The 1,064,006-nt window shown below is 41.1% G+C and overlaps 6 protein-coding genes and 1 pseudogene across 9 annotated transcripts; 4 read left to right on the top strand and 3 right to left on the bottom strand.

Moving 5' to 3' along the window:
* The first annotated feature begins 65,857 nt into the window (after positions 1 to 65,857).
* KATNBL1 (katanin regulatory subunit B1 like 1) lies at positions 65,858 to 106,156 on the top strand. Of its 4 annotated transcripts, XM_030559419.1 has the most exons (11): positions 65,858 to 66,015; positions 66,600 to 66,678; positions 87,103 to 87,227; positions 91,422 to 91,462; positions 92,045 to 92,324; positions 93,349 to 93,467; positions 93,684 to 93,734; positions 93,828 to 93,917; positions 94,664 to 94,753; positions 100,586 to 100,665; positions 102,945 to 106,156. In XM_030559419.1, the coding sequence occupies exons 3-11, from the start codon at positions 87,117 to 87,119 to the stop codon at positions 102,992 to 102,994; spliced, it is 912 nt and encodes a 303-aa protein (XP_030415279.1). In that variant the 5' UTR covers positions 65,858 to 66,015; positions 66,600 to 66,678; positions 87,103 to 87,116; the 3' UTR covers positions 102,995 to 106,156. The 4 variants fall into 4 exon arrangements, with proteins under 4 accessions (XP_030415279.1, XP_030415278.1, XP_030415281.1 ...); XM_030559418.1 differs by lacking the exon at positions 66,600 to 66,678 and having other exon boundaries at positions 65,859 to 66,015; XM_030559421.1 differs by lacking the exon at positions 66,600 to 66,678 and having other exon boundaries at positions 65,862 to 66,015; positions 100,586 to 100,679.
* A 23,292-nt stretch (positions 106,157 to 129,448) lies between these two features.
* Positions 129,449 to 140,275, top strand: EMC7 (ER membrane protein complex subunit 7). The gene is made up of 5 exons (XM_030559422.1): positions 129,449 to 129,822; positions 130,713 to 130,832; positions 133,766 to 133,904; positions 136,732 to 136,812; positions 139,833 to 140,275. Exons 1-5 carry the CDS (start codon positions 129,587 to 129,589, stop codon positions 139,983 to 139,985), a joined length of 729 nt encoding a protein of 242 aa, XP_030415282.1. The 5' UTR covers positions 129,449 to 129,586; the 3' UTR covers positions 139,986 to 140,275.
* Positions 140,276 to 158,135: 17,860 nt separating this feature from the next.
* On the top strand, positions 158,136 to 161,265 carry LOC115650054 (fibrinogen-like protein 1). Its single transcript, XM_030559415.1, has 3 exons — positions 158,136 to 158,273; positions 159,148 to 159,331; positions 160,547 to 161,265. Exons 2-3 carry the CDS (start codon positions 159,184 to 159,186, stop codon positions 161,242 to 161,244), a joined length of 846 nt encoding a protein of 281 aa, XP_030415275.1. The 5' UTR covers positions 158,136 to 158,273; positions 159,148 to 159,183; the 3' UTR covers positions 161,245 to 161,265.
* Positions 161,266 to 169,067: 7,802 nt separating this feature from the next.
* Positions 169,068 to 187,977, bottom strand: CHRM5 (cholinergic receptor muscarinic 5). The gene is made up of 2 exons (XM_030559414.1): positions 187,938 to 187,977; positions 169,068 to 173,548 (listed from the first exon to the last, which is right to left on the bottom strand). The coding sequence occupies exon 2, from the start codon at positions 173,464 to 173,466 to the stop codon at positions 171,886 to 171,888; it is 1,581 nt and encodes a 526-aa protein (XP_030415274.1). The 5' UTR covers positions 173,467 to 173,548; positions 187,938 to 187,977; the 3' UTR covers positions 169,068 to 171,885.
* Positions 187,978 to 217,117: 29,140 nt separating this feature from the next.
* AVEN (apoptosis and caspase activation inhibitor) lies at positions 217,118 to 381,100 on the top strand. The gene is made up of 5 exons (XM_030560059.1): positions 217,118 to 217,316; positions 363,364 to 363,434; positions 374,273 to 374,368; positions 376,893 to 377,238; positions 380,577 to 381,100. Exons 1-5 carry the CDS (start codon positions 217,118 to 217,120, stop codon positions 380,693 to 380,695), a joined length of 831 nt encoding a protein of 276 aa, XP_030415919.1. The 3' UTR covers positions 380,696 to 381,100.
* Positions 381,101 to 381,181: 81 nt separating this feature from the next.
* RYR3 (ryanodine receptor 3) lies at positions 381,182 to 988,712 on the bottom strand. The gene is given in 105 exon segments (XM_030559417.1): positions 381,182 to 382,088; positions 383,369 to 383,420; positions 388,374 to 388,474; positions 388,584 to 388,648; positions 390,972 to 391,128; positions 399,296 to 399,430; positions 405,366 to 405,512; positions 406,866 to 406,926; positions 410,359 to 410,486; positions 411,017 to 411,059; positions 429,468 to 429,598; positions 430,624 to 430,821; positions 434,076 to 434,162; positions 436,074 to 436,245; positions 439,278 to 439,342; positions 449,789 to 451,113; positions 451,469 to 451,550; positions 455,690 to 455,794; positions 456,019 to 456,147; positions 456,712 to 456,800; positions 457,290 to 457,370; positions 457,835 to 457,852; positions 458,113 to 458,186; positions 459,958 to 460,034; positions 460,360 to 460,439; positions 460,639 to 460,738; positions 468,647 to 468,703; positions 469,984 to 470,035; positions 471,025 to 471,131; positions 477,954 to 478,050; positions 489,946 to 490,058; positions 490,884 to 491,015; positions 496,888 to 496,947; positions 497,389 to 497,559; positions 500,567 to 500,581; positions 506,508 to 506,600; positions 506,709 to 506,796; positions 531,289 to 531,529; positions 532,561 to 532,881; positions 534,708 to 534,838; positions 548,755 to 548,836; positions 550,107 to 550,345; positions 558,942 to 559,002; positions 565,260 to 565,309; positions 572,545 to 572,666; positions 575,096 to 575,163; positions 575,503 to 575,618; positions 587,061 to 587,184; positions 587,346 to 587,421; positions 596,073 to 596,135; positions 598,233 to 598,379; positions 599,914 to 600,003; positions 601,092 to 601,170; positions 604,839 to 605,002; positions 607,753 to 607,893; positions 609,713 to 609,803; positions 616,842 to 617,062; positions 628,615 to 628,784; positions 629,568 to 629,688; positions 631,867 to 631,975; positions 636,918 to 637,098; positions 645,181 to 645,316; positions 650,045 to 650,148; positions 651,177 to 651,309; positions 659,992 to 660,106; positions 662,069 to 662,342; positions 705,106 to 705,243; positions 713,900 to 714,002; positions 716,639 to 716,839; positions 717,376 to 718,177; positions 719,762 to 719,988; positions 721,869 to 721,955; positions 728,345 to 728,510; positions 729,245 to 729,405; positions 729,895 to 729,931; positions 730,713 to 730,897; positions 733,587 to 733,795; positions 743,680 to 743,854; positions 745,798 to 746,003; positions 752,230 to 752,377; positions 752,965 to 753,124; positions 755,729 to 755,812; positions 756,546 to 756,649; positions 773,237 to 773,341; positions 773,581 to 773,797; positions 792,528 to 792,720; positions 796,999 to 797,240; positions 799,070 to 799,203; positions 802,871 to 802,989; positions 804,086 to 804,181; positions 807,653 to 807,788; positions 811,347 to 811,512; positions 818,619 to 818,740; positions 820,904 to 821,068; positions 828,131 to 828,287; positions 828,617 to 828,691; positions 834,618 to 834,711; positions 845,053 to 845,152; positions 845,439 to 845,551; positions 850,249 to 850,327; positions 851,970 to 852,044; positions 874,571 to 874,678; positions 893,612 to 893,731; positions 988,567 to 988,679; positions 988,682 to 988,712. Coding segments are annotated over 105 exon segments (14,706 nt in total). The 3' UTR covers positions 381,182 to 381,992.
* Positions 961,720 to 961,869, bottom strand: LOC115651752 (annotated as a pseudogene).
* Positions 988,713 to 1,064,006: the final 75,294 nt, after the last annotated feature.

The raw sequence follows: 1,064,006 nt of genomic DNA, 5'->3' as shown, positions 1-1,064,006 counted from the left end.
TAGCTGAAACTCTCAATTCTACTGTTTTTCCAATCACCCATAAAGAAAACTCTAGCAAATTGCAAGTTCCATATCCAGTTAAAAATTATGCTTTTCATAGGTTTGTAAGATTAAAATAGATATATGCACCAAGTGCAATTGGAACAAGATCCACCCAATATAGTGAATTTGCAGTCATAATGTAAGTTCCATCCAAGACAATACTGCATAGCAAGGTAGCCTTGTCTGGATCGAATAATGCTTTATTTTACTCAAATATTTGTTTATAGCAGAAAGACATCGAAATCATATCATCAGGGACTTGTAATTGGTCTCCTTTCTTATAACTCTAACATGATTTATAAAGTATTTTTCATCTTGAAGGATCCCAAATCATTTTATTTGAGTGTTGTTGAGTGATTTGTATCAGAACAGACAACTTACCAATGAAATGCAGCCATTTTAAAGGGTGAAACAGCAAACACTCTATAAGCGCAACCGTACATAAGATATTATTTTTTAGAATGAGATGCAATTGAAACTACAGAGTCAATTACTGACCCACAGAATATAATTGCAAGAGTTATAATTTTGTTAAGAAACTTATGAAAAGTGAAAATGATTTTTAATGACAGTGAGTGGCAAGAGCTCTGGTTTAATAGTTATCTCATCACACAGGAAAAGGATCAGTATAATACTGTCCAGGGGATCAGACACACTGTTTTACTTGAAATGTCGCCTACCCAATGTCACAGAAGAGAGTTTAAGGATTTCACTCTGATGGATAAACAGTTTAGAGTATAAGGAAGCAGATGTGTTTAATTTCTGGGGTAGCCGAAGAACTGACAGGACTCACACTTACAAAGAAAAGGAGAGCTGGATCTGTTTCATGAACTGGAACTTTCAAAAAAATCTTCTATTTGTCCAAATAAAAGGTTGTCAAAACATGACGTTTTTAATTATATTTTAAGAGATATTTTATATGTATTCCTTAAGTGCCTCCAGCTGTCCCTTGTTGAATCACTATAAAAAAGATGAGCACTTGTTGAAAACTTTGAAAACATTCTACTCAAAACATCATATTTTCTGTATTTCTCTTCCTTTTGGATCTTCAGTTCTCTGTACCTTGGAATCAAAGCAGGATCGTTGTTTCATAAGATCATTGATTTTGCTTCTGTTGCTTATTTCCCATTTGAAACTATAATTCTTTAGCTGTACCATCATGAATAAACATTAAAGTACTTATGAAAAGGAGATGGAATGCACACATACATTTTAGGTGTAATGTTCAAATGGCCCATTCACCAAAAATCAATGCAGGCAGCATGCTAAGGAGTAACAATAGAAAGCAGAGCTGTGTTCTGTTCTTTAGTTGTAATCCATGATAATTTCCCTATCAATTAAATATGAAGTCCTGAGCTTCAGCAGTTCTCAGTGGGAACTCTAAGGATCCAACTCAATGAGAGGATTTGGGGTCCAATTCACAGTTGCCATGCAGCACCATTTGTATCACATACTCTTCCTCCTCACCTTGGGAAATACCCCGGCTGAAGAACTCATTGTGTGGCACTCCTACAAGAGTCTTAACATAGAGTGCATTCCCAAGGGGTTTGGCTGAAGCACTCTTATACCCAGGCTCCCAGTGGCTGCAAAACCCATGCCAGTAGTCAGGTGCAGGTTGGGGTCCTCAAGGCTGCCCTTATCTGTTTTGTGAGCTGCAATGGCACCAGCAGCTCTCAGATCAGAGGTAGAGTCATAAGCCCCCTTGTCCCATTCAGTCCCTTCACTAGCATAGGAATGATTCAAGACCTATCACTATAAGTGGCAACTGAAGATCAGGACCAGAGGTATCATATCTGGTTTGCCTGAAAATGTATTTATTTAAAGGCAAAGGATGAGAAATACAGGAAGTTTTAAGTAATTTTTAAACAACATTTATATTACATTGTGGGATATCTCAACCTTTATTATTTATATTACAGTAACACTGAGAGGCCTCTGCTGAGATCATGAGCCAACTGTACTTGGCCTTGTACAAACACATAGTAAAAGACAATCCCTGCCCTGAAGTCCTTACAATCTCATAGACTCAGACTTATAGACTTTAAGGTCAGAAGGGACCATTATGATTATCTAGTCTGACCTCCTGCACAATGCAGGCCACAGAATCTCACCCACCCACTCCTATAACAAACCCCTAACCTATGCCTGAGTTATTGAAGTCCTCAAATTGTGGTTTGAGGACCTCAAGCTGCAGAGAATCCTCTAGCAAGTGACCTGTGCCCCATGCTGCAGATGTATATGGATATATAAATATACTACAGTAACAGATGATGTGTGAGATATTGCTGGATAGAGCTGTGAGAAAATGGTGAACATTTTACTTTTTTATATTTCATTTTGGATACTTTTTCACCTCTTGTGTTTTGCATTTCCATGAATTTTGATGAAATTGCTATTTTTACATGTCGCATGTAAAGCCACTTCCACTCAAAAATGGGCCCATTTTGCCATTAATGGCCTAATTGTCTTGTTTTCTGGTACTGGTTTCATCTTTCTGTATATCTATGTGTATTTCTTATATAAATATTCATAAGTACTTTTCTGTGGTTATTGCACTATGTCTGAGTGTTTTGATTATTATTAAAATGCCCTGAGGTTTCTCTTTTATTTCAGGAAATTCTCTCTATCCTTTATGTGGTAATGTTCCCGTAAGTAGGAAGTCTATTTTTTGTTCCATATTGTTGTTTTTCAGTTTCCTCTTAAGTTTGATACATATAAAATTCCAGATTTAATTTAGATGTACGTGGATGTTGACATTTATCTTCCAGACTCCAACAGTCTGTTATTATTGATATTACAATAGCATCCAAAGGTCCCAGTCAGGGAGAACATTGGAGTGGGTACTCTGCAAACACATAAGAGAGTTCCTGAAGAGTTTCCAGGCAAATTAAGACAAGATGCAAGAAATGAGTGTAACAGATGAATTGAGGGAGTTGTGGAGGGAGAATGAGGAAAACTATGACAGAACACATGGTTACGAGAACTTGCTTCAATAAAACCCAGATGGTTTTAACCATTAGGCTATTCCTTAAGGACTTTCTCAGTCTTATTTTCCAGAGATATGAGGAAAATAACTGAGGTGTTGTATGCCAGGACAGTGTTGGTTCTACCATTGGGAACTGGGACACAATCATTTTAGTACCTGGTGCACCATACCCTCAGCCTCCCCTTGTTTGGCTCCAGAAACATCACTATCCTGCTTTTGGTTGGGCCATTTCAAGTGCTTCTAAGCAGTTAAGCCCTCTGGCCAAATGATAGAATCTGCCCCCTCACCTTTCCAGAGGCAAATAAAAAGTCTAACAAAACAAAGTCTTTTCTATTTTCCCACAGCCACTAATCCCCTCCTCATGGTCCCCAGTTACCCTTGAATCAGGTCTTCTTAAATCCAATTGATCCCTTCCTCAGCACTTCAGGCCCCAGCACTCTCTCAGCTCCATAGTTCCCACTGAACAGGGGACCACTATCAGTCCCACACACTGGACCAAGGACCTGCCTAGAAAGACGACAATTCGCTCCTTCTATTTGGTACCTCCTGCCTTTTATTCCTAAGTGTTGGAACCAACAGCTGCAGCTGTTTACCTCCATCCTAATTCCCAATAGTATTTAAAGCTGTTAGGTGCATAGCACTGGGCATAATAAAAATCTACAGGTAGAACATAAAACTAGACAAATTCAAATTAAAAATACAGCCCAAATGTTAACAGTGAGGGTGATTTACCATTGGAACAAACTACCAAATGAAATGCTGTTTTCTGCGTCTCTTGATGTCTTCAGGTCAAGACTGGCTGACTTTCTGGAAGACCTGGTTTATCCTTAAAAAAGTTATTGGGCTCAATACATGGGGTAGCTGGTTGAAATTTTATGACCTGTGTTATACAGAAGGGTACACTACATAAGTTGATGGTCCCTTCTGGTCTTAAAATCTATGACTATGCAACTTGCATCTACTATATAAAGACTTCAAAAGCAGGAACATCAGCTCCAATGGTCTTTTATTTCCTTGTAACCAGTTCTGACTTAGGTGCCTCATTACCTGTAGCCATTGTAGCAGAGCTCTGACTTTGCCCCCCCGTGGGTCCTGCGCTTCTAGGCGGTTTATGCTAGCCTCAGTGGCTCACTGTGACCCTCCACGTAGCCCTTCTCTCTCTAGGGCCAAGGTTACAGTCTACTGAGCTCTTTTCATTTTAGGCCAGCAAGGAAGCTGGTGAGAGAACTCCCACAGTCTCTGTTGTCCCTGGGGGCTTATTTCAGAACAGCTTAGCCTCCTGTCCTGACAGGGGCCTGACTTCCCCTCCCAGGAGATGTTCCTGTAGTGGTGGGCTGGGGAGAACCCAGGCCCACCCTCTACTCTGGGTTCTGGCCCAGGGACCCTAATGGTAGCAGCTGTTGGCAGCCAATCTTTCACTGCCAGAGTTGCTACATTTCCCTGGGCCACTTCCCCACAACTCTCCTGCTTCTCCTTTCTTCACTCTTACCTTAGGGCTCCCTTACCAATGGTTTGAGGGTGTCTTCATTAACCAGCCCTTCAGCCACACTTCCTCTTCCCTGGCTCTCCTCTGCCTTATTGGAGTGAGCCCTTTCTATAGTATCAGTGGGGCCTTAATTAGAGTCAGGTGGTCACATTAGCTTAATTGCCTCACCTGACTCTTTGCAAGTTAATTAGAGTCAGGCGTTCTCATTAGCCTGGAGCAGCCCCTGCTCTGGTCAGTCAGGGAACAGAAAACTGTTAATCCAGTGGCCAGTATATCTGCCTTCTGCTATTCTGCTGTACCCAACTGGCCTGGGTCTATCACACCATTTAACATCTATCTTCTGTAGTTAATAAGTTAGTTTTGTTCTTTTACCTAAGCCAGTGTGTTTGGATTCAAGTGTTTGGGAAACTCCATTTGGGATAACAAGACTTCCGCAATCATTATTACTATTAGTAAATGACAAATTTTATATGAGCTTGTATTGTCCAGGAGAGTGCTGTTGGCAGTACAAGACGCACATTTGTGGGGGAAAGTCTGGGACTGGGAGTTTGCTGGTATTGCCCTGCGGTGTAATTCACATATTGCTGGCTATAGCACTCATACTCTATAGCTGGGAGTGATTTACATGCTTGGCGCTGTGTGTGAGCAGACCAGGAGTGGTTGTTCTCACAATGAAGCAGTGTAAAAGACACCCCCGGTTGAGGAATGGAGGGGACACAATTGTACATCCATCCATATTGTACCCTGGATAATGTTACACAGTGTAATTATTCTCACAAGGTAGTTAGTTGGTCTTCAGCAAGTACTCATAAGAAAATAAGAACAGCCATACTGGGTCAGATCAAAGGTCCATCTAGCCCAGTATCCTGTCTTCTGACAGTGACCAATGCCAGGTGCCTCAGAGAGAATGAACAGAACAGGTAATCATCAAGTGTCCATTTCCTGTCACTCGTTCCCAGTTTCTGGCAAACAGAGGCTAGGGAAACTATCCCTGCCATCCTGGCTAATAGCCATTGATGGGTCTATCCTCCATGAATTTATCTAGTTTTTTTGGAACCCTGTTATAGTCTTGGCCTTCACAATATCCTCTGGCAAAAAGTTCCACAGATTGACTGTGCATTGTGTGAAAAAATACTTCCTTTTGTTTGTTTTAAACCTGTTGCCTATTAATTTCATTTGGTGTTATGAGAAGGAGTAAATAACCCTTTCTTATTTACTTTCTCCACACCAGTCATGATTTTATTGACCTCTATCGTACCACTTTGTCATCTCTTTTCCAAGCTGAAAAGTCGCAGTCTTATTTGTCTTTCCTCACATGGAAGCCGTTCCATACCCCTAATCATTTTTGTTACCCTTTTCTGAACCTTCTCCAATTCCAATATATCTTTTTTGAGATGGGGCGACCACATCTGCACACAGTATTCAAGATTTGGGAGTACCATGGCTTTATATAGACGCAATATGATATTTTCTGTCTTATTATCTATCCCCTTCTTAATGATTCCCAACATTCTCTTTGGTCAAGCGTCAGGCAGCTGATTTTTTGTTTTATTTTGTTTGTTACTAATTTGTGCTGCCAACAGCCTGTGCTTTTTACTGAAAGGAGAGGTGGTAAGACTTTTGTAAATTAACTAACTGGATAGGTGCCTAGTAGCAATGCAAACTGCAATCTCTCTAGGGAAACAAACACATATAGAGTGAGATTCACAGCCTCACTTTCACACTAAGAATTCCCACAAAGCATCATAACAGGCTGGTGTTCAGCCACAGAGCCACTTCACTTAGTACTTTTTTTGAAGGTAACATGCTGCTATGATTGTTGGGCCTGAAAACTATCCAGGCTGGCTCAGAGTTTGTTTTGCTGCAGTTATCTAATATGAAAAAAATTATTCCGTCACATCTGTATTTTTCATACTACATGATCAGGCTTTACATGTTTACCCAGTAATAGGCATAAGCAGACATTGTGCCATATCCAAAAAAGCAGAAGATCAACAGTTTGATAAGAATGAACTGTAAAATCATCAAGTTGTGTATTAAGGGGAAAGGAAAACAAGAACTAGTAATCTACAAATTCTGTTCGGTGAGATATAAAGGCATCTGGATTATATACTGCACTGATGTGACTTCTTAAATGCATACAGCTTTCTTCTACTCCAATGGGGGCTGCATTGGGCCAAATCCTGAGGTTTTTCATTTGTTATTTCATAAGTGAATGGAGTTTGGGATCTTCGGATGGAAGTTTCTATATGCATGTCTCATATTTTACTTAGAATTCAAAGAAATATGCACTGAATTTTAGCATCCCAGGAGTTTTCCCTTTTTATATAAAAATCACTGCTGTGAAATCCATTAAGGGATTTCCAAGTTTTCAGGCTCTCTTCTTTTTTCAGGACAGGATTTTTGGACTTAATGTTTCTCCGCTGAAAAACACTGACCTGAAAGTTGAAAACAGCTGTTGGTACAATTTGGTAAAACTGATGTTTTGCTTGGAAAAAGTCCAATTAAAGGCTTCATAACAAGGGAGAGCCTAAATTAATTTTGAAACCTAGCTTAACTGAATTTCAAGAAGTTCAGACTTTCTTTTTAGCATACAATAATTATAGCAAAGAACCTCATGCCATCAGATGCTATATCATATTTCCACAATGCTGAGTACTACAGTAGCACACATTTGTTTCCATTCTACAAACTTTTGCTCACTTTAAAATCTTATATCTGTAAACTAATTTTGCAAATCTTATTTTTTTAATCTGAAATCAAGGAACTCTATCATCGAATTGTAAATGATATTGCTATACGCATCATCCTCATCCAATTGTTCAACCTCCTTTATTGAGTTGGAATGACTATACATTCTATACACTTGTCGACATTGTTAGCCCTTATGGGCCAAATTTTCAAAACAACCTCTGAAATTAAACATGTAAAATTTGCATGTGCAAATATTTGCAAAAGCATCATATCTAACTACAAGATTACCTACCAATTTTCATGAGCAAAATGCAGATTTTGTGCATGCAAATGGATTCACATTTAAACTGTGTATAGTTTTAAGGGCATTTAGGGTCTAAACACACTTAGTTCCTTGACTCTTTCCTCTAAAGTTATATTCTCAATTTCTAATATAATTTTATTTTTCCCTAACTGAACATTGTCTATGAAAAGCTATTATACTGTATTATGAATTTAAGGTCATTTCTGGGTTTTAATTGCTGAGTTTCATTTATAACTTAAAATAGATCCCTTAGAAGGTAAAATAACATTCTTACTAGCTAATAACTTGTAGCAAAGCTCAAAATAGATAGTCCTAAGGTAACACCATTTACATTGTTAAAATAATACATATTTTTAATACATAAGTCACAAAATGGAAGATGAGTTTCCATTGTTAAAAGTTTACCATTCAAACTTTGCATGAAAAAAATGGATTGATTTTGTCCTTCCCTTAAATAAGTATTTCTGCTCAGTATACAAGGTGGTTGTAGTCAGTATCCATAGCCACAGGAGCAAATAGAGTCAAGTCTGGATTTACTGGAAAGGCTATTAAGTGGCTGCACTGGAGAATATAAGTATTACATCACCTCTCAAAGCAACTTGCAACCTAAAACACTCTGTTAATCTCATAAGAATCCATCTTTGTTCCCATAAAAGGAGTCTTTTAATGACCCATCCTGTAGGTGTTAGAAACCTACAGGTTAATTATTGCTGATCCCAGTGGGATGTTGTGGTGCATAAGACTCCATCCTGAATAAAAGGAAGGCACAGGAATCCCTTCTCTCACAGAGGGTCTGCAACAGGGTCTGCAGCAGCTCCTGATGGAAGGAACTCCAGAAGCAAGTGGAGGAGGGAGAGAGAAAGTGTCTATGTGGTTTTATTTTGGAATGAAATTTTCTAAATTTAAGACCTGAAGAAAAGAGCATTGTTCAGCTCAAAAGCATGACCTTTTCACCAACAGAAGTTGGTCCAATAAAGGATACTATGTCACCCCCTTGTCTATCTAGTTTCCTAAATAAATCAGAACCCAAGAGGGGTGTCCCAACTCTATGTATGTGTAGTTTTGTGTTGAGTAAGTTTAAAACAGCATTTCTGCAGTAATCCCCACTTTGTAGGTTTACCTCAGATAGTCTGTGGTGGTTCTATTACCTTTATATTTTATTCAAGGTAACAGTAAAATAAATAAAGGAACCTGCAAAGTGAACTGCAGAAATCCAAAATCTTTGAATGGCATAGTCCTTGTGTTATAGTAAAAGGAATGTATCTGATCTGTAACTTCTCATTCAATTTTTCACAGTCTTTCTAGAAAAGAGAAGACACATTGGGCAGGTGGAAGACTGAGTCGTTAGTTTACTCTATAACTAGAGTTTCATTTTTATCGGCATTCAGCTGAGTTCAACTAGAATTACAGGTGCTCAGCACACTGCGGGATTTGGCTTTATAAGCAGAATCCACTTTATTGCAGGTAAAATGCCCTTTCTGCACCAAACAGCCTTATTTGTGGCAAAAAATAATGACATTTCTTCCTTAAGCAAAATGTACATTTGCCCCAGCTGTGAATTTTTCATTACAACCCTTATGGGAATGTCCAAGGGAATTGGAAAAGAACATGACAAATCCTGTATCAGTTCTTGAGTCCTAAAAAAAAAGATGTGCCAGAACTCCCTTCTCTGTTGAAGCTCTGCTGACACCAGGCCAGATTCACTTGCTCATGGGCAGCAAAAGGGGGAAGAGGTCACTGTATTCTTGTCAGCACCTGCAATCATTGCAGTGATAAAGCACCTTTCCTCCACCCTATCTTGAAAGGAAGAAATGGGTGCCTACACTACTGACCATAGGTGAGGCAGGGACAGTGGTGCAACAAAGGGAAGGCAGGGCCCCCACCCCACCCCTCGGCCAGTTCACAGTTGAGTCCTCCCACCCCATCCCACCCCCCAGTCTCAGCAAGTCCCAATGCTTCCTTCAGCTCAGCAAATCTCACCACTTCCCACATGAAAGAAGCACTGAGATGCCATTGTATAGCAATTCTGGCACCCTCAAGCTGTGCATTTCCCCCTTCCAACTTACCCTTGGCAGTCCTTGTGGACCATCTGTGTTTTGAGAGGTAGACAGGGTCCCCCACTTCACTGGGCTACTGCACTAGCTTCCCCCACCTTAAACTGGTTAAAAAAAATCACCAAAGAGAGACCGAATAGTGCAGCTTCCACCCTTTTATAACCTTTCAGTCCTTCAGTCAGGTGATTTCCTGATCCGCTTCAACAGATGACCACAGAGTCCTACTAGGTTACTTCAAAAGTTGCCAGATGACCTCTCTCCTGTCATCCCCAGTTTTCCAGGATAGAAACCAACCTTTTGTTGAGAGTGCTCCCTTTTTGAATAGAGGATCATCAAGATTTAACAACCATCTATTTTAGACCTTTGCTACTCACTCCCTAGGAATTTCAGTCCAGTTTGGAGGTGAAAGGTCAAGAGAAGAAAAAAGTCTGCACCTTCACAATGGAGTCTGCAGCTTGGTAAATACATACAGAATTTTCATAATCTCACACAAAATTCATAAACTCTACAGACAGATTCCCCAAATCATCACAGATTGCAAGGCAAGATTTATTAAGAGTCTACTCTTTTAGCTTTACATTGTCCACACACTTGAAAATATAAGTTACAAATATACAGTTATAGTATATATATATATACAGTATATACAGCACTACTTCAGTTGCTGGCATTCTACATTGGAGATACTAAGGCTACGTCTACACTACAGCATAAAATCGAAATTACTAAAACCAGTTTTATAAAACCAATATTATAAAATCGATTTTATGCGTCCACACTAGGGCACATTAATTCGGTGGTGTGCGTCCATGGTCCTAGGCTACCATCGATTTCTGGAGCAGTGCACTCTGGGTAGCTACATTAAAGGAATGAGACCAATAACTTCGATTTCCGTCCACACTAACCCTAAATCGATATAGTAATATCGATTTTAGGGTTACTCCTCTCGTTGGGGAGGAGTACAGAAATCGATTTTAAGAGCCCTTAAAATCGATTTAAAGTGCCTTGTAGTGTGGACGGGTACAGAGTTAAATCGATTTAATGCTGTTTAAATTGATTTAACTGTGTAGTGTGGACCAGGCCTTAGAGTGGTTTGTCTGACTTATATTACAAGATTAATCTCAAGAATAACCAACTACTGATCAAAGGAAACAGCTAAACTAATGTTATTTGAAAGAGTGCAAATGCTTTTTTTAAAAAAAAGTGTCAGCACTACAGGCCTCTTCATTTTTTATAATGAAGTTTTATAAAGGAGGGTAATAGAAAATATATAATGAAAAAATCCAGTGAAAAATCTTCAGGACCAGTCAAGAGCAGAGATGAGACAAACCAGAAACACAGACTTATGTACCAACATATGTTTAGAGATACTAGGTGGGTTTAGAGAAAGAAGGTGTGTAAGGTAATATCTTTTGTTGGCCCAGTGCAAGATATTACCTCACCCACTTTGTCTCTCTAATATCCTGGGACCAAAACAGCTACAACAATAATGCATACAACATATGTTTAGGTCTTTAGTAACTCCTGGAAATGCTACAATAGTTAACTCTGGAAGCTTGCAAATTCCTAACCCCAGACTACATATTTTTGCCAAATGTCACCTATTACTGTTAAACTTTGAATTTAGGAAGTTATTTGTCAAGTCTGAAATAAAACTGGCAGTTCCTAATCCTTCCTGGTGCATGCCATTGTGAATGCCAATGACTCTACTACTTGCTAATGTTTACTGACACCGCCTAGAGATTTTAGCTTAACTGTAGCCAGAATACACAGAATATGGTAAAACTGGCCACATCGAAGTTTGCTAACAGGCCTACCGTATCTGCCCAAGTGCAAACACTTCTACATGTACACTTTCAACACATTATAAACTTTGTGAACTAGATGCATAAGGTTCTCTCTGAGATGAAACTGAACTCTAAAGGCTTCCAGTGTCAGTCTGTTAATTTTGCTTTCTAATTAGTTCAGTGACTTTAAACCAATGGTAGAGGTGGACACAAAGTATTCCAGTTTCAGTTGTGTATAATATGCTTCTGTAATGTAATGAAGCTTGCTTGCCTTTTTTGTTTGTTTGTTTGTTTAGTGCTGTAAGCCATTCATTTTCTATATGATCAATTACATGTAATAATTGTTTACAAAAGGAAATAACTAAGCTCCCTTATTCAAGAAGTGGCTATACTGCATCAGCCATCAACAATTTATTAAAGATTTTTCTTATATTGTGTTTGTGGAGCAATGACTCCCAGAGTATTTACACCAGCAACAAAAGCTATGTGTTTCCCATGCACATTACTGTTGTGATCATACTTACCTAAAATAAAGCAGAATATATAATTTATGCCTCTTATTAAAATATTTGTTAGAGAAGTGCAGAAACCTAGAACCGTCCATTCTTGTATAAAAACAAGAGTCAAATCGGGTCAGTTTTTATTAATCTTACTTTCTGGCTTAGTCTCACATGGATTCACATCCCCGCATTTCATTTTATTTTGAAGTTTAAATAAACACAAAAAGTCAAAGCAAAGTTCTGTCCAAACTATCCAACCTATTACTGGCCTTAATAGGTAAATTTCTCCTAGCTATTCATTTCAACTTGAAATCATTCAAAAATTCTATTTCACGCACAAGGTATCCGCTCAAAGCTACCAATCCGTACAAGCTTGCTCTAAACTCAGTACAGGCTCACCCAAAACTCAATCAAAGCTTGCTGAAGTGTTTGCATACTGCAACAAACATTTGGGCAAATCTGACCCAAGTTATGAGTTCCCTTACAAGTTTCATGCTCAGAACAACATAACTAAGATAGAAATGTAGGTATATGGGACTGTAGAAATAGAATGAAGTTCCTTTATTATCTGAACCATGAAGATTTATATTCATTATAATTTTTCCCTGTCTTCTGTAAGAGTGGATACTCTTGTCATCTTTTAAAATGTTGAACATTTTATTGAATTCTAATAATCCCTTGACCTCCAGGATATTCTGGGGCAATAAGGTTAATTGTACATTGTGTAAAAAGGCAATTACTGTTAAGAATTTTAAATAAGCTGCTCATTAGTTTTCAATGTTTCAGTAGTTTCATCCCCTTTGTTCTTTCATTATAATAAGGGGTGATTAGGAAGAGCTCAGTTTACCTGTTCTATACCTTTCATTTCATATCTCCTCTTTATCATCCCTAACCTTTTTAATCTCTCTTCATACAGAAGTATTTTCATGCCACGAAGCATGCCTGTCTTTTGACTCTTTCATGGCATGAAATAAAACTTCTCCTCTGAAAAAGTATGCCTATTTCATGCCATTAGCCAGCTTGTAGAACTCTCATTGACATCACTGGAAGTTCCATCCAGGGGCCAACCACAAGGCCTTAACAGTGTTGCCAATTCTCCTGATTTTGTCATAAGTTTTATGAGAATTATTGTTTTCCTCAAAGCCCCAGCTCCTGGAGTCAAATGGATATGTGATTATTTCAGCCTTTGTTCTTAAAGAAAAAGTAAGTTTCTAGCCCTCACGGCTGCAGGGGAGCTTCCAAATGTGAACCCAGTGCACGGTAAAGGCTCAAAAAGCAGAAGGCAAATAAAAAGAACACCAAATCTATTTTTTTATACAATCTCATGATTTTAAAGCCAATCTCATGATTTTTGGTGAGTCTGATTCATGATTTTTTTGAATATTTGGGGATGGCAATACTGGCCTTAATAGGTAAATTTCTCCTAGCTATTCATTTGTATAGAGCAGAGCAAATAGGTTTCAGCAAAATCCACAACTGGCAAATGTAATATGCTAAATTTCTACTAACTGCAAGTGATCTCTGTAAGTGCTATTTGCAGGCACTTCACAACCCCCTCAGATGTTAATTCAACAACAATCTTTAAAAATTAGATTTACTCTTTAAAATGTTTGCTGCATCTTTAGAATTCCATTTCTGAGAGCAGTTGAATTGAGGAAAATAAGACTGAAATGCTTAATACATTTATTAAATTATTTTATGGCATTCTCTAGTATTCTACTTAGGATGATTATAGATAAAAATGTTATTTATTGAGTGCAACTGACAGCAGTAAACTCTTAATGGTAGCAGAAACTGTCTTAGCATTTGCTTGGCAAACCAAGATATTACCGTGTTTGGGATTCTTTTGAAAGATCAATTTTTGCTTCAACAGAAAATATCTGGGAAGTGTATTAGCCTGAATATCATTAAGGAAAATTTACTCAGGAGAAAGATCATTATTTTTGAGGGGGAGTTGGAATTTGTTAGCAACTGTTAGCAAATGTACTAATCGTTAAAAACATAAAAAAAATATCGTTAAGTGCATTATCTCAGCAAAAATGGCAAGGTAATTTAGGAAAATATTTTCCTATGACAAATTTCCAGATTACCTGAACACTGTGCTTTTCAAGCATAATCTGGATTTAAAGATATTTTTGGTTTTGGGGGTTGATGGTTGATTATGATCATATATATCAAGTTTGACACAAAGAGAGATTGTGGTCTACTGTTTACAGCAAGTGTTAGTACATACTCAGGACTCTTTGATTTAATTCCTATCTCTTTTATTGACTTCCTGTGTGACACTGGTAAAATAGTTTAATCTTACTGTGTCTCAGTTCACTCATCTATAAAATAATGAATAAATACTTATCTGCATGATAGAGGTATTGTGAGAACTCAAATTGTAAAGGGCTATAAAATCCTCAAATAAAAGGTATTATATAATTGCAAATATCATGAACAGGAGTTATATGAATTTAAAATAGCTTTGAAAACATTTTTTCCAGATTATTTTTATATTGATTTGTGCCCACTGACACATCAACAAAAGTACATAAATTTAAAACATAATATGCTTGTATGAAAAGAAAAAAAAAGAAAAGCCTATGACAAACTGACAACAACTTACTCACACCAACCTCAGGTGAAAGCTTCTGAAGAGAGATGGGCTTTGCAATGTGACCTACAGATCAACAACCCTTGTTCTAACAGACAAGTTGTGGAAGTGAATTCCCAAGTCAAGCATCATCCAGTAAGAACCCCCTCTACCAGTCCCAGACAACTGAGTCTAGATACCATTAACTCAAGCACTGCTCTGAACCCCTACCACCATGTTGGCTCCATGGTAGGATATAGTTCCAAACTCTTTACCATAGAGCTTTATAGATTGAAATCAGCACCTTGACTTGCACGTGAAAGTAAGCAAGAAGCTAGGTAAATTAATGAACTGGTGCATTATGTTCCTTCTGGATAATACTATTGTTTTGAACTAGCTTCCAGGTGCTCCTTGAGTGCATCTTCTCTTTGAGTTTCACAAAAAACTCTGCTTAGAGACTTTCATGATAAGCAACTGATTACTCTCTACAGCAATGCTGAAACCATTATCAGCCAAAAACAAATCTAATCAAAGAATTAACTAGAAATGGTCGGAACATTTTCAAGTAAATATAACTTCGTCAAAGCAAAACATTTCATAGAGATGTATCAGTTTTGCTGCAAGACTCTCACAGCCTGGTGGTTAGGGCAGTAGCTCAGTATGTAGGATAGTCAGGTTTAAGTCCCTACCTACACGGTCTAACACAGAGTAATCTGAGATGAAAATCTCTGATCTGAATCAAGTCCAGCAGGGATTTGAACCTGGCTCCTCCAATACCCAAATCAGTACACTATTCCCAGCCCCCCAAATACACTTCTCAAATCCAAAAGCTCGGGTTTTGATCCAAAAATTGATATTTTGACACACATGCCCTCCTACCTCTCCCTGAATTGAAAAGTTCAGGTTTCAATCTGAAAAACTGACATTTCAACACAATTCCATTTTCACAAAAACATTCTAACGCTTTTGTGTTTGTTTCAATACAGAACTAAAAAGATTTTTTTAAACCTCAAAAGCTGCCACAAACCTACTTTCTTCGTAACATAGTCTTTTACACAGAGCAGGGCCTCCACAAAACAAATGCAGCATAATCTAAATGTGTCTGACTAAGGATGTATTCTCAGTTACGGGATTAAAACATGTAAATGCTCCACTTGATAACGCACATTATTAACAGATAAATATGCCCAATGGTCTGTGATGGGATGGGATCTGAGTTACTACAGAGAATTCTTTCCTGCATGCTGGCTGGTGAGTCTTGCCCACATGCTCAGGGTTTAACTGATCACCATATTTGGGGTCAGAAATGAACTTTCCTTCAGGGAAGATTGGCAGAGGACTTGGAGGTTTTTCACCTTCCTCTGCAGCATAGGGCATGGGTCACTTGCTGGAGAATTCTCTGCACCTCGAGGTCTTTAAACCACGATTTGAGGACTTCAATAACTCAGACATAGGTTAGGGGTTTGTTACAGGAGTGGGTAGGTGAGATTCTGTGGCCTGCATTGTGCAGGAGCTCATACTAGATGATCATAATGGTCCCTTCTGACCTTAAGTCTATGAGTCTATGACACTATTTTAACCACAGCCCATGGAAAGTGAACCAATTATCAGTGAAGGTGAGGCCACTGTGGCTGAGAAGGCCAAGAGGTACCATTATCCAGCTATAAGCACCTTGGGAAGGGGGTCAACTCTTTGATTTGTTATTTGGATTGGATCCAAAAACTGTGTAATCTTAATCTGCCACTGGTTAAAACTAATTACTGAAACAGATTACCAGCTATTGTAGGGAACCAAATTATAAACTCATCAATTAGAAGAAAGAAACAATTGCCCTAGGAAGCAATTAGAAATCAGTACTACAGAGTATTGTTGTTCAGTGCTCATCCACTTGTGTCTCTGATTAAGAGGTGGGTCACTTTTGTATAGCTGTGATTTCTGCACGTGTTCTTTTATGAACTTTTGACCATGTATTGTCAGTTGTTAAGCCAGTTAAATCAGTCCAGAGTTACTATAAATTCTACACGTATCAAGCAACTTCAATGAAAAACTCTAAATTGCCATTAATCTTCATATTAAACAAGGTTACACTTAACAGAGAAGGAAAAGTGTTAGTCTAGGTCTAACTGGACTCTAGTTCTCATTGGAATCATACTCTGATATCTTCCATTTGCTCAGACTCATACACGGAAAAGGGCAATAAGTCCTAGTAAGTTCAACTCTGTTATCAGGGAAATTGGCAACCTGGAAAATATCACAGTGGCTAAGAGAACTATTAAGACGCCTCATCAATTTTATGAACCAAATCATTTTTTCTGTGATTAATGCATCCAAATGTACTTTACAGAAATTGGTACATGCACTGTGATATTAGTAAGTGAACCTATTTGGAGAGCTCTTTAGTAAGATAGTTTGACTCGGGTGGACAAGAGGTAGTTGATGGGAGAGAGAGGTCCAAGCCACAAACTCCACTGGGCTAAAATCTATACTGAAGCATTGATGAGGCATTTTTTAACAGGTTCTCTTATCCTCCTTCCAAGAGGGCAACAAAAGCCCATGAAACAATAAGTAGAAAATATGTGTAAGGGGTGAGAAGCAAGATGTGGTAAAACTGCACTTGAAATATTTTAGATATACTATAAAATAAGCTGAAATTCTGTTTAATTAATGTGTCCTGATTAGGCAAAGTGAATTATAAGGATTATAGGGATAATGCACATTTTGAAGGGTTGCAGTGTTCCTAGAAAGGAGCTCCTTTTTTTAATATGTGTTGTTTTATACAAGGAATAATGCACCTTCCTTACCCTAGCTGAGTAATAAATCAACTGTGTTCGTCTTTCAAGGTTCTGGTGCTAATGATGATCAGCGTCAGCTGTTTCAGCCCCTTGTGGTTCTGCAGATCAGCTATGATACATACAATCTGTACTTGGCTTCAGTGGAAACAGGGAAGTTATATAACTAGGGCTGCAATTCCAGTAATTCATCAACAGCAAATCTAATATGTCCAGCACAGAGCCCCACAGAAAGCCAGGCATTACTTCTAGAAATGAAATTCAGGTCTGAGATTTTTACGGGATAAGAAAATCTGAGTTAAACACCCACATGAACCATTTCCCCTCATATTCTTGTCTATTAATGAATGCAAGTAGCTATGGAAGAAGTTCTCTGTCCAAGCAAGTATACATTCAAGATTTCTGTTATAGGAAGAGTGATAGCCCCCGCCCCAAATCCAAAGGCAAAAATAGTGTATGGAGACCCTGAACTTTTGCTGACTCTTTTTTCTGTCATCTTCATCCAAATCCTCTAAAGTTACTGCAGATTGTGTTTAGAGATCATTATGGGTGCTGCTGGAATAATGCTCACCCCTCAACACCAGGATTTTTCAAACAGAGATAAATAGCACTTTCAGATTTTGGAAAGAGATAAGAGGACCTACGCAAATATGCAATGTACAAAATGAAAAGCTAACCATACCTTTTGCATGTACTAATCTTCACCACTTACTTTAGCATAGTGCCTCACATGATTTAGATCAGGGGTAGGCAATCTATGGCACACATGCCAAAGGCGGCACATAAGCTGATTTTCAGTGACATTCACAGTGCCTGAGTCCTGGCCACCAGTCTGAGGGGCTCTGTATTTTAATTTAATTTTAATTGAAGCTTCTTAAACATTTTTAAAACTTTATTTATTTTACATACAAAAATAATTTAGTTATATATTATAGATTTATAAAAAGAGACCTTCTAAAAATGTTAAAATGTATTACTGGCGTGTGAAACCTTAAATTAGAGTGAATAAATGAAGACTTGGCACACTACTTCTGAAAGGTTGCCAACCCCTGATTTAGATTCTCATATGAGAAACACCACTTCAGACAAAATACAGGTATCGAGCATATTTTGTGGAGAAATTGATAGTAGATGGTTCTGTCTACCTTCCCGGACACAGTAAGATATTGGAAGGAAAGGATTTTGAGACTGTGTTATCTTAAAAGATGAGTCCATTAGAAAGGCATGCTGGGAAAAAATTCTAATAAAACAACAGCATTACCACGGGAAGGATTAGTAGGCACGAGAAAGTCACAAAGGAAAGGGATTTCTTCTGTGTTTCACATACCAACACTAAATCACACAGTGAAAGATCTCTGCAAGAAGTTGACTTCTTGAGTCTCTGGTTTGAGACACCAACTGTTTCACTCAACTCTGTGGGCATGAATTTACACACAGACATCAGCTTCTCTTCCCTCCCCCAACAAAGACTAGCTGCACCCTCCCTCCAAAAAACAGACTGCCTGACTCCCCACTTTAGACACACAGGGGGTATGTCCACAGTGCAATTAAAAACCTGTGGCTGGCCTGTGTCAGCTAACTCAGGCTAAAGTGCTGTTTAATTGTGGTGTAGCTGCTCAGGCATCAGGCTTCAGCCGAGCTTTGGGACCCCCGCACCTTGCAGGATCATAAAGCCCAGGTTCCAGCCCAAGCCCAGCCATCTACATCACAATTAAAGAGCCCATTAGCCTGAGCCCCAGTTAGTTGGCATGGCGCAGCCATGGGTTTTTACAATGTACACATGTTTTAAAGACCCATTCCCCACCCTAATGGCTTATGGGTTGGTTAAAACCTCATTGAAACATTAGGGTGTGGGTTTGCTCTTCACGTAAGACACCGTTAAAGGTCCCCCATAGCCCAACAAATAAAGCATAATGGAGCCTGCCCAGACACTAGCACCTTGTGGATGGAGGCTCCACTGGGTACTCATTGGAGCAGGTGTGTTTGTGTGTATAGAAAAGACTAGCTGGGGGGGCAGACTCAGAGGCAAAGAAAGAAAGCCAAGGAGCAGCTTGGGAGCACAGCATGGCCCTGGGAGAAGTCTAGAGAGAGGTTCTGGGACAGGGTGCTGGCTGAACATAATCCTATATGCTAGAGAGTCCAAATTCCATTAGAAGTCTCTATAAAGGATTGCAAGTTCCCTAACTCATACTATATGAAATATAAATTTCTTATATTCAGGAGAGTTAATAGAGAAAAAAATCTCAATATCCTTCCCTCAGTAGATGGTTTATGACCAACCATCATAACAAGCAACAACATCTCTTCTTCACCTCAGGCCACTAGCTAGTAATCCAACTATTAAGTGCAACACTTGAGAAATGCCTTGGATATAACTATTGTGCTAAAAAGTGAACTTTCATCAGCCTATCAAAAAACTGAGCTTTTATCCAATAAACACATTATAAAACTAGTTCTAACTAAAAGCTGTTGAAAGAGCAGTGTGTTAATCCTTCACTTTGATTGTCTGCCAATGCATAACTATTCTCTTAATTTAACATTAATCAATACTGTGGTCTTTCTTGGGACCAGACTCCAAAAATGTGCAGCTAATTGTGACAGCCTCTTTTTTTTTAATTGCCTTTTTCAGTTTAGTAGCAATAACAATGAAAGGCACACTATAAAAATACCTCAGCTTCAGATATTCATGGTCATAAATTATAAAGCAGAGGTAAAGAGTTGCATTTACTGCTTCATAAGGCACAGCATTCCCAAAATATTTTCCCTGTTTTATGGCTTATGCATAAGTGTCAGACACAGATTTTTGTAAAGCTCTTCTATGAAGAGAAGAATTCCAAAAAAATGTAGAGGAAATGTTGTTAGAGCAGTGGACTGGGAATCAGCCAAGGCATTTACCACCACTCTGTGCCTCAGTTTAGCCGTATAAAGGACAAAGAAAATAGAGATGGAAAAGAGTAATTAAGGGCCAAATCTGCTCTCCTTATTCCCCTGAGTAATCACAATAAATTCATTATGACTACTCAGGTGTTCAAGATGAGCAGGATTTGGCTCTTGGTTATCTCATTCTATGTCTGCAAATGCAGGATTGTTCCCTAAATAATTTTTGTTAGTGCTTTGTCCTCTCTAGTCCTATTTCAAGTGATGAGGCATCCTCTATTTTCCTTGGGGAAAAATGAGTATTATTATAACACTTATCTAATTTTCAGGGTGTTATGAGGCCTAATATTTGGAAAGATCTCACTGAGATCTTTGGATAAAAGGTGCTATATTAGTAAATTACATTGTTATAGAACTAGCTTTACCTGTACAATTACATAAATTAATATCTGTATCATAATTAGAAATTATGATATGAAATTAAACATTTGCAGGTAAAAGTAGTTGCACCCACTGAAAGAAAAGATAAAATATTTTCCTCACACTGTGTCACTTTAAAACAAAGTTAGGTACTTTTCACTGTAAATTGAATGATTCAATAATTATTTAGCAAGCATAGAGGGTGGAGTTTGTGGAAAGGGGTGGGAAATGGACCAGCTACTATATATGCCCTACAGCTCCTTGGGAAGCATAGGACAAGGGGACAGATATCACCAATGATTAGGTCAAGAACATGCCATGAAAAACATGAGAATTAAGTAGCAGTCAGCTGCTTACTGAAGTAATTAGTCAATTGCCAGGATTCTTTTGATGAGCAGGTATTCAAGTTGAAGTTTAGATTTATTGCTATATAGTCTGTTGTGAAAACAAAACTCAAAAGAAAAAATACAGGAACAAACATATTCACCACTACCTATAGTATCCTACAAATTATCCACATCTAACAGTCCCTAAATTACTAATTCCCTATCTGATGGCCCGATCCTGCATTACTGAAGGCAATGGAAATTTTGCTATGGAAGTCAATGGAAGAAGGATTGAGCCCTGAATTTGAGGGAGGTCTTTATTACCTAACCTTAAAAAAGATCTAACACTGTGGCTCAAAACAAATGGTGATTTAACTTTTTTTCTTTTTTATAGCTGTGAGAATTTTTTCAGACAAAACTCTTTTCATGGTTGAAAAAAGTAAAAAAAATATCAGCAGTATCAAAATGGTTCATAATGTACCATAATATCAGAATTAGGGGCCACCAAATGAAATTAATGGGCAGCAGGTTTAAAACAAATAAAAGGAAGTTCTTCACACAGTGCACAGTCAACTTGTGGAACTCCTTACCTGAGGAGGTTGCGAAGGCTAGGACTATACCAGGTTTAAAAGAGAAATGGATAAATTCATGGAAGTTAAGTCCATTAATGGCTGTTAGCCAGGATGGGTAAGGAATGGTGTCCCTAGCCTCTGTTTGTCAGAGGGTGGTGATGGATGGCAGAAGAGCGATCACTTGATCATTACCTGTTAGGTTCACTCCCTCTGGGGCACCTGGCACTGGCCACTGTTGGTAAACAGAATACTGGACTGGATGGACCTTTGGTCTGACCCAGTACGGCCATGTTCATTTTGACATGTCCAAAATAAAATGTTTCAATTTTGGGGGCTACATTAACTAGGGGATTTAGGCACCATTCACTAAATGGGGTGGTTCCCCTCCTTAAACTAAATAGTCCAGTGGTTAAGGAATGAGAGAGATACAGGTCACTTTAAAGCAAGGACTTGAACCAAGGTCTACTCTCTAGCTGGCTGCCCTGGTCACCAGGCTACTGGCTAGTTAGGAGTGGGTTTTAATGTCCCCTGTAGAAGTTGTTCCACTTTGTATAAATCAATAATGATTGAGCCAGAGAGAGAGAGAAAGGCGGGGGGCAGGAGAAGCACAAATGACATTGTAGCCTGGTGGTTACGGAATTCACCTGGGAGTGGGAGACACCTGGACTGCAGTCCTTCCCTAATGTTATTTAGCCACTGGGCTACTAGGTCTAGGTGGGGCACCTATCTCCTCTTTGGTTTTGATAATGTTGCTGTCATGGTACAATTCCCCACTCTGAACCTTAGCGTCCAAAAGATGGGGTACCAGCATGAATTCCTCTAAGCTCAATTACCAGCTTAGGACCTGTAGCGCTGCCACCAACCAGGAATTCCAGTGCCTGGTACACTCTGGTCCCCACAAAACCTTGCCTGGGGACCCCCAAGACCCAGACCCTCTGGATCTTAACACAAGGAAAGTAAACCCTTTCCCTCACCATTGCCTCTCTCAGGCTTCCCCTCCCTGGGTTACCCTGGAAGATTACTGTGATTCAAACTCCTTGAATCACAAAACAGAGAGGACAATTCACCTTCCTCCCTCCTTCTCTTTCCCCCTCCCAGACTCTTCCTGAGAGAAAGTAATCCTGGCACAGAGAGAAATCAGCCTCTCTCTCCCTCTTCCCTCCTTTCTCCCCACCAATTCCCTGGTGAATCCAGACCCAGTCCCCTGGGGTCTCACCAGAATAAAAAAACAATTAGGTTCTTAAACAAGAAACGCTTTTAATTAAAGAAAAAAAACAGTAAAAATTATCTTTGTAAATTTAAAATGTAATAGTTACAGGGTCTTTCAGCTATAGGCACTGGGAATACTCTCCCAGCCTAAGTATTCAAGTACAAATTAAAATCTTTTCAGCAAAATACCAATTTGAACTCCTTCCAGCCAAATACACATTTGCAAATAAAGAAAACAACCATAAGCCTAACTCGCTTTATCTACCTAGTACTCACTAGTCTGAACTTATAAGAGCCTGTATCGGAGAGATTGGAGAGAAACCTGGTTGCACGTCTGGTCCCTCTGAGCCCCCAGAGTGAACAACAACCAAAACTAACAGCACAGCACAAAAACTTCCTTCCCTCAAGATTTGAAACTATCCTGTCCTCTGATTGGTCCTCTGGTCAGGTGACAGCCAGGCTTACTGAACTTGTTAACCCTTTATAGTCAAAGAGATATAAAGTACTTCTGTGCTATTAACTTTTCTTATCTGTTTATGACAGTTGCCTAAATCCCTTTGTTAATTTAGCCCTTTGTTTCCAAATTTCCTTTGCTTTTATTAGTAAAATAGTTAAAAATACCCCAAATCAAAACAAAACATTTTGTTCAACCCAAAACAATTTTCTCCAACTTTTGAGTCACCAAAATTTAGAAAAAAATTAGTTTTAGGTTCAGCCTATATAAACTTTTATCAACTTTTCTGAATTGCCAGCAAACCAAAAGATCAGTTATTTTCACAGCTCTAATTCAGTTATCATTCTTACTATAACTCTTCTTCATCGGTAAGTGGCTAGGACAACAGTGACAAGGCCAAATTCTGCTTTCAGCAACACCAATGAAAATCCAGAGTAACTCCATGAAGTCTGTGGCCCAGAACATTTCCTCCCATGAGTTGCATGGTGGAAGGAGGCTTTGGGGGAGAAATCTTCACAAGCATCCTCTCAAGGAGATCCTCCATTAATCCCAGTGCCACTCCTGGTGAAAACACTGCTGGACCTACTCCCGAACCTGGCTGATTCAGGGCATCCCAGGATCTGAGTAGAGGATCTGTGCCTCCACGTCACCTCTGGCTCAGAGCCTGGCAGCAACCACTGGCTTCCTAGAAGGGCCACCTCCTGACCACAGCTGCTCCTGGGATCCCTAGCATGAGGTTCTCCAGAAAAGATGGGATTATATTGTACTATTGGGGATTCTCCACAGGAAAATGAAAATAATGTACATCCATCCTCAGGCTATCCTTGGCCCACCCACTATGGATACTGGACCATAGAGGCTTTGGTGGGATCCAAAGGGAAAGTATCATGGACTGCCACGCCTCTCTTTCACAAGACAGGGGGGAAAGTACAATATAGATGGTCCTTTGCATGTGGGGGCAAAAGTGGAGTTACTTAGGATTTATACTGGAGATACTGAGAGAAGAATTTGGCACATAGAATGTTCAGATGGGTAATAGGATGAATAAAATCTTTAGGCTTTTGATATTGTATGCAGAATTTCAATTAAGCATTTGGCACTAAAATTTATGTTTATTCAACATAGTTTATAGGTTATATATAGCCCGGCTTTAATTTTTTAAAAGATAAGGTGTGGAGGAAGGACATGCCTAGAATTTTCAGAAGAAAAATACTAATTAAAAGTACAATTAACTTAGGACTGATCTGGATTCTCAGGTGAAAAAAATGTATATTTGAACATCTGGGCCAAATTTTGCCATCAGTTAAATCTATTGAACCCTATTGATATTACTGTCCTGAAATCTTTCTGAAACGCCTTATTAGTGACCACAGAAATCCTTGCAATTTGTGGGCCAATCCACAAACCTTTACTTACAGGAATTGCAGAATCAGACTCTAAATCTCAAATGGAATTCTTCACTATCTAGCTAAAACTGGACAGAAATAGGTGTAGTTGTATCACCTTTATACTTGTTTAGTTTTTCTATGAAACCGCCATGGTAGACTACTGTCAGATGCAGACTACTTGACAAGATGGATTAGCTGTTCTAGTATGGCAATTCCTATCAAAGTAAAGTCATTACAAGCAGTTGTAGCTCCTATTCAGCTCTGAACACTACATATACACACACTGTATTTAGTCTAAATGTATATCTTTCCTGGAGTTTGATTTATTGATGACTCAGACGATCCAACAAATCTCATCCCAAACTTTCTCCCCAAACTTTCCCTAGAATATTCCCTGCAGGTGTCCTCTATTCCAGACTCTAACTCCTTTAGAGAGATACACTCCAACCCATCATATCCTGGTTGATGTTAACAAGATGTTCCTGCTACTGCAACTCAACAGTAGTAACTCAGCATTGTTAGACAGGATTTTAGCTTACATCTGCTTAGAGTTGTTCAGCAGAGGAGCCTTACACTTCTGTGCAGATGTTAGAAACTGCAAACTTGCTAGTCATTTAACTCTATTATTTACTTAGTCTAATCTAAACAAATAATTTTCCAAAATCAGACTATAAAGTCTAGCCATAGCTTAATTTACATGTTCTAAAAGAAATCTTTGATAATCTTGTCTTAAATCAGCAATTACAGACTGAGGTACTCTGTGCCTCTTATGGTTATTCTTGATTTCTCTGAAGATAGACAGACAGACATGATCAGAACAAATTAGTTTAGAACAAAACAAATTCCAACATCTGAAATACAATTTCTTGTAAAATATGAATTTATTTTATGGACATGTAAATTCATGGATGGCAAAACAATACAAAAAATAAAGTGAGAGTCTAGCAATTGAGAAGACTTGATAGTTAACATTCTGTGGTTGCTCCACCCTGTCCTACATAAATGTTAAAATGAACAGTAGCAGGAAGGCTTATATGCTTTTAGAACAATTTCTTCGTTTACTTTTGAAGTAGGCTAGAGTGACTCATGTCTCTGTGGAAAGTGAGAAACCTGTGCTCACAAAAGGATGTTTTGATACCATATGAGGAGTTTTTAGTGAATAACAAAACGATACCTCTGCTATTAATTTAAATTAAAAATATTATCACCTATAAAAATGTCACTAAATATATAACTTCTTAGGATTCTCTGTTTCATGCTGATAAACTAGGAGATGAGGTCTGTTTTACTTCAGAACATTTCAAGAGGCAGGTATTGTAAACCTAAACAGAGAACATAATAATATTTCTCTCTCAGAAATTTCCAAACTAGATCATTTTCCAAAGATATAAAAATGATATGTAGCACTTTTGAAAATCCTGCCCTTATGATTTAAGTTTTATTATAAATACCTCTCAAACTACTTTAATATATATATGTATATATAAAAACAAACTCACGCTCAGAGTTCCTAACATTTTCCAAAGTACTCAGTGTTGACCTATTTCTGCTCTCACTAAAGTCCATGGGAGTTTTATGATTATCTTAAATGGAGCAGAGTTAAGACAATGCTGAGTGATTTGGAAAATCTTTCTAAAATTAAATGTTAAAATTTAATTACATCCAAATGTGTGTATGTAGGTATTGTATATTCTAATGTGTAATATAATATTTTTTAATATTTGGAGATATACCTATCTCGTAGAACTGGAAGGGACCCTGAGAGGTCATTGAGGCCAGCCGCCTACCTTTACTAGCAGGATCAAGTACTGATTTTGCCCCAGATCCCTGAGTAGCCCCCTCAAGGATTGAAATCACAGCCCTGGGTTTAAGATGCTCAAATCACTGAGCGATCCCTCCTCTGGGAGATAAACCGTAGACATTTACTCCGTTTTAAACAAATGTTCTGTTTTGCTCGCCATGTATTTGTTTCAATAAATTATCAGTCAACTGATGAACAATGCATATTGTAATGAATACAGATCCCAGTACATATTTCTTTATTTACACAATAGGATGCTTATTATCTACAAGTATATTAAATGACTGTATTTCATAAAAAGAGATTTATGCACACCATACAGGATTCTAATCCATCCTTTAGCCTTTATGTAGGGCCAAATACTGGTTTCCCATATAAAATCCAGGTAACATCCTTACACAAGGAACAAATAGCCCCCTTGGCTGAATTAGAAGCAGCAGTAGAAGAAAACTCTCCTTTCCTGTGAGAATCAAAGGGGAAGTAGAAATCCTCCTTCCTGTGAACCCTTCATAAAATAAACTATCAGGAGGGGGGAAAACTGCCTTTTCCCCACCCACCTAAGGGGAAAGCTGCCAGGAGAGAACACAGGTGCTGGAACTAGGGGTGCTACCACACCCTTTGCCTTAAAGTATTTCCATCATATACAAAGTTTACGTTTGGTTCAATGGCAGTCAGGACCCCCACTATAAAAATTGTTCCTGCACCCCTGAGAGAATGAATTTGCCCCTGTGAGACAGGAAAATAGCTTCACAAAAGAAGAAAAAGCCCTCTGACCTTTCATGAAGGTCATAATAAAGTGACAGAGCAAGTGCCTATCACAATTTGTGGTGATTACTGGACAGGAGGAATGGCCACCAGAATGGACTAGGGATGTCTGCAGCCATGAGTCAAGGAAACCCTTGGGCTACTGTCATAAACAGATAGCTAAGGGTTAATGTCTCTTTCACCTATAAAGGGTTAACAAACAGTGACCTGCAAACACCTGACCAGAGGACCAATCAGAAGACAAGATACTTTCAAATCTCGTGTGGAGGGAAGCCTTTGTTTGTGGGTTTTGGGTTTGGCTTTGTTCTCTCTGGGTCCTGGATGGGGCTAGAGGTGCAACCAGGTTCTGCCAATTTCCCTGCTACAGTCTCTTATCTATTCAGAATTGTAAGTAAGAAAAGGCGGTCATAGTCTTTTAATTTGTTTTTTTTTATTTGCATATGTGTACTTGCTGGAAGTAGCTTAAATTGTGTTTCTGCTGGAGAAAGTTTCTTTCTATTGTTTATAAGCTGAAAGACCCTGTAACTTTTTACCATCTAAAGTGCAGAGATAAACCTTTTACTTTTTTCTTTCTTTTTTTATTAAAAGTTTTGCTTTTAAGACTTGTTGATTTTTCTCTCCTAATTAAGGCTTAAAGAAATTGAGTCTGTATAAACCAGGGAATTGGTGGGGAGAAGGGAAGGATAAATTCCCTCTTTGTGTTAGATTCACGCAGCTTGAATCTCTATTGCCTCTGGGTGAGGGGGAAGCAGGGAGGGAAAGGTAAATTTCCTCTTTGTGTTAGATTCACGGAACTTGAATCTGTATTGCCTCTGGGAAAAGGGGAGAAAGAAACTTGATCTCTCTGTGTTGTGTTTCAACGAATTGAATCACGGTATCTCCTAGTGTACCCAGGCTGGAAAGATCTGGGAGGATGTAAAGAGGTGGGAGGGAATGGTTTATTTCCCTTTGTTGTGAGACTCAAGGAATCTGGGTCTTGGGGTGCCCTGGGAAGGTTTTGGGGGGACCAGAGGGTATCAGGCCCTCAAAATTCCTGATTGGTGGCAGCGCTACAGAATCTAAGCTGGTAATTAAGCTTAGAGGACTTTATGCTAGTACCCATATTCTGGACGCTAAGGTCCAGATTTGGGAATTATACTATGACAGCTACCATTAGTTGGACTGGACACTGGAGCGATGTGACTACATGTAGTCACAAGTTAAGAATGTGGCAACTGCAGGAGGAGTATCCAGCAGCAGGTGGGGAGTCTGTCACAACACAGTATTCCCACTAAGATTTTTAAATGAATGGAAATACTAATAGCCACAGAAAATTATGTGAACTATCAATGTTAGACAAATTGAATGGAAACAGAATGTTGATTCTTTCCCAGAGTTTATTCTCTTTTCCTCTGTGGGTTTGGCAGAGATGCTTGTTAAGTCATTAACAGCAGTGTTTGCTACTTCACAATACACCTCAATATGAAAAGGATTTATAGGACTACAGCTGATTATAGTATTATTGTGTTTACAGCAAAAGACAGTAGTTGGACAGTTATGTTTCCTAGAATTTCAGTAAGAGTCTAATTGAAGCTGAATTGTCCTCTTTGGTCATTTTGACCAGTCACTTCTTGTTTAGAAAATAATTTACATCTGTCATAAACAGATAGTTAAGGGTTAATGCCTCTTTTACAGTAAAGGGTTAAGAAGTTCACCTAGCCTAGCTGACACCTGACCAGAGGAACCAATGGGGGAACAAGATATTTCAAAAGGAAGGAGGGAAGTTTCCTTTGTTTAGTCAGTTTCAGTTTCAGCCGGAGTGATAAAGATCAAGGAACCAGCCTCTTATCAGTGTAGTAAGTTTTGGAAAGGGATAAATAGGTATATTTTTATTTCCTTTGTAATTTGTCTTGGTACCATTAAGGGAATTATCAAAATTGGGTATTTGGGTATTTTTTTGTGTAACTAAGTTTTTGTCCAGGGGAACATCCTCTGTGTCTGGAATCTGTTGTTTGTGAGAGTAGCTGGTATGCTAATCTCTCCCAGAGGGTTTTCTTTTACCTTTCTTTTCTTTAATTAAAAGCCTTTTTCTTAACACCTGATTGATTTTTCCTTGTTTTTTAGATCCAAGGGGCTTGGATTGGGATCCACCAGGAGTTGGTGGGAGAAAGGAGAGTGGGTGGTTAATTTCTCCTTGTTTTAAGATCCAAGGAGTTTGGATCTATGTTCACCAGGAAATTGGTGAAGTCTCTCAAGGCTACCCAGGGAAGAAAAGTAGTGCTTGGGGGTGGTGGCAGCGAGACCAGATCTAAGCTGGTAATTAAGCTTAGAAGTGTCCATGCAGGTCCCCACATCTGTACCCTAAAGTTCAGAGTGGGGAAGGAACTTTGACAACATCATAGTGCATTTCAGATTCTTTGCTATAATTTTAGCCTTAAAGCCTGTATTTAACATTTCTGAGATGAATTATTGGAGGTTTATTTGTAATACAAAACATCCTTTGGATTAGCCAACATTTAAATAGGCAAAACAAGCCTTCCATTGACTTGTATTATTATTAATACAAACTATTTAGACACATGAAATCCAAATGAAATTCTAAGTGAATCAGAATGTTACAAATTGGCCAAGTTTAACAACAGCTTTCATGACTTCTTTTTAAAACTGGTTGTAGTCATATTTAGCGCTGTTTTGTTTCTGTCTTGCACAAATTTAACTTCCTTAGGGATTTTTGCAAATGTCAAAAAATGACAAAAGGAACAGCATTATAGATATGCTGTTCCTTCAAGAATTAGCTCTTCAGATATCCCATGTTATGTTCATGCAGTGTTCATCTGATTCTAACATATGTTTGCTTGTTGTTTTGCACAAGCAGTACACCAAGGTATAGAAGGAGTAGCCAAAGTGTGACCTCTTGGCCAGTGCAGCCATGGAGTTCCATAGCACAGCCTTGGCTAGCCCTCATTTTAAAGAGGAACATGAAAAGTGAAGGGAGGACATAACTGAGAGAAGTAACAAAGAAGGAAGACTGAGGAGAAAGAAAAAGGAAAGAAGACTGCCAGAGTGTTTCTAGTTAAGAGAAGTAAAAATCACTACCTGTCTTTCGGTAAAACCTTCACAAAACCCTGTAAAAATGATTCCCTGTACTTGTATATTATTCCTATTATTTCATATATTATTGGTGTTGTCATAAACTGATAGTTAAGGGTTAATGTCTCTTTTACCTGTAAAGGGTTACAAGCAGTGAACCTGGATCACCTAACCAGAGGACCAATCAGAAGACAAGATACTTTCAAATCTCGGTGGAGGGAAGTCTTTGTTTTGTGTTGTTTGTTTGTCTGTTGTTCTCTCTGGGTTCTGAGAGTGACCAGACATACCTACAGGCTCTCTAATTTTCTCTTCACATAGTAAGTACAAGTAGAAGGGCAGTTTAGTCTTTTTGATTGTTTTCTTTATTTGCAAATGTGTATTTTGCTGGAAGGATTTTAATTTGTATTTGTGCTGGGGGGGAAGGCTTCTCTCTAGTGTCTATAAGCTGAAGACCCTGTAACCTTTACCATCTTAATTGCAGAGACAACTTTTACTTTTTTCTTTCTTTGATTAAAAGCTTTTCTTTTTTAAGACCTGATTGATTTTTTCCCCTTGTTGGGGCTCAAGGGAATTGAGTCTGTACTCACCAGGGAATTGGTGAGAGACAGGGAGAGTAAGAGGAGGGGGGAAGGTGCATTTCCCTTTGTTTTAAGATTCAAGGAGTTTGAATCACAGTGATCTTCCACGGTAACACAGGGAGAGAAAGCCTGGGAGAGGCAACAGTGGGGGAAAGGGTTTACTTTCCTAGTGTAAGATCCAGGGGGTCTGGGTCTGGGGGTCCTCTGGGAAGGTTTTGGGGGGACCAGAGTGTACCAGGCACTGCAAGTCCTGGTTGGTGGCAGCACTACAAGATCTAAGCTGGTAATTAAGCTTAGGGGGATTCATGCTGGTACCCCATTTTTTGGACGCTAAGGTTCAGAGTGGGGGTTATACCATGACCGTGACAGGTGTACATGTTTTTTTCATAATAAAAGCTCATTTCAAAAATGTATTTTAGTATTGATTTTTATTGTAATTCAGAACTACTACCTAGAGTGCTACTGTTCTAAACTTTTTATGCTATTGACATTTAGGGTATCTCAATTTATTGACAGTTATTTTTTAATTTGTGATCATCTGTAAATTGTTTAATGAAAATGAATAGACTAGTTGCTTGTGCTTTGAAACTTGAAACCTAATGCTGAGTGGTACCTAAATAATAAAAGCCACTTGTATCAAAATGAAATGCAGGTGCAACTGTGAGTTTACTGACCCATTCATCACATCAAGTTAGGTGGCTGAGTACATCCTTTCTGTATATAATCAAAAGTATTGACTCTGTTCACAAAGGCAGGGAGAAAAAACACAGTGGCTAAGTGCTAATACAATAAACATCCCAGGTTACAAGATGCAGACAATTATAGTATAATGAAAAGTGGCTGACATAGGATAAAACAAAACAGAAAGCAAAGTAATGCTTTTTAATTATACATATAGAGAGGCAGTATGAAAGCTGCCCTATCTGATAAGGCAAGCAGAGCAGGCAATCCAGTATTGTGCCTCTGACAATACTAGAGGCTTTAGAGAAAGATGCAAGAAATTAAGTAGTGGACAATTATGGAATCACCTAACCCAGGGGTCGGCAACCTTTCAGAAGCAGTGTGCCAAGTCTTCATTTATTCAATCTAATTTAAGGTTTCACCTGCCGGTAATATATTTTAACGTTTTTAGAAGGTCTCTTTCTATAAGTCTATAATATATAACTAAACTATTGTTGTATGTAAAGTAAATAAGGTTTTTAAAATGTTTAAGAAGCTTCATTTAAAATTAAATTAAAATGCAGAGCCCCCCTAGTGGCCAGGACCCGGGCAGTGTGAGTGCCACTGAAAATCAGCTTGCATGTCACCTTCAGCACGCATGCCATAGGTTGCCTACCCCTGACCTAACCAAAAGAGAAAGATAAGAGAGGTGTAACCAGCCCTGGAACATTGACAACCCCCACCCCTTTTTGCCACTTGAAAAACAGACCACTAATACCTACTTTTTTCTTTCTCTCTCATAAGCAGTTTCTGATCCATGACAGAACCTCTAACCCAATTATTTTACCTTGACTATATAATCTTTTGTGAGGGACTGCATCAAAGACTTTTTGTAATTCCAAATATATATCAACCAATCCTCTGTTATTGACTTGTTGACATACTCAAAGAATTCTAGTAGAACAGTTTTCCTTTATATGTGAGTAGTATATGGTTTATGATGATTTAAGCTGTTAAAACCTCCAAGCTAGAGGAAAAGGAGCGGGAGAGACAGGAGCAGCTTCTCCGGAGAAACACTGTTATCAGCACTTGGAAGGTGGTAAGGTGATAGGGAATAGCCAGCATGGATTTGTAAAGAACAAATCGTGTCAAATTAATCTGATAGCATTCTTTGATAGGATAACGAGCCTTGTGGATAAGGGAGAAGCGGTGGATGTGATATACCTAGACTTTAGTAAGGCATTTGATATGGTCTCGCATGATATTCTTATAGATAAACTAGGAAAGTACAATTTAGATGGGGCTACTATAAGGTGGGTGCATAACTGGCTGGATAACCGTACTCAGAGAGTAGTTATTAATGGCTCCCAATCCTGCTGGAAAGGTATAACAAGTGGGGTTCCGCAGGGGTCTGTTTTGGGACCGGCTCTGTTCAATATCTTAATCAACGATTTAGATGTTGGCATAGAAAGTACGCTTATTAAGTTTGCGGACGATACCAAACTGGGAGGGATTGCAACTGCTTTGGAGGACAGGGTCAAAATTCAAAATGATCTGAACAAATTGGAGAAATGGTCTGAGGTAAACAGGATGAAGTTCAATAAAGATAAATGCAAAGTGTTCCACTTAGGAAGGAACAATCAGTTTCACACATACAGAATGGGAAGAGACTGTCTAGGAAGGAGTATGGCAGAAAGAGATCTAGGGGTCATAGTGGACCACAAGCTTAATATGAGTCAACAGTGTGATACTGTTGCAAAAAAAGCAAACGTGATTCTGGGATGCATTAACAGGTGTGTTGTAAACAAGACACGAGAAGTCATTCTTCCGCTTTACTCTGCGTTGGTTAGGCCTCAGCTGGAGTATTGTGTCCAGTTCTGGGCACCGCATTTCAAGAAAGATGTGGAGAAATTGGAGAGAGTCCAGAGAAGAGCAACAAGAATGATTAAAGGTCTTGAGAACATGACCTATGAAAGAAGGCTGAAGGAATTGGGTTTGTTTAGTTTGGAAAAGAGAAGACTGAGAGGGGACATGATAGCAGTCTTCAGGTATCTAAAAGGGTGTCATCAGGAGGAGGGAGAAAACTTGTTCACCTTAGCCTCCAATGATAGAACAAGAAGCAATGGGCTTAAACTGCAGCAAGGAAGATTTAGGTTGGACATTAGGAAAAAGTTCCTAACTGTCAGGGTAGTTAAACACTGGAATAGATTGCCTAGGGAAGTTGTGGAATCTCCATCTCTGGAGATATTTAAGAGTAGGTTAGATAAATGTCTATTAGGGATGGTCTAGACAGTATTTGGTCCTGCCATGAGGGCAAGAGACTGGACTTGATGACCTCTTGAGGTCCCTTCCAGTCCTAGAGTCTATGAGTCTATGAGCAGAGCATTCAGCAAAGCAGGGGAACAAAGGCAGGAGCTCTGCAGGATGTGCCCAACAGAGCTGGGTTCCTCTTTAGAGAGGTGATGAATTGTTTAACCCTGCTTGCTGGGAGCCTTTGGCAAACAGACAAATCTTAGGAAGAAGCTATTTTGAATCACTTTAATCAGCCGCTGGTCAGCAGATGCGGAGCAGAGTGTCTTGGAGGCAACAATTGTAGCTAAACTTGTTATGTTATCACGGGTGGAAACAGGCGAGCTGCTACTCTAGAATCAGCTCTAACCATGGCAGAACTGCAGACTTCCACCCAGAGAGAGGGGAAGTAGTAAAACTTCGCACCTTAGGGGGGTGAACTCAAAAGGGACTGCACAGCGGGTCCAAGGCACTTCTTGCCATGTAACCATGGCAAGATGATGGGGATAGGAGGCATTGTAGCCTGGTGATCCAGTGAACCACAGGGTTTGGTGCTACGCAGAGTACAGGTTCAGGCTTGTCATTGGAAAGAGTGCCATTGGAGAAACTGGGAGAAGAGATCACAGGAACGGGTCACCCCTGAACTATCACAGCAGCTATTTCCTCATTCCACTTTTAAATGTGCAGCTCATAAATTAATTGTGAAAGAAGCCAGAATGTGGAACCTAATGGATCCATTTTTATAACAAAGTAAGGAAAATCTCTCTAAAAGTTTGGGCTCCTTGTTGCCTTTCATCATAAAGGGGATTTAAAGTTCCACAAACAATAATCAATGTTCTGATTTTCTCAACAGCTTAGTACAGTACATACATAGACATAGACATTTAGTATTCTGGTCTTTACTTCTTATCTATGAGTTCCCTTTCAAAAGATATCCTCCACATATTATCAGCCCAGTTCAAAGAAGCTAAGTCTGTAAAATGTATTTGTTTCCATTAAAGTACCATTAAAGCCAGTTACTTAAAGCAAACAAATAATTATATGTTTTTCAAGATTTAAAATATACTTCTACTAAGTTTAGTGACAAGCTTTTTTGAAACTTGAAAGAATACAAAAACATGGTGCAAATAGCACTGTAAGATTCACCTTAAAAAGAAATGCGTGAATTTGGTTCCCATGAAAGCAATGAACAAACAACACTAGGAGAAACAAACTCCTTTTAGGAATTTGAGCAAATTATTTTTCTTATTGAAGGCTGAAATGTTGGTCTCTTTGATCAAATGAAAAGTTACCACACAGTTGGCCCTAATAAATTTTGTCTACAAAAGGTTTGATCCCAAACCAGGTGTCCAAATCAATCATTCTGTTAGTGGTATTTTAATTTTGGCATCTTTTGACAAAAATAAAACACTAGTTAAAGCCTTATTCTGAAGAAGGAGCTGTATGTGAAATTGTCTTGTGATATGGGATCTACAATCTGGGGACTGAACTAGGACCCACAAACCCTTTCAATTACAATCTTGAACAGCTTTAAAACATCAAAGGTAAAAATACATCAATTTAATCTTGTAAACCACATAATTCAGGCAGGGGTGGGAGGAGGAAGTGTTTAAATGTCAGATCTTTACAAGTATTGTATATAAAGCACCATATAAAGAGTTTTTATTTTTTTCCAACATGAGGGTTAAATCCACATGGAAAAATCCTGTGTTTAGATTGTCTGTAAATCCATGCTGAAGCAAAGGTTAGTTTCCTTGCTCCCTGGTATAAATTAGTATACTGTACCTTTATATTTTTATTAAGTGTTTATATTGTAAGAACTTCAAGTGATTTCCTACAATATACATTACACAAATGTTTATTGTCATTCACAAGAGGGCACCTATCCTATTTGCTGGATAGGTGATCTAAAAACCAAAAACTAAAAGGAAATTCCAGACTGCCCACAAACATGTCAGGAGTCCTGGGAATTTTCCAGCAGATCAAAGAAAAAGAAAAAAAACTGAAGCTGACCAAAAATGGACTTCACAGTTGTTTCATATTGTTTTTGCTTGAACAATCTTTCATCACTTTAATAACCACCAAGCATTCCTCCTATAGGTCAAGGGAGTGACGTTCCCCTCAAAAAAACATACAATAAAATGTGAAGCAGAAGACTAAACTAATTGTTTGGGGGTTTTTTTTAGTGTATACCTAATGATGAGCATCAAGTTTCTGCTGCTATTGGCTGTGCCACTGACCACAAAGAATTCCACAGTTTCCTTTGGCCATGGATTTATGCCAGTGCGCTAGGAAAACAGAAATGCTGTTCAGAGTAGAGTAAAGATGCAGCATTATTGGAAAAAAGAAATAATAGCAAATATTTAAGACTTGGAGCTAGTCTAAGATATACAGAAGCAGGTTGTATGTAAAGGAATTGAATGAGTGAGACATAATATAACATCCAGGTACAAAACTATCATTTAGAATCAGGGGGTAGCCATGTTAATCTGTATCCACAAAAACAACAGGGAATCCAGTGGCACCTTAAAGACTAACAGATTTATTTAGGCATAAGCTTTTGTGGGTAAATCTGAAAAAGTGGGGTTTTTACCCACGAAAGCTTATGCCCAAATAAATCTGTTACTCTTTAAGGTGCCACCAGACTCCCTATCATTTAGAAGAAATACTTAATTCAGTAGCACCACAATTTTTAAAATGTATTTGAGAATGACTCTAGCACTCATGAAAATGAAAGATGGGCAGTAGCAGACCAAGGGTAGATCCATAATTCTGGACCTCCATGTTCCAAAGAGGTTTCCAAGGTACAAGAGTTCCACCAAGAGTCATTAAACAAGGAAATTGTGCAACAGTTCCACCAAGAGTCATTAAACAAGGAAATTATTCACAGACAACTGAATTAAAAAAACATTAAGGTTGCAAAATCAAGTACTTAAAAGCTAGAAGATGCCAGAATTAAGGTTCAGAGGGGTAGCCGTGTTAGTCTGGATCTGTAAAAGCAGCAAAGAATCCTGTGGCACCTTATAGACTAACAGACGTTTTGGAGCATGAGCTTTCGTGGGTGAATACCCACTTCCTCAGATGCATGTCAGAATTAAGGTTGTCTGTGCAACTCCATTATGTGGCGTGCATTATGCATTTATTTATGGTACCATTTTAATGTAGGGGGGGGTTGTTTGTTGTTTTTTGGGGGGGGGTTGGTGTGTTCAGTAGATATACATTTTGAACTATAATTTCATCCTAGCAATTTTTGCTACCTAATTTGCACATGCACAAATCTCATCTCCCAAAGTTAAACCTAATAAGGCATGGGCAAAAACTTGTCTGTAAAATTGCATCTGCAATTTTGCATGTACAACTTGAAATTGGCCTTCTGTATTATTTTGTAGAGTATTGTAAGGTAATTGCTACTATATTTTAGTACATTTCACAGAAAAAAACATTTTGCAAAAATTCCCTTCAAAAATGGCAAACATTTACAACTTCTTAAGATTTAAACTGACCACTGTAATAATTATATTTGTATTCTTTTACTCTGCATTGTTAGGGTTTGGGGATTAGAGTGAAGAGGGTGTTTGTTTTAAGAATTGTTATATTTGCTATTTATAGTAGATATTGTTAGAGGGCTTTTTAAAGACAAGACTGATTATAAAGATTGGGGTCATGGATTGGTTGCTGTTGTCAGTATATGCATCTCCAAGCTGTAGTTTACACAGAATGTTTATGAATCAATTGCATGTAGTCTACTCATCGTGGTCTGCAGCCTCTTATGCCTGCCAGATCCAGTTCAAGGGGCTTTCAGTCCTAATTTGTCTAAATGCTGATTCTGACAAAAACTGGGAAGACTCATGCTAATGATTTCTGGAATTAAACCTAGAACTCCCTAAACCTACATTCAGGCCCACTGGGGCTAGAAAATTATTAATTAATAATTATTTATTTATTATTATTATTTATTTTAGTCTGTGGCTTTTTTGAGGATTCCTAGCAACACTAAATTATTTACTGGAGAGAGAATGTTGTATATATGTAACAATAATATCTTTATTTAGTCTAAAATAAACAACTTTTCCTGCTGTTTTATTAGATCCTTCCCAATATAAGACTTAAAAAATAAACCCATATGTTTACCCTTATTCATCTGTGTTTCCTGTGCTTATACAATAGCGTTAAAATATTCTCCTCATGGGAGTGTCAGACTGTTATAACAATTCTGAGGCTTCACAGATGTCAGAGAAAAGAAAAGTTACTTGTAACTGGAATGTAAGTAGATTTCCAGTGCAGAGCCATACTTGTGAGTGCACCTGCACACTCCACATTAGGCCATGGGCTATAGTCCCATTGTTATTTTTTTAACCTAATCACACTCCACTAGCACGAGAAAGAACTTCCTCCTGGGTTCAAATAGTTCTTAATGCTCAAAAAGAGTTTCCTTAAAATGCCATAGACACTCCAAAAAGAGGGACATAATGAGAATATTCACTTCTTTGGAAACAGATACCAAGCAAACTATATCCATATTTACTGTTTTGAAGACGAGTGCAGTGAAACTTGTCCCTCTGCAACCAGGCTAGCCTCTTTGATTACTACCTTTACATCCTGGTTATCTAAAGGACTCCTATGATTCTCATATAGGTTTCCTACTTCTGATATACACAGATAATTTCTTATTACTGGTTATATTTTTGGCTATTTGTTCATTATATTTCCTTTTTGCTTTCTTTATCTCCATCTTTAAAATTCTCCTTAAAGAATACAAACAAATTGCCAAAATAATCTTTTGCTTAAGTTACAGCTGACCCAGGCCACTAGCCAGTTCTGATTTACAAAGTTGACATTTTATAGTTGATAATGCAAGTGGGAGAGATCCCCTGTTTTCATATGAATAGCAAATAGTCCATATTTAAAATAGTTATCCACAATCATTTGTGCATTCATATGCAAGAGTACTTTGCACATGAAGAGTGCTTTTCATCCAGAGATTTACAAACACAGATTAACTAAGGGCTCAGTTGTGCTTTTAAAGTGCCAGCTTTTTTTAGGGTGGTGCAGAAGTTCTATACCCTATCAAGAGCTCAAAGGGGCAGTAAAACCAAGGTGCAATGTGCATTCCCTTCCAAACCCAACCAACTCAAGTGACTGATGTGGAGATGGGAAACAGTATTATGGCCCTCATCTTCCTACCCCTTTTTGGGTGACTACCTGTACTAACCAGGAGCTATCCTTATGCCCAGGACAACCTAAGAGACTACAATTGTGGCTTGACTCTGCATGACAGCTACTTGAGTGGAAAGGAGCCTTGACCCTCTCCACCCACTTGCACAACCACACAAAAACCCTAAAAGGTAATTTGAAAATTTATCAGGATCATTCAACCAACCACTCAAATGCAGCCACCCATAGGATTGAAGGTGGTAGCTATTTAATGTCAAGAGTAGCATTACAATAGTTTAGGACATTCATTCACAGTATGTCTATTTTGGTATAAATAAGGAGCAATATGTAGAATTAATAACCTTTTTAATGTAAACATAATCTTCAATATTCATCTGTCCTGATTTTTCTCCAGAGATGGTGAGTCAGTCACATAACATATTAAGGTTATGGTACCAGGCAGTGAGCCTCCCTTGCTTTTTAAGCATCTACATTCTTGTTACTTATATTGTGGTGGCACCTAAAGGATTGGGAACCCATTGTGTTCAGTGTTGTGCAAACACATAGGGAAAGAAGGTCCCGGCCCCGTAGTTCTTACAATCTAAAATAGAATAAGGAGTTAACATCATAGGGTTAATTTCTTCCACACTTTCTTCAAGAAATATGTTCAGTAAGCTCACCTACAATAGCATAATGAATACCATTTTGCCTGAATGTAGGTATATGCCTGGAAAGTGAATAAGGATCTCTTCTGAGCCTTGGATAGTAAAATCAGCATTACCAGCTTCTCTTAACAATTTTAACTTCCCATAAGCACTTTAAAGTATTCATTTAATATGTTGGCTTTCTTTAAAAAACAAAAGCAAAAAAGACCCTAGCTTTCAGGTAAACAGCTTTAAATGCTTCAAAGTGCACATCTGAGTTAAACAGTCTTTCCACAAGTAGAAGGGGGTGAGGGAGGAGAAGTGAAAGGGGAGTGTGAGAGACAGAAACAGGAGAGGAAAGTAGGTGGGGAGGTCGAAGATTCTAAGAAAATGGGTTTCCTGGCTCTTTTCAATTATTTTATAGTCAATGAAGCCACCATGTGGAATGATGCAGAATAACATGCTTAGAACCAGCATAAGTAAACTAGCCTTGGAGTTAAGTAGCTTTGTGTCTCCACAGCATCAGCACCTATTTTTAGAAGAATCATCTGTAAACACTTAAAATGTGTTCAGATTTTTCTGACTTAATCAATGGATGCCTGATCCCATACAGGACCTTCAAGAAACCATAGTTAACAACAGCACTAAATTTGTTGAGGGACAAGAATAAAGCATAGAGGCAAAACCCTTACAAATGGTTTCTATACGGTTTACAATACTCTGTGCCAAAGATCATCAAATTAAACTAACTCTGTGTGAGCCAGTTGTAAATAGATTTAAGTGTGTTCACAAGGGGGGTTGCACTGGTTTAACTAAATCAATTTAAAACCCATCTTTAATTAAGCCTGTGTGCTTTGTGTGTGTGGACAAATTAGCTATGAAATTTAGCTCTCTCCATAGACTCATAGACTCATAGGTCAGAAGGGACCAATATGATCATCTAGTCTGACCTCCTGCACAAGGCAGGCCACAGAACCCCACCCATCCAATTTTATAACAACCCCTAACCCAGGACCGAGTTATTGAAATCCTCAAAATTGGTTTGAAGACCTCAAGCTGCAGAGAATCCACCAGCAAGCGACCCGTGCCCCACGCTGCAGGGGAAGGCGAAAAAACCTCCAGGGCCCCTGCCAATCCACCCTGGAGGAAAATTCCTTCCCGACCCCAAATATGGCGATCAGCTAAACCCTGAGCATGTGGGCAAGACTCACCAGCCAGCACCCAAGAAGGAATTCTCTGCAGTAACTCAGTTCCCATCCCATCCAACATCTCCCCGCAGACCATTGAGCAGATCTATCTGGTGGTAATCCAAGATCAATTGCCCAAATTAACGATCCTATCATAACATCCTCTCCATATACTTATCAAGCTTTGTCTTAAAGCCAGAAAAGTCTTTTGCCCCCACTACTTCCCTCGGAAGGCTGTTCCAGAACTTCACTCCCCTAATGGTTAGAAACCTTCGTCTAATTTCAAGTCTAAACTTCCTAATATCCAATTTATACGCATTCGTTCTCGTGCCTACATTAGTACTAAACTTAAATAATTCCTCTCCCTCTCTAACGTTAACCCCCCGATATATTTATAGAGAGCAAGCATATCCCCCCGCAGCCTTCTTTTGGCCAGGCTAAACAAGCCAAGCTCTTTGAGTCTCCTTTCATAAGGCAGTTTTTCCATTCCTCGGATCATCCTTGTAGCCCGTCTCTGAACCTGTTCCAGTTTGAATTCATCCTTCTTGAACATGGGACACCAGAACTGCACACAGTATTCCAGATGGGGTCTCACCAACGCCTTATATAACGGTACTAACACCTCCTTATCCTTGCAGGAAATACCCCGCCTGATGCATCCCAAAATCGCATTTGCTTTTTTAACAGCCGTATCACATTGGCGACTCATAGTCATCCTGCTATCAACCAGTACCCCAAGATCCTTCTCCTCCTCCGTCGCTTCCAACTGATGCGCCCCCAACATATATCCAAAATTCTTATTATTAATTCCTAAGTGCATGACCTTGCACTTTTCACTATTGTATTTCATCCTATTTCTATTACTCCAGTTTACAAGGTGGTTCAGATCTTCCTGAATAGTATCCCTGTCCTTCTCCGTGTTAGCAATACCCCCCAGCTTTGTGTCATCCGCAAACTTTATTAGCACATTCCCGCTCTTTGTGCCAAGGTCAGTAATAAAAAGGTTAAATAAGATCGGTCCCAAAACGGATCCTTGAGGGACTCCACTAGTGACCTCCTTCCAGCCTGACAGTTCACCTTTCAATACGACCCTCTGGAGTCTCCCCTTTAACCAGTTCCTTATCCACCTTACAACTTTCATATTCATCCCCATCTTTTCCAATTTAACTAACAGTTCCCCATGCAGAACCGTGTCGAACGCCTTACTGAAATCTAGGTAAATTATATCTACCGCATTTCCTTTATCTAAGTAATCCGTCACCTTCTCAAAGAAGGAGATCAGATTGGTTTGACACGATCTACCTTTAGTAAATCCATGTTGCAATTCGTCCCAATTACCATTGACCTCTATGTCCTTAACTACTTTCTCCCTTAAAATTTTTTCCAAGACCTTACATACTACAGATGTCAAGCTAACAGGCCTATAATTACCCGGATCACTTTTATTCCCTTTCTTAAAAATAGGAACTACATTAGCAATCCTCCAGTCATATGGCACAACCCCCTAGTTTACCGATTGCTTAAAAATTCTCGCTAACGGGCTCGCAATTTCACGCACCAGTTCCTTTAATATCCTCGGATGGAGATTGTCCGGGCCCTCCGACTTCGTCCCATTGAGCTGTTCAAGTACGGCCTCTACCTCAGTTGCGGTAATATCCACTTCCATATCCACATTCCCGTTTATCATCCCTCCATCATCGCTAGATTCCTCACTAGTCTTATTAAAAACTGAGGCAAAGTACTTGTTTAGATGTTGGGCCATGCCTAGGTTATCCTTAACCTCCATTCCATCCTCAGTGTATAGCGGCCCCACTTCTTCTTTCTTTGTTTTCTTCTTATTTATGTAGCTGTAGAACCTTTTACTATTGGTTTTGATTCCCTTTGCAAGGTCCAGTTCAATGTGGCTTTTAGCCTTCCTCACTTTATCCCTACATGTTCTGACCTCACCAAGGTAGCTTTCCTTACTGATCCTGCCTTTCTTCCACTCCCTGTAAGCTTTCTGCTTTTGTCTAATCTCCTCTCTGAGTTGCTTGCTCATCAGTTTGGCCTACAACTCCTGCCCATGGTTTTTTCCCCCTTTCTTGGGATGCAGGCTTCCGACAGTCTCCGCAGCTGCGACTTAAAGTAATTCCAGGCCTCCTCCGCATTTAAATCCACTAATTCCTCCGTCCAATCCACTTCCCTAACTAATTTCCTTAAATCTTTAAAATTAGCCCTCGAGAAGTCGAAAACCCTAATCCCAGATCTACATTTGTTTATCCTTCCATCTAGTTTGAACTGAATCAGCTCATGATCACTCGAACCAAAGTTGTCCCCTACCACCATTTCTTCTACGAGGTCCTCACTGCTCACCAACACCAAATCTAAAATGGCATCCCCTCTCGTAGGTACTTCAACTACTTGATGAAGAAATCCATCCGCTATCACATCCAGGAAAATCTGACCCCTATTATTCTTGCAAGCACTCATCCTCCAGTCTATATCCGGGAAGTTGAAGTCCCCCATAATCACACATTTCCCCTTTGTGTTTACATCATTAAAGACATTAAAGAGGTCTCTATCCATATCCCAATCAGATCCCGGCGGTCTATAGCACACCCCAAACACTTCTCAGGGGAAGCTCTAGTTGCTTTTTTACCCAGTGTGATTTTTGCCCAGACAGACTCTGTCCATCAATGTAAGGAAAGTATACACCCAAAATCTGTTGTAACCAACACATATTTTTGATGAAAGTAAAATTGTTCCATTAACTGCCAGATTACAAATGTAGAAGGGCAAATTGGACATGGTTGAATGGCATTAAGAGGAGATGGAAATAGAGATTAGCATTAAGTCTAAAAACCAATAACTTAATGTCATTATGAAAGAAAGCAGATATGTGTTCACCATGATCAAAATTTCATAACTTTGGAACCAAGCGTGAGCTAACAGTTGCCTTTCAAGAATACCTGAATAATAGCAAAACTCGTGTCACAGGGTCATTTATTAATAAGGGCAGCTCAAATCACAAAATAAAGTTCCATACAGTAACCCAAATGTTTAGGCTCTTAATCAGTCTCAATTAACCTTCAGACTGGAGGGGTCTCAGGCTTATTGCCAGTCCTCTATGGGAGTTCAAAAGCTCACACAACACAATATCACAAACAATTTCCACACAACCTGGGCTTAATAAAAGTCCCACATCCCTTCCAGGTTAGTTCCAGCTCCCTGCTCCTTGTATAGCCACAGGAGCACACCCTGAGCCTTCCTCTTTCTTCAGAGTCTCCTCCTCCCACTACCTAGACCTCCTAGCTTCTGGTCAGTCTCCCTATTTCCAGGGAGGCTTATGGAGCTGTCTGATCTCTGCAGCCTCTCTCTTAGGCCCTCACCCCTTTTTCTTGAGGTTTTTATAGGGAACAAGTGTGGGAGTCCTGGGGAGCCTGTCAGGGGGCAGGGGTGTGGATAGAGGTCAGGGCAGTCAGGGAGCAGGGGGATTGGATAGGCGTGGATAGAGGTTGGGGCACTCAGGGGACAAAGAGAAAGGGAGGTAGATGGGGGGTTCCAGAGGGCAGTAAGGGGTGGAGGGTCCCAAGATGGGGTGGTCAGGGGACAAGGAGCAGGGGGGGTTGGATGGGTAGGGAGTTCTGAGGAAGGCAGGCAGGGGGCAGAAAGTGGGAGGGTTCGGATTGGGGGTGGGGGCCAGGTTGTTTGGGGAGGCACAGCCTTCCCTACCCGGCCCTCCATATAGTTTTGCAACCCTGATGTGGCCCTCAGGCCAAAAAGTTTGCCCACCCCTGCCATAACCGCTAGTCACAGTTGTATTGGAGCTCATTAACTTTGCTGTGCACTGCACAAGGTCTTGCAGGATCAAGGTCATTACAAATGACTGAGAATTGTTTTACATGATCTAGCAACTTGTTTAGTGTACTATCATTAGCAGTGGCCAAGGCCAGATACATCAGAGGAGAGTATAAAGTCTGTATATTACCTTTATATATTCAGTTAGTATTAAAATTGGAATTGGAAAATTAAAATTAGTATTGGAACTAATTAAAATTAGTATTGGAAACTTCTTTCTTGAAACATGAGGATTATTAGCCTTCGTAATTTTAGCTAGAGTAACTGTAAATGCTACTCTTATTTATATTATACTACATTTTTTAAATCTTACTATTCTGTTTGCCTTAATAACATCCTGCAATAGTAAATTCCAAAGGTTAATTGTACATTTTGTTTAAAACAATTCTAATTATACATTTTAAATCTTGCTTTTTATTTCCTCAGATACTCTATTGCTCTTGTATTACAGAATATGTACAAAGGGGAACCTGTCTGTCCTTCTCAGTATCATTCATTATTTATGCTGTTTATCTTTTTCATTAGCCCAATTTCGCTTCTGTTGACTTCAGTGGGAGGAAGTTTGGGCCCCACATCTCATCTTACATTTCTCCTTTCCAAACTGTATAGTTCTAGTCTTTTTAACCTCTCCCGAGCCTCCTTCTCCAGCTCCATGCCCCTAATCATTTTTGTTTCCCTTCTAAGGATCTTTTATTATGGCCTTTTTTAAATGAGATGGGAAAGGAGGCTCCACTCAGAGGCTCATGTGGTTATACTAGATACACAAAAAATGAGGAAAAAGGAATGGATGGTTTATAAATCTCTTATTTTCCCTGGTTTGTGCTTAATTATTCAAGCACAGGGAAAAAATTCTCTCAAGAAATCTTATTGAGAAATTTTTTCCAGGCATTATATTGTTTCTAACTAGGCTCAGTGTACCATATAAGGATAACTCATTTTCTAGGATAAGGACTCTCTGCAGCACATGTTAGAAAAGGTACAGTGTGATAAATATGCATCAGGTCCAGATTATGGAAGATTTTGATGGCTAAAAGTCATCTCAGTTTAATTTTGTAAAGCTTCCTAACATGGTATATTTGGGCAGTTTAAGTTAATGCATGTAATGTACAGCCAAATCCTGGAGATTACTTAACACACGCTCAGAAAATATTCTGCATATTCATGTACATAAGAGACATAGGGCAGAGGGATAGAATCATTAGCTCCAATATGTCTTAGATAACTGGTACTGGAGGTCACAGGAGTGGTAGCAGGCATAGCTTACTCTTCCTCCCGCCATTAGGGGGTTTGGCTTTGTATATTCATTCCCCGCAATGTGCACTCTCCTTCCATGATCCCCTATGAACAACCTCAGTAAAGATATGCCAGATTCAGCAGTGTGCCGCTGCCCCTTCATTGACTCTCTATTGACTCCCATCACATGGAAGAAATCTGTCATTTCCACTGCATACAGACATGCAGTGTTATCCAGGGCTCTTTCAACCCAAAGCTCTTGGTAACTTTTACTCTGTGTGATGTGGTGTCAGAAAATAAATCAGAGGAGACCGATAGATGGCTGGCACAAACAGGACAACACAAGAGTGCTTTCACTTAAAGCTAAAGTTACACACATCCACAACAGGTTAGTAAAACACCCCCAACCCTTGATAATTACCAAAGCTGAGTGTGGCTCTCAACTGACTCAACAGCAGGCTTCCGGTGGCCAAATCTTCCGTCTGCCGGTGGGGACCGCAAGATGTTTCCAGAGGGAGAGTCCAAACAAGTCCAAAAGAGTCCAACTATCTCAAACTTTTTCCTTTTATTTATACATTAGTAATAGAATGACATGTCCCTTAAACAAAACTTGTTAAGTAAGCAGTTTCAATGGTCAAGCAAGAGATTCCTTCTGATTATTGAATAACCAGGTGAGGGTTTTTCCAGAGTTTGGAGTCTTGAGGCCCCAATAGACATTCCTGGGGCACATCCTGCTCTTCCAAAATGCTTGTATCAGCAACTGCTTTTAGCAATAAGCCATAGTGGTTTCAGGCACTTTACTGGTTTGCCAAAATCTCCCCTTACAGCAGGGCTGCTCAGAATTTGTCCTTTAATATAGACGTTTATTTCCCTAATTATAGCTCAGTTTTGAAAACAGTATATTTGGTTTGCATACGTGCAGTTTAAAGAAACAAATTCAACACTGCATTTTCAAAACAAAGCAATATTGTGGGAAGGAAGGGCTGGCGAGGGAGGAATATTTTCCTTATCCTTACAGGCCAGGTCCTCTCTGTCTGTTCAGCTTTCCCTCCCACCTCCTCATCTACTCAGTCTTTCCTCTGCTTCTTTTTGTTAATTTAGTAATGCCCTTTTTCATAGTCTCTCTCTGACTTCAAATATCTTCTCAGCTCCTAGCCATTTCTACCTTGTGTTCTGTGTTTCTTTTCCAACTTGACATCTCCTAGTCCTTTAAGCAAATTACTTCCTCTCCTCTGTCTCTCCCAAAACCAGCTTCCTACATTATCAACAAATCATTTTCTTTCAGTACTTTCCATAAATCTCACCTATAACATTACTAACCTTCCTTTTCACAGTATTCTTGCTGGCAAGTTAAAGAAGTATGGGCTGGATGATTGGACTATAAGGTGGATAGAAAGCTGGCTAGATCATCGGGCTCAATGGGTAGTGATCAATGGCTCCATGTCTAGTTGGCAGCCAGTTTCAAGTGGAGTGCCCCAAGGGTCGGTCCTGGGGCCAGTTTTGTTCAATATCTTCATTAATGATCTGGAGGAGGGCATGGACTGCATTCTCAGCAAGTTTGCAGTTGACACTAAACTTGGAGGAGTGGTAGATATGCTGGAGGGTAGGGATAGGATACAGAGGGACCTAGACAAATTAGAGGACTGGGCCAAAAGAAACCTGATGAGGTTCAACAAGGACAAGTGCAGAGTCCTGCACTTAGGACGAAAGAATCCCATTCACTGTTACAGACTAGGGACCGAATGGCTAGGAACCAGTTCTGCAGAAAAAGATCTAGGGGTTACAGTGGACGAGAAGCTGGATATGAGTCAACAGTGTGCCCTTGTTGCCAAGAAGGCTAATGGCATTTTGGGTTGTATAAGTAGGGGCATTGCCAGCAGATCGAGAGATGTGATCATTCCCCTCTATTCTACATTGGTGAGGCCTCATCCGGAGTACTGTGTCCAGTTTTGAGCCCCACACTACAAGAAGGATGTGGAAAAATTGGAAAGAGTCCAGCGAGGGGCAACAAAAATGATTAGAGGGCTGGAGCACATGACTTATGAGGAGAGGCTGAGGGAACTGGGATTGTTTAGTCTGCAGAAGAGAAGAATGAGAGGGGATTTGATAGCTGCTTTCAACTACCTGAAAGGGGGTTCCAAAGAGGATGGATCTAGACTGTTCTCAGTGGTACCCGATGACAGAACAAGGAGTAATGGTCTCAAGTTTCAGTGGGGGAGGTTTAGGTTGGATATTAGGAAAAACTTTTTCACTCAGAGAGTGGTAAAGCACTGGAATGGGTTACCTAGGGAGGTGGTGGAATCTCCTTCCTTAGAGGTTTTTAAGGTCAGGCTTGACAAAGCCCTGGCTGGGATGATTTAGTTGGGAATTGGTCCTGCTTTGAGCAGAGGGTTGGACTAGATGACGTCCTGAGGTCCCTTCCAACCCTGATATTCTATGATTCTATGATAATGCTAAAGAAAATAGACTTCCCCTGTCCCTCCAAATATCCTTCTTGTAAAAATATCTTTGATGAATATCAATCTGGGTTTTGCTCAGTACTAGTAACTCTATATTTACAAAATATATACTCTTATTATTTATAGGGCTGTTGATTCATTGCAATTAACTCAAAAAAATTAATTGTGATTAAAAACATTAATTGCGATTAATCACAGTTTTAATAACACTGTTAAACAATAGAATACCAATTGAAATTTATTAAATATTTGGATGTTTTTCTACATTTTCAAATATATTTGATTTCAATCACAAAACAGGATACAAAGGGTACACTGCTCACTTTATATTAATTTTTATTACAAATATTTGCACTATAAAAATGATAAAAGAAACAGTATTTTTCAATTCACCTCATAAAAGTACTGTAGTGCAATTTCTTTATCGTGAAAGCGCAATTTACAAATGTAGATTTTTTTTTGTTACATAACTACACTCAGAAACAAAACAGTGCAAAACTTTACAGCCTACAAGTCCACTCAGTCCTATTTCTCCCTAACACAAACAAGTTTGTTTACGTTTATGGGAGATGAAGCTGCCCACTTCTTATTTACAATGTCACCAGAAAGTGAGAAAAGGTGTTCACATGGGACTTTTGTAGCCAGCATTGCAAGGTATTTATGTGCCAGGTATGGTAAACATTCATATGCCCCTTCATGCTTCGGCCACCATTCCAGAGGACATGCTTCCATGCTGATGACACTTGTTAAAAAAAAAGGAGTTAATTAAATTCGTGACTGAACTCCTTGGGGGAGAACTGTGTGTCTCCAGCTCTGTTTTACCTGCATTCTGCCATATATTTCATGTTATAGCAGTCTCGGAGAATGACCCAGCACATGTTGTTTTCAGAACACCTTCACCGCAGATTTGAAAAAATGCAAAGAAGGTGCCAATGTCTGATTTCTAAAGATAGCTACAGCACTTGACCCAAGGTTTAAGAATCTGAAGTGCCTTCCAAAATCTGAGAGGGACGAGGTGTAGAGTATGCTTTCAGGAGTCTTAAAAGAGCAACACACCGATGCAGAAACTACAGAATCCGAACCACCAAAAAAGAAAATCAACCTTCTGCTGGTGGCATCTGACTCCAATGATGAAAATGAACATGTGTCAGTCTACACTGCTTTGGATTGTTATCAAGCAGAACCATCATTAGCAGGGGCGGCTGTAGCTTTTTTGCCGCCCCAAGCACGGCAGTCAGGCTGCTTTCAGTGGCGCGCCTCTGGGAGGTCCCTGGTCCCGCAGATTCGGCGGCTTGCCTGCAGTTGGTCCCTGGTCTCACGGATTCAGCAGCTTGCCTGTGGGAGGTCCGCTAGACCCATGGCTTCAGTGTACCCGCCACCGAATTGCCGCTGAATCCGCAGGAGTGGAGAACCTCCCACAGGCAAGCCGCCGAATCCACGGGACCAGGGACCTCTTGCAGGCAAGCCACCGAAGGCAGTCTGACTGCTGCCTTCGCAGGGACCAGCAGGGGACCCTCCACAGCTTGCCACCCTGGGCACGTGCTTGGAGCGCTGGTGCCTGGAGCCACCACTGATCGTTAGTATGGATGCATGTCCTCTGGAATGGTGGTTGAAGTATCAAGGGACATATGAATCTTTAGCACATCTGTCACGTAAATATCTTTCGACACCAGCTACAACAGTTCCATGCGAACACCTGTTCTCACTTTCAGGTGATATTGTGAACAAGAAGCAGGCAGCATTATCTCCTGCAATGTAAACAAACTTGTTTATCTGAGCAATTGGCTGAACAAGAAATAGGACTGAGTGGACTTGTAGGCAGAGAGAGACCAAGAACGCTTTACATTGTTTTATTTTTGAATGCAGTTTATTTTTTGTACATAATTCTACATTAGTAAGTTCAACTTTCATGATAAAGAGATTGCACTACAATACTTGTATTAGGCAAATTGAAAATTACTATTTCTTTTGTTTTTTACAGTGTGAATATTTGTAATTAAAAGTAAATATAAAGTGATTACTGTACACTTTGTATTCTGTGTTATAATTGAAATCAATATATTTGAAAACGTAGACAACATCCAAAAACATTTAAATACATGGTATTCTGTTATTAACAACACGATTAATTGCAATTAATTTTTTAATCACTTGACGTCCCTAATTATTTCTTATTTGTATTCTCTGTGATTCCAATGTCCAGAAATAATTTCTAATACAGAAAGAATATATTGGACTGTTCTAACTTCTAGATATAGGGGCAGTAGAAATAGGGAAGTATTAATGACATTGTACAATGCACTGGTAAGACTTCATCCTGAATACTTTGTACAGTTCTGGTCAACCATCTTCAAGAAATATGAATTCAAAGTGGAACAGGTGTAGAGAAGTGCTACTAGGATGATCAGGGGAATGGACAGCTTACCTAATGAAAGAAGACTAAAATAATTTTGCTTGTTTGCCTAAAAAAGTGAAGGCTGAGAAGGATGTGATTGCTCATCAGAGAGTAAACACGGGGGAAAAGAGCTGTTTAAGCTAAAGAACATTGCTGTCACAAGAGCAAATGGATATAAACTGGCTATAAATAAATTTAGTCTGGAAATTAGAAGGTTTTTAACCATCAGAGAGGTGAGGTTCTGGAAAGGCCTTACAGTAGAAGTAGTGGCGGCAAAAACCTAACTAGTCTTAAACTGGAGCTTGATAAATTTATGAACAGGATTATGTGAGGGGTTGTCTACAATACCAGGGGACTGGACTTGATGACCCAAAAGGTCTTTTCCAATTCTATGTTCCTAGAAAATGCTTCTCATCTATAAAGGTCACTCCTTCACTAATACACCTTATGTGAAAAATAAAATAAACAATGTACAGTGTTGTCACATTAGTTTACTTCATCCCCGAAGGCAATTTAATACAATGTGAGTGTGAAGAGTCATCTAAAACATTCGGACAAAATAACAAGCTAAATTGATTGTTTAAGCTCTTAGATATCTGAAATAAACAGATACACATTAATTATGTAGTCTGCAAAAAAATTCACTAGAGTGAACAGTGGGAACACACAGGAATTGTAAAGGGTGTTTTGTCATAAGGAACCGGGCTTTGGCCTCCTATTATGTGAGATTACATCAGCTCCATCAATGTCATCCTTACACAATGACTGAATGAAAGAATTGTCCTAACAGTAAAAAGTAGCTGCTACAATCATTATATTGCTCATAGAAATAATGATGACACTGAGTCTATTAGAAATTGGAACTGAGTGGCATGAATCTTTCTATGAGTATCCTAAGAAAGAAAATGCAGCAGTAACCACTGTTAATCAAGATAGACCTACACGTCATATGTAATAGGCAAGGGTCCAGAAAGGCCAAAAGGTTAAAATGCTTTATTTGAATAATTATAGGATTTGAAGGATTAAGCTGAACTGAAAGATTTAAGGATAGAAGGATTAACCAAGAAATTAAAAAGAAAGAAACAGAATGAAGCTATGGAAGGGAGGTCAGAAAAGAAATTAAATTCAACAAGACTATATGCATAAGAAGAATTGATAAAAGCATTTAGAATCAAAGACTTAAACTGCAGGAAATATTCTTTCCTTCTATTCTGCTAGTTATCCAATACCTGAACATTTTAAAGAAAAATTAGATTTAGGATGATTTCCTTGTTCACAAAACACTATCAATATGTCACAGGGGCTGAAAGTTCTAAGTAAAAAAGGTAGATATGTCAGTTGACAATGCTTCCATCACCTCCTCAGCTTTCTCAGATCTGAAAGTCTACACTCACTGTGCATCACACTAGCTACCATTGGATATGAAACCCCAGCATGTAATACGGTTTGCTGGTGAAATTTACCTCACTGTTGACTATCACTGGAACATGTACATAGAAGTAAGGTGAATCCGAATCTTTACATTATTCTTCTATCCTGGACTTTTAAAAAAAATTAAGTTTTCAATAATTGTATTTTTAAGAGAAAATTACTGTAAAAATTAATAATAGTGGGACTTACCTTGTCCTGAAAGGACAATTTGAAGGTTTCAGTGCTGATATATTGCCACTGTAGCAACAGCAGCTTCCATACTTCATATAATATCATCCAAGGAGCATGATGTGATGATCCATATCTCATGAAGTAGGAGACCTGGCATGCTTGAATTTCAGAAGAACAAAAGAAGAACAAAAACAGAGGCTATTAAGTTTGAATGACATCAGGCTTTATTCTGCATCTGTCATGCACTTGAACATTAATGTCAATAGAGCTATTTAAGAAAGCAACATTTGAAGGATGAGAGTTGAAATCCCCATGGATGCTGAAAGGAGGTAATTGAAAACATACAAATAAAGTAGGTTTTTTTACATTTTTTCTGATCACGTTTAAAAGAAAGATGGGCTTGAAGGTTCATTAGGTAATTCACAGAAGAGAGAGGCTAAGGAACAGGATAAAACAGGACGGGAAGAGCTGATAGGAGGAATCAATTTTTGAAACAGAGAAAGGAAATAAAACAAACAGGAGGTGAGGAATGTAATAAATATGTAAATATATATAACAACTAGATAAAGGGTTCAAAACATGATGCTAGGGCAGAAGAAGAGAAGAAGAGAATGAGAAAACAGAAAAATTAATTTTAAATTTGTGGTTAGTGCTATTCTGTTCCTTTTTTCAAAGATTATTTGGTATGTTTCACAATTTTAGTTTAACAGATTTATTACCTGTGTAAATACTCTGTTGCAGTTGTAAACATTTAATTTCCAAAATTCAGTGGATCTCTTATGAGAGAGCAGTGAAATTTTTACCACTTTCTGCCTTTTAATTTTTTCGTATCTGGGCATATCATAGAAAAATGATTCCCAACCAACACAAGGATATTGAAAAGAGCTGTTCCTCTAATTAATACACTGAACTCTTATCTAATTTTCTTGTTTCAAGTGTCTCAATGTCAAACTGGTTCATTACAACACAGAAAAAAAAAATCTTTGATCTAGAAAATAAGATTAGATGTTCAATCAGTACTAAGGAGCAGCTGCCCTTATTATTTTAAAAATAATATTTCAACTATGTCATAATATGACATCTCAGTAATAGCCATGCATAATATGATGTCATATCATGTCAAGTCATGTCATTATGACATAACATGTTATATTATGCACGATTATTGATGTGTCATTAAAGAAAGTAAAAATAATTAAAATTTAAAAAGTGAAAAGAACAAATTCTGAAATGAAAATTTCATTTTGAAAGGTACATTTTGAAAAATTTCTGAAATAAAATTTCTGAAGTTAAAAAGTTTTCATTCAAAAATGTACAGGAAATTTCATCAAAATCTATATGTCTCTGCAGAAAATTACATTTCTGTCAAAAAATGCATTTTCTGACAAAACAGTTTCAGCAAAAATGTTCCAGCCAGTTCCTGATGAGCGTTGATGGATTCTTTTAAATCTGTCTGCTGTCTTTCATACTGTGGTCCATGACATGGTGCTAATACATCTCTGGACTATCATCCATCCTGAGAAGGGCAACTAACACAACCAATATATTCTCTAAGCCCAGGCAGAAAAACAAACGATATGGGGTTGAGGAGGCCTGAAAACACCAAATGCGGCAGAACCTATTCTGCCATAACCCTTCTCAATAATCTTACCAGAAAATAAAGATTCAAGATAGGATGATAATGGGAGACTGTCAATATCAATATTTTTTTTAATCAAGAATCCAACAATGACTTCTTTAAAAGAAGTTGGCATTTTCATTTCCCAAATGGTCGCATTGACAATCAGTTCCAATAATGGTTTTTGGCATCTTCCCAAGAGATCACAGTTCATAATTAACAACTGCCTGACATCTCCATGAGCAGCACCAACTAAAACTACAGCAATAACTTTTCAAAAAATTCTAGACACTTGCCCACATTTGGGTCTAAAACTTTTTTTCTGTTTATCACGTTCTTTGTTCTGGCTATTTAGTCCTGAATGAGTTTCCTAGTCATTTTTAATTGATGGAGTATACAACAACATAGGTTTTCCATTAAGATTAATGAGTATTTCTCGTCATGGATCTGATCCTGTGAGAGGCATTTAGCATTGGGGGGAGGGATAGCTCAGTGGTTTGAGCATTGGCTTGCTAAACCCAGGGTTGAGAGTTCAATCCTTGAAGGGGCCATTTAGGGAACTGAGGTAAAAATCTGTCTGGGGATTGGTCCTGCTTTGAGCAGGGGGTTGGACTAGATGACCTTCTGAGGTCCCTTCCACCCCTAATCTTCTATGATTCTCAACTCTGACTTCAAATGAAATTGAGGGCTTTCAGCACTTCACAAAATCAGACCTTATATTGTAAATCATGCAGTAAAAGGCAGCAAAACATACCTTTACCTTTCTTGAGAAGGAATCTATGTGCCCTGAAATGCTGCAACATTTTTCCTATATTTTGTTTAACCTAGATTAAATGTTATAATTAAAGGATCTCTGTCTATTTTAGTTTATCTTGAAATGGTTATTTAAAACTGCAATTTTATGAGTGTTTTCACTAGTAGCAGTACATGATTTCTTTTCCACTTTAAAATAGAATTTTTTGGATACATTGAGGTTTCATTGGAGTAACTCCTTATGTAGAGAACATTAGATTTTTGAGAGCTATTTATATGGGTAATAGAATGGTATAATCTGTGCATTTATTTCAGATTGCAAATTCTCCAAAGACAGTCATACATCAACACAGTACACCTGAGTAATAAATTTTCTAGCTAAATCTCTGATTTGATTTCAAGAAATATAAATTAAATATAGCCACAGACAGTTTCCTATTGACTTCACATCAGAAGGTGCTACGCTGTGCAAAATCAGACCTTGCACATTCATCTGTAACTTGTTGCTCATTAAACTGGCTGCTTGAGTTAACCCGTTTCACATGCTAATAATGGAATTACTTTAAAAGTTTAAGTAAAGTACCTTATACATGAATCATGTTCTCCTTCGAAGATCCACCATCATAACCCCACCATACAAGCCATTAAAATCGGGATATTTGCTTTTTTTTAAGAATGGCAGTATACTGAGAGTGTTAGCACCTGCATTCCCACACAAACAACCCTGCACTCTCATAGAATCAAAATAAAGTACTCTCTCCTGGGGTCTCATTTATTAGCAAAAAGATTCTTTCAAAATTATCCTACATTAACACTTCAGCCTAATTATTTTCCCTGGGATTAGTCACTTCTGCCTAACATATCTCTCTACCTGGAATGGTTTTCAGGCAAACCCTACCAGCCTGTTACACTGTGGGAACTCAGGCTATGTCAAATATTTTGTTTGATTTGTATACATTTAATGCTGGTATTGAAAGATGCGTGACTGACAGCCCTAGCAGTTGCAAGGCAAGCTTTCTCCACTTTCTTATCAATGTACTTACATCCAACCTCTAAGGTTCAGAGGAGAGTGTAGTCCTCTTTCCCATTGAATCTTTGATCTTCACCTGCGTGCTAATTCTGATAGCATTTTTGTGATTTGGATACCTGGCCACTAGGAACAGTACTGAGCCTACTACTTTATTCTACACAGGTCACTGAACAGACACCAGATGGTAACAACATTCTGTCTCTATTAATCTGGGCTAGATTTGACTTGGCAATTTAGAAGTGAAAAGCTTTATCCTATTACCAATCCCCTGAGTCATCCTGTCTCCAACCAGGGAGCTAAAGATTAAGTATTTAAGTTCCAGCCCCTCAAATACCTAATTTACTACACATTTCATAGATCTACAGTGTATCTCTAAGATAAGGTATATTACATTATTGTCAAAACATGCCATTGCATCTGAATCCTACATCAGCAGAAATAGGAAAGGCAGTCAGGCTGGAAAAATAAGAACATGGGCTGTCATACTGCAGCCTTATACAAATAATTAACAAAGAAAATTTTGCAAAGGATAGAAGAATACCAGTGAAAATGGAAAATACAAGTAGGCTGTTGTGAAAAAAAGCAATGCGGAAAAAAGAGGGACACGGAAATACACCTTATTATGAATATAACTATAAGGCAAGAAATAGTAAGACACACACACCATCCTAGATTTAAGACTCAAAACAATAATATATTATAACATTGTACATGCACTACATCTGGGTAGAATCTCAACCATACAAAAATTTGCTTTCTCATTAAACTGAACTGCCACTTACTACCTTTTCCTTTTCCTAATATATGTCACACTTGCCTAACTACAGGCTTTTTGCCAGAGAATCAGGCTTTTTGGAGAGTGTTTCCCAGGACCCCAAAACCGTCTCCAAAATCAACACCAAAATCTTAAGCTGTAGCCATACATATCACAAATTATTTGTTGCAGCTGTGAAAATGATGCTAAATATATAGTACAAACTTGCTGTGAAAGAGACATCCCTTGAGTTCTTGAGCTCCTTCATTTCCAGATTCACTTACTTTAATTAAATTCATTATTTTCAAAATAGAAATATATGTGATGTCAATTTTTTCAAGCAGCACAGAGAAACCTTGAGCAAATGCAAGATGGTAGGGAGAGGGATTAAATAAGACAAGGAAAAAAATTGGCTTTTTATTTTTCCCTTTGCTGGTAGGTATGTTTATAGTCCCTTAACTATACATATATGTATTGTATGTGTGTATACCAGTAAGTTAAATACAAGGTCTCACTGACCTATGTGGCAAGGAGAAAACTACTATTTTGGGAGGGTGTTTTGCATTTATTAGTTTTATTTTTTTATTCCTTCTGTGTTTTGTGCAGTTGAATTTATGGTAACTAAATCATAAATCATGACTACATCATGACATATGCAAAATATTTGATGGTATGGTCTGCAGGTTTGACCAGCACTTATTCAAAATTACCTGCATAACTCATTCATGGCTCTGCCACTCATAAGTAATGAAATAATCCCAACCACTTGTTGATAAAACTTTTATATCACACTATTACATCTCCTATATGTGCAGTTGTAGTAAATGTTACTCTGAGGAAGATATTATAAACCATAGTTTCCACTTATAGTACTTTTTTATCTGAAAAATAAAAATGTTTAGAAATATATAATTGAAGTGTGAATAAACTTTTTGAATTAAAAACTTTTTCTACATCAAAAATTGAATTTAAAATTGGTGGGCTTTAGAATTTGTGAATTTTTATTAATTTTTTATCAAAAATGTCTCTTTTTCATTTGTCTTCCTTTTTAAAAATAGTAAATATTCAAAATTGTACTTTAATTTTGATATACAATTTAAGGGGGGAAATCTCATGACTGACAAAAAATATTAAATGTTATTTTATTTAGACAGTTAAAATAGAAAAGGAAAATAATAAATCAAAAAATCCAATACAATTTCAGTAAATATTGATTACATGAAAAATCAAAACAAAAACATTAAAATGATTTGAAATGTTCTGTAATTCTCTTTCTTCAATCAATTCTCTATATAACCATATAAAATTGCAAATTCACAAAGTTCAAAGAACCAAAAGCAATTAACAAAGGTGGATTTTTTAAAAAAATTCTTAATTGTCTTATGCTGCTTTTGTCCTGCCTCCTGTACTTTGTATATTATATTCTGTATGTTTTCTATTTAGGCTGTAAGCTCTGTCTCCTTAGTTGTCTGCAAAACACCTAGCACACATTTGGGAACTTTGGTTCCAATTTCGAGCTGTGGTCATGCTGAGCTCACTGCAGCTTTGGCTGGGATAGATGGACATCATGGACATATACTACATTTGTGGCTAGTTGATTCCAGGACTGGTCAGGAACTGGTTCAGCCTTCAGCGTAAGCTAGAGCAGCTTTTGGGCAATCTAGAATATACTGGAGCATACAGCCCATCTAGCCAAATTCCTCTTCCTAGGCCATATCCCAGACGCACCACCTGTGGGAGGTTTCAGAGGAGTAGCTGTGTTAGTCAGTATCAGCAAAAACAAGGAGGAGTCCTTGTGGCCCCTTAGAGACTAAAACATTTATTTAGGCATAAGCTTTCGTGGGCTATAACCCACTTCATCAGATGCATGGAGTAAAAAATGCAGTAGGCAGGTATAAATATACAGCACATAAAAGATGATAGTTGCCTTACCAAGTGGGGGGTCAGTGCTAATGAGGCCAATTTCAATCAGGGGACAGTCTCACCTAGTGGTCTGAGAAAGCATCAGAAGTCAGGAGCCAAAGCCAAGGGTCATATTGGAGGCCAGGACTGGGAACCAGAGCTAAGAGTTGAGCCAGATTCAGTACTCAGCTATGGGTTAAATCGGAAGGCAGGAACTGAGCAAGCAGGGTATCAGGCAAGGAGAGGTTCAAGGCAGGGGCAGGACTGTGGCAAGGCTGGGGGCAAAGCAGGAACAAGTTATTGACGTGAACTGGGACCATATAGATCATTGTTGCAACCAAAGTCCTGTAGTGGCACCAAATCTTGTATAAAGGGTTCAAAGAGTGTGTCTAAGACCCTTTTATACAAGATTATAGTTTGCTGGTTATGGTTATGCTGTCTGTTTATGTGTATCATTTTTGTAGTTGAAGTTATGAATATTGGCTCTATACTGTCCATATTTCAAACTTATGCTAAGCTTCTGGGTGACGCCCCAGACAAGTTGGTGTCAGCTCTGCCTAACCTGCTTGATGGCCCATTAAGGACCACAACAAGGAACAGAAATGTGGGAGATGAGGGTGTGCAAGGTGGGATTTAAACAAAAGCTGAGAGGCTCCTGTAATCAGTTGCCTCTAGAAGATGAGTCTTGAAAAACACCCAATATCCCAAGACTCGAGACAAGATTGCAAGAGTTAGCAGTGTCTTTTGGGTGAGAGTGAAGGTTCTGTTTCCTGATTAGTATAAACATATTAAAAATCAGTAAGGAGAAAACCAGTGCAGTGGGGACTGAAGAAGCACATGAGCACCTGGAAGGAGAATGCAACAGCACTCTTCACCCTACTGCCTGTCTTTACACAGTCAATAGGGTCCATGCTAAAAGTGTGATTTGCTTATTAATGATATTTACAATATCCTGAACACTGTAACAGGTAACTGCAAGCTCGCTGTGATGTAGCAGTACATGTTCCTATTGCTGGGCTCATTCAAGAGGCCCTGTTAAGCCTTGGTTAACAGTGGATAATGCTAATTACAGTACGTACATCAAAATAAAATAAAATGAAATGGCCAAGGTGGTGTGCGGGGGAAGTAGGAACAACCGCCTTCTCACTCTGAAGGATGAGGTGACTGTGTTAAGAGTCATGATCAGCTTTGTACATGTTACATGATAAGAAGTAGCTCAACTATTCTCCCCTTCCCCTCCCACAGACGCTCCCCACCTGCCCAAGTGAAAAGCTCCACCATGGTGACCTACCCAGATATTTCCTGGGTCAGGACTCAGGTAGAACATCTCTTTGGATTTACCTGGAGTACTAACTTCCCATGTGTTCCCAACTTCTTCAGGGCATTTCTCATTATCTCCCCTTTTTTATTTTACTCCTGAATCCCTCTTCTGCTGGAGTCACTAGAGAATTCTCATGACCTCAAGGTGAGTGAAGGCTAAAGCTGGGGTCACATTAGTAACAAGAGCAGATCAGACCTCCTAAACAATGTTGGACATGGGTCTAGGAGCTGAACTCGAGATGTCTATATCCCAGGCAATTGCAATTCAGTCTTGTTTAGTGATGCCCAGCGATAGGCCTTCTATACAGAGTGCCTATCCCCCTCCTACTCCCAATCATTCATGTCCCTTCTAGTTCTACCTCTCCCAGTGCTGCCAGCCTGCCATCGTGTGGGGATGTTTCCCAAGCAGAAGTTGGTTCCCCTGCATGTCCCCACAGTGCCATTCCTGCATTTTCAGTTGAGAGAGAAGAATCCTCCTCAGCTAGTGTCCCTGGTTCCCCTTTCAGGTGGTGACAGAAGGAAGTCCACTGGCTGGGTTTCCACCTCTCCTTCAGGGGCTCAGACACACAGTCTGTTTTGATGGGATGTTCTCTCTAAACCATGGACATTTCAACTCCTCCTCTTGCCTTTCATCTGACTAACTCACCTTCTGTACTTTCACTCCACTGGCTACCACGTATCTTCCATCTTTACAACCAGGAGTAAGGCCTCTGCTCCCTGTCCTGGGCTCCAAGAAACCTAGCTCTGTGCTGTGGAGACTCTGATATTCTTTCAGAGATTTCTCATATCGGAAGCTTTTCTCACACATGCCACACTGATGTGGCTGTTCCCTGACATGGACCTGCTGGTGTGTTTCTACCTCAGGCTTCCCTGTGAAGCTTTCCCCACACTCAGTGCGGCACTGCAGCCCTTCTCCTAGGTCATTACCCTGATGGCCGACAGACCCGCCATGGCTTTTAGCAGCAGGGCCACCCTGGTGGGGTCTCTCTTCCAGGTGATTTCTTTAGTGCTTCATGAAGCTCAAGGCAGATACACCTTGTAACCCAAGAAAGCATGCAGGGATTTGCCCATGTGACTCCAGACTCCATTTTGCTGTAATTGTAAGGACAAAGAGGTGTTCTTACACCTGGAAAAGACTATAAAAGGCTGATGTCTCATCTCCATCTTGTCTTCAATCCTGCTTCATACCTCTGGAGGGACTTTGCTACAAACAGAAGCTCTACACAAAGGACTGATGACCCAACCCAGCTGTGGATGTACTCCAGAAACTTGCTTTGAACCTGTAGTTTATTCCATCACTACTGCAAGCCTGAACCAAGGACTTTGCCATTACTGTATGTAATTGATTCCATTTAACCAGTTCTAGCTCTCACCTATATCTTTTTCCTTTTATCAATAAACCTTTAGATTTTACATTATAAAGAACTAGCAACAACATGATTTGTGGGTAAGATCTGATTTGTATATTGACCTGGGTCAGGAGCTTTGTCTTTTGGGATGAAGAGAACATTTTTTTTTTTTACTGGGGTATTGGTTTTCATAACCATTTGTCCTCATAACAAGTGGCACTGGTGGTAATACTGGGAAACAGGAGTGTCTAAGGGAACTGCTAATTCAAATAATGATAAATAATACTAATTTGTGGAGGAGATGCCACAGGACTTAATGCTGTCCCAAAAGGACTTACTGTCTACCCTACACTACAAACTTTTGCTGGCATAGCTATGTCACAAGTTGTGATCCCTGACCAAAATAGTTGTGCTAGCAGAAGCCCCTAGTGTCAATGAGGTTATCCTGCAAAAACTGCACTTTTGCTGGCATAGCTTATTTCACTTATTTGGAATAAGCTAAGCTAAGCTTTCAAAAAACAGCTTTGCCAGCATAAGCTATGATCACACTTTAACAGTATAGCCGTTGATCTCCCGACCAGGGAGGCTAGACCTTGGCCCCTTCCCTGCTGTCCCCTCTCCTCCGCAGCCATGCCACCAGGCGGTCAGCACTCTGGGTGGCAGGGCTGCGTGCTCCTGCAGGCAGCATGGCAGCCGGGCGGTGCAGCTGCAAGACATGATGCTCTGAGCGGCATGGTAAGGGGGCCAAGAGGGCCAGAGGGTTAGATAAGGGGCGAGAGATCCTGGGGCGCAGTCAGGTGACAGGTAGTAGGAGGGGGGTTGGATAGGGGGTGGGGGCCCAGGAGGGGCCGGTCAGGAGACAAGAAGCAGGAGGGTTGGATAGGTCAGGGGAAGAGGGAGGCAGCTATGGGGTGGGGGTCAGGCTGTTTGGGGAGGCACAGCCTTCCCTACCCAGACCTCCATACAGTTTTGCAACCCCGATGTGGCCCTCCGACTGAAAAGTTTGCGCACCCCGCCCTGAGAAGTTATAGTGCTATTACCTCTTTTGACCCCGAGGTGGTGATGAAAAACAGCTTATCTTCACTAGAGGTATTTGATACTGTTCAGTAGCAAAAACATTATTAAATTTGGCAGCCCTGACTAAACAAACCAGTTACACTATTATCCTAAAAGCTACATACACGGTCATGTGGCTTTTCTTATTAAATAAAATAATTTGGTACTGCAAAATCTTGATTTATCTGTACATCCAATATCCTGAGTGCTGCTAACCTTTTGTATAGTTTTATTTTTTTTCATTTCTGCAACATACATACATTATAATGACAAGTTACTTACTCATCACCACTTATTTTCAGGAAGTTAGAATTGTTTAAAATAAAATTACACTTTGTATTTTGCAGTAATATACTTAATTCTTCTTCATGTCAGTACAGTCTTTTTTATTTCCAGTTGATGATAGCATTGTTTTGAGATATATTTTAGTAATAATACAAGAGAATATGTTGGTAGTGGGATGAAGTACAAGGTCTATCCAGTATTCATCCACACTGACAATTATTTTTATTGGGGTAGAATTACTGTACAATTATTTCATTTCAACACATATTCCATCATGTTGCTTTTCTACAGTTTTGTTTGTTCTGGCATATGGATATGGAAGCTGTAGAGTTGTTCCCTCAGATTTTAATCTGAAAGAAAAATGTCAAGTACAGAATCTGCCCATAAAAACATGCTGTACTGTTTTCGAAACATGACAAATATAACATTTTTATATATGCTTTTTAAAAGAAGTATAAAATGTGTAAGGCAGTGTTCTTTAGTAGTCAGAGCACAGCACTCTGAGCCATGAGCTCTTGAGTCTTATCTGCCATTAGTTCTGCCACTGACCCACTTACCTGCCTCACAGTGGTGTTGTGAGAACCAGTAAATTAATAGCTGTACAGTGCTTTGAAGATGTAATGCACTATATACCTGCTAAATCCACAATATTAAATAATCTTTACTGGAGAGATCCATACTTTCCTTTAACAGACATGATTTGAAAAACAGGTTAAACAGGAACAAAGTGAGGTTTTTTTTAAAGGAGGAAAAGAGGCTGATGAAAAGCCCAGTAAATTACACAGTAGAATTATTAAATAGTAGATCCGCAGCCTTTGCCAAAATTATATTGAATATCAGATCCACCTTATGATTTGTGATGTTCCAGCCAGAAGGAAGCATTAGATGATGAATTACCTTCCCATTCCAGTCTCATTGCACAAGGAGATATATCTAGTAGTTAGTTACACACACACACACACACACACACACACACACACACACACACACACACACACACACACACACACACACCCTTCATAATGTTGAGGAGGAGATTGGGCTGGCCTGTAACCTGCAAATTCAGTTCTGTTTCCTCTCAAACTCTTTGTCTTGTCCATTTAGATTGTAAGATCGTCAGGGTAGGGACTGTCTCTTACTATGTGCCAGGCACAAAGGGAATCAGATTTTGGTTGGAGCCTCTAGGTGCTACTCTAATACAAATTAAGAAAATAAAATAAAAATTAATAATCATAATTAATACAATAACCACAGGGCCTGATAATTTTCCTGGAAGTCTCTGCAGTTTCTCCAAGCACTAACAATCCTTTTATATTTTGTTTTGCTTTAATTAGTCACTAGATGTTGATGGGAATTAATTACTGTGTTACAAAAAGAATCCCTCTAGACCCTCAGTGGTTCCCAAAGTGGAGTTCGCAAACCCATAGGGGTTCACAGAATGTTACAGGGGGTTCGCCAGAAAAATTTCACAAATGGAGGCCAGAGGACCCCAACCATGGGAGCAGCAGGTGGGACCTGGTTGCCCAGCAGAAGGCCCCCCCAGGAAGAACGGGCCCAGGCAGTTGGGGCTGGCAGCCTGAACCCTGCCCGTCGGGGGGAGCCAGCAGCCCAAACCCCAGCGCTCCACATGGGGCTGGCTGCCCAAGCCCCAGGAAGACCAGGGCTAGGCAGTTGGGGCTGGCAGCCCCAGCCCTGCCACCATCAGCAGGGGAGCCGGCAGTAGTTCCAGACTTCCAAGAGCTATGCAGAGCGAAGCAAGCACATCATCACACTGAGGAACTTAAACTTAAATCCCTGGGAATACTCATTTTTAGGAGGGGGTTCACAAGATTTCACAATTTAGTGAAAGGGGTTCACGGGCTGTTAAAGTTTGGGAACCAGTGCTCTAGACATCACACTGTTCTCTGAGATTCTCTCTACAGCTATTAAAAAAATATACAAGGAAGCATCCCTGCCACCATCATCACTACCAAACATCAAAAAGTATTTAGCTGGCTTCTTTTAACAATGTATTTTGCAACCATGATGTGTTATGGACACAGTTCAGGACATGGATCCCTGCTTGGGAAAATCAGCATCTCCAGATGTGTGTTGTGCAGTCAAATAATACCCAGATATTTTAGGACTTATGGTAATATGATACTTTCCCTTCTTTTGGTACTGGTTTTGCCAACATGGCACCAAATTTCTCAACATAGTACAAAGTAAGTCATTAGAAAAGGACCTGTAATAGTTTTATATATCCAGATATCCACAACTGATATGCTCTTAATTCAGTAAGAAAAAATTATATATACATCAAGACAGTTTGCAGGAAGTTTACAGTTCCCCAAGTCACTTGTGAAATGTCATCAGTTTGTGACATTGGATTGCAACGTGAAAGATATTTTACACATCATCTTGCTTTGCAACATGCCAACACAGTGTCACAAGGTTATTACCTACATTGAACACACTCAGGAAAATAAGCCTACCTTGTGTTTAAATGCAAATAGTCTTTGAGTTATTCAAGCACCAAAGGTTCTCAAAGTTCTTAAAGCATGAAGATACATTTTTAATTTTCTCACTCAGATAAGGAACATCATCAAACCTTCTCGATCCAAAAATGGAGAGGGAGCAAGGGACCTGCGGCCAAATTACCGCCAAAGACCCGGACGTGCTGCCCCTCACCGTTGGCCGCCCTAAGCAGCTGCTTGCTAGGCTGGTGCCAGGAGCCGGTCATGAGTGTAAGGTATGTTGTGGGGATGGTGAGATGGAGGGGGGAGTAGAGATGGGGCAGTGATGAGGCTGTGACTCTGAGGGGCAGAAGTGGTTGGGGTCAGGGCCGGTGCAACAATTTAGGTGACCTAGGTGGTCGCCTAGGGCGCTGGGATTTGGGGGGCGCCATTTTCTTTGGCAGTGGCTGCGGCAGCAGGATCTTCGGCCGCCTCAGTAGCTGCCGGAGTGTGAGAAGGGCCGCCTGTAGCAAGTAAGGGGGGGCGGCAAGCAGGGGAACTCCCCGCCCCCACCTCACTCCTGCGCCGCCTCCTCCCCGAGCCCGCTGTGGCTGCTTCACTTCTCCCCCCTAAGCTGATTGGTGCCGCAAGCCTGGGAGGCAGGAGAAGTGAAGCAGCGACGGCATGCTCAGGGTGCTCGTCATCGTAGCAGGGGTGAGCTGGGACGGGGGGGGGTGCCTCAGGATGGAGAGTTGCTGTGGGGGTCGCCTAAGGGCGCGGACGCGAGGGGGAGTGCAAGGTGGAAGTTTCACCTAGGGCGCAAAACATCCTTGCACCAGCCCCGGTGCCCGGGGAGAGAGGGGAGAGTTGGGGCAAGGACACTGAATGGGGAAGCTGGTGAACCTCGCAGGGCTGGGGAAGCAGGGACTGCTGTGGAGGGGTGGTGGGACGCGTTAGCTAAAGGCTGGTGACAATGGGGACGTGAAATCGGGGGACGGGTGAGACCAGCGGGGGCTGGAGCCAGGCAGGGCGAGGGAGGGATGCTGCTTTTCCTGCGGGCTGCCCCGGGCGGGCATGTGGGGTTACACGAGAGCGCTGGTGCGCAGGTAGAGGCTGAGGCTGCCGGGTGACGTGCGCGTGCAGTTCCCCCGGTCACCACCAGGGGAGGCGGTTTCGTTGCGCGGTGCCAAGGCCTCCGGGGGGGAAGGGGCAGGCCGCCGTGGCCAGCCCCGGCTCTCTCCGGCCCGGCATGCAGCGCGCCGCAGTTTGAACGGCGCAGGCTCTGCGGAGTGGGCCCCGGCGCTAGGACTGCCCCGGATCAGCGCCGCCTCCTCGGCTCGAGTGGCCCGGGCAGCGCGGGACCATGAGCAGCGGGTGAGTGGGCAGCCGGGTTCTCGGGACCGCTCCTGGTCACGGCCCTTCCCGCTTTGGAGCTGAGCCCGGGGCCGCTCCCTCTGCCGGGCAGCGCGGAGTCCCAGCCCGCGGCTCAGTCGGGATCCCTGGCATGGATCTGCCTGGGGCGGGGGCGCCTTTGCGGCGGGGCACAGCGAGGTTGTCCGTCATGTGTTAGGCCCCGGCTGGTGCCAGATGAGATCCGTGGGGGAGGGGCTGACAGGGCCTGTCTCTCCAGCCGTATCTCTTCCGGGACAGGTGTTGCTGCCGGCGGGGGGGTGCGCGCCTCTCGTGACACTTCTCGCAGCTCGGCCTTTCCCAGGGCGTGGGCTGCCCCCTGGCAGCAGCCCTGCGCCTCTCGTCTCCTACCCGCCCGGTGGGCGACCTGGCCACCTTTCTCTCCTCGCCCGTGCTGTGCCTTTCGTGCGCATTGGCTGCCCCTTGGAAGGAGACGTTACCTGTGCCATTAAGTACGTGATCAGTCCCTTCATTTTACCTGGGAGAGTATCTTCAAATAGTTGCACTCCCAAATAAGCAAGATCAGGCAGATCTGCGTTTTCTAACAGGATGATGATACAAGCTCCAATTTAAAAAGAGACATGAGAGGTACCAGGACTGCCGAAAAGCCTATCCTGAGTTTTGCAGGTATTTACTTTGTTCAATGGGGAACTGATGTTTTACTCCTGGGAAAAAGGAGGAAAGTCCTTAGATATCTACGGACAGTTTGTGGCTGAACCGTGCATTGCTTTGCTAAAGGGAGTTTTGGTTTTCTGAGGAAAATACATGACTTGTGCTGGAGTCATTAAGTATATTTAGGTTTAATTACTAATGTCTGAACAAGTTTAGATAAAATCCAAAGAAATGATTTAATTTGTAATATCTATTAACATTTTTAGGACTTTTGAAAAAAAAAATTCTAAAAATAACTTTTTTTCACTGTAATGTATGTTACATTTTTTAGGACTGGCACATTCTTGGTTATAGATGTACTTCCCCTTTCCCCACCCCTTCCCTTTCCATTCCTCCTAAACTTCCTGCCTTAAACAGAGAATTTGATAGCTATGCTGGGTGTTCCATAGAAAATTAAATGTAATTTCAAAGGGAATTTGTAATTTGTTAGTCGTGTTTGTTAGAAGGAATAAATAAAAGCCATTATCAAAACTATTCCATTCAAGATAGTTCTATTCTAGGTCTAAAAAACATTGATATATAGTCTTAAATGTTATGGATAGGTCTGTTGTACAAAGAATTTTATTGAATTAGTAAAACGAGCATTAGTTTGAATTCATAAACTTGTATTTCAGAATTGTAGTTATAATAATCATGCTTGCAGGAGGGCCAGACATGGTGCATCTATGTGTATTTTTTCTACCCAGTTGTCTTGTCTGTGTTACAGCTGAAATCAGACCAGAACAAACCCTGTTGTAAAGGAGACAAGCTATCAACATGGCATTTAATTAGTTTAAAAATAATGCGTTAAAAGTCTCTGTCTACCCTTTTGCTAGTAAGGCACTGAATGGTACCTTGCAGCCACCAAGACCTTGTCTTAGTTTAAAACCGCTTGTTGGGAGTGGAAGTGTTTTGGCGGCAGGAGAACTTACAAACAGTGGCTACGCTGAGCACCTTTTAGCAACGCAGCTGTAGTGACAGGACTATGTCACTAAAAGCTGCGTAGTGTAGACATAGCCAAACTGTGGCAGGTAAAGTGTAAAAGTATACTAAGGTGAGCCAGAAAGAATTTGAGCAGCAACTTACTAAAGAAGCAAAAAGTAATGGTAAAAAAATTCTTTAAGTACATCGGAAACGGGAAGCATGCCAAACAGACAGTGTGGCCATTACATGACCAAGGTGTTAAATGAGCACTTAAGGGAAAATAAAGTCATTGAAGACCAATGTTTAGCTTCTCTGCACTGCAGAGGATGTGGTGTAGATACCCACATCAGAGCTATTCTTGGGCAACAAATCCGAAGTACTCTCCCACGTTGATGTGTCAATAGAAGAGGTTTCAGAACAAATTGATAAAAAGTAATGTCACCAGGAGTAGAGGGTTTTCTCCCAGGAGTTCTGAAGGAACTCAAATATGAAATTGCGGAACTACTAACTGGTATGTAAAGTATCTCTGAAAGAAGCCTCAGTAGTAGATGGCTGGATGGTAGCTAATGTAATGCTGATTTACTTTTTTGAGGGCTTCAGAGGTAATCCTGGCAACTGTAGCTGGTGGCCCTAACTTCTGTATTGGGCAAATTGGTAGAATCTATAGTAAAGCACGATTATTGAACTCACAGATAAATATGGTATGTTGGGGAAGATTCAACACGGCTTTTGTAAAGGGAAGCCATGCCTCACCAATCTTTAAAACATTTTGAGCGTGTCAGCAAACATGTGGATAAGACTGCTGAACTTGAATTAATATGCAAATTAGATACAGTTAACTTAGGTTTAAACAGAGACTGCGAATGGTTGGGTCATTACACTGATTGAATCTATTTCCCTGTGTTAAGTTCTCCTCACACCTACTATGGGTCATCTCGATTATCACTTCAAAGGTTTTTTTTTCTCCTGCTGATGATAGCTCATCTCAATTGATTGGACTCTTATAGTTGGTATGCGTACTTCCACCTTTTCATGTTCTCTGTATGTATAAATATCTTCTGTCTGCGTGTTCCATTCTATGCATCCAAAGAAGTGAGCTGTAGCCCACGAAAGCTTATGCTGAAATAAATAAGGATGATTCAGTTGATACACCTCTACCCCAATATAATGCTGTCCTCAGGAGCCAAAAAATATTACTGCGTTATAGGTGAAACCACGTTATATTGAACTTGCTTTGATCCACCAGAGTGCGCAGTCCGTCCGCTCCCCCTCCTCCCCGGAGCACTGCTTTACCGCGTTATATCCAAATTTGTGTTATATCAGGTTACGTTATAAAGGGGTAGAGGTGTATAGGGTATTTGGATTTTCAAAAAGCCTTTGACAAGGGTCCTCACCAAAGCCTCTTAAGGAAACTGTTTCTTAAGGAAATATGGGATAACAGGGAGGGGCCCCTTGTGGATCAGTAACTGGTTTAAAATATAGGAAACAAAGGGTAGGAATAAGTGGTCCATTTCCACAATGGAGAGAGGTAGATAGTAGGATCCCCCAAGATTCTGTACTGGGACCTGTGCTGTTCAACATACTTCCTTTCTCAGATCATTAATGAGTGAACAGTGAAGTGGCAAAGTTTGCAGATGACACAAAATTATTCAGGATAGTTAAATAAGCGGGTGAAATTTAAAGCTCACTTCATATTTTTGAGGTTAACAAGCAGAGATCTGTTATTTTAAATGGATTAATTTAAGTTTATGTAAATCTTTGTGTAGACAAAGCAGTTTGTATTTTCACATATGAGCTGATAGATAGTAATCCAAGACTTGAATACAACATGTTGAAGACAAGGCCCATAAGAGCCTTCAGAGAACCTAGAACAATAGCTTTGAGAGATCTCAGTGGGGTATTACTGATGCTTACTGGTGATTTTAAATGTTGGTATTAATTATTTCATTATATAAGAAAGGAGAGAGAGAGGATCACAGATCTGTGCAGTTTACTGTGAGTTGATCTTATATCGGTGCCATGTGTGCGTTGCGTATTGGAGAATAGTACCACTTATTTTTTTCCTAACCAAGAAAGATCCCAAGAAGCCACATATATACTCAATCCCCACCATGGAGGAGCTAAGATAAAGGAGCCCGCTAATGCTGAGAACACGTACAGTCACAATCTACTGAGAGTAATTTTTCATTTTGTTTAATCATAGGGGTGGAACTTGTTATGAGGGGGTGCTCACAAACACTCTCGGATTTAGATTGGGCTCCGCTGAAGAAGGATTAAACACAGAATGATCTTGTTTTTCCTGCACAAAAGTGCATCTGCCTTGGCATAGTGTAAACAGCCACAAAGTGAAACTGGCAGCTTACAAAATTGCTTATCAGTATTCTTTTAAGCAGACTGAATCAATCTTAGTTTTAGTATTGCTCTTTCTTGTAAACATTGAGGGCCAAGGAAAAGTGTGACATTCTCTCTGCTTCATGTTTAAAATTAAACCTAAATTCCTACCTTAATGCAAGTATTCACACTAATAATTTTTAATTAAGGTGCATTGAACCCATAAATTATCATATCAAAATGTGCAGTCTTGCAGATAGGCTGATTGAATGTTCTCTCGTCGCTCTAATTTCAATATCTCAAGCTTCTAATCTTCTAAACTGGAAGCCTTTAACTACAAATTCCTAAAACTGAGGGAGAAAAATCTCTTAAAATTCCATATTAAAGGCCACTATCCTCTCTTTAATAAACTAATTAGGTATATTATTCTATATATTATAAAACAAATCATAGGTTTCTTTCAGTTAGAATACTGGAGACAATCAACAATATGAAGCAATAACTAATATTTTCTCTTGGTTTTGTTAGGTGACCAGTTGCTTGCTATCTATAATGCCTCAGGGTTTTTAATATGGAAATATGTACTCATAGATATATTGAGTGGGCTTAAGAGTGTTTCATTTTTTAATACATGTTTGAAAAGATCTGTGTAGCTACTTGAAGCAATGACTGTCTTTCTGTGTGTTGGGAAGGTACCTGCAATAGCATGAATTCCCAAACAAACTTTGTTAAATTAGGCCTTGTCTTTGCTAGGAAAAAATATGTTTCCTAAAACACGTGAAAACTACAGATTGCTAGTCTTCTAGAATTTTACTCCTTGTTGGTTACTATGTGGTAAAAAGACACCTTCCTCATCTTCCCCCCATGTGGACTCACCTGGTCACTCAAATATCTTTCCTTGCAATGCAAACACTAAAAAGCAAGGAATTACAGCTGCAGTGATATCTAATACAGTATCGGTCTACAATACTCCATTGTACTGAATGCCCTTTTTAAAATGCTGAATTTTAATTCAGGAATACTACTGCAGTCAGTGTATGCACATCAAACAATTTGAAAATAACATTACAGTGCACAGCCTTGGAACACACCATTTAAAGTAATACCAATTATACTGTTAAAATACGATATTGCACTAGGTGGAGGAAGAAGGCAAAGTGGATTACATATTCAATTTATTACCTTAGTAAAATCAGACTACTAAACAAATTTATGCTTAAATGTCTATGTACATTCATAATATCACAAGTGATGCGCTGTGGTGGGATTTTTTTTTTCCTTTTTCACTTTCTTGATGTGTGCGCTGAGGGTGATGGTATTGCCAAAAAGACTTAGTGTGAATTTAGTGTCATTGTGGTAGCAGGGGCTTGGAGATTGCTGGGTTAGATGGGACTGTTCCCTTAACTTATGATATTCTTGATTTTTTTAGTGTTTGTGTTGTGAGGACATAATCTCAAATAACCTTAACTCAAAGTTAACAAAGCTTTCTGTGACCATTTTTACTTTTCTTAATGTTACATGTATATGTGGGGACAGAGGAGCTGTCTATGGAGCTAGGAAAGTAATCAGATCTCTTCCATTTAAAACTGTGCACCAGACGGAGAAAGATTCAACCGATGTGCCAGCTTTATTTGGTGGCGCACAAAGCTTTTTTATGTGAAGTTGGGTGAACATGGAAGCCTAAAAAGCTTTGAGTGCTGGCTGGAGAAAGCTTGGTTTTAGACTTTCTATGCCAGGAATGTAATGTTTCACACTGAATAGAATTCTCTTTTCCAAATAGTAGCAAAAAAACTGTGGTATAGGCTACTTTCTAAGTTCATTAATGTGGTTAATGTATTAACTCTGTGGCTCTAGTTCTCCACTACGCCAATGGCTCTCAACCTTTCCAGACTACTGTACCCCTTTCAAGAGTCTGATTTGTATTGTGTACCCCAAGTTTCACCTCATTTAAAAACTTACAAAATCAGACGGAAAAATACAAAAGTGTCACAACACATTATTACTGAAAAATTGCTTACTTTCTCATTTTTACCATATAATTATAAAATAAATCAATTGGAATATAAATATTGTACTTACATTTCAGTGTATAGTATACAGAGCAGTATAAACAAATCATTGTCTATGAGATTTTAGTTTGTACAGACTTTGCCAGTGCTTTTTATATAGCCTGTTGTAAAACTAGTTAAATATCTAGATGAGCTGATGTACTGCCTGGAAGACCTCTGTGTACCCCTGGCTAAAAACCACTACACTACTGCTGCTAGGGGTTTGGAATGAGTCCCATGTGAGGAGAGATTAAAGAGGCCAGGACTTTTCAGCTTGGAAAAGAGGAGACTAAGGGGGGATATGATAGAGGTATATAAAATCATGAGTGATATGGAGAAAGTAAATAAGGAAAAGTTATTTACTTGTTCCTATAAAACAAGAACTAGGGGCCACCAAATGAAATTAATGGGCATCAGGTTTAAAACAAATAAAAGGAAGTTCTTCTTTGCACAGCACACAGTCAACTTGTGGAACTCCTTACCTGAGGAGGTTGTGAAGGCTAGGACTATAACAGCGTTTAAAAGGGAACTAGATAAATTCATGGAGGTTAAGTCCATTAATGGCTATTAGCCGGAATGGGTAAGGAATGGTGTCCCTAGCCTCTGTTTGTCAGAGGGTGGAGATGGATGGAGGAGAGATCACTTGATCATTACCTGTTAGGTTCAGTCCCTCTGGGGCACCTGGCATTGGTCACTGTCAGTAGACAGGATACTGGGCTAGATAAACCTTTGGTCTGAACCAGTATGGCTGTTCTTATGTTATGTTCTTAACCTCATCATTGAGGATTTGCAAAAAAGAGAGCACTTGGGTGGTATAAAGATGATTTATTGCAGTGGTTCTCAAACTTTTGTACTAGTGTCCCCTTTCACATAGCAAACCACTGCTTGTAACCCCCCCCCTATAAATTAGAAACACTTTTTTAATATATATTTAACATTATTATAAATGCTGGAGGCAAAGCAGGGTTTGGAGTGGAGGCTGACAGCTTGCGACCCCTCCCCCTATGTAATAATCTCATGACCCCCTCAGGGATCCCGACCCCCAGTTTGCAAAACCGTGATTTATTGGCTCTGTGTTGGCCCCTGCTGGAGGCACGTCAGGGAAATGGGACATAAAGTACAGTTAACTTCCTGGCTGCTGGAATGTCCCTTGTGGCGGTGGATAGCCAGATGCATTCAGAGGGGCCATTAGACTCCTTAAGTTGCACAGGGGGAATGGCTCAGTGCCAACGTGGGCCAGGATCAGGGTGGGGGAATCAAGTAAGTAAGGAGTAAGAGTGGCATGGTATGTATGGTATTGCCACCCTTACTTCTGCACTGCTGCTGGTACGGTGCTGCCTTCAGAGCTGGGTACCCAGCCAACAGCCACTGCTCTCCGGCCACCCCTCGGAAAGCAGCGCAGAAGTGATACTTTCCCCCTCACCCCCACAAATAACCTTGCAGTCCTCCCTGCAACTTTTGGGTCAGGCTCCCCAATTTGAGAATTGCTGGATCCCCAGTAAAATCTGTATAGTATAGGATAAAAGCACACAGAGGGGAGACCAGATTTCACAGTCCATGACACATTTTTCATGGCCGTGAATTTGGTAGGGCCCTATCTATTATGAAGCAGTTACTAAATTGGAATGTTAAACATAGATAATTAATATCAATGTGAATATTTGTCCTTTGTTATTGTAATTAAATAATGGCATGGAGTGTACAGTTGTCTTTTTATAGGTACTTCAAACAACTAGAAAATAAAAGACAGGGACTGGCAGGGAGTTCTATTCACAGGCAGGCAGCAAGTAACTTTAAAAGGTGGGGAACGGGGGAAGGAAGAGCAAGAAAGCATGTAAAAATATTGCACTAGTGTCACTTGCAGGCGTAGTCTGTAGCAGACAATGGTCCTAGGAGGAAATTTGCCTTCAAATCAGGAAGCTGAAAGGTGTACTATCAAACTCACTTTTTTTTGGAATTTAAAAAACAAACAAAAGAAATACTTTTTGATCCTTATTTATAGTGGGATCTCCTCAGTCTTTCTGCCTTGTTAACGGACTATACAAAGTGCTGTCAATTGCACAAAGTAAACAAGTAGGTTTTTTTCACTAACTTCTGTTTTAATAATCTTGTTTGTAACAGTAATAGGAGCAGCACTTTCAGATAGATATAACTTCAAGTTGAACATCCCTTTTTAAAAGCACTTAGCACATGCTGAATGAAGTAGGCAATTGACAGCCCATAACCCAAACTTATTTGTGTGAGGGGGGAAAAAGGACACAACCCTACCTGCTTCTGTGACATAATTACAGGTGAAAGTAATATTACAGGAAAGTGCTCCTTTTCATCTTGGTCAGAGATAAGTAATATCAAAATAACTGCAGTCTGATTTATGAGAGAGCCTCGATCTAGCAGTCAGAGGGCTGGCAAGTATTAACATAAACCCATTTCCCTTTAAAGGCAATTAGCTAGAGTATGGATTGTCATTTGTCAGCCTTTGAGTCTTTGCCTCCCCTTTATAGCCTCAGCAAAGCTCTTTGCATATACTTAGTTCAGTCATCCACCTGGGTCACCTTCCGTTTAGGAGCATGTGGTGAGATTCATGACTTAATATATTGAGCTAGTCTCAGATTGCAAACAGATCCAGAACACTGAGTAATTCTCTGACTCATAAGTGGCATAGCCACAAAAGGTTGGTAAAGTCTTGGAAGAATGCTGTTTAGTTTTACACACAAAATAATCATTTGATGGATCACAAAAATAATTGCTGGCTTATAAATAGGCTTGGCAGGATTTGATTTAAATAGTTGGTAAATGTCAATTTTACTTGACACATTGAAATTAGCGAAAAAATAATCCATCAGTAACAGTTGGCAACCACAGCCTTCTCTGCACCTTGCATTTGCAGGAATCCAATGTCAGCAGCCCGACAGCTGCACAGGGAGCGCTCTGCATCCAGCTATCATAGCTCTGCTCACCTATTCTCTGGCAGGAAGTACTTTTTGCTCATGATTTGTGTCAATGTAGGAGCAGGATTTTATAATGTCCCATGAGAATTAATGTATAATCTGAGTTCATCCTGTCAGCCACCCCTTTTGAATAGCAGAAAGGAATGACAGACCAGAACAATCCTTATGACTGATTATGGTCACCCTTTTGTTTTAGGATGAGTTATAATCTCTACTATGGTTTCCTGTATGTATTACAAATTAGGCACTCTAGTTAAATATACATTTTTGTTTTATGGTTTATTAAGTAAGAGACCGGATCTTGTATTGTATCTGTGTTAAGGAGATTAGAAGAATGTTGAGGGCCTGAAGAACCAATGTGAATTGTTTTAGTTATAAGACTTAGCAAGGCTTGATTTACAATGTATTCTGCTGAATATACAATACTGCTGTCTGTATACCTTTGAAGGTTTCTGTAAGAGATTGTTTGTTTGTGTGAATGAGGAATGCATGCATCAGGAAAAGATAAGGTTTGAAAGCCATCACAAATGTCCAGATGATCAAGAAAAAGTGAGACTTGGAAGACCAGAAGACAATCAGAAAACATCCATTGTATCCGATGCTAAACATGTTAGCAGCACTGACGACCTCAGAGGTGAGGCAAACACCACCGAAGGCGAGACAGCAAATAGAAAATAACGATGGGAAGCCTGGCAATAACCATCAAATGATAACACCACTTAAGGACTAATGATTACACGATGACATTGCAAAATGCATGGACTCAAATGGGAATTTACAACTATAAAGCTGGGGTGTTTGGAACTCTGGGTTAAGTCCTGCAAAGCCTTGGAGCATCAGATTGCAACCGACAAGAGCCCAGCTCCTCACTCGTGCTCAGTCTAACTGGCCATTAGATTGACTCAAGCTACAACAGACTGGTAACTATAAACATCAAGTGGTGGGACTGTGTGTGTGTGTCTGAAAAGCATATGCTAACTGTTGTATTTTCAATAAATGCTGGGTATTTGCCTTCTCCTGAAAAGATCCCATGTGCTTTTGTATGAGTATAACATCAAGCTGCATTAGGGTGGTAACTGGAATGTAATTAAACATACAAAATAGCATCTAAATTTTATTTTTATCAAAAACAAGCCCTTAATACAGTACATGACCTGTTGTGCCATATTTATAAAGCTTGGCCACAAAAGTTAAAAGTTTTCCCCTTTTTATAGAAAAATTACCTTTAACTCAGATTTTTTGATAATCTCATGGATTGAGCATATTTATTTTTTTATTTAAATATTTTAAGAGATTGTAAATTTAGGCCTTAGAGCATTTTGTATTAAGTTCAGATTTAATTTTAAACAGGTTTATTTAAAAAAGAAAATCTATAATTCAAGTAACAAAATAAAATCACTTTTATACATCCTGCTTACCAACGTTAGTACTTTGGTTGAATTAATAGTTCTAGAAACACCACCAGATAAGGCTGTGGTAGTTTCTTTACAGAGTACTCTACATGTATCCAAATCTTTACAATCTTGTCCCAAAAGAACTGCAAGTTAATAATACAAATGTTGAAGCTGAATTTTTAGTCATTTCATCAGTTTACTGTTTTGAAAATATGGACAAATGATTGAATTGTCTTTTTATCCAAAGCACAGCTTATGTCAAGAAGACTTAAATGTATTACGGGGTCTGCTAAAGAAAATTAAAAGTACCTTTTTCTGTGCATTTAAAGCAGGTGGTTTTATGGAGCTTTCAGAAGAACACTGTCACAAAGTAAAAAAATGAAAGTTGTGGTTGGGTATTTTTTGTAATGTGGACACTTTCCCCAAAACTGGACTGAGATATCAAATATATGCATTACCATTTGACAGCTTGTTGATGGCCTTAGATATAACAGTTTCAGTCTTTACTGATGTGGTCTGGTTTCAGATAATTGCTTAGAAATAAAGTGGAATACCCCCATTACAGTACATCCAGTCCACCAGATTTACACTGTTAATTATCTGACAAGGTGCCTGGCCTTGGTTTATCAATAGTATCCTCAGCTATGAAGTTTTTTTTTCTCATCAGTACAGCATGTGAGCTGATAAATTTAATTTTTCCAGTGACTTGTATGCATGGATTAATTTAATCTCTGTTGAATGAAAGGGGACTCTCTCTATTGAAATAAGTGTCAACCAGCTATTTCCTGTAATAGGACCGATATACAGTAACTCCTCGCTTAACGTTTTAGTTATGTTCCTGAAAAATGCTACTTTAAGCAAAACATTGTTAAGCAAATCCAATTTCCCAATAAGAATTAATGTAAATGGGGGGGGAGGGTTAGGTTCCAGGGAATTCTTTTTGCCAGACAAAAGACTACACACACACACACAGTATATGTTTTAAACAAACAATTTAATCCTGTACACAGCAATGATGATAGTGAAGCTTGGTTGAGGTGGTGGAAGTCAGAGGGTGGGATATTTCCCAGGGAATGCTTTACTGGTAAATGATGAACTAGCACTTGACTGAGCCCTCAAGGGTTAACATGTTGTCAAGGTAGCCTCACACTCTACAAGGCCACACGAATGGAAGGAGAGACACAGCATGTGAGAGACACACACACACACACTGTGTGCATGTGAGAGAGAGATGCGCATTGCCCCTTTAAGTACACTGCCTTTTTAAGTAGATCAGCAAGTTGAAACAGCAACAGCTGCCAACAAGCTCCCTCCATCCTGAACCCTGTTGTGTCCCGTCCCCCCCCCGCCCCTCCCCACACACACCCTGTGGAGATGGGGTAAAGGAGCATGGGGTGGGGGATACCCTGACATTATCACATATTTCATTAGCACCCCTTTCACTCCTCCCCCTCTGCACAGCAAGCAGGAGGCTCCCAGGAGTATCTCCAAGGCGGGGGGGGCGGGGCCAAGGGCCATGGCCCTCCTACTTTTTGCCACAGGCCGGCCCCTTGCCCCTCCTCTCCCCCCCCTCACCCCGCAAGATGCATGTGTACACACACACACACACACACACCTAGGCAGGCTGGAAGCCACCGCTGGGCCATGGTAAGAGCTACGTGGTCAGCTATCACGAGCTGCAGACCCTCCACCTGCCCTCAGTGGGGGACACAGGCCAGCAGCTGCTCGAGGCCCCCCGGACAGGTGGTGGGCCCCAGGTTCCCTGGCCCGGCTTGGGCAGGGTCTTGGGGAGAAGATGGGGACAGGCTGGGACCACAGAGGGGGTGGTGCCTCATGCCCCCCACCCCATTTTGAGGAAGAATCTGTTGCCCCTGAAAGAGGACGTTATGTATAAAGAAGGCCCAAAATGACTGGTTGCCCACATCACAATAAAAAACTCTGGTTTTTAACCCTAGAAATATCTGACGTGTATTGGCTGGCAGTCTTAGTTTTGCTGGAGAACTCCTCCTTGGTTTCAGGTGGGTTTGTGAGCTTTCCTAGCCCTTAACTGAAGGGGTCAGGGTTTTGAGTCTTTAACAAAGAGGCTTTCTTACAGCTGTTGTCAGATGTTGGTGTTGCCAGAAAACAAAACTGAAACTTTAACAGTGAGAATAAAAATCACTCCCCATTCAGTTAATCAGGTTTCATTTGCATATTGTCATAAACTCATTCATTTTTCAATATTTAAACCTACTAGCTTTCCAGTTATCCATAGTCTTTCGTGTAAAGCAGAATAGACAGTACCTGAAATCTAATTATAAAAAAGGGGGGGAAAGCAATAAATATATTTTATTTCTTTACATAGCAGATAATTTTGACTAGATCACAGACAGTTACCAATTCGGATAAAATGACAGGGCAAAGTTTTAGCTCAAAAGCACTCACTGAAGGAGAGTATGTCTACACTACTAAATTACTACAATTTTACAGACGTTGATTTTTGGGAACAGATTGTATAAAGTCGAGTGCACTCATGCACATTTAATTCGGCAGTGTGCGTCCAGTGTGTGTGGCAAGCATCGACTTTCAGAGCGATGCACTGTGGTAGCTATCCCACAGTTCCCGCAGTCCCCACCGCCCATTGGAATTCTGAGTTGAGCTCCCAATGCCTGATGGGGCCAAAAAATTGTGTCAGATGATTATGGGTAAATGTCAGTCAACCCTCCCTCCATGAAAGCAACGGCAGACAATCCTTTCGTACCCTTTTCCCTGGATTGCCCGAGCAGATGCCATAGCACAGCAAACATTCACTGTTCAGCTCACTGCAGCAATTCTGAGTATTGTAAACACCTCGCACATTATCATGCAATTTATGCAGAACCAGAAGCTGAAAAAACAGGCAAGGAAGCAATGGCAGCGCAGCGACGAGAGTGATGAGGACATGGACACAGACTTCTCTCAAAGCACAGGCCCCGGCAGTGTGGACATCATGGTGTTAATGGGGCAGGTTCATGCCGTGGAATACTGATTATGGGCCCAGGAAACAAGCACAGACTGGTGGGATCAAATAGCATTGCAGGTCTGGGATGATTCCCAGTGGCTGTGAAACTTTCGCATGCGTAAGGGCACTTTCACGGAACGTTGTGACTTGCTTTCTCCTGCCCTGAAGCGTAAGAATACCAAGATGAGAGCAGCCCTCACAGTTCACAAGCGCGTGGCAATAATCCTCTGGAAGCTTGCAACACCAGACCGGTCAGTCAGGAATCTATTGGGAGTGGGCAATTCTACTGTGGGGGTTGTTGTCATGCAAGTAGCCAATGCAATCACTGAACTGCTGCTATCAAAGGTCGTGACTCTGGGAAATGTGCAGGTCATAGTAGATGGTTTTGCTGCAATAGGATTCCCTAACTGTGGTGGGGCGATAGACGGAACCCATGTCCTTATCTTGGGACCGGACCACCAAGGCAGCCAGTACATAAGCTGCAAGGGATACTTTTCAATGGTGCTGCAAGCACTGGTGGATCACAGGGGATGTTTCACCAACATCAACGTGGGATAGCCGGGAAAGGTTCATGACGCTCGCGTCTTCAGGAACTTGGGTCTGTTTAAATGGCTGCAGGAAGGGATTTACTTCCCAGACCAGAAAATAACTGGAGAGAAGTATTTTAAAAGATACATTTTACAGAACAATGGGTATACTCTTTCACGGTGAACACTATTCACCTTACATAGCACATGTGATTTCGGTACAAGGTGATTTTTTGCATCTTGTATTGAGCTGTTGCGGCTCTGGTATGGGACATCAAACACACTGGGCAACAGAATTCGGCTTGCAGGTGGCCATGGGGTGCCATAGTCTTTTGGCTTCTGCAACCTTCATAACAGCAGTGCCCTCCTTTCCCATGCCAAGCAAAGCCCGTTGAGTTGTCCATTTAGGGCTGTGGTTTTCGTGTTAACATGCAGTAGCAGAAACCAAACTGCCCCCTTCCCTTTTCTCTGACATGACCGCTTTAACCCTCCCCCCACCGCACCGCATGGCTGATATCAGGGAAGATCCCTGCTAGCCAAACGTGAACAGCTCAGTGCCGATGCCCCGCCGGACCGCTCGGCTAATTGTGGGGAGGATTTCTTTTCAGCCACAGGCAAACAGCCCAGTAGGAACAGCCACCTATCAATGTCTCCTTAATTAAATTCACGTGTTTCAACCAGGTTACCATGAATGATATCACTCTCCGGAGGATAACACAGAACGGATGTTGCTTGAATGCCAGCAAACACTGGGACCATACGCTGTCAGGCTTTGTCATGCAATGATACCAGATTACTTGCTACTAGCATGGTGTGGTAAAGTGTCCTACCATGGAGGATGGAATAAGGCTGCTCTCCCCAGAAACCTTCTGCAAAGGCTTTTAGAATACCTCCAGGAGAGCTTCATGGAGATGTCCCTGGAGGATTTCCGCTCCATTCCCAGACACATTAACAGACTTTTCCAGTAGCTGTACTGGTCACAAATGCATCCCAAGTCCTCAGGGAAAATTAATCATTAAACACTTGCTTTTAAACCATGTTTTATATTTATAAAGGTACTCACCAGAGGTCCCTTCTACGGGTTCATGGCCCGGGTACCGGGTTAGGAGGGTATTTCAGTCAGGCTGAGAAAAAGATCCTGGCTGTTGGGGAGAACGGTGCTGTGTGGCTCCTCAACCTCATTGTCCTTCTCCTCCTCCTCATCTTCCCGGTCTGCAAAATCCTCAGGCATGGTGACTGATAATACCCATCATCAGTGTCCATGGTCAGGGATGGGGTAGTGGTGGCCTGCAGCTCAGCATAGAACCGGCATGTCTGCGGCTCTGTCCCAGAGCGTCCGTTTGATTCTTTGGCTTTCTAGTACGCTTGTCTCAGCTCCCTTAAGTTTCACGCAACACTGTGTTGAGTCCTTTTTGTGGCCTCTGTCCATCATGGCCTTGGAGATTTTTTCAAATGTTTTGGCATTCCGTCTTTTGGAACGGAGTTCTGATAGCACGGATTCATCTCCCCATACAGCAATCAGATCCAGTATCTCCTGTATGGTCCATGCTGGAGCTCTTTTTCAATTCTGGGATTGCATGGTCACCTGTACTGATCAGCTCTCCACGCTGGGCAAACAGAAAATGAAGTTCAAAAGATCCCAGGACTTTTCCTGACTACCTGGCCAGTACATCCAAGTTCAGATTGCTGTCCAGAGCGGTCACAATGGTGCACTGTGGGATAGCTCCCGGAGGCCAATACCGTCGAATTGCGTCCACACTGACCCTAATTCGAACTGGCAATGTCGATTTTCAGTGCTACTCCCCTCGTCGGGGAGAAGCACAGAAATTGATTTTAAGAGCCCTTTATGTTGACAAAAATGGCTTTGTCATGTGGTTGGGTACAGGGTTAATTCGATTTAACGCTGCTAAATTCAACCTAAATTCATAGTGTAGACCAGGCCAGAGAGAGGCAATGTTTGTTTGATAAATTGAACTATGTAGAACTTGGCAGTTTGATTAGTTTAGTGGATACCATCTCGAAGATCACTTCCTTAGAGTTTTACTGAATAGACTAAGTATGTGAAACTCTGCCCAAGCTGCTTAATTTCTGTTATGCATCAGAACCAAAGCCATGGCTGGGATCTGACCATCTCCTGCCCCCAAATTGTGGACTTCCAGTAACCTGCAAGGTAAAGCCACTCATTCCTCTTTCCACTCTTGTACCCTCCCTACCCCAAATTGAAAAGATCTTTCTAAGAATAGATTTCCTGCTGATGCCCCCATTTGACAGCAATGGGAGTGAAACCCTGCTGCGGGCTTCCAGTACCTTATTCTGAGTTCTTAGGCCCCAGAGTGCATTGCACCAAGAGAAAATCTGAGTACAGTGTAGTGTACAGCAATGAAACCAGCTGGTGATTAACTGGCAATTGGGGAGAGGAAAGATGTAGCAGATCCCTGAGCAACTATCCTCTAAAGACATCAAACGTTAAAGTATGGCTTCAGGCTGCTGCCCATTACCCCTTCTGTCTGTTCAAGATAGCAAAAAACTTAGGTCCCACATGAGGAAAGAGAGGTTGACACATCATGCAACGCTCAATAGGTTTGTCCACCTGGGTTTAGCTCTGCATTGTTAATAAAACTCAACAACTTTAGGTGGGTTTCAGCGTTTATTATGAAAGATTTGCATAGATGAAATAAGATGCTTTCAGATTTAAGTGTGCTCTCTCCCTGACACTTGCATGTAACTTTCATCAATTTTAATTGATGTTACTGTTTTGAACTAATAAGACTGGGCTGCTCTCTTGTCACAAAGAGAATATTTAAAAATAATCCAAGTGTCTAGATTCCAAACTCTTGTCTGTGACCCTTCTAAATGATGTATCAAAACATAAAACTAATAATTCTGTACAAGATAGCTATAGTAGCAGTGACTTGAGCATCGAACTAGCTACCTCTGGAAGGGTAATGGAACAGTAAGCATTAAGTAGAAGGGATAAAAGTATGGTATTTGATCACTTTAGATTTAAATTTTAAACATTCCAAAGATCCACCCTGAAGGTGGGGAGGGAGGGGGGCAAAGCAGGGGTTATGTGGGTATTTTTTTGAGTTTGTTAGTTTTTTGTGTTTGTTTTTTTTCTATTTAATGAATGAGTTATTCATCATAGAATTAAGACATCATTTGGTCTATTGGAACAATTGCACTGTTGAACTGCAACCCAGGTAAACGTGTTCTTAGATTAAAGGTGAACTGAATTTCTTCTTTTAAAAGCATAGTGCAAAAAATGGCTTACTATCTTAATCCAAACCACAAATATAATCTTAAAGTTACAATAAATATACTTCAATGGAGAAGCTTGCCATGGCCTACATGTACAGTTGTGTGCCTTTCTTGTAAAAATTAATAGCAGCATAAACAGAAGAGAGCCTGCATGTCTTATGCTTGTTTTGAGGTTGTCAGATTTTATGGGAGAACAGAACTTTGAACTTGGATTTTAGTGTATAAGTAAAAGGGGAATGGATTCTTCAAATATTTTGTTCTAAAATGTATGTATTCATAATTTGTCTATTCATATCTCTTAATAATTAGGGGCATTAACATTTTGTATGTATTATAAAAGTATTTCAGTTTATATTAACTTGTTTAGTTTTCTTATTATCCATTTGGTACTAATAGTTCTTAAAGAATGGCTGTAGTTATGTAAATACTTCTTAGTTTTGGAATAACTGAAATGTGAGTAATCCACTTGGGTAATATAGCACCTGAGCAGGACCTGCAAGTAGGTATGGTGAAAAGTTAGATGTTTAGAGCATCAACATACTTGTCTTTGTACAGATAAGAATTAAAGATTTTACAATAATATCAGATGAGTGTCCTGAAAATTGATTAGCTTTAATAATAGTTTGTTACGAGCACCAAAGTCCCTTAAAAACCCTGACCTTTTGTTTCTAAGTTGCATTTTTTTTTAACATACAGCTTCAAAAAACATGATTCTCTGCACAGACATTGTATTCCAAAGTTCACACTGGAGCAGTTTTATAACAGTTAAAAGGTTCAGAAAGTAGATTTATGATAGCAAGAGATCACTTATAAATATATGATCATCTCAAAAGGAAGATACAGAATTATAATTAAATGAAATTCCCAATTAATGCAATTCAAAAACAATGTCTAAAGTCTGGCAACTGAGAAATGTTCCGTTTATTCAAGATGTACTTATGGATTCTACTGTGATAATTTATAAACAAAATGTTAGTGGAGCTCATTCTCTATGTAACATTATTAAAAGTGACAGTTTTTATTCGATGAATGTTTTTTTTATTTTTGCTTACGTTTTTTCTTTTAAATTTTAATCTTCAGCAAATCTTTCAGTATGGAAAGTTGATCCATTATTACTACGAGGTGATCAGTTTTTTCTTTTTGACTTTTTCATGAAATGTGACTGCTGAACTGCATTCCCTAACCCAGAGATTTGGCATTGGTTATTACAGGGCTTGCCTACATGGGAACATCCAGGAAAGTTAATGTGAAATAACTAGGAGTATGAAGTGAATAACGAAGTGAATGAAGCTAAACTGCATTAAAGCCACTTTAATTCTGAGTGAGAGTGTTCAGATAGTGATTTAGTGTGGTCTAACTAATCCACTTCAGATTAACATTCTTAGTTATTTCAGATTAGCTTTCCTGGATTTCCCCAGATTATCTTCCTACTTCAGTGGCACTGTGATGTTTTTGATCAAACTGATATGCTATTGCATCAACAGCTTTCACAGAGCTTGTGCGTTGTTGTTTGTTTTGTTTTTGTTATTTTTTTAGTGATCAGCATATAATATACTTGTGATTGATTTTAGACTACTTAATTAGGTTTATGATGTAGGGCATTAATTTCTAACTATGCCACTGGTTGCTTTCTTATATCTTTAATTTTTTCATATTACATATACATTTACATAACAGGTAATGTAAAAGGCTCTACTATTAAACAGTATATTTAAATGCAATATCTAATTATTGCTCATTTTTATTACACCATTTGTGTAAGAGTACTGTCAGGAATCAATTACATAAGGAACAAAGATGCTTATGTTCACATCTAACAGTGAAACAAGCAAGTTTTTCCACAGTAAGCAGTAGTCACACCTCACCTCCTGCCCACATATTGTCAGCTGTCATGGGTTTGTAGGCCTCGCAGCAGAGGCTAGCCTTAATTTAATGCTAGTGAAAGATGCCAGACACAGATCTCAATTTATCTCTAGAAATGAGTACAGTGCAAACAGTAGAAGTCCAAATATCACCAGCCTACCTTGCCACAGCATTTCAACCTTCATCTACAGCAGGGGTGGGCAAACTTCTTGGCCCGAGTGCCACATCTGGGTATAGAAATTGTACGGTGGACCATGAATGCTCACGAAATTGGGGTTGGGGTGTGGGAGGGGGTGAGGGCTCTGGCTAGGGGTGCAGGCTCTGGGGCGGGGCCAGAAATGAGGAGTTCAGGTTGCAGCGGGGGCTGCAGGCTCTGGGGTGGTGCTGAGGATAAGGGGTTTGGGGTGTAGGAGGATGCTTTGGGCTGGGACAAGGGGTTTGGAGGGCAGCAGGGGGATCAGGGCCGGAGCATGGGGTTGGGGCGCGGTGGAGTTGTTCAGAAGTGAAGGCTCTAAGCAGCGCTTATCTCAAGCGGCTCTTGGAAGCAGCGGCATGCCACATCCCCCTCCGCCTCCTACATGGAGGCAAGGCCAGACATTTCTGCTGCGCGCTGACGCATCTGCAGGTGCCTCCCCTGCAGCTCCCATTGGTCGCAGTTCCTGGGGTGGCACTTGGGGCAGAGGCAGCATGCGGAGCAGAGCCCCCTGGCGGCCCCTAGGCGTAGGAGCCAGAGGGGGGACATGCCACTGCTTCCAGGAGCCACGCGGAGCGGTCCCCAACCTTGCTCCCCAGCAGGAGCTCAAGGGCCGGATTAAAACAGCTGGTGAGCCTGGGCCGTAGTTTGCCACCCCCTGATCTTCAGACTGCCTTCTAAGGGTGAAGGGGGAGAGTAGCCTCCATGAGCTTTCTCTGTTGAAGCTGCTAACAAAGATATTAATTGTAATGTTTTATGAACAAATAACAAACTAATTTCCCATCATATTTTTAATACTTGTTTTTTTAATCATTAGGACTTCAGTTTGTTTAAATAGTAAAGTTCTTATGGGCTGGTATCTAACATACTGTAAGATATTGTAACCTTATGAATGCATTCTTCTGCAGTGGATTTTCCGTGTGTAGATAAATACCACATTCTCTGGTTCATGGATTTCTTTGATGTGGTGTCCTATTCATAATAAACTTGTTGTTTTTCTGTAGTATTGTATGCAGCAAGTAAAAATTTAAACATCCCTGGTAAACACTTTCTACAGAACTGTTTGGCTATTGTACTTATTACTGACAAATACTTGCATCCCTCTACAGTTGGCATGTTCTTCTAGGCAATGTGTCGGGGGGCAGAGGGGAAGCTATAGGTTTTAAATGAAATGCATTACCCAGTGTCTATTTATAAGTTAATGTTGCATGCTAAAAACTAGTAGTGAAAAGATTTTAAAGATCAGTTAACTTGAAGCTGGCACCTACCTACCAAATGTGGGTAGGTCTTTGTTATGGGTGACTTACATTTTGACCCTACTTAACTTCCTCCTTCCCTTCCACTCACCCTTCCCTCCACCATTTTATCTTCCCTCTTGCATAGAGCTTAGATGTTCTTTCTTTCCTTCTGAATCTCGTGCATCCAATTGCTGTCTGTGTTTTCTTTCCTAGTAGAATTGTTTAGATTTTCTTCTAGATGACAGACTTGTGAGCTAGTAGCAGAAATGATTAACTTGAAATGAAGTTTGAAATCAAGTTAACACTTTTTTTCATAAAATGTTAGCCATGCAGTTTTGTTAATTACTTATTGTTGCAAGGTGTTTATCCAAAGTTTGTTTGTTTTGTATGGCAGCACCAGTCTCCCAAGTGCCTTAGATAAGGTTCCTCCCACTAAATGCTTACAAATAAAGTAGACAAAGGGTGGAACTTCATATGTTCTCCATGACTGCCACCAGTGATAAGACCTCATTTTAATGTCTGCTAAATGATGGCACCCCTAAATTTTGTAAATTACCCAGAATGTTTTGTGGATTTGTGTAGTTATTTTTAATTGTCGTAACAATCTCCAAGATCTATAGGTAAAAACTGAATTTTTAAAATTCATTGACATTTAAAAATTCAATTCCCTAATTTGTAAATTGTCTTGAAAACTAGGGATTTAGGAGATTATGGCATCTGAAGCCCACAATGTTAGAAAATGGAACCTGTTGCATACCAAGGGTTGTCACATTGATCTCGGAAGAAGGATCTCTCATTCCACTAATAAGAACATGAAGGAGGTAAGTTTATTTACTTTACTATTTCCTTGGGTAAACTTATTTACCTAAAACTATACATTTGATGGTAGTTAATTTAGCTATAACTTTAAATTGATGCAGAGATTTTTTTTGTCCCAAGATTATAATACATATCATAACAAAAAAAGCAGTAAATACAAAACAGCTAGCCAACAGGACACCATTACAAAATCAAAATCTCCCTATGCTGAGAAAGTCAAAAGAAACCAAGCCCCAATCACCTCAGCCCTCTCCAGACGTCAGCATAAAAAGATGGGTTTTGCAACGTTAAAGTGAGGTCAACAAATTTGTGCTCTTCCCACCAAGATGGGGGAGTGAGTCCAAACCTGAAGGGTCTCGTGGAGATTCTTACCACTGGAGACTCTTATAAAACCAAGAAAGCTCCAGCTTAAACACATCCATTGATCAAGGTAGTATTGCGTGGAAAGAGAACCAGTCTCTTAGATAGGGGTTTATAGGTCCAAAACACCTTAAATAAAACCTAGAAGCCAAAAGGTACCAGTGCAAGCCATGGAGCTTAACAAGTTTGCCACCACATTGTACAGTAGCTTGAGCTTCTGAATAGCTCTAAGGTGCAGCACTATCTGCAGTAGTTCGATCTAGAGATAAGAGAGGCATTGACAGCAGAGTCAGCATCTGGACCTGTTTGGAAGAAAGCAGTCGTCTGATTACTGCTGCAATTTAATAATCTAAAAGCAGCTGGGAATCTGAACAGACCCCGTGTCAAAAACTTCTATAACAAATTACAGACATAAGCCTTCAGCTAGGAGAGTGGGCATCACTTTAGACATCATCAGGCAGTTTTTTCGCAAACCACCATAATCCTTTGTAGTCTCATCTGGATTGAGTCTCAGCCAGTTTCCTGACATCATCTCACCCAAACACTGAGATATGTTCCACCATGCTCTTCAGGCTGGACACAAAAGGGGAATATCAACTATACTGAAATGAAGAGACTATGAAGATGACTACATGGAAGTTGCAGGATGTACATTATTCTGGAGAGGGTACCTAAAGGTGCTTCATTCGTATGAAGTGCCACCTGATAGATGCAATGGAAGAGAATATCTAAGGGTTGGAGATGCAGCTAGAAACTATGGTTGAGTTTTTAAGGGGATTAGAGCAGATGATGAAGGGAAGGAGAGAAGAGGCCAAGGGCAAACACAACACTTGCAGACGCATGCTGGACCATAGAACTGTGAGGGTAGACTTCTGGATGAGGAAAGTGGCCAATGGAAGTATGTGACTATGAGAACAAGGCGGAGGATCGCCCCAGCCTGGCCTCGCCAGCACTGGTTCGGCACTCACATGAACCTGGCAGCAGCCCCTACCCAAGCGACCGGAACTACTGTCACTGGACCACAGTCGGCTCTTGCACCCCAACCTCATGTCCCTCCACCTCTTGAATCTTAACTTGGTCCTCTCCAGGCTCACAGGCCCACCCTTTGAGCCGCTGGGATCCTGTGCCCTTTCCCACCTGTCATGGAACGTCACTTTCCTGGTGGCAGTGACATCAGCAAGATGAGTCTCTGAGATTAAAGCTTTGACCTCACAACCGCCATACACAGTCTTCTACAAGGACAAGGTCCAGTTGAGGCCCCACCTGGCCTTCCTGTGGAAAATGGTAGCTACCTTCCATATGAACCAGGACATCTTCCTTGCGGTGTTTTGTCCTAAGCCACACAAAACCAGTGAGGAGAGGTGGCTGCATGCCCTGAATGTCTGAAGGGCCCTGGCTTTTTACTTAGAGCGTACCAAGCCTTTACATAAATTGACTCAGCTCTTCATTGCCACAGCGGATAGGATGAAGGGCCTTTCGGTGTCCTCACAGAGGATTTCCAACTGGATCGCCTCTTGCATACAGACCTGTTACGATCTGGTGGGGGTCCCGCCACTGCTGATTATCAGAACCCACTCGACTAGAGCTCAGCCGCCTTCCTGGCACACATCCCTATCCAGAACATTTGTAGAGCCGCGACATGGTCCTCTGTCCACATGTTCATGGCACATTGTGCCATCACTCAGCAGGCCAGAGACAACGACGGGTTCAGCAGAGCTGTTTTGCAATCTACATGTCCATAAAGTCCTACATGCCTCCAGGGCTACTGCTTGGGAGTCACCTAATATAGAATGGACATAAGCAAGCACTTGAAGAAGAAAAGACAGTTACCTTTTCTGTAACTGATGTTCTTCGAGATGTGTTGCTTATGGCTGTTCCCACCCTCTCATCCTTGAACCTCCTTCCTTGCTATCGGAGTTTCTGTCAAGAAGGAACTGAGGATGGGGGGAGCCAGCAGCACCCCTTATACTGTGCCATGAGGGTGCCACTGCAGAGAGCGCCAGAGCCAATCACCTACAGATACTGCTATGGGAAAAACTTGCAGCACCAGTGCATGTGGCGAGCACACACACCTAATATGGAATGGACATGAGCAACACATCTCGAAGAACACCGGTTATGGAAAGGGTAACTTTTTTTTTTTTTTTTTTTTTTTAAACAAGTGTCATCAGCATGGAAGTATGTCCTCTGGAAGCATGAAGGGGCATATGAATGTTTAGCATATCTGGCACGTAAATACCGGCTACAAAACTGCAGTGTGAATACCTGTTCTCACTTTCAGGTGACATTGTAAATAAGAAGCGGGCAGCAGTATCTCCCGTAAATGTAAACAAACTTGTTTGTCTTAGCAATTGGCTGAATAAGAAGTAGGACTGAGTGGAGTTGTAGGCTCTGAAGTTTTACATTGTTTTGTGTTTGAGTGCAGTTATGTAACAAAAAAACTACATTTGTAAGTTACACTTTTGCGATAAAGATATTGCACTATATTACTTGTATGAGGTGAATTGAAAAATACTGTTATCATTCTGCAGTGCAAATATTTGTAATAAAAAATATAAAGTGAGTACTGTACACTTTGTATTTTGTGTTGTAATTTAAATCAATATATTTGAAAATATTGAAAAACATCCAAAAATATTTAATACATTTCCATTGGTATTCTGTTGTTTAACAGTGCCATTAAAACTGTGATTAATTTTTTTTAATTGCAACTAATTTTTTTGGAGTTATTCGCACGAGTGAACTGCAATTAATCAACAGCCCTAGTTCAGAGCACACTCTTGAACTGTTAATGCATGTCACCAGGATCCACAGGGACTGTTAGTCCATAGGAGGCTAGTGTATGGTATATTGACACCCCAGCTTGCTGCAAACTAATCGTTCATGTAGACAAACCCTAAGTGGATGTTAACATAAATTTTAAATTTAAATTGAATATACCATAACATTCCTGAAGACTTAACATGAGCAATAGGTTTAAATAGAATATTAAAGCAATTGGACAATCTTTATATAGTGTTGCAAGTCTTATGAACACAATACCTGTTCATATGAAAATATTAATCTTTATCACTCTGCAACCTTTAGCCAGTAGAGATTTTCAAAGAGGATTGAGATTCCAAATACTAAAATAAAGTGGGAGGTCACAAGTTTAATTTTTAAATGAGAAAATTATTGTCAAGAATGTGATTTTCATTTTAAAGGTTTTTGTAATTAAGATTAAATATGTGAATGTTTGAAGATAACTAATTTTAAAAGGTTTGTCTAATCTATACAGCAAAATCTTGATTTAGTGTTGAAGGATATTTGCAGTTCCTTTGATTATCTATACTTATTTAATGTATGAATGTTGGTACGTGAAGCTGGAATAATCAAGATTATATTGTATACAACTAGCTATAAATTGGTATGTTTTGTCTTTATGCCTCCATCCTTACCCAATCCTGGCAACCAATATATTGAAAAGGTTTGTGGCTCGTAAATTAATTTGATATAGGTGACTCACTAGCAAATTTAGATAATTTATATGATCACAGTACACCACCACACTTGTAAAAAGGGAAATGATCTCTGATGTCACAATCCTACCACTCACCAAAGACATCACAATCCAATCTCTGAATAAGATGCTCATATGATAACTGTGGAGGGGCAGCTACACCTTTTCAAACCTATGCATCTTTCACAGGTACAAGCCAGTGGAAAAAAGTTAACAGAGGCCACTGCTGTACTCAGTTGAGGGGTGAAAAACATTAGTAAAGCAATAAAAGCGGGGGGTATTCTGTTAAACCGTGGAATTGTTTTTTAAGCCTTCTTATAATACTGTTTTTCCATAGGGTAAGAAATCTCCAAAACAGTTGGCTTCTTACACAAACAGGTAGGAGAGCTACTGTTTAGAATCTGGGAGATAGTTTTGCCCCCTTTTCCCCTCAGATTCTATCACTTTTTCGAACTGTCTCTTGGATCTTTGTGTTTTAATGTTTTGATGTTTTAAAAATACTGATTAAAAACAAGAAATTATTTGGGATCCTTGTACATCTATATAAGGTCCTTCAAAAGCTTATAGGAATAGTAGTGGTCAACAACTCCATTGTGGAGTGGATTTTAAGTTCTTTCTTGGGAGCTTTCTGCCACACCAAAGGGGAAGCCATCAGATTAGTTCCAAAATAGGAATCAACCCTTCAGTTTTGTTGCCTGAATTATTCTCATTCCTGGAATAGAGATGAGCCTTCAGATAAATACAGGGAGGGATATTAATAGAAGTTGTCACTATGCTGATGACCTAATTAAAGTTTTAAAGCTTCAGAAAGAGAGCAAATTACTGTTTCTGGAAAATAAAATCATTTGATTAAAATAATCTCTAGGTTTAAGGCTTAAATCCATTAAAATATTTTAGTGTTTAATGACTGAATTATACTAATATTTTACTTGATTTCTTACAAATATTCTCTCATTGCAGAACAACAGTTGGACAAACTGTGACGAGCTCCCCTTTTCTTTTCAAAGTAGTATATTGTAGAAAAAAAGTTCACTGTTATACTTCAAAACCTTGTTACAGAAAAAAACAGTTCCCTAAAGTCAGGGGCCGTGACATGGCAAATAAGGAAAATGAACTGGCTTGTGCAGGTAATCTGCCGGCAAAAGTACACGACAGTCATATGCTTTTATTAAATACCAGTGATTCTGGCTCCTCTCAAACACAAGGTCCCTCATCAAAATACAGTGGATTTTTTTCAGAGGTAAGTCAAGTTTTGCAAAAGTTTTTCTTCGAATATATTTGATGCCAATCACCTCAGTCCATTATTTTCATTTTGGTTTTAAGTTAGCTGCAGATGTTTTTAAAGAGACTGTAATTATTCTTATCTCTTGGACCAATAAAAGAAGTGAATGTTAAAGACAGTGTTTTGGAAGTAAATTTCTGCCAGGGAATGAGTGGGTGGGAAGCAGATGAAAACAGTATCCTTCACAGGAGTATTTGACCAAGCCCTGTGAAGGCATGCAGTGTTACTTCTTGTAATTGGCTCAGAAGGCCAGATAACGTACGCCATAATAAATTTTCATGAGTGACCTGAAAGAAAACCATAATTAAAATCACTTGAATGCTGCCCTTTTATATTTGTGTAGATTTCTCTGCACTACTTCCTAGGTGATCATGTATGGGGAGATGTGGGTGATGTAATGCAGTAAATATCTTTTAAAGTGTTTCTCTCTTGTTACAGTCAAAGATGTATTGTAACTAGGTTCATAAAAGAATGTATTGGTTTATATTACAGAACAGGGACAAGATTTTCTGTAATGAGTTCTTAAATAGGTTCCCAAATCCTTGTTTAGACACCTAAATAAGTACAATGACTTTATTCAAAATTGCTGGACATCAAGCAGCTCCCGTGGAAGTCTGGGAGATTTGCAAGTGCTTGCCACCTCTGAATGTCAGGTCACTTACTTAGATACCTAACTTTAGGCACCCATTTTTGAAAATTATGGACCAGAGTAATACATCTATTTGTGTTGCATATTTTTTATTAAATGGATGCTTTTGAGCTGTTGTTGGTTTAAAAAAAAATGCTTAGTGTTTTAGACCTCTGCATCTGAAGATTATTTAATTTACCTGTATTACAAAAATTTTAAATTCCTTTTAAGATTTGTCACCATTTGTTTAGAAAAACTATGTCAGTGTAATAGCTTTTATTGTATTGCAGGAATTCATTGTGCAATAACTAACCAATATTTAAGTTTGAAAACCTTTTTGTTTCTTAAATACAGGTTTCTCAGGACCACGATACTATGGCACAAGTTCTTTTTAGTAGAAACCTGAGACTGAATGTAGCTTTTACCTTCTGGAGAAGAAGAAGTATAAGTGAACTCATAGCCTATTTAGTGAGGTAAACTGAGTGTTCTGTTTTTTAAGTTTATTTTTTAAATTCCTCTCCAATGCAGTAGCCATCCCAAGGCTGCTGCAGCACTGTAAACTTTCTTAACTTGAAACAACTTGTAATTTAGCTACAATTTCTGATGTTTTAAAAAATTAATCCTAGTGGAATTATACAGTGTAACATAATCAACTAGTAATCTAACCTATTTTTCCTTAATATATCTAGGATACAGGACCTTGGAGTAGTAGTAGATTGCCTTCCTGTACTTACTAGCAGGTAAAAAAAAAAAAACTTTCAGGAGGAGGGAGTTTGAACAGGGTTCAAATGAATTGGTCCAAGTTCATTTTCTTTAACACTACTTTATTTTAGTTTACAGGAAGAAAAACCATATATTTCAGTTGGCTGTTGTGTAGATCTGTTTCCTTTAGTAAAATCACTGCTTAAAAGCAAATATGAAGAGTAAGTATCAAAATGAATCACCAACTTAATTCTTTATATTAGAACCCTCAGAATGGTTCAAAAGAATCATTCCCGACCAGGCTCTTGGTCATGAACTCCTACTCCAATCCAAAGTGAGTAAAGTAGTCTTCATGGGCACTGATACACTTTTCTTCCCATCAACTCCACCACAGAAGTATCCCAGCATAGTAGTGGACCCTCTTGCTATTCACTTCCCCACTGCTTCCATGCAGGAAGCTCTCTGCAGGGATTACTCTTCTGATGTAAATCCCTATCCTCATTTCCTCCAGGCCCAGTCAAGTGGTGCAAAAAATGCAGTTTTTTATTTGTTTTTGTTTTAGCCAAGGGTTCTCCACAGTTGTAGAGGAGGAAGCTGTCTTTGTCCCTGTTTCTAAATTTATTCACAAACACCAAAATCTTGTAGACCCAGCACCAAAGTCTTGATTCCAAGGTATGAGACTCACTGACAGAACAATCTGATGCAGAACATCTTAACATCCTTTTATTATGTGAGCTGCCTCATCATTTCAAAATAGAAAATACATCAGTGAATTAAACTGTGAAATTATTTTCCTTCATGATTTTCCAGTTATGTTGTGCCACCTTCTGAGCTTTATCCTATATAATCTTTTAGTTAACCTTCAAGTAAAAGGGAATCTGTTTACCTCTCCTTTCAGTTGGTGGATATGGCATCCATCTGCACCAAAGGGGAGGTAGGTACATAATATCTAAATATGTTGTTACAGATATGTGATAGTTGGTCTAAACTGGCTCCTAGCTGTCATTAAGAGATGGTGGTCAGAACTGTCTGCACACATAGAAAAAGTAAAAGATGGGTGAGTATGATATTGTGTATTGTCATTCATTACTGTAGTTGTGTAGTTATTCATAAGCTGCATTAAATTTATGTAGACTGTTTTGTCCCATGATCACAAGGGTTCAGATACATGTTTTCCCAAAATGGAAACGCTTCAGGCAACGTACGATAACCTGAAAGTAAAAACTTCACTTCTTCAAGTGATGATCCCTATGTGTATTCTGTACGTGGGTATGCGTGCACACCATGCACCTGTGTCCGGAAGCTTTCTCCAAGCAGTGTCCATTGACCCGCACATATCCTCGTGTTCCTGACCGAGGGTATAAGGGGCAGTGCAAGTCAACATCACTCCAGTTCGCTCTTACTGCTGCATGACCTGAGTCGAAACCTGTATTCCTTCTTTGCTCTTATCCAGATGAGAGTTGCCTTTCACTGTTTTAAATAGTTTTTATACTTAGGATAGTTAATATAGTTATTTATGGTTGTAATATAGTGAATAGTTTAATATAACCCCTCCCCAGTTGGGGGACTCAACCTCTTCTCACCCAGAGACTATGCTTAGGATCCCAGGCTTCAAGAACTACGTCTCCTGTGCTTGTTCTTTCTCCATCAGTGATGAGCATCAACAGTGCCTATACTGTCTGGAGAAGCACACATCTGTAAGTCCTTCCTGCCCAGAACTTAAGAGACCTTTGATCTCCATCTCGGCAAGTTCCTGCTGGAAGAGGCAATGAGGCCACAGATGCACTCAGATCCTGGCCAAGGAGATCCTCCAGACCAGCAGCCTCCACAGCCCAGCAGTGCCCCATTGAGCACAAGCCATGGTGCAGAACTACCAGCACTGATGAGTAAGGACAAGGCCCACCACAAGGACAAGAAACACTCTTATGGGCACAACAGCAGATCCCCACAGCAAACAGCTCATAAGAGATGCATTCCCTTCTTGAGCTGTTACAGGTCAGGTGAGATGTCACAAGCAGACCCTGCAGAACCGAAGTCAAAGACCACCCCCCCCACCTGGCTGAAGGGTAAGACTAAGGAGCAGCAGGATCTCTCAGTACCACCAGTGGCCTCAATACCAGGACACTTAGCATGCCTGTCTATTATTGCACCTCTGGATATTCCATCAGTGCCACTTTGCCACCACATGCACAGAACAGGCCTGACTATGGAAGCAGGTTCCCGCCGGAGTCTCCATGGGCACTCCGCAAACTCAGAGATGTTCTTATCTCCAGAGGCAGTGTTCCTGCCATAGCTGCAGTCCCTACTCCTCTCAGGCCCATCCGTTCTCCAGGACATTCCCACACCAGAGGACAAATGGCTGCTCCTGATGCAGGAAAGGTCCCTTCCATGTTCATCAGACTAGGACCTTCCAGTACTAACGATCCTACCATTTCCAATGGAACTGTCATCCAACTCTGAGGAATTCCAGGACATAGACCAGCTAGTTTCACCTTTGACTCACAGGAGCTTGAACAGGCATCTGAGGCACTCCTACCTATCCAGATAGGACCCCCGAGGGAAGCCTGGTATCACTTCCCCGTGGGCCCACCCAGATCAATGGACCGCTTGTTCTGGCCCTACAGGATCCCCTGGGACCTGTACTACATATTCCCAGCACATTTCAAGGTTCTTATCATTCCTGTCACACACATCAGCTGACTCTGTCAGTTTGAGGAGGAAGACGTGGAACCGGTATCGCTGGTTCCAACCAGAGCCGCCTCATTACTAATTGAGGCAGTCGTCCCTCTGTCACACTTTCTACCAGATAATCAGCAGTATTATGAACACCTGCAATGGGTGGCTACCAACTTGCAGATTCTGCTGGAGGAAGTCCAGAACCTTCAACATCATCTCCTGGACATCCTACAGCCACAGGTACTCTCCGGAGTGGTCCTCTCTATAAATGAGGCCATTCTGGAACCGGCCCAGACACTGTGACACACTCCAGCATTATGTGCCTCCACCTCGAAAAGAACCGGGCGATGCTACTTTGTGCCAGCTAAAGCAGCTGACTTCCTCTTCACACACCCAGCCCCTAACTCACTAGTTCATACGGTTGCAGAATGAGCCCATCAGCACGCTCCACTGGACAAAGAGTCAAAAAGATTTACTCCTCCTGGGCAGGAAGGCCTTTTCATCGGCAGGTCTGCAATTCCGCATAATGAACTACCAGGCTGTGCTAGCTAAGTACAACTTCAACACATATGGCAGGCTGGCAGAGTTTAGGGAGAAGTTCCCTGTGTGAGACCAGGCCCAGTTCCAGGCCCTAGTGGATATGGGGAGACAGGTGGCAAAGGTGACCCTCCAGACAGCAGTGGATGCCAGCCAACACTGCTTCCTGTTTCTTGGCCACTGGACTAGTGCTGCGCAGAGATTTGTGGCTTCAGTCTCTGATGCTAACTACCTCATTGCCAGTCATCTTCAGGAGCCATCTTCCCTTTTTGCCTTTTTTTTTTTTCTTTTTTTTTTTCCCATCCATCACAGCTACTCCATAGAGTCTTTCGATCCCACCCATCCCTTCAAGGGATCCCTCCCACTAATTGATTCTTCAGTGGGAAACGGTGTGATAAAGAGTTGTCCCACTTAATGCCAAGAAAGGTGATTCTATGCACCATATTTCTTCATCCTGAAAAAAAAAGCAGAGGGCAGAGATCAATCCTGGACCTTCATCAGTTAAATACATTAATCAGAAAGTTGAAATTCCGCATGATTACATTTTCATCGATAATCTTCTCCCTTCAGGAGGGAGCTTGGTTCACAGCTCTCTATGTGAGATGCACACTTTCATATACACATCTATCTGTCTGACATGAAATTCCTTCGTTTCATGTGGGACATCAACACTGTCAGTTTTGCATCCTTCCCTTAGGAATAGTGACAGCACCATGGGTCTTTACGAAGGTATTTGCGGTCATAGCAGCTCCGATGAGATGTTAGTGTCACATGCTGTTCCCTTCCCTGGATGATTAGCTCCTAGTGGGACATGTGTGACGACAGTTTTTCTTCATGATCCAATCTCTTCAAAGACTCTTGGCTTCCCTAGGGATCTGTGTGAATGAAGACAAGTCCGTTTTGTCACCCATGCAGACAATAAATTTTATTGGAGACTGGACTTAGTTGCTGCATGGGCCTTTGTCCTGGCAAATTGTTTTACAAGGATGAGCACCCTGATTGGCTACATTTGCAGCGAACCACACACAATAGTCCGCTAATGCCTCTCTTGGGGCACATGGCAGCCTGCACCTACATGACGCCCCTCGCAAGACTCCACCTGTGGTGTATACAGACCTGGCTCCACCTGACCTACAAGTGACCAGGGACCACATCGATTCCAGAGTCACTGTTCCGTTGGATGTTCTGACCTCTCTTGTTTGATGGTCCAATCCATCAACGTCATGATCGGGATCCCCTTCAACCCTCCCACTCCGAAGGCCACCATCATGACGGATGCCTCCCTTCCAGGATGGGGTGCCCAACTGGACCACGGCATGGTGCAGGTCACATGGACACTGAGGGAAGCCAGACTACTAAAGGCAGTCCATTTCTCCTGCAAAGCCTTCCTTTCCCTCATATGTGATCTCCACATACAAATCCTTTCAGACAACATTGCCACGGTGGTCTGAATCAACAAGCAGGGGGCAGGAGGAGGCCAAGTCTCATTCCTTCTGCTCAGAGTCAGTCAGACTGTGGAATTGATGCATCAGAAACCAGGTGACCATAGAGGCTGTGTATCTTCCAGGCACCCAGAATTCCCTGGCAGAAGCACTGAGCAGGACTCTCCACAATGGGAACTACACTGACCACCCTCTCCACCTAGGACGACTTTGTGTCATATGTGAATCTGAACCTCCCTAAGTATTGCTTTAGGGGCACCATGGGAAGAGACTCTACGGGAGCAAGAGAGCATCACTTTGAGACGGGTGGCCTCCCATATGCCTTCCCTCCTTTTCCCCTGTTACCTCAAGTTCTCAGGAAGTTGTGTCGGGACAAAGCCACCGTCATCCCCATAACACTCTACTGTCCCTGACAGTTCTGGTTCGCAGACTTCCTGAAGATCTACCCAACCATCATTCATGCTCTGATTGTTCCCGGATCTTCTCATGCAAGACCAGGGCAGGCTCAAAGGTCACCTCACAGTCTGGTGTTTGGATGAGCATCTGACATAGATGGTGCATATTCTGCCCAGATCCTGCAGAACCAGAGCAGAAAATTATCCACCAGAACATATCAGGCGAAGTGGCATCACTTTCTGGAGTGAGCCCACTGACACCACCAGTAAGGGTGACCTTCTTGATCATTCTAGATTACCTCCTTGCCCTGGAAACACTGGGCTTAGCTCTCAGCTTGATCCATGTGCACCTGGAGGTACTAGCACTTTCCTCTCCCTTTCCCCTAGTGGACAGATACTCCATCTTTACACACCCTATGATGGTTTGATTCATGAAAGGCCTGCTCAAAATTTAATTGTTCCCACTGAGGTGTGGATTTGGCAACCTAAACCTCGTCCTCTGAGCTTTCACAAGACCACCTTTCAAACTTGGGCAACCTGTACCATGACCCACCTTTCCATTAAAGTGGCATTCCTGGCTGGTTGCCATCACTTGAGCCAGAAGGGTCAATGAACTAGCAGCCATGATGGCAGATCCTCCCTAAATGGTCTTCCACAAAGACAAACTTTCATTAAGACTACATCCCAAACTTCCCCCCAAGGTTGTGTCAGAATTCCATCTCAACCAGTTTATCCACTTACCTGTATTCTGCCCAAAACCACATGGCTCCCCACAAACAAGAGATTACACTCCCTCGATGTCAGGCAGGCCCTGATGTTCTACCTACAAAGTACTAAACCCTTTCGAAAGTCACCCTCCGGAGATGTTACAGCTCATACTGTATGGGCACAGGCCACTTCCTTGGCTTCGTTAGCTGTCGTTCCGTGGCAAAGCCACAATGTGGTGGTCTGTATACATGTCTACAACACACTATGCCCTAGATCACATGGTAGCTGCAGACATAGCCATGGGATGAGCTATACTGCAAGTGGCTCTACTATCAGCCTCCTCACATCCAACACCATCCTGATCATTGCTCGCAAGTCACCCACATGTGGAATACACATAGGGACCATCACTCAAAGAGGAGGAGGTTACTTCTTGTAAGTGGAAGTTCTTTGTGATGTGTGGTCCCTACCTGTATTCTACTACCTGCCCTCCTCCTTCCCTTCTGCTTCGGACTTGACTGCACTGCGGTGAAAGGAGGAACTGGAGTGGCGTCCGCCCACGGTGCCCTTTATGCCCTTGGTCAGGAACACAAGGAGACATACTGTTTATGTGCGGGTCAACGGACACTGCTTGGAGAAAACTTTTGGACTCAGGCATATGGCGCACATGCGCATCCACATGTAGAATGCAGATAGGGGCCATACATCTTGAACATCCAGTTACAGTAAGTAACCTCCTCTTATGTGTGTTGTGAATCTTATTCCTGCACAATATTGCATGTTTTAATTACTTTGTCTGACTTTTAAAAATAAGTTGATATATTTTTGTGAAGCAAGCAGTGTTCTTCAAAACTTTCCTTTGTAAAGGTTCTCAGTGATTTTTTATTGGAGTCTTAAATGCAAAACTCATACAAAAAATGAAAGTAATACAAAAACTGGTGAACTTCACTTTAAACAATAAGTTCAGAAGTCTACATTCTGCCTTGATATTGCCACTAATGTGATATAGAATAACATTCTCTAATACCGAGGCTTCTAATGGCATATCTACCGTAAAACACTTGTTACCAGAGTGATATTTAGATAAATACAAAGTGCACTTGTGACTGAGTGTCTACATTTCTCTTCCAGAAATATTCAGATTTTAAAACAACAACTAAGTGGATTGTGGGAACAAGAAAATCATCTGACTCTGGTTCCAGGATATACTGGTAATATAGCTAAGGTAATTTGTTTCCAGTGATATTCAGTAATCAATGTAACACTGAATATCCATCTAACTTGACATCAAATTTGTATGCATCCCACAAGTGTTACAGGATGTAGAATCTTGAAATATTTTTCATTTAATGTTCATATAAATCAGAAAAGTTCGTTTGGAGAAATCTCAAATGTCTGCTTTACAGTTTCATCTATTAGCAGTGACTTGGGGATCTACTTTGGCTTTCCCATAAACATTTTATTTACAAAAGAAAAAAAATGCCTCCCAATTGGGGAGAGAAAGATATGTTGGGTTTTTTTATCTGATACTAGTAAGGCACTTGGATATTATGAGTGCAGTAGAAAAATGCAGATAAGTAGGTAAAACAGGAAAGGAGAGAGATGTTTCTGAATATTGACATACCAATATATGTGTACTGTAGGGTAGAGAATCTTAAATACCTGCTGCATCTTTGAGTTTGGACAGAGAGAGAGGGTAACAAGCTTGTTAGTTAAAATGTTTCAGGGCTGGGGAAAGCAGCCCACAGCTTTCTAAAGCACGCTAAATATCTACCTTCCCCTACTGCTTGTTAATTGCAACTCTTCAGCCTAGGGCAGTGACAGGCCCACTGAGGAGACAAGTGCCTGCGCAGCCAATTCTGCGGGTGCTGCTCTTGGCAGTCAGAGCTGTAGAACCGTGTACTCCTCACACAAACCAATTTGGGACCCACAGGGCTGCACTTAGGCGAAGCCCTCTTCCCAGGAGAGCTCTGACATGGATCCAATATGGGAAAGGAGGGAGGGTAGGCATTGGCTCAGCTGCATGATTTGAGCAATGAAGTGAAGAAGAGGTTCCTGAGCCCAAGAAAGAGGGTAAGAGGACAAACCTGCGAGGGGAGGACGTTTCCACTGACTAATATTTAGAAATGCATAGCTGTGAGCTTTTCATATAGTACTTACCCCTCCCACCAAACAACTTTTCACTAGCTGCCTGTTCATTGGAGTGGAAAAAATGGAGATGCAGTGACTTTTTACAAAAGAATACGCATTTTTATTGTGAGGTAGCAGTGTTGGTGTTTGCTTGTAGTCAGGACCCTTTGTAGAATTCATCTCTGTCATAAAACTATATTCCAGAAGCTCATCTTTTTTTTTAAACTTACTCAATGTTTTCAAAATTATCTTGGCAACCATAAAGGACCAGAGCATAAATCAGTTCACTGTTGTCTTCATGAGTCTGCAGATACCCCTAAAGCTATTATGTTAGGCTATGACCTACCTCATTTATCTCAGTCGGAGCCTTGTGAACTCTACAGTTTCATGATTGGGGAATTTGCCATTTTGATGCATCCAGGCTCCTGATATGTTATGTCTTCCTGCCCTGCTGGGACCTGCCTGTAGCTGCACTCCAGCTTTCCCCACAAGGAATGCATGAGCCCTGCAGTATTCCATGTAGCCAGGCAGTAGGAGGTCAAGGAGGCAGAACTGGAGTCCAGATTGCAGCCCTGGAGTGGTGGGAGGCAAAAAAAAAAAAAAAAAAAAAAAATTTTAAGCTGGTCAGCTGAGCTACCTGAACAGCAGCTCAGTAACCAAAGTCCAGAGATGAGCCGTTGAAGCTGGCTACAGACACGCCCCCTTTCTGTGCCACGTGCAGGGAGAAAGAAGTTCTTAGCCCACCTATACAACACTGGGGAGGCAGACACCTAGGGAGTGGAGCCAGAATGCCTGGAGAACATAGCAGTAGAAAAATATTGTTGAAAATAGTCTAGTAATTTTACATAATGAGTATTTTCAGCTATGTGCCATAGATGTGAGCGTGCATGGGGGAGAAGGGAAACAGACCACATTGATGTTGCTGTGGAATTTGGTCCAATGTGCTTTTCAGCAGACAGGGTCCTGCCTGTACTTTACTTTGAAATACACCTCTACCCCGATATAACACGAATTGGATATAACGCAATAAAGCAGCGCTCCGGCGGATCAGAGCAAGTTTGATATAACGCAGTTTCACCTATAACACAGTAAGATTTTTGGGCTCCCAAGGACAGAGTTCTGTCGAGGTAGAGGTGTAGTCATAAACTGGGGCCTTACTTTTACTTGTTCTATATTTGTACAGTATCTTACAGAAAGGGCTCCTGGTCTATGACTAGAGCTCTTAGGCACTACTGCAGTGCAAATTACAATATCTTTGTAGCATACTTTGAAATGATTACAGTATGCATCCTACCTTATGCATTCTTTATTCCAGTACTGAATTAATGTGACAAACTTTTTTCTTCTTTCTCCTTTTCAGGATGTAGGTGCTTATTTATTACAGCTACACTGAGATGCATGGAGAACTGAGCAATGCATATTTGGCTAAATAATCCTTTTAAATATCTGTGGATTTATACACTATTTCCAAAATATCTCTCTTCTAAGACCTATTGGCAGAAGAGGAATGGACTTTCAAAAACTGTTTAATGAAACCACTAACAAAATCCTAACAATCTGCTTCACATTGAAGTGGAAAATGCCTAATAGGAGCAGCTTTTACTTCAGTGAGGTGAAAGTGTACTATGAAAACTATATGCCTTTTGCTGTATTTGGGATTTGTTCAGTTATTTGGTAAAGTCATTTTAATTGCTGCTGTGTTTCACTGCGATATTGCATAAAGGAATATAAATTCTACCATCGTGAAGACAAAACTGCAGAACCAGTTATGAGGAACCAACAAGACCAGTCGCCGCCATAAGAGAGTTTTAAACTGTTTCACAAGAAAAGTTAAAATGTGCAGCTATTTTCCAGTTATGTTGAAAAAACTTTGAAATGTTTTAGTATCTTGTTTTAATCAAAATATTAAAGATGGTTTTTGTTTGCACTATTGAGAAACTGTATACAGCAAGATGCCTTAATTACTAACATTTGAAAAAGCCAATTTATTAAGATACAAAATATATCTATTAGAATAACAAATGAAGACATGATGAAAAACTGCTATAAAAATCAGGGGTTCACATTGTGTAAAACTCATTTGTGAAGCATTTGCACATTTTTTTAAAAAATCAAGTCAATATTTCCACTATATCTGTTCTTTGGAGAATCGTCAGACGTATATGACATAACTAGCATATAAAAATACCTGAATTTGTTTGGATAAATGACATTTGCAATACGCAAAAGACTGGTGAATTTATACAGCTAACACTTTTTTATTGTATGTGGATTTGTAATATATTAATCTTCAGTTCTATATCATTTAAACTACACAGATGAGTAAATGTACTAAATGTTTCTACAGTTTTTCCTTTTGAAGCTCAGATCATTTTACCTGTTTTTTTCCCCTAGAACAACTTCTTCCACACTACTTTTTATTATGGATATTTATATCTACTGCTCTAGCAGTGTTTACAGCCAGAATAGACCTGTATTTTTTTCAGATCTAACAACTTGTAGGCTACCTCCTCTAACAAAAGTTAACACATGACTTTTACAAAATTAGTTGTTAAAAGTGTTTTTTCCTGATAAATTCAGGCTACCTTAAATCTAAATGGATCCACAGTGGAACAAATTCAGTAGCACAGTTTACAGCTATATTTTCTCTTACTGATTATGATATTTTAGTTTAACTGCTCTGACTTAACAGCTATGGAAAATCTTGGGTTTTTTAGACTGGCAACTTTCTCTTGTATTTTGTGACTAGTGACAATGAAATTCTATGAAGTGTCAACTGTGCACTTAAAAGAGAAGCTGAAATGTAGATCTGTAGCATGTACCCAGCCAATGACTACATTTGTTTTTTAATTAAAAAGATTATGGAAGTTGTCTTTGTGCTTAAATCAGTAATTATAATTACTGTGGCTTCATAGGTGTGTTTTTGCAACTTAGCACAGAAGGGTCTATTGCCAGACTTTTTTTTCTTCCCCTACATGCATAGAGGCTCCTCTGCTTTGCAAATGAAACAACTAGAGTATAAATTTTCATTGTGGGAAGCGTAAGGCTCTAGAGTATTACTTCATTTTGAGTTTAATGTGCATGATCATGGTCGCTAACTTCTGAGAGGAGAAAAGTGTCTTATCAATCTGATGTGTATCTTTTGCATAGGTAAATACCCTTTAACCCTCCAAAGGCTCTGAACATCTCAACAACACTATCATCCTAAGGAACAAGAGACTTAGATCAGCTCCCAAACTTGACATTGCTCTAGGACAACTTCAGATATAATTGTGGAAAGTTAAATTTACCTGTTGACATCATCCAATGATCTTGTTCTTATGAGGTGTTATTTCTGAAGTAGACCTTAATTGGATTTTCTTCACTAATGAGCTTTTGTAATTTATTCAGATTACTGTAACTAATAGAATTTAAAAAGTTAATTTGAACCAAAGTTCTCCTTTTACTGGAAGAACTGAGTGCCATCTATCTTTAGAGGTTTATCAAGAACTGTAATTCATGCTCATGTAATTTTGAAACCAAATTTCCTGCTAAAACTAGTCACTTTCCAGTGTGTTAACTGGGATTATAGAATGAATACTTAGAGAAACTGTAAAGTAAAGATGTTCTCGTGCACTTTACTGCTCCTCTGTTATGCATAAATATCTTTAAATTCCTTTCTTTTGATTCGTTTTGATGTGCAATTGCTAGAGTTTTGAATCACTCTGCAAGGGTAGTGAGCTCTAAAAGAGATGAAAACTGTCAGGTTTTCTCCTAGATTTGGTGGCAAGAAAGAAAATCATCCATAACCTCCATGAATAAAAGCCTTTCAGAGGCTGACTGGGATAATTACTATAAGTAAAATGCACATCTTTTAGTTAGTATCCAGCTTGACTATAGTAACAAAGGTGTTGGTTCCAAATGAATGTTGCAGGTGGTCATTGATCTCTCACCAGATTAATTAAGAGGACAGTGATTGTCTCTTGTATCCCTTGTGCCAGCAGTAAAGATAAGACTTGCCTAGAGAACCAACTTGAGCAAATGACTTGTAAACAATGTATGTCTTTCCACCAAAAGTTCTGCTTCCGCAGCATTTATAAGGGAGTACAGTATTAAAAATGCAGTGTCTTTCACATCTGTGCCTTATCTGAATGAGTGCATCTCTTAATTTGTGACTGTTAGGGAGCTACTAGACTGTGAAATGAGCAAAATTCTTGGTCACTGGTATCAACAGAATTCTAACCAAAGCTTCATTTATCAACCCAGCAATATATATTTTGACTGCTTCAGAACTAGTTAAATGTTCAAAAAAAAAAAAAGGGCGGGGTTAAGGGGGGTGCAGCTTAGTTGCAAGTTATCAGGATTAGTCTGCTGCCTGCTATTTGCTTTTCACAACTGGCTGGGAATGAGTTGTGCTATAATGGAATGTATTGTGTGTAATGTCAAATCAAAAAAGTGATACAATGGGTAAAAATGTCAGCATTTCTATAAACTTATAAAATCCTTGTGTAGTGACTGTCTTAATTTATCTATTCAAGAGTCCTCACTGGACCAATGAATAATTCAGTGAGAAAATAAACTTCCCTCCACCCTGTTGCCCTCAGTTGATATTTATTGGTCAACTGCAAGCCTATCATTGTGCCATTTCTTTTCCCCCGCCATCTTTTTACTCATAGACTTACGGTCAGAAGGGACCATTTATGATCATCTAGTCTGACCTCCTCATAGTAGTTACTCAAGGTGTGCTGCAGCTAGTAAAAAGAAATAGCTTTTTCCCTTTCACTTCTTTAATGTTTTAGGCCTTCATACACTTGCTTTACATACCAGATTCACTGAGGAGAAAACTTGCAAGTGCTGGATTAATGTTTTAGAGCATGTGACAAAAGCATGTACCTACTTGAGGACTGAGGCTCTCACACAGATGTGTTCTTTATATTACATCCCATGATATGAAATTAATGTTCTTTCACTCCAATGTTGACAGAAAGGGCTTGAGGCTATCCTAGTAAGAGTTTTGACATGAATTGCAAAACAGCTTGCTCATTCCCTAAACTGACTATGGAGAAGCCCTCGGGCAAACTCAGAACTATGCAAAAGCAACCTCTCAAAGAATCAATTTAAACTTTGTGTTTGAATTCATGTCTAAGTTCTACCAATACTTTGCTGAGGACTGAACATTTTGGCTTTTCCCAAGCTAAGGAAGTGGGCACAAAATAGCTTTACTGTATAACTCATTTTGAAGGAGTTAAGGGAACATACCTTTTCCTAAATAGCAATTAAAATAATAAACATCTAGAAGTGGAAAACCCTTACCTCAAAGGGTAGATTCTGTAGCTTACATCTTCCTAAAATCATAGATAAATATTTTTTTCTGTGGTTTTGATATCCCAAAACATAAGACTGATTTTTCCAAGAGTGTGTTTACGAAGTGTGTTTTAACTAGACTGTTGCCCCCTTCTGATAGCTCTTTTCCATTCTATAAGCTGCATTCCTATTGATTTGGTATTGCACTATTCAGAAAGAACAAAGGAGTAATGACCAGAAAAGATTCACTTGCTCTGTTGTGTTAGTCATTTACAGCCCAGGATTGCAGCTTTGTTTCATACCACATGTATCTAAAAGAGGCCTACATTTTATTCTGACAACGTGAGAGGGTGTCCAAACTCTCAACGCTAATATCAAAGGTAGAAAGTTGGGAGTGTAGTAGCTATGGTATATTTGTTTCTGTATTTTTTATATCCAGTTATTAATAAATACACAGACTAAATATTCTTGTCAAAAATTGACAAGAGAATACAGAAACATGCAAATTAGACCACCATTGTAAAACTGCTCCAACTTCTGTATAAGATTTATTCAAATCTAGCTTAGGTTCTTTACCATGGTGGGGGGGGGGGCTTTAACAGATGTGAGATGTCTTGGTCAGCTTCCTAGTGAACAGCTATCCACATCATAAAAACTACACAAATTGCACCTTTTTTGGCAGCCTTGGCAAAGAACAAGGATTTGAATGGACATGGAGACTAAATTATCTCTCAAACTTAGAAGTTGTTCTAGAATAACAGCTGAGGGTACATTAGCAGAATACCATAGGAATACTTGGACTGCCAATGTTCATATGGTCCCTGCTTTTTGGATTAGAAAGATCCTTGTTCTATTCTGTTCTCTATATTACCATAATGCCTAGGAGACCTAGTCATGGCTTACAACTCTATTGTGCTAGGCACTATACAAACACAGGAAAAAAAGATGGTCCCTGCTCCACCAGAATTTCCCATTTTAAATTAACATGGATCTTTTAAATATACATTTGAGAAAAGTATTTGCCATAGTACTTACCACTATTAAATCCTTCCCCAAAAAATCTACATCTGATATTCTACAAGATGTTTATTTTAAACAATTAATTATACAAGAATAACTGCTGTTAAAAATTTGAGTGTCTCATCTCCTCCATCAGAAGTCTTAACCATAGGATGCAAGTTCTGTGACACCACACGGTCCATACATGCAACATTTAGCACCCATTTAAAGAAGTTAGTTTGTGCAGTCTGTAAGGATATTGCATTTGTGTGATTTGAGTGGCTAAAAAGTGAGGAAATGAAAATCTTATGGAAAAAAAAATACTAGAAACAGTAGTTAGAGACCAACTATATTCATAATTTAGAAATTAATTCCTATAAACCCACAAATATACTTGTAAAATATTCAAATGTTAATTAACCTTGCAATGGTCATTCAGATCTGCTTCTGCGCACAGGACTTGGACGTTTGAAACAGGGAGGTGTGTTCCTGTGTTTTGGGAATACCTCTGCACACAAGAAATTTGGGAGTTCTAAACCAGTTTCTGACACTGACTTGCTTTGCAGCTTTGGGCAACGTCACTTTTAACCTCTGCCTCATTTTCCTCCTGTGTAAAACAGAGTACTGCTTGCTAATAGCATGAGGTGTTTGCAAAGATTTAAGTAGGTAAAGCATTCTGAAGAAGAAAATTTCTAATTATTCAGATGAAAAGGGGATTAGCATTTTATTCACAGTAATTCTAGTTTTAAATTGTATTTTTTAATGTGACAATTTTTTTGTTCCACTAGCAGCAGTGTTTTTGTAGCTTTTGTGGTTTTAGTAACACCTCTTTATGCAGATGCAATGCAGATCACACAACTGTTCTAATCGGTGCAATTTTGGGTTGTGTCTACTTGGAAGAAATATTTTAAAGATTTCTTACACTTCACTGGCTCAGCTCAACTGCTAAACTTTAGGCAGCTGTAGGGTAGATGGACCACTAGCTGTTATTACCATTTTAAAACACTTTTTTTTCTTCCTACATAGTAAGCATGGCTTTCATGTACTTTTTTCTTTCCAGCAATTCTGTCTTAACTGGGGGTTTTTGTTTTTTTTGGTTAGTTGTTTTTTGGCAAATAGGCCTGCTTTACATTTTCCTAGTACTTTGTTTCTTTAACACAGTTTTTTAATTGTCTGTTTTGGGAAGTGAGAGCGCGAGTTGTTGATTTCTACATGTAAGTGTGATGCATTAGCAAAAAAAGAGTAAAGCTGAGTAGTATAATTTAAGCAATGAGATATAAGGTGCATGGGTATTGTGCAATAATTAAAGTGAGTGCAAAACTCAAGCTAATGCTATGTTTTAAGTCTTCCACTGTAGGTGTGTGACTATTAGACTAAGTGCACACCCTACTATCTTTTTTTTTAATTGCTTACAAGTCATTTTAAACTATCATGTAACTTTAAAATCTTGAAATTTACTCTTTTTAAAAAGTTTAAATTCGTTGCTAGTACTAGATCTGCTCCTGAATACCCTGGCCAATTTTTGTGGGCTTTAAAATGTTATTCTTTTGTATTGCTGTCTGAAAGACCTATGTAACCAACTGAGGAATCCAACAAAAGTTGTCACATGTGCAAAGTAATCCACTTTCAAAAAAAATCGAACAGAGAATTGTAGGAATTGTAATAGGCTTTAACAACTGGCAGATGTGATTAAGTTGACAATACCCCTTTAAATGTGTGTGTATAAAGTTTATTATAAAAACATAACCAGCAAAAGTGAAACAAATAGTTTTAGAAAGGGTTGCTGTAATCGCTTAAAGGGTCAGCAGTCTTTCCGAAGTCAATGGGATTTATATGCATGCTGTAGCAGGGCTGGATTTCCATTTAGGCACAGTAGGCACGTGCCTAGGGGCGCCGGTGTTCTAGGGGTTCCTAAAAGTTAAAAGTGAGTTAAAAGTGAATACAGTAGAACCTCAGTTACAGACACCTTGGGAATGGAGGTTGTCCATAACTGAAATGTTCCATAAGTCTGCAGAAGAGGTTACAGACTTCAGCCACATGGGAGGTTGGGGGTGCAGCTATGGGGTGAGGGGAGAGGTTAAGGCTTCTGACTCCCTGGGTGCTAGGACTCCAGGTGGAGTGCTTAGGTCTTCTGTCCTATGGGAGCCCTAGGGCTCAGCACTTTATACCAGGGGGAGCACTAGGGGTCAGGGCTTTAGCTCCGCAGCGCTGCTCTCTGCTTGCAGTTTTAACTACAGAGCAAGCACTGGGGCTGAAACTGGCATTCCCCTCATAGCTAAAGCCCCGAACCCTGGTCCCCCACATGGGGCTGAAGGGAACAGAGCCATGGGGCTGAAGTGCCAAGCCCCAGCACTCCCCCACTGTCTAAAGCCCTGAGCCCCAGTGCTCCTGAGGGTCTGAAGGCCAGAGCCCTGACTCCTACCTCCATTCTGCATCTGCAGCCCCAGCCACCAATGGCAGAAGCCCAGTGCAGTAGCTGCCTTTTTATTTTATTTTTTTTTTAATAATGTTTGGTCTGTGCTACTACCTGATTGAGGACTTCCGGTTCCACAGGGGGCCAACTGACTAGTAAGTCCATAACTCTGGTGTTTGCATCTTTGAGGTTCTACTGTATTTAAATCATCATTTATATTTCTTTTAGTTTCATTGTTTATAGAAAACACAAAGGTCAGCTGTAGGCAGAGGGGGCACTGAAGATGCTGTGCATAGGGGGTGCAAAAGGTGTCAATCTGACTGCTGGAGGTGATATGCTTGAATGCAAGTGGACCACTAGAGCAATAACGATTGCCTAGTACTACCTATCAACTTACTAAATGAGCAACACTGATGCCTGCTTCAGCAGATGTCACTGCCTCTGCTCGTAAGAGAATGTTAGCTACAGTCATAACTTCCTAGAAGGTAGATGGTATGGGTTAAAAAGAGGAATGATAAGGGACTCCATCATGAATGAGGTGTGGGAGGGGTAATGAAAGCCTGTGAGCTTGGCTGAGTCGGAGTAGACCCAACTGCGGTGGCCTGTTGGACTGCTCTAATGAATGGGAAAAAAATGAGTGTTACTTTGTCAGATATTCACTGCACTCTGAATATCTACATGTGAAGAGGGTATGGAGACCAAGAAAAACCTTAATCAGTTCTTTGCATGTCTGCTGGTAATAAAAGTCATGCCAAGACATTAACAAGCTTAGTTACTGTTAACTCAGGTCTGAGCTACTCTTACACACATTTGTTAAAATATAAAGCTCTGACTTACCCTAAACAGAGAAGAAATTCAGGTTTCACATTTATAGCTTGAACCATTGTGAGTTAATAAGTACTGTACATATGTTAGATTCACCCAGAAATGGAGAGGAGACTTCATATCAACACTGTTAGGAATGGCAGGCATCCATTATGGCTGTTAAAACACTCACTGAATTCTGCAGAATAAACAAAATGTAACTCCGGGAGTTACCAGGTAGGCTGCACTTTAGACCCTTTTTAGTCTCTCTTGAATGCATTCTTTGGGTAATCGGCCTGGCTTCCTCCACTTCTCTGTAGTGGCACCCTGTAGTTCAATCTCTCTGGGATTGGATCTGTGGGCTGCAGCCCCCATATTTCTCCACCATCATGTAAACATAAGAGACCCAACACTATTTGACACCTGCAAGAAAACTTCTCTTTGGGAACCTATACCCAGCAGCCAGATTAAAGAGACTCAAAACAGTTTTATCAAAACAAATGTATTGTTTGTTTATCCAACGGTACATAGCAAGCTGGGACAGGGTTTTTTTAAAAGGCCTATACATCTGTTTCTTACCTACACTTTATCCTTTCATTGCACACGTTAGGTAAATTGTGCTCACCCCAAACATCCCTACTTTTAAGCTGGGAGTGAGACAACCCCCACGGCAGCCTCTGTGAATGGTCAGAGACTCATCTCCAGCTACTGCTACCTACTCAGTTCCCCACTTTCTCCCTAGGCTAGAGAGTATCTCCTTTGAACCTAGATTTGGGCCAGGTAGGTGCACATTCTCCACTTAGTACCCTATTGTTTCATGAAGGAATCTTGGTATTCTCTCTGGTGCCATATCTTTGCCATTGTTTTGTTTCCTATTTTATCTCCCCCAGTCACATCCTTTGATTTAACTCCTTGCAGTCAAACAAGATAGTATCAAGCAACTAAAATGAGGTGCACATCATGTGCACAAAAAGTAATACAGAGCATGCCTTTATTCTCCACAGTGACTTTTCAGGATTCCATACAATTAACCAGGCCAGTATTTAGAATACTATACTTTTGACAATGGTGTTTTGTTCTTACAGTATCTTAACCTCAACCACAGCTATAAGAGTAAGTCATATGTTTGAGCTGATTTTTTTTTTAAAAGAAGTGCTAAGCACCCACAGCTTTCATTCACTTAAGTGTAGGGTTACCAGATAGCAACTGTGAAAAAACAGGACAGGGGGTGGGTGGTAATAGGCGCCTATGTAAGAAAAAGTCCCCAAAAACGGGACTGTCCCATTAAAAATGGGACATCCGGTCACCTTACTTAAATAAGAATTGGGGATGTTCAGCCCTTTTGACAATCAGGCCTATACTTCTTCCATCACTTACATGTTTGTCTATTTCATATACACTATATATTGTCTATCAGACACACAAACTACCTTCAGTAAGATAAAGTTAAGGTTGTAAATTGATACCTATTATCTTCCAAAAATAATATTAGAATGTTGTAGTTACTTTAAAACACACACACACACGCAAATCAGGAAATATGGAGGTTAACTAAAAAACTATATCAGGTATGATTCCATCACCAACTTTCATTCACCCTTACCCTTTGCTGCTGTCACCACCTCGTCTCACTTTAGGATCTTTAGCTATGTGCCTCAGGTTCTCCATTATCACAGCAAAAATTCTACATACTGCCTTACAATCCTTATATACTAACTCATGCAAGTAATCCAGTTACCCTCACGAGACAGGATTCGGATCTGATGTAAATGAGAAGGGTGGATGTAGTTCATGTGATATTTGGTAAGAATTGTGCAACATAAGATGCCAGTCTTCCTTTCCTCCAGGCTTACAAGGCAGCCCAAATTCCTCCCACTCCACATTCTTCCACCACTCTGAGCTGGAGCACACCTGCTCAGCTCAGTTCCAAACTTCCAACCAAACCTTGTCATTCACCCAAATGAGAAAAAAAAATGCTTTCAGAAGTGGCATTCCTGGTATCCAGAATGACACCTTAATATCTCAGAATTCTCACCATATGGCTACAAATCAAAGCTCTATCATGTTGATATCTTGTTCTAAAAATATAAATAACGCAAGGCAGTGGTGTGTTCATTAGTGATTTTATGTTCTCCTGACATGTATTCCTCATGCATCAACACTAGTCTAGAAGCATGAATACAGCATACTAACAGGATGAATGTTATTCCTGGATGTTTACTTAGGTTGTTTTGTTTTTTTATAAATTGGCTTATCTAAAGAAAAAGGGGGGTGTGTGTGATACTCTTCAACAATATAGTTCTTGCACAATATTTTTACTTATTAACTAAAAATAATGCCCAGAATTTTGAATACTACTTTCAACTATCTATTTTTCCCCTAGTTACTTAGCTCGCTGTGCTGATAATGTCAAATTTTGGGTTTCATTGGGTATTTTTTGACTTACCCACTAATATAATATGGAGGACGTTTTCAGCCCAGACTTCTCTCACCTCATTTCTATCTTTTTACTCCTTGTGTCTCCAATCATTCCCTTCACATGTTCTTGTCTTCTCTCAACTTCTGGTCAAGCAACCTAGTGCCAGTGTCCATCAGGAGACCATGCCTGAGACTCTAGCAATAATGACTTTCCACTGATGCAGTCACCATAGCTAGGCCTGGTACTTTGGTAACATATGGCTCTGTAACTATAGCAGTGAAGATAACAAGTTGTCTGAGTACTTCAGATTGTTCTTTCCCATATGCATTACTAAGCATTTGTCTGCAATGAATGTCAGCTGTTGTATTGCCTGTCTACCTTTGTTAGATGCATCTGAAGATTATCAAAAGATTATCTTGATTTGACTAAATAAAGTAATTTTGTATCATTCACAAAATTTGCCAGTTCATTCACAAACACACACAACCACCATCTTCCAGGTAATAACACCAGTCCAATAAAGAGCCTTGAGACAATCCACTAATAACCACCTTCTATTATGAAGACTGACCATTTATTTCTAGTCTTTGCTTTCCACTCTCTGTTTCTAAGCCAAGATAGAACTTTCCCTTTCACTCTTTAAATTCTCAATATCCTTGTAATTTCTTTTGAGGGTCTTTATAATAGACTTTTTTTTGAAAGTCCATGTAAACTGTTTTTACCAGTTCTTTTTTATCTACAGTTTTGCTGATACCTTCAAACAACTATAATAGGTTGCACACATGATCTTCCTTCACAGAAGCTGTGCTAATTTGTCCTTGTCATATTATATTCACCTAGATGAATTACAAATCTGTCTTCATTTTTTTTTTCTACTGCTTTATCTGATACTGAAGCAAAGTCTGGTCTGTATTTCCCAGTACAACCTATAGAAATCTTTCTTTAAAAAAGAGGTACAGTATTGGTTACTCTCCAGCCCTCCAGTATAGTAGCTGGTTTAATGATAGATTATACATTTTAATTAGCAGTACAGCCACTTTATTTTTTTTTTCAGAACTCTTGCATGAACACCATCCAGTCCTGATTACTGTAACTGAAATTATCAGTTTGTTTTGATATCTCTTCTTTTGATATCACAGTCTCTGACAGTACCTCATCTTTATTACTTGCAAAGAATATCTCTGAAGTAATCTCCTCATCCTTCTGTGGTGAAGACTGATATAAAGTTATCTTTTAGCTTCTCCGCAATGTTCTTATCCTGTTTGAATAATAACTCTTAGCACTTAGTTTTTTTAAACTACTGTACAAACTAAAAATTAATTCTCACAACACCCTTGAACAATAGATAAATATTATTAGACTAATTAATTTAACAGCTGGGGAAACCGAAACAAAGAGAATTCAAATGAAGGTCTCTCAGAAAGTCTGTGGCAGAACCAGAGTTAAAACTCATGAATTACTGGTTTGTGACACTGGAAATACATTAACAAAAATTAAATTCCAAAAAAGGCACTGAAGCTGAGTGCAAATACAAAGTTAGTAGTAACTACCCAGAGTTAAAATTGAAAACTGCTCATTTTGTACAGTCGGCACAAAATGAGCCCTCAGGGGAAACCTATATTGGTATGTCTGTATAAAGGCAGATACCACTTAATAAAGTTTGAAATAGTGAACAGGAAGGCTCTTGGGCTGAAGTCTCCAAATGCAGATGATCAAACAGATGTTACAGCTCTCAGGACTACCAACCATTTGGAAAATTATGATGAAATTGCAAAAGTTAAATGTGAAATACAGGAGTGAAAGCCTGTCCCCATTGAAGTCAATGGTAAAACTTTCACTGACTTTAATGAAACCAGGATTTTACCACAGGACCAGAAAGAATTTCTTATGGTGAACCAGCTTCCAAGTACATTTATATATAGTGGAAACAAGAAGCTGAAAAAAGAGGAGTTTGAACATGACTCAAGCACTATTCAATTTTACAAGCTCCTATTAAAAATATAGAGTGACCCAACTTTACAACAGCTTGAAAGAATAATTCTAGATGGATGGCCAATTGAAAAAGTCCAGGTATCTCCAAGCATAAAATGTTATTGGGGCTCTGGAAATGAAACTGGTGCATATGATGGGATCCTGGAACACTGTATCTTAATACCACCCAACATAAAATCAGAAATGCTAAGATTAATCCACAGTGCCCATCTGGATATTGAGAAATATAACATATCACAAGATGAACAATTCTGGCCAGATATGTACACGTCAACCACAGATAAAGTATTCAAGTGCAAAATCTGCAATAAATTAGAAGGAACAGAATGCAGAAGGAACCCTTGGTCCAAGTTTGTCACAGAATGTCTATCTGAATTAAACAAGACAGATTACTTCTTATTAGAATCATAGATCATAGACTTTAAGGTCAGAAGGGACCATATGATCATCTAGTCTGACCTCCTTCACAACGCAGGCCACAGAATCTCACCCACTCACTCCTGTATCAAACCCGTGTCTGAGCCACTGAAGTCCTCAAATCATGGTTTAAAGACTTCAAGGTACAGAGACTCTTCCAGCAAGTGACCCATGCCTCATGTTGCAGAGGAAGACGAAAAAACCCCAGGGCTTCTGCCAATCTCCCCTGGAGGAAAATTCCTTCCCGACCCCAAATATGGCAATCAGCTAAACCCTGAGCAGACTCACCAGCCAGACACCCAGGAAAGAATTCTCTGTAGTAACTCAGATCCCACCCCCATCTAACATCCCATCACAAGCCATTGGGCATATTTACTGCTTGTAGTCAAAGACTAATTAATTGCTAAAATTAGGTTATCCCATTATTCCATCCCCTCCATAAACTTATCAAGCTTAGTCTTGAAAAAAGATATGTCTTTTGCCCCCACAACTCCCCTTGGAAGGCTGTTCCAGAACTTCACTCCTCTGATGGATAGAAACCTTCATCTAATGTCAAGTCTAAACTTCCTGATAGCCAGTTTATATCCATTCGTTCTTGTGTCCACATTGGTACTGAGCTTAAATAATTCCCCTCCCTTCCTGGTATTTATTCCTCTGATACATTTACAGAGAGCAATCATATCTCCCCTCAGCCTTCTTTTGGTTAGGCTAAACAAGCCAAGCTCTTCGAGTCTCCTTTCATATGACAGGTTTCCATTCCTCGGATCATCCTACCAGCCCGTCTCTGAACCTGTTCCAATTTGAATTCATCCTTCTTAAACATGGGAGACCAGAACTGCACACAATATTCCAGATGAGGTCTCACTAGTGCCTTGTATAACGGTACTAACACCTCCTTATCTTTACTGGAAATATCTTGCCTGACGCATCCTAAGACCGCACTAGCTTTCTTCATGGCCATATCACATTGGCGGCTCATAGTCATCCTGTGATCAACCAATACTCTGAAGTCCTTCTCCTTCTCTGTTACTTCCAACTGATGCCTTCCCATCTTATAACAATAGTTCTTGTTATTAATCCCTAAATGCATGACCTGGCACTTTTCACTATTAAATTGCATCCTATTACTATTACTCCAGTTTACAAGGTCATCCAGATCTTCCTGTATGATATCCCGGTCCTTCTCTGTATTGGCAATACCTCTCAGCTTTGTGTCATCTGCAAACTTTATTAGCACACTCCCACTTTTTGTGCCAAGGTCAGTAATAAAAAGATTGGTCCCAAAACCAATCCCTGAGGAACTCCACTAGTAACCTCCCTCCAGCCTGACAGTTCCCCTTTTAGTACAACCCATTGTAGTCTCCCTTTTAACAGTTCCTTATCCACCTTTCAATTTTCATATTGATCCCCATCTTTTCCAATTTAGCTCATAATTCCCCATGTGGAACCGTATCAAATGCCTAACTGAAATCTAGGTAAATTAGATCCACTGTATTTCCTTTATTTAAAAAATCTGTTGCCTTCTCAAAGAAGGAGATCAGGTTGGTTTGGCATGATCTACCTTTTGTAAAACCATGTTGTATTTTGTTCCAATTACCATTGCCCTCAATGTCCTTGATTACTTTTTCCTTCAAAATTTTTTCCAAGACCTTGCATACCACAGATGTCAAACTGACAGGCCTGGATCACTTTTTTCCCCTCTCTTAAAGAAGGAACTATGTTAGCAATTCTCAAGTCATACGGTACAACCCCTGAGTTTACAGCTTCATTAAAAATTCTTGCTAATGGGCTTGCAATTTCATGGGCCAGTTAATAGATTACTAGTCACATTTTAAATTAAGCTGTTGCCCAACACAATACATCGAGTAGCAATGTAATAATAACACACAGTAAATTAGTTAATTTCCCATTGGATTCCAGATGTATTAATAATAGATAATGGCCCATAATACACAACAGTAGCTCATTTCAGCAATTATCTTCAACCTACCAGTTCAGGTACACCAAATCAAGCCCTTACTATTCACAGACAAATTGGTTAGCAGAAAAATCCACACAATAAATTGATTTTTACAAAACCCTGGTGATCCATGCTTAGCCTTGTTAGACTGTCACAACACACTTCACAATGCCACATTGAGATCAACAGTTCAAAGACTTTATGGACCAGAACGATTAACAAAACCTTAGGGCCAAAATCTAACAAGCTTCTTTAGCCAAAGATAATTCACTTCACAGTAGCTGCAAAAGAACTATACTTCAGGAAACTGGGACACAGAATATAACACGGAGACTGTCAAACAATTAGTCCTATTGCAAGAGTTAGATTCCAAGCAGAAAGTGGCTGATAAATTCTCACCACTAGAAGCTAGGTTGTATATCCACATGTCTAAGAACCTGTCCTACAGGAGGAACAGAAGACATCTAAACAAAGCCAAGGAGTAGGAGGACATCCAGAATGTTACTGATAATGCTTGTGCAGGGACAGAAGTAACTCATGCCCACCCAGTCATTGATACTGAAAAGCTCTAGGAGCAGCTAACACAGGCTCTAGGTGGTAGATTATTCAGTGGACAAACAGAATACTGAAAAAAGTACTGTTTTGCAAACTAGAAAGGGCCACGTGATCAGAGAGCTATTGAAGTGGCTTCATTTGTTTTGTTTTTGCCAGAGATTAAGTTTTCATCTGACAGCATGTGATAAAAGTGACACACTGGCATCCTGGTAAGAGCCTGAACTTTATTTCTTCTCCTCAGTCATATGACATGAGCCAGAATTACATAAGGTGACACGTCTTTCACATGGCAGAAATTAGTTTCTGACTCTGATGGTTACTGTAACAATGTAATTTAGTCCAATAAATAGCCCTTGCTGCTTCTCAGGAAAGTGACTGATCCATAATTCTATTATTATATTTCTGACTAAACCAAAGTACTGACCGAGTAAAGAATTAAACGGTAGGAGTCATAGTCTAACTTGTAAATGCACAATTCCACTGACTCCCATTGATTTTAATAGCTTTTTGGATTGAGCCTTAATTTACCTTAGAAAACAGGATGAGATTTTATGCTGCTAGAAGAGAGGTGCAGCACAAAATTTGCAATCCAGGGAGAGGTGGAGTTAATGTGGCTTTAAGCCACTTGTGTACTTCCCAGTTCTAAACTGCTCCTAGGACAGAAGCAGCCCTTGGCATAATTTAGCCTAGGGGTTCTCAACCTTTTTCTTTCCGAGTCCATCCCTGTGTCTCTGCCCCTCTCCCATGCTATAAAAACTCCATGGCCTGCCAGTGCAACAACTGTTTTTCTGCATATAAAAGCCAGGACCAGCATTAGGGTGTAGCAAGCACGGCAATTGCCCAGGACCCCATACTACAGGGCTCCCTACAAAGCCAAGTTGCTCAGGCTTCAGCCCCAAGTAGCAGTGCTGGGAGCCCTGGGTTTTAGCCCCACATTGTGGGCTTCAGCTTTCTGCCCTGGATCCCAGCAAGTCTAACACTGGGCATGCTTGGTGTCCCCCCTGGAACCTACTCACAGCCCCCTAGGGGGGCCCAGGCCCCTGGTTGAGAACTGCTGATTTAGACAACCCTAAGGGGGCTCTCCAAATTACAGCAGCCTGTGACTGGGTGCCTACTTGATGCTGACCTGACTCTGTGCAATGTATAATACTACAGTCCCATATTCAAGATACCCTTGCCAGTCACAGCCCGGACATACCTTCTACTCCAGGGCTTGTAAAAGGATTTTCAGAAGACTGACTGGGTCTGTTTTCCTCAGTTCCTTTGCGGGGAAATTCTCCCCTGGCCAAAACTGAGGCTTTTAGAGCCTCTGTAAGCTAGTCTGTCCTATTATGTAGCATACAAGATCTATAAGTGGTTTGAGACTCTCACCCAGGGTTTATAATTGAAACACAGACAAATCTTTTACTACGAGATAGCACATGCAACACACCATAATAAAGCAGAAAGGATTGCACTTTAATCATCCTGTTAGGATGTAATATATAGTATTATGGTAAGGCCACCTTGTGGCTAAAGACACAAAAGATGTGTGTTATGTACTTGGAACTTGAATGGAACATAAAATTAACATATCATTTAACATACATATGATCAGATGAAGTGTCAGATTTTTTATATTTTAGGAAATCCAAATTGTAATAGTGAATATATCATTCTAGCATTATGTGAATCATCATATGCTGTGTCTGTATAAGCAACAACAGAGCAATGTGTTTACATGTGCAGTGCACATGCACTTCCACACACTAAGATTTTTTGCTTCATAACTGATGCTTGATGCATAATTTATTTATTAAATTGCTGCATATACAATCACTGTCTCTAACAGAGATAATTCTACAGTAGGTACAGGCACATGGGCTTCTCACTAAAGTAAAAAAAATGTTTAAATCATTTTTTCAAACGTAGCAAGACACACAGTACTTAGTGAGGACTATTTCAATGCCATGTTTCAAAATCTATCCATTTTGGCTGTAGTGTGGTTAGTATGTGATATGGGGTTGGGTTTTTTTAAACAGAAGGAATCTATTTTTCCTTTCCCTCACCCATAACTCAAAAACTGCTAAAGGTATTTTGAAGATGAATATTTCAGAAAATTTTGACCACCTCAGAACAGTCTTATAACAGAAAGCATTTTGCAATCTTAACTATAGCAATTGCTATTTGTTATGAAGAAAATATTAAAATATTCTCTTTTCTGGTTAAATATAGTTGTTTATTTCCCAAGTGTGTCCAGTCAGAAGAGCGGAAACACTTCCCTTTCTAAAAAACAGAGATGAAGTGAGAGAAAAAAAATGGGAGCTGCTGAGGGAAGGGTAAATGTAGAAGACAAGAATGAAGAATGATCCCACTTCAGAAAGTGGCATCAGACAAGGGAGGGATAAATAGTCCTTTCAGAGAAATTACTCCACTCTCCGAAATTTTTTTATGTGGCGCCTGTGTACTATGGTGATTGACACATTAGAAATGCAAGATTTGTTTGACTGATACAGAATTTACAAAGAGTTTAGGACTCTAATGTACCTTTTAGGCACAGCAAAACACTGGAAGTAGGTGTATTTTCACATCCCCAGTGAAGAGCTCCAACAGGCTTTGTACAGTATCTGAAACTGGTACATCTACAGGAGCAAACAGGAACACAGCCACTATGTAGCCTTTGCAAAGATAAAGCATGCACTCACTCTGCACCTACATAGGTGCTGGAACTACGGATTCTGGAGGTGCTGCCACACGAAGTGCTTTCCATTATATACAGGGTCTACGGTTTGGTTCAATGGCTCTCTCAGCACCCCTGTGCACCCTAGCAGAAATAAAACTAGCTGGAGGAATCTGGTGTTCAGAAGAGCAAAAAGACTATAACTGTGTCTAGATTCTGATATTAACTTGCTGTTCTGCTCCTGTTCTTAATTTAAAAGAATGTTAGTGTTAAATGAACACACATATAGCTGCCAGTAGATGACACAATGATTTCTCTTAATAATAAGTTTAGAGAAATACTGTTAGTAGGCAACTTTTATTATTTCTTTTCTACTATACCACTACCTCAATATAATGCAACCCGCTATAACACAAATTCGGATATAACACAGTAAAGCAGTGCTCCGGGGGGAAAGGGGGGGCCTGCGCACTCCAGCAGATCAAAGCAAATTCGATGTAACGCCATTTCACCTATAACACAATAAGATTTTTTGGTTCCTGAGGACAGCATTATATCGGGATAGAGGGGTATCTGTGTAAACACCAGATCTACTTCTAGTAAAGTTATTTGGTTGTGAGAACTGATGTAAATGAACACCATACCTTTTGTAATTCAGTGTCTAATTCTGGACTCATACCTCTGTTCTCCATTTCAGACTTTACATGTTCTTTTAAAATTGCCTGCTTGGAGTGGAGGAAAGAGAGTTGGTGATTTGATGTCTTCACACATCTGATTAGTTCCACAAAAGAAATTATGTATTTTCTGTAGTAAAAAATTGCCTGGTCCAAAACAGTGTACAGTATAATGTACAGTGTACATTGCTATTATTACAAAATTTGGGCTGTTATTGTAATATACTGTAATATATTTTTAATAAAAGACTTCTTTCCTTCTCCTACTCAACAATTTCCCGATTCCCTTCTTATCAAAGTAACTAACCATTGCTGAACGTTTCCTTTTTGAAATAATCATTAATTGATGGTTACTGTGAGCTGTTTCCTTCACAATCTAGTCCTATACCTTGGGAAATAGCTGTACATGAGCTGCTCAAGAAATTAGATTTTCTACATGAGAGATTTGCCTGCATGCAAAAGTTTTTAATCTCCTATATATAAAAAAATCTGTGACTCTTTCAGGGAAATCCAGCAGTAGAATAGGAGATAAGAACAACACTTCCCCAAGGTTAGTGGGGATGACTGCAACTTTAACAGTCAGTAGCTGTCTCACTGAGGATGGTAATTCAAAAGAAAAAATTGTGTCAGGAAACCATAAGAGGTAGATACTATAAAACTCCTCTCACTGGTTGTATATACTGATTGTAAACAATTTTGCTGAGGAATCAGAATCATAGACGATTAGGATTGGAAGAGACCTCAGGAGGTCATCTAGTCCAATCCCCTGCTCAAAGCAGGACCAACCCCAACTAAATCATCCCAGCCAGGGCTGTGTCAACATGGGCCTTAAAAACCTCTAAGTATGGAGATTTCACCATCTCCCTAGGTAATCCATTCCAGTGCTTCACCACCCTCCTAGTGAAAAAGTTTTTCCTAATATCCAACCTAGACCTCCCCCACTACAACTTAAGACCATTGCCCTTGTCCTGCCATCTGTCTTTGGAACTCCCCTTCAGGTAGCTGAAGTCTGCTACCAAATTACCCCTCACTCTTCTCTTCTGCAGACTAAATAAGCCCAGTTCCTTCAGCCTCTCCTCGTAAGTCGTGCCCCAGCCTCCTAATCATTTTCATTGTCCTCCACTGGACTTTCTCCAACTTGGCCACATTCTTTCTGTAGTGGGGGGCCCAAAACTGGACACAATACTCCAGATGTGGCCTCCCCAGTGTCGAATAGAGGGGAATAATCACTTCCCTCAATCTGCTGGCAATGCTTATACTAATGCAGCCCAATATGCTGTTAGGCTTTGTTATACCTATAAAGGGAAGGGAACAGCCCTCCTGTGTACAATACTATAAAATCCCTCCTGGCCAGAGAAACCAAAATCCTTTTACCTGTAAAGTGTTAAGAAGCTCAGGTAACCTGGCTGACACCTGACCCCAAAGGACCAATATGGAGACAAGATACTTTCAAATCTTGGTGTGGAGAAGGCTTTTGTTTGTGTGCTCTTTGTTTTGGGGTTGTTTGCTCTTGGGACTAAGAGGGACCAGACATCAATCCATGCTCTCCAAATTTTTCTGAACCAGTCTCTCATATTTCAAACTTGTAAGTAACAGCCAGACAAAGCGTGTTAGCTCTATCTTTGTTTTCTCAACTTGTAAATGTTCGTTTTTGCTAAGAGGATTCACCTCTGTTTGCTGTAACTTTGAACTTAAGGCTAGAGGAGGTTCCATGAATCTGATTACCCCATAAAGTTATTTTCTATCTTGATTTTACAGAGATGATTTTTACCTTTCTTTCTTTAATTAAAAGCCTTCTTTTTAAGAACCTGATTGATTTTTCTTTGTTTTAAGATCCAAGGGTTTGCATCTGTGTTCACCAGGAACTTGGTGGAGATGTCTCTTAAGGCTACTGGGAGGGAGATAGTCTTGGGGGAAGGTAGACAGAGTTTCCCAAATAACTCTTAAAGGATTTAGGTGGTGGCAGTAAAACCAGATCTAAGCTGGTAATTAAGCTTAAAGGTTCTCATGCAGATCCCTACATCTGTACCCTAGAGTTGGGAAGGAACCTTGACAGGCTTCTTGGCAACAAGGGCACACTGCTGACTCATATCCAGCTTCTCCTCCACTGTAATTCGCAGGTCCTTTTCTGCAGAACTGCCACTTAATCAGTTGGTCTCCAGTCTGTAACAGTGCATGAAATTCTTCTGTCCTAAGTGCAGGACTTTGCACTTGTCCTTGTTGAACCTCATCAGATTTCTTTTAGCCCAATCCTCCAATTTGTATAGGTCACTCTGGACCCAAGCCCTACCCTCCAGCATATCTACCTCTCCCATCAGCTTAGTGTCATCTGCAAACTTGCTGAGGGTGTAATTCATCCCATCATTCAGATCATTAATGAAGATGTTGAACAAAACCGACCCCAGGACAGACCCCTGGGACACTCCACTTGATATCAGCTGCCAACTAGACATTAAGCCATTGATTATTACCCATTGAGCCCGACGATCTAGCCAGCTTTCTATCCACTTTATAGTCCATTCATCGAATCCATACTTTTTTAACTTGCTGGCAAGAGTACTGCTAAAACAAAACCTGCTAAAAGAATACCTGCAAGACAGAATTCTTTGGCCAAATTGCCCTCTACAATCTCTAGCTTCTTCAACAAATAACAAATGAGGAAGTAGATTTTCAAAGGAGAAACATCATCTGATGGTATCTTTCTCCATGGGCAAAAGATTATGTTATCTCATTACATAACAACAATCAATGCTTGTAAAATGATGGAAACAAATTGCAGAGACCCAACAATATCCGTCTAACCTGGAATCTTGCTTGTTGCCAGTCAAGAGGCCTGGGGAGAGGGGATAGGATAGGTACATATATTTTTGTTTTCAGGTGAAGTGTTTTATTACCACAAGAAGTATGAGATGACATGGACTCAGAACTGTATTTTAATTATCAAAAAATCACAGTAACTACCCTATTCCTGTGGTAGGATTTGAGCATTTAATGGAAGAGCCGATAGTTAACGTTTTTATTTTTCTTCATATTTCTAGAGTGACTATACACAAATTTCTATGCAAAAGTATGTCTGATCTGGTTTATCAGTCCTGGATCTTCATTTCTCATGAATATTCATGACCCAAAAGTGCTTACTTGGATTTCTGTGTCAAACAACTTAGATGCTGTTTCTCGGTATAAACAAACTTTTTGGGAGTCAACTCAAAGAGGGTTAGGCTGTTGGCTGCTTACCTTTTCATAGAGAGGTATTTGGCATAAGTCTGGAAGTGAATTTAAAAAATAGCTGCTTTATTAAAGATGAATTGCAAGTGACAAATGAAAATTAAGTCCATATTTATGTGGCAAATGTTACTAATAACCAGGTTGCAAAGAACATTCAGAACAGGAATAAATTTTAACTAAGGTTTTTTCTATACTATTTTTCCCCCTGTGAAGGACTCTTCGGACTTCTTGGTTCATCAACAGTATCCCAAAATATATAATTCTATTATAAATAATATGGATTTCATGAACTATAAAGACTATTTTGATGTTGCATTCTAGGATGTCCAAGTGATTAGGGATATGGAACAGCTTTCCTACAAGGAGAGTTTAAAAAGTCTGGGACTAATAATTTTAGAGAAGAGACAATTGAGGGGGATATGATAGAGGTCTAGAAAATCATGAGTGGTGTAGAGAAAATAAACAAGAAAGTGTTATTTACCCCTTCATATAATACAAGAAGCAGGGGTCACCCAATGAAATTAATAGGCAGGTTTAAAACAAACTTAAGGAATTATTTCTTTCCACAACACACAATCAACCCGTGGAACTCATTGCCAGGGGAGGTTGTGAAGGCCAAAGGTATAATTAAAAAGGAATCAGATAAGTTCATGGAAGAAAGGTCCACCAGTGACTATTAACCAAGATGGTCAGAGATGCAACCCCATTCTCCAGGTGTCCCTAAACCTGTACCAGCCAGAAGCTGGGACTGGGTGATGGAGTGGATCAATCGATAAAGGACCCTGTTCTGTTCATTCCTTCATAAGCATCTGGCACCGGCCACTGTCAGAAAACAGGATACTGGGCTAGATGGACCATTGGTCTAACTCAGTATAGCCATTCTTACGCTTGTATATTTCATTAGTCCCCTCTGCTGTTCAATCTGTGCATTAGACTGCTAGAGGCAAAAATATGGAGATTCAGGTTGCAGTATTGTCAGAATGCTAATATTACATTATTCTATGCCTCCTGATTATAAACTGTCAGATGATTATCAGACTGTCTAGCTGACAGTTTACTGAATGAGCAACAGCTGGTTGAAAAGACTCAATCAGACAAGACTGAGGATATACTGGTGAGTTGGAGAAGCCCTTTGAGCAGCTTGTTGGCAGTTTGTGTGTCTGTTATCCAGAGAGTGCATCCCTCACTGATAAGACCAGGGTAGAATTTGGAGGTCACTCTTGACTGCTATCAACATAAAGGCCCAGAAAACAGTGATCAAGAGGAGTTACAAACATTTCCAGTTTAAATCAGGAAAATTTGATAATTTTTCTCATATGGAAACTCCAACATGGTCATTAATGTCTTTGCAGTGGCCTAGGATGTAACAATGCACTCTTAAGTGGGTTTCTCTTTAAACTGATTCAGGGGCTATGACTAATGAAAAATGCAGCTGCACACTTTCTCCTTTGGAGAGAAGGATTGATGTAAATTTGTGCCAGTTCTCATCAAACTACACTGCCTCTCAATACACTAAAGGATACAAATTAAAGTTATCAGTAGTACTTTATAGGGCCCTTCTTTATCTTGGCCTTTATTCCCTCAGCCCAGTGCTTGCTTGACAGTTATAACTGACTAAAATGATCTGCCCTTATTTCCCAGATTTGGTCAGCACTGAAGTGCTGGAGTGCTATCTTTTAATAGTTTATCCAATGGAACAAAGTTGTCAGTCACTGGGATTACTAGTTCTTCCCACTTTTGTCTAAATGTGCTAAGTTTATAGAACTCACATCTCATAAACACTGCCTGTAGGACAATTCTGGGAGTCCCAAAATCAGTTGCATGGACCACACTGTGTCATCAGATTTCAAAATGATGCTTTAATGAAACATGGTGTTTTCATGTAATGTCAGATTTTGTCATTGACAGGTTAATCCTCTTTGAACAACATAATACTTGTATGCAGTGTTGTTGTAGCTGTGCTGGTTACAAGCTACTAGAGAGACAAAGTGAGTGAGGTAATATATTTTATTGGACCAACTTCGATTCATGACAGAGACAAGCTTTTTAGCTTACACAGAGCTCTTCTTCAGGTTTGAAGGAAAAAATTATATCTCAAGAGATAATGCATGTCTAGCCAGAGGCACATGGTGTAATAAATGCTCAAAATATGGACATTTTACAGTTGTTTACCTCATCAAAGTAGCCAGGTAGTTGATTCATATTACAGATCAAGAGTCATTCTTTCTGGGATCTATCATTTGTGATGACAGAGCTTGCCTGGGGAGAGAGACTGAATATTCATAGCAAGACTATTTACTTTAAAACTGAGTCAGGAGCTGATATCACAGTCATCTCACATGGGACTTACAACCATCTTCAACCCCTCCCAGAGCTGAAGTCACCTGATGCAGCTCTGACTAGCCCTGGAGTTATTCTGATGTGCACTGGCCAGTTCACCACAGAAACAACGTAAAGACAAAAGCTATGCATTCAGAGTACATGTGATGAAAGGACCACAGACCAACATCTTTCTCTGATGCAGCATGACAGCCATGATAGGTCTAGTAAGAAAAGTAAAAGAACTAGATTGACTATTTGGTGATATTGAACTTTTGAAAGGAGATCCAGTAAAAATAACCTTAAGAGAGAATGCTAAACCATATAGCGTACATACACTTTGCAGGATTCCTATCCCATTACTTCATAAAGTGGAACCTTAGTTAAGGAGCCTGGAGTGGATTCGCATAATCAAGAAAATCTCTGAACCAACAACATGGTGTGCCCCAGTGGTACCACTTATAAAGAACAATGGAAAAATATGAATCTGTGTGGATCTTAAAAGACATAATGAAGCAGTTGTGAGAGAGAAATATATCCTCCCAACACCTGAAAACTTCCTCCCCAAAATGAAAGAAGCTACAGTATGCTCCAGACTGGCTGCCTCAAGCAGATTCCGGCAAATTTCATTAGCCAAAGAAAATGTTTAAGTGACTAGGTTATGAACACTCTTACAAGAGACGTCACTCAGATAGCTGCCGGGTCTAGAAACGGGTCACTGTGCTCATGTCAAACCAGGGCCGCCCGGGGGGGGCGGGGGCAAGAGGGGCAATTTGCCCCGGGCTCCGCAAGGGCCCCCACGAGAGTTTTTCCGGGCCCCTGGAGCGGGGTCCTTCACTCACTCGGGGGCCCCAGAAAACTCTTGCGGAGCCGGGCCCCGAAGCTTCTTCCGCTCCCGGTCTTCACTGGCGGGGGAGTCCTTCCCCTCCGGGGCGGAAGGACCCCCCGCCATCGCATTACCGCCGAAGCGCAACCCGGTCTTCGGCAGTAATTCGGCGGCGGGGGGCCCTTCCGTTCAGGGACCTGCCGCCGAAGTGCCCCGAAGACCCGCGGCGGGGGCCCCCCGCCACCGAATTACCGTCGAAGAGCGGGCTGCACTTCGGAGGCGGGTCCCGCTTCGGCGGTAATTCGCCGGCGGGGAGCCCCGCCGCGGGTCTTCGGGGCACTTCAGCGGCGGGTCCCAGAACGGAAGGGCCCCCCGCCGCCGCCGAACAGGGCCGGCTCTAGACATTTCGCTGCACTGGGGGCCCCCTGCCACTTGCCGGTCCCACGGCTCCGGTGGACCTCCCGCAGGCGTGCCTGCGGATGCTCCGGGACCAGCGGACCCTCCGCAGCCTTGCCTGCGGGAGGTCCACCGGAGCCGCCTGCCGCCGATGGCCCCAGGCCCCCAGAATCCTCTGGGCGGCCCTTTGTCAAACTGAACAAAGACGAAGGATGGGCCACTTCTCCAGCTGTCAGAAAGAAAAGGAATTCAGTGCCCAACTCAGCCATCATGGAGAGTTCACCAGAAACCATCGACATCTGCGGTGTGTTCAGCCAGAAGGAGGGCAGATGCTGAAGGAGAGAAGTCACGAGTTCCAGCCTGACCCCAGCCAGGTGACCAAGCGTTATGCATTATGGCTGTGTAATCGCACAAGCAGTGCGATGCAGAGACCCTTAACTGTGCGCGTGTACAGCTTCAGCGACAGCCTGACAGTGCAAACACTGTCAGCGGTTGGGACACAAACCTGGCGGGGGCGAGGTACTAGATGCATGTGAAAAGCGGGCGACTATTACGAGCTTCAGCCGTTAGATGGCGCTGTCCCTGAAGGACCCTATTTGAGTCACCCTCAGCATGCCCGGCCGCGCTTTAAAAGGCCCTGATGACGACACACGCAGGGTCACATCCATGCTCTCAGACCACCCCTACCTGGTACAGGAACCCCACCCACCACAAACCCACCTCGCGTCAGTAAAGCAACGTCAACACGTCCTCCAGGGTAACCGCCACGGCCAATCGTTTCACCCCTCCAGAGACTATCCTCCGCCACGTGACTCGCAGGCCGGCTTAGTTCGCAAAGGCGTTCCTCTGGCGCATGCGCCGTAAGTTTCAGTCTCTGGCTGCCGGGTAATCGGCTGCCCTTTTGTCTGCATGCTCTGCGCGGCCGCCCTCTTCCCCCTCGGCACTGTTTTGCTCATGCGTTGACCTCCATCGCTCTGTTTGGTGCATGCGCTGAGGGAGGCGGCCGTTGCGCTCCCGCTTGCTTTAGCTCCGCCCTCGTTATACCAGGAGCGGCGGCTGTGATGGCGGCCGGGCCGGGCCAGCTCCACTCGGTGCTGCTGTTGCTGGTGGCGTCGGTGCTGCCCGGCGGCTCGTGGGGCTCAGAGGCGGCCGGAGCGGGGGAGTCTCCTGGGGGGCCGGGCCCCGGGGAGCGGTTTAAAATCGAGGGCCGGGCGGTGGTGCCCGGCGTGAAGCCGCAGGACTGGATCGCGGCGGCCCGGGTGCTGGTGGACGGGGAGGAGCACGTCGGCTTCCTCAAGTGAGCGGCGGAGGGGCGCAGGGAGCGACCAGGCCGGGGTCAGCAGGGCCGTTGGTACCCGCCGATGGATCGCCCCTCCTGCGGTCTCTGCTACCCTCTCCCTGGGCTGGCAGGGGGTGACTGACGGGAGCCCTCCGCACACAGCCGCGTCGCAGCCCTTCCCGGGGCAGGGGCGATCTGGGGAGCAGGGGCTGGACTGACGCTTGCCCGGCTCGTGCCGCAAACACCCCTCCCAGACACGGGTCCCCTTACGTCTCCAGACGCCTTACACTTGGCCGGCTTCTACAGGCTGAGCGCGCCCTGCTGGGCCGCCCTCCCATCACTCCCGACTGGTCCTGTTGATGCTTTGGCGGCCTGGCCCGTGGCTGCGCCCCCTTACTCAAGTCATACTTCCCTCCCCACACACCTTCCCCCGGTTGATGGTGTAGGGTTCGTCATGAGCGTTGGCAGGCTGGTATTAATCCTTCCTCCCCTCCCCGGGGCAGGAAAAACACACAGAATTATGAGCAGAACCAGACCACATTTTTCGCTTGTCCAGCCTTCTCAGTGCCCCAGGAGGTCAGATAAGCTGTGCAGGCAAGGGACAAAGGGAGCTGCCTTCTGTTGTTCCACAGATGTTGTAATGTAGCTGTCAAAAACGGTAGTACAAGTAGTCGGTCACGTCACAGTTGCAAAGCTTCCACCAATTTATTTCTGGCAACCTGATTGTGATGTCATCAGTGATTCCATCATTATTTTTTTTTGTAAACTCTTATAGTATCTATTGAAATTTATAGTCTGCTCCTTAATGTCCCTGAATGACAATGATCAGGTGACATCACTTTTTAAAAATCAGTCAGTTGTAATACTCTCTTGTATATTGAAACATGATGAATATTTTCTTTCCTCAGGACAGATGGAAGTTTTGTGGTTCATGATGTACCTTCTGGATCTTATGTAGTGGAAGTTATATCCCCAGCTTATAGGTTTGAACCAGTTCGAGTGGACATAACTTCAAAAGGCAAAATGAGGTGAGCCCTTCAGATTATTTCTGCATCGATCCATTTAAACAAATTTAATCTGGCTGATCATGCATTATTAGTGTTGCATGAACTCACTGTAGTTAGGACACAGTTGGTGCTTCCATTTGAGATCTTAAATTTCAGTTGTTTATATCTTTTTTTCAAAAGTTATTTATAGATGGAAATTTAGCTTCAAAGGCTTAGCTTTATTTTATTTTTGTTTTTGTTTTCTCCCTATTCTTACAACTTTAACATGAGTGACCGGAAAAGATTTGGAAGAGTTTTATTTCCTTTCACCGTTTCAATAATTTATTGGGTTGATAGCAGGAAACGTGAAATAAAATCTGCCCCTAAAATCTCTACCTCCTTTCTTTCTTGAGACGCTTCCAGAGGTCTTCTGAGATTCTTTTCTTTCCATTTTTAGTCTGTATCCCCTTTCTGTCTTACTTGGTTACTTTCTGTCTGAGTCAGGAAGATGGTCTCCCTCTCTCTGTCCCTGGAATGTCTCTGTGCTGTTTTGTTCATTCTCCTTCAGTCAGCCTAAAGTAGTTGTTTAAGAATGCACATCCTTACTCCAGGAGTGGAGCAGGTTGCCATGTTAGTATGGAGAATGAAGGGCCACACTTGTTCCTAAATTCTGAAGTGCTCTTACTAGACCATGGCACAGATCCCTGTACTGTTTGTCTGTGCTTGCCTCATCCACAGCAACTTTAGCTATGTCCTTTGTTTGTGTGCATTACAGAAGGGCGGGAGTGGCCAGCATGAGAAGGAGCCAGGATTTACCAGTGTACATTGCCAAAGAGCCACAGTAATACATCAGCAGCCCCTCATCAACTTCCCCGCTCCCAGTGCCTCCCACCCACCAGCAGCCCCGCCAATCAGCCCTCCCTTCCATACCTCCCGATCAGCTGTTTCCAGGCATGCAGGAGGCTGGTGGGGGAGAGAGGGAAGAGTGAGGGCATGGCAGGCTCAGGGGATGGGGTGGGAAGGGGTGAAGTGGGGGTAGGGCCCATAGCAGAACCAGAGATTGAGCAGTGAGCACCCCCCAGCACATTGGAAAGTCGGCGCCTGTAGCTGCAGCTCCGGAGTTGGTGCCTATACAAGGAGCCACATATTAACTTCTGAAGAGCTGCTTGTGGTTTCGGAGCCACAGGTTGGCCACCCCTGCAATAGGGCATCTTAGTACACACTGGCAAGTGAAAGACAAAACTTTTGTCATTCAAAGGTGTTGAAAAAACAACCCCCCAAAAGACACAGGTTTGGTGATGACAAGCGCTGATATGAACAGCTTGCTCCTACTGACAGACAGCGGCTACACTGCGCACCTTTTAGTGGCACAGCTGTAGCATCACAGCTATGTCGCTAAACGCTGTGTAGTGTAGACATAGCCTAATACACTGCTGTACATTATTGTACACTATTCAGCAAATAGTACAAAGAAATAGCTGTCCTGTCCAATAAGAGGGATTTATTTGAACTAGTAAAATGAAATAAACATGTTTAAATTTCACTTTTTCTTTAATTTGTATGCATATGTAGCATCTTTAACTTCACGTATTAAGTGATCATACAATGGAAAACCCTGTTATAAGTGATAAGCACAAGAGGCGGAATAAAAGTGCCTATGGGAACTGTAATGCTTATTTTCTGGTTCTAAAGATTAACATTTCAAATTGAATATTGCATTAACTGAGTTTTTGCATTCAATTACTTATATCATAATGTTGTCTGTCTTACTGGAATAACTCACCATAATAGTTCAAGATTTTGTTACCAAACTTTGAAAACTTAAACCTACAGTCTCATTAGATGTCTCATCCTATTAACAACCATGACATATTTTACTTCTAAAAATTTAAAGTATTTTTAAAAAGGAATCCCGAGTTGAGGTGGGGCTGTTTGTTTGTTAGAAGTAATTAGAATCTGTGGTACTCAGACAGAGGCTCGGGTGCAAGTGGCTCTTTTAATGTGTCTCCTGTAGCTCTTTGCATCACATGATATTAAAACACTGTGTGATTTAATTATTAACCAATCAGGATGCTTTTATGATGTTGTTAATCAACTGTAGTTGGTAAAATAATACTTGGTCAATCATTTTGCTGTGAGAATAAAATACATAAGATATAAAAATTTCCCGTCATACTGTTTCATTTTCTATAGTACTATACATTTATATTTAAACAGTGAATTCACACTACAATGATTCTTTTGGGTAATGTTGATTGCTAGTTTGGCTCCTGAACCGCTGAGGTCTGAGTATCACTGAATTAGATTGTTCCAATATTTGTTCCTGTCAAATGCCAGACTTGAAAATGAGCTTTGGTGAATGTAATGTACTTGTTTCCCGGCATGGGGGGCTTAAGCAAACACTTCAGAAATTTTTAACATTGTAATCCATATTTGATCTGATTATGATAATGAGTACCCAGAAGAACGTGTTCTTCCAGTTATATTTAACAAGCCAAGTTTACCAGTTAGCTGGTTACTGAGATCTCCATAACTGTATTGAAGAAAACCTTAGAGTCACAGCTGATTTTTTTTTCTGAAGCTTTAATCAGATTGTTTCATGGTAAAGTTAGCTGACTAATCTTTTCTGACCAGCACTAATAAGTTAACACAAATAGTTCTTCATCAGCCACTTCCCAACAAATGGTTCTACTGTTTCTGATCTTTTTTTTTCCTTTCCTTCCTCTTACCTGTCCACTTTAAATTTTACATTCTACCATAATTGATTAGAAGGGATATTATTAGTGGATGGGATGATGAGTATTGCTCAGAGAGTAACATCTGGACAAATGTCTTCTATGGTTCACACTTTCATGTAGCAGTTTAAGTTTATAGTCTTGTTACAAGCTTTGACTAGAGGGAATATTAAATAAGGATTTGTGAAGTTAGAGGGGAGGGTTTTAAAAATGCTTTAAAAATACTCATTTTTTCACTAGAGCAAGATATGTGAATTACATCAAAACGTCAGAAGTAGTCAGGCTGCCATACCCACTTCAGATGAAATCTTCTGGACCCCCTTCTTACTTCATAAAGAGAGAGTCTTGGGGATGGACAGACTTTCTAATGAACCCTATGGTATGTATAAATGCAGCACACAAATCTATTTGCTGCTGATTTTACCTTAAAGCTTTTTAAGAGTGGATTTAGGGTAGTATCCATCCATGGCAGTTGGAACACCAAGCAAAGAAAAAAATTAATTCTTGGTACTTGTGGAAATAGAGAAAATACATAATCAGTTTGCAAATCTCAGTAAAACAATCTTGTTTTTTAGATATATTGTCGATAGGAAAAGAGGTATCTTTAGAGATGAATGGTTACACCAGCCAGACAGCAATTGCAGGCTTATGGTTGTTGAAAAATGCTTATTACTGATAATTAGATGAAGCCTGTGGGGTGGTGATGCAATATTGACTTCAAATGTCACCACCTTAGCCAGCAGCAAGATTCTTTTGCTGCTTTTTTCATTAATAAGAGCAGGTATTGCAGCATTAAGCATAACTGTAATGGCAAATAACCAATATAGATGATGAATTTTCACAGTGAAATATTAATCTCCTGTTGGATCAAGCGGTCTGCTGTTTTCCCATTTCAAATCATTAAAACATTATTTCTTTTCTCTACACTTTTTAAATTAGAATATAAGAGAACATATTAAAATCTAACATACAGGGAACAAAATCACAATCTAGGGGGAGATTATTGACAAATATATGAAAATATGATGCATCTTAAACACTGAAGCATTCATTTTTGTATTAAAATAGGTTAAAGGAATGCTATGGCTCTCTAGGTACTAATATTTTCTTGTCTTGGACAATGTTATAGTTGTAAATGTGATTATTTTAATTTGATTGCCTTGTTTTTTAAAGAGTCTTCAAATCAGAAGAACCAAAATGCACACTATTTCTCTTAATGTCAGTCCCAAATATAAACAAAGCTCTGTATGTGCACTATCAGAGGGGTAGCCATGTTAATCTGGATCTGTAAAAGCAGCAAAGAGTTCTGTGGCACCTTATAGACTGTCAGACGTATTGGAGCATGAGCTTTCGTTGGTGAAGACCCATTTCGTCGGATTTCTATGTGCACTATGCTCAGGATGCTTAAATTCTACGTTAATAGAGTTTTAAAAGAATTAAGACTTGGAACAGTCTAAGATGGGAAAACCTATAGCTTAAGTATCTGCATCCATTGCAAAGCACGTGTAACTTCAATTTTACATTTTGTACAACTAATTTGGTGACTAAATAGTGTCTTCAAGTTTCAAAACACACATACTAGACATATATAGTGTCTTATGTATAAATAGATAAATCTTTAGGGTATTGTGTTATATCCTGGGTTAATCATTATTAGTCTAGCAGGAAAAAGGATAAATCCCAACCAAAATCCTTTTAGCTATTTTTAATATCCCAGAGAGTTTCCATGCTTCAGTAGAATAGGAGGGTACTAAGGGAAATACAAGACACGCCCATCATCACACACATGTTGCTGCTTTTCTCCTCAAAGGATGTTGACTGTAGATTTAAATTTAAGCTAATTAGTACTGTCTGGATTACTTTTAGGCCTGCAGATCTTTTCATAGGCAAAGTTCTTTCTGAATTATAATAAACAGAACTGGGCAAAAGATATGCTTCCAGTGTTTCAGGAATCCACTTCTATTTTAAATTCAGTCTCTAAAGAATCTGAGAGCTCAACCACTTTGATATACTTGGCATGCACTCTAACCTTGCTTTCTAAAGTTTATTTAAATTCTTTGCAGTCCTGCTGAAAATCCTTAGTTATGTACCTCCCTAGTGACCTATAATGTGGCAGTGTACATGTCAGTACATCCGATTCTGTGACTATCCTAAAACACTGAAATAACTTTTCAGGAAAATGAAGTCTTTTATTTGCTATAGAACTGCTGATGGGAATGAGCTGTGATTCCCTGAAACTCCATTTTGTTGGGTTTCTCTACCATGGAACAGGTCACAGATCGTAATGACACCTTTTCTAGGAGGTGATGAGTTCTAAAAATTGGCATGTTTCTCTCTCTCTTGTTCATTTCTTACCTTTTTACAGTCTCCCAACTACAGTCCGTTTATTAGCCAACTTTTCGCTTGTGTTAAAAACTTCACGCCAAATGTGCACACACCCCATAAAAGGTGTAGGTAGGATCTGAGTTGACATACATCCATCTCTTGGGCTTCCTGCTCAAGGGTACCCGAAAGATTAATCTGATATAGTTTTTTTCCCCAAAATTCTAATTTCATTTCAGTTTTTGTCTTTTCAATAAATGACAGGTTTTTTTGTAGCCTCCTTTTCCCCACACACCCATCCCTTCAGGTTTGTTTACCTGCCGCGTCCGCAGGTTCGGCCTATTACGGCTCCCACTGGGGGCTGTGGGAAGCCATGTGGTACAAGGAGTGGGAGCCGCGACTGGCCAAACCTGTGGACGCAGCAGATAAACCATCCCGGCCTGCCAGGGTGCTTACCTTGGCGAGCTGCATGCCAAAGTTTGCCAATCCCTGGGCTATATCCACTGGAACTTCCCCATGGTCAGTTGTCTTTAAAATTCATGATGTTTTTTGTTGGCCTCCACACTCCTAGAGTGCACTGCTTTGTTGTAGCAATCGGGTTGAAGGCTTTAACAATATTCCATTTGAAACATTCCGTTCTCTGCCAATGAATCATGAAGTCCAGAATTTAAACTGAACTCTCCTACTTGGCCCCTTATAGAACTACTAGATTACTGAGCCAAGTCTTCAGTAGTTTTGGAATATGGATTTCCAACTAAGACTGAATCTTCATTCTCAGGTGTTCAGTGTCAGATGTCTTCCAGCTTACTGAGGTCTGTCTTAAAATATTTTGAGCAATGACTCAAACTAAGGAAATGTTCTTTGAATTTCTCACTCATTTTTAGGTTATGATGATGGTTCTTCCATTACTGATATTTGTATTGCTGCCTAAAGTTGTCAACACCAGTGATCCTGACATGAGACGGGTAAGTATGCTCAGTATGAGTGGATATCAAAAACATTAGTGGATTCCAGATTTATAGCAAACAACGGTGATGAGATATTAAGTTACAAAAAAGAAACACAGTACAAACTGGAAGTTGCCTTATGGGGTGCACTAATAGACAGCTGTCTTCATTCAGTGAAAACTGAAGCCATGTGTACACTTACCGGAGATCAATGCTGCTGCGATGGACATTAGGAAGTTCATCTAATTTCAAGTCTAAAGGTTTCTAACCATTAGAGGAGTGAAGTTCTGGAACAGCCTTCCAAGGGGAGTAGTGAGGGCAAAAGACATATCTGGCTTCAAGACTAACCTTGATAAGTTTATGGAGGGGATGGTATGATGGGATAGCCTAATTTTGGCAATAAATTGATCTTTGATTATTAGCAGGTAGATATGCCCAATGGTCTGTGATGGGATGTTAGATGGGGTGGGATCTGAGTTACTACAGAGAATTATTTCCTTGGTGCTGGCTGGTGAGGCTTGCCCACATGCTCAGGGTTTAACTGATCGCCATATTTGGGGTCGGGAAGGAATTTTCCTCCAGGGCAGATTGGCAGAGGCCCTGGAGGCTTTTTGCCTTCCTCTGCAGTGCGGGGCATGGGTCACATGCTGCAGGCTTCTTTGCGCCTTGAGGTCTTTAAACCGTGATTTGAGGACTTCAGTAACTCAGACATAGGTTAGGGGCTTGTTACAGGAGTGGGTGGGTGAGGTTCTGTGGCCTGCATTTTGCAGGAGGTCAGACTAGATGATCATAATGGTCCCTTCTGACCTTAAAGTCTGAGTCTATGAGGTCTAGTGAAGACCCGCAAAATCGACCGCAGGGCATTCTCCGGTCGAATAAGGTAAGCTGATGGGAGAGCATTTCCTATTGACGCAGCATGATGTAAACACTGCAGTAAGTCAACCTAAGCTACATTATTCATATAGTTGGAGTAGCGTAACGTAGGTCGACTTACCCCAGTAGTGTAGATGAAGCCTGAGTTGCAAATACCATTATTGGGTTCTAGTATCAGTTCTATAAGCCTGCACTTGGGTCAGAACACAGAGTTTAATTTAATTATGTACAGTTGTGAATTGTATTATGGTCTGATATTTTACAGACCTTCTGCAAAAAGCAATTAATGCCCCAGTCTCTCCCCACCTAGTTCTCTTGAAAATCTCCTAATTTTTACTCTTCACTGTTAGAATGAAGTATTGAAGACACAACAGGGCTTGCTTTTGTATACTATTTATAGAATCCTGTAGGTGTGTTGTGAGGCATAAGACTTAGTGTTCTCTTACCCTCCTGTGCCACCACCAAAAATGTGTGGTTTACTGGGCTATTAACTACTCCTGGTGTCACAGTGGTGTTATGGTATGGAGCCACTTAATATAGCCACTTATTTTTAAATGATCCTAATTTATTGTCCTTTTACCATGCAAAATGCCAAATAGCGGAAAGCTAGGACAAAATGGAGATTCCAGGTGTTTACTAAATCTTTTCTACTATCTAGAAATGTTCATTGTCTGTCTTTGGGTGGCTGCTTCTTTTGGGATTTGGTTGGTTCCAACTCCTCTTTCTCAGAAACCACTGTCTTTAGTAGCACTTTGCAGGTGTCCAGACCTCTTAAAGTGATACCTATTAAAAGCAAAAATCAGAAGGTGTTTAATACCTCTGGTTTAACTTTGATAGAAGCTAAAACTTGAAAGTAGACCAACTACCTATGAAATGCTGTTGAAGTAGGTTAAATCCTAGAGGCTGTTGTAGAAAAAAACAAAAACTGTTGTTCTTTATGAAGTGCATGCACTCATCCACTGCTGTGGGCAGACAAGCTACTCTCATCTTTTAGTTTTTATTAACGTGGTAATTTGACTTGTTAATAAAAAATTCAAAGTTGAAAGAAGCTTGATTGGCATTGAGATGATCTTGGAGGAATGGGAAAGAGTTAAAATCTAAGAGGTAGAATAAAATGAAAAATGACATTTGCCTTAGGTGGCTACGTATTAAGCCCTGCAGTATAAACATAAAACTCGTTCACTTATGAAAAAGGAGCTTTTACTACACTCTTTGACAGCTTTTTTTTGTTTTCTTTGGGTGATACTTAATATGTAACGCTGAGGTAATAAGTTATGCTCTTGTATAAGTATTAAAAATAGGTATAATATCAACAGGCTACCCAGCTAACTTTTAGCTAGCTCTTACTTGGAATTATAAGACAATTCTGAATGTTTGCATTGCCTTCCTGTCCCTCATGTTAAGGGTATAATAAAAATATAAAAAGTTATAGAACTTTGGAAAAGTAATTTAACTTTATTAATAAAATATTTAATTTCCTTTTGTAAAAGAAGATAACTTGTTTCTTTCAAAATGAAAGGATATTTATGCTAAACTATCTAAAGCTATGGTAAGCATAGATGGATAGATGTCCTCACATTAAGATTCTTTTCTGCACATAGAAAAGGAAGACATTAAGGCAGTGGATCAGAGCTGTAAACTAGCTGTTCAGCAGTTGGTAGCTATGTAAGAAATTCTAAAAATTTCCGCTGGGTGTGCAGTAAATACTAGTTTTCAAAACCTTTCGGCCAAATCTGCAAAACTTAAAAATATGTAAAGTCCAGAAGAGGACACTGATCGTAAAATATAAAGAGCTTAAATCTTAAAACGAATCAAAATAGTATTGTGCAGAGGATCAGTGTATCTTAGCTACAGTTAGCTTTGAAAAATTGATAGTTGTTATATAATAGTATCTGCCCTGTAAGGCTACTTGAGGCATGGTTTCCTTGGCTATACTGAGTGCTTTTAGTTTTTTTGTTTTTCAAGTTTCTTTGTGTAGTTTGGGGTTTGGCTGTGGTTGCACAAATAAATTATCTTTATAGTGATGCTATGCACTAGTTCTCTAGTAAGCACAACACAATCAAGGAAATTGCAAAGCTACTTGATGGGCCTGCTCAACTGATGTTACAGAAACAGCCTTAAATAGTCAATAGTTTACACTTAGATTGTCTGATTTTTGTGTGCAGGAAATGGAGCAGTCAATGAATATGCTAAATTCCAACCATGAACTGCCCGATGTCTCTGAATTCATGACAAGACTTTTCTCTTCAAAGTCTTCCAGCAAGTCTGGCAGTGGGAGCAGTAAAACAGGGAAAAGTGGTGCTGGAAAAAGGAGGTAGTTGTTTCTTCCTCCTGCGCCTGAGTTTGCACAACTGTTTTTGTGTGGTATCATCTGTATGGGTCTTGGAAGTTCAAAACACCACTACTGTAAACTTGATCCAACATGACAATTGCTCTGCTACAGCTGTTGTGTGTGATGTAGCTTTTTAGCCTATTTAAGCTGTTTTGTACTTAGCAGTAAGCAGAGGAGGACATGGCTTCAATCTTGTATGTGTATAAAGTCAATATTGATGATACTGAATTAACTATATTGCTCTGTAGAAAATGACATTAAAGTAATTAAATTATATGATGTGCTACGCATTAATTTAATATGTTTTAAACCCTAGACAAAATCTCACTATATGTAACAACAACTTTTGGTTTCAAAGAAAGAGTTCTGTTTTTAAAAATGAGCTTAACATTTTTCTATCAAGTTCTCAAGTGCATAAAGTTTCTCCCTTTAATGAAATTGTCATTTGAGCTTACCGAGGAAAGAACGGGCTCTGCCAGCTAGAAGTATTTGAATATACTATATATTTTAGTTACTTTATTTTGTATGTACATTTAATAAGGTTTGTTTGAGTGGAATAGTAGTTCATGAGTTTTTTCATTTCATTTTACTTATTCAGCAGCTGCTACAGAACTTCAACACAAGAGCAGGCAAGCATCCTTTTCCAAAACTGCTCATGACCTCTGTCAAGTTATTTATGGATCTCCAATAGCCATACAGTAAGAAGAATGCAGCTCAGGTCCTTCCGCTTACACTGGCCACACTGAATGCCTTATCTCTGAAACTTACTTGATTCTTACCAGTTCTCTTACTGTATTTGCTACTAGTTTGTCTAGGAAGCAGACTTGAAGCCAAACACAGGGCAAATAATTTTACAAGTACTGTAGGTAGGTTGACTCCCACTTATATCAACTTTTAAAACAGTTTATATCAAACTCCACAATAGAACATGATTGTATTACAAAGTAAATGGAATTGCATGTGGTCGTTTATTGACAACACTCTCCTCTTCTTCATCCTGACTTGCTAAGCTATTCTAGAATCACTCATTCATTTTGTATGAATGAAATAAGAGAATCTTCTCAAGCTGCTCACTGTTAAGCAAATTTTAAAGGTGATTTAAATTCAGATGGAGTAAACAATTGACTATTCTCCACTCTACCAACATTTTGTAGAATTAAAATTATTGGAACACCTGCTTACTTGCATCAGTGGCTTTATCTGTAAATCATTTTTAAGCTTTATAAAGAATAATTGTTTCAAGGTGAAGCAAATATTTGCAGGGACTTATGTCATGTCCCAAACATTTTAATTTAGTGAAAGAGCTCAACAATTTAGCTATTCTTAAAATATCAGTTTCAGTTGCTTTTATAATTCATTTGTTTCTCATTGCCTGCTAATGTCGTAAGCAGTAGGACCCATATACAGTGGTTATGATTGTTTGGTATCTAAAACAGTTATTTAAAATTTGACTACTATACAACTGAAGTAAAATTAATCCTGATATTCATATCTCTTCTGAGCTTTAATCAGCATTTTCCAAACTGCTGGGCCAATGCTTGACAGGTGCTTTAACATAGCCAAACTGAGGCTTAAAGTACTATGTAACTGAAAATCACTCTTTTCAACTGTACTTGGAATAAAAGGGGTGGTTAAACATTAAGCTCACTCTTTCCATCTGTCCACACATATATTAAAGTTAGATTTTAATAAACTTGAAACTTAAGCAGCTGCCAGGCAGCATAAAGCGAAAACATCAATTATCTTATTGTGGTAGACCTTTATAGCCTAGGAAACATAAAAGCTAGAAACTAATAAAATATTTGTTCAATCTGTATATTTTGACCTACATCAGGGATTGGCAACCTTTGGCACACGGCACGTCAGAGAAGTCTGCTGGCGGGCCGGAGCAATTTGTCATCCGCAGGTTTGGCCGATCGCAGCTCCCACTGGTTGCAGTTCGCTGTTCCAGGCCAATGGGAGCTGTGGGAAGTGGCAGCCAGCACATCCCTTGGCCCATGCCACTTCCACCTTCTCAGAGACAGAGGCACCAGACTCCTGTTAGTTGCACTGTTTCAGGCTCAATATAAAAATTGCCATTTGGCATGGTTTTCTCCTCCCCATAAGTGAGGGCATCTGTCCCCAGTTCTGATGGTGGTATGCAGAGCCATCTTTGGGTTGCTGCTGAGCTTGCCCCAGACACAGAAGTAGCAAATAATGCCTTTTTTTTTTCCTGTCTCCAGTTGATCTGGAGATGGCATTGGTTACTGTTTACCTCATGTTTTACTTGGAGCTGTCCATAAAAGTGATCTGACAAGCTCATTTCATAGTCACAGACCCTTCATCAAGAATGCCTTTCTCCTGCACAGTTACTGCTAGTATATTGTGTGATCTGTAGTTATTGTCTAGTATCTGTCCAGTTTTTCGGTCGTATACAAATCCTTGAATAGGCTGTGACCCTGCCATCTCAGGGACTATTTCTTACTCCATACCCCAGAATAATAGCTGCCTTCAGTGAGGCTATTTGAACTAACAGAAAACAGGGTCACCACCTGGCAACAGCAGGACTGTTGGGGTGGAGAGTCAGTGGATATGGTACATGTTTCAACTGGAGATTATTCTGACATTCTTCAGAACAGTTCCACCATCTCATTTATGGATATTCTCAATGACCCTTTTGAAAAGTTGGATGGAAGGAGAGAAGGAAGAACTGTTAGGGCTCATTCTATCTACTGGACATGCATGTAAGAAGCTCTGGGTATTACTGTGATGGGTGATTTAGGCACTTACAAAATAATTTTGCCAAAGATGTCACCGGTGATCTTTCTGTTATCTAGATGTGGGGGAGAAATTTTATTTTCAAAACTGAGTTTTACATTTGTGTGTTAAACAATTTGTAATTGTCTCCTACCTAATTTGTAAATGTGGATGATAATGCATACCTACCTCCCAAGGGTGTTCTGAAGATTAATTACTAATTTTAGTAGAGGAAGGGCAGGCTGAGATGAAGTACGATAGTGGTGAGAAGAGGATTGATATTCAGGAGATAAGGGTTCTTGACATTGCTACAGACTTTGTGTCTTCAGGCCAGCCTCTTAATATTTCTGTGTTTCAGATCCACACCTGTAAAATATAGATAATTTTTTTCCTTATCAGAAGTATTGTGAGGATAAATTCATTAATTAATATAAAGTTCTCAACAAAAAAATATATAAAATCAGACATTTATACTAAACATTTATGTTGCACTTTACACATACCAAGTACTGTACAAACATTAACTAAATCAGCCCTTTACATAGTCACAGGTCGAGATTTCTAAAGCAGTCTAGCCAATTTAAACACACAGCCTCCATTAGCTGAAGGAACAAAGAGTTCTGTGGCACCTTAGTCTATTAGGTGCCACAGAACTCTTTGCCGCTTTTACAGTTCCAGACTAACGGCCACCCCTCTGATATTTAACTGAAGGAAGATGCTTTGAAAATCTCAATCTCAGTGGCTACTGAGCCTATGATTGCATAAGGATTACATGTAGCAGACTGCTCTTAAAAGCTACAGTGAACTCAATATCCAATTATTTCATGTTAGTAGGATCTTTTAAGAAGGAAAATGGGGAGTTTCTTAATTTGTGTAAAAATTTAATACGAAAATTGTTGCTGGAGTATGCTTAATTTAGAAGTGGTTTTCCAAGAGTGAAGAGAGAGATTAGTAAGCAGTGAATATGCAGAAGCCAAAATATGTTTTTAATAAGGCTTCCGATTAATTGCAGTTAACTCACGTGATTAAAATAAATTAATCACAATTAAAAAATCATGATTAATCACAGTTTTAATCACAGTTAAACAATAGAATACCAATTGAAATTTATTAAATATTTTGGATGTTTTTCTGCATTTTCATATATTGTATTCTGTGTCATAATTGAAGTTAGAAGTCCTGCTTCTTATTCAGCCAATCTCTAAGACAAATTTGTTTACATCTACAGGATATAATGCTGCCCTCTTCTTTACAATGTCACCAGAAAGTGAGAATAGGTGTTTGCATGGCATTTTGCAAGTTATTTACATGCCAGATATGCTAAACATTCTTATGTCCCTTCATGCTTCAGCCACCATTCCAGAGGACATGCTTCCATGCTGATGGCGCTTGTTGTTTTTTTTTTTTTTAATGTTAATTAAATTTGTGACTGAACTCCTTGGAGGAAAATTGTATGTCCCCTGCTCTGTTTTGTCTGCATTTTGCCATGTATTTTATGTTGTTAGCAATCTCGGATGATGACCCAGCAAATGTTCATTTTAAGAACACTTTCCTTGCAGATTTGACAAAATGCAAAGAAGATACCACTGTGAAATTTTGAAAGATAGCTACAGCACTCAACCTAAGGTTTAAGAATCTGAAGTGCCTTCCAAAATCAGAGGGACGAGGTGTGGAGCATGCTTTCAGAAGTCTTAGAAAAGCAACACTCAGATGCGGAAACTACAGAACCCAAACCACCAAAAAAGAAAATCAACCTGCTGGTGGCATCTGACTTAGATAATGAAAATGAACATGCGTCAGTCCACATAGCTTTGGATTGTTCTTGAGCAGAACTCGTCATCAGCTTGGACACACGTCCCCTGGAATCGTGGTTGAAGCATGAAGGGACATATGAATCTTTAGTGCATCTGACGTATAAATATCTTGCGATGCCGGCAAGGACGGTGCCATGAGAATGCCTGTTCTCACTTTCAGGTGACATTATAAACAAGAGGCAGGCAGCAATATCTCCTGCAAATAACAAACTTGTTTGTCTGAGCCAGAGGTACTCAAACTGGGGGTTGGGACCTCATTTTAATGGGGTCACCAGGGCCAGTATTAGACTCACTGGGACTTGGGGCTGAAGCTAAAGCCCGAGTACTTTAGCCTGGGGCAACAGGGTTTGAGCTGGACCCCCTCCCCTACTATCCCCGCCTAGGGTCACATAGTAATTTTTGTTGTCAGAAGGGGGTCATGGTTCAAGGAAGTTTGAGAACCCTGGTCTGAGCAATTGGCTGAACAAGAAGTAGGACTGAGTGGACTTGTAGGCTTTAAAATTTTACATTTTTATTTTTGAATGCAGGTTTTTTTGTACATAATTCTACATTTGTAAGTTCAACTTTCATGATAAAGAGAGAGCACTACAGTACTTGTATTAGGTGAATTGAAAAATACTATTTCATTTGTTTTTTTATAGTGCAAATACTTGGGATCAAAAATAAAGTGTGACCTGTACATTTTGTATTCTGTGTTGTAATTGAAATCAATATATTTGAAAATGTAGAAAACGTCCACAAATATTTAAATAAATGGTATTCTATTATTGTTTAACAGTGCGATTAATCACGATCAATTTTTTTAATTGCTTGACAACTCTAGTTTTTAAAGATTGAATCATTCGCAGCTGCCGCTTTCTGTTGTGTTTTTATGTGTGCTTGCATATTGGGACAGTATCAACTTAAAAAAAAACAAGTTACGATTTTGTCTGAAAATTATTTAACAATTATCAGAAGTAACACCTTCCGTTACTATAACTGAAATATTGAGAAAATTCTGTTTATGCATGTGACAGTGAAACCCAACTATAAAAAGTCCTGATTCCCTTGTACAGTCAGTTTCCTCGTCTCTTTTTGTGGCATTTTTTAAACAGCAAGGGATCAGAGAAAAGTGTATAAAAAAACAGCAAATGTGATTGTAAAGCCACAAAAATAGACTGAGGATATCTGACCCATACATAATACCAAGACTGCTTTAATTCGTTTTGTCTTAGTGGACTGGATTTCAAGTCGATTATGTCCTTTTAATTATCTCCTACAAATTATGTATAATATATGAATCATTTATAAAATATGTATCCACCACTTTTAAGAATGTGTATATATCTTCGTGTATTTTATAAGTCTCTGAGGTCTGATTTTTTTTTAGAAGGTTAGTAAATAATGTCATTCTACGCATACATACACACTATATATGTTTTTGGGTTAATTAATAGTCTTGGATGGGCTTCTGTGTGCAAGCCAGGAAAGTGTTTTTTGGAGTGTTTTTTGGAGTGTGTGTGTGTTATTGAATCTGGTGTGCAGTCAGGTAGGAGCCTTGAATTAAAATGAACTAAATTGCATACAGGCTGCAGTAGTGCTGGAGTTGCTTGTGACTTGATGGAAAAGAACTGGAACTCAGTGTTTTCACTAGAAATTAAAGGCAGTATCAGCATTTTTAAGGCACTAAAAAGGAGATTTCAGCGAGCAAGTGAATGTCTTGCCTGACCTTGTCTTATTGCTGTGGACACTTTGAAGCCTAATGTGCAAAGGATTTTCAAATGATAAATGAGATTCCTTAACATGTGATGTGATATTTATCATCCTCAGAAATGTCGCAAGTATTTTGTGATTCTAACAGGTAAAAAAACCTTGCCTGAAAGATAGATAGCAATAAAACATCAATGATATTGCCTCTCTCCTTCCATTCTCATGTATCAAGGTGGTCCCAAAAGGACTTGTACTGTGACTAGCACTGTTCAATATACTCGTCAATGAAGTGAAGGAGAGCATGGATTTGGAAATGATTAAATCCATAACTGACAGGTGTAGGGAGCATAGTAAATACAGAAAGAACAAAGTGTTTTTGAGCTTCAGGCAAACTAATGTGAGGAGATTTAATTTTTTTTAAGTTATTCAAAAATTATATACTTAGGGGAAAATTTGATTCTTGAGGCTGCTCTTTAATAGGATATTGAAAGGCAAGAAAATTCACACTGAGGACACCAAAATGATATAAGGATTTAAGGAAGACTGAAAGAATATAAAGGGTCACTGATAAGTCAGATTTGGCTCAAATTTGGGGCTTTAAAAAACCTTAGAATAATAAAAGTATTCTCATGATTGAAGAAATATTAATTCCTGCAGGAACTAGTTTTGTTCTAACAATATTCACTGACAGTTGGTTACACTGTGTCTGGCCATTGTGCAAGTATGTGTGGGCAAGTCCCATGCATGACCTTGTCACAGTCATAGTTCCTGCACCTGGGAAAGCGCAGTGTTACCTCTCTGTGTGCCTGGTGGTGCAAAACATCCAGATAGGACAAGGGGGAGGCAGTGGCCATGCCTCCCCTTTTTGTATGAGGTGAGGGTCAGTGGACTGTGAGTAGGACACTGGGGTAGGACTCAGGAGATCTGGATTCAATTTCCAGCTTGGCTACTGAGTGATCTTGGGCAAATTGCTTCCCTCCTGTTGCCTCAGTTTCCCCATCTGTAAAAGGGGGATAACAGTACTCACCACCTTTTGTAAAGCATTTTAAGATCTGCTGGTGCAATGCACTGTATACGAGCTAGGTATTGTTATACCATCCTAAAAGGTTGAGACACTCTCTGCACCTGTCACTTAGAAAAAGATTGTGCCTTAATGCAAGGCTCTGCCTACATGGCACAGTTTAGCCCAGTGTTTGCAACCATCCCTGCATGATCATGCTAGTGCATGCTAATCTGAATGTGACTGTTTAGAAATGCACTTAACCAGTGAAAAACTCGCAAGCCTTTTTGCATTGTCAAAGCCAAGAGAAATGCAGAATGTAAGTAAACAGCATAAATGGTGAAAAGTTAATTAGATTTTTAAACATTTTGTTTTAATAATCTAAGATGTTTATAAGGATCTGGGTAAGGATATTTAATTTTAATAAATATTTTTGTAACCTGTCATATTTTAAATCTATTGAGCTTTAAAAAATGACACTTAAAGTGAAGTTCTACTCAAAAAAGTAATTGTAGAAATGGCATTGTAGTATTCTATGTTTATTCTGTCCTTGTGACTCCATCACAGGTATGCTGGGTTTCCAGGTAAAAAGAGGGAGGAGGCGGTTACCTTCCAATGCTGTAAAAGTAATCTGGGATCCAAAGTCCTATTTCATCATCAATGTTACTGATTCTGCAGGCCAAATTCTGCCCACCTTTAAACTCTTGTAACACCTTTCTCTTCAAATTATGCCCCGAGTGACAGTTGCACAATCCTTTGTTTTCAATACCGTTGTGAAGCTGCAATGACAGAATTTTTCCATGCAGTTGGAACATACTTAATTCTGTTATAGATGCACAAAATAGAATCCAACCCAGCTCATCCCTCTTAAATGTGTTGCTTGTGCACAGCTAACAGTAAAAATCAATAAAAACTTACTCTGCCACACAGGTAGGCCCAGATAAAACTGAAGGATACACAAAAGGAATAGATTTCAAGTGTCATTTTTTCTTATCATAGCTGCACTTTGAACTGAAACTTTAAAGATGAATGTAGAGAAGATAGGTGACTACAGGTATCAGAAGAGCAACAATATAAAAGGTAGGTGAAGTTGTTTATACTGAATACTAATATGAAAACAAGTAATGGGAGAACATTTAAAAGCACACACTTCACCTAGATACAGACGCTCCCTGCGTTATGCGCCAGAAAAAAACAACCCTATTTCTAGCTTATGGAACTTTTTCTGTAATTGCAGATTTGCATAAGTCGGGTTTGCAAAACCTGGGGGATGTTTGTATTAGAATAAATGTACCCCCTGCAGCCTGAGGGGGTGTCTGAGCTAGAAGGGGAAAGAGGGCTCTATAGCTTTCAAGGTCTCCCCCCCCCCACAAACACACCTTCTGGGAGCTCTGATTCCTTGTGGGTGTGGGATGAGGGACAGTAGTTAGAGGCTGGGCATTCTAGTTGACTGGCTGGTTTGAGGGGTGCAGTGCAAGCTCATTGGCTCTGCACACACAAAGAGAGCTCAAATAAGTGCTTTCCCCCAGTTTAGGCACTGTTACATGCCCAGATCAGGTTCCACCCATAGGATTAGAGTAGGACTGGATTTGAGGTCTGCCGTGGCTATTGTGACAGTCACCTTTTAGGTACTAGGAAGGAATTTTCCCCTCACTGCTAGATTGGCTGGCATGAGGTAGGGTTTTTGTTTTTTTGGCTTCATAACAGCCCAGGAAGCTGGTGCAGTAGATTAAGAAGAAAAGTTCAAGCAGTTGCAACCTGTGAGGTGTCCAGTGCAGATACTCAATCAGTGCTGAGGCCAGTTCCCAGGTAAACCATAACTGGAGGTGGAATAAGGTGGCAGATAGCCCTTACAGAAGCTGGGGAACAGGATTGGGACTCCTAATGCCTGGTACAGTGAGTAGACAAGCCCTTTTCCACAGCCTCTTAAGACTACAAGAGAGTGGAGGGTTGACAGCTGTGCTCCATCAGGTGGAACATTACAGAAAGAGTAATACTGCCTAGTGAGCTGCATTGGTTATCGTATTTACCAAAGGTGCTCAGAGAAAGGTTGTCCACACACAGAGAGGAGTCCAGGCTCCTTACTAGATGTAGTATATTGGGCTGAATGAGCCAAAAGATCCTTTCCTAAATGTAATATCCATGATTGAGATTTTTAAAGGGGCCCAGTGGAGTTAGGCACCCAAATCCCATTGAAAGTCAGTGGGAATTAGATGTGTAATTCCCTTCGGCCCCTTTGGAAACTTCATACGGTAGTTCTATATTAGCACTGAGATTCTACTGCAGAAGCTACTAAATTGATATTTTTAATTTTTCCTACTGATTGCATACTCATAATGTGTACATAGCTTTCTTTTCCACTTTGATTTGCCCTACACTTTACACAGATTACAAGGGCCTCATTTGACTTACACTTACTCTGACAAACATATTATTGAGATAGTGCTGGCAAAAAGTAAGTATGTATTACTAGCACTTTCATTGCGTCAGCCAATTATTTTTATCACCAGGCACCTCTCTACCGATAAGAGGTCATCTGGCCAGAATGGAACTGTCCAGATTTCTGTGCTTTCTTATTAGCCTTTGAAGTTTATGTTGTGATAGATGTTACTTTCTCCAAAGCCCTATTGATCTAGGTACAATAAGAAAAATACAGCAGGATTTTACAGAATCAGCCAAATTTCACTGAAAATAGTATAAAAAAATTCAGTGTTTACATTTTCTGCTTTTAAAAAATGGAATAAAATGTCTGTAGAGCTTTTAAAGCTCTTTATGCAAAATTTTATCCTATATACCAGTACATGATATCGAAGGTCATATTCTGTTCTCACCCCACCTCCAGCCCTGAATACATGAAACACCCTCTTTAGTAGCACACACGACGAAAGAGGAAAAACAACAAGGAACTCTGTCTCTTTCTCCTTTGAATTCAATATTATTAGTAAAAAGTCTAATTGTGTAGAAAATCTACACTATCTTTCCTATTTAGTTTGTTATGAGTATTTTATGATAGGCCAAATATACCCATTGGAACTCATTTGCTCTATTACTATTGTCATGCAATAAATTGTTAATAGATGCATCGTTCGTTTTTACCGGCTGAACTTTGTCTTTTCTCAGTTGCACTCTTGTTAGGAAACAATTATAGTTTCAAAGACTAATTGCTAGCATGATTTAAGCACTGTTTTTTTCTTTAAATAGAGTTCATATTACCTGCTTCTTCATGTATATTTAATACCTTGCCTATAGTTCGTGTCTGCATCCTTATACTGCCTAATATTTCTTTTATGTTCCAAGTCAGGAGTTCAAATAAGCTATGTAAAGTCAGGTATATTGCTACACTAATAGGGTGTTTTACTGAGAATATTAAAGCAGTTTATCATCAGAAGTTTGAATATGAAATAATCTCTGTTTCTGCTATAACCTGTGTTCCTGCAAGCTGTGAAAGTAACTACCTGTTTTCTTTATTCTTATGAGTACTTGTTTTTAACCAGAAACTTAAATTAATGCTACATTTTTTGTAAGTGTGTGTGCGCGCGCGCACACACACATTTCATTTAACTTCTTTACAGTAATACACTGTGACCCCAAATGCCAGTGCAACAACAGTACAGCTGTGTTGAATTGTATCAAAAAATTCTTTGCCCTGATTTGGTAGAGAAAAACAATATTAATTTATTACTAGAAGTGTGTTAATATTTCATATTTTTATAGTATCTTCTATCTGAGGATATGTTGCACAATGCTGCTTCCCAAGCAGATATTTTTCTTCTCGCTTCAATGGTAATCATCATCTCAGCCACTGAACACAGGGTTATGTCATAGAATCATAGAAAATTAGGGTTGGAAGAGACCCCAGGAGATCATCTAGTCCAACTCCGCTCTCAAAGCAGGACCAACACCAGCTAAATCATCCCAGCCAGAGATTTGTCAAGCCGGGCCTTATAGGTTTTTAAGGATGGAGATTCCACCACCTCCTTAGGTAACCCATTCCAGTGCTTCACCACCCTCCTAGTGAAATAATGTTTCCTAATATCCAGTTTCCTAATGTCCAGTCCAAATGAAGCTTGCAGAAATTGGATTGTGAAAAATTCATACCCTTTCATTACAGAAAAGCACTATTCTCTCCATATCCTTAGGTCATGTCTTTCAGGTAGCTGCATTTGCAGCACTTTTTCTGCATTAAGAATGGTCGACTGGCAGTCTCCTCCAAGCGATCATCACCCAAGACCCCACGTATGGCAGGAACTCCAGTAGTCAGGTAGGGTTACTACTGCCCAACCATTAGGCTGACCCAGCTGAAGTGATTCTGATAAATGAGAGCTTGAGCCACAACAGTCAGATTCAGATGTGAACTCTCCTAAAGTTCCAAGTTTGCGTATGCAGTTTTGGCTGATTCTGCTATAGAGACTGGCAACAAAGAGCATTTATTGATTTATGCATAAATGCATTTTTTCGGAGGGGCTCATCTCTCTAGGATCTGAGCACCTCACAAACATTAATGCACCAGATTCTAAAACTTCCATCATGTTCATGGGTACCTTACTCTTCCGACCTCCTTCGAAGACCTTCCTGTGACAGTGTGTCCTCCATGAGGAAGGCTACGCCGAGTTTCTTCCAGATGCTCTCCACACTGCTATTAGACAGACTGTGCAAGAGAGCTCCCAGCCACTGCTGCTATGGGATGAAAGACTCAAACTTATATCCCTGTGTGGCTGGCCTGGAGTAGAACTTTTTAAATTGACCATCAGAGCTGGTTAAATAGGGCTCAATTAACAGACTGCTTTTCTACTAATAATGTATTTAATACATATTGTTTTAAGGTATTCAGCCAGAACTACCTACATCCTTACCTACCAAATAAAATAATTAATAATGCAATGATTTATCAACTAAGTGTTTTAGCTGAATAAGGATGGACTTAAGCACATGCTTCAAGTTAAATGCATGCTTAAATGCTTTTTGCTGAATTGAGGTCTTTACAACTATATGAGAGTTCCCACTGCATTAGAACTACTCCCAGGCTGAACTGCTGAAGAACCAAAGAAAATAATTGTAATATTTTAGGTTGGGAAACATGTTTTTAGTTCCCAGTGCAAGTTTTGGAACATTTCAGAATTTAAGATAGAAAAAAGTTGATTTCTTAACATTTGAAATTTCAAATGTTTCCAAGAGAGAGGGGTTTGAGTTTTCTAATTTAGTGTAAAATATGGAACTAGGGTTCATCTGACAAATCATTAATGCATGTGAAAGACTTCTTTTTCTCAATGAAACTAGATATATGTATAACATGCTCCAGCAGTTTAATAACCACTTCCTTATAGTGTCAACTAAAGCAAGTTCTTCACACACCTCTGTCATCTCAGAAGTTCAAGGCTGAGTAATCATTGCTGTGAGTGGAACATTTTTTCTGTTCTTCTGTCTCATGCAAGCCGTCACAATGCCCCATGCAAGTCCTAAAATATAGAAGGAATGAAAAGAAGGCAGCACATGCATTTTCTCTGAAACTCAAAAGATTAGTATAAGTGTGTGAGAGAAATACAACGTATTTTAAATGGTAGAAATAAATGTAATTTATTGATTCCATTTACAACATCAATATATAAAAATACATTTAGTAAGCTATAAAGAAATTCAGAGTCAACTCAATGAGTCAGACCCCTATGCAGGCCTGGTTTTCATGGCCCACTTTTCAAAGCAGTCACATAGCTGGTGCTCCTATGGGACTCCTCACATGAGCAAGGGTTTATTCGTTCAGACCCTTAGTTTGCTAAGTGTTATATCTGGTCTGCACTGTTAAAACCATGCTTAAATCTATTTCTGCTACCATTTCTGCCACTGTGGAAGGGTCATTGCATACAGAGGATTAGTCAGTTTCTGACTTTGGAAATCCTTGTTACAAAGAAAAATTGACTAGGGTAGCACTTTCTGGTCAGATTCTCCTTGAAGCTAGTTTAAGAGCTTAATGAAGAAAGAAACTGACCCATCCTAATCAGATTCCATGTAGTGCAAGAGCAGACATCAGGGTATTGAACTGAAGATAGAATTTGGTCCTAAGTTTTCCATATAGTTTGGGCTGCAGAGAGAAGCAAACTGGCAATATTAGTCATTTTTCTTCGCAGTCTGATTAAAACCAAACAAGCATCCCAGGAATAAATAAAACCTCCACCTACCGTGATCCTGTTCAGAGGAGAAATCTGCTGTTGTTGAGCTGTGAGGTTATTGAAAGTTGTCAGTAGGTCAATATAACAATGGTTTACTTAAAACATAAATAAAATCTATACACCATCAGTTAAGCCATGGTAGTAAATGGAGTAATCCTAAAGCAAACTGTATACATCATTTTCAAGAATGGATACTTATTTTTAAAACTTGTCCAGGCCAGAGTTGATGGAGGTGGGAATATGGTCCTGCTTATTTTCAGTTTAAACAGTAGAAGAAAATAAGTGATTATTTTAGTAGTTTTCAAAAGCTTTTGTTACACAAGAATGGTTGCTTCTCTGGGAATCAGATGACTCCAAATGCTTTGTCTATTATAGTTAATATAACAAAGCTTCGCACTTAACTTCTGCTTTTCCAGCTTGAAGGAATGGAACAATGACAAAGACTTGCAAAAAGAGAATCACAAAAAGTGGAGAAAGAGAGAAATGTGGAGATGGAAGGAGACAGAAATAATGATAGAAGAGGAGGGGGAGGAGGAGACACAAAGAAAGATGTGTTATCTTTATTGGCTGCCACAGGGATTACCAGTAAATCATCACTCCAGCCAGTGCATTGAATTCTAAGATGCCTCTGAAGTGACCAGGGGAGAAAGGTACCAAGTCCAGTCCTCTCCTATGGCATCATTACAGCTAGATCTGGCCCTGTTATTAAGACTTTATTTATTACTAGACAATAGCTCTTACCAAGAGAGAGGGAGCTTATAAAATTTAAAACTAATAAGTTAACTAGGTGTTTATTAAAGCTTTGGTCACACTTGAAATTACATTAAAAGCCAATGAAAGTGTCTTTAAATGTAACTGCAAAAATAAGCAAACCTTCCGTGAACCAATCTTTTATATATTTTTGCTTAATATATGTATGAAACAGAACGACTCACATGATACCCGAGTTGTTTGTATTGTAGAAGGACTGCTGCAATCTAACAATCTAACTCAAATAGACCACAACAAGAACTCAAAATAGGGTTTAAATAGGACTTACATGTTGCATAGATCTTGTGCAGACTGGCCCTCTGCACAAGGATGGATTTTGTCAGTTACAATACAAACAGTATCAAGGAGCGCACAGAATTGTGTGTGGTTTCAACAATGCTTTATTAAAGATAATCTGGAAGAAATGCAGGGAGGGTCAGAACTATTTCCAGGTATAGAGAATCCAAAAGTTATCTCTTTCATACCTTATGGCATAGATTTTTACCCTTAATTAATATATTTCTTGGTACTTCAAATAAAATAGAATATAAGCTACCGGTCAAACCCCTTATTCTTTTTTCTTTTTAATTTTTATGTCCTGTTTAAGGCTATGCCTGATACATAGTGTTCTGTGTTTTCAGTTTTTACCAATTTTTCACTGAAAAAATACCATTTTTTTAAAAGGAGTTCAGTTTTTACTGATTTACACCCATTTATTAATCCACTCAAAAAAAGTGGTACTTATTTTTGTTAAACACTAATGCTTGTGGCCTACCGCTCTGAGATTAAAGCAGTTCCGCAACATAAAACATAGAACACACACACCATAGAGGTTGGAAAATCAAACAGTATTAATATTGCGCTATGATTGACTCACAAGGAGATGCTGTCCACCTATTTCTTTGCATCCGTTTTGTGCAGTGCTGAATTTAATCAATCCTCCACAGATAAAGATAAGGTAAAAAGGTAAACATGGGGTGAAAATGCAAATCTATGCCTGAATACCAACAAGAAAATCGGTGCTTAGAAATTTTCAAGAAAAGTGAAGATGAGAGTGAAGAGGATGCATTGCACTGCTAGTACTGCAGCATTGAGGTCAGTGCTTGCACTAACAGAATAAAGCAGCATGTTGAAAGCAAGGGACACAAGAAACTTAAAGAAGAAAGTGAGCTTCAGGATGAACAGTCAATATCAGGAGCTTTCACCAGGGCTTTAATGAAAGAGGGGACACAGCATGATTGTGTCAATGAATTTGTGCGTGCTCTTTGTTTTGCCAGATAACCACTGTTCATTGCAGAGTGGCCAATTGGTGACTTTGTGCATCAGTACTGTCCAGCATCAAAAACCCTTCCTAATGCAGACAACCTGACTCGTAAGTATCTGAAAGAAAATGATAATGCTTTAGTATCTAAACTGATAGTAATTGTTGTCAGGTGTTGGCTGTGTGTGTGTTCTTTCTGCATGCTGCACTGGCTCTGGCCAGATAGCCCATACAGCAGGATCCAGTAGAACTTCCCAATAAAACCACAAGACTTGGTTTAGTAGCGAAGGCACCCAGACAGGTTTATTGATGATAAAGCACGGTAATATCATCTGGCAGACTCTACAGGGATACTAAGACATGTATGGATTCAGCTCAGTGAATGGTAGGACTTTCCAGTCCCCCCTTGGTTGGCCAAAGACACTCCCTCTGAGACCCCTCTTTATGCACCAATATAAACAAGTTATATATTATCCCTCTGACGTAGTTAGTTACCACCCCTTTGCATTGTACATTTTGGTTCAATCAATACATGTCTGTCCATCACACTGTCATCTTGACCCTATCTTTAGGAGGGGTCAACATGTTCCTGTTATCTTTGGGGAGTGTGTTTTACCATATTTGGTATCAGGATGTTCAGGTACCAGCCTTTTGGAATGTGTTTGAGTGAGTGTCCTGTGCCTAGTATTTCTCAAGAATGTGTGTGTTTTTGCAATACCAGCCCTGTTCTTGCCAGGTTCTGTGAGCTTGCACGCAGGCAGAGCCTGACTTCCGCCAACAGCCTGACTTTTGCTAACTTTGCTTTATATTAGCAGGGTCTGACCAGGGCCAGCTCCAGGGTTTTTGCCGCCCCAAGCGGCAGGAAAAAAAAAAGTCGCGATCGCGATCGGCAGCAGATCCACCACACCGCTTTCTTCTTTGGCGGCAATTCGGCAGCAGGTCCTTCCCTCCGAGAGGGACCAAGGGACCAGCCGCCGAAGAGCCCGATGTGCCACCCCTTCCCCTTGGCCGCCCCAAGTGCTGCTTGCTGAGCTGGTGCCTGGAGCCGGCCCTGGATCTGACCCTACTTTAGTTCAGGCCTCATACAGGGCCTCTTATACCGGCCTCATGTCTCAGGCTCTCCCTTTCTACCACAGAAATGTGGTGTCTAGTCTGATTTTTGAGAAGTCTCCTGATGCTTTGGACCATTCAATTATTGGCTTTTTGTTTTCATGTTTTTATTACAATGCAGATAAACCTGCATTGTTTTGTGCTGACGTGACATTCATCCCCTCAGCTGACACATGTTTTGACAATGCAGCAATAACTGACATGTTTGAGATGTACCTACTGACTTGAGAATATGTGGCCACAACTAACTTTGATTCTGCTTCCTACATGACTAAGTTTGCATGAGAGATTAAATTCAAATCAGAAACCAGAGCTGCTATATATTACCTGTCCTTCTCATCTGATTAACATTGTGCTGTCAGTAATACTGCTACCGAAAAAATTAAAGACGTGAAATCTTGCATCGCTGGATTCGGAGCCATTTTTAAGCATTTGCATTAAGGCAAAATGAGTGCAGAGCTGACTGCCAGTTACCAAAATCTGCAGGGGAAATATATGGCGAGAAAACCCAGCTGTTTCCAGAATCCTTCTGACCCCGGAACATGAGAAAACCCTCAAAAATATTCAAAACCTTCAGCACAATGCTCAGCAAGAAATGAGAGACAACCATGGCCAGTAATATGAACGCCAAAGTGTTTGGTGCCAAAGATTCTTTTTGGAATGTCATCCGAGTGTTGCACCCCTTCCTCCAGGTGAATTTTGCAGTAGATTACTCGTGTTATGCCAGTGTTTCAACTCTTTGCCACTAAAGATGAAATTTCAAATCTGAAAGGGGAATTTACTATTTACATGAACATGCCTAATCCTGACAATGTGAAACTGGATGAGCTGGTTTTTTGGAATAGTCAGCAAGACACATTTCCCAACTTCAGCAAAGTGACACAGCGAGCTTTGACTGTACCTCCTGGATCTATTTCAAAGTTAGACTACCTCCAGGACAGCAAGAGGGTCAACATGAGTGAAGATACTGTGAAGAAAATTATGTGGGTGTATGCAAACCAGGGTTTCTGGAAAAACTAACAGCTCTGCGAGAGACAAAATATATCTTTGTACATTAAAAAAAAAGTGTCAGTTATACTGTAGTAAAATGTTTATTATTAATTTTTTCTGCTGATTTTCCCATTTTTTTAACCTGATTTCATCCCGATTTTAATGTTTGGAAAATAACCACTGAAAAATTCCCAGAATTTATTTATTTTTACAAATAAAATCTGAAAATGTGGAACATTACTGATACAGCAAAGTGTATGCTTAACTTTCAGTATACACTTTACTCATCATGGAGCAAAGTGTATGCTTAACTTTCAGTATACACTTTACTCATCATGGAAGTCAGTGAGACTTAAGCATCTGTTCAAAATGAAGCAGGCGCTTAAGTGCTATGCTGAATAGGAATGAACTTAAGCGCTTTGTTGCATAGGCTCCTAAATGTTCACTGTTCTCCAGCACTGTGTACACTCCCTAACCACAGAGGTTTCAGTTTTAATGGTGGCATTTTAAGCTTCATGGAACTTTGTAGGTTTTTAGTTCAGATGTGCTTGCTTGCAAATGCAATGTGTCAGAGTAAAGTCCACTAGTCCAAGAACACACAATGAAATCATGAAGATGCACTTTTGCTGGCTTTCTGATTTTTGAGATAGGGCCAAGCTGTTCACCTGGACTTCAGCAGCAGGCAAAGTACAGTTCCAAAGAATTAGCTCACTGATTGGTGCTCAGCTATTTCTTTCTCAGGCTTCATTTGAAACGAGAGGTAAGCTGTCTGCCTGCTGCTCTTTTCTTTAGTTGTTTTCTGAATAGTTTATAATGCAGAGTTTTCTTTTAGATTTAACTAGGGCCAGTAACTGTTACTAATCTAGGAGTCAGATAACCCAGGGAGGAGGGGAAAATGTGACTATGAAAAAGTCTTTATTTAACCTATTGAATTCTGACTGCAAGAAACATCTTGTGGTTTTATTTAGGGAAAGCCTGGTTGAAGGGGAGCCCTTTTTGCTTCATTTATTCAAACCCCAAATCCACAGGTTGTTTTTCTTTACCTGACCCAGCCTACCTGACATGTCCCTTGAAGCCACAGGTGGAATTTTATACAAATTATAGTCCAAATGTGCTTAGGTGAGCGCTGGTGCCTGAAAATATTCTCATCTGTTAGTACACCATGCTATCTAATACTGCTTTATGCATAGACAGCAAGTGGAGCTGGTGTTTTGCATGTGCTAGCTCTTCCTTCTGTCCCCTAATACCAGTACAGATCAGGTTCAAGGAATACCGAGCATCAGATCTGATAAATGTGAGAGGTGCTTTTTAAATTTAAACTTTATCATTACATTATTCTCTATCTGTTTTTATCACATGCAAAATTGTGTTATGTCGCATTGACTGATATAGTGTAAAAGAACAAGATGAGCTGTACTCTAAGTGATGGGATACAGTACTACACATCATAAAAATGATCTGCCAGAAATTCAATGGGACACATTGAGAAAGCAGGGAGTGTGAGAAGTGAAAAGCCTGTTTTGGCACAGACTGGCTCTGTTGAAAGCAGGGTTTCTGTTTCGCCTTCAAGAGTTTCTTTTTCTGCAGGTAAAAAATCATTTAATTTTAAATGTCAGCCTGTGTTTTGTTTTTAGTGTGTATCTCTGCAGAGGGATTGACTCAGAAGAAAGATGAATTTGAAAAGTTCAGTGGGATTTATTCTGCTGTTACTCTTTAAATGTGCAGTGTGGACAAGTGCTGAAGAAGCTATGGTACTTGCTAATGCCCACCTTCTCCCTCCAGGAGGCTACCAGAGATTGAGTAACAACAATGAGAAAGGTACTCAGCAAGAGAGGGAGTGGCGGGGATGTATGCACTATTTTACTTTATAGCCTTTACTATCTTTTTTTTCTATGACACTCACTACCATAGTCTTTGAGTACTTCACAGACATTAATAGGCATCTGAAGGTCAAAGACTGTACTTAGTAATAAATGTTCATAATACTAGTTAGAACTTCTATAATGCCTCTTATTCACAGATCTCGAAATATATTAAAAGTCTAAAACCACTTTACTTACAAAGGGTTTTAATCCCTATCTTTTCCCAGAATGTGTTTTCTTCCAGACGCCTTCTTGGTGTTCAGTTCTTTAGTGTCCCTCTAGTCTGTTGATGGTCTCAACCCTGACAGGCTTCAGTATATTAATTGATCTTTCCCTGAGGAAAGGAAAGACCATAGATGTATGGTCAGTGCAAGGATTGTTAGGGACTTTTATGTGGACAGAAACAAGGGGCCCAGATGCTGTGAATTATGTCATCCTGTCAGAACACTATGCAACAGTAGGTGGAGGACTCTGATAATCTGGAGCTAGAGTTTACTGGAAGCCAGATTCTCCTTGTGGGAAAAAGGAAATGCTTTCTGGGAAAAGCCATCTTTGTGAAGTACTCATATTTTGGGTGCACAAAGCCATCCTTTTGTTTTGTTCTAGAGAGTTGGGCAAAAGGGGGTCTTTTCTGAACTCTCACTTTGAATATTTAGCTGTGGACAGATTTCTCCTGTTTGGTGTTTGATAAGTCTTTGGAAAACAAGGCTTGCTGGAACTATCTCAGCATCTCAGGAATACAGTTGCCCTTTTCATAATAACCAATTAAGTTCTATATACCACACCCTATTTCCTATCAATTAGTATATCTTATGTTAGTCAATTAGTCTGTATTATACAGGAGAGATTTTCAGAGACACAAAGGGTAGCTAAGTACCATACAGTCATTGAAAGACAATGGGAGTTGAGTAAGTAATTTCTTTTTTGCCTTTGAAAATCTCCCTCCCCATCTTATGGGCACATTCTGCCCTGACCATCTGCTGTGCAACTTCCATTGATTTTAGTGGGTGTCCCATGTATGGACTGAAGTCAGTATGTGACCATATTATGTCCTTGTCAAATACTGATAGGACAATAATTCATTCATTCTGAAGTTAAAAGAACAGAATTGAGAGGTTTACAAGTTGAGCAGAGTAAAATGTTAAACATGCTTTTCTTTTTCCCCCCATAGAATATGCCAGGGATTGTTATGAGATTTTTCAGCACTCTGAAGGAAGCGCCAAGGATGGTCTTTATGTCATTCATCCAATGAAAGATCCTATTGTTGCTTACTGTAATATGCAAGATGGTGGGTGGACGGTAATTCAACATATTACAGCCAATAGCACTGTGGATTTTGATAGGATATGGCTTGACTACAAGTATGGATTTGGCTCAGTTCATGACAACTACTGGTTAGGGAATGAATATGTGTATCAGTTAACTAACACCTCAAGGCCATATACACTTAGGGTCAAACTCGTAGACCTAAATGCCGAAATCAAATGGGGAGAGTATGAACCGTTCAAAATTGAAGATGAAGAGTCTCAATACAGGATCAGGCTTGGCCTATACAAAGGCAATGCTGCTGATGCCCTGACCCAGGACACAGAAGCTTATCTCCATGATAATCAGAAGTTCACTACAAAAGACAGAGATAATGATAACTATTTTCAGAATTGTGCCAAACTAGAGTACAATGGCATTCCAGGTGGAGGGTGGTGGTATGATTCTTGTGCCGGAGCAAATCTAAACCGCAGGAATGTTATTTACTGGCAAAAAGACTGCAATAAGGAACATTTATGCAAGTTTGCCTGGATGATGGTCAAGCCCACTGACCATGGCCAGTGTCTTAACAAGGCTTGTCATTGTGAAAAAGATGAATTGTAGGTAATATTACTTACATTATGAGGTGAGAGAATAAAATCAGCTTCTAAAAATCTCTCTTCTCCTGAGTGGATTCCATCAGTTCAATTTTTTTCTAGTCTATAGCATAATTACTTTCTGTGATTATTTCTTCTAATTTCAAAGTAAAGATGAGCTCACACTACAAAATTCAAGGACAGACTTTGAACATTCCAAAGTTTTTTCCATGGTTTTAGTTCCGCTTATAGCAGTGTTAAAGTCAGGTGAAAATTTCAGATCTGGATTCAAATTCTGGATCTCTCTCAATATTCAGGGACATTTAGAGCTGGGAGGTTTGGTACATTCCTCTCTAATTTAGACATCAGCTGATTAGATGTACTAATTTTGGACTCTTCTGGTACCAAATAATAAACGCACTAATAAGTATGAGCAACTATTTCAATTATCACCATTCAGGGCATAGAGAGGGAAGAATAAATGATAGATCTGTGTGATATCCTGCCTGAAGACAAAGACTCAGGTTTATTTAGTGTCTTGTTCATTTTGTTAATGATCTTGAGGAGAAAAGTGAACAAGCAGATTCATTAATTCAAAGATAGCCTATGTGAATCCTAGATCCATTATGACTAGGGCTGTCAATTAATCGTAGTTAACCCACGCAATTAACTCAAAAAAATTAATCACGGTTAAAATTAATTGTGATTAATCACACTTATAACAATAGAATGCCAACTGAAATGTATTAAATATTTTTGGATGTTTTTCTACATTTTCAATATTGATTTCAGTTACGACACAGAATACAAAGTGCACAGTGCTCACTTTATATTATTATTTTTATTACAAATATATGCACTGTAAAATGATAAACAAAAGAAATAATATCTTTCAGTTCACCTCATAGAAGTACTGAAGTGCAGTCTCTTTATTGTGAAAGCACAGCCTACAAGTCCACTCAGTCCTACTTCTTATTCTGCAGTCACTCAGACAAACAAGGTTGGTTACAATTTGCAGGAGATAATGCTGCCTGCTTCTTAGTTACAATGTCACCTGAAAGTGAGAACAGGCATTTGCATGGCACTTTTGTAGCTGGTGTTACAAGGTATTTATGTGCAAGATACGCTAAACATTTGTATGTCCCTTCATGCTTTGGCCACCATTCCAGAGGACATGCTTCCGTGCTGATGATGGGTTCTACTTGATAAAAATTTGATTTGACAAAATGCAAAGATGATTCCAATGTGAGATTTCTAAAGATAGCTACAGCACTCAACCCACGGTTTAAGAATCCGAAGTGCCTTCCAAAATCTGAGAGGGACGAGGTGTGGAGCATGCTGTCAGAAGTCTCAAAAGAGCAACACATTGATGCAGAAACTACAGAACCCAAGCCACCAAAAAGGAAAATCAACCTTCTGCTGGTGGCATCTGACTCAGATGGTGAAAATGAACATGTGCCAGTCCACACTGCTTTGGATCGTTCTCAAGCAGAACCCATCACCAGCATGGAAGTATGTCCTCTGGAATGGTGGTTGAAGCATGAAGGGACATATGAATCTTTAGCGCATTTGACATGTAAATATCTTGCAATGCCAGCTACAACAGTGCTGTGTGAATGCCTGTTCTCACCTTCACGTGACATTGTAAACAAGAGGCAGGCAGCATTATCTCCTGCAAATTGTAACCAACCTTATTTGTTTGAATGATTGGCTGACCAAGAAATAGGACTGAGTGAACTTGTAGACTCTAAAGTTTTATGTGGTTTGTTTCTGAATGCAGTTTTTTTGTACATAAATTGAACTTTCATGCTGAAGAGACTGCGCTACAGTACTTATATTAGGTGAATTGAAAAAACTTTTTTTATAGTGCATTATTTGTAATCAAAAATAAAGTGAGCACTGTACACTTTGTATTCTGTACTGTAATTGAAATTAATATATTTTAAAATGTAGTAAACATCTAAAAATATTTAAAATAAATGGTATTCTGTTGTTGTTTAACAGCACAATTAATCACATGATTAATCATGATTAATTTTTTTAATCACTTGACAGCCCTAATTATGACATGAATCTGCTATAGATCTTCCTAAATATTCAGAATTCAGTCCTGCCACTGCACAAGTTTTGTGCTCAAAAGCTTGCAAGATTGGGACTATAGTCATGACTCTCATCTACCGACCACATATAGTACATCCAGTAATGGTAGAACCAGGCAGAAACACAGGCCTCTACCAAGTTATTTAAAGAAACAGCTCAACTGCCTTGGCCATAAGAGAGGACTGATATGGAAATGTGCAGATCTGACATACTGTATCCAGTAGAGGGCAGAAGCGTACATATATGTGAGTCAGAATATTTTCTTCTTATGTGAGTATTCATATTTGCATTTGACATATACATGATTGCTCATTTTCATGTGTCTTACAAAGTCACCGTGTGTGTTAGGGCGACCAGACAGTAAGTGTGAAAAATCGGGACGGGGTGAGGGGTAATAGGAGCATATATGAGAAAAAGTCCCAAAAATCGGGACATCTGGTCACCCTAGGGGTGTGTGTGTGTTTAAAGATTGCATATCAGTAATCACTGCATACCAGAGGGCAGCATCAAGCCTTTGCTTTTCATCTGTAGAAAGAGATATTTCAATACTTAAAATTGTGTCTTCCTAAATCTTACCTCACATGGCTTCTCTCCCCTGTTAGTTTCCTCCCCATTCCCTTTTTTTATGAGCCCAAATAGGACTAAATATCCAACAAAGGATATTCTTTAATTTTTATTAAACTAGCCTGAGTTAATGATCTTATCAGCCTTTCCATTAGAAAGTCCTATGTTCTGGGTCTGCAACACCTATAAAATTCTCTCCGGGATGAAACTTGGTGATCAGTTTTAAAAAATTGAAAACAAAATGGTAATTTTTGAGTTGTTGCAATACAATGCAAAAAAAAAAATCTTTACACTGTTACCTATATTTCTCTGTTTATTACTGTGTTGTAGTCTTGCTTCATTTTTTAAATGAAATTTTGCAGGATATTATTCCATTATAGAGACAATGTTAAGGGTGTTGCTTCTCCACTAATTCATGATATATTTCTAGCCTTTTCTTTTCTTCACATTACAGTAACACCTCACTTAAATTTGTCCCGGTTAACGTTGTTTTGTTGTAATGTTGCTGATCAATTAGAAAACATGCTTGTTTAAAGTTCTGCAATGCTGCCTTATAACGTTGTTTGGCAGCTGCCTGCTTTGTCCACTGCTTGCAGGAAGAGCAGCCTGTTGGAGCTAGCTGGTGGGGGCTTGGAACCAGGGTGGACTGGCAGCCCTCTATCAGCTCCCCTAAATTCCCTGTGCAGCAGTCACCAAGCAGGCTATCAATTACCAGGCAATTCAGTTGTCCATACCGCCACTGCCATGTGCTGCTCCTGCCCTCTGCCTTGGAGCTGCTCCTGGGAGCCCCTATTTGTTGTGCAGAGGTGGAGGAAAGAGGGGTGATAATGACAAGATGTCCCCCTTCCCCCCTGCTCCTGCCCCCCCACCCCACCCCTTTACCTCAGCTCCACAGAGCAGGGGGAGGACATGACAGGGCTCAGGACAGAGGAAGCTTGCTGGCAGCAGATGCTGTCTCAACTTGCTGATCTACTTAAAAAGGCAATGTACTTAGAGTGGAGTCAGTGTACTTAACGGGGCAATGCACATTTCTCACACACAGGGTGTGTGTCTCTGTCTCTCTCTGCCATGCTGTCTCCCCTCCCTCCATTCGTGCTGCCTTGTAGAGTGTGAGGCTACATTAACAACGTGTGAACCCCTGAGGCCTTAGCCAAGTGCTAGTTCATCATTTAGCAGTAAGGCATTATTCCCTGGGAAATATTCCACTCTCTTCCATCCTCTGACTTCACCACCTAAGCCAACCTTCACAATCATCATTGCTGTGTACGGTATTAAATTATTTATTTTAAAAGTGTGTGTGTGTATATATATAGATATAGATATAGATAGATATATAGATATATAGATAGTCTTTGGTGAAAAAAATTTCCCTGGAACCTAATCCCCCTATTTACATTAATTCTTATGGCGAAATTGGATTCGCTTAACATCATTTCGCTTAAAGTATAATTTTTCAGGAACATAATTACAACATTAAGAGAAGAGTTACTGTATTGTAATATGCGGATATCTAGAGACCATTTTTGTGGATCACAGATGGATATGGATGCAAATTTTATATCTAAAGTCCTGAAAATCTGCGGATATCTGCAGATCTTTTTGCAGATCGCAGATCAGATGTGGATACAAATTTTTTATCTACGCAGAGCTCTAAGTATTAGCCTTATTTCACATTTGCTAGCTTTGGATGTTGTTACTCAACTTTGACTTTATTTAAAGATAGGCATTTCTCTTGTTATGAATATGAAACATAATGTTACTGAATGAATATGAAATACAATGTTCTTATCTATAGACATTTGTTCTTTAACAGTTATTAAACTATTTTTAATCACTTAAAAAAGTATAAAGAAAAGGATTTATCTTACACCTAAGGACTAATAAGAGACACTAGACTTCAATTAAAATCTGAGAGTGACAATAATGTGAGATCTCACACCATAGCATTATAAAGAGGAATATGAGCAACCAGAATCCTGCCAAAGCAGCAGTGTTTATATGTAAGTAGGCCTTATGTAGACCTTAAGGCCAGAAGGGACCATCATGATCATATTGTCTGATCTCCTGCACACTGCAGGCCACAGAACCTCACCCACCCACTCCAGTAATAGACCTGTTGCCTCTGGCTGAGTTACTGAATTCCTCAAATCATGATATAAAGACTTCAAGTTACAAAGAATCCATCATTTATACTTGTTTAAACTTGCAAGTGACCTGTTCCCTATGCTGCAAAGGAAGGCAACCCCAACTCCCATAAAGTCTTTGCCAATCTGACCCGGGGTGGGGAGGAAATTCCCTCCCAATCCCAAATATTTATATGCTAGTAAGTATATAGTTAGTAAAACCAGTTATCTGAATCCCATTGTATTGATGTGGTTCCTTCATATTACATTTATTGTATAAAGAATAAAAGACACAACACTTGGTAATGAGGATGGGATTCTAATCCAGGAATACAGTGAAGCAGAGAGTGATTGCAGAAACTCAGTAAAAGTACAAAGGAAACTGGAGCCTACAGCCCTTGGGATTCAGATTTAACTGCATATTTGCATTATATTTTAAAGGTTAAAAATGTCTGGTTGTTTGGGGAAAATAGACTTCTTTAATAGCTTAGTAGAGAACCAGCCTACTAGTATTAAGAGACTGGAACAGTATAGAATTACTAATAGTATAACTGATGAAAAAAGATGGTGGTTTTACTGAGTGAGATGAGTATTAAAATGTATAACCCGCTATGTAGCCTAACACCACCGATTAAATCCTCAGACAAAATATTTGCTGAGATTGTTGAAATTCTACAAAATCATTTTTCCACAAAGCTACTGGTGATTGAAGAGTGCTTCTGCTTTTATAAGTGGAATCAAAAAGAAAATGTAAAAATTTCTGAATATATAGCTGAAGTCTGGAAATTAAAAGAGCATTGCCAGTTTGGAGGGAGTTTAAATGATGAATTAAGGGATCGGTAGAGTGCGGTATGCAGAATGAAGCAATCCAAAACCAGTAATTTACTGAGACTGATTTAACTCTAAAATGTACGCTAGAAATTGCAGTATCAATGGACACACAAACTGGCACAAATTGAACCATTGCCAGTGACAAATGCCACGGTAAAACACAAAACTGAAAAGTAATCCAGTAATGGCTGAATGGATGGCTTATGCACACAAACAACTTCCAGCTTTCTTAGCTTGAAAAGAACAGTTAAATACGTATATATTAAGGTTGCCTAATGTGTAGTACTAGAGTGGAATTGGGAATTGTAAAAATGAAAGTCCTTACCGGGAATTTTGTGTGGTGTCCACAGATTGATACACATGTGAAGGAAATGGCAAAACAATGTCAAGTTTGTCATCGAATGTATCACATGCTTAAACATGCTCCTTTGAATTCTTGGGAGTCACTGTGGTAATGAATCCATGTAGATTATACTGGACCACTTATGGGACATACACTTTTTTTAATTGCAGTAGATGCTCAGTCTAAATGGCCTGAAGTATTCTGTATGAATTCAACTAACTCACTGCACACAATGGAAGTGTTCAGATAATTGTTTTCATGGACAGAAGTTTCTGAATAGATTATCAGTATGAACAGAACTCAATTCACCTCAGAAGAATTTCAGCTGTTTAACAAAGAAATTGTATCAAACAGGTTACATCAACTCCATACTCTCCCGAAACAAATGGATTGGAAGATATTTTGGATTTAGGGTTTTGGCTGGCCCATAATATAGATAGGAGCCTTTTGCAAAGTTCAAATCAGAATCTGGGTTCAAACATCAAACTCTGCTGAAGTTTGAGGGCTTGAGGGTATGGGTTTTTGGTTCAGTTCTACTTTCCCACAATAAAAGCACCCAATTTTGTAGTGACTTTTTTCTAGGACAATAACACCATTTTCCAGAATTACATGAGATTCTTTTATTGTTATCATGGGTTCTCATTTATCAGATTTAAACCATTTACCATGTCTCACTGATGTTTTTACTTTTCGCTTGTATTAGGTAGAGAGCTTCTTCAAGTGTGACTATCCTTAGGAACATTCGTTCTTAGACATATTAAATAAATTTGACCTGTACAATTAATTTTAAATTGTTATGTACCAAATGTGGCTAGAAAATAATGTCACAATTTTCTGGAAAGTGACCAGAATAAGTAATAATGAGATTAGATGTAATTAAAAGTAGTGATGAGGCCTTTTCATGATGCTGAGTTCTATTATAGGATCAGAATCTGAATTTTCCCACAAGTTGAGGATTGAGATGGAAGTGTTTGGAGTAGGAATCTTTTTTTAAGTATATATTCACATCTGGATCCAGAACCATGGGCCCCTTAAATTAACAGCATTCTGATCCAGGTCTCAGTTTGGACCTACCTCTGAATAAAAGAAATGAGAAACAAAAATGACCCCGTGGAATAATCTTAAAAAATGTAAGAGAGATTGATCTTCCTTCTACAAAATGTTTAAACCAATCTGTGGATTCCTATAGCACGGGTATGATTCTCTGTTGAATCCTATAGGTTGATTTAAAAATTCTAACAAAAAGAGAATTCTCTATCAAATTCTATAGGTTAGTTAGAATAATTTCTGTAGATTTCTTTTGGTTTCATCCTTCTTAAATTCAACAGGACTTTTCCACAAAAGAAAGATTTTTGAGCCCAATCTAAGCCCTGCTGTATCCTGAGTTCCTCCCACAAAAAGGTGAATATATGTCCATTTTAATTAGATAGTCTATGCTAGAATTCTGAACATCTTTCAAGTCTGCGTCTTCAAACAGAATGAAATCTACAGAAGAGTCATGACTACTTTATTTGATACTTTTTAGGGGAAAGGGATTGAGAGTATATGGAAAGAAAGAGGAAATTATGACATTTATTTTGAGCAAGGATTAGATCCCCAAAACATTCATGTGCGATTGGACTGGGGAACTCTTACTTAGAGATATAGAAGTTTAACCAAAAAAGACCTCTTCACAAGGTCCCTAGTTCATAATCAATTATTAAAATTAATGATTGTGTAAAGCAGTGGTTCTCAAACTTTTGTGCTGATGACCCCTTTCGCACAGCAAACCTCTGAATGCGACCCCAACTTATAAATTAAAAACACTTTTGTTATAGTTAGCACTATTATAAATGCTGGAGGTGAAGCGGGGTTTGGGGTGGAGGCTTACATCTCACGATGCTCCGAGTAATAACCTCGTGACCCATTGAGGGGTCACGACCCCCCAGTTTGAGAACCCCTGGTGTAAAAAATCATTAAAAGAACAGGAAACCAGATAATGTAACTTAGTCTACGTTAAGTTTAAAATGGAGCTTTACAGAACTTGAAAACAAGGTATACTTAACTACTAAATTATGTTTTGTTGAGGTTCATGTTACCATACTACATAACAGGAAAACATAAACATCTTATATTTCTTTTATATAATTCCAGGTATTTACAACGTACCTCTCGGTTTGGTAGTGTAATGCCTCAGATGCTAGCAGCATAGTTTGAGCACATATTTCACAATTACATTGAACTGACATAGTTGCATCCATTGCTGTACAATCTACCTTATACATCTATTCAGCACAGAGTCCATAAACATTTACAAAACACTCTTGTTTAACAGAAGCCAAAAAGGGACAACAAAAATATCCCATTTAATTTCAGAAGTAGAAGCCAATGCTTTACTTTAGCAACAACATTGCAGCTAGCAAGAATTCGTACAGCCTTATACATTTTGCCTTTACTATAGCTTTTGTCACAAATGTGTGCATTAATATTGTGTTGAATCAAACACACTACTTATGTGTTTGATCCAATGCAAAATAAGATGAACCCACCATAATAGCCACTCACTATACACAGAAGAAGCTCTGGATGGTGACAGAGGTAAATCAACAAAAGGGTCTATATAAAAACCCATACTTCCCTTTAATAATCATATGCTAAAGTACCAGAAATAACTGGGACAATACAATGTACTTCAAAATCAATCATGTTGAATTCAAAATACATTTTTCACATATTGCTAGCCTTTCATTGACATATATTTTCCCTCTGAAAATTAGGAATATTTAAAAAATTACTTACACAGTGGTCATTTACATGAATTAATTGGATAGTTATGGGAAAAAAAAACATGTCTTTCATGATAATTATCATTAAGTAAATTATATGCCAACTCCACTAAAAACAAACTTTACTGAAAACAATGATAAATTCAGGATAACTAGCACGAAATCTGCTGCATTATCTTTGCACTGTGCAAGTATTTCATGTCACACTATATTATCATGTTAAGTATATTGTGAGATGAAATATGGAGATGGGCCCAAATCAAAACTCTAGATCCAAATACCCCTGAAGTTTGATAAAGGCTAGATAGATCTAGATCGGAACCCTGTGACTTGGGCTCATCTCTAGTGCAGTATTTGTAATTCCTTACAGGACCTTTATTTTGTCATCTTTTTATAAACACTTGTTTATTCTCAGTCTTTTCTTATACCCTCTAATTTCTGTTGCCATTTCCTTTGTTTCTTCCTGAGTTTTTTGATACTTGATTTTATTACACTGTAGTGAGCCAGATCATTACCCCACTTCAGCAGCTTTGTGCTGCAAGTGGCCTTAATGACAGTGAATCCATCTACATGAGGACTTCTGCCAAACAGAATCCTCCATGCAGCCCAGAACCACAATACCATATTGAACACCGCACCCCTCCTTTCAGGAGAGGTATTACTGGGGGATCCTTAGGCTCCAGCAAACCTCAGTTTCTGGAACAGCCCCTTGGGGCCTGCACTAACTTGCACCTGGGCTCAGGGCCTGCACATGCTGGCCCCAGAATCCAGGAGCCACAAATATGGTTAACAGCCACCTTTCCCCCAGCCCAGCAGTTCGACCGGCCCAGAAGATCTGGCTGAAGAAAACGTATAAACAAATTAGTTAGGCAATATTTGTAAAGTTCTTTGAAGATCAAAAGTGCTGCATAAGTGCTAAATAATATTAAGATTAATATAGAAACAATCAGAGTTGAGTCACAAAAAATCCTGTTTTCATCCCCCAGCAATACCAATTTTCTCAGTATTTTTCATAACTTTATGATATATTGATGACTGCATGATATCAGTTTATATTTTTCCTGTGTTCTGTATATCATTAAACAAAAGGTAGATTTTCTGGTGAGGAGTAGTGGAGTTAAAGAAGAGATTCTGCTTTGCACCATCACTTTATACTGGTATAGTGACTTTAAAAAAACAACCTCCTGGTATATGAAGAAATACAAATTCAGAAATTTCTGCTAACTACTTGTTTCCAGGTGATACTAACTTGTATGACAGCCTTAGTATGGGCACTGGGTTCTTAATATACGACATTGTGTATTACACCAACTATGAGCCCTCCCTTCACTCAGAAAAGTTATCCTAAAATAGAACATTTTCTTAGCATTACACTTGCCCTCAACAGATTTGCCCATTTGGGATCCAAAGGATCCCTCAATGCTTTATTTTGGGCACCGCTGTTTTCACCTTTAAAGGTCCTTGTGCCATTTCATCAGGCTATGGAATAGTGTCACAAGGGAAGTAGTGCAAGGTCCATTGCTAGGGATATATAAAACTAGTATAGACAAAACACTAGAAAATACACAGCAAAACAGTCTTGCAACTGCAGGGAGATGGACTGGATGACCTAACAGGTCTATCCATCTCTAATTTCCAGGGGTCTGTGATTCACTCTACTTATTCTCTGGTTGAAAGGGAATACCACAGGCCCCTAAGATGTTGACAGTAATGCAGTTCCATTGAGTGACTGCAAACACTCATAGACAATCATAGCAGCTGCTGCTTTCCTCTTGAACCCACGCACAAGACTGTCATTATGCAAAATGTGGCTTTTCTTTGCAGGAATTTTTGTCCCCAGACATGTAAAGCAACAACTTTGAAAAGAAAGAATTGCAGCCAATTTATGATGCATGGACAATGTCACTACGTACTTTTTGTTTTCCTCTCATCGTCTATTACAATTATAGCAGTTTGGTATTACCCTGCCAGTACAACTTCTCTTCCACCTTTTTGTTTTTCCATTGACAGAAGAGTAGCATCTTAAAAGTTTTTCTGAAAGTTTTGTTACAGAGAGCATAACAGATAGGGTTAACAGTGCTATTCACATAGCACAGCCAATATCCAAGGTGCCACAGTGTTAGGGGAATGCAGTCTGCGCAAAATGTGGAGACCAAAACCATTATATTGTAGGGAGTCCAAGTGATGATAAAAGCTAGAAGAATGGCACTTAAAGTCTGGGCTGCTTTGCGCTCCTTTATAAGTACCATTCTTTTCCTTTTAGTGATTTGGTTACTTAAATTTGGGTCCATTCCTTTGATGGAAGGGTCCTTTGATAAAGCAGCAGAACAAGTAGTTATTTTTACTTTTCGGCAACCATTGTTAGTTTCCTGGGTGCCATCAGCCTTAACCACCAAGTGGAATTTGTAGGCCACACATTTTGGACTTTTTTGCGCCTGGCTTTTGGCTGGAGATAGAAAGTATTTCTGGGTCTCAAAATCATTTTCCATAGGATGGTCTTTGATAAAAACTTCCTTATTCTCCTCCTCATTAAACTCTTCTTTCTTATCTTTGGCTGGACTCTTGTAAGTTACTTCAAAAACTGAATCATTGGCAGATTTGACCTCTTCTTCTGAGGATGCGTAGCTGCTGCAGGTGGTTAGCTGGTCTGCTTTAGACCAATCATTACAAGTATTTGGTGTTTGGGGTACTTTTGCAGTGGCTGACGTGCTTCGACTGGATGAAGACCATGAAGCCTGACACCTCTCCCTTTTGGCTAAATTTTGTTGCTTGCAACTAAAACAGGACTTCAGAAGAGCTTTCTGGGGTTTTATCATCTCAAGCTCTGTCACAGACTCAGAACCTTGAAGTTCAGCAAGGTCCTTGGTACGTTTCTCAGTCTCTTTATAAATACGGCAATATAAAATAGTCATCACTGACACTGGGATGTAGAAAGCAGCAATTGCAGTACCGAAGGTGATAATGGGTTCATACAAAAATTGTATCTGGCATTCTTTAGATGGGACAGTTCGTTCCCCCACAAAATACTGCCAGCATAAGATTGGTGGTGCCCACAGAATAAAGGAAATTAACCAAGCTAGACCAATCATAATGCCAGCCCTTTTGGGTGTGCGCTTAGCCCTGTAGGTTAGAGGTCTTGTGATGGAAAAGTATCGATCAAAACTGATAACTAGCAAGTTCATTACTGAGGCATTGCTAGCTACATAGTCCAATGCTAGCCACAGATCACATGCCAGACTTCCAAGAGACCAATAGCCTATTAGTATATAAGATGTGTAAAGATTCATAGAAAATATTCCAATGATGAGGTCTGCACAAGCAAGGCTGAGCAAGTAATAATTGTTAACAGTTTTGAGTTGACTGTTGACTTTGAAGGATATCATTACAAGAATGTTTCCCACTATGGTTATTAGGCTTACAATCGCTGTGACAGTGGCAATTGCGATTACTTCCAAAAGGCTATGCCCTTCTAACTGTTTATGGTTAACAGAACTACTGTTTACAATGGTTGAATTTACTTCCATTCTTGTTCGTAGTGTATTATCACCAGGATATTAAGGTCATTGCAGAATATTTTCTGTACTTGATAATATTTTTTGAAGACACCTGTAAAGAATAAAGGGGAAAGAGAGAGTGCAGCTCATTAAACAGCACTGGACTTTCAACAGACTTATTTAGCACAAAATATTGACATTTTAAGCCATTGTATATTTATATAGAATGTTAGAAACAGTAAAAATATTATTTTAATGTTTTAAATAACACAAATTGGTTCAAATGACTGTTTTTGCTGCAAATGGAACATTATAATCAGATTATTTTCATGCTATTTTGCATTTTGCATTTTGATTGCTATTTCCATCATTCTACTCATACATTAAACACACATTTTAGGGAACTTTGCTTTGGTAGCATTCTGAAACAATGCTAAGTGCAGCCAAAATAACTACTGTTTCATAAAGTATTCAGTTTTGTCACCCCTTATCTGCTGAATATTTTAGTAGAGTACAGAACATGTTCTTCAATGCGCAGACATTTAAAGATTCACAAAACAATGAGAATAGGGATTCACAGTGTTCCTTTCTGAATGTAGTGCACTATGCATCATAAATTGTGAACAGTTTAAAAACAAATTAGGAAGATTCTGTGAAGAAGCCAGTGTTTGGGGAACCATCAGGAGAACTGAGGATAGGAGTGGGGTTAGTGAGTTGAGCGTGTCTGGAGGAGGCAGGAGGGGAAGATGTAGTTAGAGGAGCTTGGGGAGACACATGGGGAGTACTGGTGAAAAGAGGTTTCGGGGTGCTAGGGCTTAGATTAAAGAGCTAGATAGAAGAGAGGTTGTGTGGTTGAGGGATTTGTTGAGAGAGAGGAGAGCAGTCACTAGATTTTGGTAGAGATGGGAAGAAGGTTAGACTGCACATAGAAAGGAGATGGCTAGGTTGGAGGGGAGTCAGGAGGACAACTGGTTCTGGTCTGGGCAAGGGAAGACTAAAAGAGGAGTTGCTCTGTAGTAGCAACTTCTCTGCTCTAAGTAACCAATTAGTGGTTCAAGATACTTCACTCTCTGCCTCCTCCTTCCCTCTATTTAAAAGACTAATATAGGAGAAATAGTACAGAATACTATGGGCTGGCTGGAATAGTGGCTGCAGGGAAGGGCTACACAGCTGCCTTGCACCATGGCACTGGCTTGTGGGTCCTCAGCCACTCTGCACTCCATTTGCATGTAGTTCAAATACTCAGGCTTTATACTGGTGGATTTAATCATAACAAATAAATAACTTGTACTAGTAGATTTTGGGGCACACTGCAAAAATACACAGCAAACTATTACACATCGCCATGTGTTTTATATTCAGTAGCAGCAAAGAGTTCTGTGGCACCTTATAGACTTTCAGGTGTATTGGAGCACGAGTTTTTGTCGGTGAATACCACATGCATCTAATGAAGTGGGTATTCACCCACGAAAGCTCATGCTCCAATACATCTGTTAGTCTATAAGGTGCAACAGGCCTCTTTGCTGCTTTTGCAGATCCAGACTAACATGGCTACCCCTCCCATACTTGATATTCAACAGCATAATTCTCAGATGAAATACACATTTTCAAAGCGGGGCACAGGTGTTGCATACATAGGTTCCATGAAATAACAGTCTGTTATAATGTTGAAATGCCCTTAATATTTGCATTACTTTGAGCAATTTAGCACCAATACTGCCCATCTATATCCTGGGGTGGTGTATGTTGAGGAGGGGATAAATAAAAATGTTGTGACCACTATCTTTTTAAAATCTATTTTATACTTTTGAAATAAAACTCCGTGGGTAATATTAATTCATGAAATAATGCTCACTGTAGTTAATGGTGTTATTCCAGGGATGAATTTGGTTGCTTGTATTTAGGACACTAGTAAAATTGTTCTGGTTTTGAACTACAAGGAACCTTCTCACCTCGCACACGCTACACAATGGCCATTCATAATTGTAGTGTCTGTGCTCAGCAAGCACTGGGGCTGCTCCTTTTGTGCATCCCTAAGGGCACATAATGCTGCAAGGTGTGGTGGTGGAGCGGAAAAAGGTGCGTCCATAGCTCCAACCTCACTCCAGAGGTATTGGAGCATGAGCTTTCCTGGGTGAATGCATGCATCCCACGAAGTGGGTATTCACCCAGGAAAGCTCATGCTCCAATAGTCTGTGATTATGTTGTGTAGGGGTCACTGTGGTTGAGAGGGGCTTGGCATGGATGTGTTGTGCAGGAATCACTGTGGTTGTGAGGGGGTTGGGTGGTTGTGTTGGCCGGTGCTGGGCTCAGGGTGGTTATTTTTGGAGGGTGTCACTGGTTGCGAGGGGTGCTTGTATGGTGGTAGGCTTGGCGTGATTGTGTCGTGCGAAGGTCACCGTGGTTGTGAGGGCCGCTTGTGCTATGCGGCGTTGCGCACGTGTTGCTGTTGTTGAGAAGGATTTGAGGGGCCGGACGGTTGCCCCGTCCCGGTGGGAGCGGACCAGGCGCCCGCTCTTTCGGGCCTGCCCTGTGGCTGTTTCCGGAGGCGGGGACCGGCGCGGCACGGGCCAGGCCGGCTCTCGGCTGCACACGCGGCGGGAGGAGAGGACCTGCCGGGCCATGCAGGCGGAGCGCGGTGGAGGCGGCGGCCGGCCTCGGCGGGGAGGCTACAGGCAGGGCAGGAGGAGACCCGGCGGCGGGGACAGAGCAGCGGAAGGCGGCGGGGACGGACCCAGCCGAGGAGGCGGGGGCCGCGGAAGAGGCGGCGCTCATGGGCACGGAGGAGGCGGGGGCCGAGGCAGGCGAGACCCTCGGGGCAGGGGGGCAGCGTCTCCCCTCCCTGCTCGCTACCACAGGCGGGTAAGAGGGAGCAGATACCGCGGCCTAGTCCGCCCCGGGAACGGGCTGCTGCAGCTACCACAGCAGGCAAAGGCCCCGCTCGGCCCCTGCCTGCTGCTCCTTTCCCAGGACGCGCCCTCCTCGCTGACTAGACGCTGCTGCGCCCCCAGCTGCAGGCTGGGCTGCGGGGGGCCCCTTGCAGAAGGGGAGGCGTAGCGCCCCCCTCCTCCCAGCAGTGCTGGGTTTGAAAATTACCCCGGCGGTGGTCGCGAGCCGAGGCCGGGACTGGACTCCCCCGAGCGTGTTTTGTGACTGTGAGACTGCGGGGAGGGGACACACTGTGCACCGCTTGAAATGCAGATTTGGGTTTCGTGGCGTGAATCCATCTGTAGTGTGACGCTGGAAAGTGCCGCTTTCAAGAACACGTTTGTTTGGCAGAGTGGGAGGAGGGAGGCACCAATTATACTGGCCCCAGTGATTAGCTGCAGAAGCTGCGAGGACATTGTGCCCTCCCCGGCATATTACACGTCACCCACCCCTTTTACGTAAATTCTGTTTATGACGTTGTGCTGTAATTTTGGGATCAATGGTTCAGTATTTCTGGTTCTTTATACTGTGTTTCTTCATCATGCTGTCTGGTTAATCTCCTAGTTAAATTGTGAGTGAGCCCCTGACTACACTAGTATTCTGGTACCTGGGGAGCCAGCTGTAGATAGAGCATCTGCTTCTATCACGTTTCTGATTACACTCTGAGCCCTTAGATGATGTGATGATTTAAAATGTTGGTGTCAGCTGGTGTATCACCTGTGATAGGGTCCCACCATTGCTTATGCTGGTATGTGGCCTTAACCCCAGTCCTGCAATGTAACACAGAAATGGATCTTTGTGCAGAATCGGGACCTTAAAGTATAAAATGAAATTCTTGGTTGGTGCCATTACTTAAAATGTATTCACTAATAATTTCATTTGTATACAATATAAACTTCCATGGTGATACATACATAAAAATGACTGGACTTTCTATTTTGAATATTAAGTTTTGTTTTCAACCCTGGAGCATAACAAATGCAAGTGGAATAAAAGCACTGTGCAGTACTTGCAGTAATTGAGAGAACCAATAGCTTTGGCTTATTTTGTGCTGGATCCTGCAAGAGTACAGACAACATGAAATAGGAGGTAAAGTCCTAAAGCGTTTTGACATCTACTGCAGAGAATATAACAAAGGTAACTGCCCCATGATAGGGCTTGTCTACAGGGGAAAGCACTTGGCAAATTTATTTAATTCAGTTAGTTGAAGCTATTTGTGTGTGGGAGGTGTGTGAGCGCATGCATGTGTGTGTGGCCTTTAAATAACAATTTCAACCTTTGTATTATTTTTGTATCTGGGTATGTGTATGTATGTGTATGTATGTGTGTGTGTGTGTGTATATATATATATATATATATATATATATAATGTTGATTATTTACAGACAGTTTTTCTAACTTTAAAAGGGAACAGTCAACCTAAAATCACATTTCTGTGTGAAAATTTTAACCTGATATTTTTGGAAGTAGCCCCTGAAGGTTTACTATAACTAAGAGAACAGAGAGAGTTCATGTGATCATGAAATAATAGAGTTTACAATTCTAAGAAAGGGTAGAAGGGAGTACAGCAAAATAGAGACAATGGATTTCAGGAAGGCGGATTTTGGTAAGCTCAGAGAGCTGATAGGTAAGGTCCCATGGGAATCAAGACTGAGGGGAAAAACAACTGAGGAGAGTTGGCAGTTTTTTAAAGGGACGCTATTAAGGGCCCAAAAGCAAGCTATTCCGATGGTTAGGAAAGATATAAAATGTGGCAAAAGACCACCTTGGCTTAACCACGAGATCTTGCGTGACCTACAAAATAAAAAGGTGTCATATAAAAAATGGAAACTAGGTCAGATTACAAAGGATGAATATAGGCAAATAACACAGGAATGCAGAGGCAAGATTAGAAAGGCAAAGGCACAAAATGAGCTCAAACTAGCTATGGGAATAAAGGGAAACAAGAAGACTTTTTATCAATACATTAAAAGCAAGAGGAAGACCAAGGACAGGGTAGGCCCACTGCTCAGTGAGGAGGGGGAAACAGTAATGGGAGACTTGGAAATGGCAGAGATGCTTAATGACTTCTTCGTTTCGGTCTTCACTGAGAAGTCTGAAGGAATGTCCAATATAGTGAATGCTTACGGGAAGAGGGTAGGTTTAGAAGATAAAATAAAAAAAGAGCAAGTAAAAAATCACTTAGAAAAGTTAGATGCCTGCAAGTCACCAGGGCCTGATGAAATGCATCCTAGAATACTCAGGGAGTTAATAGAGGAGGTATCTGAGCCTCTAGGTATTATCTTTGGGAAATCATGGGAGACGGGGGATATTCCAGAAGACTGGAAGGGGGCAAATATAGTGCCCATCTATAAAAAGGGAAATAAAAACAACCCAGGAAACTACAGACCAGTTAGTTTAACTTCTGTGCCAGGGAAGATAATGGAGCAGATAATTAAAGAAATCATCTGCAAACACTTGGAAGGTGGTAAGGTGATAGGGAATAGCCAGCATGGATTTGTAAAGAACAAATTGTGTCAAACTAATCTGATAGCATTCTTTGATAGGATAACGAGCCTTGTGGATAAGGGAGAAGCGGTGGATGTGATATACCTAGACTTTAGTAAGGCATTTGATACAGTCTCGCATGATATTCTTATAGACAAACTAGGAAAATACAAATTAAATGGGGCTACTATAAGGTGGGTGCATAACTGGCTGGATAACCGTACTCAGAGAGTAGTTATTAATGGCTCCCAATCCTACTGGAAAGGTATAACAAGTGGGGTTCCGCAGGGGTCTGTTTTGGGACTGGCTCTGTTCAATATCTTCTTCAACGATTTAAATGTTGGCATAGAAAGTACGCTTATTAAGTTTGTGGACGATACCAAACTGGGAGGGATTGCAACTGCTTTGGAGGACAGGGTCAAAATTCAAAACGATCTGGACAAATTGGAGAAATGGTCTGAGGTAAACAGGATGAAGTTCAATAAAGATAAATGCAAAGTGCTCCACTTAGGAAGGAACAATCAGTTTCACACATACAGAATGGGAGGAGACTGTCTAGGAAGGAGTATGGCAGAAAGAGATCTAGGGGTCATAGTGGACCCCAAGCTTAATATGAGTCAACAGTGTGATACTGTTGCAAAAAAAGCAAATGTGATTCTGGGAAGCATTAACAGGTGTGTTGTAAACAAGACACGAGAAGTCATTCTTCCGCTTTACTCTGCGCTGGTTAGGCCTCAACTGGAGTATTGTGTCCAGTTCTGGGCACCGCATTTCAAGAAAGATGTGGAGAAACTGGAGAGGGTCCAGAGAAGAGCAACGAGAATGATTAAAGGTCTTGAGAACATGACCTATGAAGGAAGGCTGAAGGAATTGGGTTTGTTTAGTTTGGAAAAGAGAAGACTGAGAGGGGACATGATAGCAGTTTTCGGGTATCTAAAAGGGTGTCATCAGGAGGAGGGAGAAAACTTGTTCACCTTAGCCTCCAATGATAGAACAAGAAGCAATGGGCTTAAACTGCAGCAAGGGAGATTTAGGTTGGACATTAGGAAAAAGTTCCTAACTGTCAGGGTAGTTAAACACTGGAATAGATTGCCTAGGGAAGTTGTGGAATCTCCATCTCTGGAGATATTTAAGAGTAGGTTAGATAAATGTCTATTAGGGATGGTCTAGACAGTATTAGGTCCTGCCATGAGGGCAGGGGATTGGACTCGATGACCTCTCGAGGTCCCTTCCAGTCCTAGAGTCTGAGTCTTAGTTCTCTATTTTGTCAGTTTGTTTACTTAGTGCATTTGACAATATTTTCACTATTTTATTGATAGTTATACTTTGTATCAAGTGCACTAGCATGATGACATCACCCTTATCCATGGCTGAGAATATAGTGAACAGTGTCTTTTAAGAGCCCTGTAGTCCTCAATGTCTTCCCCAGGCTCTTTAAGAGAGTGTTTAACAATAAGGCATGGTCTGCACTTAAAAATTATATTGACCTTGCTGTGTCACTCAGGGCTGTGAAAAATTTCACGCTTTGAGTGCCATAGTTAAGTTGACTGAATCCCAGGTGCAGACACAGCTTCCTTCAACGTAGCTACCACCTTTTGGAGAGGTGAACTAACTACATGGATGGAAAACCCCCTTCTGTCAATGGAGGAAGCATCTCCACTACAGCGCTGTAGCTGTGCCACTGTAGCGCAGCTGTGGCCTAAGGCTTTGTCTTCAGTAGAGAAATTCAATGTTAACCATGGTGCGCTCTCCTAACACACCTTATATTTGCTCACAGAAGTACTCCCAATGGTGTATGTGTGTGCCAGCTGTAGTTTGGATTAGACTTACTTCCAGCAAGACTAACCACTGTCAGTATCCTCTATGTTATTCTGTTACGTCAGTTCCAGTGGGACTGAGATGGATCGTGTGATAGCACCAACAGCGCAAACTGCTCCCAGAGCTATCCTGTAATTTCCCTGCCTATGTGCTTGGACTGGCAGTTCCCTTTTGGGTACTTTGAAGACCTCGAACCAGGCCTGATCCTTCAACCAGCTCCTGTAGCTCCCTGGGACTTGTGGGGAGAGGAGATCTTGTCCTGTTGGGTCTTAGTTTGCTAGAATCCACAGAAGTACTAGGAATATCTGCCTCCTCCAATCCCTTCCGCTCCTACGAGGTCACTCTAGATGCTCCTTAGGGCCCATGGAGGAGCCCTGGGGAGAGAAGACTATACTCTCCATTCCAACCATCCTGGTCCTGGTCAGGCGTTTTGGGAGAGCTTTCCTGTTAGGATTAGAACCATTTTAACATGGTAGATCTTGAACCTGAACTACCTGATGTTCCTTAAAAATAATTTCAGACTTGTATTCTTACACAGAGTTTAAAAATACATCACAAAGTCAGAACATAAATCCCTTGCTTAGAAAACTATTGAGGATAAGCTATTTGATATTTGAGTCCCTGAAGTCTCTGTTGTATTATGCCTGCAATTATGGTAAACCTAGATGAGATCTATTAAGATTATGTCAAATTAAATTAAAGTCAGATATTTGGTCTGCTCAGCCTACTTCCATGCAGATGATAGGTGAAATGCAAATAAAATTACAGGCAAACAGAGACCAGCAATTCAGTAAACCTATAATAAAGCAAACAATTTTGTTCATAAAAGTGTTATATGCTGAGAAACATGTAAAATCTGCTTTTCTAGCCATTAGCATGCAACATTTAATCACTTGCTGTATTATTAGTAATGTCATTAGTCAGCTGGATTGACTTAAACTGTTATTTAGTCACAATGTTATATGCTTTTAACATCTTAATTATTAGAAGATGGAGAACATTAAGCCGCTAGAGTCCTTGCCCTCACTTAATGCTTATATAACCAGCTGTGCTACTTTTGAATTCTGTAAAGGCCCACTAATTCTGTCAAGGTCCAAAATTCAGTTTCCCATTCTGTGGTGGACATTAGCATTGAAGGGGAGAACAAACATTCACTGAGTATTAATTGTTATGAATATTGGAGCCATTCATACAGTCTGATCTGCATGGCTGGAAAGCTGTACCTGTGGAGGCCTAATGACAACAAATATGAAATAGGAGGCAAAGTCCTAAAGCTTTTTGACATCTACTGCAGAGAATATAACAAAGATAACTGCCCCACGATAGGGTTTGTATGCAGGGGAAAGCGCTTGCAGAATAAGGAAGGATGTGAATTTCAGTGCAGCAGCTATTCTGTACTAATCCCCCATGTGGACAGTCTTGTTCTACTTATTTGTGAGGGGACACTCAGGAAACTTAAGGTGAATCAAGTAAAGGAGTGGCGTCAATAAAGTTAAAGTGCAACTATTTAAAGCACTTCACTTCTGAATGAGAGCAGCCACATGGAGGTTTAAGATGCTTTAACTTATGAGCACTGATGTCATACTATTAGTAGATTCATCTTAAGTTTCCTGAGTGTCCCTGTGTAGACATGGCTTGAAGGTTCTCTTTGTTCAGAAGGAGTGTCTGCAAGGGGAACTTTTGTGGAATAGCTGATTCTGGGCTATTTCCCCATGTAAGCAGGTCCTTAAACTGTAATGTAAATCTCTAACACTGTTTTGTAATAATGTTTTCCTGTCTGAAATGCAAACAAAAACCATGTTAAAACACTGATGCCCCACACTGTGTCAGTCATTGATTAGGCATGGTTAGTCTCTAGGCTTGTCTACCTGGGACATTCAGGAAATTTAAGACCAATTAACATATGGTGTGAAGTTGATGCACGTAAAGCACATTAAACCTCTCTGTGGATGCTCTAATTCAGAAGTAAGATGGCCTAAGGGATTGTCTACACTTGAAAGTTAGGGCTTGTCTATACTTACATTTTATAGCGCTCTTAACTTGCTGGCTCAGAGTTGTGAAAAATCACCCCTCTGAGCACAGCAAGTCTGAGTGCTTTAAAGCACTAGTGTAGACAGGCTCTGAGCACTGGGAGCCACACTCCCAGCTCTCAGAGCTAATCTCTTCATGGAGGTGGATTACCAGGAGCTCTGAGAGAGCTCTCTCTCAGCACTCGCATGTGACCACACTTGCATTTCAAAGCACTGCTATGGGAGCGTTCCCGTGGCAGTGCTTTGAAGTTTCCAGTGTAGACATACCCTTAGGCCTTGTCTGCATTGCCACTTTACAGCACTGCAACTTTCTCGCTCTGGGGTGTGAAAAAACACCCCCTTGAGCGCTGCAAGTTTCAGCGCTGTAAAGTGTCAGTGTAGACAGTGCACCAGTGCTGGTAACCGTGGTCCCAGCGAGTGTAGCTTCTCCTGTCGGGGGTGGTTTTTTGCAGCATGTTCTCTCCCAGCGCTGGTGCCACAACTACACAGCAACATTAAAGTGCTGTTGCGGTGTGAAGAAACACCCCTCTCAGTGATGCAAGTTTCAGCGCTGTAAAGTGGCAGTGTAGATAATGCTGCAGTGCTGGAAGCTGTTCCCCTTGCAGAGGTGGTTTTATTACAGCGCTGGGAGACCTTGGTTTTATTACAGTGCTGGAGCTGTGACTACACAGCCACATTAAAGCCCTGCCACATACCCTTATTCTGGCATAAGTATCTACACATGGAGTTATTCAGGATTGGGGTTTTTTTTTCCCAAAGACAAATCCTTAGTTTGCTGTGGTTTAATCCTCTGAATGAGAGCATCCACGCAGGATTTTAATGCACTTTAATTTATGTGTAATAAGATGAATTAACGAGTTGTAAAGTTAACTTTCCTGAATGGACCTGTGTAGAGAAGCCCTCAGGATATGTCTGTGTCACAGAGCCTATACCAGTATAGCCAAATTGATATAGCCCCCTATTGTAGACACAACCTACATCAACAGAAGGAGTTTTTCTTTTGGTGTGGGAACACCACCTCCACAGATGATGATACCTATATTAACAGAAGTGGTCCTCTATCAGCATAGCAGTGTTTATACTGGGTTTTTTGTTGGCATAGCTGTGTCAGTGAATGGGGTGTTTTTTCCACACCCCTGACAAACACAGCTATGCCAACGTAACTTTTAAATGTAGATCAAGTTTCAGTGTAGGTTGACCCGCAACAGATGTTTTGTGTTAGTTTCTAGTAAAGCAACTGAAGCTTCATCTAGACCAGAGGTTGGCAACCTTTCAGAAGTGGTGTGCTGAGTCTTCATTTATTCACTCTAATTTAAGGTTTTGTGTGCCAGTAATACATTTAAACATTTTTAGAAGGTCTCTTTCTATAAGTTTATAATATATAACTAAACAATTGTATGTAAAGTAAATAAGGTTTTTAAAATGTTTAAGAATCTTCATTTAAAATTAAATTAAAATACAGAGCCCCTCGAAGTGGTGACCAGGACCCAGGCAGTGTGAGTGCCACTGAAAATCAGCTCACGTGCTGCCTTCGGCATGCTTGCCATAGGTTTCCTACCCCTGGTCTAGATGTAAAGTTTAAATTGATATAGCTACATTGCTCAGGGGTGTGAAAAATCCACAAGCCTGACCGATATAGCTGTGCCAACTTAACCCCAAGTGTAGATGCAGTTAAGTTGGTTGAAGTATGCTTCAATCACTCTAGCTACTGTTGTTGAGGGAGGTGGTGTTCCTACGCTGATGGAAAACTCACTTCTGTTTGTGTAGGCTTCAGGCATACTAGAGGGTTATGCCAACACAGTTAGTGTGACAGTCATGCTGGTATAATCTCCTGTGGGTAGACATGGTATTAGAATGGAAATATTTTAACTTTTGAGATCTGGAGTTCAGGATTCTGCTTTTCCCTTGGAAGCTTTGATGGCATCAGAGGCATCAGAGAAGCATGTTTTTTTGTCCAGGCTTGCAAGAGAAACTTACAACTTGAACTCTAGGATAGTAAAAGAGAAAATAACTTTAAAATATTTAGTTTTAAAATACAAATGTGTTTTGTTAATTTTATGTCTATAATATATGTAGTTGTGTAACTGATTTACATCTCAAACATTTTTGTGTTTTTATTTGTTATTTTTTAAATATTTTGATCAGTTTTTCTCTTCTTTTTTAAAAAATCTGATTTATGTATTATCAAGGCACCTCTCTGAAGTATCTGGACACTTTATTAAGGAATTGACACAATTGCTGTGTTATTCTTTTAGAAAATAAGCCTAGAGTCACTCAAGTTAGAACACCATGAGAAACAGTGTGACTAATGTCTGACATTCTTCCTTGGGGAGGGGGAAAAAAAGGGGACTGACAACCAAATGGTTGAGACAGGCTCTGGGGCAGTTTGTTTGCCAAATGTTATATTTCATTGCAGGTGTGGGTCATATTGGATAATTCTATGTTTCTCGCTCTATTAAACCATCCAATTTATGTTAAAAATAAATGGAACACATTTGCAGTTACTTTTTCCTTTCTGTTTGTAAATTAGAAATTATAGTGGATCAAGTAATAATTTTTCTATGAATCTAGCATACTGTTTGTCTCCATTTTTATCCTGTATAAGTCCTTTATCTTAATATTCTAGACATTTTTGTATTTTATTCCATGTTCTACCATGAAGTTTTTCTGTTTTTATCTTTGTCATAGTCTGCCTATACAGAAAAAAGCAAATCCTTTCTGAAACTCTGAATAAATGAAATATAGTTTTCTTTTGATAATTATCTTGACTGGATGCTCCTCAGGCAACATCAAAAAGCTTTAGGGCTTGCCTTCTAGTTCTATATTTTTTGTCATTACATTTGTAACGTAATGTAGTGTGCTTTCTAACTTCCATATCTTTTTCTCACTGCTGAGTGACACATCAGACATGTTTTGTTAAGCCTGCTGCTTCAGTGTAGCTGGAAGTACCTGGTCTGTTGTGACTTTCCTTTTCTGGCAGCTAGGGAGAGGTCAGAGTGCATTTTTTCTGTTCTGAATGGTGGAAGCTGAATGGGTAGATCTGTTGCTTGCTTTCTTACTCCCTTTCCTGCGGTTAGCCTCTTGATGGCATCAAATCACTTCACTCTCAGACTGGAACTTCATTATCTCTGTGTATTTTATTTAAAGATACAACGTTGGTCTAAATTAATATCTAATGTTATCAGCCTAAGGTAAATTCTGTCTAGTCAATAAAACTTGACTTGAACCTTTTGTAGCTTGATCAATACTTTTGCTTCACTAACCTTGCCGTCATTGTGAACAGGAGGTGGAGGGTGGCATATGGTATATTTTGCTCTTAGAGCCTTTGTAATAGCCAGAAGGACTGCTCACACAAATAGGACTGCAGAATTGGGCCCATATTAAGTGATGCTTCTATTCAGCAAAAACTCTCAACAGGAATATAAAATATACATACATGAAGTCAGTGGAAGTTGTGCCTGAGTAAGAAATATTGAATAGTTCCCTTCAATATTAATTAAAGAATTTACAAATCATAAAATCGATTTTTATATTAATTTCTCTGTGCTGCATTGCAACTAATCAGATGACTACTCTGTCACAGTTACAGGGCTAACTGCACCTTTGTCCCCTTGCTAGGGATATGTCTACACTACGGGATTATTCTGATTTTACATAAACCGGTTTTGTAAAACAGATTGTATAAAGTCGAGTGCACGCCACACTAAGCACATTAATTTGGCGGTGTGCGTCCATGTACCGAGGCTAGCGTCGATTTCTGGAGTGTTGCACTGTGGGTAGCTATCCCGTAGCTATCCCATAATTCCCGCAGTCTCCCCCGCCCATTGGAATTCTGGGTTGAGATCCCAATGCAAAAACAGTGTCGTGGGTGATTTCTGGGTAAATGTCGTCACTCAGTCCTTCCTCTGTGAAAGCAACAGCAGACAATCATTTTGCGCCCTTTTTCCCTGGATTGCCCTGGCAGACGCCATAGCATGGCAACCCTGGAGCCCGTTTTGCCTTGTCACTGTCACCGTATGTGTACTGGATGCTGCTGACAGACGCGGTACTGCAGTACTACGCAGCAGCATTCATTTGCCTTTGCAAGGTAGCAGAGACAGTTACCATCCCTATTGCGCCATCTGCCATTTTAAATTGGCGATGAGATGATGGTTATCAGTCATTTTGTACCGTCTGCTGCTGTCATGGGTGCTCCTGGCTGGCCTTGCTGAGGTCGGCCAGGGGCACATGGACAAAAATGGGAATGACTCCCCGGCTCATTCCCTTCTTTATGCTTTGTCTGAAAATAGAGTCAGTCCTGCCTAGAATATGGGGCAAGTGTACTGGAGAACCAGAGAGCACAGCTGCTCCGTGTCAGATCCCCAGAGATCCCGCAGAAATGATGAGCTGCATGCCATTCTAGGGGGTGCCCCTGCAACAACCCCACCCGTTGCTTCCCTCCTCCCCCAACCCTCCTGGGCTACCGGGACCTGGGCAGTGTCCCCCCATTTGTGTGATGAAGTAATAAAGAATGCAGGAATAAGAAACACTGACTTTTTAGTGAGATAAAATGAGGGGGAGGAAAGCCCCAGCCGCTATGATAGTCCAGGCAGGACATTAAAGGGTCGGGGGAGGGAGAGGAGCGCAGCCTCCCGCTGCTATGATAGTCCAGGCAGTACAGAATCTTTTCTTTAGACATGAAAGGGCGGGGGGTTGATAGAGCTCAGCTTCCAGTTGCTATGATGAGGATGATTACCAGCCGTTCTGTACCATCTGCTGGGAATGATCGGGAGTCATTCTCATTTTTACCCAGGCGCCCCTGGCCAACCTCACCAAGGCCAGCCAGGAGCACTCACGGGCTGATAATGACGATGGATAGCAGTCATATTGTACCGTCTGCCACCGGGAAGGGGATGCTGGTGTTCAGTGCTGCAGCACCCCGTCTACCAGCAGCATGCAGTAGACATAGGGTGACATTGAAAAAAGGCGAGAAACATTTTTTCCCTCTTCTTTCGGGGGTGGGGGAGAAGGGTGTAAATTGACGACACATACCCTGAAACACCTGGGAAAATGTTTTTGACCCTTCAGGCATTGGGAGCTCAGCTAAGAATGCAAATGCTTTTCGGAGACTGCGGGGACTGTGGGATAGCTGGTGTCCTCAGTACCCCGTCCCTCCCTCCCTCCACGAGTGTCCATTTGATTCTTTGGCTTTCCGTTACGCTTGTCACACAGCACTGTGCTGTGGACTCTGTATCTTACCTTGGAGATTTTTTTCAAATGCTTTGGCATTTCGTCTTCTGTAATGGAGCTCTGGTAGAACAGATTTGTCTCCTCATACAGCGATCAGATCCAGTATCTCCCGTACGGTCCATGCTGGAGCTCTTTTTGGATTTGGGACTGCATCGCCACCCGTGCTGATCAGAGCTGCACGCTGGGCAAACAGGAAATGAAATTCAAAAGTTCGCGGGGCTTTTCCTGTCTACCTGGCCAGTGCATCCGAGTTCAGATCGCTTTCCAGAGCGGTCACAATGGTGCACTGTGGGATACCGCCCGGAGGCCAATACTGTCGATTTGCAGCCACGATTGCCTAATCTGGCATGGCAATACCGATTTTAGCGCTACTCTCCTCGTCGGGGAGGAGTATAGAAATCGGTTTAAAGATCCTTTTATATCGATATAAAGGGCTTCGTTCTGTGGACGGGTGCAGGGTTAAATCGGTTTAACGCTGCTAAATTCAGCTTAAACGCGTAGTGTAGACCAGGCCTAGGAGTCTCTGAGTGGACTCCATCAGGTGTCAGGCCTTGTGCCTTTACATTGGGCCATTGGCTACAGATGTTCTTAGTAAACGAGTCTACTAGCTTTGGCACCTATGGCTCTTTCCTTTGGGAGCCTATGACCAGTCATATTATGACCAAACAGCCTTCTTAAAAGCAAAGTTTTGTTTAATGTTAACAGTTGGACAAAGCATTTAGAGATAAAGGATTTTTAAACAGCAGTCTACACACGTCTATCTTACCTATAGACTTATCTTCAGGGAACGCTAATCTAGGCAGCTGTTAAGTTCTTAACTCTGTCAGTCTGAATTGCCCCCCCAAAACAGCCTCCCTCCAGAAAGAGAATCTCTCTTTGTCCAGCCAAAGATGTCTTGTCCTTGTCTGTTCCTATTTTTTTTCCCCTGCTTGTCCACACCAATTTGAAAGGCTGCATAGGAAGTTGAACCAGTCTCCTCAGAGTGAATGGCTCTGCCGTTGTACTGTAACAGCCCTCAAGCATTTGCCATAGGTGGCTTATTTTAAGTCATTGTTTTCCCATTCTGCTTATTTTCTGAACAACCTTTAACCCAATATAGTCATACAGTGAAGATCCCAATAACATGTCAACATACAATATTAATAAATTATTACAAAACTGCTATCAGTCCATCACATAGTTTTTTTTTTTTCTAATCCAAGTAAGAAAAGTTATTCTCCCTCCCCCCCCTTTAACATCTTTGGTTCTGTCTTTGCACTTCTACTATCTTGCTTCTGCTGTTCTGAACAGTTTTGCCTCTGTATTTCTCCCAAGGTATCTCTGGTAGTTTCTTTAATTTATAAGCAGATATGCTTAGAGGGCATCCTGAAATTCTGGGAACTTTTAAAGGTGTCCTCATTTAAGTTGCCCATATTTTTAACTCTAAAAGAGGGAAAATTATTTTGAAGGATTTTATATAAACCATTAACACTCTTCAATTTATATTATAAAGGGGGCCATTATTTGGAAGAAACTGTATATTGATACTTGTTTTAAGTATTTAAGAGAACTTCATTCCAAGACTTCTTACAAGAACTTAACAGGACATTTCATTAGAAAAAATAAGTGTAAATTGAGAGAATAGAATTAAAGGTCAGAGAATTTTCCGTTATACCATTTTTCTGTACTACTCAGCTTAAAATACGGCATTCTGACTGCCAAGGAAACAGCATTAGTCATGAACAGCAGGTGGGGTAGGTAGTCTAACCTTTCTGTTTTATGCTGATCATATCCTGTATTTGTGTGAATGACTGCTGTAGTTATTCAGAAATAGGTGATAGTTGACTGTTTAAAATAAATAGTGTACAGGTAAGTGTTTTTATGTTTTGAAGCAATGTGGGAATATATTTCTCATCTCACTTTGTAGTATTTTCCATAGTGTGCAACAGACCAAAATTTGAATGTTCATCTTCAGCTGGATTCTTAGGGACTGTAGCTGCAATCCTTACCACAGAAAAAACTCAGTAGGAATATTACCTGTACAAGGACCAGGGAAAACTTGCTTGCCTTATTCACCTGTAGTCACCCCTAGTGAAGTCCATGGAACTATTCAAGTAAGCCAAATGAGATTTTCTCAGTAGTCATGCTAAGGGAACAGAAAACTAACTTTGTAAAATGGTTAGCAAAAGTTGTACGTTCTGGTGGTTCAGAAATCTTTATCCCAGAATATTCTAATTTGGCTAAAAATCAGTCTTATTTTTCATCCTGGGAATTTTAAGTGGGTTCATAGTTCTGTGTAAATGGACTGCTAATGTGAGATTGCTTCCATTTCCTCACAAAAGTAAATGAGTGATGGAAACAGTATTATTGCTTTTCAGCCCTACATAATCTAATCATGTTGTTCTTTAGTAGTCCTTAGTAGGACCCCATGAGATATACTGGAATGAATATTTCTGACTGTTTTAAAAACAGCAAAGTAATTCATGCCTGTATAAATCTGTCCTATGGAATGAGGAGCTCCCAGTTTTTCCCCTCCACTTTTACATATAGTATTCCTTTGCATTTGTATGTTCGTCTGTCTTCTTATTTATTGCTTTAAAAATGCCACCTGGTATAAGAATGAGGCTTCAGTGTTTCTGTTGGTAGACGTCAGTAACAGAACCTTGCCAGTGAAATTGGTACATTCAGTGAGTGTGTGAGAACCTTGCCTCAAGGTTACTGCAGTTCTGCTTCTATTCCTGCCTTTCCCCAGAGGATAGCTATAGAAAGATTCTCTTTAACCCTGGGGTGGCCAGACTTTTTTGATTTGTAGGATTGCACAGGGATGAGAGATTGAGATTCTGGGTCACAACTGTCCCTGGGCTACTTCTCTTATGTTGCCAACATGTTGCTTTGCTTTCAGCTTATTCTTACTACCTGAACGTTGTACCTTTACCCATATTATCTTTTGGGGATGTGTCACTCGGTTACTGCTGCTTTGAGTTCTTCAATTTATTCCTGTCCCTATTAATTCATAGCAACAATGGGAACTCATGGAAGTAACTGAAACTGAAGTGATGATATACTCCCTTTATCTTTCTCCTTAACAGCAATCTTTAGCAAAAGTGCAAAAAATAACTGGCCCCTAAGAGGTGGATTAAAAATGAATACGTAGAAGTACAATTGTTAGAACTGTGGTCCATAAAGAAAATTACAGCTTGGGGCTCTGATCCTCAAATGGATCTATGTGGGCAGCATCTTACATGTGAGCGATGCCCTGTTGACTTCTTTGAATGATTACAAAGGCTGTTCATACAGAGTCAGTTGCAGGATCAGGGCCTAATTGTGCAACAACTTTGGTAGTATAGGATTGTGAGATTTTCTGTGGACAGATGGCAATGCAAAATGGTGTTTTGTCAAGGCATTTCTAGTACATCCATCACTAATGTATCACAGCACCAATAAGCTTACATAAAGAATGTATTCTCTACCTTTGTCCCCATTTTACCCCAAATTCAGTGTGTGTGGATTGTAAAAGTATTTTAATTATATTTTTAGTTTTTTGATGTCAGGGAAATGGTGCTGAGTCACTCTTTAGGGTTCTTTTGGTGGAAAAAGCTTTGTGATGAAGTCAGTCTCGCAAAGAATGCAGTTTTGAACGCTATGCTGAAATGAATGGGGAGCCAGATGAAACTGTGGTCTTAAAAAGCATATGTGAAGTAGCCACTCCTCAAAGATAAATGTATGTATGTGTTGTTTTTTTTTTTAAATTTTAACTAACTCATGTTACCAAACTTCTTTTTAAAAGTAGAGGTACTTTTTGTTTGAGCACATAGAAAGGCATTTGAATACATCCTCTGTACTTTTTTGTCCTTGAATAGCTGAAAAACCACTGAACTAAAATGCTGGTTTGCTGATCCCTGATATACCATATTTAGTTTAAGAACAATGGTATAGCTGTTTTATAAACACTGGAGATATTATGATGTATAGTGGAATTGTTTACACCGCCCCATAACAATAGTATTGCAAATATTCCTCTAGAATACATTGAGCCAGAGATAGTGATGTGTGTTTTTACAAATGCCCAAGATAGATAGGAACATCCAGATCATCCTCTAGAGATTTAAACCAGTGGTTCTCAAACTATTGTGCTGGTGACCCCTTTCATGTAGCAAGTGAAATTCATGCGATTCCCCCCTTATAAATTAAAAACACTTGTTTATATATTTAACCCTATTATAAATGCTGGAGGCAAAGCAGGGTTTAAGGTGGAGGCCAACAGTTCGTGACTCCCAATGTAATAACTTTGCAACCCCCTGAGGGGTCCTGATCCCCAGTTTGAGAACCCCTGATTTAAACAGATTTGGGAACTGGCCTAGCTTGTCAGTAACTTATTTTTCAGTCATTTCAAGTCATATTTTCTGTAACTGCAGTGATTCTTCTTGGTGGGAAAGTATAATAGAACCTCAGAGTTAGGAACACCTTGGGAATGGAGGTCGTTCATAACTCTGAAATGTTCATAACTCTGAACAAAAAGTTATGGTTGTTCTTTCAGAAATTTACAGCTGAACATTGATTTAATAGAGGCTTGAAACTTTACTACGCTGAAGAAAAAAATGCTGCTTTTTCAGTTAATTTAAATGAAACAAGCACAGAAATAGTTTCCTTAGTTTATCAAATCTTTTTTTAAACTTCCCCCTTTTTAGTACTTTACATTTAACATAGTAGTGTAGCGTGTTTGCCTTCTTTTTTTTTTTTTTTTTTTTTTTTTAATTAATGTCTCTGCTGCTGGCTGTTTGCATTCTTCTGGTTCCAAATAAGGTGTGTGGTTGATCAGTCAGTTTGTAATTCTGGTGGTCATAATTCTGAGCTTCCATTGCTCTAAAACCTATTCATTATAGTGGACCCCATCCTTCAGTTAGTATTCACATTACTAGTTCCATTTAAGTTCACCTGCTACAGGCATTTTTAAAATAGGGGGGGGAATAATCTCTCCCCCTTGAAGTCAGTGGGATGTCTCAAATGAGTAAAAAGTCTAGGGTCAGGCTGAGTATGTGTGTGTGAATGTTGAAGACCACTAATGTTTTGATAGAGCAAAAGATTTCAGGAAGATGAACTTTTTGTTTTCTTCCAACAATCAAGTTGGGACTTGTTTCAAAGTATCTCTTTCTCTATCTTTATATAGAGCATCACTTAGAACATACTTATTTAGAGAAGATACCTTTTCTCCACTTTAGCACATTCTGGCACTTGTGAGCCTAAAATGATCATTCCGGATGTCCAAAATTCATGAGGCAGTCTTCTGGATTTCATACAGCTTTCAGAAATTCCCATACCGTATAACAAAGATTAAAAGCTTTCTGCCTGGTATCTGTCCTTTCGGCTGCCCTTTCTTCTAATTAAACTTCTTTTTTTGCTTTGGTAAATCTCTCTAAAGGTCACAGATGGAGCAAGCAAGTGGAGAGGATTACTCTTTGTTGCAGGGAGATATCTATATCTATATACCTTCATGAAAGAACCTCTCTCAAGGCATTTTTTACTTTCTGTAAAACTCATTTGCTTTTTCTTATTTCCCTCATCTTGATAAAAGTCTGTAATGAGAGGAGAGATTGTGCTTGAAGAGAGAGATGTGGTGTTATGTGGGCTAGGTGGCCCATAAAAAGGGAAGTAAATTATTCCTGTTAATGAGAGGCAGTACTTAAAGGTCACTGAGGGAGTCTCACCCATGCATGTCTGAAACTGTACAAATGCCAATAAGAAATTAATGTCAAATAACTGTGAACACCCTCACCACCAATAATGCATTACTGCTCTTCCAAAAATATTTTCTTATCCACTTTTCAGTTTTATAATTGTGGCATTAAATCTCTGTAGATTTAGTTCTCAGCAGTACTGTTTGTTGTTTTATCTGCATCCTAGTGCTACTATGCAAATACAAAGGAAAGGCAGTGCAAGGCACAGAGAAACAGCTTAAGGATAGAGAAAAGTCAGGATGTTTTGTCTACAGACCTAATAGACTTAGTCAGGCAAAGACTGAGAAGAACAAAGCACAAATGCAAGAGGAGGTGCAAATGCCAATGTTAACTTGTCTGAGGTGTCTGATAAAAATTGCAGTTGAATGACTTTTACAAATGGTTAGTTTCTGATGAATAATTAATGATTATTTGGAAAGGAAATGAGCTTATCTACACAATGTGAAACCTGGAAAGGAGGACATATAATGGAGGGTGGTTTAATGTCAGTGAGACAGCAAACTAGATTGATGGTTTCTCCAGAAGTGATTGATTGATTTCTTGCCCTATTGTATCCTTTGTCGCTAAATGCAGACAATATAATTTATGATGCTGAACAATTTTATCAAACAAGATGCACTATTTCTGGTTTCTGTATCTCAGAATATATAGTAGGACTATTGTTATGTCTGCCAACCTATATTAGAAACAACATGTGGCTTACAGAGTTACTGCCACTTTGATATTGCTTGTAAAAAGAAAAGCATTGGTGGTGGTGGGTGAGAACAGGGAGGCTATTCCAGACATAGGAACAGCATGATCCCACTCAGCTGCATGTTGTTGTAATAGGAGATGGAGAGCAGTAAGGCAAAAGGACTTGATAGCGCAGGGAAGGTGGGTTGAGTAGGGAAAAATGAGAGCAGAGAGCTAAATTGTGTAAGATTGTGTTGGAATTAAGGGTACAAAACACTTGATTTTGAGTGGTAGTGGAGTGCTCAGAGCAGGAAGGTTATGTTTGCAGTACACTTTGGGTAGGTTGAAGATAGGAGATAAAGTTGCAGAATGAGAGTTTAGAGAGCTAAGAGAGACTGAGTACCAAACTCTGAGAGACACAGTATATAAGGGGAGTAGGCAACCTAACTACAGATGTTGCTGCCAAGCACTTTCTCTTGTGGCTGCATATCAGAATCCTTGAATATGCCGCTACAGCAGCAAGAGCACACCATACTATACCGGGAACCTATGGGAGAAGAGTGAGCTCAGCTACTTTTTGCGGCAACTATGGAGTGGGTTGGGAGACAGCAGTGTTTGAGCTTCCCCTCACCAACCAACTCTTAGACTGAGCATGTCACCCCAACAGCCAGTCCCTTTCTCCTCTGGGGCCACTGTATGATATGGGAGCCTCTGACCTCTCTGAACTGGGATGAGAACCCCCAGAGCAAGGACAAGTATAAATAATAATGTGGTCCTTTGGTCCAAGCAGTTAGCCAATATTCTGGGCCTTGCCAGGTTGTTTCCAGTAGGAAAAATTGAAGATATGATTTGGGTATTACTTCAGAGCAAGCCTGTTTATTTACCAAGAATGTATGTAAACTCCTCTTTTCCTGAGCCCAGTAGAAACAGACAATATGAGGCATTTGCCTTGTTCAGAAATCAAAGTTTGTCATTTCAGCAAGTGCTGTGACCAAAGGAAGCTCTGTCTTTTAGCTTCCTCAGAGGACCACATGACACTGCTGCTTTCTCTGTCTGCTGGCTTTCTTCTTACTTTCTGGTTCTCTGTTTCACTCATACCCCTCTCCAGCTGAAACCAATAAGTGCTCCAGCCCTAGTGTTTGCATCAGTCTCCATGAACCCCTTTGTGCCACATGGCTTAGCTTCTGCTCATACCTTGCAATGTTGACCTGTGCTTCTGTTGTTCCAGCTATCACTAAATAAAAGGGTATTTAATTGCTCTCTCATTTAATCTGAATGAAGAGTGACTAGTATTCCCCTCAACTTTTACTAGGTCTGTGGTTGATGGCTGCCGTTAACATCTTCCAGCACAGCAGTAATAACTGAGAACCAGAAGAGTGAGAGTTCCAGAGTCCCTTTTTCTACTAGCTGGTTTTAATCTTTGCCATTAACAGCTCTTATTAAGCTGTGTCTCATCCTGAAGACATGGTATATAAGCTGGGAATAAAGCACAGCTCTCTAAAATGGCATATCCCAATCCATCCATCTCAGAAAGAATCAATTAGATCTGTGTCCTTGGTGATACTGTCTGTAAAATGGGGTTACTGATGACTGGATAGCCCATTGTTTCAGTGTGTTATACATCCTCTTCTCCTGGCTTGTTTAAAAATGATAAGGGTGCGTCTACGCTTCTATGTTTTGCTGATGCAAGTTATGTCAGCATATAGCCACCACAATTAGTACATTGCTTATGCATGTGCATACTTGGGTTCTTGTGTTGGTGCTGTGCGTACTTACCAGGAGTGCTTATGTCGATGCAGAGTGCATGATTTTGGCAATGCATGGTGTGACAGAAATTAGTTACGCAGAGGTGACTGAGAGCAAGGGGTCAACTTCTCATAATGCAATGTTCTCCATCCCATGATATTATATCTGTCTCATAATTTTTGCACCTGTATTCCATTTTCCACAAGCCTCTGCTGGACTTGTTACTGTCTGCTATCTATGACAGATGAATGGAGCCTGCACAGCTTTGTACTATTGTCATGAGTGTTGCAAGCACAGGACGCACAATCCTCTGGTATTTGCAGACCCTCCAGAAGACCCTGGAGGAATGTGATTTTTTGGAGGATAGATTCTGTGGGACATATAGTGTGAATGAATTCACTGTTGTTGGTGGCATTCACGGAGCAGCTGCAGATGGTGAAGCGCCACTTCTGGGCTAAAGAAACAAACACCAACTGGTGGGAGTGCATCATAATGAAGGCTTGGAATGATGAGCAGTGGCTGCAGAACTTTCAGATGCACAGGACCACATTCCTGGCTATGTGTGATGAGCTCGCCCCAGTCATCCAACACAGGGACACCAAACTGGGAACTCCACTGGCAGTGGAGAAGTGAATGGCAAATTGCACTGTGGAAACTTGCACCACTGGATTGCTACCAGTGAGTGGGAAATCATTTTGGAGAGGGAAAATCCACTTTGGGGAGGGCCTGTTGTCATGCAAGTGTGCAGAGCCATTAATTGTTGCCTGCTATTCAGGACTGTGATTCTTGGCAATGTGCTGGACATAGTGGATGGCTTTTACAGCTATGGGTTTTCCAAACTCTGGTGTTGCAACAGATGACACATACATCCCTATTTTGGCCCCATTACCTTGACACAAAGTATATCAACAGAAAGGGCTATTTTCCCATGATTATGGAAGTGCTGATGGATCATCGGGGACACTTCACTGACATCGGTGTTGGCTAGTCAGGGAAGGTGCATGAGGCTCTTATCTTTAAGAACACGGGACTGTTCAGAAAGCTATAAGCAGGGACCTTCTTTCCTCACTGATGGATTACCACTGGTGGTGGTGATGAAATACCAATAATGATCCTTGGAGATCCAGCCTGTCTTTTATTTCCTGGCTCATGAAGCTTTCAGGCCACCTCAAGTTATGTCAGCATATAGCCACCACAAAGATGAAAGAAAAGATGAAACTACAGACTCAGCAGGTGCAGAATGACAGTTCAGTGTGCTTTTGGTAGACTGACAGGGTACTGGTGTTGTTTACTCACTAGATTGGCTCTCAATGCGAAAAATGTCCCAATGGTTATAGCTTCCTGTTGTGTCCTGCATGATATTTGTGAAGCAAAGGGGGAAAACTTGCTGCAGGGGTAGAGGATGGAGGTGGAGCAGCTGTCTAGCTATATGGCTCAGGGAGGTTTTGAAAGAGAACTTTAATAGTGAGCCACAATAATACATTGTGGTGTACAGTGCTGTACCAAGCCCTGCTGTTTTGGGGGCCTGTTAGGAATTGTGTGGTGCATGGTACACATTGTCAATGCACTATTAATTTTTGTGGTGCTTGCTGTACGTTTATGATTGTTACACTGTGTTTGTCACTGACCCTATATATTGTGAGTTTACAAGACCTCTACTTTCACTGCCCACAAGCATTACACACAATGTGTAGTATCCTAATGAAAAGAGTTTTATTCAGTAACGAAAATAGCATCTAACAAAATATCTCAAGAACATAATAGCAAATACTTCTTAACTTAAAAAAAATTGGGAACCCTTAATAAATAAACAAGGGAAAAGAATGGTGATGTCCATTGTAGCTGCACATACATCAGTTGTGGCTCTCAGAGGTCAGTGTAATCAGAGTGGATAAAAATCGATGATTTTTTTTAAATAATAAAAATTGGATTTTTTTATTTAAATATTTTTTTGATAAAATGATTTTTGAGGGGAAAAAATCTATCTAAAGATAGTTTTGATACATTATAGCTCAAAGATGGAATAGCTCATCATGGAATAGGGATTATAAATTCTAATTCTATAGTATGTGGCAATATATTCATGGAACTCATTTACAATTTTTTCTTAAACATTATAATGGTTCATGGATTAGGGACCCAATCTTATGGGGTTCCAGAGGTTTCTGTGTAGATTATTTAGGTTAATCTTTCTATCCACCCAATGGGACTCAGTGCTCAGTCTAGAAGATGCCATTAGAGATGCTTAGTTTTGCAGTTCTCAAACTGTGGATTTATGTCTCTAGAGAGAACATGCTTGTTAACAGCAAAAATGTTCTTAAATAAATAAATATCTAGAGGTGAGAAATAACAGACCTCAACATACAGGATTCTGAAGACTATCCACCTTCAAAATCACCATCATTTTCACACGGCTATAACAAACTGTGATAAAATATTCAAATGACTAGTACGCAGCTTGGTCACAGACAATGCTACAAATGTATCCAAGATGAGAAGAAATTTAGAAGAGAGTCCTAAGCTAATAACATACAGTTGCAGTGCTCATTTGATACACCTTCTAGCCAAAAACTTCAATATTCCAGAAATAAATGCTAATGTTGTTGAAATTGCAAATACTTCCGTAACAACCACTTTGCAGCAGCTGTTCTGAAAAAAGTGAGAGAAACCAAGCTAACTCTCCCATAGAACATGCGATGGAATGCAGTAGTGGACTGTTTTGATCACTATATCAAGAACTGGCCTATTCTGATGGCAGTTTGTGAACAAAATCGTAAAAAATAGATGGCACTGTCACAGCTAAAGTTCTCAACATTGGGCTTAAGAGAAATGTTGAACACATGCTGAGTATCCTGAACCTATTTCTGTAGCTTTGAACAAAATGCAGGGAAGTAGCTGTTTTATTGCTGACGTTGTTGAAATTTGGAAGGAATTGAGTGAGATCTTAAAAATAGAAATATGCAATGACAGAGTTAAATTACAAGCCTTAAAAAAAACAAATGGGACAAGCACTATCCGCAGCTCATTTTCTTGCAAATATTCTCAGTACTTAGTACCAGGGTCAAACCTTAACTACCAAAGAAGAGGAGTTGGCTGTGACATGGATATCCAGCAATCATCCCTCCATAATACCAACTATAATAAACTTCAGAGCTAAGGGTGAACCATTCAAGAAATATGTGTTTGCTGATGATGTTTTAAAGAAAGTCACACCAGTGAACAGGGGGATATCACTTAAGTACTTGGATTCAGAGACTGTTGAAGTGATAATCTCACTTTTAATAGCAATAGCTTCTTCTGCTGGCGTAGAAAGAATATTTTCTTCCTTTGGACTAATTCATTCCAAACTGAGAAATCGTTTGGGACCTGAAAAAGCAGGAAAGCTTGTTTTTTTCTTTTCCAGATTATGAACAAATAGGAAAATGAAGGTGAAGAAGACTGAGTTAGCTGCAGAAGCCAATATTTTAAGTTTCTTATGTTGACCTGGCTGACATAGTCAATTTAGTTATTTTGTTTTTAAATTCCAGTTAACTTTAGTTAAAAACAACTTAAACAAAAACAAACCTGATTTTAAAAAATGTGAATGTTTAACTAAACTCAAAAATTCATATACTTGTTTTGTTAAAGTATTATATGTTTTTGCTTTTGAAGAAAAACATCCAGAATACATAACGTTGTTGTTTTAGATAAAACAATTTTAATATCTGTCTGGTGATATTCTCCTCCTAATATAGCATGGCAAGAAAATCCTCCAAATATTCATGATTAACCTGTTGAATTGGAGATAGTTCACCTCCCAATTACTTCATAAATATCTGCTTCAGTTACCTTTGGTAAATGAAATAAACAATCATTCATTCATTTTCTGATATAGCTGTAAAACTAATCTGAAAAGTTTTCAAAATAAATCACTTTAAAAATGTATAGTTTGTGCCTTCTAAAAATGAAACCTATATCTATCTCTGAGTTGTGAAGAATGTGTATTAAGGTTATAACAACCAATAAGAATGCACTTTTATGTAGAAATTCATGATTAAATTGCGTCTTCCTGACTCGTGATTTAAATTGTGACTTAAATCAATTTGATTTAAATCAAATCCACCCTGGTGTATATTAAGCTGTGGTTGTCCATGCTTTTCCCCGGAGCTCAGTGGTAAGGGTACACGTGCTGGCATAGTTCTCCATCAACTGCAGTGGCAATCCAGCCATGGATTGTTGAGCCTGGAGGTCCACAAGAATCTGCAGGATCTGAGTTTGTTGATGGAGAAGGTCCATTATGTCCTGGTGCATCTTCCTCTTCTTTTCCTCGGCCTTTCTCCTCTACACTCTTTCCTTCCCCATACAGTCCACAGTGTTCATCCTCCAGGCTGTCTGTTCAAGATCTGATGCAGCACTAGCGTGGCCTCTCTTTTCTCCATATCTGTGTCAGTCATTCTGCTGGTGTGGAGGGGATACCCCTCAAGGCTGCAGCAGCTGCAGCTAGAGATAAAACACACAGAGGTACCATTTCAGAGTGGTAGCTGTGTTTAGTCTGTATCAGCAAAAACAATGAGGAGTACTTGTGGCCCCTTAGAGACTAACAAATTAATTTGGGCATAAGCTTTCATGGGCTAAAACCCACTTCGTCAGATGCATGGAGTGGAAAATACAGTAAGCAGGTATAAATACACAGATGGGAGTTGCCTTACCAAGTGGGGGGTCAGTGCTAACGAGACAATTCAATTAAAGTAGAACTGGGCTATTCTCAACAGTAGAATACCAACGGAGGAAAAATCACTTTTGTAGTGGTAATGAGACCAATGTAATCAGGGTGGCCCATTTCAAACAGTTGACAAGAAGGTGTGAGTAACACTAGGGGAAAAATAGTATGGGGAAATTTAATTTTTGTATCCACTCCCATTCTTTATTCAGGCCTAATTTCATGGTGTCCAGTTTGCAAATTACTGCCTGTTCTGCAGTTTCTCATTGGAGCCTGTTTTTGAAGTTTTTTTTGTTGAAGAATTGCCACTTTTATGACTGTTATTGAGTGTCCAGGGAGACTGAAGTGTTCTCCTACTGATTTTTGAGGGTAGGTTGTAGATCCTTCATGATGTGCTGGAGAGATTTTAATTGGGGGCTGAAGGTGACGGCTAGTGGCATTCTGTTACTACAGGAGAGGCCCAACAAAGAAAGTAGGTAACTTCTGGGTACCCTTCTGGCTCTGTCAGTCTGTTTCTTCAGTTCACAAGGTGGGTATTGTAGTTTTAAGAACGCTTGATAGAGATCCTGTAGGTGTTTGTCTCTGAGGGATTGGAGCAAATGCGGTTGTATCTAAAAGCTTGGCTGTAGACAGTGGATCGTGTGATGTGGTCTGGATGAAAGGTGGAAGCATATAGGTAAGTATAGCGGTCAGTTGGTTTCTGGTTATGTGACCTTTGTAGTGTCCAGGAAGTAGATCTCTTGTGTGGACTGGTCCAGGCTGAGGTTGATGGTGGGGTGGAAATTGTTGAAATCCTGGTGGAATTCTTCAGGGGCCTCTTTCCCATGGTCCAGATGATGAAGATGTCATCAATGGTAGCGCAAGTAAAGTAGGGGCAATAGGGGACCAGAGCTGAGGAAGTGTTGTTCTAACCCAGGCATAAAAATGTTGGCATACAGTGAGGCCATGAGGGTACCCATAGCAGTGCCACTGACTTGAAGGTATAAATTGTCTCCAAATCTGAAATAGTTGTGGGGAAGGACAAAGTCACAAAGTTCAGCCACCAGGTTTGCCTTGACATTATTGGGGATACTGTTCCTGACCATTGTCAGTATAGTATGTACACAAAGTGAAACTTAAGATTCAGAAATCCTCCCTTCCCTTGTTCCCCAAAAGTGTTAAACAAGACATGCTTGTTGCTATTTCTGTTTCGGATTGCTTGTTTATGGCACCACTAACAGCACCAGCTTTGATGAGTATGACTCACTGGGGTGAGGGAAACAAGGAGGGAATTGCACAATTGCATGAAACTAAGAGTAGAGGGCAATGCCACTGAATACTGGCACCATTTTCCACAGGGAATTATATTTATTCCATGGGAATTTTATTTATATGCTTACCTGAGGTTCCTACTCCTGCTTCACGCTTGCCTGTATTCAACTTCAGGGACTCTGGACTGTGGTGGAGTCAAAAACAGGTCCTGGCTCGTGGCACAGTTGTACCTTCCAGTTGCGTGTCCCCCATATTCTTCCTCTTCCTCATGATAGTTGTCCTCGCTGTTCATGGCAGGGTACTCTGACTCAGGCTCCATGGAGGTATCCACAGTGGGTGTGCAGAATTGTGATGAAGTCTCTGCCAAGTGTGGAATGCAGCTTGGCATCTGATCAGTTTTTGGCGTTTCTGGCCTTCTGGTATGCCTGCCGCAGTTCCCTGGCTTTCAAACAGCGCTGCTGCTAGTCCTTGATGTAGCCCTTCTCCTGCATACGCCGAGCAATCTGCTTGTTGATGTTGACATTTCTATAGCTGGTTCAGAGCTGTGCTTGCACAGCCTCTTTTCCCCACAGGTCCCAGAGATCCAATATCTCCTGTCTACTACAGGCAGGAATGTGTCTAGAGCATGTAGCCAGCATGCTCTGCTGGGCAGTTGCACACAACAGTGGAGCACTGCTAGGTGTGCTTGCTCAGCTGGGCAATCAGGAAAAGGCATTTAAAAAATCTGCAGGAGTTTTAAAGGTGTGTGTGTGTTTTGGGGGGAAGTTGGGAGAGGGGTTTCCAGTCTGTGTGACCCCCAGGCAGTGGAGTTAACAGTGTTAACTAGAGTGGTCATTGTCAGGTATTGCGAGAAATCCGCTGGAGGACTGTTAGGGTTGACATAGGTAATGCAATGTCTACACTTGTGCCGCATTGATCTACGTACGTTGACCGTAGCACAATGTAGCTTTGGAAGGTGGTGTTACTATGTCTATATAAAGGGGCACCTGCATCAGTAGGAGACAAATTTAAGTGTAGACGTGCAAAACTAGGTCAGCTCAAGGTAGCTTACGCTGACCTAACTTGTAGCATAGATCAGCCCTGAGTCTTTTTGTGCTGCCAGATAATGTAGATAGTCCTGTAGCTCAAGTGGTAGAAGGCTGTGTTGCATTGTTGAAGGTTTTGGTGCTGTTGCTGATAGGAAGGGATGGTGTTTGTTACAGTTGAACATCATGGAATTTGTGTTTATTATTTTTCTTTAACAAAAAACAAAGAAAACAAATAAAAAAATCCCCACCATCTCCTCAGGAAATTACATACAAAATATTGCATGGATAGAAATGTATTTAGGTTGCAAAGTTAAGCTCTCGAAAGTGAGAAAATGCCAGAAATAAGATAGCATGTTCAATGACAATTCTGCCACTTTGTGTGTATGCATTAAAATGTAGTCTTTAGTTTCATGATGACCTTAAATCAGGCTACCAGGTTGGGTATAGTTAAGGTTTAGAGCTTGACTCTAAGTGCTCTAGAATCTGCATGATTATACATATTGTCAGTGCCCAGCTGTTGACGCAGCCTACACAATTCTGTATTGAAATGATATAGACTGGAACTTCAGGGTGCACATGCACCTCTTTCCTTTGATCACACACAGGTGACTCAGATGCAAATCTCATATCACAAACACTCCTCTATCAAACTGCCTCACATGCTGCCTCCACTACACAGTACAGCTGCACCACCTGACACGCTGAATGCAACTGGACTGCATGCAGATAAATCCCCATAGCTCTTGCCAGCTCCAGAGGTGCAGAATTAAGATTTCATGAGTGTTTACATCAACTCTGTATTTCCTGGTTTTCAGAAGTTGGAGGTCTACTGAACTAGACATTCTGGAAGGACACAAGCTGTCACTGGGCAACCTTAACTCTAGATGTCTGACCTTGCACCTAGCTGTATCAAAGTGCAGTTTGTTTAAATGAGTCCAGTTTATCAAGCAGTCCGGTTCACTCTGACTCACTCTGTCCTCATGATCAATCCACCAGTCTTCGTGTCATCTGCAGATTTTATGAGCCATTGTTTTATTCTCACTTCTAGATCACTGATAGAAATATTGCATGGTGTCTGGCCTAGAACTGATCTCTGTGTAACCTCACTAGAAACCTCTCCTTTGATATTTGTAACTGAAGAACTATTATCTGTTAATTATGGCATGAAAAACCAAAATACAGGAAAACATTCATGCAACCATACATAACTCTGTCCTGTTTGAGCAATGCTGCAAAACACCCATAACACACATACTTGCATTTTTTGCTTCACATTTGTTATTTCTTCCTTTCTTCTCCTTCACTCCGGGGACTTGCCCCCTAAGTACACCATCCCTGAATAACAAAAGCTAGGAAATAAACACACACAGATTTCATTTAATGACAGTTAAGGTTCAGTGGCCTTGTGGTTAAGGTTGTGAACTGCAAATCTGGAGACTGTATTCAATTTCTGCTCTGCCATAGACATCCTTTGTTTTTTGGGCAAGTCACTGAGTCGCTGTCTTCCTCAGTTCCTATCTGCAGAATAGGGATAATATACTTCCCTCACAGAAATGTTGTGAGGGGAAATACATTAATTAAGCGGATGATGAAGTGATAACTAGAGTGGAAATGGCTATTGGACTACCTAAGACAGACTGTATAGGTCAAGACACACCTCAGCAACTCAAAATCTTGAAAGCATAGAAATAAAAAAAATCCTGCAATTTTTTTTTTACCACTTCCACATTTCATACAATGTGCTTGATAACATATTCCAACCCTCCATGAGGCTTTCACTCCAGAAAATACCCAAAAGCAGTATGGACCCCTAACTACATCAATCTCACACTGTAGTGCCAAATGGCAATCTCAGCAATGTTAATGCAGAATAACTTCCCAAATTTGTAATATAGTCAGATGTGCCTGTCTGCTGATAAGAGCATCAGAGGTTACTGTTAAGGTTTTGCACTAGAGTATGATTTTGATGAAGTTGGGGGTATATATTGCTTTTTGGTGTTTAATAGTGATGGAAGTGAAAGCCTTATAGTGGGGGAGGGATAGCTCAGTGGTTTGAGTATTGGCCTGCTAAACCCAGGGTTGTGAGTTCAATCTTTGAGGAGGCCATTTGGGGATTTAGTTGGGGATTGGTCCTGCTTTGAGCAGGGGGTTGGACTACATGACCTCCTGAGTTCCCTTCCAACCCTAATATTCTATGAATGTTGTGTGTTGTAGGCAGTGGGAAAGAATGCAAGACAATTTCCCTTAACTTTTCATATCCATGCTTTTAAGTGTTTGAGTTCATGGAGTGTATCCTGATGCAACTTTAATTGTAACCAACCAAAGTTTTTGTGTGTTTATAATATACTGTGTGAATATTATTATATGTGATAGTTTAGACTTATAATTTCTTTTGACTGAAAAAGAGACGGTTGGATATTAGTTTAAATTCTAAGCAAAAGAATTTTCCTCTGTGAACTAAAACTTCTATTCTCAAATATTAAAAGTTTTGAAAACAGCTGTCAAAAAGGAAGTGACTGACATAAGATGATTATATTTTACAATTATCAATGACTAAGAAGTAAGTGAAAACAAGGACTGAAAAAGGCACAGTGACAAATGTTTTAAACAGAGAATGCATTGAAAGCTTTATTAAAAGAAGATATTAAGTATGGACTGGCCAATACAGGAGTCATTCCTGTCTGTCTGTCTAGGTAGCTTAGATTGTCAGCTGGTGTTAATAGAGGTTTGTAGGATCCACCTTCTCTGCAAGTATCATATGGCATTGGAGTAATAATACTAAGCCAGGAAACCTACAATCCTTTGTGAATGGAAGGTAGAAAACAAAACTGGCTTTCAAAGCTCATAAGCACTACAATGAATTAAGAAAGTCTAGTGTTTTCCTCTTCATTAAGTGGAGTAAATACATTATTAATGTTTTGGGGAACATCAGGAATCAGAACCTGTTGTAAATAGTTGACTGGTTGAAGTATAGAGTGACAGCAGGCTATTTCATATCGTGATCTGGTCTGAGTCGATTTTAGATTTTTCAGTCACATTTGAAGTCATTATATGTCAGTCTTATTTTTTAGAAAAAGAAGAAAACTTATCAAGCTGGATAAATTCAGGCTGTCACATTAAAGTACAAATAAAAATAAAAGCTTCATATCTTGAAATATCTAAATACAGTGTGAGTGATGTTGTCACCAAACATTTTCATTAAGTTTTGGACCCTGGCTCAGAGTGAAATAGGAACATAGGATTGCCTATTAAGAACATAAGAATGGCCATACTGGGTCAGACCAATGGTCCATCTAGCCCTGTATCCTGTCTTCTGACAGTGGCCAATGCTGGGTGCTTCAGAGGGAAAGGTGAGTCTGTGTCATAAGCAACCACTTAAGGGATCTCCAAGATTTACAGTGTAACTTCATTGTAGTGCCATGATAGGTGGTAGATTGAGACAGATTTTGCTGCACTTGTTTATAGGCTATGTCTACAGATGTAAGGAAAATGTACTATTTGAAATATTGTGGGTATTTTTTGTTACCTTTATAATAGTAAAAGGGAAAGCCAGGTTAGTAACTCTCTGATCTTTTTTCATTTTGAAACTGATAGAAAACTAGTTTCTTAATTTTCATATATTTATAAAAATAAAAATTGTTTAAAAGATATACATGTTCTCTAAATTCAGAAGAAAACTCAGCAGTAGTTTCAAAAAGTAATGTTAAATACCATTTAAAAATAATTCATAGGAAGCTGCCATATTGATAGATGGAATGTACGTCTCACAATTATGATCCCATTTTAAATCCATAACAAAACGGGAGATTTCTAGAGGTTTTTTTTAGGCAATGTGGCTGTTGGGCCAAGTAATCTTGCCATCTGTGAAGTCTTCCTTGTACAACCAATGAAATTGTTGTAAGGGCGTTGATTAGTTGTTACCTCTGATATCACAATGGTCTAGGACTCTTGGAATGGCATAGATACATGCCTTCCTGTAAATATACATCGTATGGGTGTAATATGTAAAGTCAAATGTCTGAGCACTTAAACATTGGATGGTAACAGACAGAGAATTCCAGTGATGACTGATGTGACTGGTGATAGATACCCTGAACACAAAAAACTCTTAAATCATGCTTGTAGCTGTTTCAATTGCTTCACTCTGACTCAACAGATATTTTAGGCTTCAGAGTGACACACAGTGTGACAATTCAGAAATATTCATCTATATAAGAAGACTGAAGAAGTATTTTTCATATACATTAAAGCCTCAGATCCTCTTCCAGATCTTTGACTTAATTGGTTTTTGTGAAGGGTTAGTTCAGTATTGTGGCTAGGTAAACTTAGTGGGTAGAGAGTTTTTGGTGGTTTTAAATCTAGACACACACATGCCTTTTGGCTGGAATAAGAAGAGACCAATCTGAAGTTTAGATCTACAACACACAAGCATACAAAGCTTCACTCACTTACTTGTGTGGGTAAGGACTTGCAAGCTGTCAGACATAAATGTATCTTGGATTCTATGTACTGAGGCACTTTTGATTGACAAGATTTCTAAATTTTATTACTTCCATTCCATCAATAAGATAGTTGCAAAATGTATGGTGCTGTTTAATACACGATTTGGTTTATAAAACAAAAATGTCATTATTGCTTTTTACAGTATAATCACAATTGCAGGTTGCATCAAAGATTAACCTCATATTCTTGCACATATTTTCCTCTAAATATGAGTGTAAAGGAGAGATTTTGGGGGGGACAATAACTTGCAGAGATGAGCAGAATCAAAAATAATAATAAAGGAGGGAATCTCCTTAAAAAATGGTAAGTCTAGGTTATTTTACTTTTGATCTTAACTATACACCCTAACAAAATTTATTTTGCTTCCTTGACATTTTGGCAGTCTCTATAAATATAAACTTTTTAGATTATTGTTGAAACTGTCAGTGTAGTTTTTAAAAAAATATTAAAATAAAGGAACAAAATAAAATATATACAATTAGACTATGAAACAAGATGACACAAAATCCTGCCTAATAGTGTATTTTACAACATACCTCAGAAGATATTTTTATTCCCGTTTTAAGAATTGCAGCTTTGATAACAGCAGACATTTGACAGGAGCTGGACATCTCTCCAGCATACTTTTGATAATTTATTTTTGAACATATAATACAACATTTGGTTATAACAAGTATTTTAAAATTGATCTTGCAGGAATATGTTCAGTACATAGAAACAATCACTAACCTGACTGAAATTATAAAACCCTTGTTTCAGTGCACTCATTTTTGCAAGGATTTATTCAACCTGTTGTTTCTAACAAGATTAGGGCTCTTTTTTATATTTACATTTGTTTCTGAATATTTGCAATAAAAGCATACTCTGCTTTCAGAAATTACATTGTCAGTTTGGAAGTAACATAACAGCCAAGTCAGTTTGGTTCCATGTGACAATTTATACACTTTATTTAATGAGTGAGTTTACACATTTGCAAATGATTTTAACATAACCATAAACTTTGACTTAATATAAAATCATGTTTGATTTAGTGTTGGTGAAAGCTATTGGACTGACAAGGCTGGAAAATTAAGTCTTCTTTATCTGCAGGACAACATTCAGGCAAGCGTCCCACACTCAATACCCTGCAGTGTGCTCAACTGTGACTGTGGAGAGAGATGATTTTCTTTAGGGGGATCAGGGATAGTTCATTCTCCACAGCCTATATAGTTCTTGACTTCTCTGCTGAGTTTTCTGATTAGTGCGAAGTGTGGTGGTGAATTTCTAATAGTTGACCTGGAACTAAGATCCAGCAAACTCCCCTCCTAATGGCAGGGCCACCAAACTTCCATAAATTGGGAACAGTTTTTAATCCCTGCTGAGCTGTCCTGGATTCAAACAGGTGAAAAACTCTCTATCCAGCGAGCAATGCCATGAAGCATCTAGTGCCCCAATAAGTGCTTATTTAAGAAGTGTGTGTGTGTGTGTGTGTGTGTGTGTGTGTGTGTGTGTGTGTCACACAACAAAACAAAACTGTTAAAAGAACATTAAAGTTGCAAAGTTAAGTGCTCCAGTTAGAAAATACTAGATGTAAGATAATATATGAAATCTTAATTCTGCCCTTTTGCATTTATGCATTGTAATAATCTTTCACTGCATGATCACATATTAATTCTTCACCTGGGTCATCAGCCAGTGCCCTTCAGAGCCACAGCACAGGCTTCTTATCATTTGAACTTCAGGAGTAATTAACTGGTAGCAGAAGTTGGCTGTTATCTTCTATGTGGACCAACCCCTTGATTCACCTTTTGCCAGTGCGTTCCTGAACTGTGTGTGAGACAACAATGGAATGTTGAGTGCCAGAATTTGTGGATTCTCTTCCAGTCAGCATAGCCAAACATACAGATTTGGTTCATTTCTTCTGAAAGGCGGTGAAGTTAATGGAAATGGTCTGGATCTGTTGCATTAGAGATTTAGGTTCTGTTCCCAGGTAGGAATGTAGACCTTGCTCAGCAGTATGGGTTGGGAACTGCAAAAATTTTAATGGTGGTTTGTGGAAAAAGTGAAACTAGGATTCATGACCTACAGGCTTCTAGACCTGTACAACATCCCCAAGGTCAGTAAGTACTTTATGGGATAGGATCTCCTCACTTACACTCATTAAAAAAAAGAATTGAAATTTTACTTGAGAAGCGAGACACTGCCATCAGTTGTGTGAGTACCATGCAGGACATGTGGTAAACTGGTAAACTTGAAAGCACAAAGTTCAATTTTAGATTTTATGTAACAATGTGAAAATTACTTCAGGCCTGTTGAGTATCTGTCAGTGAGATTACTTGTGTATAAGTGTTTCCAATATTAGACTCTATATTAAGACAAGATTTATCTAGTGGATTTAATGAATAGAAGATGAGGTTGACAGTTATAGGAATGTGACTGAATAAACTAGCTGTGTGTACAGTTTTGCCCTAATCCTGCAGGCGCAGGGATCGGCCTATATGATGATCATTGTAGGATCTAGGCCTTGACTCAGTGTTCTGTTTTTTGCTTAATTATGCAGATATGAAAACAACCCTAAAATAGATATCCGTAATCCCTGCTGCCCACCTGCTTAGCCATTATCAGTTGGCAATTTCCTATACGAATCATGGTGGAGGTGATTAGAAATAGGTCAAAATACTTAATTTACTTGTCCATTTGTCACTGAATTATTAAACTATTTTCAACCACCCATTGTAAATTGGACCTATTTCTAGGTTTTCAGTTGTATGTCCCATTTTAGTCCAGAGTATATTTTAATTTGTGACATATAAAATCAATCTCTATATTTGTGTGACAATGTCTTCTTGTAAAAATGGGGTTCTAAACATAAGTGCCAACTTTCCCCGGTGCTGGTGGGTGCTCACGCTCCCTGCCATGGCCCCGCCTCAACTTCACCCTTTCCCCACCCCTACCCTGCCTTGCTCTGCCTCATTCCCTTCCCCAAAGTCCCTGCTCCAACTCTGCCCCCTCCCTGCCCCTGTTGGACCCTTTCCCCAAATCCCGGCCCCGGCCCTGCCTCTTCCCCGAGCGCACTGCGTTCTGCCTCTTTCCCTGCTCCCTCTCTCCCTCCCTCCCAGCGCTTGCCGTGTGAATCAGCTGTTTTGAGTGTGCATTCTGTTTTGGCTTCACATATTGTACAGTGCAGAATGTGTCCATATTATACAAGTGCCCTTTGCCCTTGTTAGCTTAAAAGTTCATGAATTCTTAATCTGCTTGCAAGACAAAAGGGCAGAATGTATGTCCAGGAGATATAAGTAGGGTAGTGCAAGCACTGGGAGCCAGGGAGAAAAAGTGGGCATGCGGTATGCCCAGGGGAGGAGGCGGAAGCGGAGGTGATCTGGGGCGGGGGTTGGGGTGGGAAGCTGTCAGTGGGTGCTAAGCACCCACCAATTTTTCCCCTGGGTGCGCCAGCCCCAGAGCACCCACAGAGTCAGCACCTATGGTTCTAAATAGGTAAACTACCAGCCTGTTGTATCTTCACAAAGGGGTTTTGCGGGGTACCATTATAAAACTTTTTTTCATCTGTGAAAAAATGACTAAAATATTTCATAATATGGTTGTCATATTTTAGACATTTACATTTATTTTTTGAAAATCTGTACAAGTGTGAAATGCAGATAACAACCACTTAATCACTGTGGTTTTAGGGCTATATTCTATCCTTGCATGTGCCCCATATTTGCCTTGTATTTATGTGGAGTCAAAATTAGGGATGTAAATAGCGATTAAAAAAAGTAACCATGTAACAGATTAAAATGTTATCAGTTAAACACTTAAATGGGGAACTTGGGGTGCGGGGGGTGCTGCAGCACCCCCACATTTTATGTGGGGCTCCACTGTCCAGGGGCTGGGTATCCTGGCTGGGGACTCCGCTGCCCGCCACCGGCCCCCACTGTGACCAGGGTCCTGGCTGCTGACCCCGTGCCTATGATCCCTCCTGGCTGCTGCACCCTGGTGGGAGCAGAGGCCTGGGCTGTGGCCAGCAGCAGAGTTTAATCGACTGGCATGCCCCTGGCAGCCTGCTGACCACAGTTCCCCATTCCTGGTCAATTGGCGCTGTTTGCAGGCAGGAGCAGCACATGGAGATCCCAACCCCCTTTTCCCCTCAGGGGCCGCAGAGGTGTGCTGGCCACTTCCAGGAGCAGCACCTGAGGGGTCAGGGCAGGTAGGGAGTCTGCCTTAGCCCTGCTGCACCACAGGACTTTTAGTGGCCAGAGATTGTGATCGATTGGTAGAGGCTTGTGGATCGACCAGTCAACCACTTCTACTGGTTGGTGACCACTGATCTATACAGTGTAAAATTAATATATGTCTGCTTGAACTACCATCATTCTGAGTGTGCATTCTGTTTTGGCTTCACATATTGTACAGTGCAGAATTTGTCCATATTATACAAGTGCCCTTTGCCCTTGTTAGCTTAAAAGTTCATGAATTCTTAATCTGCTTGCAAGACAAAAGGGCAGAATGTATGTCCAGGAGATATAAGTAGGGTAGTGCAAAAGACTAGGATAAGACTTTTGTCTGATTTGTTATATACAGTGTTATCGTCAAAGGTTACAAATCTACCTGATTTAATCTGTGATAGAGAAAATTAAGTTATTTGAGGAATCTCTTGTACATTTACGATTTAAGGGAAAAATACCTATTAATGAACACCCTCATGAAAATGGATTTTTTTTGAGGCTATATTGTTACTCATTTTGGGGCAAATCATCCTGATGCAACCCTATTAATCTCAGTATCACTATGCCAGGAATGAATTTGACACGCTAAATTAAAAGCTTATATGGCTTCCCAAGAGGAATTTAAGTTGCTGTGCTATTAATGTACCTCTTGTGTTTCTATTCATGCTTAGAACAGTTGCTCAATTAATACAAACCAACCTCCCTACTTACCTTCATTCATAAAAGCTTCTGAATGCCCACTTTATTTCATGAAACATTACAAGTATTAAGATCATAAGCCACTTTGTGTTGTTGGTGTTTTAATATTGTTAGTATTATCATAGTGCCTAGGAGCTCTAATCATGGACCCAGGACCCCATTGTGAAATACAGGAAATACAGGAAAAAAATTCAGCCCCTGCCCAAAAGATATTATGGTTGAAGTATAAGATAAGAGACATCAGATGGATACAGGTAGATGGGGAAGTACAAGGAAACAGTGAGACAACAATGTATTGTATTTGTATTGAATTTATTGAGACAGATGTTTTTATATTGTTTAGTTCTATGGGGCAGCGTATTCTTCATGTAGCAAATTTCACCTATTTTGAATCACTGTCTATAAATAAATGTAAAGTTTATAAGCATAGTGCTATATACATAATACTCAATAGGAATCCAGTTTGTAAACCTTTTGCCTGGGTAACTATATGGCTGACTACATCATGCAATCTATGTGTGTTTGTGGATGTATAGAATTGTTACCACTGGAAAATCCAGACATACGAACAATGCCTTATAACTGGATGAAAGAAAGGGAAAAGCATTATGGAAACCTGAAACTTTCTGATGGGCATAATATTTAAAGTAGAGTACAGAGCAATTGCAGTGTCAAGGAGAAAAATAGCACATGATGAATCTGGTTGCAAGGAGTTTTAAAGAGGTAATAATTGCACAAAATAGGGAAAGATGATGATACAGGAAATGAGTATATATGGATAGTGCTGAGAGCAGAGAGAGTGAAGTCAGAAGAGGAAAAGCATAAAATCAATTACAATACTCATATATTGCAAAAGTTGGAAAAGAAAATGAGGAAAAAGTACTATAGGGTATAAAAGAAGCAAGAGAAGGACAAAGTAAAGTATATCAGCAATATAATAGGGAGGAAGAACAGAAATGCCCAGAAAAAGAGAAACTGGAAATATACTCAAGCTATAGTGGAAGAGCGGGGAACACATAAGTATCTAGAAAGACAGATAAAATGCTTGTATAATATAAAGAGGATTCTAAGAGGGGCAGTGACAACTTCTATAGGTTATCGAATACAACTATTTAAAACAATGTATTCCCATTTGGAAGATCTCTCTTTAATTTTCAAAGTTGTATTAAAAAGTCTTGAGTTCAGTGTTTGTTGAATGTGAGTGTATGTGTGCACACCAAGTGTGCTATGACTATGTGCCTGCCCCTTGGTGAGTGGTTGAGTACAGACAGGATGTTATGGATTGCTGTTACATTTTCTCCATTCCTTTTTGCTTATCGATTGAGCCAAAACTCAATACTTAGGCTCCAGTCAAGAGGAGAGTGCTGGTTCCAGGGAATCGTCTAGTTGGAAACCATATTCCATTTATTTTAGGGCCCTCATTCTTAAAGGATAGGTATCAGCATGAGCTTGTCTGTAAGAAAGTGGCTGAACCAAATGTCTGTCACTGTTTTTGCTTTCTTCTCAACTGCCATACCTTTCCCAACTCAGTGTGCAAAATCTATGTGTGAAGAGGTGTCTGTTCTGTGGGGAATATGGGAAGAGTTATCCTGCTTTGCTACAAATTGTCCACAGCTGTCTGCCACTTTCACAGGGATTTGCAAAGGAGTAGGTTGGGATCAAAGGTGGGGAATCAGTGACACTAATCTCTTCCAAAAGGGAGCAGGATGATGGAGTCTTAGGGGAAGTGAAAGATGCTCTTGGGCAAGTGGGCTATGAAATAGCACAAGCTCTTGTACAGTTGTTGAGCCTGAGGCAAGCCTGGCTCATTTTCATCCCCCATATATGGACCTTTGGAGAGTTTTGTTGACATGGCTTAGTCATTAAAGGGGCAGGATGTAGTTTTTTTTGTTTTGTTCAGCTGCCATAACCACTGCCTGTTGAGCATAGCCTAATTTTCTGCTTTATTTCCTGGGACTGCGTGACTAGTGTTTTTTAATACCATTCCTCACCCAATCCCAGCTGCAAAAGTCGCAGAGGCTTCCTCAGGCTATGTCTACACTACACAGCTTTTAGCAGCATGGTTGTGTCGCTACAGCCATGCCGCTAAACGTGTGCAGTGAAGCCGCTGTTTGTTGGCTCTCCTGCCAACAAAAAACTTCCACCTCCAACAAGCGGCATTTGTTGACAACGTGCTGTTCACACTGCTGCTTGTTACGGCAAAACATTTGTCTTTCGGGGGGAGAGGGAGGTTAACACTTCTGAAAGACAAAATTTTGTCATTCAATTGCCAGTATAGACATAGCCCTAGAAAGACTCCTGCTTTGAAACAGGAGTGGATTAAAGCGCATTTAGTGTCCTGCAGGCTAGTATCAGGTAGATTTACATCCCAGCTTGCTACAAAGTGTTTGCATACACAGCACTTGTATCTATCTTGGGGATAAATAGTAACATTCTGGGTTGAAGGCCAACATCATTGATAAGCTACATATTCATGATAATATTTTTTAACAAGTTAAAGGCACACTGTAAACTAAAAAATCACTCTTCTGTCTGAATTTTTCTTCCTATTTTGTTAAATTAACATGTAAACTTGTTTCTACTGAGATTAGAGAATTTTTTTTTGTTTTTTCCGTTTTTGTTACGTTGTACATTTGATAACTTTGTGTACATTCATTTAGTTTTCCTATTGTTTGTGTGTGTCTTTAACACAGTAAATGAGAGAAAATTAAAAAAAAAAGGAAATATAACTAAAAAACAGCCCATGAAATTGACTGGGGACTTGGGGGCAAATGTGGTATTGAAACTACTTTAAATTCATTTTTCAAACTGACTAGATGTCAAGCTGATGGTGAGCCTTTAAAGTTGCAGCTATTTGGAGATATTGCTTTAAAAAAGTGTAAAGGTAAATTTTTTTGTTTGCTTACTTAAGGTCACATTATTTAAAAGTTGACCTTTTAAGGTAGTTCTTAGATTTTGTTTTAACTTGTATGATTATTGGATATTCTGGTATATTTAAGGGACACATTTAATACTGATGTCTTCTTGCTACCAAGGTTAAAAATAATCTCTCATTTCAATGTTATGATGCCAAAGGTGGTAACAAAGTCACGCTGAATAGGTGGATGAGAACAAAGTGCGAAGTAGAAAGAAAGAGGTTTATATTTATGGATTTATATCTTAGGTAATTACTGTACTAATGGAGAAAAGTAACCACCACATAGAAATAATAAGTAAATCTACTCTCTAAAGCGTCACTGAGCAGAAAAAAGAATATTTAAAAATATGTGTATTTGATAAAATCAGCAGTAGTTTTGAAGATAAAAATACACATTAAAGTAATGTGAATGTTGAATTTGTAAATGTAATTAGTGGCAGAATCTTTTTTAGACCATGCTAATGTATTATTTGTGTATATTGTATGTATTATTACTTCTGTGAAGCAGTATATTGGAATTGTAAATAGTCTAAATTTATATTTTTTGAAGTTTATCCATTCAAAGGTAAATTTTTGCCTCGAACCTTGAGAATTAGGCTGCACCACTCCCATTAACACTATGAGAATTTTGTGGTTCATTTCTTAAAGCTCAAAATGAAATGTTAACTTCAGTGCGCTGCTTACTTGAGCACTTACTTAGGTATTTAAAGTAGCTGATGGAAAAAGACCCTGAAAAATAGAATCTCATTTGGAGTTATCTCCCTTTTTCAGCTGAAATTAAATCAATTTTAGTTATCTGGAAACTGGCATGGCTGGAGTAAGAAGTATAGGGTCGTCTTTTGATTATGGCTTGACAGGAACAAATGGTACAGACAGCTCTATGTATGGTAGCTAATTATGGTGCTAGAGTTGCCTGAGGTGGGTCTGCTTTGTCTGAATTTTAGAAGATTCTTTAATGAAGTGATAAGCAACAATAGTAAAGGCAATTTGTATTGGGTGTATTTGGCCAAGGGCCGTCAGCCAACCAAAAAATGCAATAATACCTTACTAAAGCATGCCCAGGCATGGTTTATTATTGAAATATGTCTCCTCATCTTTAAATAGTGGATATTAGATTGGATTATATATTGGCTATTTCAGCCCAAAACGTTTACTTGGGCATAGCAAATAATTCAATCTAGAGGAATTGATCAGGTAGCTTCTTCTCAGTTCATAGATTATTAGTGTTGGAAGGGACCTCAGGAGATCATCTAGTCCAACCCCCTGCCCAAAGCAGGGCCAATCCCCAAATGGCCCCCTCATTGATTGAACTCACAACACTGGGTTTAGCAGGCCAATGCTCAGTTAGTGTGGCAGGTGGACATTGGATCTTTATTTTATTGAAATCATAGCTGTGCACTAGCTCCTAGCAATGCAGATCTGGCACCACATCACCAAAAAAAAAGAGGTAGTTCCCTAAACTTGTTTTAGAGTTTTTATTTGATGCTTTGGGATTAAGAGGAGAGAAAAGATAATTTACCAAATGCTCATACAAAATAGTGGAACATGTGTTTTATAAACATTTCCTGTTATTGGCAACATGGTATATCGCAGTGGCTCTTGACCGCTTCCATGTCATGATTCCATGACCCAAAATCAGAGCTGCCACTTCCTATTTGTGTGTATAGGCTTTAATATTTTGGGTGGAGGATCCAGAAGATGTTTGTATAAAAGCTAAATGCTGGATGAATCTTACTTATTTATCTCATCATTTAAATGTCACAGGCAGATGATGATGATGATGATGAGCCTGAATCACAAGAAGAAAAAAAGGATGAACTGAGAAGTTATTCAAAAAGAAAGATAGTCTCCAACTGGAACCGTTACGAAGGTGAAGGTACTGAGAAAGAGACACAAAATGAAAGTGGAGAATCTCAGAGGGGAACGGACTTCAGCGTTCTGCTTAGCTCAGCAGGTAAGGAAGAGAAAATCACATAGAGTATTGGTTATGTATGAGTTGCATTTTTCATCATAACTCTAGCTTTAGCTCTTAGCCTTGGTTCTGGAACAGTGCTTGGAATGCTACTTGTATGCACTTGATTAAATCCAGTATTGGGTTTAGGACCACTTAAAATTATTCCAGGAAGTGTTTTCCATGCCTGTTTCATATGGGGTAGTCAGCATTATGAATTTATTGATGAGCAACTGTGTTAGTATAGAAGGGTCTGTAAAAGCACTATCTGGACGGTTTGAAAAAGCTGTGAAAACTAACATGCAGATTCATTATGCCTAGAATTGCCAGCTATAGGCAGCAGGGACAACTTAGGAATGTTCTATAATAAATACATAAGGAACTAAACCTTGTGGTCCTTACTTGCGCTAAGTCCCATAGAAATAAGTAGTTTTGCCTAACAGAGGATTGCAGGATCAGGCCTTGAATTACAAGTTTTATTCATTTTTTTAACCAGTTACTTTAGTTTGATCACTGAACATTGCAACAAACACTGTCTAGTTAAAATGAGATCTGTACATCTTATTTCAGAGCTTAATTTGTCTAATCTTCAGTCTTCCTTTTGACAGGACCTTGTGGCTACTGTCCTGTTAGCAGGTATCTTAGAATAATAAATCTTATACTCTAGAATACCTGGGCATGATGGAGTGGCAGCTAACCTCTGAGACTCTGTTCATAGTAGGCTGAAACCATGCTAATGGCCAATTTTGCTAGCCTGGCTTTCTTCACTGGTTTACCTAAAACATATTTCAATGTTGTTGGAACAGGTAGTACTGTTAAATAACACCGTTATGACACAGCTTTCAGGGAAAAAAAATCTTTCTTTATACTGAGCAGGGAACCATGTTAGTAACAATTGTTGGTAGCATGATTTAGTCTGTGGTGTAGAATGCCTATGAGTTTAGGGTTTAAGTAAAAATTGTAATGTTATTTCATCATTTTTCTTATGTGACAGTATTAAAACTCCAGTTAGAAATCTCTCTTTTGTGCTGTGTACTTTTAGAGCTAAACTACAAAGAACTAAGTTTCTAACAACTTGTATTGTTTATAATTATATTGTTAACATTTTTTTGGTTTGTGAATTCTCTAAATGGCTGAAATTTAAAATCTGTGTAGTATTCTTTTTAATACTTACCAATTCCTTGTCCTTCATTTTGCATAAACACCAGTTTATTGTATAGGGCCCGTCACAACTGCTGTTCTGCTGGCGTTGTTGTTGTTGTCGTCTTTTTTTTGTAAAAAGAAACACCAGTGAAGCAAATGAAATATTTGCTTTGGGAAGAGAAAAAAACCTTACTAAAGAATGATATGGAGTTCTCAAAGAGATGCAAGGGAAAAAGTAGATCATATTTTGGGCTAATAAACTTTGATCTTTTACTGTACACTGAATTGATTATGAAAAATACTCAAGGATTGCTTAAACTGGTTTTTAAATTAAGGTAACGCATTGACATAATGAATATGATCACATTCTTATAATGCCATTTTGATTATTAAATTAATTGTATGTTATTGAAAATTTATAATTTCAGTATTCCTTGTATGCATTATAAAACGTTCGGTTTTACAGCATGGTAGGGATTCACAAGTTGCCTGTTATAGTTGTATTCATAAAGATTGAGAAACCAATGACTAGAAACTGAAGTTGCTTGTTTTATACCTGTTTTAAAATAAAATAGTCTAGTTTCTGACTGGTTTCAGAGTAGCAGCCGTGTTAGTCTGTATCTGCAAAAAGAACCTGAGTACTTTTGGCACCTTAGAGACTAACAAATTTTATGCTCAAATACATTTGTTAGTCTCCAAGGTGCCACAAGTACTCCTCTTCTGGTTTCTGACTGTTTGTTGACCGTTCACGTACCACCGGGGGAACACCTTCCATTTTTTTTTTTTTTAATCTAAATTAGAGTTTATCATGTTTTATATCCTGTAACCTGTTTTCATTCTGAATTTCTTTATATTTGCTGTGGTATCAGCAAACATTTTTATATACAATTTATATGTAATATTTTTAGTATGTCAGAAGCATTTTTAGTCTTTATTTTTTCTGTTATACTAATTTAGAAAAAACAAACTGTTCCTTTGTAGTCTGGGATGATTACTCCTTTGACCCTCTTGTCAGCACTAGAAAAGTCAGGAAAAAGCTTATCAAGTCCTGTCATTATTTCTATTATTTAAAACAATTTGTTTTTTCTATACAGTAGAATTATTATTTGATCCCTAAGTATTCTGCTCCTTGTGAACTTTTGTTGCTTCTGAGTTATGTGATGAATTAAAAAGTAAATCTGCACCTATCTGCAATACTGTTGCTATATTTTAATTTAGCAGAGCTAGAATCTTTGTAAAAGCAATAGAATTGTACACAATTGGATAAAGTCTTTGAAAATATTTTGTTGGTCTAACCAAGTTTTGAGGTGCTTACTAAATGCTGAAGTTGTAAGATTTACTTATTTCTATTTTAATAATGTTAGTGGAAACCCAGATTATTGTAACTGAGAAGTCCCTTCCACTTCCAGGTTGCAATGAGATCTTGTTTGTTCTGGGCAATAGAATTTTTCCCACCTTATCATTTCTGCATTTCAATTGTTTCTCTGAGGTAGTACCTACATATATGGGCAGAATGTGGAAAAATCACCCAAGTGGATGATAGTTTTGTTGCAGTATACAGGCAGCTAAATTTACCTATCAGACATTGCTGTGTCCCTCTAACATGCTTAACTGTCTCTACTATACAGAGAGATGTTTCTCCCTATTATTTACAGGCAGGTACTAATTTACATTCTCTCCCCATTCTCCCCTTATTTATTCTGACTGGCTTAGGCTCTTGAGCAATTTCTTTGCTCCACTGTGCTCCCTTTTCACCACCTGTTAGTACAAACTGAGTGGAGACTGATTGGAAACACTCAGCTGGAGGACTCCATAACATGGTGGAGTCCCTGGTGAGCATAAAGCTAGTAGAGTTGGCTCCTATATTACCTTACCCCAGCCCTGAGACTGTGAACTTTCATGGGTACAGAATAGCAATGCACAAAGACAGGTGCTGCATATTAAAGCAGTCCTGAGTGTGCTTTATCCTGGGAGGGGCTGAGGTGAGGTGAGGCAGAGAATCAGGATACACTCACTGGAAGTTAGACACACCAGAGAATCGAGACTCCCATCTTTGTACTGAGAAAGTAGAAGAGAAGGCAAAGAAGATTACTTTACTTTTCATGGGAAAAGTGCCTTTTCCATTCTGCATGATGATTTACCTTTTTCACTGCCTCCTCTTATTAACAAATCCTGTATTTTGTTTGAAAACTTCGGGGGTAATCAAAGTAATTGTTCTTCAAATATGTGTCCACATGGATCGCACTCTAGATGTGCATTCACCCCAGTCATGGCAGCAAGACAGAATTTAGTAGTGCCCACCTGCTTGCTTCTGTCAGAGTTAGCTAGTTTAGTACTTAACATTTTTTTTAATTTAGCCTGCTGGCAAAAAATAAAAATAAAATAAAATAGAAAACCGCTAGGATCATTGATTCCGTAGCTTTGATCTCATGGCTGAGGCAAAGTCACCATGCTTCAAGTCCCACCCTTCCGGTGAGCTGGCTGTGTCCTCAAGTGATGGGCGTTCTAAATGCTTTTTCTGCTATTTTTGCTCTGGACTACACAACATGACCTTTAAGCTATAGAGACGCTATTCCTGTTGTTCTGGATTATCTATTATCCTTGAAACATTTAGGACTTTAATTTATCTTGGGTAAGGTTTGTGTAGCCAGTATATCTGGCTGTTGCCCTCCATTTCAACATTTATATATTCCCACATCCTATTGTATAAAGTTCTTGAAAGGTCTGGTCCATGTATTTTCCCCCCACTGAGGGACTTTTCCCCTCCTGGGAACCTAAATATTGTACTCCTGGTCCTAATAGGTTTCCTCCTTTTGAGCCTTTACCATCATGCTCCTTTTACCACCTCTTTATCAAGGAAGCATTTTTGTTACCTCTGCTCAAAGGGTGAGTGTGATTCAGGTGTTAAGGGCAGGATCACCCTATACTATTTTCACAAAAACAAGGTGTGTCTCTGAGACCTCACTATCCTAAGTTCTTACCCAAAGTGGTGTCATTTGAATCAATATATATGTTTTCCAGTGTTTTTCTCCAAACCCATTTGATCTTTATAGAAACAAAACTTCACATGCTCAGTGTCTTGATGGCAATCCTCTATTCTACTATTTGTTCCATAGAACAAAGCTTTTCTATAAGTCACCTAGACTATTAGCAGCATTTGGTGACAGGTCTAGAGGACAGGCTGATCCAACTCAGAGACTCCTGAAATGAGTTTCAGATTGCATTAAGATCTCCTCTGAACTAAATAAATTAGCTTTACAGTCTCGTATTAAAGCACACTCTACTAGGGCCCAACCACCCTCTTTGTCGTGCTTGAGGAACATTCCTATATCAGAAATTTTCAGGGCAGCCACTCGGATCCTAGTGAATACTCTTATTCAGCTCTATATTTGAGGGTTGCAGTCACTAGATCTGATGCCCCGTTTGGTAGGGAAGTTCTGCAATTTGTATTTAAATAGGACTCCTGGCACCCACCTCCTAGAGAGAGACCTGTTGGCCAGTAAGTTAGAGAGGGGTCCATGTGGACAAATATACAAAGAATGGTAACTTACTTTACATTAGCTGTGGTATTTTAAGGTGGATCCCATGACCTGCCCTATTTCCTTGCTACTGCAGAGTTTTTAGCTTTGGGATACTGTATCAGTTCTCAAACTGTGGGTCGGGACTGTGCTCTACACTTAATGCCCTTGGGTGCAGAGGAGTAGGGGTGAGAGGATATGCAGATGTGGCCTCAGTGGATGCTGCTGGCCAGAGGCTTTGATCTGGAATGCATGGGGCACATGTGCACCTAGAGTGGGATCCCTGTGGACAAAATATCTTGAATACCCATGTTTACTGTAAGTTAAATAACGATTCTATTTCTCTCACTGCCGTCAGCTTTACAGAGAGCCTTTGGCAAGTGAGAGTTAGTGTACATGTTAGCGTAGGTTTGAGATTCTCTGTAGTATGAAAATCTCAGAGTATAGTAAACTATGTCAAATTTTGTGGCATGCTTCATAAGTTGAATCACCTAGTAATTTTTGTGTTTGATTAAATTAGAAATGTATTTCCAAAAGTGAAAAACATCTTTGAGACTTGGTGAAAAAATACTTTCAAGTTAGGAATGTTATGTTTAACCATGCAGTCTTTGAGAAAAAAATTATCCTTTTGGACATATAGAAGTGCATTCACAGGTAGATTTTAATTTTGTGTTTTCATCATCAACATACATAGTTATTCCTTCACAAAGCACTTTACCCTCTTGAGCTTTAAATGGAGCAATAAGTATGTGAGGGAAAAGCAGCAGAAATTGAGTTATAAAGGAAAAATGTGTTTGTGACTATTCCTTATACACTTATAAATGGAACAAACAATAGTTGAAAGAGTGACTCTTTCTACTTTTTTATATCTTATTGAGAGAGATGAATTTTTTAACTATTGTAGCACCTTATCTGAATGATTTTGATCTGGTCTGAGGTTGGTGTATGGTCTTGGAGGTGAAAGTCTGTTGGTCTTCTGCATCATTATGCTAGCATGCAGCTAATATCTGGAAAAGGAGCGGATCATTAAATATGCTCAGTACAGTGACTGGAAAATTCATTTTAAAATATTGAACCTTTACTTAGAATTAGCAGTGAAATTCTATTTGCGTTTGCTGTTAATATGAGCTCTTGACTTTGCAGTGAAGATAACATTGTGTTCGTATTGGTGGATGAGTAAAATTATCCATTGCTGGAATAGAAGAAAAATGTGTACTGTTTTATGAAATGAACACTCCTGAAGTAGAACAGGAACTCATATAAATAGGCAGGGTTTTTTATGATTAACTCTACTGTCATTCTTAGCACGTCCCTGGATGGCTACATCTGTTTTCTATAATCAGTGTATTAATATATTACATTTATGTTTATATAGCACCTTTCATACCAAATGATCCTAAAGTGCTTTATAAGCTATACACCAGGATAAGTACAGCAATTTCAGGGTGGATGGCAGCAGCTGTTTTAATAGCAATTGAGCAACACTAAATAACAGTTAAGGACAAGATGGGAAGAATAACGTAGCCAAATGAAACTGCAGGGGACTAGGATATAGGGGCTAACACCCTGCATAAAGTACTACGGATTATTTAATGAGCACAAGTGGTAAGCAGGGTGTTGAGTTATGTCTCCTGCAAAAGAATGCATCTCCAGCACACACTGTTGTTGCTATGCTGCGGATGTTGGTTTAGAGCTGACTCTGAGGAAAAGATATTGCAGACAGGGGTGCTGGAACAATTTTTATAGTGGGGGTGCCGATGATGGAAACCATGTATTAGGTGTTTGTTATTACTACTTCAAACCAGGGGTGTGGCAGCATCCCCAGTACCCCTAGTTCCAGCGCCACTGCTTCCAGACAAAATATATGTATTTTAAATGCCTTGAGGTGCTACAGGGCAACCAAGGAACAAGGGAGATTTGCTTGTCAGTAACTAAACAATAGAAGTGTTAGAGGAAATGGCAACTTCTTTTCTCTTTTATTTCATGGGAAGTAAGAAAATGAAGTTAGGTAGAAGGAGGCATTATTCAGTTTAAGGATGGAGAATGTGGCTAGTCTAGCTTTCTGTGTTAAACTTAGAGATGTAATAATTTAATTTAAAGGAATTTAATATGTAGAAAATGCAACAAAAAAGGTTAAAGGAATATCTATAAAAGTATACTTTGACCTGCACATACCCACAGCATCAGAATTCTGAAATCAGTAACATTGTTAATTCAGCTATTTTCGTATTAATTCTGTAACATCAAACTTGTCTTTTCTAAGGCTAGGTCTACACTGGGGAGGGAGTCGACCTAAGATATGCAACTTCAGCTATGCAAATAGCATAACTGAAGCCTGCGTATTTTAGGTTGATTTACCTGACTGTGAGGACAGCGGCTAGTCGACTGCTGCCGCTCCCCCATTGACTCTGCTTCCGCCTCTCGCTGCCGTGGAGTTCCGGAGTTGATGGCAGAGCAGTCGGGGATCAATTTTATCACGTCTACACTAGATGCAATTAAATCGATCCCCAACGGATCAGTCACTACCTGCCGATCCGGTGGGTAGTGTAGACATACCCTAAAATGACAGAAGTGCTAGAATTTTTTAGCATAGTCATGACTACAGCATAAACTTCAGCATGGAAGCTTTGCACATACATTTTCTATTTTTATTTTGCTGCATCTGTAGCCAGCCAATACTTACTCTATGGCAGGAAATGGTCCAGTAGTGGGTGATGTTCTCAGGGGACTTTCCAGTTTAGTGCTCTTCATATATACTAAATATTGCTATGTAAAAACATGTTATTTTGGTGTATCTTGGTTCTAATTTTAACAAGTCAATCTATTGTGATTGACTTCCTATTATTTTTAGATACCAATATGACTGTTATCAGAGGATGGGTTATTAGAGCATTCTAGCTAAATCAAAACACCTGGTCCCACATTGTGGAATAATTTGACAAATTGGTGAAAAAGATTGTTGATGAGATATATTTCAAACCTGAGTATATTGCTGTCATAAAAAATAGGATGGTGTCATAACTTAAATTGGATCAGTTTGTTGTTCTAGACCTGATATAACTTAATGAAAAAGTTAAATGTCAACATTTATTAGTTAACTAAATGAGGATTTATGATGAACATTCCCTGTAGATTTGCAAAGGTGTTAATGTTTGTTAAATTCTCTGGTTAAATGATTACTTTTTATGACACATTGCAATTCTGTCCAGGAAATTGAAACAGGAGCCTTTCTCTTATTTATTTGTTTAGAACTCAGTGAAATGATTTTTATAAGGTATGCTATTCTCTGTGATGGACAGTATGTATATTAAGAAAGGCATTTATATCTTTATAAAATATACTGTATTAATTTAATTATTATTGTGCTGCCCTGAAAAGCATGTTTTTTCATACAGGTGAAGGGGAACTCTTGGATTTAAATTTTGTAATATTCTTCCAGCCTTGAGTCAAAGCAGTACTTTTGTAATATATTCCTTGGATAGTTAGAAATGGTTTTAGTTTCTATGGTGTTGCTGCTAATATCCTTTTAGGCTCCAATAATCTCTTGTCTTGTGCTAATTAAATCCAAACTGAGTGTAAAACTATATCGCTGTAAGGCAAGTTGGCATTACAGCATATAAAAGCCTTCTAATACAGTCAAGCTGTACATTCACTTTCACTGATAATTTGAGTGTTCCTTGTTACATTTTTTGTGTTGTGTTCCTGTGCACATTTTCTTTAATGATTTATTGTGTTAATGCTTTTAATATCTGAAGACTCAAAATAAGGTGATGTTATTTTTAGTGGTCTATGGAAAAGACTGATCTTTATTCCTATTGCTGATAATTTTGAATTGGCTTATCTCATTAAAATATTGCTGTTCAGCATTCCAGTATAGCATAATGGATTCAATTCAAAATGCCATAAAATGTTATAGCAGAACTGGAAGGGGCTGGGGAGATGAGAAGCAGAACTTTTTAATGTGGTTAATGCTAGAAGGATCTTGAAACTTATTTTACAATAAGTAACATTATTTATTCCTTTGGACAGCACATGTCAACATATATTGGTGTAATTCTTGTATCACTCTTCTGTTAGCAGTTTCTACAAATCCTTGGAGCTATTTAATAATATTGGCATTGCTAGGACTAAATGAGCCTACTTTTATAAGTCAAGGCAGTACATCAGTTCATTGATTTTTTTTTCTTTATCTCTGGATCAATAATCAGAGTTGTAAAACATTCAGATTTTTTTCCTTTTTAGCATTTTCTGATTACCATGTAAGATTCCATTTAGCTATTTTTATTTTCTACAGGTTATTTAAGACTAACTTTAAAATAGTAAGACAACAGTTTTTTCTACCTAGTACTGGCTCCTACCTGAAATAAACTACAAATCCGTTGTGGAGCCTTCAGGGAATATATCTTGAACCAATCTAGTAAAAATTCTGTTCAAGCAGAAGGAACAAAAGAAGTGGAAATGATAGAATAATCTTACTTTGCTAGAAGAATCTTGCCACATTTCCAGTAACTGCCTTCATTCTAATCTGTTTTAAGTGACCAAATATAGATTTTGATCCTTCATTAGGTTTTTGATGGTGAATAAATGTTTTAGCTAGAGATAAGTGATCAAGTTGCTTATTACTGAGCCAATTAAAATGTTACTATTTCTCTCTTGGGATCTGAGCCCTTTTCTTTCGAGACAATAGCCACTGCTACCACCACAACAACTGAAAAATGCTGTACCGATTTGCCATGCTTTAGTAAGATTATGTCTCCACTGCTCTGAATGGTAGGTGCTGAGATAGAAAATAGAATAGTAACAATGCAGTGTTTGTGTGTGTTCTGTTTTTTAACTTCACATTTTTAGGGGTGGCTGGCAGCTTCTGGTGAATTTTCTTAAAGGCAGGGCAAGAGAGTTGGCTGTGCATAATCCAGCCAAAAGAACTTTAAGAATAAGAAACTGTCAGGTTAGATCATAAATCTTGTTTTTGCTAGAATACTTCACACATTATTTAGTAGCAAACATTATTTCCATAGATAGTTGGTACTCGGATACCATGTTGCCTAAGAGCCTAGGTCGAACAGAGAAATTGTTTGGTTTTATCATTTAATGGTGTCTAAAATTACTGTTGGCTGCCTTCTCACCATCTGCTTTTGGGTCTCTCTCTACAATCTTGGCCATCAAGTTGTAGTTTTAGCCTTAAATTTGTTTTATTTAACATGTATTTCTGCTCTCACAATGAGAATTAGTGGTATACAAAATTACTAAACGTGAAGAGCTGTTGTTTACCTCTGGAGGTTGGAAGGGAAAACACAGACCTTGATTTAAAGTAAGATCACATCACTTTTCTATCCTGTGAATATGATAAGAGAGATGTAGGAAATAGGGTTGCCAGGTGTCCGGTTTTTGACTGGACAGTGTTTGGTCATCTGCAGTAACCTGTCTCTGCCACCAGGAGGCAGGAAGAGCAGCAGCTGCTGCTGGAGCCTAGAGGAGCACTCAGGAATGGCTCTAGCAGAGAGAGATACCGATGACTCCACCGTCCTGCTCTGGGCGCGGCTCTCCTTTCCCCGTCCTGCTCGTCATCCCTTCACTCCTAGAACCCTGCTCAGCTAGCAGGGGGGAGGGAGGTGGAGAGAGCAATGAGCGAGGGTGGAGCAGTGCGGGGCAGAACCTTGAGGGAAAGAAGTGGAGCAGGGGACGGGGCCTCAGAGGAAGAGGTGCAGTAGGGGGCGGAGTGAGGTTCCTTTGCTCATTGTCCGGTTTTCACAAATTAGAAGGTTGCCCACCCTAATAGGAAAACTTATAACATGAACAGAGAATTGATTTTCTTTATATTTTTCATAAAAAAAAATTGCTCAAGCAAAAAAGAATAGAAATGGTAAAGAAAGAACCTGTGTTCTCATGTTGCTCTGGAGTGTAGTTCAAAACCTGTTTATCCTTACGTACACATTATTTCTGCAGTGCTGCCTTGTTCATTGTTGGCTTGGGTTATTGGCAATGTACTGTATACTAAGTGCCACAGATATTTATTTTTTTATATACCTGCTCTTAAAATTTTTTTGTGCCCTGAAGTATCAATATGATTTGCTATTTTCGTGCAAGATTTTCCCATTTCCTAATTTTATGCCTTAGTTTTTACTCATGCAGTTCTTCCTATAGATCAGAGAAGTCCTAGAGCAACAGAAGTATTAAACTGGAGAATTCTGATTTCTTACACAAATTAGACAAGCAGGTCTTGGTTAACAATTTTCTGGTAACTTGCCTGAGCTTTAAGGCTTAGGCAAGGGAACAGGTGCCATCAGCAAGAGGCTATTTGCTTTGACTTCCTTTTAGTGATACATTTAATATGCTAGGACAACTTATCTTTTAGATGAGTCACAAGAAAACTAAAATTGTTCCATGTCAGTAAAGCAGACTGCGTTAGCTGTAAGACACTGCAACAAAGAGAATCTCACAGAGCACTCGGATATATGAAAGAGAGATTTTTAGCAAAAAGACAGTATTGCCCTGACTCGGAGTGCGAATATGCTTCTCTCCCAGTGATCTAAACGGATTCTTTTCTTTACTTTTTTAAAATGCTGGCATAACTTAAATCTATATTGAATTGCATATATTTTGATCATCTTATCTCTCTTCTCTTGAAGTGCCAATATAATTAGGAAATACTCTAGACCACTGAAGAACTATTGTTCATCAGCTCCAAGGTCCATGTGTCCAACCACAAATGTTAAAAAGTAATGAATCCAAACCTATAACAATAATGAGATATAAAAAAAAAATCACTTTTTGGGCCGTATTTTGATATTTTTCACCTTTGGGGAAGCCACTTGAGATTGTCTCGAGTTCAAAATTCAACCTTCAGTATATGCACAAAACTGAAGACCACCATGTTTGCCAGTTGGTCTGAACTCCACTTTCTTCCTCCATTTCCTGGGGCATGGGAGTCCGACATTCTATCCTTCTAGATCCTCTTCCCTAGCTAGACAGGATAGGCAACTGCTTCATTCAAATGCTGCCCAGCAATCTCTTGCCCCACACATTTACTCGTCACCATATTTCCTTTCTTTTCCCTTAGTCTCTTCTTCCTCCTCACGTTTTCTTTCTCTGTCACTGCTCCCCTTTCCCACATAGTCTACTGACTCCTCATTGTTTCCTGTCCTGTTCTCTAACACAGTCCCCCCTTCCTGCTGTTCTCTCTGTTCAATTCCCAGCACCTCTAAATGTTGCTGTCCTTTCCCTAGCCATAGATGGTGACTAAGGAGCCACCATCTTCTCTCAGGGTAGTCTGCCTTCTGGGAGATATTTTCCATCTTTGCTGAGGGCACCCTCTCCTGCAAACGTTAAATAGTCATGTGGCTATCTTGCTAAGGGCAGCCTATGGCTTCAGTCACACTGGCAGTCATGGGAGGTGGTGCCCATTTTATATAAAGACAGGACTTCACAAAATGAAAGCAGAAATCTGAAATTCATGAGAACATTTTTTTAAAACAAACCTTGAAAAAATTTCAAGACTTGTCATTACTGTAAGCTGGTTTTCTGCTTCCTCAGTATTGTCTCTCTAACTTCCTCATACCACATAAAAAGTATCCTTTTTGTCCTATCAAATAAACTGTCCTTTTTATCATAGTCTAACAGTAGGAAATGCCAGATTTTTAAACTACTAGTTGGATTTTCCTTAGAAATGTATTCTTTTTTCTTACAGAAAAGAACACTGTGTATCTATGCACTCACTCTTATTAGAGGAAAAACACCATCACACTATAAGATGACTGTATTGGAATACAGTTATAAGAATTGACATGTGCCATTGACATACCATACTTCCTTTTTTTTGCTTTAGGATTCCTAGATCCATTACCACTACAACAACCAGAGTAGGTGAGATCACCTACAGGTCAGTACATTGTGCTGTTCATTTCACAGCAACATTGGTGTCTGAACTTTAAGGAACATAAATCATTAGTAAAAATTGTATATTTATTTATTAAGTAACTGCTGCAAAAGTGCTCAGGGAGCTCAACAACAGTCATAAAAACAATTTCTCATTCATTAATAAAATAACTCTACACCTCAACAAAATTATAGACATTGTAAGTAAACAAAAGCAAAAAGTACAAAACAATAAAACAACAGTGGTAGTAATTCAAAAACATCTCTGGAAAAAATAAGCTTTTAGGTGGGGAGAGGTGAAATGGGCCATATTTCAGAAGTGACTGAGTTCCATACGATTAGGGCAGACGTGGGCAAACTACAGCCTGTGGGACCATTCTACCTGGCCCCTGAGCTCCCGGCCAAGGAGCCTTGTCCCCGGCTCCTCCCCTGCTGTCTCCCCTGCCCTGCAGCCACGCCGCCATGGGGGAGGTGCTCTGGCCCACTGCTCCCGCTGGGCAGCGTGGAGAGCACAGCTCGCTCTGGACGGGTGTCCTGGCTGCGAGCTCCTGTTGCTGGTAAGAGGATGGGGAGCAGGGAGGTTGCGTAAGGGAGCAGGAGGTTCTGGGGGGCAGTCAGAGAGGAGGGGGAGGTTGGATGGGGGCACGATCAGGGGATGGGGAACAGGGCAGGTTGGGAGTGGGGGCCTTTCGAGGGGGTGGGGATGTGGATAGGGGTCTGGAGGGCAGTCAGGGGATGGAGCAGGAGAGGTTGGATAAGGGGGTGGGATCCCGGGGGGCAGTTAGGGGTGGAGGGTCCCGGGAGGGGGTGGCTGGGATGAGGAGTAGAGGGTGGTTGGCTATGGGGTGGGAGTCCTGAGGGGGGTGTCGGGGGCGGGTGTGTGGATAGGGATCGAGGCAGTCAGGGGACAGGGAGCGGGGGGGGGGTGGATGGGTTGGGGGTTCTGAGGGGGGCAGTCGGGGTGGGAAGTGTGAGGCGGTGGATAGGGGGCGGGGGCCAGGCTATTTGGGGAGGCACAGCCTTCCCTACCGAGTCCTTCATACAGTTGTGCAATCCTGATGTGGCCCTCGGGCCAAAAAGTTTGCCCACCCCTGCATTGGAGTATGGCAGCAAAAGTTTGATTGCCTACCAATTTCAGATGTTATGGCGGAACCCCTCAGCACAAGCTGGCATCTGAGCGCAAAACCCCATCAGGTCCCACTGCCTAATAATTGATGTTTAGCTTTGTATGTTTGTCAAGGCAGGGTCAGGGATGTGAATGAAGAGTATTTTATGGGCAAAAGACAAATTAATGTTGCTACAGAATTTACTAAATTCACCAAATAACTAAGTACATTTGGGACTGTTTTTTGCAGAAGGCAGTCATTTACATAGTAGGCTCTCTTTTGTTCAATCATTTTACATAATCTTTTGTTAGTCACTATTAATTTATGCCTGTTTTCATGTCCTTAATTAGAGATAAGTGTGGAAATTGAGAGTAAGAAGGCAGACAGTAAAGTAGCTTTTAAAATTAAATTCTGAATGCCAGTTTCCCTCTGACATAACCTTATTCCCAGATTCTGGACCTTAGCGTCCAAAATTTGGGGGTTAGCATGAAAACCTCCAAGCTTAGTTACCAGCTTGGACCTGGTACTGCTGCCACCACCCAAAAAATTAGAGTGTTTTGGGGCACTCTGGTCCCCCTGAAAAAACCTTCCCTGGGGACCACAAGACCCAAATCCCTTGAGTCTCACAACAAAGGGAAATAATCCTGATTCCCTTCCCCCCTCCAGGTGCTCCTGGAGAGATACACAGACACAAGCTCTGTGAAACTACGCAGAGTGAGTCCCCCTCTCCGTTCCCAATCCTGGAACAAAAGCACTTTCCTCTTCACCCAGAGGAAATGCAAAATCAGGCTAGCAATCCAACACACAGCTCTCCCCTTGATTTCTTCCTCCCACCAATTCCCTGGTGAGTACAGACTTAATTTCCCTGAAGTAAAGAAAAACTCCAACAGGTCTTAAAAGAAAACTTTATATAAAAAAGAAAGAAAAAATACAAATGGTCTCTCTGTATTAAGATGATACAACACAGGGTCAATTGCTTAAAAGAATATTGAATAAACAGCCTTATTCAAAAAGAATACAAATTAAAGCACTCCAGCACTTACATTCATGCAAATACCAAAGAAAAGAAACCATAGAACTTACTATCTGATCTCTTTGTCCTTACACTTAGAAACAGAAGACTAGAAAATAAAAAGTACTTCTCCAAAGCTCAGAGAAGCAGGCAAACAGACAAAAGACTCAGAGACACACTTCCCTCCACCCAAAGTTGAAAAAATCCAGTTTCCTGATTGGTTCTCTGGTCAGGTGTTCCAGGTGAAAGAGACATTAACCCTTAGCTATCTGTTTATGACACGCCCCCCAAATTGCAGACAGTGGGGAAGCTCACTGGCGGCAATTTCCTTCTAGAACTTGAAAATAAACAGATTAATACAACACATGCACCTTTACATATACTACTAAGTATATAACTAACAGACTTTTACATTTTAAGAACACTTTTTAACTACTGGATTCTGGGAAACTCTCCCGGGAGAGTGCATCAGCAACTTTGTTAGAAGCTCCTGTGATGTGTTGAATTTCAAAATCAAAATCTTGGAGAGCTAAACTCCAACGAAGAAGTTTCTTGTTGTTCCCCTTGGCAGTATGAAGCCACTTTAGTGCAGCATGGTCAGTTTGTAGGTGGAACCGCCGTCCCCAAACATACGGGCGTAGCTTTTCCAGGGCGTACACAATGGCATAGCATTCCTTTTCACTGACTGACCAGTGACTTTCCCTCTCAGACAGTTTCTTGCTGAGAAACACGACAGGATGGAAGTTGTGATTTGTTGCTTCCTGCATGAGCACTGCTCCTATACCACGCTCAGATGCATCTGTGGTTACTAGGAATGGCTTGTTAAAGTCCGGGGCCCTGAGCACAGGGTCAGACATGAGCATCGCCTTAAGCTGGGTAAAGGCCTTTTGACACTCATTAGTCCACTTAACGGCATTTGGCTGGGTTTTTTTGGTTAGGTCGGTTAATGGGGCAGCGATTTGGCTGTAGTGTGGTACAAATCGCCTGTAGTATCCGGCCAAGCCTAAGAAGGATTGGACCTGTTTTTTTGACCTTGGGACAGGCCACTTTTGGATAGCATTCACCTTGGCCTGTAGGGGGTTTATGGTTCCTCGACCCACCTGGTGCCCCAGGTAAGTTACTGTGTTTTGGCCTATTTGACACTTTTTGGCCTTAACAGTTAGTCCTGCCTGCCTGATGCGCTCAAAGACCTTTTCCAGGTGTAGTAGGTGTTCTGGCCAGGAGTCTGAAAAAATGGCCACATCATCGAGGTAGGCAACTGCGAATTCTCCCAGTCCAGCTAGTAGACCATCTACCAGCCTCTGGAAGGTGGCGGGCGCATTTCGAAGGCCGAAAGGAAGGACATTGAATTCATACACCCCCGCATGGGTGACGAATGCTGACCTCTCCTTGGCGGGTTCATCTAGCGGTACTTGCCAGTACCCCTTGGTTAAGTCTATTGTAGAGATGAACTGGGCACGTCCCAACTTTTCCAATAGCTCATCAGTGTGTGGCATTGGATAGTTGTCCGGACGAGTTACCGCATTTAGCTTACGGTAGTCCACGCAAAGCGTATTTCCCCATCTGGTTTGGGTACCAGAACCACTGGAGATGCCCATGCACTGGTAGATGAGCGGATTATACCCATCTGTAGCATGTTCTGGATCTCCCGTTCTATAGCAGCTTGGGCATGAGGAGACACCCGGTAGGGTGGGGTTCTGATTGGGTGAGCATTACCTGTATCAATGGAGTGGTATGCCCGTTCAGTCCGTCCTGGGGTGGCTGAGAACAATGGGGCGAAGCTAGTGCACAGCTCCTTGATTTGTTGCCGCTGCAGACGTTCCAGGGTGGTTGAGAGGTTCACCTCTTCCACGCCACCGTCTTTTTTCCCGTCGTAGTAGACACCGTCAGGCCACTCAGCATCATCTCCCTGGACTGTAAACTGACAAACCTGTAAGTCTCTGGAATAGAAAGGCTTGAGAGAATTAACATGGTACACTTTAGGCTTTAGTGAGGAATTGGGAAATGCTATGAGGTAGTTTACAGCTCCCAGGCGCTCTTGGACCGTGAATGGCCCTTCCCATGATGCTTCCATCTTATGGGCCTGTTGCGCCTTCAAGACCATAACCTGGTCTCCTACCTTGAAGGAACGTTCTCTGGCATGTCTGTCATACCAGGCCTTTTGCTCTTCTTGAGCATCCTTTAGGTTCTCTCTAGCAAGGGCTAAAGAGTGTCGGAGGGTGCTTTGTAGGTTGCTTACAAAGTCCAGAATGTTAGTTCCTGGAGAAGGCGTAAACCCCTCCCATTGCTGCTTCACCAACTGTAATGGCCCCTTAACCTCGTGACCATACACAAGTTCAAATGGTGAAAACCCTAAACTGGGATGTGGTACAGCCCTGTAGGCAAACAGCAACTGCTGCAACACTAGGTCCCAATTATTGGAGAATTCGTTGATGAATTTTCTTATCATGGCCCCCAAAGTTCCATTGAACCTTTCCACCAGGCCATTGGTTTGATGGTGGTACGGGGTGGCAACCAAGTGATTCACCCCATGAGTTTCCCACAGTTTTTCCATGGTCCCTGCCAGGAAATTAGACCCTGAATCTGTAAGGATGTCAGAGGGCCAACCTACCCTGGCAAAGATGTCTGTTAGGGCCAGGCACACAGTGTTAGCCCTGGTGTTGCCTAGAGCTACTGCTTCTGGCCATCGGGTAGCAAAGTCCACTAAAGTCAGTACGTACTGCTTTCCTCTGGGCGTCTTTTTGGGAAAGGGCCCAGAATATCCACAGCTACTCGCTGAAATGGGACCTCAATTATGGGGAGTGGCTGGAGAGGGGCCTTGACCTGGTCTTGAGGCTTACCTACTCTTTGGCATACCTCACAAGACCGGACATACTTGGCAACATCCTTGCCCATCCCCTCCCAGTGGAAGGACTTCCCCAACCGGTCCTTGGTTCTGTTCACCCCAGCATGGCCACTGGGATGATCATGGGCTAAGCTTAAGAGCTTCTCCCGGTACTTAGTTGGAACCACCAACTGTTTTTGCGGCTGCCATTCTTCCCGGTGTCCCCCAGAAAGAATTTCCTTGTATAAAAGTCCTTGGTCTATAACAAACCGGGATCGATTTGAAGAGCTGAGAGGCGGTGGGGTGCTCCGTGCCGCCGCCCACGCTTTCTGAAGGCTGTCATCTGCTTCCTGCTCAGCCTGGAACTGTTCCCTTGAGGCTGGGGTCACCAGTTCCCCCTCAGACTGTGGACTTGGGCTTGGTCCCTCTGGAAGCGATGTAGGTGATGGGGTTGTTTCCGTTGCTGGTGAACCGCTCTCCGCTGGTGCACCTGAGGGTATTTCAGGCTCTGGCTGAGCCTTTTGGGTATGGCTGTCGTGTGCTTCTGCCAGTTTTGGCGCGCTGGCGCCCTCTGGCGTTGAGTTTGAAGATGTGGTTGCACTTGCTGGTGCTGGTTGCTGTTCCAGTTCCGGGCCTGGTACTGGAGATGCTGTGGCTGTTTCAGTGGTAGGCATGGAATCCGGGTCCACTACCTCTGTCTGGGTCTCTGGTAACACAGACGGGGCGTCTGTGGACGGCTCAGGAACAGGAATGGGTCTGGAAACTTGCCTGGTTTGGCTACGGGTAACCATTCCCACTCTCTTGGCCCGCTTCACTTGGTTGGCCAAGTCTTCCCCCAGTAGCATGGGGATAGGATAATTGTCATAGACTGCAAAAGTCCACCTTCCTGACCAGCCTTTGTACTGGACAGGCAGTTCAGCTGTAGGCAAGTCTACAGCTTGTGACATGAAGGGGTAAATGGTAACTTTGGCCTTTGGGTTGATGAATTTGGGGTCAACGAAGGATTGGTGGATAGCTGACACTTGTGCCCCCGTGTCTCTCCACGCAGTAACCTTCTTTCCGCCCACTCGCAAATTTTCCCTTCGCTCCAAGGGTATTTGGGAGGCATCTGGGCCTGGGGATCTTTGGGGTGATGGTGGTGTAATGAATTGCACTCGCATGGTGTTCTTGGGACAGTTGGCCTTGATATGTCCCAGTTCATTACACTTAAAGCATCTTCCATCTGATGGGTCACTGGGCCGAGGTGAGTTACTGGAGACTGGTGAGGTTGAAGAGTAGGGTATCTGTGGCTTTACTTGGGTGGTATGGAGGGTCTTTGGCTGTCCTCGGTTGTAGGGTTTATGGTCTGTGTGCCCCCTGGGGTAATCGTTCCCCTTGACAGTAGCTTTTTTGCTTTCTGCCAGTTCCATCCATTTGGCTCCAATCTCCCCCGCCTCAGCGATAGTTTTGGGATTTCTATCTTGTATGTACCGTGTGATGTCTTCAGGAACACCATCCAAGAACTGCTCCATTTGTATGAGGAGGTTCACTTCTTCCAAGGTTTGAATGTTGTTTCCTGTTAACCAGGCCTCATAGTTTTTTGCAATGTAGTAGGCGTGTTTGGGAAATGACACCTCTGGTTTCCATTTTTGGGTTCTGAAGCGCCGACGGGCATGATCTGGGGTTATCCCCATCCTGTATCTGGCCTTGGTTTGAAAAAGTTTATAGTCATTCATTTGCGGCTTGGGCATTTCAGCTGCCACCTCTGCTAAAGGTCCACTGAGGTGTGGCCTTAATTCTACCATGTACTGGTCTTCGGGGATGCTGTACCCAAGACAGGCTCTTTCAAAATTTTCCAAGAAGGCCTCGGTGTCATCACCTGCCTTGTAGGTGGGAAATTTCCTGTGCTGTGGAGCAATAATGGGCGATGGGTTGTTAGGATTGGCTGGAGTCTGTTGCTTAGCCTTTTCTAATTCCATGGCCTGTTGGTGGGCTTCCCTCTGGAGTTCTATCTGTCTTCTGTGGGCTGCCTCATCTTCTTCTTGTTTCCTTCGGTAGGCTGCTTCTTCTTCTTCTAGTTTTTTTTTGTGTGCTGCCTCTTGGGCTGCCTGTTCTCTTTGGAAGGCTGCCAGTTTGATGCTTTCTTCCTTTTCTTTTATCTCCATCTCTTTTTGTTTTATTTCCAGTTGTCGCCTGTGTTCAGCGTCTTTGATTTGTTCTTCGGCGTCAATCCTTGCCTTAGAAGTCATGGTTCCTGTTTTCTTGTGTTGGGGTGCCCTCCGATGTTTATCTTTTGAACTGCAGGCTCTCTGTTGCCTCCTGAAGTCTGCCTAGCAACAGTGCTTTTTTCCTTTTTTCTCTCTAGCTAATGTTCAATGAAGGGAAACCAGAAAAACCACTTTATTTGCATGCATATAGAGTGCTGGTATGACTCTCAATGGGAGTGCTATTGTATGACAAAAGACCCTCAACAGTCTTCTCGCTAACATGCAAACCACAAACTGCTAGAGAGAGCAGAAAAAAAAATTCTCTCTGGTTCCCTTTTAAAACCAAACTGTTTCTCTCTGCTAAAAAGCCCTTAGCAGAGAAAAGAAAAATATAATATTCCTACTGGCTTCTGGATTCTGTCTATATCCCGCCGCTGCCACTCATGACATAACCTTATTCCCAGATTCTGGACCTTAGCGTCCAAAATTTGGGGGTTAGCATGAAAACCTCCAAGCTTAGTTACCAGCTTGGACCTGGTACTGCTGCCACCACCCAAAAAATTAGAGTGTTTTGGGGCACTCTGGTCCCCCTGAAAAACCTTCCCTGGGGACCACAAGACCCAAATCCCTTGAGTCTCACAACAAAGGGAAATAATCCTGATTCCCTTCCCCCCTCCAGGTGCTCCTGGAGAGATACACAGACACAAGCTCTGTGAAACTACGCAGAGTGAGTCCCCCTCTCCGTTCCCAATCCTGGAACAAAAGCACTTTCCTCTTCACCCAGAGGAAATGCAAAATCAGGCTAGCAATCCAACACACAGCTTTCCCCTGATTTCTTCCTCCCACCAATTCCCTGGTGAGTACAGACTTAATTTCCCTGAAGTAAAGAAAAACTCCAACAGGTCTTAAAAGAAAGCTTTATATAAAAAAGAAAGAAAAAATACAAATGGTCTCTCTGTATTAAGATGATACAACACAGGGTCAATTGCTTAAAAGAATATTGAATAAACAGCCTTATTCAAAAAGAATACAAATTAAAGCACTCCAGCACTTACATTCATGCAAATACCAAAGAAAAGAAACCATAGAACTTACTATCTGATCTCTTTGTCCTTACACTTAGAAACAGAAGACTAGAAAATAAAAAGTACTTCTCCAAAGCTCAGAGAAGCAGGCAAACAGACAAAAGACTCAGAGACACACTTCCCTCCACCCAAAGTTGAAAAAATCCAGTTTCCTGATTGGTTCTCTGGTCAGGTGTTCCAGGTGAAAGAGACATTAACCCTTAGCTATCTGTTTATGACACCCTCTCCCTTAGCAGTTGTTATGAAAGTACTTACCCAATGTTTGTACAATATCTAGCACAATTGGGCCCAGATCTGATTGGTCCTTAGATGCTACCATAACATAAATGATTAATAATAATAAAAGGAAACAATTGAAAGGTTTGGGCAATGCACAGTTATTTTCTGTATACACTAACGATCAGAATTGAGTAATGTGAGATTCATAGAGTAAAAGGATGAAATCCTGGTCCTACTGAAGTAAATTGTGGTAAGCTTTTTCCACTTTTAATCTCCATACCTTTATTATACTGGCTTTTATTCTAAAGCACTCAGTAGCAGATTACCCGTTGGGCCAATGGGGCCTGTGTCCAGGCCCCCCTCGGAAAAATGGGCACCCCTGTGCCCCATCCACTTGGTATTCCTGCAGGCAGGGCAGGCAGGACAAGCCCCCACACCCTGACCCAGCTCCCTGGCAGGAGCACTGGGGTGGAGGGTGGGGGAAGAAAAGGTGGAATGGATGTGAAGGGGCCCTTGCTTACTCTGGCCCTGGGCCCCAAACACCCCATATCTGTCTCTGAAAGCACTTATACGTCACACTTTCTGAATTTTTTTTCCCTTTTGAAGATTCTGTCATGAATATGTTTTTCATTGAATATTGTGCCATTGTTTCAGGGTCTCAGTGGGCCTGATTCTGATTTCACACTGAGGTAAATCGGGAGTAACTCCACTGAATTCAGCAGAATTACAGTGGTGTAAACTGGTGTGCAATCACAATTCAAAGATATTAAAAGTAGAGCTATTTATCTTTCCTCCTAAAATCTCTCCTCCTCAGTTCCTTTTTACTCTTGACCACTCCTGTTCCTTCATTCACCCTGACTTGAAACCCTGATACAACCTTTGACTTCTTTGTTCTCCACTTCTCTCATTAGGTTCTGTCTCTTCTTCCTTTTACAATATCTCAAAATCAAATTCTTTTCTCAGAGATTAAAATTGTGGTCCACGCCTTGGTCGTCTCACATCTTGACTAGTGTTGCCTGCTCCTCCTGTCCTTTCTGCCTCTGACTGTTTACCCCACCCAACCCATCTTCATCTTCTGTTGCTCTGACTCTGTTTCATCTGTCAGCTTGTCTTTTACCCTTTTTCTGAAACAGGTTCAAAATTCTAGTATTCATTTTCAAAGCTCTTCCCATGTCTGTCCCACCTACATCTTCGGTGTCATTTTCTCCTATATTCCCATTTTCTTCTTAGCTCCTGTCCTTGAATTTCCTCTTCTTTCTCTTTTATATTCTGAACTTTGTATTTTTTCATGTTGACCTTGGATCACACACCCTCTGTGTTTCAATTGATTTTCCTCTCTTTCAAATCTCTCCTTAAAACCCACTGCTTCTATTTAGTTAGCTTTCTGATACTGAGCCATTTTTCCACTTTCATCTTTTTTGTAATTATCTGAATTGGAATGCAAGCTTTTCAAAGCAGGGACCTTGTCTTTTATATGTCTAATGTGCTGATGCAATTAGGGTACTTTATCTGTAATAACATAAATACACATTATCTCTGGTTTTGGCTCTCTGTTTTTAATGTTTTTCTTTGTAACGTCTATCTTATAATACATGCTTTTCCTGTATCACATTGATTTTTTTCGTCAGGTTAGATAGAAACTGAGCCCACTGTGGTCCCATCTTTAATGGTATATCTACACTGCAATTAGGCATCCGCAGCTGATCCATTCCAGCTGGCTTGGGCTTGGGCTAAGGGGCTGTTTAAGTGCAGTGTAGACATTTGGGCTCAGGCTGCAGCCCGAGCCCTGGGATACTTCCACCATGCGGGGTCCAAGCGCCCAGGCTTCAGCCTGAGCCCGAATGTTTACACTGCACATAAACATCCCCTTAGCCCGAGTCAGCTGGCACGGGCCACTTTCATGTTTTTAATTGCAATGTAGATATACCCTTACAGGCCCCAATAAAAAACAACCTCCACATTCTACTCCTAATATTTATGAATGATGGCCGAGTATCAGCAGTAGGAGGTTCGGTTGAAACCTGACTTCTTCCGTGTGTTTAAAGGAGTAAACTGTAAATAAATGGCTTTTCCCAGATGCCCTTTTCCCGTGAGCCCCCTTCCCCTACGGGACCCCCCCCCGCATAACGTGAACTGGCTGCTTGCCCTGCAGCTGGTTCGCTTCCAAACCACGCCAAGGGAACAACTTTACATGCTCATGCTTCACATGTTTCACTTCCTCACCCACATGTCGCTTCGTGATACCAAGTGGTGGGTCTAGCTATTATTTGTAGAGAGTGAAACATTGCTTAAACTGCAGCAAGGGAGATTTAGGTTGGACATTAGGAAAAAGTTCCTAACTGTCAGGGTAGTTAAACACTGGAATAGATTGCCTAGGGAAGTTGTGGAATCCCCATCCCTGGAGATATTTAAGAGTAAGTTAGATAAATGTCTATTAGGGATGGTCTAGACAGTATTTGGTCCTGCCATGAGGGCAGGGGACTGGACTCGATGACCTCTCGAGGTCCCTTCCAGTCCTAGAGTCTATGAGTCTATGAGGAACCCCAGTGTGCCAGCCTCTATTCCACTCTGGTCCCACGGGCCACCGGGGCTATCAGTTGGCAGGTCCTTCATGGAACCGTGAGCACGGGCGTTTACCTGGCGTGGTTCACCCCCACCCCCTGCGCCTGCCCCTTTAGCAGCATGAGGAAGAACCTGGCGCACACCTATCTAGAATGCACCAGTATGCAGCCCCTATTACGGCTCCTCCAGAATCTCCCGTTGAGGTTCTGTCTGCATTTTTCCCCACACTTACATATATTTGCACACCCTGAGACCTCAGCCTCCTCCTGGCCAAAATGGCTGTCTACAATACCAGGAGGAGGAGGATGCTGGAGAAGGGGGTGCTCTGTGACTATGGGGCCTATGTCCGTTGCTCTCTGATCTCATGCATCTGGGCAGAGTTCCTCTGGGCAGCGTCTGCTGGCTCCCTAGACAGCTTTGAGGAGCAGTGGGCGCTGTCTGGGGTTCTCTGCTTGGTGTCCTCTTCTGGATCCCTTGTTCTGAACCCGTGACCTCCACTCACATCCCTGTCATTCCTTAGTTGTCCCCCGAATTCAGTTGGGTCCCGGGTCCAGTGGCTTCTCCCGCAAGGCTGGGGGAGGGGCTTTTAGATGCAGATGGGCACAAGTAGATGGGCCTGCCCGCCTCCTGGAAATTCAGTAAAGCCTCAATACAGGAGACAATTGCATTACTTGCAATTAAATTGTGAGAGTTGACAACACTAGACTAAAGAAACTTTTTTTAAAAGTAAGAGATTCTGTATAGAAGTGCTTGTTTGATAACAAAAGGAAGTGGGAAGGAAATATGATTTGTTTGACTCTGGCTCATTTTCATCTGTTACTGGCATGTGAATCAGATGACCTTGCTTTGGCAGTGGACACTCACCATCTCAGCACATGAAAGTGTGATGTTTCTGAATTCATTGCTGCTAATGTGGATTGTGAAAACAATAATGTCCTCCTCCACCTCTTACTGCTTCTTTTGAAGGCCTTGGTTGAAAGCTTACCATGACATGCTGTCTTTTATTGCTGAATATCTGTACACTGCTACCTTGATATAACGCGACCCGATGTAACATGGGTTCACATACAAGGCGGCAAAGCTCTGACATGCTGCTCTGAGCAGCGTGTTAAGGGTGCCGGGCCAGGCTGGGGCCGAGGGGTTCGATAAGGGGCAGAGGGTCTCAGGGGTGGTCAGGGGCTCTCCCCCCCCCCGCCAGGGTCTGGGGGGCAGGAGCTGTGGGAGGGCACTTTTGGGGGCCCCGCAGTCCCAGAGTGGCCCGGGAGATTAGTGGAAGATGCTTTAGCCAAACATAGGTGGACCGCGTTATATTGGGGTAGAGGTGTACTTGTACTTAGCTGCGCTGCAGATTTGTATTAGAGTTACCCTGAGGTAAAGCAGTTATAAAGGCCTGGTCTACACTACGACTTTAGGTCGAATTTAGCGGCATTACCCCGATTTAAGCCTGGACCTGTCCATACGATGAAGCCCTTTTTTTTGACTTAAAGGGCTCTTTAAATCAATTTCTTTACTCCACCTCCAACGAGGGGATTAGCACTGAAATTGGCCTTGCTGGGTCGAATTTGGGATAGTGTCGATGCAATTCGACGGTATTGGCCTCCTGGAGCTATCCCAGAGTGCTCCATTGTGACTGCCCTGGAGAGCACTCTCAACTCATATTCACTGGCCAGGTAGACAGGAAAAGGTCCGCAAACTTTTGAATTTCATTTCCTGTTTGGCCAGCGTGTTTGCAGAGCTCATGCAGAGCTCATCAGCATGATGGGCACATTGCCAGGCCCGTACTTTGTGAGAAGTCTATGACCATGTCCCTCTTATCACCACACTGCCATTGCCTCCCCACCTGGTGTTGTGCGAAACAATTGTCTGCCATTGCTCTGATGGAGGGAGGGGCGACTGACGACTTGGCTTATAGGGAATTAAAATCAACAAAAGAGGTGGCTTTGAATCAAGGAGAAACACAAACAACTGTCACACACAATGGTTCCCTCAAGGATTGAACTCAAAACCCTGGGTTTAGCAAGCCACTGATTTCACAAAACAATCGGGTCAATTTCTTGTTTTGATCCATCTATCTTTTACATCTTAGGCTGGCAGCAGATGGTGCAGTATGACTGCAAGCCATCGTCATCTCCTGGGTGCTCGGCAGAAAATGCTGCATTACAATTGCTAGCCATCATCATCTCCTGGCTGCTCACCAGAAGATGGTGTAGTACGAGTGCTAGCCATCGTCATCTCCTGGGTGCTCGGTAGAAGAGGGGAATGACCTGGCTGAGTCACTCCCATGTCTGCCCAAGCGCCCCAACCGACCTCACCGAGGTCAGCTAAAAGAGCACCCAGGAATATGACGATGATGGCTACCAATCATAATGCACCGTCTGCTGCCAAAAAGCAATGAGCTGCTGCTGTGTAGCAATGCAGTCCCACGTCTGCCAGCACCCAGTAGACGTACGGTGACGATGAGTTGAGCGGGCTCCATGCTTGCCGTGGTACGGCATCTGCTCAGGTAACCCAGGAAAAAAGCGCAAAAAATTGTCTGCTCTTGCTTTCACAGAGGGAAGGAGGGAGAGGGGGGCCTGACGATATGTACCCAGAACCACCCACGACACTGTTTTAGCCCCATCAGGCATTGGGATCTCAACCCAGAATCCCAATGGGCAGTGGAGACTGCGGGAACTGTGGGATATCTTCTCACAACTACCCACAGTGCAACGCTCTGGAAGTCGACGCTAGCCTTGATACTGTGGATGCAGTCCGCCGAATTAATGCACTTAGAGCATTTTGTGTGGGGACACACACAATCGACTGTATAAAAACGATTTCTAAAAAAACGACTTTTCTATAAATTCGACATAATTTTGTAGTGTAGACATACCCAAAGTGTAGGCAATTAAGGGAGAAGAAATCCAATTCAAGATGAAGTTGTTTGACATAAAGACGACATTGTAATAACTGAGATTTTTATGTTGTGAAACCAGAGGTCATTATTGATGGTGCCAGTAGTAAGGACATTTGGACCTGAGACACGTGGTTAGCTTTCCACTGAGGAAATGCTGGTAAAATTGAGCTGCCAAAAAGTTAAGTATTATTGGAAGCTAATAGCCCAGTGGTAATAGAAGAGAAATTGGTTTGATTTTTATTAGTAAATTTAATGCTAGGGAAATGTGCCAGACTGAGTCCTGAAAACAGAAGTCTTTAGTTTATCTCAAGGAAAGGTTTAGCATAGGCATTGTGTGAAGCCTTCCAGGCATAGTCTCACAAGTTCCTCATTTCCCACCTGAGAAAAGTGGCAAAGGTTCAAGGAAGTGTACTGAAATGGATGGACTCTTTCTAGGAGAGGTCCCCAAGAGAGGTGGTGATGAGAAACAGCAGTTCTCTCACCACACTCCTCTCTCATGGAGTTCTATTAGACTCTGTCCTGTCGTGCGCTCCCAGCCCTCTTTCCCGCCCCTCCCCCCGTCGTGGCCACATTTATATGCATCCACTAGAAGATACAGGGAGATTTGATAGATTCTAATGTCAGCAATATGCAGAGGCTACACATGTATCTGAACTCCACAATATTGAATAACGCCACTGACTCCGAACTAAACCAGTTGTTGGCTGAAATCATCACAGATTGAAGGTAGTTATGGCTGAAGCTCAATCTTAGCTAGATGGAAGTTATGCTTGGTAGTCAGAGGAAAAGAGTTCTAAGAGCTTGCAACCATATTGCGCCTCCTTTGTTCAAAGACTGCTATCCGCAACTTCATAAGTCAATCTGAAATGTAGAATTCTTTTGGATTTCTTACATGGCAGTATGTATGAGCAATGCATTTACCCTTTCCAAGTGGCTGAGGCTCTCTGTCCCATCCTTGAAGATTATAGCGTGGCCTCACTAATGTGTGCCTTCATGTCTGGTCTATAGCAATGCAGTCTGTGTGGGCTTGAATTCAGTGCAGATAATGTGGATTGTGAAACCAATAATGTCGTCCCTGAAATGAATACAATAATGTAGTGCTGAGAACTACAGCAGGTACAGAATGCAGCCACTTGCTTGCGGAGAAGCATGGGTTAGCATAAGCACATTCCCTGCACTGGCTTCCTGTAGAATATTGTGTTTAAATTTTGAATAGGTCCTTATTTTCAAGTTCCTATGTGACCTGTGTTCAGGATAACTAAAAGAGAGCCTCTGGGTCCTGAACCCCTAGCAATGATTCTAGTTTTCCTGTGAGACAATCTGCTACAACAGTAAATTTCATCTGTGCAAGAGACAGAATCTTTTTGGGAGCTGGCTCAAGGCTGTGAAACTGACTTTCATGGGAATTTACTCTGAGAAATACCTCAACCTCTTTGCTTTCCCATTCAAATGCTAACCATGCTTCTCTGAACGGATCTTCTGGTATAGTATAGCAGCACATAACATATCTCTTTTGGGAGAAAATTCCTCTTGTCCCCAAATGTTCCATGCACACAATAGTCCCCTTGGGTCAAAAGTTGGAGAGGATCCACGTGTGCAAGGTACTAGTCATTTTGTTTAATCTATGTTTGGAAGGTATTTAGGTACCATTGTGATGGGTATGGTATAAAAATAAGAACAGAATGTGCCTCAGTCCTTTCCTAGAGGAACAAACTTGATGTGGGAGGTGAGAGAGAACAGTTCAGTTTCCATGCCAATAAATTCCCCTGTCTCTAGTCTGAAAAAAGGTGTCATGTAGTGCCGTTTTTGCTGGCTTTAGAGTGTGGACACTTAGCCCTGTGAACTGGACTGAGACAATCAGACTGTACCAGATGATGACTGTAGTCATTACTGAGCTGGACTTGATTTGAACCACTAATCTAGAGGTGAAAAGCTCTTTATCCCATTATCATCGAGTCAGCCTCCACTAATTATGATTCTGGTGAAGCTGATGGTGGTTTGCTTTAAGACTTTTATACAAGGCTTTAAGAACATAAGAATGGCCATGCTGGTTCAGACCAAAGGTACATCTAGCCCACTATCCTGTATTCTGACAGTGACCAGTGCCAAGTACTTCAGAGGGAATTAACAGAACAGGTAATCATCAAGTGATCCATCCCTGTTACCCATTCCCAGCTTCTGGCAAACAGAAGCTAGCAACATCATCCCTGCCCATCCTGGCTAATAGTCATCAATGGATCTATCCCCCATGAATTTACATAATTCTTTTTTGAATCCTGTTATGCTGGCCTTCACAACATCCTCTGGCAAGAGTTCCACAGGTTGACTGAGCGTTGTGTGAAGAAATAATTCCTTTTGTTTGTTCTAAACCTGCTGCCTATTAATTTCATTCAGTGACCCCTCGATCTTGTGTTGTGAGAAGGAATACATAACACTTCCTTATTTACTTTCTCAGCAGCAGTCATGATTTTATAGACCTCTATCATATCCCCCATTTGTTGTCTCTTTCCCAAGCTGAAAAGTCCCAGTTTTATTATTCTCTCTTCATATGGAAGCTGTTTCATACTCCTAATCGTTTTTGTTGCCCTTTTCTGAACCTTTTCCAATTTCAATATATCTATTTTGAAATGGAGTGACTACATTGGCAGGTAATATTCAAGACGGGGGCACACCATGGATTTATATAGAGACAACATGATATTTTCTTTGTTGTTATCTCTCCCTTTTTTAATGATTCCCAACATTCCGTTAACTTTTTTGACTGCCGCTGACATTGAGTGGATGTTTTCAGAGAACCTATCCACGATGACTCTAAAATCTTTTTCTGTTTCTTTAAAATAACCTCACAGATTTGACTGTGTGATTTCACACCCTTGCATGTCTTTGATTCTTTGTTCAGTTCAGTGAACATTTTTTACTACATGTTTGTTTTTCTCTTTCTCTGGAAGTCTTTAATATGCAGAAGTAGCAGATGTTTTTGAGTTGTTATTTTTGAAAATAATTAATTTGAATTTGCATAACCCTTCTGCTCTGGATTATAAACTATCTTGATCCTTTCCCTTTTGAAAATATAGGCTTTAAGAACTCTTCAGGGATACTACATTTTTAAAGTAACATACAATATATTCATTCTTTATAGATATTTTGTTGCCCTTGCCATGCACTTTTATCAAATTTACACATCTTATTAAAAGCAAACAGCATAGTAAAGTAACAAAGATCCTTTGATTTTCCTTAAATTTTAAAAATAGTTTGAAATAAAGCAGACATGCAAAGGCATTGATGGATGTAAAAAGTAAGATTTTTCAAGTATATATGTCTGATTATGTTGTTTTGGTTTTCATTCTCCACAAGTTAGTGTCAGCAAATCAGATTATAGTTTTAGATGATCAGTGTCCAAAGGCATATTATAAAATACATAATAAAAATGATCTTACAACCCTCTTTTATGCAAGTAACCCTTATTTACATCAGTAATCCCATTGAAGTCATTGGAACTGTTCGTATCACTGAGGTTTGCAGAGTCTGACCCGTTGTTTGAGTTATTAACATATGTTTTAATTATTTATGAAACATTTAGAAGACCTGACCAGTTATAGTCACAGGATTTGGAATAGCATTGTTTCCTGATAAGAACAATACGCCAAGTTAAATGCAAAGGATGTTTGATAGAATGAACCTTTGCAGTCACTTGTGTTGCATCTGTGCATTAAGACAACTTTGGCCTCCCAGAATTTTCCATCAATTGCTAAGAAATATCAGATAATATATTGTATTTCTCTATCTGCTGAGTAGTAAAATCAGTTCTGAATTTTAAGCCCTTTAGAGTAAACTTGTCTAGTGCAATGAAAGTTACACCCAGAAGAGAAAATCCAGGCAAGTTTGATGATAAAACCCTGCAGTTTGTCTGATATGTCCTACATATATGGCATTTTCTGCATTTTGTGATCATGCAGTGGAACATCCTTGGTGAAATCTTTTGTGCCCACTGAGGTCTACTCCTGTTAACTTCAATGAGTCAGGATTTCACCTGTGGGTTTATTGTAATGTATGCAGAAGAAGAGTTAAAGGAAGCCCTTAAGCTTAAAATCGAATTTCCTGATGTTTGAGAGTGTAAGTCACAATCATGGTATTATATCAAAGCAGTATTTGCGTGGAATATATCAAGTTAAAAATAATTTGTATGCTGATTTTTTTGTTTAAGCATATTAACTGTAGTAGAAATGACCAGTACTGTTGAGGCAGGGTCAACAAGTGAAATCCAGTAAGAAACAAACTTATCTCACTACTGAACTTATTCTTTAGCTCTTCAAGATAGTTTGTAAGCTTCTTGGACAGGGACCATATTTTCTGTGTGCTTGTACAGTATCTCTCATAATGGTACTCTGATCAGTGTTCTCTTTTTGTCTTAACCCCTATGTATGAAACTAATAACTGTCAAAGCCCAGTTCAATAGCAATAGCCTTTTTTATGCTAGGAAAATGACCTGTTGCTCACTGCGGGTGTCAGAAATCATTGCTGAATACAGTTTGACTTCCTGTACACACTGGGAAAAAACATGTTCAGCACTATTTGAGAAATGTTGATAAAACCTATTTCTGAAATGGTGCTGAACACTATTTGTCCTAATCTCTATTTGCAGCTAAACTATGTGAGACTGAACTGGTTGCTGACAACAGGTATTAGCAACAACAAATTTTCCTACTGTAAACAAGATTTATGAATGCAGCCTCTCCAGCTTCCATTCCTTTCCTCTCTTCTGTTAACACCCTTAACTCCCTCTATCCCTTCATTCACACTGTCTTTCTCTTATCATTCATTCCATAGTCCCACATTAATTTTCACCTTCTCTCCTTCACTCATTTGCTTTCCAACCTCCTATTTTCTCCATCCCATACACACCATCCTACTTTTGCTAAATCTGTGTAGGTATGAGAGAATGTGAACAAGAAGGCAAGGGAGAGAAAGAGGAAGTAACAAATATCTACTGTTGGAGGAGGAAGAACAAGCTAGTCACTTAGAGGAAGATTATCCACAAATATGAGTTAGCTAAATTAGCTTGTGAAAATATAACCTGAAAGCATTAGAATAAAACTTGCCTAAAGGCAAAATATTTAACAATATCAAAAGGGCTTGATTGGATTGTGTTTTCTCTTTGTAAGAAAATGTGGCTGTTTGTTTATAGTGTGTGCAGTATTCAATAACTTGCTTGTATTTGTTAATTTTATTTTTGATAGTTTTCTTTTTTGTTGTTCATGTTGTTAATAATAGAGAGTTCCTTAACAAATGTTGGGATTGCCTTTTCCCAAACCTTTCTACTTGTAAGTATTTTAATGTACTAGTTCTTCCTTCTGCTGCAATGATTGTAAAGACTGTATACAAGAGTGTATACAAGCTATAAATCTCCTAGCAATGTTGACAAATTTGTTCAGTAATGAGAAGCATGAGAATTTATATTCCGTAATTTATCATAAACTAAAAATACGCAAATATCCATGAGGGGCATTTTTAGTCTAAAAAATAGCCAGTGAATAACAGCTATGTAGACGCACAATGACTTTCACCTCATAATTGTTGAATGCCTCAATATGGTGAAGGAGGCTCCAGAAAATAATTTGTTTCTAAACACTTAAAATCATTCCAAATTCTGTTTTCCTGAAGCCAGTTAATTCCACGCTACTGTCAATTTCCAAGATTATAATTCTAAATTGAAAACTAATGCATCCAGCAATAATTAATGAGATTAGTATTTGCTCTACCACAAATGCAACTGGTTGAACAAACTATAATATATGATAGAAAGATGCTCTAATATGTTTTTTGGAAACTGCATTACTGTGGCATTGAACAGTTACTGCTGCAAATGTTTCTACGGTGAAAAGTCTTCATTTAATTATGAAAGAAAATCATAATAAGTTAAACAGGGTGAATTTAACATGGACGAGATGTTTTGGTGGCAATGGTAGAATACTTCCACACTGTCATTCAGGAAAAGGTGATGTCCACAGAATGACAGCAAGGATGATTTATATAATTTACATGACCATGGGTAAAGCAGTTGTTGAACTCCTTACTAAGGAGATTGGGTATAGGCATTTTAGAAACTGATTTTCCCCCTAGAGTCTTACCATTTTTTATTTTAATCCTGATAACATGGCATGACTAAATCCATAAGCGTTGTTGTACTCTTGCAACAGATTTTTTTTTTAAATGTCATTCATTTATGTTGTTTGTTAGATCTGGTGAAGTATTCACAGCAAACAGGTATTTTGGATGCAATGGCTGCACTGTAAGTTGGCAAAACTACTGTGAAATAGTGTCAATTTTGTTAAAAGTATAGTATTTCCATCAGGAGGAGTAGGGCAAATTTGAGCAGGTACCAGTGTCACAAGCGTGAGAGCCCAGAACAACCTAGCCTCTATTCCTATCTCAAATCCTGACAGGTTTTAATAATACTTTGGACATATTATAGTATTCCACAAATAGTTGGCCAGATTCTCCTCTCAGTTACATGGTGTACACCAAGAATAACTTTAATGAAGTCAATAAAATTAAAATGGTCCATAGATTATAAAGACAAAGGGAACCATTGTGACTGCCTAGTTTGACTTCCTGACAACACAGGGCATAGGACTTCCTTGAAATAATTCCTGTTTGAACTAGAGCATATCTTTTAGAAAAACATCTACCACAAGCCTTAGCAAGTTGTTCTAATGGTTAATTACTCTCACTGTTAAAAATCTGTATCTTATTTCTAGTCTAAATATGTCTAGCTTAAACTCCCAGACATTGGATATTGCCATACCTTTGTCTGCTAGATTGAAGAGCCCTCTGTTATCAAATTTCTGTTCCCTGTAAGTGTTTTATACACTGAAATCAAGTCACATCTTAACCTTCTCTATCATAATCAAGATAGATTGAGCGCCTTGACTTTTTCACTGTAAGGCATGATTTCCAACCCTTCAATCCTCTTCTCTAAACCTCCTTCAGTTTTTTAACATCCTTCTTGAATTGTGGACACCAGAACTGGATTCACTACTCCAGTAGTGGTCATACCAGTGCCCAAAAGAGAGGTAAAATAATCTCCCTGCTCCTATCAATATTCACTTGCAAACTTGATCAATAATGTCTTATCTTTTCTTGCAGGTCATTGATAAAACTATTATATCGCATAGGGTTATGAATGGATCCCTGTGGGACTCCTCTAGAAACGCAATGATGATTCTCCAGTTACAATTATATTTTGAGATCTATCCATTATCCAGGTTTTAATCCATTTAATATGTGCTGTGTGGATTTTGTAATCATTCTATTTTTTTAATCAAAATGTCATCTGGTACCCTGTCAGATGCCTTACAGAAGTCTGTTTATGACCTGCACTATTACCTTTATCAACCAAATTTATAATCTTATGAAAAAAAATCAAGTTAGTTTGACAAAATCTATTTTCCATAAACCCATGTTGAAGGGCATTCATTATATTACCCTCATTTAATTCTTTATTAATTGAGTTTAATGTTAGCCATTCCACTCTTTTCCCTGCGATTGATGTCAGGCTGGAAGACCTGTAACTAGCTGGGTCATCTCATTTACCCTTTTTAAATACTGAAACAACACTAGCTCCTTCCTGTCTTCTGGAAGTTCCCCAGTGTTCCAAGATTTATTGAAAATAAACATTAAGGGTCCGGATTGCTCCTGAGCCAGTTCTTTTTTAAACATCTTGGGTGCAAGTTATTTATTCTGGACCTGCTGATTTAAAAATGTCTAACTTTAGTAACTGCTATTTAACATCATTCAGAGTTACTGTTGGAATGGAAAGATCCTCCTGACATTCTGTTCCAGTTAGCCTTATATTGATGTCAGACTCTTGTGGAAGGAGAATAATTATGACCAACAACCTCCCTGTGAAATAGGCAAGTAACATTGTTCCATATTTGACAGACTGGGAATTTGAGGCTCAGAGTGGGTAAGTGCCTTGCTCAAAGTGACAGTTTTGAAATCAGGATTATACAGGCAGGTGCAAGGATGTTTCGTGCCCTAGGCGAAACTTCCACCTTGCACCTTCCCCTCCCCCGCGCCCCCGCCCTGAGGCTCCCCCCCACGGCAGCTCCCCCCCTCCGCCCTGAGGCGCCTCCTTGCTGCAGCTCCCCCCCCCCCGCCCTGTGGCACCCACCCCCGCCCCAGCTCACTCCTGCTACGGGCATGAGCACCCCAAGCAAGCTGTGGCTGCTTTACTTCTCCCGCTTCCCAGGCTTGCGGTGCCAGTCAGCTTAGGCACCACAAGACTGGGAGGCAGGAGAAGTGAGGTAGCCATGGTGTGCTTGGGGAGGAGGTGGAGCAGGGGTGAGCTGGGGCGGGGAGTTTCCCTGCATGCCGCCCTCCCCCCTTACTTGCTGCAGGCGGCCCCCCCTGCACTCCCCTGCCCAGTTCCCTCCGCCTAAGTGCCGGCGGCAACCGGGGTGGCTGAAGATCCGGCTGCCACGGTCGCTGCCGAAGAAAATGGAGCCCCCCAAATCCTAATGCCCTAGGCGACTGCCTCGGTCACCTAAATGGTTGCACTGGCCCTGGGATTATAACCCAGGTTTTCTGATATCCAGTTCATGCCTAATCCACGAGACTACAATGTGCCCTAGAGCAATGATTTAACATTTGTGACTCCTTTGTAAAATGGTGGTAATGATATTTGCTAGAGGCAAAAGGAAAATAAAAATGTTTTAAAAGTACACTGACAAGTATGTGTAGCACCCTACCAAATTCACAGCCGTGAAAAACGCGTCATGGACCGTGAAATCTAGTCTTGTGTGTACTTTTATACATATTTCACAGAGGAAACCAGCATTTCTCATACTGGGGGACCCGACTCAAAAAGGGGTTGTGGGGGGGGGTCCAAGGTTATTGTAGGGGGATCGTGTTATTGCCACCCTTATTTCTGCACTGTCTTCAGTGGTCGGAGAGTGGTGGCTGCTGGCCGAGGGCCCAGCTCTGAAGGCAGCAGCACAGAAGTAAGGATAACAATAGCATACCATGCCATCCTTACTTCTGTGCTGCTGCTGCCAGTCGTGCTGCCTTCCGAGCTGGGCTCCCGGCCAGCAGCTGCTGCTCTCTGGCCACTCAGCTCTGAAGATCGGGCCACCGCCAGCAGCAGTGCAGAAGTAAATGTGGCAATACCATGACCCCCCCTACAAAAACCTTATGACCCCTGCCACTACCCTCTTTTGGGTCACAACCCCAACAGTTACACCACCATCACATTTCAGATTTAAATATATGAAATCATGACATTTTATGATTTTTAAAATCCTATGATTGTGAAATTGACAAAAATGCACTGTCATTTTGGTAGGGCCCTAAGTATGTGGATAGATATGTATTATTATCCTGTTTTGCATATGGGGAAATTGAAAGAGAGATTAAGTGATTTTCAGGGTGTCATTGTGACCTTCTTAATAACTGGGGTTCTAATCCTTATTATGTCTGTGATTTCCTGTTTGACCCTCTGATAGGGAAACCGAGGCTATTTGTTAGATTGGCAAAATATTTCCCTACCTCATAGTAATAGGTGTGAGGCCTGGTAAAAATAATGTTTACAGAGTGCAAAGTAAGTGCAGTTTCAGTCAATAAAAGAAGTAGCAGAGGTAAGAATAGAATTCAGGATTTTAGGCTTCCATGTTTTTGTTAATTCGTCTGTGCCATAAGGTCTCTAGGAAGATGACCCTGACTTCTCTTACGTCTTGCAACTTTATATGCAAGGGTTTTTTCCCCTCCATTTTTGCATGATTCCCTACAAAAAATGTTCACGTTTTGGGGGGTGAGGGAGGAGAGGGGACCTTTTTTACAGATTTCAACCAACTCTATTAGTGCTTTTTCTGACAATGTACATCTAGCGTGCAAATTGTTATCATAGTCCCTGAGCACTAGTTACCTCATTACAATAATTCTCTCTGTAGAAATAAATGTATTCAAGTGGTCAGGGGGGAAATGGATAATGTATTATGGAAAATCTCTCTATATTGGACTATATAATTCAAGGTTAAATGCATATGTGTGGCTAGTAATTAGAACACAGGATTGGATGGCAATGCTGCTGAGTTCTGTTCCTGCCTCTGCCACAGGCTTACTAAGTGACCTTGGGCCAACCACTTAGCTGCTCTCAGTCTAAAATTGATATAATACTTAACTACTGCACAAAGGAAATTTTGAGATCTACTTTGTGATTCTTGGATTAAGGGCATTCTAGAAGTGCAAAATATTATTATATTGTTAACGCATTGCTTTCAGTTTAGATACTCTATCATAGTAACTCAGAAAACAAATCACAGTTGTTTTTTCAAGAGAAGGTTGTGTTTGCTTCTCATGGCCTTACTCTTTTTATACTGGAACTTGATAGTGGATCGTTAACAATTCAAATGCATTAGTTGAATGACATGCAAGTTTATTTCTGGTGTCTCTGGAGATGAGAGAGAGGCTTCAGCAATTCAGCATCATAATTAAAATTTTAAAGAGGAATAATCCAATGAAATGAAAAATTACTGCTGTTTGGTGATTTAAAATGAAAATTATTTTAGGTTGTGTGAATAAATAATTTCTGAAATGTCTGTCTGTTCTTTAAGTTTATACAGGTACATTACATCTGACTTTATAGTCTGCTTTTACACTTTCCATATTTTCTAAGTCAAAGAACATGAGAAGCTTAGATATGTAAGACTGCATTCAAAGGTCTCTAAAGGGGGAATTTTTGCATAGAATTTTGGAAGCTACATAGAAATCTAAAATTGGCTATTTTTAAGTTTTCAGAAGTAGGCTTCCTTTTCTACGAGGAGGGCTTGGTTGCTCATAAACTATTTTTTTTTTCTTTTTAAACATGGGTACTATATGCAGGGCTTAAAAATAATTACATGCCCACTTGCTCATGTTTAGTAGTAAACTTTCCGGGGCAAGAACCATCAGCTTCTGCAGAATGAGAGCTTTCATTTAAAACAACAAGAACAATAACATCCAAAATACAAAATGTTTCTAGCCCTTTGACTGTAAAGATAACCTTTCAAATGTTAACAGTGCATCACTGTCTTCCAGAATCTGTGGACAAATTAGCTGCATTGTATCTGCTGTTGCTTAGAGTTTTACCAAGCTGCAGCAGTCTTTGTCAGTGTTACTGCTGTCTCAGGATTCTGAATATGTGCTATGAAAACCAGCAATTAGGTCAATTTCACTTCTTCTATTGCTCAAAGCTTTTCTAAGCAGCAGAAGTAGCATCTGGAGCTATTCATTAGGGAGGAGGGCAGAAATTGGGAGAGAGGTAAAGTAGTGCCAATACCCCCAGCAGCAGCAAGAAGGCTGAGGGAAGAGTACAGTAGCAGTATGGTTCTGTTGAAACCCTCCATACCTGCCAAGGCAGCCAGGACACCAGAAGAGGGATAGAGTAATAAAAATCTCCACCTGCTGTAAGCATTCAGGAGACTCTGGGATGCTGGGGGTAAAAGAACAAATAGCGTGGGAGGAGCTTCAAATTTATAAGACACCCGCTAGCTAGAGGGTGACATGAAAGATGAATCCCCCAAGCAGGCTTCAGGCTCAGCTCCCTGGTAGGAATTCCAACGGGGTTGGCTTCTCACTTGACAGTTGCCTCTGTATAGTGGGAACCCACATATTTTTGGCACTTCATTGTATCAGTCTTTGGCTAGTAGGTTTAGTCTTCTGGCGATTAGGTGTTTGGCAGAATTTCCAAGTCCTTTTATGTATGAGTGGAAGTTTCTATGATTGGGTGGATGGATGGTTGTTTTATGTTTGATGGGTAGAGGAACAGGCAAGAGAAGGGTAGAAATTATTTGAATAAGATAGAAAAGAAGTAAGGAAAGAAGAGAGCAGGAAGAAGAAAGGAGAGCCAACATACTGAGGGGGCCGTGGAGGAAAGGAAGAGAGAAATACAAACAGGGAGAGAAGGAATGGAAGAAACATATATTAAAAGCAATGCAAGAAAAGAGACATTCTCTCTTCTAGGAAAGAAAAGTATGTTGAAACCAGTGAGGAACAGAGGGTAGAATAACAATAAGATATCTGTAGTTAGGTACATTTTAAAAGAAATATTAAATAGAAAAATGACTAACAATGTTCCAGTAAAATATAGTGTGTGTGTGTGTGTGTGTGTGTGTATATATATATATATATATATATATATAGAGCACATAACTGTTTTATTGTTTTTAAATTCCGGGGATGTGACTTTGTTCGTGTGGCAGCATTGGTATCCTTCATTATGGCTAGTAAGCTTAGTGTTTGGACTAGTAGATGTTGGGTATATTTTATTTTTCAAACCCTGTCAGATGATAGAATCTCTCAGTGTGAAGTGATTCACAGGATATTTTTAAGTTGGACCAATGACAATTTCAATTGTGTGCTCTGGTTACCCACACCCTTTGGCTTATACAGTTGTGATCTGAGTTAAAGCAATTTAGGTACAAGATGTTTGTTTTTTTGTTTTTTTTTCCCTGTAGCTCTGTGCCCCTTGTGTTCAACCATTGTATTGTAAATATATACATTATACCTTTTTGCTATTAACACCGTGCTATTACCTCATTGTACTATAGTTTGCCTTTTATAAAAGGCTGGAACTGACACTACCAGATTTAGTTGAGATACTATTTTTGTAAATGGGGATTTATTTTCCTGTAATAAAATATCTTTTAAAATTTGATGCCACCATTGTGTAAAATGCTCTTTGCTTTAGTAGATTGACTTAGATAATGAAGTACAGAAAATCTGTTTTGCAAACAGTAACAGAAGCATGGCTTATGAATGTGTTCTTTGCATATATTTTCCTAACTATTAAATAAAAAGCAATGTGAAGGATTTAAATCTTAGTAAACAATTCCAGGACAAACACAGAGAAGGACATTAATAAGATTATTTGGAAAAAATAATTATGCAAAAGAGATCAGGTATTTGTACAGTGCAGGAAATTTAACAGGGCAAAATATTTTCCTGAGAAGGTTTGAACGTATCAGTGTAAAGGTTATACTTAACATAAAATACTGATTTATTGTCTGTAAAATCATGGTAATATTATTGTAAAGCAAAGGTGTAAAGTAGTATATGAAATAAAAACTTACCTGGAGATATTTGATTGAATCTCATTGATTGAAGCTTATTTTTCTGTGGTCTGTCTGAATATATGGAAAGACACCCACTAGGTAGGAAGCTTTTCCATTTAAGTGCATTCTTCTCCCGTGTCTTGTGATTTCTTTTTCCACAGCATCTTTATTCGTTGCTGCTGCTTTGTTTTGTGATAGTGGTTGTTTCTAATTTATTCTCAGACATCCTGAATACTTGATTGGATTCTATATGCAGCATTTTAGGTTATTCTGTTCTTTCAAGTTGCCAGAAAGGGAGCTCTGAACTTCACATCTCTTCAAACAATAGAGGCAGAGGACCATACCCCAGATAACTCAGGTGTTCAGTACTTATTAAAAATTGATTAAAAGCTTTAGCATCCAGTAAATCACATCTGTTTTCTGTAGATGATTCCAACAGTGAAAAGTTCTTGTTTTCCTATAAATTCAGTAGCTTCCACATTGTATGTTGCTTTGAAAAACAATAATACAAGATCAGTGGACTTCAGGTTTTGTCTTAACTTTTCACCCATGCTTCAGCCTCACATTTGTAAGGGATGATGAAGGGTCTGCTCCTCTGTGCTTCTAATGCTTCTGTCAGACACAGATGTGAAACGCTGTTTTTGAACAGGAGAAAAAAAATCCCGAAGGGTGTAGTGTTTTGTCATATCTCGGGACAGTGAGCATGCATGGCATCAATGAGTAGCTGATATGAGCTATGCAAACCTGGCACTGAACTGACAGGATGACGCTTTCATACATAAGAAACCTATTAATTATTTCTTCTGATGGATAGCAGTGAATACTAGAAGAAAAAAAGCAGCAGATTATAATATTAGGTTTGATAGGTGCTCTCTGTTTGAACAGCTTGTCATCAAGACATGAATCCAGGAAAAGACTGCTGCTTTTGGGTGTGATCAGGTAGAATGGACTGTGGTTGTTTTGACACAGTAAGTGACATATGTGGGGTATAGTGACCTGACAGCAAGTGTGAAAAATCGGGAAGGGTGTGGGGGGTAATAGGCTCCAAGTATCAGGACTGTCCTATCAAATTGGGACATCTGGTCACCCTAATGTGGGGGTAAAAGCTCCCTTCAGATTAAGGCCTCTTTATTGCTATCTGGAATCAAAGATTAATAATCCAAAAAGAGACATTTATAGAAAATTCTGGTTTTGTTTCAGTCTGCTTAATATTTGTGGATCTGGCCATAGTCTTGCAGTTTGTTTCATTTACAACTTTGTTGTGCAGATTCAGCCTACACACTTGCTCTGTGTTTTCTCCATTGAACAAATAATTTTAAAACATTGTTTTTCTTATCTTAATTTTTGTTTTCATTCATTACTGAAGAAGGCACTTGCATGTGAAAAAGATACTGTTTCAGACTTGTTACCCATTTTTGTTGGTTGAGACAATGGCTTTCTGACTCACAAATCCTTTTTTTAATTAGGTGTTAATTTCAAACATTGTTCTCCTTTTAATGTCAGTTGAATAATTGCTCTCTTAAGATTAATATGCCTCTTCATACAAATTAAATAATGTATTTTTAAAAATATATTTAACATAGCATAAACCCTGCCATCAAAAAATCTGTCCTTAAAGATTACAGGGTAAAGTCTTCATTCCTTGCACCCACGTATTTCCATTAATGCTAATAGAAAACCTGTACATGTATTGTGGGGAAAATCTTAATTTAAAGCTTGAAGGGAAGAGGAGTGAGGAAGAGAGACTATAAAAATAAGCCTGTGTGTATTGGCAGTCCATCATATGTACGGGGAACAACTTTCAGAACTTGCTCCAATCCTGCTTCAGCTGTATGAGCAAGCTCATCTTCATTCTGCTTGTTGCATTTGTTAAGCTAATAATTTATGAGAGCATCTGGCTGGGTCCCTTGGTTCATCCAGTCAGTTAATGATGAATGCAGTTAGTACAAACCCTGTGTCCCATTATAAGGCCCTGTCAAGTTCACGTCCGTGAAAAACGTGTCATGGACCATGAAATGTGATCTTGTGTGTACTTTTACCCTATACAATACAGATTTCACAGGAAAACCAGTGTCTCTCAAACTGGGGGTCCCGACTGAAAGAGGGGTTGCAAGGTTATTGTAGGGGGGTGGTGTTATTGCCACCCTTACTTCTGCACTGCCTTCAGTGGTCAGAGAGTGGTGGCTGCTGGCTGAGGGCCCAGCTCTGAAGGCAGCAGCACAGAAGTAAGGGTAGCAATGCCATCCTTACTTCTGTGCTGCTGCTGATGGTGGCACTGCCTTCCGAGCTACAAAAATCTTGCAATCCCTGCCACTATCCCCTTTTAGGTCACAACCTCTACAGTTACACCACCATCACATTTCAGATTTAAATATCTGAAATAATGAAATTTATGATTTTTAAAATCCTCTGACTGTGAAATTGACCAAAATGCACCATGAATTTGGTAGGGACCTACTCAAACTTATTTCCAAATGGCCCTGGGACACCATGGGCCCTAAGCCCAGAGGTATGCTTCCTAGCTGCTGTCCAAATCCAGCCCAGCGAATAGTAGCTGTAGTTGCAAATCTAGTCAGTTCTGTTGCCCTGTAACTGAAGGAGTCTGAGCTGTCCATGGTACAGTGCATATGTGATGTAAAATTCAGTACTGGAATTTGACGTCCAGGCAGGTTTTCAGGAGTAGTATGGAGACTGCCTATTTCATAGTTCCTTTATCATCCTATCTGGAAGTTTTACCTGGAGTTTATATCCTACTCTGAAATGAAGAGGCTCTAAATTGGTTAGGATGTGACCTTTCGAAGATCAAATTCCTGCAAAATATTGGAACCTGATGAGAGGCCATCCATTTGTGTACAGAAATAAATATGCCTCTGTATCTTACGTGGATGGCTGGGTAATTTTGCAAAGGACAAAGAAAGCATGCTAGTGACTGTCCTGTGATTATTTTATTTGTGTGTGTACATGCACAATGGCACTTTTTGTCTTTAAAGATCTAAACCATCTATATCTGTAGACTATATATGTACAACATCAGTGAAATGCAGCCATCTCAGAAATGGTGGTTAACATGAAACTTTTGCACAATGGTGTAATAATGGTAAAGGTAAAACTACCACTATGCACAAAGTGCCATAGGAGTCTAAGGTAAGCAATTCATGGAGGCAAGAAAGTTCAAACTCTTAAGCACAAATTTTGTCTGAAATCACTGTAGTAACTGTAGTGACTGAATGCCTGTTATCTCACTATGAACCATCCAGTATACAGAGGGTGATGAATTCTTGGTCAGACCTGGCTGTCATGTCAACTTTGAGCAGAAAGAAAACCTGGTGAAGTGCTCTGTAATGGTAGGTGATGTCAATCTCCATGTAGCTGTTGTTACACTTAAACCATTAATCTGGTCCTTCGCTTTTGGCCATTCGCTGAGTGTTGAGCATTAGCACCCTTAAAGAAAAAAAGAAAAACTTATTAAAACCCACACAACGTTTTCTCCTCATGTTCCACCCTACCTAAAACCGTCATAGACTAAAGTAACAGGGAATTTTCATTGGGTATATTAGGGGCTAGACTCTCCTCGTGTAATAATATCTTGAGGCTGTCTACATGAAAATTAAGCAATGTATGAGCTATACAGTTATTCAGGTTAAGGGGGATGACAAACTTTAAAATAAATGTTGCATGAGAAGTAGGAAAGCACTGAAGTTGAAATCACCCTTACGTAAAATTCATAGCTATTGATGGTAAATAATGTGTGCATAAGGCCTCTCATCTTTGGTCCTATTCAGTTTAAAAATCCAGTTGTTACTCCCTCCCATGTGTTGCTGGAGGCCATGACTAGCTTGTGTGTGAACGCCACATGTTTAATGCTCTGGAAAACAGGTTTTCCAGGAGTAACTTGTCAGTAAAACAATTTTAATATTAAATGTTACTGATAATTAGAGCTATAAGAGGTTGGATGAACATTAGTTAATGTCAACAGGAAGGGTGAGAATCTCAAAGAAGAAAAAAACATTTAGATGTGCTCTGTAGGTCTATCCCTTCTTTCTTCTTTCTTTTTCTTTTTTTCCTTTCCCAAATCCTTAAACCTTTATTCACTTCCTTATCCCACTAAAAACAAACAAACAAACAAGTCCCATTCTTAACCTATGATTAAATTTTGTCATTCTGTTTCTGCAGTTCTGTCTGATTTCTTGTTTGGTGCAGCTTAATACTTCAGTGGTGACTTTTTGGGGGGAAGGGATATATTCACCACAATTTAAATCTCTAAAGAACTCCCTGTCTTTCTGCAGCAAATGTTGTAATTGTTTCAGTTCCTTTGTCTTCCAAGAGTAGTATCTGCTTGTGTGAACAAAATTATTTCTCTCATTCAATTCTCTAGCCCTTCCTTTTGTAGTTTCTGGTTTTGTTGCTGCTATGCAGTAATTAATTATTCACTATTGCAATTGAAATACTTCTGTGCTGTGAATGGAATATGTTTGTTTAAATTGAATCCAGCTGTAAAATTTTCAGTGATTGATTTAGAATTTTGTACATTATATTGTTTGTCTATAAGAATCATCAATAAATGTCTTAAAAAATGAAGGAAGTCTTCAAAAATTAAAAGCTTTGTAATCAACCAGACATTAGACTAACGTTAGATCATTTTAGTTTAATTGTTTTGTGTGGGATTAAAGAGCATGAACTCTTTATTCTTAGAGGACTTCCTAATGAAAATTTGAAAGGAAAAAGCTACATATGGCTAGTCTATACTACTGCACTACATTGGTGCACCTGCATTGGTGTAGCTGTGCTGCTGTAGCGCATCTGGCGAAGCACTCTCCCATCAGCATAATTGCTCCACCTGAATGAGAGGCAGAAGCTGTGATTTACGTCACTCAAAAGGTGGCTTTTACACATACCTTAATGACGTAAGTTACATCAACTTAAGCGGTAGCGTAGACAAGCCCTTACTCTCAGTGAGAGTGGAAACATCATTCTCCCATATAATAGAATAAGAAAGCACCCCATAAAATGGGTCTTCCCTGTTCTCTGAGAAACATGGATTAGAATAGCCAATAGCCTCTGACTAGAAGCAGATGTACAATTATTTTTAGGTGGAAGGAAGCCATTGTTTGCAGTGGAAAAGTGTTGGTGTGCCAAGGGGGAGACTCTCTCACTTTGTCAAAATCCCGAGGACTGTCACCTTCTTGAGTTTCTTCTCGGGCTTTGCATATGGCAGTCCAGTTTAAAAATACAAGGAGCTTTCATTTCAAATCCTTTGAGAACTGAGGCAAAATAGTTTGTGATTTTTTTCAAGTATATACCTGGTTAAAATTTTACTAATTTGGGAAAATGGTTTAAAGTTATTTAATGTTAATTATGGCTTTATGTTTTTTGAATGATTCTGACCTTTGATGCTACAAATATTTGCTGAGAGTCTACCCAATGAGATGGCAAGTGGGGATTTGTGCAATTAGGATTAAAAAATTATTTAGAGGAAGTTGGAGAATTTTTATTGGATTAAACTATAAATTGATTGAAATGTGATATAATGATGTTTTAGTAATTCAGTTTTGAATATTTTTATATTCGGTTTAATTGTACGTTAACTATGTATTTTCATTTATATGTTAAAACTGTGACCATCCCTTTTCAGTGACTGATGTTAAAGGTAAGTGGTGAGCTTTTTGAATATATAGGGGGAAAATAATGAATGTTTCACCAATATTTGAATTTCAGGTACATTTGGCTATTTTTGAGTAATTTAGTATTTGTGAGCCTTTGAAACTGGTCTGCATGATTTGGTTAAATACATAGTAGAATGTGCATATTCTACTCAGCAATGTAATCCATTCAAGCTTGAATATCAATGCAAGATACATTAAAATAATGCATAACTGTCATTTGTTCAGTTGTGATATCTGTTGAATATTTTTGGATACTGGATAGAGGCAGTTTCACTAATGTTTTATGAAACCCAAACACAAGCCAAAATTTATAGAATTTTGTATTAACAGATATTGTTTAACCAACTCTGTTTTATATACTCTTTTAGCTGAGAAGATAACCTTGCGCTTATTATTGTCTTGTATTTTAGACAGGGAAAAACATCCAGTAAGTCTGACTTGTTTCTTTTTTATTAGGAAAATACTGGACTTCAGTAGTTCATTATAGGGATATGATAGTGGTAAGATTGGTGCTACAAATTTTTGTAAGATTTCTGGTGTGTGTGTGTGTGTGTGTGTGTGTGTGTGTGTGTGTGTGTGTGTGTGTGTGTGTGATCTTCCATTCTAAGCCTGACAATTCTAGTTGCCATAACAACTTGATTATAGCAGAGCATTTGCTGCTGTAGTTAAGGTTGTGTCAGCACTTCCATTATAAGCTGCTGTTTTCAGGAATTTTAATTCATTCACACTCCTCAGAAAATGGCAGGTAGCATCATGCCTGTATAACAAATTTTATTTTATGCAAAGCCTTTTCGTTACTTCTTAAAAACATTGAGTAACTGTATTAAGTACAAGATAGGCTTATTGTTTTGAATGTTTTTTTCTTTTTGTTGTTTTTCTACAGCAACAAACTTTGGTTAAAATATTGGCCATTTCCAGTGTGCCTGGGGCCTGAGAGTGAGCAAGTTCGGTTGCTCTTCCACAATCTATATACATACATAGATACATGAGTTTAAGGCCATAAGGGACCATTAGATCAGGGGTTTTCATGACATTTTTTGGTGGCTTCAGATTATGGCCACCAACTCTTGCTAGTGGCCGCTCTGACAAATTTTCCTGAAATACTTAATTAACTTTAGGAAAAAATATGCACATATACCTGTCCAAAGCATTGCAATTTTTTTTTGAAGACTCAATAATAAAAATAATGTACCATTATATTTTGGTACCCCTTGTCCCCCACTGCCTCCTGGGTTCCCCATTGCCCCCTCCCTCCCACTTCCAGGCCTTGTTGTTTACCCCCCTTACCCTGAGCTCCTTTCCATGGCCTCGCAGTTCAGGCTCATCCTGGTTCTTGCCTCTTGACCATGGCGCCTGATAAGGCTCGCCCTACTGAAGCCCAGAGCCAGAGCCCCAAGGCTGGAGCCGGTGGTGGGGGAAAGGGCTGAAGCCTGGAGCCCATCACCGGAGCCTCACTACCTGAGGTGACTGAAGCCTAGAGTCCTGCAGCTGAAGCTGGGTGGAGGGAGACGGGGTTTGAAGCCTGCCCCCAGAGTCCCGTGGCTGAAGCCAGGAGGAAGAGAGGCTGAAGTCTGCCCCTGGACTCCTTCAGTTGAAGCCCGTCCTTGGAGCCCTAGGCACTGCACGGAGGGGCTGCTGCTTTGCACCCTCCTCCATCTCTAACCAGGAGGCTGTCATAGATGCAGGAAAAAACCCTGGTGGCCTCATTTGAGAAACATTGCATTAGATCATATAGTCTGATCTTGTGTGCAGCACAGGTGAGAGAATTTCACCTGTTACCCCTTTAATGAGCCAAATCACTTATGTTTGGCTAAAGCATCTTCCATTTGACATGTCTGAATTTGGAGACATCAAAAATAGAGACTCCACCACTCCCCTTGGGACATTCTTCATTCCATTGGTTAATCACTCTCACTGATAAATTTGTGCCTCATTTCTATTTGAATTTGTTTGGTTTTAACTTCCAGCCATTGATTCTTGTTCTGACTTTCTCCTCTACATTAGAAAGCCCTCTAGCACTCGTCTGGTCTCCATGTGAAGGTACCTATACGCTGTAACCAAATCACCCCTTGATATTTTTTGATTAACTCACTGTCAGGCATTTTCTCCAGCCCTCAAATAATTTGTGTCTCTCTCTTCTGCACCTTCTCACATTATTCAAAACCCTTTTTAAAATGTGGACACCAGAACTGGACATAGTATTCCAGTACTGGTCTCTCCAATCACAGAATCATAGAAATGTCCGGCTAAAGTGGACTGAAAGAGGTCATCAAGTCCATTCCCGTGCACCGAGGCAGGACTAAGTATTCTCTAGACCATCCCTCACAGGTATTTGTCCAACTTCTTATTTAAAACCTCCAGGATAATGATTCCACAGCCTCCCTGGGCAACCTGTTTCAGTGCTTAATAATAACAATACCTGTGTTTTTTTATATCATGCATTTCATCAGTAGATCTCAAAGCTTTTAATATGTTTGTCCTCCCGCACCCCTGGAAGTCAGGGCAGTGCTATTATCCTTATTTTACAGATGGGGAACTGAGCACAGAGAGGCCAAGTGACTTGTCAAAAGTCGCACAAAGAGTCTATGGCAGAGCAGGGAATTGAACCCAGGGTCTCCCAAGCTCAGACCAGAACCTTCAACACTGGACCATCCTCCTCCTTCTATTTATCTACCTGTATAGTTATAAAGGGTTTCCTAATAGCTAACTTCAATCTTCCTTGCTGCAGATTAAGCCCATTACTTCTCATCTTGCTGTCAGTGGACATGGAGAACAATTGATCATTGTTCTTTTTATAACAGTCCTTCACACAATTGAAGCCTGTTTTCAGGTCCCACCTCAGTCTTCTTTTCTCAAGACAAAACATGCCCAGATTTTTAACCTTTCCTCATAGCCCAGTTCTTCTAAACCTTTTATTGTTTTAATTGCTCTCCTCTGGATTCTTTCCCATTTGTCCATATCTTTCCTGAAGTATGGTATCCAGAACTGGTCACAGTGCTCCAGCTGAGTCGTCACCAGTGCCGAGTAGAAGGGAGAATTAACTCCTTTTTCTTACATTTGACACTCCTGTTAATACATCCCAGAATGATATTACACTTTTTTTACAGCCACATCATGTTGGCACATATTACATTTATGATCCACTGTACTCTCCAGATCTTTCTGCTGCACTCTCACGTAGCGAGGTATTCCTCATTTTGTAGCTGAGCTGTATGCATGGATATAAGATCCTGTATGTACAGATAAAATCACCTCCTTGCTCCTGCTCACTACTCCCATTTATACATGGAGCGATGGTATTAGCTCTTTTTGCCTCGGCATTATGCTGGGAGCCCATGTTCAGTTGATAGTCTACTATGACCCCTAAATTCTTTTCAGTCACTGCTTTCCAGGTTACAGTCCCCCAGTTGGTAGCCATGGGCTGCATTCCTTGGTCCTAGATGTGTAACTTTGCATTTGTCTATGTTAAGTGATATCATTTTATTATGGGGTTTACAGTAATATTGTGTTTCCTAATGTAAGAAACTGTAAACCAGTTTCCAGCCTGGCATAATAATAGAAAAAAACTGTTTCAGTAATTAAAAATTGTTTGTATGTTAGAATCTCTTTGATAAACCATTATTAAAGCAGCTTAAAATTGTTTTATAGGTTCTTGCATTAGAGAGCCACAAGTCTCGTCCCACAAATGCCATTACTTTTTATTTAGGTGAGTGTCACCAGCTCTAGACTCAGAAATGATCGTTAATTTAAAACTTTTTATATATGCTTGTGTCATGGTACAATTCCCCACTCTGAACCTTAGCGTCCAAAAGATGGGGTACCAGCATGAATTCCTCTAAGCTCAATTACCAGCTTAGGACCTGTAGCGCTGCCACCAACCAGGAATTCCAGTGCCTGGTACACTCTGGTCCCCACAAAACCTTGCCCGGGGACCCCCAAGACGCAGACCCTCTGGATCTTAACACAAGGAAAGTAAACCCTTTCCCTCACCATTGCCTCTCCCAGTCTTCCCCTCCCTGGGTTACCCTGGAAGATCACTGTGTGATTCAAACTCGTTGAATCACAAACAGAGAGGATAATTCACCTTCCTCCCTCCTTCTCTTTTCCCCTCCCAGACTCTTCCTGAGAGAAAGTAATCCTGGCACAGAGAAAAATCAGCCTCTCTCTCCCTCTTCCCTCCTTTCTCCCCACCAATTCCCTGGTGAATCCAGACCCCGTCCCCTGGGGTCTCACCAGAATAAAAAAAAAATCAGGTTCTTAAACAAGAAAAACTTTTAATTAAAGAAAGAAAAACAGTAAAAATTATCTTTGTAAATTTTAAAAAAAAATGGAATAGGTACAGGGTCTTTCAGCTATAGACACTGGGAACACCCTCCCAGCCTAAGCATACAAGTACAAATTAAAATCTTTTCAGCAAAATACCAATTTGAACTCCTTTCAGCCAAATACACATTTGAACTTCTTCCAACCAAATACACATTTGCAAATAAAGAAAACAAACATAAGCCTAACTCGCTTTATCTACCTAGTACTCACTATTTTGAACTTATAAGAGCCTGTATCAGGGAGATTGGAGAGAAACCTGGTTGCACGTCTGGTCCCTCTGAGCCCCCAGAGTGAACAACAACCAAAATCTAACAGCACACACAAAAACTTCCTTCCCTCAAGATTTGAAAGTATCCTGTCTCCTGATTGGTCCTCTGGTCAGGTGACAGCCAGGCTTACTGAACTTGTTAACCCTTTATAGTCAAAGAGATATAAAGTACTTCTGTGCTATTAACTTTTCTTACCTGTTTATGACAGCTTGGCAAAGGAAAATGTGTGGTTTTTCTTTAAGATTGTACTGTTCAAAACTAAAAAAACCTATTAGCTAGTAGCAACTAATTGACATTCCCAGTCCCTTACTTCTCTTTGCTGGCTTCTTTTTGTGGAGTTCTCCTTGTAGAAATCTGTTTTTTTAATATGTATTAACCTAATATTACATTTTTGTGCTCATCACATTTTACTAAATCCCAATAGTTACAAGTTTTCTATCTGAATCTTTGAAATTCAATACAATACAAAAACCTCCTATACTCCTTCAAAAACATGCTCTTTGAAAAAGCCACATTCAGAAAACATTTGCAAGCTGCATCTGTCTGTCCAGGCTTTTCACAAAGAGCCTGGTTTAGTTTTACCTGTCATCTAATATTTTGTCAGTGTCTACTTTATCTCTGTCGTATAAACTTGTGGTGCTAAATTAGCTTTAGCTCCACAATATATGGATTTGTGTGGCGTCTCAATCTGCATGGTTTCCACTACACCCAGAGTTCTATACAAAATTTTATAATAAATGCTTGCAAGATTACATTTGTGGGTTTTTTTTAACTTGGAAATATATATGATTATGTTAAGAATTCTAGTTAGATGGATCTTTGCGTTCTTGCTGTCTACAGTTATCAGAAACTATAGGATTGGATCTGTGGAAATATCTTGAGTAGATTATAGAATAGTTTTGTGATTTGAAATTTCAGTGTCACTTGGTTAAGTGCATACGTTTATAGATTAGTTTAGTTTGGATTTAGGAAGGGACAGTTTTAAATTGCAGGGTATTGGGAGAACTATACTTAGAAATTTACACTTGCTCTGAACCTTTTGTAATATAATTGATATTAGTTAAATGAGATTGTTGTAAATTTACTAGACTAAAAAGAGCTGTCTCCTCTGTCAAATGAGAAGTGAGGTGCAGGACAAAATTTAATGTCACTCTCTTGTTGGAACAAGCATATAGAACTAAGAAGAAGAACTGGATTGTTAGGCTTTGTCTGTATTGAAAAGTCCAAATGTACAGGTGTGTTTAAGAAATTATCACATTGTAGGAAGTTGGAATAAATCCTGAAATTATTGCAACACAGAAATATTTCAAGGTGAAGTTAAGGTTGGAGGTGCATACATCAGTTATGTGAGTGCATATTATTTGTCCAAAACATTTGAGTCAGATAACATTTAAAAAAAGTTTTAGAAAGTTGGGATATATACTTAATACTGCATTTCCACAACGACCCAGTCACACTGAAATAACCACAACTCTTAATGTGCCCCAGAAGAAAAATAATTTATTTGTAGGCATGAATATCAGTATCCTATTTACAAAATGGCCATCAACATGTATAAAAAGAGTGGTTGTAATGCTACAGTACAAGTTGAGATTCATAAACTTATTTTCTTATGCATTTAATTATACATTCAGTGTCCAATTACAAATCTAAAAGACTAGATTTCCTATTCTAACTTTGTGTATATAAGCACAGTCATTTTAAAGAAGAGATGTACTCTATTGTTCTTAGAAGAGTTAAAAGTTAAATGGAATAATCTTGTATTTGTAATTAACATAATTGATACCCTTAAATGGGAGATTTTATTTAAACTACACAAAATATCTTTTATTTTTACATCTTTTTGTGAAAGCTGGCTGACCCCCCTTAATAGATTACAAGCGGCTAGTAGGTGGTGGGGGAAGGGGGAAGTAAGTACTGCTCATAAACACAGTAGCTTGCATTTTTTCACTATCTCTTTTCCTCTGCCTCAAGGCAAAAAAATCCTGCTCCTAACCAGTTAATTCTACTTAAATAAAAAAAACATGCAACTTTACACTTACCAATCAAGTATTAACACGCAAAAATCTTTATCTAAATGTGTATAAAAAGTGTGTAAAATTTGTGTAAAAATCTTTTGTACCAAGATACAGGCTTTCCTTTTTCTGCAAAATAAAGCATTTTTCCTTATCCCTATCAGGCTGTTAATTAGCTCTCAGCTAAGCAGACCTAATATTTCGGTAACAGTTTCTGGCGACCCAGATGGGACTCTCCTAGCTCGGACATTGAACTCCAGACGGCTGTGGTAAACTAGGAGCGGCGCCACTGGGGTGCTTAACCCCTCTTCTTCACTTCTCCGCAGCCCCGGGGGTTCGTGATCCGATAAGGTGAGCCCTAATAAAATAAAAAAATACTATCTGGTTCCGGTTAGAGGCGGGCCTCTTATCTGGTTCTGGTGCACGTTCTGGTTCTGTTCTGTTTAACCGGTTACTGTTGTTTTTCTGCTCTGTATACATTTAAACGTTAAAAATGTGGGCGGAACTAAACCTCTCGTTCGTAATTCCTCGAAATGGAAGCCATGCGTGCGAGGAAGCTCTGAGGCTGTATTGAGATCCTTCTGTCCCGTCCCCAGTAGCGGTCAGTGTAATAAAAGTAAAAAAACCTAAATTAGACTGTAATTTCCTCTGCACTCTGTGTAATTTTTTTTCTGTTTAAGTGTCAGCAAACAGATGGATGGGTCTCTAGGTAAAATCTTCTAAAGGGGTTTGGATTGTATGTTAAGTAAATGGCCTTTGCCCAATGGGCCATGTGTTTTTGTCCGGGTGGCAAGCCTCATGAAGGAGGACTCAAGTAGTCTTGTAAGTAAAAATGTTTAAGGAAAAGAACCAGGAGGGGTGGGGGCTAGTTAAAAAGCCCACCCTCCTAGCTAAACTGGTAGTAAAACAAGTTGGTGCCCATAAAAAAAAACGGTTCAGCAAAAAAAGCAGGACCGGGCCCAGGCGGGCAGGCAACAAACAAAAAAATTAAAAAACAAGTTAAAAATTCTAAAAATATAATTAAAAAAATAAATAAATATAAGCATAAAAATTTCAAATACCCAAAACAATATCTTAAATAATAATTTAAATTAATAAAAATGGCTGTTAAAAAACAAACAAGTAATTTAAAAAAAAAATAAAAAATTAACTCTATAGTTGCTAAAAAAAACAAAGCAGCAGTTAAACTTTGTAAAAATGCTAAAGAAAAAAGGGTTTTTAGTGTCTGTAAAATGTTTGTAAATAAATTCAGGCAAAAAAATTATTAAATTACAATCATTTAGTTTGGCTATAAACAATTTAATTAAATTAGCTAAATATATATATATAATGTTATATAATTAAAAACCTAAGCTGCTTATAAAATAAATACAAAAAAATATAAAATAATTCCTCTGTTTTGCCTAAAATCAACAAAAGTATTTGTATATTTAAGTAATAATTAACTGCCCAAAAGGGGCAAACCTCTGTTTTTTTTGTCTTTCAAATAATCAAAAAAAACTAATGCCAGCTAAACAGCATTCAACATATCATGCATTTACTGGCACAATAAAAATTATGTTTTAAGTTCTATGTTCTGTCTTGTGGTGTTTGTCTCCTGGCCAAAATTATTGTGTTTAGTGTTTTCATAAAATAGTCTGGTTTAAAATCAAGCAAAGGGGTTAAATTAAAATGCAAATATTTGTTTTATTCAATTTAAAATACAAAGTGTTTAAATAAATTGGGAAAATGTGATATACTAAAGTCTAACACATTTGCTTAAATTAAAAAAACCAACAACAAAAACTTCATTGGCCAAATCTTTTAATTAAAAATTGTTATTAAAATTTGCATACCAACAATTTTTAAAAGCAAAAACATAAAAGGTTAACCCACTCCCCATATTGTACATAAAATCGTTCTGGCTCCCTCAAATTTCTAGCCAAAGGGCTAAAAATAATAAAAAGCTATTAAACTAAAGGTTATATTAAATAAACTCCTCACAGTGGGTGTGCTTGTCCTAGCTTGTTGCTCCAAACCTCTGTAATAAAGTTATTTTAATAAAAAAAATGTAGCATACATTAAATAATAAAACTAATGTACTATATAATAGCAATGTTTGTGTTCGTTATTACAAAAAATGTATAAATAAAAAATAAGTTTCCTTTGTAAGTTAAAAAAAGCCACAAAAAAAAAATAAATTAACAAAAAAAAAATAGCTAGCAAACTGTAAATAAAACACTGGCTCCATTCAAAAACACTGCTCACAGCTAAGACTTGGCTAATAACCAAAAAAAGGGGGAAAAGCTTAAATGTGCCCAGACAGCTATAAAATCTGCAAAACACTGCCAAGCACTAATAAAATATATGTTAAATTTCTTTTCTCACAAATAAAAAAGCACTACCCAAAAACACTAGCAGCTCTGCCACTCCTTAAAATAAAAAAACTAAATCAATATAAAAGTCCACCAACAAAAGACTGCTCTGGCTCCACGCTAAAAAATCCTGCTAACTACCAACACCTATAAAATGCCAAAAACTAACTGCTTAAACCCATAATTCTCACTGCAAAAAAACCCCTCCACATCAAAAAAATTCTCCTACTAATAATTAGCCTATTTCTCCTTCTAGTTCCACTGTGCCTTCTGGACAGCAAAAAAAAAAAAAGTACAAAATAAAGTGCTAGTAACCTCTCCCTTGTCCATTAACAAATCTACTGTGCCTTTAAATTTTTCTAAAAAAATCAAAATCATTGCAAAGTAATGTGCTGGTAACCTCTTCCCTGTAAAACGCTAAACCACAACTATTTCAAAAAACAAAAAAAAACACTCACTCCACTAAAATTGCCAAAGTCCAAAAATTCCTAACTAAAAAAAACATTAAAAACTAACCCTAATAAAAAAACAAAAAATCATACACTGACAAAAAAAAATTTGTAAAACCCATGCTTAAAATTATAATATTAATTAAATTTTGGGGTTTGTTCTACAGGCTGCGCCCTGTGTTCTAAATAAATCCTTCAGTATGTATTGCTCTCCCTAATTAAATTTAAAATAACAGGTACCACAGGCACCTTGTTGCCCCTGCCATCTCCCCTGTTACTCTGTAATACACCCCCTCCTAAGCTATTAATATCAATGCCTCTTAAAAGTACCTAAAATTAATTAAAAATATACAACCAACAAATATAAGATAGTATTACACCAAAGAGATGGTATTAAATATCACTAAGGCTGGAAAGGCACTGCAGTAAAATCTAATATATTTAAAAATTCACAATTTCCTAAATAACCAGCTAATGGCCATTCAAAGTAATCTTAAACACCAAACTTGGCCCACTGCCCTTACAAACAGATCAAAAGTGCCATCTAATCTGTAGTCATAAACACATATTTAAACACTTTCTAAGTAAAAGTGTAAACATTCACAGTGCTTCTTCCAAGCATTTAAACCAGTTGGGGGGGGGGGGGCGGCGCTTCCACATACCAAATCTTAATGGGTCCATGGAGAGGATGCGTATAAAACTAAATTATTCACCAAAACATCTAAAAAATTAAACCACCTCATATAGCTAACTAATTTATAGTCAGTGCCCCAATCCCTTAGTTGTCAAACAAACAAAATTCCATTTTTTGTCCGTGCGTTCATTCCTGGGTTAAAATTAGCTAAACTAAAAAAAGCAGTTATAAATATTTTTGCAAAGCTTAAAAAAAGCGGCTAATGCATTAATAAAAGCTTTTCAAAAATTACAAAAAAAAAAATTTATAAAATAGCAAAACTGGCTTTGCAAAATAAACGTGCTAAATGCTATAAATGCTAAAATAAAACTTGTGCTTGCATTAAAAAAAATGCTGTTTTTATGTTAATCATTTTAGCTTAATTAAACAAAATTTATAAACTATTAAAAACGCTGTTGTTTTTTATGCTGTATTTTTTAAATCACACCTTTAATTTTAAAAACCTACTCCCAGTCCCTGGGTCATAATTTACTGGCCATTTCCTTATAATTATTAAATAAATTATTTTCTGCCTGTTCTTCCCATATATTGTTTAAATAATAATACAATGTGCAAAATATCTGTATAATGCTGTAACCAAAGGTTCTGCTATCCATAAAACAACTTAGTACCTGTCTTTTCAGCTTAATCGTAAATTACGTAACGGGCCTGGCAATCTGGGCTTGCCAGGCCCGAAGGGGGGATTGTAAAAGCTGGCTGACCCCCCTTAATAAATTACAAGCGGCCAATAGGTGGGGGGGGGGAAGTAAGTACTGCTCATAAACACAGTAGCTTGCATTTTTTCACTATCTCTTTTCCTCTGCCTCAAGGCAAAAAAATCCTGCTCCTAACCAGTTAGTTCTACTTAAATAAAAAAAAATGCAACTTTACACTTACCTATCAAGTATTAACACGCAAAAATCTTTATCTAAATGTGTATAAAAAGTGTGTAAAATTTGTGTAAAACAAAATCTTTTATACCAAGGTACAGGCTCTCCTTTTTCTGCAAAATAAAGCATTTTTCCTTATCCCTATCAGGCTGTTAATTAGCTCTCAGCTAAGCAGACCTAATATTTCAATAACATCTTTACATACTATTAGCACTCATAAATGCACAGCTACATCCTACATCCATAAAGCAATAAGTTCTGATGCCATTTCTCCTTTCATTCTTTTTTTTGCTAAAATTATGCAAAACGTTACCTCATTATGAGAATACTATATGGTTACAATGGTACTGCTGCAGAGCTGACTTTGTGATTGTCATTTGAGTATGACTGTTGCTTTTTTTGTGGAAATGCAGACTTAACACTGTATTTCCTAGATTTCCGTTTTGTAACTCAAATATTCTTGTATAATAATAGACACTCAAATCATTGAGATGTCCTTGAAAACTTAACTTCCTTGAAAGTTTTTAATGTAGGGATTTCGTGTGTGTGTGTATGTGTGTGTGTTATGGTTTTAAAGTCTTCTGGACAGGAGTCCTGCTCCTTCAAACTTGTTTAGGGCCGATCCAACAGATTCTACCAGGTCCAGTGACAGTGCCCCCTTGTTTATCTGGCTACATAGTCTCATGCTTGTTACAGTGCCCATCTGTCTTGTGGAAGAGGAGTTGTGATGTTGAAAATCAGGCAATCTTATTCTGCGAATCTCTGAATTTAGGTTCTGAATTTGTGTGTTTTGCAGAGATATTGGGAGGTGCTGCCAATTCCTAAAGAATGGACTGGGAATCTCCTCCAAGGGCCTACAGGCCTATGCTTCCTGATGTTCTTTAGCCCTCATCTCAAATGCTGCAGGGAGAGTTGAATTCCCTTCCCACTTTTCCTGCTTCTTTCTAGCCCCTGTGTAGGGGTTTCAAGGAGTGAAGATTTCTATCCCTGCTCCATCTGTTGTTCCCCAACGAACCTCAGTAGACTTTTCTGTTTTCTAAGATTCTCCAGTCTTCCCCTTCTGCAAATCTTAGGCTTACCAGGATACCCTGCACTGTGAGTCTTAAGAGATTCATGGTAGTCCTCCCCCAGGTGAAGCACTGACCTTAGCAGGCTCCTTGGGGCTTTCCCCACATCCTTTGTAGGTATCTGAGCCCCAAATAAGACAAAACAAGCCTACAAGGCTTATCGGAATTCATGGATGGTCTCAAATGGAACTTCTAAGTCTGACAGGGGCACAGTGAGCCTAAAGATTGAGTTAGAGTCCCCCAGTCAGCCTCCTGATGCTTATGCAGAGATGGAAATGAGTATCCTAAGGTCTGAAGGGTTTCACCTCTCACAGACCTCGGTAGTCCATAGAAGAGGGAGAATTGGCTCCTCTGATCTCCTTTCCCTTAAGCCTGATACTTTCCTCAGATTTTTCCTCTCTCCTTCCCCTCCACTCCAGCCTCATTTAAAGATTTACTATGATTTGCCAGAGGGCTTCCTTCCTGTGGATGGCAGTAGAAGTCTGGAGGCTTTGGGACAGGGGAAGAGATCTAGGAGGTATTTCCTCCTCTTCCTGTGAACCTTGTCAGCTGAATGGGAGAACCCTCAGAAAGCCTTAATAGGCTCATTGAAGATCCATCCTTCTTGAGCCTTAGGAGGCCTGACAGCTGTAGTAGGTTAGTCATCCCCCAAATGAGCCAAAATCATCAGGGTCATTGACCTCAAATGAACCAAAATAAACTGAGGTGAGGAGCAGTATGGGTGATTCATGATGCATCTTTGAAATCTAAGAGGGGGTAGTTGATTTCCCAGTGAGCTTAAGACTCGATGTGGTAGAGGGTGGAGAACCTTCTAACACTCATTGCAGTTTCCTTCTCTGCTGATGACCACAGGACACCTGCAGGTAATGTGGAAGTCTGGGTGAAAACATGGGTGTTGGGCATGAGATAATAGGAACCTTTCCCTGCCTCTCCTTTTTCTGGGTCTTCTGAGGTCTGCAGGAGGGGTAAGTCCCAAACAAACCTTGGCCAAGACCTTTCATCAGATATTGTTGCTTGAAATTCTCTGTTCTATTGACAAGTCTTTCTAGTGGGCAGGTTATATTTAACTCTTAGATTTTCCATGGAAAAGGGCTGGAGATGTACCTTATTTAAAAAAAAAAAAAAAAAAAGGAGGGGGGCAGCTTAGGTCTCTAGCAGTCTTCTTGTCTTCTATCCTAAGCTTGCCAGAACTGATGTTCGCTAATGAAATTACCAAAGAAAACATCAGTAGCTTTGGTAATTTGACTCTGATAACTAAAATTTGGACCAGGACATAGACACTCTAAAATGCACATACACACAGTAAAGTAGGTTTAATCTGCTGTGTTTCTGGGGATCTTTTTGCTACAAACTGAGGGTGGAGGGGGAAGTAAAAGTAGAAGACTTTTGAAACTCTATTTAGCAGACGATATGTTGTTGTTGTCATAATTAAGGAAGCCCCATGCTCTAATTTGCTTCAAATTTCAAAGAAAAATTCTACCTCAGCCGCAGATCTAACTTATTGATTTGAAGGCTATTGTGCATTTTAGGGGGCAAGGGAAAAAATAGGGAGTCATAATGGATACTCATTTGCACCCGTGGCTGTGGAGTGACTGTCTTCACTTCAAGATGTGAAGAAGCAAAATGATTAGATTATATGGATGTAAGCCAGTGACCTAAATAAATGATATTGACTTACAGTTTTACAAGTCACAAGGTTTAATTATGTCGACCCTTTTATGATATGTTGCACTGTTCATTTGTATGTCAGTAAAGATTTCTAGGGCAACTGTGAGCCTCCTGTTGAGTACTGAATAATGGGCGAACTAGAATATCTTAATAGAATACCAGTCTGAGTTACACTACATAGTATATTTGAACCTCCACTAAGAAAGTGGTGTCTCTCTGCCTAATCTGAACCTATTTCTTGTTTAAAACACTCATTCTCTGCTTTTCTTTTTGTGGAAGGAAAATTCCAATGAAAGAGGAATCTTGAACCTATAATTCTTGATTAGCAGTTGATGCACCTCCCCAGGGATATATTGTGGATGGATGACCTGACAAATTACTAGATAATTCATTTAAATAAGTGTTAGCTAAGTGTAACTTTTGCTTCCTCTTTCCAGTGGAATAATTATGAAAATATTTAAATTTGTTTCTTAAATATTGTTTGATTTTTATAATTCAAGGAATATGTTTGTCATTAGAATTTGTAAATTCATGTTTTCTCTCAGCCTGGCTGAGTATCTTTGAAAGACCTCTTCACATTTTCTTTCTATTGAGAGAGCCTCTCCTGCAGCATCTTTCTTTAAAATAAAACCAAATAGCATATTGCATACATATAAAACAATCTCCCACCCAATAATATGCCTCACCCTGTTTCTGAGGAGGGTGGTCCACTCTTCTGAGGGAATGGGGAATGCTTATGCTCAGACATGCTGCAGTCTAGCCCCTACTCATGCCTCAAGCATCTGTGGGGAGGGTGTATCAGAGATGATGAGGATTGGGGGTTTTGGCTTTTCTCTTTTATTGAGACCTTTCTCTTATTTTAAAGCCCTCTCTAGGATCTAGGGCCTATCTTGCCTGTTTGCTGCCCTGCATCCCCTCCCTATAGTTGAGATACTGTTGAGCTGCATTTCCAGGATGCTGTGAGTCTGACAGATTACACTTTTGGGATCAGGATGGAATATTTCCCATTGGGGCAACTTAACTGTGTGTCCAGAAAGCTTTTCATCTTCGTTTGCAGCATCAAGAGGCACAGTATAGTTTGAAAGGAGTAAGAATAGGAAATGTAATATTAGGATATAATATTGGAATGTTTATTAAACCGTGATTTGAGGACTTCAGTAGCTCAGACATAGGTTAGGGGTTTGATACAGGAGTGGGTGGGTCAGATTCTGTGGCCTGCGTTGTGCAGGAGGTCAGACGACAATCATAATGGTCCCTTCTGACCTGAAAAATCTATGATTCTATGATTTTGATGCAACTTGTGGCTAATGTCCAGTGCTGATTAAGGCTAAAAGGGCCAGCTCTCAGAGTAAATGAGACCAGGAATATGGCTGATGTACCTTCTTGCCTTTAAGGAAACAAAGAGAGCAAGACTTCACAGATTGAGGAATCCTTGGTACCCTCATCCTCTTTCAGGGGAAGGGCAAGAGGATTCAAATATAGACCAAGTCCTCAGAGTTAAGCTGAAGAGGGTCAAACCTGAATATTGGTTAAATGTTGTGAAGCCGTTTAACCCTTCACTGAACCCAGTTAAGTAGGGAAGTTGTCATCCCTCTCCATTATTACGTTAATGAAGTTGAGGCCTGTCACTTAAAACCAATCCCTGTATTTGTGTTTTTTTTCACCTGCATGTCCTGATTAAAATTACTTGTTATGTACTTTTACTTGGAACTTTTAGTTTTGCATTGTAAAAAAGAAAATTAGATCTAAATGATTATAGTTAGATACTATGAATATTTAGTGACTTAAGCACACTAATCAAGATATTTGACTGCTATTTTATAGAACTGTGTGTCAGTCTGCACCCCTATGTTCACCCCTTTTCCAAGATTATGATAAATTTTGTACAAAGTATGCCTTGCGAGGTATCATATGAAAACTCTTGATTTGCTGATCTTTCTTGTCCTGATAAAATATGTATGGCAACATTGTGTGTAAAGTTAGAAGATTCTACTATTTGACGTTACTAAGATATATTCCAAATCTGGGGAAGGAGCAACAAACCAGTTCCTCAGAGACAACAGGCAAACTGATGCGTAAGCCAGTAAATGAATTAATCAAATGGACCATCACCTGGTTAAGTGGGCATTCCTTGGCAGGAGAAAGGGTATGAGAGAGAAATGTACATCTTGGCAAAGAAACAGCTGGAGATTCCTGTCACCATAGACTTCCTGTCTCCTGAACCCCAGCTGGAGATGATTCTCAAAGAAAAGGAAAAAGTATAAGAATGGTGAAGAGACACCCCAAGATATTCCTCCCTTTCTCTCTACCCACAGCAGCCACAACACCTGAGGAACACAGAAATAGCTTTGGATTGGGGAGGGATCCTGGCAGAAACGAATTCAGATAGTAAGACTGCTAAAACATGGTGAGGGAGACCTTTGCTTTGAATTCACTCTAGCTTGTTAGGTTAGGTATTAGTTGCATTTACTTTCATGTCCTTATAACAAGTTCTTTCTTTTATGCCTCATTACTGGTAGTCACTTCAAATCTATTTTTCTGTAGTTAATAAACCTGTTTTATTGTTTTATCTAGACCAGCGTGTTTGGATTGAAGTGTTTGGGGAAACTCCATTTCAGATAACAGGATTTGTGCATATCGTTTTCTGTTAATAAAATGATGGACTTTATATGAGCTTGTGTTGTCCAGGAGACGGCTGTGCAATACAAGATGCACATTTATAGGGGAAAGTCTGGGACTGGGAATTTTCTGGTGTTGCTCTGCAGTGTGATTCAAAAGTGGCTGGCCATAGCACTTACACTGTATGGCTGGGAGTATTTACATGCTGGAGGCTGTGTGAGTGCAGACCAGGAGTGGTTGCTTTCACAACAAAGCAATATAAAAGGCACCCTAGGCTGGAGAATTGAGGGGACACAGCTGTTCAACAGTCCAAATTGTACCATGGGGAATGTCACGGAGTGTAATATGCCCTGTGATATGACAATCATTTCCACTCCTTAGCTCTGTCTCCCCAGTCTCCCACATCAAAAAAAATTGTATTGTGGATGACCGTTTCTTTTCTGTCCAGGAGAATAGGAGAGCTGTTTGTTACACTAATTAAAGATCATGTTTGTCTCCTACACCCTACAAGCTCCTGTTATCTGTAATAACACCTTGATGGAAATCTCAGTTTTGAAGCCAGTGCAAACAAGAAATGCTCAGTACTACTTTATCTATCTATCTAATATACACACACCTGTAGAAGGGTGGTCAACCGCTCCTGCCCTGAGGCGTTTAAAGACAGCCCTGGGAGGGGGCTGTGGTAGGGGGAAAAGCTGCTAGGCTGATTGGGGAAGTAGCTGCAGTTGGGCCACGCCCCAATCAGGCCTCAGCTGGCCCTGTATAAAAGGCTGGGAGCCAGGCTCTCAGAAGTCTCTCTCTGTGTGTAAAGGGAGATGGGCCTGGCTTCAGGGAGCTAGAGACAGGGTACCTGAATGAAGCAGGGCTGGGGAAAAGCAGAGGAGCCAGGGAGCTCCAGCCCGGAAAGCCCCAGGCTGCTGTCTAGCAGAAGGCAACTAGGTACTGGAGAGGGCAGCCCAGGGGTAATGGCAAAGGCAGCAGGTCCAAACCCAGCCTTTCCGTGATGAGTAGGCTGATACTGCAGTCTGCCGCAGGGCACGGGGGCTAGACGATGACTGGCAGTGGCCTTAAACTGAGGCGAGGTGGGGATAGTGGGTGGGGGTTCCCTGGGAGTGGGAGACCCTGAGGTTGCGAGAGGGGCAGCACCCCAGGTAAAAGGGGCACCGGCTCCTGGGAGGGACACGGGCCAGTGGTAAGGCGGATCATTGGCCTGCAGAGGGCGCTCCTGGCTGGAAAAAGAGCTAATTCCCAAGGACAACCAGCGGGAGGCGCCGCAGGGGTGAGTCTGCACCCTTACAATATCCTATTGTAAACCACAGTAACCTCTGATCTGGAGATCTGCTACTGAAAGTATAAAGATACATGAATACTTTCAGTTCTGCTATATTATTGGATTGAAAATAATTAAAAGCATCTGTTATACATGATTTAGCCACTTGGATTTCAAATGTGTGCTCCAAATCACTGTAATCCTTTATATAGATTAAACCGATTAGCTGTTCAGTATTTATCCATATTACTACTTGTAATTTTAAGACAGTCCATGGAATGTATACTCCAAACTTGTATTAAGTAACCTTGAGTTCTTCTTTGAGTAGCTGTAGCTGTGTAGTCTATGTGGGTGTGCACACTAGAGCAGGAAAACTTTGCCTGGCAGTATCCACAGAGGCAGTGCTCAAGCCCTTTTGCCCTAGCCCCTCCCCAAACCATGTCAGGGCAGCACCTCCCTGATCCTTCTCAGGTCCTTCTCACTGCGCGTGGCTAGAGTCAAAGCCTTCAGTGTTTCTTCAACTCACGCTTTTGTTTCAGGTTCTGAGAACTTTTTTTTGTACGTAATAGTAACTTAGGTTTAGTTTAGTGTTAGCTAGGGTAGTTGGTTGCCCTGTGTGATGTCCTCACCAGGGTTCAAGCATTGTCTGTTGTGTAGTGGGCCATCCCCAAGAGTGACCCCCCACAGACAGTAGTTGTTGTGTCTCAGCGAGGGACACATTTAAAGAGAGATGCTCCATCTTCAAGTCATTCACAAAGCAGACCCACATGGCAAGGGACTTGTGGTTGAAGCAGCTACTTCTCATCTGATTGAGGGTCACCTTCACACCTGGCAAGTGATGCCACTCAATGTTCAGGCTCTGGCATTTCCCCCAAGAAGAAAAGGGGCTGTTTGCACTCCTCTGGTGCGGTGAGGGTAAGGTCCCATAAAACAAATCAGGACCATTTCAAGGCTTAGGGCGACTCTTTCTTCTCTTCTAAGAGGAGTGCTTACCAGCACAGTATTCTCTCTTTCTCATGGGATGGAGCAGGTCTGTCCAACTGCTCTCCAGTATCATACCAAGAGCAGCGAGGGGCTGCACCATCAGCATGTCCAGTGAGTCTGGTACTGATGCCAGCTGTCTCCACAGCAATGGCATTCCAGGCAGCATCAGACCTGCCTTGCCTCTCAATCCCGGACTCTCCACAAGTTCAGGAATTCTTTGGTGCTTTGGCTTCTATTGACTCATCCTGTAAGGATCCCAACAAGGGCAGTCAGGGCCAAGGGTCAAAGCAGGGGAAATCCTGAGGCTAGGAGTACCAGAGGAGTTCGTAGTCAGTTCCAGGTCAGAGTCCAAGTCAGGTTTCAGGGTCTGGGTCTGGAGGCAAAGTCCAAAACAAGCCTAGGTCAATCCAGGAGTTCAAGAGCATAGAACAGGAATGGTCGGGACAGCTAAGGAAGATCCATGCTTTTGCCTGGACACTTCCTGGAATGCCCCTTGGGTTTATATAAGTCAGGGAGCCAATCAGGAGCCGTGGACAATGCTGCCTCTCAAATCCATCAGGTGTAACTTCCCATGGTCTGTGCCCGCAGTGGGTCATGGGAAGAGGAGCGCCTCTGGGTAGCAGCCTGGTGATGCTAACTGCCTGGTAGTTCTCCAGGTTTGAATTCTAGACCAGTGAGGCCTTACATATCATCCATTGTGCCTTGGCACTTTCTGACCAGGTCACAAAGCCACCAGGTCTTTCAGGACAGTAGCTCACATCTCCTGGGCTGCAGACTGTGGAGTTGAGGCCAGACCAGGTACTGAAGCCCCACTTAACTCAGGAGCATCCTTGGCACCATCATTATCTTGGTGGCAGATCCTATCATCACATTCAGTACCGGCCTTGGTGCTGACTTCTCTCCTGGGACCAGGGTGGATGTGTGTCTCATTCAGTTCCGCTGGTGCCAGTTCCCCACTCATCTTCGGCACTGATGCCACTACCTTATTGGGCTTCAGATGAGTCAGACTTGTTGTTTTCCCATTGGGGATGGCTCTCCAATTATCACTACAAAACCTCTGGGTTTCTTCAAGATTCGGGTCGGGGTTGTCCTCCCTCTCTTTTTTGGATTTGTGCCAGAGATTGCCCTCAGATCACTGTTGGTGCTCAGATCGGCATTTGTCATGCAGATGGGACAGAGGTTCATGGCCTGGTGCCTACTGGCCACGAATCATAGGACTGGAAGGGACATTGAGAGGTCATCTAGTCCTGTCCCCTGCACTCATGGCAGAACTAACTATTATCTAGACCATTCCTGACAGTGTTTGTTAAGAGCAGGTTAGACAATCTCCAATGATGGAGATTCCACGACCTCCCTAGGCAATTTATTCCAGTGCTTAACTGCCTTGACAGTTAGGAAGTTTTTAGTTTATGCCTTATCCATAAGCCCATTGCTCCTCCATCCTTGAGGTTCTGCTCTTCAACCTACTCCAGAGCAAGATTGCTGTCCTGACAGTGGCTCCCATGACCACTGTGTCTGTTTCCTTTGGTCCAATGGAGCTGTTCTGCTTGGATTCTGTTGCACAAGAACAGGATCTGCTATTGACTACCTCCTTGTCTGTCCCAGATGATTCTACTGTGACGTTATTGACATGAATTGTGGCCATATAGATCATTTGTTCCAACCAGATTCCTGTGGTTGCATCAGGTCTTGTACAGAGACAGTCAAGTGGGATGTCTATGGAAAGGTGGTAGTTTGCTGGTTATTATGCTGTCTATATGTGTGTATCATTTTTGTATTTGAAGTTATGAATATTGGCTATGTACTTGTATTTCAATGTGTTTGATTCTAAGTAGCCTCAGTGAAGCATTTGGTCAGCTTCTTGAGAAAGGACTAGTCTTAATAAGTGTCCAATCAAGAAACACTTAACTGACAATGAACTAGGAGATGCCAATCCACATCTGAGCTTTCCTGGGAACGTTCAAACTAACATGTAAACAATGGGGTCAGCCTGCAAAAAGATGAATCATTCATGGATATGTGACTTGCCTGGTGGCTACAGATTCCATCTTGTTGCTGTGACTTTGTGTAGAAGAACAAAGGGGTTTCCGCCCACAAGAGAGAGAATATAAAAGGCCCTGGAAGTCTCTCCATTTTGTCTTCAACTGGCGCAAGAGATGGCCTCTCCACTCCCAAGAGATGCCTGAGGGAAACTGGAGCAAAGGACAGTAACTACAGGCATGTGAGTGATTGCTGGACCCAGACTAGGAAGAGTCTAGTCTGTGAAAGAAGCTTATTGGAACATCTCTGAAGGTGAGATTTACCTGCATTCAGTTTCCTACTGTATTAGGCTTAGACTTGCATGTCTTTGTTTTCTTTTGGTTGGTAACTTACTTTGTTCTGTCTATTACTTGGAACCACTTAAATCCTACTTCTTATATTTAATAAAATCACTTTTGCTTATTATTGAACACAGAGTTAGTGACTAATACTTATGGGAGCAAACAGCTGTGCATATTTGTCTATCAGTGTTATAGAAGGCAGACAGTTTGAGTTTACCCTGTATAAGCTTTTATACAGAGTAAAATGGATTTATTTGGGGTTTGGATCCCATTGGGAGCTGGGTGTATGGGTGCTAGAGACAGGAGCACTTGTTAACCTGTTTTCCATTAATTCTGCAGCTTTTGGGGGACATGGTTCAGACCTGGGTCTGTGTTTGCAGCAGGCTAGCGTGTCTGGCTCAACAAGACAGGGTACTGAAGTCCCAAGCTGGCAGGGAAAACGGGCTCAGAGGTAGTCTCTTCACATCAGGTGGCAGTCCCAAAGGGGTTTCTGTGACCCAATCCGTCACATCTGCTATGCTGGAATCTTTCTCTCCCTTGGCACCTAAGGACTTAAAGGCATATCTAGACCTTTTGAGGCATATGTGTGCTACGCTATCTGTAATGTATAAGGTAAAAGCACACAAAAGACCAGATTTCATGGTCTATGATGTGTTTTTCATGGCCGTGAATTTGGTAGGGCCCTACTTATGGTAGTGAAGAGTTCATGAAGATGTGTGCCAAGGCATTTCCATTGTTGGTCTTTACCAACCAGAACTGTTGTCACCGATGCCTCCTTATAGGTTGGGGAGTGTATCTGGAATCACTGAAGGTCCAAGACCTTTGGTCAAAATGGGAAGCTCCTCTTCAGAGCAATGTCCCGGGGCTTCATGCCATTTACAGTGCTTGTCAGACCTTTCAAGATCACGTATGGACTCAGCAGTTCTCATATTCACTGACAATACCACCACAATGTATTATGTTTACAGGCAGAGGGAAATACATTCTAATGTGCTTTGTCAGGAGGCAATCAGGTTCTGGCAGTTTTGCATCGGGGAAGACATTACCCCCATGGTCTGTAATTTGCCAGATATTCATAATCAGTTGGTGGATCACCTCAGCAGGAATTTCTTCTTGAGTCACAAGTCATCTCAGAAGCCCAGCATCCTGCAGTCCATCTTTGCAGTTTGGGGCATCCTGGCAATCAACCTGCTTGCCATGAGAGAAAGCAATAAAATCCAGCTGTTTTGCCTATGAGGGGTTCCTTGGCCAATGCTTTTCATCTGAGCTGGAAATTTGTACTATTGTATGTCTTTCCTCCAATTTTGATTATCCCACAGGTCATTGTCAAGCTGAAGCTGAACCCTGACAGACTCATTTTCATTGTTCCAATGTGGCAGAGACAGTGTTGATTCTCCAACCCCATGTTATTGATCTGGCCTCCCAAATCCCTTCCTCTTCACCCCATCCTCCTGACTCAGCATGACAGTCAGCTCTTGCATCCAGCACTCAGCTCCCTGTATCTCACAGCAGGGATGCTGCATGGTTAAATGAGGAAGAGAAATGTTGTTTGGAGGTATTCCAGCAGGTCTTGCTTAACGGAATGAAGCCCTCCACTAGGGTGGCATACAGGTCTGTCTCATCTTACGCTGGGGTTACGTTCCGCAGTCAGCGCGTAAAGCGAAAACCCCGTATAGTCAAAATTACATTGAGTTGAATGGCGGGCAGAATCGCCTGCACTACAGGAACAGTATTTAAATTGTTGTTTTTCTCTCTCTTTTTTTTTTTTTTTTGCCAACCACACAAAGCTGAATTCGCGCATGTTAAATGCTCGTAAGATGCGACAGACCTGTATTCAGCCAAGTGGAAGCGGTTCTTGTTGTTGTCAATAGCCCTGTCACACCTTCAGTCTTCTACTTAGTTCATTGAGACTCCTCATGGCAATGATTTTGGCGTTTCATCTGCCTATTCATGGGAAGTTGGTGTTTTCAAGTCCCATGACAGTGAGGTTCCTGAAAGGCGTCACTTGTCTCCACCCACTGATTAAAGAGAGTTCCTTTGTGAGACCTTAATACTGTTTTAGCAGTTCTTATGTTCGAGCCTTTGGCAAGTTCTTTTCTCCCTTCTGCATCAGAAAACTGTCTGCTTTGTGGCAATAACATCTGCAATGAGTTACAGGCTTTGATGGCAGAACCGCCTTACATGCAATTTTTCTACAGACAAAGTGACTCTGTGGCTGCACCCTAAGTTTTTAACTAAGATGGTTTCCCAGTTTCATTTGGGCCAAGTTATATGTCTACTGCCATTCTTCCCTAAGCTGCATTCAAACCCCACAGCAGCATCTCCACACTTTGGATGTCCAGGGTTTTTGCTGGACAAAATTAAACCTTTCTATTCCTTACTATGTCTGTTTGTTTGTTTCATCTGCGAACTAAATGAATGGTCAAGCAGTTTCTTCACAGGCAGTCTCCAGGTGGATAACTTCCTGTATCATGACAGCGTATGAAGTCTCCCAGGCTACACCACCTCAAGGGAGTACAAGCTCATTCTGTGGGAGCTCAGGTGAGGTTAATGGCATTTGTAAATTACATGCCTATATTGGACATTTGCAGGGTGGCCACTTAGTCCTTGATATATACTTTTGCAAACTGTGGCATTATGGCTGCATCCAGATCAGATGCAAACTTTGGGAAGGTAATCCTGCAGTCCTCCTTTAAATAGACTCTGAGCCCCACCTTCTGCAACTGCTGCTTGTGAGTCACCCACCTAGAGTATACACAGCTGCATCTGTTCAAAGAAGAAAAAAGTTACCTACCTGTAATTGTTGTTGTTAGAGATGTGATACAGATATGTATTCCACGACCCACCTTTTGTATCCTTTGCATAGGAGTCTGCACTTTTGACATTCCTGGAGAAGGAACTGAGGGGGTCAGAATGACGTCACCCTTATAGAGCCAAGGGAGGGGCTGCGGATGCAGGGTGTGAGCACTGCCCCAATGGGTACTGCTAGGCAAAGTTCTCTGGCTCTGGTGTGTGGGGTGAGTACACCCCCATTGAATACACATCTACATCACATCTTGAAGAACAACAGTTACAGGTAGGTAACCATTTTTAGTATTGCAAAAATCCATCAGTTTGAAGTTGATCTTTCCAAATTCTTCATGAAGTAAGAATGGTATCTTGGGGGAGAAAGATGTTCAAGAAAAAGGGACCTTTTAGCATCTCACACACAGGGGTTTGGCTCTTAGCTTTAGCTTTAGTTTTGCACTGATAAGTAGCTTTTAAATGACAATGTGTTTTCCAGCTTCTTAACTGAAAAATGAATTTCTTATAAAATACACATTCATGATGACATGTTCTTGGAAAACTTCTTGACCTGTAACTTTGTATAAAGAAGGAAGGGCTTTCTTTATAATCAGCATGAGCTATATATTCCTCAGTACTAAAGCTAAATGTTAGTATTGTTTTGAAGTACCCTAAAGATTGTTCTGTTTCTGAAAGTTTTTTTTTTTTTTTTTACTCTAACCAACTACATTTGGAGTTCCATAAGTCTTTTGAAGATCTAGTTTAATTTCATGGGAGTCTTGAGGAATGCATGGTTTTAGTTGCTCTGGCACTGCTAATTGCTTGTAGGCAAGGTGTTGGTGTTTTTACCACCATGTCATCCAACTATGTAAGGTTAAAAAACCGGTGACCAGAATACATTAATCCTAAAGTCATTAGTAGTACCTTTGTAGAAAAAGAGGTAATTTTTTTAAGTGTAAGTGCACTTTATGTGAGGTGTGTGTATGAGAGAAAGCAAACAGGAAGGTGTAGGAGTCAGCATTCTCTCTCTATGCTTCATTGGCCAAATTCATCCCTGGTCCAAGTGTGCACAACTCCTGTTTACTTTATTTCAATGGCTGTAAGACCTACCACAAACACCAATTTGGTCCCATCCAGAATACCAGATTGGGTATAAATTGCACTCATGTTGAACACATAGTGAATGCCAAATCAGTGTTAAACTGTTGTGCCACACTTAAATACATTTTGAAGGCGCACATTTAATGTGTAGTTTACACCATTTATATGATTGGTGAATTTTGCATTAAGATTTCTAGTTAGACTTCCACAGTGTGGTCTCTGTTGACTAAGTCGCAGACCAGTAATAACTGAGATAATAAATTTAGTGCTGGAAACTTTGGCAATTCTAAAACAAGATTATTCTGGAATGGGTTATTGAGTACTAAAGCCATTGTTTCAGAAGGATTAAGAGAATGAGAAGGATTAAATTAGAATTAGGTCTAGGATGAAAGTGAGATGACATAAAGGCTTGTGTGTTAATTCTCTTTACGCATCTTTCCAGTTGTGCATTATTGATATAATTCTTAAGGTACCTTTCTCTTCTGTCACATCTCCTGGAAGTTTTTGTAACTAAAGTTGTAAAAGAAATTCATAGTGATATTATGGATTGAGTTGTTCAGCTGTACACGTTGCTTACACACAACGCTTTCTTCCTTTTTTGGTTCAGCAGTACTACATCCCAGTTGCGTACATATAAAAGAGATGACAGTAGTGTAACTTCTGTTCATATGGGTGTGACATATAAAAGTCATTTATCTTCCTATTATTCTCTCAACCCCTTCTGCTCAAAAATGAGCAGCTCTGTTCTAAACATCTGAAGACACTACAGTTATGGTTCCTTCCACAACATTTTGCCTCTTTTCCCCTTTTCGTGATATCCTGTAGGAGATGAGGAAGACTAGCGAGTCCATTATAGGACACTGATTGTAGTATTTAGTTTATTTTTTAAAAAAGCAAACAAAATAATCAAAATGCCTATCATTTTAGCTTTTTCTTCTGATTATAGCTAATCAGTGAATCCAGCAGTCTTTTCCAAATACTTAGAGGTCAAAGATGCAAAACCGTAGATACACAGACAATGTACTCCTTCCCTTACCCTACTCTGCAATTAATTGTCAGAAAATTATCTGGGGACGTCATAATGTTTTTCAGGAAGGATGTGAAGCAATGTCCCCTCAACCGTAAAACATTTTATATTTCTTATAGATGATAGGCAAAGCAGTTGCTCCTACAGAACATATCAACACTTGTAGTCTCTTTGATCATATCCAGATTTTCCACAATATCCATCTTCACCTTAATTGCTCATTTCCTTCCGCCAGGATGCTTTTCTTTTACTAGTGTTTTAGTGGTTATTTTCAATTACAGCTGGAGGGATGTAAGTGACAGGAAAGTAGTATCCTTGTAGACCAGCTCAGGGGGATGTTCTATACATAGAGCTGAGCTAGGATCAAAGTGCAGAAACATGGGGCAAATGGTTTATTGTGGGGATGAGAGGGCAAGGTTGGCATTATTTGTGGAGTGGAATGAAGAGATCCACAAGAAGCTTAAACCTGATGAACAAGGGACATCCATTAGGTTGACGTAATCAGGATAATTGGCAAGAAGGAATGTGTATGGTGGGGAGGCCACAGAAATTATAGTAATCAAGATAGAAAATAATGAGGCTGTGAAGAAGTTGGCACACACATACAGGTTTGGCTTGATTGAAACTAATTCAACAAGATTCTGGAAACTATGCATGTTTGCTTGTACCTGTTTAATAAACAGAAAAAGATGTTTGGAAACAGTTTCTTTAATGGTTACTTAATTGCTATTAAAGTATAATGGAGCTCCCAGTGCTACTGGAGCTGAGAGTGCTTTGTGTCATTCCACAATACCTCCTGGTAGCCAAGAAAAGTTAACGAGATGTATTAACTTTATCCTCAGGGAGTCCTGTCCTCCTTGGCCAGAAGGTTAGTGGTTGTGATATGATCCCTTGGAGATGAGACTAGAAAGCAGCAAATGACAAAAATCCCGAGACCATCTAGTAGGGATGTAGAGGCGCTCTTATAGCACAGTGCTGTGGGGGTGGAAAACAGGATGGTAATTTATAGTTTCTTATGTAGGATTTATAATTCCGTAAGAACGGCTATGCTGAGTCTGACCATCTAGCCCAGTATCCTGACTTCCGACAGTGGCCAATGCCGGGTGCTTTAGAGGGAATGAATAGAACAGGCAATCATCTAGTGCAGTGGTGCACTGCAAACTTTTTCAGTCACATCCCCCCCTTACCATTCACGAATTTTGTTGCACAGCCTCCCTGTTACTTGTAATCTGAAATAATCCCTTATTTCTGTGCTGCTGCTGGTGGCAGTGCTGCCTGCAGAGCTGGCAGTGGAAAGCGGCAGCTGCTGGCCAGGGAGTTCGTGTTGTTTGCAGCCCGAGATGACTATATTTTTAATCTCGCTCCTGTATTGCCCTGCAATAGCTGTTCTATTTTTATCCCACAATACCCACTCCATTTTTATCCTGCACCCGCTATTGTGGCAGAGGATCCTATGGGACCCATAGACTTCTTCGCACCCCCCAGAGAACCTCTTGTCTCCCCCTCCACCCCCCAGGAGGGAGTGCCGCCTGGTTGGCACACCACTGATGCAGTTATCCATCCCCTGTTATCCACTTCCAGCTTCTGGCAGCCGTAGGCTAGGGATACGAAGAGCATGGGGTTGCATCCCTGACCATTTTGACTAATAGCCATTGATGGACCTAGCCTCCATGAACTTATCTAATTATTTTCTGAACTCACTTATAGTTTTGGCCTTCACAGCATCCCCTGGCAATGAGTTCCACAGGTTGACTGTACATTTTGTGAAGAAGTACTTCCTTTTGTTTGTTTTAAACCTGCTGCCAGTTGATTTCAGTGGGTCCTTGGTTCCTGTGTTATGGGTAGGGCCCCTACCAAATTCTCCACCATGAAAAATGAGTCACGGACCGTGAAATCAGGTGTTTTTGTGTTCTTTTACCCTATACTATACAGATTTTACAGGGGAGACTAGCTTTTCTCAAATTGGGGGTCCTGGACCCAAAAGGGAGTTGCAGGAAGGTTGCAGTATTGCTACCCTTCTGCACTGCCTTCAGAGCTGGGTGGCCAGAGAGCAGCGGCTGTTGACCTGGGCATCCATCTCTGAAGGCAGCTCCCAGCCAGCAGCAGCACAGATGTAGGGTGGAAATACCATATCATGCCATCCTTGCTATTGCGCTACTACTGGCAGTGGCTCTGCCTTCGGAGCTGGGCTCCTGGATAGCAGCCGCTGCTCTCCAGCTGCCCAGCTCTGAACACAGTGCTGCTGCTAGTGGCAGCACATAAGTAAGGGTAGCAGTACTGAAACCCCCCACTACAATAACTTTGCGACCCCCTCCCCTCAATTCTTTTTTGGGTAAGGCCCTCTACAATTACAATGCTGTGAAATTTCAGATTTAAATAGCTGAAATCATGAGATTTATGATTTTTAAAATCCTTGACTGTGAAATTAACCAAAATGGACTGTGAATTTGGTAGGGCCCTAGTTGTGTGAAGGAGTTAGTGATACTTCTCATTCACTTTCTCCACACCATTCATGATTTTATAGACCTCTGTCATCTTCCCCCCTTAGTCATCTCTTTTCCAAGCTGAAAAGTCCTAGTCTCTCTCTCTCTCTTTTTTTTTTTAATCTTTTCTCAAATGGAATCTGTTCCATACCCTTAATTGTTTTGGTTGCCCTTCTCTGTACTTTTCCCCATTCCAATATATCTTTTTTGAGATGAGGCAACCGGAACTGTACACTTTTTTTATTATTAGCTGGCTGCCATTACTTGTGTTATAAGCTTATAAATGAAAACTGTAATTAGTAGATCTGAGGGAATATTGCAAAAAGAATATAACTATTTAAATGATTTACTTTGATCAGTTTGCATTCATTTTTTTGAACATTTCTGAGATCATATTTTATTGGCACAAATCACTGATTACAACTGAGGAACACAATTCTGAATTCTAATTTCTAGTTGGGAATACTTGTAACAAACTGTTTAGTAAAGAACATTCAAAATCATAACTGATTGCTAACAAACACATTTATCCGTTTAGAATTTGAGTCCACTGTGACAGTTGCATTTAAAAATAGGAACATTTATTTCCATTGTTGCATAAGCATAGTCTTTGCTCCCACACTAACACATTCATTAATTTCTAGCTAAATTTGTTGGACTACATAGTCTGCCAATCCATCAGGTCTACACATTCTCTAATGTGTTCCTTTTACTAACCCAAGTTCATGTAACTACAACTTATTTCTGAAAAATCTACATCTGTTTGCATGATTAATATAGGATTGATATAGTAAATTGTTGGATGTAGTTTTGTGTTTGATTTTTTTGTTTATAGAAGATGGTGTTATATTGGGCATCATGGATGAGGTGTGTTTTTGTTGTAAAGATTAGGAAAATTTATATGCATGAGTAATCTGCGTTGGAGATTGTTCTAAAATTAGTGTTTTTATGTAACAAATAAAGCCTTGATATTTGCATTGGTTTATTATATTTATGGTCAGAGATCAGGCTGCAAATTGATCGTTCATGATGAGGGTGAAGGTATGTGGGCATTGAGCTATAGATGAGGCTGAAAAGTGGAACTGATGAAATGGTTGTATTTAAGATGCTGAGTTAACAATTTATTTTCTTGCTTTTTGCATTTTGCATTGGTGAATTGTGTGCAGTCTAGCCACTTTAACTTTTAAGGGCCTGATTATTTTAGAGATGCTGAGCATCTATAACTGGAGCTGAAGTCAGTGCAATCTGTTGATGCTCATTTCTTTTGAAAAACTAGTTTGAGGTTTAGAAAATTATTTTCCAGTGTCATAAACAGATAAGTAAGAGTTAATAGAACAAAAGTGCTTCATATCTCTTTTGCTTGGAAAGGGTTAAAAAAATCAGTGAGCCTGGCTGTCACCTGACCAGAGGACAGGATACTTTCAAATCTTGAGGGAGGGAAGTTTTTGTGTGTGCTGTTAGTGTTTGGTGGTGGTTCACTCTGGAGGCTCAGAGGGACCAGACGTGCAACCAGGTTTCTCTCCAATCTCTCCGATACAGGCTCTTATAAGTTCAGAATAATGAGTACTAGGTAGATAAAGCGAGTCAGGCTTATGTTTGTTTTCTTTATTTGCAAATGTGTATTTGGTTGGAAGGAGTTCAAATTTATATTTTGCTGAAAGGATTTTAATTTGTACTTGAATACTTAGGCGGGGAGGGTATTCCCAGTGTCTATAGCTGAAAGACCCTGTACATATTGCATCTTAAATTTACAAAGATAATTTTTATTCTTTTTTCTTTCTTTAATTAAAAGCTTTTCTTGTTTAAGAACCTAATTGTTTTTTTTTATTCTGGTGAGACCCCAGGGGACTGGGTCTGGATTCACCAGAGAATTGGTGGGGAGAAAGGAGGGAAGGGAGAGAGAGAGGCTAATTTCTCTCTGTGTTAGGATTACTGTCTCAGGGAGAATCTGGGAGGGGAAGAGAGAAGGAGGAGGGAAGGTGCACTTTCCTCTCTGTTTTAAGATTCAAGGAGTTTGAATCACAGTGATCTTCCAGGGTAACCCAGGGAGGGGAAGCCTGGGATAGGCAACAGTGAGGGAAAGGGTTTACTTTCCTTGTGTTAAGATCCAGAGGGTCTGGGTCTTGGGGGTTCCCGGGCAAGATTTTGTGGGGACCAGAGTGTACCAGGCACTGGAATTCCTGGTTGGTGGCAGCGCTACAGGTTCTAAGCTGGTAATTGAGCTTAGAGGAATTAATGCTGTTACCCCATCTTTTGGACGCTAAGGTTCAGAGTGGGGAATTATACCATGACATCCAGGTTTTGGATTCTATATATCAAAGTTGATAGTCAAATGAATAGTTATCAATGTTAACTACTGTACGTCTGTAGTGGAAGTCCATTGTCTCCCATACCCTAAATAACTTTGTGTCGACTCCGAACTCTGGCAGAGCTGCACTTCTGCCTGAAGTCCCTCATACAGTGCCTCGTTTCAACTCCAACATGCACAAACTGGTTTATGCCATACTCCATATACTTCACCCTGTATCTCCATTCCCTGTGCTTGCTTATCATATTCAGCTTTGGTATGCTGATATGTCTCAATTGTGATATGTTATCAACTGGAGATGATTTTTAAAAAGTCATTTTTTCTTTTCTCCAAAACTTGGTTGAAAAAGGTTTTTTTGAGTCTGAAACTCAAATGTCTAGCAGCATCTAGTTAATGTTAAAAGGGTAGATGTAGAAGATCAGTATAAGGGGGCATGGCGGGCTGCTAGGATGTATTTGGGGTGTATATCTTCAGAAATTGGGTGGAGGGAAGTAGGGGTGTGTGTGTGTGTGTGTGTGTGTGTGTGTGTGTGTGTGTGTGTGTGTGTAGAATATGGAGCTGTAGGATGCCTGACGGATTTGAACTATTCCCCTGGCTAATCTTGGTGAATGTGACAATCTTTAGCAGGGGGCCTTTTAAAATGTTTCCGCTCCAGATCTTAGTAACTACTATTTGTTATATCCATTGTGACGGACTTAGGCCAGAAGGATATAAGAGGGTAGTGGAAGGCAGGTAGATCAGCCTCAGAATGAGCAGAGCCCTGTTCCCAGGATAGCCAAACAAGGGCTACTCCAGGCCAATCAAGACACCTGAGGCCAGTTTAACCAGTTAAGGTTGTTAGGCTAATGCTGGCATCTGACCTCAATTATCTGACAATGGGTCAGTTAAGGCTGTTAGGCTAATGGAGACAGCTGGAACCAATTAAGGTCCAACTTATACTGCTTTAAAAACCCTCCTTGCCAGTTCTCTGGAGAGGAGCCTGGGTGAAAGGAGCTGGAGGAGAGGAAGTATTACTGAGCCCTGAGGTAAGGGTGAAGCTTGGAAAAGGAGAGCACGGGGAAATGGCCCAGGGAATCAAAGCAGGATCAGTGGAGGAGGGAAGCCACTAATAGCTGCTATCATTAGGGACCCTGGGCTGGAACCCGGAGTAGAGGATGGGCCCGGGTTTCCTCCCCCCACCCCCGATCGCATGATCTACAGAGATACCTTTGAGAGGGAAAACAGACTTTGGTCCAGGCAGGAGTCCAAACAGTGCCTATGGAGCTCTGAGGAGCAACAGAGACTGAGAGTATTCCACCTTCCCACCTCCCATACCGGCCTTTGATGAAAATAGCTCAATAAGCTGTAACCTTTGCCACCATACTGGGTAAGGGAGGTCATACTGTGAGGGCCTTAGTGAGCTTCTGAGGCCACTGAATCCGCCAGGAAGCGCGGGACCTACAAATACAGACTTGGAGCTTTGTCACACCATATATAGATAGATATAATATATTGTTCATTGAATGGTGCAAAATTTGTATATGAATTTTAATCATTCAAAGCAAATCTGAACACAATTTGTGCTGTCACTACTGATATCTTCATAATTTTTGTACTTCCAGAAAAATTTATGTTTTGGGTTTTTTATTTTTCTTAAATATAAATAATTTTATCACTTAATTTTGAACTTATAAAGTAGAAAATGCATGGAGATTTTGAGAAAACAGTATTTATTTTACTACTCTGTGTAGAATTCCTTACAGAGTAAAGATGGGACTCTTCACAGCACATTTGTTCTGCCTGACTGAACTACAGTGCTGCTTAATCAGTTTCTTTCCATTCCCCCCCTTCCCCTATCCCACCCATGTAAGGAAATGTTGCGCGGTGTTAATAGGTTTTTTAACCAATATATGTTTCTCTTAGGTTTTTTATTGCATTTCATTTTTGTGTAGAAACTACACTATTATAATAATATATTTTTTGTATAATATAGAGCCTGGGACCTAGGCAATGTATAAACACACTTAAGTAAATATGAAAAAATAAGACATTGTTTGTTTAATTTTTATAACAAATTAAAAAAAAATGGTGGATGCATAATTTCACTTGTCATGTCTATTGGGCCTGATTAGCAGTTCTTTTTTATTTATTCACAGTTAGAATGTTGCTTGGCGTGTGTCATTAGTTGATATTCTCCCCTTATGTACTTTATATTGTACCTAACATTATACTATGTTACTGGTAGCTTGAACGAAGAAATGGCTGATGTCATGGCAATCATACTGTTTACCATTCATATTTTTTATTATGCTGTTTCTCTTCATTATTTGTCTTTTCAAGGTTTATATGAAGATTAGATTGTTCTGCTGCATTGTCTTCTTGTTATTAAATCTTTTTTCTGTTAATAAGCTATAATGTAGTGAGCATGATTTAAATTGTGCACATAATTATAATAAAGAGTATAAGTATGATAGTGATCAAATTAAATTAAACTATTTACTATCCTTCTAGATGATGGTATTATTACTGAATATTTTTTATTTCGATTATAAAGTGGTAAAGGATCTTTATTAGGAACAAACTGAGCATTTTTTTAATTATAGGCTTCAGAGTATTTGTAAAGTACACTAATATGTCATGAAAACAACTAATATGTATGGTACACATCACTGCTCTTGCCATGTTTGTAAGCACACAGATACCTTGGGATGAACATTTTAAAAAAATCTATCTAAAGTAATTGCATCAATGGTACTTTTAAAAAAAAGTAGGCAAAGAGTCCAACAACTAATATTTAAATTAGAAAAACATACTTTTTTTAGTTTAATATGATGAATCTGATCTATTGATTCACTTGTATTATTTGTATTGCACCATAAAATATACATGGTTTCCTGAACAAACAAAGGATGAGGTTCCTCTCCCAAAGGACTTACAATATAGGCATCTGAGGCCATGTCTACATCTAAAATTTTGCAGCGCTGGTTGTTACAGCTGTATTAGTACAGCTGTATAAGGCCAGCGCTGCAGAGTGGCCACACTTACAGCAACCAGCGCTGCAAGTGGTGTTAGATGTGGCCACACTGCAGCGCTGTTGGGCAGCTTCAAGGGGGGTTCCGGGAACGAGAGAGCAAACCGGGAAAGGAGACCAGCTTCGCCGCGGTTTGCTCTCGCGTTCCCGGAGCCACCCTGCAAACCGCAGGGAAGGAGACCTGCTTGCTCGGTGTTCCGGGAACGAGAGAGCAAACCGGGAAAGGAGACCAGCTTCGCCGCGGTTTGCTCTCGCGTTCCTGGAGCCACCCAGCAAACCGCAGGGAAGGAGACCTGCTTGCTCGGGGTTCCGGGAACGAGAGAGCAAACCGGGAAAGGAGACCAGCTTCGCCGCGGTTTGCTCTCGCGTTCCCGGAGCCACCCAGCAAACCGCAGGGAAGGAGACCTGCTTGCTCGGGGTTCCGGAACGAGAGAGCAAACCGGGAAAGGAGACCAGCTTGATTACCAGAGGCTTCCTCCTTCCACGGAGGTCAAGAAAAGCGCTGGTAAGTGTCTACATTGGATTACCAGCGCTGGATCCTCTACACCCGAGACAAAACGGGAGTATGGCCAGCGCTGCAAACAGGGAGTTGCAGCGCTGGTGGTGCCCTGCAGATGTGTACACCTTCAAAGTTGCAGCGCTGTAACTCCCTCACCAGCGCTGCAACTTTCTGATGTAGACAAGCCCTGAGTAACTTTGCTTATGTGAGTAGTTCTGTTGACTTTATGTTTAAACATTTTGATCTGTGTCATCACTTTTGCTTTTATGATATAGAAAACACATGGAAAATTGAATAATTCACACCAGGTGCACATACAGTATCTTATTACAAGCGCAAGCCAGACAAGTGCATTTTGGGAATGTTAAGTGCAGGAGTCCTTCTTCATCTATGCTGCTTCTAATTTAGAACTTTATGCTTTTCAGGTAGCTGTCAGGATAAAATTCTGAATCACTGCAGATCTGCTGTGAGGAGAGTGATAGTCTGTTTTTCCTTTGAGCAGGGAAAAACAAGTGGCAAAAGATATAGTCCATATGAACTCTTTTTGAACTCTTGACCCCTTCTCTGCACCTTCCAACCAATATCTACAATTTGTGTATAAGACTGTTAAAAGTGTAAATATACTTCTCTTTTCTTTGTCAGGCATGTTTCCTATTGGTTGCCTAGCAACCATTATTTTGCATACATTCATGTAAGATATTAATTCCTTTTACTACCCTTATGTTTTGTGCTTTTATAGTAATAAATATTAACATATTCAAAAATCAGATGTTTTATATATCTACACTCATCTAACAAGTGTCAAATAGCTTATACAGTGTCTTTAGGGATAGTTATGAAGTTGTAATTATGTGTATTTTTTATGGCCAGAAAAGGATTCTCTGCTAACACATAATCCAATGTCTGGATTAGATTATAACAGATGTATAAAAAATATAGAGAATTTTTTTCCATGTTAATGCTTTGACTTCTACCACTTCATTATTTTGCAAGTAAACTTCTTATTGGAATGATAGAATTAAAGTCAGAAGACACTATTAAGAATAAAAATGTTTTTCCATCTGTGGGACAATTCTCCACTGAAAGTTAATAACTCTGGTCCTCAAGTATCAGAGGGGTAGCTGTGTTAGTCTGGATCTGTAAAAGCAGCAAAGAATCCTGTGGCACCTTATAGACTAACAGACGTTTTGGAGCATTCACCCACGAAAGCTCATGCTCCAAAACGTCTGTTAGTCTATAAGGTGCCACAGGATTCTTTGCAACTCTGGTCCTGCTGATTTTCAACTCAGACAGAATTATATCTGCATGTGGTTCCTGATAACTTTTTAGGGAAATTCCTGTGGCAAATGCATTTCTTTAATGAGATTCTACTGACTCTCTGGCAACAAATAAGTCCTGTTTTGCTATTAATTAATGAAGCAGCCACTCTTCTCATCCTTTCATTGGCAATAATAGTACATCTGTGTGATAAGTGCTAACTAAAATGCTTTATTCATTTGGCAAAAATAACAAGTCTAAAATGCATTTCCCTTTTAAGAAATACATGGTTGTGTATGTAGATTTGCATTTGTAAAAACAGCGAGGAGTCCTTGTGGCACCTTAGAGACTAACAAATTTATTTGGGCATAAGCTTTCGTGAGATAAAACCCTCTTCGTCAGATGCATGGAGTGGAAAATACAGTAGGCAGATATAAATACACAGCACATGAAAAGATGGGAGTTGCCTTACCAAGTGGGGGGTCAGTGCTAATGAGCTAATTTAAGGTGGAAGTGGCCTATTCTCAACAGTTGACAAGAAGGGGTGAATACCAAGGGAGGAAAAATCACATTTGTAGTGCTAATGAAGCCAATGCAATCAAAGTGGCCCATTTCAAACAGTTGACAAGAAGGTGTGAGTATCAGCAGAGAGAAGTTACTTTTTGTAGTGGTCAGATACACACATTGCTGTAGAACCGACAAGTAAGATACCTGTGTCTTTATTGTTTTGTTCTTTGTGTCTCCGTCTTCTTAGATTGGGTCAATAGCTACAGAAAAATAGTGTCATGCTATAAAATATAAACACTATATCTGTAACTACTACCGCTGGACTTACTACGCTAGTGCATTTCTAGTCAAATCACATTCATATCAGGCATTGAAGGTGAAAATCATGTATGCAGGAATGTTGCACTACTTTCCTCTGTAGCTACTTCTATCAGTTTCTGGTAGATGCTGGCTGAAAGGTGACCATCTGTATTGGACCTATCGTCTTATTGCTAGAGGCAGTCTTTAAGAGCCACATGTTGAGAATCTCTGGTTCCGGGCTCTCTGAAGTGCATGAAGGGTTAAGTACACTGCTTGTAATTATTGCCATCCATTCTTCATTTTACAAAAATGTAAAATGCACTCAGAGATTTTTTGGGAGTTATAATGAAAGAATTGATTGATTCTAAAGAGTCCTCCTTCCCTTTCCCATCTTCGAAGGGCTTTGAATTATGTGAAAAATGCTACATAAATGAAAAGTGTACAGTTGTTAAATGTAATGTAATTAGTGTTGTTATAAAATTACAATTTATCTTAGGGATCTGTACGTTGCCCATTGCCATGGCACCTAAGTGCTTTCAAATAAACTATATTTGCCTTATAGAGTGAGTGTCATAAACAGATAGTTAAGGGTTAATGTCTCTTTTACCTGTAAAGGGTTACAAGCAGTGAACCTGGACCACTTGACCAGAGGACCAATCAGAAGACAAGATACTTTCAAATCTCGGTGGAGGGAAGTCTTTGTTTTGTGGTGGTGGTTTTTTGTCCGTTGTTCTCTCTGGGTTCTGAGAGTAACCAGACGTACCTACAGGCTCTCTAATTTTCTGTTCAAATAGTAAGTACCAGTAGAAAGGCAGTTTAGTCTTTTTGATTGTTTTCTTTATTTGCAAATGTGTATTTTGCTGGAAGGATTTTAATTTGTATTTGTGCTGGGGGGAAGGCTTCTCTCTAGTATTTATAAGCTAAAAGACCCTGTAACCTTTACCATCTTAATTACAGAGACAACTTTTACTTTTTTCTTTCTTTTTATTAAAACCTTTTTCTTTTTTAAGACTTGATTTGATTTTTTCCCCTTGTTGAGGCTCAAGGGAATTGAGTCTGTACTCACCAGGGAATTGGTGGGAGACCGGGAGGGGGAAGGTGCATCCCTCTCTGTTTTAAGATTCAAGGAGTTTGAATCACAGTGATCTTCCAGGGTAATCTAGGGAGGGAAAGCCTGGGAAAGGCAACGGTGGGGGGAAAGGGTTTATTTTCCTTGTGTAAGATCCAGGGGGTCTGGGTCTTGGGGTCCTCTAAGAAGGTTTTGGGGGGACCAGTGTTTACCAGGCACTGCAAGTCCTGGTTGGTGGCAGCACTACAAGATCTAAGCTGGTAATTAAGCTTAGGGGGATTCATGCTGGTACCCCATCTTTAGGACGCTAAGGTTCAGAGTAGGGGTTATACCATGACAGTGAGGGATTAAAAATGCTATTAAAAATATGAACCATCAATACATTTTATGTGTATTTTTTTGTACAAGGCTATATGTTTCATGGCAGTCTTTGAGTTAGGAAAATGTATGATAGTTCATAGATGGAATGGAATGGATAAGTAAATACAGTTTAAAAAAAGACCTCAAACTGTAGACACTCAAAATAAAGCTGGTTATATTTAGCATTGCAGGGCCTTTTGTATTCGAAGAACTGTCCAAACATGATTTAATTCTTAATATTTACATAACACGGGCAAGTAGTATTATCCTCATTTTACATATGAGAAAGCTGAGGCACAGGGAAATTAAATGAATTGTTTAACAGTCACATTGTTGGATCATAATTACAACTCAGGAGTTCCTGACTTTCACACTCTTCTTCAGAACAGCAGATCATGTCTTCCTCTTTTGTTAGTTTAAGATTTTCTATTTATATTGGTATATGTGTTGAACTGTAACTTCTTGGAAGTTGTTAACTGAATAGTCTGTCAGCGTTGCCATTTTATAGCAGTTTTATCTAGTGACTATGGTTTGTGGATGGATACCTTTTGTTTGTCAGATAATGAAGGAGTGATGCTATACTGCACTTTTTCCTAAAGTCATGTTCATTTATGATTATATGTTCAATCATCTTTTTTACCTGTTTAGAATTAATTTTTAAAAGGCAACACTGGGTGTAAAAGCAGTGAATCTTAACATTTTGACCTACCTTATCATTGCTTAAGAATTCAAATATGGGCCCACACACACAAACACAAATAACAAATAAGTGTGTCTACAAATTGGAAAAAAACAAACACACTATTGTGGTTTGATTACTATACATAGTATACATATGTGTATGCATAGTTATCAAGCCACTCTACTCCTGTCAAGAATTTTTAGATTTGTGAATTAACAGGATTTTTAAATGATAGACTGTAACTACTTCATGATTTAATATTTATTACTTTATTTTTAATTTTCTTTAAGGCAAAAGTGGTTATTGTGACATGGGTCGGATGTTTTCAAAATAAGGATTTTCTAGTATAGACTATATTGAGATTTTTTTTGACTTTCCTTGCAACAGATATGCTTATTCTTCTGTTCTAGTTGTATTTTTGTAATTTTTTTTTGTTAAGAAGCATACCAGATTGATGGGAATAGAAAAGAGCATGAGCAAAACCAATTCTGTTTCCAGATACAGTAAATTGTTCAACTTAACTAAGCATATTTTAGGACAGTACCTTATCTAAATGCTATAGAATTGTAGAAGATAGTTGATAATGCTTTCTTTATTTGTAGTTATGTTGTTGGGCCTTCTTCAAGCAGAAGACTTCTGGTTTAGTTATAGTGTCCTAAGAGCTGTGGAATCTGCACAGTACTGTTTGCTAGTTACTTGTGTTGCTTTCCATCAGTTGAGACATCTAAAACTAGATCTGGTACGACATTCTAAGACAGGGGTCGGCAGCCTTTCAGAAGTGGTCTGCTGAGTCTTCATTTATTCACTCTAATTTAAGGTTTTGCATGCCAGTAATACATCTTAACATTTTTAGGTTTTTTTATGTCTATAATATATAACTAAAGTATTGTTGTAAGTAAAGTAAATAAGGTTTTCAAAATGTTTAAGAAGCTTCATTTAAAATTAAATTAAAATGCAGAGCCCCCTGGACTGGTGGCCAGGACTGGGGCAGTGCGAGTGCCACTGAAAATCAGCTCGCATGCTGCCTTCAGCATGTGTGCCATAGGTTGCCTACCCCTGTTCTAAGATCTACTGCAGGGAGACATTTTTCACTGGCAAGGTGCTTATATAGATGACCTCAAAGGTCTTTTAGCTCTTGTAATGAAAAAAAGAATTTAACAAGCCTCCAGTTCCTTCAGGCAGATATTCTCTATTCTCTTTTCTTTGCTTCCTTCCCATGCTTCTTCAGGAACCAAGGGACTGTGTAATTTTGCTAGTGTAGACTATGTACTGCCACTTCCCTCTATTTCACGTGATCAGGTAGATCAGTCTAGGTCAGGGTTCGGCAACCTTTCAGAAGTGGTATGCCAAGTCTTCATTTATTCATTCTAATTTAAGGTTTCACATGCCAGTAATACATTTTAACGTTTTTAGAAAGTCTCTTTCTATAAGTCTATAATATAGAACTAAACTATTGTTGTTTGTAAAGTAAATAACATTTTTAAAATGTTTAAGAAGCTTCATTTAAAATTTAAATTAAAATGCAGAGCCTTCCTGGACCGGTGGCCAGGACCCAGGCAGTGTGAGTGCCTCTGAAAATCAGCTCATGTGCTACCTTTGGCATGCGTGCCATAGGTTGCCTACCCCTGGTCTAGGTCAATAAAACCAGGCAACCTTAATTAGGGATTGTATGGTTATGGGAGATTTGTCCTAAACAGAAAGAAGTGTCTCCACAGTGAGCAAACTGATTTTCTTGTCATCTTTGTTCTGATTCTTCAGTACAGCATGGCAAATGTGTTTTACAGCCAGTAACATTAGAAGTTGGAAAAGGGGGAGTGTTTTTAAGCTGAATTTGGCAAGACAAACTTGATTACTACAAAGCTGTCTGAAGCTTCGATGTTTCCCTACGATAGACTAGGATAGCTATTAAATTGCCTTAAAAAAGGAGGAAAGAAATCATGTCCAGGACCCTTATAGGCTCTGTCCTGGTTAAAACTATTGCCTCAGTCATACTGGACAACACTGGAAAAAGGGAAGCATGTCTTCTGCAGAGTGAGAGTCCTTTAATGTAAGAAGCTATGCAGTATGGCTGAACGAATATTGCCTACTTTCAATTTTCTACTGGAACTGATATTGTAATGGCTTCTGTCATAAACAGATAGTTAAGGGTTAAGAAGTTCACCTAGCCTAGCTGACACCTGACCAGAGGAACCAATGGGGGAACAAGATGTTTCAAAAGGAAGGAGGGTTTTTTCCTTTGTTAGTTTTTAGTTTCAGCCGGAGTGAAAAAGATCAAGGAACCAGCCTCTTATCAAAGTAATAAGTTTTAGAAAGGAATAAGTAGGTTTATGTTTATTTCTTTGTAACCTGTCTTGTGCAATTAGAGGTAGAATCAAATTGGGTATTTGGGTATTTTCATTGGTGTACTAAGTTTTTGTCCAGGGGAACATCCTCTGTGTTTGGAATCTGTTGTCTGTGAGAGTAGCTGGTATGCTAATCTCTCCCAGAGTGTTTTCTTTTACCTTTCTTTTCTTTAATTCAAAGCCTTTTTCTTAAAACCTTATTGATTTTTTCCTTGTTTTTAGATCCAAGTGGGTTGGATGTGGATCCACCAGCAGTTGGTGGGAGAAAGGATGGGGGATAGTTAATTTCTCCTTGTTTTAAGATCCAAGGAGTTTGGATCTGTGTTCACCAGGAAATTGGTGAAGTTTCTCAAGGCTTTCCAAGAAAGGGAGTGCTTGTGAATGGTGGCAGCCAGACCAGATCTAAGCTGGTAATTGAGCTTAGAGTTTCTCATGCAGGTCCCCCACATCTGTACCCCAAAGTTCAGAGTGGGGAAGGAACCTTAACAGCTTCATTTGATCATATCAGTCTGAAAAGTCACAGTTAAATGAGAGAGATAAGGTATACTGGTATACAAATAAAAAGTAATACATTGTTTTGTGGGATCCATCCCTGCAGAAAATGTTTCCCTGTTTTCCTGCAAATCTACTCAGTAGACTCCAATGTAGCATACAATATATATGAAAATTACTATAGAAAGCAAGGGTGCTGTGTTAGAGTTGCGTTTCACAATTAAACTACTTGGCTATTTCTTTTTATTTAAAGTACCAAATGATCCTATTTCATATTAGAACTTTATCGTTTATAAACACTTTGTTACTTTGTTGTTGTTGAAAGAATCCCCAAAGCATCTCAAATACTCCAGCAAAATATAACTTTGTTCTACCTTCTTTAAAATGCTAAATATCTCTAAAATCAAACCAAATATATATCAGGTATGAAAAAACATATTCTGAATTCCAGCTGAAAGTACTTTAAACAAGGGCATTGATTGATTGATTAACGATCCTTTGATTTGAGGATGATCTCTAACACAGATTTACATGTGGGTCCTGAGATGACTCAGGAGTCCGATCCTGGAACCGCAAATCCATCCGCAGTAGGTGCAGCCACGGACTGCTCGGAGAAAGTTATTTCTTTTTCTGTCCCTCCTCTCTTTCTTTTCAGCTTCAGGGGCAAGGCGCTTCTCCTCAAAACCAGGGTATAAGCCCCTATTCAGATTTTAAACAAAAATGCTATGACAGCTGTACATGAAATAACGCTGCAAGGTACCATGTTATTTCCTCAGTATGTTTTTTCTGTTTTGAGATTGGATATTTTCAGAAAAAGAGAAGAGAGAGTGATAATCACAAGAAGGGTACCCTTAATCACTAGACCAAATTCGGAGGTGATTCTGTGGGTCTCTACAAGGAGTCTAGTTGGTGTAACTTAACTTTTTTTTTTTTCTGTGTTCCTTTCAATGCATACCTTCTTCGAATTGGGGAGGAATTTCTTTAGCCTTCTCTTTACTAGGGAAATGTTGTTAGGAAAAAAATAAAATTTCACCATGGTAATTCTAAAGCATCTTGACTTGATATTAGTGATACTGAGAGCTGTGTGGACAAGGCTACGTAGTTAAATTCACCTAAAATATATGTCTGTATATCTCTAACTTTTTCTCTTCCAAGATAACCTCTTTTTCCCTCTTGAAGTCTGTGTATGGTAGGTGAACTGTACCACCGGTTTAGTGCTCCAGATAATTTTAAAGTTAAGCTTAAAACTTCACTTGTCAAGTATGTATAAAGTATTTACAACTACTTGTGTTAAGAACAAAGGGATTAAGCATCCTTAGAGTAAATTATAGCGACATAAATAGAAAAATCTTCCTTTTTTTAAATCAGAAACTAGATTTTCTTGTCTCAGTAAGTCCAATTTAAATCTCTTAAAAATAAAATTGTATACCTCCAGGAATAATAAAATCTCCATAATGTAACTTTTTTACCTTTCATATTAGGTAAACTAGTTCTTTGTCTGTTTTCTAATCCAAAACTGCTTCTGCATAGGTTCACTGCATAGGTCTGCCAGTGTACCCGAATCCTGACCTTCAACATCCTTGCCTTTCGACTATTAAGCCTCTCTTGATTAGCGGCTGCCAGCTGCGACAGATAGTGTGGATTATTTTATGATGTGCACAGATGAGGGGCATAGTAAAAACTGAAGAAACCGTGTTGTATGATATGAAAACAAGGGGTTGTTTAAGCCCAGTGGATGAAAATGTGGTTTTTTTTAAATTTAAATTAAATACAGGTGTATTTAAAAAAAACCCGCTATTTTCTTCTTTGAGTGCTTGCTCATGTCCATTCCATGCTAGGTGTGTGGGTGTCACATTAACTGTTGCTGAAGATTTTTCCGGTATAAGCGGAGCTGCCAGCCCCACACCTTCTTTTGCATCCTGTGACGGTTGTTGGAAGGACCCTTTCTTCCTCTGGACAGTGCTTCTGAACTTTCTTCATTCATAGTGTTAACAGCTCAGTGTATATAGTTTTTGTGAGTTATGGTAGTGTATATAGTTCCTATTGTCGAAGGACTTTTCGCGCCAGTGGCCAGGCATGTGCTGGTCCCCAGGCTTCAAGCCTTGTGCCACCTGTGGCAAACCTGTGCCTGCGAGTGACCTGCACTCAAGTTGCTTAAAATGCTTGGAGGAAACTCACATAAAGGAAAATTGCAAAATCTATTGGGACTTCAGACTCTGCACTAGAAAGAAATGGGATGTCAGGCTAAAGGCTATCCTCATGGAAGCTTCCCTCAGACCTGAGCCCCTCCGATTCGGTGCCAAGTACTTTGACATCGGTGTAAGGCATTTCCCTGGCACCGAGCTGTTCCTGGCACCATTCTCCAGCTCCAGTGTGGAGGGAAAAGGACAGAAACCAATGCACTGAGAGAGGGAACTCACTGATGCAGAAGAGAGACGAGCAGGGAGAGCAAGTGAAACCCATGCTGGGCCACTCCTGGACCCGCATTGGAACCGTTGACTGCCAACGGTGTTGGGTCCGGTATGGGACCCTCCACTGACATCAGGGATCCACCGCAATACCAGTGGATTGCTGGTGCCATTGACCTTGAAGACTTTGCAGGTGGCTAGTGACCTTCTCTCTCTTCTGGTCCCTCCAACCATAACGGGGAAGCTATCAGCTCTGGTGTCTGGAAGCAGGAGGGGACAGGGTGCGTTGGGTGCCTTCTTGGCACTGGATTCCCCTGGCACCATCTGAGGCAAGCCTCACCTGAGCGCAGCGTCCCAGTCTCCAGCATGCCACTGGTCCCCGGAATCCTGGTGCACCGTATGGAAGCAGAGATGGGTACCACTCCACCGTGGTTGCTGAGAGAGGAGTCAGAAGGGCTTCCCTATGTACCACCAAAAGCCCACCATTGGTACCCAGTCTATGCCCCACCGAACTTCACTGCCAGTCCCATGATGGGCACCTGGCCAGTTGGTCATTGGCTGAATCAGTGGCTCTACTGGAACCCTTGGGGGTTCCTCTGGTACTGGGGCCTTCCTTCTACCACTCCTACTCAGTGGTCTCAAAGAGACAGGCTTCTACTCCATCCTGCTCAGCTAGATCCAGACACTGGTACTGACCCCGGTACCAAAGTCCAGGAGATGCCTCCAGTGGACATAGTGGATGAAGGAGCCTATTTTCTGGTGCAGGCCGCCTCCTCCCCCCTGTTGCGGGTCCCAGCAGCCTAGTACCCCAGGACAATTTCAGGGCCCAGCAGGACCTTCTGAAGTAGGTCGCCTGAAACCTGGGCTTGGAGATTGAGCAGCTCAAAGAGACATCACACAGCCTTATTGATATCCTGGCTGCAGTATTTCCATCCAAAGTGGCCCTGCCCATCAGTCAGGTGGTGATGGGACCAATCAAGGCCCTATGGAAAACTCCATCTTCTCTAACTCAAAGAGGGCAGAAAAAAAGTATTATGTGCCAGCAAGCAGGTTTGATCACCTGTACTTGTAACCACACCCCCGCCCCTGGTTCCCAGGTGGTGTCTGCAGCTAACAAAAGGGACTGGCAGGGCCAGTTGAGTGCAACCCTGAAATAGACACTAAGAAACTGGACCTTTTCGGAAGAAAGGTTTATTCCATGGGTAGCCTCCAACTTCATGTCGTCAATCAGCAAGCTTTGCTGGGGAGATATGATTTCAATCTGTGGGACTCACTGAATTAATTCAAAGACTCTCTGTCTCAAAAGAGTCGAGACAGAAGTTCGCGGCCCTCTTAGAAGAGGGTAAGAACGTGACCAGGAACACTCTCAAGGCAGCTCTGGGTGCCGTTGGCTTGGCAGCCCAGGCAATGGCCTTCATGGTCATCTTGGCTCCAGTCCTCGGGTCTTTCCCATGAGGGTCAACAGTCAATCCAAGACCTCTCATTGAGGGCACCTCCCTTTCCTCAGAGCAGACAGACATGAGACTTTATGGACTGAAGGACTCCAAGGGCCATCCTACGATCCTGTATGTTCTGTCTGCCTCCAGAAAACAGAGAGCACTGTATCAGTCACCTTTTAGATTCACTCCCCCTTTCATTTTTGGACCTTCTGTTGCTCTGCAGCCTGACTTGGGCATCTGTAACATCGGACCAATGGATCCTGAGTACAGTGACAATCAGATATACCCATTAGTTTTTATTCACCCCATCCCTCCCATCCCTGTCCCTCTTCAGGGACCCCTCTCACGAGCAACTCCTTGTCCAGGAGGTGCAATCCCTCTTATGTAGGATGGCTGTGGAGGAAGTTTCTCATGATTTTGAGAGGGAAAGGGTTTTACTCCTGATATTTCCTAATCCCAAAGGTCAAAGCGGGGCTCTGGCCCATCTTGGACCTGTGTTGCCTCAAAGTAATCTCAAGAAACTGAGTTTCCACATGGTCTCCCAACTTTCGTCATTCCCTCCCTGGACCCAGGTGACTGGTATGCTGCCCTCGACTGAAAGGATGCATACTTTCACATTTCTATCTTCTGTGGCCACAGAAGATTTCCCAGGTTTATTGTGGGTCATCACAACTACCAATTCACTGCCTCTCCCTTTGGTCTGTAGGCAGCCCCACAGGTTTTTATGAAGAGTATGGCAGTTGTAGCAGCCTTCTTCAGTCTGTGAGGCATTCAGGTCTACCCATAACTGGACAACTCACTGATCAAAGGTCAGTCGCAGGCTCAAGTGCAAGACAGCATCAGCATGGTCCGAACCACCTTCAGGGCGCTGTGCCTGCTGATAAATGAGCAGAAGTAACTTCTTGTCACAGTTCAGAGAATAGAATTTATTGGGGCAGTGCTCAACTTGACCCAATCCAGGGTCGCATCCAGATCATGACAAACCTGATAGCTAAGGTCATAGCCCACCCAACAATGACAGCTCCAGTGTGCCTCAAGCTAATGGATTACATGGTAGCTTGCACTTCCGTGGTTCCAGACACAAGGCTGCACCCCAGACCCTTCCAGATATGGCTAGAATCAGTATTCAGTAACTCCTCACTTAAAGTTGTCCCGGTTAACATAGTTTCGTTGTTACGTTGCTGATCAATTAGGGACCATGCTCGTTTAAAGTTGTGCAATGCTCCCTTATAACATTGTTTGGCAGCCGCCTGCTTTGTTCACTGCTTGCAGGAAGAGCAGCCCATTGCAGCTAGCTGGTGGGAGCTTGGAACCAGGGTGGACAGGCAGCCCCTCATCAGCTCCCTGCTCCCCTGAGTTCCCTGTGTGGCAGCCGCCCAGCCGGCTGTCAGTTGCCGGCAGTTCAGTTGACCCTCCCCCCGCCGTGTGCTCTTCCTGCCCCTGCCTTGGAGCTGCTCCCGGGAGCCTCCTGCTTGTTGTGCGGGGAAGGGGGGTATGTGGGGCTAACGTAAGGGTATCTCCCTCCCCCCTACTCCTGCCCCACACTTACCCGTTCTCCATATAGAGCAGGGTGGGGACAGGACAGGGCTCAGGATGGAGAGAGCTTGCTGCTGTCTCAACTTTCTGATTTTTTTTAAAGGCAATATACTTAAAGTGGGGTCAGCATATTTAAAGAAGCAATGCACAGCTCTCTCTCTCTCTCTCTCTCTCTCTCTCTCACACACACACACACACACACACACACACACACACACACACACACACACACACACAGTATGTGTCTCTGTCTCTGTCTGCCATGCAGTCGCCCCATGCTGTCAGCAGATCCTTCTCTCACCACAAGTGCTCTCTTCACCCAGAGGTATCAGTGTCATCTTCCAAAGGTGAGGGCCTCCCCAGGTGGAGTGGCTCGCCACCAGGCAGAACAGAAAATATCATCAGTTCCGTTCGCTGCATGGGCACAGTACAGGCTTTCTCTTAGACACCTTCCTGGTCTCGTGGGCAAAACCGCATACTTTATGCCTTTCCCCCAATCCCCTTGGTTAACAAGGTTCTTCTAAAAATCAAATGAGACAAGGCAAGAATTATCCTGATACCACTGATATGGCCACGCCAGCATTGGTTCAGCACACTTCTAGATCTCTGTGGCAGCTCCACTCTCACTCCTACTCTGCCCTAACTTGACTTTACAAGACTGCAGCTGGTTGCTTCACCCAAACCTTGCCTCCTTGCACCTAACTGACTGGAAGATGCATGGCTGCACCCTGAAGAACATGCCTGCTTGGAACAGGTTCGACAAGTCTTGCTAGGTAGTAGGTAGCCTTCCACCAGGGCTAGCTACTTGGCCAAGTGGAAACTTTCACTTGTTGGGCCTCTGAACAGGATTGCTCTCCATCTCTATCTTCTCTTCAGTCTATCTTGGACTGTTTGCTTTACACAAAGCAGCAGGATCTCGCACTGTCTATTAAAGTTCATTTGGTGACCATCTCAACATAATAAAAATGTTGTAATTAAGATTCAGAATAAATGTAAGTTAAAAATAATATAATTGCTTAAATAAATGTTTATAGATGTGGGATATCCTCCTGGTTAGTAAAAAGAAGCAACATATTTAGTGCAAATCAACATTTTAATGGTTGCCAACCAATGAGAATCAACCCTTTCTTTAGAAAAATAACTTAAAAGTACAAATGCAAAACAAGATTAAATCAGTCTCCTGCCTGTCCATAGTGTAGATATACTTTTAGTAAAGAAAACTGTAAAGACTCAAAATGAATTGACTTAAACTTAATTTTGCAAGAACAATAAGAAGGTTTAGAAACTTCAACACTTCAGTACGGCTGAAATTAATTAAAGCTTTGTTCAAAGGTGCTTACTGAGATCTCAAAGTGCTGCCTCTAGTGGTTTTCACCAGTGACTGACAGGAAGTGCTGCGTCTGGAAATGCAGGTTCAGCATAGTGAAGAACAGGCAGCCTGAAGACAGGTAGGGCTTAGGTGAACATGAGAATGTTTTGTGTTTGTGTTTGTTCCCAATTTTTAGGTCTAATTTCAGTCTTGGCACCTGATAACATCAATGGTTCAGTCAACTTTTAATGAAGTTTTAGAAGCAGGCAGCTTTCATTTTAGTAGTAATGTGAATTTCAGTGTAAGAATTACCTTAATTTTTGAAATGTGATTTCACTGTCAGATAAAGGCCATTTCATTTGTATAGAAACAATAGCTGGTTAGGCTTATCATAGGTGACTACACCTTAATGATAGCCCATTATCTTTGAAAGATACAATTCTGAATATGAGTTGGTATTATCTGCAGTCAGCATCTGAGACATCTCTAACTGTCAGATCAATAAAGTTCCTCTGGAATAGATCTAGTTTTCCATTTGCAGGTTTACAGAGCTACCAAAGGCATATTATAAATATTGAGGTAGAGTGGGTTTAAAATTTAAAGCTGTTTGTTTTTTTCCTGTAATCATTTCATTTTAATAAACCTAATAGGGGAAATAATCAGCACAGCTTCCTACTGTCCCCTTCACAAGCTTAAGAAAAATATAGTTCACTAATTTGTTTATATAATACATTTTGTGAAATAATCTGCCAGGCACACCAGTATGAATAGCCTTTTAAATAGTATTAAACATTAGGAGCCGGATTCTGCCCCCTTATTCATGTTGAGCGGTTCCTTACTTTGTGAGTAGTTGCATTGCTTTTAATGGAACTAGTATCGGAGTAGGGTACTACCAGTGTTAACAAAGATGTCCCTAAATTACAGATTGAAATAGAAAACTGCCAAGTCCCACACTTTCTGAATTCAGCCCGCAGCTTTATGCACACTTGTGTAAGTTATCTGAACATTAAGCTTGCTCTCCTTCGAGTGATTGTGCACATATATATTTCACTGTAGGTGTATGTATGACCAATGTAATCGAGTCAGAGAGTTTTACCAGCCATACCAGCAGGCAGCAGAAGCACCCCTGCTACCCTTATGTGCTGAGCAAAGGCTACAAAGGGGCATGGCCAGCATTGCCCTCCGAGGTCCTTCTTACCACCTGTGTGGGAGCAAGAGTTGGCGTTCTCCATCACTGTTGAGCTTTCATTAGCCAGCTTTTGAAACAAAGAAATTGTTGTATATAGTTTTAATTAAGTTTAGTAAATTAGTTAATTTAACCTGGAATTTACTATGCAGAAATTGCAAGGTTTTAAACAATATGCCATGTACAGGACTGTGATCCTTGTTAGAAACAAGCACAAAAGTTGCCTGACTTGCATAGGTGAGGGATATTTGAGGTACAGATGTCCTATTTAAATTTCCTTTCTGACAAGAATGAAGAACAGATGTATTTCCATATTAAAGTATATCTTCATGGGAAGGTGATGCATTCCTGTTCAAAGCCTGATCTTGATGATGGGAGGATGGAGAGTTTGTCCATGAGGAATGTCCCCCCTGGGTTGCCTCTAAGCTGAAATCTGGTGAAAGGTATCACTCATCTTCCTCTCCTGCAGCCTTCCTGAAGTGCTCAAATCATTTTTGTTGTCAATACCAACAGACCTTCAAGGTCTCATCCTTCACCACACTGAAAAGGCTCTGAAAAAGTTGAGGTCTGGTCACAAGCACTGACACCCATCTGCACCGTCTGAGGTGGCACTGTCAATTCAAACTCCAGTGAGACTGTCAAAATGTGTGCCTTTACCTGTCCTGGGGAGATCTTTGACCCTGGAACCGTCGGATCCAGCACCTCTGTTGTTAGCGGTCAAGCACTTCACCTTCACTGTTGGTGAATACTGCACTGTCTTCCTTGGCCGCCTTGGGCCTCTTGGACTACTCCAACAACATCTAGGCCCCTGCTGGTCTCTCAATTCAGGAGAAAGTTGCCTTTTCCAGTATCTGTAGTAACTAGAGAAAATCCTCCTCCTAATCCACAGCCTCTTTCCTTTTTTGAAGCCCACAGAGGAGGAAGCGACTAGAGGAGCCCTTGGATATTCCTGCTCCTCCCCATCCATATTTCTTTCTCTTTCCTGGATGAGCACATAACTCCAGAGTTCTTGTCACCTCCTCGTAAAGGCTTTAAAATTTGTCAGTATCTTATTAGGAGAGCAGCCACATCTCTGAGAATACAGGCAGAACTTGTGCAAGACTATTTGCACAAACTATTGGATATCTTACAAACTCCTGCTCTGGGATGGGTTGCCCTTGCCATTAATGAAGGCTTTCTGGATCCCATGAAAACCATTTGGCAGGCACTGGCCTCTATCCGACACACTGCCAAATAAGTGGTCAGACAGTATCAGGTTCCCAAGCAAGAATCTAAATATTTCTTTATCCATCCCATTCCAGACTCTTTAGTGGCCACGGTGGCAAATATATGTTTGAGGCAGTTCCACCCAAAGACTATCCTGAGAGATATGGAATATAAGAAGTCAGGTCTATATGGCAAACTGTCCGAAGAGTACAGGGATCAGTTTTCAGATATAGTTCTGAAACCTTCTCCCAGACTCTTTCTCCTTTGCTGAAAGGATTAAGGGAGAACTGATTTCTTTTCAGAGGCTGTCAAAATGGGTTTCTTAGCATCTTCGCTTGTAGTGAACCTCCGGGAGTGCATCCCCCCACCTGGAGTGGTTGCCCAATCCACCAAGGCTCAGTCTACAGCTCTACCCCTTCTTAAGGACATACCCACCATGGATATTTGTAGGGATGCCACCAGGCAGTCTCTTCACATTTTCTCCAAGTATTACATTATCATACCTGCTTCCAGGGCAGATATGGCCTCTGGCGTTGCTGTTCTATGAGCTGTATTGAATCTGCCTCCTTAGCACCCACGTTAAAGTACTGCTTGGGAGTCTCCTAAGGTGGAGCTCACATTGGGACTATGACCAATGAAAACGAGAAGGATACTTACCTGTACAGTAACTGGAGTTCTTTGAGATGTTTTTTTCCCTGTTGGTGCTTTACCACCTAACCTTCTTCTACTCTGCTGCAGTGTCAGACTTTTGAGCTTTGTGGCTGAGAAGGAACTGGAATGGCAGTGAGTCCGCCCCTCCCTACAATACATCACACAGGAGCACAAGGGTGTGTATGGCACAGGTGCAGACCCAAGAACACTGCTAATTAAAAATCTCTGATTAAGAGTGCATGGGATGCACATATCCTGAGGTGGAGCATCCATAGGGACAAAACAGCTAGAAGAACTCCAGTTACTGTTCAGGTAAGTAAGTGTTTTGTTCTAGTACAGTTGCACCCTAAACACCCCAACCAAGATTGTGGCCCCATATTCTGAGGCATTGCACTTACACATAGTGCAAACATTGCTGATCTGAAGAGGTTTCAGTTAACAACTCTGTCTTTCTCCTCAAAGATTTGTTATATCATTAATATGTAATGTAAACAAGACATTATATGTCATATTTTACTCTTACGGTCATATTCTGTTCTTGATCATCTGCAGAGTTAGCAGCGACATCAAGAAATTTTCAGAAAAATATCTGTTCTTAGTTCTGTAAGGTATAAAAAATCTGACAGCTTCTTGCATCTTTTTTGACTACTCATGGTTCTAGAGATAATGAACTAAAAAGGATGCTGTATGGGGGAGGGGCAGACAGAAAAAAGGGCAAGGAATCCCCTGCTCCAAGGACTCTGTATTCTAAATGGGTCTCCTATGTGGGTCTGAAGTGCTACCTTCAATGATTTAATGGATTTTTTTCATAATGTGCAGGAGGATTTTATGTTCTTTTGTGTATGGAAGAGAATGAGAATACAGCTATGTGATAAGTCTTAATTATTTTCTCAGCTGGTGCCAATATTAAGAGAACCATATAAACTTACCAGGTATTAAATAAATTGTCTGATAAGTGTTGGGTTTGTGGGAGAGTATAAGCTTGACATGTTGTATGAAAGGTGAAGTAAAATGGAAAACATTATTGTAGGAGGTTACATTCTAAATTATATTTGAAAGGAATAAATACAATGTACAGGCTATAATCCTATATTACTGTAAAATCTTAGGGAAATCAGTAATAAGGTTCATAATAATGGAATAATCAGCCTCAGATATCTAGAAACTTGGTTTGGAGTACTGCAGTGGTTAAGGAATGGGAAGGCATGCATTTCACAATTCAAAAGGCTCTGCTAGCAGTCGGTGTGCATTTCAGTTCTTGAGGTTACCAGAATTCTGTTAACCATAAACTGGGAATACAAAAGTGTAGACTTTAAGAGGGAAAATGAATACTAAAGGTTTACTTCTGTAAAGAAAATTACAGCACCACAGGGGGAAAGGATAGGAAAACGTTCCTGTGGGAAGCACAGACTATAGTATCACTCTTCCAGAAGGCATTGTAATTAGAGGAGGAGAGAGAGCTAAGGAAATCACAGAACAAACTCTTATTATTCCAGTTCAAGGAGCAGTGAGAGAGAGGTGTAGCATAAGATTTTGATAGAGAAGTAAACCTAAAAGACACAGAAGAACCATGATTATGCAGCAGTAAACATCAGTTCTTATAAACTGTTAAGTGTACTTCCTGACCATTGGAGGAAATGAGCAATATATAATCTTCAGATATTTGGCAGACTATTATAATTATCCAATAATAAATAACCCCCTATTTTGAACTGTTGTGTTGCACTGACTAGAAGTTATAATGGACATATTGAGTGTCATATGGCTGATTCTCTTCTTTTTATGGGAGTATAAGAGATACAGCATGTAGAGATTACGCAATTTCTTATTTTGTATTCACATGGATTTATATTCAGAGAACAGCAGAGTGTTTGAGAAGACCTGACTATCAAAAGTCTGAAGCATTTAGACCATCAGGCAGGATGCAAATTGAAGGAGGAAGTTATCCCTCACAGCTATCTTTATTAGGACTGTAGTTGTTTATATGTGCTGGCACCTCACATTATTCAGCAATGGAATTATGGAGTAATGATGCAAATTCTATTTATAGGGGCGATGAGAGCACACACTATCAGAAGCTGGAGATGGCAGCTTATTCTTAAGCCACATAGGTGACTGAGGAGTACCCCCAAAATAGGTGGACCTGTCAAGGTATGATTCCCCCACTCTGAACCTTAGCATCCAAAAGATGGGGTACCTGCATGAACCCCTCTAAGCTTAATTACTAGCTTAAAAATGATAGAGCTGCCACCACCCAAAAATATAGTGTTTTGGGACACTTTCTGGCCCCCAAACCCTTCCCTGGGGACCCCAAGACCCAAACCCCTTGGATCTCAAAACAAAGGGAAATAAACTATTCCCCTCTTTTCTTCCTCCCAGATTCTCCCCTCCCTGGGTTACACTGGGAGATCACTGTGATTCAAACTCCTTGAATCTTAAAACAGAGAGGAAATTCACCTTCCCCCCCCCCTCTCTCCCCCTCCCAGACTCTCCCTGAGAGACAGACAGTGATCCTAACACAGAGAGAAATCAGGCTTTTCCTCCCCCCCTTCTCTCCTTTCTTCCACCAATTCCCTGGTGAGGCCAGACCCTGTCCCCTGGGGTCTCACACAAGAATAAAAAAACAATCAGGTTCTTACAAAGGAAAAGCTTTTAATTAAAGAAAGGGGAAAAAAACTAAAAATTATCTCTGTAAAATCACGATGGAAAATGTTACAGGGTCTTTCAGCTTATAGACACTAGAGAGAAGCCTCCCCCCAGCACAAATACAAGTTGCAGCAAACAGATATACAATCCTTCCAGCAAAATACACATTTGCAGATAAAGAAAACAAACACAAATCTAATCCACTTTCTACTTATTACTTACTATTTGAATAGAAGAGACTTTTTCAGAAGATTGGAGAGTCTGTATGCATGTCTGGTCCCTCCCAGACCCCAGAGAGAATGAAAAAAAACAAAACCCAAAAAGCACAAAGGCTTCCCTCCACCGAGATTTGAAAGTATTTTGTCTCCTGATTGGTCCTCTGGTCAGGTGTTCCAGGTTTACTGGGCTAGTTAACCCTTTTCAGGTAAAAGAGACATTAACCCTTAACCATCTGTTTATGACAGGACCATCTTTCATTGTAGAAGGGTACTGTATAGGGCAAGTGGTACTTTTTAAGGTATTGGAAAGCCTTGACATGGGGGAGGTTTAAAAACATTAGGGTCAGTCAGCTGATTGGCATCACAGTCATTATGGCCTTGTGAGCTAGAAATAAATAATTGTTTGCTCTTGTGTTATGTAGTTGTTGTATGAGATAGCAATTAGTGTACCAGTTAAAGAACATTTTCATTGTTACAAAGTTGTGGACTCTGTTCTTTTTTTCAGGTGTGGAATTTTTGTATTTAAAGAGAGTGGAAGTCTTCAGATAATCTGTTTTAGAATGTCTTCTTTTTAGAAAGAGTATCTCTACCAGCCTGCACACAGCTACGTAGAGCCATTTAGCCATAATTGCTTTCCTGAGTGATCCATGTACATTTTGAAAAGGGAAGTTAGTACTGCTAACCCCCATTAAAACACAGATTAATTTCCCACTAAAATGAAATTTTTTTCATCATTCAGTATCATGCTATTTATAAAACTGTTCAGTTATAAAAAAGGATGCTGTAATTTAATAGACTAGAAAGACTCATCACACTTCATTAAATTTCATAACATGCTCTGTTTTTCTTTGACACACAAATTATAGCACTAGTCACCTTATGTTGTTCTGTTCAACGTATGTAGGCTTTTGCCTTGTTGCTAGATGCAGATCTGTATCTTAAATTTGATCCATAAAGGTCACATAGAGAATAGAAGTGCTTCACTTTTGTATCTTTAAAATTACCCCCAGTACTCTGAAAACTGTGTTAAGCATTCCTTTTAACCTTTCAGAAAAAAACCAGTATTGTGGTTTTATTTGTATAGAATAAACACACGTCTCTTAATCTCCAGGCACCCGGTACAAGTTACATTAAAAAAATAATCATTTTAAGACACTGCTCATGGTAGGGGCATGTGAAGGCATACCCACTGATGGCATTGCGTTTGAGGGTATGTTTCATGGCTGTTAACTCAGGTGATTGGCACCTGGTTATGGGCACTCAGGTTAGCCTAACCTGGATGTAAGCAGTTTGCATGGCAAAACTACATTTGAGTTACTTGTGTCCTCATTAGTGCTGCTCTCGTGTGTATGCCACTAGGACTTCTGTAGTCATATCCCATCATTATTTATCTTGCAGTAAGCTAAGGTGCTCTGATTCTTTCCCAGTGAATTGTGGGAGAACTTGTCTGTCTTAGGCTTGCAGAGGAAATTGTGGGAGGTACTGGAGTAAGCTGTACTCAAGTTGTGTAGTCTGCTTCCTCACAGAAAAGTGGGCAGATTACTAACCAGAGTGAAAGCAATAGCCAGGCGTTAGTCTATAGTCCCAGGTAACCCAGAGTGAAAGCACCACTAAACTCAAGTCAGAGGTTTTTGTGGGGGGATGAGAGAGAGGATTGGATGCAACATGTGAGTAAGAGCCTGGGTTAACTCTGCAGTGCAAACATACCCTTACAGCTTTTCTTCACTGTAGAGTTAATTTGAGTTATAACTCGAGTTGTGCCCACACAGAACCTCTTAACTTGAGTGTGGTGGTGCATTTAACTCCAGATGGCTGGGGGTTCAACTCATGAGCTGTTTATAGAATCATTTTATGTAGTTTTGAGTGTTTTCTCAGTGTGGCTGCTCTCACTTAAGCTAGGCTACTTGAGAGGACCTAAGCATACATAATTTGAATTAACTCTGCAGTGGAGACATAGGCCGGGTCTACACTTCGCGTTTAAACTGATTTTAGCAGTGTTAAACCGATTTAATGGCGCACCCGTCCACACTACGAGGCCCTTTATATCGATTTAAAGGGCTCTTTAAATCGGTTTCTGTACTTCTCCCCAACGAGAGGAGTAGCACTAAAATCAATATTACCATATCGGATTAGGGTTAGTGTGGCTGCAAATTGACAGTATTGGCCTCCAGGCAGTATCCCACAGTGCACCACTGTGACCGCTCTGGACAGCAATCTGAACTCGGATGCAGTGGCCAGGTAAACAGGAAAAGCCCGGTGAACTTTTGAATTACATTTCCTGTTTGCCCAGTGTGAAGCTCTGATCAGCACGGGTGGCGATGCAGTCCCAAATCCGAAAAGAGCTCCAGCATGGACCGTACGGGAGATACTGGATCTGATCGCTGTATGGGGAGACAAATCTGTTCTATCAGAGCTCCGTTACAGAAGACGAAATGCCAAAGCGTTTGAAAAAAACCTCCAGGCTACACAGTGCTGCGTGACAAGCGTAACGGAAAGCCAAAGAATCAAATGGACGCTCATGGAGGGAGGGAGCGGGTACTGAGGACTCCAGCTATCCCACAGTCCACAGCAGTCTCCGAAAAGTATTTTCATTCTTGGCTGAGCTCCCAGTGCCTGTAGGTTCAAACACATTGTCCAGCGTGGTTCAGGGTAAAGCTCGTCAATTTACTCCCTCCCCCCACCACATGAAAGAAAAGGGAAAGAAATCATTTCTTGACTTTTTTCAATGTCACCCTATGTCTACTGAATGCTGGTGGTAGATGCGATGCTGCAGCAGTGAAGAGCAATATCCGCTCTTCTCCCCTCCCCGGTGGCAGATGGTACAATATGACTGCTATCCGTCATCACCATCAGCCCGTGAGTGCTCCTGGCTGGCCTCAGGTGAGGCTGGCCGGGGGCGCCTGGGTAAAAATAGGAATGATTCCTAGTCATTCCCAGTAGATGGTACAGAACGGCTGGTAACCGTCCTCATCATAGCAACTGGGGGCTGAGCTCCATCAGCCCCCTCCCTTTCATGTGTAAAGAAAAGATTCTGTACTGCCTGGACTGTCATAGCAGCGGGAGGCTGCCTCCCCCTCATTTTATCTCACTAACAAGTCACTCTTTCTTATTCCTGCATTCTTTATAATTTCATGACATATATGAGGGGGACACTGCCACGGTAGCCCAGGAAGGTTGGGGAGCAGGGAAGCAACGAGTGGGGTTGTTGCAGGGGCAACTCCCATGAATGGCATGCAGCTTGTCATTTCTGCCGGATCTGACACGGAGCAGCTGTGCTCTCTGCTACACTGGTTCTCTAGTACACTTGCCCCATATTCTAAGCAGGACTGACTCTATTTTTAGAAACCATAAAGGAGGGATTGACTCGGGGAGTCATTCCCTGTTTTGCCTTTGCGCCCCCGGCCACCTCAGCCAGGGGCACCCATGATAGCAGCAGACAGTACAGAACGACATATAACCGTCATCTCATTGCCAATTTACAATGGCAGCAGATGTTGCAGAACGACTGTTAACTGTCTCTGCTGTCATGAAAAAGCAAACGAATGCTGCTGTGTAGCACTGCAGTAACGCCTCTGTCAGCGGCATCCAGTACACATACGGTGACAGTTAAAAAATAAAATAAAATAAAATAAATGCTAAACGAGCTCCATGGTTGCCGTGCTATGGCGTCTGCCAGGGCAATCCAGGGAAAAAGGGCGCGAAGTGATTGTCTGCCGTTGTTTTCCCGGAGGAAGGAATGAATGACGACATTTACCCAGAACCACCCGTGACAATGATTTTTGCCCCATCAGCCGCTGGGATCTCAACCCAGAATTTCAAGGGGCGGGGGAGACTGCAGGAACTATGGGATAGCTATGGAATAGCTACCCACAGTACAACGCTCCAGAAATCGACGCTAGCCTCGGACCATGGACACACACCGCTGAATTAATGTGCTTAGTGTGGCCACGTGCACTCGACTTTATACAATCTGTTTTCCAAAACCAGTTTATGTAAAATCGGAATAATCCTGTAATGTAGACATACCCATAGTGTTAACTTTGCTTCAGGGATTGTTGGAGTGGACACAGCAGAGGCCACTGCTGATCCTTTCACAGATTGAAATATGCACAACTACTGACTCAGCTTTCTAGTCTAACTTACTGGTGTTCCTAAAGCACCTCTCACCAGAGTATTAGGTGCTTCTCTTCAACTTTAAATACTGTAAGCTATGAAAATTGGTTGAATAAAACCGTAATTTGTAAGATGATCTTGATATATTTTTTTTTCTATTCCATAATATTTTATCTTGATTCTGTAGGTGGTTTTGTGCTAGGAATGTGACAAAGCTTAAATCTTAATGTGAATGCCATCATTCTCCTGGTATATCTGTAATAATTAAATGTAAAAATTATTTGCTTTATTTCCCATTCTAAGTAAAAGGAATATCTTATTGTAGTAAACAGCTTTCTTTGATGGTACACTCATTACAGTATTCTCATGCTTGGCTTTCAAGCTTTCAGTGCAAGAGTGGCAGAAACTCTTAAAGCGAAAGAGTCATATCCTCCCCTCATGAGAAGATGGAAAACGTTGACCATGTAGTTTGAGTGGTGCATTCTGTTTTGCACTCAACTGTCAGTTCCCTTTCTGCTGGTGGTGATTGAGGATCTCCCTCTGGCTGCCTCTGAGATTCAGCTGTTTAATAATTAATCCTGAGGTTAATTATTTCAATACTTTTGTTTTTCTCTGATCAGAGTATTTAAATGGACTGACTTTTGAGTCGATGTTTGGTCGCGCAGCTACTATTGTCAGTTTTGTACGTTTTCTGTTTTATTTTTCAGACAGGTTTGTTTCATGAGGTTGCATTGTGTCTATTACAAATATCTGGAGAGAGATCCCTGTGCTATCTTCTGGATGACATACTCTGAGGTTTAAAGAGTGTTTTCTACCAGACGGTCTTGGACATAACCTCTATTTTAATTAGTGGGTTTTGGTGATTTTAGCCTCCACAAATATAATGTTTATATATACCATTGGATTTCAGAGGTTCTATGATAAATGTGTTTCTGGCTGTAATTATTTGGTCGCTAATTATTTTGGCCCATCCAGATTTAGGTGGAAAATGGATCAGTTTTGCAATTTCCTTGGTCATTTAGGTCATACAGATTATTTTTTTGATTTAATATCCCATGTTAGTAAGTGCCCTGCACTCTGGGCTTTTAAGGCAAATTTGATGAGATACTTGAAAACTCTTATCTAGCCCAGTTCTAATGTGTTTAACTTTGTGCATGGGAAAGTCTGTTAGGTCATCCACAAACTACTGGCTCATAGATAGATACACCTTGTTCTGTAGACTTCGATGATTGCTTCCCTGTGTTTTTGTGTCTCACAGTGAAGACCTTTTATCCAAGCTCGATATTAGGTATTGTGACAAAGTTCCTCCTCTATCTTGGTGGATCCTGCGCTTATTGGCGGATTTGTTCGCCTCAGATTTACCATGTGGGTCAGGGAACAGGCCAGAGACCGTCCCCTCTGGTAGAACCCACAGTCCAGGTCAATTCCTCCTGTGTCTGATCAAGAGTTGGGAGGTTTGGGGGGAACCCGGGCCCGCCCTCTACTCTGGGTTCCAGCCCAGGGCCTGTGGACTGCAGCTGTCTAGAGTGCCTCTTGGAACAGCTGCGCAACAGCTACAACTCCCTGGGCTACTTCCCCATGGCCTCCTCCCAACACCTTCTTTATCCTCACCACAGGACCTTTCTCCTGGTGTCTGATAATGCTTGTACTCCTCAGTACTCCAGCAATATGCCTTCCCACTCTCGGCTCCTAGTGCCTCTTGCTCCCAGCTCCTCGCCTGCATGCTACAAACTGAAGTGAGGTCCTTTTTAAACTCAGGTGCCCTGATTAGCTAGCCTATCCTAATTGATTCTAGCAGTTTCTTCTTAATTGGCTCCAGGTGTCTTAATTAGCCTGCCTGCCTTAATTGGTTCCAGCAACTTCCTGCTTGTTCAGGAACTGCCCCTGTTACCTCACCCAGAGAAAAGGGATCTTCTTAATCTGGGTCTAATATATCTGCCTTCTAATGCTCTCCTGTTTCCATCTGGCCTGACCCTGTCACAGTATCCACCCAACTGTTTATTCCTTTGATGCTAGACATGGCAGTGTTGTTATCAAATAAATTATGTTTAAGGACTGTTTGGTTTAATTTCTTATTAATATAAACTAGATAACCTATTCTTAGGGCGCACTACTCAAGAAAGAGAAGCTTGCGTTGCACATCACAGTGATACTTCAGTTGTAGTCTGATGCATGTAGCTATGTGTGCCTATTCACAAAGCAGTGTTGCTGGCATTTGTACTGGGGAGGGGATCAAACCCCACTTCACTATCTCAGCTTGTTTTCTGAAGTACAGTAACTCCTTGCTTAATGTTGTAGTTATGTTCCCGAAAAATGCACCTTTAAGTGAAACAATGTTAAACTAATCCAATTTCCCGATAAGAATTAATGAAAATAGAGGGGGATTAGGTTCCAGGGAAATTTTTTTTCATCAGACAAAAGACTGTGTGTGTGTGTGTGTGTGTGTGTGTGTGTGTGTGTACGTACACACACACACACACACACACACACACACACACACACACACACACACACAAATATGTTTTAAACAAACAATTTAATACCGTACACAGTGATGATGATTGTGAAGTTTGGTTGAGGTGGTGAAGTCAGAGGGTGGGATATTTCCCAGGGAATGCCTTACTGCTAAATGATGAACTAGCTTTTGGCTGAGCCTTCAAGGGTTAACATGTTGTTAATGTAGCCTCACACTCTACAAGGCAGCACGAATGGAGTGAGGGGAGACAGACTGGCAGACAGAGACACACACCCTGTGTGAGAGAGAGATGCGCATTGCCCCTTTAAGCACGCTCACCCCACTCTAAGTAAACTGCCTTTTTAAGTAGATCAGCAAGTTGAGACAGCAGCTGCTCCCAGGAAGGTTCCTCGTTCCTGAGCCCTGTTGTGTTGTCCCCTCCTCCCTATGGAGATGGGGAAGTGGGGTGCTGGAGAAAGGGTAAGGGTGATACCCTCACCTTAGCCCCTCTTTCTATTCCCGCCCCCTGTCCCCGGCACAGCAAGCAGGAGGCTCCCAGGAGCAGCTCCAAGGCAGAGTGCAGGAGCAGCACATGGCAGTTGGGGAGGGACAGCTGAACTGACAGCAGTTGATAGCCTCCTGGGTGGCTGCAGCACAGGGAACTTAGGGGAGTGGGGGCTGCCTGTCCACCCTGGTTCCAGGCCTCCACCAGCTAGTTCCAATGGGCTAGTCTTCCTGCAAGAGTGAACAGTGCAGGCAGCTACCAAACAACATTATAAGGGAGCATTGCGCAACTTTAAACGAGCATGTTCCTTAATTGATCAGCAACGAAACAACGTTAACCAGGACGACTTTAAGTGAGGAGTTCCTGTAGAGGGATCCAACCTACCTCATCTGTTAAGATTTTGTTTTTATTGGGATGTGGCCTTTCTCAAACTTGGCCCAATTTGAAAGTCTCTTCTTATATAGAACGCTAGCCTGAGGTCTTCTAAAGAGTATTACAGCCTGCATTTTGCAGTTTAAATGTAAGCCTGCTGTTTTTCAGGGATGGGGCTTAGGAAAAGGGAGTCATAGTTGGCACCTGATAGTCTTGATAATGTCCCTTTAAAGAATCAAGTGATTTCCTTGAATATAATGAAACACCCATATACAGAGTTTTTGAATTTCAGAGTAGTATAGCTTGGTATGATTAACATTTTGTTAGCGAGGAGGTTTAAGCTGGAAATCTTGTTTGCATATATGAAACGACTTTTTACTATACTATACTGTGGTATTGTACTATAAATATGCAAATATATTTACGTAACTTATAAAAGAACACGTTTTGACTGATTATATAAGACCATTCTTTCTTGCAGTGTAGCAGAACTTTTATGTAACTTCAGTTATTAAATATTATACATTTGAACAAAGACTTTTTTCCGTCATGTTCTCTGAGCACTGATGTATTTACTGTTGACCTTGCTGACTTCCTCTGGGCATCGTGCAATTTGTTGTTTTAAAATCAGTCTTTTATTGAATGTTCTCACATTCTTAATGTTCTTGAAGTCAGAGGATATAAAATATTGCAGCAACATCAGTTTTAATAGTATTGTTACTCTGTCCGGAGTGGCTAATGACTAAGTGCCTACCTTTGGGCAGACACTCCAAACTGTTGGTAAGTTCTAGAATTAGATTGCACCAACCCAGTGACAAATGTGAACTCCTGGATCACTATAACAGTCACACCATAGAATAACAGACGGTTGCCTTTGACTCTCCAGTACATCTTGCCATCCAAGCAAGCTGGATAAATACATGTGATAAATGGCCACTTACACCAAACATCCCACAATATTCAGGTTGCTTCCAGTCCCAGAAAGTTGGTCACTTACCCTATATCAGAGGTTCTCAACCTTTTTGTAAATGTTTTTGGCCTGTTGTAAATAGTCTAGAGGTGGAGGCCCTGGAACTGACAGTACTAGACATTTTACTGTCGTGGGTGAGCAAGAATATTTGCACCTTCCTACCAGGGGGAGAGGGGTGTGTGTGTGAGAGAGAGAGATGTCCCCCTACCCTAATATTCTGCTTGTGCCCCCAACCCAGACAGGCTGGTTGGCCTGCTGAGGTGAGCCAGGGGGCGATAGAGGCGTTCCCTCCCCGAGCTCTGCTGCAGTCTGAGTCACTCCCATGACTTTGCACCCTGAGTGGCTGCCACGCTCGCCATGCCCTGATTATGGCCCTGACCTGGGATACTTTTGGTTGGATCCTGCCCCCGGGGGGATTGGGTCCAGCCCGGCATTCACAGCACAGTGGCAGTTCCTGTGCTGCAGGGTTGGCTGGGCTTGGCTCTCGGCTCCAGGCATTGCATTTTCCAGGGTTGCAGTGCTGTTCAGGTTTGGTCCCGCCCACCTGACTTGGCCAAATTTGTGAGAATGGAGTTGTACCTGGCACATGAGGTTGCAGCGCCACTTGCTTAACTTTGGCCTACTTTGACTCCCATTGTCATGATGGCTGGGCTAAACCTGAGTGGTGCTGGGATCCCAGAGGTTGCTGTGTCCAGAGCAGGTAGGTGAGTCCAGCAACAGGAGCTACTGAAGCTGCCACGCAACCCTTTGAAACATTCTGGCGACCTAATTTTGTGTCTCCACCCATGGGTTGAGAAACCCTGCCCTAAATGTTATACCAAAGACAATGCCTATAGCCAATCCTGTAATAAACTATCTAAAGGTTTATTAACTAGGAGAAATAAATGAGTTATTTAGAGGTTAAAGCAAGCAAACATGTATACAAATGAGTTGCCATCTAAATCCTAGAAGTAACAGAGTTGTAGTGGTCTGTCAATTCAAAGTGTTTTTCAGGGCAGACCTAGGAGGCAAACCCTGGGGATCTCTGGCTTCAGGTTGATGTCTCTGGCTCTGTGAGAGTTCAGACAGCAAAGAGATTGAAAATTTTCCTGTGTCTTCATTTTATTTTCTTCATTCAGCCCCCATGTCCACAGGACAAGCTTCCTTGCACATAGCATTTCCAAGGTCCGATAGGGCTATTAACCAATCCTTTGTATTGCGATGTTCCTTGGTAGCTCATCCGATTTTGATAGTTGTTCTGCAGCAACTTACATATATTTTATAAAGAATCTAAACACTAAATACATTCTTATAAGACTATTACATCTTTTGAGCAACACTAACACGTAAGTAAACTGGTCTGGTCTCCAGCTATTATTTTGTTAATTTTTAGCTAGTGCCTGCCTTGGCAAGAGCTGGCTCCTGGCCTGCCAGCATAACAAAGATAAGAAAATTATTTTAAAATAAGTAAATTAATTTAAGTAAACCACTGCTGTTGTAGAGGTGTATTCTCTCTCAAACATGAATTTGCTGTGTGTTTTGAGGTAGGTATGGTAAACCCAGTTATCTAGCAACTAGAATTGAAAAGGGAAAAAAGGTTACTTTTAGTATGTAAAATGTAGACAACAAATGTATATTATCTGTTTAAAAAGGATTCAGTGCATCAGTCCCATTCTGGCACTAAATGTACATGCATTGAAAATGAAAGCTAAGTCTATTGATGTTATAATTTTAATTGCTACATAATGACACAGCGTATTTTCCACTAAGCTTCTTTTATAGAATGAAGTTTTTCTTTAAACTAAAAATTAGTGTTAATATAATGGAGGTACAACTTTACAATACAGGACATTAAAAATATTTTCACAGGATAGACTTTCCAGCAGCAGAATTCACGATATCATGGGAGTGATTTATACTTTGCTGACCGTAGAATCTTCCAGGGCAAACCAACTAAATTGATATAACCCAGAGAGAACTTGCTAAAAGAGCTATTTTTAGAATCATCTCAAATTTGGGGACTAAAGTGTATGTTTTTAAAATAAATGATCAATCATCAGAAAATCTCACTTTCTCCTTCAAATGCTATGTCCATATACATGTTCCTCTGATGTTATGCATGCCCCTCAAGAGCTTGAGATCAGAGTCTTTTTGGCCAGAAGTACCTGTGCAGCACCACGGGTTCCCCCTCAGCCCTCATGGTCTTCAGCAAGGGCATATAAGGGCGAAGCGCGCTGGCCGCCATTTAGTTCCTTTTGCCACCTCAGGCCTGAGAGATGGAGCCCTGACTGTCTGTGAGACTGTTAACCTTTGTCTGCTAGTTATTTCTCAATAGTTTTATAGTTTAGTTTAGAGCTTAGTTATTAGGTAGATAGCTGTTTGCCTATTGCAGTCATTAGTACTTTTAGAAATTAATTGCTGACATGATGGCATCATCAAGTTCTTTTGGATTTAAACACCACCCGTCATGTGAGGGAACTATCTCAGTCTCGGATGAACACTCGGAGTGCCTTGGTTGTCCAGGAGAATCAGACATTCCCAGCAAATGTGCAGTTTGTAAGTCTTTCAGTTTTTGTTTCAGGAAAGACAAGGAGGTTCAACTTCAGGTCTTCCTGATGAGTAAGTCCTGATTAGACCTGCTTGTGAACCCAGCTCATTAGACCCCAATGGTGAAAACTGGTGCTACAAACTTACTCTAATTGTGAGCTCAACTGTAAACAGTGAGCGTAAATTCATAAGATGTTACAGTAACCTATAATAACAAACGTTGATGGAAAAAGGTACAAAAGTGAGACAGACTGAATTAGTCCAAACAAAAAATGTCTACTGGTATAACTCAAAGACTGCTAAGATCATGCTTGTTAAACAAGAAAAATGTGGAAGCAGAAATCAGTGAACCAAAATCGGTGTGTCAGAAACTAGGCCTAAAAGGTGAACAAAATAATAAGACGCACTATTCTGCCCATCACTCCCTTTTTGAGATCCTCAAAAAGAGACTATTTTGGGAAAAGTTGGCCACTGCAATGCTAGTTGGCTGAAAGACAAAAGAAGGGAGCCACCCCTGCCATCTCCTGAGAGCCCGACCCTTCTTCATCCTCAGGGCGGCTCTAGGTATTTTGCCGCCCCAAGCACGGCAGGTGGGCTGGCTTCGGCCGCTTGCCTGCGGAGGGTCCAAAGCCGTGGGACCAGCGGACCTTCCGCAGGTAAATTGCTGAAGGCAGCCTGCCTGCCGCCCTCGCAGCGCCAGCAGAGCGCCTCTTGCGGCTTGCCGCCCCAAGCACGTGCTTGGCGTGCTGGGGCCTGGAGCCGCCTGTTCATCCTAATCCCGAGAGATGTCCTGGCCAGACTAGGACAGAGATAGGGACCCAGATAACTTCACCAGTTTTACTGGCTTTGGCTGAATCCTGAACGTAACCTGGGATGTGAGACTTTGTCTGCCCCTGTCCTCTGTGTTCTTTTCCTTCCCCACCTTATTTGTTTGCTTTCTTGTTTCTCTCCCTTTTCTTTGTGTCTAATAAAAGTCTGGCTTAGATGACCAAGACTGTGTATTTTGCAACACTGCTGTAAGCCTGTGACCAGAAAGAGGCAGCTAAGCAATACCCTAAACAGCCCAGTGCTGGTACAAGTTGACAGGTCATGGAGTGACTGATAAGACCATTTGCTGTACTTGACTTCTGCTTTCAACCTCACCACTTTAAAAAAAAAAACAACAAAAAAAAACACCAGAGGCAGAAGCAGATTTTCTATCTTTGCTATTCTTTTCTTTTCCCCTGTTGTGTATGTTTGTCTTGTTTTGTCCTTTTTTAGGAAACAGGATCAGACTTCAACAAGAACAGCTCCAGCCCATCTCAACTAACTTATTGTCTTAATTCTGGCATTTTCTAACTTTTGAATACTTGACTTAGCGACATTAATAAGGTTCCTTAACATAATTTTGGTATGTCATATTCTAGATTTAAAAAAAAAAAAAAACCAAAATGAAAAGATAAAAATTTCATTATATGCCATCAATGAAACATGGGTCATCAGCAGTGTAGGAACCTGGAGAGCCACTGCACAGCCCTCAAGCACTTGAGCTAATGGAGTAAATGCTAGCAATAGTAGGTTGTCATCCTCTGTGTGGAGCAGCACTAGACGGCGATGAGGCACATGTTTCGCCAGTGGGTTTCACATATATTTGCTGACAGCCAAGGAATAGTGAGACTCAGGAATCTTAAATTACATTTCAGGGACTTTTATCTACATCTCCTTGCCTCCTGGCGCCTGATTGGTGTGCGCCACACAGGGTTTGGCCAGAGTGTTTACAGTTCTGGTGTCATGTCACCGAAAAGATCATCCGATTGATTGGCAACTTCTGCTCCCACTGGGGATGTGGTAGGATTAGAGACATGAACAGAGGAGTGTGCACACAATATGTCCTCCTTGCTTTGAGGTTATCCTGAGTTTGCATGGAAGAAGGGCATATTCTGGAACCAGCTGATGCCCCCTTACACTCTTTGGCAGCCAAGGAATAGCAACTAGACATGATTATTGTTCACATGGGTCAAAACGATGTAGGATTTTGTAAAGGGATTGACTTTATCATCCGGGCAAAGAGGGATTGATGTGGATTCAAAACCTTTTTCCAGGTGTGATTAATTGATCTAAAGTGCTGTAGAGACTGATATAATGGGAAACCATCGAGCCTCTGGGTTAATAAGACCAGAAGGTTCCTGCATAGAGAGGTGGCTAAATTTGTGTCAGTAATTACCCATCAGAAAATACTGCATTGGACACTTGGGTTATTCAGGGACGATGGGGTACACCCCTGTCTAACCAGTGAGCAGATCTATTTTTGGCCATAATTAGGAAGGGAACTGTTAACTACCTGGAACCCAGGTGGGAATGAGAGGGAGGCAGCTGTGCTAACTGCTGGTGCCTCCTTGTTTCGGGTGTCCAGTACAAGTACTGTACTAACTTGATTGGGGGTGGGGGAGGAGCAGGAAGAATTCTGGTTCCCAGAGAAATCAGAATTGTAAGTCGACTTGGGAGAAAGAAGCTGGGGAATGGGGGGTTGGGGCTCCTAATGTCTGATACAGTGAGTAGATAGCCCCGTTCCCTGCGATTCCCCTTTAACTCATATGAGAGGAGAGCAACAGGCTGGGACTAGGTAGGAGGGAGGACAGCTGATGGCAGTCCTCCCCAAGAGATGGAAACAATTATGGAAAGCGGGGTCCTGTACTGTTCAAATTATTGCCTGGTATTTCCAAATTGAGGTTGTGGCCTAATTAAACCAAATCAGTTGCACCTTGTTTTTCTTCCTGTGTCACCAGGAGAGAAACGGCTGGTTCCTTATGCTCTTTTGCTAGTCATTTTCCTGTGAGACAAGGTAGTCCCTTAGAATATGTAACTACTTGTGTTAAACAATCTGTTGCACCTTCTATTTATCTGTGACACCCTGAGTACATTTCCCAGACCCGAAGAAGAGCTCTGTGCAGCTTGAAAGCTTGTCTTTCACCAACAAAAGTTGTTCCAATAAAAGATATTACCTCTCTGATCTTCTCTGTAATATCCTCGGACCAACACAGCTACAACACCGCTGTAAACAGTCATTTTCCTGTTTTTTATCCAGCTTCTCTTGTAGAGGTGAAAAATGTTTATATAAATAGGTCAAACACAAAAAGAATCTCATATTATTTGCTTTAGAAAGTTCTGGATTTCCCACAAATTTGAGTTAGTTTTTCAGCTATTGCTCAGTTTTCGTTATAAGAATGACATTAATTTGTAACCTGTGTTCCCCTAGAAGTCCTGTTTATATTTTGTGGAACATATAAACAAGCATTTGTCAGTCATCATTCAGTTATTTGTCTTGTCTTGGAAAGGAATTGACCAGATTGCTTTTAGACAGACACACTAATTTCTGGGTCTCTTATCTCTCCAAACAACTCGGTATCTTCCAACAGACCCTTGTCCTTATCACTTAATGAAGTTGGAGGATCAAAGCCAACCAATACAGCTGGTAGCAGTGGCATTAGCCATAGCATTTTGTGTTAACTTTTCCCCCTATTCCAAAGTGTGTGTATTCCAAGCTTCACTTCCTATGGTTGATGTCTAAATTCCTGCAGAACAATAAAACACATTGGTTAATCTTACCCTAAATCAGTTGTAATTTAAAACTTTGCAATCCTTTTAGCTGTATTTTGAGTTAGATTGACAGTGTAACTTCAGCTTGCACATTGTTAGAAGTTGCTTTGGCAACAGAATTGAGGATGAAGTGATTGTCTTTACTTGTAATTTTCCGGGTTCTGTCATCTTCTTTGACCCAACAGTATTTATATGAAATGTATAGTATGGTAAAGTACAATGCTGCACTTTGTCCATAGCGGGTCGTGGCTTTATGACAACAAAATATTTCAAAATAATATTTCCAGATTTTCTCATGTTGTGTTCTCCATTTAGATACTAACTTGATCCACTTCATTTTGAAAAGTATATGCTATTCCATATTTTTGTGGAAGTCTTAAAATATAATTTAGATACAAATAAGAATTTTTATTCATGCAGATCATGTTTTGGTTAATTTAAATAGCATGATTGAAATGTTTGTCCATGATAAGCTAGTTTGTCTTTTTTGGGTAAAAAGCTTTTGTTAGTAGAGAATTTGGTTTCTTTAAAAAAAGGGTGGAGAAGGGAGACTACAGTGACATAAAATTGCTTTAATTTTAAAATCAGTAATTTCCTGATTAGGTAAAAAAACAGGAAAAGTAATTGCATGAAATATATGAATGCAGTTGTTACAGTACTGGTCCTTGCCTTGTGAAACTCGTACTTCCATTGCCCGAGTGCACATACACACACATAATGTCTTAATATATAAAAAAGAATACTCTTAATTAAGATATTAGATTAAAAATAAATGATAATCAGGTAATATTACTGTATCTTCCCTGATGAAAAATAATCTGTTAACTGTAGTCTCTTAAATAATGATTCTTAGTATTTATATCAGATAATGTCTATATAAGGTAACTCTTTATCAAATATAAGGGTACCTAATCTCATCTCTTCTTTCCCCTTTACTTAGTTTTATTATATTAGAGTAGATGGTAACTTATTCTGATGGCAATGGTATTCAGCTGCTTGCTAGGGCTTAGGCCATCTGGTTTAATTCACTCATCGATGATCTTCACCAAAAGCTAACAGTTCTTGACTCTGAATATGAGATTTATCTAAATTGTGTCCTTTTGATTTTCACCCTACTTCATTCTAGGTCCTTATTTTTCGTATTTCTAGCTTGTCCCCCCCCCCCCAATTATACTTACGCAATTCACTGCTGAAAGCACTGGGAAGTGTTTGGGGAGGACTAAATTAGCCTTATATTATATAATCATCTATTATGCAACATTGCTAATTCCACTTAACACCTCATTGCTTCAGGTATTCTACCCAAATGAGATTAAAATTTTTAATCTCTGTTCCAGATTAATAGTATTCACCATGTTAATGACAGCTGTTTCTGTCGCGTTCTCTCTGTTTGAGCCCAAATAGGTTTTGATTACTCTTGTAAACAATATCTCATTAGGATTTATGGTTCCTTTGGCCAACTCCACTGCCAACTCTAATTTCCTGCCTTATCCTTCAGCCACACTACTCTTATGTTCTCCTGCTGCAACTTAATAGCAATACAATATACTGGGCTAAGACACTTTTGTCTATGCCCTGCTGGTCTAGGTTCCAGAAATTCCTTACACTTCAGCACCTTTCTGAGAGTTTATGGATTTCTCTTTTCTTTTGTCGAGTCTGCACGAAATTACCCATACAACAGTGATCTTAACAAAATAAATTTTATTAAAAACAGAGAAAATAGAATTAAAACAAAAGGAACAGTTGTCTTAAGATATCCAGATTTACATTTCTCATTAGCTAAACTAGATAAGGCATTTTCAATTTAATTGCAGATTTAAACACAAATATCTTATCTTCTGAAAACAGTCCCTTTCTCTGATGCTTCTGGTCAACTTGTTAAGTTTCTGAGTCAGCTTGCATGCCCAGGTATATCTATCCTGGTTGACTTGGGGTAAGTGTCTGGTCCTTTGGTACTGGGAGTAACCTGAATATTCTTGTGATTTTTGGTGTAAGAAACCATCTATCACAGTGTTAGGCTTGCATGAGTGGCAAGATAGATCGGAGTACCCAAGGGGAGTGAGTGTGTGTGTGTGTGTGTGTGTGTGTGTGTGTGTCCCTACTAAGTACCTGAAGAATTCACACTTATTACTTGGTTGGTGAAATTTAAGTATAGAACATGCAGTCGGTTTTGGGTTCGTGCCCTGTTTCTTGGCAGTCTGCCCTCAGGTTAGCACTTTTGGCATGAGCTACTCTAGACAGCATGTCAAGTATCAGAGAGGTAGCCGTGTTAGTCTGGATCTGTAAAAGCAGCAAAGAATCCTGTGGCACCTTATAGACTAACAGACGTTTAGGAGCATGAGCTTTCGTGGGTGAATACCCGCTTCGTCAGATGCATGTCATGTCGTATTCACCCACGAAAGCTCATGCTCCTAAACGTCTGTTAGTCTATAAGGTGCCACAGGATTCTTTGCTGCTTTTACAGACAGCATGACAATGACCTTCTTAAAATTTCATTTATTAATTTTTCTTACTGTAAAACAGAAGTTATAGAGAAACCCTATGTCCTGTCAAATTTTCCATCAGCCCTGTTGATAATTCGTGATACATTTCAGCTGCACATGTTGTTGTCTTGATTATCTGTATCTATCCTTTCAAGATTAGTCTATTTTGTACTTCTTAATCCTAGCTCTTGAAGAAAAGAGAGCATACCTTCTTATTTGGGATTTTTTTTATTTGTGTGACAATTTCATTAATATTCTGAGTACCTTAAGATAGAGAGATCCAACGGTTTTATGTAGTCTGTAAATCACCATATATACAATACAATAAATATGTATTTTCAAAGCCAGAATGCAATAAAATTAGGGTAGTTAGAATCAGTCACTTATACATTGTTACAACACATACATAATTACAAATAAAAAAAATCTTTTGGAGGGGTGAGAGGTTATTATACTTACAATTTGATAACTATTTGATAATTTGACAGATCTTTCTAAAAAACTGAATATTTTTTCTCTGCCTTTCAGTTGAGAGACTGGAGTCTGAGAGTGAACTCCATCTAAATTCCCAAAATGCCTCTTTTCTTACATTTTCAGAGAGGTCACAAACTGATCTCCGTCTCAAAAGTTGAGTTTTGCATGTATGGAATCTGAAAAACCACTTCAGTGATTCTATTGAAAGTATTGGAAAGAGCTGTTTTGTATGAGCTTCCATTTATGTAATGGAAGCATACTGGCAGCAAGCCTCCATTACTGTCCTTTTCTGCTAGATGGTGTGATACACATTCCTTGTTTATTTCCTTGGTATAATTTGACTAGAATAGTTGGGTCTGTCCATTCTGCCTAACTGGCTTCCTATACAAAAATGACAGTATCAGTATAAACAACCAGGAGTCTGGTGGCACCTTAAAGACTAACCGATTTATTTGGGCATAAGCTTTCGTGGGTAAAAAACCCACTAAATCTGTTAGTCTTTAAGGTAACACCGGACTCCTTGTTGTTTTTATGGATACAGACTAACACAGTTACCCCATCTGATATTTAGTATCAGTGTAGCAACTTAAAGCTTTAAGGAGATTTTTCCAAATGCTGCATGTATTTGTTCAGGGTACTAAATCAATTATGTGAGAGAGAAATGTTAATTACCAAAACAAAAATAGACATCATAGAGCCAGTTTATTCCCAAACAGTTTCTTGAATTTAGAAAAAATTTCCTTTTGTGTGACATTACCTTTACATTTCACAGTAGGTTTAGCACTGGTGAATCAAACCTGATTATTTTTCTTTCCTTGAGTACAATAAATAGTCATGGCACAATTTTGAAATAATATATTGGCTCTGCTTTTAACATTTTCTCTCCGTTTTTCTTAAATTCTATTGTACGTGATTCCGAACATAGACAACCACAAGTGTACCATAAAGTCCCTATGAGAAGTATCTTAAAACATCAAAATGGATCACACTCTTCATTTGTTTGGTTTCTAATCTGTGCCCAGTGGATTTAATTAAGAGCTACCATATTTTTAATAAATATACAGTGTACTTTAGTGATTGTATCAAGTCATCATGTTAGTAATATCTTTTTGGTAATTAGTAATGGCTAATTTTAAGTGTGTCCTTTTTTTTCCCTGTGATATTGATGAATTATTTATCTGAGATGCTGTGGTACCTACTGTAGATGCCTCCATATTTCCCTGACAAAAAAAATCTTAAAAGTACAAGAACGCATGTTTTTGTTTACTGAGTACAAGAGTTTCTTGTATATAATTGCCACTAGGTCTTAGTGTAATCCTACTTTTTTCCCTCAAGAGTGATGGGGTAGTTACGGAGTAGCTTAAAACTTTTTTGTTTTATCAGGAAGGTCAGATCTTCTAAATTCCCATTGCTTTCTCTCTTCTCTTCTATGGATGTTTAACAAACAGTTCTGAGTCACACATCAGCGTTGTCCTTGCACTCAAAATCTAGTGACTAGATTTAGCTTCTGCAGTGAATCATCAGGGGTCAGATATAGGTAAGGAAAGTGTAGCTGACTGGTTTGAAACTGTTGATAGCTTTAAAAAATGCACACGTGTAAAGCCTAAGTGAGTTTAGATCATTCAGGTATATTTTTTTAATTTGTCTTTCAGAAACCCTTTACACCCCTGTAAATATCAAACATTGAATAACTGTATTTTTAGCTGTCTAGAGCATATATCAGCATTGTATAGAAATTAGGAATGGGCAACAACATGTTTGAAGTGAACTAAACTTTTACCCATCTCTTTAACTGAATTTATATCTGAACCTTTACATCCTACCCTCTGTTCCTTCACCTTTTGATAGCCGAATCTGGCCTCCTGTTGCATTCTGAGGATTTTCTGTTAGTGATGCTTTCAAGTGCTCAGCATTCCCAGAAAGCCTCAAATATCTCACTCTAAGGCAGGCCTGCCCAACTCATAAAGTGGCGAGGGCCATATTACTCCAAAGAAAACAGCTGAGGGCCGAACCCCTCCCCCCCGCCCAGCGCCACCAAGCCCCCCCGAAACATAACATCCCGCCCAGCACCTCCCAGCCCCCCTGAAATACTCCCACCCAGCGCTGCCCAGCCCCCCTGAAATACTTCCTCTTCCAGCACCGCCCACCCTGCGGAAACAAACCCTCCTTCCCCAGTGTTGCCCCACCGAAACAGTGGTATTGAACCTTGGTAATATGTTATAGCGGGCCCCTAAGATAGTATAATTAAGGTAAAAGAAAAATGTCTTTTTGCTAGAAGTAGAATAAGCCAGACCAGATCAACAGAACAGGTCAGCCACTGACTCCTCGCTTGCCTCCTCAGCCCCCCACCCTCCCGGCTCACCTACTTAGCCCCCACCACTTGCCCGCCTTTCCACTCGCCTCCTCAGCCCCCCCCTTCCCTGCTGCCGGCTCACCTGGCCCCCTACCACCACTGCCCGCCTGCTCGCCTCCTCAGACCCTCTTACCCCCCCCCGCTTGCCTCACCCCCCACCACTGCCCACCGGCCTCTTCAGCCCCCCTCCCTCACCCGCCGCTTGCCTACTCATCCCCCACAGGTCTATTTAAGTGTGATAGTGCTAATAGGGCTTTTGTAGTTCTAACTTATATGAAGAAGAGCTAAGTCTGAATTATGACTTAGTGTAGAACAGTGGTTCTCAATTAGGGGTCCGGGGCACCCTGGGCGGCCGTGAGCTGATTTTAGGGGATTCACCAAACATGGCTGGTGTTAGACTCGCTAGGGCTCAGGCAGAAAGCTGAAGTCCCACCATACAGGACTGCAGCCTGGAGCCCTGAGCTCCAGCACCTGGGGCTGAAGCTGAACCCTGAGCACTTAAGCTATGTCTACACTATGCAGGTTTTAGTGACAGGGCTGTGTAACTACAGCCATGTTGCTAAAAGCACGCACTGTAGCTGCTGTTAGCTCTCCTGCCGACAAAAACTTCCACCCCCAATGAGCAGCGTTAGCATTGTCGGTGGGAGAGTACTCCTGCCGACAAAGTGCTGTTCACACCAACACTTGTTTTGAGCAAACCTTTTTGTCTTCTGGGGTGTGTGTGTGTTTTTTTAAACACCTCTGAAAGACAAAAGTTTTGTCGTTCAGTTGCCAGTGTAGACGTAGCCCTGGTTTCGCGGTGCCCCTTGTGGCATGGGCCCCCACGCAGTTGTGCTGCTTCCTACCCCATAATGCCAGCCGTAGCTTTTATACGGAGAAAAACAATTGTTGTGGTACAGGTGGGCCGTGGGGTTTTTATAGCATGTTGGAGAGGGGATGTTGGGGGAGGGGCTGAGAAAGAAAAAGGTTGAAAACCCCTGGTGTAGAAAATCTTCGCTAAAATAAAAGAAGAGATTGGCTTGCATTACACTTTATTTGTTTTGGCCAGTTACAAGTGAAAGTCTAAAATGGCTTAAATACCTTGTTGTATGGCTTAAAAAAGTTATTCAATGTGTGCTGCACGTCTCAGGCCTTCAGTAAATTTTTTACAGATAGTTACAGATAGCATTCATAGGTCTAAAAATAACAAAAGAAAAAAGTGAAAGCAGGATAATATTTGACAACTTTTTCAGGCTTGGAATTATTTCACGGTTCTGGAAAATTAAAAGGAATGCCTTTGTGATGCTGGTAAACCAGGTGCCAGCTCTTGCCAAAGCTGTAGGTGTCACCTGAGCACTGACAAATTCATAGCTGGAAACCAGACCAGCTCTCTTGTATATTCAAGATGGGAGTTGTAGTAGTAAGAATGTGTTTAGTGTTTAGACTCTCTAAGATGCTCGCAAGTTGCTGCATGCATTAATCTTACTTGTAATGTCTGTATCCTGTGCTATAAGGTAATATGTAAGTTTTGCTTTATAATTGTAAAAATGTGCCTGCTCTGAACTTATGAAGTGTAGTTGTAGCTGTGTTGGTCCTAGAGGGACAAGCTTGATGAGGTAATACCTTTTATTGGACCAACTTTTGCTGTGAGAGAGTCACGCTGGTCCAATAAAAGATATTACCTCACCCACTTCCTCTGAACTTATAAACCTAGTTACGAAAAGTGGTTCTCCCACTCATCCGAAGAACCATCAAGACTGATTGGGCCATTGTGGAACATCACAACACTAAACCTGATTTAATGGCCTTCTTACACCCATGAAGGTGCTATCTGTGAGAAAGCACACCCCATCAGCTTGAATTTTGGAAACAAGAAATAAAGATAGCTGACATGAAGATTTTTCATTTCTTTGTTGTTTCAGTGTTTACAAGGGGTGGAGCTAAGAAACAAAAAGCAGAGATCCCCAAGATCAATCTGTGTTAGCCCTAAAAGACATTCAGTGGTGACAGATTACTACATCTCCGTAGTAATATCATTTGTGTGTATATGTTGTCTGCTTTAACCTGTAAATAATTCTTGCATTTCTTTGTCCTAGAGGTAATAAATCCTTAATTAAGTTACTATAGGATTTTCTACCAGCATCGTCTTTGGTGTAAAGATGTCTAAGGTACAAATTGACCTGGGCTAAGTTACTGGTCTCTTGCAACTGGGAGCAACTTGAATATTTTTTTGTGATTTTTTTTTTTTTTTTTTTTTTTTTTTTTTTGTGTGTGTAAGTGACCATTTATCACTAAATCCAGTTTGCCTGGGTGGCAAGATAGACTGGAGTGTCCAAGGGGACTGTCTGTGACTCCATGGCAAGATTGTTACAGTGATCCAGGATTTTACATTTGTTACTGGATCGGTGAAATCTAATTACAGAATATACCATCACTTTGAGATGTCTGCCCTGCTTTTTGATAATCTGCCCTGAAATTGGCACTCTCGGTCATGAGTCACTACAGATAGTGTGACAGCCATCAACTTGAAATTTAGTCACTTTTAATTCCCATTTAAAGCTATTTTAATGAGCTACCCTTCTCTCTGAATACCTTTGCTATTTTTTGTGATTTTATAATCACCATATTCCATTTAAAAAACATTTCTTCTGTTCTGTCAAAGACTCACAGAAATAGAGAAACAAAGGACTCAATCCAATGTCCACTGAAGTCAAGGGATAGGCTCAAGACCTTTCTCTCTCTCTGACTATCCAGAGGAACAATGAAATTGAATAAAACCAAAGTACTGCCAGATATATATAAAGTAAACAAACAGAGAAAAATAAAAATAGTGTGTTTTTTCTTTTAATCTCTCAGTTACAGTAATCTTGGATAAGTGTAAAAATAATAGGCAAAAAGATAGGGAATGGTTTTTAAGTTGCTGTTTTCCCTTAAAAAAGATGAATTTAGCAATGATTTGTTTGTAAGAGGCCTGGGAAGAAGGAAGGAGAATTTCCCCCCCTCTAAAATATTCATTTCTTCATTCAAAATAAGCAATAACTTCCCAGCCCCTTCTCTCTGTATTTTTCTGCCGTTCTGATTAGCATTTGCTAAATATATTATAACATACCCCAGCCTGCAACTTGAGATCTTTATGGGACTCCCTACCACATAGACATTTCAACTTATAAACCACTTGCTTTGAGGGAAATGCTACTAGATTTTGAAGTTGTTCACACATGAATATTTTAAAAACATCCTGTTTAGGGGTCAAAATGGTATGAAAAATGAAGGCAGTCCAGACAGAAGTTTAAATCATTTTGAATCCCTAAGGTAATGATTAGCAAATGCACTACCATGAGGATCAGAAACTTTATGAAACCTTAAGTAGTTTGACTTAAAAAAATCAGTAGTAGAGCAAATCTTGCTTTATCAACATTGTTGGATGACTGATGTTGTTTCTGAGAATCCTGATACCTTTTTCTTCACTGTATCAAAGGGCATTTTACAGAAATACCTACAGGTACCATTTTAGCTATATAGGTTTTGTGACCAATGTAGTCTACTGAAAATTCCAGTTTATCCATTTTCACTTAGTATTATGAAAGGAAATGTTACAAAGGAATAATGGTGAAATACATTGATTGAGAACTTTTGTTTTAAAAGATTCCGTGTCCCCCCAACCTCCAAAGATATTGCTTAGATGATGTTAGGAAGACATTTTGTTATAGTGTACTCCTCTGTGTTATATTCTCCTCTGCTCTATTTACACTCCGCTTTCCACTAAGAACTCCCTTCTGTGACTGAAACTCAAGGTCAAACTGCAGGAGCCAGTCTCACAGGATAGAAGTCTAGAGAGCAGCACCATAGTCTTGCTGGACAGCTCACTTAACCTTGAGATTGTACTAAATAATTTGGAAGAGTTAGTACCCATGGAATTCTTATTAAGGTCCTGTTCTCCTTTCATTACATGAGGCATAATGGTAGAGAAGCTGAAAAAGAAATGAAAAGTGTACTTTTTTCATACAGTGACAGATGCATGTTCAAGAAAAAGTGTAAAAAGAAACAGCATGTGCTTGAGGGAAAGCTTCTTTATGCCTAATATGTTAGGGAAAATGTTCAATAACAGTTAATGCTTGTGAAAATATTATTTCTGTAATGCCGTCAATGTCATTATTTGCTTGTGTTATCTCTACATAAATTATAGATTTTTTTCCTAAGGTCTATAGCTGTTCATTCCAGCTAGGACCAACTCTAGGCACTTTATGATTGTGCACTCATTCTACTATCAACTTACTGTGTGAGTGACTTGTTGTCCACATGTCTATAATAACAGATTTCTGTCAGTTATATGGGTTGGATACATTGCAAGGTGTGCTACACAATTGAGAGGAGTTGCAGGCTAGCAGGGAGGTCAGATAATAATACAAAGGGATGAGAAAATTTGGTCAGAAAATCACATGAGTTTCTACTTGAAAAATTGCAAGCTAATATCTCTAAGAGAAAAGATAGTGGTCAACAAATTAGACCTGAGTTGGCATAGCAGGTAAAAGACCAGTGTAGTTTTGCGTTCATATGCAAAGGCATTGTGTCATGGAGCAGGGAAGGTAAAGGTTACTTTCTACACAGTTCAGATGTGATCCCCACCTGGAATAGTGTGTCCAGTCCTAGGCAACACACAGCTATAATCTTTCAGGTAATCTGGAGGGAGGTCGATGACAACCGTAGTGATCAGAACTCTGGAAGAACTGACTTAAAAGGAAACAGTAAAGAGGCTAAACATAGATCTCTATCTTAGCAAAAATATACCTCAAAAGGGGAGTAGAAGGTAAAACATAAATACAGACATAAACACCAAGTATAGAGAAAAAAATGTTGAGAATGGAACAAAGGGTATAATTAGGACAAACGGGATGAAATCCTGGATGGGAAATTTTAGGTTGAATATTAGAAAAAAGAATTGACAGTACGATAAACTAAGCTGTGGAATAGTCTGTTAAGGAAAGGGGAGCAAGCCCCATCTTTTGGGACATCTAAAACTTGACTAGACAAAACATTGGAAAATATACTGCAGGAAACAATCCTCTGTTAGAAAGAAGATGGATTGGTTGACCTAATAAATCTTTTCTGACTCTAATTTCTATTATTCTATGACTAAATAACTTGATAAATTATTTTACAAAAATCTGGAAGAAAGACCACATATTAAGTTAATATATGCGTAAATATATTTAAAGTGCAATGTGCCATCTTTTCAAGTGGATCATAATATAAAAATAGCATAAAGTTAGCCATAAAACATACACACAAATGTTAAGATATGGATGCACTATAATTTTAGCCTTATGTCATTATCATCTAATATATCGTTGTTCTTAAGGCTTTTAAAAAGTGAATTTTGATATTTCTACTGGGATTAATAATATACCAACACAACAAGAGAAAACAAATTTGCTAATCCATATTCAAAAGTGAAGTGCTAGAATATACATTTTTAATGCTAAATTACCTGAATATACAAAATTATTAGGAATGTCTTGTTCAAAAACTGAGGAGAATAGGTATACAACTATAGAAATAATGCAGAGCAGATGGTATTTCAGTAATCCACAAAATCAGAATCCTCCTCCCTTCTGCATCATCTCTTCACATAGATACATTACTTGTTTTTTTTCATATTGTATTTAGCCTCTCTTTTTCTGTTACTAAGGAACAAGATATACATGAGTAAAGTGAGGACAAATCTACATCTAAAATGATGAAGTGATGCCGCTGTAGCACTTCATTAAAGATGCTACTGTGCCGACGGGAGAACTTCTCTCATCGGCATAGTTAATCTACCCCTGTGAGAGACAGTAGCTGTGTTGACAATAGAAGTCCTTGTGCTGATATAATGCTGTCTGTGCCAGGGATTGGTATAACTGCGGATGTGGATTTTTCACACCCCTGAGTGACGTAGTTTTATGGATGTAAGTTTGTAAAATAGAGTTGGCGTGAGAGAGCTACATGAAATGTGCTAAGAAGTTCTGTAGGTTAGAGCATTGGGGAGCCTTCTAGTGCCTTCACTGGAATGGAACAAAATTGATGGTCAACACCAGAGAGACAGATATTTTAGGCAATTAAATAAAAAAAAAAAGCTGGTTTTATTTTTGGTATGTGTGTCAGAGGACTCTCAAAGCACCTGAAATAAGCTTCTCCTCAGATGTCACCAGCAAACCTGCACATCATGAAATCAGAGTGAAAACTTACCAGTATTTTCTTAGCGTTTGCTGTTGCTATTCAAGAATTGTGTGATTAGTTATGAAATGGGAATGCATAGAGAAATCTTTGGAGTGCTATGAGCAGCAGAAGTAATACACTCTGGAATCTATCAGTGAGGAGAGAGACCCTAAAATTGATACGGAGGGGAAGGGCAGAGTAGCAGAAACTTACCACAGTTTGCCTGAGTCTGGGAAGGGGCAGTCACTTTTTTTATTCTTAACCTAGACCAGTGTTTCTCAAACTGGGGTCGCCACTTGTGTAGGGAAAGCCTCTGGCAGGCTGGTCCAGTTTGTTTACCTGCTCTGTCTGCACATCCGGCCGATCGCGGCTCCCACGGGCCGCATCACTTCTGGAGGCTCATCCTGATAGAAGCCTTGAAGTGTGGTTCTACTCTGGAAAAAATGCTAGCGTTTTACTCAACATATTGCATATATTTTTTCTTTAGTGAAAAAAGTAAGATTTTACTAAGCTCCACAGAGCCAATACAACTGTGAGATAGCGGATTCCAATCTGTTCTGATTTGCACATTATTAAGAAAATTGTTTGTTAGCTACATTCCAGTTGCAGGGCCCCTTGATGAGCCCTATTGTCTGCAGATTTTGCCCCTAAGACCTGTGCAACCCCAAAGAGGAGAATAGGTTGGTACAGCTGTAATTGAGGGCATAATTTGAGGGCTATCGGGTTACTTAGGTGCAACTGAGGGCAAGATTTGACCTGCAGAATCTTTATTACTGGTGATGACATACGAGTCAGAAAATGCACAGATTGACTTTCTGATGCATTTACTTGTAAAATGAGCAAATCTGTGAGATACATGATTGGGACACAATAAATATGGAACTCTATATTGTAACTTTTACAAAATAAAATCACTTTATAGAGTAGGACTACACTGTAAAGATATCTTAGCCTTACATAAAAAGATTGAAATTTGAATTTCATAATATGTTCTAAAAAGAACAGAAAACAGATGAGATGAATTAGCCACATCTGTCTTCTAAACATAAATTTTGTTCTGATGATAATACAGATAAGGCTAAGTTGTTTTCATTTTCAGCTCAGTTTTCTAGAGGTGTATTTTAATTCAAATTGTGCTAAAACTTGTCATAAAAACTTCTGCTCCTACTTGCTCAACCCGATGAGTTTCCCTTTGCTGTTTGAACTTGATAGACAGAGGAACTTATTAGCACCTTCCATTAGTTTTTCTTCCCATCCGACTCTACACTCTCTTCAGTCTGGTTTCCCTACTTTCTTCAGTTTTATTTTCTGCTTCAGCTCTGTATTTGTGCTCTTAGTTCCTTATGAAGCAGTTGACTGGTGGGATAGGTAGAAAATACTATGGATATGCTCTGCTCAGTTTCCTCATTGACCAATTAGGACAACACTAATATATGTACCCATCCACCTCCTTCTCTTTCTCTACCTCAAGTCCGATTGAAGTAGGTCCAGGCTAGGAATCTCCCTCTGGGCAGGCAGAAGGGTCTCATATAGCAAGGCAAGGCCAGTTTCAGCAGACTAGGATGCATAGAATAAGCTGTGAAATTACACCTTTAAATTCTGTGTCTACAATTGCAAAATACAAATGAAAGTGCTAGTCAGTAGTGTATTTTAGCATAAAGCATAAAATTAATAGATATATAATTATTAGTGACAGCAAGTGAAAAAATCCAACAATGGACTGCTGCTCTTTTTAGCTCATATAAATGCCCTATATGTAAGGATCAACATGATAGTCAATTAAATATTTATTTGTATTTAATGACACAAAATCAGGGAGCTTTGAAATCTGATGGCAAATAGCAACTAAAATTTAATGTTGATAAAGTTGATGTAATGCATATTGATTTGCATGCAGTAATCACAAGGGCAGAAGGAATGGAACAAGACTTCAAAATGGACCTTGCAGATAAGCTTCGAAACTTTTCCATATTTATCCAAGTGGAAACTCTGAACGTTGCAAGAGTTGCCTTTTACTAATTTTAATCTTTCAGCCTGCTATACAAAAAATTCTTTATATTTTGTCTTACATTTATTGTATTATACCTCATCTATTATTTCACTACATTTTAAAACTGAAACTCCTAGCAGGTTGATGTTAACTAGAACAATGTGCTGCATGCTGCAATGCACCTCATAAATGCAGTGCAACGAAGCAGAAATGCAAAACGCCATATCCAGAATATCAAACTACTTTGATATTTTTAGGCCAAAACTTCATTTATTATTCATAAACACTTTGAGATGCCATTCTGTAGGCATTGCATATGGTGGTATCTGCATGAAATAGTTAACAGCATTGTAAGAAAGAAAAGAAAACTCCAAAAGGTATTAATACACATGTGATATTGAATGTTTAAAGTGTGTGTGGAACAACAGCATAAACCTAACCACCTATGGAGGACCAAGTTCAGGGGATTTTAACATTTACCTTTGAAAGGGACATTTTACTTTGCAGAGCCCCCAGTATCCAGCTCCTTACAGTTTTAATATGCTCTCCAGAAGCTACAATCTTTACTCATACAGCCTGCATTACTAGCATGGTAATTGCTAAATAATTAATAGATGCAGTCAGTCTTGTAAGGAAAAGAGAATAAAATTATGAACATAAATGTAAATTATGAAAATAACAGTTGTTTGAAGAAAATTAAGCACACACACACATCTCTTATTACTATGTCCCCGCAGACAGCGCAGTCAGAGCATGGCTTGGCATATACTCAGTTTTTTACTTTCCTCTTGACTTATTTCAGAATTTACTGATTGTCTTTCCAGAGCTGTTCAGTGTTAGTTGGCCACCATTTTTCCTTCTTACGTTTCACATTGTCCCAGAGTGAATATTTCTTGCTCTTGCATTTTTGGTGCTATTTTGTCTTTCCAATTGAATGTATGTTGAATGGAATGCAGAAAAAACTTAACTGAAATTCGTTAGTATTTTGTAAAATGTTAAGATATTTTTTGACAGTCTGATTGTGTACCTCATGGTAAATGAGCTAGCAAAGCCAGAGTAATGAAGAAAACCACACCAGCAAGAGAGATTCAGAACACTCTTGTTGACTGTGAAATTCTACTAATTCAGTGACCATCAAAAATGTGTGCTATTAGCAAAAATTAAGATATATTTAAAATAGCTAAAATTGAATAATGAATACTGATTGTCAAACTGTTTTACATTCTCTTGACTTTGCCTATCAATATTTGAGAGGGGAAAGGAAAGAGGGTCATCATTTACAAAAAGTCCCAATGGTTGTTATGTTAGGGTAGCATTGCGGAGGCACAGAAAGCAATGTGGTTTTGCCTTTATTTTTATTAAAACGGTGAGTGTTGTCAGAATAAAAGTATCAAGCTACTTGAAATAAAGGATCTTTTAAGTTTGCGGAACTGTTTTTTGCTCTAGGAATACTTTTAAAACATTAGCTTGAAAGCTATAAAAACTTCAGTTTTTTTAAGAAAGGGGAGGATTTAGCTGTCCCTTAACTTATCTACTCACACTGCCAATATAAAGATATTGAATGAAAGTCATTGCCATTGTTCTTCGGTTTTAAATGACTTGAACTATACATTTCTTTAGACCTAGATGAATATAGTGTATTTTTATGTTTGTATGATAAAGGAAAAGGTTTAATGTGAAAGTTCTGATGTCATTGAGATCTGATAAGCACTATATAAAAACTAGGTTTTACTATTATTGTATTGCCAAAAGGTGGCAAGAAAGTTAGTTCAGCTATTTTGTATGAAGAATTCTGAATGTCCATTTAGCAGTCACTTCCGAGTCCAGTTCATGTTTTCAAAATCCAGCAACATACACCACAAAAACTATCATGAGCAAGTTTAGGCAATAATGGAGGTAAATATAATGGTGGCCTATCTACATATCTTATTGCTATGATTGGTGGAGCTGCACCTATGGTAGCAATGGTGGAAAACTTTCAGGAAAAAGTCAAGTGGAGACAAGTCCATGATATTAATTTCAGTGCCAAGATGAGCAATTTAAATGCTAGCAAGTATATTAATGATTATTTTGAGGAGAAAAAAAAAGTGTGTTTTTTGCTGCAAAGAACATGGAAGAGGTAAGATCCCTGTCCCAAGTACTTAGCGTTGTTAGAGAACAAACAGGAGAAACACAAAATGGACATAATTTTTTTTTATTTCCCAATAAGCATTAGTTATGCTAGATTGGAAGGTAGAGGATTAAATTTGATAGGCTGCAGCATAAAAGTGTTTGTTTTAGGGGAAATCTGACGGAATGAATGTAAGCTTAATTTACCGGGATAGGAGGGTTACGCATGATGTTTAAAATGGTGCTCAGTATGGTTTATCTTTGGACACATTTGCAGTTTAGACCATGTCACCATTTGTTTGCCTGTACCCCTTTCTGACATCTGTTGTAGGGTAATTTTTCTTTTGTAGATTGGCCAGAGAGATGTTAATTGCTGACGTGTTCGTAATGCAGTCTCTAAAGCCCTTTCCACAGTAAGTTTGCATCAGAACAGTTTTTGAGAATGATTTAAATTAGTCAGTTTAAGCTCTGTGCAGACTATGTCTCAAACTATATTTGCTTCTGCCTGACGTTTAAACAACACTGCACTAGCCAGTGTGGCTGGGAAGGAACCATGTTTTAACAATTTTGAAAAACAATTGTTAGACTGTGGCCTGGTCCACACTACAAATTTAGATCAATTAAAGTAAGTAATCTTGTGTTGACCTATTTGTACATATGTTTACACTCAAATTTGCCTCCAGCTGGCTTACCTGCCCTGTTCCAGTGCTGCAGTAAAACCAACTCTCCGAACAGTGTGGAGCCAGGGTCAACACTGGGTAGCGTAGACTCAGCAACAAACCCTGTTGCCAACTCTCTCCACATATCTATTCAGGGGACACCATTATAGGACCTAACCAAATCAGCCACACCATCAGGGGCTCGTTCACCTGCACATCTACCAATGTGATATATGCCATCATGTGCCAGCAGTGCCCCTCTGCTATGTACATTGTCCAAACCGGACAGTCTCTATACAAAAGAATAAATTTACACAAATCAGACGTCAAGAATTATAACATTCAAAAACCAGTTGGAGAACACTTCAACCACCCTGGACACTCAATAACAGACTTAAAAGTGGCAGTTCTTCAACAAAAAAACTTCAAAAACAGACTCCAGTGAGAAATTGCAGAACTGGAATTAATTTGCAAAATGGACACCATTAAATTTGGGCTGAATTAAGACTGGGAGTGGATGGGTCACTTCAAAAACTAAAAACTAATTTCCCCCTACTGTTACTCGCACCTTCTTGTCAACTGTTTGAAATGGGCCACCCTGATTACCACTACAAAAGTGATTTTTCCTCCTGTTGATAATAGCCCACTTTAATTGAATTGTCTCGTTAGAACTGACCCCCCACTTGGTAAGGCAACACCCATCTTTTCATATACTGTGTGTGTGTATATATATCTTCCTACTGTATTTTCCACTCCATGCATCTGATGAAGTGGGTTTTAGCCCATGAAAGCTTATGCCCAAATAAATTTGTTAGTCTCTAAGGTGCCATAAGTAGTCCTCTTTGGTTTTGCTGATACAGACTAACATGACTAGCACTCTGAAACCTGCATGACCTTTATCAACCCTAACAGTCCTCTAGCAGCTGACCCACAATGTCCCATTCCCTGTGACAGTGACCACTCTCATCACTATTTTAAACTTCACTGCCAAGGGGTCACAGAGACTTGAGGCCCCTCAGGTGGGTGTTTTGAAATGCCTTTTCCTGATTGCCCACCTTGGCAAGCGCACTTAGTGGCTATCCCTTGTTGTGTGCAACTGCCCAACTGACAGTGCCTGCTCCACTCACGAGATACATTCCTGCTTGGAATAGAAGAGGTATTGGGAGTCCTGGGCCAGTGGAGAGAAGAATCTATGCAAGCATAGGTATGGACCAGCCGTAGAAATGTGAACATCTGTGAACAGATTGCACGGGGGATGCAGGCAAAGGTTTACAACAGGGATCAATATCAGTGCTGCATGAAAGCAAAGGAACTTCACCAGGCATACCACAAGACCAGGAGAGGCCATCAATAGAGCTGGTACTGAGCTGCAGAGCTGCTGCTTTTACAATGAGCTGCATGCCATACTTAGCATAGACCTCACCAGCACGCTGCAGACCGCTGTGAGCACCTTGGAGGAGCCTAAGACAGAGACCTTTATCATGAACAATGAGGAGGAGAAGCAAGAGGTGAGAGAGATGGATGGAGGCGCCAGCCATGTTGTGATCTATGGCCTGTTTGAGATTCGGTCACAGTCTAGCCAGTTTTGCCAGTCGAGCACAGATGAGCCCGATGAAGAGGAAGGGACTTGAGATAAGGGTGCACATGCATTTTTCCTTACAATGTTTAAATTGTCCATCCCCACTTTAACAAGACACAGGTACAAACTTTTCAATCCTCTCCCGAAGGTTTCTCGGGATGACTGCCTCATTTGTTCCTCTGCGGTAAGACATTTTCCCACTGTCCTCTGTGATGAGTCAGTTGGCACCATTGCAGTAAATAGGCTAGTGGCATATGGGCCCAGCCAGCATTAGGACTCCAGTAGCAGCTGTGCTTTCTGTGCCTTTGTTACCCTCTAGAGTGAAATATCCACTAAAACCACCATTGCCTGTGGAAAACTGCCAATATTCAGTGTCGTTGGCCTATCCTGTACTCGTACTCATGGAATAGGGACTGAAATTTATTTCTTCATGCAACTGAAAATCCTGCCCCGCCCTTTCCCCCAGCAGGCCATACTCACCGTGGCTGGGGAGTGGTGCTACGCAGAGGCACTGCAAAGCTGAAGTGCCAATAAGCATGTCTTACTAAAAGTGTTTGTTTGAATAAGAGAGAGGAGATTTGAAACTTTTCTTTCCCTTTCTTTTCTGATTGTAAATCCAGTGATACATCTGTCTCTGTTTTTACTGGCAGCTTCTGCCATTGCATCTTTGATGGATGCTCCCTCCACACGTGTAGAATGCCTGATCTGGATGAGGAAGAGAAAAAAGAGGATGTATTCAATGAGATCCTGCAAGCCGTTGCTGCACTGGACTGTGAACTAAGGGCCTGGAGGGCCAACGTGGCTGATAGCATGCACATGGAAAAAGGACAGGAGAAAGGACCAGGAATTGCAGCAAGAAAAGGAGAGGGAGATGCACTAGTATGTAATTGGTCTTCTCAGGTAACAGACTCAAATCCTTCAGGCCTTAGTTGACCTACAGGTCCAAAAATCCTGGTCTCCTGACCCTTTTGAAGTCCTTAGTGTCATAAACAGATAGCTAAGGGTTAATGTCTCTTTCACCTGAAGCACCTGACCAGAGGACCAATCAGGAAACCGGATTTTTTCAACTCTGGGTGGAGGGAAGTTTGTGTCTGAGTCTTTGTTTTCTGTCTGCCTGCTTTCTCTGAGCTTTGGAGAAGTATTTCTGCTTTCTAATCTTCTGTTTCCAAGTTGTGAGTACCAAAGAGTTTGTTTCTTTTGTATTTACATGAATATAGTGCTGGAGTGCTTTGATTTGTATTCTTTTTGAATAAGGCTGTTTATTCAATATTTCTTTTAAGCAATTGACCCTGTATTTGTCACCTTAATACAGAGAGACCATTTGTATGTATTTTCTTTCTTTTTATATAAAGCTTTCTTTTAAGACCTGTTGGAGTTTTTCGTTAGTGGGGAACTTCAGGGAATTGGGTCTGCAGCTCACTAGGGAATTGGTGGGAGGAAGAAGTCAGGGGGAAGTCTGATTTTGCATTCCCTCTGGGTGAAGAGGAAAGTGCTTTTGTTTTCCAGGATTGGAATTACAGAGGGTGGACTCCTTCTGCTTAGATTCACGGAGGTTGCTTCTGTGTATCTCTCCAGGAGCACCTGGAGGGGGGAAGGGAAAAAGGATTATTTCCCTTTGTTGTGAGACTCAAGGGATTTGGGTCTTGGGGTCCCCAGGGAAGGTTTTTCAGGGGGACCAGAGTGCCCCAAAACACTCTAATTTTTTGGGTGGTGGCAGCAAGTACCGGGTCCAAGCTGGTAACTAAGCTTGGAGGTTTTCATGCTAACCCCCATATTTTGGACGCTAAGGTCCAAATCTGGGACTAAGGTTTGACACTTAGAGAACTGTGTAGTAGCAGCTTCCTACACTCCCCAACATACCATGTGGCATCATGGTCTGCATCCTTATCCTTACCACTCTATGCTAGGGAACAGCAAGGAAAACCACAATTTCACATATGCTGACCTGTGAGAACCATGATTTGTGTATGTGCAGCCACAACTCACTATGTTTGTGCACTGAAATATGCACTGCCTTTCCAGTTTTAAAGTTCCATTCCATTAATTTATGTTAAAAGTTTGTATTGCACTACCTGTTGTTTTTTTGCACTTCGTTATTTGCCTGGTTTTGCCACTCAGATTTCAATTTTTGGAGAATAAAATTATCTTTATTAGTTCACAACACTGATTGTAGAATGCACAGCATCATTCAAAGCATACAGCACTTGTACAGCAAGTACCACGTAATTCATAGGTTCAAGAAGACACACGGTCACATTTAGAAGTGTACAGCAAGACCTACGCAGTTCCTAGCAGCACCCAAGTTTCCAGGCCCAGAGAACCTCCAACACAGAACAGTGCTGTGGCTGACTATTGAAGTACTCTTTCAAAGCTTCCCACCATGCTGAGCCTTTGTGCCCTACTGTTCAAAGTGAGCTGACAGCCACTCTACCTCTGCCCTCCACCCTGGTGGCAGCTTTTCCCTTTTTGCTTTACAAATATTATGCACAGTACACAGCAGGCAGATATTAACACTGGAATATTTTTCCGAGTGAGATCTAATCTTGTGAGGTAAGACCACCAACATCCCTTTAACCTACTAAAAGTACATTCAGCTGTCCTTCTGCACCTGCTGAGCTGGAAGTTGAATCTTTCCTTGTCAAAGTGTCGAGTACCACTTCGTAGCCAGGGGAGCAATAGGTGCACTGAGTCCCCCAGAATAATTGTTGGCATTTCAATACTGCCAGTGGTAATCTGCTGGTGGGAAAGAATGTCCCTGCTTGCAGCTTTCTGAACAGTCCATTGTTCTTAAAGGTGGGAGTGTCATGCACCTTCCTTAACCAGCCTGCACTGATACCTTTGGAGTGTCTGCAGTAATCCTCCAACACTTCTGTAATCATAGAAAAGTAGCCTCTTCCATTGATGTTCTCTGTGGCAAGGTTGACTGGTGCCAAAATAGGGTTATGCATGCAGTCTGTTACCTCACCACAGTTCTGAGACCCCTATTGCTGCAATTCCATCCACTGTGTCTTGCACATTGCCCACAGTCACAGTTCTGCACAGCAGATGACGATTAATGGACCTACTCACTTGCATGACAATGACCCCAGCTTGGATTTTCCTACTCCAAAATGATTTTGCACTGATTGGTATCAGTTTGACATGGCAGACTTCTCGAGTGTGATCGCCACTTTCTTCTCCGCTGTCAATGCAGCCCTCATTCTGGTGTCCCTGTGTTTGGAGAGCTGAATTGAGCTAAGCCCCCAAATCTAAAATGTAGATATTTACGTTTGAAAGTTTTGCAGCCACTGCTCTTCATGCCAAGCCTGCATTATGTTGCGATCCCACCAGTGCTCATTTCTTGGACTCAGAAATAGCACTGCATCCTCTGCATCTGCTCCATGAACGTCACCAACAACCTTGAATTGTTTCTTACTGTTTCCTTCAGCAAACTGTCTTCCAATCAATCATTATGTACCCCATTGTTCCGGTACTTCCTGTGGGTTTGCAAATACAGGAGAATCATGCATTCTGCATTAGCAACATTCATTAGAATAGTGCTGAGCTCGGGTTCAATGCTTCTGTCAGAGATAGCAGACACCAAAAAGTGCTGTGTTGGTTTATGATATTTTTTTTTAAAAAGCACAGATTTATAGGATATGGATTACATTATGGGACAGAGAAAGTTGCACGCTAGTGTTGCCGGCAGATAACTGCCTGAGGCCAAGCAACAGCGGGGGGGTCCGTCGCCTGGTGTGCCGCGCCAATAAACACACCAGGGTGGAGAAGCAAACCAAGTTTATTTGAGATCTCAAAAGTGGTGCAGGGAGAATGACTCAGATCAAGCACACCTAAAACAAGCAGTCTGTTCCTTTATATCCATGAGAACTGGCTGTTACAACCAAAAGCTAACTGCTAACATTACATTTTTGCAACTATTAGTACATTAGGTTACACTAGATTACACAAAGTGTTGAACATGGAGGAACATTGGTTCATTGAGGCCTACAACAGGAGGGCTTCATTGACACTTGTGGTCTACCCCCTTTCCGAGTTACCTAGGATTATGCCAGAGTGACACCAACACTAGGAACTTGTCTCCCGGTTCCCAGAGATTGCTGGACAAATCATTTCTGTCCCACAACATGTTGTGAAGTTATTGCAGCAGATGCAATGGTGCATTGCACTTTGTATCAACACAAGCACTCCTGGTGAGCATGCGCAGCACCAATGCAAGCAGTCAAGTATGCATGCACGCAAGTGATATATAAACTTTGATGGTTATATGCCACTATAACTCTATTGACCAGTTTCTAATATAGACAGGGCCTTCGTCTATTAACTCCTGTCATGTATTGAAAGAGAGAATCAACAGAAGCTCCAATAAAACTATTAGAAATCTGATCAGAATATTATATTGACTATGCAGGGAGCATGGAGGAAAAATCATAAACCAAATTATGGAAGCAGTTGAGAAGGAAACTATATGCTGTGTGTTCTTTCACATTTTGGAGGGGGGATTATGACAGTGTGGAGAGCATGTGTAATACTTCTTAAAGGAGTATGCCACTTTTTTTGGCAGAGGAGAAAAGTGTCTTTTGAAATGATTGCTAAGTTTGAAATTAAACATTGTATTACACATTGCCACATTTATAAAATCTGGATTTAGAAACACTGTAAAAGCCAAATCTGTCTACAAATCAAAACAAATTGAAGCTTCTAGACCAAATGCAAATAATATCAGTTATGGAATATTTCATAGCTCCTGGATACAATGTGGTTCAGAATAGTGGAGGATCTTGCTTAATTTATGAGCTGCAATACCTATGTAAGGTGTGGGTTAAGGATGTAGTTTTGGCTTTTCTTCAGAAAATCTTGGCTCTTGTCAGTTCTAAACTAGATAGGTATGGGACCATTAACTCATTATGTGTCTATAGTATTCCTTCCCAGATGCCCCCCCCTTGCTCTGCAAAAATTGTGGTGAAAACAAACTGTGTGCTCTAGCTTACTGCCTAGATCACTGCTTTTTTCATTCCATACCAGCCCCTATCCCTTATTTGTGTGTGTTCTGGTTTACATCCTAAAACCTTTAGGGTTAGGGACTTACCTAGAGCACCTAGTGCACTGGTGTTCTAAATATAATTATTTGTGAGGAAATTAATTTATGAATTTCCGCTGTAGGTTCTCCCAATTTCCCATCAGTTTTCACATAGATGGTATAGTTCAAAAGCCAGTGACCAGATGTCCAATGAAGTCTTTTTTATTATATTTTGGTTAACTTGACCAGCAAGCTGGTTATATTTTATATTTAAAAATAAATAAAAAGTCAGAAACTAGTAACCTTGAAAAAATTCACAATGCTGAACAGTGCCATAAAGCTTTTCTTAAGGAAAAAAGCTAATGTTGAAGGTGACGAGCTTTAACTTAACCAAACGTTTAAATGTAATTTTACAGAGAATCAATAACATGACACTGAAATTCCATTTTATTATTTGCTCAGGAAAGAAGTGAATATTAGAGAAGAATTCAACTTCCTGTCCTTGGAAGGGTAGCTCCATATGAATAGCTATATGGTTTTGTGCGAAGTTTTGAATATATGTTTATTGTGTTCAATACAGATTGTTCCAATAGTGTGTATTCCTGTTGCAGCTAAGAGCTGTACTAAAGAAACATGTAATCAAACTTAATCATGTAAATATTATGTTTCAGCTATACAATTATCCACCATGAAAAAAGGCAGTAACACATGGGGAAGACAGTCTGCTGGAGGTTGTTTATGCAAACTACCATAGCATAAGCAGCAAAGAGTCCTGTGGCACCTTATAGACTAACAGACATATTGGAGCATGAGCTTTCGTGGGTGAATACGTGCATCTGACGAAGTTCGTATTCACCCACAAAAGCTCATGCTCCAATATGTCTGTTAGTCTATAAGGTGCCACAGGACTCTGCTGCTTTTACAGATCCAGACTAACACGGCTACTCCTCTGATACCATAGCATAGCTTAGTCTGATTTTGTTTTCCGTTACAAGCTTTTTCTTTTTTGCTATAAGCAATATATAAATGTGAAACTTGCCTTATTGACTTATAAGAGGGTTTAGGTACCAAGGAAATTATAGTTATGCAACATATGTCCTTCCTTTTTTCCTCCTCCCCCACCCCCCTTCCCCACCTTGTCTAGGGTAAACTAATTAAAATAGAATATAGAGCTTATTTTATACAAAAAGATTCCTTATTTATTAATTTTTGTTTATCAATAAAACTGGTGCATGCAGTACCTAAAAATGGCAGAGGGAGGCGGCATGTGGTATAGTACTTTTTTTTCCTTTTTCTCTCTCTCTCAATGGGCCAAGTAAACAATGGGGGCCCAGCTGTAGATGACAAAGCAAATTGTTAAAAATATTGTCGTCTTCCTCTTAACGTCCTAAGTGGCTCTTTTATATGTACGACTGTACATAGCCAGCCAGAAATTTAAAAATAGTGGTGGGCATGTTTTTAGCTTTCATTCTGTTAACCCGTGCAACTGATGAACAACTTTAAGGGGGAAAACCTAGAAAGATCACTTACTACTGGAAGAAATGAGTTAGAAAATATGCCATGGAAATTTAATTGCACAGTATTTTGAAGCACTGTTAATGGTGCTAGATTTACTGTCTTGTTGTCATGAACATTTGAGATTTTTAAATGTCTGAATTATTATCATATATTTTAAAGGCTTTTATTCTTATATTTTAAACTGAAGAAAATCTTCTAAAATTAACTAGGTTTGTATTTCTGATATTGAAAATTGATCAGATTTAAAGTGTGTGTGTGATACTTCCTGCTGTTGCGAGCACCATGCAATAATATCGTGGAATCTGCTTCCAGTACAGTTGTCCCATAATTTGGTTACAAATGTGCTTTCTAGTTTATAGTGTAGTCTGTAAGGATCATTGATAGAGTTACATTTGTAGTGTAGATGGGACCTAAGAACTATTTCAGGTTTGTCAGTATCAAAGTTTGTGATGCATTAAGACATTCCGGTTTCACTGATTGTAGGGAAATACATCCTCCCCTTCTATGTGCATATAAAAACTCAAAGTATTTAATTTAATTAATTCCAGAAAAATACCTGATATAATAGCCTTCATATCCATGTACAATAACAAGCTTCATCTTGTCTTGTTTAAGATGGAGCTAAATGTATACTAAACATTTAATTCCATAATGTAATTTTGCGATACATTTTCTTTTAGTTTCCGTCTCTAAATAACTAATCAAACTAATTTTTCAAACTAATCAGCTAAAACTGTTGTTCAGAGGCACATTGGCTGCTGGTAGTTTTTGAAATCTTATGTCAAGCCGTTGCATAAATATTCTGAAACAGGTTTGTACTATATTATTTGCAAACCTGATAGTGAATGACAGAGCCAGGGACAAAATAGGTTGTTTAAAACGTATTAGTTATGGTGGCATGTTATTTAGAAATAGCTTTCGGGTCCTTGATAACATATTGACTTTGTAGGATAATTGCAATGTACTGATCTTAATAATATCTGATTAAAATTAATAGATTCAGATCTCTTAGGGTATGTCTAGACAGTGCAAAAAAAAAACACAACAAACCTGTCGCAGTAAGTCTCTGAGCCAGGGTCAGCTGACTTGGGCTCATGGGGCTTCCTCTGCAGAGTTTAAAGTAGCAGTGTAGACATTTGGGCTCAAGCTACAGCCCAGGCTCTGAGACCCTCCCTCCTCACTAGGTTTTGGAGCCTGAGCTCAAGCCCAAGCACAAATTTTGAAACTGTTATTTTTAGCCCCGCAGAACGAGTTGACCCTGGCTCTGACCCTTGTTGCCATAGGTCTTTTTTTATTGCTGTGTAGATACACCCCTAGAGACTCCTTGATTTTGCTGCATGTAGTTAGTTTCACTTGGTAAATATCTGTATTTATTCAATATATTGCTATACTGGTGCAAGTCACACAATCACACTGGTAGAAGAAATTTGCAGTCTTAATGAAAGACTTAGTCAAAGTGAAAGATTGCATTAGTGAGAGCGTAGGCTACATTGAAATTTAAACAAAATTTTAAAAGTAAAAATTTAAAAAGCAGAAGTTGGTGATATTTGCTGAGAGAGCTCCTAAGAAATTGTCCAAAATTATGGCAGGATTGACACACTGCTTGTGGAAAAATATAAGGAAATGTTCTTCTTTGACTGGTCAATTTACAAATATATAAATCATATACATTGGGCTGCTCTGTAATTTTTGTTTTCTTGCTAATGCCTTTAAATAAGTTTTAGTGTTTATCTTTCGGATCCTGTGGGCCCATGGGCTCCTCCATTTCTTACTGATAGCAGAGGTAGTTGTTTGTAAGCAAGTTAGTGGGAAGGGAACTAAAGCTGCACAACTTCATTAATAAATTGTTGTACATTATATTTCTGTACCCTGAGAAATTCACTGACCTCATGGAGGATTATCTGAAGGGCTGCTGTTGAAGTTAATTGAAACCACCATTGTGCGCACACTTTCATTAAGGAGGTGTTAAGAATGTCTGTGGAGATAACAGTGATGTCTTTTGTGAAACTGAAGGAATCGCTTTGTAACATTTATTCTATAATGATTATTTTCACCAGTCAGCTTTCTCATGCATAGTATTTCATTCTTTCTAGTCTCCAGTTGACTTCCTTGTTTTTTCCTTTCTAGTATTACCATACTATTTCCACTCCCCCTACATTTTTCTGTTCTGTTGTTATTTCTCTTACATTTGTTCCAGTCTTTAACTCTCCTTGGCTGCTTTCCCTATAGGCTTCATGACTTTAATATCATAGAATATCAGGATTGGAAGAGACCTCAGGAGGTCATCTAGTCCAACCCCCTGCTCAAGGCAGGACCGTTCATTCCATCATAGCCCCTTATTTTGGGGGAAAGCTTTGCATTTGGACATTTAGTGTTCTATATTATCAGAGATAAAATAAAAATCTTAGAACTTTTTTATTATTTGAAGTATCTCATGGATTTGCTATCATCACATGTCTGTTATCAATTTAGATGTACAAATAACTTTGTAGAAGAATGAAATATAAATTAAGGAAAATCTAAGACACTTTTTACAGTATTTTAATTATTGGCATGTTTATATGTAAGTGATAACTGTGGATACACTGGTTCATAAAGCACAATGTAGGAAAAATAAGAAGAAATAACAACACACATCTCAGGGTTTTGGTGACATCACAAAGCACTTGATTTTTGTTTTTGCAGTTACCATGATGTTTTCAGAATGTCTTTATATTTGTGACTAGCCATGGAACTTAAAGGTACAGGTTCTTTCTCCCTCACCTTTGCTTTGCCCCTTTCCTTCTCCATGTGGGTAACTGCTGCTCCACCCATCACATATTGATGTGTTTACTGCTTTATACCTTATGGGCAGTTCTTAATTCTACCCACCTCACAAGCCTTGATTTTCTATCTAAAACTAAAAGATTTTGAGGAGGACCTCTCCTCCATTTCCTCATGGAAAATATCATTGGGTCTTGAATCTTCATGGAAGACTCCAGACACTGCTCTCTCTCTCCTGCTGTCTGGATCCGCACAAACTAGCTCAGATCTCATAGGTATCAGTGGTCTTGCATTCCCTTGAATTAAATCTTAAAATTGTTTTCTCCTGGCTCTTCCCAGCCAAAATCTAACCTCCAAAGGGGAAAAAACCTCTAGGAAAAAGAGACACTAGTGATCTTCATTCTTGGGAGAGTTGGTCAGTTTCTCAAGCGGTCACTTAAGCCATTCATGGAAAATGAGCTCTCCTGATCAGCATCAGATAAGTTAACTGATTCGGGTTGCCAGTGCCTACAAGAAAAAGTTAAGAGGCTGCTAGACTTGATTTATTCTACCTTAAAAGTAAGACCTTTTCATCCAGCTCCCTCCAACTTTAAGCCCCTGTTAAAAGTGAAGTGGAATAAGAAGAGCAAATGGATTGTTCTGTGATCAGAATCTTAGGAAAAGGTTGTGGACTCTGAATAGTCCAGTCTATAGAGGAAGAGGTCCACTAGCAGTTAGTTGGCTTAGATGTTACCCCAACAACTGTTGAACCAATCAGTCAAATTCAGTCTACAACAAAGGCAAATTTTGATCTCAGTGGATTGAGCAGAGGCACTTGGGGATTTTGTGAGCCAGAAGAGTAAGAACTCACTAAAAAGGGGCTTTGAATCTTCCTCCTTTGTCTTATGAGAAATTATGACTTGTGTAATCTCTGCTTACATCCTTAGTTACCAGAGGTCCAAAGAATTCAGAGGGGATTCTAAGAGGAAGCTCAGATTACCTGGTTCTTGGCCAGATCTGTCCTCAGCAATACTCTAGCCTGACACAATAAATTACTCATTTTCAGCTTTGAACCGTATAGTATATAGGGGGCATTTTTCTAGTTCCACCAATCAAGAGGGTCTTCTGTTCCTGCTGGAGAGCCCTTAAATTTCAATATTAATTTTTCTAATATGGCTTAGCTCTCTGAGTCTCATGAGCTTTGGAAGTGTGCCTGAGGTCTGAAAGTTACTATATTTCCTCTAGAGTACCAGCAGGAGCTGCAGACAAGCATCTCCATTTAAAAAAAAAAAAAAAAATTAAAGGGGGAACCTTGAATTCCATTCCCAATATATGAGTGATTAAAGAAGGAGAACCCAGTAAGGGACTGATGGAGCAGTGGGTACCCACTTTGGAGAAGATAAAATTATGGGCAAGGAAGTTCATTTTACCTTTCGCTTGTTACCCTTATAATACCTTTGGGCACAGTTATATCATAGTTCTATAGGGATTACATTGTATTGTGGATTTTTCTAATAATATAAATTTATTCAGATACATGAAGTGCTAAAGATACATATTTGCACATATACAAATATCTGTAACCTTTTATCTCTCTTGTTTTTAATGAAGTAGTATATGAAATTTCAGACAAAAGACAAATGGTATACAATACTGAGCAGCAAATCATTGTTAAAAACATTTGTCAGTTCTTTCCTCCAGTTTAGAGATTCACCTTTTAAACTTCGGGCATTATGTATTATTTCATTTTAAAAACATTTCAAAGAATATTGACAATTTTCTGTTAGATGTTGCAAATGTGTGTTATTCATATGAAAAAAATCAGCAGGCTAATACTATGCAGTTTAATTTGGGTATAAAACATGCATTCTGTTTAAATCATCTCTTTAATTGGATAAATGGCATTTTTAGTGATAGAAAAATCTGCTCTGTTTTAGAGGTCCTGTCATTTCATTTTAAAATTACAGTTTGTGCAATAATTACTATTAAAACTTATTGTAAAAGATGACAAAGTTAATGTTTCATATTCAATTAAATATGTTTGAGTATATTTGTAAACTGTTTTGAAATATAAATAGTACTTCATAAGGATTGTAATCTATCATAAATACGCTTTTGTATTTGAAAGGAGCTCAGAGTCATTGTATGATGTTTTATTAGTATTCATAGTGTAAAAGGAAGTTATTTTCAGGCTAAAGAAATTTTTGAAAAGATAATTGGGTAGACCAACATTCTCATTAACCTAATTTGCATTAAATGTGCTTTTGTGAATTGTAGTTATTGCTTTTCCATCTGAAAGGCATGCTTTGTCACTGTATTTAAAAAGCCCAGTTAAAGGGTATATTTCATCTATAGTTTAATATAGCAATTCTCAACCTCTGGGTCTCTGTGACCCCCAGAAACAATTGGCAGCTGTTGTTTGGGAGTGGGGACTCGCAGGTCAGCTCCTGATCCCAGAGGAGTTTCCGGTTGTAGTGGATTTGTTCGGTTGCTTTGCAACCAACCATTCTCAGAAGTGTAAGGCACCCCATATATCCTGGTGCCACTGTTGTAACTTCTTTGAAGAGCTGTGGAAGCTCTTGCTTCCTTGTGATGAATCATGGGAAATGATGCAAAGGATCTTCGGTGTTTCTGAGGAGGACCAGTTATGAATGGTTATGGTGTCATCGAGATACGAGGAGGCCTTTATTGGACCAGCTTACTTTGATGAAAGAGACAAGCTGGTGAGCTTACGTAGGGCTCTTCAGGGCTGGGAAAGGTACTCAGGCTAAGTCTATGCTTAAAATGGTCGAGTAGCGCAGCTGCAGCTGTGCCCCTGTAGCGCTTCAGTCTGGACACTCACTACAGTGACAAGAAAGATTCTTTAATCACTGTAGATAATCCACCTCCCTGAGAAGGGATGGCTAGGTTGACGGAAGAATTCTTCCATCATCCTAGCGCTGTCTACACTGAGGGTTAGGTTGGCTTAACTGCATCTCTCAGGGATGTGGATTTTCCACACCCCTGAGAGACATGGCCATCATGATGAAACTTTTCAGGGTAGACCAGCCCTCAGTATGTCACAGATAAATGCAAGCTGGAACAGATTGTTTTGCATCAGAAGTTAATATTTTGTAAGAGACCATTCAAGGTGAACTGGGCAGTTAACCCTGCTGCAGTTGTAGGACAAAGGAGGGTTAGTGTGTTATGAATTGCTGTAATGTGCCATAAATCCAGGGTGTCTTATTGAGTTCATGATTTTTAGTGTCTAACAAAACTATGAATTTAAGCCTCCAGGCTCATTTTTTGAAGGTGTTGTGCAAGTTTCCTTTGACAATGAGGACTGAAAGGTTTGATGTGGAATGATGCTTTTGTGAAAAGTGTTTGCCAGTGGGTGATATGGCATTTTTGTCTTGTATCATTTTTCTGTGAGAGTTTCTTTAAAAACATACTGATCATCTCTTTTTCACCTACGTAGTTATTACTGGGGCATTTAGTACACTAGATAAGGTACACCACATGTTGTGATAGGCATCTGTAGGACATATGGATCTTGAAATGTGTGCTGTGGGGAGCATTGATCATTGTAGTAGTGGCAATATGTCTGCAGGTTTTAGACCTGTTGCTATGGCAACGTCATCACATTGGTGGCTGGTCTGTGGGAATCTTACTTCTGATGATGAGCATGGTGAGGTTTGGGGGTTGTTTGAAGGCCAGAAGAGTGGGTTTGGGAAAGATTTCTTTCAGGATCTAGTCTCCATCAAATATAGATTGTAGTTGTTTAACAGTACCCTCTATGGGTTCTATTGTGGAGTGGCTGGTGACAACTAGGAGTGTGCAGTCAGAGGGTTGTTTTTTCCCCCCGATTTGAAGCAGGTTTTCTCGTGGTATTTGGGATGCTTGTTCCATGATGGTGGTGGAATGTCCCTGTTTGGTGAAGGTAGTTTTAAGTATGTTGAGGCATTGATCCCTGACTTTCTCCTCAGAGCATATTCTATAGTGTCTGATTGCCTAGCTATAGATGATAGATTTATTGGTGTTTTTGGGGTAGTTACTGGATCTGTGAAGATAAGCGTGTTGATCCATGGGTTTCTTGAATATAGTTGCCTATAGGGTTCCATCATTGAAGCTGATCATGGTGTCCAGGAAATTGATACTGGAATGGGAGAATTCTAGAGGGAGTTTGTTGGAATGGTAGTGGTTGTTGACGTTGTGGTAGAAGTCTATGAGGGAGTTTAGGTCATCTGTCCAGAGGATGAAAATATCATTGATGTATCTCAGGTATGTCATTGATTTTTGTGGTACATTTGTCCAGAATTTCTTCCTTGAGGTGGCCTATAAAGAGGTTGGCGTATTGGGGAGCCATCCTAGTACCCATGGTTGTTCCCATTGTTTGGACAAAGTATTTGTTGTTGAATGTAGAGTTATTATGGGTGAGGATAAAATGGATGAGTTTGGTGATGTGTTTGGGGTGGATATCTGAGTGTTGTCCATTGTCTTGTAGAAATATGAGGCAGGCAACAATACCGTCATTGTGAGGGATTTTGGTATGTAGGGAAGCGACATTGATAGTGGCAGGGATGTTGTTAAAGTTGTGGAATTTCTGGAGGAAGTCTGTTGTGTCATGGAGGAAGGTGGCACTTAGTGTGGTGAGTATTTTGAGGATGGTTTCTATGAGTCCAGACATTCAGTAAGAGTGCTGTGATCAGATATGATGGGTCTGTCAGGGTTCCCTTGTTTATGTATCTTTGGAAGCATGTGAGAGGTTCTTGGGATGGGTTCCTTGGGGATGAGGTTGTGGAGTTTCTCTTGGTGTTGTTTTGGGAAGGATTTGATGCTAGCCTTAAATTTGTGGGTGAATTGTGGTAAAAAGTTCTTTGTAGCAGGTGGTGTCTCAGAGTTGTTGGTTGGCCTCATTCACATCATCCTCACAATTGTCAAAATATGAGAGAGAGAGAGAACCACTTGGTTTAGTTATTTCCTTTTTCAGCAGAAAATCAACTTTCACAAGTGGCTTAACTGAACATCGCTAGTCACAAGCATTCAGAAAATCATGAGATTTGCTTTAAAATTGTGCAGTTTTTTAAAAATAAGTTTGGGGTTCTTATTCGCTTTCTAAATTTTGAGCATTTAGGAGTTACTGCATGAAGACTTGTTTTCTCTTTCCTACCGTACTCTGGTATTGAAAAGTTTCTTCTAAAGCTCTATTTCATTGTTAAGCTAAAGGATGTCATCTAAAGCTGTATTTCATTGTTAAGCTAAAGGATGTCATCTACTGACTTATCTGTGTGTAGATTCAAATATTTATATCGGTCTTGTAACTCTTCTGCAGACCAGAGCAAATTTTAGCACATGGTGGGTCTTAGCTTAGATATGCTTTCTTAAAGGGGCCTAAATGAAAGTGATATAAAAAAATTAATGTGTATATATGTAGACATTGCAGGTTTTTATTCATCTGGACTTAATGAGTTTACTTTTATTGTGTGGGAGCTTTGGGGGATGCCTGTTGCTTTGTTTAAAATTAAAGTTGCATTTTACTTCTCTTCTACAGGAGATTCTTTTACACAGTTCCGATTTGCCGAAGAAAAAGAATGGGACACAGGAAGCGTAGGCCCTAAACAGGTAATACAGAAGAATTATTATTCAGAGGATTTTTGTAAATGTAAAATGTTTCTGTAATTCCAAACTGGATCCTAATGCTTTTATTTCATATCTTCTCATCAAGATAGACCCCACAAATACAGCTTTGTTTTTATAATATATTTTGAGTAGCATGGTTAAAAACTTTGTTGCAAGCTAAGTACAGTGGTAATGCACCTAGTTCCCCAGAGCAGACAGCATGTATTGTTGTTAGAGCAACACCAATTGTTGATGGATTGTTGTTGTTGATGGATTTTTATTCTGGCAGCAACACCGATTATTCTGTATTCCTTTTGGTATGTTTTTCTCTCTTGCTGCACCCTGTTGTGTTTTTTCTCTGCTTCTACTGAGGGGTAGTCAAAGCAGCAGCATGAATTGATTGTTGGGGTTATTTTGGTGATAAAGGTTGCAAAAAGAAAAAATGAACTGCAAGATTAAAATCCATCCACTTAGATTACTCTGGCCACATTCTAATGCTGTCTTTGCAGTCTCTTCAGACAATTATTAACGTTCCATTTCCATGTTTCAGGTTTACTCAAGAGAGGAAAGGTTTAGCATGGTGATTTCAATTTCTTGTGTTGTTCAGTTTGTGTTGTAGTTTTACCCTGTTCATTCTACCAACAAACATCATCTGATTGTGACTTCAAACTCCAAATTGACCATAAGAGAAGAGAAGTTAGTTTCTCAGGTTATCAATAAATGGAGTCCATGTGCTGTTGTGGAATATAACTAGGGAATAGCTGTTCTGGATCTAGAGTACTCATGGATGGAAAACTGGTGGATTTGTATTCAAAATCTGTTCATTTTAAGCTGAGGTACTGAGGGTGCAGAAATGAGAATTCTTAAATGTTTGTTTGATTTCTGCAGCTCTGCACGTGACCTGCCCAAGCAGCAAGATGGGATTCTTAGACTTGGAGATTTTGTGTTTTCCTTAAGATAGTTGGGGAACTGTCCTTGAACCTTTTCGGAGTCACAAATATGGAGTTGAATTTTAAACATTTGCTAGTTATTTCTTAGGATATTTATAATAATTATGTGCACATACACAAACAATGTTAAAGGAACACTAAGTTTGCAAAGTCAAGCATTCAAAAGTTAGGTAGATGCCAGAATTAAATTTGTGTGTGCAACCTTAATTTGGCCCTCTTGTATCGTAATGCATATCTACAGTGTTTAATTACATGACCACAAAAAAACCTCCCTCATTCAGTGCACAGGATGCTGCTGCTGAATGAGCAGCTATGCAGTATAAGGTGTACATTTCCAACATTGAGGGTAATTATTCATTGAAACATCTTATCAAGGATTGTGGTGGATTCTCCATCACTGGCAACTTTTAACTTAAGGTTGGATGTTGTTCTAAAATATATGTACTACAAAATATTTTGGGGGAGTTCTGTAGTCTGTGTTATAGAAGAGGTCAGACTAGATGATCACAATGTTCCCTTCTGGCCTTGGAATGTATGAATATTTTGTTTCATACTCTTTATGCAATGTATGATTTTAGGCCTTATTTACTGTGTACTATTCGAACCATGTTCTGAATGCAAAATTACTAATTTTCTCATGGGCTTTTCCATTGCTATAATATTAAGATGCTTTACAAAGATAAATTTTATTTCTTCTTCGAGTGATTGCTCATGTGTATTCCACAATAGGGGTGCGTGCTCACCATGAGCACCGGTGCCGGAAGTTTCCCCCCTAGCAGTACCCATAGGGGAGCGCCCTAGCGACCCCTGGAGTGGCGCCTCCATGGTGTGGTATAAGGGGCGTTGCGCCCTCCCGCCACACTCAGTTCCTTCTTGCTGCCAGTGAAGGTGCTTCGGAACTGCTCTGCTCCAGCTTTGCTGTAGCTCGTCCCCAAAACTGCTTGTTTGTTCAGCGTATGGTAACTGTAGTTAGTTAGTTTCGTTTAGCTAGAGTGCCTGGGCCGGGGCATGCCCTGTTTTCTGGGTTTTAAGTCGTGAGACACTTGTAGGTGATCTATGCTAGTGAGTGATCCGCACGTGGACTGTTTGTTATTTGGGGGAAACCCATCTCAGTGATCGCTGCAAGATTTGCAAGTCGTTTAAGCCTCGGACCAAGAGAAAAAGGGACATTAGGATCCGGGCTATTCTGATGGAGTTGGCGCTGACCCCAGCTCCAGCGTGCTGCTCTGAGTTGGTTGGTCCACAGTTGGTGTGGTCCGTGGCAAACCTTCGGTGCCATCGACTAGTCGGTACTGCGTCCTGTTCCTGGGGCACGCCAGGAAGGCTAGGAAGAGGCCCTTTCCACCGCGGCACCGGAGTAAACCCGGGACAGAGGCTAGACCCATGTTGGGCAATCCTCGATCCCCACTGGCCTCTAGGCCTCCGACTTAAGTCTAGTGGAGTAGCCTGACCCATTCGGAGAAGGCCTCCCCAGATGTCCAGATGCCCTCCACACTGGAGGCCCTGCAGGTGGCCCAGGATGTTATGTCCATGCCGGTTCCAGGAGAACCACCGATGTCAGCCTCGTGCTCCAGAGGCAAGCTGCTGCTGGGATCTCCACAGTCACCCCTGGCTCGGTACCAGACTCAGTCAAGGGACCGTTCAGGGAGAAGTCCACATGGATCGCCCTTGACACCCACCAGACTGTCTGGTTGGGTTCCATCTGACTGAGACTCTTGGCACCGCTCCACCTTGAGGAGCAAACACCAATGGGACCAAGACAAACAAAGTCAAAGGTCTTCGTCTCAGAGGGGCTATCGCAGCCTGTCATGGCACGAATGTCAACATTGTTCGCGTTCGGCCTCCCTCTCCAGACCTCTGAGGAAGGAGTTGGTGGGATGTACATCCTCTGCACTGTGTCCAGAGATCCACCAGGTGGTGGACCCTCTGGTGCCGATGGACACACGAAGTACTGCGCCAGCCTCTCCACTCTCCCCAGATGAGGCAATTACAGCCCACATGAGGCCTTTGTGGCCCACCAAGAACCCTTAAAAAGGGTAGCATCAAGCCTCCACCTCCAAGCAGAGGAGATGGAGGAGCCCTCAGACTCCTTGTTTAATGTACTATCCTTCTCTGCACTGGGCAGGGTGGCCTTGCCTTTCCACGAAAGCGTGGCAAAAATTTCAAATGCCCTGTGGCAAACCCTGGCCTCATTGGCCCCCATCTCTAAGAGAGCGGAAGGCAAGTATTTTGTACCCACACCAATGCTTATACACCCACTCTGCTCCTAACTCCCTGATGGTCGAGTCGGTCAACCACAGGGAATGGCAGGGCCAACCAGCTCCTATTCTGAAAAATAAAGATTCAAGGAGGCTGGACTTATGTGGAAGAAGATTTTATTCATCTTCGAGCTTCCAGTTACGGGTGGTGAACCACCAGGGTCTCCTGGGCTGGTATGAGTTCAGTCTGTGGGGCTCCCTGCCCAAGTTCGAGGACTCCCTCCAGGACCGCAACAGGAAGGAGTTCAAAGTGCTGGTGGAGGAGAGCACAATGGCTGCCAGGGCAACCCTGCAGGCAGCTTCGGATGCAGCGGACATGGCCACGTGGTCCATGGCTTCCATGGTGTCTATGAGAAGGGCATCATGGCTTCTGCTCTCTGGGGTGTTCAGCAAGGCGCAGACCTCCCTGCAGGACCTCCTGTTTGACGTCAAAGCTCTGTTTGTGGAATAAATGGATACAAAGCTGCATGGCCTGAAAGACTCCTGCACAACTCTCCAGACTCTGTCTCTATGTTCCAGCTCCGGCTAAACCTAAGTTCAAGCCACAGCAGACTCCCACTCAGGCCACCTATTCAAAATACGAGACCGCTTATAAGAAGTTGAGGTCTATAAGAGGCACCCACGGAGGCAGTCTCGGCCTGCCCCCCAGCGTGGGTCCTCCAAGGGCAAGCAAGCAGGGAAAAGGTGGTTTTGACGGGACACCCAAGGGCACCCTGCCAGTTCTCATCAGGGATCCAATAATCCCTCAATAAAGCTTCCCTTCTCCAGTCAGTTGTGTGTTTTTCCTCCCGGAGTGGTTGTGGCCATTGAGTCCTCAACACCATCTCCTGGAGCTACACCCTCCAGTTTACTTCTTCCCCACCCAACAACCCCCCACCCCTGTCCCTCCTGGGGCACCCCTCACACAAGGCTCTACTTGAGCAGGAGGTGGGGCTGCTCCTGGGCCTAGGAGTGGTGGAAGCAGTACTGGAGAGTTCAAAGGCAAGGGGTACTACTCCCGCAATTTCCTTATCCCAAAAGCCAAAGTGGAGTTCAGGCCCATCTTGGACCTTATTTTCTCCTTGGTTGTCCCAAATATTCAAGTGTAGCCTGGGCTTAGTGCTTCCTCATCCTTAGTTGAGGGGGTGAGCTTTTAGTTTTGGGCAGGCCTAGACTCACCTGTCCCAGTCGTACAAATAATATACACCTTCCAACTTCTACCACAAACTAGGTAGGGATTCCACAGACGACAGCTTCCTTCACTACACAATCCTGATTCATCCCCAAACACCATACATCTGTGCACTGAATGAGGCAGGGGACCGGGATTAATGGTTAAAAAATTATTAAAAACAGACAGGAAGACCAAAATAAGGTTGCACAGGCAACCTTAATTCTGACTTTTCTTAACTTTTGTGAGTGTTCAACTTTGCAACCTTAACGTTCTTTAATGTGTTTTTGTGTGTAAAATACCCATACTTTCAGTTCTATCTTGTGGTATCATCATGTTGACACCCACATGGGTCATCATCAGGGTTGTTAAATCCACCACACAGGTCTCTACCATTAGATCTCTTGAGCTAATGGAGTAACTGATAGCAATAGTGGGTTGTCACCTTCTGTGTAGACCAGTTCTAAAAGAGGGAGGGGACACACTTTGCCAGTGAGTTTCACAAATATTTGCTAATAGAAGAATGATGAGACTCAGGAATACTGGGTTCCATTCTTGGCTCTGGACCAGGAGTTCTAATGGGCACCGACTCTTCTGTCTTGTTCCTACCAAGCCAGAACCCTTCTGCCCTGTTCCTGCCAAATCTTTCCTTGTCTCAGTTATTCCCTATTCCAGACTCCTCATTTCAATCTTATCTCTTCACCTAGCCAGTCCCAGATTCCACTCCTTGGGCTTCTTGCCCCAGTTCCGGTCTTCTCCCCCTTCCCTCACTCATAGTCCCTATTCCTTACCTCCCATTTCCTCATCAGATCTGTTTATTTCTCCCACCCCCATCCCTTTTCTCCAGTCTTCTGCCCACTGATCCCTGTAAGACAGGTCCTCAGTTCCAGTCTTCCTCCCTGGGCATCTCATCCAATATCAGCCCTCACACATTTCGCCCCCTTAGTTTCTTGTCATGGACTGTTTGCTCAGCTTTTCCTAGTTCTCTACATGTATCTCAGCTAGGGTTGCCAACTTTCTGACTGCAGAAAACCAAACACCCTACCCCTCCCTCAAGGCCCTGCCCCAGCTCACGCCATTCCCCCATCCCTCCATTGCTAGCTCTCTCCCACCCTTGCTCACTCGCCCATTTTCACCAGGCTGGGACAGGGGGTTGGGGTGCAGGAGGGGTGAGGACTCCAGCTGGGAGTGCGGGCTCTGGGGTTGAGGGGTTTGGAGTGCAGGAGGGGGCTCAGGGATGAGGCCAGACATGAGAGTTTCAGGGTGCAGGAGGGGACTGGGATGAAGGGGGGTGAGGGCTCCAGCTGGGGGTTCTGGCTCTGGGGTGGGGCCAGGGAGGAGGAGTGTGGGGTACAGGAGGGGGCTCGGGGCTCGGGCAGGGGGTTGGGGTGCAGGATCCAGGCAATGCTTACCTCAGGCAGCTGCTGGAAGCGGCTGGCATGTCTGGCCCCTAGGGGTCTCCGTGCATTGCCCCGTCCGCAGGTGCCACCCTTGCAGCTCCCATTGGCTGCGGTTCCCGGACAATGGGAGCTGTGGAACTGTCACTTGGGGCTGGGGCAGCTCGCAGAGGCCTTAGCCCCTCCCCTCCTCCGTGCCTAGGAGCCAGAGAGGGGACCTGCCACCGCTTCTGGGAGCAGTGCGGAGCCAGGGCAGTCAGAGAGCCTGCTTTTAGCGCTGCTGCACCACCAAACTTTTAACGGCCTGGTCAGTGGTGCTGACCAGGGCCACCAGGATCCCTTTTCGGCCAGGTGTTCCGGTCAAAAACCGGATGCCTGGCAACCCTAATCCCAGCTCCTCATCAGATCTGTCTGTCTGTACAGTATTTACAAGGAATGGCTATAGAATTCTAGATTGAAAAGAAACAGTCACAAGAGGACAGAATAAGTGAGAAAAGGCACAAAAATTGCTATAAAATGGTTGGTGCTGTTGCCTGCTAGTTGTAGAAAGGAAAAGCTACACGTCAAGTCTGAAAATAGTAGAATGAAGTGCAACAGTGAAATTAACATGTGTGACCTCTCATTTCATGGTAATTATCAATTGTAGAAAACTCAGTGGATTTTGTCCAAATGTGGACAAAATGGAGGTGATATATTTGATAGTTGCCATCTCTTTTAATGTGCCATTTTAAAATCATGGGTATGTGATGAAATAATTTGCATCTTTTTCATTCTTGCCAGTGATAATGGTAATTTCAGCAGCAAATATCATTGCTGTTTCTTCCTTTCTTGACCAATTTTTTTTTTGCTGTTTCATGGCCTTAGCGTTCTATGGTGAATTGCTCCTTTGATCCCATTTTTTGTCTCTTGATAGAGTGTCATCTATAGTAAAATTCCTTTGAAAATTTTAAATTCTTCCTTTTATGCTATTTTGCTTCTCTGTACCACCACCATCTTTTCCTTTATCCTTCCTCCCTTCTCTCTTAATCCTTCTTCATTTCAGTCACTCCAGTTCTTTGAAAAGCATTATTTACATTTAGCAGTTTTTTAAAAAAACTGTTAATTTTTACTTTACAATTTATCAACTCCTGGAGTTATTTAAATGTCAAAATTCCCCTTATTCTGCTCCTCCATGCTCTGTGTGGAGACTCCAGTCTCCCCTTAAGTATTTGACGAGTGCCAGGTTTTTTGAAGTGCTAGTTCGTTGCTGTGTAATAGCCGTGTTGTCCAGTACATTGCTTAATACTTTATTGAGATCAAAGATCTTTTGAGGCTTTGTGTGCTAAAGAATTTTCTTAGCTATGAGCACTAATGCATTTTGAATGATCACTTAATATTGAAGAATAATAATTATTGGCACCAATCAGGTATGATGCACAATAGGACTTTTCTTACTCCCAGTACTGGAAATCGGACATCAGGATTTAGATATTTGAGGAGCTGTTAATACTACTGCATTCAGACATTCTTTTATTGCTTTAGCTGTGATTGATTAAAATCCATAAACAGAGATACAACTCAGGACCCTCTGTTGTCATTAGTTTTAAATAAAAGAAAGTGAGAAATAAGGCCTGCAATAAAATAAAATAAAAGGTCACAAAAGCATTACAATTGACTGTAATACCCCATGTGCATTACAGAACAAAGCATTTTGTAAGAGGAAGGTAATTTGGTGTGTTTTCAAGTAACTTTCTACCTAAGCATTTGTTTCAACAAGCTTGTAGTGTCTTTTAATGTGTTTGCACATTAGGTTGATATATAGATATTTTGGTTTTCAAAAATTGTTCTGCATAATATCTTGAAGTTTGTTTTTGTATAGCAGCAGCTTTTAGAAGAAAGTCAGTCTTCTGGAAACATTTTTGAAACATTGGTTTTTAAAGTCCTTATATGTCCTAGAGATGTGGAATACCAAGTAATCAACTCAGGGATAAACTTTATCCAGGTTTCAGTAAAATTTGACAGTGCTTTTAATCATTTGAGATTGCATGTTCTACACATGCATATGTATCAAACACCTTTTGTTATAGGGGGGAGGGATAGCTCAGTTTGAGCAGTGGCTTGCTAAACCCAGGGTTCTGAGTTCAATCCTTGAGGGGGCCATTTAGGGATGTGGGGCAAAAATCTGTCAGGGACAGTACTTGGTCCTGCTGTGAAGGCAGGGGACTGAATTCAATGACCTTTCCAGTTCTACAAGATAGGTATATCTCTATTAAATTAAATTAAAATTAATTAGGTATTTTGAATATTCAATTCCTAAACATATTTTCCCATTAAATAGAATTGTGGTGATGGCAAGTGACCTTAGCTTAAATTTCTCGGGATAGGATAATTGTTTTCAAATTTTGATGTTTACACAGAGTTTAAGCTATTGTTTCAGGTAAAAAGTTCAACATTACATGGAGCATTTATCTATCAAAAATCTTTTTTGGATAAGGCCACTGATTCATTAATGGAAACTCCATTCAAAAATAATATGCACAATCTCATTTATCACAATCTCAACATCCTTTGTTTTGAGGGTAATATTTTACCTCTGTTGCAAGTCAGTACTGGCCTGATTCTTCTCCCTGGTTGAACTTCATTTCAGAGTTCTATCACTTTTGTTTGGGCATCCCTCAGAGACAATAACAATCAGAATAGTGAGTTGTGATGCCTGGGATGGGGTAACTTTATTGAACAAGGGGAGCAGCAATTTTGCCTTTCCTTTGGATGTGTCAGCTCACCAAACAGCCATATACATGTGACCTTCTGGAACTCATACACAGTAGAAAGTTGCATAGCCATGCCATGACCACAGATTTTGGGCTTATGTTTTAGGTAAAAACTGATGATAAAACCCACTGAAGCCTGTGAGAATTTTTTTTTTAATGAAATGTATGCAGAAATTTCTTGACATTGACCACATCTGTATTTTTTAAAATAATTTATGGAAGAGTCAGTAGCCCTTAAGGGTCCTCTGTGTTTGCTGGGAGCACATGTTCAGGAAAGATTGCAGACGCCTTTTTAATATAATTCAGGAAAAGCTATTTAACAAACTAAAACAAAACCCAAACAATTTTTCCTCTGAAAAACTGGCCTGAAAATAAATAACTTAAGCTGCAAACACATTGTAGATAATAATACTGTTTAGTTATAAGACATGACACATGCATGATAGGGTTGCCAGTTTTGGTTGGACATATTCCTGGAGGTTTCATCACATGACATAATCTTTAATTCCTGGACACAACAGGACAATCTTGGGGGGTTGGCAACCTTAAGCATGATGAGATTTTCCATTTATAGTATCCATGACAGCAAAGCACAAGGAGGTGTTTGTGTGTCTATGTAGTTGTATCAAGTTTCTCTGTACTCTTCTATATATTTTTGTCTGGTTTATTTAATTTTATCTATACAAAGAAGAAAGAAATGTGGTGTGAGCACAGTACTAGGCACCAGAAACTCCTGATTTCTAATTCTGGATCTGCCATTGTCTTACTATGAAACCTCAGGCAAGTGACTTACCCTGTGCCTCCATTTTTTCATCTGTAAAACAAGGACTGTGTTACATAGCCAAGTAGACTCTTAACGGTATATCTACATTGCATCGGGGAGTAAACCTCCCAGTCTGGTTCCACGGGCTTTGGTTAGTGGGATTCGTGCTAGCATGCTAAAAATAGCAGTGTAGATGTTGTCGCTTGGGCACTGATGCTTAGAGGAGAGGTGGGCTTCAGAGCAGGAGTGCCGGAACCTTGGTAGAAATGGGGGGGGATGAGGCCCCACCCCTTTCTGTGGCCCTGCCCCTCCTCATCTCCCTGAAACCCTGCCCCTTCCCATGACCCCACCCCTTACTCGCCCAAGGCCACACCCCTCTCTGAGGCCCCACTCTTCTTGCTCCTCTTCCCACTTGCCCTGGGCGAGGTGCCCGGATGCCCAGAGCAGACTCCAGCCTGTGTCCCCACCCCCTGGGGCACACCAGCTCCCCACAGTGGCCTGGGCTGCCTGAGTGGCTCTTATCATGGTCTGGCTTTGTTTTTCAGCCTGGCCAGGGGGTGGGGTCTCGGGATGAAGAGGAGGAGCAGGGGCAGGGCCACTGAGGCCTCGTGGCATGTGGAGGCCTAAGGCCCACCTCAGCCCCCCCCCCACTGAAGGGCACCACCAGCAGGGGCTGCACTTCGTGGCAGGGGAACTAATGACCTTATTAGCCCCTCCCTGCTGCTCTGCACCTGCCTAAAGCCTGAAGTTGTGGGAGCGAGGGCAATGCAACTCTCCAGCCCACCCAAACTGTGCTCATGTTAAAAAGTGAGCTGGCATGGTCCTCCACTTTTAAAAGTGGACTGAGCCATGGCTCCCCTGGGCCCCACATTTCCAGTGCCTCTGCTTCAGAGCCCAAGCTTCAGCCTGAGCCACAATGTCAAAGTACCATCTACAGAGCTATTTTTAGCACACTAGCATGAGTCCCACGACCACAAATCTGTGAACCCAATCTGGCAGGCTTGCTCCCAGATGCAGTGACACACATGCTTAGAGTATTTACTGCTAGTACAGGATTGTTTCCTTCTGTATACACCTCTACCCCGGTATGACACAAATTTGGATACAATGTGATAAAGCAGCGCTCGGGGGGGGGGGCCTGCGCACTCCGGCAGATCAAAGCAAGTTCGATATAACGTGGTAAGATTTTTTGGCTCCTGAGGACAGCGTTATATCAGAGTGGAGGTTTATCTTCATTGCATTGCCAAGTAGGTATCCTAAACTTACCATCTTTAAAATCTCATTTTCTTACTCCTAGTTAGTTATTGCCTTTTAAACCACCCTAAATGATTCCTTTGCTTTGCAGGTATTTTATAAATCTAGCTGTCATTTTGCCAAGCTACACTGTACATACACAGTTTTAAATCTATGAATTAATCCCTACAACTCTTGAAATTATTGCAAATATATTATAGATTTAAGTTTTGTATTGCTATATAACTACCTATGTGGAGTTTTGGAATATAACACATTGAAATCATTGTTAGTTTTATTTTCTTTATGCAAGTTTTCTGTTTGTTTAATTGTATTTCAGCTATCTGCGCTTTACGTGGATTGCCAGTCGTTGGTCCAGGCCCTTCAGGAGCTTCCTCTGCATCTCAGGTTGAATGTGGCTGCTGAAATGGTGCAGGTAATGCTCTGGTTGCACATAAAATTACAGAAAGATTTAAATAGTCCAGTAAATATGACTTCAAGAAAAATGAGGTCCAGGATCCTTGAGGTTTGGCACAGGGTAACTACACAGTTGTAGTACTTGTTTCTGTTTTCACTATCCTTAATTTTTTTTTTTAAATGAAACTAATTTGATATATAATCTTTTTTTAAAAATTAACTTCCTGATCTGATATGGCATAATATAAGCGTTATCCAATTTTTATGAAACAAATTTGAGTCAGTTGTCAGAATGTGAACTGCCAATCAAACAGCTGAAGAAAAGGTTACTTATATTCAGGGTATAGAAAATTAGGAAAAAGCATTTCAGCAAAATGCTTTCTTCAGGCTATGGAAAACAAAATATCATTCACACAGAGGGAAGAGAACTAATGAGAGTCTTGAGTTTAAAAACGGCTGTCATGAGGTTACCTTTGGAGAGCAGTTTATCAGCAGCTGAAAAAAAATGACAACAACAAAATCAACCAGCTCTAGAAAGGGGAAGATGTCTGACTTTAATAGGAAAGATTTTCTTTTCTGTGGGGTTGTTCAGACAATTACATAGCTAACTTCTTTTTTACTGTAGCTGAAAGCTGTGTCTGCAGATGTAGAGTATATAAAGGAATCTGCATATATAGTTCTTTATCAAGTAAAGTTCTGTTCTAGCAACCAAAATGCCAAGCCTAGAATTCATTTATTTTCCCAGTATTCATTATTCCAAGGGGATAAATGTATTAGTTAAATAAACTTATTTTCTTTTTCAAACAAAATAAGAGACAGTCTGTGCTGTAAATGTATTTGATTCCTCCTACAATGTGTATGTGCAGATATAGGGTTATTCAGCGCATATGGTAATATTTAAATTAATCTTTATCTTTCTATTGCCATTGGGCTATGCTGTGATAGCACAATCTCCAAGAAGCTCCAAAGGAGCAAAGAAACTGCCTTAAGTGATTAGGTAAAGAGAGTGGGTATTTCTTCATTCACTCTGCACTGTTTTGCAAATTTTCTATTTAATATTGTTGTGGTAACCTTTGAAAAATAAACTTGTCAAAAGCATGTCTACAGGCTGAGGTGTGTTACAGATTTACAGGGTGTGTTTGATGCCCCAGTCTGTACAGTCTCTCGTAAAGTACCCGTGTTATTGGCCAGCCCAAAGGTGAGCTCCACAGCTCTCCAACAAGACTGCGCTTTCTGGCTTCAGCAGTCCTGTTTTTCCCTGTGCTCTCCTCTGCAAGTCTCACTGAGTTCAGACTCCTGTTTAAAGTTTCCTCACCATTTGGGAAGCAATGAACACCAGTAAGTATTTGCAGTGACACAGCATAGCCTTTTCAGAATGAGAGAGCATTTCTTAGTTAACTGGAATATACAGCATCTGAGAAATCCTAAATTAACCTGGAAAAGTCAAGTTTAAGTCAGAGTCCATATCGGCAGAAGCAACTGCACCAATGTGCAATGCTCTCCTGGAACCCCTCTTGGCTCTCCGTCCCTCTGTCAGTCTCTGAGTCTGCGATTTCCTCAGCTCTGAGTGGGCATGTCTACGCTGCAGCTGGGAGCAAGCTTCCCAGCCCGGGTAGACAGACTAATGCTGGCAGGGTTCAAGCTAGCAAATAGCAGTGTGGATGTTGAAGCTCTGGCAGAGACTCGGACTAGCCAGCTGAGCTCATAGTCAGCTCAGAGAGCCTCTGCTGCCACTGGAGCCGCAGCATCCACACTGCTATTTTTAGAGCACTAACTCAAGCCCCGGTAACACTAGTGTGTCTGTGTGAGCTGGGATGCTCACTCCCAGCTGCAGGGTAGACATTTTGTGTGTCTCAGGCAGCACTCTTAAAACACAATCTCTCAGCCTTTGTTTTTGTTCCCATACTGCTTCCACTGCATTCAACCCATCCTGGGCTACTAGTCATTAGAAGTTAATGTTCCAGTCTTTGGATCTTTCATTCATATATCTTTATATCCATTCAGTGCTTAAGTGGTGCATCTGGACAGACTATCTCTAAGCCCCTGTTCTGGGCAAGCAGTTTCATCGCTATATACACAGTGGGTAAACTGAGTCACACATTGGTCATGCACATATTACCAAAAATTCCTCATTCACCAAACAGTGTCACATCAGAGAATGATTCAGCATGTGGTACTTTGGAGGGAAAACCTAAATCCAGTGGGATTGAATGAGTGTAACTACAGGCATTACTTCCCTCCTGTATGTACTGAACACCCGTTACTAGCTGCTGTTTGGTGTATTCAGCGTTTAGCCTCATAGTTCATTTTTTAAAAAATTGCACAGTTACCGTTACATATAGATAGATATTACTGTACAAGTATTTTCAAATTTATTTTGGTACTAATTTACTTTCCTTGCCATTTTTAAAATCTGTTCCATTGAATTTAATTAAGTGATTTGTATGTGTCAGTCATGAATTATTGTGCTGTCTTTTTAAAATTTCAACTGTAACAATTGAGTTCACCATAATGAAGATCCAAGTTTTTTCTTGTACTCTTAGGCATCAACACCCACAGAACTCCCTCAGATAAAATCTAAAAGTATTGAAGACAGCAAGAGGAGAGTGACTCAGTTACAACCACCTTTGGGTCAAAGTGGAATAGCATCAATCTGTGATCCTGTTAGTGATTCTGTTGTCCATTTGATGCCTTTAAGTAAAGATGGACCTGAAACAAATTCTTCAGAATCCTTTCAGAGAGGCTGTTCTGTGTCACAGCAAGAGGCAGATAATTTGGATGAAGAACTAGATTTACTGCTAAATTTAGATGCTCCTGTTCATGTAGAAAACAACTTTCTGTCAGAAACCTACAACACGACAGCTGAGAGTGATTTGAAAATGAAAAATGGTGAGATTTATATGTTTAACCCCTTTTTAATTTGTATTGTTCTTTCTATAGTGATGCTTTTAGTTCAACTCCTGATTAGAGGAGCATTGCTGATTTACACTGTCAGGGATACAGGGAGGATTAGTATGTCATTGATTTGGAGTTGCGTACTAACACATCTGTTCATTCTCATTCTCCCTGTGAGGTGACCTTTAGAGAGGCACATCTCGTTTAGTACTTTGACGTTCCAAAACTTACTGTAGTTGCTTGTGGTTGAAAATCATGATCTGAACTTTATATGAGTCTCTCATATATAGTGTAAGAAGTACATTCCTCTGCCCCAACTTTTTGACTTCTTATAGCATAGTGGAATATAGTGCTTTCCAGTATCAGGCCTTTCAGTACTAGATCATATTCTGGCTCGTAACTTGGCTATGATGTCTATTCCACATTTTTAAATAGGATGAAATGTGATGGACTGAATTGTATGTCTTGCCAGTAGCAACTGGTGATCTCATAACCACCTATAATAGAGCAGGAAATTGTATTCCTTACTGTATGCTACATAGCAATGATTGCACCAACTATAGCAGAAAAAAATCTACAGTGCTAAACGTGGGTCTAGGCAGATAAATAATTTTAGATCTTAAACTGTCTTTTTATTCAGTTCATCTGTAATTTTTTCAGGCTGCTTTAAAAAAAATCCCCATAGTGTGTGTAATCCTTTAGGATCCTAGGCAATGGACCACTTTGACTGCTTTCAGCCTTCTTTTCTTCAGCGTGTACCTCTCTCTCTTCCCCAAGCGGAATTGTTGGCCTCTGAACATAGACTTACTTCTGGGCTTTGTTCCAGCTTTCTTCTATCCACTTCCCCCAGCTCTGTTGTAGATATGTCCCCTGTGTGAATGAAAGGGCAGGACCTAGTGTCCAAAAGATGCAGCTCTCTGTGAGATGGGGAGGTTTTTAGTTTCCTGCACGAAGGAAAAGGAGCCAGTCAGGACTTGCATGCAGAAATCCTGACCTAATTGTGTCTGACAGTGAACACAGATGCTTCCCTCCTCACTGCTGTAGCACCCCCTCAGCAACCTTCCTAAGCCCCAAGGACCTCCACTCTAGGTGAGTTAATAACCTTAGAAATGGAGTAACATCAGTTGCAAGGGTAGAGCTAATAACGTGGCGGAACAAGATCCTATTACCTACAGGATACTTTTGCTTCTCTATCTGAGCTAGAATTGAAAAAATGTCCTGTCAACAGCAAGATACTCAGCAGTAGTTACTATGCTGCTCTTAGATCTAGCAGACCACACAGTGATGATGTACCTGCCAAAACACATTGTTTTATAGAAGTATCATTAGGCCAAAAACTGGTATACATAATTGATATGTTTCCACCCTATAATACAGAAAGTGATGTTACGCTGAAGAGTTCAATGGAATGTTCATTTTAAAGGACAATGAGTAACATCAGTGAAGAACTTTACTGTAGTCAGCATGCTCATTTTGAACATTTTAAGAGATCAACAGAGCTCTTGTGCAAAGTGGAACCTTAGGTTTCTTAGTTGGCAAAGTTTAAACACATGACGGCTCACTGTTAGGGAGTTTTCTGTCAATGAAAGATTTCAATATGCTTTTGAGTGGCAGTGCTATTACTTACTTACTCCACACAAATAGAACCTTTTCATAGGTCAGTGGGAAAAACAAAGGGATTTGTTTCTGATTACAGGTTTTAAAATATTTTTTAAACTTTTTTCTTTCTTCTGCCTTTTTTTTAAGAAAAATATATTCTTGACTGCTATTATGTCTGATTCCTAAGAGTAATATTAACTAACATTTCCAAAGCGTTAGGACTCAAGAATAGATATAAGCATCCTCAGTAAATTTCACTAAAGCTAAGTACAGTAGAAACTTGCTAATCCACTCCAAAACAATTGGCCATCTCTAAATTCTCAGCAGTAGTGAGGTGCCATATTTCTATGATTCTATTATTTTTACAAAATACTTTTCACATAATTTACAAAGAAATATAATTAGGGAGATGAAACTCTCTAGGTAAAGACTGAAGCTAGATGCCTCTTATAAACCCAATTTTCATCATTCCTCCATCTTCACCAAAACCAAACATGCTGTACCTGCATATCTTGACTCAGGATTGACTGTGGAAAGCATTGATGTAGAAAGGTTTTCATATTTTGAAAATATCTATTGGGCTTATGTAGTCAAATTCCTGTCTAGGAAACTCCAGTATATTTTATTCTGTTGGTCCCTGTGAGGAGTGGCGGTGCCTGTGGCAACATCTGTACTATGGAGCCTCTGCTGGCATATTCCCCATGTGTGGAAATACTACCACCCCGAATGACAAAAGCACTCTTCCATTGACATAGTTATGCTGACAACACCCCAGCATCGATGCAGCTATGTCTGTTGGGGGTGTGGGTTTGTTTTTTTTCCCACACTGCTGACTGCCATATATAAGTTAAGATAAAGCTTGTCTAAGACTTGATCTACACTTAAAAGTGTTGATTTAGTTATATATTAATTGCAGCTTTCCTGTACATACTGAAGTCTGCATGGTCCCTGAATGCTTTAGAAAAGGATGTAGCTGGCAGGATTTTTCTCAGCCTGCAACATTTTTCAAAGAGATGTTTAAATGTTAATTTTCATGCTTTCCACCAAAAAACCTAAAAGATGTGAAACTGAACTTGTACTTTACAGCTTCTCTCACACTGGTGATTTTACTGTTTGTTAAACTGTGTATTGTTAAAAATTCTGAGATTAAAGTTGTACATTTGAGAAGCTGCCACCATGAACAGAGCAAGAAACCTTGAGCTGTTACTACAGAGTGTTTAAAAAAAAAAAGGACCTTGAAATAGCACGTCTGAGAATGTTTTCTTAGATTTGCATTAAGTGAAAAACACAATGCAAACATAAATGTGTTGTCACTAAGATACCCCTCTAATAATCACAAAAAGCTCTGCTGCCATTAACTCCTGCTGATCTCTCACATAAGAGAAAGTCTGCACTGGACAGGAGACAAGATAGATCTCAGTAGGGGGCGTGGAATCAGGATCAGTTAGAATCTTGTAGACTGGAAACCTAGCTCTGTTAGAAGCTATACACTCTTCTTTTATGGTGGCCCTAAAACAATCCAGCAAATTAGTCAGATGGCAGCCACATAATGACTGGTCGCTTTACTCACCTGCTTTCTGTGATTTCTCCCAGTTAGCTGACATACACTCTATTTAAATGTCATCCTCTCTTTATGCAGTCAGGCTCTGAAAAGCAAAATGCTAACTTTATAATATCTCAAAAGTTTCCATAGTGAAAGGTAAAGGTCTGCCTTGAACTGTTTATTTTCTTAGTTCCTCTAGAGCTGGACGTGGCTGAAGAAACGAGTTCAGCAGCTGAAGAGCAGAAAACTACAGCCAAAAACATTTCTGAGGAAGAGCTTGAAGATTGGTTAGACAGTATGATTTCCTAAAGGAAAAGAAACCTGCCTGAAGCCCACATGTCATTGTCATGCAAGTAATTGAAAAATAAATGAACATGGCAGAAGTTAACTACAAAATATCAGTCTACAAGAACTAGGTGCTTTATCTCAATGATTTAATATACTGCATACCGCCTACCTTTATTTCAGCCAATATTTCAGATAACACATTTGGATAAATTCTAAATGAATGTTGTTATCCAAGAGTTCTCTAAACTAAAAGGTCTAAAGTTACAGTTGAGTTCATTAAGAAGAATCTTATAACGAAGTTTGGATTTTTTCAAAAACCTGTGCTTATATTGTAAGGTGCAAAATAATATACACTGTCAGAGCATTTGTTTTGATTTGTAGTTGCTATCTGTAGTTCCAAAAAATAAAATAGTGTTAGTAAATGTAGTCATGTGTTTAACTGTGCATCCTGTGTTGTATCGGCTTTCTATTATGTAATCAGCAAAAAATAAGACAAAGACAACTCTATTATTATTTATTTGGTTATTGCAGTGGGCATTTAATTTTATTTGAAGAAAAATGCATAAAGGTAGCAGCTTCACTACTTACAGATGACCATAAAGCATTATTTTATTTTGGCCTTTTAACAGCAGCATCTTACCAGCTGTTATTGAAAGAAATATGTGAATACTCTTCAAGTGCAATTTCATCCAGTAAGATGGAAAAGCAACACAACTAATTAATAGAACTGTCAATCTAGAACACTAACATAAATAAAAACCTTGCATAGCTATGTCTACAGAGGTTTTAAGGCACTTAATCGATATTTCAAGGTCGATAAAGTGTTTGAAATTTTTTCTTTGACTGCTTAAAGCTTTTCAAGCTGTATCTTGATACATTCACTAGCAAATACCATGGGAAAAATTAGATTGCAGTTAAAATGTTTAATTTCACAATGTGAGTCATAGTCACCTGACATTCAAGTGCTTAAGATTCAGATATTGTGCATTTAAGAAATAATGTATCTTTTAGCCCTTTCAACTATACCACCAAACATTGGGTCAAAAACAGTTACAATTTCAGTCTGTGTTTGAATTGGAAAGTTTTAAGGTAATTAAGGTATAGATTTCCTTTTTTTTTAGAAAGAAAATTGAAAGCCAGATTATAAGGCCTGTGTCTTATCTGCTAGGCACAAAAATCCTAAGTGGATGGTTTTAAACAAGTTCGCAGTAAAGAGATGGTAAACGAATGTGACCTTTGAATTACACTATAAAAGGTAAGTGTTAATTGTTACTGGGTTTTACATTTCATTAACATATTAGCTTCTTTCAGGATAAGTTTATCCAAGTTGATCTTCATATTGTTTACGGAAGCAATCTCCAGCTGGGAAGAAATCCCAGCATCTTTCTTGGTACATTTTCCATACAAATGATTCCTGAAACAGTAAGAGAAAAATGGTGTTTTAGTGTTAAGATATGTTCATTTTCAGTTATTGCTTTACACAAAATAACCATACTTAGTACTGTCCTTACTATGTACACACATTACCACTGATGGCACATAAGAGAACATTATACAACCTTTATAAACCTATTGTTGAAACCTGCGCTGAAGTTTAACTGTGCAGCTTTCTGTACGTAAACACCCAGAAGTAAATTTTCAGGGCATAGTAAAAGAAACTGGGTACTGTATTGTTATAGGGGGAGAGGTGCCCCATAGGGCTAGTCTACACTACTGCGCTACATTGGCGCAGCTTCTCCGTTGTAACATGTCTGATGAAGATGCGCTATGCCTCTAGAATTTCTGCACCTCAACGGGAGGCAGAATCTGTGGACGCTGCTTTCAGTCAATGTAACTTGGCTTACCCCTGTGCGACGTTAAGTTACACCGACTTAAGCAGTAGTGTAGACAAGCCCTCAGTCATGGTCTATGAAAAGTGACACCAATGTCATTAAATCAATTTAGTTATGCCAGTGCAAACTCCATATATGAACAAACTGTTTTTAGCTCATAGGGCAAGTTACAAAATCAAGGTAAGCCAATTTAAATGTGTAGTACAACTAGATCAGTTTAGCTACGAGTGGACTTTTCATTGTTCTGAAACTTCATCATTTTAAATGTACATAAATATTCTTTTAGAAAATCTTGGACACATATCATATAAAATATGCATTTTGCAACTACTTTTTAGTACTGAAAATCAGCTATTGTACTGCAGATTAAGTCTTCCTAATTAAAAGTTTTGTTTTAAAGTGTACTTACATTTGTTTAAACAACTTTCTCTTTAAGGATTTTTTTAAATATCTGTGTCCCATTAATTTTGAACCTGTCAAACTTTGTTTGAATAAATATCCTATTAGTATCTTCAATTATACAAATTTTAAAAATCTGATGGGCTTTGTAATGGCTTATTTTTACAAATTAAATTAATATACAAACACCACATTGTGAATCAGGGTTGCTACTTGCATATGACACAAAAACACAGATACAAAAAGTATATTTAATAGTATGTACCCCCCACTTTACCACAACCTTAACTCCGCATCCCCTACTGATGGCAGCCTCCCAATACCAGTAGTTTGGTGTGTTGGGAAGGGATAGCTTAGTAGTATGGTATAGTCAAGGTTGAAGTTTTATACACAGACCTAGAAGATGAAAATATGAATTTATGCTTCATTTTAGCTTGCTCTGAAAATTCTACTTCATACTCACCTGACCAGTGTGCTCAGTTTCATCCTTATTAATGAGATACATTAGAAAGAAGCTGAAACAAGCAGAAGTATTTGTTAATGTGCAAAATCTAACACGGCATTTTATCTCTCTAGTTATATTTCCTGACAAACAGAGATGAGGTGTAAGGGAAACTCCACACTAGGTAACAAAATAGTGTTGAAGTTAGTTGTGAACATGTTATAAAGTTCTTTTGGGGCCAGATTCTGTCCTCTGAGTGGTCTCCCTTCTGCAGTTTTTAGTTCCTGTGATAGTGTTAGTACAGACACTGGATGTGAAATCCCAGTTATCAGTATCAAAAGTAACCTACCTTATCCCAATTTATTATTAGCAAAGACAAAATTACTGGGTGATTTGATTACAGTCTATAAGTAGCTATGTGGGAAAGATATTTAATAATGGGTTCTTCAGTCTAGCAAAGAAAGGTACAACATACTCCAGTGGGTGGAAGTTGAAGCTAGACAAAATCAGACTGGAAATGAGGTGTAAATGCATCACAGTGAGAGTAATTAACCATGGGAACAATTTACTAAAGGTCATAGAGGATTGTCCGTCACTGATAATTGTTAAATCAAGATTGGATGTTATGCTTTAGGAATTATTTGGGGGAATTTCTGTATCAAGAGGTCAGAGTAGATCACAATGGTTTCTTCTGGCCTTGTAATCTTTGAATTTACTTTGGGCTTTTCTTCACAGCTGTTGTATAACTTGCACCTACCTGGACTTCTGTGCACACGTAAAAATATCTAGCTTGATTTAACTTGAGCTAGCTGGCCCATGAGCGGGCTGTCTGTTGAAGACTGAGGGCTGCTTACACTCAAGCTAGTAATGCAGTAGTGACTCAGCTACTTAGTGCTGCTAATCAAGTCACTCTATACAGTTTGAGTGTTTCGCAGTGTGACTGCTCTCACTTGAACTAAGCTCACTCAAAAGGAGTTAACTTGAGTGTAGGTGACTGGAACTAACATTGTACTGAAGACAAGCCCTATAACAACATGGGTTTTATAATTTGTATCTTAACATACAGTCAAGCACTATTGAGGAAATTCTGTTTCCAGCTTGAGTAACTTGCTAGGTACTGAGGGTCACCGTGAAAGGAATTAATGCAGAGTATGGGCTAGACAAATGGGGGAGAAGAGTAACTCAAGATCTGCATAATTTTTCCCTAGACATCACCCAGCTTAGCCTCACAGGGATATCCTGGCCCTTTTGGGCTGGAAGTTCAAAAGCATCCTAGGGAAATTAGGCTTAGACACCATACTCCCACTGAAAATCCCAGCCTTGTTTTCTCTAGCCATGTTTGAATGAATGGAAATACCCTCCTGATACAGAAAGATCATCAGACTTAATAAAAAGTCAAGCCATAGTAAGAAAGAATACAAGCATCCCCATAATTACTCTAGCGTAATTAATAACTGTAATAACAGCATGGGAATAGCGTTTCTTTTTTCAACTCATGACAGAACCTCCCCTAAAGTAGCTGCTTCACCAAGAGATAAACAGTGTCTTCAAAGGAACCTTAGCTTTAGGCTAGTTACATATTTATTATAGCACCAACCAGAGAACTGATGGTTTTGAACATCTTGGAATAACAATTAAGACTCACTTGTGCATTTTAAACTCTACGGATTAGAAGGATACTGTACTATCACTCTGATTTATGTTAATGTCTGTTCTAACTCTGGTGTTATGGTTTGAAACCCAATCATTTTCAGAAATAGGTGGCTTTGGAGTACTGCCAACAATTTTAATGTTAATGAAAATACCATTTCAAAGGTCTGGTATTTCTGATGCAGTCCTGGACAAGATTTTACACTAGCTATCATATCCCTATCAAGCTATACCTAACCCAGCAGTTTAGCCCTTCTCTACATCAAGAATATCTGAAGGCTGATCATAAGCCTTTCACTTTTCAAAATGATTTGGCTTTATATTCTGAAAGCTTTAACTATGAATTGGGCTCAAACAGGTCTCTGAGACTATGCCTTATCACAGCTAGCCAACACAGCTTGACTGTGTCAAATCACATAGTGGTGTTTTTGTTCATTTTGTACATTATTTCAAAATCACTTGTGAAAATACAACACCCAAAGTTTATAAATCAGGTACTTAACTTCCCTTTATCTTTCTGCTGTTGCCCTGTGCTGCTCCAAAGCAGGCACTCGGTGCTTTACTTTTATACTGTGAACAAATATATTGGCCATATACATGAGACTCCCAAGCATATTATAAATATGGCCAGAGTAAGATTTAAACTTGATCAGTTACAATGTGTGTATTAATATAATCATTGTTGTACTCCTTGAGAAAATATTTGAGGCAAACAGATTTCATGACATTTTATATTTATAATGATACAAAGAAATAGTGCAAAAGCCGCATCTAGTCTCTATGTTAATGGACATAGAAAAGAGATGATATACAGCTCCCTCTGAAAGTGGGCACAAAAATACCCTGTGATGTACCATAGCACCTCCAAAGGCAGAGAAATTAAATAGAAGACAATTATCCTGTAATTTAGCAATTCTGTTCTATGTGAGAACTGTGTAAAAGCCATGTTCTCCCACCTTAAGAGTTGCCGATGTTTCTTTACTCTGACCACAAGCGACAAAAAAAAACAACCCCCCCCCCCCAAATCCTAATTAGATGAGTTGATTTCAAGAACTGCTTTGCTCTATTTTCTCTGAGCCTGTAAAATCTGTTGTTTTTTGGGTGGTTGGGAAGGTGGTACATGGCCCATATTCTTATTGAGTTTTGGTCTTGTCTATACTTGAAATGCTACAGTGGCATAGCTGTAGCATTGCAATGTAAGCATGACTTCCCTGGGAGGTGGTAGCTAGGTAAATGGAAGAATTCTTACATTAACCTAGTGCTGTTTACACCATGGGTTAAATCAGTTTAATTTCACTGCTGAGAGGTGTGCATTTTTCACACCCATGAGCAACATAGCTGGTTCAACCTAATTTTTAATGCAGACCTGGTTTTATGCAGATAATAAGGCCTGAATACAAACAGGTCCTTGTTTATTTGTATGAAAGGAGATTCATTAGCCTCTTTATACAGTTAAGGAAATTGAAAAACTTAGTTGACTATAAACCAGAAAGCATTAAGCAATGCTTATGTCAAATCCAGTGGTCTAATGCAAGCAAGAGGGTCCAAGTCTGCAATCTGTACATTGGTAAAACTACTGAAGTCAGTGGGAGTTTGTCCAACCAAGGAAATAAGGTTATTTATTCTTAAGGCAAGTTCTTCTAATACACACAGTCTGCTGCCATGTGAGGACCCAGACTATTCCAATGCACTTTAGGCTCTTGGGGGCATGTATGCTCTGCGATTGGGTGCCACATGTCAACATCAGAACCAAGGACTGCCATCTCATGCCATTCAGTTCCTCTCTTGCTGTTGGCATGTTTTTTTACCTTCCTACCTTCTCTTCTCTGTGAGCATTTGCTAATGTGGGTAGTAGGGAACAGTCAGTCACTTATAAGCCTCTCTTTGGACATTTGGGCCCTAGTAGCTTAAACTGCATGCATTGGCTCAATTATTTTGGAAATTGCAGTTATTTGTGAGGCTACTCCACTTAAGAATCAGCAAAGGCAATTTCAGTGCAGAACTACAGGATTGGACCAATTAGTGAATTATTTCTTAGGACAATCCATCACTCTCACAGATCTTGGGAGACAGGCCGGTCCTTGCTTACAGACAACCCCCAAACCTGAAGCAAATACTCACCAGCAACCACACAACAAAAACACTAACCCAGGAACCTATCCTTGCAACAAAGCCTGTTGCCAACTCTGTCCACATATCTATTCAGGGGATAACATCATAGGACTTAATCACATCAGGCACACCATCAGGGGCTTGTTCACCTGCACATCTACCAATGTAATATATGCCATCATGTGCCAGCAATGCCCCTCTGCCACGTACATTGGCCAAACCAGACAGTCTTTACATAAAAGAATAGATTGACACAAATCAGACATCAAGAATTATAACATTCAAAAACCAGTTGGAGAACACTTCAGTCTCCTTGGCCACTTGATTACAGACCTAAAAGTCACAATATTACAACAAAAAAACCTTCAAAAACAGACTGAGAGACTGCTGAATTGGAATTCATTTTCAAACTGGACACCATCAAACTAGGTTTGAATAAAGATGGGGAGTGGATGGGCCATTACACAAAGTAAAACTATTTCCCCATGCTTATTCCTCTCTTCTCTCCCCCCCCCCCCCCCACCCCAGTTCCTTACATCTCCTTGTCAATTGCTGGAAATGGCCCATTTTCATTACCACTACAAACAGCTCATTTTCTCTCCTGATGATAATAGCTCACCTTAACTGATCGTGTATAGTAACACCCATTGTTTCATGTTCTCTATGTATATCTTCCTACTGTATTTTCCACTACATGCATCCGATGAAGTGGGCTGTAGCCCATGAAAGCTTATGCTCAAATAAATTTATTAGCCTCTAAGGTGCCACAAGTACTCCTGTTCTATTTCTTATAAATTCTTTTCCAATAAATAGCTACTGTTGCTTCTACATGACATTTTATAACCCTAAATTAAAAGATCTCCCTTTTGGTGCTGTATCATGTTCATCTGCCTCAGAATGGAACCAGCACTGCCTAACTTAATGGGCCAGAAATCATGGTGGTGCGGACTCCTCCTTGGCTGAACAGTAGCTCCAGTCTTGCTAATGGGCCTCTACCTTTACTAACACTCAGCGAGAAGAGCTATTTTAAAGTGGGTCCCACTGTTTTTTGTTTGTTTTTTTTTAAAGGGGTAAGGGGAAAAGCCAGACAGTATCAAATGTTTGTCCTTTCTTCTCCGATATGTTCTTAAATTGTGTGGGCCACAACAGCAGGGCTGTTCAGATACATGCATTTCAAGCACATTGTTCTTGAACTGAAAGCCTCCATAGGGTGATCTTCAACTAACATAACACTGGGAATAAACAGTAACAAAAATATACTCACAGATAGTTTGCCAAGTTATGCTCTTGTAAAGTATGCATTTCAAAACCGTGTGGGGTCGTGTCAAAATAGTCATTACCAATCCCACAAATGAAACATTTGGTCTAGAAAGAAAGTTAAGATTTTAGCACATTCTTAACACATTAATCTAGGTTCTTATCATTAATTAAGATATAATATGAAGCAGTACAGAATGTAGTATGGTTGCTCTACCTCCATATCTTCTCTCACTTGTTCTTGCTGATCTCTTAATTCACCAAAGGCATCAATAATCAGACCTGTTGTTTTAAATGGAAAATGTAATGTGTCAAACCTATCAGTATTAATTTTACGAGCTATGGAGTCGGGGAGAAGTAGCTGTTTTAGGCTTCATCAAAAGGACACCAGTTGCTTTAGCAGCGTGGTGCCTGTAGGTAGAACAATCCAAGTTGTGCAGATAGCACAGGATCTAACATTAATTGCATTGCACTTGCTGTAGGAATTCATAATTGAAATGTAAACCTTTATATTGCCACAGTTTTGTGGTAATCTGCTCAAGGAATGCCCTTACTTATCTCTGGGCAGGGACTTTGTCTCTTTTCCTGACCAGGAGTTTGGGCTTCCAGCTCCCTGCAATGCACCAGTAGGGCTAACATAGAAGTCAATCACCTGTGCTTTGCTATCTCTCAAAGCTATAAACAGTGTAGGCCAGCAGTTACAAGTAATCAAACAGCTCTTTTAAAGCAGAGAACATTTATTTTAGGATAAAAGTCTTACAATAGAGGGCCCTAAAGACATATTTAAGCTTACCAGCACACCTGCTCTTGCTCCCAAATTCCTGATTGATAGGTACGAAAGTCTTTCAAACCCTACTCTAAGAGTTGGCCTCTCTTGAGTGTCAGCTCGGGGCAACTTGTAGCCTAAGGACCCCTCCATCAGTCAGTTCAAACTCAGCCTTTATACTCCAAAAAATCTCCAGGCCTCCTGAAACAGGTAAAACCAGTTGCTGCCCCTTTCTTCCTTGAGTAAACTTTCAAAGGCTGGGCTTCTGCACAACCAGTCTTAGGATTTTTGCATTCCTCACCGCCTAGTAATTCCAGATTCCACAGGGAATCCACCCAATGAGCCAGGAACACACAAAAGAATATAAAACATAAAGGTCTGAGTATTCTATGGGACCATAGTGTCTGGCCCATCTCAGCATTTTGAAGGTTTCATGCTTTCAAGGACTGACTCAAACATACAGATAACATTCATAATATTAACTACAATAGTCTCAAGGTAGGTCTGTGTTTGTCATACCAGTCATGTCTCCCCTATAGCGAAGTCGGTATACCAAGGGTACTAGACCAGCATCCATAGTGTATGGAGGGTGTGTATGCCATTACCCCTAATAATTTCAAACTGCAGATATTCATATAGTAAACAGTCTCGTAACAAGCCAGCATACACTAGTGATAGTCCTTGGGCATGAAAGCCAAGTGCAGAAGCTGGATTCTTAGCCAAAGCTGCTGGGATTGACTCTATGAAAGGATGCGACAAGCCTATACCCCTTGTCAGGAGGGAGAAGGTGGTGGGTCTCTGCCCAAACAGCAGTGGCGACCAGAGAGATCATTTCTTGAGCAGACCATGAGGGAGACGGGATGGTTAGCCCAGAACTGTTATACATAATGCCCACAGCCCTCGACCTCCCCTGGGATGCAGTTGGAAGGCTTTGCTGGCCAACAGGTGAAAGAAAAGCCCTTGTTTCTTTAAGGATTCTTCTCCCTCCTCCCCTTACAGCCACCTTTTTCTACCCCATCCATGTCAGCTTGCGAAGCAGGGTTTCTTGGGTTCAGTGTAAGTCGGTTAGTTCAATGGATGGCTTATTACCTCTTCCCCCTACCTGCGCTAAATCTTCTTCCCTACTATTTTTTTTGGTGATGGTGGGTGTTTACTGTGGACATAATGCCAGTCCCAATTTGGGGCACAGAAGGAATCTTCCCCTGTCAGATTGGCCTTTGGGCCTTTTCACCTTCCTTTCAGCAGCCCAGGGATCAGGTGGGTAGGTTAAGTTTTAAAATTCTTGAGGTCACAGTAGCAAGTGTCAAGTGCAGGTAATGGCTCAAAAGGAGATCTGGTTCCCTGATAAACCAGAATTAGAAGCAGATTAGGAAAGGACATCTCCTAAAAAGGCAGGGAAGGGGGTTGAGATCCTAATGTTTGGTACAGTGAAGAGACAGCCCCTTCTTTCTCAGCCCCCTAGTGTGATCCCATCAATGGTTCTGGGACCAGGTTAACAGTGTGAAAGTGGGGGGGACTTGAGAGCAGTGCCCCAAGGTAGCACAGGTTATGGAAGCAAGGATGACCTGCACTGGATAAGTTACTGCCCAGATGTGTTACTTAAAGTTGCAGTCTAGTTAAACCACATTTTGGGTGTCTTGTTTGCTGCTTGGGACAATGTATGTATTTTGTGGGTAAATTACACAATTACTACGTCCAGAATGAATTGTTTTATGAATTGCTATGGAGAATGTAGCAATACTGCTTAAACCAGCTTAGTGAATGCGTGATTGACATGTACTGCAGAAGTAAAGAGGCTCACTAGACTCCAAGGCTTTTTACTATTTTAAGTGGAAATACCTTGAATGATAGCTAGTAGGATGACAATGACGAAGAAGAAAAACGTGATGTCAAAGACAATTCGATACATTTCATAAGGGTCCCCAGCAGGGTCTTCAATTTCATCCCCAATGCCACCACCAGCTCTCACACCCACATACATGTGGAACAGGTAACACTAGAAAGAAAGGAAAGTTACACTGGTCAAAAAACAAAAGTATTTAAAATGGCCGGTATTGAATAAAAAATGGTTATTTACCCTACGGTAACTGTGGTTCTTTGAAATGTTGTAGACAGCTGTACGTGCTCATATGTGTGAGCTGAGAATCTTTTGCACAGCAGTGTCCGTTGGGGGTCACTGTGCTTCCTCGTGCTCCCATGCCAGGGCATAAAGGGCAGAATGGTCTTGAGACCCTCTCTCAGTTCCCAGGCACGTTGAGCCCATGTTAGTTGGGAACTCTGAAAGTGGGGATAGAGGGCAGGTTATGGCATCCACACAGACTACAACATCTTGAAGAACAACAGTTCCTATATAGTGAGCAACTATTCTGTCTTCTTCGAGCATGTTTAACAGTGGATCCCGCTGCAGGGACTGGTGAGCAATATCCTCTTCAGGATGGTGATGCTGAGGCGTACCAGTTGTGTCAGTCAAACAGATTGGAGTACTGCTTTTCCTAATCTAGCATTGAATGTAGCAGCCAAGTCCATTGCATAGTGCTTCAGAAACATGAGCAGATTGCATCGAATAGCAGCCTTACAGATTCTGGCTGCTGGCATGTTTTGGGAACAAGAAGGGGATGCTGTTTCAGCCTTATCAAATGAGCCTTGATAGTCAGCGGGAGTGGTATATTTGCCAGCACAATGTGATATACTGAATTATTCACTTAGACAGCCTTTGAAATGAAATAGCATAGCCTGTAGAGTGGCCAGCTATCATCATGAACAGGCATGGGGACAGTTTGAAAGATTTAGTCCTGTTGATGTAGTAATGCAGAACACAGGATATGTACAGAGTGTGCAGTTTCTTTTCCCCCAGGCATGGAATGTGGCTTAGGGAAGACCACAAGTAAACTGATCATTTGGTTTAAGTTAAATTCAAAACACTACTTGGGAGGATGAACTTCCTACAGGTTTCAGAATAACTTTGACCTTGCAAATGAGGTATACAAGGGTTCCACCATGAGGGCATGAGCTTGCTTACTCTTCTGGCTGAGGTGATGGCCATGAGTAAAACACATTGTAAGGATCAGGTGGTGATAGGGTGACTGGCTGTCCCATTTTTAAAGGGACAGTCCCATTTTGGGGATTTTTTCTTATATAGGCACCTATTACCCCCCACCCCCATCCCGTTTTTTCACAGTTGATATCTGGTAACCCTATGAATGAAGCAGTCTTGTGAGGAGCTCAAAGGGGAACTCCATCAGCTTCAAGATGAAGACGTTGAGATTCCATGTTGGAATGTGCTCCATTACCAGTGAGTAAGCATGCATCAATCCCTTAAGGAACTTCATTACCACTGGATGTGAGAAGATCAAAAGCAGTACTCTGACATCACTGACAGATGCACTTTGAGTTATGACTTTCAATTGCAACATGTAATCTAGAATCCAAGGTACTGAGGCTTGCTCAGGCACGAGGTCATGTTGGGTCATCAATATGGAAAATCTCTTCCACTTGGAGGTGCAAGTCTGCCTCATGGACCGCTTCCTGGTTTGTGCCAGAATTTCCTGCACAAGTACAGAGTAATCCTTTTCCATGCTGAAATCCAGGCTGTCCGTTGTAAAGAAGTCGGGGCTGGATGTAATATTGGTCCCTGGGAGCCTGATTAAGGGCTATGCTGACATGTGTAGCAAGTCTGTCAGCCATACCTGTCTTGGCCAGTAGGGTGCTGAGGATGTCTGGACTAGTTTCTTTGATGATCATGTTGGGGGGTAGTGGGATTGGTGGAAAAGGTATAGCAATTCTTCATTCCACTGCAGTAGGGACCCCAGGCACAAAAGCTGGGGCACTTTACATTGTCTCTAGTGGCAAACAGGTTTATTACTGGATTTCCTCCAAGTGGAGAAATGTCCATTTGGTGATGGACCCCAGCAGCGGCTACTCCTGGTTGATGACAGATTGCCTGCTCAGGAAGTCTGCCTAGCTGTTTCTGGTTCCCAGCAGGTGCAGGGCTGTTAAGGTGCAGCACCAGTTCCACAATTTGATTGCCTCCCTACACAGAGGGAAGAACAGCACCTCTTTGTGTTGTCCATAAACACCTGTACTATCATGTGCCATAGGACCAGGAGTAATGTCATATATGCCAGTCTGATGTCCCAAAGGTCTAAAACACTTATATGTAGCCTCATGGCTTCTGGGGACCATGTCTCTTGTATCTGTAGATGGTCAAAGTGGGCACCCCATCCTGTTCTAGAAGGGTCCATGACTAGCATTACAGATGGCAACAGGGTCTTGAATGCTGCTCCTTTCTTGAGGTTGGGGTGTAGCCACCATAACAGTTCCCCAAGGAGGCAAGAGAGAATGACAACTGTTTTGCTCTCTTGATGCTATACTGGGGAATAGACTGACCTGAGCCAAAGTTGTAGAGGCCTTGGGTGAAGTCTATCAAATGGTGTCATGTATGGATACAGGGCATATGGCCTAATAATGTAAGGCAGGTCCACGTCGTCATGAAGAAGCATTCAGTTGTCATGTATTAGGCATGATATGGAACTGCACAGGGCATATGGCCTAATAATGTAAGGCAGGTCCACGTCGTCATGAAGAAGCATTCAGTTGTCATGTATTAGGCATGATATGAAGTGCATGTATTCCTGCTGAAAAGAGTCATGTTTTTTCATATCCTTGTCCTCTGGCATTCCTTTGATGGAACCTGAGTGACTCTGTTGTAGCATATGCATAGAACTGCTTGAACCCTTGGGTGGTACTTGGTACCTCTTCTTTACCTGCTCTGAGCTCGGAGTGAACAAGGTCGAGGTGTGCCAGAGACCCTTCACAGACTCCCCTCAAGCCCTTGTTGATAGATAAGTCAATTCTTGTGGGTGCCATGGAACTTAAGATGTCAAATAGTTCATGGCTATTCTCTTGGATTATGGTTGTTTTGGTATCCAAGGTATCCACAATTCTAGACAAGAGTTCTTGGAGTGTACAAAAGTCATCCACAGTTGGTGTCAGCACCAGGGTTATAGCCTTCTCAGGAGAGGATGATTACTTGAGTAGAGAGGGAAGTGGAAGTGACTCCCTGGACTGCTCTGTTGGTTTTCCCTGCTGCTCTTTTGTTTCTAGTGAGGGAGGGCCTTCGCTATAAATGCTGATAGAGACCAATATATCCTTCTCCTTGTGGAGAAGTGACAGGCAGGGACTGAAGGAAGATAGGATGATGAGTCCCAATATGGCCAATAGAGCCGTGGTGGTATCTCATATGGATATTGTCCTGGTTGTGCAAGGCCTATCCACTGCCAGTGTTTTAGGGAATGAGTACTGTTAGGATATCCCCCAGGATGTCACTCCAGCTTCCCTAGGGAGGGCTCTCTGCCCAGAAAAGAGTCCTCCTTCTGTGGTGGACACAATGGCCGCTTGGAGCTGTGCTCACAGCAGCACTACATATTGGATTCAGAGTGTTCTGTGCCTCTGTCCCAGTGCTGATGCTGAAGAGGTCAGTACCAAGGAGGTACCCACTGGTGCTGGGACTCCTGATGGTGGTGTTGATTTGGCCACTTTCTTTGATCTCTTCTTGTCTCTGTCACCAGAGGTATGCCTGGTTGCTGGAGCACTTGCAGAAGAGAGCCACCTTGATTCTGGATGGGACATTGTTTCTTCCCTTGGATCTGAAGCTACTTTTATGGATTGCTCTAAGAGGTGCAATTTGAGCCTCGCATCCCTTCATTTCCAAGTGTGGGAGGAGGAGGAGCATTTATTGAGGATGTGAGCTTCCACGAGGCAGAAGAGACACCCTTCTATGTCTATCAGGGACATCCCACAAAGCGCAGGGTTTAAATCCTCAAGGTTTAGAGTCTGCCATTTTAACAGCCAAGCTACTTTGTCTTGTTGTACAGGGCATTCTCCTGTTTCTCTTCTCATCTCTTCTTGTTTTTTTAATCATACAGCTAAAAAGATAATATAGAAATAAAACTAGGAATGAAGAATATTTCTTCACCAAAGTTTGGAATCTTAGCCAAAAGGCTGAGCTGATCAGACACAGTCAAGGTTCTGTTTCACTGCCATGGGTGATAAGAGGAAACTGAGGGAGGGCAGAGGCCACTCTGCTCTCTATGCCCTCACGTGGGACCATGAGGAGGCACATGATTCCAAGCTTGGTTGTATGTGCACCTACAGTGGGTATCCATACTGATGCACACTTGAAGAATATATTTTGTCTTCTCCATAAACACTTTGTTACAATGCTCTCTGCATATTACTTATGTTCTGTATTTCAATAAAGCCGGAGATCAAGTTGTACAAAGAATAAAACATGGAGAATGATGTTACAAAGAAAAAATACTCTGCATATAATGAACTACATCGTGATATTCACATTCAAACTTAGTATTTAGGAAAGTTCACACTAAAATAAAATGATTGGAATGGAATCAGTCAATTAGGCACATTCATTTTTTTCCAACTCAGTGTTCCACAAACATGACTATTTTCAGTGCATTCTGCTCTAGATCCATTTGGTCTACAGCCCTTTTCCTCATGTTAGAAGATATGTATTGTATTTTATCAACTATATGAATTATAATTCAAAATCCTTCAAAGTTTTCTGAGCAGTTAGAGTACACTGTTTTTATCTGTATGCTTTATCTTTTAATTGGATCTAGAAAATTTTAGCAAGAATCTTAATTAAAGTAAAGGAGGTGGACTGTGAGCAAAAAGCAGAGTATGAAATGTTTGCAAAAGACTGTTTAATCCCACAGTGTTCAGATGATCTTTGAGTCTTGGATATTTTCAACATCCAGAAACCTGTTTTAATATATATATTTTTAACAATCTGTATGACCTCTGGCCCTAATTCTGACTTCCATGGGAGATTTGTGTGAGTAAAGCTTGCAGGATTTGGTCCTAGATGCAGAAGTTCCCACTTTACCAAAATGTTCACTGTGGGCCCAATTATCAAATTACACATCTAGATGCTCACACCATAATTTAGTCATATAAAAATAAGCACGTATATGGTCTAATTCCAGGGGACTTTCTGGAAACCGTCTCCTATAAAACAGTTATATTCTTCTTCAAGTGATTGCTCATATTCATTCCAGTTAGGTTGTGCGTGCCGTGCGTGCACGCTCGTCGGAAGATTTTTATCCTAGCAACCCCAGTGGGTCAGCTGGGTCGCCCCCTGGAGTGGCGCTGCTATGGTGCCGGACACATACCTCTGCCAACCTAACCGCTCCTCAGTTCCTTCTTACTGCCCATGTCAGTCGTTGCAACAGTGGAGCATGGCTTAGCTGTCCTCCACTTCCCTAGCTTTTCCTTGTTTATTCGATATCTTGTTGTATATAGTTGAATTAGTCTATAGTGTAATTAGTTGATAGTTCTTAGATAGTTAGTGTATATAGTTTAGTGGGTTTGGGCATTAGCCCTTCCCTGCACCCAGTGCCGGGGCCCATGCCCAGTTCACTGGGGTTCAAACCGTGCTCAGCCTGTAAAAAGCCAATGCCCATGAGCGATCCCCACGACTCTTGCCTAAAGTGCGTCAGGGAATCGCACATCTCAGATAAGTGCCGCATTTGTAAGGCTTTTAAGCCGCGGACAAAGGAGGAGAGGGACTTTTTGCTTGAAGACTCTCCTTATGGAGGCAGCTCTGAACCCTCCATCCTCGGCACCGAGCACTGACAGCGCTCTTCCGGCACTGGACCGCGCTGGCTCCGCCAAGACACCTCAGAACCGGCCTTCTCCTGCACAGGGACCTGATCGGAGGCCCTCCGCTGCCTCCATACCTTCGAAGCAGACTCACCCTCGTCCGGACCGCCCGGCACCTACTCCTGCTGTGGCACCGACGACTGCGGTACCGTTGACTCCGGTTCCGAGAGGGCCGTCGAGTCCGGTCCTTGAGAGCTCCCCGCCGAGGCCTGTGGTTGAGCTTACGGTCCCCTCCACACCGGAGACATTCTCCTCAGCCAGGAACCTTATAGCAACACATCGGCGAGACGGTAGCCCCCCCATATACTGTGTTCCACAGGGACAAGGTGAAGTTGCGACCACATCCGGCCTTTCTCCCCAAAGTGGTATCAGCCTTCCATGTTAACCAGGAGATCTTCCTACTTGTCTTCTTCCCAAAGCCACATGCGTCTCGCAGGGAGCAGCAGCTACACTCCCTGGACGTCCGTAGAGCGCTCGCTTTTTATATCGAGCGAACAAAACCATTTCGCAGATCCCCCAACTCTTTGTTGCGGTGGCTGAGCATATCAAGGGCCTACCCGTCTCCTCGCAGAGGATTTCCTCCTGGGTGACGATGTGCATCCGCACCTGTTACGACTTGGCTCATGTTCCATCGAGCCACGTCACTGCTCACTCTACCAGGGCTCAGGCCTCATCTGCTGCTTTTCTCGCTCATGTACCCATTCATGAGATTTGTCACGCAGCTACCTGGTCCTCGGTCCATACCTTCACCTCTCACTATGCCCTCGTTCAGCAGTCTAGGGATGACGCAGCCTTTGGCTCCGCAGTTTTACACTCTGCGATATCTCACTTCGACCCCACCGCCTAGGTAAGGCTTGGGAATCACCTAAACTGGAATGGATATGAGCAAGCACTCGAAGAAGAAAAGACAGTTACTCACCTTTGTAACTGTTGTTCTTCGAGATGTGTTGCTCATATCCATTCCACACCCGCCCTCCTTCCCCACTGTCAGAGTATCCGGCAAGAAGGAACTGAGGAGCGGTTAGGTTGGCAGGGGTATATATCCGGCGCCATAGCGGCACCACTCCAGGGGGCGACCCAGCCGACCCACTGGGGTTGCTAGGGTAAAAATCTTCTGACGAGCGTGCACGCACAGCGCGCACACCTAACTGGAATGGAAATGAGCAACACATCTCGAAGAACAACAATTACAAAGGTGAGTAACCGTCTTTTACCCTTTAGCTATCTTCAGCCACACAATATATGTCAAAAATACATTTGAAAAGCCCTAGCCATGTTCTTTAGTCCCAGCAGGCAGCAATATTAGTTCTAAATGAAACATGCATTAATGAAAGTAAATAATGTGATAAATCTGATCCTGCAGAACAAAACACAATATAGAACTATGCATGGATTTTAATGCATTTTTATTACTGAGGGAAGATACTGCTATAACCATAGATACAAATATTAACTTAGAATCATTTTAGTTCATTTAGCAGAGCTGTTTAATATGTAAAGTATGTTGCTACATATTTTAATTATTCCAACCATTCATGTATTTCTGAATTTTGTAAATTAGTTTTATTTCAGGTCAGACCGTTGTATTCAGTCCACAAAGGGACCAATTAAAACAATATTGGATGGGACAGAGTTAATTCTTTCCATTATTCACTTATCTGACTTGCATTAAATATTTTATACAGAGGTCAGGAAGAAGAAAAAATACATTCATACAATATATACTGCACTTCAGGTTTTGGGTCTTTTGTGACCAGCGCTTCTCCTCTGAGCCTGTGCCATTCGCATTATAAAATAAAAATGTTGTTGTGTTCTTTTGTGGTGATTCTTTGTACAATAAGAAAATTAGAGTGCCCACAGCCACTTCACCCCAGAGTAAATATTTCTGGGATACTTTTGCATTTCCTATGAATAACTTTTATATGGGGGGAGGGGAGGAAGGAGCCTTGGAGTATTAGCTGTTTATCCCTCACAACAGAGTCTTCTCACCCTCATGCAATTGCTCTCTTTTTCTCCCCTTCTGGACTGGCTGGGGTCTAAGGAAACTGGAACTATATTTCATTGAACTGGAACTTTAAGTTTACTGCTACTTATTGAGTTGATTTTTCTTCATTGAATCTCTTCTCACTTCAGCACAAATAAAATCATTTTCACAGATACTCTAACATATACCTGTTCACAGATGTTAATTTCAGCAGCAAGTTCCGTGGTGTGATAATGCCCCATTCATGCCCTCCATACTATGCATATATGTACTATTTTGACCGCACACCATCGGAGGATGCTGAGTGAATTTCCAGATTCTTTGCACTGTTAAGAGTGGCTCAAAGCAGCTTGAGCAGACCCAAAGTGCCAAGTTCTTAAAGATAGAAAAATCCTTCTCCCCCCACATTTCATCTAGTGCTTTTGGGATATGTTGAGTATCAGGTTTAAAAACTAGGGTGGCATTTCTGTTTTAAAAGTGCTAGTGATATTTTACTTACTGTCATCATGTCATCACATTTCATGTCTGGCTCATCTTCATCTTCGCTTTTGTTGTAAAACTTGCGGAAGAAGTTGAATGCCACAACAGTGTAAAGGTAGACTACTACAGCCAACAATCCTACAGTCAGTACAAGCTACACACCAACAAAATAAATGAAATGGAAGAAAGAAAGTGAGTTTCAGTCAAAATGGAAGGGCATGATTGATTCCAGTCTCTTTCGGGCACTACTGATCTTTTGTGTCCCCAAAAGTATTGAAACTCAACAATGCTGTGCCTTTTCTTTTTCAAAAAGAATGAAAGATGATGGTTTTGTTATCCATGGACTCTTTCTCTGTTGCCTGGATCAACACAGAGTTTCTGAGGTGCCAGATTCTATAATGGGGTGAAATACATCTTAAATTTATACTTTGATGTCTTATTTGGTGGATAAAAGAGCAGCAGGGTGGTTTTAGGAAACACATTATTATATGGTTATTTTTCTGAAATACATGCTTAACAGCAACTTCATATCAGTAACGGGTACAGTATTTGGGATAGTGGTGAAATGCCAGCTGATTTGTGAAACTGGACATGCAGTGAACATATCAAATGATGTAAAATGTACTTTATTGAATTAACTGATATGGGCTTATTTGAACTGCTTGCTATTTTAGTACGGATATTGTTGCCAATATTCTGTCTAATAAGCTGTGTTATTGATGCCATCTGCTCTAAAATTCCAATAAGACAAAGAGATACAGTAGGTGAGTTTCTCTCTTTTGTTACTGAACTGTCGAAAACAGCAGCATTTCAGGTTTACTTACTCTTAAGCAAATAAAATCCTTTTTGAGCAAGAAAAAATTCAGCACATAAAGAACCACTCATATATTAGTCATTGGTAGGGCTTACCAAATTCATGGCCATGAAAAAAAGTCAGTGTGTGAAAACTGCTCTCTCCCTGTCAAATCTGGTCTTTTGTGTTCTTTTACCCTATACTATATAGATTTCACAGGGGAGACCAGCATTTCTCAAATTGGGGGTCCTGACCCGAACGGGAGTTGCAGAGGGTTGCAAGGGTATTTTAGGGGAGTCATGGTATTTCTACCCTTACTTCTGCGCTGCCTTCAGAGCTGGGTGGCCAGAAAGCGGGGGCTGTTGGCCTGGCGCCCAGCTCTGAAGGTGGTGCCCTGCCAGCAGCAGCACAGAACTAAGGGTGACAATACTTTATCATGCCATCCCTACTTCTGCGCCGCCTCTGCCTTCGGAGCTGGGCTCCCGGCCAGCAGCTGCCACTTTTCAGCTGCCCAGCTCTGAAGACACCACCACTGCCAGCAGCAGCACAGAAGTAAGGGTGGGAGTACTGCAATCCCCACCCCATAACCTTGCAAACCTCCACAACTCCTTTTTGGGACAGGACCCCTACAATTACAACACCATGAAATTTCAGATTTAAATAGCTGAAATAGTGAAATTTACAAGTTTTTAAATCCTGTGAGGTGAAATTGACCAAAATGGACCATGAATTTGGTAGGGCCCTACTTGTTGGCTTTGGCGTTGTGGTTTTATAATAGTGTTACGGAAGATTGTTATATATATTTAAAAAGCACTGTAGAATTGATATTACTATTTAAAATGAGTAAAAATATCAAGCATTTTAGTTGCTTTTTAAGCAATTTATGCAGATCATTGGGCATATTTCTAAAACGTATGTCTCTATTTAAAAATCTGTTCATGTCTGTGCTGAAAGCACCAGTGATGATATCAGCAGGGCTAATACTTGCTTGTCAGGGAGGGTAGTCATGGTAGGCTTATTGAAAGTTGCAGCCTTGAATTGAAGCTGTTTCATCAGCACACACAGACTGAGTTTCTAAACTGAGAAATATCATCTCAGTAGAAATCTGGGAAAATATATCAATCACTGAATTAAAATATTAATAGATAACACACTAGGTGTAGCCAGACTGTCAGAGCTATGGTGGAGTGGGGGAGGGGAGGGGTCAGAGTTAAGGTCTCGTTTTTTAGCCGGAAGCAGCAATGATAAGCTTCTTGTGGAGAGTACCAGGTGTCATGCTCTAGCAATTTCCTTTGTCTGATAAAGGAAGGGGCTGCATCTAGATGTCCTCTGCTGAAAGAACTGATCAGGCTAATGCATGGACTTCATGGGAGATGGAAAGATTAAAAGGAAGTTGGGAATCTCAGGGCACTGTTATTCCCCTAAAAAAGAGAGCTGATAGGTAAAGGGTTGTTGTTAGGTATATTAGACAGAAGGTAAACATTCAGTTTGAAAGTTACCTCTTTCGAAGCCTTCCTTCCCTACTTAGAGAATCACTTTCTGTTTGACAGAGGCAACACTGCCCTCCCCACTGGAGGAGTATCCCTTGTCATGTGTGTTAGTATCTACTAGATATTGAAAGTAAATCCCAGACATGCAGGGGTGGGAACTGCCTGGGATACGTTTTTCTGTGTTTGAGAAGGGATGGCAGAAGGCACTGGGGTGTGCATGTCTGGAGCTAGGGTTGAAGCCAGATAGTGGAAGGGTACGTACAGGGAGGAATTTTCCAGGGGTTGCAGTGGGAGGCACCTTAATGGGTGGGAATATGTGAAGAACTCTCTTAGTCTGGGAAAAGACAGGAAGGAGGGAGATGGTGAGTTGATAAATTACCTGTGCTTATGTCAAGATGGTGGCTAGGAAGCAGGCCAGGTGTCAAAGAAGGACCTGTGTTATTATAAGGTATCCAAATTGATTTTGGAATCAGATTTGTATGCATCTGAATCCAGCAGGCCACATTCGTGTATAGATTCCAAATTGCAGATTGGTCGCCTTTCTAAATGCATTTAGGAATGGCTGTTCCTTTCTTCCCTCTTTTGCAATGTCCAGAGGGCGATGTATTGTATGCAGGAGATTTTTAGCATTTACTGTCCCGTGGGTATAGGATTCTAATAAATTCCACATTATAATTTTATAGTACTAAAAGTGTGCAGATATTTTGCAGAAGACACAGTAAGGCATATTCCTCCCCCCAAATATTTACCATCTAAATGAAAGCACATTCCAATAGCCATACCATCAACGTAAGGAATTCTTAATAGAAACTACTGTGTGCAGGAGTTACTTTTTCAAAACTTACAACTGCCTTTTTAAAACTTTTGGTATTTCTAAATAGCATAGATCATTAAAGTCCACATAAAAGGACCAATTCTCAACAAAATAAGATAATTTTTTAAGATAGTACTGGTAAATAAAAGGTAACTAAAACCATATCAACATTAATAAGTCTCCAGGACCTGATGATATTCACCCAAGAGTTCTGAAGGAACTCAAATGTGAAATTGCAGGACTACTAACTGTAGTCTGTAACCTATCATTTAAATCAGTTTCTGTACCAAATGACTGGAGGATAGCTAATGTGACACCAATTTTAAAAAGGGCTCCACAGGTGACTCTGGCAACTACAGGCCAGTAAGTCTCACTTCAGTACTGGACAAATTGTTTGAAACTATCGTAAAGAACAAAATTGTCAGACACATAGATGAACATAATTTGTTGGGAAATTTTGTTTTTTGTAAAGGAATATCATGCTTCACCAATCTACTAGAATTCTTTGAGAGGGTCAACAAGCATGCAGACAAAGGAGATCCAGCGGATATAGTGTATTTAAATTTTCAGAAAGCCTTTGACAAGGTCCCTCCCCAAAGGCTCTTAAGCAAAATAAGCAGTCCTGGTATAAGAGGGAAGGTTCTCTCTTGGATTGGTAACTGGTTAAAAGATAGGAAACAAAGGGTGGGAATAAATGGTTATTTTTCAGAATGGAGAGAGGTAAATAGTGGTGTCCTCCAGGGATCTGCACTGGGCCCAGTCCTATTTAACATATTAATAAATGATCTGGAAAAAGGGGTAAACAGTGAAGTGGCAAAATTTGCAGATGATACAAAGCTACTCAAGATAGTTAAGTCCCAGGCAGACTGCGAAGAGCTACAAAGGGATCTCACAAAACTGGGTGACTGGTCAACAAATGGCAGATTAAATTTAATGTTGATAAATGCAAAGTAATGCACATTGGAAAACATAATCCTAACTATAAATATACAATTTACCACTCAAGAAATTAGCTGTTACCACTCAAGAAAGAGCTCTTGGAGTCATTGTGGATAGTTCTCTGAAATCATCCACTCAATGTGCAGCGGCAGTCAAAAAAGTGAACAGAATGTTGGGAATCATCAAGAAAGGGATAGATAGTAAGAAAATAACATATTGCCTCTATATAAATCCATGGTAAGCCCACATCTTGAATACTGGGTGCAGATGTGGTCACCCCATCTCAAAAAAGATATAAACCTCTACCCCGATCTAATGCGGTCCTCGGGAGCTGAAAACTCTCACCGTGGTATAGGTGAGATCGTGTTACATTGGGGTAGGGAGAGGAACCGCTCCCCGCCCCAGCTCACCTGTGCTCTGCCTCCTCCCTGAGTGCACCACCGCTGCTCTGCTTCTCCCTCCCTTCCAGGCTTGCCGCACCAATCAGCTGTTTGGCCCAGCAAGCCTGGAATGGGGGGGAGAAGCAGAGCGGTGGCGGTGTGCTCAGGGGAGGAGGCGGAGATAAGCTGGAGCGGGGGGCGGTTCCTCTGCACCCCCCCATTACTTACTGCCGCCCTCCTCGGGCCCTCCCGCCCCAGCTCACCTCTGTTCTGCCTCCTCCCACTTGCGCGCCACAGCTCTGCTTCTCCTCTCTCCCTCCCAGGCTTGCTGCACCAATCAGGTGTTTGGTGCGGCAAGCCTGGGAGAGAAGGGGGAGAAGCGGAGCTGAGCAGCGTGCTCATGGGAGGTGGCGGCGGCGGAGCAGAGATGAGCTGGGGTGGGGAGCAGTTCCTCTGCACCCCCTCCCTTGCTTGCTGCAGCCCCCCTGCCCCAGCTCACCTCTGTTCTGTCTCCGCCTGGGAGGGAGGGGGGAGAAGTGGAGCTGCCGCATGCTCATGGGAGGCAGCAGAATGGAGGTGAGCTGGGGCCAGGGACCCTGGGGAGGAGGCCCGCAGCAAGTAACGCGGGGCAGAGAAACTGCTTGCGGTAACATGAATTTGGATATAATGTGGTAAAGCAGCCTCCTCCCCCGGAGTGCCGCTTTACCACATTATATCCAAATTTGTGTTATATAAGACTGCATTATTTCAGGGTAGGGGTATATTGGAATTGGAAAAGGTTCAGAAAAGGGCAGCAAAAATTATTAGGAGTATAGAATGGCTTCCGTATGAGAAGAGATTAATAAGACTGAGACTTTTCAAATTGGAAAAGGGACAGCTCAGGGGGATATGATAGAGGTCTATAAAATCATGAGTGGCAGAGAGAAAGCAAATAAGGAAGTGTTATTTACTCCTCCTCATACTCCAAGAACAAGGGACCAAATGAAATTGATAGCAGGTTTAAAACAAACATAAGAAAGTATTTTTTTACACAATGCACTGTCAACCTCTGGAACTCCTTGCCAGAGGGTGTTGTGAAAGCCAATCTTATTAATGGGGTTCAAAAGGGAGCTAGATAGATTCATGGAAGATAGGTCCATCAATGTCTATTTGCCAGGATGTGCAGGAATGGCGTCCCTAGCCTCTGTTTGCTAGAAGCTGTGATTGGGTGACAGGGCAATGGATCATTTGATGATAACCTGTCTGTTTGTTCTCCTTGGGGAATCTGCCATTGGCCACTGTCAGAGGACAAGATACTGATCTCGATGGACCTTTGGTATGACCCAGAATGGACGTTCTTATTCTTATTCTGCTGTGCAACCTTAAAATGTTAAAAGATTTGCATCAAACAAAGAAATAGGGGGCCAGCCTGACAAACATGTACACCATGTTTTTGAGAATGAGATTTTAAGGAGCAGCTGAATCATATCTCTCGAAACTAGAGGGCTGTGACACTTATATTATGAAAAAAGCCATTAAAGATATGTAATATTATAATATCTAATAGAAAAGAGTCTCATTGGCTCCACTTTTTGTTCAAAGCACTGGTTTCCAAGATATATTATAAGACTATTGTTTTTGTTCAGTATAGTTATGAATGATGTTCATTTTTAGAGTACATATACAGCACTCACCTGTTTGCCATTGTGAGTTACAGAAGACAGAATGGTTCGTAGTGTCTTGAAACCCATAGCAATATCCAGCAAGTGAGCAGCAAAGAAGAAGTTGTTGTAATGGCCAAGGATAGACATAGTTGTGTACCAAGCTAAGTACAAGAAGGACTACAGAAAATGTGAAATGTTAGAGAATATTAACAGTTACTAGTATGTTTTACTGGATAGTGTACATCACACACACAAAATGAAACTCCGAACTGTAGGCACTGAGTTAATGGTTTGAGCTTTCCAATCATAAATTAATATGGATTTAGCATCTCCATATTTTTATGCAGAAGAATTGTGTCTTAGTTTCTCTCTCCAGAACAGCTTAATTACTAAAATCAGAATTCCCCCGGCTCTTAACACTATCTTGTTTTGGTTGAGAATATTATACTAAGCTGGAGAGCTCGCTATGCAGTCTGAATGTCTGAAGATCTGATGCTTCTGCAGGGAGTGAGACAACTACAAACACAGCATACTGGCCTTGGGAAGAGGGAGTGCCTCATAAGCCACTTCATCTAGCTGACTCAGGGAAAGTCTACACCAGGATTAAAAACCCATGGCGGGCCCAGGTCAGCTGACTCAAGCTCACTGGGCTGGGGTTGCAGAGCTGAAAAATCACTATGTAGATGTTCAGGCTCAGGCTGGAGCCCAAGCTCTGGGACCTCGTGTGAGTGGAGGGTCTCAGAACTTGGGCTCTAGCAATTTTTAGCCGCACAGCCCCAAGTCAGCTGACTTGGACCAGCCATGGCTGTGCTGAGGGTCTGTACCCATTGAGCAGTACTGATCAGATCTGAAGGAGATATATACAGCCCTCATTTGCAAGAGAGAATTTTAAGGACTAGGGACCTTTCGAGATGGTTGTGGGAGTTAAGAAAGGATCTTAAATGATCCTACAGGTGGTCTCTGCAGGTCAAGATTAAGATAGAACAAGTTTTTGCAGACACTGACTGTGCTGTACCTACTCTGAAAATAAAAGGCTTTGGTCTTAAGACCATCAGTCTGGCAACTTACACAACCCCCCAAAGTCAAAATTAATTTGTAAAAAGTTATACAGTAAAAAGCCTCTCAATATTATTCCTTTTAACCCCACCCAATCATTATTAATTTCCAAAATCTTGTATTATAATTATAATGTCTCCTGAATATTGCCCTATGATGTCAAAAGCAAATATTCCCACAGATAATTTAACTTAAAGTTGCTGGGCTAAGGTTAAAGATAGAAAAAGAACAAACATTTTATACTGATTCCATAAGTAGGCAGCTATTAATTTATCAATGTATATGTTACTTGTTGCAGTTCCTTTGGTTACCCACATATGCTTATTTCACCATACCCAAGATGACTGCCTCGTATCTTACCAAATTACTTTTTAATTTCTCTTTATTAAAAAAGTGCCCAACTATAGCTTTGAGTGCAAAATACATATTTACACTTAGAATAAATGAAAGTCATCTCTAGGATAACATACTTACATTGTCAGTGAAAACAACTCCAAGCTTCCAAATGTGGTACTTCGTATCAATAGAGCTTAACCTATGGAGTATAAATATTTTGAAACTCATAAATGTCAAGTAGTTAACTACAGTTACACTCCTTTCCTTATGTTTAACAACACAAACACATCTTCACATAATGGCTACTTAAACATTTTTCTTCAGAAAATGTAACTAGGATCTTTCTGGCACTTTATTTGTATTTATTTTTTGTAAGCACTGGTATATGCTGGACAATTATTTTAAGACTGATGTGCAGGTCTCTCTGTTTTAGAGAGCATTCTCTACATTTTCAAAACTGTGTTGGGCGTTAGCAACGGAGTTCTAATAGTCTCAAGAGTTCCAGAGTTTCACTAAAAGTAATACAGTTCTACTTTGAACATATAGGCTATATCTACGCTGCAGAGTTAAACTGGCTAGTGGCACTCAGGTCTGGGCACCTGGGTAAGCCTACCCCAGGTGCAAGTGTCCCACATCCCCACTTCAAAGACATACCCACATTATTGTGTCCTTGCTCTTTCTGCACTCACCCAGCTGTGTCTTGGGGCATATCCCATGGTTCTTTGTGCTGAGACATTCTCAGATTCTTTCGCAGTCAACTGTGGCATTTGTGAGATAACTTGCCTGTTCTTTGGGGGGAATTTTGGGAAGGGCACTGAAGGACTATCAACACTTGAGTGATTTAGCTTGCATTCTCACTGCAAATTGGGTGGACTCCTGCCTGAGTTAAAGTGGAGCCCAAGTTCAAACCCACACCCCCCTGAGCCAGGTCAGCTAGTGCAAGCTTAAAGCGCCTCCAAACCCAGGTCAGAAGTTTTTCCTGTATAAATGGTAGTGGGAGTTATGCAGGGAGGGATACCTCAGTGGTTTAAGCATTAGCCTGCTAAACCCAGGGTTGTGAGTTCAATCCTTGAGGGGGCCATTTAGGGAACTAGGGTAAAAATCTGTCTGGGGATTGGTCCTGCTTTGAGCAGGGGGTTGGACTAGATGATCTCCTGAGGTCCCTTCCAACCCTAATATTCTATGATAAAACCTAGATTAGAGTAAGCCCCAGTAAAATGTGGAGTGAAGACATACCCATTGAGATTAAAGTGCATGTCAATATGCTTAAATGTTGAGGGTTTGGAATTGTCTGCAGCAACAATAATAAATATGGTAGTCAATACATTTCAGAATATTAATCTTTTTCACAACTGCATCACACTGTTGAGCTATGTTCAATTTATGATCCACTGTAACCTCCAGATCCTTTTCAGCTTTACCACTATCTAGCCCAGGGGTGGGCAAACGTTTTGGCCCGAGGGCCACATCTGGGTGAGGAAATTATATGCAGGGCCATGAATGTAGGGTTGGAGCAGGGGTTTGGTGTGTGGGAGGGAGTGTGGGGTGCAGGGCAAGGGATTGGGGTGCAGGAGGAGGCTCAGGGCAGGGGGTTGGGGTGCAGGAGGGGACTCGGGATGGGGTGCAGGAGCGGTTCGGGGGACAGGCTCCGGCATGGCACCGCTTCCTTTGAGCGGCTCCGGGGTGTCAGTGGCACGCAGCGGGGCTAAGGCAGGCTTCCTGCCTGTCCTGGGCCCATGATGCTCCCAGAACTGGCCAGCATGTCTACTTGTCTGGCAGTGGCTCCTAGGGGTGGGGTGGGGCAGGTGGGTCCACCACACAGCTGCCCTCGCCTGTGGGTACCAACCCCAAAGCTCCCATTGGCCGTGGTTCCTCATTCCCAACCAATGGGAGCTGCAGGGGGCAGTGTTTGCAGGTGAGGGCAGCGCATGGAGCCTTCTGCCCCCCTTTCCCAACGGGTCACAGGGATGTGGTGCCAGGCTTAGCCCCACTGCGCCATGGGGCTGGCAATCCCATGGGATGAATTGAAAGCCCTGATGGGCCAGATCCAGCCCATGGGACATAGTTTGCCCTCCCCTGATCTAGCCAGTTATTCTCCATTTTGTAGCTGTACATTTGATTTTTCCTTCCTAAGTGAAGTACTTTGCACTTGTCTTTATTTCAGACCAATTCTCTAATTTATCAAGGTCATTTTGAAGTGTAATCTAGTCAGTGCAGGAGCTGCAACGAGAACCCAGGATTCTTCCACCGTTCTTTTTACTTTGCTATTAGATCATCATCTATATTATTATAACACAGAGGTACTCAACTCTGAAGAATTTTAGGCACTTCGGTGTTGTAGAAAAGGCATAGACTACTTCAATTCTACATCCCAACATATGACACTTTCATAGCAATTTCACAATGCCAGGGAAGGATGGCATGACAATTGTTTTGCAGTTCTCTGCACTTCCTTCTTTCTATGCCCCCCCCCCCCTTTTTTGGTTGTCAGGATGCAGAGGAAAGGACCACTGGCACGCCTATCCTTTTGCCCAGCACTTCCCCACTTGGCCTTGCTGAGGCATCATGGGAAGCACTCTGACACAGAGCTGGTGGACTTTCTGTTCAGCTGGAAATTCCAAAATTCTGGAAAACCGTTTGTTTCATTTCAAAATGGAAAGCAGAATTTTGAAAGTTTTCTGCAGAAGGGAAATCTGAATAAATTTAGTTCTAAATAATCAAAACATGTCATTTTGGAAATTTCAAAACAGAATTGATCCTGGGAGACCAAACTTTGGGGCTTCTGGTTCCTGTCTCTCCCAGGGCTTCTAGGCTCCCTGTGAGCCCCAGCAGACTGATCAGAAGCCATAGGTGAGTTGGGAGCCTCAGAGCTTGAGAGCCAGGTCTTCCAGTTCTACAACAGGGAGCTTAGACACCCTGAGAGCCCCCAGGTTTCCAGGTATCCAGCTCTGTGGCAGCAAGCATGGAAGCCAGGAGCCAAGCCCAGATAGAGTCAGGATTCCCAGAGCTATCAGGCTCTCGACTCTGTAGTAGGGAACCTGGCCACCCTGAAGTGCCCATCCCCAGATCAGTTTTCATGGCAGAGCTGCCCTGGAGCAGTGAACCCTGGAAGCAGGAGTCCCCAACATTCCACCAGGCCAGTTGGCAGGAAACCAGGCAGGTTTTTGATAGCAAGTTGCCTGTGGTTTGTTGGAAGTGAAACATGAAATATTTCATATTTGAGGAACTTGCATTTCCTGATGAAACCTGCATTACTGGAATATCTCTGACCAGGTGTGCTCTGTGATTAGTGCTCCCTTCCTTTTGACTGAGACAGGGACCCATGGACTCTTAATAGCCACATGTGGCGTGGGAAGGCTGTACTGGGCCATTATTTTAAGTGGTATATGTTGGTTTTTTAAAAAGCTAGTTTATTTTACTTCATTACTATAAAGAAGCCTTTACCATATGAATTTTTACTACTGAGCAAAGTATTGAAAATACACACATTCAATGTATCAAATTTGTTCTTATCTTCAATAAAACAGTGGTAGCAACAGATTACAAGTCCCTTCAAACGCTGATTTGTTTGAAATCAGCTAAGGTCAGCTGCCTTTTTTTTTTTTTTTTTTTAAATCTCCAAATATCATACCATGATACAAGAGATGCCTCCTCTGGTTCAGTCTCTTCCACTGGACTGAAGTCAAGAGCATTTTTGTCCAACCCCAAGAGTTCAGCTATGCGCTCTGCTCCATACAAGTCACCATATTTGTTAATAACCTAAAAGGAGAAAAGATGAGCTTCTGGTCAGGACAAGACACTGGTGTCACATCCTCTTCACTTTACCCCCATTGGTCAAAAATTTTTAAACCTGAGTTTTCCAGAATTGGCACTGCAAGAACAGTGAGAACTCAAAGAGAGAAAAAGCATTTAAAAAAAATGAAAAATAGAAGCATAAAAGGTTATTAATCTGAAAGCTTTGGTATAATTTAAAGTAATTTGAGCTGGCATGTTTTTCTTTTTTTAGGGGGATGAGGGGGCTTTGTATCCTAATGATGACAATGGCTGTAAATTAGAACTGCATGGCTGATTGACAGCACAAAGTTATTTAGAATATATGAGTCTAGGAATTAAGCCAAAGCACTCTCTCTTCTTCCTCTTCCCCCACCCACATCACAACTGACTATGAGTTCCATGAAACGAAATGCAATTCTCAAATGTTTGTATGCTTATACCACAAAAATAAAGATATTTGAATTAAATACACAGTATATTGTTTTACATTAGCCATAATAATCTAAAGAACCTACCTTCCGTTTTACAAACTTGTCCCAGTAATTGTTAGGAAAGGATCTGCATAGATAAAAAATTCTCAGGTTATTTAACCCATCAATGGAGGCAAAAAACAAATAAAACTCATGCTCATGGTAGTGTTTTGTTACAATTTGCCTGAAGCACGCACTGCTCTCAAGCTATGAGCAGAACATGTCAGTGGGATTTGTGCAAGGACAGTAACTGGCCCTCCCGAATTGTAATTCACTGTGACATCAATGTCTCTTCTAGCTTTTTCTCTTTATACCATCCATGTAAATATTTACTAGTGAAATATAAAGGACAGACTGCTGGTTGCTTTCATTTAATGCTCACCATTACCCAATACTGTGAAGACTGCCATCATAACATCCTTCAACACTAAACAAATCCGTTTGAAAAATCTTTCCTAGTCCCCACCTGCAACCCAAGATACTTCAGCACAACCTGGCTTTGCATTCTTGGAGAAGATAAAGAGGTTTCTTAATGCAGATGAGTCTTTTCAGCATGTTAACTATTGGAGTAGCATTGATTTCATTTCTATCCAAGGCTGAAAACACAGAAATAGACATGTAGCACCAGAAGTCACAGTACATTGATTCTATAAGTATAAGGATGATAATTTAGGTTGGTGTATGTGATTCCCTGCCCAAGCAGACATACTCATGCTAGCCAGGGCTGGCTTCAGGCACCAGTGGAGGAAGCATGTGCCTAGGGCGGCACATGCTAAGGGGCGGCATTCCATCCATTCTTGGGGCGGCACAGTCCAGGCGCGTTTTTTGTTTTTGTTTTTGTTTTGCTTCAGTCTGGGCGGCTTTGTTTTTTATGCGCTTGGGCAAGCAAAAATGGTAGAGCTGGCCCTGATGCTAGCCCTCATTGAGCTAGCACACTAAATAGTCGTGTAGCCACAGGCAGTGACGAGGGGCAGTACTGCCTAGCCGTCCTGAGCACAAACCCATGTGGTCCAGGCAGGTTTGTACTTCGGGCGGCTAGCTCGTGCCATGCCCGTATTACCATTGCTGCACTATTGTTTTTAGTGTGCTGGCTTGATGAGAGCTAGCACAAGTATGTCTGCTAGAGCCGGGAATCACACCCTCAGCTCCAAGTGTAGCTGTAACCTTAGATGAGGCAATGAGTAGTTGTAATTGTATTCTCTAGGTACATCATCATAACTAAGGCCCTAGTTAACTTGTGATATTGCAGAAATTGAGGATTCTGCAATATTAGGCTTCCACCACACTTTTGACAGTGGGTGCCCCAGCCACCCAAGGGCTGAGAGTGGGAGTCTGCACTGTCAGCCCAAGATGGGCACTGTCTGCCTCAGGCCCCTGCTCTCAGCCCTGGGTGGCTGATGGGGCTGGGGTGGTAGAGACCCCGCTCTCAGCCCCATGTTCCGGCTGTCAGTTCCAGCCCTCCACTCTCAGCCCTGGGCAGCTGACAGTGGGAGCCCCTGCTCTCAGCGTCGTGTTCCCATTGGCAACCCCAGGCCCTGGTCTCAGCCCCGGGCTGCTGACAGCAGAAGCCCCTGCTCTCAGCCCAAGGTGGCCAACAGAGGAAAATCACAGGAAAGTAATAATGGACCTCATTACTGCAAATAACAAGGTCAGTTGTTATTTTTTTGCAATTTTACATGGTTTGTCCACAACTCAGCTGCAATTTTTTGACAATCATCCCGCAATTCAAGTAGGGCCTTAATCATAGCACATACCACTGTTGGGTCCAAAATCCCAGCAGAAAGGCCAGCTAGAACACTGACAGCTCTAATGTTATGGAACCTCACTCCAGCAGGTGGCTTGCCCTTCAGAACAGCCATGTCCCTAGTGTCCCCAAAAGAGAGTTCCTTTCAAGTAATAAGTGAAACTGAAAGTATTGTATATACAAGGGTACACAAATATGGAGTTAGAAAGGTTACAGAATCTTCAGTCACCAAAAGGTGGGTGAGGGATGAATAGTTCTCCTAAAATTGCCTCTACAACAGATTCCCCACTCTTTGGACATTATTGAACTCCCCGAGGTCTTCATGAAGTAATTTATTTTAAAACAATAAGATACTGCAATAGCCAGTGGGAAATATGTGAATCTTAATCTGTAGCAGAGAGAGAGAGAGAGAGACACCTTTCAAAACAATGTCTTTCCTTCATTATCTCTAATGTCAGGAGAGGCAGAAGTATGGATCGTTACTAGCACCTAATGGACCAAACCATTTATGGTTTTTGACCTTTTTAGGGATGGCAGTGGCCAACAGCCCATCATGATCAGAGTCTTGTTCCATATGATCACATAGAATCAGAGATTTTTCTCTGCCTCCCAGCCTGGAATCCCTATATCTGGTAGTATGGTCCATGACAGAGTAGAGGCTGAGAGTTTTGTGTCTTGGTGCACCTGTGTTGTCTGTTACCTGGTTGTGGGTTCAAGTGTCGCTGCTTGTTTTGAAAACTGTAAGACCTTAAAGTACAGGTTGCTTCAGATGCAGTGGGCTGGTTCTATATGACCTGTGTCTTGTCCAGGGATACCTTGAATTGAGCTGCATTTATCAGAGAACCTATTTACTTATTTTATTTCATATGATATGTTAAAAAGTTCATTAAAACGTACAGGAGGTGTTGAGTATACTGAGAGAATCATATCTTCAAGTACATTGAGGTGACCAATGCTTGAGATCCACTTCACATCAAGGCCAGATTTTAGTCAGCTGAAAGTGGTGTTCATCTTTGATTCAATTGGAGTGATGATGTAGCAGGAGGAGTACAGACTGTACAATATGTTCTTTGAGCCCAGCTGACAGTGCCTAACTTTTTAGTGCTAATTCTGCTGAGACTGAGGCACTGAATGCCTTAACTGCTTGCTTTCAGGAGTCAAAGAAATATGTTGGAAGTCAGGGGGTTCTTCACTCTGCAGGTGGGAGGAGGTGAGGTCATGCTCTCAACATTGGTTTGCAGAGGAAATAGTGTAGTGGGTCAAAGAACTCAAATGCTCACCCTTAGACCTTGTGACGTGTATGTAGATATAATTGGCAAATTTGTCATGATCTGCTCAGAAGTAGACAGCATTTTGGTCATATTTATCAGAAGGCGAGAACTACACTTGGGACTTTTTTACGTTGCTTCCTCTCAGACACTTCAAATCTCTAGGATGAACTACTGGCAAAAATAGAATGTGCACATGAACTAGAGAGAGAGAAAAGTTTGATAATAGGGAGGCAAGGAGCCCTGAGGCTTCTTTGCTCTCACAGAACAAAAAACCTGGAAGAGACAGAAGAAATCATGATTTGTGTTTTCTGGAACAGCACTGAGTCAGAAGAAGCACCGTGAAGAATACTTATGTTAGAGAATAAGAGATTTGCCTGAAAAAATTATTGCTCAGCACCCATCCATCTAAGCTGATGGTACAGTACTGCTGAGATAGTGTAGTGAGTTTCTTCATCAATACAAGTCAAAAATGAACTCTGGTTAGGATCTCTAGGAATATTTCTACAGAGTGCATGTCTGCATAGCTCCCCTGTTGGAGTAGTAATGGCTCAGAACTTTAGAATAATGGGAGTTCCTGTCTGGCAGTATGGACCCAAGAGTGAGAGATCTGTTGTGGTAGATGTCTTTTAAGAAATAATGTTACACTTGTATAATCATCATCACTTTTTCAGTGGGTTTTTAGTCAAAGAAAGATGACAGTCCTACTTAAAGAAAATGGGTTGGTTCTTAAACAACATATGACAGGGAAGTAGATAGACTGGATGGTTTAGAGAACTGGCAATGGCTCACACAGCTCTAGATAACTCCTCTGAAATTGGCTTAGTATGATAGTGTCTGAAATTAATAGTCTGAAAGCTGTTCACTGACTATGTACAAGGTTTTATACCAAATTCTACTTGATAAGTCTCCATCTCACACAAGTCACCATTACAGTTAACACAAGGTCCTGTCTGCACTGTTAGCAGTGTGTTGTGCGGCTCATGTAGTTACATGCCACAGTGCAAAGCAGGTTGTGTCCACACTGCGGTGTGTAGCTATATGCAGCAGTGAAAGGTTCTAGCAGGAGACAGTAGTGAAAGGTTCTGGTGATGGGGAGCTGCTGACGCCTTTCACCGCTGCCTCTCCCTGCCAGAGCCTGCCCCCATAGCCACAGTTTGCCACTGTGGTGAGAAAAGGCTCTGGCAGCAGGGAGGCAGCAGGACACTACACTGCTAAAGGTAGCAGTGTCGATTTGTGAGGCACTGCTTGGGCTTGTAGAGAGCTGTGCAGGGTATATACCCTAAAGTTCTGGTGTGTCTTTACTCATCTAAGCAGTGCTTCACTGTCCATAGTGCTATTTAAACCCGGGTTAGGAGGTGTGGAGTGTATGTACTCCACACATCACTGGAAGTGTAGGCATAATCTGACTGGCCTTCTTGTTGGCTGTTTCAGTGAAGCCAAGATGTCCCCTCCAGCACAGCATTGAGGTAATTTGGTAAGACAGTGTGGGCAAGCTTGCGTTGGCACTATCATTGCTGTACTGGTTCTGTGAATGCATAATGTATTTCAATCTCTTAATGTATTTTATAGAGAAGAAAATCTGACATGTTTCAGGCACAACATTAAACTTGGAAATGAGTTTTCTTTGTAAAATGAGATAGTAAGTAACCAACATCAGTGGCATCTGTTTGATGAGGGCAAATTATCTGTGGCTTGTCAGAGCCAGTTCAGACTCTAGGTTCCTCCTTCTCACTCACTCACTGGCATGATGACCAATTACTATCCAGAATTTCTCTCTCTGTTGGGTTTCCTCTTCTTGAATCTTCGGTTTGACTCCTTTCAATCTGACAAACCTGTTAGCCTGATCTACCTTCCTAAGGAGGAAAGATTTTGTTGATGCCTGGTCTTGGAAAAACATCACAGTATTAGCCTGTAGATGGGAATATAATTTATCTTTCTGTGATTTGACATGAGGACAGTGCAGACAATGATTTCTGTTTAGTAGCACCATATGAAAACACATCATAGGGCATGAGAATAAGAACTTGGAACTGAACTAGAAGTGGGAGGGGATTGCCTAACCTTTCAACTACTCCTTTTTAAAGGACAGTTACTCATCTAAGCCCTGCTCTCAGCTCTCTGAAGTCAAAGGATGGGTCTGTAGACACCTGCACATTTGGTCTGCAGTGCCTAGTGAGAATGTAGAAAGAACCTTTGCAAAGCTTGTCCACTACCACTTCCTTTCTCTGACCTAGGAGGTGGCACAGCTGAAGTGGAATCAGTTCTAAGTCTCACTGTACAGGAAATTAGGGCACCTGGACTCGAGGGCAATACTCCTGATGAAGGTAATGGCATATGGGCAGAAGGATTCTTATCCCTTCCGAGAGTGTCATCAGTTCCATATGCTAAGATAGCCTTGGCCAGGCACAATAAGGATTAAAGGAATCCCATGATGAGCAGTTTTCTTTAGGACTCTCCATAGGAGTTGGAAGGGAGGAAACATGTAACAATGAAGAAGTTCAATGAAATGACAAATGCATCCTGCACTAGCATTGCTGGGGTCCAGACAAACATTGCCAAAAGGAAACACTAGCATTGAATTTTGTTAGAACAGTTCTACAATAGAGATTCCTCAGTTCTTGTAGCTGCTGGAAAATTGCTATGGACAACTCTCCTAAGAGAATCTTGGATTAGTATAACTAGCATGCCATACAGTTAAGGAGACCTGGCTCCATAAGATAAGCGGTTACTCACCTTTGTAACTGTTGTTCTTCGAGATGTGTTGCTCACATCCATTCCAATTAGGGTGTGCGCGTGCCGCGTGCAAGATCATCAGAAGATTTTTACCCTAGCAACACTCGGTGGGTTGCTGAGATGTCCCCTGGAGGGACATCCTTACGGCGCCGGATATATACTGCAGTTGACCCCAGCGCCCCCTCAGTTCCTTTTTTGCTGGCTACTCTGACAGAGGGGAAGGAGGGCGGGTTTGGAATAGATATGAGCAACAAATCTGGAAGAACAGGTTGCTGCCCTACATTCTCATGTATGGGTACATGAGCCAGGAAGGCAGAGGAGGAAGCTTGAGCCAAGTGGAGTGGGCAGTAAGGTGCGTAGTTGGCACGCCAGCCAAGTCATAGCATGCACAGATGCAAGATGTGATCCAGGACAAGATGCGCTGGGCGGAGACCGGGAGGCCCTTCATCCCAGTCTGCCACAGCTACAAACAGCTGGGTTGTCCTCCTAAAAGGTTTAGTTTGTTCAATGTAAAAGGCGAGGGCCCTGCGAATGTCTAGGGAGTGCAGCTATTGTTCCTCGCTGAGAGCGTGCGGCTTCGGATAGAAGACCAGAAGGAAGATGTCTTGGTTGACATGGAAGGCAATCATACACCTTAGGAAGGAAGGCAGGGTGTGATCGCAGCTGTACCTGTCCTTATGAAACACTGTAGACAGTGGGTCCGATGTTTAGGTGCTCTGAGCTCTGGACACATCGCTGAGGTGATAGCATCGAGGAATGCTGTTTTCCAGGAAAGGGACAGGAGCGAGCAAGAGGCCATCGACTCGAACGGGGCACCTATGAGTCTGGATAGGACCAGGTTGAGGGGCTGGATACTGAATTTGCGGGTACAGATGTTTCCAATCCCTGGAGAAACCTGCTGACCATGGGATTGGAGAAGAAACGAATGCCCATTTTCGCCTGTGTGGAAGTCTGAAATCGCTACTAGGTGTACTCTGATGGATGAAACTGCTAGGCCCTGCTGTTTCAAGGACAAGAGTCTAAGATGGTAGGCACTGGCGCCTCCAGAGGGGACAGGCCTTGCTCAGAGCACACCATCAGGAGGAAATGCTTCCACTTGGCCAAATACGTGGACGTAGTAGAGGGCTTTTCTGCTACCCAAAAGTACCTGCTGCACTGAGTGGGAGCAATGTAGCTCAGACTGAGTTAGCCATGCAGCATCCATTCTGTGGGATGGGAGGGATTGCAAGTCTGGAGGACAGAGATTGAACGTGTTCCTGAGTGATCAGCTCCGGCCGCAATGGAAGTGGACTTGGTGTGGTCACCGACAGATCGAGGAGAGTGATCTATCAATGCTGCCTGGGCCATGCTGGGGCGATCAAGATTAAGCGGCCCTGTCTCTCTGCAACTTGAGAAGGACCTTGTGGGACTAACGGGAATGGAGGAAAGGCATAGGACAGGTGGTCTTCTCACAGTATCAGGAAAGTGTCTGATAGGAAACCTGGGGAGCGCCCCTGGAGAGAGCAGAACACTGACTTCTGATTCTCACAAGAAGTGAAAGGTCTATCTGGGGAAACCTCCACTTCTGAAAAAGGAATGGATAATGTCCGGGCGAATGACCACTCGTGAGCCAGAAAGGAACTGCTGAGGCGATCTGCCAAGGTGTTTTGGACTCCTGGGAGAAACAATGCCACCAGGTCAAACAAGTGGGCTATGCAAAATTCCCACAGGCGAATGGCTTCCTGACAAACTCCCCTTGTTTGTTGATATAAAACATGGCTGTTGTGTGTCTGTGAAAACTGCAACACAATGGCCCTGAAGGTGCTTGCGGAACACCTGCCACGCCAGGTGCACTGCTCTCAGTTCCACGTACGTTGAGTGCAGGGAAATCTCTTGTGTGGACCAAAGGCCCTGTATGCGAAAGGTCCTGAAGTGGCACCCCAACCCAAAGCTGATGTGTCCCTGGTCAGGACCCAGGGAGGGTGTGGGGCATGGAATGGCATCCCTTCACATACCGAGCTGGGGTTCAGCCACCAGACCAGGGACGTTAAGACTTTCGTTGGTACTATGACTGCTGGATCCATATTGTCCCGGTCTGGGCGGTATATGGTTGACAGCCAGGCCTGAAGTGGACGGAGGTGCAGTCTGGCATGTCTGGACACAAAGGTGCAAGACGCTACGTGTCCCAGGAGACAGAGGCACGTGCATGCTGTCGAGGTCAGGAAACTTTGGAGGCCATGGATAATGCTCGCCATGGACTGGAAGCGGGCATGTGGTAGGCACACACGGGCGAGTTTTGAATCCAGGACTGCTCCAATGAAGTCTATTCTTTGGGTCGGCTCCAAAGTGGACTTTTCGACATTGAGCAGCAGTCCCAGCTGTTGGAACAAGCTCATGGTGAACTGGACATGAGATTGCACCTGGTCCTTGGAACCACCCTGAATGAGCCAGTCATCGAGGTACAGAAACACTTGGATCCAAAGTCAACAGAGTGAGGCAGATACGACAGCCATACACTTTGTAAAGACCCTTGGTGCCGTGGATAGGCCAAAGGGAAGGATGGTAAATTGGAAGTGCTATTGGTTGACCACAAAGCGAAGGAAACGCCTATGTGGCGGGTAAATCACTATGTGAAAGTATGCATCCTTTATGTTGAGGGCGGTGTACCAGACTCCAGGATCCAGGGAGGGGATAATGGTCGCCAGGGAAACCATGCAGAACTTCAACCTTACCATGAATTTGTTGAGTCCGTGCAGGTCCAGGACGGTCCGTAGCCCCCCGCCCCCTTTGTCTTGGGGATTAGGAAGTAATGGGAGTAAAACCCCCTGCCCCTCAGTTCCCTTGGAACCGCCTCTATTGCTCCAATAGTTAGAGCGTTTGCACCTCCTGAAGAAGGAGTTGCTCAGGAGAGGGTCCCTGAAGAGGGACGGGGAGGGAGGGAGGGGGGGACAAAACAAATTGAAGGCAGTATCCACTTTCCACCCTATGTAGAGCCCATCGTTTCCACCCTATGTAGGACCCATCGGTCTGACGTTATGCAGGACAACACAGGGAGGAAATAGGACAGGCGGCTGGTGAAAGGTGGAGAAGGATCCTAGAAAGATACTGGTGCTCCACCCTCGGGCGCACCTTCAAAAGTTTGGGGGGGGCCCTGGTTCTGGCCCATCTGAGGACCAGACTGTCTCTTCCTACCATCCCGGCCACGTCTTCTAGAGAAGTCCTGTCTCGGCTGGGGATTAGGGTAGGTGAGCTGTGGTTGGGGTCGGAAGGGCCTATATTGCAGCACTGGGATATGCATGCCCAGTGAACGCATGATGGCCCTGTTATCCTTCAGACTCTGGAGTCAGTCTTGTCAGAAAACTATGGTCATCAAAGGGCAGGTCCTGGATAGTCTGCTGGAGTTCTGGTGGGAGACCGGAGACCTGCAGCCACGAGATGTGGCGCATAGCTACACTCGAGGCTAGAGTCCTAGCCGCCGAGTCTGTCGCATCTATTGAGGCCTGCAAAGATGTCCTGGCTACTTTCTTGCCCTCCTCCCTCAGGACCCCGAACTCCTCCCTGGACTCCCGAGGAATAAGCTCTTTGAACTTTCCCATCGAGTTCCAGGTATTATAATTGTAATGACGTAAGAGGGCCTGCTGCTTAGCCACCCTGAGTTGTAAGCCACTAGTAGAATATATCTTGTGCCCGAATAAATCCAGACGTCTAGCGTCCTTGAATTTAGGAGCGGGAGCTTGTTGGCCATGTCTTTCCCTCTCATTAACAGACTGTACAACAAGGGAACACGGTTGGGGGTGAATATACAATTATTCGTAGTCTTTGGAGGGGAACAAGTACTTCCTCTCCACCCCCTTGGCAGTGGGAGGAATAAAGGCTGAGATTGCCAGATCATATTGGCATTAACCTGGACAGTCTGAATAAATGGCCAGGCTATACGTGTCAGGGTACCGGCAGATAGAATGTCCACTACCGGATCCTTGACCTCCACCACCTCCTCCACCTGGAGGCTAATGTTTTGTGGCACCCTGTGAAGCAACTCTTGGTGTGCATGTAGGTCTATAGGTGGGGGGCCAGAGGAGGATATACCTGCCACTGCCTTATTGGATGAAGAGGAGGAGGATACTCCAGGGACTAATGGGTCCTGGGGCAAGTCTTGCTGGGGAGGGTCTGGTTGCCCTAGGTCCAGCATGCTAGGGGCTTGGGCCTGAGCTGAGGGCAGGGCCATCACCTCCAAACCCCCGGAGGAGAGCAACTCACAGTGGCCTCCGGTACCTGGGGTTCTGAGTGGGCAGAACGAGAAGCCCCAGAGGGGACACCTTGGGCCTGATGGTATGCCCAAGGGGTCCAAAATGACCATTGCGGAGGTCCCTGACGAGGATCCTGCCCCTCGTCATGCCATTGGTTAGCACCATCCGCATCCTGGTCCTGGACATGGTAGCCACTTTCTGCCTGGGATGACCTCGAGTTGGGATGGGACGGCCAAGGTGGAGCCGATCGTGCATGCTGAGTCACCCTGTCTTGTGTTGTTGCCCTGAACCATGGAGATGGAGATCAGCACCATGGTGTCGAGCGGTACTGCAACCTGGATCGGGACTGGTGGTCATATCGGTGCTGGGAGGCAGATCTGGACCTCGACGAAGATCTATGGGCGGAATGGTGCCGGGATCGAATCTGAGTAGACTGGCGCCAGGATCGGTGCTGGGAGCTGGACCGGTACCGACTGTACTGGGTAGATAATCTTTGTGAGGTGGAGCAGTGCCGCAAGTGTGACCGGCACCAAGATGGTGATTGGTGCCAGGACTGCGAGTGATGCTGTGGACAAAACCAGCATCTGGATCGGGACCGTGACTGAGACTGGGACTAGGATTGGTGCTGTCCTGTCTCGCTCTGCGACAGAGGGCGCATCATGGAGGGCTTTCCTTTTGAGGGAACAGCCCGTACCAGTAGTACCGAAGGTTGCGACGGTCTCGACTTGGTGAGCACAATCAGGTCGCGTGCCATAAAGAAAGTCTCCGGGGTGGAAGGCAGACCGAGCTTGACCACGGTTCACACCAGGGAGCTTACCTGCACTGGACTCAACGGCGCTTGTGGCGCTGGAATCAATGGTACCAGAGATGGAGCCTTCGTGGGGCGGTCCAGCACGGGACATGGCTCTGAGGGAGGCACAAGCAGTGCCGGCAACTGCAAAGGAACAGCAGGTTGTTTGTGCTGCTTCTTGGGTCCTGGAGAGAGTGAGAAGTGGCGCGCTGGTAGAGGTGCCACAGACATCTGGTGCTGGGAGTCTTTGCCGGTGCTGGGACATGACTCTGTTGCTTCTGGTGCCAGAGGCACGCTTCGGCCTGACAGGATTGGCGCCGGGTCTTGACACGGAGCTGATGACATTGGGCTAAGTGCCACTTCCGTAAGGAGCTGCTTCAAGCGAAAGTCCTGCTCCTTTTTAGTCCGAGGCTTGAATTCCTTACAAATGTGGCACTTATCTATTGATGGGATTCCCCCAGGCACTTCAAGCAGGAGTCATGGGGGTCTCCCCTAGGCATCAGCTTAAGGCACGCCGAGCATGGTTTGAAAACCGGAGACCTAGGCATGAACCCGGGTACTGGGAGGGAGGGAAGGAAAGAAGCCCCTTAACCCTAATTACTATTTACACTAACAACAACTATTAATTACAACTAGAAACTAACAACAACTACTCTATAAAAAATTGTCTACAACTATAAATGAGCTAAAAGCTAGTGAAGTGGAGATCAGCTAAGCCGCGCTTCACAGTTCCAATGACCATCATGGGCAGTAAGAAGGAACTGAGGGGGCACTGGGTCAACTGGGATATATATCCGGTGCCGTAAGGGCGCTACTCCAGGGGGCGCCTCAGCTGACCCACCAAGTGTTGCTAGAGTAAAAATCTTCCAACGATTGTGCACGCAGTGCGCGCACACCTAATTGGAATCTATATGAGCAAGCACTCAAAGAAGAACCCTTACTTCATGGAAGTCTTAAAGTTCCTTTTCCTCAAGAGTTTAAGGCTGCCTCCGGGAGCCTCTTTTCCCTGTGCATGAACTGCGTAAGCTGGTTCTGTCTGTTACAGCCCCGAGACCAACCATCTCAGCCACTCCCTCATTCCACAGCTGCTTGAGAGAGTGAGTCTCAGCCCCTGCAGGTTATCTTCCTTCCTCCCTATACGAAGGCTAGGCAGGCTGGTTTTGTCTGACACAGGCCCAGAAATCCCTTCAGCTGCTGTCTCATTTTTCACAGTGAAAGCAGAAAAAACATTTATGCCATCTGTGGGAAAGCCTTAATCCATGAGACATAGTTGAGGTGTTTCAATCCTCTCTCTTTCCCTTTTATTATAGGATTTTCTGCTCAAGACCTAAATGGCAGCCACATGTAGCTGTGGAGGTTGCCTACCTGAATGTTGCTCTGAGTGAGGCAGGAGTCAAGCTGGAGAAGCAGAAGAGGGAGCCCTAAAGAGCAGGAAAACACTAGATGGTCATCACCCTGCCTGCTAAATTGAGGGATGAAAAGAAACCTAGTGTTTGCGCTATTGTGGACTGAGCCTCAAAAGTGATGTTTTTAAATACTTTGCACCCTTCTAGAATTGCACTTATGTTGTTGTTTCTCACAGCTCTGCAAATCTATTAATCCAGAGAAACAAATATCATAAAGCTTAACATTTTAAAACAAATATTAATAGCAAGAATTAATAAATTTCACAAAGTATTTTTCCTGGAAGATCAAAACAACAGCACTACTGCCAATTCTGGGCTATAACACCCGTTACAGAAAATAATCAGAAAATAACACCACCACTTTGCTGTAGGGAACTGATGAATTCAACTCCTACACAAAACCGGTTTGTAACTGGAAAAAAAAATGAAGTTAATTATTTCCCAAGTAGAAGCTTAACCTGCAAACTGAATTCTATTGTTGCTAACATCTTTCTAGAATCATACATCAAAAATATGTTGTTTCTAGGTTTTAATAACTATATTAATCAAAGCTGTCATCACAGAGTATTATTCAGCTTGTTGACTCTCATTACATTTTCTAATGTGCAGTTATCTACTGACAAATGAAAGACCATTCTGGATGTAAGAAACAGATTGGCAGGATTCCAGAAGAATATTTTCAAGTAATTTTTTAATTCTAACTTTTTACCTCTCTGTGTCATCACAATATATGGACAAAGCTGAAGTCAGTGGAAAACTCCTAGGATTTGGCTAGGAAAATAAAGCATTAAAAGGCTGCTAATAATTCAGACATTATTCCTAAAATACTAAAATAATTTTGCATTAGAGATGAGCTTCAGGAAATCATGCTTCTTGATGCAAGAGAACAAAACTAGCATATTAACTTTTGGGAAAATAAAGCATAAAAGGCTGCTAATAATTCAGACATTATTCCTAAATACTAATAATTTTGCATTAGAGATGAGCTTCAGGAAATCATGCTTCTTGATGCAAGAGAACAAACTAGCATACTTAACTTTTAATGAAAAAGCTAGTCATGTTCAATGCAAAAGAAAAGCAGCATTTTAAAGATAATTGAAGAAAATACATACTATGAAAAGACACCATACACTGGCAAACTTATACACAAATAGAAGAATTCAACTACTGTAATAAGGTAATTCTTTTCTTTACTAGGTCAACACTAGCAGATGCCATGGCATGTTTGTTTAGCCACTACTACGGCACACTGACACTGAATGTATCTTTTGGTGGGACTTGGAACTTATGAAGTTAGTCGGAGGCTAGAAAATACTTTGGGTAGAGGAGATTGCTAATGTGTGTGTTAAGGGTAGAACAGCCTACAACTTCTATCTGGAAGCATAAATTCCAGCTTGAGCACACATACCTGCTCTAGCTCTGATTGACCTAGTGTGCTAACTGTACAGTAGAGTTGTGGTGCAGGGCCGCCTAGAGTGGGGGACAGGTGGGGCAATTTGCTGGAGCAGGGTCCTTCACTCCGGGGTCTGGGCACTCTGGGGGCCCTGGAAAACTCTTGCAGGGCCCGGGCCCTCGGCTTCTTCCGCTCTGGGTCTTTGGCGGCAATTCAGCGGCGGGGGGGTCCTTCCGCTTCAGGACCTGCCGACGAAGTGCTCCAAACAACGTGGCAGGGGGTCCTTCCACCCCGGGACCCGCCACCGAAGTGCTGGGTCTTCAGCGGAAATTCGGGCAGGGGGCCCCCACCACCAAAGACCCCAGGCCCCCTGAATCCTCTGGGCGGCCCTGCTGTGGTGATGCAAGCAACAGGAGGGGCTAGTTACCCTGGGCATGTATCTAGTGTCTTGGCTGGGATCGACTGGGAGATCTAGCCCCTTCTGCTGCTCTGCGCAGCTGCGGGGCTACACACTATTTTTAGCATGCTTGCTCTGATCGAGTTAGTGCAGGTGTATCTCCTCGAGCTGGGATGTATACCTCTAGCTTCAAGTGTAGATATATTCTAAAGGTGGAAAAGCATTATCCCAGCCCAAAGATAGGTAGGCAGCGAAGGCTGTAAGTTCAGAGTAGACAATAGAGGTAGCAGAGCACCAGTTCCTAAAGAGCGGTGTGCTAAGTATCTCATAACACAGGAGTCTAGTTACCGACAGATATTTGTTTATGACCGGATAAGGTAGCTCTTTTGACTTCTTCTCATTGACAAAATGTTGTTTCTTTCATACATATTGGTAATACTTTTGAAAGTCCATTTTTTAAAATACTTAGTTATGTCTGAAATATACAGCCAACAATTGTTTTAGACTTGTAAAGAATTGGGTACATTGTTGTTTTCTCTAGCCTTGTGCAACAGTCTTTAATATACAATGCAGTAACAGGGAAAGGAAGGAGATCTAATTTTATAGCTGGGCCACTCAAAAACATGCTACTAAAACCTCTTACAGAGGAAACTAGGAAAAATAGCCGCCAAGCTAAAGTTTGCTTTACAAGACAAGTGTTGATTAGGTAGAAGTGATCCCATTTGGAAAGTTCTAAAATCCATCAAATTTCCTTGTCACATTGCCCCTAATATATGGAACAACAGCTGTTAATTGATTTATCTCATTAGACTGACCTCACGCTTGGTAAAGCAACCCCCATCCTTTCATATATTTATACCTGCTCCTGTATTTTCCACTCCATGCATCTGATGAAGTGGGTTCTAGCCCACAAAAGCTTATGCCCAAATAAGTCTCTAAGGTGCCACAAGGACTCCTCGTTATTCCAGTCCATCTTCGCTGAATGCCCTATCTCTTCTGTCAGAACTCTACAACCATTACTTACCTGTATGGCAACTGTTGTTCTTTGAGATGTGCTGTGCGCTTATACATTCTACTGTAGATGTTTACGTGCCCACTGCACCTGGGTCTGAAACTTTTGTCAGAAGTAGGTATTTGTGCCCCAGCTATTCTTGTGCTGGGAGCCAAGGTATAAAGGTGTGGCTGCCACCTCCCTCAGTTCCTTTGCACTACCACAAAACTAATACCCAAAGTAGAGATGAAGGCGTGAGGGCCTTCGAATGTATATGCTCACAACACATCTTGCAGAACAACAGTTACTATACCATAAGTAACTATTTCTTCTCATTTGACTTTGCACATACATGTTCCATTATAGGTTACTCACCAGCAGTAACCCTACAGGTGGTGAGATTTTGGATTATTTGAAGAGAGTCTGCAACACTGACTTGCTGAAGCTAGCACTGTCTCTGGACACTTGAGTAATAGGGTAGTGTGTGGAAAAGGTGCAGATGAACATGTTGCTACCTCACAAATATTAACTACAGGTACATTCCTCATGAAGACTGATAAAGTGGAATTAGCTCTAGTGGAATGGGTGGAGGAGAAACTTTGCTTGGAAAGCTTGATACAGTCAGAAATCCAATGCAATATATGATGCCCTTTAATCCTATCAGCATAGGCTACAAAAGACAGGGAGATGATTTGAAAGATTTCCAGATACAATGCCAGAGCTCTCTAAACAGCTAAGATATGAAGTTTTTCTTTGACCTTGGTAGAATGAGGTTTTAGCAAGAACACTGGCTGATGTATAATCTGATTGAGATAGAATGTAGACAACCTTAGTCATAAACTTAGGGTAGCCTAAGAGAGCTTGTCTTTGTGAAATACTGTGAGAAACCATGTACCGGAAGATCACACACCCTCCTCACAGAGGTAGCTGCTACAAATATACTGTTTTCATTTACAACAATGGCAAGGACGTTGTTGCCAAGATTCAAAGGGGGGACCCACTAAATGGGACAACACTCAATTCATGTCCCATGAAGGTGAAGGATTGGACACAGGTGAGCATGAGTAAGTCCCTTTAAAAATCTGGATAGGAAGGGACACAAAATGATAGAATACCCATCCACTGGTGGATGTATCACAGAAACAAATGCTAATGGACACATTGAACTGGGAAAATGATCTGAAGATTTCAGATGCAGCAGGTAGTTTAGTATGTGTCTAATCTTGGTTTTAACTGGTCAGGTTCAGTCCAGACTGAAAACCTTTTTACTGCACAAATGGCTTTGGGGGAATCCTTTCTGCTGATCACCAAAACGGCCTGCACATCCTGGAAGCAGACTCTCTTCTTATTGCTCAACAAGAGATTATTCACACCATGAGGCAGAGAGTTTGTAGGTTGTGGTGCAGTGACTTGCCTTGATTCTGTGACAAGAGATCTTCAACCAGAGGTACAGCTATGAATGATCAAATGGAGAATTGATATAGGTCTGTGTACAAGTACTGCCTTGGTCAGGCTGGTGCACAGAGTACGGGTAATGCATGTTGCCTACCATGAATCAAAGACATTTTCTGTGGCCAGGATATATCCATGTGAAAGTAAGTGTCCTGCAAATCAAGAGCAGCATACCAATCCAGAAGGGATAACAGACACAAGGGTGACCATCATGAACTTGATTTTCTTGACAAATGTGTTCAGCTTTCTTAAGTCCAGAACACAATGAAATACACCTCTCTTTCTGGGCATCAGGAAGTAGTGGGAATAACAGCCTTTATTTGTCCTACATTGCCTTTTCAGGTAGACGTACCTTAAGGCAGAAGTCCCTTTGCTTTTTCAACTTCATCAGAAAGGAGCTACAAATGGGACATTCATCCTTCACATGTCCCTTTCCTAAACAGATTAGGCTATTTTGTGCCTATTGCTTACAGGGATCACGGCCCTGCATGTGGCACCTTGTTAAATTTTGGCAATTTCTGCATTCTGACCCCCAGCCTCAAAGAATCAGTTAACTATATAACTATAACTATGCAGATAAGAGAATTTCCCTTTTTTACCCGCTGGCTAAGAGAAGAGAACCAAATCTCAAGAGTGATAGGAAGTTCCAGCTATTGCCATGGGAGGTAAGAAGGAACTGAGAGGGATGTGGCAGCCACATCCCTTTATGCTATCGACTCCATGCATGAGAATAGTGAGGGTGCATGTGCTGCTGACAAAAGTCATCGACTTGAGTGTATTGGGCCCACATACACCTACAGGGAATGAGTATGGGATAATCACTCAAAGGAGAACCAACTTATTCAGTGAATCATTTCAGTTATAAACACTGCAAACCACTCAATGCTTATTCTCTATTGTTTTTACAGTTCTATAGCCATTTGTGCCATTAAGTCCTTTGAGAGCAGGGACTATGTTAGGCACAGCTTACTCATTGTACAGCAATGGTGTAACAGGGCATAAGTAATATGTAATTATAATGTACAATTTTCTACACGTTTTATCTGATGAAAAATTAAAACACACTGTGATGGTGTACCTATATATAGCTCTGATGTATCAGTTTGCCACAGAAAAGTACATCTGCATGAGATGGACCTCTGGAGAACACACATGTAAAAACTATTTGATTTGTGATGTGCCCTAGGGGCACTGTCTATTAAAAGTGATTATCAGTAAGGGCTCTAGATCATTCTCTTTAGATTAGGCATTATTCTGTGTTCAGTCTACTACACTGAAGAATAATCAGTTTGGATGCATTAACATGCAAATGGTAATTCGAAATCTCAATATTTTTGAAGTGCCTCAATCTCTTCTAACCAATTCAACACCTTGAACAACGGCGGGAAAAGAAAACCCAAGTGACCTTCTGAACTGAGTGCTGCTCAACGTTGTCACAATCCTTTGTTTTTTTCCCTCTCTCTTGCCTACATTTGTATAATTCATGCACAGAATAGCAAATGAGACTTCTATGGATCACTGTGTGAATCCTACATTCTTTGCTATTATTTATGAACTGGACAGAAAAGTCAGATCTACTTAGATATTCTGATAATGCTTTTTTATTCCTGGTTTACTTCTCTTGTTATACACTAATTTTGTCTGATGAAGAGGGGAAAAAGTACCAAGTTATTACATGCATTAAAAAAGGAAAGAAGACTACTATAACAAAAAGAGGCACAAAAGCCAAAGTTTTCCCAAGTGATTCATTTGTAAAATTTCTTAGGGAAGAGGCTGAGAGGAGAGACTTACAAAAGCCTTGAAGTTATAAATTAAGCATTGCTATAAATTTAGCCATTAATGAATCAAACCACAGAAAAATTCAAAGAGGAAAGGAAAAATACATTCCCTGATATGGTATTTGCTAGGTAAATGGATCTTTAGTAATATCAGACCCCAAAACAGTATCTGCTATGAAATCTTTGTTGAGATATGAGGGAAGATAACCAATTTTTGTGTGTGGACCAGGTGGTATGAGTGTTAGTGAAGTTCCACTGCAAAGTTTGGTGTGCTATACTATTTTTAGATTTTTTTTAACATCTTGTTTTACTTACGGAGTGTTTATGACCAGACGATCCCATTGTCCTTTAATGTCATCCTCTGAGGGCTGTTCTGTAATGTACAGACCATCAAATTCCAACTTCCTGGCAATTTCCTTTTCTCGCTTAAATACAACCAGAGGAACCTTTGGAAAAGGGATATTTAAAATGTTTGTAATGGTTTATACATTTCTTAGAAACAATTAGGTCTCTCTACAGTGTAAAACTAACCCTCAGAACACTACCTAATTTCAAGCCTTGGAACTGGTACATTCTAAGAACAGGATATTCTGGGCAGTGGTGGGGTTTGGAGGGTTACTCAGCTCAGGGGAATAAAGAATGAATTCTGATGTTGCTTTTGGGTGAGAATATTATATTTAGGAGTGACCATAAAGGTGTGTCAGGGCTCTTGCAGCAGCATCTTCAGCCACTGAAAGTTGTTTATATAAAAGATAAATGTATTTATACTAAAAGTTAAATGAAACTGAACTTCTGGCAGAAAACAGAAATCAAAGCAAAGTCTAGATGCTGTACTTCGTTGTGCTGTCTACAAATCTTGGTGGAAAGCCGCTGGTGCCAGAAAGACTACTATCGCATGGTTGCATTGGTGGAGTGTGCTTCCAAACTCCCTTGGGGAGCAAGCCAGCATATCCCCAAAGTTGGTGGTGCTAACTGAGGTGGGTGTGGTTATGGTGGTCAAGAATGTATTGATTCAACACATGGCAGCCCCTGTTCAGACAGCACTTGCCATCATGCACCAAAAACTCCAAGCAAGAGAAGAGGGGGATGCACTAACACTTCTCTTCCCTCAGATTAATCCCTGCTAGAATAAAGGGAGAAGTTGACTGCTTTTAACATGATTGATTAGGCTTTAAACTCTGAATATTTTAAAGTAAATTACACTGTATTATGTTTTCCTCACAGCAGTAAGATGCCTTCCTGTTCTGTGGAAGCCATTCAGATATGAAGGTGATGGATGCTTATAAGAATCTAGACAAAAATAATCATCTTGATCTCAGCTCTGATATTCAAGTGTGTTATGAGGAGTGATTTTGGTATTTGTCTACATTTAATTGAAATTGAAGAATTCAAAGTCTCAGAAAAGTGACATGGAGTTAGATGTCTACCAAACATGAATTAGTGGTTGGGTTTCAAACATACACACAGCTCCCTTTAGACAGTAGTATCCAATCACACAGACAAAGGAGATGACAGTATGAATAACTGCCAGAGCCCTGAGTGTTGGTGCCATGTAACCTGTACTCTCTTGTAAAACAAAAAACACCACTCCCTCTTCCTCTTCCTCTTCTTCAAATGAATTCCACAGATCAGAGTCTTCCTCTAACTCATCTAATGGTTCTTCTGTCACCTGGAATGGAAAAATAGACGCACACACAAAGCAACAGGAATAACTTAAGCTTTTTTCTATTCTCTTAGTCACAGATTTTTTTTGTTCCCTATTTCTATTTTATTTTTTATGAAGATCATTTTCACTTTACATGAGCACTGAGTCCTAAACAGTGAAGTTCTTCATCCTCAGAACAAGAGAAGCACAGATACAAGAAGAGTGTAGGCTTCCTACACTACCTTGTCAATGTACCTCACACTTGACATAGAAAGAGCAATTCAGTGGTAGCTCAATTTACAAATCTCCCTGTTAGGGTGTGCAATGGCAAAAATGAAAGCAAAAACAATGCAAAGGTAACAACAATGTTTTATTAAATAAACAATTAATGTAATGCTGAGAGAGACTGGTATAACAAACTTCAGGGTTTGTTTTGGAATTTACACTATTTATGACTACTAGTCTCAGAGGAAGGGGGCAAAAGCTATGTTGTCGTCACCAATTCACTTGTTGTGCACACATTTTTATTTCACAATCTTCTTTAAAAAGTTTACAAGTCTTGCTATAGCACTTGATTAGCATTTCACACTAATCTCTGGCCAACAAGCTCCTTGTTGCTCTAAACTCTGCCAGGGCCATTGCAAAATTAGCCTCAGAATCAGGGAGCCATAACAGGCTCCCTGAAATCCAAAATTCTCTTTCCTCTCCTATGACCAGTGGAGGCTGGATGCAGCAGAGAAACTGCCCTTCATTTCTAGGTTATCAGTATAGGTCAGTAGTGGCCAAACTATTACCATTTGATGGCATGTTTGATGACTTATGCAAAATTAACTGAGCAATGTCTTCTACACGCCCCCACCAAGGGTTGGTCAGACCAACAGCGATGAGCCAGTGGCCCAGGAGAGAGAACATAATTGGTGATACAGGGAGCTGGGTCCCTCTTCCTGAGACCTTCTGCCTCCCAGGGGCTGGGCTGTGGGGACAAGGTGGGCTGATTGGCTCTCGCACTCCTCCCATAGCCTGTTAAATTCTGCCCAGACATTTCTAGGTCCTTTAGTATAGGATCTGAGTTCTTCTGGGTTCTGCTGCTATTGGGTTCTGGTGCTGGTAGCAGGGCAGCTCTGTTTTTTTGCCGCCCCAAGCACGGCAGTCAGGGAGCCTTTGGTGGCGTTTCTGCGGGAGGTCTGCCAGTCACGTGGATTCGGCGTTTCTGCGGGTGATCTGCCAGTCCCACACCTTCGGTGTACCCGCCGCCTAATTGGCGCTGAAGCCGCGGGACTGACGGATCTCCTACGGAAACACTGCCAAAGACTCCTGACTGCCGCCCTCATGACGACTGGCAGGCTGCCCCTGTGGCTTGCTGCCCCAGGCAAGCGCTTGCTGTGCTGGTGCCTGGAGCCGTTCATGGTGGTATGAGCAATTGCCTATTTTCATATTAAAAAGGAATTTTTCCCGTTTGGCCAAATGCCCGAGTCCTAGTAGGGTTTTTTCCCCACTTCTGTGCAGTGTCATGGAGGCAAAGTTGAGTTGTAAGCAATAGGACTTCAGTGTTCAATATTAGAAAAGATAAGACCAATTAGTCAGTCACAACTTGAGGCTGGTGTCCATTGTGGATAAAAGCTAAAAGGACCAGCTTCAAGGGATAAATGAGAACCAGAATTTCGCTGGTGTGCCTATAGGACAGGAATGGGCAAACTATGTGGCCCATGGGACCATCCCGCTTGGCCCTTGAGCTGCTGGCCGGGGAGGCTAGCTGTTGGCCCCTCACTCGCTGTTCCCCCTCGCCTGCAGCCTCAGCTTGCTTGTTCTACTGGTGGCACAATGCTCTGGGGGGCAGGGCTGTGAGTTCCTGCGGCAGTGCAGCTGCAAAGTCCGGTCTGACTGCTCTGTGCTGGATGGTGGTGGCGATGGCAGCATGGCCCAGCTCCAGCCGGGCGACGCGGCTGTAGCACCGCCAGCCACCGGTGTTCCAGGCAGCGTGGTAAGGGGGCAGGGAGCGGGGGGGGGGTGGATAGAGGGCAGGGGAGTTCGGGGTGGTGGTCAAGGGGTGGAGATGGTGGTCGGGAGGGAAACAGACTTGAATGGAGGCAGGGATCCTGGAGGGGCAGTCAGGAAGGAGGGGGGTTCCATGGGGTGGCAGGGGGCAGTTAGGGTCAGGGGACAGGGAGAAGGGGTGGTTGGATGGGGCAGGGGTCCCGGGGGGGCAGTCAGGAAGGAGAGGAGGAGTTGGATGGGACAACAGGGGTCCGGGGGCAGTCAGGGGACAGGGAGCGGGAGCATGTGGATAGTGCAGGGGTTCCAGAGGGGCCGTCATGGAACGGGGGGGTTGGATGGGGCAGGAGTCCCAGGGAGGACAGATAGGAGGTGGGGGCCAGGCCACGACCCCCTCTCCTAACCAGCCCACCATACAATTTACAAAACGCAATGCTGCCCTCAGGCCAAAAAGTTTTCCCGCCCCTACTATAGAAGAAGAGGAAACCGGACACCTCCATGGACTAATGTCCCCCCTTGATACTCCTAGCTCCATGCCTGAGGGAACGCAAGAGGATTCAGAAGTGAGCTGAGTCCTAGGGGTAGACTTAGGTGGATCTACCCCGAGGAACCTTACACTGAACCGTTAAATGCCTGGCATATCATGCTGTATCTCAATGTTAAATTAATAAAGTTGCAGCCTGCTGTTTAAAATCCATCCTTTGCATCTGTTATTCATTTGCCTGTACATCCTCATCAATATAAAACATGGTCCTAGTGGTCAGGTGTCTTCAACACAAAAAATATCTTCACAATAGGTACTAACAACCTTGTTCGTTTCAGTGAGAAAACAGACTGGATGATGGGTATGAAGACTGAACTATTGTCTCACATCTAGAAATAGTTGAAGATTAAGACAATGTTTTTTGGCTTGGATTTAGACATTCCTTTGTCAGGGTTTGCAATCCAAAACCAATCACATTGTGCCAGTGCACCAGAGCCAAAAGAAAAAAATTACTATAAATAAAAGTTCAACTGATCAGTCTGTTTTCATTGTCCTAAACTGAATAAAATACAGAAGTACCTATGTTAAGTTACTCCAGGTGTGATTAGTAACTCAGGTAAGAACATAATTTCAGATATATTATTTCTAGGCTGGCAGAGTTGATTTTAGTCATTGCAGGTAGGGTTTACAATAATAGGTGTCCAGTTTAGATTAACTATGTTAAAACCAGCCTTCAGCCAGCTGCTCTGGAAAATAAGTAGAAAACACTACAAAGAATGAAACGCAATAAATAATACTTTACCTTGTAGAATAGCAGTATAAAGTTGATGGCAAATGCAACAAACAGAGCAAGAAATCTTAAGTTGTAGAAATTTCTAGCCAAATAATGCTGGAAATACAAGAAACATTTAAATAAACAAAATTAGAAGTATCATCGAATCAGAATTGGGGAAGCAGTTAGGAAGTTATTTGAGAGAGTCAAATCTCAACTATGTTCTGCAATGTTCAACAAAACAATTACAGCTATCACGATAGAATCACCAGCTTTGCTCTCTAGAATTTTTCTGATCTTTTCTTTTGTATCTATATATTCATGACAGGGTACCTGTTGCCTTGGGGGAAAACTACAGAGAGGCTAGTCAGACTCCAGTTGGTAGAAACCAGTGGTGCTGGAACAATTTGTAAGGTTGGGGTGCTGAGAGCACGCCTGCTGACAGGGGAGGGGGGTAGCAACTGCCCAGGGGCTGCTCCCAGAAGTTTGGCATGTCCCTGCAGCCCCTGGGGGGGGTCCCACGTGCTGCCCCTGCCCCATGTGCTGACTCTGCAGCTCCCATTGGCTGGGAACTGTGGTCAATGGGAGCTGTGGGGGGGGGGGGGCCTGTGGGCAGCAGTGCGCAGAGACCCTCTGGGACCCCTGCCTAGCAGCTGCTGCCACTGGGGTGTGCCAGACACTTTCGGGAGCTGCCCAAGGTAAGTGCCAAATCCTCCCTCCCCGCACTCCATCCCCCTGCCCCAGCCTAGAGCCCTCACCCCGACCCAAACTCCCTCCCAGAGCCTGCACCCCCTCCCACATGCAAACTCCCTCCCACAGCCTGCACCCTGAATTCCCCCTTCACCCAAACTCCCTCCCAGAGCCTGCACCCCACACCCCCTCCCACACCCAAACTCCCTCCCAGAGCCTGCACCCCATGCCCTCTCCCATACCCCAACCCCCTAGCCTGGTGAAAGTGAGTGAGGGAGGGGGAAAACAAGCAATGGAAGGAGTGTGGAATGGAGTGAGTAGGGGATGGGGCCCCAGAGAAGGGACGGGTCATGGGCATGGTCTCAGGGAAGGGGCGGGGCAATCTTTGGGTTTGTGTGATTAGAGAGTTGGCAACCCTACCGGGCAGGCACATAGAAGCCCTGGCCATTCCAGAAGAGCACACCTAGCAGTGCAGCTGGCAGCTCACTGGGCACTAGCCAGCGCAGGCACAGTTCTGCCCAAATGCCAGACGGACCGTGTCTGCAGCTTGTGCGTGCGTGGAGGCCCATTGACTATTTTGCCCTGGGCCCTGGAATTGCTGTCGGTGGGCCTGGCTGAGAGCACTGAACCAAACCGTAAATTCTGTATATGATGGAAACCACTTCAAGCCAGGGAGTGCGGCAGGACCCCCAGCACCCCTATTTCCAGCACCTATGGTAGAAACAGAAGCAGCCAAAGCAGGGACCTTTTTCACCTTTGGACATTCCAGTCAAAACTGTAGAATATTCTCTGATTTTCTCTATCCTGTGCTGATTGGCTGTTTGCTCCAAGCTTCTTCCTCCCTTTCTCTTCTAAGTCTCTTCATCTTAGCTTCACTCAACATCTTCCCCCACTTATCTTCTTCTCCCCTGCCATTTCCTGTCCTGCCCTCACTCCCTTTCTCTGCCTTTTTCTTTCCATTTATCAGATCCCCTCCCAAGTAAACTCGCCTCCCAAAAATTAAATAAATGAATAGTAAAACTAACTCGACGTTTTATGCCATCATACTGTTCACACTGTTTGTGTGTTGTACCCCTTCCCCGACCCTGTGTCTGTTTTGTCTATTTAGATATTAAGTTCTTCAGGGACAGGGATTGTCTACTGTTCTGCATTTGTACAGTGCCTAGCACAATGGAGTTCCATTACTGCTTGGCCCTTAGGCACTACTGTAAAAACATGATCAATGTTAATAAATAATTAATTTGTAAAAAACTGACAGTATCTCTTCCTTGTATCTCACGCTCAGCTGTTCTCTGTGTTTGACTTGGAATTGACTAAAAGAATTGGAACAAAACTTACCAGCATTTTCGTTTGATAAATTTCCACGACTTTAAAAAAATTAGCCATAACTGCCTCAGGTTTCTCTAGTTTTTGTCCATGCCTTCGTTTCTTTTTCTTGGTTTCCTCCTTTCCCAAATGCTCAAATTGTATTTCTTCCTTTGCTTTGTCTTGTTTCTCACCATCTTCCATGCTAGAAGAAAGATTACAGAAATAAAACCAAGTAAGTTCCCACATGGTCTATGCTATGATTAAAACAGTGAGTCTCGATAAAGAGAGGCTGGTTTGAGTGTGAGTTAGTTGCAGAGAAGATGAATGGAAGTGAGTGACTATAAGAAGTGACAGTTAGAGAATACAACCAAGAGTAAAAAAGTTACCTACTACTAAGTGAGGTGGAAGAATAGTATAATCCACTTAGTGAGTTGAGGGGAGATCAATGGAGAATAAGCAAAAGCAGCTCAAAGTGGGTTATTAGCACCAAATGCAAATGTACAATTACTTGCTGCCTAAACAAGTGAAATATGTATAAACCAGTGCAAGTAACTCAAAATTATCAGAGGTTATGTGCAGAATCTTGAGTTCAAAGTTGAATAGAAGATAGAAACACTTATGGATGTGCACACAGATTCATAGCAGAGTGGTTCATTTCAACCAAAAAAATCCCATAATAAAAGTAAGGCATCAGTGCGGAATGAAAGGAAAATTTCCTTCAGGAGGACCCACCTTCAGAAGGACATGTAGAAGACGACAATTATCCCTCCTGCACAAAAGAATTCATAAGAACATAAGAATGGCCATACTGGGTCAGACCAACAATGGTCCATCTAGCCCAGTATCCTGTCTTCTGACAGTGGCCAATACCAGGTGCTTCAGAGGGAGTAAACAGAATAAGTAATTCCCTTCACGAGAAGCAAGTATCAAGACTCACTGTTGTTTTAGAGGCTTCAGTTTTCACGAACATAAATAGCCTAACTGTGTAGTAACAGTGAGAATGGTAAGGAAAATTACCACCAAGGTGTGAGGGGGTTGAAACTTTGAGGCAAGTAGATGGTCAGTTATAAAGAAATGGAGAGGAGTTTGTGGTTCGGTATATAGCAGTACCAGTGAAATAAAGAACCATGTGAGAGAAGTCTGAGGAGCTACTTACATATTACTAATAAAGCCATCATTCCAGGGCTCCCTGCATTAAACTTTCTTTGGAATGCCCCAGTGATATGCACAGGAGGGCCAGCCATGCGAAGAGGACAGGTTATGTTTATTAAGCATTGGGGAACCTTTTTGGAAAGTAGGATTCTATAAAGAAGGCAGCGTCTGCTCCTTAATCAGCCAAAAGGATTTAGACTGCTGGCAATGACAATGAAGATTTGGGGGAGTGAATTTTTAAAACTAGAATTTTTAAGCTGCAGGCTTGCAGGTACTGCAAAGTACTTAAGTTGAAAATGAAATATGGTAGTAAATAGCAGAAGTACAAGGGAATCTGCGTATCCAATAGTGAGAGAGAAGCATTTATGTTTTAATTGGAAGGAAGTGCAGGAGAGGAATAAGGAAATAAACTGTCAGCAGAAAGAGGTTAGGTGAATTAAAAATAAAAGCTATAAATGCCTACATAATAATATGAAAAGTCTAAAACCAAGAATAGGTGAGGTGGACTATCTGGTACTGGGGGAATACCTAGATATTTTATCAATGGCATATGATAAGGTACATTACTAGCCTCTGGGTCAGGAGACTGAAATCAGTTAGCTGAAAGAGATTAGGGGGAAAAAAATCTAACAAAACCATTGTAATGGGAGATTTGAACAACCTAAATCAGAGGTCGGCCACCTTTCAGAAGTGGTATGCCGAGTCTCATTTATTCACTCTAATTTAAGGTTTTGCGTGCCAGTAATACATTTTAGAAGGTCTCTTCTATAAGTTTACAATATGTAACTGAACTACTGTTGTATGTAAGGTAATAAGGTTTTAAAATGTTTAAGAAGCTTCATTTAAAATTAAATTAAAATGTAGAGCCCCCCGGAGCAGTGGCCAGGACACAGGCAGTGTGCATGCCACTGAAAATCAGCTTGTGTGCCACCTTCGGCACGCATGCCATAGGTTGCCTACCCCTGACCTAAATATAAAGCAGTTTAATGTTATAACACAAAATGGTGTAATAAACAAAAGATTCCAGAACTGCTTGTTTTGGAGCATACAAGGGGAGAGACTTTTTGTCTTAATACTGAGAAACATACAGAATTGATTCTTTGGATTCTTAGTACAGAGAATGCAAAAGAGTTTAAGTGCAGTTGGCAATTACCAGAGAAGTACTGTAACATTGCAAGTAATGTTTATGCTTAAAAATCCTTGCACAGGGTTGGATGTAAGGGCAGACAAGACTACCGAAATAATTCTCTAACAGTGAAAACTAAGAAAGGGATTTTTTTTAAATGAGGAAATTAGTTAGAAAAGCCTAAAAGGGAACAAGTTAAGAAATTGAAAATCACTGACCCATCATGGAAACTATAGAGTCAACCCTGTTAAAGTCACTGAAGGTATGTATAGTGCTGAGAAAGAAAACAGCATAGTTAGGTGGCTAGCTATACTAATTTATTCAGGCCTCAAAATTATCCTTTTAAAAAAATAAATCTCCGATTCAAATACAACAGGACAAAAACTTAGCAGGTTTGAAGAGGTATTTGTAGGACTGAAATTAATGGGGCTAAAGTGAGAATTTGCCATAATAAACCAAAATATAAAGAAAAATTATAGTACATTGTTTAAATATGCCAGGAACAAAAAGCTGTGTAAGTGAGTCATCAGATTTGCTAGACGACCTTGTTATAAAAGGAGGCAATCAAAAAGAAGAAAGAAATTGGCAGGACTATCAACCTTAATACTTCAACACAAGCTGACCACACACTTCCTGACCTGCTGCTTGGAAACCAAGTGAAGTAAATACCACACTAATGAAAGCTGCCATGTTAAAAATGTTTCTCGGGATTTTAGGAGAAGCAGCTGAAGAGGGTTTATAAGACTGGGAATAGGCTTATATGGATTGCTGAGAGTGGCACCTGGGATAGGGTCCCTGCTCTGCTGCTCAGTGAAAGTGCTTGTTGTCTCTGAGGAGCTGTGCTGGCTGCCCAAGACACTGGTAAAATGAAGAATCCAATCAACGCCTGCTCAGGGCTATTTCTGGCCAGCTCATCTAGGAACAGCAAGGAAAATAAACAATAGTGTAAAAGTAACTTACTCAGCCGTTTCTCGGATTCTGCTTTTGTTTCTGTTTCATCTTCTTTTGTTATTTCAGACATCTAAAAACAAAAAGATATTAAAATTGCCATAAACTTACTTTTAAATAAATCTTCTCAATTCTACTTAATGCTTTCTAAAAAACAAACAAAACAATCAATTACCACCATGCCTCATTAACACTAGGTCACTTTCATGTTGTCATAATGCTAATTTTTTTTGCTTCTAAAACAAGTAGCAGACAACATTTCAATAGTGAAAACTTCTATCGTGATTCTTCCTCTAACAGGTTTTCAAGATATATTATTAATACAGTAATCGGTGCAGATGCCTGAATGACTCAAAGTAATAGTCAATGTAATGAGACTGGTGAAGTTACCAAAAAGGAATGGAGGTGACTGAGCACAGATCATAGCTTAAAATTAGCTGGAGTACAGTGGTCACCATGAAGAATTTAACAGTTATGGCTGGAATGTAAAATTATTTCTATACATAGAATGTGGAATAATGTGGATTATCACAAATATCAGCAAGTCAATATCACAAATTCCATGGAATTGTTTAGTTTATAATAGTGGCAACATCTTCCTACTTTGTCAACATAGATTAAAGTAATTATATTCTATAAATGTAATCAAAATTAGCAGAATATATGTATATGTTTTATTTTTGCAATACTTCCCCCTTAAGCTATCTATCTATTCCCCCATACCACAGTATCTAACTGCTTCACAATCATTCATGTATTTATCCTCAATCCTCTGTAAGATAAATATGTGCTATTATCCCCATTTTACATTAACTTTTTAATGCCAAAGCACTGTAGGGACTACTACTGTTTACTCAGATTTTTTCCCCCACAAATACTAAACTATTTCAATTTGAGGACTTTTCACATTAACTTTTCAGTGCCAAAGCACTCAAATTTTATTAGTGTGAATACTCATGAAAAGCAGTTTTAGATTAAATCAGTCATAGAATATCAGGGTTGGAAGGTAGGCCATCTATTCCAACCCCCTACTCAAAGCAGGGCCAATCCCCAGACAAATTTTTTCCCCAGATCCCTAAATGGCCCCCTCAAGGACTGAACTCACAACCCTAGGTCTAGCAGGCCAATGCTCAAACCACTGAGCTATCCCTCCCCCCTAAAATGCTGAACAATTCATTGAAAGCCAATTCTGAACTGTGTATTAGATTGTAAAAATTTCACTTTGAGCTCCATTGATTGGTTACATGTCACATAATATTATTTCTGTTCCCTAACTGAATAACTTACATAATTCACATACATGAGAATTGTAAATTTCATAACTAATACAGAATTAGAAAGTCACAGTTTTGAATGAGTGCAATAATTAACAAATTATAGCTATGGAGAGAAGAAATGGTTACTTACTGCAACTGATTCTTTGACACGTGATGCAAATGTGTATTCCGCTTAAGTGTGTGAGCACCAAGCGCACTGGAGCTGAAGAATTTTGCCTACCAAAATTAGAGGGGTGGTGTTCATGCTTAGTGGCCGTAGCTCCTCCCTGGCTATATAAGGCAGCACTACCCTGATCCCCCTCAGTTCCTGCATACCAAATGCACAGAGATGAGACGCTGAAGCAGTGGATGGATGGTAGGTTGTGGAATATACTCTCTGCATCACATCTTGAAGAACCACAGTTAACTAAGGAGGACTTACTCAGTATAGATAGTTCTTCGATGTCCCCCCCCTCTAGGTGCTCCACTGTAGCTGTGTCAGTGTCCCTGTGCCTCTCATCGGAGATTTTTGATAGCAGTGTCCTTTCATCCTGCATATGCGCCCTCCTTGCCTTGTGCTCTGCCTCAAGGCTATCTAGCACTGCACAGATGAACCACCCTCAGTTCCTTCTCTACTACAGTGCCCATTCTTAAGAACTCCGAAGCAGAGGGGAGGAGGGCAGGTCATGGAGAATCCAAAGTGGGACACATCATCTCGAAGAGCCATCGCTACCGCATTAGATGAGTAACTCTCTCTCTTTTGTGTGTCCCTATGGGTTCTCCACTGTAGGTGACTCCCTAGCAGGATTCCCTGGGGAGGGTTGTGCTTCTGCATTGAACTTAGTACTGATGTCCAAACCATGGAGCTGAAGATCGCATCAGAGGCTGTCATGTGTAATGGCATAATGTTTTGCGAAGGTATGAGCAGATGCCCAGGTTGCTGCCCTGCATATCTCTGTGATGGGGACATTCTTGATGAATGCAATAGAAGTGGAGATGGACCTTGTGCGGCATGTTCATATGCCAGAAGGAGAATAGCAGCACTGGTTAGTGAAGTTGGAAACCTAGTTCGAATATCTTTTGAGATAATATTGCAGAGCCCTTGGACTGGTCTGCAATGGCTACGAACAGCTTAGTGGATTTCCTAAATTCTTTTGTCCTGTCCAAGTAGAACCTTAAGGTTCTCCTGACATTCAGCATATGTAACACAGCCTCTCTGTTGCTGCAGTGAGGCTTTGGGAAGAAGATCAGGTGGTCAATACACTGGTGCATACGGAAGGAGGTTACTTTGGGGAGGAACTTCAGATGTGGTCTCAGTGTGATGATGCCTACCAATTACTCTTCAGCCCCTTTCCTCACCCCCTCTCTCACTATTGAATATGTCATTCACCCAGAGATTGTCTGTGAAGAGGCTGCTTGCCCCTTAATATGATATGCATATGATACAAATAGGCGAGGTGAAGCATGAAATTATTTAGTCCTGTCCAGATAGAAGGCTAGTCAACATCTGACGTCTAATGTATGGAAACACTACTCTTCTAGAGATGAATGTGGCTTAGGAAAGTATACCACCTGGTTCAAATGAAACTGAGACACCACTTTAGAAAAAAATTTGGATGTGGTTGTAAAGTCACCTTTTCTTTGAAGGTTTATGTATAAGGAGGCCTACCCATAAGAGCCTGCAACTCATACACTTTCATTGCGGATGTTACTGGTACCAGGAATGCAGTTCCTGGAGTGGAAAAGGACAAAATGCTAGGGGCTTGAACAGAGGTCCTATCACTACTACTAGGACTGAGGAATTGGTTCTTGGACCAGAGGATATAGATGAAAAGCCCTTTTAAGAATCTTGCTACCATGGGATTGGATCTTCCCTAAACTGGGGGATGAAATGCCACTTTCACAATGAACTAAGCGCAAGTCTTGGTGATTGAAGGTTCAGTAGATACTCCAAGATGTCCTGGATGGAAGCCAGCATTGCTTGAATTCAACGAGCCAATGATTACATAGAAAACTTTTTCCATTTTGGCAAATAGGCCATCCTTATAGAGGATTTTCTACTGTTGCATAGAGCCTGCTGAACAGCTGCCAAACACTGCTCTTCCTCCTCCATCAGCCATGCAGCAGCCACACCATGAGATGCAGCCATGATTCTGAGTCAGTAGGTTGGGATGGAGAGCAAGCAGTATGGAAGGCTGAACTGACAGCACAGAAGGTCAGGAAATCAGCACTGCCTCGGTCATGCTGGGGCAATAAGGATGATCTTGGCCCAACCCGCCTTCAGTTTAAGGATGACCTGTGGGATGATCAGGACTGTGGAAAGGCACAGAAGAGAGCTGACAGCTGAGATGGAAGGTGTCAGACAGGGAGCCCAGACTGAAGCCCCCATTGAGAGCATAACATATGACATTTCCTGTTGTCCCTTGTAATGAAGAGGCGAAGCACCAGAATGCCCCAAGTTGCGAAGATACCCTGGGGAATGCTTGTCTTCAGAGACCACTCAGGACTCAGCAAAAAATTCCTGCTAAGATGGTCCATGAGATGAACTCCAGACAAGTCGTCAGCCATTTGAGTGATACTCTCCTTGATGCAAAACTGTCACAACATGATTGCCTATTGGCAGACCATCCTGGAGTGGGCTCCTTACTTGTTCATATAATACATTGCAATTGTATTGTTGGTAAATATGTGAATCGCTGAGCCCCTGTATGGATCTGAAAAGTGTGACATGCATTGTAACTGACCCAAAGCTCCAGCACACTGATATGCAGAGAAGACTCCTGCTCTGACCACACACACTGGACTTTCAGTGACCTCACTCAGATGTACTTCTGACCCCCTCAGGGAGGCATCAGTAACAACAGTCCTGATTCCTAAGGGCTGGATGAAAGGAACACCCTGACAAAGAGAAACATCCACCATTGTAAGAGGTCCAGGATCAGTGGAGGAAGACTAACTAATCTGTCTAAGGAGTGAAGAGTCGGACAGTAAAGAGTCTTGAGGCACATTTGGAGGGGTGGAGATGTAACCTTGTGAACTGGACCACCAACATGCAAGTGGACATGTGCCTCAAGAGCCTCAGGCAGATTCAAACTGTCATGGAACAGTGAGATTGCAGACTGAGGCAGAGATGGCCAATGGCCTGAAAACAGTCAGTCGGCAGAAATACTCTTGAACTCAGAGTCTACAAGGGCCCCAATGAACTATTTTTTTGTGGGAACCAAAGTTGACTTCCCAGTGTTTAGGACCCAGCTGTTGGTCGTGACTGAGCCCCAAGCATTGTGGCAATGGAAGGGAGCAATAACTGGAACACTGCTCTGGACCAAGCAGTCAAAATGGGTGCTCGGGGGCTGCTAGGGGGAGGTGTGTGGACTGTCAAAACCCAGAACCTGACTGCTTCCTCCTGTGGAATCTATGTCCCTTTCTGGGATATTTCCACAATCTCGGCAGAGGGAAACTCTTCCCAAATGTGTGCTGTGAATGATTACCACAGTTGTTGCTATTGACCCCCTAGTGGTGCCTTCTCACCACAGGTGTATACACCCTTAAGGACTGAAGGGTAGCCCTAGAGTGTTTGAAGGAGTGCAGAGTCTCGTCTGTTTTATCTGAGAACAGCTCCTTGCCATCGAAAGGCAGATCCTCAGTGGCCTGCTGGACATTGGGAACAGTGCCTGAATTCTGCAGCCAGGAAGATCTCCTCATGGTCACCACAGAGGCCATCGCTCTGACTGAAGTATCTGCAACATACAGAGCAGACTGCAAAGAAGTCTTAGCCACCAAGCAGCCTTTGGTACAAAATACATGAAATTCCTCCACTGAGGCCTTGGGCAGTTGGTCTGTGAATTTAGACATAGCTGTCAAGCGGATAAAGTGGTACTTAAACAGAAGTGCCTGCTGATTACACTGCTCTACAGCCAAAATGCTTCTGAAATAAATGTAGTCCAACTTTACTAATTCTGGGTCACTGAGAATGAAAATGATGCTTAAAATTGTTGATTGGCTCTAGTTTTCAAGATATGCTATTGGGTCAGTATATATGACCCTTGACTTGGGAATGGCGGATGATAAGTGAGTTATAAAGGGAAGGGATCTCAATTTAAACCAGAAATGACTAAAATACATCTTTGACTGGATCTATGAATAAATCTATGACTGGGTTTGGACAGTACTTGCTTTTTAACCAAAACAATGAATGATGCAATCTGAAGTTGGTATTGCGTCATACATGATATGAATTGCATCATGTTATTCCTAGAAGTCATGGATGATGCAATCATAACGAAGGTTACATCACTCTGCTGAACAAATTGCCCTATATCAGCTCTAGAAATCATACAGTGTTGTGCTCTCTTATTTGTCAGTGTTTGATTTTGCAAAGGGACACATTTCTGTTTAGCCAAAGTGAGCAGAGATGCCTCGCACTTGTGTGAACAGTGCAGATAACTTCTGCTATGTTTGTGGTGAAGTAACTTTTGCATCACAAAAGCGCAGTCTAACCACTATGGTTAAGAAAGCCTATCACCTTTATTTTGGCTGCAAAATTGGAGATCAGGACAAGAGGTGGGCCCCACACATATGCTGCAACACTTGTGCAACAAATCTTGGCCAGTGGTTGAACAGGAAAAGGAAATCTATGCCTTTTGCAGTGCCAATGATTTGGAGAGAGCCAACAGATCAGACCAGCAATTGTTACTTCTGCATGGTGCCTCCAGTTGGGAAAGGTGTGTCAAAGAAGAAAAAGTGGACTGTGGATTATCCAAACATTCCATCAGCTATACGCCCAGTACCCCACGGAGAAGGACTGCCGGTTCCTGATGCACCAGAATCATTCTCACTTGAGTCAGATGAGGAAGAGGAAGAGGATGAAACCTCTGGTCCTGAACCATCAATGTCACAGGACCCACATTTTCTCCCATCCTCCTCCTCTGAACCACACCTCATAACAGAAGGTGAACTGAATGACCTTGTCAGGGATTTGGAACTACCCAAGAGTAAGGCAGAGCTGTTGGGCTCCAGACTACAGCAGTGGAATCTCCTGGCAGGCTATCAGGGCAAATGGAGCCCATTAATGCTTGCAGACTATTGCTGGACTGTGACAAGAGATTTTCCATTTAATGAATATAAGAGACAAGCCAAGAAGCGCCGCATAGACACTGAATAGGACTAAACTATGTACATAATAGTTTTTTGCCTTTTGTTTCATAATAAATTTATTTATATAACCCTTTTGTTGATTTTTAAAGTGTTACATAAACAGGACAGGTGAAATATTATCATGTAAAGCAACCATAAACACATGAAAAGACCTAGGTTTACAATTTATGATTAAAACTCTACTATCTATACAATATACATAGACATAAAATGTAAAAACTTAAATATCTTAGAAACAGTAGCCAATCAGTTGATTTAATTGTCATATTTGAATTCAGCACATCAAAATACATAATAAATATCACATTTTATCTCTGAAGCAGACGACTTCTCAAAAATTGTAGACCAGCGTTAGCAATTCACATCTCCAAGGAAGAGGAGATGTAAATCTTCCTGCCCATCAGGTACATTTGCTTAGAGTCCTTCTCCTTTGGAGTGGACTTAAACCTGTCCTCTCAAGCTATATCATTCACCACAGTTACTACCAAGGAATTTAGGGGCTGGTGGGAATAAAACCCCTCAGATCCCTCTGTGGAAACAAAGTAGTGCTTTTCCAAGTGCTTAGCTGCTGGTGGTATCAAAGCTAGCGTGCTCCAGAGGACCTTAGCAGGCTCAAGGAGCACATCATTAATAAGGAGGGTGACACTCTCAGGGGCCAACAGCTGCAGGATATCCACTAAGTTGTGGGCGTTCTCCTGCAGGAACTCCACCTGAACACCCAGGGAAGCAGCCATGCATCGCAATAGGTCCTGGTATGCCTTGAAATCCTCCAGTACTGAAGGGAAAGAAGAACCCAGCACTGTGGAATCATCCATGGATGAGAATGACACAGTTAACTGTGTCAGAGCCAGATCCTGCTCCAGGGCTGATGCGCCCCAGGCAGGATGACTCTGGAGACACCTCAAGGGGAAGATACACCACTACCTGGACCTGTAGCAGATTGATGGTCACTGCCACAGATCTGGCCAGAGATCCTGGCTTTGAGTGGGACAAAGAGTGGAACTTCTGTGTCTAAGGAGCAGCATGAAGGCTACTGGTATGAAGAGGGCATTAATGGCCAGTAGGCGCCCGGCCAGGGTCCCCTGTCCTGACCACAAGACAAGCGCCAATCCTGATACCTACAGTGATCTATGAATGGCCCTCACTCAGGCAATGGAGAGCAGGAGGAGTAAGATCCTGACTTTGATGCTGAGATGTCCCGGGCTTCAGGGGACAGCATTGGGACCACCCCGGGGGGGCGATCAACCAGTCTGACTTGTCCTTAGCCCAGAATGATGAGGGAGCTGGCGCTGACAGTGGAAACAGTACCACTGGTATTGCGTATGCCTCTGTTGCTTCTATTGATGAGAGCAGTGTCACCCTCTGAAGTCAGCATCAGTACCAAAGTAACTAATAATGCAGAAGTGGAGGGTGGTGACTGCTGTCATGGCAACATTGGCAGCACCGGCGACAGGGATACTGAAGAAGTTCCAGGTGCCAAGGAGGGGTCAAGTCCTGTATCAGCCCCATTTCCACTGAGGGTGGAAGGGAAACCTCAGGGTGCAGTGCTGACAGACCCATAGGTTTAGCGGCCTGCCCAGCCAATGGGGCTATAAAGGATGCAGCCCTGGCACAGTCCTGGATCAAGGGAAAGTTTTGGACAGACAGGCAGACGAGGTCCACTGCCGTCTGATACACCACTGACATGGAAGCAGTCGTTAACAGCATCACCCTTGTTGGTACCAGACCTAACGGGCACCCTGGGGCCTCGAGTCAATGTGCAGGGTCTCTGCCCTCCCTGTGTGATGCTCAGGAGGGTTGACAGGATATGTTCCATCCCATGCACCAGCATTAATCCTGTGCTGACCCACACTCCTTCTGGAGGAAGGAGATGAGTCCCCATGGGACCTGGAGCAGCCTCAGTTATTCTTATGCAACCTTTTCCTCAGCACACTCCTCTGTATCTTCGGAGAGGTGTCAGCTTCAGGACACGAAGCAGCAAAACCCAAGGGAAACCTGCCATCTGATAAAGGCCTTAGTGCCAAAGGAGGCTGCGTGGCCAGTTCAAGCAGATGCGGCTTGAGAAAAAGATCCCTTGCCACATGAGTCTGTTTCATGAACAATCTTCAAATCAACCTCCGTTCCTTGCCATTGGCTTCACCCTAGACACAACAAGCACCACAGGTCGGGATCATTATTGGGGATCATCCCTCCACATGACAGACAATGTTTAAACCCTAGTGAGGACATCATCAGGGAACACTTAAACCCCAACCAATTACTAGTAAGTGTAACACTATACTATGGGTATTAATGAAGTACATACAACTAGAAAAAAGTAACTGAAAAGAGGATTGAGAAGTTGAAAACCTCACAGAACTCTGACTCCAGTCATGGGTGCCAAGAAGGAACTGAGAGGGACTGAGATGGCACTGCATCTTATAGGCATGGGAGGGGCTACAACCGTGAGTGCCCCCGTCCTTCCCACTCCCATGGGTACTGCTAGGCAAAATTCTCTGGTTCCCGTGTATTGTGCACACACACACACACACCTAAGTGGAATATACAGCTGCATCTACTTGAAGAACCAAAAATTGTATAGTTGATTGGTCACAATTAATGATTCGAATGATCTGCATTAATTCCAAAAGAAATGTGAGAAAATAATTAACATTTAAGAACTTTGCAATCACTTTGGGAATAGAAAGAAAGGCAAAATTTGTTGGAAAAAATATAAATTACTTGTTCAGGCTTATTAGGGACCTTAATTTCAAAGCAGAGTCACTCTGTTCAATGACCATGTCCTTTAAATACCTCAGTACTAATGTAAATACAACAAACTATCCATATAAAATGACATGAAATTGCTACTATTTTATAAGGAATTTGTTCAAAATGAGATTTGACAATGGAATAGTCATAAGTAAAATTTTTATTTTACAGAAAGTGTATATAAAACAGACATAAATAAATAAACTGGCCAGTAAATGGAAAATATAATTTGATATGCAGGAGAACATGGTAATACACATTTCATGGGGGCTAAAAGCTTGACGACAGAGTAAATAGTACATTATATAGTCATGTAGTGGAGGTTTATACTGAAAACTCCTAGAAATCAAATCAATGCCTTAAAAGGGTTGGGCTAAAACCCATTATAGAAAAGAAGTCTTTGAAATGGCCTAATACAAGTAGAGATGGATCTATAATGCAGAGTTTAAAGAAAAGGAGTACTCACAGCACCTTAGAGACTAACAAATTTATTTGAGCATAAATTCGTTAGTCTCTAAGGTGCCACAAGTACTCCTGTTCTTTTTGTGGATACAGATGAACACGGCTGCTACTCTGAAAACTGCAGAGTTTAGATATCCTCACAATTTGAAAAGGTATTTGGATCCAGAGTTTTGGTTCAGGCCCATCTTTAAATGGAATTATACTCAATTATGTAGGGATTTAGTGAAATGGAACAAGATAAACTGTTCACATCGGGGAAGGACAATTAAAAATAAAGTAAATATTAAATTAACATTAAATAAATTCAGGCAAAGCTATTTCAGAGAGTAGGAAACAAAGGACAGTTTATTAAGTGTAATCAATTAAGCAAACAAAATAAATAAGTTAAGGGGATAATCAGGTACAATTATGGATGAAGAGTATTAGGGAGGAGGCTGAAAGGCACTTACAGAATAGGAGGTTAGCAACTAGGTCTGGAAAGAACCTAGGACACTTTGGGTGCTACTACTCTTTTTGTTCTGTGTTTGTAAAGTGCATGGCACAATGGGATTCTGGTCCAGGACTGAGGTTCCTAGGTGCTAAAGTAATGCAAATAATAAATAGTAATAATACTATAATCTAAATGAACAACAAAAATAATTATTATTAAGTCAAAATTAGGCAGACATATTGGCCTAAGCTCCTTTCCGGCAAATTATTCTTTGTTATAAGATTTAGATAATAAAATTTAAGAAAATGACATTCCCAGAATATGTATTTCATAGGAACAGCAATTGAGTGAGCAAATAAGTTTAGTTATTACTGGAACTTTTAGTAATATATATATATATATATATATATATAATATATATATAATACATTTTTTCTGTAAGGGGCAATAAATTTGTTCCACCTACCTGTGCTTTTCTTTTCCTACGAATGGTGCTTTCCAAAGAGGGAGGGGCATCTGTACCAACTATTTCTGCAACATCACCGAGTCCAGCATCATGACCATGTTTTGAGCCACCTTCTTTTTTTGCATGAATGCCAAAAATATCTGACATTATGTCTGTTTCTCCTTTTTCACCTTTCACAAACTGCACAAATTCAACTCTAATTCCGTGCTCAATGCCTTCAGCCTTCTCTGCTTCTATGACATCATCATGGATTCCAAACTGTGTTGGGTCAGGCATGTCCCCTAATATTTTGGTAACTTTGATGTTTTTGGCTCCTTCAACCAGGCCACCCCCAAACACAGTACTCCAGAGAATCTGGAAAATCCCCCATACAATGGTGAAAAACAACTGGAATAACCCTACAAATAGCATCCAGAAAAAGGAGAAAAACACTTTCACCAATTCCTTTATAGTCATCTTTCTAACTTTTCTGTACTGTTTCCTAAGGTTCCTTAAAGTGACCATTTTTAAAAAGTGGGCAGCATTCCTCTTTACTGCAACACAGGCCATTGCAAAAGCTGAAGCTGATTCCAGAGATTTTTCTTCTTCCTCTTCATCTCCAACTTCCATTACATAATAAGGCTTATCCTCTTCCTCCTCTTCAGGTCGTTCAGCTGAATCTGATTCGGAGATCTGAGATGCTAACTGCATTTCAAAGATTGTGTCCTCACAGAAATTCACAAAGAGCTCCATTTTCTCTTGTTCTCCTCCTTCATTTACAACATCAAATATGAACTGCCTTTTGGATTCTTTCACCTGTGGTTTCTCCCACTGCATTCTACTGGATTCACTGATTTCAAAGTAAACTCTTTCAATTTTCTTGGCTCCACCCATTATTTCAATGCGGCCAAGGTAAGGTTCAAAGTAATTAAGTACACTTGCTGCTGGATCTAGTAAGCACCGAAGGCGTGAATCATTTGGCATGTGCTCTGAAAGGTTAGTTAACAAGACTGCCACATTAAATCCAATGTCTTTGGCTGGCTCATGGAATCTATCCACAAAATCAACATAATTAAACATATCATTTTCATCAGCTTCTGCACAGGACAGCAGGAATTCAAGTTCTGACTGTGTGTATTGTTTCTGACCTTCCATTGCTTTCTGGAATTCTTTCTTTGAGATGATGCCTTTACCATCTGGATCATATTCTTTGAAAGCATCTGAGCTGGTTAGGTCTTTCAATTTGAGGAACATGTCGAAGAACTTCAAGATCATTTCTACATTGCTAGATGATTCTACCAGCGTGTCCACCATCTGTTTTCCGATAGTCCCATTTACAACGTTACCTACATTATATGTTAAAACAGTAAATTATTTGGATCTATAAATACATGTAAAAATAAGTTAATTTCATATTTATGTTCAGAAACGCTACCAAAAAACACTTTTCCAATTTTATTCTTAAATATCCATAATTTTCTTGTAAATATGTTTTTCTGCATTGTCCCTGCTCTTTCAACATTACGTGCACCTTATATAATTCTCGTTTAAACATTTTTAATAAACACTAAATAGCTTTTTGCACTGGCATAATAAAAATGCAATTAAAGAACAATTCTGAAAGATTAATTATTGCATTGTGACAGCTCAGCTTCATAACACTGAAAGTAATAACACATAATTATAAAAAATAGATCTGACCTTCAAGCAGTGACAACAGCATCACAACCATATCCTTCAGGAGATCCAACAATTCCTTAAGTAATTCAATCTGACTGGAATCCTGCAACATAAATGATGTACACATTTTTTTCTTATTGCGAAAAGATACATTTAACAGGAAGAAACAGCATTTGGAATGGTTATCACATACAGTCCTAGTAAACACAGACACATCAGGATCGTTCACAGTCATTTCTATTATGATATATTATAATAATCTCATACAACACAATGTGCCCAACTAGAGCAGATGTGTGAGCATTGGGGTATGTTGTAATAAAGTACAGAGGACTACTGAAGTGGAGACTATTAGTGAGGGAGAGTCTTATTAATTTTGCTAATCCATATATGAGAGAAAACACATAAAAAAATCCATCCCCCCAACATAGCACAATATATTAGGATTCATATTACTAAAACTTTAATATGTTTACAGAATATACCAGAGTACATTAATTAATATAACAAGACCAATATGGATTTAGGTGCCTAACTTTAGGAAGATAGGCACCCAAGTTTGAAAATTCTGCCCAAGATTCATGGTGATGAGAAGGATGTTTATATGCAGATCAAAGGGGAAGAGAGTACAAGAAAGGGAGGGGAATGCTGACTGGAAGTGTGAGAAGCATTGCTGCTCCTCTAAAGTGAAGGAAGAGGCTGCTGGCTGTCAGCAGTGGCTCTCTTTTCTCCTGTGTGGGGGATGTACATCTAGGCTGTTCCCTGAGGCACCAGCTCCGTTTTTCTCCCAGTTCTCCCCATCCTATAATTCCTTGTCATCATACCATATATACTTGTATACAAATCAATTTGGTTTATGAGACAGTCAAAGCATTTTTATCAATGTTTACATCAAAACTGGGTGGTGGAGGAGCGCGAGAGGAGCAGCTTATCCATGGGTGAGGTTACAGATGAGTAACTAAAACTAAATCATAGTTATCAAAATAAATGAACATTTTGTGATCAAGTAATCTTGTTGTTTTTTTTTTACATTTGCTCAATCACTAAGTGACAAAATTTGGTAATCTGCAGTGGTGAAGTTGCGAAGCTCATATTTTTATTACTAGAAAATGACATGATTATTGACATTATTCAAAAATATAAAAGCATTCGAGCTTTAGAAAACTGTAAAACTATGAAAGCGGGTAGGAGTTCTGTGGCACCTTATAGACTAACAAACATGTTGGAGCACGAGCTTTCATGGGTGAATACCCACTTCGTTGGATGCATGTGCTCCAATATATTTGTTAGTCTATAAGGTGCCACAGAACTCTTTGCCATTTTTACAGATCCAGACTAACATGGCTACCCCTCTGATACTGTAAAACTATGTGTTTTATACCTTTTGGGGTAGCTTGTGTTTGTCAGTGTTATGTCAGTTTAATTCAGCTCCAGGAAGATATAGATACAAAATACAATAAAAATACACTAGTTCATGTTGAAGGTTACACATTGGTAACACAGGGGCTGGTTCGTTAGCTATGTGATTTGTTCTGAACACTATGCAAGAGTTCCACATTCAAATGCTGAGTCTCTGGCTCCCTAAAACCAGGCAAACTCTTTATGTTCTGCAGAAACAACTCAGGCCAATCTAAGAACAATAGTGATGGGTTTCAAAGAGTTCCATCCCACTTTCCTAAACTGGAAGGAATGCTAATGTGACATGGGACTTTTAGAAAGGCGGGAAGTAAACTGCAGAGTAAAACTTGCTGAAAACTGTCTGATGGAAAATTTTCCATTTGAAAATACTAATTTAATTAAACCAAAATGTTCTGCAGGAGCAAGTCAATGCTATTGAAACTTTTGATGAAAATCAGACAAACAAGCTGCCTGGCTCACCTTCCTGGGGTCCCAGATACTAGTCCCCCCCACTTCCCTTGTTTCTGGGAAGCTTGGTTTCTCAGAACCCTTGACTCCTCAGCAGCCCACCAGGCAAGCATCTGGGCAGACCAAGAAGCTGACAAGCCAAAAAAAATTTAATTTCCCTCCAAATGGCATTTTTCTTGTCCTTTCTTCCTGAGAAAAATGTTGAGTTTTTTTGCAATTTGGAATAATATTTTTTTTCGTGTGTGGGGATTGGAAAATCCCATTCCCACACAGCTCTACTGGAGAGGGAGGAAGCTGGTAGGACCTTTTACTCCTGAGGGCATTCTGTGCCAAAAAAAAATAAAAATTCTGCACACAATATTTTAAAATTCTGCAAGTTTTATTTGTCAATAAATAAATGCAGAGGCTCCAACATGGCATTGGGGAGCTCAGGCCACTGGCTGCACGAAGGTGGGAGATCACCCTGCAGTCCCCCATCCCCACCCCTAGGACACAGAGTCAGTGGTGAGTCTGCACCCGACCCTGACACAGCATAAGGCCTGAGCCTGCCCCAGCCCCAGAAACACCCTTGGGGCCTGCCTCTCTGTGTCAGGTGCACCAGGTGAGGGCAGGCAGGCTCAACAAGGCAGGATCTAAGTGTGAAGGGGATCAGTGTGGGGGGATCCAGGTGTGGGGTGGGAAGATTTTTTGTGGGATAATCTGGGTGCAGGCAGCTCAGTGGGGGAGGGTCTAGGTGTGGGGGGGATCTGGATGCACATAGGCTCATTGTGGGGGGGAGGTGTACCAGGTGCAGGGGCAATGGGACTTTGCAGGGGAAGGTGGTTGGGGCTCAGCGGAGGGGTCTGCATGTGGAGGTCTCAGCAAGAGAGGGTACTAGGGGAGTGGGGCTTGGTGGGGTGGGGGTCTGGGTGCAGCTAGTTGGGGGTCAGTGGCATGGGGGTCTGGATGTAGGGGCTCAGGGTGTATGGAACTTGTCAGTGTGGGGGGTTGAGTGCAGGGAGCTTAGTGAGGGGTGGTTTTGGTACAGGGGTGGGGGTTCTGAGTCAGGAGTCTGGATGCAGGGGAGCACCAAATACAGGGGTTGAGGTCCAATGGGGTGGGGATCAGGTATGGAGGATTCTGGGTGTATGGGGTGAGGCTTGGTGGAGATGTCTGGGTATGGGAGATCTGTATGCATAGGGATTGGGTGGCTGGGGGACCAGCTCCCCCTACAGTGACCCCTTATCCCTGCAGCTGAGGAGTGATGGGGGGCAGGAGAGGATACCGAGTTTCGTGCAGCTGGGAGAGGTTTCTGGGTCTGCATCTGACAGTCCCAACCACACCTTGGTAGGGGAAGAGGAAGTCCTGTCCCCTCCTGCCTCCAGCCCAGACGGGACTAGCAGCTGTTCCAGGCTCAAGGTAGGAGTCACTGGGTGGGGTGTCCCCAGCCTCGTGGCGATTTACCTCTCTGCTGGCTGCCTGAAACGATGTACCTGCACTGCTAGGGAGTGGTGTATGACTGCTCTTGCAGCTTCCCTTTGTTTCCCTGTCAGAAAGTCTTTTTTCTACGGGGAAGCAAAGAAATCAGCGTGGAACATAAATTCTGCTCATGCGTAGTGGTACAGAATTCCCACGTAAGAACCTTTAAAAATAACCTGCATCTATTATCACACTGCAAATTGTAAATATGCTAATCGGTTCTGTTCTTTTTTGACATAGATGCAAATATCCTATCAGTGAAATGAGGATATTACTATTTATTTCTTTAAAACATTTTACTGTATTTTTTTTAAATCTAAAGCAAATATGATGGATGCCATATAAAATTTCTATTATACTGAGAGATTTTACCATTTTCATGAACATTCTTGTTACATAGCTATTAGTGAAAATGGTAAACATCTTAGAAAACTGTAGAACTTAAATGCACCACTTGTATGTTCTCAACTGATGGAAAGCACCTAATTTCAGAGATAAATCTTTTGAAAAAAGCAAAAACCACCAGATGTTATTTAACGTGGCTTTGAATAAGAAGCTTCAGACTCATTAACATGGTACTTGTAGGCTGGCCATTAAAAAAAAGTCCCTTAGCCATATAAGGGCAATTAGGTAATGAACGATGTGTCTAAAGAGATAATTGAAGCACACTGTATGTTGACATGTTTAAGAGGTTAGCTGACTCACTTGAGCACAGGAGGAGAATCATAATTCATAGAGCAGAAGGCCCAAAAGTTTTTTCTAGGGCTATCATCTAAGTTTAGGGCTGTTGCATAATGAAAATAAGAATGCTATGCACAACTGAACAGAGACCATACTCTTAATTGCCTTATAGCTTTCACTGCACATTTTATGCTTATATAGATGCACTATAGATAATTGTGGAACAACTGAAAATACCTTAGAGAGTTTCATTTGCATATTAGCAAAGACATGAAGGAAGCCAACAACTGCATCCCACAGCCTACTGTGAGCCAGACTCTGCTGGTTACCTATGCAAGGACCCTAAAAATAAAGAAAAACACATATTTTCTTTATGCGTCAATTGGATTTTCACATTATGGACCAGATCCACAATTGATGTAATTGAGCATAGCTCAGTTCAAATCAATGAAGATGAAGCTATGTCAATTGCCAACTTACATCAGCTGAGGATCAGGCAGTGTATATGTAAATACATTTGCTGTAAATATTGAAATTTGAACATCCTGTGTCAGGTTTCCATTTACCTGGATATATTCTGTAAGTGAGTTGAAAATCTGTTTGGTAACAGCCAAAGCTTTAGAGAAGTTACGCTGTCCAGATTCATCAATCATGTTTTTTCCTGAATAGTACCAATAGAAGTCACTAATTGATTCCTAAGAACAAATGACAATGTATTATATTTTTCCACTCTCATATTATATGTTCAGCAATTACCATACAGTATCACATCAACAGAAATTGAAATGGTAGATAGGATTTCACATTTTTATGTGCTTTTATTTCTAACCACAATAATGTTATACAACTTTGTCCAATTATGTATTCTGCAGTTATCTATACTGAAATGCATTATAACTCAGTTGTCTTACAAAGGCACATCTGACAGTTATGGGCTATTTAAAAACTAAGATAACAAGTGCGTACACTTTAATATTGAAGCTGTTAGTTACAGGTCAACTTCATATACAGGATTACCACACTAGTAATCACAAATGAAATTAAATCCATCCAAAATATGTGCAGCCATGAGCATGTGCACCAGGTGAGGGAGGAGAGGGTGCAGGCAGCTTCCTGATTCACCTGGGCACAAAGTGCTGTTTGTAATACTCCCAGTGCAAAGACTACACAAAGCTAGTGCTGCTCCTCTTGTTAGCTTCACAAAAGTGCAAGGGGAGGGGAATAATGTATTCTTTGTTTTGTCTTTTGTCTTTTTTTACCTGAAGACGTAAGAGATAGTCAACAGTGCTGATAATAATATTCACTGTTGTAGTGTTGCCCATCTGAGTACGCAGGAAATTCTGAAAATCTGAAATCACAAATAATTTGTGTTTGATAAATATGTATGTATAAGAAACAAAAAAATAGGAGATTATTCCACTATACTAAAGAGGAAAGTTACTCTTATAGCTACTAATTGTGAAAGACCATCTCATATACACTACACTGAAAAGCAGTGATGCTTATCAAGGATTCTGGACCTTTTATTGAAATATATCATAATTTAAACAAACAACAAGAACTTTTTTGTGAATATTTTGCCATCCATCTTTCTATTAATGGTGAGATGCACAAATTCTGGAATGTCACTACGACTGTTAGTTAAAAAGTGAAAGTTGATTAGATTGCATGGTTTGTCACATTTTGAAAAACCACTTTAGCTTAGAGTGTTGACTGGATTACCTTTAGCAAAAAACAGAAAGTCAATTTGAACAGCATCAATACTAAGGACTACTGTCCTTCCTTTTAAGAGCCTGAATACAATCACTTCCCTGAAAATTCATTCCAGTCTACTTACCATTGTTATGACCTTCACAAAGCAGCTGTAAAAATCTAAACAGATCTCGAGTAAACTCATCATTCTGTAGCACTTTCTCACCTTGAAAATATATAGTACAATGAATATGATCATTGTTTTTTATGAAACATGCAAAACATATATTCTTCAAACAGCATCCTTCAAAATAAGTGATTCTAATAAAAAGCAAATACTGTAAGCTGCTTTAAAGTAATTTTAAATAAATGTACTGAGAGTAATGATAATAAAACAAATTATGAAACAGAAAAAGCAAAAGCCAAAATATTTAGCACTCCAATGCATTCATGGTAAAAACTACTGGACTAAAGTTCTAATAAGTAAATGGTTAGTTGTCAATAAAACCATGCCTTAAATATGAAAGACACTTCTTTAATTAAGCATCAAACTCTTTGTCCAAGCTCAACGCAACCTGCTGCAGACCATAAAACTAAACCTAAAGGATGTCTGGGAAGATGCAATTAAAGAAGATTTCTTTCTGTATTTGCAACACACAATAGCATCAAAAGCTGTAAACCCAAACGTACCACGCTCACGAACGATGACTGTGGATCAGAGAAAAATAATAAGAATACAGGATAAGCAAATTGTAAGTTACATGATAATTTCCGTTCAAATGTTTACTGCTAGAATTTTAATAAACATTAACCATGTTAAAAAGACTAATCTAATCCTAATTTTAATGAGGCTATCAATAAAGAGAGCAATGTGCTACAACAGCTCTGAAAATTCCAGTTTTAGAAGGAAGCATAATAAACTCTTTAATTGTTATTTGAATTAAATGGGTTTTATTCATTATACTTACGAGTTCCTTCTTCAGTAACCATTCCAAGGCCTTCTGCTTTATTCTGTCTCTCAAATGCATTCAAGTCAAGAACACTTTTAACAAAGCACAGAAAATTGAGAAAGTTCTGCTGCTGTATGTAACGGCAAAATTAATTTCCTTTATGAACTCTCTGGAAGCCTTGACCCAAATGTTTTACCCATTGTGATACACACAAACTTGTATATATAAAATGAAACGTTTTAAATAAAAAGGTTTGGAGGGGGATATGGGTCCAGTGTCCGTTTCTGAAAAGATACAGGTTTAAATCTCCTCTTGATATACACCTATTACTACCATTAATATCAAGATGAGTTACACACCTATATGTAGAAGAGAAAAGGAACATAAAATATTGATTCAATCCTGTCTCATTCCGCTTCCCCCCCCCCCAAAGTCATAATTTGAGTTCACTTTATTTCTCATTTGTATGGTTTCTACCAAACTATTATCATTTTAAAGGAACCTGTTGAGAGTCTAATTGTCTTGCAAGGTCAAAATGTATTGAAAGATTGATTTTCTACTCCTGAGGGCATTCTGCACCAAAAAATAAAAAATTCTGCACACAGTATTTTAAAATTCTGCAAATTTTGCCAAAGAAATCTGGAGGCTCCAGCATGGAACTGGGGAGCACAGGCCACTGGCTGCACAGAGGTGGGAGATCACTATGTAGCTCCCCACCCTCTTCCACCGGGACAGGGACTCAGTGGTGAGGCTTCACCCAACCCTGACATAGCACAAGGACTGGGTCTGCTCCAGAAACACCACAGGGCCTCAGCAAGGCAGGATCCAAGTGTTCAGAGGCTTAGTGTGGGGGGATCTAGGTGTGAGTTGAGAGAGTTCTGTGTGGGGCAATCTTGGTGCAGGCTGCTCAGTGGTGGATCTGGGTGTGGGAGCTTGTTGGGGGGTTCTGGGTGCAATGGTATGGGACTCTGCAGGGGGGTCCAGATGAAGGTGGTTGGGGCTCAGCAGGGGGTCTGGGTGTGGGGGGGACAGAGCATGGTGGGGGATTGACTGTGGGGGGCTCAATGGGGGATCCAGATACTGGGGGAGTGGGGCTCAGTGGGGTGTGGATCCAGCTGCATCTGGTTGGGGCTTGGTGGGGAGGGGATCCAGGTGCAGGTGGCTTGTCGCAATGGTCCAGTTGCAGGGTGAGTGGGGCTCATCAGCGGGGTTCTGAGTGCAGGGTATGTGTGTGTGAGACTCAGCAGAAAAGTCTGGGTATGAGGGGGTCTGGATGCACAGGGATTGGGTGGACGGGGGGACAGCTCCCTGTACAGGGATACCTGCCCCTGCAGTGGAGGAATGATAGGTGCAGGAAGTGGGATGGGGGATTTTCAGAGCTTCCTGCAGCTGGGGAGAAACCTGGGGGTGGTTTGATCTGGTCTGACCTCCACATCCCACCCGGGACTAGCAGCTGAGCCCACGATAGGATAGGAGCCACCAGCCGGGTCTTCCCAAGTCCTGCTCCCTGCCCCACAGTGATTTACCTCTCTGACGTCTGCCCTGGGCACCCAAAACATACTGCTAGAGAGGGTCATTGCAGATCACCACTGAGCTAAAACCTACTAAATGCTGTATTACTCTTACATGTGCTTGCTAAGAAATACAAGGTCAGCCTACGCTTTCTTTTCTCTTGGAAGAATATTCCACAGATGAACTTACTCTTCTCAAGTGCCTAAGATCCACAAATACAATTCCCTCTAGATCAATTCCCAGCTCAGTTGTCGATTGCTGTAATCCAACCTTCAAAATGCACCAACTCCGAGCAATTAGTCACCAACCTAGATGCTACTAAAGCTGTAACAACATGGTTTGTGCTTTTACCTGCAAGACTGCATTAAGCCAGAGAGACTCTGAAAAAATCCAGCATCCTTCTTCTCTTTAAGGTAATCTAACATTTTCTAGAGGAGAGAGAAATTTAGGAAAAACTACATAAAAATCATCATAATTTGACAATTTGCCAAATTATCATTGTCATATTGACAAAACTGGCCAGTAATATATTTGATCTTGCTCTTATTAAAATGTAGTTTGCTCTAGCCTTAATCATGTTAGTATGTATCTAACTGTTCAACCAGCCAGACTATTACTCCTCCCATTTTTTGCCATCTAATCTAAAATTAACCAAACTCCTCCCAGCATAAGAACAGTAGTAATAAACTACATTTCTCAAAATAATATGGTTCCTTTACAAAGAGAAGGCTTGTAAAAGTTAAATATTGTTACCTGCTGAACTAAGGTATTACCAGCATTTAGAATGGCAATGCCAAGTTTTAATGTTTCAATAACCATGGGGCCCAGTTCACCTGTCAAAACAATTATATAATAATTAAAATCTGTGCTAACATAACTGATTAGATTGGAAAAGCAGAACAGAGACTACCTAACGTAGTTCATAATATGCATTTAATTTTGATTTATTATATACTATGCAATTAGTAAGCTGATATATTTATATAATTGCATATAGGTTTAACATAATGTAAATACTTCACAGAACTTTACCTTTGCTTGCACTAATCATCTGAAGAACCATCTCAGCAGCTCCACGATCGTGCAGACGAGCTTGCTGATAAAGAGTTTTCTGCTTTTCCATTTCTTTCTCCTGAGTTTGGAAACAAACACCACAGTGAATACACTATTTGCATGTACACATAGCCTGACAAGTATGGCTACAGAGTCAGATTAGTGGCACTCAGGCAGAGCTTGGCTGGACCACAAAATCTGATCCATAATGCACCAAGTGGCCAGAAGATAGGCTTCTCTCTCAAACTGCTCCATTGTTTAAAGAAGAGTTGGTTATACACAGTGTTTTTACTCTTTAAACTTTCTGTTCCTTAATTCATCTATTCCTCACCTGTACATCTCCTCTACAAGAGGGTGGAAAATATTCAGCAACAAGAAAATTTAAAATAGGCAACACTGTCTGAATCTGAAGGATGGATTTTGTTGACTATAGATCTGTGTGCTTGTGCCAAATGTGATCATCAAAATTAGAAGTTGGCTTTGAGCAGGAGGTTGGACTAGATGACTCCTGAGGTCTCTTCCAACCCTAATCTTCCATGATTCTAAAGTGAAATAAGAACTGACCTTTATGTTTTCTCAGCCCTTAAAATAATCTGAACTTTATTAAAGGTTGGGAAATATCTGATTAAAACCACCTCCCTCTTCCTGCAGAATCTTTACCATTCCTGGATGCCACTTCCTAAACCAGTTCTTCCCCTCAGACTGCTGCGTCCTTCCTGTAGTCTACATGTTCGAATCTCTTTAATGGAGCAGTTTTTACGATCCAAATTATTGTGTATTTTTGTGATTTATTTGTACCGAGTACTTCTATTTCAATCTACTTGTGTTTTTTTGTTAGGTATATCCATTGTGTACATAACTAATATTCAAATCAGTTACAATGTTGGTTAAAGCAATAAAGCCTGACTGATTGGTATACTATTACATTTTGATTCAACAATTATATGAAAATTGCTGTAAGTGAATTATATGATTTGAAGAGTATTGGAGAGGCTGTGTGGATAGGGCACTGCATAATGGATAGGGCACTGCACTGCACTGAATCTGGAGATTCCTGGCTCTGATAATCTCTCTTATTATCCATTTATACAATACTTAGCACAATGAGGCTATGATTACAGTGGGGGCCTCTAGTCACTATCATACTACAAATAATTAAAAACCACCACCAGCAGAAATTCCAAATGAGGAGAATACTTACTAACTGGAGGTTCTTTGAGATCTGTGGTCCCTATCTGTATTCCACTGTGGGTTACGTATGTGGCACCACAGGGGGAAAAGGGCAGGTAGCGGAATACACATAGGGACCACACATCTCAAAGAATCTCCAGTTACAGATAAGTAACCTCCTCTTCTTTGAGTAATGGTCCCTATTGTATTCCACTGTGGGTAGGAGGAGGGTGCAAGGATGGAGACACTAGGGCTGAGCAGAATATTGCCATCTCAAAGGAGGCATCAGCAGAAGAGTCCTGCACCAGGGTATAATGTCTTGCAAATGTGTGATTGGAGCCCCACGTGGCCGCTTTTCAGATGTCTAGGAGAGGTACCCTCCTGAAGAGAAGCCATAGTTGTTGCTTGTGTTCTGGTGGAATGAGCTTTTACTCCACGGGGGGGGGGGGGGGGGGATTTAAAAGCTGTGAGCAGAGTAGAATGGAGCCAGAGATCCATTTGGAGCTTCTCTGGGTGGAGATGCTGTGCCTTCTGACTTTCTATTATAGAAACAGTCTAAAGGATTTATTGGTTGGTTTTGTTCTCTGCAAATAAAAGGCCAAGGCTTGCCAAACATTGAGGGAAGTGGAGTCTTTGTTCCTCTGCAGAAACATGCGGTTTTGGGACGAACACAGGTAAGTCAATGGATTGGTTAACCTGAAATTCCTAAACTACTTAAGAGATGAATTTGGAGTGTAGACATTAATAACCTTATCCTTATGGAATACAGTGTGTGGAGGATTTGCCATCATTGCTCCAAGTTCACCAACTCTTCTTGCTGAGTTGATGGCTACAAGACGGTATGGAAAGGAGGGACATGGAGCAAGTAGCAAAAGCTCAAAGTGCTGGAGGATGACTTGGGAGTACTGAAAGAACAAGATTCAGGTCCCACTGGGGAGCAGGCTTCTGAGTAGGTGGGAAGGTTTTTATTAGGCCTTTCTAGAATCTATGGGTCAGTGGATGTGCAAAGACTGAGTAGCCCTGAGAAGTTGGATGCTATGCACTGATCATCGCCAAGTGGTCTTGCAAGGAGCTGATGGACAAACAATGTTTTCAAAGATAAGATGTAGCCCAAGATGAGAGAAATATTTGTAGGCTCTGGGAGAATGCCTCTTTAGAGTGCTCAAGAAGAGGAGTGCTTCCATTTAGCTAGGTAACATTTGGTGGTAGAGTTCTTTCTACTGTTACAGAGGACCTCTCATATGGCTGTGGAGCATGAATGTTCTAAGGATGATGCATATCCAAATACCAAGCTCTTAGGTGGAGTGTACACAGATCGGGATGCTTGAGCTTGCCATTCTCACTGGGTCAGGAGTTCAGGGAATGTTGATAGGATGATTGGTGGTCCAGATGACATCCATAGGATTTGGGAAACCAGAACCGGTGGGGCCAGAAGCGGGCGATGAGGATGCCCCATGCTCTGTCCTGCTGGATTGTGTGTAAAACTTGTGACAGAAGTGCTAGTGGATGGAAGGAACAATTGAACTGGTCCAACCAAGGAAGAAGCAGTGTCACCCTGGGAGTGGTGACCTAGAGCTCCTCTGAAGCAATATGTCGTGCATTTCCTGTTCACTTGAGAGCTGAACAGATCCCTGGTTGGGGGCCACCACTGAGTGAAAATACTACGCAGTGCTGAGTCCTGGAGCTCCCTCTCGTGGTCAACTGCAAAATGTGCTTGCAGATTCCCTCAGCAGACATGTTGCTTCCCTTGAAGGTAAGTTGCCAATAGGGTGATTTGATTGCTGATATGCCAGTTCCAGAGACTGACTGCCTCGGCACATAGGAAGGCAAATCTTGCTCCCCCCTGCTTGTTAATGTAGAAGACAATCACAGTGTTGTCTGACATTATAAGGACATGGTGAGCGCAGATGAACAGAAGAAAGGACTCACATGGCTTCTGGACTGCTCAAAACTTCAGGATATTGACATGCATCTTGGATTCTCAAGAAGTCCAGGCACATTGTGCTGTGTGGCTGTTGTGGGCTCCCCAATCTAATAGGGATGCGTCTGTAATAATGGTCCTGGCCAGATAGGAAAGGGGAAAAAGGATGCCCACGCATAACCAATGAGGATTTGTCCACAATATTAGCAAAGACAATACCTTGGCCCAAACTGTCACTATGAGATTCACAGAATGACGGCTTGGAGACTATACTGACCACAGCCAAATTTGAAGGCAATGAAGGTGGAGTCCTGCGATGGGATGATGTAGGTGCACAAACCCATATAACCTAAGAGGGACAGACATGTCTTGACGGGTAGTCAAAGGTTGCTTGTGACATAAGTTATGATATTGTTCATGGCCTGGAACCTGTGTTTGGGCAGGTACAGTCTTGCAGTGACTGAATATAAAGTTGCCCTAATGAAGTCCAGAGATTGTGTGGGGGTGAGAACAGATTTTTTTTTAACATTCATTCTGACTCCCAGTGAAGAGAGGAGGTGTAGCATCCTGGAAGGGGATGCATAGGCTTCCTGGCAGGACTTGGCAACAAGGAACCAGTCGTTGAGATCATGATCTCTGATGTGGGCTGCTACTACTGAGAATATCTTGGCAGGACCGGCCCACAACATTTTGGCACCTGAGGCGTGGAGCTCAAATGATGCCCAAACTTTGAAAGATCTCAATTCTGCCTTCTTCCTGTTCTACTCCTCTCATGGTACTGCTCCGCTACCTACCTCAATAAAGGAAAATTTTAAATGCCTTGTTCATAAATGTTAAGTAACACTTAACTTTCAAACACCTGAACAGCAAATGTAACTTCTTGTCTGCATAGTAAACACTGGCATTTTCATCTGTTTGAATAATCAAAGTGGTGCTTTTCGTGCCTTCTTGGATGTAAAGATTTGAACTGCTTCCTGAAGGTCCACTGTCTGGGCCAGCTCATGCTCTATTGAGATGGCTGCAAGGCAGACCAGCCTCTCCTATGTCATTGTGGAGCACAGATGTGTTTTTATTAACTTCAGCTTGGAGAAGCTGCGTTCTCCACTGGCAACTGTTACAGGAAGTGTTAGAAGTATGCGCAGAGCAACAAAAGCATTTGGAAAGAGGGTGATCATCTTATTTGTGCGCATATATTCCAGACCAGCCTTTGGAGTTGATCTTGCTGAAATGTATCTTGAAAAGGCTTTCAGTTCATCATCAAAATCACTCACATCAATATCGCGCATGTCATTGTGTGTCAACACTATCTCTAGTGTGCTGCATTGCTAGTGTAGGTCTTCTTCAGGTACAGTGAGGAGTTTTGGAATATCATACAACATCCCAAATATACTGCTATGTTCCTTGAGCTGCATGAAACATTCTTCAACTGACTGACTGTATTGCACAATCTAGCACCTGGTTGAAGAATTTAACTTTGAATTGTTGTTCAAGGGCTCTTATGGGATTATCCCATGCCTCGTAATCAAAATGTCTTCTTAGGTGCCTCTTGTATTCTTGAATAGGTGGGAAAATAACTTCAGTGTGAAGTTCCTCTGCCAACTTCTGCGCACCTTCAGAATGTTTTGAAACCCCTCATCTGACCAGTAAGACTGTAGGTATGACTTTGCTTTGTCCAGTTGTTCCATTGCTCCAGATAAATCAAGGTCAACACCTTGGAGTCTCTTACTTACAACATTTATTTCAAAGAGTATGTCATGCCACAACGCCAAGCCACACAGAAATGTGAAGTTATGTATGTTTCTGGTGATTCCATTTCTCTCTGCCACTGTTCTCCATTTCCTGTCATTGCATTATCCTCCATAATAGCAACTATGGCATCATCTATCTTTCCAATTTGGTGTTTGATACAGGGCCGCCCAGAGGGGGAGGAAAGTGGGGCAATTTGCTCCAGGCCCTGGGCCCCGCAGGGGCCCTGCAAGCCACTCCAGGTTTTTGGTGGCACTTCAGCGGTGGGCCCTTCACTCGCTCCGGGTCTTCAGCAGCAGGTCCTTCAGTGCAGCGGAAGACTCGGAGAGAGTGAAGGACCTGCCACTAAAGTGCTGCCAAAGCCTTGGAATGCCGGCTGGTGAGTACAAGCACTGCAAGCAGCGAGAAAAAAAAAAGCCGCAATTGGCTGCACATAGGTTGCTCTACTGTTGCCGCTTCATTCTTCAGTGGCAGGTCCTTCCCTCCAAAAGGGACCCACCTCTGAATTGCTGCCAAAGACCCTGAATCCTCCGGGCGGCCCTGGTTTGATAGGCTTTATCGCCTTCACTCGACTTTCCCATCATGGTGCACTCAGTGGTTTCAGTGTCAGAGAGGATGTTCTCAGATGTTGCTTCAAAATTTGCCATTGATGAGTTGATGCAGAGAAAAATACACAGATGCTTTGAATTACATTAAAAAATTCAGCAGCCTCACTAGAAGCTGATGCTGCATCACTGACCACCAAGTTCAATGAATGAGAACGGCATGGGACAAAAAAAAGCTTGAGGGTTTAATTCTCGGATCTGTGTCTGCACTCCTCTGTGCTTTCCTGTCATGTTGGCACTATTATCGTAGCCACGACCTCTCATGTCAGCTATCGCAATCAGGGGTGGCTCTAGGAATTCTGCCACCCCAAGCACGGCAGGGAGGCTGCCTTCCGCAGCTTGCCTGCAGAGGGTCCGCTGGTCCCGCGGCTTTGGCGGACCCTCCGCAAGCGTGCCTGCGGGCGGTCCGCCGAAGCCGCAGGACCAGCGGACCCTCTGCAGGCAAGCTGCTGAGGGCAGCCTCCCTGCTGCCCTCGCGGCGCCGGCAGAGCGCCGCCTATGGCTTGCCGCCCCAAGCACACCCTTGGCGTGCTGGGGCCTGGAGCTGCCCCTGATCGCAATTCCCGTATCTTCCAGCTTTTTGAGGAGCACATTTGTCATATCAGCTCCTGTAGTATCATCAATGTCAATAAATTCTAGAAAATGCTCTGACAGTCACCATTGCAGGGACATTTTCACTAGGTTCTGTTGTTGTTACAAAATGCACCATTAAAGTCATTTGCTCCATATGGCTGATGTCAGGTGTGCAGTCCAGAATAACAGAGTAATATCTTGCTGACTTCAGATCTGCCACAATCTCGTTTGACTTTTGTTGCCTACCATGAATCTAAGAAAGCATTTGTGGGCAGGACGAATGTCTACATGGAAGTACTTGTCCTTCATATCGAGAGCCATGAACCACATGCCCTTTTCTAAAGATGAAATTATAGCTGCCAATTGGAGCATGTGAAATCTGAGTTTGTGAATGAAGTGGTTGAGATGGCAGAGGTCGAGGATTGGTCTTCTCTTTTGGGTATCAGGAAGTAGCTGGAGTAAAACCTTTTCCTGGTATTGAGAAGGGATGTATTTTATTGCTTGTCGCGGCACTGTACCTCTTGTTTGAGAATACTCTCATGAGAGTGGTCCCCAAAGGCAAGTGGGGACAGGTGTTTTGGAGGAAGTAGGGATGCAAATTCTACTGTTTAGCCAAAGTGGATGATGTTCAGCACCCACTTGTCCGTTGTTACTGCACTCCAAGTGTTTAAAAGGAGTGCTAAACAACCCCAAATAGTGTGAGGGGGTTGAGGTGTTGGGCTTGATGTTTTGCAGCTCTAAAGATACTGTCAATAACAACACTGAGCTGGGGGCTGTGATTGAGGTGTTCAGCCTGTTACAGATGGTGTAGGAAAATGGGACTTTTGAACCCTCTGTCTCTTATGTGGTGGTTCACAGGGACTTTGGTGGAAAAACTGCTGAGCCACATATCTAGATTTGAGCAATGGGTGGTGAAACTTCCTCTTGGGGCAAGCATGTATATCCCCAGTGAATGGAGGGACTTGTCCATTGAAAAGAGGTTGAACAGGTGTGATTCATCAAAGGGGAGGTCCTCAATGGTATTCTGGACATCCCTTGGGAACACTGATGCATGGAGCCATGACTTCATGTGCATGATAATAGCCGTGAATACTCCTTTCATTGCTAGATTAACTGATAAACTATGTAGAATAAATGTATTTGATAGAGAGATTAATGAAATAAGGATGGCTGCATGATGCTCCAAGAGATTAAACGGCTCAAGGTATTAGGGGCAGCATGGAAGATGGCAAAAAGATGACAGTGGGAGAAGGAAACTAAGAGAGTATTGAGGTGTGAGGTACAGCAGAGTCAACAGAAGGGAAAGTAGGAAGAAATGAAAATAAAATACACCTCAGCTGGCAGAATTAATTTTATTTTTAAATAATTTTGTCTGATGATGTTTATTTTTTAGCATTTTTTCAATTTTTTTCTATTTACATTTTCACAGTTGCAAGAAACTCTGGGGGAAATCAGACAGACAGAAATCAGACAATAGACAATGAGTTTCAAAATATTAAAGATTTATAATCATTGAAACACAAATTGTCAAAACAAAGTAAATAACTTAAAATCAAACTCTATTAAGTTCTCAAGTAGCATTTTTCATTCTTTACCTATCTGTAAATGTCTGTTATTGTTGATGAAAATATTTTTTCAACAGTTTGTGCATGTGACTTGATGTTTACTGACACTTACAGATAAAAATCTAATCTTTCCAAGCCTAAAAATAGGCAGGAGCAGATTCAGGCAAAGCCTTAAGGGTAATGGATTAGAAATTTGAGCTTGATGCAGATAGCTTGCTAGCCTATTCTATAGCTTTTCTGGTTCCAGAAATTTGTGTTGATACATTGATCTGCTATTATATAAATAATATAGCAAAACTTCTCCATATCCTCCGCACGGCTATTGTCATTGCACCTCTCCTATCAGGCTCTTGTTAAAATGATGTTCTGTGCTTTCACTAGTGTGGAAAGGTAGTTTAAACTCTCACCTCAAATGTCTTCTCTTTTTCTTCATCCTCTTCTTCCTCTTCTTCACTTTGACAGCTCTTTTTACATTAGAACAAGAAATTGCAAATTTATACGGAGTTCGAAACAAACAGTGGTTATTTCTATTACAATTTGTGCTGAGTGAACAAAAAGCAATTAACAGAAACTTTCTAAAACAATTACAGGCATAAGCAGTAAATTAAGCATATTAAAACCTACTCTATGTAAATACTGCAACTTTACTTACTACTGACCATGCAGCTAGCAAAGAGATTTAGAGAGGGAAAAACCATTAGTAGTTAGAGCATTATCTATATATACCTATATATATAATGTTTAACACTTGTGCTCCTGAAAGCTAAGAAATTGATATTCCTCAAGGTTGAGAGTGCCTTAAAGTATTAGCCCGCATGTACAAAAACACAACAAATAAAATGAAGTTGCTATTCCAGGTTGTGGTTTTTTGGTCATAACTCAGTACATTTATCTATAGTATATGCCTTTGATCTCATGTTTTTTTCTCAGATGAAGGTGTAACTACATTTGACCCTGTTATCAATATTGATTTCTATTGATTTGTGTCTGTCATGCTGTAAGTACTGATTGCCAAACATTAAATGCCATCCAGGGATTAAAGCATGCTGATTTTCTATGACCTATTTCATAATAATAAACATAGTGTTAAGGAGCAAATATTAAGTCCTGTCTCCATCCATACTCTAGGCAAGTTTACACTGAAGTCAAAAGTAGTTTTGCCTGAAGAGGGTCTCTAAATTTTTTTATTTTATTAAATCATTTTCTTTTTAAGACAGTGTAGCAGAAGTGGGAAAATTATAATTTTCTGTAGTAGGAAAAGTCCCTTGTTTGGGCCCTGACAATGGGCTAAATTCTACCATCAATTACACCTGTGCTAATCCAATGAATTAAATTCAACCCCAAGGGCATGTGTAACTCAGGGAAGAACTTGATTCAACATTTCCATAAAAATATGGCTAGAGTACAAACCAGGAACCACTAATATCAAGAGACAAAGGATAAAAGGAGAAAGCATGCAGAAAATGCGGCAAAGAGTCCTGTGCCACCTTATAGACTAACAGACGTTTTGGAGCATGAGCTTTTGTGGGTGAATACCCACTTCGTCAGATGCATGTATTCACCCACGAAAACTCATGCTTCAAAACGTCTGTTAGTCTATAAGGTGCCATAGGATTCTTGGCTGCTTTTACAGATCCAGACTAACATGGCTACCCCTCTGATACTTGACATGCAGAAAATATACACAAATAAATTGGAGGTGCATATGTGGGATGGGGAATGGGGCTTGAAATTAAGTATTTACCTTGGCCATCATGGCTGAATAGGCAGTGTACAAAGGATCATCTTCTAGTTTGCTGTAGGGAGAAGAAATGTAATTCAAATAGCTTATTATGTGGGTTTAACATCAGAGATTATTATAATGCTGCCAGAACGCAGGTTTCATTTTCATTAAGGGGAAGGTAAACACTTCATTACCTGCAAGCCATGTTGTAAACATATCTCGTACTCTCTCAGTCCATGTAAAATTCTTTGTTAAAACATATTTATTCATATGTATGTGCAGGTGAGTAAGATAGTTACATGTTTTACTGCTGATTAACAGGCAGTGCTGACATGTCTGGAAAAGCAGGCTGCAGATAATAGTTATAGCTGTTCCCGTTGTCTAATGATTATCTGTGATAAGATTATAGGTAGATTATGTATTCAAAAACATAGGGAAGAATCTGCAAAAAAGTGGAGGAATGCTCTGCTTGTCTGTAATTTTTCTTCTATTAGTAGTCTAATTGCAAATAAGGCAGCAACTGGCATTAACAGGAAATCACACTCTCCCACCAGTGGTATTTTGAACCATTTCCCACATATTGCATGAAGTGTGACAAAAACCTAATAATATGAACTTTTATATATTAGTACCAAACGGCAGTGGGATCATCCTGGTGGCAGGAAAAATTATTAGTTTGGGCTCATATGCCTCTGAGAAATTGAGCCTCGCAATGCCTGCGTTACATATTCACTAAGTTTTATAAATGCCTCTTCTCCTTTAACCCCCAAAAAGTGTTAAAATTTGTGCTAATTTAAAGTTTATATAGAGGTTCAACATAAAAAATAAATACATATGGGCAAGTAGAAAATGGAAAAGGAGAGGCAGAACACTCTACAATACTTAATTGCATTGCTACTAAATCACTTTTGTAATGAAAATGTCTGTTAGTGATTCAGTAATGTATGATTTTACTTCTGTTGTGACAATGAATTTACTTTTATGGGGTAATTCTATAATTAGTAATTGAAAATTGGACTGTGTAGATTGGTCCTGCGTAATTTTGAATGTGGTTCTACTTACCTTCTCTCAGTGAGCGCATTGCGACTGAAATGGAGGATAATCTGATGAAGTGGATCCGGATGTTTTTCAGTCTCTTCTACCTCCTCCTCATCTTTTTTTGGAGGTGTCTGTACAAAGTTTTACATTTAAATATTTTATAAATAAAGCATCACAAACAAAAAATTAATACAGAGACAATTGAACTCAGTCAAAAGCATCATAATTTTATTTTGTTTAAATTCTTTTGCCAATATTCATGATATTCAGCAGTTTACAACATCAGAAACATGTTCTTTTGTATGACTATGAAGCATTTACTATCAAATAAGAGTAACATAATCAGGTATTGTAAAGTTAAAGTTTCTCATTTGCAATGTAGTGATTTAGACAGCTACAAACCTTATTCAGCAGAAATTAATACGTAGGCTTCCGTGCCACCAAGGATGAACGAAAGGCCCAGCTGAGTTATTGAGCAGGAAAATCAGCTAGGAAATTGAACCATTTTTACTAATATCCACAGATGCCTCCTGTAAAGAACTGCCAAGGGAGTGAAGACTTTACTGTGATTTTTTTTTCTACATCACTATTCTTGAGTCACAAGATCAATGGGATATCTCCTTAACCTTACATGTGGACAAATCATATAGGCTGTTTTGACATTCCTGAGTAGGACTTTTAGAATGTCACCCACCCTGTCTCATTGGGTGAGAAACTTTATCAGGCCTGTGGTATGGTAGACAGCCCTGAAGGATGGGTGGGAATGACAAGTGTGGGTGCAGCCTTCCTTTTACCTCAGCATGTAGCTACATACATAGGGTATGTCTACATCTACAATTTTGCAGCGCTGGTTGTTACAGCTGTATTAGTACAGCTGTATAGGGCCAGTGCTGCAGAGTGGCCACACTTACAGCAACCAGTGCTGCAAGTGGTGTTAGATGTGGCCACACTGCAGCGCTGTTGGGCGGCTTCAAGGGGGGTTCGGGGAACGCGAGAGCAAACCGGGGAAGGAGACCAGCTTCACCGCGGTTTGCTCTCACGTTCCCCGAACCCCCCTGCAAACCGCAGGGAAGGAGACCTGCTTGCACGGGGGTTCGGGGAACGTGAGAGCAAACCGGGGAAGGAGACCAGCTTTGCCGCGGTTTGCTCTCGCGTTCCCCGAACCCCCCTGCAAACCGCAGGGAAGGAGACCTGCTTGCTCGGGGGTTCGGGGAACGCGAGAGCAAACCGGGGAAGGAGACCTGCTTGCTCGGGGATTCGGGGAACGCGAGAGCAAACCGCAGGGAAGGAGACCTACTTGCACGGGGGTTCGGGGAACACGAGAGCAAACCGGGGAAGGAGACCAGCTTCGCCGCGGTTTGCTCTCGCGTTCCCCGAACCCCCCTGCAAACCGCAGGGAGGGAGACCTGCTTGCTCGGGGGTTCTGGGAACACGAGAGCAAACCGGGGAAGGAGACCTGCTTGATTACCAGAGGCTTCCTCAGGTATGCTGGGATACCTGCTTATTCCACGGAGGTCAAGAAAAGCGCTGGTAAGTGTCTACACTTGATTACCAGCGCTGGATCACCAGCACTGGATCCTCTACACCCGAGGCAAAACGGGAGTACGGCCAGCGCTGCAAACAGGGAGTTGCAGCGCTGGTGATGCCCTGCAGATGTGTACACCTCCTAAGTTGCAGCGCTGTAACCCCCTCACCAGCGCTGCAACTTTGTGATGTAGACAAGCCCATAGTGTCTGTACTTTACCGGCCACCATAAATGTAGACACAGACTAGGAGGTATGCAGATGTACTTAATAAGATGTGCAGTAAGTGAGAGAAAGGTTCCTAAGGAGACACATCAAATTTTATTGCTTACTTTCACTAATTTTTTTCTCCACACATAAGTTAGCAATGCATATTTGTGCCGCACAGGTGTCTTTATTTACCTGCACACATTACATGCTTAATGTTAATGTTGTGCCAGATTTACTGCAAATAAGCAGTGAACACTCTGAACTTGATCAACACTATTTTTCTCTGGAAGAATCAAAGTCACACTCCTTAATGAAAGCTATAACGATCTCAAATACATTCCTTCTATCCCAAGCCATTTTAATTTTATAGCTAGTCAAAAATCTCAGGAGTTTTTTTCCCCCCCCCCCAAATAAAGATATTTGCTTTCCATCTTTCCTCTGGCTCAAAAGCTGGCTGAACCACTTTAGCTCAAAGTTTTAATAAAATTCACCTTCAAGCAGAGACCAAGCATATGAAACATCAGCCCAAAAGGTGACAGTGTTTAGAAAGTTATGAGCAACTGAAAATGAAGTATTAGAATGAAAACATATGCATCCTTAATGGTAGGTATCTGTCTATTGCAGGGCTTCCATCATTGTAATATATGAGCATCCTCCAAGTAAAAAACAATAGCAATTGTGAAGTCTAATAGAATCCATGGAGTTTCTGGCAATTTTTCAGGTAAAAACTCTCAGTGGAGTAGGTTTGGGGGCTTTTTTTTCTTTTTTTGAGTGGGTGTCTTTTGGGGTTGGTAGCAATTTAGGGTATAAGGAGATGTTAGTATTGTGAATGAAATTCCTATGGTGGAAGATCATTTTCAGAGAGGAATGTTTTGCAGTGTTTGCAAGTTCTGCAAAGTGGCCTTCTTGATCCTGCCACTGCTATGATATGGAAATATTCACTTTTACCGGTTCCAATTTGCTCCCACTTAATTAGTTACATGATTAATTACGTGGTGATAGGTTTGTAAACAGTATGATCTTTTTAGTAATTTTTGTTTACTTACAACTGAAAATTTGCTATGACGTGGAAAACATATGAAAGAAAAGGTACAATACTGAGTTTGCCTTACTTTTCTCAAGCAAGTCTGTGACAATGAAAAGCCATGGCAGCAAGCGAGTTAATAGGAAGGAAATAAACTAGTACAACACAATGAAGACCAAAGACAGGGGAAATGTACTGCCATCACGGGGACTAATCTTGAATGGGAATCCTTGCCCAGTCAAAAGGGCTCCTGCCACTATTTTAAAAAAGTGAACAAAGAATCTGACTATGGTTGTCATAGGTGTTGGGATTACCTCCGAGATCTCTTTTTACTTGGCTTTTCAAGAACTCAGTTTGACTCCAGATTTTGTCACTCTATTATTTTTAACACAAGTACACTAAGTTGATTAGACTCAAGAGTAGGAGCAGAACTGTAACTAAACAATGAGCAAACATACCTGTGTAATGCCAACAGACCTCGGCAGAACTGAACTGGGGACCTCTGGAGCTTAGTGTATGAGCCTCTACCACATGAGCTAAAAGCCAACCGGCTGTTAGCTAGGGCTGTAGAGGAGACTCATTTAACTCTAAGTGGTCTCGGTGCCACTAGAAGGGACAGAACATCACACCCAGAAGGTGTGGGGGTTACACTTGCACCCCCTGTCAGATTTTTGGGCATTTCTCCAACCCCTTTTTCCATCTCTGCAATTTTGTGCCCTGAGTGGCTGCCCTGCTCACACCGCACTGGTTACAGCCTGCATAGGAGGTGGATAAAGAGCATAATACACATCCAGACTTACACAGAAAACCTCTTTCTTTATATACGTTTATACATTACATTGCATTTACTATGCATTGCATCAGGCATTTTGGGTTTTGCTTGGTTACTTTGTAGGAACCATCCCTGTACAGCATGTTCTGCCCATGTATGACTTACTCTTTACCTCTTCTTATATTTCAGGCTTACCTAGTCCATTATAAATGGTTCCCTGGGTGTTTCCCTGTTACCTTAGCTAATACAAACATTGTCTCTTAGCTTACTGACCCAGTTACCTATCTTAGCTGGCATAGACATTCTGTTTCCAGCCTGCTGTTCCATTTACCTCCCTAATCCTGTCTCCCAAGAAATGTGGTCTTACCCATGTCTAATTACTCATGTGAAGCCAGACTTACATTCCACTGCTTTTGTTTTGCTTTTTTACATTAGCATTCATTTCATTTGCATTATGTTTCTATAATTTCTTTTTTAAGTTCACTACCGAGCAACACATTTCCAAGACCACAGTAGTTGTAATAATTTGAACCACCATTAATGCTAGACTCAAAGTACAAACCAGGGGATGCAAACTCACCTTGTCTGGTATAGTCCACCATGGTGTAATTCTATATTATAAGCTTTTTTGGCCATTAAAAGATCCTTCTGTAATGTTATTACTGCTTTTATTTTAATTACATTATAAAAATCGGTACAAAATTTAAAAATCTTTCTATTTATTACCTCAGGAATTTTAGACGTGAAACAGAACATAGGCCGATTAAAATACCATTCCCTGGATCTATAGTGGTCCTCTTCAGCCACCACATAATATTTGCTATTACCAGCACAGGCATTTTTTACTTTACCAGTGTTCTAGCATATAATCTGTACTGTGTAATTTGGAGACTGTCCCCCCACAGTGAAACTAGATGCTGGCAACTCTGTCTGTAAAACATTATACCTGGACCTGTAAGTGTCTGTCAGGGACAAACAGCAGTACAAGTTTGGGGATTCCAGACTGTACATTATATTGCAACAGTATCTGAGGAGGGAAAACAAATTTCTTCCACACCATATGGGTTTTAGTGGTTTCATATTTAACTTTGTGGTATTGGATCCTTGTTAATTTTCGTAGCCCACCCCAGCTGATGTTACCTCTCTTGTACCAATTTTTTTACTTTTCTGTGGTGACAAAAGAAGGCAAGCTTTCTTGCGTCATATCATTTAAGGCAGCTTTTACTTGGTACAGCATGTATCCCCCACATACTACATATGATATTATTAGAACACATTGACTTAATGCCATACTTTTTAAAAGCAGACTGCACAATTAATTGTTTAGAGACATATTCATTGGGATGGGCCCATTTCCTTCAGAATGGCTGTAAAGGCTTCTGGGGGGGAGGGAGAAGGGGGGAGAGAAAGCATATAGTGGGGGTAGCTTGTCAACACCTGACTTCCTCGTTGCATTTTTTTTTTATTACTAAGGGTTTCCACCAGATGTGACTGCAAGGATTGCCACCATCAGGTTTATTTATCAAACCAGGAATTCTCTTCTTTAACACTTTAATTTATTACCTCCCTTTTCTTTAACATTTTTTACTGTAACATTTCCACAACTCCCAACTATTTAGTTCCCTCCAACCCTTCAGCGTTAATTTGTGCAAACCTCCTTTTAATGCCTCACTCTTTTCCCTTAAATCACTTATCTTTTAAAGTGACATATATCTCAGCTGAATTCTTTCTGTGTCTCTAAACTTACCGTACTTTTTATGTTTTCTGCACTTATTTCTTAAGGTAGGCCAGGTCTACACTAGCGCTTACGTTGGCAAAAATTTTTCCACTCAGGGGTGTGAGAAAACACCCTCAAGTGACGTAAGTTTTGCTGACATAAATACTTATGTGCAACAGCGCTGTGTCAGTGGGAAATGCTCTCCCACTGACCTAGCTACCGCAGCTTGTTGAGCTGGTTTTCTTATGTTGACGGGAGAGCTGTAAGCTAGTAAGTGTAGACATGACCGTAGTACACTTTGCCTGCAAAGCTGCACTCACTAAACACAGTCCTTGAAGGACAGCTGCTTTTTACCTATTTCCATAAATCCAAAGTAACAGACATTGTTTTCTCTCTGACTTTTTAGGGATTTTTTTCTGTTTAGTTTGTTTTCTGCTCTACAACTTTGATTTGCTCTTTATACGTTTGCATTCTTTCCTCAATGTGGCACATTTCATCAGTAAAGTTTTAGTCACCAGAAATAGTCCTTGTGAAACTGCTGCCTTGTTTGTCTGTCTCCCTCTCCCCCTCTCTTTCAGATACCAAAAGTAATACTATTTTTTCCAGGACTGTCAGTGGGACCTACTTTTTTGAAAACTGCAAGGGCATTGAAAAGACCTGTGGTATGCTCAACCATTTATTTATTTATTGCATTTAACAGACTTCTGCTTTTCTCTGCTAAGCATTTTTTTCTTTTTCATTTAATACTACTCTCTGGAATTCCTTTTCCACTCAGTCCCAGTCTCTTCCTAATTCTTCTCTGGTGAGTCCATGTCTAATTACTCATGTCAAGCTAGGCCTATAGTAGACAAGATAGTTACTTATGATTTTCCAAAAATTCAAATCCTTCCCCATATGCCAGTTCCTTTTAAAAGGTATAATGAGGCTTCTTCTGTGTATGTCAGTGTTAGCTCATATTGAATTAAGACTTAAACATATCCTCCTTGTGAGATACTGAAGTGGTATCTTCTCTTTCCATGGTCGTTAGACACCAACGAGATAGGCATTTTAGAAATATTAGACAAATGCATAAAACCTGGCATTATGAATTCCATGAAGGAGGAAGACAGAAATGGAGATCTTTCTGAATCAGGATTAGGTGCCAAGATGCAGAAGTTTGCTAATCCTCCACATCCATGATACATGAATGCTGAATTTCTGCTGAATATGGTTATGCATATTTACATTTCATTACAGAATATCAACAAGAAAATGGCAAATTTTAATTTGCGTTAAAGCTTAGAATGTTAAAATAAAGTATTATGTAACAACAAAAATTCAAAAAAGGGAAAGTATCAATCAAGTTAAGTCTTCAAACAAATAATAATTGAAAACATAGGAACATAGGAATTGCCATACTAACAAAAACAGACCAATGGTCCATCTAGTACTGTTCTATTTCTGAAAGTAATCAACACCATATACTTCAGTTGAGGGCATAAACCACCTTTTAATATACCTAAATGTGCAATACTATATCCTGGTGCAAATTTCTTCCTGACCAAAACAGGTGATCAATTTATGCCCTGAAGCATAGGATTTGCTATTTTATAAATTTAAACATATAACTATGCTAACACAAAAGGTAAATACATGTTATTATATATATATTATATATATATATTGAAAAGGGCACTGATAACTAAGCCCAGTTATTTCAGTACTTACAGCCAAATCTTGAACTAGTTTCTCCTCAAATGAATATTCCTCTGTTTCTATCCAATAGTTCTGATAACCATGGAGGAAGAGGTTAATAGAACGGTGCCTGGGAGGGGGGGTGAAAGTGAGATCAAGAGGGGTAAACAGAAGATAGTATAATAGCTTAGGTGGTTAATGATTAGTAAGGATATGTATTTTGTACAATTTTGATCCTCTGATTGGTCAGTGAAATAATATGCAAACTAAATCAAACATTCAGTGAAAAAACATTTTTCTTCAGACTTTTGAGCATACATGAGGTACACTGAGGGAACATACTAAATACCTCTTAATGCCACCACATTTTCCTGCATATGGGTCTGTTTTCACTGGTATTATTGTGATAGACCCATACTAGGATTGGGATGCCATTGTTTTAGGTGCTATACAAACACATAGAAGACAAAGTCCCTACCCCAAAGAGGTTTCTAACGGATACCAGAAAATACATATTATATACAATCTGACCAGCAAACATTGCTGTAGGAACCTTCACTTTGCAAAAAAGAAACTTTAAGTATGCAATATTTATGGTTGCTTTAAGTTCTTTAATTTCCTTGGCTGTTTTTGAAAAAAGGAGGGAGAAAAAAAATATCCATGCTTAAAAATGTTAGCATTTAGATGTACAGTACTGGGCTCTGCATTTCTTATCTCAGTGAGGTAGCAAGGGATGAGTTTTACATCCAATTGCTGCTATTGTCTGACTAGACACAGTTTTTTGTAAGGCTGGGTTAAAGAAGTCTCTTTACCATACTTTACACTGTGACTGTTGTATCTTGGCATCTGAAATCAAAGTTTAGTTTGTTTATTTCAAACTAATACAAAATGCAGCATAAACTGTGGTCAGACCCCAATACAGAAAAATCTATATTTTATTCAAACCCACTTTTTTTTTCTTATTCCTCAAGTTAAGACAGTGGGTTTTTATGGAGAATTTTCCTGTGTGTATTCATGCAATTTGTCTTTTAGAAACCTTGGGGAAGTAATTCTTATGCCTAATCAAGGAGGAAGTCTATGTGGGGAGAACATACACGGTAATGTCACAAAAGAGAATGGGGTAAAAAAAAACTTAAGTGCCTATTGAGCACACTCAAAAATGATTTTTCAGTCAGTTATTTTTAGTACATTTTGTATTCAACCAAATATTTTCAAATTAGATTGTGGACACATACCATAAAAAGCACTTTTTACAGACCAAGTTTCAAATTCATCTCTTCCTGAATTATGTGCATGAAAAAAAGTGTGACAATACTTCCTTTTAAAGTGGGAAAGATGCATTTTTAAACCTTGCATAACTTAATATGCTTGAATGGATTTTTGTCAAACTTTACAAAAAAGTCACTTTTCAGTTGAGAATATGGAAAATATTAGTCCAAAAAGAGGAGGGTTTTTTGTTTGTTGTTCCCTCCCCACATAAATTTACTATCTGAACAAGTGGAAATAGAGTCTAAATGAAATAGTACTATAACCTTAACTATAATTTTCACAACTGAATGACTGATATAATACTGGTGTCTCGCACAGTTGACTAGACAAAGGAAATTTAGTTTTAATTGAAAAGCAACACTAAGTGCAGCTGTTAAATCACTTATCTGAATGGTAGGTATGCATGAAATTAACCTAGGTAAAGATTTAGGATCTGCTAACACTTGTGAAAAGACGGTTACTCACCTTTGTAACTGTTGTTCTTCGAGATGTGTTGCTCATATCCATTCCAGTTAGGTGTGCGCGCGCCGCATGCACGTTTGTCGGAGATTTTTACCCTAGCAACACTTGGTGGGCCGGCAGGGAGCCCGCTGGAGTGGCACTGCTATGGTGCCGGATATATACCCCTGCCGGCCCCTCCGCTCCTCAGTTCCTTCTTGCCGGTTACTCCGACAGTGGGGAAGGAGGGCGGGTGTGGAATGGATATGAGCAACACATCTCGAAGAACAACAGTTACAAAGGTGAGTAACCGTCTTTTCTTCTTCGAGTGCTTGCTCATATCCATTCCAGTTAGGTGATTCCCAAGCCTTACCTAGGCGGTGGGGTCGGAGCGAGACGTTGCGGAATGTAAGATCGCTGAGCCAAAGGTGGCACTGTCTCTAGACTGCTCAACCAGTGCATACTGGGATGCAAAAGTAAGGACAGAAGACCAGGTAGCTGCACGACATATTTCCTGGATGGGAACGTGGGCCAGGAAAGCGGCAGACGAGGCTTGAGCCCAAGTCGAGTGGGCGGTTAGATGGCCAGTTGGAACGCTGGCCAAGTCGTAGCATATCCGGATACAGGATGTCACCCAGGATGAGAGCCTCTGGGAAGAGATAGGCATGCCTTTCATGCGCTCCGCCACCGCTACAAATAGCTGAGGCAAGCGTCTGAAAGGTTTGGTCCTCTGGATGTAAAAGGCGAGGGCCCGGTGGACATCCAGGTTATGTAGCTGTTGTTCCCGGCGTGATGCGTGTGGCTTCGGGAAGAAGACTGGTAGAAAAATGTCTTGATTAATATGGAAGGCAGAGACCACCTTGGGAAGGAAAGCCAGGTGCGGCTGCAGCTGTACCTTGTCCTTGTGGAATATCGTATACGGGGGATCTACCATCAAAGCACGAAGCTCTAACACTCATCTGGCCGAGGCGATAGCGACAAGGAAGGCTGTCTTCCAAGATAGGTACAGCAGCGAACATGTGGCTAACGGCTCAAAGGGAGGGCCCGTGAGCCTAGCTAATACAAGGTTGAGATCCCAGGTAGGGGAAGGGCGCTTAACTTGAGGGTAGAGCCGCTCCAAGCCCTTAAGGAATCTGGAAACTATAGGGTGAGAGAAGGTCGTACTGCCAGATTCCCCAGGATGGAAGGTGGAAATCGCGGCCAGATGCACCCTTACTGAAGAGCGCGCCAGGCCCTGCTCCTTGAGGTACCATAAGTAGTCCAAGATAATGGGGACCGATATGCCTTCGGGAATAAAGTTATGCTGGGCGCACCAATGGGAGAAGCGCTTCCACTTGGCGAGATATGTCGCCCGCGTGGAAGGCTTTCTGCTTCCCAGTAGGACCTGTTGCACCGGGGTGGAACAGAGCAATTCGGATTGGTTTAACCAGACAGCAACCATGCTGTCAGGTGGAGGGACTGCAGGTCCAGGTGGTGAAGTCTGCTGAAGTCCTGTGTTATGAGGTCCAGGCAGAGTGGCAGAGGTATTGGGTCCGCTAGAGATAGATCGAGCAGCATGGTGTACCAGTGCTGCCTTGGCCACACCGGAGCGATCAGGATTAGCCAGGCCCTGTCCCTGCGGAGCTTGAGCAGGCTCTGTGGACTAGAGGAAAGGGTGGAAAGGCATAAAGTAGACGATCTTCCCAGGGAATTAGGAACATGTCTGATAGGGAGCCTGGGGAGCGACCCTGCAGGGAGCAGAACACCTGGCATTTCCTGTTCTCTCAGGAGGCAAAGAGGTCTATCTGGGGAAAGCCTCACCTCCGGAATACTGAAAGGAGGATGTCCAGACAGATGGACCACTCGTGGGACAGGAAGGACCTGCTCAGGTGATCCGCGAGAGAGTTCTGGACTCCTGGGAGAAAGGAGGCTACCAGATCTATCGAGTGGGCTATGCAGAAGTCCCACAGTCGCATCGCCTCTTGACAAAGGGGGGAAGATTGCGTCCCTCCCTGCTTGTTTATGTAATACATGGCCGTTGTGTTGTCTGTGAATACTGCAACACAACGGCCCTGTAGGTGATGCTGGAAGGTCTGTCACGCCAGTCGGACTGCTCTCAGTTCGCGGACATTGATGTGAAGCGCCAGCCCCTGAAAGGACCAAAGGCCTTGGGTGCGAAGGTGCCTGAGACAGGAAGCGTCTGTTGTCAGGGAGACAGAGGGCTGCGATGGATGGAACGGACGATCGGCACACACCAGGGAGGGTGTCAGCCACCAGTCGAGGGAGCTCAGGACACTTGGTGGAACCGTGATTATCATGTCTATGGCATCCCTGCGTGGATGATAGACTGAGGTGAGCCAAGTCTGAAGAGGACGCATGCGCAGTCCCGCGTGCTTCGTAACAAAGGTGTACGCAGCCATATGACCGAGGAGACCGAGGCAGGTGCGGACAGAGGTTGTTGGGAAGCTTTGTAGTCATTGTATAAGGGAGACTATAGCCTGAAACCGCGGTGGGGGCAAACTGGCCGTTGCAAGATTGGAGTCCAGCATGGCCCCTATGAATTCTATCCTCTGCGTAGGTAGGAGAATGGATTTGTCTAGATTGATTATCAGGCCTAGACGGTTGAATAGGGCCTTGATGACGTTTACATGAGCGGTGACCTGAGCCTCGGAGGTCCCTCGAATAAGCCAGTCGTCGAGGTATGGGAAGACATGTATTCGACGATGGCGGAGGGAGGCGGCGACTACCGCCATACACTTCGTGAATACCTGAGGGGCCAAGGATAGGCCAAAGGGAAGGACTGCAAATTGGTAATGTTGACGATTCACCACAAAGCATAGGTACTGTCTGTGCGGAGGGTAAATCGCGATGTGGAAATATGCGTCCCTCATGTTGAGAGCAGCGTATCAATCTCCGGGATCCAGGGAAGGAATGATGGTTCCCAGGGATACCATGCAGAACTTGAACCTTCTCATGAATTTGTTCAGTCCTCACAGGTCCAGGATAGGCCGGAGGCTCCCTTTTGCCTTGGGAATGAGGAAATATCTGGAATAGAACCCCTTGCTCCTTAATTCCTCCGGAACCTCCTCTATAGCTCCCATCGCAAGGAGCCTCGAAACCTCCTGCAGAAGGAGTTGCTCATGAGAGGGGTCCCTGAAGAGGGACGAGGAGGGAGGGTGGGAAGGAGGGGTTGAAACAAACTGAAGACGGTAGCCACACTCCGCTGTGCGGAGGACCCAATGGTCCGAAGTTAGCTGGGACCACACAGGGAGGAATGCGGCAAGGCGGTTGGTACATTGCTCTTGGGCATACCCTCAAAAGTTTGGCTTTGGTCCTGCCAGTGGCTTGGTGGGAATGGAATTGTTACCCCCCTGAGGTCCAGACTGTCGTCTGCGAGAGGTACGACCCCGCCTTCTGGTGAAGTCTTGCCTTGGCCGAGGTAGGGGGTAGGGGCGCTGAGGTTGCGACCGGAAAGATCGTCTTTGAGTCTGCAGCGTATGCATTCCCAGCGAACGCATAATTACGCAATTGTCCTTCAGACTCTGTAGCCAAGGGTCTGTCTTCTGGGAGGAGAGGCCCTGGCCATCAAAAGGTAGGTCCTGTATAGTGTACTGGAGTTCAGGTGGTAGGCCTGACACTTGCAGCCACGATATATGCCGCATGGCAATTCCAGAGGCGACGGTTCTAGCTGCCGAATCAGCGGCATCCAGCGAGGCCTGGAGGGAGGTCCACGCAATTTTCTTCCCTTCCTCCAGGAGAGCTGTGAATTCCTGGTGGGAGTCCTGCAGGACGAGCTCAGCAAACTTCCCTACTGCCTCCCAAGTGTTGTAGCTATGCCTACTCAGGAGGGCTTGCTGGTTCGCCACCCTGAGTTAGAGGCCTCCCGTGGAATAGATCTTTTTCCCCAACAAATCCATTTGCCTGGACTTCCTTGATTTAGGAGCAGGGGCTTGCTGGCCATGGCGCTCCCGTTCATTGATGGACTGTACAACCAGTGAACAAGGAGGAGGGTGTATATACAGGTACTCATATCCTTTGGAGGGTACCATGTATTTACGTTCAACCCCTCTGGCTGTGGGCGGTACAGATGCCAGGGATTGCCAGATGGTATCCGCTTTAGCCTGGATCGAGCGGATGAAGGGGAGGGCCACTCTGGTTGGAGCCTCCGCCGACAGTATACTGACCACCGGGTCGTCCACCTCAGGAACTTCCTTTACGGGCAAGCTGATATTGAGGGCGATGCGGCGCAGAAGGTCCTGGTGTGACCTGAGGTCGATTGGGGGTGGTCCAGATGTAGATGTCCCTGCCACCGCTTCATCCGGGGAAGAAGAGGATGAAACCCCGGGGACAAGCGTGTCTTGGATCGACTCCTGGTCTTGGGGGATGTCCTGAGGCGGCGGATCTTGTGGGTCTGGTACGTGGGCTGGAGATTCCTCCGTACCTGCCGGGGGAGGTCTGCTCACTGTGGTCTCTGGCGCCCGATGTTCAGAAGGGCTGGAGTGTGATGGTATATGCGGATCACCTTGGGTTTGGTGGTAGGCCCAAGGTGCCCAAAAGGGCCACTGATGAGGTCCCTGGTGGTTATCCGGATCCCCATATGATGCAGTGTCTGCACGGGAGATCGACGGATGACGAGATGGCCACGGGCGGGGGGGCAGAGACTGTTTGATGTGGGTCTCTGCGTCCACTTGAACCGTCCCTACGCGATGCCAGAGAATGGTACTGAGAGTCGTGATGGTGCCAGGAGTGGGACCAGGACCTGCGACCAGCATGGTGCCAGGAGGTCGACCAGTGCCTGGAATTGCCGTGCCGAGAACAGCTGCGAGAAGTACGGTGCTGCGAGTGGTGCCGAGATCTGGAGCGGTGCCGATAGTATCTGGACGGCGACCGGGACCTCGAACGGTGCCGCGAGTACGACTGGTAACTCAATAGGGAACGGTACCGGGAGTGCAAGCGGCCGCGGGACCGGGATCGATGACGGGACCGGGAGTGCCTGTAGGACCTGGATCGGGACCGGTGGCATTCTGTGGTACCAGGCGAAGAAGGTCTTATGAGGGCCAGCTTGCCTATGGACTGAAGAATCCGCACCGGCAGCGCCGGGGGTTGAGGCAGCTCAGGCTCCGTCAAGGCAATCAAGTCCTGTGCCGTGGAGAACGTCTCCGGAGTGGAGGGCACGATAAGCTCAACCACGGCGTGTGCCGGGGAGCTGGTAAGCACCGGACTCGATGGCTCTTGCGAGGCCGGAATCAATGGTGCGGAGGACGTCAGTGCCGCGGCAGTTGACGGTGCCAGGCGGTCCGACTTGGCTAAGCGCTCAGACTGCGGTGTAGATATAGCAGCCGCAGGAGGCTTGTGCTTCTTGCTCCGTGGTGAGAGCGAATGGTGCCGGGTAGGAGCTTGGGCCGGTGATGGTTGATGTCGAGGAGCCTTCACTGTTGGCATGCGCTCCGGTGCCAAGGAGGCACTTGTTCCCGGTGCCGCTGGCGGTGCCGAAGACTGGGGAGTCAACGCTGCCTCCATCAGAAGTTGTTTTAGGCGAATGTCCTGCTCTTTTTTAGTCTGGGGCTTGAACGCCTTACAGATGCGGCACTTGTACATAAGATGGGATTCACCCAAGCGCTTAAGACAGGAGTCTTGAGGGTCTCCTGTGGGCATCGGCCTATGACAGGCCGAGCACTGTCTGAAGCCCGGTGAACCGGACATGGGCCCCGGTACCAGGCGAGGGGAAGGGGCTAACCCCCAGTCCCTCTTAACTATCTACAATAACTACTACAGAACTAATAACAACTAAACACTAACTATACTTGAAGAAATCGAACTATATGCACAATTACAATAGAAACGAGCGAATCTCTAGGGAGGTGGAGATCAGCTAAGCTGCGCTCCACTGTTCCAACAACCGACACGGGTGGTAAGAAGGAACTGAGAAGCAGAGGGGCCGGCAGGGGTATATATCTGGCACCATAGCGGCGCCACTCCAGGGGGCGCCCTGCCGGCCCACCGAGTGTTGCTAGGACAAAAATCTCCGACAAACGTGCACGCGGCGCGCGCACACCTAACTGGAATGGATATGAGCAAGCACTCGAAGAAGAATGTGTTTAACTTAATGCCTGTAAGCAATCCCATTGAAGTATTCATATATGGTAAATAATGTGAAAGTGTTGCAGGACTGGGGCCTTAATATAGCCATAGAAATAAGCATACATTTTTATACACTGAAGGAACATAATATGTGGTCAGAAATTGATGAATAATTCTTGTTAAAATTGAAGCAATTGTCATGTTGGTCCATTAAGACAGCAAAACTCATCCAGCAACATTTAAGTAACTACCACATCAGGGACCTCTGCAACATAACACTCCTTGACTTACTCCAGTGCCTTTCTCCACAAATATAAATCTCTTCTCAGCTTGTGTTCTTTCAGATCCAAATTAAATAAAAAATGTGTTGTCCCACACATTTGGTTTAAAAATCCACCGGAAAAATATTGAAAACTGCCTTTCACAAGAATCTAGTGTCTGATCCTAGAAGCACGTAGCACTGGGCACAGTGATTATTATACTAAAGTCCCACTGATTTCTCTGAGACAACTCACAGAAGTAAATACTGTTCTTGCCGGATATGGCTTTACATTGCATGTTTCATGTTCTATTTAAGACGGAGCTTTTTGTTTTTAGAGGCACTCCATGTATCCTGTAAAGCAGAGGTTGTTTGATTCATGGAGTTTTTTGTTTGTTTTTCTTTTTATCATAGGTATAGTGCACTAAATGCACTGAGGCTAAAAACCATGTAAAATACCATGTACATAAGTTAAGACCAGAGGATTTATGTATACACACATAAAATGCTCACTGTTGGGGAATGTAGTATACAAATTATGCATTTCCTATTTCTTTTTGCAGTAATGAAATGATTATTTGGATAACCTCCTGTGCTTTATTGCCAGCATTGGTATCATTTAATAATTAAACCTCAAAGACTGACCAATCAGAATCCCTTAAAAAAATTGTACAAATTCATGTTTTATGACAACATCATATCATGGCTGGGAAAGGAATAAGTGCACGCATAAAGAAGAGGCTCTCCACAGGTTACATTACCGTTAACATGAGTATAAGCCTGTCATACTGAGTTTTTTCATGTACTTTTTCCAGCCAAACACGTTGAAAGGTGCTCAGGAAGAAAGTGCTAATTTTGTGTCTGAAGAAAAGCATATAGGTTTTCATTTAAGAACTAACAATAAAGACATATGTTAAATTCAGTAAAGAATTCTGCATTCACAAGTTATGTTTGAATAACTGCCATGCACATTCTATTCTGCTGTATCTCTATGCATGTGTATATAAAAAATAAAATAAAAAATGTAAATAAAGTGCATTTCCTTAAACCATCAACTCTAAATATTTAAATATATTCATATGTCACAGAAAATATACTTATTACTTAGAAGGCACTTTTCATCTTCGGCACACTGTACAAACTATATCTAATTACCAAACAAAGAGCACAGAGAATTAGTATTTCCGAGTTTTAAAAATGTTCATTTTTTGAGAAACAAAAATATTAAAAAAAATACAATTACTATTTACTTTGTATCTCAAGCCACTTCTAAGAACAGGAACAGGAAGCACCTAGAAATCTTAGAGGGAAAATTAAATAATCTCTTTATGATTTCTAGATGTACTATTTTAACAAGTAGCTGCACATCAAAGATGTTTTAAGTTCTGAAACAACATACTGATAATCTTAAAGTAAGACAAATGTTCCATTGAAGAAAATCAGGTTCAAATGTGAGATTAACATGAAAGAATATGGACCCCTACCCAGATTTCCAGATGCTAATCAGAAGAAAGGGTCATAATACACTGGAATCTTTAGTATTTTCTAGGATGCTGGAAAGGCTGCTGCTTTTAACAACTTGCTGGCTTTGTGTGTCTAAAACTAATGTCTTACTATCAAATTGGGAATTTACTCTCATCCCAATATAATACAGAAACTAAACTGAGGAAAAACATACTCAGATATGAAGAGCTGCATGCAAAATTGTGGTTCCAAAGGGCTTCGTTGCACAGCTCTTATTATTACTAATCATGTGCCACTTGACAAATTCCCTAGGTTTCAGAGATGTCTTAAAGCCACAATCAATTTAAATGATGGATAGATACTTGTGTATGTATTTGTTACCATGACATGACAGCTTTATCTCACTGCCATAATGCTGTGAATTTTCTAGAACCTGTATGCTTTATTCTGCACACAGCAATTGAGAAATAAACCTACAGGCCTCACAATTTTTTCCCCTAGGATCTTGACTTTTTGGGGTGGATGTCAAAATTCTGAGTCACCAAAGCACAGTTTTATCAAAGGTCATCCCTAGAGATTGCAAGTGGTATTACTTGGCCAGATTCACCACTCACAACTAGTGAAAATCAGGAGTAACTTAATCATAAAAATGATGCAAGTCTGAAATGAATCAGGCCCAATATTTCTCGTACAGAGAGTACATTCAGTAAGTTATAGATAATAGATAATAAAAATGCAGAAGTTCACTTCATCCCCCATCTTCTGCATGAGCATTCACCAATATATCAAAAACTATGCAGGTGTGATTTTTTCAGGGAAAAATAATATATCTCATTCTTTTTTTACTTAGATATTTCTTCTTTAAGAGGTTATAAGCATATCCCGGGATAAATAAACTAATTTATTAGACCAGAATACCCCCAAGAAGTACATCTTCTGAAATGTGCTCTCCTTTTCTCTATCCTCAGAACTTTGGAAAGGATTAGCCACCACTCTCAAACTAGTTACTTTGTTTTTACATTATATTTAAGTCTTCCCCATTCTCTTCCCTCTATGGACAACATGTTAGCTTTTTTCTAGCTAGAACTGTGTTAAAGGAAGATTCTCTAGTAAGATGCTACCATGGTTGTCTGGGAAGTGTAGGTAAGCTCTAAGAATACAAAACTCCATGTCGTTTTTAGAGCTGGGATATTTCCTCTTCACTGTACAATAAACTGTTCATTGGTCTTAATGTGGTAAACCTAATTTCCTTTCCAAATTATAAGTGCAGTTACAAGGCTGCCAACACCAAACATGGAGATACATTTTAATAATGCATTTTTTAGAGGTAGATGAAATGCATTTTATTAACCGTTCTGTGAACATTTTGTGAACAAAGCACATTGACTTTTAAAGATTTCTTTATTCTCGTAGGGAAGAAACAAACTTCATCCAGCACACACACTCACTGGTGAAACTGCATTTTATTAGCAGTGCAATGTTTCCCAACTTTGAGGGTAGTATCTCTTTGGAGGCCCTAAACTAGCCTGGGTAGAGGGTACAGAGTGAAGGAAAACCACTGTAGGAATGAAGAAAATTGCATGGTGGTGGATCTGTCCTTCCACCCCAACGCAATTGTGACCTTGCAGCTGTGGGAAAAGCAGTGGATAAGCCCTAGGAGGGCATGCACCTTCTGTCCCAGCCCCCACAGTGCTCTGAATGCAGCTGGACACAGGAGTAGCTCACATATGCAGGGTCACAGGCTCAACCAGCAGTCCCTAAGCCCAAATTTCTCTGCTCTGTCACCACAGCTCTCATATAGGCTTTACAAATATACACAACCCACCCTCACATAGCTGAAATAACCCAATGCAAGCAGCATGAAGCCTTCATGTGGATGGAAACAGGGAGGGAAAGCCACAGAACAAGACAGCTAAAAATGAAAAACAACAATTAAAAAAATGGAAGAAATTAGAAGAAGATGAGAATTAATTAAAAAAAGGAGACCAAACAAAGTCAGAAAAGGACAGAAGATAGAAAACAGACAGAAATAGATTAACAGATTGTGGCAACTGTAACAGGGCATGATGTGAGGGATATAAAGGTGGGCTGCACCAGATAAGGACTGGGAAAAGCTGAAATATGGTGTTTGTGAAGTAGTGTACTTCCTGTGGTGTTTTTTCCAGTAGGTAATTCAGCATAAAGCCCCTGTTAGATCACCACAAGGAATGAATGACGTGGGAAAACCAGCTATTTAATGGATATTATCAACAGTCTTTCTATATAGAGATTGCTGGCACACGTATACATCCTTCTAAGCATGCCAAGGCACTAAGGGCTGATCTTTTAAAAAATAAGTTTAAATTCCTTTGGTTTTATTATTCTTATTAAAAATCAGAAAGCGACAGCATCTGCCAACTATAGAAGCTCTGCCAAAGCAACAAACTTTGCTAATGATTTCAAAGGCAGTGTGTGTATTAAGAAATTCCTGCTCTTCCTTGAAGCGCTTGCTCAACAGTAATCATTCACAAATAAATAAACCTTTAAAGCACCTACCTTGGCAGATTGTACAATGGTGCCATCCTGAAACAAGCGACAACGGCTCTTTTGCGTTGTTTTGACAAGAGTTTGTGCCAAACAGCTTTTTTTGATCTTAATGGTTGCTCGACCTATGGGAAAACACTTCCATCAGTATGTGCAGTACAAACGCTTCATATTCAGTTAAAATTCATTTGCATGACTGGCAAGTAAACTGATTAGTGGATATTACAAAAGCTTCCTTTCTTCTTAGAAATGTTGCTTTTCTAATAAAAATCACGTTTTTATAATTACTTAGGGCCATATACAGTTCTCAATCTACATATAAAACTCCCATTGATGTCAACAAATCTTACATGTAGTTGAAGTGTAAAATTTCCAAAATGTGACCATTGTGAATAAATAAATTTGCAGGTATAGTCATGCATGTAAACAATTTTTTGCACTATTCCTTTTTCATGAAAATGATGGATTTTTTTTTATGGGCAGAATGGAAATCAGGTTCAAATGAATTTTTATACTTAAGTTATATCATTTGAACATGCAAGAGTGTGCAGAAGTTGCTAATACAAGGTATTCCCATGTGTAGAAATGGAGAACAGGTGGAAGTCACTTTGAAAATATGTATATATTAAAAACTTACATGTATGCACACACATCGTCTTAAAATTACAAAAGCTGTGTGCTGAATTCCTGCCCTATTGCTTGGGGATTGCTTACAGAATTTTTCAAGGGCAAACAGAAATGTTATGATTGCTCTTCTAAGTAGAACTTTGAAACTTTAGCAGATGACACTTTAAATGTACAATATATAAAATTTAGTTTTAAGCAGAAACTATTGTTCAGTAGATACATTTGATGAAGCAATCTAAACATTATTTTACAGTATGTGCTCTCAAGAAAGAACCTCATGTTCTAATTTAAAGTAAGTACTTTATAGATGTAGTCCTTATCACCTGCTCCAGATGATAGACAGCTGCTGAGATTCTCTGCACCCGTTCTACTGTTTTCTCAGGATTAGTTGGCTCCTCGCTTTTCAAAATGTCCTTGTACAGGTTCAACTGCCATTTCACAGCTGGGTCATCAGACTATAATCAAGATATTTCATACTTTATTATACATTTCTCAAATAATAAATGAGTCTTTTTATGTTCCTTAATCTAAAACAAGCTAACCGAGGGTTTTTAAGCACAGTACATTAGTCCACATAAGAAGAAAGTAAATTCTAGTGTGCAATAGTGTGTCACACCCTAACTGGCCTGTATGGACCCGGCCAACACATAATACAACTTCCCTAATGCAAGTTACTACAGTTACCTTTCAAACAGTTCTACATTAACATGCACCAGGGACCTTTTAGAGAGCACCAGCAGGGTCCAAATGGGCCATTTAGTGCATAGAATATTAGTGTGCACCAGAATGTATACCTTTCTGGTGAAGATTAATGCACTGTGTAGACAAGCCCTACCTTAATATAATGAACACAACTACTACTACTGATTCACATGGATAAGAAATAGCTAGTCCCATTTCATTCTTGTCATTCAACTCATACCTCCCATTTTTCTTCATTATCTGTAAACATGGCACAAAGGTCCACAACCTACTAGGACAGCTGGACTTAAATTCTGTAGGAAGGCTCCATGGAAGCTACTATAGAATTATGTATGAAAAAGAACAATACCCATAGTAGTGTGAACTGTGTGCTGCCTATTTTGATATTGAAATACATGTATTTTACATGGCACATATATTTTTTACTTTTCAGTTTTTCACAGATTTTTGTTTTGACAATGCAGAACTGCACTGCACAAGCTGCCATGGGGAAGCTGGGGTTTCAGCAGATCAGTAGGGCACAACTGGGGCTTTTGGTGCTTGGGGAAGTGTGGGAGGCATTTTGGTTTTGTGGAGTAAGAACATGAAATGGATGCTTTTGCTAGAATGACCAGTAGTAAAGTCGCTAAAGTTCAGCTTTAGGTTCTAAAATGAATACCCCCTGGAGAATAGCATGCTTCAAACCTCTTAGCTAGATCAGCTGGCTCTGAAGCCAGACCCAACTGGATGAATAATCAACTAAATGAAGATACAGTAAGAGATAATGGAACACCACAAAGCAAGGAGGACAAAAGTACAAATGTTGATTGAAGTAGTAGTCAGGTAGTTGTTACAGGTAGTGAAAGGACTATATCTAATCCAGCTAAAAAACCGAATATGGTGCGAGGGAAACACTGAAATGCTTGTACATGAACACATGGAGTCTGGGCAATAAAATGGAGGAACTACAACTAGTGGTGCAGATGGTTTAAGCTGGATAGTAGAAGGATTACAGAAACGGTGGAATAGCACTCATGAGTCATACAGGTATTGAAAGGGATACTCTGATTAGGAAAGGTAAGAATAAAGGTAAAGATGGTGGGATAGCACTGTACATCAATGAAGTGATTAACTGTAAAGGAATAAGAAGTGATAGTATGAACAAAACAGAATCTGTTTGGGTCAAAATCACTTTGGGGCAGGATTGTAAAATTTTCTGTTGGAATTGCATAAGGGTCTGCTATAGATCTCCAGGATCAGACTCAGATATGGATAGTGATCTCTTTAATATTATTAGAGAGATAAATAGTATAAGGAATTGTGTAATAATGGGAGACGCTAGCTTCCCAGATATAGTTTGGAGAATAACTACTACTAATACTGGCAGGGCCCAGTTATTCTTGGATAGATAGATGGCAGCTTTTTTCAACACATTGTCATCGAACCAAGAAGAGGTAATGCAATTTTAGACTTAGTTTTAGTCAAGTAGAGAGGACATCAGAACAAAACTGGTTGTAGAAAATAACCTCGGATTGAGTGATTATGAGATGATTCAGTTTAAATTAAATGGAAGTATAATCAAAACCAGATAGTCAACTATGATTTTTGATTTCAAAAGGCCTAGACTTTAGGAAATTAAGGGAATTAGTTAAAGGAGTCAATTGGACTGAAAAGCTCAAAGACTTAAATGTAAACGCTTGGAATCTCTTCATTTCAACTGTACACAAACTATCTGAATTTTGCATCCCAAGCAAGGAAAAAAATTGTAGGGAAAAGCTCCAGTCACAGCTGGATGAATGACCACTCCGAAAAAGTTATTAGGAGTAAGCAGAGAGCCTCTAGGCAATGGAAAAAGGAGTTGATCAACAAAAAAAAACACAACCCTAAATCTTGGAAGTTGAAAAATGTAGGAATAAAGTGAGAATTGATAAAAATCAAGTTGAATTAGTTCTTACCAAGAAATTAAAATAAATAATAAGAGAGTTTTTTTAGTTATATAAATAAAAAGAGACTAAGGAAGGATGAGGCTGGGCTGCTATGCAGTGTGTATGGGAAGGAAATTAAAGATGATGCAGATATGGCCCAGAAACTAAGTGAATACTTTATCCCAGTTTTCACAAAGGATAACAAGGAACATGTGCAAGAAGGCAGGACGGATGATGGAAACGTGTGTGGAAATGGAAATTACCACATCTGAGTTGGAAGAAAAACTTAATGCGCTCAAATCAGGGGGAACTGGATAATTTCCATCCAGAATGCTGAAAGAATTGGCATGTACGATTACCAGTCTGTTAGCAAGGATTTTTAATACATCTATTTATTTGGGAATTGTGCAATATGACTGGAGAATAGCTAATGTCGTGCCTATATTTAAGAATGGGGGGAGTGATCCCAGCTCTTCCCATCCCTGCTCCGCCCCAAGCCCCACCTCTTCCCGCAAAACCCTCTTGCCCCCTCACCCCACCTCTTCCCACCCAGTTCTGCCCCCTCCCCCAAGCATGGCTTGTCCCCACTCTTCCCCCTCCCCGCTGTGGAACAGCTAATCCACAGCAGATGTGAAGCGAGAGGGAGGGGCTGATCAGTGGGGCTGCTGATGGATGGGAGGTGCTAGGGGGACGGGAGTGGGGAGCTTGGCTGCTGGTGGGTGTTAAGCACCTACTAAATTTTTTCTGTGTGTCCACCAGCCCTGGAGCACCCACGGAGTTAATGCTTATGCCTAGCGCTCACTTCTGGCTTATGTCCCTAAAAACTCATACCTCAGAGTTTCAGCCAGCCACCTGCAGGGGTAAGAAAGGAATACCCCCCCGCCGCCCAATGTATTATGTATTGTTGTTTGTTTTTTTTTAATCTCCTTCCTCTGAAGCATCAGAGATGGCCATGGCTGGAGATGGGACATTAGACAGGGAGGGCCAAGTCTCTGAGGTGGCCCCAAGCATTCTCTCTCTCAGGTGCCTGACGGTCTCGTTCTTGTTTACATGCTCAGTGTCTGATTGCCAGACATGGGATTGGGAAGGTATTTTCTCCCAGGTCAGATTGGCAGTGAACTGGGTGTTTTTCGCCTTCCTCTGCATGTGGATGCAGCATTACCTGGATATATTTTATTTAATCATTTCCCTGCCATTGCAGGCAGGGCCAGCTCGACTGTTTTTGCCACCCCAAACAGCGCACCAAATTGCTGCCACGGACGGGTGCCGTTAGGGCGGCACGTACGTTTCCATGGCGGCGGCAATTCGGTGGCAGCTTCTGTCTCCAGCTGTGTCATAAACAGATAGCTAAGGGTTAATGTCTCTTTCACCTGGAAAGGGGTAACAAACAATACTTGACCAGAGGACCAATCAGGAAACAAGACTTTTTCAAATCTGGGTGGAGGGAAGTTTTGGGTGTGAGTCCTTTGTTCTTGGTCTGTTCTTTTTCTGGGCTCTGAAAGTGACCACAGGAATCTCCAGGCTTTCTAATCTTCTGTTTCCAAGTTGTAAGTACAAGGATAGTAAGACAAAAGGTTTATATTTTTTTTTGTATTTACATGTGTGTAGTTGCTGGAATGTGTTAAATTGTATTCTTTTTGGATAAGGCTGTTTATTCATTTTTTCTTTTAAGCAATTGACCCTGTATATTGTTACCTTGATACAGAGACCATTTTGTGTCTTTTTCTTTCTTTTTATATAAAGCTTTCTTTTTAAGACCTGTTGGATTTTTTTTTTAGTGGGGGCTCAAGGGGATTGAGTCTGCAGCTCACCAGGGAATTGGTGGGAGGAAGAAGACGGGGGGAAGAGAGAATCTCTTTGTATTAGATTTACTAAGCCTGAATTTGCATAACCTCTGGGTGAGGGGAGAGAAATATTTGATTTCTCGGTGTGGTGTTTCAAGGACTTGAAGCAGGGGATCTCCTAGAGTACCCAGGGCGGGGAAATCTGGGAGGAGGTAAAGAGGGAGAAGGGAAGTGGGTTATTTCCCTTTGTGGTGAGACTCAGGGCATCTGAGTCTTGGGGTTCCCCAGGGAAGGTTTTGGGGAGACCAGAGTGAGCCAGACACTGGAATTCTGGCTGGTGGCAGCAATATCAGATCCAAGCTGGTAATTAAGTTTGGAGGTTTCATGCTAGCTTCTCATGTTCTGAACTCTAAGGTTCAGATCTGAGTAGGAGAGTTATGACAAGCTGGAAGACAGAAGCTGCGCCTGCTGCAGACAGCTGAACATAACTGCTAATATGCTAATGGCACAGGGACTGCCCCCGCCATCCACAGCAGCAAGTCAGCATGCTGCTTGGGGGCAAAAACACATGGACTGCCACCCCTTGCAGATTGCCATCCCAAGCACCTGCTTGGAATGCTGGTGCCTGGAGCGGGCCCTGATTGCAGGAGTCATGGGACTGTTCAGCTCGGACAAGAGACAACTGAGGAGGTACATGATATAGGTCTATAAATCATGAATGCTGTGGAGAACGTGAATTTACTCCTTCACACAACACAAGAACCAGGGGTCACCCAATGAAATCACTAGGCAACTGGTTAAAAAAGATAAGGTAGTACTTCACACAACACACAGTCAATCTGTGGAACTCACTGCCAGTGGATGTTGTGAAGGCCAAAAGTATAACTGGGTTCAAAAAAAGAATTAGATAGATTCATGGAGAATAGGTCTATCAATGGCTATTAGCCAAGATGGGCAGGGATGCAGCTCCATGCTCTGCGTGTCCCTAAACCTCTGACTGCCAGAAGCTGAGACTGGATGACAGGGTTTGGATCACTTGATAAACTGCCCTGTCCTGTTCACTCCCTCTGAAGCATCTGGCATCAGCCACTTTCAGAAGACAGGGCACTAGGCTAGATGGACCATTGGTCTGATCCAGTATGACCATTCTCATGTTCTTATGCCCATTTAGTCCCTCCTATTCTCTGCCTGTGACAAACAATAGTCTAATCTCTGGTAGGCTGTAATACTTCAGTCTAATTTTGGTTGTTGGGGTTAGTGGGTGGATGCTAAATGGTGTTGGTGGCCTGGGATACACAGGAGGTCAGACAAGATAATCTGATGGTACCTTCTGGCCTTAAACTTTATGGCTCTCAAAGCTACTCTTTCAGGCTGTTTACAGACAAGCAAACATAAATGCATCAGTTTACACTCTCATGTAGAATGTTTTCTTTGAAACAATACAGCTACAAATACTGGCCTGCATTTTTAAAAGTGATTTTGGGTGCCCAATTTGAGATACCTTAAAGGGGGCTGATAATTCCCAAGTACTGAGCACTTGTTCTTTTAAAGTTTCTTACTTTTAGTACATGAAATCAGGAGTCACTTTTGAAAATGCAGGCTGCCACTGATTTAGAAAATGAAAATTTAGTTAAAAACTGAAATAATTTTGTTTTCATTAACACCCAAAACGAGATGATTTTAAACAATAATAGCTTTAAATCTAACAAACTGATTTTCTTCAAACATGTTGTGTTTTATAGAACTTATTGAATCCTAAAAGCCAAGCAAAGCTGAAAAAAAAGTGATTTGGTAGAAGAAAATTGGACAGAAATGATTTTTAAAATTTTCATTATGGAAATAGGAGTGAACATGACATGTAAGTGCAAAACCCATATTTAAAAACGTTAGCCTACACTAATTATATCTCATTTTAAAAAGTTTTTTTTTAATATTACCTTTTCCTGCAAATGCAAATTGTTACGTAAATGTTCTTTGACTTCTTCATCTGTGTCCCTCTGTGGAAAGACATAAATGTGTTTTATTTCTGTTTGAGATTTATCTTATAAAAACTTCTGTATGAGATAAATCCAGAATATAGAACAGATATTAATTCAGACACTGCAACATAACACATTGGTTTTTTAATTACATAAATTGTTGGGAAGAATATTTGGGGTCAATGTCCAAAAAAGAACTATTTTAATTGTGGCCATAAACCATAGTCCTAAAAGTACACATATGTAGAAGGTTAGGAGAAACTATGTGGGAAAATTGGAAATGGTTTGTATGCCTCCACACATTTTATGCCCTGCAAATCTGTATTTTGCAGGTATAATTACTCTATCACACACTGACAGAATTAATTTGCAACAAATATTTAGGCATTTATGTTTCAAAGTCTGGTTTTTAAAGTTCAATTTTACTATTTTGAAAATTATTGTAAAATGTAGACTTACATGACTGTATCTAATCTTAGCCAAAGAAATCAGCTCTTGATCTCCAGGAGTGCACATATTCAAACCAATAGGAAGCATCTTTTTAAGTGCAGCTACAATCAATGACGTCTGTATTGAATACAAATCCCCTCTACGCTTCAATTTCTTTCGCTCTTGGTCTTGTCCTCCAGACTAGAAGTAAAAGATCCGTAGGTAACTGATTACACACAGGTATACTCTCCTTACACACAAAATGATTCCTCATTCTTCATGGTCCAACCAAGCTATAGTAACTGACATAGCTATATTTTGAATAGTTAGAAGTAGTAAAATAAAAGAGAACTGTATGGTTTATGTGGAAAATGCAAAAAAAACCAAAAAAACAACTTCTTGCTATGCAATAATGTGATAGTAATGCTCATTATTTTCATAATACTAACCTAGTTTTGTATGTATGTGCATACATTTAACTATAACATCTGGGTCTTATACACATCTTGAATCAGACAGGCACATGTAACTAAAAACTGATTCATAATTATAATAGACTGCTTGTTTGCATTTTTAAAGAGACAATTCAATTCCCGTTGCTTAAGTTTTTATTAAGGATTATTCCAGACAAGATTTTCCAAGGTCTTAGTCCTACATACATGGATGGGGCTAATCTGCATTGCTGCTGGCTGAGAAAGATTAAAAACTAAAAGGCACAGAATTCAATTCAGCCAAACAGTAAGGAAGTGGTGTAGCTGTAAAACTGGTTTGTGTTGGCTGGGTTGTAGTGTAAGCAATTCTGTAATGACATCAAACTAAACCATCAGCAGCTTTGGTCATCGAAGGTACTAGAGAAAGGTTGTCCTAGGAAAGAGAAGTGAACACAATAGAATAACATTTGATCTGTCTAACCACATTAAACAATGTGAAATTTTATTTAAAATAAAATATTAAAATAGCATTTCTTCCTTGGATTTAAGATAACAAATCAAAGCTCTTAGCAATAGCATTGTTTATCATAAAACAGACCAATACGGTTAATGAACTTATGGTAAACAACGACAAACACCACCACAACATAAATGGCCCAATCCTGAGTTCCAAATCTAGACTAAACTCGCATTGAACTCAAGGGGAATTTTGCCGGAGATTAGAGCTCAAGATTGAACCTTCAGCATATGAAAAACTACAAAGAGCAGATGCTTGCATTTAACCCTCCACATCCTCTTCCCTCTGTAAATGAAATGCTAATGCCTATTGTGTTCATATTATACTGTACAGTTACATGTACGGATACAGTACAGGCCATTAAAATACATCATTTGGCAGTTATTATCATGGTTACCATAGATATAATCTACTATACGAATAGAGGAAAATGGTAGTAATCTATATTCCACTCTGTAGTAAATTTTGGCCAATTCCTGTCTTTCAAATGGAGACCACTGTATATGTACGCAGCGTTACTTAGGCGAAGTGTTTAGCAATTCAGAGGGAACACAAAGTGGATGTGGTTGCCTTTCTTAAGGAACTAGCAGTTGCAAGAGATTATTTTGCCTTAAAGCTTTGCTTTTGGAAGTGCCTTAGAAAAAGTTTTCTATAGTAGCGTTGATGTAATGGCACTACATTTACAATGACATTATTTATACTCTACTTTGATAGCAGACAAACAAATGCCACAATGTATCACTGGGACCCAGTGGCGTCACTATGCCTCTTACATATGGGAGGCAGCTTAAGAAGAGGAAGCCATACTTTTTTTCTCACCTCTATTCTTGGGAGGGATATTTTTCCCATAAAAGTTTCTTTATTTTCAATTGTAATTGAGACTGGAAGGTGTGTGAGAGTAACAAATGCACTTAAAATCAATACATTTGAAAATGATGAAGAGGTGATCCATTCTGCCTTTGCCACCATACTTCTGCTTCCTAAAGTGGCACTGTATTATTTCCTGCTGGTAAACATTATTTCCTGCTGGTAAATATGCAAGTAGAACTAGGCAGAGAAATTTCAACTATTGGTGACAACAAAACAATGCCTCCGTCTACAGTGATAGATATCTACATAAATAAAACAATGTCTTCACTAGATATGTGTGAGACATGACAAATTGGGTATAGTTTGTCCAAATTGTTTGCAATGATAAAAGGAATTTTTTTCTGTCACTTCTGGGGTGAAATACACCAGCTGTTTAGCAGCACAGGTGGACAATTAACTGTTAACTGCTTAAGGCCTAAAGGCTGCTGATGCTAATGGAAACATGTCCATAGATGTCAATGGGAGAAGGACTGGCCAACAGAACTGAAAGAACTGCAAATATAATTATGATGCAAAGGGAATTCATGCAGGCAGAATATAACTGCCAAAGCAGGCCAGGACATTTGCACTGACATTCATAATTCTTTCAAAATTGTCAGGCTTTTTTTCCCTGGAGGCCGCTCATACCAGTGCTGATAAAGCCATGCCTATTTACTTGGCAAGGTCTGACAGTATTATTGTTATTGTTAAATATTTATTTATTATCTGTATTATTAGTGCCTAGGAGCTCCAGCCTGAGGTCAGATAGTATAAACTACAACTTCACTTCAGAAATGTCATTTGAAAAATGGAAAGGAAGATGAACTAAGCATACATCACTGAGGAATAGGAAATCTCTGAATAGAATAGGTAGGGAAAAAGTGGGTGTGGTCCAAGCACCCATCCAGCCACACAATAAGAAGGTGTATTTTTAAAAATGTTTGGGGAGGACTGAATTTACTACATTTCATGCAATCCTGCCAAGCATCATGGGTAGGGAGTGCAATGGAGGTTACTCTGGTACAATATTTTACCCTTATATTTGACTTAGAAAGTCACAAACCAAACATGATATGTTTCTTTTGGGTATACTTAGGAAGTGCTCTCCTGGTGAGTGATTCAACATATTAAACAAGGTAACAGAAGGCAGAAGGCAGCAGAAGTAGAATGTAATTAATAAGTAGTGTAATGGACTAAATTTTTACATCGAAGGAGCATCTGGGCCTGTTAAGAGGGGGAAATCTGGTGGGCTAATCAAATATGGCCAGTTCTGCAATAAGGAAATTTATCAGGAGTGGAGCCTGTGCCTTCCTTTTGTGACGCCACTGCTATGATCAATGGAAAGAATGCTTAGAGCCTGTCCATCTCTAAAACGGAAACATAAAGACACATCATGCATTTTGACCTGTACCTTCACTTGCATGGCCTGTGTGAAAGAAAAATACAAGGAAAAAAGTGAGTAAAACAGATGAAATGAAGAAAGTTTTACAAGTTAGTAATAAACAGTCTACAGCATCAGAAAAGTAACTAAAACAAGTTTGTAGCTAGAACAACATGAGTCTATGAGTGTATAGTTAAGGTGGTCTTAGTGAAGTAATGATTTATTACTCCTCTTAATTCCTACCAAATAATCTATCTTTTAAATTTATCAGTTGCTATTTCTCAAACGCATGGCATACTGAATAGTTCCAGTAACTTCTGTATCAGATGTGGATACATCCAATAAGTCGCAGCATCCATATACTAAATTCTAGATTTCCCTAATTTAATATAGGAGGAGTGACTTTGGACTCTGGACACTCCAGCAGTGAAGAATATTTCAATCATCAGCAGTATAATTTTCCTTTTATTATTATTATTAAATCAAAACTAGATTGTAACAAAATTATTCTTATGATAAAAGTGAAAAACAAACCTCACAGTAAATATTCAACCAGATATAGGATTTTATTTATTAAAGTAGTATTCTTATTTTATAACAAGAAATTCCAATTTCTTATACAGTGTTACAGAGTGCAAAAGTCATGCCTCATATCTCTTAATTGTACCTCTTAATGAGAAATAGCATTCATTTCAGACTCAAATTTCCCTCTCTCACATACACATTTAGTTATTTAAAATCTCTGTTTAAGCATAAAAATTGACACCAGGATTTTATGTATAGAGGAAATTATTTGTTGCCCAAAGTCATATCAGGATGCCATGCAAAATTAACATAACATAAATATAAACTATTCATAATTAGTATTAAACACCCATTCCCACCCATCAACAAACTAATTTAATCAACAGTGAACTGAGGAGTGTTCCTTAGCATGTGAAAATAATGTAATAGAAAACTTTGTCCAGGTTTAAGAAAAGTACTTCACATTAATTTAAGCATCCTCCCTCAATAATTTTTGGCTATCTATGTTTCTTGTGACACTTTAAGAAGCACAGAGTCTTTCATTTTGGGCCCTGAAGGACTGAGGCTTAGCTATGATTATACATGTCTTTTTTCCTTACACATGGAATAGTGGGAAACATATTATCATTTCTACAACTCTGAACAACTACAGTAAATTAACCCTTTCAGGTCTTGAACACCTTACTCTGGCAAATGGGAATATCTTCAATGGGAATTTTACCTGAATAAGGCCTTTATACGCTTTGCAGACATGGCATAGTAGACATACGATAAATGGTAAGTAAACCAGTGAGGTTAATCCCATTTCATTCATTAGGGATGACTATTACAGTAATCTACTCATGATTTATTTCACACTGCCAAACAACATAATAATTAATGGAAACATAGTCTCAGAAGCTGAGTAGATTCAAGGAGATGAAGCACTAAACAGCATGAAATTCAAGACTAAATATAAGACTTCTAAACAGCGTGTATAGTAGAAATAGAACCGAACAAAAAATCTGGATCCAGCCACTCCTGAAATTTAGGGTGCATAATAATACAAACCTGGATTCCATGACTGCCTCAGACCTCTACAAAGGACCTATCAAAACACTTTTAAAAAATCAAGATGCAAGTTTTATACTGTGGGCCCATCAGATATGACTTCAGTAGGAGCTGCAGGTACTTAGCAACCTTGAAAATTCAGCTACTTACTAAGGTACCTATATATGGACTTAGACACATAAACTTTAGGCACCACAGCTTGCAAATTTGCTTCTATCCATATTATGCACATATGCATATATTACATACATGCACAGGTGTTATGTGCGGGAATTTATATAAATCATGTGTAAAACATGAGATGGAAAACTTATATCTTTATAAAATCTGCCACATTATCAACATGTCTAAGAAGGATTGGAAAACTAAAACATTAGTGGAGTGAAATAAGTTTAAATATTTAACACTTTCTCTACCACAAATCTGTTATTTCAATGCAGTCCAAGTAACCAGTCTTTCTCACACTTGAATATTCTCTAACTTACCATTCCCCTCCGAGCAATCTGCTGCCATTTTTTCAGAAAAGAAAAATTAAAAAACTTGCTCAGCTTTAAATACATTTATCTTAATAAAGATAAACAAACAAGTATTGCATCATCTGAATAAACTCAACTTTTGGGTTTAGTATAGCCATCTGTTAGAAACTGTAGATATTAAAACTTTATCCACTACATAGTCTTTCTTTCTTCAGACAGTAAAAAGATACATACCTATATATCTCCCCTCCCAATTTTTTCTATTTTATATAAATATACATTACACATAAGTATCATCACATATATTATAGATACTGCCCAGAACACTGGTTTCATTTAAAAAGAGTACAAAATAGAGTTCAGAAATGGGGGGAAGGAGAATTAAGCCATTTTTGTGTTCCCCTGCTTATTGATTGACTATGCACCAGGCCAAGCCCTGGAATAATTTAGGGGAGCATGACGGCTGCTCTATCTTGCACTGGTTAGTAATAGCTTAAGGTGCCAAAGCAGCAGGTGGAAGATCTCTGAGGCACAGAGAAACCCCAGCCACACCCATTCTTATCCCAACCCTGTCCTGCACATCAACAGTCAGGAAGTGAGCTGGTGTAGGAACGTATACACTAGCTCCATACCAACAGAGGACCAGCTGCTCTGACATTAAGTCCAGCATCTGCTAATAGCATGGTATGAAACAGTCACATCACAGGAGACAATTTGGGCCAATATATCTAACATTTATATTAATAATATTTACTCTATGTACACATACACTTATTTATACATTACAATTAATAAATAGTAGATCTAAATTCCAGCACTAAATACAATATGATGAATGATGACACAATAAGGAAGTGGAAAGTTTTGAGCTCCTTGATATCAAAATACTGGTTACATGTTAAAATGAGCAGCATTATGAAAAGGAAGTCCTGCTATATAATTTACTGTTTAGTTATCAACAAGAAGAAGAAAATGGCAAACCTTCTAACACAACCAACAAAATTTCAAAACTGATGGAATTTATAATTTCTCCACATTTAAAAATATTTACATCAGTTTCCTATTACAATGTTCACTTATTTTAGTAACAGTACTGAATACATACGAAGTGTGTTAAGAATCATTGTTCATTTCCACCTCTCCTGAATGATGTGTTAAAAACACTTAAAATGGTGCTGCACCTGTATCACATCATGATATTTTACTCATCACAAAACAAATGCCTACCTACAGGAATGAATTGCTCTGCTATCACTCCTGCAAATATGGTACCATATAAATAAAATATTTAACCATGAACAGTATAAACCATTATTTATATTCAGATATTTGCAATAACCATTCACAACCCACAGAAACACTATACTCGCATATCTACTTATATTTTTTGATGGAAAGATTCACTGTCACACCTATATATACAAACATGCATACATCTGAGCTTGTGTACAAATTTACATATAAATTATATATATTTTATATAAAAATAAATGAGAGATGGGCAAAACTTTAATCCCAAATCCAAACCTCTACTCATTCTGTGTGGCTATTTATTTGGTTTTGAATTCCTATGATTTTGATCCTGGACTGGAGCCAGCAACAGGTAGTATATATTTTCTGTTTTGCAATTCAGATGTGGCTGAAATTCCCTGAGAAGAACAGTTCTTATGACATTTCCCCTATTCCAGATAGAAGACATTTCATATCATTTCAGTCTTTTGGGATAAAATATCACAGGAACAGTTTAAAGCACTTTGGCAACACCAAAACTAGAGCCTTAATTTGGTTTTAAAACAAAGCCCCAAATCCAATTCTAATCCTAATCTGGAGTGAATGCAGCCCCAATTTTTGACTCCTCAGCTTATTTCTAATATGTATTTTATATACAAATTTATACACGATATATAAATATAATGTATATAGTATGTGTGTGTATGTCTGTCTATCTCTCCAGTCACACACTTTCCCCTCACACGTATGTGGTGATAGCCATGTGATAAACTGCTGAACAGTGTGATAAACTGCATTTACTGTGCACTTCTTCCTACCTCACCTACACTGTGATGATTAATTCATCTTCCCATATAGGATTAGTAGCTGCTTTTTAATAAACAGATAAACATAAATCAGCTTCCTACAAAAATGTTTAATTCTTTCCTCCAAACGTAGAAATTCCTCTCTAAATGATACTGGCCTGAGGCCAAGGATGGACACTTTTTAGTCAGGAACAAGTAAGAAGTCTTGACAGTCCAAACTTTTCATTGGACACAATTTAGTTTTAGTCCTAGTAGGTCCCAAAATGCTGCAGTTTAAATTTATGACATTTTTATGTTTCAGAAAGAAATTACATGGTAATTTACTTTCTGTCTCTTTGTGTCCTCTGACGTTAGACTATCTTAGTTATCATAAGTCCATGTGGAAAGATATTAAAAATAGTCCTGAGACACTTTCTCAAGAGTACTCAGAACTGTAAGTCATCGTGTGTTACCCCTCTGCCTCCACAAGCACTCTCTGAATCTATAAAAGGTGGATTTCCTAGCCATGTGGATTGAGGACAATGAGAACTGACTAAGTGAGAAATTGCCTGAGACCAGCATTGTAATCTGTTAAATTTTAGGTACTAGAAAGTGTATTTTATTTTTGTTTTTATTTCTAACCACTTTCTGTTTCTATTACCCTTGCTTACCATCACTTAAATATCTTTTCTTTATTAATAAACTTATTTTTCCTTTGACCATACAATCACTTTAGTTCTGTGTATTAAAGTGTGGATCCTCAGCTAAACTAACATTCTGATGTGTGCATGGAGACAGCGGCATTGGTAATTTCTGTGAGTGTCCAGTGTTAGCGGCTAGATACTGCAAAGGAACACTCTTTCAGGGCATTTGGGAACTGGAATTCACTGAATGTTACCAGCAAGACAAGGCTGAGACTGGTACAGTCTCAAGGTATTTGATGTTGAGGCAGCTAGACTGGTGTGGCAGGGCGCTGACACACAATCTAATCTCCACCAAAGCTGTCTCTTGCTGAGACAGAGGGGTAAACACAATGGCTTATGCTTCTGATCACCCTGCAAAAGCATCACAAGCTCACATATATTTTTAAAACCTCTCTAGAACATTTTAAAAGAGGTTTTCTGTAGATCTGTGACATATATAAAATACAGTGTGGTGTTTTGTGATTTGAAGGTTTCATCAACACTTGTCTGGAATTAACCTGTGCAATTCACTTATGGGTTTGCTGTTGAGTACTGAGACCATCCTCAGCTCATGCCAATGAAACCTTTAAACCACTCTACCATACATTTTCTCCATCACATATATATCAAAATATATTTTGCAGGCATCACCTTGGTATCTGGGCATGTTACAAAAATGAATAAAACAGAGATGAATGCTGTCAGTAATAAGCAACAAAGTGATATATAATATATATACTGTATATATACAAAACAGATATATGCAGAGGATGAGCCCATCCTGCTCGGTTTACAGGAAATGGCAAAATACCTACTGATTTCAGGGGAGAGAAATCAGGCTATAAATGTTTCCCTGCATAATTTTCACACAATATTGAACTTGTAATACACTAAAAAGGCCACATTGCTGCTTTTAAGATAAACATCCTTTTGTACATGTAATCTTTCTCATGCTTTTTGCAAATGTATTTAATCGGTTTCCTTCCATGCTTATTCAGCAAACATTTAATCATAAAATGTGATAAGTATAACTAGTTTCTGCACAGAAAGTTTCTTCATATTTATCATAAAAAAGCAACTGCATTTTTGTGTGCTCTATCAGCAGAGAAGCAGTAATTTGGTTGTATTTTCAGAGCTATTCTGACTAAATATAAAACAAAATGAAAAATATGATTCTGGTTTAACTGATCTTAACATTATTAACTTAACTTTATTAACTTACTTTAGACATCTTGCTCTTGCTGTCTCCTGTTAAAAATGCCAAATTGTTGATTTCATTTTGAATCACAAAATTTTGTTCTTCTCTCTTGAAGTTCTAAAACAAAAATCACTCAGAAGTTGAAGTCATGAAGATTGTATATATAACTGTGGCGCACACAAATACAAAACACTGGAAGATAAGAAATGAGAAATAGCATCTTACATGTGATTTACACCATAAGATAAAAACCTCAGCTACCATTTGGAAGAGTTCATCAGAATCTGCATCTGGTTTCTTGAGCCAATTTGCTCTGAAAATAAAAACAAGGGATGTTTACAATAAGAATTAACTCCACATAAATATTATTAAGGTATTTGACTAAGTGGTTGTGTTTGGGTTGCTAACTTTAAAATGAAGTGAAGGGGCACTCAAACTTTCTAAGTGCTAATGCAGCTTCTCTTTATGTCTATCATGAATCACTGTTCCCTCAGAGTGTACAGGGTTCATTCAACTCTAGAAAAAACCTCTGACTGCACTGGAAGTTGGTTCATGGCCTAAATGATCATGTGCTTTACAAACTGCATGCAAATCACTCATTACAACTAAAGAGAAGTTGAGTATTTCTGATGTAAGCTTTAGGTGTTTTGTTTAAAATAGCTACACAGACTTTACATTCACATAACCTGCCCTGATCATCTTTGCAGCTGATTGGGTACACTGGCTCACGATATTTACGTGTTCACTATCAAAACATCATGCACTGAGTTAATGATATTTCAAAATCTTTTTCTTCTGTGTACTTTCTTATTTAGACCATTCTCTATTTTTCACCAAAGGTTCTACAAGAAGATTCTGGATCTTCCTATGCCAAAACTGGCACTGCAGAAGGAGATCATTTTCAATGCTCTAAAGAAAATTTTTAGTACAAAAGATCAATAAAGAACAGCAATTTCCTTAAGTGCTAGGGTTTTGAAAGTGTCTACATAAGAAGACACTGTTTGGTTCATAGATTAATAGGGCTGGGTCTACATGTAAAATTTGGGTCAACCTAGCTACATTGCTTGGGACTGAAAAATCTGTTTGACGTAGTTAGGTTGTCCTAATCCCCACTGCAGACGCAGCTAGATCGATGGAAGAATTCCACCTATCAATGTGGGAAGCATTTACACTACAGCACTACAGTGGCACAGCTATAGTGCTGTAGACAGAAGGGACCAAGACCAGACGGGACCATTTTGATAATCTAGTCCGGGGTAGGCAACCTATGGCACGCATGCCAAAGGCGGCACGTGAGCTGATTTTCAGTGGCACTCACACTGCCTGGGTCCTGGCCATCACTCCGGGGGACTCTGTATTTCAATTTAATTTTAAATGAAGATTCTTAAACATTTTAAAAACCTTATTTACTTTACATACAATTGTTTAGTAATATATTATAAACTTATAGAAAGAGACCTTCTAAAAATGTTAAAATGTATTACAGGCACGCGAAACCTTAAATTAGAGTGAATAAATGCAGACTCAGCACACCACTTCTGAAAGGTTGCCAACTTCTGATCTAGTCTCACTGCCTATATAACACAGGCCATAGAACCGCTCCAGTTCAATCAATCTTTGTTTAAAAATTGCCAGAGATGGAGAATGGTTGGGAGCCTATATGTCTCTATTACCACTGTGGACTGCCCTAGGAGAAACCAGAGACAATAATAAACAAAAGAAAAGTTTATTCTCTGCACTAGAAATAAGTCAGCACAAAAATAATTCATGCCTGAGGTTTATGACTAATATCTTGGAAGTACTCTTTCGGAATATTTCTTTCAGAGGATAATTCCCAGGAAGCCAAATTGTCCCTTGGTTTCAAGCATGCAACTCCTCCAAGGGCAGAATTTCACCTTCTGGACTTCCAATCTCAATTTTGTTTTTGGGTTTTAGTTTGCATAAGTGCTGACTGTGCAAATGCAACTGCTTTCCAGGAATTAATTTTTCAGTAGGTCCCTTCTCTAGGGACAACAGTAATATAGCCAGGGGTGGTAGCACTACCTATTAATAAGGTTGCCTAACCCTTCCCATTATTAGACTTTGTTTTCAGTTGCTTATAATTTTGCCAAACTTTAACAGTTCAGACTGCAATTTTCTAGGCTGGGTGTCTGCCTCAGGCTGATTTTTTTTTGCCAAGACAAAAATTTCAGACAAAACAGTTCCAGCCATTTCTGAGAATGAAGTTAAGGGAAAATATGTTATTTTGTCCATGTAAAAAAAATCTGGTGACTTTTGCTTTGAATAAATCTAATCCCAAATTTTGGAACAGGGATTTGAAAATTGGCAGGGATGAAAATTCAACCAAATTTGACCAAGTTATAAATCTCTGAAAAATCAGTTTGCACATGCTCAGTAAATACTTATTTCACATTAGCAGTTAAAATCACAGAAGATTCATCTGCAATGGGTATGATCAAGCTTCTCACTGCCTTTAGTGCTGACCAGACTGTGCATGCACCCTCCCCACAAAACAATTCAGCATGCTGCATCTCCTCACAGCCCTGTGTGTTGACCAGACTGTGCACACATCACCTCAGAGAGTAGCCGAGGTTTCTCCAGCACAGAGATACAGGGGCAAAGCCAGACTTTCCTTGTAATAACTGCTTCTAGCTGCCCTGGGCTGGGCTGGGGCTGAACACTGGAACAGAGAGCAGGGAGCCTGTCTCTCTTGTGCTCTTGACCCATCTGCTGGAATTCAGGGAGTGATTTGAATGTAAAGGGGACAAAAGATGGACAAAGCAGAGAGGAAAAAGACTAGGATGGGACTAGAAATCTAGTGAGGCTGGGACTGGCGATGTGGGCAAGAGAAATTGTGATTGGAAATGGCTGGCAAGAACACTTGGACTCACTGGTGGAGAAGGGGTGGCTAGGACTGGGAGGGCAGGGAGTGGAGTCTGCAATAGGGAACTGTGAAGGGGCAAAGGAGGCTGGAACTGGTTGGACAAGCAGAATAGGATAAAGTCAGGGAGAGACTGGGACTGAACAACAGTGAAAGAAACTGGGGATGGGGGCAGACAGGGAGAAATGACAGGGAGCCAGTTGGCTGTGGGGGACAACACTAAGATCAGACAAGAACCATGGTGGAGGAGGAGAATAAGACCGGCTGGATAAAGACACTTGGACTAGGAACCAGTGTGGGGATGCAGGGAGAGATGGAGGAGAGGCAGATCTGACAAGGAGCTGGGTTGCGGGAGAAAACAGAGTCTAGCTCGGCAAAGACACTAGGGAAAAAAGTGGGAGAGGAGGTGCGCGGGGTGTAGATGGGATGAAAAGCCCAGAGAATAAGCATGTGACTGGGAGCCAGTGAGAGGAAGGGGGAGATAGGGAGGGGAGAACTGTGACTGGCTGGGCAACAAAACTCAGACTGGGATGAAAAGCCTGAGGAATAAAGACTGGGACTGGGTAAAGAAGAACGGGATTTGGATAAGGAGCCAGGGGAAGAGAAAGGACTGGAACAGGGATAGGTTAGAGGGGACAAAGCAGAAAGGGTAAAGCTTGAGGGTGGGGACAGGTAGAAGAGTCTGTGCCCAGTAGTGCACACTTCCCTCCAGAGTCTGGAATGTAACCCAAGATGCTGGAGTTTCAGCATTTCTCTGATACCAGGAGAGACAATATCAGTAAAACCCACTGACAATGTTTGTTCGAAACCCCTCTAGTGCTAGTTGACACAGAGGATGACAACCTACTACTGCTTTCAGTTCCCCACTGGGTCAAATGGCAGAGATGTGTGCAGTGGATCTTAAGGTTCCAGCCCATGGAGAATGATGGGATGGAATTTCTGAGTTTTTTTCAGTTTACTTTTTTTTAAAATAGGAAACTATACACACAAAACTACACACAAAACTACACACAAATGGGGGGAGGGATAGCTCAGAGGTTTGAGCATTGGCCTGCTAAACACAGGGTTGTGAGTTCAATCCTTGAGGGGGCCATTTGGGATATGGGGCAAAAATCTGTCTGGGGATTGGCCCTGCTTTGAGCAGGGGGTTGGACTAGATGACCTCCTGAGGTCCCTTTCAACCCTGATAGTCTATGATTCTATTAATGTTGCAAAGTGAAGCACTCATAGTAAGTTATACATTATGACAAAATCTTTTATTACATGACATCATACTATTTTTTCCACAGGAACCATGCCTCATTCAGGGCACAGGGTGGACTTGCTCTGGGGATAAATTAGGGTTGTGTAGTAAAGAAGGCATTTCTCTGTAACACCCTTGCCTCATCTGTCAAAAAAGTTGGAAGGTGCATTGTGAATTCAGCAAGGGATTGCAAGAAGAGATAGGACAATCTAATGGTTAATATAGTTGAATGTTGCCCTGGAGAACTGGAGTGCATCCTAGCCTTTGACACAAAGATTCTATGTCATGCTAGACAAACCACTTAAACTAGGTTTTTCACAGGTAGCCCCTAACTGTGTGTTCTTCATTTTCTGGGTGTCCAAGTTGAGATCCTGGGGTCTAATTTGTACAAGTGCTGAGCACTCACAACTGCAGCAGAAATTAATGGGAATTGTGCTTTGGAAGTGGCATATAATGCTAAATATTCTGAAAAATCCAAAAGCAGTTGTTTCAAGTCTGGAACCCAAAATAATTCAAATTTATAGTAATTTGTACCTCTGCTCCTCATCTGTAAAATGGGAATATAATTATCCCTCTGTGATATTGCACTCTATATGTTTATGGAAATATACTTATAAATGTAAATATAACATAACTGGAATAATACTTTATGCTAGACATGCCATGTGGCATATCTTTGCAAAAGTTATGATCGACTGAATATATTCATCCTATTTGTCTGCATGTATAATTTTTATATCTGAAGTTATGAGCGTTGGCTTTATGCTTGTATTTGAAGTGTTTGCTTTAGAAAACACATAAGGGAGGTTTGGCCATCATGTTATGAAGGGGCTATTCAAGTAAATGGGAGTACTTAGCTACAATGGACTTTGGGAGATGCCAACCCACATCTGAGCTTTCCTGGGAATGTTCAAACTAACATGTAAACAATGGTGTTGGCCTGCAAAAAGCTGAATCATTCATGGACATGTGACTTGCCCAGGTGGCTACAAACTCCATCCTGTTGTTGTGATTTTGCACAGAAGAACAAAGGGTTTCACACCCACAAGAGAGAGAATATAAAAGTCCCTGGAAGCCTCTTCACTTTGTCTTCAGCTGTCTCAAGAGATGGCCTCTCCACCCCAAAGAGATGCCTGAAAGAAACTAGAACAAAGGACTGTAACTATGGGGGCATGAGAGATTGCTGGACCCAGGCCATAAACTACATTGTTGGTCTGAAAAGGATTGTACCTGAGATAACATCTAGGGTGAGAAGTTAGTATTTGTAACTAGTGTTCTTAGTGTATTAAGTTAGCCTTGCATATTTTGATTTATTTTACTTAGTAACTTACTTTTTTCTGTCTGTTATTACTTGAAACCACTTAAATCCTACTTTTTAATCTTAATAAAATCACTTTTGTTTATTATTGAACCCAGAGTAAGTAATTAATACCTAGGGGAGCAAACAGCTGTGCATCTCTCTCTATCAGTGTTATAGAGGGTGGACAATTTATGAGTTTACTCTGTATAAGTTTTATACAGATTAAAATAGATTTATTCAGGGTTTAGGCTCCCAGAAAGACTGAATACTGGGTGCTGGGAAATTCCTGGTTAACTGAGGAATTGGGTATTCACCCAATGCATCTGAGGAAGTGGGTATTCACCCACGAAAGCTCATGCTCCAAAACGTCTGTTAGTCTATAAGGTGCCACAGGATTCTTTGCTGCTTTTACAGATCCAGACTAACACGGCTACCCCTCTGATACTGGTTAACTGAGAAGCCCCTGAGCTAAGTGAATGTTTCTGTGAACTGCAGGGGTGTGTGGCCCATCCTCTTGGTCTGTGCTGGAGTCAACTGGTGTGTCTAGCTCAGCAAGACAGGAGTGGAAGAAAGCCTTTTCTGGCAGTGGGGTTTGTTCTCAGTGGTATCCCAGCACATCTAGTGACAGTCTTGAGGGAGTTTCTGTGACCAAACCCATGTCACCCTCACCTCCCAGGAGTGTTATGAACATAAATTATTTAATGTTAGTGAAGAAATCAGACACCATAGTGACAAGACACAGAAAATGTCATGAGGATATTACTAATTCTGTCTTCAGAGCAAGGTTTGAATAGTGTGCACTAAATAAGGCCTGGGGCTACACACTGAACAATGAGGATAAAACAAAATACTGAACAGCTGGTCATTCATGGCGCACCATCCATCCTGTACAATGAGCAAGGCAGGGATTCTGTGGGAAAAACAGTAACCGACCATGTATTTAAACATGCACAAGGGTACCAAAATTAAAGTTGGACAGACAGCCTTAATTCTTGCATTCCCTGACTTTTGAGTTCTTGACTTTGCAACCTTAATAGTGCCCAACATAATTTTTTATGTAATTTGAAAAAGGGACAGGATTCTCCCAAAGGATCTCTACTTCTATTTACATCTCTTCATCACCATCTTTAAAATTCACTGTGTCTTGTGCAAGTTAAAAACTTTTCAAACTGTCCATGTGCTGGTGTTCTTAAGCATTTTGCAAGCTAAAGAAAATAGGCTACTCTCTAGTAAAAGGGGAAAGCTATATTCTGCCTTTCACTCCCAACCAAGCAAAGTACTTAAGCATGTGCTTTACTTTAAGCATATGAGAAATCTCATTGACATCAATGTTCATGTGCTTAAAGTTAAGCAAAAGCTTACGTGTTCCTCTGGATCAGAGACTTACAAGATAAAGCTTCTTAGAACAGGGGACCTATTATACTTTATAAATAAAGAACCTCTGTCTATATCTGGCCTAATGTAACCATATCCATTTCTGGGCTTCTGTGAAGAGTTTCACATTGCACTGATTATACTGTCCCTGAGATTTAATCTTTTTAGCGGAAATCCTTATCAGTCCGTTTTTATTTACAGGTCTGAGATTCTGTACCCTTGAGCTAAATTACTCTTGGCTGTGTCTCTGCTCTGCCCTTATTTATCCTTAGATTCTGAATTCTTCAGTTATATTAACCTCTGAATTTAAACTTCTGTTAAATCTACTACACACTTTTCCTGACCTAACTAAATTTAGTAGGACTTGAGGTCAGTAATGTTCGTTTGTTCTATTTCTTATTGATTTTTCAGGAGGGATCTCCGTTCTTTGTGTCAGGTGTCAGAGCTATCAGAATTACTATTTGTACACTTTTCAGAACATTAATTAAAACAATTAACAATCCACGGAGTGCCCTTGACATGACTGGGCTGGAAGGTTCCTATTTATCTTACCTTTGGTCTAGAAACAATTTGCTTCTCTTAACCTGAATGACTACTTGTTGGAAGAATTAAAAATCTACTTTTAACACACTTTCTATACCTTCACTTTTAGAACTCCATTATGGTAAACCTCATTTGTTTGTACTGTGAAGTCTGTGTATTAAGGAAATGGAAAATTTCTTACCAATAATTTCCTTTCTGCTAGCAGCATCTCCACAATTCTACACATCCTGGATGGCTCATGAGTTAAGGATCAAATATCAAGTGGAATCATTACCATATCACCATCTTTCTTGGTCTAATGTAGTTATTTTGTTATTTCAGGAATAACTGTTTATAATGTTACGCAAGATTTACAGCTTTGGAACACTCATCTGGTAGCAGGCAGGAGTGGCAGGACTGTGCCAAAACACTGATCTGCCTCTGTAAAGTGCAAAGAGAGAATATCTGCTGAGATGTCCCGTATTGTGGGAGATGCTGCTAACAAAAAGGAAATTATTGGTAAGAACTTTTCTAATTTCCATTCTCCCACAATTCTGGACATCTGGGAAATAGTGAGCAGTTAAAAAGACATAGGAAGAGTTATGAAACAGAAGTTTAGCAGGAAAGAATTACCCCCCTTTTTGTGAGCTTGCTTTCACTTGTATTATTTCTGAACCACTGGCTGAAACGTATTCTTGCCAAAGGAGGCCACCTCTGCAGGAGATAGAAGGTCCCCCCTGTAGTGCTTAATGAAGCTGTTAGCTGTAGACCAAGAGACCATTTTGCAAATTTCCAAAGTGGACACAGGAGGTTGCTAAGAATCTCATGCAGTGCACCTTTATCTCTTCTGGGACACAAGCCTCTGATGATTTTGTAGGCTTCCACAACACATAGTCTAATCCTCCTAGTGATGGAGGACTTGGAAGCCTTTAGTCCCTGGCATTTCAGGAGGAAGGACACAGATAGGGAGCCTGATCTTTTTGTGGAATCTGTACACTTGAGATAGATTTTCAGTGCTCTTCTGACATCTAGGGTACACCACAACTTTTCAGATGGATGTTGTTTGGTATAGAAAGAAAGAAGCACAACCTCTTGGGAAGTATAGAAGGAGGAATATACCTTAGGAAAAAAAGAATTCTGGTATCCTGAACACCATTTTGTCTTTGTGGAACAAGCAGTAAGGCTCCTGTATAGATAAGACTGCCAGCTTTTGCCTGGTGGACATGACAGCTACTAAGAAACAAGTCTTAATGGATAAATAAAAGGCTGACTCTAAAGTCACAGGCTCAGTGGTCTGGCTTGTCAAGGCCCTCAAAACTAGTGGTAGGTCCCATTTTCGGAAGAGTGGCCTGAGGGTCAGTCTGGCTAATTGGAGTGGTCAAACAAATCTGGCTACCTGTGGATTGTCTTCCAGGGAACCCAAGTATCCTGCAAATAGCACACTACTAAGAGCCTGACATGCAATGGCACTGATCTGAAGGCCTCAGTCGATGCCTTCTTGGAGAAAGTCCAGAATGGCTGGAATTCCTGGATTTCTGGCATTTACACTATGCTCCTGTCACAATTTATTGAATATAGGCCAGATAGAGGAGTGTGCTTTTAGTGTTGATACACACATATAGGCAAAAAGCAATATCTTAATGACTCTGGAGGACAAACCGAAACTTTCTAGTGATTCCCTCTCAACAGCTAGGTTGTTAGCTGAAGCCATTTTGGGTCTGGATGAAGAAGAGGACCATATGAGGGGATGTCCTGTCTCCACAGAAGCTGGTATGTGGGCTCCAGTGTCAGCTCTATCTGATCTGAGAACCAAGGTCTCCTCCGCCAATGAGGAGTTATCAGTATTATAGTCACACATTTTATTTTCTGGACCACCTTCCCCTGTAGGGGAAAGAGAAAGTAGGCCCCGTGGCCTACTCTGAAATAAAGCATCTGTCTTGATGTGTTTGGGGTCTGCCTCCCTTGTGAAGTATTTTGGCCTCTTAGCATTAGTACAGTTCGTGAACAGGTTGGCTGAAGGAAGGTCAAACATCTGAACAATGAGACCAGAAATCTTGTGATTCAGACACAACTCAGAGTTGTGGACTCTATGGCTGCTGAACCTTTTGGTTCAGGTCTCCTTTGATGTGGATCGCTCTAAGGGAAAAGAGGAGCTGTCCTGCCCACCTCATTATTTCCATTGCTTACATGTGCAGTACCAGACTCTTCATTTCCCCCTTAGTTGTTTAAATATGCAAATCACAGTTGTACTGTCTGATTGAACCAGGACATTGTTCTCCCTTAGGGTGGATTAGAACCTTTTCAGAACTAGTTTAACTGCTCTGAGAGGTTTATTCCGTGAGCCTCTTCCCTCCTGGCTCCAGAGGCCCTGGGCTGTTTAGGTCTGCAAATGAATTCCCCAGCCCTCCAGGCTGGTGTTGGCTGTGAGGATTAAAGGATCTGAAAGGCAGATGGGCATGCCTTTATGTACACTGTCGTGGTCTGATGATGACTGTAGGGAGTTGAACACCTGTGCTGGAAACCATACTTGATCTTTCATGTTTTCTGGGAAGTGTCCCCAGACTTTTAGTATGAAGACTTGAAGATTTCTGATGCATGATGGTGCCAACAGAGTGATCCCTATGCACGACACCAGGAGTCCTATCAGTTGAAGGCTATGGTAGGTCTCTTGCAGCTCTGGACCAAGAAAATAAATTCCTGGATGGAACCAGAGAACTTTTCTTGGTACTGATGATGAAGATGTCCACCTGGAAGAGATTCAACGTCTGAGAGGCGGCCCTATACTTGACTGCAATAGAGCTCTGATCATGATGTCATCTAGGAAAAGGGACAGGTGAGTTTCCTGCAACCTGAGTCTGGCTATTATCACCAGTAACCTATTTGTAAGAACCCTAGCCAAATGGAAGTGTTCACTAGTGATAATGTTTCCTGCTGGAGATTAACCTCAGAAGTCTGAGGTGACATGGTCTCATGAGGATATGGAGATATGCAGCTGCTAGAACTACTTAAGTCAAGAAGTCTCCCAAGGACAGGGATGACACCATAAAGGCAAGAGTCTCCATCTGAAACTTCATTTTCTTCATCCACTTGCTGATCCTTCTGAGGTTCTGATACCACCCATACACTTCTATACAATGAAGAATCATAGAATTAAATAAAACATAGAACTGTAGGACTGGAAGGGACTTTGAGAGGTGATCTAGTGCAGTCCCCTGCAGTTAAGGCAGGACTATGTAATAACTAGACCATTCCTGACAGATGTTTGTCTAACCTGTTCTTAAAACTTCCAATAACGGAGATTCCACAGACAAATTGTTCCAGCCCTTAAGTTAGGAAGTTTTTTCCTAATGTCCAATCTAAACCACACTTGCTGCAATTTAAGTGCATTGCTTCTTGTCCTATTCTCAGAGGTTATCAAGAACAATTTTCACCCTCCTTCTGTAATAACCTGTTATGTACTTGAAAACTGTTATGTCCCTCTCAGTCTTCTCCTCTCCAGACTAAACAAACACAATGTTTTCAATCTTTCCACATAGGTCATGTTTTCTAGACATTTAATCATTTTTGTTGGTCTTCTCTGGATGTTCTCCAATTTGTCCACATCTTTCCTGAGATGTGGTACCCAGAACTGGATTCAATACTCCAGCTGATTCCTTACCAACACGGAGTAGAGCAGAAGAATTACTTCTCGTGTCTTGCTTACAACATTCCTGCTAATACATCTCAGAAGGATGTTCACTTCTTTTGCAACAGTTTTACACTGTTGACTCATACTTAGCTTGTGATCCACTAAAACCTCCAGATCCCTTTCCGCATTACTCCTTCCTAGGCAGTCATTTCCTATTTTGTATGTGTGCAATTGACTGTTCCTTCCTAAATGGAGTACTTTGCACTTGTCCTTCTTGAATATCATCCTATTTACTTCAGACCATTTTTCCAGTTTGTCCAGATCATTTTGAATTTTAACCCGATCCTCCAAAGCACTTCCTACTCCTCCCAGCTTTATATCATTCACAAACTTTATAAGTTTACTCTCTCTGCCATTATCTAAATAATTTATGAAGATTTAAGAAGATGGAGCAGAAGTGGAACCAAGAAAACCGTTTTTCTGTTGAAACACTCTCTGTGACTCCCATAACCAGAAGATGACATATTTCATTCTGGATCAGATTGTGTTTTATGGAGTTGTTGGAGATGGTAACTGGATGAAGAATGGATGGGGTGCAGCCTGCAGCTTGATGGAGTATCCCTGGCTCACAATTTCCCCAACCCACTTGTCTGTTGTCATTGAAAACCAGTCCTCTAGAAAATGGGAAACCCTGCTATTTCAGCTCTAGAGGGAAGCCTATGCAATCTTTGTCAAAGTGGATTTTGCAAGGGCTGAGGTCCCTCTGGACTTTGCCCCTGGACCTTGATTCCATTGTTTTCCCTTGAGGAATCTGCCGTCCCTTTTCTGGTACCTCTGTGAGGATGAGGAGAGAAAGGAATGCCTCTCTCCTTGAAGGCTGGTCTATATTCCCTTTTGAGGGCACTTGGAGGGGAAGAAAAAGACACTTTAGATTTGCTGCACGGTCAGCCACCACCATACTTAGCGCTTTTCTCCAAAAAGGAGGGAGCCTGTAAACTTGGCCAAGCATAGCACTTGATTAGAGTTAACATCTCACCTTCCAGGGCTGGAGCCATAAGTGGCACCTGGCTACTGAGATGGAGGCCCTGGCATAGGCTGAGATCTTCATTGCATCCTCTGAAGTATCGGCGACAAACACTGTTGCTAGGGAGACTGTCTTTAAAGTGGAGCCAAAATCAGCATGATCTCTGTCTTTAAGGGATTTGAGCTCTTCCAGCCAGGAAAGATGTTCCTGCAAAGCATGTGGCTGGGAGAGATGCAGGGAGGGTGGCAGAGGAGGCTTCAAAGCCCTTTCTGAGAGCAGTCTCCATCTTTCTATCTCTGGGGTCATTAATGAAGAACTCCCTTTCTGAGAGAATAACCATATCCTTGGTGAGGGACATTACAGCTAGATCTTGAGGTCACTGTTGTTAATGTGCTTGCCCTTATCACGCTTGTTCCATTCAATACTAATCACCTCCTCGAAGAAGGACTGAAGAGATATTTCAGCCTCAGGGAAAGATGTTGAGGGGAGAAATTTACTCTGAAACTTACTTGCAGGAGCCTGTCCAGAGCAATTTCAGAGTGAGACAGCTCACCTTCCTCAGTGGAGAAGGAGGTCAGAGGATTCTCATCTCCTAGATTTTTATTTTGCCTCCCCTCCTTCCCTTTTTAGGATTTTGAACCTTTTCTGTGAACTTTGGGAGTGTGGAATCTCTGCTTCAGCTTTGGTGAGGCCTTTTTGTGGCTTGCTCTCCTTACGGCCTGGCGAGGTCTGTCTTGGAATCCCCCCATTGGGTCCCATTCCACTGGGAGGCACTCACTGTCAGAGCCCTTCTGGTCAGCTTGGGAGGGAAGGGAGCTGATTAGAAACCCTGATTCTTTCCCCAGAACACTAAGAACCCACTTTAGGGAGAGGGACTTGTGGCCTCACAAGTGTCCCCTATTTCTGCTCTGGATTTAGTCTCTCAGTTGAATGGTCAGAGTTCTCCTCACTTTTGGAGCCTCTTCTTGCTCTTCACTGGGGTTCCTGGTCCATTGTTCCCTCATTGGTGTGTCAGCAGGTAGGGCATCCCCCTTGCCCATCTGATTCATAATTAGAGCTAGGGACAGAAGGTTGGGCATACACTGGGAACAACTTGTCATTGCCACGCCTGGGAAGGCTGCCTCACACATAGAATACTACTTAGATTTTACCTGGTGCTTGCTTGGCTGCTCTGCCAAGCCTGCAAGAGGCAGAGTAGCCATCAGGGAGATCCTGCAGTGGAATCTCAGGGAGGGTTAAACCACCAAAGGGTTAACTGACTCAAGGAGGAGGAGGGATGCTGAGGAAGGAAAACACTGCTTCCCACTGCCCCCAAAAATGGGGCAGAAACGTTAATACAGAAAGAGTAAGGAAGAGAACAAAAGAAACTGCCACTGTCTGCTGTTGCAGAGGCAGAGTCTGGGAGCAAGCAGGAGCAGTGGGGCCATAGCCAGACTGTGCGGCGCCAAACGCTGATCAGCCTCCAGGAGGTGCAGAGAGAGGAGAGCAGCGTGGACATCCAGAACTGTGGAGATGCTGGGCTGCAGAAAAGAATGGCTACTTATCTCGGTAACTTACCTTACAGTACTGCAGTTCTCTGAGATATGTTGCACAAATAAGATTCCACTCTTGGTACGCCTTCACCCCATTTGTGTGAGACCAGATTCTTTTGGCCAACAGTGTTCATTGGGGCCACACCTGCCTTCTAGATGTTCCCATGCCCCTCCACCCAAAAGCATAAAGGGCAGAATGGGCCTAAGCATCCCTCAGTGCCCTCACCCACACACAACCCCAGAGGGGCAGGATTCCATAGTAGCAGGAAAGAAGGGCAGTTTGTGGAATCCATCTGGAAAACATATCTCACAGTACCACTTACTGTACAGTAAGTAAGTGACTGTTCTTTCTTCAAGTGATTGTCCACAGGAATTCTATGCTTGGTGATTGACAAGTGGTTGTCTGTCTGTTTGAAGGTGGGGAGTAGGAATCCTGCTTAAGCACTGATTCCAGAACAGCCATAGCAAAGTGAGCTTCTGATCTGGAAGTCTCTAACAATATGTCTTGTAAAGGTGTGGACTGAGATCTATGTAGCCCCTCCTACAGATTTTACTCCTTGGGGAATTCTGTGCCAAGAACTACAAATTCTGTGCACATATTAAAATTCTGCATATTTTATTTGTCAAAATAAAATAATCATACCAGTTTCAATTATTTTTGGTAATTTATTTCAAAATACCTGTCAGCAAGTATGTCTGTAACAAAAAAGATTCAGGAAATGTTTGGTTTTTTATGACAAATGCCTTCCTTAATAGGTATATTAATACAGAACTTTGAGTAATAATTCATTTAAACTACAATACAGAAACACTTTTCCTGCACCCCTCAGAAGCAGTGCAAAGGCTTGGGAAGTCAGGGGTAATGGAGGAGCTGAGGCAAAGTGAAGTAATTGCCTGGGAGAGAACCTGGAGGGTTGTTAGATGTGGGTGGGAGAAGTATGAGGGTTGGGGGGCAAAGGAGAGATTGTTAGGGAGCTGGGACACCTCCCACATGCAGACCCTGGCTGACCCCTAGTCTTTCCAATTCAGTCAGTCATATCTGCCCGTTCCCTTGTGTTCCTGCACTTCCCTTCCCCTTATCCTCAAGTGTCCCTCAACCCCCCTCAGCCACCTCCTCCCCCCCATCCCCATGTGTCCCATCACCCCCACTCCTATTCAGCTCCTGGCTCAATGCTGTCAACCCATTAGGTCCTGTGACCGCACCCCAGTCTCCCCCCCGACTAGCCATTCTTAATCACAGTTGATGTGACCCCAGCATCCCTGAGTACCCTGCTCAGTCTGTCCCCACCACGTTCCATGCTTCCTCACTTGGCCCTGCAGGCAGGATGCTGTGAGGAACACAGCCACTGCCCCCTCCCTGAGTCAGCTGCCCTCTGTTCTGGGGCCAAAGCAGCCTCTGGTGGGCGAAAGGTGTACTTGTAGCCTCTCTCTGGCTAAATCTATTTTCTGTGGGGGACATGAATTTTGTGAGTGCCCAGTGGCACAGAATTCCTCCAGGGGTAAGATTTCAGAAACAAGGAAATTCTTCAAACAGGCAGCAGCAAAGGCTGCCTGAGCTCTAGTGGAATGAACTCTAAAGTGGCTAGGTGGATATAACTTTGCTAGCACTCAACATGTTCCTATGCAGTCGTAGACCCACTTAGATAATGCCTCTGAAAGGATAATCCCTGCCCTTTAACCCTCTCTGAAAAGGCTATAAATAGTCCAGGGTGTTCCTGAATAGTTTTGTCCTGTCAATGTAAAATGACAGTGCCCTTACAATATATGAAGTTTAGGTTCCCCTGAGGAAGAGTGAGTCTTTGGGGAGAATACTGGGATATAAATTAATTTACATGGAATTCTGAAAGAACCTTGGGATAAGGCCTGAGTGTGACCAGGTCCTTATGAAACAGTATGTAAGGCAACCCGCTATGAAGGCCTGAATCTTCCCTATTCTTTGACCTGCTGTAATGGCCACTAAAAAGGCAGCCTTCACTGTCAGATGGTATAGGTTGCTAAGGGCTCTAATGGGGACACATCAATCCTGCTAGTACTATATGGAGGTGCCAAGGCAGAGAAGGGGATGGCAAACAAAAGGAGAAATACGAATGAGGCCCTTAATGGACGTTACCACTTTAGGGTGGGAAAATACAGTATGGTCTTAGATAAGAGTGTAATATGCAGATATTCCTGTTAGATAGACCCATATGGAGCTGACAGAAAGTCTAGATTGTACCATGGCTAGCAGATAGTCCAATATTGCAGAAATGGGTGTTATGAAGCAAGACAGATGGTGCTGAGATCCCCAAACAGAAGCAAACAGTCAGTCTAGTTGAGGCTTTTCTGCTTTGGAACAGAACATTCTGAACTTCAGCTGAACAGCCTTTTTTGGTGGATGTTATCCAACTAGCATCCAAGCTGTTGTATGTAAGGAGGTTGAATCTGGGTGCAGGATCTAACCATTATTCTGCGAGACTACGTCAGGAAGAGCTGGCAAGGTGTTCAGTGGCTGCACAGAAATGTTAATTAGGTCCAAATACCAGTACTACCCGGCCCTTGCTGAAGCTATCATAATCATCAGACCTGTGTGTTACCTCTGAACCATTGTATCATGGGAATCAGTAGAAAGGCATACATAAGTCCCAGTATTCAGGTATCTGATCAGGGAGCCTGGACAGAAATCCCCATTGGAAAAATGTTTGACACTTGTTGCTCTGTTGTGTAGCAAACATGTCTATTTCTTGGAATTCCCACTTAAGAAACATGTTCTGGACTTAATATTTGACAGACCATGAGTTATTGTTGAGAAGTGTGTGCTGAGTTGATCTGCCAAAGTATTCCGAAGACTGGGAAGGTATCGAGCAACTGGTGTGATATAATTTGCAATGCACCAACATTTTTATGCATAAGTTATACTTATCATAGAATCATAGAAGATTAGAATTAGAAAAGACCCCAGGAGATCATCTAGTCCAACCCCCTGCTCAAAGCAGGACCAACCTCAACTAAGTCGTCCCAGTCAGGGCTTTGTCAAGCCGAGTCTTAAACACCTCTAAGGATGGAGATTCCACCACGTCCCTAGGCAACCCATTCCAGTGCTTCACCTCCCTCCTAGTGAAATAGTTTCTCTTAATATCCAAACTAGACCTCCTCCACTGCAACTTGAGACCATTGCTCCTTGTTTTGTCATCTGCCACCACTAGCTCCATCCTCTTTGAAACCCTCCTTCAGGTAGTTGAAGGCTGCTATCAAATCCCCTCACTCTTCTCTTCTGCAGACTAAATAATTTCAGTTCCCTCAGCCTCTCCTCATACGTCATGTGCCCCAGCCCCCTAATCTCGTTGCCCTCTGTTGGACACTCTCCAATTTGTCTGCATCCTTTCTATGGTGGGCACCCAAAACTGGACGCAATACTCCAGATGTGGCCTCCCCAGTGTCAAATAGAGGGGAATAATCACTTCCTTCGATCTGCTGGCAGTGCTCCTACTAATACAACCCAATATGCCATTAGCCTTCTTGGCCACAAGGGCACACTGTTGACTCATATCCAGCTTCTTGTCCACTGTAATCTGCAGGTTCTTTTCTGCAGAACAGCTACTTATCCAGTCGGTCTCCAGCCTGTAGCAGTGTATGGGATTCTTCCATCCTAAGTGCAGGACTCTGCACTTGTCCTTGTTGACCCTCATCAGACTTCTTTTGGCCCAATCCTCCAATTTGCCTAGGTCACTCTGGACCCTATCCCTACCCTCCAGCATATCTACCTCTCCCCCCAGCTTAGTGTCATCAATAAACTTGCTGAGGGTGCAATCCATCCGATCATTCAGATCATTAATGAAAATATTGAACAAACCCGGCCCCAGGACCGATCTTTTGCTCGATACTGGCCGCCAATTAGACATCGAGCCATTGATCACTGCCCGTTGAGTCCATATCGATCAGCCTCCAAATAACGTGGCTTATTATCAGGTCCTCCTTTCTAAGTATGACTACTTAAAATGAGAAGGTGTTTCAATTTGTGCACAAGCTTCAAAAATAACATCAAGAGGAGATGATGGTCTCATTTCTTCAGGTCCTTCTCTCTGGGTGTAGATTTGGGAGATCCCTGCTCTTCTGTTTTCTGGACAGCAGTCACATTGCAAGTAAACCCACTACTGGGTGGGAATAAAAGTATTCAAATCTCATGGAAGGGATCAGACACCTCTTGTCAGCTCACTTTGATGTGGCAAGGATGGGCATTTGCATGTGGCATGGATCTTTTGAGGCTCCCACTGTCCTTCATTTATGGCCATCATGAGCCTGCTGGGCATGGAAAAGTGTAAGATGTCCAGGAGTTTGTGGTTTTGTCTTTATCATTTCCATTGGTATATCCAGGGTCTCTGGGACAGCTTGAAGTCCTCCTCTGAGGCAGACATAGAAAGGTTCACTGCCTCATCCAGGTGAGATCACATTGGGGACCAGTAGTTCTTCCCCTTGCACTTGATGCTCTTCTTCGCTTCCATCCTCCTGCCCTTCCAGGACTGCAGGCTGTACTATCTGGCCTGGCTAGGATGACCTATTCTGCTTCTTTGAGGAGGGGGATCTAGCTCTTGAAACAGCAGATGATGCAACCATTGTAGAATTTGACTGCACACCCTAGGTCGGGGTTCCCAAACATGGTCCACGGCTTGTTCAGGGTAAGCCCCTGGCAGGCCGCGAGACTCTTTGTTTACCTGAGCGTCCACAGGTACGGCCACTTGCAGCTCCCAGTGGCCGCAGTTCTCTGTTCCCGGCCAATGGGAGCTGCGGGAAGTGGTGGCCCAGCCTGTGCTGCTTCCCGTAGCTCCCATTGGCCGGGAATGGTGAACCACAGACACTAGGAGCTGCAAGCAGCCATACCTGCGGACACTCAGGTAAACTGTTATATCCTTGGGGGCAGCAACTTTAGGAAGAAATCACTGGAGACACAGAGAGCTGCAAACCTTGCAGCAGCCATTTACTGCTACACACAGACCTAACCAACAGCCAGCCAAACAGGCTGGGCTATCCCCTAATAATCTGACTCAGTTGCCACAGCAACACAAGATTCTATTACCATGATAACCAAATACATAACATATTCCTCCCCCTTAATAAGAATGTCCCCAAAATAAAACAAACACTAACTAGAGAAGGAGGGTAGACTGCCTCCATTCCCAGCTAAACCCCGGGGATTATTTTTCCCCATAACCGTGGGTTCGCCCTAGTTAAAGATCCAGCTGATGAGGAGGCCTTCTGTTTCTAGGTGGATTACGGCGGACTTCTGGTGTTGTTGCACCCGAGAGTGTCTTGGGCACGAGCCTGACAACAGGCTCAGGGTTAGTAGGGTGAAGGGGTGAGGATGGGGTATCAGCTCGTGCCGGGCAGAGAGGTATCTCTGCCACTGGCAATAATGGAGGGGAAAAGTCAGGAACAGGTGACTCGCTGGAGGTGGTGAAGTCAGGCAACTCAACCGACGATGTGTCCTGAAGACTGGTATGACCTGGCAGCAGCTGATCGACATGTCGGCGCCAGGTGAGATCCTCCGCAGTCTGGACTGTGTAGGAAACAGGTCCCATTTGAGCGATGACAGTGGCAGGGACCCATTTAGCTCCAGAAGTATAATTCCGAGCCAAAATCGGCTGTCCTAGGCTAAAGGTTTGGTCTTTTGCTCTGGGTGCCCGCCTGATGACTTGATCTTTCTGCTGATGTTGCACAGTTTGTTGGAGTTCAGAAGGTTTCAGCAGATCAAAGCAAGTGTGCAGCTGTCGTCCCATCATTAGAAAGGCTGGGAATGCCTTGATCGTAGCATGAGGTGTGTTTCTGTAGGATAGTAAGAAGGTGTCCAGACGCTTTTGAATGAATAATTGTCCCCTTGCCGATTTCAAAGCTTGTTTCATTGTCCACACAAATCTTTCAGCTAATCCATTAGTGGATGAATGATATGGTGCTGAAGTGATGTGCTGTATCCCATTTGCCTTCAGAAACTTTTGAAACTCCTGAGAGATGAACTGCAGTCCGTTGTCACTCACAAGTTGTTCTGACAGACCGAAATGACTAAAGAGTCCTCATAGTTTTTGGATAGTACTCTCTGCAGTAGTGGACTGCATTATAGATACTTCTGGCCATTTAGAATGGGCATCTACCACCACCAAGAACATGCTTTCTTCAAGGGGGCCAGCGAAGTCAACGTGAATACATTGCCATGGCTTTTCAGGCCAGTCCCATGGATGTAGGGGTGCCCACTGGGGTGCATTCCTCACACTCTGACATGACATACAAGCTCTTGCCTTCTCTTCAATAGCACTGTCCAACCCAAGCCACCAAAAATAGCTTCGTGCAATTTCCTTCATGAGCATTATTCCACAGTGACCGGAATGGAGCTGTTCTAACATCTGTGATCCCAGTAGTTGTGGGATAATGACATGTCTCCCCCACAACAAACAACCAGATTGGATTGATAACTCCGTCCTCCTGGACATGTAGGTAACAAGGTCAGGGGAGACCAGAGAGGTTCGCCAAGATGTTCCATGCATCACCAGGTCCATAACTTGGGACAATATTGGGTCAACTCGAGTTGCGTTCTTTACCTGAATAGCGATGATAGGTGTATTCTCTACTTGTTCAAAGTAAAAGATTTCCTTCTGGGCAATATCTTGACGGTTGATGGGCAACGGCAGTCCTGAGAGACCATCTGCATTGCCATGCAGAGTGGATTTCCTATATTTGATTTCATGTGTGTGCGCGGAAAGCACCAATGCCCACCATTGCATATGACTAGCGGCTAATGGAGGAATGCCTGTGTGGGGTCCAAAAATTGAAGTCAAGGGTCGATGGTCAGTGAGAAGAGTAAACTTCTGTCCGAACAGGTACTGATGAAACTTTTGAATTCCAAAAACAATTCCCAATGCCTCACATTCAATTTGGGCATAGTTAGTTTCCGTCTTGCTTAGAGTGCGTGAAGCAAAAGGTCTCTCTTCTCCCGAAGGCATAATGTGTGACACGACTGCTCCCACTCCATAAGGGGATGCATCGTAGGGGTAAAGATGGATCAAAGTGAGTCAGAACTTCAGAATTTAGCAATGCATCCTTAGCTTTGTTAAATGCATCATCACAGGCTTCCATCCACTTCCAGGCTTTGTTCTGCCCAAGGAGTTCATGAAGTGGTTTTAGCAGTATAGCTAACTGTGAGATAAACTTTCCATAATAGTTCAACAGTCCTAGAAACAAGAGAAGCTGGTTAACATTTTGAGGAGGGGGGGCCTCCACAATAGCCTTAACCTTGGCAGGGGTCTTACGAAGACCTGTAGCATCAATGATGTGTGCCAAATAGTCAACAGAGGGCTGGAAGAATTCACACTTGTCTTTGCGGACTCGCAGTCCATACTCTTCCAGTCTTTGTAGGGTAGCCTCTACATTCCTTAGGTGATCTTCCTCATTCCTTCCAGTGACCAGGATATCATCCAGATAGCACTGGACTCCTGGCAAGCCACACAAGATCCGGTCCATAGCCCTCTGGAACAGGGCGGGAGCAGACGTTATTCCGAAGGGTAGGTGACAGTATCGATAAAGCCCCTTATGCATCACAATAGTCAACAGCTCTTGGGACTTTTCATCAACGTGCATCTGTAAATATGCCTGACTCACATCAATCTTACTGAACTTTTGTCCCCCAGCCAGGTCTGCGAAGAGGTCATCGATGCGGGGAAGCGGGTATTGCTCTGCACATAACACTGGGTTGACAGTGACTTTAATATCACCACAGATCCGGAGGGAGCCATCTTTCTTCACTATTGGAACAATAGGAGTTGCCCAGGGGCTATGGGTAACTGGTATTAGGACTCCATTTGTGACCAGGCGCTCCAGGTCCGCTTCGGCTTTCGGTCTGATGGCATATGGCACAGTTCTGGCTTTCAGATATTTTGGTCAGGTTTAATGTTCAATGTCACAGTGATTCCCTTCATAGTTCCGAGATCCTCTCCAAAAACAGCAGCATGTTTCCTTAGTATAGTGGTCAGGCCAGTTTCTTCTTTAGTCACTCGGTGCACTTCTGCCCAATTCAGCTGAATCTTCCTAAGCCAAGACCTACCCATTAAGTAATTATCTCTCGCCACAAACAGTGGCAATTTAGCAGCCTGTCCATTGCTCCACCTTAACATCAGTAGTGCCCAACATGGGCACAGCTTCTCCCGTATATGTCTTCAGCACTGTTTTTGTTGCTTTAAGTGGAAGATGCTGTAGCTTTTCTCTATACACAGTCTCTGAGACCAGTGAGACGGCTGCACCAATATCCAGTTCCATGCACATAGATTTGCCGTCCAATGAGGTTACCCAGTATTCATGTGAGCCCACTGCCAAAGACAAAACGTGGAATGGCTCTTCTTCTTGTGAGGAGGTATCTCCCTGGTCATCCTGGGTTTGCTCTGGGGTATGCAGATTTCCCTTTTGGGTCAGCCAGACCACAGGCCTTTTTTTCTTTTGTTTACAGGCACACTCAATGTGTCCCTTATTGCCACAGTATCAACACACTAGGTCCTTACACCAGCATTCTGATGCACGATGACCCGGCTTACCACAGCGGTAACATTCCTGACTCCCCACAGTTTTGTGGGTAGGTTCTTGTGACACCTTATGCACACTAGGGGATGCATTGGTGGATTGTGCCTCCTTTGTAGCCAGTTCCATGGAGACAGCAATATCAATGGCCTTCTGTAAGTAAGCTGAGCCTCTGTCAATAGGTGCTTCCGTATAGCTTCACTGTGCAGGCCACACACTAACCTGTCATGTAGGGCCTCATTTAATATCTCCTTAAATTCACACAGTGTTCTGCCAGCTTTCTCAAAGTTGCTACAAATTGTACAACTGTTTCATCTCCTTTCTGGTCTTTTTTGTGGAACCTGTATCTTTCAGCAATTACCAGTAGTTTGGTATTAAAATGGGACCCCAGGATTTCCACAATGTCACCGTAAGATTTGGTCTCTGGCTTAAAAGGGTGTAGTAAGCTGCATAGCAGGGAGTAGGTCTTAGCCCCTACAACACTTAAGAATATCGGCACCTTCTTTGCTTCTGTAACGTCATTTGCAACAACAAAAAGCTCAAAACGCTGGGTATGTACATGCCATTGCACTACAGTCTCCTCAAAAGGTTCCAGTGGCCCTGTAAGTGTAGCCATGGTTTTAGTTTCAGTTTCACAGTCAGTGCAAACAAGCCAGTTCTCACCCCCTTCCAACAGCAAACAAGGTTTGTTTGTTTGTTTTTGTATCTTAACTTCTACTTCCTTCTGTTGCTGAGGCAGCACAGAGATCCCACGCTCGTCGCCATGTTGTTATATCCTTGGGGGTAGCAACTTTAGGAAGAAATCACTGGAGACACAGAGAGCTGTAAACCTTGGAGCGGCCATTTATTGCTACACACAGACCTAACCAACAGCCAGCCAAACAGGCTGGGCTATCCCCTAATAATCCGACTCAGTTGCCACAGCAACACAAGATTCTATTACCATGACAACCAAATACACAACATAAACAAAGCATCTTGTGGCCCATCAGGGGTTTACCTTGAACAAGCCATGAACCAAGTTTGGGAACTCCTGCCGTAGGTCATCCTACAGGGCCATGGTTAGTAGGGTTATTAACACTGAGTTGGTATCAGGAGGGATGCTCCCTATGAGTTCCAGGTCTCTTTCTGCCACCTCTCAGAATCCTCTCAAGAATTCCTTCCTGACTTTCTTTGGGCTACCCAAGGGGGGAAATATGGATGGGTGGGAGACGACTCTCTCCTGTGACTAAATGAAGATGAGGAGATGGGTTTCCTTCAAGGGAGGAGCATTCTGTTGGAAGTGCCTAGTCTCTGACTGGGAGATATCAGTACTGGGCAGACTTCTGATAACTCAGAAGCAGGGTGTCTTGGATATCACTATCTTCACTCTCTCAAGAAGAGATGAGTCTGGTACCATGCTCACAGATGAGTGAATTGATACCGAATATAGATTGGATACCGAAATAGCTGGTACTAAGGTACTGGGTACAGAAGAACGTGGTTCCAAGGTGCTCAGAATAGAGGTGCTTCTGATACCAAGACACTTGATGCCAGAGCTCTGGGCACTGACACATCTGGTGTCAAGGTTGGTGCCAAAGGGTCAGTACTGAGAGATATGAGATCCATAGACTGAGAGGTGTTCTTTCATTCAAACATACAAACAAAAAAATCACTCTAACATGCAACCTTAAAACAGGCATATCAAAACGTCTGAGTGCTTGACTTTGTAATTACAATAATCTTCTTTTAAACACAGTTTTTGCAATATATAAGAACATAAGAACAGCCATACTGGGTCAGACCAAAGGTCCATCTAGTCCAGTATCCTGTCTTTTGACAGCAGCCAATGTCAGGTGCCTGAGAGGGAATGAACAGAACAGGTAATCAAGTGATCCATTCCCTGTCGCTCATTCCCAGCTTCTGGCAAAGCAGCTGCCATCTTGCCCATCCTGGTTAATAGCCATTTATGGACTTATCCTCCATGAATCTGTCTAGTTCTTTTTTGAACCCTGTTATAATCTTGGCCTTCACAAAATCCTCTGGCAAAGAGTTCCACAGGTTGACTTTGTGTTGTGTGAAGATCTGCTGCCTATTAATTTCATTTGGTGACCCCATACACGTGTGTGTGTGTGTATGTGTGTGTAAGTACAGCCATATTTATATTTGTTCCTGAAAAATAGACTGATTATATACTAATAATGTACAATAATGCAGTGTTCAGACTTTGTAATTTGAAATGGAGAAAGGGGTTAAAGTATTTGGTGGAATGCTTGAAAAGTACCATCCCCAGTAAATTATTTACAACACTTAATACTTGTTGAAATCATGGCCATTCCAAAAATTTAAAAAAATGTTTTCCAGAAGATTTCAGAGTCTCAGGTATAATTATCTCTGGTGAAGATGATATGGCACTATCCATAGAGGGTGTCTCCATCAGAGATATAATAAAATTATCTAAATGCTCCCTTTGATTTTAGAGTGGCATATCACTGTCTTTAGCTACTGTGGGATGCTGTATTCCATCTGACATGAACAGTCTGGAAATGCCACTCCCATTGGCTATTATTACTGTTACGGACCTAGAAAACATTTTAAAATGCAAAGAAAAAATAAAGCGTATAGATTTTTACATGGGTGAAATTTTAAAATATGTCATTCTAACAATTAAAGACCTATATGATATTCAGAGCTTCAAATCAGCATTCTATTAAGTTCATAGCACTCTGTCTTTTTTAACTCCAGATTCAAAATAAATTGATCTGTTGAATTATTAATACTATATTTTCTCACCTGTTGTTGTCTACATAACGTATCAGCATTGGATAGAAGGCATAGAGGTCTCGGCAAAGAACTGCAAACTCATCTAGAATGAGTAGCTCTGCTTCTTGGGTATCACTTTTACTATCTGCTCTTAGCTGTTCCTCCTCCATTACTATCTTTATGGCTTTCTTCTTTAGTTTCTCCAGGGTTGGAATAAAGTGGGTTTTCAACAGATCAGGCCTGGCTTTACTGATGATAGGCTGGGCATAAACTGCACAGTTAAAAAAAAAAAGAAATTCCCAATTGTTTTAATCTTGTTAATGCTAACGCTTTTTATTTCTATAGCACTTTTTCATCCAATGATCTTGGAGCATCTAATACCCAATAATAAAGCATCACAGCAACGTTGTGAGGTAGTTGTTATATAGAGAGGTACAACCTAGTGATGATAGCATGTAACTGGGAATCTGGAATGCATCAATTATAAACCTAGATTTGTTACCTAATCCAATTATGGCCTTGGGTAAATCACACCTCTCTGAATCAGTCAAAATATCACTCCAATTTTACAGAAATTGATAATACAAATATTTTCCTGTCAGAAATATTGTGAAGTTCAGTTTGATAGCATCTGTAAAGTAATCTGAACATGACAAAAAGCTATTGAAGTGCTAAGCGATATTGTTATTTCATCACTTTCATAGATGGAAACAAAGAGACAGAGAGAATAAACTTGCTCAAGGTCACAGAGCTAGTTCATAGAAGAATTACCAACATAACACAGGTCTCTTGAGCTCCTAAAAACCATGCTGTAAATACTACACAATACTCCCCTTAAGTTAATATAGGGCCAGATCCTGCGAGCACTGGGCTTTGTGATCAGTTGGCCAACTAGGGCACCTTGATGTGGCATAGTCATCTGGAACGTAGACTTCTAATTGGATTCTTCAGACCATATTTATTTTATGGCCTCTTTCCTCACATTTTCTGTGTTTTTGCCTTGCTAGGCTATAAGCAATTTGATTCATGTACCTTATCTTCCTATATTCGTGTGTGTGGCACTAGGCACATTATTGATGGCACCACATACATGTAAATAAAACCTTTTGAAAACCAAAACTGCTTCCTCCTATTAATATTATTTGTATTTATATAATATTCTGAATTCCTTGTTATTAGCTATTACATACCACTATATAACAGTAAAGTAAATGGTGGTAAACAAATTAAATACTACGCCTATGGTGATAGCAAATAGTTAGATGCAATTAATCTTAAAAAAATCATGTTTAGTATAGCTACCTGCAATTCTCTTCATCCAAGATGCTTCATCTATTCCCAGGTTGTTGTTGATGATTTTCAGAATGTTTCCCAGAATGATGCTCAGTTGCTCAGAGGTTACCATTGTACAGCAGGGTCCAGCACTTTTAGGCATTTTCTCAGACCCTCTTTCCCACCAGTAGGATAAATAGTTGCATAGCATGGGTAAGATAACCTCAATCACGTGGGGCATTTCAGTGTACCTGGCCCCAGACTCTGCTAAATCATTAATTTCCTTCATTAATCCATCTAGCTGAGGGATATCCGGACACATCTCTTCAACTGTATCTGGCATACCTAAAACTGCATATTAGGGTAGAAAACAATAATGTTTAATTTAAGTACGGTATTTGTTGTGTTTTTTCAAGGTCTAAATGTTTTAAAAACAAAGAATTAGGAGTTAAATAAAATAAGTAATTAGGATTGAATCCTGCCCCTTCTGCTGTGCATGGCTGTTACAGGATTTAGGGGGTGGGAATGTGATCTTCCCAAATGCCACATTTTACCAAGGTAGTACATTAGTCATTATATAGTGGCTGTGGAGCTCTCTGAAAGGTAGATGGGATGATTCCTACCCCCACAGAGCTAGCTGCTGTCCAGCCCAGCTACATGGGCTAGGTGCAGGACCGAGGATTTAGCCATACTGCTGATCTAGTATGTTATGTTTTCAAAGTGCTGGACAAATAATAATTACTCACAACTCTCCTGTGAGTTAGTACACTATTATCCCCATTTTACAGTTGGGGAAACAGGCAAAGAGAGGTTAAGTGATATACCCAGTGATTCAGTGTCCCAGCTGAGATCAGAAATAACTTGTTCCTAGCTCCCAGACTCAATCTCCTTCACTAGATCATGCTGCCACTCTCCATGAAAAGATGAGATTAGTCAGTTACATTTCAAAGACAGAAACTTGAATTAAATAATAACAGCTGAATGCAACCAGTGAAAAAAATTAGTTTGTAGCTTAGAAACATGATCTGTATGTGTTTGTCACAGTGCAGCTTACCCATCTCCTGATACTACTATCTACCCAACCCCGACATGGACTCTAAATAGAGGTTTGATGAGGGAACTTGGATTCCCTGTTCCACCCCCATAGATTAATCAGAGACCTGCCCACTTAGACAGCTAATTCCCCAACTGATCATCCAGGCTACTCCACTGCCAGGCATGTCAGAACAACTTGCCTGCACCCACTGCTACTTTTTTTTTGATATAACTCCCAGGCAGGGAAGCTACAGGCAGTTGCTTTCATGATGGGTTTGTTTTTGTTTGTTTTGGAAGGGTGGTGGTCTGAAGAGGAGGAAGAGCAATAGGGAATTGATTAGGGTGACCAAACAGCAAGTGTGAAAAATCCGAACCGGGGGGGGGGGAGTGGAGGGGGAGGGTAATAGGAGCCTATATAAGAAAAAAAGCCAAAAATTGGGACTGTCCCTATAAAATCAGGACATCTGGTCACCCTAGAATTGATGGATTTTTGTGGGAAACAGTCTGGAATTGATTTATTTTATTTTGGCAGACAGCAAATGTCATATGTATCACTGACTGAGGTGAAGAGAGTTAGAGTGTGCCATGAGAGCCAGTCATGCTGCCAGGGATAGTGGAGCCCTACAAATCATGTGGAATTGATCCTGTTCTGTCAATCTGGCTAGGGATCCACATGGTTGGGGTCAAAGTCCAACACAGGTTCCCAACTACAATGGCACAAAAATACTGATGAAGGCCACAAGATGATTCCTTAATCCTGGATATAAAAAACTTTGTTTTCTGTTTATAAAGGCAAATCTTTGCCCCCCTGCCTCCAAAACCTGTTATGCCCTGTATGCACCGAACAGTGTCAGGCATGTGTGTCTCTACTCAGATTTTGTAGTGCAGATGTGCCCTTAGACTAACCCCCAAGTATAATAGAACAAAATTTTATAAAAAGAATCCAAACACAATGTTCAGAAAAACAGGCAAGGGAAGCTGTGCCAGTCCAGCTTTAACCATTGTGTAGCAAGGGCCCAAATAGCAAGCAATGGAAGAGCAGGAGAGTTATTTACTCAACCACACTTTTATTTTTCTCATTGTTTAGATTTCTCCCCATTACCTGAAGTGCAGCACATTATATTCTGAAGTACAGTACTTACTGGCTCTCTCTCTGGCAGTTTTTGTGTTGAAGACAGAGAGTGGGTTGTAACTGTTCAGAGAAGGTTCAAGGAATGCTACTGGAATGGCTGCTGCAAGGGATGCTAAGCACTCACCAAGTGCTGGACGCTGCCTGTAAGTGACAGATAATTAATGTGATTTCAAGGGAAAAATCTTTCTTAAAGTTCAGCATGCATTATACAGAGTTACCAATTTTTATTTCTTTTGTTTACCATTTTATCAAATTATGAATTTATTTGCCACTCTTGGGAAATTGGTTGTGTTTCTCACATTCATATACCTACAGTATATGATAATGCACTATAAGAAACAGGAAAATACAGCAGTATGAAAACCTAGTATAAATGGCATTTCACATTAAAAGTGAGAATAAACTGTTCTTCAAGGGTTCATTGTCCTGAAGAAAAGAATATTTGATTATTATAATTTCCTCTCTTAATAAGTTAGACTGCAAACCAAGGATTCTGAAATCTTTCAGAATAGTATTGTGGTACATAGGGCATTTGTTGAATAGCACCCATCTCCTGATACGTTTCTATAACAATCTTGATGTACATTAATGCATAAAAGTCAGCTAAGCAGGAGTACATCCGTTTGGAAGTAAAGTCTGCAATTACACTTGAAAGCAGCACTGGAGAAAGATGTTTTGTAAAGATGATTTGTGGAGACAGCAAAATGATGCACTGTTGACAAAATGTGCAAATAATAAGTTTCCCTGTCCCTGTGGACAGGATATTTGTTTGGCTCTTGAGTAGTAAGGGCCCTTGTTATCCATCACAGACCATGAAAGGCTTGAGTTACATTACAAAATAAGGCTTATATGTTTGCAGCATAAAAATGGCAAAAAGGACCAGAGCTATAGAACATTTTAGCTGTATCTATCGATTTTTGCTGCCATTTCCTTTATTTAATTTGACTTCAACTCCCTAGTGCTCCTTCTTCAACATACAGATATGCTCACAGCAGTCTTGCAGCTGAGAAGATTAGCAGCTATGTCAGGAGTGCCATAAGATGACTCTTCTGAAAATATTTAGATACATATTTTTCTCTCGGTATATAAGAGAAAGAGACCAACTTCAAGAAACATTAAAGAATAAGCCAACATTAATGTGAATCACACTGTCAAAAGTAGTTGATACCCAGGAGTGTAACCACTCAACCTCACAGGGCCACAAAAGAGCAATCCTCAGGTTCTCCACCCACATGGTAGCACACTGGACTAGCAGCAAGGCCTTCATCAGACTGGCTAAATAAATTAATTCCACCTGGTATTAAACTAAAAGTAGGATCAACCAGTACACAGAATTCTGGGACTCTGTCACATTAAGCAAGTGATATGCTATCAACAAATACAAGTAAGCTGAAGAAACATTTTACAACAGATACTGAATTAAGAAAATTAGCCCAACATCAAACATACATTTGCTTAAATTATAGTGTTTAAGTAAAGAATTTATAAACAACATTTAACAGTGTGCTAGTGATGCAAGGATGAGATTAATTAAAAGTAGCATGGCAGTTTGTTGAAATGACCAGGCATATGGCCCTTCTTGTATTGAGGCCAAGAAACTGGTTTCCAAGACAGACATGTGAAATCAAGCTTAAAGGTTGAAAAATTATCTTTTCTGGAAGCCATCCATAGTCAAAATGAAGCTGTAATAGGTCTGATTACAAAGCATGAAAAATCTCTTTCAAATATACCTACAGTATGCATTAGTGATTAGTGTTCTCTTGTGTTCTCATGCTGGCTTTGCTCTTCTGATGCATGGAGAAAATGCCCACAAAGCATCAGAAGTCCATGTAGTTAGTTATCACATTTTAAAGATTCAGTCTCCAGCTACAGATGGACCATGAACTGTGCACACAAATGGCAGCACTTACATATGCAATGGAAACCACCTTTGTGTGCACAAATACAAGTGAGGTTGAGGCTCCTTTGTAAATCTGATCCCTAATGTTCAACTATCATCAGCAAATTCAGATAAAAATATGATTATCTAACATGGGCAAGTACTTACTCCATGTATAAAATCCATATTTCTGTACACAAGTAGGGATTTCTGTGCACAAATCTGGTAATCACATGTGCAAATATTCCTTTGTACAGATTTTGTGATTGCAATTTAGGTACCCAGAGCTAAGTTCACTTCAGGGTTTGTGACAACTTCTGCTGGAGGGTCCTTAGGCAAAGAAGGGAGCAGAAGTGGCACAATGCATCTGGCCCCCTCTTGTACACCAATGACACCATAGGAAACCAAGGTGCCGTTGTCATCATGAACAGGTCTGACTACCAAAAGGAGGCCGCCAGACAACTCTCCAATATCAAATTCTACATGCCACTTCCCTCAGATCCCACTGAGGAATACACTAAGAAACTACAGCATCTACTCAGGACACTTCCTACACTAACACCAGAAGAAATCAACATACCCATAGAGCCCCGACCACGGTTATTCTATCTACTACCCAAGATCCACAAACCCAGAAATCCTGGATGCCCCATCATCTCGGACATTGGCACTCTCACTGAAGGACTGTCTGGATATATGGACTCTCTACTCAGACCCTATGCCACCAGCACTCTCAGCTATCTCCGTGACACCACTGATTTCCTGAGGAAACTACAATGCATTGGTCACCTCCCAGAAAACACCATCCTAGCCACCATGGATGTAGAGGCTCTCTACACAAACATCCCACACACAGATGGAATACAAGCTGTCAGGAACACTATCCCTGACGATGCCACAGCACAACTGGCTGCTGAGCTCTGTGCCTTTATACTTACACACAACTATTTCAAATTTGATGACAATATATATCTCCAGATCAGTGGCACTGCTATGGGCACCCGCATGGCCCCACAATATGCCAATATCTTTATGGCCGACCTGGAACAACGCTTCCTCAGCTCTCGTCCACTCACGCCCCTTCTCTACCTATGCTACATTGATGACATCTTCATCATCTGGACCATGGGAAGGAGACTCTGGAAAAATTCCACCACGATTTCAACAGCTTCCATCCCACCATCAACCTCAGCCTGGACCAATCTACACGGGAGGTCCACTTTCTTGACACCACGGTGCAAATAAGTGATGGTCACATTAATACCACCCTATATCGAAAACCTACCGACCGCTATGCCTACCTTCATGCCTCCAGCTTCCATCCCGGACACATCACACGATCCATTGTCTACAGCCAAGCACTGAGGTACAACCGCATCGGCTCTAACCCCTCAGACAGAGACCAACACCTACAAAATCTCCACCAAGCATTCTCAAAACTACAATACCCACACGAGGAAATAAGGAAACAGATCAACAGAGCCAGACGTGTACCCAGAAGCCTCCTACTGCAAGACAAACCCAAGAAAGAAACCAACAGGACTCCACTGGCCATCACATACAGCCCCCAGCTAAAACCCCTCCAACGCATCATCAAGGATCTACAACCCATCCTGGACAATGATCCCACACTTTCACAGGCCTTGGGTGGCAGGCCAGTCCTCGCCCACAGACAACCTGCCAACCTGAAACATATTCTCACCAGTAACTGCACACCGCACCATAATAACTCTAGCTCAAGAACCAATCCGTGCAACAAACCTCGATGCCAACTCTGCCCACATATCTACACCAGCGACACCATCACAGGACCTAACCAGATCAGCCACACCATCACTGGTTCATTCACCTGCACATCCACCAATGTAATATACGCCATCATATGCCAGCAATGCCCCTCTGCTATGTACATCGGCCAAACTGGACAGTCTCTACGGAAAAGGATAAATGGACACAAATCAGACATTAGGAATGGCAATATACAAAAACCTGTAGGAGAGCACTTCAACCTCCCTGGCCACACTACTGCAGACCTTAAGGTGGCCATCCTGCAGCAAAAAAACTTCAGGACCAGACTTCAAAGAGAAACTGCTGAGCTTCAGTTCATCTGCAAATTTGACACCATCAGCTCAGGATTGAACAAAGACTGTGAATGGCTTGCCAACTACAGAACCAGTTTCTCCTCTCTTGGTTTTCACACCTCAACTGCTAGAACAGGGCCTCACCCTCCCTGATTGAACTGACCTTGTTATCTCTAGCTTGTTTGCTAGCATATATATACCTGTCCCTGGAAATTTCCACCACATGCATCTGAAGAAGTGGGTATTCACCCACGAAAGCTCATGCTCCAAAACGTCTGTTAGTCTATAAGGTACCACAGGATTCTTTGCTGCTTTTACAGATCCAGACTAACACGGCTACCCCTCTGACAGGAAACCAAATCAGCCTTACAGTAAGTCTGTAAAATTCTCCATTATATATGATGTCATATGTGACTCAGACATTTCCAGTTTTCAACAGATTCTATATACTTGTTTATTTATTGCTCCTGCAGTATCTGTTTATCTTGAAGATATTTGTTCTCTGTCAGTTTTACTAGCGGTAAAGATCTGAAGATGTCTTTTATCATAATCTATGGGTGCAGAATGTTCAGATTAATGCTGAAATAAAATTTTAAAAACTTAGTGATTACACACTCTACAAATGGGAAGCACTATTTCAACACATGACATTAGGATACATTGCCTTACAAAATCCCATAGCTATAAATATTAAGAGATACTGTCTGACTGGCATTTTGTGGACTTCGTGAAATGAAGAGATTACCTTGTCCATTTACTAGCAAATGTGTGTTCATTTCACAAAGCCCATTAGTATCACTACCAGGAATGTGTAAACTGCAAGAAAGCATCTAAGAGCCTTCCCTGAACCTGTCCTCATTTTAAAGCCTAAAATGAAAGTCTTTTGAGATTCTCAAATATATGACTAATACACGTATGGCTATATATAAAATACAAATATACACAGATTTAATTTCTCATCAATCTATATTTAAGAGGCCAATGTAGGCAAGAAGCAGGGAGAAACAATGTTTTAATGCATTCTGTAAAAGCAGCAAAGAATCCTGTGGCACCTTATAGACTAACAGACGTTTTGGAGCATGAGCTTTCGTGGGTGAATACCCACTTTGTCGGATACATTCTGTTACTGAAAGACATGGGGCAGGCCATTGACTTCCCACATTTCTATTGTGTTTCAAGGAATCAGGCCTCTCACAGATTAATGAAGGCCAAGTGGGAAGTATATGTCCTGAATGGTCTATATTCTGGCTGCATATCACAAGAGTAAAAAAGTTTTAGTAGCCTGCACCTCCCATTTAGCCGCAAAAGAAAAGGAGGGTGGCCACAAACTGCTTGAAACAGTTTGTGACCTCCAGGTTGGGAACCAATGGCTTAGAAAAAACAGGTTGTGACAGCCAAGTCGTGGGGCTTCCTCCTCATCATCCCAAGATACCCCACAACCAAGCAGGGGGATGATGAGGGCTGGGGTGTATTGTAAAGATGACTCCTCAAACATTTCAAGTGATATTCTGATAAACACCCCAAATTTTGAACTTAACCTGGATTGTGAACTTTTTAAGATTAGTCAGTTACAGGTTAAGACCCTTTTGAAGTATGCATGCAGATACAGGAACTACCCTCTCAAACTCAGTAGTCAGAAGGCCAGAGATGACACTTTAATGGCATAGTGGTCTGAGGAATCTCTGAAGAATTAATGGCACCCAACAATATTTGTAAACATTTCTCTACACACAAAGGACCAAGTAAATATGAAAACCCCCACAAAAAGGTTCTTCTATATTCACTATTACTTATCTTAATCCATCAACTAATGCTACATTGAATGCCCCCACTTGAGAAAAGGTGTCTTGGGAATTGCTCATCTACTGGATGAGCTTTCAGTTACCTGAACCCTTCTTACTGAAGCTGACACCCAACATAGATGCTTTAATTCAGGACAAGACAAGACTGGCTAAAGTAAGGTCAGAGCAAGGTTCTTTATGCAGTTCCATTTGCACCCTTATGTCCATTACAGAGCTAGTGGAAGATGACTATTGTAAGACCCAGGTTCCAGTCCCTCACTCCAATGAATAGTTATTTATTTAAAATACTAAAACAGGAGAAATCTTTCCTGAGAGAGATCCCCAGAAAGTCTCATAGCTCAGTAGTTAGGGCACTTCTTCTGGGAGAAGGGAAACCGTCCCCTGCTCCACACCAAGCTGGGCAAGGTACTAAATCCAGGTCTTCTACATCCTGGGAGAGTGATCTAACCCCTGGGCTAAAAGTTATAAATGTGTGAGTGTAGCGGGGGAGGCTCCCCTACCACCACCAATCCTCCTCCTCTAGCTTGTGAAAGAAAAGGTTTAAATGCTTAACTCCAGGAGAGGATTCACAGCTCTGAATCCCAAGCTGCAACAGGTGCCTAAATCCATTGGAGGCAGGGTTTAGGCCACGATCCCTCCTTAGCATTTCCTACTAAGTGAGCTGGCATTTGTGAATCCTATTCTTAGAAGCCTAACTCTCCCCAGTGAACCCAGGTGCTTAATTCAGCCTGTGGATTCCACTGCATGTCAAGGCACCTGAAAGATAGGCACTGCCATGCTTAGCAAGTCCCTTTGTGGATCCAGCCCTTTGCTCACCCGTATTACCAGCCTACCAAATACACTTGCAGACTAAGTTTGCACTGAAGTTGTTTGGTTGCATTCCTAGCAGAAAGAGAGGGAAAAAAATAATCCAAGAGTGTATCCATCAGACTCTTTCTTTCCTGGCACATAACTAAGAACTTCTGAAAGGTATTGTGACAAATAATAGTAATCATATTCTGATGTGCCATCTGTAAGTGTTCTGTGTCCTCCTTGAACTGCTATAGAATCTAATGTGACCCTGGAGCTGGAAGCAGCTTCTCTTTTCAGTATCCAAACCACAGCAGAAACTGTCTGCTGTGCTGACGTAGGTCAAGGTGTAAGAATGACATACCTCCTATTGCATACCTTGCAATATTAAAGAGAGAAGATTTTTAAAAAAATCCCAAGACCGCAAAACTAAGCCTCACACACAATGCTCATCAACGGAACCTTATTCTGAGACCCTACAAAAATACCAAAGCCTATTGTAGCTAGACAGTTTTTGTATACTGCAAACTGTATTTACCTTCCTGAACTACAGAAGTGCTGAATTCTAAAAAGACAAAACTTATGGCCTACAACATAGTTTCTTACTGCTTTTGTAAATGGGAAGATTTGCTTTATCTTCATTACTTGTCTTATTAAATGAAAGATAATTGTGAAAATTACCGTGGAAGCTTTTAGCTAAATGGAATCTGAGGAGAAATAGTAGAAGGCGGGTTATCTTTTAAAAAAAACATGCAACAATGGTAGAATCAACATATGCATTAATATTACTGAACAATAGCAGTACCATTAAAACTAAGTTAGGCGAGTCTAATACAGCCACAGCTTTGCTATATTTGTGACCTGACATCGGGGGCTTTGACTTACCATCTGCTCTTCTACTGCCCACTAACAGATTGTAGTTTTTTGATCAAGTTCCATCTAAGAATGTATGAAATTATGCAAATCTATGGCCATGATTTATTTGTTCTATTTCTCAGTGCAAAAGAAGATGGTGACATTTGTATTGGTTATTATGTAAACAACTGGCAGTAAAAATGATCTCATGAAACCAGAAAACATGAAAAATATTTATGACGGTCCGAGTATTTTACAGAACACTATGTATGTGAGACTATTCTCCTTTGAAGCTTAATGGTGATTGACCTTTTCCAGAGAATTACTTTAGTAACTCTAATATAAGGAGTTATATAGGATCAACCTGCTTTTCTTCTTTTTAAAAAATGCTTGATATTTTTATATTGATTTATCACAGAGTACATGCAAACATTCCTGTTTGCCAAGTGAATTCACTGCAATAATAATAACCTATTTCTCTGAGATTTCTGCATCTGTTCTTTTCATTAGTATTTTTTTTGGGGGGGTGGGAGGGACAAGCTTTTCCCTGATGAATGGATGTACAAAAAATATATAGAAATACAAGAGAAAAAATGGTAGAAAAAATCCAGGACAATTTTAAGATAAGGTCACTTTATCACATAGTAAAAGCTTACAGTTGTTTCATTGCTAAGAAAGAAATGGAAAAGGCAGAAACAGAATATGCATCAATAAAAAATAGCCAGATATTCAAGATATATATTTCTGTTTATATCCTTTCCATTCAAATTCAGCTTCTTTGTGATAAAAAACATAATGCATTAATATCAGGAACAGCAATCACAGAACATTTCATAATAAAAAGATTTATGTAGGATTGAAAGTTAGAATCCCAATCATATTTCTCTGTGAAGAAATATTTTTTTAATTTAAAAAGGAAAATTGAAATAAAACCAAATATGAATGCTGAAAATTTAGGATGTTAAATTAACATTCTTAAATAGATGAAAACTTATGACACTTTTGTTTCACCTTGCCCAAGGAGGAAAAACTGAGTCCATTTACAATAATGAGAGTAATAATAATAGTAAAATATAATAATAATAAAAAACATTTTAAAGGCAAAAGTAAGGAAAATAATATCATTAGCATGGAAGCTATTGTGACAAAGCTCCTCCTCTATCTTGGTGGGTCCTGTGCTTATTGGCGGATTTGCTAGCCTCAGAGATCTTCCCTTCTGATGGAAGCCACAGTCTGGGTCAACTCCTCCTGTGTTTGATCGGGAGTTGGGAGGTTTGGGGGGAACCTGGGCCGCTCTCTACTCCAGGTTCCAGCCCAGGGCCCTGTGGATTGCAGCTGTCTAAAGAGCCTCCTGTAACAGCTGCATGACAGCTACAACTCCCTGGGCTACTTCCCCAGGGCCTTCTCCAAACACCTTCTTTATTCTCACCACAGGACCTTCCTCCTAGTGTCTAATAATGCTTGTACTCCTCAGTCCTCCAGCAGCACTCCCACTCTTTGTGCCTCTTGCTCCCAGCTCCTCACTTGCGCACCACAAACTGAAGTGAGCTCCTTTTTAAACCTAGGTGCCTTGATTAGCCTGCCTTGATTGGCTGCAGGTGTTCTAATAAGCCTGTTTGCCTTAATTGGTTCTAGCAGGTTCCTGATTACTCTAGTGCAGCCCCTGCTCCGGTCACTCAGGGAACAGAAAACTACTCATCCAGTGACCAGTATATTTGCCCTGTACCAGACTCCTGGTACCTCACTGGTCTGGGTCTGCCACAGTACTTTAATTACATCATATGATTGTCAGAAATCATGCATTAAAGCACAAGATTCAAAAGATTATTCAAGCCAAACAGCCATCACTCCCATAAATGGAAATCTGGTTCAAATGAAGCCAATGGAAGGGAGTACAAACTATGCAGGTAAAACACAAAATAGAAATTAGAAGAACTAAGAAGGAATTTTAAGAGCAAATAGCCATGGATAAAAGACTAATTATTTCCATATCTGAGAACCACTAAACCAGAGAATCTATGGGTCCACTGGACAATTAAGAAGTAAAAGGATCAATTGTACAGAGCAAATTATTTCTCTGAACAAAGGATGATGGAGACGTAGGCATCAACTCCATGGATGCTCTGGGGCTGGAACACCCATGGGAAAAAAATAGTGGGTGCTCAGCACCCACTGACAGCCCACAGATCAGCACCTCCTCCTCCCCAAAAGTGCCTCCCGCCCACCACGGATCAGCTGTTCAGCAGTGTGCAGAAGGCACTTGGGAAGAGGGGGAGAAGTGGGATAGGAAATGGCTGGAGAAGGGGATGGAATGGGGCAGAGCTGGACTGGAAAGAGGCGGGGTGGGGGTGGCAGCTTGGAGAAAGGCGTGGAATGGTGGCAGGGTCTGGGGTGGAGCAGGGGTTGAGCACCCACCTGGAGCTGAGTAAGTTGGCACCTATGAATGGGGAGATGACTAACCAGAAAGGGCTTTGGCTTCCTCGACCATGGGATGCTATTCGAGGAAGGACTGCTAGGCACAGATAGCGTTCACCTTTCGAAGAGGGGAAAGGCCTTATTTGCGCACAGACTGGCTAACCTAGTAAGGAGGGCTTTAAACTAGGTTCGATGGGGACAGGTGAGCAAAGCCCACAGGTAAGTGGGGAACAAGACCTGGGAGATGGGTTGAAAACAGGAGGGAGCACGGGCTATAATGGCAGAGAGGAAGGAGGGTCAGGGCAAAGCTGGGAGGCAAGATCAAACCAGTATCTTAGATGCCTGTATACAAATGCAAGAAGTATGGGTAATAAGCAGGAAGAACTGGAAGTGCTAATAAATAAATACAACTACGACATTATTGGCATTACTGAAACTTGGTGGGATAATACACACGACTGGAATGTTGTCATGGATGGGTATAGTTTGCTCAGGAAAGATAGACAGGGGAAAAAGGGAGGAGGTGTTGCCTTATATATTAAAAATGTACACACTTGGACTGAGGTGGAGATGGACATAGGAGACGGAAGTGTGGAGAGTCTCTGGGTTAGGCTAAAAGGGGTAAAAAACACAGGTGATGTTGTGCTGGGAGTCTACTACAGGCCACCTAATCAGGTGGAAGAGGTGGATGAGGCTTTTTTCAAACAACTAACAAAATCATCCAAAGCCCAAGATTTGGTGGTGATGGAGGACTTCAACTATCCAGATATATGTTGGGAAAATAACACCGCAGGGCACAGACTATCCAATAAGTTCCTGGACTGCATTGCAGACAACTTTTTATTTCAGAAAGTTGAAAAAGCTACTAGGGGGGAAGCTGTTCTAGACTTGATTTTAACCAATAGGGAGGAACTTGTTGAGAATTTGAAAGTAGAAGGAAGCTTGGATGAAAGTGATCATGAAATCATAAAATTTGCAATTCTAAGGAAGGGTAGAAGGGAGTACAGCAGAATAGAGACAATGGATTTCAGGAAGGCGGATTTTGGTAAGCTCAGAGAGCTGATAGGTAAGGTCCCATGGGAATTAAGACTGAGGGGAAAAACAACTGAGGAAAGTTGGCAGTTTTTCAAAGGGACACTATTAAGGGCCCAAAAGCAAGTTATTCCGATGGTTAGGAAAGATAGAAAATGTGGCAAAAGACCACCTTGGCTTACCCTTGAGATCTTGCGTGACCTACAAAATAAAAAGGCGTCATATAAAAAATGGAAACTAGGTCAGATCACGAAGGATGAATATAGGCAAATAACACAGGAATGCAGAGGCAAGATTAGAAAAGCAAAGGCACAAAATGAACTCAAACTAGCTATGGGAATAAAGGGAAACAAGAAGACTTTTTATCAATACATTAGAAGCAAGAGGAAGACTAAGGACAGGGTAGGCCCACTGCTCAATGAGGAGGGGGAAACAGTAACGGGAGACTTGGAAATGGCAGAGATGCTTAATGACTTCTTTGTTTCAGTCTTCACTGAGAAGTCTGAAGGAATGTCTAGTATAGTGAATGCTTACGGGAAGAGGGTAGGTTTAGAAGAGAAAATAAGAAAAGAGCAAGTAAAAAATCACTTAGAAAAGTTAGATGCCTGCAAGTCACCAGGGCCTGATGAAATGCATCCTAGAATACTCAAAGAGTTAATAGAAGAGGTATCTGAGCCTCTAGCTATTATCTTTGGGAAATCATGGGAGACGGGGGAGATTCCAGAAGACTGGAAGGGGGCAAATATAGTGCCCATCTATAAAAAGGGAAATAAAAACAACCCAGGAAACTACAGACCAGTTAGTTTAACTTCTGTGCCAGGGAAGATAATGGAGCAGGTAATCAAAGAAATCATCTGCAAACACTTGGAAGGTGGTAAGGTGATAGGGAATAGCCAGCATGGATTTGTAAAGAACAAATCGTGTCAAACTAATCTGATAGCGTTCTTTGATAGGATAACGAGCCTTGTGGATAAGGGAGAAGCGGTGGATGTGTATACCTAGACTTAAGTAAGGCATTTGATACAGTCTCGCATGATATTCTTATAGATAAACTAGGAAAGCACAATTTAGATGGGGCTACTATAAGGTGGGTGCATAACTGGCTGGATAACCGTACTCAGAGAGTAGTTGTTAATGGCTCCCAATCCTGCTGGAAAGGTATAACAAGTGGGGTTCCGCAGGGGTCTGTTTTGGGACCGGTTCTGTTCAATATCTTCATCAACGATTTAGATGTTGGCATAGAAAGTACGCTTATTAAGTTTGCGGACGATACCAAACTGGGAGGGATTGCAACTGCTTTGGAGGACAGGGTCAAAATTCAAAATGATCTGGACAAATTGGAGAAATGGTCTGAGGTAAACAGGATGAAGTTCAATAAAGATAAATGCAAAGTGCTCCACCTAGGAAGGAACAATCAGTTTCACACATACAGAATGGGGAGAGACTGTCTAGGAAGGAGTCTGGCAGAAAGAGATCTAGGGGTCATAGTAGACCACAAGCTTAATATGAGTCAACAGTGTGATACTGTTGCAAAAAAAGCAAACATGATTCTGGGATGCATTAACAGGTGTGTTGTAAACAAGACAGGAGAAGTCATTCTTCCGCTTTACTCTGCGCTGGTTAGGCCTCAACTGGAGTATTGTGTCCAGTTCTGGGCACTGCATTTCAAGAAAGATGTGGAGAAATTGGAGAGGGTCCAGAGAAGAGCAACGAGAATGATTAAAGGTCTTGAGAACATGACCTATGAAGGAAGGCTGAAGGAATTGGGTTTGTTTAGTTTGGAAAAGAGAAGACTGAGAGGGGACATGATAGCAGTTTTCAGGTATCTAAAAGGGTGTCATCAGGAGGAGGGAGAAAACTTGTTCACCTTAGCCTCCAATGATAGAACAAGAAGCAATGGGCTTAAACTGCAGCAAGGGAGATTTAGGTTGGACATTAGGAAAAAATTCCTAACTGTCAGGGTAGTTAAACACTGGAATAGATTGCCTAGGGAAGTTGTGGAATCTCCATCTCTGGAGATATTTAAGAGTAGGTTAGATAAATGTCTATTAGGGATGGTCTAGAAAGTATTTGGTCCTGCCATGAGGGCAGGGGACTGAACTCGATGACCTCTCGAGGTCCCTTCCAGTCCTAGAGTCTATGAGAAATATTAGAGCCAGGAAATAAAGATGCATAAAGATTAACTGTTAGAGATTGAAGTGTCAAATTTGGAGTTGGTGGAACAAACTTACAAAATAAAAATTAACAAGTCATCATAACCAGAGGTTGTTTAGGAAGAATCAAAGTATGGTATAACCCCTCCTCAGTTAGAAGTTCTGTGAAGAAGAAATTTGCCATGTTATATAATTACAACAGTGTTTCTTGTGAAGCATCTCGTTCTGGCTACAGTCATAAACAGGATGCTGGACCAGATAGATTACTGATCTGATCAGGTACACCAATGTTTATGTTCTCATAGAAACAGTTCATTTTGTATTATTTCTGTATGTAACTATTATACTAACAAATGTGCCATTATTTTAATAAAGGTAAACTTACCTTTTCTATTTATCATTCCAAACATTTCATTACTTGTACTAAAATCACTTACACTTATTTCAGTGAACTAAGGTCCAGATTTTAAAAGGCATTTAGGTATTGCTCCGCATAGGCTTAGTCTACAATGGGGGGGAAGAGGGCTCAACCTAAGATATGCAACTTCAGCTATGAGAATAGCATAGCTGAAGCTGACATATCTTAGATTGACTTACTTCACCTACTCGCGATGCGGAATCAATGGCTGCCGCTCTCGCATCAACCCTGCTTCTGCCTCTCACCCTGGTGGAGTTCCGGAGTTGACGGGGAGCATGTTCGGGGATAATGTATCGCGTCTAGACGAGAGGCAATACATCAATCCCCAATACAGCGATCACTACCCGCCGATTCAGTGGGTAGTGTAGACAAACCCTTATAGTGTTGCAATGCCTAACTGATTTAGGAGTCTAAATATCATTTTCAAAAGGGAATTAGGAACTTAGGAGCCAAAATCCAAGTCTATGGTAGTTAGATTCCGTTAGGCATTTCAATGCTGAGCGCAGCAATGCCTAAATATCTTTAAAAATCTGGGCCTAAATCTTCACATTGAAACATCCCTCTTCTGTCAGATGCACAGCAAGCAATATTATCTCTAATTTCATAAAGGTATTAATCATTTTCATTCAATACCTTTCAACATAGATGTTCTTTCCAGTCCCAAGGGAATATAGGCTACAAAGAATTCTATAACATGAAACTTGCACATCACCCACTGAAAGGGGGAAAAAAAAAAAAGAGAAGAGTTGGCATATTGTCATTACAAATTCATTGAAAAACTACTCTGATAATAGAAAACAATATATTTTTGCTATTTTATACAATCTAAACAAATGCTGATGGAATACTTATTTATAAAGTATTTTTGGCCTGTTATTATTGTGCTTATATATTATTTATTTTCAGTTTCTTTAGTAACTATCCAATGATTTATGAAACTCTCAAAACTTTGCAGACCATTATACACTTAAATTTATCAAATATATCTTAAAATTCTCAAATAATCAAATTTCCAAGGATTAATTTCCAATTAAACGAAAGCAGTCTACCTTTGTGATCTGCAGGGACCAGATCCAAAGCATACTGGACTCAGTGAGAATCTTTCCACTTTACTCTCTATCTCCTTTACTCTTTATTCAGATCTTTACTCTCTATCTCCTTTATCTCTGAGCCACAATCTCCACAAATGCATAAAAGAAAAAATGAGGATTGCTGATGGACATATTGCAAAACCTCAAGGGAAACACTTAGAGTTAATGGAACTGTTTACTTTTCCTTGCCACTGACTAGCACTTTTAGAATACATCTGAAAATCCCTATTGCTTATTCATAAAATTTTATTTTTTAATATTTCAAACTAATCAAGCATTCATTTAATAGGATACTTTCTCTAGTGTAAGGTGAAAACAGTACCATCTTCTTTTACTAAAGAGCTTTGAACATATCTTCAACTTCTTGCTTATTTTATTCCAACAAAATAAAAGTATCCAACAGAAGTTTCTGCAATACCTCATTCGCTTTTTTTTTTTTTTTTTTTAGGAAATGATGTCTATATTATCCACACACAATAGAAAAAAGGAAGTTTAAGGAGAATTTTAAATTAATCTCCATGCTTGGAGAGGTATTGTGTATAAAAATTTTTGCTTTCAGCACTTAAAATCTCTCATATTTACATAGGGAATAAAAATTAAAAAAGCAAATAATCTCTTTAAACAAAACATCTACTTCCAGCAGCCCAAAATAATTTTGGCATTAACTGACCTGCTCTCAGTTATGCTAGATTTACAGTAATGTAACTCTAATGAAGTCAAATTTTTTACAACAAAAATTCAAGAGTTAATTCCAGGCTTAACAGTGGTAATACACCAAGGTAACTGAGCACAGACTTTGGTCCAATGAACTCATGCATCCACTATTAAAAGTCTTTTATGTTAGTACAATAGAGTAAATCTTAAAAAACAAATGACAAAAATTAGAAGACTTACAAAGTAAATCAACACCAAACTGATGCTGCGCAATATGTTCAAAAATTGATGTCAATATAGGTAACAATGCCACTGTAGTATAGTTGATGTTTTGTGAAACACCTTTAATTTGTGTTCGTGAATGGGTAAATTTCCCAAGTTTAAGATTTTCTAAAGTCTTTTCCAGATCTTCAGCCGCATTTTCAAAGAATGCACGTAATCCAGCTTTAACCAACTCTGAGCCTGATTTCATGACGGTTCTACAAAATAATTTGGAAAAAATCTGAATTAAATTCCACACCTATTCTATTGTCAACATATTTTTATAAACAGTGATATATTTACTTGTTGGTTTAGTTTATTTCTATTTGAAATCAGACTTTGAAGTCACACAGATATGTCTCAGTGGAGCTTGGAACTGTGACTGAAAAAGCTAGGTAAATGAGATATTGTTGTCCTAGGTGCTTTTTACAGATAAAAGACAACTAAGTGCATAACCCCTCAAAGAACTTGAACTTTAAAACCCAGACTTCAAAATTCCTCCAGGATGAGGGGGTGTATTTGTGGAAGCCAAATGGCATTTTACATTCAGTTCATGGTAGTGAAGAAATGGAATGAACATGATGTATATACACTAGTAGAGACAACAAGAAAGCACAAAGAATCACATGCAAACTTTGTAATCCCACAATCCATGACCCCTACTTCAAATGTGACAGAATGGCGTTCTGAGCATGCCTCACCATGCCTTTAATCAGCTGGTGTTGGAAAAATTCCTTAAGTGTACAACAGGTACAAGATACAGGACACCTAAGCCTGCTCCCACTTTTATTGCTGCCACAGTAATTTGGCAGCCACTCAGGGTGAGCTGAATGCCTATAACACAGCATCTCCAACTAAGAAGGGCAGGCCACTCATAAGCATTACAGTCCCATCTTCCTATCCCTTTGTGCATATCTTCAACTTCTTGCTCAACTGTCCTGCATGCTGATATCCAGAGTGAGGGCCAATCACAGCAGCATCTTGTTCTGGTCAACAGATGAAGTAACAGCAGGTCAGTAGCTAAGCTGGGAGTGTAATTCTGACTCCCAATCCACCACCTCTTCCACTAGCTACACTGACTCTCATCAGTCCTAAATGTAACCACTTGCTACTAGAAATATCATACAAGTTTTGCAAAGAATATGTTAAAACACATTTTTGTGTATTATTTTAAATCAAGCTTTGATAAAGTTTCTTGTATATTAAATATTGTATAAAAAGCGACAAAGAGTCCCGTTGCACCTTATAGACAACTGAAGTATTGGAGCATAAGCTTTCGTGGGTGAATACCCACTTCGTCAGATGCATGTGGTGGAAATTTCCAGAGGCAGGTATAAATATGCAGGCATCTAGACTATCTAGACTGATTCTTGCCTGCATATTTATACCTGCCTCTGGAAATTTTCACCACATGCGTCTGACGAAGTGGGTATTCACCCACGAAAGCTTATGCTCCAATACTTCTGTTAGTCTATAAGGTGCCACAGACTCTTTGTCGCTTTTTACAGATCCAGACTAACACAGCTACCCCTCTGATACTTAAATATTCTAGTTATATAAATGTAGTTTTTGTTGTTCTTAATAATATCCTGAATTTCTATAATGCTTTTATTTCTTGATCCAGAGTACTTAATTAATTAGCTTCACAATATGATTGTGAGGTAAGGAAGAGATGTATGCACCATAAAGAGCAGTCTCTTCTACCATACAAGAACACTACAACCAAAGTAGGGTAAGACACAAAAAAGAGTATTGTACCCAGTAAACCCATTCAGTAAATGTAGACATATTGCATTCTATCACGCGTGTTTAGATTTGGTAAGGATAATGAGGCTACAGAAGAGTTACTTACCTTAAAGTAACTGGAGTTCTTCAAGATGTGTGCTCCCTAACTGTATTCTACTTGAGGTGTGCGTGCACTCTACGTACCACTGACAAGAGAATTTTTACTAGCAGTCCATTGGCCTGCAACCCTCTCTCCTCCTTGTGCTCCAATCTGAGGTCATAAGTGGTTGCCATCAGCTCATAACAAAGCAGGATGCTGCCCAAAATCCACTTGGATAGTCTTTGTGAGGTAGTAACTTCCCCTCTCATGTACCTGGCAAAGGAAGGAAACAGCCTGGGAGATTTGCAGAAGAATGTCATCCTTCATAGGTAGAAGGCTAAAGTTTATGAATACCTAGAGAGGGGAGCTTCTTTTCCTCTCTGATGGGGTGAGGCTTCAAATAGAAGACAGACAAGTGGATCATCTGGTTCAGATGGAATTCTAAGTTTCCTTTTGCGATGAATTTGAGGTGTAACCTCAAGAAAATCTTGTTCATATGGAAGACTGCATAGGAAAGGACAGTCATAAGAGAACACAGCTCACCTCTTTTGGCTAAGGTGACTGTAACCAGAAATGCATCTTTCACAGAAAGATGCATGAATGAACATGAGGCTAAAGGTTCAAATGGGGGGTATTCATCAAATCTGATAGGACAAGATTGAGGTCCCATATCAGGTTCGGTTTCAGCACCGGAGAAAAGGTTCAGGACAGTCCCTTCAGAAGTCTTGCTCTCATAAGGCAGAATGTCTGCCTACTGGATAGCCGAAAGTGCTAACAGCTGCCAGGCATACTTGCAAGAAGCTGATAGATAACCTTAACTTCTTTAGAGAGAGGAAATAGTTCAGAATAGTAGGGATCTATGAAGATTTCAGGGGCATCTGAAAATGCTGGCACCAGATAGAGAATCTTTTCCATTTTGCTATGTAACATTTCCTTATGGATCTTTCCTACTATTGCCAAGCATGACTTTTCTAGATCCGTCATTCATCCAAAATACCATATTGTTAAATGGAGGGATGCTGGGTTGGAGTGTTGGATCCTGCCTCTGTCCTAAGTCAATAGCTCTGTTAAATAGCTGAATATGGATGCACAGATGCAAGGAAATCTGGAGAATGCTCAGGAGCCAGAATTGCCTGGGAAACCACGGTGCAATCAACAGCACCGATGTTCCATTTTGCCTGATTTTCCTTAGAACTCAAGGTAAAAGAGGGATGGGTGGAAATGAGTACCTCTGCTGTTCTGATCATTGAGCTAGAGATGCATTCCCCCTTTAACTGTGGCCCCAAGCTGGCTAGGTCAGGCACTTCTTGTTCTCTTGAGAGGCAAAGAGATCCCATGATGGGAATCCTCACTGCTGAAAGCACCAATTTGTGTAGTTCCTAGTCATGGTCTCTGGTGACGTCTGCTGAGTCTGTCTACCAAAGTGTGGTGCAACCATGGAAAGTGCACTGCAGAGAAGGTGATCTGGTGACAAATGCATCAGTTCCAGAGGTTGACTATTTCTATGCAAAGGAGGGTGGCCCTTGCTCTCCCTGTTCTGCTGATATAATAAAATGTTGTCATGTTGTATGCCATGACCTGAATGTGCTAGGTTCAAATAATGGAATAATTTTCAGGCTTCATATATTGAATGCAGCTCCAGAAGGATTATGTGCAACTGGGATTCTTGGTGGTCCAGGTACCCTGTTCAATGTGTTCGTTGAAGTGGGCTTCCCATCTTAGTAGGCAGTTATCTGTAATCAGTATTTTTGTGGGTGAAAGAGGGACAAAGAGCACTCCCATGCACACACTCTCCCTGTTTTCCGATAAGTCAGAACTCTGTGGGGGAGAATGATGGGATGTTCACCCCACACTTGCCCTGAAAGGGTTAATAAAGACAAAGAAAGGAGCTAATTAACCCAGTAGACTATAGTTGAGAGGAAATCAGGTGGGTAAATAATCCTGGGACTGAGTGAGTGAGCCCAGCTGGGGAGGACTGAGCTGGGCAGGGGTTATGATGACAGGAAATTGGCAACAGAAAAGGGGGCTGCTGGGAAAGTCTGCAGTCACTCCCTGGGAGAAGGGAGGTACATTTGTCCTGGCAAACCCAGCAAAAAAGGAAGCCAGAGAGGGAAGACAGGGCTCAGGGAAAGGCAATAAGGTCTAGAAGGGAACAGGCCTCAACTGTTGACTAGAGGGTCCCTGAGCAAGAATCTGGAGTAAAGTGTGGGCCCGGGTTCCTCTGCCAGCCACTGACGGAGTGACACTATGAATAAGGGAATAGGAAGACTGCCTAGGACTGCTGGTAAGGAAAGACTTTGACACCCCAGAAGGTGAATCCACTTAGCGACTTGGTCAGAGTGCTGAATCACGAAGAGGCTACAGCAGCTCATGGAGTGAGAAAGGAGCCGCAGACCCAAAGAGAGAGGCAGAGTCAGTGGACAGCTGTGGGAAGGGCCATTGACCTCATGAGCTATTCCTCAGAATCACCAGAAGGAGGCACCAACCTAGTGGTGAGTGGAGCTCCCTGTCACAGGGAGTAAGATCATTCTGTCCAGACTGTGCTTACTTGGCATGTAGACTGTTCATAACCAAGCCTGTAGACATCAAAGTCAAAGTCTTGCGATACGTACACAAGGCCATGTACTCTAGGAAGGTGAGACTAGTCTGAATTGCTGTCTGGGGGTATAGCAGAAGCTGAGTGATGAGGTCCTTCATACACTAGAATCTTTTCCGAGGTAGGTAACCTTTGGCTCTGATTGAATGTAGGGGTGCTCCAACAAAGTCTATAGTCTGAGTGGGAGCTAAAACTGATTTTGTTATGTTTACTTGGAACCCTAAGAAGTGTAGTAGTCTCTGCAGGGGCAGGGTTGTCATCCATACTTCTTGATACGATTTCCCTTGTAGCAGCCAGCTGTTGAGGAAGGGGAACACTGATGAATCCTCATAATGCAGGTGAGCTGCCACTATTGACAACACCTTCACAAATACCCTCGGTGTCATCAAGAGGCTGAAGGGGAGCACTCTGTATTGGTGTATTACTAGGCCTAAGGTGAATATCAGGAATCTCCTGTGTATGGAGTGGATCACTAGGTGGAAATAAGTGTCTTTTACGTCAAGAGCTGTTTAGCAGTCACCCTTGTTTAGCAAGAGAATTATAGAGGCCAGGGTGATCATTCTGAAACTCAGGTAGTGGATGAAGATGTTCAGCTGCCTGAAATTTAGCATGAGCCTCTAGCCCCCTTTCTTCTTGAAAATGACTGGAGTAAAATCCTTTCCCCCTATGTTGAAGACGTTCTGATTCTATGATTTCCAGATGGAACAGAAAGTCTACTTCTTGTCTGAGCATCTTCTTGTGAGAGGGGTCTCTTAGGAGGGAGGAAGAAGGATTTTTTTGTGTGGGGAATCAGAAAGAAACTATTCTATAATGGTGGTGATTATCTCCAGAACTCATCTATCTGATGTTGTATAGTACCATGCCTGGGAAAAATGAGTGAGGCAAATGGTGGGTAGGAGTCTTGAATAGATAAATGTGTCGGGAGACTGATTTGTAGCTATCGAAAATCCCATCAAAAGGATTTCTTGGTGGGAGGGTGGCACTAAAAGGAGAATGCAGGGGGTTGTTGTGTTTACTGCACTACATTCTCTGGTGTTTCCTAGGAAGCTTGTAGGTCCTTTGATGGCAGAATGGTTGAGGGGCTGGTCATTGTCCATAAGACTGAGTCTTGCAGTATTTCCTCTGTGGTGCTGGAATACAGATATCTAGTGAGCAAAAAGTTGCTCTTGAGTCTTTGAGGGAATATAGTGATACATCTGCATTCTCACTCAAGAGGTTATTTCCCTCAAAAGTCAGATCCTCCAAAGTGGAAAGGACTTCTTTGGGAAATCTGGAAAACTGGAGCCATGAAGCTCATCTTTTATGAGTATGGAAGTTGCCATCAAGCACGAGGCTGTATCTTCTTCATCCACTGAAGCCTGGAGGGCCAATCTAGCAATTTTTCTTCATCAATAATTATTTGGAAATAAAGTCTATCTTCTTGAGGGAGTTTGTTGTTGAATTTAGAGAACTTATTGTAATTAATAAAATCATGTTTTGATATTAAAGCTTAGTAGTTTGCTATGTGGAACTGTAAGCTTGCCAAAGTCAAATGTTCTCCCAAAGAGATCTAAACATTTGCCCTCCTTAGCAAGGAGTGCAGATTTGGGGAGGTGTTGCTTCTTTCTTTTGGTGCTAGCTTGTAGCAGTAAAGTTTGGAGTGAGATGTGAGAGTAAGTATTCTGCCCCCTTCAAGGGAATGAAATGTTTCTCCTCCATTCTCTTTGGAGTGGGAGCACAAATAGCAGACTATCTTGGCACATTCTAAGATGGTCTCATTAATTCACAGTGCCATTTTACTGGGACCAGCACTCTGAAAGATATATAGGAGTTTATGAGAGTGTTCCGTACTTCCTCCAGGGGAATCTGCAGAATGTTTGCAATTCTCCTCAGGAGGTCCTGGAACTGCCTGTAGTCATCAGGTAGTGATGGTGAGGATGGCATGACCACTTCATCATGAGGATGATTACCTCTCAGGGGTGAGTGATTCTGCCTGATCAGGTTGTTCCTCCTCCTCAGAGGGTTGAGGTTCTTTCCTGTGTGTGGAAGCCTATCTAGGTTCCCAAGTGAACTTATTGATTTGGGATGTCTCATATACAGATCCCAGGGACCCCAGTAAAGCCAGTCCAAAGGTCATATGGGAAATGAAGGGGTGCCTGGGATCTGTATATGAGACATCCCAAATCAATAAGTTCACTTTGGGAACCTAGATAGGCCAGAGTTAGGTAGTTTGTCCTATGAGAGACGGAAGGGGCCCAAAAGATCTTAGAGACTCTACCACGGCAGATCCCATGTCTTGAAATTCTCCCACTGATTCTAGACTCAGATGAAAAAGAAGCTTCTAAATTGATGTGCAAGACTGTTAGTACTGATGGTTTTATTATACTTCAACTGGTCAATGGTAATGGTAAGTGGAGAAACTCACCTCCATGGTAAGTGCTGGATCAAACAATATCAGGATTCTAGGTCTGCATAGATAATACGGTTCTATGGTAGAGTTTTATCTAGATCCTGATGCTGGAGAGTGGACTGGGCTTCTTTCCTTTGGAAGTGCAGCTGGTGTCAACTTCAGACAGGAAACAGCCTCCTGTACTGACTCCTCCTCTCTCAGTGTCAATATCGTCATTGTAGGAGGCTTCTGCTGCCTTCTTTCCCTTACTGGTACCCAGGATGGTCCAGCCACCTTCTGCTAAGGATGGGTACAGGTCACTTGGTGCCGAGGAACCAGTACTGTGCTCCTTGTGAACTCCTGACATCTCTATGCTGGGACACAGTCTCATATGACTTAGAGGGTGACAGAGAGGAGGTCCTCTTTTTGTATGAAGACATAGAGGGGGATTTTTCAGGTTTCCTGTGAGAGTGTTTTCCCTTACCCTCCTTGTCTCTCTGCTGGAAGAGTCTTTAGCCCTGATTATTCTCAGAGCCAGAGACCACCGTGGTCTCTGTCCAGTGTACTGGGGTGGGAGGGGGAATCTATCGGGCCAGGATCAGACCAAAGCTTCATTGTGCAGTCCATCAGTGATTCTAAGCCTGAACTTATGAGCATGATGGGTTCAACTAGGAAAGGCTCAGCAGATATTGAGCTTGAAGGGGATATGAACTCATGGAAGCAACAGAGGGATGTTTCATAGAAGTCACTGACTGGAAAAACCTGGCAGCAGGCTATGCAGAGCTTGAATCTTGGGATCCTGGACAAACTAGGCACCCTGTGCAGGGCAGTGACTGGGTGGGGGGGGAGACCCCCAAACTCCTAAAATCTGCTAAACTACTCTAATAAGTAACGGTCTAAAACCAGATTTTAAAACTATCTACAACTATGTTTGAACAAGAATGTTAGCGAATACCGAGGACACTGAAGGTTCCATCTCAGACTACAGGCAGTAGAAAAGAACTGAAGAGGTGGTTGGTCTGCACTGCTCCTTTTGTCCTCAAATCAGTGCACAAGGAAGGGAGGTGTGCAGGTGCAGATCAATGGACACTTCTAGCAGAAATATCCCAGGTTCAGGAGCATGGGAAGCATGCGCACCTTTAGTGGAATACACATAGGGACCATCACTCAAAGAAGAAAAAGCAGACTCCTTGGTTTTATGCTTCATCCAATAAGTGACATCTCCAGAATCTCAGTGTTCCTCTAACACTATGATAGGACACTGATTCACTGCTTACAAAAACCCATAAAAGAAATAATAGATTCAAGCATTTTAACCAGTTGATTGTTTGGTTGGAATGGCAACACCTGAAGATACAGATAGCATGAAGATGAGGTTAGGGGTGACATATAATTAGGAGGAGTGGGTTTCTTTAAGAAAAAATACAATAGTAATAATTGTGGGGACATTCTAATTTACACTAATACACTTATTTGCATATATCACTCAGCTGCTCATTAATATATCCTTGAGTGGATTTCTGTAAGTATTTTATTATAAACTATATATGTCATTAGAAGTAAAGTGATTTATGATCACAGGATGTCAGACTGAGTTATACTTTAATGTCTTTTACTATGCTAATTGCCAGCTTCAAATGTTATTCAATGCACTTCTAGCACCAATTTTTCAGTGTGGTGTAAACTTGCCTCTATTTTTGTGAAAGCAAATAACTGCAAGTGCAATTTCGTAGATGATGCCACTTATATTTCTAAGTGAAGTTCCTGATTGAATTTGCAAATAGGAACATTAGACCTTGTAATCACCTAAGTTGAGGAGGATGCAACATATCATCTGAAAAAGTGGAGGACAGTGTCTGAAAAATCTGGACCATAATATTTACTCTAGAGAGCTAATATCAGCAGGAAATAAAGAATAAATATGTGAAGAAATAACAGTCTGCAGAACTGTTCTTTGAAGTGATTCTTGACAACCGTATGATTTGTAGCTGGTACTGTAATAAAGTAAAAACTTGGCCAATTTACCGTGTATCCAGTGTCTGAGCCAAGATGTGCAGACAGCTCACCATTGTAGTAGCATCACTCCCTGTTATAATAAATAAAGAACATATTATTCTGAATATATTTTGCTTTTAACCGATTTCAGTATGTGGAAACGTACAAATTTCATGACCCTTAATTATATATCAAATTCACGTGTGATGGGAAGGCCTACAATGCCCCCTGCTTAAAAGATCTTCTAGAACTAATGGTTTTATTCCCTCCCCCCTACCTTCTCTCCTTATTTTCCCCCTTGAGATTGGGCAGAATGAACAGGATGCATACTTTATTTCAGAAGGTGCCATTTCTGTCCCCTTCATTTTGTTTTGTCTTTCCCTGTTGCTGTTCTTTTCCTTTTTGTTTAAAACTTCTTGGATGCCAAGAGCAGCCACTGAGAGGCAAGTGCTGAATGGCTAATGAAAAAATAAAATATGGAGGATAGTCCAATTGTGGGAAAAAATATCTCCATAGAAGGTATCATGTTAAACGAGGTGGTATAGGGGCCCTACACATATGCTATATGGCCCCCATCCTGCAAACTCTTATGCATGTGTTTAACTTTATGCACCCAAGTAGCACATTCCATGACCACCACTCCCAAGAAGAGGAGACAAGTGGTGGTGGTCAGGGACTCCCTCCTAAGAGGGATGGGAATCATCCATCTGCTGACCAGACCGGCAGACTCGAGAAGCATACTGCTTGCCTGGAGCTGGAATCCAGGATGTGACGGAGTGTTTGCTGAGACTGATCAAGACCTTGGATCACTACCCCTTCCTACTTTTCCACATGGGCACCAATGATACTGCCAAGAATGACCTTGAGCAGATCACTGTAGACTATGTGGCTCTGGGAAGAAGGATAAAGGAGTCTGAGGTGCAAGTCGTGTTCTCGTCCATCCTCCCTGTTGAAGAAAAAGGCTCAGCTAGGGACTGTCGAATTGTGGAGCTGAATGCGTGGTTATGCAAGTGGTGTCGGAGAGAGGGCTCTGGATTCTTCAACCATGGGATGTTGTTCTGGGAGGAAGGACTGCTAAGAAGAGATGGGATCCACCCAACGAAGAGAGGGAAGAGCATCTTCGCAGGCAGACTTGCTAACCTGGTGAGGAGGGCTTTAAACTAGGTTTGCCAGGGAATGGTGACCTAAGCCCAGAGGTAAGTGGGGAAGTGGGATACTGGGAGGAAATACAAGGAGGAGGGTACAATACAGGAAACCTCCTGATTCATACTGAGAAAGTAGGGCAATTGGCTAGTTATCTTAGGTGCATGTACATGAATGCAAGAAGCCTGGGAAACAAGCAGGAAGAATTGGAAGCCCTGGCACAATCAAGGAACTATGATGTGATTGGAATGACAGAAACCTGGTGGGGCAGTTCACATGACTGGATCACTGTCATTGGATGGGTATAAACTGTTCAGGAAGGACAGATACAAGAGGAAAGGTGGAGGAGTTGCATTGTACATAAGAGAGCGTATGATTGCTCAGAGCTCCAGGATGAAACTGGACAAAAGCCTGTTGAGTGTCTTTGGGTTAAGTTTAGGTGAGAGCAACAAGCATGATGTCGTGGTGGGCGTGTGCTATAGACCACCGGATCAGAAGGATGAGGTAGAAGAGGCTTTCTTCGGACAACTAACTGACGTTTCCAGATCACAGGCCCTGGTTCTAATGTGGGACTTCAACCACGCTGACATCTGCTGGGAGAGCAATACAGCAATGCACAGACAATCCAGGAAGTTTCTGGAGTGTGTTGGGGACAACTTCCTGGTACAAGTGCTCGAGCAACTGACTAGGGCCGTGCTTCTCTTGGCCTGCTGCTTAAAAACAGGGAAGAATTGGTAGGGAAAGTAGAACTGGGTGGCAACGTAGGCAGTAGTGACCATGAAATGGTTGAGTTCAGGATCCTGACAAAAGGAAGAAAGGAGACTAGCAAAATACGGACTCTAGACTTCAGAAAAGCAGACTCTGACTCTCTTAGGGAACTGATGGGCAGGATCCCCTGAGAGGCTAATATGAAGGGGCAAGGAGTCCAGGAGAGCTGGCTGTATTTTAAAGAAGCCTTATTGAGGGCACAGGAACAAACTATCCCGACATGCAGAAGAAAGAGCAAATATTGCAGATGACCAGCTTGACTTAACAGTGAAATCTTCGGTGAGCTTAAACTCAAAAAGGAAGCTTAGAGAAGTGGAAATTTGGAAAGATGACTAGGGAGGAGTATAAAAATATTGCTAAAGCATGCAGGGGTGTAATCAGGTAGGCCACAGCACAACTGGAGTTGCAGCTAGCAACGGATGTGAATGGTAACAAAAAAGGTTTCTACAGGTACGTTAGCAACAAGAAGGTGGTGAGGGAATGTGTGGGAACCTTACTGAATGGAGGAGGCAACATAGTGACAGATGATGTAGAAAAAGCTGAAGTACTGAATGCTTTTTTTGCCTCGCTCTTCAAAGATAAGGTCAGCTTCCAGACTGCTGCACTAGGCAACACAGTATGGGGAGGAGGTGAGCAGCCCTCAGTGGTGTAAGAACAGGTTAAGGACTACTTAGAAAAGTTGGACATGCAAAAGTCCATGGGTCCAAATCTAATGCATCCAAGGGTGGTGAGGGAGTTGCAGAGTCATGGGCCATTATCTTTGAAAATTCGTGGCAATCTTGGGAGGTCCTGGACGATTGGAAAAAGGCAAATATAGTGCCCATATTAAAAAAAAGGGAAGAAAGAGAACCCAGGGAACTACAGACAAGTCAGCCTCACTTCAGTTACCAGCAAAATCATGGAGCAGGTCCTCAAGGAATCCATTCTGAATCATTTGGAGGAGAGGAAGGTGATCACGAACGGTCAACATGAATTCACCATGGGCAATTCATGCCTGACCAACCCGATTGCCCTCTATGATGAGATAACTGGCTCTGTGGATATGGGGAAAGTGGTGAACGTGATATATCTTGATTTTAGCAAAGCTTTTGATACGGTCTCCCACAGTATTCTTACCAGCAAGTTAAAGAAGTATGGATTGAATGAATGGACTGGACTATAAGATGGATAGAAAGCTGGCTAGATTGTTGGGATCAATGGGTAGTGATCAATGGCTTGATGGCTAGTTGGCATCCAGTATCAAACGAAGTGCCCCAGGGGTCAGTCCTGGGGCCAGTTTTGTTCAACATCTTTATTAATGATCTGGATGATGGGATTAATTGCACCCTCAGCAAGTACACAGATGACACTAAGCTATGGGGAGAGGTACGCTGGAGGGTAGGGATAGGGTCCAGAGTGACCAAGAAAAATTGGAGGATTGGATCAAAAGAAATCTGATGAAGTTCAACAAGGACAAGTGCAGAATCCTGCACTTAGGAAGGAAGAATCCCATGCACCGCTACAGGATTGGGACCAACTGGGTAAGAAGCAGTTCTGCAGAAAAGGATTAGAAGCTGGATGGATATGAGTCAGCAGTGTGCCCTTGTTGCCAATAAGGCCAACAGCATATTGGGCTGTATCAGTAGGAACATTGCCAGCAGATCAAGAGAAGTGATTATTCCACTCTATTCGGCACTGATGAGGCTACACCTGGAGTACTACATCCAGTTTTGGTCTCTCCACTACAGAACAGATGTGGACAAACTGGAGAGAGTCCAGCAGAGGGCAACGAAAATGATTAGGAGGCTGGGGCACATGACTTACAAGGAAAGGCTGAGGGAACTGGGGCTATTTAGTCTGCAGAAGAGAACAGTGTGGGGGGATTTGATAGCAGCCTTCAACTACCTGAAAAGCAATTCCAAAAGAGGATGGAACTAGACTGTTCTCAGAGGCGGCAGATGACAGAATAAGAAGCAATGATCTCAGGTTTCAGTGGGGCAGGTTTACGTTGGATATTAGGAAACACTATTTCACTACGAGGGTGGTGAAGCACTAGAATGGGTTACTCAGGGAGGTGGTGGAATCTCCATCCTTACAGGTTTTAAAGGCCCAGCTTGACAAAGCCTGGCTGGAATGATTTAGCTGGGGTTGGTCCTGCTTTGAGCAGGGAATTGGACTAGATGACCTTCTGAGGTCTCTTCCAACCCAAATATTCTATGATTCTATGATTTAATTCAGTGGAACTACTCACTGGAGTACAGTTAAGTATGTGCATAAATATTTGCAAGTTTGGGGCCTAAATTTATATATTAAACACTTCTGGCCAGGGTGTCAATCCTGCTTTTTTTATGTTGTTTGAAGATATTTTTCTTTGTCTCTTTAATACCTCTAAATTTCTTTTGTATCTATTCTGTAATTATCATACAATTGGGTTTGTTATTTTTATCCATTCTCATTTCCATGCTTTTTGCAATATGAAACAGAAGCACTGTGACACACCGAAATGAGGATAAGGGTTTTCATTAAGCACTTTCCATGACACAAAGCACTGTGATAGCTTCTCTTAAAGGATCATGAATCAGTTACAAGATGGTAATTTATAATCTTCAGAACACAGTAGATATTTTTCAGGATAGCTATCTGGTTTCCTTTGCAACACATATACACGCAGAAATTATATCAGAGGTAATAGCCCAACAAATTCAGATACTGAAGATACTATAAATTATATAGAATGATAAATTAGACATTTAGGTCACAATTTGGAAATGGGACCTGCTAGCACAGACTCCTCCACCTATGAGATTTCCACACAGGAACAGGTAGGTGTTCATCTTACTGGATTGCATTGCAGGATTAGGACCTTATTAAGCATTTTTTGTGCTGCTTTTTGTAGCAGAAAGAAAAAGGGAGGAAATTTTGCTTAGTGTGAATACAATTATAACTGGGTCTAAATCCACTTTGAGTCTTGGGCCCATTTCAATACATGGGTCTGAATTTCACAGCTAGTGATGAGCCTGAGCCACAATTTCCTTTTACTGATATGGAATCATACTCATTATTACATATATTTAGAGACGTGTCTGTATTAATCACTTTACTCCACACTCCCTGTCCTTTCATTAAGTCTGGTCTCCTCAATTCTATGATAATGCAAATAATTAATACTATATTTAATTTGTGAGTGGCATGGAACTGGGATCTTACATGCAAAGAACTCTAAACTAGAGCTGTTTGGAAGTTTTGTGACAAAATTGCTTATTCAAGGAACTGAATAGTTTCACTGAATCTGTTAGAGATTGGACAAAACTTTTGTCAAAACGCAGACATTGGAAACCTGCTGGTGGTCCAGAGGCCACATCTCTGCAGCAGAGTGACTGCCAGCCCCTGGAGCTCCATCTGGAGCCTGGGCTCACAGGGCTGCTAGGTCTCCCTGCTCTGCCGCAGCAGCCCTGGAAGCCATGACTGGAGCTGGGGCTCTCATGTCTGTTGGACATCTGCAGCAGGAAGCCTGGCAGACCGCAGTTTCAGATTGAGCCAGGGCTCTCAGGGCAGCTAGGCTCCCTACTTCACAGTAACTCTGGCTGGAAGTTTAGTGAAACTGACATTCTTGTGTTTCACTGCTGCAGTTCAATGCACTACAGTCACAAAACTGACAAGAATGTCAATTTCACCTATTTCCTTCTGAGAACACCATGTTTCCAAAACAAAAATTTTGAGAGGTGATAGTGGATATAGTGATTCAGAAGAAATGTTGGTAAAATTTGCTTTTGCTCTAAACTGGTAGGAAATACCTAAATAAAATACACACACCCTGCCCTGGAGTTTTGGCCAGCTATACACATCTGTGCATTTCATAAATATTAACATTAATATCAACAGTATTGAGGGTTTATATATCAGTTTAAGCATCAGAAAACGTGATTTTATTTTTGAATCTTATCTAAATTTCTTTACCTAATTTCTTAGCAGACTATAAGAAAAAAGTGGGTTTATTTCACATTCACATAACTCTACAACAAATTAATCTTAATTTATCAAATTCAGCTGACACTAAATATTTTAATTATTAGCATAAAGTAATTTTTTGTGAAAGTTATGAGCAAATGAAAAAGGCAGAGATTCAAATGGAATCTCGATATTAACTCACACTTCACCTGAGGCTACTGACACCTGTTACACTACTATACTTTATATATTCTAGCAAAGTCTATCTTCAGTTACACATTTGTTGCTCCCATTGACTATACTGGGATTGGAGCATGTGCACCAGAAAGCAGAACTGTATGCAGAAAATGTGAAAAGTTTGAGTTGTTACAGAAATAATGAAGTTAACAGCCATACATCACTAATTTCCCACCACAAATCATATTGCTTATCGGTTATAAGCCTTAGATATATTATAGGAAGCACAAAATGTTATAAATATAACTTCATCAATATCCCTTAATAACTTACCGAAAAGTGAAATCCTATGTCTAACAAGAGCAGCAAGTTTGCAGAATAGGCTAAAGCAGAAAAGAATGCAAAATAGTAGAAGACACAGAGATTAATGTTTTGTTTAGAACATGAGGTAAAGCAATAACGAGAGAATAGCGAGACTACAAGATGTGAAAGAAAGGTACACAGTAGTTCCTTGAAGGTATATTTTTGATCACATAATGTGAATAAGCAACTAGATACTTTCATCTGGCAATAATATCTTCCAGAATAACTTTTAGTCTAAATAGCACCTCAAAGATTAAATGTGTTTCCTTTAATTACAATAGTTAGCAGCAACTGTATTTTATATGGCTGAATCGCTCTCTAAGGGTTGTAATTTTTCCCTCATGGTGAATAACATATAACAATAACAATAACATTGCATTGTTTTATTTGACATACGAGAACGATAAATGCATGTTAACAAACTTAAGATAATTTAAAATGTTTTCAGAAGATACTGTTTATAAACAGTTTATCTTTTTGTTTTCCAACAGTCACGATAGGTAAAATTAATGCTGAAATATTAACAGAAAAAAAGAGTGGTTCTAGCAAACACTGTCTTACAAGTTTAGTTTCAATCCATAGTAAAGTAATGTAATAAATGAGAGAAAATTCACCTAACATCTAAAGCAGTGTTTTTCAAAGTTCGGGTTGTGACCCAGTACTGGGTTGTGGCCTGCAAGGCAATGGGTCGCTCTGGTCAGCAATACCAGCTGGAACGTTAAAAGTCCCATCAGCAGTGTTGCCCAGGTAAGACAGCCTAGTGTCTACCTGTTCTGATACCGCACTGTGCCCTGGAAGTGGCCAGTAACGGGTCCAGCTTCTAGGCAGGGGAGCCATGGGGCTCTGCACGCTGCCCCTGCCTCGAGCACCGGTTCTGCACTCTCACTGGCCAGGAAACAGCCATTGGGAGTTGGGGGGCCATGCCTGAGGGTAAGAGCCATGTGGAGCTGCTTGAGTGCCTCCACCAAGGAGCCTGACCTGCTGCTGGCTGTTTCTGGGGAGCCGCTGATCAGGAGCTGTCAGAGGTAAATCTGCACCCCAATCTTCTGCCCCAGCCCTGAGCCCCCTGAAACCTGGAACCCCTTCCTTCATCCAAAATCCCTCATCCTCAGCCCCACTCCAGAGCCTGCCCCCCAGCCCAGAGCCCTAACTCCTGCCTGCACCCCTGCCCTAGCCCTGACCTCCAACCTCCTGCTCAGCCCTGCGCCCTCCCAACTCAGGGCCCCTCCTGTACCCCAAACCCCTCATCCCTGGCCCCAGACCAGAGCCCTGACCCCCTCCCGCACCTCAACCCCCTGCCCCAGCCCAGAGCCCCTCCCACACCGCAAACCCCTCATCCCAGCTCCGTTGGTTCATGGGCATCAACAATTTTCTTCAACTGGGCCCCCAGAAAAAAGTTTGAAAACCACTGATCTAAAGGGTAATGGAAACCATAAGCAATAACTAGCATAGGTTTCTAAACAATAAATTTTCTATTTGTAATAGATTTAAAAACTGGAGATAGCTATAAGAAATGTAATAAATCTATCTAAGGTACTTTTATTGCTCTCCCGTTGCTATAGTATTTAAGCGTCTTGTTATCTTTAACATATTTATTCTCACAATGCTCTGGTAAGGTAGGAAAGTTGTATTATCCCCATTTTACAGATGGGAAATGGAGGCATACAAAAGTGCACAAGGAGGCTAGACAGCTAATTCCTGTTGAATTCACTTAGGTGAATTTGTGAATTCTGCTATGCATCTTTAGGCACCTAAATACATAGGTGCCTAAACACCTTTGTAAATCTGGCCCTCGGTGTCTCATTCAAGGTCACACAGGAAGTCTGTGGCAGAGCAGGGAATTTAATTTCTGAGTTCTAATCTAGTTCCCTAACTACTGGACCATCCTAGAATGTATTCTTATGTAATATATTTGGAGCTCAGTAAAGCATTTTATATTGTGTCTTGTGAAATTGTATTTGAAAAATTAATTCAAACTGGGTTGGATAAGAACACTGTTGTGTTGGCTGAAAACTGGCTAAAAGACCATAAACAAATTTAACGATAAATGATAAATTAGAGGATTCGAGGTAAAGATAAATCAGCAGACAAAGTGGAGAAATGAGATTAGTGGATTCAATATTTAGGTCTAATCTTATTAAATATCTGAATTAATAATCCGGAAGAGAGAGTATACAGCACATTAATGAAATTTATAGCTGACGCTAAACTGGGAACAGTTGTGAATGCTAATCAGGAAAGTGGAATAAAACAAATGAATATAGAGAAAGATCGGAAACTTAGGTAGAAAACAGGAAAATGAAATACAGCTTGGCAAAAGACAATCTCATACATCCAGGGAAACATAATATGAAATACACATTCAATGATAGGAAAAAAAACTGGGACACAGTAATGTGGACAGAGAGTCAAGGCTCACAGTGGAGAGTGAATTAAACATTAATTTGCAAGGTCAGCTAGTTGCAAACAAGTCTTCTGTAGTTTTGTGCTAAGTATGTAGGGACAATATATTGAGAAATAGGGAGGTAACTATTACTCTTTTTTAAGTTTCTCATGCAATTACACTTACAATAGCTTGATCAGCTTCGAGCACCTCTTTGCCAGAAAGACATTGATAAACAAGAGGGAGTTCAGAAAAGATCAACAAATATGCTCAATGAAGGGAAGGACTGACTCATTACGAAATTAAGAAAAGGAAAATGTAACTGAACACTAGGAAAAACTTCCTCACAATGAGATCTATAATCCTGCAGAATAGTCTCAGAAGAGAAATGGTGAAAAGTACATCACTTAGGACTTTCAAAATTGGACTGGACAATGAAACTTTACATGGGATTTTCCTTTACACTCCCTTTGTTCTTATTCGAGCTCCAACTACAACCACACACGCATCTAACAGAGCTATGTGGGTCAAACAGGTTTCTCTGTAGTGACTCCTCTCAGCTACGACGACATCAGCAGGAAGGCAGCGAGATGATGTCTCCTCTCAATGGTACCCAGCAAATGTAGAACCACTGGGGAGGAGAGAGCAGGAAGGAAGGGGAGGTGGTAGCACATGGCTGTTTCAGAGCTTTGTTGGCAGGGAGGTGGGACAGGGACAGAATATGGAACAAGGGCTCAAAGGGGAATAGGCCAGATGAATAGGAAGGAGAAACAGAGGACTTAAGGGAGTATAATGGGAAAGAGGAGTAGAATAGAGGAAGATGTTCCAGGACTCTCTCCAAACAGTTCCCAATGCTCCAGACTTCTACTACCTCCCAATAACATCCTACTAGGATGCCCCAGTCCTCTCCTCAGTCCTGAATGACCCTCCAGGCTGCCCCAAAGCTCATCAGTCCATTGAAACGTGTCATGGTAAGTCTATTATAATGATAGGGACAGCTGAGAGCTCTCTCTGTGTGTAGGTTGTCTAACAGTTCCCATTATAAAAAGATTCTTGTGACCTTTTTCTGAAAAATTATTGAACAGCTTCCTCATTCCCTGATCACTGTCCATCCTGTGTACCTGCAACCTAAATTTTGGCAGTCTAGCTTATCAGTGAAACTTAAATTATGTTCTTTTAGTGTAGTTTTTAAATCTAATATTTTTATATTTCATTAATGGCTGATAAAAATAAGATCATCATCTGTAGCTTCATTGAAAATGGGGCTGTGAGTTCAATTGCTGTGATAAAATTGGGGCATAATAGTAAAATGTTTGAGAATTACTGCTATAACAGTCTTGCATCTGGCAGAGAGACGGACTAGATGATCTTGTTGGACTCTCTATCGCTAAATTCTGATTCATGTAATGGCTGGCTGAGGAAATGTTCATATTAAACAATTTCACTTTAAGTTTCTTCTTATATTCCATTTCTGCCTCAATTTGGCTATGATAGCTGCTATCCCCCATGCTGCATCCTCTTTCACAAAAGTATTCCACATTGCAAGGCCTGGCTGTATCCTTTCAATGTGTGATATTTTAATCAATATTTTACTTTTGCAGCGGAAGCCCCATGCAAAGCAAAATAAAGAGTTACTTTCTTGCCATGGCTTTAAATCTAGGTATTATGGTATGTCAGGATTTGGATACAAATGATAGAAATATTTAATATCCATATGTAGAGCCTTCAGGCCCAGAACATCAGAGGGATACTGTTAAGTGAACAGGTTGATGTTTAGTGTTCTATAGAATTTTCACATATCATTTTCATCCTCATTTGCAATTTCTCTATTAAGAATAGAAATTATAAGATTAATTTGAAAACATTTTCACTGATATTTTCCAATTTTCGCTAATCATGGAGGTTACACTGTTGGTTCTATTCTTAAGGCTGAGTTTTGTGCTTAAAGCAAGAATTCAACCACTTTGGTACATATGACAAATTCAGCTCCTCTCCAAAATTACAGTATTCACTCTGAACACAGAATGAATTTTCTGAGAAATGACAAGTGAATTGGTTAATTAGTTTATGAGTTAAAATAAATGGATCCTTTCAGAAATGAAGCACCCATTGTCTGACAGTTTCTTTATCCCGAATAATCTTAATAATGGAATAAAAGACACTTGAAACTGCTCTTGTAATTAAACTCACCAAAAAACTTGTGAGCAAGCTACATTTGAAGACTGTTTTAGTATTAATGGTAACTTTTTCACATTATTCTTCATAATTAAAAGTTTCTCCTTCAGCAGGGACTAACAAATTATTATAGGGAACTCCACGTAGAACTGTGCTCTTTCAAAGCTGCCATCTGTCACTGTTCTCAGTGGGGCTGTGATCATAGCTTGACCACAGTTAGGTAGCCATTTTGAAAAGAATGTCTATTTCCCATTTTTCTTAATGGGCACAATGTATCTGAGCAATTTACCTGCTCCACAACTGGGGCCCTTTGCATGGATCTGTGCTGCCTTTCACCTCTACAAATCCTACAGTGAATCTAGCCCCTAGCTTCAGTGTTTGGAAAGGTATTTCAACCACATTTGGTTCCAACTACACTGATTTGCAATAGATGAAATTCATCTCAGCCCCATACTGAGGCTTGGAGTTGCTGTTGGAAGAGGGGCAGGAAGTTAGACCATGGAAAGGTGGCTTCCAGACACCCTGTGTGAGGCAGAAAGCATCTCCACACCAACCCACTAGGTATGTGCATATGGGACATAATATCTATATGTGCATTCTGTGGCTTCAATGTTTCCCTCAAGTGGATGGAGTCAGTAGGCAACTGAGGCTAAGGGAACTGGCCTTGTTTAGTCTGCAGAAGAGAACAGTGAGGGGGGATTTGATAGCAGCCTTCAACTACCTGAAGGGCAATTCCAAAGAGGATGGAGCTAGGCTGTTCTCAGTGGTGGCAGCTGACAGAATGAGGAGCACTGGTCTCAAATTGCAGTGGGGGAGGTCTAGATTGGATATGAGGAAACACTATTTCACTACGAGGGTAGTGAAGCACTGGAATGGGTTACCTAGCGAGGTGGCGGAATCTCCATCCTTTAAGGTTTTTAAGGCCCGACTTGACAAAGTCCTAGCTGCGATGATTTAGTTGGTGTTGGTCCTGCTTTGAGCAGGGGGTTGGACTAGATGACCTCCTGAGGTCTCTTCCAACCCTAAACTTCTGTGATTATATGATTCTACGGGGAGGAAGCAGTGTGCTGAAGACCTGAAATCTGCCCTAGTTTGAGATGGATGGATTTTCCTACTCACTTTCCCTACACTTCACCCATATTAGAGCCAACTTTCTTGAGTTCATGTGGATGAAGTAAGTTTCAGCCAGTATCAATATCTTCTAGCTTCTTAGAATTATTGCTACTGTTCAAGTCAGGTTTCTGATAGATAGGAGTAAAGCCATGTTACTTTATTTTTTTTTAAAATATTGTGGGATTCATTTTGAAAGGTCCAAAATTCATAATTAAATGTCCCCCATACATAGAAACATTTTACACAAGACCTTTCCCATTTTTTATCTTCTTAAGTTTATCATCTCCTTTCTGATGTTGGCATCCAGAGGATCTTTTGAAAGGGCAAACAGAAGAGCCCAGGGGAAAGAGCACAAACTTTTTTCACTACTAAGGCTGTTCAATCATAGCCATTAGCTCTAACTGAGGTTTTGGATTGTTTCCTAGATTTGTCCTCTTCACTTCCCACAACAGACACACTTTAAACTTTTTTTTTAAATTTACAATCTTAGGGTAGGTCCTCACTAGCAACGTTAAAGTGATGATGCTGTAAAAAAAACCCCACCCCCGTTAGGGGAGTAGCTTTTCACACCCCTGAGCAAGAAAGTTTGTGCTGTAAAGTGGCAGTATAGACAAGGCTTTCGAGCCTGACGTTCTCTTTTCAGTAACCAAACTGATACAGTAAAAACAGCAGCAGTGTAAACTTCTTATTTGCCTACACCCTTTTCCAGAGGGTAGAACTCAAAGAATCAGAGGACAGTCAGTATATATGACTATTCTGAGAGGTGCTGGGGCCCTTAATTCTGACTGCCTTCAGTGGAATCAGAAGGCACTTAACACCTTGCCTTTCTGCTGACATTTAAGAGTGGTTCCTAGAACCATTTAATAGTGGTGGTTTTCATGCTGTTTATGAAAGAATGGAATAGGCATACAACCATCTAATAGTCATCCCATGGCACTGATTTTTGGGTCACCACCAAACTTGTCAAAATGCTTGAATATTTGGTAACACTGTTATTGTAAATATATATAATCTCTACCTGATTAATATTTCACATTTTAAAAATGATTAAAAGCAAATTAAGTTAAGTAAATGATTATAATTAAAAGAAAAGAAATAAAGATGAGGAATACTATTTATTTACTTCCACTCTAGTAAAGGAAGAATCAGCCATTTATGATCTGTTTGGGGAACCTAACTTTTTGCACTGTTATTTTGCCTTTTTTTACATTAAATTTTTATAATCTGGATACAATCCCACAGAGTTTACCTCAGTCTATTACAGGGGTCAGCAACCTTTCACAAGTGGTGTGCTGAGTCTTCATTTATTTACTCTAATTTAAGGTTTCATGTGCCAGTAATACATTTTAACGTTTTTAGAAGGTCTCTTTCTACAAGTCTATAATATATAACTAAACTAGTGTTGCAGGTAAAGTAAATAAGATTTTTAAAATGTTTATGAAGCTTCATTTAAAATTAAATTAAAATTCAGAGGCCCCCAGACCGGTGACCAGGACCCGGGCAATGTGAGTGCCACTGAAAACCACCTAGCCTGCCGCCTTTGGCACATGTGCCATAGGTTGCCTTCCCCGGTCTATTACTTACCTTGCCAACATTTCTTTTTCCTTATTGGAAGCATATCCACAGCTACTGAGTGACTTAATTGGAGAAGACAGGAAGTACAGCAAGTGATTGGTAAAGTACTGGTCAACTAATGGTAGGAGAACCTAGGGAATACAGACACAAAATATACTTTTATCATCTACATACATTGTTAAGTGTACCAGACAGCATTCCAGTACAGCACAGTCCTTCACACAGACTTTTCATTTTAGGCTTTATATTACAATTGCATTTTCTAGTTTTAGTCATTAAGATTATAAATGAAAATCTCACATATGACAAATTTACACAAGAGTTAAGCCAAGCAACAAATAGCCTACTCTGAGATGTCAGAGGTATCTTAATGTAAATATATGGGAAGCTCTGAAAATAGGGACAGCAGAATATTAACAATACAAGAGATATTGGGATATTATCTCATCAGTTATCTGCTGAGCAAAACCATTAGAATTGCCAGATTGGATCTATCTACTTTACTATGCAGCTCCCAACAATAGCCAGCATCAGTGAGGAAAGTGTACTCTCCATCCATTTCTGTAATATACTTTACTGTCCAATATGTGTTTGCAATGTTGGCTGTAGCCATGTTGGTCCCAGGATATCAGGTCTGGTCAAACCTGAAAAAGAGCTCTGTAGCTTGAAAGCTTATCTCTTATACCAATGGAAGCTGGTCCAATAAAAGATATGACCTCACCCATCTTATCTGTTTAGTACTTGTCAAAGGCCATGGATCTCCAAGGCAGGTCCATGGGGTTGCAGAGTGAAAGCATTATCCTGCACCCCCATGCTACAAGGTCAGGTAAGGGAACTGCAGCTAGTTCCCCACAACTAGAGGCCACAAGGTGACAAGCAGCAGACTGCTGACTGGACACCACATAATATAAAGCTTCCTGTTCTTGCCCCACCCTTTGTCTAAGCACCAAGTCTTTTTTAGTCATATTGCTGCCCACCCTGAGACCAATCTCCTGCTCCCCAAGTCAGTCTTCCGATATGCCTGTACCCCATCCTGCTAAGCCTGTTCCTGAATTTGCCCAATATCAATACTGACCAGCCTGCCCCTGCACTCTGCCTGTTCACTGATTGCCATTCTCCCATGGACTGATATCCCAGCAGCTGAATTTGCCTGCACCCTGGATTATGAAACCTTCGGATGACTAGACTATGCATATTGACACCTACCAACTATCTGGTTTCAGATATGGTCTCAAGCCCCATGGCCCTGCTTGCTCATAACAAGCATGAAATTATCTCAGAGCAAGACATCTCTTCCTTATCCTAAATGACAACGAGTTTATGTCTCAAAGCATGAGGACTGATAGCCCTTATAACTGCAAATTCAAGTGGATATGCAATTTCTATGCATATAAATATTGAATCCTGTTATAAAAAGCATACTAAGCTATTTGCTTGAATAATATCCTGAGGCAGCAAGTTCCAGAAATTACTTACAAGTTCCACAAAAGAATATTACATTTTATCTGTTATAAATATATTGTCTTCTAATTTCATACTATGTCCCTTATCACTTAGCAAAATAATTTCCAGAAAGAGTGCCTTAAAGCAATACCTCTGGGAATGTCACTTGCACTCTCTGACTCATTACCCACCTATATATATATGGGAAACAGATATTCCATTACATGCATGGTTCTGTAACATTAACACATGAAGAAAGAACCTGCAGAGCTGGAACGTTGGAGATTCTGTGCTGCTGCTGCTGCATTGCCACTGGAAGCTTAGGTGAGACTCCTACAGGAGGACCATGTGAGGGTGGCTTGGAAGGAAGTACCGCACAGCAGGACCTCATAGCCACCAACTTTTCAAACTGCTTAGGGGTGCTCAACTCCCACTCTACCCTAGGCCTCACTCCCACTCCACCCTTTCCCCCAAGGCCCCACACCTGCCCCTTCCCACCCCCCCACCCTTCCTGCCCAGTTCTGCCCCCTCCCAGAGTGTGCCATGTCCCTGCTCCTCCCCGCCTCCCTGAACACCCAGAAACAGTAGTTCGCAGCAGGAGGCACCAGGAGGTGCTGATCCACAGGGTCTCCTGGTGAACAGGAGGTGTGGGGAGAGCTGGTAGGGAGGCTGCCAATGGGTGCTCTGCAAGCACCATTTTTTCAAATGGGTGCTCCAGGGCATGGAGTCGGCGCCTATGAGCCCACTGATTGGCTGGCATCAGTATTTAAATCAGGAAGCCATGAAGGGGAGCTGTCTGAGCAACATCACAGACTGTCTGTCTCTTTCTACTTCAGACACTGCTTGCAATAGACACTAGGCTCTGGCTTCCAACTCTTGTTTGTCCTTTGCTCTTCAACTGCTGTCTGCAACCTGGTACCTAATCCTGCCTGCACACTGATGCCTGACTCGATTTGCCCTCCGGACTGTCTTGGACTCTGACCTCCCTGTACCTGAGTCAGACTGACTCCTGCTCTGACCATTAGATCTAACCATCTTTGTCCCAATTGTTACACATACTAAGTTCTGTATAATAGCAGGAGTTTGAGCGCATTCCTTTAAATATTAAGTCACTCACTTTGGCAAAGAATTTAATTTCTTGGTCATGTGGTGACTTCTCTGTTTTTCCACTGGTGACAATGGCTTCTGCAAGGATACAATCAACACAAATGTCAATAAGATTGAGCAAAAATCTAATTGTAAATAACTCCGCAGTCCTTTGAAATAGCCTTACACACTTAATTTTGAAGCAGTACAAGTAAAGCAGTATAGACACTCCAGCTGGCAGGTTCAGCAGATGCAACAAGTATTGCATTTGCATTTTTTTTTACAATAAATAATAATCAGAATCTTGTGGTATATTTTCTCAAAAGGAACAGAAGTTGTCATATGTGCAACTCAGGATAATGGGTTTATTTTTTCATTGTAAAGTTTAAATATTAACCACTTTTATGATGTTCAAAATAAAAACATTGAGAAACTTACCCAAATGTGCAATGAACTCTTGAGCAGAGTCAACATATTTTAGAATCTTCTTCAAAAACTTAAATGCAAACCTCTTTTCCATTGATGATGCATCCAGATCCATATCTTTCATACCCCTAGTTCAGAAAGGATATTACAAAAATGTTACAAATTATCAGATTACTATGAAGCTTTCCATGACCTTTTTATTTTATTACCTAATCAAGGTAAATTTTCATAAATTAAAATCCAGCTTTCATAGCAACACTCTTTCCAAATAGCTATTTCTACAGCAGTAACTGTTTAAAATAAGCCTAAATTTCTCAGAGGGATTTTATCCTTTTCCATGAAAACAGTTTAAAAATCATGCACTTCAATATCATGACTTCAGAGAGCTATGATCATATTATACAAATCATAGACTATCAGGGTTGGAAGGGACCTCAGGAGGTCATCTAGTCCAACCCCCTGCTCAAAGCAGGACCAATCCCCAGACAGATTTTTGCCCCAAATTCCTAAGTGGCCCCCTCAAGGATTAAACTCAAGAGCCTGGGTTTAGCAGGCCAATGCTCAAGCCACTGAGCTCTCCATCCCTCAGAAACTGTCTTTATTCTGAGCCTGATTCAGTAAGATGCTGGCTACTCAATTTCCACTGATTTCAGTGCATGGTGAAGATGCTGAATATTGCACAGGAAGCAGATAGGGGCCTAAAGTGGGAGTTAGGTGCCTATGATCTAAGTCTGGAATTTAGGTGGCACTGAGATCCTCAAAAACACTGCTCAACTCTGAAGATGCCTCTAGTGCCTAAATTTGCACCGTAAGTTCCTGCTTCTGAGCATGTGCACAATACACCATTCTAGACACACGGGATCCTCAAACCAGGGGAAGATAGGTGTTCCCCCACCTTTCTCACCTGTGGGGCCTAAGCTGGTAGGTGTCTTCAGAGCAGGCCTAACTCTACACAAAATGGCTGGAGACAAGAACCCCTCCTTGCAACCTTTTGCCCATTGGATAGGATAGCACTAGGCTATGGGATATTCTTTGCAGGTCTCTCACAATCTCGCCTGTTGAAAGTATTTTCTGTGTATTAAAAATTAAACAAACATGGGTCTAGAGAGAGAAAAAAGCTCATAGCCAAGTGATTAGGACATTCAGCTGAGTGGCAAGAAACCCCTGTTCAATCCCTTCTTCTCATCAGGCAGAGAGAGGAATTGAACTGAGGTCTAGGTGAATGTACTAACCAGTAGGCTAAAGGGACTCATCTTTCCCTCTGCCTAGCTGGCTTTTGTGGAGCCCACTTTTAGGCACCTATCTCCCCATGCATTGTATAGGCAGCCCAAGCCCCTAAACTCAGAGTTCTGGATTCCACTGGGTGCCTAGGGATCTGAATTGTAGGTGCTACAAGACTCCTTGTTGCAAGGCCTAAGCCCCTTTGTGAACTTGAACCTTAAGGTTTTTTTTTTTTTCCCTTGTGGTACATATTGTTTAAGCCATATCTTTGAGACATCATTAAGGTTCTCTATTTAAATAAAGACTAATGGGGGAGAGGGGAAAATTTGTATTAAAAAAATAGACAGGAAACTATAACTGTCAAAAGGCCATGCATTGATTTAAGACAAAAACAAACTAGAATATTCTAGTTACAGAGTAAACTTTCCCTCTCTGAAATTTTCCTGTCATTGTTTGTCTAATTCATTTCCCTCACAGAAGTCATATAGCTCTATCAATTTATGCCTTTGATTTGTTTTTAAAAACAGACTTGTATTTACTTTCTTTTATTCTGCTTTACCTCTTTGTTTTTTCTACATTTACTTTGCTTACTACTTTTTCATCATCACTGTATACTTGTTTATTCTTCCTCCACTGTTAAATGCATGACAGTTTATACATTTCCATGTTCTGCTATTTAATTATTTGATTTTGTACAACCAAATAACTCTCTATATATTTGTTCCATCATGTGGTGTATGATTACAGTAACACTGAGTATCTGGCAGCTATTTATGCCTTACAGGTCTCTTATGCTTCATGATCTCTCAGTGTACAATGCAAACAAATAAGTTTCCTTATTTTTCCTGAGGCATAGTGAATATACTCTTCTTGACTTTATATTATGTTATGATTGCTAACTGATTTCATGTAATTTCCTGGAATATCAAGGACTTGATAGCTTCATTAAATGGCAAAGAATCCTTTATCATAAGAAAAAAGAGAGCAGCTGTCTTCCAAATTCACTTACATGGAATGAAAGCCACTTAACTTTAAAGGAACATAAATTGTTTCTAATACGTACCCTCATAAAGCCTAAGAAATTATTTCTATACATCCTATTTCATAAGAACATAAAAGTCCAGTTTTCTTCAAATGTGTTCATTTGAAGAAAAAGAAGACAACTGTTAAAGCAAAGGCAGATAAGTTTATAGAGTACACATACTATGAAACCTAACCAATCCCAATTACAAAGAACGTACCTGTTTTCACAGTTAAGCCCAACAGTTGTCTGATTGAACTGGAGTAACTACAAGCAGGGATTTCAAAAGGTATTATATATATTATATATATTATATTTTAAAGAAAATATTGGGAAAAGGTTATTGTCTATTGGTGAAATTCACCCAGATACAGAATGCTGCCACAAGGCCTTCACAGCACTCCAACCTCACATAGGGTTGTGCTGGACCAGCAGCTATACTCCTCTAGTGCCATCAAAAAGATTTCCATGCTGCCCCATAGGGTGCAGGTCAGGGGGATGACTGAAGATGAATATTTTAGCAAATCCAGTGGTGGCACCAATACCCCCATCAAATTAGTATAGAGGGGCTTCAATTTCTATTCCTGTACACAGGCTACAAAGTGACTACTCAAAGGAATGGGGGTGCTGTACTAAAGACTTGCAGTTTGGCTTTGGACTTGGATGAATTTAATTCCAGCTGCTCTGATCTCCACTCATAAAGAGCCTAAATATTTGAGTTACGTGGATTTCATTTAGTAAAAATAAAGGACTACAATTTTTAGGGCCCTATGATGTAAACACTTATGCACATGATTTACTTTAGTCATACAAATAGTATCATCGCAGCCAATAGGAGTACTCTTGGGAGTCAAGTCACATCAGCTGTGTGTTTATTAGTATTAATTTATTTGAAGCTGAGTCTGCGTTTTCCCTATAGGCATTCATTTTTTGAAGAACAAACTAAATCTATCTACCTCCTCCAAGTTCAGAAGAAAAACGGTTACATACCTGTACTGTAACTGTTGTGCTTTGAGATGTGTTGCACATGGTTATCCACTTCAGGTATGTGTGCACCCAGCACACTGTAGCTGGAGAGTTTTCCCTAGTGGTACCTGTTGGGGTGGCACATGTGATGTGCATCTCCTCATGCATTCAGGTGGGGGCATAAAAGACAGAGGTGCCCCAGCACCACCTCAGTTCCTTTGCACTGGAATTGTAATATAATGGACTCTGAAGCACAGTTCAGGAGAGCGGATCATGGAATAGACATGTGCAACATATCTAAAAGAAAAACAGTTACAGGTATAGAACTGTTTTTTCTTCATCATCTGATTGCACATAGCTATTCCATTTCCATGACTCCCAAGCAGTTGTCTATGAAGCAGAGCTTGGAGTCTATTGAAAAACAACTGCAGAACTGCCTTCCTAGAATCTATATTGCTTCTGGAAGCCAATGAAATGGCACAGTGCTGGATAAAGATGTGAACTGGAGACCAAGTCACTGCTCTACACATATTTGGTATTGGAATGTTCTTTTAGAATGCTACTAAACTGTCTGTGCACTTGCAGAATGTGCCATCAGCTTGGAAGGTGGTTTAGAATTTGCAACATCATAACACGTAGAAATGCAGATGATCCAATCAGAAATCTGTTGTGAGGTAACCACTTGCCATTTCATCCTCCCTGTACAGGAAAAAATATTTGAGGCAAAGAACAACAGCCAGCGAATGAAGTTATTCCTCACCCTCGTGAAAATGTGGTTGGAAAAAACCCCATAGGTAAATAGATGGTTTAGTTGAAATGGAAATTAGTACCCACCTTAGAAAAAAACTTCAGAGGAGGTCTTAAAGCAACATTATCCTTATAAAAAATAGTATAAAGTTGGTCTGCCAATAATACTTGCAGTTTTCCAACCCTATAATCAGAAATAAATGCCACCAGAAAGTCTAATCTGGGTGATAATATGGAAGAGGGCAAGAAGCTAAAGGCTGAAAATATTAAGTTTAAATCCCAGGGGAAAGTAGTTCTTTAACCTGAGGAAAAAGCCTGGTTATTCCCTTCAAAAAATCTGATTAGCAGAGAGCTGGAAAATATCAAATGACCTTGAAACAGAAGACGAAGAGCTGAAAGTGCAACCAGGTGCACCCTGAGGGACCTTAGAGACAGACCTGATTCCCTCTGATGTAGCAAATACCCTAGAACATCCTGAACCCTTACTTCACCAGGAAGAACATTCCACTTGCCTGTCCACAGCAAGAAAAGATTCCCTTTGTGTAGGTAACTCTCTCTGGTGGACAATTTCCTATTGTTCAGTAAAGTTCTGCACAACAAGTGACCATTCCTTCCTCCCCCACCCCCTGCCCTAGTCTAGCCACTCAGCAGCCATGTTGTGAGGCTCTGAAGATTGGATTTAACACAAGGCTGTGATTCTCGGAAAGCAGTCTATATCCTGAGGCAGAATCAAGGTCAGTCATACTGACAACTTCTGGAGGCCAGAAAACTGGTGCTGCTGTGTCCAACTAATATTAGAGCTTGAGCAATTAATATTAGAGAAGCATGATCTTACTTTGTTTTGAGAATTATCTAAGCTATATCAAGGGTACGAGAGGGAAGGCGCAGAGATTCATCTTCCACAAACACAGGAACATGTCCATGATTGAACCTAGACTCTGACCCACCATGGAGCAGAATAGATGGCACTACTTCTTTTGCTTTGTAGTAAAAAGATCCACAGTCTGTCTCTTCCAGGTCTGAAAAATCACTCACACTATATTGATTTTTAGAGACCACTTGTGATCCCTGCTGAAAGACCCACTGAGATGATCCTCCAGAGAAATTTGAATCCCTTGTAGATGAGACACCAGGATTGATATCTTATTCTGAATGCAAAAATTCCGGAGCCTAAAAGCTTCCTAACAGATCTGATCTGGCTCCCCATCTCATAATACTGTCATACTGTCTGTAAGGATTTGAACAGAGTCTCTCCTTATCTCAAAGATTTTAAGGCCAGAGAAGATCATGATCATCTAGTCTGACTTCCTGCACATCACAGGCCACAGAACCTCACCCACCCACACTGGCTGAGTTACTGAAGTCCTCAAATCTTGATTTAAAAATACTTCAAGTTATAGAGAATCCACCATTTACTCGACTTCAAGCCAGCAAGTGACCCATGTCCCACACTGCTGAGGAAGGTGAAAAACCTCCAGGCTCTCTGCCAATTTGACCTGGGGAAAAATTCCTTCTTGACCCCCATTATGGTAATCAGTTGGACTGTGAGCACACGGGGGAGAGACCCACCATCCAGACAGCTGGGAACAAATTCTCTATAGTAACTCAGAGCCCTCTCCATCTACTGTCCCATCTCTGGCTGTGGGAGATATTTGCTAATAGCAGTCACAGATAGGCCATATGCCATTGTAATTAATCTCATCATACCATAAACTTATCAAGCTCAATCTTGAAACAAGTTATGGTTTTTGCCCCCACTACTCCCTTTGGAAGGCTTTTCCAGAACTTCACTCTTCAGATGGTTTGAAACCTTCATCTAATTTCAGGCCTAAACCGCGAGGTATATCCATGTGTTCTTGTGCCAACATTGGCTCTTAACTTGTATAATTCCTCTCTATCTCTGGTGTTTGTCCTTCTGTCACAGACCCAGACTTGCACGCCAAACTAAAGAAGACCAGAGTCATAGGAGGAAGGGGAGGGAGAAGGGCACGCCCTTGTAGATGTTTCATTGGACTTTCCACCAGTTCAAGAAGGATATCAAGATGGATATTACTCTTGCAGGTACATGAATCAATCAATCCAGAGGATGTCATATGGACAACTGATGGATTTTTAACCAGTCTTGTAGACACCTCAGGTGTCACCTAGCATGCGGAGTTACATATGTGCAAGAAGTCACGTGTCCCAGAAGCCTTAAACACTTTCTCACTGTTGTTTGCAGGTGAGCCTGGAGCAAGTTGCATAACTCCAGAATTGCTTGGAACCTAGTCTGAGGGAGGCATGCCATGGCTGATGTAGAGAGTCTAGAAGCACTGAGAATCACTCAATTTTCTGTACAAGATAAAGGATTGACTTCTCTGTTTTCATAATCAGGTGCAGCTGGGCAAGCAGAGTCTGGATTTTCCTGAGGCCTGGAATGCCCCTGAATTAACCAATTGTTTAGGCAGGGGAATACCTGAATGCCAATTCTGTGGAGATAGACAGCTATGATGGCCATGCATTTGGTAAATATTCTGGGAGCTCATGGGAGGGAGGATAGTATATTGGTAGTGATGGCGTGATACCAGCATGCTAGATGGAGGAGATGGAGGTGACCTTTTGTTCCCAATGCACTGAGTCAAGCTGTGCAGCCTTTCCTCCCACAGATGGCTCAGTATCGTTTTCTTATTCACATAGACCAGGGGAAAAGTTCCTCCTCCTTCCTGGCTGTAGTTACCTATTGTCATCTCCCAAGCAGCTATCACACACTTTACTTGGACACTTCCCATCCTTGGATGGGTATTACAGATTTGGCAGTGTACTGCAGATGCCTCAGTGTCCCTGCTTTCAGCTGGAGGCACCACTACCACCCTGCTCTGTAGTGCCTTTGGTTCCCTGATAATGATGGGCAGAAACCTTATTTCTGGTTCAGTTACAGCCAGGCTGCTGAGGGAGACAGACATGTCCTGTTTACTCCAGCCTGCTGACTCTGCTGCCAAGCCCAGTGATGCCCTGCTCACTGCGGAACTTGCGTCTGCCACAAACTTGCCAGGACTGATCCTGGTCACCTACCCGGAGGAGACGGAAGATGTCCCATCATGCCATGTACACCCCAAGTGGAGGATAGAAAGACCCCCAGGGACAGCCTACTTCAATCTGGCTGTAGCGCTGCCTGAAGCAGAGTCAGCGTGTTGCAGCTGGATTCTTCACTGATGCAGTGGCGGACCACTCCGCCAACTATTAGGGCCCTGGGTCAGGACCCAGTGGAGTAGGGTGAGCCGGGCCCCTCTCTGGCACCCTACACCTGCGGTGGCAGCCTCCCCACACCAGGTCAAGAGGCCTGCATTTATCTGTTGTCTGCCAGAGCTAGGGTGCTTGGCTCCTGGGTTTTTGCTCTGTCCCTGCACCAAGGGCCCAGACCTAACTGCCTCCTGGGTCTTCACTCTGCACCTGCCTGAAGGGCTCAGAACTTAATTGATTAATGTGTTTGCTCTGCCCCTCTTTAAAGGGTCCAGTGCTTATAGACAGCTGGGTTCACTCTGACCCCTGCCTAACAGGCCCAGAGCCTGCAGGCTACCGTGTCTGCTCTGGCCCCTGCCATATGGGCCCAGAGACTACAGACTAAGGTGTTTGCCCGGCCCTGGCTTAAAGGGTTCAGGGGCTATAGATGGTTGGCTGCTAAGCCCCAGTCTACTGGCCTGGGAGACCCTGCTTTTGCCTAAGGGTCGGAACCAACTGACTAACTGGGGGATCAGCCCTGTGAGACCGGTCGAGACACTAATGCCTGACACTAATGCCTAACACTGATTCCCCTGATATTCAGCAGCAGTCCTTATGGTGCAGTGAGGCCGTGTGGCCTCCCTCCAACCCAGAGTGGGAGGGACGACTGCCACACCACTACACCCTCGCATAGCTTGGAAATGCTATGTGCAAAGGAGCTAGACTGGAAGGCTAAAAGGTAAAAGATAAAACCGGGTCACAAGAAAATTGTTCATCTCTTTGCAAGGGCTGGAGCTAAGAAACAAGAAAGCAGAGAACCCTAAGGTCAACCTGAGTTAAGCCCCGAAAAGACCATCCAATGCTGACAGATTATTACATCTCTGTCACTTTTTAGAACCACAGATTGAACTCATTTGTGCATAATGTTGCCTTCTTGTATCTTTAAATAAGTCTTATTTATTTTTCTTAGTTAATAAACCTTTCATTAGTTTATTACAGGATTGGCTACAGGTATTGTCTTTGGTGTGAGATCTAAGGTACAAATTGATCTGGGATAAATGACTGGTATCTTGGGACTGGGAGCAACCTGAATATTATGTGATTTTTGGTGTAAGTGACCATTTATTACTAAGTCCAGCTTGCCTGGATGGCAAAATAGACTTGAGAGCCTAAGGAGACTGTATGTCTCCAAGGTAAAACTGTTATAGTGATCCAGAAGTTCACATTTGTTATTGGCTTGGTAAAATCTAATTATAGAACATATCACCAGTTTAGGGTGTCCGCCCTGCTTTCTGACACTCTGCCCTGAGGTAGGCACTCATGGTCGTGAGCCCCTCCAGACAGCATGACAGTGGTGACTCCCCAACCCACTTCATTTTTCTTATAAACCCCTTAATTTGAATTGCAACTTCAGCATACTTCATATCTCCTTTTTTTCTGAATTTCCTCAAATTTCTTTCAGGGATCACTTTAAATTTTTGCAATAATTCTTTTGTAGATAACTCTCAATCTTTGTAGTTCTCTCTGTTCATATGGATGAAAGTGACTAAGGCCTTCCCTAGAAGAAGTGGAGCCAGACACCGTATCATGTCTTCTTGCCCCACCTTATTCAATTCACATCTCATTTCAAAAGCATTTAGAAATACATTAATGTCATCCCCTTCCCTAAAGCAAGGAAACAATTTGGAGTCTATGTGGCTTCCCCAGACTAGGCATATGAGGTCTGGCTCCACCTACCAGATCAGTTTTGCTGGCACATTCTCTCCATCTCGAACTGATGTTGACGCTCTCTCTCTCTCTCTCTCTCATCTTGCTGCTTGACCGGGGGCAAGTACCTCTGAGTTTCTGTTTCTCCAGGGGCTACAACAGTGTACCCCAGTTACCAAACAGCCTTCACAAAGCAAAGTACATTTATTCTTAGGGCAAAGTATCACACTGAAAACATATAAAAACTACACCAAGTCTTACACGCTTAGTAATAAACATACCAGAAATTGCCTTTCAGTCTTATGGGCCCTACTAGGCCAAAGCGATTCCATCCTTTTAGTAAGACTGAGGCCTCCCACTGGACAGAATGTCCTGTCCATTTTCTCACTCAAAATGAATGCCCTGAGTCCTTTATATATCCCAAGTTCTTTGTTTGTCTCTTCATCTTTGGAAAATCCATTCTGAGCCAGTATGTGCAAACCACCCATAGTGAAGTTGCTTCTCCAGAGCTGGTTATAATCCTGGGGTAATCACCCCTTTTTGTTTTTAGTTCTGTAAGAGCTGGGGTAATTCTTCCCCATAGCAGTAGCAGATTCACACAGCAATGAGGTAGCTGTGGTAGTGCACAGAATGGACTTCCATCTTGAATGGTCCCTGCAAGTCTTCTTCCTTTGCCAAGAGTCAATATGGGAGGGTTTAGGCTTCTTAAATCCCACAAAATTGAATCTTCCAACCTCTTCCATAGTTGGCCTCATGCCCTACTTCCTTCAACGGCAGCTCTTTAAACCTTGTATAACTGTACCTTCTTGTGCACATTGGACATGATCCCATTTTTGCAGCTGTCTTGTTTTTAACTGGTGCAAGACTGCAACTTGGCAGGATCAGCTAATTTGTTTGTGACAAAATCAACCAATGGATGTTAAGAATATGCCATAAATTTTGTTGAAAAAAAAATGTTTGGTTTCCTCTGCTCAGCTTTTTTTAATAACCATTTTTCTGCTCCATATAATAGACATGCCATCACGACTGCATTGAACACTCATCTTACTTTTCTCACAGACATCCTGTCACCAAAACAGAGGCCACTGAAGACGATAAAATCCAGCATGTAACTTTATTGGACACAGAACCCTCTACTATCAACTACCAGTCTTCCAGAGATCTTACTTCTCCACCATTCAGAAGGAGACTGTCCCTCTCCCAGGTGCTTGGAGAGTCATCACTACTGATAAATGGTGTCAAAGAACCATGGAACTGGGTTGCATGTTCCAGTTCTTTTCTATTCCTTTCCCCTTCCACACCCCTTTTCAGCAACCCCTTCATGTGTCACTTCTTCTTTAAGAAATCCAATCACTTCTTCATGTAGGAGCTGGTATCATTCCATAAAGTAGTTTCTTAATCTTATGTCCCTGGATTGTTGTATTCTTTTTTAAAAAGATTAGCAGTCACAGCACTTGGCTTTATTTTGCCTTGGTGAGGGCCATATTAAATAATGGGTATAAGGATCACTGTTCAGGACAGACCCCTTGCAAGTTAGACAGTGATTAAATCCAAGAGACTTGGATATAACCAGACTGCCCAGTGCCAGGTGGAACAATCACATAGAAAATAAGAAATAAAATATTCCCAAGTGGGAAACAACAGGTAATTAAACACTAGCACTATAACAAGTATTTACAAGAAGAAAAAAAAAAGTTTCTTCAGAGGAAAAAAGGGGAACCAGAGCAACGGCTCCTGGAGAGCTCCAACAGTGCAGTGAGAAGGAGCTGAGAGGGTGCTAGGATGGCTTTGCCCATTATTCCTTGGCCTGGACGTACAAGGAAAGGCACAGTGCATGTGCCACCGCGATGGGTACCGCTAAGGAAAACTCTCTTGGCAAGTCCACACCTGAAGTGGAAGACACATGTAAAATCATCTGAAATGGAATAGATATGTGCAATCACTTGAAGAAGAACCCCACTTACCAGACCATTTTAGCTTACAAGAAACACTGAATGCCATGAAATATACAAGGCCTTAAAGGCTCTTTGTCAGGTAATGTATTATTGAATTTTTACAAAAAGAATATTATTTAACTTATGAGGATCTTCCCTTCTGGTATAATTCATTTTTCAATGGTTTGGCCTCATGCAGTATTGCAATAATTATTTATTTAACCACAGAATAAGTAATTCCCTAGTGTTCATCCTCCCCTCAGATAAAATGATGCATATCATAGTGTCTTTTGTAAGTTCTGTCACTTTGCATAAACAAGATATGCAGGGATGCACACCGAAGAGTCCATTTATCTTACAGATTAAACATAACCCTACAGACCAGTTATAAAAATTCAACTAAAAGAGTTATTTTATGCATATACATTTCTACAGCATTAGGCCACAAAGCCTATTTCGCCATGATCTTTACTGACAACTGCTAGGTGTTAATTTATGAAGTTTAGAGTTGTCTGCATTGTTTGGTTTAGATCTTATTATATTTTGTATTTGTCACAAACTATAAATCTTACCTATTTGTGCTATCCCTAAAATAAAAAGAAAAATAATTTTCTATGTTAAGAAAGGACTGGAAATTATAATTTTCTTTTCGGCACAGATAAAATACAAAATGGTAATTATGTTGTTCATAATTAACAGAAAGAGTAGTGAGAGAAAGGAATTAGCAAGAATGAAGGTATTGGTAAGGACATATTTTAAATAAATACACAGCTTACCTAGATACAACAATGCCATTCATTTGAAGGAATTTAAACAGCTCTTGTGCCTTCTCCCGGTCCCGAGATTTCTCCTTGGCTGTCAAGGTGTCATAAGGTACCAGTAAAGGATGACTACCTCCTCCTTTGGAAAATTGAGAGAACTGTACATTTTTCTATTGTAATGTTATTTTTCAAATTTAAAAAGGGACCTACATAATTTACATTCTCGTACGTTGTCTCCTGTTCTTTCAGACTCTCCCCCCGCCCTCATTTTATTTGTGGTTCACCAGATTTTATTCTTACCTTTGCTCTCCAATTCTATTTTCTTCTTTTTGGCCCAAATGTTATGATAGTTTTCTGCCACTACCTCAACCATTCCCTACAACACCACAAAGAAAAGGCAATCCAAAGTTAAAAGGTGATAGAATAAAAATTTAGCTAACACTATTCCACATAAATACACTTTAAAAACTGAGTTGAAATATAGAAACCTTGTAGACAAGATATCAACTATTTTATCTCATTAATTAATTTTATGTATATACAAAGCATTAGCTTCAAAAGAGACATTATTTGGGTCTGACCCAGAATAACAATAATTGAAGGGCAAGTTCTGATCCACAGATATTTTCCAGCATGAATCAATGAGTGCTTAAAATCATTATGTTTACAAACAAATAAATAATATTCATTATGTGTATTATCGTAATACCAAGAAACCCTGGTCATTGACCAGCACCCCTTTGTTTTAGGTGCGCAAACAGAAAAAATACAATCTCTGTGCCAAAAAGCTTAAGTATAAGATAAAAGACAACAGGTGCAAATAGACAGATGGGGAAGTACAAGGAAACAATAAAACAATATTGGACAGCATGACTGACAATGGTTTCAGCACATCAGCAGCCTAAATGTTGTCAAGTTATTGTAAGCATCATGGCAAATGAGAGTTTTAAGGGAGAATCTGAAGGAGGATAATAAGGTAGCTTTGTGGGTGTTTATAGAGAGCTCATCCTAAGCATATGGGGCGGCATGAGAGAAAACACAAAATGACTGTTTGAAAATTTAACAAATGGATTATAGAGGTTGGCCTCACTGGCCAGTCAGAGGTGAGAGTTGACATCTTGATAGTGAATGAGAGGTGATAGGTAGGATGGGGATAGATTCTGAAGACAAGAAGTTCCTCACCTTGTGCAGTAACAATGGCTCTTTGAGATGTGTCCCCCTGTGGGTGTTCCACTGTAGGTGTCGGTGCATCCCCGTGCCAGAGATCGGGGATTTTTCGCAGCAGTACTCGGTCGGGGGCAAGGGCGTGCACCAGAGCTGTCCCGTGCAGCCGTTGACACCTCCTGTAATGCATGCATCCCCAACTGTCTGCTCTGTTCCTTCTCTACCACAGAGCTTGGCTGTGTGAACTCTGCAGTGGAGGGGAAGAGGGTGGGTAGCGGAGCACCCACAGGGATACACATCTCAGAGAACTATTGTTACTGCACAAGATGAGTAACAACTTCTTCTTCAAGTGGTGTCCCCGTGGGTGCTCCACTCTAGGTACTTGTAGAGCAGTACCCCACCAGGAGTGGCAGGGGTTTGGAGTTATGTATAAGTGTGTGATGAGCGCACTGAGAGGCCAACAACAGAATCTCAGATAAGGCCTTGGGTGATAGTGTAATGCTTTGCAAAAGTGAGCTCCGATGTCCAGGTTGCAGCTCTAAAAATATCTATTAAGGGGACATTGTTCAAGAATGCAATCAATGTTGCCATAGCTCGTGTTGAGTGGGATCTGAGGCCCATGTGGGGTTCTTTGTGATGCAGGTGGTAGCAAGTTTGAATACAGGTAGAGACCCATTTGGAGAGTCTCTGGGTCGATATTGTAGAGCCTTTGGAGCTGCTGTAGAGATGAATAGTCTTGATGACTTTCAAAATGGTTTAGTTCTGTCCAATTAGAAGGCTACAGCCTGTCTGACATCTAGCATGTGTAACTCCCTGTCTAACTCTGGGATTATTGTGCCCACCATGACCATTTTGAACCTGTGGTTGCGAACAAACCTGTTGAGTTTTCAGAGATCTAAGATTGGTCTCCATCCTCCTCCTTTCTTCTCTGTTAGGAAACATTTGGAGTAAAAACCCTTCTCTCTGTACATATGTGGTACTAGTTCTACAGCACCCAGCAGTAGGAAGTGGTCGATTTCCTGTTGCAGAAGTTGCTTGTGAGAGGGGCCCCTGAGGAGGGACAGGGAAGGGGACAGAGTCGGGGGGATGGTTGTGAAAGGGATGGCATAGCCAGATTGTATGATCTCCAATACCCATTGATGTGTGGTTATCGCAACCCAGGCATGGTAAAATGGGCGTAGGCGGTGACCAAAGTTGTGGGATGGGGTATCTATTGGTGCTAGAGGTGTGGGGAGGTCGTGCATACCCTCAACCAATTCTTCAAAACTGTGGCTTAGATGTAGATGGATGGTTCGACGAGACCTGGTTCTGTAGAGCGCGTCATCTCTGAGCCGATTGTTTAGGTCCGTTCTGAGCAAAGTATTGTGGTTGTTGACGGTTAAACCAGGTGTCACATGACCTCCAGTATGGTGTAAAGCATTGGTGTTTGTCAGGCAATGAGTATATGCCGAGTGTACACAGCGTCGCTCAGGAGTCCTTCATGGTATGGAGCATGTCGTCTGTCTGAGACGAGAATAGTTTATCCCTATTGAAGGGAAGGTTCTCCACTTTTAGCAGTAGTCCTTTCGGAATTCCCAAAGTTTGCAACCATGATGCTCTTCTCATAATCACAGCTTTTGCGGTTGTTTGGGCAGCTGTGTCTGCTACATCCATTGAGGCTTGCAGTGTTGTGCTGGCTATTATCTGACCGTCATTAATAATGGTGTTGAGTTGAGGACGTTTGTGCTCGGGGAGGTCTTCCATGAACTCTTGTATTTCACTATAGTTAGAGTAGCCATAATTTGCTAGTAGAGCAGAATAGTTGGCAACTCTGAGCAGAAGGGTGGCTGATGAGTAAACTTAACACCCAAAGAGGTTCAGTCTCTTTTGTTCTTTATCTTGTGGTGCGGAGTGGAAACGAAGCTGTTTATTTTGCTGATTGGCAGCCTCTACTACAGCTTGAGGGTGTGAAAACAAAAATTCCATGCCTTTGGCTGGAACGAAGTATTTCCTATCAGACCTTTTGTTGGTGGGTGGTGCCAATGCTGGTGTTTGCCATATGGCCTGTGCAGGCTCCCTTATAGCCTCATCCATGGGGAGGCGAGCTTGGCCAATGATGCTGGCTGTAAGATTTTTAACAACTTACATTGTTTCTCCTGCGCCTCATGTAAGGCAATCTCTTGGCTGTTTACTACTCTTTTGATGAGTTCTTGGAACTGTTTCAGGTCATCTGGTGCTGTCGTGGTAGATAGCGTCACCGCTTCCCCTGGTGCGGAAGATGAGCACGGGGCAGGTGGTGAATCATCCAGGTCTGCCTGTGATAGTATCTCTTCCTCTTCTATCTCTCTCTCAGGGGGGTCAGAGGTTTCTCTGAGTAGTAAGGATGGATGTACTCTGAATCCTCTTCTGGCTGGGGAAAGGGGGGCAGGTTATGGGTTCTGGTATGTGGCCCAAGGACCCCACTGTGGCCATTGCATGGGGTAAGGTAATAATGGGTAAGGCCAGTGCTGTGCATACCAGGGCTGTGAATGCTCAGATGAGGCTTAGGCTTCATAGCGTTCCATGTAGGTCTCACATGTGATGAGGATGAATGTTGAGAGGAGAAACGGTTGTCAAGCAGGTATACTTCCTCGCCAATATGCATGGAGATTGCTGCAGGAGATGAAGGATAGTACCGTACTATGTAGCTTGGGGAGTGTTCAGTGCTGAGCAGTGGTGACTGCAGTGCAGAAGAAACTGCTATGTCAGTACGATGTAGGAGTTGCGCTGGTCCCACCTTGGGGTTGCAGTCAACTGTTGAAGTGCTGACTGGTTCCAGATTCAGCTTGTTAGCCGGCATCAAGTCTGGAATCGGTGGCAGCAGCATTGATCATGGTGCCACTGCCTGTGTTGCACTCTGCACCAGGGTAGTTGGTGCTGTGGAGGAGACTTGACTGTCTCAACTCAAGTGCCACACAATGAGGCTTGGCAGAGGTCTGCTGAGGAATGGTGCCGGAGGAGTCCAGTCCCTCATAAGTGCTCCCTCTGGATGAGTGGAGCACTGAGGGTAAAGACCTCGTTGGGGAAGCTCTCTTTTTGTGAAAGTCTCTTGTTGGAGAGGTCGAAGCTCACTTCCAGATAGTTTTGGAAGTTGGAGCCTTATCATCGCATAGGGATCTCGGTTTATGAGACTCCCCGGAGGACGTCTCTTGTGGAGGTTGGAGGTATTTCTCCATCAGAAGCATTTTCAAATGTAGATCTCTATCACATCTTGCTCTTGACTTTGCTGCAGTGTATGCATTTCTGGAAGATATGAGTTTCTTCCAGACAACGGATGCAGGATGCATGGCCATCGGAGACCGGCATCAGTTCACGGCAGCAGTCACATTTTTTAAACTCTGTTGAGCCCAGCATGACTTCAGTTAAGCCTCTCCCCTGCTCTTGATAGATGAGGGTGCGAGTTAATTGAAGTGGTAAACCACAGAGCTATTCCAAAATGGAGAACTAAGTAAAATATTTTATTTTGGTTGAAGAAAAACCTCTAAGAGGAACTAACGAAACTACGTAACTAAGAATAGACTAACAAGAAGTTCCTATGTAACTTGTAACTTTTTTTTTTCCAGAAAGAATCAAGGAGAATACTGTCGCGGAGCTCCGTCTCCAGCTGAGGACAGTTGAGAAGGAACTGAGGGGACGGTCGGGGGTGCGTGCTACAGGAGGTGCCAACAGCTACATGAGACAACTCCTGTGCGCACCCTTCCCCTGATCGAGTACTGCTGCGAAAAATCTCCAATCTCCAGTGCAGGGACACACCGACACCTAGAGTGGAGCACCCAGAGGGACACCACTTTAAGAAAAAGCTTATGTTTGATGCAAAAGAGAAGGGGGAGCCTGCAGATAGTGCAAATTGAGGAATGACATGATCAAAGCAATGAGCTAAGAAAATGATCTTTGTAGCAGCATGCTGAGCGGATAGAGTGGCACAACACTGCATTTGTCAAGGCCACAGAAAATTATGTTCCAGTATTCAAGACATGAGACAATGAGACCCCAGACAACAATTATAGCTGCGTGAATGGATAGGAAAGGCCATATCTTAAGAGATGTCATGAAGAAAGAAATAGCAACCTGTAGACACAGCCTGGATGTGGGGACCTCCAGAGATGTCAAATTTAAAGATAATACCCAGGTTAAAAGCCTGAGTGTTAGGCAGGATGGTGGTGCTGCCCACAGTGACTGAGAAAGAAGATGGAGGGAGGGTTTTGGGGGAAAGATTAAGAGATCTATCTTAGCCATGTTAAGCTTGAGCTGATGGCTCAACAGCCACAAGAAGATGTCAGAGAGAGTCTGAGATTTTAGCTTGGGCAGATGGAGTCACACCTAGAATAAAGATGTAGCTCTGTGAGTATTCAGCACAGAAATGTTAATTAATTTGTGTTTGTGAATAAGATTACCCAGAGCTAAAGGGCAGAGAGAGAAGAGAAAGGGACAAAGGCCAGAGTCCTATAATATCCACTGAAAAGTTGAAGGAGGAATGAGGAGGATTGCCAGAAGAACAAGTTGAAGGAGTGAGGCAGGAGTTAGGAGGAGAACCAGGAGAGGAAAGTCATGGAAGCTGTGATGAGTTGAGGAATTTATCTCCACAATTTATGAATGTTGTTTGATATCATAAACTCTCTGCATGTATCTTCATCAAACTACAAACTCCACTCTGATTATGGGAGCTAATTGCCTTGTCTGTTATCTTTTTACCTCCATGTTGGGACTGAAATACAGGGCTGACAATAGAGGAATGTTAAATGGGATGATCTTCTATTCAAATATAAATACTTTTGAAAATAAGCTGGCTCCCACTCAGGAGAACTGGTTTGTCCAGGGAGAGGCAATTAGCAATGAGGTCCTGTGTGGATCTGTGATCACATGAGGAGTCCGATTCCAGAAGTCACCTGACAAAGGTTTTAAAAAGGTTATAAAAGGCCATTTTCACCAGCTCAAGTGGAGGGAGGCTGCTACAGGAGCCTGAAGAGGCTGGGGCTAACTCTGCTTACCTGAACTCAGATGGTCCCCTGTGGACTTCCAAGGGAAGGGTGAGCCAGGATGAGGGGAATGGTATTCGCAGTGTTTGTTGTTTTCTAAATGTTTTTGCATCTCTTGTGCTGTTAAGTAAAGAGAACCCTGTGTGTGTTGTGTGTTACATCTATCATGTGTCCTGAGAGAGTTAACCTGTGACTCCAGAGCACACACATAGGTGGAATTCTGGGAGTTTGGGGGCTGGGATTGAGGACATGGGATTCCATTAAGTTGGAAGAGCAGGGTTGTTTAGCTAGGAAGATGACAGAACCAAAGAAGAAAGAACAGATTTATAATGGAGGACATAAGCCAGGCCATAGGATTTCTGCCAGAGATGCTCCGTTAGGCCAACTGACCCTGTAAGGAGGTCCTAAGATATAAACCTTGGTATCAGAGGTCCGGTCTGAGGCCTGAGGCCTGAACTAAAGTAATGGTCAAGACTTTGCTAACATAAAGCAAAGTTAAGCTGTGAGCCAGAGGCAGGCCCTGCTCACAGAAGCTGGCAAGGAAAGGGCTGATGCTGCAAGAAGATACGTACCTAAAGGTACTGAACACTAGATATCAGAACATTCACATACTTGCACATTCCACACAGATAACAAGGAACAGGCTGACCCATCCCAATAACAGGGCAAAAGGGTAATATGATGGATAGAGTTGTTTTGTTCGAACCAACATGTACAAGGTGACAGGCGGCACCTTACTATGTAGAGGGGTTGTACCTTGCTACGTAGAGGGGTTGCACCTCATACGTCAGGAGTGATGTGTAACTTGTTTGTACCTGTGTATAAGAATGCATCCCTGGGGCAGTGTCTTTGTCCAGCCGAGGGGGCAATGGAAAGTCCCGCCACTGACTGAGCTGAGTCCATTGTCAGGGGGCACATATTCTTAGTATGCCCTGCACTACAGTAAAAATCTACAGGGAACTATTATTGTGCTCCATACGACAATAAACCAGGCCGACGTGCCTTCGTACCTTACTAGACTCTGTGGTTATTGGGGTTTCTCTTCGGGTCTGCTGTGTCAGCTATCTGCGCAGAGCTGGGACAGCACACAGAGGGAACACACGCATGCAGCCAAGTGATATCAACATTGAACAGAGCAGAGCACCAAACCGGTAGCATCTGACAACACCTGGTTGGCGGCAGCCAGGATCGAACCTGGGAGCTCTGAAGCTAAATGCATCAGCCTTTACTGCATGAGCTAAAAGCCACATGGCTCTGAGCTAAAACTGTAGCTGACTTTTCAATCTCTACCTGTATTAGGTGCGACTAGAGGGGACACCAAGCAGGCATGGTTAGAGCTCCACAACATGAGAACAGGAGCACAGGAAGCACATGCTGGGCGTGAATCAGGGTTGAGGGTTGGCAGACCTGGCAATGGGAAAGCTGGGCCAAAAAGTCAAGGGTGAAGGAGAGCAAATCATGGAGAGAATCAACAACCATATCAACGGAAGAAAGGGAAAAGAAAACAGGGATGAGAGAGGTGAGGTGAGAGCAAATGAGAAGTTATCAATACTGACAGGCTGGAGACATGGAGCAGGGAGAGGACTGATGAGTGATGCTGAAAGAGATCGGGTGATCATCAAACAGGATGAACTCATCAACAGAGAGATCAGAGAGAGAGAGAGAGAGAGAGAGAGAGAGAGAGAGAGAGAGAGAGAGAGAACAGAGACTGGTAAAGACCAAGTTAAGTGTCTTTTGGTGAGTGGGAGACTTGAACCAGAGCTGCAGTTCAAAGAGGTGAGAGCAAGGGAACATGCAACTAAGGGGTTAGATGAGTCATCAACATGGAAGATGAAGTCACCAAGGATGAGAGTCAGAGATTGTGAGAAGAGAAAGCGAGAGACCCAGGAGTCAAAAATCAGAATGAGGAGGATAGATGGGGAAGAGTTGAGTGGTAGGTGTCAGCAACATGGAGGGGGAAAGGAAAAGAGAAAGAAGCAATTCTGTTTAAAAGAGGAGAAAGAATGGGAAAGGGGAAGGAAAGAGGGTCAGAAGCAGCAGGACTGGGAGAGGAGAAAGCCAACACTCCACCATGATCTGATCGGGGTTGGGGAATGTGAAAGAAGGCACGGGATCTATAGGAGATAAAATATTTGTTTTAAATATTTGTTTGTTTTCATTCTGATTCAGAACTGCATTATTTATTTAGTTTTGTAAAAATGATCCCTTCAGTGATCTGGGTGCATGTACTTGTACTTAAAAACATAACATATAGAAAAGCAGTGTCATTTATACGCTGTTTCTCCCCCAGTAAACTTGTTTGGAGTAATAATGCAACCTTTATAAGGCATACCTCAATCATATCTCACTCTCTTATTAAATGCCTGGGAAACCACATGGGCTTTGGAACATGTCTGGAATATTAATTTATTCAGGCTCTTTAGAACCAAGACAAGAGACAAGTTCTTAAGACACGAGGCAGTTACTGAAAATGCTTTGCCTGCAGTCCCCTTAGGGGCTTTACATTATAATATTTTCTAGAAGGCCAGATGATACCACTTAGAATTTGAAACACTGTCAGCAGGACAAACAGCAGATGTCTCATTTTGAAATCATGTTAACTGACTCTGCAAAACAGAGAACAAATGCAGTATCTACCTATTTGTATAGGAGCGTGCAACAAGTGCACTCACAGACATGTACATGTACCCATAAAACCCCACATATGTGCATAAAATGGGTAAGTATATACATAGATACACATTTGCAATCACACACATGCAGGTTTTTGTAGGCACACCAATTACACATTCCTTTGAAGATGTGACCCTATATATTGATGTCACCTGATATTTTTTCTGCAGAATACACTGAGAATATTAATACATACCTGGAGCTCCCTAGAGAGTACAACATTAGAAAGATCAAGTGGTGTTGGGCTGTATCCATTTCCCTGGAAATATATGGAAGCGTTATTGATGTTTTTAAACTATTTACTTCATTTCTACTGTCAACAAAATTAAAATTAAACTATTTAGATTTCTGAAGCCCTTTGGGTAGGAATCATGTTTGCCTTTATATTTTGTACAGAGATGAATGGATGTTTAACGAACAACAGAGGCTATAATACACTTATATTTATTCTTTACATGCTCATTTTGTTCATCAGGCCCCAATGCAGGAAACCGATTAAGAACATGATTATGGTTAAGCGTGAGAAGTCACACTGAAATCAATGGCACTACTCATATGCTTAAATTTAAGCATGTGCTTAAATGATCTGCTGAATCATTTCCATTTTTCTTTACATGATCAGACCCTTTTTTACATGGCTGTTTGAAACAGTTTTCTATTTATGTGATGTTATCTAGTGCTGGTAATGTATATTGTGTATTTTCAAAAATGCAATTAAAGGTTATAATATGGATTTATGTAAAATGTTAATAGACTTTTTCAGAGAGAACTTGTTCTTCTTGTAATAGTGCTAACATGACATATACAAATATATGCACATTTCATGATAAGGCTATCAGAGGGTGATTAGCTGCAACAAACAGATAACCTGCCTATCCCCTTGGGCCTCGTCTTGTCCCACTGACCAGTCAGTGAAAACATTTCCACTGTCTTCAATGATACAGATGCAGGCTCCTTATGAATTTGCCTCCATAAGCTTCTGAGCATGTTCAATTGTATGTGTGATACTGCCACTCTGTGACACACACCACACAGTATGAATATCTACCCAGGCAGAGGTAAAGAAAATGTAATCAAGGCTCTCACTAATCCAGGTCATCAGTGAGCTAGAGAACCAGCAAGTGAAATAAACTTTTGGAGATTAATTTCTAAGGTTCTTTATCTGAGAAATGTACATGAAATTTTATGGCAGCCAATTCTACTGTATGCAGACAGGCATCTATCAGTCCTATAAAGTAGTATATAAGAAAATACAATAAAAACTATATTTAAGGAAAAATTGAGATGCAACCCCTAAAGCAAGGTAACACAAAGATCTACAAAATTAAGGGATTAGACTGCAATATTCATGTATTTAATATGGTCCTGGCCCATTTCCAGTTCCCTACCACAAAGTACTAGAAGCCCTTTTGCTTAAACAAGAGAAAAAAACCTCTCGAAGAGATCACAGTCATTAGGTTTCATTAATATTAAACAAAAGATTTCAAATACCCCACCTAGTGCCTCTAGGCTGAATATAAAAAAGGCTCGATTCCCAAGGAAATGGAGGGAGATTGTTTCTGAGGGCATTCTTTCTTCAGAGAGTGCCTTTTCTTTATAGGCTCATCTTTTATTTAGCAGTGCAGCCCACCTGCCTTTGTTATAGGGAATCAGCTTCCAAAGGGATTCAGGTGTCTTTCAAGTTTTCTAAGCCATGCAAGGAACTTTCCTCAGTCCTACCTTCACCTAGAGCTCTGTTGTCCCAGTGATCAGATTGATGCCACCTCCATTTATTAGGGAAGCTAGGATAGTATGCTTCAGAGCTATAAGGACCCTCCTTTGGAGTCTGAAAGGGTTTGTAATGCCTATCACACTTATCTTGCTTATTTTGGTCAGCCCTTTCAACACTTTTTAGTTATAATTGTTATTTGCAATTATAAAATATCTATCACTATGGTATGTGACTGTAGATAGTTGTTTTAATGTGTAACTAATTAGGCTTCAGCAAACAGAACCATACTAGTTACTTCTTACCACCTACTACAAGCCCCCATATATGAAAGGTCCATTCCCTTATAACAACAGTTTTAACTCAGCTTCCCCAATCTTTTAAAAAAACTTTATTTCAAAGAATACCCCACAAAGACATGATATAAAATTTATCTAGACACTGTTTCATGAGATACTATGTGTTCTTACAGCATCATGTCTCTGATCTCAGATGAGGCCCCTAGGAGCTGCTACAATACCAACAATGACAGTAATACTAATAAACTAAGTGTGGCAAGTTTCTTTTTAAATGATACAGCCTTAGGGTCAATTCTCTGTAAACAAGTGAATTGATTGATTTCTGTGGTTTTAAGCAGTTTTGCCTTACTTGGCTAGACTGTGATATGCTGCGGAGCTTTTCATTTTCACGCTGCTGTACCATTGCTTCTCCTTCCTTGGTCCTTTCTAGACTCCATCCCATGGCTAACATGGTTTTAAGCGATTCTCTAGCAGGCCAACGATAAATCTCCTTTTCCTTTAAAGAAAAACAAATGAGCGGATAATTATATAGTGTTTCACAAGCAACTAGCAAAAGCTTATGGAGAAATATTCCGCCCTCAATTACACCTGGGCAAGCCCAATTAAAATCAACATATGTTGCATAGATAGAACTGAGAACAGAATTTGGCTCTTTTTTCCAAGTAGTTTTAGAAATAGTCATATTGCTTACTTCTTTCCCTTGGGACACTTATTACTAGGACACAGCACAATGCACTAGAAACTAAGCACAGCGTACAAGTGAACTTTGAAGCAACAGACGATGGTATTTATATTTTGCAGCTGCTTGCAAACTATTTACTGGTCTTCCTGACCAATCAGGAAAATTTATAGTACTGTACTTCTAATACAAAATATCTACCAATCCGGGGTGCTATTACTGCAATGAAATCTCTACATGGTGCACATTTGAGTTTGTCAGCACCAGAGTCCCTTCTTCCACCAACTTTTGATTCCCAGATAGTATTAATGTAAAACATAATGGCCTATTTTCCCCTTGATACAAATAAAAACACCACTAAATTTTATTGGCAGGGAATGTATCTTGCTGTTTTTATGAGAAGTAAAGGTCTTTTGTACCTGAAACATTATGGCATAAAGAAAATTTGAATGTTTCATTATCCATCTCTTAGAAGTAGTTACCATATATCAATAAATACATGATATGGCATGTTTATAAAGTAAACACACTGTGTAAGAAGTGATTAAAAATCCTCTCCTCAAATGAGAAAGATAAATGATCTCAGAATAACAAATATTAAAATACTTTAATAATAATGCAAATAATAATAATACCTCAGAGTTCTCTGGTGCACTTTGTCCAAGGATCTCAAAATGCTTTACAAACCTCAGCTAATTAAGTCTTCAGCACCCATGTGAGTGTAGCAGTCCCCATTTCTCAAATGGGAAAGGTGAGGTAAAGAGGGGGTAATGCTAAGTGACTTGTCCAAAGTCACACAGGCAGTCACTAGAAGAGCATGCAATAGAAACCAACAGTCCTGACTTAGTCCGCTGCCCTACCCACCAGAAGACTCTCATTCCTGGTCAAGAAACTCACAGAAACAATTCACCTACAAACAATGTTAGAAATGTTTTACCGCAGAGGAGTTTCCCTTTATACCCTCCACATCTTCAGCAGAGTAGTGATCTGCCTTGGCTGAGGAGTGATCTCTATTCAAAGATCTTCAGTCATACCTTTATCTCAGCCAGAGGAGGGATAAAAAGGGTTCTCTCCTCCACAAAGGGCTGAGAGCAATACATCCACAATACTTCCAGCATCAGTTGCTCTACTGGGTGACAGGAAGACACTGGGAATCAAATCCAGACTTCTTGCATAGATTACAAAGCAAAAGGTTGATCTAATCTACAATTCTTGTCATTAAGTGAAATACAGTATGATTTGGCTCTCCCTACCTCTTCTATTTCATGTGTTTGTTAAAAAGGATTAACTAAAATTGTGCTAGAACCATGCTGGTTTATGCTAGAAAGAACTTTAAGCTTTCCTCAATTACCTTTTCAGTTAATGTTTTGAAAGGCCTTATTAATGGATGTGTCTTCATATTTTCATCCAGTGAAACACCATATTTAAATCCACTATTACTCTGAAAACATAAAATATATTTTATTCAAACTTTTTTCTTATATGAATAATGTAAATGAGCAATCGTAAACAAATAAGTCATTTCAATATGTGGCATACAGTACTGCACATCTACCTAAACAGCAGTTGTGCATTACACCTGGAAAATGTCTCTATCCAGGGACTCCAAATACAATGTTCCTTCTATATTTTACAGGCTTACTCCCTAAAACACAGACTTCAGATATTTTCCTTGTGTCATGGCTAGTTATTTTGACCATAAAAGACTCAGTTTTTCCAATGTCTTTCCTTGCCAGAATAAGAGGTTTGAAATCCGTACTAGGAAACAAAGGGCTGAACTTGTTACTTATCTCCTATAATATTAACAAATTTAACATAATTTCATAGAAAACCCAGGAACCTGATTAAGCTTTATTAAGCCCAAATGAACACTAAAAAAGACAATGGAATCTGAAATCCCAGATGACAGCTTCAGGAAAACCCTGAAAGGTATTTGCGTACATTTCATGCCACAATTGCAGCCCCCTGTAAATTCCACTCTTGCCAAGCACTGAAATAGACAACCAGCACAAAGATAGGGAACACATGGAGAATGGTGAGGGAATGAAAACACCTAACAGACTTTTTTTTTTTTTTAACATATATCTAGAAAGGAAGAAGGGGCCTAACTATGCTTTTTAAAACTATAAAGGAGATGGGGCTTCCCAGGTCCACTCTTGAACTTCAAAGCTATTGCAATAGAATCTATTTGACTTAAGAGCTTCCAGACAACATAAAATAAATCTCAATATCAAAGCTAACTGCAACTGTGTGAGACTGGCATTTCTGTTTAAAGAACAATGCTTCTCCCTCCTCCCCTCCCCCCAAAGAATCAGGGCACAGTTTTCAAAGTGTAATTCTCAAATTAATGTAAAAAATCTCTTCCACCAACCTCTGTAGACACTCAGGAAAGTGCTGCTCTGGTATAATGTACACTTAATGAATGGCAAGCCTATCATTTTGATAAATTGGATAAATTTCCAGTATTCAACCCTCAGTGTTCTTTAATTTTCCTTTTCTGACAATTGTCAGTTTTATAATAATCCCTACCTTGTCACAGGCCCATTTGTCATGAGAATGTTCAGCATACTTGCTAACAATATACTCCAGTTTTTCAGGAAGAGTAAGGCTACAAACAAAGAGAGCATGGTCATTTAACCATATTTTACTCCAACCAGACATATGAATAAATGGCATAAGAGACACCAATAGTCAAAATGTTTCATCTTAAGAGGTAAACAAGCAATCATGCTTTTTAATTATAATTCCATTTACAAGGAATAACTCAAACCAAAACCAGTGTTATAGTGATATTACTGAGTTTCTTCAAATGCACGAACACTGGAGCATTAAAGAACTGTAGTAATAGGAAATACATCTGCTAAGCCATGTCTGAAAGATTTTTCTTTTATTCTGTGTGGTTCTTAGTACACCTCTACCTCGATATAATGCTGTCCTCGGGAGCCAAAAAAATCTTACCATGTTATAGGTGAAACTGCGTTATATCGAACTTGCTTTGATCTGCCGGACTGCGCAGCCCCGCCCCCTCCCTGGAGCACTGCTTTACCACGTTACATTCAAATTTATGTTATATCAGGTCGCATTATATCGGGGTAGAGGTGTACATATACTACTAGGATGAATGTTTCGATGTGATCCACGAGGAGGAAAATAATGTTAATTTTAATGACGCAATAATAATGTTCAGTTGTTGCATAAAAATTACTAGAAATGTATTTTTGAGAGTGCAACAGTATTACTAGGAACACCATAGCTCTCTACTAAATCATTATATATGTCAGCTTATTTACTTTGACATCTGAGACTTATAATTACACAGGACAAATTCACACACAGAATGACGATTTTGTCATAACCTGGCATAGACTAATAGCAACGTTGATCTGTGAGATTTTAGTAGACTTGAGCCATCTCAAGCATAGTTCATCCCTCTAAATCATGAGAGAAGCAAAAGAGTATTATCTAAGTATATAACCAGAGTTTTGGATTTGGCTTTCATACTCCATGTCTAGATTCATAAAGAGGACTTTGGCATTGCAACGCCTCACTCCCTAGGAGTCCTGCTGCCCAGTGGAATTCATAGCCCTGAGTTAGGTTCCCAGGCTCTCCATCACTGTCTGGGGAGAGTTAGGAACCTAAGGAGGAGATTTACAGAAGCCAGCAAGCTAAGTGGGGAACTGCTTGAGCAGAGGAAAGAGAATGCAGAGGAAAGGGGAAGGGCCTAGATCCGTACAGGTGTTTAGGCATTTAACTCTCATTAATCTGAGGCAGGGCAGTGCTTTCTTTTGAAAAATAACCAAGAGACAGACACCCTCTCTTTGCAATCATAGCCAACAATCCAGCAGTTAAGACACTCACTTGAGATTTGGACTACCTGTTTTTCAAAAGCACACTGTCTGATTTGGAGCAGGGACTTGAACCCACATCTCCACTTCTAGGACGGAGCCCTAACCACCAGTTATTCGGTATCCTAAGAACATATGAATGGCCATACTGGGTCAGACCAAAGGTCCATCATGCCCAGTTTCCTGTCTTCCGACAGCAGCCAATGCCAGGTGCTTCAGAGGGAATGAATAGAACAGATAATCACCAAGTGAACCATCCCCTGTCTCCCATTCCCAGCTTCTGGCAAACAGAGGCTAGGGACACCATCCATGCCCATCCTAGGGTAGGGCTCTCACAATCTCGCTTGTTGGAGCTCTTCCTCTTTGTTAATTAACCAGTCCTTAGGTCTGAGAGCAAGAGAAAAAGAAAAAAGTGAGAAATTGACTCTACAGCATGCTGGTTAGCACCCTTAGCTGAGATGTGGGAGAGTGAGGTTCAAGTCTCTGCTCCAAAAAATATTTAACTCTTTACATAAAGTGAAACACTCTGAGATGAGCAATTAAGATAGACCTGTTCCAGAATAGCCAAGAGCCGGGGGGGGGGGGGGGATAGAGCTCTCCCTTGGAAGATGGGCAACCTCCACTCAAGTCCCTGTTCCAAATCAGGCAAAGTGGGAATTCAAACATGGTTCTCTCATGTCTCAGGTGAGTGCCCTAACCACTGGGCTATACAGTCAATCTCTCACATACACACTTTAACCTAGGGGTAGGCAACCTATGGCACGCATGCTGAAAGGCAGCATGCGAGCTGATTTTCAGTGGCACTCACACTGCCTGGGTCCTGCCAACCAGTCCAAAGGGCTCTGCATTTTAATTTAATTTTAAATGAAGTTCCTTAAACACTTTAAAAAACTTATTTACTTTACATACAACAATAGTTTAGTTAGATATTATAGACTTATAGAAAGAGACCTTCTAAAAACATTAACATGTATGACTGGCACACAAAACTTTAAATTAGAGTGAATAAATGAAGACTCAGCACACCACTTCTGAAAGGTTGCCAACCCCTGCTTTAACCCAATGAATATTTAATCATTTATACAAAGTGGAACAGCTTCAACAAGAGACCCAGAGAGACGCAGCCCAGAGTAGGCTATAGATAGTGGTTAGGGGACTCTCTTAGGAGACCATCCAACCTCAAAATTCTCACCTCCACCTATCTATTTTGAAGGTTAGGCATAGTCAGAGCACACCTACCAGTTCCACCCCCACAACTGAGATGGGGGGAGGAATACCTACGTTTAAGAATCCTGTCAAAGCTGAGGTGTGAGCTAGGGGTCCAAGCAGCTTAGTGCCAGAAGGTTTAGGCAGTTTTGTACATGCCCACTGGCAGAAACCTAGGTGCCTAGGGAATATAGGCCCCTATGGACTACGCAGCAGCTGAGCAATGGTTTTGTGAATGTCAGTGGCATTTAAATGTTGGACTTTGCTACCTAAAGAGGCAATTAGGCAGCTACATCCTTTTGTGAATCTAGCCCAGGGGTGAGCAAACTACGGACTGCGGGCCAATCTGGCCCCTCAGTGCTTTGGATCCGGCCCGCAGTGCCGCTGGTACCACATCCTTGTGGCTCCTGGGTGGGGGGGCACAGGGCTCTGTGCATTGCCCTTGCTTCCAGACACTGCCCCCACAGCTCCCATTGGCTGGGAATAGGGAACCGCAGCCAGTGGGAGCTTCAGGGGAGGTCCCTGGAGGCGTGGCAAAGGCAGTGCAAGCAGAGCCCCCGGTCCCCCTCCCCCAGGGGCTGCAGCGCTTCCTGGAGCGACGTGGGGCTGGGGACAGGGCAGGCATTCAGGGAGCCTGCCCTGGCCACAGTGCCTGCTGCTGCCACCCTGGAGCCACTTGAGGTAAGCAGGGCTGGAGTCTGAACCATTCCTGTATCCTGCCCCCCAACTCCCTGCCCTAAGCCCCGTACCTGCACCTCGCAACCTAACTCCCTGCCCTGAGCCTCCTCATATACCCCACATCCCTCCTCTGCCCCAATCCCTTGTCCTGAGCCCTTCCTGCACACCGCACCCCCTCCTACACTCGACACTCTTTCCTGTGCCCCAACCCCCTGCCTTTCATACAATTTCCCCACCCAGATGTGGCCCTCGACTCAAAAAGTTTGCCCACCCTGATCTAGTTCCTACTTCACAGGCTTATTGTGAGACTTAGTGTTTACAGAGCACTTTTGGGCATGTAAAGTGCTATATACATTTTAAATATAAGTTGCAGAGGAGGCATATTTGGTGCCTGACAGGAGGAAGCAAGGTTCCTCACATTAGTTATGGAGGACACTGGTATCATTTAAGATGATAGTCAATTCTCTTCAACAAAATGAAAAGAAAGGTATTGGCAGTAAGTGGCACAAGAGACATTTGAAAAACCTGTATGGTTACAGTGACTCACTTGACTGTGTTGATAGGTTTGGGATCAAAGTTTCCCTCTGGATCCACTGAAGCCTGCTTTTTCAAAGTTACTCTAATTCTGGTGTCTAAATAATCTGGAGGCAAAGCCCCAGCTATAGCACTTAGACAAGGCAAGGCCATTCGGAAGAGCTCTGGATCATACTTCTGCAGGAGAGATAGGAACTGGTTGGAAAGTTCAATAGAAAAACATGCTAAATGTTAGTGAAAGCAAGACAGCCATATGGAGCAGAACTAGAAGATGCAGTCAAATAATGAAGAATATTTTAGAGTCAATCGCATAGCAGAAACTCATGCCAGCATAAAGGTGTATACTCCTGTGCAGAAACGGATGCATTGTTTAAGGCTCTCTTCAAACTAAATGTTGAATGTTACACAACCCTTTCACATGCACAACCCTTAAATTGTCCATGGACCTGAAAGACCTACAAACATACAATGTCATATATTTTCAGAATGTGTCAGCCTGTTCAGGTAAAACTTGACTATCCACAAAAAATAGCTTTAATATTTATAGAACTTTCAAAACCTATAGGAAATGCGTAGTATTTTGTCATCTCTTCTCCTTCACTCTCCCTAAATACTGTTCTGCTTAAATCATATAGGTCAAAAGAAATTGACTTTTGCCATAGTAAAGGCACTTCATACATTTCCAAACTTGTACCAGCTGGAGCTGAATTAGTACATTCTCTCTTCTAATCCAAATTAGAGAGAACTAGCACTTCACAATTCCCATATAAAAAACCTACCTTCAGCAACCTGATATGATACACATGTAGTGTCTTTTAGCTACCTATTCTAAGGCAGTGTGGCCTAGAACATAGACCACTGGATTAGGACCCAGGTTCTATTCTGGCCTGCTAGGTGACCCTGAGCAAATCACTTTATATCTCTGTGCCTCAGTTTCATCAGTTATACAAGGGTGATTATCATACTGACCTAATTTGTAAAGTGCTTTGAGATCTACTGATGAAAAGCACTATGTAAGAGCTAGGTATTGTTAATAGTAATCTTTTGTTAGGACAGCCTGGGCATGGCCCCTACTTATAAATTGGTCACTTTCCTCCCATTAGGGCATAGGCACCAAATGAGGATGGAATTTAGGTAACACTTACATTTAGGAAAATTTAGGAACTTATAGGTAAACCTTTTGCAGTGGAAGGGCTTTCATAGTGTCAGTAATGAAAAACAGTGGTGCTATACAATGCTATAAACTTGAATGATTACCCCTGTTGACATTTGGATGCCAAAAAAAGAAAAGTTGAAAAGCTCCTCTGAGGTTCATGGAGAATTCTGACTGTCAATATGACATGGTTGTATTGTAGATGGCACCTTGGGAAACCGAGGAGTTGAGGTGCTAAAAAGAGATTTTCCCATGCTTGCTCTGCCTGAAAGACTTGCCTAACTCTATGTCGTATACTGAAAAATAGATGGGAGTTAGGTCACAGTAAATAACATCATCAAAGTCGTTGGAAACCATCAACATTTAAAAACTACAGATTTCTGTTTACAGAGAAGAATGGAGGAAGACACTGTAGCCTGGCAATTTTAGAGAAATTTCCCATATTTGCACTACTACTACTGACACTACTGGGGGGGCACTACCATAGATTGGGTACCAATGTTTGTATCATCATTTCATCTAGACTTATTTGGAACAAGGCTAAGATGACATAATGATGAAGATGCTGGCAGCTGTCTACATTAGGCTTTCCTGCCCTTGCTACCATTGGTGGAGCTGCACTGGTGGTAGTGCAATGGTGGGAAATAGCTCTAAAATCAATAGTGTAAACAATGCCTTGGAGCCTAATATACTGAGTCTATTGTTATCTGAGCACACTCATTTACACAGCATAATGGAGATCTGAGTGAAAAACTGGCAGACATTTTAATCCTGGAATCCTCTGGGTTACCAACTTTTAGATGTCTTTACTGGAACACTGAGACACTTCAGGATATCTCAACACTACCACAGAACAAGACTGTACTTCATGAACTCATCTGCAGAGTACAGGTAGACTGATTACTTTGTCAAACTTTGTGGTCAACAGCAAACCTGGATTACTATGAGTCCAACAGAGCCCTAATATTATGCCCTCATTGTGAGTGGTCCTCTTCATATCAGGGAGATACCATTTCTTATTCAACCGCAATCATAGATGGAAGAAGTTGAATGCCAAAGTCTTGAGCACATGCTTTGAAAACGCAATGCAGAAAAATGTTTGCCTTCTAGATTGGGGCTTTTTGGTGGCTGAGTCATGCAGGGTCCAGCAAAACTACAGAAACATTTTTTTGTCCAGAAAGATAGGAATAACAATACAAATTTACCATAGGTTTAGTTGTTTATGTCAGTGCTTTATGCAGATTCTGTTACCTCCTGTTAAATCATATACACATTATGACTTCTGCATCCTGGTATGTAAACTTCTGAGCCCTCAAATATGCAACAGACTCTGTCCCCCCTTCATATTAATATGCCTTTCTATACTATATAAATGACAACACCATGTATGCAGCTTCCAGAGGTAGCTTTATTGTAAAATCTCAATAAAATATTTGTAAACGTTAATAAATAATAATAATAATAATAATAATAATAGGAGGAAGAGTTTGTGATGGAGAGAAATTTACTTAAATACAGGGATATTGCTATACTGAACTAAAATGCCTCTAGGCCTATGTTTGTCTGAATAGAGCCCTTGGTGATTAAGCATTCATTTTAGAGGTGGGTGATCAGGCATTCAGTCACATATTAATTTGCTGAGAAGCATTCATTGTCAATATCTACTGTATTAAATGAAAGCAGAGTTAAAACAAGCACTTTTCGTAGTTTGCATCACCATTATAATTATGCTATCATGGCTATTACAATCTTTAATGTGATAGATCATCATTACCTTATGAGAGAGGGAATCAAAAATTCCCCAGAAAAGTTTCTCAGTTAAATGTAACTCTTCTTCTACTGCAATTCCATAACTCCCCAGTCCAGAAGGTAGACAGTAACATTTCCAGCATTGTTCATAATGATTTGTTAGAAGCTATATAGATCAAAAGAAAATACAATTATGTAAAATCTGTCAATATTTCTTATGAATACTAAAACAAATTGGTTAGTGAGGAGTTGAACCATTGCCATTTACTAGAAAGAATGAGAACTCCTTAAGTGTGCGGTACAGGCATTTTACTGCTAGAATCTAATGGCAATTCACCTTTTTTGCTAGAGCAGTTGGGGCCTGTCCTTTTGAAGTAGGAGTATCCGAGACCCAGGGCCGGCTCTAGCAATTTCGCAGCCCCAAGCACGGTGGCATGCCGCGGGGGGCGCTCTGCTGCTCGCCGGTCCTGTGGCTCCGGTGGACCTCCCGCAGGCGTGCCTGCGGGAGCTCCACCAGAGCCGCCTGCTGCCCTCCCGGAAACCGGCAGGGCGCCCCGTGCAGCATGCCTCCCCAAGCACGCGCTTGGAGTGCTGTGGCCTGGAGCCAGCCCTGCTGAGATCTATTCTGGCAGTTGCTGTACAGTTCTGAATATCTGTGGTTAGCAGCACGGTGACAAATAGTTCCTAGATTTGTTACAGTGCATAGCTCAAATAAAAAAATATAAAGGGTGTTAATTAATTAAAATTTCAGAGGGAAAATAAAGGAATTGTATGAGAGTGGATTTTGGCACAGGGGTCTCTTTTCATCTAAATACACATGAGTCTTCCTTCTGGTTATTTAGATAAGTTCAACAACTGCAAGAAAAACACATTGGTGGCCTCAATTTAATTCAAAGCAGACATCAGAAAACATTGCAAAACTGTCCACAATTATAATTTTCCATTACTAGGCATTTCTGATCAGCTTTGGAAGAGTCCATGGAATAGCAATTGCACTGAAAGTATGTAATACACTGTCTGATAGGCTAGCATGCATGATTAGTACTGCCCTCTATGGGAAGGGCATATCAGAACCTGATCTCAAGCACTTATTAGTAGGGCTGGTCAAAACCCAGAAAGTTCCATTGCATGGGGAATTCTGAAATTAAAAAAAAAATTAAAAATATTACATGTCTGAACAAAACCTTAAAAATTTCAAAGGTTTCTACAGAGTGGGAATTCTGAAATTTCATTTATGAAAAAAATCAAAACAATGTTTCATTTTGATTTTTCTAAACAAACTGATGACGCTCCCTGAGCTGCTTGGAAACTCCACAGCCTTGCTTCTAGGCTCCCTGGTTTCCAACAGAAGATTTGACAAAATTGACATGTTCCCTTGGTGCATGTCAATTTCATTTAATTGGCATTTTCTAAGAGAAAATGCTCCACTGGAAAATTTGTAACCAGTTCTACTTCCTAATTTTGATGGTTTCATTCCATTCTCTAGTGGTAGGGAGAGAAAGGAGGTTATTAAGGCCTGCAATTGTAGGTAGCTCAAAAATGCTCCTTTAAGTCAAATAATTTTTTCTACAGCACTATATTGTGAGTCCTATTCTCTATATCACATGCACACACTTTAACCAAACACATTGTTGGTGTATATTCTATGCAGACTTATTAAAAATTATGTAGGGAGAAGTAATGCCTAGATTTAAACTACTACTTTCAATATCACACTTACGTAGCAATGGAAAAGGTGACTGTTTATTGAGCAAAGTCACACAACCAACATATACTATGCTGTTCTCACAAGGGAAACACTTGACAATGTACTTGTTTGTCATATTTAATAAAATGTTATCACGATACAAATAATTTCACAGAGGTTAGGATCCTTTTAATGTTGTTACCACCCTGCCCAAAAAACCCAAAAACCATGGTGATGCCGGGTGTTCTGGAGTATATTTTCTGTTGAATGCACATGTAATAATTAGAGCAATACTTACCTTGAGTGGCATTTTACAGTATTCATTAAGTAAGGGCACATCAAAAACTAGTCGTCGTAATAGTTGCTGTAGCATAGAAGGACGTAAATGGCTGTAATTTAAAAAGAAATTAACCATTAAAAAATATACATATATTTCAATGAAATTACAATTCCAATTGGAAAAGATGGTTACTCACCTTTGTAACTGTTGTTCTTCAAGATGTGTTGCTCATCCATTCCAATTAGGTGTAAGCGCGCCGCGTGCATGATTGTCGCAAGATTTTTACCCTAGCAACACTTGATGGGTCAGCTGAGGTGCCCCCTGGAGTGGTGTCCTCATGGCGCCGGATATATGACCCTGCCGACCCAGTGCCCCCTCAGTTCCTTCTTGCCGGCTACTCCAACAGAGGGGAAGGAGGACGGGTTTGGAATGGATATGAGCAACACATCTCGAAGAACAACAGTTACAAAGGTGAGTAACCATCTTTTCTTCTTCAGGTGCTTGCTCATATCGATTCAAATCAGGTGACTCCAAAGCCTTTCCTAAGAGGTGGGGTTGGAGTGAGATGTTGCAGAGTGAAGGACCACTGAACCAAATGCAGCATCACCCCTGGACTGGTGCACTATTGCATAGTGGGAAGCGAAGATATGTACTCATCACCAAGTTGCTGCCCTACAGATCTCCTGTATGGGCACATGAGCCGGGAAGGCGGAGGATGAAGCTTGAGCCCTAGTAGAGTGGGCAGTAAGGTGTGTAGTTGGGACACCAGCCAAGTTATAGCACGCACAGATGCTTGATGTAATCCAGGATGAGATGCACTGTGTGGAGACCGGGAAGCCTTTCATCTGGTCTGACACCACTACAAAAAGCTGGGTTGTCCTCCTAAAGGGCTTTGTTCGTTCGATGTAAAAGGCAAGGGCCCTGTGAACGTCTAGGGAATGCAGCTGTTGCTCTCATCAAGAAGAGTGCGGCTTCAGGTAGAAGACTGGAAGGAAGATGTCTTGGTTGAGATGGAAGGCAGACACCACCTTAGAAAGGAAGGCAGGGTATGGCCGCAGCTGAACCTTGTCCTTATGAAACACCATATACAGTGGGTCCGACATGAGGGCTCGAACTTCCAACATGCGTCTCGCCGAAGTGATAGCGACGAGAAAAGCTGTTTTCCAGGAAAGGTACAGAAGCGAGCAAGTGGCCATTGGCTTGAACGGAGAACACATGAGCCTAGATAGGACCAGGTTGAGGTCCCACGTAGGGGCCGGATGCCGAATTTGCAGGTACAGACGTTCCAATCCCTTGAGGAGCCTGTTGACCATGGGATTGGAGAAAACCAAGTGCCCATTTTTGCCCAGGTGAAAGGCTGAAATTGCTGCTAGGTGTACTCTGATGGATGAAACTGCTAGGCCTTGCTGTTTCAAGGACAGGAGATAATCTAGGATAGTAGGTACTGGCACCTCCAGAGGGGCAGTATTGCTCAGGGCACACTAGCAGGAGAAACACTTCCATTTAGCTAGATATGTGGACCTAGAAGAAGGCTTTCTGCTACCCAAGAGTACGTGCTGCACCGAGAGGGAGCAAAGCAGCTCAGATTGAGTTAGTCATGCAGCATCCACACTGTGAGATGGAAGGATTGCAGGTCTGGATGACACTGTCGGTCATGCTCCTGAGTGATCAAGTCTGGCCACAATGGGAATGGAATTAGTGTGGTCACCGACAGATCGAGGAGAGTGGTGTACCAATGTTGCCTGGGTCACACAGGGGCGATCAAGATTAAGTGGGCCTTGTCTCTTTGAAGTTTGAGAAGGACCTTGTGGACCAATGGGAATGGAGGAAAGGCATAGAGCAGATGGTCTTTCCACGGCATCAGGAAGGCATCTGATAGGGAGCCCGGGGAGCGCCCCTGGAGAGAGCAGAACATCTGACACTTCCGATTCTTGCGAGAGATGAAAAGGCCTATGTGGGGAAACCCCCACTTCCAGAAAACAGAATGGATAACGTCCGGGTGAATCGACCACTCGTGAGCCAGGAAGGACCTGCTGAGGCAATCTGCCAAGGTGTTTTGGACTCCTGGGAGAAACGACGCCACCAGGTCAATCAAGTGGGCTATGCACAATTCCCACAGGCAAGTGGCTTTGTGACAGAGGAGGGATGATCACGTTCCTCCCTGCTTGTTGATGTAAAACATGGCTGTTGTGTTGTCTGTGAAGACTGCGACACAATGGCCCTGAAGGTGTTGGTGGAACATCAGGCACGCCAGGTGCACTGCTCTCAGTTCCCATATGTTGATGGGCAGAGTTATCTCTTGTGTGGACCAAAGGTCCTGTGTGCGAAAGTCCGCAAGGTGAGTGCCTCAGCCCAGAGATGATACAGCCGTGGTTAGGACTAGGGAGGGCTGTGGGGCATGGAATGGCATCCCCCTGCACACAAAGTTGGGGTTCAGCCATCAAGTCAGGGAGGTTAAGACTTCCATCAGTACTGTGAGCACTGTGTCTAGATTGTCTCGGCCTGGATGGTAGACTGATGAGAGCCAGGTCTGAAGTGGACGGAGGCGTAATCTAGCATGTCTGGTCACGAAGGTGCAAGACACCATGTGTCCCAGTAGACCGAAGCATGTGCGGGCTGTCGAGGTCAGGAAGCTTCAGAGGCCATGGATAATGCTCGCCATGAACTGGAAGTGGGCATGCGGTAGGCACGCCTGGGCAAGATTTGAATCCAGGACTGCTCCGATGAAGTCTGTTCTCTGGGTTGGCTGCAAAGTGGACTTTTCGACATTAAGCAGCAAACCCAGCTGTCTGAACAAGCGCATGGTGAACTGAACATGGGATTGCACCTGGGCCTCGGATTGACCCCAAATGAGCCAGTTGCTGAGGTACGGACACCTGCAGCCACAAGTTATGGTGTATAGCTACACCTGAGGCTAGAGTCCTTGCCGCTGAGTCTGCCGCATCTATCGAAGCCTGCAAGGATGTCCTGGCTACTTTCTTGCCCTCCTCTAGCAAGGCCCCGAGCTCCTCCCTGGATTCCCGAGGAACCAGCTCTTTGAACTTCCCCGTCGAGTGCCAGGTATTATAATTATAATGACTCAACAGGGCCTCCTGGTTAGCCACCCTAAGTTGTAGGCCACCAGTCGAATAGATCTTGCGCCCAAAGAAATCCAGGCATCTAGTGTCCTTGGATTTAGGAGCGGGAGCTTGTTGACCGGGTCTTTCCCTCTCATTAACGGACTGTACAACAAGGGAGCACGGCTGGGGGTGAATGTACAAGTACTCAGTCTTTGGAGGGGACCAAGTACTTCCTCTCCACTCTTTTGGCAGAGGAAGGAATAGACACCGGAGACTGCCAGATTGTATTGGCATTAGCCTGGATTGTCCAAATAAAGGGCAAGGCTATATGTGTGGGGGCATCAGCAGATAAAATGTCCACTACCGGATCCTCGACCTCCATCACATCGAGGTTCATGTTCTGTGCCACCTACAAAGCAAATCTTGGTGTGCATAGAGGTCTATAGGTGGTGGGCCAGAGGAGGAGTGCCCACCACCTCCTTGTCAGGGAAGGACGAGAAGGATACACCCAGGACTAAAGGGTCCTGGGGCAAGTCCTGCTAGGGGGAGGGGTCTGGCTGCGTTACGTCCTCCATGCTAGGGGCATGGGCCTGAGCTGATGGTAGGGCCATCACCTCCAAACCCCCTGGGAGGGCGACTGACACTGGCTTCCAGGACCCGAGGTTCTGAGTGGGCAGAACAGGAAGCTCCTGATGGGACACCTTGGGCCTGATGGTATACCCAAATGGTCTAAAAGGACCATTGTGGGGGTCCCTGAGCAGGATCCTGCCCATCATCATGCCATTGCCTACTGCATTTTGGGGGAGGGATACCTCAGTGGTTTGAGCATTGGCCTGCTAAACCCAGGGTTGTGAGTTCAGTCCTTGAGGGGGCTATTTAGGGAACGGGGTTAAAAAAAACAATTGGGGATTTGTTCTGCTTTGAGCAGGGGTTTGGACTAGATGATCTCCAACTCTGATATTCTATGATTGTCATGCGTTGTTGGCCTGCGCCATGAGGACAGAGATCGGTGTCACGGTCTCAAGCGGTACCGCGATCTGGACTGGGACCAATGGTCATATCGGTGCCAGGAGGCAGATCTGAGTGGAGCAGTGCCAAGAACGACTTGAGGAGACCAGTGCCGGGAGCTGGGCTAATACCAATCATATTGGGAAGGAGATCTTCTTGAGGTGGAGCAGCGCTGCGAGTACGACCAGCGCCGAGATGGTGATCGGTGCCGGGATTGCGAGTAGTGCCGTGGAGGAGACCAGCGCCTGGATCGGGATGGTCACCTGGACTGGCACCGAGATCGGTGCCAATCCTTCTCACTCTGCAATGGAGGACACATCATGGAGGGCTTCCCTATTGATGGAACAGTCCACACCGGTGGTACTTAAGTTAGTGATGATCCTGGCTCGGAGAGCGCAATCAGGTCACAAGCAGTTGAGAAAATCTCCGGGGTGGAAGGTAGACCGAGCTCGACCATGGTGCGCACCAGGGAGCTTATGGGCACTGCATTCAATGGCGCTTGCGGCACTGGATTCAACAGTGCCAGAGTTGGGGCCTTCGCGGGGCGGTCTGGCAAGGGATGCTTTTCCAAGGGGAGCACAGGCAGTGCCAGCAACTGTACAGGAGCAGCAGGTTGCTTGTGCTGCTTCCCTGGCTCCTGGAAACAGCGAGCGGTGCCATGCTGGTAACGGTGCCAGAGACAACCAGTGCTGGGAGTCTTTGCTGGTGCCAGGTCGATCCAGTGCCGGAAGTGCACTTCGGACCAATGCCGCTGGGTCTCAGTGTGGGGCAGAGGGTGTCGGGCTAAGTGCTGCTTCCATGAGGAGCTGCTTCAAACAAAAGTCCCACTCCCTTTTCATCCAAGGCTTGAATGCTTTACAAATGCGGCACTTATCTGATTGATGGGATTCCCCCAGGTACTTCAGACAGGAGTCATGGGGGTCTCCCGTAGGCATCGGCTTGAGGCAGGCCAATCAGGGTTTGAAGTCCAGAAACCTAGGCATGGGCCCTGTACCAGGAAGGACGGAAGGGGAGAAGCCCCTCACCTCCAATTACTATGTACACTAACTACATTATTAACTATATTATTACTATATTATTAACTACAACTAGAAACTACTAACAACTACACTATAACAACTATCTACAGGTATAAATGAGCAAAGAGCTAGGGAAGTAGAGATCAGCTATGCCGTGCTCCACAGTTCCAACGACCGTCACAGGCAGTAAGAAGGAACTGAGGGGCACTGGTCAGCAGGGATATACATCCGGTGCCTCAACAGACCCACCGAGTGATGCTAAGGTAAAACTCTTCTGACAATCGTGCACGCGGCGCATGCACACCTAATTGGAATTGATATGACCAAGCGCTCGAAGATGAATTCAAGTTACTCAATGAAGGTGGTCAGTAAAACAAGGGATCTCACTGTGCCTGGTCCATGCATGGGAGGATATAATGTGGAAAAATACATTACTTCCACCCTCCCTCTCTTATGCACTGTGTAGGGTCCAGGCATAATCTTGCACAACGGACAGAGCTGCATTTTTCAGAGTACTTCAAGGGGGGTGCAACTAGCTACAGTGGAAAAGCTGCTAAACTAAATGAATAGAAGCATGAGGTATGAAACTACAGGGATATGAAATAGTATTCCAGTGAAAGTGGTGGAAGCCATATGGATTGAAACTGCTCCGGGGAATGTGTTATAATTATTGGAAACAAATGTGAACTGGAAGTGAGATTGACTAAATGATCTAGCATATCTTTTTCATCTTTAATTTCAATGGACCAAATCCCAGAAATCAATTCACAGCCTGAGGAAACAGGCTGCTGGCTCAGGAAAATGCACCTTTAAAATCACAGGGATGAGAAGTAAACTTCATAGTCCCTACAGTTGAATACATAGTGCACAGGTAAGTTGCTACTGATGGTCCTGGGGAAAAGAAATGTGGCCTGCTGATTCTCACCCCTCCTCAGAGTTTTAGCTTTGTGGATCCATGTACAGTGTGGACCAAGTGCTAATGCCAAACTATACATATTTCATGTTCCAATATGGAGATCAGAGCTGGTTAAAAGAACAGGAAACCTGTTAATGGAAAAGATGGTATAATTTCCCCTCCCCTCATTTTTAGTGATATTTTGAAATATATCACAAATTTTCCCACTAGTTCTAGTGATGAGTGAGGATTAAGCTGTGTGTTGTACAGGGCTAGCAAAATTCCTCATGTGGGATCCCAGTTTTCTGGCTCTCATCTCTTAGTATGGAAATATGACATTTCCACTGCATTTGGGGCCATAAGTGGCAATGATTCTGAAAATATACTGTTCTTGAGATCTCCACTGGCACTATATTTTCCAAATATTAGAACCTTTGACTTTAATTTTTGCTAGTAAGGTCAGATTCTGAGATTGGGAGATGTATGTTTGCTGACATATAATACAATCACCTTAAAAATACAAGAGAAAAAGTGAGTGGATTTAATATTGACAAATATTACTTTCATTGATTCAAGGAGATTTTCATATTGTACTGGACAAAGCCTGAATATGCACAATTCATGTTAGTTTGAGAAGCTTCATCCACAATCAAATGGGCAGGAAGCCCTAGCTGTGTCCAAAGACCAAGGTGTGGGGACATGGAGGAACATGCAGAAAGACATATTACTTCTGAATCAAACTTAGATTTCATGATATTTGAGCCTAAAAAACTCTAAGGATAAATGGGAATAACCAGGGCTATACAGCCAATATTAAAAAAAAAATCACATCTGCTTAGAATTATGAAGCTATTTCTGCTAAATAATGGTTGGGTTTAAAACAAAATAATAATAAAAAGGGTTAAGCTATTCTGTACAACCCTGTGATTTGCAGCAAAGGCAAATCATGTGGACAGTATGATCCTATAGTATAAAACCAACTGCTTAATATTTTCTTTCTTAAAAATGTTTTTATCTTACTTTCAGATAATTTACTGCATTTCACAATAAACTACACTTCCATTTTATATGATACAAAGAGAATAAAATTACTGTATTACAATGTACATGCTCAGTTCAATACCTCGTACAAAAGAAAGCAATTTACAAATGTGTATCATACTCACTGGCATATAGCAAGCAAGCATTCTTCAATAGTATCTCTTTGTGCTTTTGTAAGGGACCGTCCCTTGGATAGTCTATATATTGTGTGAAGTGTTGAATCAATCAGAGAGGCATAATGCTCCGTTCCGGAAAAGAGGGGTGCACATCTTGTTAGTAATGGAAGCACAGATGAGCAAATATACCTATTTAGTGCAAGAGCTGCCTCTGTGGTGCTCAGGGATACCTGTATAAAAGTAGCATATAATTGTTAATCCCATCTGGAATTACATATTGTTAAGTAATAATGCTCTAAAATAAACACCACGATACATTTCCGAAAGTGTCTAGATATCAATTGTATTTAAATTGTGAATTTATCAGTTTAGTATGTTGGGCAATTTTAATGCCTAAAATATTCTTCAATTGTATTATTGTCTGTCAGTTTGAGAAAACTCCATCTTAGAGTGTTTAGGAAATACTAAAAATCAGGGGAAAAAAATAAGGCTCATCACTCAGACAACCTCCAAACAGTCACACATTTATGCTGGAGGGCAGTGTTAATGTCTGCCTGTACTCTGACCAGCAGTGGCTCCCTGCACAGGTAACACCTGTCAGAAGCAAAGATAATCTGTGGGGATGTACATGTAATGGCCGTTGCATGATCAGGACAATTGTGTGCAGTTCACATCCATTAAGCCCTGGATGAACCCAAGAACATTCCTCCATAATTCTTGTTATGGTGAGTTTGCAGGGTAACTTTTAATGCCTTGATTTTGGGGCATTAAAATGTTACCTCTCACTCCCCATGGTGTTTTAGGGTTTTCTGAAGGTTGTCTGTGCTAGAATTTAGATCCAAAAGTATAGCTTTTAACTTTACCTAATATTAAATTCAAGTAAAGCTAAGACTTGACACTAACAAAAATAAAATAAAGGCACTCCATACTTGACCTGCTGAGGTCATAAATGGCAGTCCAAAGTATGTAATATAATACATGTAGCCTCAGATCTAAGGCCAGGTCTACATTACCCTTTAGGTTAACCAAACTTATGTCACTCAGGGATTTGAAAAACATCCCCAAGAAACATTAATTTTGCTGGCATGAGCACTTGTGTGCACAGAGCCATGTCGGTGGGAGATGCTCTCCCGCTGATGTAGCTACCACCGCTCGTTGGAGGTGATTTAATTATGTCATCAGCACAGCATGGCTACATGTGTGATCTTACAGCAGCACAGCTGCATTGCTACAGCTGTGCCACTGTACAATTGCAAGTGTAGATATGGCCTTAGATACTACATTTATCCTAGACACCACAGACACCTTTAGATTAGATTAGATTACATAGATCAACTACTTTGGTATAAATGAGAACATCAGTCAAGACAGAAATTTAGAACTGGCGTTCAGTTTCTTTCCTTCTTATGTTTTAGCTCATAGTGCAATTTTAAGCATGAGTTAAAAGGTAGTTTATATGTATATAAAACTTTGATTATACATATATACACACCATACTATAGATCAATGTAGTTTATTACAAAGAAATATGTATGCACTTATACTCTATATAAGCATGTAAATAGATTACTTTGAACTTCTTTAGAAAGGAAAGACTTTTGTCTATAAATATAGATTTTAACATATTCCCTGAAAGTGAATTGTTAATTTGGGATATACTGTATGTATACATGGAATTACACAAAGGACTGTAATGGGGCCAAAAGTATTTGAATCTTTTATGCAATTGCAAAATATTTTTCCTACCCTGTGCTCACCAAAAGAATGCAATTCAGAGAAAAATATGAATAGCTATTTCTGCTGGTTAGCACACACTCTGTGGCAAGCTACTAGGTTTCAGCTGCAGTATAACTTCCACTCCACTACTGATATGAGTCAGTGCACTGATGGAAAATTCTTATCAGCCTTCGAGGCTTTTGTAGTTTTAGGCTGGAAAGAAAATTTCTAAAACTAAAACCATATGGTATTAAGAAATGTGTCCCTAGTTACAAGAAGCTTCAACTTTTAAGACTATAATTATTTTTCTGAAAAGCTAAACGCAACACACGGTACAGGTGTATGTATGAAACAAAGCTTTCCTGTAAGCTGAATAAAACGGTTACCCACCTTTTGGTAACTGTTCTTTGAGATGTGTTGTTCATGTCCATTCCAAGCAGGTGTGTGCGCGCCGCATACAAGCCAGCCGCAAGATTTTCCCCTAGCAGCATCCGTAGGGTCGGCCCTGGCACCCCCTGGAGTGGCACCACTACGGCGCCCTATAAAGGGGCCCGCCAACCCTTCACCCCCTCAGTTACTTCTTGCTGGCACTCCGACAGAGGGGCAGGAGGGTGGGCATTGGAATGGACATGAACAACACATCTCGAAGAACAACAGTTACTAAAAGGTGGGTAACTGTTTTTTCTTCTTCGAGTGGTTGTTCATGTCCATTCCAAGAAGGTGACTCACAAGCCTGAACCAAGGTGGTGGGGTCGGAGTTCACTGCTGACTGGAGTACTGCACGACCAAAGGCTGCATCATCCCTAGCCTGCGGCATGATGGCATAGTGCGACGTGAACGTGTAGATGGAGTACCAAGTGGCAGCTCCACAAATCTCCTGAGTCGGGATCTGAGCCAGGAATGCCGCAGAGGAGGCCTGCACCCTAGTGGAGTGGGCTGTGACCAGAGGGACAGGGGTCTTAGCTATGCGGTAGCATTCCTGGATGCAGGTCGTGATCCATGAAGAGATTCGCTGAGAGGAGACCGGGAGCCCTTTCATCCTATCTGCCACTGCGATGAAGAGCTGCGTCGAGCGTCTGAACGGCTTGGTACATTCGATGTAAAAGGCTAAGGCCCTGAGGACATCCAGGGAATGTAACCTCCGCTCCTCACTTGAAGAGTGTGGTTTCGGATAAAACGCTGAGAGAAAGATATCTTGTCTCATGTGGACCTGTGAGACGACCTGGGGGAGGAAGGCCGGCTGAGGTCTAAGATGGACCTTGTCCTTATAAAAGATAGTGTATGGGGGCTCGGATGTCAACGCCCTGAGCTCTGACACCCTCCTGGCCAAGGTGATCGCCACCAGGAAGGCGGTCTTATACAACAAGTACAACAGGGAGCACGAAGCCAGGGGCTCAAACGGAGGTCCCGAGAGGGCGCAGAGGACCAGATTCAGGTCCTATGCAGGAGCCGGCTGATGAATATGTGGAAATAGCCTGTCCATACCCTTGAGGAAACGCTCTACCAGCGGGCTCGCAAACACCGAGGTACCCCCCTTTCCTGGATGGAAAGCCAAGATGGCCACCAAGTGAACGCGGATCGAGGAGAGGGATAGGCCCAGTTGTTTGAGGTGGAGCAAATAGTCTAGGATAATAGGGATTGTGACCCCCAGAAGATTGTGACCTCGCTGACCCAACCATATGGAGAAGCGCTTCCATTTGGCCAGGGAGGTGGCCCTGGTTGATGCTTTCCTACTACTGAGCAGAACTTGTCTGACCTGCTAGGAGCACTGCATCTCCACCAGGTTCAGCCATGGAGCATCCAGGCTGTGAGGTGGAGAGATTCCAGGTTTGGGTGGCGGAGGGAGCCCCGGTACTGTGTGGTCAGGTCTGGAAGCAGAGGCAGCGTAAGGGGAGCCTGAATGGACATGTGCAGGAGTGATGTGTACCAACGCTGGCGCAGCCATGCTGGAGCTATCAGGATTACCCGTGCGTGGTCCCTGTGGTTCTTCAAAATCACCCTGTGTATCAGGGGGAATTGGAGGAAAGGCGTAGAACAGACCGACCCCAAGACTGGAGGAAGGCGTCCAACAAAGACCCCGGACTGCAGCCCAGGAGAGAGCAGAACCATCGGCACTTCCTGTTTTCTCTCGAGGTGAACAGGTCTAACTGGGGAAAGCCTCAGAGCTGGAAGATTGAGTGTACCATGTCCCATCGGAGGGACCACTCGTGACCCCAGAACGAGCGGCTGAGGGTGTCCACCAGTCCGTTCTGCTCCCCCGGAAAGCAGAACGCTGTCAGGTGGGTAGCATTGTGGACGCAGAAATCCCACAATGCGAGGGCTTCCCTGCACAGGAGAGAGGAGCGTGCACCCCCCTGTTTGTTGATATAAAAGACTGCTTATGTGTTGTCCGAGAGGACTGAAACACATCTGCCAGCCAGGTGGGACCAGGTCAAGCAAGCCAGGTGGACCGCTCTCAGCTACCTGACATTGATATGCAACTTGAGGTCCTCCGGTGACCACAAGCCCTGTGTCCTGAGATTTCCCAGGTGCACTCCCCAACCCCGATTCAAGACATCCGTTACCAGAGAGAGGGAGGGCTGAGGGGCGGCGAAGGGGACGCCCATGCACACTTTCTGCGGGTCGAGCCACCACCGTAGCGAACTCAGCACCAAGTAGGGAATGGACACCACTGAGTCCAAGGGGTCCCTGGCTGGGCGGAATACTGTTGCTAACCAGGACTGTAGCGGGCGAAGCCGGAGTCTGGCATGGTTTACCACGTAAGTGCACGCCGACATGTGACCCAACAGCCAGAGGCAGATCCGCGCTGTGGTAATCGGGGCACGTTGCAGTCCGAGGATGAGCTCGGAAATCGCGTGGAACCTGGATTCTGGAAGGAATGCTCTGGCGTGGGTGGAGTCCAGAACCGCCCCTATGAACTCTATTCATTGTGTAGGAGATAGACTGGACTTGGCTTTGTTCAAGAGGAGGCCGAGACTGAGAAAGGTCTGCCTGATGAACAACACCCGAGCCTCCACCTGCTCCTTGGTGTGGCTCTTTATGAGCCAATCATCCAGGTAGAGGAATACCTGGATGATCTGCCTGCGCAGGAAGGCCCCCACAACTGCCATGCACTTCGTGAAGATCCTTGGGGCAGCTGACAGGCCAAATGGGAGCACCGTGAACTGCAGATGGGCGTCAGCCACGATGAACCTGAGGTACTGACGGTGTCAGGGAATTATGGCAATGTGGAAGTAAGCGTCCTTTAAGTCAAGGGCGGCGTACCAATCTCATGGATCCAGGGAGGGAATGATCGAGGACAGGGAGACCATGTGGAACTTGAGCTTTCATACAAACTTGTTCAGTCGCCGCAAGTCCAGGATGGGTGTCAGTCCCCCTTTCGTCTTCAGTATTAGGAAATACCAGGAGTAGAAGCCTTTGCCTCTGAGCTCTCGAGGGACTTCCTTCACCGCCCCTGCCTCCACGAGGGGCTGCACTTCTTGAATTAGAAGTTGCTCATGAGATGGGTCCCAGAAGAGGGATGGGGAGAGGGGCTGGTGGGGCGGGAGGGAGGAAAACTGGATAGAATATCCCCTCTCTACCATGCGGAGCACCTAGCTGTCTGACGTGATTTGGGACCAGGCACGGTAGAAGGGGGACAGACGTGACCCAAAGGTGGGGTAGAAGGATCCAGAGTCTCGACAGGTAGGTCGACCTTGACCGTACCATCAAACAGGGGGCCTAGGCCCCAATGACAGTCTTGATTGACCGGATGCCTGGCCGGAGAGGTGGCGTTGGTGACGCCTCCTGCCATTTCTGCCCCGCCTGCACCCTAGCTCCTGGCAAGTCTGAGGCTGGCAGGGGCAGGAGGCCGCCTGCAGCCTAAACTGCCTGCGCTGGGTCGCAGGGGTATGCAAGCCCAGCGAGCGAAGCGTGGCCCTCGAGTCCTTTAGGCTATGGAGACGCTTGTCCGTTTTATCTGAAAACGGCATCTTCCCCTCGAAGGGGAGGTCCTGAATGGTCTGCTGGACCTCATAGGGAAGACCTGAGACCTGGAGCCAGGCTCTCCGCCTCATGACCAGGCCCATGGCCAGAGTGCGCGAGGCTGAGTCTGTCGCATCTAGGGCTGCCTGGAGAGAGGCTCAAGAGCTCAGTTTCCCCTCCTCCACCAGGGCTGAAAACTCCGATCTCGAGTCCTGGGAGAGGAGCTCCGTAAATTTCGACATGGCTGAACATGTGTGATGACCATATCGGCTTACGATTGCCTGTTGGTTGGCAATACGGAGTTGTAGGCCGGTTGTAGAGTACTCTTTTCTACCAAAGAGGTCGAGTCTTTTGGTGTCCCTGTTCTTTGGTGTTGACCCCTGAAACCCTTGATACTCCCGTTGGTTGGCTGCGTCCACCACCAGGGAGTCCGGGGTGGGGAGTGAGTGTACAAGTGTTCATGCCCCTTAAAGGGGACGAAACAATGCCGTTCCGTTCTCTTGGCAGTAGGGGCCAGTGAGGCTGGCATCTGCCATAAGGTGTGGGACGTATCCGCTATGGTCTTGTTTAATGGAAGAGCCACCCTGGATGGCCCTGAGGGAGCCAGGATGTCTACTACTGGTTCCGCGTCCACCTCAATTTCCTCAGCCTGGATTGCGAGGCTCTGAGCTGCTCGCCTGAGCAGTTGTTGGAGGATCCGAGTGTCCTCCAGGGCCAGTGCTGCAATCGTGCCCGAGACCACTTCGTCCAGGGAGGAAGACGAGAAAATTACTTGGATCGGCCCTTCCTCAGGTGCTTGCAGCCCTTCGGGGTCCTACGGCACACGGTACTGTGGTTGCAGGGCCGGTTCCAATTCTAAATGCAGCACCACGACTGGTACCGGGGTCGCCAGTGAGCGGCTTGGCGTATCAGGCGGTTCCTGTTAAGCCCGAACTGTAGTCGCTGCTGGTGCCGCTGCTCGGCTAGGGGGTGCTGAACTTGAATATGTCACACCCCTGCCCAGCGACGGTGCTGGTGGAGTACGCAACTGCGCCAGGGTCACCAACGCCGAGGAGACTGAGGCCGACCTTGATCGAGGACCAAACGCCTGACCTACCAACTGGTGGTAGGCCCAGGGAGTCCAAAATGGCCACTGTGAGGACGGATGCCATTGCTGCTGCCACTGTAGGTAACACTGGTGGCTCACTCCCGAAACCGATCTCCTGCTCTGTGACCGGCTGGAGCGGTAGGAGTCTGCCTCTGAGTCTGAAGTCTCCGAGTAAGAGGACCTGGGAGGAGCAGCACCCCGTGCCATTGGAGAGCAATGCTGAGGCAGCGGGGAGCCTCCTATCTGGTCCGGTGCTGCCCTAGTGGCGCAGGGCAGGGAGGGAAGTGACAGCATGGCCAGCTTGCCCCTCAATTGTACTGGGGGACGGGCCGTGGTAGGCAACTCCCTACTACGGTGCAGGGAGGCTGGCGCCTGGAGTCCCATCAAGTCTGAGGCCACCTCGAATGCCTCTGGTGTCTAGAGGAGGCGCAAGTCTCCGCTGAGATCCGGGGATCTAGGCCGGTCCAGACTCGACCACTCTCTCTGCGGTGCCGGAGTCAATGGAGCAGCCGAGGGCTGTAGCCCAGCCTGTCTGCATGCACCTGCGGACAGCGTCGGCCTCTGGGGGTCCTGGTGGGGTAACCATTCCCTCATCGGCTTCCTCTTCCTAGCGGGCACCAGAGACGGTGAGCGGTACCGCACTGAGGCCAACTTCCTATGACTCCGTTCGGTGCTGGGTTTTAGAAGACTTGGGCTGGGCCCTAAGTTCTGATGCCAGTGCCGGGGCGCTCCGCACTGAGGAAGACGTGCTGGACACTGCCTCGGCCGGTTCTGGGCCCGAGTGTGGCCACAGGGCAGCCTCCATCAAGAGGACTCTAAGTCTTTGAGCTCTGTCTTTGATAATTCTCTGGTGGAAGCCCCTGCAGATAGAGCACTGGTCCTTTTGGTGGCTCTCTCCGAGGCACCTCAAACAAGCAGAGTGCAGGTCACTCTTGGGCATGAATTTCCCGCAGTCCTTGCAGAGTTTAAAGCTGGGGACCCGGGCATGCCCCAACGGATGACGAAATGTGGACGGGGAACCCCCCAACTACCAAGAACTATATACAAATGACCTAAGTAAACTAACTATATACTAACTATTGTGACAAAGTTCCTCCTCTACCTTGGTGGGTCCTGAGCTTATTGGCAGATTTGCTCACCTCAGTGATCTTCCCCACAGTCTGGATCAACTCCTCCTGTGTCTGATCAGGAGTTGGGAGGTTTGGGGGGAACCCAGGCTCGTCCTCTACTCCAGGTTCCAGCCCAGGGCCCTGTGCATTGCAGCTGTCTAGAGTGCCTCTTGTGACAGCTGCATGACAGCTACAACTCCCTGGGCTACTTCCCCATGGCCTCCTCCAAACACCTTCTTTATCCTCACCACAGGACCTTCCTCCTGGTGTCGGATAACGCTTGTACTCCTTAGTCCTCCAGCAGCACACCCTCTCACTCTCAGCTTCTTGTGCCTCTTGCTTCCAGCTCCTCATACGCACTTCCTCTCCTCTGGCTCCTCCTCGCCTGACTGGAGTGAGCTCCTTTTTAAACCCAGGTGCCCTGATCAGCCTGCCTTGATTGGCTGCAGGTGTTCTAATCAGCCTGTCGGCCTTAATTGGTTCTAGCAGGTTCCTGATTACTCTAGTGCAGTCCCTGCTCTGGTCACTCAGGGAACAAAAAACTACTCATCCAGTGACCAGTATATTTGCCCTCTACCAGACTCCTGTACCCCACTGGTTTGGGTCTGTCACACTATATACACGGACTATACATGAGGATAGGACACTGCTAACTTGCTATGCGCAAGAGAAGTTCCAGCTAGCCGTCACCGGCAGTAAGAAGGAACTGAGGGGGTGGAGGGTCGGTGGGCCCCTTTATAGGGCGCCGTAGTGGCACCACTCCAGGGGGTTGCGGAAGTTGCTAGGGGAAAATCTTCCAGCTGGCATGCACGCGGCGCGCACACACTTGCTTGGAATGGACATGAACAACCACTCAGAGAAGAATTTACTTTTTTAAATCCATCCACAAATGGAAATATATGCATTTGAGTCCAACACAGTAGCTAACATTATCTAAATATTAAAAACATTAAGATGAAGAGCCTTGAATATTTTTACTTTGTTTTTCTTACCTCTTTTTGGTACTGGCTACATTTTGACTTACTGATATGGAACCTCAGTTACAGGGCAATCCTTCAGCCCTTACTTGATCCTTACTCAAATGAACAGTCCTGTTGAAGCCAAGAGGTCTACTCATGTAAGAATTATTCATATGAGTAAGAGCTAGCAGAATCAGACCCCTAATTATACAAGCAGGAAATTCTTTTAATTGTCATTAATTACCCAAAAAGAGTCAGCTATCAAGGCATTGTTATTAACATATGAAACAGAACTACGACCTACATCAGAAATTTAGCGTCAAGAGCTCTGCTATTTTAATTACTGTAATACTATCATTACTTGTAGTTTATACACTTGGATTTACTATCAAACTCTACACACTGTTTCAATTACACATATGTATTAACAGAAACTATCAAGATTTTGAAGTTTTTCAGCTAGTCCTTGAACCCATACTTTTCCCTCTGTTCTCTAGTTAGCTCATTACTTTACCCAAGTATACATTTATCCAATTATACCAATATGTTAAATATGAGGTTTTAGTTTATAAAAGTTTTAAATTATTTGCTAATATTTTTCTTTTATACTACACTTATATTTCTGGAGGTTTGAATTATTATTTAAAAAAATTATCAAGTGTAAAATCCTGGCCCCAGCTACTACTGAAGTTGGGAGTTTTGCCATTGACTTCAATAGGGCTAGGATTTCACCCCAGGTATATGTACTTGTATTGCAAGAAGAACACTGGCTAATGCTTTTACTTTTGCTGGAAAGACTAATAATGGTAAGGAGAAAGCAGGGAAAATTTATACATTTATGTTTCAAGGGTGGGAGAATTCTTATAATCAGTTTAACCCTCAGTATAGCCCTAACAAAAACTATTTCATGCATTATAAACTAGCAGATATATAAATACAGATCTAGACTCTCTCTCTCTCTCTCTCTCTCTCTCTCTGAGTAGGCCTTGTCCTGATATTCTTAATTAGTTTTTACTCAGCCTTTATTAGTCTAACTGGGTGAACCATAAGAAAGAATTATCCATGAATATAATGGCAATTCTGGGCATCTTACTATTCTCTTCCCTCCTCAGTTATAGTTGCTTATGGCGATACAGAAATAAATCTTTACATTATGGTCATTATGTGTGTTAACAAATTAATGATCTACAGAGTGAGTACTGCATTATCTCATTCAGTCCCTCTGAGATTGTATCAACCCTAAAAGACAATCTCAGGGGAAGAACAGTAAGGACACCACTGGAAATTAACCGTGTCAGTGACAGTGTTTCATATTCTCAACAACATATTGTTCTTAAAAACAACTGAAGACAACGTTAAGGGTCCGATTTCAACATAGATATTTAGAAATACTGAGTTAAATCAGTACATTCTAATCTTAGAGTCTCTCCCTATGTTCTACTCCATATGTTGGGCCTGATTCTCAACTGCTTTGAAGTTGTGTACCACAGGTGTAATTTGCTACCAAATCATAACTCTCCATTCACACCAGTCGTAATTTTTACATCTATTTTACACTCATTTTGTATTGATATTTGACCAAGTTAGGTATAAGACAGTGGAAAATGAGGCTCTTAATGTGTGTCACCACATAATGTGTCATAAAGATGACTATTAGATATGGGTATTATGACTTCTGTGCACAAAGAACTATATACAATAGTTTAAATTACTTTTATTTTAGATTAAGTATCACTTTTTGGCCCTTTGGTGAAGATCATGTGTATTTAGATTAAGCAAAATAACAAAAAACAGAATAAAAAAGCAGCATCTCCATGGGAAATATAGTGTCTTTTCTAAAATAGTCCAAACTGAAAATAAATGGATGCCTGTTTTTGTAGAGAAGAGAGTTCTTATAAATGTAAAGGTTCAGAGACTGATCTTTTGAGAGAATCAAAGGAATTGGATTCATAGTATTCATAACAGGAAGTACCAGAAAGCTCATGACAATGTTTCTCATCATAATATTTCCAGGCCAAAACTGAAAATCTAAGAAATTTGGATAGTTTGAATAAGAAGATTAATGGTGATGGTGGTTGGCTACCAGATTATGAAACTGAAAAACTGAGGCATCTAATATGACTGACACACAAAGGATGCTTTGGTGAAGTTGAAGAAGATTTGCACAGGGGAATTTGGCAGCTGAGTAAAGAAAGGCTGACCAATCCTCTGTTTCATAACCTCAGGCAATCATCATTGTTCCATCTTCTTCACCAGCATAGACCTGACTTTCTGTGCAGTGAATTTGACTCTTATGCAGAGTACTTCCAGCACCTGCATAAGGAGTTAAAGTAATTCTGGGAACTTGAGGAAAAAAACATGAGCCTTTCTCTAGTTATTCATAGAAAACAGATTTCTTACCCATCCCCTGTCTCAAACTAACAGTGTCCTTAAAGGAAAAAGGATAAATTATGTTCTCAGATATGTGAGCAGAGTTCCCAAGCATCTGAACGTGGTCTGGCCCAGTCTGTCACATTTTTCATATTCTTTACGTTCCTAATCCCTTCAGATTCTATCATATGAATTTTCAGTATTGTGGGTGCTGTCTGAGAGCTTTCTAAATGAAACAATTCAGCATATTCATACTAACTGAAATTTATTTTTAACATATTCTTGCATTGAAATTTCTCGCTTTTTTGTTACCTTATGAGCTCTTTATACTGTATTTCTTTGCTGCTTATTCCTCCCCTAATGCTAGTACTGAACATTTTTGATCAAATATATATACTGTATGTTTATATATCTGTAATTGCATTATTATTGTTTGCTGATATTAGTGAGCATTGTGAGAGGGCTTATTTATTACTTTTTCTTTTTATGCAATACTAACTAAAAAGTTATATTTTGTAACACTGATGTAGCCAGTATCCTCAACCAATGTTCCTTGTTGTCACTAACAAAATACTTACTGTATCCAGAGAGGCAGATGCTCTTAAGTCTTGTAAAAATCCAACCTCCAGTAGGTGGAGGAGGAAGCTTTGGTCCTTAATACCATAGACACGGTCCAAAAACAGCACCATTGGTGCTTTATGGTCAGGACAGAAACTTGCAGACATGTCTGGCTCAGTGACTGTACCATCTAAAAAAAATTAAATATTTAATTTCTATTTCACACAAAAAATGCAGCTCAACTCAAAATCTCCTAACAACTTTCCATTTTCAAATCTTCTAAAGAATTCTAATGTATAATAGAAGACAATAAAATTATAGGATGAAATTCATCAATGAACTAGGCAGCTGCAAATCCAGTAAGTTCAATGGCGTAGCATGCATACTTGTGTCCACAATAAAATTGCCTTGTCTTTTGCTCTAAGCAATCAACATGTATAAAGTAATTTTCTTAATATAACAATAAAGAACTATTATGGAGAAAGAGACAGACACTGCAGAAAGATTGGTTAGAAATTGTAAAAGGCAATCAGAATATATTTGTAGAGTCACAGCCCCAGTGCAAAACATATAAAGGCATTCTTGCTCAGTTTTTATAGACCCCTTTTACCTTCTGTGATGGGAGGGCATGGCAGTCCTAGCCACTGTATAGATGGAACCTGATTGGGGATTATTTGGCATTGATTAAGGAAAGGATGATGACCCACACTGTACAATTTGTTGATAGGTACTCCCAGATATTTTCTGTGAATTAACTAAATAATTGCTTCCTGTCTTTCTTCTGGCATGGCCAGACAATGTAGCCAAAGGCTCCCCTAGTGCACGTGGGCACAACTCCATTGATTTAGGTGGAGATGCACTCACACTAGCGTTTAATTTAGCCCAAAGTCCATAGAAATTATAGCAACAAAAAACTTCTGTATATCTATTTAAACACTTTTGAAAAGTCTGCATGATGGTACACTGAAGTTACCTTTGTTAACTGATGATAGCTTTAGTGGTATACTTATAATTCCAACCAAGTCTTCTGTTGGCACAAGAGAACGAAGAATTGACCTGATTCGAATAGCTTCTCCTTTCCCAGTTTGGATAAGCTGTTGAAACATGATCATACATATAAAATAAGATATTTAGTTAATTGAAAAACACTGACAAAACCTTTGATTGAAATATTAATACTGAGGGTTTTGTTTGTTTTGTAAATCACTATTGACCCCACCCCCTCCTGCGCGCACGCACACACACAGAGTATATAAAAGGGAGGTTCCAGTTTTTAATCATTCCTCTCTTCTTGCCTGTCCCAATTTAAATGGGCTGCCACAGATTTCTGAAAACACACTTAGGCAGTGACTACACTGAAATCACAGGGTTCAGCTCGACATACCAAAGCTAGCTTTTATCTCACTAGCTTGGGTACCAAAGCAACAAATCCAGACTTTTAATCATTTTTGTTGCTCTTCTCTGGACTTTCATGAAGGATGTCGACAAACTGGAGAAATGTGGCACCCAGAACTGGACACAATACTCCAGTTGAAGCCTAATCAGTGCAGAGTAGAGTGTAAGAATTACTTTTCATATCTTGCTTACAACACTCCTGCTTATATATCCCAGAATGATGTTTGGTTTTTTTGCAACAGTGTTACACTGTCGACTCATATTTTGCTTGTGATCAACTATGACCCTCCAGAACCCTTTCCACAGTACTCCTTCCTAGGTAGTTATTTCCCATTTTGTGTGTGTGCAGCTGATTAGGTGCATCATTACTATAAACTTCCAATGGGAATTGGGTGCCCACTTGCCCTATGTGCCTATGAAAATCTTCCCCAGAATGTTTATTCGTGTGAACTTATTTTGTGTTTAGGTTAGATATTTAGACTATTCAAAACACCCAAACTGATTTTCCTCAAACTTTTCAAAACAGTTATCTTTGGCCTAAGATTACACAGGGGAAGTTATATGTTCTAAGAAATGGTTGAGAAAGTTATGAGCAAATGAAAAAGGCGGCTAAAATTAAAAAAATAAATCTGAATTTATTTATGGCATTTGCTATGGCAAAACTTACAATGTAATATACATTCATTTCCAAATTACCATCTTTTTCCCACCATAGAGATGCTTCCTATCTAGCATCAATATCAGTACAGTTTTGCAAATTATTCATTGCTGTGTGATGAATTAAATGCAGACAAGCTAATCTTTATGTGAGTTGTCACAATCATTGGTTTGCATTAGAAGTTCCTGCAAGGTATGTTACAGGACAATAAAACGAATGTGGTAAAACCAACTAGCAAGTGGGCAGTTCTGTTGTCAGTAGCTTGCAAAGTTTGTTTTTATCGAAGAATAATTAACTCTATTCCTTAAGAGTAGAAGTTACAAGTTTTTTAATTTATCCTACATTCTACTTCTATCCTGAAGACTCACATTTTATTTTCAACTCTGTACAGTTTCATTTAATCAAATCTTTAGAGATCAAGAAGAATGTTCAGAGCATCTGTGATTTCTTTTCTACCTACTTATAAGGCATCAGCATCACTAACTAATTTACATATTTGGAGAGGCAGTGCTGCCTAGTGGATAGGGCACTGCACTGTAAAACCTGTAAAGTGAAATCCTAATGTTCCTGAAGTCAATGGCAAAACTCCAGTTGACTTCAATGGAACCTGGATTTTGGCCCTGGGTTCTGCTTCACAACTCTCATACTGACATGCTGGCTGAACTCAGATAAATCACTTCACCTTTGTGTTTCTCTATGTCCCCTTCCACCATTTGTCTCTTACCTAATTAGATATTTCAGGACAGAAATTACCTTTCAGCTCTGTGCCCCCCTTCCGGATCTCTACACACTATTGTCATACAGATATAATAATAAAGGTCCTTGGGTTCCAGACTACTTACTCAATACGTGACCCTAGGCAAGTCATGTAATTTAATTGCATCATAACTAATCCAGCTATAAAACTCTGTATAAAACCATGTCCTTCAAAAAACAAACCTCTTGTACTTCATCTGAGTTAAGCTGCCTAGATGAGCAGTTTTACACTTATACTCATAATACAAGTCAAGGCAAATACTGTGATTCCTTTATTAGTCCAACACATATGCAAATATCCAAAATCTGGGCTGAAGTACTAACAGTTTTAGCAATAAGTATATTTTTTATATAATGTGTATTCAGTATAATGTCACTTGAATGGATATAGATATTTGCAGCTTGTATACTTTACCCAACTCCTTTTACTTTTATTTCTGAGCAAGAGAGCAAAGCCACTTACATGCATTTCTGGTGCACAGCGTCCAAGCAAGTCTATCAGAGCTGAATAAAATGACATAATTGCATTGCCCATGTGCACAATCTCATCTTCCTCCTCTTCTTCAACACTGCTGAAAAGGAACCAAAAACGTGAATATTTTGGTTGACATTGGATAGCCTAAAATAAGGTTGGATTCTTCATTATAAGCTGACTGTGTAAAACTTTAGACTAAAGCTCTTGCTGATTGAAAGCAGTGTTTATTGACCTATTTCTTGTGTCTGGTCACATATTAATTTCTTCTACACTAAGAAATACATTTATTATTCACTTTTTCTTCAGGTTTTATTGTAGTCTCATTTTATAAGTTAGCCCAGAATAGGTAGGAAAAGTCTTTCATGTTTTCTGTTTAAAAATATTTTTCATTAACTCTGTAGCATGCTCCCTGTATACATTTTATATGAAAAGTCCAATTATAAATTATGTACCCTGTTCCACATCTGAAAGTTCACACTAATACTTCTGTATCTAAAATATGTATCGGGTTCTCAAGTTTGCTGGGGAAGGAGGACAGGTTGTGGAATATACATGAGCAATGCATCTCAAGAACAAGTTATGGAAAAGGTAATTGTCTTTTCTTCTTCGAGTGCTTGTTCATGTCCATTCCACATTAAGTGACTCCCAAGCAGTACCCCTGGAGGTGGGTAGGGGTCCACAGACATGTAGATTGCAACACAGCTTTGCCGAACACAGCGTCGCCTCTGGCCTGCTGAGTGATGGCATAATGACCCATGAATGTGTGGACAGAGGACCATGTCATGGGTCTACAGATGTCCTGGATAGGGATGTACACCAGGAAGGCAGATGAAGATGCCTGGGCTCTTGTTGAGTGGGCTCTGACAATTAGCAGTGGCAGAACCCCTGCTTGGTCATAACAGATCCTTATGCACAAGGTGATCCAATTGGAAATGCTCTGCGAGGACACCAGAAGGCCCTTCATCCTATCTGCTGTAGCAATGAAGAGCTGAGTTGATTTATGGAAAGACTTGGTATGTTCTAATTAAAAAGCCAAGGCCCTTCAGGTGTCCAGGGCATGAAGACACCTCTCTTCACTGGACTTGTGTGGTTTGGAACAGAACACTAGGAGGAAGACGTCCTGGTTCATATGGAAGGTGGACCGTACCTTTGGCAGGAAGGCCGGCTGGGGGCACAGCTGAACCTTGTCTTTGTAAAAGACCGCGTACGGTAGTTCTGAAGTCAAGGCTCTAATCTCAGAGACCCATCTTGCTGATGTCACCGCCACCAGGAATGCGACCTTCCATGGCACATGAGAAAGGGAGCAGAAGTCCAGTGGCTCAAAGGGGAGGCCTGTGAGCTTAGAGTGGAACAAGTTAAGATCCCACTGTGGGACAGGAGTCCGCACCTGCAGGAAGAGTCTCTCAAGACCTCTCAAGAATCTGACAGTCATGTCATGGAAGAATGCTACTGTCCTTGGACTGGTGGGTGAAAAGCGGAGATAGCTGCGAGATGCACTCTAATGGAAGAGTGTGCCAGGCCCTGGTTCCTCAAATGAAGCAGATAATCTAAGACAGATTGTATGGAAAGAGACCCAGGAAAAAGAGATACCATGCTCGGACGCCCAGCATAAGTGAGTCTGATTGAGGGCTTCCTATATCCCAGGTGGACCTGTTAGACCTCGGAACAGGTCCACTCCTCCAGATTCAGCCATGCAGTATCCATGCCAAGAATTGGAGGGATGTGAGGTTGGGGTGTAAGAGCCGACCATGGTCCTGTGACAGCAGGTCCAATCAGCTGGGCAGGGGCCAGAGATGGGGTCGCTATCAGGTTCATGTGTGTGCCGAACCAGTGCTGGCAAACACATGCCTCAACCTCAAGGGAATTGGAGTCTGGGTGGGAATATAAGTACTCATGCCCTTTGGGTGGCACAAAGTACTTGCTTTCAATCCTTTTAGAGATAGGGGCCAGGGAAGAGGGAGTCTGCCACAGGGCATCAGTGATTTTGGAAGGGGTAGAGCCATCCTGGCAGGAGCCGAGGACATCTAACAGAGAGTCTGAGGGCTCTTTCAGTTCCTCTGTCTGAAGTCCCAGGATGGAAGCGACCCTCTTCAAATGTTCCTGGTGCGCGTGGCATCATCCTGAGGAACTGGGTGTGAGGGCCCCATGATAGCCTCATCTGGCGACAACGAGGACGATGCTGGTGTCATGGGAGCCTTAACGTCCATTGGTGGTCCAGCCTAGGTCCTCCTGGACCTGTGGGGTCTTACCCCCTCCCAAAGCCTTGAGCACCAGAGGGGGATGGGATACTGAGGCTTCTGGCCTCTCTGAGGCTCCCAACACCGACCGAGCAGCCTGGGGAGGTTGGGTGAACCCCCAAGGGTTCCACGGGTACCGTGACCCCGGCCACTGCACTTGGGGCCATGGGACAGGTTTTGCTGCTGATTATGTGAGCGGCACCATTGTTATCGGGGCTTGTCCCACAGTCAGGGAATCTTGCTCCATGCTGGAGCTATAAGCAGAGCAGTCAGTAGCAGGCAACCAGGATTGGATGGAGTGGTGACTCTTGTCTGACCGGTGCTGGTCGCTGCGTCTTGAAGCCAACCTGTCCGAGCGAGACGGGCAACTTGGTTGGGATCTCTGGGTCGGATGGCATTTGGTGGATTTGCGTCGGACACCCGGCGACCCATGCCTTATGCTACTTGACTGGTACCAGGATGTCAAATGGGACGGGAAGCAACTACGGGTCAGCTGCTGGGAAGATCCTCCTGAGTAGGGCGACCTCTTTGTTGGAGATGGGCAATGACAGCTCGGTGATTGGCGGACTCTAATCCCCGATCAGTCCTGTGATCAATACTGGGCCCTTGAAGATGGTTGCAGCTGGTCCCAGAGTTCTTGCCAGGTGGCATGTGCTCTGAAGATCTGCACCAATCTACCGGAAAGGTATTCCTCAAGTCCCTCAATGGGTGCCCCTGGTGTGGGGACTGAAGAGGGCTCCGCTGAGTCTGCCTCTCTAGTCCTGAGGCGTGACAGCTTCGGGCAGGCGAATGCTAGCAGGACATCCCTCTCGATGGGGACAGTACCGCTGAGGCAGGAACACATGCATTGAACCCAATGTGGGTTTTCCCCGAGACTGGGGTACTGCAGGAGCCGGTGTGGGTGGCACTGGGAGCGTCAGGATGTCCTGAGCTGTTTGAAGGGGTTCGGGCATTGACGGCACCTGAAGCTGGCCAGGGCCAGCACCGCTATCTGCAGTCTTAGGCAAAGTATGGGATGGGCTGCACCACTTGACTTGAGCTGGGGTCTGACTTCCCGAAAGGGGTGTTGAGCTGCCCAGCACGGGTCTTGGCTCGCCCACAGCCCTCTCCTTTCCCTTACAGGAGGTAAGAGATCTTCCCTTCACAGTCTGTTTCGTCTTCTTGACTGGAGTCAGGGAGGGAGATCGGTACTGGCTTGTGGATGGCACTGGTGGAGCACTGTGTACGGAGGCCACAGTGTTCGGTGCAGAGTTGGACTGCTGCTCTGGTGCTGAAATGAGTGCCAACTCCATTAAGTGCAACTTTAGATGGATATTTTGCTCCTTTTTCATCCTATGTTTGGAGGACTTGCAGATCCGACACTTGTCGCTTATGTGTCCTTCACCTAAGCACCTTCGGCAGCTGGTATGTGGATCACTGATGGGCACAGGACATCCCCTGGCTGAGTCCCATTCAGGACTATAAGAACTTCAAGAACTACTGCTAAGGGTAACTAACTGTAACAACTAACTACTACCACATTACAAGTTCTACAGAGTTCGAAGGAACAGAGAACGAGACAATGCTAGCCAAAGTAGCAGATGTTCCAGCATCATCACTGGTGGCAAGAAGGAACTGAGGGTGGGGACAGCCTGCAGCACCCCTTATACTGCCCCATGCAGGCACCACTCCAGAAGGCACCAGAGCTGGTCCCCTATGGATACTGCTGAGGCAAGTATGCATACCTAATGTGGAATGGACATGAGCAAGTACTCAAAGAATAATAATTGTTTACTCTTCTATTATGTTATTAGGATGCTGTCTACCATCAATTAAAGAGGAGTTATCAACTTCTAATTGATTTGTAAAGTCAAAAAACTACTGCACTTCATGTAAATGTGAGTGTGACGATAGACACGAGTTTGCTGACAGGAGGATTCTGTGACAATGACCAATTCAAAAATGTACTCTACAGTGTGGTTTACAAAAATACATCCATTGCTTTAGACAAATGGAAAGAAACTTCAAGATGTTTCTTACACTGAGATTTTCAAAGCAGATTAGGGGATTTAGACAAGTATCGTTCAATTTGTTGAATTGCTTTGAAAACCTCCGCCTTAATCTTTTCTTTCAGAATTCCAGAAGCAAAACCATTTCTTCTGTGTAAAGTATTCAATAATGCATAGATTTTATTGAATCTCTGGGGCAGGGGTAAAAAGTAGCCAGCTGGGGTCACCTCTCCCCCTCACCCAAGAACTCTGCAGAGGAGACATCACCTGCATCACTCTTGGGCACTAAGACCTTTCTTTCCTCCTGCCATGTGGCCTCAGGGGAAAAACCTTCTGAGCTCAGTGCTCCTTGGCTGTGTGTGTGTGCTCCAACTCTCTTGTTCCTCACAACCCTCACAATCTCTTCAGCTCAATTTCACACCACATCTGCTCCTCTCCCCAATGCTTCCCTGCCCTGTCCCCTCTAGCTCCTTTCCCTTCCATGTTCTCTCTCCCTTCACCTTTCCTTCCATTTGCTGATCCGCTCCTAACTAAACCCACCATAAAAAGCAATCATAGAACCAACATGAAGCTTGCTGTTATCACACTGTTCACTCTCCTTGTGTGTTATCCTACTCTGTCCCCCCTCTGTCTGGCTTATCAATTTACACTGTAAACTCTATGAGGTAGGACTGTCTGCCACTCTGTGTCTATACAGTGCCTAGCACAATGGGGCAAACATGGTTAGTCATTAGATACTACTGTAGTATACAAGATTAATAATTCAGCTAATGAAACACCAGCATTTGCCAAAAGAGCATATACATTTACTTACACTTCTCTTATATAGCACTGAGATGGGAGGTCAAGAGTTGGGTTCTCTGAGATCTTAATAGCTCCTTGCATAGCTGCCAGCAAACCATTTCCTCCTTCTCCTCTAAGAGCTGGCCCAAAGCATTCTGGGCGTCGAATAAGGAGCTTGACAACAACACTAGCATTTTCCTCAACACTTTCACCTAAAGACCAACAGGACATGTTAGCCTCTTATATAAAAGCCAATACATTTCTTCTGAAAGGAAACCACTAATTTGTGAACAGTTTGGATTTTTCCCTAACTTTTACAGAACATAAAATAATAGAGAGAGAGAGAGAAACAAACTTTTTTAAAAGGGAAAAATGCTAAATTGACAGCACCAGCAATAAATCTATTAATCAAAAATCAGTTATACACAGAATGACACTGTAAACTCCCCCAAAATGTCTTGGCCAAAGTTCAACAACCCTAACCTAGAAGATTGCCTGGGGAATTCATTTCCAAAACTACTTCTGTCTTTGCCCTCTCTTCTGAGACTGCAAACAAAGGCAGCAATTCTGGTAGCCGCTTCTGAAGTATCCATGCAGGAAAATGACTGAGAACTCATTTCACATAAATAATTAAACCGTCACTAGAAGGTAGCAAAAATGGTTACTAATCTTCTGTAATTGCTGTTCTTTGTGATGCGTTGCACATGTCCATTCCACTCTTGGCATGTGTGTGGCCTTTGCAGTCATTGGAAACTTTTCCTTCAGTGGTTCTGCCAGGATGGTTGAAACGCCCTCTGCCATTGTGTGCTAATGCATTCAAGTATGAAGGGCCCAGCCATCCAAGAGTTTACTTAGTTCCTTTTTGCTGGACAACCCACTGCACAGAAGTAGATGGGTGGGTCGTGGATTAAACATGTGTAACACCTCTCGAAGAACAACAGTTATGGAAGTTTAGTAACTATTTTTTCTTGAGTGATTGCGCATTAGCATTCTACACTTGGTGATTCACCAGTTATAAAGCAGGTGGTGAGATCGGAGTTGATGTACACACAGATTGGAGTACAACTCATTCAAATTTAGCATAGTTTCTGGAGTACTGAGTGATGGCATAATGGGATGCAGAGCTGTGGACTGAAGTTCAGGTAGCCTCTCTACAAATTTCCTGGATAGGGGCATGCATAAGAAATGCCATCGAAGCCACGTGAGATCTTATTGAATGAGCAGTTACTCTGCTTGATGGAGAATGCCAGTCAGAACATAACATACATGAACACAAGAGGTTATCCGTAATGAAATTCTTTGCGAAGAGATTGTGAGATCTTTTATCCCATCTGTGATGACCACAAATAGTTGGGCTGACAAATGGTACTGTTTAGTTCTATTTAGAACACCAAAGCCCTTCTAACATCTAGGGTGTGCAGGCATTACTCATCTCTATTGTAGGAAAATAAATCAAGTGGTTAATATGAAAGTTAGATATCCCTTTAGAGAGAAATCTTGGATGAGGGCATAGATATACTTTATCCTTCAAGAAAACTGTATAAGGAGGTTCAGGCGTCAGAGCATACAGCTCAACAACCATACAGGCCATAGTGATGGCTACCAAAAAAAGCCACTTACATTGACAGGTGTAACTAAGAAGCATATTGCTAAAGGCTTAAATGAGGTCCCATAAGCTTAAACAAAACTAAGTTCAAGTCCCAGAGAGGAAAAGGTTCCTTCATCTGTGGGTACAACCTTTCTAGGCCTTTCAAAAGTCTGATTGACATAGCATTAGAAAATATAGAAAGGCTGTCCATGTGTGGCTGGAAAGCTGATATTGTTGCCGAGTGGACCTTGATATATAGGAACAATAAATCGTCCAGAACATGCTAGATTGAGTACTGCATTGGCAAAACTTCAAATTCATGAGACCAGGAGGAAAATTGCTTATATTTTGAAATATAAGTAGCACTGGTGGAGGGCCTTCTGCTATTTAACAAGACATCTCAAACAAGACTCCTCTCTAGGATTTAACCGCGGAACTTCCAGGCTACCAAATGAAGTGCCTGCAGGTTTGGATGGAACCTTAACACTTCAACCATAACACTTCAAAATGATGTCTGAGGCCATAGGAAGTGAAATCAGAGCCTATCTGATAGATCCATGAGAATGGAGAACCAGTGCTGCCAGGGCAATGCTGCAGCTATTAGTATAACCTAGGCATGGTTCCACTTGATCTTTAGCAACTCTCTGTGTAGGAGCGGAATTGGAGAAAAAGCATAGCAGAATTGTTCAGCCAGGATAGTAGGAAAGTGTCTGTGATGGAACCTGGACTTCAACCTTGTATGAAACAAAACTGACGGCATTTCCTGTTAGTTTTGTTTGTGAATAGATCTACCTGAGGATTTCCTCACTGCTGGAAAATGCACCTGACCTAATGGAAAATGCACCTGGCTACATCCAGGCAGAAAGACCACTTGTGGTGATTTGTAAACAATCTGCCTAGATGGTCAGCATGCTCACTCTGCACCCCTGAAAAGTAGGAGGGGTCAAGATTGATTTAATTGGCAGAGCAAAAGTTCCAGAGGTGAATGGCCTCTTGACAAAGTGGGGAAGAGCAGGCTCCTCCCCTGCCTGTTGAGGTAAAACATTGTTGCTGTGTTATCTGTGAGAACAAACAGGCTTTTTCCCTGGACACGAGATAGGAAAAACTGGCATCCTAGCAGATAACCCTTAGTTCCCTGACATTGATTTGTAGAGACATGACTTGTGAAGACCATAAACTCTGAGTTTGGAGGGGACCCAGATGAGCACAGATACATCTGTCACCAATGTCAACGAAGGCTGAGGGTGGACACAGTGAACACCTTCACACACACACTGAGCCAGTGAGCTCTATAATTCTCAGAAGGGGATGAGATGCCTCCTGAGGAAACGGCCTCATCGGGCAGGAGGACAATGAAGCCAGCACAGGTTGAGGCTGGCCCTCCTCCATAAGCTCTCCAGCAGACTCCTCCTGAACCACCACTTCCTGCTCACTACTGGGCCCAGAACCGGACTCAGGGACAGGTAGTGTCTGGTGAGTAGACTCTCTGTGCCTCTCTGAGGAGACAGAGCAGGAACGCCTCATGCATGACTTGAAAACTGGGGGGGAATCTTCAGATTCCAAAAGAACCATTGGATGGGTGGTGGGCCCCAGTAACTCCTGGCCATTGCAGCTTGAGGAGCTCGAGGCAACCCCAGGTAATAACACCTGGATAGGGAGTAGTATGACCAACTCTGAGGCTGGGAAACATAGGAACGAATCTCCAATTCAGAGGACTAATCACTCTCTGCTGACCAAGGTTGGGGTGGGGGGATTATTATTAGCATTCTACCCTTCTCCAATTATGCTGGAGAATGTGCAGAGGCAGTGAAGAGTGTAAAGCAAGTAACATTGCAAACTTCTCCTTTTATGGTACCAACAGGGGCATAAAGTCTGAGGCCAAGGAGGTTGCTTCGGTACTGCTGCACCTCTGCCTGCCAGTACCAAGAGCATGGTTCCCAGCACCATCAGGGACACAGGTACTGATAGACTCAGAAGACCTCTAACCGCTGCAAATGCCTCAAGCATGGTCGGTACCAAGATGGGCTCAAGTCATTGTGGTCACAAATGTAGAAGGCACCTCTTCAGGCCCCAGACTCAACAGTGCCTCCCTCAGTGTTGGAGCCAATGATGCTGCTTTCAACACTATCTGAGATGAGGAGTGCTTGTATTTTGTCTGTATTCTACCCTTATCCCCATGCTTAGAGGATTTGGTTACCAGCAGTTTTCCTTTCTCTGTGGTCTGTCTAGAGGTCTCATGCCTCTTCTTGGGCACTGGAGAGGGCAAGTGGTGCCAAGCATAAGAGGCACACTCCTAACCAATCCCAAAGCTCTTGATGCCAAGTCAAGACAGATAGCTTCTGATGGAAGTCTCAGGGCTGCTCCAGGAGCAAAAACTTCAGTCTCACTTCTCTGTCTTTAGTCTTTGGCTTAAAGTTCTTGCAAATCTGGCAAGGATTCTGAATAAGAGCTTCCCCCAAGCATTTCAAGCAATTTGAGTGTGGTTCACTATCGGGCACTGGCCCAAAACAAAAGACACAGGGCTTGAAGCATGGTGACCAAGGCATCCCTCAGTACCAAGAAAAAGAAACCCCAGATCTGGTGACTGAAAAAGAACACTAAATGTAAACTAACACTTACTAAGTACTAAGCAACTATAAAACAAGATAGCAAGTGCTCTTGTGAATAGTTAAGGCAAACCATGAAATTCCAACAACTATCACAGGTGGTAAGAAGGGACTGAGATGCTCTGCGGCCGATGGGTCCTTTATATTGGAGTTTAGTGGTGTGCGACAGCAGAGGTGCTCAAGCCACCCTGATGGGTGCCACTGAAATAAAAATTTCTGACTACTGTGCATGGGGTGCACATACAGCAAGAATGAAATGCATATGTGCAATTACTCAAAGAAGAATTTTCTGTTCATTGCTGACCAGGGCCAATATTCCAACTAGGGACCTGGATCAATCATAAAATTTAAATACCTGACTACCAGTCCTTGTAAGCATTCACTTAAAGCTTTAGAAAATATACTACAGGGGACAATGCTGCACTGATATAAGGATAAATACTAATTTAACAGGCTCCCTCACATTCAGATTGTATAAAACTCAGTGCAATCCCCGCCCCAATTAAAAGATTAATTGTTTTAAATGGCCAGTGTTTTTCATGAAACAAAGTGATATTATTTCAGTGGTACAACAGAATAGAGATTGTTGCTGAACACTGTATTGTCTATGTTCTGGCACAATGAATATTCTCCTGTGATGTAGCAACTAAATCTTCTCAGAGTGACTAAGGAATATCAAATCTACCAAGGATTGATATATCTGCCCTCTAGACATGGCAGGGCCGCCCACGGGGAGGGCAGGAGGGGCAATTTGCCCCAGGCCCCGGGCTCCGCAGGGGCCCCCACGAGAGTTTTTCGGGGCCCCTGGAGCGAGGTCCTTCACTCACTCGGGGGCCCGAGAAAACTCTTGCGGGGCCAGGCCCCAAAGCTTCTTCCGCTCCCGGTCTTCGCTGGCGGGGGAGTCCTTCCGCTCCGGGGTGGAAGGACTCCCTGCCATCGCATTACCGCCGAAGCGGGACCTGCTGCCGAAGTACAACCCGGTCTTCGGCGGTAATTCGGCAGCGGGGGGCCATTCTGTTCCAGGACCCGCCGCCGAAGTGCCCCAAAGACCCGCGGTGGGGGCCCCCCGCCACCGAATTACCGCCGAAGAGCAGGCTGCACTTCGGCGGCGGGTCCCACTTCGGCGGTAATTCGCCGGTGGGGGGCCCCCGCCGCGGGTCTTCGGGGCACTTCAGTGGCGGGTCCCAGAATGGAAGGGCCCCCCCGCTGCCGAACAGGGCCGGCTCTAGACATTTCGCCGCACGGGGCGCCCCCTGCCGCTTGCCGGTCCCATGGCTCTGGTGGACCTCCCGCAGGCATGGCTGCAGAGGGTCCGCTGGTCCCGTGGCTCTGGTAATTTAACTGCAGTAAAAAAGTATCTCAGATTATTTTCAATATATGTTTAGGTAGGGATAAATATGTTTTGCTTGCTATATAAAGACTTTAAATAGAATCCTTCTCAATTTCAATTTTTTTTAAGCTTTTTGTTGAAGAATTGCCACTTTGAGGTCTATTATTGAGTGATCAGAGAGACTGAACTAAAAAACTTCAAAAACAGATTCCAACATGAAGCTGCAGAATTGGAATTAATTTACAAACTAGACACCATCAGATTAGGCCTGAATAAAGACTGGGAGTGATTGGGTCATTACAAAACCTAAACTTAATTTCCCCAATACTAATTTCTCCCTACAGTTACTCACACCTTCTTGTTAACTGTCTATAATGGGCCTCTCTCTTACCATTTCAAAAGTTACTTTTCCTCCCTGGGTATCCTGCTGTTAAATGATTTCTCTCATTAGACTGACCTAAAACTTGGTAAAGCACCACCATCTTTTCATGTATTTATACCAGCTCCTGTATTTTTTACTTCATACATCTGATGAAATGGGTTCTAGCTCACAAAAGCTTATGCCCAAATAAATTTGTTAGTCTCTAAGGTGTCATAAGGATGCGGGTTTTTTTTGTTTTTTTTTGCTGATACAGACTAACACAGCTACCACAGAAACTGTGTACTTTTGAGACATTTATTGAAATTAGCCTTCAGTGTTTACTTTTTTGTCTTTATGGTTTGTCATATCAAGTGATGAAATAAAAAAAATCACAATTGTTTTTAAATATCTGAGGGTTAACCTTGAAATCCTTATTTGGACAAAGCTCCCAGTTATAATGGTTATTTTGCCTGAGGAAGGACAGAACAAAAACTTCAAGATTGGTCTCCAGGTTTGAATCTGATATCAGTGTGATTAGCAGACCTTTTAAGCTTTAGTAATGCTCCAAGCCCCAACTTGGTATGGCCACTAAGAACAGATTTTGGACAATTGGCATGTTGAACTATTACTGTGCTTACAACTGCACTGGTCCTTTTTGTTCATTTTAACCTCTTGTGTGTTACATCAAACTTTTCACTAGTCTGATTAGTGATCTAACATTATAATAAACAAGATCAACCAAATTATACCCTGTCAGATTTTCATCAGTGAGTTTCTTCCCACTGTATAGTTAATGAACATTTAAAATGTGTTAGGAATACTTACATTACATTTAAAAGGTTGAGCCTTTCCCCACTGTCTCCCCCATGTCAGAGCCTTTCCCCACTTCTGCAGTTTTTCCCTGCTGAGGAGAACGGCTCCAGCAATGGGGAGCTAACAACGTCTTTTCCCACTGCCTGAGTCTTTCCCTCTGGTGAGGAAAGGCTCCATCAGCAAGGAAGTTGTGGGACACTACACTGCTAAAAAATAGCAGTGTAGATGGAAAGCACAGCTTGGGCAAGTAGAGAGCCACGTAGGGCAGGAGCTGCAAACTTTTTGGTCTGAGGGTCTGCATTGGGTTTCCAAAATTGTATGGAGGGCCGGTTAGCGGAGGTTGTGCCTTCTCAAACAGCCAGGCATGGCCTGTCCCCTGTCCCCTATCCATCCCCTCCTGCTTCTTGCCCCCTGACAGCCCCCCTCGGACTCCTGCCCCATCAACCCCAGACGTTCCCTGACGACCGGCCCCCTAGAACTCCTGTCCGATCCAATCCCCCCTGTTCTCTGACAGTCCCCGGAACCCCTGCCCCTGACTGCCTCCACCACCCCATCCAACCCTTCCTCTCATTCCTGACTGCCCCTCTGGAGACCCCTTCCCCATACAACCATCCCTTTTCCCTGTCCCCTGAGCGACCCCAGAACCCCTGCCTCTGACTTTCCCTCCGCCGCCCCATCCAACCCCCCCTCTCCTTCCTGACTGCTTCCTACCCTTGCCCCATTCAACCCCCGTTACCCGCCCTCTGACCACCCTGACCCCTATCCACATCCCCACCTCCTGAACTCCTCTGCCCTCTATCCAACCCCCCCGCTTCCCACGCTGCCTGGAGCACCGGTGGCTGGCGGCACTACAGCCGTACCACCCAGAGCACCAGGACAGGCAGTCGCACCACCTAGCTGGAGCCAGCCATGCACCACGCAGCAGAGGGCACTAGGTCAGGGCGGGCTCTGCAGCTGTGCTGCCCCAGGAACTCACAGCCCCACCACCCAGAGCATTGTGGCAGGGCATGCTGAGACTGCGAGGTGGAGGGACAGCAGGGGAGGGGCTGGGGGCTAGCCTCCTGGGGCAGGAGCTCAGGGGTGGGGCAGGAGGGTCCCACGGGGTGGATGTGGCCCGCGGGCCATAGTCTGTCCACCTCTGATGTAGGGTGTGTACTTGGGCATGTCTTTACTCACCTAAGCCAGGTCTCCCCCAGTCAATGCTGCTATTCATATCTGTGCTGGGAGAGCTATGTTTATGTACACTACATGCTGCTTAAAGAAGCATGCAGTGTAGACATATTCTCAAGCGCCAACTGCAATCTGTGAACCTCATCAGCAGTCTCAGCCAAGTGTCCAAGAAATGAATGATCATTGAGAAGGAACTACTTTTTCTCTTCTAGAGTTTGTTTCTTCATTTCAGGATTAAGATACATTGGCAGGCAACAGGAAGAAATGACTAAATTTTTCAGTACTGTTTATCCAGCATCTTTCACAAACACTACACTCACACAAAAATACTTCACTGATAGAGAAATGTGTAAAACATGCGGTTTTCTTAAAACATTTAAGAAAACATGTCTTAAGATAATCAAGATGCCAAAGATTTAAACTTACTGTTAACAAAGACAGCAAATCTTAAGAACGATAGGTAACGTTCACCCTCTATCGGATTCCATCCAATGTCAGGATATCCTTTAGCTACCAGCATAGGGCAGCTCTGAAGTCCACAACCAGCCAAGTAGGTGACAACCTGTTAAATACAAGCATTTGCAGTATTAAAAATTTGTTATGTTTTAGTTTTGAAATACATTTCTAATAATGTTATCGATTTTTGAAACAAAACAGAATATCAGAAATAAATTACAAGATATTTTTATATAGCAAATGTTTTGACTTGCCTCTGAGAAACAATGTGGTTATGCTTAACATTGCATCAATTTATTTTTCTAGCTCTTAGTTTTCTATATCAAATAATGAAAAACCTAAAACCTTCTTATTTTTAAGATGGCCTATTTACATGACCAGAACATCCATAAAACAATTGACAGTGTTTTAATTTGGGAGGTGAAAAATCAAAGAATCAAGAACTGTGAAAGTCCAATTTTTCCCCCTATATTAAATAAACTGTAGAGAGAAAGTTAGGAAACAACAATTTAACAACTTAAGAACTTGTTTTGGATTCCTAGCTCAGAGCAAGAGCAAAATTCCTGCCACTTCCAAGGTACCTAATGTGAAACAATGCTGTTAAACTTTCTGGGTGAAATCCTGATCCTGCCTATGCAATGGAAATGTTGATATTCAAAAGTGATGAGATTTCATAATCAGATTTTTTTTGGAGAATTATAATAATTAAAGTAAAACTAAATGGAAGTACAAATATTCAAACTCTTCAAAAAATTGATCAATACACAATTGAAAAAGTCTAACGATCCAGCAAGAATTAAATTGGAATTTCTGTAATCTATAGATACCAAATCTAATGTTACTTACCAAGAGAAATGTCAAAAACTACTAGATGAACCTTTGAGAAGAGGTTGGAAGTTAATTTATAGTAAGATGTAGTTAATAGTCTTACCTCCTTCAAAACATGGGCCATATAATTTTACTATTAACTTCTAATGTGTACCATACTGCAGGATAACTTGAGATGGTAAGGAAGAGAGGAAAAGAAGGAAAGAGAAGCAGTAGTTCTCTCTCCTAGGATTTTTCAAATAGCATATTTATGATAGAAAACCATTGCTTTGAGTATTTTATCCTACTGTAGGGCTCAACCATCAAGCTGTGGGCTAATAATTTTCACTATAATCCTCAATTCTAATTAATATATACTATATATACATACAAAAATATTAAAATAATGTTAAGTTTGTAAGTCACACACTCAAAAGTTTGGAAAAGACCAAAATTAAGGTTGCCTGTACAACCTTAATTTGCACTCCCAGTCCCACCCCAGTTGTATGCATTATACCATCTTTAATTACATTAACTCATTTTTTTCCCCACAGGACTTCTGCCTCAGTATACAGGATGGACAGTACTCACCGAATATATAATCAATATTTCATTTTATCTTAATCATGTGTGGCCTTATTAACTGCACACCATTCAAATCGTGCATTGAATACACAATTATTAATTTCCTCATGAGTTTTTCTATGGTGCTCATCACTCTAATATCTAAACACTTCACAAACATTAATGAATTTTATCACCAGAACACTGGTGTAACAGGAGGCAGTGTTGTTATCCCCATTTTACACATGGGGAACTGAAGTGCTGAGGGATTAAGACCAAAATTGTCAAAAATGTCACCTAATTTTGGGTGCCCAAATTGAGACACATAAGCCCTAATTTTTCAGAGTACTTGCCAATTTCATAGCATTTTATATGTTCAAAACACAGCTCCAACCGACTTCAGTTACTACTGTGAGCATTCAGCACTTCTGTGCACGTGGACCCAAATGTCTCAAGTTGGGCTACCAGAAAACAAGACACACACAGCAGCCAGAAGAAATTTTGTCTTAAATGACTTGCCCAGCATCACATAGGAACTCTATGGCAAAAGCAGGTATAGAATCCAATTCTGTAGGGCAGCATTTGACTGCCTTTATCACCAGACCATTCTTTCTCTTCTTGCAATCTCCTGCGTTTTCACTTCACGCCTTCCAACTTTGCAACCAGTGAGACTGGGATCCCATAGACAATGTCATTTATTATACAATCTTGATTGATTCCCAGAAGACGGTCCATCCTCTTTAGCACTTCCTAACTTTTGAGTACTTGACTTTGCACCCTTAATGTTCTTTGCACATATTTTTGCATGTAATTTCCTAATTTTTTTAAAAAGTAAAATGAAACAACAGAAATTACAGCATGTGGAATCACAATGATCCCCACATGGGTCATCAGTAGGATTTGGACCTTTCAATCCACAGAACAGTCCTCAGCCACTTGAACTAATACAGTAATTTAATAACAGTAGGCTATCATCTGTGTCAGAGGTTTTCAAACTATGGTCCGTCGACCACCAGTGGTTTGCAACTTCCATTCAGGTGGTCCATGTATAGTTTCCTCTAAGGTACCCTGGGCGGCTGCATACGAGAGAATTAGCCACCCACCTAATTAGTGGAGCCATGCAGGCATGGCTTCACTAATTAGGTGCCAGCCCCTGAGAAGATGCACATGTAAGGTGAGGTGGTGGCCTTAGGGGAATAGGAGGTAGGTGGGAGGGGGAAGTGGGATGAGAACAGGGGGCGGGGGGAATTTGGGATGTACAGGGCTTCAGTGGCCAGAGAAAGAGGCAATTTTCCCCAGCTCCAGGGCTGTGGCTGCCGGAAAGGGACCCTCCTTCTTTCCAGTCCCAGCTCGGGGGCTGCCGCGGTGGGGGAGAGAGGGCACATCCATCACATTAGAAAGGTATTAAAATATGAGTTGCATGCTTTTATTTGTTGAACAAAACATCCCATTAATTATTATTAAGATTTGTTTTAATATAGCACTTTTATCCAAAGAGCTTTACAATAGTTGGCTAACAGTACAAACAACATTTGGAAAGATCATTAAGTGGTCCGCCAAGACCCTCAGCAATTTTCAAGTAGTCTGCGAAAAAAGAAGTTTGGGAAACATTGATCTATGTGGACCAACCAGTAGAGGGAAATAAGACATTCTGGCAGGTGGTTTCACAGATATTTGCTGACAGCAAGGAATATAAAGACTTAGGAAACCTGGGTCCAATTCCAGTTTCTAGAGAAGAATGTGTTCAAGTGGTTATAAACCCTTCTGCCCTTGTGCCCTCACATCACCGGGGATCCTGTCTCCATCCCCTTCTGATCCTATCTACCCCCACCACCTGCCTCACTCCCCCTTTGTTCTTATCCACCCCCTCTGGCCTATTCACTCCACCTCACTGCCATCTAGATCTGCCCCATCCTCTTCCATTCCTCATCCATGCCTACAGCCTGACTCCTGTCCCCATTCAATTCCCTTCTGCTCATACCCAAAGGTTCAGACTACTGACCTCTTCTCCTCCTGATTCCTCACCAACTATCCACCTCCCGCATCCTTCCCTTCTGTGCCCATGCACCCTCTTTCCCTAGCTTCTCTCCCACACCCTCTACGAACTATCCACTGTTCCTATCCAACCCCCAACTGCCTACTACCTTCTTCCTTCTCTGCTGTTGCCAGCTGCCATACCCCTGCAGCTCGTCTCTGTCCTGCTCTGCTCCTATCCACCACCTTGCCACCTGATTCCTGCCTCACCCCTTGTGCTTCTCCACCCCACTTGGTTCCTGCTCCCCTTTCCCTCTGCACCTAGCAGCTAACACCCTCCTCCCCACACACACTGCAGCCTTACCCCGGCCATTTGTCTGATTTTAACCTGGACAGTCCTCTTTTTGAGTAGTCCCCCATCCAATACTGAGACAAAACTAGATGCTTATATGTTGGCCAAATTCGGATGAATTTTCACAGGAACAACATATGATATATCCCTGAGACCAAGGTGATCCCATTACAACGTACTTTCAAGTCCCTGTTTCAAAGCAAGGAGGCACTAGAACTTCTCACTTAAATAGCTGAAAGATTATTAATTATTATTATTTTTAACATGGACAAAGCAATGTATTTTCCCTAAATCTCATTTGAGAAGCAGCTTGACCATTTCAGCTGAAATTAAAAGAAAAAAAAATTAGCTTGAGACATATACCTGTCATAGAAAATTTTAACCCAAACAGTTAGCTTTGCAAAGTTATAAGACCTGAAAGTAGAGACTTATACTGGAAAGTGTGAGGAGGCCTTTGCTATAGCCATAACTTTCTGCATTATCTATAATTTGTTTGTTCTATTGAGTTTCGTACTGAATACACAATGGAATGTAATCACATAATAATTGGGAATTTAATCAGGGGATACTGAAGAAATTAGAAATGTAATCCTAGCATGCTTTAATTTTACTTTAAAAAAGACATTTAGGGTAAGTAAGGATCCGGGTATCAACCAGAGGAAAAGTGTGTTGCTCCAATTTGAGGCAGATTACTGGTGCATGTTGAAGACTTCAAATTCCAAGGCAGCTTTTTGGAGCACAAAAACCAATAATATTTCCAATCTGGCAAATCCAGTTCACGCATGCCAATTTAAAACAATACCTATTTTAAAGATATTTTATTTTACCCTACCCTTAATAACTAATTACATGGCTTTGCTATAAAAAGAACATAGAATTGGAACAGTTAGCCTGCCCTTAATATCATGCTGCCCTTTAACAACTATAAATAAGAGGAGTCAGGAAGATTGCCCCTCTGCCCTACATTACTGCAAGATGAGAAAGGGATTGTTGCAGCGTGATCAAATAATTAATAAACATTTATTGCAAAACCTCAACCTTATTATGGCATGATCTGACTAGAAGGAGACAGAAAGAACATAGAGCAAAATAAAATAAAATAAAATAAAATAAAATAAGCTAATAGTAAGCACTTACTTTTTCCAGGTCTGGCTCTTCCAAAGCTAGTGCAAGCTCATTATTGTCCATTACAGAGGCAGCCGCAACATCTAGTGGAGTTGAACCCCTCATAGAAGGAGATGCTGGAGAAAAATATGGTAATTAAAATTATTTAGTTTGCACTAATGAAAGTTGTGCAGCAGAGGGCAGCAGTTACACTGTAATCTAGGTCATACTCAAATATATTCATATACAGTATGTTTTACAGTCCCAACTCAACAAAGCAAAGCTTTAGTGCTTTACTGAATAGGGATGGACTTAAGTACATGCTTAATTTCTGTGCTGATTCAGGACCTATATCCACTGCTTTACTGCTTTAAAGACATGGACAAAGCAGCCTGGGATAACAACTCATAAAAACTGAACTTTAGAGAAATTCAACAGAAGTTACATGTCCTCAACATAGAGAAAATTTTCATTCTATAACTCTAGAGGGCATGAAGTGTTATCAAAAGATCATCTCAAGTGTTTAAAAATGTGTATACCTGGTTGGAACATTGTGTTACTATCATCACCTACTATTTCTTTATTTTACTCTTAGGTTGGTAATAAGAAAGTCATTTTTTCTTGGGCTACACTAAAATTAAGAATTATGGACTTCCAGGCTTTGGGGGTAGAATATGAAACTTCAAGTCATATGGTTGCACTTCAGGGAAAGATCTTTGAATTACTAACTTTTAAAATAATAATATAATAATATATATATGTACACACACACACACACACACACACACACCTTCCTAACCATTCATTAGTTGGCAGACTAAAGACACCAGCATTATTATAAGGGTTAAATTAAATCTTTAATTTCCAGAAATAACTGTATCAAAGATAAGGGGGATCAAGTAATATGGCTTTCTTCCTAACTCTTTCATTATGTTTAAATAACCCAGCTTTAGATTCTTCTGTTTGTAATCCAATTCACAGAAGCCTAATGATAGAAAGATAGAAAACTATGTTTTTCATTAACATTAATCCAATAATTGAATTTAAACTTCAAAGAGGTCCTCACAATACCATGCCTCAGCTTGATAAACAAGTCAGACAGCAGTCCTGCGATATTGCAATATCCATGGGAGTTGCTTTCAGCAGTCAAAGTTACATGACATACCAAGCCCAACACTACTGTTTTCCAGCAAGTAACTTAGATGCTCAAACATGGCCTTTTGGTTTTGGCGGCTGATTCGACAGAAGTAGCACAGGAACCGACAACAGCTTGCCACCATCTTAGGAAAAGCGATCTGCTAAAGAAGAAAATTGACAAAGCAACTAAATATGTTAATTACCAATGCTGCACAGATTCTTCTTCATGTATTCCTAATAAGAAACTTTTATGACAGGACCAATGTAGTCAGTGGCTCTTATATGCATGCCTTAACTCCAGTTAGTCTCGGGGGGTGGGAGGGGAGGGTGGGGAAGAAAAAGACTTCCTTGCACCTTTCTCTTAGGTTCATTTTAACAGCACGCCTAAAATGATGATATAAATCATTCTGCAGAGCTTCAGGATATAGCCCTTTGCAATTTAGGAGTGAAAAAAGATGGTCTATGAACAACCATTTCTATATCCCAAAGTACTTTACGGACTACAGGGTTTATACATTGTTACACAGAAAAAAGTATGTTAAAAGTTAGGAAATTCCAGAATTAAGGTTGCCAGTGTAATCTTAGGCCCAGTCTACACCTAAAAATTTGATTGATCTAGCTACATCACTCAAGGCTGTGAAAAATGCAGTGCAATGTAGTTAGGTTGACCTAGCCCCCCTGTAGAAGCAGCTAGGTTGACAGAAGAATATTTATCTTACATATGTCTTTTATTACATCATCACATAGTATTTTAGCCACAGGACCCTGGCTTCATTCAATATACAGGATAGACAGTGTTCACTTAATGAGCAGATATTGAATGTTTTGGTATATCTTTATTGTTCAATGTGCAGCTCCATGCCTCATTTACAGCACATCATCCAAACCCTGCTATAAAGAGAGAATTAACAACCTCCTCATGGGCGTAGCATCTGAGTGCTTCAAAAATATTAGTCAATTTATCTTCAGAAGACCCCTGTGAGGCACAAGATATCATGATCCCCATTTTGCAGATGGGGAACTGAAGCACACAGGGTAGGTCTACACTGCAATTAAACATCCATGGCTGGCCCATGTCAGCTGATTCAGGCTCATGGGGCTGATGTGGCTCATGCCAATGGGCTGTTTAATTGCAGTATAGACGTTCACATTCAAGCTCAAGCCTAAACATCTATACCGCAATTAAAAAGAGCCTTAGCTGGAGTCCCGTGAGTCAAAGTCCGCTGGCACAGGCCTGCTGTGTGTGTTTAATTGCAGTGGAGAACTATCCAGGCAAGTTAAGGTCAAAATTTTCCCACTAATTTTGGGTGCCCAAACTGACACATCTAGTACCTGATTTTTCAGACTATTAAGCATTATGTAGCACTAATATTTCAAAGTACAGCTTCCACTGACTTCACCTGTAGTTGTGAGTTGTAAATATTATAGCTGTCCAGTGTTGTGGTACACCAAACTTCTATGGTATGGGTAGTACACCAGGTGTACTCTGAGTTGGAGGCAAGCACTGAAGGTGCTTCAGCAGGGAGACTCTGTAGGCACTAGTGCTGATGGGTCCTAGTAACCACTCAGGGCAGTTGTTCACTACCCACCGATCGATCTAGTGAGGGTCGATTTATCTCGTCTAGTGCAGACACAATAAAATCAATCCCCAATCACACTCCCTGTCGACTCCAGAACTCCAGCTCATGAGACGCTGAAGCGGAGTCGATGGGGGAGCAGCAGTGGTTGACTCGCTGCCATCCTCTTGTCCAGGTAAGTCAACCTAAGCTATGCCGACCTCAGCTACGCTATTCACGCTGAAGTTGTGCATCTTAGGTAGACACCCCCTACCCTCTGCTAGTGTAGACCTGGGCTCAGATCCTTGACTGAAGTGAAAAGGTATTTTACTAGGACGGACAAAAAAGGGGAAGATCGCAAATACCCTAGGAACAGTGGCTTAAACAGTTACAGCTCAAAGAATGACAAAGCAGTTCTTATGTGGACTCCTGAGTGGCAGTCCAGTGAAGGATTAGACCTCTTCAGGCCCAGCGCCTAGGATTCCCTCTCTATTCCAGGCTTCTGTTCAAAGCAGAGAGGAGTTTACAAGTGTCCAGGCTACAATGCTTAGTAGTATGTCTCTTATTGGAGTTCCACTGCACTGACTTCCAACCCACTCCTTGCACAGACCTGCTCCCAGCTGCAATGTCCAGCAGTCACTCTCTGTTCCGCCCGTGGTCCTCTGACTTGTACTGCAGCCTGCTGTATACCAACCCTCCAGAGTGTCTTGGAGTCTCCGGGCATTAAAGATTAATATTTAGTTAAAGATTATGTCATGATGGAATGTCCAGAATACAGCCAATCAAAACTGGCAACCCTACTCTATACACAGTTTCCTGAGGTTCTCTCCCTGCATCCAGTTTCCCATTGCCTTTGGCTTACCATGCTGCCACTACTTCCCCCAAAGTGCTAACTCCTTCCTCAGTCAAGGTTTTAGAGTTTCTGCCCCCTCCTCCTACCTGGACTGGGGAAAGCAATTTGTGGTGGCGAAGAGGTTGATGGGGATAGTATCACCTGATTAAATGCTCAACACTTCTGCAAATCAGACCTCAGGGTCTCAAGCCAGGCACCCAGAAAATAAGAAAATCTGAGACAAGTTTTTAGTGACATGACTAATATCACATAGCTGCTCTGTAGAAGAGGCAGGGATATAATTCAGTTCTCCAGGACAGCTTTCAACTGCCTTAAAAATAAGACCATCTTTTCTCTTCCTGCAGTCCCTCGACTCATTCACTACACAAATAAAGCAGGTATGCTGCAGATAGCCTTCTTTATTATACAACCCGGATTTATCTCTAGGGCAGGTCTTTTATGTGCACAGAAAGAGGCAGCAGTATAGAGGAAAAATATAATATGTGATCAGGTAATTAATGGCTGTATCACAATGCTTATGCACAAGAGGGACAAATTCAGGTTGCACAAGCCATCTTAATTCTGCCATTTCCTGACTTCTGAGCATTTGACTTTACAACCTTAAAAATGTTCTTTACATAATTTTGTATCCAACACAAATATATGCTCATTCATTATGCAGCCACTTCCAGGGTGCAGATAGGGTTGCCAATGCTCCCCGTTTGTCTGGGTGTCTCCTGGAATTGGGCTCAATCTCCTGGAGGCTACTGAAATCAATATGGAGGATTTTAGGCCACTAAAAGTCCAGCAGCACAGCGGGAGCTAAAGCAGGCTCCCTACCTGCCTTAGTTCTGCCATCCGCTTACAGAAGCAGCACATGTCTGTCAGCAGCTCCTAGGCGGAGGCATAGCCAGAGGATCTCCACGCACTGCTCCCATCCCAAATACCGACTCTGCAGCTCCCACTGGCCAGGAACAGGGAACTGCGGCCAATGGGAGCTGCAGGGGTGGTGCCTGCAAGCAGAGAAACCATGCAGAGCCATCTGGCCAGCCCAGAGCCTAGGAGCCACTGCCAGACATGCTGCTGCTTCCAGGAGCCATCAGAGATAAGTGCCACCCAGCCAGAGCCTGCACCCCGAACCCTCTCCTGCACCAAAATTCCCTCCCAGAACCTGCACCCCACACTCCCTCCCTCCTGCACCCCAACCCCTCTACCCCAGGTCTGAGGCCCTTCCTGCACTCAAAATCCCTCGTGGAGCCACCAGACTTAGCCCAGAGCCCCCTCCCACACTCTGAACCCCTTGGCCCCACCCCCAGCACAGAGCCCACACCCCCTCCTGAATCCCAACCCCCTGCCCCAGCTCAGTGAAAGTGAGTGAGGGTGGGGGAGAGTGAGCAATGGAGGGAGGAGGGCTAGAGTGGGGCATTGGGGAAGGGTCAGGGAAGAGGATGGGGGTTTGTGCAATTAGATAGTTGGCAACCCTAGGTGCAACGCACCAACCATTCTGCACTACACAAGATTTTTTTGCTTTTAAAATGGAGGAGAAATGAAGAATAAAGTTCTCCAATTCAGTCAACAAGGGTATTAAGCAGACAAACAATTAAACAAATTGGACTTTGTCTAGAAAATTGGAGTCAATACCTCTATCCTTGCAAAACTGTCATTGGGCATCTCCCACTATGTGGAGCTATTAATAAAACAATACAACTTTCCACAAATCAGCACAATAAAAGGTTTCTTAAATATATTTCATAGTGAACAGTTTCAAGTTTTATGAGCCACAATATGGAAACTTTTAAAGATTCACTGCAATTAGGGTGACCAGATGTCCCAATTTTGGAGTCTTTTTCTTATATAGGTTCCTATTACCCCCAACTCCCTGTCCTGATTTTTCACACTTGCTGTCTGGTCACCTCAACTGCAATACTTTTAAATAAACATTCCACTTAAGATCCTAAATTATAACAAGATATGAATTTAGGCTTTAAAATGGCAAATAAATGCATTCAGACTACTGCAGTGAAGCAGTCTCCAAGATAACCAAGACATTATGAAGTTTCAAGATTTTTGTGTAGAGATGATTTCAGGTCAAATTAACTAAGTTTAGAAGTAACAAGATGTTTTTCTAACTGTCATTGCTGCAAACTCAAACTGAGATCTGAAAATCAAGCTGAGTTCTTCTAGACTGTGCATCTTGAGGTCAGATCTGAGGTTCTTGCAGACATTTCCCTCCCCTGTCTGAACTTTTAAGGACCAACAGCAGGACACTCTCAGCTGGAGGCTGAGGCATCACTGGAATTCATTCCTTTTCAGGGTGCAATATAATATATATATTTAATAAGTTCAACTTTTATTTTATTTGTTGTGGTTGCATTTACTCCTGACAAAATGATAACATTGCTGCTAATATCTATGTAGGCAGTAGTGCTGCTTCAATGCCACCTGTTGTTCATAGTTCAGGTGAAGAATGGGCTTGGACCAAGTCAGTAATATTCAGAAGTAATAACAGCATAACAGAGAACACAGTACTGATTGTAAGCATTGGAACTAGAAAATTCACGGGTTTGTATAATAACCAATGTGCATATTCCTAAAAAATGTGGTGACTCTTTTCAATAAGTAAGCCTTTTATTCATTGGATGACAGAACTGTGAAAAAATTCCCACTACTTATGAAGCAATACATAAAATATGTCGGTTTTTTTTAATGTTCTTGATGACATTTAATATTTTGGGGGTTTATATCTGTGAAAATGAAAAATAGTTCTGTAGGTGAGGAACTGTTACTTTGTTACTGAAAAATAAAATAAAAAACATTATAAAAATGGTCCAAAATATTTTCCTTGGAAAAACTTGCTTTTCTGTCCCCAACGAATTTTTTCCTATTGGCATCAAGACTGTGTTAAAGAATAAATAAATAATCCTGGATCAAAGCCACATGAAAATCTCAGGTGTATTATGCATATACTGTAATTACTGAGGTGAAAACTCTGAAGTACTAATACATCTGGTAGTAAAAGCATGAGAACAGTAAGACTCAGCTACATCCAACTTACAGGGCAGCTCTGATAGGTACCAGAAACCATTAGCTTCTTTCCCTCTTTCAGCTTAATACATTGATCTTCTACAGCTGTTATACTAAGCAAACAGTTATATTTTTCAGTGGGCAGGCAGAAAAATACCACACTGATCAGTTAGTCTCCTAAAGTTATGTCTACAACATATTCTGTGGTACTAGCAGTTAAAACAAATTCTTTTAACATACTGGCAGTTCCACAGGGGCTGTATTGCCGCTGCTGTAAATGGTCATACTTCCACTGACTTCATGGACCTATGACAATTTACACCTACTGAGGATTTGCCCCACCATCTTGAATACTATATATTTTGCAATGCATGCACATTGGAATCCATTAACATGTAATCTTTTGAGCATTCTTGGACCTTGATTCTCCTCTCACTTTTGTAAAACCAGCATGAGATCAGAATCAGGTCCTATGTTTGTAAGATATACATCTATAACGCCAGGAAATGTGCTCCTTCACAGGCTTGGTTTCCTAAAAGGGTAGAATGAGTTTTGTCATACAGATGGACTAGTAAAAAATAAAGGATGGTCATGTTTCTACTTCTCTGTTTCAGATGCCACAAGGGGTGGGGTCAGAGGGGCTTCCAAATGTCAAATATGGTTTCCAACAGAGGTGGTGTAAACATATTTACATAATTAATAGGCAGATAACTGGGCAGCTACTGTCAAAGCTGACTGGGTGTTATTCAAAATTGTATCTATCTCAGCCACTAGGAATGACATCCAAAAACTAGCTGCATTTTGGCAAACTCTGAGTCCAGCAAAGATCAGACAGAAGCCAACATACTGCACTATCTAACAAATGTTGTGGCTTACCTCCCAAAGTCCTCCCACTGAACTTGTTAGCACTGACAAAATCAATGTTTTAACAGTAGTCTGAGACTTTTAGTTTATTAAGATGGCACATTTTACTCATTGCCTCAAGCTAGTAGAGTATTACTCCCACAACACATGTATGAAGTGCAGTGCTAGCTCTGTTGGTCCTAGGATATTAGTGAGACAAGGTGGGTGAGGTAATATATTTTATTGGATCAACTTCAGTTGGTGAGAGAGACCAACAGATGTTGGTCCAAAAAAAGATATTACCTCACCTACCTTGTCTCCCACAATACATGGAGGTCCTTATCTGTGACATATCCCCTCCCTCTAGGGCTCCTGAACTGATGAATGATTTCTGCATTCTCCTTGCTTGTTTCAAAGATGTAGGGATTATATTTCTCACTGATCTTTATTTTTAACACACTTAAAAACTACAGTTCTTGCACTCCTGGGCCTTAGATTTTAAATTTTTTCCCTTTCTTTTTATAAAAGATAAAATAAAAAAACAATTAGTTTGCTCAAAGTTCTCACTACATCCACTAACAATTGTGGTGGACATCAGTGTAAGTGAAGCCTTCAGCTGTGAAGTCTCTGATTACCTTCTAATAACAATTTTGTTTTCCCTCAATTTTCTTTATATCTTTTCATTATTTTTATTACGTATTCCATACAGTGACATACATCATTTTAGGTTTCTTACAATGACAGCCTACTTGCTAAGCAAAATATTGAAAATATACTTGGGCTGCCACTATACTTTTATTTGATTCAGAGCTACAATAAATCCGTGTTTCTCAACCAGGGGTATGCAGAGGTCTTCCTGGGAGTACTCAGTCTAAATCAGTGTCTCTCAATGTGGGGTTTGCAGCTCACAGTGGGATCACAGGACAGGTTTAGGGGGATCACAAGTGCAGGGTCAGCATTAGGAGGTGGCAAGCAGGGCAACTGCCCCAGGCCCCAGCCACAGGGGGTCCCACAAAGCTAAGTTACATGCTTCAGCCCTTCCATCTGGGGCCTGGGCTTCAGACAAGGCTCACAAGTGAAAAACAGGCTCAAGTATCACAATATTTATATTCCAATTGATTTATTTTATAATTAGATGGCAAAATGAGAAAATAAGCAATTTTTCAGTAATAGTGTGCTGTGACACTTTTGTCTTTTTATGTCTGATTTTGTAAGCAAGTAGTTTTTAAGTGAGGTGAAACTTGGGGTACGCAAGACAAAGCAGACTCCTAAAAGGAGTACAGTAGTCTGGAAAGGTTGAGAACCACAGCAATAAATCACTGGATTGACGTTCTCTTTAACAAAGATCTATGTGGGCCATACCTCTCTCTCTCTCTCTCTCTCTCTCTCTCTCTCTCTCTCTCTCTCTCTCTCTGTGTGTCTCTCTATTTTTCCTCGTTCCCAATTAAATTAATCAATACCTCAAAAGTGTGGCTAGAGGGCTTTGTGCTATTGGAGGTGCTGCCTTTCTGATAGGAAGCAAAGGTAAGATCCTGACTAGTGTTAGGTGACTAAAACAAACAAAAATTTAGAAATGCAAACATCCTGAGAATAAAACCTGCAAATTTACTTCATTAGTACTCAAGACGCCTTTTCTCTGCATATATTTAAGCAGAAAATTTTTATTTTCAAGAACGTTCACAAAAAAAATGCCTAAAAATCTTAGCAAGAATTTGAGTATTTACATTAGAAGTGCACTGTTTGCAGAACAGACTTGTCAATAGTTACAAATACTTGGAGATAATTTGTGAGCAGAAAAGGAGACCCTCTAATGTCTTTAATTTTATAGATGGGGAAATTGATGCACAGGGAGGGGAAGTGCCTTGCTCAAGGTCACCCAACAGGCCAGCTGCAGATCTGGGAATAGAATACAGGTCTTCTGAGTCCCCATCCAGTGCTCTATTCCCTAGGCCATATTGCTTATATGTTTATACATATACACCATAGGCTTGAGTGAAATATTTGCTACCACAAAATTAAAAAAGCCAAGACAACACTGCATTACAATAATATTATGGTAGAGACACAATCCTACAAATAGATGGAATTTGGAAATTCAAAATTAAGTTTGATTAATTAACCCCATCATGCAGCTGCTTTCAGTGTTGGCAATGCAGCCCTTTACCAGTTGTATATGTTTTATGCTTTATCCTGTGTGAGGCTACTTAGTCTACAAGGACATCCAGTTATATATACACACAAAAATTAGCTTTACATAGTAACAAACCTCCTTCATGCACTCAGAATGCATTATTCCTAAAGATGGAACTATATGAAAAGAGGATTGTACATTATGATATAGTTTCTCATATCAAACCTAATCATCTTCTATAATGTTAGTCAGCTTTCTTATATTATCACAAAGAATTACTTTCAATTCTTAACATTAATTCATATCTGATGTCATCCCACTTAGATAAATAATACAGGTGTGCATAACCCATAAACAGAATCCTTCTTTCCCTGAGACTGCTTCTTATTACACATCTTAATATGTTTTTGCTGATGTTGAAGAGAGAAAACTAATGATAAAATACTTGGGAATTTACCTGAGATTTATCTCCTCCAAGCACATTTACCATCACTTCCATAACTGTCTCATGCATACCAAGGATTCTCATTAAGTTAGGATGCTGATAAAATACCTTGTTGTTCATTATATCCCTAAATCGGGGGAAAAATCAATAATGCATTTTTTAAAAAATCATATTTTCATTTAAATTATCAAAACAGATATTTCAGAAATACAGAATGTGTTTTTTAATGGACAGCATTATTCATATTTCAAGAGTCATTACAAAATGATCATTTCAATTCTGAGTTTTTATCACAATAGTGGAAACGCTTGACACTTCTTAAACATTAATCATTTATTTATTTGGCATCATTTTTCTTTAATTTGATATGAAATATTATGCATTTAATATGCTGATTCAACTTGAAACTCTGCTTTAAACAATTTTTACTTCTGGTCTCCTTGAAGAAAGGACACATTGTATAATGGTCAAAGCACATGATCATGAGTAAAGAATTGTGGTTCTATTCTTGCTTCTGCCCCATTCCTCAGTTTCCCCATTTGTAAAATGGAAGTGACAGTTCTTACCTACCTCTGTTTCTGAAGTTTCTATCATTAATGTTTGTAACACTTGGAGGTACTTCAAGGGAAGATGCTATAGGAGTGCAGTACATTTGGAATGCATTTTGTACAGCTGCCTTAAGAGGGGATATTTTAACATTTTTACTTTGAGTCCTCTTCATATATATCTTAGCTCTCACAACTCTTTATAGGACACAGTAGTTTTCCTGGTGCTATAGGAGATGCAATGGCCCATTGGATATTGCTGGCATTTTAGGAAAAAAACAGTAAAAACCCCTGCTTTAGAGGAACATGGAAGATTGGGGAAAGGAGCAGGAAATGATCCACCTTGCCCAAAAAGGGCTACTGGTAACCTCAGTTTCCAAAAGGCGTGATCCAGGATCTTTGAAATCAATGGCAAAGCTTCTATAGACTTTAATGGTGCAGGATCAGGGCCAAATTGAGAACCACTGTCTTACAGTAATCTGCTAGGTACTATATACTGAATTGCTAAATGCAACAACAGAAAGGGCAATTTATCTGCAGAATAAAATAATAAAAATAAATAACCAGAAGGTAAAGGAAAACTTTACATCTGTTGTAAGGGAAAGAAACACCATGTTCAGCTCGTATCAATTCTTGCCTAATGAAGAGTCTTGGAAGATACTATTCAGAAACCTTAGGACAATCATCTTGCTTTCTTTCTCTCAGTAAAATATTTTCATTCAATTGACTCTCTAATTTTTAAAATCTGTAATATTCTTATTTCATTCTTACTTAAAATGTATGTGACCTGTATGCACACACAGTAAGCCACATGCATGTAGGACTAAAACAACAGACCCAGGCTACAATGAAATATGTCTAAAGCGGCCACTGGAGGGACCAACCAAAATCAACTGCTTAAAATAATAGAGGTGGATTAGACATGTATTCATTTGTTAGGGGATGCTCCAGGTCGGTCTCTCAAAAACATAATCTTATAGAGGGTTCACTGCCAATACTACCTAGTCTTCCAATTCAAACATAGTCAGTCATTATTACTGAGATGGCATTTTGGGTTTCAACCTAATATCTAATGAAGGCTTGCCTGTTACAAAGATATCAGACAGTCTTTCTTGAGCAATGACTTTTTACTTAAACTTAATAAAATGAAAATAAAATAAAGTGAAGTCAATTTAGAGTTCATGAAAGGTACTGGATTGACACCAATGGAGATATGAATCCTTTACTTATCCACAAAGCTGGTAAAATGTGGGGGATCAGCAGCCAAAGCTTCAGCACAGCACCTCACTCATACTTTTATTAACTGCCACCCTGATCCAGAGGTGCTGTCTTTGATATGAAAACTAAGTTCCATCTTTATAATATCCTTGGTAGTTTTGGCCTATACATTCAGATTGTCAGCCGAGGAGCCAACTGAAACCTGCAATGACATTCAGATACTACCTGGGTCAGACTAGAGCCAGTGACCTAGAAATGAAAGACTCTGCATCCCATTACCAAACCCTTACTCATAACTTAAAAAGAAAATGATGTTAATTCCATACCCTAATCCATTAATCATAAGCAATTCCTCTTCTTTTCCCATTCTGACACTGAGAAGGGAGCGAATCTGGCCTAGTGCTGCTAGTAAATTGATTGTATCCTGCACAGAAGCAGCACTAATAGTGTAGGCCTTCCTCAGAGCCTGCAGTAGCTCACCGATGCTGTCATATTGCCTACGAAGTAGGTTGAACATAATCCGGACTAATTCTGGATCTTGGATCTGGTCTTCTTGAGCCCAGCGCACCATAGTCTGGGATATGAGTTCCTTCAACGTAGCTGAAATAACAAACAAATTATGTAAAACATGAATAACTACTGCAACAATTGCAAAGAAACCCTGCCAAAGCATTAAAGTACTTATTAGTTTGAAACCTCAAATGACTAACAGTGGATGATGAAGCATTCACAACAAAATAAGAGAGCATAGGTAGACTAATTTCTCAATATGTCATATAAAGATTTTATTTTTTTTAAATCAAATTCCCTATTCAGAATTTAATTTTAATATTTTTAAGAAAATTAGTGCTCATGAAAAGTGGCAGGTTGGTAGCAATGAAGAATGAAGCCCTCTACTTAGTCACCAAACTGATACAATGTGGGCAGCAGTGAAATTTCCACATGCTGCCTTATCACAACAACATGGATAACAATAACATCCTTACTGGTAACAAGGTATATTTAAGCATCATGCCAATTCATCCTTCATTTCCCAGCTGAGGTTAAAAAAAAAAAAAAATTAGGGCTGTCAAACGATTAGAAAAATCAATCACAATTAATCACACTGTTAAACAATAATAGAATGCCATTAATTTAAATATTTTGGATGTTTTCTAATTTTCAAATATATTTATTTCAATTACAACACAGAATACAAAGTATATAGTGCTCACTTTATTTTTATTACAAATATTTGCACTGTAAAGAACGAAAAATATCCGTAGTATTTTTCAATTCACCTAATACAAGTACTGTAGTGCAATCTCTATCATGAAAGTTGAACTTACAAACATAGAATTATGTACAAAAAATAACTGCATTCAAAAATAAAACAATGTAAAAATTTAGAGCCTACAAGTCCACTCAGTCCTATTTCTTGTTCAATCAATCTCTCAGACAAACACGTTTTTTTACGTTTGCAAGAGATAATGCTGCCTGCTTCTTGTTCACAATGTCACCTGAAAGTGAGAATAGGTGGTTCACATGGCACTATTGCAGCCGGCATAGCAAGATATTTACATGACAGACGTGCTAAAGATTCATGTCTTTTCATGCTTCATCCACAATTCCAGAGGATGTGTGTCCATGTTGATGACAGGTTCTGCTCGGTAACAATCCAATGCAGTGCGGACCGACGCATGTTCATTTTCATCATCTGAGTCAGATGCCACCAGCAGAAGGTTGATTTTCTTTTTTTGGTGATTCGGGTTCTGTAGTTTCCGCAGAGTGTTGCTCTTTTAAGACTTCTAAAAGCACACCTCATCCCTCTCAGATTTTGGATGGCACTTGAGATTCTTAAACTTTCGGTCGAGTGCTGCAGCCATCTTTAGAAATCTCACATTGGTACCTTCTTTGTATTTTGTCAAATCTGCAGCAAAAGTGTTCTTAAAATGAACAACATTTGCTGAGTCATAATCTGAGACTACTATAACATGAAATGCGGCAGAATGTGGGTAAGACAGAGCAGGAGACATAAAATTCTCCCCCAAGGAGTTCAGTAATAAATTTAATAATGCATTATTTTTTTTAACGAGCATCATCAGCATGGAAACATGTTCTCTAGAATGGCAGCTGAAGCATAACAGGGCATAAGAATGTTTAGCATATCTGGCATGTAAATATCTTGCAATGCTGGCTACAAAAGTGTCATGCAAATGCCTGTTCTCAGGTTCTGGTGACACTATAAATAAGAACAGGGCAGCATTATCTCCCATAAATGTAAACAAACTTGTTTGTCTTAGCAATTGGCTGAACAAGAAGTAGGACTAAGTGGACTTGTAGGCCCAAAAGTTTTACATTGTTTTGTTTTTGAGTGCAGTTATGTAACAAAAAAACTACATTTGTAAGTTGCATTTTCATGATAAAGAGATTGCACTACAGTACTTGAATGAGGTGAACTAAATATACTATTTTGTTTATCATTTTACAGTGCAAATATTTGTATTCAAAATAATAATATAAAGTGAGCAGTGTACACTGTATTCTGTATTGTAACTGAAATCAATATATTGATTAATTTTTTTGAGTTAATCACATGAGTTAACTGCAATTAATTGACAGCCCTAAAAATAATACTAATTGCAATGGTGATTTTTCTAATGTGAACACCCGATCATTAGGGGCTAGATTAGAACTGTCAAGTAATGGCACACATGCCACTGAAAGACTATCAGATAGCAGCAATAGTTTGTCAATATCAGCCTCAGCAATTATCAATTTTTTTCTTTATACCTAAAAGTATTATCAATATATTTCTGCCTTCTCAAAAAGGTTTGTGACAGTAAACCTGTTATAAGCCCCTTTCATTATTCAATAGCACAACATGATTTCTGTTTGAGGAATATGATCAGAGTCTGATCTCAGACCAGTGTAATTCCAACAGAATCACAAGGAGATGCTCTACTGTCTGGCATGTTCTAAGATGGAGAAGGAATTTATGAACCAGAAAAGAGATTTTTTAAAAGCAATCAACAAAAAGATGTGTTGACTCTGGCACATATGATAATAGTTTAATTTAAGATCCCTTTTATATAACAGACATTATTTTATTCCTGCAGGGAGTTAATTCCCCACCTCTAATTTTTTTTAAATTGTCTGTATATGTGACCAGCTTCCATCTCATAAATTGCCACATGCTAGTTTTGCAAAGTTAAAGGTCTGAAAACAACTCCATGTAATCAATAAGGCAACTATTCTCTCTCACTACGCAGAGTGGTCTCTCCTTGTTTACAGTAAGTTTTTAGCTGAGCAGTGTGGAAAAAAATAAGTTATGGCTCTCCTTTTAATTTATCCTTTGAATGAATGCTAGAGAGTTTCCTGTGCTGCTTCAGAGGTATCATGCACTTTCAGCTCATACTGTTACGGGTAATTATGAACTTTTATTAAAATATAGCATGTTTTACAGAACAACAGCCATACTTCAGATTTTTAAAGGTATTTAGGCACCCAACGCCCTTTAAATATGTGGCCCACTGCCAGTCTAACACTATGAGCTCTAATCTCAATTCTTATACAGATTCTCTGTGTGCTTTTAGGCAACACAATTAATATCACTTCATTAGGTTACCCACCTGTACAATAAAATTCATATCACCTACCTCACAGCACTGTTGTGCTGATTTATTAGTAAGTCAATAAATTTATAGAGAGGTATGAAGATTAAAAGCATTAAGACTAGAGCTGAGCAAATACAGCAAAAATGTGTTCATGACCATTCATACAAATAAAAGCAAGTGCTTTGTTGGTACTTGGGGACTGCCTTTCTTTTATTATTTGCAAAGATTCCAGCAAGCAAGCATTTATTTCCAAGAATGTTCATGGATAGCAAAACTGTTGCAAGTGCTAACATGGATAAATATTCCCAAGAGTGTTTACACCAAAAGTCCTCCCTCATGGCCATTTTGAAAATCTCTTCTTTATTGTTCACACAACAGATTAGAATTACAGTAGCTCAAAGATAATTCACTGAAAGATAAAGGAATCATCCTTTTTTCATAAAGTTTGGGTCATCCAATAAGGAAACAGACACACTACTATATGACATAGGTAAGTAATTACACAGAATGAGTAGCTAAAAAAACAAAACAAGACCAAAAAAACAGTAAAGCATATGCTTGTGATTTTTTCCATACACAATCTACAGTGTACATTTTTCTGCTGAAACATATCAGGGAATAATAAACAAATCTGTGAAACAAAACAAAACAAAACAAAACAAAAACCTGTTTGTAGATAATTCACAAAGGGAAAAGGGGGACTATGTTTATCAAAAACTCTTTGCTCCAAGCAATTTGCCCAGCTCTGCTGAGGAAGGAAAACATTTGAAATAAAAGATAGAATAGCAGTACATGCTATAGTACATGCCAAAGACATTGATTTTTTTTAAATCACTAATAATCTTATAGGGTAAGTATATCCTTGGAAAATTATCTTTGGTATTCAAGTTGACTAATCTCCAGAATGTCAGCTATGAGACTTAAATGGCCTCTATGTACATTATAAATAATTGAGGTGGGAGGGAGAAATAATTTTTTTACATGAACTTAAAATTGGTTTATTTCTGAATTCACAATTTATCTATTATCCTGTAATAAGCAAATTCTTTATCCTCAGGTAGAACAATCTGCAAATGAGCTGTTCTACCCCAAACAAACCCCAAACAACCAAACAAAAACCCCACAACAACTTTGCACCACTGGTAATTTGTATGGGCTAGCCTTAAGGCACAAAAGAGAGACCTAAGAAGCTGTTCAGTCATAGACAGATAGCAGTCTTGCAAACTAGTATATCTGACAGACTGGCATACAACATCTGGAGTTGCTGAATATACACATACAGGTGTTATCCATAATACCTGAGTATATTAGATATTTGAATATCAAACTATGATTAGATTTAATCTTCATTGTTCTTTAATAAGGTTTTAATGTCAATTATTAAAATACCTGTCTCTCCTGGTACTCTTTTCAGGAGTCCAGCCAGAATATGACAAATATAATATTAATATTTGTGAAAAACTGAAAAAAAACTCATGGGATTTCTGATCTGGTTGAACTAACACGTTCTGGAGATTTTGAAAAGTCTGCTTCAGTGAGATTTCTAGTCTAATTACCACTACACAGAGATTTATATGCAAAGAGCTTTGCTAATCACTGATCTATCTATTCCTTTCATCAAGCTTCCCAGTTTAAATGTAGTGTGCTTCATTAGCAATGGTTTATCTGCACAGAAGAAAACAGCAGTTAAGGAAATACAACTAACAGTAGCATTATTCCAGTAAGCATAGCACATAAACCTACATTTTGATAATGTTCTAGAATCAGAGATGCTACAACAAAGCAGTAAAAAGATCTCAAAGTCTATTATATAGACTTTTGGTTTTCCACCCACTATATGTTGGCTCTGTGTTCCCAAAGCTATTCAGTGAAATACACAGCATTTGAAAATAGTAAAGCTTTATAAAAAGGAATGAAAAAGAGACCAAAATTTGGCCTTTATTTACAATGAAAAAAAAGTATTTTCTTCACCCATAGCCACATGACTATGAGAAAAGGTTGAAAAATGGGCACTTTTTAGCGTTGAGAAAAGAAGACTGATGGAGGGCCCTGATAAATCTTCAAATATGTTAAGGGCTGTTATAAAAAGGATGGTAATCAGTTGTTCACCGTATCCACAGAAGGTAGGACAAGTAGTAATGGACTTAATCCTCAGCAAGGGAGATGCAGGTTAGATATTAGGGGAAAAAATCTAGTTAAGTTCTGGAATAGGCTTCCAAGGGAAACTGTGAATTCCCATGGGGGGGGGGGCGGTTTAAGAAGAAGCTAGACAAATACCAGTTACAGATTGTCTAGGTTTACTTGGTCCTGCCTCAGTGTAGGATGAACCTAATGACCTTTTAAGGTCCCTACCAGTCCTACATTTCTATAATTCTATGAAAGCATTTTACAGATTGAATATGAGGCTTATGTGATTGTTGTAACTATAAATGTTTATTTAAACAATATATGGAATTGTAATAATTATGAATTGTTATATTTACTCAATGTACAAAAACATTTAAATAATAAATCATTATATCAATGAGAAAGGCTTTATCATATTTAGTTCTTTTAAACTGGGCCTCTAAGCTAGAACACAAAGGAGGATCTAAATTATGAGAGGCTTTCATTAAAGTAGGAGGTGTAAGTTAGGTTATGTGCAAACTTGATGTACACCATGATAGTCATAGCTATATTTGCATACAATGCCCCATTCAACACAGTGTCCTGAAGAGACACTGTGAAATGGTACTTGATCAAGAACAGAGAAAGCAGTTATGAAGCAATTAAATGATATTATTTCTCTCTTATGGGCAAATAGCTAGATAAACTGTAGCTTGGTTAGACATCACTGGCAAGGTCGGACAGCGCTCCCTACTAGGTTGATCTGACAAAAGCGGTATGTTGCATGGATCCCTGTGTGTCACTGCCAACACAAGGCAATTCTTTGTCATCGTGGTCAAGGATGTACAGAACGGATTCTTCCCTCCCGCCTCTTGGCTGGGAGAAGAATCTAGGAGTCCGCTGACAGACCAGAGTCCATACCACAGAGCTGAGATTGGAGGGCTGAGGCTGAGTCTCCTCTGCATGCATTTGGTGAATCTAAGCCAGAAGCAAGAGGGTCAACAGAAGAGCAACAAGAAGTGTTTGTTGTTTCTCTACCTGTCATACTCATGCACACATTCCCCTTTACCTCCAAGCAAGAAAAGGCACAGGATATATATTTGCTGCTGCTGAAATTAACGAAGGATTCTCTCCTGCAAACCAGCTCACTTTCTATAGGACCAGCAAACTGCAAGTTTTCTTTCATGAAAAAAGACGACTAACTGCCACGTGTGTGTGTGGGTGTGTGCGCACGCGTGTGTGTGAGAGAGAGAATGAATGAATGAATGAAAGGAATTTATAGGTTTACAGAAAGTTGAAAATGATACCAACTCTTTAATTAGTGCAAAGCAGAATTTGCTGCAGTTTACGTAAACCAGTAGCATTCTGAAGGATCAGATAAAAGCGGGCACCCCAACTGGCTTGCTTAAGAAATGTTTTATGAAGGGATGAGAGTAAGTTTAATTTTTGTTGGTAACCCGCAGATTTGGTTATGTCAACACAGCATGAACAAAAAGGCGGGTACACAAGACCATGTTCTTGTCTGCATACTATATCCCATTTTTAACATATAACACCTCTTAAATGTAACAGTAAAGAGGCTTAAAAGGACAGAGTTAGCTTGAAAAACATATTTTAAAAGTCTCATTTCCCCTGAATTAAGTTACTAGTGACATTTAAAAGTCATTTTCATAAAACGTATGTAATTCTCTTGTTTTATCACTTATTCGGATATGCTAATTCTTTTACAGAACAAGAGAGAGATTGGTATGTACACATCTTGGCACCTGCTGCTGCCTTCCCTCAGCATTCTGCCATCATCCTGCCCAAGCACTGCTCTAAAAGTGCACTCTCATTCTATGGGATGGCATATAAGGAGAGCAACTGCTCCAGTTTGTGTGTTACAGGTGTGACTGTAATAAACAAGCAGGTTATTTTTATTATATCAACACTAAATAGCATTTTGCATGGAGGTTGAGCTCCTCACCCCCCAAAAGCATTTGGGCTCCTACATGAAAGTTTAGAAAGGCAACTCCCTGCAACAGAATTTCAGGAGAGTAGCCCAGCCCCCGCACCCCTAATGTCATACAGTAATAGGAATGTAGGGCTGGAAGGGACCTCCGGAGGTCACCTAGCCCAGCCACTTGAACTAAGGCAGGACCACGTAAACCGAGACTATCCCTGACAGGTGTTTGTCCAATCTGTTTTTAAAAACTTCCAATGACGGGGATTCCACAACCTCCCTTGGAGGCCTGTTACAGAACTTTAAAGTTGGAAAGTATTTACTAATATTTAACCTAAATCTCCCTTGCTGCAGATTATGCCCATTAGTTCTTGCCCTGCCTTCTGTGGATATGGAGAACAACTACAGGTTGTCACTGTACTATTTATAACAGCTCTTGACACATCTGAAGATTCTTATCAGATCTCCCCCAGGAGCAGCGCCAGGGTTTTTGGCACCCTAGGCGCAGGGCCGGCTCTAGCCATTTCACCACCCCAAGTACGGTGGCATGCCGCAGGAGGTGCTCTGCCGCTCGCTGGTCCCGCGGCTCCAGTGGACCTGCCGCAGGTGTCCCTGCAGGTGTCGCAGGCGTGCGGCAGGTCCACCGAATCCGCAGGACCAGCGGACCCTCCACAGGGACACCTGCAGCAGGTCCACCGGAGCAGCCTGCCACTGTTCCAAATCCTGGTGCCCTAGGCGACCGCCTAGGTCGCCTAAATGGAAGCGTGGGCCCTGATCTCTCCATAGTCTTTTCTTGGCACTAAACATGAGCAGTTTTTTTAACCTTTCTTCATAGGTTAGGTTTTCTAAACCTTTTATAATTTGCGTTGCTCTCCTCTCGACTCTCTCCAATTTGTCCACATCATTCCTAAAGTGTGATGACTAGAATACAACACAGTATTCCAGTTAAGGCCTCACCTGTGCTGAGGAGAGCTGGATACGTACCTCTCTATCCTGTTAATACACCCCAGAATATTAGCCTTTTTCACAACTGTATCACATTGCTAACTCTTATTCAATTTGTGATCCACTAGAATCCCTGTTATTCTCCATGGTTTCCCCACAAGCTGCTCTTACTGATTTTAATTATTTGCATTTATGGATTTTAAAATGACACAAAAGTGAAATCAGAAAAGCTACAAAACTCCCAAACATTTTGCAAAGTCCCAGACTGGTATATCACTGCTCCCCTACAACATGTCCTTACTGATTTCATGTTTTCATTTATCTAACAGAGAAATTCTTCCTGTATTACATGTATACCTCTACCTCGATATAACGCTGTCCTTGGGAGCCAAAAAATCTTATCACATTATAGGTGAAACCACGTTATATTGAACTTGCTTTGATCTGCCAGAGTGTGCAGCCCCGCCCCCATGGAGCACTGCCTTACTGCGTTATATCTGAATTCGTGTTATATCGGGTTGCATTATATTGAGGTACAGGTGTAATTCTTCACTGTTGTCACTGATGACATAAATAAGAATTCATCTGAAGGAATATGTCATGTCAACATAGTAATCTTTTACAAGTGTGACACAAGGGCTTTTCTATCTTCTAATCATCTCTATACAATATAAACGGCAGTTCAGTGACCAAAATATTCTAGTACTAATCATATAGTTTTATTCCAGTATTTTATTCTATTATATTCTAGTATTGTCACATAATTTTAACATTTGACTACACTGAAGAAATACATCTGTAACAAGACAATTAAAAATCCAATCTACTGACCATAAAAATAATCAGGCTACTTTTAGAAGACAACTTACATTAAACACAAGTTGTAAGAGAATATAAAAAATAATAACGTGTATCTAAATGATTAAACCGAATTTATAAATCCTGAATAATTATTTCAATACATGGCATCTTAACTATCTCTATAAATACTCCAGAGGCATTAACTGGTGGCAGCTTATGCTTCAGTGCTGTAAACAAGTGTCTTTTCTTGCTTACAAAGTATCCTGGGTTGTTGTAATTTGACTCCTTCCACAAAGCTTTAAATGAAAGATAGACATGTATGAGTGAACACAGCTGCTAAGTAAGTCAGTATATGTGTGAAGCAGTAACCCAGATAGCTTATCTGACATTTTGTTAGGGGTACCATTTTCTAAGTTTACTGTAGGCTGTTAGCACAAATTCAGAAGGATTAACCTTTGGCATTATAGTACTGAAGTCCTGAAGACACACATAAGATATTGGAAGCACGACCCAGTAATTTATTATTATTACACTGATAAGTACAGAGAAATGTTTTTAATAGTCAACCATTAAAAGTAGAAGCAGCCTTAGGAAGTGATAACATGTTTCTAATTTACAAATATACAGCATCCTATCTGAAAAACTTTTGATAGCTTTAGTGTATTATATGATTTATGACAATACTTGTAGTATTCCCTAGCTGATCTTTAATTACTTTAGAAAGAATTTAAATAGATGTAGAGTACTTAAAGCAACATATTCCTTTAAATTATTTTTTAAAACTATAAGTATTAGTATAAAGATATAAAAAACGGTTACTCACCTTCTCATAACTGTTGTTCTTCGAGAGGTGCTGCTCATATCCATTCCAATTAGGTGTGTGCATGCCGCATGCACAGTCGTCGGAAAGTTTTTCCCCTAGCAGCACCTAGTGGGTCCGCTATGGAGACCCCTGAAGTGGCGCCTTCATGGCACTCAATACATGACTCTGCTGACCTGGCGCCTCCTCAGTTCCTTCTTGCCGGTTACTCCGACAGAGGAGAAAGTCAGTGTGTTTGGAATGGATACAAGTAACACATCTCGAAGAACAATGGTTATGAGATTCATATCGATTTCAATTAGGTGACTCCCAAGCCTTACCTAGGCAGTGGGATCAGCATTATGGAATCGCTGACTGAAGCACCCCTCTGCTGAAAACTGCATCATCTCTGGCATGCCGGATAATGGCGTAATTAGAGGTGAAAGTTGCTGCCCTGCAGATTTCTGGTATCAGGACCTGGGCCAGGAATGCCACTGATGAGGCCTGGGCCCTTGTGGAGTGTGTTGTAGGAGCCAGGGCTGGTATTCTGGCCAGTTCATAGCACATGTGGATGCATGACGTGATGCAGGAAGATACTTTTTGAGATGAGACTGGGAGTCCTTTCATTTGGTCTGCCAGCGCTATGAACAACTGGTTCAATATCCTGAACGGCTTAGTGTGCTCAATGTAGAAAGCTAGTGCTTGCCGAACATCGAGGGAGTGCAGCCTCTGCTCATGGCTACTGGCATGAGGCCTAGGGTAAAAAACAGGCAGGAAAATATCCTCACTAGTGTGGAAGTGTGACACAACCTTAGGAAGAAAGGCCGGGTGAGGTCTGAGTTGCACCTTATCCCTGTGGAAAACCATATGAAGGGGGTCTGAGGTAAGGGCCTTTAACTCAGACACCTTCCTTGCTGATGTAATGGCAACCAGAAAGTCTACCTTCCTGCAATTCAAATGGGGGCCCCATTAGCCTGGAGAGGACCAGGTTAAGATCCCATGCGGGGAAAGGCTGTCTGATCTGCAAACGTATGTGTTCCAGACCCTTGAGGAACCGACCAACCACAGGGTTGGTGAAGATGGAGCAACCAGATGCTCCCAGGTGGAAGGTTGAGATAGCAGCAAGGTGTACCTTTATGGAGGACGCTGCCAGGCCTTGCCGTTTCAGGTGCAGAAGGTAATCTAAGATGAGAAGTGCCTGGAGAGGGGGTATATGATGCTGGTCACACCAACAAGTAAATCGCTTCCACTTTGCCAGATATGTGGCTCTAGTGGAGGGCTTCCTGCTGCCAAGTAGGACCTTACTTGTTCTGAGCACAGAATCTCCATGGGGAGATGGAAGGACTGCAGGTCGGGGTGATGAAGGCGACCATGGTCCTGAGTGATTAGGTCAGGGAGGTGAGGCAACGTGACCAGGGTGTCCACTGACAGTTCTAGGAGTGTGGTGTACCAATGTTGTTGAGGTGCTACTAGAATGATCTCTGCCCCGTTCCTGTGGACCTTGAGTAGGACCTTGTGCATGAGAAGGAATGAGGGAAAAAGTGTAGAGCAGGTGGCCTCCCTAGGGTAGCAGGAATGAGTTCATGATTGATCCCATCTCTGGAAGGAGCAGAACATTGGCCACTTCCTGTTGTTCTGGGTGGCAAATAGGATGACCTGTGGAAACCCCCATCTTTGGAAGACAAGGTGTATGACATCAAGCCTGATGGACCACCCATGATTGTGGAAGGACCTGCTGAGATTGTCCGCCAGGGCGTTCTGAACTCCTGGCAGATAGGATGCTTCCAAGTGAATGGAGTGGGCTATGCAGAACTCCCACAGCCGAGGGCTTCCTGGCATAGGGGAGAGGACCGGGCTTCACCCTGCTTCTTGATGTAAAACATGGCAGTGGTGCCCTTCAGAATTGGTACACACCAACCTTGTAGTTGGACCTGAAAGGTCTGGCATGTTAGTCGCACTGCACTCAGCTCCTTGATGTTGACATGGAGGGAGAGCTCATCCTGCGATCAGAGGCCCTGCATTTGGAGGTCTAACAAATGTGCACCCCATCCAGAGATGACGTGTCCATTACTAGGCACAAGGAAGCCTGAGGTCTGCTGAAGGGGACTTCTTCGCACAGTCTCCATGGATTGTGCCGCCACTGAAGAGACTCAAGCACCTGCTCTGGCACCGTGACCACTGAATTCAAGCTGTTGCATATCAGGCAGTAGGCTGAAGTGAGCCAGGCCTGCAGAGGCCTGAGCCTCAGTCTGGCATGCCAGGTCACGTAAATGCAGGCTGCCATGTAGTCGAGGAGACTCAGGTGACCCCTTGCTGTAGTAGCTGGGTATTGCCTGAGGCCCTGAATGATGTCTGTGATGGCTTGGAAATGGGGCTCTGGCAAAAGTGCTCTTGCTTGAACTGAGTTCAACACCACCCCAATGAATTCTATTCTTTGGGTCGGTTCCAAGGTTGACTTCCTCAAGTTCAGAAGGAGACCCAGTCTCTCAAATGTGGATCTGACCAAGCTGATTTGAGACTCCACCTGCCCCCTGGTATGGCCCCTGAGCAGACAGTCTTCGAGGTATGGGTATACTTGCACGTGCCTCCATGGAGGAAAAGTGGCCATGATCGACATGCACTTGGTGAACACTCGGGGGGGTTGCTGAGAGGCCGAATGGACGGACTGTGAATTGATAATGCTTGTGGTCAAACACAAAGCTTAGGAATCGCCTTTGTACAGGTTGAATAGCTATATGGAAGTACATGTCTTTCATGTTGAGGGTGGCATACCAGTCTCCAGGAAGGGACTAATGATGCCCAGGGAGACAATATGAAGTTCAACTTTACCATGAACTTGAGTCCTCGCAGATCTAGAATGGGTCTGAGACACCCTTTAGTTTTGGGGATTAGAAGTATTGGGAGGAGAATCCCTTGCCCCTGAGCTTCTGAAGGACCTCCTCCACTGGTCCCATGGCAAGAGCACTTGCACCTCCTGGATAAGGAGTTGCTCATGAGAAGGGTCCCTGAAGAGGGATAGGGAAGGGGGGTGGGAGGGAGGGCAGGAGCAGAAATGGAGAGAGTATCCCAGTTCCATTTTGCAGAGGACCCAGAGGTCCGAAGTTATTTGGGACCAAGCACGGTAGACGTGGGACATGATTCAAAAAAGACAGCGAAGGATCCAGAAGTGAGGATGGTGCGCCATCCTCAGGCACACCTTCAGAAGGCCTGTTGGAACCCAATGATGGTTTATTTTGGCCCTCACCCTTCCTGGATGGGGGGCTGGAAGACTTTTGTCTGCCATTCCTGCCCCTTCTCCTATAAAAATCCTGCCTCAGCTGAGGAGGATAGAAGTGTTGCTGCTGCTGAGGCTTGACATGTTTATGTTGCATTACCAGGATGTGCATACCCAAGGATTTCATGGCAGCCCTTGAGTCCTTTAGGCTATGTAGCCTAGAGTCAGTCTGCTCTGCAAACAGACCTACCCCATGAAAAGGCAGGCCCTGCACAGTCTGTTGAACCTCGGGCAGGAGTCCTGAGGCTTGCAGCCATGAGCTACGCCTCATGATGACACTGGAGGAGAAGGTGCATGCCACTGAGTCTGCAGCATCCAGTGAGACCTGTATAGAGGTCAGTGCCACTGCCTTGCCCTTCTCCGCTATCACTCCAAACTCTTCCCTGGACTCAGTAGGCACTAGCTCCTTAAACTTGAGCAGTGAGTTCCAGGAGTTGAAGCTGTATCTACTCAGAATTGCCTTCCGGTTGGCAAACCTGAGTTGCAACCCCCGCATAAAATATACTTTGAGCCCAAATAAATCCAGGCACTTGGCATCCTTGGACTTAGGTGCTGTCGCTTGTTGTCCATGCCTCTCCTTCTCATTTACTGCAGCCACCACCACCAAGCAATGCTGCGGATGTGTGAAGAGGTATAAGTATCCATTAGATGGGATGAAATACTTCCTCTCCACACCCTTTGTGGTGGGTGGGATGGAGGCTGGGGTCTGCCAAATGGTCTTAGCATTGGCCTGTATGGTCTTGATGAGGGGTACAGCCACCCTCAATGGATCTTCTGGGGCCAGGATGTTGACCATTGGGTCCTCCGACTCCACCACCTCCATGCCCATATTTCACACCACCTTGCAAAGGAGGTCCTGGTGTGTGCAGCTGTTTATGGGGGGCGGTCCAGAGACAGAGGTGCCTGCAACTGCCTCATCTAGGGAAGAAGACAAGGAGGCTAATGGTGGAACAGGGTACTCCTGACCTTCTTGGTTTCCAGGGGTCTCCTGTCCTGCCTCTCTGACTGGATCAACCACATCTGGATCAGGCTCAGAAACTGGGGTTGCTTCCATGGGAGGGAAAGCAAACGGTACCTCCTCAGCACCCCTAGAGGTGGGGCAACTGGTGGAAGCCTCTGGCACTCGCATTTCAGAGATCGCCAAATGGGAACCTTTAGATTGGGTGCCCTGGGCCTGGTGGTAGACCCATGGGGTCCAAAATGGCCACTGCGCTGGTCCCTGCCACTGTGCAGGCTATGGCTCTTACCCCACCTCAGGCCTTCCATGGACCAACTAATGCTGGCCCTGCTCCAAATATCTAGACACTGTTTCTGAGTCTGAAGACGGGGACCAGGATCGTGATGTCCAGGGCAGTGCTGAGCAGAGCTGGACTGGTGGGTGGCACCACACTGGGGAGTGGTGTTGTGATGCTGGGGAACAGTGCTGCAATCTGGAGTGGTGCCATGAGCAGGATCTGTGTGGGGTTGCTGATTGGTGCCAGAATGACTGGTGCTGGGAGTAGGACCTGTTGCATGACAGGGATCGACATGAGGATCAGCATCACAAGCAGGAGTGCTGGTGCAACCGGGAGCAGTGCCGCAAGTATGACCGATGCCACAATTGCGACTGGTGCCAGGAGTCCAATCAATGACAGGACTCCAACTGGTGGCATGATTCCATCAGCAGTGCCGAGGGATGGAGCATTGCCAGTTTGCCTCTAGATATTGCAGAACCAGAGGCTTGGCACAAAGGGCCAGGGACTGTGGCGCAGTCATGGCAATGAGGTTCCTCATGGCCTCAAAAGGTGTCTGGGGTTGATGGCAAATCCATCTCCTCAATGACCTGGCCTGGGAGTCACATGGCACTGGTCTCTACAGTCACACCAGGGCTGTAGTCAATGGTGCTGGCTCCAAAGACTTTGGCACTGGGTGCTCCTCTCTAGGACGTGCCTCATTGGCTGGCTCCAAAGGAGTGGATCTCTGAGTCAGAAATCCACTTCTCCCCTGCTTCTGGTGCCACTTCTGTGCTGGGGAATGGGACCAGTGGTGGGTCAATCCTGCTGGTTTCAGCACCAGGAAGTGGCAGTGCTGCTGGTCTCTGTCAGAGTCTTTCTGCAGTGCTCCTTCTACCACCGCTGCCGGGACACTGCGCACCAATGAGCTCGGTGCTGGGTCTTGCTGCGCCAATGTAGGTTGCGATCTGAGTGCTGCCTCCATAAGGAGCTGCTTGAGGTGAAAGTCTCACTCCTTTTTTGTTCTGGGGCGGAACCCTTTACAAATCTTGCACTTGTCTGCTTGGTGTGCTTCCCTCAGACACTTTAAACAAGTGTTGTGGGGGTCACCCATTGGCATGGGCTTGTTGCAGGACTTGCAGGGCTTGAACCCCTGGGACTTACGCATGTAAGTCCCTCAGAGAGAACACAGCTGGGGTGGAAAGTAACCCCCCCAAGTCCAATATCTAACTCACCACTAACTATAATAACTAAGAACTAACTAAGAAGTACAAAGTACAAACCGTCCAAATAGAAGCTAGGGAAACATGGAGAACTTGCAAAGCAAGACGCCGCAGTTCCAACAACCGTCACTGGCAGTAAGAAGGAACTGAGGAGGCGTTTGGTTGGCAGGGTCATATACTGAGCGCCACGAAGACACCATTCCAGGGGGCTCCAACAGCAGACTCAACGGGTGCTGCTAGAGAAAAAAAACTTTTCGACGACTGTACATGCGGTGCACACACACCTAACTGGAATCAATATGAGCAAGCACTCAAAGAATTTTTCATTTTCATGTACCGTATGCATGAATATGCAAAATTACATTGATCACCTTTAACATTTCCAGTTACTTAAAGCCTATTCTTACAGAGACTTGTACATGTGCTTAACTTTTCCTGCTGTGAGCAGTCCCATTGCCTTCAACAACACATGCACACGCCTTTGCAGGATCAGGACCTAGTACAATTAAACAGGACACAGAATACTGTAAGAAATGATGTACCATTACCTAAGAAAACAGATAAGGTTTTTGAGGAGAAATGTATTTTGCATTTTAATGCAGGCTTTTAGTAGTTTAAAATACTCCAATTCAAATGGGCAAACAATAACAGTGGGAATAAAAAATTGTGTGTTTATTGCAGATAATTTTTTGTGATTTTTTAAAAATGTTAATAATAATATAGCTTTTATTGTTTTTAAAATATTTAATAAGAATTGAAGTAAGCAATAGAGAGGATGGGAAGTTCATTTAAAACACTAAGTCTCAAAAAGCTTCTTTGAGGAATGAGAAAAGGAAAAAAAATATTGAATATAAATTTGGCAGGCACAGATGCAAAGAAAGATGTAAAGTTCTACTTTCCCTCTAGAGGTATAAGCTATGTATTGTATATGTAGCAGCTAAAAATGTTTATCTTTTTAATTATGGACAGATGCTTCAGCATTGTTATTTTTGGTACTACAGTCATAAATAGAAGAGGACTAACCATCTCCTCCTTAGGCCACAAAGGAAACTACCTGGAGCCTATCCTGAAAACAGCTGTTCCTGAAAGTGCTCCCTATGACTACAGAATCAGGTCACTACTTCTCTAGTACCACTTTTTTTGCGGGGAGTGGGGTGGGGAAAGAGAACAAATCAGCATTTTGTTATGTTTATGCTATAATGCATCGTGGCATTACATAGTAGCCTGAGAGAGTGTTTTCAAAGTCAAGCTACTTCTACAGAAATACCTCTATATAATGTTCTGATAATGAGGTTCTGGCCAGGGACTTGGGAGATGCAGGTTCAGTTTCCTGCTCTGCCATAGCTTTCTGGGCATACCTGGGTGAGTCAGTCTGTTTGTGCCTCAGTTCCCCTTCTGTAAAATGGGGATCACAGCACTTGCCTACCTCACAGGGGTGCAGTGAGGATAAATACGTTAAAAGAAGCTAAGACACTACAATGATAGAGCCCACATACGGGGGGGGAGGGGGGGGGAAGAGAGAGAGAGAGAGAATGTCAAAAAATGGGATACCAGTAAACCAAACAAAAAAGTGCAAAGAAGAAGAATTTCCCCCACAACCAATATGTAGGAGGAGGACAGAGGAATTTCACAGATGACATTTCTACTATGAATTTTTAGGAAGAGATTTACAAGAGGAGGGATAGCTCAGTGGTTTGAGCATTGACCTGATAAACTCAGGGTTGTGAGTTCAATCCTTGAGAGGGCCACTTAGGGATCTGGAGCAAAAATATATATTAAATGGCCAAAAAAAACAATGTTAATTGCACAGTGAAGGCTGTTTGGTGCTATGTCATTCCCTTTCAGAGCACTGAACTGAGCAAAACTAAAACTTCTGAAAACCATGAAACACAGAATTAAGGTTGTCTCCCCTTTCTCTCACACACATCAGCTGTGCCCTACCAGCTCTGCTTCAGCAAACTTCTCTACCCATGTCCTGACCCACTGACTGTGTTCCCCTGTCCAACTTAGCCCCTCCCCACTACTGTACCCAGGGTCCCCACAGCAAGCAGGAAATGCATCTCCCTGAAGTCTTCGCTCCATGGTAAACAAACAAAAGTTTCTATTGCTGTTACTTCCCTCCCTCCTATAACCCAATTCCTGCAGTCCCTGGAGGAAAGGACAACTATAAGTGTTCCTGATTGCATTCCACAATAGTTGGAGGATGGAGATATGGCAGAGCCAGCAAGAGAAATTACAGACAGCGTTTCTGTTTAAAAAAAAAAAATCAAAAATTTGAGAAAAAGACCCTGCAACCGCTGTCAAACAGATGAACCCCATCTCCAAAAAACAGTGAGGTGTTGTGACGGTGCTGTGGGAGCCAGCTGAGGTCACTCAATCAGGGTGAACTGAAAACAAAACGGGGCAGACAAACCCCAAACGCTGCTGGTTATTCCAATACTTAGATTTACCAACCAGCACAAAACAGCTTCTATAGTACCTCACTGGTTACTTGGAAGTCCAAACAATGCAGTTCCCTTAAAGTACCCAGCCTCAGGCCTCTATCCAGACACACCTGTCAGATATGATGATGATTCCTGAATAATCTTACTTCATCATATGAAAGAAAAGGTTCTTCCAATCCCAAAGGATCAGTCACATACCCAGGTTCAATTATAACTTAGATCTCACCCAAAATACACACTACAGCCAATTCTTATTAACTAATCTAAAATTTATTTAAAAAGAAAAGAGTGAGTGTTGGTTAAAAGATCAGTATACATACAGACTTGAATTCAATTCTTGAGGTTCAGATATATATTAGAGGCGAGCTTGTAGTTGCCAAAAGTCCTTTTAGAAATAGTCCATAGGTTATAGTCCAATTTCCATATTCAGGGTGGCTCCAGTCAATGACTGGGAATCTCAATCCTTGTGGCTTAAGGTTTCCCCCTCTTGAAACCCAAAGCAGATCTGAGATGAAGCAGGATCATGTCCCAGGCTTCTTATACATTTCCAGCAGCCTTTTGGCCTAAGAAAACCAATAGGTTTAACTCCTTCTTCCAAACATCCTGGCAATTAGCACAGAGTAATTTATTCATTAAACAGTTCAGATACAGGTTACCACAACCTTCAAAGAGACACACAGACAATAATACGATTTCACTCAAGTATCATCATAAATGTTAATATTTCTTTTTTGATCTTTGAATTAAAACTATAGCAATAGACAAGACTTGTTTGCTTACGTCACAGGACCTGAGCAAACATCTCCCCTTCTACTTCTAACAATGCAGACTTGCATCTCAAAGCTCTATTCATTTACATATCTTCCTAACCAGTCCTTAAGGTTCACCCCTGGGAAGGGTCAGTCGGTGAGGTGAGTTAATTAACTCTTTCTGGCCCTGTCATCTTTCAATGAGCTATTATATTACACTCATAACGTCACAGATGTCAAAGTTGTTTATGTTTCTATGCCATAAAGTTCATTTTCCAGTCTGCCATAAATAAGACTGCACGTTTCTCACAGCAGGAAAAAAGTCATAGATAGCGTGATTTTCCTGCGTGTCTTGGATTTTTTTCTGCTTCTGTGACTCATACTGCAATGATGGCTACTGCAGCTTCTGTCCTGCAGGGCTGGGCCCAGCTCCTTGCTCTGGTTCCTTTCCCACCGGGGAAGAGATTAGGATTCTGGTGCCAGGATTGAGGATACTGATGCGGGTTGTCAGGCCATTTATAAAAAAACCACAGAGTAGCAACTAAGGGTATGGCTACACTTACAGTTTTGCAGCACTGGTAGTTACAGCTGTGTTCGTACAGCTGTGTAGGGCCAGCGCTGCAGTGTGGCCACACTGACAGCTACCAGCGCTGCAGTGTGGCCACATTTGCAGCACTTGCAGCGCTGTTGGGAGTGGTGCATTGTGGGCAGCTATCCCAGCATTCAAGTGGCTGCAATGTGCTTTTCAAAAGAGGGGGGTGGGGTGGAATGTGACAGGGAGCGTGGAGGAGACAGACAGAATGGATTTTTGGAGTTGACACTGTTCTCAGCTCCCTGCCTTGCAAGTTCTAAGGACTTGTGCCTACCTTCAATCATTTTAAAAGTTCTAACTCCCTTCCCCCACTCCTCTCTCATTCACTAATTGCAAATTATGCACAGCTAAATACCCGTCAGACCAGATCAGCAACTGCTGAACACGGACTTCCCCCTCCCCCTCTGCCGTGTGAGCGTGCTGTTTCTCTCTTCAAGCAAACAGCTGTGAACATTCCAAAGTAATTCCCCTGCCTGCCTCAGCTCGCTCAGCAAACAGGAGCTGTGTTTGTTTTTTAAATAAGCAGTTTGGCTGAACTCCGAGCTCTCCCTTTCTTCCGGTTTGTTGTGGACAGGAATTCTGGGTACCTCCTTATACCCCGGAGGTCAATAAAAGCGCTGGTGGGTGTCCACACTTGCTGACCAGCGCTGGATCACCAGCACTGGAATCCCTACACCCGAGACTCGACTGGGTGTACAGCCAGCGCTGCAACCAGGGAGTTGCAGCGCTGGCCGTGCTTTGCAAGTGTGGCCACATCTTAAGTTGCAGCGCTGTAACCCCCTCACCAGCGCTGCAACTCTCCAGTGTAGCCAAGCCCTAAATCACAACTTTTGCTGAATTTATCATGACTGCTCTGTGATTTTAGACAAAAAAAAGGCCATGACAAATCTGCAGACCTAGCCCTGAACCCTCAGATTTCCCAATTAATGTTCTTCCAACACTTATGTATCTCTCTCATGCAGTGTTGAGATGCACTGTCTGAGGGTGGATTGCAGAAACGATGAGGAACAAGTGGTTGGGGAGCACTGTCAGAGCTGTGGAAGGTAAGGGGTTGGGATACACTGTCAGAGCTGTGGGGCGTAGGGGATTGGGGTACACTGGCAGAGCTGTGGGATGCAGGCAGGTTGGGGTGTAATGTCAGAGCTTGGACTTCAGGAAGGTTGGGGTGCATTAGCAGAGCTGGAGTGCACTGGCAGGGTTTGGGTGCAAGTAGGTTGAGGTACACTGGCAGAGCTGCAGGATGCAGAGGACTTGGTGTACACTGGCAAAACTGGGAGTGCAGGGGGAACTGTGGGGTGCAGGAAGGTTTGGGTATGCTGCAAGTGCAAGGTAGTTGGGATCCACTGGATGAGCTTGAGGTGCAGGTGTGTTGGGAGTCCAAAGCCAGATCTGGGGTTTTGGGGGCAGGGGAGCTCCAGAGGTTTGGGGTGCACTGGCAAAGGAGGGGGGGTGCCATGCCTGCACCTGAGCCTCCAACCTTACTCACCTTGCCCCACCATTATCCCTTGCCCCTCAGTGCAGCCCTAAGCTCCCTCTCCCTCTATCCCCATTCCTCTGCCTCCTAATATCTCTCCCTCCTGAGAAGCATTCACATTTCCTCTCCCCAAAGACTTTGATTACAGTTCTCCCCAAATGAAACTGCACCCATGACTCACAAACTGCAGTAGCCTCTAGCTGCTCAGTTCAAAACTCCTTTTGTCTTAGGTGGAAGCTAGTGACTAATGTATCCTTAGCTATGTTAATTTAAGGGTGAGTCTGTGATTCATCCAGTCATTAGTACTTCTCAGTGTAACAGTACAAGGCAGTAGAAGGGAACTTGGGAGGGGGGAGTTTGGGAGGTGGGGGTTATAACTTAGGAAACCTCTCAAATGATCCCAAATTTAGATCGCTAACACTGACCCCCACACACCCATGAAGCTGAGGTTCTTATGAGCTAACATAGCCACAGACAATATAGCTAAAAGTATGCTCTACTACACGTTATTATTAGCTTAAGCTCAACAGGAGTGACTTGAATTTTACATGTTCATGTTGTATCACTGTGACATTAGCCAGGGTGCAATCTGGACTGTGAAACAGCTGTGTCCTCTCAATTCTTCAACCTGGGGTGCCTTTTACACTGCTTTACTGTGAGAACAACCACTCCAGGTCTGACCACACACAGCTTCCAGCATCTAAATCACCCTCAGCTATACTGCATGAGTGCCATAGCCAGCTAGCCATGAATCATATTACAGAGCAACACCAGCAAATTCCAAATTCCAGATTAGTGCCCAGAAATATGCATCCTGTACTGCCCAGTACCCTCCTGGACTACACAAGCTCATAGAAAGTCTGTCATTTCATTCATAGAAAATGATACGCACAAATCTAGTTATCCCAAATGAAGTTTCCAAAAACTTCAATCTAAAACACACTGGTTTAGATAAAACAATAAAAGAAGTTTATTAACTACAGAAAGAAAGATTTTAAGAGATTAGAAGTAATGAGGCATAAAAGTCAGAACTGAATAAAAAGAAATAAAATTAATACCTAACTTAATAAGCTAAGTGAATTTAAAGTGAAAAGTTTCAGAGTGGTAGCTGTGTTAATCTGTATCAGCAAAAAGAATGAGTCCTTGTGGCACCTTAGACACTAGTAAATGTATTTGAGCATAAGCTTTTGTGGGCTAAAACCCACTTCACTGGATGCATGCCATATCAACTGTAAAGAGAGTAATTAATTAAGGTGTGCTATTAAGTGAGTTATCAGCAGGAGAAGAAAAAACTTTTGTAGTGATAATCACTGATTATTGGCATGGCAACACCAATTTGTTTATGTTCTCTGTGTATATATATCTTCCTACTGTATTTTCCACTGCATGCATCCGATGAAGTGTGTTTTAGCCCAAGAAAGTTTATGCTCAAATAAATTCGTTAATCTCCAAGGTGCCACAAGTACTCCTCATTCTTAAAGCGAAAAGGTTTCTCTCACCACATGCTTACACCAGTCTGGCTTCATTTTTTACAGCAATGACCCCTCCCCCCCCAGTTCAATGATGCTTCTTTTGTCTTTCCAGTGTTGTTGATGCCGTGAATACAGGTGAGGGGAGAGAAGTGATTTGCGGCCTCTGCTCCTCATTTTTCTCTCTCTTCCTCCACTTTGAGAATCATCTTCAGGCAGTAGCCAGTCTGTTTGCACAGGAACCTCCAGCTGTTCCATTTCCAAGATGTAAATTTCTTGTTCACACCCTTCTTCAGGCCAAAGAATGGCTGTTTAACTAGATGAGAATCCATTTGATTATACTGCCACCTGGCTGAAGTGCTAGTTAGCCTTTTGTTTCTGAGGAAACTGGTTTGAAGTTGTTTCCCTAGACTATGAATATGCCTTATACAGTAGACATACAATGTTGCCACACATTGTATCAAGACAATGTTCAGCAGATTATGAGTTTTCAAATGGTAACTCATAAAGCATACTTTGTACAAAATTTATCGTAGTCTTGTAAAAAGGACGAACATACGGGTACAGACTGTCATAATCACATAACTTCTTGCTTTTAAAAGTTGAATGGACAAGCCCATCAGAACATCTTTTGCATGCTCTCTTCTGCAAGGCAATCTCAGGTATAGAGCAGCTGGCTCTCAATCATAAATAATGCAATGGAGATGGATTCAGAATTTCAGGTATTAAATTCTGCCAGCGTGATTTTTTTTAAAGGAACTTCAACTGAATAATCATTCATGAATGAATGAGCAAATTAAGGTCAGTCTCTTCCTGTGGTAAACTCTACTGTTTCTGAAGTAAGATTTAGGAGATTCACAGAGTTTGAAATAAATGGAATAACAAGGAAGGAAAAGGTCAAATCAATGATTAGAAGACTGCACTGAAGCTGGGGTAGGTGTATAAAAAAACGCAAAGGTAGTGTGCACATGCTTGTGCATGTAAAGCACACAGAACTATACACACACATACGCGCACAGGAAACCCAAAAAATCTTTGTATTGAAGAAACTTTGGAGAGTCTGCCAGTGTGATCCATCTGCAGTTGTTACTTTTTCCTTGAAATCAATGGATAAAGACTGAAGCAAATCCAATAATCTCCCATCGCATCTGAACTGACCCAGTACTCCCTGCAAGTAGACCCAACAACCTCTACTCTAGGTTACCCATTGTGATGGGTCCCATGCTCCCTTATCCACCTTGCGGGCATCGCATTAGCCCCGCATAACACCACCAGGCTGGTGAAGATAAATGGAGTAGAGACTACAGCGCTTGTGGACTCAAGGAGTGCTATCACCCTTGTATTGGGTAAGCTGGTAAAAAGTAGCCAGCCGCTACAAGCCAAACGCGTAGCAGTGACATGCGTGCATGGGGCCATGAATCATTACCCCACCATCCCAGTGGAGATAGAGGTTCAGGGGAACCCCATTGAGGTGACAGTGGGCGTAGTTCCTAAACTCCCATGTCTTGTAGTCATTGGGAGGGACTACCAGGGTTTGATAATTTACTCCCCGCAGAGAGGCTGGAGGGAGATGGGGACCTTGTTGGCAGCGACTCATCATTGGGGGAATGTCAACCCCCAATGTTTTCAGAGTTTTCTCAGGATCTATTCTCAGCCCCCCAAAAGGCCCGGAAGACAAAAAAAAAAAAAAAAAAAAAAAAAAAAAAAAAGGAAGGCTGCGAAAGCCTTGGGAAGCCGGATCCTGACCCAGGGCCAGAAGACCGCACTAGTAGGCAATTGGACACGAGCAGCCAACAGAGAAACTACCAACATGGAAGGTGAGCGGGAGGCTGGCTCCAGCCACGATGGTGATGAGCCGTTGGAATAAACAGAAGCTGGCCCCTGGGAGCTCAGGCAGGTTAGTACTGGGAGAGAGACTTTCGGGAGGGACCAGGCAGAGGACCCTAGATACGATAATGTCAGGAAAGAGGTGGCTGAGATAGATAGGACACCAGTGGAGGGGAAGGTCTGGGGTCCAGGACCCTACTTTATAGTGAAGAAAGAAGGTCTCCTGTACCGTGTGGTGCAAATGCAGGAGCAGGAGATACATCAACTTCTGGTGCCATAAAAACATCAAAAAGCCATACTGAGCCTCGCCCACAGTCACCTGTTTGGACGACACCTAGGGGTAGAGAAAACCCAGGCCAGGATCCTGCAGAGGTTCTTCTGGCCAGGAGTACACGAAGATGTCAGGCGATACTGCACCTCTTGTCCAGAGAGTCAGCTACATAGCCTTCGCCCACACTTGCGGGCCCCTTTGATACCTCTTCCGATAATAGAGGTACCATTTGAATGCATCGCCATGGATCTGATTGGGCCCCTAGAGAAGACAGCTCGGGGCCACCAACATGTTCTGGTTATACTAGACTATGCAACCTTGTACCCAGAAGCCGTTCCCCTATGCAACACAGCCTCCAAGACAATAGCTAAGGAGCTACTACAGATCTTTTCCCGGGTTGGGCTACTCTAGGAGATACTGACTGATCAAGGGACACCTTTCGTGTCAAAGTTGATGAAAGATCTCTGTTCATTGCTCCATGTACACGCCCTACGGACCTCTGTATACCACCCACAAACAGACAGCCTTGTGGAAAGGTTCAATAGGACCCTCAAGGCCATGATCAGGAAAGTGGTGAGCCGGGATGGGAAAGACTGGGATACCCTATTGCCTTACCTCATGTTTGCCATCCGGGAAGTCCCACAAGCCTCCACAGGTTTCTCTCCATTTGAACTACTATATGGGCGCCATCCCCGGGGCATATTGGATATAGCCAGAGAAGCCTGGGAAGAGGAGCCAAATCCTGGAAGGAACAAAGTCGACCATGTACTACAGATGAGGGATCGGATGGCTCGAGTTACACCCATTGTACGGGAACACTTGGAGAAAGCACAGGAGACCCAACGAACCCATTATAACCACCAAGCAAAGCTTCGACAGTTCCAGCCAGGAGATTGAGTAATGGTCCTGGTGCCCACAGCAGAAAGCAAGCTGTTGGCCCAGTGGCAGAGATTCTACGAAGTGATTGAAGCCGTGGGAGAGGTAAACTATAAGGTGCGGCAGCCAGGCCGCAGGAAACCTGAGCAAATTTACCACATCAATCTTCTAAAACCTTGGCATGATCAAGAGGCATGCTTAGTCACCCAGGAGACCCTTCCCCAGAAGGATAACATATACGAGCAAGTGAGGATATCACCCGACTTGACGCCAAATCAAAAGGTTGAGGCAGCCGACATGATTAATCGCAATCGAGATGTGTTCTCTACAAAACCGGGGTGGACGACTGAGACCTGTCACCATATCCGCACTATCCCCAGAGCCAAGGTAACACTGAGACCCTACCGAATCCCAGCAGTCAAAAGAGAGGAAATCAAGGCTGAAGTAAAGAAAATGTTAGAATTAGGCGTTATTGAAGAATCCTACAGTCAGTGGTGCAGTCCAATAGTTCTAGTGCCTAAACTTGACAGTACCATGAGATTCTGTAATGACTTTCACCGACTGAATGAAGTATCCCAATTCGATGCATACCCCATACTACGCATTGACGAACTGGTTGACCGACTGGGTAGTGCCCGATTCTTGACTACACTGGATCTGACAAAAGGGTATTGGCAGATTCCCCTGACCAAAGAAGCTAAAGAAAAGACAGCGTTCTCCACCCCGGACGGGCTATTCCAGTATACAGTCCTCCCTTTTTGGGCTACATGGGGCCCAAGCTACATTCCAGTACCTCATGGATAAGCTGCTGCGCCCCCATACTATTTATGCAGCCACATACCTAGATGAGATCATCATCCATACTCCAGACTGGGGAACCCACGTGGAGAAAGTTGAGGCTGTACTACACACCTTAAGGCGGGCTGGCCTCACCGCTAATCGCGCTAAATGCACCATAGGACTAGCAGAGGCTAAGTACCTGGGATATATTGTAGGATGGGGTATAGTGAAGCCCCAAACTAATAAGCTAGAGGCGATTCAAAACTGGCCCCGGCCAACCCGAAAGAAGCAGGTCCATGCGTTCCTGGGTGTGGTAGGCTACTATCGACGTTTTATTCCCCACTTCACCAGTAGGGCAAGTCCTCTAACGGAACTGGTGAAGGCCCGAGGTCCAGACATGGTGAAGTGGACCAACGCAGCAGAGAGGGCATTCATAGACCTTCGGACAGCTCTCTGTAATGACCCCATCCTCATAGCCCCGGACTTTACCAAGGAATTTATTTTGCAAACAGATGCTTCCGAGGTGGGGTTGGGGGGCGGTTCTGTAGCAAATGATTGGAGAAGAACACCCGATCCTCTACCTAAGCAGAAAGCTGCTCCCAAGAGAACAGAAGTATGCAGTAGTCGAGAGAGAATGCCTTGCTGTCAAATGGGCCATGGAGACACTGCGTTATTACCTCTTAGGCTGGCGATTTACTCTTGTGACAGACCATGCATCTCTTCAGTGGATGCAGAGAAATAAGGAAAAGAATGCAAGGGTCACCAGGTGGTTCTTATCCCTTCAACCATTCCAGTTCCGCATACGGCACAGGGCTGGATGCCACCACGGCAACGCTGATGGCCTTTCACGAGCACACTGCCTGGTGTCCCAAGTTGCCCAACCCTATGGTGCTGAGCAGAGGGGTGGGATATGTGATGGGGCAAGGCCCGATGGCTACAGTAAAGTACTGAGAAACAGGTATGTTAGCCCCAGGCTAAACAAATCCCTAGAACCCTGGTAACCAAATGGCAGTTGCTCCAGGTTAATCAAGGCACCTGGGGCCAATTAAGATCTTTCTAGAAGTCAGTAGAGATAGCTACTTTAATTAGAACACCTGCAGCCAATCAAGGCAGGCTAATCAGGGCAACTGGGTTTAAAAAGGAGCTCACTCCAGTCAGGCAGGGAGGAGCCAGAGGAGAAGGAGCATGTGTGACGAGCTGGGAGCAAGAAGCTGAGAGTGAGAGAGAGTGTACTGCTGGAGGATTGAGGAAGACAAGCATTATCAGACACCAGGAGGAAGGTCCTGTGGTGAGGATAAAGAAGGTGTTTGGAGGAGGCCATGGGGAAGTAGCCCAGGGAGTTGTAGCTGTCATGTAGCTGGTACAGGAGGCACTATAGACAGCTGTGATCCACAGGGCCCTGGGCTGGAACCCGGAATAGAGGGTGGGCCCAGGTTTCCCTCAAATCTCCCAACTTCTGATCAGACACAGGAGGAGCTGACCCAGACTGTGGGTTCCACAGGAGGTGAAGATCACTGAGGTGAACAAATCTGCCAATAAGTGCAGGACCCACTAAGGTAGAGGAGGAACTTTGTCACACCATGTACCTAGCATAATGCATTTTAAAAACCCTATTTGCTTTACAACAATAGTTTAAGTTATATATTATCGATTTATAGAAAGAGACCTTCTAAAAACGTTAAAATGTATGACTGGCACACGAAACCTTAAATTAGAGTGAATAAATGAAGCCTTGGCACACCACTTCTGAAAGGTTGTCAACCCCTGCTCTAATATTTAGCATAAGTAGTTAAAACTCACCTTGTGTCTCTAATATCCTGGGACAAACAGGGCTACAACTACACTGAAGACATATTCTAAGCTAACGGACCATTCAAGGTGAAGTGGCAGAGGTGTTAATGGGCCTCTTCACCTTGAATGATCCCACAGAATGTTAACCAACTATGCTAAACAATCTGTTCCATCTTACATTTATCTGTGATACTCTGAGTACCTTTCTCAGACCTGAAGAGAACCTCCATATTGCTCAAAATTTTATCTCTCTCACCAATGGAAGTTGGTCCAATAAAAGATATTACCTCATCACCCTGTCTCTCAAGGAATGCCATGGTCAGACAATATGATGAGCACACATGCACACCTGCCATATCTATGCAAGTCTTAGAATAACTTTTTAAAGTATCTCCCTCACTTCATGCACTCAGATGTTTCTGATTTAGCCTCTTTCCCTATTTTAACAATAATTATCTCGATACTCAAATGAAAACAAAAATAAAATGATTTATAGGGCTGTCAATTGCAGTTAATGCATGCAAATTAACTAGATTAAAAATAGTCATGATTAATCTGTTTTAATAGCACCATTAAATAATAGAATATCAATATACATATTTTTGAATGTTTTTCTACATTCTCATCAGTGATTTAGATAATGGCATAGAGAGTACACTTATAAAGTTTTCAAACAATACCAAACTGGAAGGGGTTGCAAGTGCTTTGGAGGATAGGATTAAATTCAAAGTGATCTGGAAAAACTGGAGAAATGGTCTGAAGTACATAGGATGAAATTCAATAAGGACAAATGCAAAGTACTTCATTTAGGAAGGTACAATCAGTTGCACACATACAAAATGGGAAATGACTATCTAGGAAGGAGTACTGCGGAAAGGGATCTGGGCATCATAGTGGACCAGAAGCTAAATAGGAGTCTACAGTGTAACATTGGCGCAAAAAAAGCAAACATCCTTCTGGGATGTATTAGCAGGAGTTTTGTAAGCGAGACACGAGAAGTAACTCTTCTGCTCTACTCAGTGCTGATTAGGCTTCAACCATAGGCACCAACACCATGGGTGATCTGGGGCTGGAGCACCCATGAGGAAAAATTGGTGAGTGTTCTGCATCCACCAGCAGCTCCCGCCCTATCCCCCTGCCCCAGCTCACCTCTGCCTCCTCTGAGCACTCCAGGTCTGTTTCTCCCCCAAGCTCCCAGTGCCTGCTGCCATGAAAGTGGGGGGTCATCCAATGACATTAATGAACAGCAGGTTTAATATAAATATGAGGAAGCACTTTTGCAAACAATGCACAATTAACCTGTGGAACTTACTGTCATGCCGTGTTGTAACGGTCAAAAGTATAAGTGGGCTAAAAAAAGAACAAGATAAGTTCATGGATGATAGGTCTGTCATAAACAGATGGTTAAGGGTTAATGCCTCTTTTATCTGTAAAGGAGAAGCTCAGTGAACCTGGCTGACACCTGACCAGAGGACCAGTGGGGGGACAAGATACTTTCAAATGTTGGAGGAGGGAAGTTTTTGTTTGTGAAGTTCGTTTTGTTCGTTGTTCGCTCTTGCTAATAGTAAGTAATAGCCAGGAAAGGAAGATTAGTCTTATGTTTGTTTTCTTAACTTGTAAGTGTGTCTTTTTGCTGGAAGGATTTTTACCTCTGTTTGCTGCAACTTTGAATCTCAGGCTAAGGTGGGGGGAGAAGGTCCCTCTAGGCTATATGAATCTGAATACCCTGTAAAACATTTTCCATCTTGATTTTACAGAGATAATTTTTACCTTTTCTTTCTTTAATTAAAAGCTATCTCTGTAAAATCAAGATGGAAAATGTTTTACATAAGACTAATCTGCCTTTCCTGGCTATTACTTACTATTTTGAAACATAAGAGACTGATTCAGAAAGATTGGAGAAAACCCGGGTGTACGTCTGGTCCCTCTTAGCCCCAAGAGCGAACAACGAACAAAATGATCTGCACAAACAAAGACTTCCCTCCACCAACATTTGAAAGTATCTTGTCCCCCCATTGGTCCTCTGGTCAGGTGTCAGCCAGGTTCACTGAGCTTCTTAACCCTTTACAGGTAAAAGAGACATTAACCCTTAACCATCCGTTTATGACAAGGTCGATCAATGGTTATTAGCCAAGAAAGTCGGGGTGCAACGCTATGCATTACAGTCATTGACGACCAGAAGATTGGTGGGGAAGACAGTGGTAGATTACTCCACGTCCCCTCTTCTGTACATTCCCCTTAAGATCCAGTACTGGCCACTTTCAGAAACAGGATACTGGGCTAGATAGACCATTGGTCTGATCCAGCATGAAAGTACTTATGCTCTTGGAACTTTCCTCAGAATACTCTGCATCAGGAAAATCTGGTTGAGCCACATGCCACCGTGGAGCAGAAAGAACTAGAGAGAACTTCAGAAAGTGGGACATTCCCCTGACAGGTCTGGTTCTGCCCTCAAGCTGCAATTAAGCTGAAATACCTAATATAACAGATCACTGAACCTTAGAACAAAGAATACTGTAATGACAATCAATTTTCATTTTCAGTGCTTTCTTTTATTAAATGTCGGTTATCTTTGAAGTTACCAGTAATATATACAGTACTGTGTGTATTCAATGGCTGTCTCTCTTGGGCCATTATTGAAATATCTCCAGGCAGTCACCAATCACTTAGAGATAACAAGTATGTCATGCATTATTCCTTAAATCGGTTAACCAACTGAATAATAATGTTCCTCAGAAATATCCTTGCAATGAAATGACCAATTATAATATGTAGTAGGATTTTGTTTGTGGTTAGAAACAGTCTTCATTTATCTCAGAAACCAATATTTTAGAGAACCTTAAAGTGATTCATATGTACTGAGGCATCTATTGTGATATAACCACTGGCTGCATTTAGAAGTTATAATGATTGATTGCAGTCAAGAACAGCTGTTTATTTTATTACTTAATTTACAATTCAGGATTATGATTAATTTTCTCCACTTTTTCTCTATGAAAAGATATATAATAAACATGTGGCCTGACACTCTGTAAGAAATTACACTGAAATTAGGTGGGAGTGCTGAGCAGAGCACTTGTGAAATGATACCATTATTTAGGGGCCTCTTCCGTTCACTTCATGGTACATGCCACTTTGACAGAAAAGAAAGAAATGGCAGGCACATAGAATATAAAAAGCATTTTAGCAGGAGCCACTGGGTATCAAATTAGTTTAAGGGTATGATTTTGGGATATCTGCAGATAACTCCATTTGCTGTTATTGTGGATAAAAATGCTACCATGAAGCAGTCTAAGTGACAAAACAAATTACGTCTACATGGTATTATTTCTCCCAGAAATAACTGTGCTCTATAGCAAAATATTGCACATAAAATATAGCTCAAGTTTGGATCCCTTTAAAAACCAGAGCCTAAATATTATAGATGTATTCCTGGAAATGGTGGGCTTGTCCTCTACTGCCCCCCTGCTTTCCATGTGTGACTCTACAAAGGTCTGTCTCAGTTCCCCCTTATCTCAGGACCCTTTAATAAACGGCACACAAGCTTTCTCGTGGCTAACTCTATCCCTGCCCGAGGTTTGGTGAATAAAAAACAGTTCAAAACAATCCTCAAATCACAAAATAAAGTGTATCAACATAATACAAAAGCTCATACTCATCTCTGGCATCTTTTGCCAGTCATGGAGCAATTCTTCTATCCCAATCTGCTCTTCACCAAACAGCCACCCTAGCCAGGGCTCAGGCTTCCTCAACTTATTCCCTTTAGCTCAAAGAGGTCAGCAGGAAACAGCATTGCTGCTTTTCTGGCCCTCCCTTGGTTACTCAAGGTCTGCTACAGGAGCCTCCAGCCCTCTGCAGCCTCTCACATCTCTTCCTCTAGCAGCACCTTTACTTCCCTAGGTTGAGAGAGGTCAGTCTCACTACTGTCTCCTCCTTTGTAAGGCTGAGGTACCTTCCCTTAAGCTCTATTGGGCAGCAGGTAAATAATCACAGGTTGACTGACCCCTGCTTCCTCTTCCAGAGGTCAGTCACCCAGCCAACAGTTACATTAGTTCAATTCCTAATATTTACTGTAATATTTTTTTTAATTTTTTGAAAAGGCTCTCTTTGTTGACTTAGGAATGGATAACAATAGCAGATATAATAATTTCAATTATCCTGCTATAGAAAAGAGACGTTTTCCATCTCTTTTAGGGCCAACATTTAAACTATGTATTCCATTGCCAAGCTTATCCATTCATTCCTATGCACTGAAGATAACCATAAACAGTTCTATTATCATTTTTTGTTAAAGAATTAGAACTTCATGAAATTCACCTGTAGATTTAAAACTCCTGTAGATTAAAGGTGTCAAGCTTTGCACTGCTCTGTTCATAATAATACAATATACAAAATGGATACAAAATTTACGTTGCTTGAGCCAAGAGTCACAATCCTAAAGAAATATTAATGTTAAATGCAGTAATGGTGAGTCTCGTTTTTAAAGTTGACTTGCATATAGAATTAAAAACACTTTATTACCTTAAACAAAAAGGACTTATTTCACTGTACAGATAAAATGGAGACATTCAAAAAATTAACAAATGAAAATTTCACCCTCTTTTTTTGAATTAGGTCCTGGGGTATCCATGCCTGTAATGGCCAACTGGCTCCCAACTCAGGTGAAATGCATGGTGCTGGAAGTTTCATATAAGATACTGAATCCCGCAGGCTACCCAAATATTTTTAAGGACCCAAGTCTCTGTGGGGAACTAGACTATAAATTGTTTTCCCCCTTGAGTTTCCCTGCTAGAGGAAGGTTTATGAGGTGAATCCCCTTCCCACAAGCCTACTGCCAACAGGAAATATTGTAGGTCAGCTGGATGTTCCAACAGGTCTCTAAGATAGCTGTGATATTACCAGCATGCTGACTTGTCTCATCAAAGCAAGAGACGGACATCTACAAAAAGAACAGATGTCATGAGAGCTACAAGACACAAAAAATATTGTCAGTAGCAGAATGTCTTCTCTTTAAAAAATTAAGTTCATTTACAGGTCACCTTTAAGGTAGTTTTCATCAAAGACCTATATTTTCAATTTTTATTTCTTTCTTTAACAATTTTTTATGGCAGTTAGTTTAATTCTAAATTTGGAACTGTAAAATGACCCTACAAAGATGGTAAGTGCTATACAAAATGTTGTATTCTTTCTTTTCTTTCCATGAAGTCATCTTCTCCCTCACTTGTGCTGACTTCCTTCTCTATGCTCTCCTTTACTTTGATTAATTTTCCACTATACCTCCTTTTCCAGTTTCTCCCTTCGATTCTCATTTTTGTTGCCTCCTGTTTTACGATATCCTTTTTCCTGTCTCTCTAATCCTCGGCTCTGCTATATGATATAACATGCTAGTCTCCTGGTCTCTCAAGCAAAGGCACACAGCACTCCAGGGATCAGAATTCAATACAGTTCTCTTTTCTGCCAGCCCCCCTCCCCCCCCCCACAAAAGACAACAGAGGGGCAGAGACGACAAAAAAGGGGAAAGGAATAGAGGCAGCACTGGTTCACAATAAAGTTGCTCCAAAATAATGGTGTCAAATTTTTAATATACTTATCTACTGCCTTTCAGCTGCATTTTAACACCAAGGTCTCAAGGGATAATGTAGTAGCTTCGGCTCAGGTTTATCTTGTTTTTGTGGATTTAGGTCTCAGTCACAACCTTATTTTATGAAGTAGGTGAATGTTTTACAAATTCAGGTAAGATGTTTAAGTGGGGTAATGGTAAAAGATATGTTTAGTTTGTTTCTGCTTGCCCTCTTTCTTGATTGTTTCCAACACATACTGTATGCAACAACTGAATAATAAAGAGCATTATTTAATACCAATCTCAAATCCCAGGTATGTCAACTTTGCACCATGCTGATACCTCAAAGATGTCATTGCTGATTTTGCAGAACAATCCAAATATGTGAGGCAGCAAGGAGTTCGTTAACTTTATTTTAATCTATAAAATGTCATCAGCACAGTGACACAGCATGAAAGGAGTCTTGATTGAGCAACTGCTTATATTTGAGAGACTGTAATTCAATTTTGCTACTCAGATGAAGATTGACAGCTACCACAGTTAGCAGTAAAGCTTTCTTTTATCTTGTTTGAGCAGGTCACTCAGAGAAGTAAAACTAAGATGAAAAATGAGTGCATCCTCACTATGCTCTGTGACAAAGTTCCTTCTCTATCTTGGTGGTTCCTGCGCTTATTGGGGGATTTGTTCGCCTCAGAGATTCACCATGTGGGTCAGGGAACAGACTAGAGACCTTCCCCTCTGGTAGGACCCACAGTTCAGGTCAATTCCTCCTTTGTCTGATCAGGAGTTGGGAGGTTTGTGGGGAATTCAGGTCTGCTCTCTACTCTGGGTTCCAGCCCAGGGCCCTGTGGATTGCAGCTGTTTAGAGTGCCTCCTGAAACAGCTGCGCGACAGCTACAACTCCTTGGGTGTCTGACAGTGCTTGTACTCTTCAATCCTCCAGCAATACACCTTCCCACTCTCAGCTCCTAGTGCCTCTTGCTCCCAGCTCCTCGCATGCATACTACAAACTGAAGTGAGGTCCTTTTTAAACTCAGGTGCCCTGATTAGCCAGTCTGTCCTAACTGATTCTAGCAGTTTCTTCTTAATTGGCTCCAGGTGTCTTAATTAGGCTGTCTGCCTTAATTGGTTCCAGCAAGTTCCTGCTTGTTCTGGAACTGGACCTATTACCTTACCCAGGGAAAAGGGATCTACTTAATCTGGGACTAATATATATGCATTCTAACACTCTCCTGTATCCATCCGACCTAACCCTGCCATAGCTCATTAATGCTTAGTTTGATAGAAAGGTCATAAAGTATAACACTGCTGAGCAAAGTTACATGAAAATGTAGTTGCATAATTTCTACAGAAACAAGGTTGTTGTGTGTTGATAGCATTAGCACAATGGACCAAATTAATTTTTGTAGTAAATCAGAGGATTTCACTGAAGTACATTAGGGAAGAATTTGGCCCAGTTTGTGAACACTACACACAATTATTATATCTAATTATCTTTAAGTCAAATACAAAAGTTCAGGTAATAGAAATTCTAAGTTACGCACTCATATTCATTTTTCCCTGTAAAGCCTGGAGGCCAAAGCCTGCAAACCATACCTGGTCCCACTGCTTACAAGAAGATTATCTCCACAAATTGTGTGAAAACTCAGCACAAGAACTTCAACTGAAAGTTACCACCATTAAAATGCTGGTTAATCTGTGCACTCTGAATGACACAATTCTTGAGATTAACTATTCTTAATTAACTCATAACAAGTTCTGATGGATTGGTAGAGATGTTAATCCAAGAAAGAAAAAAACAAACAAGCAAGCAAGCCAACAAACAAACATGTTCCAATCTATATCATAGTATCACCACCACACGCCCTGTGGGGAGAAATGAGGTGGAGACCCCCACTTTCTCCACCAACTTCCTGTGGTGAGAAAAATGTAAAAGCCCTTTGCCCAGACAGGACTAAACAAATATTAATAAATAAATAATAGGAGATATACCAATCTCCTAGAATGGACCTTGACAGGTCATTGAGTCCAGCCCCCTGCCTTCACTAGCAGGACCAAGTACTGATTTTTGCCCCAGATCCCTAAGTGGCCCCCACAAAGATTGAACTCACAACCCTGGGTTTAGCAGGTCATGCTCAAACCACTGAGCTAACCCTCCCCCCCAAATATTGAAACAAACACAAAAGGAACCTCTCTTATTTATTATAAACAGGTGGGATGAGAGCTAATTTCCTTCAGAAATTACAGCTATACCACTGTTTTCTATCTGTTTCTCAGCCCTTGACACTTTTGGCTAGAAAAAACGGTTACTCGGCTTTCATAACTGTTGTTCTTCGAGATGTGTTGCTCATGTCCATTCCGTTGTAGGTGTGTGCTTGCCACGTGCACCAGTGCCAAAAGTTTTTACCCTTAGTGGTATCTGTAGGGGGCTGGCTCTGGCACCCGCTGGCGTGGCACGCATATGCGCTGGTAGAAGGGTACCGCTGGCTCCCCCCTCCCTCAGTTCCTACTTGCCGGAACTACAACAGAGGGGAAGAAGGGTGGGTCATGGAATGGACATGAGCAACACAACTCAAAGAACAACAGTTACGAGAAGGTGAGTTACTGTTTTTTTCTTCTCTGATTCCTCATGTCCATTCCATTTTAGGTGGCTCCCAAGCAGTACCTTTGAAGGTGGGTAGGAGTTCACAGATGTGTTGATTACAACACAGCTCTGCCAAATCCAGCATCATCTCTGGCCTGCTGATGATGGCATAATGCCTCATGAAGGTGTGTACCGATGACCATGTCACAACTCTACAGATGCCCTGGATGGGGACATGGGCCAGAAACATGCCTGAGCCCTTGTGGAGTTAGCAGTTATTAATGGTGGAGGCACCATCCATGTCAATTTGCAAGTGGTATGGATGCATATAGCAATCCAGGACAAAATCCTCTGAGCCAACCATGATAGGAGAAAGGCATTGGACAACAAGCTGCTGTTGAGGCCTTGCAGAGAGCAGAACTGATGGCATTTTCCCTTCTTCTTGGTAGTGAACAGGTCCACTTGGGGAGCTCCCCACCTGTGGAAGAACATCCTGACGACCTCCGAATGGAGTGACCATTTGTGGTGAGAGAAGAAGGACCTGCTTAGGCAATTCACCAACGTATTCCAAACTCCAGGGAGATGGGAAGCTTCCAAGTGGATTGCATGCTGGATACATAAGTCCCACAGGCAAAGGTCATCCTGGCACAGGGTCGATGACTGGGCTCCCCGTAGTATATTGACATACAAGAATATGGTGGCTGTGTTGTCTGCCAGCACCTATACCATGTGACCAGACAGATGGGGAAGAAATACCTTGCAAGCTAGGTGGATGGCCCTGAGCTCTGGGACATTTATGTGAAGCGACAACTCTAGCGACCATAGCCCTTAAGTCTTGAGGACACCAACGTACACTCCCCAACCAAGGTCAGATGTATCTGACACTGGGGATGCTGTGAGTCTTGGAGTCGCTAATGGAACACCTTCCATCATCAGGTGTGAGTTGGACCACAACTGTAGGGAGGTAGGTACCCCGGTCGGGATCATGAAGAGTCTGTCTATGGGGTGTCTGACTGGGGAATAAACCAACAGTCACATTTTAAGGGGCCTTAGCCGCAGTCTCGCATGCTGTGGATCGATGCCCGGAGTCCAGCATTCTGTGCCAGGAACTCACAGACTGTTTGCGGGTCTGTGATCGGGGGTGCAGCTCCGGTGGTTGCTGGCATGGCCCTAGAGCATGAGATAGGGTTGGGATACGTTGCTGCAGGGGCGACTTATATAGCGGTGCCATTGAAGGCTTTCCCCTTGAAATGGGTGGAAGGGGAGAGGCCCTGGGGCCTCTCCTCCCGGCATGTGGACGGCATTGGGAGGGAGAGAATGCTGCTTGAAAGGCTTTCGGGGTAGATGTTACCACGTGCCTTTAAGAGGCACGTTGTGGGGCGACTATGTTCAGCTGGTGAGGCTGCCACCTGACTGGGTTCTGGAGACGGCATGATAGCCCAAGCCGATCTAGGCTCCAATTCTCCATTATCCTTGCCCTTATGGGTGCCTGGGGAGAAACCCCTTCCCACGCGTTTCTTACACCTTACTGGTGACAGGGATCAGTACAGAGAGTGCCCCCCTGCAAATAGTCAAAATCGCCTCTCTCCCTGCCTCTTGCCTTTAGAGGGCCCTGGCCGTGGGGCGGAGCAGGACCATGAACAGTACCATTAAGGACAAGTAGAAAGGCTGCAGCAGAGCTGGAGCACAAAGTTCTGACTACCTTCACTGGCGGCAAGAAGAAACTGAGGGTGGGGGGGAGCACATGGTCCCCCTTATAGCGCAATATACAGGTGCCACTCCAGGGGTCGCTGTGGTGCTCCCCCAGTATGGGTACTGCTAAGGGAAAAACTTCTGGCACTGGTGCACCTGGAGAGCATGCACACCTACTGTGGAATACACGTGAGCGATCACTTGAAGAAGAATTAAATTTAATATCCCTGTGGCGGAGAACACACCGCAGCAGCCCAATACTGTAGCATTTAATTTCAGAAAGGGGAACTCACAAAAATGAGAAGTTAAACAGAAATTCAAAGGTATAGTGCCAAAAGTGAAATCCCCGAAAGCTGCATGGAAATGTTTTAAAGACACCATAATAGATGCTCAACTTAAATGTATAGCACAAACTAAAAAACCCAGTAAGAGAACCAAAAAAAGAGCCACCATATCTAAACAACAAGGTAAAAGAAGCAGTGAGAGGCAAAAAGGCAAACTTTAAAAAGTGGAAGTTAAATCCTAGTGAGGAAAATAGAAAGGAGCATAAACTTTGGCAAATGAAATGTAAAAATATAATTAGGAAGGCCAAAAAAGAATTAATTACATCAGACGCAGGGCACCTGCTCAACAACCAATGGGGCCACTGGATGATTAAGATGCTAAAGGAGCATTCAAGGACGATAAGGCCATTGCAAAGAAACTAAATGAATTTTTCACATTGGTCTTCATGGCTGAGGATATGAGGGAGATTCCCAAACCTGAACCATTCTTTTTAGATGACAAGTCTGAGTAATTGTCACAGATGGAGGTGTCACTAAAGGAGGTTTTTGGAATAAACTGATAAACTAAACAGTAATATGCCACCAGGACCAGATGGTATTCACCCAAGAATTCTGAAGGAAATTGAACGTGAAACTGCAGAACTACTAACTGTAGCCTGTAACCTATCATTTAAATCAGCTTCTGTACCAAATGACTGGAGGATAGCTAATATGACACCCATTTTTTAAAAGGGCTCCAGTGGTGATCCCGGCAATTACAGGCCAGTAAGCCTGACGTCAGTATCGGGCAAACTGGTTGAAACTATAGTAAAGAACAAAATTGTCAGACACATAGATGAACATAATTTGTTGGGGAAGAGTCAACATAGTCTTTGTAAAGGGAAATCATGCCTCACCAATCTACTAGAATTCTTTGAGGGAGTAAACAAGCATGTGGACAAAGGGCATCCAATGTATATAGTGTATTTAGATTTTCAGAAAGCCTTTGACAAGGTCCCTTACCAAAGGCTCTTAACAAAGAAAGATGACATGGGATACGGAGGAAGGTTAGGAGTAAATTCTCAGTTTTCCGAATGGAGAGAGGTAAATAGAGGATCTCTCAAAAAAGGATCTTTCAAAACTGGGTGATCGGGCAACAAAATGGCAAGAAACATTCAATGTTGATAAATGCAAAGTAATGCACATTGGAAAACATAATCCCAGCTATACATATAAAATGATGGGGTCTAAATTAGCTGTTACCACTCAAGGAGTCATTGTGGATAGCCCTCTGAAAACATTCACTCAATATGCAGTGGCAGTCAAAAAAGTGAACAGCATGTTGGGAATCATTAAGAAAGGGATAGATAATAAGACAGAAAATATCATATTGCCTCTATAGAAATCCATGGTACGCCCATAACTTGAATACTGCATGCAGATGTGGTCACCCCATCTCAAAAAAGATATATTGGAATTGGAAAAGGTTCAGAAAAGGGCAAGATTAATAAGACTGGGACTTTTCAGCTTTGAAAACAGATGACTAAGGGGGGATATGATACAGGTCTATAAAATCATGACTGGTGTGGAGAAAGTAAATAAGGAAGTGTTATTTATTCCCTCTCATAACACAAGAACTAGGGGTCACCAAATAAAATTAATTGGTAGCAGGTTTAAAACAAATAAAATGAAGTATTTTTTCACACAACACACAGTCAACCTGTGGAACTCCTTGTTAGAGGATGTTGTGAAGGTCAAGTCTATAACATGGTTCAAAAAAGAACTAGATAAGTTCATGGAGGATAGGTCCATCAAAGGCTATTAGCCAGGATGGACAGTGATGGTGTCCCTAGCCTTTGTTTGCCAGAAGCTGGGAATGGGTGACAGGGGATGGATCACTTGATGATTACCTGTTTTGTTCATTCCCTCTATGGCACCTGGCACTGGCCACTGTCGTTAGACAAGATACTGGGCTAGATGGACGTTTGGTCTGACCCAGTATGGCCATTCTTATGTTCCACTATTCCTCTCTCAGTTCCTAACAACTAATTTAAAAAAAAAACAAACAAAAAAAACAGTAACAAAATTGTAAAAGTGGTCTTCCTCAAAAAAATTCTCTACCTTTCACCTGTAATTCCATAGCCCCTTGCTCCACTGTGCATGCTACTGAGCACAGGGATTCTTATTTTTAAGGTGCAAGGTATTCCTCCAGCCTCTGGCTCTGCTGCTTTTTCAGTGGATTATATTGCCTTGTCTCTTGTTCTTTTAAATTCAGTCTCTGCACACCTTTCAAACACTTATGTTAATACTTGCATACATCCTTATAAGAAGAGTATTTCATAGTTTAACTCAACACTGCAAATTTACGGGGATACATTCCACTTATTTTCCCTTGTGTTTGTACCTACAATACTCTGCTGTATGACATGAAAGTTAAATAATTTTTCTGATAAATTACGGCAGTTCTTTCCCCCATGTATATTTTAAATAAGATAAAAGGTCAAAGAAAAAAGGCAACAAGATTGATGAACTAAAGAGATCAGACAGACTGATCATAACATGACAATATTTTACTCTGGTCTCTGTTTCTGAAGGCATGTGCTGAAGATTTATGGGAACACAGTGCAGGATGAACTATTATATTAAACATTGGAACATTCTTTCACTTCAGGCCAAAGATATATATAGTAAAAGCTTTTTTATCTGGCATGTTGGGAGAATGGAGGGGTGCCGGTAAGTGAAAAATTCCAGTTAACTAAGAGGAAAGGAGTTTGGGTGCAAGAGAGGATTCAGGACTAGGGGTTGGGGCACCATATCCGGGCAGCACTTACCTTGGGCAGCTCCCCACAAGCAGCGACACGTCCCTGCTGCTCCTAGGCAGAGGTGGAAGCTAGGAGGCTTTGCGTGCTGCCTCTGTGCCCAGTTGTCATCCCCACAGCTCCCATTGGACACAGTTCCTGGCCACTGGGAGCTGCAGAGCCAGCGCTGAGGGCAAGGCAGGGTGGGGGCAGTGTGCAGAGCTGCCTAGCCACACATCCACCTAGGAGCAGTAGGGATGTTGTCACTTGCAGGGAGCCACCCGAAGTGAGTGCCACCACCCGAAGTGAGCGCCGCCCGGATTCAGCCCTTAATCCCCTCCAGAACCCTAACCTTCTGCCCCGAACCCCCCCACACAACTCCCTTCCAGAGTCCACACCCCCTCGCCCCAGCCCTGAGCCCCTCTCACACTCTGAGCCCCTGGTGACCATTCCTCCACCTAGGAGCAGCAGGGACATGTTGCCGCTTCCAGGGAGCCACGTGGAGCCAGGTAGGGAGCCTGCTGGCCCCACACCAACCGGACTATAAACCAGATTTTCAAGGAAGATCAGAAATGCTTAAAGAGCTTTCTGGTTGGTAAAGTGCCAGATAGCACAGCTTTTACTATACACAGAATTTGTACTAAAGTGCAAAACTGACATAAAATGCCTAGATAATAGTGTTCCTATTTCAGTAGTTCCAAATACCATGTAAAGGACATACAAGAAATTACTACCTAGGTTTCAATAGAGGAAAAAATATATATATAGACACTTATAATTGTATCTGATGAATATTTGGTGTTTCAGACAAAAAAGCAGAAAAATTTCAAAAGACAGCAAAACGTACAATCGTGCATAGCACTCATATGAATAATTCATTTACTTCATTGGGATTACTCATTAGTAATTGTCACAGAAATGGGCCGTGAGTGGCGGAAACACTTATCTTATTCAGCATATTCCATCCCTGCTAATCCATTCAAATAGTAAAACTCTCCTCATATTCATTTCTTCATGATTTTTTTCTTATCCCTTCCTTTACTAGATCAAAAGAGCTGTTTTTACCTTTATACTAAAAAAAGTACTACATATTTTAGCACTAATAATTGTAGATGAAGTGAAATATAAGAACAATGGAAAGATGACTAAGTTTATGTGGTGTTGGTTGCTTTTTATGAAAGAAAATGAGAAAGTTATGATCAAAAATAAAAAAGTGACAATCTCAGTAAAACTGGAAAAGAAAAAGAAATGCCATGGGACAATATTTGAATTATAAGAGAGTTTATTCTCCATTATAAAAGTTTATATACCTATCATTTAATAATTTTAAAACAACGGCTTACATAAAGGGCTAGAATGGCATAAAGGGGCCCTTAAAACCGTGGTTCAAATTATGGGAGGATTCTCCTGGTCGAGGCACTTAAGAAGATAGTCAAAGGCTTACTTCTGAGGACCCATTTGCAAGCTCTGGCATATGGGGTGTGCCAGGGATGGGACTGGGGATTGGATGGGTGCCAGGGACAGGACTGCAACACACAATGATGTGAAAATTCCATGTAGCACCATAGTCCATAGGGCAGCCTGGGGAGATGGCTGTAAGTTGGACAGTTCTGAGTGCTGTCTGATCATGCTGTGGATGCTGGAACAATTTGGTGTAAGAATGGCACAAAGGAGTCTCAAAGCTACCTTAGCCCCCTTTCCTCCTGGCCTGTGAGTTTTGGGCTGAAACACAGAATAGAATCAAACCACAAATATGTAAAACTCCATGGAAAAGTTTTGCTTTGTGAAAGACAGGGGAAAGAGATAAGTTTTTGTCACAGGAATCATGGCAATGGCAAGCCTATTCTCCACCGAGCATAGGAATAGGCACTGTGGAAAAGTTAAATGTAAGTACGGTATAAAGTGGAAAATGGTAAGTTTCAGAAGAAATCTGAAGCAGACATGGGTCTAAGGTAAAAAGTTGCAAATCTAGATCTGGATTTCACACAATCTGAGCTTTTGTTTTGCTTTGACCCATTACGCAAGTATGAATCCATAAAGTTCAACTTTGGATCTGAATTCTTCCACAGATTCAGATCCACCTCCAATAAAAAATCATTTAATCATGGTTTGTAGCCCAGATGCTTTTTTTAACTGTCTGAAAACTATTTAAACATACAGCTCCCTTCTTCATTCTGCTATATAAAAAAAAGTCTTTTATTCATACAAACTTTTATGAGAAAAAATGTTACAGCACTGAAACTTCTGCAGAGTAAGAGAAATATGCAGTACTAGAGGACACTTTAAAAAAACTTACTGGGAGACTTCTCTTCCACCTCTGTAGGCTCTTTTTTTTCTGCTTTTGGTGGGCCTTTGATTTTGTATATTAGTGAACGAAGTTTGCCCATCCAGGAAGTGTCTTCATCCATCTCCTCTTCTTCTTCGAGTGGAATACCTAACACATAGTAAAACTAATTAGAAACAAACCATATGCCTTCAAGATAAAATTGTTCAACACACATACTTTAAAAAAAAATCCACAACTTGTACTGCATACGGTTAAGAAATCTGTAGATTAGGAATGTTGAAAATAGCTTTTAACCAGCAAATTTCATACAGAAAAAAATATGGTAATCAGCAAACTTCTAGAATGTTAGCTATAGTAGTACCCCTCAAAATAGTAAATGTACTTCAGTTATAGTGTAAATATTACAAATAATCAGATATATAATACTCCTTAGGAACATCAGTAGTTGTTTCCCCTAGTATAACACCACAGATATTGTTTTAGGAAGATTCTACTGCAATTAATGATGATACAAAAGTCCTGTAAGATTTGGCTAGGTTTTAGGGGGAGTTTAACAGTATATTCCTCTGGATGGGATGATTAAAGGGGTTGGTTTGATGCTTTTTTTAATTGGCTGGCTGAGTTTGTTTCTTGTTAAAGAGAGAGATGGGAGGATCCCAGAGCTTGGGCTCAAGCCCAATCCTGGAAGTCTATGAAGCAATGAAACAGCCCTGCAGCCTGAGCCCTGTGAGCCTGAGTCGGCTGGCACAGACCAGTCGCGGGTGTCTGGACATACCCTCACAGCACCTAGCACTGACCAGACTGTCTGAACCATGGTTACAGAGATGCTTCGTTTCCTTATAGCTCCTATGTCTGACAGGACCGTGCATGCATATTCTCCACCGAGCAACTGATATGTTCCCTCCAGAGCAGGAATAGAGGGGTAAAAGTGGTCTTTCCCTATAAGTGATACTAACAGTTGTTTTATGCTGCGGTGGAGCCTGCCACTTGAATGGAGAGCAGGGAGCCTCTCTCTCCAACTGGCAGCCAGGCAGTGTGGAGGAGAAAGCAGTCTGATTCAACGCAGAGGAGATGAAATCCAGACAGGGCAGGGAGGAATAGATTAGGACGAGGAATCTGGTAAGAGTGTGACTGGAAGTGAAGACGGAAACTGGGACTCGCTGGGCAAGGAAGCTGCAATCTGAGGGAGGGAAAGTTGAGACTGGAATCCAGGATGCAGGAAAGGGAAATGGGACTGAGGGATCATGAGGGAAACAGAGGAGGGGAATTAGGGGTTAGTTGGCTAGAAAAAGGTGCGGGATTCTGAGATCATATTAGGAGTTGAGGTGTTGGGGGAGAACTCAGACTGGCTGTGCAAAGAGACAAGGATCCAGAGAGGGGAGTAGACTGCAGCAAAAAGAGTAAGGAAGGGGATGGATAAGACTGGATTGGATGAGAAGCCTGAGGAGAGACACTAGGGCCTGGTCTACACTACGCGTTTATACCGATTTTAGCAGAGTTAGACCGATTTAATGCTGCACCCATCCACACAATGAGGCCCTTTATATCGATATAAAGGGCTCTTTAAACCGGTTTCTGTACTCCTCCCTGACGAGAAGAGTAGCGCTGATATCGGTATTACCATATCGGATTAGAGTTAGTGTGGCCACAAATCCACGGTATTGGCCTCCGTGCGGTATCCCACAGAGCACCACTGTGGCCGCTCTGGACAGCAATCTGAACTTGGATGCACTGGCCAAGTAGACAGGAAAAGCCCTGCGAACTTTTGAATTTCATTTCCTGTTTGGCCAGCGTGGAGAGCTCAACAGCACAGGTGACCATGCAGAGCTCATCAGCACAGGTAACAATGCAGTCTCCTGAGAATCGAAAAAGAGCTCCAGCATGGACCGCATGGGAGGTACTGGATCTGATCACTATATGGGGAGAGAATTCTGTGCTAACAGAACTCCGTTCCAAAAGACGAAATGAAAAAAAAATTGAAAAAATTTCCAAGGCTATGATGGAGAAAGGCCACACCAGGGACTCAGTGCAGTGCAGAGTGAAAGTTAAGGAGCTCAGACAAGCCTACCAGAAAACCAAAGAAGCAAACGGAAGGTCCGGGGCAGGGCCGAAAACATGCCACTTCTACGCTGAGCTGCATGCAATTCTAAGGGGGTCCGCTACCACTATCCCACCCCTGTCTGTGGATTCTGAGGTGGGAGTGGTAATTTCAGCCATGGCTGAGGATTCTGCGGACGGGAAAGATGAGGAGGAGGAAGAGGAGGACGAGCTTGCAGAGAGCACACAGCACTCCATTCTCCCCAACAGCCAGGAGCTTTTTCTCACCCAGATGAAATTACCCTCCCAGCCCTCCCAAGCCAGTAGCCCAGACAATGAAGCCATGGCAGCAACCTCTGGAGAGTGTACCTTTGTAAATATAAAACATGGTTTAAAAGCAAGCGTTTTTTAATGATTGATTTGCCCTAAGGACTTGGGATGCATTCGTGGCCAGTATAGTTATTGGAAAAATTTGTTAACATGTCTGGGGATGGAGCGGAAATCCTCCAGGGACATCTCCATGAAGCTCTCCTGGAGGTACTCCAAAAGCCTTTGCAGAAGGTTTCTGGGCAAGGCAGCCTTATTCCGTCCACCATGGTAGGACACTTGGTTACGCCATGCATGTAGCAAGTAATCTGGAATCATTGCATGACAAAGCCTAACTGCGTATGGTCCCGGTGATTGCTGGCATTCAAGCAACATCCGTTCTTTATCTTGCTGTGTTACCCTCAGGAGAGTGATATCGTTCATGGTAACCTGGTTGAAATTCAGGAATTTAATTAAGGGGACAGAGATAGCCATTCTTACTGGGCTGTTTGCCTGTTGCTTAAAAGAAATCCTTCCTTGCAGGTAGCCAAATGGGGGGGAATGGCACTGAGCTTTTTCGCGTTTGGCTAGCAGGGATCTTCCCTGCTACTAGCCACACGGTGGGAGGAGGAAAAGGGGTGATTAGCAGTGATCTTCCATAATACCAGCCACGCGGTGGGGGGAGGGGTAAAGGGATCATCCCAGAGAATTGGATGGGAGAGTAGTTTCTGCTGCTGCATGTTAACAGGAAAGAAGCAGCACTGAACGGGATTTGCTTGGTATTTGGGAAAGGAGGGCACTGTGTATATGAAGGCTGCAGAAGCCGAAAGACAATGGCTTACCATGGCTGCATGCAAGCTGAATTCTGCTGCCCGGACCTGTGTCTGTGAGATCTCTAACACTAGAGCCACAGGCACTCAATATCAAGATGCAAAATGTGACCTTGCAGTGAAATCACATGTGCTATGTAAGGTGAATAGTGTTATTCACTGTGAAAGAGTATAACCATTGTTCTGTAAAATGTATCTTTTTAAATACTTCTCTCCCTTTTTTACCTCCCTCATGCAGCTGCAAATTTTTCAAGCCCCCCCTACTCCATCCCAAAGGCTATCTCAGAGAAGGCGGAGGAAAAAAAAGACGCGAGATGAAATGTTCTCGGAAATCATGGAAGTAACCCGCAATGAAAGAGCTCATCTGAATGAGTGGAAGGACGTGGTATCAAATTACAGGAAAGATGCCAGTGAACGTGAGGACAGAAGGGACGCTCGAGATGAGAGGTGGCACCAGGAAGATCAGAAATGTAGGCAGGAAGATATGCGGTGGCAGGGTGCAACACTGGGGCTGCTGCGTGATCAAACTGACATCCTCCAATGTCTGGTGGAGCTTCAGGAACAGCAGCAGGGTCACAGAGTGCCACTGCAGTCTCTGTGTAACCACCCTCACCATGTTCCACATCTTCCTCACCCAGACGTGTAAGAACGCGTGGGGGAAGACTTTGTGCACCTGCCCACTCTACCCCCGTGGACAGCCCAACCAAAAGGCTGTCGTTACTTGGAAATATTTTTAGTGGCCTTTTCCTTCCCTCCTATCCTCCTCCCAAACCATACCTGGGATACCTTGTCAGTTCTCTCCCTCTTTTTATAATGACTTTTTAATAAAGAATACATGATTTTTAAACGATAGTGACTTTATTTCCTTAAGCAAGCTGTAATCAAAGGGGGAGGGTGGGTTGCTTACAGGAATGAGTCAATCAAGGGGGGGTTCATCAAGGGGAAACAAACACAACAGTCACACTGTACCCTGGCCCGTGATGAAACTGGTTTTCAAAGCTTCTCTGATGCGCACCGCTTCCTGGTGTGCTCTTCTAATCGCCCTGGTGTCTGGCTGCGCGTAATCAGCGGCCATGTGATTTGCCTCAGTCTCCCACCCCGCCATAAAGGTCTCCCCCTTACTCCCACAGAGATTGTGGAGCACACAGCAAGCAGCAATAACAAAGGGGACATTGGTTTGGCTGAGGTCTGAGCGAGTCAATAATGTGCGCCAGCACACCTTTAAACAGCCAAATGCACATTCTACCACCATTCTGAACTTGCTCAGCCTGTAGTTGAACAGCTCCTGACTACTGTCCAGGCTGCCTGTGTATGGCTTCATAAGCCATGGCATCAAGGGGTAGGCTGGGTCCCCCAGGATAACTACAGGCATTTCAACATCCCCAACTGTTAATTTCTGGTCTGGGAAGTATTTCCCTTGCTGCAGCCGTTTAAACAGAGTAGTGTTCCTGAAGACGCGAGCGTCATGAACCCTTCCCGGTCATCCCACGTAGATGTTGGTGAAACGTCCCTTGTGATCCACCAGTGCTTGCAGCACCACTGAAAAGTACCCCTTGCGGTTTACGTACTGGGTGCCCTGGTGCTCCGGTGCCAAGATAGGGATATGGGTTCCATCTATTGCCCCCCTACAGTTAGGGAATTCCACTGCAGCAAAGCCATCCACTATGATCTGCACGTTTCCCAGAGTCACAACCTTTCATAGCAGCAGCTTAATGATTGCTTTGGCTACTTGCATCACAGCAGCCCCCACAGTAGATTTTCCCACTCCAAATTGATTCCCGACTGACCGGTAGCTGTCTGGTGTTGCAAGCTTCCAGAGGGCTATTGCCACTCGCTTCTCAACTGCGAGGGCTGCTCTCATCTTGGTATTATGGTGTTTCAGAGCAGGGGAAAGCAAGTCACAAAGTTCCATGAAAGTGCCCTTACACATGCGAAAGTTTCGCAGCCACTGCGAATCATCCCAAACCTGCAAAACTATGCTGTCCCACCAGTCTGTGCTTGTTTCCCGGGCCCCAAATCGGCGTTCAATGGCTAGAACCTGCCCCATTGCCAGCAGGATCTCCAAAGTGCAGGGGCCCGCAGTTTGAGAGAATTCTGTATCCATGTCCTCATCACTCTCATCGCTGCTCTGCCGTAGCCACCTCGTCCTCGCCTGGCTTTGCAGGTCCTGGTTCAGCATAGACTGCATGAGAATGCGAGAGGTGTTTACAATGTCCACGACTGCAGTCTTGATCTGAGCAGGGTCCATGCTTGCTGTGGTATGGCATTTGCACAGTTCACCCAGGAAAAAAGGCACGAAACGGTTGTCTGCTGCCTTCACGGAGGGAGGGGTGAGGCTGTACCCAGAACCATCCGCGACAATGTTTTTTGCCCCATCAGGCACTGGGATCTCAACCCAGAATTCCAAGGGGTGGGACTGACTGTGGGAACTATGGGATAGCTACGGGATAGCCACCCACAGTGCAACGCTCTGGAAATCTACACTAGCCTCAGTACATGGACGCGCACCGCCAAATTAATGTGCTTAGTGTGAACGCGTGCACTCGACTTTATACAATCTGTTTTACAAAACCGGTTTATGTAAAATCGGAATAATCCCGTAGTGTAGACATATCCTCAGACTGGGAGTCAGTGTGGGGAGGGGAAGACAGACTGGATGAGGAGCTGGGAGAAAGTAACTAGGATTAGCTGGGCAAAGAGACTGGGATTGGATGTGGGGAGGGGGAAAGAGCGAGTAAGAGAACCTGGAGGTGGAGAGTAGGCTTGCTTGGCAAGGAGACTGTGGTTAGTATAAAAAGCCTGAGCACTGGAGACTGGAACTGGGTAGGCAAAGAGAGTGGGACTGGAACAAGATCAGAGTGGGGGAAAGACAGGCCTGGGGCAAGGATAAATTGGATGATATGTAGTGCAGAAGGAGTCAAATCTGGGGGGAAAGAGGCAGCAGGGTCTGCATTCATTAGTTCTACTCCCCTCCAGAGCCTGGAATGAAACCCAAGATTCCTGAGTCTCACCAGATCTCTCTGAAACACACTGCCAGTGTCCTATCTCCCTCTAATGTTGATCTGCAAAGAAGATTACAACCTACTACTTCTATCAGTTACCCCATTAACTTAAATGGCAGAGTTCTGTGAAGTTCCAACTCTTAGGTTTCCAACTCTGCAGAGGAAACATGTAGGTGTCAATAAGATATCACATGATGGAATTTCTGATTTTTCAGTTTGATTTTTAAAAAACCTAGGAAATTACACACAAACAGCTATGTGAAAAGAACAACTGTTAAGGTTGCAAAGTCAAGCACTCAAAAGTTAAGAAATGCCAGAAGTAAAGTTGCCTGTCTAACCTTCACTCAACTCATTTCTGTGTATGTATTATACTTTCCTCAATTACATTGTCATATACTATTTTTTTCTACTTAGCATTCTGAGTGTACTTAGCATTTCATACCACTTAATATGTTCAAAGCACTGCTCCCACTGACTTCTGTTGCATATGTGAGTGCTAAGCATTTTTGTAAATTACATCCCAGAGTCCCTAATCAGAAAATCAGGAGCACAAATGATCATCACTTGTGAAAAGTTTGGTATAAATGACTTGCCTAGCATCACACAGAGATAGAGTCAACTCCTCCAGAAAATCATTCAACTGATTTAACCATGAGATCATCCTTTCTCTTCCTACAATCCCCTGCCTCATTCATTACACACCTTCCAATCTCCTAGCGGAACCGCTGCTACACAATCCACACTGTAGGGTATGTGTGCACTACATTAAAAAACTTGTGGCTGGACCTTGCCAGCTGCCTCACGCTCACAGGACTCAGGTTTGCTGGGCTGCTTAATTGCCATGTAGATGTTCAGGCTTGGGCTCCAGCCTGAGCCCTGGGACTCCACAAGTGGGGAGGGTCCCAGAGCTCAGGCTCCAGCCTGAGCCTGAATAGCCACACCACAATTAAGCCCAAGCCTTGTGAGCCTGAGTCAGCTGGCCAGCCATGGGTGTTTAATTGCAGTGCAGACATAGCATTAGTGTGCAGGTGGTGGAGTCCCCCTTTCTGTACCAGAGGTTGGTCCTGGCTTGCACGATCAGAATTGAAGTCCTCTTGGACTATGACTGGAGGGACTGGGTGGATGCCCATGATGCTCAGCCAGCGCATGGAGTTATTCATGTCATGTGGTCCAGGAGGTGACGGCAGCCTTGCCTCCTTCTCCTTCTCTTGTCTTCCTTGAGCAGGTCCTTTGGGAAACAGCTCCCCAGCCACCTCTCACCCCTGGCCCCTCCAGAACTTGACTTCAGTCCCCTGTCCTGTGAGCCACCCTGGCCTCCCTGACACACAACCTACATCAGCTGAACAACATTCAGCCAGTCCTTCTCCGAATCATGCCCAGGAAAACATCTGTATGCACTTGTGCTTCATACAATTCACTTCCTCGCCCTTGTGTCTTGCCCTGACACCAAGTGGCAGGACTTGGTGCCACCAACCACCTGTAGCCTCTTTCAGCACTTGTAGAACCTCTCACTGAGGTTCTGGCTGCACTTCTCCCTGCACCTTCTGATTTTTACAGATACCATCTGTGGCCCCACAAGACTTCCTACCACCACTGGCCAATACGGCCATCACACTAGGTGGAGAAAGCTAGAAGTGGGGTGCTCTGCAACTATAAGGCCTACATTCAATCTCTTGTTTGATCATGCCTCCAAACAGAGTTCCTCTGGCTGGTGTCTACTGCCTCCTCATAGCCTTTGAGGAGCAGTGGGCGCTGTTGGAGTTCTCTGCTTAGTGTCCCCTTCAGATTCTTTGATTTTTGCCTTATGAACTTCACTCCCATCCTTGTTTTTAAATTTGTTGTCTCCACCATTCAGTTGTGGCCCAGGTCCACTGGTACCTCCCTCTGGGTTAAGTGGGAGAGACTTTAGATATGGGTGGGCTTAGGCCAACCACTTCCCGGTACCCACAATACAACTTATGCAACAAATGAAGCAGGTGTCCAACAAGTGAAGCAGAACCTTCACTACACAACCCTGATCCATCCTGAGAGCAGGTCCATTCTGTGAACTAAAGCACAAGTCCTGTGGAAACAACAGTGTGTGCTCATGTAACTAAAGAATATATCATAATACATGCACACAAAGGGAGCAAATTAAAGTTGCACAGGCAACTTTAATTCTGACATTTCCTAACTTATGAAGCAAAAACAAACAAAAACGGTATGTCCCCCCCATCCCCTGTGTAATATATAATTGTGTCTAGCAGGTCAGTCTCCACTTACAGCTGTAAGTCTAATTAATTTTTAGGGTTTCCAGAACTACTTCCCTGGGGATTTTTTTGTTATTTAAATTTAATTAATTCACCATCATCTCCCTCCTCCTTTTTCTAACACCAGGGCTAGGGTAAGGCTGAAAATTTAAATAATACGTAATAAAAATGTTCAATTCAACTAAAACATTACAATGGAAATAAACCATGACGAACACTTTAGATACTTTCGGGACTTAGAAACTCCAGGAACAGTCATCCAGTACATAACACAACTAAAATAAGTAATTTATCTCTTCAAGATCTTGCTTGCCATGGAAAAGAATCAGAACTAAAACGTATAATGTTCAATCAGTGAAAAAAATAATTAGGCTCTCACCACAGTGAATTAGAAGATCATCATGAAACTCATATAGCTCTTCCCGAATCTCCTCTGGACAGGGACAATCCTCTCTCAGTTGAAAATTTAGCAACATATTAATCTTTTAAGACAAAAATAAACCCAAATATTTAGGACTGCACAGGGGCCTACAGAGAATATAGTAATACAGGCATACTTTACTGTTACTTATTTACACTTGTTTCTCAAAAGAACTAACATAAAACATGCTTTTGGCAAAAGTAAATATGTCCTTATGGCAATATTTAAGCAATAGTGGCTTAATTATTTTAATTATGATTAGGGTTGTCAAGAGATGAATAAAATTAATCATGCTTAATTGCACTGTTAAACAATAATATAATACCATTTATTTAAATGTTTTTGGATTTTTCTACATTTTCAATTATATTGATTTCAATTACAACACAGATACAAAGTGTACAGTGCTCACTTTATATTTATTTTTATTACAAATATTTGCACTGTAAAAACAAAAGAAATTGTATTTATCAATTCACCTAATACAAATATTGTAGCGCAATCTCTATCATGAAATTTGAATTTACAAATGTAGAATTATGTAAAAAAAAAACTGCATTCAAAAATAAAACAACGTAAAACTTTAAGGTCTACAGTCCACTCAGTCCTACTTCTTGTTCAGCCAATTGCTCATGCAAACAATTTTTTTACATTTGCAGGAGATAATGCTGCCCGCTTCTTGTTTACAATGTCACCTGAAAGTGAGAACAGGCATTTACATGGCATTGTTATAGCCAGCATCGCAAGATATTTACATATCAGATGAGCTAAAGATTCACATGTCCCTTCATGCTTCAACCACCATTCCAGAAGACGTGTCCATGCTGATGACTGATTCTGCTCAATAACAATCCAAAGCAGTGCGAACCAACACATGTTCATTTTCATCATCTGAGTCAGATGCCACCAGCAGATGGCTGATTTTCTTTTTTGGTGGTTCGAGTTCTGTAGCTTCTGCATCAGAGTGTTGTTCTTTTAAGACATCTGAAAGCATGCTCCACACTTTGTCCCTCTCAGATTTTGAAGGCACTTCAGATTCTTAAACCTTGGGTCGAGTGCTGTAGCTGTTTTTAGAAATCTGATATTGGAACCTTCTTTGTGTTTTGTCAAATCTGCAGTGAAAGTGTCCTTAAATCAAACAACATATGCTGGGTCGTCATCCAAGATTACCATAACACAAAATACATGGCAGAATGCAAGTAAAACCATGGAGTAGGAGACATACAATTCTCCTCCAGGGAGTTCAGTCACAAATTTTATTAACACACTTTTTTTTTTTTTTTTAAACAAGCATCATCAGCATGGAAGTTTATCCTCTGGAATGGTGGTCGAAGCATGAAGAGGCATATGAATATTTAGCATATCTGGCATATAAATACCTTGCACTGCTGGCTACAAAAGTGCCATGCGAACACCTGTTCTCACTTTCAGGTGACACTGTAAATAAGAAGCAGGCGGTATTAGCTCCTATAAATGTAAACAAACTTGTTCCTCTTAGCAATTGACTGCACAAGTAGGACTGAGTGGACTTGTAGGCTCTAAAGTTTATATTGTTTTGTTATGAAGTGCAGTTATGTAACAAAGAAAATCTAAATTTGTAAGTTGCACTTTCATGATAAAGAGATTGCACTACAGTACTTGTATGAGATGATTGAAAAACACTACTTTCGTTTGTCTTTTTACAGTGCAAATATTTGTAATCAAAAGTAATATAAAGAGAGCACTATACACTTGGTATTCTGTGCTGTAATTGATATAAATATATTTTAAAATGTAAAAAAAATCCAAAAATATTTAATAAATTTCAGCTGGTATTCTATTGTTGAACAGTGCGATTAATTGCAATTCATTTTTTAATTGTGATTAATTTTTTTAAGTTAATCACATGATTTAACTGTGATTAATCAACAACTCACATTATGATTCATATAAAAAGATTCTCAACAGTAAAGAAAACTTTTAGAGGAGACGTTAGCCAATTGTCTTGAAAAAGTAAACAAACATTCCCAAAGCCCCACATAAGTAAAACAGAAAAACCAAACTATCAAAAAAGTATCTCAATAACAAACCTGATGCCTGCTACTTTTTGCATACATCTCTAATGCAGTACACACAAAAATTATGAAGCAAGTTACAGGTAAATTAATTGACTCTGGTGTTGCATAGGTTTCCAACAAATCAGAATATTTTTCTCTCTCTCCTTGAATTCTCCACCCCCACCCAAAAACTGAAGAACTTCTTTTAGAAATGGAAAAGTCAGTTGGTTACAAGATAAGTCCATTGTCATGCATACCAATTGTACTTGCAAAGCAAAAACTGGTAGGTTCACACAGCTCTATTCAGGAGCCTAAGGTCAATATTTTCAAATGTATGTGTGAAAGTTAAGTTCTTAGATACAAATTTAGTCACTTCTATAAAAGTGGCCTGATTTTCAAAAATGTTGACTGCCTGTAGTCCCTCTTAACTTCATCACCTTTAAAAAATTAGGCAGACTTTAAGTATGGATATAGGATCCTAAATTTGGGAACTCAGGTTTGAAAATTTTGACTTCTAACATCTTGTGGCAACCTTATAAGCTATTTAATATGATGCTCCACCTCTCCTACAGTCAAAATTCTAGTTTAGGAATTAGACAGTTCCACCTCTTCCTTTCCACACTTATCACACTTTAAAAAACCCTCCTGTCCTTTATTTTACCTGTTCTTGAGGGGGAGAGCGAAACTCCTTTGTCTTCTTGGCAGTTAAAGCAGCAGACATGTTTAATGCTTGCATGAGTTCATTGTACCTGTATTTCTGATTATATTGCAGCTTTGACACATAATTGTCTGCAAATGATACAATAGCTTCCACCCTGTGTCGCAGCTCACAGTCACAGAAATAATTGAGTAGCTCACACATCTAATATGAAAAAAATAGAGAAGAGTTAAATATCTTAATTGAGAATCTAAACCATAAACTCTAAAATGAAAGAACAACAATGGACACTGCACACTAATCTGAACGGCTCTTCTATTTGCCAGGCAATAAAAATGAGAATAATAAATTTATTTATTTTTTCCACTAACTCTGATTTTTAACAATAAATAATAAGTATATACAGATATTGTATTATTATGATCTATAACAATATTTTGCATTTATACACTGCCTTTCATTGAACGCTGTCAAAGTGCTTTATAAATGTTTCTTCTCTCCCATAATGTGCATGTTAAGTACCTTGCATGTGAACATTAGACCCATTTTGCCTTCAGAGAAGCAGAGATACAAATAGATTAAGTGATTTGCTCAAGGTCACATAGCAAGTCAATGATGGAGGCAGGGCTAGAACCTGGGAGTCCTGAATTCCAGGTTACTGGCTGCAAACATTAGGCAACATACCCTATCCTTGTTTCATCAATATTACATTAGATATACATTTACTTTAAAATGGTCACCTGAAGTTTAACAGATTCAGGTAATCTTGTCTGCAGTAAGCCTTTCATTGGCGGTTTAGTTTCCTTTAATGCCTCTTCCCCAGCTTCCACAGCTTTTTCTTCAATCTGTGTAACTTCCTCCTTCTCTGTTTTCTCTTCTGTTTCTTCCTTGTGGTCTCCAAACACATTGGGATCAATAAGGAGTAAAATCTGCTTCACATCATCGTCACCAAAAATCCCCATTACAAGTAAAGTTCCTATAAGTTTAAGAACAGGAACAAACTGGAATTCAACTTTCCCTCCAACAGGGTCTCTGATATGAACACCACTACAGTGTACTGCCTCTGTCAGCATGCTTATGGCCTTGGTTTTGAGTATCTCAAGTGGTATCTCTGGACTGGGCTTCTGATGTTCTTCACTGGTCGCAATGAAACAAGGAGTAGAAAAATTAAAACCTGGTTTCAAACAAGTGCTAAGCCCAACTCCTGGTAACCCATGTCTCTTTGATTCGTCAGGATATAATTCAATTTTTCTAGTTTCATCTGTAATTGGAATGATAAATTCATTGTTCATCATAAGCTTGGCTTCTTTGGCACGTTCCAAATGAATACTGATAAGTAGATCATAGAATCCAGCGCGTAAGAGTCCAGGTAAATACTGATTATCTATTGTGTAAAATAACTGAGATAGGTCCACATGGCTACAAAGTGCATAGGCAACTCTATTATTACCCAGTGCACAAACTGAGCTATAGAGTTTTAAAGTGTGGTAGTGGAATTGCAGCAAATCTTCTTGTTCACATAGCTCCAATATATCAACACACCTGTTGTGGGATACAAAGAAACATGACAGTAAACATCATAAATGAGCTTTATTTTATTAAATACATCCACAAACAGACGGGGGGGGGGAATAGGAATAATGGTATAATGAGTTAAAGGATAAGGTTTTGATCAGTTCTGCTTTAGACCACACATATTCACTTTAGTACCTAATAATCACTATGTCCACATCACCTAACCAGCAAGTGACAATTTACTGGTCATAGTAATGATTAGAAGTCCCTAGTAAGGAGAGGACAGATACTGAAATAAAAGGGATATGGCAGGTAAGTTATCTAGTATATGGAGAAGCTTCCAGAGCACCTGAGTACCCATTCAATATTAATTTTCAAAAGACAATATTTTACTTTAAAGGTCCAAAACACTTCAGTAACATCATTATAATACATAGTGGTTTTGGAGCCTTCCTGAAGAATACTGTAGTATTTTTTGATAAAGTACACTATATTTAGCTCTTTTTCTTGAACCAAATTTCACTATAATTGACCTATCAAAAGCAGAAATATGGTTAAAAAACTACATTTTTGCACAGGCTTCCTTCCATATCTTTTCACTTTTGTTGTTTGATATCTTTATAATGGGATCAAGTTATGCATATTAGATTATCAAATAAAACAGCCAAAACTACATTATAGTAACTCTGAAGATAAAATTGAACATCCAGTACAATTTAGAGGGAGTTTAGCTTTCTAAAATATTATTTCAATCAAGAATATGTAGTTTAATGACTGTAAAACTGAAGTAGATTATAGGAAAATATTAAAAACTTTTTAAACAACACAAAGAAGCAGAATTACAGCATTTGTGTGTAATTTATATTTGTGTTTTGAATTGGGTGAAGATTCAATCCAAAGTATTTTAAAAGGTCTATCTTTATCTTTTAATGAAACAAAATCATCTCTTATTGGCTGTAAAGGATTCTATCTTAATGTAACCGGGTCCCTTGCTCGCCCCTCTTCCTGCAGCCCTCTGCTGCCCCAATAAAGCACGGAGAGGCTTCTCTTGATGCAGCACCCGTGGCTTTATTTACACAAGTTCCCACCACCAGTGATACTATTTACAGAGCTTTACAGACCTTGCGGTCTCCTCTCCTACAGGGAGTCTGCTCTCAGCCTGTAGACTGACTTTCCCCTGGCCATTCCCCCTTCTTCTAGCTGCCAGCCGGCCTTTATAGCCCTTGAATCTTCAGGCCCAAAGGTGCAGCCAGTTCTAGAGGCCAGGCACCAGACTTCTCCCCAGCCCCAATCTATTCCCCTGATTGGGGCTGGCGCAGCAGGGGCTAATTAGGTGCCTTTGCAGCAGCACTCTGCTACACTTACCTACAGTAAAGTGATCAAATGGCATCAAAATGATTCAGCTTTTAATATCTATTTGAATCACATATATAATGGATGTTAGTTACAGTAAATGAGATCAGAAATTCTAAATGACTGTCAACCTAATTCAGACTACAGCCTGACTGTACTCCTAGGCATAGAGGACACTCCTCTGAAAGAGGGACCTCAGTCAGCTACCCCTACATATTTCCTTCACAAGAAAACCACTGTGGTTCTCTCCAAATGTACCTGTTCTCCTCTGGAATATGAAGTGCCATCATTTGCAGTGGCTCCAGACACTGCACTACCCAACCATGGCGTTCACTGATACGCTCAGTCTCTACCTTCAGGAAGCTGTTAGGCATTCTGCTCCAGAGAACAGGTGTAATTGTTTGCACATCAAGGCGTGGAGGGCACTGAGAAATGGGATTTCTCTCTTCACTTTTAAAGACTGCTGCTGACAAAGGCATGGTGTTCTGCAATAAATACATTGAAAAATTAAAAAGAAAATATTTTAAATTGTTTACCAACCTCTTATGGCACAAATATTACTATGTGTAATAGTTTAACGTACACAAATACACACTCTTAAATATGTGGCTTTTGCATAACAGTAGTTATTTTTCACTAGTCACTGGGAGACTCTGACTGAGTATTACAGAAATTTATAAATTTGCAAATAAGCAAACAAACTCAACTTTAAAGATATCAAGCGTACTTAATTTATTTTGACAAATGTAGTTTTGTTTCAGAACATGGTCCATCTTGCTCAATATCCTGTCTATGACAGTAGTGTGTTCCAGAACATAAGGAAGAGCATATGGAATAGAGCAATTACGGAGTGATCCACACACCTTCCTCTCGTGACTTCCGGTAGTAAAAGGATTAGGGTTGCCTAGGCCTGGGGTTGCATCCCTGATCATCTTGGCCAAAAGCTATTGATGGATCTATCTTCCATGAACTTATCCAGTTCTTTTTTAAACCCAGTTATTTTTTTGGCCATCGCACCATCCCACAGCAATCCACAGTTTATCTATATGTTGGGTGAAAAAGTATTTTCTCTTGTTTGTATTAAACCTACTGCCTATTAATTTCATTAGGTGACCCCTGATTTTTTATATTGTGGGAAAAGATAATTAGCATTTCTCTATTCACTTTTTCCATATCATTCATGATTTTATAGACCTCTACTGAATTTCCCCTCAGTTGTTTCTTTTCTAAACTTAACAGCTCTAATCTTTTTAGTTTCTCCTTACACAGAAGTGTTCCATAATTTTGATAATCTTTGCTGCCCTTCTCTGAACCTTTTCCAGTTCCAATATATCCTTTGTTCAGATGAGGCAAGCAGAACTTGACACAGGATTCAAGATGTAGGTGCACAATGGATTTATAAAGTGGCATTACAATATTTTCTGTCTTCTTTTCTACTCTTTTCCTAATTGTTAAGTTACTGTTAGCCTTTTAGACCACTGCTGCGCATTCTACAGAAGATTTCAGAGAACAATCTGCAGTGACTCAGAGATATCTTTCTTGGGTGGTTGCACCTAATTTAGAATCCATTGTTGTATCTGTATAGTTGGGATTATTTTTTTCCAATATACATTACTTTGCACTTATTAATGTTGAATTTCATCTGCCATTTTGTTGCCCAGTCACCCGTTTGTTTTTTTTTAAATCACTCTAACTCCTGGTTTGGACTTAACTAGCTTGAATAATTTTGTATCATCTACAAACTTTGCCACTTTGCTGTTCACCCCATTTTCCAGATCATTAATGAATATATGGAACAGCACATCCCAGTATAGATCCCTAGGGGACGCTGCTGTTCACCTCTTTCCATTGTGAAAACTGACCAATTAGTCCAACTCTTTTGTTTCCCATCTTTTAGCTACGGATGAGCTACTGATCCATGAGAGGACCTTCCCTCATTAACTCATGGCTATTTAGTTTCCTTAAGAACCTTTGGTGAGGGACCTCATCAAAGGCTTCTAAAATCCAAGTACATTATACTCACTGGATCACCCTTACGCACATCCTCAAAGAATTCTAAGAGATTGTTGAGGCATGAGTTCCCTTTACAGAAGCCATGTTGACTCTTCCCCAAAACCAACTGTGTTTATCTGTGTGTCTGAGAATTCTGTTCTTTACTATAGTTTCTACCAATTTGTCCCATACTGAAATTAGGCTCACTGGACTATTCTGATTATTATAATTTGCCCTTGTATAATAGCAAATTTATGTGATTTGTAAAAGTAATTAAGTTTTAACAATACAAGGATCTCACTACCAGGCTTTTCTATGAGAGTTACCAGGTTTAAAATAGCAACATTTATTGATAGAAAACAATTAACAATACCTTTAATTTACCAAGTTCAAAATGAAACAAATTTGTGCTCGTAGGTTGTATAAAAACTGCTGGAAATAATTTTGTGGTTGGTTCAACCTGAAAAAATAGATTTATCACAATTAAAAAGACATGAAGAATCACTTACCAGTTTATGTCAATATATACACTATACTGCACAAGGGATTACATTGCCCATCAGAGACCAAACTATAGTTTGCCCTGTACTGTACTGTACAGTGTACCCCAATCCTTCAAACACTTATGCACATATTTAATGTTAAGCATGTAAGTGTCCCCCATCAAAGTCAAGGGGACCATTCATGAATTTAAAGGTAAGCATGTAGGTAAATGCTTGAAGGATCAAGGTATATATGCATAGTGTGTACTATAAAGACATATGTAATGTCTCAGCTATTCTATGATAAACTGCAGCTCGAGCAGAAGAGGTTATTACAAACCAAGATGAAGAAAAAAGAAATATCTATTAGTATATGGGTTCTCAATCTGAGAAAGAGCTTTTAAATCAAAATTAGGTAAAATTATTTGAATTTAGGCTTTTTTGTTTGGAAAAAAGAGGAACTGGGGGTGAAATTCTGCGCAGGAGGGCTGGCTAAAATGGCTTTAACTCACCTCTCTGACCTCTCAATTCTAGGCAGCTTTGGGAGCCAGAGTCACCCCAATGTATTTTAGACTGCCCTGGAGGCCTATCTAAGTTAAGACCAACTCTATGGGCAACAGCATTATCCAATATCTTTGCAGCACTGCGTGCTGAGGCCCTGACCCCAACATGCCTCTCCCACCTCAGCACTTGCCCTATACCAAGACTTGTGATAGAATCCTTTGAAAGCAGCTTTACCTCAGTTCTGTCTACCTCAGTTCTTGCGCCAGAGGGATCTTCCCCTGGCAAGATATGGGGATTTTAGAATGCCCTTATGCCTACTCTGGCCCCTTTATGCTAGGTAAACTCTAATTTGATATGAACTAAACTTCAATGCCATCACTTTGTGAGGGGGAAGAAATGAGAAATCATTTAGCCAGGGTAATGTAAAGTTCTGTTTCATATTAGGATTATCTATAGTGAGTTAACAATTTCTCATACAAATACCAAAGGCATAAAAGCTATTATAATTTTTGGAGAACTTGCAATTAACTACTTCCATTTAGATATAGCATTTGTGCCTAGCCCTGATTGGTCACAACATATCACACCTTAAAACTGTGACATCGTAATTTATGGAGAAACTTGTGTAGAAATTTTTTTATTACTTAAATATTTTCTCTTCTTCCGTCTCTTTATTTAGATTCCTAGTACTTCACACACAGGAAAAAGCACCAATTTATTTTTAAGACCCCTCTAAAAATTTTCTCAAGTATTTTTCTGTAAAGTAAGTGGAAAAACACATGACCATGTGGAATGGAATATAGTTTTATGGTATTTCATTTGTCCTTCTAATTAATTCACTAATGAGTAAAAAAACATTTATACCACATCACTGAATATTTCATATAATATGCATGTATACTACACATGGCACATATGTGCAGTTAGTGTACTAGATATGCTGCGTATCATTGTAAAGTGTCACAAGCTAAAAAGTGTGGCAAACTGCTGAAAGCTGCAGAATTGTGCATTGCAAGTTCTGTAGGTCACTCAGACCATCAATTTTAGAAAAACCAGAAGATGCCTTACATGGTCATGCTATCACATCTGGCAAACCATAGACTGTAGGTATCTAACACTTCTTAAGCTGATGTATTTTAAGGGAAACACACTCTCAGCATTGGGCTAGATACAACATATATGCATTTTTAGCCCTTGGAAAATAAAAGCAAAATGTGCAATGGTTATATAGCCTGTGATTTATGCAGTCTTTCCCTAAGAAGCAGGAAAACAAGGCATCATAGATTGGAAAGCAACATTTTAATACAACAAAATTGGAAAAATACTGAACATATCCTAGACATTCTTTTGGAAATTGACTAAACATGGTAAAATTCTTTGCTACTTGCTAGTAGATAGGTTGACCAGATAGATAAATAGATACTTTCTCTTTCTCTCTCTGTTATAATTTACTTTTTATTTTCTAATCTTGTGTGAAGGTCAGGACATTGTTACTAGCTCAAATAAAATAACTACCTTCATAAATCTATATTAAATATCCCTTTTCTCTTCTCTATCATTTGATATTGGTATGACAATTAATTATAAATGCCTCTATTAAATATATATTATTTTCCATTTCCTCCTTATTATATAAAATATAGAAAAAGGTTTCTGAATTTTATGACAGTATATAATAAATAGGTCTAGAGCAACTCATTATTTTGGTCACTGGGCCTTTGTAAATGAAGACCCAGCATACAAATATTGGTCCTCTGCTCAACTTGAGAAAATTGAAAAATGGAAATGGTTACAACATTAGAATAACAATTATCTCATAGTCTTGTTCATCTGGTTGAAATATCAGAAACTTGTTCAGATGAGGTGACTGAAAAAATTCTCATTTGTATTTTATGATTTTCATCCAGAAGTGTTTAAGAAAGAAAGACAAAGGCCATTTACAGTTATTTTCATTATTATTTTGAAAATTGGAGTAAAGAATTAAACAATTTGAAATACACAGTTTAAAAGTTATTGAGACATGATTCATGTGCAGACTTTCAACTCTTTTTGTCTAAGTATTTTCACAGAAAATAAACATTTATAGGAAAGGCCATGCTCTGTTTTTTAGTAGACTAGTTTTTGTCACATTCACTAACAAAACAAAACAAAAAAAATCTGAAAACCACTCAATATGTTCAAAAGTGTTTTCTGGGAAAAGAAGACTTGAAAAAAGAGAGATATTCTGTTTAAAATTTACTACAGAGCCTTTGAGTTTTAATGGCTTGCATATAACAGGAGCATTGTTTTGAAAGCTGCCACATCAGGAATAATAACCCTAACGTTTTCATCACATTTCCCTGGGAGTTCATTGCAAAATTAAGAAAACACCTAAATGAACTATACTTGCATCTAACAAACAAGGAATGCTACAAAAAATAACAGTTAATTGTTCTTATGAGAACAATAAATTCCACTTCTTTATTCAGCAGCTGTTACTTTGATCTAAAACTGGCCACAAAAATCAGGGATCACACTGCAATAGTTTTCAAAGAAAGTAGCACATAGCATTTAATTTAAATATAGTTTAAAGAGTTCAGGATAATTTTACTTAACACATACGTTTGGTTTTTTTTTGTCTACTCAAGGGTGTGGTTTTTTTGGTTTGTTTTTCTATTTAAAAAAAATAGAACAGGTTGCCAAAACTGCTTGAGCTCCATTGCAACAGAAACTCTAGCGCACATGGCTCTCTGACTCTGGCAACTACTCTCAGTACCTAACCATTCTATAAGAAAATCTTAATGACAGAGTGCTGAAAATATCTGTTACAGGAAGAAAACCATCTCTGCGCTATGCCTTAAAAATTGACACCAAAAACTGGTGGAGCCACTCGGTGTTAGAAACATTGATAATTTTTTGGCAAACAAATAGGCTAGGCTATGGTGTAATAAATTAATCATTTTAATTTAATTAATAAATATAATTTAAATAATAAATTAATTGTTGTTCATGCCCCATGAAGCACTGCAGATGGAGGGACAGGCCTTGGGGCCAAGTGTAAGCTTTTGGGAATTGCTGGGTGGGGGGTGTGGAAAGAGGCAGATGCGCTGCCTCTGCTCTTGGAAATTCCCAGTGCAGTATATGCTGCTGCTACAGCAGCCACCAGGCCGTAGACTATTCAGAGATTTTGGCACACTGTCAAAATTAAGCAATAACAATGAAAGCCAGAAATGATTTATGATGGTTTTCAACACCTTATAACTCATCCAAATTTGAAAAAAATAATAATGGGACAAGAAAATGGCAGGATTTTTTTTCAGCAAATTTCAAAGGCCTGCTGCAAACAATGGAAGTGTAAGGTTCTCAAAAAAGGATTGCAAGAATTGTTGATAATAGAAAATAAAATATAGAGGTCAATACCAGCTCCCCTTATAAAAAAGTTGTCTGCATACAGCATTTGTCTTATGTAGGCTATGTTCACTAGAGAGCAACATTGTCAAGCACCATCCAGCAAGTTTTAGTGTTACACATACAAAGTAGCCTGTTCTAATACAGGAACAGATACAATTTTTACAACTGATCTCATTCCTATCTAAAAAGCATAAAATTCTATGTGGGTACTTTCTAAGTGGAACATCTTTAATGTTATCCACCTATCTCTCTTGAAATGTAGATATTGTTTCATAAGGACCAAGTATAGACCTGGGCGTGCAAACTCTCCTCACTAATTTACCCTACATGTTTAGAACCATCTCCATTTCACACACCCTCAATGTTGTTTATAGTAAATCATATGAAATGTACATAATGGAAAACAATGTGGAACTGTTCTCCTTAAGTCAACCAAAATATTGTGTTACAGTTCCCAATAGCAGGAAAGAACCTGTTCAGTGCCTAGTCCCTTGGCCGACCACAAAGCATCCACCTCCATTTATTCAGCTTGCCCATTAGCTATTTTGCTACTGGCAGTTTTTACAACTTATTAAATACAAATTGGTATTGCATCAATGTGAACACTCCAAAATAATAAGAGAGAGTAACAAAATACCCATAAAATAGAGAAACGGTTAGAAATGATGCTTCAGTCAAGCCACACTCCTCAGTCTATTGCATTTAGTGCCCCTGAAAAGCCTCTTACTCAACTTGTGCCTCTGAATCCTTTAATAGTTTAGTTTTTATTGTTTAATTTATCTTAATGCTTTTTAAGTAAAGGGGGGGGTGGGGCGTGTTCAGAAAAATGATAGACAGGCTACACTGGAAAAAGCAGTGTTCTAAGTTATACAGAGAGCAGGTAAACAAAATGGGCAAGAGCACTGCAAGCTTCCAAACAAGCCTACCCCCTCAGGGGTTGAGAAATAAACATTCAAGCCGATTCATTCACTGCCTTCTCTTCTAAGGCTATCAAAAAGAGGTGTGAGTTAGAACCACTTTTGATGATGGATTTTACTATATATAGATACTTGTCCAAGCTGGAAGCAGACTGAGACCCACCAGCTCTTTTCATATAGGCATCCAAATAGCTACCAAATAGCAACAATTTTTATTCACTGCCAGCCAGAGAGAGAGATTCATATTAGTAGTTTATATCCTTTTTTCAGAAGGTTCTGTATGCTATTATCTGCATTGCTAGTGACAGCTTTTTTAGTATATTATGAAAATGACTTAATACATAAGTAATTACTTTTTTTTCAAGCAACTAATATAATCTGTAATAGTTCAGTCTGTTAGGCTCCTTCTGCAGAAGAAAGTGAAGTGGACTGCTGGTGCAATATTTCACTGAACATTGTTTTATTGAAATAAACATCTAAATCTGAAACATGGCCATTTCAGTGATAGACTGAATGTTGGGTAGCTTGTTTGGAGATCAGGGTGCTTTCTAAAAGTCACAGCAGCCTGATCCTGCAAAAGATCCTTGCATAGAAATTCTACTGAAGTCAACCAAGTAGTCCCAAATACAGAGTGGCAAAACCAGGTTTAGAGAAGGATCAGATTAATCACCCAGTAATTTCTTGTCTAAAAATTTAGAAGAAGTGATTTGAATGTAAGCAAAATTATACTTTTTAAAGTTTTCACTTCAGCATTTACACTCCATATATAGATTTGGAAAATAATAAGTCTTCAAAATACTAAAAAGAAAATAAATATTGTCATTATTTTTAAAGTTTAATAACATGGTTCTTTTTAATTTAAACATTTCCTTGCCATTCTATAAACTCAGATGTGACAGTATTGCATTAGCTACTGCACAGACAAAGCAAAAAATAAAACTGACCAGTCTAGTTTTATCATCAAAGCTGAAAAAAAGGAGCAAAATGTTTATGAAGTGAAATTTAAGAGTATACTTAACTAGAGACTGAACTAAACCCAGTCACCAGATCCCCATATTCCACAGTTCTGGGGGACATACAAAACCTCAACCAAGATGAAAAGTTGTATAGGTCCCTATTGAAATATAGAGTTAAACCAGATATCCAGATCCAAACTTTGAGGTTCCTGAAATCTGGATTTGATTTCTGAAGCCAAAACCTGCCTCCACCCTAAATCATTCCTGCTCCGTCTCTTGATATGTTACATATTAAAGAATTATTTTTAAATAAAATTTAATGAAATAAAAATTATCAAACAAACTATTGGCATATTGGAGAGATGAAAAGTCCAATCAATATTTTTCTAATGTTAACATCAGTACTGTTTCCTCTGTTTAAAAGAATTATTGGAAACAAGAAAAATGTGGCATTACATGAGCAGATTCTTCATTTTATCAACACGTTTAGAAAGATCATGGTATCAGAAATATGTACTGTTGAGACATCTGGCGAAGAAAGAAACAATCTTTGTTAAAGCAGCCAACTTGATAGCTAATTTTCTGAAAAGCTGCTAATACCTGATAACAAGTGCCAAGGTCCTTTCCATTGGCTGTGAATGACAACATTCCAGTACTCAGGTCAACAAGGCATCCAATTTCTAAATCAACATTACTACGACTTGATCTCTGGGAATTAGCAAATGTGTCTCCACCCCAAACCATGTAGCAGTTACTGCGCTTCACACTGAAAGAAAAATATCAAGAATAATGAAAACTAATTATTTGCTGAATTGTGACTGATTAAATATACAGGTTAAGATATATATTAAACAATTTTTTTTTACTAATAACTAGAAATTCTGAGGGAGACGTCAGATTTTTTACTGTTTTGTTGTGATAATGTAGAAAGAGCATCTTAAAATATAAAGGAACTTTGTTTTACTGATCAGTGTTTGTACTGACCATTTGTCAAATGAACACAAACTTACACTGCAAAGCCATTTCTCACTTGTCCTGGTGGCTTTAATCACACTCATACCAATGAATCAATATTCACTTGGACATGGTTCAGATTGAAAAGGCCCTTTCTAGTGTTCTTTACAGATTTCAAACGCATGAATGAATTTCTTACTTTTCTGAATGCCATTCAACTGTGACATGACTGATTTGGAAAGCATGAGTTCACCTGTAGTGATCATTCAAGTATAACAATGAAAGGAGGAGAGCTGGGCAAACTGTTAGTTGAAACAGAATGCCCCCTCTCGGATTTTAACAGCACCATGCAAAATTTGTTAATTAACAAATATATGATTTAGTGACTAGTTCCACCTAATACTTAGAATTTAAATGAGCATTAGAACACAGTCCATTATTACTTTATTATCCACAAAGATGAATGAAACTGAAGTAAAATTCCATTCCAACAAGTAAATAGGTAATTAAAAAAATTATTTAATAAGTGATATGCAAGTCCCCTACCTTTCATGAACCCTGCCTCTTTCATCACCTAACGTAACTGTCACTGTGCTATTTTTGTTTAGGTCAAAATTTTCACTGTAAAAGTGGTAGTCAGGTGTTACCCAGCCAACCCAGACAGAAGATGGGTCTTGACCAGCAAATACTCGCACTGAGTAATAGTACTGAAAAGAGAAAAAGTAGTGTCTTAATGACAGAAAACAGAATTGTATTATGAAGACAAAAATAAGAAACACTCTTAACAAATACAGGAAGAGACCATCACATATACACTGAGAATTAAAAAAAAAAAAGAAAAGAAAAAGAAAAAAGCACAGCTACATTGCCTATGGTTTTTAAAAGTATGTTTCTGTAAAGCAGCTAAAATAAGCTCTGAAACATGAGAAAATGGTCTGCCCCCTATACAGAAATACTACAGTTAGTAAAATAGTAGTAGTACTACAATAAAGGAGAAATAATCCACAATAAAGACAGGGTTTAGATATATATTTAGAAACCTAAACATAGGCACCAAATTTAAAAAAAAATTGGCCAATGTGGATACACACAAATAAAATCACAGGGATTTTCAACAGACCTTTTTTAAATGAGCATACTATCAGGTAGCAAATATTATTAAGTAATGAAAAGCATAACTGAGCATATTTACTTACTGTTGTAGTGTGAAGAGCAGTTTCTTGGTTCTGTTTTCTGGAGGAAAAAAGCAGCATTGCAGTAATTTGGTAGTTTAAAGCATTAAGTGACACTGTCTTTTTTTTTTTTTTTGAATACGTGAAATAAATTGCTCACATGGATTAGTTTCTGTTTGTTGGACACAGACTAGGTACTTTCAATGTCAATGGAATGCAACAAGCCTTTCTAGAAAAGATCAAGAAAGGAAGGTGATGCATATATGTTCATTCCCATTGACATGAGGAAGAACTGTAGAGAGAGATATTTACAACAGCCAACCAAAGATAAATGGTCTTTTTCCTTCCCTGAGCATATTTATTGCTGCATTTGCAGTACACATGAACTAAGAGGAGGAGTGGAAATATGAAATAGGGCGAGGCTTATATAATATAAATTCAAGATTAGAGGGTAAGTAAAAGATTCTGGTCTGGCTTTCAGAGGTGCTGAATCCCTGCAAATCCTACTGATCTCACCGGGATTTCTGAGTGCTCAGCATGTCTCAAAATCAAGCCAATAAATAACTAGAGCCCTCTTGCTATGTTTCTTGGGTAGATCCTTGTTTAGATATATAGTGCTCTGCAGCAAACTTTTGTTTTAAGGTTATTTAAACGTTCACATTTAAAATGCAGTGTTTTGTTAATAAATAAAGAACATCAGTAACATAAATCCTATAAAATTACAGTGTATGGGAAGAAAATGAATGGGAAGTACTATATGTAAAAAAAAGAATAATGGAGAATTGTTTTTTTTTAAATTTCGACTAGAAATCTACCACAAGATGATTAAATATAAATCTAACCTTTTCTGGAAAGCATCAGCAGATGCACTTGCCACACCAGTGCCATAGTTAAAGGATGAATGGAACTCAATGGGCATGCTCAAGCGGCAATATATCATGTCTGCATTGCTGTTCTGTGTGCCAAATGTCTTGTGGGTCACTTTTAAGCAAGGTGGGCTGTCAAGGGTTCCATCGATTCTCGTTATCTAAAAATCATAAAAAATAATATCAAATTCATTTATAAAACTGAGAAGCACATTATGGAAATTTTGTATTAATTAATGCTGAAGTCAGCTGACGAAGAATTAACTTATAATGAACAGGTTGCTGTTTAAACTGTTTCATCCTCACATGACAAAGTCAAGCCAAATGTCCAGTAGAGAAAAATTCAAGAAAGATAATTATTATTTGTATTGTTAATCTCTTACACTCATAATTCAAAAGTTTTTTTAGATTCTACTTTAACTTTAATATAGCATCCCAATGACTTCTATCCTGGTGTATGGCCAAGGTGATGGAACAGGCCCTCAACATAAAAAGGCAAGTAAAAAAGGTAAAAAAGGAAAAGGTATAAAATATAAATTTGAATTCCAAAATAGTTCTAAATAATCCACAGCTGGCATGCTTTGAGTACCTAAATGACTGTAGTGCACCAGTATGAATGAGTAATGCAGATATAAAGAACAATAATGAACATCCACACGGGGTGACAACACTACCATAAATGAAGTGGGAGACAGACAAGGAGATCATCTGGTATTAGCCAACATGTACCTGGTTAATGCAATCCTAGGATGCATCAGGTGATATTTTTCCAATAGCAATAGAGGAGTCTTACCACCACTATACAAGGCCATAGTGAGATCTCATCTGGAATACTGTGTGCAATTCTCATCTCCCATGTTTCAGTTTGAACTCATCTTTCTTAAACAGGTGCAGAGAAGGGCTAGTAGGATTATCAGAGGACTGGAGATCCTACCTTATGATAGGAGATTTAAGGATCTTAGTTTGCTCAGATTAACAAAACAAAGGATGAAGGGAGATATGATTACTCTCTGCAAATACATCACAGAGATAAACACAGGGAAGAGGGGTATAATTTAAGTTAAGGGCCAATGTTGGCATAAGAACAAATGGACCTAAATTAGGTATCAAACTATCAATATCAAGTTTAGGCTTGAAATTAGGTGAAGGTCTCTAACGATTGGAGAGCAAAATTCTGGAATGGCCTTTCAAGTAGAGTAGTGGGGGGGGCAAGAAATCTAACTTGTTTTGAGCTTGATAATTCATGCAGGGGATGGTATGACGATATTGCCTACAATAGTGATCAACGGCTTGATGTTTAGTTGGCAGCCGATATCAAGTAGAGTGCCCCGGGGTTGGTTCTGGGGCCAGTTTTGTTCAACATCTTAATTAATGATCTGGATGATGGGATTAATTGCACCCTCAGCAAGTTCGCAGATGACACTAAACTGGGGGGAGAGGTAGATATGCTGGAGGGTAGGGATAGGATCCAGAGTGATCTAGACAAATTGGAGGATTGGGCCAAAAGAAATCTGATGAGGTTCAACAAGGACAAGTGCAGAGTCCTGCACTTAGGAAGGAAGAATCCTATGCACCACTACAGGCTGGGGACTGATTGGCTAAGCAGCAGTTCTGCAGAAAAGGACCTGGGGATTACAGTCCAACGAGAAGCTGGATATGAGTCAGCAGTGTGCCCTTGTTGTCAAGAAGACTAACGGCATATTGGGCTGCATTAGTAGGAGCATAGCTAGCAGATCAAGTGAAGTCATTATTCCACTTTATTCGGCCCTGGTGAGGCCACACCTGGAGTATTGTGTCCAGTTTTCATCCCTCCATTACAGAAGGGATATGGACAAATTGGAGAGAGTCCAGCAGAGGACAACAAAAATGATTACAGGGCGAGGGTACATGACTTATGAGGAGAGGCTTGAGGGAACTGGGATTGTTTAGTCTGCAGAAGAGAAGAATGAGGGGGGATTTGATAGCTGCTTTCAACTACCTGCAAGGGGATTTCCAAAGAGGATGGAGCTAGGCTGTTCTCAGTGGTGTCAGATGACAGAACAAGAAGTAATGGTCTTAAGTTGAAGCGGGGGAAGTCTAGGTTGGATATTAGGAAACATTGTTTCACTAGGAGGCTGGGATGGGTTACCTAGGGAGGTGATGGAATATCTATCCTTAGAGGTTTTTAAGGCCCGGTTTGACAAAGCCTTGGCTGGGATGATTTAATTGGTGTTGATCCTGCTTTGTGCAGGTGGTTGGACTAGATGACCTCCTGAGGTCTCTTCCAACACTAATATTCTATTATTCCATTCTATGATAATAGCATATGATCCATCTGTGATTGCTATTAGCAAATATCTCCTATGGCCAGAGATGAGACCCTAAATGGGGAGGGATCTGGGTAACAACAGAGAATTCTTTCCCAGAAGTGTGGTTGGTGGGTCTTGCCCACATGCTCAGGGTCTGATCACCATATTTTGGTTTGTGAAGGACGTTTCCCCTAGGTAAGATTGGCAGAGATTCTGGGGCATTTTTGCCTTCCTCTGCAGTGTGGGGCACAGGTCACTTGCTGGTTTGAACTAGAAGAAATGGTGGCTTTTTTGTAACTTGAAGTATTTACATCAAGATCTGAGGACTTCAGTAACTCAGCCAGAGGTTATGGTCCTATTATAGGAGTGGGTGGGTGAGGTTCTGAGGCCTGAGCTCTGTAGGAGATCAGACTACACCATGATGGTCCCTTTTGGCCTTAAAGTCTATGAGTAATAGCTTTATATATTACCTGATGACAGTAAGCACTGGTGAGGATTTAGAGTCTTGGCATGACTAAATCAACTGTTTAGAAACAGGTGTCTTCTTAACATGCAATGTTACCTCAATATGAGCATGATTTTTTGGCACGTTGACAAAAGTTGGTAAGCGTTTGCTAAACCACATAGCAACATCTCGGTTCATGTTGACAGCAAAAGGTTCAAAACCCTCTTGAAGGCCGCACATTGTATAATACTTGAAGGTACTGGCATTCATTCCAAGGTTCATACGGCCAATCTGAGACAGACCCAGTGAGCAAATTGGGACTAAACCTAAATAAATGATATTACAGAAAACAAAACACAATTTATCTAGAGAACACAAGCATTTATTTTGGATTCTATTCAATGTAAGTTTAACCTCTGTTCATTTAAGAATTAAGAAAGGTTAACATTCAGATACATGAACATGGCTAAAATTCATCTCTGTCATGAGGGCCCATACAAGGCCACATCATTTCACTTAACCTCCCTTTTAAGGACTTCAGTGGTGCACAATTGCTGCATAGGACTGTGTCTGGGACCTCTGCACAAGGATGAGTTTCATCCTTACCACATTTATGTAAACAAGCAGGCAGTTATATCTTAAACAAACATGGAAACACTTGAACTTCAGAGGCGGATTTACAGTAAAACACAGGGTGCTCTGGCACGGGCCCCCCCAATGACAGGGGGCCCTAGGGCCAGGCAGCTGCAGGGGTAGAAACTTGGTGCCGCCGGCTCCTGCTGCAGGCTCCGCACTCACTGGCGGCCAAGCTCCCCTCTTCCCCGCCTCCTCCCCTGAATGGGGCCACAACGTGCTCAGAGCAGGAGGCAGAGAAGAGGCAGGGGCAGGGCCTTGGGGAATGGGGTGGAATCAGGGCAGGGCAGAGCAAAGGTGAGGCTCCCACATTTTCCCTACGCATATCCCTTCCAGCCGCCCGTCGTGAGCCACTCAGGGCAGGGGGCTGGGAGCACACTCACAACCCAACCGCCTGCCCTGACTCCTGCACCCCCCCATCCCCATCCCCACCCTGAGCATCAAATGGAAGCTCCTGCATCCCCCATTCCCACCTGCGCCCCTCACACCAAATGGGAGCTGCCCCAGGTAAGCGCTCCACACCACAACCCTGAGCCCCCTCCCACACCCTAACTCCTGGCCAGATCCTCAACTCTCAGCCTGCTCCTGCACCCTAACTTCCTACCAGACCCTGCACCCCCAGCCCTGACTCTGCACCCCCTCACACACACCCAGCCACCTGCCCTCCCTGACTCCTGCACCCTCCTCACACACTCCAAGCCCTGATTCCTGCACCCCTCTCACACACCCACGGCCCCCTGTCCTCCCTAACTCCTGCATCTCCCACAGCCCCAGCCCCCTGCCCTCCCTTACTCCTACACCCGCTCCCACATCCCACCTGCACCCCTCGCACCAAACAGTAGCTGCCCCAGTTAAGCGCTCCACACCCCAACCCAAGCCCTGAGCCCCCTCCCACACCCTAACTCCTGGCCAGACCATGCACCCCAACCCTCAGCCTGCTCCTGCACCCTAACTTCCTCCCAGACCCTGCACCCCTAGCCCTGATCTCCCTCCCACACTCTAAGTCCTGGCCAGACCCCGCACTCCAACATTATTTAAGCATTCTTATCCAAAGCACTTTACAATAGTTGGCTAACAGTACAAACAATATTTGGAAAGATCATTAAGTGGTCCACCGAGACCCACAGCAATTTTCAAGTGGTTTGTGGAAAAATAAGTTAGACTACAAAAACAAGGTACCTCACTTCATTTTCATTTACTTCCTATTACTTATAGGAGGAGGATAGAGAAAAAATAATAAAAAATTGAGGTGAGGGAAGACAAGAGAGAATGTTCTTTTTCTTGGCTGGGTCCCAAGGAGGAGCCCCAAATATGAAGCTGAGAACACTAACTCTAAATCCACCACTAGTGAACTTGAAGAGGTGGCTTCGGATATGTCTACAAAGGAAGACCCATGGGGGCTTAGGATTTGTCTACTGCAAAGGAAGACCCATGGTTCCAAATCTGAGCATCAGGCTCACAGGGCTCAGGCTGCAGGGCTAAAAATAGCAGTGTAGATGTTCTTGCTTACGCTGGAGCCTGGACTCTGAAACCCAGGATGGAGGTTGGATCTCAGAGCCCAGGCTCCAGACTGAGTGGGAACATCTACACTGTTATTTTTAACCCCACAGCCCAAGCCCCATGAGCTCAAATCAATTGACCCGGGCTCTAAGACTCAGTTGCCACAGGATTTTTTTTTAAGCATAAACATACATTTTGGGGTCTAATCATCAGGTTTGAAAAACCCAAGTTTTCTTGAACCAGTCATTCAAATACAGGAAGGATCGACTCAGCTTTTAATCATTCTGAAGCAAATAAAACATAGGTTCATATAGCTTACTGAATGGAGATATTTAAGATGCAATATTAGTACTCAAGGCCATATCTGCTCAGTCTGGACATTAAAAATCCCACATCATTTTCTGTAAGAAATTTAGGTCTCACTGGGTGTCCTTGGCCAAAATTTCCCTTCATCTCGATGTGTAGTAGTTGGTTGCCTAGCTCCCACATCTATGCCCATGTGTGTTTTATTGTCTTGTAAAGTATTCTGAGTGTCCATTCTTCAGGATAGAAAACTTATATACATAAAATTACCACTCAGACATCCAAACTTATTTTAGGGAAAAAATCAGCAGGAATTTCTCTGTGAACAAAAATACAAATTGAATTCAAATGCATATCAAATATGCAAGGAAATACAATTATCTACACAGCCAAAAAGCAACACAAAGGGCTGGGCCACTAACTTTTTCAAAATCCAAAATAAGAATAGATGGACTTGATATTTTTCTTAAGAATTTTTTTGTTAAAGGCCATTTCTCCTTAGGGTCCCAGTTTGCTTCTGGTGCACTTGGAGTCAGGCTGAAGACCGATGGCAACCCATCCAGGAACTCAATTCTCTATGTATCAGCAGAGCTTTGTTGCCCTTCATGGTCCTAAGTCCTGCAGCACTTTTCTTGTGGACCTTAAAAACTCCATAGGAGCATGTAAACTTTAAAAGAATCATGGTTCCCCAAATTAGCAATCTGCCATCTGCTGAGTTTATCAAGCCCATGAGATTCAGAGCCCATGGATCTGGGGAACATATAAATATAAAAAGATCTGTGAGCTCCTACGAAGCTTCTAATGTGCACAGGAGTGCTGTGGTGCTAATGCCGGTCTTAAAAAGATCTCCATAATGCTTCATAATGCACTTGCTCATATTATTATCACAGCAGTACCCAAAGGTCCCACAGCTTCCTTGTGCGAGGCACTATACAAGTACATAGGAAGACATGGCTCGTTCCCCCAAAGAGTTTACTGAAAACAAGATATAAGAAGCAAGTGTAACAAACAATAGAAGTGAAATGGGGAGGGAAAATGAAGGTAACAATAATAAAAGGGATATACTTCCATAGGCTAATAAAATGCAATTTGATGGCTCTGAATTATATACATTTTTAAAATATAATTATCATTTTAAAAAATGTCCTATGAAACCATAACTACATGATCCCTCTACAGAGAAAATTACCCAGGTGTGGAGTACAAGAGGGCAGAAAGTCCATTCACCAAAGAAGGTTCCACTGTATCCAAGTTCACTTTTAGAAATTGCACTGTACAGTAAATACTTAAAATAGCCAGCCATGTTAGGTATCAATTTAGTTTTCAGTATATTTAGAATGTATATAAGAGAATATACATTGTTTTATTTTCTCTCCAGAAACATTTTTAAAAACTAAGCTTGCTTTAAATCACCAATATTCTGATCTACATATAAACCTTTTTATTCTTAACAGATCAAAGCCCGAATTAAATTTGTTTGCCTTTTAAAATACTGTATTCATAACTGTTGGTAGAATGGAACAAAATGAAAGCTCAAGTTATCAGGAAATTTGGAAAAAGGAGATAAGAAACAGTATAATACTAAGAGCCTTTTGTAACCTTTGGGTGGGCTAGAATTCACTTCATTGCCCTTCTCTAGTGCCTAAAAAAACCCAACTCCCATAGAAGAATATCTGGAGACCCAGAATTCAATCTCTAAGGTTTTTCAGCAAGGATTGCATAGGGTCAGCCTCCCCACATTCATGTCCCAAAAAGAGCTAAAGAAATTAATTTAATTAAATAACTTTACAATATCTTACGATATAAAATTATTTTTTTAACATAACATGGCTATTTCATACACCACAGACATTATCTTCACATTTATACATAATACATAAATAAAGAAAAATTACAATCTGAACAGTTCAGTCCCCACAGAATCACAGTGAGAAGAACTGAGTTCCCAAAAGCTTAGGCTGAGTTCACTTGAGTCTCAATTACAGTCTTTGATCACCAAATCTACACCCTCTGCTGAGTTTAAAAAAAAACAACACCCAAACAAAAAAACTTCCTTCCACTTGCTTGTAGGAAGCTTCTGTTGAATCCATGCAGACTCTTCCTCTTCCTCTGCTGAAATCACTGTTAGCCAGCCAAAAACTGATTAACCAACCACTCAGTTAAGTATGTAGATTAAAAAAAAAAAACCCTGCTGCAAAATGCTTCAGAGTTAGGGACAACAAGCCTGCTTTCTGCTCCTGGCCTCAGCCTCTCCCAACTCACACAGAGTACGTGGCCCTTTGTAAAGCAGCTGCCCTGACTGCTTGCCCTCTTGGAGTTCAAACCCAGCAACAGAGAACCTACTGGAGAAGACTCCAACCTACCACACCCAATTCCAGAGGCTTCCGGATGTGGAATGCTTAATTTGCCTAGCAACAATGACCCAGACACATCTCACGCCTACCTCCCCTGCCCATGAGTCTCTTAAAGAGATATCTCCCTACTATGCACAGGTGTTACACTGTTGGCTGGCTTTGTAAATCCTTGAGAAAAATGGTATTATTGAAACATCAGGCTTACAAGTTCAGGCCTACAAGGCTTTATGCTACATTGAGTAGATACTCATACCCATATTTAGGTCTGATTTTTAAAATATACAATATGTGTTCTTGGTAAGTTATATATAGACACATATTGAGATCCTAAACCTGTAAACACTCGGACACTTGAGAAACTTTACTCACGAGTAGTTCCATTAAAATCTACATAGGCATTTTCCCAATATTGTCATTTCTGATGACCGAACATTTTCAGTCTCAACGTATCTGTATTTGTGTCATTTTAATAGCTATTTCTTTAGAAATAGTCTGCTGACTATTTCATCACTTTAAGAACAGAGAATATTTGGGGAACCACAACTGAAAACTCTCTCTCCCATTCCAGCAGCAGAAATACTACAGCCATGCAGTCAGAATGAGAGATGAGAGCTAAGGCGAAGGCTGCTGGTGGCTCTCTCATCTACTAGAGAGTTTCTTCTGGTGGGAAGAAAGGGGACAAGTGGCTTTGGTGGCTTTTACTCCAAACTCTAGCAGCACCGATCCTCAGTGGGAAGATGCTGACACACACACTCCCTGCCCCCCGGGTCAATCTATGACTAATATTAGATTGGTGTGAGGAAATTCAGATAACAGTTACCTCACGCTCACTGATCAATAACTAGTTAAAAAACAGGAAACAAAGGGTAAGAATAAATGGCCAATTTTCAGAATGGAAAGAGTTAAATAGCATGCTTCCCAAGGACCTGTACTGGGATCAGTGCTGTTCAACACATTCATAAATTATATGGAAAAAGGGGTAAAGAGCGAGGTGGCAAAGTTCACAGGTGATTACTCAAGACAGTTAAGTCCAAAGCCGACTGCTAAGAGTTACAAATGTATCTCACAAAACTGGATGACTGGGCAACAAAATGGCAAATGAAATTCAATGTTGATAAATGCAAAGGCCTAAATTAGCTATTACCATTAATGAAAGACATCTTGGAGTCATGTGAATAATTTTCTGAAAACATCCACTCAATGTGCAGTGGCAGTCAAAAACACTAACAGAATGTTAGGAACCATGAGGAAACGGATAGATAAGAAGACACTACATAATAACTATATAAACAGAAAATGCACTCACACCTTGAGATCCTGTTGGATGTAAGATGTTAATAATGACTATCATAATTCATTATTACTGTTTAAACACAGTTTTGTAAATGAGCTCACCATGAGCAGTGCTTGTGGAAAACTACTCACATAATCTGCCTCTTCATGACCAGCTGCCTAACTAATGTGCATTGGTGGTTCAAAGAATGATAACAGATGTAGTGTGTACTAGTAGACAGCCATCTTATAACACATTTTATCAGGTTGATGTGTGGGACTGCCTGAAGGCTTGCTTCAGAGGCACTGAAAATTGTTAAAAGCATTGACGGAAATATTAGACAAGAACAGACTGGCAGCCTGGGAAACTGAGAACTAAAGGGGACCAAAACTGGTTAAGTTTGTAGCAGTCAGTGATAAAATAACAGGAAGCTAAAAGTTCCCAAAGGGAATTCCTGCAACAGATGAGAAAGAAAGAGAGGGTTTGAAGAGGAGGCACTTTAATATATATACATACACATACACACACTGCAGATGTCATGACTACTCTGAGACCAGACTAGTCTGGATTTAAAAATAAATAAATGGAGGATATTAAAGTCTGTAGATGTCACAGAATTAACTGCTGTATCTTTCAGTCATGTCTAGGGAAATAATCATACTCTTAACACCCCCGCTACCCACAAAAATGAGTGATAAATTTGTTAAGTAAATGCAAATATCAAGTGCACTCCATCATCCCAAAAAACTCAGGCCAATTGTACTGAATGTTCCTATGTGAAGGGGCAGGAGGCCCCCAAAAGCCCAGGAAGAGGTTTACAATAATGGAGTGTAGGAGCATAGAGCCGATCAGCTCCCTCCCTCATGCAGTTGGCCAGAGGGATGTGAAGAGACCCAGCTCTGCATTCTGAGGCATGCACTCTGCTTCTCTCCCTTTTTTCTGGGCTCTCTCTCCTACTGCTGGGCCAATCAATATCCCCATCTGGTGAGACCGTGGGAGAAGGGGTAGGCACTTTAAGGATTTCAAAATAGTTTTCTGTGTTTTACTTATGATAGCCCTTCTCAATAATCCTCTTCAGCCATAAGTAGCAAGGTGCTCTCTCTGCTACCCTTGCCAGCTTTGTTCTCAGATGCCAGGATTGACATTTGGCTTTGGGATGTTAGGATTGGATCAGGCAGGAAACAGGGAAAGGAAACAAGTGGCTGGTGTCCAGCAGGGAGAAAGACAAAAGGGGCTGCAATACCCCTTGTTTGAGGTCCTTCTCAAATGGGGAGCCCGACCAATTGCCCATTCCTCCTGCTCCCCCGGGCAGCTGTGAATAGTTATATGATGCAATACCTGTAACTTCACACTGGATCCAGTGAAATGCCTGCTTTATGAGAGACAAGGTGAGTGAGGTAATATATTTTATTGGGTCAACTTCTAAATAAATAAATAAGGAAGTACATATATACATACAAGATATTATCTCACCCATCTTGTCTCTCTAATATCCTAGGGCCAACACAGCTACAACTATACTACACTGATTTATGAGAGAGAGCCTGTGGGTACACAGCAGCCTTCCCCAGTGGTAAATTAATAAAGTATGGCCTGCTGCTTAAATCCATCCCTTTGTCTGTCTTCATTCAACTGCATGTCCTGATCAGTTAGGATTGGCTTAATATCTATTCAAAATCAAAGCTATTTATAGTAGTGATCACAAACTGTGCAAATCAAAGCAGGCAATTAGTTAAAAGAACAGGTAAACGTATTTTTTATGATAAAATATACCACAATGTTCACACTCAACATATTATTGTACTAATGTTTGTACGAAGTACGCCTTGTGAGGTATCATTTAAAAACTCATAATTTGCTGATCAATATTATCATGGCAAAATGCACATAGCAGTGTTATATGTGAAATTATAAATATAAGCTGAGACTGTCACTAAAAGTATGTTTTCCAGATAAATCTGTGGAGTGGCCAAACCAGTTCCTCAGAGACAAAGAGAAGGCTGACAAGGTTGATGGACCATTACCTGCTAAGTAGCCATTCTTGACAGGAAACGAGCAGGGACACAAATCTACATTTTAGCCAAAAAAAAACCCACAAACCACCACAACCAGCAGAGAATATCCTTCCACATAGACTCTTGGTCTCCTGGGTCTCAGCTGGAAATGTTTGTCAAAAGGGGGGCTGAAAGTATAAAAAAGAGGGACAAACACCCCAAGTCACCTCTCTCTTTCTCTCTGCCTGCCCATCACATTCTCTGCACCTGAAAAGACAAAGGAAGCAGCCATTGCACTCTTGAGGAGAGGGCCTGACCTGAGAGTTTGGTCAGATATCTGCTGAAGCATGTGGTGCGAAAACTTTGCTTTGAATCTAATATAGTTTGTTAAGTTAGGCACTAGTGTTTTTTTTTCTTGTAACTATTTCTGATTTTTATGCCTCATTACTTGTACTCACTTAAAATCTCTCTCTTTGTAGTTAATAAACTTGTTTTATTGTTTTATCTAATCCAATGTGTTGAAGTTGAAGTGTCTGGGTAATTCCATTTGGGATAACAAGTTGTATGCATATTATTCACTAAAAGGAATAATAGATTCAATATATTTCTACTGTCTAGGAGAACGCTGAGCAGTACAGAACATACATGTCTGGGAGAAAAACTGGGGCTTGGATTGTGTTGGAGGCACCCTGTGGCAATCTTTAAGGCTGATAAGAACAAAGGTATGGCTGGCTGGCTGGCTGGCTGCACCACACACGGCTATGGATATATGGGAGTGACTTGCATGCTAGAGGCTGTTTGTGAGCAGTCCAGGTTGGAGGCTACTTCAGCAAAGCATTGTAAAGTGCACTCCAGGTCACAGGGCAGTAGTGACACAGCTACTCATTGGTATGCATTGTACCTTGGTATGACACAATTTTAATTAGCTTAATATTATCTGTATTAACTCTCAGAAGGGTGAAACTAAAATCTGTTTCCTTACTGATATTTTACTTTCCTACATCATGCATATGTGATTTGATCAATATGCACAGACCTTCAGTAATGCACTTCTTGACCCCTCCCCCACCATACATGTATATATGGAAGCTGATCCTGAAAATCTTTACTACTATGGATAGTCCTTATTCATGAATAATGGACCTAAGAACCACCACATTACAGGGACTTCACAGATATTTTTAAGCGCTCAAAGTCCATTGAGAGTCTAGCAAGCTGGACTATACATTGATCACACTTATTTCACTTTTCAGTGAAAAACTAGAATGAAAACGTTAACATTAGTAATGTAATTTGATTGACAATAATCTTCATTGCTTAACATGAAAGTCATAGAGTCATTCTGGAAAATGTTTATGTAAATAAATCTTTGTAAAGAATTTAAAAGAACAAATTGAACATACGGTTGTCCCCAAAATTACTTTCATTGTACAAGCTCTCACTTGCTACTAAAATGTGTAAGTCTAGTTCTCACTGTCATAGAATAAAATATCAAAGTGGTTCAAGTTTATTTTTTCATGTGATATGCCCACTAACCCCTGATCTGGGAGTACATTGCTTTGTTTAACATTTTATCTAATTAAGTTTAGTTATTTATCATTGCTGATTTGTAGTTGTTTGTTCTTACCATTATTCCTGTTGAAAAGGATGATTCAGTACTGCAAGTTGTTTGAAACCCATTTTTCTATTTGCAGCTTAGGGCTTGCAGAATCTTTTCACCACAGTGCCCTCTAAAGAATTAATTATCTTTGAATTAAAGTTCAGGCTTTACATTGCAACATAAAACTACTAGCTGATAACTGCCCTCGATCCTCAGGAAACACCAAAAGGACTAGGATTGGGCCATTCAAGCACAAGGAGCCAACACATTCATTTGGCCAACAAAAGATAGATGGGCAATGGCACTGGATTCAACAGCAAGTAAGTTTCCTCATTGTCTCTCATTCAGGTGAAAGCTCAGAGATGCTCTGTCAGAGCTGGGGGCCAAGTATATGAGGAATCCCCAACCATGAAATGGGAAGAGGCAGATTCATCTGCAACAATACAATTTCAGACTTCTCAATTAATTTTAAATCTGTAGTACAACATAATTTTCTCCTAATTTTTCTTATACGCTTGCAGTGTAACTTTAAAAACAATAGGATTCAGCTTACCCTTTTCTATTTCAAAGTCAGCAAAGGCAAGTTCTGAACCTTTATTGGTTATAAGCAATTCCCCATTCAGAGTAAAGATCATGGACTTGTCATCTAAGTTTATCATACAACCAACAACATCTCCTGGTTGCCAGTTTCGTCCAAAGAATCCACTGCCTAGATGCCAACGCTGGCCCTGAAAAAGAACAGAGACTCAGAAATAAAAGCACAACACACCCAATTTGCTCCAAGAGAGATTCAAAGCAAAGGGGAAAAAAGGGAAGCCAAGACACATTGCCAATCAGTGGACCTATACTGCATATGATAATAGGTTCATAAAATTCTAAATAAGAAAATATATCTTAATATATATGAACAATTTGTAAATCTAAGATATAGTATTAATGAAATAATTTCATCAGTGGTGGGACTCTACTCTTACTTCTTTGTTTTTATCTACGGCTTCTCATACAGAGATCTCAAAGACATTCATGAATATGAAAGAATTAAGCACCAGAACACGCCTTTGAGGTACTGTAGGCTAGTATCTTCCCTATTTTTATATGGGGACACTGAGGAACACAGACGTTAAATAATTTTCATATAGTGACACAGAACTCCTATGAATATTAATGTGCTAAGCATCCTTTATGTTTGTTTTGAAGTGACATTTGCCTGAAAAGAACTGCCTTAGCTGAATAAACTGCATTTTGTTCATTTTGACTTGAAACAGAGTCCTTTCCATGAATTACATGGAATCCAAGAAGATAAACATAACAGAAATCTGTCTCTGTAGAAGTAGCCACAGTGGGTAGAATCAGAACATACAGAATAAGCTACACAGTGACACTGTAATGTAGCTCAGAGAGTAAAAACATTTACATGAATCTCAGAATTTACAAAGGGTCTGCTCAAGACACTGTCATTAAAATGTCACTGTGTAGCCAAGGGATCGGCAACCTATGGCATGCGTGCCAACGTGGCACACGAGCCAATTTTTGATGGCATGTGGCAGCGGGCTGAGCGGCTCAGCCCACTGCCGCTCTGGGGTTCCAGCTGCTGCCCCGTTGCCAGCTGGGGTCCCAGCCACTGGCCCCACTCAGTGCCTGCTGCTGGCCTGGGGACCCCCAGGGAACCCCAGGCCAGCAACAGGCTGAGCAGGATGGCGGCTGAGACCCCAGCTGTCAGGAGCTGGCAGCTGGAATCCTAGAGTGGTGGTGGGCTGAGTGGAGCTGGCGGCAGACTAAGTGGGGCCGGCAGCAAGCTGAGTGGCTCAGTCCGCTGGCAGTCTGGGGTGCCGGCAGCACTCAGCCTGCTGCCGGTCTGGGGTTCCAGCTGCCAGCCCCGCTCAGCCTCCTGCCGGCCTGGGTGAGCAGAACCCCAGACCGGCAACAGGCTGAGCAGGGACAGCAGCCGGGATCCCAACTGGCAGGAGCTGGGGGACGGAACCCCAGACCAGCAGCAGGCTGATCGGCTCAGCCCACTGCCAGTCTGGAGTCCCAGCCACTGGTCCCACTCAGCCCAGACCGGCAGCGGGCTGAGCAGGGCCTGGGATCCTTGTCTGGGGTTCCAGCCACCAGCCCCGCTCAGCCTGCTGCCGGTCTAGGGTTCTGCTCACCCAGGCTGGCAGGAGGCTGAGCAGGGCCGGCAGCTGGGACCCTGACTGGCAAGGGGCCAGTAGCCGGAATCACAGATCGAGTGCTGCTGGGACTCCAGTCTGGCAGCGAACTGAGCCACTCAGCCCCCCGCTGGCCCCGCTCAGCCTGCTGCCGGCTGAGTGAATGGAACCCCAGACTGGCAGCGGGCTGAGCGGGGCTGGTGGCTGGAACCCCAGACAAGGATCCCAAGCAAGGATCACACTAAATTGATAAGATTTGCATTTTAATTTTATTTTAAATGAAACTTCTTAAATATTTTAAAAACCTTACTTACTTTAAATACAACAATAGTTTATTTACATAATATAGACACAGAGAGAGAGATCTTCTACAAATGTTAAAATGTATTACTGGCACGAGAAACCTTAAATTACAGTGAACTTGGCACACCACTTCCGAAAGGTTGCCGACCCCTGGTGCAGCCTATTCACAACTACAAACAAACTCATTTAAATTAATTTTTGTAAAGAAATTTACTAACTCTGCTGCCTTCAAACACAAATGCTTGGTCATCAGCTCCCAATTCTATGTCCGGCCGGCAGCCTGGCCTTGCCCAGCCAACACGCATATCTCCACCCGTCACAGCTTCAAACTCAAAGTACCACTTTCCAGAAGTCACTGCATAAGACTGTTCTACTCTGAAGAAACGTATCTTATCAATGCTGACTTTTTCCACAGTTTGGTCAGCTGTGAAAAAGAGAACAAAAAAAAATTAGAATGAAATATTATAACTGAAAATGCCAATGTTTAACTTTCCATCTGTCTCAGTTCTGAAAGAAATAATTATTTATTATGGACATGGCTGAGAATGGTACTACATTTCTTCTTCATATTTATAATATGCATCTGGAGCACTCTCTTGTTTTGTTCTCTCTCATATGACATGATCTTTGTGTTTGCCATACAGTTGTAACTGTGTTGGTCCCAGGATATTAGAGAGACATAGTGGGTAAGGTAACATATTTCATTGGACCAACTTCTGTTCATGAAAGAGACAAGCTTTCACAGAGCTCTTCTTCAGGTCTGAGTGTTTGTATTTTATGTTAAAAATTATTCCTATAGATTTATTTACAAATACGTCTTTAAAACACAAAGACGTAGACACACAAGTTTTATAAATTCTTCCTGTAAATATTAATAACAGAGAGACATCAAGCCACAATCAAGCTAAATGATCCACAATTTAGTACAGTATAAAAGCTATACTGGATTACAAATTCTAGTTCTACAACTGAATGATTGTGTAAGAAACTTTGGTGGGTAACATACATATTTCCCAAGGAACAGCCCCAAGCACAAAGCTGCATGGGAGTAGAGACTTCCTACATTTGAGCAAGACTGTTGCTGTAAATTGCACATAATTCTCTGGAGCTCATTACTAAACCTTAGCTGATAGCTCCAGCTATGGGAATAATAGGACTGCTCCTTCTCCCACCGAGTCAATAGAATTTTTGCAAAAATTCCATTAACTTCAGTGAACAGTATCAGGACCAATGATATATCCAGGAAACATAAAACTGATCCTGCAACCCTCATAAGTAGTAATTTAGTGTATTTAGAGGGTTTTTTTTGTAAATAAAAATATTTTAGATCAAGAAATAATAATATGATTAATAAATGTAGATTAAAATAAATCAATCCATTCCACAATTTAAGGTCAAATCCTGCTTCCATTGAAGCAGATGGCAAAACTCCCACTGGACTATAATGGAGACAGGATTGAGCCTTTAAAAAGCAGTCAGAGAGGACTTCGAAAGGAAATAAAAATTTGGCTTGTTTTTAAAGCGTATCAGAAAGATTGATTCTTTTGTATGTTTTTTCCTGCTTTTGTTTTTACCTCATCAGCCCACCCACATTAAACATATTGTGTTTTTATCCCCACCCATATTAAAATTCAGGCCCGGTCTAGGCTGGAAGACTCTTTGATTACTGCCAAGCCAGGAAACGGTGGCATCACCAGAGCAAAGAGTGAAAGTGTAACATTTGAGAGCGTAAGGGTATTTTACACAGAATGTTTAACATTCTGGTTTTGTTTGTTGATGTTAATATCTATTTAGTTTATGTAACTAACTTTTTGGCTAAAGGAAGCCTTTAAGATTCAACACTCTTCCCTTCAATTAAAGTTTTATGGTTTGCAATAAGTATCCCTTAGACCTCCTAGACATCCTATAAAGAAAATAGAGCCCAAATGTGACATTCCTTATAAGTCTAAAGTAAAAAAAAAAAGGGGGGGGAGGCAGAAGAAAGTCTTAAAAAATATATACACATCTATTTCCTTCTACATTACAAAGAAGCAAAAGACCACATTTCCAGTGTTTTTGACTGCCTTAGCAGATCATGGAAGAATTTAATTTTAAAATAATGACTTCTAAATGAAAAATCAGTAGTACTGCAGGTTTTACAAATCAAAAGCACATGTGTAAGCCAAATAAGTCTAGGAAGTTCTGATTTTATATAATAAATCATTCATAAGGATTAAATATTTTCAATAAATTTGTTCCTTGTAATTATAGGTTAAAATAATTCACTTGAAAAAATTTATTTACTGTGCCACAATACTGAAAAGTTATTATGCAAAACATTTGAGATATAAGCTACTTTCTCAAACAGTGATTTACATATTTTCCCTAACATATTAAATAGTTCTGTGAAGGAGAGATTACTCACCTGATGTAGTAACTGGATTTCTTCAAGATATGTCCCCCAATGGATGCTTCACTTCAGGTGTGAATGTGCCCCACTCATCTTTGTTCAAAGATTTTCAGTAGCAGTGCCCATTTAGCTCACACAAACATTCCAGACATCCTTGTGTCCTGTACTGAAGCAATATAAACTGTGCAGGGGAACCTCCCTCAATTCCTTCTCTACTGCAAAGTCCCACAAGATGAAACTCTGAAGCACAGGGGAAGGAGGGTGGGTGGTGGAGTGGGATACACATCTCAAAAAATTCTAGTTACCGCAGAAGGTGAATAACCTCTCCTTCTTTGAGTAGCAATCCTCTGGGTGCTCCACTTCAGGTGACTCCCGAGATGAATCCATGACAGGAGGAAGAAGTTTTGAAGTAGGATCTAACAATGAAGACAGAACTGCATTGCCAACCACATTGTCTGATCTGGAAGCGTGAACCATGGCATAGTGTTTGGAGAAGGTATGCACTGAGGTCCCAGTTGTAGCTTTACAAATCTGTTCAACTGGAATATCTTTCAATAGTGCCATAGAAGTAGACTGGGATTCTGTAGAATGGGCTTGTATGCTAGAAGGAGGTTGAATACTGACAGTACAATAACAAGAGATAATATATCCAGAGATAAACCCTGAGAGTCTTTGAGTGAGAACTGTGGGTCCTTCGGTCTTTCTGCAAATGGAACAAACAGTCTGTGAGACTTTCTAAATGGTTTGGTTCTGTCCAGACAGAAAACTAGCACCCTTCTGACAGCCAAGATATGGAGGACCACTTCCTCCCTGGGCAGGTGTGACTTTGGGAGGAAAAAAGGAAGGTGAATAACTTGACTAATCTATGGTGTCAAGTATCAGGAGGTAGCTGTGTTAGTCTGTATCCACAAAAACAACAAGGAGTCCGGTGCCACCAAACTCCTTGTTGTTTCTGATTAATATACAATTTGGAAGATACTGTAAGTAAAAATTTAGGAGGTGTCACAACAAAATTTTCCCTGAAGAATACTGTAATGGGAAGATCTGCCCTTAAAGCCCCCATTTCACTGACTCTGAGTGGAAGTGATGGTCACCAAGAAAGGAATGTTCTTAGGCAGATGAAGTAGGGACAAGTTATTCAAAGGGAAGTTTCATAAGGCAATTAAGGTCAAGGTTTAAATCCCATACAGGGATTGGCTCTTTAATCTGCAGAATGATTCATCAACCTCTGGATGAATCTTGCCATCATGGGGTAGGCAAACACTGAGAATCCCTCTAGAGAAGAGTGAAAGGCTGTGAACCTCAACAGAACTCATAGGATTAAAAAATGGTCAGGTCTTTCCAACAAGTAATCAAGAACCACAGAGAGAGAATAGGTGAAAACTGTCGCTGGACACACCGGAGATGAAATCTCTCAGCTTTTTTAGGTAATTATTTTGCATAGATATCATCCTGCTGTTTAAGAATACCTGTTGTTCTTCTAATGCAGAGGAAGTCTCTATCCCTGAGAGCCATGAGGAGCCAGGCCTGGAGTCAAAGAATGTTCAGACTGGGATGAAGAGTCAAACCAGAATTCCAGGATAGCAGACGAGGAATGGTCAGGGGGTGTAATGCTGGGCAGGAAGCCGGACAAATCAGGAAAGGGCATCATATTTTTCAGCCAATTTGGTGCAATTAGAATCAGTCTGGCTCTGTTCAGCTGCTTCAAGAGGAGAGGTCTGGATAGATAGACATAGAGAAGGCTGTCTCTCCCAAGAGTAAGAAATGCATCTTGTAGAGAGTGATGATCCAGTCCTCCCCTCAAGCAGAATTTATTGCATTTCTTTGTTAGCAGCAGTTGCAGAGAAGTCCACCTCTGTGTCTAAGAGTGCAAGGGTAGAGTTCCCATTCATTATCTTGTGAGAAGTGACTGCACAAATTGTCAGTCATGGTGTTCTGAATGCCTGGAAGGTAAAGGCTGAGATGAGGATGTGATTGGCTCTACTCCAGTTCCATATGTTGCTTTGACAAAAAGAGGGGAGATCTCACCCTCCCTAGCAATTTATGTAAAACATGCAGGCTATGTTGTCCACTAAGATATTTATGGATTGGCCCCGGATGAATACAAAAAAAGTGTAGATAGGCATTCCTGACTGCTCTTCATTCCAAGAGGTTGATGCAGAGATAAGCCTCTTGGGCAAATCATTTGACCTGGATGCTGTGTGTGTCTAGGTGCACTCCCTACTCCACAAGAGATGCATCCATAGTTATGATGACACTTGCCTGAGGATTCAGAAAAGAGTTCAAGTCAATCAAAAGGGAGGTCTTCCATGGTATTTTGGATCTTCATAGAAAAGATGTACAGAGGCAGCTGAGATGCTTGATGTATGACGACAATGGTGATTGATTGAGCTGAAGGGTACACCTAGGGAGGCTTTCAATAAGGTCCTTGCTAAGAGGTGACCTTCGTCTATGATAGCCTTGAACTGGTCTTTATGTCTGTCAGGAAGGTGTGTGGTTGTACTTTGCCATCAGAGCCTGGTAATTTGCGATCCTGAATTCTGCAGAGTTGCAGAAGAGTAGCTCTTATGAAATCAAGTCACTTTTGTCCTGACCATACAGTGTAGACTTTGCATGGTGCTGTCTGCCACACTCATTGACCACTTTCACAACTAAAGAAATTGGTTGTGGGTGGGAGAAAAAAACCTCTGAATTCTTAGGTAGAACATAGTACTTTTTGTCTGCCCATTTACACTTATGGGATGCCATAGCAGGAGTTTGCCAGATTGTCTTGGGGGGTTCTAATACAGCCTCATTTAATGGTAACAACTTCTGCGGAAGCTGTCAAATGTAAGATGTCCAAAAGTTTATGCTCCAACTTAGGCCTCCTCTAAAGGAATTTTGAGTGAATAAGTGATAAGCTTATTCTGTTCCTGAACATGCTTGAATTTGTCTGCCAAAATAGGTGGTGCAAGCATTACAGCCTCATCTGGCCATGATGGTTAGATATTTGTTTGTCCACTCTGGCCTTTTGCTCCTCAAAGTTTCCTCCTGATGCTCAGGCTACTGAGAAGGAAGAGATAGAACAGGTCATTATTTTTATTTATGCTCCCTGTAGGAGTATCTCAGAGCTCTCAAGAACTACTGGCAATAAACAGCCATAGTTTATTCCACCCAGCCATAGGTCCCAATATGCCCACTGAAGGGGACCATAAGGTGGAGGAGGGGGCATCCACTGCTGATCAAACCAGTGAGATGGGGCACAAGATTGTTTCTTCCTTGGAAATTTCCTTTCTGGGTAGGTGATGGGTAGGTCCATATATGATACTGATTTCTTTAGCGCAAAACACTTAGAACCTGTGCTGGACAGATCATGTTTGGTCAGCACCCAGGACACTTTTGGTACTGAAGCATGCTTGGTTCCATTGATCCTGGAAGAATGGGAAGTCTTTGATGAGCTTCCAGTACCAGAAATCTTGGAGCCTCGATGATACTCCCTCTGTGACCTGACATCTTCAGAATGGTCAGTCTCTGAAATGACGTAGTTTTCTTTGAAGAAGGCTCTCTGGTTGTAGAGCTGGAACTCTTCCGCAGAGCCTTTTTTGTTGCCTTTCTCTCACAAAGATCCTAGTGAGCTGGATACAGAGGTGGATAGGGCACTAAGTGCACTCAAAGGCCATGGTATGGAGGGGGTCCTTTGAGCCCAGATCTAGGCTGGTCTGAGGGCTTGCCCCATCATCAAGAGTCTAAATTTGATTTCCCATTTTTTTTCTAGATCTGCTTTTAAAAGATGTGTAAATCTTACAGTTATTAGGTACATAGGTGTCTCCCAAACAGTGGAGGCACTGAGAATGTCCATTGCTAACCGGGATGGATTCCCAGTATGAGAGGCAGTCCTTGAAGCCTGGGTGTCTTGGTATACCACAGCAATGACAATCCCCAAGGACAGTCCCTCTGGCATAAGCAAGGGAAGTGGAGAGGGGAGCAAAAATACCTCTTAGTCAAATAAAAAGTTATCAAATCATAAAATTAACTAGATTAAGTAACTACACCAACACTGAGGCTAAATTATAATCTGAAAGCAAACATGCTAGATGCTCAGTATCTGGCCATAAGACAGTTCTATATATTCTCCGTGTGGGGCACAAAGGTATCATGAGAGTGTGCACAAACTGAACAGGCACTGCTACTGAAAATCTCCAGTCATAAGTGCATGCAACACCTGAAGTGGAGCACCCATAGGGACACTACATGAAGAAGAATTAGTATTTACTAGACATACCTAGTTCTTGGTCTGGTGGCTCAATATTATATCCATAACCAGCAAAAGTCCGAACAGCTTCACGAAGACTGTCTCTATTTGATTTCTTAGTACGTTCATCTAATAATGCATATGGCACCAGTCGGGGATTTCGTTTGTTCTTAAGGTCCTAAAAAGAAGTCATAAGAAAGTATTTAAAGGAAATTGTGTTTTAAACTTCACACAACATGTATGTAATGAGATACAGTCAATATTAACGTATGCTCTCTCTTTTCTGCATAAAATATAGGCTTAGGGGTCTTCCCCACCCCCAGCATAAAAGTCATAGTTATACCATAAATAAAAGGCATTTTTATAAATATAAAAGCTAGTAAATACAATACTTAAACACAAAAGTCAGGAACTGTTACTACGCACAAAACAAGAATGAGGGGAATTAAGGAAATATGTCCCTGAGAAATTTTATAATTAACTGAGTAACTATAGTGTTACTTGTTTAAAAGAAAGAAAAACAAATCTCTCTCAAGCCCTGATCCTACAATCAGATCCAAGCAGGTGGTCCATGCAATCTATGGACCAATTGCATGATCAAAGCCTATTAACGTTTTTCATATATTAGATGTAGTGCACGATAGAATCTATGTTTATATTTTCCTCATATCTAACATCCAACAATGATTCAGAAATAGTAATTTAACTGTACTCAAACTAATCAGTTCTACAGCTTTCAAATGTCACTGACAAAGTGGTTCTTACCTGCTGAATGCCATAGGTCCATCCTTGTTTTATTCTGTCTTTTGCCCAGACATTATGTGCATTCTCTGCAAGTTTATCAACTAAAACTTCTTGAGAAGGTAACAATTTCACTTCAGAAAGATCTAGAGGGGCAGGTTTATACCCATTTGACATCATGTAACTATAACCCAATAAAAACAATAGTAAGAGTGAAAATTATTTTGGCAAACTTAAAAACAAACTTTTAAAAATACTTTTTTTTTTCTCACAAGGATGGAATTCTTAAATTTTCCATATGGCATTTAGTGTGATTTTCTCCTCTGTCTCCATCCCTCACTCCCCATTTATTTGTGGAATCCATTCTAAGTTATGACAAGGCCCATGACATGGAAGCTCTGTGAGGCAGACACTCTAATTTACCACCAATTTGTACAGCACCTAGTTCAATGGGACCCAAATCCTTGCCTGGGTCCTTAAATACCTGCTATAAAACAAATAACAAAATGTTATAAACTGTGCTTTTTAGCAGAAATTTATATGTTTACATTTTAAACATTAGAAGATATATTTATAATTTGAACATTTCTGTAATATTTGACTTGAAGATTAATGGTATTTTTTTAAAAAATCATGTACGTTGTAGAACAGAGGTAGGCAACCTATGGGACACATGCTGAAGACAGCACACGAGCAGTCCTGGGCACCAGTCTGGGGGGGCTCTGCATTTTAATTTAATTTTAAATTAAGCTTCTTAAACATTTTAAAAACCTTATTTATTTTCCGTACAACAAATAGTTTAGTTATATATTATCAACTTATTGAAAGAGACCTTCTAAAAACATTAAAATGTATTACTGGCACATGAAATCTTAAATTAGAGTGAATAAATGAAGACTCGGCACATCACTTCTGAAAGGTTGCTGACCCCTGTTGTAGAATACAGATTGTATTTCCATTAATATGCTTTCTATTCAAATATACTAGCATCCAATGATTATATATTTTAATGTCTTCACATATAACTGAGTATAATAAATAAAACCAATTATTTTAAGACCTCTTCTGAGTTTTCTGTAGAGTATTATGTTTAAAATATAGTTTAAAATATATCAAAGGTTTTGAAGACCTTATGTAATGCCGACAGACCCAGTCCTCAGCGGGCATGATTAAACCAAGGGCCTAGGTAGCTTAGTACATGCCTCTATAGCAGGGATCGGCAACCTTTGGCATGCCGCTCACCAGGGTAAGCACTCTATCATATAATCATTTGGAAAAGATCTTTTCAAAGGCAAATGCCTTAAAGGAAACTTGTCCTTGCCTAGAACACTGAAGGCCTGATCTTGAAGATATTTATCCCCATGAGTAATCCATATGTATACATGTTTGCAGGATTGTGTCCCAACTTCCTAAAAGTTATCTCCAACTCTTTTTAATACTGAAGAAGTGTACCGTACAAAAGGTAAGTATGCTGAGAATACCTAATTAATGCATAATATTGAATTGTGTTTTCCTAGTGTTGCATAATAATCTGAGTATTATCTAGATATCTTTCTTACATAACTTAATTTTTTCTAGTTATATACTGTGACAGACCCAGGCCAGTGGGGTGCAGGAGTCTGGTAGAGGGCAAATATACTGGTCACTGGGTGAGTAGTTTTCTGTTCCATGAGTGACCAGAGCAGGGGCTGCACTAGAGTAGTCAGGAACTTGCTAGAACCAATTAAGGCAGACAGGCTGATTAGAACACCTGCAGCCAATCAAGGCAGGCTAATCAAGGCACCTGGGTTTTAAAAAGAGCTCTCTCCAGTCAGATGGGGAGGAACCAGAGGAGAGGAAGAGCGTGTGAGGAGCTGGGAGCAAGAGACACAAGGAGCTGAGACTGAGAGGGTGTGCTGCTGGAGGACTAAAGAGTATAAGCGTTATCAGACACCAGGAGGAAGGTCCTGTGGTGAGGATAAAGAAGGTGTTTGGAGGAGGCCTTGGGGAAGTAGCCTAGGGAGGTGTAGCTGTCACACAGCTGTTACAGGAGGCACTATAGACAGCTGCAAATCCATAGGGCCCTGGGCTGGAACCCGGAGTACAGGGCGGGCCTGGGTTCCCCCCAAACCTCCCAACTCCTGATCAGACATAGGAGGAGTTGATCCAGACTGTGGGGGAGATCACTGAGGTGAGCAAATCTGCCAATAAGCGCAGAACCCACCAAGGTAGAGGAGGTACTTTGTCACAACACATTGATTTAAATATCAATAGAGGTTAGATTAGTCTTGTCTTTGTACATTTTTGTATATAGTACAATACTTTTACCAAAATGAAAAAGTAAATGGAAAATGGAGGCAGTTATATGGAAGAGGAGTATACCCTTTTAAGTACAGAACAGTATCATGTACTATATTTTGCTACATAATAAAAAAAACTTTCTATTCTGGAGTTACACAAAGCTAACATCACAAGGTAAAAAGAGTATGCTAGTTCAATATAGTCACTAGTGCATGGCTATTTTTCTCACAGCCACTCCACAGGGTGACATAATACAGCAAGATTGGCAGTCAGCAATCATCAGTGGCCAGGTGCTGAAACAAAAATTTGCTGTTGCAAGTCAGCATTCATGTGCCCAGGCAGTCTGTATATGTGAAACTTTCATAGCACCTAGAGTCAGCATTATAGCTGAAAATAAATTTCTTAAAATAATGTTTACCAAAACAATTGCAAAGACTATTGTATGTTTAAGTAACACACAAATAATTAATAATTATAATCAATGCATGATAATTGTTAAGATACATACTTTTTAGGAAGTTTTACTTTCTTAAGATCTTCCTCAGCTGCTAGATTAGCATGAACAATATGACATCCAAGGGCCAAAAGAGTTCTATAAAGATAAAAAGTTGGTGGTTGTAAAATATAATGAAGTTACAGCTCCTATCAGGTGTTAAAGAAAAATATTGCACTCTCTTAAATTATTTTGTGTTATTAGTAACTCTTCATATTTGAAACACTTCAAATGTACTTCTAATTTAATTCCAGATTTATAGGCTTTGGAAAAATGAAGACTTTGATTTAGCAAAAGTCAGCAGAAATAGGATTACAAAATGAAATGAAGGACATTAGCATCAAAGTAAAAAAAAAAAAGTACAAATGAATGTTTTAAAAAATATGGGTCAAATCTTGCTTGTCCTCCTGCAACAAGTAGTCCACTGCAAGTTAGACTCACATGGGACTTTTATCATGAGTAAAGTCACCAGAATTTAACTCTGTTTTCTCCTCTATATCTCTGCAAATAAATGACCTCATTCTGCCCTTTAAATATACACGCAGAACTCCCAGTGAAGTCAAGAGGAATTGTACAAATTATTTTGAACAGAATTTGGACCCAATTGTCCATCTGACTTGTACATTTTGGAAACATACAACACATTTAGACAATTTAGACAAACATCAATCAGGGATGGTCTAGATAGTACTTAATCCAGCCCTGAGTGCAGGGGACTGCACTAGATGACCTCCCAACATCCCTTCCGGTCTTACAATTCTATGATTTTAAATGGCAGAATCAGTAGAAATATAAAACTTGATTTCTTTTTAATATTATATTTAAAACTCACTTTAGGGTTTCTGTTGACATTTGTAGGTTATAATTCTTCTCTGTTTCAGGTAATTTTGAGAACTCCACGAGACAAGGGTGTTGTCTTTTATTATCATCCCGTATCTATAATAGAATACCAGAAAACGATATTGTACTGTTACCACACTCAGACTAATTTCAGCACAGCAAAAATAGACTTGTTCATTGCATAGATAAAGCTTTTACAAACTCTACCATCCATCCTATGATGCCTTATAACAGTTATTCAGAATTATATAAATGAGTCTTTCCGTGATCAGTTATGAAGTATGGAACAAAACCCTTAACCTCTGAAACACAGTGAAAGATGTAAAATCATAGTTAGTGAATGAAAAGGTAAAAATAGACTAAATACTGCAGTCCTTACTCTATGAAAACTCCTATTGCATGTCTGAGCTAAGCTAATTTGCTATTCTAAATTGAAAAGTAGCTGAAGAATAACTCTTCCTCCTGAGTTAATCTAACCATTTCTGTTCATTATCCTGTGGTGTCAGAGAGATATTGCTTCGTTCTCTCAGCAATATTGACCACTAAAGATTTAGGAGCATGCTGTGAAGATAAACTCTGTGTCCTTGAGAGGTGTATAATATTTCTTGTCAGCCTTTTGCAGGTAGATGGTATGGTGGCTGAGTGTCCCCTTCAACTTTAGCAGATTCCAATAGTGCTTCATTAATGGAAGCGCTCCATATCCTGACATCTGAAGAGAGTTTAGTAATTTAAGATGAGATTCCTGGATCACTTCCAGATGGATCTGCAATGCATCAGCTCTTGAAACTGTTTCAAATAATCAGCATAAGAAAGAAGAGAGCACAACAACCTCATCAAGGGAAGAAGATGAGATCTTCTCCCCCGGGTGTTGATCATATCTTCTTGCTGTGGCAATTGTTGCTGTGGTAATTCAGGTTGCATACTTTCCGTCTCCTTGCTAAGACATTTATGCATTCTCCTAAACTACTCCTATTAAGGATCCCATGGATTCCAAGAATACCACTGGGAGCCCCATATGTATGAGGAGGGGGACACCGAAGGAACCTCCCCAAGTCTTAGAAGGATAATGATAAGAATCTCTCCCATCAACATGCTTAGAATATCACCAATCTGAATACAATTCTGAAAGGTCAGCCACCAGGGGATATATGGGAGAGAACTGTGTATTTGCTGAGACTCTGAGGAAGATGTTTTTTCAACAGATTACAATACAACGGAATGATGCTCCTCTAATACTGAAACGTCTCTGAGTAATAAAATTCTGCCCACACCAGAGAAAGGAAGGGGAGACATATGCTCTTCCATTCCTGTCTGTACCATGTTCTGATATGGTCAAAGACCGAAATCATACTGTACCATCTGTTACTATAGATGGTACTGTATGACCCTGCACCAACTGCTTGGTACAAGTCTAATTCAGTATCCTATGCTTCCTAAGCACCAAAGGGTCCTCAGGAGCAGACTTAGACTTCTGCATTCTTTTAAGCAGCACTGAGTAGCCCCACAGTATGCCAACTTTTTGATGGTTGACTTAGAACAACGCTGCCTCAGCTCTTGTCCCCTAATGCCCCTACTCTGCTTGTGCTACATTGATGACATCTTCATCATCTGGATCCATCGAAAAGAGGCCCTTGAGGAATTCCACCAGGATTTCAACAATTTCCACCCCATCATCAACCTCAGCCTGGCACACAAGAGATCCACTTCCTAGACAATACAATATAAATAAGCGATGGTCACGTAAACATCACCCTATACCGGAAACCTTCTGACCGCTATACTTACCTACCTGCCTCCATCTTTCATCCAGACCAAGCTCTAAGATACAACTGCATTTGCTCCAATCCCCCAGGCAGAGACAAATACCTACAGGATCTTTATCAAACATTCTTCAAACTACAATGCCCACCTGATGAAGTGAAAAAACAGATTGACAGAGCAAGAAGGGTACCCAGAAGTCACCTACTACAAGACAGGCACAACAAAGAAAGTTACAGAACACCACTAGCCGTCACCCCCAGTCCCCAAATAAAACCTCTCCAGCGCATCAAGGATCTACAACCTATCCTGAAGGACGATCCATCACTCTCACAGCCCTTGGGAGAGAGGCCAGTCCTTGCTTACAGACAGCCTCCCAACCCAAAGCAAATACTCACCAGCAACTACACACCACGCAACAAAAACACTAACCCAGAAACCAAACCCTGCAACAAACCCCGGTGCCAACTATGTCTGCATATCTATTCAAGGGACATCATCATAGGGCATAACCACATCAGCTAGACCATCAGGGGCTCGTTCACCTGCACATCTACCAATGCGATATATGACATCATGTGCCAGCAATGCCCCTCTGCCATGTACATCAGCCAGACTGGATAATCTCTATGAAAAAGTATAAATGGACACAAACCTGACATCAGGAATTATACCATTCAAAAACCAGTAGGAGAACACTTCAATCTCCCTGGTCACTCAATAACAGACTTAAAAGTGGCAATTCTTCAACAAAAAAGCTTCAAAAACAGAATCAAATGAGAAACTGCAGAACTGGAATTAATTTGCAAACTGGAGACCATCAAATTAGGCCTGAATAAAGACTGGGAGTGAATGGGTCACTACAAAAACTAAATCAATTTGTTAGTCTCTCAGGTGCCACAAGCACTCCTTGTTGTTTTTACAAAAACTAATTTCCCCTTGCTAAATACTTACACCTGTCAACTGTTTGAAATGGGCCACCGTGTTTACATTGGCCTCATTAACACTACAAAAGTGATTTCCACTTCTTCTTGTCAACTGTTGAGAATAGCCTACCTCCAACTTAAATTGAATTGGCTCGTTAGCACTGAACCCCCACTTGATAAGGCAACTCTCATCTTTTTGTATGCTGAGTATTTATACCTCCCTACTGTATGTTCCACTCCATGCATCTGATGAAGTGGGTTTTAGCCCATGAAAGCTTATGCCCAAATAAATTTGTTAGTCTGTACAGTGCCACAAGGACTCCTCATTGTTTTTACTGAGTAGATCATAGCTCATAACCTATGAGCTCCACACCAATGGTCTGAACACCACAATTCGAGACTTCCACTTTTCCCAGTACCGATGTCTTGGTACCAACGGACTTTGGATCCTCAGCTGGACCTTTTTCAGGATGTGAGAGGATTTCAACCTCTTTCAAGAATCCAATTCCTCCTGACTTCTTGTTCTATAGGAGGCCTTAACCCTTCTACAGCCCAGTGTATCCCACAATTCTGGACATCAGGATTGTTCTCTATCTGCAGCTCATGGAGGTAGATGGTTGTTTTGGCATCACACGTTCTAGCCCTGCCCCCTCTGCTCTCGTTTACTCCCAGGCTGTCTGCCTCCACAGCAGCAAACAGAGGCAGTTTCTTTTGCTCCTGCCCTTCCCTATTTTATCTTTTCTGCCCAGCTTTTTGGCACTGGGGAGCAGTGTTCTTCCTCCTTGGCATCCCTCCTTGGGTCAGTTAACCCTTTGAAGGGTTAATCCACCCTGAGCCTTTGCTGCAGTGCCTTGATGCTGGTCATCTGCCCTTCATGGGCAAGGCAGAGTGGCAAAAAAATTGGGACTGAGGGAAAGGGGAAGTACAGGAGAGCCAACTGCCAGCTCAAGTGGAAAGTGTTGGATAGGGAGCCTGGATTGAGGCCCCCTCAAGAGCAGAACAGATGACATTTCCTGTTGGCTTCTGTAGCAAATAGGTTGATCATTGGGATGCCCTAAGTTGTGAAATGACCCGGAGGACACTTGTCTTCAGGGACCACTCATGACTTGAGGAAAAATATCTGCCAAGATGACCCCTGAGATGATTCTGAACCCCAGGCAAGTGAATAATGTGGACCTCAATGCAGAACTACTACATCTCAATTACATCTAGGCAGAGCAACCTGGGGTGTGCTCCTTCTTGTTTGTTCATATAGTACATCACAGTGGTATTCTTTATAAGTATGTGAACCACTGAATCAATGATATGGTCCCAAAAAGCATAACATGCAGTGTAGATGGCCTGAAGCCTCTGCTCCAACCACAGTCCTGTGTACTTTCAGTGGCCCCCAGGTGCACCCCCCCAAGCAATCAGGGAGGTGTCGGTAACAAACGATCTGATTGGTGAGAGCTGGACAAAAGGAACACCTTGGCAAACATTCTCTGGATACATCCACCACTACAAGTAATCCAGGACCAGTGAAGGAATATGAATCAGTCTATCCATAACAGGGGACGGCAACCTTTCAGAAGTGGTGTGCCGAGTCTTCGTTTATTCACTCTAATTTAAGGTTTCGCATGCCAGTAATACATTTTAATGGTTTTTAGAAGGTCTCTCTCTACAAATCTATATATTATATAACTAAACTAGTGTTGTATTGTAAAATAAACAAGGTTTTCAAAATGTTTAAGAAGCTTCATTTAAAATAAAATTAAAATGTTGATCTTACACCGGCGGCCCGCTCAGCCAGTTACTGGTCTGGGGTTCTGTTCACCTAGGCCGGCAGTGGGCTGAGTGGGGCCTGTGAGTGGTACAGGGTTCAGGTCAGCGGGGGTATGTGCGTAGGGGGGTGCAAGGCTCAGGGCAGAGGGCTGGATATGTGTGTGTGTGTGTGTGTGGGTCAGGGCAGAGGGCTGGGTGACTGCCCCCCCCGAACCTCCAACCCCCCCACTGCTTGTCCCGACTACCCCCTCCTGTGACCCCACCCATTATCTAAGCCTCCCTACCCCTTGTCCCCAGACTGCCCCCCTAGGATCTTACCGCCTACCTGTCCCCAGACTGCCCCAACCCTTATTCACACCCCTGCACCCAGACAGAACCCCCTGGATTCCCATGCCTATCTAACCGCTCCCCATCCCCTGACAGGACCCCCAGAACTCTGGATCCATACAATGTCTCCCTGCTCCCTGCCTGCCCCAACTCCTCTCCACACCCCTACCTCCTGATATCCGCCCCCAGAACTCCCAACTCATCCAACTCCCTCAGCTCCTTGTCCCCTGACCACCCCCTCCAGAGACCCTAACTGCCCCCCAGGACCCTCCTTGCTCCCTGTCCCCTGACTGCCCTGACCCCTATCCACCTCCGCCCCCAACAGACTCCAGGACTCCCATGCCCCATCCAACCCCCTCTGATCCCTGACTGCTCCTTCCAGAGACCTCCGCCCCAATCACTCTCTCCCAGGATCCCACCCCCCCACATCCAACCCCCCCTGCTCCCTGATTGCCCCCATCCCGACCCTATACCCCTTACCATGAGGCTCCCTGCTCATCTGGAGCCCTACTGCCCTGCACGCAGCCCTGCTCCACCCCGCCCCTCAGAGCGCTGTGCGCAGGGCAGCAGGGCTCCGGATGAGCGGGGAGCGTCTTTCCCTCCCCATGGAGCCAAATGCTGCCCCACAGGAGTGCACAGCCCTGGCCCCCACAGCACTGCACCCGCAGCGGCAGGACTCCAGGGGAAGGGGGGGGAGGGGCCAGCGGCTTGCTGCACTCTGCCCAGCGCTCCGGCCCAGAAGCGCAGACCCTGTGGCTTGCCACTTTGGCAGGATTTTTAATGGCACGCTGGAGTCCAGACAGGCCCCAGCGTGCCATTAATAAATGGCTCGTGTGCCATCTTTGGCACACGTGCCATAGGTTGCCAACCCCTGATCTAGAAGGTGAAGAGTGAGACGGTAAACCATCCTAAACCACACTGGAAGAGGGTAAAGGTGCAACCTTGCAAACTGGACCTCCTGTGCACAAGTGACCCAAGAGCCTCAGACATGCCCAAACTGTCATGGAAGGCTGAGAGTGCAGACTGAGGCAAAGGTGGTGAATTGTCTGAAAACAATGGGTCAGCAGAAATGCTTTTGATGTAGTGGAATCTAACAGGGCCCCGCTGAACTCGCTTTTCTGAGTGGGAGCCAAGATTGACTTCCCAGAGTTTAGGATGCGACCAAGACAGTTGAGCAAGTATGGTGCTAACATGAGCAAGAACTTCCCCTCTAGATCTGCCCCTCAGTAGCCAGTCATCCAGATACAGGAATATGTGAATTCCCTTCTTCCTGAGATATGCAGTCATAATGAGCATGCATTTCATAAAAATCAGGGGAAAGAACAGAGGCTAAATGGAAGCATAGTGTAGTAAAAGTGATGCTCTGCCATAATGAAAAGAAGGAATTTTCTGTGGCTTAGTAAAATCACCATAGAAGGTGTCCTGAAGGTCCAGAGCAGCAATCCAGTCATTCTGGGATAATATGGAGAGAATACTCAATAGAGTGACCATTCAGAATCTCATGTACCTGATATATTTGTTGAGGCCAGGAAAGTCAAGAATGGATCTTACTCCTCTCTTGGATTTTGGTTTCAGAAAGAACTGGGAATAGAAGTTGTGACCACAGTGTTCCAGTGTATACTCCTCCTTCATGGCTCCCAAAGCCAGCAGAGAACAGACTGGCTCGAGGAGCAGTATTTCATGAGAGTGGTCCCGAAGAGGGACACAGAGGGAGAGTGGGGAGGTTTGGAGAGGAACTGGATGGCATAAGCCAATCTGATGGTGCTTAGGACCCAGCTGTTAATAGTGATTGAGCCCAAAGCAATGACAGGAACAATGCTTTGGATCAATGGACACTTGGAGTATGGCGGGGAAAGCATATGGATTGGCCAAACCCTGAGCCAGACTGCTTCCTCCAGTGAGACCTATATCCCTTTCTGGGTTAGTTCTGCTGTCTCGGAGAAGAGAATGGCTGGCAAAATGTATGCTGCAGATGATACTGTTGCTGCTGCTGTTGCTACTTCTGAATGCTGTAGTGGAGCCTTTTCACAGCCAGGGCGTACACCCCCAAGGACCACAGGACAACCCTGGAGTCTCTGAAGGAGTGTAGCATCTTGTCAGTCTTTTCCAAGAACAGTGTTTGGCCACTGAATGACAAATCCTCAATAACTTACTGGACATCAGGGGTAATGCCCAAATTTTGCAGCCAGGAAGCCTTCCTCATTTGATTGCAGAGGCCATCACCCTGGCCGAGATGTCTGCAATGTCTAGCGCAGACTACAAGGATATCTTAACCACCAAGCTGTCCTGAGTAACAAATGCCCAAAATTCCTCTTCCAAGACTTCATGCAGCTGGTCTATGAACTCTGACACATCTGACCAGTTAACAAAATTGTACTTGGACAGAAAGGCTTGTTGGTTAGCAATTCATATCTGTAAGGAAGAGGACGTGTAAATCTTCCTGTCCATGAGGTGCATGGTTGAGAGACCCTATCCTTGGGGGGGTGGACTTAAATCTGTCCTGCTGGGCTCTACCATTCACTGCAGTTACAACTATGGAATTTGGGGCTGGGTGGGAGTAAAACCCTTCAAATTCCTGCATAAGAAAGAAATAGCACTTTTCCATGCACTTAGTCACCGGCAGCACTGAAGCTAGCGTGCCTCAGAAGGCCTTAGGTGGTTCAAGGAGTGCATTGATAGGGAGGGTGACTCTCCCAGGGGAAGATAGTTACAGGATATTCACTCATTTGTGGGTGTTCTCTTGCAAGAACTCTGCTTGGGTCATGAGGGAAGCAGATGTATGCCACAAAAGGCTTTGGTATGCATTAAAATCCTCCACTATTAAAGGGAGGGATGAACAAGGCAGCATGGAATCATCCAGAGATGAAGACAAGGACGTTAACAGGGCTAAAGCCCAGGACTGATGGACTCAGATGAGATGAGTTTGGAGGCTCCACTGGGAGAATGACTGCCAGTGCCTGGGTCTGTGGTGGATTAATGGTCACCACGACAGACCTGATTGGTGATCTTGCCTTTTAGCGTGATGGCTAGCAGGACCTCTGTGACTACGGAGCATCCCACAGATTCCATGGAGGCCACTGGCATGGATAAAGCATTGGTGGCCAGAAGGCACCAGGCAGGTGCCTCTGTCCCAACCATAAGACATGTGCCAATCCCAATACCCATAACAGTCCATCGACAGCCCCTGATGCTGATCAGGCAATGTAGAGAGGGAGGATGACAACCTTAACTCAGACACCAAGGAGCCTTGGGAACCTGGGGATAAGGGCAGAGTGAGACCAGATGGAAGGAGTCAACAGTCTGACTCGTTCATTGCCCAGAACGAAGCGGGAAGTGGCGCTGCCAATGGAAGCAGTACCAAGCATGTTGGTTCCGGAAGCAGTGTCAACCCCAAAGTCAGCAGCGGTACTGAAACGTCTTATGGTGCCAATATTGAGGGAGGTGAAAGCTGCCTTGGTAATGTTTGCTGTATCGACTGCAGCAGTGCTGAGCTTCCCAATATCAATCCCAGTACTGGCCCTGCTTCCACAGCCTCTGGAAGGGGAACATTGGGGTGCAGTGCCAACAGACTCAAGGTTCAGCAGCTCAGTCAGTGAACAGGGTTGTAACTGATGCAATCCTGGCACGGTCCTGGACCAAAGGAGAGGTCAGAACTGACAGGCAGAGGAGGTCTGTAGCTGTCTGGTATGCTACTGACATGGAAACAGTCAATACCAGCATTGTTGGTACTGGACTCAGCGGATGTCCAGAGGCTGAAATCAGAATCAATGGTGCAGGATTTCTAACCTTCCTACTTGGTACCAGGGAAGGGTTAGAGGTACCTACACCATCCCATGGGCTGGCACCAACTCCAAACCAGTCCGTGCTTTTCCTGGGGGAGACAGAAGAGTCCCTGTGGGACCTTAACCAGTCTCAAATGATCTTATGCAACCTTTTCCTTGGCAAGGTCAACCAGGAACAGCACCTCTGTTTCTTTGGAGAGGTGCTTTCTTTGGAACACAAAGCAGCAGAACACTTGGAACTCCAGAGGTGATCTCCGACCTGACAAAGGTCGTAGTGCTGAAGCAGGCTGCATGGCCTATTTGAGCAGTTGCTGCTTTAGACAAAAGGTCCTGAGCCAAATGGTCCTTGAGTCCGTTTAAGTTTAAATTAATGGAGATATACCTATCTCCTAGAACTGGAAGTGACCCCAAAGGGTCATCAAGTCCAGCCCCCTGCCTTCACTAGCAGGACCAAGTACTCATTTTGCCCCAGATCCCTAAGTAGCCCCCTCAAGGATTGAACTCACAACCCTAGGTTTAGTAGGCTAATGCTCAAACCACTGAGCTATCCCCATTTCTTGAACAATCTGCAGATCACACAATGCTCTTTAATGTGTGCCATGCCAAAACAGAGCAAGAACTGCATGAGATAATTGCTTCCGCAGATGAAGGACAATGTTCAAACCCCGGTAAGGGCATCACCAAGAAAACTAAACCAATGCAACTAACCCTGAGGGTACTACTAACTATATACAACATGAGAAAAAAACTGAACTAGATGAAGTGTTCTGCGGTTAAGACCACACAGAGCTGCAACTCCAGCCATGGATGGTAAGAAGAGACCAGAGAGAGGGTCTGGAATGGAGAGCGGGTTGGGGACAGCACTGCCTTATGTATCCAGGGGAGGGACTATGTCCACTTTAGACTTGAATCTGACTAACAGGGAATAACTGGCTGTGAATCTGAAGGATGAAGGCAATCTGGCTGAAAGTGATCATGTAATGATAGATTTCATGATTCTAAAGAAAGGAAGGAGGGAAAGCAGCAAAACAAGGACAAGAGAGCTCAGGAATGTTGGCAGTTTCTCAAGGAGATGATATTAAAGGCACAACTGCAAACTATACCAATGTAAAGAAAATATAAGAAGAATAGTAAGAGACCAATATGGCTCCATCGGGAGCTCTTTAATTACTTGAAAATCAAAAAGGAATCCTACAAAATATGGAAACAAGACCAAATTGCTAAGGAGGAATACTGAAGAATAGCACAAACAAAATCAGAAAGGCTGAGGTACAAAATGAGTTACACCTATGTCATAAACAGATAGCTAAGGGTTAATGTCTCTTTCACCTGGAAAGGGGTAACAAACAACATCTGACCAGAGGACCAATCAGGAAACAAGACTTTTTCAAATCTGGGTGGAGGGAAGTTTTGGGTTTGAGTCCTTTGTTCTTGTTCTGTTCTCTTTCTCGGCTCTGGGAGTGACCACCGGAATCTCCAGGCTTTCTAATCTTCTGTTTCCAAGTTGTAAGTACAAGGATAGTAAGACAATAGGTTTATATTATTTTTTTTTGTATTTACATGTTTGTAGTTGCTGGAGTGTATTCTTTTTGGATAAGGCTGTTTATTCATTTTTCTTTTAAGCAATTGACCCTGTATATTGTCACCTTGAAATAGAGACCCTTTTATGTCCTTTTTCATTCTTTTTATATAAAGCTTTCTTTTTAAGACCTGTTTGAGTGTTTTTCACTGCTTAAGGCTAAGAAAGGAAGGGAGGGGGAAAATCTCTTTGTGTTAGATTTACTAAGCCTGACTTTGCATACCCTCTGGGTGAGGGGGGAGAGAGATTAGATCTCTCGGTACTTGTGTTTCAAGGACTTGAAGCAGGGAGTATCCTAGGGGAAATCTGGGAGGTGGTAAAGAGGGTGGAATCCCTTTGTTTAGATTCACGGAGCTTGAATCTGTATATCTCTCCAGGAACCTAGGGAAGGAACACCTGGAGGTGAGGAGGGGGAAGGGAAATGGTTTATTCCCCTTTGTTGTGAGACTCAAGGAATCTGAGACTCAAGGAGTCTTGAGGTCCCCCAGGGAAGGTTTTGGGGAGACCAGAGTGAGCCAGACACACTAATCTTCTGGCTGGTGGCAGCGATATCAGATCTAAGCTGGTAATTAAGCTTTGGAGGTCTCATGCTAGCTTCTCATGTTCTGAACTCTAAGGTTCAGATCTGAGTAGGAGAGTTAGGACAATCTAGCAGGGGATATAAAAGACAGTAAAAAGCGGCTCTTTAAATATATGATTCTCCACATAGTGGGAAAGGAGAGATAATAGCAAATAACATCAAGAAAATTGAGGTGTTTAATGCCTATTCTGCTTCAGTCTTCACTAAAGAGATTAATGTGACCAAATTCTCAACACAACTAATATTAACAACAATAGGGAAAGAACAGGTTAAAGAATATTTAGATACATTAGATGTATTCAAGTTGGCAGGGCCTGAAGAAATTCATCCTAGGTTACTTAATGAACTACCTGAAGCAATCTCAGACCCTTTAGTGATTATCTGTAATAACTCATGGAGCATGGGTGAGTTCCCAGAGAACTGGGGAACATAAGAACAGCCATACTGGGTCAGACCAATAGTCCATCTAGCCCAGTATCCTATCTTCTGGAAGTGGCCAGTGCCAGAAGCTTCAGAGGAATGAATAGAACAAGGCAATTATTGTGTAACCCATATTGGGATTCCCTCCAACACCCTTTTTCCAGTTGGCTTCCCAAGAACTCAGTTTGACTCTAAACTTCATCACTTAGGTATTTTTATTTGGCATACAGCAACGTTGAGTTGATCAGATTAAAATGGGATGGAGGTAGATGCACGGTACAACACAGCTCCAAAGTTCCAGATAAACTCTCCCTTTACAACTTTACACATTTTATTGCATTCACTATACATTGCATCACAAATTCTTGGACTGGATTGGTTACTTTGCAGAAACCAACCCCTGTACAGCATGTTCTGTTCACACATTGTCCACGTTCAACATTATTCTTTACCTCATCTTTACACTCCTGGTTTCTCTTGTCCATTGTTTTCTTGTTCATAGAAAATGGTTCCCTGGGCATTCCCCCTCTTATCTTAGCTAGCTCAGACATTATCTTTTAGCTTACTGACCCATTTACTTATCTGAGCAAAAACATTCTGTTTTCAGCCCTATTATTTATTTATCTCCTTAACCCTGTCTTCCAAAGAATGAGCCCCCTTGCCCATACCTTCAATTACTCATGTCAAGCCAGACCTGGCCTATCTACATTCCACTGCCTTCCCTCTGCACCCTTTTCTACATAATTCATCCTCTGTCAATCAGTCCGAGCTTCTAACAGTTGGATTTTTAGCGACAGCTGGAGCTGAGGTTGCATCCCTGATCATGCATCCCTGATTGCCATTGATGGACCTATTGTCCAGTTATACCAGAAGGAGTATAGGAGTCACTGGATGTGATTTATTTAATCCACAACTTTATTAACAACTGTCTGGGAGTACCTGGAAGATAAAAGTGTAAACTGCAGGTAACCCCATGATCATTTCAATATCTACCTGGGGGGCCTTTGTCAGCTCCGCCCCTCCCCCCTTTTCATCCTGATCCCCAGCTAGCTCGCTGTTGGGACCTTACCATTCACCCCCACCAAATGAGGGTTAAGGTCAGCTATAAAGGAGGAGAGGAGTTGCCTCCCTGCTGTGTCTGTCATAAGAGCCCCAAACCCTAGCATTCCCACTCCTTTAGAAACATCTCTTTTAAATCCTTTATCAAATCATTTATTGGATCACTGTTGCCCTTCTCCACAGAGTACCTGCACTGGGCATCCACCCTATGCTTACATGCTGAGTTGCAACATCATAGGCTAACTCCCATTCCATGCTAGACCCAACTATGCCCCCTCTATTGGTCAATCTGATGGTGAGGGGAAAAATCCTTACTCCCCCCCACCCCTCTGAGAAAGCAGCAACTAGTGTAGTGCGTACAGCAGATCCTGACCAAACTTGGTATTTTGCCTCTTTCAAGGATGGGTGTTGGTCTGGGTGAAAAGGGGCTTCTTCTGCTTGGTTTGACACCTGTATACACCCACCCCTCTCTTCCAGTCACCTAGGGGGAATGAGTCAGTGATGCCTGTGCCTCTTTGTCCTTAAAGAGGAATACCCCTTTCCCCCAGCAAGCCAGACAATAGCCCACTGTTTAAGGTGTAGTGTGGTCATCCTCCATCAACTTTATCTACTTCGTTTTTTAATGCAGTTATATTTGTGGCATTCACATGTCCTTGCAATGAGTTCTAGAGGGTGGCTGTGCACTACATGAAGAAGAAAACTGTCCTTTTGTTTGTTTTAAACAACTGCCTACTAATTTTATTGCATAACCCCTAATTCTTGTGTTACGTGAAGGGGTAAACTATACTCCTCTATTCATTTTCTCCATACCATTCATGATTTTATAGACCTCTATCATATCCCCCCTCAGTCATCTCTTTTCCAATCTGAAGAGTCCCTTGTAATTGCTCCTTGTATGGATGCTGTTCCATACCCCCAATCATTTTTGTTACCCTTCTCTGTACTTTTTCCAATTTTAATGTATATTTTTTGAGATGGAAAAACCAGAACTGCACACAGTATTCAAGATGTGGGTGTACTAGGGATTTATGTAGTTGCATTATGATATTTTCTGTTTTATCATCTATCCTTTTCCTAATGGTTCCTAGCATGTTTTCCAGGACCTATCCACAACGACTCCACAATCTCTTTCTTGAGTGGTAAGAGCTGATTTAGACCCCACCATTTTATATAGTTGGGATTATTTTTTCCAATATGCAATACTTTGCACTTAACATTGAATTTCCTCAGTCATTTTGTCACCCAGTCATCCAATTTTGTGAGATCCATTTGTAACCCTGTGCAGTCACCTTTGGACTTAACTATCTTGAATAATTTTGTATCATCTTCAAACTTTGACACCTCACTGTGTATTCCTTTTTCCAGATCATTTATGGATATGTTGAACAATACAGACCCCCGTTACTGATCCTTGGAGGACTCCACTCTTTACCTCTCTCCATTGTGAAAACTGACCATTTATTCCTACCTTTTGTTTCCGATCTTTTAATTGTTACTATTCCATGAGAGGACTTTCCCTCTTATCCCATGACTAATTAGTTTGCTTAATAGCCTTTTGTGAGGGACCTTGCCAAAGGTTTTCTGAAAGCCCATATACTTGTTGGCATCTTCAAAGAATTCTAAAAGATTAGTGAGACATGATTTCCACTTACAAAAGCCATGCTGACTCTTCACTGACATATCATGTTTATCTATGTGTCTGATAATTCTGTTTTTTAATTATAGTTTCAACCAATTTTCCTGGTACTGAAGTTGGGTTTACTGGCTTGTAATTGCCAGGATCCCCTCAGGAGCCTTTTTAAAATATCAGCATTATGTTAGCTACTTTACAGTCTTCTGGTACAGAGGCTGATTTAAGCAATAGGTTAATATATCACAGTTATTAATTCTGCAATTACCTTCTGGTATTGGTGATTTATTATTGCTTAATTTATCAATTCATTCCAAAACCACCTCTACCGACACCTCAGTCTGGGACAGTTTCTCAGATTCATCACCTAAAAAGAATGGATCAGGTGTGGGTATCTCCCCCATTTCTGCAGTGAAGACTGATGAAAAGAATTTAGATTCTCCACAACAGCCTTGTCTCCCTTGCGTCACCTGTAACACTTCAATTGTCCAGTAGCCCCACTGACTATTTGGCAAGCTCCCTGCTTATGATGTACTTTACAAAATTGCTATTTGTTTTTGTCCTTTGCTAGTTCCTCTTTAAATTCTTTCTTGGACTGCTTTATTACACTTTTACACTTGACTGGCCAGAGTTTATTTTCCTTCCTATTTTCCTCACTAAGATTTGATTTCCAACTTTTAAAAGATGCCCTTTTTTCCTTAAACGTCTGGTTTACTCTGCTGTTTAGCCGTGGTGGCATTTTATTGGTCCTCCATGATTTTTTTTGGGGGGATACATTTAATTTGAGCCTCTATTACAGTGTTTTTAAATAGTCTCCATGTAGTTTGCAAGCATTTCACGCTCAGGTCTGTTCCTTTTAACTTCCATTTAACTAGATCCTCATTTTTCACTAGCTTTCCTTTTTGAAGTTAAATGCTACTGTGGTGGGTTTCTTGGTCACTTCTCCCTCTACAAAGATTTTTCAATTTAATTAAATTATGGCTGCTATTACCAAGAGGTTAATCTATATTCCCCTCTTGAACCAAACTCTAATCAAAGTAGCAGTTATTTACGATGTCTAGTAATTGTATCTCTTCCAGTGGTCGCATGTACCCAGTCAGTATGAGCAGGGCCAGCTCTAGCCATTTCGCCGCCCCAAGCACAGTGGCACGCCGCGGGGGGCGCTCTGCCGCTCGCCGGTCCCGTGGCTCCGGTGGATCTCCCGCAGGCGTCCCTGCGGATGCTCCACCTGAGCCGCAGGACCAGCGGATCCTCCGCAGGCACGCCTGCGGGAGGTCCACCGGAGCTGCCTGCCGCTCTCCAGGCAACCGGCAGAGCGCCCTACGCGGCATGCCGCCCCAAGCACGCACTTGGTGCACTGGGGCCTGGAGCCGGCCCTGAGTATGAGGAAAATTGAAATACCCCATTATTACCGTGCTTTCTGCTTTCGTAGCCTCTCTAATCTCCCTGAGAAATCATGTCTTTAAAGTTATCTTTGAAAATGGGACGAGCATCCAAAAGTCAGCCTAACTTTAATAGCGGGAAATATACTGAAACAAACTATTAAACAATCAAGTGGTAAGCACATTGAAGATAATAGAGTTATAAGTAATAGCCAACATGGATTTGTCAAGAACAAATCATGCCAAACCAACCTAATTTCCTTAAAAAAAAAGGATTACTGGCCTAGTGGATTGGGGGGAATCTGTAGACATATTACACCTTGATTTTAGAAAGACTTTTGACACAATTCCACATGACAGTCTCAAAAGAAAATTACCATAAAATGGATGCACAACTGATTGATAGACTGTACTCAAAGAATAGTTATCAATGATTCACTGTTAAACTGGGATGATATATGTAATGGGGCCTTATAGGGGTCTGTCCTGGATCTGGTACTATTCAATATCTTAATTTATGACTTGGAAAATAAAGTGGAGAATATGCTTATGAAATGTGTGGATGAAACCAAACTGGGAGAGGGTGCTAGTACTTTGGAGAAGAGGATTAGAATTCAAAATGGCCTTGACAAATTGGACAATAGGTCTGATATAAAAAAGGTGAAATTCAATAAAGATAAGTGAAAAGTACAACACCTAGGAAGGCAAAATCAAATGTACAACTACAAAATGGGAAATAACTGGCTAGGCAACAGTACTAATTAAAAGGATCTGTGGGTTATACTAGATCACAAACTGAATATGAATCAGCAATGTGATACAGTTGTAGAAAAGATCAATATCATTCTAGGGTGTATTAACAGGAATGTTGTATGCAAGACATGGGAAGTAACTGTCCCCACTGATGAGGTCTCAGGTGGAGCACTCTGTTTAGTTCTGGGTACAACACTTGAAGAAAAATATGGACAAAGTGGAGAGAGTCCAGAGGAGAACAATAAAAATTATAAAATTTTTAGAAAGCCTAACCTATGAGGAAAAACTGGGCAAGTTTAATCTTAGAAAAGAAAACTGAAGAGAGAGCTGAGCAGTGTCTTCAAGTACTTTAAGGGCTGTTATACAAAGGACAGTGATAAATTGTTCTCCATGTTCATTGAAAGTAAGACAAGAAGTAATGGGCTTAATCTGTAGCAAGGGAGATTTAGGTTAGATATTAGAAAAAACTTTTAAACTATAAGGATATTTAAGTACTGAACTAGGCTTCCAAGGGAGGTTGTAGAACCCCAGTCAGTGAAAGGTTTCAAGAACAAACTTAACAAACACCTATCAGCGATGAGCTAAGTATACTTGGTCCTGCTTCAGCACCGAGGACTGGACCTCTCAAGGTCCTTTCCAATCCTACATTTCTATCATTCTGTGATACAGTCTTAATTGTTGGTGGTACTACCAACTTCACATATAATAAGTACTCTCACTTCTTACCTTGCCATAGGTCCAGCCAAGCTCTATTTTATTCATTCCCCATAGTTCATGGATATTTTCAGCCAACTTGTCCCTGATCTTTTCAAGGTGAAGAGGCAAAGCAATCTAAGAAGAAAATATTTCAAGATTCAACAAGAGAGAAGAGACTCAGTAATGTCCAACTTTCCTAAAATACTTCAACTATAACAACTGACACCAAGATTATTTAACATATCATTAAATACTGTATTGCACACCAGTATATTGCTAAGAGAGGATACATGCTGGCCTAAATTTTTTAGTGCTCATTTTAAGATTCTGGGTAAGATGAATTTTATACTTCCATTATTGTAAAGTAGACATACCTGAGTGGTGTCTATCGGACAAGGGATGAAGGAAGCTTGGGAGAGGAATTGTGTTGTACCCAGCAAATCCCTAACTCCATCAGAATCTCTCTTATACACTTTTACTGGTTCCAATTTCATCTTCTCTTTTGGAAGCAAAGCTTCATAGCACGGAGCATACCCAGTGGGAGGCAGGAACTTAAACTCTCCGTGACGCCCACCCAGTAGGAAACGAACCCTATGCAATTTTGAATGAAAAAGTGCAACATTTAAATAACAGCCTATATTAACACAGCAAATGGGTCAATTGGAAACAAACTTCAATTTTGGTATCTTTTAAAAAATAGAAATCTATAAAGATTTTGATACAATACTTAAGTTTAAGAAATCCCTAAGAATTTATTAAGCACTAATGTTAGTTGATACTATATATAGTAAAAATATAAGTCTACAAACTAATTAAAATATTTATGCTTTGGTAAATGCAAAACTTGACTATTTAACTCAAATCTCTATTCCCAAATATATCTGTGTCATTCTTTAAATAAATATCTACATTTTGAGTGGGATTTTTAAAAGCAGGTAAGTGATTTAGAAGCACAATTCCAAGCTTCAATAGGACTTGTGCTCCAAAGTCACTGAAGAACTTTTGAAAATCCCACGCTAAATTATCAGCCTAAGCTTTCCTTTTATCTACGATGAACTGAGTAATCACAATAACCTTGTGCAACAACTAAACCAACAAAATTACTTCACTGCAAATATCATCATTGTAGGTTTGAGTCATGATCCTCATTGAAGTCTCTATTAACATAAATTGTTCTCCAGTTCTCCTCAGCCATATATTTTTAATGTAAATTTAAGAGTATGGTGGTAAATGAAATAAAGGTAGTAAAAGAAAAGCTACCAATGTACATGTGTGAACTGACCCCACATCAATAAGGACTAAAAGCAATAACCATCTACTGGCTGCTTGATTGAGTGGCCTGCATGAAATCAGTTAGTGTCTGCAGTTAATTTCATGGTGAACAGGTGTCCACACCATCAAAATACTATAAAAACTGATACTAATTGGCCCATTTGTTTGCAGTGCAAGGAAGAGGCTCGAGGCTGAACAATAGGTACGGAGAATGAACTACATATGCTGTATAACAACTGAAGATTAGTAGCAGGGCAATGTGAGCAAGACCATAATAATGTTGCTGATTTGTCTACACCTCTTTTGGGGATAAATAAAAATGTTCTACCTACAGGACCATCAGCCCAGCACCTTTCATGGATATTAAAATTCCTTTAAAAAAAAAAACCAAACAATGAAACACCTGATTCCCAACTAAGATGAAATATCAAAATAAACCTAAGAAACATTTTCATAGCTGGAAGATGCGTTTCAGCCAAATACATACATGCTCTGTTTCTGAAACCATATAATTCATTGAAATTAGATGTGCGAGTGTGTGTGTGGGTAGGGGTGTAGTGAGGCAGTGGGATATCCCACAGGCACGCGGAGGAACAAACCTCCCCTAGCACCAATGTGGGCAGAGCCAGTGTGTCCTATGCCAGCTCCCTAGAGGCCATGGCACAGGACAGGAAGTAGGAAAGCCACGCTGCAAAGTTCAGTTGAAAGCCAGCTGCCGGAGAGGCCAGATGCCTGTGGCCTAGCTCTGGATTGGGAAATGCCGGAGGGCCATGGCCAACCTGAGGACTGGCCAAGGCGGCCAACCTGAGGACTGGCCGGGCCAGCCACACCTACCCCTGGCCAGCTACCCCAAGGAGGAGCTGCGCCTACGCCTCGCCAGCTACCCCGAGGAGCAGCCAAGCCTACCCTTCGCTAGTTACCCAGAGGAACTGATGGTGCTGGAAACCATCGAGGATGCCAACCAAACCCAGATACCTTACAAGGGGGAGTCCGGAAGTAGCCAGGGGGCAGCCAACCCTGGCCTGGCCGCAGCAGGACCAGAACCAATGTCAGTGTGTTGCGGTCAGGCTCCCCAGCTGAGCAAGTCTTCTGCCGCTGCTAGGGCCCCAGGCTGGGATGCAGTGGAGCAGGTGGGCCTGCATCCCCCCTGCCACCCTACTCATGGGTGGAAGTCTCCCCTCACACCAGACGCTCAAAAGTCTGAGCTCCTGACTGTGTGTTTGCTGCTCCACCCTGACCTAGGGCCAGGGCTCATACTGAACTATTGGTTCAGCCCGTGCTTACTCGATCAGGGGAGAGCAAATTATGGCCCATGGGCCAGATCCAGCCTATCAGGGCTTTGGATCCTGCCCATGGGATTGCCAGCCCCATGGTGTAGCAGGGCTAAGGCAGGCTCACTGCTGCATCACTCCTGGAAGCAACTGGCATCACATCCCTACAGCCCCAGAAGGGAGGAGGGGCAAGAGGGCTCTATGCGCTGCCCTTGCCTGCGGGTACCACCCCTGAAGCTCCTATTGGCTTCGGTTCTCTGTTCCCTGCCAATGGGAGCTGCGGGGGGCAGTGCCTGCAGGCGAGGGCAGCGCATAGAGCCCTCTGCTCACCCCCATCCCCAGGGGCCGCAGGAACATGGTGCCAGCCACTTCCAGGAGTGGCACACGGCCTGGGCAGGCAGGCAGGCAGGCAGGGAGCCTGCCTTAGCCTTGCTATGTGCCACTCAAAGTAAGTGGTACCGAGCTGGAGCCCGCACCCAGAACCCCTCCTGCACTCCAACCCCCTACCCTGAGCCCCCTGTCGCACCCCAACCTCCTGCCCTGAGCCCCCTCCCGCACTCTGCACCCCTTCCTACACCCTAACCCCCTGTCCTGAGCCCCTACTCCCTGCCCTGAGACCCCTCCAGCACTCTGCATCCTCTCCTGCACCCAACACCCTGCCCTGAGCCCCCTGCAACATCATGCACCCCTCATGCATCCCAACCCCCTGCCCAGAGCTGCCTCCCGTACCCAACCCCCTGCCCGGAGCCGCCTCCTGCACCCTGCACTCCTGCCTGCATCCCAACCCCATGCTCCAGCCCTACATTAATGGCCCTGCATGCAATTTCTTCACCCAGATGTGGCCATCAGGCCAAAAAGTTTGCCCGCCTCTGTACTCGATTAATAATAAAGCCTTCCTAATTGTTTCATTCATGCTTATGTCTATGGACAATGAAAATTGGATAACAAATCTTACTGTTAACACTACCTCTTAATTTTGTTGATACCATAAAACCATAAATTCAATGAAACCATCACCCTATTTAAAATGTAGCTGATTATTTTATCACTAATCAAAAACATTGCTGATATAGTAACTGAAGCAATGTATACAAAGGCTACAAATATAAAGTATTTCTTTATGGGTGGATTCTCTACAAAACTCATGCTATTTAGTGTAAGACAATTACATTCTTCACAGATGAATATTTATCTCAGCAACAATCCCTGACAAATTGATCACTATAAGCTGTAAATAATTAGGTTAATAAGTAACCAGAACCAAGGTTAGTTGACAATAAAAGAAAACAAACTGCAACATTACCACCAATGAATTTTGGAATATTGTGACTGTTATAGATATTTAAGTGTTAGTTTAAAAAAGTTTTTCAATATAGCTAAGATGGTACAGAATTTAACTGTAATTAGAAAGAGATGTAATAGCATTAAAAGGCATGAGTTATAATACAAATCATAAGCACTACAAGAGTAATATATAAGAACTAGTCAATATTTTTCATAAATCAAAGCTATTATTCTAAACTCACAGTTTTACCATATAAAATACAATGCAGACTCAACAATCTAAGTTTAACACCTTATTTTCACTTTTATATAGGAATTTTCATATTGGTGAAAAGACAAAAAAGAATGAATAAGAAACAGCAATTTGCTGTACTCAGCTCATGAGGCTCAAACCAACTCCCAGTGAAGTCTGTGGGATCTGGAGCAGACCCTTATTGTAGACACACCTATTTATCTAAGAGCTTTCCTGCTTGTACTTCAGCTTCTCTTGCTTTATCATGCAGTATCATCACATGTCTGCATTTAAAGCAACACAATCTTTTGTCACAGAACTATTATTTTGCAAATTCAGTATTATGACTTCACTGAAGGATCACACAAGAGGAAAAAATGGACAGTCAAATTTATTTTAATCTATAGAGATAACTGGTAATTAGGAAAAGAGAAAGGAATAGTACTTTCTATTATTTTAGGCAAATAATCCAATGACTAACAAATAAAGGCAGCTGCAGTGAGTAATTTGTATATTAGTATCAGTGCTACTGGATGACTATTCTAAGTATAAACACTGTCAAGATTCTCAGAGGTTTTATATGGGTCATCTTTTGTAATGGCATGTGGGGCAGAGAGAAAGAAAGAATATTTTTAAGGAGGTAAATGTTGTCAATTCAGAAGGACTCCAAAAGGGAACAAAATGGATTGACTAAAAGTTCCAAAACTATGATTATTGCTACTATTTGCACAATGGCAGGGATTTTACAGACACATAAAAGGATACAATACCTGCCCTAAAGATATAATAACCTAGGAAGCTCACTGGTATTATGTGACAACAGATGCACAGATAAAGATTTTGTGGAAAATGTTGAAATTTTCTGATGAGAAAAAATATCCCCCTCTCTCCCCAGTTTCTGGTTTTCAAAACTTAAGGTTTTTCAGTCATGGGGTTCTTCCCCTTCTCTTTTTTTGGTCTTTCCCCCATTTATTCTTTTCTCTCCATGTTGTCACTGAAAAAAGGAAGTAAAGAAAGTGAATGGGTAGAAAAAACCTACTGAAAAACATAAATATTTCAGATTTTCAGTTTTTTTTAATAGAAAAAGTCAGAAAACTTGAACAAGCAAAACGTCTATCAAAAACTTGTGTTTCACAAAAGGACATTTTTTGTTATAGAAGGTTTGGATGAAAAATATTTAACCAACTCTAATAAAGTGCTGGGAGCTGTAGAACTACAGGCATACTAACACCCTCCAGTGTTAGCTAAAACTAGCACTTTCACTTTTCATAGATTCATACAGTTTAAAACTAGTCAGGACCATTAGATTATCTAGTCGGACTTTTTAAGGTACTTATATATTTTCATCAAGTCATCTCTCAATCTTATTTTTAATACTCAAAACAGATTGAACTCTAAGTCTCTCACTGCAAGTCATTTTCTCTATTCTTTGAATAACTTTTGTGGCTCTTTTCTGTACCATCTACAATTTAAAATTCTTTTAAAATTGAGGACACCACAGCTGGATGCGGTATTATTATTTATTTGTATTTCTGTTGCAACTAAGAGTCCTAGTCATCAGAAGTGGATTTGGGTTTAGTGGGGCCCCTGGGCCAGAGCAAGTGTGGCCCCTCCCCATCCCTTCCACCTGAAGTCATCTCCCTGACACGCTCTGCTTGCCCAGTCTTCCATCCGGGAAGCAGGGTTGGGGCACAGGGGCTTGCTCTGCTCTTATTATTAATGATCTGGATGATGGGATGGATTGCACCCTCAGCAAGTTCGCAGATGACACTAGGCTGTGGGGAGAGGTAGATATGCTGGAGGGTAGGGACAGGATCCAAAGTGACCAACACAAAAAATCTGATGAGGTTCAATAAGGACAAGTGCAGAGTCCAGCACTTAGGACGGAAGAATCCCATTCACCACTACAGGCTGGTAACTGACTAGCTAAGCAGCAGTTCTGCAGAAAAGGACCTGGGGATTACAGTGGATGAGAAGCTGGATACAAGTCAGAAGTGTGCACTTGTTGCCAAGACGGCTAACGGCATATTGGGTTGCATTAGTAGGAGCATTGTCAGCAGACTGAGGGAAGTGATTATTCCCCTCTGTTCGGCACTGTTGAGGCCACATCTGGAGTATTGTGTCCAGTTTTGCTTCCCACTTCCTCCTAGATAGGATGTGGACAAATTGGAGAGAGTCCAGTGGAGGGCAACAAAAATGATTAGAGGGTAGGGTGCATGACTTATGAGCAGAGGCTGAGGAAACTGGGCTTGTTTTGTCTGCAGAAGAGAAGAGTGGGGGGGGGGAGATTTGATAGCAGCCTTCAACTACATGAAGGGGGGTTCCAGAGATGATGGAGCTAGGCTGTTCTCAGCAGTGTCAGATGACAGAACAAGAAGCAATGGTCTCAAGTTGCAGTGGGAGAGGTCTAGGTTAGATATTAAGAAAACTTATTTCACTAGGAGGGTGGTGAAGTACTGGAATGGGTTACCTAGGGAGGTGGTAGAATCTCCTTCTTTGGAGGTTTTTAAGGCCTGGCTTGACAAAGCCCTGGCTGGAACAATTTAGTTGGTGTTGGTCCTGCTTTGAGCAGGGGGTTGGACTAGATGACCTCCTGAGGTCTCTTCCGACCCTAATCTTCTATGATTCTATGCTCTGCCCATCCAGTGCTCCATCCAGGGAGTGGGTTTAGGGCACTGGGGCCTTCCCCGCTGCACCCATCCACCCAGTGCTCCTGCGGGGAAGTGGGGCAAACCCTAGCACCCTGACCCCACTCCCCGGATAGAGCACTGGGTGGGAAGAGCGGGGCAATCCCCCGTGCCCCAACCCCACTGCCTGGATGGAGTGCCAGGTGGGTGTGTGAAGTCCTCACACCCTGACTCTGCTCCCTGGCAAGAGTGCTGGGCGAGCAGAGCGGGTCAGGGCATGGGGGGTGCCCATTTTTCTAGGTAACCCCAATTGGCCAGGGCCCCTGGGCACGGGCCCCAGTGGCCAATCCGCCACTGCTGGTCATGGACCAAGACCCTACTGTGCTAGGCATATTTCATTATCAGTTTCATACCAGTGCCATATACACAGAGGTAAAATCACCTTATTAGTCCCTTGTTTATACATCCAAGGGTCACATCTGCCCTTTTTCTCACACTTTTGCACTAGGAGCATGCGTTCAGTTGCTTATCCATTCTGACCCCCTAAATCCTGTAAGTATGGCCTATGTTTCTTGTTCTATATGTAAAAATTTACATTTTGCTGTGTTAAAACATATTTTGTTTGAATGGACCTAGATTACCACGTGATCTAGACTGCTCTGAATAACTGCTCTGTCTTCATCAGTATTCAACACTCTGCAGAAGATATAAAAATTGGCAAATTTAATCAGCAGTAATTTTATATTTACTTCAAGATCATTGACAAAAATGTTGAATTCCTAAAGAACCCCACTAGAAATATCTCCATTTGATGATGATTGTCCACTGACAACTACATTTTGAGTTTAGCCAGTTCTTAATCCATTTAACTTATGTTTTACTGATGTTGCATATGCTTTACTGATATCACATAGTCCTAATTTTTAAATCATAATGTTGTGTTGTAGTAAATCAAACATCTTAGAAAAGTTTAAGTAAATTATACCTATGAAGTTACCTTTATCAACCAAACTTTTATCTCTCTTTTACTTTTATCCCATGCATATGTGTGAATGGCTTTGTAATGAACTATGGATTATATTATATTATATTATTTTATACCCAACACACTCCTAACCCTTTTCCATGATAGGCCAATCTGGCAAATTAGAAACAAAAGTGTGACAGGTGCCTGTTCCCATACAGTTACAATGACAGAGAGTGAGGCAGATTCAGAAAGAAGAAAAAAGAACAAAAAAGATGTATGAGAAAAGTAATAAGCTGCAGCTGGAGACAGAACAACAGTGGAATGAGAACAGAGACTATCCAAAACCTTTCCCCCCCTACAAACTTAAACATCATTCAAGAATTCACATCTACCAGGTTCCATCCTTTTTTTCCTATATAGTGTTTTCACTTCTATGGCTTTCTTCTAATTTTGCTGTGCTTCTCTTTTCTTCTCTCTCTCTCTCTCTCTTTTTTGTTCCTTTTCCTGCATTCCTATTCTCCTCTAGCTTTTTTACTGCTCTTTTCTTCTTTGTTTTTACTTTCACTCTACTTCTGTTCATTTCAGCTTGCGTGCATCCCCTTTTCCTTCCTATCCGCTTTCATTGAACACATGAAGAATGAGTGCAAGCATCAGAAAATTAGTTATATCTGATGCTGGTATTCCTTCCTTCCAGGTTCATTTACTGCACTACATTGTCAGCATTAAATCACCATCCTACCTGTATTTAGCAGCCCTGTTGTAATTCTGAGGTTAAAGCCTGAAATTGTTTCTCACTCACAGAACTGATCTCTGTGTAGGAAAGGGGGTGAACATCTTTATGGGAAAATTTCCACTAGCACTTTGCTCTTGCTAAAGGGGAGACCACTGTCATCAACATGGCATGTTTCATAAGATCTTCCAACATATTTTCCTTAATGTAGATATTCCCATTACAATGGCCTATCTCCATTCACTTTAAGTTAATGAAAAATAATTTATGAAGGATTTTTTTTTTATTTCTTGGTTTCTCAATTTCTGTTTTTAATTCATTGAGATAGCATAGATAAACAGTGAACAGGATTTCTGATTCTGGCATAATATTACCTACTAATAGTATATTAGAAACAGATGAGCTTCTTGATTTGCAGTTTATTCAAAAGGTTAAGTAAATGATTTAGCCAATAGAGAACATAGAACATTGTCAAAAATCTTAGAATTGGACAAGTTGGACATATTTTTCTAAAATATATTCCTCAATATCCCAGACAGCTGCGATTACAGCTCTATCCATTATACATGATTTTTCTAGGATGAATGATAAGAATATGTCAAATAGCTAATATTATTCTGTGTTACAGAATAGGTCTGAGAAACAGATTGCCTTGTGGTATCAGGGCATCTCACCTGTTCAGCTACTAAACGCACAAGGCACTTATCTCTAAACATGTTGACTCTTCATGTCAAAACATCTGGACCCTCTAGTTTCTCAGATCCTCTGATCAGCTGTGATATATATAAATGTTTTAGAAAGCTAATTTTAATTTAGCCTCAGACTTCACTTCCGTCACTTCATGCTATCTTAAACAGAGATTAAATGAATCTGAATAAATTTAAAGAAACTGAGTTCTCAAGACAGTGGTGCTGGTTAAATCCCTTCCTTGATTATCTGAATTCCAACTGTTTTATGTTATTATAGGAGGAGATAGTAGTGCGCCCATAGTTCATGTCACTCACACTTGCCATTATAAGACTTTATTTTCAACTGTGTATAACTTGGACACACTATAACCATTCGGGCTGAAATTTTCCATGTCAGGTATCGGCCTCAGGCTGAATTTTGTGTGTTTCAGCCAAAATGGTTCAGCTGTTTCCACAAATTTTATCAGGGCAAAAGTAAATTTTCCTTTTTACCTGGGAATTTTCTTTAATACCCCCCATGTCCAACAGTCTGTACTGTGGGCATTCCCCCTCTCCCTGCTAGTTGGAGGCAGAAAACAGATTGGCAGCCAGCCTGGAGCCAGGATCACCCCTCTGTTGAGAACCAAAAATGACAGCTTCCAAAATCAAAAAATACTAACTGAATATATTGCAATAAGGGCTTGTCCGCACCAACATTTAGCTGGGGCCTGAATCTACTGTGCACTAGTTTGCCGAAGCGTGCTCTGATTCCCTGTTGGAAACAGGAATAGATCAAAGTACACTCAGGAACTGTTAGGGCACATCAGCAGGTCCACAGGGACAGTTAGATCTTAGCAGGCTAGCTTCAGATAGATTTATCCGCCAGCTTGCTGCGGACTAAATGGCCATGTAGACAAACCCTTAGTCACCTAAGTTTAACATGTGAACCTTGTAACACAGTCTTAGGAACAAACAAATATTCCTCTACACAAGCACGTATTTTCCATTCTAATCCGTGAAAACAGAGGGAAAAAACTATAATTCTAAGAAAAATTAATTTTCCAGGTGAGCCAGACCATCTGAGGGTATTGGAAAGAAAATTCAAAGATAAGTAGCCTGTACTGCAGGATGTGCAAAGCAGTATTCACCCCCAGGGAAGGGGTTGAGGGGAGAGGATTCAAATAATGTACATGGGGACTGACTCCGGATAAATGCTGTGGCAGAATATTCTGAAGTATGAATATAAACAAACAACACAGGTTTGTAGGGACAAAATAGAAAGACCATGGCACAAAACGAGATCAAACTAGCTAGAGACAAAAAGGTTAACAAGAAAACAGTCTACAAATACATTAGAAGCAAGAGGAAGAATAAGGACAGGATAGGCCCATTACTCAGTGAGGGGGAGGGGGGAAATAATAACAGAAAATATGTTAATGGCAGAGGTGCTTAATGACTTCTTTGTTTCGCTTTTCACCTAGAAAGTTGGTGGTGATTGGACGTCTACCATAGTGAATGCCAGTGAAAATGAGGTAGGATCAAAGGCTAAAATAGGAAAAGAACAAGTTAAAAATTACTTAAAAATGTTAGATGTCTTCAAGTCACCAGGGCCTGATGAAATTCATCCTAGAATACTCAAGGAGCTGACTGAGGAGATATCTGAGCCACTAGCGATTATCTTTGAAAAGTCATGGAAGACAGGAGAGAAAAGGGCAAATATAGTGCTCATCTATAAAAAGGGAAATAAGGACAAGTCAGGGAATTACAGACCAGTCAGCTTAACTTCTGTGTCTGGAAAGATATTGGAACAAATAATTTGCAAACATCTCTAATTTAATAAGATAAGTAACAGTCAGCACGGATTTGTCAAGAAAAAATTGTGTCAAACCAACCTGAAAGCTTTCTTTGACAGGGTAACAAGCCTTGTGGATGGGGAGGAAGTAGTAGACATGATATATCTTGACTTTAGTAAAGCTTTTGATACTATCTCGCATGATCTTCTCATAAACAAACTAGGGAAATGCGACCTAGATGGAGCTACTATAAGGTGTGTGTAAAACTTGTTTGTCATAAACAGATAGCTAAGGGTTAATGTCTCTTTCACCTGAAGCACCTGACCAGAGGACCAATCAGGAAACCGGATTTTTTCAACTTTGGGTGGAGGGAATTTTGTGTCTGAGGTCTTTGTCTGTCTGCCTGCTTTCTCTGAGCTTTGGAGAAGTGGGTTCTGCTTTCTAATCTTCTGTTTCTAAGTGTAAGGACAAAGAGATCAGATAGTAAGTTATATGGTTTCTTTTCTTTGGTATTTGCATGAATATAAGTGCTGGAGTGCTTTGATTTGTATTCTTTTTGAATAAGGCTGTTTATTCATATTTCTTTTAAGCAATTAACCCTGTATTTGTCACCTTAATACAGAGAGACCATTTGTATGTATTTTTCTTTCTTTTTTATATAAAGCTTTCTTTTTAAAACCTGTTAAAGTTTTCTTTACTGGGAAATTTCAGGGAAATTGAATCTGTACTCACCAGGGAATTGGTGGGAGGAAGAAATCAGGGGGAGATCTGTGTGTGTTGGATTTGCTAGCCTGATTTTGCATTCCCTCTGGGTGAAGAGGAAAGTGCTTTTGTTTCCAGGACTGGGAACGGAGAGGGGGAGTCACTCTGTTTGGATTCACAGAGCTTGTGTCTGTGTATCTCTCCAGGAGCACCTGGAGGGGGCAAGGGAAAAAGGATTATTTCCCTTTGTTGTGAGACTCAAGGGATTTGGGTCTTGGGGTCCCCAGGGAAGGTTTTTTCAGGGGGACCAGAGTGCCCCAAAACACTCTAATTTTTTGGGTGGTGGCAGCAAGTACCAGGTCCAAGCTGGTAACTAAGCTTGGAGGTTTTCATGCTAACCCCCATATTTTGGACGCTAAGGTCCAAATCTGGGATAAACAAACTAGGGAAATGCGACCTAGATGGAGCTACTATAAGGTGTGTGTAAAACTTGTTGGAAAACTTTTCTCAGAGAGTAGTTATTGGTGGTTCACAGTCATGCTGGAAGGGCACAACTAATGGGGTCCTGCTGTTATCAGTTCTGGTTCTGGTTCTAGTTTGTGGATGATACCAGGCTGGGAGGAGTTGCAAGTACTTGGAAGGATAGAATTAAATTTCAAAATGATCTGGACAAACTGGAGATATGGTCTGAAGTAAACAGGATCAAATTCAATAAGGACAAATGCAAAGTACTCCACTTAGGAAGAAACAATCAGCTGCACACATACAAAATGGGAAATGACTACCTAGGAAGGAATACTGCAGAAAGAGATCTGGGGGTCATAGTGGACCACAAGCTAAATATGAGTCAACAATGTAATGCTGTTGCAAAAAAAACGGACATCATTCTGGGATATATTAGCAGGAGTGTTGTAAACAAGACACAAGAAGTCATTCTCTCACTCTACTATGTGCTCATTAGGCCTCAACTGGAGTACCGTGTACAGATCTGGGCACTAAATTTCAGGAAAGATGTGGACAAATTAGAGAACGTCCAGAGAAGCACAACAAAAATGATTAAAGGTCTAGACAACATGACCTACGAAGGGAGATTGAAAAAAATAGGGTTTGTTCAGTCTGGAGAAGAGAAGACTGAGGGGACATGATACCAGTTTTCAAGTACATAAAAGGTTGTTACAATGAGGAGGGAGAAAAATTGTTCTTCTTAACCTCTGAGGATAGGACAAGAAGCAATGGGCTTAAATTGCAGCAAGGGAGGTTTAAACTGGACATTAGAAAAAACTTCCTGAATGTCAGGGTGGTTAAGCACTGGAATAAATTTCCTAGGAAGGTTGTGGAATCTCCATCATTGGATATTTTTAAGAGCAGGTTTGACAAACACTTGTCAGGGATGGTCTGAATAATACTTAGTCCTGCCATGAGTGCAGGGGATTGGACTAGATGACCTCTTGAGGTTCCTGCCAGTCCGATGATTCTATGATTCTCCCCAAAGCTGAATCTGAAGAAGAAAGGAAATCCACTTTGTAGTGCTTTGTGAGTGTGTTCACTGATGTCCACGTTGCTTCCTTACAGATTGATATGAAGCGCAAGACTTTTCTGTCCAAGAGGTTGCTGAACCCCTCAGGGAGTGGGCTGTAACATTATCTGGTGAATTCACTCCAAATGCTCTATAGGTTTCAGCAACCTCTGCCTTAATCTACCTTGTAGAGGATTTAGAGGCTTTCTTCCCTTTAACTGGAGAGTGATATAAAATGAAAAGAACTGTGTTCTTGAGATAGATTTAAGTACTTTTCTGACACCTAATTTATGACATTCAATCTCCTTGGATGCTTAGATTAGGGAAAAGAACTGTCGAAAATGTATTTATTTTTGGAATAAATGACAGGTCCAGACAAAGAATTCGACATTATGAAAAATACATAGATGAGGCTCCATAGAAAGTGTTCCAACTTCCAATACCCTCCTAGCCAAGGTGACTGTTACTAAAAAAGAAACTTTGAGAGAGAGCAATTAGGCTGAAAAAAATGTAGTTGTTCAAATGGTTGTTTTGTTAAGGTTCCTAGCACCCAATTCAAGCTCCAAGAAGGGAACCTCTATATCACAAGAGGACTGAGTGAGACTGCTCTAAGAATCTTTTGATGTGGTGATAGTTACCTGTAATGTAACTGTTGTTCTTTGAGATGGGGTGCAGACATGTATTCCATGTAGGTATGTGAGTGCCCAGTGCACCAAAGCTGGAGAAGTTTGCCTTGGATAGCATAAGGGTAGCACTTGTACCCTGTGGCCCTAGCGCCACTCCTGGCTATATAAAAGTGGTGCTGCTCCAACCACCCTTAGTTCCTTTGCACTCAACATCCAGAGCACAGTCTCTGATGCATAGGGGATGAAGTGGGTTGTGGAATGCACATTGTCATTACATCTCAAAGAACAAGTTACAGTAAAAGTAAGTAACCATTCTTTCCTCTTTGAATAGATGCAGCCGTGTATTTCATGTAGGTGACTCACAAACAATACTCGCAGGAGGTGGGCTATTTAAGCAAGGACTGCAGGATTGCCTTCCCTAAGTTCACATCTGATCTGGATGCAACAGTGATTTGTAACGTATATAGAGGACCAAGTGGTAGCTCTGCAGATGCCAGAATAGGAGCTTCACTTTAGAAATGCCACTGATGTCGCCTGGGCGCTCATGCAATGAGCTTGCAGCCTGTGAGGAGGTACAGTCTGAGGTACTTTGTATGCTGTCATGATACAGGAAGGTATCCACTTGGAGACTGTCTGTAGTGAGACTACTTGCCCCCTCATTCAATCTGCATATGAAACAAACAGACAAGATGAAGAATGGAAAATTTAGTTCTACCCAGGGAAAATGCTAAACATTGCCTGATAGCTAATGTGTGAAGACACTGCTCATCTTGCGTTGAACGTGACTTAGGGAAAAACTCTGGCAGACATAACTTGGTTCAAGAGAAACAACTTCATATAAAAAATTGAGGGTGTGGCTGCAGGGTTACAGTCTTTGGAAAATTGTGTGTAAGAAGGCTCTCATCAAAGCTTGCCACTTGCACACACTCCTTGCAGATGTGATCACAATAAGGAAAGCAGTTTTCTGACACAGAGGGAGAAAGAAGAAGTTGCCAGAGGCTTGAACAAGGTCCCATAAGAGCTGCTAAGACAGCACTAAGATCCCACAGCACTAAGGTCTTTTACCAGTAGATGGTTACAAGTGACTCATTTCAAGAACCTCACAAGCATGGAGTTAAAAAAACACTGATTTCTCATGGATGGGTGGATGAAATGCAGAAATTGCTCAACAAACCAAGTGCAATATCAGAAGACTGAAGGTGCAACAGATACTCCAAGATGCCCTGAATTCAAGGCATCTCTACTGAGTGGCCCGGAGGACCCGTACAGCATACTGGTTAGGTGGTTCTCAGCCCCCTACTTGATTGTGGGCCCTCAGTCTTTAAGGTAAGGGGGGAAGACAGGGGAACCTGGGCCCTCCCTCTTCACCAGGTCCAAGCCCTGGGCTACTTCCTACCAAACTGTTCTGTTAGGAGCACGGCCACTCTAGTCCACTTAATTGGGTGGCCTGCTTCCCACAGGGTCCTCTTGTGGGGCCTTGAACAGAACCTCGTCACAATCCCAGGCTGCTTCAAGCAGTCGGCTGTATGTTGGGGAGGCCAAACCCCACGAAGTCCCTTGGCTTTGCCCTTCAATTTCCTTTAGTGCTGGACTCCTCCAGAGTCTTCTGTGGCTGAGGAGACAGTGCTTCTTCTCAGGTGGCAGTCTTGGCAGATAGGTTAGTGATCCTTCTCCTCAGTTACAGAGGCGGATAGCTCCTGTCCCTTTGCCAGTCAGCCCCAAACAGAGCCAAGCTTTCTTTTTCTCCTCCCTCCAGAACTGGCAATAGCTGGAGGTATAGCAGGTTGGGGCTAGCTTGGCCCAGAGGGTTTCTTTAATCCCTGGTGTGCTGGCCAGCTGTTGCTCTGCTTCATCACAGCATCTTTGACTGAACTCCCTGGGCTAGCAACCACATTGAGAACCACTTCCACTTGGCCAAATAGGCCACTCTGGTGGAGGGCTTTCTACTCTCAAGCAAGATTTGCTGGACAATCTCCAAATATAATTCCTCCTCATCAAACCATGAAGCATCCATCCCATGAGACACATGGAGCTGAGCACTGGGTGCAAAATCTCATCGGGATGCTGAGTCAGGACGTTGGGATGAAGAGGAAGAGATCTAAGAGGCTGTCAGGGATTTTTGGGTCTCAAACTTGGCAGCATGGAGCAGCCAATCCAAGGCCAGAAGCAGAGCAGAGAATTTCAATTGCTGCGTGGAGTTTGAGGAGTGAAGACTGGGCGACTGGCTGGCTGGAAGAGCAGCAGTAGCACAGAGAGCTCATTGCAGATGGGATTGAAGCTCAGGGAAGGCTGCTGAAGTCCAGGTGCCTGGCTGGCAAGAAGAGCACCAGGACCAGTGGAAGGTCAGTGTAGGCAGGCTGAAGCCCAAGGAGACTGAACACAGAACCTGGCCAGGCCAGTGAGGGTTCCAAGATGGGCACCGCTGGTCTGGTTGAAGACTGAGCCCAGGGAGACCTGCTGAAACACCATCAGCTGTGGGTACCAAGATGGGTCCCGGCTAGGTGCTTGAAGAAGGCAGTGTCTCTGGCAGCAGCCTTAGAGCTCTGGCCCCATACCAGGGCCAAGATAAGAACTTGTACCATATACCCTGGAAGGGGGGGCAACGTATGTGACTCAGACAGAGGACTGTGTCACCGAAGACCCGCCAAGAGAACCATCAGCTGGGAGGGGAAGTGCATGCAAGAGGCAGTTGCCATCCCAAAATAAGAACTAAAACCAAAATCAGACTCACACCTGTCACAGAGTCCCCAGGCGATACTCTAGAACTGCTCCCCACAAAGCCAATCAGGACTTTGGGGAGCCTCCTCTCCCTTGGAGCAGACTGTCTTCAGTGCAAGAAACTCACACGGCTTCATCTTCCTGGGTCTGACCTTGCTGCATTCAGCATATGCCCCTCTGTGCGCTTCCTACAGTGAGTCTGCTCAGGTGGGGTCCTGGGGAAGCCATAGGGTCCTGCACGCAGCCCCACTTTGCAGTCAGACGTGACTCTTAGCCAGTCAGTAAAACAGAAGTTTATTAGATGACAGGAACATGGTCTAAAACAGAGCTTGTAGGTTCAGAGAACGGGATCCCTCAGCTGGGTCCATTCTGAGGCCCAGCAAGCCAGACAACCCCATCTGCATTCACTTCCCATCCCCAGCCAGCTCCCAACTAAAACCCCCTCCAGCCTCTCCTTTCTGGCCTTTCCCAGGCCAGGAGGCCATTTGATCTCTTTGTTCACCTTTAGCCATTCCCCTGCAGTGGGGAAGGACCCTGGCCATTTGTTGCCAGGAGACAGAGTGTCAGCCATTTATGCACACTGGAGACTTAAGAAATGCATAGGGGAAACTGAGGCACCCACACAGGATTCAGAGAAGACATTAAGAATAGTCACACTTTGTCACAACACCCAATCAACCAACCAAAGAGGGGGCCGCCTGCGAGAGGTGGGTGCTGCTCCATGAAAGAGACTGATTGCAGGCATACTGGTGAGAGAAAAGGGGGCATCAATGAGAGGTGGGTGCCAACCCCGTTACATTATGGTACCAGAAGTGGGATCTTCAGACTATTCTTATCTAAAGGAGGCTAGGTTGGAATTAACTGTTTTACTGTGGCAAGCTTTTAACTGTTTTATTGTGTAAGGCCAGAGGCAGAAGGAGAGCCAGAGCCAACGGCTGAAGGAGAGCCAGAGCCAACGGCCGAGGCAGAAAGCAGTAAAACAACAAAGCCAGAGGCAGAGGCTGAAGGGAGCCAGAAAACAGGCAAGATTTTAAGTATTTATTGGGCAGAACCAGAGCCAGACCCTGAGGCCAAAGAGGGCCAGATCCAGAGGCAGAGGTAGCCCAAGAGCCAGAGGCTGAAGAGAGCCAGAGGCAGCCCAGAGTGCCCCTTGACTGTTGGGGGCAAGAACCACTGCTACAAGCCTGTCTGAAGGGGGAAGCATGTGGCAGGGTGGATTAGGTCCAGAGGCCCACTGATGGAGGCCTCATGGCCCTGCATCACCCTTCCCCAGGGTAAAGGAGAGAGAAATCCTCCAGACAGCCTAAAGTGACTGCAGAGGAGCAGCCAATCTGAGGGGCTGATGGAGTGTGCTCCTTCTGACTGTTCCCACAGAATGGGTCAATTCCATTGAATCAGCATTTTCCAGTGGAAAACTGTTCCTTCTGAACATTTTCAGCCAGCTCTTGTCCATCTATACTCCAAGCTGGGTAGAGAGTAATGTCGAATCCAGAGGGAGAGTAAAACCCACTCCCACTCCTCGTTTCTTTCCAGGCCCTCTGATTATTCTGTTTGGAGAGGCCTGGGAGTTCTCCCATTGACTAGATTTTCATAAAATTTGTGAAATCAACTCCTTGGGAAAAGCCCACATACAGCTGGTCCTCAGACTTCCTTTATCTCAGGAAAACCTAGCCACTTTTCCTAGTTTCTAAATGGATGAATCATCTGTAGCCTGAGCTTTTTTTCCCTAATGTAAGCCCCACTGCTCTTCCTTCCTATTCTGGGTGGGATGTAGGTCACACAACTGTGGGACTCAATTCATTCCAGGTCTACAGAGACAGTCCCCTCTGCAAAGGTGGCCAAGCCCTCTGCACCACCTTCTTTTCCTTCGCTGCTGGTTCCTTTCCTGATTATTCCCTCTAGGCTTGATACTTCTTGCATGTGTTGCAGAACTGCAGGTCAAGCCAGTAATTCCTTCTTATTTTAGCTCAGCATAGAGCTTTTACACACCATTTCATCCTCTCAGTGATTTCCTTACTTGCAGAATGATTCTGATTTCTGAAAGTCAGGTTTCATTCTTTCCTACTTGCAAATCAAAACAGAGGCCCCCAGAGCTTCCTGTGCCTAAAAGGTCAGCACAGGTATAACTGGTTGGAAATTTTAGATAATTCTGATGATCACTGAAAAGCCAGAATAGAATCCACCTTACTGTCTACTATGCTGTCTTTGTAATTTTAACAATGCTAATATTAATAACCTATTTTAGTCACTGAAGTAAACAGACTTAACAGTTTAATCAGCTCTCTTAAGAAAAAGTACTGTTTTTACCCAGTGACTTTTGAGAGTATAATCACACTTGAAAAATATTTTTGCAACTGAGTGTAGGTGTGGTGAAAGGTACTAGACAGTTCTGAAGTTAAACGTCTTCATTTTTCTATAAAACACGTGGAGAATGGGCAGTAGAGTATATACGATTTCCCATACTGCCTCACTATTGTTATTCAAGTTCTCTAGTGTGAGAAGGGAGTTTATTCTTCATGATAATTTATTTTTTACCTCTTTTTGAGATTGCCAACAAAAGGTTTCAGTTAATGCCAGTTGTGGTGCTGTGTTTCTGAAGTGGATACTTGTCCACTGATAATTGGATTGAGACCAAACTAACTTCCACTAAGTCGCCGAAAAGCCATCAAAGAATAATGATTTCAGTCATTGTCAGCCCGGAGACAGATTCAAATCAATCACCAAGAGATCAAAAGTTCCATGTTCCAACTCCAAACCAAGTAGTCTCTAAACAAATGGATGTATTTTTTCCTTTGACTGGAAGTAGTAGAGTATCGAAGCAATAAAATAAAAGAAATCATGTATGTTAAACAATACTCAGCATGACAGCATGGCAAAAAGATCAAAATATTAACAGGAAGAGATCAAGCACTTACTTGACACCTGCAGAGAAGCTCACCACAGGAAAGAAAAGTCCATCGACATTGAAGTTCTCAAACATTCCCTGTACAGGTTGTCCATTAATGCGGAATGAAATACTGGGCACCCCTAAATCCAAGCAGCAGCTAACTACGTCATCAGATGCCAACAAATGCTGATTGACAGATGCTACAGCTCGGGGTACTCGACCTGATGAGAAAGAAGTTAGGGGACAAAGGCTTTGAACAATTTCCTGTATTTAAGGAATTAGCAACAGAAAAGCAACTATACCGACACAAACAAACATTTTGACAGCCTCACAAACTATTTCAAATTTATTTTCTTTCAAACATGAAGACATAACCTTGTCTTCATCTGCTTTGTGACTGTTTTTGCTTTGAGAGACAATGAGCTACATTCTCCAGACTGATAAGTGGCAGAACAGTGCATGAACTGAGCAAATCACTTGAGACCTATGAAGCTGTTAGCAAAAAGAATATGCTCAGCTCAAGCAATGTGTGCTCCTACCATGACCTAATGCAAAAGCAATTGGCAGATAATTTTAATACCTACTGCCCAAGTACTTATGTCTTATTTCAGTTATTCATGAAATATCAGAGTTCCCAATGCATTGTAATTAACTTCATTCATGGAAGGGATTAGATATTCATAGGGATAATGAGAGCATCCACAGTTAGAGGATTATATAAAATTAGAGGGGATATAAACTCTGATACTTCCGAGTAACCACAAAAAATGGTTACTTATCTTCACAATAACTGTTGTTCTTAAAGATGTGTTGCACACACATATACTCCATTTCAGGTGTGTGCACATCCACTGCACTTGAGTCGGAGATGTTTAGCTGGCAGTAACTTTTGGGGCAGTGCATGTGCCCTCTGTATCTATGCCCTCAGCTAGAGGCATGAAAAGAGAAAAGTCACCTGACCCCCTCTCATTTCCTTTAAACTAGTATGTCGGTGATGTCAGAAACCAAAGGTGGGTTAATGGAAAATATATGTGCACAACACATCTTGAAGAATAAAACATTACTGTGCAGGTAAGATACCGTTTTTTTTCTCCTTCAGCGGTTTGTGCACATTCATATTCTACTTCAGGCGATCCCGAGCAGTAATTCTTTAGGTCGTGGAAATTTGAAGTCTTCTTAAATAAAGACAGAAGGACAGATATTACAAAGTCAGCCACAGCTCTGTAAGCTGCGGTCATAGCATAATGTTTGGTGGCATAATGAATACCGCATGGCAGCTCTATAAGTTTCCATGATTGGGATGTTAATTAAAAATGCCACAAAGTAGCCAGATCATAACAAGTCGTGATGCCAAGAGTTATCAACTTCTGGATCCTCTGTGCAGAAACTGCCTGACCTCTCATTCTGTTCTGTTTATGATATAAACAGTTTTGGAGATGATCACAGTCCTATCAACATAGCAAGAGTCACATATCTAGTGTGTGAAGTGTCTTCAACCTTATGGTTTTGAGGCTTTGGAAAGAATTTCTGTAGATTAATCAACTGATTCAAATGTAATCCCAATACCACTTTTGTTAGGAAGTTAGGGTGAGGTCTTAAAGGAAATTTATGTTTATAAAAGATCATATATAGAGGTCCCGCCATCGAAGCCTTCAGTTCTCCCACTCTTCTAGCCTATATTAGCACTAAAAAGAACATTGTCTTTGCAGACAGCTGAAAGAGAGAGCAAGAGGCCAGTATCTTAAACAGTGGTCCTATGCATCTTATCAAAATCAAGTTAAGATCCCGGGGATGTGTTAACAAATAGGAGGATAAACCCCCAGGTAAACCTGTTGAAAATCTTCCAGCCATGGGATGCAAAAAGAGCAAACATCCTTTATGAGAAGGTGTAATGTAAAGATGTCTGCCAAATGAACCTTTATGGAGCTCATACAGAGGCCTGACTCCTTCAAATGCAATGTGTATTCCAAGATACTGTGAACCTGTGTTTTTGATGATGGAGCCAAGTGGCCCAGACAGGAAATCTCTTCCATATTGCAAGATAAGTTACTCTAGGGGAAAATTATCGGCTACTGATGAGAATATTTTGAACCTGTTGAGAGCAGCCCCTCTCCAATGGGTTTAGCCATTCAACATCCATGCTGTAAGGTGGAGACTAAGAGAGATAAGGTGGAGAACTTGGCAACAATTCAGTGATAGTAGATTGTGTACAAGGGGTAATGTCACTGTAGGCTTGATCAAAAGCATCTGGAGGTCTGAGAACCAGAGCTGTCTTGGCTACACTGGGGCTAAAAGAATCATCCTTGCATATTCCCATTTCATCATTTTTTAAAATCCTCATTTTATTTTAAGATTTAACACAATAAAAAGACAAACTGGCACATTTGAAGGACTAAACATAATACATTTTTTCAGCAATACTAACTTGTGTGTCCTAAGTTACCAAGAAGCTTGGTTTAATATACATTTGGCATTAAGGCAGTTAACTAAGATCTTTAGTTAAACGAATACAAAGCACTAACCACTCCCAAAAGCATCTCTCCCAGTTTATTCCAAGAGTCTTGTGTAAAATCTGAAACCGCTTTCACAAGAGGTGTATCTACTGCAGTTGTTGCCCTCTACAACATTCTGGACCAAGATTTTATATCTTTCCAGAATATAAATGGAAACACGTCTCATAATTTACATTAAGTATAACTCAGGACAGTTAAGTAGGGATAAAGGTCATTTAACAGTACTTACTAAATATGCTATTTGGTACTTTTTGCCATTTTTTCCATGGAATAATTGATTCAACGTGTTTTTCTTGTAGTATTCTAAAGATGGGCAACCCCACCCCAAAATTCCTCACCATTATTTCCACCATCTGAGATAAGTGCATATGACAGAAGCATTAAAAATAAAGTGGATATGGTAGCATGCGCGTATGTATTTTATATCATACAGCACACAAAAACACACATTAATAAAACATTAAGCTTGCAAAGTCAAGCATACAAAAGGTCAGAAATGTCAGAATTAAGGTTGTACAGGCAAACCTATTTCAGCCCCCTTGCGAGTTTGCATTATGATACAATCTTTAATTATATGATCACATATTATTTTCCCCACTTTGCATTCCAAGAGTCCTTAGCATTATATCACACTTTTATCTGGAAAAAAGGGTAAACAGTGAGGTGGCAAAATTTACAGATGATACAAAACAACTCAAGATAGATAGATCCAAAGCAGACTGCGAAGAACTACAAAGGGATCTCAGAAAACTGGATGACTGGGCAAAAAAATGGCAGATGAATTTCAGTGTTGATAAATGCAAAGTAATGTATATTGGAAAACATAATCCCAACTATACATATAAAATGTCAGAGTCTAAATTAGTTGGTACCACTCAAGAGAGAGATCTTGGCATCATTGTGCACAGTTCTCTGAAAACGTCCACGCAATCTGCAGCGGCAGTCAAAAAAGCCAACAGAATGTTGGGAATCATTAAGAAAAGGACAGACAATGAGACAGAAAATATCATATTGCTTCTATATAAATCCATGATACGGCCACATCTTGAATACCGTGTGCAGATGTGGTTGCCCCCCATCAGAAAAAAGATCTCTTGGAATTGGAAAAGGTTCAGAAAAGGGCAATAAAAATTATTAGGGGTATGGAAAGGCTTCCATAGGAGGAGAGATTAATAAGATTGGGACTTTTCACCTTGGAAAAGAGATGACTAAGGGGGATATGATAGAGATCTATAAAATCATGACTGGTGTGGAGAAAGTAAATAAGGCAGTGTTATTTACTCCTTCTCATAACACAATAACTAGGGGTCACCAAATGAAATTAACAAACAGCAGATTTAAAACAAACAAAAGGAAGTATTTCTTCACAAAACGCACAATGTGCACATACAAGTGGGCCAATTAAGCTTTCTAACTTCTGAGTGCTTGACTTTGCAAATTGAATATAGTTCTTTTAACATTGCTTTTTTATAACCTAGAAAATTGTGCTGAAAAACTAACTGAATAAAACAAATTCCACCATGTGGCATCATAATGAAATACTGTATTACACAGTAAGGTAACATTCACTGATCTTGAATGTTATTAATTTGTGTTGTTTATTATCCCAAACATGATATAATTCAATAATCTGCTACTCTCAGGCACACTAAGGCCCCTATATTGCTGTAGATTTTCATGTCAATGGGAGTTCCATGCATGGATCCAGTGCACTACATGTCCCCATGCAGACAGAAAACTGACTAGGTTAGATAATGACAAGTTGATAAAAACAATGGCCTAGAAATTTGATTCCATTTATAGAGGTAGAATTCCAGAATAATCCAACCTGTGCATTGGAGAGTGGACTCTGGCTCATTGCAAAATAGCATGCAATGGAGTAATGATGACCTAGGAGTAATATTTAGGGATATATTATTCCTGAATACTAATTTTTTGAAGGTTATTGGTAAGAATAATTGAAAAATATGCCTAAAGAGTACTTACCAGACCACAAATGTAGGCCATCAAAACCATAGGAGTAGAGGTCATCACCAACACCATTGCCACCCCATCCTTCTCCACCTCCAGGATAAGGAGCATAACCTGACGTAGAGGCCCAGCCAACCCGTAGATGAGTGGGTTCTGCCGTCAAAAATGCGTCTACCTGATCGATTATTAGTTCAAAGTACCACTTCTTATACTGTGCAGAGCCCTCAGCAACCCCCAAAAATATGTTTGGCCTCATGCTAGAACAGAAGAGATACATTAGATTGTACATTTTATACTATGTATTCCTGGCTTGTTGCAATACTGGAATATGACACTACACTACACTGTGCAATTATGACACCCGAGTTCAGATGTGGAGACCCATCATAGAATCAGTCTCGACAGAAGTTTACATATGCTTTATGACTTTCTATGTCTGCATAATAAATAATAAATACTACTACTAATAAATAAAAGATAGAGAAAAGTTGTGTCAAATTCTTAGCTGGACTGAATAACAAACAAATCCAGGGTGCTATGCATGAAGGAAAAACATATCCTATAAGAAGAAAAAAATATATTGTTTCTATTTTCCTAACACCAAAAGATGGGCGTTGAGACATGAAGAAATAAAATCCTTGATAAAGCAGAATTATTTTGCAATATGCTTACATATTGTATATTCTTAGGCTGATCCAGGAGAGCCGTGCTTTGGAACAGCCTAAAAGAAGTTAGTTTCACTCTCTCTCATGAAAGAGTGATGTTCTCACTCATCATGCACATCGGTGTCCACTCCATAGATAACTGGAATGGGACTCCTCTGAATAATATTACTGAGGAGATGTTGGCTAGAAGTGCCAAAACAGTGGAGAGACCTGGATATGAAACCCTCAAGCGCTGACTCCAAAAATCTCAGAAATTTAGGTCAGCTATCATAAGTTTGCTCAGTTAATGTCTATCAACTTTTTAATACTAATTTCTTAATTTGAAAATAGTGCACTATTAGCTAGCGTGCATGGAGAATGAAAAAAAAACATTGATTACTTTTATGTAATACACAATTTTTGTACTATATTATGCTATAATTGTATTGGACTTATTTTTTGCCTTGATCCTTTCTCCCTAACGACCTATTCTTTATTTGCAAACTTCACGAATGTGCATACTTGTGACAGGGTGCTGAGCAGGAACTGCTGAGCCAGCCCTCTGTCACTCCAGCTCCAATTAAGGGAGGCGAATTGGAGCTAGTTAGACTATCTGGCCCTAATTGAGGAAGCAGAGACAGCTGCGGCCTATTAGGCTGGGGTTATATAAAAGCCTCAGGGGAAGGAAGCCACTGGGGAGCAGGAAGAAAGGAAAAAGGAAGGGAGAGGAAGCAGGGTGGTAGCTCTCTCTTCACTCCAGATGGTAAAGGGCTACTTGTATGGTGAAAAGGTAGTGGGAGCCTGACCTGTAAATAAACTGCACCAGTGGTTACTGAACCCAGGGTCTCTGAGTGACTTTATCAACCCAACAGGGGCAGGAGCCAAGAGGGCCCTGCAGCAATCTTGTTACAATACAGCATTGTTTTTTGTGTACTTATGCTATTATATAAATAATCCATTTTCATTCCTTTCAAGTGGGAATTCAACAAGCAATTTCTTTTCCAAGACAGTTAGTAATGTGAAACTTTTAAAAAACAGTTAACATCTAAAAGTTTCCTAAAGAGTACGTCTTTCAGTGATTGCTAAAAAAGACTGAAACAATTTTCCATTGCCAGAACAAAACAGTGTATTTTCTTAATTTAAAGTCATACTAAATACTAAAAGCAGCAAAGAGTCCTGTGGCACCTTATAGACTAACAGATGTACTGAAGCATGAGCTTTCGTGGTGAATATCCACTTCGTCGGATGCATGTCACATGTATCCGACAAAGTGGGCATTCACCCAGAAAGCTCATGCTCCAATACGTCTGTTAGTCTATAAGGTGCCACAGGACTCTTTGCTGCTTTTACAGATCCAGACTAACACGGCTAGCCCTCTGATACTAAATACTAATGCTCCATTTATCTGCAAATATAGCAACAAAATAAACACTGCACTATACCTTGTAACATCATTAATCAAACGGGTTTGCAAGAGCAAATCTCTTCGAGGGAGTAGATTGTCGCATATATAGTTCTGATTGGCACGCACTGCAACTCCATTACAGAGACACAGAGAGCAAAGTACATCAAGAACCTAAAATAGATCAGGGTACAGTCAAGTAAATGTAACTGTTTACAATACAATCCTGATCCCAATTTAATTTCCTTTCAAAATATGCAGGAGATAGGAGAAATAGAACATGAAAACTTTGGTGATTTTTCTAACATTTTTGGTTAAACATGAACTGGACATAGCTTGTAATAGTGACAGTTGACATTAAATAAGTTAAAACAAGCACACATGCAATTTTATACCTATATAAAACACTTTAGGTCTGCAAAGATGGAATATGACATAAATCTCACAAAAAAAGGTCTTCCTGATTCTACCTGGCCACTGATGTTTACATTCACTTTCAGTTCCCTTGATGCTGCCAGAGAAATATAAAGGGCCCTTAATGTATGGATACGTCTATGCTGCAAAAACGGCATATTCTTAACTTGGATTAAAATAGTAGCAAAGACACACCAATTCTCCTTTTAACTCTGCTACAAGGCAGCCTAGGGTTGACTTGAGCTGTTAACCCAAGTTAAAAGCTGAGTTGGTGTGTCTTCGCTGCTATTTTAATTCAGGTTACATAATGAGGGTTAGCTAACATTTTACGAACACACATTTTTTGCAGGGTACACATACTCTAAATAAGAATGAGGTACTAAATATTTACAGGATGTGTATGTTGCTTACATCCTGTTCATGCAATTGATGACCAAAGTTCCAGGGTGGATTAAAAAAACAATTTTTTCTTTGAAATCAATCATTTTTACAAAATTTACATCAGATTTTTTAATTAATACATTTTTACTTTAAAAAATAAACCTGTTTAAAAGTAAATTTAAAATTATGATAGCCTATGTTAAGTTCTACATTTATTATAATCTATTAAAATCATTCAAAATAAAAGCAAAAATATGGTACATCAAAAAGACCTACTCAAATTTTAATGAGTTAGAGTGCTTCTCTTTTAATTGCATACAGAAGCGGGGGAAGCTTCTGAGGTCAACTCAAGCTTTGTAAATAAGTCATGCATTATATTAAATCAGTATTTCTATTTATTTTCAGTCTTTACAATGCATAAATTTGTTTAATTTTACATTTTTCTAAATGTAAGTACTTTGTGTTTCTGTTGTATAGTAGAGCTTTAGGCTTAATTACTTTGGTTTCAGTTTAACTTGCAGGTACAGAGAAAACATTTTCTTAATTTGGGAAAGTTGAGAAATGGATTGGGAGTTGAAAAAACAGGAAAGCTTGTTTTCTTCTTCCAATCAGTGAAGAGGAAGATCATGTGGGACAGGATGAAATCTACAATCTGAAAATCTCAAAGGACACAGGGCCAGATTTTCGTAAGTGTTTAGGCAGCTAAAGATACAAAGAGATGCTAGAGGGATTTTCAAAAGTTCATATACAAATTAGGAACCTAACACTCATTGGTTTAAATCAATCCATGCTGCATAATTCTCTGACTGCTTGTCAGAACTCACCCCTGAATATCAATATTACTCCAGCCAAACAAAGAATGTTTTAAATATATATGGAGGTATACCTATCTCACAGAACTGGAAGAGACTCTGAAGGCTCATTGAGTCCTGCCCCCTGCTTTCACTAGCAGGACCAAGTACTGATTTTGCCCCAGATCCCTAAGTAACCCCCTCAAGGACTGAACTCATAACCTTGAGTTGAGCAGGCCAAGGCTCAAACCACTGAGCTATCACACGCCACCCCATGTTTGGATCCAATTAGTTAATGAGATTTCTTGTTTGATATTTCTTAGTACAAGACAGAGTTTCAAATCTAGCAGGCAATTGAAACATTGTTCCCAGAATAACAAAAACAAATAAATTATTAAATTAACAAAAATGTTTAATCAGCCTATGATGCAGAATCGTAGTTATCATAGATGGAAAGACCATCTAGCCCCTTTTCCTGCCAATGCAGAATTGTTCCCTTTTGTATTTTTAATACTCATTATGATGTCTACATTTAAATGTTCTAACTGAAGGGATATCTTAAGAGACCATTTCACATTACAGATCTTGCTGACGGGGTATTTCCTGATAATCAGCTAAATTTTTCCTTTTCTTAAATTTAACTGCATACTTCTAGTTATGTCACCTTGTATTGGTCTAAACATATCCTAAATGGAGTTTATAACCTCCTGATATTTTTAGACTATATACTATAATGTAGAAAGCTATTCCATATTTAATTCTTATAATCTTTCTCTGTAAAAAGTTCCAGCCCACTAAACATTGTGGTTCCTCTTCTCTAATCATCCTCCAACTTGACAATGTCATCTATATATTAAAGTTCCCAGAACTGCATGTAATATTCCACCTGCAGTCACACCAGAGAATTATTCTCTGTTGTGTAATGTGATGCCATTCTTGATACAGCTACAAATTGTGTTGGCCTTTTTTGCTGCCACAGTACATTTCATACCCTTATCTACTTTGTGTCCCACTATTTCTTCAATAATTTCTGGAATATTATTGCTTTCCAGCTTTCTCTTGCCTATTTCATATCGGTGTTTTAAAATTTTCCAACTTGAATTTTGTTGTGTTCTGCTCCTATTTCTAATATCTCTAGGTCATTTTGGATTATTTCTCTGTCTTCACTGGTGCGCAAAACTCTTCCCAATTTAGCATTATCTGTTAATTTCATTAACATGCTGTACACACTCTGTTGTAGATAATTAAGATATTAAATAAAACCTGATCTACCAAAGATCTGTGTGGTACTTCACTAGATACTTTGTTTACAATCCATGGGAAAGTATTAATCTGCAAGACCAATGCAATACATTTTAAAAGTTAGATTTTAGGTGACAGTAAGAACCTTTTAAATGATGTGTATATTTTTTAAAAGGAGCTTTTATTAAATATTCATTTACTTTTTCAGGATAAATTAGTTATGTAGTTGGAAGAAACTTTTCTTATAATATATTATCTTAATATTCTGATTTCTGCTTTTGTATATTTGAATGTATAAATCATAATACATAATTCCTCATTCTGGGTGGACTTTGCCTGTGTCAGTCCAGAATAATTTATTGAATTCTATGGATTTACACTAGTATAAATGAGATCAGATTATGGCCTTTTGTATCATGTGATCCCTGGTCATGGTAAAAAATTAATTACAAAAGTCTCAGAGCCCAATCCTTGCTCACCTGAATAGTCACATGAAAAAGACAATGGAACTTCTTATCTGAGTAAGGGCTTGGAGGATTGAGCTCTGTCTTGTTAGATGTATGAAAACAGTAGAGCAAGTCCTTCAGCAGTGAACTTGGACCCCAAGGCTGCAAGTTACTCCATGCAGGTGGACTCATGAACCCATATGGAGTAATTTACAGTCTCAAGGTCCTAGATTACATTTACATGTAGCTTTTTACTTATCCTGACACATTATTTGGTTGCCTATCAATATTTATAACAGACACAAATGTGCTGGTCATGCACAGAAATGATGTTTTGAAGACCCAGTCTCCTACACACACTGATTTATTTTACAGAGAAAAGCAATTATAGATCTCACATATTTCATTTTGTTCTTTGCAAAGCAATTTAATATGTATTCTTCACTATGGATTTTTAAAATATATTTAACAACACTATGTATCACATATGTAGCATTATAGAGACTCATTCACTTTTTTCTGTAACATTCTTGATATTACAAATATGTCAAATTTCTCAAATCATACCTTATGATTGCGTCCATGCTTATCCAGCAATGAAATAATAGACTTGATATGTTCCTCTGCTATCAAATTTAAAGCCTCTGGACTTTCAATCAAGATGCAATGTAATACTTCCAAAATACCTATATGAATGCCACAAAAATCATTTAGACATTAAACAATCAGCAGAACTGAATACAATTTAAGAACTTGGGAAAGAAAAAAAGAACATCCTAAGGGAAAAATAATCATATCTTCTCTCACTCAGTCTATTCAATATTTCCAGACTAAAAAGAATGAACTCAGCTGGTCCTTAAAGCCTGCTGAAGATAGGATACGATTTACTTTTGAATTTAATTCTCTGGTTAAAATTTTTTTTTGTCTATGACAGGAAGTTAAAATGCACCTTGAAACTATAATTTCTGATTTTCTTGACATAAATCTTGGTAAAAACACAGAGAAAAAACAAAATTCACTTCAGCTAGTCACTGAAGTAAATAGTCTCCCTAACAAACTGTATTTTATTGTAAACTTTTTTAAAACTGATTTTTATGTATACAGTTTTCTTGGTGTTAGGTGCTGTTTGTTGCTCAGTCCCAGCAAATAAGCTAACTGCAATTATTTTGGCAGCTGTGGAGTAGTACCACTGTGCAGTACTATGAATCATACGATATCATTAATTAATTTCAGGGTTCTTTGACTGTGATGCTACTAGGAAAATTAAGAAAAAGAAAATTCAAAGGAAAAAGTGGAGGAGGGCTGGAACATAAGCATGGCCATACAGGGTCAGACCAAGTATCCTGTCTTCCAGCAGTGGCCAATGCCAAGTGCCCCAGAGGGAATGATCAGAACCTGTAGTCATCAGTGATCCATCTCATCGCTCATTCCCAGCTTCTGTCAAACAGAGGCTAGGGACACCATCCCTGTCCATCCTGGCTAATAGCCATTGATGGACCTATCCTCCATTAACTTATCCAGTTCTTTTTTGAACCCTGTTATAGTCTTGGCCTTCACAACATCCTCTGGCAAGGAGAATGAAAATGACAGGCTAAAAAGGAACAGAGTGTTACTCTGAGAGATTTACTTAAAAAAAAACAGTTTGTTAATTTGAGAGATGGGCTTTAAAACAGAAAGCCTGTTTTCTGATACTTACTATTTTTTCAAGCAAAACTTTTCCTTTTTACAGAATGTAATAGAATTATCCATAGCAACACCTTATTTTTATAAAATGAGTCTTACCTGAGGAAGATTCTAGTCTATCCAATTTACTGATTAGCCAATCAAGGTTATTGGAAAACTGGGTGCAGTTATTTCTGTTACCACGAATGAGGGCAGCTGGAAAAAAAATGGTTTGATAATATAAGGGTTCAACTAGCACTAGTGTTAACAACCAGTGCTGAATACAAATATGTTAATATAATTTCTAGGATTAACCAAACAAAATCACAATTCTCCATCCTTTGTCCTATGAACCAAATATATTTTAATTTTTTTATTAGTAAGATAACCATCCAGATTTTGTTTGAACCACTTGGCTCAGGAAACTGGTAATGGAATCTAGTTTACTAATCTAAATTCCACCCAGGTCAGTAGGAAACGTTGTTACCATTTGATAGCTGTTTAGTAGCCTATTTGAAATTAATTTGATGGTGTCAGTCTAGTTGATTAAGACATCACAGCTGACACTAAAGAACCTTTCCCTTCCATCCTGCTCCTATTTTGTTAGGGGATGTACATACCAAAGTGAAATGTTTGAAACATGACATCTTTTAAATGATGAATACACTCTTAAAACAATTTATCTCAGACTCTTAATGTTGTGCATCAGTTGCGGTTTGTTAGTGGTCTATTTGATAAAGCAGAATTCTGGTAATAGTGGTACTTAGAAAACAATATTTGCTATATCCGAACACACTATTAGTCCATCAACTGAAATATTTTTATCTCAAACCCTATATAACCCTCTTCCGTAATCCCACTGTATAATGGGACCCATGGGAGAGGTTCCATGGAAAAGAGATTATGCCTGGGCTGTACAATCTTCTCCAGAGAATCTATCTGGGGACAGACATTAGACACTGTGCATACCCCTCCTTAGGCCCACACCCAGCCTACTCAATCCTCCCCACGACCCACCTGGTTTCCCTCTGCCCCCAGTACAGACCCTATACTTGTGGAGAAGCCCATGTAGGGTCCAGATGGGAGGGCATTTAAAATATCATGGAAGCATTTCACGTATTCTTCCACTTGGGAAGGTGGAAATCTGCATACTATGGTCTACTCCATTATTAGTTATACAAACTACCACCCTCCTTAAATTCAGCTATTAACTACAGCACATGATCAAGGGGCCTGTACACTTCTAAAGTTGTCCCCAAATATCTCCAGGAGGGAAAAGACCATGCAACTGCAGGACAGGATCAAGTCCAGGTGAAATAAGTGACTTTTAGCTCCACCTCCTGAGCTAAAGGTGCTATAGAATGGATAATTATTGTTCAGCAGCACAGAACATGCATTGTTTTCTGAATGTAACTGAAATTAACTAACCCGCTCATAGAACAGCTCACTAATCTGCAAACACACCATCAAGCAAAGAAAAAATAGCCATACTAATTATTGGTCCACTGAAGCCAAGTATCAAAGATTTTTATTATAAGGTGGATAATTGATATACATTTTTGTTACTTATTACAGTAGAATAGATGAAGACTGCAAGTATTCTTTTTTTAAGAAATAAAATTTCATACTAGTTTTCAGGGGGAGAGGCAGATGTACAGCAGTCCCACAGAACTACAAAGAATTTGGGGTCGCTCTTTTCTTCTCTGATTTCTTCCTATTCTCTTTTCTAATTTGTGATATTATGGCTGAATGAAAAGTAGAAAATCCTTACCCTACTGAAGTCAATAGGAAGTTTGCCACTGACTTCACTGGGATCCATACACTTCCACTCCAGCATGAATTTTCTCTTCCCCCAAACTCCATCTGTTCTTTGTTTTCCTGTGCTCTAAATCTTTGGCACAAGCTTACTCATCATTCTGCACCAGAGCTAGATTTGTTTGTCAAAATGAAATAAAAATGCATCTAAAAGTACACTATACGACAAGTCCCTTCTTCTAAAACTCCTTTGTATTTCATTTTCATGTGTCTTAATAGCAAAGTTTAGGGCATCCTGTTATTCTTGTTCCCTCTGATAGGACCCTGTATAGTATGTCCTTGGGTATGCATCCATCTTCCAACCTACTCAGATAGTCCAGTCAGTGCAGTCGTCTTTGCTTGAGCAGACATTATAAACAAGAAGTTGGCAGCATTATCTCCCGCAAATTGTAACTAAACTTGTTTGTCTGAGTGATTGGCTGAAGTAAGACTGAATGAACTTGTAGGTGCGAAAGTTTTACATTGTTTTAGTTTTGAATTTAGTTTTTTTTGTACATAATTCTACATAAGTTCAACTTTCATGATAGAGATTGCAGTACAATACCTGTATCAGGTGAACTGAAAAATACTATTTCTTTTGTTTTTACAGTGCAAATATTTGTAATAAAAATAAATATAAAGTGAGCACTGTACACTTTGTAGTCTGTGTTGTAATAGAAATCAATATATTGTTTAACAGTGTGATTAATGGTGCAATTAATCACAATTTTTTTATTTGCTTGACAGCCCTAGAAAAAACTAAACACCACACCTAGAAAAATAGAAAAACTTGTGATGCAACACTCAGTGCTTGTGTGGTTTATTTATAAAATGTGTTTATGGTGTCCATATAAGAGTGAACTTTTTTTTTCTTCAGGAAAATAAGAGAGAATATTCTCATATGTAAGATAAAGATGGGCCTTTACCAATATCCAGGATCTAAAAACCATTGCACTTTGAGGAAGTGTGTTTCTGATTCCAAACCTTATGGTTTAAACCAACCTTTAGCAAACAGACCACAGAGTCTGTCCATGCTTCCAGAACTAAACCACCCATTTGCCAACAAGTCAGATCTCTCTCTCTCCAGAATATTAGCTTGCTCACTAGTTAACAAACTCTTATAAAAGGGATTGTGCTGGCATCCTTTCATCTGTGCAAGATGGTGGGAATTTCATCCAATAATGTAGATGATTTGCAATGTCCCATGTGACTGAATAGTCTGATCCAAGATTTGCATGATCTTTGGCAGTTGCTGCAAACGTATGTATCTTGGTTGGGAGCTGCTTGCTTCCGATGTACTCTTTTCTCTTCAGGCTAGCCGGCGTAGAAAGAAATTTACACGACAGATGCTCTAACGATTCATACGTCCCTTCATGCTTCAACCATCATTCTAGAGGACATGTGTCCATGCTGATGATAGTTTCTACTTGACAACAATCCAAAGCAGTGCCGACCGACGCATGTTCATTTTCATTATCCGAGTCAGATGCCACCAGCAGAAGGTTGATTTTCTTTCTTGGTGGTTTGGGTTCTGTAGTTTCTGCAACTGAGTGTTGCTCTTTTAAGACTTCTGAAAGCATGCTCCACATCTGGTCCCTCTCAGATTTTGGACAGCACTTCAGATTCTTAAAATCTTGGGTTGAGTGCATTAGCTATTTTTAAAAATCTCACATTGGTACCTTCTTTGCGTTTTGTCAAATCTGCTGTGAAAGTGTTCTTAAAATGAACATGTGCTGGGTCATCACCCGAAACTGCTATAACATGAAATAAACGGCAGAATGCAGGTAAAACAAATAATGTAGTTCACATGGCAGCATATATCCAACATAAAAGTCTTTTTTCAAGGGATGGGAAAAAAGTTCTTACAGTACAATGGACTGCTTGAGAACTTACCTAGCAATTTGTAAAGGAGATTCAGAATTTCCTTCCATGCTGTTCCACTTTCCTCCCTTGCAACTCCCGCAAAATGAGCTGCACTGTTGTAGACGTTTAAGCGATCAATGCAGTTCAAAACTAGTGCCAGCATTCCCTAAAAAAGGACATAATATGGAGGAAAATATTTGCATATGCCAAAAAATATTCCTTTACATTTTAACACAATTTCTGAGCCACATGCTTAAAAGCCAATATTGTTTTAAACAAATAGAGAACTATTGTGCTTGAAATTAGAGTTTTTTGAACATGTATTCTTCTGTAAATATCTCTTTTGAGGATAATTCAGCTTTTTTTGTTTGTTGGTTTGCCCATTAGAGTTTAATCTGAATGCTGTACACATTAAGGAATAAAGAGCACGACAATCTTACAAAGGCCTTCTTAACATTTTCTGTTAATAGAATCCGACTCCCAAAGAAACTGCTCTAGAAGCAGAACTTTCCTTTTTTATATATGAAATAAACTAATTCAAGTCAGTAGCATAGCTAGCAGGGTGCAGGTGAAACAGCCACTTCCCCTCAGCACATTTTCAAAAAGCGGCGCCTGCTGGGCCAGCGCTGGCAGCAGCACGGCCGGAGGAGCCATGGGCGGAGGTGCGGCAGGCGTGGCTGGAGAAGCGAGGGGGTCGGCTCCTCGGCCATCGCGCTCCACACTCAGCGTGGCCCCAACATCGCCGCAGCCACCTCCTGTGGCGACTCAGGGCTAGGAGGCCAAGCGCTCCCTGTCCCTTGCTAATGCGGCGGGAGGCAAAAGGGCCCCTGTACCTTTAAGGCTGCCTGGCTGGTGAGCCCCACGTGGAGCGCACCGAGCACCTGGAGCAGGCCGGGGACAGGCAGCAGTGCAGGATGGAAGGTGGGCGATGTGGGTCTGGTGCCCTGCACTGGGGAGTCCAGGCAAGGGGCTCCCCGCGGCCAGGCCCACAGGGCAAGGGCGTAGGCCGCACTGTCTGGATGGGGGACCCTGGCGCGGCGCAGGAGTCTGGAGCCCAGAGTGGGGGGGATGGAACCCCACGGGTGGGGCCGGGTGGTGCAGCTGGAGGGGGAACCTCTGCAGAGTGTGCTGGGCAGGAGAGACTCTCCCGAGACTGCAGGGGGTCGGACCCCGGGGTTAATCTGGGGGGGGAACGGAATGTGTCAAAAGCTTTACAGAAAAGTCAAAATATATCACATTTACTGCTTCCCCCTTTCCCACTAGACCGGTTACCTTGTCAAAGGAGGAAATTAGGTTGGTTTAGCATGATTTGTTCTTGACAAATCCATGTTGGCTATTACTTACCAGCTTTTAATCCTTTAGCTTTGAATAAATTGATCGTTTAATAATTTATTCAGATATGTTTCTGAAAATGGAAGTTAGGCTGACTGGTCAATAACACCCTAACATAGATGCTGGAACCAGAGGTGCTGAGGTTGCGGCCTTACCCCCGAACTTAAAGTAGTAATAACAACCCAAATACATGGTTTCTGCCTTCAATACCTTCACTATAAAAATTGTTCCAGCACCACTACGCCCTACTTCCTCCTTTCCCCCTGTTTTGAAGATTGGTACTCTGTTTCCTCTTCTCCCATCATTAAGGACCTCACCTGTCCTCCATGAGTTCTTGAAATTAATCACTGAAAGTTAAGATACTGCTTCCGCTAGTAACTTGGGTGAATTTCATCAGATCCCGTCTATATGAATATATCTAACTTATCCAAATATCGTTTAACCTGTCCATTCCTTATTTTGTCATGAGGTCCTTCCCTCTTGTTAATATTAACTGTGTTAAGCATCTGGTCATAATTAATCTTTTTAATGAAGACTGAAGCAATAAAAAGATTAAACACGTCAGCCTTCTCCGTCTCATCTGTTTTTTGCTCTCTTTCCCCATTAAGTACAGAATCTATACTTTCTTTCATTTTTCTCTTGCTTATAAAGTATTAAAGAGCCTCTTTTTATTGCCTTTTATGTCCCTTGTAGTTGTAACTCATTTTCATTACTTTATAATAATCATAGAATATCAGGGTTGGAAGGAACCTCAGGAGGTCATTTAGTTCAACCTCTGCTCAAAGTAGGACCAATCCCCAACTAAATCATCCCAGCCAGAGCTTTGTCAAGCATGACCTTAAAAACCTCTAAGGAAGGAGAGTCCATTGCAACTTGAGACCATTACTCCTTGTTTTGTCATCTAGTACCACTGAGAACAGTCTAGAACAGGCTCCCACTGGCTGTGGTTCACCATCCTAGGCCAATGGGGGCTGCGGGAACTGGCACAGGCCGAGGGATGTGCTGGCTGCCACTTCCCACTGCTACCATTGGCCTGGAGTGGCAAACCACCGCAAGCGGGAGCCGCAATCGGCCGAACCTGCGGATGTGGCAGGTAGACAGACTAGACTGGCCTGCCAGGGTGCTTACCCCGTAAACCCACATGCCAAACGTTGCCAATCCCTCATCTAGATCCATCCTCTTTGGAACCCCTTTTCAGGTAGTTGAAATTCCCCCTCATTCTTCTCTTCTGCAGACTAAACAATCCAAGTTCCCTCAGCCTTTCCCTATAAATCATGCTGACGGTGCAGTCCACACCATCCTCTAGATCATTAATGAAGATATTGAACAAAACCAGCCCCAGGAGCGACCCTTGGGACACTCCGCTTGATACCAGCTGCCAACTAGACATGAAGCCATTGATCACTACCCGTTGAGACGGATGATCTAGCCAGCTATCTATCCACTTTATAGTCCATTCATCCAGCCCATACTTCTTTAACTTGCTGGCAAGAATACAGTGGGAGACTAGTATCAGGGGGTAGCCATGTTAGTCTGGATCTGTAAAAAGCAACAAAAGAGTCCCACAAAAGCTTATGCTCCAATACATCTGTTGGTCTATAAGGTGCCACAGGACTTTTGTAGGAGACTGTATCAAAATCTTTGCTAAAGTCAAGGAATAAAATGTTCACTGCTTTCCCCTCATACACAGAGCCAATTATCTCGTCAGAGAATGCAATTAGGTTAGTCTGGCATGACTTGCCCTTGATCAGGAACAGTCAGCATGGATTCACCACTTCCCTCTTCTCTTAGTGCTTCAGAATTGATTCCTTGAGGACTTGCTCCATGATTTTTCCAGGGACTGAGGTGAGGCTGACTGGTCTGTAGTTCCCCGGATCCTCCTCCTTCCCTTTTTAAAGATGGGCCTAATATAGCTAGAATTAAGTAATGTATCCCCTTTTGTAAAATTGGGATTCCTCTGCAGTATAAAGCTCATGTTTCTAACCCTTGGGGGTTGGCAAGCTATCAGACCTTAAACTCATTATTGGTCCAAGACTTAACATACGCCATCTTGGGCCTCTAGTGTAATTGAGAGGGTGGGGAGAGAGAATAAGTCACTTTTTTGTGTCAGTATGATTTCGTTAATAATGACACTTGTTTGAAGATGCTCAGAAGAGTAAAATATTAGACTAAATACAATTGGACATCTATTAGTAAACAACGACCAGGTGAGGCAGTCAAAGGTGCATGCTAACAGCAATGTAGCATATGATTTTACAATTTACTACATATACCCACAACAAATACATGTATACAAATCCCAGTGTTCATGCCTCTGGAAGACTAACATTTTGCTTTCCTATTAATGCTAGTTATAGGATATGCTGACGCAATCTAATAATCCCCCCCTCACCTCTTCTTTGAATAAATTTTGTCTGTTTTTGAGTGAGCGAAGTTTGTTTTGCTTATCTTCATGTTCCAGTTCTTCTTCTGGAGGCTGGAAGTAAGTAATCAGGTCTTGGAGGGTCTCAAGTACCTCCTCAATCGGCAGGGCGATGGGTGCTGCTGTTCTGTTTCCACTAATAATTGAGAAAGAGAAATTGACAGTATTAACCTTGTTATACAATTTAAGTACAATATTAATATAGCAACCTATTAGCCTTTTGATATCTAAAGCAGTTCCCTTTATACATATGACCAGGAATGGCTAGAAATAAAATACTTGCTACATGTGCCCCAAGTGTAACATTAGGCAGCAATTAACCTGATTTGTCAGTAACTCATACAACTATTTATTCAGTGAACAAACAAGCCTGCTGAAGCTGGATCATGATATTCAGGGAAGTCCTATGGCCTGTGGTATACAGGAAGTGAGAGTAAATTATCACAATTATCTTTTCCGGCCTTAAAATCTATGAATGTTAGTTCCTACATATGTGTAACACAAAGGAGAAGAAAAAAAATGAAAAAGAGAACAGACAAAGTGAGTAAATAAGATAAGTGGGAAAGCAACAATATAAAGAAAACTGCTATTTATTAATTTTGTAATGGATTCTTTACTAGATTGCTCCCATTAAACTGGGATGTAACAAATAGATCAATAGTGGTACAAGGATAGCTGCATATTGCCATACAGTTTCGTATTTTTGCAAAAAAATTAAAGAAACATATCTTTAGAAGAGTGTGAAGAAGGGATCAAGTTATATGCAATGTTATATGCGGGGGCTGGAGGCAAGAAGAAGGAAAGAGAAGTAAAAAACACTGCCACTCAGTCTCTCCTCACTCAAATTTGAGTCATCATCACATTTTCCAAGGAGATGATTGTTTCACTTACAATCAGGCAAATACAACGATAAAACATAGTACTTCCACAGTAGAGCTGATTGGAAAGAAAATTCCTCTTCACAGGAAATTTTAATGAAAATGCAAACCATTTCTTTTTCATCAAAACTGACAGAAAAACACACAGACTCTCCAAGACAACGTTCAGTTAAAAGGAAAAATCCTCAATTTTCTATCAAACAGTTTTGATAGAAAATTGTTGACCAGACCTACTATACACATCGTAAAGCAGCTGTGGCTATTTTTACAACATCTCTTAGAAAAAGAGGAGAGGAGAAAGAGACAGCAATATTTTCAGTAATGTTGTTTAGGTCAGAGAGATTGATATTTTCCAGCTCTATTACTATGGTTTTTCCCCTCCTTTTGCCGTACAGTTCCCTTGTAAAACTGAATATACTGAACCAGGAGCAAAGGAAATACGCTGTTCCAAATAAATGAAGTATGCTCTTTCAAATGTGCTTTGGTTATTGTTAGAGATGGGCCTGAATAAAAATCCACTAACTTAACATGCCCCAAGCTGAGAGAAGTTCAGATCCGGATATAGAGCCAAAGGTAAAAGCTTTAAGACCATCTCTAGGAATGTTTGTATTGTCAATTTCCATCTTTGCATTACTTCTCTATGCTACCTCCAGATTCTTCAAAATAGCATACCAAGATTCTTAATTTCACTCTATTCTTACACATTTCCCCATAGTCATTAGGAATTAATGCAGACAGAGTCTGAATTTCCCTTTCACCCTAGAAATCACCTCGACAGAACACATGAGAGACAGAAGTAGATCAGCAAAAGGAAGACTGTATTTTCAGTTCCTTTAAGATATACATGTTACTGCTTATTAAAGCATTTTATTCTCGAAGGCTGGTAATACAACAATCAATTTACTCAAAAGAGGGAAAAAGAACAAGAGAAAAAGCAGAAGTTGCATACTGAATTCACTATGCAACATACCAAAAATATGCCTCCTGATTTTAAAAATATTTAGATATATGGCATAGCTGAAAACATTATAGTAATTTCTATCTTCCAAAAGGGTAACTTCATCTATGCACATGCTCTGCTTCTGTATCTGAACTCCAAACTATGATTGGAATAGACAGTTCAGAATTATTCCATTTAAAGTTTCAACCTTTATTGGGCAACTAAAGTCTTATAATACTAATCTAACTTGATAACTGACAGCAATTATTCTAAACAATACTGTAGACCATAATAAACCAGCTAGTGACACCATAGTTGATCAGATCTTTTTTGGCAATATATACTTTTTTTTAAAACCTGATCTCAGACAGCTGAAAAACTTGGGCTAAGTATTCATTTGCATGAATAATGTAAAGGTAAGTTAAACGTTTTTCATTGAGAAAAGTATCTACTTTGTAGCTACAGTTGATTAAATACCAGCTTAAATAGTTACTTCTGAGATAGCAAAAATGGAGAATGTGACAAATCTGACATCTACTCTGGCTGAATTTGCCAGTTTTGTTCATTGAGGTCCAAGATTTTTGTTTATTTATTTATTTTTGGTAAGGTGGAGACCCTGTCTGCAACCTACAAATTTAGATGCTTGGTCTTCATGACTGGTAAAATCTAGCAGAAGGGAATTTTGTTCTAATGTTGCCTGAGATTAATATCTCTTTGGGAAAGGAAAATATTACCTTCTCTCACATGTGTGGTACAGCAGTTAGGCCAACTACTGCCCCTTTTTTTAAAACAACCCTTCATGAAGAAAGTTATGGAGAAGGTTGTGATAGGAACATTCTGGTGTTATGTGAAGATCTCCAATTTCCTTGAGTGCTTTCACATGGGTTTTCAATACAGTTATGGTGCACAGACAACACAATCTCCTCAGTTGGTGCTTTCTTAAAACTGTCATCAACCACTGAAGCCACAAGGTTTTGTAGACTTTTCTAATGTCATGACAAGGTTAGATTAGGGCAAAACTTTAGTGGTTTCGTTCTTTCTCTCAGAGAGAATCAAATGGTAGTGATGACTCATCTACCCAGAGGGCAGTTGTCTTGTCCTGGTGTCTAGACAAGATCAGAACACCGATGAGACTCAATCCTAAAATGGAGGGATGCTGGCTGGGTAGGAGAAGCATCTTGACACCATGTCAGAGATGATGGTGTTAACATTATTACTTTGATAGCAATACATTAGGTTTTGTTAGTTACTTGCACAGTTTTGGGATGAATGTGGATCCCTGTCCATTCCTCAATTCACAGCTAATATCAGGATCAGCCTGATGTGCTTATTTCCCCCACACACACCACCACCACCAATTTCCTGTTGGTTAAATTGCTACACATGCTTTTCTCTGAAGGAGACATAAATAAAATTATCAACACATACTTGAGATATCCAGGCTGAAATGATCTGTGCATAGCAGACACTTGAAGAAAAAATGGTTACCTACCTTTTTGTAACTGTTGTTCTTCAAGTTTTGCTCATGTTCATTCTATTCTAGGTGTGTGCATGCCTACATGCAGAGTCATCAGAGATTTTTGCCTTAGTGGTATCTGTAGGGTCAGCTGTGATGCCCTCTTGAGCGCCATGCTCGTGTACTGGTATATTAGGTGCTGCCGGCCCTACGCCATCTTAGTTCTTTCTTGCCAGCAACTCCAACAGAAGAGCAGGAGGGTGGGCAATGGAATGGACATGAGCAACACCTCTCAAAGAACAAGTTATGAAAAGGTAGGTAACCATTTTTTTCTCAGAGTGCTTGCTCACGTTGATTCCATTCTAGGTGATTCACAAGCAGTATCCTTGGAGTGGGCTCGGAGTTCATGGTCTTGTGGCTTGCAACACTGCTCTACCAAAGCCAGCATCATCCGAAGCCTGCTGGGTACATGCATAATGGGATATGAACATGTGGATGGACGACCTGATGGCTGTCCTGCAGATATGCTGGATCAGCACTTGGACTAGGAAAGCTGCCAAAGAGGCGTGCACCCTGGTTGAATGGGCAGTTCCAATTGCTGGAGGGGGCAACTTTTGCCTGATCGTAGCAGCAGCAAATACAGGCAGTGATCCAAGAAGAAATTATTTGAGCAGACACTAGATAACCTTTCATTCTATTGAACAATGTGATGAACAATTGTGTTGACTTGTGGAATGGCTTAGTCCTTTCAGTGTAGAAGACTAGAGCCCTCTTAACATCTAGAGAATACAACCTATGCTCCTCCTCCAATTCATGTGACTTTGGGGAAAAGACAAGTAAGTATATGTCCTGGCCCATATGAAATTGTTTGACCACCTTGGGCAGGAACACCGGGTGCGGCTGCAACTGGACTTTGTCCTTGTAGAAGACCATATAGGGCAGTTCCAAGGGAAGTGCCATAATCTCAGAGACCCTGTGGGCAGATGTTATTGCAACCAAGAACGCGACTTTCCAGGAGAGGAGGAGGAGGGAGCAGGATGCTAGAGCTCGGAGAGGGACCCATGAGTTGCGACAGCACTAGATTCAGATCCCACGGAGGGATAGGATGCCGGACTTGAGGGTAGAGACATTCCAGTCCTTTGACGAGCCTGACCATCACCGCCTGAGTGAAAACCAACCTGTCCTGACGCAGAGGATAGAAGGCTGAAACAGCAGCCAAGTGGACCTTAATAGATGAAAGGGACAGGCCTTGGACTTTGAGATGCAGAAGGTAGTCTAGGATTAACTGCAGAGAGGCCTGCTCAGGCTGAATACCTTTATTTGAGGTCCAATATGTGAACTGCTTCCATTTGACCAGGTAGGTTACTCTGGTGGAGGGCGTTCTACTGTTGTACAGGACCTGTTGGACATTGGGCAAGCACTCCTGCTCCTCCGCATTTAACCATGAGGCAGTCAAGTTGCGAGGTGCAGAGTCACCAGGTTTGGAAGTGGAAGACTGTGATTTTGGGACAGCAGGTCTGGCTGGAGCAGTAGCTGTAACGGAGCAGCCACCAAGAGGTCCTCCAGCAGCATGTCAATCCAGTGCTGGCATGGCCAAGCTGGCACTATGAGGATAACCTTTGCCCCATCCTGCTTGATCTTCATGAGGACTCTGTGAATTAACGGCACTGGAGGGAAGGTATACAGAAGGACCCACAACCAAAGGGAGAAGAAAAGCATCCAAAAGGGAGCCTTTGTCAATCTCCAGAATCAAGCAGAAAACATGGCATTTCCTATTCTGCCTGGACACAAATAGGTCCACCCAGGAAGTCCTCCACCCCTGGAGGATAATGCTGACCATTTCTGTGGAGTGACCATTTGTGGCGAAATAAGAAGGTCCTACAGAGGTGATCTGCCAAAGTGTTCCTAGTCCCAGGGAGGTGTGTGGCTATGAGGTGGATGGCCCGCTGAACGGAGAAGTCTTCACAAAGCTGACAATCTGGCTCTGCCTTGCCTGTTGATATAGAAAACAGCCGCCATGTTGTCCATCAGGACCTGGACCATCCTGTTCTTCATGTGAGGTAGGAAGGTTTGGCAAGCCAAGCGTACCACTCTGTGTAGGGAGCGATCGTGACTTGACCAACAACCTTGCATGCTGAGATTGAGATGCCACCACACATGATCCCCGGACCAGACCTTTATTAGCTAGTCATTGAGGTACTGGTAAATTTGAACACCTTAACCCCGCAGGTAAGTGGCCACTGGCACTATGCACTTTGTGAACACCCTTGGGGCTGACGAGAGACCAAACGGCAGTGCCATGAATAGGAAATGACACTGACCCAACACAAAAGGAGGTATCATTGTGTTCTGGAAAAACTGAAATATGGAAATATGCATCCTTCAAGTTGAGGGTGGCCAGGGAAACCATGTGGAACTTCAACTTTCTGAGGTGTTTGTTGAGGCGTGTCAGATCCAAGACAAGTCCGAGGCCTCCTTTCACTTTCAGAATTAGAAAAAAAAAACAGCAGTAGAATCCTTTCCCCCTCATCTCCAGAGGGACGTTCTCTATTGCCCCCATTCTGAGGAAGTTATCTACTTCTGGGATGATGAGCTGCTTGTGAGAAGGGTCCCTGAAGAGGGACAGGGAAGGTGGGGTGGAGGGAGAGTCGGCCAAGAACTGCAGGGTGTAGCCCGAAGATATTATGTCACACACCCAACGGTCTGAGGTCAGTCACAACCAGGCTGACCGGAAGGGGCACAGGCAATTGAGAAAAGAGCAGGAAGGTGGATCCTGGGATGTTACTGGAGGACCATCCTTGAGCATGCCCTCAAAATGCCTGCTTCTGCCTTCCTTGGTTATTGGAAGGGCCAGGCTGAGCAGATAACTGGGAAGACAAAGGGTGTCATCATTTAAATCCCTAGTCTCTGTCCTTTTTCCTATAAGAGTCCCCTAGGACCTGGACAGAGGAGGCAGAACCTAAGAACTATATACAAAAGAGGAGGTAACAAAAACGGCTAACACTCTTGCGGTTCAAGATGAGGCACTTTGACTAACTGTCACAGGCAGTAAGAAGGAACTCGGAGGGCATAAGGTCGGCAGCACCTAATATACCAGCACATGAGCATGACACTCAAGAGGGTGTCACAGCCAACTCTACAGATACCCCTAATGCAAAAATCTCTGATGACTGTGCATGTGGGCGTGCACACACCTAGAATGGAATCTACATGAGTAAGCACTCAAAGAACAGTCTGATGTTTTAGGATACAGAATGTGGCCCCACCTACTTAATGGACTTTAACCATTGGGAACATAAAACACCTATTCTCCAAACTTTGTAAAGGGATGCAGTTCACTTCTGAATAGAATTCAAAGGGTTGATTTTGAGCTACAAAGTCATAAATGGTCTGAGTCCCAGCTACTTAAGAGAATCGCTTCTTCCCCACATGTAGCTGGGACAAATTCAGATCAGTAAGATGGTTCTGTTAACATTCTCTAAAATATGAGCATTTTGGGGACTGAGTTAAAGCATTTTTTGTGGAAAAGCCTTGACTCTGGAATTCAATTCTCATTGATCCAACAGAGCCTGAAACTTTCCAGACATAGTGCAAAGCTCATCCATTCTCTTAGGGCTCTGTTTCTTGGTGGGAAACAGTCTGCTGCATCTGGAAAGAACCTATTAAGGGCAGATGATGGTAAACATACCTTTTGAGAAAATTTACAAAATTAATAAAAAGTACATGATGGGGACATGCTATCAGTAAACATAAGGCCAAGTGAAAATTGGAATTGGACCCAAATATGAACTAGTGCCCTATGGTGTTTGGGTTCATTGCTCAAGTTCGGCTGATTGTAGAGACAGGCCTTACTGGCAAAGATAGGTCCCAGCTCTAATTATAAATCTAAAAATAATTAAATTCAAACATTTCAATATATTTGCAAGGAAGTACATGAAACCCATTACAGATAACACTGTGCCATATACCTTATGAACTGGCTAAATAAACTGGAAGTATTGCGAATGATTCGAGCAGCCTGGGATTCTTCATGTTGACACCTTTGTAATGTTAGACCATCATCCATATGTCCTTCTTGGTGTAATATAACCTATGAAATGTAAAAATAAAATCATGTTTGGAGGAAAATGTGCAACTGAAAATACAAAGCCTGTAATTAGGCAAATAAATTGCATTTGGCAGAAATAATATTTCAAATGTAATTTTAATACTTTGCATCTCTTGCTTCAATATTGTGCTAATATCTGCTACCTAATTTTGAATTATATATAGTGCTTGTATAATAGCTGAAATCCACTTTGTCCAGGCAATTCTAATACCGATAATTTGCCTATAACAATAATGCATAATTAATTCCTCAGTCTTTTTTAGCAAGATCACTTAGAAAAGAGTAAGAGAGATTATTAGTAAACCTTTGAGATTCTTTAAACTTCTTTTTAAAGATAACATAACAAAATTTCAATGTAAAAACAAAAATCTTTCCTTTCTAAGCTCTACCTTGCAGGAAAAGGAGGACTTAATTTACTATTTTAAGAATCACCAGTCTACAGGACTCCTGCATGGAAAAACTACTGACAGGAAAACCAGTTACAGTGGTTAACATCTTTAAGACATACTACCCATCAAGGGGAATGATGTTTTAAAAGCATCAGCATGTACCAAAAACTTCTTCTGATTCATCTAACCATTCTTACATTGACCTGGGTTCCTGATGGATCACCAAACTAATCACGGTCAGTCCAGGCCTTTCTAGATGGAAGACCTCAAAGAAACACTTAGGAGCTTCAAGAAGTGGTACTGATGTTTTAGTGGGTCGTAGCTCTGCCCTCCAACTATTCGCCCACCGTAATAACACAAGATGAGAGAACGCCATGCTGACTTTTGAAGAAGATACAAAACCCAGGTTCATTTGGAGTCATTCAATTCCATTGCAGTTTTTGCCAGAGTAGAATGATTTACCGTCCCAGCTAAATTTTAGCCTCAGTAATTACAGTCACACAATCTGAATACCCCTTTCATCTTAAGGATGGCTGAAATGATTAATATCAGTTTGTTGAGTTTGTAAAGGGATATAGGATCCTTGAGAGTGTTAAATATATATTTAATGCCCCTGTAAACATAACCACTGATGGATGATCACAATGCATCAGTCACTACTAGCTGTAAATCATAATTTTACTCAACAATTGCTAGTATCCACTGAAATAATTTTGCTTTCAGATATTGAATACCTTGCAAAAAGAATGACACATGGAGGTTACTTAATTCTTCTGGCACCAGTTCCATATCATTAGTCCTTAACACAACATTTTCATTTTCTTATTAGCACAATGTGTTCCAATTGTACAATCTACCATAACAGCTCTAACAATAACTTGGGAAAATGCTGTAGATAAACTATGTTAATTCTAACTCCATTATTCTTAGCAAAATGTACACGGACTCTGAAAAAAAAAAAGGGGGTGGTCATGTGCCTTAGACTAAAGAAATCACTTAAACACATCTCTCCCTTATAATGGAAGGTCAAGAGTGAGATCTTCTACAATTTTGGGGAATTAAAGAGAATGCCTCAGTACAAGGATTGCCCTTTCTTTTCATCAGCTCAGATTTGAGTATTTCAGTCTGTATTTTAAGTGATATCAGTATTATCTGGATCTCTACCTCTTCACTACACACTTTCTAGTAAATGGAATCATAAAAGGGGAATAGTTTCTACAACCATTATAAGAAGTTTCTAGAACTGCTCCTTGATATTAAAATGCCAACAGATTTCCTGATCTATGAACTAAGTAAATCTTGTACTAATCTGCGCCTGTGTTTCTCTAGCAGCAGGTCGGATGCAATGCAAAAAGAAAGCACCATAGATAGATGCTGCATGTTCTATCTTTCATATTTGTTTCTTTCCCCTTTTATGTGTGTTTTGTTCATTTTGTATAAAAGGAAACAGGATCAGACTTCAAACAACAAGAGCAAAAACAGCTCAACAGCTGGTGGAGGGGACTTGATCACAAATAAAGAGCATGGTGTTGCACCAGCCTGAAGTGTTCCTGAGTCTCTGAGAAGAGAGGGAGAAGGGCCGAACTGCAGGGTCATGGCATGCACCCCATTAGACTCCTACTATGTTCAATGTGGGTTTTTAAGGCACTCAACACCTCAACATTATCAGGATGAAAGGCAATATGACCCAATCAATCTCTTACATCTTTAATTTCTATGATTTTAGCTTATACTTTTCTTTTTTTTAAATGCTTACCTTTCTTTTCAAGGGTCCTAAACGTGGTGCTTTAGCATCCTGTGCTTGATAAGTCAGCCACAATGCACTGGTTACATGCTGGACAAAACAAATGGAATCACCATACTTTATTTCGGCGACTCCCATACCTTCTATGTCCCGTTTATGAACAGATTCCAGTTTTTCCTTTAGTTTAAAAAAAAATTAAAAGAAAAAGTATTAGTTTAATCTCAATAGTGCAAAGGCAAAAGCCAAAGTCACTAACGTTGATTAAAGCCTATACTAGCCACTTTGCTAACAGATGTAGCTAAAAGTACACCTTTACATAATTTATGCCTTGATGTAACCAAATCAATGGGTTACATTCTATCCTCAGAAAAAATGTTTATTTTAACTCATTTCATAATTGATTTTTCAGCACAACTCATTTCATAATAATTTTTCAGCACAACAACCAAACAATTAAATAAATAAGCCCATAAGTTCAACTTTTGTGAGGATTTCCACAAAGCTAGCATTACATGTATGTTAACACCCCCCACCCCAAAAAAAATAGAAAACAATTCTAGTTCACTTTTTATTCAAAGTGAATAAAGCAATGTCCCATCTACTCTGCAGCAGACACTGGTTTCTGAAGTGTTCCTCTGATATTAAGTTCAATTAATTTTCAGTGTGATTTTTTAATTTAAAATTGTATATCTAGAGAAAGTTGCTTGAGATTGTGGGATAAGCAAATTAGCTGGTTATTTCCTCTACAATGATCAGCAATTAATTAGTTCATAATGACAAATTTAGAGTTAGCACCCATGTGAGCTTAATGAGAATTATTCACATCTTTCCAACTATTGTATAGTACTTTTTGGAAACTCAGGCTACCACTAGACCACTTTACATTCAGTTCACAACTGAAAGGTTTTCTTCCCAACCACCATAGTGGGAAACAAGGGGCTTTTTTTGTGTTTGTTTTTTAAATGAAAGTTTGAATGCCAGTGTACAATTCTGGAGCAAGAAGTGGATTCTGCAGCAAATTCTATGACTGCAGATCTCATAGGACCCTGACAGTAAATTAAATAAGGAAATAGAATATTTGGAATGTATTATTTCAGTATGGGCTTTTCTATATGGCTATTTAAGGCACAGAAGCCAGGGTGGGAATGTAAAGAGCAGCAACATGCTGCACACTAACTGTCTGTGTGGATCCTCCTGTTGTACACTAAAAATTTGAAACACTAGTATGTCATAAGTGCAATACAGAACTTTTAATGAGCAGTAGCAGGGTCCACACAGCAACTTAGTGCATGGGAAGTCCAGGTGTGAATGTTCAATGCACTAGCCTGCTGCATACTAACTCCCTGAGCAGACAAGCCCTATGATTCCAAATATTTCAGAGCATTGTAAAAAAATAGATATAGGTACTATGTATCTAAATAAGTGCTATAGTAGAAATCTATACTCTATCTATAATATTGTTTAACAGTATTACATTTATATGCATTTTGCTTATTTTATTATTATTCAGTAAATGTTTTAACATTTGTTATGGAGGAATATTAACAACTTTCCTCTAGTTACAGATAACATTTATAGTTCAGTTAAGTGGTTGATTCAATGTCATGTGGAAGGCCAATGTGGAAAGAGGGGGTTCTAAAAGTTCAACAACCCAAACATACAAGGGAGTTCAATAATCAGTTGCTGCATTGACCCAATCCATATATATGGTACACAAACTAAGGAAAGAGAGTTATGAAGAGACTGATAGCATGAATTAAGAAAAGATGTTGTGATTATAGATTGAGCTTATTCGTCAACATGATTTATGGTATAGTTCTTAAAATAAAATTTTTTTACATTTGGACTAAACAGATTTAAGATTAAATGTCCAAGTTGCCGATGTTATCTGCAAGATTGCCCCCCACGCTTACTGCATTTCACTAAAAGCATTTCACTCTTTATCAAAAAAGTATTAATAGTTCTGTGAATGCAATTGTAGCAAAGCAGATAGTGTTGCTGTAGATAGATTAAGCCAGCAATTCCATCATGCTGCATATTCAGATCTAAAGGCAGAGAGCATGTATTTCCAAAGTCACATTTAGACTCATTGGTACATTAATCACTAGGTTAATTATAAACAATTTTTCATCAATGTTTATTTATTTATTTATGAGGACCTCGCCCCAATCACAAAATATAGATCTGATTTCTGGTATCAGGCAAAACGGATCCTAAGGATCTACCTCAGTAAGAGTGGAGGGCAATCTTGCAGAAGACATCAGCAACTTGGACATTTAATTTTATGACTTTTAAAAAAAATAATACATGGACTGAGCATTTCTGATATTTACAGTCTTCCTAATGTTACCAGGGTTAGGCCAGTCAATACTTCAGGTACAGACAGACCCACCAACGTTACTAAGATTATGTTTACTATTAATGTTCCAGTGATGCAAGGATGAAGCACAAGGTATTTGTCCTCTCTAAAATTCTGTGACAATACCAACTTAGGCCCCAGTAAATCAAGATGAGTCCTTTACCAAGGCCTAGCTCAGGGTTTCCACATGTTCCCCCTACAGTAAGGCAACAGGCAACCTTCATTCACTATCTCCCCTAATTCTTTCCACAAAGCAGGTCCTTAACAAACATGACCTCTACCTAATATCTGGATAGGTATTCATATCTTTTGGGTACATTGATAAGCCTGACTCATTCTTCTCTGCGCGCCAGAAGTCAGAGCAGAGAAGTTAAGGATGGTGGCAGGCTGGGAAGAGGACTTCCACTGAATTAGAGGTTTCAGAGCTGAGTAAATCAACTGAATGATTTTGTAAGGGCCCCTGATTTGCTCAAACTCACAATGAGAAAGACAAAGTAAGAACTGCCACACTGGATAATATCAATAGACCATATAGTCTAGTATCACCTTGCTGATAATGGTCAATGTTGGAAACTTTGGGGGAAGACCGAGCCCTCTGTCTGCCTCCAAATTCATGCAATACACATTGCTTAATATATTGCAATGTGTTGTATCCACTGCATGATTACTTAGTCCAGGCTGGGACATCAGCTAACCCTTTGTGGTAATACTATACAGCATAGGCTATTTTTCTCAATCTGGGAGCTAGAAACTCAGGAAGAGCTATAGTAACTGTTTGTCCAGCACCCTGGATTTAAAAAAAATCCCTTTGTGTTTACTGAAGTTAAATCCTGTCTCTTTCCTTTTGTAACATAAATCAAGTCTGTGGTTGGAAGGGTTATTTTGATCCCAGTGGCCAAACAGCCAATGTCCTTGAGTATAACAACAGCACTTGAATTTTTATTATCTTACCTCTTTGAAGTCAAGATATTGAGATATTAAAAATAGCTATTAAACATGAAGTGCATTTAATGATGTTTGCCATAACTATGTTAATTCTCTTTTCACTTGCATGGAGCTGCCACATTTCAATGTCAATTTAAGCCTGAATAGACAGCATTGCAATGCCAAGATTAAATGAAATTACTATGTACTCCTTGGGGATGCCATTATAATGTCAAAACCATGGGAAAATGTCAGATCAAGTTTATGGAGATTGTACTATGATGTCCAAATGAGATGAAATTTCATCTCATTTCAGTGCATATTTATGGTGAGGACATTATGACGTTATGAACTTCCAAAGAGAGTATAATACAATGTCACAAATGAAATAAAATAACTTTGGTGTCAATTATTAATGTTAGTTGATCAATTGCTTAATGTTTGCATAGCACTTTGAACAGGCAAAGGACTATAGTAATAACTCTGTGAAGCTTATGCCAAAGGAAACAACATTACTTCCGTACAAGCTTAAAGGGAGCATGTTATGATGTTGAAATCAAGCTATGTTAATACAACATTCGCTATCAAAATAAATTATTAAATTAAGTCATACTGAACCTCTAACTGTCCCCTTGTTAATGATATTAAGCCACAAAACAAAGTTTTTCTACCTCACAAATACACAACTGGAATTTTGGCCTTTTTAGATCAGTTCTTATTTTAACAGTTGTGACACTACATAACTCCCCCAGCTGTTTTGTTCCTTGGAGACTGGCCAGTTTCCCTATGATTTCAGCTAAACCACTTGATTTCACTCTAAAGGGAAGAGGGATGTTTTCTAGAAGCTGAAATGGTAGACAGGTCAGGATTCTTGGCAAAAGCCTGGTCTCTCTTTAAGTAGTTATACAGACCCCATCAGATGGTAGTGCCTACGCACTTATCTCTGCAAGGAACACCCTTTTCTTCCCTCCTCATAACCTGTGCTCAAGTTGCTTCCCTCAGGACAGGAACCAGTCAGGCTGAGGAAAACAAGTCCAACCAGGAGGTCTGGCTGGTGGCAAAGAAAAAAAAAATCAGCAGTTAACCAAATGGAAGGGTAGGGAGGGAAGGCTGACAGAATGGAGGAGGGTAAGCTGTATGATGCAATCAGTAAACTGGGAGGAGGGGCAAATTCTGTCAAAAATCTGGGGAATAGACCAAGGGAAAGTTGGGTATTCTCACTTCCCAGAGGGGAGCAGGACCACAAGTGGTGACAGAGGAGAGGTTTGTGTTATGAAGGGAGGGACAGGAATGTGATTGGAGCTATGTTGAGTCATAGAATCATAGAATATTAGGGTTGGAAGGGACCTCAGGAGGTCATCTAGTCCAACCCCCTGCTCAAAGCAGGACTCATCTATAGTCCTGCTGTAAAGAGCAGTAAGGAAAGGTCCTTAGGGTTAAGTTCACCCATCCCTAAAAATGATTAGGTAGATTAGACAATAATTAAAATGGTATCTTCACCTGCTTCATTTCTCCCTTTATTAACAGTACTTGGCAAAAGTTAAAGTGACTTGAGAAAAGCAGAGGCCTGCAGTCCAGGATTATAAAAAGAATAGCCTGAGCAAGCCAGCTCACTGAGCCTCTGGGCGTACCTTGTCAATGCCTATTTATTGCTGCTGCTGAATACTTCAGTCCTATAGCTCCATGTCCCTGAAGTCAGAAAATACAAAGCTTGAAATCTACTTTCTAATTTCTCTTCTACATTAATATAAAGGAAAAAGGAAAACATTCCTTCCATTTTAATTCTGCATGTGAAATGCAGTCTTTAGCTGGTGACAAATATAAAATATAAAATTAATAATCAATATTTGAACATTTGGAAACTATCATATAAAAAGAAATCTAAAATACCTATTTCATTATCTTCTACCAAAAATGAATTAAGCTTTATAACTGTTAAACTATTACAGCATCCTAATGCAATTTTAATTCCCAAAGATAGCTACACCCTGGCAGATATGTAGAAATGAAGCCAAATTATACTGTATGAGTCATCTGTTACTTTTAAATGCATTAGAATGTTATTTACTTTGACTCTGATGTTAATAATTTACTTTCATCTTTATATACTGTTAAGAAAACAAAACCTGAAATATAAAATATGAACTCTAAAATATAAAAAATAAAAAGAAACAAAAATATTATTTCCAAATTAATCTTAGTTATTCTATAGTTGTTCTCAGAAAGTCTTATAAATGGCAGCTGAGCTCAGCTTAGCAGAGTATGCCAAGTATTGTGCTAGAATGGGAACATCCCATCTCAAAGCAGGTTTCCACCCACCAGCTGTAGGGAAACTGTTGCCTCTCCAATCACAATAGAATATTTCCCTTAAAACACATAGGCTGACATTTTAAAACTTAGGTGCTCAAAAGTGGGCCCCTAAATCCATATTCAGAACTTAAATAATAGTCTGATTTTAAAACTGCTGGGCACCTGTCGTTCCCATTAACTTCAGTGGGAGTTATGGGTGCTCAATACCTCAGAAAAAAATCAGGATAAAGTAGGGCTGCAGGAAATGATACGTTTGAAAATGTTATTCATAATGGCCACAGAAAACAGATAAACTTGTTGGCGTATTTGTCATTAACATCTTTTCAGTCACCTTCACTCAAAGCAGTACAGTTGCCTACGAAATTCTCTCACAACATTTATACATTCATTTAATTTTTCTATAAGGCCCAGACTTCTTCATCGCTGCTCTATTTCTATATGGAGACATTAAGAAAGAATCTAATATGAATTCAAATTTTTAAATAAATTATTCCTAGTATTAGAGATGCTTGTGCAAAAGCAATTGAGTTAGTGGAAATAAGTGCATTGTGAATGTGCAAAGCAGGGAGAGAAGAAAAGTGCTAAACAGGCTCCCAGACCAGGAGGAATGCAGTTCAGAGGACAGAAGCCTAAATAATAACAGTGATGTGAGGTAAGGTTTGAGAAATGGGCTTATTTATTCAGAAAAAAATAAACCTGAAGGGAAGACATGATACTTGTCTACAAAGAACACAAAGGGGTATTTATAAGGAGCTCAGAAATAATTATTCTTACTTGTCAACAGAATAAGAACTAATAGGTAAGGTTACATCAATATCTGCAACATTCCCTTGAGCTTCCCCATATTTACTATAGAAAGACTGTGGATATGGAGGCTAACTTCAAGTATTTACTTATCTAAGGTGATTGTCAAGTGTTCAAAATGCCTCAATCATAGTATTAAATAATATATGTGGGAAAATACAGGTTAAAAGATAGCAGAAACCTCAAGGAGTTATGCAGTGGGTGACGCTGCCACAGTAAATTGCAGCATTGTCAGTACTGGAAATACCTGAGGCTAGACCACATCTCCTCTCTCCCTCACATTGGTACTGTTTTTCTCAACTGGAAATGAGGAAAAATGCTAGCACCACATGATTAGTTAGCAGCTCACTACAGGTCACAGTTTGAGAACCTGTGGTTTAGAGATTGACCAACTAAGTACTTGGGTTGAAATTCTTCACTTGCAATGCCACTGCTATCTATATGACTATATGACTACATGACTACCTAAAGTGAGAACCAGGGCAGAATTTGTTCCAATGAAATTAATCCTACCATGATATACAGTAAGAATGACTCTCTTAATGAGGTTCCTTCCAACTAAAATGGTTCTATGATCATATCATATCTAGAATAATTATATCTAAAGATAGTATGTCATCTTTTTTGCCTGTTAATAATTTTTTCCAGCATACAATAATCTCAGTTTGTTCAACATAGTATCACATTTTTAAGATTCAAAAAACACACTGCCATCTTCAACCAGAGTTACTATTCCTGTATTTGTATTCAAAATCACTCTCAACTACTTCTTCCTTTAAATAATGCTCTAAGATGCTGGAATCTATTTTGATCTAGCATTTGAGAGCTTCATAATTATTTACCTTTGATGCTCTAAAACAAAAGGAAGTAGATTTTGTGTCTGATTTCCCTCTGTCTAAAAGTGAAAGACCTTGCTCTTCAGTAAGTGCCAAGTACTGTCCTGTTGTAATGTGTCGAAGGCGGAAAAGTTGTCCCCACTTGATGTAACTGCCACTCCAACTAAACAAACAGATAGCAAAGATTAATCTCCAAATTACATGAAAAGAACATTTCCACTTTGAGATTTAAAAGACCTGCTGAAAATTCTAAAAAAAATCAAATTCACAAACAATTCTGCCTACGTATGATATGTTCAATATTTCTCTGCACCTTTGTATTATTACAGATTTCTTTTTATTAATATTAATGGATGGACTAAAATAAGTCAAGTAGCAGGGAAAAATATTTAAATCAAGTTATACCTCTGGATAATCCATAGCAGAAGATCCTATCCAACTCCTAGTAATTTAATGGGAGCTACAAACAACACTAGCCCAAAATTATAGTACCTTATACGAAGGGGTTCCACTCTCCACAAGGATCTTGCACGAACACCAGCTCCTCCTGTTTCATACAATACTCTCCTGCAGACAGATTGAAAAGATCATCTCCTTGCAGTTACTTATAATACAAGGATTTTATAACTTATTACAGGTTTCAGAGTAGCAGCCGTGTTAGTCTGTATTTGCAAAAAGAATGGGAGTACTTGTGGCACCTTAGAGACTAACAAATTTATTTCAGCATGAGCTTTCGTGAGCTACAGCTCACTTCTGATGAATCCAAAGAAGCGAGCTGTAGCTCACGAAAGCTCATGCTGAAATAAATTTGTTAGTCTCTAAGGTGCCACAAGTACTCCTGTTCTTAAAACTTATTACGTTACTGAACACTGTTTTTCCAGCCACGTTAAGTGGAAGTGAATGGAGACCAGACTCCTACTCATCAACTGCACTGTCTATGTAGTAGTTTAAGTTGATCCATAACCATTTGATTTTTTTGTTGCTAAATTTGTAGTGACTATAGAACAGTAGCTCTCTTTCCTCAGCTACCTCCTTATTAGGTAAATAATGTTCTAACTTCAAAAACACCAGATCAATTGTATGTCACTTGATTGTTCACAAATATTTCTAATTCATAGAGTTCCCCAATCACAAGTATGAATTAATAAGACTGTATGTACATAGAAGTACAATAGTAAACATAATTACAGATAACTGAACACATTCAGGAGCTGTAACTTACAGCCACCTGGGTAATCAGAACATCAATTTCAGAGTCTGAAATTCATTGCTGCACCAATATCTAAATTTCAAAGATGGTACATATATCTGTACATATTCCTAAATAAAAGTACTGTAATGTACTGTAATTCCAATTATATGTTGTGAGACAGTTATTACAATGCTATCTGTATGAATATTGCATTTTTATTGATAGAAAGACTCAGCTCTTGCATTTACTAAAGGGAAACACTGCCTACAAATATGAAAGAAAAATGTTGAATAAACAGCCCTCACAAAAACACTTAATTTAAGGAGTAAAGAACAATACAATAATCTTAAAAAGACAGACTACCTCAAATGAAAGATAAGCATAACACCAATAGCCCCTGTCCAACCATTCAGGAAAAGGTATGAAGTAAACAGTTTGGCTTCATACTATCCCTTGAAGGTCAACTGATTCAGGTTCTGCCAAATCAACAGGGGCAAATGAATTCCAGAGTTAAATCCCTCCATTCCCTGTCACCAGCCTCTAAGCTCTCAAATATCAGGACTATTATCTTAAAGGCATCAGCTGTTCTCAAATGCTGTGTTGGTGTATGGGGTAAGAGGCAGTCCCTCAGGTAGGTAAAACTAGCCACACAAGGCTGAGAAGGTAAGTATCAGCACTTTGATTTGCACCTGCAAGTGAGTAGAAAAATCAATGCACTCTTTGGGGCACTGGTGTAAAATGCTTCTTTGCAGACAAGCTGCTGCATTATTCACCAGTTCCATTTTGATTTGCCTATTAAGACAGCCCCATGTACATTATATTGCAGAAATCCAAACTGGAGGTTACACAAACAGTGGTGGTGGTTTACCAAGGGTATTATTTTTGGAATTTGATGATGGTCATTGCTAAATTTCCTTTTTCCACCAATGATTGGGCTCTCAGGCAAGATTTATGCAATTATTACTGTGTGTATACTTATGGTTTATGGAGTAACAAAGCACTGTACTCAAATAGCATTCCGCTGTGCTGGAAGACGACTTATTTAAGGCTTATTCCTTAGTCTTTATCATCTTTATTTTAAGGTATACTTAGATGTTTTAAAAACATCAACAAAATAACAATCGATTAAGTATGTTAATTATGAGAGTTCTGAAAGAGGGAGTATGAGAATTAAGGGACTACTCAACATTAATGCTTGATTCATATCAAGTCCTAAGCGTGTCTATCAAAATTTCCAGTTATTGATTCTTTTGTAGCTTTCATACACTTGTGAAAGGTAATCTGTGTGGTTTGGTTTTTCTTTTGTTCTCAATTGGGAGAAGGCAACAGGAAAGCCTAAGAAATGCGAGTGTAGTCAGTAATTAGTATTTGTTCAAAGGAACACACCAAACTGCAGAAGTGTTTCCTTTATTAATATGAATGACTGAAACTATTCCAAAAAAATCACAGAGGGGTTAAAATTGACAGGCCTAGAATAGTGGAACAAAAGACCTCATAACGGGTCCACTTGGTTAGAATATCAAAAATATGAAAAGTTTGACAGTCAAATTCAAATTTGATCCATGTAACATGATTTGGTTTCCATTTTACAAAGTATTGTTTAACAGGGCAGTTCAGACTGGTTTGTTTTAGGAATGTTTATCTTTTAAGATTACTGACTTCCAGGGTCAGGCCTGGCCTTTATGCTGCAATGGCAAATATTATAACACTTCTGGTGCTTGGATGAAATGACAGGAGTGATGACCAGAAAATTGCTTACGCAAACCAAATCTCATTCTATTTACCTTTGCAGAGGAAGACCTGCTCTGCCCTTAAGGGGGGCTGGACTTTTTCTTTATTTACATTTACTTTTCTGTTTTACAATAGAGCAAGCAGCAAAGTAGTTTAACTATCCCTAAGTCTACAGAATTCCTGCTCTGACAAGCCTGTTAAAATATTATAGACTTGTGTACAAGTTACATCCCATTGAATAGATAATATATTTTAAACTGAAGTTATATTCAGAAATGTGACTAAATTGGCATTGTGGGAACCACATAATTATTGTATCCTATAGTTTTCACATTGAATCTGTTTACTATTGTTTTTATTTGCTCAACTGTCAGGCCTGCGCACTCAACTTGTGATCTTTGTGTACATTTTCACTTGCAATAAAGATTCTGCAGATCCATTTCTGTCCACAGTCACAGCATTCAAACCAACTCAGATAAAATTTCCAAAAGTGCAACTGAGGACAGAACTTGACCATGCAACTGGAAACTGGTTTATACTACCACTGATTAGATACAAGCTAGAAATCAGTCAAGCTTGTTTTCTTAGAACAGTGTAGGCTCTGTAGTTCTAAACAAGATAAAAGAGTAGCAAAAACTTTTGGCCACTAATAAAAGCAGAAAGGATAGAGAACACCCACATGGATTAAACCTGCTGAGTAAGAAAGTGTCATTTTTACATAATCACCTTTCTGAACATAGCTGTTCTTTAAACATAATCTTTCCATTAACAAAAAACAAAAAAAAATCAGAGATGGTAATTTCCCTGATGCTGTCTTCCCAAAGCATTCCTAATAAATCTGAGGCAAAAACCATGTGCTACCATGTTAAAAATAATGTGAGCAGTGTGATGAATAGTGTGCTTCAACAGTATCTGTCCCAAGATGCACTTGTATTCTATCTAACCACACAAAGCCAAATCCCCAAAATATTACTTGACTTGTTTTGTGATTTTAACAGCAACATGAAGATATTATTTATGCACTTAATTTGCTTGCATCTTAGGAAAAAGAAAAAAATGAAATTTTCTTTGCTAAATAATGATAGCATTTAACTAGTTCTAATTAGGCTGTGAAGTTCACACATTGAGGTGAATGGGATCTGAGAAGGAACAAGGATCACATTGTGCTGTTTCTTGCTTACCAATGTCTTCTGCAAGATTGGATTATCAGAGAAGTAGCCCTTCTATTATTCTTGACAATGAAAAAAACATAACAATTTTCTTTTTAACTGAAATTGTATAATTTGCAGAATATTGTATAATGTAGTAAAAAAATCTCAAAGATCATTTTTCCACTGATGCAATTTTTTTTCATCCCTGATGCTCAGTCAGCGGTTTGGTTGTTTCTCATCACACCCTCACTGTTGTTTGTTTGGGGTTGGGGGAGGGGCCATTTGCTGTGTGTGTTTGAGCAAGGAACTATCAACATCACTGAGACTGTTGCCGCAACACACAGAGATGCAGCGCTCCTGCATGACAGGCCCCTATGTTCTGATCAGGCAAGAAGAATGTGCACTGGGCTGTCACAAAGGGTCAGGGCTTCCTTAGGCTCTACTAACGTACGTTAGCAAATGCCTAGTATCTGGCTCAGAATTTGTCTTCATTCATGCATTGTTTTAAGTCCTTCACCCCAGAATAAACAAAGCTCACATTCCTCAGCGAGGAGTCAGTCTTTGCCAAATTTCAGGTTAAACATTTTGGTCACTTTTGCTTAAGACTTAGTAAAAATGGTGGTTAGACTATTTTTACAATTACTGTAACTCCAGAAAGAAGTCACCTTCAGACAGAGACCAACCATGGGAAATTTTAGCCCCATTAGTAAATGTTTCAGAGAATGACCAAGCATGTGAAAGCAAGATTTATAATAGCAATTGTGTTTGAACCTTTTCTATAGAAAACACAAATACCCACCCTCACCTATTTAATGAATATGTAATACACAGAATTATTTTAAAACTGAAATTGCTTTTCTACATTGCAAGACTTTTTCTTCAATAAAACATGTAAAAACATGAACGTATTGTTTGCATATCAGGAGTGATAACAAGTGTGTGTTGCATGAATAGGGAATGCAAATAATTTGGAGTGAAATTCTCAAAATATCCACAAAGCTCTTAGTAATCAGGTCTGTAAGGAGTTGAGGTAATAAACTCCCCTTCCGCCAACACAGGGCAAGCTACAGGACCACAGTAGAAACTCCTCACAAGGCAGTGTTTCTGTTTCGCTGAAGTAGTGACTACTGCTCTTCCATGTTCCTCAGCAGGCATCTGCATAAGCAGGATTTGCAGAGGAACTTCCTCCAGTTCTCCCCTTCATGCCATCCATCAGACTCTAAGCTGGTGCAGGGGCTCCTTCTTGGTACACAGTGATCCCAGGCCTTCTTGTCCCCTGCGGCTGCTGCTCTGCTTGTGGCAGGAGAACTGAGTCCTGCCACGAATGGGCCTTCTGTCACGTGTGAATTGCACCATTATGAACAGCTGTCTTTGTAGAAGTCTTTTAAAAATTAAATTTCTCTTCCACAAAAGAAAAGACTATCAGAGATGAACATCTTAGGCAGCTCTATTAATAGTAACACAGGAATTTCAGGTTGTCTGGAACAGGTTGAGCAAGTGGACTATAATACACAAAACCCTTTTCTACAAGCAATGTACCATGAACCAAAGTGATTTTCTGTCTCTCATGTAGTTCTTACTAATTAATTTTGCTGACTCTCTTTTTCCTACATCTGTTCCTATTTTTCAAATGTATTTTGTTTTATAGAATCTGTGTGTGACTGTTCTGAACATAAAGCAGTTCAAACTGGATACTAATGTTTAATTTTTTCTGAAATCCTGGTGATGACAATGCAACTCCAAACCAATCTCAGTACATTATATCACTGCTGTGGGTAAACTTCAAAAACTATTCCAGATGGCATTCCTAGTCAGATGGGAATTTCTCCTGTTCTTGAAATACCAATTTGTAATGAACTGGTCTTGCTTCATTAACATAAATAATAACTTTTTCAATTGTAACACTGTATTTATACAGTGTTTTCAGAATGCATATAAAGCTGCCGGTTGAAGCAAGATCACTGGGGAGTATTAGACACTTGCCAAACATATTTAAAAATAAAGTGAGAGAGAGACACACACACACACACACACAAGATGAGAGGCCTAATGACTGCATGACTCATTTTCATGTTTTTAGTTGCAACTGACTTCTAGTGAAATAGTAGCAAGTAAATTCGTCCTTGTGATTTCTCTACATATTGAAAAAAATTGTGCCATTATTTACACCAGTGCAACCTCACTAACCTCAGTGAGATTGCAAGGGTAGTATGGAGGTCAAAGTTTGCCCCACTATCAGTACCGGGCATTCAGAAATTGTATAAAAGTTCTGCACATTCATGAGCACACACACACACTTTACAGTTTTATATTTACTCACACAAAGAAAAATACTGAGAAAAAAATTTACTGATATATAAAGCTGCACTTTGATTTTCAGGGAAAAAAAGAAAGTGTATAAAAATCCATGCTCACTCACTTCTGCTGTGAATCACTCTGGTCTGTAGATGGGATTGTCAAACATTCATCATGGCCATGAAAAAAACGCACTACATGCCCACCAAGTAGATATCCTGGAGAAGAATCATATTACCTAATTAACTTGTGGAGACATTGATAAAAGCAATAATATTTGTGAAGTCCACAGTTAAATACTGACTAAATCCAGGTTTTACATCAGCAGTGAAATTAAATAAGTACATACATTTGATGTCATACAGATTATTGTATTACTTTAGTATGATATTGTTTTCAACAAAAAAAAGTCTGCATTGAAACTGAAGATGAAAAAAGAAAATAAGTATCCCAGACATTTAAGAGCTAAATTAGGATTCAGAGATAGGCAAGTGGAAATTAAAGCTTCCATAATTACTATTGTTTTGAGAGTGGCATTTTGAAGCAAAAGCATAGTCAAATGCATATTATTACAGTTTTGAGACAGAAGTGAGTTTTCTAAATTATTGAAATTTAACGTCTACTGTACAAAATGTCTTGTTAAGTGAAGCTATCAGCCCACTTTGACATTTATAATGTGTGTCAAAATCAAAACTGCATAGCAATAGAAGGTGATTGAGGCAGAGAAAAACACTTAGCTATTCTGCAGGTTTAGATTTAAATGGAGGCTATCTTTCCAACCCATTTAACACAAAGACTGCAGGTCAAATGTAGGCAGTTTGCTGCACAGCACAAAAGAAGAAACATGATTAATCAACATCTTACTGTGAACTGTTCTAACGTCACCCGTCAAATCTGTGCTTTTTAGTTTTTTTAAAAAGAACACACCTCTAAAGTGGGGCAAAAAAGGTTAGAACAGCAGTTCTCAAACTGTGGGTCGGGACCCCAAAGTGGGTTGTGACTCTCTTTTAATGGAGTCGTCATGGCTTGTGTAAGACTTGCTGAGGCCCAGGCTCAGGACCGAAGCCAGAGCTCCACCACCCAGGGCTGAAGCCCTCACTGGTGGGGCTCAGATTATAGGTCCCCTGCCTGGGTCTGTTTGCCAATGAATCATTGATATCTACTCTGAAAATGATCTTTAACCAGTTTTGCACCCACCTTCCAGTAATTTCATCTTGTTTGCTTATGAGAGTTTCATTTGGGGCTGTGTCAAAACCCTTACTAAAATCAAGCTATATCACATCTACTGCTTCCCTCGCATCCACTAGGCCACTCGCCCTGTCAGAGAAGGAAATTAGGTTGATTTGAAACATTCTTGACAAATCAAAGCTGGCTATTCCTTATAAATCTATTACTTAATAATTTGTTTCAGTATCTTTCCAGGTAAAAAAGTTAGGTTGACTCATCTTTTTGTTCCCCTTTTTAACTACAGCTATAGTTTGCCCTTCTCCAGTCTTCTCAGGCCGCGTGAGTTTTCAGCTAATTGTTAATGGTTCCAAGATTGTTTCAGCTAGTTCCTTAATTACCCTAGGGTGAATTTCATCAGGCCCTGCTGATGTGAATACATTTTACTTATTTAAATATTCTTTAACCTGTTTTCCTCTATTTTGCCTATGTTCCTTCCGCCTTGTTAATACTCTGTTGAGTATCTGGTCAACATTCACACTTCTAGTGAACCCTGAAGCAAAATAGGCATTAAACACCTCAGCCTTCTTGATGTCATTATTAGCTCTCCTTCCCCGCTATGCAGAATATCTATACTTTCCTTCATCTTCCTCTTGCTCCTAACATATTAAAGAACCTCTACTTCTTGACTTCTATGTCCTTTGCTAAGTATAATTTATTCTGTACCTTAGCTTTTCTGATTTTGTCCCTACATGATTGTGCTATTCTTCTGTACTCATCCTTAGCCATTCATCCTTGTTTCCACATTTTGTAGGATTCTTTTCTGATTTTCAGGTCATTAAAATGATCCTGATGGAGCTACACTGGCCCTCTCATTATTCTTCCTATGTTTTCTTTGCATCGAGATAGTTTGCATTTTTGCCTTTAATATCGCCTCCTTAAGAAACTGCCAGCATTCCTGAATTCTTTTCATCCCTTAGATTTTCTTCCAATGGGACCTTACCTACTAGTTCTCTGAGTTTGTTAAAGTCTGCTTTTGTGAAATCCATTCTCCTTATTTTGCTGCTTTCACTCCTTCCTTTTTTTTTTTTTTGGAATCATGAAATCTATCATTGCATGATCATGTTTACCCAAATGGCCTTCAACCTTCCGATTTCTAACCAATTCCACCCTGCTAGTCAGATTCAAGTCTAAATAGGCAGGCTCACTGGTTTCTTCCTTCATCTTGCAGAACAAAAAGTTGCCCCCAATACATTCCAAGAACTTATTGGATATTTTGTGTTGCCATTTTGTAACATATGTTTGGGTAGTTTAAGTCTCCCAATTACTACTAGGTCTTGTGTTTTCAATATTTCTATGTTCCAGAAATGCCTAATCCACCTCCTTCTCCTTAGTCGGTTGTCTCTATAGTAGACCTCTTCCATGATACCACTCTTATTTTTCCCCCTCTTTTATCTGTATTCAGAAACTTTCAATTGGTCTGCCCCTCATCTCCTTCTGGACCTCAGAATAAGTGTATATATTCTTGATGTATAATGCAACACCTCTTCCCTTCTTCCTGCCTGTCCTTCTTGGACAAGCTATGCTCCTTATAACAGTCATGATATTTACCCCACCGAGTCTATGTCTCACCAATTAAGTCACAATTTAGCTTATATACTAATAGTTCCAGTTCATCCAGTTTATCCCCATACTCCTATGGCACTCTCCACAGTGTCTGCACCAGGGGAGTTCTTCCTGGACAGATAAGAGGCTTTTATGCTCCTATAAGCAGCTCTAGGGTTTTTACCTAACATAAAAAAGACAGAGAGACCTCATATTTTTGCATTTAAGATGAGGAGGCATTTGCAGATCCCTGTTGCATCAGGATTTGAAAGGATATCTTTGTAAGAAGAATCAATAAGAAACCTCTGGAACATGAGAAAGAAAGCCTTGAATAACTTGATAGTACTGACCCAAAGATAGATTGATGCTACATATGATATATTGATTTCCATATGTAAATGGCCAAGTTTTAAAAATGTGACCTTCATTTAAGTAGGTGCACCTGCGCGCATGTATATTTTTCTAACACTACCGATAGACAGGTGCTATAGACTTGCTGTCTATATGCACTCTCATATGCAAATGACAAATGCAAATTTTCAAACAGGTAGTGTAAAAGTGCATAATTAAATAACTGGATACATCGGAGGTTTACACAAACATACAGATATTTGCATGCATAATCCAGATATCTATATTACACTAAGGTAATAGCAAGCCTGATTTATGCTCATACAGAAATGTATGCACACTTTTGTGAACAAAAGATAAACCTAGGACCAGAATTACACTTAGAGATGCAGGTGACGATGCTTGAAAAACTAATGGGCAAAGATGCATACAGAAATAATTGAAGCCATTTTTGAAAATCTGGCCCACGTATTCTGATATCAAATACTGGAAAATAACCTTTTTGATAGAAAATTTTTTGCTACAAAAATTAACAGCAGTAATAATATAACAATACTAATAAAGCATTAACTGAGCCACTGAAAATTAATGGCACATTTTATAATTAGTCCACAACATTCTGTGACAAGGCACCTTCTCAGGCTCACCAGCCTCGTCTGCTTTTTGCCTTGGTGAGACAGGCTTGGGTAAATTAGTCCCTCTTGGTGGCAGAGGGGAAGTCTGTTCCTTCTCTCCATCAGTCTTTTTAGCTTGTTTTTCTCCCTTATGGGAGGGAATGCAGCTTCCCTTCCTGGTGAGGCTGGTTGTCTTGCTGCACCTGACCTACTGGTAGCAGGACTGACTCACTCACACTCTCTCCTCTTTTCCCTCCTCCCCACAGGGGAGGGTTTAAAAAGGTCTCAGGCAGCCCTTAGTTGGAATCAGCTGATCCTAACTGACCTCAGGTAACTCACTCTCAGCTGTTCCTAATTGATTCTCTGGTTGTCCCTTCTCAGCTGAACCTGATTGACCTGTAGTTATCCCTCCCCAGTTGATAGGGAGGAGGGCCATTTAATCCTCTGAAACTGTTTTCTACCCCCCTCCCTCGCAGCTGTCTGTCTTGAGTTTATCACAATCCTTACACATAAAGCATAATTTTATATTATTTCCATTCATCTTTTTTTTTTTTTTAGTACATGCTTTGCCTCCAAAACAGACTCTCTCTAATAGGTGTTAAAACATTCACAAGTTAGTCATAGTTCTTCTTGCATTATTACAAATAGACAAAATTCTATCAAAATATTTTTGATGTTTAAGAGTAATGCACAGTTCATCCTCTGGGACTATTAATTGCTTAATTTATTTTAAAAATTAGTATATTCAGTGTTCGTCATCTTAATGACAACAAACGAAAGTTGTGTCCCATTGTGAGTCTCATCTTTAGTAATTAGATATCTTTTATTTTAAATATATTCTGCATACACAGAACATTGATAAGAGATTTGGAGTTACAATTTTTTTACATAATTATAGCAATATTCTGAAAATAAGGGTAGTCTTACCAAAAAGCACTTGTGTTTGAGGATTTTATTCTACTTAAAAAATGTGGCCTCAAAAGGTGATACAGAATGTAACAACTTGAGAACATTTGGTACCCATGAAAGTGAAGACCTAATAGCACTGGCTTGAACAAAGCATAATACAGATAGGGATGCCGCTCAAAATTCTCCCGTCCACCTAGCTACCACCTCTCAGGAAGGTAGAGTACCTATCTCAATGGGAGAATGCCTCCCATCAGTGTAGTTAGCATCTTCACTGAAGGGCTACTGTGGTACAGTTGCATTGCTGCAGCATTTTAAGTGTAGATATGCCCAATATCTTCTTACATGTCATCACTTCTTTAAACTAAAGAACATAAAAATGAAGTCATCTTTCCTGAAATTTCTATGCTGTCCATTTCCTACTTTTCTCCTTCACTTTTGTCTAAGTTTGTTGAAAAGTTCACTTTTCTCTGTGTTTATCTTTCATTCCCCCAATTCCTTTTCCTGTCATATACCCAGGCTCTCCAAAACTTGCTGCTGCTTCTTATAATGTTTCTATCATACCTCTTCCTCTTCCCTTACTGCCAAAAACATAGTTCACTTGGTGCTTCTTTCTTACCTACACTATCCTAACATCTTTCCATCCAGTTTCCCGGATTCTTTTCTTTCCAATATGTTTTTCTGCATAATTAAGATTAATTACCTGTAACCGGTGTGAAAGTAGAAAAAAAGAATAAAGGAAATTTCAATACAGTGTAGTTTGTAAGCAAAAGTCAGACTGGCTGTAACCGTAATAACGCAAAATTTGTAAAAGCAAAAATTGTGTAAGGTAAGTAAAAAAGAACTGTGTAAAAACTTGTGGTGACCTTGTGTTAAATAAGTAAAAAAATGTAGACTGTAGTCTAAATAGGTAAAAAAAAAAAATCAGAACAACATGTATAAACAAAATGCAGCTGTCGCCCATTATTGTATGAAAAAAGGGTATAAATGCTTGCTGTAAATGTTTACCTGTAGAGAGACCTGTTTTGTTCTCTCTCTCCATGCAATTGCTAAAAAATAAAGTGTATCTAACTTGCTGCACCCAAACCTAAGAGTAAAAACTCTGTTTTTCTCCAACACCAGCATTCTCTGAGATGAGCCTCTGCTCAGTCCTACTTGTTGGACCAAGGCAACTGCACCACAAGCTTTTGGAGAGCACCATCCATTGGGGGCACTTTTCCCTCCTGGAGGGTTCCAAAGGTATAAAAAAAGTGATTGGCCCCAACAGATCCTCAGTTCTTCCATTAATTCAGGAATTCCTATCCTGAGACTCCTAAAAAGTGGGGAACACAAATACCAGGGTCTCATCTCAAAGTACTCCAGTTACTTAATTTCTTCTTCAAATGGCTTCTGTATATTCCCACCCTTTTAGAAAGCAGTACAAAGCCTAGGAAGGCAGGCTGAGTTCTTCTAGAGAAATAAAAACAGCAGGAATGCCAAGGAAGCATCAGTTTTGGCTGCCAGGTCAAGAATGAATAGAGGTGAATGAACGTCTTGCTCTCTCAAAGCATGTTTTAATGTAGGGATTTTTTTTTGCTGAAAATACATGTACAGCTGCAGTTTCAGTCATGCAATATGGTGTGATGAAGACAGTGTGAGGGCTTGTCTTCAATGCTGCCTTTGTCTTGGATGAAGACTGACATTTCCAGAAGGCTGAAGCTGTCAGGTCATGATAATTGTGAAACATAGTGCATTTTACATGGACAACCTTTGGACCACAAAGGACGGACTCGTTGTCACATACTGGGGCACAATGCAAACTAGTGGGGGTCTGTGTCACCCCTGCCCTGCAACCATGGGGGCCTTACAATGCTTTGCTGTAGTATCTCCCAGCTGGGATGCTCACAACAGTCTTCCAGCATATAAGCCGCACCCTGAGTGTCTGTGCGTAACTGCAGCCTGCTAGCTACCCCCTGGCTTTCACCAGCCTTGGTTATATCAAGATGACCCCAATTCACACATTTCTGGGGAAGATCTGGGACTGGGTGTGTCCTGTATGATCCAGACCTCTACTGGACAGTCAGAGGAAGGGGTAATCACTACCAGCCAGCATGGATTTACCAAGAAACAAATCATGCCAAACCAGTTTGATTTTCTTCTTTGACAGGGTAACTGGTTTGGTGGATAGGGAGAATGCTGTGGACATAATATACCTGGACTTCAGCAAGGCTTTTGACATAGTCCTACATGACATTCTGATAAGTAAGCTGGAGAAATGCAGGCTTGGCAGAACTACCATTACGTGGATACATAATCGGTCAAACAAATGCAGACAAAGAGTAACTATTAATGGAATGATATTAGATCAGATATTATACAGGGATCCGCTCTGGGTCCAGTGTTGTTTAACATATTTATTCAAGATCTGGATGTAGGAACAGAGAGCTTATTAATCAAATTTGCAGATGACGCAAAGCTAAGGGAGTTGCAAACCCTTTGGAAGATAGAGCTAAAATTCAGACGGATCTTGATAAATTGGAGAACTGGGCTATAGACAACAAAATGAAATTCAACAAAGACATACATAAGTGCTAAACTTAGGAAGAAAAACCAAATGCACAAATACAGAATGGAGGATAACTGGCTTGGCAGCAGCACTGTTGAGAAGGATCTGGGAGTTGTGGTGGATCACAACCTCAACATGAGTCAGCAATGTGATGCTGTTTCAAAAAACCCACAAAAAAAGCAATTTTAAGTTGCATTAACAGAGTCATAACATGCAAATCATGGGAGGTGATAGTACCACTCTACTCGATGCTGGTTAGGCCTCAGCTGGCGTACTGTCTCCAATTTTGGTCACCCACATATAGAATGGATGTGGAGAAATTGGAAAGGATCCAGAGGAGACTGACAAAAATGATCAAAGGAATGGAATGCAAGCCATTCGTGCAAAGGCTGAAGGAACTGGGTATATTTTCTTTGGAAAAGAGATTAAGGGGGGGACAAGATGGCTATCTTCAAATACTTGAAAGTCTGACATAAAAAGATGGAGAAAAGTTGTTCTCTCTTGCTACAGAGGGCAGGACATGAGACAATGGATTCAAACTATAGCACTGCAGATTTATATTGAATATCAAGAAAAACTTCCTAACTGTAAGAACAGTAGGACAATGGAACAGACTGCTTAAGGAGTTGTAGAAGATCCTTCACTGGAGGCTTTCAAAAGGAGGCTGGATAATCATCTGTCTTGGATGGTTTAGACCCAACAAATCCTGCATCGTGGCAGGGGGTTAGACTAGATGACCTTTGCAGTCTCTTCTATTCCTATGTTTCTAGAAGTCTATGATTTAATGAAATGCCAATAAATAATTTGAGTACACTGTGTGTGATACCAACACACTGTACTTTCAGCGGTTAGAAGGAACTCAGGAGAGGTTGGGGCCACTCTTCCTTTTAAACCCTTGGAACCCTCCAGGAAAGCAGAGAGAGGGAGGGGTTAGAAGCCCCAACAGACACTGCTTTCCAGAAGGTTCCAGAAGTTTGGAGTGAACAAGCTTGATTCCACAGACAAGAATATACAGAGGCCACTGAAACAGCCTTACTGTCAAGGTTGAATCCCCACTCTGTCACTCCGAGTGCAGAAGTGGGAGCCCACAAGGATTTTAAAAATTAATACTTGCCACTCCAGGCTTGTATTACACTCCCAAGGTTACAGCTTTTCTCTGGCCATGGCTTAGTAAATGCTGCCTCCACCCAAACACAAAAAAAACCAAAACCAAAACCAAAACAAACTTTTGAACCCAGGAAGGAGCATTTGGAATTCCTCTCTGTGGGGTACCCTTAAGCCCTTTCATCCCCACCACTCTGGGGAAGAGCTGAGAAAAAAAACAAAGGAAATTAGCTGTGGCTACCAGCTAATCAAACAACATGCACAAACCTCTTAGGACACCAAACATCCAATTCTGTTCTTAAAAAAGGCAAATTTTATTAAAAACAAAAAGGGAAAATTACATCTGGAATTTAGGCTTTTGCTAGATTTTAGAAGAGCAATTCCAAAAATCAAGTACCCATAATAGCTTTCTTGGCGGTTAAGCTTAAAGTTTACGAGCAAACAAAAGCATCTGGGGTTAGCACAGAGGAGATCCACAAGCCAAAATACAAAATAAACCTGACTGCGTCTAACTAAACATTCCTTATCCAAATAATTTCCTCTAGGTATGAAAGATGATTTTTCATACCTGGTTCAAGCCTTACACAGCATTGCTGCTCCATCCCTGCAGCCCAGAGAACAACAGACAAAGGGAAAGTTTCTTTCCCAATTTTAAAAAGCTTACCTTCCCACGGGCTCTTTTGGTCAGGTGCCCAGTCCTTTTCTTTTACCTGTAGGTTTGTTAACCCTTAATAGGTAAAGCAAGCAGAGAACGGACCAAGAGGGATTTTACAGCTAACTGGCTGGCTGGGTGTCCAAAGGGAGCTACTCCCATCCGCACTTCATGTATCACACTTACTTTTAAGGCTCTACACAACTCTGCCCCTGCCTAAATCCTTCTTCAGCTCTGCCATCTTCCTAGCTAAATAACTATTTCTCAAACTTAATTCAATCTAATGTCCTCAATCCCAACTACCTTTTTGCCACCTTTGACTCACTCCTCAAATCTTCCCCTTCCTCCTGCCTTCACTTCTGTCTTCTACTTTCTTGATCATCGTGGACAACATTGCCATCCTGCCTGTCACTCAGGCCCATAACCCAGATATCATCTGCAATCTGAACCTCTCTCTCAGTCCTCCCATCTAGATAATGTCTAAATCTTGCCAATTCTTGCAGCATATCATCTCTAAAATATGGCCTTCCCTATCCATCCACAAAACTAAACCTCTCACTCCAGATGCTCATCATCTTGCAACAACCTTTTCTCTGGCCTTGATATATGCAATCATGCCCCATTCAGATCCATCCGTAATGCTGCCGCAAAGATAATTTTCCTAGCCTATGCTTTCACCACATCAGCCCTCCCTTTGCATCTGTCCGTCCTCTGTTGCAACAAACATAAGATTCTGGTCTTTTTTTTCAACATCTTTCATGGCCTATCATCTGTTATTCAGTATCAAGAAGTTGACTCCTGCCTCCAATCAGCTCATGATGCCATCCTTCATCACCTACCTGTTAAATTTTCCAAAAAGTCATCACCTTAATGCTTCCTTCCATGCTACCGTTCATGCTTGGGAGGAGCTCCCCATAAACATCTCAAATCTACCTCATTATCCTCCTTCAAAAACCCCTCCTTAAAACCCCCCTTTGCCATGACGCCTACAAAAAACCTTGACAATGGTTAGACCACTGGTGTACTGAGATCACGGCCTACCATGCTGACCAACATCTCATTGATTCCTTGTACTCCTCCACTGGCCTGTCTGTATCCATCTGTTGTCTCTTGTTGGTTTATACTTTGATAGTAAGCTTGATAGGGTGGGGAACATCTTTTTGTTCTAGGTTTACCCAGCGCCTAGCACAATGTGGTCTTGGTTCATAACTAGGGCTCCTGGGCACTATGGTAATACAAATAAATAAATTAAATCAATCCATTAATAATAATAAATCTTTTCTCTCATTGATCCCTATCACACCTCCTTTGCTCTGCGTATTCATCACAACTTGTTACTTCATTTGTCTTCTCTCACTCAACCCTTCACGCTTTGTACACCTACAATTACATCAACCACTTTACTTCTTACCAATGAGTTTAACTGTTATGCTATCCATACTTCCCCTCTTGCCCGTCAGTCATCCTTCCTTTCTCTGCTATACTTATTTTCTATGTTCGTGTAATTTAAACTATTAAGTTCATTGGGTCAGGAACTGTCTTTTTTATGTTTAGACTCTGTAAAGTGCCATGAAATGTTATATAATATTCACTTTTAACAATGTTTAACATGACAAACCTTCTTCAGTGCTACTTCCTGAGCATGTAGGATGGACGTTCCAGAGTGTTTGCATAAAGGAGGCATCCACCTGAATATTTCCATTTGACATGGAGAGATGCTGTAACAGAGAGAAACCATACCCCAGAGGGAGAACCATTAAAAGGATTTGCTATTAAATCTATTTAAATAAAATATTCTTTTCTCAAACAATGTTCAAAGATACATATTTTATTGAAAACTTACAATATCTCAGAAGTCTGTATACAATTTCTTGAAATCAGACACTTGTTTCATGACATACTATTATCAAATCTATTCAGTGTTAATAGGAGTAGCAACAGCTTTTATTTCTGCTTAGAATAGGACAATCAAGAGAGGAGAATTTCTAAGATAAACACCCTTACCAGATATCTTTCAGAGGACACACTGACCAGGATAAGATCATCGCCAATTCGCACTTTTTCTCCTTCTGACCTCTGTTTAGAAGCAGGATGTATCGTCCACCAGCATGCCTCACCTACAATACACAGAGATACTTATGCCAATTATTTAGTATATAATAAATATATAATTCTAAGATATGTAAATATCTTATAAAGCTACCTGTACACTAACATACAGTAAAGACTTACCATTTTTATAAGGATAATATTTGTCTTACAGACCCACTGTTTTTTCTCTTTTCTGACCATTCACACCTCCCATTTCGCCCAGTATCGTCAGCCTAGCCTCAACGAACCTGATACTGTAATTGAACATCCCCGCCTCCAACCTCTGAGGGTCATCAAATGTTCAGTTCAGAACCTGCCTCCTCTATGCTTGCTACAACCAGTGAGCTACTGGCTCATTTCCTACATCAGAGGTAACTACTATCAGCCTTTCATACCTTCCCCTGCCTGTTGTCCCACCTTCCACACACCCCTGCCTTATTTTATCACTTCAACTGTGAGCTATATGCCCACTATACAATTAAATTATACTCTGTTTTAAAAGGATGTCTGCTATCTGACAACATTGCTATGTTACAAAAGTAGAAACTATAGACCAATTCACTGGACTCTGCTGGTAGTGCTGACCCTACCTGCCCAGGAGAGAGAAATTTTAAAATGACCACTTTAGAGCTCTTTCTCCACATACCTTGTGATATTCTGGTTTATTTTAACACAAATAAAACTCCCAAGGAAATTACACAGCTTGTCCAATGGTTTCATACCCATTATTGCCTGCTTATGGAGAGGTTGTGAGCCAATGAAAAGTGGGAATTATACACAAGTGGAAGAGTTGGCCAAAAATTAAGAGGGCAAAGAGCTGTTTCATTATCTAAGGCAATATATTTTTGAGGGTTGTTTTATTCCTAACATTTACTCCTAACCTTTAAATCATAATTTTGACATTGCAAAGTCACAAATGAATTCTACAGAAATAATTATGGAGATTATGATATTAGATAAGAGGAGAAGAACTACTCCAAGGAAACAAACATTCTGGGTTTGTCTGTGGTAATATTCTTAATAGGGCTGTCGATTAATCACAGTTAATTCACGTGATTAACAAAAAAATTAACTGCAATTAAAAAAATTAATCGTGATTAATCGCATTGTTAAACAACAGAATACCAATTGAAATTTATTAAATATTTCTGGATGTTTTTCTACATTTTAATATATGTTGATTTCTATTACAACACAGAATACAAAGTGTGCAGCGTTCACTTTATATTATTTTTTAAGAAATAGTATTTTTTAATTCACCTCATAGAAGTACTGTAGTGCAATCTCTATTGTGAAAGTGTAACTTACAAATGTAGATTTTTTTTGTTACATAACTGCGCTCAAAAACAAAACAATATAAAACTTTAGAGCCTACAAGTCCACTCAGTCCTACTTCTTGTTCAGCCAATTGCTAAGATAAACAAGTTTGTTTACATTTACAGGAGATACTGCTGCCTGCTTCTTATTTACAATGTCACCTGAAAGTGAGAACAGGCGTTCACATGGCACTTCTGTAGCTGGCATTGCAAGGTACTTACATGCCAGATGTGCTAAACATTTGTATGCCCCTTAATGCTTCAGCCACCATTCCAGAGGACATGCTTCCTTGCTCATAATGTTTGTTAAAAAAAAAATAGTGCATTAATTAAATTTGTGACTGAACTCCTTGAGGGAGAATTGTACATCCCCTGCTCTGTTTTACCCGTATTCTGCCATATATTTCATGTTATAGTAGTCTCGGATGATTACCCAAGCATGTTTGATTTACGAACACTGACACTGCAGATCTGACAAAATGCAAAGAAGGTACCAATGTGAGATTTCTACAAATAACTACAGCATTCGACCGAAGAATCTGAAGTGCCATCCAAAATCTGAGAGGGACAAGGTGTGCAGCATGCTTTCAGAAATCATAAAAGAGCAGCAATCAGATGCAGAACCTACAGAACCCGAACCACCAAAATAGAAAATCAACCTTCTGCTGGTGGCATCTGACTCAGATGATGAAAATGAACATGCATCCATCCGCTCTGCTTTGGATCATTATCAAACAGAACTTGGTATCAGCATGCACACATGTCCTCTGGAATGGTGGTTGAAGCATGAAGGGACATATGAATCTTTAGTACATCTGGCAGGTAAATACCTTGCGACACCAGTTACAACAGTGCCCTGCGAATGCCTGTTCTCACTTTCAGGTGACATTGTAAACAAGAAGCAGGCAGCACTATCGCCTGCAAATGTAACCAAACTTGTTTGTCTGAGCAACTGGCTGAAGTAGGACTGAGTGGACTTGTAGGCTCTGAAGTTTTACATTGTTTTATTTTTGAATGCAGTTTTTTGGTACATAATTCGACATTTGTATGTTTAACTTTCATGATAAAGAGATTGCACTATAGTACATATATTAGGTGAATTGAAAATACTATTTCTTTTGTTTTTTACAGTGCAAATATTTGTAATAATAAATAAATATAAAGTGAGCACTGTACACTTTGTATTCTGTGCTGCAACTGAAATCAATATATTTAAATATGTGGTATTCTATTATTGTTTAATCATGCAATTTTTTTTAATCGCTTGACAGCCCTAATTCTTAATAAAGAACAAAGGGAAATAAACTCAATTTATAGGAGATATATAAGCAATGGATTCCAAACAGAACGTGTTTCCATAAAGTGTCAGCCATTTGTTTTTAAATATGCAGTAGTCAGGGGCGGCTCTAGGTATTTTGCGGCCCCAAGCATGGCAGGCAGGCTGCCTTCAGCGGCTTGCCTGGGGGAGGTCCCCGGTCCCTTGGATTCGGCGGCACGCCTGCGGGAGGTCCGCCAAAGCCGCAGGACCAGTGGACCCTCCATAGGCATGTCGCCGAAGGCAACCTGCCTACCGCCCTCACGGCGACCGGCAGATCGCCCCCCGTGGTTTGCCGCCCTAGGCACACGCTTGGCGTGCTGGTGCCTGGAGCCGCCCCTGGCAGTGGTTTGAGACTTAGTACATGCAAAGTAAAAAGCCCTCTTTTCTGCTGAGATGATTCCACAGTCCAGTTCAATAGAAAAAAGGCATATTTACTCATGAAATGCAGATTTGGTGCAAAAGCATGAAGATGTTATCAAAATACTTAACACATAAAAGCTCCTGTAAAGACTTGTTTTACTTTTTTTTTTTAATATGACATGTGACAAACCCTTTTTTGTACATTAACAATAAGACAAACACCAAAATAAAGTTGACCCTGCAGTTAGTAAGCAATATACATTATAAAGCCCAGGGGGCACATGGGACACCATTCAAAGTAACTCTGAAAGGGACCACAAAAACACCAGGATTGATTTTCACAGGACCGTATTATCAAAGAGATAAAAATGCACATATTCTTTACAGCAGCATGCTCAAACAAATGGCAGCCAAACTTGTAAAGTCGCATCCATAATAGTAACTATGTAACAGATGGAAACCAACTACTAACTCCTTACTGGAGTCTAAAAAGGAGTGAAGGAAAAACACTGTAAACTTCATAGGGTTCAGAGTACAGGTCATGATGACAGCCAGCCCAGGAGGAAATGTCAAAGATCAGACTCCATGTGAAATGGGGGTATAGTATATACATGACTGTGTCACTCCATCACTACTCCCAAACTTTACTTTTATTATTATTTTAAAGATCAAAAAATGCCATCCATCCACATCAATGGCTTGGGGGAACTCGATGGGACTGACACAGAAATGAAGACAGTCTCAGAACAAAGGGAGGGACACAAGTGTGAAGGGACAAAAGGTAGGTCCCTCCCTCTGCGACAAGGGGCCTGGTCTTTGGTTTATGGCTGGCAGCTGTTGGCCTGTTTTTTTCTTCTTTTAAAATGACAGTATCATATTTTAGTTCTCTTTGGCCTTTGAATCCTGGGAAATGACTTCAAAGAAGTGGGGGCTAGAAACAAAACAAAACAAACATTTAAACTATCACTGTCATTGGCACTACTCCCTCAACATTAGTAATTAGGTTAACAGGTTTCCATGCTGATTATCGTAAAGGTGAAACTAGAAAAAAATACAATACCAAAAATCTTCTAATTAACACAATTTAGAAAAAGGAAGATAATTTAAATGAAGATGATGTAAGTCTTGATGAGATTAGTTAGGAAAGTTACTGTTACAATATGTGAAGACAAATAGGTTATTTGTGTGTTTATTGCTTTTAATGTCCGTGCTCAAAGTCCCAAACCTTTTGATCTTTATTTTTAAATCTAAGATTTGTTTCTCTTGCCTATTTTATCCTGGTTGTATTTTAATGGACTTGTATGGCAAGGGGATACTTTCTACGCCCTCCTTCCCCCTCACTTTTCAAGTTTTTTTTTTTTTAATTATGAGATTTTTACAACCTTTGCCTGTTTTTGTTTACTACAGTTACATTATTGTATTATCTGAAGGATGAACTAATAATTTAATGCTAAAATAAAAGTTTTAGTGAATATTAAATATGCTAAAACAGAATTAGAAAATAAGTTCATAAAACTTTATTAATAAAATAATATAGAAATTTGTACTTAGTCCATATTTGCCAGTGTTTTCCAACTTAAGATAAGTCAGTTTCATTTCTTAATGAATAAATAATGGCAGGTTCACAAGTTTGTAATGCTAATAATGTCCATCGCTATCCTAAATGCATTCTTAAGACTAGTACAACTGGCAATTTTTTCTCACAAAATAACACAGAATATTGGCATACCTGCTGCATTTTCTCGTAACCCCACATCAAATGCAAGCTTATCTGTCTGGGATCTTGATGTTGACAAACACGTCAAATACTGCAAAACATGTTGAAATGATTAAAAACTCCCAAATCAGCAGAATCATTTGAGGCATACATCTCTAATCGAAGATGATCATCAATTCACAAAGCTCAACCTTACCATTAACCTGAATTTAAATATCTCATTGACTGCAATGAGAGTTCAAAATTACCATCTTGCAGGAACTGCCACATGTAAGATAATGTTCCTCCTTCTAAGTGTAAAAGTACACACATGAACAGGGATTTTGAGACAAGTAGGCTTCCCATGACAGCACTGCTCCTGAGGAAGACATATCAAGCAGACCCGAAAGCAACAATGTCTTCTCACTTTAGGTCCTGGCACATGCTCAGACTATGAATTGGACCTTAGAGTGGGAGGTCAGAACAGACAGAGCTCAAAAGCTATTGTTGGGAATTCCACGACAGGGCGGGAAAGGGAAGATGCTTCAAACACATCTCTCCTTCCTTCTGCACATTATTGTCCACTATCTGATAAATGCTTGTGTGAGATTCTTTCTTCTCCAGTGAAACAATGTGATCCAGAGAGGAAAAAAAAGCTGAAGCTTCCTAGTTGGTAAGATGCCTTAACAAATGACACATCCAACAAAATCCATAAAAAAGTGCCTCAAAATATTGTCAAAGCATATTTGTGGGTGTGCACTGTGGGAAGTTGGGGAGGGGGGAACCTACTATATAAAATACCAAAGAGAAACTATGTAACTCTGTGGCATAAACTTACTGCTATTCCTAGTGGCAGCAAGTTGCTACTGGCACCAACTAGCATGCAACATTTCAATTAACTGCTAAGCATAGAGAACCCATCGGCAAAAAATAGAGACTTGCAAATAGATATCACACTGCAATATTTTCAAATAATGCATTATTACCTAGGACCACCTCCATACCCTCAATGCTGTCATCATGCATGTAGTAGTGCACTACTGCACAACTTTAATAAAGTACCCATCCCTTTTGCCTCTCTAATGGTTGTTCCTACCCACACCTACTGCTGACTTCTACAACCATTTTTGTGCTGTGACTGGATGGCATGCTGCACATTAACTTGCACTGTGCATTTCTATAGTGTGGTGTGTTTTGTGTTTTTTTGGCAGATCTTTATCCTTTCCACACATTTTTACCACAAAGGGTGAACATATGTCCCTTACATTCTGTTTTAAGTGTTAACACCTTCATTCCTAAAATACTTTAAAACATATGCAAAACATGCCATTTTAGTAGCTCCTAGACATTGATTATACTAATTTTACAGTTTCTCCTTCCATATGAACTTCCATAATGCTGGAATGAATAAATAATAATCCATTTCTTTTCACTCCTTTCTTTAGTTACATCATACTCAGTATATACTAGTGATTTTTGGGTGCCTTAAAGGGACACCTTAAAGGGCCCTGATTTTCACAGTGCGGGTGATTGATACTTTGAGTCACCCAAAATTTGTGATCGCTTTTGAAGATATCAGCCTCAATGTTCTTGCGCAAAGAGGGAACACTAAATGATTATGTTGCTTCATATATTTGTTTGTTACTTGATCTAAAGTGTTTATTATAACTTGAGTTAATTATTATCATTTATGGAGAACACGTTATTTTCCAATTGTAAGTGCACTCTGTTATGGAAGTTAATAAGTCACTTACCATTCCACTGAATGAATGCCGAAGTAGTATAGCATGGCCATACAGCAGGGTTCTGTGACCACCTCCTTGAGCTGCCTATAGAAATGACAAAGTGCTAACACTCAATAGCAATGCAGAAATTTTGACTCTTTCTATTCATCTGAAGTTACCAAAAATTTAAGTATTATACATAGAGACTCAAATTGCATTATATACAAAAGTGCAGATATGCTACAAAAGTTTGTACATTCACAACAATGAAGTAGTTACAGCAATAACTATTTTCATGGTAAAAAAATAATGTTTGACCAGACAATTGTGACCTAATTATCACTTTAGTGAGTAAAGTAAAAAAACAAAGTTTTCTACTAATACATTCTGAAATGAAATGAAAAAAGGCATTTCTTACCTTTCTTATAAACTTTTCAGAAGCATTCAGAATATAAAAGAATATGTAATTGAAGTCTTAAAAATGATTATCCATACAAATATTTTAGACATGTACATTTTCTTATGTTCCCACATACTAAATAATCAATGTTCAATGAGACCACATGTTGCTAATAAGGATAAGCATTTGCTAAAATTAGGCTAAGTTAAATATTTATCAGAGGTGATATAATTATGGTAAGGGTCATTTCATTTCAACTAAATACAATTTGAGAGTGGTCAAGACATATAGAATTGTCAACCCTAAACATTCAAAAATCATTAGTCAGACTCACCCTCCTTCAAAATTATGAGATTACCTTAAAATAATGAGATTTTAAAAATAATAGGTTTGGGGTTCTTTATATTTGCCTTTTGGAATTGTAGCATTTACAATTCTCATTTTCAAGCTTTTCTCCACAACCAGGATGGCTTAACACTTTTTTGTTTTTAATGAAAGCCAATATTCCAGAATTGGAGGGTTTAAGAAAGGCATCAAACATCATAAGAGTTGGCAACAGTGGCTACAAAATATAATGAATAATAACAAGCTCTACAGGACTTCCAATCATTTTTTCTCTCTCAACTTCCTTTCATACACACGCACCCATACAGTTTTTATATTTTATTGAGTTAATCAAAATATGCTGAAAGGATTAAGGCTAATTCTTGATGCATTCTGGTGTTTTCAACTGAAGTATAAAAAGCAGAATTTGACCAGTGTATTTCTTACTGTTACATACATCTAAAGAAGATGCATATATTTGGTAAAAGCTTATGCTGTGAGTTTGAATATTTCACTATGGCTTATTTTCCATTTAATACTTAGACGTTGTTCAGGGACCATTCAAATAGCCTTTAATACACACAAACAATGTGGCTCTTGGAAATATAATGGTAGAACAAGGGTCATATCTGGTTTACTTTATATTTTTCAGAAGTTAATTCTCTTAAGGCCAAATTTCACCATTGGATATGTGTAGAGGAGAGTGGGGGACTAGAGGAGTGGGGTTGGTTTCTGTGGGTTAAAATAGCATCCACTGGCAAAATTTGGCACTAAATGAATTCGCAAGTTTATCGATTAGTCCTTTAAGTTTACATTTCATATGTAACAAAACACTAGCTCTAAAAAAGCAAAACTAAAGAAACTCCTTGGGACTTTGTAGCTGGGCACCCACGTTATCTAATGTTGATTCAAAAGACTAAAGGGGAAATCATGTTCATTCAACAGACACATACTAAAAAGCCAAAGGCAATATAGTTGCGGATGATTCCTTTATTGTAACAACAATAAAATAAGGTTGAGAACAGTTATGATTTTCTTGCTCTACTAACAAGTCTCAAGCAGAATTCTTCTACAAAACTAACAAAAATAATCTGCACAAAAGATAATCCTTCCCTGCTGGCTAATTAAAAGGGTTTTCTCTTTATTGTATGTACACCCTTTCTTTTATGTTTTGATTGACATGGAAATGTGGGTTTTTTTGTTTTACTATCAATGAACAAAAGCATCTCCGAATCACATCTGACTTAAATAAAATAAAAATAAAAAAAATTGTGCAGTTCTTTTTTCATCTCTGTACCTCAGAATTTAATTTTGAAATGTAAGAGTCAACATTCTGCAGTCAGTTTAAATTATGTTGGTCCAGGAACTGTCAAAGTATAGTGGTCACTCTCAAAAAGGTTGGCAGTTACCTTAGGCAATCACTTACCACTGCAGATTCATATCATAAACGCAACCTGCAGTCTGCTGATGTCAGTGTAAAACAAGGAACCTTTCTTAAATAATGGAAAGGTAACTGTTTAAAAAAAAAAGATGCCCAACAACCTTATAGTCTTGGAGAAGTCTACCAAAGTTTGTTTTTAAAACATGAATAATAATGATTGGATGGAGCAAGATACTACTGTGGGGAAAAAACCCACTCACAAAAAATTGTTATTGCTTTGTGTCTGGCAAAGCAATAATCCAGCTGGCCATTTTAGGCTGGAGTAACTGCCAGAGCTCATTGGCATGAGCTTTTCACAGGAGGTGCTTGATGATCTAAAGAAAAATGATACAGCAGCCCACAGAATTATTTTGCTGTTATTACTACTTATTAGTCCAGCTATGTGACCTGAAAGATCCCCAGGGTCGACCTGGGTTAAGCCCTGAAAAGACATTCAATACTGACAGATTACATCTGGCACCTTTTAGAATCAGAGACTGAACTCACTTGTGCATTTATATTGCTTGTTTCAACCTGTAAATAACATTTATTTTCCCCAGTTAATAAAACTTTAGTTGGTTTATTACAGGATTGGCTACAGGCATTGTGAGATCTAAGGTACAAATTGATCTGGGGTAAATGACTGGCCTCTTGGGACTGGGAGCAACTTGAATATTGTGTGATTTTTGGTGCAAGTGACTATTCATCATTAAATCCAGCTTGCCTGGGTGGCAAGATAGACTGGAGAGCCTAAGGGGACTGTCTGATGCCATTGTAAGACTGTTTTAGTGATCTAGGAGTTCACATTTGTTATTGGGTTGGTGAAATTTACTGAAAGGACATATCACCAATTTTGGGGGTCTGCCCTACAGTCTGCCTTTAGGTTAGCACACTCAGTCATGAGCCACTCCAGACAGCATGATAGTGGATTACATGTGGTGAGGGTGGGGTGCAATGCTCAGGAAGGAGACAATGTGCAAAAACACAAGGCACAATATATGACAATGTCACTCCTACTGAAGAAGAAAAGCATCAGAGGGGATAGGATTACAGTTTTTAAGCACATAAAAGGTTGTTACAAGGAGAAGGGAGAAAAATTGTTCTCCTTAATCTTTAAGGATAGGACAAGGAGCAATGGACTTAAATTACACCATGGGTGGTTTAGGTTGGACATTGGGAAAAACTTACCTATGGTGGTTGTGGAATCTCTGTTGGAGATTTTTAAGAGCAAGTTAGACAAACATCTGTCAGGGATGGTCTAGATCAGTGGTCACAATCTCCAGCAGCATAGCGTGGGGCTGCTAAGGCAGACTCCCTGCCTATCCCGGCCCCACGCCGCTCCTGATAGTTGCTAGCACAGTCGCGTGGCCAGGGGAGCAAGGGAGTCCCGCCGCATGCTGCTTCTGGCTGAAAGCACCGCCCCCGCAACTCCTATTGTTTGGGAGAGCTGCAGGACCAGTGCCCAGGCCGGGGGCCAAAGGGGCACATTGGTCCCTTCTGGCAGAAGTGTGGGGCCGGGTAGGCAGGGAGCCTGCATTAGCCTTGCTGTGCCCACTGCCAACCAGAAGCCACCAGAAGTAAGTGCTGCACGGCAAGAGGCAGCACCCCAACCCCCAGCCCTGAGCCCCCTCCTAGAGCCAGCCCCCCCTTCCCCATCCTGCACCCCAACCCCCTGCCCAGTGAAAGTACGTGAGGATGGAAGAGAGCAAGAAACGGAGAGGTGAGGATGGAGTGAGGGGAGGGGAGTTGTGGGGAAGAGGTGGAGCATCAGGGGAGGGGAAGGGGCAGGGTAGATCCTGGGTTTTCCTCAGATTCAAAAAGTTATCCTGGGCATAAAAAGGTTGGAGACCACTGGTCTAGACAGTGGTGAGCTGGAGCTGGTTCACGCTGGTTCACAAGAACTAATGGTTAAATTTAGAAATTGGTGTAGAACTAGTTGCTAAAGGGGTGGGCAGGTGTAAAACTCCAGCCTGCAGGCCACATCCGGCCCGCAGGACCGTCCTGTCAGGCCTGCCTGAGCTCTCAGATGGGGAGGCTCCCCCAGCCTCTCCCTGCCCTCGCAGAGCTGCAGCGTGCCGAGCTGCTGGGGCCAGCACAGCTCTGCAGCTTCTGCCGCTTTGAGCAGTATGGTAAGGGGGCCAGTCCAGTCCCTTACCATGCTGCTTACCCCAGCCTCCCTTCTGTCCTGGAGCCTCAGTGTGCTGCATCCAGGAGCGGCCCTGGCCAGAGCTAAAGTGATGTGGCTCCAGCGGGACCTGAGCTCCTCCCACTCAGAGCCACTGGTAAGCTCCAAGCCAACTGGCAGGACCTCAGGCTCCGCTAGAGCCAAGCCGCTCCAGCGCTGTTCAGGACCGCTCCTGGATACAGCGTGCTGAGGCTCGGGGGGGGGGGTTGGATAAGGGGCAGGGAGTCCCGGGGACAGGGAGTGGGGGGGGGGGTTGGATGGGGCAGAGGTTCTGGGGTGGGCAGTCCGGGGACCGGGAATTGGGGGGGTGGATAGGCATGGGAGTTCTGGGGATCTGTCAGGGTGGTGGTGGATGGGTTCGGGGCAGCCAGGGCCAGCGCAGGGCCAGCTGGGACGTGAGTTGGGTAAGGGTGGGGTCCTGGGGGGCAGTTAGGATGGGGGGGGTCTCGGGAGGGGGTGGTCAGGGGACAAAGAGTGGGGGTTTGGTGGGTTGTGGGTTCTTAGGTGGGGCAGCCAGGGGAAGGACGTGGGTTGGGTTCGGATGGGGGCCGGGGAAGACAGGCACGTGGGGCTTGTACTCACCACGCAGTTCCCTACCGGGTCTTCAGCGGCGGGTCCTTCACTCGCTCCGGGTGAAGGACCTGCCACCGAAATGCCCCCGAAAACCCGGAGCAAGTGAAGACCCTGTTGCCACCGCCAAAGTGCTGCTGAGGACCCGGTAGCGAACCAGTTCTTAGGATTTGGGGAGCTCATCACTGAGTCTAGACAATACTTAGTCCTGCCTTGAATGCTGGGAACTGGTCTAGAAGAACTCTCAAGGTCCCTTCCAGTCTTATGATTCTATGATGAGATGAGCTGAAGGGGGGACTTAACACATTGAGGGTAAAATTGGAGAAATCTCCAGGGAATGGGATAGGGAACACAAACTAGTTATCTAGGTCTGGGGTTCTCAACCTTTTTCTTTCTGAGCCCCCCAACCCAACATGCTATAAAAACTCCGTGGCCCACCTGTGCCACAATAACTGGTTTTCTGCATATAAAAGCCAGGGCCAGCATTAAGGAGTAGCAAGTAGGGCAATTGGCCAGGGCCCCATGCCACTGGGTTCTCCATGAAGCTAAGTTGCTCAGGCTTCTACTTCAGACCCAGGTGGCAAGCTCAGGGCCCCGGGCTTCAGCCCTGCACGGTAGGGCTTAGGCTTTTTGCTCTGGGCCCCAGCGAGTCTAACCCTGGTGCTGCTTGGTGGACTCCCTGAAACCTGCTTACGGCCCTCCAGGGGGGCCCAGACCCCTAGCTGAGAACCACTGATTTAGGGCAACATAAGCTGACTACTGAAGCACTTTGAGAGGAGTTTTACAGCAGGGCAATTTCTACTCCACTAACTAACCTGAACCTTGAGGTGCCCGTGGAAGTCTTAGCCAGAAAAAGAAAATCAGTTTGAAGACCCTAAGTAAGGAAATCTAGAAAGCTGGGTCCTGGAGCAGTCTTTCTCCGCCAAGCAGCTGAAGGCAAGCCGAACATATTGCTTCTGAGAGTGTGGCTGGGATGTAGAGCATGTGCAGTATGGTTGGAAGCAGAGAGGCAGCCTTTTTTTTTTTTTTTTTTTTTAAATCTCAGCTGAGACCAGCTGTTAGCATTGACTTCCTTCCTCTGGCAACATATTCCCAACACCTCCACTTCCCATAAGACATTATCATTGCTAGGATCAGAATTATTGTACTTGCTTAATTGTAAATTGGAGAATACAGTACTGGGAGTATACAGCCAGCACCAGTTAGGTCAGGATTCCAGATGTGCAAAGGCTGGCACTGTAAGATGGGAAGAGAGATAGAGGAGCTCTGGCTGTCCTGAGCAGAGCCTGGCATAGCAAGAATGGCTGCAGTGCTTTTTATATGCCACTAGGCACTGGTGTTCCAGTGTTGGAGTAACGCATAATGAGAAAAGTGGCTCCAAAACAAGGAGAAAGAATCTACCAGTCCTGGCTCAGGAAGCAGCAGGTTTCATGAGCCAGAATTCCAACTTTGGTAGAAATTATAGTATATTCATACCATTAAAATGAAGACAAATTCAGCTTTTATTATGATTTCTACACCACCACGTACATGCACAGGCCCTTGCCTAAGTAACATGTGGTCTAAATAAAACACGACAGCACAAATGACAAACAGAAGTGTATGAGGATGATAGGAAGAATAAATATGCAACAGAAAGAGACGATGAGATGAACTATTGTATACAGACGTCTTGGTATTCCCCTTTCCCTTTTCAAGCTGTTCATGTAGTTTTGAGATGCGGTGATTCATATGCCACTGTAACAACTGTGTCACAGCATGGGCTATAATCTGTGTTAGATAGTTGGCTGGTTGCATCATTTAGGCTGTGTGCTGTCTTCAAGTCTGATCTGGCTTAAGGTGGTAGAATACTAACATTCATTCAAGTGCTTCTCAATACTTCAAGGTCAGGTGCAAAACAGTTTCTCTCTCCAGCTATTACTGACAAAGCTTTGTTTACTGTTATACTGTTATTTTTATCTTGAAATTGATCAGATATCTGTGAAAAGGTATTTAAAACACCCAGTCAATACAATAAAAATACTGGTTTGGTGCACATGAAGGATCAATCTGAACATCTGATGTCTGTTCAGCTTCTATTACTAAAGGCTGTAGGTCAAGTGTGTATATAAAGCCAAAAGGTGCAAATATTTCCTTTGTCTAACCAGTGACTGACCATATGAAATATATTTTAATCTATTAATTTACAAGGAGACTTTCAGAGTAGCTGCACTGCTGTGTTTATTAGCAAAGCCAACTATAATAGTGGATATTTTGTAGCCATTTTGTCCAATCCATAAATCACAGTTCCTTTATTAAATATGGGCTTTCTAATTAATATTCTGGTATGGATTTTCCTCCAAGTCTGTATGGTTGGTGGTCCATGTATTGAAGTATACAAACATATGATGAACTGCTTTATTTTAGACTAAAACATCCCTAACTCTCCTTTTATTTCCCTTCCCAATACTTAGCTTTTCAGATGTCTGTGGTTCTCAATCAACTAATGGCCTAATCTCCTGTGGAGCTGAGCACTACTAATTTCCATTGTCTTCAATGGAAATTGTAGGTTTTCAGCATCTCCAGAGGTAAGGCCTTAAACTCATAGTTGGATTTTTTGATATTTTTAAAAATCTAAAACTTGTTAAAAAAAAACAACACATTGCTTCTCATTGCAGAACAGTGGCCTCAGCAGCATCAATCTCAAAAACAGCATCAGAATCTATTTTTCTTCCATTGTGACTGCAGAAAATTAATCATTCTGGTACTATCAGGATAACTCAAAAGGCAGCAATAAACTTTATTTGCACAGAGCTACAAGCCACAATGAATTAAAACAACTCGAACAATAAATTAAAATGGTAAATTTAAAATTGTCAACAGCAATCTACACAAAAAGTAAATTGTGGAATAAACAAATTTGTGAGTGTTATTAAAGTGTTTAGATCCCACTTGTGCTGACATTTGCCTCCTTGGAGGGACAACAACACAATAAATAAAGTAATCAGTTATTTCCCAGTGGACTAGGACTCTAAAATTAACACAGTGTAATGTGTTAGTGCAGCACAGAAACCTTCATCAGATCTCTCCATTGACCTGTGGGCAAAACTGCAGATTTTTCAAAATGTGCATGTGAATAATGGTCAAAAAAATAGTCAAAGCTGATTAAATAAGGCAATAGCCATATACTATTTATAATCTAAATGAGTTAGTATTATGAAACAGATACATAATGCTTTAAAGGTACATGATGTTTCACAAGACAGAGAATAAGAAGATGCTTACCCTAAAGAGCTTATTAACCTAGACACATCCTTCCTTGTGACCCTAACATCTTTACAATGTTTACCTGAATGCAATCTGTATCAATGTAGCTTCAAAACTGGTTAACCAGCTTGATAATAATTAAAGTATTAGGCAGAGGCTCCACACTGGTATTTTAGAGAAAAGATTATTTTATACAAACATGGTTGAGATATCACCATTTCAATTTCTAACATTAAATCTGAAGAAAGACACAAATAGGATTTATTTTTATAATTTAAAATATAATGTATACAATCAAATTTTAAATTATTACCTACCCAATACATATATTTTATTGAAAGTACTATGTTTCAAAAACTGGCCAAAATTGAGCTGCTAAATATGCATGGTCAATTTTGGGGGCATGCAGTTTGAAGCAAGAAATATTGTGAGCCCTCCAGACTTGGATTTGCACAAATACTGTTCATAGTCATAAAAATAAGCTTCTAAACTCAAAACTCCAAACCTGAAAATGTTTCCATGCAAATTCAGAGGCCAGGTTTGAAAAAATTCCCTGACTGCTAAGTATCTAAGAGGAGTTAAATAAAATAAAGCTAGGGAGGGATTAAATATTTACCCGAGTTACAACATTTGAATGGTTGGAATATATACTTCAAATGTTATTCCAAATAACTGGAAATCAGGGAAAAAATACAATAGTTCAAAGTAATAATAGTTCAGTAGGTATTCAAACTTTTCAGTCCAAGGCCAAACATTATTTTAAGGAGGTCAGGAGACAACAATCAATATTTAGGGACAAATTCTCTCTCCTATTTTGTTCACTTTATGCCACTCCAGTGGAGAAAAGAATGAAAAAAGAATCTACTAATCCCCTGCTGGAAGTATTCCAAGCTGGGACACAGGAATTCCTATGCATGAGCTCTGCAGGCTCAGAGTGTTCTAGTTATTCTCGGTGGGTGTATGGCTCTCTGGGGAACTGCTGCTAGATGGTGCAAGTCAGAACCATGCCCAAAATGTTCTAACTTGAGCTAGGGCAAAATCAGTGCTGTCTTTTGCTAGAAACTCCACTCTGGTCAAGCAAAGGCAGTTGAGCTCCTATCCTGCTCTCCCAGGAGCTCCCACAGAATGGCAGATAATCAGGCAATGGAGCAACCAGATCTACTCTTCTCCTTTCCATAAGAAGCAACACATGGGGAGAACACGTACTCAGACTGCTCCAGGATCACATCAGAGCTGCTCCTGAAGCTGCAGGCCATGACAGGCAGTTGAGATAGTGGTAGTTACCAACTTTGTTCATACACTTTCATTTGACAGTGGCATGGTATGACTCAAGAAACATTTTCCTTAAGAGAGCCCATGAAGGTCATGGATTGGACACCACTCTACTACACAAAAGAACTAGCTTACATCTGCAATGCAGTATTGAAACCATTTTTAAAAATAATGGCTTTTAGGAGAACTTCCGTACATTAGGAGAAGTTCATTTTAGTAATGTTCGCTTGCTTCAGAAACAGCACATTGAAAATTCTGAGGTCAATGCTAATAATGACAGAAACAAATTTCATGTGTGCCTGTCTTCAACAGGGATCTGGGACAAAATCAGTACTTGGTACTGCTAGTGAAGGCCAGGGGCTGGAGTCAATGACCTTTCAGGGTCCCTTCCAGTTCTATGAGAAACGCATACTCCAAACATTGGGCCAGACCTGAATATCTTTGCTCACGAGTAGTCCCACTGTCTTCAGTGGGACAATTCACTGTGGTGATTTCCTGAATTAGGCCCACAATCATAGCATCAGTCATATTTCAATAAATCACCACTAATAATACAGAATACATTCCAACTTAAATCACAAATCGTATCTTTACTATTCTACACAAAACTGTTGAAGTCATCCTTACAACATCAATTGTGTATCAAGTTTTGTTTGAAAATTAAGACACTATGAGCAGAAAAGTAATGGGGTTATATTAAAATCAAATATTAGACTTACAGATTTTATCTATTAGATGAAATGCCTAGGCACGTACTACCATATTTCAAAAGGATAATGTCTAGCCATGAGCACACCAAGTCTAGTTTGTTTTTAAGCCAGCTCTGCCATCACAATCCTATACACTTCACTATTTATATAGCAGAGAAGCAACATAGCTTATGAAAAAATAAAAATATAGATTTGTTACATTCAATAGAATCGTCGGTGGGGGCGAGGGTGGATTTAAAACATGTTAGTGTTACTTGACTCCATCGCTTCATCTGGATAAAAACTGCAAATGGAATAAATTCAGCTTTCTAATCCACACTGTGAAACTGGTTTGAATCCTTCTTACTGTAACAGATGCAGTACGTTTGGCCACATTCACCTCAAGTAACCATCACTCACAAGCATTGCACAAATGATCCATGTCTTCAATTCATAACCAAATAGAGCAAACAGTTCAATTTTTAAAGACTGGCTAAACTCTTCAAACAACGATTTTCATGAATACTAAAATCATGAAAAAATAAAACTCAAATAGACATGCTAATGGAGGCAAAAATCTATATAAAATAGATTTTTGAATTTCAATATTTTTGGTGACAATGGATTTTGGTAGCTAATTGCAATCTCAAAATGCTTGAAAACAAAATGCTTTTTCTATTCAGACATTTAAAATCATAGGCTACTGCAGGCTCTTGAATACAGTTATGTATGTTAATGCAGTATTTCAAAGTATCGTTTTAATCACCTTACAGTTAATAAGTTTCTTTTCTTGAAGGCAAACGCTATCATTACAATCAACTACTGCTTCTGTATATCCACTAAAACACAAGAAAAATTCAAGTGTTTATAGACTATAGGGAGGAAAGCAGTGGTTATTCTTGTTGCAAAACAATACTCAGACTGCATAGCAAGCATATTTAGAATTTAAAAAAAGACTAAATAATTCATCCTTAAAAGACAATTCTACAGAAACAGAAGTTTTATTTTCAGAAAAGTAGGTGGTAGAGAACAAGAGAGAGAAATATTAGTAAGTAGATTAAATGTTATATGTTCTTTCACTTGAAAATGCCTTTACTCATGAGATCGCAAAATGTAAAAAGCTAGCTTGACTTTAAAGTTTTGGGATTTTTCTTAAACAGTGTGATGAATTAGCATTCTTCACTATCATATTTCCAAAGATGCAGTGCCACAGATTTGGCATGTAAGGCCTGATTCTGCCCGTCTTGCTTTGTTGAGTGACACCATGCTCCGAACGTTATCCAATTGATTTGATGGGGCTATAAGTAATGCAGTATACTATTTATTTTAAATAAGGTGCAGAATTGAACCCACAGAAAATAGGTAATTTTTTCACTAGCTTTTTTCATTATGATGCACTCCACAGTTATATGTTACTGCAAAACTGTAACTGCATAATAGCATTTTAAGCTGTATAGGACTTCTAAGTAACTTGGGTTAAGAGAGGCTGCATGCTTCCCTTAGATTTTAATACAATTGTTTGAAAGTTTGATGATTAATTTCTGAACCCTCAGATCAAAGATCTTCAGAAATTTCTAAGATTTCAGAGGTTTTCTATTTAAAATTTTAAAATTATTATTTTAAGGGACAAATAATTGAGCTTGGCTGAGACCAATATTTTAACTGACTGATTGATCGTTAGCTTGGAGGTGTGTGGGCCCCATCTAAAACCACAAGAAACAATAGGCACAAAGAATGAAACTGTTCTGATCACTTACAAGTGAAAGGTCTAATTTATTAAAAGTGCAACTGAAGTCAGATACATGCAAACTATATATATATATTAAATGAAGAAAGGAAGAACATACCCATTCGGAGAGGTCACTAGGCTAGCAAAGTGAAAAACAAAATAATAAATGAAAATTTAGTTGTGTATATTTTGTAGTGGACGTGTTCAAATGTTTTGTTTGTATTTTTTAAATACAATATAAACATATTGCTGACCTAAAGGTTGGATCTACCATTGTCAGGCGTTTTTAAATTGACCCAAATAAACAATGATATAACATTCAGCATTCATTCTCTACTGACACAGTACTGATACCATCAGCAAACTGGCTAGTAAGCTGCATGCTACAGTATAAAATGAGCTGCAAGAAGCTGTAAATCACTGCAATGGTATTGCAGTAGTGTTACATCATAACATTTATAAGGATGAATTCAGCCAAAGAAAATGGTCAGGAAAAAAATTAGCTACCCTTGCTTTTACCATTTAAAAAAAAAGAGAGAGAAAGACAGACAGACAATGGAACAGATTAGTAAACATATTTTACTACTTTTGTTTTATTAGCTTGAACAAAAACTGATTCTTTCATGCTCTTATTGTGTCACATATACTTTCTCACAAAGACAGTAATTAATTTGATTGTGTTCATGAATGCTATAGCAAAACCGTTGTGATAATCAATAGACCCAGGTCTTGCTTGTTCTGAATCTAGTTTTAAATATAAACCTTTGAGTACTAATCAAAAACTATATTTTAAATTTACATTATTTGTGTTGTTGCAAACACACCTGCCCACACACATGCACACAATAAATACTATATTGTATAAGAGCTATAGTTAGAGTACACACAATGTTCCTGATCCCAACCCTCAAAAGCAAGGAAAAGTTAAACCATCTAACAGTGCACACCTTCTACACCTCCACCCAGAGAGAGAGACCTCACAACTAGTTCAACCACCATAAACCATAGACAATGTACTACAACCTTACATCTGCCTAAGAAGAGATGTCAGCCTTCTTACAACTCCTCCATACTCATCACCACAAACAGACGAGTCTGTCCCTATCCCTCCACCCATTCTGCAGAATTCCAGAATATCATACTCATTCAAGTCTTGAAGAGGGCCTTATGGAAGGCTGACATCCTTACTGCAACAGAGATAAGATGATGGTGCATTGTTTGTGTTGGTCATTGGTGATAAGGTGATGTAGGCTAGTGGTAAGGTGTCAGTTCATGGCTGGAAGAGTAAAGGATATGTACTGTTAGATGGCTTAACTTAGATGGCCTTTGAGGTTGCTGTCCTAATGTGATGTGTGCAGGAACCTTAACCAATATAAAATGTGTATGAATTACCCACGGTCTTCAGCTTGAGAAAGGATTTCCAACCAAGAGTTTCTTGTGCACAGAACAGCATATCCTTAAATGTGCCCAGTAGACATAGGGACAATACTCCTGAGTCAGCTGGTCACTTACATGAAAACCATTTGGCAAGAGCCACAGATAACAAATGAATACATAATTTTGCATTACTAGCCAGTGAATACAACATTTGATTCATATTTTACAGATTTTCTCTATAACCATACAGGCTAGAAACCTTTTTTTTAAAACAATACTTAGCTTTTGGAGTATCCATTTGATGTTTTAAAAATTGGCAGTAAACAATATAACAGAAAAAGAAACAGTTATGATGAATATCAATAAATGAAAACTTAGTACAATAATAGTTTTTAAAAGTTGAACTACTCTACAGATGCTGAAAAAAATACTACAAGTCACTCAATTTTCCAATCTCTAAACACAGTTATTAATTTTCTAGTGGAGCCCAAAAAATCATAAGGCTCAAAAAGTAAACTTTTGTAAAGGGCTGATTTCTAATTCATTGTAAGTGAAACTGCTTTAACATATTTACTTGAAAAATCAATCTTGACTCTCAAGGATAGTTTACACCAGATAAGGGATCTATCATAGCTCCACTAATTTCAATGGACCTATGACTCATAGACTCTAGGACTGGAAGGGACCTCAAGAGGTCATCGAGTCCAGTCCCCTGCCCTCATGGCAGGACCAAATACTGTCTAGACCATCCCTAATAGACATTTATCTAACCTACTCTTAAATATCTCCAGAGATGGAGATTCCACAACTTCCCTAGGCAATCTATTCCCGTGTTTAACTACCCTGACAGTTAGGAACTTTTTCCTAATGTCCAACCTAAATCTCCCTTGCTGCAGTTTAAGCCCATTGCTTCTTGTTCTATCCTTAGAGGCTAAGGTGAACAAGTTTTCTCCCTCCTCCTGATGACACCCTTTTAGATACCTGAAAACTGCTATCATGTCCCCTCTCAGTCTTCTCTTTTCCAAACTAAACAAACCCAATTCCTTCAGCCTTCCTTCATAGGTCATGTTCTCAAGACCTTTAATCATTCTTGTTGCTCTTCTCTGGACCCTTTCCAATTTCTCCACATCTTTCTTGAAATGCGGTGCCCAGAACTGGACACAATACTCCAGTTGAGGCCTAACCAGCGCAGAGTAAAGCGGAAGAATGACTTCTCGTGTCTTGTTTACAACACACCGGTTAATGCATCCCAGAATCATGTTTGCTTTTTTTGCAACAGTATCACACTGTTGACTCATATTGAGCTTGTGGTCTACTATGACCCCTAGATCTCTTTCTGCCATACTCCTTCCTAGACAGTCTCTTCCCATTCTGTATGTGTGAAACTGACTGTTCCTTCCTAGGTGGAGCACTTTGCATTTATCTTTATTGAACTTCATCCGGTTTACCTCAGACCATTTCTCCAATTTGTCCAGATCATTTTGAATTTTGACCCTGTCCTCCAAAGCAGTTGCAATCCCTCCCAGTTTGGTATCGTCCGCAAACTTAATAAGCATACTTTCTATGCCAACATCTAAATCGTTGATGAAGATATTGAACAGAACTGGTCCCAAAACAGACCCCTGCAGAACCCCACTTGTTATACCTTTCCAGCAGGATTGGGAGCCATTAACAACTACTCTCTGAGTACGGTTATCCAGCCAGTTATGCACCCACCGTATAGTAGCCCCATCTAAATTGTACTTTCCTAGTTTATCTATAAGAATATCATGCGAGACTGTATCAAATGCCTTACTAAAGTCTAGGTATATCACATCCACCGCTTCTCCCTTATCCACAAGGCTCGTTATCCTATCAAAGAACGCTATCAGATTAGTTTGACACGATTTGTTCTTTACAAATCCATGCTGGCTATTCCCTATCACCTTACCACCTTCCAAGTGTTTGCAGATGATTTCTTTGATTACCTGCTCCATTATCTTCCCTGGCACAGAAGTTAAGCTAACTGGTCTGTAGTTTCCTGGGTTGTTTTTATTTCCCTTTTTATAGATGGGAAATATATTTGCCCCCTTCCAGTCTTCTGGAATCTCCCCCGTCTCCCATGATTTCCCAAAGATAATAGCTAGAGGCCAAGATACCTCTTCTACTAACTCCTTGAGTATTCTAGGATGCATTTCATCAGGCCCTGGTGACTTGCAGGCATCTAACTTTTCTAAGTGATTTTTTACTTGCTCTTTCCTTATTTTCTCTTCTAAACCTACCCTCTTCCCGTAAGCATTCACTATACTAGACATTCCTTCAGACTTCTCGGTGAAGACCGAAACAAAGAAGTCATTAAGCATCTCTGCCATTTCCAAGTCTCCCGTTACTGTTTCCCCCTCCTCATTGAGCAGTGGGCCTACCCTGTCCTTAGTCTTCCTCTTGCTTCTAATGTATTGATAAAAAGTCTTCTTGTTTCCCTTTATTCCCATAGCTAGTTTGAGCTCCTTTTGTGCCTTTGCTCTTCTAATCTTGCCTCTGCATTCCTGTGTCATTTGCCTATATTCATCCTTCGTGATCTGACCTAGTTTCCATTTTTTATATGACGCCTTTTTATTTTGTAGGTCACGCAAGATCTCAAGGGTAAGCCAAGGTGGTCTTTTGCCACATTTTCTATCTTTCCTAACTATCGGAATAACTTGCTTTTGGGCCCTTAATAGTGTCCCTTTGAAAAACTGCCAACTTTCCTCAGTTGTTTTTCCCCTCAGTCTTAATTCCCATGGGACCTTGCCTATCAGCTCTCTGAGCTTAACAAAATCCGCCTTCCTGAAATCCATTGTCTCTATTCTGCTGTACTCCCTTCTACCTTTCCTTAGAATTGCAAATTCTATGATTTCATGATCACTTTCACCCAAGCTTCCTTCTACTTTCAAATTCTCAACAAGTTCCTCCCTATTTGTTAAAATCAAGTCTAGAACAGCTTCCCCCCTAGTAGCTTTTTCAACTTTCTGAAATAAAAAGTTGTCTGCAATGCAGTCCAGGAATTTATTCGATAGTCTGTGCCCCGCGGTGTTATTTTCCCAACATATATCTGGATAGTTGAAGTCCCCCATCACCACCAAATCTTGGGCTTTGGATGATTTTGTTAGTCGTTTGAAAAAAGCCTCATCCACCTCTTCCACCTGATTAGGTGGCCTGTAGTAGACTCCCAGCATGACATCACCTGTGTTTTTTACCCCTTTTAGCCTAACCCAGAGACTCTCCACACTTCCGTCTCCTATGTCCATCTCCACCTCAGTCCAAGTGTGTACATTTTTAATATATAAGGCAACACCTCCTATATATGACAATTTGTTCTAGCTAACGATCTGCCCCACAGATTGTGTCTTATTTAGGGAAGAATACACTATATTCTTCATACAAAACACAGTGAATGAATCACTGCTTTAAGTAGAAAGCTGAACCCCAACTTAATTATGGGGCTCTGATGATTAGATAGAGAGACATGAATATACTTACAAAATGTCTTGTACATATATAGACACAAAATGTCTTGTACATATATACACAAATCCTAATTCAGATATATTTGCATAAAAATATCTCCAGACACATATAGTTCTATCTCCTTTTTAACATAATAAAAGCCTTCCCATTATATAAAGAAGTCTGTCCACTTTCCACAGCTTGATAACTCCACCAGTACATTGAAATGAAGCCTACAAAATCTCAGCAAATAAGTATATTTCCTCCTCAAATTTTTACAGAATCAATCCAGTCAGCTACCTTTATAGAATCTTTGTAAAAAACTTTTAGGCTATAACATTCATTTTATTTAAAAGATGTTTCTCTTTGCAGGTAAAAAAAAACAGGGATGGTCAGAAAACAATTCCATTTCAAAAAACATTTCCACGGTTATTTTTGTTTTGGATTGGAAAGAAAATGAGATTTTTGAAAGAGTGTGTGTGTGTGTGTGTGTGTGTGTGTGAGTTTACACTACTGTAAATGATTAACTAACTGAAAACAATTAAAGTTACTTTTTTTCTTCCTCTGAGCAATGCACAGTCGAATTTGTGGTACTAAAGCAGCTTGTTTTTACAGGTGGAGAGATATCAAAAATAGTCCCAATATAAAAAGTTAAAATCTCTAAAACCCTTCTAAAATAGTATTTCTGTCAAATATGTGACATAGGTACAATACATATTGGCTTATTATGGTGCAAATACTTTATTGGCACTCCTTTTGGTTGACCTGAATAACATAGTCACATCTTCATGAGTAACGAATCCAGCCATCCCAAACTTATTCTGATGAGTCACAACACTTCATATCACATAATCATATATATTCTATATGTATGTGTGTATATACATAATTTAGGTCTTCACACACACACACGTCCATCATATACACATATGAACTGGAGTATTTTGCACTAATAGAACAGCATGAAAAATAATGTGCTTACATATATATTACTGATTCTCCAAGCCCTCTGTATATATATGCCCCAGTAAAGTTACTGTGAGTTCCACACATAAAGGATGCAAGAACAGGCTTGAAGATCGGATACTGACTTTTAAAAAATATTATTATTAATATGTCCTGACTGTTGACCAAGACATTTGGATTATGAATTGTATTTAAAAATTGTTTATTTTATTTTTTTATAAAAGAACAGGAACACTTTTAGCACCTGCAAAGAGAACCAATTTGTAAGAAAGTGAATTTGAGGGTCTAAAAGTTTGTTCAAATCACAGGAATGCCAAAATTTACCAGTTTTAAATTTTTGTTTGTGTCTTTGTGACTCCCAAAATACCCTTTATTCCCCTAAAATAAAACTTTGTTGAAAAAGACTTAATGCTAAAAGCACTCTGGACATTATATCAAAATTCAACTGAAGTCAATTGGAGGTCAAAGTGAAACTCACCATCATGCTAAGGGACAGCACTAAGTTAAGTACCTGTAAGTGGCACCAAAGTGGTGGAACACAGGCCTTGTGCTGACCCTCTGCAAAGGAGCAAGTTTCAGAAGCATCTGCAGAAACCGAATAACTTTTTAAAACATGTTAATATTTTCTTTGAAACTATATAAAATTTTAATTGGGGAATATTTTAACTGAACTCATTTGCTCTGGAATGAAAATGTCACGCAAGGTCTATACTCAAAAATATATCTTTATAAATGAAATAATATTTTTGGTTATTTCTTCCATATCTCTGATGCTTCTGATTTATTTTAGGTGTCAGTGTTCTTTTTTTTTCCTTTGCATTGCTTGCAAATGGAAAAAATGCTTGTTATCTAAAACAAAAATGTTTATTTTGTTAATGTGCAATGATGTTAACGTGGCATTTTTGGAAGCTGTTTTAAATTTCCAACCAACCCTATTATTAATTTTGAACCATGGCTATGGCACTTTAATGTGAACATTTTAATATATGCAAATCTGCTGAAACATTGCAGTGACTTCATAGATAGGAAACTTAATAAAATGACCTAAAAATGTATTTAAGGTCTGGTCCAACACACACACTGAAAGAAAGAGGAAAACTCCCATTGAGTTAGTGAGCACTGGGATGGGTCCTTATGGAACAGACTACAGTGGTTCTGTTACTCACACAGTGCTTGGAAACATTTATCCTATTAGAAAAGAGAATATGGCCTCTTGACTATAGATTGGAAACTTCAGTACACAATTACATTATAGCTAATCATAGTTAGAGTTACACATTCATTTTATTGGGAGAAATACGAATCATTGTAACATATTCAATACTTATGTAGTACTTTGATGCATCCACTTTACAAATGGATCAAATTAAAATCTGTTTTCAAATGGTCAGTTGTTGCAGGACAATGACTGCACCACAACTAAATGTGGGGCAGAATTTGTGTAGGCTTACCCAAAGGAGGACAGCTGTGCTTTGTGGTTGGGGAAAGGGGAAGGGGGAGGGGGAGAGGAAGAAGGTAAGAAACTGCTGCAAAAACTGCTCGATGGTCAACTTTGCAGCAATGACTCACCCCCTCAGTGCCCCCAGAAATGTACATAAAGGCAGGAAACCTGAGTGGGACAAATCTCTATGTGAAAGCAGCGAGGAAGCCAGCACCCACCCTCCTTCCCCTAGTAGCCAGCAAGTGGAGGCGAATGGCAGGCTGAGTTTGGATCTGCTGTGGGCATTACACTAGCTGCCCCTTTTAAAGGGGGGCTGGGAAGGAATTTTTCTCCACACCACCATAATTGGCTTCGGTGGAGTGTGTTTTTTTCGCCTTCCTCACAGCGGGTGTGAGGATGGACCTTTTCTGGTAAATAGAAAAGGTGGTAGGCCATATGTCGCAACTTATTTTGTAATATTGGGTGGATGTTCAATGCAGGTACTCCATAGGGAGGGCAGCCAGTGACCAGATAAATGGCTGGTAAAGGACTTAAAAGGAGGTACTGGATAAAGAAACAAAAAACAGTGGAGGGTTTCAGGAACTCCCATGACCGGTACAGTAGGGAGCCAACTCCCCCCCCGCCCCATTCTCATAGCCCTCCTTAAGCCTCTTACGAGGCTGGTGGATGGTAAGGTTCAAGCCATGGGTTGGCTGAAGGACCCGGATGGAAACAAAGGAGGGCTGGTGAAAGCCCCAGAGAACTGATTTGAATAAGCACGGATTTGCCTGCACTGTACACTTAATCTGTCGGGTAGACAGGCATATAATAAATTTGCGGCTTGATTAAAATCCATAACAAATTAACAAGTCTCCTGTTCTTCTTGTGGTATACCCAGACAATGAACAAACCACAGTATAAAAGCCAATTTATAATTCAAAAGAGAAAATTACATTTCTAATATTTTATTCTTAGTTATTACCATTTTTAGTATAAAAATACACATTTTTGAAAAAGTGTACATTCAAATTTCCAAATAAACTGTGAAAATATTAAAAGGAACAATTATCCTCTACTGTGTCAAACACTCAATTGTTCTATCTCCTAAAGGAGCCATTACAGTCTACCCTCCCCCATCAACCTCCTTTATTTTCCAGGATTATCCCAAGAAAAAGAAGAAGAAAGCACTACAAGTACATTTAAACTGTATTAAGTCTATAAAAGCATGAAAAACTGAGTCACAGGAGGTTTTCATTTTGAAGTAAATTTGGAATAATTCAGCATTTGTACAAACAGGATATTACCCCAAATTAATTTTTTTATTCCCATACACATATGCTCATATTGTGTTAATCTGAAAAACATATAGTTTTCTCCTGCACAGGTCCACTTTTCCTTCTGCCTGATTTGGCAGTGAAATCAAAATTATATGTGTAAGCCCCAGCGCTATGAGGCTTTCAGAAAACAGGAGTCTTCAGGTTCCCCTTCAACAGAAAAGAGGAAAATCGAATTGTCATCTAGCTGCGCACAGGTTAATTTGATACATATAAAGTGCTTGCCATGTAGTTATGCAAAGTATAACAGAGCAGTATCATTTTGAGTTTCTTGGTTGGCTCAGATGGGGCACTGAGCCCAAAGCAATTAAATTGAGAGTAGAGATTCAGTCTTCCTTTGCTCTGGGCTCCCACGCCAGTGAGAGAGGTTGAAAGCTAGACTGGGAAACTGATTCAAGCATCCCATCACAGCAGACATCAGCAGCCTGGTGATGATCTGGCTGGGCAGCAGGGCCTATAGTCTACATCAGCAAAGCAAAGCAGTCTATAGCCAACCTCAGTGACCCAAAGTAGTCCACAGCAAATAATGCTCAGTACAAGCCAAGAGGAGCCCATTTGCCTGTTTGACTACTACCAGGGCTGAACTGGAGTTGACAGTGAGGCTGAGGTAAGAGTTTTGTGGCTCCCAATATGGCAGCCCATCATACAGACTCTGCTGCAACACAGGCACATTTTAGAGTTTCTATTTAACTCCACTGTATTAATTAATTAAATATTTGTCCTTTCTCCCAATACATTAAGGAGAATGAATGTTACCAGGTAGCCATGATTCTATGTGATTGATGAAAGTAAGGGTGACCAGGAATTTTAATTTTAAGTTCCTAGAACCCATAAGTGTGACTAAAAATTCTAGGTGGAGATTAGAGACGAACTTTTGTTTATTTTAAAAAGGACCCTAAGCTGTAACCTTAATATCATATTATATGGAACTTGACCCTTTAGGGTTTTTAATACCTTGACAATGATTGTACGTGTTTAGTATTAGGAATGGTTCAGAGCTGTGAAGGCGGGATTTGGATCTGAACTTTCATAACAGGAAGTTCAGACGCAGGGCTTAGCTTTGTTCCATGGTAAAGAAAGTAGCCAGCAGTAAAGTTCAGATCAGCATACACATCACCAAAATTCAGAGTAATTGGGATATGGGCTTCAGTTTCACGCCAGTTTTTACTCACACTATCACTTCTACACTTCTATTGCCTAAGAAAGGATTATGATGCCACAAATTCAGTATTATCACTTCACTTCCATATCACAAAAGGAGAAAAAGATAGACTGTGAAAGAGCAAATCACAGTTTTTAAACTCAAATAGCTTTTTCAGTAGTAAATAGAGCAAGAGAATACATTTCTAAAGTACATTTATTAGTCTGACATCTGGAAGTTCCTTCAGTATGAACATCCTCTTTAGCTCATTCTTGTGCCCTGGTATTACAGTGGTCTAACGTTCCACCAGTGATGCAACATGTAAGCACAACAGAACTTGCAGCTTTTATTTTTCAAATCTCTTTCATATGTGCATTTACACCACACTATCAACATTATTAAATATTATTTTGTGTTTTAATACATTTAGAGATGCAGAAACACATAAAAATAATCTGTAATGAAACATTTCCACAGGAGAATTCATGTTTTCTCACCATAACTAAAACAAACTCACTGAGAAACAACTCTTTAGCTATAGACATAAAACTACAAAAAGTATATTAACATTTGAAGTCTAGAATAAATTATGTCACTTTACTTGGTTGATAGATGAATTTAAGAAGCTAACAGTTAACTTTAAAGATTATACACTCTTATTTTGATTTATGACTGCTGATAGGTTTACAGTGCTACCATGCTGATGACCTAAATTTCAAAGCAACTTTATGAAACTCATACTGCTTTGGCTGGCAGAAGCTAGGCTCATCCCAATGGTGCACTTTTGCATTGATCAGCAGCCAATTTTGAACTAGCGATACAGAAACTGGCCTTAGAAGAGCATGGTTCTATTTTCTTTCATCTACTAAGTACATTAAATGCACCTAGCTTCTCAGTATGAAAAACTGTCTGCATCATAAGGGTGATGGAGCAATGACAACACTAAATAAAAGGAATACGTAAGTTCCTGCTACCACATTCTGAGGCACTCTCTGTTCTAAAGGTACTTAATTGGGATAAAAAAAAAGAGAAACAGTTCAAAGTTGGATGCCTGGTATCCTTTTTGATGCCAAAATAAAAATAATTTACTTACCCCTTCACTGGCATTTTCCCCTGTGTTGGCCAGCATTTCCTGTAGGGCTCTGACAGAAAGAGACTGCTCCAGCACAAAATTACAGATGCAAAGATCTGGAGGCACATACTGCAAAAGCAAGAACAAGATAAAGGACAAGAATGACATAGCTAGTGAGCTCAAACAAATGTAAAGCATGTATGTGCATACATACACACAAAATAAAAACCATCCATTTTAAGGTGAAAGTATGTTTGTTTTCTAAGAACACAAGTTTTTGTATAAAAAATTGTATTACCTCCTTCAGAAGATTTTCTCGCTGCAATTAATTGTTCTTTTTTATTTAGAGCACAGTGCTACTGTTAAAATAAGGGGTCATCAGGCCCAAAAGCAGAAGAGTGTATCTGCAGGATACTTTTTTCTCAGTTATTAAAATATTTAGTCATGATAAATCAACAGAAAACTAAAAGGAAAGATCTGTAATCATAATTTGATATTTCAGCCCTTAAATGTACTTCACATTATAAGAAAAATCTTAACTGTAGCATCAAAAGTTCTGTAGTTATTGAATTATAATTCTTACATTCAATATAAAAGAGTGGAAATATTTTCAATCCACTAAATCTACAACAGGAAAGAGCAGTTATTTACTCTACAGTAACAGTAGGTCTTCAATATGTGTTTTCCACATGTGTACCAACAATGGAAAACATGTCCCATAAACTCATTATAGGAATGTTTTGGTCAGCAGTGTCCATGGGGGCCATACCTGTGCTCTGAATGTCTTCACACCTGCCCATCCAAGGGCATATAGAGTGGAGGCAGGTCACGGAATACATACGAACAACACATCTCAAAGAACCACAATTACTGTAAGGAAAGTAACTGTTATTTCTTCAAGTGATTGCCCAGATATATTACATTCCTGGTGACTCTCAAACAGTGACCTGATGTGTTGGAAGCAGGTACTTAGAGTCTGCCCAGTGATTTTAAGTTGGTTCTGCCAAAATGGGTATAAGATCTAAATGCCTCCACCAGGGAATAGTGTCTTATAAAAGATGTACTGATCCCCAGGTAGTGTCCCTATAAGTTGCAGAGTCAGCCACACCTCTCAAAGAAGCCACAGTTTTCCATTCACCCCAACCACCACGTTCTGGGTCTCTTTAATCTCTGCATGATGTCTGAGTGGGACTGAATAAAGATCCAGTGGATGACACACCACCTCCATAAAAAGGTGGGGGGGGGAGAAAGAGAACACACAAGCAAGTCTCTATCCAGAACAGCTTAAAAACCTGCACAGACTAGCAACAAAACAGGCAGAGACATGAAAACACAGACTGTCCAGAGAGAAATGCTATGGTGAGTCCAGGCTGCAACAGGGAGTATGGCTAGAAAAGTAAGGGACACTGCAACTTAAGCTAGGGCCCACAGCAATACCAAAATGATCTTAACCTCACACTAGTGACAGCCAAGAACAAATTATTCCAAAATCAATACATAAAGACACAACAGACTCTCCTCTGGACAATTTTTGAGTAGGCACCCACTATAGAAGCCCTACACATGGGGAGGAAAATATCTAGAATGTCTAGAAACAATACCCAACCAGATAAGTACAAGTATAAAGGGATCCAGAGATGGCTATGCTAACATTGAGTAAAGAACAAGAATACAACAGAGGATGAAAGAATCCCACGGTGTGGAAAACCACCTCACTGTAAACAGCTTTATCCAGGAAAGTACAACACAATACATACAGGAAGTGTCTAAGAAGGTGACATTATGCTGCAGTCTGCCAGTCTACATGCACAGGGGCAGCTGTCTTTCAAATGAAGACCCAAAAGACACTGAGACTGAAGACTTTGGAACCACCATGAATCACCATAATCCCCTTGGGAAATTATAAAAAATACTTAAAAAACAAACACAGGTATTGATGTAATAGGTCATTCCAGAATCATTTTATAGGAAGTTGAGGTGTTAGTGCTTTCATGACTCAAAAATGAATTGAAAGGCCCTGGAAAGTCCTCAGATGTGAAAGGAAAATGTTAGCCACTCTAAAACTGTGAGAAGACTACATCCCAGGATGTCTATGCTGTAGATGGCCTATGCACTGCTCTATTTGATTTTCCAGCAATCACAGCCATAAGCATGGTTATAAGGATAGAACCAGTCATCACGAACCTAGAACCTGAGATCCCAAAGCGGTCCCAAAAACGTTCCAAGGACTGCGGAAATCAAAGGAAGAATACCACATTAAACGTACACCAAATGCTCCAATATCACCTAAGAGAATCTCCCTTCCTTTATCACGCAGAATAAAAGCAGAGGTCAACCTCATTGAGCAGAGGGGTGTCACTTCCAGAATAGACACTCCAACTGAATGTTATGCAGGCATGGTTGTGATCCCAAAACTAAATGACAAGATTTGGATGGGTGTGGACCTTACCAAGCTCAATGAGAATGTCTGTAGAGATCAAAACGTACTCCCATATATTGGGCACACCATTTGACAATTACACAAGCGAAAGTTTCAAAACTGGATGCCCCATCTGGGTTTTGGCAGATACAACTTGTTGCAGAAGCTGCACTACAATGACCTTCATTGCATTTTTTGGAAGTTTTGTTTCAGAGTACTATGTGACATATCTTCTGCTCCGGAACACTTCCAGATAAAATTGTCATAATTCCTGGAGGGTCTGGAAGAGGCTCTCTGCCAAATGGATGATATCCTTGTCTACAGATCATTTCAAACCCAACACAACCTATGTCTCTTGAAGGATGCGAGACAGCAGGCGTAACACTTAGGGTACATATACACTACCTGCCGGATCAGCGGGTAGTGATCGATCCCTGATCACTCTGCCGTCGACTCCAGAACACCATCGCGGCAAGAGGCAGAAGCAGAGTCGACAGGGGAACGGCAGCGGTCGACTCGCAGCGTCCTCATGACCAGGTAAATCAACCTAAAATATGCTGACTTCAGCTACGCTATTCGCATAGCTAAAGTTGCGTATCTTAGGTCGAACACCCTTCCTCCCCCACCCCCGCAGTGTAGACCTAGCCTTAATGACAGATGTAAATTCTCAAAAACAGAATCAAGTGTTTGCCTAAGCTAGATCAAATGGAGCAGGGGTCAAACCAGATTCAGAGAAAGTACAAGTGATTACCCAGATGAAGGCGCCTCAGTGCATCTGTGAAATATGTCAAATCATGGACATAGTAACACACCTAGGAAAATTCCTACCTACCTGGCACAGTAGTCAAAGCCACTACAAGAGCTCATTAGTCCACAGAATTCCTGGAACTAAACAGAATCAGGTATTCAGAAAAATGTAGCAAGATATGAGCATTCCTCCTCAGCTGATACGTGCCCAGTGCCCCAATCTCAGACAAACCAAAGCAAGAATGTGAACAGGAGGAGCTGTTTCTAGAAGATTTCACAGATGAAGTACATATTGATTTCCTCACCACAGAAAAACATCTGCAAGAAGCAGATGAATTCCTTAGTCAAGGCATGAATCACTGTAAACACTACAAAGAAGGCTGCACAAAATAGACAGAAACTTTAAGGAAATCATACGGGGTGGTTTCCAGGGATCCTGTTATAAAACAAGGTTTATTGTTGAAGAGGTCCAGATTAGGTATCCCTAATGTAACAGGAAATTCCAGACAGATTGCATGAGGGACACCAACGCATTATAAAATGCAGGAAGGGAGCTAAACAGACAGACAGCTTGGTGGCCTGGGCTGAGCAAACAACTACAGCAGAGAGAGTTGAGAAATGTGAAATTTGTGCTTGCATGAAACATATCCACTGGAACCATTACTATCATCTGCTGTATCAGACAGACCGTGACAGAAAGTCAGGACTGATCTTTTTTATCTGGATGATACCACCTGTCTTTTGATGACTGATTATGTCTCAAGATTCACTGAAGTTGTCAGGCTACTCAACATCACATCAAGTGCAGCTGGGCAGAGGATAAAATCCATGTTTTGCCTGTTTTAGGATTCTGGAGCAAGACATCTCTAACAATGGTACTCAGTTTCCCTCTGAGACTTACAAGACGTTTGCAGATACCTACAGTTTCATTCATGTCAGATCCAGCGCAGTTCCATCAGAGTAATGGTAAAGCAGAACATATAGTAAAGAAAATAAAACAGCTTCTTTCTAAATCCTCATATCCTTATCTTGCTCTGTTGCCTTCCCAGTCAACATCTCCAGAAAATGGATGCAGCCTGCAAAACTGTTGATGGAAAGGCAGTTGAAGTCCACTATCACAACCTTCCTTTCCCAATTCAACTCTTGTTGGCCAGACTTCCCAAGATTACAGAAGAAAGATCAATAGAAACCCCATCAGAAGGTGGTCTTTGACAAGTGCCACAGAGTCAAATCCTTGGGAGTATTGAATCTAGGAGATCACATTTGCATGAAAGACTTTCAAGAAAAGGGGATGGCAACAGGAATCATCCATTGGAACCAATGTCACCTTGTGTCACCTGGGGGACCTCCAATCTATCCACATCACTACCATGAAATGGAACCTGCGAACACCACCCCGCCTACCCATATAGAAGCACATGTACCCTCTTGAGACTCTCCCTGCAAGGAGAGATCCAGCAAGAAAAAGACAGCCTCCTGCATTTCCTGGAGGTTTACATAAGATCTTGAGAATTCCAGGAAGTCAGAGAACTAGCAGTCGAACGCCTTAAAAGGAACAGAGTAAGTCACAAAGTTCAGGCAGTCTACCCTGCTCTTCAGAGGGATGTTTGTTGTTTTGTGTACAGTTACAGGATAAAGGTTACATTTCATGTACAGTTACAGTATAAAGGTTTTATCACACTTCCCTTTTAGAAAGGGGGATGTGGTGTTAGTTGTGAATGGTTAGCATGGCCACTAAAAGTCACAGAGCAAGAAAAACAAGAAAGAAAAATCAGTCTTGCCTTCACTACAGCCACAGCATGCTGAGTCTCTAATCTATGCAACAAGTACCTTAATCCAGCCCTTTTTCAGCTTCTAAAACCTACTGCAAAGCAGTCAAAATCTTCATGGGGAATCCAAAATTTTGGGGGGCATTGTATTGGTTCTTTGTGTTAAGTTCCTTATGCCCCCTCACACTTACATGGGGTCCAGGGACAATCTCACCCCTCAAAATATAGTCTCATAAATATTTACCTTCATTAGTGTAAGGTGATGTAAAATAACATGTGGTCATATAATTAAAGACTCTCTCATCATGCATATGCAAAAGGGTGCTGAAGTAAGATTACGCAGTCATTTTCTAAATTTTGAGTGCTTGACTTTGCAACCTTTTAATATTTTTTTATGTGAAGTTGTAAATATAGATGTGATTACCACCAAATATACAAGCAAATAGGCAGAAGCAGTCTGATGCATTTCTTTCACAGTAACATCACAAAATGGATACTTTTATCCTGATAAAGTAACCGAAAATCAATCGAAAGTGGGATGATGAAAACAAACCCAAACTAATGCATGTGTACAGCATGATGATAGAGGGGAACTGCAATCCTATTTCATTTTCTATTGGACAAGGAAAGTATAATAAAAAAGTATATACAGTGCATCCTTGACAGCAAAAGAGCTTATACACTAGAACAGAAGAGTTCACACAATAGAGCCTAGTGCTGTTGACCTTCAGGTCATGCCGTAAAGTTTGAAGCCTCAATCCTGCAAACATGCACATAAATAATTTTATGCACACGAGTCATCATCATTTATCCTGCACCATTAGGTGCATAAAGCAGAAGTCAAACAGTGCCCATTATCCCTATTCAGGATTGATTTTCCAGATCTTTTATATGCAGATGTAATAATGAGGCTTCAGCTATGGAGCATGCCTCTAAGTCAGCCTCTCCATCTCTTGCCCTACAGTCTCCAGCTAAATGGTTTTTTTTTATTATGCACATGATGAAATTCAGTTGGACTAATAATTTTTTTTTGAATTTGTATATCTGTAAGTGTGCCAGAGCATATTTCAAACCAAAATGGAAAAAACACTGAAATAAAAATAAGTAATAGATTCAAAAGCTTTAGTAGTGAAACTCAGCATTTTCTATTCCTTTCTGCATATAAACTGTTTTGTTTATTATTATTATTGAATTAGTTTTTAAGCTTCTTGGGCAGAGAAGTTGTCAGTCACTGTGAAAACTTACAGCGCTTATCAGTAGTAAAAACAAAACAACGACAATAAAAACCCAAATACGTCAACCTATTCATTTTTCACCAAGGCCAGTATGAAGTCAGTGCATGTTGTTTTAAACAGTGCATATTATGTTGCAACATAATTTGGTTTAAAAAGGAAAAACATGCATATAGCTGTGATCAATTTGAATAATCAGCTAGCGGTTCTGTTGTCAAAAACTCTTGGCAGAGAGAAGCAGGGCAGATGTTTTTAAGTTCCGCAGTATAGAAAACCTTTCTGAATGTAAACAATAAGTGATTAGCACAGGGGTCAGCAACCTTTCAGCAGTGGTGTGACGAGTCTTCATTTATTCACTCTGATTTAAAGTTTCACGTGCCAGTAATACATTTGAATGTTTTTAGAAGGTCTCTTTCTATAAGTCTGTAATATATAACTAAACTATCGTTGTATGTAAAGTAAATAAGGTTTTTAAAATGTTTAAGAAGCTTCATTTAAAATTAAATTAAAATGCAGAGCCCCCAGGACCGGTGGCCAGGAGCCAGGCAGTGTGAGTACTGCTGAAAATCAGCTTGTGTGCCACCTTCGGTATCCGTGCCATAGGTTGCCTACCCCTGGATTAGCACTTCTCTAATAGACATCGATCCTTCTCCCAGCTGAGTTATCAAAGATCACGAAATCACATGCCCATTCATCGCTTCAAAATGCTTCATTGTAAACCAGAATAAACTAAAAAACTCGTCTCCTGTCAACATACTTTTTGGCTGAATGACTCCTTATAGTTATCTGAACATTATGACAATTCCTCTATACCCAGCTAAATTATCAGGAACCACAAGTTATATGTGCAACTTCATACATACCGGGTCTCAAAACAACAAAATTGAGATATACAGTATGTTAGACCATTACAATCACAGAGACCATTATGTATTTTGACATTCAGGCTTAACATTTTCTTTATAAAATAAACATTTTAGCACAAAAATGATAAAAATTAACATTTAACACCTACAAAATTACCATAATAGCTATAAAAATAAAGGAGAAACCTGGCTTATTGTAGATTGCTTTAAAAACAAAATACAAGACTTGTCAGAAGCCAGTAAGATAAACTAGAGATTTTCTCTCCAGTGACATTACCTCCTTTGTTCTCCATGAACAAGAACACACACAAGAGTTTGGCAACAGATTTTTCATTACTATATCTTAGATTTTAAACACAATAAATATAAATACTGAAATCCTGAAACTGGGATGCAATATCAAAGAAACCTTATTCTTATGAAAGAAAAAATCTGCTGTGTAAGGGAGATCAAACATAGGGGCCCTAAAGCCTCAAATAGCAGTTTCCTAAGGGCTGGCAGTGCCAGGTTCAGGTCCTAGGCAGGTGTAGGTCTTGATACCGGGGGTCATGTGTGTGTGAAGGTTCTAGCGGTACCCTTTAATAACCTCACAGTCATAGGGTGAGTAAAGACTGAGCAGTTCTCCACTGGAGGGTGGAAAACATTAGTTGCTGCTAGATGCACATACCATGAGCTAATGGATAGACTCTATGGCTTTAGAGACAGAAGATAGTCCAAAATTACAGAGATATCTCAGCATTCTGTGGATGGATGAGTGATGCTGGCGCCAAAGGGAGCGCCATTTTCATTTGCCAGCATAACATTTTCTTGTAAAGATTTTCCTGCTGTTGTGAAAGATGGATTGGACCTCTTCTGAACATGATCTCTTTATATGTGTTGTCCATCCAAAAATCAGGCTGTGAGACAGAAGGAAGCTAGGTTGGGATTGTTGGTCCTGCCTCACATACTCAGGCAGTAGGTTCTGAATGTATACAGGATGGTGGTGAACCAAAATTGTATCAACCATCAGGTGATAGCTGTGTGAACTTTCACTCTGGTTCCCGATAGCCTGGAGACCTGAAGTGAGGAATCTAGAATCACCAATATGGTCAGTGGGTGGGAGGATATGGACATGGATGGGGTGTCCTTGGAGGGTACCACTGGCCCCAGGTGCAGTAATATGCTGTGCAGGATTGAGAGAGTGCCTAGGAGACTCTAGAGCTCCTATCAGGATTCATTCATGTCTCTGAACTATCAGAGGCACTGCTGTCTAAGGGTATGTCTACACAGCAGTTAAAAATCCACAGCTGGCCTGTGCCAGCTGACTCAGGCTCATGGAGCTTGAGCTAAGGGGCTGTTTAATGTAGTCCTTTGGGCTTGGGCTGCAGCCCAGGCTCTAGGATCTTGTGAGGTGGGAGGGTCCCAGAGCTCAGTCTGCAGCCTGACCCCAAATGTCTACATCACAATTAAACAACCCCTTAGCCTGAGTCAGCTGGCACAGGCCAGCCACAGGCATCTAACTGCAGTGTAGACATACCCTCAGTTTCCATCTAGTCAGAGGAATATGAATCCTCTAATTCCACGTGCTAAGCCAACAGTACTGTTTGTCTTTTGATTCCAGGGCTAGTGGAAGACCAGTAATAATGCATTGATGGTGTAGGTGCTTCTATGCCACAACTTGTAGACAGAACCAGCATGTAACACCTCATCAGTACAGGAACCTTTATGGACACTATCTATTAGAATCAGTAAATGGTATTTCCCAGCCGAAAAGATGGAGGGGAGGGCATCTGTCTCTGGGAGCAACTAACAATGCAGACTTTGGTTGGGCAGAGAGTATTAGTACAACTGAGTCATCTTTCTTGTGGTGTGGTACCATTGATGGAGGTGATCACTGTTTTCTCTCCCTAGGGCACCTCCTTGTGGCTCATCCGGGGATTAGCTCTTGACAGATCTGACAGCCCCTCCCTTCAGTGGCTTGCTCTGTGATCTTTTTGTGAATTCAGGTTACTCTCTCTTCATAACTTGGCCTTCCAGCAAGGACACTATACCCCTCCCGTCCTGGAGTATTAAAGTCCCACTAGACAAACTGTCTCAGGCAGTTTTCCATTTCATTGACCAGACAATGCCACTTTCCCGGTGGCTGGTGGGGTGACACAGACCTGTCCACTACCCCAGGTTCCAGCATATGGATCATATGCCCAGTACCTAAGGTATGCTCAACTTTTGATCTTGTTGCTGTTTCCCTGAGCTCTTTCCTTTCTTTCTTCCCTATCTTTGGAATCAACCTGGATTATCACTGGAGCTTCCTCTGAACCTGGTGGCTACTTCATTCCCTCTGGGGTTCTTGCCAAGGATTCCAGGGCTTACTTCCCTCTAAGACAACTCCCCCTCCTTGTCTCTTGCCATGCCCCTCTTCTCTAGGGAGTGACTGCAGAGTTTTTCCACCAAGTGTGACTCTCCCCCAGGTGTGGCCTAAAAGGTTAATTGGCCTGTATCTGAGCAACCTGAATCCTTTCAGGCTTGTGTAGGGTGAACACCACATCACACTGTGGTTGACGCGTTGCGAGCCAGAAGGCCCAGGGTTGGACTAGGCCTCATGGAAAGCTCCATCAAGTGTCTACAGAGCCAGAACTCAGGAGATTGTTGAATTCAAGGAGGGAAATAACAACGGACCTTACACATAGTGGGAATGTGTGATTTCCTGAGACAATACGGACAACTCTCATGGGAATCACTAACTGGGAAAACCCAGCGTTAGGTCAGGCAGGATTTAAAGTTTGGGATCTTGGGCATAGTAGGTGCCCCAAATGGTGGGGGTAACAAGGGAAAGAGAAATAACCCTATATTATACCAACTATTTTAAAACTACCTACCCAACAAAAATTGTTACAGTAAAAACTTAAATTACAGCAGGAATGCTAGCAAAGCTTGTGGACACTGAGGGATTCCACCTCTGATCATAAGCAGTAGAAGGAACCATGCCAACCCTTATGCCTTCAGTTTGGCACAGGAGGACGCGCAGGTGCAGAGAAACAAACACTGTTAGTGAAAAATCTTCCAGTCTCAGGCACATGGAGTGCCAACACACCCACAATAAAAATTCATAGGGTCCATCTCTCAAAGAAAGACACAGGATCTCAGCCTCACATTAAACAGGGCAACCTCTAAGGGTCACCTCTTTCTCTGGAAGACTATATAAAGGACATAAATACTGGAGGGAGTAATGGCAGCTAGAGATACAGGTCTTAGTAACGTATAACCAACAGTTGTTTTTATAGGATTACAAAAGCATACCATGAGAACTCCCCTACTTTCAATATAAACAATTAAAAGGGCCAATCTCCCTTTAAAGTATGTGTGATGGGGTGTACTCCCCACACTGACCCTGAGAAGTAAATTAGGCCCAATTAAGTCTCCAGGCTACACCTGGAGGAGGAGCCAGGGAGCAGGCATTGATTAATTAATTAATTGGGCAGGGATAGACAGGGCCTATAAAAGCCCGGAAGCTGGCAACAGAAGCATAGGAAGGCAGACTGCAATCACTCCCTGGGAGGAGGGAGGTGTGTTGGGACTATAGCAGATATTCCAGAGTTGCTCCCTGGGAGGAGGGAGTTGGAAGCCTGGCAAACCCAAAGAGAGGAGAAACCAGGAAGGTAGAAAAAGGCTCTGGGGAATAGTAGCATGGAATAGCAGTGCAAACCTTGGTGCTAATCGGAGGGCCTCTGAGCTGAGACCCAGAGTAGAGGATAAGCATAGGTTCCCCTACCAGCCACTGGAGAACGTGGAACAGGCCAGGCAGAGGACAGCAGACTGCCTGGAATTATGTGTCCTGAAAAGACTTTGTTACACCATCCTGGAAGGGGAATACATATGGTGACCCAGCCAGAAGGCCAAGTCATGAAGAGAAGGCTGCAGTTCCTGAAGTGAGAAGGTTCTGCAGAATGAGATGACAATGTGGGAAAGAACAGAAGGAGGTGTGGCACTTAGCTGAGTTAATCCCCAGGATGGCCAGGAGGAGGTGCCATCTGTGGGGAGTGAAACCCGTAACATGCAACTCCTATTAATATGAAAAGATGAATTAACACATCAGAGGGAGAACAGATGCCAAGATTTAAACCTTAGTTATGTATGCTTTTTTATCTCATCAGAATATAGAGGGAGTTTTGGATTAGGTGTTAAGTAAACAGATTCATATCGTGGGTGCAACTACAATTATGTACTTTTATGAATTTGTGATGTAGCTACCTGACAAATTATTTGTCCCCTTCTTTTGGCTTTTGGGGCCTGAAATGGGAATAAAGGACTGGAGAGACACCACCTATAAGCAGCAGCAATGTTGGGAAATTTCAAGTGGTACCTCTGAACTTGAAAATACATGCTATTTTATTTTAAAGAACATTTAAAAGAGGTGGCGGGAAAGCAATTTATAATAAGCATACTGTGGTAACAAAATGGATAGACTACACTGACCGAGTCTCAATATGTCAAAGAAAATTACAAAGTGGAGAGGAATCTCTCCCCAAAACCCATATGAATTGCTTGGGGTTCCATATATAAATTCAGAAATATACCTTATATATGGGGTCCTAGTTAGAGGCTAATCTAGCAAGAGAAAATTTCCATGCAAAACCAAGATGGACCGTACGGCAGGTTTGATGCAGGAAACCTATACACAGGGAACAGAGCTACCTAGAGGGAGTTATATTTTCTCTGAGACTTGAATATTAAGTTTTAACAGTATTTTCAATCAGACCTTCCAAGCAATGCAAATAGTTATCATCTCCAACACTCTGCACACTGGATACACTTTGTTTTTCTGAATGAGGTGCTAAGATAACATTGAACTGGAACCGTTCAAAATAGCTTTGGAGACTGAAGTCTTAGAAGATTTTATTTATTTTCTTACCCAAAAAGAACTGACTGAATCCAGATCAAATCACTATATTTTAATTTGTCATCAGTGTTTTGAAGCCAATCTGCCACATATCATGGCAGGATGCAGTGTACTAGTGAGCCAGAGCTGATATGAGAGATAGTATGATTAACTTGATATGAGCCATACAGTAGCTAGAGTAATTGGGGGTGGTAGGAGGGGAGTGGCAGTAGTTAGAGGAGGAAAGAAGATTAAACAAATAATAGTAGAAAAGGGGCCAGATTTTGTTACATTTAGCAGTACTTAACATTTTTTTTATTCTTAGAACTCAAAATACTTTACAAACATTGTGAAGGTGAACACATTTGTAACCACCAAGTAATGGCCACCTCTAAAGAAGAATACAGATTCCACCAGTCCTGGGCCAGTCAAGCACACAACAGCTTTAATAGGACATAGTACAAAACCACCAGAACAACTTTCAAAGGAACCCATACTTGTGTCAGAGGTGCAAGACACATTTCTTCAGTCTCATTAACACTGTGGTAAGTTATGCACGCTGCACCAAGAGTGACATTGATGGAAATAAAACCTCACAAGGGAGATTAATTTGAATAAGCTTTAGGAAAGTTTTCCCTTAATGAAAGTGTCCCAGCCAGCCAGTCAAGACTGCACTGATCGCAAAGAAGGAGAGATGGGACTGAGACAAAGTTCACATCTGGATCTGAGTTTAACAAAGTTGAAACATGTTCATACCTAGGGCTTGTTTGTTTTAGGGTTGGCCTACTATGATTTTGTAGCCAATCATAAAGTTCAGAGCTGGATCTCAGTTTCCACCAGCTTAGGTGGTGTTTGGATCTCCATTTGTAATAAGTGGTGCGGCAAGGCACTTCCTCTGTCCTGCTGGATTTAGCACTTTTCCCTCTGGCAGCGGGGCAGGGTGTGGGGGATGTCAGCCCCACTCTGGACAGTGTTTGTCTTCTCCCTCTGTATTTTCTTATCAGTATTTTCAAAGTAGAAGGGAGAGTAGGCCCAAGAAGTGCTGCTCCGGCAAACAAAAAGAAACTAATTTATAAACACAAAGAAGGGGGAATAAACTTTCCCTGCCCCCTCACTGGGGGGAGGGGAGGAGTGTTGTCCTGTTGTAGGCCTTGGGGTGTCAGTCCTTCCCCTAAACAGACACTCAGCTTTGGTTGTTTCCCGTGTAGAGAAGAGAGCAGCCTCTCACTCTGGAGAAGCTTATCTCCCTGCTGCCACTAGCCTTCTAGCCTTACAGCAGCTTGTGTCTCCTCCCCCTCTCTCACCAGAGGATGGATATTTAAAGGTCTCAGGCAACCCTTAATTTGAGTCAGGTATGTCTAACTGACCTGAGGTAACCCCTTTTCAGCCTATAGGAAAAAGGACCTTTATCATTCTAGGACTAACATACCTGCGTTCCACCACTCTATTGCAGTCCCCTTCCGGTTCCCTGCTTTACACCCTTTGACCTGCACATCCGTCCCTGTTTTTAGCTTTGTTGTTCCTTGTATCTATTTAAGTCCCAGGCTCAGTAGCTCCTCCCCATAGGCTGTGGGAAGGGCCATTAGCTGTGGATGGGCTCATTCCTGCCCACTTCCCGGAACTGGACAGGACCACTCTATTGCAGCTGCTCAGCCTGCCTTTGTCAAGTGCCCATCTCTACATCTTCAACAAAGAAATAAACAGTTATTTGTGATGCATATAATAGTTTCATGAAAAAGTGGTCCAAGGGAAAACAAACTGCTAAGGATAACAAAAATAGCATCTATTACTGTTTTGCGAGCATGGAGCTAGACAGTGAGGATTGCTGAGGTACAACGAATGCATAGTGTCTGCTTCTAAATGCACTATGGGACATTTTTCAGGCTAGGAACAAACTACTGGACAGCATGGAAATGGTAGAGTTTTGCATATAAAGTATATGCCATACACAAATAATGAGCAGAAAGACTACAATTGCCTCTAAATAAAAAAATCGTTATGTGTTTCTGGTATTACTAATATGAGTAGCAGCAGCATACTAGCAGAGATGCAAAAGGAATATTAATAGCTTGAAGGGAGGATAACTACAAAGATGCTGTAATATTTCACGGTCACGTTTCTATGTTATAAACATTTATGAACAACAGTTTCATTTATAAAATTTTGAAGTTTTAGTTTTGCATTTATCATCATAATTGTTTAATTTAATTTGTCTGAACAAATGTCTGAGCCAAGGCCAGACTGAAGCTGGATGTGGCCTGGGACAATCAAAATCACGAGGCCAGGAGGTGCAGCTGGAAAAATATCTAGGGACTGAAAGTGTTAGGCTGGTTTGCTCAATGAAAAGTACATTCAACTGTATCTCAGTTCACCTGCCTAGAAAATACTATGTTGGAAATAGACCGAAACCAGTCCAGAAAGGACAGGGTTTAAATTATTCTTACATTCTAAGACATCACATTCTCCAACCCTCAGAATCTTGCTTTGTGTGTACACACCAAAGTAATGGACTGTTTTTTTGTTGTTGTTTTTTTAACAGGTGAGCATCCAATTATTACAGATTGAAGCTTTTGGCCACAGCTGTCCTGTAACTATTCTCCTCCTCAGCGGACACATAATACCACTTCATGCTCCTTTATTCTTTCATTTTTTCCTGTCTGTCTGAGTTCATATGTTAAACTTCCTTTTTTACATGAAACTGGCTTCCTGAGACTCCTTCATAAAATTATTTTCTCGTACCTCCTGTCTTAACTTGTGGCAGAAATAGGAATAAATGGAAGCTGTGAGCTATATAGTTTGGCATGGGCCGGCTCTAGCAATTTCGCCGCCCCAAGCATGGCGGCACGCCGCAGGGGGATGCTCTGCCGCTCTCCAGTCCCACGGCTCCGGTGGACTTCCTGCAGACGTGCCTGCGGATGCTCCACCGAAGCCGCGGGACCAGCAGACCCTCCGCAGGCACGCCTGTGGGAGCTCCACCGGAGCCACCCTCCCGGCAACCGGCAGGGTGCCCCCCGTGGCATGCCGCCCCAAGCACGCACTTGGCGTGCTGTGGCCTGGAGCCGGCCCTGAGTTTGGCCTATGCAGATGCAACTATTTCTAATGTATTGCAGCTAAATTCTGCGGTGGGTCACATTAAGAGAAACATAGTTAACTAGACTCCTCAACTGCTTCTAGATTATGATTTGAATGCAATGCAAGCAGTCTCCTGCATAATAAAACTTCAGACATTGTGCCTAAAGGAAGACTCTTGTAGAAGGTGCACTATGCTTACCAGTCAAGCTGCTAGCCCACAGTCAAAGCTGGTGCCCAGCAGATTATTGATTTAGTGGGTTTACCTTTAACAGATATGAAAATTATTATGTTTTGCCCTTGAGACTGAGGTTTAAATTTATTTGTTATTAGGACTTCAATCCATTTTTCTACAGGGAGAAAAGACATTTGTGCCTTGCAAATGTAGGGATTTTTTTTTTATAATAGGTGTTATTTCCTAAATCAGTTGGCTTCACTGCACTGAAATACTATAGCTTTACATCAGTTTAGAAGCAAAGAACAGCTACACTGAAATGATATAATATAGTTGGCTCATATTGTCTAATAGTTCTGCTGCTTTGGTTGTTTTCTATAAAAATTCCAGAAATTTTTCACTTCTGGTTAATTATTTTTTCTAAATTTTAAGTGTCAAAACATGTAAGAGATTGTATTTACATGTATAACTTCCACCAGTTTGAAATGCAGATGTCCTAAAAATGTTTTGAGTGAGGCAAAGTAATAATAGAGAAAATACCTACAAGCCCTGATACAGTTAATTCACAATTATTCACAAACACCTTCAGGAAGTACAACAGGGGCTGCACACACCTCCAGGTATTGCTAAGCTAACACAGCAGTGTGACAAGTTAAAATTAACTGAAATTATTATACTCTTGGAGAATCAATTCAGTGCAACAGGAAGAGTTTTGAATAACTTCCAAAGGAATATAGCATCTGATGTGCTTATTGAGTTCTAATGTCTCTTGAGCAGGAGGGCTATTCTATATTACAGTCTTTCTGTCTCAGCATTTTACAAGAAGGATTACTGTAGCAGCTGCTGCCCAGGAGATTAGAGAATTTTCTTTTCTCGTCATTAAGCTACTAAGAAAGTTTTGCTGTGACTCACTCTCTCCTTCCCTTATAGGCTATTTAGATATGTATTCCTCATGATGCATCCAAGGTAGATGTAAATTTAACCATGAAGCTGGTGCTCCTCATTCTGGGAATAAAGAATGAATGTACAATTTTATTTTATTTTTCTGTTCCAGTGGCACAGGAATGGAAAGACACCTGAGCTTGTGGCTGGACACTATTTAGTGACACATACTGAAATGAGGGTTCTGCAGCAGAAGGAAGGGGGGAAGCTTTCTGATTTACTAAGAAGAAAAAAATAATCTGACTTTGAGGACCCATGAAAATCGATGGTCAAGATGGGACCAGTGGGTGAAGAGAAAACTGCAATTTACTGCATACTGTAGTTAGTTCCCCACCCTTGACCATGGGCCATTACTTTTCAGTGGATCAGAAAGCTTCCTCACTCATTCTGCTACTATCACATTAAGCACAGTGTGACTGGTTCTAGGATTTCTAAAATGTTCTCATCCTATGTTCTACATGCATTTAAAAACATTATACATATATTGATACACAAATCACTGAATTTTAATTCAATATGCATTTGTGGTATAAATATTAAAACTGGTCCCAAAATTGATTGAACAGTTTTCCCATCAGAAAATATGGTTTCATCAAAATTGAAATGTTGAGCAGGAATAAGACAATTTAAATGAAATTTTTGCAGGAACCATTTAAAAACTATTCAAAATCAAAACGCAGCATTTTATTTTAACTTTCTTGTTTCATTTCATTCTGACTTTCCCACTGTGTTTCATTTCATTTTGACTATTACATAATATTATATTTAATATTTTGTATTAGATTATATTTTCACATTATCAGAATGAAAGTTTTACATTATGAAATCGTTCTGGTAAGGTCATTTTGAGATTGACTTTTCATCAGATTTTGAAATGTAGGAATTTTCTATAGCATGAAAATTCAGTTTTCCAAATCAACCCTAATATACACACATGCACACACACAAAAGCTGAATGAAAAGCCTCAGCACTAACAACTTTGCTTTCTCCTCAACTCACCCCTTCTTAAAAGTCTGGGAAAACACCAAAGATATGGAGTGAAACTATAGCGCTGTGGAATCAATAGGAGTTTTGATACTGATTTTGGGAGTGGATGGGAGGCAGGATTTTGTCCTTAAAGAATGAGGCAGAAAAGAAGGTTGGAAGGAAGAAAAAACTGGAGGCAATTTGTAGAGGAAAGCAGGGACTGAGAAACTTTTCCCTCCTCACCTTAAAGGAGCTAGAACGCTCAAGCTAGTTCTGAGTGATGGTGCTAGATATGCTTCTAATACACAGTGTAATCGTTATTTATTTTTATGGACTGAGGTTTGTTTCCACTTCTACAAGAAATTTATTTAAAATGTAAAGCTTTCGGAAGTAAATCCTCTCCAGGAAGCTATCTGAGAATTTGTCAGCCCATAGCGCTAAACTGACTTTAACCAGCAAACAATTTCTCATTACATTTTCGCCCCTAAAATTATCCTGTGTAATGGTGATCCTGTGTAATGGTGATGCCATTGTACAAATGTTCTTGGAGGAAAAACAAATAGAGAATAAGACCAACAACCACATAAAGATTTTAGACTAGTCTTCTAGGGCCCTAAAGCTGATGTAGTTTCACTAGGTCCTGTGCAGTTACAGATTCTATTCTTCTTTTCCCTGAGTCCAGGGTGAGTGACTAACACATTGGTGTCCTCAAATCTTGATTGGTGTCCTCAAAGATTGAAGTGTCACCATTGTTAGACATATTATGCTGCATTTTGAATTGCCAATTAATAGATACAAAAATTGATGATGATGATGATGATGATGATGATGATGATGATGATGATGATAGGAGAGAAAGCCTATGCAGACTCAAGCACAACTTAAACTCCATAGTAGCATGGAATTCTGAGAGAAGCCTATTATTAAAGCAGGCTAGCAGTTTTAATTGACACATTTGTGAAAACTATTACAGATCTGTAATACTACCCATGAGGAAAAACACTGTGATTCAACTGTTAGGATGCAAAGAAATGGAAATGAAACAACAGTGTGACTTTTCCCCTTGGGGTTAGAGACCAGGACCTTTCATATTGATCCACCGTGTGCTTACATTCACAATCTCTGGGTTGACAAAGTTTCATTAGGGAAGATTCAGACAGATACAATTCTAAAAACAAAAAGATAAGAAAATAGGAAGAAGGAAGAGATGAGAAATGAGTGCAAACATGCAACATATTGGAAGAGAAAAAGATGCAAAGGACAATAAGAGATATTCCTCCACATCACCTTTTCTTTCCCTTAACTCCTTTCTGTTTAATCCATCTTTCCTATTTTCTATCACCATATCTTCTTCTCCTACCCCAAACTCTTCTCACTAGCTCTCTCACGCGTCTATCTCTTTTGCCTTTCCTCATTTTGTTTCCCTGTTGTCTGTTTTTCATCCACTAACTTTAAAAGTTACTGCATTCTCTTCCATGGGCCAGTGATTGTCTGCGGGGCTTCTGATCTGCTGAGCCAGCCTTACAGGAAGCGGCACTTAACAGCAATCACTCAGAGGAGATGGTGTTTCTGGCCGTGCCAGTCCAGTATATTAGAACAGTAGAGACAGAAGCCATAGTAGGAAGAAGTTCATTATTAAACTTTGATTAGTAAACAATTCTGGAAGGTGAATTTTCAAGCTACATCACAAATTTCAGTATAGTTACAGTAACAGATTTGAAAATGGTGAATAACATCTAAAAAACTACAGGATGCCTTGTACTGTCCTAAAATTTTGCCTCCTGACTATACAATGATGTTTCAGCCATGCAACTCCCCTTCCTATTAAAAAGGCAGTTGGCAGCAAAAGCTCTGACTTGCCAATATACAAATTGAGCAAATCTCAGTGAACTAGAAAATATTCCCTCAATAGTTTATACTTATATACTATATATTAAAGGGTATCCAGTTAAATTTATTCATAGCCATTTGGTAGATCATCAATTACCCCAGCTGAGAGCATTTACTGAAGTAATTCTTACTTTAGCTTCTGAAGTTGGTTCCAAAAAGCACAGGCGATTCCCAAGTCCCTCAGCTGCCAAGCAGAACTTTCGTTGTTCTTTCTGAATGTTGGCAACACACTGAAGTACTACTTCATCATCCTGTTAAGAAACACAAGAACTAGTGAGAAAACATAAAATACCTATAAGGTTTGGAGCAATGATATATGAGCTACATTATTACAAGTCTGGGATTTTGCATCTGTTTAAAGTTTGCAGTGGTATTGTATCTGTGAGAGTCCCAGGATATGAAAGAGACATGGTGGGTGAGATAATATCTTTGATTGGACCAATTTCTGTTGGTGAAAAAAGACAAGCTTTCAAGCTTTACAGAGTTCTTCCTTAGGTATTACCTCACCCACTTCGGCCATCTATTTAAAGACAGTCATGCATCCATATTTTCACATGCACAATTAGAACATGAGGCCTTTAATCATATAAGAACTTTCTAATCAGGGACCAGGTTAGGCAAAAGTGCAATACATCATGATTGTATGGGGTTAAATTGTTTTGGAAGTTTATTTTTGTTTATTTTAATTTCCTCATCTATAAGTATTTTTATCTGGAATAGGACATAAAGAGTGCTTTGCTAACAGTTTAAGTGAACTGAGGAAAATAAAAGAGAAAGGAAAGCAGGTTTCTGCCTAGCAGTAGGTAAAATGAACAACTTTGAATTTGTCCTGATTGGAAGTTATGTGGACTGGGATAATTCCATCCAAGCTAAAGCTTACTTCCCTGAGCTAACAAGAAAAGAATCCAAGTCCTTTGCCAACATGTCTGAGTCTGAGAGACAACTTTGGCCCAAGTTCACCAGAGGAGGAAGCAAGTCTGAGATAATATTTAAATTTCTCAGCTCCATCAACTGCCTGGGGGTGTTGAGGAGGAAGCCCCCTACAGTAGGTTCAGGTGATTTTTCCAGACGAATTTTCAATATACTCCTGTGGAAATACCAACATTGCAGGGTAACAGTATTGGAGCAACAGCCAAGAGAGTGCAAAGATTTTTTTCTCCAGGATATTTTCGCAGTATGTTCTATGATAACAATTAAAAAAAAGCCAGCTTTTCCCAACAGTTTTCAATTGCTTAGATAACACACTTTCCCCTATTCTTTGGCTAGACAATATTTATTGCAAATGGTTGGCTAAGACTGACTTCAAAAACTTCTTCTCTAGCAGCTCAAGATGCATAGTGAGTAGAAAGAGAAAAAATGAAAATCACTTGTTCACAATCTTGGTAAATAAAAGGCACATGAAGTTAGAACTTCCTAAAGCATTTCTTTGGTGTCAACAGGAAATACTGGATGTAACTGAGTTTGCCTTTATTAATGTACACTGTTGTGTTCTCTGCCACACACAAGTCATTAGCTACATTTGGGACCCAATCTACAGTCCTTGCTTAAACCATTGACTGCAAGAGAAATGTCACCTGTGACTGTAAGACTGGTCCAAAGTGATCGCAGTTGCAAAAATCACAATGGGCACTTTTAATCAAATGATATGGTTTCCTGGACTATTGCTATTGATGCTTCAATCAAAGCCATGTGACAAGAAGGAACCCCTGCCACCACCGCCCCTCCCATTTAATTTAACAACTGCATATTTAATAACTCCAAAAAGATAGTAAAATATCTGGTGGAAGTAGCAAATCCCACAGGCAGCCATGTACAACAGAGAATTAGAATGATTCTAACCTGGGACCTGAGACACCTGGGCTCAATTCTTGCTCTGTCAGAGACTGCCTGTGTGACCCTAGCCAAATCACAATGTCTCTGTGCCTCAGTTTCCTATATGCAACATGGGAGTAACAGCACTTTCCTTCCTCGCGGGGTGTTTTGAGTTTAACTACATTAAAGATAGTGAGATATTATGGTAATGAGGGCCATAGAAGTAGCTAAGACACATAATCAATTTATATTACAAATGACATCTTTGTAAAAGAAAATAAAGTGGTAGCTTTAAGAAGGAGGGACTGGAGATATTCACCACTATACACAAACTATTTTTGGGATATCACTGTTGTTCCAAACTACAGCTATAAATTAACTTGTGAGGCAGTGAAAAGGGGCAACTGTTATCTAAACTGAGGATGATAGACCAAACAAGGTACTTAGCCAATACCTGAGTTTTTCCACTGCATTAGAAGTTCCCTGGCTATGGTATCACGCATATTCTGGAGTGATTATTATTTGTATTTGTTTTAAAAAAAACTAAAAAATTATTGTGTCTTGTTTACCAGTACACTACAGTTACCATTTAGCTGTACAATTTGAAGACACATTAATGCCTCACTTAATTTTAAAATCTTTGAGCGTTACCAATGATCAAAGAGACATTTTATATCTAAAAGGAAGCTTTTAAACCTTCAAAACCCAGGGTCCACAAAGACTCAGTCCTCACAGTACAAATCTCCAAGATAAACAATAGACCAGAAAAGGAGGAAAACCAGTTTTATTTTCTTCAAATTTAGCTTTATGTGAACAATTTTACTACCTAATTATCCTATTATGTTTTAGTTTTTTAAACGTTTTAGGAATTACTGTACATCATATTCAGAAAAGAACACTTTATAAATAACCAGAGTTCTGCAAACCCTTACTCACTTCTTAACTTAGATGAAAGGTGATATAAGCATGCCAAGATAGCTTAGTTGTGGTTTTCAACCCTTTTAGGATACACCTGCCTACCTGCAAATAATGTAAAATATTTCAGCTACCAGGTATTTCACAGTCCATCAAAATATACCATGTAATAAATGCCCACAGGAGAAAAAAAGAGGATAAAATAAGAGAAATTGGATGAGTCAGTGTCCCACCTAGCTACAGTGTTACACCGGTGTAAGATATTTTGGTCATGCAGTCAGCATGTTGAGATGTTATGCAACAGGTCACTTGCACAGATATGATCAAAAGGCAACATTGCTGCTTCTTTTCAAGTACTGTATGCAGGTAAAATGCTGCATTACCTAAGTAGTAACACAGATAATGACACTACAAAAAAGAAAGATTTTAATCTGGGAGGGACAAAAGGTTTTTGACCTTGGAAATAAAAGGAAGTCACTGTTACATAGGGAATACAAAAGCAGAGCATGCTTTCATCTTTTTACCGATGGCTACTCTCTGCTTTGTTACTGTTCTTTTCAGATAATTTCTGTGGACATCTCTAACTAAACTACATGACTGGCTACTATATTTAAGACAGACCATTTGACAGTTGGTGACAGTCCTACAGTTAGTTTTGTATATCACCAGCCACACAGCTTGTTAAGTGATACAGAATGCATGTTCAGCAATTTTCATTTCCAAGTTTTTTTTCCCATAGAACATATTGTATTGCCCACTGGGAGACAGGCAGCATATTTAAGGCCATATTAATCTTCCTTTTTGTCACAATACTCTTCTATAATTTCCTCCATAACGTACTCCTCCCTATATCCTCCAAATTCTTCAGTACGGAGATAGTTGCTACTTTCTTCAGTTAAAAAAATAAAAAAGCAATCCAGTTTAACAGTCTATTATTCAATAGTCAAAGAGTGTCAGATCAATAACAGAAGTGGACATATATTTCTACCAAAAGTTTGAGAAAGGAAAAGAGTGAGATATAAAATGAAAATACAAACATATTTTCAACATTTTCTTCCGTATACTCCTGTATCAGTCCTCCAGTATATGTGCCCGTGAAAGACTCAAAATCAAGCTAACAGAGACTAAAATGTCCAATACCCAGGGTTAGAATAAAATTGAAGTTTGACACAAACTATGTTTATTGCTGGACAATTTTAACATATTGATAAAATAGAGCCAGAATTGTTTTTATTTTATTGTTTTTAAACATTCAACCTGCTGTGTACGTTTAGCTATGTGGATTATATCAATATATTACATATACTATATTAGTAGAATACAATACATATGAATAACAGAGGCATTAATTACAATAACTCCATAGTTAAGATTGTGTGATGCAGTTAAAAGTATGGATTTATTCCCACTGATATTAGGAAAACTGAACTATTACCTTCCCAAACACATACTCCTTCCGTTAAATTTTTTTTTTAAAAAGCAGCAAAATTTAGTTTGGGAAAGTTATGTGATTCGGTTCAACAAAGATGAAAAAGTGAAAGTAATATTGACTTATTTTGGGAAATTTTCACAGGTTTTATATTGTTTCATTGGGCTCCTGTAGTTAACAATGTAATTTAGCAACCTCAAACTTCTAAGTGTAGATATTGATAATGTCACCAATATAGGTTATGTGCTGCATTAAATATTCACACCATGAATTATTTTTACATTTTTCACCATACCCTTTTTCACTTATACCACAGCACTTGACAATAAATGGATTTTACTATGGATGAGAGAATACTTTTTACTATGATGAAGCTGAGGTATATAGAGTTTTAAGATGTAAAGCAACTGTGTGTGTGGTTACTACACCTTTATGGTCTGGAACATTCTGGACTGACAAAATTCCAGAAGACATGTCAATCAGGTACAGCTCAAATTACAGACTGAACAAAAGAATGGAATGTGCTGCACTGTAGCTTGTAAACAAGGACTCACTGTGCCAACTTGATGGTTCCTATTTTATGTTTTTGTGAGGTTATAGTTATCCAACTAAAATCACCATAGATAAGGGCATGAATCAGTTATTTGGCCTGGAGACAACAGAAGTCAATATAAAACACAATTATCCAAGGCTTGAGCCAGGATTATTGGGCACAAGACAAGATGTTAAAGTAGGTCCCAGCCACAGGTAATAATGACTCTCCCTCTCTTCCCTACTACTCCTCACACATCCCATCTGACTGTCCACCAATCTTTTACTTGCAGAGGCGCAACCCCCTCTTTGCTTCTGCCCCTTAGTTTTTAATACATCTTCTTGTCCAGCCCAGCACACACACTTTTCATTTCCATTTTAATTTGCTTCAATATTTGACTGGCATGACAAGCTATACAAATGTTGCTAACTGTAAGAGAGAGAATGTTACTCAGGTCTCTATCTGAGGTCAGTATGACTTGCCCAGGATAGGGTTATAGCCTAAGTTGCCTCTAAGCTGCGCGGCCACACAGCAGCTTATTAAATGCTGCTTATGGTTACATCTCTGCGGGAGACATGATTTCTGTCCTTATGTTTCTTTTGTTAAAAAGTGGGAGGGCCATAGCCTTTTGTCTCTCCCCCTCCAAGTTAACACCAAGATAACACCGGTGGTTGTTATCCGTTCCTAAATAATATGAACACTAAAAATACAAGAAATCTTGCATTAATATCTTTATGGAAACAATTTATCCTTTCATATATAGTTATCTTTCCACCACACCTTCCTTGAAGTGAGATTGCTGTGTGCAGTGACAGGCAAAAATATCTACAAAAATCAATTTTAATGGAACGATGACATGACTGAGTTGCTGAGCAGTGAGTCAGTGATCATATCAAATCAATATATGCATGTTCAGCAGCTACCATTGCTTCTGCTCAATCCACCAGTTTTCCAGCACACTCAGGATCTAAATGAAACTGCTACATGATGCTCTTGATTTATGTTGCTGTGGATACTCCGTCTGAGGGTTTCACATTTTCTTGTGGTACAGTACATACAGCCCAGAATTGAGAACCACAGTCTAAAGGTATATAACACATTCGAATCTGTATAGACGCTGTATTTAATAATGCAACCAGTTTTACATCTTTAGCTTGAACTGGGGAAAGATAGACACTACTACATTTACTTGGATATGTCAGGTTGCAACATGCAACATACCCCAACCCAAATCCATGTCTTCAATACTTTTTCTCAAAAATAAGGATGAACAAACCCAAAAATCATTGAACTGCCATTGTAGGTACTTGTTGAGAAATAAAAGGATCACATCTACAAAATTATAATAAAAATAAGCTGTTTTTTCAAATGACTACATAGAATTTTGTTAGCATACTCACACTAACTGCTATGGGAGTCATATCTAAAACTGCTATGCAACTCTTTGAAAATATTTCCTACAACAGCAAGGAGACTGGGCAAGGGACCTAGGAGGGAACCAGAATTGGGGGTGAAGGGCCTTGGAAGCTGGGGGAAAACTAAGATTTGAATGAAGAGCCCAGAAGGGTAGACTGAACCTGGTTGGGCAAGGAATTAAAATTGGAATGAGGAGCTGGGCAGTGGGTGATGGGGAAGGGATTAGGATGAGGAGATTGATGAGAAGAGGCAAGGGCAAAAAAGAGGTTGAACTTCTGGGAAACAGAGACAGAACGGTCTGCATCCACTAGAGAATACTCTCTCTAGGAGCCCAGAATGCAACCCAAGATTCCCAAGTCTCATCATTCCTCTGCTGTCAGCAAATATCTGTGAAAACAACTAGCAAAGTGTTTGTCTCACCCCCTCTAATGGCTGATCTACGTAGAGGATGACAGCCTAGTATTGCTATCAGTCACTCTGTGAGCTAAAGCAGTCTGTGATCTTTGCTGCGGATCAAAAGGTTCCAACCTGTGCTAAATGAGTGCTCGTATCATCCCTCTTTTTATTCTCCCTTTTGTTATCATGTTTAATTCACTCTTAACTACCTCAATCAATCTGACCCCAAGGAGATTGTTTCCTCTTCTACTCATGTCGAAGCCATCCAAAGTATACAGCCCCCTCTCCTTACAGAAGGTGGACCCAAGTTCCACAAAACCCAAACCCTCCAGCCTATACGACTTACCTAGCCAGTGGTCCACTTCCAGAATATTGTGCCTTGTTTTCCTTTACTTGCAGAACAAGAAGGCTCTCATGCTTCCAAGTTCCCTGAAATCATCTATTCTCTGCAAGACAACCCGCTATGCAGTATTATTAGTAGAACTATCATTATTAGTAGAACTATCATCAATCCCTGCCCATTGACTTCAGAAGCCCATCCAATCTCAGAGTGACATCTCGTATGTTCAATCTGGCAAGACAGAACCCTGCCAAGTTGTCTGCTTGTCCTTGCAGAATGTTCTTTTGATTCTTCTGATTATTGAATCCCCAACAAGGATAGGTAAAAGCGGCAAAGAGGCCTGGTCTACACTACACATTTGGACCGAATTTAGCAGCATTAAACTGAATTAACCCTGCACCCGTCCACACAACAAAGCCCTTTATATCGATATAAAGGGCTCTTTGAACTGATTTCTGTACTCCTCCCCGACGAGGAGAGTAGCACTGAAATCAGTATTGCCATGTCGGATTAGGGTTAGTGTGGCCACAATTCGACGGTATTGGCCTCTGGGCAGTATCCCACAGTGCACCATTGTGACCGCTCTGGAAAGCAATCTGAACTCGGATGCCCTGGCCAGGTAGACAGGAAAAGCCCTGTGAACTTTTGAATTTCATTTCCTGTTTGCCCAGCATGGAGCTCTGATCAGCACGGGTGGTGATGCAGTCCCAAATCCAAAAAGAGCTCCAGCATGGACCGTAAGGGAGTTACTGGATCTGATCACTGTATGGGGAGACAAATCTGTTCTATCAGAGCTCCGTTCCAGAAGACAAAATGCCAAAGCATTTGAAAAATCTCCAGGCTATGATACAGAGTCCACAGCAGGGACTCAGCACAGTGCTGCGTGACACGCGTAATGGAAAGCCAAAGAATCAAATAGATGCTCATGGAGGGAGGGAGGAGGTACTGAGGACTCCAGCTATCCCACAGTCCCCGCAGTCTCCGAAAAGCATTTGCATTCTCGGCTGAGCTCCCATTGCCTGAAGGGTCAAAAACATTTTCCCAGGTGTTTCAGGGTATATGTCGTCAATTTACACTCTTCGCCCCCGAAAGAAAAGGGAAAAAAATTGTTTCTCGCCTTTTTTCAGTGTCACCCTATGTCTACTGCATGCTGCTGGTAGACGGGGTGCTGCAGCGCTGAACATCAGCATCCCCTTCCTGGTGGCAGATGGTGCAATATGACTGATATCCGTCTTCATCATCAGCCCATGAGTGCTACTGGCTGGCCTCGGTGAGGTCGGCCAGGGGCACCTGGGTAAAAATGGGAATGACTCCCGGTCATTCCCGGCAGATGGTACAAAATGGTTGGTAACGGTCCTCATCATAGCAACTGGAGGCTGAGCTTCATCAGCCCCCCCTTTTCATGTCTAAAGAAAAGATTCTGTACTGCCTGGACTATCATAGCAGTGGAGGCTGAGCTCCTCTTCCCCCCCCCCGCCCTTAATGTCCTCCCTGGACTATCATAGCAGCTGGAGGCTGCCCCCCCCTTATTTTATCTCACTAAAAAGTCAGTATTTCTTATTCCTGCATTCTTTATTATTTCATCACACAAATGGGGGGACAATGCCATGGTAGCCCAGGAAGGTTGGAGGAGGAGGGAAGCAACGGGTGGGGTTGTTGCAGAGGCACCCCCTCGAATGGCATGCAGCTCATCATTTCTGCGGGATCTCTGGGGCTCTGATGCGGAGCAGCTGTGTTCTCTGGTTCTCTAGTACACTTGTCCCGTATTCTAGGCAGGACTGCCTCTATTTTTAGACAAAACATAAAGAAGGGAATGACCCAGGGAGTCATTCCCATTTTTGTCCATGCGTCCCCGGCCAAGCTCAGCGAGGCCAGCCGGGAGCACCCATGACAGCAGCAGATGGTACAAAACGATTGATAACCATCATCACCAATTTCCAATTGCAAACGGTGCAAAATGACTGATAACCAAGATCTCATCGCCAATTTACAATGGCAGACAGTGCAATAGGGATGGTAACCGTCTCTGCTACCTTGCAAAGGCAAATGAATGCTGCTGTATAGCACTGCAGTACTGTGTCTGTCAGCAGCATCCAGTATACAAACGGTGACAGTGACAAAAGGCAAAACGGGCTCCATGGTTGCCATGCTATGGCGTCTGCCAGGGCAATCCAGGGGAAAAGGGCGCGAAATGATTGTCTGCCATTGCTTTCACAGAGGAAGGATTGAGTGACGACATTTACCCAGAATCACCTGTGACACTGTTTTTGCATTGGGATCTCAACCCAGAATTCCAATGGGCAGGGGAAACTGCGGGAACTATGGGATAGCTACAGGATAGCTACCCACAGGGCAACGCTCCGGAAATTGACACTAGCCTCGGTACATGGAAGCACACCACCAAATTAATGGGCTTAGTGTGGCCGCGTGCACTCGACTTTATACAATCTGTTTTACAAAATCGGTTTATGTAAAATCGGAATAATCCCGTAGTGTAGACATACCCAGAGTTCTGTGGCATCTTATAGACTAACAAACGTATTGGAGCATGAGATCCACCCACGAAAGCTCATGATCCAATACATTTGTTAGTCTATAAGATGCCACAGAACTCTTTGCCACTTTTACAGATCCAGACTAACATGGCTACTCCTCTGATACCCAACAAGGATAGCTGATCTTCCTTGGATTAATAGAGAACTCTTTGTGGGCAAGCTTGGTTCTCTTACAGGTTGGGCCTAGCTCCCATCCACAGGTATGTCCTGCACATCTCTCCATTCCCTTAAATCAGCTAAATCTTGAAAGGTATCTTCCATTGTTTCCAGGTTGAGCACCTGGTATTGAATGGAATCTTCTAGCTGTGTGAAATTCCTCCTGGTCCTCTTCTCTCTGGTGGCCACAGCCTACCCATCCTCATCTGTCTCCAGCCATGAAGAATGTTCATTGCATTAGAGTAGAAACCTTCTAATCTACATTCAGATAGCTGTGGTTTTCCAGGCATTTTTTTCACTTACAAGAAAAGCTGTCTCATGTCTGAAGAAATTTTACATACTTCATTCAATTTACAAAAATGAAATCCTACTGGATGTATTTAGTTATTTCAGCCAAAGATAAAAAAATCTAGTAATGAAATATTTGTGCCCACAGAAAGTTTAGACATCTCTCATTATTTTTTATACATTTCCATTTGAAATAATTGAGTCAGCTCAGAATTAAGCACCAACATACAGTCTTTCTATATAAAGCACAGCATTTAGAAAGTCCCTATTTTCTCATACAGCTGCAAGTAATTGTTGTTTCAATCTATTCACTAAAAGAGAAATAATGCTGCAATCTAAGTAACAATATATACCAGGAGACAAATCAGAACAGATGGTCCTAACAATGGAACACCTGAGATTGCTTTGCTTTCTTCACTCTACATTACTTTCTCATCATTAAATTCTTTCACAAAAATAAGAAAAGTGTTGGCTTGTGTCATTTTTCTACAAGAATGTCAGATATTTCTCTCAGATATAGGAATATAGAAGGAAAATGTCAAGTTAGCAATAAAATGTATTATCTATTTGGGCAAATTTCAGAAGAGATTATTGTCATATATTTCCCACATACATGGTTACACTAGGTAACAACTGCATAACAAGCAACTAATTTCATGGCTTTTATGCCCCCAATGAAATTCAAAGATCTCAAAATTTCCCCGTAAATAGACTGTTCTCAGTGGTACCAGATGACAGGACAAGGAGCAATGGTCTCAAGTTGCAGTGGGGGAGGTTTAGGTTGGATATTAGGAAAAACTTTTTCACTAGGAGGGTGGTGAAGCACTGGAATGGGTTACCTAGGGAGGTGGTGGAATCTCTTTCCTTAGAGGTTTTTAAGGTCAGGCTTTACAAAGCCCTGGCTGAGATGGTTTAGTTGGGGATTGGTCCTGCTTTGAGCAGGGGGTTGGACTAGATGACCTCCTGAGGTCTCTTCAGCCCTGATATTCTATGATTCTATGAACAGGCCTGTCATAAACAGATAGCTAAGGGTTAATGTCTCTTTCACCTGAAGCACCTGACCAGAGGACCTATCAGGAAACAGGATTTTTTCAACTCTGGGTGGAGGGTTTTTTGTGTGTGAGTCTTTTGTTCTGGGTCTTCTGCCTGAATCTCTCTCAGCTGTGAGGAGGATTTTTCTATTTCCTGCTTTTTAATCTTATGTTTCCAAGTTGTGAGTACAAAGTTGGGTTTTTCTTTTGTATTTACATGTCTATAGTTGCTGGAGTGCTTTGAATTGTATTCTTTTTGAATAAGGCTGTTTATTCAATATTCTTTTAAGCAATTGACCCTGTATTTGTCACCTTAATACAGAGAGACCATTTGTATGTATTTTTCTTTCTTTTTTATATAAACCTTTCTTTTAAGACCTGTTGGAGTTTTTCTTTAGTGAGGAACTTCAGGGAAATTGAGTCTGTACTCACCAGAGAATTGGTGGGAGGAAGAAGTCAGAGGGAAATCTGTGTGTGTTAGATTTACTAGCCTGACTTTGCATTCCCTCTGGGTGAAGAGGGAAGTGCTTTTGTTTCCAGGACTGGAATTAGAGAGGGTGGACTCCCTCTGCTTAGATTCACGGAGGTTGCTTTTGTGTATCTCTCCAGGAGCACCTGGAGGGGGGGGAAGGGAAAAGGTTTATTTCCCTTTGTTGTGAAACTCAAGGGATTTGGGTCTTGGGGTCCCCAGGGACGGTTTTTGGCGGGACCAGAGTGCCCCAAAACACTTTAATTTTTTGGGTGGTGGCAGCAGTACCAGGTCCAAGCTGGTAACTAAGCTTGGAGGATTTTATGCTAGTCCCCCGCATAAACACTGCCACCATGTCAATAACCTAGTCCCAGATTTGGACCTTAGCGTCCAAAATATGGGGGTTAGCATAAAAACCTCCAAGCTTAGTTACCAGCTTGGACCTAGTACTGCTGCCACCACCCAAAAAATTAAAGTGTTTTGGGGCACTCTGGTCCCGCCAAAAACCGTCCCTGGGGACCCCAAGACCCAAATCCCTTGAGTTTCACAACAAAGGGAAATAAACCTTTTCCCTTCCCCCCCCTCCAGGTGCTCCTGGAGAGATACACAGAAGCAACCTCCGTGAATCTAAGCAGAGGGAGTCCACCCTCTCTAATTCCAGTCCTGGAAACAAAAGCACTTCCCTCTTCACCCAGAGGGAATGCAAAGTCAGGCTAGTAAATCTAACACACACAGATTTCCCTCTGACTTCTTCCTCCCACCAATTCCCTGGTGAGTACAGACTCAATTTCCCTGAAGTTCCTCACTAAAGAAAAACTCCAACAGGTCTTAAAAGAAAGGTTTATATAAAAAAGAAAGAAAAATACATACAAATGGTCTCTCTGTATTAAGGTGACAAATACAGGGTCAATTGCTTAAAAGAATATTGAATAAACAGCCTTATTCAAAAAGAATACAATTCAAAGCACTCCAGCAACTATAGACATGTAAATACAAAAGAAAACCCCAACTTTGTACTCACAACTTGGAAACATAAAATTAAAAAGCAGAAAATAGAAAAATCCTCCTCATAGCTGAGAGAGATTCAGGCAGAAGACCCAGAACAAAAGACTCACACACAAAAAACCCTCCACCCAGAGTTGAAAAAATCCTGTTTCCTGATTGGTCCTCTGGTCAGGTGCTTCAGGTGAAAGAGACATTAACCCTTAGCTATCTGTTTATGACAAGGCCTCAGAAATTAGAGGCAGAACACTGTGTCAGATGTATTTATTTTTATTAATTCAGTTTTTTAAGGCTATCTATAAGTGCCCATCCAGTGGTCCTGGGTATCTCTTCCACCAGTTATAATTACAACATAAAACTGATAAAGAACTGTCCACATATATATCCACCTCGATCCACACCCACCTCAACAGCCTTCACAAAGAAGAAAAAAACATGGACATTGTGAATTACTTGGAAGGTTAAACTGATGATCTGACAGACCAACATGGAGGGAGCAAGTTCCAAAATGCCTTGCAGAGAACACATTGTTAGCAGTTCCCTCTTGTTTATATTGAGGAAGCTCTAGCTGAAGTACTGGGCCAGATTCTCTGCCCTTGCTCCTGCCTCTGTTGCCTGAGTGGCACAGAGGAGCCAGAGTTTCTCAGTAACTGCCAAGTTGATAATTTTGCCAGTTGAAAGGAATTCTGAGCTGGTGGAGCCAACTTTTATGCCAACCACCATTTCCAACCCAGCATTGGTTGTGAAATGGACCTTTGCTCTGCTATACCAAGTCACAGCTGGAGTAGCATCCCTTTAGGAGCCATAGCCAGCTGTTGTAAGTTAGAAAGTCCCCTTAAATACAAGCTGGAGCAGCAATAACTAGCCCCCTTATATTGAGTGGGTCTTGGTGCAAGATATACATAGAAGATATAGAGCACCACAGTGTACTAATAAAATAACGTAATCTCTTTGACAGCAATGCTTCATGATCTGAAGAGTTAGGGCTGAGAAAGAGGGCATATTTTATATTTCTAATTATTATTTTATTGTGTATATTTTCTGTTTTATTTTAAACACCAAAGAGGCAAAAAAGTACCTACATTTCAGCCCATTTCCTCATTAGTAATCCATTTGGGAGTTGGGGTTGAGTTCCCATCCCAGAGAGCAAGGGGGTTCAGAAGCTTACTAAGACAATAGATACACCAAACCCCAACTCTCCAGGTATCTTGCACAGACCACTGATAATATTTAGCACTTGTATAACATTTTTTACTTCCTACCTGCCCTACATCTGCAGAGTAACCACTGTACAGAGGACCAAATGAGAGTTAAAAATGCCTGGAGGTTCAACTGTCACTAATAAAAATACAGGAACTTTGAGCTCTTTGTGTTAGGTCACTTGCAGTATACTGTTAGACAACATATACGTATATATATTAACTTAAGGGCAAAAGACAACAGGTCCAAAATGCAAAATAAATAAATACAAAAATGCTCAGCTAGTGTTTTTGTGTATTAATTTTTGGTATCTAAATACATATTGGCAAAATATATTTTAATGTCTTTTAATTTAGTATAAATGATCATAATAGCAGCCCTCACTAGTTACACTAAAATTTTTAGTACAGAGTTTAACGAAAGGCCACATATCTAGTCTTAAAGTATACAACATGTTGACAAAATAAAAATAGGATTCTTAACCTAAATTAAAACAACATAATTTTGTGGATTTTTGCCCAGCAACAAACTATCTCCTAGTTTTTAATATCTGTGTTTCACTATTTGCTGTAGTAAACCTCTGTTTGTATAGTGTATGCATTATTCCATCTTTAAATCTTCACTTGGCTTATTTTAGAAAGAACCTAGAAAGCCAAATCTTTTTATGCAAAACTGTAATTACTTTTCAGTACTTTCAAATATGATTAAAACACACACTTTGGGTTCAATCCTGCCAACTTATAAGAAAGGTGTACAAGAGAGAAGTTTGGGAGTATCTCTATGTAGTACCAGGGCAAAAGGATTTATATCACCGTTAGGTTTACTTTACTCTGACTATAAATGAGGACATGCGTGCTCGCTCTTGTTATGCTGTAGTCCAGCCAAGCCTTATACTGTCAGTTTCTACACCTCATCCCTCTCACAGGGTATTTCCCTTTATGTATTTTGGATTTGTCTTCATAGTTAACCCGCTCAAAATAAGCTTGTGAAGATCAACATCTGGAAATTATTATTCGGAGCACCATTATATTTCTATAGAATGAACAGCATTCCAAAGGACAATCAGATTTATTCTCAAAATACATAAAAAGTGTTCCCTGTCACAATAAATATCTATGGGGTCGTGTGGAAAAAAATAGTTTTTAATTACATCATCATGCACTAACATAATAGAGATGGCTGAAACTCAGGATTCCTGGTTTGCAGGAAATTTTGACATTTGAAAGTTAGTTTTGTTCTGATTTGGACTGAAACTAAAATTTTTCAAGATTTTTTTCAACTTAATCAGAAATTCAGTGAAATTTTCTTTCATTAAGAAAACACTGACACATGGTATTTCCAAAATGAAACATGTTCCCCAGGAACCCAGCAACTGGTGATTGACATTTGACATAATTCTTGTCTATTTCACCATGGCTAAGAACAAGTAGTGAAACAGACAAGAATCATGTCAGTTGCTGTCAGCAGCTACCAGTACTGGCCTCTGCATCTGGAGGCCCTGGAATACCTGGCCCTCGAATTTTTCGTATGGCAGTTGCTCCACAGCTGCAGACCTGTAAGCCTGCAGTCCCTAGCCCCAGAGCCATCAGTATGGGAGACTGTCCCAGTGCCACATACCCTAGAAATCCTCAGGTCCCCAGCAATCCAACAGGAAACCATGCAACTTTTGAACAGGAAACCAAGCAAGTTTTGAACAGAAACCTGAATATGATTTGACAAATGTTCAAACCCAAGATGTTTCCCTGACACATTTCAGGTTTAACAAATCAGCATTTTCCAGTCATCTCAAATTATATTTTTAATGCAATATTATATATACTGTAATAAAGCGTTTCCTGTATTTTTGAGCCTCAGCCATGAATGATGTTGAAAAAGATTAAATATATTTTTAAAAAATCAAGTATATGCGAAGAAGATATGCATCTGTTGCGAATGGCTTGACTAATGAACCACCTGTACTCAGATCAGATGATAATTACTGTCGTTAGAAGTTTATGTTTTGTGGACGATATGCTCTGGGTGCTCACATTTGAGACTGACCACATTACAAACCAGTGAATGACAGTGAACATTCTTTAAAAGCCTACTATTGAATTCCATAATTAGTTTTTCTCCAAAAATTTTAAATAACTCAAGATGCTTACAAAACAGCAACTAACGTCACTTCAGACTGATTAATTGTACAAAACAAACATCATGGGATTATCACTTCAGCATAAACTTTTTGTTAAAAGGTAACAAAATTAAATATTTCTCCTTTATGCAACTTTCATTTAAAAACCATCTAAAAAATAAATAGAAAACTTATCAAAAAACTAAAACCCCAGAACACAACGCAAACAAACCTTTTTGTACTCTTTGCTTTAGATTCAGGTAAAATACCCATTATGAAGCATCACAAAAGACAACTTTCACCGAGTTTAGTAAGAGTTTATCTATAAAGGGAGTTATTCTGGAATAGCTATTTCTGATTAACTCAGTGTGTGAAAGCTCTGGAATAAGAATGCCGTATTCTTGATTATTTCAGCAGCAAGGAGCCCTGTGGCACCTTATAGACTAACAGACATATTGGAGCATGAGCTTTCGTGGGTGAATACCCACTTCAGATGCATTCGACGAAGTGGGTATTCACCCACGAAAGCTCATGCTCCAATATGTCTATTAGTCTATAAGGTGCCAGAGGACTCCTTGCTGCTTTTACAGATCCAGACTAACATGGCTACCCCTCTGATACTTGATTATTTCAATCCATTTTGGAAGATAATTCAGAATAAAGTACAGTTATTCTGGAACCAGAGCATCCAGTTAATCAGGAACTGTCAATCTACTTTAAATTCACTATTCACCTTATTCCAGATTAACTTTCATGTGCAAGCAAGCCCTAAAACCACTCCTCAGACAAATTTATAAACTGCTCAGTATACAGAACAGAATCGTATCGAGAACACAGATGATAAATTTTGCACAGCCCAATTTATGTCATATTATGCAAATTGTACCAATTTATATATTGCAACATTTTGCATATAAACATTAACATCTTCTTTAAAAATACTGTGTGGATTTAATGCTGAGGAAAGGCATCAGCTTGAGGGTACATCCACACAGTGTGCAGCTGTGTGCCTCCCAGCCCAGACTGACAGACCTGTGAGGCTTGTGCTAGCACTCTAAAAATAGCTGTGAAGACATTGCTTTGAAGTTGTGGCTCAGGCTGGAGCTCAGCTCTGAAACCCATTCTCCTTCCTAGGCTTCAGAGCCCAAACTCCAACCTGAACTGCAATAGCTACACAACTATTTTTAGCCTGGTAGTGCAAGCCCGTCTGTCAACCCAGACTGGGAGGCTAGCTGCCATGGGCTGTGTGGATGTACCTTAAGAGCCTTAGTGAATGAAGTCCTCTTATTTCAGGGAAAGCTCTCAAGCTCAGTTCTCTCAATATGATTCAACCCAGATCTGGGAAAGACTTTCTCTAAAGATAATAAGATAGCTGAGTCTCCATGGTGATTTACTGAATCGGTCCATTAGTGAGCATAAGGTTATATTACAGATGCAGTGATAAAATAAATTTGATATTCAGTTATGATCCCATGCACCTCTCATTTAAACTCTGAAAACATCTGCACAGCTTTCTCTCTCTCATTTATCTGGCTATTTATTCTCCAATGATGGAAGGGAAAGAGCATATATTCTGCCAGCATGAAAGCCATTCTGTGAACCTCTTCCACTATCCCTAAGTCATTTTCGCCCCTACACTTCTTTCCTCATGTTCGTATAAGTGCATGGCAATTCTTAATAAATACAATATCAGCAAGTGACCAGTTTAGTGAATTCTCTCAAATGGCAGGAATTCCCCACTCAGCACAACATCCAACATTCTAGAGAGGATATGTAAAATTCACAACCATGCCATAGAATCTATCGTCTTCGGAAGACAGCACTTTCAGCTTTGCCTAGTTTTTTAATTGTAGGTTAGATTTTGTAGACGGACGGGGAAAAAATAAAGATAATAATGGGGAGAATACACTAAAAGAGGTACACATTTCCAAATGAGGAAAAATCATGATGACCAATATTCTAAGTCAAATATCAGAGGGGTAGCCATGTTAGTCTGGATCTGTAAAAGCGGCAAACAGTTCTGTGGCACCTTATAGACTAACAAATGTATTGGAGCATGAGCTTTCGTGGGTGAATACCCACCTCATCGGATGCATGTAGTGGAAATTTCCAGAGGCAGGTATAAATATGCAAGCAAGAATCAAGCTAGAGATAACGAGGTTAGCAGTTGAGGTGTGAACACCAAGGGAGGAGAAACTGCTTTTGTAGTTGGCTTGCCATTCACAGTCTTTGTTTAATCCTGAGCTGATGGTGTCAAATTTGCAGATGAACTGAAGCTCAGCAGTTTCTCTTCGAAGTCTGAACCTGAAGTTTTTTTGCTGCAGAATGGCTACCTTTAAATCTGCTATTGTGTGTCCAGGGAGATTGAAGTGTTCTCCTACAGGTTTTTGTATATTGCCATTCCTAATATCTGATTTGTGTCCATTTATCCTTTTACATAGGGACTGTCCAGTTTGGCCCATGTACATAGCAGAGGGGCATTGGTGGCACATGATGGCGTATATTACGTTGGTGGATGTGCAGGTGAGTGAACCGGTGATGGTATGGCTGATCTGGTTAGGTCCTGTGATGGTGTCACTGGTGTAGATATGTGGGCAGAGTTGGCATTGAGGTTTGTTGCATGGATTAGTTCCTGAGTTAGAGTTGCTATGGTGCAGTGTGTAGTTGGTGGTGAGAATATGCTTCAGGTTGGCGGGTTGTCTGTGGGTGAGGACTGACCTACCTCCCAAGGCCTGTGAAAGTGAGGGATTGTTGTCCAGGATGGGTTGTAGATCACTGATGATGCATTGGAGAGGTTTTAGCTGGGGACTGTATGTGATGGCCAGTGGAGTTCTGTTGGTTTCTTTCTTGGGCTTGTCTTGCAGTAGGCGGCTTCTAGGTACCCATCTGGGTCTGTTGATCTCTTTCCTTATTTTCGTGTGTGGGTATCATAGTTTTTAGAATGCTTAGTGAACATTATGTAGGTCTTGGTCTCTGTCTGAGAGGTTGGAGCAGATGCGGTTGTACCTCAGTGCTTGGCTGTAGACAATGGATCTTGTGGTGTGTCTGGGATGGAAGCTGGAGACATGAAGGTAGGCATAGCCGTCAATGGGTTTTCACTATAGGGTGGTGTTAATGTGACCGTCACTTATTTGCACCGTGGTGTCTATGAAGTGGACCTTCCATGTAGACTGGTCCAGGCTGAGGTTGATGGTGGGGTGGAAGCTGTTGAAATTGTGGTCCAGATGATGATGATGTTGTCAATGTAGCATAGGTAGAGAAGAGGCATGAGTGGACGAGAGCTGAGGAAGCATTGTTCCAGGTCAGCCATAAAAATGTTGGCATATTGTGGGGCCATGTGGGTGCCCATAGTGGTGCCACTGGTCTGCAGGTATATATTGTCATCAAATTTGAAATAATTGTGTGTGAGAATAAAGTCACAAAGCTCAGCAACAGTTGTGCTGTGGCATCATCAGGGATAGTGTTTCTGACAGCTTGTTCTATCTGTGTGTGGGATGTTCGTGTAGAGAGCCTCTACATCCACGGTGGCTAGGATGGTGTTTTCTGGAAGGTCACCAATGCATTGTAGTTTTCTCAGGAAATCAGTGGTGTCACAGAGATAGCTGGGAGTGCTGGTGGCGTAGGGTCTGAGTAGAGTCTCCACATATCCAGACAGTCCTTCAGTGAGAGTGCCAATGCCCGAGATTATGGGACGTCCAGGATTTCTGGGTTTGTGGATCTTGGGTAGTAGATAGAATAAACCCGGTCAGGGCTCTAAGGGTATGTTGATTTGTTCTTGTGTTAGTGCAGGGAGTGTCCTGAGTAGATGGTGCACTTTCTTAGTGTATTCCTCAGTGGGATCTGAGGAAAGTGGCCTGTAGAATTTGGTATTGGAGAGTTGTCTGGCAGCCTCCTTTTGGTTGTCAGACCTGTTCATGATGACAACAGCACCTCCCTTATCAGTCTCTCTGATTATAATGCTGGGGTGGTTTCTGAGGCTGTGGATGGCATTGCGTTCTGCACGACTTAGGTTATGAGGCAAGCGATGTTGTTTTTCCACAATTTCTGCCTGTGCACGTGGGCGGACACATTCTATGTATAGGTCCAGACTGTCATTTCGACCCTCAGGAGGAGTCCAAGTGAAATACACCCATATAGAACTAACCTGTGCTAGTCCTCTGTAAGAATTTTGGAAAGGCAGAGTTTGTTGAGAATGTAATTCTGATACAGTTTGATGCAACTAATCCTTCTGCAGTCTTCCCCAGACTTTATCGTTTCCACTCATAACTTTAGATTTCAAGATCTGCAGGGCACGCTTTTTGCTTTTTGTCTGACACATCTGACTTACAATAAAGGGCATATACACTCAGGACAATAATTATGGTTAATAAATAAGTTTGTCTCTAACCAATGCTATCAATCCTTAGCACTGAAATATTGGGCAGGTCTACACTTGCACCGCAGCAGTGCTTCAGTGAAGATGTTGCTATGCCAACAGGAGAGTTTCTCCCATCAGCATGGGCACTCCACCTCCCTAAGAGACGGTAGCTATATCAAAAGGAGAAGCCTTCCTGTCGACACAGCACTATTTACACTGGGAGTTAGGTTGGTATAACTGCATTGCCTGGGATGTGGATTTTTCACACCCCCTGAGCCATGGACAATAAAGATTTGGGGTCTGATTCTTATCTCTTATATACTGGTGCAAACCGGAGTGGTTCCACTGAAGCCAGTGGATGAACAACTGGCATAAATCCTGTGTGGGGTTAGAATCAGGTATTTGATGTCTGTTTGAAAATTTCTTGTGGATATGTTAAAGACTATTAAATAAATGTTAAATGACAATGAATAAGCATATGAAGCATATAAAAGCATATGGAGAGTGTTTTCTCAAAGAGTGAGAAAGCTAACTAGTCTATGAATAAAGAAGATATAGTCAATTACACATAGCTAATATCCACCTTCATTCATCATGCCTAATTAATATACCAGCTGTAATAAAACCTGTATGCAAAAGGTGCAAGTGTTGAAGTCCAAGAACAATTTTGTGTAGGCAGTAGCTCTTCATGGCCTTAAAATAATATAGAAAATAGTTTGATTCTGTCTCCCTCTCTAACTAGTCAGAGTATTTTTTCACTTAGTGTGACTTATCATTTCTCTCTCTCTGTAGGTGATAAATGACTTAGTTGTAGACCAATTTCACACCTTCTGGCATTAGTCTAACATCATATACAAAATTCGGTGACCCATACATCCTCGGATTTGCAACACTAAAGAGGAAATAGGACAAGGATGACTCAAGACAGCCAATGTATATTCCAGTTCAATGAATGGGAATAGTCATAGCTTATTAATTACAGCTTTAAAAATAATATAAAATTATAAAACTTAGCACTACTGTTGCAAGAAAAAAAAAGTCTGTAATTTACTTCACTTCCATTACCATGCTGTCTCTCAACAGATATGGTTGATTTGTTCTTGTCATTCTAAAAACATAAGCCCCTCACAATAATTTTTTTAATGGGGGGGACTGTGGTGGTCCCATTTGCCCTAAAAATAAGGTTTTGAAAAAACCAAGTTTTAAGACACCTTTAGACCAAAAGAAATGTTACCAGGATTTTTTTTATTATTACTACTACTTCTGTAGTGATTTAATTCTATAGGCTGTCTTGTTAAATAACGTGGTATCATTTAATTGGACTTTGACCATATAAGAAAAATAGAGTTCAGAATTAGTTATAATATGTAAAATTTATATGCAGAAATGAAATTCTTTAGTAGTATTAGCTTTTTAGTCGATAGTTCTTATTTCTGAGAGTTTGACAACCAGCTTGTATTTGTTTTATTGTACGCTACTCCTCTGGCCATAGGCCATGTTCATCAATTTGTTCAATAATTTTATTGAGGTAAATCTTGAAATTAAAGCTCTCTTTAAAAAAAATCAATGAAAAACACATTCCCATGCAAACTTGGCAAAACTGTGCAAGTGCCTGAGAATCTGAAATGAAACTGACCAATTGCTCAAACTAGAAAAGTACATTTGATTTTTTGAATTGTCAGGTTTTTTTATATATACAGTGGTATTAATTACTAATGCTGGACTAGATCACACTCCCTCATGATCCAGGTGTAGGAGAATCCTGTTCCACATGAAAGGGGGATTCAGCTGCCTCCAGGGTATAGTCCCTCTACTACTACCTGACCTTGACCAGGCAGTACCCTCCACATATCTGGAGTGGCTGCTTAGGGAGGTAGCCACAGAAAGTAACTCTGGGCTGGAGTATAGCCAGAGTTGAGACTTCATCACCCTTCGCATTTGCAGATCTTACTTGCAAAGATCCCCAAGGTGCCATTGCAAGTAGTGGGATGGGTGGGCAGAAGAGGACCTGCCAGCTACCAGGAGGCTGGGGCCTGAACCGCTGTGGGGGACATAATTCTTTCTGTGGTCCCTAGAATTCTGTCAGGTTTGGTGCCTGGTCATGCATTCTTTTCTGGGGACTATTCTGCCATCAGTACTCTAATGACACTAAGGGAAATCTCTGTGAGGGATTTCTCGTGGAGATTTCCACCCAGGATCCCCCTCCAGTGGGCTTTAATATGGCCTGCAAAATAGTTAAGAAAAATTGTTTTCAAAACCTATGATTGAAATAAGGCTTTGGGATATAAAAGTTACAAATCAGTATTAGATAAACAGATTAATTTCATGTTTTACCACAGACAATATTTGGAGACATACAAGATTTCTGATCAATTTCTCATGAGGACTGCCTTAATCCTGTTTCTAATGTGACACTGTAGAAGCAAAATTAATGTGTGAAATTAATGTTGTGCTTTGCTAACTCTTGACTAATTAATAAATTTAATTTAGTACTAATTTTGTATATTAGTAGATTCTAGTGATATACACTTATGAAGAACACATGACTGTTTACATACAGTCACAGGCCAGCTGGCCCTTTAAGACTAGCTGAGCTCAGCCTTCCTGTGACCTGGCAACCCAGTGATAATTAGTGACCCCAGCTAAAGGTGTTAGGGAGGTTTAATTACAATAACTGACACCAGTTGGGGGAGGAATTTAAGGAAGACCATATAAACAGAGTTGAGCACGCAGAGAGCAAGAGTCAGGAATAGCAGCCAGGAAGTGCTGCTGCTGCTGGCAATAGCCGGGACGAGTAGTTGGGCTGGACTCCCAAGAGAAGCAGCCTGGTAAGCCTTTGAGAAGTGGCCTGAAAGTTCAGAGAGAGACTGCGGAAAAGGTTCCTGGGAAACCACACAACTCTAAAGGGAAAAGAGCTGGGGGAGTAACCAGAAAGGCTGAGGTTTCATATTTGGCTCTGGACAAGTGAAGACAGAACCAGGGAGGAGGAACTGTGTTTGTCCAGCAGGAGGTTAGAAAGAGAACAACAGAGATTAAATATGAATCAACAACACACTCAGACCCCAGCAAGTGGGAATTATTACTCACTGAGAGATGGGAAAGAGATATATTTAAGTTATATATTAATAAACTAGACCTCAAGATATGCCTCCAGTCTTCGTCAAGTATCTAAGAGCCTGGGGGAGAAGGGAAAGAGGATAGATGCCACTGAGCTACCTGAGACCAGTAGGGGGTGCTGCAGAACGGGCATATATATTTATATATAGAAATGTGTGGACATGATGGTTGTTGTAGTATGGCTGATTCTATGGAACCCAAAGGTTTAATTCCAGCTAGAGCTCTCCTCCAATATCCAGAAATCCAGGAGTGACTAACTGAATTACCAAGTGCTTAAATGAACAATACAGTTAATCCACTGTTGAAAGACTATCTCCAGTCCCTGTGATAAACACAAATCAGTATGGCCAGATTAGGAATCCATGTTCAGAACCTCAGAAGATCTTCAGGTGGGAATTCTTAAAATGGATAAAAACCTGATAGCGGAAGGAAAAATACAGACTGGGGGCCAGACAGTCAAAGAGTCAGAAGTTTCAGAGATGGAGGCTGTCTCACCCAGCCCCAATTCTGGCGCATGGTTGGGTCAAGTGGGACCTACTTAAACTGTCAAGGAAAGGCTAAGTGTAGGTAAAATGATATGCACATAGGCTTTTTGTTATTTTAACCTTTTGGTTTATCTTTTTGTTATACCCCTCTGGACCAAAAATAATACTTTCGCTTGAAGAAGTCATCCTGATTCACTGCAATTTCATATTGATCAAGCTCCCAGAGAGAAATCTATTTCAGGGACCAAACACTGGGGCAGCTGGAGGTAATGCCATTGGTATACTGGAGGTGCTGTAAACTGATGATCTAGTCTAAAGTGGGGTCAATTTCTGGATTCCACTCAGAAGTATGGGTAACTTGGAAAGGGTACCCACAGAAAGACAGAGGTCACAGGTACAGTTCACCCCGAGCCATAACAATATTTCATACCTATAAATGATGTAGAACTCATGTACCACTCAGTCCCTTAGAGATGTAGATTTCCCCCTCAAACTCATTCTTTACTGTGTGTCTATTAAAGTTACTGATGATATATATTTTTGTGGAAGCCAACATGAAGGGATAATACTTTTTCACAGAGAGACTTGTAACTTTTCAGTATACATACAATAGATCAAGATGGCATGACTGAGGAATATATTCACATTCAAGTATTATATGACAATAAGATTAATTACAACTTAATCTAAAGCATATTTATTGATACCAGTTGGTTTACGGCTTCGTTATATATTCAAAACTCAAGCTAGGTTTCAACTATTAATTAATTTGAGCCCATTTTTAAGCAAATCTGGCCTATTTTATTGTCATATCAAAACTATGTGAAGCTTGCAGTTTCCAGGATTATTTGACAAGGTGTATCCAAATCAGAAGTGCAATGTGAAAATGAAGGGAACAGGATCCACCAAACAAAATGTGAAAAAAATGATTTCACATACCTTTGGAAGACAAAAATCACCACATTTCTCTCAACTGTAGTTAGGATAAATGTAATGTTTAGGGCAGGTACCATAAGCCTTGTCCATAATTCTCATTGATCAAAGATTAGCTACTGGGGCCTCTGAGACTCACCCAAATGTTGATTATTCATCATTGATAGTAAGATATTCAGGGTCTGTACATTTTTTAAAAATGCTGAAAAAGCCATTTTGTTTTCAATAGACAAATTAAAGAGGTTAGAGCCTGAAAGTGGAGACATTTCTCCACAGTTCCTCTTTACCAAGCACACAGTGGGGGGAAAAAAGTCTATGGGCCCAATCATAGTTTGGGTTCATAGAACAAGAATTCCTGCACTGGTAGGAGGGAGGGGAACCAAACCTCTTCTCTGGATCTGCTTGGGGTGGAGAGGAACACATAAATGGGCTACCTCCATGTCTCCCCGATACTCTTTTCTTAGCACACTGATGATGGAAAGACAGCAAATCACTAAAATCCTAGATGAATGGAAGAAACTGCTTCCTAGTCCCTTTTCAAAATAAGATTACAATGTACCTTACAAGAGTAGGTAGAGGAGTGGGAAGCATATCTTTAGCTTGAAACTCACTAAGTTTAAGCCCTGAATGAGCTCCACCATCCCCTCAAGCCTGACTCCTGCTCCCTATCAGTGAGCCTGCAGCAATTGGTCCCATGCCAGTAGTATGCATCCCTGTGCTTCTCCAGGTGTAGTGATCCACCACCCAATTCTCATATGCAGAATGGCAGTCTGGGAAGAGCCTCACATTTCATGGTAAGGAAAGGAATTGAGTAGAGTGATGGGGAGTCTGCCCCACATTGGCCCATAAGGGGTTAATAGAGCCCTAGAGAGGCTGTAAAGGAGGCAGCCAATTAGAGAGGGGCTGCAAGCAGCAGTCAGTCAGGGCTGGGCTGGCCCATACAAGAAGGGCTGCAGAGCAGAGCAGTGTTAGTTACTCCCTGGAGCTTGAGGAGGGATGTGGACTGGCTGCCTTGCAGACTGAAGGCAGCAAGCACCATGGAGAACAGTGCTGCAGGCTGAAACCCTGGGAGCTAAAGGCAGCTCCTGGCAGGCAGCAGGGATTTGCAGGTTGAGACCCTGAGGCAAGGGCAAAGAGGGTGCTGGAACCATGGGGAAGTGGCCCAGAGAAATCTATTGAGGAGTCAGAGGGGGCGCCACAAGCAGCGGCCATCTACAAGGTCCCTGGACCGGGACCCAGAGTAGTGGTGAGCCTGGGTACCCCGCCCCCACACTCCCACTCGCCACTGAGGAAGTGGCTGGACTAAGGGACTGTGACATTCTCCTGAAAGAGGGGAAGCACAGAGTGAAGCACCGCCGGAGGACTGTATCATGAAGAGAACACCATGGTCTTGAGAGTGACCTGGGCCCATGAGCAGAAGTAGTGACGAAGGTAAGACATCACCAGAAGAGAGGGCCGCTGGTGAACAGAGCTAATACTCAGAACAGCCAGCAGGAGGTGCCACAGTGGTGAGTCCCACCCCATCACATGTAGCCATGACAGATGTATGGTAGTGCCTTGGAGGATTCTTCTGCTTTCAGAAGATAACTATGCTTTCATTGTGGTCCTGAAAGCGCCATAATTTTTTCTATTGGTTTTAATAATCCATCATAGGATCAGAGATATAAGGCGTAAACATATGACTGAAACCACTGTCTGATAAATGCACCAAGGTAGGACACACATACACAGAGAGTAAGGTCATCTGAACTGCAGCTTCAGAAAAACAAGAGTTGCATGCCAAATAAATGGTTTCAGGAGTGGGCTGAGTGTCTCCGCCAGCCCCCCTCTGGGGTTTCAGCTGCCAGCTCCTGCCAGCCAGGGTCTCAGCCCACTGCTAGCCTGGGGTTCCTTCAGCCAGGCCAGGAGCGGGCGCTGAGTGGGGCTGCGGCGGGGGGGACCCGGCTGGCAAGGAGCCAGCAGCAAGAACCCCAGAGTGGCGGCCGTCTGAGCAGATCAGCCCACTGCCGCTCTGGAGATTCAGCTGCCGGTCCTGCCAGCTGGGGTCTCAGCCTGCTGCCAGCCTGGGGGAAGGAGCCCCAGGCCAGCAGCGGATGCTAACTAGTATCGGTGATGGGACCCCGGGTGGCAGGAGCCGGCAGTGGAAACCCCAGAGCAGCGGTGGGCTGAGCGGCTCAGCCCACTGCCGCTCTGGGGTTTCCACCACCGGCTCCTGCCAGTCAAGGTCTCAGACAGCTGCCAGCCTGTGCTGAGTGGGACCGGTGGTGGGACCCCAACTGGCAAGGGGCCAGCAGCAGAAAACCCCAGAGTGGCGGCGGGCTGAGTGGCTCAGCCCGCCCCATGTGCCACCAAAAATTGGCTTGCTTGCCACCTTTGGCACGCATGCTGCAGGTTGCCGTCCCCTCCTCTAACTCTACTAAACCTAGCTCCATGGGTTTCCTCAGGAGACAATTTTGGAGAGTTAATTTCAAAATCCATATATCATAGAGATTTTGGAGGATAAGCATGAACATGTCAACTTTAACACTGTCTGACATCAGGCACTGCATTCTGGGTTGCAGCTCCACTAAAGTGTATTAAAAACATCCTATCTTCATCAGGTGCCTCATTAAAACACCCATAACTCTTGTTTTATTAGGTATGTTAACCCAATTCTGCAGTCATTCTCTGCACTGAACTTCCACTAAAGCCAATGAGAATTCTGAATGAAGGAATATGGCAGTCTTGGTCTCAAAGTGGAAAATATTCAGCATTTACTCAACAGTACATGTTTCAAACAAATGAATGTATGTTTGTAGATAAGAACATAAGAGTGGCCATAATGGATCCGACCAATGGTTTATCTAGCCCAGTCTCCTGTTTTCTGACAGCGGCCAATGCCAGGTGCTTCCAAGGGAATGAATAAACTAAGGCAACCAAGTATTCCATCCTGTTGTTCAGTCCCAGCATCTGGGACCTACAATACATACACAACTTATTTTATCAAAGCAACAATATTGATTCATTTCTAGACTCCCCTTATTTTGATTTAGAAAATTATTTTTCATAGTTTGTTCAAATTGTTTGTTTAGTAAAGAAGAATGTATTTAATCAATCTAAAATGTGACCAACATTCTTTAATGACCACTGCCATAGGCTGTACCTCTAAGGCACCCTGTGGGGGTGAGAGAGGGAACCTCTCTCCTCCCAAATATCCTTCCCTGAATATAGATGTCACTGTAGAGCTGGTGTGGGGTGTGGTCCTTCACCAGTAAATTTTAGGGAAGATGCTCCCTTCTGTCTGGGTATAACAACAGTCCAAATGTAAAAAGCAATCAAGTAATATTGCAGCCTACAAAACAGGCCTGGTTCACCCCGTTTCCCACAAGGCAAAAGGTAAATAACTTACGTGAAGGGAATCTGGATTCCTAATCTCCTGTGTGTCTGAGGGTATGCCTACACTGCAATGTAAGCCCAGGATCTAAACTCAGGCTCAAGTTTAACCCCACCCCCTTCCATCCACACACACATGCAGTAACACAGAGCTTGGACGTTGGATCCCAGAACACCACAAGGGTGGAGGGTCTGAGCCTGAGTCAAGCTAGGACCCAGGGTTCATGCCCTATTGCTCCGCAATGTAGACAGCCCCAGGCTGAGTACCCTGGTCTCTAAAAAGAGAAAAACTGAGGATGGTCCCTCTACCTCAGGGATGGGCAAACTTTTTGGCACAAGAGCCACATTGAGGTTCCAAAACTGTATGGAGGGCTCGGTAGGGAAGGCTGTGCTTCCCCAAACAGTCTGGCCCCCGCCCCCTATCTGTCCCCTCCCACTTCCCACCCCCTTACTGCCTCCCTCAGAACCCCTGACCCATCCAACCTCCCCTGCTCCATGTCTCCTGACCGCCCCCTCCCGGGATCCCCACACCCTAACCACCCCCCTGGGACTCCACCCCCATCCAATCCCCCCATTCCCTGTCCCCTGACTGCCCTGACCCCTATTCACACCCCCACCCCCTGACAGGCCCCCCGGGACTCCGATGCCTATCCAACACCCCCATTCCCTGTCCCCTGACTGCCCCCTGGGATCCCCTCCTCTTATCCAACCTTCCCCCTACCCCCGCTTACCCTGCTGCTCAGAGCACCAGGAGTGGCAGCCACGCCGCTCAGCTGGAGCCAACCACGCTGCCGCGCAGTCTAGAGCACCGGGGCAGGCCAGTGGCTCTCGCAGCCTCACTGCCCAGCAGCTATCTATAGTTTCTGTAATCATATTTTAAGATCCCAACATAGAACTGAATTAAGTCCTTTCATATTATGCAAATATTTTGCTCCAGATATATTAACACAATCACATAATCCAATTAACAATAGGTCATGTATACATACTTTATGTTTGACTTTCTTCTACTTTAAATGTATTACAAACAAATCTTTTGACAAACAATGTGTTAACTTATAAAAGCATGTTCAGATAAGACTGCAATATTCTATATCAGAAAACAGCATAAGAGAACATGAATAGATTTTAAATATCCATTCGATTTGAAAAAAAAATCTTTACTAAGGTTAACCTTATTTTTAGTACTTATTATTAAGAATTTTCAACATTCTTCCTGCAAATTAAGAACTTTCTTGATTCAATATTAAAATGTCAAAGCCTTCTTTCTCCCATAAGCATATGAATTTCTGCCAATAAACACTGCAAACTGATACTGACGATGACAGCAGAGTTATTTAATGGAAATCCACACACCATCACCTGATGACTCTCAAAAGATTCTATAAATAGAGCTGGGGTTTCCGTTGTCAGTTCATTCTCTTAATGGTAGCTGGACCAAAGCCTAATCCAAGCTCTGGAACATACTTCCAGATCTTATAACAGGTCACTAGCATGTCAAGCAGTAGGCAAACCATTAGACCATCAAACAGGAAAATGTGAAACATTTTGCATATGACTATACTTCTTGATGTAAATTATTTTACACAATTGAACATGATATCCATGATCACCAGGAAAAAAAGGTACAAGAATGTTTTTTCAGAATACATTCATCATAATCTCTGTACATTTGATTAAACAGGTCCCTTCTATGCAAGCTTTGTGAATGACAGCAACAGGTGCAGCTGATGTGCAAGAAACATATCTGATGCATACATTTGCAGTAACCTGAGATTTCTTAATGTTTTTCTGTGCCAAATAATTTCCTGCTTCTTACTTGACCCTAAAATTGGCCCCTAGAGCTCTGTTACTAATTGCACATATTCCTAGTTTTCCAGTACAGCAGCTTTAGAAAATTAAATATTGAAGACCTGACCACTAGGCTTCTTACTTTGGGAAGACCTATACTGCAGGTCATAGGATTAGTCATTGATGTATATATACTGATTGTTGTCCGACTTTTTAATATACTCGCTGTGAATTTACATTGTTGCTTCTTATTTTAATAGTGCCTTGCAGCCAAAGTGCTGGGTAATGGTAACAAAGGGACAAAACAATATATGTAACAAACAATTAATACGAAAAGAAAATTGATAGCCCTAATAAAAGCAAAGTACTGGGCATACAAAATATTTAACAAATCATTAGAACTCATGTTAAGAAGATAAATAAAGAGTTTGAGATTATATTTAAAATGATGGAGAGTCAGAAAAACAGAGACAGCAGGTATTCCATAGAGCTGGAGCATATTTGGAGAAAACAGAATAACTGAATTGTGGTAGGAATTGTGGTAGGAAGAATGGTGAGAAAGTGAACTCATGGAGTGAACAGAATAGTAGCAGAAAAGCACTCATTTGATTAATAGATGTTCATGTTAATGTAGATGGATGAGAAATCAGCAAGTGATGAAAAGAAAGAAGACATGTAAACTGCAAAGCAAAGGGGGAAAAAATAATCAGGCAAGCTACATGATTTGTATCCTACTGAAGTTTTGGAAAAGTGGATTACAGAAGATCAGTATAAGTAGGATGCCAAAACAGAAGCATGAGATCACAATTGCATTTATTATTAATAATAATAGAAAAGGGCTCAGGTTTTATAGTGCATGTTCCTTTTTCACAACTATGAAAACTAGGACTCTGGGAAATTTTTGGATAGACAGGTTAAAAACCTAAGATGTTCTGGATATGATTAGTTTTAAATCACATCAAACAGATGCTGTAGGGCCAGAGTAGTTTAATACTTTAATCTTTTGCCACTGGATACCAGAGTTGTAACATGGCTAAAATAGTAAGTGAAATGAGTTCACATTGCAAGAACATTCAAATTTACATCATTGGCAGTCTGCTCAGGAAAGGCCAAAGACTAAATAGCAAAGGAGTCACAGATTAGAATTTTAGGTAAATTAACAATGTGGGGGTAGTTTAAAGCACCTTCCCACACAATGCCTATGTCTACACAAGCACTATTAGCTTCCCTTGCAGTATGCAATACTTTACCAAACTTTAAAATTGTTCTGACGAAAGTGTAAATATCCCTTACAGATGGATGTGAGAAGAAAATAAAATACAGTAACTTGAACATGATAGCATGCATCTCCCGCAAGAAAGGATTTATTAATGGAGAATAGTTTTAAATGCAAGGTCAGATATCCATAAAAGATTCATTATAGGAATAAAGCTGAGCTTTCATGATTAAAACTTTGTCTAAGTATAACAAATTACTTCCACTTAATTTCTAGTGAATTATTAAATTTCAGTAGCACAAGCTCTCTTAGTTGTTTTACACCACACATGACTATAGTTTCTGAGAGCTGTAGGTAATAGTTATTTTATGTACTTAAATTGTTCTAATAGCAGGTCTGAAAAATGGTATTAAAGAAAATTCAAATTGAGTCTTGTAGAAATGCACTGAAGTTATGTTTAAGCACTGACGTTATTTTATGCCTTTCAAATCAATCTATGTTTTATCTTTCCTGGGCAATAATCGTCCATGTTGATACTGCACTGTGTATATGCCTGCTAGATTACTGTGAATTCTGTGACGTTTCCTATAGTCAAGACTTTCTCCAGACACAAGTCATGCTATGCTGAACTAAATTCCTATTATAGTAAAGAATTATTAACTGCATAAATTACTGTAATGGCCATTTACTCTTCACCATCTATTAAAACTCTCACTTATGAACGACTGCTAGAAGAACAGGAGGTGTATTTCAGAAAAGAGATTGCAGAGGGTTTTTTTTTTCCAATATATAAAAATACTGTGTCCAATAATCTGCTGTTGAGTGTATTAGTGATCAGTTTAATTTTTGAAAAAAAATCTATCACATACATGAAATAAATATCTTAAAATAACATAAGCACTACAAATATGAATCCCAGCAACACTCATAATAGTGAATGAATAAGTGTACTGGAACTCTGAAATTCCTTATGTCCTAAAGAGAATTTTGCACCCTGCAGAAAGAATGCCAGTGAAGATCTCCACATGCAAGTTAAAAAAAACAGAAACTCACTCCACACACTCCCACTCAGGACAGATGAAATTTCAAGGCTCTGTCTGTAAATGAATGTGTACAAAGCAAGCTATACAGCTGTGGAGTTTTCCCTTTACATTTTAAAAATGAAATTGCTATAGTAATAATAGTTCTGAAATAATCCATGTTAAGGACACTATAGCAACTTAAAAATTATATTTACTAGGACATTTTGTCAAACAAATGCTCATTACTACTGTGTGTTTCCCCATATGTTGCACTGGTATGAGTCTTTGCACAAGTCAACCAAAATTAAAAAAATAATGAAAACACCAAAAATATCAGAGCATATTTATATAAACCTTACATTATGTATCTCCATACTTCAGAAAATGTTGTTGAGTGGCTGTGTGCTTTTATAGAATGCATAGATGATGTACATAGGTGCTTTTTGCTTTGAATTTTACTATGTGCCATGAACACCTCTACATAATAATTAGCCTAAGAAGCCACGGTACTTTCAATATGCCTATTTGCAATGAAATTGCCCCAGCTCCACTGAGATGATGGTCAGCTAGATTTTCTTTTTTTTAATGCCAGGAAATATTTATTTAAATATTAAAGACTAAGTAAACCAATCCCAACCAAACGAACAAACAAAAAATGCAATTAAAGCTACCACGCAAGTTTGGCGGCATGAAGTAATTAATATTTTTGGGTACTAACTTTGCTAGCTCTGAAGTAAAAGGCAAATTTCTGACTGATTTTAATGGCACTGCTAACCAAACAATAAGAGGCCTAATATTTCACATGCTTATTACTGGGTAGCAATGTTCGTTTGTACAAAATCTGACTCACTGAAGATATGCACAATAAGCACTAAGAGACAAATTACTCGTTTATTGATCATAGTCATTAGGAGGACTAAAACTGTTATCTTCTGCAAAACTCTCTTTGTTATGTATATTTATACAAAATGTTTATGTATATTCACACATAAAACCCTCATTTGTACTATCTGCCATCAATATGTAAATGTTCTTATTCGAAATTTAAAGTGAAATGAAAACAAAAGTTGGCATCAAATATTAAGACAAAAATTACCAATTCTTTGTGCATACAAATTGACAGTGCAAGGCACAATACTGATACAAAGTTTATTTGCATGTCTTTCATTTCCATAAATCACATCTTATCCCAACACTAAAAGAATAAGGAAAAATGCATTTGTTTAGTTATCATAATTATTTTGTTCTGATTAAAAATAGTGTAATAGCCTCTAGGTTGTATTTGCCACTGATTCTATCATAGATACAAAGGTTAAAAAAATCTTTTATCATTCACTTAGTTGCAAACCTCTTTATAGAGTCCTTGTTCATTTCTGAAGTCTGTACTATCCGTTATCTCGAAATCAACCATCACTTCCACTAATAAATTATGGAGCCAATTCTTAATGAAGTTGTCAATGAAAACAATACACTAAATGAAATATTATTAAGCAACCATTTAAAATCAGTCTTACTCTAGTAATTTTATCAGTGGACATTTTCCCTCCTGGTTAGATCTCATCTAAGAGAGTCCAAACCCTGTAGCTACACTACACGGCATTTCACATAAGTTTAGATGACACGGTGCGCTACCTAATTACATCTAGCCTTATGAGGCATATGGTATCATGTCAACAAATACCATCATCTGCTACTGGGACCTGACAAAACATAAATTTGATATTCCTTCAACATGGATTCTACAGTGTTTGAGTAATCTCAAAAATAATGTTTAGGTAATGGTTATAAGATGCAATTAGTTCATGTTGTACTTGGGGAAAAGCTTCTTTAGTTCTTCCACAAATAGCCACAAAGCTACATTGGCCAGACTGGCATGGCTGGTAAATACATAAACAGAGGATGACTCTAATTTGAGATCCAAAAAACTACCCCTCCTGCCCAAGGGATGTAGAAGCTATTCGATGGTAGGGCTGGATTACTTACCCAGAGATCCGAAAAGTTGTGCCTGCCTTGAAAAGATAAGGGTTCCTTGTTGACTGGGCAAGATCCCTTCTAATTAGGATTTGGGTACTTATCCTTGGCCTCAAGGTGTAAGAGTGTCCTTCAAGCTGGAGCTAAACCCCTGTACTTTAGGATGGCAATAGCTCTAGTGAATAGGCATCTATTCTTTAGACTTCAGCCTGCAGAATTTTTTTTAATCTAGTCGCTTTCATCTTTTTGTTCAGTTTTCTTGTGGAAGTGAATGCTAAAGAGAGACGTGACAAATAATAACTGGGAGTGAGGCAGGCTTGAAGGTCCAAAGGAAAGATTTGTGTTCAGTATTTAGGGCAATTGGGAGATAAGAAATGGTGAGTGTCGCTGATGGACAGAAAGGTGGTGAAATGGACTTTGGAAGGGTCTTATTCGGGCACCAAGCTACAGAAGATGTGTTCCTTGATGGCCACTTCATAGTGGCTGAAAACTACCACAGACTGTGGATTATATAAGATCTTATCAAAGATGAGGCACCTGACTGGATGTAAAACAGACCTAGCTAGGTGATGCCACAGGAACACTACTGATACAGTTAACTCCTGGCAAGTATACACTGCAGCATGGTATGAAAACAGGTTTGTTAGAAAACTGTGTAATGTATTTTGTTAGTCAAGCTGTATATATAACTAACAAAATACATTACACAGTCTTATATACATAAATAAAATATATAAATAAAATAATGTTACAGAAATAATATAAGAAAATTTTTAAGTATTTTTTGCTTTTGGACGTGTATCAGCTGATGCAGCATTTCAGAAGTTAGCTGAAACAGCTTCACAGTTGTGTTAACCATGAAATCTGGCTTGCGTGTCTTATTTGTAAAAATTTGATCTGTGTAAATACCAGGATGAACAGTATGCTAAGCAGGAATTATTAGCTGAAGGCATGCTTCCCATATTACCAACAAAAACTAACAAGCCAAAACCCAAGGCCACAAAAAACTGATCATTAAGAAGCATAACAACTAAGATAGGAACTGGATGGAGAGAATGGTGTTGACAACAGAGAACAGGGATGGCAGATGTATACAAATACATAAGAACTGCCATATCTGGTCAAACCAATGGTCCATCTAGCCTAGCGTCCTAACTCCAGCAGTGGCCAGTACCAGAACTTCAGGGGAAGTATATGGAACAGGCTTCTTGCAATTAGAGCATGTAGTTGCAGCCCTGACCATCTTGGCTAATAGCCATTAATGGATAAAAGGAAGTTTTAACTGGACAAACAAAAATATATTACCTTAGGTAAATCATTGTTATTTATGCGTGTTTAGAATAGATAGGTACACAGACGAGGTAACTGGGTAAATGGAGTCTGCATAAAGCTACAGAACAAGAGATAAAAGATAAGTGATTGACAATAGGAGAGTGGAGAAGACACAGGGAAGAACATAGCAAAGACCAAAGATGTGAAAAGAGTCACCCTGTCCCCAGGAGAGGTAATTTGGCCATTTACTTTTATTGCCTTATCTGTTTTTGCAAGTATATGTGCTATTCATAGGAGCTAATAGCGTTGTCTAAAAAGTACATAATGAAGGCTACAAGAAACTGTTTAAGCCTAAAGTGGAGTCTATCTCCTTTTTCACCCAACAGATTGGACAGAATATACAGCTGTGATTTTCACATCCTATTTCAGATGCAGAAGCTCTCCCATTCCAAATGTAGGTCAAGTTTCTCCCTGTGAAGTTTTCAAGTTATTTTGAAGATAAAAACAAAAAAAAATCACTAGGATTCAGAATGAACTATCTGCACTCACAAAGACTGAGTGATAACCTGAGGAGACAAATAAAGGCTCTCCTGCCTTATTTTTCAAGCCATTATTGCTCACTGAGCAAGCTAACTCCGTGCAATTATGTGCAAGTTGGAATCACCTTCTAGACTTGTACAAGCCAGAAGAGAAATACTGGATTGATTATTGTTGGAGATTGTAATCATCTCCCTGCAGAGGAGCTATGCTTAAGTAATCTACTGTGGGGTCCCTGCTTCAGAAAAAATGGCCTGATATTAATTATTTCCAGTTATCAGACTGTATCATACCTCCCATTTTTAGTGAAGGTCACGGAGAAGGCACCTCTAATCATTTCATGAATCTTTAGATTTTCTAGATTCTGATCATTTATGTTTTAGAACTATGTTTGGCTTGTAACTACATTGTGCTGGCTGGCTAGCAAAGGATGAAGATAGAGTTCTCCTGCTAGTTTATCAGACCAGCCAGCTACAGTTTTATTAGAAAGCCTGTGATCATTAGCAGGAGTGGATGGAGTTATACCTCAACATCAACTCAAATGTTGGTTTTAGGTAACTGATTGTCCACCCTAAAGAAATTAGGGTAGCACGAGGGTCAATTTTGTCACCTCTCCTATTCAAAATAGGAGTTAGTTAGTAGCGGTAGTATGGAAACAGGGACTTATAGTGTATTCAGAATGCTGATTTTACTCAGATCAAATCAGACTTGGTGCAGTGACATGAAGAGCCTGGTACATTTCTGAAACCAGATAATGATAAGAACAAGCTGCCTATGGCTGAGTTCAGACAGGACCAAAACACAGTTAACAGGCTGGAAGAAGTAACTGAAAGAGTTGATGAGAGGAATCTCTGAATTCATGATTGAGGAAGTTATCTCCCATTTTTCATTTATGTCTGAAATCTTGGAATTTTATTAAATCTAGGACCGGCTTTGGAAAACCAAATATCAGCTGTAGCAAAAATGTGTTTCTAATACAGACGTAACTATCCTCATTCTTGCCTTCATCATTCTAAGACTAGACTGCTTTTGATGGGGAGCTGCACATTGGGACCACAATGGAAGCTCTAGTTAGTGCAAAAAATAAACACCAACCACTTGTTGAGTGGTATCATGCAGGGAGAATGTAACCTCAATATTCTGAACTGTGTATGTGCTAGCTCAGTGTGTGTTTCCAGGAGGAATTCAAGGTGGCCAAAACTCTGAAGGCCAGTTACCTGACAGACAGTTTCTTTTCCATACTATCATAATGGAAATCAGCTGAGGTTCCCAGGCTGAAGCTCCTGGCATCACATTCTCTGTGAGGGGTCCTAAACTCTGGAATATACTTCCCTCTTTGGTTTATCAAAGACTGGAATAGTTATCCTTTTGGGCACACTGCTAAGTCCATCTTTTCCTCACAAGTATTTAGATAGGTTAGGGATTTATAGATCTGGAGCTAGAGGCTGAAAATGACTCAAGTTAGAGTTTCATGGTATGGTTGGGAAAAGTGGCTTTATGTCCTGTCAGAGTGCCTATTAATAGGAATCAGAGGGGTAGCCGTGTTAGTCTGGATCTGTAAAAGCAGCAAAGAATCCTGTGGCACCTTATAGACTAACAGACGTTTGGGGGCATGAGCTTTCATGGGTGAATACCCACTTCGTCAGATGCATGTAGTGGAAATTTCCAGGGGCAGGTATATATATGCAGGCAAGCTAGAGATAATGAGGTAGTTCAATCAGGGAGGATGAGGCCCTGTTCTAGCAGTTGAGGTGTGAAAACCAAGAAAACCAGTTTCTCCTCCCTTGGTTTTCACACCTCAACTGCTAGAACAGGGCCTCATCCTCCCTGATTGAACTACCTCATTATCTCTAGCTTGCCTGCATATATATACCTGCCCCTGGAAATTTCCACTACATGCATCTGACGAAGTGGGTATTATCTGAAAATGTCATATTTCTAATTGTGTGTTTTAAAAGATTGGGAATTCTGCATACGTAGAAAAAAAGTCAAGCTAATAAATGGAAAGCACAAAATATAACTCTACAGGGTAAGTGTTCAAGACATGTCACATTCAAGGTAAGCATTTCTCTATTCACAACACAGGACTTGGCAACTACTGGCCAGTCACAAAAGAACACATCATACCCACTTTTAAAAATGCAGACCCTCATATCAACAGTTTTAACAGTGCTATAAATATATTTAAGGCAATTGCTTCTAATTATAATTTAACCAAATTTGTGCTAAACCCAGGATATTTGCTTCTCAAGCATTCATCATCTCCCACATCAGTGGAACTCTTTTTTTATTCCTCATTCATAATTGATCCCTTCTGCCTATACTCTATAAAGTCAAAATATGTAACTTCAAATGTGGAGCAGAGATAGACTGAAAAAAGCACAGCTACTAGTATATGTAAATGGACCTTTTTTTAACCCCATCAGAAATGGGACTACTTTCACCACTGGAAAGAGCCTGCATTTTTGTGTTAAGTCAAAACTCAGAAAATGGCAACAATTTCAGCACAATAGGCACATCTGTGAGTTTATAATGATGTGTGAAAACCCCTCATTTCAGTACTTTTGCCAATTGTTGCAACTATTTCACACAATCTCACATGTGAACCCACAAGAACTTACTTCAGAATATGGGTGTTATGAACTTCTGTAAAACTAAAGCCTAGCGTAAACTGAAATTGAAACCATTACATTTATACATCCCTATTTACCTAACTCCATCACAGCTCATCTGCTCCTTCTAATTTACCGTGCAATGAAGTCGTAATGCTGAAGTTGTGAAATAAGTAATTTTCATAGCATCAGACTTAGAGGTAACAGAGAGAAGGCCCTCACAACCATCATTAGAATAAAGACAGAGCAGTATGATGAAGTGGATTAGAGGGAACGGGGCAGAAAAGGATCGGGGAGTTGTGATAGAAAAGAGTCTGTGCAGGAAAAATTAATTTGAAATACCCATATTTCAATAATAGCAGAAGGAATACAGATAAAATACCAGACAAGTGCATCTCTTTTGGTATACAATAAGTGTTTTTCTCAAAGCTTCTCCAAGTTTGCATCACTGTGTTAAAGTTTTATAGCATATACAAGTTTGTGAATGCACTAAGGGATGTAAACAATTATCAGACTATTCACCCAACAATGAAAGAATTCAGAATGGTTTCATATTCTATTTCTTGGAAAATTTTGTTAGCCCTTGAAGCAGACTTGTTATGAATGAGATGATGTTCTTAGAGATCTCAAAGGCTAGATGTTCAGAATCAATTTTCCTCTCTGACTTATCAGTTCAAGAGGTTTCTGTATTATTTGAAAATTAGCTGGTCTAGTGATTAACTGAATCTATTCACATTTGGCAGGTTAAACTCTTGAGAATCAAGAGGGAGCTTTTCTTGACATCATCATTTCAAAAACAAATTAGTTTGCAACTGCAGCTGGCTTCTCTTTTAAAATGAGGGAAGAAATAACATCTCCCTCTGAAATTTCATTTTCCTCTATGTGCTACAACTGTCAGATGCCCCAATGAAAAGAAAAAAACCCAGACTCTATAGATCACAAAATCCAAATGTGACAACAGGCCAAAATTCCATTTTTGCTCCCATTTGTCGACTGGAAAAACAAAAAAATCTGCTTTGGGGCTAGATTCTGATCTGTAGCAATATGCAATGAGTATGCTGCCCAAGTGAGGCTGCTGTTTAAACACATATCCAGCACTGGTACTCCTTGGAATTTAGCCAGACCTCCTGGCTAAGTCTGTATGAATGGTCAACAAAGAACCCAGACAAAATCAGGATTAAGTTGTGCCTCTTTTGAGATCACAAACAGTAGCCCAGGTTCACAAGTATTCATTTCCCTGGTCCTACATCAGTTAGTGAGCAGCTAGCGGATGCTTCCCATCTCACTTTGCCCTGTGGTCACAGATCCCAAAAATCATTTTAGGTTAGAGGCTTCAGTAGATCTTACTATGCACCAGAGAATATTTGCTGTGGAGGATCCAGGCACCATTCATTGCCACTTGAAGATCTAGGGAAGGGAGCCAGTTGGACTCAACAGAGAGAGTAGGCATGAAGTTCTGCCATCCACGATAAGTCCCTCCTGATCTTAGGGCTTTAGAATTTAGGGTGAGGGAGAAGGGAAGAAAAAAAGTGTGCCGCTACTTTTAAAAAAATCAGATCTATTCAGTCTGGAACCACTAACACTACAATGCATTAATCCTAATCAGATGGTTATTTCATGGTATCACTGCATGAAAGAGTTAAAGTTGTTTGTATACTCTACTGCATTCTCATATCTTAACAATATTGGATTTCTTTAACCCTGAATTTCCTGGGTTTATAATGATTATTCTGGGAATGATTGCAACTTTCCTATAATGTAGTCCACCCTTGATTACTGATATGTACTCTCAACCTTTAAATTCATGTAGGTTTTATCCAGAAATTATATGAAGCAAAAATGCCACGGTCTGGAAGCCAAAATGCCTGAAGAGAAAATCCCCACTTCTGACAGTGCTGATCTTTTGAAAATTTCACACCTGCGCAAACACACTTTTTTTATTGGACAGCATTTGATTTGAAGGATTCAAAGAAAAAATCTGACATAGGTTTGAACACACCATACATGTGTTAACAAAAACTGCCTTCAAAACACAAATGTTAAGTGCAGAGATGGCTGTGCATAAGAGCTCTAGATCCACAGTTCCCCACTCTGTACTTTGAGCAAGTACAGATTCTGATCTAAATGTCTAAAATTTTTATAATGGTCCAAACTGGGCTCTTGAATCTGAACATCTCTAAGTTTGGGAAAGTTTGGATCTGAATCCAAATTTCACCACTCAGGCCCGTCTTTAGGTAAAATGAAACAAAAAGGAACTTTTCTACTACAAGAATATGAAAAAGCTTCTACCAAGGCAGAAAACACTTGGAGTTTTTTTGTGGGATTTTTTTTTGTACTATTACAGAATTTTAAAAATTGTACTAGCTAAACTAATTAGAATGTTTGATTTCAATATACTTTTAGCCTGGCTTCCATAGAAAGCTATATTCACCTTAGAGCCCTTTTAGAATTTGATGTTACATGGCAAATATTGATATTTCAATCCACTGTGCATGTAAGACAGGGAAGGGAATTTTAGTGCAAGTTGCCTCCAGAAATGCAAAATATTTTTAGGAGACTTATTTTTCTTTTTAAACTTCTAGTCAACTTCCTCACAGCAAGGAGTCTGACCTGCCACTGAGAGAGAGCGGGCAGTCCCTGCAGCAAACATCCTCTCTAGGGGTTGCTAACCTGCTCTACATCATAGCCCAGAGAAAAGAATTATAAACATCTGTTGTTCACTGCAAAGAACTAGTCTGTATAATGCTAAATAATAGTAAATTTTTGTTGACATCATGAACAGCAAACAGGAGAGTGATGTTGCTAAGTGTCAGTAGAACATTCAGGAACAAATTCCTTATTCATATTGTAGGGTATAATACTGACAGTACAGAGTACTCTGCAAAGGTATACTGTGACATAGCACTGAGCAGGACACAGCACGCAAGGACAGCCACTGACCATTCTTTGCTGTCAGCAAAAATTATAACCATGAGTTGTCAGAGGCAGGTGATTTTAAAATGTTAAAAAAAAATCAACTGACAACAGAGCATGTTCTGCCTGCACTTATGAAAGCCATTATACTGGTATTAATAGGTACACATGGCCTGAAATAAGGCAGGGAAACTGCACAACCTGTTGCATGCTTTTCCTTCTCAGTAGCCAGAACTGCTCTCTGCCTTTTAAAATTATTTCTGGGGCTGTACAGGAATGGGGAGGAAATATATTAAATCTGTCTGCAGGAAAACAGGATTTAACTTGATATAGTTTACGAAGAGTGGGTAGAGATAGCTCAGTGGTTTGAGCATTGGCCTGCTAAACCCAAGGTCATGAATTCATGAGAGGGCTACTTAGAGATCTGGGCAAAATCAGTAGTTGGTGAAGGCAGGAGGATGGACTCAATAACCTTTCAGGGTCCCTTCCAGCTCTATGAAATAGGTATATCTCCATAGATAAGAGAATTAGAAGAAACAAAAACATGAAGTGCAACTGTCCTCTACTGTATGGAATCAGAAATACTCATCTGTGTATCACAGACTTATACTGCTAATAGCTAGTGGAGATTCTCCTGTAACACAAGCAATGGGGGCCTCTGATTTTGGAGCAGAAGAATCTGATTTCTCAAGTGGGAAATTCTGCATGTCAGCTAAATCAGTCTCCCTGTTGCACTGTAGAGAAAGAGGTTCCATCAAAAAGCCCTTACCCTAAGGGAAATTACACAGGACTGGGAGGCAGTATATCATGAGTAGAAATCTCTTGCACAATGATGACTATGAAGTATACAGAAACATAAACAAGGCCCGATACTTTCGCCACAGGTGGCAAGCAACTATCAGCTCCCCACCATTTTGCAAATGAGATAACTGAAAAGGTGCATGGTCATTCTATGCACACCTGGGTATAGAACCCTGGTCTCTAATATGGCAGACCCAAGGCTTATTCAACTCCTGTCCCTTCCTAAAGTGCAAAACAGAACCCTAGAAATCCTGGATCCGCAGCATTCTACTGCTGTTTAGCATGTTAGCCGATATCATCTATTTGTAGAAAGTTTTGTATTCATGCTAAAATGTATAGCTATAAACAGGACTCCCAGAATGCTTTGCACTCATGCTAAGCTTTATAGTGGAAATTCCTAGGAGGTAAACTGTATGTAATCTCTCTTTGTGCATGCAGAACCTGTCAGAAACAATGCCAAATGTGAAAAATGTGCTAGGTATGGGGGTTATCTTTTAAGGACAATTGATACAGCTGGGTTTGAGACTTTCAAAATACATAAGGAAACTAGATAAGAAAAGGGATGAAAGGTTTGTAGTAATGTACCGGAATCTGTAAATCTTCTATAATAACCCAATAGGTGGCACCTAAGTCAAGCAGCCACATCCTGGAGAATCAATGGCCTAAAGAAACAGGAAGCTGAAGTAATCCGTGATAGTGGGAGAAACTAGAGGGTGGGCGCTGTCTTGGCTGTAGTGCGTGGGGGGGGGGGCTTGGAAGAAGAAAGAAGGACTGTGTTGATCTACGTGCAGATGTGAGAGAGTCGGGGGGACAGGACATGTGATGGACACTGCTAGACTAGTGCCAGTGGTGAACACTTTGTACTGAGGTTCATGTGTGTCCTGAGGACAGGTGAAGGCCTAGTAAGCAGCAACCCCACCAGGCTGGAGGCACGGACTGAGCAGCCACCAGAGGAGCAGCAACCACACCAGGCTAGCAGTGGGACTAGAGGCCGCAGGAGAGGGTAAGGGGTTTGAGCACCTTTAAAGGTGGGGAAAGAGATTGTGCTATTGTTTCACTGTTGCTGTTGAATTTCCTTAGTTTCTCATTCCTTTTGGCCTGTTTGATCTATACCTATTCCCTTGCCTAATATTTTATATAAATGGTTACCAAAACCCCTCTGTGAATAACTGGGTTTTGTGTGTCAGGAGTTTCTAGTGCCAAGGAAAGGGGGCAAATGCTTGATCTAAACAGGAATAGGTGCATGTTCACTACCTTATGACATCAACCAATACCTGTAATCAGCACAAGGGGGAGGCGACAATTTGGCATGCTTCTCTATTGTAACAAGGGGAATAGAAATGTAACCCAAATTCAGCTCATGATTTTGGAACAGAGCCCAGATGTAAGCTGCAAGCCTGTTCTCCAGATTGGGGAAAGCATTAACCCTTTCTGTATTGTGCTGATTTATTTATAGTTAATAAACTGATTGAGCCTAATTATCTAATATCTTATCCATGAAAGAATCAGATACACTGGGTACCAATATGCAAATACGTGGCTGGGAAAACATGTGTCATGTCCTGCCACAGTGGCTGGTGTGTACACACACACACACGTTACTCCCAGTAGCTGAAGTGGTTGATGTTTGGGTCAAGGAACTGAAGATCCAACTTTAAAATCCTACTGATGACTCATGTGGGAGGTCACTGTGGCTGCACATAGGATCACTGTTTTCTTTACTTTTTAAAATTTAACTTGATTTATTTAATTCATACAGTGGAAAAATATTAAAGCAGATTTTATAGTTAAGAACCATTATAACATGTCAATTATGGCTAAGGCTGTAAGTCTGTCATAGAGGTCACAGCTAATGGGAGCTGCGGAGCCGGCACTTGGAGTGGGAACAGCATGCAGAGCTAGGAGCTGAGGGAAAGTCATATCACTGCTTCCAGGGAGCTGCGAGATGCTGGGTAGGGAGCCTGCCAGCTGTGTCCCCCGCCCCCTCCCCATCACCAGCCAGGGTCCTGATTCGGGCCGTGTGCCCCTGGCACCCCCCCTACTCCCGCAAGCACCCATTGAGCCCACTGGGCCACCCTCTCCCCCAAGATTTAATCAGGGGTATATACTACAAGTCATGGACAGGTCACAGGCCATGAGTTTTTGTTTACTGCCCATGACCTGTCCATTACTTTTACTAAAAAATACCCGTGACTAAAACGTAGCCTTCATTATGGCACAGCACACAACAAAACAGTTGCTTCACATTTCAGTCATTTGTTCTACTTTTTGACTGCTCATGTCACACACTGGTAGGTGTAAGAATGAAAAGTATGTCTGAGTCCAATCCCAGTGTTGCTGTGAAGTTTCAGAATGACCACACTATGCAGTATAGTAACAACCATGCGTTTCCTAGAGTTCCACGTGAATACACAATCAAAATGGTGAGGTTGAGAGTATGTTATCAATTAGAGTATTTAAGTACCTTCTCAGATATAAAATACAATGAATGATGATACAAAGTTGACACGTCTTATGAATTAAGCTGCTGTGTGGACACAGCTCACTATGTTGAAAATGGTCAAAAAGCATGTCACAATGTGTTTTTACTTTTACAACAGACAAGTTAAGCCTTAGACAGGCCTCTCATTCAAACAAGCTTATCATTTTTCCTGCATTCAACTGCTAAATTACAGATGCAGACGCTGTGAAAGTTGCCGTAAATTGCAATATCACTGAGTTTGTTGACATGCTGAAAAATTAAGAAAGGTTTGTAGAGTTGCCAAAAAAAGTGTGCTGAGGCAGTACACACCAAGAATAATAATAAACTAATGATAAAGTTTTCCCACCATAACTGGGTTTTTTAGGTTTGATTTTTTGTTGGTGTTTGGCATGGGTTTTTTGAGAGGTTGAGAGTCAAGGAGGACATTTTTTTTAGGAAAACAAAAACATACACAAGCAGAGTACTCCAGAACCTGGGAAAGGAAAAGAGCTTAAGACAACATGCAGTTTACTATGGCCATTACTATACAGATCCAATTTATCTGTGAAGCATTTACATACTGGAGCAAGGAACATTATAGAAAACCCAAAAATATTTAGATAGAAAAGGTACAACATATCCTAGGTAATACATATTTACTTCTAGTTGCTTATACAGGTTTTATTACCCGTCCTCCCATATAATTATTTGTGGTTATGGGAACGATTCTGTGGCTTTTCAAAAAAATGGAACCTGCAGACATCCTAAGCACTGAAACTTTCTACCTTTTTGAAATTAAAAAAACAAACACTTCATTGAGGCTCAATAAGCTATTCTTAAGGGATTGTGACTTGAATTCCAAAAGCAACTACTTTTCGGCATGGAAAAAGGCAATAGGCCTCATTCAAGGCAACAAAACATAAAAGCCAGAGCTGAAGTTTTAGAACATAGCCATTTTTGAGTTATTCTAAAACAAAGCAAGCATTTAAAATTGTCTTTAAGTTTATGATCAGATCAGCCAAAAGTCATTAAGAGTCTCTATGCAACTTTTAAATATTTTCACTACTGATTTGAGACCCCACACATGAGAATTTAGCCGCAAAGGCAAATTATAGAAAGTTAGATGACTGAAAATAAAGGCCAGATTGGAAAAAAGTGCCATTCGAATTTTATTTACAGTGTACCTTTAATTAGAAATAGGCAAAAAAAATTGGCCAAAACATTTTTTGTTGAAAATGCACATTTGAGTGGTGCAAAACATTTTGCACATTTTTGTCAATTTCAGTGAATTGTTTCTGTTGGAATTAACAAATAAAAAAATCAGAAATGCTGAAAGGGTTTATTTAGATATTTTAAAAACTTCTTGTTTCAAATATTCAGGCTAGAATCACATAGCAAAACAGTAACAGCAGCTACCACCCTTATAATCATTAGCCAAATGGTTAAGGCACCCACCTCTGGGATGTAGGAGACCAAGGTTCAAATCCCCACTCTAGAGCAGGGACTGGACATCAGCTGTCTCCTCTTGCAAGTGAGTGTCCTGACCCCCAGGCTACTGGGTCTCTCAATCTCTCCAGTCGAAGCAGTTCCACTTTGTTTAAAAACTTACACATTCAGTGGCACAAGAACTGGAATCTGGGTAACCCCACCCCACAGCTGAGTGTCTTAACCACTGGGCTATAGAGGAATTCTGTCTACCTGGCTCAGTGACTACTTAAGTATTATCGCAAGCTTTCTGAATTGTATGACAATCTTAGTTTTCATTTTTAATTTAAGTGAGTTTCCAGCCTCTTGGTTGAGATAATATCTTGAAATATGAAGTGAGTGTACATTAATGCCTCAGAAACCAGAGGGAAAAATTCTTATTTATGATTTTTTTAAAAGCTCACAAATCTTTTGGGCCTGACTCATGATTTTTGAATGACTCGGGTTAGCAATATTGGGTAAGAACAAAACAACAGACAAGCCTAACATCCTGTACATAATTATTTCTTTTCCTGAGAACACACATTGAAAACCAGATCTGTTCTCTATAATTTTTTTCTCCCTTTCCTCTTTAACCAGAATCTAACTGGAATGGAAAGTGCAGATTTACTAACAATGAGGCAAATTCCTCTAGTGGTACAAAATCCATTCATCACTGACATAAAAACATGTTTTTAATAAGAATTACATATCTGAGGCATAAGAAGTTGAAAACAGATCAGTGTGGGCTAAATAAGTTAGCCTGTTTATTATAATAGTTTTATAGCAAAAATGACTTTGTTGTTTATGAGACACCCTGAACAAGTTATGACACTTGTCTAAGCATGATCTCTTTAGTTCCAAAAAAAATATTGCTTTGTTACATATTTACATATTTTCTAAATATTCTCACTGAGTGAACATGGCTACATGACTACAGTATGTACAAACTACTCTCACCCCACCCCAAACAAATAGAAACTAGTAATGCTGCAGACAATTTTCATCAATCGCTGTCTTTCTGAATGAGCCATTGCCCTATCCTGTCAAAAAGCTCACAGATATGGAGATGGGGTCCAAACTCATCTCATACATAGGCTTTGTTTTACAGGTAACAAACAGTATAATGGCCAGAGTCACTGCCCCCTCCCTTATATTCTGGTGGTTAACAAAGCATACTTGCCACAACAACTTGGCTGAATTTCAGCAAGCTTTACAAAGAATTTGAACACCTGCTGACAAGATGGCTAACAGAAGAGCCCAAACGCCTTAATTACACTCCCATCCTTTTGTGTTAGTCATTCCACTGGACTGGGCCCTCTCTTTCTCTTTCTTCCTCTCCACTGTATTTTTGCAGGGCACCATCCCCAAATTTTCCTGTACTTTTAAAGTGCCACAACATCCCAGCAGTTGTCAAAATTTGAGGCCACCTGTTATTTTTATGACAAAGTTGTGTATTTCCCTTTCTTCTCCTCTCATTGTGTTTCCCTTTCTTCTCTCCATGTTCAGTCTCTTCCTGCAACCCCTGCATCAGTTCTTCATTATCCTCCTCTGCCCTTCACCTCCTGTGTCTGTCATCTCATTGAGCCCACCTCTGTGTTTCACTCTCTCTCTGCCAGCCCTCTCCCCACACCCCTTGTTGCCTAGGTTTCATTTAATACCAATAATTCAACTGGCTGCTTCCAAAGCATACTGGAATACCAACCATACGAAAGTGGATTCAAATACAAATCCTATTTCATTGTCCCTAAATTATGCATATATTTCTTGAATAAAGGCACAAGTTTAATAATTTCTAAGATTTCTTGGTTTGCCTCTATCTAAGTTTGGAGTAGCTTGTGTGTAATTTACTATATGCTTGAGGAGTGGAAATGTTTAGAATGAGGAAAATCAAATGTGTGTGTTAAATAGACATACACATGAAAAAATTATAGAGAATTTTTGAAAAGAATACATGATTAAATAAGTGACTGCCACCATAATTCAGCGATATTTTGCACTTTGATTGACAAATGCAGCTATTCAGTTTTATAACTGGGATTTGTCTTAATATACATTAAATAGTTTGCCTCCCATAATGACCTTCAAAAGAATTTTCTTAACCGTTTGGGCACCCTGAATATACTTAATAAGGCGACATTTGTTCATTTCAAGGAAAAAATCTGTACTTTTATATCCTGACACATTACAGAAAAATAATGGTCTTGCCAAAAAACTTCTGGCACTTACAGGATGAAGGAACATCCCAATATGTCATATTTTTAGTTTAAAATACATTTTTTATAATAATCTGACATTTTTCCAAATGCTGACCATTTTTTAGCACCTGTTTTACACTAAACTTTGAGCAGGAACAACTAACAACCTTACGTTGTACTCTTCTGCACTAGACAGTGGCCAAATTTCCAAAAACATCTTGTAAATATGCACCCGCAATTTTACATTTGCAAAGCAAATGCAACGTTATGCCCAAATATACACTTTTATACACTGCTTGATACATGCACACCAATCAAGGTTGCATGTATTCAGTGTTACAAGTGGGTACTCATCCAGGATTTCAACTGGGACGTCTCTGAAGCTCAGGATGCGCTTCCTCAGCTAGAGAAAGTACGTAACCCACACACTTCCTGGGTGTGGTGTTCTGTCCCCTCTTGTAACACCGACAGACCCCAGTTGTCGGTGGTTGGAATCAAACCTATGATGAGACCAGCCTCGGATAAGGAGCTTGTCCCACCAACATTCCCAGACCCCTGGAAGAAAAACATGCCTGTGATGACACACCTAGGACAGAAGGGATATACAAGTGGAAGGTGTTCCTGGTGCCCTGGACATTCCAGTACACTGGGCTTCCCTGGGGGTGGGGTGCAGGCCCAGGGACACATCAGACCCACTGGCTTGGGGGCCCCACTCTGAATCAGCGGCTGGGCAGAGCCCTGGGTGTGCGGAACTGGAAGCCAGTACCTCGGGCAAGCAGAGATGGCATCCGGGAGCCTGGTGGTTCTGCAGCACCCCCGTGCCCTTAGATCCCTTGCCTATGTCTTCTGGGACTGACCATGCTGGCCAATCTCACCAGCCTGTGGGGCCCCCCAAAGCGCGGGGCCCAGAGTGGTCACCCCAGTTCACCCTACCCAAGGGACGGCTCTGCTGTACCTGAGCAAGAGATACAGGGGCCTCTCCTAGTGGCGGGGGTACCCTCAAGGAAACCCTCACCATTCCTAGCCCATGAAGAAGTTCCCTCTGCCCCTGCTTTGCCCATTCTCAATAGGCGCGACAGAGTTATAAGGCCAGTAAACAGACTAACTTACAATGCACCTGGTGTGGTTAGTGAAGTGATACACTTAGCTCACCGGCTTGTGGCAGCCATAGTGGGTTTCCTCAGACCCTCGGAGGAGAACGCATGCAGTTGGTATAATCTGGAGCGTGATTTGCTGGGATGGCAAATTCTTGGCTGAGGGGAGGAGATGTAAGCAGGGTCTGAATAAACTCTCCCCTGATAGCTAGGTGGGGAGGGGGAGAGACTTCAGGAGCAAACTGTATTTATATGAACCCACCTATTCTGCATAGGGATCTAGCAGACAGGACCTGTGTAGCTCCAAGTGATCAGCTTTGGCTGGTGATGGGGTACAAATCACTTTTTTTTTAAATGTAATCCACACACCTCCTGGGTGTGGTATTCTGTCCCTCTAGTGGCACTGAGGCCACTTAGAGATTAATGAGTCTGCTACAGCCTTAGATAAGAGCCACATACCTTGAGGCTCATACAGTAGAGACTTGTGCATTTAGCTCTAGAAGACCCAGGTTCAATCCCGCCCACCGACAGCCAGGGTCCGTCAATGTTACATATGCATATAGGTAGGCATGCATTTAGCCTTAGCTGGAACACATCAGGGATTTGCACATTTAAGTTGAAGGCATGCAAAAATGTGCATTCACATCTTTTAAAACACATCTATGATTAGCTGCATAATTTCAGTGTCCAAGTTGATACTCCTTCAAAAATTTGACCTGATAGTTGAATGTAATCTGTGAAAGTAAGGGATGGTGGATATGTCCACACATCTGTAAAAAGTTGTTTCTGGTGAGAATGCGAGAGCAAAACTTGTAGCTATTTAACAGCTGCTGTAGTTAAGACTCCACGTTCCAGTGACTAAATATGGGTCCCAGATCAGCACTGAAGATGCTTTTCCATCTACTGCCCCATCTCCCTTTCCTCTCAAAGCTCACCGAATACATTCTTTATAATTGTTGTCTAGAGTTCCTCTCCTCCAATTCCATCCTAGATCCTTTCCAATCCAGCTTCCAACCCTTGCATACCACTGAAACCACACTCTGAGACATGACAGAGTTCTTCCTAACCAAAGTTCAGAACTAGTACTCACCCTAATCCTCTCTCTAGGCCTGCAAATCCAGCCCATGTCAAAATCTTGTAGATTCTTTCCGCATAACATGCCTAAGATATGGCCTTTCCCTTCCATCCATACAGCTACAATTTTCATCCAAGTTCTCACCTGGTATCTGTACTGCAACATGCTTTTCTCTGGCCTTTATAAATGCAACCTTACCCTGCTCAGATGCATTCATGCTCATATGCTGCTCCTTCATTCAGAGGGCTCATATCCATTCAACACTCTGTCCCCTCATGTTTGGAAGACACTCCTTGTAAACATCCATAAAGCTATCTCATCGTCCTTCAAAACCCACAAATACTTCTTTGCCATGATGCTACAGAAACCTTGACAACAATTTTGCTGCTGCTGTGCTGAGAACACTGCATATAATTCTGACCAATATTGTCTAATTATGTTCTTGTACTCCCATATCTATTGTCTCTTGCCTTATATGTCCGATTATAAGCTCTTTGGGGCAGGGACTTCCTTTTTTGTTCTGTATTTGTGCAATACCTGACACAATGGGGTCCTGGTCCATGACTAGAACTCCTAGGTGCCATGATAAATAATAAAAGTGGAACCCGTACTCAATATGAAGCAGTTATGTGGTATGCAAGTGCAGTGTATGCAGAAAAAAAAACATGACTGATGCTCCATTCTTTGAATTCTAGCAGTTGTGAGGCAGTAGACAATACGCAAATTACCACAGAAATGGTAAATTATACTAGGTTTGTTCGTAGGTGCTCCTACATCAACAACCTTCAGTGAAGCTTGAATTCCTCTACCATTAATAACAAATAACTAATGTATACAGCGAATTCTAAATGTCATGTATTATTATGCATTGTGCTATTCAAAAGAATACAAAACTCCAAACACAGCGATTACATATTAATTTTAAAACTACATTTTATTCCTCCCAGAAGCTGGACTCAAGAAATTACAAGTTATTGATTTATATCTCACGATAGACTGTATTAAGTATATCTGCTATAATTCAAGCTACTGTGCTGTATATTTTTACAGGACATGTTCCAGGAAGGTGCTGAGCACCCTCAACTCCAAATGACTTTAATGGGAGATTAGAGTGTTCAGTGCACCCCAGCAAGTGCTCACAGCACTTTGCAAAACTGAGCTCTATATGTGGTCCAAACAATTTCTCTCTTCTAAGCCTGGAGCATAATGGAGATTCTGTCATGTTGTAGTCTGTTCTCTCGTTTTTTCTTTGGTGAAAACTTCTCTCTCTGGACACTTATTATGTATAGGTTATTTCAAATCTATCCAAAAAATGTAAGAACACCAAGTGTGATTGTGTGTACCTGTTATAATTTGAGCTATCAGTGTTTTGTCTATTACTGCTAGCCATTATACTCTCTTGTGTACTAATTGTCCAAAATTCTGTATGAGCTGCAGAGTTTTGGGCCATTACTATAGAATAGGCAATACTGGTTTATTAAGGAAGGTGACAGATTCTTTTTTCTTATTTGGTGCTAAGTAAATATTTATGAACAGCTGGTGTGGAGCCATAGCACCGCAGGAGTAACAAGATGTAGGCTACCTACTAGAGTTCCCAGGTGCACACAGGTTGTGCATACACAGCTTTGTGGGTGGAAGCTTATTTCTCTCCTATAAGGAGCAGAGCTAGAGGAGCTCCTGAGGTTGAGACTCTGCCCAGTCCTTACATGGATTGGCCAAGGGGAAGGTCCCTTATACCTTTCTCCCCACACTGCGCAAGAGTGTATCAGAATTTGGACATTAATAACAAATATTTTTGAGTCAACACTTGATAGGCGATTCTGCTGGATAAGGAAAACCAAGTAGGCTGCTTTTTTTTTTAAAATAAAGTAAGAGTTCTCTAATCCTATGTCTACAAATGAGAGACACTTGATTTTCACAACAAGGAAATGAAGTTATGGAGGCTGAGTGGCAGCAAAGCACTAGCTGACCAAGCAAAGATTCTTTAGTATGTATCACCTATAAAATTGTTACATAAAAATGATAAAAAGAAAAATGGTGATTGAGGGCATGTGAATCTCAAAGAAAAAGGTTTTAAAAACTGAATATACTTTGCTAGATTGCAATAGACTGACAATCCCTGCAGCAGCAGGTTGCTGGCTGCATATTTGATTGGATTAATTGTCAACGCTAAAATATTTGGTTAGTCTGAACACAGACCTAATATTAGGCCCAACTAAATCAGAAGTAAGGTCTGATCTCAACCTCCATGAGGCTTGTCACAATAAGCAACCGCAGGACTAGACAAGCATGGTTCCATAGCACACTACAGTTTGCTACTGAATAATTCAATCAAAATGTGGAACCCAGATTTCATACTTTAATTTTAAATGAAGAAATGCTTTACACGCATTAATTCTCACTCATAAAACCCTTGCAATGTAGGCAAGTCTGATAGATAGAAAAGTTATTTCTATAAAGTCACACAGCGAGTTAGTAGCAGAAATGGGAAAAACTGTTTTTTCCCCTGATTCCCAGTTGTACGGTCTAGTCATTATAAAAGGTGTTCCCTCTCATTCTATAGAAAGCCATTAACAGCAACTTGAACATTGGACAGACCTCTAAACAGAGAAAGAATACTAGAAACAACATCAAAGTATTGTGCTGTAACCTGCAGGTCAACTCATTCAAAAATCCACATTTTTTTAAAAAGCAAGCATATTACTTTTGTTGCACCAGTTCACGTAAAATTCCACCATTTATAAATGGCTTGAAATTCTCCTTAAAAGATTAGGGGGGTTTAAGACCAAGTTATTGCATGTTAAAGAAAACTGCTGTATATAATAATATATCTATACTTTTGGAGCACTTGGAAACAGCTATCTTTGAAATTGCTAATAAACACAGTCAGCTTTTAAAAATATTTGCTATCTAGGATAAGAAGAAGCATGGATTACTTTTAAAAGGTCATTATACTAGAAAAAAATCTATTCTTTAATGAAACAATACATTTTATAGCTTGTCATGTAAGCTTATCATAAATTAAGTTTTTATGGAGCATCGTGGCATATCATGGTTTGATAGCGAAGAATAGTGTTATAGCCAATTTAACATAAAAACAAATCATAGATGAAGGTTTGATCATTATCCTTTGCTGGACAGTTGTCAATTTTTCCAGCTCTCAGCTAGAGAGCCCACTCATTGTATGAATGCAAAATGCTAATGGATTTTCATTGAGATTGCAAGTGTTGCTGGGATACACATTAGCCAATGCACTGATACAGTGTCTCTCACTAGCAAATAATTCCAATAGTCCTTTATTAGCTATTATTTTTATGAACCATCTAGAGAAGGAAACAGTCTTGTTATTATATGTCTATGTAAAAATAAGTATTGCAGTGTGTATTACAGCGATAATAAGCAATCAAAAACACATTAACAGAGCATGGGGGGAAAAGTGCAGAAGTTGGAATGCACAAAGAAGTTGAAATATTTAAAATTCCCAAATCAAGTTAAAGCTATGAAAAACACTAGTGCTGTGCATGGTCCTTCAAAACAATGATAAATTACATTAGTCTGTAAGAAGGTATTAAAATTCTCTCTCATAAAGAAGAAGACACATGCTGATATAAAACTGCTATTTGTTGAACATGTTCAGCATGAACTACAGCTCTCAAAATATATACCGAAGAATGTACTTTTATCTATAATGCAGAATATATTGTATGTATAATGTATAACTAGCTCCAGTTAGTACACAGTATAATTTGATAGATGAGAAAGGCTATGTGGTCACTTAGGCAACAGGAAGATGGAGACGTTGTGTTGTTTAATTAAGCTTCAATTTAGACAAACATTCAAAATCTGTCTAAACCAAATGTTGCTTTGTATGGAGTTCAGATTCTCTCTTTCAAGGGCAAAAGGGGAAGAGCCCTTACTGCAAAATAGAATTGGGAAGTTCAGTAAGTATCTATACTTGGGACTGCAGATATCCTTTCACAAGACTGGGATTTTACACATTTAACACTATATGTAGAAAAATGTGTGTAATAATTTTAGATTGAAGTCCATTTGCAGAAATAAAATCCAGGAGTTTTAACACCACAAAAAAAAAACAGGATGTTAGACCTATTCATAGGTCTGTCACAACACATGACGTACTTCATCAAGTACACTAAATGCCCCAGTAACAACTATGTGCATGAAATGAGAATCACTATAATCTTGAATGAATTCACACATGAAAATTATAAAAGGCAAAAACACCACACCACCATATCACCCCTGGGTGCAGGACTGGTGCTAGGGGTTTTAGCGCTCTAGGCGCACGGCAATTTCGCCATCCTGAGCGCTGGTCTCATGGCCCCAGTGGAGCTGCCGCAGTCGTGGCTGCGGACGGTCGGCTGCTCCCGCGGCTCTGGTGGAGCTGCCGCAGTCGTGCCTGCGGGAGGTCCACCGGACCAGCGCAAGCAGCCGACCGTCCACAGCCACAACTGCGGCAGCTCCACCGGAGCCACCTGCCGCTCCCTCCAGCAAAACACCACCCATCAATAATCCTGGCACCCTAGGCGATTGCCTAGGCTGCCTAAATGGAAGCGCCGGCCCTGCCTGGGTGAACACCGTTCACAAAACAATCAGTCGATCTATATCTGACCTCTCAAGCCTCATCCTCAAAGGAAACCCACACAACACTTTCAAAAGACGAGCCTGAGAGTTTGAATTCATAACTTTGCTAGACACTAAAAATCATGGATTTAACAAAGACACTGGATTTATGGTTTATTAAAACAATGTGCAACCAACTCTTTTTCCCTGCTGACTGCAGAGGTGTTAACGTGCCACTTCACCTTGAATGCTCTCTTACAACATGGGTTAACTACTTGTGCTAAACTACTCATTTCACCTTGCATTAGTTGTGATGCTCAGTACCTTTCCCAGACCTGAAGAAGAGATCTTTGTAGCTTAAAAGCTTTTCTTTCTTTCACCGACAGAAGTTGGTCCAGTAAAAGACACTACCTCATCCATCTTGTATCTCTAATATCCTGGGACCAAGACAGTTACCACAACACTGCAAAATATCAAAACATCTTCAAAAGCATTTGCATAATGTCATGTAATCTCTTCCATTACTAGACATATCAAGACAATAATGAAAGGTCAGTACTTTAACTGTGCTAGCTCCAAGGCTGTTTATGGTTCTGTGACAAATATTATGATTCTTTTAATTTAACAGAAAAATCTTCCTTATAGTGAAGTCATGAGATATGCTCCAGGAGGAGCACACTTCTATCCTGTAATTAAGAGAAGTAGTATGCAATGTTTAAGAACTGTGTGTGCATGGGCAGAGAAGTTCAATGTGATCATTTAGACACATGTACTTAACCAACTCTGTTGACTGCAATAATTTGCAGACACTGCACCTGGGTTGTATATTAATTTGGGGCACAGCATTTGTGGTCCATAACCCCCAGAGTGTGGTACTGTGTGTAAAGCCAAGAGGTAATTTACACCTGCAGTAAGTGAGAGTAGTTGCATAAATGACATGCTTAGTTTGCACGATTCCTTCAGAGGAGTAAAGGTGCACACGTTCACCAGACCTACTCATGGAGGCCTCATTATTGCTCCCTTACGGATAAGAGTTTGGGAAACTAGATAATTGGCCACATTATAAATGTGACTATTGTTTCATCATCACAGAAAAAGACCACAGGAATTAGAGATTGGAAACCCCCTATTAATTCACCTGTCCCACTCCGGCCACCGTGGAGTGGATCCTTGCAATATATTCTCAAATACTTTGTTCAGTCTTGTTCAGTTTAAATAAATGGCAAAGGGACTTTTTTTCCCCATTAGGAGAGTTTTAATAGTATAACCTAAATAGTCATTGCTGATTTCTAGGTCAGGAGACTATGTTTTTTCCCCTTCCTTGTTCCCACAATCTGCTACTTTTCTTCATCCTCCTTTAAATCCACTGTTTGAACCTATGACATTGCTACTGACAGCACCTTTATTCCTGTTTGACTTCTTGGTTTCTCTAAAAGCAGGCAATAGTATGAATAGCTCTCCTTTCTCCAACTTTGAAATCTGTAATCCCCCGTGATTTTCATAGAGAAAGTACAACACTGCACATCTTCCAACATGGACTAACTTGGTTGTTTCAGTAGCAATTCTGCATTCTAGTTAATATTTTTTATTGCTAGAGAGGTAGTTTCTTCTAGTTGGAAATCGTTAGCGTCAGCACTCTACACTTCCAGACTGCACTCACTGAGAAAGCATGTGTTTGCACAGAGACCTCAGACCACTCAGGACTTTGAAGGACAACTGCAGCTAAAAGGAGACTAGAAGCAAATTGTGCTGTGTGAAATTAAAAATTCAAGAGAGTTAATTACAGAATAAATTGAAATGGTAACTAAATTGATCTGAGTAATTAAGGTCAAATTTGACAAAATTGAGGAGTAAGTAAATAAAGCCATTTACAGCACACTCAGAGATCTGAAAATGATAAGCTCTTTGGCACAGGGGCTGTCTTTTTGTTCTGTGTTTCTAGAGCACCTAGTTAAATGAAATTCTGGTCCACGATTGGGGCTCCTGTGCACTACCATAATACGAATAAATAAATTGCTGTATAAGAAGAGAATGGCAAGCCACCAAAAGTTTCATCTGTGGCTGAAAAAGAAGACTGCAGGAAGATTATTTGTATTATCACAACATCTAGGAGCCCTTTTCATGGACAAGGACCCCATTGTGGTAGGCACTGTACAAACACAAAACAGACTGCCCCCAGAAGATTACAATCTACAATAAGACAAGAGACATCAGATGCATAGAGAGAGATGGGGGACTACAAGTAAACAATAAGACAATATTGGACAGCCCAACAGAGAGTTCTCTGCACGCCAACAGCCTAACTGCTGTCAAGTTGTTTGTAGGTATTATGGCAAATGAGAGGGTTTTAGGATGGATTTAAAACAGGATAATGAGATAGATGAAGTCTGATGTGGGAATTTTGGCTACTCAGGAAGTAAGATAGTCCCAACATGATTATATTTCTCCAGAAGCTAATTATACTAGGATACAATGATGGCAACAGCCTAAACACTATAGCATTTGCTGGGCTTTTTGATTAGTGCCAGAAAGGAAAAGGAAAGATGTTCTATGACAGCAAGATTTTTTAGTGAGAGATCAAGATTTCTGACTCAGAAGATTAAGGAGACTTTGACAAATTAAGTTTTAAGATTCTCCAGATTACGTTTTTTCCTCTTTTATGGGTGAAGTTTACTGAAAGAATGGATAGTTAAGTTGTGAACTAGTTTCAGTTGGTATTCTTAGTGTGGCAGAAGTGGGAGTTAGGGATACAGAGATGTAGTAAAATAGTTAATATAGAGATGAAGCGTGAAGCCAAAATCATGGCACACCAAGCTAAAGTCTCAGCTCAAGGAACAAGCGAACAAAAAATTTTCCCTCAAATGAAAAGCATTTCTCCCCCTGAAATATTTTGTGTGTGTGTGTGTGTCTTGCCTGCCTTCATATAATAGCTTATCTGGCCCATAACAACTTCACTTTTTTTACTAGCTTAGGAAAAACAACATTTTACCATATACATTGAATATTACAATGGTATTCCTAGACATCCAAAGTACTCCAAAAAACCCTTCCCACATGAAATAAAAATTAATAGCCATCACGTAAGTTCAGTGTTCATATATGACTACACAATGAATATTTAGTACAGAAGTATTAATATTTAATTACATAGTATCCAGCAGAAGGTCCTGTCAGGATCAGTATGATCATGCTAAATGTTGTACAAACATGTAAGAACTACTAAGATTCTCCAAGCTAACAAGCATTGCTCAGGTTTTTGCTGTTAACCAGGATGTATTTGATTGACTAAAGGAGTTGTGGTGGGTTTGGATACATAGGCATTAAAATAATATGGGTTGGGGAAGGTAGACAGAACTTTTTTCTCAGTGTGTGGGGCCCAATTGGTTATACTCTAGTGTATGCCCCTGATTTATGGCAATGTAAATGAAAGGAGAATCAGACCATTTATGTCTATTGGAAAAATGCAGCTAGGTTTTAGCATTAGTCATATGTGTGTTTATGGTAGTATATGGAAAGTGGGTAGTTAATTAATTTGCTGTTGGCTATATATGAGACGTATCATTGTCTTACAGTTTATTCTCCTGATTTTCATTTGGATAGGAAAGGAGTTTTCTCATAATAGTTTGCAAGCAACTTTGGACACAGACCTTGGCCAAAATTCAGTGGTTTGTTGTTTTGTTTTTAAATTTAAACAGATGAAAATCTATTGAAGTGCACCAGCTTGTAAAACACAGAAAGTGGAATTTTGTGTTTAGTGTCATTAACACCTATGGCACTGTATAAATAATAAAAACAATTTATCTTGCAATATAGTAGGAAAATTATGCATTTGTCTACAATCCACATTTTTCTGTAGTTTGAAAGAAACCAGGTAACTAAGTAAACATTTAAAAAAGCAGATTACAAGTTCAGTGTATTGTTGGTGCTATCTGAATGAAGCATATAGGCTCATTTCAATGTACAGAGAAGATTTCAAGGACTCGGACAAGTTGTCAGTGTTTCTGTATGGCTTCATTATGACGAGTGAGAAATAGACAGGAATAATATAGAGGGACACACAGAAAGACTCCAACATCAGTTCTATCAGATGCACTTTGCAGATTGCTGGCAGAATACCTGATCATGAAATAATAGCTATTTAAAGTTACCAAGAATCTATCAGGCTCCAGAATCAAAAGGAGAAAAATTAGACAAATTTCTGCCCTTGGATATGCTCACACCACTCCCACTGAAGTTAATGGAACTTCACACGTCTAAAGGTAGAATCCGTCATTGTTACTGATGCTGAACAGTACCACCAGATGCTTCAGACCATCCCCTACCCCCCTGCCCTCCCTCCACCCTCCTTCAGTGGGCAATTATGAGATAGCTGTCCCTGAGGAAATTTCCTCCTAATGCACAGTAATTAGATAGTTTAGCTTAGATTCCTTCCAAAACTCTTTTCTATTTACTATAACAACTCTGGATAGTCTTGTCAGTTAGATAAACATCTAATCCTTTTCTGAATCCTCCTAAGATCTTTACCTCAATAATATCCTGCAGTGGTGAATTTCAAAGGCTAGTTTTGCATTATGTGGAAAAAAAAATTACCTTTTAGCAGGTCTCAATTTGCCACCTTTCTGTTTCACAAGATGATTCCTGTTCTTCTATTCTGAAACAGGGTGTACATAAGATCCCAGATTACCTGTATCACTCATTATGGTCCTTTTTATTTAATTATTCTCTAAGGTAAACAGTCCCCAGTTTTTCAGTGCCACTTCATATGAGATTATTTCCATGCCCTTAGTCATTCTTTAGTTGCCAATCTATGAACTCCCACTAAGTGTAATATTATTGTATTTATTTCTGTATGTTGAAAGCAAGAAAATTCCAAGAGCATACCCTCCCATTCACCATCTTAAGATTGATTTGCTCTTTATATGTTTTTCTGTGCTTGTTCAGGAAGATCAGTTAATTAAGAAATGTTCAAAAGGAAGAAAACTCTAGGCTGTAAGACCAATTTTGTTTACATAAACAAGAGATTCTGTAAAAAATGCTTTAGGGTAGGCTGAATCATTAATACCAGCTAAGAAAGTGCATCCTTCTACAGTGATGAAATTCCTTAAAATCAAGCTGATTTTGACTACAATGGAGTCCAGACTCCCACAGAAAAACTTACAGTGTTTTAAAGTACTTGGAGGCACAGTCAAATAATTCAGCAAAGAATCCTGTGGTACCTTATAGACTAACAGACATTTTGGAGCGTGAGCTTTCGTGGGTGAATACCCACTTCGTCAGATGCATGTAGTGGAAATTTCCAGGGGCAGGTATATATATGCAAGCAAGCTAGAGATAACGAGGTTAGTTCAATCAGGGAGGATGAGGCCCTCTTCTAGCAGTTGAGGTGTGAAAACCAAGGGAGGAGAAACTGGTTTTGTAGTTGGCAAGCCATTCACAGTCTTTGTTTAATCCTGAGCTGATGGTGTCAAATTTGCAAATGAACTGAAGCTCAGCAGTTTCTCTTTGAAGTCTGGTCCTGAAGTTTTTTTGCTGCAGGATGGCCACCTTGAGGTCTGCTATAGTGTGGCCAGGGAGGCTGATGTGTTCTCCTACAAGTTTTTGTATATTGCCATTCCTAATATCTGATTTGTGTCCATTTAACCAGTTTCTCCTCCCTTGGTTTTCACACCTCAACTGCTAGAACAGGGCCTCATCCTCCCAGATTGAACTAACCTGATTATCTCTAGCTTGCTTGCATATATATACCTGCCCCTGGAAATTTCCACTACATGCATCTGACGAAGTGGGTATTCACCCACGAAAGCTCATGCTCCAAAACGTCTGTTAGTCTATAAGGTGCCAAAGGATTCTTTGCTGCTTTTACAGATCCAGACTAACACGGCTACCCCTCTGATACTAGTCAAATAATTGACACTGCACCACTTGCAGGCTTTATTAGGTCATTTATTTTTTTACCTGCAAAGTGGTAGCTCAAGGGAGGTTTTTTAGCAAATGCTTTGGCCAAAGACAAAAATCCTTATTTTATCATTGACCTGAAAGATAAGCTCTCTGGTTGGGAAATCCTCTCCTGAGAATTTCAATTCAGTTTTCTTGTGTAATTCATACCTCAATTATTGTAAGAAAATAACCCACTGCTGACAATGGGTGCAACTGAACTGATGATAAACATAGCTATCTACAAGTACAAAAAGAACAAACGACATGCTTCACTGGTTCAGCTGCAGCCATTGTCAACAGCAGGTAATTTTCTTTGTATTACAGAAGCTTCAGAGCTTATAGTGCAGGGGTGGCCAAAGAGTTTTCAGCTGGAACATCCGGTCAAAAAGGGACCCCCACCACGCCTGGTGCGAGTGAGTGAGTGAGGGTGGGGGAGAGCGACAGCAGGAGGGGGGATCGAGTGAGTGGGGTGGGGTCTTGGAGAAGGGATGGGGCAAGGGTGTTTGGTTTTGTGCAATTGGAAAGTTGGAAACCCTAGGCCAAACTGTGGCTCACAAGGCACATGTGGCTCTTTCGCAGTTACAGTGCAACTCGTGGAGCCATCAGGCCTTCCCCCCAATCTCCACCTACCATGCTGGGAGGTGGGAAAGCTCGGGACCTTTGCCTTGCAGAGGAGTGGTAGGGTAGGCACTTCTATCCAGTTGGGAGAGGGTCTCAGAGCTTCAGCTCTGTGGGGCACACCTGCCGGGTTTGGGGCTTCAGCAGGAGTGGGGCTGAAGCCTCGAGCCCTGGAAGACACCTCCCACAGGGCTGAAGCCCTGAGCCCCAGCAGGTGCGGCTCGGCTCTCGAACTTCTGAAGATTGTTGTATGCAGCTTGGAGGGTCAGTAAGTTTGGCTACCCAGTTATAGTGCATTTCTGACCAAGAAATTCAATTGCTATCTTGTCTTCTGCCTTAGCTCTAGTTACAGCACGAAAAAAGTTGTCACCCACCTGCTTCTTCTGCACCCATAAGGCTGAGTTCTAACCAGAGTAGGTGTCAAGTCTTAGCCTTCCGAGGCACATTTCTCTGCCCAGACACTTAGCCTCTCTGAGCCGCTGCTCCCCTTCCATAAAGCAAGGACATACTAGCTAGGTTTAGGAAGCAGTTTTCACCCATGATGCATTATTGAGCCGTTGCTGTATTAGGGAGGTGTATAGCTTTCCCTGAAGCATTTAACATTGGCCATAGAATGTTAGACTAGGCCAGTGACACTCAGACTGAGGGTTGCGAGCTGCAAGTGGGTCTTTAATGTGGCTCCTGCGGCTCTTTGCAGCACATGATATTAAAACACCATGTGATTTAATTATTAACCAATCAGGGTGCTTTTATGTTAAGCAATTGTAATTGATAAAATAATTCTTGGTCAGTTATTTTGCTATGAGAATAATATATCTATCCCTATTATATTGTTTACATATGAATATGTAGTACCATAGTAAATGAAACAATGAATTCACACTACTGGGGCTCTTTTGGGTAATGCTGATCGCCAATTTGACTCCTGAACCATTGAGGTCCGAGTATCACTTGTCTGGACAGACTATAAGTTCTGTGTTCTAGTATATTAGGTGTAGACATTCCATCTAAGGTACTTAGATGGCCCCCATTACCTTTGAAATTTATACACGGACATTTAGAAAATTAATTTCTGGTTTGATACAATCATAGTTTTGGTTAGTAAGCAAATATTCTGAGTGTTCTTCCTTTTCAAAAGTTGTAAACTTTGTTTAGTGTGTTTGCCGTCAAACCAGTAATTAAGAAGCAACAATATATTTTCATCACCTAAATTGCCAGGGCTGATCCTAATAGCTGCCAAGTTTTGTTCAGCTGTGTTGATTTTATACAAAATGTTTAATAAACTAATTTGCAAATAAACTATAAACTTCAGCTTATGGTCAACACACTCTGCCATAAGCAAGAGCAGCTAGAATAAAGACCAGCATGAAGCTTGGTAGCTATGGCTGAGGTAGATGTGAGTTCTCCAACAGATGGGAGCCTGGGATGCTGGGTCAAATGGGCAGGTATTGAGCTGGCTGTCTTGGGTGAGTAGGTGCTTAGGACAGCTGGGGTGTCTGGAAATTTTGAGATTGGCAGGATTGAGGTGCTGCAGTGGCCGAGTGTTGTCTCATGAGTACTGGTAGGTGGTGGTGGGTAGCTGGCTGGGGCTTTCTGGGAATATTCTGGGGCTATTGTAGAATATGCCTTCACCTTCTGTCCCCATCAGCTGCCACTACCACCTAGTGCTTTTGTTGCTACTGCTACCACCACTGTCTGCTCTTTCCTTGGTCAGGTCCAACATGAAGAGCAGAGGTACAGATCATGTCTGGCTTTCTGCTGGCTTTCTGGCTTTCTACTGAGGACGTTAGACACCTGGTAGACACCTGGTGGCTGGAGGAACAAATTATAGCTCTTGCCCACAGCCCAGCTGTAGGTGCACAAAAATCCAGATGTGTTGCCAGAATGCATGACAGAGCAGCCAGGTGCATTACACTTCACCGCCCCACCTTATAACACATGAAAAATCCCACTGAGATCACAAGCCAACCTACAGAATACCCCTATTATCTACCTGGCCATCTTCTGCCTTTGTGATTTCCTCACCAACAGCTGTGGGGATTCCACTTCACCATTTTGAAGCTTTGTGGTCCGTGATTACCACTAGGTCTAGCACCAGATGGAACCAGAAATAAGAAGTGGGGATGATGCTAAATGGCAAGTTGGGAGTGTGTTACCAGGCCCTTATATAGATGCAGAAGATGTATAAACTTAAGGACAGTACTGAGAACAGCTGACTGACTCTATTTGGGGGAAAACCCCGGTATACAAAAGAAGATTACATTGTATAAAGATCAGAAGACATTCTAATAAAAATAAACCCAATACTACAGACTCAAATGCCCTTGAAACTGAATTCAGTGTTTCTTTACCACCAATCTTCATGCATTTCAAATGGCTCCTAGAAGGCCTATTCCTCTTGTGTTGAATCTGCACTTCTAGAAGCTGCAGCTTTTCTCGATAGCAAGGCACTGTTCCACTCAGTGCTTCTTCAGCAGATTACGCTGTTGAGCTCATTGCTTGTGTGAGTGGTATGAGAAGAAATGGGAATAAGGAACATTTGAGAGAGGAGAGGAAGGAAATGACAGAAGAAAATGGAAATTTTACATTACATTCTTGTTTTGAAGGATCTGAGTTTAATGGAAACTAAGCTACACAATTATTCACTACTTGATTGGTTAAAAGAGTACGTATGAAGTTTTACAGGTAAAACAAATAGTCCCATAAAGTACATTAGTGACATTACTCAGTTGCATTAATATAAGGACAACTGTCTTACGTGAAATCACTTTTGTCACATTAAAGCAAAATTTAAATGATCTTGCAGGTTGTCAATAGCTCAGTGATTTGTAACAACATACACTGTATTTCAGGACACCAGTTCAAACCCACATTGCCCCGGTTAGAAGTGACAAAACTATTAGCATACAAGAGCTCTTTGGTGGTCTCAGTGCAGTTTCTAGAAGACAAGGCCAGAAGTTCTAAACCTCCATGTCTATATTAAGACAACTAAGTCCACATTAGGTATCTCAGTGAACAGACCTATTTTCAGAGATGCTGAGCTGTTCACTTAGCTGGGAGCTTTGGGACAGATACTGTGGGTGCTCAGCACATCTGAAAATCAGGACATAAATTTAGGTGCATGACATGTCTAAATTTAGGCACACTCAGTTTGAAAATTTTGGCCCACATGACTACATAAAAAACCACAACCACAAGTAGCACCCTCGTTGGCAGGCTACGCAGTGAGACTAAGAATTGAATGGGCATGGACACAAATACCATTCAGATCAGGAACAAGCACAGTGATAGGAAGCTTGTAATGTTGTGTGTGCTATATATTCCATGGCTACACAAAGGGTTTTTCAGTCTCTAATAGATCTACATTGCAGCTGTACTTGCTCTCTTAGCCACCAGGTGGTTGCTGTGGAACTTGCTATGCACTTCACTTGACTCTGATGGCTATTTACTGGTTTGTGCAGTCACCATTGAAGCCCATGCTGTGCTTCCTTTATTTTTAGAAAGTTCCTTAGAGAACAGATAGGGCAGGTAGATCTATACAAGCTGCCATTCACACCCCAGGCTTTGATGTGGACATACTGCAAGTTTGTCTATCTACCACTTGTCACATGTATTAAATTCACTTTAACAGTGATGTGAAAAGGAGGAGATTTTTGAAGATGAAGTGGTTCCCTTTTTTCCTCTTCTTTAGGATACTGAAGATGGCTTTCACTCCTTAATAGAAGGGGTGAAGGTGAGAAACTAACAGATATTCTTTCAACTAAGACTTCATTAGACACTGACAGAGACGTTTTGATAAAAAGCAAAGATGTACAGTCTGACTAAAAATATCTTCCCTCTCAATTGCTCAGGCTTGTAATGTCATTTCACTAACTCTCCAGTCATCAGAGACTTTTGCAAGGTAGAATACCAGTATCTTATTTGATTTTTTAATCAGGGGAAAAAATGGACAAAAATCCTTCAGGCTTTTCTTTTCTTTCTCTCTCTCTTTTTTTTTTTTTTAAGTGCTATTTATTTTCTTGGAAGGACACTTAAAAATAAATTTCAGCAACAAGAACAACAAGTATCTTGCTGGCATTCTGATCATATTTATATTATTTGTTAATTGATACCATGTATTGCTGTACCCATGTAATAAATCTTTGTAAATTAACAGTTTATTCACAGGTAGTCATGACTGGTTATACACAGAAAAATTACAAGACTTTTTTTATGCTAATAAGGCTTCTAAACCATGATTTTTATACATGCCATTAAGTACACAAATGTAAGTTATTTGCACTGAACTGCACTTTGCCTACATTTAGGATAATGGGCCATTCTATCTGTATATGCGTTAACTGCTGATGGATAAAACAAAGATACTCAATGATGCTATGAAATCCATACAACAGAAAATGTATTGTTGTTTTCACATTAATGTAAAATGAAAGTGAGGACTACATCTTCCTGTTAATTTTCTTTTTCTGAAAATGTCTATCAATCTTTAGGTTTCATCCTTCCTTACATTGGTGCTGGGGGTGCTGCCACAGCCCCTAGCTTGTAGTGATTTCCATTAAATACAGGATTTACAGTTTGGCTCAATGGCTCTCAGCACCCCTACTATACAAATTGTTCCAGCGCCCCTGCTTCCTTGGAGCAGGAACAGATGCATTTGCAAACCTGTCTGCCAGAAACAGGTCTTCTCTGAAAAATTCCACAGATATATACTTCAAAACTTTAAACTACTAACTATCTGCAAATGTATCATAACCATATTAAAGTACTACTCTAAGGCCAGGTCTACACTACAGATCTATATCAACAAAGCTATGTTGCTCAGGCATGTGAAAAATCCACACCCCTGAGCAACGTAGTTATACTGACTTAGCTCTCATGTAGATAGCACTCTGTCACTGGGAGAGCTTCTCTCGCTGATATAGCTACCACCTTTCGGGGAGGCGGATTAACTACATCAATGGGAGCACTGCTGTCAGCACAGGAGTATCTTCACTAAAGCGCTGAAGCTGCACTGCTGTAGCACTGTATGTGATTGCAAACCCTGAGAAGTGCCTCTTAAAATACCAATCATTTGGATTTCAATGATTTCTGTGACTATATAAGCTCAGTATACATGGGACTGAGTCTTTTTTGTTTTGTTTTTCCTAATTGCCAGAACAGCAAATTCACCTTCCAATTAGAAATTCATGTTGGGTTCTCCCTCATGCATCGTAATATGGTTAACTTTTTGTTGAGGATGCACAAGGCACAATAGAATCCAGATCCCTCTCCCAGAAAAACATGGGCTAACAGGAGTAAAAAGTAGTAAAAACATGTACAAGTCAGTAACGCAAGCAGAAATGGCAACAAACACTCAAAGGGGAGTATGTATATTAGTAAGATGCCATTTTTACATAAATACTTTTTAGAGTAGAATTCACTTTAAACATAGAAGAACATAACACTTTTACTTGAATTCCTAAAATGTTATATAGCAAGGAGAATATTAATCATGATAAATATTAGTTTAAATAAAGCAAAGAGACATCGCCTCCCTCTCCCTGCTCCTCTGCCCAACAAGGACAGATAGACCAGGAGGCAGTGATTGGTGGACATGCCATTTTTAGATAAGAAATTAACAGATATGAAATCTTGCTATTCTTTTGAATGAGAGGAAAAAGTCAGAAACAGGAGAAAACACACATATACCCTGAAAACATTTCCCCCCTTTAATGTTTCTCTATACCCTATTTACTTTGTTCCTTTCCACTTTCCTTTACCACACTTTCCTGGTCTAAATGTAACCTCACATAGTGAACAGAGATCCAGCTATATATGAAGGCATATTATTTCTGCTTTCTCTTTTTATCAAAGCATATGCCCTCTTGGTCCATGAAGTTGCCATAATTACACTGAGTGGGGGTACAATTTCCCTATAATGCAGGCGCAACCAGCGATTTGTAGGACTGACAGCACTCTACCCATCTCACTACTTTTAACTGGGACCTTTTAGTCTACCACCTCTGGAAAGCTACTTATTCCTTTCAACGTATGCTCTGATTGTGCCATTTCTCTTCCAGTGAATTACAGTTCTGGACAGAAAAAAATGGCACTGTGAAGTTATGAAACCTGTGAAAACTTTGTCATATCTCTAGTATATTATTTCCAGCAGCACTTTATACTTGTGGACTGCTCTTCTGATAATACTTTAAAAGCATGAAATGATCCTTTCTGTTGAAGGTGACAATATCAGGAAGCCACTTCTTTTGCCACAAAATAATAATACAAATTAAATAGGCAGGAAAGGTGAGCTCTACTGGTGCCTGTTAAGCTATCATTTACATGCCACATGAAGCAATTTTCACCTTTGGTGACTTTGCTAATTTAACAGTCCTAAAAAAAAATTATTTATGGGTGGAGTATGAAGTATTAGTGCCTTAATCTATGATGCTGCCCATTGTGGTTATTCAAACCTTCATTGTATTTTAGCTTACTCTTATAATAAGACACCATGAAGGAAATCAAAAGCATTTATTTGGATCTTTGTCTACATCACCTAAAACTGAGCCATAGCCTTAAATAAGCTTAGAAAACTACTTTGTCTTCATTGATGAAGTCATAGCAATCACTGGTTTTGAGCATATCCTTTCACTCTCTCACTTTCAACGGCTCCCTTGTCTAGCTAAAAGTTTCAGGATACAGCTACAGTATTGGATTTCACTGAAAGGAGGTCCCCTCTGGTTTCTTCTTGCATCACTTTTATTATTTTTTTTTTTTGAACGCAGTCCCCCACTACCACAAATTATGCAGTCGAGTTTCCTGCATTTGGGGAAATCGCAGGGGTCAGCACACCCACAGTGCAATGGATGAGCCTCACCCTGGGAAAACTACCTTCCTGATCATGGTATCTCCCCTGCCACTTTTATTGTGCTGGGCTATCACCTCCTTCTAAGCCTTACTAGTCTTATGAGATGGCATCGTCTTTTCCCTCTGTCTTGATTAATGTCTGTCAATAAAGAAAATTCATATAGTAATAGTTTTGGATATTCCACAGAGAGCTTCTCAGTTGCCTAAACATCCCTTTTGTTTAATTCCTTGGAATAAGTTCTCTGTTTTGGCACTGTCTTGAGATCTACAGCAGGCAAGCCCCAATTTTGTATTATGCTTTTGAATCTCCCCTAGGTCAAACACTATTCACTATTTTCTTTCCCGTTTAACTCAGATTGCTCTTGATATGATGAGCCTTTGAAATAACAGATAGGGCTCCTCCCACTAAGATTAATATTAGTCCCCTGAGTAATCTTTCATTCCTTGTGCTTTCTTTCCGGTTCGTATACCCTACAGTTGCTTTATTGCCAGTTCTTTGTAGAGATAATCCTAAATTCTGAAACATATATGGAGCCTTTTTTTTCTATTTTGTGAATTCATTAAATTGACCTGTGCTCAACTGACCTAGGCCTAAAATATTGTCATCCATTGTTAACACTTTTCTCTGTCGTACCTGATGTGAGACCATCAAGCAAAGTGGACTTGTGGTCCAGGGGTTGGCCTGGAACTCAAGAGATCTTGGTTCAAAATCCCAGCTCTGCCACAAATTGTGTGTGTGTGGCTTTAGGCAACTACTATCTTTTGTGACTCAGTTCCCCACATCTACAAAATGTAAGCTCTTTGGGACAAGGACCAACCGTCTGTATTTGTTCATGTCTAAGCACAAAGAGACTCTGATCTCAGCTGGGGACTGTAGGCATTACAGTAATACAAATAACTTATTTTGTTCTCTTTTATGCGACACCAAAGCTTGGATTGAAGACACCCCAGAAAAGATTGTGATTTCTCCAGATTCCTTTGTTAAGACCAGTTGTTTACTATGGCCCAGCAATACCCTACAACATAAAGGCTGTCCATCTGACAAGTAGCTTCATGTTAGTGACTTTGAGAGAGGGGAGACAGAAATGAAATCAGCTTAATTACTAGTATTCCTCCTCATCAGCGTGAAAAGTCTCCACAGTATTTCTGGTGGAGGCTTTTCTATTTAAGGTATTCCTACTTTCTAAGACGACCTTCAAAGTTCTTGGTATTAATTCATCTAAATTAGAAATTTCAAATATACTTTCTGGGCCACAAACAGGCTTTTCTACAGATCTGCTTACTCCCACTTTGAAGGTGGAATCTGCCTCCTTGCCAGCCAGCTCTGATCCACTGCTATGACAGAAAGACTTGAGGGGAAGAAAATCAACCTCACCCTTATGTTCCTTTTCAGATCCTGACATTTAACATTTCCTTTTTCCATGTAGTTGGTACCAACAACATCTTCAGGAAGGTTGTCTTAATTGCCCAATGCTTTCAGGAAGGTTTGCTTTCACAGACAGAGAGCAAGCAATTATGCAACTTGTAACAAAAAGACCAGGACTGTGCTCTATAGACTCATAGACTCTAGGACTGGAAGAGACCTCGAGAGGTCATCGAGTCCAGTCCCCTGCCCTCATGGCAGGACCAAATACTGTCTAGACCATCCCTAATAGACATTTATCTAACCTACTCAAATATCTCCAGAGATGGAGATTCCACAACCTCCCTAGAGGTTATTAATTATTATTATTATTATATTTGTATTATTGTAGTACATAGTGTGATGCTTCCTAAGGGTACCCAGGGCTGTGAGGCTCCTCGCTACCCCCGTTCTTAGTATGAGGAAGTCTTGTCTGTGTCTGCTGGGGATCAGCTTCCCATCTCCACCAGCCACTGGCAAAACAAAGCATTCCCTTCTAGGCCCTGCTGTCTCTTCACAGGTAGTGACAGGCACACTCCAATCCCTGACTGTTTCCCTGGAGTGTCTAGCCCCTGCTCCCCTGGCCACTCACACTATTCACTGATTTGCTGCTCCAGAAGGAACAGTACACACCAGCTTACCAATTACACCTTAGATCACCATTTTGTTTAACTCACATCACGTAAATTTACAGTGGAAACAAGTCTACAATTATTTAACAAAGAATAGAGATTATAGCAGTGGTTCTCAAGCCACGGACCACTGGCCGCATGTGGCCCAATTAGCACACAGCTGTGGCTCAGCTCAGTTATGTGCTAAAGGTCACAGACTCCAGGCTGCCAGCTGCCTCCCAGCCCCACCTAGAGGTCCCACACAACAGACTCCAGGGTTGCAGCAGGGTCTGGGGTCAGGATCCTGGCTGCCTCCTGGCCCCGAATGGCATGGGTCAGTGGTCCCCATGCAGCAGGGTCCAGGGTCCCTGCCCTTCACCCAGCTCTTTGCTCCTGGCCCCACTCTGTGGATGGGTCTCTTGGCGGAGGGCACTGAGCATCAGGTTGGGGGTGGTTAGGTGGGGGGCACTGTGGCTCTCAACCTGCATCCCACAATGATAAATAGGTTGAGAACCACTGAATTATAGTAATAGCAAGTAGAAGTACTGGAAACAAACGGTTACATATCAAATCATAATATGCATTCTAGAACCTTATTTAACTAGATAATTTTATGTCTTACAATGCAACACTCACCCAAAGTTCTCAGAGCAATTTATAGCCAGGCTGGTTGTGACCCTCTGTTCATGAGGCAAACATACTCTCAGTTTGTGTCCTAGCTGAAGGATAAAATTTTGTCCTCTCTCCTCTTTTTTATGCAGTTACAGATGATTGTCTCTCACCCTAGGAAGTCCCCTCTTGAGAGTCTTATCTTGGGGTTTCTTTGTCTTTGTAAAATCTCAGGCCTGCATCTGGCCAGACAGTAAATGTAGCTTGTCTCCATGGATGTTCATTGCTCTATATTGTTCACTGAGTTAGCCCTGAGGCTCACCTCGACTCAGACAACAAGCTTAATTCAACAGTTTCCAAACCTAATATTTTACATTTCTCAAACTATTTTCTATACAAACAATTTGCAATACTTATGATGACCAGTGGACTCTTGGCAAAGAACATACATGACAATCTCTAGTGAACTATTATACACATACCTGACCCAGGAGAGCCCTGTAAAACTCAATGCAACCCCTGTGCACTCTGCCTAATGGTACCAAGAGGTCCCTGGGACACACCTAGGAGCCCCAAGTCATGGTCCAGGACCCATTTTGCTAGGTGCAATACAAATATAGAACAAAAAGACAGTCCTTGGCCCCAAGAGATGGATACAGACAGACTGATGGGGGAGTACAAGGAAACCGGGAGTCACTACTGGTTGGCATGATAACCAATGGTCTCAGCACACCGGCAGCCTCACCGTTGTCAAGTTTTTTGCAGGCATCACAGCAATTTAAGGAGAGTTTTGAAGGAAGATAATGAGGTAGCTCTGCAGATATTTATGGAGACATCCTCACAAGCACAAGGAGCAGCACAGAAAAAAGCATAAAGATGCTTTTTTGAAAACTGAAAAAGTGGGCAATGGAGTCAGGCCTTATGTCAAACGGAGGCAAGAGTAGCTCTTTTGATACCAAGCAAGTCATGGTAGGTAGAGTGGGGATAGGTCATGAAGACAAGTAGCTTATGTTTGATGAGATAGAAGAGTGGAGCCCCGGGAGGGACGCATAGAGAGGAGTGACCTGGCTAGTGACCTGGCTAGCAACAGGCTAGAAAAGTAATCTTTGCAGCAGCATTATGAATAGATATGAGTGGGGCAAGAACTTGACCCATGCCAGTTCATCTTTTATATCATCACTCAGTCCAATTTGAAACTGATAATGCTGCATGGCCTCATTCCACTCAGTATCAGTGGAGAGAGAATGGAATTGAATAGCATGCTAGGCAGCCGACTGACATCCTTGCTGTAGAGTTTGCAGCACGTCTTCATGAAGACAACTGGCATGGCCTGAATAAACTGCTCCAACTGGCCCATAAGGGGGCCAGACTCTTCCAAGATGGGCAAGACCCAAACCAACCGCTCACAAAGTAAACAAACAGGTCTGGTCTGTGGGGAACGATTGGGGATGTACCAAGAAGAGGAGCCAGCATTAGTTTAGGAAATCTCGGAACTGACTATGATCACCATTAAACTTGTTTGGGAGCGGGACTTTGACTCCCAGGAAGCCAGAGCCAGGGGTGCTGGAGAAGCCACCAGGGCTGTAGGGTTGCATTCTGCACCTGCAAAGTGGATATCTGTGCATGGAAGTTCTCTGTAGCTCCCACCAGCTCCACCAGGGAAAAATAGGACTGAGTAGGGTCCATACCAATAAAGTGGTTGCCTAGCCTTTGTATTCTGGCTGTTCAAACTGTAGACTACTGGGCCGTGGGTGGTCATGCCTAGTGGTTGAAACCAAATGCCAGAGCTGGAGGGTAAACCAGAGTCATAGGCTGAAGGCAGAGCTGAGGATTGAAGTCAGAAGCCATAGGGGAAATGGGTCTAGAGCCAGAGCAGGTGGACCGGGTATGGAAACCAGGATGGGAACCAGGCAGGGGCAGGGATTGGAAGCAGGCTGGAGCAAGAGTCAAGAAACAGAAGTAAGACAAGTGCAGATACAGGCATGGTAGGTATTTAGCAGCTGCTGATCTGCTGTAGGTGCCAGGCTTATAAACAGGACTGCTAAAAACAAGCAGCCAATCAGGTGCTGTGCCTCCTCTGTCAACTCCTAAGCAGTGCAGCCAGTCTTATTGGTTGCCTAGCAGGAAAGTTAGTCAGGAAGCAGGCCAGCAATTGATTCTAGCCCCTAGTGTCACCATATTGTGTCAATTTTCTCTCGAAAGAAATCAGCAAGGTCCTGTGCAGGGAGATAAATGGAAGCAGGAGGAGAGACGGGTTTGGGGAATGAGTCAAAGGTGGGGAAAAGGTAGCTGGGATTACAGGATGACATTCTCACATTGGGGGAAGTATAGTTGTTTAGTTAGGAAGATGGCAGAACTGAAAGAGGTCGTTCTTATATTTATAACTGTATTTTCCAAATAAAAATAAGATTCTTAGCAGGAAAATGTTGCAAGCAATTAGAACATCAGAGTTACATTATACTGTATCGACGTCACATAGCCGTAACACTTTGGGCCAAACCCAAACTTTTTTTTTATTTTGGCACGGAAAGATATACTGTACATTGATACTGCAAACACAGCATTAATATAGAAGATTACATTCTAACCTGTATGCTGCAAAGGGTCTACCATCTTTTGACTATTCTGCAACATACAGGAGTGATCTGGGTCACAAGTGGGGAGATCAGGTCAGAACATATATATTTTCAGGTAATATTGACCACACCCTTCAATTCCAGGCCTTACCCTGGTTACCACACAATATAATTCTACTGATTTTGATATCTGGGGCATACTTGCAGAGAAAGGTTCAAATTTTAAAGGTTGTCATTGTTGGAGTCAGCACTATTAAGACTGACACTGCATTTTTAATGTGTGCTTTTCACATTATGTTTGTTTTGTCAGAATTAACAGCCTGTGTACATAGAAATCCTAAATGTTAAAAAAAGTTGCTATCAAAGCTGTTAAATGACTTTTGAATTCTATAAGTAATTGAGGCTGACTGTCACTAATGACATATGCCTGTCTCAAATATGCACTGTCTCTTTTAAGTTTTCCTTATGTTTTTGTATACATGCCATTGCATAGTACAGGGTGAGACACTCCAGGCATTATTGTAAAGTGATTATTTACTTCTTGGGGTAGTTGAAGTCATTTGGCCTTAGGCATCTTATATCACAACCTGAGGCATGCTACTATATATTCTAGGCATGTGGTATTTGCATTGCATTTTGCATCCAGTTACTGCTGAAGTTATTTCAAAGCATAGTGTCTACTTGAAATCTCAGGTTTTATATTAGCTCTGCCGCTGCTGATGAAAAGCTGATTTAAGTCTCAGTGCTAAAGTTCTGATGCTCATGCAAGTGATTTGTAAAAGAATTTATTTAAGATATTTCAGTTGCATTTCCAGGAGTCTCTGTTAGAGTTATATAAGCGTCATAGATTTATAAAGTCAGATTTCAAGGCCAGAGGGATCACTGTGATCATCTAGTCTAACCTCCTGTATAGCACAGGCCATAGAACTTCCCCAACATAATTCCTAGAGCAGATCTCTTAAAAAAATCATCCAGTCTTGAATTTACACCTTATTTCCAGTCTGGATTTGTCTACCTTCAAGTTCCAACCATTGGTTCATATTATGCCAAGCTCTTCAATCTATCAGAGAATATTATCAAGTATTTATAGATTGAAGTCAAGTCACCCCTTAACTTGGTTGTTAAAAAGGAAAATTAAAGTCACACAATATTGCTAGTCAAAAACTGAAGGACTTTTGTATATCATGAAGTCAAATATGTAAAAGTTTGTGATATTTTAATTATCATTGATAGAGAAGAGTGGCTTTAACATGATATGAGTCACAATACTAACAACTAGCTCTTACCTGGCCTTTCTCATCAGTATATCTCATAGCACTTCTACAAACCAGAGCTCCATATCATCCCTATTTTAGAGACGGGAAAACTTAGGTACAGAGAGGTGAAGTGACTTATCTAAGATTACTCAATATTCCTGTGACAGAACCAGGAATCCAACCCACATCTTCTGAATCCCAGTCCAGTGCTCCATCCTCTAGGCCACACAGCTGATATTTAACTTACAGTATTGTGAAATAAAATTCCATTTTTATGATGTATAATAGAATAGTGTCCTCATAACAGGACTAAATGCCTCATCACAGTAAATGTGTAAACCCATGCATTTCTAATTTCGGCACTGAAGAACTTTCACCATCAAACAATGGATGGTACAATGAAAAAATAACTGTGGAGAACTCTGCCTCCTTAGTTTTCCTCCGTGGAGAAATGTGCCCTCTTGTTTAGTTAATGACAACAATCAATGTGTGTGGTCACTGCCTAATCGCTGGTAGCACTAAATATTGCATAGCATCCCTTCGGAGCACTCAGATTAATATGTATAACCAATTGGTTTTGACAACATTTGTGGTTTGTTATAAAAAACGTTTAAGAGACCAAATAACCAAGCTCAGCCAATATACTGTCTACACACAAAGCAGTATGGTACAGGAAAGAAAGAAAGTAAATATGTTACATCAATTTTCCAAGGGAACAGGTTTTGCGGTACAGGTCTGTCGCATCTTATATGCCTTTAACATGTGAAAATTCAACTTTACACGGCTGGAAAAAAAAAAAAAAGAGAGAGAAAAATAACAATTTAAATACTGTTCCTGTAGTGTGGGTGATTCTGCCCACCATTACACTCAATGTAATTTTGACTATATGCGGTTTTCGCTTTAAGCGCTGACCGCAAAACGTAACCCCTGCATAAGATGAGACAGATCCTGTATGTTCTGTTCACCATACACTGAAGGTGTGCTCCCAAAATACGCCCCCTAAAACTTCTTATATTAATAGTATATGGGTTTAAAAGTAAAAAGTACCTTACATGTTACCCAAGACTAAAATTTACCAGTCAGCATTCACCTTGTTTTCTAACAGCATTTTGAGCTATCTGGGCCATGAAGGCACTCCCTATCTGTACCAGGATAGAACAATTACGTATATTGCCTTTGACAGTTTTCCTAGCTGCCTATGCCAAATGCTCAGTTGTACTTTTAACAAGGTATTGTGGGATACTTCGCATAAGTGAGTAAGAAGAAGCTTAATACAGTTTAACATAATTACTCAACATATACCATATTAATACCTATTAACATGTGTGTTGGGGGAAGGGGGGTAACCTATAAGCAGTAGTTAACAGGAGGGCAGGTCAGCTGAAGAGTCACTGCCAAGAAAATAGTGCTATTTAAGTTAATCATGGGTGCATTTTTCATGAGGGGTAGCTGCACTACAAAAATCTTGAACTCAGGTCCTGGCAGGCAAGTGAGGGGAATAATTTTTGAATAATGTATTTGTAGGTTTTGACTCTATACATGCACTATTAACAACCACAACCATCCCAGAGTCAACCTTCCTCTCTCCAACATCATCATCATCATGATGCATTGGTTTAAGAACCGTTAGATTGAAAAACAACAACAGTGTGGGGTACATTTTATTTGACCTCTTCCAACCATTAGAGTTCATATTCTCAAGCCTTACTTTGAACCATGAGGGCTACAAATATATTTATTTTAAAAAATGAAAGCTGAGATTCGCATGTAAATTACCAGACTCCAAGAGCTGGTACTTTAAGAAAAACATTAAATATTGTGAATGTTGGCAATACTGCCCTTGATTCTTTTAACGATTTGAAACAGTTTGAATCATACAGCTGATGAGCATTGTGCATCTCCATGGCAAAATTATTTAGGCCTGGTCTTCGCTTAAAAGGTAGGTCAGCATAGCTACAGCACTCAGCAATGTGAAAACGTCACACTCAAGAGCTGTAGCTATATTGACCTAACACTCAGCACAGAGATAGCTAGGTCACTGGAAGAATTCTTCCATAAGCCTAGCTATTGCCACTCAGAGAGATGGATTAACTACATCAATGGAAAAAGCCATTCTGTTTCTGTCAGCAGTGTACAGCTGCAGTGCCGTATCTGGGCAGCTGTAGCACCATACTATAGATGTGGCCTTAGTGAGCTAATCTGGATATGATGAAATTCGCTTTACAATCATGTGATAGGGTCTTGCCCGCCCCACACAGGACCTAAAGAGGCAAATTAGTCCAATAACCATAGGTTGCACTATGGGTGCACCTGGAGGAAAGCCACGGGGTGCCAAGGCCTGATCTGCTGATAAAGTCCAGCTGGGGGAGGAACTGGGCTGGGTTTACAAAGGCAGAAAGCTGCAGGGCCACCCAGAGGATTCAGGGGGCCTGGGGCAAAAAGTGGGGGAGCAGTGGCGCTTGTACTCACCCGGTGGTGGTCCGGGTCTTCGGCGGCATTTCAGTGGTGGGGAGCCTTTCAGTCGCTCTGTGTCTTCGGCAGCACTGAAGGACCCCCCACCACCGAAATGCCACTGAAAACCCAGAGCGACTGAAGGGCCCCCTGCCGCCAAAGACCCAGACCACCACCGGGCCAGGGCTCGCAGGGCATTTTGGTGGCGGGGGGGCCCTTCAGTCGCTCCATATCTTTGACCGCCAAAATGGTGCCAAAGACCCAGGACCACCGCCGGGCCACTGTGGGGCCTGGGGCAAATTGCCCCCCCCACCCCCCGGGCAGCCCTGGGAAGCTGACAACAGAAAAGGGCTGCTGGGAAACAGTCTGCAACCCCTTCCTGGGAGTAAGAAAGTGTGTTTGAGACTACAGGGTTCAGTAGCATCAAATTACTTCCTGGGAGAAGAGCATTTTGATTTGAGCATTGGCCTGCTCAACCCAGGGTTGTGAGTTCAATCCTTGAGGGGGCCATTTAGGGATCTGGGGCAAAAATCTGTCTGGGGATTGGTCCTGCTTTGAGCAGGGGGTTGGACTAGATGACCTCCTGAGGTCCCTTCCAACCCTGATATTCTATGATTCTATTATGTGGACTAGAAGCTGCAGGAAGGGACAATAGGGTCTGAAGGCACAGTTGCCAGGTATAGATAGGGTCCCTGGACTGGAACCTGGAGTACAGTAGGGTCCTGGGTTCTCCCACTGGGGAAGTGGAACCATCAGGGCAGTGCATATGGCTGAGAGTAACAGGGACATATTTAATCAAACTGACAACTGAACTAAGTCTAGCTCATTCAGAACTTTCCTAAAACTAAGTGTTTACAGAAAGTTTATATTAAAGTCTTCAAGACAGTTTCATAAGTTTGTGTTTAATAGGGGAAGAGTCCAGGGATAATGCATGCATTTCTTTCCATATTATCCTATGTTTAAAAGATTGTGCATTCAGTCTTCTAATAGTATTCAAATTCACTCAAGAACAAGGTTTTTACAACCTGTGACAAAACAAATCTCTCTATATATTTTGTTTAAGATATAGAGGGCAAATTTTCACAAAGGTGACTGTCTTTTTGCTGGCCTAAATTACACTTGCAGTTTTGCACTCACAAAATGGATTCAAGTGTAAAGCTGGGTACATATTCCTGACTACTTAATTAGTTGCCTGACTTGCATCCACAGAGGAACACACGTGCTCAGATTTATTTTGTAGATACAAAAATGCAGGTACATATTTTGCAGCAGAAATTCTGCACATAAAATGGGAGAGTAGATCTTAGGCTTTTAAAACTTTGTTCCACAAAATCTTGTTACTTATTCCCTAAATTATTAATCTTGCTAAATCTCCTTAGTAGTTTATTTAGAGTAGTTTAGAGTGGATTACTGAAAGAACATTTTGTTCACTTTACAGTTTTCATGAAAGAAGAGGTTAAAGTCACGTAGATAAAGTGAAAAAAGCTGATTAAGTTTAATGAGTAAATAAATTACAAGTTGTTTTACAGAAGAGATTAAAAAAAACCACACATTTTCAACCTTGTTGCAGATTTTTGTACAAACATGAATTCTATCGATGTAAATGTATCTTCCCAATTTTGAAATTTAGAAACTGCCCATTTTAATATTTCAAATCTGGCATTTTTATACTGGCATAAGGCTATGCTCTTACCTTTTCCTCATGTAGTTAAAATAAGCCTGACCAATCCCTTGTTGCAATATAAAGGCTACAACTTGAACCAGAAAAATACTTCCTGCTGCTAGTCCTCCATTCAATTTGCTGATTACTGCATTTCACTGATATTGCAAACAGTGTATATCAGACTGCAGCTGGTACATAGAACAGCATTGCAGAATCTTCTGCTGGGTATCCAGGTAGAGTAGCTCAGTAGTCCCCACTTGCCTCCTAAAAAGGCTTTATTTTTTTTTCATTTTTTTTTTAAATGAAAACACAAACCTCCCAATCTTACATCTGACTTTTACTAACAAAACCTAATTCCAAAATAACACTACATGAACACAGCCTAAGGCTTGTCCACTGGTTTGGCTGCTTCCAGAGAGCATTTGTTTCATACCAGCCCCCTCTACCAGAGAGCTGTTCTCGCATCCCTTATTCCAAGGATGAAGTCTAACGAGCCACACCTGTTTCAATGAGTCAACTACAATTGGTGTACAATTCCCTGCAGGGTTCCAACATCTGGTCAGCAAGAGTTTTGCAACTCTGTTTGCAGATTAATCTGTGTAGTCATTTTAAACAACACACACTTCACACTGAGAGGATGAACATAAATACTAAGCAGCTGGTCAAACATCAGAGAGAACCATTCCACTCCATTGGTAGGTACCAAAGACTCACTATCCACCTGAATAAGAACTGTCACACTCCTCTAATTTCTTTAACATGCCTAATATATAAACTCTACTTCACACATTCAAAAATTATTCCTTTTTATACCAACAATCTAGTATCCCTGTTTGGTCTACATACTAAACTATTACCAGAATCTCTAGAAGTAAATTGTAATATACATTTTCCATGAAGGAGACTGCACTCAATACTCTGTGAAAAAGTGCATTTGATAGTGATGCATTAAATACTAGTCATCACTCTGTACAATTATGGCAAAAACTAGTACTTTCAAGATGTTCTCTATGATTTTTATTTCACTTTACAAGAAATTGGGTAAATGTGTTCTATAGGCAAAACCATGAATACTTCAAGAAGCTTCCTCCCTTTCCTTGCAACTTTTTAAAATGTCTCTGACGATTCAATCCCTTCTCATCATGAATGCAAGCATCAGCCAGTAATGTAAAAACCCAGCTGTATCAAAATTATTTTTTTTAAAAAGGAATCAGGACTGCTACAAAAGTAAGTAAAAAAACTAGAACCAAAATGTCATTCAGTCTTTCAACTACAGGATTTTCTGACAATGTTAAATTAAAAAAAATATTAATTCTAATAAGGGAATCAAATTTGAAAGCTACTTAAATTTGAGAGAGAAAAAGCCACGGTGACACTCGAAGTGACAATTTACACTATGTCCTTAACTGTCATTGTTTCCTTTTGTTTTTTAAATAGTCTTGGTTTACATTTTAATTTGAGCATTGCAATGTAGTATTTAATAGTTTCTTCTGACCAGGGTGTGTTTATATGTATTAGACAAAATAATTGCTTGTGCATGGTATATTAAAATGTGTGTAATATCATCCAGGGAGAGTTCAATTACATCCCCAACATACAAAAGAGAAGACAAACTTAGATTGTGTTTACAGTTTTGCAACACATCTTGATGCCAATTTTGTTGGATTCAAGTTACGATATTTATAGTATACAAAACTGGTTTACTTAATAAAAGACCTTTCATTGCTTGAAGTAGAGCAGTCAAAAAGAAAATTGCTGATGATTTCAGCAAGACTTATGTTACAGTTGCATACTTGCTCAAAGTTCTGCTACAGTTATTGGCACAGAGGAGTTAAAGAAATGTGTGGCCGGATACTAATAAGCAACTATGTCAATGTCGCCTATGAAATCAATGTGAATTGAGGATGCTCAGTACCTTACACAAAATGCTTAAACTCTTGCCGAACCCTTATGCTGTACTTCTTAATTTTCAAGGTTTTTCTAAGTAGGTTAAGCTGCTGTTTGGTTTAAATAAACCTGTATCTTCCAAATGTGTTTCAACAGAACTAGTTAATAAAAACATAAGGAAATGGACGTTTGCCTGGTGGGTTTTTTTACACAGTCATGTAAGCAAATAAGAGTCCAACAAAGCTAGAGAGGGATAATATGATAGGGCTTAGCATTCTCTGTGCCAGATAAGACCAAATAGTGGTTAGGCTACAGTTCCCCTGCTATCATGGTTTCCTGTGCTTATGCCTCTTTCAAAGAGCGTTTGGCTTTGTAATTCTTTTTAATTTGGGCCACACTTTTAATATCTATGGTAAGTCTTCACAAAAGACTTCCATCATTATCTAGTGCCATTTGGGAATATCCATGTTTTATATCAGGGTATAGAAATGAGAGTGGAGGGTAGTCCATAACCTTTAAATTATGTCCTGTCCTTGATTTTAATGCATTTCTTTGTAATCCATGTCAGGTTTTATTATTCCGAACCGTATGTCTTCCCTCACTACCCCCTCATTATTATTATTATTTTTGGAGTCTGGTCCCAATGCACTTGGCAGCATTTGGAGATATGGCCATAGCACTGTCATGGGAACTGAGCAGGAGGCAATATTCACAGCTGGGTTTCAATATGAATCACACCCAGTTAACATGGCAGGGGATTAGTGAGAGGCACTGAGATCAGGCAATCCACATGATGTCTTCGGTGAAATTGTAGGAATGTCACAGAGAAGCTCTCATTGTTTGCTCAGGGTGAAAATCACTCCTGTGCAGAGGATGGGACATAAGTAGTGCATACACCTTGTATTGGCTCTCTGCACAGGGGGAGGGGAGGAAATTTCATTCTAAGAGTCCTACATCAGTATTTATTGCTCAAAACTTCTATTCAATCAATAGGACTAGTGACTAAGTTAGTAGCTAAAGGTGGCCCTAAAGAGGGGAGAATGACCTGAGCTTGGTCTAGTTGAAACAATTACTGTAAATATCATCTTATTTATAAATTTATAGCTTTGCTTATGTGCTTGCGCTTTTTCTACAGGTTTGCCAAGTTACCTGTCAAACTTGTTGCCCACTGATCAGACTAGAAACTGTACACACTGGATGGTGAATAGTTGCTTCTTCCATTGGGAATCAAATCTTAAAGCACGGCTATAGACAGTCCTCTTATTTCATCCTGAGGGAATATATTAGATTCATAATATTTTATATACAGATTTAAAATGTTAGATTGTTGAAAGTCTAAAATGGGGGGGGGAGGAGGACTAAAGCTTCACTTGAGGCTAGGTAGTCTTGTGTTTTTTTGACCTGATACAGACTGACCCAATTGGAGTAGACTTGCAAATCTGCATCACATCACAGATTCATCAAGTGCAGTGCTCTGCAGTGGTCAATACTGGAAGGTTAGAAGGAAAGCAAAAGTTGACATTGAATATAAAGTTGTTTACTGGCAAAAAGAAAAATTCTTCCTGATACCAGGAAGTGGTATCAGGAAGTGATACCAGAGGTGGGCTAAAGGGAGGGGAGAAAGTGTAGTGTCTTTGGATTTTGGTTTTAGTGATCATTATGTAGATTTCAACACAACGAACTTGTGTGATGTTGCTCCATTTTATTCATAGGAAGAACTGGAATTATGGTCTACTGTAAATCTATATTCAAGCACCTTTAAAAGAAATACAAACTATTTTTTGAAAAGCACTTCAGTGATGAAGCAAAACCAAAGCTCTACATTCAAACACCCTGAATTTTGAAACATTCAAAATTTGAATATGGATTTAGAACCCAATTAAGGCTAATGCTCATATGTAATTAGTAGGGCTGTCGATTAATTACAGTTAACTCACGCGATTACCTGAAAAAAATTATTTGCAGTTTTAATCGCACTGTTAAACAATAGAATCCCAATTGAAATGTATTAAATATTTTGGATGTTTTTCTATATTATCAAATATATTTATTTCAATTACAACACAGAATACAGAGTGTATAGTGCTCATTTTATATTGTTTTTATTACAAATATTTATACTGTAAAACTTAAAAAAGAAATAGTATTTTTCAATTCACCTCATACAAGTACCATAGTGCAATCTCTTTATCACGAAAGTGCAATTTACAAGTGTAGATTTTTTTTTGTTACATAATTGCACTCAAAACAATGTAAAACTTCAGAGCCTACAAGTCCACTCAGTCCTACTTCTTGGGCAGCCAACCGCCAACATAAACAAGTTTGCTTACATTTACGGGAGATAATGCTGCCCACTTCTTATTTACTTCACCTGAAAGTGAGAACAGGCGTTCATTCATATGGCACTTCTGTAGCTGGCATTGAAAGTTATTTACGTGCCAGATATGCTAAACATTCACATACGCCTTCATGCTTTAGCTGCCATTCCAGAGGACATGCTTCCATGCTGATGACAATCATTAATAAAATAATGCATTAATTAAATTTGTGCCTGAACTCCTTAGGGGAGAATTGTATGCCTCCTGATCTTTTTTATCCACATTCTGCCATATATATCATGTTATAGTAGTCTTGGGTGATGACCCAGCACATGTTCATTTTAAGAACACTTTCATCGCAGATTTCACAAAATGCAAAGAAGGTATCAATGTAAGATTTCTAAGGACAGATACATCACTCAACCCAAGGTTTAAGAATCTGAAATGCCTTCCAAAATCCAAGGGGAATGATGCGTGGAGCATGCTTTCTGAAGTCTTAAAAAAGCAATGCTCCAATGCAGAAACTACAGAACCCGAACCACCAAAAAAGGTAATCAACCTTCTGCTGGTGGCATCTGACTCAGATGGTGAAAATGAACATGCACTGGTCTGCACTGTTTTGAATTGTTATCGAGTAGGACCCATCATCAGCATAGACACGTCGTCTGGAAGGGTGGCTGAAGCATGAAGGTACATATGAATCTTAGTGCATCTGGCATGTAAATATCTTGCAACGCTGGCTATGACAGTGCTATTCAAACACCTGTTTTCACTTTCAGGTGACATTGTAAACAAGAAGTGTGCAGCATTATCTCCTGCAAACGTAAACAAATTTGTTTGTCTGAGCAATTGGCTGACCAAGTAGGAGGAATGAGTGGACTTGTAGGCTCTAAAATTTTACATTGTTTTGGTTCTGAGTGCAGGTTTTTTGGACATAATTCTACATTTGTAAATTCAACTTTCATGATAAAGAGATTTCACTCCAGTACTTATAATGGGGAAATTAAAAAATACTATTTCTATTGAATTTTAACAGTGCAAATATTTATAATAAAAATAAATAGAGCACTGCACGCTTTGTATTCTGTGTTGTAATTTAAATCAATATATTTGAAAATGTAGAAAACATCCAAAAAATTTAAATAGATGGTATTCTATTATTGTTTAGCAGCATGATTAATCGCACAATTAATCAAGATTTTTTTTTAAATCGCACAATTTTAAATCCCTTTTCAGCCCTAGTAATTAATTAATTTGAAAGCAATTCTTTTCCAAATTAAATAAATAGAGATGTTCTGATTTTTTTTTCAAAATCCAAAAAAAGAAAAAACCTGAACAATTTGAAAATTGGTGACATTTCATTTTCTTAACTGATAAATTATTAAATTGAGTAATAAGTTCATAAAGTTCTATTTTTACTTTCCCCTGCTATTGGTATAGTATAATATATAAGTGAGTGTTTAATTAAGTTATTTTTAGGATGATTCCTTACAACTTTGCTAAACATTGGGCCACTTGTCTATGAAATAGGACATGTTTTAACTACCTACCTGAAGTTCTGTTACACGGCGTTTATGTTTATTCTTTAGTACAATGATTCCTAGGGTCCTTGGAAACCAATTATTCCACAATTAGGTGCTGTGCAATATTTATTATTTCAGATTATCAATCCATCAACTCCAACATCAGATTCTCTGCCCATGAACCATACCGGATACCTTAGTAGAAGGTGGAACGATGCAATGTGGGTGAATGGGAGGATGCTTCCTTTATTTTTGTTGTTTGTAGTACCCAAAAACATTGCCCAGTTCTATTTCCAAACCATTAACTAGTTTCAAACTGCTGCCCTCTTATTAAATCACATCAACCTGAAAGGTTTCCTCCTTTTCTCCCCGCAATGCCACTGTGAAATTTCCTCAAAGAATTAAACCTGCCTGAAGCTCAAGATTACCACTGTCTGGATTGATACAATTCAACCCTGGAGCAGTGGCAATTTTCTGTATGTAAGAAAATAACAGGTCTGAAGGCTGATATTTCAGGGTTCTCCAAGGCTAGAAACGGGGAGCTTTACACAGTTTGAGAGGAATGATACTCAGGTTTCCAATGCCTTGAAAAGAATTTTAATAAGGAGCAGAAGAGCTGACTGGATGTCTCAATTCCACAGGATTGATGCTATTGCTCCAGTTTTGGAATAGTGTCTAAGAGAAACCCCTGCAGTGTGCTAGGCCCCCCTCCCAGGGGTCTCACTCTTCCTCCAGGGTAAATCATGTGGCTTCACTGCCTCCTTAGACTGGATCTCTGGACCTTCAGAAATCCTGATTCACACAGTGAGCTCCACTCAGCAAGTCCAACTGAGACAGACTCCTGATGGAGATTTGTACACACTTCAGCGATCAATGCACCTCACCAAGCATTTCCACTGACACTCTCACAAAACTCTAGGGATTATTCATTAATTGGAACATAGCTTAGGAAGTCCTTAGGATAGTATAGGGAACTGAAGGCTAAAGCACAGTGCATTCAGGTTAGCCCCGAGCCCAGTCAAGATGTAGCGAACCCTTTGGTTCAAGCATCGTCTTGGTCTGACCTCCTTTGTCAGATTCCAGGGGAGACTCCCCAACTCCTTCCCCACCTCATACCTCTCCAGTCCTTGGATCTGGGGGTTGTTGTTCAGCTTCTAAGGAGAAGCCCATATCCCTCTGTGTCATTGGTTGCTAGGTGTCAATTTCCTGGCAATTGAATTTGCCATTGTCTTCTCAGATGCTCCACTTATATGGAGACTAAGTCCCTGACACCTAGGCAACACCCACATCTATGTCTCTCACCTTGCCCTGAGAGCAACCAGTCCTTTCCCACTCCTCTAGGTAATAATGCACCATACAGGGGAAACTGAGGGACAAACAGGATTCATAAAAATATTACAAAAAATTCCTACATTGTCACTTCAGATTCCATCAGAAGCATCACTGACATTGTACCAGGGTATATGCTGGGCAATATCAGCACTGGTGAAGTCAGTCATTTGTCATAACCATCCTCCTGCCCACAAAAGGATGTAGTCCTGTTGCAAGGACATTTTCCCATATCAATGAGTCAGTATGAGTCATCAATTTCTTGGCTGCTGACCAGCACAGCTGATACACTTGGAAACTTCCTTTTGATGACCAGATTAGAAGATTTTATGAGTAGGATTTTGGATGAGGAATATGTTAAGGGACCTGGAGAGGTAACTCAACGGGTGGGCAGAAATAGGAGCAGCTGGAGCAATACTATTTGGAGGGAGGGATGGTGGGGGGGTAGGTTGAGTAGCTTGATGCCAAAAAACAGATACAACTGGGTGTTGTTTGAGTGGTAGAAACCAAAAGGAGGGGAAAGAAGACTAGAAAGTGGCTGGGTTGGAAGTACAGTAGTGTATACTGATAAAGTCTAACTTTAAAGATACTCTATTTCTGGTGTTTTCTAACAGTTAATGGAAGACAGAAGAGTTGGACTTTATATTCTGTTATTTTTATAAATATATTATATATATATATAAAAACTCTACAGAGGGAAAGGGTAATTTGTACAATTGTTAAAATCTGTGGGAACAGGAAAAGCAAGGGCAAATTTAGAAGTGCAAAGTGGAGGAGAGATGGAAAAATACTACATGTAAAATTTTATCCATATCGATTCTTAAGGCAATTTTGTCTTACATTTTTTAGTTAATTTTTCCCCCTATGTTTCTTCTCAGATTAAACTATCCACTTATGGTTGGTTAGTTTGATGCAAAACAATACAGTTAGGTGGCAAGAGACATAATGCCCAGGTTAATTCACAGAGAATATGGGGAAGCCAATTCTATTCCTTTCTCTAGCAGCATAAAAGGGCTATACAGGAGCTAAAGAAGCTGCGGGAGAATTCCGCTTAACTTGGTCCTACACTCCTCTCCACTCTCAGAAGGCCTGACAGAGGGGTTTTGTTGGGCTGGATGCTGAGAGTTGGAGGGGGCACTCTCGTAGCCCTATGTCTGTAACTTCTGGGTGCAGCTTGCTGAAATCTTGTTATGAGACAGTCTGATCTCTCCCTACTAGTCGAGCACTTCTGAAATTCCTGGTTACATCCCTGCTCAGATATATCAAACTGGTTAGCAAAGTATGAGCAGTCACTCTGTCATATGGTGAATCAAGCCTCTCAGATTGGTGTTAAGTATCTGAAAATGGAGACCGGCATGCAGGAGTGAACATAATAATTAGTATAGAATATAAGATATTAAGCGGCTCTGTGGCAGATGGATTGTTTTAATGTTTCATACTTACACTGTAGTATCACCAGGGACGCAGATCTGATAAGACTACATCTGCCAGGCTTATCCAGAAAGAACTGTCTTTACACAACATTAATCAGGAGCAAAGTGTAATGCTACCGTATACTCTTTAAAGCTATGGTTAGTTTTTCTAACACTAAACCCTGGCTAATACCTGTCTGTTACAGCTATCCCCCTATTCCATTTTGTTTCTTACAGCTGTCCCCATACTCCATTTTGTTTTTGTTCTCCTCCTGTGGCCGCCTTTCTCTGGCTGTTAAGTTGTTTACCAGGGCCACTGCCCTTCTCAAAGGGAGGGCCCCTTAGGTTGTTTACCAAGAGCCACTGCCCTTCTCAAAGGGAGGGCCACTTGTGCTGCTTGCTAAGTGGCACCACTGCCTTGTTCAAAGGGTTAGTCCTGTTATCACCTTGTTGAACCTGGGCTTGGTGTAGGGCAGGCAATGTCCAGAGCTGCAAGACCTATTGTGTTTTTAAGATCCTGGGTATGAGTCATAGGCCTCATGTGCTTTTGAGTCACCTATTGCACAGGACTCTGCCCAGGCATGTCTCTGTGTTCACCTGCAGTTTTTTCCTTGTGCCTCCTCCCCTGTGACAGAGGGAGCCTATCAGGATCACTGGCGGGAAACTGCCTAAGTTTGCCTTTAAAAACAGACATTTTTTAAACAAACATCAGAAAGGTTCCTGCATTGCTGCCTGGTCTGATCAGCCAGGAGTTTGGGGTGGGGTCATTTCTCCGCTCTCGTTTTATTTTTGAGCATACCCCCAGTCTTTAAAAAAAAACCCCACGAAGAACGAATTGCTGCCTGAGAGATCTCCCGATTATCGAGCCCTTACCGAGCCCTCCTTGCTTCTTCTGATGTTGCTGCTGCTTCTGTCTTTGCTGCTGCCTTGGGGACTGGTAAGAATCCCTCTGTGAAACTTTCCTTACTTTTATTTCATTACTTTAGCTGCTGGTTCTGTTTCCCTAGCACACAGACTCAAGCTAAACCTTGGTCTGTGTCTTAAAACCTCTCAAACTCCGCTGCGCTTTGCTGCTAAAAATAAGCTTGTGCCGCTGCTAAGCTCTGCTCTCTACTTTCAGCTGTATCCACTGCTGCAGCCACCATCCCTTGGCTTCCTTGGGGGTTGCCTTGGGAGCTGTATCCTGGGCACATACCACTCTGCCCTCTGTGACTTCCCCATAGCATAAGGTGCACTGTAGGTTTTGCTTTTTAGTTTAATAAGTCATAGTTTGCTAAGATTGTAGAGCTTGTAAGTTTCACCTGCCTTGTTATAGTTTGCTGTTTTGTTGCTCTGTATAGTTGCTTGTTATAGTTTGCTTAGAATTGTGATATTTGTTGTTTTGCCTAGTCGTTGATTAAGATAGCTTTAAAAAACCCATTGCCTGGTGGTATTCTGTACCTGTTTTATTACTTTGTATAAGCTGCTTGTAATTTATATGTTTAATTAAGTTAGAGGATAGATAAGGTTTTTACTGCTTGAATTCATCTTCCCGCTGTCCCAATCTCTCCCTGAACTTTCCCGTGTCTGTTTTTCCCCCACTCCAATCTCCCCCTCCGTGTACTTCTCCGTGTCTCCCTGTGGTAACCCCTTACTGCTTCCCCGCCTCCCCGTGTAACTTCCCAAACCTTTTGCTGCTTCTTTCCCTTTTTTTGGGGGGGAGGTGTTCCTCTAGCCCTTCTTTACACCTCTCTGCTGCCTCTCCTTGTATCCCGTGTTCGTGCCCCCGCTCCTCCGCTGCCCCTCCCCTACTGAAGATCACCATCACACTGCTCCGTTTGTCTTCACCCCGCTGCTCTGCAACTTCCCTGAAGTGCTCTCCGCTGCTGCAACCTGCTTCTTCCCTCAGCCGTCTCCCCCATTCTCCACGTGCCTTCCCATCACTTACACGTTCAGCACCCTCCCCTCTTGCTGCTCCCAGACCCCCCTTAAGCGCGCTAGCTGCTCTTGTCTCCCGTACCTCCAGCCCGCAGGCTCCTGAAGACTGCTGCTCTGGGCTTCACCCCACAGGGCTTCAGAGTCTCTCGCTGCTTGCAGCTGCACTCTCCTCTCGTTAGTTACCACTAATCACTCACTCCCCTCTCCCCTCCCGCTTCTTGACCCAGCTTTTAGGTACACTCTTGCTATCACAGCCTCACAAATTAAGTCAGTAATTTTCTACATTGCATAATTTTACTTATCACCCATATTGTATTATTGCACTGTGACTCACATTTTACTTGTGGTTATAACACCCCATTAGTTGCCTCCATTTTTCTAATATACTTTGTATACCATTTTTATATAGAAGCTACCGTTTTATTTTGCATTCCACACTGTATCTAGAGTTGTTCCTATATAAAGTTGAGTTGCTTATTGACTGTACTGTATCCCATTGTGCTGAACACCACTTACTGTACTCCACTGTTAAAACTCCCTACACTGTTCAGTAAGAACCCCCCCTTATCATTGTCTATTGTAAACACCTTATACACCCCATCCCATCGCATTTCATTGCTAAATTCCCACCACTTCCTTTTTCCTTTAATAAAGAAATTAATTGGCACCCCCCGTGTGATGATTGCTCCCCAATATCCCATATACCTGCAGGCAGGGACAATACCAAGAAAGTTAGAGAAGGTCTAAAGTACAGTACAGTACATTCTAGATATTAATTTCTTACAACTAAATCAGATAAGTCATGCCTATCTCCCTTTCCACACCTGGACAATGGAAATCTAGCACTTGATATTCAAGAGTTTAGGTGGGTAAATGTGCAGTGATCTAGACTGTGAACTGTAATTGTATATCCAAATAATTAGTGAGTGTGACAGACCCAGGCCAGTGGGGTACAGGAGTCTGGTAGAGGGCAAATATACTGGTCACTGGATGAGTAGTTTTCTGTTCCCTGAGTGACCAGAGCAGGGGCTGCACTAGAGTAATCAGGAACCTGCTAGAACCAATTCAGGCAGACAAGCTGATTAGAACACCTGCAGCCAATCAAGGCAGGCTAATCAAGAGCACCTGGGTTTAAAAAGGAGCTCACTCCAGTCAGGGAGTGGGGAGCCAGAGGAGAGGAAGTGCATGTGAGGAGCTGGGAGCAAGAGGCACAAGGAGCTGAGAGTGAGAGAGTGTGCTGCTGGAGGACTAAGGAGTACAAGCGTTATCAGACACCAGGAGGAAAATCCTGTGGTGAGGATAAAGAGTTTGGAGGAGGCCATGGGGAAGTAGCCCAGGAAGGTATAGCTGACATGCAGCTGTTACAGGAGGTACTATAGACAGCTGCAATCCATAGGGCCCTGGGCTGGAACCTGGAGTAGAGGGCGGGACCAGGTTCTCCCCAAACCTCCCAACTCCTGATCAGACACAGGAGGAGTTGACCCAGACTGTGGGGAAGATCACTGAGGTGAACAAATCTGCCAATAAGCACAGGACTCACCAAGGTAGAGGAGGAACTTTGTCACATATCTTTCATGTATCTTTTCATGTGCACTATTGTGCACAATTACTTCAACTATGTGCAGATGGCTATGCAAATGTGTATAAAATGTACCTGAGTAAACTTCTAAAAAAAAATCAGCCCCAAGTGTTCTGCCTAGGTCACTGAGTGAAACCTTTTAAAAAAAATTCTCCTCTCATACCTTCTTTACAAATAGAAGACTGCTGCACTCACAGTACATTAGATGAAGAAATTTAATTCTCCTACCCATACATTCTTATGTAATGTTGTATTCTGATCCATTTTTTCTGCACACTTCTGCAATTATATCAGTGAGAGAAGCCATAAGGGGAGTTGGAGGACAACAGCAACTTGAAGTCAGGAGCAGAATACACAATTAACAAAATATTGTTAGGGTCATTGTTCTCTGTCCATAGCTAGAATTTACAATAAGTTTGAGGGAAAAATGTGCATATGCATATACACACACTGTAAGGATCCATGGAAAGCAAGTCAAAGTCACTACACTCGGGAAAGAAGAATCACTAATTTGTGTTGTGATCCATCTGTGATTCATTTGGATGGGGAAAGGAAATTATGTGTAGTGGGTTGAGGTCCAGAAAAATGCCAATGTATTGTACATTAATGTACCATACACTCACTTATCAGTCTTACCCCCCAACACCATTGACTCTGACCTGGAAAATTAGTATGGCTTACACTCACTAAATGTGAGTATAACTACTTTCATTTTGTTTTCTTCATTGGTCCTGTTACAAAATTATTATGCGAGTATTTTCAATAGAGCAATATAAATGCTGCCTGATTCAACACATTACCTCATAGTTGGTTGGTTTGGAAACAAGAAGAGTGAGAAAGAAGTTTAGAAAAAAAAAAGTGAATGGATAAGAGTCACTGGCAATCTCAATCACAGCAGTAAAATCAGTGCTGAAGATAGACTTGATTGACAGTACCTCTCACTCACCAATCCACATTGGCCAGCAGTGAGATCTTTCCAACCCTTTCAACACATAATAATTATAAATTATTTTGTTTCACATTATTTATACACAGTTTCCCAGAAGCACATGGTGCTTTACACACACAAGTGGTTATAATCTGTTACTCCTTCCTGTGGCATGTTACAAACAAAAGGGGTATGGGCAAGGGTGGCTCTATGAATTTTGCTGCCCCCAAGCATGGCAGTCAGGCAGCTTTTGGCGGCATGCCTGCGGGAGGTCTGCCGGTCCTTCGCCTTCAGCGTACCCGCCACTGAATTGCCGCCGAAACTGCGGGACTGGCAGACCTCCTGCAGGCATGCCGCCGAAGGCCGCCTGACTGCCACCCTCACGGCGACCGGCAGGCTGCTCCTCGCGGCTTGCCACTCCAGGCACACACTTGGTGCGCTGGTGCCTGGAGCCTCCCTTGGGTATGGGGGAAGGGCTTTGGAGAACAGTGGTAGATTGTGAGATACATAACAAGTGTATCAGATGTTTGTTTTACATATGTCTCACACACACACAAACAAAATTACTGTTATCTCCAGAATAAAGGTTGGAGCAGATGTCATTAGCTAAAGACTAATTTAAAGAAGCAATTCCAAATATTATCAAAGACAACACTAAATAAAGCTCAAAAGATGAAGGTTGTAGCAACTATGTAACTGTACAGACCAAGAGGAAAATGTATCTTCATCCTGAATGTATAGTCCATCTTCAAAATATTTAGACGATAGCGGGGGTCGGGTTGCGGGGGGGAATGAAGAGTTATTGTTAAATTAGTAAATCTAATTATTATTTCTGTTATTCACATCACAGTAGCACTTAAAGGCCCCAATCAGCTAGGTACTGAACACATACACGTAGAACAAAAAGACTGCAAGCTCTTTGGGGCAGGAATGATATATATGAAAAAAGTGGACAAATTTTAGAAATGAATACAGATATCACTTCTCCCATTGTTGAAATGCAGCCACTTCTATGTCGGAAGGTTGCGGTCTTAAAACGATAAACACAGCTAAACTACGGAACAGATTGTCTGGAAGTGAAAAACACCATCAGATGAAAACATGGGGGATTCTGCTTTATGAAAGCAAAATGGAATTTTGCTAGACCAGTAGGGTTAAAACAGCTGCTCTTTAAACGCCATACGATATTTAAGGCTCACACATGATCTGATCTTCTGTTTTATATGTCATTCTAAAGAAGACACTTCTAGTGCAGTGGCCCCAGCGCACTGGGCTCCTATGCACTCAGAAAAAAAGACTGTAGGTCTAAAAAATGATAGCCCATTTTCTGATTGAGATGGATGTGTTCAGTAGAAGATTATATTCTGAAGAAAGTCTGTGGAACATTCAATAGATGATTCCAATCCTGCATGAGAGAGTTTTTGTCTGGGAAAGATTCCAGTAGGCCATCCAATTCCACAGAGAAAAAAAAAGTGCAATGAATGATTTAATAAGAATTCCTATGCTGTGTACATGCATGAGTATAATGTTCAGGCAATAGAAGGTGTAAATAACGTAAGTTTTTATGGCCCTCATCACTAGTACCATAGTATCTAATAAAATGGTATCATTCCCTGTCAGTAGGCGAGAGCTGGAAAGGGTCTAATAGCAGGTCCCACTTCCTCAAATGGGAAGCAAATTATGTGGAGAGGAGACAGCAGCAGCTGCTGCATTTGTGCCCTGCAAGGAGAACCTGGGACTGCAAAAGGAGTAAGCACAGTCCTGGCAAATGAAGAGGAGCAGCTTTCTTCCCATATAATGTTCTCTAGCGCCAAGGAGAAGAAACACTCCTCTACAGCCTCTCCTCAAGCCCTATGTGCTTAGCACATCATTCTCTCTCAGCTGGAAAGGATCACAACAGAGTACCCCTGAACAGCGAGAAAGGGTCACAGCAGTAGTCACTGCCATTTCACATGGCAGACAGCCCAACTTCACAGGGGCAAAGCTCTTCATGTTGTTATTGAGGAGGGGTGTTCTGTGAAGGAAATATCTTAGAAAGTGAAAAGATGCAGGACACTCAAAGATGTGTTGTTAGAAGAGAGCACCTTCTCCCCAAGGTTGAGATATCCAAAAGGCATATCTCGGGAAAGAGGCACCCCTCCAAATGGCAGTGGAGTGTGAGGGCAGTTGTGTGGGAGGGGGGAGCCTAATCTTCAGTGAGATTATCTGTTTTTTCATGAACTTCTCACAGGCAATGAAGTGCCAATGACACTTCTCACACCTAACAGTTTACATAAGCAGCGACAGCCGCCACCACCCTCCCAGAAGTGATGTGTGGCAACCATCTATTTTGGGTGTTGAGCGTGTCTAGTCTGGAATCTTAGCTTTTTAAAGTTGTATCACGAATGCTGCGGATTCTCTGTTCTTGAAACATTTTCAGCAATGAATGAGGAGTGATAAGGGTGTGGGAGGAAGGAACACACTTGAACCAACAGGATTTTCCTCCTGCCATTTATACTTTAACACATACTATGGTATTGGTATTGGGTGAAAAAAGGAGTTAAGAAAAAGGACTCTCCCCCACCACCATTAGCAAACTTAATGTGTGAACAGTGCTTGCTTAAAAGCCCAAATTGGTTGTCAGTAGGTTTGTATAGAGCCTTAAGGAAGAATGGTGTGAGGGCTGTTTAAAGAAAATTACATTGGGTGCAGGCTATTTCACTAATTAACACCTCCTAGCCAAAGAAATCCTTCTTCCTTTTAAAATAAACCTCCTTTAAACTGAGAAAAAAATCCCAGGACAGTTCTGGAGCTGCCACCCCCACATCTGTTGGTGTCTCCCCTCATAAAAGTGTATTGCTGCCCGTGTTTGTGTTAGAAGAGGGTTACCAGGGGGCATTCTTGCCTGGTCTATTCATCATTTCAGGGCTCTCTCATCTGCAAAGCTTCTGTTAATGTCAGTGAAATCTAACCTATACAGAAGTTTCAGAGGTCAGATATTTGGCACGCAACATTTAGAAACCCAAGTACAAAGTTGATGGGGACGCTTCAAACACAGACGGATTACAACGGAAATAGATCTCCCTATACCAAACTGGTACCAGGCAAGCTATTGAGCCGATTTAAGGAAGAACCCTTTGAGGTTGCCCAATGCTATTACAGCTCATATTCTAGCATTGTATTTTTACTAAATCAAACCTCTCACTTTGCAAAGCCAGCATAGAAATAACATTTCATTTTTAATGCAGTATAGCAGGAACAGACACAAGACACAGAAAAATAATCTACGGCATGACCCAGAAAAGCAGATACTTACAGTTCGCAGGAACTGTATTTCATCTTCCCCTCCTTCACCCCCTTCAGCCATGGCTCTTGAGGAGTCAGTTCTGCTAAGACTCTGATTGCCTCCACTGGCAGCTTGCTGTGCTCGTACAGCTCCTCTTCTCCTATCAGTATTAGCATATAGCTAATCCACAGCCATATAGGGAGCCCAGCTAACTCCACTGCACTGCAGACTGTCAGTCAACCCCCTCACTGCCAGAACCAACTGCGCTGCTTCTCCAGTTCCACGGCAGGCAATTCCTTTTCTTTCTTTCTGTCTCTTTGCCCCCTAGAGAAAAACCTATTGTTAAGGTATTGCAGAAAACATTCTATGCATCAGTAGTTCTCCCCCCCCACTCCTTATCAATGTCTGTCCAGAGTAGCATTAATGGTGAAGTGTTAATAAAAGCAAAGCTCAGATTTCCATTTTCAGAGATTAGGGTCTACTGTTCTGCATGTGAACGTAACCAATTCAGCAACTCTGGACCTATTGATTATACATCAAAGGATGGGAATACAGATCACATAGATGCGCTGATTTTGACAATGGATTTTTCAGCCTGTTCACATTTACTTCTATTTAGTGCTTCTCCGCATAAGCAGCTGCGAATGTAATTGGCAAGACGATTTAATGGTCTAACACCACTACCTGTAATTGTTAATGCTGTCTCTTTCAGTGGGAGTCATGCTATGGACTGCAAAGTTTTCATCTGAAGTACTGTGAAAGTGCACTTGAAACATGTTATTAGTGGCTCATATATATATATATTTCAGTTTAAAAATGATAAGGTACAATTATGTTAAAAATAAAACTTAAAATAACTTTAAATCCAAGTTAAAGTGAAATGCAAATAAAAATCTTTAGCATTTATATGTTACTACATCCATAGCAAATGCTGAAATGAGTGGGATAAAACTGGACCACCACATTCTCGAAGTTTGGGGTGTTCAGGTGTACCAGGTTCAAACTTACCATAAGGCTTCGATATCCTTAATTCAAGGAAATGTAGCAACCAGCCAGGGAAGAGGGTTCCTGGATAGCAATCTGTCTTTCTCCCACCTCAGGACTAGGTCCCTCAAGGGTTTGCTCTCACTCTCTCTTTACAACTTCAAGGGTATCCAGGAAGAGCAGGGTTTTTGTGGAGAAACAGTTGGTCTCCTGCTCCTATTGAGCAGGCACTTGCGTGAGCAGAGGCAACTCAAAAGCCGTGTGCTGACTTGGCCAGGCAAGTGCCTCCGCAAGAGGAGGTACTCAGGTACAGCTGGAGCCCTGATCAGCCCTCCTAGTTCCTATCCAATTCTGACAGTATGATAATGGTGACTTGGATCCTTTGCAGTCAAATATCTTCTTAAAATATTCAGATGCCAAATACTGCTGATATTTCTGTTGCACTGGAAATCAGTTATTCAGTTTCAAACACACTTGAAAGAGGGTTGAGACCCACTCCTCCCATTGTTCCATCTCAATGCACAATGGGGAGATGAGAAGAGAGACCTCTCCAGGACTCCCAAAAGGTTTCTTAAGGAACCAAAATATCCATGGGAAAATTCAGTGAAAGGAGTGGGCCTACTGTTCATACCCAAATACATCAAAGCAGGCCACTCAGTGTTCCTCTGAGAAGACAGCAGCAGGTGGGAGCCTTGTGTACTCTGTTCTCTCATCTGTCTTTTTACACTGACAATGGGGTTTGGCATACATTAATGTGTACTTTTGCTACGCTAGGGTAAGTTTTCGGTGGGGTCTTATAGTAAAACATACATGCTACTGCATATGAAAAGAACCTAAACTAGAACTGAGTAATAAACTTTGCAAGATTTATATGATGCATGCTCTTAAACTGTACTAATACATCTTGTTCAGTTGTCATCTGAAAGTAGTGACAGTTGATAAATTTGTTAAAATAAAAATGGACTGCAGCTACAGAAGTAATATCTGATCTGGATTTGGAATATCCCACACATTTTAAAAGCATTGGGAATCTTGAGTTAAATCTGGCCCATTTGAAAACTCCGGGCATTTTCAAAAAACATTATATGCATACAGGGATGTTCAGTACCAAAGTCTGGTTCCAGATAATAACATTGAGAGATTCCACTAGGCACATGAAAGTAACTGACATCACCAGCATGCATATATCTCTGTTTTGTACAAAAGGAGAGTGGGTACAATTCTAGCCCCACTGAAGTAAATGGGAGTTTTGACATTGACTTCAATGGGCCAGAATTTCACTCTCTACTTCTAAAACCAACAGATACATTCACTTTAAATATCCTCTTACTTTGATCTGAAAACTCAGAGCATTAAACCAGCACACAAAGAAGTAACATTCTGCCTAATATCAATTCCCATCAGCAGTTTTGTTTGTTCCTTTTTTGTTAAGGCTCTCCATTTTTCTTTGCGTTTTACAAAGTACTCAACACATTATTTTGGGAAACAATTTACTGCCTCAATTAACATTGGTTAGATCCATGTTTTTAAAACTGACAAATGAACTGCAATACCACTGTACAGTACTTGTATTCTTTAGTTTTGTTCTGCTTAGTATTACGTCTACATGTTTACTGAGAAATATATTCAGTTGCTATGGTGTAATGAAATTTATAGTCTCCTTAAGAACCCAAAGTTGTCAATTTTTTTCAGGTTTTCCTCTGAGATTGAGATCTAGCAGTTTATGGAGCTGCACTTAATCAGCTAAGTCTCACTTACACAAAACACAATCCCTTTGATTTTTAATTCTGCATTCTAATTTTTCTTACAGTTCAGCTTTACAGATTTATTGAAGCTGCAATTTAAAACAATTTACTTCCAGTTCAGTGAAGTTTTAATAATTCAGCCTCAAATGGCCAGGTGTGCATTTCAGGGAAAGTAGTAAATATAGGAAGTATAACTACTCTCATTAGGAATGCAAACACTTTGACCATATTGGGCCATATTTATAGTCAGTTGACACAAACTGGGTGAACATAATATACACAATGGTCCTGATTCTGAACAATTGACCTTAGGAGGTTTCTTCACTGGAGTCATTCCCCTTAGTGCATCTTCCAGCTGAATCCTTTCTTAGCTGAGACTATGGTATCTTGAACAATTGAAAATAAAAATCTTCAGTTCCACAAAAAAATATAAGAAGCAAAAACAAATCTTCCAAATAAATCCTTCTTTCTGTCATCACCATGGACAGACATGCTGCTATCATGTAGCTCTGCTTATGCTCCAACATCTAGCTCCAGCCTTTTACTAAGAGATTCATGATGACTCTTCACATGAGTTCTTGCTTCTAGCTTGGCTTTTGGCAGGCTTTACTGCTGCTGCTGCCAACCAATAAGTCAGAATTTTTATAGTGGCACCAGCCTGGCAATGAGAAACAGTAGTGTGGAGAGTTTGACAACAGGAACTAAATGTCCATGCTGTGGCCACTGGGAAATATCTGGAGCCAAACAATTTTTAGTTGTTTGTGTTAGCTTTTTACAAGGCTGGTTTAGACTAATCAACGAGATCAGAAGATTTGTAAAATATATTCACAAAGCTCATTGGTATGAGTGTGTGCACATGCATGCATATGTTGGCACTTTCAGAAGTGTGTCAGCTTTGGGTGGGTGGTGCCACACTGTTTGTCTCTATAATAATCGTAGCTCAAAAACTGAGTCACAACACACTTTGAATAGCTGGTTCCATTAGGCTCTTCCCAGGAAAGCTCTTGCGTACTATATAGGATTTTACATTTGACCTTCTTTCTAAAACAGTGACTAAGAGACTGGAAATACTTAACTGATTTTCTCATACAAATTAAAAGCCTGTCCGCAATGCCTCAGGATGCATGTTTTCCATTTAGTTGTGCTCTTACAGTTGTAAGAGTAAAACACAGATCAGTTCAGAAGGCCACAAAAAACCCACACCAAACACTTAAAGATCTCCCTAAAGCCTTTAAGGTGAGTTCTAAGTAGGGTTTAAATGATTTGCAGGCAGTCTGCACTGGGATGAATTTTATCAATAGGATTACAGTCTGCTAGTCACCAAGAGTCAATTGTTTCAATTTTTCAGTCAAAATACATTTATGGGAATCATAGGATGTTGATAAACTTAAGAGTCACAGTAATGATTAAGAGACTATCACTATGAGGCATGTTTGCCAGACTCAAGGAGTTCAATCGGTTTAGTTTAAGAAAGAGAAGGTTAAGGAGTGACTTGATTACAGTGTGTACATATTTACATGGGCAACAAAAATATGACAAGGAGTTCTTCAGTCTGGCAGACCAAGGTTTAACAAGATCCAGTGACTGGAAGTTGAAGCCAGACAAATTCAACTTGAAATAAGGCCACATTTTTAACAATGAGGGTAACTGGACAATGGTACAATTTACCTAGGGTTGTGGTGGATTCCCCATCACTGACCATTTTTAAATCAAGATGGGATGTTTTTTCTAAAAGACCTGCTCTATATTGGGAAAGTCCAGTGCTTAATTTGTGCCAGGCCTGAGCCCCAGCACTTCTATGCTTGTTGCATTTGTTATGAAAGTAAAAAATTGCTTGAGCCCTGGCACCTCTTTCATGATAAAGTAAGCACTGGAGACTTCCTATGTCCTGTATTATGTAGGAGATCAGATGATCACAATGGTCCTTTCTGATTTTCAAATCTATAAACCAGAATTGCTCTGCAGTAGTTAATCTTTCTTTGGGATATATTCCACTGTATTCTGCACCCATCTCCAACCTGTACAATAGCATTATGAGAACCATTTACCATTTTTCTTCCCATTTCTAGCAAATGATTCATGTTCAACTCCTACTGAGAGTTATAACCTACCATAGATGGCAGAAAAAATGCCTTGGGACATCAGTAAGTGAAAAGCTTTGCGATAATAATATCTGTTGCTTTTGGAATAGTAAGAGCATTAATCCATTTTATTTATAATGTCAGTAGTCTACATTCTTCTAAGTTTATACTACTTACTTTTTGGGGGGGAATAGACTGCTATGCAATTAGAATTATTACAACTTATTCCAGAATAATTATGGGTTTAAATGGACAAGATGAAGGATACATTTACCAATAGGTTCTTAGTTTTCTAGTAATTTAAACAGAGGTATGATTTATGTATAGGTATTTCTAAATCTTAGGTAAAATTTTATGTCTGTTCTCTCCTGTGTTGTCAAAGAGTCTATCCTTTTTATGGCATCAAAACTATCCTTTCAGAATCAACTCCGAAGGGCAAACTAGAGTAGCTTTCTCGTTCAAACTTTCAGCTATTTTACGTTTGCGGTTTTCTTTTGAAGTTAGCTTTATTTTCACCTAGTTGGAAATGTAATTATTGGAACTAAAGCTAAAAGTACTTCTAATATCAAAATGAAGTTCTTCAATATGTTTGCATCATCATATGTTCTAAAATATATGACATGTTATTTAAAATAAAATGAGGTTTTATTCATGAGAATTTATTTTGCTAAATTAGAAATTGCTACAATTCCATTTTCTTTGCCTGAAGTCCCAATGCTGAAGTCTGTAAGACCCACAGTTCAGTATTCCAGAACAGACTCAGGTCTTTCAGGCTCTCTGCCAGGGAAACATACTTCTTAACTCCCATATATTCACAGCGTGACACATGCTTTTGAAGTCTGTCATACAGTCACATAGCAGCCTAATATTATCTCATTGGAGAAATTGTCTCCATGAGATATTATTAGAGATGAGTTAGAGGTAAGTTTTACAAATTATGGATGCCTTTTTGTTTGTTTTTTTAAAAGCTTAGAAAACTCTATGTATCAGAGTTTGGAAACGCAGACCTCTTCCAGTTCCTTTTTGGTGATGGCGTTTTTCTGCATGCTGCAATCCAGATTCTTTACAAGAACCACTTGCTTTCCTATGACTTCCTGATTACAGAGGCTGCAAGTACAAGATGCTATTGTGCAAAATGGAGCTGATCTGCTTTGTCTCTTGAAACAAAACTATCAAATGCTATTTTTCTGTAGTATCTCCCTTCTGGCAAGACGTAAAACGTTATTTATGCTGACCTGCATGGAGAGCTGATTGCCCTGTTAGTTAAAAGAAAAATGCTGCTGTCACTTACCAACACTAAGAAGGATCAGGAAAAGATCTCTGTTGAGCATGCATGCTGCCTAAACAGCTAAGCTCTCCAGGTTCTGTTGATCAAGTGAAATGCAATTGCTCCAGCTCCGTGCATTTCTATTACTATGGTGGATGGAAACATAGTAAAGAACATTGCAAATGAAAAAAAACACTGAAGACTGTACAATGAAAATAATAAGTAATTATTTGCTATGCTTCTCTTCTTTTTTCCTCTATTTTGACTGATCTCCAAACTTTATGTTAGATTGCCATCTGGTGGTATAAGTGAAATAAAACCTGTGGCTGAGTATCAAGCTAGTAAATATGACAAAAAATACTATGTAGGACAGCAGTAACCTGTTTTCCAACTATATTTCAGAATAAAATAGCATAAAATACACTTAAAACTATAGTCCATGGTGCTGTGAACTTGTACATTGCATTTTTGCTTGAGAACATGCCTGGACTGCTCACTAGTTCTTTACTAAACCCGAACCATTTAAATCAGAGTATGAATCATTCATATTTTAGTATATTTATTAACAGGTATGATGCTGAAACCTCCCAAGTGGTACTAGAAAAATTGTGTATAGCAAAATTTGTGAAGGTGTCCATTAATTATTTTCTGGTTGCCCAATCTGGGAAACAAAGAGTCAGTTTTCCAGAAGTGTTGAGCAGAAGGAAACAATCCCATAGTTAGGACCCTCCTTCCAGATGATGATGTGATATCCTCTCATTATTAGGAAGAGACAGGTAATAGTTTTGGGTGATTTGATCATTAGAAACATAGATAGCTGGATTTGCAATGACTGGTAGAACTGCATGATTACTTGCCTGCTTGGTGCAAAGGTTGCGGATCTCTCAACACATCTAGATAGACTTATGTGTAGTGCTAGGGAGAAGCCGTAGCTGGGTGGCTGTGGTACATGTAGGTACCAATGACATAGGGAAGGATAGGAGAGAAGTCCTGGAGGCCAAATTTAGGCTGCTAAGTAAGAGATTGAAGTCCAGGACTTCCATGGTAGCATTCTCCATGGAAGCATGAAATGCTTCCAGTTCCACACACAGGGACAATTAGACAGGGAGAACTGCAGGGTCTCAATGCGTGGATGAAATGATGGTGTAGGGAGGAGGAGTTAAGATTTATAAAGAACTGGGGACACTTTTGGGAAAAGGGGAGCCTATACAGGAAGGACGGGTTCCACCTAAACCAAAATGGAACTAGATTGCTGGCACTTAAAATTAAAAATGTCGTAAAAACAGTTTTAAACTAAGGGCTGGGGGAAAGCCAACAGGTGCAGAAGCGCATATGGTTCAGACAGAGACACCCCTGAGGGAAGGATCTATTAATGGAGATTCTCTGTGTCCTAGTAAGGAGGAGAGGATGGAAGATGATAAAATACAGGTAGAATCTGATGAGAAAGAGTCAAATGAAAAAACATCCCATTCTATTACATCATGTAATGGCAGACAGGTAAAAAGTGACAAGTTTTTAAAGTGCTTATATACCAATGCTAGAAGTCTAAATAATAAGATGAGTGAACTAGATTGCCTTGTATTAAATGCGGATAGTGATATAATATGCATCACAGAAACTTGGTGGAATGAGGATAATCAATGGGACACAGTAATACAAAGGTACAAAATATATTGGAAGACAGAACAGGGCATGCTGGTGGGGGGGTGGCACTAAATGCAAAAGAAAGCATAGAATCAAATGAAGTACAAATCTTAAATGAACCAAACTGTACCATAGATTTCTATGGATGGTAATTCCATGCTCTAATAAGAATATAGTAGTAGGGATATATTACCGACCACCTGACTAGGATGGTGATAGTGACTGTAAAATTCTCAGGAAGATTAGAGATGCTATTAAAATAAAAAACTCAATATTAATAATGGGGGAATTCAACTATCCCCGTATTGACTAGATACATGTCACCTCAGGATGGGATACAGAGATAAAGTTTCTTGACACCTTAAATGACTGCTTCTTGGAGCAGCTAGTCCTGGAACCTATAAGAGGAGAGGCATTTCTTGATTAAGTCCTAAGTGGAGCAGAGGATCTGGTCCAACAGGTGAATATAGCTGGACCCCTTGGTAACAGTGACCATAATATAATTAAATTTAACATCCCTATGGCAAGGAAAACACCACAGTGGCCCAACACTGTAGCATTTAATTTCGGAAAGGGGAACTACACAAAAAATGAAGAAGTTAGTTAAACAGAAATTTAAAAAGGTACAGAGCCAAAAGTGAAATCCCTGCAAGCTGCATGGAAACTTTTAAAAGACATCATAATAGAGGCTCAACTTAAATGTATACCCCAAATTAAAAAAAATGTAGTAAAAGAACCAAAAAATGCCACCGTGACTAAACAAAGTAAAAGAAGCAGTGAGAGGCAAAAGGGCATCCTTTAAAAAGTGGAAGTTAAATCCTAGTGAGGAAAATAGAAAGGAGCATAAACTCTGGCATATGAAGTGTAAAAATATAATTAGGAAGGCCAAAAAAGAATTTGAAGAATAGCTTGCCAGAGACTCAAAAAAGTAATAGCAAGTTTTTGTAAGTACATCAGAAGCAGGAAGCCTGCTAAACAACCATTGGGGCCATTGGACGATCAAGATGCTAAAGGAGCACTCAAGGACAATAAGGCCATTGTGGAGAAACTAAATGAATTCTTTGCATTGGTCTTCCTGGCTGAGGATGTGAGGGAGATTGCCAAACGTAAGCCATTCTTTTTAGGTGACAAATCTGAGGAACTGTCCCAGATTTAGGTGTCATTAGAGGAGGTTTTGGAACAAATTGATAAACTAAACTGTAGTAAGTCATCAGGACCAGATGGTATTCACCCAAGAGTTCTGAAGAAACTCAAATGTGAAATTGCAGAACTACTAACTGTAGTCTGTAACCTATCATTTAAATCAGCTTCTGTACTAAATGACTGGAGGATAGCAAATGTGATGCCAATTTTTAAAAAGGGCTCCAGAGGTGATCCTTGCAATTACAGGCAGTAATCCTGAGTTCAGTACCAGGCAAACTGGTTGAAACTATAGTCAAAAACAAAATTGTCAGACACATAGAGGAACATAACTTGTTGGAGAAGAGTCAACATGGTTTTTGTAAAGGGAAATCATGCCTCACAAATCTGCTAGAATTCTTTGAGGGAGTCAACAAGCATGTGGACAAGGGGGATCCAGTGGATATAGTGTACTAGATTTTCAGAATGCCTTTGACAAGGTCCCTCAGCAAAGGCTCTTAAGCAAATTAAGCTGTCATGGGATAAGAGGACAGGTCCTCTCATCGATTGGTAACTGGTTAAAAGATAGGAAAACAAAGGGTATGAATAAATGGTCAGTTTTCAGAATGGAGAGATGTAAACAGTGGTGTCCCCCAGGAGTCTGTACTGGGACCAGTCCTATTCAACATATTCATAAATGATCTGGAAAGAGGGGTAAACAGTGAGGTGGCAAGATCTGCAGATGATACAAAACTATTCAAAATAGTTAAATCCCAGGCAGATTGTGAAGAGCTAGAAAAGGATCTCTTAAAACTGGGTGACTAGGCAACAAAATGGCAGATGAAATTCAATGTTGATAAATGCAAAGTAATGCACATTGGAAAACAGAATCCCAACTATACATATAAAATGACGGAGTCTAAATTAGTGGTTACCACTCAAGAAAGATCTTGGAGTCACTGTGGATAGTTCTCTAAACCTCCACTCAATGTGCACCAGCAGTCAAAAAAGCAAACAGAATGTTGAGAATCATTAAGAAAAGGGATAGATAAGACAGAAACTATCATATTGCCTCTACACCTCTACCCCAGTATAACACTGTCCTTGGGAGCCAAAAAATCTTACCGTGTTACAGGTGAAACCACATTATATTGAACTTGCTATGATCCACCAGAGCGTGCAGCCCCCCAACCCCCGCAGGGAGCGCTGCTTTACCACGTTATATCCAATTCGTGTTATATCAGGTCACGTTATATCGGGATAGAGATGTATATAAATCCCTGGTACGCCCACATCTGCATGCAGATGTGGTCGCTCCACAGATATCCACTTTATTTACGTGGATATCTGCATCCATGGATGTAAATTTTGCATCTGCGCAGGGCTCTACAGAGCAGTCACTTCAGAATAACGCTGGAGCTTACAGGGGTGGGGTTAGACACAGTGCAATGTGATAGGAGTCAGAACTTTGAGATATTATGGATAAGAGAACAAACATTTAATTAATTCTGCTGAGCACCTGTGGGAACGCTGAATTTCCATGATTTATAACTGAGCCAAATACTGATGGATATTCGTAGGGACAGCAATTATTCCTCTGCAAAATTTCAAGTTCCAAATCCAAGCCCCTAAAGCACTAGAGCTATTCAAAGTAATTATTTTATGTTAGTAAAACTAACGTTGACAAAACCACCTGTTTTTTCACTAGCTTTATTGCTAAGTGTCTGAACTATTTTGACCAAGCTTTCCAAAAATCTCAACCTCTGGTAGATATCAAGTATGAAATTTCAGCTGTAAAGGTAAGAGTTTTACAAAGTTATAAGCAACTGAAAAGATCGACTTAAAATGTAAAGTGATAAGTAACCTTAACAGGCATTCAGTGGGTTGAAATGAGCTCATTAAAACCAGTTAAATCATCATTTTAGAGTGATACCTACAGCTGCATATTACGAACCACTCAGAGTTTAGGCAAAAGATTATGCTGCAAACCAGCCAATAGGGAATTGCACTAATTTACTTTTGTGGTAATAAAAGCATAGCTAATCACTTTAAGGTCTGACTGAGACAGAAACAAAATCCCAAGTAGGTTGATTTTCAGTAAAATTCAGTAGGCTGTTAAGCACACAGAGTACTGAAATGAATTAAATGTACAATTATCAAAATATAGCATGACAGTATTATAAGAGTTAACACATAATTAGTTATTTCTATTGGAATTGCCGTATAGCTAAAGACAAAATGGCAAGCCCAAATTAACTGAAGCCATGAGAATAATTCACAATGAATAATTTATCTGACAAACCTAGCTTCTTTCTGCTTGCTAAATATCTACAATTTGATCAGTCTACTCAAATTCATTTATTCAACTTTTTCCTACCCTACAGATTGACTGTGTTTATGATGTTTATTTCATACTTTGTATTCAAGCCAAGATGCTTAATTGTGATTTGTCATTAATATAAAGGAAACACAAGGAGGGTGCAAACATGGCAAGCAAATTCATTACAAATGTGAACAAATATCCACAGAATACTTCAGCATTCACCTATCTTTATAAACAATCTCATGGGGTCATAACTTAGGCCCTGCCTTCACAGATGACTTGCATTGTGATTGACCATTAAAAGCCCAAGGCACCTTTATTCACTATTTGTTTATCCCACTAACAGAGCAGTAGTTCATCCCAAACATCCCACTATCAGACAAGCAGTTCACTGCACTCAGAAGTACTGGCAGAGGGGCGAAAGAAGTTGTGTGTTGATACCAGACGCAGAATTTTCTTTTCCTCTGTAGGTTTAATTATTCCTAGTGGAGTAATGTTAGTACCAGGAGAGCTCAGAAGGGAGGAATATGCTGATGTGAATTGAGGGACTAGAGATTGACAAGAACGTGAAAGGCAGTGATCCAGAGACCAATCAATGTGGGCTGTTATATTAATTTAGATGGAATATATAGGCCACAGGTGTTAACATAACCCAGACACTGTCCAACATTTAAAAAAAGTATTAACAAGTTTCAGAGCTTAGTACCATGGCAAACACAATAAAAAATCATTAATATTTTATTAAAGATAAGAAAAAACAGTTAATGCATTTGAAATGTAAAGCATGAAATAAGGTTTTCATTTTATCAACTTCCCTTGTTTCTTTTATCTTTAACTGGAGAGAATTCTTAGAAGGAAAAAATAAAAGTCCAATCCCATTTCATCCTAGATGGTGTTTGGGATTCAGCTGGAGCTGGTAGAGGCAGCAATGGCATCTGGGTCCCTCTCTCTGGCCCTATCTGGTCAGGGGATCTCTCAGGATCAGGAGGATGAAGGCCCAGGCTCCCAGGAGATGGTAGCTGTGAGGATGACTCAGGGCCAGCTCCAGCTTTTCTGCCGCTGCAAGCAGTAAAAAAAAAAAAAAAAGCCGATCGGCGTCACTGTGGCGGCAGCTCAATCACACCGCTTAATTCTTCAGCAGCAATTCGGCAGCAGATCCTTCACTCCCTCTCTTCCTCTTTGGTGGCACTTCAGCGGCAGCTCAAAGAGGAAGAGAGGGACTGAGGGACCTGCCACCGAATTCCCACCGAAAACCCAGCGGTGCCACCCAGATACCAGATGGAATGCTGCCCCTTTGTATTGGCCGCCCCAAGTGCCTGCTTCCCTTGCTGGTGCCTGGAGACGGCCCTGGGATGAAGCTCACACCAGTACCCAATTTTTTCTCCCTAAAGTCTCTTTTTTTATGGACACACAAAGGATGTGATGGGCATAATAGCCCATCCTCTCATTATGTTTTCCACCAATCAGGCCAAGTGTCTGATCAGTTTTGGTTCCATACTTCTTATTTACCAAGCATGATCCTAACAGTCCCTGAATTATATCAGAAGGCCTTTTTGTTTGTACTAAATCAGGCTCTCTCTCTTTTGTAACTTTCCCGTCAACATTTATTGTCATAAGTTACTGTGACATCTTATCAACTTTCACATACTTTTTACAGTTGAACTCACAATTTAGGTAAATTTGTAGGCCCAGTTATCAAAATGGGGCAGGGGGGAGGGAAGAGAGAGACACAATAAAGAGTAATGTAAGAAGACAGGCAACAGGGATTAGGAGGAAAACAGCAAATGAGAAGAGTGAAAACTTAACAGAACTACAGAGGAAAACAAAGAGACAAGATATATCCATCAGCAACACGGGCTCTCTTTAAAAAAATATACAACAGATGTAGGTCTGAAGGTTCCCTTTTATGAAGAACATTGCATGAGGTAATAGATTTTGATGATAGTTTTTACTAATGCTGTAGTGTACTATCTGAAATGCTGCCCGAGAATGGGGAGCGGGAATCCTGTCAATTAAAATTGAGTGGACTATTGTGCATGGTTGCACATGCGCTTGCTTAGAGTCATAGGATTCTGAACAAGTGTTGACAATTGTGACTCTAAACCAAGATTGTTGACTCAAGTTATAGATGGATAATCATGAAAGAATATAAGTAATAGATTATGCCAGTAGTAAAAAAACTACTTTTTAAATTAGCAACTGAATGTCACAATGGTGCAGCTACAGCATTTTATTCAGTAAAACAGATCATTTAAACATGACAAGTTGTGTGAATGGAGAGAGCAAACAGCAAGTTCATAGTGACACGTTGAGCACCAATGATCCAAATTATTTTTTAATTGGCAATAACATTCTTAATCTTTTCTAGAATCTGATCCTGAATAGAGTATATGCAAGTAAAGTGGAATCACTGGTATAGTAACCTGTCAGACAAAGTGAACTGTATTTAAATGCAGTATGTCTTCAAATGACATTAAGCATTGTTTATAGGCTTAATTTAATGATTCCTTAGCAAAGGCATTAAAAATATATAGTCAACAACTGTAAAGTTTACGTGGAATAAAAAGTTATTTTAAACATTTCTATGATCAAAGGTTGACACAAACTATAAAACTAAATTTGGAAAATTTGGTTCTCAAGTACAATAAAATAAAAGTTATGGAATATGTTTCATATGTTTACCATTAAATAAAGTGATATCAAGTATCTCATATGATCTAAAATCTCATTTAGGGTCTAATTCTGCTAAGCCCCTGCAACTAAGTCTACAGTCATTAGTGTTTCTTGGCATCTATACCTTTAACTTCATTCTTGGAATATATACTGGTTAGGCTGTATGCCACACTAACGTAGAAATTATTTCTGAATTCATTAAACATAAGGAGTAAATAAGGCCATAATGGACTTTACCTTTGCCTTGAATTAGGCATAACTCACACTGACTACCCCTGTAATTTCGAGATGTAGCCATGTACATAACAACCAGAGTACAGACTCAAATAAAACCCGGAATTACAATATACTGTAAATATCAGCCAGTATGATTGATCACACACAGATGTGAACACATTTAAAAATATTTTAACTGTGACACAGAAGTGGATAGTTAGAAGACGCGGGTGGAATAATAGAAAAAATATTCATATAAACTAAGAATGTAGTTAAAAACAAAACAAAACAATTGAACTCTTTTCTAAGACCATACTGAAGACCGCTGCTGGCTATTCTTCATAATCAAATGAATCAATGATGCTTTCACCTTGTTATATATAGATAATTGTAGTGATGCAGTGTGGCTCCCCGCTACCCCAGAGAGGGACAAGCCCTTCTGTACACCAGAGTGGGCGGAGCTAAGGAGGGTCAGGTGGTACCCTGGAAGTACAAAGGTTCGACCTCAGAACTCACTGGAGGCACAGCCTCCGTGGAGGCCAGACGCCTCCGGCCTGGCCCATGACTGGCCCTAGGTGCACCTAAGGACTGGCCTGACCTGCCCTTTGCCCGCTACCCAGAGGAGTTGCCAGGCCTGGCCCACACCCACTACCCTGAGGAACCCATGGTGCTGGATCCACCAGAGGACACCACTGTGACCCAGGTACCACCAGAGGTGGAGCCTGGAAGTAGCCCAGGGGCAGCCGACTCTAGTCTGGCTGCAGCACTGCCAGAGCCCACGTCAGTGTGTTGTGGCCAGGATCCCTACTGACACAGCAGCAGGTCTTCTGCCACTGCTAGGGCCCCGGGCTGGGACGCAGTGGAGTGGGAGGGCCTGCATTCTCCCTGCCACCCAACTCACGGGTGGCAGTCTCTTCCTCACATCAGGTCCTTTGGAGTCCTTGGCTCATTACTACTCTTTGCATTGCTACTGCTCTGCCCTGCCTGAGGGCCTGAGCACCTGACTCATTCTTGCCCCGCCCTGACCTAGGACCTGGGGGGCTTGCTGTCCTTATTTCAGTTGCCGCAAGGGCTGCTGAGGGAGACTCCCGCAGCTAGACTAATTCCCCCAAGACATCAACAGTGTATAGTGAGGCGGTGTGCAGAGGTGTAGCGAGCGCCCTCCATACCCTCCGACCGGAGGGGGCCCGGCAAGGAAGGAGGCCCCTAAAAGTGGCAAAAAAAATGTAAGGTATAACTAGGTAAGTGACATTTATTATGCTATTGCACAATCCATGTCGGTTTTACTGACAAAACCGTGAAGTCATTATGATACATCATAATGCTATTGGCTACATCAGTTGTCTGTCGGTCAGTTTCGAATTTTAGTTGGACCCATTCAAAGAATGTGTATTTGCGTTCATAATGGCGGTCGGCGGATAAATGTTATTAATTTAGTTGTTTAGTTTTTTATCGTTTCCAACGCAGAAGCGTGCTTTGTGATGTCTAAGAGAATGTATAAGAGTGGAGCTAGTAAACAAAAGGCAGCAAAAGATGCCGAGAAGGAACTTGAGAAAATTCCAAAGTTGTCAACATATTTTGCGCTGCAATCCAACGTACAGGTACAGGCACATGAAACGGACAGCGCTAGCAGCAACGAATCGTATCCAGAAGTATCCAGAAGTGCTTCAAGCGAGGTCGAAGGTGAAACCAGTTGTTCTACCAAACAAACTGTGACAGATATTCCAGCTGCTGCTGGGAAAGAAGTATCTGAATCTGAACCACTGACTGATGATCCAGGAGATTGGCCGTCTATAATATCGGACAGGCAAGTGTGTGACATTGTTGCACATGGCCCACTGCAGCAGAATGAAAGTTACGAATTTCCATTTAACAAGGAAAGACGGAGGTTCACAAGTACTCATTTCTATCAAACCATGGCAAATGGCGAGAAAATAAGACGTTCATGGTTAATGTTCAGAAAAGTTCAGAAAGATGCCATTTTTTGTTTTTGTTGTAAATTATTTGGCACTGGTGAAATACTGCTACATCGTGGAACATCTGCTTGGAAAGCACTGTCAAAAAGACTTCAGCAGCATGAAACAGGCAAAGGTCATCAAGACTGTATGGTGAAATGGTTTGACCTTCAGTCAGGCATAGTAAACCATACATCTATTGACCAACTCGAATTGCACGCTTTTCTGAAAGAAAGATTTCTGGAGAATGTTGTCAAACGCATGGTTGATGTCGTTATTTTCTTGTCCGAAAGAAACTTGGCATTTCGAGGAAGTAATGAAAAGCTCGGCGATCCTTCGAATGGCAACTTTTGGGGACTGTTTGAATTGCTTGCAAAGTATGATACTGTCCTCAGCGAACTTTTACAGAGGATTAAGAAGGCAGAGACACATGTTCAGTACCTCAGTCCACTGATCCAAAACAAGCTGATTCAACTTGTTGCCAGTAACATTCAAGAGGACAACATAGCGCAACTTAAAAAAGCAAAATATTATTCAGTTATTTTGGACTGTACTCCCGACGTGTCACATGAAGAACAGATGTCTGTGGTGTTACGCTTTGTTGAATGCAATGGTGAAGATGATGTCAATATTCGTGAAGCGTTTGTTGGTTTTCTTAATGTTCATGATACAACTGGCGAGGGTTTATTGGAAGTGTTTCTTGAAAAGGCAAACAACTTAGGAATAGACATTGCTGACATGAGAGGCCGAGCTTATGATAACGGCGCAAATATGAGAGGAAAGAATAAAGGAGTTCAAGCCCAAATGCTAGAAATAAATGACCGTGCCTTGTATGTACCATGTGGAGCTCACATTTGGAATCTTGTGATCTCAGATGCGGCAAGTCATCGAAATATGCCGTTGACTTTTTCGGTCTGATTAACAGAATATACGTTATCTTTTCTTCTTCACCTTCACATTGGGATATACTTCAAGAACATATGCCAATAGCTGTTAAAGGGTTATCAGACACTCGTTGGGAGTTGAGAATTGATGCTGTGAAGCCATTGCGTTATCACCTTGAAGAATGGTGCAATGCTTTGTCATCTTTGCGAGAATATGCGCTCGAAAAGAAAGATGGCAATACAGCAACAGAAGCCAGTGCGCTTTTAGACCATGTTACTATGTGGCCTTTTGTTCTGACTGTGTACACGTGGTACGATATACTATTTCACGTTAATAAAACCAGCAAATTAATTCAGTCACCAGATGTGTCAATTGATGTACTGCAGGCAGAAGTCGGTGCTACAATGAAGTTTTTGGAAGACTATCGAAATACAGGATATAACTCTGTGGTCACGAATGCACGTGAAATAGCAGAGCATATGGGTGTTGAGCAGGTGTTTCCAGAAACCAGGGTGCGACGTAAGAAGAGAGTGTTTGATGAATGTGCTGATGATTCGAGTCATCTTTCTGCCAAAGAAAAATTCAAATCGCAGTTCTTTCTTGTTCTCACTGATCAGGCCATATCTTCTGTTTCATCGCAATTTGACCAACTCGTGGAGTGGTATAAGTTGTTTGGATTTCTGTACAACGCTAACAGCCTGAAGCAGTGTCACAGAGAAAATGAACTGGAGAATCACAGCAAAACTTTTGAAAGAAAAATGGGAGACATTGATGCCAACGAACTCATAATGGAATTGAATTGTTTTATTTATGTCACCAAGAAAGAGATGACTTGTCATGGCAAACAATTTTTTAATGTACATATACAAGAACAGCCTTCAGGAGATATATCCGAATCTTTGCATTTGCATCAGAATTCTTCTGACCACACCAGTTACTGTCGCTGGTGCTGAAAGGAGCTTCAGCAGAATGAAACTGATCAAGAATATCCTGCGCTCAACCATGACAGATGACAGGCTTTCTGCGCTTGCAGTTATCTCAATCGAAAACAAGATTGCCAGATCTCTGGACTATGACGCATTGATTAACCAATTTGCGGAGAACAAGGCTCGAAAAAAGCGCTTTGCATAAATACAGAATACATGTACACTGTAGGCCTATGTATACATAATACAAACCCTGTATATTGTATAAAATAAATACCACATTCCAGTTTCTGCATTGTAAGGGGCCCTGGACATATGTTCGGAGGGGGCCACGTTCTTTGTTGCTACAGCCCTGGCGGTGTGGCTCCCCGCCACCCCAGAGAGGGACGAGCCCCGCCTAATCTCTTTACAGTAAAGAATAAGACCAGTGGGGCTATATACTAAATATCTGAAAGCAAATATTACATCATCCCTTTGTGCCCATGAAAGCAATTATTGTAAAAATTCAACATTGAGGAAACGTATTTTTGCCCATCTACGTCTTTCTTCTAAATGTATTGTGCAGTAATTTTTGTCTTACTATGATTTCTTTGGATTATAACTAAAAGTAGTTTAATCGTATCGGAATTTGAGAAATAAATTTACTATACTAATTATCAATGAAACAATGGGGGAAAGTTATTATTCTGTTTGTGTAAAGCCCTGGGATGGATTATGTACTAAAATGTAACATATTCCCCTATTTAGAGGGTGTGATCCCTAGTAGTTGACTACGCACACATCTTCTGCAGAGAGAAATGGGCCTTAAGCAAAGCCATATCTACATTCAGGGCAAGCCCAATTTGGGATTGCTATGGAGAGCTATATAGAAGTACAAAAATAGGGAGCTTCCCTGGAAAATCTGGAAATACCAGCAGCAATCCCTGCACATCAGAATTTTTTTTTAAATAAAATATAAATGGCAAAAATACTAAATGGCTCACTGGTTTTTAATCTGAAATCTGTATTAAGATACACCACACAAGAAAACCGGGCTTCTCTTAGAATATCAGTAAATGCTCACCGAAATTCAATAAATCTATAGTGTCTCCTAAACTTTATGCATTTCCCATTACATGCCTCTTCAGCCCTATGGTGTTCTTTCCCCTGGTTTTCCCATCTCTTTTTTCCTGCCCCATAACTAACTTTCTTCCCCACCCCACCTGTCCAGGGTCTTCTCTCTCGGTCTCTCACCCTGTTTACAGCCCTTTAGATCTCCTCCCTCCTACTCTATTTGCACAGGGTTGGCTTTTGCTCTGCTCCTTGGGACGCTCCCCTTTTGACTCTTCATTACCACATCCTTCTCTTTCCACACACCCCCCCCAGGTCATCTGCTCTTCAAACTGCACCTCTATAGCTCTGCAGGCTCCCCAGAAGGTCACAGGCCCTTCTACTCTACCAAGAATGCCCACCTCTTCTGCATTCCCAGCCAGAAGCATCATTCACACACCTCTAACTCTTCCAGCTTCCCACATCACATGTGTGTGCGTGCATGCTCCTCCCCCATCTCACATACCTTGTAGAGCCTCTTCTTAGCCTAGTTGCAGTAATCAAAACCAGATGAGGAGGCACCTAGACACACATAGTGGAGTCTACTGCTGATGGCTCACTGAAGAGCTGTGGCTAAGATCCCCCTGCTGATGGGTAGCAGGAAGTACAAGGTTTAGAGCCTACACAGGGAGGTTGTGGGAATGAGTCAAGGAGGTGGCAGCCCTCTAGTACCTGCCCATGTGTTTCTTAAATGTACCTAAATTCAAGGGATAGTCCTCATTTTACTCTCAAAGTTACCTACATCCTACAGAAATTTAGTATCACCTCACTTCTGTTGCTGAAAACGATTTACATTAGAGACAATGAACTGAGGCTATAAAAAGTCATTTAAATCCCACAGCATGAAATTTGACAAAAAAAAATCATTCATGATTCATTTTGGGTCTCTCTCCTATGTTGTGCTGGCCCCTCCATTTGGGCCTGTGGAAGTTGAAAAGCATGCCTCCTCCTAGAGCCATCGATCCAAGCCATCTGAACTACAAGTTCAGTTCTAGACTTGAACTTTGTGATTCAGGCACATCTCCAGCTGAAGTGAGCCTCCAGATTTACAAGCAGTAGGATTTACCTGCACTAAATTAAAAAAAAAGTGCACTGTAATTACAAACAAACAAACAGTCTTACTTTGAGTCTAAACCATAAAGGAATTTATATTCATGGATCATATATTAACTCCTGGAAGGCCTATCCTTGGAGCTACAGGAAGAGGCTTTAGAAAAAGTAATTTAAAGATAAAATGAGGGTCTCCATACATCTTTACTTTGTATTTGTTTACAAACATTCCTTTAATACACAGCAGTCTAGCTTACTTATTTTTGCAAGACAATGAATCTTTTTCAGTACAGAAATTATGCCCTTATAGCTCTTATTTTTCCTGACCAGAATAATGAGTGGTCCATAACAACTACCTCAAGTCTAGTCACAGACAAAGTGGATGTCTGTTTGTGATCATTACTTGTAGTGATCATTCAGCCCTATCAATATAAAACTTTCTTCCACAGAGCTATTTGTTATTGGGGTGGGTGTACACTTGTGAGGCAGCTGCATAAAATTGGATATGTGAATGGAAACTGTGACAACTATGTGTCTCTGCATACCTTTGTGATATCACTGCCTGAATGCCTAGCTAAATCAAAGAAGACTGTACAATGGCTGTTACAAAACCTAGCAGGAAAGGTAAAATATGTACACACCTTCCAAGGAACTTGAATAACCATGGCTGGGACAATAGTTGGGGAAAGAACCTACCTAGCTGGCATCTCTTCCCAAGGCTAAGACTTCTTCTTTCATATGTATCACAAGTTAACAGACTATTCAGCCACGTAACCACTACATCAAGGGTAGCACGGTATTGCAGTCCACCCTCCAATCTTCGAATTGCGTACTCTTCTACCATGTTTGACCATCTGCATTGCTGCCCTGAAGTCACACTATGAGCAGAGGCAAATTTCTGCATTGTGGCAGCCACTCTGGTCATTCCTCTCAGCAAATCTGATTAACCTAATCTGGTTACATGCCCTACAGTAACTGTAGGGTTTTTGTTTGTATACAGATCCCACTGCAGCTGCTCACATGCATGCAATCTTGTAAATAGCAGCGCTTGTCAGGACTGCTCATGGGCTCCGTGCGTCCTAATGCTCCCATGGGAGGGTATATGGAGTTACCATGACCCTACCTCAGTTCCCTCACAATTGAAAGCCTGTGTTAGCTGGGCCCCAAAAGCAAGGATGAAGGCAGTGTGGAGGACAACAGTGTAGATTGCACAACAGTTACTGTAGGGTAAGTAAGTAAGTGCTTCCTCCTCTTCTAGTACATGACAGTGCAAAACTCATTGTAGGTGACTAGCAAGCAGTACCTCCTTGGAATTGTGGGCTGAGGAGTATCAGCAGCATTAGCGGAACAGCAAGTGTAGTACCGCTCTCTCAAATCTGGCATCTGCCCTGATGGCTAAGTCTAATGTATAATGTCTAGGAAAGGTTGGTGTGAGTTACTTCATGTTGCCACTGTAGGGGATGGTTACCCCACTCCTGCCCTGAAGGGCTTAAAATAGCCCTGAGGGAGGGCTGTCGTTGGGAGAAAGCAGCTACTAGGCTGATTGGGGAAGCAGCTGAAGCTGGGCCACGCCCCAATCAGGCCACAGCTGGCCCTATAAGAGTGCTGGGTCCAGAAGCCAGAAACAGTCTCTCTCTAGCTGTAGAGGGAGAGGGACCTGGCTGCAGGGACCTGAGTAGAGTACCTGAGTGGAGTAGGAAAGCCCCAGGCTGTGGCCTAGCATAAGGCCAACGGATACTGGGGGTTGCAGAGGGCAGCTCACAGGTAGGTAGAGGTAGCAGGTCCAAACCCTCCTTGCCAGTTATGAGTGGCTTATACTGCAGTCTGCCCCAGGGAACAGTACTAGTTGGTGATTGGCAGTAGCCCATGACTGAGGCAAGGTGGGAATAGAGGGTTAGGGGTTCCTTGGGGAGGGGAGACCCCAAGAATGAGGGGTTACTGCTAAGGGACGGCACCCCAGATAACAGGGCACGAGGTCTGAGAGGGACATGGGGCCAAGTGGTAGTGGGACATCAACCTGCAGAGGGCACTCTGGATGCTGGACGAGCTAATTCCCAAAGACAACCAACAGGAGGCGCTGCAGGGGTGAGTCGTGCATTGCTACAGCCACCTTGCAGATTTTGGATATTGGCACATTTCTAAAGCAGATAGAAGAATCTGCTTGAGCTCTGCTTGAGTGAGTCTTGCTATTGGTGGTAGAAGTACACCAGCCAATTGGTAATCAAGATACTTTGTACTATCCAGTTAGGATTCCTTTGTGATGAAATGGCCTTACATTTAAAATGGACAGCTAAAGCCAGAAATAAATAGGAAGAGAATATAAATGCTGCGTTGTCAGAATGAAACCAAAATAAGGCTCTGGAAACATCCAACCCCTTTAGCTTCCTGTTTGCTGATATAGAGTGGGGATTCAGAAAGACAGGTCAAACTGATTGATTCAGATGAAACTCTAACATGACCTGTGGGATATTGTTTCACTGCCACCTTGTCCCTATGAAATATCGTGAAGGGAGGGTCAAATATAAGTGCATGGAACTCGCTCAGTCTTCTGGCCAAAGAGAAATTAGAAAGTAGTAGTAGGCTATTATCATGTATGTGAACTAGCCACTGGGGGGGGGGGAATGTAGGACATACTTTGTCAGTGACTTACACAAATATTTCCTACACAATAGAATATGATACATGCACACTGCACAGCCAAGCACATAGATATGGCAGATTCATTCTGAAAGGCAACGTAGTTGTGGATGACACTTGGGTTTATCTTTATTAGAGACAGAGCTATTCCCAGCTCTGCCAGTAATGGTCATGTGTAACCTCTCAGTTACCCATCTGTAAAATGGGAGGAATGATACTTAAATGCTGCATAAACTAAAAAGTTATGAGGTCTTGTTGAATAATATATTAATATTTGTATTATCACAGCACTTAGCTGCCCTAATATTGGAGCATTGTGCTAAGCACTGTACAGTTACAGATTTTAAACAAACAAACAAAAAAATCCAACAGTTCCTGCCCAAAGAGCTTATAATCTAAGTATAAGACAAGGGACAACAGATGTATACAGATGAGGGTTTGGGGGAAGTACAAAGAAACAATTAGATGACATTGGTCAATATGATATGCTGTGAAGTAAACATGATCATTAATACCTGTAAAATGATGAGTTCAGACTAGAACTCATTGCCTCCTTCTGGTTTACAGAACAGCACTGCACTCCTTCCCATAGGCCGAAGGAGTAACTGTCATTGCTGTGTCTCACCAGTGGCTCAGGATCCCAAGGAGAGAGACTCAATGCAGATGGAATATTCACAGATTTTTGCAGCAAACCTCTAAAAGGTTCTATTGAGCATGCACACCTGGCATTTTTTAGAGCCTTATGACTTGGTCAGATCTAGGTGTATTTTTAAAAGACACAGCAAAAGACACCTCTCTGATCCTACAACTACTTCCTGTCCAATTTCAAGTCCCTGGTCCAAAACATTGAGGCGATGGAACTATTCAAAGAAATCGTTGGGGGAAAATTTAACATGAGGGGGGGAGAAACCTACTTACTTTTCCTTAACCTCATTCTCAGAAAAACACCTGGAGTTGTTTTTGCAGAAACTTTCAGAAACATTCAATCCAAAGCAGACAGCATGAATGGAAAATTTCAACCCTAGTAGTTAAAGTTTGGCAAAATTATAAGCAACTGAAAAGAAGAGCGTATAAGTGTTCAGCAACCTTAAAAATGTAGAGTTACTAATAACTCTGTCTGTAATAAACTAGGATCATTCACTAGTTGGATCTGTGCCACCCTGAAAAGAAATGAAACCCTATCTAAGTCTAAAGCATAGTGATCACTCTGACATCATGAAAGAAGAGAATTGATGGGAAGCAGCAAGCAATAATAAAACAGCTTCCACTAAAAGAAAACAAAATCTTTATGATATTCACTTACAGTTGTGCTGTTTGTCATTAGAAGTCGCTGCACCATTTGGGGAGTCTTGGAAAGAAAGCAGACATCTAGTCAAGGACAAAAGATGACAACCCCCTGATTTGTCTGGAGCTTATTGCTGTTATCCCTAATAAGTGCCCGTTGCTTAATGAGGACTGTGGCTCAATATATAATGACAGACCCAAACAGGGACCTACCTTTGTTTCCTTAGCACATTAGAAGCAAAAGCAGCCTGGAGAGTTCCATATTTTGAACATGTCATTACCCATGTTGTCCACTCTTGGAATTTATCACAAGTCTTGCAAGTTTTGATGGTTTTTCTCATAGCTCCAGCTCCTGGAATCACGTGAATATCAACTTACTTGTAGGGTTTTTTGTTTTTTGTTTTTTGTTTTTTTTTTAAGGGAAGGTTCAAGACCTCCCTGTTGGGAAGAAAAGCTGGAAAACATGAACTCTAAAGATTCAAAACACCAAGACAAATAAAAAGACCCAATTTTTCCCTGAATGTCATGTTTTTTTGATATCTGAACAATGATGTCTGAATGCCTGACTTTGGCAATTCTGCATTACCTTCTCACTAACTTGTTCCTTAGGTCATGTGGCTGTGGTCACCCTTATCCAGAAGCAGCAAGAGATGGCACTTGGCTTTATAGAAGTCAGTTTATTTTAAATTGCCCCATATCTCCTCAGATGTCTCTTACATGTGCTGCTGTTGTGTGGACAGGGTCAGCTCTACTGTTTTTGCCGCCCCAAGCAGTGCACCAAATTGCTGCTGCAGACCGCAGGGGCAGTCCATGTACCGTTAGGGCAGCACATGCATTTCCGCGACGGCGGCAATTCGACAGCAGCTTCTGTCTTCAGCCGGAAGACAGAAGCTGCGCTGCTGCAGACTGCTGAACATAGATGCTGTTGCCGAAAGGCCGCCGCCGTGGGAACTCCCTTGTCACCCTAACGGCACACGAACTGCCCCCGCCGTCCGAGGCAGCAATTTGGCAAGCTGCTTGGGGGCAAAAACACATGGACTGCCGCCCCTTGTGGATTGCCACCCCAAGCAGGTACCTGGAGTGGCCCTGGTGGGAGAGGGGTTATATTCTCATTGAACTGTAGTAGAGGCTGCTTTGATGTACGCATTTTGACTTACTTCTACCAGGAGTAACTTCATACAAGTATTAAGATTGGGGTATTCTCTAAATCCTCTCCCTGCTAGAGCCACTTCTAGGCTGGAAGAAGAAGGCAAGAAAAGCATGAAAACTCTTGCAATGAATCACTGACCCACAGGAGATAGGCTCTCAACTGAGCTGTAGTTCCTGAAGTGTAACAACAGGGGGAGAGAGTGTTCAGTTTAAACAGGGAAAACTATGAGAAGGCTCTCCAAAGTGTGAAATGATGGTGTAAAGTCAACTTGTACTGGGCTAATGGAGCTGCAGGCAGACAGTATTTTACTTAAATCGATGACAAGAATTAACTCTGCAATATACACCACCTCTACAGAAGATCCACCAAGAAAAAAATATCACTAAACAAAAACTAGCATTACAGGTAAACTGGGACATCAAGGAAAAGGAAACTACACAAAAGTGTACTACTGCACGTTAGTTATGTTTGTATATTGCGTAGTATCTTAAAGTTATGTCAAGGTTGCCTAGAACATATGGCTAGGCCCTCCTTTTTTAGTACGTATATAAATCTAAATACATAAAAGGAATTTTTTAGGAATAATCAGACAAAACATATTTTGCCTGATGTCACTCAATGTATATAATACACGCCAAAGTAGAATCAGCAAAGAATCCTGTGGCACCTTATAGACTAACAGACGTTTTGGAGCATGAGCTTTCGTGGGTGAACACCCACTTCTTCAGATGCATGTGAATCATATGAAAGTAGAATCATATATCACAAACACTTACCCTTATGTTTGGTTCCACCCTTAATTGGAACATCATTAACAAGAGATTAATACCCATATCTCTAGAACTGTTTGTAAAGAAGCAAGTCCTTAGTTATGTCATGCTTGGGCAGCAAAGTAAAAAAACTGTTGAATTTCAGCACACATTCTTATTTACCCTGCTTCTTGCCCAGCACAGCCTAAGGCTTATGTAGAAATCAGAACTGACCATTTTCAGTATCAGATAACTCAAACATCTCCAAGAAAGTATTCCATGTAGTTTAATATGAGACAACACATACACTTGGAATATTGTCTCCCTCTCTTGATTGCAAATAAAGGGAATGAATCTACAGTGACTGGCAGGGCCGCTCAGAGGGGAGGGGCAAGTGGGGCAATTTGCCCCAGGCCCCGCAGGGGCCCCCACGAGAGTTTTTCAAGGCCCCTGGAGCAGGGTCCTTCACTTGTTCCGGGGGCCCCAGAAAACTCTAGCAGGGCCTGGGCCCCCAGAGCTTCTTCCACTCCAGATCTTCAACGGCGGGGGAGTCCTTCTGCTCCAGGGCAGAAGGACTCCCCGCTGCCAAATTACCGCTGGAGCGGGACCAGCCATCTAAATGCCGGGTCCCACTTCGGCGGTAATTCAATGGCAGGGGGGCCCTGCCGCGGGTCTTCGGGGCACTTTGGCGGTGGGTCCTGGAGTGGAAGGAACCCTTGCTACCAAATTACCGCCGAAGCGGGGGCCCCCCACCGCCAAAGATCCCAGGCCCCCAGAATCATCTGGGCGGCCCTGGTGACTGGACACTTAGTATCCCACACAAATTACCCTCTTCAGATATATTCATCCAGGAACAACTGGAACCATACTACCATTTGTATTACTGAGTGATCTCCACCTACACAAGCAGTCTCTTGGAAGCACCATCCCTGAACCTTCATGTGGTCAATAGGTATTAAAAGACTGCATGATGCTTTTGTATACTGTAGAGTTTAACCCAGGAATTCTGATCAAATCCCAAAATAGATACACCAATTACACTCAACCTACGAAAATCCCCATTGCAGATTTGATTAGACACAGCACACTTCATATCTTTTTCTTAACTATATTATACTAACTGTACTTTTTCTATGCACCATCAAAAAGTAGAAGTTAGCAGCTTTTTGGTGGTGGATGAAGTGACTCCTGTGTCTGCTTTGAATATTATGTTCAGTGTGTATATAATTTTGGTAAATTTTCAAAGCACTGGTTTTCTAACTTTTTGATTATGCAAATCATTTCATAAGAAAGAACTCATCATGGCCCAACTCTCTTCCAAATTCCCAAAAATCTACTACCACTTAGTTCTCAATGTTTCAAATATTTTTGGATCACCAGGAACAGGGGAAGCACCAGCCTCTTCCCAGTGGTGGCAGTCTGAAGGCTAGAAAGAAAAAATTGGTGGTGGAGGAGGGTGGGGGACAGCTGCATCCCCTCTTACCACAAGGCCCCACCCCTCTCTGTGCCCCTGTCCCTCAGTTAAGTGCCTGCCCTGCCTCCTGCACACCCTGTGGCCCCACCTCTGGCCAGGTCAGAGGCAAGAAGCCAGAGCCAAGCAGCATGGGGCAACTGCTTAGCTGGCTAGTGCTATGGAGCAGATGAACGTGGTGCTCCCATCTCCTCCTCCTGCCGCTGCTGTTCAGGCCCCTCCAAGGCTGGGGCTGCAGCTGCTCCTCAGCTCCCCACCACCCTTCAACTGCTCGCAGCCTGTATGACCTGCCTGGGCAGGGGACCTGACTTTGGGGACGGCAAAGCCCTCAGGGAGCAGCGACGGCAGGGGGGAAGGGCTCAGAAGCCCAGGCCAAAGTGGGTCAGTCTGGGCTGCTGTAGGGAGCCTTGGACTCTCCACCTGCCCCGAGCAGCGTGCCCCAGTGGGCAAGGGCATGGGCCGGGGGCTGCTCTCAGACACCTCCTACCCCAATCTGGGCTCTGCACTGCCGCCGGCAGGGCTCTGCCTTCAGAGCTGGGCAGCCAGAGAGCAGTGGCTACTGGCGGGTATAATGTTATACCTGCTTTGCTGCTACCAGAGAGAATTTGCTGCTTGGCTTGTACTGAGTGTGCACACACAGACTGAGCATGCTCAGTAACATCCGATGAAGCTGCTGTCCTCACTTGGGATTAAAATCTGCTGTCTGTTGTACAGAGAGGTTCACAAGGGGGCAAATAAGAGGTGGGTTTGGGCAGGGTCTGAGCAGGGGGCAGAAACTGACTGCATAGGGGGGTAAAATAGATGAAGGCAGGGGAAGGAGAGGAGCTGAGGGGCAAAAATCAGAGTTCAGAGTAAGAGCCAGGATTGAGCCTAGGGTTGAGGCACTGCCAGATGGTGGCACAAGGAGGGGCAGAGTGGGTAACAATTGCCCCGCTGGGATGAGCCACCTGCAGTCTTTGCAAAAACAAGGTGTGAGGCAGAGGCACTTTTTTATTTCCCCTCTGACAGGACATCACAGCACATGTTTTCCAAGGCTGTGTCCTTAAAGGCACAGGGCATCCTGATGCCTAGACACAGCAGTTTTTCTCTAGCTGATATAACAGGAAACTTGACATATTTTACATTCCTACACACACACACACACACACAAAAAAGTGTCATACAATTTGACTATTTAAAAGAATCCCTTATCAGTTTATATGTCTGCATAAACTCTCATAGCAATTCACTAAATTTGTCTTATCTGCTACTGTGATTTCCTGAATTGCACTCCTGGTCCTGTAATGCATTTGAAATGCTCCTTCTAATTGTTTCCTTTTTAAAATGTTATCTTTGTTACTCTTAGCACTTCATCCTTTACCTTTGGCAACATTGTGCAGATGGATGTCAATGTGCTATTTAATTTATATTTTAATAGCAATTAATCATTGAAAATATGTATAAGTAAATAGTTGCTAGTAGCTTTAGCAATGACGTGTTTCTAGTATAGCACTACCTATATTTTACTGTGATTTTTCATTTGGAATTCTAAATTTTTCTTTATTTTTATAGCACAAACTCATTCTGTTGGATCATGTGACTTCCAGTCTGCCTGATTTCCTGACTTGGTGTCAAAACTTCATTTTCATTTAGCTAATTTCCATTGGTGGATCGCCTTTCTCAAGTGTTATTTTGCCTCTCAATACAGCCCATAGTGTTTTTTTGCATGTCACTGCTTGTGTGTAGAACTTGGTTCCCAAATATTCACTAAGGGAGTATCTCATATGAAATCGTCCGCAAAGGCAAAATCTACTAATTTTTACTGGACATAAGAATAGTCATCCTGGGTCAGACCAATGGTCCATCCAGCCTAGTATCCTGTCTTGCAGTGGTGGCCGGTTGATTCAGAGGGAATCAACAGAACAGGCAATCATCAAATGATCCATCTTATGTCATCTACTCCCAGCTTCTGGCAGTCAGAAGCTAGGGACACTTGGAGCATAGGACTGCATCTCTGACCGTCTCAGCTAATATCATTAATGGACTTATCTCCAAGAACTTCTCTAGTTCTTTTTTAACCCAGTTATAATTTTGGCCTTCACAACATAATAGACACATATTGTGACAAAGTTCCTCCTCTACCTTGGTGGGTCTTGCGCTTATTGGCAGATTTGCTCACCTCATTGATCTTCCCCACAGTCTGGATCAACTCCTCCCGTGTCTGATCAGGAGTTGGGAGGTTTAGGGGGAACCTGGGCCCGCCCTCTACTCCGGGTTCCAGCCCAGGGCCCTGTGGATTGCAGCTGTCTATAGTGCCTCCTGTAACAGCTGCATGACAGTTACAACTCCCTGGGCTGCTTCCCCATGGCCTCCTCCAAACACTTTCTTTATCCTCGCCACAGGACCTTCCTCCTGGTGTCTGATAACACTTGTACTCCTTAGTCCTCCAGCAGCACACCCTCTCACTCTCACTCTCAGCTCCTTGCGCCTGTTGCTCCCAGCTCCTCACACACACTTCCTCTCCTCTAACTCCTCCCTCCCTGACTGGAGTGAGCTCCTTTTTAAACCCAGGTGCCCTGATTAGCCTGCCTTGATTGGCTGCAGGTTTTCTAATCAGCCTCTCTGCCTTAATTGGTTGTAGCAGGTTCCTTATTACTCTAGTGCAGCCCCTGCTCTAGTCACTCAGGGAACAGAAAACTACTCAGCCAGTGACTAGTATATTTGCCCTCTACCTGACTTCTGTACCACACTGGCCTGGCTCTGTCACAATATGTACAACCCCAATATTGCTTGACAACCAAAAGAATTCAAAACTCACGGGTTCACGCTCCCAAGTCATGAAATTTGAAAAAAAAAAAAAAAAAGTGATACTGGGTTCTTATGTGCCTTTTTGTTCCACAGCCTTTAGGGTTCAGGAGGCTCATATCCATAGGAGGAGCCTAAACACCTGAATGAATCTTGGCCTAGCCTCATACTTTTGATGTTACTATTCCCAAACAATTCATATACCGAAAGCCATATCTACAGTGCAAACTTATGTTAACTCGAGTTACATCAGCATCCTGTCATTGCACTTACTATGGCACTTGTGCACATGCCTACTGGGCTCTTTGTATTGGTGGTGAGCATACTCAGCAGTAGCACTTATATTGATTCAGAGTGCAGTCCACCATGGGTGTGTATCTCACTATACAACTTGCCACCAGCCACTGTACTGTATTTTGAGAAGTTTGGGCAATATATACTAGGGCCCAAACAGGTCGCATGGGGTGACTGGGAGCATGGGATCACTTCCCATAATGCAAATGTTCACCATCCCACAATGTTATACATATCCCATAATCTTTACATCTTTTTTCCTAAATCCCACAAACCCATGTAACCTTCCTCAAAGGGGCACCATTTCAGATTTTTGTAGGAGGCGCAGTTTTAACCACGATTTCAGGGGCTACTCAGGCACCTGAAAACTCAAGAGGGTTTCTGTGGGGTTTTTTTTGCGCACATGCACACATATAATTTGGAAATTAACAGGCGCACTGTATCTAATTCCTATATAAAGAAAGAACAACACACACACACACACACACACACACACACGATTACAGCCATATTTTAAAGTTCAAAACAATCAGGAGATAATACAGCAAAATATTCCCAATTCCAAACCTTGAGATATCAGTTTTAGAGTTTTAATACAGACATCACAAACACAAGTTTGATATTTTGTACGCTATCTTTAGTAGAGAAATACAAATAAAACAACATTGCTTAAAATCTGCGTATTTTCTCCATCACTCTATGACACTGCCAGTATCTACTCTATTTTAATCTATTGTTTTTCATGCCACTAAAAAATCTTACTTAATTTTAACAAATGGGACTAAAGTTTTTCTTTTCTTAATAAGAACAGAAATGTATTTTTCCAATTAATTTGGCATTTATGTTTACCGATCACAATCATGTACACGAATCACTAATATTTGGCTCCATCTTTACTATTAGTATCAGACTTGGAACCACATTGATTTTCATATGAATTAAGTTATTTTACAGCTATAATTAAAAATACAATTTGAAAATAAACGACTTTCATCCACAGTGTCTAAAGTTGTGTGTTTATCTAATTTTTTTTTAAACTGGCACTGCTAAGGTGAGAATGAGCTAACTTTACATTCTAGAAGCATGCTATTATTTATTGTATCACATTAAATAATGAATGACAAAGCATAATATTGTAATAAAAGTAATAATGATTACTTCTAACCAGGACAAATTACGCATTTTAGAACTTTCTACTCAAAGAATTAAATTTAAGCATAAGAGAAATAAAATTATGAAATGCACAGACCAATCAAAAAATTAAGTACTGTAATCCTTAAATTTTTTTGAAAGAATAAAATTTCAGAGAATATATGTGCATTGCACATTTTGACAGGAAGTACTAAGTAGTAGCAACACCACCACCACAAGTGTGTGTGAAAGGAGACAGTGTGTGTTGGGGGAGGAGGGAGAAAGGAGTGTGGGAGGGAGACTGTGTGCTGGGGGAGTGTGTATAGGAGACTATGTGCTCCTGATCATCAGTGTGTTGTCTCTTTAAGGCAAGCACTCAGGAGCCTGAAGCTTATTCAGTGCAGCAGCAGTCACAGCTCCCACTCCTGAACCAGAGGCACCAGCACAGAGAGGCTCCCTGTCTCCCCACCCCAGCTCAGCAGAAACCCCTCCTACTCAGGCATGGCCACCTCTAGCACTGGGCGAGCTCCTCCAGAGCCCCACCCATGGATCAGCTTCCCAAAGAAAAGAGCTGGGCATCTGGAAAGTGGTGGCTGCTGGCCTGGTGCCCAGCTCTGGGAAGGGTGGCTACGAGAGGGGCGCTAAGGCAAATTTTGGAGTGGCTATAGCCCTCGCCAGCCCCTTCTCAGTGCCTCCCCTGACCTGGAGTGAAACCATCACTGAAAAGCACTTTTGTACACTAATATGCTGCCAATATTTTAACAACGGGCTGCCACAAACTTTTCTATGTCTTTCCCTCCTTATAGGTTTGGTAATATGCGATAAATCTTTTAAGTCAGTCCCCTATGAACCTTCTTTATCCACAGCTCATGTTTACACTGGTAAAGTCCACTTAAAGCAACTAGGAGCTCTTCTTCCTGACAGCCTTCTCTCACCCACTTAATCCATTCCTGATTATCCTCTGAGATCACTGCAAGCAGGTCAGCTGTTCTGCAGCCATCCAGAGGGCAGCTTCTTCCCTAAAGCTTCACCAGAAGGGAGAAAACCTGGATGATCTTGCCTTCTCTTTTCCCATTTTCTTTTTTAGGCCCTAACTAGCTCAGGAGTGTATGGGGTGAGTTCAAAAAGTAATTCTTCTGCATAGCAGGCAGCCACACCCATACGAAATGGTTTGCTTGCACTTGGTCCTGGAGACTCATTGAACACTCACTAGTGGCTCCAAAGTGCTGTGAGGGCAGCACCACAACCCAAGACCTAGCTGGCATGCTAATCCTAGTGAGGGGGAGCTAGCCGAGACCGCTAGTGAAAGGAAACGTTTGGCCCTTCAAGTGCATGAAGACTTCTATGGCAAAGCAACTTCCACAGTATAACAGTGATGGAAATGATTCTGGAGCAAGCTAGCAGATAGCAGTGTTGCAGATGGATTACAATACACTGGTGATACACAAAGCCAAGGAGACATTGTCAAAACACTTGGCGAATATAAGACCATAGAAAATGAATGAAAAATGGAAAGAAAAAAAAATACATTGACTCAGTTGTCACCTGGACAAAATGAGCTGTGGTCCTCATTCAGAAACCAAAAGGGGGCAAAAGTACATGAGAGGAAGAAACCCAAAACACAAGCACAATATACTTGCTATGTAATGATCTCAAAGGAAAAAAGACATTTATGAGAACATAGAGTGTAAGAATATTACACCAGGCTGGAGCACTTCCAGTAATGATGCACAAACTGAAAAGATATGAGTGGGAAATCTGTTTATGCAAAATGAGATGAAAAGGCCAAGGAGAATTATAGTGTGATGAACATAGGATACTGACACTGGGAGGAAAAGATGGTGGGCACCAGGATGGAGTCACATCTGTGCTAAAGCTAAAGGCAAGTCAGCATTTAACCTAATTATTTTATCTCCTCATATGCTAAAGATGAGATTCAGAATCAAATCTGGTACAGTTACAACATACAAACATGTATGCCAACTTCAGCAGCACCCAAGGAAGAAATTGATGAATTTTATAATAAGTTAAGAAAAGCAATACCAGATGTTTCAAAACAAGACATGTGACTGGTGAAGTGAAATTTTAATGTGAAAGTAGGATCAGGCTGTTTTTCCTGGATTGGAGCAATAGGCAGATTTGGAGTAGGCGAAGAAAATAAAAAAGGAGAAAGGCTACTCATTTTATGCCTAAATTACACTGTGGTGATAACAAACACACTATTTGAACAAAGAAAGCAGCAGAGGAAGTGGACTTTGATATCACCTGATAGGCAAACAAAGAATATGACACACTTCATACTTGCAAATCAGCATTCTTGTCTTTTCAATTAAAATGTTAGAGATTACCATAAAGGACATCTCTCAGAAGTCCTGACATTTCTTAGGTAAAATACAAATAAATTCCCCCCTCCCCTTTCTCACACTTAAAAAGCACAATTTAAAAAAATGTCTATAGGTAATTTTACGGGAACACTCTTGCACATCACTGCTAAGGAATGTTCCAATTTATATTTTTTGTTCAGACTCATCTTTAATAAAAGAGCTATGATTAAATGCCTCTAGTAGCCATAGTAAAGCTTTTAAAATCAAATAGTAATTGCACATTTTCTCCTCAAATCTAGGGTAGGCATTTTAGGACTATTCGGTTTTTTTTAGTAATTTTGCTGTAAATGAAAACACAACGGATATACCTTAATTAATTTCTTTAATAAGATTCTGCTGCTATTAGATTTGAACTCTAGGGAAAGGATAAACCACCAATTACAGATTGTCAATTACAATTAAGTCTTCAAAATATTCCCAAAATGCAGGTGTGAAGTCTGAGAGAATGATGATAATGAATGCTCAAATGATTGAAAGATTATTTTTCCATTTAATATAGTGGGCCTAGCAGGGCCATTACTTTTAAGGGTCTGTCAGCAATTCTAAGGAATTTACAATTTAGCCATTTCCATAAACATACTGTGAAGATTAATCTTGGCATACAATTTTAATTAATGAAAAGTTGTATCAAGGTAGTTCTGGATACACTGCAGCTGGAGAAAAAGAATGCTATTTTCTTGTCTATTACAAAAGCTTTTTTGTGCCCCTGTAACTTCCCTGAACTTTGGAAATGTCCAGCATCAGGGTTCTGGCTCAGGCTCATTTCTACTAAGAAAAAGAAAAAGTATATTCAGTGTCATGAGAGAGAGAGAGAGAGAGAGAGAGAGAGAGAGAGAGAGAGAGAGAGAGAGAGAGAGAGAGACGGCGCTGCTGATATCCACTAGTTTCTTTAAAAAAAATAAAATCAAATTTATGGCGAAAGTACTTAAATATCTACTATTTTACCAGTCCTACCACATTATGTCAGAGATCCTCAAAACTCAGTAAAAGCCTGTCAAAAAGGTCAAATATAGACAGTTACCATTTTAATTTCAAGATACAAAACATACCTTAAAAAGGTGGCTTTTGTGGATGAAAGATTGACTTTTTTCACATGTAATGAAGAAAAATTCATTAGGCAGTCAATTTCAGTTCACAAATTTCTGTGTGCCTTCTTTGTTTTATATAGTGTGGCTAAATTGTCACCATAAAAAGGAGCAATATTCTCTCAAGCCCTGTGGTTAAGGTATGGGATAAACCAGGAACTAAAAGTTCAATTCCTAGCTCTGGAGACTTCTTCTGTGACCTTGGGCAAGAAAGTTAGTTCCTCTGTGCATCAACTCTCCATATGTAAAATGGCAATGATGATTCCTTTCTCCCAACCTTTGTCTGTGACTAAGATCTTTGGGGGCAAGGACTGTCACTTACTATGAGCAAGCACAGTGCCTAACACAACACAGCCTATTTCTTTAGGGCTTCTAGACACTATTTTAATTCAGATAAATAATTTTTTCTGGTCAGTGAATTGATAAAGTAATTAAACCAGGCTGCTACTATACTTTTATACAAAAAGCTATGATTTACTTTAACATTTTCAAACATCTTTTTTTAAACTCTGTTTGTATTGTTTTTAGAAACTTTACAACAAATCTGAAAAGAACATGGATCTATTTTGTTCACCTCCTTGTTTGTACACTGTATAATATTGGGAAAATGTCAAGTATCAGAGGGGTAGCCGTGTTAGTCTGGATCTGTAAAAGCAGCAAAGAGTCTTGTGGCATCGTATAGACTAACAGACGTTTTGGAGCATGAGCTATTGTGGGTGAATACCCACTTCGTCGGATGCATCCGACGAATTGGGAAAATGTCATTTCAAAGATAGCACCAGTTTATTATTCCAGATTCACAAAGAAGACTCTGAAAGGAGCTAAGTTTTGGGACACTTTTAGACAGGATAGTCCAGTAAGGATTCTTACACATGATGTAAATTCAATATTTATTAAAATTATGAAGAGGGGAAATAATAAAGTCCCAAGCAAAATGTACTTATTTCATTTATGTACCACTTGATTTACATCAGTTCAGTCCAACCACGAAAAAAAGAAAGGCCGAAACATTTTGGCTCTCATCCTAGCATCCCTTCTGCCTCTCGCCTCCCTTTTGTAGAATACTGGGGAATTCACCAGTTCCTCACAGCTGAATACACTCTGCTGTCCTGCACATTTCTGCAACAAGGGTAGGCAGCTGTGGTCTTCCCTATAGAAAGAAGTTAACCCTCTCCCTGACATCCTCAGGAGAGGACCTACACAAGCTGTAACAGGATTAAAAAACAACTTTTTGAAAAAATATATTTTGATAATGCAGATTTAAAATATAGCTAACAATTACCCAAAAATGAAAATGACATTCTCTAAATCAACATTCTGCCAACCAGCTATATTTAAAGCAATCTAACCAAGCAATTTTTTGTTAAATTGGAGGGTGTCTTTATCCAAATCTTCCTCTTCAGCATGCAAAATAAAAGGTAGACAGAGGTCTATGTATATATTATCTCAGTAATTCCCCTAAGACTTGGAATTTTCTTCACAATTTAGAGCTGTGACTCTTTCTCTGTCCTTAACTGACTCAGTTATGCTGAAATACTCTATACAATATATTTTTTTGAAAGTGTAATATATTGGGTCAGGTCAGGCTTTGTAGCCTGGTACTGTAATGGCAGTAGACCATATCACATGTGATTGGCCAACTCTGGGTGCTAAGCAGCAGCTAAGTAACTTGGCATACTCCAGGAAAGCGCCAACGCCTTCAGACAGATGAGTACCTGAAGAAGGTAGTAATACAGGCGAGTCTCATCTTATTCACATTTAACATGTGCAAATTCAGCTTTGTGCAGTCGGCAAAAACAAAAACAAAAAAAAGAGAGAAAAACAACAGTTTAAATACTGTTCCTGTAATGTAGGCGATTCCGCCCATTACACTCAGTGTAATTTTGACTATACACGTTTTTCGCTAACAGTGGAATGTAACCCCAGCATAAGATGAGACTTGCCTGCAACCCTCAATGGAGGTGTAACCATGCCTCAATGGGCCACAACTGAGAATGCCAAATTCAGGACAAACTGCTGAAAAACAGGGCAGATAGCCACCGGTCTTGGGGTGTAATCCCCCACAGGATATACCAAACCAGCAACAAAAGTACACTTCTGCTTCACCATACTGGCTAACAAGAAGTCATAAAAGCAGTTACCTTAGGCATTCTAGTCCTTGTATTACCACCGAAAACACTAGATTTAGAGATGAGTGGTTCTTTAAAACCAATCTCTTCAAATAAAAGGCTCTTCTGATTCCAAAGGACCAGCCACACACCCAGGTCAATATATAACTTAGATCTCACCCAAAAAAAAATCACACTGATGCCAACCCTTAAGTATCTGAAATCTAAAGCTTTATTTATAAAAAGAAAGAAAGGTCAAAATTAAAAATGGTTAAAGGAATCAAATACATACAATAATTGCAAAGTTCTTGGTTCAGGCCTGTAGCAGTGATGGAATAAACTGCTGGCTTACATCAAGTCTCTGGCTGCTTCCAAATCATTGGAAGGTCCTCAATTCCTTGGTTAGAATGCTTCCATTAATATAAGTTCATAGCCCAGAGGCTGAAGCAGAAGAGAGGCAAAATGGAGGGATTTCCAGGGCCTTTTATATCTTCTGCCATGTGGAGGGAAACCCATTATTTCAACCAAAGCCCTCAGCACAGCTAGAGGAAAATTACAGATGACAATATGGGAGCAGTGCATGCCTGATTTTGCTTAGTCACTGCGGGAAGCCATTACCTATACTTCAGATAGAACATCCACGAAGTGTAGATAGTCATCTCCCAGGGTTCATTGTGAGTTGTGTCCCTTCATGAGCCACTTAATTTGAGTAGTCCCTTCAAGATGTGCTGGCTAACCACCTTGTGGGCATTACTCCAGGAGCAAACATTTGAAAAACAGATATAGAGCCAGTATTCATCACTTCAAATACAAAAATAATACGTCCATACAAATAATTATATTCAGCAAATCATAACCTTCCCACAAACATCTTAGATGCCACATTTTGTACAAGATTTGTTGCAAATATATAACAGTGGTTGAAACAATGATCTATATGGTCATATTTTAAGTAGATAACATCACAGGAGGCAATACCATAGAAAGGCAAAGAAATTAAACCATAATGTAACCCATGGAAGCCATAAACCAAAGGGAAGGCAACAGGAAACCACCCTCTGCACCTCCTCCCATGAGAGCTATTATGGTAGAGCAAAGGCAAAGCAATCTGCACGAGGTACTGGATGGTGAGATACCCCAGCCAGGAAACATGACAAATGATACTGGGATGAGGCACCAGGCATTACAAATCCTTTGGGAAGCTCAGTGCCTGATGTTTGCATGAAGAAAAAGAATAACCTGAACCTTCATAAATGAATAATCAGAGTAGGAACATGGAATGTGAGGAGAATGTATGAAGGGAAGCTTGGCTTTGTGGCATTCCACAGAATTGGAAAGACAGAAGTATGTGGACCAGTTAGAAAAATATATTTAGAAAAGCTGGACATGCACAAGTCCATGGGTCCAGATCTAATGCATCCTAGGGTGCTGAGAGTATTGGCTGATATGATTGCAGAGTCTTTGGCCATTATCTTTGAGAACTCGTGGTGATCAGGCTATTGGAAAAAGGTAAATATAGTGCCCATGATTTAAAAAGGGAAGAAGGAGAACCCAGGGAACTACAGACCAGTCAACCTCACCTCACTCCCTGGAAAAATCATGGAGCAGGTCCTCAAGGAAAGCATTTTGAAGCATTTGGGAGGAGAGGAAGGTGAGGAAGGTGATCAGGAACAGTCAACATGGATTCACCAAGGACAAGTCATGCCTGAACAACCTGATTGCCTTCTATGATGAGATAAATGGCTCCGCAGATATGGAGAAAGCAGTGGACGTGATATATCTTGACTTTAGCAAAGCTTTTGATACGGTCTCCCACGGTATTCTTGCCAGCAAGTTAAAAAAGTATGGAATGAATTAATGGACTATAAAGGCAGATAGAAAGCTGGCTAGATTGTCAGGCTCAGTGGGTAGTGATCAACGGCTCGATGTCTAGTTGGCAGCCAGTATCAAGCGGGTTGGTCCTGGGGCTGGTTTTGTTCAATATCTTTATTAATGATCTGGATGATGGGATAGATTGCACCCTCAGCAAGTTTGCTGATAACACTAACCTGGGGAAGAGGTAGATACCCTGGAGGGTAGGAATAGGGTCCAGAGTGACCTAAGCAAATTGAAGGATTGGGACAAAAGAAATAGAATCAGAGAATATTAGGGTTGGAAGGGTCTGCGAAAATGGAGTTTCATTTATCTTATCCAAAGAGCCATCACAGGGCACACTATGATATAAACCAGTCAGTGATAAAAATCACTACAATTCACCTTCTGATAAAAAGCCAGTCAATGTATAAATCATATGGGGTTAATGCCCCTACAACAGCAGCTGATGATGAGATGATTGATGAGTTCTATGAACAATTTGAAGAGATACTTACTAAAACACTGAGTAAAGTTATCATCCTTGTAACTGAGGACCTAAATCTGAAAACTGGAGCCAGAAGCTCTAAAAGAAGGAGCGGGAAACAATGGTCTGGGTTCACTAAATGAGAATGGAGGTGTATAGTTGAATTCTGGTACTCTAATCACCTGGTCATTGCTAATGCTATCTTCAACCAACATTGTAAATATCTATATGCATGGAGGTCACCTGATGGTATGGCAAAGAACCAAATCAACTGTGTAATGATACAGCAATGCTGGAGACTAAGTGTCCAATAGACAAAGACTTTCCCCAAGCAAAGACTGTGGGTCAGACCATTGGCTCAACCTTATACATAAAATTAAAAACATAAGATGTTCAACCAGTTCACTGCTATCGGACTTGTCCATAATCAACAAAAGTTATATAACTTCTGTCCAGAATGGGTTTGTAGCATTGGCACAGATGAAAGAGGAAAACAACACTAACAAACTATGAAGTAAATTGAAAGCTTTCATGCTTGAAACTGCCAAAGCACACATTCCAAAAAGTCAGTCCTGGACTGCAGCATGGTTAACTGAGAAGGTGTTTGAGCTGGTGGAAAAGCACCACAGAATGAAGGAGACTAGCTGGAGACAAAATCATCTAGGAGAGAATATAAGGAACTGAGCAGATACATTCAAAGTCAGACTAGATCAGACAAGAGCAAAATGTTTAAGTACAAAATGTACAGACTTGAGAATTTTAGAAAGAGTAAGAATACAAAAAGGTATGTTCAAAGTAGCCAGACTTCTTACCAAAAGATTTTCCCCAGGATCAAATATAATAAAATATGATGGTAGGGTCCTCACCGAGGGCGATATTAAACACAGGTGGAGAGATTACTCTGCCAATCTGTATACATCACCAGATCACTCATAATACAGGACAACAGAGAAGAGAGTACGGACCCAGAGCCATCAATCTTGTGAGAGGAAGTGATGTATGCGGTTATAAAAATGAAGACTGGGAAAGCACTGGGGTATGTAACGTGCCTACAGAACTGTAAAAAATATGATTGGCGAACGTAGTACTGTTTGACCTACTCTTTATCTCATCTCTACATTCCCAGCTTCTCTTGTCGATGGTTACTTTGTTCATAGTAAATGTTTCTCTAGGTGTTCTCCCTCTTACCTTAGCTAGATCACATACACTGTCTTTTAGCTTACTGATCCATTTACTTCTCTTAGTTAGCGCAAATGTTCTGTTTTCAGATGATAATTTACTTCCCTAATCCTATTTTCCAAACAATGAGGCCTCCTCCCATATGTTTAATTACTCATGTCCAGCCAAACCTATCACAAACTACCACAACAACAAACTGGTTTCAGAAATGGTCAAGGCACACTTGAACAAATAGCAATTATCCATTACATCACTGAAAAATGAAGAGCGAGGACTATCACCATTAATAACATGCTTCAATGACTACTCAGAAGCATTTGATACCATCCAGCACAACTGTTGCTGGAAGATACTGGCAAACATGAGGATTCCAAAGTATCTCACTGAACTCATTTCAAGTTTCTACCACCACCAACAGACCACGGTGTGAACAAGAATAGGTGACAGAGACAGGTTTTCCATTGGGCAGGGTGTGAGACAAAAGTATATTTTGTCCCCAAGCGTCTTTAACATATGTGCAAAATGGCACAAGCAATACGTGAGACAAGCCTTGGAAGGCTTTGACAAAGTGGAATGAGTTGGGATATTCATTGGTGGATACCATTTAACTGACCTCAGATATGCTGATGACACAATGCTCTGCTACAGCCACCAATGCAATGCAACAAACGTTGGAGTCTGTATTAATAGTAAGGAATATGGACTATTCCTCAACATGATGAAAACAAAATGCACATATGTTGGCATGACTAACAAACAGGATGCAAGTGGACATTCCATTTAATGGGCAAGATGTAAAGGCAGTAGATGAATTTGATTATCTGGGATCATATATATCCAACAGAGGACACTGTTCCAAAGAAATCAGAAGATGACTAGGGATAGGTGGCTCAGCTATGGCCACTCTTAAGAAAGTGTGGGAAAATTATGGCATCTTGAAACGTATGAAGGTGCAACTGGTGAAAAGCCTAATTTTTTTCCATAGTGACATATGAAGGTGAATCGTGGGAAGTTAATGCTGCCAACAAGAAAAAAAAATAGGCAAAGCTTTTGAAATGTGCTGCTGAAGAAAACTCTAGTATATTTCCAGGATGGAAAAAAAAAGAAGAGGAATGTCTATGTTAGAAATATTATTGGAAAGAAGCAGACCCTGATGTCAGAAATCAACAGACACAAACTCATGTAATTTGGTTACATTAGGCATAGCAATGGCAATAACTGTGATAAAGTTATTATGGAAGGAACAGTGGCAGGTCATCGTAGTAGCAGATGACCACTGAGGAGATGGATGTCTGGTGTATAGCACCATACTAAAAGGTCAGTTGCTGAGTGCTCAAAGTTAGGAATGGACCATGAAGGCTTTAGAAATTTATTTTATTATGACACTGATATTCAGATATGAACAAATGGATTTACTTTCTTAGTATATTGGCAAACAGAGTGAGTTGAACTGAAAATAGTGACAGTATCAATTCTCAAAAAGAACAGGAGTACTTGTGGCACCTTAGAGACTAACAAATTTATTTCAGCATGAGTTTTCGTGCATGATGCATCCAAAGAAGTGAGCTGTAGTTCACAAAAGCTCATGCTGAAATAAATTTGTTAGTCTCTAAGGTGCCACAAGTATTCCTGTTCTTTTTGCGGATACAGACTAACACGGCTGCTACTCTGAAAAGTATCAATTCTGAATTTCTTGCTGTTTTCAGATATTCCAGAAAAAGAGAGCTCATATCTTTTGAGTGGATAGTAAATATTCCATGGTATTTTTGTTTCTCTGCCTTTGCCAAAGTTTCCCTCTTCCATGGGTATCCAATTTGCTGCATACCAACTGACTGACACTCTCCACATCAGTAGTAACTGAATTTCAGTAGTGCTGCATGTGTGTGTGTGAGATATACTTTGGCATCTTTCAGGATGAAAAGCACTCTTTAAATGTAAGATAGTATTTTTCACTGTTTTCATCTCTGACTATGTTTAATTATGATCATGAAGACTTTGAATTGCACAGTTTAAAAGGAAGAATTTGTCTTTCAGAGATTTTAAGGCCAGAAGGACCATTATGATTATCTCATCCAGTTGATTTCACCCACGGATTATCTAGCTCATCTTGCTCTACTTTATTCCCCCCCCTTACCTATTTTGCTTTCATTCTTTACAGATGATTGATGCTTTTTGTTAAAATTGCTTTTTCATATGGTCTCAGTTTTTAGAATAGAGCTTAGTTTATTGTGGTTATTGAGTCATCTTGGCTCTAACAAGATAACATTCTAGCTGTCTCAGGCCCTACAGTATGTCTACATCATGTCTGCAGTAAGAAAATGTAGACATGCTGCACCACCACAAGTGCGGCTGACACTGATGCAGCTTAATCCAGTAACATACCAAAATAAACTGTACCAATGTAACTCTTGCTTTACAGCAGTGCAGCGTGAGTACATGGGCGAGGGGGAGCACCATTGATTACTATGTCAGTTTGAATTTCCTTCTTACATTGAAGCCAATGGTAAGATTCCCATTGACTTTCACATTCCAAGGACTTCACCCCCAGAGCTCAGTGTTAAATTGTATCAGTCTAATAGTGACAAATGAAATGTTTACATGTATGGCCTTGTGGATAGAGCACTGGGCAGGATACAGAAAATCTGGTTCCATTCTTGGGTTCTACCATTGGCCTATTGAGTGACTGTGGGCAAGTCACTTCACTGCTTTGTGCCTTGGTTTCTCCATCTGTAAAATGGGGATGAGACACTGACCTCTTTTGTCAAGTGCTTTGAGATCTACTGATAAAAGGCATATATGAGATAAATATTATTACCACCCTTCTCTCTCTCTTTTGCAGCTGCTTCAACGGACTTATCTAACTATAGTCAAATACAAACATGAATGTTTCAAGAATATTTATGAAATATGTTGGTGCCACCATGTCACCTGCAATGGAGCATGTGCAGCTGCACATCCAATGCAAACATTATATAATACACAATTAAAAACAAAAAAGACCCCAAACAAAAAAAATCTGATTTTTTTCCTGATCTAGCAGAAGTGCTCATCTACAATGACAAATGTCTGCTGTTTGAAGTTTAATGTATTGAAAAATGATATCATTTCTGTCCATATAAAGCTGAAATTAAGGGTCCAATTTCATTGACGGGAGGAAGAGACATCTTTTAGCTAGTAATAGTAATAGCAGCAGCAGTACAGTAACATCCAGAGGCCCCAGTCAGGATCTGAGTCTCATTGTCCTGGAGGCTGAACAAAAAATTATTGTAGTGATCATGCTTGCAAGATCAAGCACCCAAAAGTTAGGGGATGCCAGAATTAAAGTTGCCGATGCAGCTTCTCCCATACAGGTCATCATTTCTAGTTTCCACTCCCTAGCAGCTCTCTCAGTCCACTCTCTCCGCTATTCCCCAGGTTCCTTGTCACAATCTACTCCCTCACCATCACCACCAGATCTCACTCTTATGCCTTCTCCATTCAAGTCAGGTCAAATGCTTCTCCATGCTGCCTAGGGACCAGCAAGGAGAGTACTAAGAGCACAGGAGACAGTTTCCCTGCTCTCAGCACTACAGCAGTTCAAAGGCAAGTAGAGCAATTGCAGAAAAAGTATTGCCCAGTCCCCACAACCCCAGCATGAAGCATGCTCCATATAGATGGAATTTTCGGAACTTTTACCTCCCAAACAAATCTCTACTGAGCACGTGTGAACTGAGTTTTTCAAAGGCTCATAAATTGGGCAAATGTAAACAGTTTTATCCCAGGTACAGCAAAGGTTACATCTGTGACACAAAGACAACCTGTCTGCCAAATCTCCAATGAGCTCTGTTCCAAAGCATGGAGGTGCTAAAGCTTATAAACAAAAACATTGTTTTCTCCATGTTCAAAAAAATTCCTAGAATTTTTTTTTCTAGCACATGGATGAACCATTTTTCTTGAAACTTTCTAAAATAACTCAGCCTGAGGCAGACACCAAGCAAGGAAAATATCAGCCCAAAAGGTGAAAGTTTTCCAAGGTTATAAGGAACTGAAAACAAGATTTTATAATCGGAAGTGTCAGGCAATCGTAAACATATGTGGCATTGCCAGAAATCTATATTTATGGTTATTGATTTGAAATTATTTTTCTCCATTTCTCAGATTATTTCAGCGAGGGCTTCAGCTGACATTCCTACACAAGTAAACATATTTCAGTTGTGATTCTGTAATGAATGTTGTTAATGAACTCTTACACAGCAATGTGTTTGTTGGCAGAATGTTTACTGGAACAGTGACAGAATGTTGAGGAATGTCAGTAGATAGATATTTTCCCCAGCCCTATCTTGGGCAACTAGCAGGATTTTTCCATCACATTTGTTTTTCTTGCTACTGTTAGTAAGAATTTTTACTCACAGTCATTGCCATCTAGAAATATTTTCTTGAATTTCTTTTCCTTGTTGACTCTCAAATCTCAACTGAAAATCCCTTTTCTCCATTGCCTACAACTTAATTACTCTCTCTGCTATTTAACTATGTAACCATATTAACACAATTAACATAAAATCATGTAATTTTGTAAGACAGATCATGCAGCTATGTAGGGGGCAGGATAGAAATGGAAGCCAGCAGTCGCAAGTCATTGACATGAGGTTTTTAAAAAGGCCTGCATAGGAGAAATTAAAAATTAAGCAAATCAAAAAAAAACCACACTATAATCTTGTTGTTTGGGGGGCGTCTGATTCATGATTTTTTAACTTTTGGGATTGGCAATACTGAGTCTTTGGTTGTGTGCTCCCTAGGCTGTGAGCTTCCCAGAGTGCTAACAAGAGATGGTCATCAGATAATATTGTTCCCAACTACTCACACACACACACACTCTCTCTCCTGGAGTAAACAGAGCCCTATTCCAGGGACTAGATTCAGAAAATGCTGATGATGCAGAAGAGATTCTGCCCTGAATCCCAAAGGACCAATACACCATGACCAACTGACCTTTCCTCCATCCTTTGTTCATCTTTATTTGGACTGAAAGCACCTCTTGGAAGGAGGAAGTTTGTCAGCTTATACTGGTAAGTCTATGAAGCAGCTAGCACACTTTATGACAACATACAAATAAAAAAGATCTGCAAGAGGAACACATCTCCTCATCTCATAATCCCCCTGCATTCTGTAGTGACTGGTAGGACCTTTGATTCCCAGACTACCCTCAACAAAGTATCCTAAAAGTTGTAATCTTGTGGAAAAGAACAAAAGCTAAAACACACCAATTTAAAAAAAAACCCAACAAGAACGAAAAAAAAACTAAAAGAAACTTGCAACCACACCTAAACACTCCCAGAGTACTTCCTAGCAGTGCACTAGAAAAACAAATAATCCATACTAACTGTACAGTATAAAAACGTAATCTGAACCATACAGATAGGAAGCTCTGTGACAGACTGAGGAGCTCAAGCTAATTTGAAATAAATATTTATTCAGTTTGAGAGAAGAATGAGTAACAGCATGGCTGCAGCCAGCTTTTAAGTTGTTGATTATGGAATCAAGTCATGCAATCAGGCAACTCAGCAAGTTTCTATGTCTCCAGCCAGTGGCAGTGAATGCTCAAGAAAGGGTATACGCCACTGGACAGTGTCACTTTGAAATCAGCCCCACAGGCACCTTCTCAACATGTCCTGTCTTCAGCTTTAGGGTCATCATGGTTCATTCTCATCCTCAAGATGCTCATGGGGTACATAATATGATACACAAACACCAATAGAATAGATATTTACATGTACACCATAGTTTGGATATATGCATATGGGCACATGGATTGAAAAATCTCATGTCATCTTCTAAAAAGTGTACACAATTTATAAATAGCACTCAATGCTTAAACACTTCTAAAGTGACTCTTCCAACCAAAATCCCATCAGAATATCAGAATTCATTCACCAAAATCAGCAATACTGCTTTAACACAAACTTTCTGGAAAAAACAATTTTAAAATGGCTCAGTATTTTATCCGTTTGTTATGACTAAGCTTTGTCTGTACAACAGACCAGATTTAAGTCTTGTGGTGTTCCTCAAATGAAAAGACAGTGTTGATTACTGATTACTCTCGCCCCTTGCTCCACCGATATGGCCACCAGGTGCCCGTTATCTACCGGGTAATGAGCGTTGGGGTAGGGCGGAGGTTCGATCACTGGATGCCCTGGGGGGGGTGTCAAGTGCCCACGGGTAGCGACGGAGAGCACGCAAGCAATCACTCTTAGTGTTCAAGAGAATGAGAGTTTATTAAATGAATCACAGATAAGGATAAGGGAGAACACGATTAGTTACAGCTTGGGCTTACAATACACTACCAAAGCAAATAATACAAATACTGCAATTACAAATAGAAGCTGGCCCTGGTATTTTTCCAAGTCCCAGTAATTATTCAGGTCGTTCCAGGGGTTAGTAAAAGTGATATTGGTGCTATTAGTAATCATAAATGCAGCAACTAATTTCCCTAAATAAATTGTGAGGCTCGACTGATCCCCCTTGCTTTCAAGGTTTCCTGGTCAACGGGTTTCCTCTAGCAGGAGCCTCGGGGCGGCTGGAATCAGTCTTTGCCTCTTATCTAGCAGCACAGAATACTTAACAGCTAATTCTACTTACACATACAAACCACAAAAGTTTCATTACGGCCGGCAAGCGGTTAGGCTTCAGGAAACGCGTGAGCCGAGAGAGAATCTTCAGGTTGATCAGGCCTGGATACGGTTTCGACAGGAATTCGGGGTCTCTCCGCCCGTCCCCGGGAGGGGACCGGCAATATATAGTAAATTTGTCATCATAGTTTGTGATAAGCCAATTGGGGGGGTCGCGAGTGGCAAATGCCCATACAAGGGAGGCAGTCGGGCCCCAACATCCCTACCCAGGAAGCAACCGTCGTGAGGGGAACTTTGTCCCTCCAGGCTGGCCGACCACAAGGCTGCTTTTCCTGTTGCAAGTTCTGCTTTCCAAGCAACTACGTGACTAGTGGCAGTTCTAGGGGGTGGGGGAAAATTCCGTTGGGGGATGGAGGCCGGAGCACCCGTTGTCTGGCCCTGGGGCCCCACTTGGGGGTCTAACATGCCCCCATGCTCCGGCCGACAACGCCCCACGCACCTAAACCTCAGTGTCTGAGTCAGCATCCGGCCCTACGAGCGTACGTTTCTCAGTAGCCGAGGCAATAAGGGCACTTCCCACCATCCGCCGAACACAGGCCTTAACAAAAGCGCACCCAAGGCAGAGGAGGCAGAGGCCCACCACAAGCGACACAAAAAGGGATTGAAAATAAGCCTTATAGGCTCCAAGGCCCAACCACTCCAGCCATGACCAGAAGCGGAAGGTCTCTCTGGACTCACGCACAGCGGTTCCTAAGGCCTTAAGATCATCAATTACTTCAGTTAAGTTTCCAGAAATAGAAGAAAGAGAGATACAGCACTTATCTTTAAACTGGGGATACATAGATACAAGGGTTTCACAAAAATCCCGTGATTGTAACAAAAATTGTATCATTAAGCGATTCTGAAAAGAATAATCTGCTAATTCACCTAGCCGCTGATTAACTAAACTAAAGCCTTTTGCTGTAGTATTGGCTAGCGTTTCAATAGCCAGTGATTGGAATAATACTTGCTCACGCAATAACATGTACCCCACGGGGTTGAACGAGACCGCCGAAGAAACCATAGAGGACAACGCCCCCTTCGCCCTCTCCCACCATCCCCAAGAACGTCGAACCCTCCCGGCTGAACTGGGCTGCCAGGTCTTAACATAAACACCGCCCCCTTTTATCAGGATAGAGCCAATGGTACATATGCCTTTGGGGTTGGGGGGGAGTGCCGCAAAGGCAACCTCGCCACATAGCCAAAAATGACCGGGTCGTAATTTGTTTAAAACCCAATTAGAATAAAAATAGGTGTGCCTAAGAGGGTTAAAAAAGGTGCTAAAGGGTGGGGCCCAGACATCTATTTCCACGACAGTTTTATTGACTATTGGCAAGGGGGTGTCCCGATCCATAACAACGTCACCGTGAGACACGTTGCCATAGACAAGGGTTTGAGAACAATTCGGATACGTGCCGACCCAATAGGGTGAGTCTGACTGGTTTTTATGTCCCTCCTTGCCGTAAAAGGCCCAACAATGGGACGCCATGGGTCTCTTTGCAGGTGACAAGGGGAGTGGGTCCCTGCAGCGTGCTCTAGTTCTATTAAAAATAGGGAAGACAAGAGGGGAAATGGGGTTAAAAAGGTCATTTGTGCAACCTGTCCACTGCGCGGTAGGGAGCCACTGAGCTGAGGGGGAAGAGCAATTAAGGGGACCATTAATACTACTAAAGTTAAACACTAACGGCAATAAATCAAACAAAGGCCTATTTACAGACAGCTTGTTAGAACATGCAAGGCAGTTATCAGAGGTCAGCGAAGATAAGTCGATGTTTCCTCCCAGGGCTTCCTGGATCCAATAGGCTGCAAACAGAAGCTGATGGGCATTTTCGCCCACAGGATACCGTCTCAGGTTCAGCAGAGGTGGGCCCCTCCGATCGTCGTTCTGGCTTCCTGCCGCTATGGCGAACTGTAAGACAGAACAGAAGGCGGCCTTATTGGCCCCCGTTAGTTCGCTCCTGACTCAGAACGTTTGCTTATCCAGTTGTGGTGGACCAAGGTGTGGGTGCCCTGGGCATCCACAACCGTATAGGTATTGGGATATTTACCTGCACTAACAATTTGTGCAGCGTAGGGTTCCCGGCGACCTGAGGCCCGTGGCTCAGCCACCCAGACTAGTTGGTCAGGGTGATATACGGGAGTCCAGGGACCTCTAGGTCTGGGGCTGATTTCCGGCCAACGAGAATAGTTTGCATTGAGGGAGATAAGAACCTGGGGTAATAGCGCACTCCAGCCCTTGTAGTCATCGTTGGGATTAACTGGACGTATCATGGTTTTCAGAACCCCGATTTTCCGCTCTACAACACCGTTACTTTCGGGGTGATACTTCAAGTGAATATGGAGGGAAGCCCCCCATCCCAGCACTAATGCTTCGAAACGTTTGCTGGTAAATGGGGGTCCTCCATCTGCTTGAACCTCGGAGGGCACACCCCATGCTGCGGCTACCTGTTGCAGTGCCACAGCCACAGCCGCAGCCGTGGTGGTATTCAGGGGAATACAGTGAGTTTGACGGGAGCCCAAATCTACCACTACCAGAGCTTTAGGGTGGCGACGGGCTCCGGGTAGGGGTCCCATTAAATCTATTTGCCACACCGCGCCAGGAGGGAAGTACTCTGCAGCGTACGCCCACCGCTCGTAGCGCGGGCGGTTTTGGGACTTGATTTGTGCACACTTGAGGCAGGATTGCACGACTCTTTCGCAGTCCTGCCGCCGCACCTCAGGCTTTCCCTGAGCACCTAGGGCTAACTGATTGTATAGGCGGCCGCTAGGCAAATGCCCCCAATCCTCATGAAGCCATTGGAGGAATGGGTCGGTGTTAAGCTGGGGCTGCTGCCCCAGGCACACTTGGGGTGCCTGAATTTCCCTCATTCTGTGATCCAATTCAGAGTGGAGGGGGTTAGAGTCAGGACGATGTGACGGGCAATGGGTTATAAACCAGGGCCGTGGGAACTTACGTACGAGGTCAAAAATAGTCTCCCACAGGAGCGTAAATGCTGTGGGGTTAGCCTCTCCCGTGAGGATGCTGAGACAAAATTGTGAGTCTATACCTAGCACGACCTGAGCAGAAACGGAATGGGCCTGGGTAACGTGCTGGGCAGCGAGAAGGACCCCATGAACTTCGCTATGCTGGGCTGATGAACCCAGGGGAAGGAGGTCAACCTGGAAGTGGTCGCATTTAGCACAGAGGACACCTGCCCGGGGGGTCGGGGAAGTGCCCCCATCAGATACGATCCAGGGGTCATATTTTGTTTCTATACACAGGGGCTCCGAGGCTACTGGGAATCGGACATCGTTTGGCAGCGATTTAAGCGTCCATTCCCGCCACGTGATCTCCCCCACATAACACAGCTGTTGCCACGTTAGGCTGGTTCCGTGAAAACTGGGAGGGGGCAACCGCGTGAGCCATGGAATGAGGTGTACCTCAGGGCCAATCAGGGTTCCTTTACAAGATAGCGGGGCCCAAATGCGTGCCTCACCTGCGGCTAGTAACATGAGTCCTATGGGCCCGTATCGATACTGAGGGCCCTTGAGCCGTCGGGCCCAGTTATAGACCGGTTGCCCATCCTGTGATACTGAGTACCCATAGTGATGTTGTGTAAAGAAAAGGGTGATGGTAAAAGGTGAGTCCCTTTTATATCGGGCTAGCCGTGGGTTAGAGGCAAACCAAGTGGCTATTCGTTCCAGGCTTTTTTGGGCCTCAGGACTCCATATTTCCCGTTTCCGTTTGGACGAGAGGGGTTCCTGGATCGTTTCCAGGTCCACGAGGTGTTTATCTGGGATGAAGTGTCGGTGATAATTAATTAGGCCTAAGAGTCTTTGCAGTTGCTTTTTATTCTCGGGCGGGTCTGTTACCCAAGGATCTAGAATCCCCGAGGTGGGTTGGCCACAGTCGTAGGGGTCATAATGTTGGCCTAAGAAGGAAAAGCTTTGAGAGGGCACGAGGTGGCTTTTTGCCTCATTAATTCGCCACCCATTGGCCTTTAGTTCGGTTACCACGGCGTTAGTTACGTGCTGAACTATGTGTTCGTTGGGCCCAATTACAATTATGTCGTCCACATAGGCTAAAATGGTGGTGCCCCCAGTGGCTTCTACCCCTTTTAAGGTTTTCGCGAGAGCGGCCGTTGCCAAGGCTGGGGAATTACAGAACCCCTGAGGGCACACCTTCCACTGGTACTGCGCGCCCTGGAAAGCGAAATTTAAGATTTGGGGTTTGTCCTCCAAAGGGATTTGATAGAACATATCCTTTAAATCCAGGGTGCAGGCCCACCTCCCACCGGCATCGCTTAGCTGCTGCCGTATTTCTGGAATGGTGGCTGGGCCTGCGAATGGGAGGTGTCGGACTCGGCTATTTGCCTGCCTATAATCAATTACCAATCGAAATTCAGAGGGGTTGCCGGGCTTGGGGATACCCCAGCCGGGAGATAGATAGTTAGACACGGTCACCTGTGCTATCCGTCCCTCCTTTAACAACTGGTCGAGCAGCTGCTTAATGAGGGGGATGCCTTCAGGCTTCGTGGGAATAGGGGAAAATTTCCATGAACTGTTATTAACAAGCTCGGGGCTATAAGGGGGGGGGGGCATCGGGCGACAGGGCGACAGGCAGGGCCTGACAGACCTGTTTTTGTAATCGCAGTCGTTTTATATCCCCAACCCCCAACAAATTTGTTCCTCCCAACAAAGCCTTTACTTTTCGCTTGTACCCCTTATGAATTAAAGTAAAGCTGACTACAGGCTTTTCTTCAATACTGTTAAGACCCTGAACAAACATAGTAGAACTTGTGGGTACGTGGGGCACATCGGATTTTATAACGGAGATTTGAGCTCCGGTGTCCAACAGAAAAGATACAGGGGTGTAAGGGGGTTTGGGACCGGCTACTAACAGGGTGTGATATGGTCGATCATCCCAAGTCTCTGTGGAGGCCGGGGCGCACCTGGCCTCTACTCGTTTTTTGTCCTCAAATAGTCATCCCAATCCTTCCATCCTAACTGCTTTCCCAAATCTTGCTGTTGGGTATCAGACATCTTCCGCAGTGCCTCCTTGGGGATCCCCTTATGTAATAGGAACCCAAAAAGTGCTCTTTCAGCCTTGGTTCGTTCAGGGTGTTTAGGCTGACCCTTATTAACAGGGTTCTCAGCTGGAAGGGCTGAAATGGGATTCTTCGGGGTCGGTGGCATTCGGAGCCGGGACACGGCCTCATATAAGGTAATTAGAGGCTCCCCGACCCAACCGTGTAATAATATGGTTCCCCCTGTGTCAATCGGTGGTGCGCTATCTATGACTAAGTCCACTGCGTCCCTAGTGACCGGGATCTGGGTAGGGTCCGCGACATAATTGAATGGAACAGGATCCTGTTGTTGTTGCTGGGTTAAGTTCAACGGGGTCGCTTGTGCATCCCACAGTACGATAGATGCCCCGGCAATAGCCCAGATGATCTCGTGGGGTGTATTTATGCTGCCGGGAGGCACAACCAATCCCTTAAGGGTGCCTTTCATGGCCATGGCGGCCGCGGCCGGGGTGGTGAGCGGCCAAAGCCCATTTCTTAAGAGATGGTGGCCCGTGAACCCGCCTGCCCAGCTGGACGTTTTAGCCAGAACAGCGGCTTCTTCCCTATCCACTACCTCCGCCCCATAATCCAGGGCCAGCCTACCCAGCCACACCAAGGGCGCCTCGCCCTCCTTGCGCTTTGTGTCTGCTAAGAATTCCTTCAACTCTGCCTTAGTGCGGGTTCGCCATTCGGTGGTCGTAACCGTCTGGCCTGTATTAGAATCCACCTTACTTTTGGTGATAGCAACGGGCATTGCCTCCATCTGCCTCTCCTGCTCAGGCGCAGGTGGGGCTGAGGGGAGAGCAGGGGGGAGAGCAGGGTAGATCAAAGGGGGAGCTTCATAGGGGGGTGGGCTTTTACCAGCCTGACTCCCGTCCTCCTGCTCCTTGCCACTTATCTCACTTTCTGCACTGTCGGTGCCGCTCGCAGCGGCTTGTTTAGCAGCAAACATAGTGCTTCCATGAAGGACCGCACAGAGGTCCAGCGCTTTGTTAAGTGCACTGAACAAGACCGTGGACACGTCCTCCGACTTAAACTCGTCTGGTCTAAGTTTCTTTGTCCGCCTGGTCTGCTCTAATTCCTGCAGTAACTGGGCTAGCAACCCGTGGGCAGGATCACCTGGCTGTACCCGGGGCGGGGGTATGAGTTTAGAAACAGCGGCCCCGGATTTTTTTATGATACGGCTACACTCCTTCCAAATGCCTGACGGTGTCTCAGTCCGACTAGTTTCCGCAACCCCCGTGCACTGGGGTTGCAGGGAACCATCGGCCGGCTGACACTTAAAGGTGGGATGGCAGTGGAGGAGGCACCCTATGGCCGGCAGGGTTAATGAGGTAGTATAGCTTTTTGACCCTGATCCTGACTCTATAGTACAAATCCAATCTAGGGTGGGCCTCGCAGACTGTCTGCTGGCCACTTGGTGAAATTGCAGGTGTTGAAATTGCTCGAGCTCAGATTGTTCACGGTCCCCACTACACCACGGGCACTGACCCTCCCGAAGGCATCCTGTTCGTGACGCCATGTTGATTACTGATTACTCTCGCCCCTTGCTCCACCGATATGGCCACCAGGTGCCCGTTATCTACCGGGTAATGAGCGTTGGGGTAGGGCGGAGGTTCGATCACTGGATGCCCTGGGGGGGGTGTCAAGTGCCCACGGGTAGCGACGGAGAGCACGCAAGCAATCACTCTTAGTGTTCAAGAGAATGAGGGTTTATTAAATGAATCACAGATAAGGATAAGGGAGAACACGATTAGTTACAGCTTGGGCTTACAATACACTACCAAAGCAAATAATACAAATACTGCAATTACAAATAGAAGCTGGCCCTGGTATTTTTCCAAGTCCCAGTAATTATTCAGGTCGTTCCAGGGGTTAGTAAAAGTGATATTGGTGCTATTAGTAATCATAAATGCAGCAACTAATTTCCCTAAATAAATTGTGAGGCTCGACTGATCCCCCTTGCTTTCAAGGTTTCCTGGTCAACGGGTTTCCTCTAGCAGGAGCCTTGGGGCGGCTGGAATCAGTCTTTGCCTCTTATCTAGCAGCACAGAATACTTAACAGCTAATTCTACTTACACATACAAACCACAAAAGTTTCATTACGGCCGGCAAGCGGATAGGCTTCAGGAAACGCGTGAGCCGAGAGAGAATCTTCAGGTTGATCAGGCCTGGATACGGTTTCGACAGGAATTCGGGGTCTCTCCGCCCGTCCCCGGGAGGGGACCGGCAATATATAGTAAATTTGTCGTCATAGTTTGTGATAAGCCAATTGGGGGGTCGCGAGTGGCAAATGCCCATACAAGGGAGGCAGTCGGGCCCCAACATCCCTACCCAGGAAGCAACCGTCGTGAGGGGAACTTTGTCCCTCCAGGCTGGCCGACCACAAGGCTGCTTTTCCTGTTGCAAGTTCTGCTTTCCAAGCAACTACGTGACTAGTGGCAGTTCTAGGGGGTGGGGGAAAATTCCGTTGGGGGATGGAGGCCGGAGCACCCGTTGTCTGGCCCTGGGGCCCCACTTGGGGGTCTAACAGACAGATGACAGATTATTACTTACAAAGGAAGTTATATTCCTAGACCTAAACAATATACAATCCAAAGCTCCAGTCCTACCCATTTCTCCATTTGGATACAAGATCTGGGCCTAAAACAAGACACATACACAGATAACAAGAGAAAGTAAAAGTATAGGTAATGGTGGGAAGGATTAATAGTAAAAGTGGGCTTTAAGGAGAGATTTGGAAGAGTAGAGAGGGAGCACTTTGTGGAAAAGATCTACTATAACTCTTTTACAAGGTAGTTGAATAAAGCTTCCATTCCCTGGGCATCAATCTGACATTTTATATTTTTACCACACCCTGCTGTTCAGTAACATTAGTAACTTAGGCCTCATTCCTGCAATGAGCTGTGAGACAAGCCTTGTAAAGACTAATCAAAAGGATCTGCAAGTACTTTACAGTAGGTAAAATAGCTAAATTTACCTTTCTGTAATTTGAAGTCAAAGACCTTACTCAAATCTTCCAAGAGCTGCTAAGCACTGCAAAGTTGTGAAACAATGTTTCTCAAAACTTAAAACAGAGGTCGACATGAATTACATGAGATATTTGATCCTTATTTAACATTTCACACAGAGCAACTAAACACTTTTAAAAAACCTAGGGAATTAAAAATCTGAAATAAAATTAGTGTAAAAAAAGAGAGCTGTATTTTACGTTTTGGGGTTATCTAGTAGGAAAACAGCTGCTCAGTAATTCATTTCCCCCTGAAGTTTATCAAGCAAGAAGTATTACATCATTTCTATTTCAGCTTGCTATATCCTCTTTAAGTGTTGATTCAACTTGTGTAATCAGATACCTGCGTATTCAGACAACTGAGCACTCTCACAACAGTTACAGAGTCTCCAGCATAGGCTGCAAGCAGATCTATGCATTCTCTCTTGCACATCCATAGAGTCTGCCTGATAAGAACAGGGGTCTATCTGTACAGAACTACTTACAGGAGGAGGGCCATAGTCTTCAGATTATGCAGTAGGTAAACAAATATGGAGAACATACTGATATTAATAAAGATACAATAAGAATTAAATATATGGACAGGGCTAATGTTAAATATAAGCATAGGAAACAGCCTCTTGCTGCACTACATTCCACACTAGCACTGACTGATGGGCTGGCCTGGTTTCCCCCTTGAGCAGCTGTAGGAGGTGACATCTCCTGGTCTGACTTTTCATACACACATACTACTAGCATAGAGCAGTGGTTCCCAAACTTTAACAACCTGTGAACCCCTTTCACTAAAATGTTGTGTCTCATGAACCTCCCCCGCTAAAAATGACTATTTGCAGGGATTTTCTCCTTTACCTGAGTATAAATTATAAAAGCAGTGATCTTGGAAATATAAAATTTGTTTTTATGAGATGCTTATTGCACACTATTTATTATTAATTATTTATCATTACAGTATTTTTATTACATTATGAAAACAGCAACACTCTTCCAAGATCTCACTTTTGTAGCTTGTATCACTTTGAATAAGCCTGTTTATAAAGACAAGGCTCCTATGTTTCATCAAGCAGTATCAGATGTGAAACAGCATGAAGGTATTTAAGAAGCCAGCTCAAAGAGTTCCTCCTACACAAGCATTCAGGTCTTGAACAGTCCAGACAAACAATGCATGTTACAACAAAGCTTAAACTTGGTCTTCATAATAATTTTAAAAACAATACTAGCTATTTAATTTTAAAAACAGCAAAAAATATCCACCTCCCTTTCCATTTCTTATAAGGAGTCTTGACATTTAAATCTCCTCAGTGTAATAGATATGCTTGCTTTGATCTGCTTAGCTCTTGGAAGTCCAGGGGCTCCGGGCTGCTGGCTCTGTGCTGCCCAAGGTCTCTAGGGACAGCTCTGTCTGCCATTAGGGATTTTTTCCCTAAGAACCCCAATTTGGGAACCACTGGTTTAGAGCAATGTATTTACTGGGAATCATGGGACATCATGAGTTCAACATGGTATAGAGGCAGATTAAAACATACTAAGATTTAATTAAACATGTGATTAGAAATTGTACTCTGGTCAGCCAAGAAAGTGTTCTAGGTCCTGATCCTGTCATTGGCTGTGGATGGATGCAGCCCTGTCCTCACATGGAACCTGGCTAACTGCCATGTGAATCCATACAGGTATGGGCACATGCAGTCCATTGCAATTGGGCCATAATTAATATTTTAATAGATGATTAAATATTCTTGTTTAATAAACTTGGTGAGGCTTTTCTTTTAAATTGCCTCTAAGTACAGGAATTTGTTATTTGTGTAGGAGTGGCTTTGTGTGAGTTTTTTTTTAAACCCAAGTTGTAACATGGCTTGGAATTTATATCTAGTATCTTTTTTTCCATTTTATAAAGCAATAAGAACTTATTAAACTGTCAGGAAGAGCAAGAGGGGAAGAACGTATGAAAAAAATCCAACGATTCTCTTGTCCCACGGAGCAATTAGTTTTTGTTAGCACCTAGGAGGCTCCGACATGGATCAGGACCCTATTACTTGCTGCTGTACAAACACAGAACAAAAAGAGAGTTCCTGCCCCCCTCCAAAAAAAAAAATACATACAATCTTATTTAGATTGTAAATTTACAATTTAATTATCAAGGCAAGGCTTATTAATTCCCACTATGCTCACCAGAGGAGCTTTTTCTGGAAGATTCACAGGCATGTGCAAAAAAACAAACTCCTTAAGTCAAAATGAAGAGGCAAACATACCAGTATAACTCAAAACCCTAGCTTATTTAACACCAGTTCTCCAGAAAGACTGCAACACAGAACACATGGATTGTACTCACACGAAGGTCAACTCTTGCAGGCTGATCAGAATGATGAGCTTTTAGCCCCCACATAGATTTCAGCCCAGCTGAGGGAAAACCATACCCCTTTCTGATTGATTGGTTTCCTCACTTTCTCAACTCCAAGGAAGAGCTGCTAATCAAGGTCACTGCAGGAAGCAGCTGACCAATTTGCCCCCAGTCCCGGGAGTCTACAGCCCTTTCTAGGAAAGGAGAGAGAGCAGCTAATTCCATATTCACAAGGGGGAGTGGAGAGGAAAAAGCAAAAAGCCCCAAAGGTAAGGGTAGCTCTGTTCCCTCCTATCCCCCTGTCCCCACCATGAAAAATGGTTCAGTCTGTTCTCTGCTCCTCTCTTTATCTTACAGAACTGCCTTCCTCCCCCTGCCTACAGTCCTGGGAAGGAAAAGTCAGGGGTGAGTAATCCCTGAAGTTATCACCCCAGACCTATGAAAAGGACCCCACTGTAGCTGTTTTATTAGGCCTGAAAGATGAGACTGAAAAACCCCTGGAGCTGCAAGATGAGCAGAGAAGTAAGAGGGAGATACAGGGATGGCACAACTGATGTGAGGTTTGGGGGTGTTAGGTAATAAAGCAAGTCCTCACTCACCTCTCCAGCACCCGAGTTCGTGCGGAGTTGGTATAGGGCATGCAATTCTGTCAGAGACCAGACACCAATGCGTTGATCAACGGGCTCACACTATCCCAAAAGCTTTAGAATAAGTGTGGCCCCTTTATTAGGGGTGAGCATCAATATTTATACACAGAAGTAAACAAAGTGATTAACAAAAGATAATGGTCATGCATAATCAATCAAGATTTTACAGGAAAAGCAAGTTTAACAAGTAAATGCATAGAGATAAAGGCTAATGGCTACTTGAGAAAGGGGGTGTCATGAGTAGTTTGCAGGTCAGTGCTTTGTTCGATAAAGGGTTCAGAAAGGATTATGCAGAGACGGCCAGTCTGGGTGTGTTTTGGCTCCCCAAAGTTCACCAAAAGTTTAGACCCAACAGGGGAAAGTACAAAATTACATAATTAGAATATTTTGGGAGAAGTTTAGAAGCTCCACCCCATGAGGCAGCAGTTTATACAAATCTTTGTAATTTGATCTCTGTTAGGACCTACTGAGGGCTAAAATCACTCTACTTTATAAGCCAGTAAAGTCACACAAAGTTTGATGTTTTGTAAAGGTTTTCAGAAGGCCTATCTGAATGCTTACTTAACTGTTTTCCATTATCCTTTTTTCTAGTTATTTCAGTGCTAAAATTGTTATACAAGCCTTGAGTATCTCTTTAGATTAGCTCTGTTCCTTAGCGATATACTTAAAAAAAAAAAAACTTGGCAAGATATGGGGAATGGAACATTGGCTTGTTAGAAAAGGTGATTGGGAGCCTGGATTCTTGGCCAGATCTGAGGCTGACTTGTTGTGTGACTTAGTGTATTTAAGATGTCTGCATCTCAATTAACCCATCTGTTTACCCTATAATATACCGTATGGGTTTTAGGCTTAACAATTGTAAAGCGCTTTGAGATCCTCTGATGAAAAGTGCTAAGAGAAATGTTTCTAAAATGTAGCAAAAGTAAATTTAAACTCTCCAGTTAACATTTATGATATTTTTTATTTTCATCAGATGAAGAAAATGGGACATTATTATGCAGGCTAACATAAACTTCAAGCTAAAATTTGGTCTGAGTATTTTGCATAACATTATGAAGAAATGCCAAAGTACTATAAATTCTCTCACAATTGACCTAGAATGTTTTTTCATTTATTGGTAGTAGCAAGAAGTAATTTACTGTGAGCAAGTGCAAAATTGATTTATCTTTATGGAACAGGCACAGAATTGGACATCTTTGCCTAGTTTACTATTCTAGTATGCCCTTCATTACTGAAACCCCATGCTCTGGATCTGATAGGAATACTTCATCTGTAAAAATCCCTATAAATAGTTCTCTCTCATACCCATGTGGCATTTAATAGAAATGTGCAAGTAATTTTTAAAATTTTAATTATATGTTAGGCAATTTTTTGGTTATAAATCTATTGAAAGTGAGCTTTGCTTTCACTATATTAAATCAGAAGGGACTTCTGGTGATGATTTCCCAGTAAGAAAATTGTTTTCAAACACCATAAACTGTAAAGCTGGTTTGGTGGGAGGTAGTTTAAAAAAAGCGTTGGGAAAAGTTTTAAAATTTTCAAAACCGTTGTTTTCTATTGCTTTTCTACTGAGAAATATTTTTAAAATCTTCTGTCAAAAATTATTTGTCTCTTCTCTTCTACTCAAATCATTTGAAAACAAGCTCCATGGGAGCCACTCTATAAGGGACTCTCCGTCCCATTGCTGACTCTAGAAGACGCTTTAAAGGGGATTTTTTCAGCAGAGATGGGGTGCAAGTTTAATGCAGACCTCTGCCAAAGCTTGCTCAAGAGAAATATAACATACTTGTTGTTCCCCTGACATTACAATCTGTGGGGACTTCTGAAACTTTGGAAGGCCCTCTATGGATGTGGGGATTAAGGCTTTTGCCACAAAGGCAACAGACTTCTCTCCGGCCCCCTTTATGAGTGGGAAGGGGTAGATCTGACTGTGAAGAAACCTCTCTGCATGTGGATCACAGGGATACTCTCTCCTCCCCACTCCTCCGTTTATTACCCTATATGTACTTCATTCAAGTGTCCTTTTCATTTTTCTGCCAGAATTTACTAGAGAAGATTAGAGATGGACTAAGCCCAGAGGCCTCTGCTGGAGGTCAAGTATCAGAGGGGTAGCCGTGTTAGTCTGGATCTATAAAAAGCAACAGAGAGTCCTGTGGCACCTTTAAGACTAACAGAAGTGTTGGAGCATAAGCTTTCGTGGGTGAATACCCACTTCATCAGATGCATGCTTATGCTCCGATACATCTGTTAGTCTTAAAGGTGCCACAGGACTCTCTACTGGAGGTGTGCATTAGGTGTGAGATGCCAAGCTGCAGTGTCCACACTAGTATTTTTAGCATGCCAGTTCAACCCTACTAGTGTGAGTCTGTTTACCTGGACTGGGAGGCTTGTTCCCAGCTGCAGAATAGACATACCCATTGTTCCTGTCATCTCTAAATTTCTGGAGGAACAGGCGTGTACTTTGAGGTGCCTTTTGTTTCCAGTCCCACTGAGCAATGGGAATGTTAAGCAGTTTCAAACTGCTTCCAGGTTTTGTAAAAACACAGAGCACTAACTGATTGTTCATGTTGCTTGTGTTGAAGGTAGACCCTACCCTCTTTTATTGTCCTGGGAAGTTTGTAATGTCTAGGGTTAGATCACTTTTGTCATCATACCCAAGTCTCCTCTTAATTTACTTCCATTTAAAAGCACTGGCCAATTCACTCTTAATAATTTTCTTTTTCTTATTTTTGGTTTCAAGACTTGGGGAGTCTTGTCTGTATTTATTCCACTCAGAGCAGAGGCTAGGAGGAAAAATAAAGTGAAGAGCATCTGCAGCTGACTGGACTTTCAGGAATGCCATAACTTAAAGCCAATGGAAGTGACAAACCAGACCTAATTTGAGTGGGTGGGTGGCTCATACACTGTCTTGAGACTTGGGTTGCAAGAGGCTTTGACATGCTTCTTGTTTTGCATGTAAAAAGATAAAGGGAGCAAGGTTGTTTTTAAAAGGGGACTTCTGGGATCAAAGTTTATACGTAAGATCTCCCAAAATTACCCAGAATATCACTTAAGTTTGGAACCTCAAGAACAAATTTATGTGGAAACTGAACTTAACTGAGGACAAAGCTGTGTTGGAAACCCGTAAGCAACACTTTTCAGTACTGTCTATTTTGCTATTTTAAGATTCTCATCAAAATCCTTTTTTCTGCTGTAAAATCTATTTGGTAAAAACCCCTTTTGATGCTTTAAAATCTCCTTCTGGAGTTGAACACTAGTTTCAGCCAATATGGGGATACAAATCCCTTTTTCATGTTTTCCCTTACCCTCAAAACCTTCATTCCCCTTGTAATCCACCAAGGTACAAAATGCCAGTCATACATTTTAATGATCAGTAATGCAGCAGGTGCAGTTAGAGCTAATGCACTGATAAAAGGTCTGATGAGCAAAATTATTCTGCTGTTTGGAATAACAAATTCTACCCCCAGAAAACAAAGTTTTAATGAAATATGCTACTTAAATCTACACATTAATTGCCTGTGTAGATATGCAAATAACTACCTTTCATTTCCAATTTACATCCTTCAAGGAAAGTGTGTTTACTAAATGAGAAAAGTTTGTGTAGCAAATTACAAAGTTAAAATATTTAGTCCCATAAGGAATAAGAGAGAAATCATCTATCTATGCTAGCTAAAACGTTATTTGATGTTGAGCTAAGAACTTCATTTATTCTTCACTTAGAAAGACTTGAATTTTCCCCACTGCTTTTTTTTTTTCTTTTCTTTTTTAGTGGAGAAGAATACCTTATATCAGAGATTGGCAACCTTTTAGAAGTGGTGTGCCGAGTCTTCATTTATTCACTCTAATTTAAGGTTTTGCATGCCAGTCATACATTTTAACGTTTTTAGAAGGTCTCTTTCTATAAGTCTATAATATATAACTAAACTATTGTTGTATGTAAAGTAAATAAGGTTTTTAAAATGTTTAAGAAGCTTCATTTAAATTAAATTAAAATGCAGAGCCTCCCAGACTGGTGGCCGAGAGCCGGGCAATGTGAGTGCCACTGAAAATCAGCTCGCGTGCCGCCTTCGGCACCCCTGCCATAGGTTGCCTACCCCTGCCTTATATAGAGGTCTGATTCAAAATCTATTTAAGTCTGTGGAAAGACTCCCCATTGACTACAGTGGATTATGGATCAGGCCTACAATTAAGTATGCATTCTGATTGCACTGGCAGGAATATCAATGTATCCTGAGATGGAAAGCTTTCAAGCATAGATTTAAAAATGCTACTTAGTGTTACATGTAATATCTAAGATTACCATAACTGAAAAGAGATTATAGAAAATGTTTTTTTGTATTTTTTTCAACTTGTATACTTAGTACATATTACGAAATATATTGGCAGGTCTATTTCATTCTTTTGTCAAATGGCTTTGTGAAGATGATATTTCACATGGAAACAGGGAAGGGATGGGGGCACTTCAGGACATGCATAGTACTTGAAACTATTTTGAATTTTTGTGTATGGAAATTGACTAGATTTCACGCTCCCTATCTTCTTTCAACATACTCTCCTGCCCCAACTGGCAGATAGTACCTGATAAATAGACATAAATTGTATATATTGTAAATATTCATATACTTATTAATATGCTATGAGAGTGGCTGCAAACATAGGGGAAGCTGAAAAATATCTGACAAATAACTGCCTGTAATATGCTCTAAGATAGGAATTTAATGCATTCTTGTTGGTCTCTTCTTTATGTCTACCCTCTTCCCACTCCACCCCCAAGTTTACTAGAACAAGTAAAATTTTGCACCAGTTAACCTGAGGTTTTAGCATGTTATGGTTTCAGGGACTGTGACTACAAATTTATCCTCTTGATAATTGATCAGTTTCACATATCTACAACAAAAATGCCATTTCTGCAAGTTTTACAGTAGATCTTCTATATCTTCTTATGGGAGTAATTGGTTAATTCAAGAGACTGGAAATCAGAACTCTTGGGTCCTATGCAGAGTCTGCCACTGCCTTATTGGCATCTCAGCTTTTCTGACTCGCCTGTAAAAATAGGTATTGTGCTTCCCTCACAAGGGACATAGTGAAAGTTAAATTTGTCAAACAGCATGACCTACAGCAAGCATATGTGTGTTTATATGCCTCACCTCTTGTGAAGGGGTATGCCCTCCCACTGGCATGGAGGAGTCTGAGCGCCTCTGGGCCTGTGCTGAGCTAATGAGGCACAGCTGCACAGCTTGTTCCTCCTGGAGGAGGCAGAGCTTAAACAGGGAAGGGATGGTGACTAGGAAGAATGCTGTTCCATGCACAGTCAGCTGGTTACAGAGGCAGGCCAGTCAAGGAAGAGAGCACCATGGAACTCATTGCTTCCAGAGCTGCCCTGGCTGACAGGAAGAGGGTTGGGAGGTAAACCCTATGAGGGGGCAATAGACTATCAGAGGCTCATCCCATGAAGCCCTATCCATGGGCTGTCTGAGAGGTTGACCTCTGTTCCACCAAGACTCTCCTCTCTTGCAACGGGAAGGGAGGAAGAACCACCGGCCCTCTGCCAGGGAGAGAGTGCCCCAGAGAACTCCCCTCCCTGAAGTGTAGCCACTGGGAGAATAGAGGGTAAATTAAGGATAGTGGGACCTAGGGGGGATCTAGGGAGTCTTCCTCCCTCATACACTCTTAACTTTTTATCATAAAAGGACCATTATTATGTATGATCATATTCTTTGTTTTCTAAGAATGTAACTGCTCTGTCCCTTGTTTCTTTAAGATAAAGTTTAAAACTTTCAAAAGGTGTTTTTTGAATTGACTTCATTTATGTGCACAAATCTCCAATTCCTACGCCTAATTTACGGTTATGTTACACACACAGGTATGTGCATGCACATTGTGGGATTTGTATACCCACATTGTGTATGCAGGCACACACACTTTGAAAATATTCAGAGTACTCTATGAAGTTAAAAAAACTATACATGAATTTTAACTCTTAATATTCATTCAGACAAACTGCTCTCCCTGCTAAAACTGCAGTGAACTGTGATCATGGAGTCTGAAAATCTCATGAACCAGCTACTTGGAGCTCAGAGATGTATAATCATTTGCTTGGTTGTCTCAATCTCCATCACAAGCCTTAATATGCCCATTAGACTGTCACTGAAGAGTGAGTCTCCAAGAAATCACTGTCAAGCATGCTAGTAAGTTTGAAGGAAATTCCAACTTCTTCAAGTGCAGAAGCCACAGAACTCTTACTAATTATATTAAGGAGGAGGACTAGAATTGGCAGAGCCAGATGAGCAGTTAGGCCAATAGATGACTAACCTGGGATTGAAAAAACTAAAGAGACTTGGCTTGGTATTATCAGGGGAGCAATAGCACCTTCTACATTAAATTTTACTAAAAAGTTCCATTTTAAAGACTTTTAAAACTATTTTAAAAAAAGAACTTTAACATCTCCAGGGTTTTCAGCAGTACTCTGAAATTTTGGCAGGAAGTAGTCCTGGGGTGAGAGAGATCTTATATTTTCCCCATGAAAACCCACTGTGATGTGGCTGAGTTCTACATTGTCAAAAATCACCATTTGCTTGTGATTTGTTACAAATCTCTCAAGATTCTGCCCTCCCTGACTATGCTTTGCTAACAGCAGAGGAATGATGAGATCTTTGGTTCCATTCCGGGTTCTGGTGGGTACTATGCTCTAGTGGGCAAAGACTCTTGTCTGTTCCCCCTTGGCTTGACTGCTTTTACTCCATCTCCTCCAGCATGTCCCTGTCTCTTTACGATCTGTGGTTCTTTGTCCCATCCCCCTCACTTACCCAGTCTACACCCCTCAGGCTTCTCATCCCAATCCCTAGCTTCTTTGCCAGTTCCCCTTTCCTGGCTCCTCATCTGATCGGTCTTCCCTTCCCTTATAAGCGACTGAACAGGGATTTATAATGGGAGGTGTTGGGCAATCTTAATTATAGGTGGTGCTGCCAGCCCTGGCTAGATTACTGGAGAAGTCACTTAAGAACATTCTGGTTTAGGTGTTCCCTAGCTGTGTGTGCTTTATATTCTGGGTGCCCAGCTTGAGAATCCTTAGTCCTGATTCTTTTTCTGAAGCAGCTGGACACATTCAGTGCCATCAGGGGAGAGGGGTGGCTCTAGACATTTCGCCGCCCCAAACAGGGTGGCATGCTGTGGGGGGCGCTCTGCCGGTCACTGGGAGGGTGGCAGGCGGCTCTGGTGGACCTCCTGCAGGCATGCCTGCGGAGGGTCCACTGGTCCCGCGGCTTTGGTGGACTACCGGAGCCGTGGGACCGATGGACCCTCTACAGGCACGCCTGCGGGAGGTCCACTGGAGCCGCCTGCCGCCCTCCCAGCGACCGGCAGAGCGCCCCCCCAGCATGCCACCCCAAGCACGTGCTTGGCGTGGTGGGGCCTGGAGCTGCCCCTGCCAGGGGAAATGAAAGCTGTGGATCCTCAGTTTAACAGGTGATGGTTGGACCTAAGCAGCTGGTAGCCTTTATGGCAGCCAGTAGCCATTATGGGAAAACCAATATACCCCCACCCCTTACGCAGCAGCCTGAACTTTTGAACTGTCTTACCTTGGCAGCCTCAAAGCTATTGAAACCGGTCCCAGACTAGCTTTTGCTGGCAAATATTGCAAAAATACTGTTCCTGCACAAGTTTGTTAATCACCAATTAAATGATAATAGGGCTGAAGCTTGCTTGTAGGGGTGTATAAAGGATCCTTGAGTTTTTGTATCCAGTAGAGTTTTTGTAACAAGGTGCAAAACTCTCCTTTCTTCTGCAGAATAAAGCAATTTTTCCTTATCCCTGTTTGACTGTTGTTGGCTCTCAGCTAGGCAGAGCCGACATTTCAGTAACATCAGTCTGCTAGTAAGGCAATGTAGTCTTGTTGATTTAATTTGTAGGAAACAATATTGGTCTATTGCAGGGATGGGCAAACTTTTTAGGCAGAGAGCCACATCTGAGTGGGGAAATTGTATGCAGGGCAGGGGGGTGGGGTGTGGGAGAGGGTGTGGCATGCAGGAAGGTGCTCAGGGCAAAGGATTGGGGCAGAGGAGGGGTGTGGGGTGTATGAGGGGGCTCAGGGCAGGGGTGCAGGAGGGGGTACAGACTGCAGAAGGGGGCTCAGGGCAGGGGGTTGGGGTGTTTGAGGGGTGCAAGGTACAGTCAGGGGTCTTAGGGCAGGGAGTTGAGGGGGTGGGGTACAGAAGGGGTTCGGGCTCTGGCCCAGCACCACTTACGTAAAGTGGCTCAGGGGTGGCAGCGGTGTGCGCCAGGGCAGGCTCCTTGCCTGCCTGCCTGCCTGCCTGCCTGCCTGCCTGCCTGCCTGCCTGCCTGCCTGCCTGCCTTGGCCCCAGTCCCGTGCTGCTCCGGGAAGTGCTGCAGCCTCGGGGAGGGCTCTGCATGCACTGCCCTTGCCATGCCTCCAAGTACCTCCCCCAAGGCTCCCATTGGCTGTGGTTCCCCATTCCTGGCCAATGGGAGCTGCGGGGGGTGGTGCCTGGAAGCAAGGGCAATGCATGGAGCCCTCTACTGCCCCTCCCCCCGCCCCGGGGGCTGCAGGGACGTAGTGCTGGCAGCGCAGTTGGCCGGATCCAAAGCATGGAATGTAGTTTGCCCACCTCTGGTCTAAATTTGTTTGTTATGGCAAAAAGCCATAACTACTCACATTTGAATGTTTTTCTTCTCACAAAAACTGATTGTTGCAGTCTCATTATTTCCTGTGTCTGTGAACTCTGATGTTTATATTGGTTCCAGTGAAAGGGAAACTTGGAGAATTTTAGGAACATAACCAGCATCAAATAATTCAAAATGTATATGGGAGAGGGCATATCTTCATTGCAACAGTTAACTTGAGCTACTCCAGTGCAGTTAGCCTAGTTTGAGTGAGAGTGGACATAGTATGTGACAACATTCATGCTGCACATAGTATGTCTTCAGTGTACAGTTAACCCAAGTGTTTGGCAATCCAGTCTGCCTACCTGCATGTGAGTGTCCCCACAGCAATTCTTACTCACGTACTGTGTTTCCACTGTTTCTGCACTTACCAGTGTGGATTTGGGCTTGTGCAGAAATTCAGTAGGATTCTTTCCCAATCAGTTGTGTCAACTGTGGGAGAACATCTGCCCTCTGGAAGGGGGAGGGTACTGTGGGAAGGACACTGCATTTTGCTTGCCTCCTCACTGCAAAAGGGCTCAGGTTCCAGTTTGAGTTAAACCAGAAGCTGGGTTCTAACCTATACCCACAGGTGGATAAACAGGCTAATTTAAATTGCCTCCAAACCTTGATCAAAGGCTTTTTCTATGTAGAAAGTTCAGGGTTAGGCTAAAACTTGGGTAAAAGCCCAGGTTAACTGTACAGCAAAGGCATATGCTGCACAATGATTGGATTAGCCTGTGGCCCTGATGATTTGTGCTAATTTGGGCTGTAGCCTGTGTCTACATCCCCACTGCATTACTAACTTGAACTCAGCAGCACTCAAGAATCAGCCCTGCTTAACTCAGGCTAGGAGACTTCTCTGTGACAGGAGTTGGGTTAGAGGCAACACTGTAGCTGTACCTCAAGCTAAAAGTGCAGTGAAGACAAGCTCTTAGGTCCATCTCTAGTGAATTTGAAGATTATGGATGTGCATCAAAACACAAGATGTAATCATCTGTCTCTTTTTAGTTAAAAGGAAAGAAAATAAAGTAGTTCTGGAAAGGAAGTGAGTGGGATTCTTAATCAGCAAATTGAGATTTTGTTGAATTAATAAATCAAAATTTAGAATGTCAGGATGTAGCTGAGTTTAATGAAAAGATTAATGGAGCCCTTTATAGATTGTTTTGATATTAAACCCCAGTAGCTGAGATAAATAAGAAACTGAAAATGTGGCTTCCCTGTTGGAACAACAAGTGGGTAAGGCTGAATAAAGAAAGAAGGAAGGCTTCTCAAATGTGGAAGACTACAATGAGGTTTATATGTACTGCACTATAAGGTGACATAGGTGATGTACTTCTGTTTAAAAATAGACTAATACAAATTTATTTCCTTCAAAAACAATTGGTTTTGTGCAAACAAGCTTAAAGATGCAAATTTGATCTGCTAAAACCCAGTCTCTAGTAGTGGAGGAGAAGTCAATGTACAGTGCCAATCCTTGGGTTATACTGAAAGGAAATAGCTCAATTGTTTTAATCTCAATTTAGCAGAAAGGTTTGTATTTCAAAATATTTCTTTGGGAGCAAGAGGAGAAGGAAGACATCACTGACATTTCAGATCAGGAAGTCATTAAAAAAGTATACAATTGGAAATAGCTTTTGGTTATCATTTTTATATAATATATGCCTAACAGACAGGTCTAAATTTGCAAAAATAAGCATATGCTTCTGTTGTTGCCTGCCAGGAATGAGGGGCTGCAGCTGCACCAGCCCAGTCATCAGGCAGCCAATTAGCACAGCTGGGCCACGGTAGAACCCATCTGGTTGGCTAAGGCAGTCAGGTGGGTTGCTCTTAAGCACAGCATATCAGCAGCTGCTCAGCACACATGCCTGTGGATTCTGTTTCCCTGTGTTTGTCTCACTCCAAACCTTGCTCCTTTGCTGCTCCAGCCAAGACACTACCCTGCATGCAGTCTTGTTCCAGTTCTGTCCCAGCCTTGTTCCTGCCTGCTGTAACTCCAGGTAATCTGGTTTTTAGCCTCAGCTCAGATTTGTGGCACCAGTCTCCATTCCTTGGCTCTTGGATTTAGACTCTCACTCTGGTTCTGACTTTTGACTCTGATACCTTGCACTGACCAGTAGGCCTTACTCCTGCTCTGACCACTAAGTCTGACACTGTCTGACTTCAATAGGCATAACTCATGAAGTATGTGAATAAGTGAGGAATTGAATACATTCTCCTGTGTGTATATATACAAATTATGTACATGTTCTTCTGAGAACAATGAACATAAGATTTTTCTTATTTATGTTTGTTATCTTTAGGGTTGGCAGAATTTGATATAATTGACACATCAGTGTTTATTTTTAATCTTTTATTTAGATTTTTAATCAATTTAAAATGTTCACAGTTGTGGGAAATTTTGGGTGAGTCAGACAACAATGTAATGACAGTAGAGATTCCTAAAATTTAATTTGTAGTGTGAAGCACAAGGATGGGGGAAGAAGAAGAGGGGAATTCCCCCCACACACACTTAAATGGCCCCTATGTTTCAGCTCCAATAATGCTACCGTTACAATGTGCATTATACACATTAAAGTAGAACTCTAAGTTCTCAGCAGCATTTTTCTTACCTTGCTTATCTATACATTTCAATTATTGTTGCTGGAAATATTTTTCATCTTTGTGTGTTCGGTGAAATTTGACATTTGCTGACATGCTGATAATCTTATCTTTCCAAGATGAGTTATCCTCTTTTTATCTCAATTCTAGTTTTCATTTCTGGTGCTTTTATTAGTATGTTGACTAGATTACTTACTCTTCCAATTTCATTTTAGGTTGCCAGGGTTATAGTGTTACCAACTCCTGCAACTTTCAAGTTATCACGTTATTTAGTGACTTTCTTAAAAGGAGTCCAGAAGCTGGGGAGTTATGTAAGAATCTCCACTTTTGTGCTGTGTGTGTTGGTTTTTTGTTTGTTTGTTTGTTTTTTTTAAATAAAGATTCTAACCCTCATGGTAGTGGAGAAAAGCCTGAAAACATGAAACACAAACCTCTGATACTAGCAGGCCAATAAAGAACATCTGGGTTTTTTTGTTTTTGTTTTTAAGGGCTTTTTGGGGTGGGGGAAGCCTGTCTCATGACTTCTGAATACTTCGGATTGACTCTACAGGGTCCATCATCTATGCGTGCATGCAAATGTCACTGGTGGCATTCAAGCTTTTCCGTATTTTAGCCGAATCTCCTCCTCTTCCCATTGTCCGAGTAGATCTGCGTAAATATTAGTGATGTATTGCTATCTGTGTAGAGGTAAAAAGCAGGACAAAGGCTAGGACTGAGGGAAGGGCAAGGTTGCAGTGTCCTTGTGGAATCGAAGAATTGCTATTAGGTTTTCCGGTGTGTCTAGATGGCCAACTCACTATGTTTAAAGACTTTTGCTGTCTTCCCCTCTGAAAACCTCTTTCGCTAGTTATGCTACAATGTTCAAATTTTGCAGAACAATGAGGAAGTATGAAAAGGTGGGAATTTTGGGTTGTGAAAACTGGTAAGTCTCCATTCTGAGGTTCGTTTGAGGAATTAAACAGTATGACAACACCTTTGGAGGATTTCATTAGTCGTTAACTATCCTTTCCATATTTGTCATGAGAATAGGTCTATTGGTTCCCCTTCCCTTCCTGGACTCTGTCAGCTGTTGACCCCAAAATGCTATTTTGCCATGGTAATAGTTAAGATTTTAAAGCAGAATTGCTTTCTCTGCCTCCCAGACAATGTAAGTAATATAGGCAGAGGATGATGATTTGTGATTATTCTGCTCAGAGGATACTTGATGGCAACTCCCTAGCAAACTATTTCGCAAAATAAATTTTCCGTTCATTCTTTTTCTTTCACTCCCAAGAAATCTTAGCCATTCCATAGTCATAGATGCATTAGAAACATCTAGATGAGTAGGATCCCCTGTTTTGTGTTTGTTTTTTTGTTTTTTGCCTGCAACTCAAAACTTGGTAACTTAATGACTGCCCTTCTTGCCCGTGAATGGCAGATTAATGTTTTTCTTTCCAAAGCCTTTCAACACGTCACTTGACTGAGTCAGATGTTGCTATAGTATGTTCCATGGCTCTTCCTCCCCCCCCCCCCGCCAAGGTTTATAGCAGCAGTAGTACATGTTCTGCACTGGTTTCCTGTTTTTCTGGGTAGAGTTCAAGGGGCCAGTTTTGCCTGGTGATACTATCAACATAATCACTTAAGCTAGGCAACCTTGAGCTCAAATGGGAGAGGGCTGCTGGAAGGATGTTCTCCATGAGAGTTAGTCAGATGTGGAATAAGCTCCACCTTTTACATTTCTCCTAGGTTATCCTTCTGACCAACATGTGGAATGACTCTGGCCAATTCTGGAAGAAGCTGCAGCCAGACGTGTTTGACTGGAGGTTTTCTGGAATGCAGAGATCTTTTAAGGAAGATGTGTGAATAATTAACAAACCATCCCATTTACTATAAACATTGCTTCCTGATGAAACAGCTAGAAGCACATTATCTTAAAATAACATACACGTTCAACTATTTTTGAATTATAGTACAGTCTCCATAGTTACTTACTAATCAGCATCAACCAAAATCCTTGAAAGTATTCTTTGAAATTCAGAAAGTGTACACAACAATTAACTATGGCACTTAAGTTAAATAGGAAGAAAATCTTATCCTGGACACATACAGAGAAACTGGAAGAAGTGAGAGAAGGAAAGACAGGAGAGAGGATTCAGATTCAGAGCCTATTTTTGGAAGGAAAGAGGCACAGTTAGGCAGAGAAGAAAAGCAGCAGGCATACACCTTCAGAACTGTAAGAGTGAACAGATGGCCTGGGGCACCTTGGGAAACCAGGAGAGCAGCTAAGAGCTTTTATTTCCCTGTAACATAGGGGAGTGATGAGCTTAAATCATCAGATGGGGCTTGAAACTTTGAAATTGATATATTTAGTCTATAGATGAAAGTATTAAATTGAGTATCAGAGATGAAACAACTCCTAGTGTTAAGACTGACACGGAATGAAATTATACGTATAGTTTTGTGAATAAATTAACTATTCTTAAACTAGCCTGTATATAATTTAGTTTGCTTAATATAAGAGTTAATAAGCCAACATTATAAGAAATTGGCACTTCTAAATGTCTTGCATCACCCTAATTTGATTTCATTTTATTCTTCTTAGCTATATGTGTACTATACAGGTCTTCACAATTTTTTACTACATTTTTGTGCCATCAGAAAAATAATACAGCCACATTATTTTGATTTCTCATATCTTACCACCCTATTAGTTCTTCTGAAACATTGCTACATGGGGGGGAAAGTTAATGAAATTAAAATTATTCTTATAGTACGTATCCAAGCAGTGTTTTACATTTGAGGAGGGGGAAACTAGTGGCAATCCCATTTAACATTTATTTTCTAAATACAGTTGATTGTCAGATGTCTAGAAGATGTAAACAAGGGATTATGGTACACTTGAGTGATACTGACAGTTTCCCCATGGAAAACATGAATCATCATGTTAAGGTTGATCTTGTTTAACATTGACTACTTCTTCCAAATTACTGACAAACAAAAATTAATGACATTAACAGCTGATTCTTTGTTGGAAACCTTAGGAACAATGGCTATGAAACAGGGACAACAACAAAGTCCCTAGAAGTTAGAAACATTGGTAGAAAGTAACAATGAGATTCAACTTTGAAAAGTGTAAACTAATAAGTGTCGAGAGAAATAATCTGAAACCCAAATGTTCAAGAAGAGGGAGAAATCTTGGAAATAGTAATACTGAAAGAGGGCTGATAGTGGACTGAAACCTAGATGTGAACTTCTAATCCTAGAAATCTAGGACTAGAAGGGACTTTGGAAGGTCATCTAGTCCAGTCCCCTGCACTATGTATGAGTAGGATTTATAATTCTACTATGAGAATTAATGTGTGATTTGAGTTCATCCTGTCAGCCACCCTTTTTGAATAGCAGAAAGGAATGACAGACCAGAATAATCCTTATGACTGATTATGGTCCCCGTTTCCTTTTAGGATAAGTTATAATGTCTACTATGGTTTCCTATATGTATTACAAATTAGGTGCTCTAGTTAAATCTTAAAACAAAGAAATATATATTTTAGTAAGTAAGAGAGAGTATCTTGTATCTATATGTTAAGGAGATTAGAGGAATGTTGAGGGCCTGCAGTGCCAATGTGTGTTGTTTTTAGTCATAAGATTTAGCAAGGCTTGATTTACAATGTATTCTGCTGAATATACAATACTGCTGTCTGTATGCCTTTGAAGGTTTCTGTAAGAGATTGTTTGTGTGAATGAGGAATGCATACATCAGGGAAAAAAAAGCTATGAAAGCCATCACAAATGTCCAAATGATCAAGAAAAAGTGAGAGACTTGGAAAGACCAGGAAACAATCGGAAAATATCCATTGTATCCAATGCTAAACATGTTAGCAGCATTGATGACCTCAGAGGTAAGGCAGGCACCCCCGAAGGCGAGATGACAAAAGATAACAATGGAAAGCCTGACAATAACCATAAAATGATAACACCACTTAAGAACTAATGATTACACGATTACATTGCAAAATGCATGGACTCAAATGGGAATTTACAAGTATAAAGCTGGGGTGTTTTGCCATAGACCTCTGGGTTCAGTCCTGCAAAGCCTCGGAGCATCAGATCGCAACCGACAAGAGCCCAGTGCCTCACTTGTGCTCAATCTAACTGGCCAATAGATCAACTCAAGCTACAACAGACTGGTAACCATAAACATCAACTGGCAGGAGTGTGTGTGTGTGTGTGTGTGTGTGTGTGACTGAAGCATATGCTAACTCGGGGTCGGCAACCTTTCAGAAGTGGTATGCCGAGTCTTCATTTATTCACTCAAGTTAATGTTTTGCGTGCCAGTAATACATTTTAATGTTTTTGGACGGTCTCTTTCTAGAAGTCTATATAATATATAACTATTGTTGTATGTAAAGTAAATAACATTTTAAAAATGTTTTAAGAAGCTTCATTTAAAATTAAATTAAAATGCAGAGCCCCCTTGACCAGTAGCCAGGACCTGGGCAGCGTGAGTGCCACTAAAAATCAGCTTACATGCCGCCTTCGGCACACATGCCATAGGTTGCCTACTCCTGTGCTAACTGTTGTATTTTCAATAAATGCTGTGTATTTGCCTTCTCCTGAAAAGATCCCATATGCTTGTTATAAGTATAACACTGTGGCAGAATAAGTATTCTCTAGACCATCCTGACAGGCATTTGTCTAACCTGTTCTTAGAAACCTCCAATGACTAAGATTTCACATCTTCCCTAGACAGTTTGTTCAAATGCTTAACTACTTTTGCAGTTAGGAAGTATTTCCTAATGACTAAACTAAATTTCCTTTGCTGCAATTAAGCCCATTGCTTCTTGTCCTGTCCTCAGAGGTTAAGAACAATTTATAACAACTTACGTACTTGAAGACTTGTGTCCCCTCAAATCCTTCTCTTCTCCAGTCTGGAAAAAAAAAAAGTTTGTTTAGTCTTTCCTCATCGGTCCTGTTTTTTAAACCTTTTAATCATTTTTGTTGTTCTCCTCTGGCCTTTCTCCAAGTTGTCCACATCTGTCCTGAAATGTGGTGGCCAGAACTGGACACAATACTCCTGTTGAGGCCTTATCAGTGCTGAGTAGAGTGGAAGAATTTTTTTTCTTGTTTCTTCCTTACAAAACTCCTAATATATCCTAGAATGGTGTTCTTTTTTTAATTTATTTTGCAACAGTGTTACATTGACCTATATTTCATTTGTGATCCTCTATAGCCACAGATCCTTTCCTGCAGTACTCCTTCCTAGGCAGTCATTTACAATTTTGTATTTGTGGAATTCCTTTCTAAGTGTAATAATTTGCGTTCATCCTTATTGAATTCAGACCATTTCTCCATTTTGTTGAGATGGTTGTTTGAATTTGAATCCTGTCTTCAACCCCTCTCAGCTCAGTATCGGCCATACACTTTAAGTGTACTCTTTCATTATCAAAATAATTTATGAAGATATTGAATAGAATCAGACCCTGGACGGATCCCTGTGGGATCCTACTCAACATGCCCTTCCAGCTTAATTGTGTACCATTGATAACTGAGTACAGTTTTCTAGCCAGTTGTGCACCCACTTTATAGTAGGTTTGTCTAGGCTACATTTCTCTAGTTTGTTTATGAGAAGATCATATGAAACAGTATCAAAGCCTTGCTAAAGTCAAGGTATGACATCTACTGCTTACTCATCCACAAGGTTTGTTGACTATCAAAGAAGGATATTGGGTTGGTTTGACATGATTTGTTCTTCTAGGTGCATACAAATTGATTGTTTGCCCCTTAATCTTTCTGGGTATTGAAGTAAAGCTGACTCATCTATAATTCCCTAGGTTGTTCTCATAGTCATTACCTATAAAAAGGGGGAATATATTTGCCCTTCTCCAGTCCTCTGGTATCTCTCTCATCCTACACAAGTTCTCAAAGATCATCTCTAATGATTCAGATCTCTTTAGCCAGTTCCTAAGTATTCTAGGATGGATTTCATCAGGCCCTGCAGAT

Source organism: Gopherus evgoodei, chromosome 4 (assembly GCF_007399415.2).
Source record: "Gopherus evgoodei ecotype Sinaloan lineage chromosome 4, rGopEvg1_v1.p, whole genome shotgun sequence".
NCBI classification, from domain to species: domain Eukaryota; kingdom Metazoa; phylum Chordata; order Testudines; family Testudinidae; genus Gopherus; species Gopherus evgoodei.
Note: the sequence above shows the minus strand (reverse complement) of the source record. Positions and strands in the feature narration are given on the sequence as shown.

Excerpts from the sequence above, each read along its gene's own strand:
- KATNBL1 (XM_030559419.1), top strand. The coding sequence starts at position 87,117 with ATGGCATCTGAAGCCCACAATGTTAGAAAATGGAACCTGTTGCATACC. Across the intron at positions 91,463-92,044 it reads TTGGCTTCTTACACAAACAG|AACAACAGTTGGACAAACTG; the intron begins GTAGGAGAGCTA and ends CTCTCATTGCAG. Across the intron at positions 93,918-94,663 it reads CTTAAAAGCAAATATGAAGA|ATATGTGATAGTTGGTCTAA; the intron begins GTAAGTATCAAA and ends ATGTTGTTACAG.
- EMC7 (XM_030559422.1), top strand. The coding sequence starts at position 129,587 with ATGGCGGCCGGGCCGGGCCAGCTCCACTCGGTGCTGCTGTTGCTGGTG. Across the intron at positions 130,833-133,765 it reads ACTTCAAAAGGCAAAATGAG|AGCAAGATATGTGAATTACA; the intron begins GTGAGCCCTTCA and ends TTTTTTCACTAG. Across the intron at positions 136,813-139,832 it reads GTGATCCTGACATGAGACGG|GAAATGGAGCAGTCAATGAA; the intron begins GTAAGTATGCTC and ends TTTTGTGTGCAG.
- LOC115650054 (XM_030559415.1), top strand. The coding sequence starts at position 159,184 with ATGAATTTGAAAAGTTCAGTGGGATTTATTCTGCTGTTACTCTTTAAA. Across the intron at positions 159,332-160,546 it reads GAGTAACAACAATGAGAAAG|AATATGCCAGGGATTGTTAT; the intron begins GTACTCAGCAAG and ends TTCCCCCCATAG.
- CHRM5 (XM_030559414.1), bottom strand. The coding sequence starts at position 173,466 with ATGGAAGTAAATTCAACCATTGTAAACAGTAGTTCTGTTAACCATAAA.
- AVEN (XM_030560059.1), top strand. The coding sequence starts at position 217,118 with ATGTCACAGGCAGATGATGATGATGATGATGAGCCTGAATCACAAGAA. Across the intron at positions 217,317-363,363 it reads CGTTCTGCTTAGCTCAGCAG|GAGATTCTTTTACACAGTTC; the intron begins GTAAGGAAGAGA and ends TCTCTTCTACAG. Across the intron at positions 374,369-376,892 it reads TGGCTGCTGAAATGGTGCAG|GCATCAACACCCACAGAACT; the intron begins GTAATGCTCTGG and ends TTGTACTCTTAG.